The 1,153,433-nt window shown below is 40.7% G+C and overlaps 5 protein-coding genes across 19 annotated transcripts in view; 3 read left to right on the plus strand and 2 right to left on the minus strand.

The window, feature by feature from the left end:
• Positions 1-25,554, plus strand: part of DCAF13 (DDB1 and CUL4 associated factor 13) — a 33,408-nt gene extending 7,854 nt beyond the window's left edge. The window contains exons 3-11 of the mRNA XM_063450286.1: positions 686-793; positions 4,703-4,789; positions 6,040-6,195; positions 7,376-7,453; positions 10,637-10,719; positions 11,800-11,964; positions 15,341-15,476; positions 23,858-24,021; positions 25,134-25,554. Coding sequence (XP_063306356.1) covers positions 686-793; positions 4,703-4,789; positions 6,040-6,195; positions 7,376-7,453; positions 10,637-10,719; positions 11,800-11,964; positions 15,341-15,476; positions 23,858-24,021; positions 25,134-25,221 — 1,065 coding nt within the window. The 3' untranslated portion in view covers positions 25,222-25,554. The remainder of the gene's footprint in view (positions 1-685; positions 794-4,702; positions 4,790-6,039; positions 6,196-7,375; positions 7,454-10,636; positions 10,720-11,799; positions 11,965-15,340; positions 15,477-23,857; positions 24,022-25,133) is intronic.
• Positions 25,555-59,339: 33,785 nt separating this feature from the next.
• Positions 59,340-686,721, plus strand: RIMS2 (regulating synaptic membrane exocytosis 2). 13 transcript variants are annotated; one of them, XM_063451151.1, is made up of 36 exons: positions 59,340-59,794; positions 124,408-124,440; positions 168,125-168,335; positions 241,612-241,913; positions 363,008-363,921; positions 419,811-420,019; positions 423,349-423,468; positions 427,852-427,951; positions 430,329-430,452; positions 434,255-434,301; positions 437,483-437,595; positions 442,281-442,328; positions 454,994-455,124; positions 459,708-459,879; positions 460,209-460,362; positions 462,744-462,770; positions 467,256-467,324; positions 469,036-469,189; positions 481,941-482,057; positions 486,996-487,061; positions 489,018-489,125; positions 493,445-493,510; positions 496,055-496,117; positions 502,976-503,155; positions 508,455-508,564; positions 538,272-538,304; positions 544,587-544,622; positions 550,699-550,805; positions 563,954-564,126; positions 572,898-573,185; positions 612,070-612,287; positions 678,734-678,875; positions 679,327-679,439; positions 681,849-681,950; positions 682,784-682,923; positions 684,395-686,721. In XM_063451151.1, the coding sequence occupies exons 1-36, from the start codon at positions 59,553-59,555 to the stop codon at positions 684,608-684,610; spliced, it is 5,448 nt and encodes a 1,815-aa protein (XP_063307221.1). In that variant the 5' UTR covers positions 59,340-59,552; the 3' UTR covers positions 684,611-686,721. The 13 variants fall into 13 exon arrangements, with proteins under 13 accessions (XP_063307221.1, XP_063307222.1, XP_063307223.1 ...); XM_063451152.1 differs by lacking the exons at positions 124,408-124,440; positions 442,281-442,328; positions 462,744-462,770; ... (5 more) ...; positions 544,587-544,622; positions 572,898-573,185 and having other exon boundaries at positions 481,944-482,057; positions 612,046-612,287; XM_063451155.1 differs by lacking the exons at positions 59,340-59,794; positions 124,408-124,440; positions 168,125-168,335; ... (8 more) ...; positions 544,587-544,622; positions 572,898-573,185 and adding exons at positions 272,477-272,751; positions 419,593-419,660 and having other exon boundaries at positions 612,046-612,287.
• Positions 686,722-710,553: 23,832 nt separating this feature from the next.
• DCSTAMP (dendrocyte expressed seven transmembrane protein) lies at positions 710,554-715,925 on the plus strand. Its single transcript, XM_063452995.1, has 3 exons — positions 710,554-711,748; positions 714,227-714,559; positions 715,836-715,925. The coding sequence occupies exons 1-3, from the start codon at positions 710,744-710,746 to the stop codon at positions 715,923-715,925; spliced, it is 1,428 nt and encodes a 475-aa protein (XP_063309065.1). The 5' UTR covers positions 710,554-710,743.
• A 14,414-nt stretch (positions 715,926-730,339) lies between these two features.
• DPYS (dihydropyrimidinase) lies at positions 730,340-1,090,300 on the minus strand. 3 transcript variants are annotated; one of them, XM_063451168.1, is made up of 11 exons: positions 1,090,297-1,090,300; positions 800,778-801,063; positions 775,919-776,077; positions 764,161-764,340; positions 762,035-762,224; positions 759,294-759,450; positions 758,024-758,165; positions 755,385-755,527; positions 737,426-737,633; positions 734,975-735,053; positions 730,340-730,846 (listed from the first exon to the last, which is right to left on the minus strand). In XM_063451168.1, the coding sequence occupies exons 2-10, from the start codon at positions 801,030-801,032 to the stop codon at positions 734,991-734,993; spliced, it is 1,497 nt and encodes a 498-aa protein (XP_063307238.1). In that variant the 5' UTR covers positions 801,033-801,063; positions 1,090,297-1,090,300; the 3' UTR covers positions 730,340-730,846; positions 734,975-734,990. The 3 variants fall into 3 exon arrangements, with proteins under 3 accessions (XP_063307238.1, XP_063307237.1, XP_063307236.1); XM_063451167.1 differs by lacking the exon at positions 1,090,297-1,090,300 and having other exon boundaries at positions 800,778-801,251; XM_063451166.1 differs by lacking the exons at positions 800,778-801,063; positions 1,090,297-1,090,300 and adding an exon at positions 788,248-788,605.
• LRP12 (LDL receptor related protein 12) lies at positions 821,579-872,503 on the minus strand. The gene is made up of 7 exons (XM_063451165.1): positions 872,159-872,503; positions 836,826-836,882; positions 831,891-832,026; positions 831,168-831,370; positions 828,378-829,470; positions 824,937-825,069; positions 821,579-822,915 (listed from the first exon to the last, which is right to left on the minus strand). The coding sequence occupies exons 1-7, from the start codon at positions 872,226-872,228 to the stop codon at positions 822,070-822,072; spliced, it is 2,538 nt and encodes an 845-aa protein (XP_063307235.1). The 5' UTR covers positions 872,229-872,503; the 3' UTR covers positions 821,579-822,069.
• Positions 1,090,301-1,153,433: the final 63,133 nt, after the last annotated feature.

The following is a 1,153,433-nucleotide window of genomic DNA, read 5'->3' on the forward strand; positions in this document are numbered from 1 at the left end:
ATCCAAAAGCTAGCTGAAAATTACTTTGGGCGAAACGAAGAGGAGAAAAATTGTACCTGTAGTGCCATGATACATGAGTAAGTTGATCAAGAGAGCAAGTGTAAAGAGGAAAACCACAAGTAATGGAGATGGGAATAGCAATGGAATAAGATTCATAAACAGGGCTATACATAGGACACAAGGTCACGCACTTAGGCTGGAAGAAAGGAGATTTCATCTAAGGCAAAGAATTTGTATTTATTTTTTTACAGTAAGAGCAATAAGGATATTGAATTCTCTGCCTGAAGAGGTGGTTTTATCAGAGTCCATATAGATGTTTAGACAGCAATTGGATAAATACTTCCAAATACATAACATACAGGGATATCATTTTTAATTAGTGGGGTAATAGCTGCTTGATCGAAGGAGATACCTGACTCCTATTTTGGGGTCAATAAGGAATTTCTTCCTAGTTTGTTGCAAAATTAAGAGCGCTTCAGACTGGGGGGGTTTTTTTTTTTGCCTTCTTTTGGATCAACAGCAAAAACATATGTGAGGAAGACTGAACTTGATGGATGCAAGTCTCTTTTCAGCTACGTAACCATGTCATGGAACATTAAGGGAGAGAATATGGAGAAAGACTGTAAGATGTGCTAATTTAGAGTTCTGGAATTATTTGTGATTTATCTGACGTATTTGTCTGCAGGTTAAGATCTGGAATCTGGTGACGAGGGAATGCACGAGAACAGTACAGGCACATGAAGGCTTTGTTCGTGGACTCTGTGTTCGTTTTTGTGGGAGCTCCTTTTTTACGGTATGTACACCTGCAAAGCTGTTTATTATTGTATTCATTACCACATCATTTTAGATCATGCTAAATCGACCAAAGAATTTGATTCCTTTTTTTTTTTTTTTTTTTTGCTTTTTTGAAATAGTTTTTGTTTCCTTAAGGGAAACAAAAACAATTTCAAAAAAAGCAAAAAAAAAAAAAGATTGGGAATACAACACCATTTTTTCCTTTTGGAATAGCCTATAAACAAGACCTTTTTCCAGCACTGAGGGGCTTTGCTTCCTTATCGCTGATTCAATAAAATGCTCCTCATAGAGAAGCATTGAGGACCTGATGAGCATGCGCAGCTAGTATGTGCATCCAACGCCTCTCATAAAAAAAGCATTGAACTCAAGACAGCCACTAGAGTTGCGTTTTAACCCTGCAATGTAAACTTTGAAGTTTCTGAATAAAGTGCAATGTTTAACATTACAGGGTTAAAATGACAGGATCACAGTACCTGGTATGTTGAAATGAAGTGGTATGGACTGTGGATAGCTTTAGGAGTCTTTTAATTACCGTATATACTCGAGTATAAGCCGAGTTTTTCAGCCCATTTTTTGGGCTGAAAAACCCCAACTCGGCTTATACTCGAGTCAAGGTCTGTATTATGGCAATTTGCATTGCCATAATACAGACTGGGGGGAGAGGGGGGCTGGCAGAGCTGTAACTTACCTGTTCTGCAGCTCCTGTCAGCTCTCTCCTCCTCTGCGCCGTCCGTTCAGCACCTCGGTCAGCTCCCAGTGTAAATCTCGCGAGAGCCGCGGCTCTCGCGAGACTTACAGTGTGAGCTGACAGAGGGAGCTGCACGGACGGCGCGGAGGAGGAGAGAGCTGACAGGAGCTGCAGAACAGGTAAGTACAGCTCTGCCAGCCCCCCTCTCCCCCCCACTGAACTACCACTGGACCACCAGGGAAGGAGAGCCCCCCTCCCTGCCATATATCAAGCAGGGAGGGGGGACGAAAAAAAAAATATATAAATAAAATAAGAAATAATAATATAAAAATAATAAGAATAAAAAAAAAATAATAACAAAAAAAAGGGGTATAAGGACCACTATGGGAGGGGGGGGGGGGGGGGGGTATAAGGACCACTATGGGAGGGGGGGGGGTATTAGGACCACTATGGGAGGGAGGGGGGTATAAGGACCACTATGGGAGGGAGGGGGGTATAAGGACCGCTATGGGAGGGAGGGGGGGATAAGGACCACTATGGGAGGGAGGGGGGTATAAGGACCGCTATGGGAGGGAGGGGGGGTATAAGGACCACTATGGGAGGGAGGGGGGGGGGATAAGGACCACTATGGGAGGGAGAGGGGGGAAAAAGGACCACTATGGGAGGGAGAGGGGGGAAAAAGGACCACTATGGGAGGGAGGGGGGGATAAGGACCACTATGGGAGGGAGGGGGGGATAAGGACCACTATGGGAGGGAGGGGGGGATAAGGACCACTATGGGAGGGAGGGGGGGGATAAGGACCACTATGGGAGGGAGGGGGGGGATAAGGACCACTATGGGAGGGAGAGGGGGAAAAAAGGACCACTATGGGAGGGAGAGGGGGAAAAAAGGACCACTATGGGAGGGAGGGGGGTATAAGGACCACTATGGGAGGGAGGGGGGCGATAAGGACCACTATGGGAGGGAGGGGGGGGGGATAAGGACCACTATTGGAGGGAGGGGGGGGATAAGGACCACTATTGGAGGGAGGGGGGTATAAGGACCACTATGGGAGGGAGGGGGTGGTATAAGGACCACTATGGGAGGGAGGGGGTGGTATAAGGACCACTATGGGAGGGAGGGGGTGGTATAAGGACCACTATGGGAGGGAGGGGGTGGTATAAGGACCACTATGGGAGGGAGGGGGGGTATATGGACCACTATGGGAGGGAGGGGGGGTATATGGACCACTATGGGAGGGATGGGGGGGGATATGGACCACTATGGGAGGGATGGGGGGGGGATAAGGAACACTATGGGAGGGAGAGGGTGGGATAAGGACCACTATGGGAGGGGAGGGGGAAGTAAGGACCACTAGGGGAGGGGAGGGTAAGGACCACTAGGGGAGGGGTGAGTCAGGAACACGGGGGGGGGGGGTGAAGGAACACGGGGGTGGGGAGGTAAGGACCACTGAGGGAGGAGGAGGGGAAGTCAGGACATATGGGGGGGGGAGGGGGCGCCAAAATTTTTTTTGCCTACGGCGGCAAATATCCTTGCACCGGCCCTGCACACACTGCATTCACACACTGCATTCATACACACACACACACACACACTGCATTCATACACACACACTGCATTCATACACACACACTGCATTCATACACACGCTGCACTCATACACACGCTGCACTCATACACACGCTGCACTCATACACACGCTGCACTCATACACACGCTGCACTCATACACACGCTGCACTCATACACACGCTGCACTCATACACACGCTGCACTCATACACACGCTGCACTCATACACACGCTGCACTCATACACACGCTGCACTCATACACACGCTGCACTCATACACACGCTGCACTCATACACACGCTGCACTCATACACACGCTGCACTCATACACACGCACATACGCACACGCTGCACTCATACACACACACATACGCACACACTGCATTCATTATACACACACATACGCACACACTGCATTCATTATACACACACATACGCACACACTGCATTCATTATACACACACTGTAAATAAATATTCAATTAATATATTTTTTTTTAGGATCTAATTTTATTTAGAAATTTACCAGTAGCTGCTGCATTTCCCACCCTAGTCTTATACTCGAGTCAATAAGTTTTCCCAGTTTTTTGGGATAAAATTAGGGGCCTCGGCTTATATTCGGGTCGGCTTATACTCGAGTATGTACGGTATATGGTAAAGGGTAAGGGCATTTGACTTGCGAATTAATATTGAAAATAAAATATTTTGTAATCCTCGGTTACCTATAACCTTTTACAGAAAACCAAATGGAGCATTTTGTTTATCAGTTATGTATTAAAATGATTAAGGCTTCTGTCTATAGATGTTAATAATTGTTTTATTTTAAAATCACATCTCTGTCGGCTGAATTGTGTAATGCTCACACCCTGGGCCTCCTTGGGTGCTCCATGATATCTAATTAAAGTTCTCCTAGGATAAATTCGGACAGTGGTTTTTGTTTTAACTTGTGTAAGCTGTAGTTCAATCCTGTCCCATGCAGTGAGGGGAAAGCTATCAATAAGTGGCAATAATCCCTTAAATTTATGCTGTGCAGTTGTACATTATCTGATCAGAATTTCTTGTTAGTCATTTGGAACTTTGCTTTTAAAGGAACACTATAGTTATATTGCCCCCGTCTGTAGGTTTTTATAGGACACTCACCCATTTGCAATAAAATAAAGTTTTACTTACCTTTTTCCAGCTCTGAGGGTCACTTGGCGCTGTCACCCATAACATGATCGAGGAGGTATGGAGATATCCACGATGGTCCAATCCAATGCTTCTCATCGAAGAGTATTGAGAACCTGATGAGCATAAAATGCTTTCAAGCATCCCCATATGAAAGCATTGTATTCAATGCTTTCCTATGAGCTTCCGCGTCACTTGATCGAGTTTTGCTCAGACAGGGCACCGGACGAGCCTCTAGTGACAGTCAGGAAGACAGCCCCTAAAGGTGGATTGAATCTTCGATCTAAACATTGCAGCTTAAAAAAAAAAAAAAAAAATGCAATGCTTATTATTGCAGGGTTAAAAGCTTCAGGGCAACTCCATCCAGACTACTCATTGAGATGAAGTGATTTGGGTGACTTTAGTGGTCCTTTAAGGAAATCTAAAATATATCTATTTCTTTGTTTTTACGATAAATCATTGATTCCTGTGTGTGTTTATAGGTGGGTGATGATAAGACCGTGAAGCAATGGAAGATGGTAAAAGAATATGGTGAGAAGGAGGAGCCTATACATACACTCTTAGGAAAGGTGAGATGACGCTGAATCGGTGTTCGGATTGAATAGTATTTATAGATTTCTATTTTAGGAGGTACATTATGCAACTTGGATAAATGTTTTTGCATTTTTTTTTTTCTTTTAATCTTAAATTTCTTATTTCCAGGAATATTAAAACGAATCTATGGTTAAAACTTACCTCTGCGTTTGGAGGTTTCATACTTTTTCTCATAGATTGAACTGTGGACTGCTGGAGGTTATGGAGATATCTGCCGCAGACAGCTGTGGTTTTAACAGACTTTCAATGCATTTCTCTAAGGTAGAACCAAAATATGGTGGTTCTCTCCATAGATCATTGTAAAAAAATGCAAGATTAGTGACATGCCTCGCCTCATAGTGGGAGATTTTATAAAAGCGTTGTGAATAATGCTGCATTGGGGACAATAGCCATGGAAACTGGTGGAAGAGACGGGCACATTCCATTGCCGACTCTTCCCCTTTTACATATTTGCAGCACTTTTGTGAACACAGCAGCCTTAATAGCAAGCCAGTAACCAACCTCATCCTGTACAGCAGACGTATACGCCAAGGAATCCATGCATAAAGTGTCATTTTTGAGATGGTTCTTTGTGGAAGTAATTTGCATATGCCCACCCAGAATACTTTGCAGTAGTAACAACACTGCCAATATAAGATTCTAGGGAAAGTCTTATGGCTTATCTGTGTGGGCAGATCTGTGTCAAACTATTTACTGTCCAATAATTTTCAGGTGGAAATGGTTTTCAGTCTCCTTTTACCCCACCATAAATCTCTCTTTTTCTCTCAAATCTTCCTCACTGGACTAATACGGCTACAATCTCAACTTTATAGATAATAACTTTTTTATTTTTATTGTTCTTATATTTAAATGCTGGTTTTCTGTGTGTAATTGTGTTAATTAATTTACATTTATTATATGCAAAATGTTTGAACATCCCATCCACTTATATCTTAAGTATGTGGAAGGTTTTATTTATTTGTAATTTATTTTTCCAAAAATTCGTAGTAGCGTTACATCACTCTCAGACATTTGCAAGTTAATAGTCGGTATAATTTTGAATTAGTTTCATCAGTATAACTGTAACATGCAAATGAAGATTGAGTCTTTTCTTTTTTTTTTTTTTAAATCTGATTATTATGTGCATTTGAAGCTTTTTAAACAAAAATAACCATTAAAATATGCAGAAACTTTGGAAGTGTGTAAATGATGGCATTTTCTCAAATCTCTGGCTTTGTCTTTCCAGTCTGTATTCACAGGAGTTGATCATCATTGGAAGGACGGGGTGTTTGCTACATGTGGACAACAAGTGGATATTTGGGATGAACAGCGATCCAGTCCCATGAGGTCCTTTACATGGGGTGTGGACAGCATTACGAGTGTCAAATTTAATCCTGTTGAGGTAGGTATATTGTGACTTACGACATATTCAGTTTGTTGTTTAAAGAGTAAACCCCATATTGCCAAACTCACACTGTATTGTGAGTTGTACGTGTGTACTCTGCCTACAATAGCAGCAATATCTCTGAACCATGTCATCACAATTAAAAACACAGTACTTGCTTCTCCACATATATAATCCGCCTGCCCAACCATGTGTTCTGCTTTTAATAAGTGATATATTAAAGTAAAACATGTCCAACCGGACTCGTTCCCTCCATATATGCCCCTTCCCTCACACACTATTGTGAATTGAAGCAAAAAAGAAAAAAATTAGAACTCTGATAACGGACAAAAGCTTAGAGGGACTCAATAGCTTGCACTTGGGTAAACTCAGGTTTCAAAATAGTTCTTGCTGACTTGTGCCCTTACAGAGTGAACATATTTGAAGTATATCAGACTGGTCCCACCCGTATGGGAAGTTCAGATCTGAAAATGCCAGCAAGTTCCCTCTGCACGAGAGATACAGCAACCTGAAACGACAGTCTGGGGTTGCTATGTCTCTCGTGTAGAGAGAACTTGCTGGCATTTTGGATCTGGACTGTCCATACAGGTGGGACCAGTGTGATATGCTTCAGATATGTTCTCTCTGTAATGGCATAAGTCAGCAAGAACTATTTTGAGATCTGAGTGGGGACCCACCGAAGGGCAAGCTATTGAGTCCCTCTAAGCTTTTGTCCGTTCAGAGTTCTCATTCTTTCTTATTGTGAATTAAAGTTTGCTGTTTTTATAAAACATCGGCACTGAGCTTTGAGCAATGTAATTCCCTTTTTGGATATGCAGGTACAATGTGTGTGTCTGGGTTGCTGATGTGGAGATATTGTTTCCATTTTGGAACAAATTAAAACTGTTAATATTAGAGTGCACAGCTTTATTTGCTCGCATTTATGTTTTTTTTTTGTTTGTTTTTTTTATAAATCAGATCTTTTCCCCTGTGATTGGATGCTGACTAAATCTCTTTGAATCAACTTATTTTGACACCTCTATTCATTCTTCCAGTCCATTTATCATGCATTTTCTTCACTTAGGCAACTACATTTTAATAATCGTAAACTGAGTTTGGAGAGGAATTGAAATGTTTTATTGATTTATTTTCAATTCTAATTACTTTGCTTACGTTGTGATTTTTACTTTTTTCTCAGACAAATGTCTTAGGCAGCTGTGCTTCTGACAGAAATATAGTCCTATATGACATGCGACAGGCCACACCACTAAAAAAGGTCAGTAACAAGTGTTTCTGTAATACAGAATGGAGTATAACTATCTATGTATATAAAGCCAAGAAATGCCAGCAAGTGTCTTTTAAACGATATATTTACTATTAATGCATTGTATTGGTTTAACGGGAAAGAATCCGCCTCAAATATGTGTGTTGTGTCCTCTTCTGGCACATTTCAGAGGTTTATTTATACATTATGCTAGCCAAATGTTTATCAAATATGTAGATTTTATGCTTTACTTCTCTTAAAGGGGAATCTGAAATTATTCAAAAAGCTAAGATCCCGCCATTCTTACTTTAGCTCGACAGTCATGATTTTTGGGTCCTCTTCTGACCGACTTGGTTTTGTCGAGTCCTGTTTGGGGACACCAGGGATCTCTCCCCTTAAAGCACATGTGCATCATTAGAGGCTCTTGTCTTAAGTTCAGGGTACTAGGACTCTGCACAGCGCACTAAAACATTGCTCCTTGTTGAGTCTACCGTGAGTGAGCTGGCCCAAGATGATTGGCAGGCAGACTGGAAACTGCAATGTGACCATATCACTGGCCCACACTATTTACCCACTTCCACTAGCGTACTACTTCTCAGAACATCGGAGTTGGGAGGTATGTGAGATGGAGGCACCCAGAATAAAAGTTAGCATTTCTACATTAAATAATTTTTTTTTCCTGACATATGGGGGCAGTACAATAGGGATGTACTCTTCCCAAGGGACAATCATCTGAAATTAACATAAAAGTTCCTCCCTCAACAGGTATAAGATACCAACCTGCCATGGAACCTCAGTTCTCTTTCTTGTTCCATCAGGAACGGACAGCATCTGGATTTGTTGTGGTGAGGCTAATGGGTTGCTGCCAGGTGGATCCAGCCCAATAGTCTCCCGGGTGGAGAGCTCAGTGGCCTGCGTGTATCCTGCAATTACTGAGCAGATATATTAAACTTGCTTAATTCTGAGTGCGGTCACTGGCAAAAGGATTCTGCAAAAGGTTAAAACAGGACAAGCATGGTGCTGGCCATAATCCCATACTGGCCAAGTCGAAGCTGGTTCTCGGTTTTAATGAAGATGGTTTTGAAGTGCTGGGAACTTCTGGTGTCAACAGATCTCCTGGAGAACAAAGAGGTTCCAGTAGAGGTGTTGCAAATGCTCAAATTGACAATTTGGCTGTTGCATGGCTAATCCTGCATAATAAGGGCATTGAGAAAGAGAGGTTCAGGTTGCTGCTAAATTCTACCAAAAGCTCTTCAAAAGAAGATCTTCTACTGATACAATCTTGCATTTTCTTCAAGACTGCCTTAAAGGAGGTCTTAGTTTATATACTCTCAAAGTTCTAGTTTCTGTTCTCAGCCATTTTTTTGGTAAAGAACTTGGCTTCAAATCCTCTCGTTAGATTTTTTTTTTTTTTTTTAAGCTGTCAGACTTATCAAGCCTCCAAGAAAGTAGTTTTTTTTCATTCTTGGGACCTATCTTTGGTTTTGAAGTCTCTTTGTACCCAGCCTTTCGAACCTTTGGAGAAAACTTCCTTGAAGCTCCGGTCTCAAAAAACTCAATTTTTGGTGGCCATAACTTCCGCTAAGAGGATAGGTGAAATTCAGGCCATTTCATCATCTGCTGAATTTACTAAAATTCTTCCTGACAAGGTTGTTGGGTATCCAAAACCTTTGTTTCTACCGAAAGACATCCAAGGCTATCAACCAATTTCCCTGCCTTCCTTTGGCTATCCATCTGTCTCCGATTTGGTTGGCACAAGTTGGATGTCGGAAGATCTCTGAAGATCTATTTAGACTGCTACATACAGGAAGAGTGACCATCTTTTTGTCAATTTCTTTGAAAAAATTAAAGGTCCTGTTGCCTCCAAGTCTACTTTAGCGAGATGGCTCGTGAACACGATTAAATTGGCTTATTCTCCCTCAAATCTGCCTCCTTAAAAGATCATTCTGCTAGAGCCATGGCTGCTTCCTGCGCCGGAAAAGCACCTGCTTCACCTGAAGATATCTTCAGAGCTGCTACATGGTCTTCATTCAACACCTTTGTCAAGCATTACAGATTAGATGTATTCTCTAAAAGAAATATAGGATACTAAATCCTAAACGCACTTGTGAACTTGTGATAACTGTTTGCACTGGTCATCATTGGGTTGTTTTAGGCTCTGGTATTTTATTAGCCAATTAACCTTAACCATTTGGGATAGCATTTTTTTCATTTATTTGAGCTATATTAGAGTTTTTACTACTGCAGCTTTCTCACAAGTTATCTCCTAGTACGTTTGGGATTTAGTATCCTTTAATTCTATTCAAGCCTTTATGGGGCTTCTCTAGACTAGTTGTGAGTCTGTGCATCTTTCCATGGGGTGTATAGTAAGTCTTTGTTCATTTCCTACTTTCCACTCTATCAGGCCAGTTTTGTCTGTCCACACCTATCTCATTAGACGTATTATCTGCCTCTGACTCTGCTTTCGGGCATAAGGTGTTACAAGCGGTGGTTGCCTAATTCCCACCCATAGGAGGGGAGTGTTGTACTGCCACCATATGTCAGGAAAAACTGCAGTTTTATTCGTAAAACTTTTTTTCCTTAATATGGTGGCAGTATATTATAATATATATAATATTTTTTTCAGTGATCGGCCTCTGAGGTTTTATTGGGACGTACTGAGGTTCCATGGCAGGTTGGGGTCTTATACCTGTGGGGGGAGGAACTTTTATGTTAATTGTTAATTTCAGATGCCTGTCCCTTGGGAAGAGTACATCCCTATTGTACTGCCACCATATTATGGAAAAAGGAATTTACGGTGAGTAAAATTGCAGTTTTCAGACCTAACAAATGGGCAGTGACCGTATCCCACAATGCCTTGTGTACGACTGCAAGTTTTGCATTTTGAGCAATTCGTTCTAGATACTTTTCCAGTCCCTTATTATATAGTTGACTATTTAAAAAAAAATATATATATATATATTTTTTTTTTAAATAGTATATACAGAATCCAGCGCACTTGCAAGCCTTTCAATATTTATGATAATTTATGGCATTGGCTAAAGTGCACCCGGTATTTTGAAAATTAAAAGTGTGTGCGCAAGGACAAAGAGAGACATATCGATATCTATATATGAGAGAAACGTAATATTTTATGTTTGAGAAATGTGTGTTTTTTAAGAAAAGAAGTGGTAATATTTCCTCTCTCCTTTTTAGGTTATTTTGGAAATGAGATCAAACACAATCTGTTGGAATCCTATGGAAGCGTTTATATTTACAGCAGCTAATGAGAACTTTAAGTAGGTACTTTATGTAGGCTCGGTACAGCATGCCGTTGGCTGGCCAGCTATTCTGTAGAAACTTACGATTGCAACTCTTTTTTCTAAAGCTGTATTGCTAAACTTTTCCTGGTCTTCCTGCCCTATTTCAGTGTCCAGTAGCTGGTGGGTATATTTAATATAAAAATGATTTTGCTTTGCTTTGCACATCGGCTATCTTTTCTACATTTTGCATTTAGGGTAATTCACTCCAATTTGGTGTTCAGTGAGTGAAAACACCAAACAACCTATCCCTCAACTTTTCGCTGTTTGCCTTCCAGTGTTGAGTTTTCCTTAAGCGAATTTTAGATGACTGAAAACGGTTTAGCCACTTGGAGGAGCCATTGATGCAATTTGGGTTCGACAGGTTCATGTAAATGAGAATTCTAGTCTAGTTAAATCTAGCATTTTAATTCATTTAGCGGTAGCTCAGAACATGTTGTTGGGCTACGGCCTCCGTAATTCTATTCTAACAATTAATTTGCAGACCATCATGGGAGAGACCAACCGTATCTGGGGTCTGCGGCTAAATATTTCTTTCAAATCTCTGTAACTTAGGAGACTTCTTGAGTTTTAGTAAATATTAGATTAAAAAAAAATAGATAAATGTACATTATTCCCTAAATATTTATTCACCATACATCAATCTGATAAGTTCCTTTCCTATTCCATGCTGAGACTTGAGAAAGCATCCAGTAGCGACACGAAACGCGTTCAGTCCCCAGTTTAATTTAGTGTTTGTTTCCCTCCTCTCTTATGCTTGGTGCGGGGATTTGCTTTTGTATTACTGTTTGTCACTGCTACTCATCGTGGTGGGCATGCCTTGTTACACCATAAGTTCTACGATTTTATTTTCACAAAGTCTTTTGAGTGCGGTGTTGTTATCTTGTTGGGCTTTTCTGTGCTGTAGGTACCATAAGGAGTGGTTATAAATGTTTAGCCTGCCCCTTTAAATTTAATTTTGTTCAGCTTTACCCAGTGTATGTTTAAGTAAACTTAACATATCTACTTTCTACACACTCACACTGCGTTATCATCTGTATGTATTGCTTGTTTCTACAGTTTATACACTTATGACATGCGCAACTTGGAACATCCGCTGAAAGTGCACATGGGACACGTGTCTGCTGTCCTGGATGTGGATTACTCCCCCACTGGAAAGGAGTTTGTTTCGGCCAGCTTTGATAAATCCATCCGCATATTCCCTGTTCAACATGGAAGCAGCAGGTTAGTGTTTTCCTATTCGGTGTGTTCTATCTAAATAGCAGGAGCATCTTATTTTAAATGCTCCTGCCATACATCGAATTGCTAGTAAAATGTCCTTCTTTTGTTTCTATAACGTTCCGCAGCAGTTAAAGCGGCTCATTTCTTCCTGTTTCTCTTACAGATATTGTTAGTGTTAAAGGAACAGTCTAGACACGTAAAGCACTTCAACTTCCTGTCTGGATTCTGTAATTCTTTGACAGTTTATAAAAGTGCCGTTTTTTTATAGTAATCTGCATTTTTAAAACTGGACAGACTGTCACTCGGACAGCAAGGGGGATTTTGTTTCCGCTTCTTGCACTAAGCTAGAGCATGCCTCTCAGTGAGCTGTACCAATGCTCAGTGAGTAGAATAGGAAAGCTGCAATCACGTATGAGGGCACTTGCGGCTCCACAGAAAGCTCTGATTGGTTTCGCCTGAAAGTCTGTGTCAGGAAATCAGGTGGGAGGCTCGCAAAGAATGCCGACCGCAGATTGGCAGCTTTTGAAAGTAGTTTTTTCAAATACTTCCAAAGAAAAGATGCAGAAAAAAATGCATGCATGTTGTTTTATCAGAGATGGTTCTTTTAAAGAGTTAAAAAAAAAAAAAAAAAAAGTAAACGGAATGTTCATTTAAAGCTAAGTATGCCGATTCTGAAAACATTAGCTGACATGTAAAAAGCAAAAGATTAATTGATGCGTAGTGCTGATTACAAGAGACCCTACATCTAAATTAATAGATACCTTATGTATACCTTGCGTACATTATAAAAATGATCACGTTTTCCTATTTTGGTGTTAGAAGATTATATTACATGCTATTACATGTGTCGCCAGTGTGAGTGGTCTCTTGAATAACCACATCCGTAGGAAAATGCATGCTGGTGCTGTTGTCATAGCTTCTTCAAACACAATAGCAGTTTGCACACTAATCCTAAGTGACCACTGGTCAGCTCACAAATATACTGACTTTTGAAAACTAACGTTTGTCTGTAGAATCATATATTTTTTTTTTTTTTTTTTATATGTATTAACCCCTTAAGGACTGGACTTTTTTTGCGATGTTGTACATTTGTGACCAGGCATCTTTTTGACACTTTTGTGGTGTTTGTGTTTAGCTGTAATTTTCCGCTCTCTCATTTACTGTTCCTATACAAATTATATATTGTTTTTTTCAGGACAAAAGGGGCTTTCTTTACATACCATTATTTATATAATCTCATGTAATTTAATTTTTAAAAAATGAAAAAATATGATGAAAAATTGAAAGAAATACACGTTTTTTTGAATTTTATGTGAAAAATCTTTTACTCATCTACAAAAGCGAATGAACAAAACTGCTAAATAGATTCAAAATGTTGTCCTGAGTTCAAAAATACCCAGTGTTTACATGCTTTTTGCTATTTTTTTGCATGTTATAGGGCTATAAGTACAAGTAGGATATTGCGGTTTCAAAACATACATTTTTAAAATGTATCAATAGTGACATTGTAACACTATTATCTGTCATACATTGCTAAATAACACCCCACATGTACATATTTTTTTAAAAGTAGACAACCCAGGGTATTCAATATGGGGTATGTCCAGACTTTTTTAGTAGCCACTTAGTCGCAAACACTGGCCAAAGTTAGCGTTCATATTTGTTTGTGTGTGAAAAAAGTAAACTAAATTGAACGCTAATTTTGGCCAGTGTTTGTGACTAAGTGGTTACTAAAAAAGACTGGACATAACCCAAGGTATTGCAAATGGGGTGTCTTCTTTTGCAAATGGTATGCCATCATGGGGGTAATTCTCATTCCTGGGCTACCATACGCTCTCAAAGGCAACGTAACCAACCTGGCCATTTTCAATGTAAAAATATTTGACCCATATATTTGACCCTGTAACTTTCAAAAACGCTATAAAACCTGTACATGGGGGGTCCTGTTCTACTCAGGAGACTTTGCTGAACACAAATATTAGTGTTTCAAAACTGGAAAATGTATCACAACAATTATATCATCAGTAAAAGTGCTGTTTGTGTGTGAAAAATGCAAAAAAAGTCACTTTCACTGACAATATCATCGCTGTGATATGTTTTACTGTTTTGAATCACTAATATTTGTGTTCAGCGAAGTCTCCCGAGTAAAACAGTACCCCCCATGTACAGGTTTTAGGGTGTCGTAGAACGTTACAGGGTAAAATACAGTGATAGCAAATTAAATTCTCTGGACTTTCGGCCTGGGTTGGCAGGCAGGTCCCTTAAATTGCAATCAATAAAATAACTTAATTATGTAAAAATATTACATAAATACACACGTAGAATTTAAATATATATATGCATATTTATATATTTGAAGTCTACGTGTATATTTATTTAATTATTTATGTAATTTTGTATATCGACATATGAATAGTTCGCATTCTTTTTATTTATTTATATATACATAGATATATATACAATTTCATTCTAAGTGTATTTTGATATAAATATATATATATTAATATCAAAATACAGTTAGAATAAAATTTCGTATAGATATATAATTTTTTTTACATTTTTTATTTTTAATTTTTTTAATTTAATTTAAATTATTTATTATTCATATTTTATTATATATATATATATATATATATATATATACACACACAATATATAGTTATATATATTGTATATATACGTGTGTAAATTAATTATCAGTGTATTTTTATATTAATATATGTACATATTAATATAAAAATACACTTAGTATGACATTATATATATGATATATAGACATATATTATATAGGTATAATATATGTCTATATATCATATATATACACATATATAATAATATATTTTTTTTTTATTAACTTTCACTTAAATTTTTTTTTTGATTTTACACATGCAGGGAGACTGCCTGTCAGCACAGACAGTCCCCCTGCAGGCAGAGACTAGGACACCTATTGTGACCATGTGGTCGCCCTGTTGGGCGATCACATGGCCCCAGGGGTCCTAAACCGCCATGGGGAGACTGTCTGGGCTGCAGGCAGTCTCCCCACACCGGGAGCACCGCCGATCGCCGCCGGGGGAACGACGGCGATCGGGTAAGTACATTTTAAATTTAGGACGGTTCAGGACCGTCGTCGGTCGGCAAGGGAAAAATGCCGATGACGGTCCTGAACCGTCCAGCGTCCTCAAGGGGTTAAACAAAATTATATAAATATTATTTATGGAAGCAATTATAGTACTTGGAAAAGTAAATAGATTCGTGTTGAGTGGAGAGGATGCTGTAAATGTGTAAACTGGTATTCTAAATTTCATTTATTTTTTATTTTTAGAACAGTTTTTACAGCTTAAAGTCTGTCTAATTATATGAACGTTTATATTTATTGTAGAGAGGTTTACCACACCAAACGGATGCAGCATGTTACATGCGTAAAATGGTCTGCTGACAATAAGTACATTCTCTCTGGCTCCGATGAAATGAACCTTCGTTTATGGAAGGCAAATGCTTCCGAAAAACTTGGCCTGGTAGGTTATTTTCAGTGTGTATTTAAGGGAGCGTTATGTTCTCCTTATAATTGTAAATAAGTGTGTGATGGCTAAGCATGTGTGAATATTTATAGTTATTCAAGGAAATCTAAGCATAGACTCTATCTGTACATTTGGTTCTACATATGTGGAAAAAAAAACCCTTGTGTCTGTAAAAATTCTAATAATCAATAACAATACTCTAGATCCAGATATTATGTCTTAAAATCAGGCATGTTGTTTGTAACAAAAGATGTTGCTCTGCTTCCTGACTGTGTCGGTTGGATATACCTGCGTAATATCTTGATTATCTTTGTTTTGATATATTTGTTTCTTATTCTGTGTGGTGATAATACACTTTTTAGTTAGACATAGAACACAACATGGTATGCCATTTACTATTGGTACACAAACCGGTTCCCTTGACCACGTAATTTGGGTATACACGTGTGGGATTCAACAATTTTACATTTACAATATATCAGCGCTCCAAATATTGGGTTTAGCATCCAGGTGGTAATACAAATCAAGTCCTGTTTATTTGATGTTACAGTATTCCAACTCCTATTAGCTACAGCCATCCTGCTGAGAGATATACGCCCTAACTGCAACAGCCTCCTTGAAACTTCCCCATGCACCAAATGAGTATAACTATTGGACATCTTGGGGTCCCAACCTAGCCGAAGGGTTCTTTATTCGAGGATCCCCATTAAACAAACTTCTGGGTCATCGTGTCTGTTTGGTTTATCCTATAATGAGTGTTGACTCATTCTCCAATTTGTGTACAGGGAGAGCCTCCCGTAGCCAGGTTATGTGGCACATTCATGGCCAGCCCTCCGGACTCAGGACATAGAACAAGCCCACAGAGCTTTGCTCCTCCTTTATTTTTTGCGACCCTTTTTGTCCACTCTTCAATAGACACAACAAAATTGCAAGAAGAAACCATACAGCAAAGACCTTTTTAAAGGCAGCGCAGCTTAAACAAAGCGGCCTAGCACTTAGAATTAAAATGTGTCGTGTTCATGGCTTTTCACCACCTGGACAGAAATTAAAGCTACATGCCCCATCACATCTAAATTTCCCTTGCATATGTTATGATGGATGGGGGTCTAGTATCCTTTCTCCTTGCAGGTAGTATTATACTATAGTTAGAAGCCCACCCCTTCAGTCAAACATGCCATCTGAAGTTTGTTTCTTTCTGCTCATACAAGTACTTGAACTATATTGACGCACCAGCTGCTGAGCATCATCTAATTCAACTGCTGAATTTCTACAGTAGAAAGTTGATAAGCGAACTCTGCTCCCAGAAAGTCCCTGCTCTAGCATAGAAAGTTATTTGAAAATCACGATTGTTTGGATCACTTTTGGACGCCGCTCGCTGCAGACGTTGCCAAGCCTGAGGAGTCACCGCAAATGCGATTTTTTTTTTTTAAATATGTATATATTTTTCACGGTTTTTAAGTTGAAATGAAATAGCTTTAAAAAATGATATACACTTCATGTTTGTTTGGTAGCTGCACAAAAGCACACAAAACTGCTACTCCAACACAATCTCCTAGAGCTCAGTGCTATAGAATAATGCGATGATCTGCAGCCAGCACGTTGCAAAATTCAAGTCTGTCAATCAAGTTAATTCCCCTTAGGTTTTTCTAGGACTGTCTGTTTAAGAGCTCTAATCATGACACTGTCTGCTTGACACTGTCAAATTTGCGGTATTTCCAAATTTTTCTTGATTGGAGTTTTCATGAAAAAGATATATGCATGAGAAGGAAAGTCTCAGACTGTATATAGTGGTATGTGCACTAATCTGTGAGTCTGTCTCATTCCGAATCCCGGACTGTATTTAAGAACCTATACTGCAATAGCTTCAATAAGTGGTTTTATCAGATGTCTGCTTTGTCACTGCAGAACACCCAAATCTAGGTGTTTTGTGGTTTTATCTTGGTAGTAGGGAAGACCACAGATTTAAATTTTGCGGTTTTCGGTCTTCCATGTCTTCCAAGATGCAGAATGATGTAGAATATTAAATTGGACATACATTGCATATGCAATTAAGCCCATCTCCATATAGGAAGAAAATTGTGTCCAAGATTGACGCAGACCATATATGATGCAGAAAATAATCTGCCTGACAGAATTGGTCGCCTTCACAGTAAATCAGAAAAGGAAAACTGAATGTATTTACAGAATAGTAAACACCAGTGTACCTATAGACTCCTCCATCTTCTCTCTGCATCTCCTGACTTCCTTGCCACAAGCTGAATCCTCTTTGCTTGGGAGTTCAGAATGGCCTTCCATCAACTATGTTATTGCGCCATAGTCCTCACAGAGCCTCTGGTGAAGTGGATTTTTCCACAAAACGATTTGGGCTGTTGTGAGCTTTTGGCTTACCGTGCTGGAACGCATGTGGAATACACAATAGAAGGAGCCCCAGGCTGAAATCTACCGAACGTTTTGTTTCCCTCGGATTGTGGTTTGCGGGCTTTCTCCAGATCCTGGCACTTCGAAGTACTGTCCGCTTGCAGAAGTTAGAGCGCAACATCACTGTGGCGGACCTGCGTGTCCAGATAACCACGTACAATTTCTGCATTTTGTGTCCAAATTAAGCGAGTGTCTACAAAGTACACTATGGAAGTTTAATTTACTTTGCGGATTTGGCACTTTGTATACCATTTTTACTGGACTTTTTAAGGGACCTGATTGTGTCTTGAATACCTTTTTGATATTTGATGCAAATTGTTTTACACACTGTTACTTTTTGGATACTGTGGCAGAGTTAGCAGCAATATGCGACATTTCTATGTATATTGTGATTATTGCCTTATCAGTACTCGGGTTGTCTACTACTGCAAATTGTGTTTTTATTTTTCCCTTTTTTTGTGATTTATAGACTCTCTGCATTTGTCTTTTTTTTTATATATATATATATTTTTTTTTCTTCCCTAATTTTTTTTTTGTTGTTTTTTTTTTAAGCTTTAGACTCCTAGGGTTATATTTCTGGCTATTTATTGTTAGATCTTTAGCACATACTCCCCTAATTGCATTTTGCTGTTTGTTGAATGTTGTATGGTCACTGTTAAAGCCCGTTAGGCCATAACAACTGAATTGGTGGCACACCCAGTCTCCTATTTTAGATACATTTTGTATTCCAGAATTGCCAACTCTCTCGCTTTTATTTTTTTTTAGTGAATATTCCAGTTAATGTTTGTTCTAAATTGATCCCATTTTTTGTTTGGGATCCTTTTATAAATTAGAATAATTTTTTTTTTTAATCCAAACCATAAAGCATTGTTTAAAATCAAATTTTCTGAAGATTCTGCAGTAGTTTTAACCTATATAACCCCTTAAAGGGACTCTATAGTCACCATATAAAAGCAAGAAAGACAGGTCCCCCAGCCTTCCTTCTTGCTTTTATATGTACTTTCATTTATTAAAAATAAATTTCGAGGTGTTTTTATATTAAAAACTTACCTCCGTTCCAGCGCCGAGCTCCCCGCTAGGCCGCGCCCCCTTTTTCGTCAAAATGACGAAATCGCGGGGCCCAATGGGACGGCTTCGCGCTGGACCAATCGCGTTCTTCATAGAGCGGCATTGAATGCCGCCCTATGAAGAACCTGAGCGCTTTACCGCGCATGTGCGCGGAATGCGCGTTCGCGAGCTGAGCTGTCTGACTGACAGCTCAGCTCGCTTTCTAAAATTATCAATAAGGGGGGGGACCTACTGTCCCCCCCCGGCCCCCACCCCTGTGCGGCGGGTGGGGGCCCTAAAATTATCAATAAGGGGGGGGACCTACTGTACCCCCCCCGGCCCCCACCCCTGTGCGGCGGGTGGGGGCCCTAAAATTATCAATGAGGGGGGTACCTACTGTCCCCCCCCGGCCCCCACCCCTGAGCGGCGGGTGGGGGCCCCTACAATTATCAATAAGGGGGGGACCTACTGTCCCCCCCGGCCCCCACCCCTGTGCGGCGGGTGGGGGCCCTAAAATGATCAATGAAGGGGGGGACCTACTGTCCCCCCCCCGGCCCCCACCCCTGAGCGGCGGGTGGGGGCCCTACAATTATCAATAAGGGGGGACCTACTGTCCCCCCCGGCCCCCACCCCTGTGCGGCGGGTGGGGGCCCTAAAATGATCAATGAGGGGGGGACCTACTGTCCCCCCCCCGGCCCCCACCCCTGAGCGGCGGGTGGGGGCCCTACAATTATCAATAAGGGGGGGGACCTACTGTCCCCCCCGGCCCCCACCCCTGTGCGGCGGGTGGGGGCCCTAAAATTATCAATGAGGGGGGGGGACTTACTGTCCCCCCCCCGGCCCCCACCCCTGAGCGGCGGGTGGGGGCCCTAAAATTATCAATAAAAGGGGGGGGGCCTACTGTCCCCCCCGGCCCCCACCCCTGAGCGGCGGGTGGGGGCCCTAAAATTATCAATAAGGGGGGGGACCTACTGTACCCCCCCCGGCCCCCACCCCTGTGCGGCGGGTGGGGGCCCTAAAATTATCAATGAGGGGGGTACCTACTGTCCCCCCCCGGCCCCCACCCCTGAGCGGCGGGTGGGGGCCCCTACAATTATCAATAAGGGGGGGACCTACTGTCCCCCCCGGCCCCCACCCCTGTGCGGCGGGTGGGGGCCCTAAAATGATCAATGAAGGGGGGGACCTACTGTCCCCCCCCCGGCCCCCACCCCTGAGCGGCGGGTGGGGGCCCTACAATTATCAATAAGGGGGGACCTACTGTCCCCCCCGGCCCCCACCCCTGTGCGGCGGGTGGGGGCCCTAAAATGATCAATGAGGGGGGGACCTACTGTCCCCCCCCCGGCCCCCACCCCTGAGCGGCGGGTGGGGGCCCTACAATTATCAATAAGGGGGGGACCTACTGTCCCCCCCGGCCCCCACCCCTGTGCGGCGGGTGGGGGCCCTAAAATTATCAATGAGGGGGGGGGACTTACTGTCCCCCCCCCGGCCCCCACCCCTGAGCGGCGGGTGGGGGCCCTAAAATTATCAATAAAAGGGGGGGGGCCTACTGTCCCCCCCGGCCCCCACCCCTGAGCGGTGGGTGGGGGCCCTAAATACAAAGGGGGGGGGACCCTAGTTAACCCTCCCCCCCCCCCAAAAAAAATTATCTCCCTACCTACCCCCCTCACCCTAAAAATAATGAGGGGGGACCATTAACTAAAAACCTGTAAAAAAAGAAAAAATGAGAAAATCAACTTACCATTCGATGTTTTCTTTCTTCTAAAATCTTCTTTCTTCAGCCCCAAAAAAGGCCAAATAAAAATCCATAATAACCGACGCAATTAAAAAAAAAAAAAAAAAAAAAAACGAGCGCAAAAAAAAATAATCCATCTTCACCCATGGAGGGCTCCGCGCAGACTGAGCTCCGCAGGGCGGGGGAAGGCTTATAAAGCCTTGCCCCGCCCTGCAATTATGCTAAGAACACTCTGATTGGTGGGTTTAAGCCAATCAGAGTGCTCTTTGTCATTTTACAAGCGTGGGAAAGTTCTTTGGAATTTTCCCACGCTTGTAAAATGACACAGAGCACTGTGATTGGATGGATTTCAAGCCATCCAATCACAGTGCTCTGTGTCATTTTACAAGCGTGGGAAAGTTCTTTGGAATTTTCCCACGCTTGTAAAATGACACAGAGCACTGTGATTGGATGGATTTCAAGCCATCCAATCACAGTGCTCTTTGTCATTTTACAGGGGTGGGGGCCGGGGGGGGGACAGTAGCCCCCCCCCCCCTTATTGTGAATTTTAGGGCCCCCACCCGCCGCACAGGGGTGGGGGCCGGGGGGGGACAGTAGGTCCCCTCCCTATTGTGAATTTTAGGGCCCCCACCCGCCGCACAGGGGTGGGGGCCGGGGGGGGCAGTATGTCCCCCCCTTATTTTTTATTTTAAGGCCCCCATGGCTGCAGAAGATTTTTCTTGGCTTACACAGCCAAACCATTTTCTTAAATTGCTATAGTCTATTGTTGACACGCTTAAAATAATTAGATAAATAAGTGTCTAGTAGTGCAAGCTTTATTGCAAACCGCATAACATTCTAAGATTGCATTGCAGTGGGCCAAGCAAGCCCAGTTTGTCGGTCGACAAAAGTGTTTAGGTTGTACTAAATCAGCAACAGCACTTTGCTCGTCTTCAATTAAATTAAAGAAAATCATTGCTTTTAATTAGAATAAAAGCCTTCTAACCTGGGAGATGTTGACAGTTTGCTGCACAATGAGAATCCGTGGGATTTATTTAGGCTGGCTCGGGAAAATGATCATGATTATATGACAGGGCAAAAACATTTAGATGTTAATGGGCGCCGGATTTGCTTAGTGATTGAAGTGTGGACATTGCAGGGGTGATTTAAACAGGTTGTAAATGATTTCACTCATGACTCAAGGTTTTTAAGAGAAGCGTTCTCTAGAGCAACTCTCGTCAATACAGGTGATGACTCAAGACCTTGTGCCGTAGTACCAAAGTCTGTATCAGTGATTTGGAGCATAGATGTTTGTGGACTACATTTCTTATGTATATTAATTCATGTTTATATGATCTAAAATCACGTGCAGACCACCAAATCTTGCAGGAAGTTGGTTTATTGACCTATAACGCATCCTTTCTACCCTTTTGGATATTTTATCAAGACATATTGCAAAAGGTCCCAACACATTGCTGTTTTCATCGTCCAAATATACAGAATGATTTAACCCCAAAGCCCAGTATCCAGCACCCGATCTCTCTGCCCCATGTCCTTTCGCTGCTCAGAGTCTTTAAAAAGAAAGGCCAGGGGCACTGCTGATTAGCTGAGATCATTAGCTGATGCTCTAAGCCAAACAGTGGCTCCCCATTCACAAATACCGGAGGAAAAAATATATGTGGGATCTAGGTTGAGGTGCCAAATTGCTTTATAGAAGGGTGTGGATTTCTACAATTAATTGTATTTTTCACACTTCACAAATTTGTGTTAAATGTAGGGATACGTAAAAATCCTGTGAGTTTTTCTTCTGATAATTTGTATATAGATACATTAATATGCAGACTGGCAATGCAGTAGACTTGTCAGAATGCTGATATCTAAACTGACACCTAAATAAAATGACACCTACAGTTGAGCCAATTGGATGTATTTGTACCAGTTAGGAGAGCCAATCACAGAGCTTGTTTGTAGCAAGATAATTGCAAAGACGAAGTCACAGGAATGTCGACTAGCGGCCTGTATTTACCTACTGTTTGTTAGTGGGTACGGCGTACATGTTGAAGATTCCCTGCCCACTGCGCTAGGTAGAAAACAAACGGCTACACGCTAGTGCGGAATGTTGTGTGGTAGCTTGTTTGTGATTAATGTTTAATGTTACCTGAAATACAATGTATTCTGATTGTTCTCATTATTGCCCTAATGGATGTAACTATGTAGTGGATTATCATTTACTTGATCTTAAACTAGACTAATTGCAGCATTCACCCAAGGGACAGCCTTCAGCAGCTCTTTCTTTAATGCAGAAAGTTTGTATCGCTCACAAATGTTTGTTGTAGATGGTAAAGTGTAATATTTTCATAATAATACATTGATGAACGCATAGTCATAAATAACGAGTGGTCAAGTTGTTGTTGTGTTTTTTTGTTTTTGGTGCTTATATTCCCACCAGCACTACTAAATATTCTGCATATGTTCTATATTGTTTATGGTTAAAGGACGATTATTGGTACATGCAGGATTTTTTTTAACTTTTGATTGTCGCTTGAAGATGGGTGTCACAAGTTACAATCCAGCATTGATATCCTATGAGTTATTTTTTTCATGATTTATTGGCCGCTATTGTGAGTTTTTTTTTTTCTTTTTTAACTCAATAACAATTCAAAGATGTAAAACTTCTTTTTTTTTTTTTTGCTGTATCAATTTTCAAAACTTAATCTGTCAAATTGACTTAAGATTTGTCATCAGTTACACAATATCGCGATTGATTCTCTGCAAACTCAAATTTTTTTGAGAAAGAAGTTATTCATTGAAAAGTGTCTTTGGTGGTTTAACAACTTATTTATTTTGGTGTTGAACACGATTAGTGCCCAATGGAACCAATACCATAGTTCATGACACTTCTTCATAACGATTGTAATCGCTAATGATTTGTGTATATTATAAGGTAATTTTTCAACAAATCTTTAATGGTAAAAATACAGGATATGTATTGCTGGTATATGCTGCATACATGTGCATGTATTATTCATCTAACCCAGGGGAATGTCTTTAACCCCTTAAGGACACACGACATGTGTGACATGTCATGATTCCCTTTTATTCCAGAAGTTTGGTCCTTAAAGGGGTTAAATGTGTTTACTTTTTATGTTTGTGATTTCTCTATCTTAGTGCCTCTTGTAAATCCTTTCTTCTTTCCTTTTAGTTGGCACCTAGAGAGAGAGCTGCTCTGAACTACAACCAGAAGCTAAAGGAGAAATTCCAGCATCATCCACAGATCAAGCGAATTGCGCGCCACCGGCATCTCCCAAAATCCATCTACAGCCAAATAAAGGAGCAACGCATTATGAAGGAAGCTCGCCGCAAGAAGTATGTATCCCATCGTTAATTAGTTCCACACATCCCAGCAGCCAGATTCATACAGGATGTATCACAGCACTATTGTGCATATAGAGTATTTAGTAAAGGAAGACAACTCTCTCTAAAAGAAAATGTTACCTGGGGTAGGAGCAGAGTGCAAGTGTCTTATCGTTTTTAATGTTAATCTATCAGATTTCCATGTTTCTAAAACTCTACCTTGTGATCACACGCCAAAGGATGGAAATCAAAGGGACAACCTAAAAGCTTGCTTTAACAAACCGAGCAGATTTCTATTGAAACTGGCACTTTTATAAACAAACCTTGTTACAACCCAGGCTCTCAGTCAGGCAACCGATCCTGTTTCTTCTTGGTTGATTAGCTCAGTGGGGCTAAACCCAAGAGGCAGGTAATTGCCAAGACTAAGCTTATTACAAGTCTGTGATTGGACCGCTCCAAAAAGAGGGGAAAGAAAGAGATGGCTATGTCTGGATAACAAAGATACATTTTGTAGATAACTCTTTAATTGCTTTGTGTATATTTTTAAACGTACCCAAAATATACTTACATTTGAAGATCCTGTATTTGTTGCAAAACTCCTTTTGATTTAACTCTTTTGTTGACTGCCTGGACTCTACTTGTTAATACCACTGATGAATCTATTCACTAAGATTTGTTGGCTGTGTCCCTGCAGCTATAGCTGAACTATATTTCCATGGACTGTCAAATAAGTGTAGGAAATGTACTTTAACAATACGTGGAGGACCACCCTGCACTAAACCCTTGGTCAGAGCCACCAGGTTAACCTCAGAAATTTAGACCTAGCCTTTTATGGTTTCCTGCCTTTAAGGTCTCATATGATTTTATTCTAATTATAAATTAACAATACTGTATACTTAAAAAAATTATAAAAAAATCTCTTTTGAGGTTTCCTTTAAACAGCGATCAGCTCAACGGTCTTAGCCTATCCCTCCCATACCATTCAAATGAACAAGACCACGTTATTTACATGGCATGTAAACGATCATCCTGTGAAATGCACAATTGCAGTTTTGGTGTTTTTAAATGTGCTGCATGCATACTATTTTCTTGCTTTACTGATTTAATGTTATGTTTTTTTTCAGGGATGTGAACCGTCGCAAACACAGCAAAGAAGGCTCCGTGCCATTAAGCTCAGAGAAAAAGAGGCACGTTGTAGCAGTTATGGAATAAGAAGCTACATGATGGACAACTTTTTTTTTTTTGGTGTTCCGACTGTCTTTGAGGTTTTGTATGATTCACCGAGATGGGAGTTACCTTCTGTCAGTAGTTGGAGGACTGCAGTCTTTGTTTTGTACATATGTTACAAAGAGAAAAATCAACCATTTACTGAACATATCTGGCATAGGATCTGTGTTGGGAAGCCAAGTGATAAAATGTAACTTTTTTCAGAGACTTCTTGGAAATTTTAGCTTTTATTTTATATCTTAAGGATTCGTGATTTATGAACAATCGAAAATATATTTCTATTTTGCAAATCCAAATAAAGGTTAACATTGTTATTTGTTATGCACAAAACGTAATTAGTTAAAAAAAAAAAAATTTAGTGTGTCATGAAAATTTGCCGATTATGTAATTGGCATTGAAATACGCATGTTGGTAATCACTTACGTGTATTTAATTACTAGTATGGAGTGAACACTCCATTTTATGAGAGATTGAAGGTCAGTGTCAGAGTCCATAAATGCGGGTGAAAATATTGAGCTGAGGTTGAGATAGGAAGAGAATAGTTTATAAAAAAAGGGGCGCCATAAGACAGTCATTGTGGTCGCATTTGATTAATTCCAAATTTCTATGGATCAGCCTTTTTTTAAATAAATGTTTAGACCAAGATCCACCCTTCTCCCTGTCTGCCTCTAGATTCCAACTTTATTTTTTTTCTTGAGGTTTATTTTACGCTTTGATATGTTCAAACTGTAGAACGAAGAGGCCTACTACATCAGAAGTTTTACAGCTGTTAACATGTCTTCAATTACTGATTTTGCTTTTAAGTAATTTCTATCACGGCTTAATTATTGTACTTTTTCTTTAAGATACGTTGTAGACCTACAAAGGTTAAGAATACAATCTATTAATATTCCATAATCTTTGTGAAATGAAAATTTGTACCTCATTCAGCAAAAATATTCTGGTTAAAATCTCCGTACAATCAGTTCTATTCATGAAGTTTCCCACAGCTGAGCTACTGCCAAGGTCCTTGTATATTGTGCGTGGGATATGGTCTATTTAAAACTTTCTAATGTAGAAAAACAATATTTTGGATTAAGCTTTTTATGAATTAATATCCAGACTTCACTACTTAATGCCATAATATAGAGCAAGCAAGGACAACGATATACAGTGGCATTTCTGTGACTGCTTACGTCCCAAATGCCTTACATTAAGCGGGACAGTCACTGATCACCCAATTCCAGGCTCCAGATGTCTACAGTAATGTGCATTATGTCACTGTTATGCCCCCGTGTCAGTCCATTTTCCTTGATACCCTGCCATTTATAAAGAAAGTAAGATACACCACCACCCACTAATTAAAAGATAGAAGTGCCTATAATTAAATTTTATTGCTCTATTGAAGAAGTATCCTAATAATTGTGTGTACGTCTGACATGCAGTATTCCTTGTTAATGGAATAATAAAATGCTGTGTTTATGGACATTGATATGTCATGACAGAGCAGCTGCTGTGAACAAATCTCTTCCATGTTTGCCTTCCACGCCATCAGCTGTCTCAATTAGGGAGGTTTATACTTTTGTTTTTTTAAAGGTCCGACATATTCCGTTGCCATGTTTATTAAAAGGGTGGCATCCAATCAAGTCTATTTTTCTATAAAATCACTGTAAAGAAATTATTGCACATCTATGTAATCTATATAGCGTGCTTGCAAATTTGCAGTTACATGTGAAAGTGTAAAATGTGTCGGCCCTGACACGCTCATATTCTTTATTTAAAAAAAAAAAAAAAAAAGGGACCCTTAGTGTTAACCCCTTCCGAGCAGTTTTTAATAAAAAAAAATATAGTAGCTCACATGCCATTTATTTAAAGTGAGGCATGCATAGCTAACATATATATAACAACAAGAACATTTGTGTGTAGATGGATTTACAAACATAAAAATATAAACGTGAATTTACGCAATTTGTTTTTCACTTATTCGTTCAGCAAAAATGCAATTTTTTTCCTACATGCAGTAGTTGTGACAAAAAATAGACAAAGAAAAATTGTTATAGACCTTGCCTATAGGTATTTACAAGGACATTGAAGGGATTATTAGCTGTACATCTAACTAAAATTTGCAACAGAATGTAAAAATGGCTGCATTTGACCATAATGTCCACATATGTATCAAATATTCCTAAAATAAAGGTTTTTAAGACTGCTAAAGCAATCTTTATCAAGCTCTGGGCTGCTAATGTACTCTGATTTCAATGTCTGCATTACATTCCCCCCACACAGTCTGAAGGTATTATATTTCCCATTGAAACATCCTGTACAGTTTGAAAGCAGTTGGAGCTTACATTCTCAGACAACTTTAGTCATATAAGTAACGAGGTGCTTCCAGCAGTGAAATACATTCCTCTACTGGCTGATATTTATAAGTAGAGTATAAATGAAGGTGAGTGATACTTTACGGACTAGATATCCTGAAAATAATGTTTATACTCTATTGAAGGAGTTAGGCCTTAATATGAAGCTTTTTATGGCCCCTCAAATAAAGAAAGTCTAAAATATATTAAAATTAAACATAGCACATTACAGACAAACGGCAGTGCTAGCAGACCCCAAATTATGTAACTGTTCATTATGGCAGGGATTAAGGGTTTAATTAAAATAAAAAGTAATTTAAAAATTTTTTTTTGACATATTAACAGCTTGGAATGGACTCCTTAACAGGATAAATATATTTGAGGCCAAAGACTTCCTTGTGGAAGGAAACACTTGTGGTCACTGAAGTCTTGGTCACATTTGAGTCCACCAGAAAGAATGCAGAAATATTTGAATGTGTCTTAAGTCAAGGTGGTAGCTCAATCTAATGGCAGCTAGGCATCACAGCTTCCATAACAGTTTTTTTTTGCTTTTAGGACATGTAACACCCTTAAACTTAAAATATAAACTGGACAAATGAGCGGCAGCCCTGAAGAGCTACACAAACATACCTATCAATACCAACAATAAGGGAAAACGTATACCTTATATGGCTGTCAATGAAAATCCATTAGAGGCCATGGCATTTGTTATATGCCAAGAAGTGGTCTACTTACCATTAAAGAACTCCAAAGTTTGTCTGCAAGATTGTTCTTAGTTTAGTATGCTCTCTGATATTGTTGACCTGGATTGCGTGTGGGTATTTTTCCTCTTCTCTCTTAAAATGACAGTCACAGAGTGGCTGACTAATGCAGTTGGGATGATATAAAGGTAAAGAAATATTTTTTTTTAGAGATTGTACTGTGTCTAATGCATGAGTTCAGAACCTTCAATGGATACCATAGTGCTAAGAATACAAAGGTGTATCCTTAGCACTATATCTCCATCATGGCTCATCAATGAGCTGAAGTAGTCTAGTTGCCTATAATGTCCCTTTAACTATGCTCTATGCACCTTACAATCTGATTATTCAATGTTTCATTAAAAGATTTGAATTCTACAACTATCATACTGCTTTAAAGGTAGTTCATGTAAAATTGTTTTTTGTGTGGATTATATATTGATATATATTTATTTTTTCTTTATTTTTGTTGTGCATGACAAAGAGCATATTGGCAGTCATGACATTGCTTATTAACATGAAAAAAAGGATCAACATATCAGCATAAACATGACGGGTGACCTGCACATTTTTTGTTAGGTAGTAAAATCATGAGTAGAAGAACACTTATTTATCTCTAGAAATAGCTTAGAACTGTAGAGAAATGCTAGTTACATAAAATAGAGCCACTGGGTCTTGATATTCACAACAATTAGGGGACTGTGATAGATTTACCAACTGCAGGAACATTGCAAAAGTGGTGTGGATATGCAGCGTCCACCATCAGGATGGCGCTAAATCAAAACAGGATGGAAAAATTACGCAAGGTATGGTGCAGATATCATGACAATACATTGAAAACACATATTCGTCCATAAAACCACCTTTTCTGAAATTCAAGTTGTCTGCCACTTGACCGTAGAAGGCACAGCTCGAGCTATGACATACACAAAACCATATAGTGTAGACATCTGCATATTAAAAAAGATTCACACATAAACCACTCTGCCAAACATAAGACCAAGAAATCTTTCTTATGCTCTGCAAGTTTGTATGCTCATAGTGCCTCCTTTCTACAGTCCCTTAGAATACAAAATTAAAAAATAAGAAAAGCGAAAACACCAAACATATATACATGTGAGATTTTTATTCCAACAGTGGACTCATCAATGTTTCGACCTGTGAAGGTCTTTGTCAAACTTGGGTTTCACCATAACACGTACAGCTTCAAAAGGCAGAGTGCTTAATTGAGATTGCATACCCCTCTGTAGGGAGGAGTTAAAAATCAGTGTAATTAACCCATTATACACAAAGTGTACATACTTACAAAGTGGCAAAGTTTACAAAGTATACTTACAGATGTATGAAAAGAGTACATTTTAAAATAATACATGTAAGATGCATGTCAGTAGTTCAGAAAATCAGAGCTTAGCAAAGGAAAGTATTCCCAGTCATTAGATAACACAATTTAAAAAATTACATATATCATACAAATTTCAAAAATTCAGTATATGACTGTAATATTTAAAGAAAAAAGTACAGGAAGTTACAGCAATACAAGAAAACATAGATTACAATGAAAATATATATTTAATATTGGAAAAATATAGAAACAACTTTGACTTAATGCTGGTTCTGTAATTTTCCGACATTGAATATATATTTACATCATCTATGTTTTATATACAGGGAAAGAAAAAAGTATTTCATCCCCTGCTGATTTTGAACGTTTGATCAGTCTATAATTTTAATGGTAGGTGGTAACTGGCTAGGACACTCCAGGACCTTGAGCCACTCCTTTGTTATCTTGGCTGTGTGTTTTGGGTCATTGTCATGCTGGAATACGCATGCACGACCCATTTTCAATGCCCTGGCTGAGGGAAGGAGGTTCTCTCACCCAAGATTTGACGGTACATTGCTTCGTCCATCGTCCCTTTGATGCGGTGCAGTTGTCCTGTCCCGTTTGCAGAAAAACACCCCAAAGCATAATGTTTCCACCTCCATGTTTGACGGTGGGGATGGTGTTCTTGGGGTCATAGGCAGCATTCCTCCAAACACTGCGTGTTGAGTTGATGCCAAAGAGTTTGATTTTGGTCTCATCAGCTCACAACACTTTCACCCATTTCTCCTCTGAATTATTCAGATGTTCATTGGCAAACTTCAAACGGGCCTGTACATGTGCTTTCTTGAGCAGGGGGACCTTGCGGGCGCTGCAGGATTTCAGTCCTTCACGGCGTAGTGTGTTACCAATTGTTTTCTTGGTGACTATGGTCCCAGCTGCCTTGAGATCATTAACAAGATCCTCCAGTGTAATTCTAGGCTGATTCATCACAGTTCTCATGATCATTGAAACTCCACGAGGTGTGATCTTGCACAGTGCACCAGACCGAGGGAGACTGACAGTTATTTTGTGTTTCTTCCATTTGAGAATAATCACACAAACTGTTGTCACCTTCTCACCAAGCTGTTTGGTAATGGTCTTGTAGCCCATTCCAGCCTTGTGTAGGTCTACAATTTTGTCCCTGACATCCTTGGACAGCTCTTTGGTCTTGGCCATGGTGGAGAGTTTGGAATCTGAATGATTGATTGCTTCTGTGGACAGGTGTCTTTTATACAGGTAACGAGCTGGGATTAGGAGCACTCCCTTTAAGAGAGTGCTCCTAATCTCAGCTCATTACCTGTATAAAAGACACCTGGGAGCCATATTTTTTTCTGACTGTTAGGGGATCAAATACTTATTTCACTCATTGACATGCAAATCAATTTATAACTTTTTTTGACGTGATTTTCTGGATTTTTTTTTTTTATTTTTTGTTATTCTGTCTCTCACTGTTTAAATACACCTACCATTAAAATTATAGACTGATCATTTATTTGTCAGTGGGCAAACGTTCAAAATCAGCGGGGCTCAACTACTTTTCCCCCTCACTGTATATATATATATATATATTTATTTACTTTACTATACTATATATTTACTTTTTTTCTTGCAGATAATCATATTTCCGTTTATTATATATCATATTTTTGGCAATTATTTTGGTATTTTTCAAACTTACAAAATTCTTATCCAAAAGAATTGAATCGAGGCATTTGTGTGCAGATGTTTTGCAAAATCTTTGGTTTTATATTTCATACTTTCATAGCCAACATGACCAACATGTTTTCTATTCCAATTTTGATTTCCATAACTTCCAGCTCCCCATGCCTTGTTTTCAGCTTTAGTTGTCTATTTCATGTCTATTTTTTTATCAGATCCTTTGTCCATTTCATCTCCTACCTAACTTACTGCCAGCAGGCCATGGAATTTGCCCCCTTTTTGTGACAATCATCAGGTCTGGGTAGTTTAACTTCTGTGCTGTATAAGTGATTATTTGTGGCTCTTTCAGGATGCAGACGTGTCAATTCCTGATATCTGAACATGAAGGTTTAATCCAATGCTCCTAATGTGCACGCGCAGTATGTGCCACACAGGCATTAAAAATTTCCCACAGGCCACGTCACTTGACTGAGTTTTACTAGTCTGCGCCAAGGAAACAGGAGGAGAGCCACTAGAGGAGATTAAGTGGTATGGGTGCCTATAGTGTGCCTTTAAGGTAAGGTAAAAGGCAACATAGACTGATACTGAAGAAATCCGTTTACTCATGGTCTGCATAACAATAATTTGATAAAAATATTTTTCTGACTAACAGCTGGTTGGAGCAATAAAAAAATAAATAAATAAAACTCTCAAAAGGCTAACCAGACATGGTGGGGGATTACATTTACAGTAACTTGTTGTATCAGTCTGAATGGCCTCAGGCGGAGTAGCCCACCATGAAATCCCCCAGCTTCCTAGTACGCCATTTTGGACTTGATTGTATGTAGAACTATAATACTTCGGTCTCACTGCTGCATTGACTTAATAGCGCATAGTACTGAACACATTCCACTGGAATATTGCAGATGTTCTTTGATGAGGATAAACGGTATCTGCATGGGATCATTCAGGAACACATAGGATAGTCAAGACACAACGTCAGAACAGAGTAGTCCTTTATGTGACTTGCATTACCGCAAATTCCAGGAACCTTGGGTTCATGTTAGGTGCTACACCAAGAGAAGAATATATATTATTATACCATTGGTGGTATAACTTGTAAAATTGTAAAAAGTTTGAAGCAACATTAAGGTATAAGAGTCTTACAAGCTACTGCTGTCAGTGTTTTGTTAGAAATATTTTTATGTGATTATCCTAAAAGTGCACATTTGATTTTTAAGCTAAAGGTGACCAGGTGACCAGGTGAGCTGTGAAAGAATGTTCTGTTGTAATCAAAATTATTCAACCCCCATTGAAAATCAGATTTATTGTAAAAATGTACAGACTTTCAGCTGTTTGCAATGAACAAATCAAGAGCCAGAGGATGCAAAGCAACACGAGAGCATCACCAACCTTCCACCTGCTTAAGCCCTTAACGCCGTTACGGCATTCTATGCCGTCGCGGCTTTAAAGGGCTTTAAAGCCGTTGCGGCGGCATAGAACGCCGTAACGGCTTAAGCCCCCAGGACCTTGCTGGTACTTACCTCCGCCGCGATCCTCTTCTGGAGGGCTGCCTGACAGCCCAGGCAGCCCTCCTCCGGCAAGTGAGGCCCCCGGGGGCCATGTGATCGCTCTCAAAGAGTGCCTGTTGCCACCAAGGTGTTTTGCAGTCACTTGTTGGTGTTTCACAACCTGCCTTCTCAGAAATCTGATTGCAGCCATTGATAGCTTCCTTTTTATGCCCTGTCCGGGTAGTGTAATCAATGTTCCTTCAATTTTGAACTTGCAAACTATGCTTCTAACGGTGTCTATAGGACCATTCTGTGCCTTTGCTATCTTTTTCTACTGTGTTACTTGTTTGTGAAAAAATATGATCTCTTCTCTTAACTTTGTGGACCGATTTTTTGACTTAGCCATATTTCTAACATGCAGTAAAATGTGACACTGGACAAACCCATAGCCTGGACAGGTATTTCAAGTGTTCCAGCTCAAGCACACCTGGAGAAACTAAGGAAGCCCTGTTTTGCATATTTGTGCTGTTGTGAGGGATTCTATACATGGGTGTTAAATAATTTTGAGACTGGAGAAGTCATTCTAAGTTGAATTTTCAGTTTAATTAACCACTTGAAGCATTTGTTGTGTTGAGCTATTTCACTTGCTTTTGTTTGATTTGTTTACTGCAAACAGCTGAAAGTCTTTACATTTTGACAATAAATCTGATTTTCAATGGGGGTTGAATAATTTTGATTACAACTGTATCCGAACTTAAAATTAGAGATTGTAGGTCTCAATATGTAACAATGGAATACATCTGTTATTTATATTCCGTGAGATGTTTTTGGTGTGTTGAGATGAGAGAGTAATGTAAACATTTGAGAGATATCCCGAGGCCTTGACCGCAATGGCCAATTTCGGACACAATTATACAGGTAAGTGTAACGTACAGTAGCAGACATTTTATAGTATACTAAGGAAATAATTATATTTTGTAGAGAAATAAATACAGTCGTCGTCTATTCTATGAAGCTTAGCATATTTCATGCTAAAATGAATACTATGTCTTTGAGACAGGTCTTTATTGAATAATGCAGAGAGCAATTTCATTCAAAGCCATTTGGATACAAAGGCATAGTCATCTCCTTGATGCATTTCAAAGGCTTCTTCTCTATTTTATATTTCTGTGCCCTAATTAGTCCAAATGCCTCCTGTTGACACTCTCCTTTTTTCCCACTGGTTCCGGGGAACCAGTGCTGTGAATGGTTCCAGAAGCCTTTGCTCTAATGTTACACCTATTATACTGATTAAAGGCAAATTGTGGGGGATCTGTTTAATAGCAGAATAATGGTGAAATCTGGAATATTTCATATACAGTTCGTTTTTGTATTTTAATTGTGTACCTTATTAAACTAGTTATAAAATAGTTTTGTTGTGTCAAAGTTTTCAGAGCTGTTCATATTATTTATCATCCTTCATAGGACTTTTATACAGCTTTGGAACTACAATATCCACAACACTTTGCCAGACTAACCTTGTGATAAAGTTTACTTTTAGAGTGTTAGAGCAGATACTGATGTAGAATTATTAAAAATCTTTATTGTACTTGTATTGAATTATTGTACTAACTCCATTTTGTCCTCCTAACCTGACTTCTTCATTCCTCCATTTTGTCCTCATAACCTAACTTCTCCATTTTAAAACTACATTACATGACAGAATTTCCCAGCACATCTAACAATGGACAAAGACTGTATTTTCTATAAAGACATGACTAACTCAGGAACTGCTGACTTTCCCCTAACTCGCAACATAGTATAATTTGAAGGCCATGAGAACACAGTAGTAATGAAATGTTCTATTCATAAGAGACCTTGCACCTGGCCACGAGATCTGAGATCACTGACCGTGTAAAATGACGCTCCAGACCCCCTTGTCCCCACCCGTGTCCAAAAGAATACCACCTCTTGGTGGGTGGGCACGGGACTAACCACTTAGTTTTTGAGCCAATTAATTATACTGATAGGTGGACACTAATTCAGACACTTAACAATTAACCCAATTAATGATGTTTATTCACTAATATATTGATAATCAATGATGACGTAAAATGCCTCTTAAAAGGGCCTGCGCGCCCGCTTTGCTTCACTTGCCAATAAATTTTCTCGAAGTTATTTTAACCTGAACTCCGTGTGTCAGACTTAATTACTTCAGCGTATATACGCAATTCAATTTTCTTAATTTGGACAGGAACAGATAGACATTTAAACATTTTGGTTTACTGCTAAAAAGTACCATAACAACCTTGGCGCCCAACGTTGGGCGCCAAGGTTGTTATGGTACTTTTTAGCAGTAAACCAAAATGTTTAAATGTCTATCTGTTCCTGTCCAAATTAAGAAAATTGAATTGCGTATATACGCTGAAGTAATTAAGTCTGACACACGGAGTTCAGGTTAAAATAACTTCGAGAAAATTTATTGGCAAGTGAAGCAAAGCGGGCGCGCAGGCCCTTTTAAGAGGCATTTTACGTCATCATTGATTATCAATATATTAGTGAATAAACATCATTAATTGGGTTAATTGTTAAGTGTCTGAATTAGTGTCCACCTATCAGTATAATTAATTGGCTCAAAAACTAAGTGGTTAGTCCCGTGCCCACCCACCAAGAGGTGGTATTCTTTTGGACACGGGTGGGGACAAGGGGGTCTGGAGCGTCATTTTACACGGTCAGTGATCTCAGATCTCGTGGCCAGGTGCAAGGTCTCTTATGAATAGAACATTTCATTACTACTGTGTTCTCATGGCCTTCAAATTATACTATGTTGCGAGTTAGGGGAAAGTCAGCAGTTCCTGAGTTAGTCATGTCTTTATAGAAAATACAGTCTTTGTCCATTGTTAGATGTGCTGGGAAATTCTGTCATGTAATGTAGTTTTAAAATGGAGAAGTTAGGTTATGAGGACAAAATGGAGGAATGAAGAAGTCAGGTTAGGAGGACAAAATGGAGTTAGTACAATAATTCAATACAAGTACAATAAAGATTTTTAATAATTCTACATCAATACAACAGCTACAGGTGCAGTGGAGAGAGAGACACACACTTTACTGACCATTCTTTGAGTGTAATTCATTGAATCTCCTAGGCCCCAAATGGGAGGTTTGGTTTGACCCTTTAAAACTGTTAGCAGGGGGGGCGGAGCCTGGCAGTGAGACAGGCTGGACGCCATTTCTGGGAGCTCCTTCCCGGCAATCAAAATCCGTCTCAAATCACCCATAAAAAGACCCCATCCAGCCCTGAACACAGGGGGTAAGGGCTGGGGACATCCCGCGGCATCGCCAGATGCCCTTTCAATACATCCCAAGGCAGACCAAGCCGAAAAGGAGAACCGGGGCCTACTACGCGCCGACGCTCGCCGACCTCGAAAAACTTTTCTGCGGACGCGCACAAAGCAGCGGACATCCCCACTTACCCCTCTACAACTCTCCATAGCTCCTCCACAGCAATGGGGCGCCGCTCCCAGAAACCTCAATCCGTTCCAGCAACGGACCAGCAGGATATCGGCACTCTCCTACAATGTCAGGTACCATCCAAAATGGCGGCTGCCGGCAGCCATGACATCCACATGTCCTCTGACTTGCCAAACCAGTCACACAATACAATATCAACAACACAAGGGAATCCAAACTCCATGACTGGGGATATCCCCGGAGGCACAGCCCCTGCCACTAAGCAGGATCTGCACAACATGCAGAACACACTGCTGGAAATACAGAAGCTCCTAACTGCAGACATGGCCTCCCTAAAATCTAATATGCAGCAGCCTAATGATAGGACAACACACACTAAAGGGGACATAGGGAAACTACACAATGAAGTAGCTGAACTGAAAACAGCAATGAACCACCTTAAAACTACACAGCAGGCTATGTCACTTCAGATGACTGCACAAGAAGATAGGCACTGCCGCAATCATCTTAAAATCCGCAGGGTCCCCCCTGAGATCGACGCAGAGGAATTACCTCACTATATAAGAAGGCTAATAGCCTCACTGTTGCCATCAACACTAGCCAAGAAACTCACTATAAATGGACTGTACCGACTGCCCACCATCACCAAAACGGCAACCCCAATCACTGGCAACGTCATTCTTCTTTGCTGTACACCACAAGATAAGTGAGGGGAAAAACCCCATTACCATTCGAAAACGCACACATAACCTTCTACCAAGACCTCACTAAAACTACACTTCAATGGAGTAAATCACTGCAGCCTCTCACCAGCCGCCTGTGTTCCGCAGGGATAAAGTACAGGTGGGGCGCGCCAAGATCCCTACTAATCACACACAACGGGACGTCCCACAAGCTCACAACTGAATCGGAAGCACCTGCAATACTTCACAAGCTGGGCCTTACAGAAGCGACAACCACAACTTCTGCTCTCCGAGTCGAACACACCTGGAACCCCGAGTCAACGATCCCATTTGTACCGAGAGGCGCACCAACAACCTGACCGACCAAGGAGAGGGAGCAGCCACCCCACACCGAGAAACAAACTATGACACATCACCAATGTTCTTGGTTTCTACTATGCGTTACACTAACCTTTGTTCAGATCTCTCCCATCTTAAGGGATATCCTACTCTTACCCAGCACATATACTAAACAACCTACTATTACCCGTTCCACATACTAACGGACCTAGAGAGGGGCAGTGTCAGACCCGTCTCACATACATACATGATATACACCCACAAGAGGTGTACGACCCCCCCATTACCCCCTTGGTTAGGGGTACCTACCCACTAGGGAAACCGAAACAATCCTCAGGTCAACACCACTCACACCTTGGCTACCCACACGCTTCCCTTATCAGCGCACTCATGATCTAACACATTACTACAACATAATCTACTAGTACCATCATGTACAAACTTTAACCCACTCATGAATACCCAGTATACTAACACTTAGCCTCCACTGACTCTTAAACAACATAGTATACTACCCAACTTGGACCAGATGGAGGAAAACAACTTCCACACTGCAGAAACCACACATATCACTCCCTCCTTTAAACATGGAGTTAACACCTCATAAACAAAAATGTGCGAAATGTTTATTATGATGCCTTGTCTACTAACCCAATATCTAACATTGTTACCCTATATTACTGTTACAATACCTGTCATGGCTGTTGTGGCCGGACGGGTTTGTGTTAATCTGAAAACGCACCAAAAATAAAGAATAAAAAAAAAAAAAAAAACTGTTAGCAATACGTTGTTACTGTTACTTGGTATTTTCTTCTCTTTTTTTTTATACATATATATTAATCAGACTATTAGTGCCCTTTCTATCGGGAGATTCAGCCTGGAGGGTTAGCATAAAAGCACCCTAAAATTTGGTTCAGTGTTTTTTTTTTGCTAGTGGTGGTTCTGCTGTGTTCTGGATATTGATACGTGAATGCTGGAGGGCCATTTGCCCTGATTCGGTGACCCCCTTTCCCTAATAAAGAATTAGGGAATTAGGGAATTAAAATGAAGGGCTGGATTCTCTCAGCACAGAATGGGTTATGCTGCTTACTGAATAACAATACCTTCATCGAAATCAACAGGAAAACTGCTATTCAGTAAGCAGAGTGCACCATTTTTCTGCTTATTGTATCCAGTTTATGGTTCCTAAATCTATGGCATAACTTTACTAACATAGAATGTGACGGCAGATACGAACCATTCGGACCCTCTAGTCTAAATACTTTCATTAGTCCCTGGCCTTATCTTATATCTAGGATAGCCTTATGCCTATCCCACGCATGCTTAAACTCCTTTACTATGGTAACCTCTTCCACTTCCATGCATCCACTACTACACTCTCAGTAAAGTAATACTTCCTGATATTATTTTTAAACCTTTGTCCCTCTAAAAAGACTATGTCCTCTTGTTGTGGTAGTTTTTCTTCTTTTAAATATGGTCTCCTCCTTTACTGCGTTGATTAAAAATGAATAAGACATTTGTCCGGAGAGCTGACCCTTACAGTCTAACCTTTAACAACCCTTACAGGCTAGGCAAATTTGGTGGACTGTGAAATATAAGTGGTGAGTGTGTTAGTGTGTGTGAGTGTATAGAGTGGGCCACGAAATGACGCTATCTCAGCTCCCTTCCCTGTATTCATTGCTTGCCTTTTCTTTTCTAAAGGGTTTCCCCAACCACTCTGTTTTTTTGAAGTGGTCATGTTGGTGGAGGTCTGGATGTGCAGTGTTTCTGCTTGATACACTGCACATCAAGATTTATTTATAATTGTATACCGGAGATGTTCCAGGCTGCCTAATGTCAGTTCTGTGCATATTTTACATCTATCATGCAGAGCACGCTGCCAACAAACATTCTCTGCTTCTTAAGGGGAAGATTGTGTCTCCCCTCACTCCCTCCCTTCTTGCCTGAAGCCCTTCTGCCTCCCTTTCACTATTTTTCATCCCAATCACTATTTTTTTTTCATCCTGCCCATCCTTTTCCTCCCTTCACCCCCACTCCCTCCCCCCCCTTCTTTTTGTTGGCTCAGAGCATGCGCATGCACTCTGAACCTGTTAAATTGTCCAATTAGGGGGGCGGAGCCAAGCAGCGCACAGGAGCGGTCGCCATTTCCTACAGCTCCTGTGTGCACCAGCCGATAACGCGGAATATCGCCAGCATCCCGCGAGCCACAAACCTCTAGACACCGGTGCTGCATTCAGGGCACCGTCCGGAAGCGTCCGATGCCTTTCTTTTCGACGCTGGGCAAGAAAAACCGCAAACGAGGCTTTGGGGCCTACCGCGCGGCCGGCCGGACGCACGCAACGGCTGGGGAACACTTTCTCTGGGGAGACCCGGACCTGTCAGACCTGCTACCACTATACCAGGCAAACGGAGAAATGGGGAGAAAATCCCAAAAAACACCCGCGACCACAGCAAAAACACAGCGCGACATAGGCCAGATGTGGTCAGCCTCAACACCATCAAGAGACTCACAGGAACCCTCTCCCACGAGAGACCCCACACCACAACAGTCTGAAAGTGAGTACTCACCCCAGAGCCCACACCAGGCCACCCAGGACACAGCCAGCACACCTGGACACTTGACCACTGCCACAAAACAGGATATACAGGAGATGCTCTTAAGCCTCCAATCAAACCTCAAGAAAATGTGGGAAGCTGATCTGGCAACACTGACCACAGAGGTACAAGCTGTTACAGCGCGCACCCAAGCCACTGAAACAGATGTCGCAGCCCTGAAACAGGACTTCCAGACACTGAGCGACAAGGTACACCAGTTGCAAAAGGTCCAACTTGACACCAACAGACAAGTGAGCACCCTAGATGACAGAGGCAGGAGGAAGAACATAAAGATAAGGGGAGTCCCAGAAACCATCCCCTTGGAGGAACTGCCGCAATATGTGAGGAGGCTGGTGGAAACTCTCATGCCTGCAAAGCGAGCTAAGTACTTTACGTTTGATGGGGTATATAGAATAGCCAAATCCCCCAGGGCCCCAACTGCAGCACCCAGGGACATAATCCTCAGATGCCAAACGGTAGCCGATAAACTGGGGCTAACAGCAGCGTTACAGGGAAAAGCCCCGTACAATTTTGAAAACGGCCACATATCCTTTTTTCAAGATTTAAGCAGGGCCACCCTGCAGTGGCGTAAGAGCATGCAACCTCTCACGAGGACATTACAGGCGGAAAACGTAACCTATAGATGGGCTACCCCAAACACCCTGTGGGTCACGAAGGACGGGCAATCCTATAAGGCCACAGCCCCGACGGATGCTCCTGCACTGCTAACAACGTTGGGCCTACCCACCAACGGAACCCACACACTCGGAACACTAGGCTCCCGATCTGAAGCATCTACGCAGGAACTGAGACGGAACACGAACCCCACCACTTGAATGGGACACTCACAGTCATATATCCCCCAAGAGGGAAAGAAGGGACACCATTCAGCTGTTGCTGGAACTAATGGCCCCTCCAAAGCCGTTATTTGTTAAAGTTGATATGTATGATTTATTTCTTATTATTTTTACTTTTTGTGGCAAACTCATAGCGAAGCAACTCACTTGCTGGTTCACCATACTCACGCAAACACACGAGAGAGGCGACAAAATCTTTAAGGCCCTAGGCCTTTGATATACACGTCAGGCATAAAACGAATCCACAGATTGCTCACACAGCAACACCCCCCCCCCCCCAGGGAGAAGGGGTAGACACTAGAAGGATGTCGGAGGGACACCATATGGCATTAGACCACTGTAGCACTAGACAAGCCCCGCATGGTAACCAACATCCCCACACTATCATAGTCAAGCAGCACGACTTATTACTTGCTCCTCGGACACGTAGCTTACACCGCTGTAACATAATGGAGCAACACCTCCATGACATACACAACATTACTATACCTAGCGACTATAGACTAGCTCATCCGAGCTCCAAATAGAACCACACAGGACATGGCGGTACTATACAAACAACTAGGTCACCTCGTTATAACCACACAGTCCACCATCTCACAAAATGTGCACACATATTGAATGCCATACCTGATGTATAACTGTTACACTCTGACCACAAAGCAGTGGCAACTATGTATATCATGCTATGTTATACGCAAAATGCACCAAAAATAAAGAATTTAAAAAAAAAATAATTGTCCAATTAAAGGACCACTATAGTGCCAGGAAAACAAACTCATTTTCCTGGCACTATAGTATTAATAGGTACCCCCCCCCCCCCCCACCCTCATGGCCCCCCTCCCGCCAGGCTGAAGGGAGAGGAAGGGGTTAAAAACTCATCTTTCTCAAGCACCGGGCTCCCTCGGCGCTCCTTCGGACGTCATCGGCTGAATGCGCATGCGTGGCAAGAGCCGCGCGCATTCAGTCAGTCCATAGGAAAGCATTCTCAATGCTTTCCTATGGACACTGGCATCTTCTCACTGTGAAAATCACAATAAGAAGTGCGGAAGCGCCTCTAGCGACTGTCAATGAGACAGCCACTAGAGGCTGGATCCAGACCACTTAATTAAGCTGAAGTGGTCTGGGTGCCAATAGTGGTCCTTTAAAGGCTTCTCTATGAGAAGCCTTTGAGTGGATCTCCATGCAGCTCCTGTCACAAGGTGGGAATGCTGATCAGCATCGGGAGCTCGTAGAGGATTACGGTAAGTAAAACTTCTTTAAAAAAAGTATTTCAGGGTTTCTTGGGGTTTCTAAGGGTGTGGGAACTAAAGGATAATGCACAAGATCATTATTCGAACACAAAAAAAAAAGTGTTAGAATAACCCTTTAGCTTACGCAGCTGCACAAGATAACATATATTTCATGTCTCTCCACTCAGATCTTATGATGGGGGAGGCAACAATTAGGAAAAATAGACAGACGGGGCCAGGGCAGGACTGGGAAAAAAATGAGGCCCGGGCTTTTTCAATAAGTGCGGCCCCCTAAGAAGGGGGCGGGGCCAGAGAGGGTGTTTTTTGTCGTCACTAATTACAAGCACGCCCCCTCTCAAAGTGAGCATGTTGGTTCAATGCGCAGAGCCGCGCTGAAGAGCTCTGGCATTAGAAAAAGGCTCTGAATTTGTTCTGCGCAGCGCAAGCAAAGTTAATAACATGTGTTTGCTTTGAAATTGTCTCTGGTGTCTCCACAAGTGGGATACCAGAGGACAAAAGGGGCAGGAAAGTGTATGGTGCATGTGTTTGGAGCCTGCTTGTGGGGTTGCGTGTGTGTAGAGTGTGGTGTGGTATTGTGTAAATAGGTCAATTTCATTTGAGTTTGTGGTGTAATATGTGTGGCTAGGGGCTGTAGAGAGTGTGTGTATAGGGAGCATAGTGTTACAGGGGATGTAGCGAGTGTGTGTATACGGGCTGTAGAGAGTGTGTGTATAGAGGGCATAGTGTTATAGGTGATGTAGCGAGTGTGTGTATACGGGCTGTAGTGTGTGTGTGTATAGGTGACGTAGTGTGTGTAGGGGTTGTAGAGAGGGTGTGTTTAGAGAATGTTGTATGTGTTTGCTGACAAGGAATGTAGTGTGTGTGTAGGAGATCTAGTGTGTAAAGGACCCAGAGTGTGTATAGGAGATTGTGTGTGTGTATAGAGGATTAAGAGTGCATATAGGGTAAGGGATCTAGCGTGTATCTGGAGCGTAATGTGTGTAGTAGTGCAGTGTGTGGGGTGCCGTAGTGTGTGTGTGTATATATATATATATATATATATATATATAAATATTTTATTTTTTGGGGATGTATTGTATGTGTGAGGGGCGCAGTGTATGTATGTAAGAGGGGTGCTGTGTGTGAGGGTGTTTTTATCTGCCGTCACATTCTAGGTTTCTAAATTTTCTTTGTTAACTCACTGAGGGTTATTTTATATATTATATATATGTATATATATATATATATATATATATATGTGGGAGTGAGGGTGCTGTGTGTGTCTGAGGGTGCGCTGTGTGTGTCTGGGTGCGCTCTGTGTGTCTGAGGTTGCGCTGTGTATGTCTGGGTGCGCTGTGTGTGTTTGGGTGCTGTGTGTGTCTGGGTGCTGTGTGTGTCTGGGGGTGCTGTGTGTGTGTTTGGGTGCTGTGTGCGTCTCGGGGTGCTGTGTGTGTCTGAGTGCTGTGTGGGTCTGGGGGTGCTGTGTGTGTCTGGGGGGCTGTGTGTGTCTGGGGGCGCTGTGTGTGTCTGGAGGTGCTGTGTGTGTCTGGGGGTGCTGTGTGTGTCTGGGTGCTGTGTGTGTGTCTGGGAGTGCTCTGTGTGTCTGGGTGCTGTGTGTGTCTGGGTGCACTGTGTGTATCTGGGGGAATGTATTTTTTATTTCAATTAAAATATATTTTTTTATTAATAATTAAAAAAAAAAAGTTATATCCCCCCCCCTTCTTACCTTTAGCCTGGGAGGGGGGGAGCTGGGTTTCCATGGAGGATGCGTGCTTCCTTCCCTGGTGGTCCAGTGGTGAGAGTGAACTCTAGCCTGCAGGCTAGAGTTCACTCTCGCGAGATCTGAGCGTTGCCGCGGTAACCGTGGCAGCGTTCAGAATCCTGCGAGAGGACCCGGCGGAGCTGCTGGCTAGAGCTCGCTGGGTCCTCTCCTCCCTCCCTCACTCCCCAGCCGGCGGCCGCATCTCAGTGCCTCTGGGACGGTGAGGGAGAGCTTTGTGCATGGAGGCACACAGCAGGGCCGGCACTCGGGTAGCGCGGTGGCCCTGCAGGGGCTGGCACGGGAGATTCTGTGATCTCCCCTGCTGACCTCGGCCCCACGGCCATCGCGGCACACCGGGCGTTTGCCAGGTGTGCCCGATGGCCAGTCCGGGCCTGGACGGGGCAGGCATTTACAGAGACTTCAAGGTGATTTCAAAGTGAATTTCAAATTCCAGGTTAATTGAATTGAAAGTATAGCTAACTTTCATAATTCATATATACAGAAATAAGGTATACAAATTATACCAAAACAAGTGGAGCGCTCTAAACAGTAGAGGGGTTTACTCACCCCTTTGGTACAGTGACAGTCTTGAAAAACTTGAATGTACATATAAAAGGAAACAAAAACAAGAAAAACAAAAATATAGTGCAGATGTTCCAAAAATGGATAATTGGTAGTAAGTAATGACTGAAAGCACTCACATGGACAGGAGCCTATATGGTATTGGCTCCGTAAAAGGATCCTTTATGCTTTTAGGGCAGCAACACACCCCTTTATCCCAGGTAGTGTCCCTCCAGGAGTATACAACGAGAAGAAAAGCAGAAAAACAACTGTGTAGAATTGCACATACTATAATGGTATTTTGAAATATAAATAGTTGTGCTCACCTTCTGCAGAGCCCTGAAATCCCGGCTCTGAGGTTGATAAACAATGTGCTACTTTAGAGGGGGAATAGCACTCTCCCCAATGGAGTTCCTGGTGGCTAGAAAGGACTTTGGACTAAAGTATAAAATAGTAAATAACATTTATTGTATTAAAAACAAAATAAATGGGTACTTAGAAAGTAAAAAGATCCAATAAAAGTCCAATAAAAAGTCCAGAATAATCAGCTAAACGCGTTTCACTCTATGAGCTTCCTCAGTAGCTGCATGATAGCCTCAGGAATCCTTCTTTTTAAATGTTTGAAAGTCCTTGTGGATCCTCCTCTTGAAGTCACATGGTGTGGAATTAATCACAAATTGGAAAACAGGTTACGCTCTACATTATATGTTACAAGAGAAAACATCTGTGGTAGAGAATTTCCATTTGTTGACAAAATTGTCAATCATCAGTGATGTTTAGTTACGTAATGTTCATTGGTAATGTTCATGTTCATTACGTAATGTTCATTTCATAATTCAGCTACTTTGACTGTAAATTTGAAATTCACACTAAATTCTCAGTTTAGTGAGTAACCCTGTAAGTGAAACATATGAGAAGCATCAGACACCCATCTGTTTAGGAGAGTACAAAAATCGTAGTATAATCTTTTTTCTATTTAATTTGTTTGGGTTAGAGGAATCAGTAAAACCACTTCTCATCCAAAAAATATTAAAGGGAAAATTTCTGAATTAGGAGGTTTGCCGGTGTATTATCTGTTTATGCATTGACACTAGAATTCATAGGATGTACTAAATATTTAATAATGTTGGAATGTGTGTTGAATGAGTTTGTGACTATGGGTAGAATTTGAGCAGAGACAGAGGCAGTTACTTTGGAACTATAAACTTTGGAATATTGTTTTTTTTTTCTTGCCTGGTTCTTACATTTTGGATATTACTACACTTGGACATTTAGTGGGTACAGAGCTGAACTGAAGGGTAGCAGTATGGTGTTTATATGGACTTTCCTTCAGATGTGATAGATATACATCTCAGATTCTCATAAAGGTCATTATATTGTATGTTGACATTTTTTATCTACAATTTTTTGTGTATTATTAGAATTGCAAAATGAAATTAAAATGCCTTTGTTTTTGTGGAGGGGGACCGAGGGTGCATAGAAGGGTGCTCCCGACACTGGGTATTAGTGTGATAACTAAAGTCATTCAAAATCACAAGAGGGACGTATGAAGGGAATTAGCAAACTGGACTAGTACAATAAGAGGGCAGAGTTATTGGAAAAAAATACAGATTATTTATTTTAGTTATTTAAAGGGACACTCAGACCACATCAGCTCATTGAAGTCCCAGCACCCTTACTTAACCCTGCAAACCCAGTTAATTATTGCAATTTTTTTATTTAATTTTGTTAATTTTTTGCAAAGCTTTACTTTTATAGTGCAAAGATATTGGCAGATGATCTTGCAATGCCCTGACAGCAGTTGCAAGACTACAGAAAAACAAAGCAGTACAATTACAAGGCATTTGAAAGCGATGCACACATTTTTCGAAAAAACAAACAAGTAAAGATAAACACAAGCTAGCTATACATGTGTAGAGCCTGGTGAAAGGTTGAGCCTGAAATCAATGTTTACTGCAAAGACAGTGACATGTGACAGTGACAGTGAGATGTGTAGTTAGGTTATAGTAGTAGGCAAGAGGGTGCATAGTCAAAGTTTAGCATTTAGTAAAACAACCTGGCTACACTAGATACATGCAGTTCAGACACACTTAAGTAACCCTGAAACAATAACTAGAACATTAAGCACAGAGGTTATCTCAACAGGTAGAACAGGTAGATCAGCATCTTTAAGCTCTCTCAAAGTCCAAGTCCTTCACATAAAGGGGAAAGCAGGAGGCCCTGGTTTTACTACAGGCACTCTGCTGTTGGTGTAAGAGATGCATTGGGAAAGAGTCCCTATCGGTCTTCAGCCCAGGTGGGCTAGTAGTGGGGTAATTGGATGCTTGAGTGGACGCTATGCCCAGAGGGGGTCTCCTCTCTCCTAGTCATTCGGACGGTGGGCTTGGACGGAAGCCTGCTGTGGAGCATGTCTTGTGGCATGTATATGCCTTTCCCAGCACTTTCCTCCGCTTCCGTTCCACTGGGCATTTCACAGTTGGCTGTGGTTTAACCTGTCTATTGGAAGATCCGTACTGGGCCTCAGCTAACACTGCATGCTTTGCAGCCTGCTGGCAGAGTTCAAATGCTTGGACAATCCGCTCCTCGCAGGTGGTTGCAGGCTTCCCCTCAGTGGCCATCTTGGAACACATGGGGCAGGGACTTAGCATCGCGGGGGGTATAACTGCGAACAGGTCATTGATTCCGTGGGGACTGGGATATTCCCCACTGGTCCAGAGGGGAGGGAACCATGGGCGTCCGCAGGAATTTTTCATGGGGGTAAATAATTGTAATTACATCCATGCTTGGTCCCTTTTTGACAGTGTCATGAACGGGAAGGGGTATAGTCATTCTCACATAAAGCCAGGGTGAATAGTGTTTTCACAACTATGGTGTCAGGAATACATGTTTGTATTCCTGACACTATAGTGTTCCTTTAAGAGAATTAAAGGAACATTATGGTCACCATAAAAACTTCATCTAAATGAATGCTGTCTCTGCTGGCTGCATGTGCTGCTCTCCTGCGGTTTCAGTCAGCACAGAAGCACGAATAAGATGTAGCTTCCTATCTCTGTCTCTCTCCATACACAGCGCCACCTACTGGCCGGTGCTGGTATTGAAGTGCATTTTCAATCTCACATGAAAAATAGCAGAACAAGCTGAAAAATCCAGTGGGGTGGGGGGGGGGGGGGGGGGGTGTACAGTAGGCTAAAGCCTACTTGCAGCCCCTGCGGATGCCCATAGAGGGAATGGGGCTGCAAGTAGGCTTCAGTGGGTGGTGCTTGCCGGGTCGGAAGATTGGCATGTACCCCCAGTTGCCGGGCACACTAGGCCGCAGAGCAAGATTGCTGTAATGGCCTGACAGTCCTCAAGAAATTGGGCAGGGAACAATGCTAGCACATATGTTGTGGGCCTGCAACAAAGATAGGAAGGTTTGTATGTCGCTTAGAGGCAATTTAGCTTTAGGTTCAACCAGGCGGAGCTAGAAACAAACACGTCCGGCCATCTTGCATGTCAGGCCCCGCCCCCGTATTGCAGATTTTTTATAAACTACAAAAATTTGCTTTGTGGGGAACCTCCACCTCTCGTGTTTGTCTACCAGACAGCCACTAGAGGGACTTCCCTAAGCGACTTTTGTCCCCCCCTAACCGCGGCCTGATGCTGGACATCCTTGCGCTATGCATGAGCACATTCACCATCACAGGAATCCCCATAGGAAAGTGTGCGACCATTGCAGCTAAGTGACAGAAGGAGTTTTTAATATCTATAGAATATAGGATGCACACTATAAAAATCTCAAAAAACTTAATTTTATTATGTTCAAAAAGTACCTAAAACATATACAAGAAAAATAAATAAACACAATGACAGAAGCAAGGGCAAATATAATAAGACAATGGTTAATTACCAAGAAAAATTCCTTACAAGCCACAAGACAGAAACACGAGTCACCAAACCCCCCAATGTTTCGGCACCAACTGAGTTTTTAACCCCTTCTGCACCACTGGGGTGGGGGTGGGGGTGGGACTTAATAGGAGGAATGTAATTAATCAGACCCTAGAGAAAGAGTTTTCTTTCAGGTAGACACTTTTTTAGTGCTTGTTTTATTGTGATTTTATATTATCACAAGATACTGATAAGTTGCCAAAATATGCTACAGTGGAACATTTAATATTAATGGCTCTCTATCTTTCCATCCATCAATAAATATTTTAAGTAATATTGTTGAATAAGTAGTATTTATAGTTATTATCCTTAACCTCCATGTCATTATGTCTCGTTCTATGTATAGATTTGGAGTTATATGCTGCATTGGAGCCATATGAATGAAAATCTCTCTGAAAAAAAGCACAACAAATACATGCTGTAGGTCACGGATCAAAATTGGAAGTCCTATGTTATTAGACAGGCACTAGAGTTTCTTGCCATTGCGAGGCTGGAGGATCCACTGTACACTTACTGGAGATCCCTTTCTACCGATCTATGGAAAAGAATTGATAAAAATTAAATATTACACAATTGATGCAAATAATTACAAAAACATGCAACAAATCCCGATCTCCAGAAAATACAAAATGGTGACGATATTTTGTCTGTGCCAATACTGAGCTATTGAGTTTTAATGCTGAAGGAAAAATGTAATTTTTTTTTTTTTTGTATGTTTCCAATCATTCACAATTCTCTCATAATTTCCCGTGTCTGCATTATATCTGCCAGTCACATGGATTGAGGTAATGAGTAAAGAATAACATCTTTCCTCCAATAAATTGGCCTGTTCTGGACAAGACGGTATTTTTTATTTTTGTTTTTTCACCATTTATTTTATTTTCTAGGTGGTCTCACCAATGTGTACTTTGCCACGAGGACATTTTAACAATGTGAATGTACACATATCACTTATCACGTATTAAAGTTATTCACTAAACAACAAATTATAGTGAACTGAAATTTGAAGCCCAGCATATAGGCCAACAAAAAAAAAATGATTTGGAAAACTTTTCCAACTTCACTATAGTCACAGCTTGATTATTGTAGTCTACCACCTGCAATTTGTTGTTGTCAGTTTTCTACAATTTGCTGTTTAGTGTGACACAAGGTAATTTAATAAATTACACTGCTGACTGGTGAATCTTGAAGGTATTTACCGCTTCTCAATGGTCTTACGTGCTACTAACTTGCCCAGATACAGTCTATAATGAATGCAGCAGCGAGGCTCATTTTCCTTTCTGACGGCACCTCCCTAGCCTCCCCCCTCTGTCAGTCACTGCTTTGGCTTCCTGTAAGATATAGGGCTCAATTTCAAATTCTGGTTCTTCCTTACAAGTCCGTACATAATGCTGCTCCAACCTATCTATGCTCCCTAATACACAAGTATGTCCCGTCTAAACCCCTACGCTCTGCCAGAGGCCTATGTCTATCCTCTGTTCGTACTTCCACCTCTGATGCTCGCCTTCTCCACTAGATGTTCACCCAGTCTCCACTCCTTCAAAAAATCATTGAAAACGCACATCTTCAGGAAACTGTATTAACTAAACTGTTAATAGGTCCCCCTAAAAACAAAAATAAACAAACTTAAAAAAAAACACTAAGTCTTCAGTGACTACTATTTTACCAACCTACTTTTCTACCCCTACCTTTTGGGTCACTTTACCCCATTACCTCTAGCATTTAAGCTCATTGAGCAGGGCCCTTAAAGGGAAACTCCAGTGCCAGAAAAACTATCCATTTTTCTGGCACTGGAGGGTCCCTCTCCCTCCCACCCCCCAATCCCCGGTTACTGAAGGGGTGAAAACCCCTTCAGTCACTTACCTGGGACAGCGGCGATGTCCCTCGCCGCTGTCTCCGCCTCCGCGACGCTCCTCCTAATGATTACGTCGGCCGGTGGGCGAGACTAATCTCGCTCACCGGCCGAGGAGACCTAATGCGCATGCGCGGAAATGCCGCGCATGCGCATTACGTCTCCCCATAGGAAAGCATTGAAAAATCATTTCAATGCTTTCCTATGGGGTTTTGAGCGACGCTGGAGGTCCTCACACAGCGTGAGGACGTCCAGCGACGCTCTAGCACAGGAAACCTGTGCTAGAACCCAGGAAGTGACCTCTAGTGGCTGTCTAATAGACAGCCACTAGAGGTGGAGTTAACCCTGCAATGTAAATATTGCAGTTTATGAAAAACTGCAATAATTACACTTGCAGGGTTAAGGGTAGTGGGAGCTGGCACCCAGACCACTCCAATGAGCAGAAGTGGTCTGGGTGCCTGGAGTGTCCCTTTAACTGCTCTGTTTCTGTGCGTACAACTCATCTGGTTACAATTACGTGTCTGTAGTCCACTCATTGTACAGCAATGAGAAATTTGTTGGCCCTGTATTAATAACAATAAGAATAATAATTATACAAGAGGTGGACAATTTTCAGTGACATTGTCTGCATATTTGCAATGCCAACTCAGTTGCCTTGTCAGTTGTTGATGGTGCCGGTATAGGTGATGTTGAAGATGGTGGTGTTAGTAGTGGTGCTCTTGCTGGAAACACTGACAGTGGGTGAGCTACTTGTACCAACAGTGGCAGGTGCAGCTGACACCACAACTGTCTCGGGTGGATGAGGTGATTACAGATGCAGATACAGATGGACTTGGAGATGTGGAGAAGATGCAGGAGGCAAGTGCACACTAGCAGCCGGAGAAATTACTGGGACGCAGTTTGTCCTTTTTACTCTTTTCTCTTTAATTCCTCTGGCTCATTATGCTCATTGTCGAGTAGCTCCTGAGACACAGGTATGATGAACCACACAAAGTAGAGTCTGCTGCATTCTATCCTAGTTGTTTCTTGAGAGGGCACCAACAAGGTATAATGCTTGAACTACCTGTGGTAGATGAAGCTGCAGTGCCAGTGGAAGCAGCAGCACAAGTTGTTATAGAAGGATGGAGATGAAAAAAAAATATTGCCTCCTGAGTAGTAATTAATAAAGAACTAACAAGTCACTAATCCCACTATAATGAGGTTGAATTCTACTAATAGTGGTTCTGGTGGCACTGGTCGTGGAGCCAGCAGAGACGTAGGTGTCAGCAGTCCTCCTGGTCAAAGTGTTCAAACTCTCTAAAGCCATGGAACTACTGCTGATAAAAGATTGGGGAACAGGACCTCTTACGTGACTCCTACGCTCCCTCTATTTTGTCTTGAGATTAGTACGTAATACTAATGATGGTGCCATTAATTTTCTTATTATGATAAAATAGGTATATGAATGATTGTGTTTTGTGTAAACGAACAAAACTTTATTCTGCAAAAATAGGTGTTTGTGTTGCAAAATGGGTTTGTGTTTGGTGGATTTACTATTGTACTGTTATTGTGTTTGACATTTAATCACACATGTGCACAGCACACACAAGACCAAACACACAGAAAACTAAATTTAAATATTATTTTCTTACTCCCTTAACACAATACAAAAAAGACTGTTAACAACTGTATATTGTTAACCTAGTCTCACAATCGGATCGATGACCAAATGGCTCCTATCTCCCACTCAAAGTTATTATTAAGTGTATCTAGCTTTCTAGCTAGATACAGCAGCAAGCTAAACCTAGTCTCACACTAGAATCAATGACTCAGGCCAGGCAATAAATACTTATTTTCTTTTTTACTGAACACCACACTACACCACAAAATAATTTTCTTTCTCGAAACAGTTAACTTAAAAAAAATCAACCTTTTAACAACTGTATATTGATAACCAAGTCTTACACTAGGATCATTGACAAAATGACAATCTTCTATCTTCCATTCAAGGTTGTTTGAAGTGTCCATGTCTGTAGCTATCTAACTAGATACGGCAGCAAGTTACACCTAGTCTCACAGTAGATTTATGAACCAAGCTAGGCAAGCAGAACTTTTTTTTTTTATGAAACACCACACACTCCAAAAATAATAATTGGGCAGACCTCTTGTCCATAAGCTGCTTATTTGCCCCCATCCAAAACAAAACAAACAAACGAGCCTCTTCTCTGTTCCATTACCGTTTTTTTCTGGTGCCATAAATGGCACTGCAAATCAAGAACCAAAATGAGCATGCTCGGACTTGAGAAATTCGATTCACATGGTGGCTCAGAAATCGGGATATTGGCAGATTTTGGCCAAATTGTATTTCAGCTCAAAAAGAAATCTCCAAGTCTACTGTGCATTCAGACATTCTAAAAACCAGTCATTTTAGATTGCAGTACTGTTTTTCTCTTGCTTTTTCATACCCCTTGTACTGTGGCTGTGTATTTCACTGACACAAGGTTTGCTAATGTGGCATATATAATGTCAAAAATATACATTTCTATTCAGCTACATTCACTAAGTACACTAAAATTAGGTGTTAAAATGTTTGAGATGTTTTAAACATATACAAACCACTTTATGTACTTATGCAATGTTTAATTTGAGACCATTTACCAATATAAGTTTATTTTGGTTCATTTAAACCAGATTATTTATATTAAATTTTAACTAAATCCTGATAATTTCTGTAGAAAAGAAAAACTAACTGTTGCTCTCTTTAATAAGTGAACGCTATTAATTTTTGTACCTATAATGTTGAGCGTCACTAAATGAGCACGATCTTATGTCAGCGTAGGGTCTGGGTTATTTTGATGAGCTGAACAATATTCATGCTTTGCAGGTTTAAATTGTTGAATATTTTAATTTTTTTATTTTATATTACAGTAAATATTGTAAGGTATTTTATTAGTGTTTTTTTTGGGGGGGTGAAAGCATTTTTCACCAGTCAAAATAGGTGTAGATCTAGGGCTAAAATTTAGCAGGGCTATGGGATTTTATTGTTTTTATTTATTTATATATTTATTTGCTTTCGTACCTTCTGGTAACAGATGAAAGAAAGCAGCATTTCCACCTGTCCCTGATTGACTGCCAAGCTCAAACATACCATAATAAAAGATCTAGTGAGCGGTTGGTACTTTGTATGACCTTGCTACGGGGATGCCATCCATGTGTAAGAGTCCCCTTTCCACACCTAAAAGTTATCAAGGTCTTCTGGTGCAGCTTCCTTGATGGGCGAGACTGCAATTTATCATAATTGCAATGAGCACCTAATAGAAAGAACATGTACACACTGATTCACCACAATAGTTAAAGCAACTGACTAACATTGTGCAGGTCCCCCTCGTGCTGTCAAAACAGCTCTGATGTATCGAGGCATGGACTCGTTTAAGACTGTTGCCTGGTTTAAGACTAAAATACTGCCTCCCGGGGGCGGGGCTGGACCGCCATGCTGAACGGTCGCACAACAAAGCTGCTCCTACAATCCTTGCTAATTATAGCTCCAAAAAACAACTTAAAACCTACCTGACGACCGACAGCGGTGACCCAGTGCAAGCAGACATCCTGGTTCCGAGGAGAGGCTTGCTGTGAGGTTTTAGTCCCTCAGAAGGTGAGTGGGGTAGACGGTCGCTACCCTGCCTCCCAGAGACATGCCAGCAGCACAGGATTAGGTGGTTCTTGCCCTGTTCCCCCCCCCGATGGACCGGCGGGGGGTGATCCCGGTCCCCACCCTATGACTCCCACTCCCCACCCTATGACTCCCACTCATGCAGCGCCGCCAGCAACCCAACCCACGGCAAGGCCTAGGGTGCACAGGCTGATTCCAATATGGCGGCGACCGCATGTTGAACCACCTATGGAGAGAGGAAGATCGATGATCCAACACGGGCCACACGGGAATCGGCAAACACATGCACAGACCCCACATGGAACCCGGAGCCCGGCTCGGAGGTGAGACAAACAGGAGCGGACAAACTTGAGGCATGACACGCCAAAACATACAGCAACACCAACGACCAGTGGAGGTCGGTATATGCAATCTACCGACCAAGCACGCTCAGGTGTACAGTCCACAGCAGACAGCACCGCTCCAGCGACCCAGCCTTACCCAACATACCTCCTGAACCATCACGGACCGACTGCCTGCAAAGGGAGTGATCCGCCCGGTGCTCAGCAAAACCAGCGTACTCTGCATCCCGCACATGGCGGACATCCAACTGCAATCCAAGCTGAAAGACTGCCACTCAACTCTAACACCCATTATGGCAGGGCCCAGAACTTTGTCCCTCTACACTGCCGTATCCAGGCGGATCTCGGAGCACCACCGATTGTCGATTGTCATCTCTCTGAGGCGAGGACCACCCGGGGTGGAAAAGTTAAAACCTATTGCACACTCTTATTTGTCTGATAACTTATGTGATTGATGTCTTTAAGCTACTTAAAGTTGATAGAACATCAGTCTATTCAGGAATATGCACACACTTATTAAGCGTCTGAAACACTCATAGTGATCTAGTCAGTAGAACAACCCCACAGCCTCTCACACACACGCTATGCCTCACATCTTACTACTGTCTATCCATATAATAACTAAAAGAGCCTGCGTGTATACATATCTGTTGAATTCTTCAGTATCTAACATGTACCACAAGCGTATAACACCAACTCACATTACCATCACAGACAGAAAAACGCTTTGTTTCATATGTTATGTCAAGCTCACTGTTTTAACTAAAAAAAAAAAAAAAGTGCTGTTTATCTTTATGCAATGCCATGCTTGTTATGCCTGTTGCCATACTACTTGTGACTGCTATTGGGGCAGAGCAAGTATACTGTTACTGTTACTGTTACTGCACAACGAAAAATAAAAGTGGTGGTTGCGATGTGAAAAAAAAAAATACAAAAAAAAATACTGCCTCCCCCCACAGTCATGCTCGCACACACAAGTACATCAAGGCACATTAAAACCACACACTCACTAACACACAGAAACTCACTCACAATACCAACACACTCATATACTCACAGACATAAATATACACACACAGATAACACACATAAACACACTCAGAGACTCACAGGCACACACTCAAAAACTCACACACACTCATAGACAGAGCCAGTGCAAGACTTTTTGCCATGCTAGGCAAAGATATACTTGCCTTCCCTTGTTGATCCCGTCTCTGGTCATTTTATATGTGCACGTACATTTTCACCTGCTTTCCTTTTTCTTGGTTCATTCCACCTCCACTGCTCCTCGTCACACAATGTTCTCTGCACTTTTTCACTTAAATATACACCGAATGCACTAGACTGTAACACACGTTTAGGTCTCTTTCTCTCTTCTTCTCCCCCCTACCTTCCATGACTCTTTCTCCCCCTTCTATCCACGTATCACTATCCTTTCTATCTATGTCTTTCTCCCACTTCCTTTCATATCTCTCTCCAACTTCCGTTTGTGTCTCCCCCTTCCATCCATGTCTATTTCCCTCTTGCATCCATGTCTCTCTCCCCCTTTTATCCATGTCTTTTGTCCCTCCTTCCTTCCACATCTCTCCCCTGCTTCCATGTCTCCCTTTCCTCTTCCTTCAATGTCTCTCTAACCTCCATCCATGTTTCACTTCCCCCTTTCCTTCTATTCATGTATCTCTCCCCCTTCCTTCCATTTCTCTCTTTCCCCCTTCCACCAATGTTTGTCTTCCACCCTTCCTTCCATGTCTCACTTCCCTCTTTCATGTCTCTCTCCTTCTTCTATCCATGTTTCTCCCCTCCTCCTTCAATGTGTCTCTTACCCTACTTCCACGTCTCCCTTCCATCTCCTGAGCAGCAGTCAGTTGTCGCCCTCACAGAGCCAGTGTCATAGGTGAAGGTTCTGCCACTCTGCTTATACACAGACTGGTGACCCCCTCTCTGCTGTTATACCTGTCATGGCTGGGGAGGGGAAATGTTGATGTGCTGCATGCTGCATGTAGTTTCAGACTTAGCGCCGAGTAGTCACGTGACACTTGGATCTCATACATGAGGGGGAGGCACACCCCTGCCAATTTAGTGTTCATGTTGTTCCCTTATGGAGCCGCATGCTACCTGTAACAAAAAAGGGTCACGTTGCAGCGAGGGCATCAGATTGCTTTCCTTCTTAAAATGCCATCTTTGTCCATGACAAAAACCAGACCCATTGTAGGGCCGGCTCTGCCACCAATACATTAGCAGAATACTTTTTCAAGTGCAAGTTGCGAGGTGGGGCCTCCATGGATCGGATTTGTTGTTCCAGCACAGATGCTCAATTGGATTGAGATCTGGGGAAGTTGAGGGCCAAGGCAACACCTTCAATTTTTTGTCATGTTTCTCAATCATTTCTGAACAATTTTTGCAGTGTGGCAGGGTTCCTTATCCTGTTGAAAGAGATCACTACCATCAAAGGACACCATTGCCATGAAGTGGTGTGCGTGCTTTGCAACAATCTCTAGGTACGTGATACATGTCAAAGTAACATCCATATGAATGCCAGGACGAGTCCATGCATAACACTGCCTCAACCTGCCTGCCTTCTTCCCTTAGTGTATCCTTCTGCCATCTCTTCACCAAGTAAATGATGCTGTTTGTCCTTCCTTGCACCACTTTTGGCAGATACTAACAATAGCATACTGGGTACACCCCACAAGACTTTCCGTTTTGCAGATGCTCAGACCAAGTAGTCTACCCATCACTGTTTGGCCTTTGTCAAAGTCAATCACATATTTCCCTTTGCCCATTTATCCTGCTTTCAAAACAGGAAATTGAAGAACTGACTGTTTACTTGCTGCCTGATATACCCCACCCCTTGACAGGTGCCAATGTTACAATATAATGAATGTTATTCACTTCACCTGTCAGTGGTTTAAATGTTGTTCAAAATAAAAAACAGGAACATATCTTTTCCTTAACAGATCCACACTGTGGTGCCACACGAACCAGGGAGACTACCAATCCCTTGAAATATACCAAATGTAGATAAGACATGTCTGGGCATATACATGGTGTCTAAAATGACGACGTTATTGGAGTGGAATGGCAGTGTGTCAGCTCACACAGGAGACGTTCTCAAGCTTGAGAAAGGTTCTTGTGTGAGCTGAAATGTTGCCATCTCAAGCTTGAGAAAGGTTCTTGTGTGAGCTGAAATGTTGCAATCTCAAACTTGAGAAAGGTTCTTTTGTGAGCTGAAGTGTTGCAATTTCAAACTTGAGCAAGGCTCTTGTGTGAGCTGAAATGTTGCCATCTCAAGCTTGAGAAAGGTTCTTGTGTGAGTTGAAGTGTTGCAATTTCAAACTTGAGCAAGGCTCTTGTGTGAGCTGAAATGTTGCCATCTCAAACTTGAGAAAGGTTCTTGTGTGAACTGAAATGTCGCTATCTCAAACTTGAGAAAGGTTCTTGTGTGAGCTGACACATTGCCATCCCACTCCAATTAAGTCTGTATTTTGGCAAAAATGTTACCTGTTCCTGCTCTAATGCCTAGTATTTTAAGATATTATTGAGGATTATAGTATAACTGCATCCATAAAGTGTAAGTTCACTTACAACAAGAGCAAGAGCATATTGATTGTAAATACACGTTAGTGTGGAACATAAGAGTTTTGCTTGGACTTTGGCGGATGAGCAAAAAGGGTAGGACAACTGTAGTTAGGCACTAAAACTGGCAAATGATTATGATGTAGTTCTGCAGTGACTAGGAGGGTGTATGTTTTGCCACTCCAACTGTACACCAATGGAGATTATTTAAAGGGACACTATAGTCACCAAACCAACTTTAGCTTAATGAAGCAGAGTTGGTGTATAGATCATGGTATAGATCAGTCTCACTGCTCAATTCTCTGCCATTTAGGATGTAAATCAGCCCTAGGCGCACATTCCTGTATGTGACATACACTGTCTTCCTAAACACTTCCTGTAAAGAATCATCTAATGTTTTTACTTCCTTTATTACAAAACTGTTTAATTTAGAATGTTTTATCTTCTTCTCTGTTAATAGCATGCTATACCCTGCAGGAGTCTCCTGTATGTAAAGTCCAATTTACAAAGCAGGAGATTAAAACTTTGAATAAAAGTTACTCTCTGATTGAAAATAAAACCATTTTTTTCCCCATGCAGATTCCATGCTGCAGCCCAGAAGTAAACAGTTTTATTTCTTACCTCGCTTTTAATTATTATTTATTTATTTTTACTTTGAACATATTGTGTATATTCCAGCAAAATTCCATTTTTTAATTAGCCCTGGATTCACTGCACGTATATGAAATAAAAAATACAATTACAAACATTATCTCATTTTAAATTACAAAAGAGAATAATTTTAATTAAATTATAACTGTTTATGTACAGGCACAGGCACACTCATCAGCTACAATATTTAGATTTTTTTTTTTTTATTAATCTTTTAATTGTTTTTGTATTGCTCCATAAGCCTATCCTTTGTATACAATCCTCCTTTTTTAATACCAAATATTCTACTGTATATGACACCATGTTAAATATATCAAAATTACAACTCCCAGAAATTGTTGTTCCCATAAAGCACTAATTATGGCCAAATATTACAGGGTGTGTGGATGGAGGTGTCACAAGGAAGCTATTGCGTAATATATATTTTTTTTGTCCAGTTATTTCATAACGTATTGACATAATTTTATATATTTAATAATATAATTTAGAATAATAAGAAACAAAATACTACCACGTGCTATTTTCTAACCACAAATAGTGGGCTATTATTATTGTAGGTAGGTAATTGTGAATTTTATTACTGTGGAAATACTTTGTACCCTCATATAAACTAAAAAGACAGAAGGTGGGACATTAGGAGCTATACAAACTGCAAATGGAATTTTTCACAGAATAGGGACTGTCCTTATTAAGCAGGGGCACTTGGGAGGGATGCTCTGGGTTCCAACAACGTGTGTACATCTGCTATGTCTAGTAGGAGCCATCTGGTCATTTGTGAGTCACAACCCTCCAGTTCTTTAGTCTCCGGAAGAGGATATCTATCCATTCACCTCCTCCCTTCCACCTAGCTGTATGCAACGCATGCGCCCTCCTCCCCACTACAAGCAGCTCTCTCCCTCCTCCCAATCTATCTCCAGCTGCTGCTGTCACCGTGCACCCATCTCCAGCCCCCTCATCTCAAGAGCAGGGACACCTTGCACCGTCTGAGGGGCTCAGGGGGGAGGGGGGAAATCCAAGGGGTGGGGGGCATTTAAAGAGCACAAGCTGGAATGTCCCACCAAGAGCACCAGCCTGTTTGGATCTACTGGGCATTGATCCTCTCCCGTTCTATCATTAAAAAAGGATGGTGACCATCTCCTTGCAAGCTCATTTATCTAACACAGCCCACCTCTTCTCTTGATGCCCCCCTTTTCACTGCTACCAGCCTTCCCCCCACCACCTTTGATCTGAAGGCTCCAGGCTGCAGCTTGGTATAATTGATGTTATATGTGTTACCAGCAAATCGTCTGAGATACAGTGTTTTGCCAACGGTGTGCTCTACATCCACCAACATGTCTGCTCCTCTAGGGCCCAGGGGTGGCCCTTTACCTCCTGCCCAGCCACAGGACCTCTTGCCGGAGATGCCTGACCTCAGCCACCTCACTGAGGAGGAGAGGAAGATCATCCTGGCAGTCATGGACCGTCAGAAGAAGGAAGAGGAGAAAGAGCAGTCTGTACTCAAGTAAGCATGTGTCTTAATAGGAGCTGATCAGGTCTGTCCTCCGCCTCCCCTGCTGTCTGTCTTGCTGCTCTCATGTACCTTCTGATGTCTGCATCTGGCCACTCTCACCCCCCCCCCCCTCACCCCCAGCCCACCTAACAACACACCAGCAGGGAGATCATATTACCTATCACATCTGCCCCCAGGTGTACAGAATCACAATGTATCCATGGCTTGTATTGATTAATCAACATTCCATCCTGGTAAAAACTGAATTTAAAAACAAAACACAACCTATATTGTAATAAAACGACGGTAAGTCACTGTAATTATTTAAAAGAGACAGGGGGAGGCATTATTATTATTTTTTTTTAAAAATCATCTGCAGTGCAACCCCTACTGCTTGCCTTTCCTCTTGATGGGCATGATGGGAGTTGTAGTTTAGCGCAGCTGGAGTAGCCAGGGCTGTTGCTCAGTCTGCTAACGATTGAAACACCATCTGCCTGTCTTTTGTGCGTGTTTAGGTTTTTATTTTTTTTATGTGTGTGTTTAAGCCCATCTGTGGAATAGGAGAGTGCACTTTTATGGCTGGGAAGGGGTTAATGTGTGTCTGTTTATTATTGTGTATTGGGGTAATAGATCTGAACACAGAAGCTGGGGAGGTGAAGATCCAGTCGGTGTATATGTGTTTCTACAGACTGACATATATAGTGCAGGGAGCAGAGCTGGGCACCTCTGACATGCAATGGCTGGAGCATTGCATCCAATATGGCTGCACACAGGTGCTAGACTAGCAGTGTTCTATGTACAGCTCTCAGCTTGGCAGGCCAATGGCTGGATACATTGGGGAAGCAGCATCTCTGTATCTCTGTGATTGCAAGAAAAGAAATATCCTCCAGGCCTCTGTCTATTCCTGCTCCCAGCTAAACCAGTATCCCCATCCAGTCTTGGGGCCTACTGAAAACAGGCTTTGGGTGGGAGAGTAGTGCTGCCATCTTCCTCCATGAAGGCGTCTCAGCCCCTCTTCCCCCTCCTCTTCCCCGTATTGGCTGAACTCTCAGGTTAGGATACAACAGGATGCTGCACAGTGCAGGGATTAGCGGGATGGTTACATTGTATCCGTGTGGCTGCTGCTGCTGCTGGACAGGGGAGAGATACAGTGTGTAGCACTGTGCCTGCCTGAGTTCAGCACCAGGAGCTGTCCATAGCTGGGCTGATTGCCTGTCTGTAGATCAACTCTCAGTATGTGGAAATGTGATGTCTATCTGCATGTGTGTAGAATAGATACATGCAGGTTTATAAATATGACATACATACATTCAAATCGTATATTATGGTGAAATAATGCCATCAAAGGGTTCTGGAGATGTGATAATAAAATGTGATAATAAACCAGGAGGCCACAAGTTGAGTTAATTAAAAATGTCTCCAGAACTGCATGATTGCCATTATATCCATGTCCTAGTGCTGCCTGAGTTTAGTGGGAGTTACTGACCCAGAGAGCGTCTATTTTAGCTGCTGTCATTAAACTGGCGGCAAGTGCCTTTTAGGAGTGTGACACCCACTAACCTTGGGCAGACTAGGACATGTGTGCATGTGATTAGGGCCTTTGGGCTACAATGAGGGGATCAATGCATTAATCCCCATTGATTATAGGAAATAACTGCACGGAAGATGTCACTATTGCGCGGTGTGGGGTTTTATAACATGCGATAATGTGAAATAAAGGGGATATATTTTTAATTCATTTTTACTTTAAGTGTGTTCTATTTTACCTTTTGCGTACTTTTACCTCATTTAGTTAGACTGTAAGCTTGTTTGAGCAGAGCCCCACAAGCTTTCTAGTTCCTGTAAGGGAAACTTATGTTGTGGAATTCAATTGCAAGTGTACACAGTGGAATACATATATATACACCGTTTCACATAGAATTAATTGTGGATTAGTGGAAAACTTGATGTATTTGTTCCACTAGCAAACAGGAATACTTTCTTTATATTGAGTAGTTTGTATTACATTGTTCAGCACAATTATCCAGGTTTGTTCATTCACGGATATTAATGATCATCCTTCCTCCTCTGACTGTGAATTGTGTAAACCTTCAAAATATTTCTAATATCTATTTAGAAGGGTAAAGAGCAAGGAAATGTTTTTCGACAGTGCAAATAAAGCCCTTTCAGTCTTAATTACATTTTGACTTACTGCATATTTAATATCATCTATCTATCCATCTATCTCTCTCTCTCTCTCTCTCTCTCTCTCTCTCTCTCTCTCTCTATCTATCTATCTATCTATCTCTATCTATCCATCCATCCATCCATCCATCCATCGGTAAAAAGGGGCCTGCAGTACTTACTATCTTTTTATAGTAGTAACTTTCCCAGTGTGTATACTTCTCACAAAAATGGAGGGGGGAGGGGGGAGTAAAATCCACAAATACAAGAAAGTTCATATTTAGGCATTCCCTATAAAATATGGATTGTTACAAAGTGTATGTTTTGATTCCATTAACAAATCAAACCACAAATACATTAAATAACCTAAAGTCTCCTATAACCCTTTTGAGAGGGGGGACATTTCCGGTGTAATATGTTCTATTGGGCACTGTGGAAAAGGTCACCCCCTCTCAAAACCTGCAAGTGACAGATTTTACCGGCGCTGATCTTTGCGCCCTCTCCAGACTTCACAGGAGCTGAGTGTGGTCCACTCAGAGCCTTCTCATAGACAAACTTGTAATTGGGCCACATCACCAGCTCAGAGTGCATGCGCATGCTCCATGTCGGTGAGGTGCGAGAGGGAGTCGGGACGAGGGAGCATTAAAAAAAAAGCAAAAAAAAAAGCCAATGATCGATGGAGGGAGATGGGCGGTAGGGCACACAGGGAGGGAGAGTGAGAGGGGCGAGTTAGCTTCCCCTTGCAGGCAGAGCACAAGATTTTAATTTCTGTTGAGAACAGATGTAATTTATGCACAGTATTGACATTGACAGCCTGGTAATGGGCTGACAGTGCCACATGTGCTGGGGATGCAACTAACCCCCAGCACACAATTAGCAATAACTCCATTTGAAACACTTAATATACTGACTTCAACCACCATCACCACTTTAAATCACTGAAGTGGTCATGGTGGTTGGAGTAAACCTTTAATGTTTGCACATAGGTTCCAAACCCATTGGCTCTGTGAATAATCTTCTTTTTGAAATTAAAAGCCTACTATAAAGACAAACTATACAAAAACATTGGGGCGTATTCACTAAAGATGGGTTGGTGCTGAATTGCAAAATTCCAAATTTTTCAGTTTAATTTTCAGTACTCTAGAATTTAGTTTTTATTAAATAAATTCCATACAGTTTCTCAAAAAAACCCACATAGCCACATCAATGTGTCATCAATGTGACTGCTGAGATATGAAAAGTTTCATTTCAGACAAGGATCTTTTATGTGTTTTATTCTATGATTTTAACCAAACGATACAGATAACAAGTATTTGGGACATTTGTGCGATAAAATAAGATACGTTCACAGCCACTGTAACTGATTTCGTTCGTGTTGAGTGTGATATACTGGGGATTATTCACTATACACCAAAATTGCAGTGAATCAAAAATCTGAATTACAATATGTGGGACCCAACTCTGGATCTGGGAAAAAAATACAGACCAGCTACAGTCACACAACTTTCCTGACATAACCTGGATTTTGTAATTGGGTTTCCAGTTCGCAAATATTCACAATTTTATGAATATAACCCTATTCATTTTTTTTTTTATATGGCAGGCGCTATGGTTGTTCTAGTTTTTTTGTGAGTTTATTACCATACCTAGAAAGAACATGTGCGAATAATGTGTCCTCTTTTTTTCATTTTTCCTAAGTTCTGACTTCAATAGAAATCTGAGCTTTTAAATATAAACCTTGTTACACACCTCCTTAGCTTTCAATCAGACAACCTGTCCTGTTACTACTTCCTGGTAGTTTAAATTCAAGAGGCAGGGGATTGCCTGGAGACCCTGCCTTACAAAGTCTTATCATTGAGCTGCATTGGGAAGTCTGTGATTAGACAGCCACAGAACGTCTGTGCCATCCATGCAAGAACAGGAGGGCATGTAATAGCTGTAATAGCTGCAGGTTAGCCATCATTTCATATTTCCCCAAAGAAAACCAACAAAATAAATTACACAATTAAGTGTTTATTTTTTATGGAGTGTTTTATAATGCTTTAAAAAGCCAAAGCATGGAAGAATATGCTCATAACATATGAAAAAAAATATTTGAAATAAAGCTATACCCAGTTTCAAATTTCTTGTTGATGCTGAGTTGAGAAAACCAGTGCCCTCCCAGACCAGGAAAAAGTTCCACCAATCATCATCTTGTCATTTTGGAACTTTTCAATAAACTAAAACTGCACCCACAATGTGGCAGGTCTTGGACAACAAAGGAGGAAGCTGATTTTCACATGTAATGTCACTGGCCAAAGGGACAGTCCGATAGCATTACAGATTCTTGTAGATCGTGCAGACAGACAGAGATCAGTGAACTTGATGCACCTTAACCTACGCACTGAGCATGGGTTGTTATAGTGTTTATAGTGTACCTTTTAAGTGTTACATTCTTTATTGCAATGTTTAGATGCAATTTTTCTTTAGTTTACATCTGTGATGAGGCTGATGGTGATACTGTTGATACCACGGTGCAGGAATATTTGTGGCTCAGCTCAGCTACAAGATGGTAATTCCTTTACCTCTTACAACCTTACTTTTTGTAAGCAGCCCTGTATTAGAGGAAGCAGGTCAGGATGAAGACATGATTAGATTGTCTTAGCAGGAGAGTGAGATTGTACATTAGACATCAGCAATCTCATCTCCTTTACCTAAATCTTACTTACTTATTCTCTGTGCTAATATTTCTGTTCTTCAGAGGCACTGGAGTTTTTGATTCCTTTTAAAGAGTCGGGGAATGCAAACTATCAAGGCAGCATGGGCAGGATTTACTAAGGTTTACATCCACTTCAAAAGAAGCAACATGTCTTAGTCCACTTGAATTGAGCCGTCAGTGTCACCCATTAAAATGTTGATTAGCCAGAAATAAGTTTATTCTGTTATCAACACTGAAGAAAACACATTGATGGTTATAGAATAAAACATGTGGGCACATGATAAAGAAATTTAAAATACTTGTCCAAAAGATATTAACTGAAAATATAGCAGTATACATTATTCTCGGACGGCTTTTTTTTTGTATAAAATATTCAATCCCCTTGTCGGTTTTTCCATGTTTTCCTTTAACTATTTCTACTTGTGCCTTTTAGTTACTTCTGTATTCCCGTAACTAGCTTCTCGACTTTCCTACAGATTAGAATTTTTTTTTTTTCACAAAATGTACTTTATAATCCCAGTGCTGCTAATGGTATGTTATTATTCGCACTGGATGTTGGTTGTTCAGGCCAAGTGGATATTAGAATTTTTTGGGGGCGGGCGGAATCAAAAGATATTTGATTTAATTCCAGTTATTTCAAAAGTCCTAACTTTTGACATAGAACACTTGTTCATACCTTGTATGCTCTATGCAGTAACCAAGAGAAGATGTGATGTAATAGGAAAGGATACCTAAGAGGATATTGATATAATCTTGACCACTGATGGTTGTGAGGACTTGGTTGAGAGGCACTCATTTAGTACTCCTTGTATTACTCAATGGACTTCTTGGATTTAGTATTGAAGAGACATTATAATGTTATCTTTGTGTGTGCTTGAAGCGTTATATGTCTGTGTTTGAAGTGTCCCTTATCCTAGTCACCCCCCCAAACTGCAGCTAAAACTTTACTCTGTTTCAGTGCCAAGGCCAAGTTTGTCCTGCAACCCAATCCTTCTCCTCGGACATCACTGCCCCTCACTTGAGGAGAAGGTATATAGGGGAGGAAGGGCTGAGGAGAAGACACTTAAGGGATGGCCATGCCACTATTGGATGCCTGTTGCCAGAATGTTGACATCAGATGTCTAGTATGCACAGAATTGATATTATAATGATGCCCCAATGATCCTGGCAGGGGTGCAGTTACCACTGGCAGCACATATTGACTTCAGCCACCATGAACACTTCAGATCATTGAACTGCTCATGGTGCTTGGAGTAATCCTAAGGGGGTTAAGGAAAAATAGTCTATTTTGAAAAATACCTAAATTGGAAAATGTTTTCAGTGATCCTATTTTGTCCAAAATGTAATTTGGTGTGAATTAAAATCTATTGTACTGTTTCACAAATATTCAGGGGTTTAGTCACTAATTAGTCAGTTGTGGATCAAAGTTTTAAAACTTAGACCACAATGCTTCAATTGGATAATATTGCCTACAAGTTTCAACTCTGTCTCTTAACCATCAAACCACCCAGTAAAGCAAATGTTAATAAATAAATAAATACATATTTCTAAAAATGATGTGGTGTATGTTGGGTGTCCTGGAAGGTAATGTTTAACCCCTTAAGGACACGACATGTGTGACATTTCATGATTCCCTTTTATTTCAGAAGTTTGGTCCTTAAGGGGTTAAATGTATTTTTTGTTTCAGTATGCACATACATTGTGTGTTTTTAACTGTTTGTAGGGTGATTGTGGGGTGAGTGTGACAAGGTGACTATTGCATAGGGGTGAGTATGACAAGGTTACTGTAGGTGTGGTGAGTATAACGGTTGAGTGTTAAAGGGTGACATTGTCTGTGAGGTGAGTGTGGGTTTAGTATGACAATGTGACTGTGTGTGTGTGGGTTGTATGATAGGGTGAATGGTGGTTAGATTGTGTGTTGGAATGCTGTATTTCTCTGTCCAGGATCACTACACAGTGTTGCTTGTTGTTATTTTATATATATATACATTGATTTTTTTTTAACTGTCTCTAATCTTTATTTCCTGGTGGCCCAGCAGTTTAGTTGGTGGTCTACTTACAGGATCTGCGCCACTGACTGGGTACAGATCACTCTGAATGCCCCCGTCCAGTCTCTGACCGGAAAGGAACATCTCCAGTGAGCTGTATCCAGCCGGAGGTGCAGAGTGAGCAGTGCAGAACTGTGCAAGTAGATCTGTAGATTTCCCCACTGATCTGAACAGCTGCAGGGGGGCTCACCAGAGCCTGTGTCAAAATGGCAGTGCCACTTCTGCTGTCCTGCCAGCTATTGCAAATGAAAGGAACACAATTGCTAAAATCGTGTATACACAATTGCGGGGTATGGCTGCACACCCTGGCAAATCGTTTATACACAATCAATGGTAATTAAAGCTGAAGTGATTTTAGTGTGGAGAGTGTATGCTCTTTTTTAAAATTTCAATAGAAATTGGCACTTTTATAAATTAATCTTGTTACACCCCTGTGGCTGTCAATTAGGCGGTCACTTTAGTTCCTGGTTTGGTTACCTCAGTGGAGCTATACTCAAAAGGCAGGTAATTGCTCAGAGCACCTGCTTTGCAAAGACTACTCTTTGAGTGGCATTGAGAATCTGTGATTGGACAGCCATAGAAAGTCTGGGTGGGGTTAGAATAGGAGAACTTGCAAAGGAAATGCATAATTAAATCCATGCAAGTTTTGATTGAGGGTATTTAAAAAAATAAAAAATTAAAAAATATTATTTGGGCAGGAGAGTGACCCTTTAAGGTCACCTTCATCTTAACGATTTGGCCATATTTTTATTTAAAGAAATATCACTAAGTAAGTTGGTAACATTTACTGGTAGCTCTTAAAACCAATACATTATCGGTGGGTCCTACACTAATGGTAACATGGGATATTAACATTCTAACTCCAATACAGCTTACAGAGATTCTGCTCAGATTTATGCTTACCTGTGGTCACCTCCAAAGGGGTACCCGTAGAGGAGGGGTGGTGAGATGAGCAATGGCAATTTAACTTTCGGTAGCCCTGCTGTGATTATCTCATAAACAGTACTTGATGGGTTCAGGAAGGATTTGTGGGAGTTATAGTTCTATTATTGTGGTTTTTGTGGTAGTTTGGGGTGTGATTTTCTTGTTATTTTGTTTTAAAGGACCACTCTAGTGCCAGGAAAAAATACTCGTTTTCCTGGCACTAGAGTGCCCAGAGGGTGCCCCCACCCTCAGGGACCCACTCCCGCCGGGCTCTGGGGGGAGGAAGGGGTTAAACTTACCTCTTTCTCCAGCGCCGGGCGGGGAGCTTTCCTCCTCCTCCTCTTCTTCCTCGTGACGTCATCGGCTGAATGCGCATGCGCGGCAGGAGCCGCGCTCGCATTCAGCCGGTCGCATAGGAAAGCATTCATAATGCTTTCCTATGGACGCTTGCGTGCTCTCATTGTGATTTTCACAGTGAGAAGCACGCAAGCGCCTCTAGCGGCTGTCAATGAGACAGCCACTAGAGGCTCTGGAGGCTGGCTTAACCCTCAGTATAAACATAGCAGTTTCTCTGAAACTGCTATGTTTATAAAAAAAAAGGGTAAAAGCTAGCTGGACCTGGCACCCAGACCACTTCATTAAGCTGAAGTGGTCTGGGTGCCTAGAGTGGTCCTTTAATTCTCTTTTTTAATGAGTTTGAGAAATGCTTGTGTGGCAAACCATATTCCCAAGTAGCCAACTATCCCAATGTGTAAAGGTTAATCAGTAAACCAATGTTGTAAGAATGACAAGTTCATTATTAAATTAACTGTCTATTGCAGACAATAATTCAAATCTCTGATTGTTAGTATTAATTATGAATGTTCAGGATTCTCAGACATTGTGTGGTTTCAACATTGCTATAAAATGTGTTAATATGTAGTAGGTTGTGGACAATATGGTCACCCAGCACGTCTCATCTGTTGCCCATCACTTAAAAGGAAAACAAGCAGATTTTTTTTCTTTACTTAAGTGTAAATTGTTGGAAATTTTAAGTGAATACAAAGTGAATTTGCTGTGTTTTCTGTTTGCCAATTTTGGCCTAAAATGTGAAGTTCACGTTCAATGCTCTTAAAATTTTGGGGTGTGGGGGTAAATGCTGGGGCAAAGCGGTGTGGGAGAAGGCTGTGGGGTAGCAGGGTGTGGATTGGCAGGGTGTAGGAGTGCATGCTGGGGGAAAGGGGTGTGGGAGAAGGCTGTGGGGTAGCAGGGTGTGAGGGGCAGAGTGTGGGGGTGCACTTTGACATACCTTTTTCTCTGGTGGTCCAGTGGAATTGCTCTCCAGTCTGCAGCTCCGCCGGGTGTGAGCTGCAGACCGCGTGTTCGAGCTCTCGCGAGCTCCGGTCAGAGCGTTGCCGTGGTAAACCACCGCAATGCTCTGGGAGCTCACCAGAACTCTATCACATAGTCTGCAGCTCACACTCAGCGGAGCTAAAGACTGGAGGCTCTCTCCGGGCAGACTGAACGGAGGGGCCCTGCACCCTGCAGCATACAAGGCAAGTCGCCGGGCCCCCTCCTGGTGTTGGGTCGAGGACCCGACAGGTCAATCTGCCCTGATGATTAGAGAGCCGTCTTTGCTGCATATATATATGCAGCAGAGGTGACCTGGCCCCTAAAGGCTGGGGCGGCAAAATGCCGCCTCTGTTAAAGTGCCGTTTGGAGCCATGGCTCCAGTCCGTCCTATGGACAGACCGGCCCTGGTCATATAGGTACCTTCACTGCACTCCTCTAACTTTTTAATTTATGTATTGCAGATTTTTCTAAATTTAGTTTTTGTTGTTTTTTTTTTTTTAATTAGTGTGAAAAAAAAAGTGGCTTAGAAATTCTGCCACTTTTTGCCCAACTCAACTATTTTGACTTAGTCAGTATTTTTAGTCCTACTATTTGTAGAGGTAAACCCCATATAGGTATCACTCCCTGTGTGAATTACATTAGGCATCATGTGGTCTACTTTGATACCTCCAGTTTCAGCTATTTTCCCAGTGTGGCCATTTTGACAGAAAATTTGCATTTCCCAACAGCTTCTCGTTTGCGACAGATAGGTATCCAGCTGTTGTTAAATGATATCTCCCATAATTCTTCAATGAAGCTTTGGATAGCCAGAGCCAGGTCGAGGTGTATGGGTTTTATAGTGAAATGACAGCAGGAGAGGTACCTGTTGGCTATGTCTTGATTAGGTTATAAGAGATAGTAGTTATAGCTGTTCATGGGCACTTTGGACACTTGGAGTTTCTAGACTATATTTCTTATAATGATTTTTCCGCCAAACAGGTTAAATCCCGAATGTTGAACCTTGGGTTTCCAGATGTTGTCTGCAACACCTGGACAGCAACGGTTGGTATAACCCAGATTAGACGATAATACCTGTACAGGGGAGCCTAATCTTTCACATGTTAGCTGTTGTGGCCTACATTCCCCACAATGCTTTGCCTGCCTATTTTAGGTTTACAGAGCATCATGGGAAGCACAATATTAATGGCTGGAATTTCAGCATTTAGCCACCATTGCTGTAGCTAAATGTTCTTGAATAACAGGACCTTGGTCAGTCATTTTATTGTAATGCCATCAGAACACTGAACAGATTAACAGAGAGGTTTCCCTTATTTGTGTTCCACCGTATTTTTTGTTGCTACTTAAAGTTATCTTTTTTTTAATTCTATCAATTTACAAATGTGCATATTTTTATTTGTACCTGTCTGGTATAAATATGAATACTTAAATCTTTCTCGATGACTGACATTATGTATGTTGCTGTCACATACCAATATGTAGTTGGTGACATTCATTGCAGGTAGAAGTTGACTGTGAAATTAACCCATAATTGTTGTATTTTGTTAATTTGGCTATGGGTATACTCCAAAAAAGTTAGAGCATTTAGCAATAGCCATTCTTGGCACCCACCAGAATTAATGTTGGCATTTTTCTGTTCGATGGCATCAGTCGGCACAGTGTTTTGCCGAGCGTGCACATTAGCCTCCCAATGCTATTCTAAGGGAAAGCATTGGATTGGCTGAGATCGTCAAAATTGATGATCGCAGCTGAGGGGGCATAGCAGGGGCAGGGACAACCAGGAGGAGACCCACACAGAGCTGGAAAAAGGTAAGTAAGCTTATCTTTTCACGAGGTGTAAGTGTGGGCCAGCAACCTAAATTATATTTTATACCTATAGTGTCAGGAATACACATTTGTATTCCTGACACTATAGTGCTCCTTTAATGTAAAATATTTAGAGATAAGCCCAATCACCTCTGGTCCAGCTCTGCCATTTTTTCAGCTATGTTGATGTTTCTGTAACACCTACTTCCGGTCCAACCTTGGTCGGTTTTATTTTCCTTGCCTGGGACACTTCCCAAAGATGGGAAAAACCTCCTCGATGATTCTGACATGCTGGCTTCTTTGCCAGCATTCTAACTTCTGAATGGAATGATACCATTGACTCTGTTTCCAGGGCCTGTGCAAGGATTGTGCATCAGGACATTCTTCCCCTGTGTTATGTAATGTAAATATTTTTTTTAAATTGTTGAGTGGCTGTGTGGTGTGGGTGTATGTCTTGTGTAGTGTTGCTGTAAGTGTAGTAGCTATGTGTGAGGTGTGTGTTGTGGCTTTCTGTACGTGGTATAAGGCTGACTGTGTGTAATGTGTGCATAGCTATGAGTGGTTGTGTGGGGGTATCTGTGAGTGGTAGGTTTTGCAGTGTGGGTAGCTGTGAGTGGTAGGTTTAGCAATGTGAGTAGCTGTAAGCGATAAGTTTGGGCCACTGTGAGTGTTGTGTATGGCAATGTATGATGTGTGGGAAACACATGTTGGAAGTAGTGGAAGATGGGAGGAGGGGAAGTTTAAGTGCTGTAGTGAGGGTTTAACCCATTAAGGACCAACCTTCTGGAATAAAAGGGAATCATGACATGTCACACATGTCGTGTGTCCTTAAGGGGTTAAAGGCAGCTGTCAGATTTAAGGGTGGTCGTGGTTGTTAGGAGCAGCAATGGATGTTAGGAGCAGCAATGGATGTTAGGAGCTGTAGTGGACGGATAGGGGATGTAGTGGAGTAAAAAGACAGTAGTGTTGAGCCAGGTGTTGTTTTGAGGGGTTAGAAGCGTAAGTGGGGGTTACAAGATGTAGTATGGGCATAGGGTGTTGTAAAAGGGGTTAGAGGCAGTAGGGGGGGTTAGAGGATTAAGTTGGGGGTTACGAGATGTAGTGCGGGATTAGAGGCCAAAGTGGGGGGATAGAGGCAGTAGTGGAGGGTTAGGGGCTGTAGTGGGGGTGAAGGGATATGGTGGGCAGTAGTAGGAGGTTATGGGATAATAAGAGTAATGTAACAAATGTTTCTTCCCCCATCCCTGAGGATTACCTTGGTGCAGGGAGGGGGAGAATCCAGTTTCCTGGCGGTATGGTGGGAAATGCAGCATGTCTGCACCCTCAGTGGGCCGGCGCCAGGAAGTGTATCTGAGCGTTGCCGCAGTAACCCACCCACGGCAACATTCTAATACAGTAGGAGGAGTGAGAACTTGGCCTGGAAGTACAGACTAAGTTCTCCTTTGGCAGCAGGGGCGGCTGAAGGGCCGCGGACAGCGGCTTCTGAGGGTGGGGAGACTTTTGCCGGGCAACTCATTCAACAGCTCGCGCTCTGGCCGCACCACCTGTGCACACGCCTCTCCTGCTGTGCCCCCTGTGAGCCAGCGCCCTGGGCCACTGCCTAAGTGGTCTAATGGAAGTGCCGGCCCTGTCCATTCCTATACTTCCTAGCCAGTGCTAACAGCGTCTGGTAGGGACTAACCATAGCACCACATGTAGGAGGTCTTTTGTGCTCTTTCACTGAATTCTTTGGCTCATGAGTATAGGCTAAAGAATTGCTAACAGGTGGGAGAAAGACCCATGTTTTAACAGAAATCCCTATAAGCCATTAAAAAAATATATAATAATAATACTAATAAAACCATAGAAATATACATTAGATTATGATGAAATTGATACAGAGTAAAAGTTCCAAAAGCATCTGTCACGAATATACAGAATTTGGAAAGGCCTCAATCACAAAAAGGTTAAAATAACTAATTCAAAGCCAATTATTGACCAGAAAAGGAAACAATAAAATATCACCTGTATTGTTATCTGATGTAACTGTCTGTAGCCAGGCGTCTTGGTGTACATTGGTTATATACTGCTGCCAGTTATGGCGGGTGGGCGGTTGGATGGATATGCACTGCATGCCCATGAGCGAGCTCTGGTTGGCACGGCAGATATAAATAGCAGCTTGAAGTCGAGAGAAGCAACAGCTGGAGCCTCAAAAATAGCTTCTTCTTAACACATTGACATTGTGATTGCCACTCGCGTGACAAAGGGTTTTATATTAAAAATGCAAGGGGAGATCCGAGCCTGCAACGTATGAAAAGATATAGGATGGGGAGGTGCAACTGCTGGGCTAGTTTGCGAACCCAAAGTAATTATTGTAGCATATGGTATATAAGAGTTTTCAGTGCTGAGCTGACTATTCTTCCAGTTTATAATCATATGATATAAATAAAATCTACACCGGAAGTTGGACATTTACAATTTTGGGATAAAGTAAACAAATTAAAAAAATATTTAAGAAAACTGTGCTATTTACCTACCTTGGCTGTTTTGGTGTAGAATGTGATAATCCAGTTTTATTTTGCTCATATGATAGTGAGCAATTTTGACAATCTCAGTGACTGAGGTACAATCCTGCTTTTTGTATTTTTAGAAAATCTTATACGTCAGTAATTCTCTGATTCACAGTTTCTCCATGATCCTGTTGAATATCTAACATTTATAAATAAAGCATTAAAGCGATATTTTAAACGAGCAGGTTTTTAAATTCCAGTTTTGTGTGAGGCTGTTGTTGGTTTTCAGAATTATGGAATTATTTTGTTAAAAAGAAAATACAACATATATATTTTTTCAAAATATTGTTACCAATATTTTTTTTTTATTATTTTTTTTACATATATAACAAAATAATAAAGTAATATAAGATAAATCTGACTGCCATTCTGGGGTCAAGAAGGAATTTTTTGTCCTAGCTTGTTGCAAAATTGTGCTTCAAACTGGGGTTTTTTTTTTTTTTTTTTCCTTTTGGATCAACAGCAAAAAACAGGTGTGAGGAAGGCTGAACTTGATGGACGCAAGTCTTTTTTCAGCTATCTAACTATGTAACTATGTAACTATGTAATATATAAACTTTCACAAAATTTGTGACAGCAGAGATAGACATTTGGCCCAACTGGTGCAGCCTCAGACTGATTTTATATGTACGTAAAATATAAATTTCTTACTGTGTTACCCTTTACTGCAGGGGTGCACAAAACTTAGATCCCCAGATGTTTTAAAACTACAATTACCTTGATGCTTTGTCATTTTATAGGCACACAAAGCATCATGGTAGTTGTAGTTCTACTGCTTCTACCAGAAAGGCTTTTCAATGCTTTTATTTAAAACAGAAAAGGTCACATAGTTTAAAAAAAAAACAAAAAAAAAACAACTACCTGTGCATACACAGTGGGGTCTGTCAACAGTTTTGGATTGTTTTACTATTTCCAATGTAGTGACTATTAAATACCAGCTGGCAGAATCTGTTTCGTGGAGCATACCCTCTAATTGATTCAGGAATATGTACCGGTAGTTTTTTTGTAGAAGAATGAGTCATATCATTCTCCTCGTCTTATTTCCACAGCTCTTTGATACCATCCATTCTAGTGACTGATTTAGTAATACTGTTTTGATTGATTGAATAATTCATTAATTAATACACATTTGTCAAATGTTTAAAGGAACACTATCGTCACAAAACTCTAGCTTAATGAAGCAATATGGATGTATAGATTATGACCCTGCAGTCTCACTGCTCAATTCTCTGTCATTTATGAGTTATTCACTTTGTTTATTCAACCCTAGTCACTCCTCCCTGTATGTGATTTACACAGCATTCTTAAACACTTCCTGTAAAGAGTCATCTAATGTTTACACGTCCTTAATGGCAAATTCTGTTTACTTTGGAATTTCTTATCGCTTGCTCTGTTAATAGCTTTCCAGATCCTGCAGGAGCCTCCTGTGTGATTAAAGTTAAATGTACAGAGCAGGAGATAGAAACTTTTGAAATAAGTTACATCTAAATGAAAATGAAACCGTTTAGTCTTCATGCAGACTGTGTCAGTGATTTAACTCCTAAATGGCAGAGAATTGAGCAGTGAAACTTCAGAGGCATAATCTACACACCAAAACTGCTTCATTAAGCTAAAGTTGTTCTGGTGACTGTAGTGTCCCTTTAAGGTAACAACACGTTTAGAAACCCCCCTTTGTATTTTGAGCCCTAGATTCATACTGGAGCCCTCTGCCATCATTGGGTGTTTGATGAAAGCCCAGAATGCAACATTCTCACATGAGCTTCGTGTGTAACTCTTGAAACCACATTATCACAATCACATACTTGTTTTCATTTCGCAGTTTTTGAACATTGGCTAATATTGGCCTCCATTTAATAGGTTTTCCAAATTATTCAATACTGTTAGAAATCTTTCCAAATAATGTATCCGCAAAAGTCCCCAATAAAGTCTATGGGATGTTTTGTGGATAAATATTTATATTGTTTTTCTAACGGTATTGAACCATTTGGATAGCTTACTAAATCGAGGCCATTGTGTATTCAACACAATAACAATCCAAAAATGTCTGTTTTTTGTTGGTAATGCTGTGAAGTTAGACATTGTTAAGGTTTAACTTCTATAGTCATTGTGCTCTTAAGATCATTATGATGGCTATAACAGTTTTGTCCAGGCAAATGTCAGCTCGTGGCAAGCACAACTTGGCTTGAGCTCTCTTTTCCCTGGATGACCATGAATTTGTGGCTCTGCCAAGACCGTAATGGAACACTATAGGGTTACACAAACAAAAACAGAGCCAAGACAAGCCAAACACAGCCCTGGCCAATCAGCATCTCCTCATAGAGATACATTGAATCAATACATCTCTATGAGGAATGTAAGTGTCTGCATGCAGAGGGTGGAGGCACTGAATGGCATGACAGGTGCATTGTCGCCATATGGGCTGGAGGAGCTGACCATTACCTTTTCCCCAACCCACACCAATGAAACACTGACACTTTAGGGTATGGGTCAATATGTCCACAGCTTTTATTCATAATATATAATAATAATAATAACAATAATATATAAATAACATAAAAGTCATTGCCCACCCCCACATCCTCAGCCATCCATTATTATCATTTTCCACATATCAATTCGCAAGGCAATGACCCATCATATATAACATAACATAACATTGTTTAACAATCCATAAGTATAACAAAACAAGATCCAACATTTTCCACACGATCCTGGCAGGGGTATACCTTGATACCCCTACACCACCTGGGTTCTGAGCTACCACCAAGCTCGAAACCACCAACATCTTACCAACAGGTAACCAGTCCATATTGAAACAGCCAACTCACTACTCTTGCTCTACTCTTCCTTAAGCAGGCCTGTTACCCCCTTAACTTTCCTACCACTAGAGCGCCGCTGTGACAAAGCGGGAAGAATAAAACCCAACACTAAAGGGAGGGAGGGACCAATTCAGCCTGGTAAGTCAATTAGTAATGAGGTGTTATAAAATGGCCGACATTTATATCAGCCTACCCAGAATCCTGATCTGTCAATCATCAACCCCTGCTCCACCTAAGCCCGCCTCCAAGCCATGTCAAGGCCCCCTCTGCTAAGCTGCACTTTCTTCTTGGGGCTACAGTACTGCCCAGTGTGCAGCACTGCCCCAGGAAGCACCTCTAGTAGCCATCTGAGGACTGGCCAGTGGAATTATCACTAGGCTGTAATGTAAACACAGCATTTTCTCTGAAAACACAGTATTTACAGCACAAAGCCTGTGCTGTAGTTGTTCTGGTGACTATAGTGTCTCTTTAATATAGTCTGTTTTACTAAATAGTGAGGTAGGCTGTGTGTAAACTGATGTGTTATTGCTGCTTCCAGTTTACTGAGGCTTGGACATGTTTACACTATCTAACTAACAGTGTCAAGTTATGGAAAGATTCTTCAAGTATCAGTGAGTGATACTATTGTAATCTTGATAATGAAGATAACTCCACAGAAAAATATGTTTTATTTTTGTTTTAAAAGAATAGCACCAAACCAACAGCCAAAACACTATTAATAAAGGTGTTCATATTTAGTCATTTTAATTCACAAATGACAATGCATTTTTGAATAAAGTACATTTGTTTGGTTTCCACCTGTTTGATTCTGTTTCGAATTTCTTTGGTCTGTTTTTTTAAAGGACCACTCTAGTGCCAGGAAAGCATACTCGTTTTCCTGGCACTAGAGTGCCCTGAGGGTGCCCCCACCCTCAGGGACCCCCTCCCGCCCGGCTCTGGAAAGGGGAAAGGGGTTAAAACTTACCTTTTTCCAGCGCTGGGCGGGGAGCTCTCCTCCTCCTCTCCGCCTCCGTTCCTCCCCGTCGGCTGAATGCGCACGCTCGGCAAGAGCTGCGCGCGCATTCAGCCGGTCGCATAGGAAAGCATTCATAATGCTTTCCTATGGACGCAAGCGCCTCTAGCGGCTGTCAGTGAGACAGCCACTAGAGGAAAAAGGGGAAGGCTTAACTAATTGATAAACATAGCAGTTTCTATGAAACTGCTATGTTTATAAAAAAATTAGTTAACCCTAGCTGGACCTGGCACCCATACCACTTCATTAAGCTTAAGTGGTCTTGGTGCCTTGAGTGGTCCTTTAATTAGTTTTTTCCCCACTCTGCTCCATGCCACTTATTACGGTATAATCTCAAATTAGTTGTTGTGTTATGTGCCGGGCTTCATCCACAGATATGCTGGGAAGTGGGAACTGCTGATGTGTAATTTAGTAGAATAAAATTGGAAGATTTACAGTTGTAGTGTCTGTGCATGAGAGACTCCCATTTATTTATGTGCATAAACATTGCACACACAGCGTTGTGTGTAGATCGTTGTTTACTACAGTAAATTAGGATCCAACCACCATCGCAACTCTGCATATGGCTGATGGTACAAAGCTGTATCCACCTTTCTCCTAGAACAGGGTTCTCCAAACTACAAACTGGCCTACAACACCCATGATTCCTTGACTTAATTAGGTAGCCAGAGAATCATGGGAGTTGTAGTTCAGCAACATCTGGAGTGCTGGAGTTTGGAGAACCCTGCCCTAGACATTTGCTAAACAAGAGAATAGATCCCATACCCCCGAATGAGTTGCTCCTGGCTGATGTTCTGCGTCCTTGTGAGGTGAGGTTCTGCCTTTTGCTGCAGACAGTCTTTACAAAGAATCCAGGAGCGTGGTAAAGGTAGTTTAAATTTTTTTTCTCTCATTTGCTAGCATGCAGATGCATTGGATATTTTTTCCAAGTTTATAGCTCTTTGATATCGTACTAGGAGTGTCCCTCAGGTTGCCAGGTTTTAGACAGGTCTTGAGAGCAAGTCAAGTTGTCTCTGCGTATTTTTGATTCAGAGCTGTCAGTGAGAGATTTTCCTAAATCTCCCTCATTCTCATTTATTATTATAGAGATATTGCTCTGGTGTTTGAGCTCAATGAAAACATGCCTTACCAGAGATTGACTGGGTCCAAAATGGTCGGTGTCCTTGTAAGGTTTAGTCTCTGAGCTTGGCTCACGTTAATTTCAGTGAATAATTGAGGCAATAAATCTTAGGTCTGCTTTGACCAATATGTAATTAAATAAATTAACTCCAGTGGCTCTGTGTGTAGAAAGATAAATAAGTATAAGTATAGCAGTAAAAAAACTAAACAAATCTCAAATGGATAAAGACAACAAGGGTTACACAGATCGAATGAATAGAGGCCAAGTTTAAATTTGGTCATATAATTTAATATAGGATGATCTGCAACAAATGCCTTTTGTTGGTGTCCCGGAACGAAAAAATAAAAAGAAGAAAAAAATTGTGTATGAAAGGATCCTATAGATAAAATAAGTAAACTGAATTCACGTGCAGCATCTACTGGAAGTAGCTAGTAAGAATGTGCATAACTGTATTTTAGTCTTATAATAGACTTATAATAGGCTAATAGTCTTATAATAGGCATTTCACATGTATATGAACTAGATAGATATCCTATGATATTCAACAAGTATGTTGAGTGTAAAGTTTAGCCATCGCTCCCCAATACTCTCATCGGTGGTATACGGACATAGACAAACAAGTATTCTGCAATGCCTGCTCCTTAACTTACTTTCTTGTTTATATTATTTTTAATACAACAATTCTTTGTCTTATGGTTTTTTGCAAATAAAGTTTTTATAGGTTTTTCTGTAAAATACCAAAATTACTGATAATGTCCATAACATAGTGTAGCGCAGGATATATATCACAAGATTAGAAGTTATGAATCAGCATAATGGGTGCCTCCAACGATATTGGGGGGTTAATCGCCTTCTAGATTTCTCTAGTTAGCCCCCAATATTGAGGGAGGCACCCTTTATCATGATTCATAACTTCTAATCTTGTGAGTGCGATACATTTGGCGCTATTTTATATGTATATACTGTGCTACACTATGTTGTGTTTTAGGGACAGCATATTACCTCCCTGTATACATTTTGTGTGGTGCACTATTGTATCTAAGGAAAACCTGCTGGGAGTTTCTTTGTGGGTATATAACATCAAGTACCACACATTAGTTTAGTGTGTTTTTTTTAGTGATTGGAGTTGTATATTTTCATTTTATACACATGATAATAGCAGACTTGCCCTTGACATCTTGACATGAGGGAACACAAAAGAACAATTGGGTAGATCATTTTGAACAGGATAATAAAATATTATAGAGCAGGATTGTACTATACTAGTTGAGACAAAACACAAAGGACTTGTGTGACCAAGATTCAAAGAGAGCCCTGCTTAGAGGGGTAGACTAAGCACCATAACCACTATGTGCAGATGTTGTGGTTATGGTGCTATTAGGCTGCAGCCCTGAACTCCCACTTGTTGTTTTTGAGCAGTTTATCAAAACCAAGCATGCCTGAGACAGTCATTGCCCAGTCATGGCTCACTAGATTTATATTTCAAAAGTTACGCTCCTATACATTACCAGTATCGAATTCAATGTCAACTCATTCATTTAGATGGGCTTGATTGGTTGAGCATGTCATGTGACTTACTCAGGCAGTCAATGACTTCCAAATATAGATGAAATAGACGTTACTACTGTGGAAGTGTACCTTCTTCAATGACTCCTGGTTTTGGTCAAATCTGAAAACAGTTTAAACAAACGTAGCCCACAGTCTAATAGCAACATATCCATTAAATGGCATGTAGTGCATATGGTGCATCAGCTGCCTCTTTAACAAGTATTTTGTGTTAAATTTTGGAGCTCAGACTGCAGACAGTATTATAGGTCACCAATAGCACAGGTCAGAATCTGGACTTAGGGACTCTTTGCAGAGCTCAGATTCATATTTATAGTTCGTAGGAATAGTCCCACCCACAATATTCGTCTAACAATCTACCTAGCTAGAGGTGATTTCTATTGATGCTCACACCTGGAAATCTGTTTAACAGCGAATGTAACCATTACATATACAAAAAATATGCATAATTTCACATTTTCTCCTTATCTTCCAAAATTTTCCACTAATTTCAGGTGAGTTGACTAAGGTACAATTCCCAGCCCGGTTTATACGATACCTCTCAACATTTCAGATTGACGAAGAGGGTCACTTTCATTTAAGAGTGTGCGATGACGTGGTTAGCGGTGGAACTGTTCTGATGAATTTTAGATGACTTACTAATAACAATTTATGCAACTAAAAGGCAATTATGAGCAATAATAATATATCTTATTTACACAGACTGAATTCTAAACACATTTATTTAGTTTAAAGACAAATTACAATGGAGCTTCTAGAAAAGAGGGGCATGAGGACAGAAAATTGAAACTAGGGATTTGGGCCCCAAATAGGGATTAACCCTAATAACTAGGGACACTTGGCAGGTATGCTATATGACTATTTCTATTTAGCATATGAATACACTTCTGTCAGTGAGAATAATGTAGACGTGTGTGTATCCTCTTTAAACACAATTAAAATGCTTCAGACTCAGTACAAATGAATAAAAAGATAGATGAATAAGCACAGTTCGTCATCGGTGATGCTCATATGTATTTGAAAAACAAAAATAAACTCTTGAGTGATCAAGTCTATCTGCATATTTGCATTGACTCAAGCTCACCCACGTGTTTTTTTCTGAGAAGATAAATCTGTTATTCATTCATATTAAAATCTGTAATGAGAAAAGCTGAGGCTAACGCATTAGATCGTATCGCTTTGGAATATGTGATCATACACAGATGTCATACAGGAACCACTTAATGATATTTACTAAAGGCCCTGGGATACATTCACTAAATGCAGAATTGTACTGAATTGATAACCAAACTTTGAAACAGCCAATATGTGACATACAGAGTTATTTACAGTAGTGTGAATTGTCAGGAAGGCAAAGTGAATTCAAAAGTGGGTTTTACATTATAGGTGAAAATAAGTGAATTAGAAAAGTAATGGAAATGCATTTTGTGTGTATATGTATAAGTGTATATATACATACAGGGAGTGCAGAATTATTAGGCAAGTTGTATTTTTGAGGATTAATTTTATTATTGAACAACAACCATGTTCTCAATGAACCCAAAAAACTCATTAATATCAAAGCTGAATATTTTTGGAAGTAGTTTTTAGTTTGTTTTTAGTTTTAGCTACCGTATATACTCGAGTATAAGCCGAGTTTTTCAGCACATTTTTTGTGCTGAAAAACCCCAACTCGGCTTATACTCGAGTCAGAGTCTGTATTATGGCAATTTGCATTGCCATAATACAGACTGGGGGGAGAGGGGGGCTGGCAGAGCTGTACTTACCTTTCCTGCAGCTCCTGTCAGCTCTCTCCTCCTCCACGCCGTCCGTTCAGCACCTCGGTCAGCTCCCAGTGTAAGTCTCGCGAGAGCCGCGGCTCTCGCGAGACTTACAGTGGGAGCTGACAGAGGGAGCTGCACAGACCGCGCGGAGGAGGAGAGAGCTGACAGGAGCTGCAGGAAAGGTAAGTACAGCTCTGCCAGCCCCCCTCTCCCCCCCACTGAACTACCAATGACACTGGACCACCAGGGAAGGAGCCCCCCTCCCTGCTATGTATCAAGCAGGGAGGGGGGACGAAAAAAAAATATAATTAAAAAAAAAAAAATAATGATAATTAAATAATAATACAAAAAAAAAATAATAATATAAAAAATAATAATAATAATAATTAATAATATATTAAATGCCCACCCCCACCAACACATACACAAACACACACTGCATCACACACACTGCATCACACACACTCACACTTCATTCATATACACACACTGCACTCACTCACACACACTGCACTCACACACACTGCACTCACACACACTGCATTTATACACACACTGCACTCACACACACTGCATTCATACACACACTGCACTCACACACACACTGCACTCACACACACACTGCATTCATATACACACACTGCACTTACACACACTGCACTCACACACTGCACTCATACACACACACACACTGCATTCATTATATACACACACTGGAAATAAATATTCAATTAATATATACGCACACACACTGCACTCATACATATACGCACACACACTGCACTCATACACATACACACACACACTGCACTCATACACGCACTGCACTCACGCACTGCACTCATACACGCACTGCACTCATACACACACTGCACTCATACGCACACACTGCATTCATTATATACACACACTGTAAATAAATATTCAATTAATATAATTTTTTCAGGATCTAATTTTATTTAGAAATTTACCAGTAGCTGCTGCATTTCCCACCCTAGTCTTATACTCGAGTCAATAAGTTTTCCCAGTTTTTTGGGGTAAAATTAGGGGCCTCGGCTTATATTCGGGTCGGCTTATACTCGAGTATATACGGGTATTTTAGGGGGATATCTGTGTGTGCAGGTGACTATTACTGTGCATAATTATTAGGCAACTTAAACAAAAACAAATATATACCCATTTCAATTATTTATTTTTTACCAGTGAAACCAATATAACATCTCAACATTCACAAATATACATTTCTGACATTCAAAAACAAAACAAAAACAAATCAGTGACCAATATAGCCACCTTTCTTTGCAAGGACACTCAAAAGCCTGCCATCCATGGATTCTGTCAGTGTTTTGATCTGTTCACCATCAACATTGCGTGCAGCAGCAACCACAGCCTCCCAGACACTGTTCAGAGAGGTGTACTGTTTTCCCTCCTTGTAAATCTCACATTTGATGATGGACCACAGGTTCTCAATGGGGTTCAGATCAGGTGAACAAGGAGGCCATGTCATTAGATTTTCTTCTTTTATACCCTTTCTTGCCAGCCACGCTGTGGAGTACTTGGACGCGTGTGATGGAGCATTGTCCTGCATGAAAATCATGTTTTTCTTGAAGGATGCAGACTTCTTCCTGTACCACTGCTTGAAGAAGGTGTCTTCCAGAAACTGGCAGTAGGACTGGGAGTTGAGCTTGACTCCATCCTCAACCCGAAAAGGCCCCACAAGCTCATCTTTGATGATACCAGCCCAAACCAGTACTCCACCTCCACCTTGCTGGCGTCTGAGTTGGACTGGAGCTCTCTGCCCTTTACCAATCCAGCCATGGGCCCATCCATCTGGCCCATCAAGACTCACTCTCATTTCATCAGTCCATAAAACCTTAGAAAAATCAGTCTTGAGATATTTCTTGGCCCAGTCTTGACGTTTCAGCTTGTGTGTCTTGTTCAGTGGTGGTCGTCTTTCAGCCTTTCTTACCTTGGCCATGTCTCTGAGTATTGCACACCTTGTGCTTTTGGGCACTCCAGTGATGTTGCAGCTCTGAAATATGGCCAAACTGGTGGCAAGTGGCATCTTGGCAGCTGCACGCTTGACTTTTCTCAGTTCATGGGCAGTTATTTTGCACCTTGATCTTTCCACACGCTTCTTGAGACCCTGTTGACTATTTTGAATGAAACGCTTGATTGTTCGATGATCACGTTTCAGAAGCTTTGCAATTTTAAGAGTGCTGCATCCCTCTGCAAGATATCTCACTATTTTTGACTTTTCTGAGCCTGTCAAGTCCTTCTTTTGACCCATTTTGCCAAAGGAAAGGAAGTTGCCTAATAATTATGCACACCTGATATAGGGTGTTGATGTCATTAGACCACACCCCTTCTCATTACAGAGATGCACATCACCTAATATGCTTAATTGGTAGTAGGCTTTCGAGCCTATACAGCTTGGAGTAAGACAACATGCATAAAGAGGATGATGTGGTCAAAATACTCATTTGCCTAATAATTCTGCACTCCCTGTATATACACAAACACACACACACATACCCCATATTTATACCCTGAAAGGTAAAGTGGTTTATAAATGTCTCCAGTAGTAAGAGATGGCATTATCTTCCCCTAATTCATAGATCACTATATCTTTTATAAAATGTAATTTTTTTTTTTTTTATTATGGTTAGTGTTAACGTGAAGGCAGTGCAGAGGTTATTCTCCCCAATTCTCAGCCTGGATATTAAACTCTATGGGGCTAGTTTATAAAAAGTGGCTCTGCTGTTTCCATGGCAAAATTATATTTTATAGAGTAATTTTTTGTTTGCGCCAATCAATAGTCAGTCGCTCAGAAACTATTACAGAAGGAGAGTCGAGAAGCCAACTTTGAATACTGTGAGATCTATTTAATAAACAGGGAAATTGAAATGAATTGGCAAACAAACCACACAATTTCAGCAAAGTTGGTGATATTTTCAAACCGCGAATTGGCCTACATTTTTAAATTGACAGGGTTAGCCACTAAAGAGATAAAGCAATTCACGGCAATTTATTTTGTAGTGTAAAACACACTAGATCAAGATTCTCCAAACTCTGGCCCTCTAGATTTTGCTAAACTACAACTCCCATGATTCTTTGAATGAATTAGATAGGCAGGGAATCATGGGAGTTGTAGTTTAGCAAAATCTAGAGGGCCAGAGTTTGGGGGAACAAGTTGACTTGTTCCATTGGTCGCACTGCACGGTTTGGATGCTGGCAGTCCATAAGGGAACGGCACTGTTATGTGACTCTGGCAGAAGCAAAGGATTCTCACCAGGAGATGGTGTAGTTGTAACACCTGAAAACAAATGAAGAGAATCCTTTTGGGGTTTATGTGACATTAAAAGTCACAGTAAAAATGCTAATCCAGCCGTTTGAAATACTACACCCTAGTTTTCTATGATTGCCCTAATTCTGTCCGTATTCTCCTACAGAAACAGTGAAGGACCTGGGGGACCATATGGTACCGGTAATAAAATACAGCCCAAACTCATGTTCGCAAGTGGAGGAAATAGTTATATATAGTGTAGAATCGTTATTTTGAGTGCATTCATGATCATAGTTACATAGTTACATAGTTACATAGCTGAAAAGAGACTTGCGTCCATCAAGTTCAGCCTTCCTCACATATGCTTTTGCTGTTGATCCAAAAGAAGGCAAAAAACCCAGTCTGAAGCGCTTCCAATTTTGCAACAAACTAGGAAAAAATTCCTTCTTGACCCCAAAATAGCAGTCAGATGTCTCCTTGGATCAAGCAGCTATTAGCCCACTAATTTGAAATTGTATTCCTGTATGTTATGTTTTTGCAAGTATTTATCCAATTGCAATTTAAACATCTGTATAGACTCTGACAAAACCACCTCTCCCGGCAATGAATTCCATATCTTTATTGCTCTTACTGTAAAAAAAACCTTTTCTTTGCCTTAGATGAAATCTCCTTTCTTCAAGCCTAAATGTGTGACCTCGTGTCCTATGTATAGCCCTGTTTATGAATAGATTTCCAGATAATGGTTTGTACTGGCCCCGAATATATTTGTATAATGTTATCATATCCCCTCTAAGGCGCAGTTTTTCCAAACTGAAGAGATTTAAATTTTTTAACCTTTCTTCATAACTAAAATGCTCCATTCCTTTTATCAATTTTGTATCTCGTCTCTGCACTTTTTCTAGTGCCATGATATCCTTCTTTAGAACAGGTGCCCAAAATTGCACAGCATATTCAAGGTGTTGTCTTACCAGCGATTTATAAAGAGGCAAAATTATATTTTCATCTCGAGAATTTATGCCCCTATTTATACATGACAAAACCTTACTGGCCTTAGCAACGGCAGATTGACATTGCATATTGCTACCTAATTTGTTGTCTATAACAATTCCCAAATCCTTCTCGTGTGTGGTTATCCCTAGTTCACTACCATTTAGGGTGTAAATTGCTTGTGCATTCTTAACCCCGAAGTGCATAACTTTGCATTTTTCTATGTTAAATTTCATCTGCCATTTTAGTGCCCAGTCCCCCAATCTATCCAAATCCCTCTGCAGCAAGGCAATATCCTGATCAACCTTTGGACATTGTGTAATATTGTTTGAAAATTACAATCAGGCTCTCTCATACCGAACCCAGTAAAACTGGAACCCTCTCAAAGCTGGAGTCACAGCACTAGCATGATAACTGCCACTATTCATATTTTCCCCAATACTGCCATGCACAGCCCTAACATTCAGTAAACCATTCCTCAACAGTAACATAACGCTGCTACAGGCAAGTCTAACGCTGGACCATATCTCAAGTGATGGCTGTGGGATTCAGGCATAGTTAACTCATTGTCTGACCTGGATCCTCTACAGAACTCAGTGTTCTAATGTTGTGCATGTAGCGGTACTTACCCTCTCCAGGGGCCGGCCGGGGTCCTCTCTTCTCGCCGCGCGCGGTCCTGCTCCTGCACGAGCCGCGCGCGGCTCAGCCAACGATATGATCAGTCAGGCGGGCAGTGACCGCGAGAAGCGGTCACGTGTCCCGCCCGACACTAAGAGCGCGCCGCGCGTCTCGGGCGCGCTCTTAAAGGGACAGTGGGAGACTAAATTAGAATCAGTCTCCCATTGGCCCCTGTCAGGCCACATTCCCCATACACTCACGTTTTGGGGGTGTGGATATGACAGGGGCCAATCAAAGTGAACCTTAGGGTATTTATACTCACCTGTTTCCCTTGCTCCTTGCCCTATCGTGGTTTCTGTCCAGTTTCCCTTTATTGCTTGTATCGTTCAGTTGGTTTTTTGGTGCTGGACCTTGGCTTTGTTCCTGACTCCGCTCTCTCTTTATCCTTGCTTGCTTATCCGCTGTTTTGTCCTCTGTGTACCAGTCCTCGGCTTGTTCTACGTTACGCTGTCTCTCTGTTCCCTTGACCTCGGCTTGTTCTAGACTCTGTCTTGCTTATTCTCGTCAAGTCCGGCCATTCTAAGGTCCGGTAAGACGACCCCTGGTTTCTTGTCTCCTGACTATCTGTACTATTCCTGCGTGTTGGGGTATATTACCGTGACATTACGATAGGGCCATGGACCCCGCAGGTTTAGGTCAACAGATGGCCACTCATGAGGCTAGATTCGCAGAACAGGATCACCGTATGGATCAAATGGCTCAAGCCATCCAGACACTGTTATCCAGATCAGCTCCGGTACCTGTACCTACGCCTCCTGTAAACCCTATACCGGACACAGCTAACATGCCTAATGCTTCTGCGCATCTAACCCCGCCACCTAGGTATGGAGGGGACGCTAAGACATGTAGGGGATTCCTTAATCAAGTGGAATTCCACTTTGAAATGTACCCACGTTCATTTCCCACTGATAGATCTAAGGTGGGTTTTCTTATGCACCAGCTTACGGATAAGGCACTAGAATGGGCAAATCCTATTTGGGAGGCTAATGGGCCTATGGTACACGACTTCAATAGCTTCCTCACAGCGTTCCGTAGAACATTTGACACGACTAAAAGGTCAAAAAATGCCGCATGGGCATTAATGAGAATAAAGCAAGGATCTAAATCTGTAGCCGATTATGCTATTCAGTTCCGTACCCTTGCCTCACAGGTAGATTGGACTAATAATGGGCTTACTACCGCGTTTATGGAAGGTCTGTCTGAAACTATGTTGGATGAGGTAGCAGCTAAGGACCTCCCTGTACCCCTGGAGGACCTGATTGACTATCTTATCGATATAGATAACAGGATCCGTGACAGGTTATATACCAGGTCCAGAAATAGACATTTTGTTCCCTTTAACTCCCCTAGAGCTGAGACTCCCGAGGGATCTAAGGGTTCTGAGGAGGAACCTATGCAGTTAGGGGTTGCTAAACTTACTGACGCTGAAAAGCTTTATAGGAGAAAGGAGGGACTTTGTCTTTATTGTGGTAGGAGGGGTCATATGAGACAAGACTGTCCCGTGCGTCCGGGAAACTATCGCACCTAAGACCGTATAGAGGACTGGCCTTGGGTGTGACATCACAGTCCTCACATTTGCCTCTTAATAAATTACTTCTTCCTGTTTCCCTGCACCTTGATAGTAACTGCATAGCAGGGAATATACTAGCCCTGGTTGATTCCGGAGCGGCCGAAAACTTTATTGATTCCAGTTTTGTCAAGGAGAATAACATACCCACCAGTGAGAAGGAGACACCCTTGGCCGTTGAGGCCATAGATGGTAGACCATTATGCTCTCCAGTTATCACACATGAAACTGTTCCACTACATATGTCTACAGGGGTGTTACACTCTGAGACCATTCGGTTTCAGATCATTACTTCTCCTTCCTCTCACCTCATGTTAGGGTATCCTTGGTTACGTACTCATAATCCCACCATTGATTGGGAGTCAGGACAAATAGTTTCTTGGAGTGATTCTTGCCAAGAGTCTTGTATTGTTAAAGTCACCCCTTTGAATTCTACTAATATTCCTCCCGTACCTACGGTCATACCCTCTCAGTACCTGTCTCTTAAATCGGTTTTTGATAAAAGGGAGGCTGAAAGATTGCCACCTCACAGGCCTTACGATTGTGCAATTAATTTATTACCTGGTACGATGCCTCCCAAAGGGAGAATATATCCTTTATCTCCTCAGGAGAATCTGGTTATGGAGGAATATATTAAGGAATCTCTAGAGAAGGGATTTATAAGAAGATCCTCTTCCCCGGCAGGGGCGGGTTTCTTCTTTGTATCTAAGAAAGATGGCGAATTAAGGCCGTGTATTGACTATAGGGGCCTAAATAAAATCACCGTCAAAAATGCGTACCCCATACCTTTGATCACAGAACTATTTGATAGGCTTAAACAGGCCACAGTTTTTACTAAATTGGACCTTAGGGGTGCTTACAATCTCATACGTATCAAAAAGGATCACGAGTGGAAGACCGCTTTCAATACCAGGAGTGGCCACTACGAGTACACTGTGATGCCCTTTGGTCTTTGTAACGCCCCAGCAGTTTTTCAGGAATTTATTAATGATGTCCTACGTCAATTTATACATACATTCGTTATAGTATACTTGGACGACATATTGATTTATTCTACTGATTTACAGACTCATCACATGCATGTTAAATTAGTGTTGAGAACTCTTCTGGTTAACGGTCTCTATTGCAAATTCGAAAAATGTTCATTTGATCAATCTGAAGTCCAATTCTTGGGTTATATAATCTCGGCCAAGGGTTTTCGTATGGATCCCAAGAAACTGTCTGCCATTATGGAATGGCCTCTACCCCAGGGGTTGAAAGCCATTCAGCGTTTTCTGGGGTTCTCTAATTATTATAGGCGTTTTATTAAAGGGTTTTCTGCCATTGTTGCGCCTATAACCAGAATGACCAAGAAGGATGGTAATACTCATGTCTGGAAACCAGAAGCACTCGAGGCCTTTGAATTCTTGAAGGCTACTTTTGCCTCTGCTCCTGTTTTACAGCATCCTGTCCCTTCACTGCCCTTTATTCTTGAAGTTGATGCTTCTGAGATAGGGGTAGGTGCTATCTTGTCTCAAAGAGATTCACCTGAAAAGCCGTTACACCCTTGTGGCTTCTTTTCCAGACAGATGTCCAAAGCAGAGAGGAATTATGATGTAGGCAATCGTGAACTCCTTGCTATCATTTTGGCGCTCAAGGAATGGAGACATCTGCTAGAGGGTACTAGGGATCCCATCCTCATTTTAACGGATCACAAAAACCTCTCTTACCTTAGTGAAGCAAAAAGATTGTCTTCTAGGCAGGCCAGGTGGTCTCTGTTTTTGTCTCGTTTTAATTACATAATCACATACAGACCGGGTGATCGTAATACTAAAGCTGACGCTCTGTCCAGACAATTCGAGACTACTGACAAACTCGAGGTCGATGTTACCCCTGTCATTCCGCCTGACAGAATAATAGCGACTACTATTCTTTCCATTTCGTCCTCTCTCTTACAAGCTATTCAGGCTAAACAGTACTTGGCTCCTGGGGAGAGGCCTGCTGATAAGCTATTCGTTGATATACCGGAGAGACGAGACATCTTGTCGTTATATCATGACACTAGAACTGCTGGACACCCTGGTATTTCTAAGACATTTTCAGCAGTTTCTAGATATTTCTGGTGGGCTTCCTTGCGCAAGGACGTCACCGATTACGTTAATGCCTGTAGCACTTGTGCCAGTATGAAGTCCTCCCACAGAGTTCCTTGTGGGTTGTTACATCCGTTGCCCATACCCGAGAGACCGTGGTCCAATATATCCATGGATTTCATTGTTGAATTACCTCCCTCTAATGGTAAAACTGTCATCCTAATGATTGTGGATCGTTTTTCTAAGATGGCTCATTTTGTGTCTCTTGTCAAATTGCCATCATCCAGGGAACTTGCCTCTATCTTTGCCAGGGAGGTGTTTCGGTTGCATGGTATTCCCACTTCGATCGTGTCCGATAGGGGTAGCCAGTTTATCTCCAGATTCTGGAGAACGTTTTGTACAGAGATGGGTATCTCCCTCTCGTTTTCCTCAGCCTACCACCCCCAGTCTAATGGAGCTGCTGAACGTGCCAACCAATCTCTAGAGCAGTATCTTCGTTTTTTCGTGTCCCACCATCAGAACAATTGGGCTGACCTTCTTCCTTGGGCTGAGTTTGCTCGTAATAATGCTGCTCATGAATCCTCCGCTAACAGCCCTTTTTACGTTGTTTATGGCCGGCATCCCGTGGTTCTTCCAGCTGCATTCTCCTTACAGGGCATGCCAGCTCTGGACGAACATTTGGCTAGTCTACGTAATACTTGGGAGCAGGTTCAGTGTTCTTTGGTGGCCTCTGCTGCTCGCCAGAAGGTTCAGGCAGACAAGCATCGCAGGGCGGCTCCATCCTATGCTGTGGGAGACCGGGTTTGGCTTTCTACTCGCAATATTCGTCTTCGTGTGCCTTCTATGAAGTTGGCCCCTCGTTTTATTGGTCCTTTTCGTATCTTGCATGTGGTTAATCCTGTCTCGTATGCATTGGATCTTCCTAAAAATTTACGCATTCCTAACGTGTTTCATACCTCCTTGTTAAAACCCCTCCTGTGCAACCGTTATACTCGGCATGTCCCTCCTCCTCCTCCGGTTTCTGTGGAGGGCCATGAGGAGTTTGAAGTGGCGGCTGTAATTGACTCTCGTTTGCTTCGGGGTCGCCTCCAATATCTGGTACATTGGAAGGGCTATGGGTCTGAGGAACGCAGTTGGATTTCCGCTGACGCTGTTCACGCTCCTCGCCTTGTGCGTTCTTTCCACGCTCGTTTTCCTGCCAGGCCTGCTCCTCCCCGCCCGGTGGGCGTGTCTTCAGGGGGGGGTACTGTAGCGGTACTTACCCTCTCCAGGGGCCGGCCGGGGTCCTCTCTTCTCGCCGCGCGCGGTCCTGCTCCTGCACGAGCCGCGCGCGGCTCAGCCAACGATATGATCAGTCAGGCGGGCAGTGACCGCGAGAAGCGGTCACGTGTCCCGCCCGACACTAAGAGCGCGCCGCGCGTCTCGGGCGCGCTCTTAAAGGGACAGTGGGAGACTAAATTAGAATCAGTCTCCCATTGGCCCCTGTCAGGCCACATTCCCCATACACTCACGTTTTGGGGGCGTGGATATGACAGGGGCCAATCAAAGTGAACCTTAGGGTATTTATACTCACCTGTTTCCCTTGCTCCTTGCCCTATCGTGGTTTCTGTCCAGTTTCCCTTTAGTGCTTGTATCGTTCAGTTGGTTTTTTGGTGCTTGACCTTGGCTTTGTTCCTGACTCCGCTCTCTCTTTATCCTTGCTTGCTTATCCGCTGTTTTGTCCTCTGTGTACCAGTCCTCGGCTTGTTCTACGTTACGCTGTCTCTCTGTTCCCTTGACCTCGGCTTGTTCTAGACTCTGTCTTGCTTATTCTCGTCAAGTCCGGCCATTCTAAGGTCCGGTAAGACGACCCCTGGTTTCTTGTCTCCTGACTATCTGTACTATTCCTGCGTGTTGGGGTATATTACCGTGACAGTGCATCAGTGGATTGAAGCACTGACACGACTCCTGCAGATGAAGCACAAGTAGGTCTGCAGGAAGAAGATGGCGGCGGCCATGATGGACAGCTTGAGGTAAGTAAACCTACCTTCCACTGCATTCCACGGCCACTGGATATATCCCTTTGCAAAATATGTTTTTTCTTTCATTGTATGAGTGCAGTGATTAAGGATGCTCATTTATCCTCTGAGTGCAATAATTTAAGTACATTCCTTAACCCAGTGAGTGCAGTAATTAAGTGGGCTTCTTCATTCTGTGAGTGCAGTGATTAAGTGGGCTTCTTCATTCTGTGAGTGCAGTGATTAAGTGGGCTTCTTCATTCTGTGAGTGCAGTGATTAAGTGGGCTTCTTCATTCTGTGAGTGCAGTGATTAAGTGGACTTCTTCATTCTGTGAGTGCAGTGATTAAGTGGGCTTCTTCATTCTGTGAGTGCAGTGATTAAGTGGGCTTCTTCATTCTGTGAGTGCAGTGATGAAGTGGGCTTCTTCATTCTGTGAGTGCAGTGATTAAGTGGACTTCTTCATTCTGTGAGTGCAGTGATTAAGTGGACTTCTTCATAATAAGAGTGCTGCACTTTACGGGGACTATCATATGGAGAGTGCTGAACCTCAGAAAATTGTATAAAGAGAGAGTGCTGCACCGCACAGTACATGGTGAGGTGAGAGAGTGCTGCACAGTACATGGTATGGGGAGAGAGTGCTGCATCTCACAGTACATGGTATGGTGAGACAGTACATGTTATGGTGAGAGAGTGCAGCACCGCACAGTACATGGTGTGGTGAGAGAGTGCTGCACAGTACATTGTATGGTGAGAGAGTGCTACATCTCACAGTACATGGTATGGTGTGAGAGTACATGGTGTGGTGAGAGAGTGCTGCATCTCACAGTACATGGTATGGTGAGAGAATGCTGCACACTACATGTTATGGTGAGAGAGTGCAGCACCGCACAGTACATGGTATGGTGAGACAGTACATGATATGGTGAGAGAGTGCTGCATCACAGTACATGGAATGGTGAGACAGTACATGGTGTGGTGAGAGAGTTCCACACAGTACATGGTATGGTGAGAGAGTGCTACATCTCACAGTACATGGTATGTTGTGAGAGTACATGGTGTGGTGAGAGAGTGCTGCACAGTACATGGTATGGTGAGAGAGTGCTGCATCTCACAGTACATGGTATGGTGAGAGAGTGCCGCACAGTACATAGTATGGTGAGACAGTACATAGTATGGTGAGAGAGTGCAGCACCGCACAGTACATGGTATGGTGAGACAGTACATGTTATGGTGAGGGAGTGCAGCACCGCACAGTACATGGTATGGTGAGAGAGTGCTGCATCTCACAGTAGATGGTATGGTGAGAGAGTACATGGTATGGTGAGAGAGTGCTGCACAGTACATGTTATGGTGAGAGAGTGCAGCACCGCACAGTACATGGTATGGTGAGACAGTAAATGTTATGGTGAGAGAGTGCTGCATCTCACAGTAGATGGTATGGTGAGAGAGTACATGGTATGGTGAGAGAGTGCTGCACAGTACATGTTATGGTGAGAGAGTGCAGCACCGCACAGTACATGGTATGGTGAGACAGTACATGTTATGGTGAGAGAGTGCTGCATCTCACAGTACATGGAATGGTGAGACAGTACATGGTGTGGTGAGAGAGTTCCACACAGTACATGGTATGGTGAGAGAGTGCTACATCTCACAGTACATGGTATGTTGTGAGAGTACATGGTGTGGTGAGAGAGTGCTGCACAGTACATGGTATGGTGAGAGAGTGCCACGCAGTACATAGTATGGTGAGAGAGTGCTGCATCTCACAGTACATGGTATGGTGAGAGAGTTCCACACAGTACATGGTATGGTGAGAGAGTGCTGCACAGTACATGGTATGGTGAGAGAGTGCTACATCTCACAGTACATGGTATGGTGAGAGAGTACATGGCATGGTGAGAGAGTGCTGCATCTCACAGTACATGGTATGGTGAGAGAGTTCCACACAGTACATGGTATGGTGAGAGAGTACATGCCTGGTGTGGTGAGAGAGTGCTGCGTCTCACAGTACATGGAATGGTGAGACAGTACATGGTGTGGTAAGAGAGTTCCACACAGTACATGGTATGGTGAGAGAGTGCTACATCTCACAGTACATGGTATGTTGTGAGAGTACATGGTGTGGTGAGAGAGTGCTGCATCTCACAGTACATGGTATGGTGAGAGAGTGCTACATCTCACAGTACATGGTATGGTGAGAGAGTGCTGCACAGTACATGGTATGGTGAGAGAGTGCTACATCTCACAGTACATGGTATGGTGAGAGAGTGCTACATCTCACAGTACATGGTATGGTGAGAGAGTACATGGTATGGTGAGAGAGTGCTGCATCTCACAGTACATGGTATGGTGAGAGAGTTCCACACAGTACATGGTATGGTGAGAGAGTTCCACACAGTACATGGTATGGTGAGAGAGTACATGGTATGGTGAGAGAGTGCTACATCTCACAGTACATGGTATGTTGAGAGAGTACATGGTGTGGTGAAAGAGTGCTGCATCTCACAGTACATGGTATGGTGAGAGAATTCCACACAGTGCATGGTATGGTGAGAGAGTGCTACATCTCACAGTATATGGTATGGTGAGAGAGTGCCACACAGTACATGGTATGGTGAGAGAGTGCTACATCTCACAGTACATGGTATGGTGAGAGAGTGCCGCGCAGTACATGGTATGGTGAGAGAGTACATGCTATGGTGAGAGAGTGCCGCACAGTACATGGTATGGTGAGAGAGTGCAGCACCGCACAGTACATGGTATGGTGAGACAGTACATGGTATGGTGAGAGAGTGCTGCATCTCACAGTACATGGTATGGTAGGATCCTGCATATAATTCCAGTGTTAGACAATGCTTTGAAACAAGGCAGGGCCTAGCACTCAGCAAATGTATATATTTAAGATTAAATACATACTTGTAAAACGTCCAATGACAAACTCTACTTACAAGTACATCCACCATAGGGAGACATGTGTATCCACCAACAACACATGCATGATTCAACAAAACCTAATGTGTGTTTCCATGTCATGCCTTGTGGAATACGGTTCAGGTGAAAACAAGCACATCTGTTCCCATCCATTGCGGGGGCCATCTTGGCAGAGCAGAAGCCATTTTCAGGAAACATACCAATTAATCTGCACATTTATTGGTACTTTCCACAGGGCAGTGTTTACTATCAGGGAGAAATCCTGGTATTCGCTATTCACATTGACAAAGTCCTTTTTAAAGCAGACTACAGGCAAATTCCCTGAGATTTGTGATTTATAGTGGAATGGATCACCAGAAAGTAATAAAACACATCATGGGTATTTTGACGAAGTGGTAATAAAAATTCCTGGCTTGTGTGTCTTTAGCAACATTTAATAAATTTCCACCAGTGTTTAGCCTCTTTTATATTTTGTATTGACCTCATATCATCACTCCCATTTGACGTTTCTGAAGATGCTTAAGCAAACCTAACAGGAACAGTCTGTAGGCAAACATAATGCAAATTCATCTGTATTGATTGGACCATATTTATTAGGCATGATATATTAGGATTAATTTAGTTGTTTTAGCTTGATGGTTTTATGAGGATAAGGAGATTCGTGTGTAGGGAATAAGAGTCCAAGTAAGAAGATTGAATCTTTTTTTTAACTTTGTATTACTATTATTATTTTAAATGTGATGATTTAATAATTATAGGATTTGTTTTCCAAGTTTTTCTGTGACGTGGAGGGAGTCAGACTGCTGTGGTCACATTTCTGAAAATATTTTGAAAAGGTATAAAGATAAAATACATAAACCAGGCATCTTCAGGGAGGATTCAGTTCTATCAGAGAGTGCAGTAGTGCTGTCCCAATATATTGTGCTACCAGTCCCCCATCACCTCACCCACCAAACATTCCATATTCTGAAGCCACCCCACGTTAAGGACCTCTTGCATCCTTTACAACAACAACCTTAATTTATATTTCATTTGTTTCAGTACACCAAAGATACTCCCCTTTCCACTTTCTCTCCAGTTTATTCCCAGTCCTCTGTGACCCAAGTTGATAGTGTCACATAAGTTTCCCCACAATTGATACATTATATGGACAAAAGTACTGGGACGCAAGTCTTAATTATTGTATTCAGTTGTTTCAATAAGACCCATTTCCACAGGTGTATAAACTCAAGCACCCAGCCATGCAGTCTGCATTTGGAAACATTTGTGGGGGGAAAATGATGCTCAATGTGATATTGTGATAGGATGCCAACTTTGTAATAAGTCAGTTTGTGAAATTTCATGCCTGCTAGATATTCTACGGTAAACTGTAGGCGTTATTATTGGAAAGTGGAAGCGTTTAGGAACAGCAGCAACTCAGCCATGAAGCGGAAGACCACGTAAAGTCACAAAGCAGGGTCACCAAGGGCTGGGGCGTAAATGTTGCCAATGCTCTGCTGATTCCATAGCTTAAGAGTTCCAAACTTTCACTGGCGTTAATATCAGCACAAATACTGTGTGGCGGGAGCTTCATAGAATTAGTTTCCATGGTTGAGAATCTGCATGTAAGCTTCAAACCACCATGTACAATGCCAAGCGTTGGATCGAGTGGTGTAAAGCACACTGCGACGGAAGTCTGGAGTAGTGGCAACATGCTCTATGGAGTGTCTCTGTTTGGCAGCCTGATGGATGAGACTGGTTTGGCAGATGCCAGGAGAACATTACCTACCTGCCTGCAGTGTGCCAACTGTAAAGTTTGGTGGGGGAGGGATAATGGTATGGAGCTGTTTTTCAGGGGTTGGGTTAGGCCTCTTACTTCCAGTAAAAGGGAATCTTAATGTTTCAGCATACCAAGACATTTTGGAGAATGCTATGCTTCCAACTTTGTGGGATCAGTTTGGGGAAAGCCCTGCTCTATTCCAGCATGACTGTGCCCCGATGAACAAAGCAAGGTCCATAACGACATGGTTGGATGAGTGGAAGAGCTTGACTGGCCCACACAGAGCCCTAAGCTCAACCCCATCGAACACCTTTCAGATGAACTGGAACGGAGAATACGAGCCAGGCCTTCTCGTCCAACATCAGTGCCTGACCTCACAAATACTCTACTGGATGCATGGGCAAATAGAGGACTAATTTCATATTAATGTCCATGTATTTAGAATGCAATGTCGTAAAAGTCCCTGTTGGTATAATGGTCAGGTATCCCAATACTTTTGTCCATATAGTGTATATAGAAGATAAATTCTGCCTACATGCTCAGTTCTGGTCTAGAAACATGCTGCATTCAGTGCTTGAATGCTGCAAACTCATCCAGGGTTGTTAACTAAAGTGAGAATTTGAAGTGAAATTCAGATTTAAAGCCAAAGTAACCAAACTGGAAGCAGAGCTGACTCAGAGAATGCTTCCATTTTGGCTACTTCTGCCTTAAATTCTAAATTCACTTTGAATTCTCACTTTAGTGCATAACCCTAGCAGTGTGAGTACAGGTCAGGTTGCAGATTGCCAGATGTTATTCCCCAGATGTTGAAAAACTACATCTCCCATGATGCTTTTCCACTGTAATGGCTAACGAAGCACTATTGCAGTTGTAGTTCTGCAGCAGCTGAGGGATACCATTTTACATGTTTTGTTCTCTGAAATGGTGAATGTATCTTAAGTTAGTCAAGTGGTTTTTCAAGATTCTATCCGAAGACTAGATTTGTGTTGAAATCAGACTCTTTGCTTTAACCTGTTTTGATGCTGTTGATGGCCATCCTTGGCAGCCCAGGATTCTAAGAATTAGAAACTAAACTGGCACTAGAGGCAGTCTGAATCCTGCAAAGTAAAGATTGCAATTTCTCTAAAATTGCAAAGTTTTACATTGCAGGCTTAAGGGGACAGGGTCACTTCACTCATACCACTTCAATGAAATGAAGTGGTCTGGGTGTCTATAGAGTGCCTTTAAATGGCGGATGAGTTTCAGGGTAAAAGATTATGTGTATAGGGTGCCAATTTTAGTCATTATCAGTATGCCTTAAATGGACACTATAGTCACCCAGACCACTTCAGCTCCATGAAGTGGTCTGGGTGTCAGGTCCCTCTAGGGTTAATACCAAAACAGAAATAGCAAATATGGCTAAACAAGCAATATCCACTAAAAAGAGGGATAGCACATCAAATAGAAGATACAACCTTAAAATAGGGCGGGATCTTGCAACAGATCTAGAACAAAATGGAACAATATGGTGAAGTATGAAAGGACAAAAAATTAGATATCCAGGAGGTAGAAAACTTACAAAAAGTATAGTCGTTCTGCGCTTGTCTCCCTTAAAGGGTATCTGTAGCAATTCAATGTCTGGCTTGTACGGTAAAATTCCTCCAGATATTAGATCCTCAAAGGGATAAAAAAGGAATATACATAGAGTAGTACTGTACAAAAATATCAAAAGTTTATTTCACTGATTGTACTTACATCAAGGTAACAATCAGCGAGCATGTCTCCACTAGCAAGTGGACCAAGATGGTAAATGGATAAATATGCAGATGGTATATCGGCTGAAGTACCGTGTAAATACAGGAACAAATATAAATAAAAACAAATACAATAAAATAATATATTATACTCAATCCAACGCGTTTCGTCTTAGAAGACTTCTTCAGGGATGTGAGTGCTGTTCCGAAAAGTTCTTGTTTTTATATCCATGGCTCCAGGTGACTTCTATTTGGTCTTTCGAAAACCGGCGGGATCGGGCACTTCCGGGTTTCCGTCATCCGCTTTCTCATTGGGCAATCTTAGGTTGACGTCGTACGTCCTTAGTGGCGTGTACATACTTCCGCGTTTCAACAGTGGAACGCATATCAGTATGTACACGCCAGTAAGGACGTACGACGTCAACCTAAGATTGCCCAATGAGAAAGCGGATGACGGAAACCCGGAAGTGCCCGATCCCGCCGGTTTTCGAAAGACCAAATAGAAGTCACCTGGAGCCATGGATATAAAAACAAGAACTTTTCGGAACAGCACTCACATCCCTGAAGAAGTCTTCTAAGACGAAACGCGTTGGATTGAGTATAATATATTATTTTATTGTATTTGTTTTTATTTATATTTGTTCCTGTATTTACACGGTACTTCAGCCGATATACCATCTGCATATTTATCCATTTACCATCTTGGTCCACTTGCTAGTGGAGACATGCTCGCTGATTGTTACCTTGATGTAAGTACAATCAGTGAAATAAACTTTTGATATTTTTGTACAGTACTACTCTATGTATATTCCTTTTTTATCCCTTTGAGGATCTAATATCTGGAGGAATTTTACCGTACAAGCCAGACATTGAATTGCTACAGATACCCTTTAAGGGAGACAAGCGCAGAACGACTATACTTTTTGTAAGTTTTCTACCTCCTGGATATCTAATTTTTTGTCCTTTCATACTTCACCATATTGTTCCATTTTGTTCTAGATCTGTTGCAAGATCCCGCCCTATTTTAAGGTTGTATCTTCTATTTGATGTGCTATCCCTCTTTTTAGTGGATATTGCTTGTTTAGCCATATTTGCTATTTCTGTTTTGGTATTATTGTTTTGAGTGAGTGAGGTACACTCTTGGTGATAGCACACTCTTTATTCCTAATTTGGATTAAGGTTATAGTACACACCGTTTGCACCCTCTAGGGTTAACCCTGCCTGATGTAAACATAGCAGTTTGCCAACGCAAATCCAGCTGTTTCATCCTATTTCCTTAAAATCTTTAACAAACTACAAAGTATCTTCACTCTGTATATCCCATTGCTTCCTTTGTTGTTTGTGAATGTTTTGCTAATTTTGCAAGCATATTTTTTGGCATAGACAGAGTTATCATCAAAAGTGAGAATTCAAAGTAAATTTAAAGTGAATTTCTAATTTAAAATCTAATTCAAGGTAAAATCTCATTTAAGTTTTGCTACTCTGGCCTTAAATTTGAAATTCACACTTTTAGTGATGAACCTGGTAATATGTTGTTCTCTTGTTCTTTTTAAAGTACCCTGGACTCCACTGTGACCAGGCCCGGACTGGCCTTTGGGCACACCGGGCAAATGCACGGTGGGCCGCGATAGCTATTGGCCGAGGCCGGCAGTGGAGGTCACAGGATCTCATGTACCGGTCTATGCAGGGCCCGCGCTATCAGAGCACCAGCCCTGCTGCATTCCATGACTGGCCAGTGGGGAGATCAAAGATCTCCCTCACCGGCCCACTTGCACAGACATGCAGCTGGGGAGGGAGAGGAGGACCCGACGGAGCTCTATCTTGTAGCTCCGCTGGGTTCCTGTCGTGAGATTCAGAGCGTTGACATGGCAACGCCCCCGATCTCACGAGAGTGAACTCTAGCCTTGCAGCACAAATGAAATTACATTGATGAATTAATGTATCAAGGTAGCAAACAGCCCTTACCACCCTTCCATCAAGCCTACGTCCTCTTCCCTTTCTACTGATAGACAGGCTGACACCTGTGCTGCACACCTGAGGATACACCCAGAGCACGCTAAAGCAGATTCTTCCTCCATCGCTGATAAGGAAGACAGTCTGCATTCTGGAGTGTGAAGGAGCGGGGTGAGGTGGAGGCAGCAACTGGATCAGAATCCTCTGATTCCTGCTACTTACGGGACCTTGCCTGATAGTAATAAAGAAACCAGGGTGTGCTCTTATCACATCTTACCGCGGCTGAGGCCCTTACTGCTCTCCCTCTTCTGTAGGGTGGCCCATGGTTGGTGTCCAAGAGTGGGCTTCTAAACTCTGGTGGGCCCCAATGACATTGCTGCAGCCCTGTCCTTGCCCAGAACCTTCTTGGAAACTATTGAAAAGCACTCTGCTGGTTAAATGCTCTCGTTTTATTATTATAAAACCTCATGTTTTTTTTGTACTGAGTTATTCTTCAGGGCAGAATGTTGTAATGATGGTGATGTAATTGTTGTGATGTTCTTGTTTATCTACAGTGGTAATGTGGTTTTAGGTATGCATGTGGGTTCTGTAATCAGTTATTAGAACTGATTCTCAGAGATGTGAGTCATTCAGGTAGTGGCTGGGAAACTTCAGATGAAAGAACTCATTGTTCCCATGATGTTGAAGAAGGGAGACGGTGATTGCATAAATGGATAAGATGGTTGCAGGCAGGTTTGAAGAAATGCAAATGGACCCCAGGGTCTGGGGATGTGCATACAATAATTGTGTTCACATTATCATCTTGCTATCATATGAATGGTTGAGACCTTATTTAGTGTTGAAAATTACACAATATATTCGTCGGCAATCATCATACGCATGCCATGCATTGGGGCCTGGACTCCCACAACTCTTAGCATTTAGCTGAATGCTTGATATTCTAGAACTGAGTCAGATGTGGGACGTATGCAGATATATTGTTTGATCATACATTGCATGAGTAATCCCATCATCAACAAATTTGTGAATTGTAGATGCACGTCTTTTTTTAAAAATATTTTTAATTGTTTATTTCTTTTTATTCCGGAAATCCAAACATTTATAGGACCTAGTTGACAGTGCATTTCGAACAGTAAGGCGGCAGTATGCTTTGTTACAGTGGTTGCATATATTCGGTGCATTAACATTACGTTACAATTCGGTTATGCAGTTGTATGTACATATTCAATACCTTCTGTGGGCCGCTAGGCAGCTCAACCCCGATATTGTTAAGATACTACTATGTTGATTGCTGGCCCCATAGTCCATATGTTGCTCCATGTATGCATGGTCTCTGAAGACCACGATAGCATCTCGTATGGGTGCCTTTAGCCCCCTGTGGTATGCCTGTCTATGTGGACACCTGGTTTTTTCAAGAAAATTCCAGCTCAGGGCTGGATAAGATGACTCCTATAGAGAGGAGAGAGAGAGAGAGGAAACAAGGAAAGAGTAGCGAGAGGAGGGTTTATTTAACCCCTTAAGGACACATGACATGTGTGACATGTCATGATTCCCTTTTATTCCAGATGTTTGGTCCTTAAGGGGTTAAGACACGTGTGGTGTCGCCGTGGGTCTTCTTGGTAAGGGTGGGGGAGGGTCGGTGATGTTGGTGAGTGTCCTTATGGGTAGATGCACGTCTTTTTAAGATTCTGAAACCTTTCTATTAGTGATTAATAGAACTTTAGATTGTTGTTTTTTAATCGTTCTGATTTGGGGTACAGTAAAATGTATTGCTAGTCCCTGGTTCCCAGTTTATAACTACGCCCCTTTGAAGTCCAAGAAAATAATTCACCCTACCACCCTACCACCTTTAGTGAACGAGCCACCCAGGACTGCTGTAAATGTTGCAAAAATCCTGGTTGTGTTCTCAGGCAGACAAAAGCTATATTTAAATGGCAGTTTTCTAACTTCAGAGGCTTAGGGATCTATTGACTAAAAAAAGCGAGTTACAGTAATTTCAGAACTGGCTTTCAATATTTAGAGCAAAATACTAGAGGTGCAAAATATTCCAGATTCCTGTGGATTTGAGATTTATCCAACTAGGCTATTTCGACTTTTAAAAGTAGTTTCTCGAGTTGACAACATTTTTGGTATGGAAAATAAACTGCTTTGTGCGTTCTGTTACACATGTGCGAGAAAGATAAATGCTGAGCCGAGAACCCAGGTAAATTGTCAAACTATGCTTAAATAATTTGACAATTATTTCTAGAAGTACGAGGTATAGGCTGTAGTGGTTATGGTGCTTGAAGTATTCCTTTCGGATCAACAGCAGATGCACATATATAAGAACATTTTAAACAGATGGACCTGAGTCATTTTCAACCTACATATATATATTAAAAATGAATCTTAACATTGTGTGTTATAATCTTACTAAGTTCATTTAAACTAAAACATCTCTTTTTCTCATCATAACGACCGAGCTAAATAAATCTGTAGCTAGACAGATCGGGATGAGGTAGAACAATGAAATAATAAAATGGATCAAAATAACCTGTCCCTTTTTTTTCTTTTCTTTTTGTGTGCGTCAATTAAAATTGGCAAGTGTCTGCCAAGTGTAAATATAGATTCTCCATTCATGGATGCAGATGCTAATGCTCATGTGTTGTATACGGCCACGTCAGCCCATTAACTATTTGAGTACCAGACCTGCTGGTTATTCTTTGACAATGCATTGCTTATCAATGCCAGAAGTCTATTAAAAAGATGTTTCTAAAATAATATGGAGTGCTGAAGTCAATTGGGGTACCCGGCTCAGAATTATCATTATTACAATAATTCTTAGAACCAAATAATGCACGTTCTATGTGACATTTTACATTTTAAACCTTCTCACTCTTCTCGACAATGTTTGTGTTTGGAAGGACATCCAAAGATCTTATGGTTTATTAATTAAATTTCAAATTGGAGGAAAATAAAAATATACATGGTAAAATAGGCTAAAATCGTCGGGATGTGACTATGGCTGACTTACTATTTTCCCCCTTAAATTTGTCATTCAGATTTTCATTCACTCGAGATTGGAGTTTAGTGCATAAGCCCCTTTGTGTTTTTGGGGGACTATACCTATATCCTTCACAGTGCACATCACTTTAGAATGAAAAGTGGGTGATAAAAAATACAATATATTTGGGTCTCTAGGGCTCCAAAATAATTTTAATGCAGTTAGGTATGAAATAACAAATAAATCATTTTGTGCTTATTTACTAATTTTGGTCAAAGTAGTATATTTTTAAAAGTGACGTACCGTGCTACCATAAAAGGTAGATGCAATATGTCGACAGAGTCGGATTAATTTTTGGCTGATGGACCTGAAGCTTCAGGCCCATGCCCATGGAATAGGCCACATTTTTTTTCTTTTTTCTTTTTACTACTTTTGACATGCTTTTGCTTTGAGCAGAGGGAATTAAGTATGGAAACGTAAAATGTGTAGGGGAACAGACTTGTGTGGACTGGCTGACAATGATATGAATTAAGGTAAAGCTGACTTTGCACACTATGCAAATACTCTTGCTGCTTCAGTCTTTCTAACACTGTGGCATGCCCCCCAGTGGTGAAACTACAGAGGTTTCTGAGGTTGCAAGTGCAACTGGGCCCTCTGTGTTCCACCTGTCACAGGGGCCCTAGGTGGCATTAGGGCCCCACCGAGGTGGTGTATATCCAGTAAGGCAGGCCTCGAGGTAGCTTATATCCACTAATGCCTTCATACACAGATGGCAGGTGCCTACTCTGCCAAAATGTACTGTGTCTGGAGAAGAGGAAAGGATGTGGTGCCGAGGGAACACTGATGTTCCTACACTTTCTCACCGCTCCATTGCACGCTATACAGTGATGCCGAGAGCTGGGCTATTACATCACTACAGTCCCGGGAACACTAAACAGTGCGTGAGGGAGCAGTGAGGAGGAAAAGGAAGATTAAAGCACCCACTGGAACCCAGGAACAGGACCCACACCAGCTATAGCAATGGTTCTCACCCCGCCACCCTCCCCCCCGAATATAAATTGCATTCGTTTTTTAGTATGTGTGAGAGAATGTGTATATGTGTGAGTCTGATCAGTGACAATTAGTGTTTGTGTCTGTCAGTATGTGTCAAACCAATAAGTGCGTGTCTGTCCGTGAGGTGTGTCGGTGTGTGTCAAACCATTGAGTGTGTATATCTGCCAGTGTGTGTGTCTGTCAGTAATTGTGTCAATCAGTGACTGTATGTGTCTGTCAGTGTGTGTAAAATCAGTGTATGTCTGTCAGTGAGTGTGTGTATGTCAGTGTACGTGTATCTGTGAGTGTGTGTCAATGAGTGTAGGTCTGTGTGTATCAGTAAGAATGTGTGCATTGGATGCTGCTGTTAGGTGGCTATTGGTTTGCTGGAGACATGAAAGTGAGAGATTAGTAGTATAGGGTATGTGCTTTCTTATAGATTCATCCTATAAGTTTCCCTCCAACACCACCCCCATCAGATACTTGACACTTGGGAGGTATGGCTGGTTTAGTGTCTTCTGCTGATGATTAGGTCCATCGTAATTGTCAGCACCAAGCCAAATGGGCTCCAGCCCTATATATCGATTAAATTATAGATCTGATAAATATTTATTTACTTTTCTTGGTAAATTTCTGTATTTTAGTTTAAAAAATATATAATTTCCGTATATACTCGAGTATAAGCCGACCCGAATATAAGCCGAGGCCCCTAATTTTACCCCAAAAAACTGGGAAAACTTATTGACTCGAGTATAAGACTAGGGTGGGAAATGCAGCAGCTACTGGTAAATTTCTAAATAAAATTAGATCCTAAAAAAATTATATGAATTGAATATTTATTTACAGTGTGTGTATATAATGAATGCAGTGTGTGTGTATGAATGCAGTGTGTGTGTATGAATGTAGTGTGTGTATGAATGCAGTGTGTGTGTATGAGTGCAGTGTGTGTGTGTATGAGTGCAGTGTGTGTGTGTATGAGTGCAGTGTGTGTGTATGAATGCAGTGTGTGTGTACGAGTGCAGTGTGTGTGTATTAATGCAGTGTGTGTGTATGAATGCAGTGTGTATATGAGTGCAGTGTGTGTATGAGTGCAGTGTGTGTATGAATGCAGTGTGTGTATGAATGCAGTGTGTGTATGAATGCAGTGTGAGTGTGTGTGATGCAGTGTGTGTGTGTGTGTGTGTGTGTTGCAGAGCCTTGGTGGTCCAGTGGCATTGGCAGTTCAGTGGAGGGGGCTGGCAGGAAGCACTTACCTCTCCTGCAGCTCCTGTCAGCTCCCTTCTACTCCGCGCCGGTCCGGTCAGCTCCCTCTGCCAACTCACACTGTAAGTCTCGCGAGACTTACAATGGGAGCTGACAGAGGTGCTGAACGGACCGGCGCGGAGGAGAAGGGAGCTGACAGGAGCTGCCGGAGAGGTAAGCGCTCGCTGCCAGCCCCATTGTCTGTATTATGGCAATGTAAATTGCCATAATACAGACACTGACTCGAGTATAAGCCGAGTTGGGGTTTTTCAGCACAAAAAATGTGCTGAAAAACTCGGCTTATACTCGAGTATATACGGTAGTTTTGCTCCATAATCCCACTTATTATAACCCTCTCTTCCAACCTGCAGTGTTTTACTTTTGCTGCAAAATACCTATTTTCTGATAGTTTAAAAATGTGACACATTCCTAAATGGATATCTGCCCAGTGGTGTATTCTGGTTTTGTGCTGCCCTATGCGTTAAAAAACTCCTGACTTCCTGACAGACACACGCATGCACTGACATTCACTCACTTACAGATACACAGCCATTGTCACACACACTTTAACCAACACACACTTTCACTGAAACATACACATTCACAGACATACGCACTCACTCATTCACAGTTACACTCACTCACATTCACTGACAGACACACATTCACTGAAAGACACATACACACTCACTGACAAGACATACATGCACACTCACTGACAGATATGCATACACACTCACTGACAGATGCATACTCACTCAGTGTCAGAAACACACACTGGGACACACATCTACTCACTAAAAGATACACACTGACAAACACACATATACAACACTCACTGACAGACATCTATACATTCAGTGTCAGACACACACATTGACTGACAGACACACATACACTAGCTGAAAGACACACACTAACAGACATACACATTCACTGACAGACACATAATCTCCGTGACAGACACACATACACACACTGACAAACACGCATACACACACCTACAGACACGCATTCACACTGACAGACACGGATACACATGCTGAAACACGTATACACACACTGACGCACGCATACACACACTGACAGACAAACACTATCAGTGACAGATACACACACATTGACAAACACACATACACACTCACTGACAAAAACATATACACTTTAAGTGACAGACACACAATCACTAACACACACTCTCTCACTAACTGACACACTAACACACTCACAGACACACGCTAACACACTCACTAATACTAACACACTCAATAACAGACAAATTAACACTCTCACTAGCAGACACTTACTAGCAGTCCCACTCACTAACAGACACACACTAACACTCACTAACAGACACACACGCTCTCACTAACAGGCACACTAACAAACACACACTAATACATTCACAATTTTTTTTTATTATTTGCTTACATTTTGGTGAATTCTTCCCTTGGGGTCAAGTGGGGTTGGCCAGGCAATGCAGGTGGTCTCTCGGGCTGTTGGGCTGGCAGGCGCACCGTTCAGGCAGGCAGCGAGGGAGCTCTGACCCTCCTGCTCAGCTCCCTCGTGCGCCTCTTAGTGATGCCGGGGCCGGAGTGACGTCACATTCTGGCTCCGGCATCACTGTAGTGCGCGCAAGGAAGTTGAGCAGGGAAGAACTAAGGGGAGAGTGCTCCCTCTCCACCCGCCTCCCACATCAGATGCCAGACTCGGCGGTGCCCTGAGGTGGCCAGCCGGCCAGCTTCTGGGCCCCCTCAGGACAAGAGGCTGGCAAGGCATTTGCCAGGGTGATTTGGGGGCAGCTTTTTTCCCGCTCCCCTGAAAGTGCCGCCCAAGGCAAATGCCTTGTCAACCTCGTGGTAAATACACCATTGTATCTGCCATATCTTTATTTGATGAAACAAGCCATTTAACATGTATTTTGAGTTAATTAACATCTGATAAACTTTTACAAATATATATTACTATTGCAATTGAACTGCAGATTAATTTGTGACAGGGGAGGGGAGGGCAAAGTAAATATCAACCATCACATGAATCGGAATTGTTTTGATTATTAGTGTTTTTATTAATTTATTTGTGTAGTGTCAGTTTTTTTTTGCAGCGCTTTCAGTATTATAAAATAAAAAAAAATTACAAATTGTTACAGGAAAAATAGGTTGGTGTGGACCTTGCTCAAAAGAGCTTACAATCTAAAGATTTGCGTAAGTATGGAAATAATAAAGGTTACTGTCTCTTTAATTTGAAATTGTGTGATTATGCTGTAGAGACATATTATTATGATGTACCCCACCTACCATTTAGATTACAAAGCTTTAGGGATCTTTGTAATATGGCAATTTGCAATTTATTTTATGTAAGTATTTAAATATATTTATTATACTTCACTGTGTTTTTTTGTAGTTTCTTTTTTTATTGCAACATCTTATTGATTACCTTGCCTATAGACAGTATTCTCTCTGTTTGTGCATTACATCCCATGATTTATTTAAGTAGTTTATTATTCACAGCAGTGAGCAATATTTACATGTGGCGATATTCTTTAAAACCAACCTAACTAATGACTAGAGGCACATTGTGTTTGCTCTCGGGTTACCAAGACTTTTAATTTCACAGAGGGCTGGTAGTGTTGCGAAAACTGATATTGCCAATTTAATAGAGTACAAAGAAGTACACGGAATATCTTTTAGAAACTCACACATCAGTGGACTTTTGTTAGATTCCAGCACCTGATTCCTGTCTCTTTTATAATAGTGCTGACATGGCTTTCAAAGATTGGTTGCCGTGGGATATGCTAGCTATCTCTACAAGATCTCCAGATTCTAATTGAAGAATTATTGTGGGCTATTTTGGAACATGCCATAAATGTTATCGAGTATAATATTAAATGGAGTTGTAATATTTTCAAGCACTTGGGTTCTAAGTATTCGGAAACATGCCTTAAAGGGATACTCTAGGCACTGTAATTGCTTGATCTCATTGAAAGTTTTATAATGTCTGGAGTCCCCTGGTGTCCTCCCCCATTTAGTGTTAATCCAGTTTTAATGTGTTACTGCTAAATCAGAGTCCCAGCAGCCAATCACCTCTCGGCTGCTCGGGCTAATAAGGAAGCATTTGCTTGGATGGCTGTTATTGGCCGAGAGTGTCAGCTGACCACTTTCATCCTATCATATTTCCCATTCAGATATGAATTGGTATGGCTAGAAGGAAATGTATAATCACTACCTTAGCCGCACCTCCTGTGGGGGCGGTGCTGCGGGGAGTCCATTCAGTGTGCTTGCAAATGGAAAACAATGAATGAAACACAACGCCATGGGACTCCAGGCACTATAACTAATTAGGTGAGATGAAATGGTTATAGTGCCTAAGGTACCCCTTTAAATATTATATGGTAATTCATTTAATGGAGCTGTACTATTACCAAAGCAGTTTTTTAGGATTTTTAGAGCGGTCTGTTCAGGAAATTACTCTAAATAATATATGGTAATACAGTAAATGGAGCTTGAACCAGTTACAAAGACTGGTTTATGTGTTCCTAGTCTATGTCGCAATTACATGGTGTAAAATGAGATGAAGTTTCAAATACCTTTCCCATGAATCCTTATGTCGTCTAGCATGGTCTATTCTGGATCATTTAAGAAATGTTACATTGTGTACATGAATGCAACTGGAACATTTCAAGGCTGGTTCATGAGTTAGCGTGGTCTAGTATGAATCATGCTACAAATGTTAAATGCTATTAATATAAATGGATTTATAAACCCATTCATCCTTACGTATAGTCCAAAGTTTCAAATTAGATTGAGTTGTAAAATTTCCAAGGCTGACCCATGAGTTAAATGCATGGTTATTTTGTTAAATTGTAATAAATTAAATGGAATAATGTAATTTTCAATGGACACCAACAGGCTCTTATTAGAACTCAATATGGAATGGGCCATAAATGTTTTATGGAATTAACATGTAACATTTCCAAGTGGGTTTCTTTTCATACTGCTTTTTGTGAATGAGAATTTTAGTATCCCCTTTAGTATCCTTCTTCATTAACATCCCCTGTATGTAGAACACTTGGACCTGCATAAGAGCTTCCTAGTAGGCCTGGTGTCTTAGGCAACAGTCTTATTCGAGGATTGTCCATCCATGACCATCTACCTATTGTTGGACTAAATCTCTCATAATTGGTAGATATAACCCAACAGCTAAATGTACAATGTTGTCTAGTATAGGTGAACATCATCTTCGTGGAGAGGTCATCCCATATTGTTTCTTGCAAACATGATCTCCAAGTTATTATCATGCAAGCTGTTTAGTGAAGACATGTGTCTTACAGATTTCCTTTCCTGTTTTTTCTTTTTTAATTACATACTTGTAATCATATTATAATGGCCATGTAAATAGACCTCCTTTGCACTATTTAGCTTTTTTTTTTTTTTTGCTTGCTCTTTCCACTTACCCAGGTTAGGTTTATTGGTGGGTTAATGAGCCACAAAACATTAAATATATATATTTTTGTCTTCATTTGTAGATGCAAATGTTATTTTCAAAAAAAGGAAATTCCACTTTGAAGGTAATGGTCCATTCTAACAGCTAAGTAGAAGCTTTTAGTTTTAATTTTACAAAAGAAATGACACACAAAAGCCATTTTTTAATTTGCGTTTGTATGATATGCAAGATGTGTGAATATTTATTTTGGCAAGATGGTGAGCAGATGACCAGGATGTGAATGGACCCACAAACATCACAAGGTCACGATGAAAGGTTGACACATTCTGTCTCAATAAAGGGAAGGAATCATGTACTCAAAGCCAGTATGTTTCTCTATAACGGAATCTTCTTTAAATAGTGCAAATATTATTTGGTGAAATAAATAAATACTTTAAATGAATTTGATATATTAGTAAGGTAACTGACCGCATTATGATGGTCAAAGCCACCAGGGTGACTTGCTTGCATGCATGGGATGCATGAATACAAGCTGGCAGTATACTATATAAAAAAATGTTTACAGAGGAAAATCAGACTCATGTATTAAAGGGACTATCCACACAACTGAAGCTTGTTTAAGTGCTTTATGTGTGTGTCTTTTTGTGTTACTTTATGTGTATGTTACAAAAAGTGCAGATTTCAATAGAAATGTACACTTTAAAAAAATAGCTTTGATTCCTAAAATTGAGTGTCCACTGTCCCACTTCAGTGGGAACTAGTCTTAGGAGTTCAACTATTCTGTGTTTCGAAAATGTTGCAAGAAAGTGTCGTGTGCTGCAAATGAATCTAAAAATAGCAATGTGAATTGGTTAATGTCCTTTCCGTATAAATGAAGATTGAACTTTATATGCACGCTCAAGGTAATAAACCACGTAACGCTGCAGTATATTATACAGTGATAATTTGTTGAGCATCAACAAATTCAGGGTCAATGCTAAAGTGGGAGAGTTATGGACATGGGTGACTAATGGTAATCGGGAAGCAAATGCGTTGGATTAAAAATAGCAAGTGGCGACTATTGTTAAAGGCGATTTATCGCAAGTAGGCTTGAACTGTAATATAAAGTGTTTTTAAAGTATATAAAGTGAAGTTTAAATGTGGCATTGGCATTAAATATTGTAAGTAAGGAATGAAGTATGGCAAGTGAGACGAGTGCAAGAATTGACACATAACAAGCCAGGAATAAAGGGTTAAGATATGACATGTGCTCACGCCCTATCATTACTATCCAATAGACTTGTGCATGGTGCAAAAATTATTTTTGGCCGAACCACTTTGCTCAAAATAAAATAATTTTGGGGGCGGCTTAATTTTTGGTCATATGAAAGTTCAGCTCGGCCGCAGTTTGACATCAAAGAAAGATTGGGAAAAATGAATCAGATGAACCAAAAGGGGATGAAAATAAGCCAATCAGTGTACTGCAAAACATATACCTAATATAAATAATAATATATATAGGTGCATTTTCCCAGCATTTGTTTCACAGGTCAGGTGAGAAGTGACCAATAGAGGGGAAAAAATGAGGAGCAGTAAAAAAAATTATCTATATTTATATATTTATTAAATATATAATATATGAATATATAAATATAGATTTTTAAACTGCTCATTGTTTTTTTTTCTCCTTTATTTCACTCTTCACTTGATCTGTGAATAAGATCATCATTTAGTCCCCTAGCCATTAATCATCTTTTTCTGATCAATCATCTCTTCTTTTGGCGACATGGGTGGAATTCAGAATTACAAACTAAAATGAACCTGCCCGTTTATTAGACATGTAATTGGCTCAGAGTTCGGGTATTTAAATGCCTGGTCGACCCAAATTTGGATGAACTGCAGTTTTAAAAAAGACAAACTTCCAAGTCTACTATCCAAGGTTGGACAGATTCATGCTTATTATTGCAGAAGTGTCATTTATGCATTATAGGTGCAGTTTCAATGGTGACTAGCAAGGGTTGTGATTTTTAAAACAAAATTTGTAAACTGCTGCAAAATGTTTTTTTTTCCAGAAATCTGGTGCGCATAGTCTCATAGCATTAATACTGCTATAGTAAGCTGCTGACCTGACTTCTATACAAGATCTGATATTGGGGAAGGGACATAATCCCCCAAATTGGCATCCAGAGAAGCAGGATGTTGGTGGCGTGCCTATGGCACCATCCAAAGCAGGCAAACCCACCCAGAAAAGGCACGGATCTGAGAGCAGACCATGCAGGAAACACTGTCTCACTGTTCCCTGTAGGGTCCTAGGACCCTTAGTGGGTCTAATGATGGGCTCGCCCTAGACTTTTTTGGGACAGTTCCCTGGTGTCCCCAAAAGTGGACCACCAGGTTGCAAAGTTGGGAACCCGGGGACTACCCTGCTGAAATCGCAATGGTTAGGAGGCATGAAGGTTGGTTGTGGTCAGTCAGGACTGGTGGTCAAAGACATTGTGATCAATCAGAATTGTCAATATGAGGAGTAGGGATGAAATGTTGGCTTGCTCACACTGCATTTTTTCTCAGTCCTTCCAACACCACATTAAGTAACCAGTCTGTTGGGTTTTTATGTGAACTAAGGGAATATTGTTTGCCACATGGAGTGAATCTGTAACTTGGCAGATCCTGAGCTGTTGGGGTATGGTGCGTTGAGTGTCCCTTTCATTTTAGGTAGGATGTGAAATATGACAAGAGAAGAGGCTTAAGGCAAATGATGAAGAAATATGAGATATGGTATGAGCATCAGTTATGGAAAGTGGTGGCATAAAAGGTGTAGAATGTGGCAAGTGGAGGTGAATCATGGCATAGTGTAGAATAAAATGTGACATTAAAGTTGATTTATAGTATAGGATGAACTATGGCAAGAGTGAATAGTTGATGTTTATTAGAATATGGAACTTTGCAGACAATATTCAACAGTGTGTTATATATATGATATTGTATATACGTACCCAATGTGTTGTATGTGTAAGCCATGTCTGAATACTGTCTGTGTGTGTCAGATGTATATGCTTGTGTTATTGGAGTGAGATGTGTATACTCATGCATGATATTTCACATTGATGACCTATGTCTGTTGTGTGTCGGATGTGTCAAATCATTCTCCGATGCTTGATTCAATTACCACCAACCGCACCTACATCTGTTAGGATCATGGGATTAAACATGTGAGCATGTGATTTACAATATTCACCTGAGAAATTAGAGATTTCCGCTTTCTTTGTGATAAAACCTTAAAAACCACAACACAAAAAAAAAACGATTGTTTGCCAGTCAGTATAAACAGTGCAATAAAGTCTTTGAGTAGCCGGGCGAATGCTGTTTTGTTCTATTTGTTGCCTGGCAACTGATTGTTCTATATTAAACAAAGAAACACCAGTGACATCTGTCAAAGAGCACCTGTCTGGTTGCTATGTGCCCCTGTAATGTGAATGTGTTTCAGATTCTCCAACCTTTTAAAATGTAGAAGCCCGGCATGCGTTTATACTGGTGCGCTTATAAGTTCTGTTGTTTGAATGCTCTCTCTTAAAGGAACACTCTCTAAATCTAAATGAAGTTGTTATGGTGCCAGTCAGCCCCCAGGCACTTTACCTTAAGGGGTTAAATACTGTTTTTTTATGAATGGGGAGCTACTGACTGGCTTAGACTCTAGCCAATCAGCGATGCCCCTGCCTGGTGGCACTCCACTCTTCCTGAGTAGGCCGGATACCTCAGAGGAACCTGGAGAGCTGGCAATGGTGCCCGCACCTTAGACACAACTGGGTAACCCCTAAATCCCGTACTGGTAGGTGTGCCTTGAGGATGGGTTTGGAAACCATAGTCTTAAGGTGAGAGAGTGTCCAGGGGCCTCCTGGCATGATAGTAACTTTATTTAAATGAAGTTGTCATGGGGATCAGAATGTTCCTTTAACCATCTGAGTGCCAGAAAAGTTATCAATACAATGCTTTGTTCTCTGCTTAGTTGTTCTTTTCAGGCGGTTTTATTTTAGCTTACCTAACATGGCATTGCAGCTGTGAGACGAAGTACAAACGTGTAGCAATCTCCATGGAAACCAGTAGATATTTATGTAGATTGCTCCTTTTGTACTAGTTATCTCAAAATAGTTTTTGTTTTTTTTCTCTAAATAACTCACACCTCAATCCTATTTCCTAGTGCTGCTTTGTCATGAGTTGTTTTTGTGTGTGTGTGTGTGTTTTCAGACTTTGCTATTTAGGCCCTAGTTTGGCAAATAATTTTGTTTTTAAACTCTAACAGAGTTATTTATTAAAGTGAGAATTCAAAGTGAATTCTAAGATAATTTCATATTTAAGGCCAGAGTAGACGAACGTAAACCATATGTGACTTAGAGAATTATTCCGGTTCAGCTATTTTGGCCTTAAAATTTAAATTCCTTAAACTTCAAATTCACTTTGAATTCACTTTAGTGAACTAACCTTTTAATTATTATTATTATTTTTAATAAACCTCTTAAGTGAAAGCTAAAAGCTGTGTATCAGCCATTAATCAGTATACCAGAATAATGCATCAGTTACAGTAAAACGGAAACAGATACCATATTTATTTATATACATATTGCTAACGTAACAAAATAGTACATTAGTTATAGTAATAAGGAAGCCAGTAAACACATAATAAATGTGTGTACATACTGTCTGTCTGCGTGCCTCTCTGCCTGGCAGTCTATATATCTTGTCTTTCTGTCTGTTTGTCTATTTATTGCGCATAAACAGATGAAAACTGTGACGTTGTGTACTTGAGAAGCTTCAACCGATAGTGGTTAAAAGGTGAAGAATCAAAGTAACCAATAAGATCATTCTGATCCTCATATCTCGGGTTTCCTATCTTCTGCTGACTGCAGTTCATCTAGGCCAGCAAATATAACCGTACCCACGCCCAAATGTGCTTTATGCATTACAAAACTGCCCAAGTTCACTAAACAAGGATTTGTGGAGGGACAACGTAAATGAGAGGCATGTACAGAGCACAAAAGATTGTCTTTAAAAGTCACATGCCCACCCATTATTTTAACAATGCTAATTTTTGTTTTAAATCACATAATCTCTTTGTATTTCCTTTTATTTATTTTTTATATCCTATACATATGTTTTATTAAAGGGATACTATAGGCACGTAAACAACTTAAAGAAGCAGTTTTGGTGCGTAGATCATACTCCTGCAGTCTTACTGCTCTATGCTCTGCCAATTAGGAGTTAAATCACTTTGTTTATGCCGCCCCGACCACTCCTCTCTGCTCTGCTAATAGCCTTCTATACCATGCAGAAGGCACCTGTGTGTGATTGGAGTTCAATTTACAGAGCAGGAGATAAAAACATCTAAATCAAGTTAACATCTGATTGAAAATGTAAACAAACTGTTTTGATTCACAGTCAGGGGAGATGTGGCTAGGGCTGCATAAACAGAAGCAGAGGCATTTAATGCCTAAATAGCATAGAATAAAGTACTTATGGTACTTTATATAAATGTGTTTTGTTTCTGCCTGTGGATAATTAAGTCAATGCATTAGCTACCTTGATTATATCACAGGCAGAGGGGAGGGATTATGTGTTATTTTGTCATATTAATCCTCTACTGTCAATCATTAGCCAGATGTCCTACACTTCACACATAGACCGTCAGGAAGAATTCAGCCCCATACCAGGCCTACCTTTGTTGCAGTGAGAAAGCTTCACGGTTTGATATGCCACCTCCTGCTATGACTTCCGCTCCTTACAAATGACTGTCTTGTCATTGTGAGCTATTTTCCACCATCTGTATATTCTCATTATATGCATCCCTGCTCTCTCTAATGATGGACAATGTATGGCACTTATATTACCATAAAACATGACATTGTTTTGTTGTTAATCTTGTGTGTGCGTGTATATCTACATATAGATATACCACATATTATTTTGTTTATTCACGGTTTATGTTTTGTATGTCTGTTTGAGTGTTTTACATACCAGTTACTATTTGTTTTGTATCTACACCTGTTTTTGAAGCACCTTATCACTTATTCTTTTTTTTTTTATTTATATCTACAAATAATACTTTTTCATCAGAATTGATGAAAATATTATTGGAGAAAAAACTAAACATTATTAAAGAGTAATATCTGTGCAGGATTTGGGAATTTAACAGTAATAAGGTGATGTTAGAAGTGTTATGTCTAGTTAAAAAAAAAAAAAGCTTTCTGTTGAAAAGCAAATTGAATAGTTTATGTTTCAAAGGGTACAGACCCCTGGCACCATCTACCCAGTTAAGAGTCACACGATTTCCTAACAATTTGACACTTACCTGGGTGTCTAGCCACCTCTGGTTAAGCCCCTTTTCTTTGTTATATCTTAAGAGGACGTTCCCCTTCCCCAGTAGATATATCCATTTTGTTTCTGTTTGAAGGGAATTTGTTTTAATCTGCAATTTTTTTTTAAACAATCAGTCTGTGATTTTACTTATAAATAGTTACTCTGAGTGTGCTTGTTTCAAAAAGGAAATTTAGATGGAACTAGCACTTTAAATGAATGGAAACTGCAATTAGATATGAATGGATAGAGATGTAATTAACTGGAAACAGGAAACGAGAAATCCCTCTTCAAAGTTGTTTTTCTGTGAGCGGAATAGACCAAATCTGTGAATCAGATTTTCTTAATAAGCAATTTAGGATGTTTTCTGTTAAAAGAGATATGACTTGCTAGTGCATATTAGAGTATAGATGTTTTGATGTTTTGCCAGCATTATGACCGTAAGAGCATCCGGAGTGCCAATATATATAGCAGCCTCAGTTAAAGGACCACTTTGGCCATCAAAACAACTTCATCTCAGCGAAGTCATTATGGGGTCTGGAGGGCCTGGTACCATCTTACCTTATGGAGTTAAACCGTTTTAAAAAGTTCTCTTGATGGCGCCAATCTTCTCAGCCCACCTGCTTCCTCCTTCAGCCCCAGGCCTAATGTGGTGACACCGTAAGACTATCACTGGCCGCCCATTGGGAGAAATTATATATTTATATAGCATTTCTCTCAGTGGGTGGCTAGTGATATGGTAAGAGTGTCAGAGTACTTTAGGGATAAACTGTTCAAAAAATGGTTTAACCTCATAAGCCACCCATTGTCTCCAGACCCCAGTGAGATGAAGTGAAGTTGCATTAGAGCCCAGAGTAGTCTTTTAATTTGCTCCATACCCTGCTAAAATCTTCATAAAATCTTTATACAATTCTTATAAAGACTGTGTTGGAATTTCATTGAAATTCCAACTCCGTCAGAAGATGTCACAAGGCAAAGTTCGGATTGCATTGTCTTATGGTAAATGCCTAACGACATAAGGCGGAGCTACAGCCTCCATGTTTTGTCACTTCCCCCAGCTGTCACTAGCGACGGCTGAGGAAATAAAGCAATGTTTTGATCATCGCAGAATAATATCTCTGGAGGTTCTGGCAGGATCCTCAATTGACATCAGTGTTGTACTCTCGCGCATGGGCAAAGTTTGTATACATAAACCGTATATAGCATGCATGATAAATAGATTTATTGCTGTGAATTCTGTAGTAAAATTATTTAAGGCAGAACAAGAACAAGGTGTACTGCTTATCATTTGCACTTTATAGGACACACCAGTTCACTCCATATACAAATACAATGTGTGATAACAAAGAGTAGGTCCAGTCAAGGGGACATAATGTGTTATGTTTGGAATGAAAACAAGTCTGTCTGAATGTACATGTTGGTATACTAATTAAAGCTATGTCTACTTTATTGGGTAAGATTTTATATATTTATACTGAGTTAAAATGTATTGTTCTTCTGACCAAGACACGTATTGCTTATCTGAAAGCATGGATCTTAATGCCCAAAATTGGAAGAAAATTGTCTTGGATGACATGGCCTATAAAATGGTAGCATCAACACAGAGCACATCTGATATGGCTCTTACAAATTATTTAATATACATTTTCTTTGATGACCTGCTGGAAAAATCATCCGGAAGGCAGTAATTCACAACTAAATTAAGAGGGTCCTCCTGGATCCAGGTTTGGAGATGTGCTTTTAACCCCACCACATTCCTTCTTTTGTTTTACAATTGTGAAATTGGTAGGTGGGTTCACTTTTGCTAAGTGCTAAGAATGCGGGAAATGGATAGCAGATGACTAAAATACCTATATTAAAGTCTTGTTTGTGAGAAATTGCTTGTCGGTGTTTAACATGCAAATGATAGGTAGTAACTATGTGTCTTATTGCAAATCCATCTAGTTTGACAAGCAATATTGAAGAGGTAGAGTATTTGGTCAATAAGGGCATGATTTAAAGAGCAACACGGTAACTTGTTTGGATGGTTTCTGTGATTGGGTAGTTAAAATGTTTTTTTAATGAATAGTATAGATATTACAATAAAATATGCAAAATATACATATACTCCCTTTTTTAGTTGTTTTATTATTAAAGTCTCAGGTGAGGGCTGGCAAAAGGGACAGGAAGCAAATACGCATTGGGCCACTAGAATATAAGATTGTGGGCTACTGAAAAACAGCAAAGTACTAAAATATAGTATGTATTTGTGTATTTTCTCTCTTGTTTTGTTCTTGCAGTATCAGTATAAAACATTTATATAAAATTAAGAATAGAAGTTGAGTATGGTAGGGCAATGTGTGGATTAATCTCAGATTGTGCTATCTTTTTGTAGTTGCCCCTGAGGCCAAATGTGACCAGCCCTCCCTTGGCAAAAGTTTACACATTAGATACTAGTTTAGGACAAAGGAAACCCATGAAGGTGGTGGTACTAGAGTTACCATGTAAAATTATCCAAAACATTTTTACATTAAACTATATAAATTTGGTTTGCATATTCAATATTATGTTTTCACACCACTCAATATACTAATGCAGTTTGATATCTGTACAGAATAAATATATGTTTTACACTCTTAGAAATGTAAGTACGAGTTTAAATGTGAGTACTGCCAAATTTGGAACTGCCTTACGACGGCAATCAGTTGAATTCCTACTTTCACATCGCTGCTATAAATATAGAATCAGAGCTAGTGGCTAATTTTGGAAGCTGTGAAATCAAAGGCTGCAGCACCAGTGAGTCTGTGGATTCATTCAAACCTTTGTCATCTAATGGGGGCCTAATGTCCGTGTGGCAGTGATACTGTCAGTTCTGTATAGAAGAGTGCTGACGGCTAAAAGTCAGTGGTGGTTCTGCAAACAAAACGCACAAAGTGATTTTGTTTGCCCAACGGATCACATATGGATTTAAGGATCTCATTAGGATGATGAGCTAATGACTATCACTGTAATCGCAAAAAGAGAACAGAAATAATATAATTTTCACCCCTTTCCTGCTATCCTTAGTTTATAGAAGTTCCAATATTTCATAATTGTTTATAGAGAGAGCACATAATAATATGTGCCCAAAATATCTTCAGTATGGCAGATATGATATAATATAATTAGATGAATATGTAACTTTCAAATCTTTCCTTCTCCCCTGTGAATAATTTGAAAAAACAATAATAATAATAAATATATATATATAATACTGTTATGCATCACAGTTGGACTTTGAGAAGTCTGGCCTGGACACAGAAATTACAAGACATTTCCACAACTATCCGAGAATTCCCAGCTCAACATGCAAATCAGCACAGACAGGCCGCATATTTTAGACATCACCCTACCTCTCTCAGGTACCATCAAAGGAACACTATAACGTTGGGAATACAAACCTTTTATAGTACTCAATCTGCTGGTTTATTTTAGGTTCCCCCCGGTTTCATGTAAAAATTTAAAATGTTTTACTTGCCTTTACTCCAGACTCCCTCGGCATTGCCGGCTGCTTGGCCTTCCCCAGTATTTTTTGGTTCTTTCTGTGGTAGCCAATCTGATGCTCGTTATTTAGGAGCTTTGGAATCTGATGTGCATGCATGGCAAGTGCCGAGTGCGCATGCAAGCTACCCCATAGAATAGCATTGTATTTAATGCTTCTCTATGTGCTTCTGTGTCACGTGACTGACTTTTACTCAGCTAGTGCAGTGGAAGCACCTCTAGCGGCTGTCAGGGAGCAGTGAAGGTGTCTGGGTGTGCTTAGTAGTCCTTTAACAATGGAAAACTGTTTACAGTTTTTATAAGAAAAAAAACAATAAAACATGGGTTTTGATGCGAAAGAAGCAGCGATCAGAAACAAGCCAGACACTTGCAGAGATGCAGGGTCTAAAACACAATACCTGTCTGTGCTCATTTGCATGTCAAACTGGGAATTCTGGGATAGTTGTAGAAATATAATGTATGCAATTTCTGTGTCCAAGGAAGACCTCCTAAAGTCCGTATTCAGATTTGTTGGTTATGCACAATAGTAATTTTTCTATCTGGATCACATTGTGGGTAGTTTTGTTGTGTTTGGACTCACCACAAGTTGTTAGGCACGTTTTGTGACCTACTTGTTTTACGATGGCTCGCACTTAAGACCACCTCTCTTGCATTGTGGTAAGTGCGAGCCTTCGTGTGAATTATAGGGATTCCATAATCTGCTGCATTCGTCTATATTCAGGGACATCTTCTCGAACATAGATGAATGCAACAGTGCAGGGAATCCCTCTAATCTTTGTTAGGGGAAATTTCCCCGAGCATAGATTAGAGGGATTCCCTGCTCTTGTGCGTTGGTTTATGTGCGGGGACATCTCCTCAAACATAGACGAACGCAACAGAGTCGGGAATCCTTCTAATCTATGTTAGGGCAAATTTCCCCGAGCATAGATTAGAGGCATTCCCTGCTCTTGTGCGTTCGTTTATTTTCGGGGAAATTTCCCCGAACATAGACAAGTGCACCAGAGCAGGGAATCCCTTAATTCCTCACTTACCAACCAATTTGTTAACGACCAGGCCGTAGGAACGGAACCCGATCGGTATCTGAGGAGTACCTGTATATATTTATTTATTTATAAAATATTTTACCAGGATGGATACATTGAGATTTCTCTAGTTTTCAAATATGTCCTGGGTCTTTGTTCACAAAACATTGCATTGTTACAATAGGATACAATATTACAAAAATACAAACTATATATATGCACACATATATAAATGCAATATATAACAGGTAATAAATATATTCAACCATGACAGGTGCATTCTGCGCTGAGGTAAATTGCCATAGATCTCGTAAAAGATTTTAGATTAAATGAAGATTTGACTGTGTCCCTGAGGTTATACCATAATTGCGGTGCTCTGTAGGAAAAGGAGGATCGAGCCACTTTATTTTTGTATTATGGTAGTACTGGCTCGGAGGTTATAGGAGGTGGGAACAACCGGGGAGAGCATTCTACTCAGGTAGGGTGGGAGCTTCCCAGAAATGCTCTTATGCACAAGGCTGGAAAGATGAAGAATGCATTGGGATTACAGCAACAGCCAGTTTAGCTCTTTTAACATGTCACAGTGGTGGGTAAAGTAATTACATTCTAGTACAAAGTGGCAGAACGAATTATGTAACGTTTTGAGTTTATTAAGGTGAGTTTGCGGTGCGGGTGCATACACTACATCCCCATAATCAATGACCAGCATAAGCATTTGCTGCATCTGTTTTCTTACTGTAGGGTTTAGGCAGGATTTGTTTCTGTACAGGGCACCTAGTTTTGGGTAAAGTTTTCAAGAGATGTTTTCAATGTGAAGGCCAAAGGATAGATTGGGGTCTAGCAACATACCTAGATATTTAAAAGAGTAGACTGCTGTCAGTGTGCTATTTGAATTTGTTCTGATACACATTGGTTGATTTTGTAGTTTACTTAAGTGAGGTACAGTTCCAAAGATCATTGTAACGGTTTTGTCAGTGTTTAGGAAGAGTTTGTTATATGCTATCCACCTTTCTACCTCTGTCAATTGGTTTTGGAACACAGCCTCAAGCTGCGGTAGCTTGGGTTTACTTGCATAGATTACTGTGTCGTCTGCATACATGTGTACAGTTGAGGATTTGCAGACATTAGTCAGATCATTTATAAATAATGTGAAAAGCAGGGGGGCCAGTATGAAGCCTTGGGGAACACCACACGTGACTGCAAGAGGGAGGGAAGCGCAATCAGAAATGGCCACATATTGCAATCGGTCTGAAACATTCGATCAAAACCAGGTTAGCGGGCAATTACCAATGCCTTAGTTTTTAAGTTTTTGCAAAAGAATGTCATGGTCTACTGTGCCAAAGACCTTGGCAAAATCAAGGAAAATAGCTCCAGTTAAGTCTCTTTGTTCCATGCCAATATATATATATAGAATATTTATGTATTGTTGAAATATACATTTACAAACACATAATATGGTAACATTGTCATATTCTATTGAAAATCTGTCAATAAGGAGCTAAAATTGATTTTATTTAAATATTTTTTTTAAATGTATTAAGATTAAGATCTGTATCAAAAGATTTGAGGTTGCGCTATTGAGAGCCTCAATGATTACTGCAAGACAAGCCTTTTAGTTTGAAAAATATGTCTCACTTAAAGGAGCACTATAGTGCCATGAAAACAAACTTGTTAGGTGTGTCCCCCTCCCTCAGAGCTCTCCTCCTGCTGAGCTGAAGGGGTTAAAACCCTTTCAGCCACTTACCATACCCAGCGCCGGGCTCCCTCTGCGCTTGTGACCTCTCCTCCCCCTGCCGAAGTCAGCTCCGAATGGCCAGAGCCGCGCACGCATTCTATCTGCCCATAGGAAAACATTACTCAATGCTTTCCTATGGACCTCAGCGTGTCCTCAATGCGATTTTCACATTGAGAATCATGGAAGCAGCTTCTAGTGGCTGTCAGGGAGACAGCCACTAGAGGCTGGATTAACCCTCATTGTAAAACTAGGGGGACCTGGCACCCAGACCACTTCATTTAGCTGAAGGGTTCTGGGTGTCTATAGTGGTCCTTTCAATCTTGTTGAAGTTTTAATGATTGATTATAATACTGTGGATTCAAACAGGCATTCTTTAATCACGCTCTTATAATGTGGCCATCTTTTCCTAAGGTTTCATATAATTATATTAAAGCAAGATATAAAAAAAAATAAAATAAAGCCCCAGATATTTTATTTCCAGCTGTAAGTACAACAAAGCTATCACTGCAAAGAACTAACTTATTCTATTACCTGTGGGCACTGTGAATTTGTCCCAAAGGTGGGTTATATTACATGGGATTTCTTTCTGGTTACTGTGCCACCCATATGTATAATTCTTCATGTTTACCAAAGATTAATGTGGGTTATTGCAAGTGATTTCTTTCTCAATCACACAGCACTTAACATTGGTTACTGTGCTATCCATATGTATAATTCTCTAGCCATTTGTAGCTTCTCCTATATCTCAGCCTCTTCCCACGCATTTCGCTTATAAACCTTCCCTTGTTTTATAGTTCCACTGCTCTGCACTGAGATTAAAGAATTGAGTACACTTTATAAGCGAGAATTAAGAAGTATGACATAGTTATACACACTGTATAGTAGCCTGACTGATAAATTATCTAGCCATTCGTAACTCCACCCATAGTCCAACTACTTCCTACACATTTCAATTCTAAATCTTCCCTTTTCTTCATAGTTCATTCCTCTGAGATTAATGGACTTAGTTCACTGTATAAGCAAACAAAAAGACATGTCCATGGTTATAAACACAATCTACTAGCCTTGACCTATACCGTTATATAAATAATAGTAGCCTAGTTATACGTAGTGATTATAATACATTATAGGCCTTATCGTCATACTGACACTTAATACTGGATGACTTGAGATGTTGGACATCAAAACGTACTGCTCTTTTTCATTGTTTGTTTGTCCAGCATGCGTGTGCATTGCAATGACACAATGGTTTATTAGCTCAGCATATTTAGTTTGATTTCACCTAAACTGTGTTACAGTATCTGTGTATATATATATACATGTGATGACCACTGTATATATGATGGTAAACAATCTCTGTAAGCCGTAACATTCAAAGTTATGATTTTTTTTTTTAAATGGATTTTGAAGTCTGGAGTGATATTAAAGATTGTTGAAAACAAACATAAAGCTGCTACGGTCAAAGGGGAGAAATTGTACATGTTTCATCTGAATTTGTTTATTTTTTTGTTACATTTTTTTTTTTTGACATATATTGCACTCAGCTGTGCAAACTTATCTTTCTAGGGTCAAAGAAGAACAAAAACCACAGCTGACACAGTAAGTATAAATTGTTGAAAGTGCAGTAGGCTTGACTCCCATTCCCGTCTCTTTTTTTTTTTTGCCGTGTATTGCTTTCTCGATTTTTTATGGTATTATGAAAATAATACCTAATAGTCTGCAACTTTTTTGTCATCTGCTTTCTCATTGGCTATTAATAGGGATGGGCGAATGTTGGCGAAATGGCATTTGTTTGGGTTAGCAAATGTCCCTCCAAGCATTCATTTGTGTAGAGAAATGTGCTTTAAGTATTTAAGGCTTTAATTCTTTGAGTGTTTGGTCAAAATAGAGGAAATTTTAATGACATTCTAGAATATAAAACAAGGTTAAAAAAATAGAATTCTTCCAATAACACAGCACTCGCCTGCTTTGATTGGGTGACTGCTTTTATAGATATGTCAGCATTTAGAATAGTATAAATACAATGGCAATACAATCATTACAGCTCTAATTGTTACTTTCATGTCTAAGACTTAACGTTAGAACATACAAAATTCCAAGAGGATGAATGTACAGGCTTCTCATAAACTAAAATTAGGATACCACCACTTTCTATTAGGATGGCTGCACATTCTTATTGGCTGACATTAAGAGACCACATCATTTTACCAAAATAAATGTACATTCCCTGGCATTGAGCAAACACAACATTCAATCAGGATGAATGCACATCATCCACATATGCCTGAATTTAGAGACCACATGTTACCAGACAAACTTGCATTCTTATACTTATAGTTAGAGTGTACAACATTTTACCAGAATGAATGTTGATTCTCCCCTTAAAATACTATTGAGAGAGTTGAACATGATACCAGCATGCATGTTATTTCTCCCCTTAGAATTACGAGAGCGCACAACATTATACCATTCTCCACCTAGACTTACATTGAGAGAGAGCAATATTCTACCAGGACAAATGGGTCTTCCCCTTTCAGACACATTAAAAAAGCATAAAATGGAGATTGTACATTGACCTCGTAGACTTTCATTAGGTAAGCACAGCATTCGACCAAGACAAATGTGCATTTGCCAATAGACGTAGCATCATATTTGCCTGCCATTGACTTTCATTGCAGTCGGTGAAACAAATGGAAAGTAAATGTTAGAATGTTTGCCAGGCATTCATTTGAGCATTCACTTGATGAATGTTGCCAACATTCATGTGTTATGGTGAATGTGATGGAACATTTGCCCATCCCTACTTGTTACATATTTGCTCACAGGTTCGTCAGCCTTTGTTGGAGGAAGATGCCACCCGCCAGCTCGTAGCCTAGTTGTCAATAAAATACCTTGTTTTACTTATTTTCTTTGCTGGCTGATTATGCAGATGCCATTCCCATTGGCTACCGGCTTTTGTGCCTTTTTATGTAGATTAGGTAAACCATTAGTTTTTGCCCCAGGGGAGGACAACCTTTTGCACACCGGCTGACGTTGGGCTACAACCAAAGCCTGGGTACATTTGCCACCTTTTTCGAAAGAGAAAACAAAAAAAAAATTACTGTCACTTCATTGCTTCCAAGAGACTTATAGTGTCCTTTTGTTAAAAAATAGTTAGCCCTAATTTAAATAAGGAGATTTAATTTGAACACCTTAAAAAGCTGGGGTGTGAAAGGTCTCATGCTCCTGTTATAGTCCACAGTACATTTTACATGTGATTACAGTCACATTATTTGCAGGTGGTTTCACCTTGGTGGGGTCACTGATCTGGTTAATAACATTCTGTTGCTGCAGACAAAACCTAGAATGGAATCCCAGACGTATTTTATTTATTTTATTTATTATTGCAATTTATATAGCGCCAACAGATTCCGTAGCGCTTTACAATATTATGAGAGGGGATTTAACTATAAATAGGACAATTACAAATAAACTTACAGGAACAATAGGTTGAAGAGGACCCTGCTCGATCGAGCTTACATTCTATAGGAGGGGGGGTGTAAAACACATTAGGACAGTAAGTAACGATGTTGCTTGCCTAGGTTATGTCGGAGCCATATAGCAGTTCTGTACAATCTGTGATCTTTTAGCTCTCTTTAAAAACACAACTTCTATGAGCTAGCTGCCGCGCATAGAAAGATGTGAGAGTTGTCTACAAACTAAAGTTGCCACCTGACAAAACGCAAAAGAGATAACTTGTACCCTCAGAGCCACTACTTACATAGGAATATTATTGGCTGTTGATTATTTTTTTTGTAGTCAAATTCTAGCTGTGCAGCTACCAACATTACTCAAAAATGTTTTACAGCAAGGGTAGGCAACCTTCAGCACAGCAGATGTTGAGGACTTAATTTCCCATAATGCTCTTATTACTGGCAAAGCATCAGGGGATATGTAGTCCACAACATCTGTAGTACCAGAGGTTGCCTAGCCCTGCTCTATAGCAATAAGAGCAGATAATGATTAAGATAATTGAAATTAGATGACAGCATGACAGCAGCAGATTGACTGCTATTAAGTTAGTATCTATTAAAGTGTTTGTAGATAACCCTATTTTCTTTTCAAATAGTAGTTATTTGTTTATTTTTTTTTTTACATTAAAAAAAAAAAAAATGTTAACCTGGAGCTTCATCCTGATAAAAATAGCAATAGAAAAAGAAAAACGAGTTGATCATTCTAATTTGGTAATTCTAATTTAATATCATTAAATGGAAGAAAACAATACTTATGTATTCATTTAATTTACTTTGTATTTTATTTTTTTTTTTACTGAACTGTAGAAAATGAAGCCTTTTATTAAAAAAACTATCAGAAATCATAAAAGAAAATAAAACATGATAACATTACTGCTGTTACCTTGCAGAAGGGACTAATACATTGGATGTTTATTCAAAACATACTTTAAACATTCCTAAATTTAGGAGGTAAAGTTTGTGGCCAGCATAACTAATTTAGTATGTATTATTAAATTATTAAAGCTGATTAATTAATTGTTTATTATATTTTTTGTATTTTTTGTATATTTTTTGTAGTATTTATTATTGACAACCTTCTCCAGTGTGTCTGCTCACAGGAGATGTGAAAAGTTAATCTCTCTCTTCCAGAGCATGGCTACCTACCTCTCTCTATCTGTTGCAATACTAGAATACCCATGATCCTTTGCCAGAGTGTTATTTGTTTTATTACCAATGGAGAAATGTAGGTTGGTTAGCTTTTTCCTCTTAAATGTCATGCTTCAGCTTTCTTTAAGGGACGCTATAGTCACCAAAACAAATTTAGCTTAATAGAGCAGGTTTGGTGTATAAATCATGCCTCTAAAGTTTTACTGCTCAACTCTCTGCCATTTAAGAGTTAAATCACTTTTGTTTCTGTTTATGCAGCCCTAGCCACACCTCCCCTGGCTTTAACTAACACAGCCTGCATGAACAAAATGGTTTCATTTTCAATCAGATGTAACTTACTTTAAACTTTTTTATCTCCTATTCTGTAAATTTAACTTTACACACAGGAGTGTCTAGCAAGCTATTAACAGAGCAGGATATAATAAATTATAAATTAAACAGAATTTGCAATAAAGGAAGTATAAACATTAGATGACTCTTTACAGGAAGTAATTACGTTACATGTAAGTAGGTGTGACTAAGGCTGCATAAACAAAGGGATTTAACTCTTAAATGGCAGAGGACTGAGTTGTGAGATTGCAGGGGCATGATCTATACACCAAAACTGCTTCATTCAGCCAAAGTTATTTAGGTGACTGTAGTGTCCTTTTAAATGTTCGCCACTGTGATATTTGCATCCAATATTCCACATGCGCACTGCAATCACAAAGCATTTCTAAATGACAATCACATTTTTAAAACTTTAAATACTAATAACAGCCTTCATTAAAATAGGCAGCCTTGTCCAATGTTAAAATATTGAGCATATTTAAAGAAAATAAAAAATAAATAAAAAATATTTGTTTTGTGTGCAATTTATTTTTATTTTTGCTGTTCTTCAGCCAATTAGTGTTGTCAACTAAAAATTAAATGAAAAGTAAATGTTACAATATTAATATTTACAATAATGCAGTTGGTTCAGGTGTTGCAGAACAGATGTATGTGTGTTGTGGCTTGCTAGAAAGCATGGCTGGCTATTTGAAATCTCCATCTATATCTGCTCTGTCCTTATTTCCTTCTGCCTTTGTGCTTTGATGCTTTCATTTTTAGCTTCAGATTAACACCATCTTGCATAAGCTGTCCAACCTCGCAGATCAATACTATTGAATGATTGCAGACTGTTTTATTGATGATTCACCATAATCAGTAATTGTTCAGTGGAATGTTTTATTCTAGTATTTAATATTTTGCACGAATTGTTTTCACACTTCTTTGTTCAGTCATCACCCATTTGGGCTTAATATCTTTTTACTTCTATGGAATTGACTGATTTGGTTGGTGGGAGGCCGTACTGTGAATGCAAGTAATATAGTAAATTATATCGAGATTTCTGATCCAATTATAATTCATCAGGCGTCAAGCAATGATGTGATCAGAATGATTGTATCTGCTAAGAAGTGAAAAACAAAACAAAATAAACATCTGATTAAAAATATACAAATGTCATTATTGTTCAGTATTCAGAAATTGTCTTCTTTATTTGTCCAGAAATGCACATTTGGTCCCAATTTCAAGGGTTGTTTAATTTGCCACTCAACGAAGAGAACGTAGGACAGGCACAGTCATTGGTAGCTCTCAAGCTTGTGTTGAACTACAGTTTCATGAATCTTAGGTTGTGATGGTGGTACTGCAAAAGTTGTGTGTTTGTCAATATAGAGTTTGGATTACTAAATACTGATGATAATTTCTGTCTGACCATTTGGAAAGGAAAGAATCGATGTTTAATTTATATCAAGAATACATTTATTACATGTGTTTAAAACCAAAAAATATATATCCTCATATTTCGCATTTGTATAAAATATATTGTTGATCTAGAATCACATCCTAAATGGACCAGTTATGTCTTTATGGAGAGATACCTGTTTACAATTCCCTGGGCGTTTCCAGATTTTGTCCGAAGTCTCCTATTCTAGAAATAATTACTGCTACTGCTATGTATATTAAAGAACTGTATGGATAATGGTTGTACTCCAAATGATAAGGAGAAAAGAAAGTCTGTTTAACAATCCGAGATCAAGGGCATTAGAGGGGCACAAAAACAAAATTCAAACAGGGTCTTCCAGTAAGTAATCCAACAGGATTACACACACGTTTTCATCTTTGAATTTTGCAGATTTAAAGGGGACAAAGGGATTTATCCATTATCATGCCCTTGATCCGAAGGAGAAGAATGTTGATTGACATTTATTTATAGACCCCCACATAACTACATTACTCAAGTAAGCGGTAATCTCTACATCTTGAGTGGGTGCCAATAGCCACATCCTATTTACTCAGACAGCCCCTGCACTGACTGTGCTATTGTTCGGTAGCTGTCTTCTCAGTGGCTGAGCTAATGTAGAGAGGGCTCTGGTGCAAGACTTTTTGTGGCCTTACTCAAGAGCAGTGGTGGCCCAAAGATCTTAACTCTTGTGCATCTCCCACGATGCTTTGCCAGCTGGGGACCTACCATTTGCCCATGCTAGCAGGCTTGTATTTGTGAGCAGTGTCTGTTTGTTTGACTGCATGTTTTTGTATGGAGCATGCGTGTGTGAATGTAGGCATGTATTATCGTTGATATTTGAATGTAGTGACATATTTGTATGCAATGTTGGCATTCAAATGCACATACAAACTGACACACACAAAGATTGAAACACATTCTGAAACAGATACACATACGCACTGACAAACCCATAGATGCACACGCATTCTGACACAGATACACATACACACAGATATACGCACTGACACAAACACACACACAAGTTACAATTGACATCTTTTATCCACCTCCCTGCTTCCATACCTTTTGGGTGCAGGAGAGTGGTCCAGACCTCTGACTGCTGACGGAGCCTGATGAATAAATTACATTTTCTAACGAATTGTTACAGATCATTTGAAAAGCTTATCCAAAAATATTAAATTGGGGACTTTGTGGTTAAATTGTTTCCAAAATTAAGACTGTGCCCAGACTTTCTTGCCCAATCATAAATTATATGAGTGTAAAGGGATACCCCGAGTACCAAAACAACTTTATATGCTGCCCTAGCCACACCACCTCTGATTTTGACTCACACAGCCAAAATGAAAAAAATAGTTAAATTGTCAATCAGATCTGACAGCACAGTGTGTTAACTTTCGATTTTTTTTAATCTTCTGCTCTGTTACTTGAATTTCAATCACACAAAGGAGGCTTCTGCAGTTTCTAGCTTGCTATTAACAGAGCAGGAGATAAGACATTCTAAATTAAACAAAGTGTACAATGAAGGAAGTTTAAATATTAGATCTCTCTTTGCAGGAAATGTGTAGGGAGACTGCGTAGGTCTATACAGAGGAGGTGTGGTTGGGCTCCATAAACAAAGTGATTATAGTAGAGGGTTGGTCCTATGATAAGTTACAGCACAGGGGATAACCCTAGATAGATAAATGCAAGAGGAGAGAGAGGAGGCTGTCTCTAGATAGTGTGTAAGAAAATCATTAAAAAATATATGGTTTAATTCAGAAATGCTAAAAACACACACAATGACTGACGAAGTTGCTAGTCACTACTGTCTCAGTAATGGATACCTGAGGCAGACACGGTGGCTGCAACTAGACAAACTACGTGAAGGTAGGTACAAACGGGAAGACAATAGACAAAACGTAAATGGACAGAGACAGGGCAAGAACCACACTAAAATAGTAATTAGGTCCCCACAACAGGAATGGTACAGTGCATACGATACTATTGCCCTATTCTGGTTAACTGGCAAGATCGTAAAGTATGGGTGCAAAGTAACTAAAGTGTCAGACGAAAATCACAGTATGGCTACAATGTGCCAGAAGTGCCCCTTATCTCAGGAAGAATAGGGGAAATCGTTAGTCAATTCAGGGTAGTGGGTGGGAGCTTAATCGTGGGTTGGTGCCCTATAAAGCATAGAAAGGTTTTAACTTGTATCCTCACAGGGAGAGTACCGCTTGTAGTATACACCGGCGTCCCTATATTAGTGGAGGATATAGTTGTAGGTCAGCATCCTAGTATAAATCTAGTGAAGTACATATAACGAAGAATTGTGTCTGTATAATAGTATCCAACCTAGGTGCTAGTGGTTACAGTATAATCTGTACTAATATCCTGATCTGTGCCTTCAAGGGCACCTAGCTTCTGGTAAGGCTATGGTAGTACTAGATATACTGTGCCTACATGAGCACCTAAATAATGGTCGGAGTAAATGTAGCAGAGAAATCCTGTGCCTTCGTGGGCACCTACGTGGTTAGCAAAGCTGTGCTACCTATTATCGGCTGTTCTAAACTGTGCCTCTGATGAGCACCTGAATAATAGTCGAAGAGTTAAACAGAGATATCCTGTGCCTTCGTGGGCGACTAAGTGGTTAGCAAAGCACTGCTTCCTATTTACGGCTATTCTAAGCTGTGCCTTCGTGGGCACCTAGCTCTAACCGTAGAAATTAGCAAACTAGGATGCTGAGTGGAAACTATGGTCAGAGTCCAACGATCCTCGGTGTAACCGAGCTCTAGTGGCTAAAGTACTGTAAAGTTTAGCGTGTAAGGTCACACGAAAAATCATATAGAGTTAGTAACACCGGATCGATTATCGAGCCCCGACGCGCGTTTCACCAAACACAGGCTCTTCAGGGGGAACCGGCTTCCCGATCGAGGCGAGTTTAAATAAGCCGCCTATTTTCCTTATTGGACCAAAGAATGTGACGTCATTGTCAGTAGTGAGACGTACGGTGGCTGAACGCAATCATTTCGAGTCAGACTGCGCTGACTAAATGATGCCCCGTGATGTTCAACTGATATGTTCTGAAAGTAACACCCAGAGTCATGCTGATTAGGTGGGAAAAGGGGAGATGGTTCATCCTCATAATTTGGGGATAATGTACCCTGAATGATAACACTTGATAGTGACGATAATCTTAGATAGTGGGAGATATATAATAGTTCCAATCAGTGCAGGGACAGATATCTAAATAAGGAGAAGTCCCTCATAATATTTGCCAATTGGTTAAGTTTGTGGCATGGTGGATCAGCAATACGGGTGATATGTATAGTAGCGATTAAAGTACATAGTAGATGGGTCACAATGTTTGGTGGTTGGTCATAAAGGAAGGGTATATCATTAAAGGTGTGTCTTAGTAGATAATTTTTAGCTAAGAAGTATTCAAGTGGTGTAAATGCAACATAAGTGCTAATACATCGTGGATAAGGTATAGAGTGCTTGTCATCGGTGAATGAATGCGGTGTAGTAAAATTCTTCATTCAGTCCCGATGGAGCCAAAGTTTTAAAGAGATAGATCCATTTGGATTCTTTTTGTAGTAGTGTTTTATTAAAATGTCCTTTTCTTGGATTGGGCGATAGTTTTTCTATTGCCTGGAACTTGAGATTTTCAGGTTTGCCATCATGGAAATTCCTGATGTGTCTGGCCACTGGTGTAGGGTTAATGGTATTATCAATAGAATTGATATGTTGCAAAATCCTCCTGCGGAACTGTTGGAATGTCTTGCTGATATATTGTGTTCCACAGCTACATGTTATCAGATATACCACCCGGGTGGTGCTGCAGTTGACCAAGGCGTTAGTGGTTATGGTAATCTTAGATTGTGTCGATTGAACAGTCTTTGAGGGTGTGATGTACTGGCAGGCCTTGCAATGGCCGCATCTGTACGTCCCTTTGGTACTGGATAACCAGTTACTGGGTGAGGGTAATGGTGACAGGTGGCTGTGGACCAGACGGTCTTGTAGGTTGGTAGGTCTCCGTGCTGTAAGGGGTGGGTAGTTTGGTAGAATGTCTTTGAGGAATGGATTGTGAAGCAGAATGGGCCAGTTAGTGTGAAGTATATTTGACATTGTCCCCCAGCCTTGATCAAAAGTCGCGCACATCTCGGGATTTTGGAATCCACTTTAGGTTTGGTCGTGGTGAGGCTCTGATGTCTATTGATTCCGCTGGCTCTTTGAAATGCCTGTTTAAGGATGCGGTTCGGATATCCCAGCTCTTTGAATCTGGATCTTAACAGTTTGCATTCTCTATCATATGCCAGATCTTCAGAGCAGTTCCTTCTTGCCCGTAAATATTGGCTGAAAGGAATGGATGCTTTTAATTTGAAGTGATGATGACTTTGCCAGTGGAGAAGACTGTTGGTCGAGGTGGATTTGCGGAATAGTTCAGTTTGGATGGTGCCTGCTTCTGTAAGTATGATTTTCAGGTCTAAAAACACCAATTCGTGATCGTCGATCACGTGAGTGAGCTTTAGATTAATCTCATTGTCATTGAGGGTCTGTACGAACTCCTCAAAAGTGTGAGTGGGACCTGTCCAGAAGAGCAACAGATCGTCAATGTATCTATGCCAGCTCAAAATATAACCGTGATACTGGTCAAATTTTGCTGACATGACGATCTGTTGCTCCCACCATCCCAGAAATAGGTTGGCGTATGTGGGTGCACAAGTAGTGCCCATAGCGGTCCCGGATGTTTGTAGGTAATACTGTCCATTAAAGGTGAAGTAATTGTGGGTCAGTATAAAGTTAAGGGCATTGATAAAAAAACTTCTTTTGAGAGTCACTATAAGAAGTTTTTTCCAGAAAATGTTCACACGCTCTAAGGCTCATATGGTGAGGTATGTTTGTATATAGGGCGACCACATCCAAACTGGCCAACATGGTGTATGGGGGGACTGTCATGTCTTGTAGAAGTTGCAACGTGGTTTTGGTGTCCTGTAAGTACGAGGGTAACTTAAGTACAATGGGATGTAAGATTTTTTCCATGTACTGGCTGAGGTGTTCAGTGAGACAGTTGTTCCCCGATATTATAGGTCTCCCTGGTGGTGGACAGGTACCTTTGTGCACTTTGGGTAAGCAGTAGAAGGTGGCGATTGTTGGATGCTTGTGAGGTATCAGAAATTTAAATTCATCCGAGGTTATAACCTGCAGTGTCCTAGCTTCCGTTAGTATGGTATCTAACTCGATTAGAAATTTGGTAGTTGGGTCAGAGGGGAGGGTCCTGTAAGATAAGGTGTCGTTTAGGTGTGTCATGCACATGTTGATATAATCTTGTCTGTTTTGTAGGACGATATTGCCCCCCTTGTCTGCTGGTTTGATGATAATGTTTTCAAGTGATGTGAGTTCTTTTAGTGCTAGACGTTCTTGCGAACTCAGATTGTTAGGAATGGGGGCATGGTTGGGTGTCATCTCAAATTGGTTAAGGGACATCTCTACAAAAAGATCCACGTGAGGTGTGTCTTTGAAGTTCGGTGTGAAGCAACTGGGTGGTTTCAAATTAGTGAGAGGTCTGAGAGGATCCTGTTCATCCTGAAGACTAGTTAGAATTTTAGAGAGCTCGTAGTCCTTTAGGGAGAGACCTAGGTCATTTGCTAGTTGCAGATCCTGTTTGGCGTGCATAATGTTTAGGGCGAGTTTCCTACCGAATAGATTTATATATTTCGACCAGTTGAAGTTACTGCACAGTGGGGTGGGCACAAAGGAAAGTCCCTTACTGAGAAGGGTAATATGACATGTTAGTAGTGGAAAGTCTGATAAGTTTATGATTCTATTGTTTGTTATGTCCTTTGTGTTCGGCCCTGTGTTTTGTAGGCCCACCGGTCCCTGTCCCTGAGTCTCCCCCGTTGCTGTCGGGGGGGGGTCCTGCTCTAAAAAAGTAGCTGACAGTGCAGTGGACTGGGTTGTTGGATTATTGGTTTCCAAAGGGATGGGAATATCCAAAAAGGATACAGTTTTGTCTGTGTTCCTAAGAATGCTTTTATTCTGATGGAATTGGGTACTGTAATCCTTTTTGCGCTCTGTACTTCTATTGGCTGGTGATTTGTATCTGGTTCTAGAGGATTGATCTTGGTCAGACCAATCCGTCTCCCCAGAGGACGATCCCCTATAGTTACTAGGTCTTCTGTTATATTTTCTTTTTTGTCTGAAAATATCCCCTATTTTAAAATCTTTGAAGTCTCGTTGGAATTTCTGGTGTTTCTTAATTTTTAGATGTTGTCTAAAACTGGTGATGTTATTCTGGAGTTTGTTTTCCATCGGTATATAGAGATTGTCAGACTTGAAGTTTTTTATTTTTATGATTTCATTTTGCAGTTTAACATTTGTATCGTCAAAGATAGTCGTTTCTAGTTTGATCAGGAATTCCATTAACCGAAAAGAACAGCTCAGTAGAATTGTGTTCCACTCATCGAGCTGTTCCTCGGTTTGGATTTTGTCGGGCAGCAAAATGTCAGGGCGTAGGCCTCTAGGTACTAATTTTTGTTGTGAATATTGCTTTCGGCTCGTAAGTTCCCAGAAACTTTTAATTTGTTCCTGGTATAGTTTTTGGATGGCAAAAAAGGAAAGATTAATGTCAGTATTTACAGTGTCATTATTGGCAAGTGGATTATTTGAAAAAACATTGGTAATCTCGTCATGTTCTAAATTGGGATCACCCATAAACAAAGTGATCTAACTCCTAAACAGCAGAGAATTGAGCAGTGAGACTGCAGGGGCATGATCTATACAAAGTTGTTTTGGTGCTTATGTGTGTGGAAGTGTTCCTTTAATATACAGTTGAAAGAAAAAAGTATGTGAACCCTTTGGAATGATATGGATTTCTGTACAAATTGGTCATAAAATGTGATCTGATCATCATCAAGTCACAGCAATAGACAATCACAGTCTGCTTAAACTAATAACACCCAAAGAATGAAATGTTGCCATGTTTTTATTGAACACACCATGTAAACATTCATAGTGCAGGTGGGAAAAGTATGTGAACCCATGGATTTAATAACTGGTTGAACCTCCTGTGGCAGCAATAACTTCAACCAAACGTTTCCTGTAGTTGCAGATCAGATGTGCACAACGGTCAGGAGTAATTCTTGACCATTCCTCTTTACAGAACTGTTTCAGTTCAGCAATATTCTTGGGATGTCTGGTGTGAATCGCTTTCTTGAGGTCATGCCACAGCATCTCAATTGGGTTGAGGTCAGGACTCTGACTGGGCCACTTCAGAAGGCGTATTTTCTTTTGTTTAAGCCAATCTGCTGTTGATTTACTTCTATGCTTTGGGTCATTGTCCTGTTGCAACACCCATCTTCTGTTGAGCTTCAGCTGGTAGACAGATGGCCTTAAGTTCTCCTGCAAAATGTCTTGATAAACTTGGGAATTCATTTTTCCTTCGATGATAGCAATCCGTCCAGGCCCTGACGCAGCAAAGCAGCCCCAAACCGTGATGTCCCCACCACCATACTTCACAGTTGGGATGAGGTTTTGATGTTGGTGTGCTGTGCCTCTTTTTCGCCACACAGTGTTGTGTGTTTCTTCCAAACAACTCAACTTTGGTTTCATCTGTCAACAGAACATTTTGCCAGTACTGCTGTGGAACATTCAGGTGCTCTTGTGCAAACTGTAAATGTGCAGCAATGTTTTGTTTGGACAGCAGTGGCTTCCTCTGTGGTATCCTCCCATGAAATCCATTCTTGTTTAGTGTTTTACGTATTGTAGATTTGCTAACAGGGATGTTAGCATTTGCCAGTGACTTTTGTAAGTCTTTAGCTGACACTCTAGGATTCTTCTTCAACTCATTGAACAGTCTGCGCTGTGCTCTTGCAGTCATATTTTCGGCCACTCCTAAGTAGAATAGCAGAACAAACGTGAACAAAACGTATGAACGTGAACAATAAGGAATGTCAGCCGTTCATGTCATGTTAATTGATAATTGTATCAGTGGGAGAAAAGCAAGACAGCATTGTCATTGGACAGTCTGTGCATGTCATACATATAAATAAACACTTGTTATCCCACTATTCTGCAGGGAATGAATTGAAGTGAATTTAGAGTAGCAGCAGTGCTGAACTTTCTCCATTTATAGACAATTTATCTTACCGTGGACTGATGAACAGCAAGGCTTTTGGAGATACTTTTATAACCCTTTCCAGCTTTATGCAAGTCAACAATTCTTAATCGTAGGTCTTCTGAGAGCTCTTTTGTGCGAGGCATCATTCACATCAGGCAATGCTTCTTGTGAAAAGCAAACCCAGAACTGGTGTGTGTTTTTTATAGGTCAGGGCAGCTGTAACCAAAAACCTCCAATCTCATCTCATTAATTGGACTCCAGTTGGCTGACATCTCACTCCAATTAGCTCTTGGAGATGTCATTAGTCTAGGGGTTCACATACTTTTTTTCCACCTGCACAGTGAATGTTTACATGGTATGTTCAATAAAAACATGGCAACATTTCATTCTTTGTGTGTTATTAGTTTAAGCAGACTGTGATTGTCTATTGTTGTGACTTAGATGATGATCAGATCACATTTTATGACCAATTTGTGCAGAAATCCATATCATTCCAAAGGGTTCACATACTTTTCCTTGCAACTGTATAGTTATAAATGGTCCATTTCTAAAAAAAATAAAATAATTCAATAAAGGTTATTCCAGTGATATTTTTGCATTTTCATGTTGAAATATAATTTGACAAAAGCAGAATATGTTACCTAAAAATATTATTAGATCTATATATTTTCAATCAATTTGAAAGGCACAATGTACAGATCTGAGCAAGAGAATGTGGCTGAGGAAGTTGGAATCATATAGCAGGATAATTTATACTAATGCCACCCACTATGTTCTGTGTCATGGAAAACTGCAATCCGTCTCTTCTTCATGTCACTTCTCTTGATTGTCGTGCTAATATTAGTACAGATAACATTATCCTGATATTTTTTTTTTATCTGCAAAGCTGATCATTTTAAATGAACGTGAACAAAAAGGAATGTCAGCCGTTCATGTCATGTTAATTGATAATTGTATCAGTGGGAGAAAAGCAAGATGGCATTGTCATTGGACAGTCTGTGCATGTCATACTTATAAATAAACACTTGTTATCCCACTATTCTGCAGGGAATGAATTGAAGTGAATTTACTTATTCTTGTCTGTTTATAGACTTGGACCTGGAATCCATGGCGAGGCTTGCCAATTTTCAGGCCCAACATCATTTTTTTGTAATTCACAAAGAAAGGTTTCAGCATCTGTTAATGTCAGTAGAATAAGGCCAACACTAGAACCAAAAGAAAATGCCATCTGTTTAAAAGAACCTGTACATAAGAACAGGTTTGGCCTGTTTGCATCATATTACCCTGTTTCGTCTGGATAGATGTTTGACTGAAAAGTCACAGACTGAGGTTTCTCTCTGGATGTAAGGGGACTTAGCAAACAGTTACCCCTCTTTATTGCCTTTCAAAACCAAAATATTTTTTTTAACAAGAAGCAAACAAAAATATATTTCTCATAGAATGGAGACAATATCATGCACATTTACGTAAACATATAATTTAGGAAGTGAACCTCTCAAGTTTTAACTGCTTTCGACCCCTATAGACTGATATAGCTACAGAATATATTTACGATTCCATTTTAACGAATAGTCTTGGCTTAACCTGTCTATTGCCAAACACTTGAATAATGCAGTTTCACCCTGTTGCACATGAAGATTTTCTTGTAGAGCAGTGGTTCACAAACCAGTCCTCAAGGCACGTCAACCAGTCAAGGATTTAGGGATTACATAGCAGTGGCTAAGGTGTTTTTAGAAAAAAAAGAAAAAACACCTTAGACACAACTGGGTCACCCCTAAATCCTGGACTGGTAGGTGTGCCTTGAGGACTGGTTTGAGAAACACTGTTGTAAAGCATTTCCATTGAACTTAATGTCTAGATTGCAATATTCACAATTTAGTCTTTTTAACCTCTCCGTTAGTCATTGCCAAAATGCATAATGCAGACACAGAAACTGGTTCGAATAAAAAATTCCAAGTATAGTTCTAAAGGCTCAAATATATAGCTAAAAAAACAGCAAGGCATGCCTCCCAATCTTCCTGATCTCGGCAGGTCAGTCCCGATTTTCTGGTCTTGTTTCCGTCCGGAGTTAGTCCCCTGGTGTACCGCTTTTGGTAACACTAGAGAACTGCCTCTAAAAACTGTAGCACAAGCACATTATTAGGCACTAGGACCTTGCTGCTAGCACTGAAACAATGTCCCTGCAAGTCCTGCCCATAGTGGGCTGGCCTGCTTGATTGGCAGGCAGTCTGGCATGCATTCATGATAGTCTAACCTGCCAGTAATGGGCAGGTCTGCCCCTTTGGACAGAGCCAGTGGTGCAATCACATCACTGACATGCCACTTGGATGCCCCTCCCACTAGCATCTTACTTCTCGGGACGCCAAGACATATAGCCAAGTTAATATTTTGGGACTGACTGGTGTTATTTACTAAAATGTCAGTTGCCTAGAATTCAAATGGAAATTACATTTTATGCCTTGCAAGGCTTGATAAGTCATTACAGTTATATTCGATTTAAAGGGACACTGTTCGCACCCAGACCACTTCAGCTAGTTGAAGTAGTCTGGGTGCTGTGACCCTTTTGCACTGTGTGCTACAATGTTAAACAGCAGTTACTAAGTCTGCCCTCAGTGTCTGTCTACCAGACAGCCACTAGAGGGCTTCTGGAATCCAAACTGACTTTTGGTCCGTTATCTGACGCTGGACGTCCTCATTGGACGTCCTCACGGACCTCCAGCGTCAAATTGTGGGAAAATGTGACGCTGGAGGTCCGGGAGGATGTCCAGCGTCAAATTTTCCCCATAGGAAAGCATTGAATAATGCTTTCCTATGCGGAGGTCTAATGCAAGCGTGGCTGTTGCCACGTATGCGCATTAGGTCTTCTGCAGTAGCTGACGTCGGCGCGGGAGGAGTGTGGGTGGAGCCTGACCCTGCGCCGAGGGACATTCAGTTAAGTTCAGGTAAGTGGCCAAAGGGGTTTTATCCCCTTCAGCCTGGCGGGAGGGGGGCCACGAGAGAGGGGGGCATCCCGGGAGTCTATAGTGTCAAGAAAACGGGTTTGTCACACATGTCATGTGTCCTTAAGGATACGCTTAGATACGCTTTTCAAATTATTTAATATTGTGGAAAAAAAAGGGATTTTGTAATATTTAGATTTTCTATTTACATGTGTATTTTTGATATATTATTATTTAAAAAAAAATCTTTTCGAATTTATTCAAAAATATTAAATCATTACAAAAGCATATCCAACATTTCTTATCATGCTTTAATGGTGTTTATATGTTGCCTATTTTTATTTATTTGTTGGTTTATTCATTTTTGTTACTTTCTCTGAGGAGAAACGTGTTACAGAACTTTCCCTTGATTGAAAATGATTTTGAGATCTCTCTTTGTAGTGAGATATGCTGCTTGTGTTCTTTGACAGATTTACAACCAGACAATGTTGACTCCTCATTCCCATTTCTAAAAAAAATCTCTTTTTTTATGATGCCTGAGGCATGCTTTGCAAAGAACACTTGCAGATTAACTTTACTTCGTTACTTAAGACATCCAAACGGAAATTGAGAGATAAATACAAAAAATATAGCTCTACGTTTTCAAGAATCCCTGTATATTAAACAAACAAATTACTGTTTTTCTTTTATGGATTACGTGCACCTCTTAATAAAAAAAAAACAAAAAAAAACAAAAAAAACATTTCAGGGCTGTATTTAAAAATAAAAATAAAAAAATCTTTATTTTTTTGTTGTGCAAGTTATAACAAATGCGTGTTGCCACAAAAGCAGTGACAAGCATAATATCATCGTACATTTTCAAATATGGCAAATGGAGAGTCTGCACAATTTTATAATATTAGTAATAGAGTATTGGTCATATAAGTCATATCAAAACAGTACATGTCATAGTCAAAAAGTAAGTCTAGCACATAGAGAGTATGAAGATAAGTACACCTAAGGGTCCTCAGGCTGCAAGAGCCATCAGCATTGCGTCACTGTCTAGTGGTAGTGAGCTGGTTAACTGAATAGACATTAAGCAGAATTAATAATGTGTTCAGTGGGTATAAGCATGAAAAGAAACACAGAAACAAAAGCCCCTGGTTACCCTATACCGCACTGAGGCACAACAGCTTGTTGGTACAGTAATTCGTTCCGCAGGCTCAAGAGCCTATATGCTGGTTGTAACGGATCGCCTGGCACCCCGACTGGGTACCTCCGTTAAAGGATGCTCCTAGCGTTTCCTGAGGACTCCAAGCACTCTGGCAGACACCACAATCACCGAATCTGAGAAGCATATAAATCCTCTCAAGCCTCTGAATGCTGTAGACAGTTGAATAGGAACCATATGAATAGGTTTTCAATCCTAACAGTCAAACTGGAACAGCATACAATAAATCCTCCAACAATAATGAGACGACACTTCACTTTGAGGGTAAAACAGGAACTCTGGACTGGCTCATCCAGCCTGGCTTTTATTTCCATCTCACACATACAGGCCACACCCAGGGGGAGGCATAAAATGACCAATAGTATCACGGTGCAACCCACACATCCCCTCCCCTTAGTGTGACACATAATCCCATTATGCATACAGTTTAAAATATACTTTTTACACAACTTTCATAACTCTAAAACCATACATCACATTCACATAAAAATACATATCCATTCAGGGGAACAACATATTACAAAATGGCATGAATCCGACCAGGGGTTCAAAAGTTACTAAAAGTATCTTTTGACCCTTACTAGCCGCATGGCAAACCGGTTTAAACAGGTTTTACATAGGCCTCTATCCTGGAGACAAAGAGGAAAGTAATCCAATTATCCAGGGCTAGAAGCAGACTCCATTAACCACATGGTTACAGAAAGACATAAAACACTTTAAAATACAGAAAGTTACTTTTTATCCATAACACACAGACATTTCACATATCCCCAGATAGCTGGGATCTGAGCGCACAAAACTACCGAATAGCGCGCAGATCCTATTCACACAGTACAATTGCCATGGAGCTAAAGTCTTTCCCATAGTCTTTCATTATATGAATAGGCTCCATGGTATCGCTATCTGGGGTATCACCGCTCACACAGGGCCATAATCACTGGGCAGGAGGCTAGCAACCAGGCTTCTCCAGGGCCCAGTGGCGAGGTTGGTTTCGCCACACTGGTATTATATGTAAAATGAGATAAAGTAAACATGCTTAGGTATTCAAGCTTCTGATATGTCTTTATTTTAACAGGCTACATAGGTAAGTCTAGGTAAAGATTTAAAGCAGCACTGTCATGCCGATCTTACCTCTCACCCCAATCACTTCCTCTTCTCTCCCTCTCTCAGGATCTGTTCTTCATTTCTTGCTATCTGCTCTACCTTTCTTTAAAACATAAGACAAAGTAGGGACTACTTTGTCTTATGGAGGTTTCCTACGCCTGACCATCTATGACCAGCGGAGGAGCAAAGTGTGCTCCATTTTCTGTGGTCAGAGATATTTTCCCTCAATTCTCACCTTTCCTCCGTGTTCTCGCGATGCCTCCTTTGCACATTCCCCCACGGAAAGCCCTGAGGGGAGGGTGGGTGCCCTAAATGAAACCTATTGTCCTTCCCCTGGCCCCCACCCATGGGTCAAATTACACAGCATGGGAAAATTCCAAAGAACTTTCCCACGCTGTGTAAAATGACTCAGAGCACTCTGATTCGTTGGATTCCAAGCCAACCACTCAGAGTGCTGTGACAGGTAAATGTAGAGACTTACCTGTCAGTCTCTTAATTGACCTGTCAGAGCACTCTGATGACTGGATGACTTAAAGTCTAATTGCAGGTTGTGGGGAGGCTTTTAAGACTCTCCCTGCCCTGCGGAGCTCAGTCTGCGCCGTGTCCTTGCTGAGTGACGATGGAATATTTTTTTTGTGTTGAGATTTTTTTTTCCCGTCAGATTTTTTTTTTTGCACTCAGGTTTGTTTTTTTATTTTATAAGTTCGACGGGTATTATGTTTTTTTATTTGGCCTTTTTTGGGGCTGAAAAAATAAGACATCAAATGGTAAGTATTTTTTTTATTTATTTACAGGGATTTAGATTTAAAATAGTGAGGGGGTAGGTAGTACTTTATTTTTTTGGGGTGAAGTGGTGACTAGGGGCTTGGTGTATTTTCACATTTAAAAGGTCCTTCCCCCTCCCCCATTTTCATTTAGAGCCCCGACCTGCCGCTCAGGGGTGGAGGCCAGGGGGGACAATAGGCCCCCCATTTTTATTTAGCGCCCCAACCTACCACTCATGGGTGGGGGCTGGGGGGGAGGATAATGGGGCCCCCACCCTCCTTTTCATTCAGGGCCCCCACCCACCGCTAATTAATAGATGCCCCACCATGGGAGGAGGTTTTTTATTTTTTACATCAGTGAGCATCAACTGGCTGCTCACTGTTTAGTAGACATGCCCCTATTCGTGGCATAGCGAGTAGAGGCATTCAGGAGATTTTAATCTCCCTTATGCTATTATGGGGTTCATATTGACCCCCATAGAGTGAGGGAGGACATGGGGGGCTTAGGAAGTGACAGAGAGCACTGCTCCCTGCCGCTTCTATTTTTACATATTACAAGGAGTTCGTTTGTAGTAAACCAAACGAATGAAAGAAGAGGTCTTTGTTCATTTACTTGAAATTTCTATTCATTTATTCGTCTTTCTGACGAATGCCCAAGTGTTCAATGTGTGGGAATTTCACAGCGCTATCTAGTGTAGGCAGATGGCGTGTCCCATAGGGACTTCATCTACCCATAAAAAGATGGCGGCGCCGAGGACCTAGTTCCAGGCAGAAAATAAAGATAAAAAATAGGTATTATGGGGGGCTTAGGAGAATTTGGGGGTGACTAGAGGGACAATTAGATGTAATGGAGTTGGGAGGGGGGTAAAAAAAAAACTGGATTCGGCCATGACAGTGCCACTTTAAGTAGAAATTTAATTTGTTTGCCATAAGATAACAGAGGCTATCTAGTGCCTAAAGTGAGAGTTAACAGATAATATAATGAGTTACATAAAACACAATTAACAAAAGACCACTGAGGTCCATTAGAAGAGGCAACCCAGCCTCCCCGGGATCAGCTCTTCAAGACCGCTGGTAAGGGCACGCAGGCAAGCCTGCTGGATTCTCTGGACTCGGCCCTCTCCAGTTTCTGACTGGGATGTAGTGCTTGGGAAGTGCTGACATGTAGGCAGGTCTGGTGAGTGCCATTTCGCCAGCCCCAGGCACTGCATGAGCCTACCACATGTGCCCTTGGTTCTGGCTCTTTGAGGGGCCACCAACGGAGATCCTTGCTTGGATGTTTCGCCTAGGAGTAGGGTTGTGGTGTGAGGGGTGTCCTCTGGGGGCCCAAGGCCCAGGAAGGCAGTAGTGGGGACCAGTCCTGTTTGCCATGCAAAAAAGCTGGGCCATACAAAGTGTTCCCGCTGGTCTGTGGTGCAGGTGTGGGAGCTCTAATCCATTGCCAGAACCCATTGCCATTAGGGCTGCCTGCGGATAGGAGGAGCGGCCTCGCCCAGTGTGAGTCACGAGGCCGCCATGTTAACAGCAGAAGTACCTGCGATCTTTGGTTCCTCTTCTTCCAGGTGTTTGTGAACAGCCTTCTTCTTGGCAACTACTTCTCACTTTCTCACGTGCCTGCGCCATGCGGTCTTGAGACCATCTTAAAGGGTGAGTCGACATGGCCTGGTGTAGGAGCCTCGGATCAGCAGCGCACCCGCCTCCTCAGTAGGGACCGGGATAACCCCCGCTGGTCCAAAGGGGGTGAAAGGGACCAGGAAGGTGTCAGGTAAGCTGCAGTTTTGCCATTTGTTCTAATGTAAACTGTAGCTTGGGATGCCACAAATTAAAAGATATTAGAAGAGAGTTTGCATTACCAAACTAACACAGCATTTCAATATTGTAATAATTTAAATGCAGAATCATGTGTCAGTTTACTCTAATTGGGCTACTCAGAGTTATTTAAGCATACCACTGTTTCACAGCAGGGGGCAGCATTCTTCAAGAATGGAAGGAGAATCATTTTAAAGACCACATACAGCCACCCGTACCTGTCATACAAGGACCAGAAAGTGTATTCTCCAAGATCTCCACTTTTGTTGTTATATACCTTTGTCTGACTAGTTATTAGTATAGATAGGCAGATAAACAGACATACAGTCAGATAGATATATAGACATGTATATAGAAATCAAATATAAGTGGATGGATGAAGTGCGCAGTGTCAAATAAGTGCTGGCTAGCCTCTGTTCTAAGGTCACTCCCAACCTTTTACAAACATATGAAAAAATTGTAGAGAGACTATCAATAGAAATTAACAGGGTTCCACAATCACTATATAATTACCAGTTCTGTATGGAATGCAAATATCAGGGTCTTCTTAACGGGGCTCTAGGCGTTTCGTTGATCCGACTTCCTCAGGAGATTCTATTTTCATTCCCGGTCTTCCGTCTTTTAAATACGCACATGAGTGAATTACGCCGGACGCAACGTCATACGTCATGACATTATAATACTGACAGAGAATATCTAATGATATATGATTTGGACCACCATATAAATTATTAATATTATGACTGATAATATGTGGTCCAATTCATATATCATAAGATAGTCTCTGTTACTATTATTTTGTATAGGCACGTATGTAAACACAGACTACAAATGTTTCTGAACAATTTCAAGTTTAAAAGTTCGGACATGTAGCTGTGTACATTATCAATAAAGTTATTTTGCGTTTCAGCTTGTTTCTTCGAACATGATAATGCGCAAAAGAGCTGCCCGCACCTCATGACGTATGACGTTGCTTCCGGCGTAATTTGCGCATGCGAGGTCATCTAACAAGATGTGCAGACCGGCGGAAAAGACGGAAGATCAGGAGTGAAGATGGAAGCTCCTAAGGAAGTCGGACTGACGAAACGCGTAGAGCCCCGTTAAGAAGATCCTGACATTTACATTCTGTACAGAACTGGCAATTATATAGTGATTGTGGTGTCCTGTTAATTTGTATAGATATTCTCTCGACAATTTTTTCTTATACATATATAGAAATAGGTGCATAGATAAAAATATATTCACATAAATTTATAGGTATATTATTATTTAATTATTTAATTCTGTAGAAAATGTTGACTGTGGTGACCAAATCATACATCTGCAGATCCCATTTCCTGCGTATTGATTTCTGTGTGCTGCATGCAACAGAACCGCAATGCTAGGGAAAACAAAAGCAATCAGTGTCACAAGCCGAATCAGCAGAAAATCAATGTGTCTTCATCTCAAATAATCGACAGCATTAAAGACAACATTATCGTACAAATGGGCAAAGCTATTTACATATCTGGCATCGGGGAAACACCTTATTTGTCTCCTACGATACTGCCAAGAAAGTCTCCAAACCCAAAACCAAACGATTGAAGGACACTGTTGTATAAATGATTATCACAACGGCCACAAAATAACAATTTAAAAGATTAAAAGAAAAATGAAATGTCATCCTAAAATTCCATATATTAATGGAAATCACTGGTTCTCTATCGCACATGGTAAACAGGTTGGTGGTGAATGAATAACTTTTAAACAAAGGTTGTAAGACAGTTTTATTCTGTCCATGCAATAGGGCATCTCAAAATAGATTTGCAGAGAATTGCCGTAAGAGATATCTTGTCAGCATCATAGTAGGGCGGTCAGGAAAAGACAGGACTTCTGACGAAGATTAGAAGATCTCAAAGTCCACAAGATATCCATTGATCTATATAAGTTCCTACGGATCACAATGGAAAGTTAACGCAAAACTAGCACATCACAAATATTCTGCGTACTGTTTTTTATTCTCCAATAAGCCCTCCAATAGCTTGTTAATGGTGGACAAGAGGAGGTTACTTGTGGTTTCCTTGCAGTAGATGGATTATTGCCATCCTACTATAATTCTTCCGCTGCTCTGGTTGTTAGATGCTAAAAGGACACTCGAAGCACCAAAACCACTACATCTCATTGTAGAGGTTGTGATACATAGATGCTACCTGTTTACTCTGACACTCTATAACTTTGCAGTTTTTTGAGAAACAGCAATGTTTACAGTTAGCTGAAAACATGTTTCTACTGACTGTCAGACAGACATCCACTAGACAGGGGTAGGCAACCTTCGGCTCTACAGATGTTGTGGACTACATCTCCCTTGATGCTTTGCCAGCAATATGGCTGTAAAAGCATTATGGGAGATGTAGTCCAAAACATCTGTAGAGCCGAAGGTTGCCTACCCCTGCACTAGAGGCAGTGCCTCATTAAGAACTTAGATTGTTTTAAAGGAACACTATAGTCACCTAAATTGCTTTAGCTTAATAAAGCAGTTTTAGTGTATAGATCATTCCCCTGCAATTTCACTGCTCAATTCACTGCCATTTAGGAGTTAAATCACTTTGTTTCTGTTTATGCAGCCCTAGCCACACCTCCCCTGGCTATGATTGACAGAGCCTGCATGAAAAAAAAAACTGGTTTCACTTTCAAACAGATGTAATTTACCTTAAATAATTGTATCTCAATCTCCAAATTGAACTTTAATCACATACAGGAGGCTCTTGGAGGGTCTAGCAAGCTATTAACATAGCAGGGGATAAGAAAATCTTAATTAAACAGAACTTGCAATAAAGAAAGCCTAAATGGGGCTCTCTTTACAGGAAGTGTTTATGGAAGGCTGTGCAAGTCACATGCAGGGAGGTGTGACTAGGGTTCATAAACAAAGGGATTTAACTCCTAAATGGCAGAGGATTGAGCAGTGAGGCTGCAGGGGCATGTTCTATACACCAACACTGCTTCATTAAGCTAAAGTTGTTCAGGTGACTATAGTGTCCCTTTAAGGCCTTAATGTTTGGCATCATCATGCTCCACACGATGAGACAGAACACTGCTAAAGCTTCTCATAGACCAGCATTAGATATTGTACTTCTTTATGAAAAGAATAGGATTGGCAGGCACGGCAACTGCCACACGTGCTGTACATTCACAGTCTTTTTGCTATGACTTTTTGACTTGGTATTAATATCCAATGATATATCCAATGTATTTATTCCGAGAGTCCCATGGAGCATGAGGCCTACGCTGCAGAGTAGAAGAAGCCAATACTAGGGTGTATGCTTAGAATATTTCAAATTCTTTTAAATGGACCGTCATATATAAACTGGTATACTCCAAATAGCTTCATCAATGCTTTTTCCCCCAGAAATGCAGTTATGGAAGGTGGGACCAACTTCTTACCTTGCAGGAGAAAAGATTGGAAATCCCCAGGACAATTACCTAGCAGTGACATTAGTATGCAAAATGTAATCTGTAAAAGAAAATGAACAGGTCTATTCATTAAAGTGTGAATTGTTCAAGAGATAATTTGACATTTTTGGCCACAATTGCTGAACTGGAAATATTCTGGAGTTGATTACTTCTTTTATACTATTAATATTAAGAATTAAAGGGACACTATGGTCACCATAACAATTTCAGCTTAATGACGTTGTTTTGGTGTATAGATCATGCCCCTCATGCCTCACTGCTCAATTCTCTTCAATTTATGAGTTAAATCACTTTGTCACTGCAGTCTCACTGCTCAATTCTATGCCATTTAGGATTCACTTTGTTTATGCAGCCTTAGTCACACCTCCCTGAATGTGTCTTGCACAGCTTTCTTAAACACTTCCTGCAAAGAGTCATCTAATGTTTGCACTTCCTTTATAGTAAATTAAATTTTATTTAAAATTTCTTATCTCCTTCTCTGTTATAAACTTGATAGACAGTGCAGGAACCTCCTGCATGTAATTGAAGCTTAAAGGACCCCTATAGGCACCCAGACCACTTCAGCTTAATGAAGTGGTCTGGGTGCCAGGTCCCTCTAGTTTTAACCCTGCAGATGAAAACATAACAGGTTCAGAGAAACTGCTATGTTTTCATTGAAAGTTAATCCAGCCTCTAGTGGCTGTCTCCCTGACAGCCACTAGAGGCCGCTTCCTGATACTCAGTGTGAAAATCACACTGAGATGACGCTGACGTCCATAGGAAAGCATTGAGTAATGCTTTCCTATGGGCGGTTTGAATGCGCCACGGCTCTGGCCGCGCGTGCGCATTCAGAGCTTACATCGGCAGGGGGTGGAGAGGTCACCAGCGACGAGGGAGCCCGGCGCTGGATTAAGGTAAGTGGCTGAAGCGGTTTTGACCCCTTCAGCCCAGTGGGAGGGGGGCCATGAGGGATGATTGAGGGGCCTAATATCCCTATAGTGCCAGGAAAATGAGTTTGTTTTCCTGGCACTATAGTGCTCCTTTAATCTACAGAGCAGGAGATAATATAATTATGTGAAAATTTAGGAAAAGATGGCCACATTATAAGAGTGTAATTAAAGAAGGCTCGTTTGAATCCACATTATTATAATCAATCATTAAAACCTCAACAGGATTTAAAGGACCACTATAGGCACCCGGACCATTTCAGCTCAATGAAGTGGTCTGGGTGCCATATCCCCCGAGTTTTAACCCTGCAGCTGTAAACATAGCAGTTTCAGAGAAACTGCTATATTTACATTGAGGGTTAATCCAGCCTCTAGTGGCTTTCTTCCTGACAGCCACTAGAGGCCACTAATGCGATCCTTAATGCAAAAATCGCATTGAGGACACCCTGACGTCCATAGGAAAGCATTGAGTTATGCTTTCCTATGGGCGGTTCAAATGTGTGCGGCTCTGGCCGCGCATGTGCATTTGGAGCTGACGCCGGCAGGGGGAGGAGAGAAGGTAAGTGGCTGAAGCGGTTTTGACCCCTTCAGCCCAGCGGGAGGGGGACCATGAGCAATGGGGGGGACTTAATATCCCTATAGTGCCAGGAAAACTACCTAGTTTGTTTTCCTGGCACGATAGTGCTCCTTTAATCTACAGAGCAGGAGATAAAACTTTTAAAGAAAGGTACATCTGATTGAAAATCAAACCATTTTGTTTTCATGCAGGATGTCAGTCACAGCCAGGTTGAAACAGAAACAAAAGTGATTTAACTTCTAAATGGCAGAGCACTGAGCAGTAAAACTTAAAAATCATGATCTATACACAAAACCTATTTTATTAAGCTAAAGTTGTTTTGGTGACTATAGTGTCCCTTTATGAGGAGTAACATGGAATTTAAATTATAGCAATAAGGCATTCATTACCTGTGCTATGAAAAGTTTTCATGCTGCTGGTCAATTCACAATGTTAACCTCAGCAAAATGAACATTACACTTTGTTATCTAACCATTCTAAACGTAATAATATAGCAACTATTCAAGGCAGACACCTATAAATAGCATCTCCCCAAGCTGGCAGTTAAGTACATCGAAATATGATTACAGTTAGGACAATTCTCACTACGATGGCTAATGTTTCTGGCAAGTCACTCAGATTACTGCAATAGCATGTTAAGTCAAAATACACACCATCATGATATGAACATTGGAAACTACACGTTTTCCGAGTCTAAGCCCCCCCCCCCCCTAAAAAAAAATACAGGCTATTCTTTGGAAAATAAGTTGTGGTTGATCCTGGCAGAGATTGTATGTTTCTTTTTCAAAAATAACTAAAAACAATAAGAGCGTGTTAAGCATGTGTCATTGTGACTTGGGCAAAGTAACTGAACACTCCCTGACATCACTATTTTGAGATTAGGATAAGTTCAGTCTGCAGGATGTGCAACATTCATGAACACATTACATTATTTAGAATGTTGTATCCTTTTACCGTTAGGATGCTGCCCTTTTTCAACCAAGCGGGTTTCCGTTTTAATCAAGTAAAAAAAGAAAAGGGTCCAAGAGGATAAATGTCTGCTGTCCTACATGATACTGGCTGTCCCATTTGTTAAGCTCCAGCCGCTGTTTAGCAGTTGACTTGTTAAGAATAATCAAAAATACCTACTGCGGTGATACTGATGAAAGGGATGGGTGCCAAAGCAGTCATGGGTGGCACGTAGAGGAGACACTTGTTGGCAAGAAGCAAATTAGGCCAAGTATACTACAATTAACAGGAAAGTAAAAAAGCCCCCTGGACATGTAACGAAGGGGCCATTATATTTTTTAACCAGTTATCCTTTACCACATTGTTATGCACATATTCAGACAGTATATATGTACTCTGTCTATTTATATTATTTTATAACACAAAATTAATTAAACAAAATAATCAGACATTTGTTGGCTACTTAGGTATTCACCCACCCTTATGCGGTGAAACAACTAAATTAGCTCTGGTACCACAAATTAACTTCAGAAGATACTTAATTAGTGTCACATGATCTCAAACTTAATGCAAATGAGACATTTCTGGAGTGGATAACATAAAAAAGCATCATGAAGATCTAGGACCTGTTCAAACGAGTTTGGGATAAAGTCCTGGAGAAACAATAGTCAGAGCTGGTCAAAGTCAATCGTAACACTGAAGGATATGGTGAGATCTGCAGCAGAATGGGGAATTTGGAATGCCTAGACTAGAGCAAAGAAGGACCATGCAGGACCTCACTCATTGGTCAGTCATCCAGTGATTGTTTGCTACATCCTCATATCACTGTTTTGCAGATTAAAATAGTAGATCTATTTTGATGTTTAATGGCACATTACTGCAGGGATGAGGGGCAGGAACTGTGTAGGCCCTACACTGTAGGGCTTAGTTGGTTTATACATTGACTGATGGCTCGCAATTTCAGTTTTCTCCAGCTCATTGGGATGTTTTTCCTGTGGACTGCAGAATCTGGGGCCAAATGAGCTACCAGATCATTATGAGTGTGCATGATGTCACTGGGGGTGTTTGCAAGTGTTCACAGGGTGATATGATACAGTCATTATGATGTTCGTAACACACTCTGGGTATCATTAGTGGTGACGGAGTCACGGAAAATAGAGTTTAAGTATTGTAGGCATAAATAGACACAAATCTCAGTGGATGCTCTGCCATACTGCACAGGTTATACTGAAGGAAGTTGCAGAGATCTATGATGTCACACCCTACACCAGCAGCCTCCATCCGTCAAACCCATATCTTGTGTGTCCCACCTAATTAGGACCATCCACACTGAGATCTCCGAAGTTCATGGGCAGAAAAGTCCATTCCTTTTTACATGCCCCCCCCCCCCCCCCCCCAGGCCAAAAGTCAAATATGTTTTATCATAAATTTTCCTGAGTTTAAGTAAAAACTGTCAAAAATAAAGTAATTATTTTGTATCTGTTGAGTTCTACTCAAACATTGCAATTTATGCCACTTGTTCGGTACTTTAGAACATTTGAATGCAAAAGCTTGGGATTGAACATGATTCTGCAGCAGGTGCCCCCAATAAGTGGGGCATTTAGACAATAAGAATTGGTTTTAAGTGTTTGCTGCTGCTTAATAAATACAAAATTTCTTCCACCAAGCGAATCTGCCATAATTTCACTGGAATGGTTAGCCTGAAAAAGAAACATCAACGTTTTTTTTTTACATTAGTAGAACATCTGCGCTGGTAATGAAAAGAGCTTTATAAAAGGAAATAAATGTATTATGACTTTGCCATTTTCATATTTTTTTGTATTATTTAGCTTTCGGAAGTGCCTGTTAGCCCGTCTGCAGTTTGTTGAATGATTGCTCAAGTATTGCCCTTTCCCCCTAAATTAATAAATGCTAATAATTAAATATATATAGAGTACATTCATAACCGCAAACCATGCATTAATGGGAAATAATACCAATGAGGGCACTCAAATAATGCCATTCAGGGTTAATGTTGAGTTTTTTTTTTTATAAATGTCTGTAGAACCCAGAGACATTTATATACGCTTCACCATTATGTATCTTTTATATCAGAGAATGTTTTTAGGTTAGGGTTAGTGTTAGTGACAGTGGGTTAATGTTTAAAGATAGTGTAGTGTATTACGGTAATGTAGGGATTTATGTTGAGTTTCATGTGTAAATGTGTAGGTATTAACTTTGCTGTGCATTATGTTAACAGGTTTCCTGAATGTCCCTTATTCGCTGGGACAGTCCCGATTTTGGTGTCCTGTTCCAATTTAGTTACCTGGTGCCCAGCTTCCGGGGATACCAGGGAACTGTTCACAGGCAGTAGACTCTGAGTGCATTATTAGTCATAATTGAGCTGTGAACCGGGCACTAGGACAATGCATAGTGCGCATTAGGCTGGGAGGCAGTCTTTGAGCCTGGTGTAATTGATGCCAGTCTGACACTCCACTCCCACAGTCAGGCATGCCCGTTATGGGTATCACCAGTGATTAATCATTTGACACTGACGACACACCCTTGCAGGCCTGCGCAGGGCCGGCCTTAGGCATTTGGGCGCCCTGTGCGAAAAATCTTCACAGCGCCCCCCCTTCCCGTCCCCCTTCCCACACACCCTGTCACACACACACACAGGCAGACAGCCATACACATACACACACACACACACACAAACACACTCAGGCAGTCATACACAGACAGCCACCCACAAACACACACACACAGACATGGAATGTGACGGCAGATAAGAACCATTCGGCCCATCTAGTCTGCCCAGACAGTCACACTTAGGCAGTCACACACACAAACACACACACATACAGGCAGACAGTCACACACACACACAAACACACACAGGCAGACAGCCACACACTTAGGCTGGCAGTCACACACAGACAGCCACACACAAACACACAGGCAGACAGCCAAACACACAGAGGCAAACAGCCACACACACACACACACAGTCACACACACAGACAAACAGTCAAACACACACTGGCAGACAGTCACACACACACACACACAGACAGACACACACACACACTGGCAGACAGTCACACACACACACACACACGCAGACCGTCACGCACACACATACACACACACATAGGCAAACAGTCACACACACACAGGCAGACAGCCACACACACACACACACAGTCAGACACACACACACACACACACACTAACAGACACACACACTAACACACACTAACAGACACAGAAACACACTAACAGACACACACACACACACACACACTAACAGACACACACACTAACAGACACAGACACACACTAACAGACACACACACTAACAGACACAGAAACACACTAACAGACACACACACAGACAAACAGTCAAACACACACTGGCAGACAGTCACACACACACAGACAGACACACACACACACTGGCAGACAGTCACACACACACACACACACACACACGCAGACCGTCACGCACACACATACACACACACATAGGCAAGCAGTCACACACACACAGGCAGACAGCCACACACACACACACAGTCAGACACACACACACACACACTAACAGACACACACACTAACACACACTAACAGACACAGAAACACACTAACAGACACACACACACACTAACAGACACACACACTAACAGACACACACACTAACAGACACAGACACACACTAACAGACACACACACTAACAGACACAGAAACACACTAACAGACACACACACACACACACTAACAGACACACACACACACACACTAACAGACACACACACTAACAGACACAGACACACACTAACAGACACACACACTAACAGACACACACTAACAGACACACACACTAACAGACACAGAAACACACTAACAGACACACACACACACTAACAGACACACACACTAACAGACACAGACACACACTAACAGACACACACACTAACAGACACACACTAACAGACACACACACTAACAGACACAGACACACACACTAACAGACACAGACACACACTAACAGACACACACACACTCACCCACATTAACACATTTTAAAAAAATTCTTTAAACACCCCCCCCCCCCAGCCTCCTTACCTTTGGGAATGCTGGGGAGGGGGGGTGTCTCTTCCTCCCTGGTGGTCCAGTGGCTGCTGGGCGAGCGGCACAGGCTGGCGGGCGGCTGGCGAGGGAGCACTTCCTCTGAGCTGTCTGCTCAGCTCCCTCGCGCGCCTCAGAGTGAGGCTGGGAGCCGGAATATGACGTTATATTCCGGCTCCCAGCCTCACTCTGCGGCGCGCGAGGGAGCTGAGCAGACAGCTCAGAGGAAGTGCTCCTTCGCCAGCCGCCCGCCCGCCCGCCCAGCAGCATGTCTGTTAGCCGCAAGGCTAACAAGACATTTGCCTTGGGCATTTGGGGGTGGCTTTTTTTTGCCGCCCCCTGGAAAATGCCGCCCAAGGCAAATGCCTTGTTTGCCTTGCGGCTAATACGCCCCTGCCGTGTGAGCTATGCGGCCGCAGGGCGCCCCCTGCTCCAAGGCGCCCTGTGCGGCCGCACAGCTCGCACACCCCTAAGGCCGGCTCTGGGCCTGCGCACCCTATCCAATTCCATATCTCCTGAAGTTGGGAGGTATGTGTTAGGATAGTGTTTGGAGATAGATCAAGAACTTTTCAGTATGAACTGCACTGCCAGGGTGTAGTGTAAGTTACAGACCGTCTTTAAAATGGTGGAGGCATAACTCCCACTAATCACAGGCAGGCACTGGCAAGTAAATGTCTTATTTAACTAATATAATACTGAGCTATATGCTGGCAGTATGACTTCAAATCTTAGATGAGGACCTGCACCATACTGAAGAGTCCCAAAAGGTCAAAACTGGGCATTCTATGTTTGGATTCTGGTCATTCTGTGTTTTGGGTCACAACCCTTGCTTTGGTTCAAAAAGCCATTTAACTGTGATCAATTGCTAAGGGCACCTGTAGAAACGCAGGCTGCAATCAGAAACATGCCTACCTGGGTTTATTTGCATTTTGAGCTGGGAATTCTCAGAATTCTCAGAACACAGACATTTCCCAACATTCTACTTGAGATATGCAGATGATGCACAACAGTACATTTTAAATATATATATGTATATATGTATTTATTTTTTATGTACACATCAGAGTGATTGGTAAAAGTCACATACACCTTACTCAAAAGTCAAAAAGGCTTACTATATCTCCTGCTCATTGTCACATATTTATCCTGGCTCACTTCTTGTCAACAAGTATCTCCTCATTGTGACATCCATGTTCATATACTGTATAAATATATTACAGAGCTCTATTTACATCTTGCACTACAGAGAGCTCCAATAGCATGGATGTCCCATGCAATTTGGCTAAACTCAGATTAGGACCTACCTCACATGGGATAAATTGATGGGTGGATGCGTTATCATTAGTGATGTCCCGAACTGTTCGCCGGGAACCGTTTGCCGGTGAACATAGTTTGTTCGTGGCGAACGCGGCGGGCGAAGATATGCGATGGTCGGTCTGCCCCCTATTCGTCATCATTAAGTAAACTTTGACCCTGTACCTCACAGTCAGCAGGCACATTCCAGCCAATCAGCAGCAGACCCTCCCTCCCAGACCCTCCCAACTCCACGCCGCGTTCGCCACGAACAAGGTATGTTCGCCGGCGAACGGTTCCCGGTGAACAGTTCGGGACATCACTAGTTATCATACGTTGTAAGACAACACCAGTTGTAAGTCAATTTTTTAAAAATATATCATATAAATTATCATATAAACTCACATGACCAAGGTCCGAGTGCTGTTTTATGATGCCTCAGGCCACTTGTGCATCTGACAGAGAAAAATTGTACGTGTGCAGTAAGTAATTGCTACTCCAGTTGCGTATGGAAGCATACACCCTGCTTGCACCTCTGTGTGTGTTAACTAATTTATGTCGTTTGCATGGGTTCGCTTGGCAAGGCCTGTAAATGAAAATAAAAGAAAATATAAATTATTTTACCAAGAATTCTTGACACTCAACCGCAAAAGTTTTAAGTAGTTTAGGTTATGCTAAATGTGACAGAGTGGCAGTTCCTCTTTAAATATACACCCTGAATCACCACTGAAGAGAACCAGCATGGTAGATTTTTAAAGACTAAAAATACATCAAGCACCATAACCACTTTAGTGTGCTGGTGTGATTATGGTGCCTGGTGCACCTGGGTGCTGTATTAATGTAGGTAGTCATCCAAATGCATAAGTGCAGTGATTGCTGTCATGTGCAGTAGGTCCCAATGCTTCTCAATGAGATTGGATTGGATGATCCCATGAGAGGACGTGCAGCTGTTGGGAGAAGGATGCCTGGCACTTGGTTACCAGGTGGGTAAAAAGTTTTTTGTTTTGTTTTTAAAAGGGGGAGCTCATAACCTAAAAGATAAGGAACATACTAACATTAAACAAAGATGCATTCATTTATGTTAGAATGTTCTTTTAAGAAGAAAGTATACATTTACTACCAATTTTGCTTGCACAATTTCTAAATGATTTTTCCCTTCTTTTATTTAAATATAAGGTGACCTTTCAGCGGTCCATGGTAACTTTCTTCTTTTAGCGAGCCTTTCATTAATGTTGAATTCATAAAACTCAAAGTACAGGAACGCACGTTCTGAGACTGAAACACACCCACAGACAGTTTGAAGCATGTAACATATGGCACAAGCAGACATCCATGTTTTGCTGGACACTTGGAATTAATGATACTAAATATTGTGTCATTATTCACCCACGTATATTGCAGAATTTGATATAGTTTGTGCTATACAGCAGACAGATTCACAGTGGTAGCACATCGAGTTGTGATTTGTGTCACGGAATTTAAAAAAATGGCTCTTTACAGTTATTCAATGTGACTTGGCAACTCTATTTATGGCCTGAGAATTATGAAATGAGAAAACCAATTTGCACTTTAGCATACTGATTTTATATAATGTATTAATGGCCCTGTGTTCCTTTAATAATCATTACATAGCTGTTGTTGTAACTTGTAAATTTGAGAAAATTAAGCCTGTTTATGATATTGGCCTTGATTTAATTTGTTTGAATCGGAATCAGAAAAGATTCTATTCTGTTAGAAAAAATGGAAAAAAATACTTTTCAAGTGATTTATCTACGAAAAAGCCCATATCTATAGATAAATGACTTGGATTTTTTTCCTAACAGAATGTAACCATTTCTGATTTTGATTCAAATGATTAAATCAAGACCATTATTTGGTACCTTGTTAGTCTGCTGAGTATATTGTCAAGGAAACGTGTGACTGTGCAAGAATTCATAGGTTGCTTTGCACGCTACACCAAGAATCTCTTTTTAAGATTTTTTGCATTCATAATTTTGGATGAGACATCTTCCAGAAACTCAGACACCCATGTTTTAATTAGTAAAAAAATAACCCTTAACATTCCACAGATTTCTTGCTAAGCCTCAGGGCAAGATTCAATCTTCATGTAAGGAGAATAGTTCAAACTGACTCACATTTAGGATTGAGAATTCCCACTCCTTCCGACATTGCTCGTTGCTCTTCCTTACTTGTACCTAGATGTAGTGTAAGTGAGATGGCTTTTCATTTTCAGGTATTTAAAATAACACAGCCATTAAATTATACCTCCCATAGATCCTGTTTGGGTCTTTGTCCCATCATTCTGAATTTGTTTGCTAGTGTCCAATAAACTATTGGTCTTGCAAAAGTATTCAAAAGAATTTGGCTGTTGAAGTAGACTGGCCGCAAGGGTACAGTTCAGCTTGGCTTGCATACTTGGCACACACCGTTTTGTGTGAGGGCACCATCCTTGTCGCTTCACCAGTGATGTGCTTTGCATTGCAGACTTGCCCACTTCTCCTCCCTGTTGCACACCAATCAATATCAAGGAATATACAAAAGGGACACGGGGAAATAGAACTTTTAGAGGTGGAAAATAGGAAAGTTGTGGAATGCAATGATGAGCTTGAGGTGGGTATTTAAATGAATATGTACAATGGCAGGCATCCCGACTGTCCCAATTGTAGCAGGACAGTCCCTAATTCACGTTCCTGTCCATCTGCCATGACTTTGTTATCTGGTGACCCTTTTTTGGAGACACCAGGGAACTGTCCCCAGAAAGTGTACCAGGAACACATCATTAGATACCCTCATGCTATGCTCGGGGCACTAAGCAGTAGGACCAGGAAGAGAGTGCAGAAACGGTGCTCTTTGCATGCTCTACCCTTAGATTGATGACTTGCATTAATGGCTGTCAGCCTGGTGTCATTCATGCCAGGCTGACGTGCCTACTCTTTAGGGGGACCATCTCCATTTACGGGCTGGTTCAGCTTTTTATTAGTGTCCCTGACCTGCCCCCTTTGCCCCTGCTCAGCAGAGTGCTGCTTTATGGGATGCTGATGTTGGTTGGTATTCAATGGGAAAGATTTTTTCCAGTGTGTTTTGTTCAAAAAAGTGTTTTTTTAATAGAGCCACCAGTAAAATCCATCTGCTGGTTCCACTGGTTTCCATAGTGATTGCCCCACTTTTAGTACACTACACCACTGTTTAGAACAGAACACTCTGATACATTTCCCTTATTGTGTTAATGAAATTGTCAGTACGTACTTTCATTAAAATGTACTACTTTAAGATTGCTTTTATCTCCTTAAGAAATGACTGCTGCAGTAGAAGCTGACAGATATATAAACATACGCAGTATAGGCTATATTCATAGATTTTACCTAAGGAAGGAAGGACTTTGTTAGTAAGAGTGAGTTTCAAGAATGCGTATTGTTCTAATAGCAGTGGGACACTCACTGGGTTCCAGCTGAGACAGATATCTATCTGCAAGCTACGTCAGTACTGATTCCCATGCCATTGTCTTAGTTCACCCCAACCTGCCTTGAAATCGCTTTGCTTTTCAGACGTTCAGATGCCTGAGGGCTTGTATTGTGCTTGTTCACATATTTTAAATGGAAACAAGAGCAGGAAAGTGGTCCTCATACTTTCATTTATACAGTGTGTTTTTTTTCAGACCGTTGCTCAAACATTTGATCATGTAGCAAAACGTTGGTTTTGTTGCTACAAAGAGACTGTGGATCCTTTGTCACCAGGGTCACCATTTAATGATGTAGCCTTATCTTCCAACTTATAACTTATATAACTAATAGCTAATACTTTCTCTCTCTGTCAGAAGTCGAAATGTTTATAGTATAAAATAAATGGGTATTAATCTAATGCTTGCATTAAAAATTTATTAAAATGTAAAAATATACTTCAAGCACTGACTATAACAACCTCTTTACATATAGGATAGAAGTCCTTCAGTTGAAAAATTATACAATTTAATATTATGTTTTGCAAGTATGCATCTAGTTACTGTTTAACCCCTTAAGGACACATGACACATGTGACATGTCATGATTCCCTTTTATTCCAGATGTTTGGTCCTTAAGGGGTTAAACATCTGTACAGACTCTTCAGGCAGATAATTCTACATCCTTATTGTTCTTACGGTAAAAAAAAACCTTTTCTTTCCCTTAGAATAAATATTCTTTCTAAACGCATGGCCTCGTGTCCTATGTAAAGTCCGGTTTGTGAATAGATTTCCACACAATGGTTTGTATTGGCCCCCGGAAATATTTGTATAATGTTATCATGTCCCCTCTGAGCCGACATTTTTCTAAACTAAAGAGGTTTAAATTTGTTAACCTTACTTCGTAGCTAAAATGTTCTCTTCCTTTTATTCATTTTGTAGCCCACCTCTGCACTTTTTTTCTAGTGCTATAATATCCTTATTTAGAACAGGTGCCCAAAATTGCACAGCATATTTAATATTTGGTCTTACCAGTGATTTATAAAGAGGCAAAATGATATTCTCGTCCCGAGAATGTATGCCCTTTTTCATGCATGACAATAACTTACTAGCTTTAGCCACTGCTGATTGACATTCCATACACATCTGCTGAAATATATGAATGTATATGTGTATGTATATACATGCCGGAATGAATTGTGGCAGGAAAACTTGGAGTGAATGTAAAGATGAATTATTAACGCTTTTTTTTATTTTATTTTTTTAAGTAGAAGGGATAATAAAGTAAAGGTTACATTACCCTTTAAACCAGAATACTATACAAAGGGCACCTATCACTAAAATTTAAAAAACACTTTGATAAAAAAACAACAACAAAACGTCAAATGATATATGTTTGAAGAAGGGGATAGCGATAGCATTTTGCAACTAGGAAGATGTGACGGTAATTTAATTGCGTGATGCCGTCCTCACATTTAATTTTATTATCTAGTAGAACATAAATGCATTGACTGTAAACAAAGCATACATGTCAATTATACATCAAACACCCCATAGGAAGTCACATATTAATTATGACCTATTCCCTGGGGAGAAAAATGATGGATTATTTAACATCTAGCCTTTGGACTACGAATTAGCAAGGGAAAGAAAGAGACAGGTTAGGCCATGATATGTCAGAGACCAATAAGAACAATTACGATGTACTAATTTGACGTTCTTCAGACTTAATGAGCTTAGGAAAGTTTAAGGAAGATAGCATATATATAATCCCTTTGCAGAAGGCAGTATCTGATGAAAGGTATGTTTAATAAATAGCAATAAGGTATTTACCAAGATGGATACATTTAAATAAGCCTACTTTTTAGGTACATATATCTTGGTATATCAATATTATTATATTATTATTATAGCACAAAAGCACTCATTAGATCTAATCAAGCTTTGAAGATGGACTGAGTTGATGCTACTGAAATTGAGCCTGCAACCCTCAAAGAGCATTCATTCTAGCGTGCTGGGGAGGACTGGGGTTATTCCTTCCATTCTTATGGCAGTGATACCTTCTATTCTGTACATCAGTAATAACTTCACTTCCTTATAGAGGTAATAAACATATAAATATATAAAGAGTCAATAGATACAGTAGCATAATGTGTATTACTGGGCCTTAGAATGGCCGGATCTAACGTCGAATAGGGCAAGAATAAGACAAACAAAGGTCAGAGAGGCATAATGGAAGAAATACAATACGACAAGCTAAAGGCCATGGACAATATGATGGAGAATAGTCCAAAATTGAGCCAAGGTCAGAAAAACCTACGAAAAACGCGCTGTCGGATAACTACTAAGTATAGTATAGGACAAGACAGTCCAAGAACACGTGAATTTCGAATATGTGGGAGTGGTGATATAAATGACTTTCAAAAATATTAAAAATAGACACGCATGTGGTTGTTAATACAGATGTGTGTTTTTTAAGGAGCTTGTGGACTGAACCAATGAGTCCATTAACTAAGTGTTTTTTTAGATCACTGTGTGTGTTAATGAATTTTATAATCTCACATTAATTGATTATGTGTGTATTTAAAGGTTTACTTGTTGTTGTGGTGTTAGCTTGATAAAGACCTGGGTACAGGTCAAAATGTTGCAGATCCATTAAAGCATCACAGTGAATGCCTGAGAACTAAAACGCATCACAGTGAATGCCTGAGATTTTTTCTTTGGTCTCAAAAGGACATAGGCAGAGAGTTTCATTTTTAAGGACATTTCCTGGTAGGCTGCTGGAGAAATAAGTTAAGAGTAACTGTGCGTTCAGAATTGTGTGTATATCTAAATGAGGAAGTTGTTGTGTCCATTTGGTTAAGCCTGTGTTAAAAGAGGTGGGAGTTAGTATAAGTCTGATCCCAAAGTAGATTTTGAGATGGAATGTGAAATGGGAGGAGAGGCTTCTATTAGACTATCAACACGGTTCTTCAAGTCTGTAATTACAGAGTAGAGAAAACGTCTTATTTCAAAATATTCAGGGAAGGGACAAGAAGAGATGTTTTTTAGTTTAGGTCTTCTAACTTTCTAGCAGGATTTGTTATTTATCTCTGCGTAGAAATTGTTAGGCATAATGAAAGCCGAATTGTGGCCACGATGAGGAAAGGTGAAGGAGAATTATTGTGTAGAATGCAAGGTATGTTTGATATGGGAGGAAGATGGAGTGTGTGATCTAATACCGATCTGGAACAAAAGATCTTCTAAGACGGTAAGGGTGAGAAAGTAAAGCACTGAAAAATATTAGCTTTTGGATGTCTTCTCTTGGTAAGTATAAAAGTGTTGCTACGGTAAATAGAGTTGTCAAATACTGAACCAAATTGTGACTGACTACATTGAGTTGGCAGTCAGCCAGTATATGGCATGTCTAAGTAATGCAGCATGGTTATAATCTCTGATATTCTAGAGCAGGGATAGGCAACGTTCGGCACTCCAGATGTTGTGGACAGGGCCGGTGCAAGGATTTTTGCCGCCCTAGGCAAAAAAAAATTTGCCGCCCCCCCATATGTCCAGCCCACCATGTGACATCACAATGCCCCGCCCATATGCTCTGCCATATGGGCCAACGCCAGTCTTCACAAAGTGTCTTATCTGAAAAGACAGTGTGTTTACATTAAAAAGCCTACAGGCACAGGCTATAGACACCAGAACCACTACATTATGCTGTAGTGCTTCTGGTGACTATAGTATCCATTTAATGTGAGGTAAATTAGAGATTAGTGCCACTAATAATATATTGGATTGCCTACTTACCACCAGATGAGGACAAGAGGCTGATGATGGGCTCAGTCTGGCTCCACAGGTCTGGTGTAGAAGAGGCTCTCTGGAGACTGTTTTTAACAGTGCTCACAACAATTAACGAACAGGAAGCAGCTCCATTTTTTAGGGTCCCTTACACAGCTCAAGGTCTGGGCCCCCAGGGGGCATACGCCTACAATGCCCACCCATAAATCCACCTACATGGCCCATCCATGAGTTGGGGATGTTTTATGTGTGCAATTTGTTTAAGGGATGTAGTGTGTTTATAGGGGATGTAGTGTGTGTTTGCGTGTAAGGAATGCATTGTATGTTTCTGGGTGTGTGTGTGTGTGTGAGTAGGAATGCATTGTATGTAATTGAATGCAGTGTGTGTCTGTAAGGGGTGCATTAATTATGTAAGAGAACGTAAGGGATGCATTGTGTGTTTCGGGTGTGTCTGTGTGTGAGTAGGAATGCATTGTATGTTTCTGTGTGGGGGGGTGCATTGTGTATGTGTGTAGTGTAAAAGAGAGGGTTTGTGGGGTAGGATAGAGACTGGGAGGGGAACAGCTCTTTCTTTTTTTTTAAAAATTTCATAGTGCTCTCCCCTCAATTATTGATTTCCCCTTCCCTTCTGTCCCTCCGTGTTCTCCCCTTCTGTCACTTAGTGCTCTCCCTTGGCCCCCTGTCCCTCTGCAGTCCCCCTTGGTGGTCTTCTCACTCCCCCCTCCTTAGTGGTCCTCCCTCTCCCAAACCCCTTAGTGGTCCTCCCTCTCCCAAACCCCTTAGTAGACCTTCCCCCTACTCCCCCCACCCCCTTAGTGGTAATCACCCTCCTCGCCTCTCCTTAGTAGTCCTCCCTCCTTACCCCCCTTTGGTGGTCCTTCCCCCCCTTAGTGGTCCTTATCCCCCCTCCCCTACTGGTCCTTATCCCCCTCCCCTAGTGGTCCTTATCCCCCCTCCCCTAGTGGTCCTTATCCCCCCCAACCTCCCATAGTGGTCCTTATCCCCCCTCCCTCCCTCCCCTAGTGGTCCTTATCCCCCCTTCCCTCCCATAGGGGTCCTTATCCCCCCCTCCCTCCCATAGTGGTCCTTATCCCCCCCTCCCCTAGTGGTCCTTATCCCCCCCAACCTCCCATAGTGGTCCTTATCCCCCCTCCCTCACTTCCCCTAGTGGTCCTTATCCCTCCTCCCCTAGTGGTCCTTACCCCCCCCTCCCTCCCATAGTGGTCCTTATCCCCCCCCTCCCTCCCATAGTGGTCCTTATCCCCTCCTCCCTCCCATAGTGGTCCTTATCCCCCCCTCCCTCCCATAGTGGTCCTTATCCCCCCCCTCCCTCCCATAGTGGTCCTTATCCCCTCCCTCCCTCCCATAGTGGTCCTTATCCCCCCCCCCTCCCTCCCATAGTGGTCCTTATCCCCCCTCCCTCCCATAGTGGTCCTTATCCCCCCTCCCTCCCATAGTGGTCCTTATCCCCCCCTCCCTTCCATAGTGGTCCTTATCCCCCCCTCCCTCCCATAGTGGTCCTGGTCCTTACCCCCCCTCCCTCCCATAGTGGTCCTTATCCCCCCCTCCCTCCCATAGTGGTCCTTATCCACCCCCTCCCTCCCATAGTGGTCCTTATCCCCCCCTCCCTCCCATAGTGGTCCTTATCCCCCCCTCCCTCCCATAGTGGTCCTTATCCCCCCCTCCCTCCCATAGTGGTCCTTATCTCCCCTCCCTCCCATAGTGGTCCTTATCCCCCCCTCCCTCCCATAGTGGTCCTTATCCCCCCTCCCTCCCATAGTGGTCCTTATCCCCCCTCCCTCCCATAGTGGTCCTTATCCCCCCCTCCCTCCCATAGTGGTCCATATCCCCCCCTCCCATAGTGGTCCTTATCCCCCCATCACTCCCCTAGTGGTCCTTATACCCCCCCCTCCCTTAGTAGTCCTTATACCCCCCCTCCCTTAGTGGTCCTTATACCCCACCTCCCCCTTAGTGGTCCTTATACCCCCCTCCCCCTTAGTGGTCCTTATACCCCCCACTTAGTGGTCCTTACAACCCCCCCCCCTTCTTAGTGGTCCTTACAACCCCCCCCCCCCTTCTTAGTGGTCCTTACAACCCCCCCCCTTAGTGGTCCTTACAACCCCTTAGTGGTCCTTACAACCCCCCCCCCTTAGTGGTCCTTACAACCCCCCCCCCCCCTTAGTGGTCCTTACCCTCCCTCCTGCCCATGTAGCGTGGCCGGGCGGCGCGGAACGCGGGACAGGAACCTCTGTTTCCTGTACCCGGCCGCCGGCGGAATGACCGGAAATGCTCACTCAGTGAGCACTTCCTGTCATTCCGCCGGCGGCCGGGTACAGGAAACAAAGGTTCCTCTCCCGCGTTCCGCGCCGCCCGGCCACGCTACATGGAGAGACCGGCAGGAGGGTGCGCTCTGCGCTTCCCTCCTGCCGGTCACTCAAACCCGGCCGCCCTCCGTGCAGCAGTGCTGCGCCGCCTGGGGCTTGTTAAAGCGCTCAGGCGGCGCAGCATGAGGAGGCGCAGCGGGGACAGGGATCCGGCGCCCCCTGGTAAGTTGCGCCCTAGGCGGCTGCCTAGGTCGCCTTACAGGTGGCGCCGGCCCTGGTTGTGGACTACATTCCCCATAATGCTCTTACACCCATAATGCTGGCAAAGCATCATGGGAAGTGTAGTCCAAAACATCTGGAGTGCCGAACGTTGCCTATGCCTGTTTTAAAGAGTTAGTCCTCCTACGTGTTTATATTTGTGCAGTTTTAAAATCCCAATCTGAGAGATCTTCCCTTACTAGATGACAAGTTCATGTTTTTATTTAGTAACAATACTCTATGTGCTCTCTGTGCCTAGATGGGTATCAACTATACTTCACTAACTTGGCCTAACAAGGCTGGAACTATCGTCTGGGGTTGTGGCTTCTCTTGTACATAGGGAGTTGGCCAGCATTCTGGAGTTTTACTTCCCTTTTCGGTGAATCAGTATGATATGCAAATGGTTTAGTTACTCTTTGAAAGGCAAGCTATTTTGGCTGTTGTCCATTCTCAGTATTCTCTTGCACCCTGTGTTTTGCTCTCCCTTCGTGAAAGAAAAACCGAGTAAATGTAACAATTTTTTTATGCAGATGTATTGGAGACCGCTTATGGTAGAGAAATGAACATTCAATTAACGGGCACAGCTCTGGTGGACATTCCTGCAGTCTGCATGCAAATTGCACGCTCCCTCAAAACCTGTGGCATTGTGCTGTGTGATAAAACTGCCCATTTTAGAGTGGCCTTTTATTGTGGCCAGCCTAAGGCACACCTGTGCAATAATCATGCTGTCTAATCAGCATCTTGATATGCCACACCTGTGAGGTGGATGGATTATCTCGGCAAAGGAGAAGTGCTCACTAACACAGATTTAGACAGATTTACGAATATTTGAGAGAAATAGGCCATTTATGTACATAGAAAAAGTCTTAGATCTTTGAGTTCAGCCCATGTAAAATGGGGGCAAAGACAAAAGTGTTCTGTTTATAATTTTGTTCAGTGTATATAAATGTGAGTTTGGCGGTAAAATTTCAGGTTCCAAGTAAAAGCCTTCTGATTTAAATAAATTATTTGAGAATATTTTTTAAATAAAGCAAGGAGGCTTTTTTTATTTCTGAAAAAGAGGTGGTAGTCTTGAAAGACTAGTAGATCATCCACAAAAGTGGTGGCCTTCAAAGTAGTTGAGCCCACCTTAATACCATTTTTCCCAGGGAATGAAAGAATAGATCTATGGTTATATAGTACAATAATGGACAAAGTCCTAGGTATTCCCTCCTAATTCTGGTGTCCAGATAATCGGGATGCTAGTGGTGGGGGTAAAATAATAGGCCTGCCCTCTTTTCTGTCAGTTCAGCCTGGTATGAAAGCTGCCTGTCTGTCTTTTAAGGACACCCTATTAAGGTGGAGCCTGTAGCAAAGCACAGTTTTGGGGTCTGCAGGGTCTTAGTGCCCTGATTACCTAACAAACAAACAACTAACAATGTGCTTGAACAGTGCTTGTTGGGGCCATTTCCCTGGTGTCTACAAAAGTGGGACTCCAGGGAACTAAGTCAAGACCCAAAAATCGGGACTGTCCCCCAAAATCTGGAGGGTTGGGTGGCATGCATTACAGCTTTCATAGAAGTAATACTTCATAGCATGTTCAGAGGTAATACTTCCTAGAACTTCCTAGCACGTTTAGAGTGTATATTTCCTAGCATGTTCAGAGGTAATACTTCCTAGAACTTAATAGCACGTTTAGAGTGTATACTTCCTAGCATGTTTAGAGTGTATACTTCCTAGCATGTTTAGAGGTTATACTTTCTAGACTTCTTGTTATTAGATTTCTTGATCATTCTGCACCATTGTTTGCACCCATGTTGAGCTTCTGTATTTCTCTTGCCCTTGCAGGAAATTGCATCAGCAGTTCGAAATGTACAAAGAGCAAGTGAAAAAGATGGGCGATGAGGCTCAGCAGCAGCAGGAGCTGAAAAGTGACGCCCCCACATGTGGAATCTGCCACAAAACTAAATTTGCCGATGGCTGTGGCCACAACTGTTCATATTGCCAAACTAAATTCTGCGCACGCTGTGGAGGTCGAGTGTCATTGCGTTCAAACAAGGTACGCTGTCTTGAAAAGATGAGTTACTGAGACGGAAATGGCATAAGTGTATAAAAATGATTAACTCGTATTTTATTCCTAGTAAAAAATATATATAGCTATGTTATAATGGATCTGTGTAGAGGAGACAAAAGAAAACAGGTCTGTCTAGTTCTAGACCCTCTGAAATCCTACCCAACATTTCTTTTTACTTTTTGGAGATTTCAAGTCCATCAGAATCTCCTTTCTCTGTGCTGTCATCTTAAAATAAGATGGCAGAGTCTATCTGTTGCCCTTACCTGGTTATGTGTAAGTCATCTGCATTCCCACTACACTGTAGATTTCCACTGAACTCTGTGGTGACTTTCGAGATTGCGTAATAGTCAACACAGCATCAGTGATGCAGAGGGAGGAGAGTACACGCACAATCTTAACTAAAGCTCCACCATTTGTCAACTCTTGTCAACCTGCTAGTGCTTACATTTGCTTATGAAATAGGGAGAAACTGCCTTAAACAATAAGCAATCAAAGAATCCAGGAGCTAACCAATAAATAGTTGTGGCAAAAAAAAATTCTAATATAACATAATAGTGTTAGATCCAATTTTTGCAATTTTTACCTCAAAAGATCTGATGTTGTGACAGTGGACTGATTTTTATAGTTACTTTTATATTCAATTATTTGTGTATGTAATAAATCTTATTCTCTAATTCCCAGTTGTTTTTGGCGATATTTCCCATATTGCTTATGGCAACCAGTTCCTAATACTGGTCTTTGCCTTATTATTTTATTTGTCTGATTTGCACTAGCAACCAGGATTTTTATCTTTCATTTTATTAATTGTATGGAAGTATATTATCTGGTAATAAGTTACCCCTGCCCTGGGACATTTCCATTTTTCAGGTGAAGGGTATACATACCATACAGACACATTTTGAAATTAATGATTGGAGGTTTACACTTTTCAATTTAATTTAAACTTAATTTCTCCTTCTTTGGATCTAACACTATTATGTTATATTAGAAAAAAAAATTGCCACAACTATTTATTGGCTAGCTCCTGGATTCTTTGATTGCTTTTTGTTTAAGGTAGTTTCTCCCTATTTCATTGTCTACATAGGTTTTGGTGGATTCCTATTTCTTCCAGGATAAGGTATTTGTTTTCCCTCTTCTTTCTATACTTATTTTAGTATTAGAACTTATCACATTACATTTGCTTATGTATAGCTTTGAGTAAAAAAAACACAAAAAGGGGACACAAAGGAGGGATTTGGGACATGCTCATTATAAAATCAGAACTGCTTTATGGACCAGTGATCCAATGATAAGTTGTGTAATAATAATCTAAAGACAGTATTTCCTGGTATTTCCTACTCATTTAATAAGATTAGGATTCTTTAGATGTTATTGGTTAAGGAGTTAAAAGCCAGTAAATCTCTGAGTAGCAGATTAAGAATATGTTCAGAAGGGCTGTATATAAACCAACATTTCAAACAAGCACTTTTCTTCTCGAAATGTGGCTGGATGTGTTGCCATTAAAAGAGAATTAACCCCTTAAGGACACATGACGGATATAGTCCGTCATGACTCCCTTTTATTCCAGAAGTTGTGTCCTTAAGGGGTTAAGGAGCACATCCCATAACCAGTTACACTTTTTTTTTATATTATTAGTTTAGTATACACAAGAGTACTATTATGCACATATATACATAGATCTAGTGTCAAAGTGACACAAAGTCACAAGTAACAATGCATTATGGAAATATTATATCCATCATAAACAGAAACGGACATATACCATCTCACAATAGAAGATTCACACTCATGAACCAATAAAACATAATCGAAACATATATCTCAGACATCAAAGAAAAAAAATACAAAACATACCCTTGAGTAAAAATACAGAAAGCAATCTGAATACATACCAAAAAGAAAAGCAGATAATATACAGTAATAGTATCAGATGCAAGTCACCCCAGAGCACAAATAAACACCAATCCCCAACGTTTGGCAAAAACGCCTTTGTCAAGGGAGAATGCAAGTGACAGGCATAGCTCTGCCAGGGCATAGTGACACATTGTTAAAGAGACACATTAAGCACTATAATCACAACACCTTGGTGTAGACCCTTGTTATGATGCAAAGAAGCAGAGGGTGTCATTCTGTATTGTTTGTGTGTTTTTTTGGGGGGATGATTTGACAACAAACAGTGCTTTACACACCATCCGTAGACCATTCATTGTGCAGCTGTGATGGCAATGCAGAATATTTACCTCTTCAATACCATTATCAGTTTTGACCAACCTGAACAGGTATGATTGGCTGAAGTGCTGGGTCATGTTAGCCCACTGCTTCCAACCTATCACTGCCGTCCAAGGTAGGCAGACATAATACTGGTAACGCAGAAATGTGGAGTCTGCATTGAAGCATGGCTGGAGACCGGGTGGGCTTGGGTGCTGGAGAGAGCTCTGGTGTTTGTGAAGTCATTCCTAAAGGATTTGACAAGTAGAAAAAAAAGAGAGATCAACCAGTGACTTTTAGCACCATAACCACTACACTGAGCTGGTAATTAATGTAATTAGAATGTTCCTTTAAAAAAATGTAAATGTCAGTACAAATACTTTGGACCTGCTTACACAAACTCATTGGAAAGAGGTACACAAAAGGTCTTGCTGTGCATTTTATCGCTTTGAGGCATTGTGATGCACTCATACTCACTGTATATTAAAATATTGATCTTGGGATTAAACCTTTAAATGCATAAAGTCTAATAAACTGAAGCTCACTAAACACTTGAATTAAATGAGAACAATAAATCAAAGGTTGTTAACGGAGGCATATATATAGGACAGACTGGGCAGAGCTGCTGTGATTGGGCCAGTTAAACACAGGTGGGACAGGTATGAGAAAAGAAAACAGAAGTTCAGAACAAAGTAAAACTAATCACGCACACTGTGTGTGTGGCCATCCCAGGAAATAACTCTAATATGCATGGTTTCTATAAGTACCAAAATTAAAAACATTATGACACTAAAGTTATTAATCCCAAGGTAAAAGCTTGAAAATAGTAGACTTGTGCAGAGCGAATGAAAATTTTTTTGGACGAACCACTTCATCTGAAAAGAATTACAATTGCATCACAGGCGAACTTTCCTGCTAGTTTCCTACGGGGTTTTTCAAAGCATGAGAACGTCCCGCGTCGTTTCAAAGAGTCAAATTCCATGAAACTGCAGAAAGCACCTCTAGTGGCTGTCTAATAGATTAAGTGGTCTTGGTGCCTATAGACCAAGTGAGAAAACGTAACCAGCAGAGGCAAAAAGAGGAGGAGCAGTAAACATCTATAAGTATATTTTGTAAATGTATTAAATAAAAAATACACTGATCAGCCACAATATTAAAACCACTAATACGTGTACTCCCCTCTAATGCTGCCAAAACAGCTCTGATGCATCAAGGTATGGACTCCACAAGATCTCTGAACGTGTCCTCTGGTATCTGGCACCAATACATTAGCAGCAGATCCTTTAGGTCCTGCAAGTTGGGAGATAAGGCCTCCATGGATCGGATTTGTTGTTCCAGCATAGTCCAGGGATTTTCAATCAGATTGAAATATGGGGAATTTGGAGGCCAATGCAGCACTATACATTCTTTGTCATGTTCCTCAAACCATTCCTGTACAATTTTTGCAGTGTGGCAGGGTACGTTATCCTGCTGAAAGATGCCACTGCCTTCAGGGAATACCATTGCCATGAAGGGGTGCACGTGGTCTGCAACAATCTCTAGGTAGGTCATATGTGTCAAAGTAAAATCCACATGAATGCCAGGACCCAAGGTTTCCCAGCAGAACACTGCCCAGAATATAATGCTTCCTCTGACAGCCTGCTTTATTCCCATAGTGCAATCTGCTGCCATCTCTTCCACAGGTAAACGATACACATGCACCTGGCAATCTGCCTGATCTAAAAGAAAATGTGATTTATTAGATCAGACATCCTTCCTCTATTGCTCCATGATCCATTTATGATACTCACATTCCCATTGAAGGTTCTTTCGGCGGTGGACAGGGGTCCATCATGGGCACTCTGAGCAGTTTGCAGCTACACAGACCCATAAGTAGCAAACTTCGATGTACTGTGTGTTCTGACATATTTCTATAAAGGCGAGTTCTACGTTTTTAACAATTTGAGCTATAGTAGGTCTTTTGTGTGATTGGACCAGATGGACTAGCCTTCACTACCCACATGCATCAATGAGCCTTAGGCTCCCATGACCCTGACACCAGTTCAGTGGTTTTCCATACTTACAGCACTTTTGGTAGGTACAAACCACTGCATCACACTGGGAATACCAAACAAGACTTGTTGTTTTGGAGAGGCTCTGACCCAATCGTCTACCCATCACTATATGGCCCGTGTCAAAATCACTGAAATCTTTTCTGCTTGCCTATTTTTCCTGCTTCCACAACATGAAATTCAAGAGCTGTTTGTTAACTTGCTGCCTTGACATATGCCATTGTAACAATATAATCAATCTCATTCACTTCGCCTATCAGTGGTTGGGGTTGATTAGTGTATGGAAATGTATAAAATGTTTTTTAATGCTCCTCCTTTATTTCTCTCTGTTGGTCACTTCTCACTTGATCTGTGAATAAAATCAACATTTAGTGGCTGTTCCTTAGCCTTCACCTTTTTTCCTATCAATTATTTCTTTTTTGGGCACAACTGGCCGAATTCTGAATCAAAACAAACACGCTTGTCCATTGCATGAGTGATTGGTTTCATGATTAGACTAAATAGTGGTTCAGAAATCGGGAATTTGGACAATTACCCGATCAGCCTTGAATGTGAACGAATTGCTGTTCATAACAAAATAAACACAAAGAATATAAAAACTGAGAATGGACAAAAGCTTAGAGGAGCTCAGTAGCTCATCATGTCTCAAAATAGTTTATGTTCACTTGTGCCTTTACAGAGTGAACCTATATCATTACAAATCAGACTGATCATAAGAGCAGTCCAGAACCGAAATGCCAGCAAGTTCTCTGCACAAGAGATACAGCAACTCCGGGCTATTGTTTCGGCCTTTTTTGGGCCTCATCAGCAAGGTATAGCTGATACCCCTCTGGGCACAGTGAGCACGGGGTCCACGTCTGGATTATCCTTTTCATTTGGGGAGAGCCAAGTTAGTGCAACAAAAACAAAGAATATGTGAACTAAACAATTCTCTAAATCTAATAGATAGACAAACAGAAAAAATGTAATATACACTTACATACTACATAACGCTATAACATCACCATTGTCAGTGCACTTGAAATTATAACACTTAACTATCTAAAAAAAAAAAAAAAAATTTAAAAGAGGCAAACAAGCTAATTCTTGTAAGTTTCTGGGTTTTCTACCGATTGATCTTATGAACCAGCAAAAAAAAAAATCCAAATCTTTCTTTGACGCCATTAATTCGCACCGTTTCCTGATATGTGTTCCCCTGCTTACACCATTGCTCATTTGAGCAATAATTCTGTTATTTTTTTATTTGAAACAATAGAGTTTTCCAAAATTTCATGAGTAAATTCCAAAAGCCATTCCAGCCAAATATATCACTTGCTTATCCTTGGCTATAAACAAACAAACATACCTCTGTGAAAAAATGTTTGTATGTATGATTAGATTTTAAATGTAATGATTTTACTTTACCCCTTTGACCCACTTATAATATACACAAGGTAAACAATTTAGAATTCTTATGTGGTTTTGCTATTATATATATAGCAAACCCTGCTCCCTAGATGTATGCTGTGGTACCAGGGAATACCCAATCTTATGATTCCTATATATGCTGGCCTGCATTTTCTTCTGACAAATGTGTAGCAAGTCATCTCATCCCTACACATTAGTGTGCCTTCTAGTTATGGACAATGGGTGCCCAGTCATGTGGTACCAACGCCATGGAGCAGCCTTCCCAGTATTGTGCCAGGAAATGCCCTGCCCTGTTATAAACTTGGGCAAACTTAATAAAACCAGTCCACTGCCCAAACCCCTCAAAATAAAAATAACGCTGTAATAGATATACACTGGTCATAAACCAGAAATGTAGCTTTGTCAGCCTAAAACCATTATGGTGTATATGAGCCTAGCACTCTGAAAGTGCTGCACATGAGCAGAAGTGCCACAGAATGGCCCTTGCTCCTCACCTGCAATCGTGTTTAAAAGGGTAAACTAAGCACCATAACTACTGCAACACATTGTTGGGCATCATCCCCTTTATGTAGGTCAAAATGTTTTTTGAATGGTTTGACCAAAAAATGGGGCTTTCCCAGCATATACAATTCAGCCTATGGCTTGTCGCTTGGTTAGTGCCGGAGGTAAATGTAATTTGCTGAAGGTGGGTTTGTTTTTAGAGTTCTCTTTTAATAATGCATTTGTTAAGAGAATACCCGGGATAGAGCCATGGACGACCAATATCAGAACTGTCACTCCAGATCTGGGAATGTTGGGATGTATGTCCTACGCATTGTAGGAGGAAGATACTAATATAGATTAAACGTTCAAAGGGCACTATAGTCACCAAAACAACTCTCCAAAACAACTTTAGTTTATTGAAGCAGTGTTGGTGTATAGATCATGCCCCTGCAGTCTCACTGCTAAATTCTCTGCCATTTAGGAGTTAAATCACTTTGTTTATACATCCCTAGGCACACCTAACTGCATGTGACTTACACAGCCTTCCTAAACACGTCCTGCAAACAGTGATCTAATGTTTACACTTCCTTTATTGCAAATTCTGTTTGATTTAGAATGTCTTACCTGCTCTGTTAATAGCTTGCAAGACCTTGCAGGAGCCTCTTGTATGTAATTAAGGTTCAATTTACAGAGCAGGAAAAAAACATTTTAAAATTAATTTACATCTGACTGAAAGTGAAGCCATTTTGTTTTTATGCAGGTTGTGTCAGTCGCAGCCAGGGAAGGTGTGGCTAATCCGCATTAGCAAAAACAAAAAGTAATGGAACTCCTAAATGGCATAGAATTGAGCAGTAAGACTGCAGGGGCATGATCTATACACCAACACTGCTTAATTAAGCTAAAGCTGTTAGGGTGACTATAGTGTCCCTTTAATAACAGGATATTTTAAAGGCTATTAACAAAAATGGAAGTACAACAAAGATTTCAAGAGCACCGACACCTTATGATTACTGGAAGCTGTGCGATCACTATATTTTCTGTAAGACTGATTGAGAACATTAAATCATGCTGCTAAATTTGGATGAGAGAGAAACTTTATGAAAGAACAAACACCAAATCCCAGGATGTAAATTTAAGAGTTACTAGCACTTTGCCTAATGAGAAATCAGGGATGAACACCGGGTCACGGACAAATAACAAAACACTAAATATAGAACTCTGAATAATCTCTAAATGAGAATTTACTGTACGTAATGAGTAATTCAGCATTTAATTCAATTAGCTGTTATATTAAATATCTCCAAAATCAAAAGGTTCACCAAATTAGTGAGTCTCTCTGACGTACTTAGACATGGATTTGACACTTAAATTGCATCATGTCTGCCATCAGTTATGTAGATGTTATCCAGATTAAATATAATGCTAGTTACAGATTGAAGTGTCATCGCCTCCATATTAATTCACATCTTGGAACAAGCTAGTTCTTAGTAAACCAAAAATATATCATACTGAATAATAACGAGTAAAAATAGTTTGAAAATATATGGAGCCTGAATGGGCACAAGGAAATAATATCAATTAAAAATGAAAATAATATTTTGTTATGGAAGGAATTAAGTTTGGAAGATTTATTAACACACAGTCCCAATTATTCCATCATCCTAGACTTTTTCATTTGGGGTCCCTCTTCTAAAGGGGTTCCCTTTTGGCATGACAGTCCTGATTTTGGGGTCTGCTTTTGTTGTGACAGTCCTGATTTTGAGGCCCTCTCCCACCACCCCGATTTTGTTCCCTGGTGTCCCACATTCAGGGACACCATGGAACTGTCCTTGGGAAGCACAGCGAAAGTACATCATTAGACTGTTAAACAGGCTCCAGGACCATGCAATGTTCTCTGCATGGTCCTGCAGGTAGTAGGCCGGCTGGGAGGATGTCAGTCAGCCTACTGCGCTTGACACCAGGCTGCCACACCGGTCTCCTGGGTTGCAAGTAACTAGTGAGGCCCTCCTAGTATTTTTTTTTTTTCATGATAAGTCACACAATTTTATATTTTCTAGGTATATCGATTAAACAGCTAAAGTGATAGAGTAAGCTTAACTAGAATACAATGAAATAAAATAACATAGTAGTTGCTCGTCGGTGTTAATTTTGCTATGCTAGCGTAGTTATAATGCTTGAACCAATTTTGCAGGTTAGCAGTAGCTAATTAAAATATGGTAGTCATGCTGTGAGTGTATAGGCTAGGAGGTCTACAGGCTAGATAATGGTTAACAGTACTAAGATTTGCCTACATTATAGGGTCACATCGTTAGTCTCTCTAGGCATGTTAATGCTCTGCTGTGTCATTAGGTAGCTAAGTGTATGCTTAAAGGACCACTCTAGGCACCCAGACCACTTCAGCTTAATGAAGTAATCTGGGTGCCAGGTCCAGCTAGGGTTAACCCATTTTTTTATGAACATAGCAGTTTCAGAGTGCTATGTTTATAAATTGGTTAAACCTTCCCCCTAATCCTCTAGTGGCTGTCTCATTGACAGCCGCTAGAGGCGCTTGCGTGATTCTCACTGTAAAAATCACAGTGAGAGCACGCAAGCGTCCATAGGAAAGCATTGTAAATGCTTTCCTACGCGACCAGCTAAATGCGCGCACAGCTCTTGCCGCGCGTGCGCATTCAGCCGACGGGGCGGAGAGGAGGAGGAGAGCTCCCCGCCCAGCGCTGGAAAAAGGTAAGTTTTACCCCTTTTCCCCTTTCCAGAGCCGGGCGGGAGGGGGACCCTGAGGGTGGGGGCACCCCCAGGGCACTCTAGTGCCAGGAAAACAAGTATGTTTTCCTGGCACTAGAGTGGTCCTTTAATTTACCAAGTTAGTGTATATTTTGTAGGCATTATAATCAGGCTCATTGGATTATGTATGGGATTAACAACCTGCTGTATATACATTGACTAGCATTAAAATGTGATGCAGTCATAAGCTTATTGAATATGCCCAAGGTAGGCACGAGGTGGGTGCGAGGGAGGCACGAGGTGTCCGCCATTAGGAATGTGTCGGCAGTTATATTAGTCGTTTGTTTTCCGGCCTGCACCTCCACTTCTCCCCTACTGGGTGTAGTTCTCTTGGGTTGGACCGTGTTCACCCCCAACGATCCCCGGGGGGTGGGGGTGGGGGGTAACGGGATGCCTGCCCCGCCATTGCAGTTGCTGGGCAGCCCCGGAGCGGGAGAGCGGCCGCCTCTCCCGTCCGGTGCACACAAGGCCGCATTCTGTCGCAAGTGTGGCTGCTCGGGTTTTACCGGGTCACCGACCCCTACTACCGTGCCCTGCAGTGTCAGGCTTCGGTGTGGGCTCAAGATGGTCCCGGAATTAGTCTGAGTGAAGCCGTGTTTCGCCTTCGATGCCAGGATTGTGGAGGAGCTCCTATGAAACACGTCTGTCCTCCATGACAGTCAGGCCCCGCCCCCACCCTCCTAGTAGTTTAACCATGCATCCTGATTACATACCTGCCAATGTTGGGATGTATACTCCTGGGAACACATACCTCCAAACATTACAGATGGATAAAGAAGGACAATATAATTTGAGAGGTGTGGCCAGGGGTGGGGCTATTCTGAAATGTTAGGTGACTTACGAAATATTTATGCAACTAAATTAAAATTTAGAAAAACAATGTATCTTATTTACAGAGATTACTCTTCAATCTAAACCCTTTACGACACTGGGATTTGTCATTTAATGGGCTTTAATGACTTTAGGACGTAATGGCATGTCTTCCATATTTGGTGTGTGCCGGGTTAAATCTTTGCTCACACCATGGAGTCCCAGGTATCAATAGATACGGGGGGCTTTCCTCTGTCTGCTGGCACCATTTTTAGAGGCCTCAGACTTTTAGATGAGAATGATTGCTCATCTTATTTTAATGCCTATTATAAATATTGCGTAAATAAAACATTTAAAAAAAATAAAAAAAGATTGTGGTGCACAGAACCCTGCATCATTAAACCAATCGCTATCATTTTCAGTCATTGTTTTTCTGGGGTGCCGGCAGCTTTGTGGAGACCTTCCAGGGTCTAAATAGACCCTGGCAGGGTGTCCCAGTTTGTTCCCAGCCGATTGAGACCATTGCTGGGCTTTGTCAGCTGCCCAACACCGATCATAGTGTAATCGGCTGGAAACCAGGGCTCTATTTAAATGGCCAGTAGGTGGTGTCATAAATGAAAATGGCTAGTAGATGGTGGACACATCCTACCATCTACTGTGTTAAATAGTAAAACCCATTTCTAATATCAAAATTGGGTGGGTTACTTTGGGGTTATGGTTGGGGTCAGCGGCATACATACCGCGGTCGTATGTGTTGCATCCCTGACTGTGCAGTATAATCGCCAGGGCCGCAGGTGAAGTGGCCCATCAAATGGCCCATGCTGTTAGGGCCACCCCATGGATCAGTTTTGCACCGAGGCCCCGTGGTTTGTGTGTACGCCACTGGTTGGGGTTATTGGTGAGGCTGGGGTAGATTTATGGGTAAGAGTAGAGTCACAGTTAATGTTGGAGTACAGTTATCTGTAGCATTATGGATAGTGTAGGGTTAAGTTAGAGTTAGCATAAGCACTGGGTAAGGGGTATGGTTGGCATTGCATTATTGTGAGGGTTGGTATTGGGTTTGTGTTATCTATAAAAAAATATTTTAGATCCTAAACATATTAGACATCTAACAATCAGGACGGGTATGTGACTATTTTGAGTTCGTTTTAATTAGTTGCACTAGATGTGTAAAAATGATTATCAGAAAACATGCATTTTTTTTAAAAGTTTTTTTCCATTTTGTAAAATATTTTATTCACATTGTAATATTGTGTTAGGTATACATATAGGATGTTAAATGAATGCCCTTTGTGTCCTTTAAAAAAATATATATAATATGTATGGGGACACTTGAAGAGAAACCCCTAAATTACGGTGGAACAAACCTATAGCTCTAATTCAAAGTGTTGTTTAGTTCTTTTGGTTCATAATGTGTACAATTGCCTCCGTTCCTTAAGAAGTTAAGGACACATTACCGTGAGTATTGTTAATGTTGAACCCCTTAATACACTCAGACACCAACAATCTCCTAAAAAAGAGGGACATGAGAATGGAAAACACTAACAGCACAGAGTGATTTAAGCCCAAAATTAGGACTGTCCCTGCACACAATGCAGGTGGAGTTTATTCACTAAAAAGTACATGTTGCTGAAATGAATGCTGGATTGATTACTGTACGACAACATTGCTCTGAAAGAACCCATTTTCTCCTCATTTTTATTACCTACTTGCCTATGTTTGCTTCCATTTTGCAAATTTGGATTTTCAAATCATCAGTGTTTACCGTTTGATTAATAAACTGTACCTCGCTTGATATCATTTGAGTGATGGGAAAAAGTTTTAAAAAGGACCAGGGTGTATGGTCTTCATAAAAAGTCATATCATGAAATACCTTGTGACATTAATACGCTCTTCTTGGAAAAGAGCTATGATGCAAACCAGAATTCCGATTTAACGAGGAAGAATTTCTATTGTGCAAACAATTTCGTTTCCACCCTTTCGTGACTTTACTCTATACATGTACTCTTCAATATTGTGTCTGTTACATTTGACAGTATTTGGTATATTTACTATTTATCACACTTTATTGGTGTATGGACTGTCATGGTGGCCATGTTGTCGCTCTGGACACTGAGGTACTTCAGAAGTGTGTTTTTACTTACCTTTGCTGTCCTACTCACCCACAGGGCTCTTAAAGGACCACTCTAGGCACCCGGACCACTTCAGCTTAATGAGGTGGTCTGGGTGCCAGGTCCTTCTAGGGTTAACCCATTTTTTCATAAACATAGCAGTTTCAGAGAAACTGCTATGTTTATGAATGGGTTAAGCCTTCCCCCTATTTCCTCTAGTGGCTGTCTCATTGACAGCCGCTAGAGGCGCTTGCGTGCTTCTCACTGTGATTTTCACAGTGAGAGCACGCCAGCGTCCATAGGAAAGCATTATGAATGCTTTCCTATGTGACCGGCTGAATGCGCGCGCAGCTCTTGCCGCGCGTGCGCATTCAGCCGACGGGGAGGAGAAGAGGAGGATCGGAGGAGGAGAGCCGGAGGAGAGCTCTCCGCCCAGCGCTGGAAAAAGGTAAGATTTAACCCCTTTCCCCTTTCCAGAGCCGGGCGGGAGGGGGTCCCTGAGGGTGGGGGCACCCTCAGGGCACTCTAGTGCCAGGAAAACGAGTATGCTTTCCTGGCACTAGAGTGGTCCTTTAACTAAGGTAAATATTCTTCCATTCCCTCAACACAGCAAATGCAACTGAAACACTTCCTGGCATAAATATTTACTAAAGTTAGAATTCTTGGGGATTCAAAATGAATTTCAATTGTAAGGCTAAAATAATCAAATTTGAAGCATAGTTGGCTTTGAAGAATGTTTCAAGTTCAGCTACAGTACGTTGGATTTAAATTTGTAATTGAATTTGAATTTTCACCAATCCTCACTTTGCTAAATAACCTTTTGCCAGTTACAGGGTTAGTCACTAGAGTGAGAATTCCAAGTAAATTTCAAATTTAAGACCAAAGTAGCCGAACCAGAAGCATACCAGAATCATTGCAGTTCGGCTATTTTGACTTTGAATTTGAAATTCACTTGGAGATCACTTTGAATTGTCACTTTAGTAAATAATCCCGTAACTGTTTCTATTGTACTTGTTTTGTTGAGGGAATGGAAGTCTGTGCAAGTTCTAATTTAATTAAAAAGCAATGCCTCAATTTAAATCTTGTTTATATAGAACACATTTAGATAAATTCAAAAACATATGTTATACAATCATTCACAATATGAACTGGACGTAGGCAGTGTAAACCGACTGGACCGCGCCGAAAAAATAGATAATTAAAGAGCTGGGATAAAAATATATGATATATAATATATACAATATACACACAGAAAACATAATTAGATTGGTAAAAAAACAGCATAACATAACATACATTCATTCATCATAGTTATTTTACATTGTATTTAACCAGGGATGTTGTGCTGGCTATGGTACTTGAATTGTCAATTTAAGTAAAAGTGCAATTTAATACCATATTGCTGTATGTATGAAAAATTTGACTTTCTAACTTTCTTATTCACAAACTCTTGGCGTAACATTGTGTTAATAACGTATTAAGAGCTGTCTGCTATAACAAAATGGTTAAAAATACAAGTTATTCATTAACCCATTTTGGCAATAAGACAAGTGGACATAGAGAACATAAGGGACATTGGTGAATCCTTACACTGTTGTTTCCCCTCTATGTTGTCTAAACCCCATTCCATAACTCCTTTCTACCCATTCCATGACTCTTCTGGCACGGGATGGAACACCGTTATCAGATATAAGATAGTAAGACATATACCTCCAATGTCATCAGTATCTTTCTCCAGGATCATATGCCAATCTGCTACATTTATGAGAGTAGATGAAGGGTACCCAGTGACTGATGCTATGGATTTATGGAAGGAGAAATCATTAGTTGCACTGGCATTGCACATTTTTCTATCGCCCCTGGGACAGCAGCACTTTTTCTAGCAGAGGTGGCCAACCCTGGTATACAGCTGATGTTGGACTTTATTGCCCATAATGCATTGTTAGCTACTGTGGACCATAATCTGATAAAAGCAGGACAGCCGAGGATGGACAAAACTGGTTTAGGGAATCTGACTCACTGTATATCCTAATATAAAGGTGTTTTCTCTCTGAGCTATCTACATGTACTCTGTGTATTATACTTGCTCATCTTTCTCAACCGAATTAACTGAAATTTCTTCTTCTTTCCTTCTCTTTTTGTCTTTTTCTTCCTTACTCGGTTTCTTGGACATTGCATCAGGAGGACAAAGTGGTTAGAACATTTATTTTTCTTATTACATTTGTATTTTAATTAACACATTCATTAACTGAGTCATTTGTGTATAACACTTCACTGCATCCGAATGTCATGCATGTTTAAACTCATGCATGGGGGAACAAATCATTTATTTCACTGTGTACTTCATACAAATTATTTTATACTTTATGAGCTTGTGTTATTTACCGTAGTACGTTTTGTATTGCACCACTATAGTACATTATTGATATTGATAGGATCTTTTAGTTATGCTTGGTGTAAGAATGCATGGAGGTCCTGTCCACTTTCCAGGTGGGATCTCCCATTTGAGGCCAAAAGCCTCCCCCTGTCCCGATCTTATTCCTCCCAGGAATCTAAGTCTAGTACCTGAATGCCAGTTATCCCATGAACATCTACTGCAAGATTCCAACTCAATTACTGGAGTTCTGCATATCACCCGTTTGTTATATCGCTGTGCATGCTCAGTAAGTGGTGTATACAAAACTTTGCTACACAGCTATATCGTGCATTCCGTTATGTTAAATTAATTGGTTTCATTCATAAAATCAGAGGATAATATCTTTTATCTTTTTTTGTTAACATTTATTGTTATAATGCAGACAATATGTGTATTTTATTCAATCCTTTATATTTGTGAAATATCAATTAATGACAGAGCCATTTTAAGAAACTAATTTTGGGCCAGTAGTCATATTGGCAACCAGTCTTCCTTTAGTAAATAGCTAAATGATTTTTTTTTTAACCTTGTACTGCTGTCCCCACCTCCAACAAGGCTTGAATTATTAAATTTCTCACTCAAAAAACACAAAAAAAGTACATTATCCCCAATATATTTTGTCTTGACTAATGCAGTCTTCTTTTTCTAGGCCTCCTTTTTATCTAATAGACTCACTGTGCATATTACTGTGGCGTGCTCACCATAGCATGTTTGTAGACTGCATTTCCCACGCTGCTGTCCATCAATGTCCAATGACTTTATCCCTACTTGCAATGTAATTAATTACCTTAAGCAGGCAGAGATGTATTCTTTTTTTACGTGCTCTTGATTTATGGCCATATTTCCATTAATTATTACAATTATAATCCTCATATCGTGCATCTGCTGGAAATTGATTTTTAGGGATTGCAATGTGTAGCTGATAAATGAGTCCATTGGTGATATATTTGTCATTAACATAACCGCAGAGACATGTCCTGCTTTAGAGAAATAGCTCCCGGGAGTGTTTGTGTGATGTCTTTGTGTCTTAATGCTGTAGGAGAGTAATTAAGCTTTCTAAGAAAACATACTTTGTCATATTATTACAATGGGCCAATTACACTTGTATAGTTAGCTAAACTCTATTTCATCCATATAATGGATAACAATACAAATGTACCCTATGGAGATGTACTGAAACAAGGCCCTGTGCAAAACTCTATGCAAACCTTGTGTGCCCCTCTCCATGCCTCCCCTCATGTGTGCCACAAAGCCCCCTTATGTAGAATTCGCCAGGCCTCCTTGTGTGTGTGCTCCACAATGTCCATCATGTATGTGCACCTATCTATTCTCACTATTCTGTGTGCCCCTCTCTAAGCCTATCTGTGTAACATACTCAACTTCTGTGTCTCTCGTCACCTACCAAGTTTTGCCCCTCTGTTTCCACTTTGTGTGTGTTTCTCTTCATTCCCACCTCTCTGCCTGCTCACCATTCCTACCTTCGTCTGTGCCTCTCTCCTTGTTCTCTCCATTCCCATTTTCGTCTGTGCCTCTCTCCCTGCATCCAAACTTCATCTGTACATTTCTCCCTGCTCTCTCCATTTCCACCTTCATTTGTGCATCTCTCCCTGCTCTCACCATTCCCACCTTTTTCTGTGCCTCTCTCCCTTCTCTCTCCATTCCCACCTTTGTCTGTGCCTCTCTCCCTGCTCTCACCATTCCCACCTTCATCTGTGCCTCTCTCCATGCTTTCACCATTCCCACACCATTCCCACCATCTTCGGTGCCTCTCTCCTTTCTCTTTCCATTCCCACCTTCTTCTGTGCCTCTCTCCCTGCTCTCACCATTCCCATCTTCTTCTGTGCCTCTCTCCTTTCTCTCTCCATTCCCACCTTTGTCTCTCCCTGCTCTCTCCATTCCCACCTTCATCTGTGCCACACTCCCTTCTCTCTCTCCATTCTCACCTTTGCCTGTGCCTCTCTCCCTTCTCTCTCTCCATTCTCACCTGTGCCTGTTCCTCTCTCCCTGCCCGCCCCTCATTGTGTGTCGTCCAGTGAGTAAGGTTTGTTAGGTCCAAAATGTGTGCACTGTACCTGTCTTGCATGGAGGTCCTGTCCACTTTCCAGGTGGGATCGCCCATTTGAGGCCAAAAGCCTCCCCCTGTCCCGATCTTATTCCTCCCAGGAATCTAAGTCTAGTACCTGAATGTCAGTTATCCCATGAACATCTACTGCAAGATTCCAACTCAATTACTGGAGTTCTGCATATCACCCGTTTGTTATATCACTGTGTATGCTCAGTAAGTGGTGTATACAAAACTTTGCTACACAGCTATGTCGTGCATTCCGTTATGTTAAATGAATTGGTTTCATTCATAAAATCAGAAGATAATATCTTTTTTTTGTTTTTTTGTTAACATTTATTGTTATAATGCAGACAATATGTGTATTTTATTTAATACTTTATATTTGTGAAATATCAAATAATGACAGAGCCATTTTAAGAAACTAATTTTGGGCCAGTAGTCATATTGGCAACCAGTCTTCCTTTAGTAAATAGCTGAACGATTTTTTTAACCTTGTACTGCTGTCCCCACCTCCAACAAGGCTTGAATTATTACATTTCTCACTCAAAAAAAACACACAAAAAAGTACATTATCCCCAATATCTTTTGTCTTGACTAATGCAGTCTTCTCCATAGGGGTCTCGCTTTCCTCCACCCACCCTGGATCCAAGCCCAGGATCCAGCTTCCAGTGGGTGAGCCTCTCCTACTCCAGAGTGTCTAGCAGGTATAGCTGTGTAGCTCTTACAAGAGCTAGTGATTATAGCCAGTATAGCAATCCGAAGCAGGTATAGCTGGTATAGCTATTCCCTACAATCACTAAACGAGGCTGCGTGTTGAGGTTGAAGTGAACTGATTTTAATGGGACCACACTTGGCCTTTTATGACAGTCCCCATGCAAGGGGAACTCCCCACTGGAGCTGAGAGTAAACAACAGTAGAAACAAATACACAATAACATTGGCTCTCAGATCCAGGACACTCCCATACAAACTAGGTCAATCCCTCCTCTGTACCTGGGAGATAATTGAGTCAAGTACTGTATTAACTCAATTATCTCCAGTCACAAAAACACACATTTTTATAAAAAAAAACAAAATACCTTTAAAACATACAAACCCCCCACAACAGTTACATCCCCTGATAGCCCCGATCTGGGTGAACAACATATCCAAAAATCACCCAGATCGGTTCAGGGGTTCAGAAATTTACTGAAAGTCAAAGTTTTGGCCGACTGCACGCATGGTCCCATGCCCAAAACAGCTCCATAGAATCGCAGCTCCATAGAATAGTGCCGCTGGGGACCGACCGGGAACCATGACGTTTTCATCCCAAAAATAGTTCCAGGGCATTCGCGGCTTAGTCCCTGTAGCGAAAGCCACTTCGCCACTGTGTTTTGGAGGGGGCTGCTTGCCCGCCTCTTACCGTGTGACTACGGTCCCTGGGCGATTTGGCCCTTTATGCACGGTATTTGGGCATACTGTGTTTTATCGTGCGGCTACTGGCCCTTTAAGCACAGTGAATGGACTTTTATTGTACTGTGCTGGCCTTTTAAAAACAGTGTATGGACATACTGAAACTTTTTGGACACTTCCTCTTCCCCTCCCCCGGATCCATTGTTCTCCAGCAGGGTGTTGTCCCAGGGACAAGGAAAAGCCATGCTTGCAAGTGAAAACAAAGGACTTCGACCTAACCGTTAAACCCCTGAACCTATTCAAGTGAATTTTGGATATGTTTGTCCCCAAGTTATACTGGTTAAAACAATATAAGTTTTATGTATGTACGATGTTAACTCACAAAGTTATAAAAATGTATAAAAAGTGTAACTTTTCAGCTTGGAGATAATTGAGTAGATACAGTAATTGACTCAATTATCTCCTAAGCAGAGGGGAGGAATATGCTGGGTGTGTTTCTATTGTCCCATTGTGTCTGATTGGCTGCTGTACTTGCATTGTATGTGTTGTAATGTGTTTATTGGTTGTTCTGCAAAACCCTGTGAGCAGTACTAGGTTTTGTGGATTGTGAATAAAAAGGGCTGCAAGCTAGCAGCCAGAGAGTTCTATTTTTACCCTCAACTTGAGTCCTGTCTCTTATTGGGGGAATCTGCTACAAGGGATTGCTATGCTAGGCATATTCCCTTGCTATAATCACTGAGCTCTTGTAAGAGCTTGTTCCTGCTTCGTTCTGAAGGTAGATAGCTGCAGCCTGCGGTGCTTATGGTCTCTGGTGGAGTGCTTGGAGTCCTCTGGAAGCGCTAGGAGCATCCATCAACGGAGGGTACTCGGTCGGAGTACACGGAGATCCGTTACAGTCCCCCTGAAGTCTATTCGCGGTTTTGGTCTATGCGAACGACTGCCAGTGAGCTAGCGTTCAGTACTATGGAAAGTGCCGAAACCAGGGGGAATAAAATATGGGTCTTAACAGTTGCTGACCTGGCCCATAGTCTTTTGGCAAGAGGCTGGCAAGCAGGCCCCTCCAAATGTCTGTGGCCACAGTGCCTTGAGTATCTCTTTGAGGAGAGCAGCTTTGAATATCACTGTAAGCGTCACTCTTACCAATCTCATGCAGACTGAGGCATGTGATGCTGACCTAAGATTCATGAAGCTCGAACGCTATATTTATTTTAAATGTAAAAGATATATAACATTGTAGCATTTATTAGTGGGATATAGTGACAACTCGGGGTTCTGGATGCATCTATAAACCTCTCGACCTATATATAAGTATTGATGTTAGGCACTGATGCTGAATGCATTCATTGTAATGAAAGATATGTCTTAGCTAATTAATAAAGCATTTAAGATAAATTACTTTTCAATGCAACAAAAGTTGATCATCTCTTATAACGCAATTTATTGCTGATCATCTCTGGTGAGCTACAATCTCAGGAGGGAAGCTTAGAAATGCCCTTTCTGCATGTCGGCAGTTTAATATACAACTGATCTCTGCTTAGTGGAGAAAAATAATGGATGTAAATGAACTTCCTTTATTGAAAAAGCGGAAAAGTGAAACGGTTTTCAGGTTTAATCAGTTATCTGTTTAAAGTTGTATGGATTTAATTAGAAATCAATAAGCTAGTTAGTGAAAATGTCTTATTGATTTCCTTGTATATTTAATTCATTATATATATATATATATTTATTTATTTATTTTTTGCTGGTAAAATTCCAAAGTGTAAATCCCAGGTATTGCATTGTAATAAATCATTTTATAAAGTGGCCCTTAGTTTAAACCAACACACTGCACTGGTATTCATTTTAATGCGGCTTTTAATTGGATTTATTTTTGTTAAACAAACTACTGTGCCGGCCACAAATCAGGAGTTATATTGGTACGCAAATGCGCCAGATTTATTACATGCAAATATGTTTTATTGGGCGATCATGATGGAAGTGTAGTTTTGGCCTCAAGCACTCATTAACCTTTTGAGAGATAAATACAACAAACAGTTTTTTTGGGTTTTTTTTTTTTTACATTCTTTATTTGTAGGCAAGATATAACATTACATATACAGTAATCGTTTTAAAAGTACGTTGCCATTTTACAATAACAATAAGACTGCTACAATCCACTTTTACAGATGATACGCAACGGACTTAGCACAGTATTCTCTGAGCCCACACATTAAAAGCAGTTTACATACATTTACATCAACTTCTGATCTCGTGCCGGTATGGGCTGGCACTCCATCCGTATTCCTGTTGCTGGCTGAGTGGACTGCCCAGTCGAAAAACAAGATTTTAACATGAAAAAGAAACTAAAAAGAAATGTAACCCTCAGCACCGGAATCTGTACCTACACGGCATCTCCATGCCGTGCCCATGTATGGCACAAGTTCTCAAATGAAGGTTTGTCACACATATAATTTTCCGATAGGTCCCATACTTTATAGAACGTTTTCAGTGAGTTCCTCACTTGGGCTGTCAGTTTGTCTATTGGGAAATTATCCTTGATTTTGGAAATCACCAGCTCAAGTGGGGGTACGTCTGCATTGATCCACTTTTGTGCTAATGCTTTACAAGCCGCCAAGTAAATCATGTTTACGAGTTTCTGTTCTGGGTTGTTAAGACCCTCTGTAGGCTTAGATAGAAGGCACGCCCAGGGATCCAATGTGAGGCGCCTCTGCATTCCCCTAGAGCAAAGGTCTACCAGCTTTCCCCAGAAGTCCCTGACCTTAGGACAAGTCCACCACATGTGGATATAGCTCCCCTTGTCTCCAAATAGACGCCAGCACGTGTCTGTGGGGCTCAATTTCATATGTTGTTTGACCGGGGTAGTGTACCATCTGAATAGGGTCTTAAAGGACTGTTCCTGGAAGGTGACATATATGGATGATTTAGCACATGCCTCCCATATTTCCTACCATTCAATGCCTTCGAGCTGTTCACCCAGGTCACCCTCCCATTGATCCGTGTAGCTGAATTGACCCCACTCGTTAGCCGCAGAGCAAATGTGGCTATAGAGTAATGAAATTAACCCTGAGGGATGTTTTTCTACAAAGCACATCTTTTCAAAGAAAGTTAGTGGAGTGATAGCCACTGTTTTGACATCTGCCCTCTTAGCAAAATCTCTAATTTGAAGATATAGGAAGTAGTCCCTTGTACGAAGAAGGGTCAGTACCTTCAATCTATCATAGATGACTATCTCATTATCAATATAAAGGTGTACATATCTCTGAAGCCTTGTTTTCTCTAAACCCCCATAGTCTCTAGCGCACATTCCCAGTGGGAATGCCCTGTTGCAAAGTATCGGTGTCATGGGCGAGGGAAATCTACTAAGGGAGTATTTAGCTGCCGTCACATCCCATAGTTTGATAGAGTTAAGGATTGCCAGACATGCAGTTCGAATGAAGGCTCTATTATCTCTGGGAAGCCATATTAGAAACCGGGGCAGGTCAACACCTATGAATAATGATTCGATCTCAACCCATTGTCTGTGGTCTAGGGGGGAGTGCCAGTGGGCTGAGCTAGCTGTGCTGCTAGATAATAAAAATACAGGTGAGGTAGTCTGAGTCTTAAAGTAAGTTCCTAGCTATTCTAGGGCGCCTCCTCTGCCAAATAAAGGAATCAATGGCGCATTGTAGGTTTGCAAGGTCACCCCGTGTGATTCGGTTTAGTAATGTCTGGAATAGAAAGAGTATTCTAGGGAGGATGTAAATTTTTACGGAGTGTAATCTACCTATCCTTGAGATTGATTTGTCCGTCCATTGCTCCAGATCCTCAATCAATGTACGGAACAGTGGAGGGTTATTTTGGTGAAATAGTTGAGTGCTGTCTGCTGTGAGTTGTATTCCTAGATAGGGGAGAGCAGATTGTGTGATTCTCAATTTATATCTATTGTGTATCAGTGCCGTGTCCAGGGGGCCGAGAGGTGGTAAGGCATTGCCAGGGACTTGGTTAGACTAACCTTATATCCCGATAGGGCTCCATATTGTTCCAGCAACTTTGTGAGATGTTCCAGCGACTGGAGGGGCTTAGAGAGGGTGAGGAATACATAATCTGCGTACGCTGACACTTTAAATTGTTGACCCGCTGTTGCCACCCCCTTTATGTTTTGGTTTTGCCTAATGGCTTCTAGCCGGGTCCCATTACTCATTGTGTACGGCATCCTTCGTGATCCAGTGATTATTGTTTTTGTGCTCGCACCCCAATGTATAAGGCCAGTATCGCCTTAACATAAGGCTCTGGGAATCCAAGGGATTCCAGCCGGTTAATAGATATGGCCATTGGACTCTGTCAAAGGCCTTCTCCGCATCTAACACAAGTGCCAGAGAAGGCCTTCCCGCTTTTTCCATGTACTATGTTGTCACCACTCCCCGATGGGTGTTTTCATATAATTGTCTGCCTGGCATAAACCCAACCTGGTCAGGGTGAATCAAATGCGGGAGGAGCGAGGTGAGCTTAGCTGCTAGGATTTTGGCGAATATCTTTAGGTTCGTGTTTATCAAAGAGATGGGTCTATAGTTTGAGGCTATTGTGTCATCCTTATCTGGCTTGGGGAGCAGGATGATGTTCGCAAGGGCCATATCCTCCAGCTCTGGAGCCTCAGCTCCCTTTACTTTCGGCAATGGTGTGTTATTTAAGAAGGTTTGTAATTCCTCCATGTGTGTGGGGTTCATTCTGTTGTGTGGGGGAGTGTGATTGTACAGGTGAGAGTAATAATTTGTAAAAAAACGTGTTTATGTCGTCTGGTGTCGTGGCCATGTCCCCCGTTCCGTGTGTATTTTGGTTATGGGTTTGAAACCTCTCCTCGGCTTAAGTGCCCTTGCCAGGAGGGTGTCCATTTTATTAGATTTTTCATAGAATAGACTTTAGACCATAATATAGAGTGGGCCACTCCCTCTAGCGATAATTATTTTATCTCTATAAGTTTGGATGCGTTGGGTTGGGTTTTGTGTTGTTGTTCCGCTTTTCGCAATGCAGACTGCAAGTCCTGCAGTTGCTGCATGTTGCATTTTTTCCTATAAGTGGCTAATTTTATAAAGTGTCCCCTTATGACCAATTTTTGTGCTGCCCACAAGGCGGTCGGGTCTATCTCCATTGAGAGTGAAATAATCCCTAAGGGCCTTGTTAGTGCCTCTGCAGATATCCTCATCGTTGAGTAAGTTATTGTTTAATTTCCACGTCCAATTGGACGAGTATCTGAGCTTGCCTGAGGTGACTAATGTCTGCATGGCCTGACCATGTAATTCTGTTGATCTATGAATGTGTCACTTTTGTTAAGCTTTTACAATTAAATAGTATGTTATCTATCCTAGAGTAGGTGTCATGTGGGGCTGAGTAAAATGTAAAATCTCTTGTGCTCAGGTGTTGGAGCCTCCAGACATACAGAAGTCCGCTGTTTTTTTAGAAACGTGTGCATCAGCTTGTCTTGCGCCCCCCTCCCTTGGGATCGGACTGTGCCAGGCTTTGAGCTCTTGTCAACCGCCGGACACGGCACTGCATTGAAGTCCCCTCCCACCAGGACCACATCCCCCCTGCGCTGTTTGACATTTTGGTTAGAGTGTCCCAATATTGGGGGTTGGGGTCACTAGGGGCATATAGGGCAGTGATGTTGAATTTGGTGGTGTGAAGGGTGCCCCTGATGTTCACATACCATCCCTCCGGGTCAGACTGTGTCCCTGTTACCTGAACTGGACATTAATTGTGTATAAGAATAGCCACTCCTGCTGTCTTTCACAAAGCCCTTGCTTCATAAACTCTACAGAAAGTTTCTTTAAGTAGTCTCACTGGGGCCGACCTTGGGAGATGTGTCTCCTATATCAGGGCGATATCGGCCTTCTTGGCTTTTAAGTCTCGCAGGAGGAGTCTGCGCTTATTGGGCGTGTTTAGGCCTTTGACATTGAGTGAGACAACTTTAAGTGTCATTGATTTGGTGTGTGAGACCGCCTAGTAGTTTTGCCGTTTTGGGATTGATCCCCTTACCAGCTCTATTGCTGCAGTGTGTGGTTCCCTGAGTTGGTATATGTGTGCCTTCAAAGTTCCCTCGGTGCTGCCGGGTAAAACAAAATACATAACATAACTGAACAAAATTGACCTCATAACAGAAAATCCTTACTAAAAATAAATATATGTTGAGATGTCTGGTCTAAGCCTACCCCTCCTGGCAAACTCGTGTTCCCTAGTCAGTGTCTGCTGCGCGTCAACGTGCAACACCTAAACCGCCGGGTACGCTGTGGGGGTGGTAATAGACTCATGGCGAATATGAGTGGGCTACTAACCCTCTCCCACCTGCCTCCCTCCCCCCAGGCCCGCCCCGCCTCCTGTTTAAGTATATCATTGGATCTCCCAGGGAGCCCCCCCAATATAGATTTATGGCAACATTAACTATTTACAGTGGCTATGTACACATAAACTAGTAACCTTTTGGCCTTGGCCTAGCTACCAATTAACCCCTCTTGCACACCTAATCATCTGGCCCTTTAATTCCCTACATGTCGGTGAATATACGCTTAGGTGCATGAGATTTAACGGCTGAGTCCAGACAATGGCCGAGGGCTCATAGTGACTGTGTTCCTTATTGTACTGGCAGAGTTCATTCAGGTACTGCATCTCTGAACTTCTCCTGCTGTGTACCAGTCTCTGGGCAGGGAGCATATCCCAATACGGGTTGGGTGAGGCAAAGTGAAATCGGCCGGTGGCTTCACTCCCAGTGCTTAAAGAAACGGCCTTGGATCCGCGCCAGGGAGCATGGCTTACCTGCCTTAAAAGCAAGCAACTTATACAGCTTTTGGCTCTCTGTAACACCTCGCCTGTAATAGGGGTAAATAATCTGTATGTCTGCAACTGAACATTATAGCAGCAATAGGTGAAAAGGTTACTTCAAGCACCATAACTGCAGCCTGCTGTACTAGTTATGATGACAGGAATATGCTGTTGCTAACTGGTTTGCCCGCTTATTTGGGTTACCGCTCTACTCCGATGCTCTCTGGTGGTCCAGTGACAATGCTGCAGAAGTTGGAAACGTGACCATCGCATTCATTGACTGAGAGTGTCAGCTGACCGTTCTCAGCCAATGACTGTCATTCTCCTGTGACAAAAGATGCAGAGAATTGACATTAGCCAGCCCGGAACGCTAGTAGCAGGTTGACTGATGACACCCATTTGATGCTACTGGAGGTGTGATTCGTACTGTGCTCTGTTTCCCGTTCGGGGGCATGCGAATGGAATCCGTTCGTCTACTGAACAGGGACCACCCCGGTCCCCTATTAGAATGTTCACACCAATCAATTAGAATGTTCGCACCTATAACAAACCTGCAAAAACGCAAGGGACGTAATTAATGAGTGCTTCCCTGGGTGGCCACCATTTCGTATAGACGAACGCCAACTAGGGGGAGCATTCGTATCCCGAAAGGAGACGCTTCGCTTGCGGGGTCTTCGCACAGAAACTCCACAAATGGCTTCCTGAGGTTGGTGGACTTTTGGGGTACTGGCTGTTCGGGCAGGAGATCGCCCTACCTATTCCTAAAGGAGCCTAATCACTATACGGACTAGTGGTTGCCCGAAGAGCGCTCTCTCCGGTGCTACCTGCATGGAGATATCCACCGGAGAGAGAGGCGCAAGCCCAGCAGAGTCCCCCTAGCCGACTGGAAGTCCGTGCCGGCTGACAGGAGAAGGGCTGCCATTCAGTTTGGTTTGCGCCCTTTCTCTGGATTGGCCGCTGCTTGGTTTAGGCACCAAATTTGAATTTACCGGACTAAACCAGGGCCTCAAACCCAGACTTTATCCGATGATTTCTTGGGCTCTGTACATCCGATATCCCCGCTATTTGCAGGGAACCTAGTTGGGACTCAGAGCTATCCAGGGATGTATATTGTATACCCCTGTACCCCATTTTTCTTACCGGGGAGCTGAGCCCCCTAATATTTCCCCATTTGTGTAATGTGTCCCATTGTCTGTAAATGTTGTACTGTTGGCATCTCCCAGAGCGGGAGATGGTTACCTGGAAACCATCCTCCTCCAGCCTAAGACTGAGGGACTTGTTCTGAATGGAATGGAGATCTCCTGCAGGGGTCTGTGTATAAATGAAGCCTGTACCAATAAAGCATTGTCAGTGTTGTACTCCCAGAGCTGTGTCTCGTCCAGTTACTGGGGGGAAATGGATGCCTGCTTGTTGTAAGGGTTCCTGAATGGCTGAAGGAAGGTATTAGCGGAGTTAACGGGTCGGGTTACCCGGGGTTCGCTACAAGATGTATGTGTATGTCCAATGTAGGTATCCCAAATAATCTGGAAAAAGTACAGTTAAAACTTTTAGAAGCAGTAGGGTTTTATTAAGCATATTTTTTCTGATTTTGTCATTTTATGACAGGGATGTTAATCTGCACCATGTCATAAAATATAAAACCAAAACACCATCATCTGGATTGAGGACCCAGTTATATACCCTTGTTTTAAGATTAATTATCTCTCTATAACTTTCCTATAGTTTTTCATAGAAAGGTTTTCTCTCTATTAAATTTTTGTTATGATGGAGAATCGTTATTAACAGCATCAACCAAACCAGACTTTGTAAACCTTTTTAATTAGTGTATGTATAAATAATATAGATTATATGCTGATATTTAAAGGACAGGTCACCTGAATCTGACAACAATCCCCTTTATAATCCCCTTGTATATATATCTCCTAATCCGGTCACAGGTGTGTAACAGCACAGTTAAGGTTCTTTGAGTCCATTTTGGGCATTATGGCACAGTGGGGGATGATATGAATAATTCATAAGCTAGACTCAACTTCAGTTGCTGGAATCCAGTGCCTGTATATATAAATAATGAAGGCATTGCGGTTAAAGGAGACAACGTTAATGGGTTTTCTCTCTCCTGAACAACTTCTCCATTGCTTGGAGAAAGTGCAGATTCCACATGTGGAATTTCCAGAAGAAGTTTTATTTATTACTAGAATAGTTACGAGAACTATATAGTTGATCAACAAAACTAGCACATTTTTGGGGGATCAGAGCATCTGATTGAAAACTTGGTTTTACTTTCTGGAGCATTTAAAAAGTCACTTCTGACCTTGAGTGCACATTTAAGAAATCGTGTCTTGTGGATTATTTTTACATTTTCGAAAATGGATAATACAGAAGAATTATTATGGACTTCAGGTAAACCCTTTTTTTTTAGCTTTAATTTGTTGCAAGTATCAGTAACATGGCGAGCAAATATGACTGTATGTATTTTGTTTTAGGGGTCCGTATGTTAAACAGTCTGTTGCTGGGAATTATCAACTGACTTGCAGTATCTGTACATAATAGCAGAGTTTGAAAAAAATTTCTAACTTGAATGATTTTTTTTTATATTTTCTATTTTCTACACCTATTTTTTGCTAAAATTTGCAAATCACTGGTGAAGTTATAAGAGCTCACTGTGTAGTTAATAGACCTTTTATTATATGTTTATATTTATCCAAATTAATTTTGTTATATTATTACTATCGTTTTGCATTATTGCAATTTAACCCCATTGTTAAGAAGTCATGACCTCTAGATATATAACCGTCTACCGCAATATTTTGGGATTGTTTATTTTGATATACCTATGTATTTCTTTCTTCATTCCAAAATATATTTCTTATGGATTCAACAAACCTCTGCACTATGGATATATTATTAGATAAGCTAAAATGTTTAACAAGTACCTAATTACCATATGTGCGTAAGTAAGGATAGTACACTAATGTTGTACCTAATAGAATTTATACAGAAATTAAAAACTATCAGGTTTATTTGCTAAACTCCAAAATGTAGTGAATTAAAATTTGAATTAAATAACGTAGGCTAAAATAATTCAGCTGTGGCTACAGCTAAATTGGGGACTTTTTCCACATCTGCTATTTATCCTTTAATTTTGCCATCCAAAATCCGTCTGTCCGTCCATCCATCCATCCATCCGTCTGTCTCTCTGTCTGTCTCTCTGTCTGTCTGTCTCTCTGTCTGTCTGTCTCTGTCTGTCTCTCTGTCTTTCTGTCTCTCTGTCTGTCTGTCTCTGTCTGTCTGTCTGTCTCTCTGCCTGTCTGTCTCTGTCTGTCTCTCTGTCTGTCTGTCTCTCTGTCTGTCTGTCTGTCTCTCTGCCTGTCTGTCTCTGTCTGTCTGTCTCTCTGTCTGTCTGTCTCTCTCTCTGTCTGTCTGTCTCTGTCTGTCTGTCTCTCTGTCTGTCTGTCTCTCTGTCTGTCTGTCTGTCTCTCTGTCTGTCTGTCTCTCTAGCGGTCTGTCTGTTATAATTTCGGTACAACATTAGTGTAGTATAGAGGGGGGTTTTATATCTAATCTAATAACTGCTGTTTAAAAGCCATCGCCTAGAAGGAAAACAGATTTTTAAAACTGATTAAGTAATGTAATCATTCAAAACAAGGTCTATGATATATGTATCAATATGTATTTTTATATATTCTACCTGTTGTCTCCTAGAACAGTTATTATGGACATAATTATATATTGTTGTAAGAGTATTTTAGCCCATAAATGTCATGTATGAACAGTAGTAACACAGACTCACCGTACACCTCACAACCTGTCTGGAACTATTTCAAGATTATCACTAAAGTATTAAAGAATTTATGGGATTTCGATTTAAATTGTGAGTTCTGGAAAACTCTTCAACCAGCTCAAGTATTTTGACCTAAAATTTGTAATTTCATTGGAATGTATTTAGAATTCTAGACAATTCAGGGTTTACTGAATAATTTTTCCAGTGGTGAATCATATTAATCTCTGGATTCTAAATGACTATGCTGGCTACAAAAACTGTCTATCTTACTCATACATTCTTTACGAATGCATTTTTGCTTAATAATATAATTAAAAAAAACAACAACAACAATTGTATTAATGTAACACATGAAATAATCTCGAATGCTAAAATATAATTACTGAACTTACATTTAAGTAATCAGTCCTAAAGGTATTCATGTCGAACTATATAGAGCAGCTTAGACACAAGGCTAACCTGCTACAATGATTGATTATAGCTTTGTATATTATACGTAAAACTGTATGATTGATAAACAGATCTGATGGAATTAAGCAGTTTATATTGCAAACATTCGGCAGTTTCAGTATCCGTTTCATATTTTTATTTCTTTATATTTGTCAAGCAACAAGTTTACTTTTACTAATGGACATTTTTTGAGTGATTTCGATACAAACACATTGTTATTTGCTGAAGTAAGAATTCAAAGTGAATTTCAAATTTAACCCCTTAAAGACCAAACTTCTGGAATAAAAGGGAATCATGACATGTCACACGTCATGTGTCCTTAAGGGGTTAAGGGCAAAATAGTCGAAATGGAAATATTCTCTAACTCAGCTATGATTCCAGTTTGAATACTTTGACCTGAAATTTGAAATGTTCTTAAAATTATACTTTGAGATCTCACTTTAGCAAATAAACCTAAATAATTTGATTTGGGAAATGTCTCCAACTAAGCAATATTGCAAAAGTGATTATAGGAACCGCACTCCATCCCAGCAGCCAACGGTGCTCTGGAGCAGGACCAGCAATCCCAACACGTTAAGGCTTGATAAAGACCTCGTAGTAGGTCGAAACGTTGCTGCTCATTTTTTTGTTCCATTAAATCTGGCTGCGGTTTTGACACTTTGAGTGCCTGGTGAACCTTTTTGTTGCTCCAACTAAGCAATCGTCACATCTAGTTGTTTTTTGTTTGTTTGTTTGTTTAGCCTATATTTTGTCAACAAAACCCAAATATTATTATATAGATATGAATCATGAGTTTTTGTAATTTAAAATATTTAAACTAGAATTGTCCAATTAGAAAAAGTTGCAGTTTCAATTGTTGCAATTAAAACCAAAACAACCAGTTTTCTTTTGTGTGTTTTTCCGTCTTCCATTCCTTTTACATGTACAGGGTACTCTTCATAGTCAGTAGACACAGTTTAAGAATAACCGTTATTCTTCTTATTGAATTAGAATCTATTCTTCAATTACTTTTCAATAAATACCATTTAACCTCCTCACAGCCTCCTCACATCTGATCAGCCGGTCACTAGAAAGAGAGAGAGAGCTAGTACACTTTTTCACAATTATTAGAGGGGATACAGTATATTTTCTCAATGGATTTAATGTAATGTCAAGTGTCTTTCATCGCAGGAGCAGTTAGTGAATGTCACCCAGTAGCTCCATTTGGCCATGAACAAACAGGCTCTTGCTATAGGTTAAATATTTTAAAATATATTTCCTGTTTCTCACCATTAACGTGCAACATGATAATAAGGGCACTGGAGAAAATGTATGTTTTGCTAAAAGAGGGGTATGTGCATGTCTGTTATTGAATATAAGCCATTTTTAATTTTTTTTTAATTTTTTTTAAATTTAATTTTTTTTTAAATTCCATCAGTAATTCGAATTCGGAGACCTTTTCTGTGCACTGCATAGTGTAGGGCAGTGATATTAAACATACTGCAATGAATTTTGACCATTGCACATTTGCTGGGCTCTATAATCTAAAACTTATTAGACCCGGGATGACTTGATAATCAGCGTGGTGGGATTCATTTTCAGTTTTTTTATGTCCAGCAAGCGGTTGCATGAATACACTAGTTCATGATACAGTCAATACAAGACGCAAATACCGCAAATACCGCAAATACCAGCCCATTCGCTAGCCACAGAGGGAGGAGGGGGGCATGAAAGAGTCTGTGGTTGCCAGTGCAAGTTATTCTGCCTTTACACCACTAGACAGCAATGACTTCCTATTGGACAAAGGGGACACTTAACTTCAGCTTAATGGAGTGGTTTGGTGTATACATCATGCCCCTGCAGTTACACGGCTCAGTTCCATGATTGATTTTCCCACTAATTTTGCATGCTTTTTGATATTGATAAATGTCAGTGGAGGACATATGAGCAGTATGCATCCATATTGCATACATTTTCTTGTTTAATTCTTTACAATTCTTGCGGTAGTGAATATGCCACCACATCGAATATGTAATTAAAACCTTTTATACAAAATACTTATAGATGCCTAAAATGATATTGGCTATTCCTATATGTTTTAATGGGGAAAAAACCCATTTGTTTTGCAATTAAAATGCCCCATTAATTGTAAGATCCAGTGAAGAATGCTAACAAAAAATGGTTTTAAATTAATTAATTGCCATGTTCAACACTTTGGTAATAAGATCACGAGCAGATTTGACTAATCACTTGTTTTATTGGGGTGTCTTCACATTTAATTACTTAAAAATGATTAGTGTATTCTACAGCAAATACTATATTAAAATAATGTTATGCAAAAAATTTGAATTATCGCATATATTTAGCTATCAGGGCTTTGTAAGTAAGTACAATTATCTAATATTATCAAACAATTCTTCCACTAGATGGCACTCAAGCATTACAAATACAAAATAGAAAAAAAAACCATTCACCATTGTCATATTTACCCATCACACTATTTGCAGAACCACAGACAGTATTTACATGAGTAACATGGACCGATCCACATGGTATAGCATTTTGTTATTCACAAAAGCTTACTATTTAGTATTTTTTATATCTTTTTTTGTGCTTTAAGCACACATGCAGACATTGATGGGCATGTGGGGGGGTTGTTATTAATTTCAGTTTGCGATATAGCGAATTAATTTAATTTAAATTAAATTACAGTGATAAAAAAAAAAAAATATGTAGCAATTATCTATACTCCCAAGAAGGATTTTTCCAGACCCTTTGACTTTAGCTATTGAGGAAGACAGACTAGCAATGATACTGTGTGTTTTTACCCTTACTGTGCCTGTGTGGGAGATAGTTTGGGTCATTGATTCTAGTGTGAGACTAGGTTTAGCTTGCTGCTGTATCTAACTGTATAGCTACTGACATGGGCACTTTAAACAACTGTGAGTGAGATATAGAAAATTGAATTAATTTGTTATTAATACTTATGCGAGACTAGGTCATCTATATACAGCTAAAAGTTTTCTTTTTGTTTAATGTTTGTAGGAAGAATATCCTTTTTGTGTGGTTTATTCTTCTTCAAAAAAAGAAGAAATACATTGCTTATTAGCTAGTGTTTCATTTGGCACTCATACAAACTTTGAATCATAGTAAGCCTGCTTCATTCATCCCAGTGTGACACTGTTGTTTATGACTTGTGCAGTATCTCACTCCTAGCTTCTGCCACATAATACCAACGTGTATTTTACAGTTGTAAAAAGTTTTTTTTGTTAAGTATTTGTAGAAAGTTGAAAAAAGAAGCAAACAAGTAGAGCCAAATTAGATACACTGAAAAGATGGGGGGTAACCCCGAGTTAGAAATAAGGAAGCAGGAGATAGTGTATCTGATAAATGATGCAAAATGTGTGCATCAATAGGATGTCTAGATAACTACTGGACAAACTATCTGAACAAGGTAAACCAACCGAAATAAAAGAAAATAAAGATTTATTAAACATGTAATATATATGAATACAAAACCCAAATAAGTGCTAAGTGTGTACACCAAAATGTGACTCTAAAGGTGAGTGCTGAACGGACCTATAATAATATGTACAAGTAGTCTAAGTGTTGTAAAAACAAAGTATCAGCAAAGATATAACTGGTCCCTGCAGCCCTAGATAAAAAGCGCTCCTGTCAGTAAATAATGATAAATGACACTCCAGACTTAATAGTAGAGGGCAGAACAACGATCCGGTGACTTGGTGATCGATTGAACGGTCTGTCACAATTCGCATCTGTTGGAGGATGTCGGTTCTGTGAAAATAGCAGTAAGGTGCTCGTGGATTAAACTAATCCACTTGGCATCTACAGGACTGCTATCCAATAGAATGACAATAGGAAAATGTAAAATACTGATAAATGTCAAAAAGAGAACTTTAATTGGATAAACCAACAGATAAAAGGAGTATTAGGTAGGAAAGAGATATCGGTACCCCTAAGTGATAGTCTTAAGTACCGCCAATTCCCATTGTATTGATATTAAAGAAATAGATAGCAAAAAGAGAGATTCTTAATAAACCTCAAAGTTTACGAGTATATTCTAAATAAATGGTGCTTGCTAATACTCCAAAATACCAGCATCCTCATTTCGATCGCTGAATGCTATAACTAAAAATCAAAAGCAAACAGTGCCACCGTGCTGTTCTATTTAGTTTCTCATCTTTTCTTCACTTTGTTTTATTATTTATTTGTTATCTGTTTTCGAGCGATAAGTTATTAGGGGGGTTGGAGATAGGTGCCCTCGAAGGCACAGGGTACTATTTAACTATAGGGGCTGTTAGATCCCTCTCTCCGCTTATAGCTAATAGTGCACACTGGGTGCTACTTCCATTAGATATTTTGTAGCACATTTTACCGCGATTGTACCTGTATCCTTTTCTCCCTATTTTTCTCTCCCCCCTTTCTTTTCGTTGTATCAATATTTATCTTTTCAATATTAGTTGATTCATTCTAGCATCTGCTTCACTGTCAGCTTTTGATTTTTAGTTATAGCATTCATCGATCGAAATGAGGATGCTGGTATTTTGGAGTATTAGCAAGCACCATTTATTTAGAATATACTCGTAAGCTTTGAGGTTTATTAAGAATCTCTCTTTTTGCTATCTATTTCTTTAATATCAATACAATGGGAATGGGCGGTACTTAAGACTACCACTTAGGGGTACCGATATCTCTTTCCTACCTAGTACTGCTTTTATCTGTTGGTTTATCCAATTAAAGTTCTCTTTTTGACATTTATCAGTATTTTACATTTTCCTATTGTCATTCTATTGGATAGCAGTCCTGTAGATGCCAAGTGGATTAGTTTAATCCACGAGCACCTTACTGCTATTTTCACAGAACCGACATCCTCCAACAGATGCGAATTGTGACAGACCGTTCAATCGATCACCAAGTCACCGGATCGTTGTTCTGCCCTCTACTATTAAGTCTGGAGTGTCATTTATCATTATTTACTGACAGGAGCGCTTTTTATCTAGGGCTGCAGGGACCAGTTATATCTTTGCTGATACTTTGTTTTTACAACACGTAGACTACTTGTACATATTATTATAGGTCCGTTCAGCACTCACCTTTAGAGTCACATTTTGGTGTACACACTTAGCACTTATTTGGGTTTTGTATTCATATATATTACATGTTTAATAAATCTTTATTTTCTTTTATTTCGGTTGGTTTACCTTGTTCAGATAGTTTGTCCAGTAGTTATCTAGACATCCTATTGATGCACACATTTTGCATCATTTATTAGATACACTATCTCCTGCTTCCGTATTTGTAGAAAGAAAATCTTTTTTGGGGGGTGAATGTCTTCAGAAAAAAAGAAAACAGCTCTTCTTGACACTCACATAATCTTTGAGTGGGAGAGTTCGCCAGCATTATTAATCCTAGTGTGAAACTGTTGTTTGCGGTTAGTGCAGTGTATCACTCCTAACCTCTGCCACCTAATCACCAATTTACAGTTGTTAAGTGTTTTTTTTTGGATTGATTGTAGAAAGAAAACTCTTTTGTAATTTTGCTGTTTCTGAGTTCAGTCAAGTGTGTGCTCTGCAAGTGTGCAAGCACTATGCAGTAAACGGCGTGCTTAGTTCAGTGAAGTGGTTCTTAAATTCATACACAAAGGGCCTGGGAGAAGAGAGACACAAAGTTAACAATTTTTGTTTTGAGGGGCAGGTAGCTGGTATTGCCTAGGACCATCTTTTGTTCAGTGGCATCTTCTGAATAAAACCCTCATTGTATGCCTTTGTCACTATCCTGTGAAGTTACCAGTCCATTTCACTTTTTACAGTTAGAATTTTGAGAGATGGATTTGTTGGGTCTATATCTCATTACCGGGCATTATAGCAGTTTGACTGTTCAAATTGCCCCACAAAGGCTTTCCATTTGTGAAAGTAGACACTTTAGGACAGGCATGCCTAAACGATAGTTCTCCAGATGTTTTAAAACGACAACTCCCATGATGCTTGGGAGAAAGACATGTAAATCACCATGGGATTTTTAATTCTACAATATTTAGGGATCTACCTTTTAGGCACCCCTACTCTAGGTATCGCATATGGTGTATATTGTGTCTAAATGTGCAGCCAGTTTATAACCAGTTTAGGTCAAAGTTTGAGTTCAAAATAGTTATTTTACAAGTAGCAAGTCCTCGTGTTGTGTCAGGGCTTCACTACCTCTATACATTGATTATATGTGTGTGTAGAGAATACCAGTACAGTAAGTAAAACATTTACAACCAGGGAATTGTTAATACTGTGAAAGGCAAACTTCTGTTGATGCAGAATTCCTGTCCTTTCAGAATGCAACACCCTAGTTCACCAGATAGCCCAATGTCCATTGAATTCTTCTAACTGCAGTTAAATGCACCCATATAGCATCATAACATATTGATCCTAAGATACATTTAACCAAAGTTGCTTGTATTTAATAAGAGGTATGCACACTCTAAGAGCAAAAACGTGTTCAGAAAAGTCAGTAAACAAAGCAAAACATGTATATCGTCCCCCAAACACTAAAAAAGCTAATTTGCTCACAAGGCTATAGATTCAAATTCAACTTTATTGTCATTGTACCATGTACAAACAAAAGCAATGAAACACAGTTGACCTCTGAATGGATATGCAGCAGTAATTTAATATACTATTTAAAAAAATGTACTTCCAGTGTAAGCTTTACAGTTTATACTTAATACCACAATTCCCTAATACTTAAGAATACAATCCTTCTACGTTGCTACCAATTTCAAGCCTCAAAATACATTGAAATTATAATAGTGCCACCATATAAAAGTGAAGCACACAACTCATAAGCCGAGTCTAAGTAAACATTAAGTGTACCAACTGCCATTCATTTAATACTCTTGTGCAGATAAATACCCAATCCTTAATATTGTATCTTAATCATGTGACGTAAAAGTACCTAATGTGAGCAAAAAGCCACACGCATAAAGTATAAAATATAAGCAGATAAACCAAATACATAAAGTGCAAAAAGGGCACATATGATATATATCTATATAATATACACTGTGTAAAGAAATTCAACAGAGGAAACACAAGAGCAGGAATTAAGTGAAAAACGATGACCTTTATTTAGACAGTTATGAAAAAAATACAGAAATTAGTCATCTAACTAGATACATACTAAACACGTACAACAGATAACAGGATAATATCAGTTGTGTTTACTACATATTTTGAATTGTGTTGTACGAGTATCTGATGTGTATAATGTTGTAGCGCTAATTTCTAAACAGTTTAACGAATATCTCTACTCTCTTTGCTTTTTACTGATTGTCTAAAGAAAGGTGGTTATTTTTTATTTATTTATTATGGGTGCTCCTCTTAATTTAACCAAAGGTGATAACTACGGTGATAATACTGCATTCAGCTTCTATGTAATCTGGGTATGTCCCAAAGAGGTTACAGATCAGTAGGTCAAACATGCAGCTGGGTTTTGAGAAACATGATAGAGAAATACTTAGTTAAGTTGTGCCTATTGGCTTGAATCATTAGTCTTGCAAATGTCTGAGGTTTTAAGTTCTGTGTTCCCTTGTATTTTTTTTAATAGGAAGCCATGATACAATGCCTTCATGACCACACGAGGGCACACTAAACCCTCAGAATAAAATAATTTCCCACCGTTATTTCGATTGCAGTAATGTAAATGTTAAAGGCTAGAACAGCATTCCTCAGGGTGCTCCAATGGTCCGTTATTTAGGAATTACACAATTTGCCTCTAGTAGAACTATCGATAAATCTTCCTTGATCTGATTTAGGAAGTACAGACCTAGTGCGAATAGTATGTCAGGCTATTACTCTTGCTTAAAGAATGTTTGATGAGATACAATTTGATTCTTTTAAGTCTTATAACTTTATTGACCAAACAGGGTACACTGTGAGAATAATTTTTTTACATGATCATAAAATCCATGCATCATGCTAATTACCGAACTGAATATTTGTTAGGGTGTAACGTTATATTTTGTCATTTGATCTCAATATAACATTATATAGTTGACATTTCCTTTGGTTTCAGATTGCAATTTACATTTACATAATTAATTACTTTTAGCATCATATGTTAATGGCTGTCAATGAAGTAGTACCATTATGAAGGACTACGGTAATTAACGTTTTGCTATACTGATAGATACAATTGTTTTATATCACAGTAAGTTATGTGTTTTAATTCCAAAATCCTGGTTTGTTTGCGTTTTGGATTTATTAACGCTTCACATGAAAATGGTCCTGTATGTCGCATGGGTGTGTTATGACCAGCATTGTATGGGCCTCAGAAGACCTCATTGAGACTCAGAAGACCTCATTGAGAAGTGTTATATAAAAAGTAACACAAACAAATTATTTTTCAACCAACTTTTTTGCCTGATTAAGAATCGTGGAGGATACAGTCTGCAAGTCCCCCTTAACCCATCCATTAAAGCTAAACACACGATTAACCTTAAACACATTTAATGCTAAACAACCCCAAACCTACACATCCCTCCCCTACCACTATCATGCTACTTAATAGGTGCTGATATTTTACTCTATTAACCCCCTGCTGTGGCACTGGAAAGGTTAGTTTTAGCCCCGGTGGACATTGTTAGTCAGAGCCCAGTAATAGAACCTTATGTATGATCTCTCTACATGTAGAATTTACATCACAAGATGGGCTATTTTACACTTTCATAATCACAGTGCCACCTGCTGAAAGGAATATAGCATTGCATTTCCTATGGTTTCTAATGGAGCAGTCTATAAGATTTTTTTTTCCTAGTGAAATTGCTAACATACACCAGCTGGTAAATTGGATTTTGGTAGAAAAATGTCAAATTATCTGGGAAAAAACCAAAAACATTCTTTATAGTATGAGTTCACCCCTTTGCACTCGATTAAGTGAGTGATGCTGTATTTTTTTTAGCAGATAAAAAGAATAAAGCTATAAATGCTAGTTAACACTGTATAAACGTTGCTTTTGTTCAACGAGCACATTGTAAGTTAAATGCCTTGAACCTTTATGAGGTCCTAAATATAGGCTATGATGATCTGCAAATTGGTCTGATAGCCATGTTTGTACAATAGCGAGTGCAGTGAGCGGGTATTTTTAGCATGATACAGTCATCATTGTAGTACCTTGTCACTTTCTATGTGAAACGTATTTCCTTAGAGAACAACTGAACATTTTAAAAGGAAAGGAAAAGTGTTAATGGAAGACGATAAAGAATTCTTAACTATTGTATCTGTTCAATGTCTAGAGGAGCATAGTCTAAAACTCTTTAACCCCTTAAGGACCAAACTTCTGGAATAAAAGGGAATCATGACATGTCACACATGTCATGTGTCCTTAAGGGGTTAAAGGGACACTCCAGTGTTATCAATAAATATATATTTTTTCTAATGCCGGAGTGCCGGTTAGTCTCTAGGGCCCCCTTCCTCTCTGAAAAACCTGTAAAATAATCCAGTGATGAGAAAGTCTCCTTGCCAAAGCTCTGTTTCACCTACGAGGAGATCATAAGAGCTAACACGGCCCCCCAGATGTTGCTGAACTACAACTCCCATGATTCTATGTATCAGATAGATAGGCTGAGAATCATGGGAGTTGTAATTCAGCACCATCTGGAGGGCCGGAGTTTGGGGAAGCCTGGGCTAATAGAATGATGCGCAGAGAGAGGTTTTGGGAGACAGGGTGCACGTGCGGCAATTCCTGCACTGTGCCTGTAGCATACTAGATTAATTAATTCGATCAATTTTTCATATTGGCTTTTTTGATATTAAATTTGAATTCTTACTTTAGTAAATAAGCATGTGTATGTTACATACGTTTCACTAAAATGTGTCCACTAGTAAGTAAACCCCATATAAACAAATATATTTTTAAAAAAAATGAAATAATTCCGGATTGGGAGCAGGGAGGGTGCAATTTAGCACCTGTATAATAGTGTCGATTTCTCTTAAAATTTGCACTTTTAGCAAATATAAAACCCCTAATGAACTTCGGGAAGCTGAAGTTTTCGTTTAAAAATACTAATTAGTAGCTCACCATAAAGATTTCTGTAGTGAACTTCAGTGAACTGAAAACCAAACTGTAAAATCTGGGGAAAAGTTTTTATTTGGAAACATTCTCTTTCTCATCTATAATCACATCTTACAGGGTTATTCACTTAAGCAAGAATTCAAAGTGAATTTCTAATTTAAGGTCAAAAGAGCCGAATCAGAAAAATTCTCTAATTTAGCCGTGCATCCAGTTAAGCTATTTTGGATTTCAGATGACATCATCTTCCGGCTCCGGTATCAGTGCCGTGCGCGAGGGAGCTGAAGAGGAAGCACTCAGGGGAAAGTGCTCCCTCGCGCACCGGCCAGCCTGACTGCCCGCCGGGTGTAAGCAGGCCCAGAGCGTACATACCGGGTCACAGGGGCGGCCGGGCCAGGCCCGGTCGCAGCCGCGACCCCTGCGACCCTGGTATGTACGCCACTGGTACCAACTAAACCAGCCATCTGAAACTCTGCCCCCCAGATGCTGTTGAACTACAATTTCCTAGGATCCTCTGGCCATCTATTGCATTCAAAGAATTTTTAAAGTTTTAGGTCAACATCAACATCTGGGGAGCAAGAGGTAGAGATGCCTACACCAAGCCAGATTATCACTTTCTTTAAATCACTGTAGATTGTATTCACTCAACAATGAATAGTAGCAAGTTGAAATCTAAATTATAACTTTTAGGCAAATAATTAATTTGGTAAAGTTCTCCAACTTGGCTATAGCCACAGCATTGCTATTTTAGCCTACATTTGAAAATGTACTTGATGTTCCACTAGATGAGCTTAAACTGAACATAAAACACGAAGAAGCAAATTAAACATAAACAGGGAATAACTGTTGTAACTATAAAACGAATGCTCTTTTCAAAGAAAATAACATTTCAACTATAGATATACAAACAGGTCTTTTCTCTCACCTGTCAGTCAATTGTTAGGCCTAGACTCTATGTCAAAGAACTGACTGACAAGGGACAGCAAGACAGACCTTCCACAGGCGGTCCTTCTGCTCTCCATGTATAGCAACCATTGTGCATGTTCTGTGGATGCAATGGAACACTCCCTAGCCAACGCTACTAGATCTGGCTAGGGAGCATAGGTGTGTTGGCATCACAAAAAAGGTTTTCCCTGGTTGAGGAAGCATCCCTAAGTAGGGCATATGAAAGGGATACAAAGGTGGGTTTTGCAGAATAGTAACCCACAAAGCTGAGCATATGGTAGCTCTGTCATGTTAATCAGAGTCAACCTCTTTTGTCTACCCATATGCTTGGTTCCACCAGGTGTAAGTCAGTTTTAAATAGCTTTGCTGAGATCATATTCCTCAAATTCAGGCCCCTTCATTTTAATGAGCATTGAATCCTGCAGTATACCCAGCAGAAGTCTTGTTCTAAGAGGTTCTTTAACCTGCCCCAGCTAACACTAATTGTGAACATCATCTCCATAACCTTTGATTTATTCCACAAGGTAGATGGTTTTGATGATAGCATCGAAGTGTATGCAGGACTGTTATGGTTTTATCTTTGAAAATTTTCATGCATGCCTTAAGTCTGCAAAACACATGAGGATAGCTGACTTTACTTCAGCTGAGAGATGATAGCCAAAATAACTTAACAATTCGTCAAGGTCAGCTCGCCCATACATTTATTGTTCCTCTCTGCCTTTTAGCCATGTTATGTAGTCAAAGACTTGGAATCCACAGGATGGTATAGAATCAAAAGTGGAGAATCTTTCATCAATGTAATCTACAATGTTTTCAATCAGCTGTACATTACTTTTGCTAGTAGCTGGTGGGCACTGACTTGAAAATTCAGTCTCCCACCCCTCAGTAGTTTGATCTCCAAGTTTTCTCTCCTCTGGCTAGTGCAGTCTAATAAACTGCTTCATGTTTTCACCGAGATCAGACTTCAAGCCTAACAATATTAATGCATGTCTCTCAACAGCAGCACTAACATTTAGTAACAGAAGGTCATTTGATTGAAAACATTCGGACAGCCAAGATACAGACTCAACAATATCTCTCAGAATGCACAGAGCAGAGAACAAGTTCACAGTTGGAATGGATTTGAGATATCTTCTTGCTTTAGCTCAAAACTCATCAGTCCCAGCACCAACCTGGCCACGATTCAAAACAACAGTTTGTAACTTTTGCTGCAATGCTTTTAGGGCCCTTCTATTACTAGAAACCCATCTCATTTGCTTAATGTCACTGAAGTGAACACAACTTTCCTCTATAACTTTTGCAATTTCTTTTGCATCTCTTCGCCTTTTAGGGCTATTCCAATAGAACTTAAAAACCCATTTAACGTTTCTTCAAAACAAATAATATAAGGAGTGTTCTTTATGGCATCTAGAATCCTCAGTTGAAGCTTGTGCGTAGGTAGCACAGTGCATAGGTAGCAGATATGGAATGTTGTTCTTTATCAGTGTCTCTACAGCACCTTTTAAATCCATCATTACAGCCGCATCATCAATATTTACTGAGATAAGTGTTGGACCCAGTGGCTGATCTGGGGGGCGGTGGCCCCCCGAGAAAATAATGTTGAGGTTCTCCCTCTCCCTTGCACACTTCTGCTGGTCAATGTAGGGCTGGTGCAATCTAAGCGCTGGCCCTGCAGTGTGCCTTTACTGTCCGGAGGGGAGATCAGAGCTGAAAGGCCGGCAGTGGAGGGAGAGAGGAGACCTGTGAGCTTGGAACATTGCTGCGGTTACCATGGCAATGCTCTGTTCTAGTGAGAGTGAACTCAAGCCCAGGAGCTGCAGGCTAGAGTTCACTCTCACCACTAGGACCACCAGGGATTCTCCACCGGACCACCAGGGCATCACAATCGATATCCCCCTTTCCTGGCCAAAGGTAAGAAGGGAGAGGGAATATAAACCATATCTTTTTTTTTTTTTCATTAAAAAAAAATACAAAAAGAACATATTTGTTTTAATCACCTCTTCCCCTAACACACAATAACGTACACACTGCCCCCCTGCACACACAATGTCTACCATACATACACACTGCCCCCCACACACACACTATCCCTCATACCCCTCACCCATACACACACTGTCTCCCATACACAAACACTGCATGCCTCACACACATACTGTCACCCATACACACACTGTCCTCATAGACACATTGCCCTACTCACACTCATACATTCATCCCTTACACACACACTGCCCCATACACACACACACACACACACATAAGCACAATTGCACCCCTCACACACACTTTACCCCTCACACACAGTTCAACCCTCACACACACTTTAAACCTCACACACATTGCACCCTCCCCCTCCCACCCCCCCCCCCCCCACACACACACACACCCTATACTGCCTCTATCCCCTACTAGAGTCCCTATCCTGGCAGACTCCAGGTAAGTTGTCAAAGTGTTCTTAAACGGTTTGACTACTTACTCTGAGAGGGCACCACAGTACTCCTTGCACCATATCTACTACAGAGAGCTGTAGTGGTTATTGTGCCTTGATTGTTTCTTTAAATAATCTAGCAGTGCCCCTCCAGAGATGTGGTTCTGGATACGCCCCTAGTTGGACTAGGTTGTTCTGGAGACTACAGATGTAGCATATCTAAAGACAGCTTTTTTTTAATAACTTTTACAATTGCATCCTGCACGCCTGTAGTGTGCGTGTTCCACTGGGACAAGGTCTACAAATGCATTGAAAACCCCGACCAGCACAGTTTCCTGTTCAATAATGGTACTATCTGTGCTGCCATCAACAACAATGCAGATGAACCTTGAATTTATGACAATCTCTTTGGTTGCATGTCAAATTACTTCCACCTCCATTGTATAGGCTCTGAAGCTTTTTCAACAGTTTTTTATTCATTGCTTGGCACAACATATCCATGTCTGAAAGAGGGTTCCCCTATGTTTCAATTAAGCATGCATTGTTACATTATATAGTTAGCCTCTTCCTGTCTACCTCCTTCAGTTTTTGGAACTCTGTATAATAATGGACTGAGCTGACTAAACTGCAGAACTGCCACTGCTAGTTGCTGTACTTGTTGATGCCTCAGACTGCACAAGTTCTTTTTTAGTTTCTTGTTTGAACCATGATGTCAGGAACTCCCCTTTCTACTCCTGTGTGGCCGGCTCCCTGTTGCTGCGCTCCTCCCCACTCCGAGGTTGATGTGTGGGTGTTCAGCAGAGTTTTCGCCCTCTTCTTTTACCTGGTGGTTTTTGGGGTATCCTGAAACTCCACATGATGGCACAACTTATTCCGTAGCCCGTGCCTCACCCTTTGGGTTCAGGCCTCGTTCAGCCACGAAGGGATGAGTCCCTTGGCTCCTTAAGGCAGTGCGTGTGTCATAACACTGCTTTTTATGAGAAATTGGGTATAGCGACTCGGGGGAGACACACTAATCATGGGGTGTGGCGTGGAAATGGGTTCCCCCCCATTTAATACTTTCTGCAGCTCACCTCAGTGCTCAGTTGTGTTCCTACAGTTCTTCAGTTCAGTTGTACGTGTTTGACGTATTTTGACTCCCTGTATTTGACTTCTTGCCTGTTTTATCGTCTAAGAACTTGCCTGGACTGACATTCTGCCTGACTATGTCTTTGGATTTTCGCTTCCTGTATCTCGCTATTGGTGTGTATTTTGCATGTTGGGTTCTTCCCGTTCTAAACCTTTGCCACAACCCCTGAACAGCTTATCATGTGAGCATTGCTTGTTTTTGGAAATTTGATTCTAACACATTCCTACCAGATCCTGGGTGAAGCATTTTTTGTTTAACCCCTTAAGGACCGGACTGTTTTTGCGATGTTGTACATTTGCGACCAGGCATCTTTTTACACTTTTGTGGTGTTTGTGTTTAGCTGTAATTTTCCGCTCTCTCATTTACTGTTCCCATACAAATTATATATTGTTTTTTTCAGGACAAAAGGGGCTTTCTTTACATACCATTATTTATATAATCTCATGTAATTTAATTTTAAAAAAATGAAAAAATATGATGAAAAATTGAAAAAAATACATGTTTTTTGACTTTTATGTGAAAAATCTTTTAATCATCTACAAAAGCGAATGAAAAAAACTGCTAAATAGATTCAAAATGTTGTCCTGAGTTTAAAAATACCCAGTGTTTACATGCTTTTTGCTATTTTTTTGCATGTTATAGGGCTATAAGTACAAGTAGGATATTGCGGTTTCAAAACATATATTTTTAAAATGTATCAATAGTGACATTGTAACACTATTATCTGTCATAAATCGCTAAATAACACCCCACATGTACATGTATTTTTTTAAAAGTAGACAACCCAGGGTATTCAATATGGGGTATGTCCAGACTTTTTTAGTAGCCACTTAGTCGCAAACACTGGCCAAAGTTAGCGTTCATATTTGTTTGTGTGTGAAAAAAGTAAAAAACTAAATTGAACGCTAATTTTGGCCAGTGTTTGTGACTAAGTGGTTACTAAAAAAGACTGGACATACCCCATTTGCAATACCTTGGGTTGTCTTCTTTTGCAAATGGTATGCCATCATGGGGGTAATTCTCATTCCTGGGCTACCATACGCTCTCAAAGGCAACGTAACCAACCTGGCCGTTTTCAATGTAAAAATATTTGACCCATATATTTGACCCTGTAACTTTCAAAAACGCTATAAAACCTGTACATGGGGGGTCCTGTTCTACTCAGGAGACTTTGCTGAACACAAATATTAGTGTTTCAAAACTGGAAAATGTATCACAACAATTATATCATCAGTAAAAGTGCTGTTTGTGTGTGAAAAATGCAAAAAAAGTCACTTTCACTGACAATATCATCGCTGTGATATGTTTTACTGTTTTGAATCACTAATATTTGTGTTCAGCGAAGTCTCCCGAGTAAAACAGTACCCCCCATGTAGAGGTTTTAGGGTGTCGTAGAACGTTACAGGGTAAAATACAGTGATAGCAAATTAAATTCTCTGGACTTTCGGCCTGGGTTGGCAGGCAGGTCCCTTAAATTGCAATCAATAAAATAACTTAATTATGTAAAAATATTACATAAATACACACGTAGAATTTAAATATATATGCATATTTATATATTTGAAGTCTACGTGTATATTTATATAATTATTTATGTAATTTTGTATATGGACATATGAATAGTTTGCATTCTTTTTATTTATTTATATATACATAGATATATATACAATTTCATTCTAAGTGTATTTTGATATAAATATATATATATTAATATCAAAATACAGTTAGAATAAAATTTCGTATAGATATATAATTTTTTTTAAAATTTTTATTATTATTTTTAATTTTTTTAATTTAATTTCAATTACTTATTATTCGTATTTTATAATAATTTATACAATATATATAGTTATTATATATATTATATATATACGTGTGTAATTTAATTATAAGTGTATTTTTATATTAATATATGTACATATTAATATAAACATACACTTAGCATGACATTATATATATATGATATATAGACATATATTATATAGGTATAATATATGTTTATATATCATATATATACACATATATAATAATAATTTTTTTTAATTAACTTTCACTTTAATTTTTTTTCAGATTTTACACTAGCAGGGAGACTGCCTGTCAGCACAGACAGTCCCCCTGCAGGCAGATACTTGGACACCTATTGTGACCATGTGGTCGCCCTGTTGGGTGATCACATGGCCCCGGGGGTCCTAAACCGCCATGGGGAGACTGTCTGGGCTGCAGGCAGTCTCCCCACACCGGGAGCACCGCCGATCGCCGCCGGGGGAACGACGGCGATCGGGTAAGTACATTGGACGGTTAGGACGGTTCAGGACCGTCACCGGTCGGCAACGCAAAAATGCCGATGACGGTCCTGAACCGTCCTCCGTCCTGAAGGGGTTAATATTTGGAATTCCAACACACAGTATCATAAGAATTAATTTGTCTAATGGTGAGTCTCGCTTGACAAAAAGTCACAGCTATCACCACATTTACGTTTTTTAAATTCCCAGCAGTCTACACTAGCTGCTGGGAATTGAGATTGTGGTGACACAGATTCCATGCGGATTAAGTGGCCACAGGTGAGAACATCACATGTATTCACCACAACAACATCCATATCGATCACTGATATAATCAGTGCAAAAATTTCCATCACAATTAGCATGAGAATAGTGAACTGCAGATCATATAAGGAAGTTCAGTAAATTCCATCACTCTCAGGCCTTACTTCACAATCAACTCAGTGAAGACTGCATTTACCATCCTGCAGAAACACCCATCACTCTCAGGCCTTACTTCACAATCAACTCAGTGAAGACTGCATTTACCATCCTGCAGAAACACCCATCACTCTCAGGTACTGACTGAAGCTTGGAAGATACTCCACCCCCCGTATTACTGGATTGCTACAATATTCTCATATGTTACTATAGAGTTGTTACAATTTATACCTGTAGTTTGCCACTGTAATGTTATGTGCATGCAGTGTGTACCACTGTCATTTAATGATTCCGACCAATATTTCATGTAGACAGTTATTAATATTTTGGGTGATAGAATTTGGTTGCTAAACTTTTCAATAGTCTATAACACATGCCTACTCTGCCCCCTCCCCCCCCCCCCCCCCCACTCTCCTTTTCCCCTCCCCAGTCGTAAATACCTTCATATGACTGTTCCATCCCTATTCCTCAGGCCTTACTTCACAATCAACTCAGTGAAGACTGCATTTTTTCTCCCTACTTCCCACCCACCCTCCCCTCCTCCCGCCCACCCAGGCTCCCCTTAAAGATATAGCATGCTCCCCCAGCTGCTTGAGATTCTCACCAAATTACCTCTTCATTCCCCTAACATCTTACCAATAGCTTCTCTCTGTTAACTCTTTCAGCCATCATCTCTGAACTTCCCCTGCTACCTCTTGTCTCAAATCCCCATGGTTTCCTTTAGATTGTAAGCTCACGGGCCATCTAGCCAAGCACTTTGTATAAAAGAGCTCCAATGGCTAGATATCAGCTTACGGGCAGGGCTCTCTTACCCCTTGTTTTTGTATGTGTATATTGTACGTTTCTCAACTAATTGTACAGCGCTGCGGAATCTGTGTGCGCTTTATAAATAGCAATAATAAATAAATAAATAATAAATTTTTTACAATGCTACAGCATTGTGACACAGCTAGGATTTGCTAAAATGACTCATGCATTGCAGTTAGTTGTCCTGTAGCCTGCACTATTAATCAGACTAATCCAGCCTCAGCACATGTCTGTCACGTCTAAACATTTGTTATGAAGGAACACAACTGCAGATTTCTTATAGTTTGAATATTTATTATAAAAAGTAAAAGGTATTGACTTTAATTCCAATTTACAGGTACTGTAGCTTTAAGTAATAAACGATAACTGAAGTCCACAATTATAGGCACTGTAGCTTTAAGTAGTAAACGATAGCAATTAGCAGACACTGAATCAGAAAGAGTCCTTTAGTAGTATTAATGAATTAGGTGATAAGAAGTTACAATAGCTGTTCCATAGACTTTAACTGAAGTAAGACAGATGCAGCTAACTGAGACAAAGTATGAGTTGAAGTTAGCTGTAACGGGTTTGTTTTAACGAAGGACTTTGGAGACAGGAAATAACAGCTTTGAGATGCAAGCTTATCACAGAGGTTTTACTTAGCTTCCGGCACATAGAACACTGGTTCCCGAGATTTCCTCAGAGGCGGTTTATCCTGAATGGAGAGAGTTCAGCTTTAGTCGTGGATGAGGAAAGGTGAAGGGAACTTGAAGTCTTCCAGTCCGGTCCGGTAACAGAGGGCTTTCACAACGATGTTGCAGCCGGTTCGTGAGTACGGAACGTAGTTCAATAATCCAGCGTCGATCAGCTGGTGCGATCAGATTAAATAGGGAGACCGTGTCATAAAGAGGTGTGGCTAAGCTCCGTGGAACCAGGAAGTAAGAGGATATCATAATTAAGGCATGACAGTATCCCCTCCTTAATGAGCAACCTCTGGGTGCTATTGACTTGGCTTAGAAGGGTAACGTTTGTGGACTTTGGAAATTAATTTGTCAGCATGAACGACAGAGGAGTTTTCCCATGTATCTTCATCAATTCCATATCCTTTCCATCTGATGAGGTATTGTAAGGAGCCACGATGGATCCTTGAATCCAGTATACTTTGAATTTCGTATTCTTCTTCACCCTGGACCAATATGGGATCAGGAGAAGTAGTGACATTTCTTTGGAAAGGGTCAGGATGATGAGGCTTCAACAAGGACACATGAAAAACAGGATGTAGCTTTAAAGTTGGTGGAAGTTTCAATTTAACAACATTACGGTTGATAACCGATATTATTGGAAAAGGACCAAGAAAAAGAGAACTTAACTTCTTTGATGGACGATTTGTAGAGATGTTCTTTGAGGAAAGCCAGACAAGATCACCGATTTTATAAGAAGGTGAAGGTTGTCTTTTTGTATCAAAAAACTTCTTTTGATTGGAGGAAGCCAATCCCAGATTTTCATGTAATTTCTTGAATGAAGAGGACATATGATTGGATCTTTGGCATTCAGAACAAGATTTGACATAAGATTCAATAGTTTGGTCTTGACGAGGCCACCAATAGTATCTCTTAGACAATTCAAGGGTCTTTTTTATACCTGGATGACCTGCCAGAGGAGAATCATGAATAAATTCGAGTACTTTAATTCTGAAAGAGGGAGGTACGTAAATCCGGTCTTTGAAATAGTAGAGACCGTTTTTCTTGGATAATTTAATTGATTTAGGAAGTTCGAGAGCATCTTCACTGAGATCTTTAATGTCATCAATAAGAGAAGATAAGATTCCAATGACTTTAGGCGAAGGAGGTTCAATTTTAGTGTCTTTATGGATCCTGGAAAGGGCATCAGCCTTTTTGTTTCTAGACCCAGGTCTAAAGACGATTTGGAAGTTGAACCGTGAAAAAAAGAGATTCCATCTTACTTGACGAGCAGACAGTGTTTTATTGGAGTGAAGATATTCGAGATTTTTATGGTCAGTATAAATGATTAAAGAGTTCTGAGCGCCTTCAAGAAGGTGTCTCCAGGTTTCTAAAGCCACTTTGATACTTAATAATTCTTTTTCTCCTGTAGGATAATTCTTTTCGGCAGGAGATAATGATCGTGAGAAGAAGGCGACAGGATGAAGAGGTTCTTGAGGAGTTTTGTGTTGAGAAAGGACAGCTCCAATTGCAATTTCCGAAGCATCCGTTTCAAGGACATAAAGATATGAAGGATTTGGAAGTTGAAGAATAGGAGCTGTTGTAAATTTTCTCTTTAATTCAGTGAAGGCAGTTTGAGCCTTCTCGTTCCAATTGAAGGGATGTTTTTTACTGTTAAGTTGATTGAGTGGGTGAGCTATCTCAGAGTAGTTTTTAATAAATTTTCTGTAGAAGTTGGCGAACCCTAGAAATCGCTGTAATTCTTTTACTGTAGAGGGAACAGGCCAGTTGATAATACAATCGACTTTTGAATTATCCATAGGGGCACCAGGTATGAGGTCTATAGGACAATCGTAAGAACGATGAGGTGGGAGCGTTTCAGCTTCTTTTTTACTGAATACGTCTGAAAAGTCTGAATAACAAGAAGGTATAGTTGGTTCTTTGGAGATCTGAAGAATAGGAATTTGCTGTAAACATGTTTCTTTACAATAATGTGAGTTAAAGGTAATAGAGAAAGGAGACCATGAAATTTGAGGGTTGTGGTTCCTTAACCAGTTGATCCCTATTATAACGGGATAGAGAGGTGATGGAATAACATCAAATACTAGAAATTCAGTATGAATATGATTGGTGGTTACCTTTAGAGGGATGGTTTCATGAAGAATCGGTCCCGAGGAGATAAAGGAGCCGTCAATCACTTTTATAGGAACAGAAATGGTTTTTCTAACACAAGGAATTTTATTCTTTGTTACAAAGGTTGAATCGATGAATACTCCATTTGCACCTGAATCGATGATAGCTTCAGTAACAATTCTCACCTTATCCCACTGTATTACAAGGGATATAGGTGTGAACGGAGTGGTCGGTGTTGAGGGGAGTGCACTGAAGATCGCAGAGGTATAGGCTTGTCTACCGGCCTTTGTCCGTTTTAATAAGGGACAATCAGAAACCAGATGATCTTGAGAGGCACAATACATGCATAGGTTTAATTGACGTCTTTGGTTCTTCTCTGCAGGAGTGAGAGGACTTCTTATTACCCCTATATCCATAGGTTCACTTGGTAAGGAAGTCTTTTCTGGAGCTTTTGAGGGAGTAAAAGGTTTTCGGTCTTTAGAATGAAAAAGGGCTTTTTCTGCCTTTCTTTCTCTTAATCTTCTGTCAATGTTGATTGATAAGTGAATTAGAGCGTTCAAAGTAGTAGGGAGTTCTGTTCTAGATAGTTCATCTTTTACAGCTTCAGATAAACCAATTCGAAATTGGTTGCGCAATGTGATGTCATTCCATTGCGTTTCTACAGCCCATCTTTTAAATTCAGCAATGTAATCTTCAACGGGTCTATTTCTTTGTTGTAGAGTTCTGATTGTTAAGTCAGCTGTAGCTTGTTTGTTAGGATCTTCATAGAGAAGAGACATGGCTTCAAAAAATTCATCCAGTGAGTCTAAGATGGGGTCATCGTTTTCCAGAAAGGAATGGGCCCATGACATAGGTTCACCTCTTAGAAAGGAAATAACTGAACACACTTTAGTTCTTTCTGTAGGATAAGATCTAGGTTTCAAAGCAATTAATAATTTGCAGGTGTTGAGGAACTCCCTGTATTTTGAACGATCTCCAGAGAACTTTTCTGGGTTACATACAGCAGGATCACTAGCCGAGTGCAGAATAGTATGAGGAGTATGAGTTTGTAGATCTCTGACATAAGTGAGAATTCTTTCGTTAGTAACTTGCAGGTCTTGCACACCTTGGGCTAGTGTATCAACTCTTTGATTCAGCGTAGTTATAGTAGAATCGAAATCTGCTGGATCTATTACAATGGCTGGATTATTCTGTCACGTCTAAACATTTGTTATGAAGGAACACAACTGCAGATTTCTTATAGTTTGAATATTTATTATAAAAAGTAAAAGGTATTGACTTTAATTCCAATTTACAGGTACTGTAGCTTTAAGTAATAAACGATAACTGAAGTCCACAATTATAGGCACTGTAGCTTTAAGTAGTAAACGATAGCAATTAGCAGACACTGAATCAGAAAGAGTCCTTTAGTAGTATTAATGAATTAGGTGATAAGAAGTTTCAATAGCTGTTCCATAGACTTTAACTGAAGCAAGACAGATGCAGCTAACTGAGACAAAGTATGAGTTGAAGTTAGCTGTAACGGGTTTGTTTTAACGAAGGACTTTGGAGACAGGAAATAACAGCTTTGAGATGCAAGCTTATCACAGAGGTTTTACTTAGCTTCCGGCACATAGAACACTGGTTCCCGAGATTTCCTCAGAGGCGGTTTATCCTGAATGGAGAGAGTTCAGCTTTAGTCGTGGATGAGGAAAGGTGAAGGGAACTTGAAGTCTTCCAGTCCGGTCCGGTAACAGAGGGCTTTCACAACGATGTTGCAGCCGGTTCGTGAGTACGGAACGTAGTTCAATAATCCAGCGTCGATCAGCTGGTGCGGTCAGATTAAATAGGGAGACCGTGTCATAAAGAGGTGTGGCTAAGCTCCGTGGAACCAGGAAGTAAGAGGATATCATAATTAAGGCATGACAATGTCCCTCTTGCAGCTGGTGATCTATGTGTGAAGTGGCGGGGTTACAGTGCAAGCTCGCAACTTTTCTCTAGTACAAACTTATATTGCATCATCTCAATATTTGAAGAGGCTGCATAAGTCTGATTTGTATCACAAAATGCAGAACATGTGATAATTCTGCATGATTCCTCTATTACAGGGACACTATAGTCTCCAAAACCACTGCAGCTTAATGTAGTGGATCTGGTGTCTGTAGCCTGTTCCTGCAGTATTAGTACTGTAAACACCTACTTTTTAGAGAAAAGGCAGTGTTTACATTACTGCCTAGTAACACCTCTTGGAGAGTATTTTGGATAGGGTCCATTGAAGGTCAAGTGAATGAAGACCTACAGGACTTAAACTCAGTTGAAACTCAAAACTGTTGAGTTTCCAATTTATTTATCACTGAATTCTATTGACAAAATGTAAATGACTATCACAATGTCTCACAAATTTCATGCCATTTGCTCAGTTGCATCAGTTGAGTTGCACCTCGTAAGAAGATCAGATTTGGTGTGGATTTGGCCCAATGGGTACTTGCTTCTTATATTTTCTGAATGCATTTAGATTTTATGCATATGTCAACAGAGAGTGAGAACAGAGAAATTTATTGTACACTACTCTTCTACAGCGGTTAAATAGTGTTTCGTCCAAAAGTAAATAACCCTGACATATTATTAAATCATTCACGGCGTGTCGTCTCTAGCCATTAACATTAAAAATATGCAATCTTTCACAAAGCTTGGAAAAGGGAGCAGCAGAGACAAAGACACAGAGGATGCCTCGGGAGATCAAGTCAGATGATTCTGATCGTGATGTTCCACCGTTAAGTCTTTACCCTCCGCTTCCTGGATAAGTGAACAGTGATTGAGATCCTCTGGCATAGCATACTTTCCCAGTGCTAATTATTTAATAATCTAATTACTTCCTATTCGAATGCCAATTATTTTGGCAAGATGTATTCGCTCTCTGTAGAATTCCTGTAGACAATGAAACTTTAATGTAATTACAGTTTTAGCAGAATTTAAGTTTAAGGAGCTGTACAACTGTACAGCACATTGTAGATTTCACTAGTGATGGGAGAACTACTGATGTTTTAAAGAGATATTGAAGCTTCAAACAAATTAAGTTGGCCTGATATATGATCACATTCTCTTTTACATTTTTATATCTAAGTTTTTTTTTTTTTATCATTGTCCCAAACTTTGTTCTCCGAAATGCAATTTAATTTCTACCTTTGATACAAAAAAATAAGGAAATGAGGGAGGAGCATCCCTGAACAGAAAGCAAATCCCATCAAAACCAGTACCCCCAGTAGAGCACTATATAGAAACTTGCAAGAAAAACTGTATCTCAGACAAGGTGCAAAAAATAATAAAGTTTTATTGATAGTAAAATATAAATTAGAAAACTAAACACCACGTTTCTAAAATACACCAGACTGCTTAACCTATAGACATGGAAAAATACTGAGAGATATAATACAGCTCAATTCAACACAAACTAGTAACGGAGTTGTGTTGTAAATTGATACTTCGGAGGTTAATCACTCAAAATTACAGAGTGGCTAGTAGAAAATATAGCAACATAGGTAGCAGAAGTATCAATGAAACTTAAATACTCATAATATAATAAGAAGTAGCTGAAATAGGCCCAGAATAATCCAAATAAGTGGAGTCATGGTCATCTACAAATAAAAAAAAAAAACATGTCTTCTATATACCTAATTTCTATGCACAAAAATACTTCAAGATCCTATTGACTTACTAAATGATAAATTCACTCAGACTGGAATAGCACTATAAATATCAAAAAGATGAGTAAATCGAAAAGACAGAAAGAGGTAGATAAATTAAATTAAAGTAAGAAGTGGAACTCCATATGTGGTATATATAACAAAAAACAGAGACTCAGACGGCAAAAAAGAGTCCCTGGGTAGGTGTAGCGTTTTAAAATATAACAGGCTACATAAAGGCAGTCTGCAGAACGTGACAAAACACCCACAGCCTAACGTGCGTTTCGGCGATAATAATCGCCTTTCTCAAGGGCACGAGTAAACAAGGAAGATCCACTTACCCCCCTTCTCCTTATGTAGACCTCGCGCCAAAACCCACCTTCAATTAGTGGGCTGTGTCTCTATTTCAGCCGCCAATACAATTCAGCGGTGGGAGGTCCCAGAGATCGGCACTTAGTCAGATCCCAAGAGAGGACGCGCATGCGTGTAGCAATCTCGCAGCGCACTTTAACACGACAGTATGGCTGCGTCCTCATTGATTCCACCAGGCGCCCCCTAGGGGCAGATTGTTGAAATACATGACACTATATTTCAATCACAGGAACTCACGATGTCTTAAATTCATTAAAGCATACATTATCAAATGACACTATAGGAGTAATGTAAATAGTGGTCATTAATAGAGAGTAACCTGGGGAATGGTGGAGAGGGGAAGGAAGGGGACATACAGTAAAAAAGTAATAAACAGGCAGGTAAAATTAAAAGTATATCAAACATAAATCCAAGGATCAAAGTAATGTAAACCCAATAGTCTTGCAAAGTCCAAAGACCCATTGGTGGTGGCTACTATAGTATTGTATATATGAAAAAAATCCCATATATCCAGGGGACAAAAGCCATAGTTGTAAACAGGGCCGGACTGGGAAAAAAGTTAGGCCCGGGCATTTTTCAATCAGAGCGGCCATGCTCAGACCTCGCGAGAGGACCCGGCGGAGCTGCTGACTAGAGCTCCGCCGGTGTTCTCTCCTGCCTCCCTCCCTCCCTCTCCTGCCGGCGGCCGCATCTCAGTGTCTCTGGGCCGGTGAGGGAGATCTTTGATCTCCCTACCGGCCCATGGAGGCACACAGCGGGGCCGGCGCTCGGGTAGCGCTGGCCCTGCAGGGGCTGGCAGGGGAGATCCTGTGATCTCCCCTGCCGGCCTTGGCATTTGCCCGGTATGCCCGATGGCCAGTCCGGGCCTGGTTGTAAAGTAAATTAAAGTAAATTAGAATAAATTAAATGAAAGGGGCAAAAGAGAACCCCTCATTAAGACCTAGAGGTTGTAATGTTTTAAGCCTAAAGATCCATCTAGACTCCCTCTGTCTTAGTAGTCGATGATAATCTCCGCGCCTCGGATGTCTCTTAACCCACTCCAAGCCACAAAACTTCAAATTACTAGGATCACCCTGATGGTGTTCCTTGAGGTGTCTTGAGATGGGTGTCTCAAGGCTGTTCTAATGGGACCTTACATGCTCCATAATCCTTTCTTTAAGGGCTCTAAATGTCTTCTTTTCTTTTCTTTGGTTTTTACTATATACTATTTACTATATATTTGGGCTGATGTGTACTGTGGTCCTTGCTACCGGCCCAGTAGTGATGGGAGTGAGCGCAGGACTTCTCTTTTTGTACTCTAAATGTCTTACCTACGTATTTTTGTCCGCAGGAACAGGACAGCAAATATACCAGGCCCTTTGTATTACATTTAATTTTTATTGAGCCCTGGCCTGTGCTGTCACTAACTGTTTTAGATTCTTTGGAGATATATTTGCAGGCCACGCACCTGCCACAGCCATAAGAGCCACATGGTGGATTGCCCAACCATGCATCTTTCAAATATGATTTAATGGACATATGGCTGGACACTAACATGTCGTGAATGTTGCGCCCCCTTCTAGCAGTAATATTGGTACGTGGACCTAAAACCTCTTTTAGGTGTACATCGTTCAAAAGGATCGGCCAAAATCTATCGAGGCACTTCCTCACTTCGGACCATCCCGTATCGTATGTAGCAATCACACGAATATTACCCATATTCTTTGGATCTCTATTAACAGGGTGGTCACAGAGACGTTCCTTCCTTTCAGTTTCAAGAGCTCTCTTGTATGCCTTTTTGAGGCAGCGGTTTGGGTAGCCTTTCTCCTTAAAGTAAGTTGACTCGCTTTCACTTTAAAGTCAGCAACATCGCTGCAATTTCTACGGAGGCGAAGGTATTGGCCAACCGGGATCCCCTCCTTAAGGGGCCTTGGATGGCAACTTCTCCAATGTAGGAGGGAATTTGTAGCTGTCGGTTTTCTAAAAAGAGTAGAGTGAAATGTCCCATCCTCATTAATGGAGATAGTGATGTCCAAGAAATTAATTAAACGCCCCCCATATTCCGATGTAAATCTGAGATTCTCGGTGTTCTGGTTTAGACATCACACTAGATCTGTGAATTCCTGTGGGGTCCCCTGCCATACCATCAAAATGTCATTGATATAGCGGCCCCACCACAGAATCTTAGGGAGATAATCCTTCAGAGCATCTGAGGAAAAAATCTGCTGTTCCCACCAACCCAGGTATTGCATATGAGGGGGCACAAGCCGTCGCCATAGCAGTACCCCTCACCTGGTGGTAGAATCTGGTATTGAATAAGAAGTAGTTATGTGACAAGATGAATTCTAAAAGGCGCACCACAAAAGCTGCATGAAGGTCATCCCTACAAGTCCTTTGGTTTAGGAAGAATCTTACATGTTCCAAACCTCTATCATGAGGGATGGACGAATAAAGTGATTTGACATCTAAACTACAAAGGTTAGCGTTGGGGGACAATTTAAGATTAGAGAGCAGATTCAAGGCTTGCTTGATATCCCTTATGTACGACGGTAGAGTCTCAACCAGAGGTCTCAGATTTTTATCAACATATAAGCTGCCATTTTGTGTAAGATTATCTACCACAGAGACAATGGGTCGCCCCGGGGGTTCTTGTAAATTCCTATGGATCTTAGGCAAGCAGTAGAAGGTTGCTATCCTTGGGTGACGATTAAGAATAAATTCATACTCATCACCCGACAGCAACCCTCCACTGCGGCCATCATCCAAGATCTCCTTATATTTAGTCAGATATTCATTAGTGGGATCGAATCTCAGGACCCTGTATGTTTCAGCATCACCTAAAACATGCTCATCCATTTCAATATATTGCTTCACTTCCAATATTACCACATTCCTGCCCTTATCCGCTGGCTTGATAATAATACCAGCATCATTCTGAAGTAGTTCCAGGGCATGTTTCTCTTTCTTATTCAGATTGTTGTTTGAATGAAAATGGAGGGATTTTACATTGATTTTTTCAATTTCGTTCTTTGCTGCTTCCAAGAATAATTCAGTATTACGGAAGCCAGCAAAGTTAGGTGTATAGCGACTTTTAGGTTTCAAATTGGTGCGTTTTTTCTTATTTTGTATACAGTGAAATTTGTGTAAAGCAAGTTTACGAACAAAAAGATTGAGATCTTTGATCCATTCAAACCTATCAAAAAAAGGAGTTAGCACAAAAGAAAGGCCACGTTTTAAAACATTAATTTGATCTTGGGTTAATATACAAGAAAACAGATTAATAACCTGAGATTTTAGATCAGTTGGTCCTGATACTTGAATATTAGAGATGTCCCGAATGGTTCGCTGGCGAATAGTTCCTGACGAACATCGCGTGTTCGTGTTCGCCACGGATGGCGAACATATGCGATGTTCGGTCCGCCCCCTATTCTTCGTCATTGAGTAAACTTTCACCCTGTACCTCACAGTCAGCAGACACATTCCAGCCAATCAGCAGCAGACCCTCCCTCCCAGACCCTGCCACCTACTAGACAGCATACAATTTAAATTAATTCTGAAGCCTGTGGCTGCTCACTGTTAAAAAAAAAAAAAAAGGGATGGGGGCCCGAAATAAAAATTGGGGGGGGGACACCTAATGTCCTCCCTCCTGGCCCCCACCCCTGAGTGGTGGGTGAGGGCCCTAAACACAAATTGGGGGGGAACCTAATGTCCTCCCCCCTGGCCCCCACCCTTGAGCGGTGGGTTGGGGCCCTAAACAAAAGTAAGGGGGGAGGACCTAATGTCCTCCCCCCTGGCCCCCACCCCTGAGTGGTGGGTGGGGGCCCTAAATACTAATAAAGGGGAGGACCTAATGTCCTCCCCCCTGGCCCCCACCCCTGAGCAGCGGGTGGGGGCCCTAAATACCAATGGGGGGGGACCTATTGTCCTCCCCCCTGGCCCTCACCCCTGAGCGGTGGGTGAGGGCCCTAAATACCAATAGGGGGACCTAATGTCCTCCCCCCAGCCCCCACCCCTGAGCGGCGGGTGGGGGCCCTAAATACCAATAGGGGGGGACCTATTGTCCCCCCCCAGCCCCCACCCCTGAGCGGCGGATGGGGGCCCTAAATACCAATAGGGGTGGACCTATTGTCCTCCCCCGGCTCCCACCTCTGAGCGGCGGTTGGGGGCCTTAAAAAAAATGCCCCCCCCAGGTGACTAGGGGTCTCCAAACCCCTAGTCATCCCTCCCCCCCCAAAAAAAATGATCCCTCTACCTACCCCCCTCACCCTAAAAATAATGAGGGGGGGGTGGCATTTAACTAAGAACCTGTAAAAAAAAATCTTCTTTTTTCAGCCCCAAAAAAGGCCAAATAAATATCCATAATAACCGACGCAATAAAAAAAAAAAATAAAAAAAAAAATCCATCTTCACCCGGCGAGGGCTTATAAAGCCTTGCCGCGCCCTGCAATTAGGCTCAGAGCACTCTGATTGGTGGGTTTAAGCCATCCAATCAGAATGCTCTGACAGGTAAATGAAGAGACTGACAGGTAAGTCTCTACATTTACCTGTCACAGCACTCTGATTGGTTGGTTTGAAATCCACCAATCAGAGTGCTCTGTGTCATTTTACACAGCGTGGGAAAGTTCTGTGGAATTTTCCCACGTTGTGTAATTTGACTCATAACTCTCTGATTGGTTACTTAATCCACCAATCAGAGTGTTATGAGTCAAATTACACAGCATGGGAAAATTCCACAGAACTTTCCCACGCTGTGTAAAATGACACAGAGCACTCTGATTGGTGGATTTCAAACCAACCAATCAGAGTGCTGTGACAGGTAAATGTGGAGACTTACCTGTCAGTCTCTTCATTTACCTGTCAGAGCATTCTGATTGGATGGCTTAAACCCACCAATCAGAGTGCTCTGAGCCTAATTGCAGGGCGGGGCAAGGCTTTATAAGCCTCCCCCCTCCCTGCAGAGCTCAGTCTGCGCGGAGCCCTCGCCGGGTGAAGATGGATTTTTTTTGCACTCGTTTTTTTTGTTTTGTTTTTTATTGCGTAAAAAAGATTTTAGAAGAAAGAAAACATCGAATGGTAAGTTTTTTTTTTTACAGGTTCTTAGTTAAATGTCCCCCCCTCATTATTTTTAGGGTGAGGGGGGTAGGTAGGGGGATAATTTTTTTGGGGGTGGGAGGGGGTGACTATGGGTTTGGGGACCCCTAGTCACCTGGGGGGGGACATTTTTTTTAGGGCCCCCACCCGCCGCTCAGGGGTGGGGGCCGGGGGGGAGGACAATAGGTCCCCCCCTATTGGTCTTTAGGGCCCCCACCCGCCGCTCAGGGGTGGGGGCCGGGGGGAGGACAATAGGTCCCCCCATTGATCTTTAGGGCCCCCACCCGCTGCTCAGGGGTGGGGGCCAGGGGGGAGGACAATAGGTCACCCCCATTGGTATTTAGGGCCCCCACCCGCCGCTCAGGGGTGGGGGCCGGGGGGGAGGACAATAGGTCCCCCCCTATTGGTATTTAGGGCCCCCATCCGCCGCTCAGGGGTGGGGGCCAGGGGGGAGGACATTAGGTCCCCCCCTATTGGTATTTAGGGCCCCCACCCGCCGCTCAGGGGTGGGGGCCGGGGGGAGGACAATAGGCCCCCCCTATTGGTATTTAGGGCCCCCACCCGCCGCTCAGGGGTGGGGGCCAGGGGGGAGGACATTAGGTCCCCCCCAATTTGTGTTTAGGCCCCCACCCACCGCTCAGGGGTGGGGGCCAGGGGGGAGGACATTAGGTCTTCTTTTTCTTCTTCCCCCTCCTCTTCCCCCCCTTGGGGCTTGGGAACTCCTCCTGATGGTCCAGGGCTAAAAAATTATCCCCTTTCTTGAGGATTCCCTTAGGGTTAGAATTGCTAGTGGAAGTGGAGGGTTGTAATTGAGAATCAGTTCGATTTGTTTGACTATTAGAGTCTGTGTCAGACGAATCATAGTCTGAGGTTAATAGGTTTTCTGAAGTACGTCTTATTCTCCGATTGAATAGCTTGTATACGTTCCCAGTCTCATAGTCCTGCAAATCCCTTAGGAATTTTTGATGTTTCCTAAACTTAACCGATTTCTGATATTTGTCCAGGTTCTGTTTCAACCTGGACTCCAGGAGGGCAAAGTTAGGATCGTCCTGGAACTGTTTAATTGTATTGATTTCTTCATCCAGATCCCCATTAACTGTTTTTAACTGTTCCTGTTCAAATTTGCAAATGATCAGTATAAACGTTTTTGAGCAGATCCCTGCTGCTACCTTCCATTCCTTCATTAATGCCATATCAGAGTGAGAGGATGGGGTATTTCTTATCCTCAGACCTCTGGGTATCATATATTTTATTATATAGTTCTCCAAATAGGAGATCTCCCAGCAAGTTTGGATCTGTTTTCTATATAAACCCTGACGTTTATTAAATGATTGATTAACATTTGGGACAGTTGTGTTTGGATTAAGTTTTGTGTTAGAGAATACATTATCCGCATCTTTACACCAAACACTACTGTCCATTTAAAAAAACCTGCCATAATTAAAATATAAATAATATAGTTGCTCAAGTAACTGGTATTCTGGTATTGAAACCAGAAATAACAGAATTAAATATAAACACAATACTCTCTGTACTTTTTGCCGGATTGTTTTCTGGCTGAGAGTATTGTGTTTATATTTAATTTCTACCTTTTCTTATGACAAATTCACATAATATGATAGTCATTGTAAAATGTATATTACAGCTCATATTTTGATATAAAATGTGCTTGACAAAGATACTATTGGGGTCACAAATATATTCTTTACCTCTGTAGTTCTAGCAAAGTCCTTTAATTATTGTAGTGCTTTCTACAATTGGGGGGGGGGGGAAGGGTCATCAACTAAATATTAAAGGTTAGACTGTCAATTCATTCACAATGTGACACAACAGCTATGGCACGGCTGAGTTAACCAGACCCAAAGCATATAAAGACATAACTCAAGTTTTTTTTCATGGTGGGCCATATGGTGACATTAGAATGTTGTACAGTTCTCCAGTTCAGTTGTACCGGTTGAACCATGATGCCTTCATTTATTAATTTTAGTTCTAAACATGTATTTCTAATGTATGTAGCAGAGAAATAATTTTGAACACTAAGGCTAATATTCACAAAGTTGAGTTTTTTAGGACTGCCAGATGTGATGCGTTCCTTTATGGGCAGGAGGAGGTGGTTCCACCAGGATACTGAGACTCTGCCCTCGAGGACCAGTAATGAGCTCTTATATTCTCTATTGTAGTCTTTAAGCTTATAGATACTTATTTTATATTTGTTATCAATTAGTTACTAAAAAGAATTCTTGGTTTATATCAAAGCTTCCTAATGTGTAAGCTAGTTAAGCAGCCACAGGCCAGTAATTAAAGCTAAATGTCAGCTGTTTTGTACACCCATGAGTGCCTTTATCACTCTCTATGTTTATTTGTCAGAATGTGCGTGGTCCTTAATGGCTGCCATAAAAACTTTGCAAATCCTTCAGGAAAGTGTGGATAAAGATGTACAGGAGATGTTAAGTGGTGCACAGCAAAGGCTCTGACTCTACAAGCAGGGAAAACACATACATGATCAGTAGTGATGTCCCGAACAGTTCGCCCGTCATCATTGAGTAAACTTTGACCCTGAACCTCACAGTCAGCAGACACATTCCAGCCAATCAGCAGCAGACCCTCCCTTCCAGACCCTCCCACCTCCATTACGAATAGGGGGTGGACCGAACATCACATGTGTTCGCGACCGTGAACACGCTATGTTCGCTGGCGAATGGTTCCCGGCGAACTGTTCGGGACATCACTAATGATCAGTGACATTGAGCATTGATTTAAACAATGTTTCCTTTTGGGGAATTTTCCTATAAACAATTTAGAATTACAGCCCTTATTAAGTCGTTGTTTATCTAAAATATCTTTATCTGATATTTAGTGAATTCCAACTGTAAATTAGTTTTATCAAACAAATTAAGCCAACAACATTTTTCATTCCATTAGAGACTTGACATGATCTAAATTTTAGGTAAAAAAAAACCACACAAAAATATCTGATCACAGGATGCACATTATATGCATTAGAAGAGTTAATTAGGGCAGTGATAAACTCATATTGTCCTCAGCTGTATCATAGTTCAGAGGTTTGTGGAGGTCAGATAGGGAACTGCCTTCTGTTGCTAAAATATGTATGTTTTTATTTTTTGTTATTAACATTTTGCATTTTTTCTCATATTGGGGTGCATTACCTAATCACTTCTAAAAATGTATGTATGATTTGCAGCTGAAATATTAAAAAAAACAAAAACTCACTAGCCAATCTTTAAGAAGCAGTGATGGCTCAATTAAAATTAAGTTTCAAATAAAACTTAAAGAGCACATTTAAGAACACTCAAAAATACATTCTATAGTCATAGAACACTTAACACTTCTGCTTTTATATATATATTGCATTTTAAATAATTCCTGTACTTTATTGTAAGTTTTATTTTTTGTCTTTGACATCTTATTGCAGCATCTCTTTTACAGTCAGAAAAATCCCCGCTGTGCTCACCAGGTGAACTTTTTAAGTATGCTTTATGGATATTTTAAGTGCCCTATCATACATAGCTTTATCGTAACCAGATTTCTCAGTGACACATGCCCTCTTTTGCCGGAGGTATGATTATTTATTTTTTTACATTTAGGTCTGCCAGTCCAACTACTTATCACTTCAGTTGGTGCCCTCTGCATGTCACAACATTTACCCGGTGGCAGGAGTATTTTCACTTTATGTAGAAAGGATCTTAATTTCCACTCAGTCAATCCAAAGCACACGCTGATTCACCTCTTCTGCAAGTCCATCATCTCATGACGTTTTAGTCTGTTCAGAGAAGTCCTGACAGCAGTTGCCATAGCAACATTCCAGAAAGTTAAACGCTGATACATTTTCATAATGTTACAGCATTCTTGCCAAATTGCCATAGACAAAGAATGTTCTACGGAAGAATGTGTCATCCCACATCTTTCACTCCCTCTCTTTTGCTTTCTTTCTCCTTAGATTTTGACTAGGCATCAAAATTATATATTTATCTATTGTGATGAAGGGACTGAAAGAACATGACTGATTACGTATCCTGTGAATTGTGCCCTCTCCACATCACTGTCAGTCCAATTTCAGCAGTTGTCATGTAATTCTAACTGAAAGGTTTTTTTTTTTGTCAAAGACAAGCAATAAAAAAAAAACAGCTTCTTTGTAAAATTCGCAAATTACTTTTCTTTAAAACTAATTTAGTGCTCTGTAGACTGTTTGGCAAGAGGAGTAAAATAGATTCCAGAGCTTGTGTAGGAGGTTATACGAGTGATGTAAGCAAGTTCCCGGTTCAAGGACCTGTGGTCATCCAAATCTCGATACCTTACAGTCTTGCAAGAACGACAGTTCATTATTAGCTGACCAGCTTGCAATTATCTAATGAAGAAGACTCATCTTTTTCCATCCTCATCAGCAGACGTCAGACTTTGAACATAACATGGAATATAGATACAGGAACAATTCTTACTTTTTCCATCCCATTTTAGATAATAATATATATTATCATTATTTGTCATGGAAAGACATTATATGCTGAACTGAGTTATTTTTCTTAACTCTTCAGAAGTTCTTCTTCATGGACCTTATTAAACCAGCAGATATGTAATACCATATATGACTGCCAGCATGCAGTTCTGGTCTCCGTATGCAAACTGGTAGTTGTCTCAACACTGGTTTTCAACAACGTGTGTGGTTTGGGTCGTCTCTCAAGAACTTGAGTGACTCTCCCCTTTCTTTCCTGCAATGTTCCTATGGTGTTCGTGTGTAGTGGCAGTTGCCAAAATCTAGGATTGTGGATCTCTAAAACCACAATGTTTGTATGGAATGTCTCAATCTTCTTCTTTAAGTATCAATATATTCTCTTTTGAGTTTGGCCAGTGTTTCAGTTGTATTGCATTGTTGTTGTGGCGTGTAAAGTCTCACAAGTTTTGTATATTACCATGGGTTCATACCTCCCAACAGTCCCACTTTTGGTGGATGGTCCCAATTCAGGGTCAGATTTTGGATCATCCCACTTTGTGCTCTGTATCTGGCAACAGCAGGAACTGTCCTTTGGCAGCACCCTGTGTGCACATCATTAAGCATGCACACACTTGTCAATGCCATGGTCCTGGTAATAAGGGGCCAGTTAGACTGGCTTTTATATGGATTGATCCGCCTATTATGGGTTTCGCCACTAATACGATTGTGTTAATGGCGATGCCCCCGTATAGCCTGGCCCCTTCTTTGTCCTGATTGCATACCTCCCAATTTTGAGAGATGTGTGAGTTACTCTGCATATTATCAGAACATTCATATTTCCAAGTGCTGTGTATAACTATGGAATATGTAGGACTACTCATTCTCATGATATTTGTTGTGTTCATTTTCGACTTGTTTTTGCTTGTATTCCAAAAATGTAATATCCAGGCGTGCCACTCCAAAAATCCCAAATTAATATACTTCTTGAAGGTAGCAGTGAACACTATGTAATTAAGTAATACACCAAGTACCACTGCCAGCTTTATTGTTCTTTTTTTGTTTGTATTATTATTATTATTATTATTATTTCAGACATCCCAATGAAAGTAGCAATATTTTCTTTATAATATTTTGTTATTTTATTAATCCATTTCATAGTGGGCGCTTGACTTGAAGAGATTAATACCTCTGCATTGTGCTTCTACTTCACAATGATATATTACACTAGTGTTTTGTTTGTTTGTTTTTTGATACCCAGTTGCCTTCCTTTAAAAGCCACCCAAAGATTTGTCCTTTTAGAGGGACCATAAGTGTACAACAAATGTTAGAGTGAAAATGTCACCTAAAAAAAAATTAAAAAAACAGCTGCCAATTTCCTAAGGTGTCCTCTGACGCAGTTCCTCATACTCGATCATCCCCCTAGGGCTGTGGTCAGTATAAATTGACATCTGCAGAGAAAGATGACAATTTAATACTGCTTGAGTAACATAATGATGGCTCTTGCCAGCCACTTTGCTTACATTGAGCCCAAAGCAAAAGTTGATGACTTCTACCCTAAGGCTCCACTACATTTCAGCCTTCTCTTTACACAAACAGGGCCAACTAGTGAAAACATGCTGATTGGAATTCAATGCAATCCTACAAAACCACTGTCTAACCATTTACGCAATGGAAAGTTGGTACAGGACCATCACCTGACAGTCAACTGGTGGGCCATTCTCTGGCCCATAGTAGCCTGAAGAAACTATATTAGTGATCTATTTTATATCAGGTGGCTGCTTTGAGAATCAGTTGCTTGCCTCTACACCTCTTGTAGAGGGCTGGGTCCAAACCCCAACATCTAGGGCTTCAGCCCCAAAGCCTCTCACCCAGCCATCAATCTGGAACAGATACAGCTAGGCCTGGATATAAGGACTGCAGTTCTTTGAGTAGTGTTTTATTTATTTATTTATTTTTTTAACAGTGTAGACCACATACATAGACAAACTTTTTAAAACCATTTAAAAGTTTCCTATATGGTGAAATATTATTAATTTAACCAGCTATTTGTACTCAAGATATTTTTAAGACGCTAAATATTTCAAACTCTATATATTTTAATTTATAATAAGTATGCATATATATTTAATTTGTACAACAATTAAAATAGTTTATTAGAGTCTATTGAGGAAATGTTCAGTTCAAAAGACAAATTATTAATTAATCAAGTTATGTTTTCTTGTAATACACTACCTTTCTGTATTCCAACTTCATTGGTCAATCGATGAAACTTGGAGACACTTGGGGGCAGGGTTTAAACTCTGTATCACAACTTGTGCTTTTGGATTTATTTTTGGCTCAATAAATAGATATATTACTAAGGGAAAAATAAATTAAAAAAAGTTAAAGGACCACTATAGACACCCAGACCACTTCAGCTTATTGTAAACATAGCAGTTTCAGAGAAACATTTACATTGATGGTTAATCCAGCCTTTAGTGGCGGTCTCCCTGACAGCCGCTAGAGGTGCTTCCGCAACACTCAATGCGAAAATCACATTGAGCATGCAGAACGTCCATAGGAAAGCATTGAGCTGAAAGCATGGGAGCTGACGTCGGAGGGGGAGGAGAGGTCACCAGCATTGAGGGAGCCCGGCGCTGGATTAAGGTAATTCAGCCCAGCAGGAGTGGGGCCCTGATGGTGGAGGGGACCTAAGGACTATATAGTGCCAGGAAAACGAGTTTGTTTTAAAGGGAAAATATCAGTTTTTTTCACTTACATAGATTAGCAGATAAATCCTATTTCTTTGAGCATTGGAAAAATTACTGGAACAGTTGACATTCATACTATAAATGACTGTTAATTGATATGAATCATCCCATTGCTTGATGAGTAACTGAGATTGACTAGGAACAGAAAATCACTAAACTCCTTTAATGCAGGAAGATTGGCAGCATAAGACAGTAATGGGGGTGCCTTCTAGACCAGTAATAGTATACCTTTGGTACTGTTACTAGACAGGCAGTAAACTGTAGCAGCAATAATTATAATGATACAAATTAACGGTTACATAAGAGTTTAGGAAACATTAAAATATTTCCTTAAATATTTGTGGAGAATTGCTAACTCTAGCAAGAAATTGAGATTTTTCAAGAAGGACCAATGACAGTAATTTGTAAAAAATTTCTTACTTCACCCACTCTGATACCATTGACCATGTAATGTATCCGGGCCTAGTCTCTGTGTTGTATGACCTTTAAACTCTGTAATGATCCTGAATGATGATAACTTATCAATCTGGGTCCAAAATGTTTATTTCTCGTATACTGGTACTAATTTGAAATGTTCTATCAATGCACCCTTAGGACCCTAGGGTTCTGAAGCACAGTGATGTTACTGTATGAGATTAGAAAGAAAAAAAACATTGAACACGTAAGGTTACCAGTGTTTATTGTATGACTAGTGCTTGCATTGTTTGAGCTTAAACTAATTATATTTTCCATTTGTGATGACCTGAGGATTTCATGTATAGTAACCTATTTTGTACAGCCTCAATAATCAAACCGTTCTGTAGGACATCTAGATACTATAACAAAAACCTATATATCCGATGGTTATCAAAGAATAATTTTGATAATTACTTTCTCCCCGGGAATGTCATTGATATATTTTAAAGGATCCCTTGGAATGTCTCTTGCAGCCTCATAACCTTCTTTGCCTTTCTACACACCTGAATATACTATAAAACAAATTAATCTTAGCAGTCTGTGCAACATTCCATGGATGTGGACTGTAAAATACTTGTAAATATAAGGCAGTTGGAGAAGATGAGAGGAATCAAGGATAACTTGCAATCTAGAATAGTATGTTCTAAAAACAGTTGCATGAGTTCTAGCTATTATTATTATTATTATTATTTATATAGCGCCAACTTATTCAGCAGCGCTTTCCAACATTATAAAAAAGGAAATTTAACAATAAATGAGACAATTACAAAATGTTACAGGAACAATAGGTAGATTAGGAACCTGCTCACAGTCTATAGGAGGTGGGGTATACAACACAATAGGAAGTGCATCATGGGGGCAGCATACAAACATGTTGAGAAAGTAGTTGTACACATCAGCCCCAATACATACAATAAAACCCAAAGAAAAGAGTTACCTGTGCACTACCCCAAATCCCTATGCATATATAGACAAATGGAGGTTTTTTTGTTTTACTCCAATGGCCATTAGATGTAAGCCCACCTGCCATGTCAAGTCAAACTTCTTAGATGGGCCCTACACTAACAATTCACCCTGCTTATTTCAGCTTAAGGGAAAAAACTCTAATGAGACAGAGAGGGGTACATACTTATTTTCTACATACTTATTAACCCTTAATAAGGTACACATTGGCCCTCAATAGGGTACACATGGGCTGGGCAGCAGCAATGTAACATGGTTGTGCGATACAAAAGCAAATACAAACAAAAATAAGTCCTGCGCTCAGACTCCTACTACTCCTGAGAGGCAGCAATGACTATAGTACACATCAGCCCCAACACGTAGAATAAAAACCCAACTAAAGAGTTTCCTGCACACAATCCCAAATCCCTGTGCATTGTTAAACAAATTGAGTTTTTCTTGTTTCACTTCAATGACCATTAGGTGTAAACCATGGTCATGGATTAAAGAAGATACAGTACTCAAGAAAAACTAACAGCAGTAACAGAGACAGGGCAAAAGCCAGCAGACAAGGAGAGGTTTAAATAGCCCTAAAATATTTTTAGGTTTGCGCCCTGCGGCTCCAAAAGGTGCCAAGGCGATGTCAAAGGAATAACGTAGGTTGGTCTGACATGTCATGAACAGACATGGGTTTGGATTCAGCAGTTTCCAAAATGATACCAAGTGTGTGCGCCAATAATGGCACTGAAATGATGCGAGAATGGGGAGTCTGCATCAAGATTGATGAAAGGAAGCTGCATCAAACTAACAGGTCATGACACTTGGGTATTTCCAGCAGTCTTCACATTCATTGTTTCATAATTCTATGACCGTGCAGACTCTTGTTTCATCTTGTTGCAGGAAGACACAGATTTGGTTGCCAGGTGCTTCTACAAGTTGGTAGCTGTATAGTACTATTTTGCATGGAGTGGGAATTTCTAATCAGTACCCGTTCCAAGATCTAAAGGGATACTGTAGGTATTGACAAATGTTTGGTGCAATGTGTAGGTCACCATGCAGACTGTTATATTGAGTGGTTTTAAAAAAAAAAAAATAATAATAATTATAATAATGAGTTGTTTTGCTGCAAAAATTAAAAAACAAAAAGACAAAACAACAACCAACCTGTACCCCCCAACCTGCAGTAAAAGCTTAAAGGAACACTATAGGGTCAGGAACACAAACATGTATTCCTGAGCCTATAGTGCAAAATCCACCTTTTAAGTGGCTTGCCCCCTCAGAATGGGTTAAAACTTACCTTATTTTCAGCTCTCTACGGGTCTGTCGGCGCTAGCCCCGCCCTCTTGGTGACGTCATCAGAATTGCCGACTTGCCCATGGGGAAAGCATTGGATTGGCTAAAATTGGCAAGGGGGCGGGGCCAAACATCTCTTCATAGAGATGCATTGAATGCAGAGCGTGGAGACGCTGAACGGCACTGCTGCCTACTGTGCAGCACTGATCCAGGAAGCACCTCCAGTGGCCATCTAAGGAGTGACCACTTGGAGGTGTCCCTAGGGGCAATGTAAACACTGTCTTTCCCTGGAAAGGCAGTGTTTACCTCAAAATGCCTGTAGGGAACTATTATACTCACCAGAACAACTACATTAAGCTGTAGTTGTTCTGGTGACTATAGTGTCCCTTTAAAATAAATAAAATAAAACATCTGTGTCTGACTACTCTAACCCGGCGAATAGTTTTATTTGTATTTTATTGTATATGAATCTTAGTAAAGGCTATGCAGCTTTAGTAGAAATCTAACAGTTCCAAAACCATGAAAAACTAAACTCCTCCATAGAGAGCTTTGTGAGCACCATTACAGAATCACTTCCTGGTTTGATCATTCCCGGCTTGGCGGAATCTTGGGCATCTGCAGTAAAGGGAGGAGGTGTATATTTTCTTCTATATTATTTTGATTAATTCTCTATGTTTTAAATAATATATTAAAAGAAGGTGAGGAAGGTAACTCAAGCTTGTCCATCGCCAAGGGGACTATGTACGAAAAATACATTATAATGTATCCTTCACAGTAAAAAAAAAACACAACACTCTTTCTAAATATAAAATGTGACCATGGATTAGTGATTATGATGTTTGAAATTAAATATATATATATTTTTTTAATTCTTTATTTTTGTTGTGCAGTACATATTCACAATCTGACATAGCCAGAGCACATTCTTTGCATACATCAGCATTATACAGGGCATCCCTGTTATTGGCATGATACATGTGCACATTTTAACAGGGTTTTGAACTTTTAGCTAGGTACAACGATAACTTAGTCAACATCGTAAGTATAACGTAGTGTGATCCATCTCTTAAGTCGTCTGCATAGATATCTGTACCCATACAAATTCAGCACCACACCCTATAGGAGAGGGTCATGGTGGCGAAAAGGAGGAGAGTGTGAGTGGAAAGGACAGGATAGAAAAGATGAGAGAAGAGATTGAATGGGGCATTAAGGCGAGGGAGGAACCCGGAGGAATGGAGAGAAAGGGGAAAGGGAGGGGACCGCGGGGGCACCCCAAGGACCCCCACCACAGGAGCCCCCGGGGGGTGGGAGCGCGGACATCTCAGCCAGCCTCAGAGAAATCAGAAGGCCCGCCGCATGGCCTAAGCACTCGGCGGGCTATCGTCCCACGGCTCCCATAGCCTACGGAACGCTCCCACGGACCCCCGTATTCTAGCAGTCAGATCATCCATGAGGTGCACCTCTTTAATCCTTGAGATTACACACGCTTTGTGTGGTGCTTCTGGTTTTAACCATGTGAATGCTATCGCTCGCCTTGCGGCTAAGGTAATTTTGTGTATTAGTGTTTGCTCCCTTCTCGTCCATCCGTCGATAGATCTATTCAGAAGATACACCCAAGGGTTGAAATCAAATTTTAACTTTCTATAGATGCTATAGAAAATGACAACATAAAGAGCACTCACAAAGAGGCTCTCCCATTAGCAAAATATGTAGTTATGGTTGGAGAATTCCTCTGAAGGAAAGTAGATGCTTGGCTGCAATCCACAAATAAATATTTAATATTTCTAATAAAAACAAAAAAGAAGTGTGAGTGATTCAGACAATGTAATTTGCAAACTTAATCATATGGAAACATTTACTGCGCCAGTATAATAGTCACAGGTGTAGAATCTTATGAAAACCATGATATATATATAATTGGGAAACGCTATAAAATAAGACTTTTATCTATAAAATTATTAAAAAAAGGATGTTTTCCCCAAACATCTATTATGTTTTCTTAAATGTCATTATCCATGTGTCATTTTATTTCCTAGAACAGGGCGTTGGTACAGTTGTGTTGGCTACGTAAATATTACGCAGATCTGAGCATTTGAAATTAAAATACATTCTACCTTTAATCTACTGTTTACACCCCATTTTAACTGCGTGGGAAGCATGATCTATAACTCTAATACTGTTTCCCAAGGTTTGTTGTGTATCTGTGTCTTGGTATTGCAGTGAATTCCAAGGTATGATGTTGTTGCCTGGATGTTGGCACTACATCACAAAAGACCAACAAGCAACAAGCATTTGTAGTTACATATTGACAGCAATGAATCAAAACATATGCATACCTCCCAAGTGTCATATGCAGGAGAGAGGATCATTATTTTCGACCCAAATCCTTCTGTTCATCTTTTCTACCCTAATGTCCCTCTTTCTAGGAGCTCTATATTGTTGGTGACATCTCCGTGTATAACAGAGCTCCACAGCAATAATACTTACAGTAATGTGTCTTTAAGCTTCAATAAATGTGTTTCGAAATTAGTCTCTGTAAATAAAATGCTTTTGTTCTAAATTACATTTTAGTTCCATTAAATGTTATTAGTTAGTCACATAACTGGAACTAAATAGGCACTCACACCCTTAAAACTAAAGTGTCCCTCTTTGTCTATTCCAAACACTAGCAGGTGTGTGTATGCAGGGCCAGATAAAGAGCCCAGTGGGCCTGGTTCTGACAATTATGAGGGGCCTAATTATAGAATCTTATCGACCAAAAACACTAAAACAGTCATACCTATCAAGCGTTATGTATCTGGTGGAGATGGTGCCAGAGGGAAACTCATAGGATGCAGCTATAAGAAAAGGCCGATTCTCTTAAAATATGCTAATCTCTCTCTAATTAATGCTTTCATCTTTCAAGTACATCCATTCCCCTTAACAGAAGTGTCCAGTGAAGCAGGAAGTCAATGGGTGGTGTAAAAGGGTGGGCCACTGACACGAATCACGTGACTAGAACTGCCAAAAGGAGCAAAAATAACCAAAAAGGGGGCATGTCTGCCCAAAGAATTGGCAGGCCAGCCTGGCATCAGTGTCCCTATGTATCACAGTGTCAGTGTTCCACTAGTCTCCCAGTGTCTGTGTCCTCATTGCTCCCAGTGTCCCCATGTCTCAGTGTGTCCTGTGTCACTAGGATACTAAGGGACACTGAGAGACATGGGGACAGAGAGACATGGGGACACAGTGAGACATGGGGACACTGAGACACTTGGGGACACTGGGAGACATGGCGACATGGGGACACTAAGACACTAGGGACACTGAGAAATATGGGAACACAAACACTGGGAGACTAGAGGACACTAGGAGACATGGGGACACTGAGACACTAGGGACACTGGCTGGGAGGCATGGGGACACAGACACTTGGGAACACTGGGAGACAGGGGGACCCTGAAACATTTGTGGACACTGGGAGACATGGGGACACTACAGATACTAAGAGACATGGGACACTGAGACACTAGTGCCTCCATGTCTTCCAGTGTCTCCATGTCTCCCAGCCAGTGTCCCTAGTTTCTCAGTGTCCCTTTGGCTCCCAGTGCGCCCATGGCTCCCAGTGTCCCCATGTCTCACAGTGCCCCCTAGTGTCTCAGTGTCCCCAGGTCTGCTGTCTGAACTCTCTGTGCTGTGTAGCTGCTCCCCCGCGGATCAGTGAGTATAGAGAGGCAGGGGGGGATATGCTGTAACTTCCTATCCCTGCCTCTCTCCACACACACTGACCCCTATTGGCCGGCGCTGGTATTACAGAGTAATCTCTGTTTATACTGAGAAAAATATCTGTATTTGTATTGCGATATTATTGCAATACTGGCACAGCCAGGCAGCCTCAAATACCATCTGGGCCAGTAAAATACCTGTCAGGAGGAAAACCTAAGAGTAGGGTGTAAAAAAAAAAAAGTAAAACATTTTTTTTTTTTTTTTTTTTTACTTTTTTTTTTTTTTAAATGGGCCTATTCCATGGGCCAGGGCCTGGAGCTGCAGCTCCATCAGCCCCTATGTTAATCCGGCCCTGTGTGTATGTGTGTGCTATATACCAGAAATGTCAAAATGAGGCTGATGAGGCTTTGCCAGCACCCCTGAAATATGTAGCTAAGCAAGCACTTGGTTTCCTGGTAGCTAAAATATTAATGATGAGGTGAGTGAGATGGGCAGAGTTAGAATATATACAGTGCTATTAGAAATTTACTGAACCAAGGTGCTGTCCTGGGGCAAAGTGCTAAAAAAAAAGTCCAATCTCTAAGTGCATTTAGCACCCAAAAGAGCACTTGCTTTCACAAATATCCCCTTATTCAGCAAACTAATGCATATATTGACTCACTGGAGCTCACCTCTGCTTTTATGAAAACGTTTTCACAGGTAAAACATGAAAGATAGCTGGGATCCAATAAATATTAGATTTCCTATATATCTCTACTTATGAATATAATAAACTCCTTTACGTTCAAATGATTATCTATCACCCTCGGGTGCTTTAGGAAAGACATCTGGTTTTTAACCTAACATTCAGTGACACATTCTATATTCAGCCTCATGCTACGCAGTATACTGACATTTTCTCTAGAGACATCTAGAACCGTGATTAATGCTTTCACCATTCCTTTTTTTATTTCTATCCTTAGGTAATGTGGGTATGTAATTTGTGCCGAAAACAACAAGAAATCCTCACCAAATCCGGAGCCTGGTTCTACAAAGGTGGGTCAAACACGCCACAAAAGCCTGGTGAAGAGACCCAACCAGGGCTGCAGAACGAAGAAGCACCTCAGGAGAAAAAGGCAAAGCTACAAGAACAAGCTCAATACCAGGCACCCTCAGGAGACATAACACCAGCCACAGACAAGAGCAGACCACAAGGAATCACAAGGCAGGATTCCATTAAAAATGGTTCTGGAGTAAAGCACCCAAGTGATCTACCAACAGAAAGGTAATTTAGAATCTTTTTAGATATGTCCACATTTTCAGTTTTCATTAGCACACTAGAGGAGTGTTTTGTTTTTTTCCCAATACAGTCCTCAAGGTATGTCAGTGATCCAAATTTGTTTTGTCAGTATCAACATCGGGTCAAAATTTGGAAATTCCAAAATCCTGGACTCCCGGTGTGCTTTGAGGACTGGGTTGGCCACTAATTGACTACAGTGTCTGGAGACATCTCTTGGCCAGAGATATGGGTTTCGAGAAAAATAATGTCTACCTGGTTTTTTTTTTTTTGTGAGAGAAAGAGGATTGCAATACTATCTGGATAGGTATATGACAGAATTATTGAAGTTCTTTGGTATGTGGTACTCGATTTGCCAGCTGCCAGAGCATTGTGTGAGTTGCAGTAGTCCCCAATAGTGGGACATCTGTCTGTCTATTACACATACAGGAATCTGTTCATTAAATCACTTGTGTTGACTTAAACTGAGTTCTTAAAAGTACACTAAAATCGCTGATTTGGAAAAAATGTCTGATTTGCAAAAGATGGATATTTAGCTTAAATTTAGCCAGACTCGTCTCAAATCACAGCATCTCTGTTCAGCAGCTAAATCTCTCGAGTTGCAAACTAAGGGGTTGTTCAATGTCGCTAGCGGGAAAAAAACAACTTGACTATTTTGATTGAAATGATAGAAAACTGTTTTCAGTTCACCTGATATAATGTAAAAAAAATATTCTATTCTTAGTATTAATTTGAACTGGTGCCCTCAATAGACATTTATGTGATTCATTAATTTTGAAGTTTAGGAGTTCTATGTATTCACGTAAAAATATGTTTAAAAATCACATTTATCTCACTTTGACCAGGTTTAAAAATATGTCAAAGGGCTCTCTGCAGAAAGCATTGCATTCATAAGAAATGCATTGTGTGCTTTGAAAATCTGCTTTTTTGTTGTCTGTGCAAATAACTCAGAGCTGAATATCCTGTTAAATTATTTATTTAACTGATATTTTCTTTTCATTTTAGGAGTAGCAACAGAGTTTCAAATGCTTCTGTTGTCCCAAGAGTTATAAGCAATACAAAATATATACAATATATAAACGTACCATCACAAAATTCCAAGTGATATCTACATAGGAGTGTACAAAGATGACTATATATTAGAGCAGGGTGTAACAGAGTAGTGCCGGGAGAAAGAACAGGGAAATATGGGTGGGGGAGGGGTGAAATGGAGGGCTCAAGAGATTTCCTGATAGAGAATCTGTATATAAACTTTGGACCATTACCCCGTGTCCTTGAAAGGTTTCTAATGCGTTTTTACAGTGTATTATAAAATGTACCATTGGTTGCAAATATAACCGCAGCATTCAAGTTAAAGAGATATTGTAGGCATTGTAACTGTTTTATCTCATTGAGAGTTGAAATATTTTTAATGTATTAATTCTAAACAAGAGTCCACACCAGGCCATTCCCTCTGTGCTGCTTGGGCTAATGAGGAAGCAAGCGCCTGAGTAACAATGGGCAGCTGAGAGTGTCAGCTGACTGCTTTAAGCCTATCACAGAGCCCATTGCTGGTATGAATTAGTATGGCTAGAAGGGTGTAATCTCTGCTTGAAAATGGAGTGATACAGAATGAAGTGCCAGCGCCAGGGAACTCCAGACACTATAACTAATTCAATTACATAAAATGGTTATAGTACCTTCAGTGTCCCTTCAAGTTATTGCTAGACTTTTCTTTTTTTTACACTGATACACTTATATTTCTGCAACTCTGCAAAAAATATAAATTCAGTGATAATTTATTTTTGTAATTATTTCTTCATGCAGTCCAAGGTAATCTTGGCACCCTCCTTCCCTTTCCCCCCCTCCCCCCCCCTCCCCCCCCCCCCCCCAAGGGGAAACTACATTTCCCCTGATGCTCTGTCAACCTGTAGGCCGGGTGACTGAGCATCATGGGAAATCTAGTTCTCAAATAACTTGTGCGCCAAGGTTAGACAGCACTGGGTGAAGGGATGTTATTTATTAAGAACCCACAGTATAATTTATGTAATGATTCTAAATGACTGTTTGTGTGTTCTTTTGACATTTGAAGAACTTCAGGATGCTCACCATCTAATTAATATCCCAATAGGCCTGAAATGTAGGTCTGTTAAAAAAAAAAAAAAAGATTCATTGTGTATGCTATATTGTTTACAATTAGAAGTTATAATATAGCTGCTTTTGGTAACCTTTCCAACAATTTTCAAGAATTGCAAATTTAAGGTAAAAATAGCTAATCTGAACACTCCGATAACATTCAAACACAAAAAAAATATTGGAATAATATTGTCAGTTTTCCACAATCCCCAAATGAATGAACAAACCCATTTGTTTGTTTGTTTTTTTGGCTTGAATGCTTGTTTCCATGTCTAAATTTGAACTGTTCATTCATGGCTATATTTTGAAAGAAAAAAAAAAATAACACTTGTACACTTGAAATGGAATAACCTACCTGCAAAATTATAGCTGCTCGTTAAACTCATAATTAGTTTATATTCATAAAATCTTAATTTAGGCATCGTTCTTGATACTACCAAGGACAGGATGAAAAACTAAAAAAACTAAGGGCTGTATACTAAGAGATAAACGTAACTCTGGTGGCTGAATTATTGTTCTGTTTCCAGAAATATACTTATCTTCTAAATAGCTCCACCGAAATAATAACAATCACATTTAAGCCACAGTTTAGTTTTTCCCAGCTTAATATTCCACCCTGTAAGTGTACGTATAAGGACCAGCAGGACGATCTGAAAGTAGAGATTTTCTTTTTGCAGAGGTAGATTTTGTCACTACTGACTGCAGATATCTTTTAACATGTATAAATGCCGTCTAGTCACTGAGTACATCTATTCATTGCATCGCAGCTAATCCACACCTCCGAGAAAGGTCATTATCATTTATTAATAACACGGTCATAATGTCACAAGCTCTTTTTTATTTCATCACTGTATGGGAACAATTAACCCACTGAACCCAACCCAGTTATTCCAAATACCCAATAATTCCTCTTATTCTGGATGCATTTTGACCATACACTTATTTAGCCTTACTTATCATTTTTCAGTTTTCTTTCCCCGAGGGTTATGCATGTTTGGACAACCAAGCGAAGGACAATTTATATATTATCATTATCAGACATTATCACACAGGCTGTACGTTCATCCATTGATGCCTGAACACAGTTTTTACATATAGCGTCTTAGTTACATTGGGGCCCAATAACGTCTGTAGAGGTCTGTGCATTTAACTGTGTTTCCAGAAATTCCTCATCATGTCATCCACCTTAAGCATTGCCTACTTTATGTCTGTTTTTTTTTATTTTCTTTCATAACAATAATTTGAACCATGCATTGGCTTATCCCCACCCGCCATAAATAGGTTAAAAAAACAATCCAAAAAATATAACAGTGCTTCCTAGTTGGTAAGTAACACTCCAGAAGTTAAAGGACCACTTTAGTCACCTAAACAACATTAGCTTCATGAAGCAGTTTTAGTGTATAGATCATGCTTCTCAGGTTTCACTGCTCAATTCACTGCCATTTAGGAATGAAATCACATTGTTTCTGTTATTTAGCCCTTGTCACACCTCCCCTGGCTCTGATTGACACAGCCTGCGTGAACAAAACTGGTTTCACTTTTAATCAGATGTAATTTACCTTAAACAATTGTATCTCTTTCTCTGTAAATTAAACTTTAGTCACATACAGGAGGCTCTTGCAGTATCTAGCAAGCTATTAACATAGCAGGGGATACGAAAATATAAATTAAACAGAACTTGCAATAAAGGAAAGATAAACTTTAGATGACTCTTTACAGGAAGTGTTTAGGAAGGCTGTGCAAGTCACATGCATGGAGGTGTGGCTAGGGTTCAGAAACAAAGGGACTTAACTCCTAAATGGCAGAGAATTGAGTAGTGAGACTGCAGGGACATGATCTATACACCAAAACTGCTTCATTGAGCTAATGCTGTTTTGGTGACTATAGTGTCCCTTCAATAACAAGCTGGATCTAAATAGAATAGTTATTCATATTTACAAAGTAAAAACATTCTGTGTGAACTCAAGTTTTTTTTTTTATAAATAAATACATAAATATCCTTATATATAACTAATAACTAAAATTCCTGTCAGCAAGGAGATTAGAACAAGTGTAATAGAACAAATTAACAGTGGAGAAAATCGGTATAGTGTCTGAAAACAGCTTTATTATATGCTTTGCCAATGAGCACACTCTTGGGTCATGTCATCAAGCTGATCACTCAAATTCCTACATTTTATGGAATTACTTTGTATTTGGCTATGAATCTGGTCTATTACTAGAGTCTGGAAGAGGTATAACTCCTTAAACTGTAAACCGTAATATTAGATTCACAGGTCTAACGAGGTTAAATCGGTGGGTTAAACCTACAAATAAGTGGCTATAAGGAGGGATATGACATCTAGAGTTATTAAGATACCTGCGGAATCCCTAAATTTAAATGAGAGATATAAAACCTCAATATCCTACAAATAATCCAATTAATGGTAATAGAGTGAAAATAGGATAAGCCCCCCAAAAAGATATAATGGCTTACTGGAAAATAAACAACATAGATTGCAAAAAGAAAAAAAGATAAATAGCTTGTACATATATCCAACTGATCCATTCACAGGATCTGATGTTTAATTAGTGGGTATTTGCCAGACAATCCCCCTATACCACCATCCCTATGTGTAAAATGAAGGGGGGCACATGTGATATCTTAAGTCTTCTCTGTACTGTGATTTGTCTTTGCTGACTTTTACTTAGTTAGTTCCCTAGTCCACTTTTCGACTGCTGTCCTCTCTGTGTGAGTTAACCTATGGACTGCACTTCCTGGCTTGCACATGTCATCTGCTAGACTTAATTTGGACCTTATGTCTCTCACCACTGTCTGTGTCACCCTAGACATCACAGTTCAATGGCATATCACGAGTGTAGACTTCCCTACCACTGAGCCAGAGTCAAAAACATCCAAACACGATATATCCATCTTCCTTTTCAAGGGTTAAAACACAGAAATAAGATTGGTGCCGGAATGGTAGAGATATTAAAGACTTACGAGGAAGATTAAACTCCTAATCTTCTAAGGATGATTAGATTTCTAACACAGTTTTGTAAGTTAAAGAATCACGCTTCGACATTACTCTGACCATTATAATCTTGCATGTTTGACAATGCTGTTTTAATTGAGTTAATGAAGCAACTTTGTGATAAATCTGGACCCATAGGGTTTTCAAGAGCATTCTCAGTGGAATCCATTAAATGCATACGCATTGATCTACTGCTAGTGAACACGCAATTCGAGCTGAGGGGTGGAGACCATTTATATAATCGCACTTTTATCAATTAAAACTAAAAACTATAAAAGAAAACGTGCACGTATCATTATCTTTGTGTGTGTATTATGTATTAGTTTTTAAATCTTCTGTCAGTGAAACCTTTAGCCGTTATATAATTTTAAAACACACAATTTTTAGTTAATTAATGCATTTATACTCTAACCCTTTGCGCTCCCATGTCAGAATATATCCGAATAAAATATTTTATCACTTGTAGTCCCATGTCAGGTTGTCCATGGAGAGTATATTCGATCATCCTTGCCGGGTGCCACGTCCTTGCCGGACATTCTCGGCTTCCGGCACAAAAGATCGGCGGTACTCTTCAGGGATAATCCAAAATTGGACCACAAGAGGTAAACATTTTTGTCACAGCAAAAACATTCTGCACATTCTGCAGGGAACAGTATGATTAAAAGCACACTACCAACTGTAGAGGTATCTCCTAACAGGTGCTATGTAAGTTGGTCTAGATTTTCCTGCAGATGTAGAGATACATTTCTGATTTTCTTAATCTTTCACTTGATATTCCATTTACATCCATTTTACATTTACTGAAGCTCTCTCTGATGGGTTAGCATATTTCTACTTATTGCTATGAGAACAGAAACATTTCTGATAAGCAGAAGTTTTATTGATCCAGATTATTGGTTACGGTTTTAGTCCTAATATGCCATCCAATATACCTTGGAAACCAAGGAGAACCTAAGATGAAATTTCTACCAACTGGCATACAGTATGTCTGCTTTTTACCTCTTGGAGGTTTGGGTACAATTAATTAAAAATGTATCATGTGTTAAGAATATTATTGCCAATTGAATATGGTATATGTTACATAAGTTATTGCCAATTAAATAAGGTATATGTTACATATACATAATTTTAAATGCACTTTATGCAGGTACACCCTTGGACATACTTGTGACAGACCGCCTGGCAACCCTGACTGGGTACCTCCGTCAGTCGCTGCTTCCTAGTAATCCTTGAATACCATAAGAACCGCACCGTACACCATAACCACCATAAACCCCACCATAAACTGCCGCAGCTTGATTGGGGTCTCACTGTCCTTTACCCACCCTGGACCCAAGACCAAGACCCAGCTTCCAGTGGGTAGACCTCTACTAGTTCAGAGAGCAAAGCAGGCTGCTCTTACAAGAGCACTCGTTGTAATCCAAGGGAGTATAGAGATTATAGCAATCCCCAGAGTGAATATAGCTTTTCAATCCCCCAAACATGAGCCTAGACTTCATGAAAGGTAAAACAAATCTCTTTAATGGCAGCCACAACTGGCGTTATATGCAGTTCCCAATGCAAGGGGCACACCCCCTGGACCTGAGAGTGGACTACAGTAAAAACACATTGGCTCTTGGCTCTTGGTCCAGGAGACTCTCATACAAAACTGGTCAATACATTCCCTGTGCCTGGGAGATAATGGAGTCAGCACTGTATTAAACTCAATTATCTCTAGGCACAGAAAACATACAATTTTACAAAACCCCCAAAATACCTTTAAACACACAAAATCCCCACAAAAGTTACATCCCCCGATCTGAGTGACCAACATATCCAAAAATCACCCAGATCGGTTCAGGGACTCAGGATTTTCCGGGAAGTCATAATTTGACCGACCACACGCATGGTCCTATGCCCAAAATAGTTCCACAGCTATGGGCCGCTGGGGACCGACTGGGAACCGCGAAGTCTTCATGACGAAAATAGTTCCAGGGCATTCGCGGCTAAGTCCTCCTGAAGTCTATTTGTCTCCACTCCCGGCAACACACACTGCCACTGGGGAGTGAGACTGAATGTCTCCACTGCCTGTATAGTACCCTGCCACTGGGGAGAGAGGACGATACGCTCCTCTCCCTGTAATGCATACTGCCGCTGGGGAGTCGGACCGACTGTCTCAACTCCCGGTAACGCTGCCTGGTGCTGGGTAGTAGGACCAACCATCTCCACTCCCAATGATGCTTGCAGCTGCTAAACTACTTCTCTTAAGTTCTGGTATTCCTGCTCCAGTTCCCATTCTATAGCGACCAAACGGGAGATAACTGGTCCCAGGCCTGCAGTACTAGGGAGCTCCAGTGCGTCCATACGGTATTCCCGAATGTCCCAATACCTAGACTCTTCCGGGCTGCCGAAATCACTGTCCTCCTCCAATGCCTCCCATAGTAAACCAGGGCCATCATAGTCATCCCCCTCTGGTCTTTCGTTCTTCGTTCTCCATGGGCACCTTTGGACCGAGTACCTCCATAGCGCCCGGTATCCCTCATCCAGTCACAGTTCCTTCTTGATCAGCTGCTGGAATTCTATAATCCACTCTACCCGGGGAGGATCCTCCAGTAAAGGAACCTCAGCACTGTTTGCCTATGTCTGTGCAGATCTGAACTGAGAAGGCTCTCTCCCCCTTGAGCTTGAGACTGCTCCAGGGCCTCGTGCCAGAGCTCTCGCCGTACCACATCTTTCCATACCAGCTCATCCTCGGCTGAAACAGGGCCATACTCCTGTGCCGGTGTGCCTTGTAGTCTCCACTGGAACTCCTCCTCATATGGGGACGCTGCCCGGGGGCTTGCTCGCTCCATCTTGCTGAGTTCCTCCGCACCCAGGGGCGCTGCAAGAATGCTAGTGTTGCCTTCAATTTGTAAATCTAAACGATGTCTCCAGTCTCTTCTATACTTGCTAGGAAGCCATCTAGGAAGCCATATGGAACACTGCAACATTTCAAGTCCCAGTGGAGTCTTTGTCAATTTTGACAAAGATTCCACTGGGAGTCGAAACGTTGCAGTGTTCCCCATGTTCTAATAAAGGTGCCTAGAGACATTGGAGTGCCAGGACCCATATTCCACATGTTCTAATAAAGGTGCCTAGAGACATTGGAGTGCCAGGACCCATATTCCACATGTTCTAATAAAGGTGCCTAGAGAAATTGAAGTGCCAGGACCCATATTCCACATGTTCTAATAAAGGTGCCTAGAGACATTGGAGTGCCAGGACCCATGTTCCACATGTTCTAATAAAGGTGCCTAGAGACATTGGAGTGCCGGGACCCATGTTCCACATGTTCTAATAAAGGTGCCTAGAGAAATTGGAGTGTCAGGACCCTTTTTCTAATGAGGGTATTCTTATGTGTCATGAAAAAATTTAAAAACATTAATTCTATTTCATTGTCACCCTCTTCCAGCAAGAAGAGGGTCGCAAGTTATGAGGTTTACTGGTATAAATATTTCCATAAATTCCTGCCCTGTTCAACTCCATTATAGCTTATGGTAAATACACAAATCACCAAGTTTCATACCTCAAAAATATAAAGTTCCACTTATTCACACATGTGGCTTTTATAAATATACCAAATACCCTGGTGAATAAGGGTTAATGTAAAATGTACTGATCTCCCTTTGATAACCGAGGGAGGACAGGGATTGGCTGAAAGGACGGTTCAAGAAAAAAAAAGAGGTACTACAACATTAGGTTGTAATGGTTATGGTACTTGGAAATTCCTTTAATGTGCCTTGTTTTTTATTTGTAGAAAAGTTGAAAGTGGTTATACCACCCCAAAGATATTTTTCAATTGTTTTTAAATCTATCAATCAAACAACCCCCATGTATACGTTCCTTAGTAGCCCACTAAGTGATTTGATTTTGGCTTTTTTGGCAGGCACATACCTTTACAGTGTTCCCCTCTGCTATACTTACATTGGTTAATAAAGCAGAGTTTCAATATATGACCTCATATTTCAACATTCCGCTTCTTCAAGTTGAGTGAGAGTAACAAGCATTAAAATACTCTAGATGCATATTGACTGAGATAAGGGTTCTTGCTGCATCACAAATATCCTTCATGAAAAAATACGCCATTGCACATTAAAACACTGGAAGTGGATCAGGTGTGCCCCCCTGCAGATGCCCATTCTACGCACACTGGTTAGTTGCCTTGATCGAAGTGGCCCTGGTTTTCCAAAACTAGTCCTATGCATGACGCATTCCTCCCAAAAGCCAATACAATAAAGTCATTTAATTACGATTAGAGACATCACCTTAAATGGAGCAAATAGATGTTTTTTTTACACTGAGGAGGTTTATAGCCTTTTAGAGCCATTGGCGTTCTCCGGATTTTTCTGCTTGGCAGTGTCTGAACTCTCCATTTTGAAAAAAATAAAATAAAAAATAAAATAGAGAATAGCTGAAGATGAAATGCTGCCACTTTGAAAGGCTGATGCTGAGAAAATGAAACGTTAAACTGCAGATGCAGCAATGCTGAAATACCAACACAGTTATAAACTAAAAACACCCACTAGTACATTAAATGCAGACTTCCAACCAGCGACAGCACCTCCTTTACTCGTAGTGCTGGAGCACACGGCTTCTGGAGGCAGTCATTCTGATGAGAATATTTACAGTACCAATACATAATGAAGGATTGCGACGTATGTAGGCGATGAGTGGTCCCATAATTGACCGTTTCTTGTCCACCACTTCTCTTAAGCCAATCTCAAACACGTCATAGTCAAAAGTTAGCCATCCATGGTATATAGAGGGGTAGCTGATTAGTAACAGCTTGTTATTGGTTTGTGTTGAACCACTTGTTTTTATTTTAATTATATCTGTTTTGTATTTGTGATAGTCTGATGGACTAGATCGTCAACTGCAGCTCTGAAATGTCAGAAAGGAATTTTAAAATTTCTTTCAAATAGAGCAGCGAAGTGTACCTATCATGGTGCATGGCACAACCATGTTTAGAAAGAAATCACACAAAAAAGCATGCATATTGTGCTATTAAAATTGCTAGCAAACGTGAAGTTTTTCTGAAAAATATCATCGCCTGTCAATCAATTGTAAGCCTCAACCTCTATGGCAACAACCTAGATGTTTTTGCTGTCAAGGGTCTGAGTGACAGGAGAACCAATTTACAGGAAGTTCACTTGCACTCCATAGCAGTGTTTTTGCTGTTTCTCTAGTAAGCATAACTAATGATTGCTAGAAAGATAAAAGGAATGGAGTGACAGCTTTCAATCTATTCTGCTGGGGATGTGCTGACAATAAAGGCAGTATGTTGGCATCGTTGAAAATCATTGGGATTGCTGTGCATGGGGAAGACTAAACCCTGTGACAAGTGATACATATAGAGGGAACCTTTCCTAATCTAGCTCACCCTCTGCAAGGTACACTTCTGTAACACCCACTTTCAGTCCACCCTCATTCCTCACAGCCTCTTGATTGATTTGCCGTGTGTGGGGACACTTCACAAAGCAGGGCAAACCTTCTCCATACCACTGACATGCTGGTTTCACTGCCAGCATTCTGTCATCTGGATGGAGTGAAATCAGCACATGCACTGTGCTTGCAATGTATGGGTAGCAGAAGAACTGTCTGTGGGAGTTCTATTCTGCTCTCCCTGTAAATCCATTTTTCGGAATAAAAGGGGTAGGCAACCTTCGGCACTCCAGATCTTGTGGACTATATCTCCCCTGATGTTTTACCAGCACAGAACTGAATAGCAGTTCTCCCATTGGCATCTCTGCTAAAATTTCTATTCAATGACTAGAGATATGGTTATAAAATAATCTAGTTGTAATGGCTAGATTCTATTACCGTATATACTCGAGTATAAGCCGAGTTTTTCAGCCCATTTTTTGGGCTGAAAAACCCCAACTCGGCTTATACTCGAGTCAAGGTCTGTATTATGGCAATTTGCATTGCCATAATACAGACTGGGGGGAGAGGGGGGCTGGCAGAGCTGTAACTTACCTGTTCTGCAGCTCCTGTCAGCTCTCTCCTCCTCCGCGCCGTCCGTTCAGCACCTCGGTCAGCTCCCAGTGTAAGTCTCGCGAGAGCCGCGGCTCTCGCGAGACTTACAGTGTGAGCTGATAGAAGGAGCTGCACGGACGGCGCAGAGGAGGAGAGAGCTGACAGGAGCTGCAGAACAGGTAAGTTACAGCTCTGCCAGCCCCCCTCTCCCCCCCACTGAACTGCCACTGGACCACCAGGGAAGGAGAGCCCCCCTCCCTGCCATATATCAAGCAGGGAGGGGGGACGAAAAAAAAATATATATAAATAAAATAAGAAATAATAAAAAAAATAATAAGAATAAAAAAAAAATTAATAATAACAAAAAAAAAGGGGTATAAGGACCACTATGGGAGGGAGGGGGGGTATAAGGACCACTATGGGAGGGAGGGGGGGATAAGGACCGCTATGGGAGGGAGGGGGGGTATAAGGACCACTATGGGAGGGAGGGGGGGTATAAGGACCACTATGGGAGGGAGGGGGGGATAAGGACCACTATGGGAGGGAGGGGGGGATAAGGACTACTATGGGAGGGAGGGGGGGATAAGGACCACTATGGGAGGGAGGGGGGGGATAAGGACCACTATGGGAGGGAGGGGGGGTATAAGGACTACTATGGGAGGGAGGGGGGGGGATAAGGACCACTATGGGAGGGAGGGGGGGGGATAAGGACCACTATGGGAGGGAGGGGGGGGATAAGGACCACTATGGGAGGGAGGGGGGGTATAAGGACCACTATGGGAGGGAGGGGGGGATAAGGACCACTATGGGAGGGAGGGGGGGGGATAAGGACCACTATGGGAGGGAGGGGGGGGATAAGGACCACTATGGGAGGGAGGGATAAGGACCACTATTGGAGGGAGGGGGGTATAAGGACCACTATGGGAGGGAGGGGGGGTATAAGGACCACTATGGGAGGGGGTGGGATAAGGACCACTATGGGAGGGAGGGGGGGTATAAGGACCACTATGGGAGGGGGTGGGATAAGGACCACTATGGGAGGGAGGGGGGGTATATGGACCACTATGGGAGGGATGGGGGGGGGATAAGGAACACTATGGGAGGGAGAATGGGGATAAGGACCACTATGAGAGGGAGGGGGTGGGATAAGGACCACTATGAGAGGGAGGGGGTGGGATAAGGACCACTATGGGAGGGGAGGGGGAAGTAAGGACCACTAGGGGAGGGGAGGGTAAGGACCACTAGGGGAGGGGTGAGTCAGGACCACTGGGGGGGTGGTGAAGGAACACGGGGGTGGGGAGGTAAGGACCACTGAGGGAGGAGGAGGGGAAGTCAGGACATATGGGGGGGGAGGGGGCGGCAAAAATTTTTTTGCCTACGGCGGCAAATATCCTTGCACCGGCCCTGCACACACTGCATTCACACACTGCATTCATACACACACACACTGCACTCATACACACACGCTGCACTCATACACACACGCTGCACTCATACACACACGCTGCACTCATACACACACATACGCACACACTGCATTCATTATACACACACTGTAAATAAATATTCAATTAATATATTTTTTTAGGATCTCATTTTATTTAGAAATTTACCAGTAGCTGCTGCATTTCCCACCCTAGTCTTATACTCGAGTCAATAAGTTTTCCCAGTTTTTGGGGATAAAATTAGGGGCCTCGGCTTATATTCGGGTCGGCTTATACTCGAGTATATACGGTAGGTGAAAAAAGTTTATCTGTTGAATTTAAGGGACACTATAGTCACCAGAACAACTACAGCCTATTGCATTTGTTCTGGTGAGTAGAATCATTCACTTTAGGCTTTTTGCTGTAAACACTGTCTTTTCAGAGAAAAGCCTGGTGATCACAGTCTAGGTCAGAGGTAGTCAGGGGCAGAGCCAGCAGCTGCAGCCTTGAATGCAAGTAAGATTCTTTCTATATTTAGGGAGGCAAAGGTGGATAGGGGGCCATATGGTGGTTTTAACACTATAGGGTGAGGAATACATGTTAGCATTCCTGACCCTATAGTGTTCCTATAATAATATATACAGGTTTTTCCATTAATGGCTATGCAAAAAAATACTATTCCATTGTCTTGCCTCATATAATGGCATTTGAAAGAGAAGAGAGAAGCATAGTGATTTGGGCCCAAAATAGGGACTGTTAATGTCTAAACCAGGCCAGCTACAGTTTTAATTACCTATCTCCTTATCTGAGTTAGAGGAAGTTAAGAGAAAGAAAAAAATCTAGAACCCAGTATACATTTCAAAAACTAGATACATGTACCTTTCCTTGTTAAATAATTTTATGTTATATTATTATTAAGTAGATGATGCTAAACGTAGATACACAATTATCTTTGTGTGTAGAGAAAGCTAGGTAGAGATAAATGTGTTGGGAGATTGTGTGATGGTTCTCTGAACAGTGTTTTTAATAAACATCAAAACTATAAGGCATGGTGGTGTGTTGGTTTGGATAGGAGAAATTAAAATAGATGTTGCAAACGTTGCTGTGGTGGAACTATCGCAATCACAGGGCTCACGTCAGTGAGTTAGAGTGTCTGTCATTGAGAGAGTGTCTGTCAGTGAGCGTGTCTGCCAGTGAGCATCTGTGTCTGTCAGTGAGTGTCTGTGTCTGTCAGTAAGTGTTTGTGTTTGTCAATAAGAGTATATTTGACTGTGAATGTGTGTTTCAAATCAATGAGTCTGTCTGTCATTGTGTTTCTGTGTTTGTCAGTGAGAGTGTGTGTTTCTCAGTGAGAATGTGTGTCAAATCAATGATTGTGTCTGTCAGTGAGAGTATGTGTCTGTCAGTGTGTGTCAAGTCACTGAGAGTGTTTGCCTGTCAGTGTGTCACTGAGTGTGTTTGTCAGTGAGTGTGTGTGTCTGTCAGTGAGTGTGTTTGTGTCTGTCAGTGAATGTTTGTATGTCAGTGTATGTTTGTATGTCAGTGTGTGTATTTCTGTCACTGAAATGTGTGTTGGTTAAACAGTTTGTGTGCCAATGACTGTGTGTCTGTCAGTAAGTGTATGTCAGTATATTTGTGTCAGTGAGGGCGTAAAATGGACCCTACTAGGATTCTAGAACCGGGGCCCTATGAATCCTAGTTATGTCCGTTGTTAGTTGCAAAGTGACACAGAAGATAATGGATTTATGGAACATGGGGACTTATCCAATAAGTATTTAACAGTGGTGTTCTAATAATTTACCAATCCAATTCTGCATTATTTTGTTCGGACCCATCCCATCTCGCTTTTATAGAAAGATTCCTGAGCCACTGATCCAGTAACATTACAGGATAAAGACCAGGGGTAGGCACCCTTTCCCAGATGTTGTGGACTACATCTTCTCAATGCTCTTACAGCCATAATGCTGGCAAGCCATCATGGGATATGTAGTATAATTTTTGGATGTGAGTTGGAGCTATCCAGGGGCAGCACTGCTCTTAGAAATTTTAGGTGGCTTATACATAACTATTTAGGCAGCTAAAATGTAATTTAGAGCAAGACCAATGTATTTTTCAATTTGGTCCCAAAATAGGGAATGTTGGGATGCAAGCTATGATACCCGAGCAAACTGTGACATTTGGAAACACACTGTCATGTACAGATCCTTGTTCACGTCTTACAGCATGAAAGACTAAAAAAGGCAAAACATTGAACAAACTTAGTGTTAAAAAGTTACTGTCACTTCTCTGGAATTTACACAATTTAAAAAAAAAAAAATCACCTATTATTGTGATGTGTAGGTTTTTTTCACGCCATGCTTCATTTTTCAAAGATTTAGCAAATGGCTTCATAATCCAGTTTAGATACGCAACGCCAGTACAAACATTGGGATTGAAGAGGAGAAACAAAACCATTGTTTGATTGGGCGCCAATATGGATTCCTATATTTTTTTGGGATATCAAGATAGAATTCTACAATTAATAAGATAGGATTTACACAAACTAATGATGACATTCTCCATGTAAATAATAAAATAGATTGTTTAGTATGTAAGCCTATATATTTGACATGCTGTGTTGTTTTTAGCCTTGCTCTGTATTTCTGACAGAAGTTTCAGATATTATTGTGTTGCATTGCGATTGTACAATGATGTACGTGGTTCCCTTAGTACAATCTTCCTTTAATGTCATTACTGTTGCATAACAAGGTTTGGAAAAATTGCCTTTCTAAGTAAGCATTGCAGTGCTGGTGTTTCTGCTTAGCAGCAAACTACCTAAAAAAAACACACTAAGGCTTAATTTCCCAAGAGCACTTGGAGCGCAGGGAATGGCATGCTCCAGAAGTCCCACCAGTATTTATTTATTTCTTTCCTTATATACAAGTCAGAATTAAGGAAATTGTATAGAATGGACAATTCACTTTAGAATCTTGTGATATTAGATAATGCTCTATATGCATCCTTGTTTTACTCAGAGTCACAGAATTGCATACGTATTAATCCTCACGAGGGAACGGGATTCTGGTTTCTAATATTTATTCTAATAAATGATTTCATATTTTTGGACAAACTTTTACAATGCTTCAACATTTTGAAAATATTTTAATATTTTGATATTTTTTGGTATATTGATTTTTTGTTATATATGCTTTTTATTTGATATTTTATTATTTTGAAAAAAAAACTAATTTTAAAATATTGAGAGAATTTAAAGAGCATATCCAAAAAAATATTAAATTGAGCCATTATGTTAAAATACATTGCTTTTCACTAGATTTCCAAATCTTATTAAATTGGTGTCTTTTAAATCTTACTGTTCAACACTGTTAGAGAAATTTACCAAATTATTTGTCTACAAAAATTCCTGTAGACTTTAATGGTGATTTCTGTAGATAAATAATGTTAAAAGGTTTTCTAGCAGATTGTGATCATTAATTAATTAATCAATGCAAAATTGTGTTGATTCGCTAGGTAATTGCAAATTTGCAGCCAAAAAGAGTCAAGCTGAAAATATATATATTCAACTTGATTTTTATGGCCTTAAAATGTGAAATTCCTGACAATTCACAAACATATCCTTCTTTTGTATCTTGGCTTTAAGCTCTCTTAGCATGATCCAACATGTTCAATTATTTGCAACACAGGAAATTGCACAGCAGTGGCAATGAAAATTGTAAATTTTAGACCAAACTTGTTGATAGGTAGAATTGGAGAATCTCTATAGTTTATCTTTTTTTGCCTAACATTGTCAATTCACCACAATTCCCAACTTAACGAATAACCCAGATTGTGTTATAGTTTCTTGAATAGCTTCAGTACTGAGCCCAGCCACCATTGTTATGAATTTAGAGTTCATTCATTCCTGGTTCGATGAGTTTATTCACTGAACGCAACAATGTCAGAAAACGACATGGAACACAGCATAGAACTCAAAGGAAATTAAACAAATTATGACCATGAAGTCTACATAAAACACTTCCAATTCATCATTATAAAATCGGGAGGAGAAAGGCACTATTTAGCCTAAATTATGATAAAATCCCTAAATCTAATTCGAATTTTGTAATTAATCCTTCACCCCCAAGTGGATTGCAGTCTTGTTTAAATTTTAGGTAAGCCACATTTCTTGTAGAAGATATGATTTATTTAGCAACATTTGGGTATGGAATACTCCAATGCATGGCCTCCTATTGGGGCATGCCAAATATCTTTCAGATTTGCAGATAACTATACAGAAAACCAGCTAATCATGCACCATCTACAAAGGCGGGTTCACCCTGTTTTTGTAAATCTATAATTAGATTTATAGCAGATACTAACTAATCCCTTTCCTCTAAAGTCAAGCAGAGGCTGGATGATATAGACATAATTTACATATTAGGACTTACCTTTCAGAAACGGGACAGTTGGGAGCTATGCTCATATTTGAGGTGTCTTTAATAGTGTCACATTTGTCTGTCCTTCTGTAGTTCTTGATTTTAATTTAGACACACTATATCATTTAATTCTCTGAAAATTATTGTTCTGAATATGTCTGCAATTTGTTAAACTGGACTAATTAAGGTGAGCTCAGGAGACATACACAAAATTTATTTGACAGTTTATAGGGGAAATATTGCCATTACTTGACTTCTGAAGTCAGTAAATCCTTGGAACTAAAATTTATTTAAGACACTCTATCCACACATTTTAGTTTTACAATATAGAACATTCATCACAATTAAACACTCACTGCCTCCAGAGATAGATTCACCCGGTGGGAGATGAAATTAAGGTGCTCTAAATATTTTTCTGATATGCAACAGAATCTACCAAAAATATTTTGATCAACTTTGCAATTATAAAATTTTAACACTCGTTAATATTGGTTGTATTGAACAGATACCCCCACAGGTCATACGTGGTACTGCAGCCTAAACACATTCCTCACCCAAATTCAGACCAATCAGGTCACACAGAGCTGATTTTTCCCACAGTCCTCCAGATTACCTGACAGTTTGACTCTGTCACCCAATGTTGGGAGGACTAAGGGAAAGTACATAGCTAGCACCTATTTAACCACACTCACTGTGCACTTAGAATAAAACTCCAGGCATGTTAAGTCCATAAACAAGTCCTCCGCGCATTGGCAGCCCTGACTGGGCCTCTCCTGTGTGCAAGGATGTTGTCGATGATGGTACTTGCATCATGGGCATATCTACCCACTGGCCATGCCTCTACCCATCTGATATCAGACCTGCTGGACCGCTAATTCTTGAACATTTTTTAAAGGACCACTATATTGCCAGGAAAACAAACTTGTTTTTCTTTCACTACAGTGCCCTGAGGGTGCCCCCACCCTCAGGGTCCCACCCCCGCCGGGCTGAAGGGGGAGGAAGGGGGTTAAACACTCACCTTTCTCCAGTGCCGGGCACCCTCGGCGCTGGGGACTCAGCTCCTCCTTCTGACGTCATCGGCTGAATGCTTTACTATGGACGTTGGCGTCTTCTCACTGTGAAAATCACAGTGAGAAGCGACGAAGCGACGAAGCGCCTCTAGCGGCTGTCAGCGAGACAGCCACTAGAGGCTGGATTAACCCATATGTAAACATAGCAGTTTACAGAAGGCTGGGTTAATCCTAGATGGACTTAGCACCCAGACCACGTCATTGAGCTGAAGTGGTCTGGGTGCCTATCCTTTAATCCATCAACCTTGTCTTCCAGTCTGACCTCTTCTAACAAATAGTAAAACTCTCTATCATTGTAGAGTCCAGCTGAGCATCATGGGAGCTGTAGAAGAGACCATGAAAATGAGATAAGGTGGGCACACTCGACTAAACGTTAAATTAGCCCAAGGAAAAGGCTAATACAATATATGTTGGGTGCTCACCCACATAAGGCTCTATCCCCTGAAGAACCCCAAAAACATGACAATGTAAATAGAGTAAGGAGCACAACCAAAAATCTTTATAAATATGAAAAAAACTTTATTACATGGGTATATACTCTAGGTCTGTCTCTTTAAATATTATCCACAGAAATACAAGGTCATGCTATGATAAAGCATTTACAAAAAAAGCATATGTATAAAGACACATATAAACACGCAATGCGTGGTATGTAAATGAAAGAAATATCATGCAAACAGACCACTATAATATTAAGTATAAACAAAACCCAAACATGTAAAAAATACCAAAAAACATACCAAAATCAGTGAGAAGCAGGGACAGAGTCAATCAAAAAAAAACAAAAAACAACGTTTCGGCTGAAGAGCCTTTGTCAAGGGAGCAGCTGTAGAAGAGACCAGCAGATACTATTTTATATAATTATATAATACAGTATAGACCTTGAGGCCAAGGAAAGTCAAGAATGGAATTCCATTTTTAATTCTTTAGGGATAGATAATAGGGAAGGATCTTTCTCCCAAGCTCTAAAGAATCTTATGATCTTTACGTACCAGCAAGCTCTGGGGAACAGAACCAATAACTCCAACAGTAATAACACGTAACGTTTTTTGAGGGCTCGCGAAGCCTGCTCTTGATTAAATTCAGTAGGAACGTATATATATATATAGAACATTCTTTCACAACATTGATAGTTTGCTAATGGCAGCCATCTTGCATATCTATTACTATAAGGGAATTATATATACTGCAACACTAAAGTATTAAAATATCATTGCTGCCACGGAGGGTTGACAAGTGTCAGTAAAAAGGGAAACATCTAAGCCTCCTAACAATCTGAGAATGACTAAATACCTGGTTGGAAACAGAGGACTTATGTATGTTCTAGGTGTGTATATTAACCCCTTAAAGACCAAACTTCAGGAATAAAAAGGAATCATGACGTGTCACACACGTCATGTGTCCTTAAGGGGTTAAAGTTAGGAAAATACCAATTATAGCCTGTATTTAAACTGGTCTTGGTAAACAGCTAGCCTTTGTGGTGTTTTTTTTGCAGTGTGAAACAGAGGACTTAAGTTATCCAATAACCCCTTCATAACAGGTGATGGCTGTATTCACATATATAATAGGACCTTGTCGTGAAACAGTTAAATTCAGTTAAAGGGATACTATAGTCACCAAAATACCTTTAGCTTAATGAAGCAGTTTTGGAGTATAAATCGTGAAACTGAAGTCTCACTACTGAATTCTCTGCCATGTAGGAGTTAAATCACTTTTGTTTCTGTTTATGCAGCCCTAGCCACACCTCCCCTGGCTGGTTTAATTTTCAATCAGATGTAACTTACTTTAAAAGTTTTTATCTACTGCTCTGTAAATTGCACTTTAATCACACACGGGATGCTCCCTTGGGTTCTAGTAAGCTATTAACCGAGTTAGAGATTAGAAATTCTAAATTAAACAGAATTTGGAATAAAGGAAGTTTAAACATTAGAGGACTCTTTACAGTTAACTGTTTAGGAAGGCTGTGTAGTCACATGCAGGGAGGTGTTACTAGGGATGCATAAACAAAGTGATTTAACTCCTAAATTGCAGAGAATTAAGCAGTGAAACTGCAGGGACATGATCCATACACCAAAACTGTTTCATTAAAGGAACACTATACTCTTCCAACCCACCCCCCAAAAATCCTCCACAGTTTAGTAGATATAATCCCAATGAATACATGCATGCATATTTTTATGCATGTGTTCATTGAGAGTATCGTCTAAAATAGATTACAAAAGCAGCCTTTGTAAGCTCATCCCCTTTTCCCAGACGAGACTTTCAGTCTCATCACAGGGAAAATAACCAATCAGAGGCTTCTCATTGAGTCGCCAATTGTGCACTGCTGAAGCTGCTCTGAGGTCTGTTAAGGAGGGACGGGGAGGTAGGCATACTCAAGTAGAGGGTTCCTGCCACTTCCGTTGGCTGTTTGATTGACAGCAAGGGGGGAGTTCCCAAGTTCATTTATAAAAGTGCTAATTTCTCATAGAAATGAACACTTTTATAAACTGGGGTTAAATGAGGGTAATCCTCACCCATAAAGCACTTCAGCTGCTTTTGGGGTGTGGAGTGGTCCTTTAAGCTAAAGTTGTTTTGGTGACTATAATGTTCCTCTAATGCAGTCCTAATATATAAATCTGTCATCCCACATTTAAAGGGGGAAGACTGTATTTACTTGTACAATGGTTTGTACTATACTCACATTACTTTGAGACTTGACATGCGCACAGTCGTTATTCGGCTTGTGGCATTTTTAACCCCCATAACCCACCAATAAACACAGACACCAAATTTCTGTTGGAAAATAAAAGTCCACAGCTTTATTTAAATTTTTCAATAAACAAGATAACAAATTGGGGTCATTGCCATATAAGATTAATTTACCCCCACCCCCTTCCGTACAGCATTAACCCAGACAATGACCCCATACCATAAACAATATATAACAATATAAATAACACATAATATATAACACACGGCCTACCAAAGAGGCCCCATAATCATAACTTTATTAACTGTAGGGGTGTACCGAGACACCCCTACACCACCAGGTTCGGAGCCACCGATGAGCTCGAACCAACAGACCACTTCCAACTGTGGCCTAATTCAGCCTAAGCTTAGCCTAGCCACTTGCTAATCCACTTCCATCCCAATTACCCTAGCCCTATCCCGCCGCTGTGACCAAATGGGACCTGCTACAAAAAACCAGGGAGGGTGGGAGGGACAATTAACAGGTAAGTGCAGATTCTGATTAAAATGGCCACTTGCTAAAATGGCCGCTTAATATACTTGCACTTTTCCACACCCCTTATTACGCTCCACCCTAACTCCCCACCCCTAAATCTTTTGCTCCACCTGCCTACTCCTTGGCTCTGTCAAGGCCCATTCCCCTGACTGCGCTGATCCATGGGCTTCATGACATGCGCACAGTCGTTATTCGGCTTGTGGCATTTTTAACCCCCATAACCCACCAATAAACACAGACACCAAATTTCTGTTGGAAAATAAAAGTCCACAGCTTTATTTAAATTTTTCAATAAACAAGATAACAAATTGGGGTCATTGCCATATAAGATTAATTTACCCCCACCCCCTTCCGTACAGCATTAACCCAGACAATGACCCCATACCATAAACAATATATAACAATATAAATAACACATAATATATAACACACGGCCTACCAAAGAGGCCCCATAATCATAACTTTATTAACTGTAGGGGTGTACCGAGACACCCCTACACCACCAGGTTCGGAGCCACCGATGAGCTCGAACCAACAGACCACTTCCAACTGTGGCCTAATTCAGCCTAAGCTTAGCCTAGCCACTTGCTAATCCACTTCCATCCCAATTACCCTAGCCCTATCCCGCCGCTGTGACCAAATGGGACCTGCTACAAAAAACCAGGGAGGGTGGGAGGGACAATTAACAGGTAAGTGCAGATTCTGATTAAAATGGCCACTTGCTAAAATGGCCGCTTAATATACTTGCACTTTTCCACACCCCTTATTACGCTCCACCCTAACTCCCCACCCCTAAATCTTTTGCTCCACCTGCCTACTCCTTGGCTCTGTCAAGGCCCATTCCCCTGACTGCGCTGATCCATGGGCTTCATGACATGCGCACAGTCGTTATTCGGCTTGTGGCATTTTTAACCCCCATAACCCACCAATAAACACAGACACCAAATTTCTGTTGGAAAATAAAAGTCCACAGCTTTATTTAAATTTTTCAATAAACAAGATAACAAATTGGGGTCATTGCCATATAAGATTAATTTACCCCCACCCCCTTCCGTACAGCATTAACCCAGACAATGACCCCATACCATAAACAATATATAACAATATAAATAACACATAATATATAACACACGGCCTACCAAAGAGGCCCCATAATCATAACTTTATTAACTGTAGGGGTGTACCGAGACACCCCTACACCACCAGGTTCGGAGCCACCGATGAGCTCGAACCAACAGACCACTTCCAACTCTGGCCTAATTCAGCCTAAGCTTAGCCTAGCCACTTGCTAATCCACTTCCATCCCAATTACCCTAGCCCTATCCCGCCACAGCCCGAGACTTGATCCCTTAATGTCTCGAGCGCCCCCCACCACACAGAAATAGGGCCCGGGATATCCCTTCTTGAAAACCTAGATTTAGCAAGTCACACCCTACCTCCGAAAGGTGTACCCCATCCTTACGATAATACCCAGGTAACATACCCTCTAGCTCCCAATGCCTTACCGGGACCCCGCCTGACCTCCTAACGAAAACTGACATGGCCTTATTAACTTTCCCCCGACATCTTGCCACCGCAGCTGTGTCCCTGGCGTGTCTCCAATTAAATATCAATATTATGTCCGGGGGGTTTCCCCCCAACAATTTTCCAAAAATCTCTCCACTAATGCTCTGCCAGCTGAAACCACGAAAACCAAACCATTGTAACTCCACAGTTTCCTGAAGAAAGCCCAGTTGTGATCCATTCCTCCGAACTGCGGCCCTCTTCTGCGCCCAATAAACGTAGGAGTGACCCACCAACCATACAACCCGACCTATAAAGAAACACAAACCATTAACTTGCAGATCATTTACAAAAAACCCTCAACGCCAACAAAACCCCCCTCAAACCAACTTATCCGTTCGTACATATGTCCGAAAACGCGCGGACTCCCACCGACCTATCTGTTTAATCCGGTCATCCCCGAGTCCAAGCCGCGCCGCCTCCGTTGCTGCCCCTATGCGAAATGAATGAGTTCCAAATTGCATGGGATGCAAACCCAACTGCCGCAGCCCCATGCGAAAGACCCTGACAAATTGGAAGCGTGACAGCGCAAGACCATCCTTGTGCACGAGAAAGCACCCCAAGCCCTTGGGGCGAACGCCTAAGTATTTGTGCCCGCATGCTACTGGGCAGACTTCCGACCCTGGCAACGCGAACAAAACTATTGTCTTACCTCTTCCAAAGACATCCGTCTTGGAGCACCTCAGACGTATCTCGACTTTGTCCTGCCCCATCACTACATCTTCAAACCTGATCCCGTTCGCACCAAACTTATTAGAACTGACTAGTTCCCCGATGCGAAACGCCCCAAAGAACGCCCAAACAAAAGCTACTGTAAACAAGAGCACTTCAAACGGTGATGTACAAACGTCATGTAACCCCTCCGCCAATCCTTGCAGAATTTTAAACGACACCGGCCGTCTCGAGTCTACTGCCCTTTTTCCCTTTCGGAAGCCGCGTAATGCTTGCCTCACCAAAAAAGTTTTTGTGATATCCTCCTTACCCGTGAACTTAAACCAAAATGCCAATGCTGACATGTAACGGTCCACCTTCGCGGGAGAAGCCCCTCCCGCGAATAACCGACACAACAACCATAAGAGTGTGTCCAACCTACCTGCAGGAGAGTTCGCCCCTCCCGACTGTCCCACCATCTCCTCCCATTCATACCAAACTTTGGTGTATGCCGTCCATGTTCCGGGCGCCAGGGAACTTCTTATAAACCCCCCAAGCAAGACGTCCCGAGCCACCACATTTCCGCCGGGCATGCCTGACCCGTCTCCTGAGCTCCCGGCGCCGCTTCCCAAAAACGCTCCCACTGTGAACGAGATAAGGCGTCAGCAACAACATTCAACAAGCCTGGAACATGTTTCGCCCTAAACACAATATTCCAAGACATGCAAAGCAGCACTAATTGCCTCAACAACCGTACCACGGGCAGTGAAGAGGCCGAAATATTATTAACCGCCTGCACCACCGCCATATTATCTGAGTGAAAGATCACCTTCCTGTTCGCGAGCTCCTCGCCCCATAAGGATACAGCCACTACCACTGGAAAGAGCTCTAGGAAGGCCAGGTTCCTGATCAATGAGCTTTCCTTCCACGCCTCAGGCCACTCTTCCGCGCACCACCTTCCTGCCAGGTAAGCACCGAAACCTACGCTCCCGGAAGCATCCGTAAATAAACCGATTTCTTCCGACGAGGCTGCCGCGTCCCTAAAATACACACGACCATTGAACTCTTGCAGGAAACACAACCAAACATCCAGGTCCGCCTTCATCGCAGCGGAGACTCTGATATAATGACCTGGCAATCGCACACCACAAGTTGCTCGAGCCAGCTGCCTGCAAAACCCCCCCCCCATAGGGATTACTTTACAAGCGATGTTCAAGCTCCCTAGCAGGGACTGTCACCTTCTTTGAACCTCGTACGCCCTCCACCCGTTGGCGTAGCGCTGTCAGCTTATCCATTGGTAACCGACATTCACCCTTTACCGAATCTATTTCCAGCCCTAGGAAGCTCAAGCATACCGTCGGGCCAACCGTCTTCTCCGCTGCCAACGGGATCCCAAAAGCCCGTGCCACCCATTGTAAAACCCCCAGTATCTGCCCACAACGATCAGAACCCGCCGGTCCTACGCACAAGAAGTCGTCCAGATAGTGCACTACTGCACCCCCAGCCGACTCCTGACGCACCACCCATTCGAAGAAAGAGCTAAACTTTTCAAAGTATGAGCAAGAAATAGAGCAGCCCATGGGGCAAACACAAATCCACGAAAAAAACCCCGTCGAAGAAACATCCCAATAAATGGTGACATGCCGGGTGAATAGGAAGTAACCTGAAAGCTGCCTCCACGTCCACCTTCGCCATCAACGCTCCCGGCCCTACTCTCCGAACCAACTCGACCGCTTGGTCGAATGATGCGTATGAGACGGAGCTTAGGGCCGCGTCAATGTCGTCATTGACAGAAGCCCCTTTTGGGTATGACAAATGGTGTATCAGGCGGAATTTGCCCGGCTCCTTCTTGGGGACCACCCCCAGAGGAGACACCCTCAAGTTCGGCACTGGTGGGACCGCATAGGGTCCTGCCATCCTACCAAGCCTTACCTCCGTCATCAATTTTTCCCGTACCACCCCTGGGTGATCCCGAACGGATCGTAAATTCAAACATAAAGTCCCTGGCCCCTTCCCTTTGAACGGGATCATAAACCCTTCCGTGAATCCTTTCCTCAAAAATTCAGCGTCAGCGCGGTTAGCGTAGCGCTTTAGCCACGGCAGCATCTCGCCTACCTTCACTGGAGTTGCCCCCAGTGGCAGCGGCAGGAGCCGCGGAGCCGCTGGGACCTCCCCCGCCAGCTGGTTTGCCTCTCTTGAAGCACCTATTAACTCCGTGCGTACCGCCGCAACCGGAACACTCGTGTTTGAATCTACACGACGAGCCCCATTTACATTGGCCCTCATTGAAGAGCCAGCAGAAACCCTTCTTTTGCCCGGCCGGCGCCGCTCCTCCAGGTGCTGCACCGGCCACCCCGTGAAAGGGCGCAGTCTTCTGCGCCATCATGAGTCGCATCCACAGGGGTAAATCCATTTGATCCCATCTCATACTCGGGTTGGCTGCCAAACGCTGGCGGAATTGCTCATCGTATTTCCACCATGCAATACCACCGTATGTCCGATAAGCGTCCCCTATTCCGTCCAAATAACAAAAAAGTTGTGAACAGCGATCGGGAAACTTTTCCCCGATGACGCTGGCCAATATGCAAAAAGCCCGCAGCCAGTTTGCAAACGTCTTGGGGATCTTCCGATACCTACGCCTTTTCTCTTCTTCTTCCTTCTTCGCATCCTTTTTGTCCTCATCCTTTAGATCGAGGAACTCCTCCAGAGGAAGGAGAGAAAAAACCTCTACGAACTCACCTTTCCAAATCCTGTCCTTCACCTCCGACTTCAGGTGACAGCCTAAGGGGCCCGCGAAAGATACATGCACATTTTGCCGCGCCGCATCAGCAATCTTGCCTCCTCCAACCGAACCTAAACCTGTCTTTTCACCCGATTTATCGTACCCAGCCCGGAGACACTACTCACCGCCCCTCTAGCCTGTCCCGGGGACCCGGAACCCGCTTCCGGAACCCATACCCTCGAAAATTGCGGTGAAGCCCCCTCCCCACCGGCCCATGAGTCTAAAAACGATTTCAGGCAAGTTAACATTGAATCTGAATGTGATGTAACATGTAACTCACCGCCAGAGCCTCCGGCCGCGGAGGGCCGCGGGGTCGTTTTCCTTCCGTCCGCCGCGTGCGGCTCCGGAGTGTCCTGTTGACGCCGACTCCCATCCGCCGGATCCCGCCGCGGGACCGCAGGTGTACCGCTCCGCGACCTGTAAGGAGAAGAACACCTGGGTAGTCTGTTCGAGTGTCCGTCTACCCGCCCTTCCTCCTTACGTTCCCTGCCGTCAACCCTACGCCTCTCTCGCCTAGTAACCAGGCCCTCTAGGCCGTAAAAACTATCCGGCCGTCCTTGGGGGCTCCCGTTGGAGGACCCAGACTCGCTGTGCCGTTCCCTTCTCCTCCTGGCCCTGCAGACTGGTCTCCGCCTACCGTGCCTATCAGTAGACGGGCTCCTCTCCCTGTCGCACCCTGCCCTGTCTTGCCTGGCGCCTGCCCCGCGCCGCTTCTTGTAGTCCGCAGGCCTAGGGTTGTCTCTATAGTTCTGCCGTCCCCGGGAGCAACATTTGTGGCCCTCCCGTCCACTCCTAACCCCGCTGTCAGAATATGTGTCAGACCCATGTGACAGTCCCCCACTGTCCGCTCCCCTGTCCGTCGGGGAATCGCTGCGCTGACCCTGACAAGCGGAATCCCCTTCCGTTGCCGCCCTGGCCTGATTCTGCTGCCCCAGCTGGGTGACCCGACCTGCCGTCCCCCCGCTGCCTTGCCTGGACCTTGTCACGTCCGTACGACCAACCTCCCCTACACTAGAGCCCCTCTCGGCCCTGTGAGGTGGTGTCAGCCCGTCATCCCCAGTCCCCTGTGTATTCCCTTGCCGCCCGGTATTTAAACCGGCGGCAGACTCACCGGGACGTGTCTGGGCTCCATCCTCTCCTCCGACATCCTCTGCACTCCTGGTCTCCTTGGAGGCCGTCGCCAACTTTGCCGCCTTGCCGCCCGCCGTCAGGCGAGCAGCGCTCCTCGTGGTAGGCCGCGACACCATTCCAGGCCTACCAGCCGTCCTTGCCCTACCGGCGCCGCGTCGCGCAGACGGGGCCGATGGCATCTGCGCTACCTCCGACCGGCCTGCATCCCCAACCGATGATCCGCTTGCTTCTTTGGACGGACTCCGTCTCCGACGCGCTGCAGGCATCACGCCCGGGCTCAGCCGCTGGGGCGGTCTCGCCCTCCGCACCGAGCGCCGCTCAACTGCCGCAGGGTGGTTACCGCTGGTCCCAGGAACCGCCAGTTGCTGCTGCAGCCATGCCATCCCCCTGTCTCTCACGGCTGCTCTCACACCGTCCAGGATCTCTTCAAGTGAAGCCATCTGAAAAACAAAAGAAAAGAAACCACACAACCTGCCAAAACAATTAACAGGTAAGTGCAGATTCTGATTAAAATGGCCACTTGCTAAAATGGCCGCTTAATATACTTGCACTTTTCCACACCCCTTATTACGCTCCACCCTAACTCCCCACCCCTAAATCTTTAGCTCCACCTGCCTACTCCTTGGCTCTGTCAAGGCCCATTCCCCTGACTGCGCTGATCCATTGGCTTCATTCTGAGTGGCAGATGATTGTACAGCTTGTTAGTGCCCCAAGGGTTAAGTGACAGAGGGACCAAATGTACGATTGTTCCCTAATCAGATTAGGTTTCAAGGTGTGCTTAGAGTTGTGTAGCTACCGGGAATGTTCCTTTGGCTGAGTATAGAAAGTTCTGCTGCATTCCACCACCACTGGTAGTAAAAGATAGAGAGAAATAAATCTTTCTTTTTTAAAGATCCCATTTCCAGTGAATACATGTGTCTCGTTTTTGTTAAAATAGTCATTGTTGCGTTTGGATTAAATTTGCAACTTGTTAATATATTTAATACGCATTTCAGTAGAAGGTTCTGCTTAGTTGGGTTTTTTTTTCTACTTCTCCCCAAGCTCATTATTAGAAAATGAATGAGATTGATTGATCATATTATAGTGGCTGCTGTTAACCATTTAAGGGCAGAAAGGTAGGGGTGACTTATCGCCTGATCGCCTTTTGGCATTGAACTGGTTAAACATCGATGGGGGAAATACTGCAGGCTATGTCATATCGATGCAGAGAATTCCATCCGACAGGGCTATAAAGACAGATTTTTTTTTTTCTTTTCTGCATGTGTTCTTAAAATAGATTATTGTCCTTTCAGTAGATTGCGGTTGCATAAAAGAACAACGCCGGGCAATGGGAGGGATGCTGCTCGTTTTAATTGAACAGGGGGGAAGAAGAAATTAAAACCGTAATTTGCTGAATCTTCCATTATCTTGCACAAGCTATGGTTGTTCAAACACCAGGGTGAAATAGGCCCTGCTGCTCTCTGCCTTCAGCTACTGAGCGTCAGTGCATCATCAAAAATAAGTATCTCTTATTATTAAAGGGGATTGCTGGATTTTTATCACAAGTATCTATCTATCTATCTATCTATCTATCTATCTGTCTATCTGTATGTCTGTCTGTCTGTCTGTCTGTCTGTCTGTCACAGAAGCTGTATTCTTTAACCCCTTATGGACACATGACATGTGTGACATGTCATGATTCCCTTTTATTCCAGAAGTTTGGTCCTTAAGGGGTTAATTAACCCGTTGGGTGCTGTGTGCGTTAATCTGTGTAGTGGGGTAGAATGGTTTATTGCATGAATTCTGCTGAAGAGGCATTTAACTGCTATTCTAATTTGTGCTCTGTAGTGCTTGCCATCCCTGCAGGGGTTAAATTTAGCTTCTGTGAATGACACTTGAGATGAACTGCAAGCCTGTAAGAGAGTGTCTATCTATCTGTCTATCTATCTATCTATCTATCTATCTGTCTATCTATATATTTATCTATGTATCTATCTACCTCTCTGTATCTTTTATATAACATAATATTTTTAGATTAGGAGATTAGTGGGAGTTTCAATCCCACCGGCAGCTATTTCAGCTGCCTTCATTAAAATAGAGGTAGGTACTGATTAGGAGTCTAACTCCATCTAATCTTCGACAGAACGGGACCCCCTAACTGCTCGGTCGGGATCTGTGCATTATTACCAGTAAATTACACAAGGTGCACATTTACAGATATATGTGTATGATGTATAAAATCTATTCATATATATATATATATATATGTGTTTAAATGAAAATATATTTATACAAATAACTACTTATGTATTTGTATATGGATATATGTATATCACTAATTACCCTTCCTTTAATGATACAGAGGGTATCCAGCTTATTAGAAATTCTGACAAATCAGCACAGAAGCTGTATTCTAGAATTAACCCGTTGGGTGCTGTGTGTGTTAATCTGTGTAGTGGGGTAGAATGGTTTATTGCATGAATTCTGCTGAAGAGGCATTTAACTGCTATTCCAATTCGTGCTCTGTAGTGCTTGCCGTCCCTGCAGGGGTTACATTTACCTGCCGTGAATGACACTTGAGATGAACTGCAAGCCTGTAACAGAGCGTCTATCTATCTATCTATCTATCTATTTATCTATCTATCTCTCTTTGTGTGTGTGTGTGTATACACATCCGTGCCCAAATCGCATGTATTTATATGCATAGTCACACTTTACATTAAAGACCTAACGCAGGTATCCCTTCTGCTCCTCCTCCGTAGAAACACCATGTACATGAATTTGCTTGTCTGTCCTCCGATTGGTCTCAGTCATTTAAATGGGAGGTGATGTGGGATTCGTTCTCATTCTGCTCTCTCTCTCTCCCAGACAGTAGTAGTATCCGTACGAGGATGCCTTGTCCTCATTTTTTTTTTTTTTATTACTTCTGAGATTTTATTACTGCCAGACAGATGTGCCGAAATTCCTGACGACAGCATATATCTGCTTCATGTTCTTTAATAGGCTTAGGGAAATATGAGTAGTATACAGGAGATCAGAGCAGCTTCACACTTCAACCGGGGATGCCCCAAAAGCTTGCTGCTGCTTAGAATGCTTGCTACGGTCGGGAGAATGCTGCACGGTTGCTAAAATCTTCTACGACTGATTGGAAGGGGGGGGGGGGGGGGGGAGAGAAGAATAATGACTGTACAATTAACTCACAGCCTTTGCTCATTCAAGCACAGTTTTCATCGAGTCCAAGAGGCATATGGAACCTGACTGGCATGTCCATATTTGATGTGATCTGCAAAACAGACCATTTTAAAGACAGGTGGCTAGTTGATCTAGGCTGGGGAGGAAAATGCAATTTGAGACACTACGCCAGTTCTGCAACACTGTTCTATCACATTTTCACGAGGCTTTTCCAACGCCTCCTAACATATTACAGAATGATCTCTTTGGGCAGACCTTGAGCAATCCTACGTAAGTAGAAATCAGACAACTTGCCTTCTGTCATTTGGACATTAAATGTTTCTTCCCTGCATCGGGACCTTGAAAAATTATGAATACATTTATTGTTACTAGTTTATGTACAGTACTAGCTTGCCATGAATTTTTTTTGAGGGTCATTTCTCAGATGCTTAATAAAAAAATAAAAACAAATGCATGTGGAAAGGAGAATACAAGTAAAAAAAAATGTGTAAAAAATGAAAAATAGCTTTTTTGCAATGATCCTAAATAGAGGTGTTTGTAGAAATGTTTTTGCAATGACTTGCTTGTATGAAATAAAATATATGTTTTTTAGTCATTGAACACAGTATTAATGGACAATTTACGAAGGAAATAGCAACTTTTAGGCCAACATAGCTATTATAGCGAATGTATTTTCCAGTACAGTGGTTCCTGTAAGCTTAGCATGATTTCTGGTTTAGTGAATAAGCCCCTATAATTGCACGTGGATAGGGAAATGAAAGGATAAAATATAGGACATTGCGATGGATCCTTGAATGGCGTTGAAAAGAGAAGAGCATGATGCATCACGTCAGGTAGGTATTGAGAGCATGCACTTTTTAGTATATTCCGAGAGATTGATTATATGCATTGAAGGCTGTTTTTCCTCCCCCTGACAATCTCTATTAATAACAAGCAGTCAAGGATGTCATGCAGCAGGGCACACGGTTCCAGAATGCGTTGGTGTGGAGAGCGGTTGATTGTAGGATCTGCAATTACCCCAGCACATCCTGTATAGAGCCCTTCTTTGGGCTCTGACTGACATTTGACTGACTGACATTTGTTAATTATATATAAATGACTGACATTTGATATATATATTTATACCTATATTATATACCTATATTATTATACATATCAATTTTAAGGTATATATATACATATACCTTAAAATTGAATTTTCTGTATTTTAGATGCTGCATAAACCCTGACCAATGGGTATTATAATAATCATGTATATTATAATAATCGTAAACTTTGGCACAAATTTGTAATTTGGTATCTAGAAATATTTTCAGAATATTACTTAGGTCATTTTATCTCATACCATTTCAGTGTTATACGTTTGCATTTGCCTGCAAAATTGATAGAATAGCATTTTTTTATTTTTTTTTATAAAGAACTTGGGATCATAGATAGTGCCTTAGTAAATCACTGACTGTTTTTCAAATGAACCATTAGCCAAAACTAGAATGTGCGTAATAGATAAACTATCAAAACAATTCAATATTTTGTATCAAAGCCAAAAAGCAGCAACCTTTCAACTTTGTGCCTTTTTCGAATGTTTACTTTTTTTTTATTTGAATAAGTATTGAGCATTTTTCTGTTTTTATACGTTGTGTATATTTTCACAGTACGGGGAGTTTTACACCTTAAAATATATAACTTGTTTGACCTGCAGGTGATATTTTAAAAGCTTTAGGCTTAGTATATAGTGTCTTAATTTGAACATCAAACCGAGCTACCTGCGTTTAGACTATAATGCGTGCTTGACTGTTAGAGCAAGCGATATGTATCTCTCCCATTGAAATGTACTTTTAGAGCCAATCCCACCTGACATGGTATATCATTAAATCAGACTACTGGAACTGTGGTCTTTGGGTGATGAGCTTCTCTGCTTGATAGAAGACTAAAGAAGTTGGGCCATAGGTCTTTCTGCTGCCCTTTGTAAGTTACCTATTTTAGTAATTTTGAATGAAATCTAAACCCAGGTGTCAATGTAACTAGAATAGTTTATCTGAGTTCTAAAGACAGCATTGTGACTTGTGGATCATTAATTCTAAATGAAGTAAGACGTGTTACGTGTTATCTGGAGTATGAAGCATTTGTAAAGAGTGGACTCGATTTTGTTATAACACCTTGTCATTGTTATTTTTATTTTATATTTCTACTGTAAAAATATATCTCAGGTGATCCCTAAGATCATATTTGCTCATTTTGTTTTTATATCACTATAGAATGTATACTGAAGTGTAAGACAAACCCTTGGGTCACATAAATGGTGGAACAAATAAATCACTGGAACAGTATGCTCTTTGGTATGTTTTAGAATTTTGTCCACTATCTCGCAGTTGTGTTTTTGGATGAATGGGTTTCGCATCAGGAATCAAGTACGCTAGTTTGTGAACTGCGCATTTGCACAGCATCCGTGACAGATCTGGGTAGTTCACCATTTACTCATGGAGGATCTCTAACATTACTGTAGAGATCATTACTATTATACAACAGCCAGAACATCACCCCTTGGAGGTATTTTTTTGAGTCTCAACCGTAATCTATGCGACAAAATCCACATAGGTGTTTTTCTTTGTGTATGTTTGCGTCAAGCCTGTCTCCCTCTAGAACGTAGTCATTGCATATAATTTAGTTCTTCTATTTCTAAAATAAGAACATCATTCATTCCATACTTAAAGGTAGTCCACACTATTAACTTGGAAGGCCACCATACCTTGCTTGCCAAAAGGAGACCGTCCATTGATTTTTATGTCGCCTCCTCCTTGTAGATTTATTGCCCATAAGCCTTGCTGAGATCTGAAGGGGGCTGGCAAAGATAAACTTGCTGAGTGTGTCATGAACAGTCAGGTTTTGATCATCACCAAGTTCTCTAAGATATACTGAATGATCGCCCACAGAGGTTCGACACACCCAACATGCAACTTGGTATATGCCATTGACTTGGGTAGTTAAGCCAGCTCTACCACATCCCGAGTAATTAGTAAATGTTGAACTATGAATTGCAGGTTGATGGCATAAACTATTTTGAAAACAAATGTACAAGAAAATGACCATCTTGTGATGCAGAAGACAGTCATTATAAGTCTATCTCAAGAACTGCAGTGCATCCGTTCAATAGTACATATATCAGCGGAATACGAATATCATTAACCTCGGCAACAATTTCCGCCCTAGCCAATATAAACTGGAACGTCCTTATTTGAGTCCAACCCTGGTATATTACATCCTATGTCAAGTGGAAAATATGTTGGTTCACATACTTACCAACACAATTATGATTTAGTCCCAAACCAATGAATTACTAAAACACAAAGAAAGGTTCTGTTTATTTGTTGTTGTTTTTTTACTATTGCTAGTGTTATCAGTTCTTAGTGGGGCCCAAAATTCCAGATATTTATTAAGAATAACGTGTATTGCTGGTTATATTGCCAGTGCCAAAGCAAATTTATGACTTCCAAACCTACAGATTGCTATAGTAATCCAATTTTTATGTCCTGCCTGGCAGCCACGATTGGAATTCGTTTATGTTGTGCATGGTAGACTGCTCTTTCGCTGTCCTACGGCTTGGTATATCAAGGGAGAGCGCATCATTGTCAGAGACCTAAGGGAACCTATTTATTCTGTGGTCACAAGAAGACATGACTTGTGCTTATATTCTTTCATAATTCACTTATTGATTTTTTTTTTTTAGCTGTTTCTGGAGTTGTAAATGATTTAAAACCATCAATTTAGATTCTCTGAGTAGGGAATGTGTACACCATTTTTCAAACACATTAAAAAAAACACAAAAAAACAACAGCATAATACCATGGTATTTCTGCTTGTGGGTATGTTCCATTTTTTTTAGGCCACATGTTTATATTCTAGTATTCCGTGTGTGACAGATATCATCTGATGGACTCTCGCATGGGATAAAAATATAATGGATGTAAGACTTGTTTTTTTTTTTTTTTTCTTTTTTTGGTTAAAAGATGCCAGTGAGATACAGAGAAACAAAGTCGAAATCCTTATCTTATAAGACACATTGTAAAAGCACTGTATTATATTTCTTTTTTACGGCTTAAAAAATAAAAAACGTATAGAATGGTATCATCCCTTATAAATAAATTGCTGAGTATGTACAGCACTTCCTCCAATGGCATTTAGAAATACGACAGTCATTTTGCAAAGTGGTCCTTGGCCAATGTTTTGCTTGTGTTAAGATTCACCATGAAGATTCATGTTCTTAGTGATTGAAAATTTTAAACGTTTTAAGTCTTTTGCCCAGGTGCATCAAACCACAACATCGTACCTTCTAACTCATGACATAGGACTACATTAATATGCTGTGTAATGTAGTAAAAATAAGTAACGTAATAATATTAAACGAATATCACTTTATGGTGTACTTTACTAAATTCCCAATTATAATCTATTCAACTAACATTGAAAGAGCAAGTAGTAGAAAACTAAAATAAAAATGTTTGGAGATGAGAACAGATTGTCCCAAATAATTTGTACATCTTTAATCGTAAATGTAGGTAGAACATCTTCGCACCTCTCCTATTCGCACCTCTCCTATTCGCACCTCACCGCATTCCAGTATATTGATATTTTGTGTTTTGCTGCATTTAGTAAATCCACATTTTAAAGTTTGGACGTTGTTTTTGATTTACTAGGTGTCAGTTTTGTCAGTGACCGCTATGTACAAAGAGAACACTGACATTTTTCTTGAACAGTGACCTTATTTAAATGTTCTCTGTTCCAGTCCACTACCCTTAAACCTCAGTTCTATATTTTAAATGATGGCTTTGTACATTCCTAAACAATGTAATTGTAAGCACATCCAAGCAGGTTTCATCCTTTAACATCCGTTTGGCACAGGGGACATGCCAGAAATAGTTTTAAAAAGAACCAATGCAGCAATATACAAGGGCCTCCAAACCTACATGAAATATGTGTATTTATTTCAATGTGTTAACATGTAGGTAATGAACTCTAGTTTGTGAGACAGCACTTATTACGGTATGCAGTGTATTTTTTAACGTGGATCATGACAGGTTCAAAGTGATGTCAAAGTATTTTTCAAGTTTAAGGCAAAAATCGCCAAACTGGGAGCATAGCTGACTTGAAGATGTTTTACCAGTTTAGCTATTTTCCCCTAAATCTGAAATTCACTTTAAAGTTCAAACAAGTCTAATTTTAGTAAATAACCATGTATGTATTTAGCATGATCCACATTGCAGATGAAAGCCATCCTCTACTTATACCCACATAGCACCCACCTCCTATAAAATGAAAATCTAGAGATATTTCTCCCTCTGCCAGAAGGAAGATACTACTGTGGAAGTACGTAGAGAGCTAGAGAACAAGACAGGAGCATTGCTAGGTTGTAAAAATAACCAGGGGCTTCAGGCCAAAATTACATTTGTAGATCCTGCCACATTTTATATTAAGCCTGACAATGCCCCATTCAGGTTTTACCCAATACCCAGCCGCTAGCTCCACCATAAATATAAATAAATAATATATTAAAGTGCATACAATGTATACATTAAGCCAGTATTTTGGATCTGTGCTACCCTAGGCATGACGGAAGTCGAGCACGCCCTAATTTAAATTTGCCCCACCCCTTCTTGTTAAAGACTAACACACACTTTGGCTGACAGACACACACTCTCAGATACACTGACATATACACACACTCACTGATTTGACATAATCTGACAGACACACACAATCACTGGACAGACACTCACTGACATACACACACAAGGAGGCAGACACACACTCACTCACACATACCCACCCACTCAGAGACACACATACACATTCACTGACAGACACACAGACACAATCACTCAGACACAGGCTCCCTCAGAGACACACACTGACAGACATACACACACACACACACTGACAGACACACACTGACAGACACACAGGCTCCCTCACAGATACACACTGACACTCACTATCAGACACACACATTTAAAGACACATACAATCACTCAGACACACACTGACAGACATACATTCACTTACAGACACACACTGACAGACATACTTATTCACTGACAGACAGACAGACACACACACACAGACTCACTGACAGACACACACACACACACTGACAGACACACACACACTCATGCACACATTCACTGACAGACACTGACAGATATACACAGACAGACTCACTGACAGACACACACACTGACAGCCACACACACACACACACACAAACATTTCCCCCCAACACTCAATTATATATTTTTTAAATTTAAATCCACCCAGCCTCCCTACCTTTGGGAGAGCTGGGTGGATTTTTTTACCTGGGGTCCAGTGGGGTTGCTGGCCAGGAAGGCAGTTGTGCAGGCAGGCGGTCGGCCAGCTGAGGTCCAGGCGGGTGGCGAAAGAGCGCTGATTTGTGAGCTCTCCCTGCTCAGCTCCCTTACGCGCCACAGAGTGATTTCGGGAGCTGGAGTGACGTTGTATTCCGGCTCCCGGCATCACTCTCCGATGCATGAGGGAGCTGTGCAGGGAGAGCTCACAAATCAGCGTTCCCTTGCCTCCCACCTGGACCTCAACTAGCTTTGGGGGCAGCGTTTTTTGAACATACAGCACTGCATTAAGCAATGATGCACACTCTCTTACTGTCTCTCTCTCTCACAGACACACACTCACACACACACACACACACACACACAAACACACACGCAGATACACCTGTACAACAAAATGTTATTACATGCAAAGATACACACTGCTATGCATATACAGTCATACACTCACAAATTCACATAGTTACACACATATATGCATCTTTCACTCAGATACAAACAAACAGTTATACATAGTCACAGATACATACACTGTTACACATATACACACATTTAAACACAGATACATAAACTGTTACACATATACACACACTTATTCACACATATACACACTCACAAATACACACAAACAGTTACACTTATACACACACTAGTACAAATAAACACTCCCAGATATACACAAACTGTTATCCATATTCAAACACTATTACACATACATTTTTGAGCACTCACAGATGCACACAGATTGTTACACATGTACACTCTGTTACACACATACAAACTCACATATATACACAAACACACACACACAAATGCAACTAAATTTTTTTTTTTACAAAATTGTTTATTCCCCTTATCCACTGGTTACCTTCCCTGATGCATAGTTGCCTCTTTCCTTTCCAGTTAATTATGCCTCTAGTCCATTCCTCTTTCCTGTTAGCTGTGCCTTCAAACCCTTGCCTTTCTAGTCATTTCTCCCTCTGCTTTAACAGTTTACCCTGTCTCTCTTTATATCCCTTCTTTGTCAGTGTTCTCTCGTGTTCTCTTTTCTAATTTCCCCTGTTACCTTTTTTCGCTGTTCACTTTTCTCTTCATCTGTTCCCTTATCCACTGCAGGATCATACTTCCATGAGCTCTAAGTACAGCTCCTGAGCAGCTTGCATTGAGCATGTGACATCACACATGACTAGAGTGCAAGAGCAAGCCTCGGGAGCCTGTGTTGAGTATGAAGCGACCCACAGCTATTGATAGGGGTTAGAAAGATGAGGGCAGCATTTTGTGGTATATTGCCATTTATTACTGTTAGCCCCAAGCCCCCTTGTTCAAGGCCAAGGCTTTTCGGTGACCATTTAGTGTTCTAGCTTTGGTAGTTCCCCCTGCCGATGCACCTGGAACTAAATATTATCTACATAGAAGACCCACTATACTTTCTTCTTCATGTTCCTTTTTTATTTTAAAAAGTCATACTATTATAAATAAAAATGTTTAGTTTGCCATCTCTTCATTTTTTCTTGCTTGAGATTTCTAGATGTCATTGTTTTATGACGTTCAAGAATGTATCTCTTTCTTGATCAGCATCAGTACCAGCTTCTCAGTATATGTCAGTTTTGCCCGTTTATGTTCCTTAGTTAAGCTGGACAACATTTTTTTTATGATCTCCTACCATCCAGAAAATGTAGTACACTCCATAGCAGCTGGAATTCCAAACCCTGGTCATCATTGATCTATATGCTGCTTCACAGTTCCATATCTCACTTCAACTTGCCTGCGCCAATACGTAGATGGGTCTTCCATATTACACCGAAGAAGCAATAACTCAGTGAAAGAGCAGATAAGACTAGATGGCGTTGATTAATGATATGTTCTAGGACTGTATTTATGAAGGTTTGCTCATTTTTTTATTTTTTTTTTAAACTCCATGGGGGATTTACTTAGTGAACCTGTCAACTAAAACCAGCAGTACATTAATCAATAAAATATAAAGCATATAAAAAAACTGTCCATATGTGTATGGTAATTTTTTTTAAATAGTTCAGCAGTTTTTACGATATTTTAAGTAGTATATATCAAACCAACCTACTGGTCTTTTAATTCATGTTAGAACTGCAGGTGAAGATCTCGTTAATTAAAAGGTAGAGGTCAACAAGGGTTAAAAGGTCAGATGTATTTTGAGAATTTTCCGTGCAATTTTCAGTAAACTAAACATAACTAGTTTTGGAGGCATATGATGGCTTTTCGACACATGGCCATACCTGATTTGTGGGCCTTCTTTTACAAACATTTTGATCATGTCTGTGGTGGCTGGCTCACCCCAAGGCTGGATCCTTTAAAGATATGAAAATGTGTCTAACAGTCTGTATTTTGTGTGGGTGGCTTTTGTGACTGGAAACAGATGATACTGGATGGAGAAAATGTTGGCAAATCCAGGAGGGTATTTATATGGGTATAACCAGTATCTGTATGGACCTTTGCAATCCCTTTTCATCTAGAACAGGAGTTTCCAACCCAGCCTCAAGTACCCCCTACCAGTCCAGGATTTAGGAATTACCCTGTTGTGTCTAAAGTGTTTTTCTTTTTTTTTTCTTTTTTTTTTTAAACACCTTAGACACAACTGGGTAATCCCTAAATCCTGGAATGTTAGGGGGTACTTAAGGACTGGGTTGGAAACCACGTATCTAGAAGATAATGCAGCCTAGTGTATAATTTATTGGTATGGGAGCTTGTGATTCTCTTTGCTTCAGGCTCCCGTGTGACCTGATTGGTCCTTCCACATGGACAGACTAAGGCCTGATCCATCCTAACATAACAGTTGCTAGACAATACTGGGTGTGTTAAGCTAGATTCCATCCATAGTAGGTTTTATTTGGTAGAAATATAGTAATGCACCAAGATCCGAAGGACAGAACCAGCACCACTGCATGACTGCACCTTTCCAGTGGCAGCAGTAGGATTTAAAGGATTACACTCAATCCCAATAGGATACATAAGTAGTTACTCATTGACATGTAGGAGAAGACAAGTTAGATAGTGCTAAATATCATCTTCGCAGCACAAGAGAGTGTACGTTTGTGATATTAAACTTACAAACTGCAAAACCATTTTCAAAAAGGTTTATTTACAATATTAACTAGACTTGAGCATTCGGTTTCTTCCTGATTGTGATTCATACACATTTTCGGTGGCTCGTCCAAAATACCTATATGCCAGCTATACAGACAAAATACCTATATGCCAGCTATACAGACAAAATACCTATATGCCAGCTATACAGACAAATGATGAAAGAAACTAAACGTGATGTGGAATTCCTTCCGTGGAGACAAAAATAGATGATTGTGGGAAAATAATAATTGATGGTCAGGGGACAGCCACTAAATGTTGATTTTATGCTCAGACCAAGTGAGACTTGACCGGAAGAGGAAAACAAGAAGGAGCAGTAGAAAAACTATATTTATATATTAAATGAAATATAATTGATAGATATAGAAATATATAATGTGAATATAGATTTTATTTTTACTGCTCCTCCTCTTTTTCCCTTTACTGGTTACGTCTTCTCATTGAAGCACCAAATAGCACGAAAATCCTCCTGTCAGTGTACTGCAAAATATATGCACAATATTTAAATTTTGCAGCATACGGATTGGCCTTATTTCCATGCCATTTTGGTTTGTCTGAATAGTTTAACCTGTAACGACTGCATGGACAGAATTAGTCCGGACCGAAACGCCATATGCATGAAACCAGTCCAGAAATAATTTTATTTGGATACATCGATTTGGATGAACCAAAGTTTTCCAGCATGCACATGCATAATATTGACGAGGTCAACACTTAAAATTAACGTCAGCAACAGCACAGGTATGTCCACATTTGATACTCTATTGTTGTATTCAGATTACATTAGAAAATCCATCAGAGTTGATCAAGTCACACTTATTCGAAGAAGAATATCATATTAATTCTGTAAGAATTCATGCACTTTCAAGCACTTTTTACTAATATGGAGATCCTATACTTAAACCGTATCTTAAAGGGACATTTCACTACCCCCAAAAAAGATAAAAGAAGTACTAAAAAATCATCAGTTATTAGATTTACCTCCAATGAAAACATAGATGCATTTAATAATGCATTTTTCATTGACGATATCTAAAAACAGATCGTAATGGCTTCAAATTTCTTGTCTGCCAACCTTGCAAGCCCTCCCCTTCTTCCCCAGCCCAGAATGTCTGTGCTGTCCAATCACAGACTTCCCAATGCAGCTCAATGAGAAAGCTTTGCAAGGGAGGTGCTCTGAGCAATAGCTGCCTCTTCAGTTTAGCTCAACTGAGCTAACCAAACCAGGAAGTAACAGGACTCATTGTCTAATTGACAGTCAGGGGGGTGTAGCAAGGTTAATTTATAAAAAAAAAAAAAAATTACTAATTTCTATTGAAATCTGCACTTTTGCAAAATGAAAATAGAGGACACACTCTACACACATGACTAGATTCACCATGTTTTCAGGGACACATTTTACATCACATATATGTATTGATGGGTAGCACAAAGGGTAGCCCTGTAGTATGTATAGTGCATATTCTGCAGGATTCTTCATACACCTTTTTCTGAATTCTACATACTACATGGTTACCCTTTTCATATGCTGCCCATCACTATGTATATGTGATATGTGCCCCTGAAAACATGGTGGCTCTGGTCACCTTCTGACCCTCTGGTCTGGTGTGTGGAGTGTCAATGTAATCTTTTTTTTTCCATTATAGCATATTGTATTTATACATTATTCTATTTCTAGCCTTATGCACCCTAATATATTGCATTCTTTATTTTTTCTTTTATACCATTTGACAGAAAACACTCTCATGCTAGATTACGTAGGGGTGGTTTCACCGTTTAGGATATATATAGTGTGGAAAACCGTAATCGTACCTCGGTAGCATAGGGGAAAGGTATTCACTCTTCTCATATACTACACAATCGTTAAATTTTTTTATTTAAGCCATTTATCAAACTGTGTTCTTCCAATAATGCAGAGCCTCAGCTCCTCATACTGGTTCAATTTTATGTTCTATGTAAAATTGCAATTCTTGGCCAAAAGCAACATATAATGTTCTCGTGAAAATAATTTTGCTGTCCGAACATCATCGCGGTGAGAAGATCAAGAGTTACTTTAAAGGTAACAATAGCTTAAAAAGAAATTGTAGGTGACATACCATGTTGTTGCTTTTTTAGAGATTTAAGATAATATAAAAACCCGCTGTGGGCACAACAGGAGGTAGTGAGGTCATGAAATTAATTTTACACCCTGCCTTAGTCCCATGGAGTCTTAATCAATTCATGCCCTATTTACCTTAAAACATTCTTTTAATTGTTTGTGAAAGGCGTTTTAAGATGAACCAAGGTGCCATTGTACATGAATTTGCAACTATGCTGATTTTGTTTAACCCCTTAAGGACACATGACATGTGTGACATGTCATGATTCCCTTTTATTCCAGAAGTTTGGTCCTTAAGGGGTTAATTGAATTAACATCTTACTGTTTTGAGGATTGTTTTCTATGACAGAGCTTCAAAAGTCCATTGCCTAAAACGACTATTTAATTTTTATATATATTTTTTTATATTATTTAATCCCACTCTTGATGCCTGCAGATATGAGAAATGTGGTCCCTGTTTTCAAACAACACTGAGGGTCCTCACAGACAGTGGGGTACATGGGACAGATACCAGGGCTAACTTCCCACTCACAAATGCCTAGATGGAGTATGGACATTTTATACCATAGTATCATACAGTGGTGTATCCTGGTTTTGTGCTGCCCTAGGCAGGACAAAACTCAGGCGCCCCCCCGCCACCCCCACGCAACCCTTCCCCCCGCCCCACCTTCTAAATACATACACACTCATTCACTGACAGATACGCATACATTAGCTAACAGACACACACACACACACACAGTCAGACACACACACATAGACATACACACTAACAGACACACTCACACTCACTAACAGACACACTCACTCACTAACAGTCACACACACAGACACACACACTAACAGACACACACACACTAACAGACACATTCACACTCACTAACAGACACACACTCACTCACTAACACACACACACACTAACAGACACACTCACACTCACTAACAGACATACACACACTCACTCACTCATATTAACACCTTTTTTTTATTCCCCCCCCCCCCAGCCTCCTTACCTTTGGGAATGCTGGGGGGGGGTCTCTATCTCACTGGGGTCTAGTGGGGCTGCCGGTCGGTCGGGGGGTGTGGGCGGGTAGGCGGCTGGCGAGGGAGCACTTCCCCTGAGCACTCTGCTCAGCTCCCTCGCGTGCCGCAGAGTGAGGCCGGGAGCCAGAATATGACGTCATATTCTGGCTCCCAGCCTCACTCTGCGGGCGGTGCGCGAGGGAGCTGAGCAGACAGCTCAGAGGAAGTGCTCCCTCGCCAGCCGCCTACCCGCCCGCGCCCCCCCACCGCCCAGCAGCCCGCCGCAAGTCAGTTAGCAGCAAGGCATTTGGGGGCGGCTTTTTTTTGCCGCCCCCTGGAAAATGCCGCCGAAGGCAAATGCCTTGTTTGCCTCGCGGCTAAAACGCCCCTGGTATCATACCTCCCAAAAATGCTTGTGGGAGTGGAAAAAGCTACAGGCCAATGATGTGATTGCATCACTAAAGGGGTGGGCTCATCTAGAAAGGAGGAGTGTCTGCCTGAAGAATTGGCAGGTCAGTCAGGCATGCAAGCATTCCAGGCTGCCTGCGAATCACCCAGGCCAGCCCACCGAGGCTGTTCCAGTGCTCTCAGTGGTCCTAATGTCCTGTACCTACTGCTAGTGCATCTTATAGCACTCGCAATATGCTTGTTGGGAACAGTTCTCTGGTTTCCCTAAAAGCAGAGCACCAGGGAACTATGTCAGGACTGTGGGGCAGGACCCGAAAATCGAGACTGCCCTGCTAAAATAGGGGTGGTTGGGAGGTCTGTATAAATATCCATAATTTACTTATACAAACACAATATATTTTCGTGATGGTATTATTTTCAAATGGCTGACTATGCAGTTCAGTATTGGTGATATACTTTTGAGAAAAACAGCTTGTTTTCATGTATCTAATGTGTTCATCGGCTAATGATACTTAGACTGGATTATTTTAATTTTCCAATTTACAGACAGATTTGCAGAATCTTGATTAACTCTTTGTTTCTGCTGTTTAACAATTACCATTATCTAGACCTAATGATTTTTTTCCTGTATCGCTCAGATAAGCTGGGGTCTGGAATTGGGTGTAATCTATCTCAGTGCCTGTGGAGTATATTTTAATTGGTATTCATTGATTACAGCAAATCACTGCTGTTTTGTTTGTTTCCTCTGCACTTTAGAACAAACACAGTAACTTGTATCCCTTATCCCAGTGTTGTCCAGCTTATATAGAAGATGTATTAGGGGGAAGTAGAAATATAAAAGGTACTAATGTATAATCTTTCAAGGGAGAGCTTTGTTTGAGGTCTGGGTTGGAAATTCTAGAAACCTCGACACCAGGGATAGGCGAAGGCTCGCTGTTGTAGAACGACAGACCCCATGGCCCATGGTGCATTACCATAACCTTAAAGGGATACTATATGCATCAAAACAACTTTGGCTTAATAAGGTAAATAGATCATGCCTCTCCAGTCTCACTGCTCATTTATCTGCCATTTAGGAGGTAAGTCACGTTTGTTTCTGTTTGTGCAGCCATAGCCAAACCTCCCCTGGCTGTGACTCTCTCAGCCTGCTTGAAAACAAAATGGTTTCATTTTCAATCAGAGTTTAACTTACTTTAGAAGATTTTATTTCCTGCTCTGTAAATCGAACTTTAATCACACACGAGGCTCCTGCCAGCTCTAGCCGGCTATTAACAGTACAGGACATAGACATTCTAGATTAAACAGACTGTACAATAGAGGAACCTAAACCATCTAGGTTAGGTTTCAGGAAGTATTTACCTTGTTTTGTGATTCATGTTTTCTCTGACTTTATCGGAAAAAATAAACTTTCCTTGCGTTTTTAAGCTACTAGACTGTTTTTACTGTGTCCTACTCCAAAAAGATAACAAAAAAGATACATTATGTAAGTTTACACCTTGTTTTCATTACTGCTGATACGGTCTTGAGGTGAGAATGCAAAACGTAGAGGATAGACTCACAGACGACTGTCAATGCAACACAACCCACTGTTTGGTGAATAAGTCCTCATGTTCTAATTTACAGTAGGCCATCCAAATTAGACTGGATGCTCTGTGAACATTTGTCATTATGTTTTTTCATATATATGAACAATTATTCATTTGTAGCCATACCTGCATAATGTCAACATAACCACGTCCTAAAACTAACTAAATAATAAATGGTATTCATGACAACATTCATATCACTTTAATTTTTAATTTGTTTTTTAATATCATTAGAACTTTTTGACTTCTGATAGTGAAAACCAATAATGCATGGCATGTCTATAGGCAACAGTTTACGAAACTATGGATTGATATCTTCAACAAAACAAGTGAAGGATCAGGACATCTAGACCCAGCAGGGAGGTGGTCTAGGCCAGCAAATCAGGAGTTGAATTGTTGTTCCTCAATAGACAGAGAGCTACCTCTTGGATACCCTTGTTCTAAGATACGTGTATTAATGTTTGTTATTATTACTGTTAGTGTTTGTTATCTATAAATACTTTATCTATAAAACCAGATTGCATGTGACAGGCTAACCACAGGGTAGAGTGATAGAGTAGAGTGATAGGAACCTGTTGCATTGACTAAGACGCTTTGAAACCTCAAGACAGTGGTCTGCTATGAAAAGACAATTCCTTCTCTGGTACCATGAACAGGGTTAGAGGCGGCTGAGATAAGAGGCGGTATTCCCAGAAGAAAGTGGAACAGCCTGAATTATGACAGGACTTAGACTGCAGGTGCTGACTGGAGTGGAACTATTACTCTGAATGGTGGGGCTGGAGTCTGGAGAAGAAAAGAACGTACATGTGGAAGTATGTGACTGGTAGGGATGGTAGAAGGCTGAAAAGCTGGAGGACTTTGCTTGTTAAGAATATATAAACATAAATGTAAGAGACAAACACCCATCACACTGTAGTTGTGGCTCAGTTCCGTGTCCGATGTACAGGGCTGGACTGGGAAAAAAATTCTCCCCGTGCATTTTTTTTTTTTGAATTCTTTATTTTTGAAGTGCGCACAGTTTTAACAGTTGTTATAATGTACCCCAAAGGCAATCCTCTAGCACGTTAGACATAGTTTGAACATAGGGGTAGACATGAAATCTTGCACACAATTTTTAAGTAAGGACGTGATCAGTAATGATGTACATCACTTAGAGAGTGTAAGAGGCATAACATATAAAAACAACGCTTTTGTTTTCTACGTAACAGGTTAATATGCTGTATCTAATGCTAGGCAGGAACATTTAAAGTTGTTCTGATCCTAAATTAAACATACATGTTACACATTATATCTCTTAGTTGAAGACTTAGCTGGAAGCTAAAACTGAAACGTGTTAAACATTTAACTAAGTGTAGGCTTTCGCTGGTAACTGTAAGGTCTTAGGGTCACAGGCTTAGTTAAGATAGTTATACCGGTTAGTTTAGCGAGCAAATTATAAGCCAAACACTAGACCTTAAAAATAATAAAGTTAATCATGAAACATGTCGAGTCAGAGTTTAGGTCAGGTACTGTGGGAGTAGATGAGCTTCTAGTGCTTTGACAGGCAGATCAAATACAAAAGTATAAGTAGGACATTATAGAGCGATACAGTATGCTTATGAGTGCCCTGCAGGATGAAAGTAGATAAATACCAATATCAAATACTAAGCGATGCCGCAACAAAACAAATAATCAGTATACTAACTGCGGACTGGCAAGGCGTATACTGGAAAACTGCAGTATTGAGACAGAAATGGGGAGGGCATATCAACAGGGAGAAACAGAATTAGTGTAAACTGAGCTCAGCTGCAGTTATCATAGTCCTCGCCGCTGCAAATCCTCACCCGATGGCACTGACATGTTGGAACGGATAGTCCATTCTTTGGCCCGGTAAGATAACGCTGGTGCGCGCTGGCAGGCTGTCCGGGGCCGCCGCTGTGCGGATACAGGAAGTGGTGTTCCTCCAGCCCCAGGCTGGTGAGTATGCCGACATCACTATGCCACAAACCCGGTGACTACCAGAGTCCGAGTTTCCTCCTCCTGTGGGAGTGCTGGGGGGTCTGGCGTTTCGTTGCCGATTATATCGCTGTGACCTCAGCTGCTGTGGGGGATGTTTTCGGGCTTTAGCCCTGGTGGCCTTCAGCCTAGGCGGGCTACGTGGGGTAGGGGTACTTGGCTGTGCCGTTGCTGTGCCCGAGGACACCCTCCCTGCTCCCCGCTGCTTGTGCCCCAACTCACCGGCGCGTGTCTGGGTTTGTGGCTGAGTGGCTTGTGGCTGAGGGTGTATGGGTCTCCGTGGCTGGCTCACTTTGTTCGCCCTCGGGGGGTTTCGGGGCCCCCTCGGCTGGGCGCACATAGTGGTAATGGCGGGCCCAGCCGTGTGTGTGTCGCTTGGTGCTCGTTGCAGTCGATGGGGTTCCCTGCGGCGAGGCCTGTCCCCAGAAGGTGCGCCTCCCTGTTGCGCTTGCTTGTGCTGGGCTGCTTTTAGTTCAAGCTTTTGCCAAAATCCCTGGAGCAGGTCGTCCAGACGCTGCTCCAGTGTTTTCTGCCGCCATGCCGTCTCTATCTCACAGCCAGCCGCCGCCATCTTGAGTTTTGTGGCTTGTCCGTGTGTGCTGCGGCAGTGGGGAGAGACAGGTGAGTCAAGCTGCTTACTCGTGACCGGGATAACCCCCGCCGGTCTTGGGGGGGGGGAAGTATTCCGCTGCGGCCCCTGGCACTGTCGATGCCCCAGGGAGCGGCCGTCTCCCCGCGATTCAGTTCCTTGTAGGCCGCAAGCCTGGTTTGCCCGGTTGGCAATGCAGGGGTTCATGAGGGGCACCATTCGATTTGGTAGCCCCCCCTGAGTAGAGGTATTGTATCGGTTTGGTCGTGGGCTGTTGTTTTCCGGCGTTATACCCCATTTTCCTTCTCCAGACGTGGGAGCTCTGATCAGACACGTCTGGACTGCTTGCCTGCTTGGCTCCGCCCCCCCTCCCGTGCATTTTTTAATCACAGTGGCCCCCTGAGAAGGGGGCGGGCCAGATAGGGTGTGTTTTGTCATCACTAATGACAAGCACGCCCCCTCTCAAAGTGAGCCAGTTGGTTCAATGCGCAAAGCCCAGCTGAAGAGCCCTGTATTTGTTCTGCACAGTGCAAGCAAATTTAAATACATGCTCATTTTGCTTTTAACTTGTCTCTGGTATCTCTATAAATGGGATACCAGAGGACAAAAGGGCCAGGAAAGCATATGGTGCATGTGTTTGGAGCCTGCTTGTGGGATTGCGTGTGTGTACAGTGAGCTGATTGTGGTGTGGTATTGTGTAAATAGGTGGATTTCATTTGTGTTTGTGGTGTAATATGTGTGGCTAGGGGCCGTAGAGAGTGTGTGTATAGGGGGCATAGTGTGTATAGGGGATTTTGCGAGTCTGTGCATAAAGGCTGTAGGGTGTGTAAGGGTTGTAGAGAGTGTGTGTTTAGAGAATGTAGTATGTGTTTGCTTACAAGGAATGTAGTGTGTACATAGGGGATCCAGATTTTGTATGTCTGGAATGTAGTGTATGTAGGTGGTGCAGTGTGTGTGTGTGTAGGGGATCTAGTGTGTAAAGGACCCAGAGTGTGTATAGGAGATTGCGCGTGTGTGTAGAGGATTCAGAGTGTATATAGGGATCTAGTGTGTGTGCGTGTAAATTAGATGATCCATGTGGTGTCCCCTGCTGGCCTCGGCTCATGGCTATCGCAGCCCACCGGGCATTTGCCTGGTATGCCCGATGGCCAGTCCGGGCCTGCCTACACACCTGACAAACCTTGAAGTCCAAGAGCAATTTAATAATAGGGCTGCAAAAAACAGATTTAATTCTGAAATGATCTATTTTTTCCACCAAAAGTGGAGCCAGGCAAGATACAGAAAGTACAAATACAAAAAGAGAAGTCCTGCGCTTAAGCAGCAAGGACTACAACACACATCAGCCCCAATATATAGTAAAAACCAAAGAAAAGAAAATGTTACTTGCGCTTTCTCCTTAATCCCTATGTATATTTAGACAAATGGAGGTCATTTAGTTGCTCCAATGGCCATTGGAGGGATGCCCGCCTGCCAACGTCAAGGCAGACCCCCCTAAGCGGGTCCTAACACTGACCCTTCAGCCTGCTTCCTTGAGCTTCTGGCAAAGATATCTCTAATGAGACAGAAAGGGGTATTTTTTATATACACCCCTTTACTTATTAACCCTTAATAGGGAACACATGGGATGGGTAGCAGCATTGTAACCAGGCTGTGTGATACAAAGTAAATACAAATACAAAAAGAGAAGTCCTGCGCTTAAGCAGCAAGGACTACAACACACATCAGCCCCAATATATAGTAAAAACCAAAGAAAAGAAAATGTTACTTGCGCTTTCTCCTTAATCCCTATGTATATTTAGACAAATGGAGGTCATTTAATTGCTCCAATGGCCATTGGAGGGATGCCCGCCTGCCAACGTCAAGGCAGACCCCCCTAAGCGGGTCCTAACACTGACCCTTCAGCCTGCTTCCTTGAGCTTCTGGCAAAGATATCTCTAATGAGACAGAAAGGGGTATTTTTTATATACACCCCTATACTTATTAACCCTTAATAGGGAACACATGGGATGGGTAGCAGCATTGTAACCAGGCTGTGTGATACAAAGTAAATACAAATACAAAAAGAGAAGTCCTGCGCTTAAGCAGCAAGGACTACAACACACATCAGCCCCAATATATAGTAAAAACCAAAGAAAAGAAAATGTTACTTGCGCTTTCTCCTTAATCCCTATGTATATTTAGACAGAAAGTGCCTAACAGATATGAAAGATGGTTGTGTGACATGGACAGAGAAAATGGATATCATGAAAGACATTACAGTGCTGACAGATGAGGAAGTTGAAAGATGTTATAGAAATCTGAGAAACACAAGAAGAGATGGGGGAGACACATGGGTCTGATTATACATATCTATAATGAAAAATAAAGCACTAGGTTACAGGTACCCTGCACAGATAAAGCAGGCAGGTTCCCTGCACAGATAAAGCAGACCGGGGAATCGGGATGGAGTGGGGCTCACAAGTCATGTGACTTGCATCACTAGCGATGCCCATAGAGGGAAGGCCCATCAGCAGTGACAGATTGCCCCAGCCTTTAGGAATATGCTTAGAGCAGTTCTGAGACACTCTCTACATGGTCCTTGTAACCACTGGACAGGCGCACAGCTAATGATGTATCCACCGTGCCCAGGGACATACCCCTGGTCTCCCCATGTGCAGGACACCAAAGAACTAAAGCAAGATTATACCTACAAAATCAAGGACATCAGATCTGTTCCTACAAAAGCAGGACAGTTGGGAGGCCTGGATATTATTTTCATTTTATTTTACTTATTTTAAACTTGGCACTAGTGACGGCTTTATGTGGGTCATGGAATCCATATATACTCTAACTCAATGCAAAAATGGAACAAAAGTGAAGCAGTTCTAGGGAAACGATAGATATAGCTAAAATCAAGTCTTTAAGGTGATGTGTGTAAGACTAGTTGATTCTATATTTCTGCTTTTGCACTTGTGTTGGAGCTTTGGAACAGTAAAGGCTATTGGTTTTAACCAACTGATTTGGGAAGTGTGAATACAATACACCTATTAAACTGGATCTTTGAGTGGCTAAAGTCATTTGTGAGATTGCTACTTTTTTGGTCCTTTACCTGTCGTTCAGCTGAATTTATGAGATTTTAGCTGATCTTCTTTTCACTATTTGTAACATATACATATAAATCCAGTGATTCCAGTGATCATATAAATCCAGTGATTCTAAATCTTTTCCCACATGAACCACAAATACATGTATACATGGTAGTAGATGTAAAATTAGTTAAGTGACCCATTTATAAAATTGATAAATTGTAAACCACTCATAATCAGTGTTGTTAGGGCTTTCCCCATCTTTGGTGAAAGCATTGCCATTTTTTTAAATTTTTTATTATTTATTTATTTTTTCCACTTGACAAATGGAGCATGGAACAGCATTTGCAATGCGGCTTACGCAGAAGCCCATGAATTCACAATACATTCAACCATTGGCTTACAAAAATTGATACAACTTCTTTCTAATAAACTGTGAAGCCATAGGCTATCCTATCTATGTGTCAAGGTGTTTTTTTTTTTTTAACTAAATTTAAACCTTGTGTTTTATGTTAATATCTTAATGCAATAATGGTGTCACATTTTTTAACCTCTGAAGTGGGCAATATACAGTGTACAGTACTTTATTAGGTGATATCTTACTCTTCATAGCTTGTGGTGTCACCAAGAGTGTATGAAGCAAGAAGAGAAGAAGGTAGAGTATACAAATAGAAGATAGTGGAAAGGATTGAGGTAGGAAGAATGCAGAGAAGGGAGAGGCGGTAGGAGAAAAAAAAGGGGTGAGGGTGGGGGATGGAATCATGCGTAAGGCCAGTGTAGCATTGTATGATGCATGGGTCTGTGGGGGTATAACAAGTCCCTGTCGAGGGTCCTACGTTGCTTTTTTCCCCTTCTCACATAGGGGTCTGGGCGGGTAGGCTTTCATCAAAAAGGTCACTATTGTGCCAGGGGTCCCAGAGTTTGTCAAAGCTGGGTAAAGTTCCTCTCAGTCGGGCGGTTAAATTGTCCATGAGGTGTATCTCTTTTAGGTTGGATATAACCCTTTGTATGGGCGGTAATTTCTTTGTAGCCATGTCTGCGCTATTGTTCTCCTAGCTGCTAGTGTGATCTTATGGATCAATTTTTGTTCTCTCCGTGTCCAGTCGTCCAAGGGTTCAGGGTCGGTGCTCTATGGAATATTCTTTCTATCAGGTTGCATATTTTTACCCAGAAGGATTGTGCTTGGGGACATTCCCACCACATGTGAATGTAGGTACCTTTTAGGCCACATCCCCTCCAACAAGAGTCAGTTGGTGTTTGTTTCATGCAGTGCAATTTCACTGGTGTGGTGTACCACCGAAATCCTGATCCTGGTGGGTTACGCATATGGATACCGAGGTGTTGGCTTCCCATATTTCCCTCCATTCCACTCCTTCTAGCACTTCCCCTAAATCCCTTTCCCATGTGTCAGTATACGCTAGGGTTCCCCATTCTTGTGTTTCTGAGCAAAGATGTGCATATAGGTCAGTGATGAGTCCTCATTGTGCTATTTCTTTGAGACACATCCTCTCAAAGAAGGTTTGGGTAAGCATTGCCATTTTTTACCTTTTACGATGGACAGTTTCCTGGAAAATATGACATGCCTTAACTAAACATTTGGGCATTTTTTGTTCAAAAAATCTCAAATGATCTCAAAAAATCTCAAATGATCTCAGCTATTCTAATGCTTTCCCATAGAAAAGCATTGAGATGCTAGGGCGCACTTGCGGCAAAACACTGCATTGCGCCAATCAGCATCTCCTCATAGCGATGCATTGAACCAATGCATCTCTATGAGGAACATTCAGATCCTTCATGCAGAGCGTGAAGACACTAAACATCAGTGCTTACCCAATAAGCACCTCTAGTGGTCGTCTGAGTGACTGCTACTAGAGGTGTTCCTAGGCAACAATGTAAACACTGCCTTTTTTTCTGAAAAGACACTCTCTACATTAAAAATGCCTGCAGGGACATGCTATACACACCCGAACAACTACATTAAGCTGTAGTTGTGTTCTGTTGACTATAGTATTCCTTTAATTATTTCTTTTTTAAGTAACTATGTAAAATCGGTAAAATGTCTGATAACAAGGTCCTTATTGTAAAACATTAAATAAAATATACATTTTAAAAATACATTAAAATCTGATCTATTAATGTTAAATCAAATCAAAATTTCATGGCTTCTTTATATAGATTTAACATATTAGAATTCGGTTTTAAGCAGAAACCTTATTCAGTAACTTCCATCTGTTATTTAAAATATGTTATAAGCAAAATCATTCATAATATTTGGAAATCACAACACAATTTGGGTTCCTTTGGGAATAAATGACGTTCCTCTGAGGCACAAAACCCTATAATATTCAATGTACAGAATGCAACATCTTTATCTACTGCTATGTCCAAACTTTAAAAACATTTTCTCCTTCAAGTATTGATTTTGTAAACTTTTTGCCCAATATTCATGAGATTACTAAAACCGAACAATTTCTCTTCAAGCTGTTTTTGTTTAATGTGCACATTTTTCATGGATAACTTTAGATCCAGAAATCTCTTTGTTTTCTGTTATATTATAGGGAACCTGCCATTATCACTATAGTTGAAACTAAAGGACAACATATAGTATAGCCTCTTTGTGTAACTACATAGAAACATAGAATGTGACGTCAGATAAGAACCATTCGGCCCATCTAGTCTGCCCAATTTTCTAAATACTTTCATTAGTCCCCGGCCTTATCTTATAGTTAGGATAGCCTTATGCCTATCCCACACATGCTTAAACTCCTTCCCTATGAAATACCTCTTTCCAGTGCATCTCTTGGCTTTCCATTACTCCCAGACCAGAGCCATCTTCAATTCCTCTTTGGTCTCAAGCATCAAGTCGTTGATTGAACATCAGACACCTAAAACTAGCTCAGAGTGTATTGGATGATCAATGCATGTGCATGGTACTATGATTAGAGAATGTACACATGTTCTTAGTCTTTGGATAAATATTACTTGTAACCAAATAGAGCTTAAAGAGATACTCTTTAAGATAGTGGTTTTGGTGCATACATGCTGTCCATTAACCAGACATGGTAAAACACTTTCATTTCTTTGAATATGTTCATTTAGACGTACAGCCACTAGAGGCACTTCCTCCTTAAGACTTTTGATTTTCAAAGGTTCTCAAATTCAGACGCATCATTGCACACATGATAATACAGAACACAGAATGCTTCTCAGAGAGAAGTTTTGCTTCAGTGCTTCTCTGTGAAGCATCGGACTGGCAGAGTGCGGCAATGAATGGTAGGTGTACAATGCACAGTGCTTCTGGAGATGATATTCTTTTAGTCACTAATATAAAAAAAAATGAGAAAAAATATATATATTCTATTAGAGCAATGGGTAAACTAGAAAATTGAACATGCTAACATTAAAATTATATGTTTTGATTTTTTTTAATTAAAAGTATATATTTTATCTTAAATGTTAAAGTGTGCTATTAAAAATAGCTGACATATGGAGCAATAGATAATTCAGAAAATACGCTAAAATACGCTAAAAGTAAAAACTGAATGCACTAAAATGAATACACCAAAAGGAGGTACAGTGGGACCTCGGTTAACAGAATTTTCGGCTTACAAAGCAAGTTTCCCCAGGATGCATTGCACCTGGGAGGTTTATAGCTCCGCCCCCTGCATGCTGGGGCCTGTGGGTAGCACGTGGCGTCGAGTGTGGAGGTGTTGGAGCGGCTTTTGCATCGAGTTTTGGAGCCATTCTGGAAATTGTTTGCAGTTGTTTTGGGACTTTTTGGTGCATTTCTCAAGCTGTGGAAAGGTAGGGAGCTGAGCTCTGTCATTTGCATGCCTTTAACTGTGTGTTCTGCATTGTGGGTTGGTTTCCATGCCAGCTCATTTTGACTTTTTTCTGATCTCCAGAACGGATTCATTGGTTTTCAATGCATTTATATGGGAAACCACGTTTTGGTTTACGGAACGCATTAAATTCGTAAACCGAGGTCCCACTGTATTTTCAAATATATACGAAAACGTTAATTTGGGGAAAAAACAGGAGTATCATAGTATATGGAATCCTTGGGAGATGGCTTTGGACGACTCAGGGGCGGCCTAAAAGGCGGTCCCCCCGATATCGCTCAAGAATGGATGAATGTGATGAATGATGGCTAGTGTATTTGAGGTGAATTGCTGCTACGTCACCACATATAATTATATAATTTCAAATATATACAAAATGACAGAAACAGAGAAATTAAAATTTTTGCTTTAAACAGTAATAAAAAATCATGAGTTTTCCTTAACTTCCTTTTTGTTATATTAATTCCTCTTTTTTTCATGTATTCAACCACTTTTTTTTTAAAAGCATTAGGAATACAAAACTGTATTATTAACACTATATAAAAAAATCCTTTTTTTTCACATGCCTTTTTTCCAGCACTAGGGCTCCCCGGGCAAGAATGACCCTGGAATTCGATAGACCACCTGATATGTGCGTGGCTTGTCACACTGTCAGAATGAATGGTCCCGGTACCATTTGTGGTCAGTCCCACACTCATACAGTCATCTGACTCCTATAACCAGCATCTATCTTTATGTAGTTTTTTTCTGAGCACTGGAAGTATACGAATAAATATAAATGATAAAATAACTAATTCCATACAATTGCTATTTATTTGTCTAGCACAATATTTGAATAATGTTATTATCACCGTAGAAAGGAATTCTATTGTGAATAGTTCCTTGCTGTCTGTATATCATACAATAGGATGTCAAAAACCTGCATTTAAATATTTGAATAATTTCTTCTCTTATCCTATCGATGTGTGCATCTTTATTTTTTAATTGAATGCCACAAAGTCTTGCAACTCACTGCAAAGGAAGCGTTTAATTGTGGTCTTGCAGTAGTGTTTGGCATGGAGCAGCATTGTAGTTACTGTAAGTCAGGCATTTTCAATGTCTAGAGCTTAATAAGATGGTATCATTATAAATTCTATACAGATTAAACTCCCAGAACTGCAGAACCATAATCACATCAGACAGGAAAGCATTCTCATTTTATGGAATATTATATCAACAATAATGCAATCTGATTAGTTGCAAATGCTTATACAGCAGATACTATAGGAGCTGTTGTTTATTACATTCTTTGCAGATATCAAGATACAGTGCTACCAATGCATTGCATTATAAGGATGGTGATCTAATTACCTATGTTATAGTATACTTAGTGGTATACAAGGAAAGCCCTGTGCTGTCACAGACCCCATGGCAGACCCTTCACACTGCAGTTACATTATCGAGTGAGCAATATATAGACTCGTTCTGTGATTGATTATGAGACTTGTAGGTAAAGTGTCAAAGTTAACCTTCCCTTTGATAGAGTATTGCAAAGTTTTTTTGTTTTGTTTATAGAACCGTGGCCACACTGAGGAGTAGTCACGTGTAAAAAAAAAAAAAGGTATCAGTTTAATATCCTATTACCTTGTTAATGGCAGTGTAATCCGTAACGGTTGATACTGATAGGAAACCTTATCTTATTCTAAGTAATATTATTCCTTTTTGCTCTATTACTTAACTGGGCTAGGATTTTAACTGGTAAACTAGGTAGTTATGGTCATTTGTGGGCATTATTTTGATGCATTTGTTTCTACCATAAGCACTGCAGTTTGTTTGTGAATTTGTGTTTTATCTTCTGACAATGGCATCTGTTATCTGTTATGATATATATATATTTTTTTTAAGAATGTAAAGTAACCTGTTTTACTTTAACCATAAAAGCTTTTAAGGCAGTAAACATAAAGATAAATTATTTATATATTTGCTTTGAAAGTTGTTATAGTTGTACTAATATTCTAACACATTCTACCTCCATTCTTAGATGTCTTTGTGTTACGAATATGTATCACCCACCCTCTGGTCCAGCCTTGCTCCCATCCCTTCTCTGATGCCCTATGTATGAGATAAACTTTCAGTGGGGAGTAGCACTGTGACAGTGTGCAGGAGAACCTTCTGTAAGATCATGCATTCTCCTGCTCCCCCTGTCACTCAATTCTCTCCTTCCACTTCTACTCCACTGGTATAGAGAAGTCTGTGCTGATAATTGACTGACAGATGGAAGTTTTAAAGTGTTTTAAATTAAAATTTCAGATGGAATGTGATGTTTAACCCCTTAAGGACCAAACTTCTGGAATAAAAGGGGATCATGACATGTCACACATGTCATGTGTCCTTAAGGGGTTAAACCTTGCATTGTACATATTGTTTATATTGTCTAACATTTACCTTCACCCAATACTAGTCCTTTAATTTATAAATAATAATATTAATAATAATAATAATAATTTTCACCCTCTTACTGCTCTGTATGCCCTGCATGTGATTATATTAATGACATATATGTGTAAATCGTCTCATCTACAATTCCCTTGATATCTTTATAAATTCCTTTTTTTTGCAAATCTTGTAGAAATAGAATAAAAATCTTGTTTGGATATAATTATTAGCATTTCTAATATAAATGTCTCCTAATCTACGAGACTGTTTCTGTGGACTGTAATATCAGTGATTTGATAAAAAAAAAAAAAAAAAAAAAAATAATAAAATGGGTTAAATATCTAAAGGATTAGTCAAATTAATCTAACCTACATCCTTGTGCCTACTCATATACATCTTTCCTTACGGTTGGTAGAATTTTATGGCCATCTGTGAAAAAATAGTAATCCAGATTGATTTTAACCCCTCGATCACTAAATGATTGCAGCTCATTGTGTGCTTTTCTGGTGCTCACAGGGTTAAAAGAAAACACTCATATAGAGAAAAAGAATTTTCTTTGAAGAGCAGATGCTGGAATTGCATAGAATGCATTTATACACTGGAGGGATAGATAATTAAGTTTTCCAAGAAAGAATATTATGATTTGGCTCTTTTTTTTTCTCTCTCTCTCTAATGGTTGTTGGAGTGATTAGTAGACGTTTTAGTTCATTATTTTTCATAAAATAAAAAATGTCTTCCTCTACAGCACTAGAGGTTAACTGAGCATCATGGGAAATTTAGGAGACAAATGTCTGGGGTGGGTGATTTTTAGTGTCATTTTTTCCTCTTTGGTTTAATGGCCCAGTAATATATTAGTACATAGTGAGCTATATGTGTTAAATGTTTGGGTCCTATTAGATTATGGAGAAACACAATGTCCAATATGTGTGCACTTTGGCATACACATAGTAGATTACGCTAAAAGTGTAACTGAATTGTGAAATATAATTATTATATATTTGTTTAACTTGGTTCTATGACTTAAGTCATGCACTAGTACTGGTGCTGTAAGTACACAGACAGCATCCTCCTACCTGCACCTTAGCATAAAGATTTGTTTTATTGTTGCAATATTGGAATAGAAACATTTTAAGTTTTAAATTAAATCGAATCGGATCTGTCGCTTCCGGGGCCCTTTGCATGTGGGAATGGACAGAAGTTGAAGCCTTTTGTAAACCTTTGTCTTATAGTATCTTTGGATTGTGTTGTAATTTCAATGAAATTCCTATGCAGTCTTGATCGGTATTTCATGAAGAATATATCTTTTTGAAACACTGAAAAGTGACCCACCTGCTTTAAGTAAAAATGATGTATATTCTTTTAATGGAATCATGCATTTGAGATGTACCTGGTGAGTGTGGTGAGTGTGACGTGCATTCTATGCACTTGTAACACATTCAGTAGAACAACAAAAAAAAAACTGTAGTGACGAAAAATACTAGCAGCAAATGGCATTAATGAAGAGGACTGAAAATATAGATTAGTGCTGAAGAGGGAAAGCCATGTGAAAAATGGGGGGTAAATATTGAACAACTGTGCATTCTGCACTGGTAGAGACATCTTTTTTTTTGCCTATTCAAATCAATTGACTCTTATGTGCTGATGCTGAGGATGCTAGGTAATTAGAGGGAAAATTAAATATGTAGATACCTATCTCGTAGATATAGTTTTCTACTGGGACACCATGGTGAAGTTCTCTGTGGGCATTGGTGAATAGTGCTTTAATTATATATTTAATAATAATTTACCTTAAAAAGGACACTCTAGGCACCAAAACAACTTTAACTCAATGAAGCAGTTTTTGTGTATAGCTCATGCCCCTGCAGTCTCACTGATCAATTCTCTGCTATTTAGGAGTTAACTCACTTTGTTTATACAGCACTAGTCACATCTCTCTGTGCCTTCCTAAATACTTTCTGAAAAGGAACCTAGATATTTTAGGTAAATGTACTGCAGAGTCTATTTAATCTAGAATGTCTTATTCGATGCTCTGTTAAAAGCCTCCTAGACCCTGCAGGCACCTCCTGTTGGTGCTTGATTAAACTTGAATTTACAGAGTAGGAGATGAAAACTTCTAAAGCAAGTTAAACGCTGATTAAAAATGAAACTTTTTTTTAAAATGCAGGTTGTGCCAGTCACAGCCGGGGGAAATGTGGCTAGGGCTGTATAAACAAAAACGAAAATGATTTCTCCAGTTCCAAATGTTAGGGTGTGCAACGCTGGGACTTGTCACCTGATACATAATCATAATATTATATAAATATTATCATCAAAATACGCTTAGTATAAAATTATATACATATATAATTTAATTTCAAGTGTATTTTGATAATAATATATAATACTACAATTCATAACAGCCCTGCAGAAATACCAAAGAAGTTTATTTGCATCCCTATATATGACCCTGTAACTTTCCACAACCTCATAAAACTTGCACATAGGGGGGGGGGGGGGGTGGAGGGGTGGGGGGGGGGGGGTTGTTGAGATCGTTGTACTCGTGGGACATTACAGCATACAAATATGTGTGTTTTATTGCAGTAAAAGCCAACAGTATTATGACATTCACTGTTAAAATGCCATGCAGAAAACAATAAAATAATATCTTAATTTCTCACATTCTTTTTTACTTCATGTGGATTGAAAGCCCTGTTTCTCAAAATGATATATAGAAAGTTAATACTTAATACAATAGAGGTAAATTATGGTTGAACAGACATGTAGCTCAAATTCTAGGTTTTATTTTGGTCTAAAACTTGTACAATTGACTTCGTCCATAAGACGTTAATTCCCAAATGGCGGCGAATTAAGCAGTGAGACTGCAGGGGTATGATCTCGACACTATAACTTCTTCACAAAGCTACAGTTGTTATGGTGCCAGTAGTGTCCTTTTAAGCATATCATTTCCTCTTCAATATTGCATGTGACACTTAATAAAAAGTTCATGTTATTGCAAGAATGGGGAGTTCACCTAACTAATGGAAATTGCTTATCTTTAACACAAAGACTTTCAAAAAATACTATGAATGCGTTCTTAGAAAATTATTTGTATATGATTGGTTGACAATTAACCCAAGACTGGCTGCAGCATTTTTTTTTATATAACATAGTTTATGTAACCCCTGATTTCTAGATCAATTGTAATTTGGTAGAAATTATTATATTGTGAGAAGCACTTTGAGATCAGTAGTTATACAATTTTGCGAGACTGAAAAGATTATGGAATTGATGCGTCCTCTCTACTCCATGCCTTTCTGGTAAAAATACATCTGTGCCAAGTGTGTGCACTTTTAAATCTGTATCAATTTGTAACTCAATTATATGCGTATATTAGATTACATAAGTGTTTTAGGCATTTCGATATAAAGTAGAAACAAAAGTGACGGAACTTTAGAAACTGTGGAACTCACTTGAACTCGCTACTCAAATTCCCAAAAAGGATTATGTTGTTAATACGCAGATAATGAGTAGATATAATAGAAAAATACTGCCCTTACTTGGAAACCACAAGCAATCACCTTACAAATGTTAACATAACATGAAGTATATGTTTAAAATGAAAAGAGTTGATTACTTACACATGGAAAAAATACATGGTCCTTGTATCATCTTGTAACATTGTTGGTATTTAGATGCCTTCATGAATTTTCATATTCCATTTTGTCAAGTAGAGAGAATCTATTATTTCATTCTTTCCATTTTCCTTTCGAAAAATACTAATCAATGGAATCGAATTACCTCAACCTATGGACTAAAATAATATTAATCAAATCCTGGCATGAGAATCACTTTGTGGAAATGAAACCTGAAGATGAGCATTTACTCAGTTCCTGTAGGTGACATAGAATTCTAGAGCCTATTGGATGAAAGGAGACAGGAGATCAGCTTCTTCTCAGAAATTCATACACTTTAATCACCATGTGCCACCATCTTATGTTCTTCTAGAATGAGGCATGAGAATACAAAAGATCCGAAGTTTGACATATATAGTCATTCATATAGGTGGAAAAAGTCCATCAGGTTAAAGACTCAAGTCCATCAGGTTAACCTTTCAACATATGTTTCTGATAACAATCCAAAAATGGTCAGAAAACACAATTTGAAACAATTTTGAACTCTTTACCCTGCATTGACAAGTTTGTAGCATAAATATATATATATAAGGATTATCTTTGTAATGTCTATATCATGAGATAACAAAACCTCTTTAGGAAGAGAATCACATGTCACTATTATTTTTAACGGTAAAGAAACCTTGATAGTGACTGATATTCAAATCCACATATTTTCTCATTACATTCAATTTCTTCAATTCCTACATTCATTTTCTAGCTCTTCTCTTTAACTACTTCTATCGTATAGCTCTTCAAAATAGGTTCCAGAACATGTACAGATTTATAAATAGGTAAAATATTTTTTCAGCACACAAAATACATTTTTTTATTTGAAACCGTATCCTGCTGGTCTTTGAAACTGTTGCCAGAGATTACACATTATTGCCTAGTCTGTTGTGATTAATTATTCTCAAATTATTTCACATTAGGGTATATGTTGCATTATTCCTTAAAATGCATCACTTTATTTATATATTTAAAATTAAATCTGCCATCAATGGCATGAACTGCACTTCGCATCAGTATGTACACCCAAAGAGTATACTACCAAAACCGTACTTAAACAAATCCAAATTTACAAATGAGATGCATAATACATATTTTTGCTGTTTTGATTAATATATGTATATATAATTTCTTTTTTTTTTTTTCTACAAAAACATAAACCCAAATTCATGCAAAAGTGCCCAGAGAGGACTAAAAAAGATCAGGTGGGACAAACTGGCCAGCACCCAAACAAAACACATAATTTGATTAGGCTTTTTAAGGATGATAGAGCACATGCCCTAAAAAGTCATTTGTAGTTAATTTAATTCAAAAATGTGAGTGTAGCTGAGCTAAGCAAATTTTTGAAAATTTCATTTTTCATTCAATACAATTTGTGCCTTTTGAAAAAAACCAGTCAGTGTTTGCACTGATAGGTATTTGTAATCAATCTGTTGGCCAGGTGAGGACCAGCATGGGAGCACAGTGGGAAAGGAAGTGAAGGTTTATTAATATTTAATTAAATTTAGTTTTGTATTGAAATGGAAAACAAAACCCTATGGCATGTCTATACTGGCTAGGTTGTCAAGGAGTGACTTATGGTGTTTTCGCCATATGGTAGTGATAGCTTCACCTCTATTTGGGTTGTGTTGGTCTGCTTAAAAACATTTATATTTAGTAAGTGAAATATTTTATCCTTCTCTCTCCAGCCTCTGTCTCTATCTGATGACTGTTTTATTTTTTCATTGGGGAAATCGCTAGTTTTATTCCCCTGCCCAAGAGTCCTGTTGTCCCTGCTTTTCTGCTACATTTTAATTGAATTCCAGATCTAACAAATAAAATACCATTTGTTTCACTGATGGTCGTTAATGCTGAATTATTCTTTGTATACAATTTCATAAAGTTTTGCCAATATATAGAATGGTGGCACAGAGATGCGATTCAGCAGCAGTTGAATGTAACTGGGAATGTTTCCACGGTTGCTGATGATCAAATTACATTAAGACGTGTTAATTGGTAATCCCACCTTCCCTTCCTAACATTCAGAGTGTCGGCTGTTGTACTGAGTGACGAGCTGTTACTTGTATAAATGTCACAACACTCATGTACTACCCGTTTCCCATTTTGTTTCTCTGGGAATCTTTAAAAACTCTCTTCGATAAATTAAAGATTGTAATGTAAATTCTAATACGCCCGTTTATGTGTGTATATGCTTGTGTGGGTGTGCATGTGTTTATGTGTGTGGGGACGTTTTACAACAAGGAAAGACAAACAAAAGAATCAAACAACCAAAAAGACACGTAAAGCTCGCTGAGTGAAATAAAATGTCATTGGAGAAATCTATTGTAATCAAATGTTTGCTTCTGCTGAAGCCATTATCGTTAAAGCCTAGTTGACATTTAGAACGTTAAGTAACTTTTATCCCCTATTTTCTATTCCCCCAATCGAACAGTGGTGTCACACTATCACAGATCATAAGCTAGTGCCTAAACAAATTCTGTAATACCCTGAGTGAAGTGTAACAATGACACACAACAGTAAGTTGATGGAGACCAGCGTCAGCTAAGACTGACTGGATGTGTTTAAACTACATGTCCCATTGTTTAACCCCGGCTTTTGTGCCAGCAAATTATTTTGTTGAAAGAAAGACAACATTCTGAGGAACAGTATCTGTCTGCCATTGTTGGTACAGAAGGCGAGTGACTCAATTAACTCTGTTCCCTAATTTGACTCAAATGGATAAACAAAATAACGGATCTCTCAGCTCCAAAGCAATCAGGGTTTTTTGTCTTTATTGCTCGTTTTTGAGCTGTCAGGAGACTGAGCTGTGGTGTTTGTCTATCTTTCACTTTGATTTTCCCCTAGATCAACATTACCTGAATGAAGAGTAATTGTTGGAACACAGGAAACTTGAGAAGTCAGCCTTTTTTTTTTTGTTGAAGTTATCAACGAAATCTGCTAAACAGTCCATTTTACTGCCAAATATCTTAAATGCAGAGAGTATAAAAAAAACACAAAAATCATTTCCAATATTGAATATCAAAGAACCACTAGAAGTTCGCCTGAGCTTTTGCTTGTTTGACAAAAGCAAATACAAATAAAGATTGCAGTGAGTGTTGTAAAACAGACGTATCTTTGTAGATGTATACTTTTCCGTCTGATCAGGAATCACTTAATTGGCAAAGAACATAGGGGAGCAACTGCCAGGCAGCATGTTCCCTTCACTGACCCATATTTCAAAAATAGAAAGGGCACTTACTTTTAAGGAGCTTGCTAAGGAACAGGTCGTAAAATTTGTCAAAAAAATTCAGAAATATTTCAAACCCCTATTGCTTATTTTTACACCTCAGTAAGAGAACCAAGATTTTAGGCTGACATTTTCCATGCTCGTTTACAATATCACCATTGTCATACATGATTTGTTGGGTTGTTTGTCTTATTTCCTATTGTACAACTCTGCAGAATATGTTGGAGCTATATAAACAATTGTAAATTGTAAATTGTTAAGGGGAACCTAGTCAGAATACTCTGTATCGTCTCCATATAGGAAGTTGTCTTTTAATTGCCATTGCAGTAAGGGAGACTGCTTGAAATTCTTTTGGAGAGCATTGCAGGCTCTGTATCAATTACACACAAAGAAAAACACACAAAACAAAAATCTAAGAAGTAGTAAATGACTATGAGTGCCCAGAGCAACTTGTAATGCTTCATACTCAAACATAAAGGCTCCTAAAATGGCATAAAGTGGCATCTATTGCTAGAAGCATTTGTTATGTATCCAATTACTAAAGGGACTTTTTAAACCTTTTCATTTTTTCATTATGAATATTTTTATTAAAAACAGCAATAAAAACGTACGATCATTTTCATGTAATGATGCAACATGCTATGATATATATATATGTGTATATATAGAGATATATACATTTTTCCTTGTTTTATGTGAAAAACAAGCTGTGTTAACTGGATCAGTTAAAAAAATGATAAGTAGTTCAGCGAGATAAGTTTAGTAGTCAATTAATTTCCATTTCTTTAACTCTAATTTATGCTCCTTTGTCATGTGTAAAGTTCACAATTATTTATTTTAATTATCTCCTGGAAGGTATCTGTATTGACTTCTAATTTACTCTTGTACTATGGTATTCTTAACAAGCACTGTTTGGAAATTGTATCCTGATTAAATATAACTTAAACCTTATATCTAGAAAACAATAGTTTTTAGCCCCTGGGTCAGACAATATTAAGTTAAATGCTAGTTTATTGTCTGACTGGATGAAACATGTCTCATATCTCCCAAGTTTTGTATTGTAGTATCACTGCTTTCCTTAACGGGACACTATAGTCACCAGAACAACTACAGCTTATTGTATTGGTTCTGGTGATAGAATCATTCCCTTCAGGGTTTTTGTAGTAAGAAAGTAGTCTGAGAAAGTGCAGTGTTTACATTACAGCCTAGTGATAACTCCACTCGTCACTCCTCAGATGGCTGCTACAGGTGTTTCCTGGGGCAGTTCTGCATATTGTGCAGCACTGCCGTTCAGTGTCTCCACCCTCTGCATGGATTAATTTCATCTCCTCAATTCATCTCTATGAGAAGATGCTGATTCGCCAGGGTTGTGTTTGACTTGTGCTGGCTCTGCCCCGATCTGCTTCCTTGACAATCTCAGCCAATCCTATGTGAAAGCATTGTGATTTGCTCAGAATCACTTCTGATGATGTCAGGCACACAGGCAGACTTAAACAAAAGTAAGATTGTATTATATTTAAAGGTGTAAGGGGAAGCCAGGGGAGCTAGATGGTGGTTTTAACACTATAAGGTCAGGAATACATGTTTGTGTTCCTGACTCTACAGTGTTCCTTTAATGAAGCAGTTTTTGGTGTATAGATCATGTCCCTGCAATATCACTGCTCAATTATCTGCCATTTAGGAGTTACATCACTTTTGTTTGACTGACACAGCCGGCATTAAACATTTTCATATTCAGATGTTAACTTTAATTTATTTTATCTCCTGCTCTGTAAATTGAACTTTTCTCACACACAGGAGGTTCATGCAAGGTCTAGCAAGCTATTAACAACGCAGGAGATAAGAAATTCTAAATGAAACAGAATTTGCAATAAAGGAATGGTAAACATTAGATGACTCTTTACAGGAAGTATTTAGGAAGACTTTGCAAGTCATATGCAGGGAGGTGTGACTAGGGTTGTATAAACAAAGTGATTTAACTTCTAAATGACAGACATTAGCTGTGATACTACAGGGGCATGGTCTATACACCAAAACCGCTTCATTAAGCTAAAGTTGTCTTGGTGACTATAGTATCCCTTTAAGGCAGCATTGGCTTGTTTTGACTGTAAGAGTCTAATGACTGTGTGTGTTTTTTTTGTTTTAGAACTGAAGAATAGTTTGCTGAGCCAATATCATATACATACTTTGTGCCCGTTTAAATATGGTTATGAACCTGCTCTAAACCATAATACGTAGATACTTGGAAACACTTTTTTTTATATAAACTGATGTCCAAAATGTAGCTAATAGCACTTACCAGTAGTAGTAACAAAACCAAAATACATGAGTAGTATAAATAAATTTTTGTACTATTAGAGCAGGGGTTCCTGACCAAGTCCTCAAGTACCCTTTACCAATCCAGGGTTTAGGGATTACCCTGCTGTGTCTAAAGTGTTGTTGTTTTCTTTCTAAAAACATCTCAGACTCAACTGGGTAATCCCTAAATTCTGGACTGTTAAGGGGTACTTGAGGACTGGGTTGGGAACCACTGTGTTAGAGGGACACTGTGGACACTGACACACCTTATACTCATTATTAAGGTAGGCCTCATAGTCTTGATGTATATTTCTCCTTGGACAATTCTATATAATTTTGTTAAATGGAAAAAAAAAAGTTTTGCAAACTTCTGCAGCTTAGCCTGGTCTGCTTAACCATGCCCCATTTTCACAAAAAGTGTTACAGGTCTGCTTCTTTGCTACTGGGAACATCGTGAGCTGAACTGCTGAGAGACCGAGGCTGCAAAATGGAGGAGGGGAGACACAATTGACATTTTATTAATATTTGATATGCAGTTTCGTAAGTCGTTACCTGCCCATTGTTTTCAATGATGTCAGAAAATACATGTCTGTTGCCAACACTGATAGTTTTGTCGTAAACAATAACTGTTTAAAATTCACAGTGAATCAAAGATGCCCTAAAGCTACCTCAGTGAGATTAACACTCAACACAGCACCCTCTGCTTATTAATCTTCATTTAATATCATCAGAACATGAATTGGCATATTGCTGACACGTAAAACTGGCACATTAAAACGTTCAAAGCCAACACTTAAAGCAGATCCAATTGGTCCATTTCCCATGACATGAACAGTTGTATACGTTTGGGCTAGAATACAGGTATATTGATATTGTACTGTACCATTTTAAAGACTAAGAGCTGTTCCATTGTTATTTTACACATCTAAATTTTTTTAATCATTGTGTGTGATCTGAGTTCATTGGCATATGATCCACAGAAAGCATTGTGGGTAAAAAACACATCACTCTTTATGTGATAACAAACAGCTATAGGTAAATGAAATAATTACACAGGTTCAAATATTGCTTTCTGAGTCTACTAGTGGCACTAACACTACTGTGATCAAGTTTGTCCAGTTGTAAGTTAGCCAATATGGGTTAGTTGTGCTTTCCGTGCCTGATACATTGTTTGGAATTATTAGGATATCTCACATTTCACAGCCTCTGCTCAATGGCTGCATACAACTCCAGCCCGATCATATCCCGGGCAGTGGTGACTCTAAAGCTGTAGTGTGGCATTTATCTGTAGCTATACATGCATGTGAGCAAAGTTACGTTAGGTCTCACTTTGGTCCTTACATTTTTCAGTAAAGTCCACAAGCTTCTTGCACACGCAAGGAAATAATCCCATCAATTACAATTCGCTGCCTCTCATACACTCTTAATTGAAAATATTTATGTATTTTTGGGAATATAAGACGAAAAATACTGCAAGCAGGAGAACCTCCCAGGAGAGGGTTCTCCAGCTCACTAGGCATGTTAAATTGGTTAGTACACTTTTGTGTCATCAGTGAATGTACAGTGTTTCACAGGTGACGGGTGATAAGATTTTATAATCTTGTTTTTTAAAAATATGTTCATTACCTAGCAATTCCACTAACACAATATATACCTAATGGTAATACGCTTCGATTAAGGTAAATTCATCGGGAGGAAATGCATGGAATAGCCTTCCAGCTGAAGTGGTAGAGGTTGACACAGTGAGGTAGTTCAAGCATGCGTGGGATAGGCATTAGACTATCCTAGCTATAAGATAAGGCCAGGGACTAATTAGAAGTATTTAGAAAACTGGGCAGACTAGATGGGCTGAATGGTTCTTATCTGCCGTCACATTCTATGTTTCTATGAAATAGGTGTTTATTATTAAGAGTATGTACATGGAAATTGACCATGTACCAGTGGTAAGACTGATCAGTGGTATGATTTTAATATCCTACTAGATGCTATGCTCTGTGCTATCAATTCTTTGGAATCAATCTGAAATAATCTTAATAGCATTTTCAATAGTATGCCCCCTCACTGTGATAATGCTGTACAACTGTTTATAACTATAATTATCATCAGTATCATTTGTAGTTTAGTTTAAATGCAGCATGACTAATATTTGAATAATTTGGCTACTAAACATAATATTTATACAAATAATAATAATAATAATGATTTTTTTTTTTTATGTGAATGGGCTTATTTTGAAAACTCTGCCATATCTACAAAATTAGATTCTAAAAGGAATCAAGAGTACTTATTATTGAAATAATTTAGGGGAGATTGTAACCCACTTTTAATTAGATTTGCAGCTTTGGATTTTTTTGTTAAAAAGGCTGTAGAGAATATTTGTTAACAAAGCTATTATTCAACCTTAAACCTGTACGTTTTTATCCCAGCGCTTCTAAATCTGCAGCCTTTATTGATATCGTCATAATCAAGGCTACTGGAAAAATTGCTGGAGCAACACAATTGCAAATTCAGCTGTTACAAGCCTGTATAGTTGCGATTTTGAGTTGTTGTAGGAAGGTAATGAGTTTCGAAAACAGCATACACTATATTTTAACTCATTCATTGATGCCATTCTCTACAAATAAATAATATGTTGTTGGTTGAACAGCGCCATTTGTAGACATGCCAGTTTGGCAGCAGCTATTAATATACTATTATTTGAACCATTCTAAGAATTTGTGTTTTTCTACAAGATTTATGTATCTTTATGTTTGTTTTTTTGTTACTCATGGTTTGGATTCCAAATTTGTGTTTGGATTTTGTTAGAGGTACATAAACCCCCTAATCAACAAAGGACATTATTGGGGGGCGGGGCCTGACCTCGAAGCAGAAAGGACACAAATCATAGCAGCTCCTGCTAAATACAGCAATTATAGCGAATTTTAAGGGCCACAACGGCTAATAAGGGAGACAGAAAGGCTACCCAGAGTGTGGGGACATCGGGGTGCACAGGTAGACACCAAACAAGCGACGAACAAAACCCCATACACCCAGCACAATGGTGAGGCCTACAAGCATGGCGGACGCAGGAGGGACGGCCGCTTTCCTGCAGCCACGACCGGCCAAGAATCAGACCTTGGGCCCTCGTTCCCCCCCCTCTGGACCGGCGGTGGTCATCCCGGTCTACCCCCTCATGATACCCCTACAAATCGGTGGAGAAACGACCACGATACAGAGACCCGCACCTACCATCACAAGGGCCTCCAAAATGGCGGACGCCGTCCATACAGCCTACCCACAAGATGTATGGCTGACAACAGAGCTCCGGCTAAACCTCATCTTTTCCTCCTTCTGGAAGCAATTGAAGGCTCACATGCGGACTCCGAAACACAAGCCACTGACGGCATGCACTGCACCACGAGGTACCCGACGGAGTAAAGCAGAAGCTCCCCCTAACCCTGTATCCGCAACAGTCCATATCGGGCAAGGGACCACCTCGGGACCACACCTGAGCACCAGGGTGGGCAGCAACAAAACGGGGCCTGGAGCCCTGGGGATACCCAAGAGAGGACCCCCACGGCACCCTCATCGAAGACCTGCACCGAGACTCAAGCCTCAATGGGGCAAGACCGGCCCGACACAGCGAATGAAACGGAGGGGCACAAAACTCAGAGAGGAGAATGCGCTGAGAACGCACACAGGAAGCTGTCACAGCCCAAGACAGGTGAACCCAGCCCGGCACACAGATTGGAAGGCACTATACTCACCAGCCAACACACCCCCACATTGCTCAGAGGCTCTAAGCTGCCTCGCACCGGGGAGACTACACAAGCTGCAACTATCAACACTGGGGGCATGCATCCAGCCCCTACTAGGCATCGGCTGACCCCAACGGGACTTGGAATCCAAGTCAGGCAAAATGCCCATCGTCACTCAGTTTCCTATGCCCCAACTGAACTTCCCCGTATGTCGGCTGGCATCTCTATTTTATGTATGACTTTGTTTTTTGGACTGCTCGCACAGGGGATCACAGGGAGGTATTATCCGTAGTCCATCGATTAAACACTAAGTATACCTATGCTTAGACTAGCCCATGTTCAAGCGAGTATTATACTCTTATATCGTTTTTATTTTAGTGCAATCTTATCAATATGCTGTTTAGCAGTTAGGTTTCCAGTGTTATGTTTAATCTTTTCCCCACAAGCACTGCTAGAGCACTATTACAGTCTTGATCATAGAATGATTGCATTTGTCATGTTTCACCACTGTCACTATGTCACTCCTCTGAATAATCTTCTCTAACATGACCATACGTTTTACCAGCATGAATACTCTAATGTTAAATGCAAATCTTAAAAAAAAAGAAAAAAAGTGCTGTGAAGCTGACATATTATATACGCTATTAGATAATCTTTTGTGATGCCCAGCGCAATGTCTCTGTTAATGTGTAAATCCTGCAAAGCACCACAAAAATAAAGAATTCAAAAAACAAAAAAAACAAAAAAATTCTAATGTTTTCTAATGTGCTTCATGCAAAGCGTATTGCTGTATTTAGGGACCTGTGTATTCTTAACACTTCAGTTACTATTGCAAAATCAAGTGAAACCTTCTTCCTGTTACTTTGTCAGGTATTTATTCTGGGGGGATGGGATGATTTTTTTGGTGATACCTCTGTTGAGAAGAGCCTTTGTTTTGAGTTCTAATATGCATCAAAGGGACATTCAAACTATGAATTTTCTGAACCTACCCTAGTTTGGATGAGTGTACCCGACATTACCCAAGTCTTGGGTACTAAAACCTCTGAGTATATCAAATGAACTTGTAATTATGTCTGACAATATTCACATCAGAACTAAATGGCACCTTGGGTTCTCGGTGGTGAAAACTTCAAACTGGAGCCAGAGATTGGAAGATCGTTCACTATACTTAGTTCAAGATCATATCAATGCTAATTTGGATGTTATTTTCTTTAAAAGCCTAGACTCAAGGGACTCAAGAGACCACCTTACAATGTGGCCCCAAAGTGAAATCTGTGTTTAGAGTCTGTTTAGGACTTTATTCTGTTTATTGTTTATTTATTTATTTTGAAAGACAGCTAAGTCCTTTAACCCAATTTTGACTGGTATTTTTTTTTTATCACTTTCCATCTATTGTCTATCAGTATTGCCCCAGTTTGGAACCCACCATCCATTGTCCATGGTTATTTTTTCCAGCATTCCATTTGAGGTAATTATCTATATAGTTCAAAACCAAACAATCTTATAACATAGTATTGATGTCATCATGCTAGCATTGTGACACAGTCTGTCTATTTAGCACCTTTCTTACATTCCAGCTGTCCCATCTTCCTTCTGATTCAATCATTTATAACATGTTTTTGAGGAAGATATCTGTTGTTTTCGAGTTTATTGTGGACAGCACATATAAAGACAATTTACACATTTAATGTGAAATACACATAGAATACAATTACATATAAACAATAACTGCAATGCTTTTTGATCAAATATAGAACGAGACAGATGTTTTCAGAGACCTCGGAACCTAAAGATGATCACAAGCAGAAATGTCCTTTTTTTTAAATAAATATTCCTGCGCAATGAAAAGAGGAAAGTGTCGTCTAACTCGTTTTATTGCACGTTTTCTAAGTAGGTAAAGATTTCCTTTTTTTATTGTTTGAATAGTGGATTCAGGAACGAGGAAAAAATAGCTGACGGAAATGCTTATTGTAGATAATTGGTGCATGGGAAGCCAAGCTGAACCGAATTGCATAGAAATAACACTCTGTTCTATAGTAACAGAATGTTGACTGATGAGCTAATCTTCTGGCGTTTGACTGCCGTCGCTATTTTTTTTTTTGCATGTCCGATAGGAAAAGAAAATCGTTTTCAGTTACTCACATTCTCATCTATCCTAGTGTAATTATAAATTCTGTTTAGACACAAAATTAATCTTTAAACATTTTTTTTATATGAAAGTGCTGACTTTTTGTTTTCATTCTGTACCATGCAATATCTCTCTCTCTTATCTGTGTGTGTGTGTGTGTGTGTGTGTGTGCGTGGGTGTTTATGTATATGTGACGTGTGTGTGTGAGCATTAACAATCCTTAATATAAACTAAATATATAAATAACATATATGCGCAGGATATGTGTTTAGGAATGCCACAGCAAATTCTGATGTAATCTAGTTACTGACAGTGTCATGAGTCTGGAAAACCATATATCCAGGTATGTTATCCATGACAATATTCATATCTGAGATGCAGAATGTGTGAATTCCAAAAGCAAATTGTGTGCAAAGACTGCGCATTCCATCAGCACACACTGCAAACTGGCGACTGATTTTCTCGGTTTCTCCACTTGTAGGGTTCAGAGGGTTGGACTATCCCTTTAAAGATGGTGGGGCGCAGTGTGAACCATTTGAGATACCATGCCCTGTTAATCCATCTGCATCTCCAATTGTCAGTAAAGGGAAGACTGGAAACTGCAGTTCTAATCATTTTTTTCTAACATACACTTCTCAGTAGTCCTTACATTACCAACAGATTTGAATTATATTTTTACAGCGAAAACGGAGGCTTGTGGGGAGGGGAATGCCGCCACACCGGCCCCTGTGGACCAGCCTCTACAGCTCAGAGATATTTCCCAGGTTCTAACTAAATAAAAACCCTAGCCGGTGAGGTAAATGACTCTAGCTGGTAATTACTAGAACAGATTATTAGCAAATGTGTAGAAAACAGATACTGTATTAAATTACTGTGTTACAGATACTGAGCAAAGTGTATGGGTGAAGAAGAAAACTACAAATAGCAAGACTTCACGCAATAAGGAATAGAAAAGGACTGCGTTCGTTCATCTTCTAGATTCTAGGTGGCTGAGCATTAGAGGAACTGTAGTTCACCAATATCTGGAATATCATTGCTGGTTTAAATCTATATTGGGCTTTCTTGTGTTTTTTTGTTTTTTTAAACGTATGTGTTTTATTGACTCCTTCTCAGTCACTTATTATCATACATTAATCTTTATGAACCAGATATTAGTATGTTTCTGCCTGTGTACATTCTCCCAGGGGATGGAGTGACCTACTTAAAGACCTGGTAGATGATGTTTAAATATGCCATTTGTACAGTAAGGTGCTCAAATCCACATGAGATAATCTACACAGACAAGGTTTTTTTTTTTTTTTTATCAGCGAGCTTGAAAAACATTGCAGAGATAATATTGCAAATAGCTGTTATAGTCTGTAACAATTTGCTGCAAATTCCTTGTAATCGTGCTAGCTATAGGAGCAGTAAAGGCTAGTAAAGACTATAGCATCAGTAAGGACTCTTAAGGGACACCTCTTTAAATGAGAACGCTGAGTTTGCAAGCTGTGGTTTACAGTAAGTATTGTAGGTTTTATGTTTAGTACTGCTTTTTCATAATCAGAACCTAAGTCTCAACATTAAGTCATTTCACACGGCTATCTTGATTCAAATGTATAGTTACATTTAGTTTTAATTCATAAAGAAGGACTAAACAGGCTCTATCGCAAAGGATACCGTCAGAAACGCCGAATGAATTCTGAAACACAATACAAATCTGTGCTCATTTGCATGTGAAGGTGGGAACTCTGGGATACTTGTAGAAACATGATTACGCAAGTCTCTGTCCCCAAGGGAGACTTTACAAAGTCCAACTTGAGATATGCAAGTAATGCACACCAGCAGATTTTCTATTTGCACTGTGGGGAGTTTCACTGTTTTTTTGTCTCACCACAATCTTGTTGGCATCTAGCTATATGGTCTCAGAGAGTCTTTAGCTCCTAGGCAAATGATGCCATGCTGATGAGACCCACAGGGTAAAACTATGCAGTCCATAGCTGGTTTCTGGTTACTGGTGCCATGGTTTAGAAAAGCTGTTTTTCAAAAAGGCATATATTGCTAAGGGTACCTACAAAAAGGCAGGGTGATGTTTTAAACACATTGCCTGTACATGCGTATATGCAGTTCAAGCTGGGAACTCTGGCATAGTAGTGGAAACACAATGTCTCTAGTGTGTGTGCACCCAACTATATGTATATATATTCTTTCAATGGACAGATTACGTTGTACTGATTGGAAGATGCCTGTATGTCCTAAAACCCTACACTACTATAGCACACTACTCTACACCTTAACACCTATGTTACCCTACACTACACACTGTGTGGCACTAGGCACTGGCAGTAAGTATTAACCCCTACACTAACACTAAATATTAACCCCTAAACTACACTAACACAAAACTTTAACCCCTAGACTACACTAACACTAAGCATTAACCCTACCGTATTCTAACACTATTGACCCATAGACTACATTAAAACTTAAACTAATGGTAGCCCTGACTTATAAATATCGTGGAATATAAAAAACACATGAAAAATAATGCAATCTTCTTTATTTTTTATTTTTTTTAGAATGTATCCAAGACCTCACTGTTACATTTGTTTTTAGCATAATACATGGTTTTTGGTTCTAAGTATATTTTTTTGTTCCAACTATTAAGGTTATTTGTACAGAATCTGCTTTATGAAAACATTAAAGCGGCAAACATTCAAAGCATTTGCACTATGTGATTGTATCATTGAGTGCCATGCAATTTGTTATACACATGTAATATGTTATATAAAACAAAACAGGGGGTGTTTCAGTTGATTGCCATGTCACAAAGCCTCCAGATGAAAGTGTTTAGTAGAGAATAAATGAAATATCTTGCATGGTGAGTCTGAAAGCAGTCAGTAAGGGATCAAGTCTTTTGTGCTCTTATGAACACTATTAGGAAGTCTCATGGACAAGTTGGACAAATGTCTAAAATAGAATTTAAAAAAACAAAAAACATTACATGTAAAGTTACAGCATGGTCCTCCAAAATGCATCTTCTTAAGCAACCCCACGTCGTGGATACTTTACTCATGAAGAGCCAAAGGCATTTCAATGTCACTGTTTGAATATCTACAAATGTTCAATACGAGCTTCCCCTCTCGGCACAGAAAATAATAGGGAATTAAATGTGTGGCACGGGTCATTTTTTATCACAACTTCCTGCTGCAAGATGATATTATAGGTATTTAACTATGCTTTCGTTTGCCATATGAACTCTTCCAATGTCCGACAAATATTACTTTGTAACCTGCTCATCTGGCCTGCATTGAAATGTTACAACGAATGCCCTGTGCGTACCGACCCAAAGCTTTTATGTCATGTTTTTTCACATAATGAAAGAACACATGCTTATTGTCTCTAGTTATTAATCTGCGCTCTATATGATTAAAGCTTCCTTGAGCCACATTAATGCTAACATTCGGTTATCCTCTGATGATATAAACTTTCCGGATGCTATATTTATCTCCCACAGTTTGTATTTTGTCAGCAGTAAGTCTACCGATATATAACATCAAGGTCATAAGGAGAATGAGTTGGACTTGCTCAGATTAGAGGTGAAATATGTAGAGGCTGGTTTGGCTTTCTGATAAAAGGTGCTCATTTACTGAAAACATGCCCCAATTACTGCACTTTTACGCCATCATGGTACTCTGTGATATTGGGTATAAATTATGATGGCGACACAATGCCTAGTATAAATAAAGACACAGTATTAGTCAGAACACAGGTGTTTGTCTGCGGACCAGGCACAGCCCTCTCTTTACTTTTGTGTGGCACTAGGCACGTCTAGAAAATCAATCAGTTCTACTGTATTACATATTACAGTTAATAAAACCTTACCATTTTCCACATAAGGTAATGCCCATTAAAATGTTAGACCTCACCATTGAGCTGTTTAAACAATAAATTTGAATGCACAGAACAACCATTATATTTTTAAAGAGTAATCATTTTCTAAAATTGCTAATATCTTATCCCTTACCCTGTTGATGACATCAGACATCCTATGTTTGCACCTGCACAAATAAGAAAGAATGCGTATGCGTATGCATGTGTGCATGTGTGCATCCTTTTATAATACATGGTACATTGTCCTTAGGAACTTAAAGCATTCTCATATGGCACCTAAATTAGCTTAAATAATATTTAGACCAGCATTGAGTAGGAAAGAAGGGGACTCAACTATTTTAAGGAAGACAATTTTGCAGTTATGTGTAAAAGTGACTTGCAAATTATAAACTTTAAAAAAAAATTAAAAAAAAGATTTAATGCCTATCTTTGCAATAAAATAAATCTATTTAATATGTATTTGCTTTTAGAGGCAGACTACGGTACATTTCTCGTAGCATTGCTTGTGGGTAGGCAATGACAAAGTCACTTCGTCCTTACTTGTAGATACAGGGGCTGGATGACCTCTTATTGAAATTTGGCCCAAAGGGAATCTAACATGGGGAATTTAAACTATTCCTGCTTGCACGTGTTTACGTGGTATAGTGCAATTTTCTGACTTAGGTAGGTGGCAGTTTATTTATAGTTCTGTTATTTTTTGTTTTTGTTTTTTTAAATCCCTTTATTGGTCATCCAAAATAGTACATAACATTATGAAAGCATAAAATTGGGTACATTCGTCATACACGTTTCGTCAGAGGTTTTTAAAATCGGTATACAAACATTAGTAGACATACGTGTAAGTATACAAAAACATATGTTAAATGGCTTTGCGAGTGGTATAGAAGAAAACCTGACATTACGTTTTTTTTTTCCTTTCTTGTTAAAGACAAAATATAAAGCAGTTAAAACAAATATACTGTGTCCGTTTTGCAGATGTCATACATTGTAATATAAAAAAAAAAAAAAAAAAAATGAAAAACAAATAACCATTATATTGCATTTGACACTGTTAGAGATCCACCAAGTATATAATGATGACACGTACTGGGTTTAAGAGGGGAAAAGAAAAGAATAGAAATGAAAAGAAAACAGGAAACTAACAAATTGTGATATACCATGAAAGGATACAGTTTTAGCACATTTTCTGAGCTTGAGGCCAGATGCCTCAGTTTGTCAACCTATTCCCAGTCAGAGGAAGGTATAGTGGCAGACTTGGCTGAGTCCAACATAGTGAATTCAACTGTGTCCCCAACTCTGCAAACTCTGCATCCCTAACCACAGATTTTGGTAGACAAGGGCAGGAACGAAGAGAGCTGTGAGGGCAGAAGGGTTGAAGGGTGGGGGACTACGCTTATAGTCCGTCTGGAGGGAACTTAGGATGGGTTATTGCGATTTAGGATCTGGGTTCGTTCTGCATGTATTCCATCCATAGGTCCCAGGTCTTTTTATAGAGGGAGCATTTGTGCGAAATGGAGAGGTTGAGTTCTTCTATGACTCTGATGGAGTCCACTTTTTGAATCCATTCCCAAATTGTTGGTGGTTCGGTTTTCGTACAATGAAAAGGAATTAGAAGGTTGGCGGCTGACAGTAGTTGCATGAGCAACATAGATGTGTGCCTAGGCATAGGCATTTGGAATAGATAAAATAGCACAGGCTTCGGGTCAAGTGGATAAGTTTAATTATGTGTTCCCAATATTTAACAATCTTAGGGCATGTCCACCAGATTTGAGTTATGGTGCTATTATCCTGATTACACCGCCAACATTTGTCAGATGTTGTTGGGAAAAGAGTGTGTAATCGAGCTGGCGCGTAGTGCCATCTCGGAAGTCGTTTGTAATTTCCTTCCTGAGCGCTTGAGTTGGTAGAGGAGTTGTGTATTCAAAGAAATATTTTCATCCAGTCTTCTCGGGATATGTCAATTGCTAGGTCTTTGGCCCAATTAGTAGTGTATGATGGAAGTGTGGTAGAGGTCCGGACAAATCAGCGCATGGAAGATAGAGAGATGTTTACAGGTGGTCTTTTGTGTTGTGCAATATGTTTCTAACTGGGTGGTGTCCCTCTTGGTGGTGGTTAAGTTGGGCGTGGACGTGAGGAAATGTGTCCGTTGGGCGTATCTGAACTGTTGCAGTGCCGTGGGAGTGGATATAAAGGGGATGGGTGAGCCGAGATTTATTTTAGATTTCTCTCGTGCTCACCCAGCATCTCAGGGTAGGAATGATAGTTGGATGAGTGGCGTGTTGCGGGTGTACGAATGCTCTACATGACTTGTGCCAGGGAATTGTGTATATCGGTGCCCGGAACATTGAGGCTTCCAGACACACTCATTGTTTTGTGGTGTTAGGGTTTGACCATTCGTAGACCTTTGTTAGACATACTGCTTTGTGATATGGTTCAAAGTTAGTGAGTCCCAATCCCCACAGGTATTTAGGCCTGGTCAGGATTAGGAAAGGGATTCTGGGATGTTTTTCAGCCCATATGAGTGAAGTAAATAGTTTCCTAGATTCTGTGAAAAAGGATTTGGGGATAAGGATCGGAAGCGTTTGTAGTAAGTATAGTTAGTGCGGGAGCTTATTCATTTTTAAGCTATTTACCCGGCACAAAAAGCCAAAGTGTGGTTTATGCCATTGCTTGAGATCATGAGCCACTGCTTGTAGAAGTGGTGGGAAATTAAGCTCATATGTACTTAATGGCCCCCGGGCCCATTTAAAGGGATATTTTTGTGAGATGGCTGTTTTGGTGTCTGGCATTATGTTCAGTGCCAGGGGTTCACTCTTCGCATAGTTAACCTGGAAGTTTGATAGTTCGTTATAATTCACAATTTCTTTGAGGAGGTGTGGCATTGTGTCTATAGGGTTAGAGACCGCGAAAAGCAGGTCATCTGTGAAGGCCGCAATTTTGTGTTCGTCCACACCCACTCGCACCCCCTGGATTACAGGGGGATATCCCGTATACCTTGTGGGAAGGGTTCCATTACTAAAATAAATAAAAGAGGGGATAGAGGGCACCCCTGTCTTGTGCCGTTCCCAATGCGAACTAATAATTGACCATTTATTTTGAGTCTAGCTGTGGATGTGGAGTATATAGCCCCCAGCCATTTTATCCAATTGGGACCGAATCCCATTGCTCTCAGCATGTCTAACAGCATGGACCAGTCCACCCTGTCGAACGCCTTCTCAGCGTCTATGGAGACAAGAAGGGATTGCGCCCTGGATAGTTTAGAGAGGTATATCAGATTCAGTAGTTTCGTAGTGTTGTTCTTGGCCTGTCTACCTGGCACAAAGCCAGCTTGGTCCAGGTGGACTAGCCCATCCAAAAGCTGACGGAGGCGGTTAGCCAGAATTTTAGTGAATAGATTTAAATCAACATTGATTGGGGAAATGGGCCCGTAACTGCCACATTCACAAGGATCTTTTCCTGCTTTCGGGAGTAATGTAATGTGCTTTGATGCTGAAAGGGGTAGACCCATGTCAGTAATGAGTGAGTTAAATGCTCGTAGGAAATGTTGCAACAGTTCCGTCTGAAAAACGTTATCGTATTTGGCAGAGAACCCGTTGGGTCCTGGACTTTTGCCTAATGGTAGGTGTTTGATTGCCATTCGCAATTCATTGTACTGCAACGGCTCGTCAACTACATTACGAGGGATTGTGCGTTTAACCCTTGTCTCGCTATATCGAGATGTACGCTCCGTAGACGGCAGGACATCTCTGAGATTATACAGAACGTATAATAGTCGTGAAACACCACCATTATGTCTGGGATGAGGTAGGAGGTATGTCCATTGGTCGTTTTAATTTTTTCAATAAATGTGGCTTGTCTCTGCTGCTTGAGGGCTCTAGGCAGTAGTTTTCCACATTTGCCCCCTTGTGAGTAGAATATGGTTGGTCAGTAACAACTTATGCTTGGTTGGGCGTTTAGTAGACTTTGTAATTTGGATCTCATGTTTATCATATAGTTATAGTCTGCTAAAGATAGTGTGGCTCGGTGTTTGTTTTCTAGGTCCCTAATCATGGATATGTCATTTTTGGCCTCTGCTTCCCTCGCTTTTTTGGGGGGGGGGGATGCTATGGCCATCCGGGTCCCTCTTATCACACATTTGTAAGCTTCCCATGTCACAGTAGGAGATGTCGTGGAGGTAGAATTTTCTGCAAAGTAGAGGTTGAGAGTTCCCCTGATTCGGGTAAGGAGCATGTTGTTTAGGAGCAAGGGTAGGGATGGGACGGTAACGGCTAGAGACAAGGGGACGTGATCAGACCATGTAATCGGTCCATAGGAGCATGTCTGGATTAAATGCAAGAATCTGTGGGGCATGAAAAGCATATAGATGCGGGAGTAGGAATTGGCTGCTGGAGTAGTCCATCTGGGATGGGTGTAGGATGGGTGTAGTATGCGCCAGCTGTCATATAGTTGTGCATTGTCAAGTAAAAAAGTGAGGTGTTTTCTGGTGGATGATTGGTATGTATGCGTGGCAGAGGTAGAGTCGAGTGTAGTGTCTAGTGTTGTGTTCATGTCACCACCCAGAATTAGTACCCCTTCCGCGTAGCCATCTACTCTGTCCAAGATAATAAGCTTATCTTTGTTGAACTAGAAGTCAGACATGCCTTTTTAGAGGCTGTTGGAAATAAGGAAATAGGTAATTGAAGACATTAGACCTAGATAGCAGAACTGGAGCCAAATCTACTAATTTGGTGTAAAATGTGCAAGTGCCTAGTTAGTTCCCAACCAAGTTAGTGAATATCCCTGAGTGTTCTAGAAGTAGTTTGGTATGGCAAGCTCTATTTTATGCAAAAGTGTGTTGGTGACTCAATGTGTACCACCTTAAACGTTGAATCCATTTTGTAAACTAACCACCACTTACGAGACTGTGCAGTACATTTTCTTACATGATTATCTTCTTTTTCGCCTCAATGGTCTTTTTAAATCAGGATTTGTCCCCTTTCTAGCTTTTTACAAAGAAGAAGGTATATCTCTTATATTGAGTAAGCCATCCTTATTCCCAGAAATATCTCTTTTCAAACAGGTCAATTTGTGTTATATTTTATGTGTTCAACAGCAAGTTTTTGTATTTACAATACATAATGAATAGTGATAATTTTTTTTTGTGTGTGTGTTTTTCTTGGATAATCATTTAGATTTTTTGTTAAATGTGTTAGTAGTAAACTTTAAAATGTATCATAAAATGTATTCATCTGCATTTTAGACCACCATTTTAAACCACCTTAGATCTACTGTTCACTAGACACCTGTTTGTCTTCCTCGACCATCTAGACCTCGTAGATCCCCTTGAACTAGTTTATGTAGACCCCTGTCAAACTGAGCTTGCTATGAACTTAATCAGCTAGATTTCCTTTGAAATAGTCTACCAAGTTGCAGGTACTGCAGAGTAATTGGACCCTATGATATGTGTGGTTTAGTCACAGATTGACTCCCTGCAAGCCATATAGCTGGCGAGATGTTATGACTGTCCATTCTAGAGAAAGAATTCTCCTATTCAAAGCACAACGGCAAGAAAACATTTCAAGTGATGTTCCAATTCTATCACCACCACCTGGCAAAGCCTTCCTTATACTGGGGAAGGAGAGAGAAAGGAAACCAAGGCAAAGCGGTGTTGAGTGTTGGAGCCCTAAATTCAGGGTTAAACTGTTGCAAAATGGTTTAACTCCTGAAAGAAAAATGGTACGTAGACCAATCCTGCCCCCATATCAGCTGAGATTGTCGAGGGTGGAACTGTTCCTTTAAATGATCTAAGAATATGTTTAATTCTTTAAATACTGGAGTGTGTGTTTGAGCTTCTGAAGTTAATTGGTGTCATAATACCCCATGTAACAGTAATCCTCATACCGTTTTTAACTCTGTCAGTACTCTGTACTGTCCAACACATTGTGAAACAATGCACTCAGCACACCTCGAAGGGTTCCAGAATCCACTGGTTAATTCATCTTGTAATAAAGAATATCTCACCCAAAGCACTGCACAGAAAATGTTTATGTCTTTGTTTACTGATGATGTGTATTCTAAGGGACCGGGCTGCCCTCTTTTTTCATTCCTCTGCAGGGTAGCAATTCTATTGACTGAACTCTGTGGTATATGTGTCATTAAGATGGATAAGGAACAGTGTACTTGTCATAAAATCGTTCACCTCATCAACTCATAGACATGACAGAATAGAAATGAGTTTGTAAAAGTTTTTGCTACCTGTTCACTTTTCCAAATGAGTAAGAGCTATATGGCCCAAATAACAAAACACAAAGGGAAAGAAAAGTGCATAATGTGAAATAGTATAGCAACAGTATCCATTAACAATGCTGCTTTTATTTCAACCCCTTAAGGACACATGGCATGTGTGACATGTCATGATTCCCTTTAATTCCAGAAGTTTGGTCCTTAAGGGGTTAGAGGGACATTCTAAGCACAAAACAACATTAGCCTAACAAAGTGGTTTTGGTGTATAGATCATTTCTAATGTAGTCTCACTGCTCAACTATTTGCCATTTAGGAGTTAAACCACTTTGTTTATGAAGCCCTTGCCATACCTCTCTTTTCTTCCTTTATTGTACAGTGTGTTTAATTTAGAATTCCTTATCTCCTGTTTGGGTAATTGCCATCTAGAGCCTGCCGTAGTAAAGTTCAATCAACAGAGCAGGAGATAAGAACGTTTAAAGTAAACACACTGTGCTGTAAAAACAAAACCAGTTTTTTCGTGGAGGCTACATAAACAAAGCCATTTAACTCCTAAATTATGGTGAGACTGCAAGGGCAATGATTTATACACCAAAACTGCTGTTATGGTGCTTAGAGTATTCTTTTAAAGGCACCCTTGCATCTCAATAAAATGATCTGGCTGCAGTGGGTGAAGTGGCCCTTTCGTTTCAAGCCTGCAATGATAAACATGCTTACATTTGAAGGGTTAACTCGTCTCTAGTGGATTCCTTGGTTATGACCAAATCAATCTCAGTTATTTGACTAGTGCAAAGTAGTGTTTTGCCGCAGATGTACACTTGTCTATCATTGCTTCCCTATAGGGAAGCATTGGATTGGCTGAGATCATCTCAATCAGGGAGATGGCATGGCATCGTTGACACCAGCACACTGAGAGCTTAACATTAAGCAAATATCACCTTTCAAATCCTCACACCGAGGTGACGACCTCTTGATAGGTAACAGGAAACTATAGCATTAGGAATACTTTTGTTCCTTTAAGAGGACAACAATAGCCAACCTTTTCGATATTTGTAGACTGTGGGCTATGTGTATGAAGGTAAAAACAGGTTGATGAGATTTCATTGGTTTCCATGGAGTATTTTCTTTATGTAGTACTTTATCCTAAAATAGTGTCTGTTTGTACCGTAACAAATATAACCATATGTTTCCTTTAATAATATAGACCAAACCTTTCACCATCTTTAATATTGCCATGGCATACGATGCATTATGAGAAATGTTCTTTACAACTATCTGCAGTGCCAAACTGAGCTAAGCATCACAGGAAATACAGTTTACCGTCCAATATCTTTCTTCAGTACTAAGACTAGCCATCACTGTCCTAGGTGCTGAAATCCACGCTCAGCACAAGGAATGAGATAAATGCTTTATCATGTTATGGGAAAAGGCAGAGCAGATATATATGCCACATTTTTTTTTTTTTTTACAAAGAGACAAATATTCATCCGAGGCATGAAATCACAATACAGCTTCACCCATAGTCTCCCACAGCATGCATCACTTTAAATGTGGGCACGTATTTTTAACATACACAATTACACTAGTTCTGATGCTAAGCTGAAGGAAGGATAGTGCTGTTAGATTTGTATTATTTGAACAATATTTTCCCCGAGCCTTTCTGTGGCTTACTATGTTGCAGTCCATGGATTGCTCAGTAACAATTTATTTGATACATGCAAATATATCAGTTTTGAATTGTAAAGGTCAATTTTGTCCGCTGGGCATTTTTCATATTTTAATGCAATTCGGAAGATATATTTTATGTTTTATTTTTAAATTATGGTAAATTATGATGCTGTGCCATGAATGTATAAAGAGAAACCATTTCATTTTGTGGATGAAATTCACTTTCTTTATACCCCTCCCCCTCCCAGTAACACAAACATTTGGCTAAATAGTAACTAGAGCTGATTTGAGGAAATTTGTAAACCTGCTGTTATTGCTTACATTTTCTCATACGGTTTTCTTTTTTTGGGGGGGGGGGGGGAGACGATGACTTTTTTTGTTTTAATATCTTTTTATTTAGATAGGAGAGTCCATTCGTAAACTTTGTAAAAAGGTTCGCGTATCACAGTGTGGTGCGGGACTCGCAGGTCTGCGTCAATTAGAAGTTAAACTGTGGAATGCGCAGGTTCCATGAACATTCAAGTAACATGCGAGACGTGCAAGTCTCAATTTTTCTTTTTCACTTTTTTCCATGTTTTTTCATGCAGGGACTTGACCTTAACTTGCAGGCAGTGTCCCCAACGGCACATATTGGGACAAGAGAAAGCATAACATAGATAACTATACAGTAGGTCAGCGTTGTGGGTATACTGCGCTTTTTAAGGGTTTGTCTCATACGGTTTTCAATTCAAACTAAACTATGGAGAGTACTAAGAGAGAGTAGTTTGGAGTATATTAAGAGGGGACTCGGGAGGATAAAAAGACGGTACTATTGGGGACTGGGGAACATAATATTTTATTAACTGTTATTTTGATTATCCTTTTTTTATAAAGAATACATTTACCAAATACAAATAGGTGAATGCAATTCAATGTAAAAATGTAATTGTAACATTTTCATTTTTTATATTAGTTTTTCTAAATAATACTGTGTTTGTAAGTGTTTTATTGAACCAATGTATTGTATTTTTACATTCACAATAAAAAAGTTGTTTAATTTTATTTAATATATATATATATATATATATATATATATATATATATATATATATATATATATATATATTTAATTTGCCAAAGGAGACATGGAGTCTCATCTCTGGGGTCCAGTGGGGAGCACAAACCCCTCTGTGCAATTTAAGCACAGATGACCATGTCCCTCCCTCACTTACCGTATTTATCGGCGTATAACACGCCCTGGCGTATAACACGCACCTCATTTTAAGAAGGAAATTTCCCCCCTCCCATAGTATTCTCCCCCCCTCCCATAGTGTTCCCCCACCCTCATCCCATAGTGTTCCCCCCCTTTCTATAGTATTCTCCGCCCCCTCCCATAGTATTTTCCACTCCCTCCCATAGTGTTCCCCCCTCATCCCATAGTGTTCTCCCCCCTCCCATAGTGTCCCCCCTCCCCTTGTCCCATAGTGCACTTTTCCTCCCCTTGTCCCATAATTACTTACCTGTCTTGAAGCGTGGGCCGGCTTCACAGCACGCACCGCAGTGCAGGAACTTAAATTTCAGGTTCCGGTTTCCGGCGGGACTGAAAGGAAGTGTGCACACTGAGTGCGCACTTCCTTTCAGTCCCGCCGGAAACCGGAACCTGAAATTCAAGTTCCAGTACCGCGGTGCACGCTGAACACCGGCCCACGCTTCAAGACAGGTAATTAAACCTTCACATTCGCTCCATAAGATGCACAGACATTTCCCCTCACTTTTGAGGGGGAAAAAAGTGCGTCTTATGGAGCGAAAAATATGTATATCGGCGTATAACACGCACACATCATTTGCCCCCTATTTTCAGGGAGAAAAAGTGCGTGTTATACGCCAATAAATACGGTATATTTTGAGCAGCTCCCTTACACACCGGGATGTGATGTAATCACAGTGCTTGAATGCTTAAAATTCCTGTGCAACACATAGTAATCACACAGTGCTCTCAGTCAGTCATTGTCGAGCAAAGTTGTATTGGCCAATGCAGTGGAGTGACTGGGCTGTCACATGACCATGGTGCACAGACTCATTTCATTGTTATCACTACAATGATTTGCAGTGGTCATGGTGCATAGAGCTTATCTTTAATTTTAAATAAAATAATAGGTAATGTTTGGCAAATTACAAAAAAAAAATAAAAAATATCCAGCTACTATTAGTATTCAAGTTTAACTATTTTGACTTACAATTTACAATTGCCTTGCCAGTTCTCAGTTTAACATATCCAGTAGAACAAAAAAGCAGGTTATGCCACACCCAGTAGTTTCTTCACCAGGTAGACTTTATCGTGGAGTACACAAATGTTGACAATGTTTTGGCTCCCCTGAGCCTTTGTCAAGTCTGACTTAACAAAGGCTCAGGGGAGCCGAAACGTTGTCTACATTTGTGTACTCCACAATAAAGTCTACCTGGTGAATAAACTACTGGGTGTGCCCAAACCTGCTTTTTTTGTTCCGCTTGATTTGTCTGGGCTGGGGTCCTCCCTGTTTTGGAGCACCCTAGTGGAAGTACTCCCCGAAAACGTGTGTGTGCAAGGTCCTCTGAAAATGTTCAGTTTAACATATGGCCCTTTAAATGCACCATGACCCTATGTGATATATGTAATACAGGCAGGTGGACCTTAAACTAGAAGTAAACACTGACTATTAAAGCATATTAAGCAGGTATTCGTAAAACAGAAGGAGTACATAAATTAAATGAGGAATTATTTGCTAGCAAGTGTGTATGTGTGTGCATGTGTTTATATATACTATATCTATATATATTGATGCTGTAAGTTCTAGGAGCATTTATAGGCTATTGTCTACGCCAGTGTTAGGTTAAGCTGTAATGAAATATTTAAGCATGACTGGAAAAGACAGCTCCCAATGCTATGCTGCCTTGGTATGAAGTTCTGTTCTTAATGAGATATTCTATCAGTGTTCATAAATTAACCACACAAGGCATGCATTAGCCTGATGGGCTGCTTCCACCGCAAAAGCTTTTAACCCTTTGTGTGCCTGGCAGTTACACAGTGCAAGTAGTGCCGGCGGCCCGTGTAGGCAGTGCCCACCTCGTCCTCCACGTGTCAGCAATCATAGAGTTAAACATTTCGAGATGGGATTAACCTTTTTTTTCCAAAATACCAAAGCAGTTATTTCATGGAGACTCAATTTATTTTGAACGTTCAGAAACAGATTGCGTGCTCGTAATAGGTACTTCCCATTTACCATTTACTGAAAATAAATGGCCGGGCATCCCCGCCCATGTACGAAATTCGCCATCCCAGCTGGAAATGAAACTGCAATAAACACGATATCCTCGTGGACTGATAAAGTCGGTGTTATTGATTCAAGCTCGATTGGTACATGCATAAACGTCCTTCAAACTTCACAACCCACAAACCCTTGGGGACTTTATTGTGAAGTTATTGTGGACTATATTTCCCAGGATGCTCTGTGACACAGATTAGTCATCACTCTCTTAGGAAATAGAAGGAAAGAACTCATTTCAAGCTCAGTTCCATCTGACTATTTTTCTTTACTTTTAGTGGTCCTGCACTAATTGTAAGAAATTGTTACAATACCCATACCACTATACATCGCAGATTGATGATCATTTATTTGTCTCTATGTGCAGTGCAAGAGGGTGGGGGGGGGGGGCGTTATAGATATTCTAAGTACATCTAATTAAAACTACATCTTGCTCACCAATTTACTACAGCACCCCCAACTCCCAAAGTAAGTAAGTTTATGATTTTAGAGGCAGATAATCGCAGTTCAATATGCTCATCTTTATTTATATTAACAATAACAGTTGTTAACCACCAATATATACTGTAATTTTTACTTCCCTATGACTTGAAACCTTATAAAAAAATAAAAACAAACATTATTCAGCGGCTTTGTGTAAAAAAAAAAAGTGAAATATATTATGTTATCTCCATCATATGATCCAATGACAAATATTACCATTATTAAACAGAGCACACTTTAACCCCTTTAATACCAGATTTAGGCAAATCCTCTATTGTCGTGATAATAGTTCCGACATAGCATCTGCTTAGAACGTGTTAAGGGCAGGAAGGTGAGTTACTGAGTCCATTCCAGATCTCTGCCATGAGTCAGGTTCTACTTTAGAATGATCTCAATTGAACCAAATCAACGTCCAAATATAATACTGTCAATTTACATATAGGAAACTTCTAAAATCAATTTAAAATATACTGAGAGTATATATAAAGGGGTTGGCTTAGAATATTACGATACGATGTTGTACACGTTGAATTTTTGGGGCATTTTGACCCTAGTTCACTTTTATTCTGTTGTATGGACTCTGATCTACTTAATTCTCACCCTAATGAAAATCCAATTTTTATTGCCTTTTGCAGCTCGAGCTGTAATGATTACCACATAAAAAGTCCGATCTGCTCATGTGCCCATCCCAGTATCCTTTGCAAATAATCGCAGAATGATTTATGCCTGGGGAACTCAGCAAAGAATGCTGAGTCAGATGCACACAGTCCTTCTGTTTAGCTAACTGTGCTACCAGTGGCAGAAAATGCAATAAAATACATTTCTACAGATCTGTTCATCAATACATTTGCTAGTCATTTGCTAAGAGATTAAAATAGCACTCTGACATAGATATGGAAACCATTAATACCGTGCTTTCCAAAAATGACTGTAAAGTCCCCGATTTCTCAACATGTCTGCTGAAACACCGGTGAGTTCCTCGGTTTCAGTTATTTTGCTCTATCTACCTGTGCTTAAGCAAGGAAATCTTGAACTTTGCTGCTCTTGAAGTTTGGTGCCATAGACTCCTGCTATATAATTAAAGGGCATGTTAAACACCAAGATGAGTATATAGCCCATTGTAGTAGTTAGGTTGACAGAAGGCTATTGTGCTGTATCGCATTTCAGTATCAAACTGTTTTTTGTTTTTTATCAACTTAGTGTCCTTCAAGACATTGACAGCCTCGCACATGGTTTTACCATATTGGTAAAGGGGAAGTGTAATTCCTACATTTACAATGAGAATTGTGTCTTTATGTTGGTGATATTGATTGGCTGAAAGTGTCAGCTGTCATGGTCAGCCAATCAGTGGCAATTAAAGTTGGACAGAATTGGCACTGCTTAGTGTGGAAGTGCAACGTACATACTAGCAATTCTTCAAACCAGGGACCAGGCCAAGAGCATCTTGGAGACTGTTGGGCTGTGTCAAATTGCTCAAATACAGTTTGACACAGAACAGGGTATAATGCCAGAAGTGTTCTAGCACTATCACAACTCTATTGTAGTGGTTATGGTGTTTAGAGTGCCCCTTTTGGGGTTTACTGGATAAACACTGAGGTTTGGCAAATGTAAAACTGATTTTGCACCAGAGAAATGGAACTGGTTAAACTCAAATTCTCCAACAGCTTTGTTATTTTGGCTTAAAATAAGTAAGTCTACTGCCCAAATAAAAAAAAACATTCTCGGGGGGGCGGGGCCTGACAGCCAAGATGGCAGGACGCACATTTTGAGAGCTCCTGCTACGAGGGGCAAAAGTGTGAAACTATCGAGGTAACTAACGATGCAAACGGCAAGCGGTACCAGGATCCGGACGCAGAACAACACTGCGAACACAACGGTACCAGTCCGGCACCGGAGCGCCGCAGACGCACTTAAACTGAACTCGAGGCCTACTCCCGAGCGGGACCTGAGGCCAGAGAGAAACGGCCAACACACTCACAGGCATAAGCAGAAGCCCACTTCAGCCCTGCTGCCCCCCCTCCTGGACCGGTGGGGGTCATCCCGGTCCTCGCTGGGGACGATTACCCCCACCTACTTTCCTGACCAAGCGGCGAAACCCCCAAGTAAACGGGACCCACAAGGCCCAACTAAAATGGCGGCACGGACGAAGCCGGTGACCAAGCATACATCCATTAAACCGCCCAAGTTTACACTGGACTTTATCGACAGGATACATATGTACCTATGGGTGAAGCTCAAACGACGGAAACAACCCTACAAGCAGGCAATGAGGGAGGTGGTGGCGTGGATCCACCCGACTATCTGGCGCGAAATGCACTGGAATCCTCCTAGCACCTTCAGAGCACCCTCCAGATCAGAACGGAGTCGCGGCTCGCTAAGGCGGGAAACAGCGCCGGGGTCCCCACACGACGACACTCACGACTTCAAACCGTTAAGCGGGACCCGACCCACCTCACACTCACCGGTCCTAGAGACCATCAACCAGCGAAGCACAACCTGGCACACAAATAAGCACCAAGCTAGCTGTGCGGCGGATCGAGATGCACAGAGACTGCAAGCGGACAGAAGACACCGGCGGAGAGAGCCCTCAAGGCACACCAGGGAGAGATCCGTGATGGGGCACTCACTCAACCGCAGAGGCAGAACCACCAGAACGGGCATTGGGTGAAGCAACCCGGACACGGACTCACTAGGGCCTGCGGCAAACTACCCTGTTTGGGCCGCAGAGACTGTCACGCCCCACAAGTCGGAGGCCCGAAGAATCATGGACTATAATGCAAGCCACACACCATGCTTTACAGTACCAACCGTGAGCAATGTCTAGTCCATAGTCGACCCCTACTCAGGGAATTTACTCACCCTACATAGCTTGCTGCACACAGGCACCACACACATACTTTCCATACTAACCCTGCCAACCGTTTAACGACTACAAACATACATCATTACATCCACACTCTGGCACACATACTTAGCCCGAAAACAACCACTACACCAAATATGGATGGTACAATGCTTTCCTCAAATACTACCATTGTGTCATAACATGTTCATGTGCCACACCATATATCTGGGATGCTTCCCTTTACCGCGCATTGTTTTGCTTTGCTCCCGCATGTAAATGTAACTGTAACTTTTATTTTAAAAATGTTAACCTAGCCTATGCCGCACATACATAACATGCTAATCTAAGCCTACACCACACAGATGGAATATTATTTTCGGACCCCAAAAGTGGGCTCAATAGATAGAACAGCGACGTTGTCTTCAGACATAAACGTCACCTATACCTCTTAACCGACTAGTCTTAAATATGGGTAGCTTAAAAAACATGATACAACACGCGCGCATAGTGCAGCTCCAATAGCCTCCAAATAACTTACTGAGCATCATAGCACTCTGTGAACCTACCCTGCTTAAATATACACCTGTTTGAATTGTTATTATCCTACTAATTCTTTAGTTCAGTAATTTTCAAGCATTATTAGTAAAATTCCTGCCTACAAACATGCTATACATAGATCGCTTAGACAGGACCGCTAAATCTGTTTATGTTACAAACAAATTAGTGCTGATCTTTCATCATGCTGACCAACTGTTAACGAATGTCTGATTATATACTTGTCACTGCTGTTGGGGCATGACGAGCCCTCTTGTTATACCTTCATGCACTTCAAAAATAAAGAATTTCAAAAAAAAAACAAAAAACATTCTCTGCAGTAGATATACCCTCAATGAAAATATGCATGCATTTAATTATGCATATTTTTCACTGGTGGTATATCTTAAAACAGCTTGCAAAAGCTACAGATATCTTGTTTGAAGTCTTTGCAAGCCATCTCCTTCTTTTCCAGCCCAGACATACTGCGATGTCCAGTCATTGCAGCTCAATGAGAAGTCTTTTCAAGGCAGGTGCTCAAAGCGATTTCCTGCCTCCTGATTTTAGCTCCACTGAGCTAACCAAACCAGGAAGTAACAGAACTAGTTATCAAAATGGCAGCCAGCTGGGTGTAGCAAGGCAAATTTATAAACGTGCCCATTTCTTTTGAAACCTGCACTTTTTCTAAAATGAAAACCTGCACTTTTTCTAAAATGAAAACAACACTCTTCACACATAAAGTACTTCAGCAAGTTAACATTATTTAGGTGTGTGGAGTGTCCCTTTAATGCACCTCAATTCACTTTATAGCCTATATATCTAATCATATTTATTATAAAATCAAACAATATATATATTTTTTTTTATAATGTTTTTTTTCCTGTTCCTAACTGTTTGAGACACACTTTGAAAGATGTTTGGCTCTGGCTGCTTTGTTACATGATGTGCTTCCAGGGAGATTTTTTTTTTGTTGCTAAATAAGCAGACTTATTGTAATGAGCTCAACTCAGCTGTGTCCCTGGGCAGAATAAATGTTTTTATTTGGAGGCGCTGTACGTCAGCCAATCTGGCCTCTAGTAATTTGGTGTTTTTCGGCCTCCTCCGGGGAGATTACTGTATGGCTCTCTCTGCTGCTGTGCAGAAAATTAGCTGCGTAGGCACTTTTTAAACAAGTAAATATATATTCTGCCAGATACCAGTTCTTTTTATTATATAATTTATTACATACATAAATCATGCTCATTTATACACTTACCAAACTGACATAAATAATATGATTGCGTATTGAAGGGAAGAATATCTGCCATTTACACATTCTCTCAGATTACTTTTGCTTTTATAAAACGATGACAAGGTGGAATAGAATAAAACACATCAGCATACTTCATGTGCACGGTTAGATACATTGTAGCAAAGTAACCGTAATATTCTATTGAACTAATGAACCTGAATGTATTCAAGTATATCGAATATATTGATTTCTTTTACCATGAAATGATTTTTGTTCTAGTCTACATCATGATCCTGTCCATTCTCTAGCTATCGTTCTCAATAAAATATGATTTATAAAGGAATTTAGACTTGCAGCGCATCCCTAACACAATGCCCCTCACCTCCCCTCTGGGTGAGTCAATATAGCCGAACCGGAAAAATTCTCTAATTCAACTGTACTTTCAGGTTGGCTACTTTGGATTTACATTTGAAATTCACTTTGATTTTACTTTGAATTCTCACTTTTAGCGTCAAACCATCACTAGAGTTATTCACTAAAGTGAGAATACAAAGTGAATTTCTACTGTAAGGCTAAAGTAGCCTATATTACTTGGAGCATATGTCCGTTCGACCTGAAATTTGAGATTGATTTGGAATTCCCTTATAACTCCCAACATTTTTCACAATCTGGTTTGCCTCTCGGTCACCTTGGGAGTGGACTGTAAGCCTTGTTAATAGATTCATTTGGGTGCTTTTGAATTACACTCTTTTGTTAAGATAACTACAGTGAACCTCTTGTGCAACGGCCCAGATCATGTGTTTGAGGTTAATCAGATGGACATGAATATATAGGTGTTCTGCTGAGAGGGAAGGAGAGTTCTAAATACACTTAGTTTTAATGGAAATTCTAGCAGGTACTGTGCATTATAAGTTCACTCTCTTCATACGTCTATGCTGACGGTGCTTCTGCGTATGGTCTCCACCAGTTAAACTACTTCTCACTCGAGAAGGCCTACTCTTAGTTCTCTACTACTGTCCCAGGGTTCACTCAATGCTGCATGATTTGTTGAAGTCAGACGAGAAGTATTTGGAATATTAATTCCCCCTTTTGGTCAGATAATACAATGGAGGCCCAGTTGATTACATCCTAACATTAATATCATAATTTAGGTTCATTATATCCCGTATAAGTTCCCTAAACAATTTAAATAGCTAGTACTTTATATATAAATAAAAAATGTTGGTTCTATTTCCTAATATATATACATTATATTAGTTTGTGAACCTTTCAGTTGACTTTTAATATGTCATTTCTATTTATAACCCGTTATGTCTGTCTGGACATATATATCCAAGGGTCACTTCAGTCACCCACACATATAAGAAGAAATGGGTAGGTTAGGTTATAGCTAGTTATGCTGGGTGGGTTTTTATATAATTTTACTTTAAAATAATTATTATAATAAATAATTTTTCTCCATGTGCCCACCATTTCTTCCCCTTTCCCTCAACTGGAAGAGCGTCTCAGCAAGTTCTTCTTGGAGTTGCAAGTGCTTCTGGGAGTTTTAGTTCAGCTCCCTGGTTTCTTCAGTACAAGTCTGACAACTGAACTATGTCTCCCCGAACCTTTGTTATCTCCATAAATAATTGCCGGTCACTGATTTATGGTATAAATTCAGCATTGCTGTAGAAAGGTAAAGGGTTGCTCCAACTACCATGATTACGTCCACCTTTTTAAGTGACCAGAGTGGTAGGAGTTGTAGAAGCTGTAAAGCATGAGGATTTATAGCAAATGCAAGAATGAGGAATGCATCTTAATGCATGTTCCACAATAGAGCTGACCCCCATTTTTAGCCCTGTAGTTTACGTGTCCAAACTAGGACGTAGCTGTTATGAAAGGCAGAGGATTATGGGATATATAGTTGAAAATCAGGAAATGCTTGGAGAAACGCTAACAGCTTAATTTTTATTAACTACTAGTTTGTACATTGAGTAACAGTTATTGCTGCATCTAGATCCCTTTAGCAGCAAATTGTAAAGAGCCTGTGTGAATCAGAGAATACTTGCATGGTATGTTTGTTGAGTACATAGTGTAAAAATACTTTAGATACGCAGAATGATATCTCATCATAATGGGTTGAGCTCGTAGATGCATCATGTTGTGCATTTTATGCAGCTCTGGGCAGGAAAACAGTGATGAGGGAGGTCCTTGCATCAGTTGCAAGTTCTCATGGTGCTTGACGTTTGTCTTCAATGTCTCATTTTAGGTCCCCTTTTAACTTTTACTTTAAGATCAAGTTGCCCAAAAGGTAGATCCCCATGTGCTACAGAACTACAAGCCGCATGCTACTTTGTCAGTGGTAAGGCTATCAGAGCATCTTGGAGTGCAATTTCAGCATAAACTGGGGATATTCCCTTTGTGAACCTCTACTTTAAGGTCATTAAGAGCAGGTGGTTGCAGTAACATTCAGTATCAAACACAAAAGTGTGATTTGAAAAAGTGCCAGTCTGTTAAAATGCTTTTTGAAACACATTTCTGCTACTTTTGTTATTTAAAAAAATATATATTTTAGAAATTAAGAATTGTATATATACTTTAGTAACCTTGATACATAACATGTAATGAACACATTAAATAATTAAAGAATGTAGGTTCTCTTACCCTTTGAAAAATCTGATATTTTATGCAGCTTTGCAATCAGGAGCTGTAACTGTAATTAAGCCCCATGGATCAGTAATGATTCCAATAAATGTCACCAGGATAAAGAAAGGAAACAAAAAGTTGTGAGTATAACTAAAGGCAAATGGAAAGTCTTGCCAAATGAGCAGAATTACTCGTTGGCAGCTATGTGAGCTGCTTCTTGGGAGTCATAGAAACCATAAGTCAATCAAACTTGTGAGTTCCTCGCTAAAGTTTTGGCATAATTGGTAAATGAATCATAGATGGTAGAGAAAGAAAAGTGATATGAACATTTTAAGTTTTTTAGTGACTTTAGTGATTTTAATTTCTTAGTAATGGTTAACGATAAAAGTTTAGGGACGACTTAATGTGGAAGAATAGTTGCCTCGTTGTAGTAATAAAGAAGGTGAGTGAGCGGGACCCCAAAGCTTAAAATATATTAATTGACACAGGTGTGTATTTCATTACAACATTAGTCATATGAAAGTGGAAAGTTCGTTCTTGATTAACTGCTAGTCCTCTAGAGGTTAGACATTTAGCACATCCCGAAACCAGTTTCCCAAGTTAGATGTGAATAAAGACTGTTATTGTCACCCACCCTGTGTACTGGATATATTATTTGATGCTCTGCCAGTGTCACTCAATGGGTACAACATGACCTGACAAAACATACAGGTGTTTCTATATTTATTAAAACATATTACTGACACCATATTGCATCTAATTGAGAAATTCCAAGTGCACTCTGAGTTCTCTGATCTTATAACCAGGTTCTGTGATTAAATCCTTAGAGTTCCAACAGTCAGAAGATATAGAGAAGGTGCTGGTCTCGTTTATAACTTCTCAAAGGAAACTAGGACAGTAGAGGTCTTTATGATCAGGGTCTCAAATTGATGATATGAGAAAGAAAAGCACTTATTATTTTGGAATAGGCCAAAAGGCCCGAAGAACTGATTTATAGGGACATCTAGAACAGGGATTGCATTGGTGGTTTATAAGCAGGAAAATGTGTCGACCTTCAAGTGTGCCATGTCATTCTAATTTATCCCACCATTATATCCAAGTGCTTCACAGTAATCATATTTTATTGCTATATGTGAACAGTGGCGTTTGTCTGCGTAGCATGCACTCCATTGAATTTGTGGTTGGTGAACTGATATTTAATATTATGTTTACGTTTCCCATTTATTAGCATGGAAACATGCTATTAAATGTAGAAATCCACGTCCCGCACATGGACGCCAACATCTTAGCTCCCTGTCAACTATGGTTATAAACTGCACCTTGGCAGTTGGCATGAATAAAGCACACAGAGTTGAGACGAAATTTAAACTAATGTTTCTATTTTTCCTCTTCATTTGCATTGAATGCCATGGCTGTGCCTGGACTGAAATGGATTGTGATGTAATTTGCTAAATATGTAACCAAATGTAAAGATAAACAAGAATAACACAACTTATAGGGTTATAAGGCTCCCCTTGCATTCTGAAGATCACTGATAGGAGATAGAGAAATCAAAGCAGTAGAAACTACAAGGTTTTAAAAGAGTTGGGTCCAATTTTTTTTAATTTTTACTACAATTGTGATATAGGTATGATAAATAAGTCATAATAGGACAGGGTTAGTTCATTTGGAAAATATACATTTTTTTTCCCAAAATCTGCATAAATTCATATAAATCTGCCTATACATGTAATTTACTTTCTTGAGTTTTCTTCCGTGGGATAGCAATCCGATTTCTGTCTGAGATAAGTGAGACATTTGTCTCCCACGTCATTAACAAAACCTTTCTCAAGAAGGTCTACTATGCCATGTTATAATTAATTTTCTGCTCCAGGCAATTTTGACATGGTGTAACTGCATTAGGAGCGTTTGATTTATTATTTTCCTGCATAAATCCGGAATATCACATTTCAGTGTATAAAAAGTGGGTGTTTGAGGATGATTCGCAAAAGTTCTGATTCTGTTTATCTGCCTGTAGAGGCTCATTTAGATAATACTTCTCTAATATCAGGCACTAGATATTATTGGCAGAAAATGTTATGATTTCATTACAGAAGGCAACTGTAAATTCTAATAATTTCAGAAAAGCATCGAAGAACTGAAGCTGGCAACTTTGTAAGATAATGAACTGAATTCCATCCATTTATCAGACAAGAAAATATAAATTCTCTGTACACCGACTAAGTGACATCCCAGGTCCTTTTGTTATAAGTTATCACAAAAGTTCATACATGTTAGTTATTTGGTCAGAGTTAGGCAATGAAGATGAGGTAGTGTGGCATATTCTATTTCAGATGTCCTCTCCACTACCCTACTCACTTTCTCCAAATATTGTATGCCATCTGAAATACCCCACCCTTTTCCAGTTCTCCTCCATTGTATTCCATACTGACTTCATCTCTCCTAATCCTTTACCATTATAAGTGACTTTTCTCCTGCCCCTTGTCCAATATCACGAGTCTCTCTCATCCCTTGTCCAATATCACAAGTCTCTCTCATCCCTTGCCCTACCTCTGTGGCCTTTCTACCATGCCTTGTGGCCATTTCAGTGGCTTCTCTTATTCTCCTTGTCCTATTTAAGTGCCCTCTATACCACTCCTTGTTCCATTTAAGTGGCTTCTCTACCCCTAGTTTTGCTGCCCATCCCTATTCTGATTTTGTTTACCATCTCCTAAATTAGGAACACTATAGGGTCAGGAATACAAATGTGTATACATGACCCGATAGTGATAAAAACATTATGTAGGTGGTCAGCCCCAACCTACCTGTCTTAAATAGGGTTAGAACTCCACTTTTTTTCAGTGCAGTGTGGTTCCTCCTGCACCAGCTCCACTCACGCTCCACCTCCTTGGCTGAGATCATCAGAATTGATAATGTCAGCCAATCAAATGCTTTCCCATAGGAAATGTGTGGCAAAACACCATGCTGACCAATTAGCATCTCCTCATAGAGATGCATTGACTCAATGCATCTCTAACAGGAAAGTTCAGCTCCTCCATACAAAGCGTTATGCAGCACTAACCCAGAAAGTACATCTAATGGCCTTCTGAGTGACTGCCACTGGAGGTGTCCCTAGAGAGAAATGTCATTAAAATGCCTGTAGGGACATGTTATAGGCACCAGAACAACTACATTCAGCTGTAGTTGCTCTGGTGACTATTGTGTCCCTTTAATTACTTAAAGGGACACTCCAGTCTGAAGTTGACACATTCTTGTTTACACATATTATATAAGTTGCATGCCAATATACATTGGCACAACAGTAGCTTCTGGGTGCCATAGCTCAACTTTCATATTTTTATTTGAATATATTGACATTATGTACAGCAGTATTCTTGGAGAAAATAGGAAGATACTGCAGGTTGGGAGAAAGGGTCAGAAAGGGTAAAATTACTGAGCAAAACTAATGATTGTTTTTTTTTTTTTAAATAAATAAATAAATGAATGAAGATGAATTAAAAAAAAAAATGTCCAAGACAATCAGCTGTAAATTAGCATACTCTTTGCACTTAATAAATGGGTGCCTGGCTTACTCCTGCTAATGCAGTTCCCCTCTCTTACAGTATGGAATAATGACATCATGCTGTGCTCATTTGCATTTCACTGCATTGCATCCTGGGTGTTTGACAGAAATACCCTGTTTCTCAAATTGTTGTGCTTAGTGTTAGTTTATCAATCTTTATATATATATATATATATATATATATATATATATATATATATATATATATATAAATGTCCAAACATATTAACCTGTGCACATTTGATGAAATGTAAGATGCTTTATTATTATATTTGAAGGTACTATATTTGGCTTGATCCATTTTTATATATTCAGATTGCCAAGGGTTACAGCATGTATTTTGCAGGCAATACCGGTCAGGCACTAATCAGCTAAGTACCATAATCCTCCTTATAGGGCAAATTCGTACTTGACCTCCAGCTATATACAGCACATGGTAACAGCATTAAAATATGACCCTCCTCCTCTGCCTTCCCTGCTTCTGCGTTGGGTCAGCGGCATATGAAGATGATCAGACAGGACAGGGCACAAATGTAACTTTATTAATGTATCCAGACCCTGAATGGAGGATAATTGCACACAGAAGGAAGTGAATAATGAAGCGTAATTAGGGAGAATGCAGCTGTTGATTAACAGGCGGATTTTATGATTTTCACCGAGGATAGGAGGATTAAATGAAAGTTCCAAAGGAGCGCAGGAATTAATGCATTCGTATGAAAGCAACCATTTCTCTTACACAGATGTGCAGCGGCTGAATGAAAGGTAAAAAAAAAAAATCAGCATAGATAGAAGGACACAGACCGTTTTGTTTTAAAAAAAAAAAAAAAATGTAAAAAATGATGCACTAATCCCCAGGATTTAATCTGAAAAAGTTCTCCCTGCTAGATTAATCTTTTATTATTATTGTCTTTGTTATGAAAATGATGTCTGGAAATTTATTTTCCCGTCTTGCAAATGAAACACACAAACGAAGAGTAAAATTTAAATGGGATTGGCTGAAAAGCCTACTTTCCCACCAGCTGAATTAATCAGCGCGTTAACTTTCAAATGAGGCTGTCTTCGTTTTTTGTAATTTTTTTTTCGTTTTGGTCGGTACTTTATTATAAATTATACTCTCAGAATATGATGCAGTGGCGAAAATTCACACGTGATGGTAGTGCTTAGATCTAAAATCGAGGCCTGTTGTACAACACAATCCAAAATCCGAGCCAACCTCTGTGTGATGTAGGATGATATCTACCAATACAAAAGACTAAGTAAAAATATACTCTTTTTAATAATTTTTTTTTAAAATAAACATTGTATTTGCCCAGTAGCAAAACGTACACGCAGGAATTTATTCAGTAGAATTTTCATGGTAATTATGCTTTGATAGCAAGTGTAATACTTTCATAGGTTATTTTCTACTTTTCCTAAAATACTCCTACAAAAATTGCAGAATAGCCACATCTCCAGAGGGTCCTGACCTCCAAAATTCTCAGCTGGCTGAGATTTGTGTACTGCTGGCTGAGATTAGCTTGAGTTACAGGCCTCTGCAGCTGCCTGGTTTAGTTAGATTGGAGAATGATATTTATTATAATGAATGCTCTGCATTGTGAAATTTTGATGAATATTGTTATTTTACTACCTAAGGCAGTTTTATGTAGACATCATCATGCCCTTTGGTGCAGTGCTAATGGTTTGGGGGGGATAGCTCTTGCGAGAATTTCTTGCTTCCCTTGCGCTTACAGGGGCTCAGACAAAAATAGCAAGATGCCTTAACATTCTCATCTTAGTTTTCCCTAGGAGGGGGGCTTGGTCCATGGTGGTCTGGTAGCTCCATGCTGATGTGTGTGCATTTCTTTAGTACACTAACTCCTTCCTCACTGCTGTGCTGAGACCCGGAATGTGACACTCATCAACACCATCCACAACAGCAGCAAAAGAGGTGTTAACTCCAGAGAAAAGCATATATGTCTCCGGATCAGCATAGAAGTCATACAAATTCCCCAGTGATTCATAATATTGTGAAATAAACAAAAAGCAAACAAACAAACCACTGAAGGCCTGAATGTAAACCTCCCTTAAAGGAACACTCTAAGCACAATAAGCACTTCATCACTAAGTAGCTGTGGTCTAAATACCTTGTCCCTTTCCTCTGGCACTGTAAACCATAGCTGTCTCCGAGAAATGGTAATGCTGTAATGAAGGTGTTTAGTGACTTTTTATAGATTTTTTTAAAATACAAGAATCGTGTGTCCCTTGATCCCTTGAAGGTGTCTTCATAGTATTTAAATATATAGTAGTGCAATATATCAAAATATTTATTGAGTAAAATGAATATAATAAACTATATAGATTTTGTGTGAATAAGTGGACAGTACATTGTAAAGCACATTCTTTCATTTTCAATAGTCAAACAAGTGCCAAGAAATTGCTGAAACTCTGAGCTTTGTTGAACCTTCTTTGCAGATGTGATGTGACGTACCCTCTGTGGCAGCTCTCCTCGGGTAATATTAACACAACCTGGATGGGATCTGGGCCTTGCTTTCTGTAAGGCAATGTTACAGACACACCTTCTGCCTTCCTATATAACCAATCGATAGGAAATGCAACTCTTGAGTTTCAGACTGTTCCATATCATAATCTGCTTCATTTAATCCTCTTGAAGACAGATACGATGGAATGGATCTATGATGCAAATACATTTGACATCACGCCAAAAAATACTGCTTTAAAAGATCCATTGTTGTTGTTTGCTTGGGGTATCCATTTAATACTTTAATCTTAAAGGGACATCCTAAACACTAGAGCCAACATTGTTTAATGTAGTTTTGGTCCCAAGACATGGTTGCCAATTGTCATGCTTTTGCTGGGACAGTCCCATGTTTTTGACTCCTACGCCAGCAAAAGCACAATTGTTTATTTCTAAACATACTGTCTAGGCACTGCATGCTGTCCCCCAGTTCTTGGTCAAACAGTTTTTGAGAGGATTTACCAAAATTATGGGTCTTCGAGGAACCCAGGCTCAGCCAATAAAGAATGCTGAACTATATTTTCATTGCACTGTGGTTATTGTTAACTATTAGAATTCTGTAACCCTGTGGGATTTCTTGATTGGTATATTATGGTTAAATATATAGCATTGAGCCATACCGTATATACTCGAGTATAAGCCGACCCGAATATAAGCCGAGGCCCCTAATTTTACCCCAAAAAACTGGGAAAACTTATTGACTCGAGTATAAGACTAGGGTGGGAAATGCAGCAGCTACTGGTAAATTTCTAAATAAAATTAGATCCTAAAAAAATTATATTAATTGAATATTTATTTACAGTGTGTGTATATAATGAATGCAGTGTGTGCGTATGAATGCAGTGTGTGCGTATGAATGCAGTGTGTGCGTATGAATGCAGTGTGCGTATTAATGCAGTGTGTATGAGTGCAGTGTGTGTGTATGAGTGCAGTGTGTATGAGTGCAGAGTGTGTGTATGAGTGCAGTGTGTGTGTATGAGTGCAGTGTGTGTGTATGAGTGCAGTGTGTGTGTGTATGAGTGCAGTGTGTGTGTGTATGAGTGCAGTGTGTGTGTGTATGAGTGCAGTGTGTGTGTATGAGCCGCGGTTCTCGCGAGACTTACACTGGGAGCTGACCGAGGTGCTGAACGGACGGCGCGGAGGAGGAGGGAGCTGACAGGAGCTGCAGGAGAGGTAAGTAACAGCTCTGCCAGCCCCCACAGCCCCAGTCTGTATTATGGCAATGCAAATTGCCATAATACAGACTATTGACTCGAGTATAAGCCGAGTTGGGTTTTTTCAGCACAAAAAATGTGCTGAAAAACTCGGCTTATACTCGAGTATTTACGGTAATTAGTTTTTTGGGTTTTAAAATACAGATAAAATTGATATTTCTAAAGCAGAAGTGGAACTCAAGTCGCCCCCCCCCCTCTCCCTCCCCCAGTTTTGGTAAAACTATTTAAAAACAGATTGACTATAACCCCTTAAGGACAGAGCTTCAGAAGCTTGTCTTTCACTTAATGACAACAGCATTTTTTGCATTTTTTGCTATTTGCGTTCAACTGCAATTTGCTTTTTACTAATTTATTGCACCGACACATATTATATACCGTTTTTTAAAGGACAGAAAGGGCTTTAATTTGATGTAACTCATATATATATATATAAATGCTTATTTATTATTAAAAAAATACAGAAATATGCAAAAAAAAGAATTTTTGTGTGTTTTTTTTACAGTTTTTGCAATAATAATGTGTACATAATTAGTGCAGGTTAAGGAAAGTAATTAAAAATAAATTCATTTAGTTGTTCTGAATTACAGAATATATAATGTGTCTGGGATTTTAAGTTTTTTTTGGTAGTTACAGGTCACAAAGCACAAGGAGTAAAATAAACTTTTTATGTGGAGCGATTTTAGAATTTGGTATGTTTGTCTTGTCAGCCTAATAGCCATAAAAGAAAACAAAATTGCCACACAAAAGTATATATTTATATAAAGTAGACACCACAGGCTATTTACCTAAGGTTGTTTTGACACTTTCTACGTAGCCATTTTACCGCCAACCTCTGCTAAATATTGGAGTAAAATTGTGTTTTTTGGGGGTTTTCGCACACAAACTTATAACAAAGAACTTCTCATGTGTATTTTGTAAAGTTGGTGTGTGCTATTCCTGTACAAAGTTTTATTATGTGTTCAGTTACTTCTGCTGAGTACAACGGTACCCCCATTGTATGTCTTTGGCACTATTTCGTGAAGCTACAGTGCCATATAGGAGACCTGTCCTTTTCAGTATTCACAGTAGAATTTTGAGAGACGGATTTAATGAACCTATGCTTCCATTTGGGGTATTATAACAGTCTGTCTGTTCGAAAAAAAAACCCAAAGGCCTACCATTTGTAAAAGTAGACACTCCAGGGTATCTCATAAGGTGCATATTGTGCCTTAACATGCCCCCATTTTTTTACCAATACATGCCAAAGTATGTGGTAAAAAATAATTTTGTGCATTTTTTACATACGGATTGCATTTTTGCTGGGCATTTTGTATATTTCACATGTGCCACTAAGTTCAAACCCCCCAAATTATGTTCAGCTAAGTCTTCTGAGAAAAATGACACCCCCATTGTATGTCTTTGGCACTAGTTTGTGAAGCTACAGTGCCATATAGGAGACCTGTCCTTTTCAGTACTCTCAGTAGAATTTTGAGAGACGGATTTAATGAGCCTATGCTTCCATTTGGGGTATTATAACAGTTTGACTGTTCAAAAAAAACCCACAAAGGCCTACCATTTGTAAAAGTAGACACTCCAGGGTATCTCATAAGGTGCATATTGTGCCTTAACATGCCCCCATTTTTTCACCAATAGTTGCCAAAGTATGTGGTATAAAATAATTTTGTGCAATTTTTACATATGGATTGCATTTGTGCTGGGCATTTTGTATATTTCACATGTGCCACTAAGTTCATACCCCCCAAATTATGTTCAGCTAAGTCTTCTGAGTAAAATGACACCCCTATTGTATGTCTTTGGGACTATTTTGTGAAGCTACAGTGCCATATAGGAGACCAAGCCATATCAGTTTTTACCGAACTTTGAATTTTGACGCTGGGCCTATGTGCAATTTCCAAGCATCTTAGCATGTTTTAAATTTCTAAATAAAATTAGATCCTAAAAAAATTATATTAATTGAATATTTATTTACAGTGTGTGTATATAATGAATGCAGTGTGTGCGTATGAATGCAGTGTATGCGTATGAATGCAGTGTGCGTATGAATGCAGTGTGTATGAGTGCAGAGTGTGTGTATGAGTGCAGTGTGTGTGTATGAGTGCAGTGTGTGTGTATGAGTGCAGTGTGTGTGTGTGTATGAGTGCAGTGTGTGTGTGTATGAGTGCAGTGTGTGTGTATGAGCCGCGGTTCTCGCGAGACTTACACTGGGAGCTGACCGAGGTGCTGAACGGACGGCGCGGAGGAGGAGGGAGCTGACAGGAGCTGCAGGAGAGGTAAGTAACAGCTCTGCCAGCCCCCACAGCCCCAGTCTGTATTATGGCAATGCAAATTGCCATAATACAGACTATTGACTCGAGTATAAGCCGAGTTGGGTTTGTTCAGCAGAAAAAATGTGCTGAAAAACTCGGCTTATACTCGAGTATTTACGGTAATTAGTTTTTTGGGTTTTAAAATACAGATAAAATTGATATTTCTAAAGCAGAAGTGGAACTCAAGTCGCCCCCCCCCCCCCCCCCTCTCCCTCCCCCAGTTTTGGTAAAACTATTTAAAAACAGATTGACTATAACCCCTTAAGGACAGAGCTTCAGAAGCTTGTCTTTCACTTAATGACAACGGCATTTTTTGCATTTTTTGCTATTTGCGTTCAACTGCAATTTGCTTTTTACTAATTCATTGCACCGACACATATTATATACCGTTTTTTAAAGGACAGAAAGGGCTTTAATTTGATGTAACTCATATATATATATATAAATGCTTATTTATTATTAAAAAAATACAGAAATATGCAAAAAAACGAATTTTTGTGTGTTTTTTTTACAGTTTTTGCAATAATAATGTGTACATAATTAGTGCAGGTTAAGGAAAGTAATTAAAAATAAATTCATTTAGTTGTTCTGAATTACAGAATATATAATGTGTCTGGGATTTTAAGTTTTTTTTGGTAGTTACAGGTCACAAAGCACAAGGAGTAAAATAAACTTTTTATGTGGAGCGATTTTAGAATTTGGTATGTTTGTCTTGTCAGCCTAATAGCCATAAAAGAAAACAAAATTGCCACACAAAAGTATATATTTATATAAAGTAGACACCACAGGCTATTTACCTAAGGTTGTTTTGACACTTTCTACGTAGCCATTTTACCGCCAACCTCTGCTAAATATTGGAGTAAAATTGTGTTTTTGGGGGGTTTTCGCACACAAACTTATAACAAAGAACTTCTCATGTGTATTTTGTAAAGTTGGTGTGTGCTATTCCTGTACAAAGTTTTATTATGTGTTCAGTTACTTCTGCTGAGTACAACGGTACCCCCATTGTATGTCTTTGGCACTATTTCGTGAAGCTACAGTGCCATATAGGAGACCTGTCCTTTTCAGTATTCACAGTAGAATTTTGAGAGACGGATTTAATGAGCCTATGCTTCCATTTGGGGTATTATAACAGTCTGTCTGTTCGAAAAAAAAACCCAAAGGCCTACCATTTGTAAAAGTAGACACTCCAGGGTATCTCATAAGGTGCATATTGTGCCTTAACATGCCCCCATTTTTTTACCAATACATGCCAAAGTATGTGGTAAAAAATAATTTTGTGCATTTTTTACATACGGATTGCATTTTTGCTGGGCATTTTGTATATTTCACATGTGCCACTAAGTTCAAACCCCCCAAATTATGTTCAGCTAAGTCTTCTGAGAAAAATGACACCCCCATTGTATGTCTTTGGCACTAGTTCGTGAAGCTACAGTGCCATATAGGAGACCTGTCCTTTTCAGTACTCAGTAGAATTTTGAGAGACGGATTTAATGAGCCTATGCTTCCATTTGGGGTATTATAACAGTTTGACTGTTCAAAAAAAACCCACAAAGGCCTACCATTTGTAAAAGTAGACACTCCAGGGTATCTCATAAGGTGCATATTGTGCCTTAACATGCCCCCATTTTTTCACCAATAGTTGCCAAAGTATGTGGTATAAAATAATTTTGTGCAATTTTTACATATGGATTGCATTTGTGCTGGGCATTTTGTATATTTCACATGTGCCACTACTAAGTTCAAACCCCCCAAATTATGTTCAGCTAAGTCTTCTGAGTAAAATGACACCCCCATTGTATGTCTTTGGCACTAGTTCGTGAAGCTACAGTGCCATATAGGAGACCTGTCCTTTTCAGTACTCACAGTAGAATTTTGAGAGACGGATTTAATGAGCCTATGCTTCCATTTGGGGTATTATAACAGTTTGACTGTTCAAAAAAAACCCACAAAGGCCTACCATTTGTAAAAGTAGACACTCCAGGGTATCTCATAAGGTGCATATTGTGCCTTAACATGCCCCCATTTTTTCACCAATAGATGCCAAAGTATGTGGTATAAAATTATTTTGTGCGTTTTTTACATATGGATTGCATTTGTGCTGGGCATTTTGTATATTTCACATGTGCCACTAAGTTCATACCCCCCAAATTATGTTCAGCTAAGTCTTCTGAGTAAAATGACACCCCTATTGTATGTCTTTGGGACTATTTTGTGAAGCTACAGTGCCATATAGGAGACCAAGCCATATCAGTTTTTACCGAACTTTGAATTTTGACGCTGGGCCTATGTGCAATTTCCAAGCATCTTAGCATGTTTTAAATTCAAACTACCCCACAAAGGCCTACCATTTCTTAAAGTAGACACCCCAGGGTATTTCAAAAGATATATTCTAAACCTTAGTGTAGGATCATTTTTTTGTTAGTTTGTACCAAGTCTCGTTGCAATTAGCATTTTTGTCTGCCTTTTTGACACACACTTGGAGATGTTACTGTATATTTTGCTATCCTTATGTGTGCTATGGCAGTATAACACCCAATATGTTGCTCAGCTATGTCATCTTAGTGCAACGATACCCACATGTGTACCTTTTTCATGGTTATGTGGATGTTGAAGGGGCACATTGGAGACCATGTCATATGAGTTTTTACCAAACTTTGAATTTTGACGCTGGGCCTATGTGCAATTTCCAAGCATCTTAGCAGGTATTAAATTCAAACTACCCCACAAAGGCCTACCATTTCTTAAAGTAGACACCCCAGGGTATTTCAAAAGGTATATTCTAAACCTTAGTGTAGGATCATTTTTTTGTTAGTTTGTACCAAGTCTAGTTGCAATTAGCATTTTTTCTGCCTTTTTGACACACACTTGGAGATGTTACTGTATATTTTGCTATCCTTATGTGTGCTACGGCAGTATAACACCTAAAATGTTGCTCAGCTATGTCATCTTAGTGCAATGATACCCCCATATACAGAATAGTTGGGGTAAACTTATCCGGGGGTAGTACACAGTCATCTGCGTCCCGGGCAAAGCTGTCATGGATTCCGAAACCAAAACACAGACAGACCACAAAGAGAGAGAACACAGAGAGAGAAACTTGTAATACCGGTCCTTAGAATGGCCGGGCTATACAAGCAGAGAATTGTCAAGGTACAAGCCGAGGTCAAAGGAGTAAAGAGAAACGGAACAACGATAGGACAAGCCGAGGTCAAGGATCAGAGAAGACAGGATAAACGGTAGACAAAGCCAAGATTCGGTAACCAAAAATCACACCCCAAAACTGGTCTACTTATTCGGCCTGGGTGTGAAAAATTTTAAAACAATGGCCAATACATAGGCCGGGCTGAGAGGGGCAATCAGGGCAGTAATAGCTGGTCTCAACTCTTACGCCCCTCTTGTAACACACCCTGCACCTTTTCTGGGGGTTTTGTTTTTAGGGGTTGGTGGAATCTTAAAGCAGAAGTGACCTGCCTCCATTCTTCTGCTAGGCTCCACTGATGGTCTCCTTGTGTGGCATTCTAGCAGCTTAGAAATTAGCTCAAACTGGAAAGAAAGAAAAGTGCTTTTCAGCCCAGCATTTGCCTTTTTAAAAATAACAAAGGCATTGTGGATTGCCATCTGCAAAAGGTATATGCCCACTTTTTTATACCATGCCCTGGTCTTTCTCATGATCAAATATGGCTGCATCAGTTGATCGGACAGGTCAACGCCCCCCCATATGCCGATTATATTGCCGTATGCAGACTGGCACCCGTTTATATTCGTCTCTGCCACGAACTGCGACCCTCCAAGTGTTTTCACCATGGATGGTGGTTAAGATGAAAACATCCTTTTTATCCCTGTACTTGAGTGCCAGCAGTTAATTCTGGCAGAGAGCTGCTGTTTCCCCCCTTTTAATTTTTTTGTTCGCTAGAGCCTTTGGGAAACCTGTGCGACTCTTCCGAATAGTGCCACAGGCCACGGTCTCGAAGCAATACAACATTTGTAACAGTGGGATGCTATTATAAAAGTTATCGATGTATAGATGATAACCTTTATTAAGTAGTGGCATTATTAAGTCCCAGACAATTTTTCCACTTGTCCCTACTGTATCTGGGCAACCTGGGGGATCAAGGTGGCTATCCCTTCCTTCATATACACGGAAGGTGTATACGTAGCCACTGCCACTTTCACATAGTTTATAAAATTTGATCCCATATCGGGATCTTTTGGATATATTGTCTAAACCCCAGTCTTCCCTTAAACTTCATTAGGGACTCGTCAATGGAAATGTTTTTATTGGGGGTATATATAGCAGCAAATTTACTGTTAAAGTGGGCAATTAAAGGGCGTAGTTTGTAAAGAAGATCATACTGCGGATCATCTTTTGGGGGGCACTTGTTGTTATCACTAAAGTGCATAAATCTTAGTATGTCTTCATATCTTTCCCTTGTCATTGTCTTGGCAAAAATAGGAGTATTGCAAATAGGATGTTTAGCCCAATACATCCTAATTGTGGGCTTTTTAATTAGCCCCATTAACATGGTCAGTGCCCAGAATTGTTTAAATTCTGGCACACTGGTTGGGTACCATCTCTCTTTCCTAGAGATAAGAGAGTCTGGATTGCGTGCCAGATATTGCTCCGCATAGAGATTAGTCTGGGTGACTATCTCCCCAAAAATCTCATCCCCCAAGAACAGCTGCATAACATCCAGCGCACTATAGGCAGACAGGTCCGCCTGTATGCCAGGATTGCCTGTAAACACTGGGATGTCTGGGGAAAAATTATTAGGGGGTACCCAGTCATCTGCGCCATGGTCAGCATTAGGGGAATCGTCGATTTCTCCTGATGGTCCTGCAGTATCTGGCACATAGTCCATGTCCCCTGCATCCCCTGCGTCACTCCCTGCTTCACTCTCTGAGGCAGTGTCAGTCGCCTCTGAGTCTGCCGCTAACAGGGCATAAGCCTCCTCCGCGCTATACTTTCTAAACATTGTTAATACAGCTAACACAGCTAACAAAACTCTAACAAAAAAAAACATTTTTTTTTTATTTTATTTTTTTTATACCCTAATTCCCACTAAATTCCACCCACCAAAATAACTAAATCACAAATTAATAAAATCAAATAATAAAATTTAACCTCTTAGGGTTACAAAAAACCTAAAAATTAACCCTTGAAAGTAAAAAAAAAAAATAGATCACAGTAGAGTACTGTGACCTGTATATTGATCACTGCTAGCAGTGATCAAGCAGCAGGGAAAGGGTTAATTTTTTTTTAACCTCCAGAAAAGTGAATTTTATACTTAAGTATAACTTTGCAATAAATCAGGGACACAATGTAGCACCGATCCGTCTCTCTCCACTTCACAAACCCACACGAGGTGGAGGGAGGCGGATCAGATATCCCAGCAGCATTGTGACCGCTGTGACTGGCTGTCACAGCGATCACATGGGCTGGGATATCCGGATTTGCTGCTGCTGGTCTGCCCCTGACTCGGAGGGACCCAGCAACAGCATTAACCCCGCGATCGCCGGCACTGCGCGATCGCGGCGTTAATTTTAACGCGTGACGGACGAGGTCCGTCACTCATCATTAACGCATTCCCCTGAGTGACGGACCTCGTCCGTCACTCGTCGTTAAGGGGATAAACTGGGGATCGCACCCCAGGAATAATGTAATGGCACCATAGCAACTAACTCCGTGTGTAGTGGTTATGGTGCCAGGACTGCTTTTTGGGCTCCACTGTAAATACATTTCAGACATCATTAAAGTATGGAGTTCAGAAATAATGTGTAGCGTTAAAATATATTTTATTTACTTAGTTCATGCGTTAGCATCTAATATGAGAAGCCGTTATTAATTTTCATTACTGCAAGGTTCAGTACAGTTAGTTCTACAAGTAAACTATAGTTGATTGTAAATAATGCATTCTCCATTGCAATGCCTGAAAATTATCTGTGCTTTAGATCTGTAATTTCTGTTAATTACATGCCTTATTTGGAAGCAATAATTTAAATGTTAAAGGGTGGTCTGTTTTGCACAATTATCCATTGATTTGAACTTTATTTAAAAATGCCAGAAACATGTGGTGCCACATGTCCTTGCATGGCATTCTTTAAATTAACCAGTAGTTGCACAACCCATAAGTGGTATTATTTTTGACCATTAAAGCAACTGTGACAAAGTTTTTTTGTGTCTCGTTTGTAAAGCTTTGTTAAACCCCCAAAGTGCACAATTTGTCTTCAGACACTAGTAAAATATATTTTTTTTTTACAGTCCCTCCTGCCCAGTCTATATTCACAGCACTGCAACTAGAATGCACCAAATGTTGTTTTTTTTGTTGCCCTTCGTTAGGCATGGTTATGAAATCATGCGCATGCTCACTTCACGGCTTTGCTCACGGCTACAGAAGGTAAGTATTGGGTCAAACCTCCCTATGATAGATTTGACACAGGTACTGGAGCTTTTTGTCAACATGTGTAACTTAAAAAGCCCTTAAGGCGGGGCGGGGCCGGACCGCCGAGCTGGACGGTCGCAAGCAGAAGGAGCTCCTGCTGCTTCAAATCCAAATATGCCGAAAAAAATCTAACTTTGACCAAGAAGCGACCGACCACTATAATGCCCAAAGCAGAGGGCCTGCTGGAGCCAGGGAGAGGCTGGCTTTTTAAGCTACAGTCCCCTGGAGGAGAAGACTGCAATACCCCGGCCTTCTCCAGCGGTGAGTGGAGCGGGCGGCCGACGCTCCGCTATCCTGCCACACAGCGCCCAGCCTGGGGTTCGAATTAGAGCGGATCCGGCCCTGGTCCCCCCCCTATGGACCGGGGGGATGATCCCGGTCCCCGCCCGGGGGAATGGCAGCCGGAACACACAGGCGCCATAGACACACTTGAGGGCCCGACCGCACCGCACCGCACAAGATGGCGACTGCCACGTGCACCGAGGGCAACGAATAAGCAGGGGCTCAGGAAGCCTGAACAGACGGCGATTTCACCCTCCAATAGCTCGCCAAGCGACATCTCACCTGTCAGAGCAACAATCCATCGGAAGACAGGCAGCAGCGGAGGCTTACCGGAAACGGAGCGGCGGAGACACCAGCCTGCAGAGACTCGGCTCCATACCCATGATTCTGCCGCCAACCGCTGGGAGCCACACGCCAGAAAAGCAACGCCCTATGCCGACCTTGGAGACCGCTCCTCTCAACTCCTAACAGTGGCAAGCCCAGGCGACGCATCTGGAGAGGTACCTCAGCCTACAAGGAGACTAACACCGGGTCGCGCTGACGGGCTGAAACCAACACTGGCTGATTATATGTCCACTACCACCCATGAAGCATCGGACCCACCATGTCAGTGATTCCTGACGCGTATGCCGCTACACGAACTATTGAACGGACTGGGTGACATAATGCTATGATTAGTCTGATAACTGCCTGGCTTTAACACACGTAACGTTTACATGCTACAACTCTGACCACAGCATACTGCTTACATCCCACACATCGGAACACATACCATGCCAACACCCAAGGCACCCTACCATTGCAGTAACCACTTTTCAGCCTGCACTCACTCACACATCGCTTGCAACAGCTATGTTTCAGGCCATACTATGTGCCCCCACACGCAGCCTGTAATTAAATCGTGCACCCTGCCTCCCCGGGTGAGTCACCTAGGAGCAATCCTGGACAAGCACCATCAGCACGCAAAACACAATGCCTACACACGTGTACCGCATCTATTTGTTTAAGTAACCATATATGACTTGTATAGCTTACCTGCATAACTTACACCTCTATGTAATTAATCGACTAAATAATGCTGTATATCTTCCTGTCAGAACGCGACCATAACAAAAAAATGTGCATATACAAACGTTTACCCCATTGTACCTATTGTCTGACCAACACGAGGATTGCCTTTGGGGTACCCCGTGTAAAGCTTTAACACCTTATGCACTGCAAAAATAAAAAATAATAAAAAAAAAAAGCCCTTAAGACAAAAAAAAAAAGATTTTACCCACATACTCATTTCACAATATGTTAGTAAAAATTACTCAATACGCTTATGGTTGTGGAACTAGCAAATTATGGTTGAAGTCTCTAATTTTTTTCAGATCATTTTCAAGCAGTAAATGCTTTGAGTACACAAGCAGTGCCAAATGCAGGGCCAAATTAAGGTGGCGCTATCTTTGTTTCCTTTAAGTTTTCCTTTTCTAAATCCCCTTGTATTGTAATGACTATACTCCATTCTTGCCACCTGCCTTTATTTATATTTATCTCTTCTTCTTTGAGCTGAATCTTATTATATGGACATCGCCATATTTTTTTCCTTTGCCATTGTTGTCTGCAATTCACCCTTCTATGGAACACCAACATATACACTTACTGACATTGCATACACAGAGGAACATCAATAAACACATAAACACCAACATACACATACAGAAACATGTACTGAAATTGCACACAAACAGGACCAATAGCATACGAGCATACAGTAAAAATACATGACACCATACACACACACACATAATACTAGTTATCTCCTCTTACCATTGTAAGAAAGCATAATAAATAACTTTTATCACATGACTCAAAGCCATTTGTTTGTGCCCACTTGTTTCCTGTTTGTGCGTGTGTGTATTTGCATACATGTTATACAATTGACCCTCCACTACTACTTCAATGTACAGTTCAGGCCTCCATAACAAATAAGTCTAACTCACCTTTTTCTTGCTCACCTCTCCTGCAACGTCATGGGGAAGGTATGGTCTCCTCCGCAATGGTCTAATCCAATTCTCCTCAAAGAGAGTATTGGGGGCCTGATGCACATCAAAACTTCCAGTAGGAAAGCATTTAATCAATACTTTTCAATAGATGGTCCCGCGTCACATGGATGAGTTTTAGTCGTTGCAGAGGAAGCACTTCACTGGCAGTCTGGTAGACAACCACTGGAGGTGGGTTAAGGGCCAAACTTCTGGAATAAAAGGGAATCGTGACATGTCATGTGTCCTTAAGGGGTTAAGGTAAGCATTGCCATTTCTGTAAAACAGCACTGTTTTACCTTGAATGGTTAACACTTTAGTGGTCCTTTTAAACAAGGTTGGATAATGATTTGCATTTTGTCTTTATATTACATGAGAATGATATTAGAATCCTGAGCTTTTTGGGATCAAATGACATGCCATCTCTCTGGGTTCTGTCTCATAGCTAGGTGTATATATATATATATATATATAGTTTAACTGTGTTTAATTGACTGGCTATATATTTACCAATGCTTCATCTCGCTGCAAAGTATGTATGACCTAGCTCAGTTCCTTTTCACCACCAGATATATTTCCCTTACTCTATCTCACTGCCCACCTTAGCTCCGTATCATTGCAAAGTATATGTAACCTAGCTCAGATTTGTCTCCCTGCCCGTGTTGTCTATAGAATGTATAAAAAAAATTGCAGATAGGAAGACATGTAAATCTGCAGGGGGCAAAATTGTCCGTGTACATGCACCACATAGTTTCTTTCTTTTATAGCTAGTAATTCTTTTCAAGTTATACTCTTTGAATATAATTCAAAGCTGAAAATTCAAACGTAATGCTAGTGCTACCATCAACTGGTGCCATTGTTGGTATGTGAGCATGGGTATGCTGCTTAGGTATGTAGCTATGGAACCTTACTAACGTGCTCGATCCCACCTCGGATCTTTGGAAGCTGAAATAAGACTTCAGTCTGAGTTAACACAAGATTAAAAAAAAAAAAAAAAAGAGGTAGTGTCAGTTTGCCCAGTTCAATAAAACAAAGTATATGTAACATTCAGAAAACTTTAACTTTGATGATTAGTAGTTTTTCACAAATCAAACAATTGCGGAAAAACAGCAAAATGTAGGCGAAAAAAATAGCCAATTTGGAGAATTGCAACCCAGTTGGTTGTTTAGCATACAATTTTTTTCACTTTTTTCAATTTTTTTCTCACTTTATAGTTTAGTTAATAAATTAGTCCTTTTAACTGAAATTACATTTTATTTTATCTTTTTTTGGCAATATTATATGTTGTTTCTACAAATTGAGACATGCAGTCCTGCATTGTAATCCATTACGGTTGTTAAGAGTACGAATTAAAATAAAATGTTTTTTAAAATTTTTTTTGTTCATATATCATTTAAGTGTTCTTTTTACTACATCACACAGTTTACTGATATTGTATATTCCTTACAGTACATTCTCAAAAGTAAATTAAGAAAAGGATGCAAGTAAGTATTGTGTTCTAGTTACACTGTTCCTTCCTAGAACATTGCTTCTTAGGAATTCTTTATATTCATTTTAAGGAATGGTGGGCTGTGTTTGCAGTCTGTGCTTATCAGGGAGGCTGCAATACATCAATAGCACACAGTGCAATGCAGAAAGAGATGAATATTTCAGGGTCTGCCAACGGTTTCGTGTCCTTGAATCACATCATTTAGGTACATCAGATTTGTGCCAGCTGAGATATGACTTTTGTTAAATATATCAACCTCTTAATGTACAGCCCTCCCTCTGCTTTATAATGCAAATAAATGTGTGTGTTTTTTTTTTAGTTTCTTTCTGTTTTTACAATGTATATTTAATGGGGTGTAGATACTTTGGTGTTTATTCACTTTACACTAAATTGTAGCGCAGCAAGTCAGTTTTTAATTCAGAATTTACTAAGTAAACCCAAGAAAAGACTGTGAACAAGTGGATAGAACAAAGGATTGTTAAGGGCATACCAAATATTGAAATGTAATTTTTATGATGGAAAACACCAAATTTAAATCTAATGTCAAAGTAGCTGAATTGGAACAATTCTCCAACGTATCTGTTAAGTTTAAGATATCCTGGTTAATTCCTGACAATTTCCATTTTAGGAGGGGATTTATTTACTCCACAGCAAAGTTTTGTAAATCGGAAATTGAATTGCAAAATCAAGCCTAAAATAGCCAAGTTGTGACTATGACTAGCTATAATGAGTTAACACTATAGTCACCAAAACAACTACAGCTTATTGAATTTGTTCTGGTGAGTAGAATCATCCCCGTCAGGCTTTTTGCTGTAAACACTGTCTTTTCAGAGAAAATGCAGTGTTTACATTACAGCCTAGTGATAACTTGCTGGCCACTCCTGGCTGTTGGAGATCCTTCTTGGGTCATGGCTGCCTAAAATGCATCCAAACATTCAGTGTCTCCTCCCTCTGCATGCAGACCCTGAACTTTCCTCATAGAGATTCATTGATTCAATTCATCTCTATGAGGAGATGCTGATTGGCCAGGGCTGTGTTTGAATCGTGCTGGCTCTGCCCCTGATCTGCCTCCTTGTCAGTCTCAGCCAATCCCATGGGGAAGCACTGTGATTGGATCAGGCTACCACTTCTACTGATGTCAGCAGACAGTGGGCAGGTCTAAAGGAAACAGTGACAAAGCAAGCAGCTCCAGACTTGAATACAAGTAAGTTTTCTATATTTAGGGAGGCATGAGGGTCTCATGGTGGCTAGATGGTGGTTTTAACCCTATAGGGTCAGGAATACATCTGTGTGTTCCCGACCCTATAGTGCTCCTTTAAAGAACTGTAAGAATTAAGCACTTTTTGCCTGAGTTTTTTCACTCCGTTTTCAGTATACAGTACTATGTTTTGGTGTAAATTATTGTATTTGTATCAGTAAGACAAATGCTTCCTTGAGGTAAAACAAGTTAGGGTAAGCATAGTGTGAAAAGGAGCATACTCTACTAAAGATTCAGAATAAGCCACTAGATTAAATGTTGCATAGTGCCCATAAATGTCTTATATTAAGGAATGCTAAGTATCGAACAACAAATATCAACAAAAGAAAATAATAGTTTAGCAACTTACTTATTTTACACGAAACTGACATTAACAACTATGGCCCAAGGAAACGTTATAGCAAAAGTGTCAGTAGTCAGCCACATAGCCAAATAATTAAAAGGACAGCAATTTGAAGGATTTTTTTTTTAAATTAAAGTGATTGTACCTGCTTCGTCACATTGAAGTAGCATTGAAGTAGCTGCAGTGTCTGGAGCCCCCTGGCACCATTATTCCATTCAGTGTTAATCTTTATTTTATGTTTTAATGCTATACAAGAGTTCAAAGCAGTTCATTCCCCATGCTGTGCTCCTGCCTGAGCAGCAGTGGACAGCTGTGATTGGCTGAGATTGTCAGCTGATCATTTTTAGCTCAGCACAGTGCCCATTCAGGTATGAATTGGTATGGCTTTGCTTTAGCCACACCTCTCATGGGGGTGGATCTATGTGAAGCCAGGGACCCTCATTCAGTGTTGAACTGCTTAATAACAGATTAACACTTCTTGGAGGACAGAGCCAAGTACTATAACATAATCAATTAGATGAAAATATATTTTCTGTTCCTCTATCCCTCCCCCCTCCCCCCTTTTTATAAATGTGCCTTATTTTTTTATACATAAAAAGAAGTAGGGGCTGCTTTTTCTCACGTAGAGCATGATGTTTGGCGATGGGCAGAACTTAAATGTTATCAAATTTGCACTTCTCGATTTTTCAAGTTTGAACAATTAATAAAACGTCATGATTTTTGTAATGAAAATTGAATTATTATTTTTTTTCTGACTGAGCAGCTACGTTGGGTGAGATATTCGTGTTATCTGAATAGCTGATGGTCAGCCTAACTTGCTTGCCGCTGCAGTTTAACAAAGATCACCCAGAGCAATCACAGAAAAAAATAAAAAATCAATCTACAGCATAGAAAATATATATATATATATATCTATGACAGTTGTCCTTTAAGCTAGACTCTGTTTCAGTTACTAAGCTGATTTACCCATAAACCACTAGTCGTGTGACTTCTACAGAAGGGCAAACTGTGTCATAGGGAGAGGAGTACAACATGGCGGCTCCTGGGTATTGACACTTAGCACAAAGAAGAAAAGATGATAAATTTAAGAAAAGATAAGTGGGGGTTATGATCATTAAATTACAATTAATCCTGACAAGGAGAGCATTTGCTATCCTATCAATTTATACAGCATTTTGGGCACTTCAAGGATTCTGAGTGAAGTTTATATGACTCACATTGCCTATAAGGGACAACCGCAGAATTATTACAGATACAATCTAACTTTTTAGGAATTTGTTTACTATGAGTTGTCTTAAGTTGATAACTGTCTTGCAAAATGTAAACTTGGTTAAATTGTAAGAATAGAACGTCCACAATTTGATTTAAATTTAAATATGCTGCTGTCAATATTCTCCTACGGTCCTAATAATATTGTAAAGCGTGTGGAGGTTGTTCTAAGAAAAGCTCCTGACAGTCTAGGTTGAGTGATCTGGACAAAGATTTAATGGGACATTGTTGGGCACGCCTCTCAGCTAGAGGCCTCTTCAGGCTTCCTCCCCCTTACCCACCCATCTCAGGTTCAATCCATTCCACTAATGACAGTAACAGGGCATTATTATGCAGCAGCAGGTGGGAGAAGCCTGACACCGGAACCCTCTCTACATGATCACACTGATCAGACTCTTTTCTCCCCCTGTCAGGATCTCGCAAGGTGAAGAGATCTACAAACTGCAGATGTGTAAATCTGCCAGTCATGCCCAATGCACTTTTCCAGCATTCCTAGGGATAGGTCACTGATTGGTTAGATCAGTTTCCCCTTTGGAGTGGGTGTTGAAAACATAAGAAAGAAGAAACAGGTCATTATGGAAAGGAGAAAAAAAAAGCATATTTGCATGCTTTTTGCAGCCTGCAGAGTGAGACAACTGTGTGATTCAAAGCTAAAGCTTCTGAATTTATACATGTCCGTTTAAGGGAACAAATCAAGCTTTGACTGCCCCTATCTGATTATTTAGTGGTAACTTTGGCAAGCCAGATATTTGTGAACTGTATTTCCCATAATGCACAGCTAACTTATGTGTGGGATGCCAAAGTTGGGCTTTACTAGCTTGAATACATGATCTACACCTCTTCTCTAGCACCGACTGCAAAGTAATATATTGAGAGTGATCTCGGAAGGCATGATGTGTCACCTTTGAGCATATGTCCAAACATCAATATATTTTGTCTATGAAAACATATTTTATTTGAACCATATCTCAGATCTTGTGTCATGTAGCCCCCCCTGTATGTACAACAATAATTCATTTAAAGTGCACCCTCCAAAGGTGACGGAGTTTCTTTCGCGCATTGTTTTGTATTTGTATATTGTGTTAGTCGGATTGTTATGAAAGGATAAAACAAAAAAAAGGATAAACCCAGCAGCACTGCACCGACCAAAAGTTGCTGATTCTTGTGTGTTTTTATTATTTTACAGAATTTTGAAAATAAAGAGAAACACCAGACAATCACTTACCTGGAAAAAAAATAAATAAATCTAAAAATATTATAATATGTATTATGTTATGAGGCATCAAATATTGATATTATGTAAAGGTTTTTTTAAATGAACCTCCTGCTTGTCATCTACCTATCCAAATGATCTGTAAAAATATCTGTATATTTTACAGTACTCCATAAAACAATTACGGACTTTGTGAGCACTTTGTATTAAATTCAAACGTGAACGTGCTACAATTTTTAGATTATTCGATGTTATGGATTGATGCCAGCTTTTTATGAAAAATGTTCTCCTGTATTTTAACTGCCTGTTCAGACAACTGCTCTATAACAATGTATGTACAGTTGTTAATTAAACACAAAACGCTGCAAAAAAGAAAAAGAAAAAAAGGAACCATGACGTGTCCCCTTTTATACTTAAATTGTCAGTATTGCCATCTGATTCTACAATGCTAATTGCAGATCAAGTAGAGCATTTTATTTATTTAATGAACAGTTACACAAGGTTCACAATGCAGCCTTTTCTTCATTTCCTTCAGTATGCCAGAAAGTAGACTAAAGGTTAAAGGAACCATGACTGTTATTGTAAAGTGTTGTCATATCAGTGGGAAATCGCAGCTCTATGTGCATTATAATAAATACATTTTTATTCTCGTAAACCGACGAAGGAGTCCTTATGCCTTAATAGATGTGCTTCATTTCACTAGCGACTTGACAAATTAGAAAAAATCTCCTCCAAATCTCAGAATCATTAGTGCATTTTCCACTAATACTCAAGATAGATGACAAATTACTTTATGCTTCAATACACTTCAATCAATAAGTCAGATTGAAGCTTTATCATGCTTTCTGTATCCATCTTAAAACATTCACTAGAATCAGTGGCAGCAGCAATTCTATTCAAATATAAGTTATCCTTCGACTACCAAACCTATATTTCTAATGTAGTGGATGGGGTACATGGGTGTAAACTGGGATATATATGTATATATTTTTTTTACTACATTTTAAATATATGGCATGAAATAATTATGGTGTATCTGCTGGTGCCCATTGACTTTCTTATTGGAGTTATTGGGCTTTATTGAATTTTTTTTAGCTAGCGCGGTTATGTAACCTTTTTCCCCCTTTCCTTTTTTAACTGATACGGCCCTGTTGAGCCATACTAAGCATGTCCACCCCAGTTTTTAGGGTAAAACCTGTCAAAATAAGCTGTAAGCTTACTTTAAATCCAGCGCTGGGCGAAGCCCTGTACTGGTCTCCAAGCCTTCTCTGTAGTCACCGATGACCTTTCGTGGTCCAATCAAAGCTTCTCATAGATGGCAGGGAGGGCTCTAATACAGTGAAAGGATGGAGGGAGGGTAGAGCTATGTGTGCTGCCTGCAAGGAAGAAGCTGACCAGATCTGTCGCCAAGAGATCTTTTTACATAAAATTGGGCTGTCTAAGTCATGGGTGTCAAGGTTGCAACTAGCCCACACAAGTCTAGATATCTTTGGTTGTGCAGCATTTCAAGCAAAGACGCAGCACATACAGACTCTTACCAGCTTGACCACTTCTAAAAGCAGAAATGGTCTTGGTGGTTGGAGTAACCCTTTAAATACTGTAATCATCTTATATATGTGGTCATTGAACTTGGTTCCTAGACATGCATAAGAATGTTCGAAAAAGTTATCTCTATATTTTTATCTAATTAATAGTGGGTGAATGGAGCTTTAGGATGTAGTTGTTAGGATAGTTCTAAAAGTATGCTGTTTAGATATGGATTCAGTCAGCCTAGCCCAGCGTATTGAGTCTCAGGGGACTACATAGAAAAACTAGGAACTCAGAAAAAGGGATATGCTATATCGAACCATAGACTCACCTTGTGGCCAAATATAGTTTTGAAAAAGAAAACTATATTGCTGATTTTCTAAATGACTAAACTCAAGTAGCAAAGCAACAATTACGTTTTTCAATTGCCAAGCCACCCTCTTGTATTTTTGACTCATCAACCGAGCTACAGGTTGTTACGACTAGGAGAAACTGGTGTGTGGATGCTAGTGCTCCTGGAGAATTCTAGCCAACAGATACTAGACAACCAGAGTCTTCACAAAAAATATTATTGTAACAGTACCTTTTGTCTTGTTTAACATCTATAGATCCATTCCTACATGACATATACATGAAAAAGAATCACAAGCAATGATTGATATTGAAAACTGAACTGTCTGTTTCTGACAAGTTAGTAATGGCAAATGCATTTTGTGAGCTGTGGCTGAGCTATTTTTGCTGAACTGCAATTTCTAATTGGAATTTTCTTTACTGTCATAGGAAAAGAAGTCCATCAATATCCAGAGAACAGAATCGAAGTTATGACACGAGGGATGATATAGGTGAACATTCACAGTATGCTACATCAGACAGTGCAATGCCTAGGTCACCATCGGATTACTCTGACCGGCGATTGCCCCTTGGGCCTCAAATGTATGAAGAACATGAGCATGGTGACTACAGGAGAAGTCGGCGACGGTCTAATGAGTATTTGGTAGATGAGGAGGATATCCAAGATAGGGAAGAATATGAAAGGCAAAGAAGAGAAGAAGAGTATCAAGCACGATATAGAAGTGACCCAAATTTGGCTAGATACCCAGTTAAACCACAACCTTATGAGGAGCAAATGCGCATGCATGCTGAGGTATCCAGGGCACGGCATGAAAGAAGACACAGTGATGTATCTTTGGCAAACACCGAATTAGAGGAATCCCGAATGTCCATGTTAAGGCTTGAGCGGCCATCAAGACAAAGGTCAGCATCTGAGCGTAGAGCGGCCATGGAAAGCCAACGTTCTTATTCTATAGAAAGAACTAGAGATGGGCAGGGGCCAAGTCCTGGTCGGCAAAGGACCTCAAATCATAGTCCCCCAACACCTAAGAGGAGCCCTATTCCTAATGATAGGCCGGATATGAGGCGCACAGATTCTTTGAGGAAACAGCATCACTTAGATCCAAGTTCTGCAGTGAGAAAAACTAAAAGAGAAAAAATGGAAACTATGCTAAGGAATGATTCACTTAGCTCAGACCAATCTGAATCTGTCAGGCCACCACCACCCAAGCCTCATAAAACAAAAAAGGCTGGTAAAATGCGTCAGATTTCACTGAGCAGTTCAGAAGAAGAGTTAGCCTCTACACCGGACTACACAAGCTGCGATGATGTGGAAATTGAAAGTGAAAGTGTTAGTGAGAAAGGTAAGGCTCTTAAGGTGTTAATGCTTACATACCTGACATCTTATAAATATATATATATATATATATATATATATATATATATGAGAAGGTGGACAAATACCAAGAACTGAAAGAATAACTAGAAAGGAAGGGGAAGGTGAAGGCAGTAGTAGTCCCAGTTATGATAGGAGCACTCGGGGCTGTGACTCCCAAGTTGGGGGAGTGGCTTCAACAGATTCCATGTGGGACATCTGAGATCGCTGTCCAGAAGAGTGCAGTTCTAGGAACAGCTAAGATACTGTGCAGAACACTCAAACTCCCAGGCCTCTGGTAGAGGACCCGAGAATGAGGAATAAACATACCACCCAGGAGGGGTGAGAAAATCAATTTAATAGAGATTGTTTTTAAATAGAAAAATAAAGATTTTTATTTGAATATACAATGTTCAAATGTTCAAAGAAAAATAAAAAAATACATTGGTTAAAAGTGCAAAAGGCATGCAATCATAGAATGACCCAAATCCACACTTTGTATGCATACTATGACCTTTAATAATTGTGTATGGAAACTTCATGTGATAATTGTTGAAGACTGGATTGTAACTGAGGAACAGAACCTTGTTCTGTGTTCACCTCTGCCAAGTGGATATCTTTCCAACGAGTCTCTCTCCATCACTGTCACTTGGCATAAGTCTCTCTACTTGTCATACCATTTGCTTCTCCTATCACTACTCTCCTGTTTCCAAACCCTCCCTCCAGCTGTCGTTTCAACCTGCTATTCTGTTTTTTTGTCACACTGTTTCTCTTGTGCCCTTTGTACTCCATAGGGATCCTTGGTTCTTCTAGTTTTATTCTCTTTTTCGTAAACTATCTTCTCTTCTCTGTACTTAGTTATCATTTGACTTCTTTTGGCTCAGGATATCCCCTCACTTAGATAACTATTTTGTCTAATGAATGATTAACGCAGGTGGTCGGAGCTCCCGTTAGAATCATGGCCAACTTCCATCTGTGTTCTTTGCCAACAGAATGATGGATTGGATTTCCCAGTAAATATGTGTCTCGTGTTTGGTTCATGGTGTTGACAATTATGTTACACGTGATAATTTGTCAAGCCTGATATTTGTGTATTGTACACCAGATATTTTTTTTAAGGACTTCAGTTCATTAATTATTATGATTAAGTTTTTTTATTGATATGTCATTAATTAACTTTATATTAAATAATTAAAATATATATACACTGCATAGCACAACAATTCAGTGAAATTCCTACTGATATTTCCTATAAAAAGATATCTATACAGGGTTATTCACTAAAGTGAGAATTTAAGGTGAATTCAAAGTGAATATCAAATGTAAGGTCAAAATAGTGGATCTGGTAAAATTATTTAAGCCAGCTATGCTGAAGTTTGGCTACTCTGACTTTAAAGGGATACTATAGTCAGCAAAACAACTTTAGCTTAATGAAGCTATTTTGGTGTATAGATCATGCCCCTGCAGTGTCATTGCTCAATCCTCTGCCATTTAGGAGTTAAATCACTTACTTTCTGTAGCCCTATACACACCTCCATGCATGTAATGTGCACAACCTTCCTATACACTTCCTGTAAAGGGAGCTCTAATGTGTTTACTTCCTTTATTGCACACTCTTCTTAATTTAGAATTTCTGATTTACTGCAATTTTAATAGCTTGCTAAACCTTGCAGCAGCCTCTTGTGTGTAATTAAAGTTCAGTTTACACAGAAGGAGATAAAACCATCTAAAATAAGTTAACATCTGATTAAAAATGAACCGATTTCTTTAATGCAAGCTGTCAGTCACATCCAGGGGAGATGTAGTTAGGGCAGTATGGACAGAAACAGAAGTGACTTAACTCTTAAATGGCAGATAATTGAGCAGTGAGACGTCAGAGGCATTATCTATACACCAAAACTGCTTCATTAAGCTAAATTTATTTTGGTGACTATATGATCACTTTAAATTTTAAATTCACTTTGGTAAATAACCCTGATAGTTTTCCAGTTGTTGTTGGACTAGGTTTCCAGCAGTTCCATTTTTTGCAACGCCTGTCAGAGTATTATGAAAATTGCATTCTAAGAGTTTCATAGAGAAAGTTGGTGATGTGTTTTCAGCCAAATATGTTGCAAGGATTTCTTTCTTTTTCTTACATGTATGATAATTGAGAAGCTAATAATTGAGAAGATAATTGAGAAGCTGATTTGAAATGATTTGGGCAGCCATTTCACACTAAAAGAGAATATTTAATTTTGCTAAACAGTTCTGCAGAATGAATAATTAATATACTTGCATAAAGGGTGCCTTACAAGTATCTGAATGTGTATTCACAAATGTTCTCTCTCTAAAGCATTAGCTACGAAAAAACAAAACAATGATTCTGTTTAAATGTTCATTTATACGTTAAACAGGAAATCGTTTTCCAATATCGTATTTAAATCAGGAAGGTCCATTCACAACTAATTTTGATTGGACCAGAAGCTAAAAATATTCCTTGCTAAAAATATTCCTCGAGCAACCCTGTGTGTATTCCACCTGACAGTAACTATTCTAGAACGTTTCTGTCCTTGGAACTCCTATTAACGATGAATCCATTTGTCAAGTCATGGGTTCTTCATTATTGAGACAGGATACAGACATTCATTTTTAGGTCCATGCAAATAAATACATTTTTTAAAGTGACCATGTCATATAGCTACCATATGAAAGTATCGCTTTCACGAAGGAGGAACCTTCTCCAAAATGCAGTTTACTGAGTTTAGCAGCATAGAGAGACATAAATCTGGAGCATGTATTGCAGCCAGAGTCTGTAATATTATCGGTTGAGCTGATTATCTCCCAGCATTTAATGTGCAGCGGGCATGACACAGTTGAGCTGCTTGATGAATGCATATACCAGAGAAAGTATTCTATTGTGCTAAAAACATGTTTTGAAAGATCCATAGATAAACTATAGAAGTCAGGGCAGGTTGACAGACATGTGTCCATCAGATTCTTCCACAAATGCTTAGTTATGAGAATGTATATTATTTTGCTATCAAACACACACAATACAACTTGATTTCCCCATGATGACTACATTAGGACAGTAATGGGTCCAGCTTGTAATATTTGCGTTTGCCCATAACACAGCTTTAAGTCTTGGTTTAAAGAAATTACTGTATAAAATACAAGTAGTATCCAATATACACCAAAATTGTAGTATATGGGAAAAAAAGCTACTTAGTTTTATGGAACAGCTTCCCAAGGTCCCTTCCCTAATGGTGACCTCGCACAGACAAGAAAAAAAATGACTGTATCTATGTTGTTGGTTTCTTTTCTTTAGTATATGAATACATAGTGTTTGGCTTTAGTTTTTATGCTGATGTCTGGGTCGTTAAAGTGATCGACAGTGAAATTCATTATATGTCTGATGGATGTAATGAGTTAAAAGATTTATGACTATCCTAAAGGATTTCTTCTGTCTATGGTGAAATATAGATCTATATCTTCTGTAAAACTCTGGCAATGTTTAGATAGAAATCTCTGTTCAAGGTCAGCCATAAATAGATTTGGTGTATATGCCATTTTTGTGCCTCGGGGGAATTGCTATTGTTTGTAGACTGATTGTTAAAAGGGAAGTAATAATGAGGAGGAAAATATATGCCCTGAATATGAAGATGCAATTGGGGCTGCATTTTAAGATCTAGTGACAGCTGATGATGTCAACCCAGAATCCATTTCTCAGGCTGGTTAAACATCAGGGGGATGTAGTTGCTAAACATCAACGTCATTGTTAGTCATCAATGATCTGCATTTATGACGTGTCCCTAGAGTGCAGATCTACACCACTGTCGTGCCTCAGGATCCTAAGAAAAGTTATATACAGTATTTTGTTTGTGATGTAAATCAGTGATGTATTGTGTAAAGTAGTTTATTCTTGTGACATGGCTGTGGTTTATTAGCGACTATCGTGCTTTCCAGTTGTTGTTGGACAGTAAGTCGCATCATGCGTAACAAGTCAGATTGTGGTCATTGCGTTCCACCAACCAGTTGAAAGATAAGTTTAGCCTAACCTTGCTATACATATTTCTCAGCTAGGTCATATGTTTTTTTTTTTTCAGTGGATTTATGCTGATACGGAAAAGGAACATATATATACACATCTGGCATAGCATTCAATGTAAATTCAAAATGTTGCATGATTATCTGTCTGCGACTTGTTATTGTCATGGGAAGAAGAAGCCTGCATGGCACATATGGAAGCATAGAGCACCTTGCTGGAATGGCTGATTGCCTGGAGGTGCATGTACCTATCTATATATTTATGCAGGAAATCTTGTGCTATTACATTTTTAGACACACAACAAGGGCTGGTGGTGAGAAAGAGATACACAGAGTGACAGGGGGAGGGGAGACATACAAAGGGTCTGGGGGAGAAAGAAAGTCAGAGGGGTTTTAGTGGGGGGGGTATTAAGAGACACACAAAGGGCCTGGGGGAGGTAGGAGACACACAAAGGGGCTGGTGGAGAAAGAGAAACACAAATAAACTGGGGTGAGTAAGAGACACACAAAGGGGAGTTTAAGACTCATAAGTGGAATAAGATACCCTAACGGGGGTAAGAGATTTAAAAGAGGCGACCAGAAACAAAAAAGTGCTAAGACATTCAAGAGGGGGAGTTAAGGGACACACAGGTGAAGATCCGTTTTTTTGGGTGGAGGCAAAATAGCCCCAGCTATTTTCATGTTTGACAACCAGACATTTAATTTATTAATAATTAGTCATGTGCATACATCCCAAGCTCCTATTTAGGAGGGACAGTTCCAGTTTTGTGCCCAAATCCCTCTGTCCCTCTTTTCTAGTAATGTGCCTTTAATATACAATAAATGCACTTAGAAAATGGTCTGTGTAAATAAGATGCAGTTTCCATGTTCCAAATTCCATTTTAGTTGCATAAACTGTTCCTCAAATTCCTAAGAACAGCCCCTCCCCTGGCCACAAACCTCCTAATACCCCTACAATTAAAGTGTCCCTCTTTGTCCATTTGAAATGTTGGGACATTGGGTCCTATATCCCATAGGTTCTTAATTATTAGCTCGGTATTTTTATAGATTTAGCAGTGTTTGTAAATAGTAATTTTGAGGTCGATTTGTTTAAAGGCTATTCACTTAATGTTGCACTGTTTATTACAGTTTCCAGACAGCAGCAATGGACCATGATTTACGACCTTAAGAATGAGACAAGACATCGCCCTTATAAATGACACTCTTAAGGGGAAAGGAAGTTGTCCGTGATGTTCATTCATTAATATAAAAACTGCAATTAAACTGACGGACAGTATTCATCCGAAATAAAATCGTGCTTCAATTCAGAAATAAAACCTGTTAGGATTGCCTTATTGCTGAGAAAACTCCAATCCTTCATATTATAAAACAAGAAACTCGTTTAAAATAAAGATCGTTTAAACTATGCCGTGATCACTAAGAACACGTCGCCGCTGCTCAGTGACAAACATTGGACTGTATTATGTATCTATCAAAATTACATTTGAAAAGGCTATGGGCATTGTTTAGAAAGAACGTGGCAAAAGTTCTAAAAGTTGAGCAATCACCTTGGAAACCGATAAAATGTTTGTCATCATTGCTCAAGATTTAGAACTTTTTGTTTTGCGAAGTTCTTTAAAAATAACCCACTATGCTAAGAATTAACGATAACGCAGAAATGGACCTGACAGCAAAGTTAGATAATACATTAATGCAAAGTGCATATTTTTGAACAAAAATCACACTATACCGTAGTAGACCATAAATCTTCCAAAGGAAGAGGCAGACAATCTACTGTAAAAAACTCATTGCTGCTTATTTTTTTATTGTTTATTTTAATGACATTCTCCCACTCTAGGAGATAAAATACAAAAAAAGTTCACATTTTTCATTACACTTTGTTCTCATCGTGTTAAACAGAACCTGACACTTTGGCATTTATACCCAGCTAAAGAGTCTGCATATGTCTCTGATATATGTAAAACATTAAAACTCCTCCACTTTATTGCACCATGCAATTAGCCCACCATTTAAACCTCAACCCACCATACACAGGGTGTCTGTTTTTTGGGGAGAATTGTAACTCATGTTTCGTTGTATTTGGTTACGGTGAAGCTCTTTCTTATGTAATATCGCATCATGAGGATTCCCAACATCCTTCTATATTAATTATTCCCTTTCTGTCTTTATTGAAATCCTGTTGTTGAGAGATATGTTGTTCTAGTCCTGGCAATGAAAGTATTTGTGTAGTGGTAACTTAGCAAATCGTGCATGTTAAATGTTTAGAGCTTGGTGTGCGGAGGACACTAATGCCAACCGAGGTAAAGAATGCACAAGCAACTTACACCCTAAATAGTAGTGAATTAGGGATAACCACACACGAGAAGGATTTGGGAATTGTGATAGACAACAAATTAGGCAACAATATGCAATGCCAATCGGCAGTTGCTAAGGCCAGTAAGGTTTTGTCTTGTAAAAACAGGGATGAAAATAAACTTTTTCCTCTTTATAAATCGCTGGTAAGACCACACCTTGAAAATACTGTGACATTTTTGGCACCTGTTCTAAAGAAGGATATCATGGCACTAGAAAAAGTGCAGAGACGAGCTACAAAATTGATAAAAGGAATGGAGCATTTTAGTTATGAAGAAAGGTTAAAAAATGTAAATCTCTTTAGTTTGGAAAAATGGCGCCTCAGAGGGGATGTGATAACATTATACAAATATATTCGGGGCCAGTACAAACCATTATCTGGAAATCTATTCATAAACAGAGATATGCAAGGACACAAGGTCACACATTTAGGCTGGAAGAAAAGAGATTTAGTCTTGGGCAAAGGAAAGTTGTATTTTTGTACCGTAAGAACAATAAGGATATGGAATAATCTGCCTGAAGAGGTGGTTTTATCAGAGTCCATACAGACGTTTAAACTGCAATGGGATAAATATGTCCAAAAATATAACCTACAGGGATATCATTTCTAATTAGTGAGGTAATAGCTGCTTGATCCAAGGAGACATCTGACTGCTATTTTGGGGTCAAGAAGGATTTTTTTTCTTAGTTTGTTGCCAAATTGGAAGCGCTTCAGACTGGGTTTTTGCCTTCTTTTGGATCAACAGCAAAAACCCATGTGAGAAAGGCTGAATTTGATGGACGCAAGTCTCTTTTCAGCTATGTAACTATGTAACTATAATAATTTTGCAGAGTATTATCTATTTATCTCAAGCTAGACGCCAGAACAGAACTGTGAATAGTTTTTAATTTTTATTCATAATTTTTATCAATGCGTGAAAATAGTAGCGGTGAGCTCAAATGCTTGATAGCGAATAGCATTACATACCAAAACTTCTGTACTGTTAGTGTGGCTATTACAATGCAGTTACACATTCTTAACTATTTGAAGTCCATGTGTTATTTCCGCACATTGATCTTTTAAAAGATATGAGCAGGATAGAACATATTTCTAATATTCATTAACCTACTTTTTTAATTGCAACACTAAACTGGCAATAGCACAACCTTAGATTCTATGAACATTCTATAATAGATATTCTTTGCTGATTCAACAGAAGCTTTTAGCCTTCCAATAATCTTTCCTTTTCTGCCCAAACACTGCAACTAAAATGCTATACCCCATTAAGCAAATGTAATATTTGTCTGTTAATTTGTAATGTTTGAATTGAGTTATTGACCAATGAACCCATAAAGTCCAGCATTTCTATCTAACAGTTCCAGTTAGCTAAGTTGGCGAAAGTAAACCATATTTTAAATGGAGGACAACAGACGTGTTTGTTTACCGAGAGGCAAAATGATATAGGTAGTTGTGCATTTAAAGGGGATCTACAGTTTTAGCATTCATTGTGATATATTTTGTGCTTATATTGATGTTGATACAATAAAATGTTATGAAATAGCTTATTTAGTTAAGGCAGCAACTGTTAAATCCTCAGTGTAGCATGCTCCGTCTATGTTAGAGTCAAACTAGCTCTTTATCCATCCATAAACAAAACAAAAAAAATTAAATGAAAAAACTTGATTGAGGAACTTCACAAAATATGGCACCGTTTCGTACAAAACAGCAAAAAATCACAACTGTATGAAGCTATAAATGTTGAAAAACTGTCAAAAATGCACGCCCCAATTGCCCAGCAAGTAAGATCCAAAGCCATGCCGATATTTTGGCTTTCTTTATCATTAATGGTGTCAAAGGGAGTCGATCAGCTTATTAGCTCTCTCTGGTAACATGCTGGGGTCTCACATACCCCAGCATGTATTACTTTTTATATTATACACAAGATTACAATAAAACATAATATTTCACTAAATCCAACTAAGTTCATTACTGAATCCATACATAAGCAAAACAAACAGTACACTTATTATAGTCTTTTCCTGCAGAAAAAAAGTTTGAAGAAATTATATATATTTTATGATCTCCCACTGAACTCACCTGCTGTTCTTCAGCTTCTTAATAATATTTTATATTGAGATGCCACCATCTATATCACCCTTTCACTTTCTCTTACTTACCTCTACCTCAAATCATCTTTTTCCCCTTTTCAAACATTTCCAAATGGGGTTGAAAGAGTTATTCTTGCTTCTCTTCTATTACAGATGAGATTAACCTGTTACAAATACAAAAACCTTTGTTGTTAGATCACTCAATTGTGTTGTACCATCATCCACAACTATTTGCAATTTACTTAATGGGACACTATGGTCACCAGAACAACTACAACTTAATGTATCTGTTCTGTTGAGTATAGTCAGTCCCTGCAGGCTTTATGCTGTAAACACTGCTTTCACATTACTGCCCAGTCACTCGACTACTAGAGCTGCTTCCTGGGTTAGTACTGACGTTCAGCGTCTCCACGTTCTTCATGAAGACGCTGAACTTTCCTCATATAGATGCATTATTTCAATTCAATGAGCCTCCACCCAGCCTCCTTGGCTGAGATCTTTAGAATTGACAATCTCAGCCAATGCAAAGCTTTCCTTTTCAATTCTGATGATGAGGTGGATCTGGGGCAGAGTATATAGTGTACAAATATATTAAATATATAATATATAAATATATATGGTTTTTACTGCTCCTCCTTTTTTTGATCTATTAGTTATTTCTTCTTACTTGATCTGTGTCGGGAAAATGCACCTATCAGTATTACTAAATATATATCTAATATTTATATATATTTTACAGTACACTGAATTTTCCCTCCAGTTTAGTCCGCATTGTTTTTCTCGAAAACAAAATTACATGGGCGAAACGTGTTCAAACCGAAATGCCACATGGACAAAAACTGAACCAAAAATTATTTTTCAGACGGACCAAATTTTTCCACTATGCACAAGTCTAGGTTCTGGGAATATCTTAAATGTCTAATCAATAAACAGTGAATTGTGATATATTTACAAGTCTAATTTTGGGAAAAAATAAAATAAAACATCTGCTTTTAAAGAATTTTCCCACTCAGGTGTAATCACAGTTTGCAGTTCTAATTTCAATTCACTATAGTTTAATGTTTAGTGAATAAATGTTATAGCAATTTTTCTGCTTTGGATGAGAGAGAGACAGACAGACAGACAGACAGAGAGGTATGTACCTCCCTCCTTGCACCACATTGCCAAGGATGGCCTCCTCCAGTCATTTATAAGGAAGTAAAGACATGGTCATATTGGAATCATGGGGAGCTTTCACTGTTAGTGAATGGAACCGATAAAATAAAATCTGACCTATCCTTGCCATGTCTAGGACAATGTGTGCAATTGGCTTGAGTTAGTTATATATTTATTACACTGACTGATTATGCATTGGCTTGCCATGTTTATAACTAATATAGGCATTCATTTGTGCTGGCTAAATAAGCTACCTCCCACTGTTTTTAAAGAACACTCTGATTGACTGACTCACCAGGACAGATTTCAGATAGCAGAGGAATGTGTGATAATTTGTCTACATGTCATTTTCTTCAGATTTAATATCCTGATGGAGGCATAAAATGTCATAAGTGCCCGCTTTTATTTCACATCACTAGGTCGAACGTTGTTGGCTTTTAAGATGAACAAATTTTTTAAAAAGTGGATTTAACAAGCAGTTAATGAGAGTCATTTTATTCTAATTTTCAGAGTCTTTTCAGCCATGAAGGAGACATTGGGATATATTTACTGCACTGGCCTGTTTTAATGGGCTCCCTAAGCAACATGACTACCATAGCTCACTGCTTAGTGCATAACGGGGGTCATTGTCAGTGTTGGTTTTGTACATGGATGGCGGAGAACGGCAAGGAGTGCTGGGGGGTGGATTGACCTTGATAATGAAGAAGTGATAACTCCACATAACCATGGTGGCCAGAGAGGGGGTGGAGAACTTGAGTTTAGGTATAGCAGTTCTTTAACGAGTTGATATTAAATCAAGGTATGGCACAGGGCAGACTTGGCGGGATATATTGGTTATGAGTTTACCTTTAAGACTGCCGGTGGTTCATAAGGGACTTGTAAGACATTGGTGGTCATAATATGCCACAAGACCCACGATGCCACCATTCAGTTCTTCTTAATACACTAAGTAACTCTTTTGTAAAGTAATGCCAATATTGCAAGGGAAAATTTTCCTCACAATTGCTAAATATTCAGACAAGTCAGAAATAAAATTATTTATTTCAGTTAAAAAGCAAAGCACGTTACTATGTCCATTGTCTATTAAAGGGACCCTCCAGACCCCATTGCAACTTTATCAATACAAAGTTGTTATGGTGTCAATAGGTCCCTAGCACTGGCTTAACTTTAGGGGTTAACTGGGTAGCCAGTGGTTGGCTTAGAGTGGTCAACTGATGCTCTAAGCCAGGCTTCCCCAAACTCCGGCCCTCCAGTTGTTACTGAACTACAACTCCCACAATTCTCTAAATGAAATAGGTAGGCTGAAAATCATGGGAATTGTAGTTCAACAACATCTGGAGGGCCGGAGTTTGGGGAAGCCTGCTCTAAGCCAATCAGTTGCTCCCCATTAATAATAATAAAAAAAATTAAAAACGGCTTTGGAAAATGAAACTGTTTTCTCAGGCCGTTTGGTGAAATTAGGCCTCTAAATTCTGACGCTTCCATTTTGAAGATTTTCAGAAAGCGGATTTTGGAAAGGGCAAACTGTGCTGACGAGGGTACCGAGGGGTTAAACAAGTCACAAGGATCTCCTGGCACAATAACAACCTCATTTTGATGAAGTTATTTTGGTGACCAGATGGTTTCTTTTATGGTGACAATATCAAGTACATGGTGTGAAACTTTGTGACTGTCCCTGAAAATACAAGACAGATGACAGGTATGCTGATATAGAAACGGGACTCTTGTGTAGGTAAAAAATGTGTAATTTAAAACCGGTAACTAAGACAAAGACAGTGTTCAAATAATGAATATTCACACTCAGCCGAGTCACAATGACAATGCTATTAGTTGCAGACCAGCTGCACAAAATGAGAAAAAACAAACTGAATAAAATATATCCCATTTGAAGAGATACCTGCAGTGTTCCAGTAAATACGCATTCTTGACATTCTATGCCTTTTCATCTCAGAATGTATAACTGACTTTGATATTGAAGAGCGTCCATGTTTAAATTGTATTTTTCCAAAGATCCATAGGAAACGCGGGACGCGGCAGCTTTCTGTGGGTCACATCTGAAAACTATTGTCAACCATGTCCACAGGTTGTAATGCAAAATGGTCTACAAAAACATGTAATGAGTTAGTGCTAATTTACGAAATGATTAGTATTAGTACAAGGGGGATTTACAGCAGTGCAATTCCCATGGTAACAGGGGGGAGGGGGTGTGTAAGACAGATGTGGGAGGTCTGCAGTGCTCATGGTGGCTGCTACTGTAACCACATGTGCATTCTGCTATGTGCATGTGCACAGTGCTCTAAGGCATTATTTCACCAAAATCTTGTGTTATGTGCACATTCAAAATTTGCATTTAATTTCTCTGGTGTTTCACTGCAGATTGTACACCTGATAAATAACCAGGAATGGTGAGTCTCGGAATCCAAATAGGTCCCACCAGAACCCTATCCACAACCTCAAGAGGGCCACAAGATTTGGATCCCACCAACGTAGCACTGAACCCCAAATAATAATTTTAGCCCTTCTTTATTAACCATCAATAAAGCTCATATTTGGACTTTGTCAAACCATGCATTGTTAGCCATGAACGTTTTCTGTCCGTGGAGGCTAAAAACTGCGTAAATTTCTCCTGTTTGTGTAGCTTTTTGAGTTTATCCGTTTAGTCCCATCAATAGATGGATTTTAAATCACCCCTTTCCGGTCAGAGAATAGTTAAAAGATTAGATCCAGGCCGCCCTGGTTCACACAAGCAAGGGAGCATTTTAACCCCTTAAGGACCAAACTTCTGGAATAAAAGGGAATCATGACATGTCACACATGTCGTGTGTCCTTAAGGGGTTAAATTGTAAGGAAAACATTGCAGAGCTGGCAAAATAGCTTACAGATTTAAACAAACAAACAAACAAACAAACAAAAAAATGATGTACAATTTGGAATTCCCTGATCAATACCCAGCAATTCCTAGTTAAACGTTTAATAATCCTGTATGTTAACGTAAACAAAGATGAAGTAGATGTTTCTTTAACACAAGCAAAGAGTTTAAACCAGAGTAACCGATTAAGCTAAAGGAACGTGGTCCCTGAAATGCAGCTTTTGTTATACACTAAAATCTCCCTTTATATTGATGTATCTTTCCCAGAGCTTTCCTCTACCTCCGCCCACTCAGCCCAGCCGCCCACTCAGCTCAGTAGCGTGGGCATGAATATGACTGCTATGACTGCGGCACTGCAGACACCACAGGCACCTCGCACTGCAGAGGAGATAGTAGATCAGCTTGGTTGAACTTAAAGCATCAGTCCATGTTCATTATCAGACAGCCTGCTTTCTGCCTCTCGCCCAGTCACTTATTAACAACGTGGCCGTGATGTCCAAGTGCATTTCATTAGAGAGAGAAGAAAAAACACAATTCTATGAAATGCATGGTAATTTAAAACCCTGTACATCAGTTTAATGCCACAAACGCTGGCTACGTATGTAAGGGAGAAAGCGCTGGGATCTGTAATCGGAAAAAAATGGAGTATGTTTGCTCTATCATATTTTGGGGTTTTATTCACTAAACAGTGATTTGCAAGGCGCTGGCAAACAAATCCCTAAGTATTTTTGTAGAGTTTATTTTATAACTAGGATATGTTGGGCCTAATTCTGCAAAAAATAAATAATAATCTAACAATCATAGTTTAGTAGGTAAGCCCCTATTTTTCTGTAGTTATATCAGATCCAAAATTGGAAAGTCTGAAACCTGGACAGGATGGGAAGGAAATGGGTCATACCAAGGGTATCACCAATGAATCGCCCAGCTGTAAAAGGAGCTTGTCATCCCTGCAAGCATGTGTGTTCGGATGATGCACTGACAGAGGGTCAGGGATGCAAAATCAGGACTGTCCTACTGAATGTGGGACTGTTGGCAAGTATGCAGTAAGACTGTCCAACCATGACCCCACAGCTGTTGAACACATGAACACATAGATAGTATGGTGTGGATTCTCGTGAATACACGGTGAATTCAAATGTAAGGCCGAAATAGCCGAATTGAAAGCATTCTCCAAGTTAGCAATGCTTTAGGTTCCGCTATTTTGACTATCAATTTTCAATTCACTTTTAATTTAGCTTTGCATTTCTGACAATTATCACATTAATGAATAACTCTGTAAGAGATTACTCTACAGACGTAACAGAAATTCCTTATTATTGTCTATGAGAAAACTGCTATTTCTTAAAGAAACATTCCTGGCACCACAACAACTTCATTGGAAGTTACCTTTAGGGATTAAATGATTCATGAATGGTTTAACTTTAATCCGATAGCTCTGCCACCTGTCTTTCCACTGCTCAGAATCTTGAAGGAGGAAGCTTTGTCTAATGGCGCCGCTGACTGGCTGAGAGCATCAGCTGATACTCAAAGCCAATCAGTAGTTTCCCATTTACAAACCGGCTTGAGAAATTAGCCTTTTTGTAAGTACGGAGCTACTGATTGATTTAGAGTGTTAGCTGATGCTGTCAACCAATCAGCGGCGCTCCTGGCCAAGTCCACTTTCAAGATTTTCAGCAGCGGAAGGACAGAGGGCTGAACGATCGAGCGCAGGATACTGGACTTTGAGGTTAAACAGTCTGAGAATGGTATAACCCCCAAAGGTAAACTTGCTCTAGGGACTTTCTGGCACGGTAAGAACTTTATTCCAATTAAGTTGTTATGGTGCCCTGAGTGTTCCTTTAAGCAGAATAAACCCTTACTCTGCTAATAGCATTCAAACCTATAAATGCAGAAGTAACCACGCTTCACCCAGAAAGAGATATCACTTTCACATCTTACCAAAAACAGATCTTACAGATTTTTCAACTCTAATTCAGGACTTGTGGGCATCCACTTATCTAATGCACCAAAGTAAATCACAAAAAAATGCATGTCCGACTGAGTCATTAAACATCCTTGTGCATCAGAGAGATGATTGTTCCCACTACACTTTACATGTGTTGAAGCCTCATTGGCTGGATTGACCTGCACGTCAATATAGCCATGAATATACACAGCTATGTTTGACGCAGTCCACAGGGTCTTTCAATACACATCTCATATTATCCCCTTCAAGGAAAATTACATTTGTACAATGCTTATGGTTTATTTCAGTAGGAATTTCTTTTGAATCACACACATTCACACAAAAATCTGTCTTTCTGGGAAGAGTCATATTTACCTTTACCCTATTCTTTAATATTCTCATACAGAGCCATGTTCACATACTTACATTATCAACGTATCCACCTATGCAAACTGAAATTTTACTCAAAAGTTAAAAAACAAACAGAGACATGGACCTTCGATGTCTGGTGAGGTCTGGTGGTGGCTTTTTTAGCAGTGTTTCCTATGGAAATATTTCATGGAAGTTATAATTTAATGTGCGAAAATAAATGTGTCTTGATTTATCAAGTTACACACCAAAAAAGTGGTTTAATACCAATTTTACTTTTTTATTTTATTTTATATGATTTGGCAACAATTGATGCAACCGGGTTCTTTGAAAAGCTACAGAGGTATGAAATGATGGCATGATTTAAAGGGCACCTGTCATGTCCCAAACAACGTTTGCTCAATAGATTGAGCATACAATTCTATCTGTATATTATGCTAACAGTTTTGCTACCAAATGTATAGGTTAGGAGAAAAAAAAATCTATGTAAAAATAGTTTATTCTATTCTAGCTGTCAGTCAATTCCTCAGTGTGCCGAGACATTCATTTACAAAGGAGAGCAGAAAAGAGCTCCCACAAGAGGTCTCTTCGCTCTCCTCCCATAGCAACCACAGCACATGCGCTTTGGTTGCTATGGAAATTCCCTAACCAACGCTTCTAGCACCTGTCTTGGAGAATATTAGCGGAGTGACATCACTACATACTGACGTCGGCACTAAGATAGCGTGCTGACATCACTGAAGAGATTTGCCCTGCTTGGATTGTGTCCTAAGTAGGGCAAATCAAACAAGACTTTAGGTGGAGCGAAGGACAGCCTGGAGGTGGGTGTTACACAAAGAGTAACACCCACTCAGCGGTGCTGGAACGGAGAAAGTGATATATTTTGCATTGAACACACCTTGTATCTTTGTGATATATGGTATATTCATTGGATATGGGAGCAATTTTAGGTAAGTATTTTTTTTTCATTACAGATTCACTTTAATTGTGATTTCTGCGTCGAACAAGTGATAAACTTGTCATATTCATCATATGTGGCCGGAAATGAGTGAACCGATGCATTTCATTCGGCTTGCATTCATTCTCTGAGTTCTGGTCAGTGTGCAGATTCTAGAATTCACTGCTGCGTTTGTGCTGTGTGATTACATTGGCAAATAAAGAGATTGTTCTCTGAGTGCAATGAATTCTTCACACAACATTGCACATACATTTAATTTCAGGCTCATGCCAATAAACCATCAACAGAATTATAGACGCACGGCTCCAAAAGGGTAAACTAGAAATGGCTTCAGAGAGCAAGTAGAACTCGCTTGTTATTGGTGCGCCTCCAGTGGTGGCATATCAGATTATAAAAATATATTATAGCATTGAGTTCATTATACAATAATTTTTTTTTCTTCTTTATTACTTTTCATCTGAACAAGCTTTTTTAACGTGATCCAAGTTTAAAGGGACAATCAGAGCAACATTACTACAGCCCAATGTAGTGGTTATGGTGCTAGCAGACTACTAACTCCATCTTTGTGTGTATCACTATTTTGTAGCGAGTTGAAACAAACTGAGATACTTACAGTGAGTTTCCTTTTCATATTGTGCCATTGTTCCTGCGTATATTGAGTAAGGCCCCTACACAGAGATCCCAGCATCATTAAATTAGCACACTTTAAATCATTAAAATTGTGCCAGAGTCCTTGAAGAATATAAGGGTGTTAAACTGGGATCTACTACTGTTGCTGTGGGACTACCACACACATAAGTTTTGCCAGTAATAAGCTTGCAGCGAGGAGTAGTCTAATTTAAATATTAAAAAAATAAATGATTCCCTTGGTTAGATCTTTGTTAGATCAGATATGATCATGTGTTTTTTTTTGTGGGTTTTTTTTATAGATCTAGCATATAATGGGAGAGATTGTAAATGATTTACAATGGGACCTAATCTGCCATCAGCCCTCCTCAATAAAAGATTTGTCCAAAATGTTGTTCACTTTGGTAGCTAATTGTTAGATCGATTCTGATCACCAATACATTCATTAGATCTAACCCAGTTCCCAAGATATTACTTATATTATTAAGGGGTTCAGAATGGTTTGATACAGAACTGAGTGAGGATATTAGGGGTAATCTGGAACCATAACCACTGCACAGAGACAATGATTTCCGTGCATAATGTTTCTTCATCCTCATTCATATTCTCAGTCTATTTCACACACATTGTATCACACAAATTTTCTCAAATGAACAAAAAACAGCCCTTGGGATAATGGCAAAGTCCTAAGGACTCTACAGATGAACTTCAAACCACACTTTAAGTGTTCTGCAGTACAGGATTGTTCACTGCGTATTTATATATATATAATGTATTTCACAAAGTACATTGCACACTATGCAGAAGAAACTATACACACACCTACAAGTTGCGCCAGTATGTTGAGCGTAAGTAGGAATTCATAGAACATAATCTCTGTAAAATTAGAAATTTCAGCAATTATAACAAACGTGATGAGTAAAGAAATATGACTGATACACTGTGTTATTGGGAAAGACTAAACAAAAGAGGTAGTAACGGAATGATAACCACAGTAATGTGTCAGGCAAAGCTTGGGGTATGGGGTTTAAGTCGTGTGTGCAAGGTTAGCTGCATGAGTGTTTTGAGTTATTCATGAGTGCACATGCTGATGGCTTCACAGGGAGTTATTTTTGGGGTGCAGTCTATCTGTCCAGAGACAGGGTAAAACGCGCTGAATAATCAGACTGAAACGTTTAAGATTCAAGCATGAATTCCTGGAGCTTCCTCTCTCATTCTTCCACTGATGTTTCACTCCGCGACAACGTTTGCATATCTTCTGTAGTTGGTTTAGAAACATAGAAACATAGAATGTGACGTCAGATAAGAACCATTCGGCCCATCTAGTCTGCCCAATTTTCTAAATACTTTCATTAGTCCCTGGCCTTATCTTATAGTTAGGATAGCCTTATGCCTATCTCACGCATGCTTAAACTCCTTCACTGTGTTAACCTCTACCACTTCAGCTGGAAGGCTATTCCATGCGTCCACTGCCCTCTCAGTAAAGTAATACTTCCTGATATTATTTTTAAACCTTTGCCCCTCTAATTTAAGACTATGTTTAGTTGTATCATTTTTGGTAAAGTGCCCAACACACTTTGCATCTATTTCAGTGTTTGGCTATATGCTTATTTCTTCTACGAATACAGTATTTGTGGACCGTACTAAAGAATATATGCTTTGGGGAGAACTGTGTGACTTGCTAGATACAGTCCTACAACATCTGCTGGTGACAGATATTTTTTGTCCATCACACAAAATGAGTTATCACTCGGTGAAATAGTTTTGTATGGGGATGATTCATCATAGTGTCTACAATAATTTGCTGCTTGATGAATCATATCCTTAGACTAACATAGCATAAAATGATATTGTTTATGCAACAGCATCACACCACATCTTTAATCTGCACAAATAAAATATATGTATATGTGTCTTGGTTTATTGTCTTTGCTTAATCAGTGCCTCATCCTTTAGCTCTGTGTTTTGTAATCATCACTTAAAGCCTTGAGATTTCTAATATTCATCTCTGTCCTGGCCTTCTCTCGGTTCCATTGAATCCATTATGATAAAAAAATAAAAATAATTTTACCATTTAAAAATAAAAATAAAAAAATTGCAGAACAAAATAAACAATTATTATAAAAGACATTATTGTATGGGGATATTTACTAAAGTCTGAATGGGGCAAAATTATTTGGCTGCGTTCGTGATCATTCGGTCTGCAAAATACAGACATTGTTCATGGTATTGAACAATGTCCGGAATTTGTACATCAGGTCTAGAATGGGACTAGATTTGTTCCGGATTTTAGTAGGACTGACTGCTGTCGGACAGGTGAAATCTGGGCTGAACAAATTAAACCTAAGCCTGGAGGATTAAAATCCAGATATGGATAAAAAAAAAAAAATCTATAAGAGTCAATTATGTGGAGGCTGGTCAGCGCTTGCTAGCCAGTCACCCTATCAAAAAAGTAAAATAAGTAAATAAAAAGCCTACGGGGCTGAATAAGACTCTCATATTACTGTAAGGGAGATTTTAAACCTTCCTATGTCCCCATCTGGAGCATGTCTACTAAACTTCTAAAGCTAGCAACTGAGCAGCCATTGGTGCCCATTAATTATAAAGTCATCATCCCATTGCGATGGGACTTGGGAAATAATGGGGAGAGATGTAGATTCCCCATGAGTGTGAAAGAAGTAATGGAGGGTAGATAGATCACTGTCCACCCTCATGTCCCTACCTGTGGCCAGCAGGTGGGAAGAAAATAAACTGAAGGGACTACCTTATGTCCCCCCAACCCCCTTATTTTGCCTTACATTGAAGCAAGCAAGGTGAAGTGTTAGTGTAGGACCTAACTAAGAATTTTACCTTGAGGTGGCAGGTGGGCTTACATCTAATGGACATTGGAGTGGAATTAAAAACCTCCATTTATATCAATATGCACAGGGATTTGGAATAGTGTGCAAGTAACTTTTTTTTCCTTTGGTTTTTATTGTATGTATTGGGGCTAATGTTTACTATGGTCATTGCTGTCACCCAGGAGTAGTGGGAGGTTGAGCGCAGGACTTTTATGTGTATTTATGTCCCCCTTCCCCCACCTGTAGTCAACAAACGGGTGCTATTATAATATTAATTGGGGAGGACCTGTTTCCCCCCAACCCACATCCCAAGGGCTATGGTCGGGGGCCCTAATAATCCTCCCCCACAGCCTTCCACATATTTAATAATAAAGAGGGTAGTACCTGGCCCCTACCAATAGACAACGGTTGGGGCTCTAATAATAATAGTTGGGGAAGGACACAGTGTCCCCCCCATCCCCCACTTATTTGTATTGGGTGGGGGCTCTAATAAGTTAAGAAGGGGTGGGCATTTCATTGTCCACCCCTCCAAATAGTGGTATGTCTCCCAGTCACAGGTGACTAGGGTTCCCCTAGCCATCAAAGCCTAAAAAAAAATTAAAGTTCCTCCCTCACTCTAATAATAGTGTGTGTGTGTGGGGGGACCCTTGTTCTTCAGTCCCAAAAAAGGGCAAATAAAAATCCACAATTCCCGACCCAACTAATGAAGTAACACACAACCTGAATTGCAAAAAATAATTAATTAAAGGATCACTATAGGGTCAGGAACACAAACATGTATTCCTGACCCTATAGCGTTAAAACCACCATCTAGCTCCCCTGGGCCCCTCATGCCTCCATAAACATAGCAAAATCTTACTGTATTCAAGCCAGAAGCTGTAGATCTGCATGCTGTTTGCCTAAAAAAAAAACAAGCAGTCTGCTGACATCATCAGAAGTGGTAGCCTGATCCAATCACAGTGCTTCCCCAAAGGATTGGCTGAGACTGACAAAGAGGCAGATCAGGGGCAGAGCCAGCATGATTCAAACACAGCCCTGGCCAATCAGCATCTCCCCATAGAGATGAAATTAATCTCTATGAGGAAAGTTCAGTGTCTACATGCAGAGGGTGGAGACACTGAATGTTTAGATGCATTTTAGGCAGCAATGACCCAGGAAGGATCTCTAACAGCCATCTGAGGAGTGGCCAGTGACAGTATCATTAGGATGCAATGTAAACACTGCATTTTCTCTGAAAAGTCACTGTTTACAGCAAAAAGCCTGGTAATGATTTTACTTACCAGAACAAATTCAATAAGCTGTAGTTGTTCTGGTGACTATAGTGTCCCTTTAAAAAAGCCAGAAAAAAAAAATTAAACCTGTGCCACAAAAAAAAATTAAGCTATCTTCACCCATTCAGGGTTCACCACAGACTGAGCACTGGAAGTAGGGAAAGTCCTTACATAGGCTTTCCCACACTATGTCAGCTACTGCAATGGGTGGGAACATTTCACACATTTCTCAATATGAGTAAGAGTGCTCTGGTTGGTTGACTAGTAAGCCAACCAATCAAAACGCTCTGAAAGCCAAGTCTCAAGATAAGTGAACCTTCACTTAAAATACCCATGGGCATGTCGGTTCTTGTGGGCTTTTCCCAACCTTTATTTTCTTCCTTAAAGGAACACTATAGTTTTAGGAATACACACATGTATCCCTAACACTGAAGTACTAGACGGTATGTTTAGGTATGTGGCCCCCTCTGAATGGATTTAAAAGTCATTTACATTTCTTTTTTCCATCGAAACACTGGTCTCGCTGCAATGATCTCAGCCAATCCCATGCTTTCACATAGGAAACATTGATACATTAATTCAATGCATATCTATAAGGACATGCTGATTGGTGCAGTGCGGCATTTTGTCACACTTGTGCAAAAAACTACCAATGCTTTCCCATAGGTTTTGCCCACCTTGCATGGTGCCACCTAAATGTCAACGTCCCCCATTACCATAGTCCACTGATTTTTAAGTTTTAAACCTTATAAGCAAGTTCTATTAAAACAGTCAAGCTTTGCTGCAGCTAAAATATAATTTTCATTATTGATAGCTACTATGAGGCTGAGGATAACCTCTATTGGATAACAGTTATTGAGCTACAGATTGACCACACTGTCCCTTGAAGCTTAGACGGATATCGATTGGCTACCAGCTATACAGTTACAGATTGGCCACATTCGTTCAATGAGGCTGAGACTGATTTCTATTGGCTAACAGCTAACTGATTGGCCAAATCTGTTCCTTGAGACTGAGAGGGATGTCTAACTAAAGTTACAAGTTGGCCAGGGACTTTTTAGAATCTGGAGATGTTCATACACCAACATAGAATGTTAGAAGGTGGTGGTCCCCAGTCTAAGGAATTGCAAATGGACACAACTTACCTGAGAAGAAATTAGTAATCCTTTCAATGTTTTGAAACTGTTTGTTTCTCTACAACAAAGGGTGGTAGAGTTTGTTTACTTCGTTTTCTTGCTCTGTTGGTTTAAGACATTTTAAATGTCATTGGGCAAAGTTTTTCACAATAAGGGCAGCGATGAGATGAAAAATAATGAAGTCCCCTAGGTTTACTTCAAAAAGATAGTGTATATTTGTATCTAATAACAATTTGTTTTATTTCTCTGTTTCTATAATTTAAACACTGGAATTTAACAATTTAATTTAACAGAATTTAACAAGAACGCAATTTAGTCTTTACTCAAAGTGTTAGGATGTCAATACTATAATATAGCTGCCTCTATCTATTGTGTTTTATTATTTGGTAATTTATCTTTCTCTCTTGTATATCTGTCTGTCAGTTTGTCTTTCGTGTTTTAGTGTCTTTCTGTCTTTCCTTTTTGGCTGTTTTTGTCATGTCTGTAATAAAAAAATTAGCTACTATATAGTAAAATGAAAATATAATAAAAAAACACTATCTAAAAAAATGGTATATTTGAGTCAGAGGAGGAGTTGTATGCAGGGAGGCTTGATGGGGCATCCGGTCCTGTTTATTATTTGTATGCGCATACCTCCCAACTGGTGCAGCTCAAAGGTGTTGAAAACACCCAGAAAGGGGTCTACCTCAAGGATTGACAGGTCAGCCTGGCATGAATACACGTCAAGTTCTCTGTCCATCATTCAAACTGAGGGCAGACACTGCAAGGAGCACTGTTTCAGTGGTCTCTGAAGGTTCTAATGCCCTGAGCTTAGTGCGGGCATAAGCTTGTTTGGGACAGTTGCCTGGTTCCCCAAAAGTCAGGAGTATGGGAGAGGACCTGAGAATTGGAACTGTCTCTCCGAAATTGGGATACCTTAGAGGCCTATACATGTGTGTATCTATGTGTGTGTCAAAACTGAGGTATACATTTAAGGAACACTCCAAACCCCTAAATAACTTCAAGAGTTAACAAAGTGCCCTCTGTCTTACGTTCTAGTAGTACCAATATCAAGGAATATCATCATTTTTAGAAAGCTCCAAAGATGCCCCCACCCACCTGTCTGAAAACACTTCCAGCTATTACTCAGACAGGTGGGTGGGGGCATTTTGTCTCTCGCTTTGAGCACCTGCTCAAAGTGAGACTTCTCACAAAGAAGCATTAGTTTCAAAGAGATGCATTCCTGGTGGATTGTGGCTACTGCCTCTCATATGCTCTGACTCACAATGATAGATGAATATATATATATATATTTTTATATATTTTGTTCCATTCTTCTATTTACTCACACCCTATATAGCTGCATAAGAAGAGTATCATCTGTGTTTTCCTTGAGACATCCACACGTAAATAATATGTAAAAATCCTATCATTCCCGTTGTGTCACTGCATTTAAATAAGTAATATGGATTTATTCTTTGACATCATGAGAAGGATGGAGCAGTGGATCAAAACGTCAACAGATGACTTGAATGTCAAAAGATAAAGGCGTATTACTTATTTAAAAGCCCAGTTGCTACTCCAGTAACACATATACATACAGTGTATGCGCTGAGTTGGTACATCACACAGTAAATGCTTTTTGTGTCAACATTTGTCATTTACAATTAAGAAATGTGACCTTGAGTTCATTGCAAGGAGACTCTCCAAATAAACTCTGGAGTGACCCTCAGCACCACGACCATTGTGTGAAAGGTTCATGGACAGGTGAAATTAAACTTTGCAGTGATAGCGACTGGATGGACAGTGGATTTTGATGTGTACCCATGTTTCTGCAATATTTTAGTTTATCTTTAAATTTTTAGTGGTCAGACACCATGGTGCGGAAAAATGGCTATCCCCTTCAAGATAATTTCCCTTTACTTATCTGGGTGCTTACATCTACCTGTAAGCAAGGTTTTTCCAATTGGTATTTATGCGTATACTGCAGACCCCGTGTAAAATATTGCAAGATAAGTGTATAACATTTTTCATCTCTTCAGTATTTCTGTAAAGGATGAATAAATAAATGAAAAAAAATACACATTTACATAATTGTATTTTTATGTTGATCTAAACAGCAATCAATGCACACAATTGCTGTTTATCCTACATTTATGATCAAGCTATGCATCTCAAGTGTTTTTTTATTTATTTTTTTCCTTTTTGTTTAACAAAGACAGCTTAAAAAACGTGTATTTACTTACGTGATCCCAGCACAGATGTCCCTGGTCATTGGGTTGCGGCTCTGCCTCCTCCGATGTTGCTGGTAGACAGCCACTGGAGGCCAACTTAGTGCTCTGAAACTGCAATATTTTACACTATAGGCATTATAACCATTTCATCAAGTTTATTTGGTTATAGTTCTTGGAGTCACTGGTACTGTCTCTACATTCAGTTTTAAACTTTTATTAATTGTTTTAACATGGAATAATGGTCCCTGGCCACCCACGGCCAACACTGGATGTATGACTAAGGCAGAGATTACACACTTCCTATTTATTGTACCAACTAATACCATCAATGGTAGACTGAAAGCAGTCACTTCCTCATTAGCCTACGGCCACTGGGGACTCTAGCTTAGCATTAAAAAATTAAGTATGGTGCCAGGGACTCCAGACACTATAACCACGTCAATGCGGTAAAGCAGTTACAGTGCCTACAGTGTCACCTAAAGGCTTTTCTGTGTACAGTAAACACTTTTTAAAAAATGGCTATAAACCTTTTTAACCCAAAACACTCATATAAAATTATAATTCTTTAGGTAATGGCAATCCAGAAACTAATATCCTACTAGTGAATAAACCCCTAATCTATGTAAATCAATGTCCATTTATGAAATATCCAAAACACAGAATATTTAATGTATTCAATTATTCAAGAGCAAAAACACATTGGGTATGAGATTCTATTAATAAGCCCATTCTCAGCACTTTATAATGGGTAAACTATTTATTTAGTGCATCGTCACAGGCCATAGGTATCCTCAGTGTTTGTCAGTGTTATTAACCACAACAGGGTCGCAATACAATTATAGGATGTATTTGATCTGTGTAATACGTAATATGTTGCTAAATGTATCAGGAAGGAAGAGGCCGAGGCCAGCAAAAGATACATTTCATAATATAAAACTGATTTGGTTCGTTTCTTCCAAACACTGCTGTAGTTTTAAAATGAGTCTTACTGAGTTCACTCTGGGAATAGGTATAATTGCTTGAAAAGCAATGTGATCAGACAGTTGCATAACAGAATGGATTACAAACCACAAATGGCTAAGCAAAGCAAAGAACAGAGAAAATAGCTACTAAATTGTGTTGACTCATGCAAACTTTAATGTCTTTTTACTAACCTCACAGACCCTTCATGTGTTTTAATTTCATAGAAATGTCTTCATTCTGTTTTACAAAACAATGTGATAATAATAATAATAATAATAATAATAATAATAATAATTTGAGGGATTACAGGTTTTTTTTTCATTTATCAAATCAGTATAAATGGATGTTCTAAATAAATTACTACTTTTTTCACCCACCAAACTAAAGTAAGTAATGAGTAATGACGTTAGAACTACATGTTATCAGTTTGGATGCGGCCATCTTGGATTTTTTCAACTCAGGAATGGTTTGCAACAACAACAGAAAATGTCTGATGGAACATCTGATGTCAGCTGCCAATTAAAACTGGAGAATTCCAAAGTTGAGCTAATTAGCTCCCAGCATTCCATGGTCAGAGAAATAGAATGCATGTATAATCGAGCAACATATTTACTGTCGCCATTGGAATTCCAGCTTACTTAGTCATATTTTAAGTAGTTTTAACGCTAAATTGTTCTTGTGTATCTATCGATTATGGGCCTCCACTTAAAAAAAAAAAGAGTTAAGATGTCCCGATTTCAGAACTGCAGCCGCTCCTCGTCTTCTGTACCCTGCAGGCTGGTGTTGGATCCTTTAAAGTATTATTTAGATTTATAGTGTTTAATGACTTTTGTTTGTGAGTTTTATCTTGACATATTTTTATTCATTCAACTACTTTGTTACACTATGGAGATTCTCTTATTCGAGATCACAATCAGACGCGATTCACAATCATATATAGAGAACTTGTCTTGTGGTATAAAGCCTACAATTATTAGGCAAGTTTCCTGGGACCTACAGTTACAGTTGCTCTAACAGTATGACCCTTATTGGTTATATTTCTGGAAATCAAATTTTGAGAGGTTACGTTCTGGAGGAAACCTTCCGTCGAATTAGGGGATGTATGTCCATATACTTCTACGTAAGGTATATATATATATAATGTTCTAATTTTGGTAGAACTACCGTATTTATTGGCGTATAACACGCACGTTTTCTCCCTGAAAATAGGGGGCAAATGATGTGTGCGTGTTATACGCCGATATACATATTTTTTGCTCCATAAGACGTACTTTTTTTCCCCTCAAAAGTGAGGGTAAATGTCTGTGCATCTTATGGAGCGAATATGAAGGTTAACTTACCTGTCTTGAAGCGTGGGCCGGTGTTCAGCGCGCACCGCGGTACTGGAATTTCAATTTCAGGTTCCGGTTTCCGGCGGGACTGAAAGGAAGTGTGCACTCAGTGTGCACACTTCCTTTCAGTCCCGCCGGAAACCGGAACCTGAAATTTAAGTTCCTGTACCATGGTGCGCGCTGTGAAGCTGGCCCACGCTTCAAGACAGGTAAGTAATTATGGGACAAGGGGAGGGAAAGTGCACTATGGGACAAGGGGAGGGGGGGACACTACGGGAGGGGGGGAGAACACTATGGGATGAGGGGGGAACACTATGGGAGGGGTGGAAAATACTATGGGAGAGGGGGAGAATACTATGGATAGGGGGGGAACACTATGGGATGAGGGTGGGTGAACACTATGGGAGGGGGGGAGAATACTATGGGAGGGGGGGAAATTTCCTTCTTAAAATGAGGTGCGTGTTATACGCCGGGGCATGTTATACGCCGATAAATACGGTATTTCTCTGTAGGTGCATTAGCTGTGATAGTTCATAAGGCAATGGTCATAGAAGTATGCTCTACTCAAAGCAGTAAGCGTTTCGGCAGTAGGAATGAAGAATCTTCCCTTTGACAGATATATATCATTTTTAAGGTCTGCTGACTGGAGGAACGTTGAATAAAATAGTAAAAATTGCACATAATTATGTATACAGTATAAAGTAAAATCTTTAGAAATACCAAAACCATTGAACGGCTGAATAATATGGAAATCTGAGTTCAAGTCAGGGCAAACACGCAGATTTTTGAATCGGTTGTGTGAAAACAGAACCCGTTTCGCGATTTATTTATAGCGTTTTAGTCTTTATCCTCTCTAAATATTCCAATAAGTGATACATTGTGACGTGTGAATCTGGAGGAGAACGAGGCAATGTGTAAAGGATAGCTGTACGATCACACGTAACAAAATGATGTACTGGGTCCTTCTGTCTACACTGCAATGCTTCGTAAATAGGGCTGCGTTGTACGACATCAGAATGATTTATAGATGGCCACTGTGATCTGTGATTGTGTAAGACAGCGATAGGAAGTCTGGGGGGAAAGGATTTTCTTCCAGAAAGAAAAATGGTTGTGTTGCTAGTTTAAAATAACGCCAAGCCCAGACTAATACAGACTATTTTTCTTGCCGAGATTTATATTGTGCTACAGAACCTATGTAAACATGCTATAGATCTGCCACTACTTATTGTGAATGTGCCAGAGAGGCACATGAGACTCCTTTCTACCTACATTTCATTACTAAGGTTTGAATAAAAAATGCTTTATCATTTTGCTTACTTGGTACGGTTTAGCAGTTACGTCCGTCGTGTTACCGGGCGTAATTCAGCATGTTTGGGCTGTTCTCTATTTTATTTCCCCTCCTAATGGTTTGGTTGAAATTGCCTTTGACTATACGAAAGATAAAACGATATGATAGTGTATGCATCTACCTTTACTTTAGCCATCTTTTATTATTTTTTACTTTTTTTGTCACCTCATTTATCTTGAATGTACTGCAGAGATTTCTGCTGTTGATAATGATGGATACACTATAACGAAAGACCTTCAAGTACCGTTATCTGTTCGGGGAAAAGAAATTCTCAGGGCTCTCACTCTGCATATATTTAAATGGTAATAGCGAGTACGCAGCAATAAAATGGAAAAATATACCATGTGAGCACCTTGGGCTTATGTTCACATAGCGCCTGACTGAGCATCCGTTGGATCTAAAGAATAGGTTTTATCTTGACAGATTTGTTGATAGTTGAATGTTTTGTGGCACTGAAGCAAACTGTTTTTTAGTATAATAATAAAAAAATATTTATTTATTTTTAAAAGGACACTGCCTGCTGGTGTTGACCCTGGTGAATTTAATGCAGTATTAAGAAAATTCATTCAAATATGCTAAAAAAATAAAGGGGCATTTTGAACTCTGTAGTTTCAGCAGAGCTGTAAAATAGCTGCTTGACCTGTATGACCTGTGGGTCATACAAGTTCTTGTATGGTCAGTAGCAAGTGCTGCTTCCTCCTTTGACATATTGGAGTGAAAGGGTGGGCCTGTAGATGCAATTTGTGATTTTTTTTTTTTTTCCTGTGGGATTTCTGAGAAATTCCCGTTTGTTATATGTAAACAAAGTAGGGTTTATTTTCACTCAGGCTTTTCAAATTCTGCCTCTCTGAATATTGCTGAACTATAAACCCCATGATCCCCTGGTCATCTATTACAATCAAAATATTCTATGAGTTATAGACCATCAGCATCTGTGGGTTAGAGGGTTGAGAACCCTGCATTATGTATGACTGTCTCTGTTTTCTAGTGGTTACTTCTCGGGACACCAGAGAAAAGTGCATTGTGAACACATGGTGAAACGTGTTTGCAATGAAACTAAGCCAGGCCCCGGTGCATTTCACTCCTACGTCATTATGTCAGTAGTGGCCTGTGCATTGGTAGCCCTACTTAACCAATGCCCCTGAGTGGACTAATGCTTTAACTTATATATGACTGTCTCGGTTTTCTGGTGGTTACTTTTTAGGACACCAGAGAAAAGTGCATTGTGAGCACATGGTGAAACGTGTTTGCACTGAAACCAAGAAAAGAACCCGGGGCATTTAGCCCCTACGCCATTGCGTCTTAGTGATCTGTGCATCGGTAGCCCTACTTAACCAAGGCCGCTGAGTGAACTAATAATTTTACAACAAGTGTTCTGGCAATGTTTCAATGTAAAACACTGTTCAGAATTCAAGATTCCTTAACAGTGAACCAAATCAAGGTTTGCTTCACTTCTTCCACGAGGGAATAAATAGGATTTATTGCACCTTTAATCCCTTCGAGCTTACTATAATTAAGACGATGGTGGAAAGGACGGTACTTTCCTTCCTGGAGTCATTAGGTTTCCAATACCAGGTTGTTCTGCAATCAGGATCTATGGTTTCTTTAGTTTCACTGCTCTATATACCATGTTTGTGTGCAGATACGTTATTGTATTAGGCTAAATATTTGGATGAAAAGAAGATTTAGCTTGTCGTGGAGAGGTTTGTAAATGGAGTCTTGGCATCTCTTAGCTACACTGGGGATTTTCCTGTCTAATGCCAAGAACCATGCAGTTCTTTAAAACTTGCAGAGATCTGCAGGATAAACAGCTGAATTAAAGGATTTCTGTTTTCCTTTCCATTTATTTTAATGAACATTTTAAAAAACCTGCTGAAAACAGATTTTAAACATTTAAAATTGTAGGTTCTATTGCATTTTAAATTGCATAATCAGTTCAATTACCTTGTTTTAGTTATTTTGCTTTGCTGTTTTGATTGAAATACATAATTCATACACAGTGCATATATCTGTTTATTGAGTGTGATATTGTGGGAGTGGATCATTAAAGGGTTTAAAGGGGAATAGACAGAGGTGATCAATTTGCCTTTCACCCATTCTTTGAAGTTTTAACTTCATGAGAGCAGACAGCACATTATTTTCCATGTTTTGCTCTCGTAAATCAATTAAATAATCCAATTATTCGAGCCAACTGGCGCAGTGACTGCTTGAGTTAAACATCATTCTAAGCTTCACTAAGATAATCCCACATTGTATTGAAATACGTGCAAACTCTCCATATATATTCTGGAGACTCCAGGTTTGGCAGGTGTCTCTGTATTCTGGAATAGAATATTACTTTCCAGGAAAGGTGTGTGGTGCTTTGAACTATCTCAAACTGATAAAACAATGCTTTGAAGCAGAACTTGTAGCTTGTAAATGCAAACTCTAAGGACTTGCAAGAGCTCCCACCTGCGAATTTGCACCTACCTACATTTCAAAGAGTTGTCTCTTTTATGGCTGGGTAGCATGCAGCCTCATGTACATACCTAGCACCAATCATATCAGAGAGGCAGGTCACTTTTTGGACTTGAAGCCACTTATTCCTTGGAAGCGGTGCCAGCAAGTCCCTATTAGTCCCCAAGTTGACAGGGATTCTAGACTTGTGCATTTGGATTTTGCCGAACGTTGGCCAATCAGCTGTGTGACTGAATTGTGTATCTTTGAAGCAACATACAGATGTGTATGTAAGCAAACGAGTAGCGCAATGGAAAACCTATTATTTTAATTCGATATTCAGAGATTCACCAATGCCAAAATCAAATTAATATTTATTTTTTTTAAAAAGATGATTGATGGGAGAAAAGGTCTTTGACGGGCTGCATTTAGTCAAATTCAGTCAACAGTCTGCAGGGTTCATTTCATCTGGAGCAGCCCTGGAATTTGTGTTTTGTAGAAGCTATGTGATTAACCTACTGCTTAGTTAACATGGGCCTGCTTGATGACATCTGCTCTATTGCCTGATTGCATTCTGTTTCGTTCTATTGTATTTTCAGCTGAAACAGCTTTATTAAATGCCATTGCTTTTTTTTTTTTTTTTACTTTCTAAATTCATGTTTGTCTCTGTGTGATCTGCTAGAAATATCTGCCCCATTTAGACTGCAGTTGTACACAATGTGGCGGAATAGTTTAGTTTAGGACAATATTTTTTATTTTTGCTTGCATACTATCGGGTATTTAGAGAAGCTGAATAACCTATACCAGGTATTTCTGCAGTGTTTATCAAAGAATGTCACTTACGAGCGACCGAAAACAGTTCTGGTCTGCTTAAGAGCCCTTTATTGTTTTATTGTTTTTAGTATAAATTAAGAATCAAAATTACTTACTCCAGAATTATACAAAGTATGTTTTTCAGGCCCAATATTCAAGACTCAAGATTATTTTGAAACCTTCCTGGGAGAGGGAGATAATATTGAATAATCAGCATTTTATTGATTTGTGCATTTTTTTTTATTGCTACCTTATAAGTTGATAGGCTACAAGTTATCTTCAAAGCCTACATAGGGTTATAACCCTGTTTCAAACAGTTATTCCTATTACGGTTACCCTGAGTATCCCGAGCAGTTGTGTTTTTCCTTCTCACATTGAAACCTTTAGTGAGCATGGTGGAAGCAGGACGGAGAATATGACAATATTAAAGTGGGACACAATGTTATAGGCACATACTAGATTAGACATAGGCAACCTTCGGCACTCCAGATGTTGTGGACTACATCCCCCATAATGCTCTTACACCCATAATGTTGCCAAAGCATCATGAGAGGTGTAGTCTAAAACATCTGCAGTGCCGAAGGTTGCCTATTCCTGTTAGATACTACAAACTCTGGAAAATCTTGGAACGGATGTCTGTCATTCTGCCTGTCAATCTTTCTACCTATCTCAAAGTGGAGGAGACTTTTAATTTTGGACCTGGGCAAACAAATGTTCCTAATCTAAAAGACCAGTTTGGGCATTTGGTAATTACCAAGCCTTAACTCTCACTATCCAAGCTGCATGACTCAGCAATAGAATGCATTGACATATCTTCACTTCTTATAATCTTAACAAAGTTATAGCCGTGAATGCCCATATTTAAGCTAGACTAGTTGAAAATCTTAAAACTAGATGGAAACTAGTTGAAATAAAACACTAGTTAAGGACACTGGTTAAAAGAGATCTATTAATTATAGGCTTGTTGGCCCATATGCTTGTCTCTTGCTGTTACCACTAAAACTACCAGAGCATAACAACTTCTTTCAAAGTGACAGAGTAATTTACTGGAAAATGGAAAAGCTTGGGAATCAGATATGGATGCCCTCAGTGAGACCAGAATTTGTAAAGTTAAGTAGATCAATTTAATTAATTGTATTCCACTATGACCTAGCATAGCAGCACTTGTGGGACAACCCAGTTCATCCCATCCGGGATAAAATATGAAACTAGTTTAGTCTACTGTGTTTCTATGATATATGATATCTCATGTGTAGCTGATCCACACTAGATGAACCCAACCACCCAGACATTTAACATAAATGCAGAATAAAACCCCTTGAGATCTTTGTTAGAACCCTGGGCTGTACTTTGTAGAACACATTAGGACATCTGGACTTAATATCGCTAAGTCCAAACACATCAAGTATGTTTGGTAGGAACATTGGCTGCCCTTGATGTTCTTGCTTCGGTAAAACTTACTCGGTTTCTTTATTATTATTATTATTATTATTATCATCATTATTTTTGTTGTAGCAGCAATCAGTAAAAGTGATACTAGCACACAATACCTAACCGATCCTTTTTGAAGTGAATGAAATTTGTTAAGAACACTTTTTTTAATATTATTGATGATCCAATTACTAATTTACACAGGTTTTTATTGATGTGTCAAAGTGATGGAAAATCCTCTAGCTATGAACTTTTCTTTCTGCTTTCATCGTTTCCTGAATCAGCAGCCGGACGGCACATTTTTTAGGTGAAATTTGTTCTGCTAAGGCCTGAATGAGCCTCGGTATATTCGGTTCTCCCTGTTTACAGAATTTGTTTAGCGAAGAGTAGGATTTTTTTTTCGTTTTGTTGACCGTAGAGCTCATAAAATTAATGTGGGGAAAGCTGACATTTATTAAACCTAATTACATTAAAGCCGCTGATCATGTTTTATCTCCAGTGAAGCATTCAATGAGTTTTCTCAGTAAAATTGAGTTCAACATTCAGGCTTTTGTAAATTCAGACAAAGGCATTGTATTTAATCAGGGCACTAAATGTCATATGGGATCCTACAATGTCTATTTCTTTGGTGAAAATGCCCTCTGTTGTTCAGAGTTCTCTCCCAAGTTAATGTTTTTCCATAAAAAAATCAGACAAGTATCAATGTGGGCATTAATTAGTGTGACCTTCACCTTCATTCCACTGAACTCAGCGTATAAACACAGATATACCCTACAGCAGGGTGGATCTTGTCAAATGTTGTGATAAGTCTATAGGGACTAGTATACATACATTTTAAAAGCATTTAAGTATTACAAATTTTATTTGTATTTTAGAAAATTATTTGACTAAGAAAGTAAATCATTCCATATTCCATTCTATACTCCATATTGGCAGCCATGCTGGACAGTCAGATATCTTCTGAGCTCTGCACTGCAGATTGAATGTGATGATATTTCAAAGCCTTCACCCTGCTTAAGCAGGCGTTCTACATATTAATCTTACAAAGCAACACTATGGGCTTAGCTAGCAAGCATTTTGGAGGCAAACCTGTCCACACTAAAAGTTTTCCTGACGGGGCGGAATCTGCGGCCTAGTTGAGGCCCTCTTGGTGGTACCAATGAGAGTGAGACGTCCGATCTCTCCACTGTTAGCCTACCAGCATATAGAAGCCTCTGACCTGCACCCCGTTTTCCCCCTTTCTTATCCCCTATTGCTAGTAGGCCACATTTACAATGTGGGAGAGAAAGCTGATTGATGTACTCTGTATTTCAATATGACATCCCAAGGCTTGCTCTTCAGTACCATGCCCTGGCTGGACCAGCTTTTTGCTGACTTTTGCCAGAAGTTACACCGTCAGATGCCTCCTTCCATGCACCAGCGACAGATCCCCACCTTACCTCTATGTCCAACGCAGCCGATACGGTTGGACCTTGTTCGGCTGAACTAGGTTTGGGGACTGGGAGCATAGCTTAGGCACGTTGCATTAGTCCTTATTTATGTCAATACCTACCACTTAGCATTTTAAACCACTGATCATTCTGCATTTCTTTTTAATTTGTATTGTTTTATTTTATACCACAGTGTATTCTGACTACGTTATCTGGCCCAGGGCTTCTCAGCCTTTAAATTAATATTTTTTCAAGCATTAAGAAAACTCAAAAGAAGGTATTTACATAATAGTTCCTATTACTCTGATTTGTATGATTTGTGTTTTGATTGCCTTGCATAGCCACAATAAAAAAATGCCCAAAACATCCCCTACTCCATTCCTAAAATGTATCCCCTGAATATTGTTGTAGATGCTTGTTCACTAACCAGCGATCCAAGCATTCCAAGCAGTGCTAGATATTGTCCATGATGAGAAGAGGCTTTTGCATGGTTGTTCGACCATTTTGTCAAGCTGTCGGTAATCAGTTCTTGTGCAATTCTTTGCTGCCAGATGATTATTTGATTATATTGTATTATATTATTTGTATTGCATCGTAGGAAATTATATTTCATTTTAGTGTCACATTCTGTTGGCTTTATGGCATATATTTAGCACTCTCATTGATTAGGGCCTAATGGGGCCCAAGATTGACTGCTAATTCTTAGCCATTTCTTGGAACTGGAAAAAAAAAAATTGCTTTGCATTAATTAAAAAAATATATATATTTACATGAAGAATTAAATTAGTTTTTATATACATTCCTATATAAAGGGTTCAAATTGTATATCCATTGATATCTTTGTTCTTTTCTATCTATTTGAAAGTGTTAGAGTAAATCACGTTTGTAACCTGTTGTACGTGTACCTAGTAAGGTAAGTATGATGAGAACCAATGAGTACCAGTGGTTAATAGCATTTCATAGAAAATTATATAATAAATTACAGATCATACTTGGTAAGAAAATAGTTAAGAAATAAGGGTGTATAACATCACACCATCTTGTACCATGCCTTAGTGTTTGTAACAACTAGAAGCTTTTTCAGCTGATTGTTTTGTTTTTTTCCTGCACTGTCACTTAAAACTATTTAGCTCCTGGCAATGCTTGTGGATGGTTGGTAGTGCAGAAAATCAACCAGTCTCTGGACATCTTGCTTAATTTAATATATGCCAGTGTTTCAAAAAAGCAGCAGTATATATCTTGTCCGTAGAGCACACATTTCATAGCAGAAGCGACATCATTCCGATGACCGGCTGGTTAACGTAGTAGTTATGTTGATTTTATCAATCTATGACCATAAATATCTAGAGCAGATACGTGGCTCATACTTACTGTGCGTAATTTTGAGTTGGCCTGATAAATTAAAGTGTCTTAATGTTCTGCTTTGTTAGTCACTGATTTCAGAGAAATATTAATAATTATAAGTTGGGTCCCCGTCTGACATTTTATAAACAACACAGATGCTAGAAGAGCTGACTAAACGGAGAAAGGATATATTAAGGGTTTTAGTGTATATGCTCACACTACCGTTACTATAAAGTATGTCTGTTTCTATGTTATTAGTACATTTTTGATTTGGCTGTGGAAATTTAGCTATGGTCTTTCTTTTTTATCAGCAATTTATTACTTAAAGTGCACATAGACACATAGAAACATAGAATGTGACGGCAGATAAGAACCATTTGGCCCATCTAGTCTGCCCAATTTTCTAAATACTTTCATTAGTCCCTGGCCTTATCTTATAGTTAGGATAGCCTTATGCCTATCTCACGCATGCTTAAACTCCTTCATTGTGTTAACCTCTACCACCTCAGCTTGAAGGCTATTCCATGCATCCACTACCCTCTCAGTAAAGTAATACTTCCTGATATTATTTTTAAACCTTTACCCCTCTAATTTAAGACTATGTCCTCTTTTTGTGGTAGTTTTTCTTCTTTTAAATATAGTCTCCTCCTTTACTGTGTTGATTCCCTTTATGTATTTAAATGTTTCTATCATATCCCCCCTGTGTCGTCTTTCCTCCAAGCTATACATGTTAAAGGACCACTATAGGCACCCAGACCACTTCAGCTTAATGAAGTGGTCTGGGTGCCAGGTCCAGCTTGGTTTAACCCTTTTTTCTATAAACATAGCAGAGACACTGCTATGTTTATAATAGGGTTAATCCAGCCTCTAGTGGCTGTCTCATTGACAGCCGCTAGAGGCGTTCCGCGCTTCTCACTGTGATTTTCACAGTGAGAAGACGCCAGTGTCCATAGGAAAGCATTGAGAATGCTTTCCTATGGACTGGCTGAATGCGCACGCGGCTCCTGCTGCGCATGCACATTCAGCCGATGGCGTCGCTATGGAGGAGGAGAGGAGGAGGAGAGTCCCCCGCCCGGCGCTGGAGAAAGAGGTAAGTTTAACCCCTTCCTCCCCCTAGAGCCCGGCGGGAGGGGGACCCTGAGGGTGGGGGCACCCTCAGGGCACTATAGTGCCAGGAAAACGAGTATGTTCTCCTGGCAGTATAGTGGTCCTTTAAGTTCCTTTAACCTTTCCTGGTAAGTTTTATCCTGTAATCCATGAACCAGTTTAGTATGACAGTTGACAGTTGAAACTAAATTTGTTTATGTGAAAGAACTTAAAAACAAAATTCTATGTGATGGAACATGTGCTAAGAGACCAGGTTAGAAAATTATTTCATGTCAAAAGTTGGTACCTGGAAAGTGTCTTGACTTGATACCCATTTTTTTCCTGCATTGACTGTTCTTGGGCTCCTGGTCTGATCTCCTCTGGATTACACCATATATTATTAGAGGGAGAATTTATGAAAAGTATTATTCAAAGCAGAGCATTTTGTGCTACCTATAATACATGACAAAATGCCGATATGAGACTCATTGTTTTTGTTATGAGTCAAATACTGTTATTGCCTAATGTGAATCTTTCATGGACTCATAGAGGCATATCCACCAGTGTTGACTGTTAACATGTGGGTCATAGAGGCCCAATATGAGTCATCAATAAAATGTTAAATAGCAAACTAGTCACATATTGCATGGCCACAACTGAGAAACACAATAGCGATTCACAGGTCAAACTGGGCATCCCTTCATCCCCATAACTATTAATTTTGAGAGTAAAATATTGATCAAATCTGGGATGCCCATCTTTTTTATACTTATTTGTAATGGCTCTCTTCTAAACCAAACTCATACCTTCGAAGTAGAAAGTCTTTGGATTACCTTGTGTGATTTATATCTAGTTCAACTGCCAGGCGATCAAGACTGCAATTGTATATAGCAGTGATAAAGGTCCCTATTTCACCAACCCTGGGGTCTTCAGTAATGGTACAATAGGCCTCATACCCGGAGCCCTTGCTATTCCTCATTTTGTTGCTTGTCTTGAACTCAATGCTGACCAAGATCCACTAACATTTCTAGTAATTTCTCATCACTTATAACAGTAATTTTATCCGCATCAGACAGACATGCTATAGCTTTTTCCATATACTGTATATGATCCACATATATTTTTTTTGTTTTTTGAGTTTAGCATTGTCTGCTAAATTACTGTGGGGTCACAGCTTCAGTTTAAAGGATAACTGTTTACATTGACATTTTTGTATGCTTTCATCAGTACTTATATCCTAATAAAAATGACATGATCTACAGATAATAATTACAAACATTATAACAGAGAACAAATACGAAATGTAGATTATTTAACTAGCAAGTGTAGTACACTGTGGTTACTGTGTATGTGTGTCCATGGGGGGTTAAATACTAAATATATTTTCAATAAATCTTTTTTTTTTATTTTCAACATATAATATTCAGATAATGAGCCAAATTTTTTTCTTTGTAATGTAGGTTTTTATTAAGCAGCTCCCAAGTGTGCAAAAAAATTAAATAAACTTGCTGAGTTAGAACTACATATTTAAGAAAATAAGGAAATTCAGTATCACTCATATCTCAATCTCATTAGCAGTCAGCATAATGGACTAGTAAGTGCATTCTTCATTAGTAGCTGCTATGGATCATGTTAATGTATTCATATTCTTATTGAACCTTCCCCTCACATAATAATACCATTTTGTGCAGGTTGTATATACACAGAATCCATTTTTTTTCTGATGTCAAAGGCATTATTATCAATATACTTTATATATATAGTGTCAACACATAGAACGTTTGACAAACAGATGTTGGAGGAGATGAGGGTCCTATTATCGTGGGAACTTACAATCTAGATGGAAGGGTGAGAAAAAGGAGACAGGTACTGAAAAAGTGAGAGTGAGATGAGAACATTTATTGGTTAAGTGGATTATGTAAGTTGAGTGGTAGGCTTTCCTGACAAGAATGTCTTTAGGGAGAGCTTAAATGAAGGCTAACTACGGGAAAGTCTGACAGTGCGGAGAAGTGCGTTCCAGTGGGTCAGTGCTGCAGTCTAGCCTGGGAAGAGGTGATAATATATAATGCAGGGTGCAGGTGATTGGTAGATCTTAGGGGGCACAGTGGATTATATATTTGTTGTTTAGTAAGGACAGATAGTGGGGAGCGGTGGTAGTAAGGGCTTTGTAGTCGAGAGTGAGAATTTAAATTTAATTTTGCTGTGAATGGACTTTCTGAGAGATGCAGAAGATAAGGAATGACAGGTAAGGTGGAATAGCTGGGCAGAGGTGTTCAGGGTCGACTGAAGTGGAAAGAAGCGGGAGAGAGGAAGGCCAGTTAGAAGCTTATTGCAGTGGTCCGAACACGGAATAACAAGGGAGTAGATGAGTTGTTGTGTCAGCGCCCAGAAATGGATGCATTTTGGAAACACCTTGTAGGTCTTTGTGGCAGGATGAGAAAAGAGATTGAATGTGGGGGATTAAGGACAGTTTGGAGTCAAGTGTAACTCTGAGGTAGTGGACTTGGGGTGATTGGGAGATAACCATCAACAGTGATAGAGAGGTCGGAAATTGGAGTAGAGCAAAAGGGCATATTGATCATTAGATGATAAAAGGCCATCCAGGAAAAAATGCCAAATAAGCAATCACTGCTGTGAGAAAGGACAGAGGGGAAGAAATCAGAGGCGGAGAGATAAATCTGAGTGCAATTAGCATAAAGGTGATATTTGGAGCCATAGCTGTTGATATGCTTACCCAGACAAATGGAGAAAAGTAGAGGGCCAAAGACATAACCTTGATTTTTTTCCAGTTGACAAGAGCAATAAAATGGAGGAGTTGCCAGCAAATGCCACAGTAAATACCTTTTAGAGAGATAAGAGTGGTTCCAGGAGAGCTGTGTCACAGAGGCTGAGAGTATGTAGGAGGAGGGTGTTCAACTGTTTGAAGGCAGCTGAGAGATCAAGTGAGATAAGAACACAGTAGTGGCCAGTGCTTTTAGTAGAAAAAAGGTCACTAGTAACCTTGGTGAGGGCAGTTTCAGTTGAGTGCTCTAGACTGAAGCAAGATTGTAGTATATCAAGTAAGGAGTTGGAGGACAGGATGTTGGTTAAGTTGTCATGAACTAGTTTTTCCAAGAGTTTAGATGTAAGTGGAAGCTGTGATATGGGGTTGTATTTTGTAGGAGAATTAGAGTTAAGAAACAGTTTCTTGAGTATGGGAATAACATTTTCATGTTTGAAAAAGGATGGGAGCGAACCGGTTGAAAGGAATAGGTTAAAATATGAGTACGAGCATGAGTGAGGATGGAATATAGAGAAGTTATTAGATATGAAGGGATATGGGCAATCTGGCAGGAAGTGAGGCCTGAAGAAGAAAGTCAAAAACAAACTTCCTCTTCGGTGGCTGGGGAGAAGAAGCAGAGAGATACAGTGGAGGTATCCGGGGGTGGAGACAGAACACTGCAAGCTTGTATTGGGATTTTTTTTTTCAAATAAGTAATTGCAAGTGTTAAAACTAGTAAAGGGTGGTGCATATGGGTAAATGAGAGTGTTTAAAGAAAAAGAAGCCTGGGTTTAGAAAAGAACGGCTATAAGAGAAGTATGGTTGCTTGGCTGAAGGGCTGAATTGACATGGATCTAAAATCTGAACTGACCTTATTAAATTGGGACAGTTGTGATAAATCCTAGTCAGTCGTGTTATACTGGACTACTGGTATAACCAACCAGAAGATATTTTGCTCTTAAATACCCAATATGCACTTAAGTCAGACATTTTTCTATAGCTTTTCTTGTGTTAAGGTAGCCATTGGTATGAGGGTGTTGTGTCAGGTCTAGCTCACCGTTAACTGGAGACCTACAAAAAAAATCTAGAAATGTATGTTTCATTGGAGTAACTTACAGTGAATTAGAGTACTAATTGCTAAATCTTTGCCATTAAAAAAATACTTGGAAATATTAGACAGAATGTTGCATTTTGGCTTTCATTCTACCAGAATTCACTATTTAATGAATGGAGCCGTTCTGTAATGGGGGGTTCACCCTTTGTGATGGCAGCATACAGTTTAACCTCTGTTAATATTTTCCTATTGAGATAATGAAAGAATGACTCATATTAATTATTTTGTGTTTATTTTTTTTTCTATTAATTAAGCTAATTGCTGGAGAAATAAAATATTTGGGCTGATTTCAATTCTAGCTAGCAATACTTATTAATTTACAGTCAGAGAGATATGAAATAGTGTCTGGCTTAGCCAGTTTGACTGAATGAGGTCAGCTCACACGAACAGAAAATGATTGACTCCAAACTCAGCCTAGCAAACTGCCTTTTATGTTAGCTGTACTATTCTGCAAATCTACCATCCAAGTAAAATGAATGTTTCAGCCAATTAGAGATTATATTTACACTATAATTCCTAGACCTTGTAGATACCTAAAACGGCAGTGATGGCTGATCTTGGCATCCCTGATTTTTTTTTTTTAATTAACTATATTTCCTAAAATCTCAGCTAGTCTGTGCAAGGTTGGTTCATCTTTCACCTTTCCCTAGATGCCTCTTCTATTATTTATCTGTCCACACAAGTTACATACTGCTCAGAGATTCTAGAAGGTCCATCAAATGCTGTGATATGCACATAACTGTAACATTGTTCCTCTTTGTATCAATGCAACAGAAGACCTACTTTCATATGCAAATAGCTAAATAGATAGCAGGCACAGAGATAGTGAATGTTCATAGGAGGGTAATGTTGTTAATGTAAAGCCTTAATATATTATGTTCTAATTATTGATATGGACATGGATCCCTTATTTTGGTAATTTCTGTGGGATATATTTGCTAATTATGTTTTATCTGTCATGAGATGCTCAGTACCGTATTTTTGTTTTAATGAATACAATTTGGCTCTTGTTTAAGACACAGGTTGCCAGGAAGTAGTTAATTTGCGACTCAAATTTGGCATGAGCAGGCCATTAGACCTTAGTTTGCAAATTTGGCATTTAGCTATAACAAATATGAGAAAAAAATAATTTTGAAAATATTTACCAACAAGGAAATTAAAGACTTTTTCTTACTAGAACCTTACTAGAATAGTTGTACTATTTAGGTGTGAATGATTCATAGATTGGACCCTGCTGAGGTCAGTGTTGAGAGCTGAACTGTTCAACTGGTTTTGGGAAGAATTGGAACAGTTCAAAACCTGAATCTCTTACTTACATGGTCATGGTAGACCATGGCAGACCAAAAGGTCAAAGAAGAGGCGTAACTAGATACCACTGGGCACCGGTGTGAAAATTTCCCTGGAGGCCCCCCCTGTGTCTCATTCCACCCCTCTCCAGCCTTCACATATCTCAATGTGCCTCCACGTGTTTCATTGGTCGTCTTAGCCCCTCCACGTATCATATTCTCCCCTTAGCTCCTCCACATGTCTCACTCACTCCCCTCCTCTGCCCCCCCATGATTCTCTCCCCCTCTCCTCATCACTACCTCTATTATATTCTTCCCCTCCCCTCCTCAGCCCCTTCATGATTCTCTCCCTCTCCCCTCCTCAGTCCTTCCATTATATTCTTCCTCTCCTCACCTCAGTCCCTCCATGATTCTCTCCACCTCCTCTTCCCAGTTCCTTCATGATTATCTTCCACATTCCCCTCCTCAGCCCCTCCATGAATCTCCCCCATTAGTCCCTCCATGATTCTCTTCCCCCCTTCCCTATCTCAGCCCCTCCATGAGTCTATGCCCCTTCTCAGCTCCTCCATGATTCCCTCCCCCTCCACAGTTCCTCCATAATTCTCTTCCCCTTCCCCTCCTGAGCCCCTACATGATTATCTGCCTCTCCTCAGCTCCTCCTCCTCAGTCCCATCATTATTATTACCCCCCTCACTTCCTAATCTCCTCAATGATTCTCTTCCCCTCAGTCTCTCTATGATTCTCTTCCTCCTCTCCTCCTTACCTGCTCATCGCACATGGTACCTGGTCTGACAAGAAGTGCTCTCTCAGTGAGCACTTCCTTTCAGACCGCTCTCCGCTACACACAGTGACCAGCTGGAGGGGAGCACTGTGTTGTGTGCTCCCTTCCTGCAAGTCACCCGGCGATGGTGCACCTTTGCACCGGCCCTGATGTGATGCGGGTGGCCCATGGTCGCAGGAGTCAACAGAGTGACCAGGCCCCCTGGAGTGACAGTCACAGTCCCTGTGACAGTGGTAGTTCCACCACTGGGCAAAGGCTGATGAAGCATCATCATTCTACCTCAACTAGTTATATACATTTTGGCAATCCCTGGTATATGTTGTGGTTAGAAGAACTCATCCAAATCATTGTGTGTCTTCGACAATAGTGAAAGAAACATCTATACATTTAATGTCATAAAATAAACAAATATATATTTTCTTGATGGGGTTACATTACAACATGTTCCAAATAAAATAATTCCTTCCCATATAAAATCTAATTATTTGCACTCTCCCCATGAATTTAACTTAATGCAGGTAATTGTTAGAGTTTCCTTTTAATCCTAGCATTTGATTTTTTTTTTTTTTATTGGCTTGGGTATAATCATGGAGGACCATCTGTTCTTGCCAGTCAATAAACAATTCTGTTAGCTTGTGTACCTGTTCCAGGGCATCCAACTTGATCAGTCACTGTACTTATTTATTTATTTATTTACTTCTTGTGATCACAGGCAGATATGCCTTACTACCTTTTAGCAATATTATCTAAATATGCTACCATATTGAACTTTTTTTTATGTATAGATATAGAAACTTTGGTGCAAAAGCATTTTCCATATAAGAAAAGACAATTGATAATGTAGAATCTGTCTCGTTTCATATAAACAGATAGTATTGGTGAAATGAAGAAGGCAAGTTTCTAAACAATGCAGTGATTTCACCATAATGTTAGGAATAAAGTTTTGGATTATACTAGTTTTGGATTATACCAATTCCTAACACTGCAGTGGCCCTTTTATCACCTACGTGACTCCAGCTCTCAGCGGTCAGTTGGACTCCTCCTCCACCCACGTCAGCTGATGGGGGAACCCCATAGGAAAGCATTGACTCAGTACTTTCCTATGGGGATATTAAAGATGCTGGATGCCCTCATGCAAAGCACTGCACCCAGACCACTTCAGTGAGATAAAGTGGTCTGGGTGCCTATAGTTTCCCTTTAAAATTAATAGAAGCTATAAGTGATTTTAATGTTATTTTCAATGGTGTAACTTCCATAAAAGAGACGATTCTTTAAAAAAATAAAAAAAATACATATCACACTCACATTAAGTGAGTATTTTTTGATAAGCTGTTGAGTACCAATCCTGGCTGCCCAGACTGTAATCTAAGTGAGATAACTCCAGGACCCACATCATACTACATGTGTCTGGTGACTGGTATTTTCGGATACAATTTATATCAACCTATATTAAACCTATTGGAATAGCAATTTAAATGTATGCTTTCTTTGAATTATTTAACCTATCTGTAGGCTATAAATAAATCTATTAATTTGGAACGATATTGAGATCTGCACGTTTATATTTACTGTTAGTGTCGCTGCACTATATGATTCCCCTTCTAGAGCATTTGATTGTGCCATCATGTCTCCAGACAGAAGACTTTTCATATTTTATGGACACACTGCATAACTACATTAAGTTTTACAGCTGTCTTTTTTGTAGGTGCAATTTTTTTTTTCCTCCCTAACATCCCAACCTGGATTTGGAGATTGTTTTGCTTTGGCACGTCATCAGTTTTTCCCATTTTTCTGACTCACTGGAGAAAATCACTATTAATTAATATATTTGCAATTCTTTGCGTGTTCAGCTTGGATGGCCAATGGGATGAATGTCTATAATGCCACTCACATTCTTCCCACAGATAACCTGCCCATGCAAATGTTGTGTGGGGTATGTTTTTTTATTTGCAAAATGTGTGTTTTATTACCACATTTCATCCAAATTATACCTAATTTTTGCATTTTTAATACATGGCTTCCAGACTTCCAGATTTGACACTGAATGTCGCCTTATACCTACAGATCTTCATGTCGCGCAGTTAACAATTTCTTGGCTGCCCTTCTCGGATAGGGCACCTTAATGTTACCTGTTCTGCTCTTTAGACTGACTAACAGGCACAGCCCTGCACTTTCTCAGTCTCAGAGAAGAACGATCCCACATGTTTAAGTTGCTGTTAGTCAATCTCTAATCTGATTAGTGATTTTTGCAGACTATAGGAAATGCCCAGAATTGTTTTTTAATAACTCCTTTACAATCATATGTGGTGGCTGCACCCTGGAGTTAAACATAAAACATTCATATGTTGAATACTTCTCTGGTGTACAGTATGCAGTAAATATTTCAATAACCATTTGATTCTGGTAAGTGAAAGTTGTCTTAATCTTCTGCACCAGCAGATGTTAAAAGCAAAGTTAGTCTCGGAAAGCTGTGACATTATTTACCCTAGGCTATAGCACAGATCAAGGATCCAAACTCATAGAAAGAGCCAGCATTTTTATTTATCTAAAAATTATCGACCATCGTCATCATAAAAAACATTATAATTAATAATTGCCATACCAAGTATAACCTAAAGAACAAAATTTGTATTGAAATTTGTTTTTTATAAAATAAATCGTAGAATAACATGTTACAAAGAAACATATAACCAGAACCAAAACCAGAAAAAACAATAACCAGAAACAACATTAAAGCAACCTCCATGGCCACACATGGGCACTAAAGCAAGGGGACTTTAATCTCACTATTTTTACCACCTTTTCACCTAGCCCAGCCATGCAGTCTTAATTGTACCCCAATCATTAAGTAATATGCATTTTTAAATCCTTATTTAAGAGATACACAACATTTTGAAAAACAAAAATGCACAACAAGAAAGGGGAATCATCTTCAAGAAAAAGCATTTACAGCCCAGCAGACAAATAAACAAAGATAACAATGTGAAAACATTTACCAATCACACATGTCGTAGGCCAGGGTTCCCAACCCAGTCCTCATGTCCCAGCAACAATCCAGTATTTATGTAACTGTTTTATTCTGACAAAACCTGGACTGTTGGTGGGCCATGAGGAATGGGTTGGGGAACATTGTCGTAGACCATTGTAACCCTTCCCCTACCAAGTTACTGTGCACTGATACATCAACTGATGTCAAGCCGTTGGCATTAAACAGAAGACATTTAAATATGCCCCCAGAAAGCTTGGTAAAAAGAGTAAAAAATCATACTTCGTAAAAAGAACATGTTTCTCCCAAACTGTTAAAGAGATCAACTGTCAGGGGTCCGCGGGCGGCTAGTAGGGGAGGCTGCTCGCAGCTCGCAACACTCACCCTCAGTCCATCGCCGCCCGCGGTCTCCCCTCCGCCGCTCGCCGCTCGCATCCGTCACGCCTCCCAGCGGCAGCATGTATAACGCTGCACGCTGGAAGGTCGTTGATTTATGCAAACGCCGGGGTCACGTGAGTGACCCGGCGTTAAAGCAACAGTACCACAATCACAGTGGGAGGCTTAGATATCTCCCACGTGTGATTGGATAACTTCCAATCAGTATTAACAATCAGAATTTAACCTAGGGTATTTATACTCACCTATCCTGTTCCTCCCTGCCCTGTTGTGGTCTTTGCTGTATAGTATTGATTCTGAACTTGTGATTTCTGGTTACGTACTCTCTGGCTTGTTAATCTGACTTTGTGACTTTCTCCTACCCTTTGACCTCGGCTTGTTTATCGTTATCCTGTATCGTTATCCTGTTTTCTGGTTCCCCTGACTCGGCTTGTCTCCTGACTATTCTGTGTGTGCTTAGCCCGGCCACTCTAAGGTCCGGTACGGCACCTTTTCTGTGTGTGTGTGTCTGTTAGCGTGTTGGGTTCCCGGAATCGTGACATCAACAATCAGAATGGCCGGAAATGGCCCCTATCTGTAAACCTGATAAACGTCTTAAAACCTGCAAACATTTATTCGAAATTAAGCCAGCTGTGAAACTTCAATAGAAATATAATGTTGACAAATTAATTTCCATAACATTCGCATAAACTCAACACAAGCCAAAAAGAAATTGTTATAAACCTAATAGGTTGATAGGTTCTAGAACCCTATGATCCATCCTAAACTATCTCATACCTCCAATTCCCCTCTGGATACATCTGAATCACTTTAGGAACTTCTAGACAAATCTGATCCAACTGAAAGATGACCAGTGACCGCGTTTGTGATCCTTAAATCCAGGTTACCGGCTCTTGTACACGGACACTCCTGCCTACTAATGTCTTATAGGAAATAATATGATGGCAATCATTATGAACAGTGCAACCATGCGGAACCTCATTAATTAAAAAAAAAATGAATAGGAAATGGTCAGAAGGCTACATGCACAATAAATTCTTACGCTGTGTACACATTTGTAATCCCAGATGCTTGGATACAAAGAATGTGAGAGTATGTGTGAGGTTATGTGTGAGGTTACCTTTGTATCCAAGTGTGAGTGTATGTATTTATGAAGTAACGAGACAGACAGAGAGAATTTAACATTTTGCAATCTTATACTATACCCTCTGATATTTAGACTAAACTTTTGTTGTATTTGTTTATTGAAGCACATGGCATATATTGAAGGTTATGAATGTTTGATACCCCTACTTATACCCTTTGTGTCACTATACCCCACTCCCTCTAGCATGTAAGCTAATTGAGCAGGGCCCTCAGTCCCTCTGTCCCTTTGTGTCCAACTCATCTGGTTACAAATACGTGTCTGTTAGTCCACCCATTATACAGCGTTTTTATGGAATTTGCTGGCGTTACATAACTAATAAAAAAATAATAGTAATGTTTATAATAGGGCCCCTCAAAGAGGCTTTTTAATCTGTTATGAACAGGTACAAACTTTCTCGATTTTTTTTGTAACTACTCTCCATATAGCAGGGACACTTTAAGCACAATAACAACTACATCTTATTGTAGGGATTATGGTGCTAAGATCATATACAAGCATTCTGACAAGAAACAGAGGACCCCTAGAACTCTGAGCTCTCCAGCTCAATTGGATACACCATAATTGAGTCCTTGTTATTTGTCTACATGTTTACTAGTGAGTATGCATTGTGTGCTCACACCTTGCAGTGAGGGACTGTGAGTACAGGGGCATGTGAAGATTTCAGAGTGCCAAATCCTTGCAGCACTTTAAGTGCCACTAGCCTTTTGGTCCTATTGTATTGCAGGTAATCTTTTCAATACTACCAAGGTGACATAGGGCGCCTGTGTCAAATCATCAGCACCGTAAGGGATAGTGTGGCTGAATCCTCCTATAATGCAATGATCACAATCTATTAGTGCGTTGCTTGAGCAAACTTAGATTTTTTGGCTAACAAAATCTCCATGATACCCAGGAAATCCTCTGTTTTTATCTCAAACCATTTTAATTGTAACAGTGCACGTGCACCCATAGCACCAGAACCATTGCAATTAGCTATTATAGTGATGATACTTGAAGTGTCCCTTTAAAACGGATGCTCTAATTACAATAATGGTGTAAGATCTTTGTCTATCTCAGTGAGTCGAATATATTTTGCTGTGTTTCTCGTGTACTTTCCTGATAACATGAGTACAGTTATTCCTCTCTATAATGTGTGATACGCCAACATAAGTTTGCAAGATGTGCTATGTTGGTAAATATTACTACAGTGTGAACAAGGAGGGTGTTTGTTGTGACTGCAAATAAAATGCCAACTGTCACAGTAATAGAACTCTAAACAGAATTTGAAGTATCTGCGTAACTAGAACATATTGTTTGATCTAAAACATAAAAACTGGTTAATTGTCATAAATCCATGTTCTAGTTAAAATCAAATATCTGTTTTATAGTACATTGATCTGTACAGATCTGTTTTATAGTACATTGTTACAAAGATCTGTGTTTAAAATACATTGATATTTGTTCGATGTGTAATTTATTTTTACAACAAGATATTCGGCCTCTGTAAAGCATTGACAAGTGCGAGCAATTATATGCCCTCCAGAGAAATCTACAATCTGCTTCTGCTGATGTGCAGAACAAATTAAATATAAAACAAAAAAAGTGATTAAGTGAAAATAATAACATAATGATCACACTCAGTACATGATCATTCCGCCCCAGGGCTATAAGATAAGGGGGTAATGCTTTGGTGCTAAAGGGTTTCCCATGTGTTTTGTTTGCAGTAGTTATAAGCTGTGATATTATAGCAAAAACAAGTACTCAAATGGCAGGTCCATAATATCAGGTGTTGAGCACTTACTATCCATAGCCAGAGTTACAAAGACCTGGTAGAATAAATCATTACTTGTTTTAGATAGTGTACGTAATATAGATTGGAATAGAGGCTTACTTTTGAGCTAAGTGGGTTCAAAGAGTTTTAATATTAACACAACTGATAATGAGATACAAGATATTTAAACTAGGTGTTTTCAATATTCAGACAAGAAACAAGGAATCAGATACCTAACAAATACACACTTAGGACCTGTACACCAGTTAAGACACTCCAGTTGTGTCTAAAGGGCTTATCCCTGTGGGAAATTATAAAGAGAAAAAAACTCACTTGATCCACAAACTAGTGGGTGACTGTGACCTGGAATTGTTCAATAAATATCTATGATCGACTCGGAATGCACCATAGATATAATCACAAACACATATATCTTAAGTGAAAAATACTAGCCATGTATTGATTGTCTGCAGCAGGGTGTAGTGCTTATGGTACCTAAAGTGCCCATTTATATTTTATTTGTTTACATGAGAGAGAAATTATATCAGTCTACACATAATCCAGGGTAGTGGTACCCAAAATTAAGATTCCCCAGATTTTTCCAGTTTTCAGTAAGGCAAAACATCAGGAACATCTGGGAATCTGCATTTTTGACAACCCTACCTACGGGCAATGCAAAAGGCTCTCTGGTGTCTTGTTTATAGAGACAACTGTACAAAGTTTATCATCTGAGAGTTTAGAAGGAGATTTCGCCTAGAGCAGCAGAAGATGTTTTTTTACAATAAGAACAATAAACAGATATAGAGATTTGCATAAAGCGTGTTTTATCAAATACATTTGATATTTATATAAAGGTCAGTATATATATTTTTAGCCAGGCAGAATATGCTGGATTACGCTAAATATGGGAATTATTCATAAAAGCTTGCTGAGGCCGGGGAAATCAGACTTCTACTGTGTAGTCCAGAAGGATTTTTTTTCTCTTCAGGGCACAAGTGAAAATTGGTAGACTATATTTCCTATTTAGCTTTCTTTTGGATCAACAGCAGCAACATAGATGTGTTAAAGGTGGAAACTGAGAAATAGCCTAATATATCATATTATTAATTTGTTACCATGGTGATCCCAAACTAGTCTGAAAATGTTTCTAGCATTACAGAACTATGGGGGATGGGGGTATGAATGTATTCCAAGAGGGGTTTCAATACAATATAGAATAAAATAGATATAAAATATAGATAAATAGAATAAAATCTGCCCATTAACCCTGGCTCTAAGCCAAGGCCTGAGTTAGCATAACATTTTTGGGTTCAGTCATTCCACTTTCTCTGACTTTTCCTCTATGATTACATTTTCCAGTGGTGTGATGGAGAACTACAGTGAGTGATGATATGGGTGTCCGTGGGAAATTTTTCCTTGGTAAAAAGCCATAATGTATATAGACATTGTCACTTTTAGACCCCATATAATTCAAAGGAAAGGCAACTTCCAGCAATGGTATGTGCCTCCTCTTGCCGTATGGCAGGGGTAGGCAACCTTCGGCACTATAGATATTGTGGACTACGTCTCCATAATGCTTTTACAGAAATAATGGTGGTAAAGCCTAAAGGGAGATGTAGTTCACAACATCTGGAATGCCGAAGTTTGCCTATGCCTGCCCTTTGATGCCACCTTCTATGTGAGATAGAGATAGATATTAAAGGGTACATTTAGAGGCACTGGAAAATGTGTGTAAAGCCTACGGGACAGGAAAACTGCATGTTAAATAAGAAATGGGTCCGCCATTCATTTATTCATATTTGTGTATATTCTGGTGACTCATTGGTAGGTCATTAAGAGTCTTACCTGGATTTCATTTGGCTGAAATCACCATGAAGATATGATTTTGCATATGCTTCATGTACAGTGCCCCCCCCCCCCCCCCCCCAACAATGGAACCCTTGGTACATATGAGCAAAGAAGGCTGTGAAAATGTGTCTTTCTTGTTTAACCTTTTTGATCTTTTGTTCAAAAAATATACAAAAATACTCTGCACTCAGGGATATCATACAATGGCAAACACAACACAATGTGTATTTGTTTAATATATTTGTGGCACAATTATTGGCACCCCTATGAACTCATATGAAAAAAATATATTTTAAAGGGACACTCCAGGCACCCAGACCACTTCTGCCCATTGGAGTAGTCTGGGTGCCAACTCCCACTACTCCTAACCCTGCAACTGTAATTATTGCAGTTTTTTTATAAACTGCAATAATTACATTGCAGGGTTAACTCCACCTCTAGTGGCTGTCTACTAGACAGCCACTAGAGGTCACTTCCTGATTTCTAGCAAGGATTTTCCATGCTAAAGCGTCGCTGGACGTCCTCACGCTGTGTGAGGACCTCCAGCGTCGCTCATTTCCCCATAGGAAAGCATTGAAATTCGTTTTCAATGCTTTCCTATGGGGAGACCTAATGCGCAGGTAAGTGACTGAAGGGCTTTAAACCCCTTCAGTAACCGGGGATTGGGGGGGTGGGAGGGAGAGGGTACCTCCAGTGCCAGGAAAACTGATTGTTTTCCTGGCACTGGAGTTTCCCTTTAAGTAAATTCCCATTTATATTTAATATTTTTTAATACTAGGGACTGGAGATTGCTCAACCATGAATTCCTCTTTCACAGGGGTATAAATATGAGGTAACACATAGGCAAAATCCCTTAGTAATTCATCACAATTGGTAAGACCAAGGAAAACAGCTGTGATGCGCAAAAGGTTGCTGTGCTTTAAAATGGGAAGTGGCTATAAGAAAATGGCAAAAGCATTTAAAGTGCACATTTCCAGAATCATGGCATTAATAAAGAAGTTCCAGTCAACGGGGAATATTATGAATCAGCCTTGAAGAAGACATGTGTCTATATTGTCTCAACGTTCTGTGAAGAGAATGGTTCAAGTGGCCAAAAAAATCTCCAAGGATCACAGCTAGGGAATTGCAGAAGGTAGTTGCGTCTTAGGGTCAGAAAGTCTCCAAAATGACAATCTGACGTCACCTGCATCACCACAAGTTGTTTGGAAGGGTTTCAAGAAAAAAATCTCTACTCTTATCCAAAAACACACTCACGCATCTTTAGTTTGCCAGACACTACTGGAACTTCAAATAGGATCAGGTTTGATGGTCAGATGGAACCAAAATAGAGCTTTTTGGCAATAAATATCAGAATTGGTTTGGTGCACCTAGAGAAATAGCCATATGGAAAAGTAGTGCATTCCCACGGTTAAATATTGTGGTGACTCTTGTTTTTGGGCTATTTTTCTGCCAGAGGCCCTGGAAAATGTTGTTAGAATACATGGCCTCATGGACTCTATCAAATATCAACAGATAATAAATGAACATCTGACTGCCGCTGACAGAAAGCTTAAAATAGGCCATGGTTGGATATTCCATCAGGACAATGATCCTAAACATACATCAAAATTAAACACAAAAAATGGTTTACTGACCACAAAATCAAAATCCTGACATGGCCATCCCTGTCCCATGACTTGAACCCATAGAAAACCTGTGGGGTTAACTGAAGAAGAGAGTCCGCCAGCACCGACCTCGGAATTTTAAGAATCTGGAGAGATTCTGTATGGATAAATGGTCTCCAATTTTTTGCCATCTATTCTCCAACCTCTTAAATGTAGGTAGCACAAAGTATTGACTACTGTAGTGGAGCCCTAGTCCTGACCGGGACTTTCCTCCACTGGATCATCAATACTGAAACTCAGGAACAAGAAACTGCTAAGGGAATGGATAACCTCCTGCACAGTAACCGGACGACACACAGTTCTGGGAGTACAACTGAACTTTATTCTGCCAGACGCGGCTTACATGCATTGGCCCCTAGCTAGCAAGAATACAGGGGTTTCTTCCCAGGAGCCTTTGTGTTTGAGAGAAAATTGAGCTCAAATTAGGATAACTCAATTATCTCTCAAATACAGAAACGTATACACAAACAGTAAAATACCCCAAAAATACATGAAAATAATGCAGGAACCCCACAAAAATCATATCCCCGAATAGCTCATATCTCCAAAAAGAGCTCAGATATGTTCGGTAGAACGGAATTGCTATTCAAGTTCACGGTCACGAGGTGATAGCCCAAAACAGTTCCAGTGAATTGGTCAGGATGGCCGGTCGGCTTTCGGGGGTTCCTGTGCAAACACCAACGAACACTTCCCCTGGCTTTTAGGGAGCGAATGTGTCACCCAGTCGATAGTTCATATCCCTCCGATCGTCATTCGTCTAGGTGGTCGGGAAGTAGAATGGGCAGCGGTATGAACTCCAGCTGGATTTGTGTACTCGCATGGCCAAAAAGAGTTCCAGGCGTTCGATGACCCTGTACCACTGCCTGTGTTTGGGAGACACAATGGCCGCCCAGGTAAAGCACTCGGCCAATGTGTCAATATGTTAATTTGTGGTTAACAGCCATGGGAGTTTGGTGTTTGTGGCGGTACAAAAGGGGGGGACCACACACCATCCATTCGGAAAACGAATAAGGGGGTACGGATAACCGAACACAAGGGAATTAAGTCTGCTACAACTACAAGGGTGCTAATAATTGTGCCACACATATATTTAACAAAGATTTTTTTTTTGGATAAACCTGTGTTGTGTTTGCAAATGTTTGATATCCATGAGAGCAGAGTATTAGGTTAAACGATAAAAACTTAAAATAAGTAAATATGAGCCTACTTTGCTCATATTTACCTAGGGTGCCAATATTGGTGCAGGGCATTGTAGGTGTATCTACATAGCTAGCAAATCCCATAACATTAACATTTACAATGTTTAATTTAATGATACATTTAATTTACTATATATTAAGTGTAGCAAATGTAACACTATATTTTAGAGATTCTTTTTTTTAACCCCTTAAGGACCAAACTTCTGGAATAAAAGGGAATCATGACATGTCACACGTGTCATGTGTCCTTAAGGGTTAAACACAGGGTATACTGCATGCCTGTTTAAAGAGATTAATCATTTGAGAGTCTGGTTTTGTTTATCCTATCATTTCTGAACACTGATTATTATTCAGTATCTTCACATGGTTAACTTGTAGAGGTGGCTAGTTTGAAACCTGTTTTACCAGTTAAATGAAGCAGATTCACTCATTTTTACTTGGTCAATATTATTAGGCAGGATATACCTCCCAAACTAATTTACGAAATGCGGGAGGGCAACAATTCTTATTTAATCTCAGGGGAGCTGCATTGCATTAATCTAGACTTTTTTTTATTTATTTATTTACTTAACAGTGAATTGTGGTAAATGCAAAACTGATATTCAAAACTTTGCTTTCATTAGTCAAAGCTTGGCAATTTTAGCATTCGTTTTGTAATTAGTTTTTTTTTTTAAATTTCTCTACAATTCATTGTTTAATAAATAAAAGAGTTTATATTAACTTTTTATCGCCAGGGAGCTTCTGCTATCTGTATTTGGGAGTATCATCACAGTTTGTGCATTATATATTTGGAACCTTTATTGGTGTATATGAATTTGTGGCATTGTTCAGCTTTTGATGAAAGACGTTTTAATGCAGATACAAATGCATGATTTTAAAACAGCACATGGCTATTTTAAAAAGAATAAAAAATCATCAATCATCAAGTCGAATGTATTTTTTCAAAGTCAATTTTATCATTTGTTGTAATATGTGTTTAAACTCTTGCCATCATAAACATAAATAGTAACATTAGAATGTGGTGTTTTTTCACATTTTAAATGCTGTACGTGACTGTTTAATATAACTTTTATTTTCCAAAAGTATTTTAGAGATTCATATTTTAATTGTTCCTGTCTTTTTTTCTGATCTGTCTAATGCTTATCAAAAGGGCCGTTAAGAATTTAAGATAAATTAATTGCTGATGTATGGATTCTAGAAATTGGAATAGTGTTTTTAATTTTGTGTAAGCTCACCTTTATGAATGTTTTTTTCTTTTTGTACCATTAAGTTACTCCAGTTGTCATAGAATGCAACTCTCAATACATTTTATGTTAGTGTCCGAGGTTTTCTGCAAGGGTTAATTCATATACTTTGTTGTAAGTAATTCTCAGCTAGATTTGCTAACTTTATTCCAAAATTCAACTGGACAGATTTCCCTACCTCTGCTAATTTGGCCTAGAATATGCAAATCTATGTTTGCGCTGGCTCACTCAAAAAATATTTTCATGTATTATTAATATTATTATTTTATTGTTTATATAGCGCCAACAAATTCTGTAGCGCTGTACAATGGGTGGACTAACAAACACGTAATTGTAACCAGACAAATGGACGCACAGGAACAGAGGGGATAAGGGCCCTGCTTAATGAGCTTACATGCCAGAGGGAGTGGGGTATAGTGACACAAAGGGTATAAGTGTTTTGATGAGCACAGCATTGTGTACACAGTCAAGATTATTTACTAAAGCAAGAAATGTCAGGAATTCAAAGTCAATTTTAAAACGTTTGGTCAAAATAGTTGAATTTAAAACATTTTTTACAAGCCAGCTATACTTATTTTTTTCTTTTTTGCTACTTTGAGCTTAAATTTGAAATCCACTTTGAATTCTCAACAATTCTCACTCCCGTAAATAAAACTGCGAATATTCTTTATCACAGGTATGTTTATATGAATTATAATATTATAATATAATATGTATATATTGTTTTGTGGCAAAGATGGAACATGCATTCAAGTATCAAGGTTAAAGGGACACTATATAGTCACCTAAACACCTTTAGCTTAATGAAGCAGTTTTAGTGTATAGATCATGCCTCTCAGGTTTCACTGCTCAATTCACTGTCATTTTGGAGTTAAATCACTTTGTTTCTGTTTATGCAGCCATTGCCACACCTCCCCTGGCTCTGATTGACAGAGCCTGCATGAAAAAAAACTGGTTTCACTTTCAAACAGATGTAATTTACCTTAAATAATTGTATCTCAATCTCTAAATTGAACTTTAATCACATACAAGAGGCTCTTGCAGGGTCTAGCAAGCTATTAACATAGCAGGGGATAAGAAAATATTAATTAAACAGAACTTGTAATAAAGAAAGCCTAAATAGGGCTCTCTTTACAGGAAGTGTTTATGGAAGGCTGTGCAAGTCACATGCAGGGAGGTGTGACTAGGGTTCATAATCAAAGGGATTTAACTCCTAAATGGCAGAGGATTGAGCAGTGAGGCTGCAGGGGCATGCTTTATACACCAAAACTGCTTCATTAAGCTAAAGTTGTTTTGGTGACTATAGTGTCCCTTTAAAGTAGTCGCCTATGGGAAAAAACAAACAAACTTCAATATCAGGATTAAAAAGCAAACATTATCCTTTGAATACCTTTGTCTTTTCTTCCTTTCACCTTTTCCTTTATGCTCTATCTTATCTGTCTGGCCCTCGCAGGTGACATGGACTACAATTGGTTGGAACACTCGTCATGGCACAGCAGTGAGGCATCCCCAATGTCTTTGGTGAGACATGTGGGGCCTTAACATCCAAATTCCTTTATCATTTCACACTTCCCTTTGTTTTTATTTATACCTATGCATGTCTTTATTTTTATTTATTTTTATATATATATACATATATATATCCCTTTTTTTTTTATCCCACACTTGTAGGGGACAGTCAAAGGGGAAAAAGAAAAACTAGTGAACAGGCAGTTTTGTCGGATTCTAACACCTTGTCTGAAAGACAAAAGAAAATGGTGTGCTTTGGAGGCCACTCCTTGGAAGAGGATTTGGAATGGTCTGAACCTCAGATTAAAGACTCTGGGGTAGATACGTGTAGTAGCACCACCCTAAACGAGGAACATAGCCATAGCGAGAAGGTACTGAAAATTGTGAAAGCCTGCATTTTAATCTGCTCATTTGGTCTTCGTTTGCTCTCTGTCACTCATTTAATTAGAACATATTAACACTAAGACAGGGGGATTATTTGAAGATCGCAGCATGATGTCATAGTGGTTTGACCACAAACGGTCAACAATGAGCAGCTCCGTGGATTTTTTGGCTTTATTGGCCATCTAAAAGGCGCATCATGCTACTCTTTAAATGAGCTCCAAGGTGTTCTATACGGCAGGGGTTCTCCAAACAGTCCACAAGGACCTCAAATGGTCCAAGATTTAGTGATTGCCTATTTATGTTCTCGGGAATGATCTAAATAATATCTTAGACCAATGGTGGTCATGGAGGACTGGCTTGAGGGACCACTTCTATAGACACTGTAGTATCTCTTAAGGTGTAGAAAAGAAAAACAAAATGGAAAAACTCCCCCTTGCTTTGCCATGTACAGCAATGCAAGTGTGGGAAGCATCAGGCGCAGAGAAATCTCTTTTCTTCTCATTGCATATTATTAGAATTCGGTATCTTCTTCCTTCACAAAGTTATATACTCACGGAGGATGCAGCTCAATTGGCTAATTATTAGCTCTAATCCCACATTCAAGGGGTAAGAAAAAAAAAATTGGGTCTGTTTGCACAGAAAAGTTGTTTTTCTTTTTTCCCTTTCACTTTCATGTCATGTTTGTCCTTTTCATTTGTCGCCATGGCATTTTTGTGCTGTTTGTCGTATTATCCTCTTTAATGTCTATTTTATTATTTGTTTTCAGTGTAGTGGGAGGTGTGTTGTCTTTATCTTCTGGGTGTGCTTTTTGTATGTAGCATTCGCATGGAGCATAGAGATCTATTATGTTTTGCATGGATGAAGAAGCTTTGATTGCAGACAAATACATGTTTAGATATGATTGCCCCCAACCTATGAAATGAGTGTTTGGCCTTAAATTGCTTCTTATAATGTGTGCTAAATATACCATTGTAACACCTGTGTAGTCTGGACTGTATAATGGAAGAGACCCTGGATTTAAGGTGAACCTGTCATCCATGGATCGTGTGGAAGACATATTCACATTAAAGGAAAACTATAGCGATGGGAACTGTCACTATTAATAGCCCCCCCACCTTTCCATTTGCAGTGAAAATATATATATAAAAAAAACTTTTCCCATTGCTGAGACTCCCATGGCACTTCTCACTTTTCCACTTCCCTGGACATCATCAAGGACATCCCTGGTCGAATCCAATACTTTGCATAAAGGGAGCATTGGCGACTTGGTTTGCATGGGTGGGTGAAATTTCTATTCCTCCTTACTCAACATGGACTTCAGAAGGGGACAGGATGACTGTGCCGGTAACTGTCCTGCCATCAAATGACATGGTTGCAATCCACAATTCCTCACACACCAGGCTTTATGGGATGCAAGGAATTGTGGAAGCATTACAGAATTCTTGGTTGTATAGGGAGAGGTATTAGCAGTAGAAAGAGTGCTCATGCCATTGTACAGAACACTGGTGAGACCTCACTTGGAGTATTGTACGCAGTACAGGAGACCGTATCTCAAGAAGGATATTGCTACTTTAGAGAGAGTTCAGAAAAGGGCTACTAAACTGGTTCATGGATTGCAGGATAAAACTTACAAGAAAAGTGGCAATGCTGACAACAATCTTAAAATTGAAAAGTGGGTTATTTTCTTCAGGCCAAGTATGTAATTTGGATCAGGCAGAAGGTGAGGCGTTAAAATTTAGTTTCACACTCAGATCACCCAGGCGAAGAAACATTGACCAAAAACATTATTCACAAAAGGTTCAATTTCGATGATTTGTGTTCAATTTGGGAAGAGTAGGGAAGAATTGGAAAGAGTAGGTTGAGTTAACGCACTGCTTTGGAGGCCCTGCAATTGTGTACCATGTCTGAAGCCTTCGGGACAAATCTGTTTTTTCTACAGAAAAACACAATTTCATTGCCAATTTTTTCATTGTTAAATAATTCTTCCCTATGGAATTCTTATGGTGTCTTAAAAGAACACTATGGCATTAGGAACACAAACCTTTATGCCCAACATTATAGTGCTATAGTACCTAATTAGATTTCCCTCTTACACACCTGTGTGCAATAAAAATGTAAAACATGGTTTAACTTACCGTTTTTCCAGCACCTAGACTCCCTTGATGCTGCTGCCCGGTCTGCTTCCCACAACGTCATTGTAGAGGTGTAATTCCCTCTCCGATCGTCCAATCTAATGCTCCTTATAAAGGAGCCATGCACATGTCCAAATTAAATGTTTCTTATTGCATTCAATGCTTTCCTATGAGCTGTATTTGGCGATGTTCATGGACATCACACGTCACATAACAGAGTTTCACTCGGTTGTTGCACAGGAAGCACCTCTAGTCCCTGTCTACAAAACTGAAATGTGCTAGATTGCAGGGTTAGAACAACATTGCAACTGCAACTAGATCATTTAATTGAGATGAAGTAGTCTGGGTTCATTTAGTCGGCCTTCAAAAAAAAGCCTATTAGAGCCTACACTCATTTCAAGAGTTTCACTTCATAGTACATTGATCCCTAACCTTGGTACACCAGAAATTTCTGAACGTAAGGCTATTAGGTATAATTAGAAATATTGTTCAGAAACATCTGGGTTGCCTTAGTTGTCCATGACTGGTAAGTAGGTTAGTTCCTTAACATCTCTCAATCCTTCAGGACAACTATGAGATCGAGTGAGGAGATTCATTCCATTCCCTACAGTGTTATTTATAACATAAACCACAGCTGTGCAATTAAAGCTCTTCATTCCTGCCAGGTTCTTGATATAAACAATCTGAATATTCCAAAGGGTCCATTAAAGAATCATAAACAAGCTTTCCATAACTGTGGGACACCACACATGCACGCTATACAGGAAATATGCCTTTGTGATGGATTTGGAATTATTAAGAGAAATTTGTGTCAAATTCAATTGTTAGAATGTTATAAGGAACCTGTAAAAAAAATAGCATCTAAAGTTAAAAACTAAATTAAAAAAACAAAAAAAATTGAGACGAACCTGCATTGTTGGATCAATGTGTGTTCAGGGATTTAATAACTACAGTAGTAATAGTAATAGTGACAACCAAATTGCTAAATGTAGGCCAGAAAATCCCTCCTGTACAATTTAGTTATTTTGGCTCAAATCCTTCAACACTGTTGTCAACTTGCCACAACCCCTGAGAATGTCCTGCCCAGCACACTCTTTAAATGACCCTTGTGGGAGTTTCTTCGGTTTGTTTGTTTTATCTTGGTAGAATGATATCTCATTTTCTCTCTGATGTTACCAACACAGCACCCTGTGACTTGGCAGCCGTCCAAAGATGGAGACCGTTTAATTGGCCGCATTTTGCTAAACAAGCGATTGAAAGATGGAAGCGTTCCTCGAGATTCAGGAGCAATGCTTGGACTTAAGGTGAGAGGCAATATGTTGTCACTTCTGTTCTCGTCAATCGATTTGTGATGTGTTTGATGGAAGCTAAACAAATTAAAGGTACTGAACAACCTAAATGCCGAGCCACAAATTATCCCACCCACAGCAGTTCATAGGTCTTATCTACAGCATATATTCTAGCCAGTTATACAGAATTATAAGCCATAAATCCTTTATTTGTCCTGCATGCCCATGCATTATGCTGACTTTGCATTATAATGGAGCACATACCTTTTTTGTAACCTCAACCTGTATATAGAAAGCCTCTTGCAGCAGAATGGTATAACCATCTTCTATATTGCCTTCGGAATAGTTTGGATAATTATTATGGCCTCTATGTAACACCTGGAGGTCATATTAAAAGCATTATAAGCTATTATTGTGTTCTTAGCATTTAGGATTGTTCTTTCCTGTTTAATCCAACAAATATTTATTATAATAGAACAGAGGCACACACGTAAATAACCAATAATAGGAACTGACTTTTCAAATAAGGAATAATTCAACGGTTGGTGCCTGACAAATCATTTTCACATTGTCCACTTGTTGAAACCGACCAGGTTTGTCATGATCTAGACCTGAACACTTAGCATGGCAGTGCATTGAATAAATGCAAACATAGAATTCTGAAAACATATAATTATGTATGGTACAATTCAGAAGAAGTGATAATATGCAATGGTTGCCAGTGTGTGTACCTGTAAGCACATAAAAAAAATAAATAAATAAATATATATATATATATATATATATATTATTTTGTAAATAAATGCTGAATATTTGAGTGCACCAACTAACGCAATACAAAGGATACTACAAATGATCAATTACTAATAGCATAAAGATACAAACAAATGTAGTGGTCACCGAATACCAATATCATAACCAGAAGTAATAATGATGGATTAAATGCACCAGTAAAAGCAAGAGTGCATTGGGAGCAATAAATGTAGCGAATAGCAGTAAATGTATCAGATAGTCAAAGCAATCAGTTAATAAGCACCGCAATTGAAAGCAGTAAAAACTTCCAAGGAGTGGTATAACCAAATGCATCAGTAATGCAAACCTCGCAGGTCAAGTTTTAGCCATGGATGAGGTAGGTATGAACAACGCGTCTCAAACAAAAAGTGTCCTGGACCCCTCCAATCTCTGAAGCTGGAACATATGGAATGAGGTGTATACAACCCTCACATTTCTGTAAATATTTTATTATATCTTTTCATGTGACAACACTGAAGAGATGACACTCTACTACAATATATAGTAGTAAGCGTACAGCCTGTATAACAGTGTAAACTTGCTGTCCCCTCAAAATAACAACACACAGCCATAAATGTCTAAACCGTTGGCAACAAAAGTGAGTACACCCCTAAGTGGAAATGTCCAAATTGGGCCCAAAGTATCAATATTTTGTGTGGCCTCCATTATTTTCCAGCACTGCCTTAACCCTCATGGGCATGGAGCTCACCAGTGCTTCACAGGTTGCCATGGAGTCCTCTTCCACTCCTCAATGACTACATCACGGAGCTGGTGGATGTTAGAGACCTTGCGCTCCCCCACCTTCCGTTTGAGGATGCCCCACAGATGCTCAATAGGGTTTAGATCTGGAGACATGCTTGGGCAGTCCATCACCTTTACCTTCAGCTTCTTAAGCAAGGCAGTGGTCGTCTTGGAGGTGTGTTTGGGGTCGTTATCATGTTGGAATTCTGCCCTGCGGCCCAGTCTCCGAAGGGATGGGACCATCCTCTGCTTCAGTATGTCACAATACATGTTGGCATTCATGGTTTCCTCAATTAACTGTAGCACCCCAGTGCCAGCAGCACTCATGCAGGACGAGACCATGACACTCCCACCACCATGCTTGACTGTAGGCAAGACACACTTGTCTTTGTACTCCTCACCTGGTTTCCGCTACACACACTTGACACCATCTGAAACAAATAAGCTTATCTTGGTCTCATCGGACCACAAGACATCGTTCTAGTAATCCATGCCCTTAGTCTGTTTGCAGGTTTTCTTGTTCTCTCCTTAATCCCTATATATATTTAAACAAATGGAGGTCATTTAGTTACATCAATGGCCACTGGAGGGAATGCCTGCCTGCCAACGTCAAGGTCAACGTCACCCATCCCATATGTTCCCTATTAAGGGTTAATAAGTATATAGGGGTGTGTATAAAAAAATAACCCTTTCTTTCTCATTAGAGATATATTTTCCAGAAGCTCAATGAAGCAGGGTGAAGGCTCAGAGTAGGACCCATCTAGGGGGGTCTGCCATGACATTGGCAGGCGGGCCTTCCCTCCAGTGGCCATTGGAGTAACTAAATGACCTCCGTTTGTCTAAATATACATAGGGATTAAGGAGAGAGCGCAGTTAACTTTTTTCTTAAATATTAATTTAGTTTCAATTAACAGTGACTCTTATACAGAAACAGATATGGGGGTCTAGCTTTATCAGCATTTCTTTACAGTCCACCATTCATAACCTGTACTATGGATATACTATTGGCAGCCTCGTAACAATCATCAGGACACTGAAAATTCTGTGGACAGTTCCCTAACCATAATATGGAAATGGTGATTCTATTGGTAGCCCTCTAACGTGGATACTGGAGACAATATGAGCAGTCTTCTAACTGTAGTTTAGACACAGGAGATACTGTGGATAAATTCTTAACCGTAAATTGGGCCATGCAGATACATAAACGGGATATTTGAGAACCTGAGGAGAGCTCCTTGACATAACTTGGACACTGGAGATTCTGTGGACTGTTCTTTTACTATAAAATGGAAATGTAAATCCTATTGGTAGCCCCTAACAGTACTCTAATCATAGCTTGGACAATGTGGATACATTCTTAATCATAACCTAGACCATTGTTTTCCAACCCAGTCCTCATGGACCACCAACAGTCCAGGATTTATGTGTGTCCCTGTTTTATTTCAATATAAATACTGACAAAACCTGGACTGTTGGTGGTCAATGAGGACTGGAATGGGGAACTGGGTTGGGGAACACTAGGTTCTAGACAATGGAAACATTAGGGAGAGCACCCAAGCTGGAACTGGAAAATGCTATGCATAGTTTCCTTACCCAATCTGAGACTACAAATGCTGCTTGACCCAGAAGATGCCAGGGACTCTGACTCACACTACTCTGCTTTACCTGACTGTGAATTATGGAAATAACAGAGCACAACATTGTTTGTGTTAAACTCAGGGCCCGAATCCTAATGATTCATTTTGTTTTTAACGCATGTTGCATTAGTATTCAATATTGCATGGTTGACATTATAATCTCTCAGTAATGACATGCAACATTTCAAAGTCAATATTCTTAATTTAGCACGTGTATGCCCCGCCCAATCTAACATCGAGAGCTTGGTGTAACAATACTATTCTCTCGTTGTCTCAAATGTAAAAGCTAAGACTGTACTGTAACAGTGGATTATAGAGCACAGTTTGTCCTGAGCTATAGTAATCGGATTTCTACTAACTAGTTAGTCAAATATTTAGTTGAAAAAAAATAAAATATAATATATAATTGACGCATAATTAAATTTTAATGAGTGAAGGTTGTGTGAAGTTTGTGACCAGACATTACATTTTTAGACCATTGTAGCAAACCAGGTAAATTATTTAATGGAAGAGACTGCTGCTGCAATCCATAATAGCAATAATAATAAGAAGAATTGTAAGGCATTGTGCACCTTTAAAACTGTGGTCTTCAATATGTGAATTTCAAAAAATATTTAGAGTCACATCTGACCTGTGGATTTTAGTTGGTCAAGAGTGTATTATAGTAGTCAATCTCCATCTGTCAATGGTCTAAAATTCCCATAAACAAAGATCATCAAAGGTGTTCTCCAGTATCTTGGACTGTTAGAACATGACTTCTGCATTTTCAATGAGCAACTTGAACTTTGGAAATTGAACTCTGCATGGTTTTAGGTTAAGAGCCCTTGGCAATTACTAAATTGAAAATTCTTGCCTACCCAGTAAATAACCTTATAAGTTGATGCCTCCATTTCATAATTTGTTAAGTCTTCCACAATACCAAAAATTTTAGAAGGTCAGGTAATGGAAATGTTTTAATCTTTTCTGATTATTGGGTACCGAGATAACATATTTTTTTTTCCCAGCAGTTAGTCTACCTGTCTTTAATACAGTGTTCCTTGTAATTGTAACCTTTGTCCAAGGTTTTGATTTATTTTGCTATGATACAATAGCGGCATTGTTTAAATTATGCCTGTCGATTACAAATGCAATATTGTATTTCTCTAACTCTAAGCAATTACAAAATTAACTATCTCATACAATAACATACTGTAACTTTTAACAGCTGTTTTTTGTTTGTCTTTTTTAGGTCGTAGGGGGGAAAATGACAGAGTCGGGTCGACTTTGCGCCTTTATCACCAAAGTGAAAAAAGGAAGCCTAGCAGATACTGTTGGCCACCTCCGACCGGGTATGACTTCTCTGCAGTATTATCTTATACTTTATCTTCAGCCATTATGTTAAAAGGACACTGTAGGCACCCAGACCACTTCAGATCATTGAAGGGGTCTTGGTGCTGTGTCCTTTTTGCACTTCCATAGAACTGCAATGTCTACATTGCAGCTCTAAGTCTGCCCTCAGTGGCTGTCTACCAGACAGCCACTAGAGAGCTTCCAGAATCAAAACGGACCTTTGGTCCATTATCTGATGCTCGATGTCCTCACGCTCTGCATGATGAATGCTTTACTATGGGGAAATCCTAATGCAAGCGCGGCCATTGAGGAGGACCGTGGGCAGAGCTGGATTCAGGTAAGTAACTGAAGGGGTTTTAGCGAGGGAGGGGGGCACCTTAGAATTCTATAGCGCCAGGAAAATACCTAAACAAGTAGAAACTACTATTCCTTATGGACAGCAGTCAAGTTGACAGAACCTGACAAGGGGCAGAGCTTAAAGCAAGATTCAGTTTCAGTTGCTAATCCAATTTACCCACAACCCATCAGTAAAATCAATCCCACAGAAGGTCAAACAGCAGGCATCGAGGGCAAAGGAGAACAAAATGGCTGCACCCAGATGGCACAGGAGAACATTCAATAATTAAGATATAGAGGGAAGGAAAGGAAAATAAAAATAAATCAAAAAATTCAATTGCTTTTTCTTTAAAAGACCAAAGACAGACCATTTGTTGCAATTGTATTTTGCAGCGCAATGAGAATTGTTGAATAAAATTTTTAGCAACACTTCTAAAAATAGCTCAGGAATCCAACTAGTTTCATTAATTGTTCTTTTTAATTAGGATAAACATCATTCCAATGCACCAGGTGTTAGCGGCATGTGTAACAGTTATGAAAATTAGGCTTTGAATATTCATACATGGGTTAGCAGTTTACAGACTGATGCACCTTGCTTCCTCATTGCTATTTTTCCCCAATGCATGTTTCTATTTGTGAGGCAATTCTAGGTCTTTTTATCTCAATACGCTATAAGGTATTTTCACCTGCAGCCACATGATTTTAGACATTAATTATTTCATGGAGAGTGTTTACATTTAATTATTGTGTCATTCATGCTTCATGATTGCAGTGAAATAAGATAAAAAAAAGAATACTAAGGTTTATAATAAATACAATTTTAAGCTTTTTGTAAACCAGAGCAGTTTTAATACAGTATTTTCTAAAACATGAGAAATAGTAGCCAGCAGTAAACTTGGAGATTTAGCTCGGTCCAAATTTAAATTCAACCAAATTTCGATTGATTCAGCGACCTATGAATTTTCAAAATCCGAATCGAGTTTATCTGAATGGGACAATAGGTTAGCCAATTCGGTGTCTGCAGTTAGTAGCCACTGCCACTTAATACCAGCTTAAAATCACTAATGTGAGTTGTTGGGGTTTTTTTTATGTAAAGGGACGCTTGTTCCTTCATATTAGGGCTTCTCTGTTAATTTTCGGTTTGGTTTGGAATTTTCAGAAACCAATGCAAATGGATTTTATTTGGAACACAAATTCTTCAGAACCAAAACATTTGATAAGAATTGAAAATGTTCACTCTGCACGAGTCTAGCCAGCACCCACTCATTATTATCTGGAGCTGTAAGGTTGCCCATGCCTTATAAAAAAATTAATTTGTCCTGTTTACAATACCAGATTAGAGAACTGTCCAGTGCATCTCTATGCCATACCCACCAAGTGTCCCAGAATTTACAGGACTGTCCACATTTGGATACCATGTCAGTCCTGAGTAATTATTGTGTATGAGCACTGTATGAGCACAGCATTCATGTTGACAGGTGAGCAGCGTAATTATTAGTGAGTGATTCTGCATAGTTGTCAGGTATAATTTGTAGTGTCTTGCAGTGAATATGTACTCTACATCCTCTAGCACTGATTATGTTGAACAATCCAGTCATTTAATGGGTTCATTTGAACATATGAAGACATATGCAAAAATTAAGACATATGCAAAAATTAGTTTTTAAGCGATTCATCTGAATAAAATTCCTGGTAATATTTGATCGAATCGATTCTGAATGGTTGTACCTGTAGTATTACCTTTGGAGTCTACAAATAAAATCGATTTGTAATCAATTTGTTCCGGTATTGATTAACAGGACATGTGTTTGGATGAAGCGCTTCAAATTAATTTTTGCATACATCCTACGCATTTCTTCCACTTAGTGGACCAAAAAGTGTGCAAAGAAAGAAACATGAATTCATTGTTTTTATTTGTTTTATGAAATAGATTGATTAGCTTGAAATAAATATTTTATTTTAAATAATAATTTTCTTCTATGCTGGTTATATTGCATGATATAATGATATAACTTTCAATAATTCTATATTCATTTTAAGGTGATGAAGTTTTAGAATGGAGTGGACGGTTTCTACAAGGCGCTACATTTGAGGAAGTTTACAATATTATTCTGGAATCAAAACCAGAGGCACAAGTAGAATTAGTTGTCTCCAGGCCCATAGGGTGAGTGTGTTCTTTTTTGACAACAGTAAAAATCTTCAGAGGCCATGAATGGCAGAACCAATATTTTGCACCTGACTGAGGTGTCATTGGTCATCTTAGTTAACAAAACTATGGTTGGTTGATATTTGGGTTGACCTGACTAGTAAACAATTCATTGCCGAGTTTACCCATAACTTTAAGTTAACTCCTCAGTGCCTTTGACTTGACTGACGTGAATTTATGAAAAGCTGATTTCAACTGAATTGGAGGTGGGTTATTAGCTTATCTGATGATGACAGGCTATGATACTCCTGCCATCAAAGAGATAAGGAAGTTATGTTGAGTTTAACCACAAAATCGGGACACATTTGGGCCCATTTTTTTTAAATTATCCGATTGATAATAAAGGATAATTACACTAAACAGGATTACAGACACGCTAATGTTTAAAAAATATTAGATAAAGTTCAATATAATCATACATAAAGCTACATGTGGTTCGAAAGGAAATAGGTCCCTGGTTATAGAGACAGGAGGAGACAAAGGAGTTTCATGGGAGAGGAAATTAGGGGATGGAGGATTTCATTGTAGGTACTGATAGTTATGGTGGGGAACAGATTTGAGACTAGGTAACTAGGCATCTTTGTGCAAGATTAGAAGTGGTGAGTAGTGATGTCCCGAACGGTTCGCTGGCGAATAGTTCCTGGCGAACATAGCGTGTTCGCGTTTGCCACAGATGGCGAACATATGCGATGTTCGGTCCGCCCCCTATTTTTTTTTTGTGGTCTTTCAGCCAAATTTACTAATACTAAGTAAAAATTACTTAGTATTAGTAAATTGTGCCCCTACTCGCAATACCGCGAGTAGGGGCATGTCTATTAAACAGTGACTGCTCACTGTTAAAAAAAAAAAAAGGGTCCCCCCTCCCTGAGCGGGTAGGGGCCCTAAAGTAAAAAAAGGGGGGAGGACCTATTGTCCTCCCCCCTGGCCCCCACCCCTGAGTGGTGGGTGGGGGCCCTAAATACCAATAGGGGGGGCTATTGTCCTCCCCCCGGCCCCCACCCCTGAGCGGCGGGTGGGGGCCCTAAATACCAATAGGGGGGAGGACCTATTGTACTCCCCCCAGCCCCCACCCCTGAGCGGTGGGTGGGGGCCCTAAATACCAATGGGTGGGGACCTATTGTCCTCTCCCCAGCCCCCACCCCTGAGTGGCGGGTGGGGGCCCTAAATACCAATAGGGGGGGACCTATTGTCCTCCCCCCCCCGGCACCCTAAAAATAATGAGAGGGGGACATTTAACTAAGAACCTGTAAAAAAAAAAAAAAAATAACTTACCATTCAATGTTTTCTTTCTTCTAAAATCTTCTTTCTTCAGCCCCCAAAAAGGCCAAATAAAAAGCCAATATAACCGTCGCACTTTGAAAAAACAAAACAAGAAAAACAGAGCGCAAAAAAAATTAATCCTTGTTCACCCTTCGAGGGCACGCCAAGTACTGAGCTCCGCAGGGCAGGTCAAGGCTTATAAAGCCTTGCCCCGCCCTGCAATTAGGCTCAGAGCACTCTGATTGGTTTTAAGCCATCCAATCAGAATGCTCTGACAGGTAAATGAAGAGACTGACAGGTAAGGTTGACAGGTTTGAAATCCACCAATCAGAGTGCTCTGTGTCATTTTACACAGCGTGGGAAAGTTCTGTGGAATTTTCCCATGCTCTGTAATTTGACTCATAACACTCTGATTGGTGGATTAAGTAACCAATCAGAGAGTTATGAGTCAAATTACACAGCGTGGGAAAATTCCACAGAACTTTCCCACACTGTGTAAAATGACACAGAACACTCTGATTGGCTTAAACCCACCAATCAGAGTGCTCTAAGCCTAATTGCAGGGTGTGGCAAGGCTTTATAAGCCTTGACCGGCCCTGCGGAGCTCAGTACGCGGCGTGCCCTCGAAGGGTGAACAAGGATTAATTTTCTTTGTGCTCGTTTTTTTTTTTCTTTTTTTTCAAAGTGCGACGGTTATATTGGCTTTTTGGGGGCTGAAGAAAGAAGATTTTAGAAAAAAGAAGACATCTAATGGTAAGTTTATTTTTATTTATTTACAGGTTTTTAGCTTTATTGACTCCCCCCTCATTATTTTTAGGGTGAGGGGGTAGGTAGGGGGATAATTTTTTTTGGGGGGGTGAGGGGGTTACTAGGGGTTTGGGGACCCCTAGTCACCTGGCGGGCCCCCACCCGCCGCTCAGGGGTGGGGGCCGGGGGGGAGGACAATAGGTCCCCCCATTGGTATTTAGGGCCCCCACCCGCCGCTCAGGGGTGGGGGCCGGGGGAGAGGACATTAGGTCCCCTCCCTATTGGTATTTAGGGCCCCCACCCGCCGCTCAGGGGTGGGGGTCAGGGGGGAGGTCAATAGGTGTCCCCCCTATTGGTATTTAGGGCCCCCACCCGCCGCTCAGGGGTGGGGGCCAGGGGGGAGGACATTAGGTTCCCCCCCAATTTGTGTTTAGGGCCCCCACCCTCCGCTCAGGGGTGGGGGCCAGGGGGGAGGACATTAGGTCCCCCCCCCTTATTCTTGTTTAGGGCCCCCACCCACCGCTCAGGTGGGTGGGGGCCCATCACTATTGTGGCCAGAAAGAGTCCCTGTGGCTTTTAAAATTCGCCTGCCTATTGAAGTCTATGGCGGTTCGCCCGTTCGCGAGCATTTGCGGAAGTTCACGTTCGCCGTTTGCGAACGGAAAATTTCATGTTCGCGACATCACTAGTGGTGAGGTAATAGGTGATAGTTATGCATCACACAGGCATGGCCTATCTGTACTGCAATCGGCAGCATGAGAATGTATAAAATGGAGAACTGTAGTCTTCATGTAAAATAAATAAAATACACACATTATTTTAGACAGAAAAGTCTCTAGGAAATAAATAGGTTCTAGGAATCAGGTACAAACGCAAACCACACATTAAAGCCTGCAGTGGCAATGTCCTAAACCAACAATATTTAACATCTAGATGGACTGATTGCAAATACTTGGGCAAAATGAGACCCTGGAAACCAAAATAGAAATTTGCTACTTTTTATTATCCAACTGGGAGTTTTCGTAAAGTGCAGATAAAACCAAATAAAGAATGGTAAAATTGCATAGTTACAACGGCTGAAAAGAGACATGTGTCCATCAAGTACAGCCTTCCTTACATCTATTTTTGCTGTTCATCCAAACAGCACTAACAGCAACATTTCTCAACAATAATGTGACCATGTTTCTGTTATGGTGCAGGTTGTACACTGGTAGCTAATTCTTGGGAGAATAATTGTATACATACGGTAAGTGCAGGTTCTAAATGTGTTAGAGTTGAACAACTTTCTACCGGAAGCACTTTAACACAAAACACTCAGCTTCAATACTAACTCGGATTTTGCAGAGATGACTGTCGAGGGAGCAAATATAATAAGTGTGAGACTATTGCCTCCCCCGGAAATGTCACTTATATGCTGACCCTTCGTGAATATTCCAATATAAGCCAAATCAGAGAATTGAAAACCAGTTCCGATTAGAATCCCAGTCTGTCTCATAAAGCAAGCTTTATGATGTCCCCAGGCAAAAAGGAATGGCTCATTCTGTCACTGAGACACATTCTCATAAACGATCAACTCATGTTCACTATCCTGATATATCTTTTAAATTGCATCTATCAATACATCAAAGAAAAGTGGTCACCATGTGTTCCTTCTTCTCTTAGATTTATATTGGAATATTCTATAGAGGACAATAAGAGACTTGTTTGAGCTGCTTGTACCGTACATCTTCATTGTGTCCATTTTTTTTTTCAGAGATATCCCAAGGATACCTGATAGCACACATGCACAGCTCGAATCCAGTAAGTGAACCAAGGTTGTCTGGTGTACAGGAATTTATTTTTCATTTGGCACCCGTGTGCCTCAATGGGTTAAAAAAAATTATTTGTGTAAATATGGATGTAGGTTAAAGATTGCATGCTAGATTAAATGTGGGAGTTATAGAGAAGCAGTTTCAGACAGCTCTTGAATAGAAGATATTAGCATCTAAAATATAAAAAAAAAAATATAAAAACACGTGATACCAGTGTTAAGATATCCTGTACTGTCCCTTTAAACATAATTTTGCTTAAAAGGCAGATCCTACCAATAGTATCCAATAGTATCCAAACCGATACAATACCAATATTTTAGTATGTTACCAGTTAACTCAAACTAGTTAGCACATGTTAGGCAGAATTATAGAAATATCATACAAGGTTGTTTTTTTTTTTTTTTTTTACGTTCTCACTAGAAATAATTAAGTTGCCAATCAAAGTGAGATGAATAAACATTACTCCCATAGGTAGGAGTAATGTTAATTGAATGGTGATATATATATATATATATATATATATATATATATATATATATATATATATATATATATATATACTGTATATTTCTTGGCCACTTTTCTAACTATAGGAAAAAGTATCTTATTGCAAAAGAAAGATCCTATGTTATACTGTGCCTCTCCTGGCTTATCATTAAGTTCCATTTGGCAGTCACACAATTTATCCTGCTGAAATAAAAAAAAAAAAAATGCTCAGACTGCATTTGTGAGATGCTCAATTCTTGGGCATGATGTCAGAATTCACAATTCATTAACTCGCTGTTACTTACAAAGTCTAGGAGAGAGATGTTTCTGATCAAAGAGGACTTAAAGATGTCCCTGACCCTGAGGGTAAGCGAGAATATGGACTGAAGAAAAGTCTTTGCACATGTATGCATTAACAAATAATACACGAAGGGGGGGGGCGGGGCCTGGCTGCTGGCTGAATAGGACGCAGGGTGATGGAGCTCCTCAACCCTACAGCCTTTTTCTGTACAAAAAGGGCAATTAGCCCCAAAATATCGCCCAGCAAAGACATACCTCGACTCAAAAGCACGCAGGCAACAAACGGGCGTGAAAACCAGATGGCGGCTCATGCCCGCGGTGAAGAGGGCACCTTGCGGCCTACCAACAGACACCAGGCGGGAGACGCGGCCGGTCTCCTGTCCACTAATCGACTCGCAGGCAGCCTGAGTCTCGCTTACCCCCCCTCTGGGCCGGTGGGGGTTATCCCGGCCCCCGCTGGGACACACGCTGAGGTCCTCCCGGGTCATTATGAGCTACCCACACGAAAATCAGAATGCCGTGCAATGGCGCCCAAGATGGCGGATGCAGCTACAACCCAAATAACGACGCAGCATCAGGCCGACCTCACCGACCCACTCGGCCACTTTGAAGCGCGACTGGATGCAGCCTTTAAAAAATTCTGGGCCAACCTAATGAAGCGGATCAATAGAGTGCCCCCTGCAGCGTCGCCACAGGTGAGAACGCAGACACTCAGCGAGAAGAGGCGCGAGAGACCCCCAAAAGGCAACCCGACCACATTAAAGGCACACCACGTTACCTTACGCCCTCCTGGGCCTAGAGCCAACCGGGGAACACCCCCAAAGCACAAACCACATTTGCAGAAGGGAACAATACGCCAAGATCAACGCGGAAAAGCTCTCTACAATCTCCCGGCTGGGAAGAATTTGGACTCAAGGAGGACCCAAGTTTGTGGCACCATAGTGCAGGCTCTGAAACAGGCCTGGGGCAAGGGGAGTACCTCGCTCACGATAAACAGCATGGCTCACCACAGTGGACTATACACGTCTGTGAGACAGATGCCTAGCCAGGGTATCGGCTAACTCTATGACTCCCGAAGCTGGCTGCAGGCCAAGATAAGAAACCGGACAGGGACTCTGATCTAGGAATGTGGACCCAGTGGCATAAAATGTGGCGTACATGTTTTACTCTAGGCTCGTTGCCCACTTACGCTACCTAACTCCTAAACGCAATAACTAGCTGTCAACTAGCAAAGCTAATGTATAGCCAATATACATAATGTATAGCCAATATACATAATATGTTCCAAGCGAAACTTTAAGTACAAAAAATGTGCTGACATTGCATGCCACAAAATGTTTTAACTGCTCTTCTCTTCGCTTGTATCTATTGTTGTGGTAGCACAAGCGTGTTGTTTAATTATGCATTGCAAAATATTTGTTAATTTCCTTTATGCTACTTTAGATGAATAATCACCTTAGTTAAGATTATATATTCTGCTTCAGACCTTAAGCAACATATGGGTAGAAGGCTTCAGACTAAGTGATGACCCCTAGGATAGGGGATAGGATTTAACAAGTTTAAAATGTATAATGTTTAGAATGTGCACCAGGTTAAACATAAAGTGTTAAACATGAGCAACGAGCATAAACATATAAGGATTAGCATGTATAAAGAGCCTATATGTTTAATGATTAGCATGTGCAGCGAGTGTAAACGTATGCTGTTCAAGAAGTGCTACATAACACTGTTCTTCTCTTCGTTTAGCATTACAATCTCAAAAAAAATAAAAAAAAATTGTACAAGTCCTAGCAGCATACCACCTCCTATGTAAAGCCATGTCTTAAGAGTTTTGTGTCAACTGCTGTTGTGGCATGACATGACTGTTTGTACACCTCTGCACAGCAAAAATAAAGAATTAAAAAATATATATATAATACACGAAGAGCCTTTATTATGGGTTTATTCACAGATCCAAGAATTGGAGAGAATCGAAGGGAATTTTAAATTTTAGACCAAAATATCTACATTTAAAAATATTTTTCTTGAATGTTTTTCCAGGTCAGTTAATTTGACAGGAATACCCTTGTGAATTATACAAAATTGTTTTGGTTTAGTAAGTAAGCATCATTTGGCAGATCTCCTCAAAGATTAAAGTGCAAAAAAATGTGAAAATAGCGACTGTCACTTATATCAAATATCAAAATATCTTATGCTAGAAACATGCCATCCCTGTGTTTCAAAAGCTTGTATTTGCTCATACTGAAATAAATTATTGCTTTCAAAATACTATATTTAAACATATGGGATAGAATGTTACTTTGGGTTGATATGATTGTGTAAATAATTAACTTTTTCTTGCTTTAAGATTTTCTTAACTGAAAAATTTTATTTTTAAATTTGAGGTTCTAGCTCATTTGAGTCTCAGAAAATGGATCGTCCTTCTATATCCGTTACCTCCCCCATGAGCCCTGGAATGTTGCGAGATGTTCCCCAGTTTTTAGCTGGACAAATTTCAGTAAGTGAAATCATTTCTTGTTTGCACTTGTTATTTCGTTTCATATTCGGTTACATCAATTGGTGCTTACAAATGTCTTATTTTGAAGCTGTAGTTTAAGATTAGAAGTGCACTACCCCCAACAGTGCCCAATACATATATTTTAGATAGTGCTGCAACCTTAGAACACCTGGCATTAAGTGAGAATAAATGTTATGAATAGAAAAAACGTAAGCGTTTCCTGACATATTTCCCTGAATTATTGTGTCATCCATGATGACCCTACATTTAAAGGAAAATTGTTAATTCCCATATTGCTTTGCTGAGCGTTGCTCTTTAAATGATCTTTGGTCGGGAACTGTGCTTACCTGACTGAACATCACTCTGCTTTGTCCTGTTTTGTTTCTACCACTGCAGTTTTTTTAACAAGGTGAAATTATATAAAACTTGTAAACTTGTAACAAAAAAAATGATAGATTTGCTTAACCTGCAAAATATTAATCCTCAACCGGTTATGACAGTACATCTAAACCAAGCATGTCAAACCTGCGGCACGCGGGCCGCATGTGGCCCACAATGAGTATATTTGCGGCCCGCTTGCACTGGGGCCGCTTTGTGAGGGTCTGCATGGAGGCGCTGAACGCTCCCCATGGAGATGCTGATTGGCCGCCCAGCGTTTTGCCACACATGAACAAGAGGCTCCAAATGTTTTCCTATGGGAAAGCATTGGATTGGCTGAGATCATCAAGTTTGATGATCTCAGCCAAAGTGCAGACCACACTCCTAGGACTTCAAAATCAAGATAACGTAATTTGTTTTTTTACAGCTGTGCAACAGCATACATTCACCATTTCATTCCCATTACCAACCTCTTCTTACTATGTCAAGGTAGTTGGACTAAAACATTGGTTATATGCAAATGCTCATTTCCTTAAAATAAATTCGCTCTTTTGTTTACTTGAAGCCCTACGAGCGTGAGGACGTCCAGTGTCAGTTAGGCGACTTTTTTTATACTGTTCTTTTCTAAATAAACCTAAGTTTCTATGAAAACTGAAGTTTTTTGTTTTTTTGCGGCCCACATAAACTTAAAACTTGTTTATTTGGCCCGTGTTAGCCTTTGAGTTTGACATGCTTGATATAAACTATTTTTAATTTAATAAAGAATTGTCATTCATCTGTAAATGGTTTTTAAATGATTGCATCAACACAATAATCACAAATCAAGTTAGAGGTGTTTTTTTTTGTTTTGTTTTTTAATGTTCAAGTCTATTACCTCAATAAACCCTAATTATAAAATAATGAAATATCAGGAAAAAAAACTCAATTTTTATTTTTAATATTAGGTATTAGTATTTAACTAGTCCTAATATATATGTAATAGGGAGCCTATATCAGTTGGGTGAAGTTCTAATTCTGCTTACCCATACAATATTCATAACAATAATCAATTAGTGAAATTTCCTATTTGCATCTCAAGTAGAAAGGAGGGCTCTGGGTGCCAGGAAAGTGTGCTATAAACTGGGATTATTGAAAAACAATAGGAGCTGCACCTGTAGCCAACCATTAGGTTTTAATAGGGCTTGGAGTCTTTCTTTAAATACGATTTACAGATAATACATTCACATAGACCTGAGTACTGCAGCAGATCAAGGTCGATATGATCACAGGATGGGTTTACAGATGATGTAGAGAGGTCATCACATTTTTTATGTGATTGTGAGTGTGTTTAATGTGAGGCTGTGAGGGGGAAGGGTTTGATAAATCAAGATGGCTGCTGCCAGGACGGGGTTTGCAGTGAGGACGTCCAGTTATAATGTTATTTATTACAACATTAAAATGACACCCCACTGCCCAAATCCAAGAAAGAATTAAAACTCATTGGTTAAAAGATATACCTCCAATGAAAATATATATGCGTTTAATTACTCAAATTTTCAGTGGCGTATGTCTAAAAACTGCTTGCAAAAAGATCTATTGTCTGAAGCCTTTGCTCAATCAAAGACTTCCCAATGCAGCTCAATGAGAAGTCTTTGCAAGGCAGGTGCTCTGAGCAATTGCTGCCTCTTGGCTCCACTGCGCTAAACAAACAGGAAGTAACATGACTCGTTGTATGATTGACAGCGAAGGGGGGTGTAACAAGGTTAATTTATAAAAGTGGCAATTTCTATTTGAGTCTGCACTTTTTGTAAAATAAAAAGAGGACACATTCTTCAGAGAAAAGCACTTCAGCAAGCTAAAGTGCTTTAGGAGTCTGGAGTGAATCTTTAGGCTCTTATATGTGCTGTTTCGGTACTAAAGTAGGTACAACCATTACAGTAGTAGCCTACAAAAATTCACAGATTGATATATCACTATTAGTATGCACATCTACATATTAATTTAAAGGAACTTTATTAATTATAGTTTGGGCAGGTCAATCTCCCATCCCGAACTTTTTGAAGATCAGGCTCCCCCATTACCAAATTGAGGCATCCATTTTGGAAAAGTGAAGCCTATGTAGTTGTGGTTTGACAATATGGTCAATGCACCTAAAATAAAGATGATAATTTCTTTCAAATTTGATTCCACTTGACAGTCCAAAATACTTATTTTACCTCAGTTATACATCTCTTACATTTTAAAAGTTACTTATATAGTGAATATTTCAAATTTATTGTGGAGGTTTAGCTTGACACTATACCATCTGTTGTATGTTGGTCATACAAACACATTATTCTTCATGGTGAACACTTCAGAAACAAAGAAAAAAAATCAATCAATCATATCTGTAGAACTTCATCTTTTAATACATCATTTCAACTTTTTATCAGTCTTGAGAAAATTCAATTTTCTTAAAAAGTCTTCTCTTTTGAATAAACTGCATATCCCTTATATTTTTGGTTCAGTTCCAATCCCTGTCCAGATTTAAAGAAGGCCGTCGAGCATGCATCATTTGAAATCAAGTAGTGCGTCAAGCACAAGCCAATGGGCACCAAACCGGCAGCACAACGGGGACTCTCGTGGGTCCTCTCTCTGTCATATCCTGGGCCCCCGAGCCTTGCTTGAGTGCACAAATGGTCAGTCCATCCCTAGATTACATCAACTACAGAGTAATGGCTGCACACCTACGGTAGTAAGGGGGACACACCTCTGCTACACAGAAATGTAATAAATGAGATCATCCACAACAATCTTTAGCATCATGGACTAAACAAAACCTCCATGAGTGACATGCTGTCCCAATGTTACTGTTAAATAATAAGTAGTGTTATTGTGGAAAGGGATTGCAGAACTTATTATTTTCTTATATGGAATGTATTTTGTAAAATAAAAGATGAAACACGTTCAGTGTTTGCTGTGCAAGTACACCTTATAGGAAAAGTATATCTTATTTCAAAGTAGTTCAAAATATCATAGTTTGAAGTAGTTATTGAGCGGTTTAACTTATTACCTGAGGTCTACCTGCCACCGTTCTTCACCTCCACCACTAACGCCAGAGAGCCGGAAGTTCCTAAGCGTCAGTGGATCACTTGCAGCCAATGAACTAAGCCTTGCATTGGAGGGCTTAGCTCGGCAGCATTAACGGAAGTTCCTGCTTAGGAACTTCTGGCTCTCCAGCATTAGTAGTGGAGGCAGGGAATAGCATTCATGGTTTGACTACTTACAGTGGGAAGGAGCGCAGGCTGTAGAGGTTTTGGTGCATGGAATGTTGCTTTAAAACTTGTCATACTGCTTTACATTTAACACATGACATATGCAATTTTATGTCCAAAATGGACAGGGGAAAAAGGACCACAAATGGTAGCTGTTATGTTTATGAAGGCATTAAGGAAGTTAAAGGGACACTGTAGCCACCAAAACAAAGTTATCTTAATGGAGTGGTTTTGTTGTATAGATCTTGCCTCTGCAGTCTCACTGCTCAATTTTCTCCTATTTAGGAGTTAGATCACAACTCCCTGCATGTAACTTCTGAAACACTTAGCTCTAATGCTTAAACTTCCTTTTTGCACATTCTGTTTAATATAGAATTTATCTCCTACTCCGTTAATAGCCTTCTAGAGCCCATTGGAGCCTCCTGTGTATGATTAAAGTTCACTTTACATAGCAGGAGTTAAAGACGTCCAATTGAAGTTAACATCTGATTGAAACATAATCTATTTTTATTTAATGCAGACTTTGTGAGTCACAGCCAGGGGAGGTGTGGCTAGGGCTGTGTGAACAGAAACAAAGTGATTTAACTCCTAAATGACAGTGAATTGAGCATTGAAATCGCAGGGGCATGATCTGTACACAAAAAACGCTTCAACTAAAATTGTTTTGATGCCCATGTAGTATACCCTTTAAGTGTCGGGCACCAAATAGTGTGTCACCACACTCAAAGTTATTGGGAACATCTGGTGATAATAATAATGAACATTTCAGGCCAATTATTACCCAAACTGCCATCTCGCTGTGTTTAACCTTAAATGCCATTACATTAAACAATTATGTGTTTCCAATCACTAGCCTCTGTTTGATCAAATGAATACGATAAGTTAGATCTAATATCTCTAAATGTTAAGAGTCCCCGTTATTGTGTACTTTGTTGCTGTTCATGTTAATTTTGATAGTTGTGTTTTTGTTTTGAATTCTTTTTAATTTCAGCTTGTTGTCTTTCTTTGGTTTCGTTTTATTGCTTTATTATTTTTTCTTTCTTTTTCTTTTCTTTATTTAATTTTGCTTACCAGAGTGAAAGCCTTAATAGAAGAACTACGCCTTTTATCCCTAGGGTTCAGGTAAAGGCTGTTTTGTGCCTGAAAGAAACTAAAGTTGTGTGTTCACTTTTTTTAGTTTGGAAAATGCATTCGAGGAAAACTTCACGTTTGGTTCGTTTTCCCATGTTTTTTGAAGCGTGTTGCTAGCAATTTGCACACCGTATCTTGTGAACAATCTATAGAGTTCTGCATGAACATTTAAAAAAAAAAAAAAAGCAAACATTTAGAAACTTTAAAGAGACAATGATGTACTGTGTTTTTTTTCTGCGTGTGCTATATACACAAGAAACTGTTAGCACATTTGGTACACAAGACAGTATAAAAGCAATTGGACTATGGGAAAAGGGGTACACATTATGCAATTATTTAAAGGCACACTATAGGCACCAAAACAACTTTAGCGTAATGAAGCAATTTTGGTGTATAGATCATGCCCCTGCTGACTCACTGCTCCATTTTCTTCCATTTAGGAGTTAAATCCCTTTGTTTATGCAGCCCTAGTCATACCTCCCTGTAAGCAACATGCACAGCCTTCCAAAACACTTACTGTAAAGAGAGATCTGATATTAAAACTTCCCTTATTTTTCATTCTATTTAGTTTAGATTTTCTTATCTCCTGCACTGTTAATAGATTGCTAGACCCTGCAGGAGCAACCTGTGTGTGATGCAAGTTTAATTTACAGAGCAGGAGAGAGAAAAAACTTCTAAAGTAAGTTAACTTTCGATTGAAAATTAAATAATGTTTGTTCCTAAATGGCAGAGAACTGAGCAATGAGACTGCAGGGGCGTGATTTTTATACCCAAACTGTTTAATTAAGCTAAAATTGCTTTGATGCCTATGGCATTCCTTTTATATAATACGTGTTTACTTTAATGTAATATGCCACATTATTAATGGTAATATAAATCTGTTTCCTCTATAGCAGCTAAAAAAATTTTTTAAAAAAAGTTTTGATTATAATTATTATAATGTAAATATACACATCAAAGGTTTAATTCAAATATGCAACCTGGAAAGTAGTTTTTATATGATAATTATTCATTTAACAGTTATTTATTGTGAGCTGAACAGCAACCTACAAAATAATGCAAAATAAATTGGGCATTTACCCCTCTATTTTCAACTAACCAGAAAACATGTTTTAGTGAATAAGCCCCTCTATATCTATTTTTTGTCTGCATGAATTTAATGTTTGTGATTGCATATTCTAAGTGTAAGATTTCTCTTTTGATTTTCCATGTTAATCTGGAAAATATATCTATATAATTGTCTATTGTCACTCCATATATCTATGTTAATTATATTAATTTCATGTTAACACATCCTGTACTAATTGCCATTTGAGAGTTAATCATAAAGCACATCCTTAAATATTTAATAATAATGTCAACGCTTTCTAATACTGCCCAATAATAAAAGTTTTCAGAATGTATATTGATGGCTTAGCACACACAACCTACAAACCATAATATCGCTAACAATAATTACAAACTGTGTGCATAGATGGGTATTGATACCGTGGCATTGTATGTTTCATACACCACAATTCAAAAACATACTATGTAAATATTTGACAATCTGTATTTGTTTTGCCACAGTCTCTTTAAAGCTTTTATTAAGAAAACATAACATGCTTCTTATTGCATTTTCCAATATATAGGTGCTCCTCTAAGTGAAAGATTGGCAAAATTATATGTACCTAAAAAAAAATTAAAATCACTTGAAAGTAACCTATTATTGATACTTTTTGTTCAAGAATTGACAAATTTGTTCAGTCTCATATATTAAAGGACTTTATCAATAAAACCTTTTTATTGCAATACAATGTCCTGCTAACTTTTGCGTTGATCAACAAAAGTTCATGCAGAGTACTCACACACTATTCAGGTACATATGTTTTGCCTCTCTTAGCAAATAAACCTATTACCCTTATATAGCTCGTATAAACGTCAGTGCATGCTGCCACCCTTTCATTCTGTATCCCTTATAATATTCATTACATAGAGTGTCACCCTTTTTTCTAATTTGTTTAACCAATGTGTAACAAAGTGATGAGAAACAGCTTACACAGCGATATTCTGTACACCCCACCATTACTGAAAGAAAAGAAAAGAAAAACTACCGGTATTGTTGCACAATTGTCGTTTTATGAGCTGTTTGTAAAGCTACGAAAAGCACTTATTTATATTAATGTCCATACGAGCAAACAATAAGCTGTATAGTGTAATAGTTTGTAGGTCAGTTGAGCTTAAACAGTGATTTGACAATCATGAACATGTGCAAAATATGTGAGAGTGAAATTTCTACACACTAACATTTTCTGGAGCTTCATAACAACTCATTTTGTATCTTATCAATGCTTAGATAATTAACGGGTCTACGTAAAGTAAGTGTAACGGACCGTTTCACTTACAAGAGGATAAAATCCGTTTAGGCGATAATCCCCTTTTTGAGAGACAGGCACAGCTACTGCAGAACACCAAACTCCCGAACTGGATACAAGATAACACTCCGAACTGGAACAGCTGAACAAGAAAAGCATACAATCCGCTTACACTCCTGGCAGTCAGCTTACAATCCAATTCCCCCCAAGAACGAGACAACACTTCATTTTGAGGGTTAAACAGGAACTGAGGACTGGCTCATCCAGCCTGGCTTTTATTTCCAACTCACACATACAGACCACACCCAGGGGGAGGCATAAAAGAACCAATGACATAGATGTTACCTCCCACACATCCCCTCCCCTTAGTGTGACACATAATCTCATTATGCATACAGTTTAAAATATACTTTTACACAACTTTCCTAACTCTAAAACCATACATCACATTCACATAAAAATACATATCCACAATCAATCCATTCAGGGGAACAACATATTAAAAAATGGCATGGATCAGACCAGGGGTTCAAAAGTTAGTAAAGTATCTTTTAAAACCCCTAGCTTCCCAGCTCAGACTGTTTTTTTACAGAGCCTTCTCTGTGCTGGAGAAGTAATCTAATTATCTCCAGCACAGAGACAGACTCCATTAACCAGAAAGACATAAAACACTTTAAAATACAGAAAGTTACTTTTTAACCATAACACACAGACATTTCACATATCCCCAGATAGCTGGGATCTGAGCGCACAAAACTACCGAATAGCGCGCAGATCCTATTCACACAGTACAATTGCCATGGAGCTAAAGTCTTTCCCATAGTCTTTCATTATATGAATAGGCTCCATGGTATAGCTATCTGGGGTATCACATTCCCATAAAGTCTGGTCCATAGTCCAAAGGCAGCAGGCGGGCAACCAGGCTTCTCCAGTTCACAGTGGCGAAGTTGGTTTCACCACAATTCTCCCCTTTACCAATTAGAGTAACAGGGTACCTGACCTCCTGCTGGTCAGTGCCCTGGTTAGTCCAGCAACCCACCCACAAAACAGAAACAGCAGAGCAGCCCACCCACAATAAACAGTTACTACACCTGGGTGAGGGAGAATTTTGTCCAGGTTCAGGTGCCTCACCACGGCTGTGTGGGGGACTGGTAGGCTGCCTTGGTGGGTTGCTGAGGGGGCAGAGACCAGCGGTACTCTGTCCTGTTGCCAGCACTACCACGGGAGTAGTCTGGTTGGAGCCTGGTTGCTGGAGACCGACTGTCTCCCCTTTGGATATATCGCTCTGTGGCTGGGGGACAGGACCGACCGTCCCTACCCCTGGTGCTGTAAGTGCAGAGACTACGGTCCCATCTGCACAGATGTGGGGCTTAACATCTCCCCTTGGTGGGTTAGGCTGCCGCTGGAGAGAGGGTGTAACAAGCTCCTCTCTCTGGACGGTAAACTGCCGCTGGGTAGAGGTGTTAGCAGGCTCCTCTTCCTGCCACTCTCTCTGCTGGTGGAAAGGGAGACCAGCTGTCTCCCCTTTCATTCTCTTGTCCTGCTGCTGGGGTGCGAGACTGACTGTCTCTGCTCCCTGGGTTACACACTGCCGCTGGGGAGGACGGACGACACCATCAGCTCCCTGGGGTACACACTGCCGCTGGGGAGGAAGGACGATACCTTCTGCTCCCTGGGACACACACCGCCATTGGGGAGGGAGGACGCTGCTCCCCGCTCCCTTCAGTTCACACTGCCTTCTTGGCATATCACTTTTCTGCTGGGGGGCAGGAACAACTACCTCTGCCCCCTGTAACTCAGCCTGCCGCTGGGGAGGATGGACGACACCATCAGCTCCCTGGGGTACACACTGCCGCTGGGGAGGAAGGACTGCACCTTCTGCTCCCTGGGACACATACTGCCGCTGGGGAGGATGGACGACACCATCAGCTCCCGGGGGTACACACTGCCGCTGGGGAGGGAGGACGCTGCTCTCCGCTCCCTTCACTTCACACTGCCTTCTTGGCATATCACTTTGCTGCTGGGGGGCAGGAACAACTACCTCTGCCCCCTGTAACTCAGCCTGCCGCTGGGGAGGATGGACGACACCATCAGCTCCCTGGGGTACACACTGCCGCTGGGGAGGAAGGACTGCACCTTCTGCACCCTGGGACACACACTGCCGCTGGGGAGGACGGACGACACCATCAGCTCCCTGGGGTACACACTGTCGCTGGGGAGGAAGGACGGCACCTTCTGCTCCCTGGGCTACACACTGCCGCTGGGGAGGATGGACGACACCATCAGCTCCCTGGGTTACACACTGCTGCTGGGGAGGATGGATGACACCATCAGCTCCCTGGGGTACACACTGCCGCTGGGGAGGAAGGACTGCACCTTCTGCTCCCTGGGACACACACTGCCGCTGGGGATCTGGGCCGACTGCCCAGCATCCCTGTAAGGCCGGTAGAGAGACCTCGGTCCCATCTCCACCTGCCTGCTGGGGGCCTTTCCAGTACCACTCCATGCAGTCCTCTACTTTGGGTTTCTCTGGTTTGTGTTGGAGGAGGATATCGGCTACCTCATCTCCTTGACCATGTCTCACCATTAACAGGATGAAATCGTACTCAAGATCACGTGACCTCTGGTTCTCTTGAAGCAGTTGCTGCACAGCTGCATCAACAATCTCCTTCAGGGGAACAACATATTAAAAAATGGCATGGATCAGACCAGGGGTTCAAAAGTTAGTAAAGTATCTTTTAAAACCCCTAGCTTCCCAGCTCAGACTGTTTTTTACAGAGCCTTCTCTGTGCTGGAGAAGTAATCTAATTATCTCCAGCACAGAGACAGACTCCATTAACCACATGGTTACAGAAAGACATAAAACACTTTAAAATACAGAAAGTTACTTTTTAACCATAACACACAGACATTTCACATATCCCCAGATAGCTGGGATCTGAGCGCACAAAACTACCGAATAGCGCGCAGATCCTATTCACACAGTACAATTGCCATGGAGCTAAAGTCTTTCCCATAGTCTTTCATTATATGAATAGTGGTATAGCTATCTGGGGTATCACATTCCCATAAAGTCTGGTCCATAGTCCAAAGGCAGCAGGCGGGCAACCAGGCTTCTCCAGTTCACAGTGGCGAAGTTGGTTTCGCCACAGTAAGTAAATAGGTAAAGTGTCTAAGCAGATGTGAGTATAATGCCCCAAGATAAATTTCTGGTGTAAAATGTTAGTCATCACTGTTTTAGACTGATATATGAGATCAACATGATGGTACTAAAAAACAGTCCTCATGGATCAACTAGTATGCCAGAAATTAGGTTTTGTCAATTTTATTGTTTTCTAATGGTCCTATTGGTAATAGCCTGCAATGACCACCAGTTTGAAAGTTGCGTGTTTGCTAGCTACTAATGTTGTGTAACATACTTCTTATTAATTAAGATGTGTTAAGAGGTATTTTAAGGTCTGCATAATGTGCAGGTTCATCAAGTCAGGAATTGAAATTGATTTACATACAGATTTGGCTACCATAATGCAAAGCAGATATTCACCTGGAGTGCAAAAACAGGTGCTCTTGTTAACAACCCAGCATCCCTTTCTGCAGCAAGCTAGTGTGTGGTTAACACCTCCGGTAGATCAAGATCAAAGTGTATCACTGTCAGAGTGTCCTTATACTTCTCAAGGAGGACCACCCAAAATGCGCACACACATGCACACACAGCCGCTAAGCCCATGCAGCCCAATCCAATACATGCTCACACAAATTCCACCTGCCATTACATAGATGTCTGTGTGTATTTATACTCATGCAGCCACCACACACTCACACACATATTGCATAAACCATGCAGTCACAGATACAGTTCTACCATTGCACATACAGATCCCAACACATTTCATATATACAGTTACATACTCAGCTTGTGTGACATACAGCAACTCACAACTCCTGTCATGCTCAAGCAGCCTCCACACACTCGCAAACAAAACTCCAGCACACACAGGAAGTATGAGACATTACTCTCATCACACACAGGTAGCGCCTCGTACATGATTTCCTTCACACACATGCAGACACGCACAAACACTACATAAGACTATGAACTCAGGGGACAATACCATCTAAACCTTACTTAAAAAGGAAAATATTACATGATGAGATGCAAAACTAATTATCATACAAGTGGCCATATACATATATAGTAATAGTTTTCTCTTCAAAAACATAACAAACTATTCCAAACTTAGACAAATGCCCATTGAGACGTAAACAGGTGACAAAAAGGACAATTTGGGCACAGCCGGCACACATTTTGCTCAAGCCTATGGTAGAGTTAAGTAATCAGTGGCAGAACTAATGTAGAGAGGAGCCTGTTGCAAGACATTTTTTTGGGCCCCTTTTCTAGCACAAGTATGGACAAAACTTATGTCATCATCTGTCATACAACTCCCACTTGCCAGCTGAGGAATCTACCATTTTCAGGGTTACATTTGTAAGCAGTGTCTGTGTGTTTGAGTGTTAGCATGTTTTTGTATGTAATACAAAAGGAATATATAATGGTGGCATTTGAATAAAAGGGTATGCTTGCATGTAGTGTTGACATTGATTGCAGTGACATGTTTGTATGAAGTGTTGCTATGTCAGTGCAGGGGTGTAGTTTCGGGTGTAGTCTTTGCTTTTGAATGCTGATCTGTATGCATATATACACAGTGCCACACACATACTGTCAAAGATACACACAGATACACTTATACACTGACATTCATACTGATATACACAATGACACACACATAGATACACAAACACAAAGATGCACACATATATACACACATATACATGCAATAATTTGGATGAGTGTGTGTATATTGGTGTGTGTATAGATGTGTATCTTTACTTTAAATTTTTTCTATGTTTCTATTCTCTCTGTCCCCTTGTCTCCCCGAACTGTACACACATCCTCCCAGCACTGCAACTGAAAAGCAGATCTATACAGGTACCTGGTCTTACTGTTAAAGTTCCGCTGTGCTCGACTGAGGCCCTGATCAAAGATACCCATCGGGTGTCCCTAGGTGTATCTGTCACTTGATGGGTCCCCAGGCTGCATCGACTACACTCCTCGTAGGTCTGCCACAGCAAGGAATAGAGACATGTGAAATGACAATGTAAAATGCTAGTAGAAGGTGGGGAAAGTAGAATTCATAAAGTCAAATTAAGTGTAATTAAGGTTAAAAAAAACTGATGGATAGTGACAGGAGAGATAGACAGACCAACATTGGGAAAATAAATTTGGTATCTGTATCTGAGAAGAGACAGAAACAGAAGAAGATGATGGGGCAGGAGAATAGAGCCAAGTGCAGTGCGAGACAGTGATAGAAAGATGAGACGGTAGAGTTAAAGACGAGACAGACTGGCAGAGGGGGTAACAAGAAACTGAATGGGTATGTTGGATACATCAGGGGCTTCAAGCTTTCTTTCTCCTGAGTAGGTGGACTTTAAAGATGTATTATATATATATATATATATATATATACCGTATTTATCGGCGTATAACACGCACCTCATTTTCAGAAGGAAATTCCAGGAAATTTCCACCCCTCCAATAGTATTCCCCCCCCTCATCCTATAGGGTTCCCCCCCTTTCCATAGTATTCTCCCACACACTCCCATAGTATTTCCCCCCCCCCCCATAGTATTCTCCCCTCATCCCATAGTGTTCCCCCCCTCATCCCATAGTGTTCCCCCCCTCATCCCATAGTGTTTCCCCCCCTTCCATAGTATTCTTCCCCACTACCATTGTATTCCCCCCCTCATCCCATAGTGTCCCACCCTTTCCATAGTATTCTCCCCCCCCTCCCATAGTATTCTCCCCCCCATAGTATTCTCCCCCCATAGTATTCTCCCCCCCTCCCATAGTATTCTCCCCTCATCCCATAGTGTTCCCCCCTCATCCCATAGTGTTCCCCCCCTCATCCCATAGTGTTTCCCCCCCTTCCATAGTATTCTTCCCCCCCTCCCATAGTGCCCCCCCTCCCATAGTGTCCCCTAGTGCACTTTCCCTCTGTCCCATATTTACTTACCTGTCTTGAAGCGTGGGCCGGCTTCACAGCGCGCACCGCGGTACTGGAACTTAAATTTCAGGTTCCGGTTTCCGGCGGGACTGAAAGGAAGTGTGCACACAATAGTGTGCACACTTCCTTTCAGTCCCGCCGGAAACCGGAACCTGAAATTTAAGTTCCAGTACCGCGGTGCGCGCTGTGAAGCCGGCCCACGCTTCAAGACAGGTAAGTAAATATGGGATATCGGCGTATAACACGCACCCATGATTTTCTCCCTATTTTCAGGGAGAAAAAGTGCTTGTTATACGCCGATAAATACAGTATATATATGTATAAATATATAAACAAAAAATATCTTGCACTCCTTTCACCGGTGCTCGTCAGGCAAAATACAAAAAGTAAAGAGATGATAGCACTCTCTGGACTTTTGAAAAAATAAAACTTAACTTTTATTACCTTACATCAAACAAAGTCAACATGTCGACACTTCAATATGGTATCCCCACACTTACATCCGGACTGATATATACATGCCATTATTTTTTTTCTTTTAATGGGTATGAAACATCAATTATATGCAATTATTTTTAAAAGTAAAAAAAAAAAAATAAGATAATTTGTCTTCAGTCTAAATGGCCAGTTTCTATTTTAGGGTGCCTTAAAAATTAACAAAACCACACAAAAAGACTCACAAAATGCAATTAGCAGCATATCTTGTATCTTCTCACCCAATATAATTAAATTGTACTGATATAATCCTTAATTAGCAGCTAAAGTACATTTTACTGCCAGAGATTTGGGTGTTTTGCTTATTCAATTTTTTTTTCCTCTCTCTTATAATTATAGAGATGAAAACTCAATATTCTGTATAAAAATAGCACAACATTTTTATCTGTTAATGCAAAATAACAGAAATTTAAAATGGAAATTGAGTGAAAATTTAGAGATTTTATATAATATCTATTAACGAAATAAGTTAAACAATGACCCCGTCATCACACAGTTCCTAAAAATATAAAATATATATATATACCGGTATATGAATTATTTGTAACATGGATTGTCTATGTAGCACATTAAATAATGATAACATAGCAGTATTACAAGAAATGGTCTTTATATTTGAGGAATCTGCTGGAATTTTGGGAGCTACACTGGACTTACTAAGTAACATGCTTGGGGCCTGTTAAAATAATCTAAAGTACTCGGGTTGTCCTTCAGATAATCAGTTGCCCTTTAAATGTAGGTTGTAAATCAGTAGCTAGAAGAGGGTGGTCAAATGCTTTCCAATTGCACACCTACTGGTGTTAAGCCCGCATCTCCCAGTGCTTTCTTTATGGGAATTGGAGGATGAGGGATTATGTTTCTGTAACGGACCGTTTCACTTACAAGAGGGTAAAACCCAGTTTAGGCGATAATCCCCTTTCCAGATGCACAGACAGCTACTGCAAACACCATTCTCCCGACTGGAACCACACGAACACTGGGACAGCTGAACAAGAAAAGCAGACATCGGCTTACACTCCTGGCAGTCAGCATACAATCCCATTCCCCCAAAGAACGAGACGACACATCGCTTTGAGGGTTGAGCAAGAACTCTGGACTGGGACACCCAGTCTGGCTTTTATTACAAACACGTACATACAGGACACTCCCAGGGGGAGGATGAAATTAACCAATCACATGGATGTACCTCCCACACATTTCCTCCCCTTAGATTAACACTTAACATAATTATACCGTACACCCTTTTCCCCAATTCCTGGATGTACCCCAAATACATATGCTACACCTCCAAAACAGGTATCCCCTGATAGCCCTTATTCAGGGGGACAACATATTCAAGAATCAGGTCATTCGGATGAATGGTTGGGGAGATATGAGGTTCCAAAGATTTGACCGACCGCATGGGTAAAGTATCCGAAAACAGTTCCATGCATTTTGGCCCTGCGGTCGGTCACAAACAAGTGAATGAAACAGACGAATTACTGGTGTTATAGAGACTAAGGGAGATTCGCATGAATCCCCTAGTTCGTACGTTTCTTTCTACCGAACGGCGGGCCGTTCGGTAGTTTCCCCACGAAATCCTGGAAGTCTGGAGGTCTCAGCGGTGTTTGCCTAGTCGAGTGTCCGATTTCAGTTCCAGACACTCGACGGCAAAACACCGCTGTTCGGTAGTTTAAGATGGCCGCCGCCACGTGTTTGTTTCCCGAATGGCGGCCACCCAGAGGACAAAGAATACATTACATGGATTGCCAATTACCTGTTTGCAACATTGTTGCAAACGGTAATTGGAGGCACACTTATTCCTGGGTGGTCTGGTTGTTCGGTAGTTTCACTCAATATAATGAATGGAGTGATTCTACCGAACAATCAGATGAATGCTGCATACATATCACCCAGGTTAAACTTAACACATGAATACATATACAATATTACAGGCAGTACACTAGAATATGCTTCACAGTCTTAAAGGGACAGTAGTCCCAAAAGTCCCAATATGTCCATCGCTGATTTTAAAGGGCCAGTAGCAGCAATATAAATTATTACATGCCCAAATATAGTGTTTATAGAGCAATATGTCCAGGGGCCGTAGTCGCAGGGCAGGAGGCTAGCAGCCAGGCCTCTCCAGTTCACAGTGGCGAAGCTGGTTTCGCCACAGTTTCCATATGTAGTCTGCTATTGATCTATCTAGAGCTCCCATCACTCACAGGCAGTGTTTGGATGTGAGTGATGAAATCTTAATTACAGAAACAGGAGGTGATTTACAGATATTACGAATGGTCATGTGTTTTATGCAGACTAGCATGGTGGGTGTGCGTATGCTTATAGTATTAGGACAGAGTCGTAGAATGGCCAGAATCTCAAGGTTCCTCGGTCAGGAATCCCAGTTTTTGGGGTTGATTTACCAGTCTCAGGTGAATGAGAATTCATTTAAAAAAAAATCAAGCAATATTAAATATAAATAAACATATAGGACAAGTAATGCCGTTTTGGGATTCTTGAAACATCCATACACAACTCAGCCTCTGTCTTGTGGTTTACGAACCACCAAATGGTTTTACTATACTACATTTTACACTTCAGTTGTATGCATTTAGTGGTATTGACATGGCAGACATTTTTTGTCACCCATTTTTTTTTAATGAAAAGCCACCACTGACCACCAGACGTCTCATGCTCTGACATTTTGCTTTATGTAGGTCTTGATTTTTTTTTTTTTTTTTTAGTAGCTGCCAGTTACTTTTGCTTTCTTGTTTCATTTTATTTTATAGGTTTTTATTCACTTCCCTTTTTATTGTATATATTTTTTTTTTTGCTGGACAGTGATTTTACCACAATAGATTGTTGTGTATTTATTTATTTATTTATTTACCATATGTCTCTTATGAGTTTTTTTATTGTCTGTGTTAGCTTTCCAGATAGCAGCTCCTGGCGTACAAAGAAAATTTGCTTTGAGAACGTTAAAATGAATTCTAATGGACAGGAGCTTTTGCTGTACAGTGTTCTATAAAACATACAAGAGGGCAAATAAATGTAAAACATCTATTTGTAGTGATACATGTAAATGTAGTAAATAATTTATATAAATAAGTGATAAAACCCATAGTAGAGATATTTAATGGTAAATACTATTACCATTGGGCTTTAAGATCATTCCATAATGATTAAGAACATCATCTTCACGGCGGTAAGTATGCCAACTGACTTAACCTGTTGGATATAAGACTACCTGTCCTTTTCTGCACTCAGTCGTACATTGAGTTTATACCATTCTAAAGAATAAATGTTGTAAGTAGGTGGATCATTGAAATAGAATGTTATGTACCTGAGCATCTTAATTCAACTAGAACTTTAACCCCTTAAGGACCAAACCTCTGGAATAAAAGGGAATCATGACATGTCACACATGTCATGTGTCCTTAAGGGGTTAATAGGCTGCCTCTTAATTTGCTACAAAAAAATGTACCTGCGATAAATGCCTCATGAGCTTTGTTTGAAATCTGAGCCCCTGGTGACACTACAGCTCATTGATTTGTACTGGAGATACAGAAAATGTATGAAAGTCCATGATGCACAGATCATTTTAAAAATACAGACATGTTCGGTGAGAATATGAAAAAGTTATGTATAGATTCATTAGTAACATTTCTCTCATTCTGATGCAACGTGTATGGATGTGTAAATTTTTTTTGAAGCGTTGTGTCTTGCAATATATTGTAAAGGGATAATCTTTGTTTCTTCTTCACAGATAAAACTTTGTTATGACAAGGTTGGCCATCAATTGATTGTCACTATATTAGGAGCAAAAGATTTGCCACCAAGAGACGATGGAAGGCCGAGAAACCCTTATGTTAAAATTTATTTTCTTCCAGATCGAAGGTAGGATCAATAGAATTTTGATGTTCTATGTGACATGCTCTGCTAGATTGATTTTTAAATGATGTTGTATAAGCATATTGTAATGCTGTCAGACTAGTCAATATGCTGACATGTAGTGCAAATGTGAGACAAGTGAAAAACAGCCAGATAAATACAAGCCCGGTTCTTGACAATCTTCCTGAGTGCTTCAAATGTGAACATCCTCAGTTGTGGTTTTCCATGAAATGAATATTCAAATCTTAGTGTTACATTTGAAGTCAGTAGATATAACTGAACGTTTCTTAGTGGAATGTTGGGGCTAATTAGCAAACAGTGAATAACTAACCTGGGGCAAAGCTGAGTGTGTTCCACCTACACTCTAGAGCAGAGGTAGCCAACAGCTAGCCCACTAGCTTTTGTTGAACTATAACCTCTATGAAGCGTTGAATGTCCCTGGTTTGCTGAATCTCGTGGCAGCAACCTGGCGACCTACCTGTTGGAGAACGATATTTTAGATGCACAAGCATTTGGCTTAGTGGTCAATGAAGAAATTCCTCTATGTGGTCTTAATACAACAAGTAAGAGAGAGTTTACATGTAATAATTATTTCATAGTTAATTCACAGATTTTACTATTAACATGATGTAAAGTCATGATTTTATTAATTAATTATTAATTAATTAATTTATTAATGACACGGAGGCCGCTCTCATAATATCCTCCAAGCGACAACCAATCAAGGAAGCCTTAGAAGCCATTGCCCCATGAACCAAATAAGGCGCAAACACATAGGTATCAATACCTGCTAGAGACATAAAGTATTTGACCCACCAGGCTAGGATAGACACCAGAAGATGCGACTTTTGGAAAGAGATGAAGAGTTCCCGTTTCAAAGGATTCCGTAACGTAGTGGGACGAAGTTCATACTCCTATAAGTATGCAACAGGGCAAAGGAGAGATCTTTTAGGGAAAGCTGGGTATAAAACGATTTTAGAGGAGGTTTTTGTCCTCTGAGAAATGTCAAAGAGGACACCTTCTGGAGTAAAGGAACAAGCAACCACATCAAGAGCTCATACGTCAGAAACCCTCTTGCAAGAAAAAAATTAAAAACAATAGAGACGTCCCACAAGACAGAGTATTGTGGTACGAGTGGATGGGCAAAAAAATTTCTAAGAGAAGTCGAAATATGACAGGATGTCAACCGACAGGCGTCCCATCGAAACTTTGATGACCAGCAGAAACGGACGATTGGTAAGGTCGGTAAGGTTCACAGTTCGATAGGCTTTACCTTCATCATACAGAGAAGTCAGAAAATAAGGACAGACATAAAAGAAGCCGATATGGGATCCAAATCTAATTTCATGCACCAACTATGACATCTGCTCCAGGCATTTTTATAAGTCTGTCTCGTGTCGGGTGCTCATGCGTTCTCAATAAGTCGGAGAGTTGATTGCGAAACTCCCTGGACCGACCAAGGTGCCCTGAAATCAACCACAGATGCAAGAGACCTTGGAGAACAAGGGGATGAGTCAGACTGTCTGGATCCTGAAGAATACACTTGCGAGATGGAAGGAGACTTGGAAGGTCGATAGCCATCTCCTGAAGCAGAGGGAACTATGGTTGGGACGGTGATAGAGGAGCCACGATCACCAGGTGCCGGATTGGCGACGTAGATGGAAAAGGCAACGGGGAATCAGTGCAGAGCGTAATTTCTTGAGGAAGACTAATCTTGGGAGAAATCATTCATAGCCAGTGCTGTCGGATCTGGTCTCCAACTGAAAAAATGAGGAAGTTAAGCATTCAAACGAGAAGCGAAAAAGGTCTATTTCAAGACTGTGGAATCCAAGTGCCAGTCGCTGGAATCTCTGAGTTGGCGTGAATACCAGTCCACCGTAGTGTTGGAGAGACCTTGAATATATTCTGCTGTGACTGAAATGCCGTGCTTTAGGCAAAATTGCCAGAAATCGCGAGCCATGTAGGTCAGAATTTAATATTTTGTGCCTCCAGGTGATTGATGTAGCGGACAGCTGACACGTTGTCCATCTTCAGAAGGATAGCGCATTGGACTTGAGTTGGGGAGAAACTGCGGACTGCAAAAGAACCGGCCAGAAGTTCCAAACTATTGATGTGGAGTGTCGATTCCAAATCTGACCCATCTGCCCTTGGTGGAAATATTTCCGCATTGAGCGCCCCAACTGGGCAACTTGCGTCGGATTTGTTTATCAAATCTGGAGCTGTACAGAATATGGTGCATTAATTACAAGCTTCTATGTGAAGAAGCCACCATTGGAGTTCGTCCTTCAATTCTGAGTCCAGAGTTACCATATCCGTGTATGATGCGCTGCCCTTGAGATGAAGTTTGTAATCGTTGTAGGGCTTGATAGCTAAGAAGACCTTGAAAAATGGCCTGTATAGATGCCGCTAGAAGGCCTAACATTCTCGACAGTTGTTTGAAAGAGAGTAGAGAGATTGCTAGTGTTCGCCTATCTCCTTCTTGATATTGGCTAATTTTGGCACTGGAAGGTTTGACCCAGAAGTTTGATTTGTTGCATGGGAACGATAATGAATTTCTACCACTTGATCAGGAAGCCTAGGTTTTCTAACAGAGTCAAAGTCCAGGCAAGGTATGTCAGGATTAATTTAATAGACTGAGCCAGAATGAAAATGCACCATGGACCCGAAGAAAGTCAGAATGGGAGACACCTGAATTGCATTTCCTGCCCTACCATGTGAACTGCAGGAAGTTCTTGATCTTGCTGAAATCTTGATGTTGGACTGTGATAGGCACTGTGAGATATGCATCCTGCAGATACAATTTGGCCAATCTGCTGGTTGGAGAAGATCCCTTAAGCAATGCTCTCCTTCCATCTTGGAAGTGCTGATATGCCTCATAACCATTGAGCTGTCTCAAATTTATCACTGGACGGACACCTTCGCCTTTTTTGGGAACCAAGAAAAGGTTGCTCATGTAACCCAGGGTATGGGCCGGAATCTCAACGATGGCTTGTTTGCGCATCAGTTCTTTTATTTCCAGGAAGACAAGGTCTGCGTCTCGTTGGGGAAAAAAAACAACTATTTCCCTCAATGGGGAACATTGAACAGGTAGAGAAAGGAAGTCTATGCAATAGCCATACACAGTGTGAAAAACCAAAGCATCTGATGAAATGAGGGACCATACATGGGAAAAATGTGTGAGCTTGCCCCCCACTATTAGTAGGTAAGAATGGAGATTGTGAAGACTTACCATAAATTCTTCATCCTTTTGGGCCACTAACAACCTAGGGTCAACCACGTTGTGGGAAGAAGGTTGGTATAGTGCATTGTTCAAAGAAATTGGCTCGGCCAGTATAAGAGCCTTGGTTCTGTCTAAAAGAACTTCTGTTTATTCAGCTAGACAGATGGCTTTTGGCTTTTCTGGCCCCAGCAAAAACTCTAGGGTTAAATAACTTGCGCATCTTGGATATCGCTTTATCTAGAGCAGGTGTGGCTAGGGCTGTATAAAACAAAAGTGATTTAACTCCTAAATAGAAGATAATTGAGCATTGAAACTGCAGGGTCATGATCTATATACTTCATTAAGCTAAAGTTGTTCTGATGTCTATAGTATCTCTTTAATACTTGCCTCACTACTCACACTTCTACAATCTTTAGAGATTTTGTAAGCTGTTTCTGAATGTCTATGTCATTAGCTTTAATACAGTTAGACTTGGCAAATAATCCTGCTGTTGATACAAAGCTACTGAGAAAATCCTCTGCAGTACTAAACAATCCTCTGCAGTACTAAACAACATATTCCTATAGTTATAATTGAATGAATTAATGGACCAAGTGGATTTAAACATATCTAAATATCCATTGACCGGTTTGTTCAAAAATAAAATTTCCGAGAGAAGTAACACTTTTTTAATTAAATATGACTCTCGTTAAATATTTTTACTACAGATATCTGGGCATTATTAGTCTTTTTTTTTTTTAAATTAACGGTGCATTGTAAAATAGTAGGATAGTTCTAATTAGGCTATTTATCTTTTCTTAGGTCATTACCATGTCTCATTGAGATAAGCAATATGAACACACATCCATTTCATTATAAAAATCTTTCAGGCCAAAACCTGCAGGTTTCAATTACAATAAGCTATGTCTCTTCTTCTCTATGTGTAAACAGAAACAACATCCTGTAGATTGAAAGGAAAAAAAATATCTTTATTTGGGTATTGTGGTGATGTGACAATTATTCAAATCTTAAACTTCACACATTTTTTTTTTTTAAATGTGTTCCACAAATGGTTGAGTTTGCAGGAAGAAAAAACTTTAATTGGAATGTTTTCATCCAAATGACTGTGAAAGTAATTTCTCAATCAATTACCGGTGTAGGCCAGTGTAGGCTTCAGTTATCAAATTAAGCATTCCTTCATTTTCTTCTTTTCCATGTTTCATCCAGAAATTTTCAAACAGATAATTGCACGTTCCTGAAATTCCCAAATTAGACGAGTTAGGCACGTTCTCACATATACAATGGTTAATGCTAAAATAACTGTTATATGATAAATTGGTGTGATTTTAGAATCTTTTAAATAATACATTTGATTTTTTGTTTTTTTAAGTGATAAGAACAAAAGAAGAACAAAGACTGTAAAGAAAACAATAGAGCCCAAATGGAACCAAACATTCAATTACTCACCGGTTCATCGGAGAGAATTTAGGGAACGAATGTTGGAAATAACACTTTGGGATCAAGCTAGAGTTCGGGAAGAAGAAAGTGAATTTTTAGGAGAGGTAATTCGCACTCCCCATATGCAATGATGGTAATAATGTTAAATGATACTAAGCGTACTAAACTACAATGTTGTCAGTTTTCGAGGATACAATTCCCACTAAAATAAAAATAAAAAAGTGTGTTGTAAATAAAATCAGCTCACCTATGGTAACTGAACCAGATTAATTTGTATCATTGTTGGAGACTCTTCTTAGTACTGCATAATATGTTTTATCAGAAAAAAACTCAGTTTCCCTCAAATCTTGTATGCTTTCAGTTAGATAGATTGATGGATAGATTTTGATTTCTTTTGGATTATTATGGTTATCTCTCCTGTTTCATTCAATAGATTTTAATTGAATTAGAAACTGCACTATTAGATGATGAGCCACATTGGTACAAGCTTCAAACACATGACGTGTCCTCCCTGCCACTACCCCACCCTTCTCCATTTATGCAACGGAGGCAGCTGCACGGAGAGAGCCCAACACGGAAGTTACAGCGTAAGTTCCTATGTATTGCCAATTCAACCTGATGGTCATAGAAAACTTGGCCACTGTATCGAATATTTTCATTAAAAAAATACAACTATGGCTCTTGAGCCTCAGGATAATCTGATAACAAAATGACCAATTTCTTACATCTATAAATGGTACAGAATGTAGTGTTCTAAAAGAAGGGCCCTAGAGAATCTAAAAGGAATATATATATATATATCTCCAATCATTCATTGTAAATATCTGTTGGAGGTATATAATTATAACAGCTAAAATTAAGATAAAAAGCACAACATGTTTATTAAAAGTAATAAAGTATTATAACAGTACATTAATAATGAAAACATGTCAAATGAGAAGAATCGGACTTACTTGTGGGTAGCCTCAACAACAGTACAACGTTATGAATCTCTACAATCCACTGGCTGAAGAACATCAAAAGTTTCAAACCAAATACATTCCTGAATTTTATACAAAGTAAAATAAGTAGATTTAATTACAGACATCGGGTCAAACATTTCATATTATTATCATAACAGTTTTTTAAGTTATATTGTCTTTAATTAATTTTCGTTAATGCAATGGTCTCATTGTTTTGTAAATGTTTTCTGTTGGAAAGACCATCGAGCAATCAAAGCGGTTTTCTACTTTGATTGACACTGTATGCTGCGAAATACAAGTGTTGTGTTTACATGCATGAAAATTATATGAAACATTATAAAAACATGTAAATTTTACAGTTTAAAAGTCATCAAGTTGGCTGTTGTGACATGCTGTCGATCAAAAAATGAAATCAGTTTTACTTCTTTTCCTACGTTTGTGAAAGATTAATTAGGAAAGTGATGTCACCTGGGATCAATGTTATTGCAGCCAACATGTACACTGATCAGCCACAACATTAAAACCACTGACAGGAGACGTGAATAACACTGATTATATATTTACAATGGAAGCTGTATAGGGGTGGGAATATTAGGCAGCAAGTGAACAACCAGTTCTTGAATTTCTTGTGTTGGAAGCAGGAAAAAGGGTCAAGCAAATTTATCTGAGTGACTTTTACAAGGGCTGAATAGTGATTGCTAGACGCCTCGGTCAGAACATTTCTAAAATGGCAGGTCTTCTGGGGTGTTCCAAAAGTCTTGCAAGGAATGACAACTGTTGAACTGGTGTCAGGATCATGGGCAACCAAGACTCATTGATGCAAGAGGGGAGCGTAGGCTAGTCCATCTGATCTGATCATACAGAAGAGCCACTGTAGCTTAAGTTACTGAGAAATATAATGCTGGCCATGATAAAAAAGATGTCAGAACACACAGTGCATCACAGTTTGTGGTGTATGACACTGAGTAGCTGCACACCGGTCAGAGGGTCCATGATAACCAGTGCCCACTGCTGAAAGTGCCTTCAATGGGGACGTGAGCGTCGGAGTTGGACTGTGGAGAAATGGAAGAAGGTGCCTAATCTGATGAATCACGTTTTCTTTTATATCAGGTAGATGACCAGGTGTGGGCATTGGTTACCCGGGGAAGTGATGGCAGCAGGATGTATTATGGGAGGAAAACAGGCCCGTGGAAGCAGTGTTATGCTCTGGGCAATATTCTGCAGAGAAACGTTGGGTTCTGTCATTCATGTGGATGTTTCTTTGACATGTGCCACATACCCAGAGATTGTTGCCGATCACACACCCCTTCATGGCAATGGTATTCCCTGATGGCAGCCACCTCTTACAGCAGGATAATGCACCCTGCCACACTGAAAAAATTGTTCAGACATGGTTTGACAAGGAGTTCAATATGTTCCCTTTGCCTCTAAATTTCCCAGCTCTCAGTCAAATAGAGTATCTGCGGGATGTGCTGGAATAAAAAATCTGATCCATCGAGGCCCCACCAACTTGCAGGACTTAATGAGTCTGCTGCTAATGTCTTGGTGCCAGATACCACAGGACACGTTCAGTAAAGTCCATGCATCCACGCAGCAAAGCTGTTTTGGCAGCATGAGGGGGACTTACACAATATTAGTCAGGTGGTTTTAATGATGTGACTGATTAGTGTAAATCATAATTCAAATTTATATTATTGCTATTATTATTTTTTTACGTTATCCTTTTTTTTTTTTTTTTAGGAAAGCCATGCAGCAGGGGTGTCTCACATCTTCTTTAATTTTATAAAAAAAATTTAAAAGCATTAAACCTGAAATAAACACTCCGTATAGTATCGTAAGGAACTTAAAAAAAAATATATTACAATTGATGTAGATCTACTGACCATAGCTTCTTATTAACAAATGACATTAACAGACAAATCTGCAGAACAGACCCCCCTGCTCCATGTATGTATTTCATAATGTTTTCCCCATGACATCTGTTTATATTAATATTTGTTTTCCAGATAAAGGCTCATATTCATATAATTCAGGTAAAACTCCAGCACGTGAGCATTCCGCATTGCATGTTTCCATATGCACAGTCTGGTATAACAGTACAGATGCCCTACTCGTCAATCTGCACTACATGTTGGACTAAAACAACCTGACAGCCTAGAGTGATTTTTTTAAAGTGAATCTGTCACCTAAAAATAATCTCGAAATCCGTTATTATAATTAAAATATAATTTCTTTCTCTCACAGTCACCAGTTTTATATATTAACTTGACTGTTGACTGACTTCACTTACATTAGTGTTATCAAGAAGTAATTCGCATGATGAGCTCGTTTGAGCAGGGTCATCGTCAAACTATTGTCCCTGTAACATTTTGTGATTCCCATTTATTGTTAAATTTCCCCCTTTATAATATTGTAGAGTGTTGCCGAATACGTATATATATATATATATATAAATGACAATAATAATAATTATTATTATTATAATACATAATACATAATAAAGCAAGAAGCAAATTCTGAAAAGAGATGTTTGATGTCAAAAAACAAAAATATCCAAGAAATGAAGACCCTTTAAACATTTTGTTAATTCAATATATAGTATGTTTTCAGATCTATTGACTAACGTGAATTTGTTTTTGAGTGGTAGATGCACTTTAAATATGTTTGACACTTTACAAATTGAAGCTGAATTCCATCACACGCACCAATTCTTAATACTTTTTATCCACAATTTTTCCTGGTAATATCAGAGTAACATTTTCGAGATAACTCTATCGCAGTTAAACAAATCAATCCCCTATTCAGTAACACGTGGGTTGGAGTTTGAGCATTCCGCTACAGTTATACCACAATCTGTACATATGTTTTACTGTGTAACCCTTCATAGGCGTGCACAAGGGGTGTGCCAGGAGTGCCCAATGGCACCATAATGTAGGGTCAAATGGCCTTCAACTCCACTGAGTAGGTCTCTGTCTGCCCTTTTGCATGAGTTTGGATTAGCTTGCTATGTTTTTGAAAAACTTAAATCATGACAATCTTTGAATACACTTACTTACTACTAAAGCAAAAATATGCATTTTGTACCTTACATTTAAACAGTATTTTTAAAGTAAAGTTTCGATGGTAATGTTCTTTGGGTGCACACCCAATTTTAATGTGCTGGGCACGCCTATGTGAACCTTATTTCCTAATAGATTTCCTTGCTTGCTTGAAACAAAACCTTGCGGATCTACATACCTAGTTTATTTAAAATTGAATTAAATCAACTTACTTCAGTTACATAAAGAATAAAGATATTTGGTAACAGTTTTGATAAGATTTATGATGTTTGATTGGAGAGTTGTTGTTTATAGGGTTTGAGTGTGGATGGAGCCACACAAACGCTTCTGAAAACCCTCTCTACGATGAGTACTTGGTCTTCACAGTTTCCTTCTGGATGCACACAATATTTCTGTAGTGCATTCTGGTATTTTGACACTGACTAGTCTTGACCACGTGTACCTTTGTTATTTCAGACTTTGGCCAGTGATATTAATCTGGAGTAGCTCTGTTTTCATGACCTTTGACACGTTTCTTGTTTACTCTGTCTATATGTTGTTTTTTTTTTTTTGCATAAAGCCTAGACAACCCTAAGGACCGGTAAGGTGGCTTGATAATATGATAGGTAGGGGGAAATAAGGTGGGACTAGGACTAGGAAGTTATATAGCCCTGTGGAGGAGTTTGGAGCAGGAAAAGAGATAGATAATGCAGGGAGGGGCTGTTACCATTCACTATACAAATATGTAATTAAAGAATGTAATAATTTGTAACAGCGCCAACTTAGTGCACCATATGTGGACATAATTTATTCAGCTCCATGTATGGGTACTGCGGTGGTTGCTCAGTTTTGATACAGTGGGGCAGTTTTAATGCTTTAATTTGGAATGAAAGCTGCAGATGTTAATAAGGCATTGTGTTGGCGTGTAGTTTATTAATACGGGTTTATATGCTCTCAGTTCATTCAAGGATTCGTTCTAATAATGCAATGTTTTAATAATGCAATAATTTTTTAATAATGCAATAATGGTAGGGTTTAGGGTCAGGCGTAGGCTGGAATACACAGCAATATTTTATGAGGGGCTTTAGTCACTATATGTGGGATGGTATGTAAAATTACCCTTGTACTGCAACCCTTGGTCTTTTTTCCTTTATTTTAGCATTTGAATGGACAACAGAAAATATGTATAGATTTTATAGAAAAGATGTATCTTGGAATGAAATAGCGTGTAGGAATTTAGTTGCTTTTTGTTAACTGGGTAGTTGGATTTTGTGATTAGCTAAACATAGAGGTCTATCACTAAAGAATGAGAGGCAGAAAAGTTTAGTGTGGAGTAAAAATTGGAAAATTAGCTCCTGTTAGTGTTTTTCTTCAACATTATTTTAAAGTCTAAATGTTGCATCATAGCTGTGAGCTGACAATAGTAGACTGTTTTATGAATATAACTCTAGTTAGGTATAAACTGTGACAGACCGCCTTGCACCCTGACTGGGTACCTCCATCAATCGCTGCTTCCTAGTAATCCTTGAGTACCATAAGCACCATACCGGGCACCATAACCATCTTAAACCCTACAAACCGCTGCAGCTTGGTTGGGGTCTCGCTGTCCTCTACCCACCCTGGATCCAAGACCAGGATCCAGCTTCCAGTGGGTAGACCTCTCCTAGTCCAGAGAGCTAAGAAGGCTGCTCTTACTAGAGCAAGTGTTGTAATCCAAGGGAGTATAGTGATCATAGCAATACCCCATAAAGTGATAATAGCAATCTGAATATAGCTCTCCAATCCCCCAAACATGAGCCTAGACCTCATGAAGGGGTAAAGCATTCTGTTTAATGGCAGCCACAACTGGCCTAATATGCAGCTCCCCATGCTGAACATACTTGGAGATGGAAGTGCCAGCGGTGTTCTCACCGTCAAGTGTCCAATTTGGCTTCCATACACTCGACGACCAAACACCGCTATACGCGTGCGCGGGAACAAGATGGCCGCCACCTCATGTTCGGCCATACGAAAGGTGACCACCCAGCTGACTGTTTAGAGTGTTGCAGTTAAAGAGGTCAATAAGGTTAATAGGCAGCACACGTTGGTCCAAAAGTTTGGGAGTTGGTTCGAACAGAATACTCCTGATCCATTCGGTAAGTCCTATATACCGAATCAGACAAGGGAAAAGGCACAAACAAAGCCTTTTCAAGGTCCTGAACCAAAGTCTAACACATGGGCCACAGTCCTAAAGTAAGAGGCTGGCCTACACGCCCCTCCAAGAACCTGTGACGAGGTTCAGTTCGTCACAAGTACCACATCTTTTAATGAGCTATATCACTTAAACAGTGGATGTAACAGATCACTGGTGTAATCCAAACAATTTCAAATGGTACAAAAATAGGATAATGCAGTCAAACACTCTCGATTACAGTCTTAAGTAAAAACACATTTTTAGTGTATTTTATTTCCAAACTCGTCAACAATCTGATCCTCTCTGTAGCTCTTCTATCAGTGAAAGACTATGAGCAATCTGACCCTCCTATGCTAACGCTACTGCCCCTAGCTGCCATGGTAATGATATAGGGGGAGGTTGGGGTTAGGAGAGAGGACATGGGTGGCACGGAAGGGTGGGTTGTGTCATAATTGGACACCTGTCCCCAGCACATTGTGGGTGTTGATGACCGGTATCCAATATGCACAGAGCTGACATTAGCCAACCCGGAAATTTTGTTCCTGGCTATCTAATGGCACCCCAATGACGATGCCAGAGGTTGAGATACACCTCCGGCAGCAGAATGCTAAACTCTTTACATGCAGTGTTTAGTTGCAAATCGCGGAACATACAGACTCCAGGCACCATGACTACTTTAAAGCACTAAGGTAGTCATGATGCTTCAACCCCTTAAGGACCAAACTTCTGGAATAAAAGGGAATCATGACATGTCACACATGTCATGTGTCCTTAAGGGGTTAAGTAAAATTTTAACCTGAGTGGAACATTGTATTTTGTAATAGAATATCTGGAGACCAAGTTGGTATCATGGCATATGTTGACCGTAGTACTTTAAGGGATGCTTATCGGGTTGTTTTAACTTCTACTGCCGTCCCTGTTGATGAGAAGTTTGGTGTCCAATTAGTGATTATAAAGAATATCTATGATGAGTAGTTACACATTGGTAATAAAATATAATTATCATGATGATGATAACTCATAAAATATGTTGCTTATTCCTCCATAACAACTAACACGAGCTTACTCATACTTTTGTTGTGAATTAATGTGTTTCTGCCAAAATGTTTTTTGTTTTTTATAATAACAAGTGTGAAATTATCCCTTACTAATCTCTTCTAGATATACCCTTCCCTCTGACTAGTTACTAAAGCTCTAGATCTTAGTGTTGATTGCTTTGGCGTTTTTTGTTTTTTTATTATTATTATTCACAGCTTTTATTTATTTGGTATGAATGAGTTGATATTTACTCAAGTTTCTTTCTGCAGGATCTAAGAGAATAAGTGACAGCGAGGTGTCAGATTATGACGGCGATGATGGAGTTGGTGTTGTTTCAGGTAAGAGTCTCACATTTCAGTTTGCATTTGAGGTTCTAATTATCCATGGTATAGGTTGTGGATGTTTTATAAAAGCTCCAGATATTCCCTCAAAGTCCAATATCATGTACCAGGGAATGCCGAAAATGTATTTACTAGGTCTAAAATATAAAGGCATTGCCTACTTACCTTCTCCTTAATGAGATTCCCCTTAATTATTTATGGGAAAGAAGACATATTCCATAGCTTAACCAAAATGAAAAAAAAAAAAGTCCCGTAAAAAAAAGCAAAAACAATTTACAGGTTTATTCACTAAAGCGAGAATTCAAAGGGAATTCAAAGTTAAAGGGATACTATAGGCACTCAAACCACTTCAACTCTTTGAAGTGGTGTGGGTGCAGTGTCCCATCACCTTTAACCCTGAGCATGTAATTATTGCAATTTTATCTAAACTGCAATAATTACCTGCTAGGGTTATTTCCTCCTCTAATAGTTGTCTACTTTTAATCGGCTAAATGCAGCTGGACGTCTTCACACTGTGCACGCTATGCATAAGGACTTCCAGCATCACGGGAATCCCCATAGGAAAGCATTAAATAATGCTTTCATATGGGGAAATCCTAATGCGAGCGCGGCCATTGCCACGCATGCACATTAGGTCTCCTCCACAGGCTGACGTCGTCAGGGGAGGTGTGAAGGCGGACCCGAGCCAGTGCCGATGAACATCAACGTTGGACTCAGGTAAGTGACAGAAGTCCTTCTGCACCACAGAGTGAGTGGGGTGGGGTAGGCCTTGACGGAGGGGGAATTATAGCACTATAGTTTCCCTTTAATTTCAAATTCAAGGTAAAATATCTGGATTGGAAAAATTCAGTTTCCATTTTGGCTACTTTGATCTTAAATTCGAAATTCACCTCGAATTCACTTGAATTCTCATTCCCTGTTAATGTCTTTCATTGCCCACGTCCGCGCATCCACGCACGCACGCGCGCGCACACACACACACAAGGGCATCATTTCTTCAGGGCTACCTATTGACCCGTTGTTAGATCACTTCGTTTGTTGGATTTCCCTTTCATTTTCTTTATAGAGTTTGGTCAATAACTGCTGAGGCTATCACTAGCTGAAAACTGTTCCAAACAGTGTGTACTTTGATGTTGGTTGTACCATGCATTTGAATTGCCATCTCCTATTAATACTCCCAAAAGCAAAGTAAAAAATAAATAAAAAGTTAGCATCAGTTTAGCATAATATTTATATCCCCCTGGGTCTCTTGCTCAAATGGAGCAGGTAATTAGCAGACAGTTGACTCTCTATATATAAAACTATGCAGCTGGTCACCTGACCCACAGCCTCTGATTTAGGGAACAGACCAGTATTGCTCAAACTCTGTGTCAGTGCACGTACTACTAAACTAACATTTTGTTCTAAGATTTTCTAGATTTTTCAGTAACTTTACCAACACACCCTGTGCGTCAAATTTTTCTAGACCAGGGGTGCCTAAAAGGTAGATCCACAGATTTTTTTTTAAACTACAGCTTCCATGATGCTTTGTCATATTAAAGGATTCTAAAGTCCTGAAAAGCATCATGGGTGTTGTAGTTCTACAACATCTGGGGATCTACCTTTTGGGCACCCCCGTTGTAGACAACTTCCTTACAAATGAGAGCAATGTCTGTCTTCATGAAATATATTTAATGTGATTATATTTATATAATCTATTATTCCACAGATTATCGGCACAATGGGCGTGATCTACAGAGTTCAACGTTATCGGTTCCGGAGCAAGTGATGTCATCAAATCACTGTACCCGATCAGGACCTCCTAATGTAGATAGTATAGGAAGGACAAGGTCTTGGTCACCTAGTGTACCTCCTCCTCAAAGGTATTCTGGATTACTTTAATATACTTACTCAACAAACATTAACTCCTTTTATTTTTTTACAGCTCTAGTTACGGAACTTTGGATGTTTTAAAATAGAAAAAAAAAAAAAACAGAAAAGAAAATTTATCATGTTGCTCATAAATTGTTACATGGTTAAAGATACATATGAAAGTGCTGCTCATCTTATCGTACCAATTGTTTTTACTTTATTTTGCGATTTGGATTGGATTTATGATGCCTTACATGAGTATTTAAAATTTTGAAGTTACAAAATATTTTTGTATTTTTAGACAATTTATTGTCTGCATAAGTATTCACCTTAGTTTCTTTTTATTGAGTAACAGCCTTGTGATCTCAAAATAATGCAAATCTATAGAAACAAACAGCAGGGAGGCCAATGAGCTATAAATGCAAATCAGGAGTAGATTTTAATAAACATTCTAAACTTTAAACATCCCCAAGGCATTGTAAAATCCTTCCCAAAAATGGAACAACGCTGCCTGGAGAAGGTGACCCATAAAGCACATTGACCACAGAATGCATGCAGCGACCAAGAGGTCAACGGTAATTCTGGTGGAGAGAGATATATTCATGTTACAGGACATATGTAACCAAGGCTCTCCACAAAGATAGGCTTCATGGAAATATGTGGAAAAAAGACATTCCTGGAATAAAAGAACATATCACATCCTATCTGGAATGTGCCATAATACATGTTGGTGGCATAAGAAACAAAAAGTTTTTTTTTGGTCTTGTGAGATCAAATTAATGTACTATCCCATGCAGTGAGCTGTAGTAGTTATGATAACCTGGCTGATTTCTTACTTGGGGTCCGCTGGGTGCCTCATCTGGCCTTCACTGGTAACGAAGGAGAGCTGAAAGCTCTCTGACTGAGCTAAAACCTGCAGGATAGGGCACTCCTGGCACCATAACAAATACAGTGAGCTGTAGTAGTTATGGTTCCCTGGTTGACTTCTTACTTGGGGTCTGTTGGGTGCTTAATCCGTCCTTCACTGGTAACGATGGAGAGCTGAAAGCTGTCAGACTGAGCTAAAACTTGCAGGATAGGGCACTCCTGGCACCATAAGGAATACAGTGAGCTGTAGTAGTTATGGTGCTTAGAGTGTTCCTTTAGATTTAGCCTTAGTGTAAAACTTCCATGAGGCAAGCCAAATCATTTCATCATCCTAGGAAGACCAAACCCTTGGCAGTGGCAACATGTTAAAAGCTAGTTTAGTCTGCAAACCCCAATGAGACTGAAGCAATCATTTCAGTAGGATAATATCCCTAAACACATGGTCCGACCTTGCATTAACTTTGCAAGGGGTGACTATACCTATGCAAACAACACGTTTCTGTGTTTATTTATTGTTGTGTGATTGACTATATTAAAGGGTTAGTCAAACCAAAAATTGCCTTTTTAACAAAACACTGTTCTGGGTTATAGTAACCCCTGCTGACATGGTGCCTCCTTAAAAATAAATAAATGAAACAATGACCTTAACCTGCAATCCCACATCCAGGCCAAAGTTCTCCCTGCAGTCAGATGTCACACCCCCTTGCTGCAGCGGTAGGGGAGTCAGGAAGGCAGGGTGGCATGGAAAGGGGGGCCTTGCTGCCTTTGGTGCTCTAACGCCAGGATACTGTGTGTGTTAAACATGGACACAATGTGTGCAAGGAATTCTTATTACCAACGTGGAACAATTTGTTTCAGATTGCTAATGGCACTGATGGAGGTGGATGTACTAAATTATTAGAGGTGGTATACAATTATAGAAAGGGGAAGGCCCTGATCAAACGAGCTTACAATGTATGAGGAAGTGTACCAAAATGTAATTTACCGTCCTTCTGTACATTTGCAAGGTGTCTCATTAACACCTATATCTACACCTATATCCATATATCTATGTAGATATGGAAGTATTACAGCAAAAAATAAGAGCAGGCCTGCAATTAAAAAAAAGGATTTAATTATTCAAGTTGATTAAAACTGACCCATTTTTCTTCACAATAGACTCAGTTTAAGAAATCAAACCATTATCAATGCTCAATATTTTGTGTCACTTAATGACTTAAAAATTGTGTAGCTGTTTTCATGATTTTGTTCTTATTATGAGTGTCAAGACAAATAATTTTTTTATTCTTACATCCTGTTTGAAACAGAACGTTCGATATTTCTCCGTGACCGTCGTTAGGTCACAGTTATTTTTTTTGCTTCCTAGCCAGTGTCTGAGACTCTGGAGACATACAGTCACAGTCTTTACTCAATATCAGTAGAACTAAGCGTACTGATCTCTGCAGCAGTCAACCAAAGTAGATCAGAACCTTCCGAGAGAGAGCAGATTGTATGTGTACACAGGGATAAATTCACTAAGCCAGAAATTTGCGAAGAATCGTCAAGGAAATTGCAGATTTTACACCCAGATTTAGCAAATTGGACAAATTAGACTGTTTTTTTTTTTTTTTTTAATTCTCCAAAATGTCCAGTTTTGTTATAAACCCCTTAAATCTTTCAATATCAGTGTTCAGCTTTATGGTTTATTGTCTAAACAATGACTCGTGGTGAATATAACAACTACATTTCTGCAGCAGAAATCAGCGCTTGAACTGGTCAAAGAGGTGCATTTTGTGGTTTGTGGTGAAATAGTGAATATAAAAGGTTTGAAAATCGGTATAGCAGGGTTATTTACTAAACTGAGAATTCAAAGTGAATTTCAAATTTAAGGTAAAATTTGCCAAACTGGAAAAATTCTCTAAGCCAGCTATGCTTCCTTTTTGACTGCTCAGGCCTTAGGTTTAATTCATGGCTGTCCAACCTGCGGCCCCCCAGATGTTGTTGAACTACAACTCCCATGATTCCCTGGCTATCTGTTCCATTGAAAGAATCATGGGAGTTGTAGTTCAGCAACATCTGGGAGACTGCAGGTTGGACAGGCCTGGTTTAAATTCACTTAGCATTCACTTTGAATTCTCACTTTAGTGGATAACCGCGTGTTTTAGCAAACAGGTTTATAACTAGCTATTTGTTAAAACCATTGCAGCCCTATGACAACCCCTGGCTCTCGAACATTAGAGAAATAAAAGGACTTCCTTTGCTATCCAAGTCCCATTCTACGTGTATATATTTTGTTTGCTCACTGAGCGTGCACTTGTCTTCCCTTCTATGAGCACTTATCTCTATGTGCACCTCTGGATCACTGATCACAGTTCCCTTCATAAAGCTATGGATGAGACTGTGAATATGTTGACAGTGGCAGCGGTATAAGTGCTACCGACTTACTGAACAGTTCCATTCATCAAATTTGAAGATTGAAACTGTGGCCGGGGCTAAACTATATAAATTCATGATGGGACAAAAACAAAAAAAACGTATAGACCAACAGGATAAGGTCTTGAAAGAGAGAGAGTGTATACCACGCCTAATAGTTAATATATGCAAAAATATGCATACATATATTCTCAAGTGTATCCAGAAAATCAGAACCTCGGAATAAAACACAGAATAAAAATAATAGTGTAATGCAGACTTTATTTCTTAACCTTTTATGTTTTTTTATATGTTTGTTTATATTAAAGTATACTATTTTTTTGTTACTTTTTATATTCATTCTTTTTTTACCTCCTGGATCCTGTATATCCTTGGTGGGGATTATACCACCTAAGCTGATTATACTAGAGCAGGTTACATGCTCTAGCAATTGTAAGTACAATATTATTCACTATTTTATTTTATTATTAGTACTTACTTCACCATTGGCTGCTATTTCCTTTTTTTGCATATACCACGCATACTGCACTTTGGAAACATATGCATTAACCATAACAACATATCCTTAGACGGGGTTGTACCGTCCAAGCGCATCACAGCCGAGCTCTGTTACAGCTCATACAAATGTGAGTGGATTGTGTATAGCTATATTCACCACTGGTAAAATTTAACAAACTGTATTGCACTATTTTTATTCTGTGTTTTATTCCGAGGTTCTGATTTTCTGGATACAGTTGAGAATATATGTATGTATATTTTTGCATATATTAACTATTAGCCAACTATTCACAAAGTTTGGGAATCCTTGTTTCATATACTGCTGCCTGTTCACCATCTACTATAGCGAGCGCCTATCATCCTTTTTTTCTTTAGGATAAGGTCTTGCTTGATGGAGTCTCCTCCTGGTCAGAGAGAGAGGTCTGCCTCTGTAAAGGCTGCAGTTTTAGAATCTTTAAATGAACACAACAACCTGCTGATCAACTTTTATGGGGGCAGCAGTGGCTGGGTGCCATTTTTCTTAAGTTGTTAAATCATATTGAAACATTTTACCCCTGAAATTCATCCCCCCAGTGCCCAAAAGCAGTTGTCGACTCCACAAAGGTTTGCAGTGGCGTTGTGTTGAAGGGGCCACAGAGTGGTTGCCCTTGGGTGCAAAATTCTAAAGGGTGCATTATTTCAAAAGAGAAAAAATAAGTAGTAACAATAACTAAAAAATAGCATGCCCTCCCCCTCACACAGAAAATCTCCCAGTGTTCGAACACTACACAGTTTTTCAACATGACGGGGAAAACATTTAACTGGGTGGGGGGTGAGTGTGAAACATTTAACAGTATTTGTCGTGTTAATAACAGCCATACTATCCTCATGTAACCTTATTCATCTTATTGGTGAATTACATAATGCCTATTAATTGCGTGATTTCCCGCCACGTCTCTGTGATGTGTGTGACACATTAGTTTATGCGTGAGTTGGATCTAAAAAATTTCGCAAAGCAACTATTAGTGTTATAGACATCACGGAGACGAGGCGGGTATCGAAGGAGGAGCACGGCTATCTAGGCAGCCTTTAAGGGACTCAGGGAGTGCTATCGATCCACAATTTAGGGGTGCAATTGCCATAGGTGCTGGGAACCCACGCTACACCACCCCCTGGTGGTCAGAGATAGACTGAGAGCGTCAGTCATGGCAGACTTTTAAAAACCTAAAGTACATATGACCATGACTTAGTATCTCCTACATAACTTTATAGCCTAAGCACAATTTTACTTTGTCCAGAATTGTGTTTTGGTTTTTACATTTTTTGCTAATATAATAGTATCTTTATCTGCTGTTTTTGCGCAAAGCAGTGCATTGCAATAATAGGATTACAAAATTACGTTTTTATGCCAAAATAGCTGAGTATGAAATATCCTCCATATATGCTTTTTCGACCGAAATTTTGCATTTTGTTTTTCAATTCACCACCCACTGTTTTTATTGATGGATTGTGGGTAAATTTGATTGGCAGATGAAACAGAAATTTGCTTAAGGCTCTGCCCATTTCAAGTTTTATGAAATCGAAAGCTAAGCACAAAAAAAGTAGTCCCTGCTTTTCTGTATGTGTTTTAGGAAAACTTAGAGTGCTTACGAAAAAATAAAATGAGACTCAGACACAGGGAGCCGTAGATGCAGAACAGATACAGTTTATTTGTGGTGTCATTTTCTATTCATGTAACATACATTATATGGACAATAGTATTGGGATACACCTCTTAATTATTGAATTCAGGCAGGCCCGGACTGGCCATCGGGCACACCGGGCAAATGCCCGGTGGGCCGCGGTGGCCATGGGCCGAGAAGGTTCCAGGATCTCCCCTGCCGGTCTATGCAGGGCCGGCACTATCCTAGCGCCGGCCCTGCAGTAGTCCATGGCAGGCCGGTGGGGAGATCAAAGCTCTCCCTCACCGGCCCACTTGAATAGATCTGCAGCTGGGGAGGGAGAGGACCCGGCGGAGCTCTATCTCGCAGCTCCGCTGGGTTCCTCTCGCGAGATCCGGCGCGTTGCCATGGCAACGACCGGATCTCGCGAGAGTGAACTCTAGCCTCGCATGCTAGAGTTCACTCACCCACTGGACCACCAGGGATGAAAGAGCACCTGAACCCCCCTCCCAGCTACCACCATGCCGGATCCCCCCCCCTCCCAGCTACCACCATGCCGGATCCCCCCCCTCCCAGCTACCACCATGCCGGATCCCCCCCCTCCCAGCTACCACCATGCCGGACCCCCCCCCTCCCAGCTACCACCATGCCGGATCCCCCCCCCTCCCAGCTACCACCATGCCGGATCCCCTCCCAGCTACCACCATGCCGGATCCCCCCTCCCAGCTACCACCATGCCGGATCCCCCCCCCCTCCCTCCCAGCTACCACCATGCCGGATCCCCCCCCTCCCAGGCTAAAGGTAAGAAGGGGGGGGGGACCACATTATAACTGCTTTATTTTATTTTTATTTCCCCCCCCTCCAAACACACACACACACACACAATCCCTTCTAATATTCACACATAGCACTCTCACACCCCATCACACCCAGCACTGTCACACACAGCACTCTCACACCCATCACACACAGCACTCTCACACCCATCACACACAGCACTCTCCCACCCATCACACACAGCACTCTCACACCCCATCACACACAGCACTCTCACACACTGCACTCTCTCACACAGCACTCTCCCACCCATCACACACAGCACTCTCCCACCCATCACACACAGCACTCTCACACCCATGACACACAGCACTCTCACACCCCATCACACACAGCACTCTCACACACAGCACTCTTACACCCATCACACATAACACTCTCACACCCATCACACACAGCACTCTCACACCCAGCACACACAGCACCCTTACACACATCATACACAGCACCCTTACACACATCATACACAGCACCCATCACACACATCATACACAGCACCCATCACACACATCATAAACAGCACCCTCACACACAGCACCCACACACACATCACACACAGCACCCCTCAAACACAGCATCCATCGCACCCTTCACATACACACTACATCCCTCACAGACACCCACTGCACTCCTAAACACATTACGTTCCAGACACACACTAGATCCCTTGCCCAACTCTGGATAATATACGCACACTAGATCCATTTATACACTCTGAATCCTTATATACACACACTCACTAGATCTCCTACACATTCTGGGTCCTTCAAACACACACTATACTACTGTATACACACACACTGCGCCATCTACACACACACACTTCATTCCTAAAATACACACTCTGGATCCCTTATAAACACACTAGATTAATTGTAAACAAACACATACTACACCCTGAAACACACACTCTCTACAACCCCTACAAACACTACATCACCTATATACACACACACTATAGCCTGTATGCACACACTTACTACATCCCCTATACACACATTCTCTACAGCCCCTAGCCATATATGCATTACATTACACCAAAAACACAACACTACTAAAACCGACCTTGTTACACAATACCACACCACAATCAGCTCACTCTACACACACGCAATACCACAAGCAGGCTCCAAACACATGCACAATACTCTTTCCTGGCCCTTTTTTCTCCTGGTATCCATTTATAGAGTCACCAGAGACAAATTGCAAGGAAACACAGTGCAAGCATGTTATTAAATTTGCTTGCACTGTGCACAACAAATACAGGGCTTTTTTCTCATGCTAGAGCTCTTTAGCAGAGCTCTGCGCATGGTCTGCCCTGGAAGAGTATTGAACCAACATGCTCACTTTGAGAGGGGGCGTGTTTGTCATTGGTGATGACGAAACAAACCCTCTCTGCCCCGCCCCCATCTTAGTGGGCCGCTGTGATAAAAAAATGCCAGGCCAAATTTTTCTCCCAGTCCGGCCCTGAATTCAGGTGTTTCAATCGGATCCATTGACACAGGTTTAGAAACTTAAGCAACTTGCCATGTTTGCAATAAATCAGTTTGTGAAATTTCATCCCTGCTAGATATTCCATGGTCAACTCTAAGTGGTATTATTAGAAAGGGGAAGTGTTTAGGAACAGCAACAACTCAGCCACAAATTAGGGGGTCACTGAGTGCTGAGGCACATGGTGAGTAAAAGTCAGCAATGCTCTGCTGATTCTATAGCTGAAGAGTTACATACTTTCACTCAGGGCTGATTGGGGCGCCCACCGGGATATTTCCTGGTGGGCTCCCACTGTCTTGAACCGCAATGCTGGGCGAGCGGCTCTGGAGCCACCCCCCTCAGCGCCAGGCCGCTCCTCAGGGCGCCCGAATTTGGGGGCACCCAGAGGAGCCCTGTCACAGTTTTGCAGAGCCTGATGACTGATGCCTTCTCTGCCATCAAATGCCGGTGACCGGAGGAGGATGCAGGCGGTGAGGGAGGCTCTTCTTGCAGGCTCTCACTCCTCCCTCGCGCGCCCTCTGTGATGCCGGGAGCCGGAATATGATGTCATTCCGGCCCGGTATACTAAACAGCGGGCGGCAGGAGTCAGAGGCTGCCCCACACTGGATCCCAAGGAGGTGAGTGTTTGAGTGTTTGTCAGTGAGTGAGTGTCTACCTGTGTTTGTCTGTCAGTGAGTGTATGTATGTCAGTGAGTGTCATTCAGTGAGTGAGTGTCTGTCAGTGAGTGTCTGTGTGTGTGTGTCTGTCAGTGAGTGAGTGTAGGTCTGTCAGTGAGTGTCTGTGTGTGTGTCTGTCTGTCAGTGAGTGTGTGTGTGTGTGTATGTCTGTCAGTAAGTGTGTGTGTCAGTGAGTGTCTGAGTGAGTGTACGTGTGTGTGTAATTGAGTGTCTGAGTGTATGTGAATGTGTTTCAGTGAGTTTCTGTGTGTCAGTGAATGTGTGTGTCAGTGAGTGAGTGTATGTCTGTCAGTGAGTTTCTGTGTGTGTGTGTGTCAGTGAGTGAGTGTATGTATGTCAGCGTGTGTGTGTCTGTCAATGAATGAGTGACATAAAGGGGCGGCAGAATGGATCTTTGCCTAGGACGGCAGAAATCCTTGCACCGGCCCTGCTTTCACTGGCATTAATATCAGCAGAAAAACTGTGCGGCGGGAACTTTATGGAATGGGTTTCCATAGCCGAGCAGCTGCATGCAAGCCCCTCATCACCAAGTATAATGGCAAGCGTTGGATCGAGTGGCGTAAAGCACGCCGCCACTGGACTCTGAAGCAGTGGAAATGTGTTCTGTGGAGTGACGAATTATGCTTCCCGGTTTGACAGTCTGATCGGTGAGTCTGGTTTGTTGGATGCCAGGAGAATCCTCTTACAATTTTGTAAATGATCAAATCAGTTATATTTCACTTCCTTTAAATGTTTTTAGGATTTAATTTTTTTTACAACCTGTTTACTGGTATTTTAAAGTACAATTTCCAAATTATTTTTTTGTTATTTTTTCCCTTCAAAATGTATCCCATTTTACATTTAAATGTATGTTTTACTTTATGCGATTTTCCAAAGGCTCTGTAAGAATATTAGCGTGTATTGAGGCCCTTGTCCTTATTGTCATCCTTCACTGTCTGTAACCAGAGCCAGATTACAAATAAGGTGATCAACGCAGCCATCTAGAGCCTGGGCTGAAACCTTTGAGCTGATCCTCGCCCTTTAAATTAAAATTATTCCCTGGTTGTCCAAGGTCTAACTGCAGTCCCTCGCAGCTCCAGCTCTCTATGAGGGAGAGTATAGTATACAATAAGGATAATTCACTTAGAACTTTGACATTAGAACAGGCAGGCCTGTGACTGTGACCGGAAGGACACTAGGGTTTGCATTATTGCCTCGCCTTCCTACCCAGAGGTTATTATCACATTATCACATTATATAACTAAAAGGCATTGCAGTGTGGGGAGACTGTGCTTAACACAGTTTCCTCAGATACTGTCACTACACCCACAAACACTCAGCCCCTTATCCTTTCACAGTCACTCCCCCTCACTGTATACCTCTCCAACCTTGTCACAATCACTGCCCCTTTCACCCTGCCACACTGACTCTGTAACATTCCCGCCTTAATCTGCCACACGCTCTTTCGCACATCACCCTGCCTCACTCCCCCGTCACACTCACTAACAAAACTCACCTCCTTCTCTGTTCTAAACTCATTCCCTAACTCTGTCACACTCACCCACCCCCCAACTCGCACACTCACCCCCCACCCAGTTACACACACTATCCTCGCAATGTCATACTTACCCACCTTCCAACAAACACACTCACACCAAAACTCTGTCACACTTATACCCCTCACCCTGTCACACACCCCCATTCTCCACCCTCTTCAATGTCATACACAGTCACTTCTTACACATGAAACATAGCCTTACCATAAACACTACACACAAATACCACAAGCAGCCTTCTTACACACATTACAACGTAAGAAACTACCCCACACACATATGCTCCCAGACACACACATTTACACACAAAGATGCTCAGGCACGTACTTAGGTACACAATGCCAGAGACACAGACACACTTAGCCTCCTCCACACACACTCTCAGCCACTACAGGAGGCCTAGGGCCCTGGACAAACCATGCCTAGGGCCCTGGACAAACGTAATCCAGCTATAGTGTTAAAGGAACCCTATAGGGTCTAGAACAGAAAATGCATCCCTGACCCTATAGTGTTACAAACAACACCTAGCCCCCCTTCCCCGCCTAAATATAGTAAAATCTTAATTTTATTCCTGTCTGTTGCTGCTGGCTCTGCCCCTGATCTCCCTTCTTGGGGCAGAGGGGCAGAGCCAGCACAAGCCAAACACAGCCCAGCTCAATCAGCATCTCCTCATAGAGATGCATTGAATCACTGCATCTCTATGAGAACAGTTCAGTGTCTACATGCAGAGGGTGGAGACACTGAATGTCAGTGAAATGTGCGGCACTGCCCCAGGAAGCACCTCTCGTAGCCATCTAAGGAGTGGCCAGTGGAGGTGTCCCTAGGCTGTAAAGGAGTTTAAGCAAGTGTGGGATATGCATAAGACTATCCTAACTATAAAATAAGGCCAGGGACTAATGAAAGTATTTATAAAGTTGGGCAGACTAGATGGGCCGAATGGTTCTTATCTGCCGTCACATTCTATGTTTCTGTGTTTCTATGTAATGTAGACACTGCATTTTCTCTGAAAATACAGTGTTTACAGCAAAAAGCCTGAAAGGAATTATTATACTCACCAGAACATATACAACAAGCTGTAGGTGTCCCTTTAAATAATCATTACATTTACACCATCTCGAAAACAATCTTTATGAGTCAGGAGAAATCTATCAGTGTTCTGTTTTAAAAAGTGAGTGGTCTAAAGTCCTGGAAGTGGGGCAATCACCATGGAAACCAGTGAAACTAACAGTCACACCAATAGTGATCCCTCTCTATTAAATTTATTTTGCCACTTTTTAGAACAAAAACACTTTGATATATTTCTCCCATTGTGTTTTAAAAAAGCATTCATGGCACATTCAGCCACTTTTCACGTTACTACTACAAAAAAAAAATAATTCCTTGTGTGTCAGTCGAGCAAAGTGATTTTACTTCTAGCTGCTTATAAAGCGACGTTGCTTTCCATGTGTAAAATCTCTTCTGATTTTGAAATCACACAGTGTGCATTCATTTTGAAGGTGTCCAGGTTTAAACTGTTCAGTTCGCGAGTCTCTGATTGCTTTTGCCTTTCCTCTGCCCTAACTCCTCACCAAGCTTTCGACATCCGGCAAACATTTCATGTTTTATTTTACACTTGAAGACACAGCTTCTTCAGAGTTTTCGCTATAATAATCCATTTTCTTCATTCACCATTACATAACTTCACCACTTTTCAGTAAAAAAAATTTTTACACCCATCAAAATCATACTATTAGCACTCATTCAAATATGCTCTCACTGCACAACAAGTTACCCTTTGATCTATGTGTGCATGCGTGTACATTATATAAATATTTTTTTTTACCATTTAAATTGCATACCTCCCAAGTGTCCTTATTTAGGAGAGACAGTCCCTATTCTGGGCCAACATCCTTCTCTTTCTATTTTCTCTCTCAATGTCCCTCTTTTCTGGGAGTTCCATATCATTTGTGTGTCTGAGTGTATATAACAGAGCTCCACACCAATAATACAAACAAAAATGTTTATTTAAACTACAATAAAGAAACTGCCCAACACGCAAATTGATATTATTTTTTGTTATTTAAGGGATCCTATAGTTTTTGTTTTCCTGGCACTATATGTTCCCACAGTGCCCCTCTCTTTGGCGCTGAATGGGTTAAAACTCCTTCAGTCACTTACCTGAATCTAGCACCGATGTCCCTCGGCGCTGTGTCAAGCGAAAGGGATACCTAACGCGCATGCCGTGCCTGCATTAGGATTTCCCCATAGGAAAGCATTATTCAATATTCAAATAATTGCAGTTCCTATTTTCATACATTTCCTAACATTGTGAAGTATGAGTGCTGAGAGCAGTAGATGGAGATGGGAAAGACAGAGGAGGGCAGGGGGCAGGGCGCACGGGGGAGCAAGTGACAACATCATGGGGGCAGGGCCATCCAAAAAAAGGAACTTATGAAAGAGGCACTGGTCTTGCCTCACAGTAAGAGCACTTACATAATCTGTCTTGAGCTGATTGCCCTGGGTATAAATTTCACAGCTGAAGAACATCCAATGATATGCCCACACTGTGCTTTTAGAGATCTTTTCTCTGATACCCTCAATACCATGAAAACAATAGGGGCAAGGAAAAGTAAGTTTCAATCAGAACTGTCAATCCAAATGTGGTACCTTTGAGGGGTATGCATGTGCCAGCAATCTGTCTAGCACAATGTATAGATGAAATGTTATTGTCAAGGTGGAACATACCTCGCTAATGGAATGAACTGTGTAGAGAACAGGTATTGAGCAAACATTACTCAATTACTTACAGGCTTCCTTTTTTCCAGTAGGAGTATGGAACAGGGACCCAGAGGAACAAGATCTGGTCCTGCACATTACAATACCATGGGCAGAGTGGAAAGGCATCGTGTAATAGATAACCACTACTCCCCAGACAGAGAAAGGTAACTAAAGTAATTAGTGGCAACGATAGATAGGGAGAAGGCGGTGTGATGATTGGTGTATAACCAGTTAGGAATTGCTAATGAAATGAGAATATGGCTGAATAGTCTAGCATGTATCGCACCAAATGAATAAATAGTCGATTTTTGCACATCGTTACAAGTGTATTAGTTTATTCCCTAAAAAGTGATTGAAATCCACAAGAGGGTTCAAATATTAAATCCAGCATGGCCAAGTTGAAGAAAATTCCCTCTTAATCTATTTTGGTAGAAGTTTTTCTGCTGAGTTTTCATCTTCCTGAAAAATCTCTATTTAGTGAATAAACCCCTATTCTTTGTTATCTTTTTGAGTTTGTAAGCAGTGGGATATCCTCTCCTGTTAACCCCATCTACTCATAATAATGTGTATTAGTGGGTAGGAATGGTTACATTCATAATCCAACTCTTTTATACATGCTTTCTAACCATTTGAGTAACTTGCAAATTAAATACGGTAAATGAATACTGTTGTTTTTTTTTGTTTTTTTTAATCATAATTATGTAACTCATTTCAGGTTTTTTTTCAGACAAGGATCAACAAAGATATTGTAGTTTTGTCATTATATAATGTGCTATGTATGTATAATGACTTGAAAAATTAATGCATCTATTACTGTCCAGGTTACAAAAAAAAACCCTCATTATTGTGGTAAACTTAGTTTAGGGGGAATCCGTGCCTTACACAATGCTGTAATCATGGTTCAGGGGTTATGGTATTTGGCTGTGGATAATTAAAGTTTTAGTATCTAAATCAGACAGAAGACACCATATTCCACATTGATTTAACTATTTTCTACAACAAATGCAATTCACTGTATCCTTCTTAACAACATGTCACTTGATTACTTGAAATTGCTAAGCAAAAGACACGTTGGGTTAAAAATGCTGTATTATTCCTGTGCTCCGGTTACGGATCCCAGTAGTATACTTTCTCTGAGTTTTATTAGATAGCAATATAATGCAGATCCAATTTATATAAGGATATATTATCAGATTTCAATATCTACAAAGGGTTTAATCGTTTAATGATCACCAACAAGCAATGATCACACAGTACAAATTTGTTTGAAAACAAAACCTTGGCAATGCTTTGGAGATTGGGTTTGAATTAATTTGCATGGGATCATTTTAACATTGTCAATAACTCATTGTTCAGGCAGTAATATTACTGTAGATAAGATACACATATATTAAGCTACAAAGTTATTGCTTATCTTAGAATATATTTGTGTGGATTGTAACTTTGTATATGTTTATCTATTTATAGGTTGCACTATGAGATGTACAACCTGCTAGTTGGTTACCTTTTCAAAACAATCGAGTGTCTAGCACAATAAATAAAAGAAGGGCATTTTTAGGTCTTTCTGGTGAAAGACAACTTAACCTCCCCCCCCCCCCCCCCACACACCGCAATAGACCTACTGTGTAAAAATAAAAAAATGCGGCAATTTGTCAGTGCCTAGATACCCACCTTTACAAGACCTGCACCTGTGGGAAGCTTCCTGTGTACTGACTCATCCAAGTCCATACCCAGGTATACTATGTTAGTGGAGCAAGCAAATTGAAGTAGGTTACTATACATGAGTGTAGTTCGCTCTAAGTACCTCTACATGAATAGGCTAGAACATAAAACGTTAATAAATATTTGTTTGTAATAACCACATCCATTTGTAATTCTGTTTTTTTCTTTTTTTTAACTTCTATCCCTCTTTCCTATCTCCTCTGTCCTTACTCCACTGCATCCCCACCACATCTACCTACTACTACCATCTGATCATGTGTAAATCTTTATAAAAATCTTTCGACTTGCAGAGCCCTTACAGTTGCATATTTTCATACTCACTAAAATGTTACCATTTATCTGCACCATATTACTATAGCTGTGATTGATTTGTTTAGTTCAATAGCTATGATTGATTGGTTTAGGTTTTTTTTTTTTTTTTTTAATCACAAAAGAAAATCTATACATTGCGTTACTATCTGTTTGAAATTGTTGCACGGTTGTCAAAGTATGTTTTAGTAATCCGGACACTGTTCATGCTATTTGACAATGTTCAGATTTTGGAGACGAAGCTCAGAATAAACCTGATTATCGTCCAGATTCCACAAGTCAGACTGGACACTGCTTGACTCGGCCCCCACCCCACCAATTGTACATGGGAGCAGGGCCTTTCTAGTGACTGCTCTGCAATGGTTTTTAATACTTAGTAGATCTGCTGAAGGTAGGGGCATAAGGTCTACAGACCCCCTTCTACTAATATGAGGGTCATGCTGACCTACCACATTTTTATTTTATTTTTTCACTTTAAATGTCTTAGCTGGCTACCGAGCCCTGGCCAGCTGCCACATAATTAACTCTTGCACAGCTGAGTTTTTTTTTACTATTTGGTTGCTAGTGCCGCCAGTATGCAAATAGTACTTCAAATTATTGTTTGCTTTCAAAAAAACAAGTGAATGATAATTTGCGAATGTGCATTCTGCCAGATTAATTCTGTCCCAAATAATTTAAAATCAGTGTTTTATGAGTACTATGAATCCTATACTTTGTATTGAGGTTGGGATGCAAACAGCACTGATTTTTATCTAGATGTCTAGACACTAAATGCATCCGGCCGGTTTGTTAAAATTCCAACCAGATTTGACTTTAGCAAATATGAGAATTGCACTTCTGGTCGGAATTTTCCCATTTTCACCAGATTTTTCCATCCAGACAAAATCTGTTGTTTTGGTAATTACCCCGCAAATGTCATTGGTAGGAATCAAATGCTCAAATACATTATAGTTTACTTAAGCCTCTAGTGTCACAAATGCATTGGATTTAAGATTGAGTAAGCTGTCATACTTTAAGAGATACTATAGGCACCCAGACCACTTCATCTCATTGAAGTGATCTGGGTGTAGTGCCCTTGTCCCTTTAACCCTGCAATTGTAATTATTGCAGTTATTGAGAAACGGAGACATTACTGAGGGTGTATCAATGCACACTTAGCATGAAGACATGCAGTGTCAGCTAACACCCCATAGGAAAGCATTGATTCAGTGATCTCCTATAGGGAAGTCCTAATGCGCTCGCTGTGCATGAACATGAGAGCCCCCTGACTGTTGACATCGGTGGAGCCTAACCCAGTGCCAAGGGACATTAAGTAAAGGTTTATAACCCTTTATCGGGGCATTCCTAGATTAATGGCTCTCCAGGTACCTGTTAATACACATATATGTGTGTGTGTGTGTGTGTGTGTGTGCGTGTGTGTGTGTGTGCATGTGTGTGTATGGGAGAGGACAATTAGCTGAAATATACTACAATGTAGTACAAAGATTTATATCAATGCTATTCAGTGATATATTTTATTTCTGAAATAAATATATAGGGACCTTTTAGAGCAGGTTTATTTGCGAATCCCAAGTTAGTTTTTATTTTTTTAAATATGTACATTTTATTGAGAACGAAGACTGCATCATATCTAAACAACAAACTGTTATAAAAGAATCTAACATTTTCAAGCCATAGAGGGTCTTAGAAAAATCGTATGGTGGACATACCTCTATACCGCTGCGCATTAGATCTGCAGAGAGGAGAGCTGGAGGTGAAACCATTTTTAAATGCCATTACTTCTCTAACAGTAAAGATTAAGGCGATAAGTTCTTTAAAATGATAATTTGCAATTGTAAAGAAGGGATAGAAATCATCAGCATATAGCCAGCGAGATACATAAATCACCCCGAAAGTTGAGACTTTAGTGAGAAATATTGCCAGTACGTAAAACAATGACCTTCTCTCCGAACAATCTGCTCTTATTACTCTGCCCGTGATGGGTGAAAAGAATGAACAGTATTTGCTTGGACTTACTGTGTCTCACAATTAGCATTTTTCGGGCGAGGATAGCAATATTTCCAATCTACACATATGAATTATTGTAAATATATCACACATGTTAATGTTCTTAAGATCCTCACCTGACTAAAATCAAGGCGAAGGACTTTCCAAAGGCAAGGATCTAACATTATGAATTGGAGAGCTATAGATTTTTCTTTCTAATCAAATGATTTTATGTCTCCTGAATGTTAGCTAGATACCAATTGGTATCCAGAGGTTTATTGAAACAGTTAGTAGAGGCATATTTATCTATAAGCAGGTGGGCTGTTGGATAGCCCATGCTCATTAATATGTAGCACCCCACAAGTAAACTATTAACATGTCAGTGTACCCACAAACCTCATGGATACTCCCTAAAATATTTACTGATAATGCTATTGACCTTTAACTCCTATCAGTCTCTCGACTCCCAGGTTCTGCCCAGCAGGGAATTATGTGAATGGCAACACACCACACCTTGAGTGTTTTCTAAACCAAAAATCTCTGCCCAAAACTACTCCTAAACATAGCCCTATGTCTCTTTAGCATTAAACCTTCATTAAAAACAAGTCTGTAATGATTGGCACTTGAGCACAGCATGATTTCAGTTTTGTTTAAACAATTCTTTACACTTGAAAAGTTCAATTTTGACAGAAATATGATATTTTTTTTAGTGGGGGAAAGTTTATATTCATAAGCGGATCAGGAAAAAAAGTCTTCCTGTTCTATCCTATTGAATGCACACAATTCTAACTTAGAACCCCCTTAACACAGTTGCAGATTTTCAATGTTCTGTATATATTTTAATTTACTTTTTAAAACGACAAATACTTTTAGGAGCTTTGATCATTTGCATTTGTTTGTTAATATCAGATGTGATCGAACCATTCGGTTTATATTTAATTTGTCGGGGTGTGAGGCTGGATTGTATTGGTCCACTGATCGTCAGTGTGATTTATAGTGTAATCATGTCATTTATGTTCTATTACTTTTTGCTTTGTCATTTAATTTTACCATCTCGCTGTTCTTGTTTTCCATCAATGCTACAGTCATTATCTTACTCTACCTCGCACCAGATTCAGTCAATCCTTTGATCATCATCTAAGAGATCCAAGGTATTTTTGTCACTGCGTTTTTAATCTCTGCACGTACAATGTGTCCTATAGCCTTAGACCCCTCATGTTTTCCTGCTTATAGAACTGTCCCCAAAAAGCAAACATTTGTACATATGTACAATAATCACTTATTATGAATACCTCCACATAAAACCTATAGGACCTGCCTGGTTTGCACTGTTATATGTAACACAGCATAACAAACAGCATACGTTACTGGAAAGCTTTTCAGATTCAGAGTAGTGCGGTGGTTTTTTAGCTTTTCAGCGATTTGAGCCAATGAGCATAAAACTATCAATTCAGGTAGAATCCACTGCCCTGACAATGAACAGACGAGAGACCACTATTGAGCTATGAAATACAAACATCTGGCGCAATAAAAGGGAAAGCAAAACCATAATAAAAAAAACAAAGGTAAACGTGTCCAAAATATTTACATATACAGTATATGGAGAAATGATATGTACATACACCCCCAAACCCCCATTATAATATACAGGGGTGGCGGATATTATGGGAGAAATAATGCTTTTGAGTGATTGTAGACACATTATAAAAAAAACAAAACAAGACTATTACTTTCCTTTAATATACACTTTAATAATTTCGATCGATAATATATCTAAATGTCCCTGTCTGCCTGAGATTGATGAGAGCTACACTCTTTGGCCGCAGCTGCTGTCATTGACTAATTCAATAATGATAAGTCGGCAAAGTCAGGAGAATTGCATTTTTTTTTGTCTGTCTCTCCAGCGCCTTTTCAGACATACATTTTACTTACTAAAGATAGCTGGATTAATAGAGTGCTAGCTTCCGGGGAGAGCAGCCCCAACTAATCTCTGGATAACTAGGCCATACATGTCCAGGTGCTTTTCTGCTGCTTTAATGCCTGTTTGTTAGCAACATAAATAAAATAACAAAACTCGAATTTAGATAGATAGATATATATGTTATTGCTACATTGTAGCTGTAAATTGTACACGTAAAGAACAACATCTGTAGAGAAGTTTATAAGTGCAATACATTTACATATATGAAACATGTATATTTACATGGTATTATTGTTTCAGGAAGCCAAATTGCTGTACGTGCTTTGATTTCCATCTGTATTCTAGTAATAATAAACCCGCCAATAGAAATGCAGCTTGATTTTTATTGGCTCAGCTCTTATTCGCCCGTCCGCCCCTGTAGGTCCTAATACGGTACCTTCCTTATCTAACATGCAGGGCTCCTTACAGCAGTAAAGAGTGCAACAAACACAAACATGAATCTCTTTTAGGTGTATTTTTGGCCATCCCTACCATGATCATTAACCAGAACGTCTGAAAAATCTGAATTTAATGCTGACTTTGGCACTGAGTCATACTCTAGTCTACGCTAAACCAGTAGAACACACTGTAGTATCCTGCAGGTGAAATAATGACCCACTTGCTGAGGTTACTTGGCTGTTTGCAATATAACAGTAATATAAGCAGCATTGCAGCCCATTTCCCTCTTTCTCAACCCTATAAGGCTATGTTCCTTACCTCTAGACCAGCTCATTTTCATTCTCCCGTGTTTGTGTTTCTCTTTAAACCATTAAAGACCAATGGAAGCCAAAATAGACCGTTTGCTTATTTAGCAGTGCTTTGCCCAGCTTTTGCAGCCTGTTATTGCTGTCCAAGGTTTGACTAACCCTGTTGCAGGTGAGGTGCCGGACTTTAGATGCTCAGAGAGCTGGGTTTATGTCAAAATGGTTTAAAAAACAGCACCTGCAGAGTATTTTATTTGCAGTGGTTATAATCCATAAAGGCATACAATCTATACAGAACACTATGATGTTGGCAAAAAAGGCCATTGGTCTTTAAGGGTTTAACGTTGCCTTTTTTATTTGCCGTGGTTTTAATTTCTGTATTCCATGTCTCTTTAACACTTTGTCAGCCCATAAGTTGACAATTAATGCCTGTTTCTTGGCAGCAAGGATCACCCAATGTACCCTATCTTTTGTGAAGATGCAATCCGTTTGCTACGCTCCCGTAAGATGTGCCGTACCTATTCTGAGGGTGCTAACAATAATCATGAGAGGTACACATGGCATGGAATGTGTAACAATGCGCCCATGATGTGTGCGTTCATATATATGATTTCATTCATAGATAATTTTATGTGTGCCACATTTAATTATGTACAGTGATATAGCAGAAATCATTTTTAGAGAAAAATATTGAGAAAAAAAATCTTCAAAATAGAAATTATTTTTTTTTTCTCCAGCAAGTTAAATGTAAATTATTTAATATGTATGAATGGGGCATTTAATCCTGTTAACTTTTTTTTGCAGCATGTACTCATGTTATACAATACCCCCGCTATACAATATGTGTGCAGTTACTACTTCAATTACTCATTTAATGTTTTCTTCTACTGTAGTAATACTAAAATACTACTATAGTCTGGTTTAAATAGTTTTTTTATTAGGCATGCTCTAAAAGATGCCTCGATTCAATATTTTGGATAAGCTTCCCAAATGATTGCAATCTGTTAGAATTTTATTTTTTAATTGATTAATTTACAAAAATTCCCATGTATTTTAATCTATAGATCTGTAGACTGATCATTTGAAAAGTTTATAAAAAAAATATTAAATCAAGTCCTTAGTCCTATAAAATTATTTGATACTTAAAAGGTACTATTTAGACTGACTTTCAAAATGCTACCATAAACCCTCTTGTGATTTTTTGGGGGGAACATTTCGTATAATTATTTGTTCAATTTATTCTCATCGTGGAAGGTGCAAGGACTCATAAGAGAGTCTTTGAGAAGTGGATATTGATAACAAACAATAATTATCTTAGATTAAGCAAATACACCAACCCTTGCCTTAATGACAGCCTCACAAGCATTTGGTTAACAAGTCAGTTGGAAATCATGCAACATGTCTTCCTAAATCTTCTGTCGAAATTCCCTTTATAGGGTAGGTAGAAAAAAACATAAGGTACATATATTTATTGTTTTATGTACTTACTTTTACTAGCCCAATGTGCAATTGCCTTGTTAAACCTATTCGACACATCCAGACATTGTGAACCTACTAAAGACACTGCAAGGCAAGCTTGTCAAACTCAAAGCCTAACACGGGCCAAATAAACAAGGTTTAAGTTTATGTGGTCTGCAAAAAAACAAAAACCTCAGTTTTCATAGAAACGTGGGTTTATTTAGAAAAGTACAATAAAAAAAAAGTTTCCTAACTTTCGCTGGACGTCCTCACGCTCGTAGGGCTTCAAAGTAAACAAAACAAATTTATTTTAACTAGACGTGCATTTGCATATAACCAATGTTTCAGTCCAATTACCTTGACATATTAAGGAAAGCTTGGTAATGGGACTGAAATTGTGAATGTATGTTTCTGCACAGCTATAAAAAAAACAAATTACGTTATCTTGTTGATTTTGAAGTCCTTTGAGTGTGTTCTGCGCTTGGTGACCTCAGCCAATCCAATGCTTTCCCATAGGAAAGCATTGGGAGGCTATTGTGCATTTGTGCCAAAAAGCTGCGTGGCCAATCTCCTTGGGGAGCGTTCAGCGCCTCCATGCAGACCCAATCTAATACATTGTCCAATGCCCCCATTCCAATACACTGCCCACAAATCCAATACATAGCCCCCAAATCCAATACACTGCCCCCTCCCTCCACTCTTATACACTGCCCCCTATACCCAATGTAACACATTGCCCCTTACATAGGTATGCACCCTAAAGCACAAACACACACGCTGCGTGTACACGTGCCCCCTCCCACCATATATATATATATACACTGGACCTTAATCTAATACACTGTCCCCCCTCCCTCCCCTCTAATACTCTGCCCCAACCACCCAATCAAATACACCGCCCCTTAATTTAATACACTGCTCCCTCCACTCTAATTGAATACACTGCACCCACTCTAATTTAATACACTGCCCTCACCCCAATTTAACACACTGCCCCCTCCCTCAACTCTAATTGAATACACTGCCCCCACTCTAATTGAATACACTGCCTCCCCTCCCTCCCTAATTTAATACACTGCCCTCCCCCAATTTAACACACTGCCCCATCCCACCACTCTAATACAGTGTCCCCCCAATGTAACACACTGCCCCATCCCACCACTCTAATACACTTCCTCCCCTTTCACCACTTTAATACACTGCCCCTTCACCTAATTTAGTGCACTGCTCCCCCCCCCTTCCCCAAATTAATACACTTCCCTCCCTCAAATTGATACACTGCCCCCTCCCTAATTTAACACACCAATCCCCTACCTTAAGTCCTTACTTCCAGTCCTGCTCCTCTGGCACTGCGAGCAGGAGGGAAGGGGAGTGGCTGGCCTGCTCTGCACTCTTGCAGCCGCGGGAGCACGCGATCGGTCATGGGAGAAAAGACAGGAATCAGTTGCAGCCACAGAACAAAGCGGCCACAGGGCAGGTGTTCCGCAAAGATAATTATTGTGGGACGTGCAGGCTGCGAATTTGACATGCTTGCTGTAAGGCATTCCGATCCTACTTACTGGTGGGAAAGGAGAATAAACATAACTTTTAATATCATGATACAATTAACTTTCTATTTGTTAGCAATTTTGGTAGTGCCACATATAGAATAAATCCTATTATATTAAAATGCCAGTATGACATTTTTGGTCAGCAAGTATAAATATCAGTAGATATTGGTGCGGTGTAAGTGACAAGGACCTACACCTATAAGTGGAGCGCTCAAACACAGATAAATCTTACCAAAACGTAGTCTCATTCAATGGTAAAATATGCGGTACATGTCAAAGTAAAATACAGAAAATACAATATAGTGTAGATGGTACTGAAAAATGGCTTCACAGTGATTATAATGATATCGTGCTGAATATTACACTCACATTTCAAGGAGCCTGTATATAGAAAACACTGGCTCCGTATCAAGGCTTGTGTGCTGTTATGGTAGCACCACCCTCCTACTTCGGCTTGAAGAATTTCTCAGGAACACGAAAAAAAGGGAAGAAAGCAGACCAATGTGTAGACTTATGGTGATAAATGACACAGGTATGTGTTCAATAAATGGGGTGCTCACCTGGTCCTGAGCCTACGAATCCCGGCTCTAGGTGTGTAGGTTTTGTGCCAATTTGAATGGGGATGGCACTTCCCCTGTGAGGATTCCTTGGAGGCTCCAAAAAGGACTTGGATGAGGTTTTGAATGAAAATGGTGAATTTATTGGTTTAAAATAAACATAAAAACAAAGATGATAAAAGTCCTCAAATAAAAGTCCTTTAAAAATGGCCAATACGCGTTTCACTCTCAAATAGAGCTTCTTCAGTCAGCTGGGTCCTCACAGGGGAAGTGCCATCCCCATTCAAATTGGCACAAAACCTACACACCTAGAGCCGGGATTCGTAGGCTCAGGACCAGGTGAGCACCCCATTTATTGAACACATACCTGTGTCATTTATCACCATAAGTCTACACATTGGTCTGCTTTCTTCCCTTTTTTTCGTGTTCCTGAGAAATTCTTCAAGCCGAAGTAGGAGGGTGGTGCTACCATAACAGCACACAAGCCTTGATACGGAGCCAGTGTTTTCTATATACAGGCTCCTTGAAATGTGAGTGTAATATTCAGCACGATATCATAATAATCACTGTGAAGCCATTTTTCAGTACCATCTACACTATATTGTATTTTCTGTATTTTACTTTGACATGTACCGCATATTTTACCATTGAATGAGACTACGTTTTGGTAAGATTTATCTGTGTTTGAGCGCTCCACTTATAGGTGTAGGTCCTTGTCACTTACACCGCACCAATATCTAGTAAATTTATTCAGTGGAATAGAGGATATTTCCACACCAGTGTATTGAGCTGCCTGTAAATCACTTTCTGACTTTTTTGAGCACTTTTGTTATACACACTCCTCTGTAAAAAGAGGCAACCTTTGATTGGTATTCATAGAAGTATAAATATCAATATGGTATGGAATATTTCATATATGAAGTAAAACTATGAAAGTGGTTGGGATTGACTCAAACTTTTGTAATGGCCATAGATACTCCATAACCCAGCGAGTCTACAGCTGTATAATTTTTTTCAGACTTTCTATTTTCCATGTTCTTTTTGCCTAAGTTTTTTTTTATTTATTAAACAAGTGATTTCTTCTGAGTTCAGAACCAACATGCAAAATTTAGGTTAAACTATTAGAGTTCAAGAAAATCTCAAGGTTAGCTTGGTTTTTCTGATTTGGCCTACATTTTGCTAGTCTGTTCTGAGCTTAGAAGAGTTAAATTATTATTGAATAGGTCCGCGTGAGTACTGCGTCTCTGGACTTAGCAATGAAGACAAAATTATTATACTTTCAAAAAAGTTTTTCTCTATGTTTAGGAGGACTAGACAGGAGAGACGAGTGCCTAATATGCATTATGGTGAAACTGACCATTCTCCTGAAAGGTACTTAATGTCCATCGTAGAAATAGTTAAAGGGACATTATCCCCCAACCTTCTTATCGTCTGCCTTGCTTTAGGGCAGTGTTGCAAAGGCCACTTTACATAGAGCATTATAAGAGGTGGCTGAATGCATTTACCATATTTGGATAGCCACAAATCAGCCACCGCATCCTTAGCATTTAATCAAAATCCACAACTTTTTGTCAGATTTTACATTTTTAGGAAAATACATTTTTGACAGCATTTGTTTTAAAAGAAGTATGTGTATAACAGTATGCAATGGTGGCCTTTATTTACACTTCTAAAGCAAGTCATGGTAAATGTATTAACATGCTTTATTCATTTACCATATACTTTAATCAGGTGATAATCTTCCTTTAAATTTGCTTTGAGTGCATTTTGTATTGCAGGCTATGTAGAATCCCATTGCCTATTATCCCTTTGTAGTTTTCCTTTTCCACGCAGTGTAAATAATGGCTTGGCCAATTTAATTAAGATGTTACCTTATCATACCAATTATATAGGGTTTCCTAAAGATGGGCTAGAGTGCAAGGTGCTTCTTAAAACTCATTGATTTGTTCACGTTTGTAATACATGGATCAGCGTTAGGTAGATTGAACCATCTCCACTTAATGGGATATTCTAGTACTCATAATTTGTAATTGAAATACAATATTTTATCTGTAAGAGCTCAGCTCTTTCCAGGAAACCTCAACTGAAAATTGTCAGTTTAATTCTTTAATATTTTACCTAATTTCCAATAGTAACGGAAATTGGGGAGAGGTAACATAAAATGTTTATACCTCAAATTAATATTTTATTTCATGGTTTTCTCCTGAAAATTTTTTTTCAAATTCACCCCTTTCAACCCAATAATACTGGCAACTTTTAATATGTCTGGGCATCTGAACAGGTTGCAAGTCCTAAAGCAGATAGGTTGCAAGTGTTAAACGAGATCGTTCCCATCATATTTTTTATAAAGCATATTTGCAGAATAACATTCACTTAGCTAGGTTCACAGCAACTGGTTAAGTAGGGGTTTAGAACCTTGCATGAAGTCTTACAATCTAGAAAGGAAAGAAATAGGTAGAACAGCAAAGGTGGTAGAATATTGGGATCCAGCTGCTCACACTGAATTCCTTCCAACAGTCTCACTTTTTGTAGCAGGAATGTTATGTCTTCCCTCTTAAGTTCTCTGATGTGCACCATCCGGGGATAATGGAGAATTGTCCCTGGGCAGCACAGCCCAAGCACATTATTAGACATGCTTGTGCTTGAATAGCTCCCCATACATGGTCCTGTCGGTAAGACAATGCCACCCTAGGTCCACTCACTGTCCCGATATTGGGAAGTATGACATTGTGATAGGTTAGATCATGGAAGGGAGGGAAACATCTGTAATCTACCTGATGGCAACTTCATTTTAAAGTTTAGAATGACCAAAACTTCAAGAAAAGCTCTCAGCCAGTACAAATGCCTGTGAAGCTATTAATCACATTCAGACACGCAATATAATCAAATGGATTCAGCCACCATTAGTTTCAATGTGTCCCCAAACACTTGTAGCACATCGGATGGTGTTACCATGATCATTTATGTTCCTTGTTGAATGCTTATGTATCGTGTGTTGTTTCTTCAGGGTTTGCAGTTGTATCCAAGGATAGGTCTGTTATATCTGCGAGCAGAACAGCATTCTTCTTACCATAGCAAAATTAATTTCAGACATGGACTTTAATTTGAAGCCAAAAGAGAAAAGAGGGTTGCACTCATTCATAAAAATCACAGGGTGCTAACTGAGTATGGGTCAGCATAACCCATAGAACATATGTCTCAGAAACAAATCTCAGGCACTCACTGTGATACGTTAAGCAGCTAATGGATCGACCTTGTCACGCTAACACCACATCAAAAAGTGAACATATCTATACACACATACTCAATTAATGTGAAATTACAAAATTCATTAAAACTCACCGTGATGACCTGGGTACAGGTCGATCCATTAAAGCTGCTTAACGGATCACAGTGACTGCCTGAGATTTTCTAAATGGACTTTAATATGTTGACTTTCACATATTAAAATATGATGTTGTCTCCCTATGAATTATTCTCGTGTACCAGTGGTGGTTTAATAAGGATCTCCAGTTATTTAGATAACCCCCACCATAGAGCTTCATCAGCCACTTGCTATGCTTTGGGTTTTGGATGCATTGTTTAGTCACAATCGGTGAAATTGCAGTGACTGAGGTCTTCATTTACCCCTAAAAGACTTTTATATATATATATATATGAGAATAAATAATTAACAGTATGTATTTCAATATAAAAAGAAGTAAGAAGCACAGCGCCATCTCCTATTGCTACAGAAATCATAAAATCCATTCAAATTACAACTACAGAGGCCCTACACAATGCAATGGATTTAGAATGCTAATTAACTGGATGTCTCTATTTGATTACTCTAATTACGATAGACTTAAGATTGTTCTTGGCTTGCTGTGATTTACTTTGTAACACTTTTTGTTTTATTTTGACTGCTTTGCAAAGGTTGTACAATGGTGCAAGTGCATGGGCTGATCATGTAGCCAATGGGCCAGCAGAGACCCATGGGTAAGTAAAGAGTAGTTTTAAAACAGTTGTGTTAAACTAATGACTTACAATGTTTTATGGGCCCATAACTAGCTAGGTGCTAGGAAAACCGCCCGTGTTTCTGAGTCGGAAGACTTTGGGCCAAAGTAACACATCGGGAGACCTTGAGTTAGCCAGTTGCTCTGGACTTTGACTTCATGGTTCTTGAAAAATGTATAGATGGTGAATTCCTCTTTATTGGCTAGCTTATCAAAGATGATTCACTGTGGGATGACTTACAACTAATGGCGTAATTTTCCACTGGGTATGTCATATTTATTTCTCATTTCCTTTATGGCTGAGTTAATTCCTCTTTCAAAAAAACAACAACCATGAGATGTATATGAAAGAATATCTAGAGAGAGCTCAATTAGTTATGATAAAACAGCAGATTCACACATAGAATGATGACCATAAAACGGATATATACATTAACTGTGGCTTTTTATTTTTTATGTATGTATGGTTTGCAAAAATAATGCAAGGATATTAAGTATGAGAGATTGCAAGATGTTGATTGTCTTGCAATCTTTCAGACATTGAAGAATTAGAATAGATAAGCAAATATTTTGTTACATGCTGTAGATGGTAAACTAAAAAAAGAAAAAAAAAATCAATTAGCCTACTGATATATTTGGAAATTAGCTAGATATCTGCTGGCGGTGCGGGAATGTAGCATCCTATAAATGCAGAACAATATAAAATGAATTTAGCAAAGCTCCAACTCTTCATCCTAACTGCAAAATTAAAAAATAATCTCTAAATTCAAATAAGGTCGGGGTATAGTTTTAGAGTTTGTGGTAGTCTTATGGGAACTTATGGTTAGAGTCAATAGGTGTTTATGTTTGGGATCAGGGCTTAAAGGAACACTCTATTGCTAGATATGCAAATGTGCATTTCTAACGTTATGTTAGTATGACATGCTAGAACAGAGTAGCCAATAACTTTGACTTCCATCTCATCCATGGGGTGTAAAATATATTTTTATTTTCGTCAGCTTTTTTTTTTCTTTAATTGTCTTTGTTGTACCATTCTTTCAAGTCATGTTTTTAATGACCCCCCTGAGAAAACCGAGAGTCTCCCTCTCCCTTGCCAGCACATGATCTCCCCTCCGGTCTGCAGGCACCGTGCTGGCAGCCGGTAGGGGAGTGAGAGAGGATTCGGGAGCTCAGCATGCAGCTCCCCCGGGTCCTTCTCTCGCGAGCATGGAGCGTAGCCGTGGTTACCACAGCAACGGTCCGGATCTCATGAGAGTGAACTCTAGCCCTGAAACTATGGGCTAGAGTTCACTCTCACCGCTGGGACCACCAGGGATTCCCCACGGACCACCAGGGATCGAGAAGTGTCCCCCCCTCTTTGAGGTTAGAAGGGAGGGGGGACATAATGCATATTTGTTTTAATGACATTTAAAAAAAAAAAAAAGACATATAATGAAAAAGCACCCCTACCATTCTTATCACACACCCTACACACACACATTGCCTCCCCACACACATATACAAATTGCCCCATACACACACTGCCCCCACACACATACTAAGTGCCCCATACACACACTGCCGCAACACACACATACTGCCCCCATAAACACACATTACCACCTTACACACACTGCCCCATACACACACACTGCCCTCCATACACACACACTGCACCACATACACACACATTGCCCCCCACATACACACATTGCCCCCCACACACACACACTGCCCCCATACACACACTGCCCCCACACACACACACTGCCCCAATACCCACACTGACCCCCATACACACACTGCCCCCATACACACTGCTCCCATACACATACAGCCCCCATACACACACTGCCCCATACACACGCATTGCCCCACATTCACACATACACTGAAATCCTCACACACACTCACACTGCAACTGTCACACACACATACTGACCCACACAATACTGCTCCCAACACACACACACTGCACCCCTGGCATACACTGCCACCCGCACTCACACACTGCAACCTTCACACACACACACACACACACACACACACTGCTCACACACTGAGCTGTAGTGGTTATTGTGTCTGGATTATTTCTTTAAATAATCTACAAGAGCCCCTCTCGAGATCAGGCTCTGGATCCGCCACTGCACTTTATGTATAATACTTGCAGCTACTTCGTGTAGTATTACCTTACCCATACTACACCACACTTTTTGTGTGTACTTTTACTAGGATTTCCACTTTTTACTTTACAAAAACAAGCATAAGCAAAATTGTGTAAAATAATTGGTGTTTATTTTTCTTATGTCCCACTTAAAATAGACTAGTTCTAAAGACAGCTCTGTCACCATATGGGATCTTGCAAAGACCCCAGGTGGTGACTTCTCCACTTGTATTCTGATGGCCTGGGGGTGAAGGAGAAGATAGCTTTTACATACCCAAACCTGTCCCTCTCGGTGTCACTATCTTCTTCCTTGAGGTCCTCTTCAGGTCCTGGAACTTTGTCTGCCAAGAGCCAATATCAGCGCTGTACTTCCTCAAGAGTAAAACACGAATGCCTATCATGCTAAACTGCAATAACCCCTTTTTGTCGAGCTTTGTCAAGCATAGGAAAAATACATGAGACAAAGTAGTCCTTACTTTATCTTAGATATCTTTTGACTGGGTTGGAATTTCAGTGAATTTCCAACACAGTCTCTATATGAGCATTTAATAAAGATTTAAGTTTCTTTTTTTTCCGGGAGTTGAGTTGACAGGGCTTTAACTTTGGTAATAAGCAAACTGTGTGTCAAAGTGTTTATTTATTTATTTTCATGACATGGACATAGGAATATTTCGGTAAATTCTTTTTCAGAACTATACCATGCTCAGTAGAGTCACTAGAGTCACAGGCTAGTTTGTATCAGTTCAGAGAGACTTTAATTCAGAACTATTTCAGGCCAGTTTCAGGCCAGTTTGGAGATTGCTTCATTCACTAAAAATTGCTTAAATTCAGGCAACTGCATTTGAATGTAAGTCTCTGAATTGTTTTTGGACGATTTCCCTCCAGATTTCTACTGTGAATTATAAGTCTCTGTATGTAATGCCCACATATGGTAAGTACAGTTGTCTTGCAACATACAGATGAACCAGATATGTGTCCAGTATAAAAAAAAAAAAAGCGTGTTCTAATTTAATTGGTAAAAAGCATTGTGATTTTGGACTTCGTATATATGTATATATATAAAAAAAATCACTTTGGACTATATATATATTCCAAAATGATTTTGTAATGTTGCTTTATTGTCTATGTTTCCACATAAATGGTTATTCACAAATGTGAAACTGAAGGAATGGGAAATTTAGGCCAAAATTGGCCAGTTTGAACTAAACTGGAGAATTTCTTGAAGTCCACTGTTTTGGCCTTAAATTTCCAGTTAATTTGTCAATTCCTGACAATTCACATTTTATTGAATAATCTTGTAATTAACCCTGTGAATACCTATTAACAAGCCGTGCTCCTACATTTCTGCTATAACTGCCTTTGAGACAGACAGTACCACATAATGATGACCTTTTCATGTCACTCATTCCATACATTACCTTCAGTTCCACCACAGCAGACCTTCCTTTCTGAACCATGTATCACCTCTCACCACGTTCCCCTTTCTTTCCTCTTTCTGTCTTCTGTTCTGTTTTTTTTGTTTGTTTGTTTGTTTGTTTTTCTATTTGCTTTTTAAGAATACCACTAATGGAATACCATTTTGGAATTACAATATTTTGTAGAATAATATGTATCTCTATATATTTGACCATTTAATTCTCAGTTTTAAGGTACATTAATACTTCATTTGCATTTGATTTTTTTTTATTATTATGTCCTCTCTGGCAACTTATATTTCCCTAGTAATTATTATCCCAAAATGTGGATAATGCAGGAGCTTCCCTGTTTGACATACCTATGGAACCTTTAACCCCTTAAGGACCAAACTTCTGGAATAAAAGGGAATCATGACATGTCACACATGTCATGTGTCCTTAAGGGGTTAAAGAGAGTTAGAAAGGAAAGGAGAAATGTTCTCAAGGCATTATGTCATTTCAACTAATATCAAACAATACTCTGCAACTAGTAAATGTTAAAGTAGAACAATCTCCTATAAAATCTAAAATCCTGTTTATTAATCAGTAGATCAATAAATCCCATCTATGTGAGATTTAATTGTTTGTTTGTTTTTTATAATCATTTTTAAAGGATCACTATAGTGTCAGGAAAACAAAGCTTACCTTATTCCAGTGCTGGGCTCCCTCGGTGCTGGTGACCTCTCATCCCCGTCCAACGTCAGTATCTCTGAAACTGCTATGTTTACATCTGAAGGGTTAAAACCTGAGGGACCTGGCACCCAGACCACTTCATTGAGCTGAAGTGGTCTGGGTGACTATAGTGTCCCTTTAAGTAACATATAAAACTAAATGTAGTTTTCCCACCCAAGTTTTAAGGCCCAGTTATGGAAAATGTTTTTAAATTCTTAAACGTATGAAATAAGAAGTCCTTCACAAAGGGCAGATTGGGAGTGTGTGACAATTTTTATCTACTTAGTACAATATATAGTATTGATTGAATCTATGATTGAAGTTACTGAAAAATCTTAAAACACCATTAAATAATGTTGACTTAAAGGAACACTATAGTCACCTAAATTACTTTAGCTAAATAAAGCCGTTTTAGTGTATAGATCATTCCCCTGCAATTTCACTGCTCAATTCACTGTCATTTAGGAGTTAAATCACTTTGTTTATGCAGCCCTAGCCACACCTCCCCTGGCTATGATTGACAGAGCCTGCATGAAAAAAAAATTGTTTCACTTTCAAACAGATGTAATTTACCTTAAATAATTGTATCTCAATCTCTAAATTGAACTTTAATCACATACAGGAGGCTCTTGCAGGGTCTAGCAAGATATTAACATAGCAGGGGATAAGAAAATCTTAATTAAACAAAACTTGCAATAAAGAAAGCCTAAATAGGGCTCTCTTTACAGGAAGTGTTTATGGAAGGCTGTGCAAGTCACATGCATGGAGGTGTGACTAGGGTTCATAAACAAAGGGATTTAACTCCTAAATGGCAGAGGATTGAGCAGTGAGGCTGCAGGGGCATGTTCTATACACCAAAACTGCTTCATTAAGCTAAAGTTGTTCAGGTGACTATAGTGTCCCTTTAACTTTTAGTGCCCTGTTGAATAGTGTGACTTATTTTAAATGTAACAGCAGATTCATTTTTTTTATTGAAAATTGCACCTGAACTGAAACATAGACACATAGAAACATAGAATGTGACGGCAGATAAGAACCATTCGGCCCATCTAGTCTGCCCAATTTTCTAAATACTCTCATTAGTCCCTGGCCTTATCTTATAGTTAGGATAGGCTTATGCCTATCCCACGCATGCTTGAACTCCTTTAATGTGTTAACCTGAACCACTTCAGCTAGAAGGCTATTCCATGCATCCACTACCCTCTCAGTAAAGTAATACTTCCTGGGCAGCTTGGAAACCTAACTGGTTTCTTGGTGGTCCTCAGCACTCATCGATCGAAGTTGAGTTGTACTGGAGCTGTAACACAGAAAAGGCAAAACTCTATTCTCAATAACTTACGTTTCAGATTATGTGTTTTAACCGCTAATATATTTCTTATACACTTTCTTATACCTTGCATTTTTCAGAATTTAGTACATATAAGTTGAGTTTTATTTATATGTAGTTATTATTAAATCTACAAGGTAAGATTTGGCAAAATGCAGTTGGGTTCTCAATGGGGTGGGGATATCTCTATTCCCTGGAAACCCATTATCTTCTGGTGGTCTTCTGGAGATCTGTATCTCTGACAGCATAGATCTCTCAAACTTGATCCCCCTTTAATTTGTGCTAATATAGAGTGTGGGCAGCTAGAATCTCTTGTTTATACCCAAGCATCTTCACAGTGTGCTTTAACAAGTATAGATTGCCTGATCATTTGTTTTAGACCAACAGAATTTAATTCTGAATCACATCCCTTAATGAAATGTGTGTAAGAATAAATCTGAAGATATAAATGTAGAGGTTTGCGTACATGCAATATTTTAATATGTGTGATCAATTGCTCCCAATAAGTTTCACTTTGAAAAATAATCATGATGGCAAACACAATGTAAATATTCCTTGTATTCTTTAATTCATGGTATAGTACATTGGGTAACAACACTTTGTGTAATGTATTTGCATTTTTAGAGCAATGTTTAAAAAAGAAAAGGAGTTTTAGTCACAGAAGAGAGAAAAAGGTTCAGGCACCATCAAGGTTTAGATAGGCAAATTTATTCCAAAAGCAACGTTTCCACCAAACTGGTCTTTTTCAAGGTAAAAAAGCTGGACGAAAGACCAGTTTGGTTAAAACGTTGCTGCTGGACATGTTAGTTCCAATAAATGAGCCTATCTAAGCCTTGGTAGTGCCTGGACCTTTGTATTTCTTCAGTGACTACAAACCACCTCTTGGGTTTTGGTGCTGACCCCAGATTCGGTTGCACCCAGGACTTTATCGATTAAAGAGTGCAGTTCCTTATTTGACTTTTCAAATGTAATTTTAATGAAATGAAGAAAATGTTGAAGTATATGTTGTGACATCTAAGTTCAATAGTAATGTATGTATGACTTAAAATGGGTTATCATCTCCTATTTTGTTATTTTTCACTTATTTTGAATGTATTAAATAACAACTGACCTTTTTCTGGAATGATAACTTTGGTTGCTGGACCAACTAAAGCAAAAAAATTAAAATAAAAAAATGAAAAATCTCTCCTTCCCAAAAACTCACGGCAGAAGTTGAACTGAGCGACTTTTTGACTAACATTACAGGAATTGTGAATCGGCAGATAGACAGCCATATCAAAGATCCAGGTCAACAGAGCAACGGCCTGTTCTTGAGCGGACCAGCACCCGCTCCCGATCCACTGAGCGGCCAGACTCAAACCTCATGAGATCGATGCCTTCATTAATGACGGGAAGATCTGCCCCTCCTTCACCTGCCCTATCGAGGTGAAAACTGACAAATCGTCCAGCCTAGTCTTGCCCGCTCCCCGCAGTATCACCATTTTTATTTTTCCAGTAGCTAACAAGTCTATTTTTCATTCTTGGCTGATCACGTTTTACACCAGATACTAATGTTCTGACTACCAACACACTACTTATATTCTCTCATGGATATAATGGTGTGGATGTCATTGTGCGTTGTTTACTAACAATATTTAACAACATTTGTTTTGTGATTTTGCCATCGTTCAGGAAACCTGGTTCTAACTCATAATTTACACACCATGGTGATCACGTCTTCTCTTACAGAATGAGAAATCGTTTTGTCCTCATCAGACATTGTCTATTAAATAATCTTCACATACCATCATAATATGGTTCATGTTTAAAATGGAAGTTTTTTCACATGTAGATATTAATAAGTCCAGAAATTTGTATCTTATATCAAGAAAGCATTTGGTGCAGTTTGGAGAGCAATTCTTGACACTTGTTGTTCCGCTAATCCAGTCTGTACAATATGTTTTTTTATATAAAAAAAAGATATATTTTCAGCACTTATTAACCTATTATAAATCACTAGAGTGTGTATAAACATAAAAGTAATCTGGGAAATTACGACAAATATATGTATATAGTTATATATAGTATTTAAAACAAATTATCCATGGCAGGTGATACTTTAAAGATAATGTATTATGTTAAATGAGATATCATTTCCATGATACTCGCATTTTGAAAGCAAAAAGTCTCATGATTGAAAATCTAGCTCAGAATGAGATAGTAGTTTTTTTGGCTTAATTTCTAGTTTAATTTGTAACAATTTGATTGAATATTTAGACAGTACCCCATGTAAGGAAGTAGAAGATGGAATGTAATTGTAGTAGCTGAATGCACAGGAACAAGTTATTGAGCCGTCTCATTTTCTTCCCATGTAGCGATAGTCTATGTTGCAATCACATGTCCATCCTACCTGGATAGGCAACACTCTCCCAGAAAATCGTTGATATCCCTCTTCTTCTTAACTCTGCTCCTCCTTCTATAATCTGCAAGTCATGGAATAGCTGAGCAGAGAGAAAATAAAATAAAATGAAAACAAAGTAGGACAGCTGAAGCATAGCCAAAGCAGCCATCACTCAAGGAAAAACAAACAAACAAAAAACTAATTTGGATTAATAGAGGAGAATAATCTTTTATTTCCACAAGTCATTGCTTCATGGACTGAAAACACATTAGACAAAATAATATTGATTTGAATTTGAATTGCAGCCAGATCAGAGTTTTAACTTATTATTAAGTATATTCTGGGTCACAACATAAATTTAAAATGATCAGTATTTATTTTCCTGAAAGGAACACTGTAAGCACAGTTTTATGCCACTACTCCAAACACTCCGGGTATGAGAGTCGGGAATTTTACTTCCCGGCTCTCATACCGTAACATCCCGTGATGTCACGCATGTGTGCACAGTGCCGTCATGGTCGGCCTTAGAGAATATTTGTATTCAATGATTCTCGATGGCAGGAGGCATACCACCAGGATGACGTTACTGGAGGAGCAGGAGACAGGAGGAGACTCAGCACTGGAGAAAAGGGGAGTATTTGATTTTATTTAAAAAAATAAAAAAAATGTTTAATGCTTGTGGGTGTCATAAAATAATCAATCACATCAGGACTATAGCATTAGGAATACATGTATTTCAATGTTCCTTTACATAATATGACATTACATGTAGGGTAGTTAATGGGAAGCAGTGTTTAGGATTATTTCCCCTATATTTTAGAAAGGCCATCCATATACTTATTAAATTACCATGAAACATTCAAACTGTCTGTCTGCAAAACCTGGTGATCTCATGGCATTAGTAAGTTCAAAGAGTTTTTATTTTTTTTCGTCTCCACAAACACAGGTGTCTGTCAAAAGAAATGCTGATCTTCAGTAAATCTTCTTATGCTTAGCTAAACATCACGTAGAATAGGCAGAGACATGTGCAGTGAAATGCTAAATATCAGAAGAGTGGATTCTAATATATGACTAAGTGTTATTAATCTGACAAGTCTATCTCATCCCTTTTCTGACATATTAAGCACATTCATTCACTCCAGCAGACAATTAAACCCAATTATTTGTACAGAGGAAGTGAAATCTCAGAACAAAAATGAGGCTTCCGTGCCTGTGGGTACCAATTTCCTGAAGAATCCACTTCCCCTGAATGGATACTATGTTTCTTTATTTAGGTCCAAGTAGATGTGGCAATCAGTTGACTTTGTTTATGTGAAGCATGCATCACTTTCAGATTTATAAATGATCTATTCCTGGACATTTTAATTTGAGCACCTTCCAGAAAGTCTAAAATCGTACTGCCTCTATAGCAATAGTCTGTTTCTATTTCTCCTAGTGTAGTATAGAATTTAAATCTCAGAACAAAGATTTTGTAGACTTGTCGGATTAACAAACATTGTTATATGGCCACTAAAATAACCAACTTAAAGGGACACTATAGTCACCAGAACAACTTCAATTTATTGTATTTGTTCTGATGAGTATAAGAATTTCCCTTCAGGCTTTTTGCTGTAAACACTGTCTTTTCAGAGAAAATGCAGTGTTTACATTACAGCCTAGTGATAATTCCACTGGCCACTCCTCAGATGGCTACCACAGGTGCTTCCTGGGGAAGTGCTGCACTCTGTGCATTACTGACATTCAGTGTTTCCACCCTCTGCCTGGAGACACTGAACTTTCCTCATAGAGATGCATTGATTCAAAACATCTCTACGAGGAGATGCTGATTGTCCAGGGCTGTGTTTGGCTCTGCCCCTAATCTGCCTCCTTGACAGTCTCAGCCAATCCTATGGGAAAGCATTGTGATTGGCTCAGAACAACAATTCTGATGATGCCAGCCAAGCAAGCAGATTAGGGGCAGAGCGAGCAGCTGCAGACTTGAACAAAAGTAAGATTTTACTATATTTAGGAGGGAAAGGGGGAGCAGGGGGGGCTATATGGTGGTTTTAACACTATAGCATCAGGAATACGTTTGTATTTCTGACCCTATAGTGTTCCTTTAACTAGTAACAAAAAAAACATATAATTTACCAGTAGGCATACATCATTAGTTTTTTGTTTTTTTTTTATTTATTTTTTTTATCAATATGTGCTAATTCAAAATTGAGTCTGCCTATGTCAAATGAAGAATGTATTTGGACCCCAAAAAGTTAGCAATATACAGATCTATTTAATTAATAAAACGTTAGGTAGCAGTGAAGGATATAAATAAATAGTAAAAATGTAGGTGGCTGTGTAAGATATAGTATAATCCTTATCCTACTAGTAAACAAGCCATATTTTGATAATAACATGATAAAATAAAGGTGTTTTCTCTCTTTTCAATCTAAGGGGAAAGCCTTGAAGTTTAGTGCTCTGAATTAATTTTGTTAATCTACATAATTCAAGGGGTTATTTTAAGTACTGAGAAATATATACACCCATATATATAATTATATATATGTATATTTTTTTTATCCCAGCTTAAACGTGGATACAATAAAAGTAATATACTTTACGTGATTTATAATGGTTACACTGTGTCACGGCTGTACTCACCATTTTAATGCAATTTTATTACTTTATTTCCATCTTGTTCCATAACAGCTTTTATTCTGTATTTCTAAATGTTACTATGTCTGATTGATCTTTAATGTCTCTATATAATATTATTATACCGCTTGTAATGTTAACACTGTTGGAATTGTTGTTTTCTTTTCTCGTGATTTGTAATCATTTAAAAGTTATAAAAGATTTTGTTTTGTTATTTTTTTTTTAAAGAAATTACAATACAGTATTTTTTTTTAAATTCAGCTATTTACGATTATAGTCACAGAATGTGAGATATTTTAAAGTGAAAATTATATTTAATTCTATGAATTCAGCGTGTCTGTTTTATCTACTTTGCGCATTTCACTTCCAATTAAAAAAAAACGTGTTTAGCATCAAAATAACACTAATGAAATACGTGTATATAGATGTGTTTCTGTTTCATTTTAAATTACTAGACCCCTCTTCTTTATATATATATATATATATATTTTATACTTTATATATTATATATATATTATTTTTTAAACCAAGAGCCAGGAAACAAAAGCAACTAAACTCACCTTTATTCTAACGCTAACACAGTCTCCTCAATGCAGTCAGGTTCTCCTCCGGTAAAGTCATTAAGCTTTTTTGTCCATTCAGGTGTTTCTCATGGAGAAACATTAGTGACATCATATGTGTGCCAATCATATTCATCTGCCAATCTAATGCTTCTCTGGGGAAGCATTGAATCCAGTGGCACACATGTCCAGCATTTGGTGTCACCATGCTTTTCATGCTGATGATTGACATCAAATAGATCAAATACCTGAGTAGGGGCTGTCTGACAGCAGTTAGAGACCTTACATTACACAATGTAAATAGTGCTGTTTCCGGAGAAATGTCTTCATTTGCAAGGCTTCAGTGGCAGCATCTATGCTTCAAGATCACTAAGATACCTGCATTTTTCCATTTATTTTTTTAAACTTGAATAACCTAAATTCAGGAGTAATATGCATTCAGCTTTCTCTGCTGTTCTATTTCTACTCATGTCTTCCTTCAAACTTGACCTGAAAATGTCCTATCACTTAAATCAATGGTACCATTTTAGACTGCCCTTCTTCCTTGAGCCCACAAGATCAGTGTCAGGTGTATTCACTTTAAATTTGGATATTACCATTCCCCCTTTTATACGTAGACATTTCTGAAACAGAGGTTGACTGCTACCCATGCATTTCACTCACATAAGCTTCATCAGGGCGTTAGGACATAAAGATCATTGTAGTTCCACCGTTTCTCTTATATTTAAATGAAAACGTTTGATAATTATAATAAAGCCTGCATTATTTTCTAGATTTACTTGCCTCCATGAGTACACTTTACAAAATGATGCCAGATAATTGGAAATATCTAACATTCTGTGAACATATGGAAAGGTGTAAAATACACATTTGTAAATAGGAAAACTGGTTTTACATCAAAAGAACAAATACAGCAATAATAGTATGGTTTGACTCTTATTGTGTTTCTGTATTGAAATAAATTAATTTATTTTGCACTTACGATTTTAGAAGTACGGGTGGAAGTTAAAATTACAGAATGTTCTTAGGCCCTTTCAGTGCTGGAGGGAATGCATGATACAATGTGTTGGGATGTCCCTAGATCGCTTAGATAGGTATTTTGTGTCCAGCTCATATTCTAACTGCTCTACTTTATTAAACATGTGTTTTGTAGGGCACATCCTCGTACTGGCTCTGTTCAAACAAGTCCCTCAGGCACACCATTAGCGGGTCGTCGGGGTCGACAGCTACCGCAGCTTCCTCCAAAGGGAACACTGGACAGAAGTAAGTGCAGGTCTTCAGGTAACTATAAGAAACCCATGCTGTTTAGTAATCTAGAAGTGTTAATCACTAACGTGAGATTTGTCAGAAATCCAAAGTGAATTTCACATTTAAAGCCGGAGTAGCCTAACTCAAAGCATAGCTGATGGAGAACCCTGCCAGATTGACTATTTTGATTTTAAATTTCAAATTTACTTTGAATTCCTGACAATCCTTAGCGAATAACCTTGTTAGGCCTTTTGGTCCTTTCCATTGAATACCAACGGTTTACTTTTTAATTGATGTTGGTGATTAAACTACAACTCCCATGATGCTTTGCTAGCTGGAGAGTTACCTGCTGGCTAACAGTGGTCTAGTGTATTTACAATATACAGTGTAGATTTAAGAATTTTAGATTTGTTTTTGATAAGCAATATTCTAGATTTTTGTTTTTTCGTGGATAAGGCAGAATTTTAGTGCTGTTTTGAGGACTGTTTTAGTGCACTGTGTTAGAATAATTTATTGGGACTGTTTGTGGCCTTCCAGTACTGGCTAAGCTTGGGACCTCAGATGTTTGTGAGCTATATTGCTCTTAGGGCTTGCAGTGCATTAAGGGACATTCTCTAACATCTATACTGCTAGATAAAGACTCTGGAAAGTTCTGTGGAAAAGACTGTTTTAGACATTGACTTGCAATTAGTAGGCTACTACAGGTGTTGACTGTGTAAGAACTAATGAAACAAGCAGGACAAGGTATCAAAACCAGTTACACCAGTAATTTCATGAATGTAAGCCCAAGTTCAACAACACCTGTAGGCCTTTTTATTAAATGATTTGTGGTGACTTTATAGGGAATTTGCTAATTTACCTCTGAACACCTGACTTGAAAGAAAAACCCCAGTGCTGTGTGTTCAGAAGTTTTTCCAAATTTACCTTTTTGGCCTAAATTTTGGATGTCGGTTGACATTCACTTGTTAGTGTTTGAAATTGTTAGCGTCATCCCCAGAGCTGTGTGTTTGAATTTTCTTTTTTCCAAATTGACTTTTCTGGCCTATCTTTTAGATGTCAATTGACATCCAATAGTTTTTCATTTGTTAGTGAAATAAATTGCATTTTACATAATTACATAATAGTTACATCCATTGCAGTTTATAAAACGTGAATGGTTTTTCTAAAACAAAAATGTGAATTTCTTGTGAAGTTATGATTTGGTTATTTTTTTTGTCGGTAAAAGTTTATTGAGCAAAACGGTCAAATACATACAGTAGAGCAAATACAATGTTGTTTAAACAAACTATACATAGCAATCACATAAATAACATTATGATGTTAATAGAAGAAAATAGAAGTATTGGAGAAGAAGCCAAAGTAATAGTGTTTGACTGAGAAGCATGGAACCTCTGGGGAAGAAAAGTGTGTCCCCTGGCAGAATGTGACTGATACACTATGTGCCAGCAATTTGAGCAGTGCCCGAACCTCTTCATCGGGGAGTTTAAGCCCCTACCATTAACTGTGAGAAAGGTTACTCTGCTTTGGCAAGTGGCAAAAAAAAAAAAACAGAGGTAAGGTTAGGGGGTCAGCGGTAAGGGGGTTGGGGAAGGGAATTGCCAGACAAGGGGAATATGCTGCTACTACTGTTACTGGGATGGAGGTCATTCCCCTCTAGTAGAGGCACCAGGAGAATGGCATGTAGCCCAGTGAGGAATGTAGTATATTAGTAAGTAGGTAAAATATGGAACATCAAGGTGAGCAAACCCATCTGATCTCAAGCCCCCCATCCATGTGGGCCATATGTTGTCCCGCACCATAGTAACCGCCATTGAGGTCAGCTCACAAAGCACCATCTGCCCTCCAAACTCACCCAACCTACCACCCACCTTCCCTCAGCCAACCCACCCGCAAGCCCCCAATGGGTCCTTGATCCGCCCAAGTTATCCAACAATGTGTACATAAGAACCTTGTGAACAGGGAAACTGTTAGGAAGGGGTTAGACTATGCAGCTAGCAGTCGTCAATGTGCTCAATCGGCCATCTTCTTCCAGCGTCAAGCCATGCCAACAATTTGTTTATTTATCTTGGTTGGTAACCTATAACAATTGTCATTCTACAAAATCATTTTCTTGCTGAACTTGAATTTTTTTCTGTGGACTTAAAGCTTAATAATTAAGAAAACAGGTGTGGTGATGAACATATATTTTATATCCTAGCTTCTTCCAAACCTATTACACCATAACATAAAAAATAAAGAAAATAAATTTAGTGTATATATATATATATATATTATTATTATAAGTATGGGATTGATTGTATCTGTTAAGTTGTTTTATTGAAAAAAAAAATCATTTCACTAGACAAGAATGGTTTAAAAGCATCCTTTTGATGAATATTTTTGATAAGGATCCTAAGTTTTGTTCTTTATAAGCATCCATATCAAAGCATAGGTTGTTACCATACATCATTACAATTTGCAGAAAGTTAAACTCTCACAACATTTGAAACATGCTTGGTACTAACCAAGAAATAAACCGTGTTTATAGCATATTATATGATGTACAGCAGGTCTATCTCCTAAAGAATGTTCTGTTCCTCCAACAGCTTAAAAGCTCTATATGTTTAATTTTATACCTTGATTGCCCTACAGAACTTAAACCGATATGACAGCGTTGAATGTTGACTTACATTTAAAAACGCTTTGTGAGAATATTGTGGTAAAATATAAGTTCAACCTTTTTTTTTTTTTTTTTAAGCGAGAGGTAAAACATAAAACTCCTAAAATATGTCAAAATTTCATGAGTCTAGCTCATAAACCTGATGCCCTCTTCATCACTGGAGAATCGTACAATGCCTCGGGTGAAGTTAACTGTCAGACTGATATTGAGATTCAAGCTTTAAATGTCCTGGACAGTGTCTCCTGTGAAACGTTAAGGAATCAATTTCAAACACAAGGTTAAAGGATAAAACTTTGCTGAATTATTTCACTGGAAAACACATAGTAAGAAAAGGCTTGGTAGTTTGTATCTATATTAAGCAATTATTTAAAATAGAACAGTCACTTTTTTGTTTTTTGAACAGTCCAATAGTTAACTTCTACATGAGGGCTATTTAACACTTGAGACATTTTGGAAGGGATACCCAAGTGTGCATACTTATCTTAGATAATTCCCAGAGGTGCTTAAACATGCACAAAATATCAGGGGACAATGATGTCACCTCATCTTCAAGTACTGCAAGGCAAGTATATTTTAAAATTACCTCTTCCGTTTTCCTCACTCAGATAAACATCTCCATAGCTTTTACTGGGGTGAAGAACTGAAGAACTGTTATTTTTAGAGAAGTGACAATTTGTCTTGAATTTACACATACTACTTTAGTATTAGCAGAATATTTAGAATACATTGTGTATATAGAAATACCTTATGCCATGTATTATACCTCGATGCCATGTAGCATACCTCCCAACGTTGGCGTCCTGTGTATAGTGACGTCCGTGATGGAAGGGAGAGGAGACAGGCCAGTGACATGCTACCCTAAAGGATGGGATCCACCCAGGACAGGACAGTCTTGGGTGAATACTCACCAGGCTGCCTATTCATCAGCCAGGCCATCATACCATCAGCTGACACTGGAGGGAGCACTATATCAGTGCCCTTCCAGGATCCTAATGCTCTGAGCATCTAATGACACACTTGAGCTTTGCTTGTTTTAGATCAATTTGGGATCAAAAGTCGAGGCAGTGAGAGAGGTCACGAAAATTTGGATATTTGGGAGTCCTACAGGTAGAACCTGGACCTAGGACATACTTGAAAACGAGAGAAATCTCAATGTATCTTTCCTGGTAAAATATTTTATAAATAAATAATGAGAACACCATGGTAGAAAACACATTGAGGACATTTTAGACAGTGCTAGCAACTTAGATCTCAATTTAATATTTTTGGATAATCTTTTCAAATGGTCACAACTTGCTAGAAGTTTCAAATGATTTATCTACAAAAATTCTCATAGACATTAATGGTGACTGCTGTAAATAAATCTTTTAAAAATATAGAGTATCTATGTATAATATAGTGAATCTTTAACCGGTTGAAGAGAGACAGATCTCCTTTCTCACCATGGGCTCAATTTTAATAGTTTTGGATACTTTTTTAAAATTATTTAATTTTTTTGATACATTTTTAAAATGATTTATTATTTTGAAAACATATTTAAATATTTTAATATTTTTTGAAATATTGATTATTTTATGCATATCTTTTTTTGATATTTTAATACATATATTTTTTTTAATTTCTTAAAGTTTATAAAAAATAATAATTTGAAAAGCTTATCCAAAAATATTAAATCGATCACTTGTGAAATACATGTTCAGATGCAAAGGCTGCATGCTTCTGAAGTCGATAGATTGTCTATCAGTGAGTTGGGTACTAATAAGATCTTGGTTAATAAGATGACTTGGTTAAATCCAGAAGTGAGCATGTTATATCTGATGTTATATTGCTATCATTACCTTTGACTTGTTAACTTAATGAAAACTATACGGTGATAAATAATCAAATCAATAATGATGGCGACATTATTAGTTTTCCTCTGTAATAATAATTATTCATTTTTTAAGTTTCATTATTATTTTTAACGAGACAATGTCTGTAAAGTAACCTTTATAGCTATCTTGAAAATGTATACAGATAATAAGTCATGCGTTGCAGCATCATAGTTGGTATTTTCTTTTTAAAACATATGCAGGGACTAAAAGCAGAGACTTAGGTTAGGTAAAATAAATGGATAACCTTTACTACTAAACTTTAATATTAAATAATAATAATGGTAATATAAAATAATGCAATGCAATTACAGTACTTATATAACATGTAGAAAGCTCCTGGAAAGTGACTGGTGTAAATCATGGTTGATGTAAAAAACACATCTTCAGGCTTCACTGAGTGAACAAGGTCCCAAGATCTCCACCAAGGTGGACCGTTTGCTGCCTCAATATTTCTGAGTGTGCCACTGGCACTAATATTAAGAGGCCCTCTGTTCTCATGCCATAAAACCAGGAATACATTGTAAGGTCTGAAGGGTCTGCTCAGTTTTTCTCTGGAAAGGTTGGCAGAACATGAAGGGATGAGAGAGGGCATTTTGTTGACACATACGTACAAATTACATGATAGCTACCCCAAAGACAAGGCTTGCAGTGAAACTTCTGAAGAATCACATGCAATGTGCTTATGAAGTTGTATACCAAGCCTTCATCTAAACATTTTGGTTTGACCCTCTGTGTTTGATACCTCTTCTGCTTTCCATAGAAAATGGAGACAAGAAAAGAGAGTTTTATGAAGGTCTGTACACAACCATGTTTTTTTTTGTTGTTTTTTTTCTAATTTGCCCTTTTGGGTAACCAGACTAAAAAAACCTGACTACAATTGATGTTTAGTCATCGAATTTTGCACATACCTTTTCATGTGTATGGTTTTACTGGTCTAGGTAAAATGTAAAAAAAAACATTCATCTATACAGCCAACAGAAGGCATGAAGCCAACAGAAGGCATGAAGCCAACAGAAGGCATGAAGCCAACAGAAGGCATTGCAAAATGATGCATTGTTTTTAAATTGTGGAATGATGTGATGATCTCATAAAAGCCAATGTGCCACAGTTTAGATATGACACTTTCGAATTAGTAATTTAAGGTCCTCTGTATCGACTGTTAATTGTAGGAGTGGGTCTGTTCTGAGTCTGATCATAAGTAAGTTTTTAATAGGGTACTGTTTATAGGCTGTCTTAAGGTGGATCTGTCACTTTTGAGGGCCTTTGCATATTTTGCAAAAAAAACTCAAAGGTGATATTTCTGGTTAGGGTCTGGTGTCTGAGGGGTGAAGTGGGAGGTAGGTTTTACCTACTTGAAGTTGTGTTCCTTACAGCCACTGCCATCTGTTTGCTGTAGGTCCTTTGTTTGCCAGGAACATCATACAGCAATCACTGCTGTAGTCTTGTGTGCAAAGGCAACACTGAGATCTGCGGGGAATCCCACAAGACCACAGGCTCCATAGATAATGTCTTGCAATGTTTTTTTACAGTGGGGGTCATATTAGGTAATATTTAATATAGACCTTACACGCCGTTATGTTACCGTGGGGTAATATTTAATATAGACCTTACACACCATTATGTTACCGTGGGGTAATATTTAATACAGACCTTACACACCGTTATGTTACCATGGGGTAATATTTAATATAGACCTTACACACCGTTATGTTACCGTGGGGTAATATTTAATATAGACCTTACACACCGTTATGTTACCGTGGGGTAATATTTAATATAGACCTTACACACCGTTATGTTACCGTGGGGTAATATTTAATATAGACCTTACACACCGTTATGTTACCGTGGGGTAATATTTAATATAGACCTTACACACTGTTTTGTTACCGTGGGGTAATATTTAATATAGACCTTACACACCGTTATGTTACCGTGGGGTAATATTTAATATAGACCTTACACACCGTTATGTTACCGTGGGGTAATATTTAATACAGACCTTACACACCGTTATGTTACCGTGGGGTAATATTTCATATAGACCTTACACACCGTTATGTTACCGTGGGGTAATATTTAATATAGACCTTACACACCGTTATGTTACCGTGGGGTAATATTTAATACAGACCTTACACACCGTTATGTTACCGTAGGGTAATATTTAATATAGACCTTACACACCGTTATGTTACCGTGGGGTAATATTTAATATAGACCTTACACACCGTTTTGTTACCGTGGGGTAATATTTAATATAGACCTTCACACACCGTTATGTTACCGTGGGGTAATATTTAATATAGACCTTACACACCGTTATGTTACCGTGGGGTAATATTTAATATAGACCTTACACACCGTTTTGTTACCGTGGGGTAATACTTAATATAGACCTTACACACCGTTATGTTACCGTGGGGTAATACTTAATATAGACCTTACACACCGTTATGTTACCGTGGGGTAATATTTAATATAGACCTTACACACCGTTATGCTACCGTGGGGTAATATTTAATATAGACCTTACACACCGTTATGTTACCGTGGGGTAATATTTAATATAGACCTTACACACCGTTTTGTTACCGTGGGGTAATATTTAATATAGACCTTACAGACCGTTATGTTACCGTGGGGTAATATTTAATATAGACCTTACACACCGTTATGTTACCGTGGGGTAATATTTAATACAGACCTTACACGCCGTTATGTTACCGTGGGGTAATATTTAATATAGACCTTACACACCGTTATGATACCGTAGGGTAATATTTAACATAGACCTTACACATCGTTATGTTACCGTGGGGTAATATTTAATACAGACCTTACACACCGTTATGTTACCGTTGGGTAATATTTAATATAGACCTTACACACCGTTATTTTACCGTAGGGTAATATTTAACATAGACCTTACACATCGTTAAATACAGACCTCACATATTGTTTAACCCTTTGCCCACCATTTTATGCACAGCCTTGATTGGCTAGATGGTAAGTGGTTATCCTATGTTGTTTTGCTTTGCTGGCTGTTTTATTTTTTATTTTTTTACAAAATTTAAAAGGCAATATATTGTAATCTTTTCAATGGCTTTTAAGATGTCAGTTGCAATCCTGTTGTTTTTTTGTTTGTTTTTTTCTGTTAAAGGTGTGAGTGCTTCCTCTTGTCAGAGTTGAGGTGCTGTTATAAATTCACTTTTTCTTTTTTGGGGGAGGATAGAGGGAGTATTCACTGTTTTCTGTTTACCCCTTATGTGTGTATTCTCTCCTTGCACAGACATACAGTATTTGTATAATATGTGAGTTAGACCATAGAACTGATTTAGACTTGTTCTGTAAGCTTCAGGCAGCAGATTAATATCATTGTTATCTAAGTCTAGCTCAGCAAAGGTAACTTCAGCTGTAATTAACACCTGTAATGATAAGCATGGAGGGGCTATCTAAAAACTGCATCACAACTGTCAAATTGTCAGTGACAGATAGAGAGAAAAATCTAAATCTACAGCATTTGAAGACATCAGCCAATCACAATTTTTTATTTTATTTTTGCACTGTGTTATTCAACAAAAACAACAATTTAAAATTGATTTTAATGTAGCCGCGTTATATAGCCCAGGCATCTGTGCCAAATATTATGTAATTCGATGCAAACCAAAACCAGCATATCATTCCGATCTAGAATCCCAGGAAATGTGTGTATTGTGCTTAGGACTCTGTACAGTATATATTGCATTTAAACAGTGTAAAGGGATTTTATTGCAATGAAAAATAAAAGAAGAGCAAAAACAATCAATTTTTTTTTTTGCAGTGGCATTTTACCATAACCAGCTCCATGTCGTGGTTATGGTCCGACTCCTATTAGTCAATGGGTGCAGTCCAACTTTTTGGTCAAATTGTTTAAGAGCAGTTTGACAAAAAAAATGGTGCTTTTTGTATGGCACCCACAGACTGTCCATTCTCCGGCCAGCTTGATATTGCAGAATTTACACTTCTGTGTTACTAAGGGTGCTAAGGGTTAGGCTCAAAGACAAAGTACTTAACAGAGTATCTTCACGTTAGGTATACAAGTTAATAATAAAAATAAAATAATAATATAAATATGTATATATGTCTCTGTGTGTGTATATGTATACATACAATTTTATACATTTTACAAAGTGGTGTCTTGTCGATTCCTAAATATTATTAGAGGAGATGACGTTTAGCAGTTAGAAAATTGAGGTTAATTCACCAAACCAGATTATAGTGGATTAAAAACCAAATTGCAAAATCTATGAAAAAATAAAATGCTAAAAACAATTATTAAACGGAGCCTGACTAATTTAGCCAAAAGGTTGCTGTTCAGTTTTCAGTACCCTATGATTGGGTATATAATCCCTAATGTAATGTGTGTGTCTGATGAGGGATGGTGTGGCCAGGGACAGAAATTTCACCTCTTGAGTAAAGATTTTGTTTGCTTTTATTTGCTTAATGGCCCCCGTTTTGAACAATTTTTAAGCTTTAAAAAAATAGAATAAAATTAAACCCCCGTCTGACACTCCTCTGATGTCATGTAATATGTGTTTCAAAGTTCCCTATTAAAGGCCTACATGGATAATTTAAGTTATCTTCAATTATGTACCATTACTTTTATAGCATAGGGCATTTCTGTTACCATTGTGCTTGCTGAAATCTTGGCACATTTTGATAGCTATTGTTTTAACTTGTATTTCCATATCTGACCACTGGGTGGGGTATAATACACTTATTTAAATGGTTTGCAGATTTAATTGCTTTAACTGTCTGTTCTTCCTATGTTGCCTCCACTTACAAATGCTAGAGATCACTCAGCTAATTTAAGATAGCTGTGTTCCCGTTGTCTTGGTTAGTTTTCTCCCTGTACTGAAAAGTATCAGCATGCCTGATCTCAAAGGTATAATACACAGCCAAAATAATGTCATGCGGCTCATTTGTTTATTTGAAAAGTGTAGAATATTTCACTGTGATTCTCGATTTAAAAAAAAAAAGAGGATATAGACTTACAGCTGGGTCACCATACACTAGATTTTCCAGTATTCTTTTTACAGTGAGCACTCCAGAATGGAAAAAAATTGCACTCAGAATGCTTTTACATAGTTACACAGACTGAAAACAGAAATGTGTCCATCAAGTCCAGACCCTTTCACATCTGTTTGTACTGTTGATTCAAAACAAGGCAAAAAAAAAAAAAACAACCCAGTGTTAGATGCTTTCCAATTTTTCAACGAACTAGGAAAAAAATCCTCCTGAATATTACGTTTTTGCAAGTATTCATACAGTTGCTGTTTAAACACCTGTGTGGACTCTGATAAAACCACATGTTCAGGGAATTCCACATCCTTATTATTTGTACTGTAAAAAAACCTTCCCTTTGCCTTAGACGAAATCTCCTTTCTTCCAGTCTAAATGAGTGGCCTCGTGTTCTCTGAAAAGTCTTGTTTATGAGCAGATTTCCAGACAATGGTTGTAATTGCCCCCAAATATTTTTTTTTAATGCTATCATATCCCCCCTGTGGTGCTGTTTTGTCTAAACCAGGGGTAGGCAACCTTCGGCTCTACAGATGTTTTGGACTACATCTCCCATAATGCTTTTACAGCCATATTGCTGGCAAAGCATCAAGGGAGATGTAGTCCACAACATCTGTAGAGCCGAAGGTTGCCTACCCCTGGTCTAAACCAAACAATTTTATTTTCATCTTTCTAAAATGTCCCATACCTTTTATTAATTTTGTAGCCCTCCTCTGCATTTTTTCTAGTGTCATAATATCCATTTTTAGAACAGGTGCCCAAAATTGCACAGCATATTATTATTATTATTATTACATATTATTACATATATTATTATTATTATTATTAATGACATTTATATGGCGCCAACTTATTCCTCACCGCTTTAGAATTTCATTAAGGGGAGAATTTAACAATAAATTAGACAATGATAACATGTTGAGGATCCTGCTCAAATATGCCCTGGGAATTATATATATTATATATATTATTATAATTATATATATTTATAAAATCCAAAATTTGTATTTCACTTTGAAATCCTGACAATTTAGTCTTTAGTCAAATACACAGTTTTTTTTAAAGTTTACAAGGATCAAGATGTTATGATTGCGTCTTTCGTGCCCATTAATAAACAGAGCCCACCTGAATGTTTTTTTTTTCTTTTAATTCTTAGTTCTACATACATCCATTCAGCACTTTTGCTTTTTAAATTAAAATATGCATTACAGGAAATTCTTTTTTTTTTCCTGAATGTGTAGGGATTATGACTGATAATTGATCTAGTGCTTCAAAAACTGGGGTTTAAATTCTAGCATACATTTTGTGTGGTAGTGAGAATTCCTAAGGCATTGGTGGCTAATCTTGGCACTGCACATGTTTGTAAACTACATTTACAATGATGCTCAGTCAACTTGAGGCTTGCTGTGCATGATGGGAAATAAGGTTTACTAATGTCTGCTGTGGCAAAGTTAGCCATCACCGACCTAAGGTGGCCAGGTTTATTCTTTAGCCATGTTTTGTTATAAAGCTTACATCCAGCCATCGTCACAATGTGGTCAGGATAGTCCTGATGGTGAGACTGGATTCCTGGTTGAAGGTTGCCCTGAACAAGGGCCTAGTCTGGAAATAGATGTACCACGACATCACCAGGTATGCTGTCTTTTTTAGTTTTTTTTTTAGCAATAAAATGATTAAGTTAGGTATGTATATTACGCAGAACAGCAGTGACTATAGAGCTGCCCTACAATGTGCGTTATCCATAATGCCCAGTTAAGAAGACATTTCCTCAGAGCATTAATTAATAGCAGTTTATATTTATTGTTTTAATGTCTTGATGTTCATGTATGTGTCACTGCTGTTTCTTTTGATTTTATGTAACCGTGTGCGCATGTTTCCCCCCCCCCCCCTCATTTTCTTTGCCTTTGCGCATGCAAATGAAGAAGACGAATTTCAGCATGATGAAGATCAGGGCTCAGAAGTGGAGGCAGGTTGGTCTCATCGTAGATGATTAGTTAACCCTTTAGTGATAGGTCTGCATAGTGTTTAGTTGCAACTCGAAAATGAGCATCCCAACATCCTCTGCTAACATATTTATTGCAGGATATATAGCCCATATTTACTAAATGGTGGTGGTTTTATAGCCATCTACAGTGTAAGAATATGCCTTATGCGATGCAATGTCACTGTGCTATAGCTTGGATTGTGTTTTACATGTTCAAAGTATTGTTAAAGGGACACGCCACACACCTAAAACACTTTAGCGTGCTGAAGGGCTTTTTGTGTGAAGAGTGTGTCCTTTTTTTTTTTTTTTATTTTATAAAAAGTGCAGAATTAATTAGAAAATGGCATTATTATAAATTAACCTTGTTACACCCCCCTGGCTTTCAATCAGACATCCGATCCTGTTACTTCCTGGTTTGTTTAGCTCAGTGGATAATAGTGCTCATTTAATTCTTACATTACTCTCACACTGGTATTTTAGTTACACACATCTTTACAGTGTAACAGTAGGAGTCCTTTATAATGAACGAGTGTGAAGCAAAGCCCTAACATTTCTACAATTACCATGAATTTGGCCCTGGTTAATATACATTTGGAGAGGGATAAATTTGGTGATAATTAGGGTTATTCATTTCGGCTTAGTTTTAATGTTGATTGTAAATGTAACAATATTCATCCGAATTGGAGCCCCTGGATTTCTCCAGATTTTTTCAAATATTTTTTTCTGGATTCTGCTGCTGCAAATCCTGATCTAAGCTATTGACTTACTTCATGTCCAAACCTGTAAAAAAAAACTATGCAATGCCACAATGAATCTGTGCGTGTCCCATGTGATGTCCCCTCATATTGCCTCTGGTGCGCTTTCTTAGTTCTTGTCCTAGAATGTAGTCTTGTTGATTAATATTTATTCTCTCTTTTAATGTTACAAAGATTTTGAGGAGAAACAGCAAAGTCCACCTGTTAATGGGAGAAAAGGCAAGTTATTTAAGTAGTTAGTTGATTGGGCTGATCTTAACACGTTAGCTCATTACTATTCCTTTCAAATGGTGTGCTGCATGTGCTTTTGTTTCTTGTGTGGCATAGACTTTTAGTTACACAATCTGACTATTTTCTGTGTTTTCTGTGTTTTTGTGTTTAGCAAAAGTTGTGCACATGCATATACAGTGGGACATCGGTTTACGAATTTAATGCGTTCCCCGGGACGTTTCTTATTGCAAAAAATTTGTAAACCGAAACGCGGTTTCCCATTGGAATGCCAATTAATCCGTTCTGGAGGTCAGAAAAAGTCAAAATGAGCTGGGATGGAAACCAATCACAATGCAGAACACACAATAAAAGGCATGCAAACGATGAAGCTCAGCTCTCTACCTTTCCACAGCTTGAGAAATGCACCAAAAAGTCCCAAAACAACTGCAAACAATTTCCAGAATGGCTCCAAAACTCGATGCAAAAGCCGCTCCAACACCTGCACACTCAACGCCACGTGCTACCCACAGGTTTCAGCATGCAGGGGTCACTGCTATAAACCTCCCAGGTGCAATGCATCCTGGGGAAACTTGCTTTGTATTGCGAAAAAAAATTGTAATCCGAGGTATTATTTTCAATGGATTTTCATTTGTAAACCGAAAATTATGTTAACCGAGGCGTTTGTAAACAGAGGTCCCACTGTATATATACACACGCACACACACACAAGGTTTTATATATATATATATATATATATATATATATATATATATATATATATATATTCATGAATAATTTGTTATGAATGATGTGATATTTGGACTAAATCAGAAATGGATGTGAGAATATGTTAATGTGTGTAGGAGGTAAAGGGATACTATAGGAATCAGAACAACTTTAGCTTAATTAAGTAGGTTTGGTATATATATCATGCCCCTGCAGTCTCACTGCTCAAATGATCTGCCATTTAAGAGTTAAATCACTTTTGTTTCTGTTTATTCAGCCCAAGCCACGCCTTCCCTGTCTGTGACTGACACAGCCTGCATGAAAACAAAAGGTTTAATTTTCAATGAGATGTTAACTGACTTTAGAAGTTGGTATCTCCTGCTTTGTAAAGTGAACTTTAATCACACACAGGAGGCTATTGCAAGGTTTTGCAAGCTTTTAACAGATTAACAGAGCAGCAGATAAGAAATTCCAAAAACAGAATGTGCAATAAAGGATGTTTAAACATTGGATCGCTCTTTACAGGAAGTATTTTGTAAAGCTGTGTTCGTAACATGAAGGAAGGTGTGACTAGGGCTGTGTAAACAAAATTATTTGAATGGCAGTTACTGCAGTGAGACTCCAGGAGTATGACCTATACACCAAACTGCTTCCCTAAGATAAAGTTGTTTTGGTGCCTATAATTTCCCTTTAAATTTGAATTTCATTTGGAATTCTCACTTTAGTATTTCTTTACATAGGCACATTAACCTGCATAAACAAAGTGACTTAACTCCTAAATGGCAGAGCATTGAGCAGTGAGACTGCGGGGGGTGATCTATACACACAAAAAATGCTCCATTAAGCTAAAGTTGTTTTGATGCCTATATTGTCCCTTCAATGTTTAGTGACAGGGTAATGTTGGACTTAATGCGTAATGTTGGAGTTAAAGGACCACTCTAGGCACCCCAGACCACTTCAGCTTAATGAAGTGGTCTGGGTGCCAGGTCCAGCTAGGGTTAACCCATTTTTTTATAAACATAGCAGTTTCAGAGAAACTGCTATGTTTATAAATGGGTTAAGCCTTCCCCCTAATCCTCTAGTGGCTGTCTCATTGACAGCCGCTAGAGGCGCTTGCGTGATTCTCATTGTGAAAATCACAGTGAGAGCACGCAAGCGTCCATAGGAAAGCATTGTAAATGCTTTCCTATGCGACCGGCTGAAAGCGCGCGCAGCTCTTGCCGCGCGTGCGCATTCTGCCGACGGGGCGGAACGGAGGAGGATCGGAGGCAGAGAGCTCCCCGCCCAGCGCTGGAAAAAAGGTAAGTTTTACCCCTTTTCCCCTTTCCAGAGCCGGGCGGGAGGGGTACCCTGAGGGTGGGGGCACCCTCAGGGCACTCTAGTGCCAGGAAAACGAGTATGTTTTCCTGGCACTAGAGTGGTCCTTTAATGTCTGCTGATAGTGTTGTGAGCTGGTGTAATGTAGGGGTGAATGTGTAGTTACTGATAACGTAGTGTGTTAGAGTAATGTAGGAGTTCATGTGTAGGTATTGTACAACAGTAGTGTAGGGCATCAAGGGAAGGTATTTACTGTGTACTTACATACATGTGTTATTGCTACCTCAGCTATTTCAGCACCTGTCATTAAAATGGTGGTGGGTATTGCTTGGGAATGTAACTTCCACTAACATTGAGGATGATCAGGGTCCCCAGACTGCAATCAAGTTACCATCTTTTTATTTACCCTGTCATTGATGACATCACTGCCCATGCAGTATGGGATTCTAAAACATGATCTGCTGTTGAATAAGGCACAGATCAACTCATGTATGTATAAACGTACAACGTGATTGACCCTCGGTTATTATCAGAGTATTGTTGGCAATTCAAAGGGAATTTCAAAGTTTAGTCAAACATAGTTAAACTGGATTAAATCTGCAATTCAGTTGTTTTCAGTTTGGCTATTTTGGCTCTTAAATTTTAGATTCACTTTGACTTTAGTGAATAAAGCTGATTTATATTTAGTCCTCTTTTTAGAAGCCGTTTATACACCCAGAGGATTTAGATTTATGTAATTTACAACAGAAAGACATTAGAGGAGATAGATTTTTAGCATGTGGCACTGGAGCAGCAGTTAAGTATTTTTGTTGGTTTACAATTATTCTGTTATGCTAAAGAGAAACGCAACATCATGTATAATGATAAAGGAACATCGCACACACAAAAAATACACTTACAAATCTTTGAAGACTACTTGAAATCACCTATCTCATGGGATTCTGTTAAGCCGCCCCACCAAGTGATAGTACCCCAAAATCGGTGGGATCTACATTAATTTTAACATGGGAGATCAGCGTATTAATGTAATACTGACGGCTTAAACTTTTTCCAGAGACTTAAGTCAGACGTTAGCTTTCCTTTGCACACCCTTCCCCCCCCCCTCCCCATCCAAGTACCCCTTTCTAAATGACCACAAGAAAGTATGCATTTGAGGAGAATCTCGGGATGCTTTTTAAACAGTAAGTATTGTAAGTTAGCATGTTTATCTTCCTGGTCAAAATTAGCATAGGACCCACCAATATTGGGATACTGTGACAAAGTGGTATGGCAATACGGTATAACCAAATCCCCATATTTGTTTGCTGAGATTTTTTATGTTCCCTTATTCTGTATGTTGCATATATTTGTGCGTACATTTTGGTCTACAGTTGTACCACTAGTAAGAAATGCGTGGTCTAGGTGTGCCACCGCCTTCTCCCTTTTTTTTAACCCTGTACAAAAAGTCAAACACTTAGATGTGTCTATATGTATGATCTCATACGTTTGTTGTACATCGTGTACATTCAAAATAAAAAACTTGGTCAGTATTCTCATTTAATAATGAGAAATAGCTGAGCTGGAAACATACCTAAATTGGAGAAATCTTAAAACGTGGCTATTTTGGCTAGAATTTCCTTCTTCCTGATCTAAATCTCTAGTTTAGTGTGTTAAGAAAAGGGAATAAAATATTTTTCAGTAATACTCTAAACCTGCCAGAAGAGGGTGCCACATAGCTGTTTTACTAGATACAGATCAGCGATCCGACACAGATACGGTTGGTTAAAGCAGCCAACATGCTTTTTGAAATAGTAACTTAACTTTGTCTGGTATCACTGACAATGACTTTATGTTACTGAGATAAGCAAAGTATTGGTTTGCTCCATCTGTTATAAAACTCTAAACATGATCTTTAGTGAGACTTGTTTGGGATTTAACCCCTTAAGGACCAAACTTCTGGAATAAAAGGGAATCATGACATGTCACACACGTCATGTGTCCTTAAGGGGTTAAAATTACTTCAAAGTGAATTTCAAACTTAACTCCAAATTAACTGAACTGGAAATATTGTCCAAGTAAGCTATGCTTCCAGTTTGGCTACTTTGGCCTTACCTTTAACATTCACTTTGAATAGCCAACAATTCTCACTTTAGTAAGTAACCGTTCAAAGACATTGTGACTTTCAGTGGTTAGTTGGGTTGATAGAATGTATGGAGGCATTTATGAGGCTATTAAGAAGCACTGTGCAAAATCGACAAGAGAAATGGAAATTGTAGGTCAATGTAACCAAAATTGAAAAGAATTTCCAAAATTCATCAGATTTTCTAGCTCAGCTCTTCTGAGCTAGAATTTACAAAGTGTGTATCAATTCTCTACACTTCTGTATCTGTCCCAGTCTTTCCAAAATGATGGGTCTTACTTAACCACGCCGATCCTGCTGTCCTTATTTCAGCTCATCTCCCTTTAGTGATATGCTGGAAGAGGAGGACAGTGAATCACATCCTTAAATTCTCTCCATGTCTACCATTGTCACTGAACTGAATTAATGGCAGCTCCACAGTATAACTCCCATTCATTTAGGACAGCCTGGTACATGTCCCAGGGCTTCTCTGAAATCAGGGACCCCGTAGTGCGCAATGTCAGTTTCAACACACATTAGCGTTTTAATGCATAGTTAAATGTCACACATCATACATTGAGGGATTAGAAAACTTGATTTTCTAATTTCAAACAGTGGATTTATATTGGGAACTTATTTTGACAGAACTAAACCTTTTCCTCTTATTCTTTCTATTATGTAACCTCCAGAAGGTGCGTGCAAGTGGAATGTCGACTGCAGCATGTTACACCAAAGAAAAGAGGTTTTTTTTTCCCATAAAAATAAGAGCTGGAAACATTCTAATATGATACCTAAAAGAACTTGGAACATAGTAGACAGCGAGATCGCTACTTAACATCCATGTGATCATTTATTTATGTCTAGTACATTTCACTGTATGAATTAATAACATTGCGATACTTTGGGATGTCAGGCTGAAGTTTCCAGCATTTTTGAATAGTGTAGGACAGAAAAGCTATGATTTTCTTAAGTTTCTTAGTGTTTCTGGTACAGAGCACTATTGTGTAGAAATCTAGGCCTTATTCACAGCCACGAAGACCTCTATGTATAGCAAAATGCAGCAACGGAGATGGTTACTTTGGGTTAAAGACTTTGTTCATGGAAATGATTTTATGAGTTGGCAATTTTTAATTTGTTGTAATGTGCAAATGTTACATTATTTAGGTTGTTCATATGTTCTATTCCTTCTGGGTTTCCGTGCTTTCTAAAATCACATTATCCTTTACTGTTGTGCTTGCGTTTTTTGTTTCTTCTTTTGTCTCACTATAGACTGTGTTGAACTTTCCCCACTTTGTCTCTCTGTGTTGAGCTTGTCCCACATTTGCTCTGCCGATTTCCTGCCACAAGCTATGTGTGTTCTCTGCTTTCTACCTATCTTGTCCTCTGTATTCTTGTCTTTACCAATTTTCCACTGCACTGCCTTTCTCAACCCTTTGTATCCTCCTACCCTGACTTCCTTTCCACCTTATTGTCTCGTCTAAACTTTTTTTGTCAAAATTTTCACTTGTCAATTCCACTCTCATGTCTTGTTTTTCCCCCTTTGTGGTGACTTATATCTACTTCATTAGCAAATATGAGTGTTACAGTATTCCTGGAAATCAATTTTCTTTAAAAAAAAACAAAAAAAAGTAGAATGTCCAAGAAGTCAAAGACATCCAAGAAATCAGATTCGGTCCCTAAACACCAAAGAAACATATATATGGCCATATGTGATCCGTGCTTGTTAATGGTCATAGCTTCAGAACAGATCATTGTCAGTCAGACATCAGTATTGGGATTCATGACAAGTGGTGGGCGTTGATAACTTGAAAGTAGCATTAACTTCATGATGGACCTGTAGGCAATTCCTCTCTATGAGTAATGAGGAAAGACAAAATATTAATGTTTGATTATTTACGAGATCCATTAAGGAGCGATTGCATTGTATATATTGATGAGGAAGGATGACCTACTGACGGACAAATGAAGGAATTATGCTCAAGCACAATTAACATCTTATTATTTACTTTGTTTGTTATGAAGGTTATGGATGCAATACAGAGTACCTTGTGATTGTCTTAAAAAAATATTTGTCACAAAAAAATAAAAAAAATAAAATGAGATTAACAAATGTCAGTACATTTTGTGAGGGCTGACCTTTTAAACATGAACAGGAATGCGTGGTTGGTATAAGTTGTTTAAAGGAACACTTTAGTTTGAGGAACACAAACATGTATTCCTGACACTATAATATAACATTTAGGTCTTTGGCCCTCTTTACTTCGCATGGGAAAGGTGATTTTACTCACCTTTTCTCTCATGATGCGCCGTCTTGGCCTCCATTGCTGAGATCATCAAACCTGATGATCTCAGCCAATCCAATGCTTTCCCATAGGAAAGCATCAGGTGGCTTTTGTGCATGTAAGAAGCTCTAGAAGGTGTTCAGTCATCATGGTTTGAGAGGTAAATCTATTTGCAAAGTAATACTCAATGCAATTTTACGGATGTTCGGATTGGTTTCATAGCAACAACCTGGTGGAGGCAATTGACCCTCTTCTCCTTCACCTAATATACTATATTTAATAAGGTGCAAGTGGTGAATGTAACTGACTGGGGAGCTATCAAAGTGCATCTTGTGTGTAAATTTAAGATTGCTGAAGCTCAGCAATCTTAAATAGATCTCGGTCACAATTCTCCAAGACCCAAGCTGCATCACCATTGATTTTAGTGGAGAGAGTGGCTTCAACTGAAACTAGTAAAATTAGGTCATTTCTAAGCATCGAGTTTATGCTCGGGAATGGTGGGAATTCATTGAATTATCAATGCAGGTTTGAACTCGGAGGTTTTACTTACAGTGTATTATACATTGATAAATATATATTTTTTCATTCTCAGATTAAACAAATTATGATAATTCTATTTTCTTAGTTTTTGGATATTTTTGGTTAATAAATTAGGTGCATCTTTCTGGGAAGGTTACTTATTTGACTGTGAATAGTGTTTTATTGAGAAATTATTTAAAAAAATATGTGCCATAATAACCAAGTTTGGATAAGATGGACATTTTTTCCAACTAGTCTTTTTGGTCTAAATTTTGAATGGCAAATAAACCCTTTGTCTTGTTCTTGAATTGTTCGTTCAGTTGTTGAACCCTTTGAATGCCAGGTTGGTATTCATGCTCATACAATTAAACTTTTGGGGTTTTTTTGAGTCGTTTTTTTTTTTTAAATAATGACATTTACCTGTCTCCAATGAATACAATGCCTATTTTTGTGATCGATAATTCCTCTAAGATCTGTGCATTTGTATATCATACAAATTAGGTAATCAGAGGGATTTCTCAGTCTGAAATGTCCACAAATGTGCAGTAGTAGTTGGTGCCAATACAGAAACACCGAATGAGTGTCTAGTGGCAAAACGAGTGGGCTTATAAAAATAGTAAATTATTGTTTAAACCCCAAAAAATCAATAATCAGTAGAGAATCTCATCCAGCAAAGCTCGCTGTGATCTAACCTACATAAAGCACCTAATATGTGTAAGGATTCCTGGTGAGCCCATTTAATGTTGAATATATATTAATTACCTGATTTTGGGTTATTCGGAAAACTCAAGCTATTAAACCATCTCTGAGATTTCAAGTTAAATGAACATTCCCTAGCATCCCCTGGCATATTATTGTATGAGTAAGGCATTGTAATAAACAACATATTACAACACATGCAGGCCAACATTTTTAACGAACGTTCTACCCTAATATTAAGTTGAGCATAATTACCTTCATAAAATATGTAGCACCTTCTTCCACCAGACTAATTCAGCAAGCTCATATATGAGCTCAAAGATTATAACGACTGCCACTGATGCCATGTCACATTGATCTATTTGTATTCACAAAATTAGTTTTATACTATTCATGAATTTGTATGATATTAATGGTATTCTAATCCATTATTATATAAGATTATCACTATATTTGTCTTGCCCAAGCTACCTGGAAAAGTAAGATGACTTCTCCAGTAAGGAAAATCTCTTTAAAGAGCATTAGAAAAATGACAAATGATCAAAGCGGTAACAAAAAAAAAAAAAAGTTGGCATCAAGAACTTTTTTGTTTTTTTTTCTTTAAAGGTAATTAAGTCTAACTTTTTGGGGTATTCTTTCCACAAATCAATGTACCCTTCCATGTGTACTTACATAAGTGTCCCACACTTGTGCTAACCCTAAAGTCAAACACCTCCAAATCTACGCCAAGTGCTGTGCTTGCTTCCACCCTCGTCTGTGGTAGCCCCCCCCGTCGCCGTGTTGTGAGGCTGTGTTTGATGTAAACCTTAATTCTCTGTTTCTGACAAGTTTTAATTTCTTTTGGTTTATGCTAGAAGTTACTTGGGAAGACCAGCAGAGAAAGGTGAATGGTACAATAACTGATGACAAACAATTGCCGAAAAAGAAACACCATTCTGAGACAGGTTTGTCAGGGTTTGAAAAACCATGTAAAAGCATGAGACTTGAAGCGCCATTTAGAGTAAAAGCTCATGCTTTTGTATAGCGTGTGTTCTATGTTCCCCTTTTTCACTCTGGTGTGAAATGTTTGGGTATATTTTGTGACCTTTAAAGTGGACTTGTCACGGTCCCAGAATTCTGTTATCTTGTAGACAGTGAAAAACAGTTTATAGATCGTGTTACAAGAAAGTCTTACAATTTTAAACAATTTCTCCTTAGAGGACTGGTATTATCGAGGCTCTAGAAATGATTTTTACGCCAATTAACTTCCTGCCTTTATTTTCCATGACTTGTATTGTGACGGCTGAAAGGCAAGAACTTGCTTTACATAAATAGCCTTTCTAATGCCTACTTAACTGGCCTTTGAGGATTAATAGCTTAAAAACCTCAAGATTTTCCATTTATTGTATTTTTATATAGAGGTATTTTTCCTTATCTACAAGATAATGTAACCATTGGGACAGTAACGGGTCCTCTTAAAGTCTATGGTAGTCAAATGCAATTACCCTAACTGCTGTGGAATGCTGATGTTTCAGGCATTACTCTGTAGTTGGAGTTTGCCAAAGATCACATACCCCTGCTTTTAACTCAGTGTTGTGTATCATCCCTGTTCAGAATAAAAATAACTTCAGTGTAAACTATTTAATATATATATATATATATATTTATTTATTTTTTTTTTTTACAAATTTTCCATTATAGATTATTACTTAATTTTACAATAATTTTGAAAAGCATAGACCATTGGATACCTCCAGTCTTTTAGAAATAGCATATATGACATATATATGCTATTTTTCTTACATTATGTGTACTTTTTTATATGAGAACATAAATGAGATGGTGGTATGCTATTTAAATGGTCTGCAGATAATTGGGGTGAAATATATACAAATTCTAACAGTACGTCCTTGAGTCAGGAGAAATTCAGTTCCTCTCTTATAATGCTAGTGGGGCAATCACTTGGGCCGTTGACATGGCCCTATAGCTCGTACCGATTGGGAAAGAATAATCATTCTCTGACATTTTGTGTATTTCAGGTTAATATGATGGTATGCTTCAAATGGTAGCATAGTATTTACATAATTTGTGGATATTTAGAATAAAGATCAGTGTTCTAAATTTGTTCTCGCCAGACTTAGGCACATTAATCCAACACTCATGGGAAAAGTCTTCATATGTACCAGACAGCCCAGACTGGCCAAATCCCAACTATTGAACTTTCTGGTATTCTTTCTGCCAGAGAATGTTGCTGAATATAGTTGCTGGCTTCCTAATAGCCACTAGAGGCGCTCCTGCAGCAACAGCCGTGTACATGTAGTTTGATTTTGTTGGTGAGTTGTGCATGACTTTGATCGACAGCTGAAAGACAACCTTCTTTTAAGCTCCGGCCCTCGTACTCGTTTGTCAGGTTGACTGCCATAAATAAGGAAACGTAATGCCTATTTTTCCACGTGTGTTTTATGAAAACTGATGTCCAACTCAGGAAAAAAAAATAAAAAAAGATTCAGACAAAGGAAGCTATGTAAAAGCAGATTAGGTTACATTTGTTTTCAGTGCCATTGTTGTAAGGGTAACGTTGCCTTCTGTCTGTCCCTACCTCGGACCTTCCTACTTCCTGAACATTTTGCTTTTATCTTCAGCTTAATGAGTGTTTTACAAACCACTTTCTGTTCTTTGGGTTCTAGTGTTCAATAGAAAACAGCTATTTTTAAGGAAACATTTTAAAGTAGATTTTCCGAGCAAGTGGTTTGGTTTTGTAAAATATCCCACTTGTTTTATTTCGTAGTCTGAGAATTTGTGACGGGTGAATATTGTGATTTACATATTGCAGCCTCATCGTTAATGAGGCCGTTGGAATTTGCTGAACATTCCGACAGCTCGTGGGTTTTCAATTAACTGTATTTAAGGATTCTGTCCCACTACATGTGTGTGCAAAGCATCGTAGGAATTAAAATGTAAATGGTCATTTATGAATCACATTGTAAAATATTAAAGATTAGCAGTGGCGTACACATGACCTATGGGGCCCCGGTGCGAAAATTGATCCGTGCCCCCCCCCCCGCATGCTTACTCTGCGCAGACCGGGGCCGCAACACATGGCGGCGGGCACCTGGTCGCAGGGGTTGCAGGGCTGCGACCGCGGTATGTACACCAGTGCATGCAGATGCACACACACTTAAAGGACCACTACAGACACCCAGATCACATCAGCTCAATGAAGTGGTCTGGGTGTCAGGTCCCTCTAGTTTTAACCATGCAGCTGAAAGCATAGCAGTTTCAGAGAAACTGCTATGTTTCACTGAGGGTTAATCCAGCCTCTAGTGGCTGTCTCACTGACACCCGCTAGAGGAGCTTCCGTCATTCTAAGACACTGAACGTCCATAGGAAAGCATTGAGTAATGCTTTCCTATGGGCGGTTTGAATGCGCGCACGGCTGTTGATGTGCATGCGCGTTCGGAGCTGAGCGGCGGAGGGATCCCCAGTGCCAACGGAGTCTGGCGCTGGAGAAAGGTAAGTGCTGAAGACACACACACACTCTCGCGAACAGACGCATTCACACTAGCTAACAGACACACACATTTACTGACAGAGACACACTCAGCGACAGACATACATACACACTCACTTACAAAACATACACTTTCACTGACAAACACACACTCACTAACAGACATCAAACAGACTCATTAACACAAACACACTCAGTAACAGACACACACAGTAACACACTCACTGACACTCACTAGCAGACACACACTCAACAGACACTCACTAACACTCACAGTAACACTAACACACACAGTAACACACACACTAACACTCACAGTAACACACACAGTAACACTAACACACACACTAACACTCACAGTAACACTAACACACACACTAACACACACACACACTAACACTCAGAGTAACACTAACACACACACTAACACTCAGAGTAACACTAACACACACACACACACACTAACACTCAGAGTAACACTAACACACACACACACACTAACACATTTTTTTTTTAATTTAATCCCCCCAGCCTCCTTACCTTTTGGAGTGCTGAGGGGATTCCCTGGGGTCCAGTGGTGCTGCTGGGCTCCTGGGGGGCCGGTCACCCGGCGGGCAGGCAGGCTGGCCGGAGCGCGAGGGAGCACTCTCCCCTGAGTGCTTCCTCTTCAGCTCCCTCACGCGCCGCGTACTGATACCGGAGCCAGAAGATGATGTCATCTTCCGGCTCCAGTATCATTGCGGTGCGCAAGGGAGCTGAAGAGGAAGCACTCAGGGGAGAGTGCTCCCTCGCGCTCCGGCCAGCCTGCCTGCCTGCCGGGTGTAAGCAGGGCCAGCTTCGGGGGGCCCAGAGGTGGCCGGCTCCTGGGCCCCCCAGGAGAAGAGGCTGGCCCAGTGCATACATACCGGGTCGCAGGGGCGGCCGGGCCCCCTGGTGGGCCGGGCCCGGTCGCAGCCGCGACCTCTGCGACCCTGGTATGTACGCCACTGAAGATTAGCACTTGGGCTTTTTTATTGTATAAATCAAGGGTCCCTATCTTTTGGACTAGAGCCGACATCATACAGGAATGCTTGTAGTGCAGTCCAACATAACGCTTGAGAATTCCTTGTAGACCTATGTCTAAAATGCTATGAAAGTCACAAAGTAATGGAATTTGACTAACCTCTAATCCTTGGTGGAGTGAAAGGGAGATGGTGCCAAACCACAATAACCACTACATCAGCATTGAGTGGGTGTTTTGCTTACACAGCCCCTATAACTCTCCAGTTAAATTTTTCCACTATGACTAGGAAACCATAATGGTAGATGAAATTGTGTTTCAGTGGTGGAGCTACCAAGCAGTTATAAGCGATGTAGTCACTTAAAATGAAAAAAAACACTCTTGTTTCAGCTAACCCACAAGGCCACAGCAAATCACTGCCTTGTGGCTCTTTTTAAGAGAAAGTTCAGGCACCTACACATTATATTTAGTAATACTGGGTGAGGTTTTTAAATAGATAGTTTTGTTTCACCACCTTTTTTACCCTTCCTTAAACCTGATGTGCTTTTCTCCAAACCTGAAGGGGTTCTATTGTGGCTCCAATAAAATTGCTAAGCGTGATGGTTTGATTTGGGTTTCTGTGAGTTGCAATTGTACAGTAGAGAGTGGGCGATTGAACTACAACTCCCTAAAAGCTTTGCTGTTACTTTTATGCACTGCTTATGAGATAAGCTCAGCTGGGCTATAGCTAGAGAAGTAAGTGATTGCTTGAGTCCATTTTTGGCCTGGGCAGTGCCTAGTAATTTGCACCAAATGCATATATATACTTCAGATGTTATTATCTTTAGTGTATTTTTTTGCATAGTTTAATGCATTGTCTCCATAATGCAATAAAACTATGGTGGGTCAACTTCAGTCTGATGTGTCATTTTAACGGGACAGTTTAAGCATGATAACCACTGCAGCTCTTTGTAGTGGTATGGTGCAAGAAGTCTTTGGATACAGTGCCTTCTTTTTTGGTTGATTTTTTTTGAGTGGTTTGACACAAAAAATGGAGCTGTCTCAGCAATCAAAGTCCAGCCCCTCTGCTGTCATCGAGATCATGCAGAAGTTTTACTTGCTCACCATCCATACAAATATCCCCATGTATGGACTGCAGAGCTAGACTGTGAGTGCTAGCTAGGCTCAGCTGTCCCCAATGCTCACAGCCTTTATTTAGTTTCCAGATGTGGCATTGGGTCCTGTTTCATGTCAACATTTTTAAAAATGAATTGACATGAACCAGAGGGACAGCACCAAATGACTCTTTGCTCCATAATTCTAGAACAAGCTGTGGTTATTATGCTGCTTATAGAGTCCATTTAAAGCGTGAGGAAATTCCTGTGAGTGCGAAATGTAGCCTTGTGTTTTCTATTCATTTTCGAATTGTCGGAACTATAATGGTCGTTCAGACTCAGTTCCAGTGGGTATAGAAATTCCGAACCCTCTTTTTTTTCCTTTGTGAGGGAATGAAAGTGGTCACTTCGAGGCTGCTCAGCTTTCTTTTCCCTACACTGTATGGTGATACGTGGATAAGGGGATATGGCATTGCAGCTGAATCCCATTGTGTCTGTGTAATCCTATTGGGCTAAAGGAGTAGTCTAGGCACCATAGCTACTACATGCCACGGAGACCATTATTTTTTTGTTAAACCATATGAAAACAGTTTAACCAAGAAGGTTAAACTGGAGGTTGGTGTTCACAACCAAATGGCACCATAACTACTACATCAGCACTTAGTAGTTATGACCACCTACAGATCTAGAATACCTCATACATCTGAAAATATACCCTAAATACAGTTATAAGGTACAATAAAGGAAAATAATAGTAAGGAACGTGGAAATTGCATGTTCATTTTTCATTGAACTGGGGAAACATCTGTTGAAATGAATCAAAATCCAAGTTTTATGACTTTATTTGTCCATGGTGGGAATATTTTTATAGATGTTAAAAAAAAAAGCACAGCAAAGGTCATGCTTGTCAGAACCTTTAAACATCTAAATAAATTGGGAGTTATTGTTAAGAAGTAGGATTGGCATTGTTTTTATTTATATATCAACAAAATCTGCTGTTAAGCAGATAAGCAGATAAGTTACGAATAGATCCTCCAACTGAGGTTCCGTGGAAATAAATATGGCATTTTGATAATGCGTCTTTAGGGGTCTGATTAATTCATTCCAAGTCTTAGCCACTGAATTAATGAAATAACACTCAAGGAAACTCAGCAGAACCCAGATAGGACTGAGCAGAGGATTTCAATTTCAGGATTTTTACAATTCTGATGAGTTTGCATTGTAATAGGTATTATCCAAATCTCTGTAGAATTATGGACATATTTTCACCACCCAGTTGGAGTGCTCAGTGCACTTATATTACTGAGTGTACATCATCTGTCCCAGGCTCGGTTTCTTTTTACTCTTTTAACTCAGCTGAGGCACTAGATTTTAGAGCTTACTAAAACCAAGTAACTGTAAGATTATAATGATTGCAAGCTATTGAATTCAACACAATCCCTGATTTTTTTTTGCCTTTTATTGTACTTTTTCAGAGTCCACATGATGAAAATGATCATAATCAGATTTATTCTCGTGCCACCATTAGTAAATAACACCCTTTCACTAACGTTTGTGCTGTTCGTTCAGCCATAAGATGCTGCAGAGAGTTCCAGAATATTTTCAGTATTGAGTGACAAAGTAGATAATACAATGGTAAGCATTTAGCACACAGTCCTAGAATAATCTTATAAACCTTTTAGGTCATCTGTAGGTTCAATATTTCACACAGAACAACCTGACACTCTCTTTCACCCACTCACTGTCCACGCGTTTTATGGTTAAGTTACCTACCAAATCAAATTGTCACCAATTTGATCATATAAATAGTTAAGTCTGTGTGTGAATATCTGGTTGAGACCAGGAATATAATTCACTTGTATGACGGAGGTCACTATATTTTACTGATTTCCCATGTTAATAAAACCGGATTTACAATACAATGGCCACTCTTTCGGCATTGATAAGAAATAATTGCTCCCCCTCCTCTCTTCTCTTTTTCTTTCCAAAGAGTCGTCCTTAGTCTTTTTATTTGCCCTAGATTTGTGGCCTGGATGCTTTCATAACCTATAATAATAACAAAAATGAAAATGATTACTTAAAACTCATTCTGGCTGTTAAATAAACACGAAATACAGTGCAAGATGCCAGAGTCCTGTTTCGTGCTACGTCCTAGTTTTTTATTTCTTGCAATTGATTATCTTAATATTGCAATGTGTAACCGCTAAACACAAAAGCTGCTGAAAATGTGACACTCTGTTACGTATGTTTTGTGTAAATCTTTGACATTTGATAGTTGTAAGTCTATATCCAAAAATCCCAACTTGTATCGAGGGACCTTTAACTGCTCTTATATAGTATGTGTAAATAAAGCGTTATATGGTCTTTTTTTACGACTATATGTAATCTAAAATGATACGTTGCTAATGGCTGCTTATGTAAAGTATTTTTGTAAATGTTTCATTTTGAAAGAAATGGGAACGTGAGAAAAAGATGAACTGTCACTTGTTACAATAAACTCAATCTAAACCTTATACAACACAGTGTATAGAATCACATGTTGCAACAAATAACAAAAAAGAGACACAATAGTGTCAGTGTGGACAAACAAAAAATGTTAACGAATACAGAGTTGTCTACGTGAGAAGCTTCTGATTGACCAATTCTGCCTGTGCTGGGGAAAGAGGGGAAGGCTTGCAGTACGTCTACAGCATTTTCAAGCTTTTTTCGTGCATGTTTTCATGAGGGTATATCTACTAAACATTAAAAAAAAGTTATTAAATATTTGATAGAACAGTTGGTACATGGAGTCCACAGGATTATTTGAGTCCATGTGACTATTCTCAAGTGGGATTGACAATTGTCTTCAAATCATTCCGAAATAGTTCTTATAGTATATGCAGAGAATATAACTGTTGCTGAAAACATTATTCTGTACATAAATTGGATACTCTAACCGTTTTCTGAACGTTTTAATGGGCTTTATAAGGAATGATCTGGATACTAAAATTACTTAGCATGTCTTATTTAAATTAAATGTCCTGGAAAAAGTAAATTATTGTCTATGTACTAATCCCTTTTTATTATTTGAATTATTTCATGTAATTTTCAACCATTAGCTTAACTGTTGGTAGTCTCCATATGGTATACAGGAATCATTGAGTAATGCCATCATGACCCAATAAATGAAAGCAATGGTTTGGGAGAAAGCTTTTAATTAACTGGAAATTGTCATATTAGAAAAAGAACAAGTGTTCTGATTTATTGCAAGAAATACTATCGTGAACAATCAAATGTTTAAAGTATCACATACGTTATGTTTTCATTGAGATTGGTATTTCCATTCGTTGTAACGACTCTCCCTTCTCTGATCATCGAGAGTTGATCTTTTCAATGACATTCCCGATTTAAGAATTCTGTAATTGAATCAGATTTGGTGATTTCTTCATTCTCTGTGACTGTGCATTTTGAGGAATTTTATTTACAGGTACATTTAAGATCTTCGGAAGAGTGTCTATTTTCATTAATTCATTTTCTTTTAGGAGTTACTAAAAACGATACTTGTGTCTGTATTACAGTAAAGTGATTATACAACACAGATAAGAATCTATGACTATTTGAATTAGTATTCAGTGCAATGCTTGGAATTTAACTATTGCTTTTGTAAAAAATATGTATTTTTTAAAGTTTCTTTTTTTAATTAACAATAAGGTTTTGACCTTGAGAACATGGCTAATAATTTCTTTAAGTGTTCTTCTTCCTTATCTGTCAGACCACATCGTTCTGCTGTTGTGTATCACTGTGTCTTTTTTCATCGTGTGTCATTTGTTTTCTTATCAATTGTTGTCCGCACTGTGTATTTTTCTCTAAATCTCTGCTAAGTCCTTTTCCTTCAGTGTCCGTTGCTCCTTTCTGAGTTCATAACTCACTTCCATCTCCTTTGTCTCTGTCTGTCACTACACGATGTGGTCACAGAAGACGTGGACCATCCACGGAGACGAAACCCAGGTCTGTTTCTATAACATTTTCTTTTCCTTTACTTAACATATCTTGTATTGCTACTTTTGTGTGCATGTGTCTCCTATTGTCTCATGTCTCATAACTAATTTAACTAAAGAAGAAAAATACATCAATTTGTGTTCTTAGTAGGAGTAAAGTAGTAGATGTGAATTTCATAGTCCCTTATATTCCTAAATAGCTTATCTGTTTTCATAGGAGCAGTTCTGATGGTATCATTAAAATCTACCTCTATGTTGTACCTGATTTGTAGGACAGTGTCTTGGTTTAAGTTGTACATGATACCAAACTGGTGTGAAATGTTCACCAAAAACATTTAGCGAGTGGTCATGTAGTTAGACAAAGGAAAACATCTGGAGGTTTATTTATAAAACAGAACATTGTGGTGCATCAACAACTAAGTTCTAAAAAGCCAACTTGGAACTAAATCTCCAACTCTGCTGAGTTTACCACAGACATATCTTTTTTTTTTGGTCTAAATGTTGCATCTTAGTTCTTGAGTCAAGGCTACTAATTGTTTAGTGAATTAAACACCTAATCTACTGAATATGATTTCAAGAATAGGCACATCTTTATAGTACATTGTTGCTATAATATCTCATTACTAAATGCCGATTGTGGTCTAAGCCTTTGTTTCTTATCCTGTAATTTATGTACTCGTTAAGTACGATTGGATTATGATGTTGCTGAACCAGGTTTAATTCCAGATCCTATAGAATAGCCTGCCTACTGCCATCAGACTCTTCCCTAGTCTTCAATCCTTTAATAAGCGCCTTAAAATCCATCTCTTTAGGAAAGCCTATGGCCTTCCAGACTAACCTCTACCTTACATACCTGTCTCTTGCTCTCTCCTAAAGGGCAGCACTCTACTCTCTCCTCCAGCTCTGCTTCACTCCCACCTTGTTTGATTGCCATCTCCTGTCCTAATGTTTTTTATACGCAACCTCCTATAGACTGTAAGCTCGTTTGAGCAGGGTCCTCTTCAACCTATGGTTCCTGTAAGTTTTCTTATAATTGTCCTATTTAGTTAATTACCCCCTCTTATAATTTTGTAAAACACGTTGGAATCTGTTGGCACTATATAAATGGCAATAATAATAATAATAATAATAATATGGAGTCCTAAAAAGCTAAAGTAGTCCTTGTGGACTAAGTACCTGCCTAGCATGGTTTGAAGTAAATGGATTTGCCAGCTACTTGGTGCTCAAAGGCAGAGGCGGCTCTCTAATTAGGCGGTTTAGGCAGCTGCCTAAGGCCTCGCGCTGGCTGGGACCTCGCGGCCGCCTAAACCACCTGTGGGCATTACACCCTCACACCACCCTCAGCATCACCCCTCCTCACCACCCTCAGCATCACCCCCTCACCACCCTCACCATCAACCGCCCTCCCTCACCATCAAACCCCTCCCTCTCAGATTACCCTGCTCCCTCTCACATGACCCCCCCTCCCTCTCACATGACCCCCTCCCTCTCACATTACCCCCCTCTCACTCTCACTTTACTCCCCCTCACACTCACATTACCATCACCCCCTCTCCCTCTCACCATCACCCCCACACCATCACATCCCTGTTACCATCATCCCCTCTCACCATCACCCCCCTTCCCTCTCACCATCACCCCCCTCACATCATCATCATCCCCCCTCCCTCTCACCATCACCCTCCCATACACACAACACACTTCAAGCAGCTACCCCATACACATAGAGTCTCAGACAAAAATGCAAACATGCTCACAGAGACACACACACACACACACACACACACACAAGGATATTCTCTGTCAGACACACTCTCAGGCATATACACAGGTAAACTGTGCATCAATGTGTGTATGTGACACTTTTTTGATAGTGGGGCCTCATGTTTGAGTTTCGCCTAAGGCCTCATAAAGTCTAGAGCCGCCTCTGCTCAAAGGGTTGTTAAAAATTGTAAAGGAAAGATTTATGTTTGTAACATCTAGTTAGAGCAGAAGTAGGCAACCTTCGGCCCTTCAGATGTTGTGGACTGCATCTCCCTTGATGCTTTGCCAGCATTATAGCTGAGAGAGCATCATGGGAGATTTAGTACACAACATCTGGAGTGCCAAAGGTTGTCTAGGATGGAGCATTTGATTCCCATTGAAACCATTTTGAAAAAGGTTTGAAACACTTTTTTAGAAACATATGTGAGCTAATCTTGCTTTGTGTATGTTATAAATGGAGTGTGTGGTTTTAACTGTTACCAATAGGACCTTGCATGCAGATATTCTAATATCAACCCTCTGGCACATTTTTGTACCTTATTAACTCACCTTATTTCCAGTGCTGCGCAGGTCTGCCGGCCCTGGCTCCGACCCCTTTGTGACATCATCAAAATGGCCAATTTTTTGCCAATCTAATGCTCTCCCACAAGGAAAGCATTGGATTGGCTAAAATCGTCATGGGGACGGGGCCAAATGATGTTTTGGCCAATCAGGACCTCGTCATGGAGACATTTTTTTCCTCCAGTTATTTTTCTCCTTTTCCTCTGTCACCATCAGTGTTTTTTCCACTTGTTAAAGGCATTTAATTCTAAAGTCTAATATGCAGAGCCAGACTGCGGATACAAAGCAGCCCTGGAAAAAATAAATTGCTAGCCCCATAAGTCACTGCGCCTAATACACTACTGGTCCCCCTCCCAACTATCTAATACAATACTGGCCCCCCTCCCCACTATCTAATACAATACTGGCCCCACTATCTAATATAATACTGGCCCCCCTCCCCACTATCTAATACAATACTGGCCCCCTCCCCACTAATATTGGCCCCCTCCCCACTAATATTGGCCCCCTCCCCACTATCTAATACAATACTGGCCCCCCTCCCAACTATCTAATACAATACTGGCCCCTCTCCCCACTATCTAATACAATACTGGCCCCCCTCCTCACTATCTAATACAATACTGGCCCCCCTCCCCACTATCTAATACTATACTGCCTCCCCTCCCCACTATCTAATACAATATTGGCCCCACTATCTAATACAATACTGGCCCCCCTCCCCACTATCTAATACAATACTGGCCCCCTCCCCACTAATATTGGCCCCCTCCCCACTATCTAATACAATACTGGTCCCCCTCCCCACTATCTAATACAATACTGGCCCCACTATCTAATACAATACTGCCCCCCCTCCCCACTATCTAATACAATACTGGCCCCCCACACCACTATATCATACAATACTGGCCCCCCTCCCCACTATCTAACACAATACTGGCCCCCCTCCCCACTTTCTAATACAACACTGGCCCCATCCCCACTATCTAATACACCCCTCAAATGCAATACACAGTAGGTCCCCCAAGCCCCTTTACTCTTACCTGAACTACAAGATGCAGACAGGGCAGCTCAGCTCAGTGATGCCGGTGCCTGTGTGCAGGAGGGAAGGGATGCCGCCATGCTGTGCAGTGTAGATCCGCCGCCGGATATGACGTCATGTTGTCATATGCCGCTCACATCCGGCGGCTGGCGCAGGAAAAATCATTGCGCTCGCTAGGCTCTTCTAACCATGAGCCGCAGACGCATCGGCGGGCCGCGGAAGGGCGAAGTAAAGGAAGAAAAATATTTTCTTGTCTTGTGCAGCCACATCTTAAAGCGGCCCCAGGGCCGGCGGCCTACCGGGAAATTTCCCGGTATCCCGGTAGGCCAATCCGGCCCTGCTAATATGAGTCAATATCAACAAACATAATATTTGTCGGATAAAGATCTTAGGACAGTTTTTAGTAGTTTTGAACTTGCTGTTGGAACATGTCTTAGACTTGGTACAAATCACCAGCTATATTAAAACAATCACACACCATAACAGTGCTTGGCAATTGTACTTACAGGCTTATTCACTAATTCCCGAATTGTCCTAAATTCAAAGCGAATTTATATTTTGAGTAAAAATAGTTGAACTGAAATCACAGCTGACTTTTTCCAATCGACTGTTTTAGCCTCAAATTTTTAATTTATTTTGAATCCATTTTCATTTCCTGACAATTTTCACTTTATTGAATAACCCTGTAATGTTTGTACTGAATGGGGCACTTTGTTAATTGTGTGCTGGGGGCTAGTTGCAGGTTTTTATTTTACAGGTGGCTGTACAAAACGAGGGGGGACACCTTCTCTATAGTACCCGATAGGGCATTTTACACCGAAAAGGTCCTTCCCTCCAAAAGCATTAGAGTAACCCTTTAAGTTTAGCCTGCAGGTGCTTTCCTAGTGTTTTCTGCAGGTTATGTCCCATTTTAAGTTACAGAACACTTTGATGTTAAAAATTGAAGAAACACTTTTGTTAATGTTTATTGTAGATAGGGTTTTAAATACAAAACATGGTAATGTATCAAGTGAACATATATATATATAATTTGACATCACATGCTTGAAACAGGGTTGAAGATTGCATCCTCTAGTGGTGACCTGCAGAATTATAGTTTTCTATAATCTTTCTATTTTGTTGTTTTAATTGGCGTATATATAAAATTGGGGGGAAGGGGGCAGTGCTGCCGCAGAAGAATACAAGATTGTTGATATTTATTTCCTTATAGGAAAATTTGATTTAGTAGGCTTGAAACAGGCTTTAAATAAATTATCTTTGATAATAACAAGGTGCTGCTATGTTCATATCAAGTGCCCAGTCACAGTCACACTACTATTTAATTTATCAGAAATTGCATATTGGCTCTCAAGGCCCCTGTCTAACCTCTTTGCCCTAGGGGCCCTATTTTTTATGATGAAAGCAGGACTAGAGTATTAGGATTACAAATATGTATTCCTAACGCTATAGTGCCCTAGACAGCATTTAAGTGACCGGGCCAACGCTGTATTTTACTTACCTTTTCTCCTTCACATCCCTGGTCTCTTCCATTAAAAATCCAGCTCTTTGGCTTAGACCAGGGATAGGCAACCTTCTGCACTCAGAATGTTGAGGACTACATCCCCCATGATGCTCTTACACCCATATTGCTGTTAAAGCATCATGGGAGGTATAGTCCAAAACATCTAGAGTGCCGAAGGTCGCCTATGCTTGGCTTAGACCATCAGTGTTGATGATCTCAGCCAATTCAATGCTTTCCTAAAGGCACGTCAACAACTGCACTGGGCCAATCAGATGGTCTTTCACAGAAGCAGGTTAACCTTGCAGAGAAAATATGAACGTTCCTGTAGAACACAATGTTTCAAGCTGCACTGTTAAAAACGGGGGACACCTGGCATTGAGATTAACGGTACTGGGTAGCTATAGTTTTTCTCTACTCCTGCTCTGCCTTATAATTCCCTCTTAAAAAGAAGTGAAGCAAACCAAAGATGTGATGCCCATCCTTACACTGCACTTTGCAGCGTCGTCACACCGGGCGGAGGCTCAGGGTTTATAAAAAGACTGACCTGTGTGTAACACTAATTACACCTTGTTTTTAGATTACATTTCTGTACATTTTGTTAAGTTATTGTAATACACTTCAGAAGGTGTTAAACCAGTTTGGAACAGAGCATGCTGTATTTGATATAATATATAAAACACGATAGAGGACATATTATTATTATTGCGTAATGGATTGTAATGTAAAATATGAATAACATCCCCAACAATACCAATATAGAGAAGGGCATTTAGTGAAATGGTTTTACATATTTGGGTTAGCATAAAAAAATATCTGTATAATCATAATTTAAATGGAACCGATTCATGCATATGTATATTAAACCTTTATTTAGAATGTTACCGATACACCTGGCGTTGAATATCCACAAACAGCATTTATTAATGAACAAATAGTATTGAGATAATCTAAGGCATTCTGTGCAATTTGATTACTTTGTATGACTTTCTGATTAAAAGAGCCCTACAGAAGCGAAAGTATTGTTGAATTCTGCAGGATTTTTTTCGCGTAAAAGACATGCTTTTCACCATATTTGTTTAATTTGATCACATATGTGGCTTTGTACGTGTTTTTATTTGTTTTGTTTGCCAAATATTCTCTTTTTGCAGCTGCAGTGCTCCATGCCCCTTTTACTTTCTTAAATGAAAACCCAACACGTAAATGAAACATTGTCTTTTTCGTTCATCCCGCTACTAAATGTTAGAAAAGATCTCAAATGTGTGGCTATGGAGAAACTGCAGCTGGAACGATTGCCTCTTTAGTTTAGGGCAAAATTCTACTTTTGCCATTTGCGAGCATGGTTGCTTAGATTTTTTTCGGCTCAGAAACATCTTTTGCATGTTGTTCCTTTATATTTATTGCTTTATTTCATTTGCTTTTAGAAGAAAAGACTGGAGGACAAGAGAATGATGATGCAGGTATGCTATTAGGCAGATAAGTAGTGAATACATAACAATGTGTGGTATTACAGATTTGTACCGAGTTTATCAAGGAGGTTCCTTTATTTAGAAAGCTCAAATGAGAAATGAATCTTCCTTTTCAAGGGAATGACTATAACTACCTATTTCAACAAGGAAGAGGGGATTCTAAAAAAATGATGGCATAGAAAGTGGTTGAAAGATACACAGGTTTAAACGTTTTGGGAGACAGAGTAAATGAGGAGACTATATTTAAAAGAAGACAAACTACCACAACAAGAGGACAAAGTCTTAAATTAGAGGGGCAAAGGTTTAAACATAATATCAGGAAGTATTACTTTTCTGAGAGAGTAGTGGGTGCATGGAATAGCCTTCCAGCTGAAGTGGTAGAGGTTAACACAGTAAAGGAGTTTAAGCATGCGTGGGATAGGCATAAGGCTATCCTAACTATAAGATAAGGCCAGGGACTAATGCAAGTATTTAGAAAATTGGGCAGACTAGATGGGACGAATGGTTCTTATCTGCCGTCACATTCTATGTTTCTATGTTAAGAGTTGAATGTAAGGTGATGATTATCAGATCATTGTCAGCGCAATTGGTGAAATATAACAAGACCTGGGGTAAAGGACATATTTGCAATGATGAACACCAAAGTAAAGCATTTGCAAAACCCAGTGTGTCAAGCAATATGTAACGTTGATTTGTCTATAATTGTGCTGGGATGTCATCTGACGTGTACACGGATTTGTAAATGTATGTTTGAAATTATTGGAAGAATAAAATGGGACATTGTCATATATATGAAATAAAATCCTTTTAAAATTTGCAAAAAAAAATCTAAATAAGACAGCAGATGGGCCCAGTCTGCCAACCGTTGTGCGTAGAAGATCTCTCCTATTGCTATGGTAGTTGCCCTTATTTGTATATATCTCCATATAGGAATGATAGGGCAGAAGTACTAGGCAGTGGAAAGTAGAAGCCGTGTTACTAAAGTTAAAAAGTTAAATTAGCCTACTGTTACTAGTAGTATTCTATAGCAGCCATTTAACAAAAACCTTAGGGCAAGCCAATGCCGCTTCCACCCAAACTAGGGACTCATCATTATTTTATTGTGTCCCATTGCTACTCGCTATCCAATTCTCAGTCGCTCACCACCTTCTATTGTTTTGTTACTTTGTCTCTTCTCCCTCATGTCACCCTGTCCATTTCAGTTTTTGGAATGGATGCAATAGGCAGTCTATACATGGGCCTGAACAAGTTATTTAATGCTAATGCATGGCAAGGCATTCACTTAAACAATACTTTTGCATATACATTACAATACATTAATCAGTGTGTTGAGAGGTTCATTTTTCATGTACATATTAAATAGCTCACAGTATTGAATCTTGATTAAATATATTAGGCAACCAATAAACTTTATATCAACCTAATATCAAACTTAAAATAAATAAAAAAGGTAGATAGATAGATAGATAGATAGATAGATAGATAGATAGATAGATAGATAGAAAGATAGATTGCACTGAGAACAATATTACCACACTGTGTAGTGTGTATATATATATGTAAATAAAATTGTTACGTACAAGATTAAAGGGACGCTATAGTCACCAGAGCCGCTTAATGTAAATGTTCTGGTGAGTATAGTCAGTCCCTGTAGGCTTGTTGCAGTAAACACTGTCAGAGATGGGGGCTACCTGGTGGTTTTAACACCATAGGGTCAGGGGGATAAGTGTGTGTTCCTGACCCTATCGTGTTCCTTTAATTCAGCATTTTGTGCGGTTAATACACTACATGTGGAGTTTATGTATATAGCAGACAAATGGTTGTTAATATATTGTTTATGGTCACTTTATGTAGGGACCACCTACGTAGCCATAGTTGAACATAGATTAGCAGGAAGTGGAATTTCCGAGTCGTTCATTTGACTGTTACTGTGGATTCTGGATAAAGTATTAGGGTCTCACTTAGTCTAAAAAAAAATCTAAATAATGCACAACATTGATTCAATAGACCAAGATGTGATATGGTGGGTACGTTAAAAACACAGCATTGTACACAGAGTGACAGGGCGCCATGAATCTGCTCTACCTGTCAGAGCTGCAAAACAACATGTTTATATGCTGTCCTCACCTAACCCTCACAGAAAAAAAGATGTAGTTTTCAAATTCACTATAAGGTTGAGTAGTAACCTGTGTAAAATGTTAACTAATTCACCTGTGGAATGCGAGGAAAGGTCATGTAAAAACATCAAACTCATACATATTCATTATCAGTGATAGATAGTTGTGATGTTTCAGAACTACATTTCCCATGATGCTCAGCTAGCCTAAAGCAAAATGGAGTTCAGAAAGTATGGTGTGGCAATGCATACAGATACCAATGGATTTTCGAATAATTGTCATTGACAAACATTGCTAATTTAAGCCAGATTATAATTATAATTTTATAGAGGGAATTATATCAATTCTGTAATACCCTTAAGAAATGTCCTGCTTATCGAAAATTGAGCTGAGAGGGAAATGTACTCATAGTTTTTTTCTTTTTTTTTCTTATTGTTTATTGGGGTCTAAAGATCAAAACTCTGAGTACCAATGCATTTTAATAAGGTGATTCTGCTTTGTCTGTAATAAGATATATAATCTCATAAGACCTCAGTTCTCCTTCTGGCAAACCTTTCTCAACATAAATCTTCAAGGTCCATTGAATTAGCTATGAGTGCCCTTTGTACTGAGTTAATCGTACCAATACAATTCATGTAAAATTTGTTTTTGGTACATAAAAGTTTGTAAGTAATAAGGTTTTACGATTTTATGGACAGTAGAATTCTAGGGTTGATTTTACAAAGTTATTTAAAAAAATTAATGACTCTACCAGGTTGAGTGCACTCATTTAATCAATACAAAGTCTTGACTCCAGTGGAACAATATATCCATAAATGTAAAATTTATCAACCAACTTGATACTCATTGGTACAACTATTGGTTCTTGGATTCAGCTTTTTAAAAAGCAGAAAAGTTAATATTAACATTAAGTGTGTGTAAAAAAAACAGTATTTATACTCCCTTCTGTTCTAGCATTTTCCCTTACATAGTCCACATGTAACCTTTTGTGCCTTGATAAACTTCACCTTTATCTCGAATATCTTCAATGTTGGTATTTAAGAGTGATGTTGTTCCAAGTTCCAACTTACAGGTTCTGTTTATATCATGCCAGACTGGAGAGATCATACACTGAACGGGAAAGGAAAATCATCTGGTTTGAGGTCCACATAACCTAGAGCTTGAAAACTGTACTCCCAGAGCATTTAGATGTACCACTTTCTAGTGCTCTTGTGTGTAGAGGAGAAGATTTTCCTGGGAAACATATAAACTATTCTTTGCGAGCAAGTTTAATGGATCTTTCTGTCCTCGAGTATTATAATTCTTAAATAAGAAACACTATATATAGGGTGAGGTAGAGGCAAAAATGCCTACAAAATTCAAAATGTAAACAAAGAAAAAATTAGACCTGTGCTGCAGATACTCCACACTTAAGTCCCAACAGTGTATATACAACCAAAAAACAAATACGAGTCCTGCGCATCCAGTATAGGTGTGCACACCCAGGTGCTACCACAATTTATTTGAGGACAAAGTTAAAGCAGCAAACGTTTCGAGCAGCAGCCCTTTCTCAATGCTAACTATCATTTCAAAACGTTGCTTTAACTTTGTCCTCAAATTGTGGTGGCACCTGGGTGTGCACACCTATACTGCATGTGCAGGACTCGTGTTTGTTTTTTGGTTAAAAGACAATATATCTGTGAGATATAACCATGAGTATGACATTGGTTGTAGTGTTTTGATAAAGACTTTACGTTTATGAATGTTTAGTTCCACTGGACTAAACACATTTCAAATTGATTAACTGTTCCATAATGCGCACTCTCTCTGATCTTGACATGAAACACATTGTGCACTGTGGCTCTCCACTTTAGAGAGCTTTTTCACTGTATGTGAGTAATGGATTTTATGATGATATGAGTAAAGGATTGATACGTTGAACGAGCGGTGAATTGGAATCTATTACAATCGCGGATTGTATGCTCTCTGAATAGCGAGTAGTTTTTTTCTCTAGCAGAGAGAATGGCCATTTTGTAAAAAAAATTAACTTTAACTTCTAGCATTTGTCTCTGATATTGAGTTGGCTTCAGATACCCCAAAATATTTTTTTGCTAAGAGTGTCATCTTCTGACATTTACCCCTGAATATGAAACAGGGATAATTCAAGCAGAAACTTGTCTGGATCTCTGGTAGCCGTGCACTTTGGGAAGATGAGTACCTCATGTTTTGAGTTGCTTGACCTGGAAGAATGTATTGTATATTTTCCCACCGGGCCAGGTGCCCATTAAAAAAAATGATGTGAAAAAAAATAATCAATAGTAATCTATTTAATTGCAATGTTTATTACTTGCAGTGTAAAGCATTTACTTCATGATTAATTAGCACCAGCATCTTTGTTGCTATAGGACCTACTGGATAGGGATGCTACAACACTGATTTTGTCCTGTGTACATCTTTAGCTGACCTTCATTGCTTATATATTTAGCTGCTTTGTACGAGTTCATATGCTGCCAATGGGGGGTGATATCTAAAATACTCATCTAAAAAAGATAGCTTTTGCAAACTGTATGCAAATCATCATCATTTTTAATAGTAACCAATTGACTGATTTTAACATGTTGAGCATGTGTGGTATATCTGCTTTGCTCCACCAATTGCTGGACTATGTTAATTATTCAGGGTTCTTCTCTAAAGGGAGAGTTGTTGAGAATTCAAAGTGAACTTCAAAGTTAAGCCGAAAATAGCTGACTTGGAGAAATGTTTCCTGTTCGTCTTTTTTAGACCTTAAATTAGAAATTCAATTTTAATTCATTTTGCTTTCCTGACAATTCTCCCTTCAGTGATTAACCCTGTACATCTTGAGTTTATGACCCATTTTAAGGTGAGCACATTCTTGTGCTATTCTGGTAGTATTTTGATGATCTGATAAAGGATACTTTTACATTCTCAGAGTGTCCAGTTTAATGATAATTTAACATTTCCATGATTGTGTCTGAATTAAGTCCCTAAGTAATTCATTGGGACTCTGTCGAGGTAAATTTATGCCCTTGAGTTAACTCCCAAGTAAGAGTTCACCAAGTTCTTCTACATTGTCCTACTCCAAGGACCTGCTAATACATAAGTAGCTGCTGTGCTATTTATGTAAATTAACTTATGATATGTTGTTGCATTGAAGTTTCAAGTACACTACTGTACTATTTAATCCCAGTGTGAGTTGCCGTCTAACGGTTTGCTTCATTTCCTATATAAAACCATTTGGTACATTGGCAGCAGCCTGATATGCATTGGGCAGAGGAAGGCCATTGACACATGCTCACAATGTTTTTTTTCAGTTATTTCATCACGAGAGGTTGACAGAGAGTGGACAAAAAAAAATCTTAATAACATTTAAACTGTGACCATTATGCCTTTACAAAACAGCATATATAAAATTGTTACACCATATCATAAATCCTTTTTCTCTTCTCTTTTATGCCCAAGTATATATTTATGTTATGTAGATCGGATATACCACCAGATGTATTTGTTATCTGATCTTTTTTTCATAGAGAATTATCACTATTGATTGGTATCCAGTTGTCCTGATTATTACTTTATTGACTCAAATTCTAACAGTGGAATCACTCTCCAACCACCCACTGATTATTTATGAAATTTGAATTATTACAACTCATTGCCAGTGCAGTGCACAACCTTAAAGAGAGATGTGTTGTTCTCTTGAAAAATGACCACCCATTATCAGTGCATGTCTATGTCCGGCCTTGTAGACTCACCCCAACAGCTTTCTAGCATAAGTATAGAGCTCCGCAACAAAAGGTTAATTTTGATTTATGCAAATGTACCGTATTTAAGTAACACAACTTTACAGATACAAAATAGCACAACTGTGAAAAGATACATTTCCAAAAATATGTTTTTTATATATAATAAAATGGTTTGTGGTTTAATTATTTAAATCTACTCCCGAACAGGCGCAGTAGATGGAGATGAAAGAACGCGTCAGATGAAAATGAAGCTCAATAAGTACAAGCAAGTTGGAGGATCCGATTCTAGACTAGAAAAGGATTATCGGCCAAAGGTAAGACACGTACACCTGACCTCACATTTAGTTCATGATACTGAAACCAGCATGGGTCATGTACTGGTATACTAATGTACCACACTGCACTAATTTAACTGTGCTTAGGTCTTGAGCCAAGACCTGTTATAAGACTTAAAAAAACACATTATCAGGTAAAGTGAACTACCCAGCATGCTGGTTAATATAAAAGTCATCTGCACTTTTGTAGTTAAGGAACCTCCGATCCTCTCCAGCGAGCATATCTTTCTACAACAAATGAAGTTCTTTGTGGGTTCTTCTGTTTATTGTTAGTTATTCTTTGATAGCACCAACCGTTGGTCCTAATGCACAATGGGGTAGAGAGCTACAAGAAGAAAATTGAGTTGGTCTAGATCTAGAATGAATGCACATTATTATTAGTATTATTATTATCGTATGCTTGTTTTTTTTCTCGTAGCTTACCTAGTGCATGGTTATGCAAAGTACAGATAATATATTGCCAACTTAATCAAGGTCAAAATGTATAAAAAACACAAATACCATATGTTTGGCGATGTTTTCTACTATAGTCTAGAGCAGGGGCAGGCAACCTTCAGCATGGTTTCCTACTTCTGGTCTAGAGTACAGGAGCATCAGAAGAAAGATCTTTTGGGTTCCTTCAGCTCAGTTTGGAACTATTTTCATACTACTTTCCCAGAGTTTAGAGGGGGAAAAAACCTTGAATCACACCTCTGCCATGCCATACTCACTCATCTGGTGTAATAGGAAATGTCCCAGTACCTAAATCTTGCAGTTCAACCCTCAGATTATAGTCTGGTCCACATAACCAACCTAGAAAATCAATGTATATTTATTTTTCTCATTTTGAATAATATTATATCGGGCTATTAACTTCTCGGGCTCACAGCCTAAACCACCGGACACCATCTGTATATGCTTGAATTCCTTCTTTAGACAAAATGGGGCAGATGAGAACATGGTGCAATATTTTATACCTTTTTTATTTTGTTCCTGCCCTTGTCCTAGGCAGCTGCCTGATTGGAATGCAGCTAAGGTATTTCAGGAAAATCAAAATTATAATGAGCAATGCTGGGCAATGTTGTGCTTACTTTTTTACTTTTATACTGATATAAATACACATATGACTGTTCAAGAGTAAAATTTGAATAATTTGTAAGAATAAAATGTATTTATCAATAGTAAAACACAGCCCGGATTAGTAAGGTGTGAACCAGGCTGTATATAAAGCGATATGCTATCAGTTTATGTAGTTCTCACCGTTCTATGTGATGAAAGAAATTGTGGGTGGAGGGTTAATTACTTGTCCCATAAACCTGTGATGGACAGAAGTTTATGGGATAAGATCAGTCCCTCGCAGACTAGGATGAGACTCTTCTGACTGAAACATTTCATCCTGGTGTGGGAGAGGTCTGCCACCAGCTGCAGGCGCATCCAATAAGCAGTGCACAGAGGAACACTTTTAAGGTAATTACATTGTTTTTTCACAATATTTTCAATGCATCATCTATATAATGCATAAGAAATATGGGATACATTTTTACCCAGAAAATCCTTTAGCCTTTGAAAAAACTGCTCCTCCCCTCTACAGTATCAATAGTTATGCCAATCTTATAAGAAATAATGACTTATTACCTGTCCCTATTTCATTATCCTTTCTATCCTGTGACACGATTTTCATGTGTACAATTTACTGAAGTGTTCCCAACCAATCACTTTGTAATTAGCCCAACAAACAACATAGTGTGTTTGTACTGGTTGTTCCTCGGCACTGAAGAACATTATTTATCCATCCAAAATGTTCTGGCAAAAAATAGCAGGTATTAACCCTCTGAGTGTCACACAGGACACATGTATTTTCAAATTAACAAGCACTTGTAGTCACACAAAGAGTCCATGCTTTATATATTGGGCATTATTAAAAGAAATCGGTCAATGGTGGAAAAAATGTGTTTATAGACAAGGCTTGTTCATTGTATAAAGAAACTTTAAGGAAACTTTATAAAAATAAACGTTATATTAAAGGGACACTATAGTCACCAGAACAACTATAGCTCATTTTTTTTGTTCTGGTGAGTAAAATCAGCGCATTCAGGCTTTTTGCAGTAAACACTGTTTTGTTTTGGGGGTTTTCAGAGAAAAGTCAGTGTTTACATTACAGCCTAGGGATACCTCTACTGGCCACTCTTCTGATGGCTACTAGAGGTGCTTCCTGGGGCAGTGCTGCACAGTCACTGACACTCAGTGTCTCTACCCTCTGCATGGAAATACTGAACTTTCCTAATAGAGATGCATTGATTTAATGCATCTCTCTGAGGAGATGCTGATTGGCCAGGACTGTGACTTGTGCTGACTCTGCCCCTGATCGGCCTCCTTGACAGTTTCAGCCAATGCAATGCAATGCAATGGGAAAGGATCAGGACTTCTCATGATGTCAGTCAAGCAGGCAGATCAGGGGCAGATCCAGCAGCACCAGACTGGAATAATAATACGATTTTACAATATTTAGTGGGGCAAGGAAGGATAGGGGGGCTAGATGGTGGTTTCAACACTATACGGTCACAAATACATGTTTGTGTTCCTGACTCTATAGTGTTCCTTTGAAGTTTATTACAAATGTGTTTGTTTTTATATAGTTCAAATCCTACAGTGTATCTTAAACACAACATGCAAAATTATTTATTTACAAGGGTTGTGTTCTAAAAGAATAGTTTATTAATTTTATGTATTGCCAGCTGTGTTCGATATAATTTTGCATGATCTGTTCTGTGGAGCTTACAATCTAATTAAAAAAAGGAATAACACTTGTTGTATGGGATTTAATTCAGCTTGGCATCTTCAGTCTGAGGATGAGTTTTTTGTTTTAATGTTTGCATTTTTACAGTTCATGTCTATATTATCATGTTTTTGTGGATTTTTTTTCCATTCTATGGGGTTATTCTCTAAACTGGGAATTGCAGATGATTGACATGAAAATTGCAAAAATAGCCAGGGTGGGCATTTTTACAATTTTACTGTTTTGGCCTGGTGTTCACGTCACTGATTTTATTAAAGAAATTCCTTTATTTGCATAAAAATTTATGTGTCTATGTGTGTACAATGGATGCAGTGTGTTTTTGTGCATATAGTTGATGCAGTGTTTGTATAGTGGATACAGTTTGTGTATAGTGGATGCCGTGTGCATGTTTATAGTAGATGCTCAGTGTTTGTGTAGTGTGTATAGTGGATGCAGAGTGTATGTGTGGTGGATACAGTACATGTGTGTATAGTGGATGTAGTATGTGTGTGTATAGTGGATGCAGTGTGTGTATGGTGGATGCAGTGTGTGTGTATAATGGATGCAGTGTTTGTATAATGGATGCAGTGTGTGTATGGTGGATGCAGTGTGTGTGTATGGCGGATGCAGTGTGTGTGTATGGCGGATGCAGTGTGTGTGTATGGCGGATGCAGTGTGTGTTTATAGTTGATGCAGTGTGTGTGTATAATGGATGCAGTGTTTGTATAGTGGATGCAGTGTGTCTGTTTTTATAGTAGATGCAGAGTGTTTGTGTAGTGGATACAGTTTGTGTGTATAGTGGATGCAGTGTTTGTATAAAGGATGCAGTATGTGTATAGTGAATGCAGTGTGTGTGTGTGTGTTTATAGTAGTTGCAGAGTGTTTGTGTAGTGGATACAGTGTATATGTGTATAGTGGATGCAGTGTGTGTGTTTTTATAGTAGATGCAGAGTGTTTGTGTAGTGGATACAGTTTGTGTGTAAAGTGGATGCAGTGTTTGTATAAAGGATGCAGTATGTGTATAGTGGATGCAGTGTGTGTGTGTGTGTTTATAGTAAATGCAGAGTGTTTGTGTAGTGGATATAGTGTAAATGTGTATAGTGGAATGCGAGTGTTTGTTTGTGTACTGGATGCAGTCTGTGTAATTTAATAAGGTATGATAAAGGCTGGATTCTGTGGGCAGTGAGCAGTTTAAAAAATCACATTATAAGTTAGTTTTTTATAAGTTTATTCTCACTCCCTACCTCTTACCTGTGACCAGGGATGGGGGACACTATATTCTCTGGTAGTCCGGTGGTACTATGCAGGTCCCTAGCTTGGAATTGTATAGTGAATGGGGAGCTGGAGACTACAACTTACAGGTCTGGCAAGTCTACTCCCTTTCAAGCGAGCTAATACGCACACACAAATTATATTTCCTATTAACGAAATATATATGGGTGGATTGGCGCTATTAATACTGATATAAAAAAAGTGAACAGCAACTACCCCCAAGTGCCAAGTAAATCACCAAAAGGCACTGTACAAATATAATAGGTGATAAAGAAAAAGAAGGAGGGGGGTGCTATACAAACAAAAACACAGTGTTATACTTATATCTGTACATGATAATTCTGTCAGTAATCTACTGGATCAATCTAAAAGGAATAAACATAATGTACATAGCATAATACTGTATAACAAAACTGTGTGTGAACAATTTCTGGTATTGGGTCACTCACGATCCCAATACCCACTTGGTTATTCGAGCTGTGGTGTGATCGGGGGAATATCTGAAAACGGCCAAAGCTGGTCTCGCTGGACCACACAGTCTGCAGGATATTTGAGGAGCCAATAGAGTCAGAGCCTGCTATTATAGGCTCTACAGATCGTGAGTGACCCAATACCAGAAATTGTTCACACATAGTTTTGTTATACAGTATTATGCTATATACATTATGTTTATTCCTTTTAGATTGATCCAGTAGATTACTGACAGAATTATCATGTACAGATATAAGTATAACACTGTGTTTTTGTTTGTATAGCACCCCCCTCCTTCTTTTTCTTTATCACCTAATACGCACACACACACACATTGGAAAAATAAGGCCCAGGTCCACCAGGACCCCGGGTGACCCAGGTCCCTTATAGTTGTATGGGCAGTACCCACATTTGTAAAGATGTTTCCTCTCCCTGTCCCTAATGTAGATGGAATAATCTATACCTTGACCAAGAAGACAATTCTTTTGTAGGATAGTACTTTGTTCCAGGAAACCATGGGCAAGAAATTTGAAGGTTCTCTAGTCACCCCTTTGAGGTTGCATTCGCTCTTTTTTTTATCTCCCTGTCTGTATGGCCATTCTTTCAGCAGCATTGTCCATGTGATTGGTCCTTGTTGATGCCGAAGATGCGCTCTTAGAAGATGCCTTGGATGATGTCTACTTACAAGAGCTGGCAAATGGGTTCCTGTGTGAGCCCTTGACTGAAATTGTGTATAATAACACCAAATTGAGAACCTTGAGCATGGTTGATAGATGGGCTTTGTGTGTGGTCCTGGCATTGTCACTTCCCTTTTAGGGCAAGGTATTTTTTGAAAATGTATTAAAAAAACATAACCTTTTTGGCACAGGTTTCCTCAACAGAATAAGGTTTTTTTTTGTTTGTTCATTTTGGAGGGTTTCTTTCTTTTTTTTTTTTTGGCAATCTTTATTTTAGTTTTTAGCAGGAAGCATGAGAGCAATTTGTACTGTGATACAAGCTGTTGTCATGGTATCAATTTCCATAGCGGCTAATAGCATAACAGAGACAATATGCATGGTATGCCAATGAACATTTCCAAAACAAGTATTATCAAAAAGGGCAGGTACGGAGACTCACTAATAACACTATGCAATACTGCATTTGTTTCCACTGGCACTTATAGGCTGGATCTTGTGTAGTTAGTCTCTCCCCCCCCCCCCCCCCCCCCCCCCCGTCCCTCCCTTGATACGCTTTGTCTACACATTTTATCAGAGGGATAACAGTACAGTAGCATTCAGAATTGGTGTCAACAGTGCCTGAGTTACTGTGTGAAGTCAAGTCAAGTCTACTCAAACCTATTGTGACATACAAATCCTCCTTGGAGTTGGAAACCAAATATCAGGGTGCTTAAATATGCTCCTTTGTTTATTGGATTTGCAGTTGCCATCCTGGAGGATTTCTGAACTTCCATCTTTCTCATTTGAGCCCTTTGTATTGTTTTTCAAAAGGATCCTGAAGACCGATTAAGTCAACTTCTCTACTAATATTAATCAGGAAATTGATTTCCCCTAAACTTTTCACTCACGTTCAAATGTCAAAGAGATAGTGTTGCATAATTTGGATGTTATTCATGTCCTCAAATATTATATTGAGACCACTACTCTATTTAGGAAATGTTGTTCCTAGTTTTTTTGCAAAAGAGTGAAAAGGCTACAGCCATCACTATCGCCAGTGTGCTCAAGTTGATGATCCAGAAGTCAAATGTCATGGCTAACAAGCCTCTTTCAAACAGAATGATGTTCATTCCACTTGGACAGTGGTTACCTTCTCCATTGTGTTTTGGCAGGAAGGGGCTCCAGGGAGTTATTTTATTATTATTTTTATTATTATGATATTTATAGAGCGCCGTCAAATTCCGCAGTGGGTGAACGAACAGACATGTAGTTGTAACCAGACAAGTTGGACACAAAGGAACAGAGGGGTTGAGGGCCCTGCTCAATGAGCTTAAATGCTAGAGGGAGTGGGGTAAAATGACAAAAAAAGGTAAGGATTGTATAAGACTAGTGACAGTTGCAGAAGAGGAATCAGTTGGGAGCTATTAACAGTTTAATTGATATGCTTTTATGAAGAAGTGGGTTTAAACACTGTGACTGCCCACCCAACATTTTGAGGTGGCCTTGTATCCTGCTTTGCTTGGGTATACGGCCCCAGAACTACCAAGGTCGCTACTGCAACCAAGCTCAGGAGTTCCACTTTTCAGGGTGGCTAATCAGGAATGGTAGCAGCAGGCAAGACATCAGCAGGCAGTTTACTTTATTTGCAAGCCTGCTGCTGCCCTACACAGAATTCAGCACTGGATTCCACTCCTCCACGATTCCCTGGTGGTCCGGTGGTGTATGTGATGCTCTGCACCCCCGTTGAAACCCTCTATCATATCCGCTCTGTTGCGGGAAATGCAGGTGTATCTGTGCATGTTTTTCAGTGGTTTTGTGTCATTGTATGTATACTTGCGTGTGTCAGTGTAGTTATCTGTGCATGTGTGTGCCAGTGTATCTGTGTGTTTGTTGATCTGTGTGTGTGTGAATCTGTGCATGTACACCAGTTTGATGTGACAATGTAACTGTGTATGTGTGTCATTTTGTGTATCTCTCTCTCTGAGAGTACCTGTGTGTCTGTGGGCATCTATGTGTGGCAGTGTATGGGTGTTTCTGTGTATGGCAATGTGCCCCTGTATGTGCGTGTGACAGTGCATATGTATTTGGGAATACATATTTGCATGTGATCACCAATATTACACACAAACACACATGTATTTATACACGAACGCTGTACACAAAAACAGCTCTGCATTCATACACCAACACTAGACAAACACCTGCATTGAAATGCCAACACTACACACAAACAGATCCTCTGCATTCAAACATCAGTATTGTACACAAACATTCACACAAATATACCCTATACAAAAACACACCTACATTCACAGATACTGCATACAAATGGAACCCTGCAAGGATTGGTAAATAGTGGATCCAAAGCTGGCAAAGAGCATGATGGAATGTGTACGGCAGCTGAGAACCAGCTATTGTCCACCTCTGCTCTATAGTGGGGAGAGGGGGCAAAACAGATTCTTACACTGGGGCCCTGAGGTTTCTAGTTACACCCTTGTAAGGCCCCATACGTCATGACTCATGGATTTTCAATATATGGAAGGAAATAAATAAATCAGGTAAGACCCACATTTTGATATTTCCAACATTTGCATGTTTTCTACCCTTTAAATAAATCTTGAATACCAATATTCGCAATATTCTCTTTTATATGTTTCACAATATTAATCCTCTTAACATTCATTTTATGCTTCAGACAAATGGTGAGATTTAAAAAAAAAAAAAGATTAATAGACAACACTGTAGGTGCTTTTAACAACTTTATCTTATTGAAATGATTATAGTGCTTCAGTCCTGCCCTCCAGTCCTACCTCCATCCATTTATTACACTAAATAGCAGGCTTGAAAGTGCAGCTTCAAGCCACATCTCCAAGCCCTCTGGGAGTGAGGGATGTTACTTCCTAGCTTTCATAGGAAACTAGTCCCTCTGTGCACTTTGGTAATTACTTGGATAATGTACATAGTACGGGTTTATGACTGTCCCTTGTTTTGAAACAGCACTGTTTGCCATTGGGTATAGATATGATGTCTCTGACTGCAGGCCCTATAGACATTGTAAAAAGTTTCTGCAAAAGAATACGTTAGGGAGAATGTGTCAGGCTGCTAAAACAATATGTGAGGGAACCCCTGAAAATTAACACATTTACCAAACAAAACAACTAGGGAAACAGAAAAAAAAAACCTTAGACCAAAGCAGCCACATTGTAATAAAACATAACTTTTAATTAGAAAACCTTCTTAGAAGAAAAAACTCTTAGTGAATTTACTAAGATAAAAAAATGGTTATCTATAATGTGGGGCCCAGTGTCCCCTCCCAGGCTCCCGCGCATTCCGGCATGTTGGGGCCCTAATAAGTATAAGGGAGGGGACCTGGTGTACACCTCCCGTGGCCCCCACCCATGCTAGAGGCTGGGTGCCTTATTATCAATAATTGGAGGGGCCTACTGTCCTCTCTTGCGGCCACAAATATTCTTCATTGGTGGCTAGAGGTCCCCAGTGCCCCCATGCCCCAGCAAAAAAATAAATTACCCCTCTTATTCTGATAATAGTGAGAACAGGACCAAACAATCTAAAACCTGTAGAAAAAAATAATACTTACCATCACAAGTCTTTCTGATTCTTCTTTTCTTCAGTATCAAATATTGCCAAATAAAAATCCACAATGCCTGACATCACTAGATAAAGTAAAAACAATGCTGTAAGAAAAAAATATCAATTTTAAAGGTGTCCCATGCTATGACAGTTATCGCAAACCATGGAAAATTGCCTAAGCTTTGCAATATGACCAAGAGAGCGCACTGGTAAACCAACCAATCAGAGCGCTCTGACATTCATGTCTCACTCTCTTCACTCACAAGCCCTTATTATACTTATTATATTCCCCATTTGCTGGAATGAGTGGGGGCCAGGGCAGGAGACACTTGCCCCCCCCCCCCCTTTCCCCATATTATACTTATTAGGGCCCCCATCCATGCCAGTGCAGACATTAGCCCCCGCCCATGCTATTATACATAATAAGGCCCCGCTACCAGCATGGGTGGAGGCTGGGGAGGGGACACTAAATCTCCCCCCTAATTATACTTATTATTGCCCCCACCTGCCGGCATGGGTTGGGGATGGGGAGGAGACACTAGATCCCCCCATAATTGATAATAGGGCCCCCACCCAACAGCATAAGTGGGGGCAAAGGGAGGGAACACTGGGCCCCCCTTCTAAATATACTTATTAGGGCCCCCACCCACAAGGATGGGTGGTGGCCCGTGGTGGGGACACTATCCCCCCCTCTAGAAATTAGTAGTTCCATCCAACCAAACCCCATGTTTGGGGGGACATGGGGGATCTATAACTCCCCCCTCCCATTTTTTTCTCATATGGGGCCTTTTCTAGAAACTGGTCAGCAATTGCTTTTTAATTGTAGAAATGCCCCCACCTTCCCGGATGGCAAATAGGGGCATATAGAGCTAAATACCTAAATTGTAGCAATATGAGAGTCGCTATATTTATTTGCTAAGAGGATTTTATTTTGGGGGGGTGGTATTCCAATATTCATGTGGCAGCTAGCTAGCAAGCGCTGGCCAGCTTACACATAGTTAACCCTGACACTGCCGAGGGTTTTAAACTATTTGCCTGCTGGCTGCAAGGTCTGTCAGAAGGCAAATAGCTCTTCAAATTATCATTCAATTGCGAATAGCAAGTGAATGATCATTTGCGATTCTGGTGCTGTAGATTTGTTTGGATGAACATGGAAAAACTGTGATTTCCGCATTCAAACCAATGTTACAGAATCAGTTGGGCAGACCAAATTCTGACCACATATGGAATTAGTAAATATGAGATTTGCCAGTGTGGTTGGAATTCGAGTAGGCGATGGCTGATGACATCACTGCTCTGTGCTGGGAGTGAAACAGGAGCCCCATGGTCGGATTCTACCAAAGGTGTATGAATATGGCAGAGGGATCTAGTGTTGTGTAAACGTAAGGGTCAGATTTTCTGGTAAAAAAAGAAAAGCCATATCTTGTTATTACATGCTGCAAGGATTCTTATAATAAATAAATAAATAAATAAATACAAATCTGGTGACAGTTGTCCTTTAAAGAAAAACTCTAAGCACTAAAACTACTACATCTTAATATCTGAAGTGCTCAGAAATGGTAATTTACATTTGGCTGAAAACATGCCTCTAGCGGCTTACAGAGAGACAGAGAAAGACAGACAGCATCCAAGGGCACTTCCGCCTTACAGTCTTCAATTTTTGAATGACTTCATGTTCGGTGTCATTATACACATCGTGATAATGCTGAGATGCAGCTAATGCTTCTCATAGGGAGACTTTGGAGTGGTGGACCCAGTGCCAGATTTACCCTCGCTGCCCCAAGGCCAGTTTCCTCAATACGCCCCACAGTACCTTCAATTATACATGTATATTAATGCATGTGTGTTATAGTAATTCTATATTCTACTTATATATATATATACACAGTACAAATAACAGACCCATGCAGACACACACTGATTCATGCAGACACACACTGATTCATGCAGAGACACACTGACCCATGCAGACACACAGTGACCCATGCAGACACACACACAGTGACCCATATGGATGGACACTCACACAGTGACCCATATGGACGCACTCACAGTGATCCATGCAGACACAGTTTGCACTGACCCATGTAGACACTGACACATGCAGACACACACTGACCCACAGGGCTGGCGCTACCATAAGGCGGCACAAGCGGCCGCCTTAGGGCGCACCGGCCCGGGGGGCGCAATCCTGGGGTGACCGGCAGGAGGAGAGCACCCTGCATAGTGCTCCTCTCCTGCCGGTCATTGCGTGTAGAGTGGCCGAGCGGGCGGGCCGGCGGCGGTTTACCCGGTCTGACAGGAGATGCAACAAACTGCTTCCTGTCAGACCGGGACAGGAAATGGGATCCTCTACCACATACCGCCCGCTCAACCACGCTACATGGAGAGAGAAGGGGGCCCAATGAAAGGTAGGAGGGGAGTGGAGGACAATACAAGTTACAGGGTGGGGAGAAAAGTTGAAGGGGGGACACAATAAAAGTAACAGGGGTGGGGAGAAAAGTTACAGGAGGGGGTACACAATAAAAGTTACAGGGGGAGAGAGAAGAGTTACAGTAGGGGAGACACAATAAAAGTTACAGGGGGGAGAGAAGAGTTACAGTAGGGGGGGGCAAAATAAAAGTTACAGGGGGGAGAGAAGAGTTACAGGAGGGGGGACACAATAAAAGTTACGGGGGGGGGAGAGAAGAGTTACAGGAGGGGGGACACAATAAAAGTTACAGGGGGGAGAGAAGAGTTACAGGGGGGGGACACAATAAAAGTTACAGGGGGAGAGAAGAGTTACAGGAGGGGGGGACAAGAAGAGTTACAGGTGGGGGGGGGCAAGAAGAGTTACAGTAGGGGAGGGGCAAGAAGAGTTACAGTAGGGGAGGGGGACAAGAAGAGTTACAGGAGGGTAGGTGGGCAATAAGAATTACAGGAGGAAATGGAGGGGCAATAAAAGGTACAGGAGGGTATGGGGATAATAAAAGGTTCAGGGGAGGCAATAAAAGGTGGGGGACATTTAAAGGCACATGAGGGGAGGTGGGACAATGAAAGGTATAGGGGAGGGGGACATTGAAAGACACAGGAATGCTGGGGGGGCACAAAGAAAGTCACAGAGGCTGAATGCACACGGGGGGCAAAGAGACACACAGAGGGGCTGAGGGAGGACACATAGACAGACAGAAGGGTTGTGGGGAGAAAGAGACGTACAAAGGGACTCTGGGGGAGAAAGAGACACACAAAGGAGCTGGGGAGAAGAAAGAGACAGACAAAGAGGCTGGAGTAAGTAAAAAATACACAAATGGGTTGTAAGAGAAACACGAGGAGATAAAACACAGCAAAGCGGGTGTAAGACACATAAAGGAGAAAAAGGGAGTAAGATATTCGAATGATAGGATATAAAACTCTGAAGGGGGTAAGAAATTCAAAAGGGGGGGGGGGTTACTTGACACACAGGTGAAGACGCATTTTTTGGGGGGGAGGAGGGGCGGCAAAACGCATCTTCGCCTGTGTAGTCAAAAATCCTTGCACCGGCCCTGCTGACCCAACTGCAAAGTTGGGCAGCCCCTGGGATGGCAAGGCATGCTTCTACTGGCCTGGCAGGTCACTTGCTGTGCAGCTGGTGACTGGCATTGGCCCCTAGCTGGACTGAATAGAATAGGTGGGGAGAGCTGCATTGCCTGCTCCCTTCTGTGCTTTCCTCTTCTGGCCCCCTCTTCCTTACAAGCATGGGGTTTCACCCAGGGTTATCAAAACAATATCATAGCCCTGCCTATTCTCCTTCAATTGGTGCAGCAGCTCAGTAGAACAGGCAGGTCTATAGTCTCCTTCTAGCTCGAGCACACATTGCCACAGTGGATTCTCTGCATGAGAATGGACTGGCCAGTGAGGGAGACCTTTGATCTCCCCACTGATAATGCTGCCTCTCTCTTGCTGGTTGCCGCTCGGTGGCCTTATAGGAAATCTGACCCTTGGTGGATAGTGATGTGTCCTCAACGCTTTTTATCATAAGATTTTTCTACTCAAGGTGATCGTTTTACAAGATCACAATCACTGGCCCTCAATGTATAATAATACTATAATTTCATATATTTACAATCTATCCACTTCACAAATTTCTTTAATGAGCTGTTGGCTTAATGAATAAAAAAACAAACAAACATAACTTAACTTAAAAATGAGTAATGAAATAATTGATAATTTCATAATCTATTAAACTCAAGTTATTTTTTTTAAGTTTGAGATTTTCATTAATTACCCCCAGAATTCCTGTTTATTGATCTATTTAGCCTCACATAAAAAATGAAACAACTCCAATGAGGCAAAATACACAAGTCTCTGCGCAGGGTGAATACATAATCTAGAATGGATTCACTGAATTGTATTTAATGTGTTTTCAGCATCGTTCAGGTCGGGATCCGCAGAGGGGCTCGGACAACATCTCCAACAAGTCATCAGACAGTGATGTGAGTGATGTGTCTGCCGTATCACGGACAAGCAGTGCCTCTCGATTCAGCAGTACAAGCTACATGTCTGTCCAATCAGAACGACCGAGGGGGAACAAGAAAATAAGGTGAGCTTTAACATACAGATGAACTATTCATATGACGGAGGGGCATAGTGAATGGCACTATTTTCAGATTGCCCCGCTGAAAAGTTAAACCTTTATATAACTATTTTAATTAAAACTTACACAACAGAAAATATTGTGATTGTTCACAATATTATTCTTTTTTTCCCCTATATTTAGAGGTTTATTCAATAAATAGTGGTTAGCGGTAAATAAAAAACTACATTTAAGGATAAGTTAAAAACTAGTATTTAAGTTTTAAAATAAGTATTTTGTCTCTGTTTTCTAATTTGTTTGTCATTTCACTGTTTAATGAATAAATATGTAACATTTAAGTACTTGATAGGGAATATGAGTGTTTTGCGAGATTTTTATTTTAACCTCTATTCCATTTTGGGGTACTCAAATAACCTAAGTGTTATTTGAAAAATGTCTTATTGTCTGTGGATTGCTGATTCTCTATATTTTATCATGTTAGGTTTTTACATTTAAATTCAGTCCTGACATATAATAGTGTTATTTAAAGGTGACTTATGATATCATACTAAGAACTCTGCAGTCCGCTAACAATAGAAAGTGGATATTTTAATGATTTAATTAGTGTGAGCACCGTGCTAGTGAGAAATTGAATGAATTAAAAGATGTACTTAAACTTACATTAAAATCATGTATATATCCTCCAAAAGACAAGGGTGTTGGTCACGCAGCTGCGGGTCTCACTTACTACATGCAACCAATTTTATAATGCATGGAGCTTGCATTATTTGGGGGGTGGAGAGTGTATGCACAGTTGCCTACATCGATTTCTGTCCTTCATCTGGGTACATTAGATAAAAAGAGATGTTTTTCTATGCAATTGCTTGTCGCTTGGTTAGCTCGCTGTATAACTGAAAAAGGGCAACACTACAAAGCAGGTATTTGTTATAATTATTACAACCTGTATTACGAGTCCCTTTAATGAGACTGGGATTTCTAGAATTAAAGGAAAATTATAGTCACCAGAACCACTGTGCTGTGAAATGCTTTCTGTGTCAGTGTGCAGCACTGGTATTCAGCATCTTCACAGTCTGCAAGGAGGTGCTGAAGTTTCCCATAGAGGTGCATTGACTCAATGCATCTCTATGAGGAGATGGTGATTGGCGCAGCACAGCGTTTTGTTGCACATGCGCAGTAGCCTCACATTGAGATCATCAAGTTTAGTATGATGATTTCCTCCATGGAGGCGGGACCAGGAAAGACTGGGATGGCATGGGAAAAAAGGTGAGTTTAAACACCTCTTAAGAGCAATCTAAGGGGGGCCGGGGACCTAAGTAGTTTGTTTAACGCTATAATGTCTGAAATACATGTTTATATTCTTGCTTTCAACGAACACCTTAACTCCATAACAAGTCTACTTCATTGTAGTGGTTATGATTCCAGGAGTACCCCAGTGCTGCCCTATGATAACGTTTCCCAGTGCTGCGCTATGATAACGTTTCCCAGTGCTGCCCTATGATAACGTTTCCCAGTGCCGCCCTATGATAACGTTTCCCAGTGCTGCCCTATGATAACGTTTCCCAGTGCTGCCCTATGATAACGTTTCCCAGTGCTGCCCTATGATAACATTTCCCAGTGCTGCCCTATGATAACGTTTCCCAGTGCTGCCCTATGATAATGTTTCCCAGTGCTGCCCTATGATAATGTTTCCCAGTGCTGCCCTATGATAACGTTTCCCAGTGCTGCCCTATGATAACGTTTCCCAGTGCTGCCCTATGATAACATTTCCCAGTGCTGCCCTATGATAACGTTTCCCAGTGCTGCCCTATGATAACATTTCCCAGTGCTGCCCTATGATAACGTTTCCCAGTGCTGCCCTATGATAACGTTTCCCAGTGCTGCCCTATGATAACATTTCCCAGTGCTGCCCGATGATAACGTTTCCCAGTGCTGCCCTATGATAACGTTTCCCAGTGCTGCCCTATGATAACGTTTCCCAGTGCTGCCCTATGATAACGTTTCCCAGTGCTGCCCTATGATAACGTTTCCCAGTGCTACCCTATGATAACGTTTCCCAGTGCTGCCCTATGACAACGTTTCCCAGTGCTGCCCTATGATAACATTTCCCAGTGCTGCCCTATGATAACGTTTCCCAGTGCTGCCCTATGATAACGTTTCCCAGTGCTGCCCTATGATAACGTTTCCCAGTGCTGCCCTATGATAACGTTTCCCAGTGCTGCCCTATGATAACATTTCCCAGTGCTGCCCTATGATAACGTTTCCCAGTGCTGCCCTATGATAACGTTTCCCAGTGCTGCCCTATGACAACGTTTCCCAGTGCTGCCCTATGATAACATTTCCCAGTGCTGCCCTATGATAACGTTTCCCAGTGCTGCCCTATGATAACATTTCCCAGTGCTGCCCTATGATAACGTTTCCCAGTGCTGCCCTATGATAACGTTTCCCAGTGCTGCCCTATGATAACGTTTCCCAGTGCTGCCCTATAATAACGTTTCCCAGTGCTGCCCTATGATAACGTTTCCCAGTGCTGCCCTATGATGACGTTCCCCAGTGCTGCCCTATGATAACGTTTCCCAGTGCTGCCCTATGATAACGTTTCCCAGTGCTGCCCTATGATAACGTTTCCCAGTGCTGCCCTATGATAACGTTTCCCAGTGCTGCCCTATGATAACGTTTCCCAGTGCTGCCCTATGATAACGTTTCCCAGTGCTGCCCTACGATAACGTTTCCCAGTGCTGCCCTACGATAACGTTTCCCAGTGCTGCCCTACGATAACGTTTCCCAGTGCTGCCCTATGATAACGTTTCCCAGTGCTGCCCTATGATAACGTTTCCCAGTGCTGCCCTATGATAACGTTTCCCAGTGCTGCCCTATGATAACGTTTCCCAGTGCTGCCCTATGATAACCTTTCCCAGTGCTGCCCTATGATAACGTTTCCCAGTGCTGCCCTATGATAACGTTTCCCAGTGCTGCCCTATGATAACGTTTCCCAGTGCTGCCCTATGATAACGTTTCCCAGTGCTGCCCTATGATAACGTTTCCCAGTGCTGCCCTATGATGACGTTTCCCAGTGCTGCCCTATGATGACGTTTCCCAGTGCTGCCCTATGATGACGTTTCCCAGTGCTGCCCTATGATAACGTTTCCCAGTGCTGCCCTATGATAACGTTTCCCAGTGCTGCCCTATGATAACGTTTCCCAGTGCTGCCCTATGATAACGTTTCCCAGTGCTGCCCTACGATAACGTTTCCCAGTGTTGCCCTACGATAACGTTTCCCAGTGCTGCCCTACGATAACGTTTCCCAGTGCTGCCCTATGATAACGTTTCCCAGTGCTGCCCTATGATGACGTTTCCCAGTGCTGCCCTATGATGACGTTTCCCAGTGCTGCCCTATGATAACGTTTCCCAGTGCTGCCCTATGATAACGTTTCCCAGTGCTGCCCTATGACAACGTTTCCCAGTGCTGCCCTATGATAACGTTTCCCAGTGCTGCCCTATGATAACGTTTCCCAGTGCTGCCCTATGATAACGTTTCCCAGTGCTGCCCTATGATAACGTTTCCCAGTGCTGCCCGATGATAACGTTTCCCAGTGCTGCCCTATGATAACGTTTCCCAGTGCTGCCCTATGATAACGTTTCCCAGTGCTGCCCTATGACAACGTTTCCCAGTGCTGCCCTATGACAACGTTTCCCAGTGCTGCCCTATGATAACGTTTCCCAGTGCTGCCCTATGATAACGTTTCCCAGTGCTGCCCTATGATAACGTTTCCCAGTGCTGCCCTATGATAACGTTTCCCAGTGCTGCCCTATGATAACGTTTCCCAGTGCTGCCCTATGACAACGTTTCCCAGTGCTGCCCTATGATAACGTTTCCCAGTGCTGCCCTATGATAACGTTTCCCAGTGCTGCCCGATGATAACGTTTCCCAGTGCTGCCCTATGATAACGTTTCCCAGTGCTGCCCTATGATAACGTTTCCTAGTGCTGCCCTATGACAACGTTTCCCAGTGCTGCCCTATGACAACGTTTCCCAGTGCTGCCCTATGATAACATTTCCCAGTGCTGCCCTATGATAACGTTTCCCAGTGCTGCCCTATGATAACGTTTCCCAGTGCTGCCCTATGACAACGTTTCCCAGAGCTGCCCTATGATAACGTTTCCCAGTGCTGCCCTATGATAACGTTTCCCAGTGCTGCCCGATGATAACGTTTCCCAGTGCTGCCCTATGATAACCTTTCCCAGTGCTGCCCTATGATAACGTTTCCCAGTGCTGCCCTATAATAACGTTTCCCAGTGCTGCCCTATGATAACGTTTCCCAGTGCTGCCCTATGATAACGTTTCCCAGTGCTGCCCTATGATAACGTTTCCCAGTGCTGCCCTATGATAACGTTTCCCAGTGCTGCCCTATGATAACGTTTCCCAGTGCTGCCCTATGATAACGTTTCCCAGTGCTGCCCTATGATAACGTTTCCCAGTGCTGCCCTATGATAACGTTTCCCAGTGCTGCCCTATGATAACGTTTCCCAGTGCTGCCCTATGATAACGTTTCCCAGTGCTGCCCTATGATAACGTTTCCCAGTGCTGCCCTATGATAACGTTTCCCAGTGCTGCCCTATGATAACGTTTCCCAGTGCTGCCCTATGATAACGTTTCCCAGTGCTGCCCTATGATAACGTTTCCCAGTGCTGCCCTATGATAACGTTTCCCAGTGCTGCCCTATGATAACGTTTCCCAGTGCTGCCCTATGATAACGTTTCCCAGTGCTGCCCTATGATAACGTTTCAAACTGTTTTCGACACAGGCAGTGGCGTACACACAACCCATGGGGCCCCGGTGCGAAAACTGATCCGTGGGCCCCCCCCCCCGCGCTTACTCTGCGCGGGCTGGGGCCGCAACACATGGCGGCGGGCACCTGGTAGCAGGGCTGCGACCCGTGCGACCGCGGTATGTACGCCAGTGCATGCATAAACACATACACTTAAAGGACCACTACAGACACCCAGATCAAATCAGCTCAATGAAGTGGTCTGGGTGCCAGGTCTCTCTAGTTTTAACCCTGCAGCTGAAAACATAGCAGTTCAGAGAAACTGCTATGTTTCACTGAGAGTTAATCCAGCCTCTAGTGGCTGTCTCATTGACAGCCGCTAGAGGATTTTCTGCGATTCTCACTGTGAAAATCACAGTGAGAAGACGCTGAACGTCCATAGGAAAGCATTGAGTAATGCTTTCCTATGGGCGGTTTGAATGCGCGCGTGGCTCTTGCCACACATGTGCATTCGGAGCTGAGAGGCGGATCGGGACGGAGAGATCCCCAGCGCCAAGGGAGCCCGGCGCTGGAGAAAGGTAAGTGCTTTAGACACACACACACACACACACTCTCATGAACAGACTCACACATTTACTGACAGACAGACGCACACAAACATACTCAGTAACAGACACACACACTAACACACTCACTAACACACACACACACACACTCACTAACACACACACACTCACTAACACACACACACACTCACACTAACACACACACTAACACACTCACTAACACACACACACACTCACTAACACACACACTCACTAACACACTCACTAACACTAACACACTCACTAACACACACACACACACACACTCACACTAACACACTCACTAACACTAACACACTCACTAACACTAACACACACACACTCACACTAACACACTCACTAACACTCACACTAACACACTCACACTAACACACTCACTAACACACACACACACACTCACACTAACACACTCACTAACACTCACACTAACACACTCACACTAACACACTCACTAACACTAACACACTCACTAACACACTCACTAACACAATCACTCACACTAACACACTCACACAATCACTCACACTAACACACTCACTAACACAATCACTCACACTAACACAATCACTCACACTAACACACTCACTAACACAATCACTCACACTAACACACTCACTAACACAATCACTCACACTAACACAATCACACGTTTTGTTTTATTTTGTTTTAAATTTAATCCCCCCAGCCTCCTTACCTGTGTGAGAGCTGGGGGGATTCCCTGGGGTCCAGTGGTGTTGCTGGTCACCCGGCTGGCTGGCAGGCGCGCGAGGGAGCACTGTCCCCTGGGTGCTCCCTCTTCAGCTCCCTCGCGCGCCGCGTACTGATGCCGGAGCCGGAAGATGACGTCATCTTCCGGCTCCGGTTTCAGTGCGGTGCGCGAGGGAGCTGAAGAGGGAGCACCCAGGGGACAGTGCTCCCTCGCGCGCCTGCCAGCCAGCCGGGTGACAGCAGGGCCAGCCTCGGGGGGCCCGGAGGTGGCCGGCTCCTGGGCCCCCCAGCAGAAGAGGCTGGCCCTGTGGGTACATACCTGGGTCGCAGGGCGGCCGGGCCCCCTGGTGGGCCGGGCCCGGTCGCAGCCGCGACCCCTGCGACCCCGGTATGTACGCCACTGGACACAGGCCCTTTTGTTCTTCTGTGATATCTTTGAGGCAGAAGTTCCCTTTCCAATATAATTTTTGTCTGCCTTTGGACATCATACGTCCTCATACATATCAGCTGATACTGTCCTTCAATGAATTAAGACATAGCAGGGACAACTTTGATATTGCTGAAGTGGAATGGGAACATTTGCTATAGCCAAATCAAAGAAAATAAAAAAAAGTTATGGTGGGACAGCACCGGCGCACCATAATCACTACAGTGAAGTCATGCATCCTTGTGGATTCAGCTGTGCTATATATAAAACAAATCTGCCCTTGAAATGGATTGTCACTGAGAAAATAGTATTTTAAATAATATGTACAAAACTGACTGCACGAGGTGATTAAATATGCCCAATGTTTTCAGCAGCACACCTCAGAGCCACATTTTATCCCCTAATGATTAGTGTGCCTATTCCTTTACGTGTATTGCAAATAAAATGAACAATAATGATTTACTCTAAATTTTGTATACTAAATGTAAATGGTTGCTATAAAAACCATGCAATTCTACCACTCCGCATTAAAAGCCAAATTATAACTTAAAATAAATTACTAGAACACACAAAAAATAAGTGTAACTTTAAAGGAAAAGTCCATCGGTATTACGTTATTATGGTGCCAGGAGGTCCCTGGAGTTGGCTTACCATTAAAATTGTAACCGTTCACGAATGGTTTAGCCCCAAAATCTTGAATACAGCATCTTTGTTCTTCTGCTCCTCTCTGTTTTTTGAAACAGGAAGCCTCAGACATCAGCTGATGCTCTCAGTCAATCTACGGTACCACCATTTGTGGCTTCCTGTTTCAAGAATTGGAGAGAAATGTAAGGAAAAGGGTAGATCTAAGTAGCACTGGATTCAAGACTAAGACTGTTAGTAACATAATTACATCATGATTTTTTATGTGTTGTATATTTTTCAAGAAAATACGAAGTATCCAGTTAAATTCAACATTAATTAATGTTTGTTAAAGAATGATTAAAGGCTACCTGTCATGACAAATACAACTTAATATTAAATTATAATGAATCAAATTTCATCTATACATTGTTGTACCAGAATTGCTCAGAAATGTCTAGACTTCTCTAAAATCAGAGGTTAAAAAGTAGTCCTTTCCCTCTACTCTCGGCCAGTTCAGTCTGTGACGAACTTATATCAATCAGCAGAGAGAAAAGTTTCTGCTCTGCATGTCTGTTTTGTTTTTTTCAGAAAAACCTCTCCTGGGCATTTCTTCTGCTTGAATTAAGAGTAAGAGGAAGCAATGCCTACAATGGGAAGTAGGGAGGAGGGGAAGGCTCTGTGTGAGAACAGCAGCAGCGAGATGGGAGAGAAGCAGTCAGAATGGTTTATTGCTGCAGCTGTGAATAAGCAATTTGAAAATAGAGAGAGAGTACAGATATGTTTTATTTACATACCATAATGACAACATAAATGGTTGGGGACTATTAACCTATTACGGGAGCAAGTTTGTGCTTCCCAAAAGGGGTATGCAGGAGAAGTGAGTCTTACAGCAAGCATTATACCCACTGAAAACTCGAGTGATGCTCTCAGCAGGAGACAGTGGTAATGGAAATAAATTAAAATATTAACTTTTAAAAGTATTAAGGGAATAAGCACTTAGTTCTATAATATGAGTCAAGCCATATGGTTAGAAAACTGCAAACCTATATCTGTCATGACAGGTTCACTTTAAATGCTGGACACATCGTAATTTAGTTTTTACTATGAATAAAAGGTTTTTTGGCTATTGGACAGCTTGCAAATCAGGAAATTTCCCTAACTGCTATTAAGCCATTATACTATCTTTTCAAAGCTAAATTCTCAATTAATATGGCCATTTTCAACGGCTATGGATGCAATGGCCATTTTCAACGGCTATTTAAGAAATGTTTCAACTAGGATATTGAAGAGAATATAAATTGAGACAGAAAGGCAATGAAAGTCATACTGAAACGGCTCACATCATATTCCCTGGTTCATTTTATTTTGCCAAGCAATGGGCTATAGCAGTGTTTGTTTATTATTGGATCTCCAGTTAGTTTGGGTTTCATTTCCCACAATACACTGCCAGCCAGCTGAATGACGAGCTTGTGCATTGAGGGAAATGTAGTCTGCAGTAACTGAAGGTCTAAAGCCTAGCCATTTCATATAGCTTCATCCTTTTCCAATAAACTTTCTTTATCCTGCATGTGGATTTGTTTTATTGTTTGTGTCTAATTCTTCTCTTTTCTTTCTGTTTGCATGCCTTCCCATTTCTGTGACTGGTTAGGACATCCAGGGAAATAGAGGCTAGGTGGGAGAATAAACAGGGAGGCCAGGGAGGGGAGCATCACAGAGACTTGGGGTTCCCTGAAGAAGATGAGGAGGAAGTTAGGCAGGATGAGGATAGTGAAAAGGTTACGGAAGTGCAGCCAACCAGTGAAAACTGCACCAAGACAGAAAGCAAAGAACCCGTAGAGGAAGATAGTCTGCATGATGGAAAAGAGGAGGGAAGTCAAGAACAGGAGGAAAACCAAAAAGAGACCTTGACAAGGAGATTGTCAGAGAATGACATCAGGTAAAATAAATGTTCATAGAACCTCTCTCCTTTATGTAGATGTAGAGTTTCCCAATCCTTTCTCCTCTCTGTTTTCCTTTAAAGGGATAGACTGCTTAAACCATTGGCTGTAGACATAGTTGTAACGTGTGTTCTAGCTCACCTTTACAAAAATTATAATAAATATAATAATAATGCTTTTTAACTTGCTATTACAAAAAAAAAAAAAAAAACAACAACCGGTGTATTTTTTATATCTGTATAAAGAATTATTTTTCAGAGTAATCATAAACACTGTAGAATTTGTACGCCTCACTTGTCTAAATCTGTTGCAAAACAATGACAAGCAGGATTGGGAGAAGACCACTAAAGCCATATTAGCTAATGATATATCATTAAATAAGTGTCTAACTGCTATACACCCTTTACTATCCCTTTATCCGTCCCTCTGTGCTGCCTATCGTAGAATGCTCCATGCTGTAACTCTATAGATTCACATAATGGAATGTAGAGAATGAACAATGTTCAAAACCTAATGTTCACATGATCAAGATCTTTGCAACCATTGATGGTTGCTTTAGGATTTGTGATTGTTTTAGCAAGTGGTTCCTGATTAGATCAGTTGAACAATGGCTCTCAATTTTCCCCATTGCTATATGAGTATTGACACAGCATGTGACAGATCCATCTGTATAGACTAAGATTGCTGGTTCGTCTGTTTGCCCCGTTTCGTCTATTTGCCTGTCCGTATACCCCTCTTCGTTTGTTTCTGAAAGAACTGATTAAAACTACCGAACGGACGGCCACCCAGGAGAGAAGTGTGCTGCTGGTTAACCTCTTGGCCCCAATTAGAACGTAGCGGTTAACTGCAGACACCTCTCCATTCCAACCGTATTCAGGGTGGTCGTCGTTCGTATGCCGACCATGAGGCGGCGGCCATCTACACCATGCGAAAGACCAGCGGTGTTCGGCGCAGATTCTATGGAACTAAAAACGGACACTCTTTCTGCCGAACACCCCTGAAATCACCGACCGCCCTTCTCAGTCGACAAGGCATGCGACCACCGGCCATTCGGGAGTTTGGATTACACGAATGGACTTAACCCAGATAGCCGTCCCATGGAGTCAATCGTATACCGAAAGACTGTAAGAGACTTTGACTCCATGGCGATTGAACTGTACGTATGGGATCTGAGCGCTATTCGCTAAGAATATGCACTCAGATCTGGGGATACGTTGCAGGAATGTAATATGTTCGGTAGTTGTAAACTTATTTATTTTAAATGGTTTTTGTGTCTAATTTAAAATGGCGATTTGCCTCTGTCCTGGAGATAATTGAATTACTTCTCGATTATCTCCAGGGCAGAGGGCAGGAAACCGGGATGCATTGTGGGAATATTTTGTGCCTGTATGTCTAAATGTGCCATATGTCTGTCTGTCATTACAGTCTCCCATTTGGTACCCTAGGGGAGTGTCCACCAAGTGGGAGACCTGCATAAATACGGGCGGGTAGCCCACAGTAAAGCCAGTTCTTATTTTACCCTCAATGCGGAGCTTGGTCTCGTTATTGGAGGGGAGATTTACTACACGGTTAGCGACTGATTGCTGGAAACGAAAGCCGCTTGGATGTTATATTTGATCGGCTGTTAGCCGCGATTCGTGGATTTATTGTTCGTGAGTTTGGGATCCGTACGGGTCCCGGCCGGGAAAGTGGCGCATTCCCATGGTTGCAATTCGTACGGTTGGAGTATACAAATGGAGTTTGCATTATTGAGAAAGGGGAAGCTCAACTAAACGGCGGTTTTGCTCCTTTATGCCAGAAGGGTCTTAACACAGCACTATTCCTATTCAACCATTTCACAATATGGCCAGTCACATAAGATGTTCAAGTGGTTACGATATAGGGGCAAGAGTTTCACCACAAGGTACATGTAGGATTGTTACTCCACTATCTGGTCACAGGTGTGGTGCATTGTAACTCCAGTATCTGGCCATGGGGAGTGGAGGGGGGGGGGGCATTGTAGCTCCAGTATCTGGTCACAGGTGGGGTGTATTGTAACTCCAGTAACTGGCCATGGGGAGTAGAGGGGGGGGAGGGGCATTGTAACTCCAGTAACTGGTCACAGGTGGGGACATTGTAACTCCAGTCTTTGGGTCATAATAATAAACAAACTCCTGTGCACTCTGAGTCAAATTAGTAAGCAGACTTTGTTGAAGGAACCTTTATCAAACATAACAAAATGAGTGATAACACACATATTTATAGGGCAGACAAAAAAAAGACAATTAAAAATAACAAGTGACACTCACTGCTCAATGCAGGACAGCCGGCTGGCACAGAGAGAGGAGACGAAAGCAGTACGTGATGTAATGACATCATATCCGCTTAAAATCAAATGCATAAATATAATAATAATAATAAAAATCAAATAACTACTTAACTACATAAGTGGAGTCAAAGTAAATGACAAGTCAGGTTACTCCAGTCTCTGGGTCACATGTCAGGCCATTATCACTCCAGTCTCTGGATTTACTGGTTTAATGATAATAACGAGCTTTAGAGGAATGAACAGATTTTCTTGATGAATAGTCACATTCTCAGGGTCCCGTACTGATTCTGCAGATCTGAGGGTAATTAGCCACATTCTCAGACTGAATTTATATTTCTGAGTGTTTGGGTAGGTTCTTAGGGTCCTAGTAAATAAATGCAGATTGTGAGGATGCCGGAGCCACTTCTCAGGTTCAGTGAAAACACGCACGCAATTTATTATGTTTTTTATCTTAGTGGTATATATAAAACCAGATCGCAAAAGCTGCAGTTCTCCTGTCTGCAGCCTTTGCAAGCCATCCCCTTCTAACCCCGCCCGGATTTTTTTGTGACTGTCTAATTAGAGACTTCCCAATACAGCTCTATGAAAAATATATAAAAGGCAAGTGCTCTGGGCTGTTGCCTGGCACCACTTAAAAAAAATAAAATTCTGGCACAGCTGCATCCCCTTCAATCATTTCAGAGTAACAATATTTAGACATTATTTATTAATAAGCTTTTCAAATAATTTAATATTTTTAAAAATATGTATATATATTTTTTTTACATATATCGATTTATATGTATATTATGTATATTTTGATATTTTAATATTTTGAGAAAAAAATTACTTTAAAATGTGTAAAAAATTATTAAATCATATGAAAATTGTATCCAAAAATATTAAATCAAGACCTTACTTTGAATAATAATTCCACTTAGTGCTGCAATGTAAACACTGTAGTTTCTCTGAAACTGAAATGTTTGACATTGCACCACTAAGTCTGCGTCCAGTGGCTGTCTACTAGACAGCCACTAGGGGCACTTCCTGGATCGAAACAGACTTTTGAGGACATCCAGCATCAGATTTTTTTCCCCATGGGAAAGCATTGATTCAATGCTTTCCTGTGGGGAGGTATAATGTGCAGGACATCAGGGGGTGGGGGCTGAGCGTCGACCAAGCACCGAGAGGCATTGGTGCTGGGATCAGATAAGTAAATAAAATATTTTTAACCCTTATTCACTGGGTAGGAGGGGTAAGGGAGGGGGGCGAGGGTGGCAGAGGGAGCTATAGTGCCAGCAATAGAGGAATACAGCAATACAGCTTTGTATTCCTGGTACTATAGTATCCCAATTGTTAATAAGGGCTCAGATCAGATACAGGTTAAACAAGTACCAAAACTACCTTTGGCCCTTAATACTCACCATGCCAAGATACCTGTGCCTCACACTAAGTATTGCACCCATCATTACAGTATTTAATCATTCTAGTATTAAATAAATAATCCTGATGCCTTTTAATTCATTTTCTTTTCTAGAAACTCCCCCTTTAATGTATAATTTGCCAATGAAACTTATGTCAGGGTTCATGTGCATTTATTTTTTTTCATGCTGAGAGTTATACTTATTTCATTATTTTATTTTATTGTCTTAATTTTTGCTTAACACTTCTAGATTAATTTAATCCAGTGATTCATACATTTGCTCATGAAAAATTCTACATCGGGGGGAGGCCATATCTGTTCCCCAAAGCTCTTATTTGAAAATGTATTCTAGAGGTCTGGCAGGGAATTCTGGGAATTGTAGTCCGCGATCCTGCAGGATGCATTCACATTTCCTCTTTAAATCTGTTGTCTGTGTATCAGACTCGACACATCTGGTTGCCAAGTGACTCCGTATGAGTGCTGCTCTCCCCTGATAAATCCTGACCCATTTCTCTGCTGCAGAGATGTTATAATAACATGAACGCAAACCTGGATCTGAGCATAGAAATAACGTAGCGCCTACATTTGTTCCAGACTCCAGTTTTTAGTCTGTAAATATGAGCCCTGCTTCCCTCCAGGAGACAAAACAACGTCCAATGTTGTCTAAAACTGAAAAAAAATATTGAAAACTGCGTTCACCAGACATATTTTTTTCCATAGCATTATGTTTCAACCTCAGTGTAACTGTGGGAGTGGTTTAAAGAAGCCTAAATAATCAGAAGTAACTTTTACTTGTTTTATTTAAATATGTATAGCATACCTCCTAACATTTATCACGAATTTGATTCTGTTTAGCTAACAAAGGATGCCGTTCATATAATATGTACCGTATATACTCGAGTATAAGACGAGTTTTTCAGCAATTTTTTTGTGCTGAAAACCCCCCACTCATCTTATACTCGAGTCAATGTCTGTATTATGGCAACTTACATTGCCATAATACAGACAAGGGGCTGTTGGGGGCTGGCAGAGAGCTGTAACTTATCTTTCCTGCAGCTCCTGTCAGCTCCCCACTGCAAGTCTCGCGAGAGCGGCAGGGTCACGCTCCGCGCAAAACTTGCAGTGGGGAGCTTACAGGAGCTGCAGGAAAGGTAGGTTACAGCTCTCTGCCAGCCCCCTCCACTGAACTGCCAATGCCACTGGACCACCAGGGAGTGAGAGCCCCTCTCCCTGGCCAGCTAACAAGCAGGGAGGGGGGGACAAAAAAATATAAATACAAATTTAAATAATAAAATAAAAATAAAATATAATATATATAAAAAAAATGTAATATTAAAATAATAATAATAATTTTTTTTTAAATAATACAAGTGCCCACCCCCCACCAAGGCTCTGCTCACACACACACACTCTGCAACACACACACACTGCATTCATATACACACACTGCATTATATACACACACTGCATTATATACCGTATTTTTCGCTCCATAAGACGCACTTTTTTTCCCCTCAAAAGTGAGGGGAAATGTCTGTGCGTCTTATGGAGCGAATATGAAGCTTTACTTACCTGTCTTGCAGCGTTGGCCGGCAGCACAGGGCGCACCGCGGTAGTGGAACTTGAATTCCATGTTCCGGTTTCCGGCGGGACTGAAAGGAAGTGCGCACAAGCTGAGTGCGCACTTCCTTTCAGTCCCGCCGGCAACCGGAACATGAAATTCAAGTTCCACTACCGCGGTGCGCCCTGTGCTGCCGGTCAACGCTGCAAGACAGGTAAGTAATTATAGGACAAGGGGAGGGGGACAGTATGGGAGGGGGATGAAGTCTGTGGGGAGGGAGGGGGGGTGGAAGTCTGTGGGGAGGGAGGGGGGGTGGAAGTCTGTGGGGAGGGAGGGGGGGTGGAAGTCTGTGGGGAGGGAGGGGGGGTGGAAGTCTGTGGGGAGGGGGGGAGATGAAGTCTGTGGGGAGGGGGGGAGATGAAGTCTGTGGGGAGGGGGGGAGATGAAGTCTATGGGAGAGAGGAGAAGACTATGGAAGGGGGGGACACTATGGGACAGGGGAGAAAAAAAATATTCTGTACAAACTGTCCCATAGTAAGAAACACTATGGGACAGTTTGTTCAGAATATTTTTTTTCTGGGTTTCTTCCTCTAAAAACTAGGTGCGTCTTATGGTGAGGTGCGTCTTATGGAGCGAAAAATACGGTACACACACACTGCATTAATACACACACACTACATTCATACACACACACACTACATTCATACACACCCACTGCATTCATACACACACACACTGCATTCATACACACACACTACACACACTGCATTCATACACACACACTGCATTCATACACACACACTGCACTCATACACACGCACACTGCATTCATACACACACACATTTCATTCATACACACACACACTGCACTAATACACACACACACTGCACTAATACACACACACACTGCATTCATACACACACACCACATTCATACACACACACACACTGCATTCATTATATACACACACTGTAAATAAATATTCAATTAATATAATTTTTTGGGGATATAATTTTATTTAGAAATTTACCAGTAGCTGCTGCATTTCCCACTCTAGTCTTTTACTCGAGTCAATACGTTTTTGGGGGTAAAATTAAGGGTCTCGACTTATATTCGGGTCGACTTATACTCCAGTATATACGGTATGTATGTATATCAAACATAACTATTCTGATTGACGCACGGGATGGGAGGAGCAAAGCAGAATGCTGGAATAGTCCCAAATCCTGCCTTACTAAATTTACTAGCCCAAGATGGCGATTTTGATTAGAGAGGGCCCTGAGGAGCACGGTCACATGACATTTAAGTGGCTTGAAAACACTTAGACTCACATCTGTGATATCATCAGTGATGTTGATGTCTTGTTTTGATGGACCAAAGGTCAGAAACCATCACCAAACTTCTCTCCTTTTATGTCCTCTTCTCTAATTATACACTGCTGTCAGGATTATTCACTAAAATGAAAATTATTGGGAATTCAAAGTTGAGTCAAAGATAATTAAAAATTTAAGGTCGAAGTAACCATGCATTACTTTTTTTTCAGTTTACTATTTTGGCCTTACCTATGAAATTCATTTCATAATCTACTTTGACTTCACAACTATTCTCATTTGTTGCAGTGGTGACCAGCACATATTCAAATGGAGATAGGTCCTGCTCACTGTGTGGTATTGTCTACCTGTGTATGTGCTTGAGAGTGTGTGTCTGACAGTGAGGATCCCCGTGTGTGTATGTCTTTATTTGGGATCGTATATGTATATGGGAGCTTCTTGCGGTGTGTTGTGTGTATTCTTGTGGTCTTCGTACATTTTGTCTAAGGTAAAGCTGTGTTTTATGACTTTGTACATGTGAGTACTGTCTTTATGGGATGACTGTGACAGGGTGATTTGAGAGGTAACAGTAACAGGGTGAGTTGAAGGGTAACAGTGGCCAGGTAAGTGACATAGAGCGGGGGTGTGAGTGTGACAGGGAGGTTTGGGGATGAGTGTGGTGAAGAAAAGGGAGTGTTAGTGTAATATGATTGGGGTGAGTGTGCCAGGATTAGCTAGTTAATGTGACAGGGTGAGTGTGACAGGGTGAGTGTGACAAGGTGGGGGAGTGAATGTGACAAGGTTAGGAATCAGTGTCAGAGTAAGGACAGGTGAGTGTGAAAGGATTAGCGACGGTGAGTGTGATAGGGTGAGTGTGAAAGGATTGGGGGTAAGTGTGGCATGGTTGGAGGAGGGAGTGTGACAGAGCGAGGGGAAGTGAGTGTGACAGGATTGGATGGTTAATGTGACAGGGTGAGTGTGACAGAGTAAGTGGGGGTTGAGTGTGACATGGTTAGGTTGCAAGTATGACAGGATTGGGGGGGGGTTAATGTGACAGTGTGAGTGCGACAGAGCGAAGTGTTGCCTGTGGCATGGTTTGGTGGATGAGTGCAACAGGATTGGGGGGGTTAATGTGACAGTGTAAGTGCGTCAGAGCGAAGGGGTGCCTGTGGCATGGTTTGGGGGATGAGTGCAACAGGATTGGATGGTTAATGTGACAGGGTAAGTGCGTCAGAGCGAAGGGGTGCCTGTGGCATGGTTTGGGGGATGAGTGCAACAGGATTAGGGGGGTTAATTTGACAGGGTGAGTGTGGCAGAATAAGAGGGGGTTGAGTGTGGCATGGTTTGGGGGATTTGTGCAACAGGATTAGGGAGGTTAATGTGACAGGGTGAGTGTGGCAGAGTTGGGAAGGGTGAGTATGACAAGATGACTGTGGTGCCAACTATGTATGGAGTGTGTGTGTGGAGAGTTCCCAGCCTTTCCCCTGTAAGTGCCATTAAGTGTGTTCTATACTTGCCTTTGTTACTCTGTTGAGTGAATAAGGAACTGTCACTTTCAGAGAAGAGACAGTTCTTCTTTAAAGCTTTCCTCGTTGTACAAACTGATCTAGAGTGCTTGTGTAAAACTGGTTAATTAGTGCAGCCACCCACATATTGCAGCGCATCATGTGTGGAATTAGGTCATGTGAATGCATTTCACTGCACTGACCTAATCTTACCTTTATATCTTTATATCGCTGTCAGAAATAAAGTACAGTTTTTACATCTGTATTCTCTGTATTGAAAGGAGAAACACAGAACCTGTAGAGAACATCTCACAAGGTGATAAGGACAATACATCTGCTTAAGGCATGTGTTACTGGCTGGCCTACTTTACTAATCCTCTACTGGGATATGAGGACAACCAAGAACGACAAGCTTTATCTCAACCCTGTCAACATATATTGGATTAAAATGAACCTAGAAAAGTGTCAGGAAATAAAATGAGAACATGTTTTATTCCTATTAGAAGACAGCTGGGGCATAGTTTTCATACTTTGCAGCTCTATGCGAGAGTTGGAGTTAATGGGATACGTACACTGTATCGTTATTGAGGCATTGCATCACTTACATTTGGAAATAGAAGACAATAGATTGAGATAAGGTTATGTTTATTGTTTCTGCAAAAAAACTGCACTTGGTATCGTGCAAAAAATAAAAAATAAATCATTATGCCTAAATTTTCGATTTAGGACAACAAAGGGGAAGTACCTAACCAGGAATAGTATCCGGAGTCTACACACGTAAAACACAGCTGTTAAAATAGTGAGTTTGTTATAGAGGTTCTGACAAGTTGCTGTGTTCATAAAAAACCTCCGACATTAAATGGCCCTTAATAGCATCAATTAAAAATGCATAGAGATTAGGCTGAGGCTATGGAAAGGCTGGGGCTAAATTTAGTTCATGTTAGGTTTAATGTCCATAACATCTTGAGATAAGCCCCCTCCCCCCCAAATTCGAACAGTAACAATAAACCCACATAATTCTAACTACCCTTAACTACCCCAAAACCTACTGTTCGTGTTACACTTCTGTACCCAATACTATTACAGCAACAAGTACAGCAATCTACCTAGAGCTAATGATCGGTGGCCACAGGTGGCGCTGTAATGATGTCTAAAGTGACATGCCATTGCATCTGGAACTTGAGATTTGTAAGGGAGACATGGTAAGTAAGCGGTGATTTGCCTAGAAAATTCAGACACGTTTATGACCTATCAATTTACTGATGTAAATAAGTATTACTTTCAGAACACACATCACAGCCAACACACATCACACACTACCAACACACTCGACACACAATGCCGATGCACACACACTAAACACAGCCACCACACATTACATCACATAGCATTATGATGTTTATTACAGTGAATCTCTGGGATACAACCATACAAAATGCACATTACTCTGAGTTTTAAGGCTGTGGAACTATGTTATACACTTCTATACTCATTGCTGTGTTTGGTGTGTGTGTGCGTCGGCATTGTGTGACGTGTATTGGTAGTGTGTGATGTGTGTTGGCTGTGTGTAATATGTATAATATGTGTGTGTTGGTTGTGTGAGACAAGTGTGTTGTGTGAGTGCAAAAACTGCGTGGGAGTGATTATAATGGTCTGCACCAGCTAGAGGTTCAGACCCCGTGCTCCACCATTGGACCACCAAAATTAATTAATATGTTTTAACATATATTTGGTAACATATCAAATATAAAAGAAATTTCTCTTTTGTTGAGGGGTTGAGGGTTCTTGGACACTACGTGTATGTATGCACAGTATATTACATTAATGTGGGTTTTATTGTGGAGAAGCTCTGTGGTACATGTATGCAGTATGTGATTATCAGTATGTGATTTACTGATAAAGCACACGTTGCCAAGAATTTTTTGTTGTGGAGCTCTGTGATATACTCACATTACTGTAAATATTTCAGGGCTTATGTAGTCCGGAAAAAAAAAAAATATTACAAATCATGAAAAACAGTATTGTGTTACATGTGTGTGTGGCACGTCTGTGTAAATGGTGCATGCTTTGGGCAAAATGTGCCCGTGTAGCCAAAAATCATTGTGCTGGCCCTGCACATACACAACTCATTTTGAAATGATTTGTTAAATTCAGTTCTATCTATTTTTTTCCGGTTGATCTCTTGAATAGGTGGCACTCATCCTATGTTCCTATGTTACTGTGAATTCTATACTTGTGGATCTTCCTACATATTGCAGGACAATTTATTTAAGTGGTACTCTGTGATACACTCATACATAGCACATTACTGTGCTATCTATTGCTGTGAACGTTTGTGATGCACTCGTATGCAGTGCATGCGGATTGTGCTGTGGAATGCTATGGTTTTTCTGTAGAATGTTCTTGTCTTCTTGGGGTTATGGATGACTTATTAATAGAAAGGTTTACTTGTAGAAGGGTTTAAAAAGGAACTGTCAAGTTTCTTAGAAGTGACAGTTTCCCTTTAAGCTTCTTCACTCTGATACTTATACATCTCTACATATAATTTGCATTTTGATTTAGCGTACAAAATACATCTGTCAAAATATATATATATATTTTTTTTAGTCTAAAGAACTTTAAGTCCATCAAACATGTTTAAATGTGTGTTCATGGAACTTGAAAAAAATTGTAACGTAGCAAGAACGGGTATAGTGAAACAAAGATTTGAACTTTATTCTCTTTTCCCTTTCACAAAACAGCGTAGTATACACATTAGTTTATTAGTTTTTATAATATGATCCATATGCATAGCAAAACACAGTGGTATCAGAATCTGGACCATTTCATTGTTTTCAAATGTATTTCTATATGTGGTTTTCGTCATTTCTTAAGAATATTGTGCTGATATATTGGCATAGCAATAGCAAAAAGGGTCAGGTGAAAATGTGAAATTTATAACCAGTTCCCCTAGATTGTGATCCTTCTGTTCTAACACACCAGAGCAAGTGAGAGGAGTCAATAAATTCTGCTTCACCTTCCAGACCACCAACTTCCCAATCCCAACTTAGTTAGCCCTAGAATGATAAATAATTTTAGCATCCATTGACCTCCAAACATGCCTGGTCCTCCTAATTGTTCATTATTTTGTTTCTAAAGTTTATTTCCCAGAAAGATCTGTAATCATTTCAGATCTTGACCAGTTTACCCTTCAGTCATACTACACACTTAATAAATGATGTGTTCATTTTTTTTAATTCTCAATAGATCATTTTATTTTCTTGTCTATTACTGAAAATAAGCACTCCATAGCGGTATTGTGGCTAATCAATATGGGGGTGCTTGTGAGGTTATTGTGTGTAAGGGAATATTAACTCTTTATGTGCCGTGGTAGTGTGAGCAATGCATTCCTCCATCCTACTTTTCCCAATGAGTTAAAACCAACAGTTCCTTCGTTTTTATATGAACTGACAGATGCACACAGAGCATCCCCCCCCCCCCCCCTAAGCACAGTTGCCACGGAAACATGGCTCTTTACCTCATAGTTGTCCTAAAATTACTGCCATTGTTAACATTTTCTTGCAAATTGAGAGGCATATAAAAAAAAATAGTTACTGGGATTACGTTAACTCCTCCATGACCACAAAGTCTTTAATTTATCAAGGACTAAAATATGACCTCAAAATCATTGAAGGTGACCTTGGTTTACATGTGCCATAATGCCATTTTTCCAAGAAATAATTAGATATTTCTGAATAGGCTGCTAATATGCAACAAATCATAATCTTATTCATTCCAGTAATGAAAGGAAACTGCTAAATGTAGTTTTAAATACAAGGAAGCGTTGTTATTAGCACAGTGTGTTTTAAGAACTGAGATGATAATAAAGACTAGATAATACAATTGCCACTTTTTTCACACTTACATCGAAATAGGTTCTAGGGAAAAAAAGGTGAAATAAGTTGAAAATATATAGATGGCGTCTGATCTTTTTCTAAGAATTACAATAAATAAATTAAATTATGGAAATTAATGAGAAATTCTTATTTCTACAAGCAAGTCTTTGATATACCAATCAAGATATATATCATGTTTCCTTTTCAAGGAACTCTAAACTAGAATGAACTGAAAGTTGCATACCACAAAATAGCTAATTAGGTATGGTCTTGCTAATCTGGAAATATTCTCTGTCGTTTTTCTAGTCACAACTTGGTTGTTTTTTTGCCTAACATTTCTAAGCTAAACTTTGATATGCCACAATTCTATGTTTAGTGCATAAATCCCGATATTTGATCAATTGTGTTAATACGAAGGGCTGTTGCAGTCTAATGTTACATCAGCTTTAATATTCGCATACAATTATTAAAGAAAAATTGATAGTAAATGTTTGGGCTCACTGGGCTGTGAATTATCACACTCACATATTGACTAGTCTGAGCCAACTTTTTAAAGTGTCCTTGTAGTGTTGCTGTGGCAGTGAATTGGAAAATGTGCCTTTCCCATAAGTCCAGTGTGCACAATAGTATATACACGAGTGTTCGGTGCCAGTGGATTGGGAAATGAGGTCCAGGAAGAGTTGCAGACGTTAAAACACAAGGGTGCATCATGGAAAACGTTTGATACATTTTCTTTCTTGGTAATAACTGGTGCTTTTTAATGAAAAGTGAGCAAACTAGCTCATAGAAAGAAAATATAGAATATATAGATACCAGGGTTACCATGGTTCCCCAAACAGAAAGTAAAGTTAATATTGTCACTAGTTAATGGTGCTTATATCCCCTATGTTGTGGTTCCTACAGTGTATAATAGTAAGCAAAATAAAGGAAAAAAGGAGGGAAGGGCTACCAGCAAATTTATTTAAGAACAAGCATGTATACAGTAAACGTTCTGGGCAGACTAGATGGGCCGAATGGTTCTTATCTGCCGTCACATTCTATGTTTCTATGTTCCGAAGGACAAGATGCATTGAAAAAGAGCTATGCTGTATACATGCTTGTTCTTCAATAAATGTGTTAGCGCACTCCTTTTTTCCCTTTATGCCGGTGAGATAGCTCAGTGGGCTAATGCATCATCAGTAGAATCTGTTGATTCAAATCCCAGCTGGGTTGACTCAGACCTTCATCCTTCCAAGGTTGATTAAATGAGTACCATTAAATTGGGTAATAGTAACAACCCCTGGATGTTGGGCTAAGGTAAGCTCCCCAGGATATACTTGAAAACCAGAGTAATCTGAATATACCTTTCCTGGTTAAATACTTTGTTATTATTCTTATTTTTCCTTAACCCCTTAAGGACCGCTGACGGTTCAGGACCATCAGCGGTAAAACGTGCGTTTGGACCGCTGACGGTCCTGAACCGTCATAACGGTTTTGGGCTACTTACCTGATCGCCGTCGGTCCCACGGCGGCGATCAGCTCTCCTCCCGGTCCAGGGGGGTTGCCTGTCTGCCCGGGCAGTCCCCCCTCGGCAGATCAGGACCCCACGGCCATGTGATCACTCGATCACATGACCGCAATAGGGGTCTGTGTATCTGCCTGCAGGGGGACTGTCTGTGCTGACAGGCAGTCTCCCTGCATCTGTAAAATCAAAAATAAAGTGTAAAAAAAAAATCTGTGTAAAAAAATAATAATATGTGTATATATATATGCTATATATACATGTATTATATCTATATATACCTATATATAATATATGTATATATATCATATATATAATGTCACACTAAGTGTATTTTTATATTTATATATACGTATATAATTATAAAAATACACTTATATTTAAATTACACACGAATATATACAATATATATAATAACTATATATATGGTATATATATATTATTATAAAATACAAATAATATGTTAATAAAAATAAATAACAAAAAATAAAAATAATTTTGAATAATTAAAAAAAAATTATATATATATATTCAGTTTTATTCTAACAGTATTTTGATATTGATATATATATATTTATATCAAAATACACTTAGAATGTAATGATATATATATCTATGTATAAATAAATAAATAAAAATAATACGAAATATACATATGTCCACATACATAATTACATAAATAATTTCATAAATATACACGTAGACGTCAAATATATAAATATGTATATATATTAAAATTCTACGTGCATATTTATGTAATATTTTTACCTAATTAAGTAATTTTAATGATTGCAATTTGAGGGACCTGCCTGCCAACCCAGGCCAAAAGTCCAGATAATTTAATTTGCTAGCACTGTGTTTAACCCTGTAACTTTCTATGACACCCTAAATCCTGTACATGGGGGTACTGTTTTACTCGGGAAACTTCGCTGAACACAAATATTAGTGTTTCAAAACAGTAAAACATATCACAGCGATGATATTGTCAGTGAAAGTGAAGTTTTTTGCATTTTTCACACACAAACAGCTCTTTCACTGAGGATATTATTGCTGTGATATATTTTACTGTTCTGATACACTAATATTTGTGTTCAGCGAAGTCTCCTGAGTATAACAGTACCCCACATGTAGAGGTTTTATAGTGTTTGTGAAAGTTACAGGGTCAAATATAAGGCTTGATTTTACTTTTTTTTTTTTTATTGAAATTTGTCAGATTGGTTAGGTTGCCTTTGAGAGCGTATGGTAGCCAAGGAATGAGAATTAGCCCCATGATGGCATACCATTTGCAAAAGAAGACAACCCAAGGTATTGCAAATGGGGTATGTTCAGCTTTTTTTAGTAGCCACTTAGTCACAAACACCGGCCAAAGTTAGCGTTTTTTGCATTTTTAACACACAAACAAATATAAATGCTAACTTTGGCCAGTGTTTGTGACTAGGTGGCTACTAAAAAAGACTGGACATACCCCATTTTGAATACCCTGGGTTGTCTACTTTAAAAAATATGTACATGTTAGGTGTGTTTCGGGGATTTATGACAGATAACGGTGTAACAATGTCACTATTGATACATTTAAAATATATATATATTGAAACAGCAATTTCCTACTTGTATTTATAGGCCTATAACTTGCAAAAAAAAGCAATAAAGCATGTAAACACTGGGTGTTTTTAAACTCGGGACAAAATTTTGAATCTATTTAGCAGTTTTTTTCATTAGCTTTTATAGATAAGTAAAAGATTTTTCAAGTAAAAGTCCAAAAACATGTTTTTTTTTTTATTTTTCACCATATTTTATTATTTTTTTTAAATACAATATATGACATAATATATATACTGGTATGTAAAGAAAGCCCTTCTTGTCGTGAAAAAAACAGTATATAACTTGTATGGGAACCGTAAATGAGAGAGCGGAAAATTACAGCTAAACACAAACACCACAAAAGTGTTAAAACTGCTCTGGTCCTTAACGTACAAACATCGCAAAAACAGGCCGGTCCTGAAGGGGTTAATGGAAAGAAAATGTCCTCCCAGTTTGTTGAGTTGTCGTAAGAAATTTCAGTATAGTACAACCGAAAAAATACAGAGGCTTCACATACACACAAAACATACTGATTTTGTCTGACATTGCCATGAGACGTGTAGACTGGTCTGTTTCTACTTCTGTGCATATTTTGTTACCCACGTGTACTTAACAAAATGAAGGATTTGAGGTATGTTGGCTGAGCAGTATGGCATAAACAGAGTTTCTCATAGAACTTTACAGATTTCATTATTTAGGCAAAAACAAACCAAGCTTACTTATAGCTGTAGAGTGGAAAAATGTTCCTATTTATCTATTTTGAACCAAATTTTGTAATTCAGACTTCAGTTTAAAACTTAGTGAAGTTTACTGTCACATAAAACATTTTATATGGTGTGGAGAGCTATACTTTACCAAGGGTATGTAATATCATATGTTATTACATGTACTTCATCTTGTTTTATTTGTATCCTTTTTTGTTACTTTATTTATCTGTTTGAACCTATTTGAAACCTTTTTTTTATGTAAGGATCCTTGTATTTATTTTATATATTTTTTTTTTAAATCCTTAAAGAGGAATTGTTACATCTCAGATTTAATTATGTTTTGTTATCCCTATATTTAATTGAAAAAAACAAATAACTATTTATTTGTGGGGCTTTACAATTAAATGTAAAAAGGCACACCTTAGCTCTCTGTCAGTCATTGATATCACCTCTTTCCGCACAGAGTAAAGATACATAGAAGAGGAGACAATAAACAATGTTTAACTTTCTGGACTATCAGGTCTATTCACTAACGTGAGAATTCAAAGTGAATTTTACATTTAACACCTTAGGGACCGGACTGTTTTGGCCATGTTGTACGTGAAGGACCAGGGCTGTCTTAACACATTTGCAGTGTTTGTGTTTAGCTGTAATTTTCCTGTCTCTCATTTACTGTTCCCATACAAATTTATATATTGTTTTTTTCTCAGGACAAGAAGGGCTTTCTTTACATACCATTATTTGTATCATATAATAATAATAATAATAATAATTTACTTTAAAAAATATATATATATATAGTGATTTTTTTTTTTACGTTTTACTTGAAAAATCTTCTACGCATCTACAAAAGCTAATGAAAAAAGTGCTAAAATTTTCAAAATTTTGTCATGAGTTTAAAAATCCCCAGTGTTTACCTCCTTTTTTGCTTTTTTTGCAAGTTATAGGGCTATCAGTACAAGTAGGACATTGCTGTTTCAAAATATATATTTTTAAAATGTATCAATAGTGACATTGTAACACTTTTATCTGTAATAAATCTCTGAATCACACCTCACATGTACATATTTTTAACCCCTTAAGGACCAAACTTCTGGAATAAAAGGGAATCATGACATGTCACACATGTCATGTGTCCTTAAGGGGTTAAAGTAGATAACCCAGAGTATTCAATATGGGGTATGTCCAGTCTTTTTTAGTAGCCACTTAGTCACAAACACTGGCCAAAGTTAGCATTTATATTTGTTTGTGTGTTAAAAATGCAAAAAAACAATTATGAACACTAACTTTGGCTAGTGTTTGTGACTAAGTGGCTACTAAAAAAGACTGAACATACCCCATTGCAATACTTTGTGTTGTCTGCTTTTGCAAATGGTATGCCATCATGGGGTAATACTCATTCCTGGGCTACCATACGCTTTCAAAGACAACATAACCAATCTGGCAAATGGAAAAAATGGAAAATCAAGCCTTATATTTAACCCTTTAACTTTCAAAACCACTATAAAACCTGTACATGGGGGGTACTGTTATACTCAGGAGACTTTGCTGAACACAAATATTAGTGTTTCACGTATCACAACAATGATATCATCAGTGAAAGTGCCGTTTGTGTGTGAAAAATGCAAAAAACATAACTTTCACTGACAATATCATCGCTGTGATATGTTTTACTGTTTTGAAACACTAATATTTGTGTTCAAACAAGTCTCCTGACTAAAACAGTACCCCACTTGTACAGGTTTTAGGGTGTCATGGAAAGTTACAGGGTTAAATACAGTGCTAGCAAATTAAATTCTCTGGACTTTCGGCCTGGGTTATGGAAATTTTTATGTAATTATGTGTATGGGTATATATATATATATCATATTATTTAAATTTTTTATATATATACATATATATATATATATATATAATTTTATTTATTTATTTACATTTTTATTTATTTGTATTTACTTATTATTTACATTTATAATGATATATATACAATATATATAATTATTATCTATATTATATATATACGTGTGTAATTTACATATATTATATTAATATAAAAGTACACTTAGTATGATATTATATATACAAGATATATATATACATATAATATATAGATATAATACATGTATATATATATATCTCATATATATGCATATATTATTTAAAAAATTTTATTTGCTAACATATTTTATTTATATTTTTATCTTCCAGCAGCAGGGAGACTGCCTGATATCACAGGCAGTCCCCCTGCAGGCACATACTTGGACACCTATTGCGGCCATGTGACTGCTCTGTTAGAGCGATCAAATGGCCGCAGGGGCCTAATTTGCCGAGGGGGTACTGTCTGGGCTGTCAGGCAGACCCCCCAGACCCGGCGATCGGGTAAGTAATTATGACGTTCAGTCCTCAAGGGGATGTTTCTGAGGATGGTCCTGAACCGTCATCAGTTGTTAAGGGGTTCAAGTGACACTGAAGTGGTCTTGATGCCATACCCCTCTCCCCACCCATTTTAGATACAGTAATATTTTCATTGCAGGTTTTAAATGCCTCTGGTTACTGCCACTTCATGGAAACCATTTGAATGGTGCAGTGCAGAGTTGCGCTGCACATGCACACTAGCCTCCCAATGCTTCTCTGAGGGAAAGCATTGGATTGGTTGAGATGATCGATCTTGATGATCTCAGCCAAGGAGGCGGGAGGTTAAGTCAAATATCTTTGACTTAATATTAATATTGTAAAGCGCTACGGAATCTGTTGGCGCTATATAAATGGCAATAATAAATAAATAATAAATACTCACTATAGGTTGGGGCTGGGGACCTAAACGATTACCAGGTTACTATAGTGTTAGGAATATGCGTTTGTATTCCTAACACTATAGTGTTCTATTACTTTCTGCTATGTTTACTTTAGGGTTAATCCAGCCTCTAGTGGCTGTCTCATTGACAGCCGCTAGAGGCGCTTCTGCACTTCTCACTGTGATTTTCACAGTGCGAATATGCCAGCGTTCATAGGAAAGCATTGAGAATGCGTTCCTATGAGACTGGCTGAATGCGCGCGCGGCTCTTGCCGCGCATGCGCATTCAGCCGATGACGGCAGAAGAAGGAGGTGATTCCCCAGCGCCGAGGGAGCCCGGTGCTGGAAAAAGTTAAGATTTTATCCGGTTCCTCACTCTAGAGCCCGGCGGGAGGGGGGCCTTGAGGGTGGGGGCACCCTCAGGGCATTATTGTGCCAGGAAAACGAGTATGTTTTCCTGGCACTATAGTGGTCCTTTAAGGTAGCTGAATTGGAAAAAATTCTCTGTCAATTATGCTATCTATTCAGCTACTTTGGCCTTATACATGAAATTCACTTTGAAATGTATGTGCTTGTATTTTAAGACATTTACAATGAGTTTAGTGAACTTGCTAACAAAAATGTGTGAACATGATAATGTATACACTGATTTCTGTTTTATTTTATTTGTTATGGCCATTACGGTACAGTTTGATGTATATACATTATGCAAAGCTGTTTTTGTTTAAACAAAATAGAATAATATTAATTTCAAACATGGGGTGAATATTTAGTTATAAGGCAATTCTAGCTATAGATTGGTGTTCATGGATACCAAACAAAGAAGAATATTGTGTAAATTTAGCAAATTTGAGAAAAGTCTGAATGAGTCAGCAGTGTGCTATAACATCGTTACAGAATTATTTACTAAAGTAGGAATTCAAAGTGAATTTGAAGAGCATTTCAAAGTTAAGGCCAGAGTAGCTGAACTGAAAGCCTATCTGACTGAGATAATGTTCCCAGCTCAGCTATTTTGACCGTAAGTGTGAATTTCACGTTGCATTCAGTTTGAATTCTCACTTTAATAAGTAACCGTGCTAAAGATGAGGCCAATGTTGAGGTAATACAATCGCACAGTTGCTAGATTTTATTGTTGCTGCTTGTTAATGTAGATATAAATAGATGTACATGGTCAGCAGCTATACTCAGACAGGTATTAGCATTTAAACAATGCTCAATTGGTATTAATTAGTCTTGTACAAAGGGAGAAAATATAGCTTGGCTGAGCCATTTCCCCAAAAATAGAAACTTTTTCAGGACATCTGAATGTCGCTCCAACAGAATTCCAGAACCAGATTCCAATTCAGAAGAACAAGCCCTTTTTGTCTGTCAAAGATAGTATAGTAACAAACATATACCAGTGAGGGCACCACAATCACAAATGTGCAAATCGTTGAATTTGGCATGTGATAGAAACTAGAAAAGAACATATTCATAGTGAAGTATTTAATTCCAAGGGGTAAAAAATGGATAAAAAACAATGGATACACTCACACATAGATTGGCACAAAAATAAATATTTATATTTGTGCTAAAGAGCTTATCAGCCACTGCAGGGCTAAGTCCCCATACGGTAGGTATCAGCCTAGGTACCTCAGGATGTCAGTCACTCACTGTATTCAAACCGTCTTCAGATGACATTTTGAAAGTGATGATAGTTTTCCTGTAGATCTTGCAGGTATTGGCTGATAGCTTTGATCTTTGGGGATACTGCAAGCTTTGGGGATATGACTTCTTGTCAGTTTGAACCAGTCTGGCCATTCTCCTCTGACCATTCTCACTAACAATACTTAACGTATGGAGATTTGTTTGACTAGGCCAGGGATAGGCCACCTTCGGCTCTCCAGATGTTGTTGACTACATCCCCCTCAATGCTCTTACACACATAATGCTGCAAAGCATCATGGGAGGTGTAGTCCAAAACATCTGCAGAGCCGAAGGTTGCCTATCCCTGGACTAGGCACACAAGACGACGTCTTTTAAACGAGCTCCATTTGCCGCCTTGCAAAATTGGACTCTTTCGATTGCATTGTGGATAGCATTAGTTAATGTATGAAGCTCTAGCTCTCGAATTTTTACCCGATAACTTCCTACGAGGTCACCCCGCACCAGACGGTGCTTTTAATAGGGTGCAATTGGCATTGATGAAAAACCCGCAGAGTTTCTCTATGCCAGAAACAACACATTTACTTATTGACGAAGCCGTGTAAATGGAAATGACCTTCGTCAGACAGGATGAGTAGATGAATAAATTCATTGTTTGCTCGTTGTTCCTTTGTGAATTTACCCATGACGGATCTCCCAAGACTCAGTTATAATATGTACCTGAAACAAAACAAATGGAACTACTAACAGATACGTTTATTTACCAGTCAAATCCCACTCTGAATTTTGGCTTACCCTGTAATAGTCAGTAAGGGATACCCAGTGTTCTGTTCTTGTAGGCAGAATTCTCACAATGTAGAGTGTAAGCATCATTAACCTATCATGCTTTATTTTACCCCTTAGTGTTAAAGGACCACTCTAGTGCCAGGAAAACATACTCGTTTTCCTGGCACTAGAGTGCCCTGAGGGTGCCCCCACCCTCAGGGACCCCCTCCCGCCCGGCTCTGGAAAGGGGAAAGGGGTTAAATCTTACCTTTTTCCAGCGCTGGGCGGAGACCTCACCTCCTGCTCTCCTCCTCCGATCCGCCTCTTCTCCTCCCCGTCGGCTGAATGCGCACGCGCGGCAAGAGCTGCGCGCGCATTCAGACAGTCACATAGGAAAGCATTCATAATGCTTTCCTATGGACGCTGGCGTGCTCTCACTGTGAAAATCACAGTGAGAAGCACGCAAGCGCCTCTAGCGGCTGTCAATGAGACAGCCACTAGAGGACATAGGGGGAAGGCTTAACCCATTCATAAACATAGCAGTTTCTCTGAAACTGCTATGTTTATGAAAAAATGGGTTAACCCTAGCTGGACCTGGCACCCAGACCACTTCATTAAGCTGAAGTGGTCTGGGTGCCTAGAGTGGTCCTTTAAGCATCAGATAAGTTTTATATTTAATATATAGAGCTGAATTTCTCCCATAGGAATCACAGTATTATTTTTCCTACTTCATTAAAACGTTACATAAGATGGCTATTTTCCTGGACCAGAGTTTCAATATATTCTTGTATCACTGTACCCTTAGTTACCGTGTAGCATGTGTCATCTGTGTATTATTTATTGATGGCTATATAAAGAGAGAATAGGCAATTGTGAATTGGGTGAACTTTTTCAAATTCATATGTAAGGAGTGTGCATTACCGCCCTATGGCACACATCCTTTGCCAAGTTATTTAACTATCAAATTGTTAACATTTAAAAGCAACTTAAAGGAACACTACAATGGCCATAACCACTACAGACCATTGGGTCATCTCATTAACTCAGAGAATTGGCTAAAAGCTCTCTGCCCATAACCATCTCCCTGCACTGATACGCTGCCTCCATGCAGGGAGCTTCCAGGCTGCAGAGGAGGAGGCGAGGTAGGGTGCTGGAGTACTCCTGGCAGCAGAACAACTACAGTGGACTCTAGTGGTTATAGTGCTTACAATGTTCCTTTAAGGCTGGCTTTAAAGCTGTAGAATAAGCACTGGTTTAACTGGGGAAGCTTACTAGAATATGAGAGGCTGTGGTAGCCAGAGTATTCTTCGAGAACACCAGATGTATTCATTGAGGGAGTAGGAAGTGGCAGTAATGGAACATTCATGTAGCATTGTAACATTAAAATAAGTGATACCCAAAAGAGTGTATTGTTTTGACAATGAAAATACTGTCACCTCATTGTAAGGTGCAAACGTTTCACAAATATGAGTAATGATGGGGTGTCTAACAAAGTTTTTTTCTGGAGAATCTAAAGTGCTATACACATAAATGTTGAAAAGGTGTATTATGTTTAAACAGAAAGTTCCGTATACTGCAGTATATGAGGAGCGTGTTTTTAAGGAGCAAAGGCTAGGTGAAGAATTGGTTGATCTGCTGATGTTTAGCCTCATTAAGTGTAGATTGTTTGTTAATTAATTGCAGAATGCAGTGGAGGAACGTAAGAGAGTGACACGGAAACTAGAAAGCTATAATTAGAGATTCAGATTGTTTTTTGCTAATTGCTTTGGTTTAGAGATGACTATTCAATTGCACAGTTGTTAATGAATCGCCTGGTGACATATTACACAATTTGTCAAGTGGTGTCTTTTTGGATTTTGGGTTGACCACAAAATTATGGCCAGTCTAGTTCATGGACTGTATATTATAATTTTCAAACTATATAGTGACAATTTAACCATTTTTTGGGGGGCGTATCTCCATCTGCAGCACTGGTTGTATACAGGCTATGCCAATTTTGTCTACATTTTGCCTCCGGCATCTGCATGTTACGTATACGTGATGGGCTAACCTATCAGCAGAGCCGTGGACCTAACATGTGCAGACCATGACTCTGCTGAAGCTTAACTACATAGTGAATGGCTAAATTGAAAGAAGACACAGAATGGCCGCTGTCAGTTTAAAGAGCCGTTCCATTATTCCTAAGTGACAAACTGAACCTTTCTTTGGGGAAAATGTCTTATCTTATGAAAATTTTCTGTAGAGGGGTTTATGGCAAAAGCGTTTCCTACTGGCTTTTGGTCTACTGAAGTTTGTAGTTTTGTCTCATTTTTTCTATCATTTTTTTCTAACATTACTTTTAATGTATTACCTTTACAATGCATTACAGAAATAGGGGGTAACTTTGCCCCATCATTCTCCTTTAAATTAGAGAACATTTATAGGACACAGTTTCTTAGTTAGCATGTTGATACAATAATGAAGTCGGAAGGCAGATCAATTTATATATACGCAAAATATTGGTTGCACCAATATAGAGTCCGATTAGTCCACAATTGCTGGAGTCTATTCTCAACTGTAACCGTCCACACTTCGAATGGTAGTAGTATCTGAAATAAAAGCAGAAAATAACCAGTGATGGTGCGGAGTGTTTGGAACTAGGTGCAGGACATGAGTTTAAGAGCATGCAGCCGTACAATCCCCACTGATGGATATGTAGATCTGGGGCTGGTCCCTCAATGTATGATTTCATACAGGCCCGGACTGGCCATCGGGCATACCGGGCAAATGCCGGTGGGCCGCGATGGCCATGGGCCGAGGCCAGCAGGGGAGATCACAGGATCTCCCCTACCAGCCCCTGCAGGGCCAGCGCTATCAGAGCGCTGGCCCTGCTGTGTGCCTTCATGGGCCGGTGGGGAGATCAAAGATCTCCCTCACTGGCCCACAGGCAGTTACAAGCGGCCGCCGGCTAGGGAGGGAGTGAGGGAGGCAGTAGAGGACCCGGGGAGCTCAAAACATCAGCTCCGCCGGGTTCCTCTCGCAAGGTCTGAGCGTTGCCGTGGTTACCATGGCAATGCTAAGATCTCACAAGAGTGAACTCTAGCCATGCAGTCTAGAGTTCACTCTCACCACTGAGACCACCAGGGAAGGCAGCACAGCTCCCCCCTCTATGGCAGCACGGCTCCCCCTTCCCAGGCTAAAGGTAAGAAGGGAGGGGGGGATATAATGTTTTTTTTTTTTTATAAAAAAAAATACATATTTAAAAAAAACATATTTACACTAACAGCACACTCACAAACAGCACACACACACCCACAGCACACACACACACACACAACACACAGTACACTCACACTAACATCACGCACACACACACACTAACAGCACACACACACACACACACAAAGCATCCTCACACAGATAGCACCCTCAGACACAGACAGCACCCTCGGGGACACACATCACCTTCACACACAGCACCCTCACACACAGTCAGTGCCCTCAGACTCACACAACACCCTCAGACTCACACAGAACCCTCACTCACACACGGCACCCTCAGACACAGACGGCACCCTCAGACACACACAGCACCCTCACACACACAACACAATACACTCTCACACATAGCACACTCTCACACACATACAGCGCACACACATATATATAATATATAAAATAACCCTCAGTGAGGTAACGGACAAAGAAAATTAGAAACATAGAATGTGACAGACAATAACTGTCAGGGTACCTGCGGTCTCTACCTCCGAAAGAGGTAGAGACTTAGCTGTTCCTCCATCCAGACGGCCTGATGGCTCCCTTCCCCACGGTCTATCCGGTCATGCAAGGCCGGCCGCGAGGGAGTGACTGCCTTTTACAGCATCTAGGCAGGAAGTTGTCATCAGGACACTCCTCCGGAACGACCTGTCACTCAATTGCTGCAGGACCAATCAGGAAGCCTCGGAGGCGTGGTTACTGCTCTGAACAGGGTATTTAACAGAGCTTCGTTCATTAGCTCATTGCCCTGTCGTGGTTCTAGCTTGTTCTAGTCACTCAGTGCTTGTGTATTCTATTATCCCTTTTGGTTTTGACCCGGCTTGTTTACCTTACTCTGCTTATCTCTGTTACCCTTGATTCGGCTTGTCTCTCGCTTACCTGTCTTCTGTTACCCTCGACCTCGGCTTGTCTTTGACCATTCTATACTGTACTACTTACGTTAGTCCGGCCATTCTAAGGTCCGGTATACGTATCTGGCTACTGTTTGTACTCTGCGTGTTGGATCCCTGTCCCGATCCTGACAATAACACCCTCACACACACATGCTGCACCCTTCACACATACACACAGCACACCCAACACACTGCGCTCCTCACACATACAATACATCCAAACATATATATATATTTTTATATATATATATATATATATATATATATACTACAGCACCCCTCACACTGCACCACTACACACTTTACGCTCTAGATACATGCTATATCCATTAGCCTGTATACACTCTGAATCCCACACACACACACACACAATCTCCTACACACACACACACACACACACAATCTCCTACACACACACACTGCACCACCTACACACACTACATTCCTGACATACAAACTCTGGGTCCCCTGTGCGCATACTACATTCCTTGTAAGCAAACACATACTACATTCCTCGTAAGCAAACACATACTACATTCCTTGTAAGCAAACACATACAACATTCTCTAAACACACACTCTCTACAACCCCTACACACACTACGTCACCTATATACACACACTACAGCACATATGCACACACTCGCTACATCCCCTATACACACTATGCCCCCTATACGCACACTCTCTACAGCCACTAGCCACACATATTACACCATCAACACTAATGAAATCGACCTATTTACACAATACCACACCACACTCTACACACAAGCAATCCCACAAACAGGCTCCAAACACATGCACCATATGCTTCCCTGGCCCTTTTGTCCTCTGGTATCCCACTTATGGAGACACCAGAGAATAGTAAAAAGCAAACACAGTGCAAGCATGTAATTACATTTGCTTGCGCTGTGCCGAACAAATACAGGGCCTTTTTCTAATGCTAGAGCTCTTCAGCGGGGCTCTGCGCATTGAACCAACATGCTCACTTTGAGAGGGGGCGTGCTTGTCATTAGTGATGACAATACACATCCTCTCTGGCCCTGTCCCTTTTCAGGGGGCTGCTGTGATTGAAAATAGCCCGGGCCAAATTTTTTTCCCAGTCCAGCCCTGATTTCATATATAAAAGATATAAACGGCTAACAATAGTGCTCACTGTAATTAATGTAATAATGGTTGTAAAAGTAAGAATATTCTGCTCACATGTAGTGGAGCAGTACATCCTGCTCAGATGGTAGCGCTTGGGTGGTATAATCCCCACCAGGGATATAATGATGGGTAAATTCTTCAAGTTTCCTTATTAGTGCCAGGAACAGGAAAAGATAACAAACAAAATTGTAAAAGCATAAAATGTCTAATAAATGGACAAATACAACTAGTAGTGAATGTCAAATATACTTTAATGCTTTAAAACAAAGGTTAAAACAAGACAACGCATTTTGATAACTGGGGGGCTTTCTCAAGTGTAGGTCAATTATTATTATTATTATTATTATTATTATTATTATTATTAAGTGTTTAACCCCTTAAGACCGGAGGGCGTACTATTACGTCCTTTTAAAAGCGGCTCTAAACGCCGCCGGACGTAATAGTACGCCCTCCGGTTTTTAGTAACTTACCCGGTCGCTGGCGGTCCCACGCCGGCGATCGCGGTTCGGGGGACTCCCAGGGAGCCCCCCGCGGCACGTCCGCCCTCCAGGAGCCCTCCCGGCCATGTGAGAGTGAGGTCCTTGCGAGGACCTCACAATCACATGGCCGGTATAGCTGCCTGCTGCATTGCCAGCAGGGGGACTAACTGTAATGACAGTTGGTCCCCCTGCTGGCTGAAAATAAAATAAAAATGTTTTAAAACAGTGTAAAAATAAATAAATTATATACTTAGATCATATATATATATTATATATATATGATCTAAGTATATATATACACATATACACACATACACATACACCGTCTAGGTGTATTTTAATATTAATATATATATAATTATATATATATATTAATATCAAATTACACGTAGACTGATACGGATTAAATATATATATAATTATTGTTATATATATATTTATAAATAATATAAAAAAAAATAATATGTAAATATGTAAAAAAATTAAATAAAAAAAATAATTAAAAATAAAATATTAAAAAATATATAGATGTGTTTTATTTCGTTCTAACTGTATTCTGATATTAATATATATATATATATATATCAAAATACACTTATAACGAAATAATATATATATCTATATACATAAATATATACGTATATATCACTATATATATACCTATATATAAATAAAAATATTAAAAAAAAATTATATATATATATACGTATATATACACATATGTATATATATACATATATTAATTCTACACATATATTTATGTAATAATTTTACATAATTAGGTATCCTAATTAATTACAATTAGCGGGACCTGCCTGACCACCCATGCCGAAAGTATAGGGAATTTAATTTGCTAGCACTATATTTAACCCTATAACTTTCCAAGACACCATAAAACCTGTACATGGGGGGTACTGTTTTACTCGGGAGACTTCGCTGAACACAAATATTAGTGTTTCAAAACAGTAAAATGTATTACAACCATGATATCGCCAGTAAAAGTGAAGTTTTTTGCATTTTTCACGCACAAACAGCACTTACAGGGACGATATTATTGCTGCAATACTTTTTACTGTTTTGAAACACAAATATTTGTGTTCAGCGAAGTCTCCTGAGTACAACAGTACCCCTCATGTACAGGTTTTATGGTGTTTTCAAAAATTACAGCGTCAAATATAAGGCTTGTGTTTAATTTTTTTCACATTAAAATTCGCCAGATTGCTTACGTTGCCTTTATGACCCTATGGTAGCCCAAGAATGAAAATTACCCCTATGATGGCATACCATTTGCAATAGTAGACAACCAAAGGTATTGCAAATGGGGTATGTCCAGTCTTTTTTAGTAGCCACTTAGTCACAAACACTGGCCAAAATTGGCGTTTTTTGCATTTTTCACACACAAACAAATACAAACGCTAACTTTGGCCAGTGTTTGTGACCAAATGGCTACTAAAAAAGACTGGACATCGCTTATTTGCAATACCTTGGGTCGTCTACTATTGCAAGTGGTATGCCATTATGGGTGTAAATTTATTTCCTGGGCTACTATACAGTCTCAAAGGCAACGTAACCAATCTGGCGAATTTCAATTTCAAATGTAACACGCTATATTTGACCCTGTAACTTCCCAAAACACCATAAAACCTGTACATAGGGGGTACTGTTTTACACGTGAGACTTTGCTGAATACAAATATGTGTATTTTATTGCAGTAAAAGCAAACAGTATTATGACATTGACAGTTAAAATGTCATGAAGAACGAAAAAAATAAAAAAAAATCTTATTTTCTCCCATTTTTTTCATATTAAATTATGTTTCATAGCTAAATATTTGATATTAAATGAAAGCCCTGTTTCCCCTGAATAAAATGATATATAATAAGGGGGGGTGCATTTAATATGAAAGAGGTGAATTACGGTTGGACAGACATATAGCGCAAATGCCAGGTTTTGTTTACGTTTTGTTTCGTTCACAACTTGTACATTTGGCTGCGGTGTTAAGGGGTTAAACAGGCCTTACCTCCTCCCTATAGGATAATACAAGTTTGGGAATGTGCTGGATAGATATGGCCCATTGCCTGCACAGTTCCGTGAAATTAGATCTTTCAATACACATTTATTTACCTATTATATATCTCAGGAGATAAGAATTATTAAAGTGGGAATTAAACACCCAACTAATAAAACCAAATAGTCTGTGCCTAGCTGGAAATATTGTGTAATGAGACTATAGTAGTGCAGTTCAGTCAGTGCAGTGTATCTCTTCATTAAAAGTTCATCATGCTATGATTTATCAAGGGATGAGTTTAAAATATGCATGTTAAAAGTAACCTTGTATATCTGTCTAGAGGGTATGAATTGGGGCAAAAGAAGGAAAACTCCAAAAAAGAAAAGAAAAAAAATATACACAAAACTAATTCTTGATTCAGTCCCATTGGATATAAAATTACAGAGAGATACTGAAATGCACATCTAAAATTTAAAAATATCCAAATAGGAAATCCATCTATTATTCATGTACATCTCAGTAAAATGGCTTAGACCAGACTTTCATCTGCGTAGCTTGTTATCAGGACGTCATTTGTTTATCATGTACAAACAGAACTGCCATCAGAAATGTTGAGGCACCTTACACAGCTCAATGCCTGAGTCACAGGACCTACCCCTGAGTCCACTCTCAGTCCTGGCTACAATTTTGCCCCACAGGGATGCAGTGTATGTATAGTGGAGCATTGCCATGGTAACCAGCGACAGCACTGGGGCTTGTGAGAGTCGGAGAGAGCTTCTGGAAGCTGAAGTTCACATGCTTTGGGCCTCCTCTTCACTATAAAAGCTGACGAGGGGCAGTGCTGAAACTAATGTAGAAATGGCCATGGTGCAAGCATTTTGGGGGAACCCCTCTACTTGCAGGGTTGTATTTAGCACTGAGTAGTGTTTGTATGTTTGAATGCATTTTTGTATGGATAGCGTGTGAATGTCGGCTTTTGAATGCAGGCATGCATTTGTGTGTAGTGTATATACTGCCAAACACAAATACACTCATACACACACACACACACACACACTGATACCTATACAGATACACAGACACACACACCAACATACATGCATATATACAGACACACAGATACACACACTGACATATGCACACACATAAATGTAATAATTGTTATATTTGCCGCCTCCCTCCTGTGAGCCTACCTTTTGTCTGCTGGAGGGTGGCTTGCTTGGGGTAGTGCTGGCTGAGGCTGATGGGAGTGGATGTTGCAGCAGTCCGTCATAGTTGTCACCTGCTCATGCTGGCCCTGTGTGCAGTATGTGTGTGTATAGTGGATGCAGTGTGTATTTTTATAGTAGATGTCATTTGTGTATGAATAGTGGATGTAGTGTGTATGTGTATAGCAGATGTAGTGTGTGTATTGTAGCATATTTGTGATTATGGGATGTAGTGTGTGTGTATAGTGGATGAAGTGTATGTGTGTGTAAGGTATGCAATGTGTGTATAGCAGATGCGATATTGTGTGTGTTTATACTAGATGTAGTGTGTGTAAGGGATGCAGTGTGTGTATAGTGGATGCAGTGTGTGTGTAAGGTATGCAATGTGCCTATAGCAGATGCAGTGTGTGTAACAGATGCATTGTCTGTGTTTATACTAGAAGTAGTGTGGGTATAGTGGATGCAGTGTGTGTATAGTGGATGTTCTGTTCAGTATGATAGGAAGTGTATGTGTGGGTAAGGTATACAATGTGTCTATAGCAGATGCAATATGTGTAATGGATGCATTGTGTGTGTTTATACTAGATGTAGTGTGTGTAAGGGATGCAGTATATGTGTAAGGGATGCAGTGTGTGTATGGTAGATACAAAGTGTGGGTATAGTGGAAGCACATTATATTGCATGCATAGTGTTTAATATGAGACGTCCAGTAAAAATGTAATATTCATTAACACTTTTTATTTTTCTATTTTACTAACAATCAGCAACAGAATTTGTCCCAAATATGCTTTTGCAGAGAGTAAGTCACGTTCACTTCTAGTTCCGGAATGTGACAGGTGCCAATGAGTTGACTCCAGTAGTATATTTATTTAAGCCAGTAGATACACTTGGACACTTAGATAGCTTGCCAATTTATACAGAAAACTATATTTTAAACAAATTAAGAAATTAACAGGAAATTTAACACTATCTGCCAATCCAAGATCTCAAATTTGATATAGCTTTTATCTAAGGTTTGAGTCAACCAGAAAGTAAATCTGATCTTGATTCAAACTGAATGTGTGGCAGGACTTTCACTGGTACTTTGCAAATCTTATTTATAATATTACAACCGCAGCAAAAATGAAATCAGAGTTCTAGCACATCTAAGAGTTCTAGCATAATCTATAGCTATAATATACCAAAATACTACAATTTAAGGGAAAGGCAGAGACAAAATTACCAAATTCCATTAAATCGAATGTAGGAGTGGGCAGAGACAAAATGACCAAATTCCACATCAAATTATGGCAAATCATGAGTTATTAAATCAAATTATGGCAAATCCAAGTTATTAAAAACACCAAATAGCATATTCCTGTAAAAGTATTAAATAATATTTGATACATCTGCTAAAAACATAATTGTAAACCCTAGCCTTGTTTAATAGGGAACCTGTCAATGAAACAAACCAGCACTTATAGAATGTTTAATTCTCAAAGTTGCCAGACTTGTTTGGATTATTCAAGGCAGCAATAGGTGTGTGCCTCTGATGGCATAGATCTCTTTCACTCTCTGTTTCACACACTGTTTTGGATCTCAATACCTAAGAGTATTGGGCCATATTATCGTATCTTGATAATGGTGGTGAGGCACAGAAGCGATAAAGTGTAGCTGAGACAGGTGCAAAAATTACAGAAGGACAGATATATGGAGAAAAAGGTTTTAACGCTAGAGTCTATGAGATATGACTGAAAAGACAGAGGCAAAATGGATTGGAGAGATAAGTAGGATGGATAAGCGATCTATAGACATATAAGCGGGAAATATGAAGAGGGAGAGACAGAGACGCAGACAGAGATAAAGAAATAAAGGTGAGAAGGGTTACGGGGCATTTAGATTAGGAGGGGCAGGACTAAAAGACACCAGAAGAAACAGCAAGATCAATTAAAACAAGTGAAGAAAGTGGTTATAAAAACGGACAATGCCGGATAAAGTATTAGATTTGGGGGAAAAGCTTGGTTGAATATAGTCTCCTACTTCAATAGATTTAGAGGGAGGTGAGCTAAGAGGATAAGTGTTGGTTCAAAGAGCAACATATATAAAAAAAAAACAGTTCGTTTGAGAGGTCGGAAAAATAACCTGAAAAAAACATACTGTGGGGGCCCAAAGGTGCCCATTCTCACCGTCTGAAATGCCATTTATTTACTTCTCTTAAGAAGATTAAAAACAGACAGTTATAATAACAGGACCAAATACACTGTGTTATGCATCCATAAATAGTAGAAGAACAATGTCAATCAATCTGGTGGCAGATAATATTTTATGTTAACATAGTTCTTCCTCAAGGGAATGATTTTCTATTCATCAGTAATACATAAGAGGCAAAGCGTGCATTTAATCTGAAGCTCATCATTATTATCACAATGATCCTTTCTCCAATCCATGTGTAAGGCTACAGCTGTGAAGACTAAAGAGAATTTCTTGTTTCAAGTTCTGCACACAAACACACCAACATGTGCACTGTACATCTGTTACCTAAGAGCACGCTGGCAACAGACATACAGAACTTCTAGGAAGCGTGTGTTGGCTCTGAGCGCACGCATGCTCTCTGAATCGGCAAGAAGTTCCAATCAAATGCTTCTTTACGAGAAGCATTTCAATGGACCACACAAGGGAGGAGATGCCTGGCATTCCGGGTAAGTTTAAAGCTTCTAGTAAGGTTTTGAGTGATGGGGAGGAGGTGGGGGAATGCTGAGTAAAATAACTACACCCTTAATAAGGGTTGGAGTATCCCTTTAATATTATTCCAACTAAACCCCATTCAATGTATATCTGCTTGTGGGTTCCTTGATTCAAAATGTCTGAGTTTGCATTCCTCTGTATTGAATCTTATCTGCCACTTGCCTGCCCAATCAACCAAATGCCCAATCCCCCCAAATGTATCCAAAGTTATATGAAAACTTACCGGGCTTTGTGCCATCTGCAAACACTAACATGTGACTTTCAATGCAAACTAGGAGATCATTTATAAACATATTATAATACAACTCTGTGGAATTTGTTGGTGCTTTACTAATGATAATAATAAGAAGAATTGTACCCATAATAGAACCCTGTGGCACCCCACTTACCATATTTGTCCAACTTTGAAAAAAAATCAATTTACAACTACACTCTGCTACTCTCTGCACGCTATCTTTAAGTTACTTTCCTGAACAAGATTTTTTTTTATCTAAACCATCTGATTTCAGATTTAATAGTAACTTTTTGTGTGAAAATGTATTAAATAGCAAAATCTAAGTCGATCACATCTACTGACTCACCCTGATCTATAGTCCTACCAACTGATTCATTAAAAACAAATAAGTTAGTTTGACATGACCTTTTTTTCATGAAACCCTGTTGACTCCTTATTGATATATTGTTGTTCAAAATTAATTCCTGAATATTATCACTTACAAACCTGTGTTCCTAACGTTATAGTGTCCTGTGGCAGTTTAGATGTCCCTGACCCCCTCTGAATGCATGGAAAAAGCTATTTTACCTTTTACCTTGCGTTTCCTCCTTCACTGCACTGCTATCCTCATTGCTGGTCCTGCCTTCTTTGGTTGAGATCTTCAATCTTTAAATAGGAAAGAATTTAGAGGCTAGTGCGGGAAATCTAGGAGCAGCATTTGATTGAGAACCAAGTTCGATGTGCAGAAGTGACTGCAGTGGCTATCTTTCAGTCACTAGAGGTGTATAAACCCGGCAATTTCTACAAAACTTCAATGTTTTAAATTTCAGGATTAAAAGTGCAGGGCGACTGCACCAAAAACATTGAAATGGAGTGGTCTGGGTGTCTTCAGTGGTCCTTTAATAGCCCTTCAAATCATTTCCCAACCACAGATGTTAAACTCACAGGTCTGTAATTCCCGGCTGGAGATTTTGAAACCTTTTTAAATATAGCTACCACATATGCTTTTTTTCAGTCCACTGGGTCATGGGAGGTCATTTAAAGGGACGCTGTAAGTACCAGAACCACTACTGCTTAATCTAGAGGTTCTGGGGCAAAGAGACTGTCCCTGCAATCTCAACAGTGTCAACGCTATCTTTTCTGAGAAAAAGCAGTGTTTACATTGCCACTTATGGTGTGTAAATCTCTTTATTTTTTTCATGGGGGGCATAAATCTAACTAGCTACTATAATGTTACTAATATTACTAATAAAGTGCCAACACATTCCACAGTGGTTGGACTAACAGTGTAAGTCCTAAGTATTTGTAACCAAACAAGTTAGATGCACAGGAACAGAGGGGTTGAGGGCCCTACTCAGTGAGCATACATGCTAGAGGGAGTGGGCGTAGAATGTTCCTTTAAGATGGAGGATTCTTTAATGGCTCTCACACATTCCTTCATCTTGCCGCCTGTGTGAAGGCCATGAGGATTTATAACAGGGTTTTTTCAGAGTAGTTTAAATTCTTTCACTACGTTTGCAAGCTTACAATCTAGCATACAAAATACTCCTAGGAAAATTACTTAAGAGAAGCTGCCACTTGCCAATATTTTAAATATTTTGTATTCTTATCTGAGTCTCGACTTCTGGTCAATCATTGTTACAATTCCTGTCCTTTGCGCCTGGCAGTCATATAGAGAAAGCATAGAGGGGGAGGAGAACAATAAACAATGTTCCCTCCTCATTTGCATTGTGTGCCTTGACTGTGCCTTGATTCAACTGGATAGTGATATTCTTCGCTAAATTCTTAATATAAATTGAAAAGAAAACATGTCATTTCATAGAAAGTTTAACACAAGCTGTAGGTGAGTTTAATGTTTTATTCACCGCTATAAGTCCAGAAAAGTGACGGTTTTCCTTTAAATTCACAGTGTCTCTCCTTTTCCCCTAAACTTCAGTCTGCCTTGTTTAGTGAGGAAATAGGTGATGCATCTCATATAATCCTTGATCACTCCTTTGGAGAAATTACCGCGTTAACCAATATACATGATGTGCCAATGGCATTTTATTAACATGAATGAGATGCAGCTTACAACTCTACTACACTCATCCAAACTGTCCTCTTTTATTTAAAAGAGGGAAAAGGCTTACAGCTGTCTTGTGTTTGAGCTAATGTGGCTGTATTAAGCTGTTAATAAAAAAAAAATTCAAAAAAGTTAAATATTGTCTCAGGATTGAGAAAGATCCCTTGTGGGATCGAAACGTTGCACTTTGTTCCAATAAACCTGCTGAATTGATCCTTGAGTGCCTGGACTACAGTTTTTGTTCAGCAATCACAGGAGGGGTAGCCAACCCCAGGTCTGGTTGCACCAGGATTGTAATAAGTGTGCAGTATAGTTTTTTTTTTGTTTAAACACTATAAACCTGTAACAAGACGTCTTGCTGCTGGTATCTTCACAATGTGCAAAATGCTTACATCATGTGTTGGTGCTTGTTTTAAATGCTTAATTGGTACCACGAGACTATTATCCCACTATTTTTTATTGATTTTCTAATTTAGAAACCATTGCGCTGTAAGACTGTTAGAGTTGAGTTCTCTTGTTAGACGTGGTTTCGGTTTTCAGTCCGAGACACAGGACAGGCTATTCTTTTTATCAGCTGAGAAAGATTGTATCACATTCTGTGAGAAGCATCGGAGTCAGAAGACATCGCCATCCTGAAAAATCACAGACAGTACTTTGTGTTCACAAGTTGTAGACAGTCTGAGTCTTTTTAAATGACAAAAATAGGCGGACATGATTTTACCTGACAAGAACAGTGTAAGCCAATGAACATATTTAGATACACATCTCACACACAGATTTACATATATGGTCATATAGTTGTGGCTATGAATACCTAATGAAAATATTAAATATTTCATTATTTGTAATGGGTCTGAGTGTAAGATCTGTACTGCGGCAGAGTGCTAAATAATGCCTAGTTGCCATGGAAACCAATACAATATTTATCCACATTTAGCACTTTGTATCCCCAATAGCATTTGTTTTGGCTTCATACATCTCCCGGAATGTGTGTAAAGATTGCAAATGTCTGTTTTTGTAATTAGTTAGATATTGGTTTAAGCTTGTCTCCCACTGGCTGGTCAGAGACAACAACTCAATCGTAGGGGTCTATTCTCTTAGTAGCGAGTTATACTGAGTTGAGGAAGTTTAGGTTTAAGTAATCATGTTTTGTGAATAGCCCCATTTGCGCTATTTTTGACCTGCACTTCAAAATCCGATTACCATAACCATTACCATACCATTTTACAAAATAATTCTGAAATAGTATGTTATTTAATTAATATAGAAAAAAATGCACAATGCTAAGGTAGTATCCCTTTAAGGGAGTAACTTACCCAGCAAGCTGGTATGGTGTAATTAAAGAACACTGATATAAAGCATTATCTGCTTAGTTTTAGTTAGAGTAAAGAGGGTACATAAATTCATATAACAATACTGGTGGTTGATGGTGAATATAGGTACAGACAAAACGGAATATGGACCGATAAATGCGGTATAGGGAAATCTTGCATCAACAGTGCTACAAATAAACTTTAATCACTGTTGCATGCAGGGAATACTAGTAAAACTATTGTTGCAGTACAATTGCTGAGTGCAAACTGCTACAATGATCTCCATAAAAATCCGATTGTACACATTTATTCACAGACACAACCCACACAGAGTAGTAGTGTTATTTAATTAATTCTATTTCTTATGAATATCTTTAAAGGAACACTATAGTCTCCTGAATTACTTTAGCTAAATTAAAGCAGTTTTAGTGTATAGATCATTCCCCTGCAATTTCACTGCTCAATTCACTGTCATTTAGGAGTTAAATCACTTTGTTTCTGTTTATGCAGCCCTAGCCACACCTCCCCTGGCTATGATTGACAGAGCCTGCATAAAAAAAAAAAAACTGGTTTCACTTTCAAACAGATGTAATTTCCCCTTAAATAATTGTATCTCAATCTCTAAATTGAACTTTAATCACATACGGAGGCTCTTGCAGGGTCTAGCAAGCTATTAACATAGCAGGGGATAAGAAAATCTAAATTAAACAGAACTAGTGATAAAGAAAAGATAAACTTTAGACGACTCTTTACAGGAAGTGTTTAGGAAGGCTGTGCAAGTCACATGCAGGGAGGTGTGACTAGGGTTCATAAACAAAGTGATTTCACTTCTAAATGGCAGAGGATTGAGCATTGAGGCTGCAGGGGCATGTTCTATACATCAAAACTGCTTCATTAAGCCAAAGTTGTTTTGGTTACTATAGTGTCCCTTTAATGTACATTATCCCCAATTCAGGCAGCTGATGTTTTACATTTTTACTAAAGATGGAAAAGAATAAAGTGGAAGAATTTAGATTTATGATCTGTTTTTCATATTTTAGATACTTTTTAGATCATAGAACATATTTTCTGTAACTGAATTCTAGAAACAAAATATAATGTGCTTGTTGATGTCACGAAAGGGTACACTGTAACATTAACTTGACAAATATTTATTTGTGATTTAAATACTGCAAACTGTGTAGAACTGGTGCAAAATACCTTTTGTTTAATTCTACTGCTATTATACTACAGATTCTATTTTTTTTTTTAGTAGCTAATGAAATTAAAAAGTGACATGCATCTCTTTCCTTTCTCCTCATTTTCATACTTATTTTAATAGGTTAATTCTGTAAAAACAATGCAAGTCTGTACAAATAGTTTAAACCAGTAGTTAATTCTTTTCAAACCTAAGATTTGGTCAAGGTCCAGACTTATACCTAAACCAGCCCTATCACCAAAAAGTTAATCTAATCTGCTTCTATATAGTCCTAAGTATGTGTCTGAATCTCAGTTTTATTCCCGGGCACTTATTTGAATAAGATTTATTAGGAGAATTGGGTACTCAAATTTACCCACAATCCATCAGTAAAACCAACCCTACAGGACGGGAAACTGCAGACATCATGCCAGAGGAGGTCAAAATGGCTGTGTCCAGATATTGAAAGCTGGCACAAGGAGGAAGCTGTGCACAAGGCTGGCACAAGGAGGAAAAGATAAGGAATTAGGAAAGGGAAACCAAAAGTAAAAACCAAGATGACCGAGCTTATCTAACTCGGCTCCTGCAAATATCATTCATGCTACCCATATCTCGTATTTGTTTTATCAGTCATCCTCCTAGCACTCACATCACACACAACCCTAACATCACAGACAACTCATTAGTTAATCCAACAGCACTCACCTATCATTTGTCCCCATCGTATTCCCAAACTGTTTTTATTCCTCTCATGATATACACTCCCCATCATTCGTCCATATCATCTACATGGTGCTCAGAAGTGGCTGAAGTCACTGTCCTGTACAGTTTGATACATTGTATTATAGGTTATTATAGACTGGCATTGTCTCGCTTTACTAATAATGTTGGAATCGTGCTTGTGCTCGCTATATAACTACCACTGGGTGCGTAGTGTCTTTTTCGTCATTGTTTCAGGAAGCAGAAATAATTTATAGCCAGCCATAACATGCCTGGTCTTAAAGAACTGAAGCTAGCACAGTCATGAGCAAGTTATTATATAGTGGCCAGCACTTAGATATCCTGTTATAAGGCTGCAAGATAATGTTCAAATTATATCTTTTACCAGAATAGGGCACCATTTAAAAAAAATAAGAACATTGTATAAAATACAAATACTAAGTTACTATTTCATGCCAACTGAAATATGCCATATGTTTGACCATGCCACAAGATTTAAAGCTGTGCTTAGATGTAAATTGATTTAAACCTTTTTATGATACTGTTTTTTTAAACTTAACTGTTTCTAATCACTGAGCATTCTAGATGCTTTTTTTCCCGTAGTTTCCCATATTTCCCAACTAAAACCTTTGCTTTTCTGTCTTTCCCCTTTTGTTCCCTTTCATTTTGTGTGCAATCATTATCTGTCTGTTGGCTGACAGTGTCTTTACATCCAAAATGCAAAGCAGACAGATGGGGGCGTCTGGGAAGAATATGACCAAAAGTACCAGCATCGGAGGTGATATGTACACTTTGGAGAAGAATGATGGAAGCCAATCTGACACAGCAGTGGGCACAGTGGGCGCAAGTGGCAAGAAGAGACGATCTAGTATCGGAGCCAAAATGGTGGCCATTGTTGGCTTGTCAAGGAAAAGTCGAAGTACCTCACAGCTCAGCCAAACAGGTCAGTAACCAATGTTTTTTATATGTTTGTTCTTGATTGATAGAAGGATGATTTTTTTTTCAGTTGTCTACGAGGAACGCAAGACGACATATTCAACACCATTTCTTCTGTTTTAATAATTGTGTGAATTAGAAATAAAATGCTTTTATTTTTGTTACCTTTTCTTCCATAGAATTTGTAACATGGGAGAGATTCATTGTTGTGGACAGTAACATACATTGAGGTCATGAGCTTGATCATATTCATGAATAGTTGGAATTTACTTATTTCAGTGCAGTTTTCAACAGACTGGTGTATATATCTGTGCTTTGTATGACCTGAAGAAGAAAACAAAATTTAAAAATTTAAAAAATCTCATATCGTAACACTAATATATCTGTTTATATAGTATTATTATACCATACCATTTTTGAGACAGATGTTATATATATTATGTAGCTTCACCACTTCCCGTGACATCTAATACCAATTTTGGAAAACTTCATCATGCTGATACATTTAATTGAGTTCAGTTATTAATTATACCACCAGGCAATCCTAGTTAATTGCCTTAATTATATGGACTAAAGACACCAAGGCTAGTGCCCTAGTAATTACCTTGGTTGGCCACAATACTACCCAGAACGTAACAATACTGAATGGAAAAGCAAAATTAATTTTGCTCAGTTTATTTCTGAAAATGTAAATAGGGTTTAAGACCAAATTAATTAAGAGATCTTTTACAGGTAGGCCATTTTTCCGTCTTTCTTACCGATTAAGGCCCTTGTTTAATATTTTTGGATAATCTTTTCAAATGATTGTTCTGGATTCATAAATAATTTTTTCAAACTATTAAAATCTAAAAAAAATACATCATGTATAAAAATTATCCAAATATTGCAATGTTGAAATATTTTTTAAAATCGAAAATCATTTTAAAAGTTTATCCAAAAATGCTAGATCGTTTGAAAAGCGTATCCAAAAAACACAAAATGTTGGGCCTAGGTGAGACAGCAATGACTTGGACATTTCCATACAAGATTGACTTGAGTTTGATATAAATTCCTTAAACTTTTCTTTAAATACATACTAAGCAGAATGGATGTGCTCATTAGTAGTGTGTACTTTATATTCAACAGGACTTTTAATCTTCACCTCATTAGGCAGAAAGCTCATTCTATGTACGTTTAGGACAACAACATTTAGAGAAAGTGTCAACTTGGTTTTATGAAGTAATCCATATTCGACAAACTACATTATTTCTATGGAATTATATTTGTAAAGCATTGCATTGTATGTGTGATGTACATTTAAAAAAAAACGTTTAAACGGAAGTAAAATTATTCAGCAGAGTATCTCATAAAAGCCATGGGGAACATCTTGTTTTTTAATTCCATAACTGTAACAATGTTTACCTAGATAAATGATGTATAGGTAAATAGAGGATATATCCTCTGGACATTGGATACAGCCTCGGGCTACAGATTTCAAAAATAGCTATTATGGGCATGAAATAATTAAACATTTGCAGAAAAAAATATTAATTATGGATTGGAAGATTGAGCAAAAAAAGCTTGGTGTAGCAATAAAAATAATAAAATAAAGTTAATATACTTAACTTTTTCCAGCACTGCTTATTTCTTTGCTTCATCCATCGTTGGTTCAATCCAACGCTTCTCATAGGAGCATAGGGGACCTGATGTGCTTTCTTTTGGGGGCTTCCTTTGTCACTAGTAGCTGTCAGCATGACACCCACTAGAGTTGGATTTAACTCTGCAATGTAAACGTTGAAGTTTCCAAAAAACTGCAATGTTTTTATAATGCAGGGTTAAAAGGACAGAACCACTGCACCCAGGCCACACCATTGCGATGTAGTGGCCTTGATGACTTGAGTGGCCCTTTTGTGGCATTAGAAGATTCATGACGAATGGAATTATACTGTCTCTGCACTCTGTTTGAATTATGTACCTGTCATACAAAAATACAGAATTACATGTAAACTATAAACTGTGGTGGCCAAATTGCTAACATGTGGATACAGTAGATTTCTGGTCAAATATGTACTTATTAGTTATATGCCATTACCAAGTTAATATTATTATAATATAATTAGCATTTAGCATAGTAGCATTTTATTATCCAATATTATTCAGATTTCCTGTGTGCCTGAGTCATCCTGAGTCATCTCAAATATTCATTTATGTTCAGTACTGTCACATAATTGTACTGTTTTGCTGAGCTATGAATAAGGTAAAAACTTGAATGATATTATGTCCATGTCTCAAACTACAAAGAATTTCTTGGTGATGTGAACTTTTTTTTAAACATTTTGGAAGTTGGAATGGTGATGACTCAATGGAGTTTTCTCACTAAATTCAGTTACAAGTCCAGCTTCATAAACAGCAGTGTTTGGTTCTTCACTGACGTGCTTACCATAGTTACATAGTTGCATAGGCTAAAAAAAGAGACATGTGTCCATCAAGTTTAGCCTTTCTCACATTAGTTTTTTTGCTCTTGATTCAAAAGAAGGCAAAAAAAAACAGTTTGAAGCACTTCCAATTTTGCAATAAACAAGGAAAAAAAATCCTTCTTGACCCCAGAATGGCAGTCAGATTTATCCTTGGATGAAGCAGTTATTACCCTACATTGAAAGATTATATCCTTGACTATTCTGTTTTTGCAAGTATGTATAAAACCACTTCAGGCAGAGAATTCCATATCCTTATTGTTCTTACGGTAAAAAATCCTTTCCTTTGCCTTAGATGAAATCTTCTTTCTTCCAGTCTAAACACATGATCTCGTGTCCTATGTAAGATCCTATTTGTGAATAGATTTCCACACAATGGAATATTGTAGATATGTTTGTAAAGGAGTTTAAGCATGCGTGGGATAGGCATAAGGCTATCCTAACTATAAGATAAGGCCAGGGACTAATGAAAGTATTTAGAAAACTGGGCAGACTAGATGGGTCGAATGGTTCTTATCTGCCGTCACATTCTATGTTTCTATGTTTCTATAATGTTATGATATCCCCTCTGAGGCGACGTTTTTCTAAACTAAAGAGGTTACATTTGTTAACTTTTCTAAATAGCTAAAATGTTCCATTCCTTTTATTAATTTTGTAGCCCGCTTCTGCACACCAGCATTGGAAGGTGTGAAACCAGGCATTCACCTGGAGTTAAAGATTCACGGGCACAGCTATTTGCAGGGACTTCCCTTTGTGATGGGGGGCACAAAAGTAGAATTGGGACTGTAGTATTTTTCGAGTTTTAAGTTTGATGTTGCTCACTGGTCAGTAAAAAATCCTTCAAATGTTAAATTCTGTTAATTAATATTGTAGTTTACACTCTATAAAGATTCATCATTCATAGCTACTGAATACAGAATACAGTACTAAAAATAAAATAGACGGCCTTGTTTTGTTTCTAAAAAATATATTTTAGATATACTTTTTACGTTTTAGTATTGGACTGTGCAATCTAGGTGTTAAAATGTTGTGGGAGTGATAAGAAGCATGTGCACCCACTGTGGCTACCATATTGGTCAGAGGAGGCAAACCCCAAAAGGTGTGTTAACCTATGCTGATTACTGGTAATTTCAATAGCATGTTGTATAGGTTAACATTTAATACCATCCTAAAGATGTTCATATTTCGATGATGGCAAGTCAACTTGAAAACAATAAATATGATTTGCCGTTAAGTCTTGCAGGAAGGAAAAGCACATGCAAAAAAAATTGTGTTCTGAATATTTTTACAAAAAGTTGTATGAGAAGAGGCGCAACATAAGATAAACAACACTATAACGTTATATTGTGCAATTATAATACAATCTCATGTTAGGTTCTTTCTTTATTCTCCTGTGTAATACTGTACAATCTAATGGTAAACCATTCCTGTCTACCAGCTACTCTGTCTAGCGCGGCCTTGTTCATATAGTCATTTAATCTGGAAAGTACAGAATTCCATTAAGGATTCTAGGTATAGCAGTCATGTAGATTGACTCACCTGTTCTAGGCGTGTGAGCTGAGACATCCACAATTGCTGATTTTAGGGGTGGAAATAGAACTCCGATTTTAGTGGAGACCTGGCTGTAGAGATGGACAGTTAAATAAGAACTCTTTTAACCTGTGGAGAGCAAGAAACAGGTTAACCTGTACCTGGTTAACCTGTACCTGAAACTGTTATTTTCTAGCATATGATAATATTGTCAGGTGGATGTTTGTAAATGAACCCGGGCTACCATTGGTGAGTGAACCACAATACATTGTGGAAACTCTATGACCTGGACTTGCCTATGAAACTAGTAAGGCAAGACTCCCACATAATACAAATTCAACAGTTTTGTCTGATTAATATAAATTTGACACTTGGTGAAGCGAGACTCATGTGGGCAGCTGCCATACACATTTATAGGCAGAGATGATGGTCACCCTATTGATTAGCAGTTTCATAACCCCTGTTTTAGAACTTTAAATTGGGAACGCATACGATTCAGTGAGCTTACGATATTTAGAAAAAGCACATCGTATTCATGAAACCCTTGGCAACTGCCTGCAATAATTTCTTTATCCTAGCAACCCTGCCTTCTTCAATGTAGGAGACCCTGCCTGACACCGAGAAACGTGTCTAATGTATGGTTTTCACAAAAAAATATATATTTTTCTCAACTATTATACACATTTGAAGAATGGGTCACTAAACTAATTTTAGAACGGAAGAATGATTCAGAATGATTCTTCAAGTTAATGTCATGGATTCTGTCCAAAAGGTTTAAAGCAGAACTGTCACTTCCGGGGAAATTACACCAAGGAACACTGACTATCATCTATAATTTGTGTTAACCTTTTCTTCTTGTGCTGCTACTTTATCTCTTGAATGTGTACTACAAGATTTAGCAAATTATATCACAATCTAGTTCAGTCTAGGCACAGCCAGGGCACATTATACAAAAGAGGTTCAAAAAAAGAAACATTGTTTCTGTTTCAACTCCACCTCTAAGTATGTTAAATGGTAGAAAATGCCAAATGTTAAAGGACGAGGGAGAGAAGATGGATGCACTTAGATAGATGATGGAGCTAATTACAGAAGTATGGATTTAATTGAAGTGTTTAGACCTTGCAAGCTAGGATATATATCCTACTTAGCTATCATTCTAATTGTGTTTCATACTAATTCTTAAAGGACAATCTAAATGTAAATTGACGAAGAACTGAATTATACGAAAAAGTTGAAGTTTTTGAGTTCTTGGCAAACACACATTACCAAAGAGCATTCGTGGAGATTTGTCTAGGTGACCCGATATTTCTATTTCAGTTTGATTTAAAAGCAATCTTGTTATTGATGTTTCCAATTGAATTTTTTAGAGTGCCATTCTTTTTCTTTAATGCTGTCTCTGTGCCAGTGTTCTGGGCATAGGATGCCAGTATTCTCTAAGTGATGCTCATTGATATTTTAAACTACTGAGCCACTTGAAAACCAACCTGAGTCTAATGCATTTTTCGGAGCCAGCATTGGCGTTACAATTGCATTATGAGCGTCTGGTCCACTATAAAAACCTGGCAGCACTACAGGGAATATGATTATTTTTTTTTTAAATTTATTCAAAGAGGAAATGATATCGGGAGTTTTGCATACCACAAACCTTTTTATATTATCCAGCAAATTATGAACGATAGTAATCAAATATCAAGCTATCCTAATATAAAATGATAACGTTTAATATTTATTGTAAAGCGCTGCGGAATAAGCTGGCGCTATATAAATACCAATAATAATAATAACTATACATATTTATGGTAGAGAGAGAATACTGTCCCTGAATATGGAAATTCATTCAGGAATAATATGTGACAATAGTAAATATTTAAGCGAGAATAGTTGACAGTAAATAAAATCCGATATTAATGGAGTGGGAAAATGTTTTTACTGATAAAATATATTATTTAAGATTTTTAGACCTTTATGTCCTGTAATGATCATTTATGAAATATTTCAATAGAGTTTAATCAATCCCGACCAGCTCTAATGTCTGATTTTTAATGACTATTTGAAGTCCACTTTTGTTGATTGGTTAGTTTTGGTAAGTTACCCTAGGTTAGTTTTGGTAAGTTACCCTGTCAACAATAGCAGGATTTAGGATTTAAATTAATTGTTTTTGTTTTAACACATGAGCTATAATGTAAACATATACTGGTAATTATTTAATATTTTGTATTGTTTTGTTTTTACACTTCAATATGTGTATTCTTATTAGGAAACTATCAGAGAATTTAGACTGCAAAGAATATGCTGGATGTATTTCCTCCTGAATCTGTTCCTTCTATCTGTTCTGTCTTTTGCTCATGCGCAAATGCATACATAGAATTGAAATTATACTGTTAATGTCATTATGTCATTTGACGATAAACTTGATAAGGCCAGTGTGGTATTACCAGACACTGTTATTGCCTGTTTGGGTGAAGAACACAGCTCCAAACGACTGCCAGGGTTATCCTCTAAAGTGAGAATTCAAAGTCAATTTTACATTTAAGGTCAAAGTAGCTGAACGGGAAAAATTCTCAGCTATGCATCCAGTTTGGCTACTTTGCCCTAGAATTTGGATTTCACTTTAAATTCATTGTGAATTCTTCCTTTAGTAAATAGCTCTGAGTGAGTCCCCATGTCTACTTACTGAACTTTGACTACTGATAGCATGGTAAAGACAGACCCATTTGCAAATATCAAGTGTCTACTGTATATAAAGGAATATCAGCTTTTTAGTACAAAGAAGCTGGCATAATTAATACCACCATCACGCAGAGATTTGTGACTACAAACACTGACATGTTTCTATGGTGTACCCTTACCTTTAAAAGGACACTCGCAACTTAAATGTTTTTTTTAAAGGTATATGGCTTATAGTCATGCTATATTTACTCCACATTTAAATGGACACTATAGTCACAAGCTTATTGTATTTGTTCTGATGAGTAGAATCAGTCACTTCAGGCTTTTTGCAGTAAACACTTTTCAGAGAAAATGCAGCATTACAGCCTAGTGAAAACTCCAGTGTCCACTACTCAGATGGCTGCTAAAGTTGCTTCCTGGGGCAGTGCAGCATAGTGAACAGCACTGCCATTCAGTGTCTCCACCTTCTGAATGCAATATTGAACTTTCCTCATAGAGATAAATTGATTCAATCCATCTCTATGAGGAGATGCTGATTGGCCAGGGCTGTGTTTGAATCATGCTGGCTCTGCCCCTGATCTGCCTACTTGACAGTCTCGGCCAATCCTATGGGGAAGCATTGTGATTGGCTCAGACCACAACTTCTGATGATTTTAGCAGACACAGGCAGTTCAGAGGCAGCAGCTGCAGACTTGAATACAAGTAAGATTTTACCAAATGTATGGATGCAAGGGGTGGCCAGGGGGGCCAGATGGTGGTTTTAACACTATAGGGTCAGGAATACATGTTTTTCTTACTGACCCTATAGTGTTCCTTTGAATATATTTAGTTTTGGTGAACAAAAATAGTTTTACAGCTTTCTGCAGCATAACCCCACCTCTTTAGCCATGGCTTCCCTTTTCACAAAACATTTTCCTGAACTATGCAGTGTATGTACACAGCTCAGCCAATGAGAGATAATTGTGAGCTGAGCTGCTGATATAACTCCACCCCACTGTCAGTAAATCAGTAAATTTCACATGATTATTGAGGATAATTAATTGGACAAATGTAAATTATCACTAATTACTGACTTTTACTAATTGATGCTAACTGCTAATGACGACTATAGTGTGGTTATATACTAAACAGGAGGTTGTGGACAACAGACAACGACATTTTAAACACAAATTGCAGAACCAGAACAATTGTCCAGCATACATTTTGGAATAAAATTATCAGGTATCATTGCTTTTCCAGTGCCTGTTTAAAAAACAAATAAAACCATCTGTTGAATTCTTGAAATAGAGAATTAAAAGGTTTCCGTGGCAATCTATCATTCAGAGATAACATGCGCATGCCTCTCAGGTGCTTCTTGGAAATGTCTTATGTATTGCATGTTTAATTAGTCAGTTTACCGGGAAAGAAAAGGGACATGCCATGATTTTGCACACGGACATATGGTCATTATTTCTTTAAAAACACGGCCATACTGTACTTGATACATTGGCTTCAAATCCACAGTAAATTGCAGAACTGCAGAACATTCTAAGAATGTTTTCTCACAAGATATTTCGATTCCAGATGCATTCACAGATACCCTCAACAATTACGTTTCTAAAACATACTTTGTGTGGGTGGTGATTACGAAAGCATTTCTAGAAGGGCAGATATATGTGTGAAACTGTCACAGTATTTCGAACGCTGCAAGTTCCAGTTCAACTCTCTGCATGCGTTTGCAAATCATTCCTCTAATTAGAGTGAGCTATTCTCAAAATATAGCCAGTAGTACAAGATGAATTAAACTACATTTTACGCTTAAACTATACGACATTATGACACCTCCGTAAGTCCGACATACATTTCATATGTGGCCTATTGGTAAAGAGAAAGATGAAAGTGTAATATCCATGTGTTATATCAGATATGCAGATAGATACACAGATATACAGTGTTTATTTATGTGTACTATATTATATACAATACAAGATGGATTCCATTCAGTCAGTCCTTCAATTCCCGTTGTCTGTTGATTTAAAAAAAAAAAAACAGAAAAGTATTGTTTCTGTCATTTGTATGTATAGTTGTAGCCTCTTTTTCCACTCTATTCTCTAATATGTCTTTTATAGCATTATGGGAGTTGTAATCAGCATCTGCTGGGGATGCTGTACAGATTGTATTGTTTGTATCTCTGTACCCTCCGACTCTCTAGTCTAGATCAGGGGTAGGCAACCTTTTAGTAGTACTGTGTCAAAACCAGATCTTGAAGTCCCTTTGCGTGCCGTTCCTATTTTTTTTACATTGGAAGTTAGCGAATGTTGTGCCCATTCACAAGAAAGGTAGTAGGGAGGAGTCTGGCAACTATAGGCCAGTAACCCTTACTTCAGTAGTGGGGAAAGTAATGGAAACTATGTTAAAGGATAGGATTGTTGAACATGGATTTCAAGATCAGAAACATGGGTTCACTTCAGGGAGATCATGCCAAACTAATCTTATTGATTTTTTTGATTGGGTAACTAAAATAATAGATCAGGGTGGTACAGTAGCTTACCTAGATTTCAGTAAGGCTTTTGACACTGTTCCACATAGAAGGCTCATCAATAAACTGCAATCTTTAAGTTTGGATTCCAATAATGTTGAGGGTTGATGGGTTAGGCAGTGGCTAAATGACAGGCAGCAGAGGGTTGTTGTCAATGGAGTATATTCGAAGCAAGGTCTAGTTACCAGTGGGGTACCTCAGGGATCTGCACTTGGACCCATTCTCTTTAATATTTTTATTAGTGATATTGCAGAAGGTCTTGATGGTAAAGTATGTGTTTTTGATGATGATACTAAGATATGTAACAGGGTTGATGTTCCAGGAGGGATAAGCCAAATGGCAAATGATTTAGGTAAACTAAAAAAATGGTCAGAGCTGTGGCAACTGACATTTAATGTTGATAAGTGCAAGATAATGCACCTTGGACGTAAAAACCCAAGGGCAGAGTACAGGATATTTGATACCCTACTAACCTCAACATCTGAGGAAAGGGACTTAGGAGTAATTATTTCAGATGACTTAAAGGTAGCAAGCCAATGTAATAGAGCAACTGGAAATGCTAGCAGAATGATTGGTTGTATAGGGAGAGGTATTAGCAGTAGAAAGAGGGAAGTGCTCATGCCATTGTACAGAACACTGGTGAGACCTCACTTGGAGTATTGTACGCAGTACTTGAGACCGTATCTTCAGTAGGATATTGCTACTCTAGAAAGAGTTCAGAGAAGGGCTACTAAACTGGTTAATGGATTGCAGGATAAAACTTACTAGGAAAGGTTAAAGGATCTTAAGCTTGGAGGAAAGACGAGACGGGGGGATATGATAGAAACATTTAAATACATAAAGGGAATCAACACAGTAAAGGAGGAGACTATATTTAACCCCTTCAGGACGCAGGACGGTTCAGGACCGTCCTCGGCATTTTTGCGTTGCCGACTGAGGACGGTCCTGAACCGTCCTAACGGAAAACGGGCGGCAGGAGCGATCGGCGAAAACTTCCGCCGAAATCACGCTGTTACTATCTGCCTGGCATCCCAGGCAGATAGTAACAGCCAATTGCGGCATGTGAGCGATCCGCGATCGCTCACAATTGGCTGGTGTCAAAGTGGGTGTTACAAACACTCACTTTGACACTGATCTCTGCCTCTCTCCCCTCTGTAGCGTTTTGTGAGGCGAGAGAGACAGAGATCGTGATATATTGTTGCAGCAGTTGTTCCAGAGTTGTCAAAAGTATCTGTAGTGAAAAAAAAAATCCCTTTTTAACCCCTTCCCTGCCAGATCTGTTACAGACAGTGCATTGGTACTGTCTGTATTTTTTTTTTGCCCTTAAGGGTTAACTTTATTTTAAAGATCTGTGTCTTAGATTGTCTTAGACTGTCTTAGACTGTCTTAGACTGTCGTAGTCTGTCGTAGTCTGTCGTAGTCTGTCGTAGTCTGTCGTAGTCAGTCAGTTTCCTTCCCCCAAATCTCCATTAGATTTTTGTAACAGGAGTTAGTTTAGGGATTACTGTTTTAGTCTGTTTTAGTCTGTTTTAGTGTTAAAAAAAAAATAAAAAAATAAAAATATATATATATAAAAAAAAAAATATAAAAAAAAAATTGTGTTTAGTATTTTGTTAGTTTAGTCTGTTAGTGTGAAACATGCAGCGCATGTACAGCTTGGAGGAGGCATATGCCTTCTTGGCGTCAGACTCTGACGCCACTGACACTGCGTCCGATTTTGACCCAGGTCAGTTTAGCAGCACATCTAGTGACATGTCGTCATCTGTGTGTGAGCCAGCTGCTAAAAGAAGCTGTGCTCCCCCTGCTACGCCAAATGTGGAGGAGGACTGGGTACCTCCACAGTCAGCTGAGCCCAACATCCCCCCTTTTAGTGCCAACGCAGGCATTAATGTGAATGTGGTTGACTTCTCCCCTACACAATATATGGAGCTATTTTTAGGGGATACCATCTGGGAGGAGATTGTTTCCCAGACTAATTTATACGCTAGTCAATTTATTGAGACGAATCCAGGTAGCTATACAGTCAGGGAGCATGCTTGGCACCCCACAGATGTCCCTGAACTTAAAAAATTCTGGGCGCTTACCATGCTCATGGGGTTAATAAAGAAGCCATCAATCCGTTCCTACTGGAGCAACAACCCAATTTGTTCGACTCCTATATTCTCCCAAACAATGCCTAGACCAAGATATGAGCTGCTGCTGAGATACTTACATTTCAACGACAACACGCTCTGTCACCCCAGAGATCACCCCCAATATGATAGGCTTCATAAAATTCGCCCTCTGGTAGACCATCTTCAGAACAGATTTTCTGAAGTTTATACCCCCCAACAAAATTTATCTATTGATGAGTCCCTAATGAAATATAAAGGGAGATTAGGGTTCAAACAGTATATCCCCTCAAAGCGGTCTAGGTATGGCATTAAAGTATACAAACTGTGCGAGAGCGAAAGTGGCTACACATTTGCCTTTCGTATATATGAGGGGAAAGATGCTCAACTGAACCCTCCTGGCTGTCCTGACTCTCTGGGGACAAGTGGGAAACTGGTTTGGGACCTACTGTTCCCCTTGTTCAATAAGGGTTACCACCTTTATGTGGACAACTTTTACAGCAGTGTCCACTTGTTTAAAATTCTTTATAGTTTGCAGACACTGGCCTGCGGCACTGTAAGAAGAAATGCCAGGGATTTCCCCAGACCGCTCATAGAGGCCAAATAAAAAAAAGGTGAATGCAAATTCCTGCGCAAAGCTGAACTGCTTGCGCTAAAATTTAAGGACAGGAAGGATGTGCACATGCTGACAACCATACATAACGAAGGCATGTCAGACGTCACTGTCCGAGGCAGGGTACAGACAAAACCGGTTTGCATCCGAGCTTATAACAGGCACATGGGGGGTGTTGATTTGGCTGATCAGCTAATGCAGCCTTATCTTATCTTAAGAAAGACAAAAGCCTGGTATAAAAAGGTGGCTATTTACCTGTTGCAAGTAGCAACACATAATTCATTTTTACTCTTTAAAAAAATGAATCCAGGAAGAACCACCTTTCTCCAATTTCAGCTCAAGCTGATTTCCACAATAATTTATGGAGATGGTCAAGTACCAACAACGGTGCAAGAGGAGCCCAGACATTTTATTTTTAAGATACCGCCAACACCAAAAAAAAGAAATCCCCAGAAACGTTGCCGGGTCTGTTATAAAAAAGGGAAAAGGACAGACACCCCTTTTCACTGTCCCGATTGCCCTACCAAACCTGGACTGTGTATCGGAGCATGTTTTAAGGTCTACCACACAGAAAATACATTTTTATAATACTTGTTCCTGATTTTTTTATTTTTTTTATTTTGAAAGTGGCAAATTTCTGTTAGTCAGTATCCTTCCCCCAAATCTCCAGTTAGATTCTTTTTGCAGGAGTTAGCTTACAGATTGCTGCTAACGGAAGTTTTAGTCTCATTTAGTTTGTTTTTATCAGTTTTAGTCTGTTTTTAGTATGAAAAAAAATTGTGTGTTAGTAACTCTGTGTTAGTCAGACTCTGACGCCACTGACACTGCGTCCGATTTTGACCCAGGTCCTTTATGTGGACAACTTTTATAGCATTGTCCGTTTGTTTCAAACTCTTTAGGGTTTCTAGATACTGGCCTGTGGCATTGTGAGAAGATATGCCAAGGATTTTCCCAGACCTTTTATAGAGGCCAAATAAAAAAAAAAGTGAATGTAAAGGTCTGCACAAAGCTAAAGTGCTTGCAATAAAATTTAAGGACAGGAAGGATGTTAATATACTAACCACCATCCATGACGAAAGCATGTCAGACGTCACTGTCCGAGGCAGAGTACAGACCAAACCTGTTTGCATCAGGGCTTATAAAATGCACATGGGGGTGTTTATTTGGCTGATTAGCTGACGCAGCCATATCTTATCTTAAGAAAGACAAAAACCTGGTATAAAAAGGTGGCTATCTACCTGATGCAAGTAGCGACACATAATTCATTTTTACTCTTTAAAAAAATAAATCCAGAAAGAAACACCTTTCTCCAATTTCAGTTCAAGCTGATTTCCACAATAATTTATGGAGATGGTTGGAGAAGTTTGAACAACGGTGCCAGAGGAGTCCAGACATTTTATTTTTAAGATACCGCCAACTGCAAAAAAACACAAATCCCCTGAAATGTTGCTGGGTCTGTTATAAAAAAGGGAAAACGACAGACACCCCTTTGCACTGTTTTTTTTTTTCTTTTGAAAGCAGCACATTATAGTTAGTCAGTTTCCTTCCCCCAAATCTCCACTTAGATTCTTTTTGCAGGAGTTAGTTTAGAGAATGCTGCTAAAGGTGCATTTGATACCTGCACATTTGGTTAAAAAAGTTTTATGGTAGTAACATATAACTGGCTGGCCAAAACCAGATGACGTGTGCATAAAAAGCAGAATTCAAAAATTACCACCATGCACGTTCTCTGAAATTTGTTTAGCACAATGGTTGGGGGAAGGATGTGAAAACACCTCATATACAATACCCTGGAATGTCTACTTTATAAAAATATTAACTTTCATGATGTTAACATTAACTGGGGGATGCAAAAATATGCCAAACTGAAGATAGGCCAAGCATACCTATATATGAAGTTGAAAAACTGACATGCACAAGTCTCTATCGTGGCCTTTTAGCCCCCAAACAACCCAGCAAACCTATGCATGGGTGATATCACTGTACTCAGGAGATGTTGCTGAACACATATTGGGGTGTTGTTTGGCAGTGATACATAACAGGACCTGTTAATTCATGCCTAAAGTACAATGTATGTGTCAAAGAACACGAAGAAAATTACTACCCAAAAGTTTGCCAAAGGCTGGTGGTAGAATTATTGCATGAAAAGTATTAAACTACCACCATTCAAAATACCCTGAGTTGTCTACTTTTCAAAAATATATGGTTTGATGGGGGTAAAATACATTGGCCCAAATAGGACAGGGGCGCCGGTTTACTACATGTCAAAATTCCAAGTTGGAAAATGGATATGCGCACCTGCCAGATTGGGCCTTTTAGCCCCCAAACAATCTGACAAGCCTATTCATGGGTGGTATCACTGTACTCGGGAGATGTTGCTGAACACATATTGGCGTGTTGTTTGGCAGTGACACATAACACGATCTGTTAATTCATGCCTAAAGTACAATGTGTGTGAAAAAAACCACACAAAAAAGGACTACCTAAATGTTTGAAAAGGTCTGGTGGTCGAATTAGTGCATGGAAAGTGTTAAAAAAACACCATTTGAAATACCCTAGGGTGTCTACTTTCCAAAAATATATGGTTTGGTGGGGGTAAAATACATTGGCCGGCTTTACAAATGTCCCAAATAGGACATGTGCGCAGGTTGACTACATGTCAAAATTCTAAGTTGATAAATGGATATGCGCACCTGCCAGATTGGGCCTTTTAGCCCCCAAACAATCTGACAAGCCTATTCATGGGTGGTATCACTGTACTCGGGAGATGTTGCTGAACACATATTGGCGTGTTGTTTGGCAGTGACACATAACACGATCTGTTAATTCATGCCTAAAGTACAATGTGTGTGAAAAAAAACACACAAAAAAGGACTACCTAAATGTTTGAAAAGGTCTGGTGGTCGAATTAGTGCATGGAAAGTGTTAAAAAAACACCATTTGAAATACCCTAGGGTGTCTACTTTCCAAAAATATATGGTTTGGTGGGGGTAAAATACATTGGCCGGCTTTACAAATGTCCCAAATAGGACATGTGCGCAGGTTGACTACATGTCAAAATTCTAAGTTGATAAATGGATATGCGCACCTGCCAGATTGGGCCTTTTAGCCCCCAAACAATGTGACAAGCCTATTCATGGGTGGTATCACTGTACTCGGGAGATGTTGCTGAACACATATTGGCGTGTTGTTTGGCAGTGACACATAACACGATCTGTTAATTCATGCCTAAAGTACAATGTGTGTGAAAAAAAACACACAAAAAAGGACTACCTAAATGTTTGAAAAGGTCTGGTGGTCGAATTAGTGCATGGAAAGTGTTAAAAAAACACCATTTGAAATACCCTAGGGTGTCTACTTTCCAAAAATATATGGTTTGGTGGGGGTAAAATACATTGGCCGGCTTTACAAATGTCCCAAATAGGACATGTGCGCAGGTTGACTACATGTCAAAATTCCAAGTTGATAAATGGATATGCGCACCTGCCAGATTGGGCCTTTTAGCCCCCAAACAATCTGACAAACCTATTCATGGGTGGTATCACTGTACTCAGGAGATGTTGCTGAACACATATTGGCGTGTTGTTTGGCAGTGACACATAACACGATCTGTTAATTCATGCCGAAAGTACAATGTGTGTGAAAAAAAACACACAAAAAAGGACTACCTAAATGTTTGACAAAGTCTGGTGGTAGAATTAGTGCATGGAAAGTGTTAAAAAACCACCATTTGAAATACCCTAGGCTGTCTACTTTCCAAAAATATATGGTTTGGTGGGGGTAAAATACATTGGCCGGCTTTACAAATGTCCCAAATAGGACATGTGCGCAGGTTGACTACTTGGCAAAATTCCAAGTTGAAAAATGGATATGCGCACCTGCCAGATTGGGCCTTTTAGCCCCCAAACAATGTGACAAGCCTATGCATGGGTGGTATCACTGTACTCGGGAGATGTTGCTGAACACATATTGGAGTGTTGTTTGGCAGTGACACATAACACGATCTGTTAATTCATGCCTAAAGTACAATGTGTGTGAAAAAAAACACACAAAAAAGGACTACCTAAATATTTGACTAAGTCTGGTGGTCGAATTAGTGCATGGAAAGTGTTAAAAAACCACCATTTGAAATACCCTAGGGTGTCTACTTTCCAAAAATATATGGTTTGGTGGGGGTAAAATACATTGGCCGGCTTTACAAATGTCCCAAATAGGACATGTGCGCAGGTTGACTACTTGGCAAAATTCCAAGTTGGAAAATGGATATGCGCACCTACCAAATTGAAGATTATATTAGCTTTAGTGTACTAATAATCTTAATTTTAGTAATGACAGGAGGCGAATATTTGCATATCTTTCTTTACTGAAAACTCCAGCAGCATAGAAACAGTAACAACCAATCAGAGAAAAGATATGGTGCCCATAAAAGGCCCTGTCTATGACATCACTTCCTCTTTCTTTGAAGCGAAACAATAAGTAACAAAAAGAGACATAATCATATTACGTCAACAGTTCAACAACATATTAGAATATCCAACTCCAGAAGTTCCGTGATGCAGAGGTATGGAAGGTGAATCTTTGTCTCGATGAGAAGACGTTCACGCTGCAAGAAAAAGAAAAAGGTGAAAGGACTCTGGCGTGGTAGCTTGTCCGCATACAATAAGCATCAAGCATCTGATATACCCACGAACATTAGAGTGTGAAACATTTCAATATATATAATACTAAAGCAATGATATGTAAGAATCTATAAACACAACATAATTCAAGGTTCATGTCTAATATTCAACCTATACAAGACCCTCAAGATACGGGTCTAATAGCAAACATACAAACCATAACGTACTTACCTTCCTGAACATAAAGGGCATATTCTGTTCCACACGAGAAACATGGGAGGGATCCTATAGGGTGGGAAATATTCGCCTCCTGTCATTACTAAAATTAAGATTATTAGTACACTAAAGCTAATATAATCTTCAATTTTACCACATGACAGGAGGCTTCATATTTGCATTTTTAAAGCTTTGAATTGACCAATGTGAAGGAAGCGTGAGATGTTGTCAAAATAGAACGTCCTAAACGTACTTTCTCGCGCCCAGACCGCGCAGCGTATAATGCCGGCTAGGGGAGCGTCAGCCCGGAAAGGCTCGTGAGGCCGCCGCTCCCCTGACCGAGTGGGCTCCGAAACAAGGTTTGACGCCCGCGAAAGACAATAGCCAACGGACCCATCTGGTCAGTGTTGCGGTAGTCACCGGTCCATGAGGGTTCACGTAAGACGTCAGGAGGTGACCCGTCGAATGAGTTCGAAGGGGGATATTGATATCGGCTTACCCATTAGCGTTCTGACCACGCATAGTGTGGTGTCTGACACTGAAGACAAATCGGACTTAGTTCGTCTCGATATGGCAAAGGCAACCCCGTCTGGTGTGAGAGAGAAACCATCCATATCGCAAGCCCTAACGTCTGCCACACATCTAAATGAGTCGAGGCATAATAAGAGGGCTAATTTGGCTGAAGGTTGTTTCGGTGACAAACAAGGATTGTCCGGTCATTCCCTAAGGGATCTCAGCACCACATCCACCTCGATAATTCGGCACCCCGTAGTAGTCGACAAAACCAGTGAATATTGATCCACTGGCCTGCCCTGTACCGGAACGTGCGCCGCCGATATGGTGGGTCAGATCATGTGGAGGGATCGATATGACCGACCCACGAGACCCGGTGTGTCGGATAGTAAGGATCAGTGTGACAGGTGCGGTAAAGTGGTCGGAATCCCTTTCCACCCACCAATCACTCCAGGCCGACCAGGCAGAAATATAGCATTTCCTGGTGCCGGGAGCCTACGATTCCCATAGAGGGACTAGTTGATGCAATAGGTCGTGGACCGACCAGGAGCCCCTGAAACCGTCCAGGCCACTAGTGTCAGTAGTCCTTTCCTGACAAGGGAGTGAGCTTCCCCTTGCGGTCCCGTCGGAAGTAGAGGAAAGTCAGGGAATAGTAGAGGGTCTTCGCGAGACATCTCCAGGCGATCCGGGAGCCGCGGTTGATCTGCCCGAGGGGTGTCATGAGCAGGAGCGATATCTCGTGGGTACGTGTGTATCGAAGCACCCTTGCTATTGTGGAGAACGGCTGGGACACGCTTGTAGGGTACATCCACCGCTTCGCATCCGGAGGAAGAGCATAAGAGTGGCTGCGTACGTATCTCGCCATCAGCTGTTGCATGGCCCTGTAGAGTAGTGGGCCAGGGAATATCGCTTGTATGGAGGAGGAGAGGAGGAGAGGAATCCCGCAATCCGGCGAGTATCCTGAGAGGAATCGTATCCAACCTTAGAGCGTGTCTGACCTCTATCCTTATAGAGGCGATCTTTGCCCTAGACCGACGCGGAACGTGGTTCTCCAAGCTGATGTCGGAACCGAGGAATTGGCCCAACTCAGATGGAGAAGCGATCTTTGTTTGAGTACTACCAAATGTGTAAACCAGTCGTTATCGCTTAGGAGGTCTTGTAGAAGATGAATTTCCTCCATCTTGAAGTGTTTGTATACCACGTAGGAGTTCCATCGATGTAGCCTCCTGGCTTCTGCCTGACCAGGAAAACAATAGCTGAGGAAGCCTTCCCCTCCGGTGCATATTGGATTGCGCCCTTCTTGAAAAGGGGGTGCGGATTTCTTTGTCCATGAGGCATTCCAGTTCTGCCAGCATGCGTAATGGAGGCGAAAGAGAGTCTATGACATAGCCTTGTAGTGTCCGGAGAACCCCGGTGACTTTGGTAATCGTCTCCCAATTCCGTAAAACAGGGAGAGGCTGCCGGTCGTAAAATTGGAAACAGTTAGCTATGTAGGTCGACTCACTAGAAGAGAAGCGAGTAAGAAAAAATATATAAGGACTGTGTATACGATCTGGAACCTGTCGCCCAGAAGCGGCTGGCGGCTCGGTTCCGCTACCGACCAGTCCTCCCAAAAACATCTTTCCCCGTAGGGGAGTTTGAACAGATTTACGTGCTCCTTGAGTTCTGCCATGGACACTACGTCAAATAGTAGGCCTTGTGCTTTTGGGACGAATTCTTGTCGTTCCTAAGTCCCACAATGCGTTGTTGATGCGCACCAGAACAGAATTGTGTCTGTCGGCGCATAGTACGTCATCCATTGAGCCAGGCGTAACTACCACTTTGTCTGGTAGCAGTGGTCTGGGGTATTTGGCCTTGAGGCGTGCGCATACTTCCAGGGTTGCGCAGCCAATAGTGTTCATCCAGGAACGGTCCGTCTTCGGTCACTCTGGTTTAGTGCCGCCATTGCTATCTCTGCCTCGGCCGCTGTCACAGAGTCAGGTTTCCCTAACGTACCTCGAGGAAGTGTCCTCCGTCAAGCGGTGTGGGGCAGAGCCCATAACAGAACCCTCTCCACTGAGGCCGCTACAGCGGCTTTGTCATTGCCCAGAAATCTTGGGAAGGTTGAGGGTGTCCACCATGACTCGTTCCCGTCCTGTTTGGAGACAGTGGTAGGCAGTGGGAGTAGTGTTTGAGGATCAGCACGTAGGGGTGCTAGACTCCTGGTAGAACTGGGGGTCACCCGGGTAAAATGGTTTGAATTGCCTGTTTAGCTTGTTTGAGAGTATGAATACCTGTGCCAAGTGTAGAGGGGTCACCCCTATTAGTTTAATCTGGCTACTGAGAGTCGCGGTGCAGGTGCGACTGACTGGTAGTGGTGTTTGGTCAGGTTAGCCGGGTCCACCACAAATGTACGCCAGAGCAGTATGTACGGTATTAAATTATACAGGCATATTATAGAGGCGCGTGGGGCCTGTCTCCATAAGGTCTGCAACCGTAGGACCCACGTCTGTCCGGTTGGGGTCATCCCAGGTGGTATGCCATGGTAACCCAGAGGACACCCACATCAAAGGTAATGGTCTGTCAGCGACCTCGCATGCATATCTGGGGGGTCACCCCAGGTGGTGTGCCATGAAAAAGTACCCAGAGGACACCCACATTATAATTATTGGTACCTTGCAAGTATCGCATGCATATCTGGGGGTTACCCCAGGTGGTGTGCCCTGTAAAAATAACCCAGAGGACACCCACATTCAATATGTACACTAGGCCCCGTAAATATACATATATGTATCCCTGTAAAGGATACTACGCAGTACACTCAGTTTCCTTAGTGGTCCTGCCGTCAAACCGTATCCAGCATGGTACTGTTGTTTTAAAGTAAACTGACAGGCAGTGAGAGGGCTGTATATGCACGTATCCAGTGAAATCAGGGCTGTATGTGTTTATCTCTTGAAATTACAGGCCCTTGTGCATATCCTTGGGGTTCACCCCGGGTGGTGTGCCGTGGCAATCAGAGGACACCCACATCAATTGAAATGGGCCGTCAGCGCCCTTGCATGCATATCTGGGGGGTCACCCCAGGTGGTGTGCCATGAAAAAATACCCAGAGGACACCCACCTAAATTTTGCACCCTTGGGTACAGTAATGTAATATGACCCTGTGCCGGGTAATCAGTATAATATTCCCTTTGAAGGGTATAGTAGTATTTGATCCCCTGAGGGGGAATAACATTGCATCTGTCCCTGCAGGGACCAGCGAGGCAGTATGTCAGTTAAGGTATGTATATCATATATAGTACAGCCTTCATACCAAAGAGAACTCAATTGTGCCTGCATTGACTATCTTGTACCGAACAATATAAACAGGACCACCATCAGAATGTGATCATACCTACTGACCTTGCACGGGATGGAGAGTAATGTCTACCACAAACTTACATATGTACCTAATAAACTGGTACCTAGGTAAACTAGGACACTTATTAAACTAATTGATAAAATTTCAACATAGATAACGAATGTATTTACAAATATTTGATAAGAGGTCCTATATATATCCTGCTTTATTGCCAGTAAAAATACCTAGTTGGTTATGGGAACAGGTGATATATCTAAAAAATTGTTTCACTTAATCCCATGTAAACATTCTAATTAAAACCATTGTTTTTCACAGGTGCCCCTATTGGGGTTCGAACTTGCATATAGCTAGAATCTGTTTGCTTGCAGGCAAACAGCATTTCACCTAATGTCTGATTTCCTGAGACTGAGAAGAGAGGGGGGTGAGGGGGTCCCTGAGGGGGGGTCCCCCAACTCTTTTGTGGCGATCGGGTGATCACTTTAAATTGCTTGTATCCTATCCAGTAGGGGACACTGGTAACATGTATAATATATGGCCTTCGAATACAAATGTATAAAACTCCTCTTGCCTCACTGAGGCAGGTATACATAAAAAAGCGGAAAGTCAAACTTTTCCACCCTTAGGGGTAGACTGTAAAAATATATAGCTTTCCCCTGCGCCAGAATGCAAATGGCTAGGGGAGAGAGCGGGGAGTCACCCTGAGGGTAGTCCCCGGAATTGTGGCGGCGGTCGGGTGATTACCGAGCCGCCGTGATGGAAGATAGACGGCCGGTGCGGATCTCGCGATAACCGCGAGATCCAAGATGGCCGCCGGCCGCGTGGGGAAGGGGTTCCCGCTCGCGGCCACTAGCGAGACGCAGAAAAACGCGCGAACAAAAGGCAAACACAGTAATAGTAGAAAAATAATAATAACCCCGGCTACCCTCCACCCGTCCCCACCAGCCCCTGTGTGGTAGCAGGCAGGTCCGCGTGGCGAGCGCACGGGAAGTCGCGCCGCCCGCGGATCACCTGGAAGGTGAGGAGAGATTATAAAACAAGATACAGGGACAGTTAAAGGCAGTGAGGGGAAAATCGGGTACAAGTAGACCGGGTATGAAGAGTAGTAAAACAAATTAAAACAGTACAGAATAAAGCATAACAGTAAGTAACCAAATGAAAGCATCAGGTAAAAAATACTCTGACCTGTTGATGGCTGGAGCAGCAGCAAAGAAAGAGGAAGTGATGTCATAGACAGGGCCTTTTATGGGCACCATATCTTTTCTCTGATTGGTTGTTACTGTTTCTATGCTGCTGGAGTTTTCAGTAAAGAAAGATATGCAAATATGAAGCCTCCTGTCATGTGGTAAAATTGGGCCTTTTAGCCCCCAAACAACTCAACAAGCCTATGCATGGGTGGAATCACTGTACTCGGGAGATGTTGCTGAACATATATTAGTGTGTTTTTTGGCAGCAAGACATAACAGGATCTGTAAGTTTATACCTGAATTGCAATGTATGTGAAAAAAAAAAAATACCTATGTGAAGTTTGGCATAGACTGGTGGTAAAATGGATGCATAGAAAGTGTCAAAATATACTTAGATAAATACCCTGGGTTGTCTACTTTAAAAAATATATATACATGTGGAGTGTTTTCCAGAGATTTATGACAGATAATAGTGTTACAATGTCACGAGTGATACATTTTTAAAATGTATGTTTTGAAACCGCCATATCCTACTTGTACTTATAGCCCTATAACTTGCAAAAAAAAGCAAAAAATCATGTAAACACTGGGTATTTTTAAACTCAGGACAACATTTTAAATCTATTTAGCAGTTTTTTTCATTCGCTTTTGTAGATGAGTAAAAGATTTTCCAAGTAAAAGTCAAAAAAAAAGTTTTTTTTTCAATTTTTTATCATATTTTTTCATTTTTTTTAAATTAAATTACATGAGATTATATAAATAATGGTATGTAAAGAAAGCCCCTTTTGTCCTGAAAAAAACAATATATAATTTGTATGGGAACAGTAAATGAGAGAGCGGAAAATTACAGCTAAACACAAACACCACAAAAGTGTCAAAAAGATGCCTGTCGCAAATGTGCAACATCGCAAAAAAAGTCCAGTCCTTAAGGGGTTAAAAGAAGAAAAACTACCACAACAAGAGGACATAGTCTTAAATTAGAGGGGCAAAGGTTTAAAAATAATATCCGGAAGTATTACTTTACTGAGAGCGTAGTGGAAGCATGGAATAGGCTTCCAGCTGAAGTGGTTGAGGTTAACACAGTGAGGGAGTTTAAGCATGCGTGGGATAGGCATAAGGCTATCCTAACTATAAGATAAGGCCAGGGACTAATGAAAGTATTTCAAAATATTGGTCAGACTAGATGGGCCGAATGGTTCTGATCTGCCATCACATTCTATGTTTATATGAAGTCTGTATGTTCTTATTCTACTTGTGTTATTTATGGGTGCTGCAGTTTCTTTGTAATGTTGTATTTGTGTGTATGTGAATAATAAATAATGTGTGCGTATGTGGGGTGTAACAGTGTATATGTTCATAAGTAGTTTGTGGTACTGTGTTTGATACCTATGAATGTGGGCTGTGTCTAGGGGCTGTTTGGGGAATTGTCTGTGTGGATGATATGTCACATAGTGTGTTTGGTGGTGTGTGTGTGTGTGGGGCTGCTTGTGGTATTGCATGTGATAGGCTGCTTGTGACATTGTGTGTGTATGTTTATTGTCAAGGGTGTTGTGCTTGTGGGTACTATGTGTGTGTTTGTGTGTGAGCTGTTTGTATTATTTGTATAGGGGGAGGCTTATCCGGCAGCTCTGTGTATACCTGGCTTCCCTGGGGTCCTTTGGAGACCAGCATGGCCAGGTACAGGTCAAGGACTGCGGTAGCTGCTGCGGGCTTCTCTACTCCAGTGCAGATTCCTGTTCACAAGTGCTGGGAGGAAGTGATCTGATACCACTTCCTCTAAGTGCTGGATTGGGTAAATTGAGAATTTACCCAGCTATTTTTCAAGTGTTTTAGGCTTTTTTTGGCCTAGAAGTTGCAATTATCGTCCACAATCCCAAAGGTATTAAATAAACACAGCATGCAATATAATAATGAAAGCTCTCCCTCTCTGACTTGGCCCAGACTTTCTGTGGCTGTCCACTTACAGACACACCAATGCAGCTCAGTGAGAAGGCAGGTGCTTTGGACAACTTCCTGCCTCTTGATTTTAGCTGCACTGAGTTAACCAAACCAGGAAGTAACAGGAAAGGTGTCTGATTGACAGCCTGGGGGTGTAACAAGGTTAATTTATAAAATTGCCAATTTCTATAGAAATCTGCAATTTTTGTAAAAGGAAAAACAAGAGGGCACACTCTTCACACATAAAGCAAGTACTTTAGGGGTGTTGACAGTCCTTTTAAACCATGCTTCTTATAACAACACTCTATTCACCAGAAACATTGTAGTTAATTGTGAACGCCATCACTACGATGTCCCCAGGAGAAACCGAGGGCTACAGGTGCCCACTACAAAACTATTTGGCATGAACTAGAGGAACTTCACCCATAACCCTTATGCTCCATAACCCTTGTTGTTGGTGTTACTAGTTAAAGATGGAACTGTGGATTATAAGCTGCAATTTGTTATGAAGCATCAATGGCAATGGCAGCTATTGGCATTGTCTTTGGCATGCCAGTTTTTGTGGGTTAAGCTCCCACTAATGCCCAGGCAGGTATTTGTCTGAACCTTGTGAACATGTCTGCAACAGCTAGAGAACTCCAGGTTATTTTTCAGAGATCTATGATATGTCTCCCTATATAATACCTTCTCTAAGGCCTCTTGCACTGCAGCGAGTACATCACAAGTATGCTGTTGTTTGTTCTCTGTTATTTAAAATGGTGATAAATGTATCTTAGGTAATAGAATACAATACCCGGGAATTCATTAAGGTATAATATGTTTTATAATGCATCTATTTTGCTTTAAGAAACCTGGTTATAAGAAAATGATGCCTGAAAGGGACACTCTAAGTACCAAAACCTCTTTATCTTAACAAAGTGGTTTTGGTGCGTAGGCCCATACCCTGCCCTCTGTCAATGTAAATCATTGCCATTTTCGAGAAATGACAATGTTTAAAATGTGGCCATAAACATGCTCTGATGGCTGTTAGCCTGACAGACACTAGAGGAGACCTTCATCATTGAAGACATTCAGCTATAGATCTTCACATTTGGCATCCTTACGTGAATTATGATCCCACAGAACACTGTGAGCGCTTCTCACTGAAAAACGTTTGCCTCAATGCTTTTCTATGTAAAGCAACAGATTGGCTGAGTGTGGCGATTGCTGTTTATACGTAGGAGTCCCCAAAAATGATCTATGGAAGCAATGAATTCGGCCTGAGGTCAGCTCAACAGTTGATTTTCAGAAAATGAGGAGCAGCTGCCAGGAGGAGAATGCCCGACACTGGTTTACCTGTGAATGTAATGTTTGTTTGTTTGTTTATTATTATTTTAAAAAGGGAGGGGGCATAATCTAAAGTCTGAAAGGACTTCAGATCATGTTAGCAAGATTGATTAATATCGTTTGTCATATGGCTGTAAAAGGTGTTTGAGTCCAAATATTAGCCATTAGTCCTCTAACATGCAGCCATATACGGTAGTTTCGCCATGGGAATGTATTCTGCCAGTACTGCATATAGATCTTCTTTCATCGCAAAATGTTCTAAGTCTCAGTGAATTGGCTGAATACATCACTCTTGGACATGTGACTTCAGAGAGCTAAAATCCCTTTGTAAAATTGTATCTATTGGCTTTCTAACACGATTACCTAATCCACAACAATTGCATTTATTTCATGAATGAGTTCAAATTCAGGGAATATATTGAAAAGTGAAGAAATGCTGTAATGATATACTTGCCAAGGCCGTAGTATTATATTCAGTTATTATTTTCTGAATAACGTTTCCCTTTATTTCCATAGGTGTATTTTATTTTTCGATGTTTTATTTATTTTTGTAAATTCTTTATTTTTGGTGCAGAGATAATACACATAACAAGCTTGCGGTGCCACAATAGCGGATCAAACCAACATTTTCAGACAATGCATAACAGTGGTATGGCGTTTATATGACATGCACACATTTTTGTTTTAATTGAGTATAACTTGCTAGTCAAGTACGTCTAACAAAAAACTTAAATTACGTTTAGTCACTCAAGAGGCTTAACAAGGCGAAGTTCTTAAACAGAGATGATACGATCTATTGATACAACACAGAAAAAATGAAAAATAAAAAAAATAAAAACAAATAACACTGAGAAAAAGATACAGGTGAGAAATGTTAGCTGGTTCCGAGTTTATAAGAGTGTGAGTTCCCTTTAGTGGGGAGGCTGGTGGTGATAATGAAGTTCCCAAATTCAGGTGGTGATAGCTGCTTATGCAGTAGGCCTCGTGTTTTTAGGCACAAACGGTATGGCTGTTGCTGGGTTCCAATGGTGTCCCGCTGAGGTCTGCTCTGTTTGTCCGGTAGGTAGCAGGGAGTCCGTGGGCAGGTTGAGCTCTTGCAGCAGTGTAGCGGCTCCTTGTAGTTCCGTGATGGAGTGGACGGAGTCTTCCCTCAGGACCTTTATTTTTAGATTGAAATATAATATATTCTGATGCTATTTGATAAAACATTCTTTATTACATATTTTTCAACAATTAAATAACAAATTTACAAAAAAAAGAAAAAAAAAAAAAACATCTGAAACTCTCAGCAAATGAGCTAAGAGATTGTAGGAGCTTCTTACTCAATCAGGAGTGGCCAATGGGTTGACTACTTTTAATGCGGGCGACGTCATGGCTCTCCTGGCACCATAACCACTACACACAGTTATGGTGCTTAACACAAAATAGACAAATAAGAAATCATGTGGCTCAAACTCTGCGCACAAACAGCTTTAGAACAGATCGCAGAAAGCACGGACGGAGAATGTGTTTTTTCAAATAGAAATTGTGAAGAGGTTTAGTTGTTTTTTTTTTCTTACAATGCAATATCTGTGGGAAATGCAAATACAATTTATACCTCTCATTTTCCTTGTATTTCTTAAGAAAAGAGATTAAATATTCACAGAATATATATCCACAGACTTTTCTTAGTACACTTAAATGTCCAAAAGTAGTGAAATTTCAGCTCATTTTTCTCTAGGATAAATCAAACATTGATTGCCAGAGAACCCAATTCTTGCACCATCGCGCCCATCTACTGTGCCATGGCTTACAATTCATAGCCGCATGTTTCCTCTTACCACCCTTACTCCTGACTACTTCATTTCCCAGAAAATTTAATTCTGCTATTCTGCCAAGCAAGTGTGCTGTAACAGCATGTTCAACCTCGATGACTTTACAAATTCTGGAATGCTTTGTTTGCAAGATAGTTACATTGCTGCTGTGAGCAAACTCTACACAATTCTCACATACTAGTCAGGGAAAATATCTCCATGGACTTCTCACAGATATTGCACCAAAATGCTCTGCTCCGGAAAACCAAAAGTGCATGTATTTTATGGTACGTAAACGTATGCCAAACCTAAATAGCATGTAATGTCCATGCTAAATTGGTGCTCTATTTAAAAATAAAATATCCAAATTGCAAGTATCGTGCTCTTTCCAATCATTTCTAAATAATGCTAAAAGCTAGTTGTTTGACCAAAAATTTTAATTTGCTGTATATCTTTTTAATAGTGATGTGTCTGTGTGTGTTTTCATTTTTTTTAGATTTATTTGGGCAGTGGAGTGTTCCTTTCAGGCCATATTTTGTATATCCTTTAATTATTTGTTATAACCCTATTTTGTTACTTTAAAAAAAATAAAAAACAATAGAAGAACGACTGCAAGGAAGGTGCCTTGGCAATATGAACTGAAGTGGCCATGGTGGCAAGAATGTCTATTTATATTATGGGCAAATTATACATTGTATCATGGGTATTCTAACCCATTGGGGGAGCCTTCCATATAAGACAGTCCTCACTTACCGACCAGGTTCCGTTCTTATGACCCATTTGTAAAACAAACTGGTCTGTAAGTGAGGATGCGCTAGGGAGCATGCGCAAGAGAGCAGGTCTTCATTCGGGGGAATTCCCCCAAACATTGACCAGTTCACTAATGCAGGAATTCCCACAAATCTATGTTTGGGTAAACTTTCCTTGAATTCCCACGCTAGAGAGCTAGTCGTAGGTGCGAGCTGTTGTAAAACAGGTCGTAAAGTGAGGAAGACCTGTGCTGTTGTTTCTGAGAGAGCCAAAGATTGGAATCAACCAGTGGTCTTCAGATAAAGTCACCATAAATGCAAATGTAAAATTAATAGGAAAAAAATAAATTCTGTTTTCAGAAAGTACCCATTGTCAATGGATGCTACCAGTAGGATATTCATTAGTGTCACAAAATACATATCATCTCAAATTGTAATTACAAACATGATAGTGACTTAAGCTTACCATTTCTTTTCGTGGTCTCCTGATCTTACTATAACAGAGCACTTCTGGCATTGGGAAGAAACGAAGGGACACAGCATGAACGACAAAAAACTAAATCTGCAGTATTTGTGTTGTGCCATTAGGTTGGCATTGAAAACAAATCCTACATATTTGATATATACAGTGCCATTTTGTCACTGACGCAAAACATTTAGGCTCTTCTGGAGGTAAAAAGAGCTAGATTAGAATGTGCTGTTGACCTGTAAAGTGTTCGTTGGGGGAAATGTATAATGTGTGTGTATAGACCTAAAATATATGACAGTGGACTATATTTTGTTTTTATCTGGGACCTGGGCAACCACAAGCCTATATTGTTAGACAAGATATATCATTGATAGCCATGGAGATGCGTTCTCCCGAGCATCCAGTGGTGGTCTCCTGCTTCTGATATCTCTTATACTTCTCTGAGTGCGTGAGACTGCCAGAAAGTTTGAGACTTGTAGTCTAATAGCAGCTGTGGGACTGCAGTTGAATATCCAGACTTTATTTGATTATCATGTTGTGTACTTTTTTTTTTTATTGAGTTATAAGGACAAATAGCAATCTGGCTTTGTCATTAAACAGAGCTAGAGCGTAATGATTTTTATTAAGGACCACATGTGTTTTTGATGCTTACAAGGCTACAGGGACCGGCAGGGCTTAATTATGATTATTTGGGTCCTGTCCCTTAATAATTCAATTTCAGACAGGTCTATTATTTCTAATTATATACATTACATAATGTGTGATAATGTTTCCCTTTCTGTTAAGAATGAAAAACACATGGACCCTCTGCTGATAACCCTTTGAGTGGCGGATAGTTTAGTAAACAGGTTGTCTTGCTAGGCTCTCCTGCATTCTAAGAGTTAAGTACCCCAAGGCAAGAACAATTTTGTCTCCTGCATAATCCAGTTTCTTTCCTCTCGCTGTCAAAATGAAGAAATTGGCTAAAATTAGTTCTCGTGGCATCTGTACAGCGGTATGGTTACTGTATGAAAATACATTGCTAGAGATAAAAATGTACCAATATATCCTGAGAGTCTGCCATCCATATTATTCTGCTGATCGTGAACCTGCTGTGTTACACAGTTTATTACTTCTCAAGACTTCTCCAGGGCTGCACCTTTTCTGTGGAACTCCATCCCCTTCTTTGTTAGACTTTCACCCAGTCTCCCCTCCTTCAAAAAAATCTTTGAAAACACACTTCTTCAGGAAAGCGTATTATTTAAACTGTTAGTGGGTTTTCATCCCCCCATCTCCTCCTCCCTCCATGACTCCTCTCTTGCAACTGTCAAAAATAACATAAGTTCTCAGTGATTGCTTTTCTAGCAACCTTTTTAATTACCCCTACTTATACCCTTTGTGTCACTATACCGTGAGCTCATTGAGCAGGGCCCTCAACCCCTCTGCGCTACGGAATTTGCTGGCGCTATCTAAATAATAAAATTATAATAATAATTACATATTTCATCGGATCGTTGTGTTCCAAATATATGAGCTAAGCCCTTGTATAAGAACTATAAAGGGTACTCTGTGTGCATAACCAGTACAATCAGTTGGCCCTCTGAGCCAGTGAATGAAGTCATAACCAAGACAAAATTGATATTGGTAATGCAGAATGGGAACATCTACTAAGCAATATCACTGAAGACCTTAAGTACCACCAGGTAAATGTCAAAATGTTCGGAAATAGTTTGACGTCTTACTGCAGGACTGTACCAGGGGAGTCTTGTATCCATTATCACTATAGTGCACTGTAGTGGCTATGGTGTTGTGGGTGCCACTTTAAGTATGTTGATGGCGGTCTTGCAGAATTACCAAAAAAGTTCTCTTTTCAATGATCCATTAGGAGCTAACTATTCAAAAGCTTAAAAAGGGGGCCTGTACACTATAATATAAATGTATAAAAATTATATATATATATATAATACACAAGATCCAGCGCACTCACCTATCCACTAAACAGCAACTTCATTGTTGACAGATTTTATTCGGTTTTTTAAAAACTCTTAATCTAGGCAAAAATAATGGGGGTTTATTTACACTATATGATCATACATTGCATAAGCCTGCCACAACGTCAATGTACCCCATCTTTGGCAGGTCCTACTCTCACAGTCTAATGTCTGCTCTTATGAGATTAACCACTTACTTGGGAAAAAAATTCCATCTGAGGCTCTCTGCAGTACAAGGCTAAATAGGGCCCTGGGATGAGGCACCTGTGACAGGGAGGGGTGCAAAACCAAGGAGTTGGCTAGACTCCCAAATATATATATATATGAAACAAGTTGGGGTGGCTGCACTCACCTGAACATGCATAAATGGGGTGCTGCTGGGGGCCAAATTATACAATACACAAACTCCAGCGCACTCTCCTATCCACTAAACAGCAACTTTAATGTTGACAGATATTCGTTTTTTTAAAAACACCTAATATATGTGTTTTTACTGGATAGAAATCTATTATACTCCCATCTTTGCATAATAAATATATGGTCTTGTCATTTAGATTAGCAATTTAAACTCCAAGAAAGTTTATTTTATATAAAAGATTCATCTACAGAAGCATCTACGGTGCATCAGTGTATCGGACATTAGAGAACACAATAAATCAACCTAAGATCTTTTGTATCATATGAGGTTTTTGGACATGATTTTACGTCAATGGGGTGTCAATCTTGTATCCAGCATAGAGCCCTGGGCAACCTTAATCCGACTCAGGATATTTATGATTAGTGGCCCGTTCTGTTCCAGTGGGAGCTGAATAAAATATGGCCAGTTTCCAGTTCTTTAAATTAGAACTCCTTCTCCTAGTCTTGGTTTTCTGTTATACATATCTGAGTCCATTAATTCTCTTTATAGTCTAGCTCCTGAATTTCTACAAATATTTATAAACTCATGAACCAGGAAACCAGAAAGTAAAAAGTGAGAAATATAAACAAAACTTTACCCCACGCAAAAAATAGTCTAATATTTCACTGTGTTGTCTCTTCAGCTCGTGTTCCTTTTTTTTGACCCATTTACAAGGATTTGTTGTTATTTTTAATCTCTCCGTAAAGACAAACAATGACTCAGTACCTTCGTTACGTGGTTTAGTAGCTGAGATATTGTTTTAGACTTGGTTCCTACCCACTCAGTTGGCTTTAATCTTTGGTGGGAGGAAGGGGTACAGAGACGTGACTACTGTACGTGCTGCTCCTAGTTAGAAATTGTTTGTTTATTATTATTATTATTTTAATATTTATATAGCGCCAGCAAATTCCGCAGCGCTGTACAATGGTTATCGAAAACACAATAACAGATAAATGACGTCTTACTGTACCCCTCCAAATGCTATGTATCACCTGCTGCTTGTTATCGAGAAATGTACCTTCAGGATTGGATTTTCTAGAATGGTCTTTTGTTCTCTAGAAATTATAGACCAGCACAAGCTGGGATCCAGATCTACACAGGCCAGATAAGTAGCATGTCACCCTTTGGCTCTCTGATAATCAGAGATATAGATAAAGGGAAAGACGTTGTTGTGAATTGCTGTAAATATGATACATACTCCGTATAACGTTCTGCAAGTGGCTCAGTGAGAATATGTTTTAGTGTTTCTGGGTTCCATTAGCAGATTTATGTTTTTAATTATTCATGGCCTTCTTTGCTGTTTTACATGGTTTGTGGTGGCTGATGCAAGGGCCTACTTTAATCAGAGGAACTTAATTTATTGAACTAATTAAGACTTCTAAGATAACAAGCCAATTAACTCCTTGTGTGCTTGTAGATGTGTAATATATGGGTGAAATAGACATTTTGATGAGAAAATCCTGATATTACCGACAAGCATAAGGGTGTGCATTAATCCCTACCTTTGCAAAGCTAAACATGAACAATGTCAGGTATAGAATGAACTTCAGTCATGTCCCGAAACATGGTCCTCTATTTTAGCTGGCATGGGATTTTATTTTAATTAGATTAATGTACAATTATAGGCAGGTGTCATACATAGACATTGAGTGCTTCATGTTTTCTACCTCTATTATTAGCTAGCTTGTCTCTTCTGGTTGTGAGAGGCAGGAGCTGTCATTGTGTTGCATGGAGACAGCTGTACGTGAAGTGTGTCAGTGTAACTCGATTGTGGTTAAATTACTAATAATAACAGAGCATTGTAGCCGAACTTTTACCTGTCGGAAAAATCTGAATAACATGCTAATCACTGCAAACGTAAGGCCAGCTCAGTTTGCTTTGGGGTTTATTCGCTAAACAGCTAAATGTACTGAATTGAAAAAAAAAATTGCAAACTGTGACTATAGCCAAGATTTAAAAAAAAATTACATTCAAAACCAAATATTTTGGACAAAATTGGTTTTCAAATCATTGCAATTGAATGTTTAGTGAATAAATCTTCACTTCTGTTGTGCATGATGTATAAAGTGACAGCTGTACTTTTTAATGAAGAGTGACTATAAAATGAGACATCATGAAAATGAGACAGTTACATCATGCAAGCTGGACTGATTTTAAAGGTGCCTTGCAAGTTTAGAACTGATCTGTCATGTTCAAATTTCCCTGCAGCATTCTGTGGACAGTTACAATTGTCTGCTTGTTGTGTTTACGCTAGATCTAATTGTCTCAACCTATTACGTTATTGGACTTTAAATATTGGTGAAATCAGAAGATTGTAAATACAAATGAACATCTTGCTTTTTAACCTCGTCTAACGTGCATGACTCGGAACCTGACAGGAAGTTAATTTTCACATTAATGCTAATCTGCAACATCTAGCAACTTTGTAACAGTAATGTGTTCGATCTACTTTTAATATGAATTATAATGCAGTTTATTATTACCCACAAACCATGTAAACAAACAAAAAAATGAGACCTGATGAGTCCAATTTAGACATGTTTCCAGATATCCCTTTTTAAACACAGTTAATCATCATATGTATATATGTCCCCTCGGTTGCTGTGGGTTGGTAAATAATATTTAGATTGTGTACTAACTGGCAGGTATACCTTAACTTGATAGTCAGACCTAGACTTATGCAATTTGTCCAAATAACGCCAAAAAAGTGATGATTGATTGATGGCTAGGGGACAGACACTAAATTTTGTTTAATTCACAGATCAAGCAAAAAGTGAACTATAGACGGAGAAACGAGGAGCCGTAGTTAATCAATATTTAAAGATTTTATGGCTTTTTTCTTATGTTGGTTATTTTTTCTCACTTGATCTGTGAACCAAATGGTGGGAAAGTGTACCTATCAGTGTACTGCAAAATATACACAGAACAATATATAATAATTTATAGCATATAGATGTATATATTTCACAGTACAATAATTGGCCCATTTTTGGGCCTTTTTTTGGTTTGTCCGAATTGCTTTCCTAAATATTTTTCATGGACGATATTCGAAGGAGCCAAACCATCAAATGAATAAGTGTCAGAGGTACTGAAATTCCATTAAAAATAAAAAATGGTTCGGCTGAATCAAAATGTTCGATTGTGCACAATTCTGGCTGGGCATACTGTGAAATATATAAGAAAGGATAAGGGATAGCTAGGGAAAAGGATGTGTAATCGGAGGATTTGTGAGATTTTTTGGAATAAGGTGGAGAGAGTTTCACATGGCTGTTTATGTAGCACGCCGGCCCTTACAAAAAAACGACGTGCTTAGTCATCTTATTTGTAGAAAAACATATGTATTAAGATGGAATTCACCTGTTTTGTTTTTTTGCTTCAGAAGAATCCAATACATTCTCATTTCACAAAAACGTACAGCACTATAATTAGCAAGACAGAATTGTGGGGTGATGTGATTGCCATTTAGGGAACTTGGCAGCAGGTAACACAAACACATTGTCCATATCCGGTGGTCAAGATTAAGAACTAGGAGGCATCTTCAGGGTAAATTAATGTTTTTAGTCCAGGGCTCAAAATTTCCACTCACCCACTTGGCAAGTACAAATTCAGCCCCGTTGAGTAAAAATTCAACCATGGTGTGTGTCTTAAAGGCCCAATGTAACTTTTACAGCTGGGCAGTTGTGTAGGACCTGAAGTTTAAGCCCTGTTTTAACCTATGTATTTGTTGTATATCTCTCACTAGCACAATTTGTAGATCAAATGTATAACTCTGAATGTAACTCTGTATTTCATATATTTTGTTCACTGTAAAATTCAAAAAGACTGGCAAATATTGTGTCTGAAGAATAATCAAAGCGTCCCAGCGGATGGAGGCATTAAGTTGGCTACTATTGTCACTGGGTATTCGATGGCTTAGAATAGTGAAGTGTTTTTAGGTAAACCTGTCATTACATAGGAAATGTGTAGTTATGTTGTAGTTAAAGTTATTGCAAGCATTTTACTTTTAGAATACAATTAAAAAAACGAGTGCAGTGTGTGTATATGAGTGCAGTGTGTGTGTATGAATGCAGTGTGTGTATGAGTGCAGTGTGTGTATGAATGCAGTGTGAGTGTGTGTGATGCAGTGTGTGTTTGTGTATGTGTTGCAGAGCCTTGGTGGGGGATGGGCATTTTTATTATATTTTTGTAATTATTATTTTAATGTTTTTGTTATAATATTATTATTTTAATAATTTGTCATGTTATTATTTTTTATTTTATTATTTTTTATTTTATTATTATTTTTAAAATATTATTATTTAATTTTTTATTCATATTTTTTTCGTCCCCCCTCCTTGCCTGATACATGGCAGGGAGGGGGGCTCTCACTCCCTGGTGGTCCAGTGGCATTGGCAGTTCAGTGGAGGGGGCTGGTAGAGAGCGTTTACTTACCTCTCCTGCAGCTCCTGTCAGCTCCCTTCTCCTCCGCGCCGGTCCGGTCAGCTCCCTCTGCAAGTCCCAATGTAAGTCTCGCGAGAGCCGCGCTATGACCCTGCGGCTCTCGTGAGACTTACACTGGGAGCTGACAGGGGAGCTGACAGGGGAGCTAACCAGACCAGCGCGGAGGAGGAGGGAGCTCACCGGAGCGGCGCGGAGGAGGAGGGAGCTGACAGGAGCTGCAGGAGAGGTAAGTAAACGCCCTCCTACACAGCCCCTTGTCTGTATTATGGCAATGTAAGTTGCCATAATACAGACATTGACTCGAGTATAAGTCGAGTTGGGGTTTTTCAGCACAAAAAATGTGCTGAAAAACTCGACTTATACTCGAGTATATACGGTATATGTTTGTCTTGGTACTATAAGTTATGTAATGTTCGATTCAGTGAAGTTTCAGCCCTCCCTTACAATTCGGAAATGTTCAAATAGAACATTTCCATCGGTTCTGTCATGGCATACTTACCTTTCCTCACTTGATTCTTCTTTTCTTCCTGTCTTCCAATCCCTTCTTCTTTTCTTAATTTCACTCCTCTTTTCTTAAAATACATTAAGGCCAAGTCGCGGCTATTTTGTCTTATGTATTTTCCTGCACTGGACAAAACATGACAAAGTGTGGAGGTTAAGGAAAACTTCAATTTATCTGTCAAGTAAAATCTTCCCAGCATACTTACCTCCAGTCGGTTTATCTGTCTTTCATTGTTTATTGTGCATGCCCAGTCCAATCTCCCTGAGTCTCAATATTGAGCAGTGATGAGAGAGAGTTACTGACCATGCGCAGGATTGGAATTGCGTAGGGGAGGGGAAAGGCAGTGAACAAAATTAACTGCCAGGCTACTAAAGATGGTGCCAATCAAGCACCACAAAGAATCATATTTACAAAGTGAATACAGGGGAAACAAATTAGGGGCTAGTGTGCAAAAAAGAATCAAGAGGGACCATCGAAAAAAAGAACATGTGCCCATGACAGAGCTGCTGTAATAGAGTTTGTTTATCAAGGAGACTAACTACGTTGGATTTACAAATGGTATACAATGTCAAAAATCACTTCCATTACCAGTAACATTCAATTCAAGTATAATTGGACTGACACTAACAGCTGATTTAAATTTAAAAACAAAAAACTGAGCAATGACTTTGATCAATTCGTATTTAGCAAAGGTCTGCCAAGTAAAACCTGCTGTTTCAGTACTTGTTGGTTTAAAAGTTAAAATATTGATTTTTCATACATGCCATTTCATTCTAATTTTGCCCGTTTCCATTTTAGTGAGCTAATGTAATGATTTTAATGACTTAGTGCTGAGTGACCTCTCAATTAATGTGCAGGGTCATTTGCCTTTTGCTCACAATATTAAATCACTTGAATTCCAATTTTCGCAGAGCTCCATCTCATTGAAGCTGATTCCAATCAAGATCAGTTTCCCATTGTCTTTTTCATTTATCATTCATGTCAATCACTGTATGCAGTCAGTAGAACCTGCTTGATAAAAAAAAAAAAAAATGCTATAGAGCACTTTATATCAGTTTTAGAATTCAGACTGGGCTCTGGTTATCAGAGTTAGCTGCTACATAGGGAAGGTAAATTCTGCTGTGCTAAGCACCATAACTACTACAGCGATGATCGCGAAGCACCGAAGTAAGAAGTCAAACAATTTTACTACTTGATCTGGGGATACAGGGCATCCCTGACACGTATTTGCTTCCTCTTCAGCCACCTCCACACAAGCAAACATGTCACCTTGTGTGGTCTTTGCAAAAACATTTCAAACACCCCACTGAAAGTGCTGCTTTAAAATAATTTTACAATTAATTTCTGCAGGGTGATTATAGCCATCTGATACAGTTACCCATTATAATGGTAATTACTAAAATTACATAAGAGAGTACGCATAAGAGAATAGAAGAACATATTGGAGACATTATTAAGTAGTACATGAAACACAGTGGTTTATCGTACTCTGTGGGTGCACAATATCATATTCTGGGTCATGGTTATGCAAACACCCTGTATTTTTATCACGATTGATGGAATTAGTTACAATAGTTAATTTAAGAGAGCTCCTATTTATTTCCTATTATATCTTGCATTTGATTATTGTTTACATATCAGGTTAGATTTTGAAAAATGTTGCTGATTGGGGCCGTTACCAAGGAAACCAACTAAATGTTTCTGCTAAGCACCCTGGTCTCCATAGCAATTGCTCCACTTTTACAGCTTTGACCCACCTTTCACTAAGCAACACTTTTAGGAAAACAAAATGAAATGCAATTAAGTAATGTTAGTACTAAGGCTATGACTGTTGTGTCCATTTAATTCATACGTATTTTCATAAAATAATACACGGTGATGCTATATTAGATGTATTTATTTTTCATTAATAACAACAAATTGTTTTCCTTTAACCCCTTAAGGACACATGACGTGTGTGACACGTCATTATTCCATTTTATTCCAGAAGTTTGGTCCTTAAGGGGTTAATCACTCTCCCTAACCCTAAACATCAGTCTAACATACCTCCCAATGTCCCTTTTTAGGAGGGACAGTCACCATACCCCTCTGTCCCTCTTTTCTGTCCTGATGTCCCTCTGTTCTAGGATCTCCATATTATTGTCATATTTGTGTGTATAATAGAGCTACACAGCAATAATACTTACAGTAATGTCTTTAAACGACAATAAACACATTTAGAAATCAGTCTGTGTAAATAAGATACATTGTTCTTGTTCTAAATTACATTTTTGTTGAATAAATTGTTATTAGTAAGTCTCCTAAGATTTCTCAGAACAGCCCCTCCCCTAGGCACACTAACACTCACACCCCTAAAATTAAAGTAACACTATAGGGTCAGGAACACAATCATGTATTTCTGACCCTACAGTGTCAAAAACACCATCTCGACACTCTTTCCCTCCTAAATAAAGTAAAATCTTACTTTTATTCCAGTCTGCTAGTGCTGGCTCTGCCCCTGATCTGCCTCCTCGGCCGACATCATCAGAAGTGTTGATATCAGCCAATCACAATGCTTTCCCATAGGAAACCATTGGATTGGCTAAAAATGGTCAATTCTGATGATCTCAGCCAAGGACGCGTGCTGGGGGGCAGAGCCAAATGCCTCCCTGGCTAATCAGAATCTCTATCTCTGGCTAATCAATGTACCGTATATTCTCGAGTATAAGTCGACCCGAATATAAGCCGAGGCCCCTAATTTTACCCAAAAAACTGGGAAAACCTATTGACTCGAGTATAAGCCTAGGGTGGGAAAGGCAGCAGCTACTGGTAAATTTCTAAATAAAATTAGTTCCCAATAAAATTACACTAATTGAATATTTATTTACAGTGTGTGTATATAATGAATGCAGTTTGTGTGTGTGTGTAGTGTGTGTATATAATGAATGCAGAATGTGTGTGTTTGTGTGAATGCAGTGTGTGTATATAATGCAGAGTGTGTGCATTATATACACACTACATTCATACAAACACACACTTTGCATTATATACACACACGTGTGTATATGATGCAGAGTGTGTGTGTGTTTGTGTAGTGTGTGTGTAAACTGGGTGGGGGGAGGGCATTCGTATTATTTTTTTATATTTTTTTATTTTAATAATATTATTTTTTATTTTAATATAATACTTTAATATTTTTTTATTTTAATATTATTTTTTATTTTAATATAATTACTTTAATATTTTTTTATTTTAATATTATTTTTTATTTTAATATAATTACTTTAATATTTTTTTTTATTATTTTATTATTTCATATTTTTTTTGTCTTTTTTTGCTTGTTACCTGGTGGTCCAGTGGCATTGGCTGTGCAGGAGGGGGGCTGGCACCAAGCTGTTACTTACCTTTCTTGCAGCTCCTGTCAGCTTTCTTCACCTCCGTTCCCTTCTGCTCACTGTCAGCTCCGGTCTGCTCCCTTCACTTCCGCTCCGTTCAGCTCACTGTCTAAATCTCGCGGTCTGCGTGCCGCGCGGAGCATTGCCACGGTAACCCGCGGCAACGCTCTGACGCCCGCGGGTCTCGTAAGATTTAGACAGTGAGCTGAACGGAGCGGAAGTGAAGGGAGCAGACCGGAGCTGACAGTGAGCGGAAGGGAACGGAGGTGAAGGGAGCTGACAGGAGCTGCAGGAAAGGTAAGTAAACGCTTCCTGCCAGCCCCCAACAGGACCGCCGGGCTTGTAATGAGCCCAGCAGTCCTGGTCTGTATTATGGCAATGTGAGTTGCCATAATACAGACACTGACTCGAGTATAAGCCGAGTGGGGATTTTTCAGCACAAAAAATGCACAAAAAACTCTGCTTATACTTGAGTATATACGGTATCTCTATGAGGAAAGTTCAGTGCCTCCATGCAGATGGTGGAGACACTGAATGTCAGTGTTGCACACTCTGCAGCACTGCCCTAGGAAGCACCTCTAGTAGCCATATGAGGAGTGGCCAATGGAGGTGTCCCTGGGCTTTAATGTAAACACTGCTTTTTCTCTGAAAAGACAATGCTTATTGCAAAAAGCCTGCAGAGACTGACTATACTCACTAGAACAAATACTTTAAACTGTAGTTGTTCTGGTGACTATAGTACCCCTTTAAAGTGTCCCTTTTTGTCTATTTGAAATGTTGAGAGGTATGCTGTAATCTGACCTCCCATTGATCTCATAGATGATACAAAATATGATGTCTATTTTAACATGATATCAAACAGAGAAACCTGCAACAGAGAAATGGAAGCAAAAGGGTGTTTTATGTAATTAAACAGGCTGCTTCTTTGAAACGTAATCCTCTGATGGGAAGGAAAATAATATAATAATTTTTAATAATTACAAAAAAAGAGTTATTGCCATCCTTTACAACATACCTCCTGTGCCCATGTAGATAAACGTCTTTACCTATATTCAGGCCTGTCGCTACCGGACAGGCAAACCAAGCAACTGCTTGGGGCCCCGAGCTGGCCCGGGGCCCCAAGCAGAGCCGGTACTTATTATAAGGCTGCAGCCGCCTGAGCGCTCTATAGAGAGCCTCAGACGGCTGCAGCAGTCCTCGTCATCACCTCCCCTTCTCTGGCTGTAGCGTGGCCGAGCTCCTCTTCCTCCTGTCAGTCCAGCCGGGTACTGCGTGGTAACAGGAGATTCAGTTTCCTGTTCCCGGCCGGACTGACAGGAAGTGAGCACTCAGTGTGCACTTCCTGTCAGCCCGGCTGGGAACAGGAAACTGAATCTCCTGTTACCACGCGGTACCCGGCCGGACTGACAGGAGGAAGAGGAGCTCCGCAATGCTACAGCCAGAGAAGGGGAGGTGAGAAGAACATAGGGAGGGAGGGGGTGGGAGTAAAAAGAACATAGGGAGGGGGGAGGGAGGGGGTGGGAGTAAAAAGAACATGGGGGGGAGTAAAAAGAACATAGGGAGGGGGGAGGGAGGGGGGAGTAAAAAGAACATAGGGAGGGGGAGGGAGGGGGTGGGTGGGAGTAAAAAGAACATAGGGAGGGGGAGGGGGGGAGTAAAAAGAACATAGGGAGGGGGTGGGAGTAAAAAGAACATAGGGGGGAGGGGGGAGTAAAAAGAACATAGGGAGGGGGAGGGAGGGGTGGGAGTAAAAAGAACATAGGGAGGGGGGAGGGGGGGAGTAAAAAGAACATAGGGAGGGAGGGGGGAGTAAAAAGAACATGGGGGAGTAAAAAGAACATAGGGGAGTATGAAGGACACAGGGAGGGGGAGTAAGAAGGACACAGGGAGGGGGAGGAGGGAGTAAGAAGCACACATGGAGGGGGAGGAGGGAGTAAGAAGGACACAGGGAGGGTGAGTAAGAAGGACACAGGGAGGGGGGAGGGGAGTATGAAGGACACAGGAAGGGGGAGGAGGGAGTAAGAAGGACGCAGGGAAGGGGGAGGGGAGTAAGAAGGACACATGGAGGGGGAAGTAAGAAGGACACAGGGAGGAGGAGGAGGGAGTAAGAAGGACACATGGAGGGGGAGGAGGGAGTAAGAAGGACACATGGAGGAGGGAGTAAGAAGGACACATGGAGGGGGATGGGGAAGTAAGAATGACACAGGTAGGAGGAGGAGGAGGGAGTAAGAAGGACACAGGGAGGGGGAGGGGAGTAAGAAGGATACAGGGAGGGGAGTAAGAAGGATACAGGGAGGGGGAGGGGGAGTATGAAGGACACAGGGAGGGTAGGAGGGGAGTAAGAAGAACATAGGGGGGAGGAGTAAGAAGAACACAGGGTGAGGAGATGAGGAAAACACAGGGAAGGGGGAGGTGAGCAAAAGCAGAGATGAGGAGAACACAAGGAGGGGGGTGAGGTGAAGCGGAGATGAGGAGAACACAGGGAGGGCGGGTGAGGAGAATATGGGGGGCGTGAGAAGAGACTGGTAGGGGAGGGTGGGGGGAGATGAAAGACCACTAAGGGGCAGTGCAGAGGTCTAAGCAGTATTTGCACTGTAAACATTTGTTATTGATATAAAGTGTGGGTGAACTTAAACTGTATGGCTATGTTGTGGTTCCTGTAGGCCTTGCGTGCATGTGGGGGGTGGAAGGGGGGGTTGGAGTTTGGGGGGGCCTCCATGTCCGTTTTGCTTGGGGCCCCCAAATTCCTTCAAACGGCCCTGCCTATATTGCTTTGCACATATTGTAAGCCGGCTATGGATATATATATTGTGTAAATTATAATGATATATCTTACTTTTACTTCCTGTGTATATTTTGACTAGTACATAGCAAAATAATTCAACCCAGCAGAGGAAACATTTAAACACAAAATATATATATTTTTTTTCTATTTTTTTTCCCACTCACATCATTCAAATGTTTGTTTAACATTCTTTTATATAATTGTTTCTGGGATTTTTTGTATTTTTTTCATTGTACAATTTGCTTTTCAAGAGATCACCTTCGGAAGGTGTGATTATATCATCATGAGCTTGTCGACAGAGAATAAGCACCTGCATTAAATTACTATTAAGAGGTCTCCGTAGCGTAGAGAACAAATTACAGTTAGTGTTCCCTTTGAGAAAGCAGTTCAAACACACTTCAGTCAGGTGAATAAAAGAGAAATTGCACAACTTTCCTTCCCTGTGCCTACTTGAGCAGAGAAATGTAACAAAGTTTAATTATTTTTAATTGTTATTACCTTCTGTGCTGCAGTTAAAAATACATGGCTGAAGATTGGTTATGTAACATAGTCAGCGCAGGTATTGGTATAAAGAACGTATTTTATATTCATAAATCTGTCTGTCTGTTTATCAACTATGCAGCTATCTTTTTAGCTATCCAACTATCTGTCCGTTATAAGAGATAGAATGTGTTTTAAAATCCTGTACTGTAGGGTGGGTGATGTTATCTATGTAATTTTCTTCATGCACATCCTGGCATTGTCTAAAACAGGCTTCCCCAAAATCCGGCCCTCCAGATGTTGCTGAACTACAACTCCCATGATTCTCAGCCTATGTCATTCATAGAATCATGGGAGTTGTTGTTCAGCAACATCTGGAGGGCCGGAGTTTTGGGAAGCCTGGTCTAAAGCCAGTGGAAGTAAAGCAATTTCAGGAGACACCATTTATTTAGCCCCCTCCTGATAATGAGGGTCCTGAGGAGACAGAAATGGAGGAAGGAAGTGTTATGCACTGGGCAATGTTCTGCTGGGAAACTTTGGGTCCTGGCATTCATGTGGATGTTACTTTGACATGTAATAATAATAATTATTAATAATTTGCAATTTTTATAGCGCTTTTCTCCCTGTGAGACTCAAAGCACTTTACAAATATACAAACATACAGACATAAAAGTTAGGAGTTTCTGAAGGTCAGCTGTGCGGACTGAATGTCTGATGGAAGAAGTAGGTCTTTAGCTTTTTTTTTTTTTTTTAAGTCTGTAAGGACGGTACCTCTCTGATTGCACACGGTAAAGAGTTCCAGAAGGTATGGGCAGCGTGGCTGAATGCCCTGGAAGGGCATGCTGATTGGCCAGGGCTGTGTTTTAATCATGCTGGCTCTGCCCCTGATCTGCCTCTTTGTCAGTCTCAGCCAATCCTATGGGGAAGCATTGTGATTGGATTAGGCTGCCACTTCTGATGATGTCAGCAGACTGCTTGTTTTTTTGATGCAAACAGCATGCAGAGTTACAGCTTCTGGCTTGATACAGTAAGAGTTTGCAATATTTATGGAGGCATGAGGGGCCCAGGGGGGCTAGATGGTGGTTTTAACACTATAGGGTCAGGAATACATGTTTGTGTTCCTGACCCAATAGTGATCCTTTAAGCCAACTAGCATTCATCCAATCTATGAGGTCTGCTAAGCAACTGTTGATGCAGCATGTTAGATCTGTAGTATCTGAAGCAAAGGAGAAGCAGAGTTGTGTGTCATCAGCGTAAAAATGATACCTTGTCGACTAATGATGTCGACTAATGATGTCCCACAGTGGTAGCAAGTAAATTGCGAATAGCATGGGAGACAAGATGGATCCTTGTCGAAACTCTGCAGGCCAATTCTGTTGGTGCCGATGAGCTTAATCCTGATGTTACTCTCTGTGATATACCAATGAGGAAAGATTTAAACTAGTTAAGGACCACAGATGTGCTGCAAGCACTCTTAAAATCCTATGGTCAATGGTGTCAAATGCAGCTGAAAGATCCAGGAGGATTAGGATGTAGTAATCACCTTTGTCTCTCACCATAAGGAGATCATTTAGCACTCGGACCAGCGCTGTTTCCGTGCTATGGCGGCATCTGAAACCTAAATGGAAATGATCAGAGATGTTCAAGCTTGATAGATGGGCATCCAGTTGAGTTGCCACTACTTTTTCAAATATTTTTCCCAGAATGAAAGGTTGGATACTGGACTGTAATTAGCCATGCAGTTTGGGTCTAATAAAGGTTTCTTTAGGAGTGGTTTTACCACAGCTTCTTTTAGAGGATCTGGGGAGTCTCCAATTTTCAGTGAACACTGCACTATTTTTGTAAGGGCTTGGACGGGTGTTTCAATGCATGCCGATATAAGCTGAGTTGGAGCAGGGTCTAAGTCACACATAGTAGGGTGTAACTTTTGCATGGTTCTTTTAACTCCATTTATATCCACATTTGTAAAAGTGGACCATAAACTGGGGCAATCTGGCATTCCATTGTAGTGGTTCTGGTGGGAAACTGTTTGGCCTGCTGTGATAGAGGCTCGGATGGAGGACATTTTGTCTCTGAAGAAGATTGCAGAAGCTTCACACTTATCCTGAGAAAAGTTAGTGGAGATATACATGCATACTGGTTTGCACTGCCTTTCTACTGTGCGAAACAGTTGCCTGGGTCTATTGTGGGAGAGTGCAATTTTGCTTTGTAAAAATTAAGATTTTCTTCATTATCTTGAGTTATCTTGAATTGATATTCATTGAGATGTTTCGTAAGAGCAGCTTTATCATCTGGATCATGTGTCCTGCACCACCTACTCTCGAGCCTATTCTCTTCATTTCTCTGATGGTGCTATTAAACCACGGTGCATTGTTGTCGGTTCTGACCGTGCGTCTGCGTGTTGGTGCAATGCTTTCTAGGGTGTCTCTACTGGTTTTGTTGTAGAGTCGGACTAAGGAGCTGGGGTCTTCACAAGTGCCCATTAGTTCACTTAGATCCATATGTGATGTTACATCCAATGGCATCACCCCTTTTAATGATTGGTGTTTGACCAGGTTCTGAGGCTGGGGTCTGGCTGATTGTGATACAATGGAGAAGTGATGGAGTGGTGGTCTGACCAAATAACTGGATTTACAGTTACTGGTAACACTTCTAGTCCAGACTAGAACACTAGATCAAGTGTATGACCTTTTCTAAATATTGTTGCAGACCACGTACAACCCTTCATAGAAATTGTATTTGCTGATGGCAGTAGCCTCTTTCTGCAGGATAATGCACGCTGCCATACAGCAAAGAATGGTTTGAGGAACATGACAAAGAGTTTAAGGTGTTGTCTTGGCCTCCAAAGTCCCCAGATCTCAATCTGATTGAGCATCTGTAGGATCTGCTGGAACATCAGATCCAGTCCATTGAAGTCCCACTTCGCAACTTGCAGGACTTAAAGGTTCTGTTGCTCATGTCTTGGTGCCAGATACAACACAACATGTTCAGAGGTCTTGTGGCTTCGACCCATCAGAGCTGCTTTAGCAGCACAAGGGCGAACTACACAATATTAGGCAGGGGGTTTTAAAGTTTTGGCTGATCAGTATATATTTTAAAGTACATTGATAGGTGCATTTTCGCACCGTTTGATTCACAGATCATTTGAAAAAAAGTAACCAACAGAGGGAAAAAGATGAAAAGCAAAAAAAAATGTCAATATGTATATATGATATATGTTTATTAAATATATAATACATAAATATAGACTTTTATTGCTGATCAACCTTGTTTTCCATCTGTTGGTCACTTCTCACTTGATCTGTGAATAAAACTTACATTTAGCGGCTGTCTCCTTACCATCAATCATGATTTTCCACCAATCATTTATTTTGGAGTTACAGACGGAACTAAGAATTGGAAAAAGTCCCAGCCACACATAATATTAAAACATTACTTTTATTTACGAACATCAGCTAAAAGCAAGTAACAACAACTGGGCATGTTAAAATGTGCAAGATATTGTGAGGCAATGTCAGCCACTATAGAGAGCATACATCACCGTGCTTTTACATCATAAAATATCACTTGAGGACAGGAGGAAAAAACTAATAAAAATATTGATTCTATGTGTAGGTGTGACATACCTTTGGATCTGTTTGAATTCATCTACTAACTTATATATGAACTAGATACAGACTAAAGGTAATCACTTGCATATAGAATGGTCCTCAAGATTCATGTAGATGTTCAGATATAGTGAATATTATACCAATTGATATATCTCCAAAGAGAACAGGGTTTACTGTCAGATGCTAAATGGCAGGAATAGCTAGTGTGGCAATCCTTGATATACATAATGATTACAATTTGCAAACAGATGCAAACTAAATGCCCCAACCTAAGTAATTGCAGTCCCAATCACCTTTTTATAAACAACACTGCTAAAAAAATACATATAGCAGGTATATATTTCCTACACCTGAAACAGACCTCAAAACAAAACTAGAAGCTCAAGATAAAGTTATCTTGTGAAGATGTCTCAAAATAAGTAGATGTCTATTCCCATTAACTAAACATGTAAATAGACATACTAAGAAGAATCAACTATGGACAACAAACAGAAGCTAGAATGTCTTTGTAAGAAAACGTTCCTATATAAGGAAACATTGGTGTTCCATAGCTTTAGTTGTTTAAAAGGTGTATATTAAGTCTATTGAGCTGATGGGGGGATAACCCAAAGTTGTGAGAATAAATATAATATAACATATCTCTAAAGATTACAATGTAGCAAAGTTTACACTTATTTTACTGGTTGAAGAATTGCCAAAAACTGTAAGAAACTATATACTAAAATTTGGTTACAGTGTAAGAGGCCAAATGTTGTCTAACTGAATAGAGGAAAATTAGATCAACTAAATACTGATATATCAGACTCCTAATGCGATGTCTAAAATTGGGTTAAGATGGTTCTAAACTAAAAGTACCTAAGGCTATTTATTGTTTATATAAAGAACAGGCATATTATATCAAGCCAAAGGTATTGCCCCAAATGAAAATTGGCCGTTGTGACAGATTTGGCGGTTATGGGAGAATGCTACAAAAGTACCTAAAACGGTAGATGCAGTACAAAAAGAATACATCAGATGTGACCCAAAGGAAATATACTAAAAATAATGAAACAGAAGAAGAAGAAAACTACCACCTGTCCTTCACAAAGGTACCTATCACTGTGCCTTCGACGGCACCTATCTTACACTAATGTACCTATCACTGTGCCTTCGACGGCACCTATCTTATACTAATGTTCCTATCACCGTGCTTTCAAGGGCACCTATCTTATACTAATGTTCCTATCACCGTGCTTTCAAGGGCACCTATCTTATACTAATGTTCCTATCTCTGTGCCTTCGAGGACACCTATCTTACACTGATGTTCCTATCACTGTGCCTTTGAGGGATTCTATCTTACACTAATGTTCCTATCACTGTGCCTTCGAGGGATTCTATCTTACACTAATGTTCCTATCACTGTGCCTTCGAGGACACCTATCTTACACTAATGTTCCTATCACTGTGCCTTCCAGGACACCTATCTTACACTAATGTTCCTATCACTGTGCCCTTGAGGACACCTATCTTATACTAATGTTCCTATCACCGTGCCTTCCAGAACACCTATCTTACACTAATGTTCCTATCACCGTGCCTTCCAGAACACCTATCTTACACTAATGTTCCTATCACTGTGCCCTCGAGGACACCTATCTTACACTAATGTTCCTATCACTGTGCCTTCGAGGACACCTATCTTATACTAATGTTCCTATCACTGTGCCTTCGAGGGATTCTATGTTACACTAATGTTCCTATCACTGTGCCTTCCAGGACACCTATCTTACACTAATGTTCCTATCACTGTGCCTTCCAGGACACCTATCTTACACTAATGTTCCTATCACTGTGCCTTCCAGGACACCTATCTTACACTAATGTTCCTATCACTGTGCCCTCGAGGACACCTATCTTACACTAATGTTCCTATCACTGTTCCCTCGAGGACACCTATCTTACACTAATGTTCCTATCACCGTGCTTTCAAGGGCACCTATCTTATACTAATGTTCCTATCACCGTGCTTTCAAGGGAACCTATCTTATACTAATGTTCCTATCACTGTGCCTTCGAGGACACCTATCTTACACTAATGTTCCTATCACTGTGCCTTCGAGGGATTCTATCTTACACTAATGTTACTATCACTGTGCCATTGAGGACACCTATCTTACACTAATGTTCCTATCACTGTGCCAGAACATCTACAATATTGATGGAAGGTATCCAATAATTAATATAATTTGGAACCAAGTAAAACTTATTTTTATGTTTTTTTTTTTTAAAATAGAATACCTTATTTGAATTTGGTTTTTTTTCTAGTTCATATAATTTTTTGCATACATTGTAAGTGTAGAAAAAAATACACATCGCACAGTGCATTTATTATTTTGCTCTACAATGTCCATTATTAGCTTGTTATGGTCCCTACCCATATGTCCTTTTGCTTAATATGTCACAGATTCCACTAGGGAAATATAAACTAGATCGACATCATCCTTTATCAATCTGTGTCCGTCCATACCAATATTTAGCTATCATTTCCCCAAAGAGTCCAAGTGCCATTTCTCAAAAAAAATCGGTTTGTAAACAATATAATTTTATTTCAGTTTTATTTCACCAAGCAAGGAACCATTTCTCCTTTTACTTATTTCTTTTTTTTCAATCCAGTTATATTGTAGCATTTATGTGGTTCAGTTTATTATACTTGAGCATTAATCATAATGTGAATTTACAATTAAAAATGTTGGTTTACACAGGGAGATTCAGATGTAATTTGTGAAAATCCAGTTGTAACGGATCACCTGGCACCCCGACTTGGTACCTCCGTTAATGGATGCTCCTAGTGCTTCCTGAGGACTCCAAGCACTCTGGCAGACACCACAATCACCGAATCCGAGAAACCTTTTAAATTCTCCCAAGCATATGAACCTTCTCAAGCATAGGAATGCTGTAGACAGTTGAATAGGAACCATACGAATAGGCTTGCACTCCTAGCAGTCAACTGGAACAGCATGCAATAAATCCTCCCCCCCAATAATGAGACGACACATCACTTTGAGGGTAAAACAGGAACTCTGGACTGGCTCATCCAGCCTGGCTTTTATTACAATAATCCACATACAGGCCACACCCAGGGGGAGGCATAAAATAACTAATCACATACATGGTTCAGCCCACACATCCCCTCCCCTCAGATAACATTAAACCCAATTATCCGGTACACTTTTCCAGCCAAGTTCTGGATGTACCCCAAAAACAGGGGGTACACCTTTAAATCCAGCATCGCTGGATAGCCCTTATTCAGGGGGGAAACATATCCAAAATTCAAGTCATTCGGATGAACAGTTCGGGAGATATGGGGTTCCAAAGATTTGACCGACCGCATGGGTAAAGTATCCGAAAACAGTTCCATGCATTTTGGCACTGCGGTCGGTCACAGAAAAGGGAATGAAGCAGACGAATTTCTGTTGTTATAGAGACTAAAGGGAATTCGCATGAATCCCCTAGTTCGTGAGTTTCTTTCTACCGAACGGCGGGCCATTCGGTAGTTTCCCCACGAAATCCTGGAAGTCTGGAGGTCTCAGCGGTGTTTGCCTAGTCGAGTGTCCGATTTCAGTTCCAGACACTCGATGGCAAAACACCGCTGTTCGGTAGTTTAAGATGGCCGCCGCCACGTGTTCGGCTCCCGAATGGCGGCCACCCAGAGGACACAGACCACACTGCACTGATTGCCAATTACCCGTTTGCAACATTGTTGCAAACGGTAATTGGAGGCACACTCATTCCTGGGTGGTCTGGTTGTTCGGTAGTTTCACTCAATATACTGAATGGAGTGATTCTACCGAACAATCAGATGAATGCTGCATACAAATCACCCAGGATAAACTTAACATATAAATACATATATAATATTGCAGGCAGTACACTAGAGTATGCTTCACAGTCTTAAAGGGACAGTAGTCCCAAAAGTCCCAATGTGTCCATAGATGCTGTTAAAAGGGCCAGTAGCAGCAATATACAGTATAACAAGCCCAAATATAAATCTTTAAATGTACCAGTTTTCCAGGGGCCATAGTCAGCGGGTAAGAGGCAGGCAGCCAGGCCCCTCCAATGCCCAGTGGCGAGGTGGGTTCCGCCACACCAGTATTTAGTGAATAAACCCGTCTGTATGAAAATGACCTTGAACACGACTCTGATAAGTATGAGAGAAAATTGGAGGAAAAAAAATCAAGTAAAGATGCGAGATAGGAAGATAATGAGATGAAAACGTTGACCGAGAATTACATGGTTCTACAGCAAGTAAAGACGTGAGAAAAATAGTACAGGAAATGAGTGGATAGATGTGAGAATGAAAGATGTAAATATTCTTAATATTATTTTATAGATCAGTAGAGTTTTATGTTGAAAATTTATGTGAACATGTAATGTAATTTTTTTATTTAACTTAAATTGCCAACATGTTCATTGAATACATCATATATCACAAAGATACATGTATGCATCATGCAGGCATTTAATTTAATTTTCCGAGATATGCTCACCTTACCTCCGTTCCAGCCCCATCATCTTCAGAGCTTTTTTGTGTGTGTTACTCTTATGTAATACCCACCTCCATCCCGTCCTCTGCTTCTCCTCTGGTCTTCTTTAACCCCTTAAGGACACATGACACGTGTGACATGTCATGATTCCCTTTTATTCCAGAAGTTTGGTCCTTAAGGGGTTAATTTGCCCTGATTGAGGACACTTACCCAAGCAGAGCAAACCTATTCCAGTGAAGCCAACATACTGCTATGCTCCCAAGCCAGTGTTAGCTAAGGGGTTTCCATAGCAACTGCAGCGCAAACACTGTGGTTGCTATGCTTGAGAGAGCAGAAGGACCTATGTCAAATCATAGACATTGAGTATATGCCAAAGTTTTAAGTGAGAAGTGGGAGAAAGACTGATTTTTAAATATGTTTTCTCCCAATCTATCAATACATACAAGTGCTTGCAAAACTGCTAGAATAATGTATCGATTAAATGTTTTGCTTTTTAAAAGGAGCATATATTTGGATGGGGGGGGGGGGGGGGTGCAGGGGAGTTACAGATACCTTTTAATTTGCTTGAGATTCTCAAGAAAATTTCATACTGGACTTACCTATATCTATATATATCCTTTTCTCCAAGAAGTATTTCTAATATGAATGCATTTGTTTACGTTTTTTATTTTCTGTTTTCTGGTAAACTTGCGAGGATAATATAGTTACTAGTTGAAAATTGACCACTTGCTACAAGAAAAGATGCCTTTCAAACAATATAGATATTCAGAGAAGATAAAGCATTCATCTGCGTTGGAACACTGGAAATGTAAAAATGCAGACATTAGGGAAAACTCTTATCAATTCAAAATGACATCTTCTTTCTCAGTATTTTATATTTAACTTCTAGAAAATTGCAGCAGCTCAGTTTAGAAACTGTCCTATCTCTGTACCCTAATGTTATTCAAACTATACTCAGTTGTAGCTAAACATGAATCACATAACTCTATGCATTCTTCCAGATGTCATTCTAATGAGTAGTTTTCTAAAAAATACACCTTCAAGATTGTCAGGACAGAAACATAAATGAAGAACATTTATCAGCTGACAGCTGCCAGGACTTTGGCGAGTGACACAAAATTACTATTCTGAACTTTTCAGTAAATTACAATATGACGCACCACAGCAAGGTGACTGATAAGTTTGTTACTTTCAAATAAGACTTCCTTCCTTTTCAAATGATACGATAGTGTGTTTGTTTGTGTGTATTTGTGTGTGTGATTGAATAAAAAAAACGGAAAACCGATAAACACATTTTTCAAAACAGATGTTGTATGATGTCCCCTCTAATATCCAATACAGGGGTAGGAAACCTATGGGACTCCAAATGCTTTGTGGACTACATCTCGTTTTGCAAGAATTATCACTATAAGAGCATTATGGAGGGTCTAGTCCACAACATCTGAAGTGCCGATGGTCGCCTATCACTAATGTACTATTTAAATCTCCTGGTATAGTAGTTAGTCACTCTTCCCATTGTCCTTAAAGGAGATTTTTGACTCAACATGTCTGTTAAATTTGTTCTGATTTTTGGTAAGCTTGACTTGACTACGTTTCTCAAAGTTGAGGTTTTACTTCTGTTAATCTTCGGCGTGTTTCTGCCTGTACAGTCGATTTTATATTCCTATATCATCTTAAAACATTAGGCGTGATCATTCTATCCATGGGTAATATGTTTTTCATTGTCCTTCCTTTGTTATGATTTGGTCCACGTGACTCACAGCTCCGTGGACAGAGTCTTCGTCCCCATATAATACAGTGTTCAAAGAGTTAAGTTGTTCTTTATACAAAGGGACTCGGACACAACTTAAATATATACAAATAGTGGCCCCATCCATTAAGCCAGTTGGCTAAATTTGACACTGACTTTCTCATTTCAAGAATAAAAAGTATTTACCTTAACCTAACTGACAAACATTCTTGCAGCTCTTCCTCCTCGTACATCGATGCCCTTACACTAAATATTTTTTTTAAAAAGATCTCTAGTTTTTTTCATGACTTAAAACATTGTTTTTTATGCAGTTTTTTTTTTTTTTTTTTTTTTACAATGATTCAAATTATGTCATTTGCCTGGCAGTCCATTCTTCAATAAAAATGCACTTAGTGACCCATTCCTCCATTGCAACGTAGTATGTAGCAAAATTAATTCTGCAAAACAACTTTGTTAGTATCCCCTTGATGTGTCTAATTATTATTATTATTATTCAATTTATATTTTTTTAGGATTGCAAGTTAATTACACATTTTTGACTTGCCTGGAAGATGTTTTTGGAGCTGCATCTCTTTATCCCATTACCACGTTAACCTTGAATATCTCTCCTTCAATTACCATTTCCACCTACCCTTAAGATCCACTGAATTATCCCACATTAAACTGACCCCAATACTCATTATACACATGTGTTCTCCAGCCTGGTCAATATGATTCTCCTGTTTTCACCTCCAGTCATTCATTTTATACTCTGTATCATCGTTACCTTGTGCTGTACCTACCTATTCCTTGTTTGTACTGTTAGCTTGAAGTGTGTCTAAGCGTGTATTGTCAGCTTGTTTAGTCTTCATACTGTTATTGTGAAATAAATTTCTTGAAGAATCTAACGCGGTGGATTTTGTTGGGGTAACAGAATTCATGCAGTGTTCTTATACGTTATTTCTAAGCTCACTGCTCAGGTGAGTCAAAGTACTCGGTAACGCCAAATGTTGTGCATAAGCAGCCTTGCAACAGATTATTTTCGTTTTAAATATACTTATATAACCAAAAAGAAAATATATCTCAAAGTTCTTGTAAAAAACTGTCGTATTGAAAATGTGAAAATCACAGCATGACTAGAATGTTTCGACCAATTTTCTCATTTATGTGTATGTGTTTGTTTATATATATATATGTATGTATATATAACATTGTACAATGCTACGGAATCTGATGGTGCTATATAAATAATATACAACATTGTGCAGCGCTACGGAATCTGATGGCGCTATATAAACAATATATAACATTGTACAGCGCTACGGAATCTGATGGCGCTATATAAATTATATATACCATTGTACAGCTCTACGGAATCTGATGGTGCTATATAAATAATATATAACATTGTACAGCGCTACGGAATCTGATGGCGATATATAAATAATAAAATAATAATAATAATTTAATTTTCCTGGTGCTCAAACACCAAGCCAGTTATTATAGATTTTAAGGAGAGGCGCACTCAGGGAATTGTAATCCAAAATGTGATTGCTTTAATTCAGCTGGTATATATAAGGAAGTAAAGTTGATGCTTCAGTCCCACTGAAATAATTTTTTCTCAAGGTAAAAATTCTACAATACTGCCAAAACTATATACACAAGCAAACGTGAGTTGTTTGTGAGGTTGACTGTGAAACTGAGGCTGAGTGACCTCATACTGACATCACACACACAGAGATCCTCCCCTCACAGCCCGATAATCCAACCCTACAATAAAAGAAAGTGAAATACATTTTGCTAGCAGTTTGACTGGTCATGATGTCCATGAAATTGTATGATGTCATTTTTTTGCATAGAAGTCTTTGAAGAAGCAGTAATGCAACAAATATTAGGGAACCGTATAATGAAAAGCCCCGTTTTTAGGTGAAAATCTAATCATATACGTTACGAATAGCCTACAAACAAACTTCTTGGACACTATAAAACACGTATTCTTTAAGTGATCTCCCGATTTCTATTCGTGCCTTGTAGAGGTTCATTATTGAATTATTTTAATATAGGGCATGCATATCATCTTGTAACTAACTGATATTGCTGAGAAAAATCTGAATTTTATACTTATGATTATTTACTATTTGAAAACTAATTTACAAACCACCAGGGGATCTCTTCCTTAAAGAAGAGATGCTCTTATTTGAGTGTTTAGTGTTGAATTTAAACCTCATAGCTGTGTATACTTATTTTAAATCCAAACGACTTTATGTCCCTTAAGGTATAAACTGGTAGTAGACAATTTTTTTAAATAATGAATATAAGCAAATTTTAATTAACGATTCTCATGGGACTTAAAGGGACACTCTAGGCACCCAGACCACTTGTGCTCATTGGAGTGGTCTGGGTGCCAACTCCCACTACTCTTAACCCTGCAAGTGTAATTATTGCAGTTTTTTATAAACTGCAATAATTACATTGCAGGGTTAACTCCACCTCTAGTGGCTGTCTATTAGACAGCCACTAGAGGTAACTTCCTGGGTTCTAGCACAGGAAATCTGTGCTAGAGCGTCGCTGGACGTCCTCACGCTGTGTGAGGACCTCCAGCGTCGCTCAAAACCCCATAGGAAAGCATTGAAATTATTTTGCCTCGCATAATAAATCTAACAACCAACCTTATGATAGACTGAGTGTTAGACTAGGGGGTAGGGTGTCCCTAGATGTCAAGGCATGGACTTCACAAGTCCTCCAAACATGTCCCATGGTAATTGGCATTGAGACATTATCAGCAGATGCTTTAAGTCTTGCAAGTTGCGAGGTGGGGCCATCATTAATTAGACTTGTTCTTACAACACATCCCACAGATGCTCAACTGGATTGAGATCTGGGGAATTTGGAGGAGAATGAAAGCTTGACAAAGTCGGGTCGAAACATTGTTCTATGTTTGCTCCTATAAAGCTGCTGTTTTGCTATCTAATTGAGTGCCTGGATCATCACTTTATTCTACACATTTGATGTAGGCTCTGGCCTGCGTTCTCCATCAATTCACTACCTTTCTAGAATGGTCACCATTAAGTTTTTTTAGCAATTTGATCTACAGGAGTTCTGTGTGATTGGACTAGATGGGATTGCCTTCGCTTCCAACGAGCATCCATGAGCATTGGGTGGCCATGCCCCTGACGCTGGTTCACTGGTTGCTCTTCCTTGCACCACTTTTTGTAGGTACTAACAACTGCATACCAGGAACACCCCAGTAGACTTGCCATTTTGGAGATACTCTGACCCAGTTGTCTAGCCATCACTTCTTGGTCTTTGTCAAAGTAACTAAGATATTTTTGCTTGCTTGTTTTTCCTGTTTACAACAGATGAAATTCAATAACTGACTGTTCACTTGCTGCCCAATATATTCCACCCCTTGGCAGGTGCCATTGTAACAATATAATCAATGTTATCCACTTCACCTGTCAGTGGTTTAATGTTGTGGCTGATCAGTGTATATATAAATATGGAAATCATATAATTGTGTTGGTATTCTGTCATTCAATTAAGTAATAAAAAATAAATAAAAAAAATATTCATACATTATCTCCACTGCAATTATTGCAAATAGTTTTATACCTGATTCTGTGAATTGTCATGTAAAGGAACACTCTAGTCACCATAACAACATAATCTCAATGATGGTTGAGACTTAAGATAAGGCCAGGGACTAATTAAAAGTATTTCGAAAATTGGGCAGACTAGATGGGCCGAATGGTTCTTATCTGACGTCACATTCTATGTTTCTATGTGTTCAAGGAGGCGCTGGGCGCCATCTTACTTTAAGCTGTAAAACTGTGAGAATCGTTTAACCACCAAAGTCGTAAGAAGGCGCACGTCATTTCATCACCTTGTCTTCTCGTAAAGTTCAAGGTATCAATGAGGAAGCCTTAGACTGGTTGCTTGTGATAGGCTGAGAGCTTCATCTGATTCTCCCAATCTATCACTATCTTTCAATTCGGAAAGTTGTGTGAGAATCGTAAGAAGAAATAGATACTAAGCCAGCACCCAAGACCTCCTTCCACCAGAACAACTTCATCTCAATTAAGTTGTTACGGTGACCTCAGAGTTCCATTAACCCTTTAAAGACCAATGATAAATCCATGCTATCCCCACACAAGACAATATAACAGCACAGAATGTCCAGCAGACACTATAAAGAGCCTGGCTAGTTCTAAATAAACAGGACATTCCGTGTCAGAGAACGAACTAGACTAGGATTAGATTGTTATGATGACAATGATAGAAGAAGTCCTTCTGGCTTGATAAAGGTCACAGCATGTGACCAAAATATTGCCACAAGCTAAAATGTTTCCTGAAAGTCTGCCAAGAAAAGAACATGAGTGTCTTGACTTCTATTATTATCTACATGTAGTATTGGAGATGTGGCCACCTCTATAATGTGGAGCACCGTGTCTTTGTAACTACCTAAAAGGAAGATTATCTTTTGTTGGAGTGAGTCCCCTTTTCTCTTCTGCTGTATAGATCGCTATGATGATGCTGGTCTGTAACAGTTTAACAGCTTCCCATTTAATGACACAGGTCATCTGCACGGTGCATGTTGTTTGTCTGTAAATCCATTAGTAATGTGTTCCTTGTGTTTGTACTGACGTGCATTCAGGCCGTGCGCTGAGTACCTATCATGGGAAAGTTGATGTTTGCTCACTGCTGTTTTCATTCACAGGTTGCACACATCAGCAGATAACAGAATTTGTCCTGAAGAACAATGTCTGAGCACTGTACAGAACAGACCCTTTCCCATACCAGGTCACTAGTTCCTTGGACATATTATGTTTGAGGTTTGAAAAGCCAGTGCTGAAACGGACAGTCCAGGATACATTTACTGTTCATTCCTCTACATTATAGATATGATATCTTATTATAGAAAAAAAACGCAGTAAAAAAAAGCTAATGACCTCTGCGTGCCCCGTTTTCAGCTAGTCCCCAGTTATAATATTCAATCTCCAGCAGGGATATATTCTTTAAACACTAAATGGTTGTTTGAATTTTCATGGGCCTTGTATTTTCACCAAAGCAAACAATTCTGAGCTCAATGTAGGCCATTCATGTTGCTTTATCAAGACCTGTAAAGGGTCGAAACGGTACCCAGGTTGGCTTGTGATGCAAGCTACTTAATTGAATGTTTTCTTCTGTCCGTGTCCTGTTTACTAAACACACAATTGTTCGGAATTGGAACAAAATGGCAAAACATAGGCAACAAGTTTTGATTCGGAATAATTTCCCCACTCCGTTAGGATGACAGCTTGAGGGGTTTTAACCTTAATATTGCAATATGGAACTTTCTGTGGTGGGTTTAGGTCTTTCAGAGATACCCTGTACATTTAGAATATTACAGAGTTTCAGAATAGCTTTTTGTTTCCAGAGCATTATTTGATTTTCATATAAATATCTGTTCAGAAATGCCAGATATTTGGCTCTTGTGCTACATTGTATCTTCTGATCTGTCTTTGTGTTGTAATCTGGCAAACTGTGAGAAAGCAGCTTTGTATCTCTGGTGTGTTTTAATATTTTGTCTGTGCATGTGCTGTTTGCCAGTTGTTTTGGAGTAACCTGAGGGTCCATTTAATGTATGTGAGAATGAGTTTCAGGAAGAGCCTGAGCATCTCATTTCCAGGCTCAGGGAGACAACTTGTCACTGCCATGGACCAACAGGAAGTCAATTAGAGGAGAGGCAGCTCACTTAGTGCTGAGCGCTCATTGGTGCCAGGATAGAGGCAGAGAGGGGAGCTGTGCTGCCAGGCAGACACTCATTGCGAGCAGGCATTCCTCACTGGCTGGCGGTGCAGGCACGTCCATGCAAGCCGTGAACACAGGGACCTGGAGGACCGATTCAGCGTGTGAGCAGCCCAGCCATCCGCCAAGACGCCTCGGATCCTGTACAGGGGCTCGTCCAAGATGGGCAGAGAGCAGCGGCAGCAGCGCATCCAGCGCTCCCAGAGCCGCAGCAGCCTGTCCGCCTCCTTCGAGGCTCTGGCTGGCTACTTCCCCTGCATGAACTCGCTGGAGGAGGATGAAGGTAAACACCTGGCTGGCAGAGAATAGTGGGAGTGGTGGTGCGCAACCCGAACAGGTCGAGCCACCAAGCATTCTCTCTGAAGGGGGGGGAGGGGAGGTGGCTGAGCATAGTGGGAGCTGGGGGGGGGGGGGGTGAGGTGGCTGAGCATAGTGGGAGCTGTGTTCCAATGCTGCTTCTGATCTACAGCTTTACAGGGCTTAATATGGCTCATGATGAGCAGCCACCTGGCAGGGCGTTCTAGGAGTTGCAGTCTACTTTTGTATTTAGAAGTTATTTAGCAAATTGTATTAATGACCCAGCTAGGCTTTTCATGATTAATATAGCATATAGGTCCTGCTACATTGTACCACCCAGTGTTCTAAAGCTGATAACCCCACTCCCAGGTATACAGGTGATGTGTGGGATCACTCAGTGTTCTAAAGCTGATATCCCCACTCCCAGGTATACAGGTGATGTGTGGGATCACTCAGTGTTCTAAAGCTGATAACCCCACTCCCAGGTATACAGGTGATGCTGGTATCCTCACTCCCAGGTATACAGGTGATGCTGGTATCCCCACTCCCAGGTATACAGGTGATGCTGGTATCCCCACTCCCAGGTATACAGGTGATGCTGGTATCCCCACTCCCAGGTATACAGGTGATGCTGGTATCCCCACTCCCAGGTATACAGGTGATGCTGGTATCCCCACTCCCAGGTATACAGGTGATGCTGGTATCCCCACTCCCAGGTATACAGGTGATGCTGGTATCCCCACTCCCAGGTATACAGGTGATGCTGGTATCCCCACTCCCAGGTATACAGGTGATGCTGGTATCCCCACTCCCAGGTATACAGGTGATGCTGGTATCCCCACTCCCAGGTATACAGGTGATGCTGGTATCCCCACTCCCAGGTATACAGGTGATGCTGGTATCCCCACTCCCAGGTATACAGGTGATGCTGGTATCCCCACTCCCAGGTATACAGGTGATGTGTGGATCCTTATACACACTGTGTGATAATGCTAGATTCATTCATCCATTTATCCAGGAGCATTGCAAGGTTGACTTTTCTTTTCTTTAGACAATTCACAAGAAGCAGTAATAGCTTTCACCGTGTACGTGTATATACATTAATATGATGTACTGGACAGCAGTCTTTTCATGTGGGAAGTGGTCATTTTAGAAAATACAGCGCAGTTACCGCTTAATATTTTGCTCATTATCACTATTATTCAGAATCGTACATTCTTATCTACTATAGTAAATAGATTCGCACCATGACTAATTATTCATATTATTAGCATTGATATAGTGCCAATTCTGCATTGCTGGCAAAGAGGTTCTGCACTAGCTACACATGTTATTGTATTTGGGGTCTGTATGGTGTATATTATAATTATTCCAGGTTTGTTACTGGTTGGCATATATATTTCTATCAGGAGATATTTTGAAGGATGTTTCTTTGGCATTTGTTCGCTATAGTGCATGATGTCAATTGGTAACAAAAATGAAAATCTGACAAAATAAGTTACCGTAGTCTGAAAAATAGTCGTTGAATTATATATATATATATATATATATATATATATATATATATATATTCAACTCACTTATTGTAGTCTGTATTTTGGAGATCAGTTTTCAGCACCGTACACTCATCGATAAACTTCTCAGGGAATTTTCTTTAAAACGCAAGTGGTGGTGGACTAAAAATGGAATTGCAAAATTCAGCCAAACTTTGAGAGAAAAGAAGAAGGATAATATTTTTCTTATCTACTATTTTCAATACACTGCAATTTGGTATTTTGTAAATAAACCCTAAATGATATATATATATATATATGATATTGTGCATCACCTGCATATCTGACGTTGGACATGGGAAAGTCTCCTTCGGGCACAGAAACACAAGAAATCATGTTTAACCCCTTAACCCCTTAAGGACACATGACATGTCTGACATGTCACGATTCCCTTTTATTCCAGAAGTTTGGTCCTTAAGGGGTTAAGGACCAAACTTCTGGAATAAAAGGGAATCATGATATGTCCCACATGTCATGTGTCCTTAAGGGGTTAAACATATATCACAGAATTCCCAGATTGACATGCAAATGATCACAGACCGACATTGTGTTTCTGACTTAATATTTCATTTCTGCAGGTATCCCCTAGCAATGGACACTGTTTGAAACACAAACTTTTTCTTTAACCCCTTAAGGACACATGACACGTGTGACATGTCATGATTCCTTTTTATTCCAGAAGTTTGGTCCTTAAGGGGATAAAACCATAGCATGGGTTGTAATCCAAATGGCCCAGTGACCAGCTCTCTCTCTATATTCGCTATATAATATATTCGATGCAACAAATGTGAAGATTCAAGCAAATCTATTTTTTTAGTGTTTTGTTTTTTCAGCATTCAAAATACATTTTCCTTAGCGCTGAATCTCTGGGGGGGTTTATCTCCTAAACTATGAGCTAGGTCAGAAAAGCAGCTTACAGCTTTCTTTTAGTGTCTGTCCATCGCTTCTCCTTTTGGTGATGTAATGGTAGATATAAGTGATATAACTTTACACCTCAATGCATCAGGTATTTAATTATAGTAGAATTAAAGAATGTTTCAATGCCTTACCTTCCTTTTATGATTTTACTAATAACTAAAGGCAGATGGAAATGGCAAGTAGTGTAATAGTGCATTTTTAACCACTTTACATTTTGCTTATTCATCCATCCATCCATCTATATATCCATTCATATATCTATATATCCATCTATCCATCCTTCCATCCATCCACCCATCTATATATTATATATCCATCCAACCATCTATATATCCATTCATATATCTATATATCCATCTATCCATCCTTCCATCCATCCACCCATCTATATATTATATATCCATCCAACCATCTATATATCCATTCATATTTCTATATATCCATCCATCCATCCACCCATCTATATATTTATATATCCATCCAACCATCCGTCCATCCATCTATATATCCATCCACCCATCTATATATCCATCTATCTATATATCCATCCACCCATCTATATATCCATCTATCTATATATCCATCCACCCATCTATATATCCATCTATCTATATATCCATCCACCCATCTATATATCCATCTATCTATATATCCATCCATCCATCCATCTATATATCTATATATCCATCCAACCATCTATATATCTATATATCCATCCAACCATCTATATATCTATATATCCATCCAACCATCTATATATCTATATATCCATCCAACCATCTATATATCTATATATCCATCCAACCATCTATATATCTATATATCCATCCATCCATCTATATATCTATATATCCATCCAACCATCTATATATCCATTCATATTTCTATATATCCATCTATCTATATATCCATCCAACCATATATTCATACATCAACCCATCTATCCATCCATCTATATACCCATCCATATATCCATCCATCCATATATCTATATATCCATCCATCCATCCATATATCTACCCATCCGTATATCTATATACCCATCCATATATCCATCCATCCATATATCTATATATCCATCCATCCATCCATATATCTACCCATCCGTATATCTATATACCCATCCATATATCCATCCATATATCCATATATCCATCCATCCATCCATCCATATATCCACCCATCTGTATATCTATATACCCATCTATATATCCATCCATATATCCATCCATCCATTGATATTTAGATGCACCCAAACATAATCTCCTTCTCTGAGTGTTGGTTTTTCCTTTTACCTGTGTTTTTATATTGAATTCATAGTCTCCATCAATCTAAATGCTTTTACACACAGCTTCTATCATTGCTCACATTTAATATTCCGTGTTCCGTACACTCCTATCCTAGATCAGGGACTGATAATTCTCCATAGCCAGATAGCCATGCCAATAAAAAATGTAACTGCTGGCTCTTTATTTATTCACTTGAGTAATTTTCATATTTACCTCCAATTAAACAACAGGCTGGCTCCTAAATAAAAAATAAAAAAGCAAGAGGATATTCAGCACTTGTCCAGTACAGTCCAAAGGGCAGCTAGGTTACCAAATCCATGTTCTCCTAAATAAGTCTGCCTAGCTCCTGAGTCCTTGTAATACTCTCCTCCAGAAGGAGATGCTCTGCTCTTGGGTTTGCATGGAGCAACGTAGGCGAATCTTACAAAACGTTTTAATAGACATTTGAAAAGGAAATATATGTCAGCCGCACTCCCACCTTGCATCCTGGAGATATAAAGAATCCAAGGGCTTGGAAATACGATAACACAAACATACACAACAGGACTTCCTGTTCTTTTTGTCTCTCTAATGCAGGGATAGGCACCCTTCGGCACTTCAGATGTTTTGGACTACACCTCCCATGATGCTTTGCTAGCATTATGGGTGTAAGAGCATTATGGGGGATGTAGTCCACAACATCTGACGTGCCGAAGGTTGCCTACCTCTGCTCTAATGTATAGTCCACCCATGGTGGTTGGGTTTTGCTGTGGTGGCATACAGCGTGTCATAGAGTGGTGCAGAAAGTGGCTTTTCCTATCGGTCTTGTAAAATAAGTGATCTTGATTGCTGCTTAGATTTTTCTAATCACTGACATTAAAATGTTATTTTTCTATTTTTATCCCTCACATCACAGAATAGTCACATGAAATGTATTATCGTTCAACAGTATTTTTATTCATATCTAAAATTTAAGTCCTCATTTCATCATTTTTCAATTGAGCCAAAACAAATGGATGCGATTCGGAAACTTGAAACGGTTATCGGTTCTAGTTGTGCTGTGGTCACACAACAAAGCTCTTTTCTGGCAGCGGGAAGGGTTGTGTGGCTTGTTATGACTCAGTGTTGGCTAGTTTTTATCCTAAACTAAAAAAACAACAACAACACATAAAGACATAAACAATTAGTCTCACCTCAGTAATCTGTGTGAGTGCTCAGATCAAATATATTTTGTTTTTTTCACGAGACGAGATCAAGTTGTCATTGTCTTTTTAGAGCAAGTGACATGTTTTAACCTTTGACAATGTGATTCACAGGCCTGCAGTGCATCGTGGGTCCCTGCTTCTTTGTAAGTTTGTTCTCAACAGATTGTATTCAGTGCTGATGGCTGAGAGTCATGGAAGTTATAGTCTAAAATAAAAGTTGTCAAAGCGCTACACACAGTTAGAGCTAATGACCAAGACTGCAGGATATTCTTTGCAACAAGCTGGAACATATTAAGTTTGTCGTTTCTGTGCCTAAACGTAATTTAGTCCGACAGTACATTTTTAATAAATAAATACCCTGCGGTTCAGTAATGTAAATGTTTTATTATTTCTGTCCTCTTTATTAATCCAGTGGGAAAACCGAGTCATTTCGATTATTTTATGAACATGGTGTAGTTTAATGTACAGCTTTATGGAAGATATTATATTAAAAAGGGCCTTTATCTAGAATTCACTGAATATGTATGAACGTGTTTTGTATTCCATGCAGGTAGAACTATAAAGTAAAGGTTATTCAATTTAGAATGTTAGGACTATAAAAGCCCATTGCATAGGTTATGGTATATAAAGTCGCCCTATCACTGTGTGTCTGGACACTGCAGCTTTTAAAGGACAACTGTCACCTCAAAACATTTTAATATAATAAACCTTTCAAGTTTTGAAAGAAAATAGATTATTTATTTATTTTTTTAATAAATGAATCATAGGCAACAAAAAAACCTCATCCCTACGTTTGTATAGGACAGGATCCTTCAGCTATAGACATGCACCTTGGGCCGGACAGGCTTTGAAAACCAACAGTTAGTCTCTATGATCTTCACGGCCTCACTCCTTGTACAGAAGCAGGGAAGACCATAGAGACTAACTGTTGGTTTTCAAAGCCTGTCCGGGCAAAGATGCATGTATATGGTTGAAGGAGCCTGTCAAATGTTCCAGGTAGGGATGAGTGTTTTAAAAAAAAAAAAAAAATTCTTACGTAACTTCATTTTAAAAAAACAAAACAAAAAAAACAATTTCCTTTCCACATGTGATAATTCTATTAAAATAGTTTTGAGGTGACAACTGTCCTTTGACTGCAGCCATTTGCAGTAATTGCTTGCAGCTGTGCGAGTTGCAAAAATTGATGCAGCTGTAAGCCTACCAGTTATCCCACTGCCGTGTAAGGAGAAAGTTTTATGTGTGCATCCTGTAAGACTATGATCTGTGCATAGCCCCCCCTTCTTGGGTTTTCTAAGATGCTTGTATGAAACATTGCATGGTGAGCTGCTCTGGTGAACTCTATAAATATGCCCCTTCAATACAAAATGAATGTCTCTCTCAATATATCAGTTTAGTGTCCACTCAGCAAATCTGCTGGACAGTGATTTTGTGTCACACTAAAAAATCCCATAGATCAAAATGAGAGGCTACTGACTGGTGAAGCCTCTTCCTAATTTGGGAGGGATTTTTCTGCTGCTGCTGATGGAGCAGATTTAATGAATTTTAATGGTCTGCATTATCTGTGAAATATAAAAATGATGGTCACTTCTAGCCCTGGTGTGTCCCTTTAACTGGACGTCATAGCCACTCACTGAAAACATGACACTGGTGGAAAAGGCAAACTTTGTTTAACCCAGGCAGCTTTTTCAAACAAGTAGCAGCGCTGCCTTTAGCCGTAGCCTTTATGACAAGGCTTCTGGCTGTAGGCGTTAGACCAGGAGTAGGCAATCTCCCGCACTCCGGATGTTGTGGACTTCTACTACCAGAATGCTCTTACAGCCAAAATGCTGGCAATGCCAAAGGTTGCCTATCCTAGTTCTAGACCATAAAACACCATGTTTTTTGCCTAAACTCTAAACTAGTAGTAAATACTGCTCTATTGCTGTGTTAGAAGGAGCACGTATAGAACAGTTAGAAAAGTACAATGGTGTAGTGTCAGTGTTATTGACTAGGTCCCAATTTCACCCTCCCTGTTGGTGTTTGGCCTTCTCACAGGAACTCTGTTGGCCTCTCTATTGTCTCTTGAGACTCCCTCACTATTTTTTTCCACTAATCTTTTACTTTTTATTAAAATCCCTTATTCTCTCCTCTGTCATAGCAGCTTTCATCATTATGCTAGTACCAGTCATAGACCAGGCACATCTAGCGTGCGCAAACAAGTCTTTTCTAGACTTTAAAGTATGACTCCATTGCAAGGCCATCGGCTCTGTTCAGAGTTTGGTTTAGATGTTCAAAGGGCAGAGCTTGGTTTCTGTGACTCTTTACCCCTCAGCTTTCTATGGATCTGAGAGCTGACTTGGAGCAGACTACCTTCCCTTGAGAGATTGCAAACAATGGAATCATGAACAGTCCATTTATTCCATGATTTTCATGCTAATGACACTGGTTTTACAATTTTGCCAGGCTTTTTGTTGATCTTTTATGTATATCCTAATATGTCTTTACCTCACATTGGCTGATCACGGAGATAATTTTTAGTGAAAACAAATGTTGCTGAAATCCACACCAGTGGAAGACCACTAGAAATAGAGTCAGGGTTATTCAATAAAGTAACAATTTAAAGTAAATTCAAAGTGAATTTTAAATTTAGGGGCAAATTAGCCATACTGGAAAAAGCTTTCAAGTTTGGCTGACCTTCCATTAGAAATTCATATGGAATTTTCACTTTGGTAAAAAAAAACTAAAGATGTCCAATGGGAGTATCTTGCTGATGTCATCTACTGGTTAGAGATATTTGAACCAGTCGTCTTAAACAACCATTTGGACCAAAAAGTTGGACGAGGGCAATGTTGATTTACTATGAAAGAAATACGGTGTAATGGACAGGGAACATCCCAAGTTATGTCTTTAGATTTTATGCCTTCCCTACTTCGTACATAAAGTCGTATGTAAATTAACAAGAACATCTGATGAACCTATTAAAATACAAACATGTGTTTATTATATTTTGTTACTGTGTGTGCTTTTGTTTGGTTATACAAGTAGGGCTTTGGTGGGACCAAATGACGCTTCAGGTTGGATCTGAAAATGCCTGAACCATTTGTAGCACTTAATAAAGTATATAAATATATATGTCGGTTGAAGTGTGATAAATACATTAGTGGATTGTTTTAAGGCATTGGATTCGTAATAACAAACAAACAAATTGGGCTGGATCTGATGGGACTCTGGGCAAATACGGTAAATATCATTAAAAAAAATAGCAAAGTGTTTTTCTGGCAATAGGTCATTCCATAACCCAGTTTGCTATGCAGAGTATATAAAATCCTTTGTGTTTCTGCATCACTTTAAATAAATCATGGTCATGTAACTCATTAGCGAGAAAGCATTTATGTAACATTGGTAGTCAGTTGTCGTGCTTCATTTTCAAAGACTGGATCTGTAAAGTAAATTTCTTTTCAGAGATATAATCACAATCTTATTGCCAAATAAGGTGAAGTCTTTTTATTAAATGTGTTGTATATAAATTCGCAAAAAATTTCTTTAAAATAGTAGATATTTCTGTTCAACAACAAAATCTTTATCTCTGCAGAGGTCGGGGGTAAGAAGTTGAAGAGTACGATCCAAAGAAGTACTGAAACGGGTCTTGCTGTAGAAATGAGGAACTGGATGACTCGGCAGGCAAGCAGAGAATCCACCGATGGGAGCATGAACAGCTACAGTTCAGAGGGAAAGTAAGTTGTGGCTTTTCTTTTTATTCCCAGGCTACTAAAAGTGACCCTAAAAGCACCATAACCACATTAGTTTCTTGTGATCGTTTTATTTGCTTTATTTTTGTTAAACTGCTTTCAAGGTGTTTGAAAAATAACTAGGCATCCAAAGCCTACCACTTTGACAAAAAACACATATCCTCTTTGTGTAAAACCTCTCCAATAAACTGTATTCCCACTACCAATAGCTAGACGGCTCTCAAACATTTCCCAGTCAATGTTTTTAATCTAGAACATGGGAGTTGTAGTTCAGCAACATCTGGAGGGACGGAGTTTGGGGAAGCCTGGTCTAGAATCTAGCTGGAAAATATTGGCTTAAATGCTTGTGAATTTTTATTTTTTATTTTTGTAAGAAGAACAGGCCTTAATAATAATTGAATTTTTTTTTTCTCTTCTTCATTTTTCCCCCCCTCAGCCTTATATTTCCTGGTGTACGGCTGGGATCAGACAGCCAGTTCAGTGACTTTTTAGATGGACTTGGTCCGGCACAACTGGTTGGTCGACAGACTTTGGCAACACCTTCCATGGGTAAGAATATAGCTATATATATATTTTAATATTGCTTATGTACATTTATACTCTGGTATATGAGCTTTTTGTTAGTACTATTAAAAAAAAAATCAATGTTAAACATAAAACTATTTGTGTTAAATTGATTTCATTTGCAGCATTGGGTAAAAAAAAACCTGTATTCTAAATATAGGTAGACAGCTGCAATTCATAATAGAGCTTTTGTAGTTTATAGCGGGCTTTACATCTCATTGACTTTAGTTACATAATAATGATTGTGCAGATAATACAAATTATTTGATTGCTGACTACTTTTCGAAGATAGAGCCGCAAACAGAAAAAAACAGTGTGTATTTCTCTTACATAATCTAAAATTCAGTTGTCATGGCTTTTAGTGGCATATTATAATGTTCAAATGCAAGAATTCTGTGTGGAATTCTCATTGAATGATTCATTGTGATCTCTCCCATATTGCGTTATAATATTCCAGTCCCAAGACTTTTTTTTTCTATATGATTGATAATAACACATTTGTGTGTAGTATGTAATACACATCATAGAACGTCTTATAATGGGCTTTGTGTATGATATATACCTTACCTCAATTGTTTTAGTGCCATTGTTTTGAAACAAAAAGTATGCCTACATGTGTTCTGTAGTGTACCTGTGTGACGAACGCCTCTCTGCCTGGACGTTCACCACGGGCTCCTGGAGGAGTGTGGACGCTAGCCTCCTGCCCCCTGACTATGGGCCATATACAAAGACCCTGTTCGGGAGTTAAATCTCCCCAACCGCCATTAGTGGCTCGCCCTGGGTGTCCCTGGTTTGGCACTTTCCAGAGCTAGAAAAATAGCCAACTTGACCGGACATTCCCAAGCCAACCCTATGGAGTCTAGGCGGGTATGCCGTCCCATGGAACTGGAGGGGAGCTATGTGACAAAACCCCTATTTTGCCTTCCCAGGAACCATTCTCTTCCTCAGTTTTGGAATCCGTTTAAACTTTGTTTATATGTTACTAAAGTTGACCGACCGCTAGCCCTGATTTCATGGAACTGTTTTGGGCATAGGACCATGTAAACGGTCGGTCAAATAATTGACTTCCATGGAAATCTCGAACCCCTGAACCGATCTGGGTGATTTTTGGATATGTTGGTTCACCCAGATTGGAGCTATCAGGGGATGTAACTTTTGTGGGATTTTCCTGTGTTATGTGTATTTTGGGGTGTTTTATAAATAGTTTTTTTCTGTGCCTGGAGTCAATTGAGTTTGTACAGTTCCTGACTCAATTATCTTTCAGGCACAGGGGAGGGATTACCCTGTTTTGTGTGGGAGTGTCCTGGGCGTGTTTGCTGTGACTCTCAAATGTATAAAAGCAGGCCATTGAGCCTGGATTAAACAGATCATCTTACTCCTTCATGAAGTCTAGGCTCATATTTGGGGGATTGGGAGATATATTCACACTTATAATCACCACGGCACTTGGGAGATTCTTCACAGATGTACTCAGCTGAAGTACTGGGATCCGTTACAACCTGCCTCTGCGATGATTGGTACTATGCATAGCCCTGGTTATTTTGCATAAAGGTTGAAATTAACTTTTAAATGAATAGCCCCATATTATGCATTGCTTACTATGAAACCTTAACGTATTGATGGTGCGAGATGTATGCGATTCTTATAACCCACAAGTTTTTATGTGACTTGCACAGCCTTCCTAATCACTTCCTGTAAAGAGCCATCTAATATTTACACTTCCTTTATTGCAATTACTTATCTCCTGCTCTGTTAATAGCTTGCTAGACTCTGCAAAAACCTCCTGTATGTAATCAAAGTTCAATTTACAGAGCAGGAGATAAAACCATTTAAAGTAAGTTACATCTGATTGAAAAGTAAACCATTTTGTTTTCATTCAGTCACAGCCAGGGGAGGTGTGAACAGGGCTGCACAAGCAGAACAAAATTGATTTAACTTATAAATAGCAGAGAAATGAGCAGTGAAACAGAGGCATGATCTATACACAATAACTGCTTCATTAAGCTGAAGTTGTTTTGGTGACTATAGTGTCCCTTTAATATCAACACTATTTTTTCTTTTGATATGCCAACTCTGTATTGTATTCCAAGACCTGTTAATATTAAAATTGCAATACTACGATGTGATAGGTACCAAGACTAAAAACATGATCAAGCCTTTTATTTTCTCATCTCTGCTATTTTTGTTTGGATTTTACTGTCCAGTAGTGAACTCATGGCTATATTACACCATTATCTTATTGAATAAATATGTCTCTTGACTTAAATTTAACATTTTAAAGCATTCAAACCTATATTAGAGTCTCTTTTTTATTATGAGGTGTTTACAGGATGTATTTTCAGGCGTTGAATTATTTTAATTTGTAATGACTGATTAATGTGTCTCTTTCTACAGGAGACATTCAGATTGGGATGATGGACAAGAAAGGACAATTGGAGGTCGAAGTTATAAGAGCTCGTGGTCTTGTTGTAAAACCAGGGTCAAAGACACTGCCAGGTGAGTTTGTAATTCATTGCATCCATCCATCGTGGTTAGATTTATTTTCTTGAAAATAAAATAAAACGTTATTGACATTCATGTGAATTACTTCATTTTGTATTATCTATATGTCGTGATATTGAATTATTTTGAATTATATTGAATTATATTGCTAAATGGATGAATGAGTGCCATTTAGCAATATGAGTGCCATTTAGAGATCCAGTTGAAGGTACAATTAAAATATACAATTAATTAAATTCATGGCTTCTGTAGAATGTGGGTATCCATTCACTCTGACCTGTTCTGTCTCCACACTGACATCAGACCACATAAGTCACATAAGCAAAAAATGGTGAATCTAGAATCTAGGTCCTGGTATAATCTATAATGTTGCAATATCCCACAAAATGAGGGGAATGTTAACCCTAGCACCAGTTGACTCAAAGTTAGATCCAATATGAGACCAAATTCCAAACATTTATGTAATCACTCACCAGTTGAAGAAATAAGCAGACAATCTGGTGGGTGCTGAGTCATAAAATGAATTAATGTAAATACATAATGGCATTTGGACCACAGGATCTCATGGTTAATGGTAGCGTGAGGGTCAATGATTCAGATTATTTGGCCATACATAGTACAGGATACACGATACAGAATGGTATTGGTTAATCTACTCAATTACTTGCAGATTTATTCTAACAATGCATAGATTAAATGCCAAAACTTCGAACGGGTAACTTTACATCGCCATGTTTTACAGAAACACTTTAATGCAGCATATAATCGTTCCCTCTTTCTTGCAACTGTCTTAAATAACACAAGATGTTCTGTTTTTCCAATTCCAGCACCATATGTAAAGGTGTATCTTATAGAGAATGGAACCTGTATAGCCAAAAAGAAAACAAAAGTTGCAAGAAAAACGTTGGAGCCTTTATATCAGCAGTTGTTGTCTTTTGAAGAATCGCCGCAAGGAAAGGTCCTACAGGTAAGTTGATTACGATAATGAATAGCTAGAAGCCAAATCTGCCTTTTGCTGTGAATTCAGGAAACTGACATTTAAATGTTGTTGTTAACCATCACGGTCATTTAACCAGTGACCTTTTAATTGTTATGTACGTACTAGTGGATGGAGTTTTCTTGTGATAATTAATTTTTAAATAAAACTTTAAAATAATAAAGACGTTTGTCGAACCTAACCCATCTTAAAATCCTAAAAAAAATCAGACAAATTACTTTTGGGCAGGTAATAGTTTATTTTTGAAAGCTGCATTTTTACACTGCTTGCACAATTTGGTTCCCTTTAAACCAACGCTGATATATTATCCAGGATAATTGACTGTTCATTAGCACTTCCTATACTGAGAGAGTGAGGAAAAAAAAGAGTGGGGAAACATTTAAAATACTTGGAAAATAAATGTTAAAATGAGCAAGGCAGGGCCTTTATTCAGTGAGGAGGTTATCATGATAGCTCCTGCCAGACAAACTCTCAGACTACGCTCTATGATTAGAAAGGGGGAGATGAAAAATTAGAAGAGTGGTAATACGTTAAACTGTCTAGCAATGATTTGTCCCTTACCTAGGTCCCTCTGGGCTCCTGTGTGGCAGATCCCGGAAGCCATGGCCCTCGCCATTCATTGGCTGAGCGTGTCAGCTGACCACTCTTAGCCCATGAATGCAATTCTGTGTAATGACAGCTGCACAGAATTGACATTAGCCAATCTTTGGTTCTGGCCTGGGTAATGACACCCCAATGATGCTACCTCCGTCAGCAGAGGGTATTAAACTCTTTCATAGTAAAATGCTGCACAAACAGCCTTAAGGCACCGTGACCACTTTAAATCACTGAAGTGGTCCTGCTGCGTGGAGTAATCCTTTAATAGTATTCCATTCCCAGGACTCCCTGTTGATCAGATGAGAACCAGTCGAGCCTACCTGCTTCACTCTACCCAATATGTGGGATTTTGTAGAAATAATGTGATAGATTAGGTAATATGGTTGACTGACGTCACCCACCCTGTTAAATCTCCATGGCACTATGCCAAGCAATAGTTCCGATGCCCAATCTCTATAATGTTTAGTGCAGTATATGTTCTCACTGCAACAGAATTATTAGTTCCTGCCCTATAATCTTTACCCCTATATTTATGAAGGGGGTTTTGAAAACAGACACCTGCTTTGACTTTTTTTATATTTGTTTTAAACATTCACTTGTTGGAAAGATAATGTATTCATTTAGTCTGTTTAAGGCCAGAGTTTTTTTTTAAAGTGAATGTTAAAATTAAATATACATGTATATTGTGTGTGTATATATATATGTTTACTGTATTATCACAATTACATCTAACAACAAATGTGGGCCATCCACTAGTGTCTCTCAATTTCTCTTGTTTTGACTGTAGTGATGCTTTGATTCATGAATAACAAAAATCTAAATGTGATTTTATTTATTTAAACAGATAATCGTATGGGGAGATTATGGACGTATGGATCACAAGTCCTTCATGGGTGTAGCTCAAATACTTTTAGATGAACTGGAGCTATCCAACATGGTGATTGGATGGTTTAAACTTTTCCCCATTTCATCTCTAGACCACACATTGGCTCCTCTCACAAGAAGAGCGTCTCAATCATCCCTCGAAAGTTCCACAGGACCTTCTTATGCTCGTTCATAGCATCTGTGAAAAACTGTTGTATCTACAACCAGCGTTACAAAAAAAAATGGAACCACAACAAAACTAAATATGACAGGTCGCATACCCTGGTAAACACTGCATGCTTGATGTTGTGTCTTCTGGGCCTGTTTTAGGGATACCAAGCAATCTTGCGTTCTCAGTGGAAGTTGCACATATTGTGCACTAAAGAAGGCTCTCAGGTGAAGGAATGGCGTCAAAAAAACAAAAACAAAAAAAAACAACGGGTTTGTAGACTACTGAAGCTCAGTTCTAGTTGAATCTGAAGCCATGGACTATTGACATTACAAAGAAAAAAATATAGAAAAAAATAGGAATATTTCATGCAACAGAAGTCATCCTCAGTGGCATATCATATTGTTGCTACTTTTTTCTTTTCATATTTGCCCCCAAAGATTGGGTACGCCCAAGAAAGAGATTTAAAATAAAAGCCGACTTAAGATGGTAAGACTTGAGAAGAAAGTACAATGAAATGGACAGAACTCCAGAGCCCAGTGTTATTAAAGAAGGTTGCTAAAGAAATGAAATGAATGTACAGGCCATTGCTTTGGAAAAGCATAGATATGAGAATAACCCACTATTTGATGATTTCTCTACAGCTGATTTTTTTTCGTGGTTATTCAGTACTGCAAGAAATTTAAGGAAATGTTTTGATTTTATTTTACTTTATTTTATTTTATTTGCATGGACACAGATCTAAGTGAACTCTGAAAATCATTTTCTTTGGGCTGCAAATTGCAAAAAATAAATAAAAAAATAAAAAATGAAGAAGAAACTGACAAAAAAGAAACAGCCATTTTCAACTATTTATATAATTTTTAAGAAAATTAAATTTCACTAGTGCATGGTTTTAATGGGGGAGAGAATGCAATGGCGTGATACAAAGACAAACCACGTTTTTTTCATTCTTAAAAACCAATCATGGTCTGTGTTTTTGCAGGCGTATATAAAAAAAAAGAAAAAAGAAAAGAAAAAAAAGAAAAAAATACTTTCTAGCAAATATTTAAAATTCTGTTTATGTGAAAAGAAATAAATGTAACATATACAATTTATTTAAATGTAAAAGTTACAGGCCTTGTAAAGTTTAACATTTTGTGCAAATTGTATGTCTCTTTTTACCATCCCTCTTCTCACCAATCCCCATATTTTGCATTGTGTCAGTCCGTCTCATGTACCCCTAATCATATTTTCTGACTCCATGCCTATTCTTCAAATTCATTGACTAATCCAAAAAAAATTACCCCTTTGTCCTTTGACTGCATTTTTCCTCTGATGTTTTGACAAGTTTTGCAGACTTTTTTTTCCTGCATTCATGGATTGTTTGACAAAAAAATTAATTGTTCCACAGTTTGATTGCCAGAGGGTTGAGCAAAGCAATGTGTTACTTGCTCTCTGGCATTTAAATTAGTAACCCTGTAAGTGTTCAAGGTGCCAGGGCTGCATCGCAGTCAGTACTTTTAAGTTTTTTTGCTGGCAGTCCTGATACTTCTTTAATAGCGATCTTACTTCAAGCATGTTCAAAATACATTTGCAACATGGCTTGAGATTACCTAAGATAATTCAGCATGTATTTGATATAGAAGATATTTGAACCTTTTGCAATATGTACAGTGCATGGTAAATATTTTTTTTTCCACCATCAAATTGAGTCTTACAGCAAAATACTGGAATTATGTGGCCATTGTAAATGTCTTCAATAAATTATTTTTCAGCACCCAGCATTATTGATTTAAGGGTGAAACTTTAAAATTCCACAAGAAAACATTAACTATTTTTAAAGAAACGAGTTAATTTTTTGCACTATTTCAGAATTTTAAGTCATACCAGGTGAACTGCTTTGACTTACACTATCAGTGCTCTAAAAGTTAGAAGGAATGGTTTCTTGGTGCGTAAACTTATAGGCCCCAAATATCTGGGTGACCAAATCAATGTTTTATCAATATTTTTCAAAGTAAGCTATGATATTTTAGAGCAGTTTGTAAACTTCTCGTCTCGAGTTACAAAACCAGGCTCAAATGCCCTCTTTAATGACTTTAAAACTGTTTTGGGCTTAGTATAATAAATAACCCTATATTAAAAAATATATATTTTCCTTTTTTTACATTGGGAGATTGCAGTTTGAAAATAAAGCTTCCAATTATTTTATTTTTTTAATTTATTGATTTTTATTTTTTTTTATTTTTAATGTAGCATTTACTCTTATACTTGATCCAAATATTAGGCAAATATAAACTTACATAATATAAACATGTGCATAAATATTTTGTGTGCATATACTGTACTTTTGTTTATATGCAGACCTTTACTCACATGTAATTTTGTGTGTTATATGTGAATAGCCATATTTATGTATGTGTTTATGTATGTACAAATTCACGTGCACATGTCACGTGAAAGACACGGGCCGTTTCATTTAAAAATTTTTTTTACAAAAATTACATTCACAGGCTGTTTAGTATAATGTGTGCCCATACATAAAATGTGGCCAGCCAAAGTCAGACAGATTGTCCCCAAAAGACCAAGGATAGCCTCAGGCAAAAAACAAACAAAAAAAACAAACAGTAATGCCTTCTTTTTTTTATTTAATTTATATAGCAAAATACCAACAAAATAGACTGTCTTTCCATGCGGTAGTTAGATTTCCAAATATTCTGTTGATTATAAATTCACTAAAGCTGTTTATCAAAGTAATTTTAGATGGTTGTGAACCAGCAAATGAGATAAAAAAGCAACAAAAAAATAAATAAAGAAAAAATAAAACTACCATCTACAGTATCATCATATCACATATAATATTAATGAAACCAATTTCTGGTATTGAAAATGCAGTGTACTATGTTATTTTCTGAAAAATCCCAAGATGCATTTTTTTCTTTCTAATTTTTATAGGGAGAACAAGACCATATATAAGATTTGTACATACGTATCATTATGCAGTATTTATTTTAAAGAAAAAAAAAGGTTGATGTATTTTTTTTTTTATTTCACATAATGTCTGCAGTTCCATTCATGGTGGAAGCCATGGATATGGCACTGTCCCAGTGTCAACTGCAGTCTTGTACATAGTATGTTTTAAAAGCAAAAAAAAAATACAAAACAGTTGGATGAAATGGCAGACTAGTCCTGCAGAGCACCAACTAATGTAAAGCATATTAATTACGGTGGTGGTATTTAACACTTTAAATAAAACATTTTCTTTATACATTTGGAACATGACGTTTTTATTTTTGTGCTCATTTTTTTGCGCTGTTGGTTGAATGATAATAAAAAAAGGGGGGATTTGTAGATAACTAAGAAACTGAAACTGTGTTATGTCTACTCATCATGTATTTTCATTTATATATTTATTATAAGTGCAACATAATGCATCTTGGACGTAAAAACCCAAGGGCAGAGTACAGAATATTTGATAGAGTCCTAACCTCAACATCTGAGGAAAGGGATTTAGGGGTGATTATTTCTGAGGACTTAAAGGTAGGCAGACAATGTAATAGAGCAGCAGGAAATGCTAGCAGAATGCTTGGTTGTATAGGGAGAGGTATTAGCAGTAGAAAGAGGGAAGTGCTCATGCCATTGTACAGAACACTGGTGAGACCTCACTTGGAGTATTGTACGCAGTACTGGAGACCATATCTACAGAAGGATATTGATACCTTAGAGAGAGTTCAAAGAAGGGCTACTAAACTGGTTCATGGATTGCAGGATAAAACTTACCAGGAAAGGTTAAAGGATCTTAACATGTATAGCTTGGTGGAAAGACGAGACAGGGGGGATATGACAGAAACATTTAAATACATAAAGGGAATCAACAAAGTGAAGGAGGAGACTATATTTAAAAGAAGAAAAACTACCACAACAAGAGGACATAGTCTTAAATTAGAGGGACAAATGTTTAAAAATAATATCAGGAAGTATTACTTTACTGAGAGGGTAGTGGATGCGTGGAATAGCCTTCCAGCTGAAGTGGTAGAGGTTAACACAGTAAAGGAGTTTAAGCATGCGTGGGATAGGCATAAGGCTATCCTAACTATAAGATAAGGCCAGGGACTAATGCAAGTATTTAGAAAATTGGGCAGGCTAGATGGGCCGAATGGTTCTTATCTGCCGTCGCATTCTATGTTTCTATTATTATTTATACACATTAATTATACATTTGCAAGTCTTCCTCAACTTTGATAAAAAATACACAAAAATGTAAATTCTCCTTAAATTCAGTTTGCACTGAAGGTTTACCCTCTTAACTGCAAATAGCTGCAAATTAAAATCTAAATGGCAACATTTAGGTTTTAAATGGTTAATATATAAAAAGAAATTCTCTAACTTAGCTATACTCCCAGTTTGGCTTAAATATTTAATCCTAAATATTTCCATCTTTCATCTATCAATTCATTGCTATTCAACGTTTGGTGAATAGCAATTTGAATTTTAAAAATGTACGCCATATTAGCTAATCTCAAATCCTAGGTAAACCGAATAGTGTTTTTCACTTTGGCTATAATGAACAAAAATGTTAAAAAAATTAAATTAACCCCTTAAGGACCAAACTTCTGGAATAAAAGGGAATCATGACATGTCACACACGTCATGTGTCCTTAAGGGGTTAAAATGATCTTTTGGAATTTTTGGTATAACACACCCACTGCAGTAAAACATGAAACACAAAAGCAAAATGTATTTATTTGTATATGGTTACAGCCAATAAACTAAATGATTCTGGAATTAAAATGCATCCTGCATGGATGGGCTACAACACACAAGAAGGCAACACATGTCCCTTTTCTTCTTCCTTATTCAATAATCTCCAACTAATAGAGCAGGTGAGGACAGGAAGGAAACAGTAAATGGAATTAGGTTTGCTGATATATCTGATATATCAGAGACCAGTGACCAAACAAAAAGAAAGGGCTTCATGTGCTGTAACTATGTGGAGGAAACATAATCGCTTCATGTTTCCGTGGTGGAACCACCTGTAGGGGTGATATATAAGCTCTGGAACACATCAAATTGTCATCAGAATAATCCAGTGCAGGTGTTAAGATGGCACCAACTGTCTGTATAATTTTCCTGACAAAAGCAGAGTCATCAGATTCAAAAACCTCAAAAAGATAAAAATGTTAAAATGTGTATTAATTTATTAATATATTGATCCCCAGCCCCTCTCTGTTGGCGTTCCCCAAGGTTCTGTCTTAGGTCCCCTATTGTTCTCAGTCTACACTGCCTCCCTTGGTAAACTCATCAGCTCCTTTGGCTTACATTATCATGTATATGCAGATGACACACAACCTGTCCTACCTGTCTACCTGTCCTCTCCTGATCTCTCTCCACCCATCTTGACTTGTGTCTCTGATTGCCTCTCCGCCATTTCCAACTGGATGGCTGCTCACTTCCTTAAACTCAACCTGTCCAAACAGAACTTCTGGTCTTCACTCTCTCAAGTGTTGCTACTCTCGTGTCTGTCTCCCTCCAAGCCAACGGTGCCACCATCAACTGTACCTCTCAGACTCGCTAGGTGTTCTCTTTGACTCCAATCTCTCCTTCACCCCTCATGTCCAGTCAATCGCCAAATATGTCCTGTTGAGACCCCTGCACTCTGCCAAACAAAAACGTCTATCCTCTGTCCGTACTCCCACATCAGATGCTCACGTCCAAGACTTCTCCAGGGCTGCACCTTTTCTTTCAAACTCCCTTCCCTTCTCCGTTCGACTTTCACCCAGTCTCCACTCCTTCAAAAAATCCTTGAAAACACACTTCTTCAGGACAGCATATCATTTAAACTGTTAGCGGGTTTTCATTACTCCCCCCCACCCCCCACACGACTTCTCTCCTGCAACTGTCAAAATAACCTACTAATTTCTCAGTGAATACTTTTCTAGCAACCTATTTCATTCCCCCTACTTATACCCATTGTGTCACTATACCCCACTCCCTCTAGCATGTAAGCTCATTGAGCAGGGCCCTTAACCCCTCTGTTCCTGTGTGGTCATTTGTCTGGTTACAATTATATGTCTGTTAGTCCACCCATTGTACAGCACTACGGAATTTTCTGGTGCTATATAAATAATAAAATAAGTGGCTACTAGGCAGATTTGTAGGATGTCTCATTAAAAAAACAAATAAAAAAGGAACTAGGCACGACTTGTACATGTAATACTATTAAAACTTATATAACATTTAATGTGATATTAAAAATAAGTACAATTATACAGTGAAAAAGCAAATTAAATTAATTATAAAAAGAAATATATGTATACACACTACCCTAATGTTTGGAGTCTTCTAATCCCTGAGAGCCTCCAACAATCTTCAATGCAGAAATGTAAAGGTCAAAATAGTGTGGTAGCCTTTTACAGAAATTGGATAAATGCTTCCAAAAACATAACATACAGGGATATCATTTCTCATTAGTGGGGTTGCTTAATCCAAGGAGATATTTGTCTGCCATTTTGGGGTCAAGAAGGAATTGTTTCCTAGGTTGTTGGAAAAAATGAAAGCGCTTCAGACTGGCCTTTTGCCTTCTTTTGGATCAACAGCAAAAACATATGTGAGGCTGAACTTGATGGACGCAAGTCTCTTTTCAGCTATGTAACTATGTAACTATGTAACTCCTAACACCAAGAAAGAGACAAATGTACACTCACAGAAGATCCTTATGAAAGCGCCTTGAATGGACCAAACTTGTATCTTTAAAGTGATTCTATAGTGTTAGGAATACAAAGTCAACCCCAGCACATAAAGGGTTACAAAAAAAAACCTTTACTTACTTGATTCCAGTCCCGATGTCCCTGAATGAGGGTTCCTGGCTTCCCATTGTCCCATCTCTCACTGGAGATGTGGCTAAGACAGAGAATACACACTTCTTGGTAACCATACTGATTTATACCTGCAATTGCACTGTGATCGGCTGAATGCGATCAGCTGACACTCTCAGCCAATCACAGCTGACCAATGCTGCTCACGCTGCCCACTGCTGCTAATACTTCCTCATTCGACCAATCATCAAATTCAGTATATGGGAAGGAATCCTGTCAAGGGCGTAGCTTATGTGTCAAATTAATCCTGCCAAGCCATTGATGATGGAGCAAAGCTCAACTGACAGGAAGAGGGACAAAGAGTTTGAGTAGTGGCATAGCCTTAGACCTCTTCTTAGTACCAAGAAATAAATTAATGGCTGCATCTTAAAGTTTGAAACCACCAGCCACATTGATTGTGAAGTCTCTCTCTCTGCTGTCCTTTAGGCTCAGGAAAAAATAAATTAGTATTTGCCAAGTGAGATAGTAGGGACTCACAACCTCTTTTACCTCATGAAGACGAACAAAGAGGGAAACAAGTGAATACAAAATGGTTAGGGTTATCCACTGCAACGGCACCCCAGGTACAAAAGGGATTAAAGCCGCCAAAGATATTCCCTTCCCGAACGCAGGATCAGCTACCGAGCACTCCTAATCGCCGAACAGCAAAAGACACAAATAATCCCCCCAAGTACAAGACAAGGCTCTGTATAGAGAGTCAAGCAGGAATCTGTTTAATGTGGGCTACATGCCCAGCTTTTATGCCGGTCTTCCACCAGGGACACTCCCATAGGGGACCTGGTGGAAAACTGGGACAAGTTTCTGTAACAACCAATCAGTATACATACAGGTATAAACACTCCCGCATGAGCATTACAGTCCCCTCCTTTCTATCCTGGAGGTAATTGGGTTAAGTGCTAGAAGTAACTCAATTACCTTCCAGGATAGGGCATAACCTCCATTTTTCATGTACAATTAAAACACATAAAAATACATAATTCTAAAACTCCCGAACAGAATCCCCACATTCAACGTATCCCCAGATACGTATCCCCAGATAGCTTGGATCAGAGCGCACAATATTACCGAACAGCGCTCAGATCCTATACACACAGTTCAATCGCCATGGAGCCAAAGTCTTTCACATAGTCTTTCGTTAACCATACGTTTTAATGAGGCCAAGAGGTTAACAAGCAGCACACTTCCCTGCTTGGTGGCTGGCCATTCGGTAGTTCTTTCGGCAAAAAGGGTAATTAAGCATAGGGACCGTACGGATAGGGCAATAACCGAACAAATAGACGAACCAGCATAAAATACAAGTAATACAAAGACAGAGAGGTCTGTAACATTCTCTACAGTGAAAATTGTCTGAAATGCAAAATTAACTCAAATTGGGTTTAACCCCTTAAGGACCAAACTTCTGGAATAAAAGGGAATCATGACATGTCACACATGTCATGTGTCTTTAACGGGTTAAAATCTGAGCCCAAAATAGTCAAACTGTAAAAATTATCCAAGTCAGCTATGCTTCCAGTTGGCTACTTTAGCCTTAAATGTCAAGTTCACTTTGATTTCCTGAAAATTCTCAATGTAGTGAATAACCATGAGTGTATTAAAAACACAAGCTTCATTTACATTGTCCTATGCAATGTGGCGGACCTCCTGGTACCCCAACTGGGTACCTCCTCCCAGGACACCATCAGCACTTCGGCTCCTAGCCGCCGCAGCTTGGCCAGGGTCTCGCCGTTGTTTCCTGGATCCAGCTTCTAGTAAATAAAGCTCTCCTGCAGAGAGCTTTATTTAACTGGTACACCCAAACACTAGTCGAGACTGAGTGAAAAGTATAAAGGAACTGTTTTTTTATGGCCAGGTTACCTGCTCTTATACACAGCTCCCAGCATGGGGTCTCAATTCAATGCAAGACACGCCCCTCCCATAAATACCTGTGCCTGGGAAATAATTGCATTAAATACCAGTAAGCTAATTATCGCCCAGGAACAGAGACGTAAACAATCATTGTAACGGCACCTCCGAGTATACGAGGGGTTAATGCCATTTAGGATGTTCCCTTCCCGAATGCGAAGGCAGCTAACGAACACTCCAACCAGCCGAACAAGAATCATACGAACACTCTCCACTCCAAACAGCTGAACAGTAAATACATACAAATAAATCCCCCCAAGTACGAGACCAAGGTCCATATTGAGGAGAAGAGGAGCAGAGATCTGGTTTTAATGGGGCTACCTGCCCGGTATGTATGCAGGTCTTCCACCAGGTGGATAATCCCCTAGGAGACCTGGTGAAAAACTGGGACAATAATAATACAGTAGCCAATCACAGTGTTACAGGCATAAACACTCCCCTTTAGTTGTAAAGAACCCTCCTCTCTATCCTGGGGATAATTGGGAAGTAATTCAATTATCTCCCAGGATAGAGGCAAAACTCCATTTTACATGTGGCAGTAAAAACACATACAATATATAACATGAAAACTACCGAATGCACTAGGTACAATTAACATATCCCCAGATAGCTTAGATCTGAACGCACATTATTACCGAATGGCGCTCAGATCACATACATACAGTTCAATCGCCATGGAACCAAAGTCTTTCACATAGTCTTTCGTTATACGAATGGGCTCCATGGCATAGCTATCTGGGGTGAGTCCATTCGTGCAAAAAAGTACCGAACGGGCCGGCGTTCGTATGCTGGATGAACAGAAGAAGGGAGGTCGGCGGCTTCAGCGGTGTTCGTGAGAAAAAGTGTCCTTTTTTAGTTCCATGAAACCGTCGACGAACACCGCTGGGCATTCGTACATCCAAGATGGCCGCCGCCTCGTGGTCGGCATACGAACAATGACCACCCAGTCGGCATTCGACAATTAGGAAGTGTCTGCGGTTAACCACAACGTTCTGATGAGGTCAAGAGGTTAACCAGCAGCACACTTCCCTGGGTGGCCGGCCGTTCGGCAGTTGTTCGGTAAAACGTAAATAAATAAACGTAGGGGCTGCACGGACAGGGGAAATAGAAGAACAAACAGACGAATCAAGGGAAAATAGAAGTAATTCACAGACAGATGGGTCTGTCACAATCATAAAAACATAAAATAACCCCACAAATAATACATCCCCAAATAGCCCTGATCTGAGCGCCCAAGTTCTTCAAATAGCGCTCAGATCCATGCAGTGTAGGGGAAACGGCATTTTGTTAAAATTCTGACCGGCGGCACACGTGATCCTATGCCCAAAACAGTTCCAGGGCGTTTGGTGCTTTGGCCGGTCAACTTTCGGGAGCTCCTACATCCGAAATATAGGGTGCTCTGGCTGGCTCTTAGGTAGCATTTGTGCCCCTTGTTGTCAGGCACCTTCCCTCCAAAAAGCACTGTCCTAACTGGTTGCAAAGTTGTTCAAAACCCCGGTTAAAAACTTTGGTTTATAAAGACCTGTGAGTGCTTCCATGTATACATAATGTTGCATATGTATTGCAGTCTTTGCTGTGATTACAATGGCATAGGAAACATTTGTTTGCAGTTAGAAGGTTTTTTTTTCCTCTTAAAAAGGTATGTTTTTCATGACAGATGTAGTTTAATAGGGAGAAAATAATATGTATTATATGGAACAATATCCATTAATTATAACCAATGACGACCAATAATTACATTCTGACCTTGATTCTTCTGAATGTTCCTAATAGTTTTGGGTCAGGAGAGAATCACTGGTTACATCTACAGATCCCAGATAATTCTACAGACTTGTTTTTTTCAAATAAATATTTCATTGATCGACTCAGTGGCAGCAAATCCACATGTGGACGATTGGCCAGGCCTGATGGGATATGGGGAGATTTATTTTGAGAGGTCAGTCTGGCTGCAGTCTTGTTATTGTAGTTTTAATCCCAAGTGCATGCAGGCCAAGGGATTCTTCATTCCCTGCTGAGTGTTAGTTATCAGCATGCTAATCTATATGTGGAGTCATAGAGTGTGCACTCTGAGCTGTGCGTAACTGCTCCAGGCACTAGCGAACTAGTCACTACCTGCTTTATGTGGCCATTAAAGTATCAAACCGAGACCGAGACCAGAAGATGCAGTCCACCATGGAAGTGGCTAGCCCTCTGAAGAAGCTGATACAGTATGTGATGGTCATATGTGTGAATATAACTCCCAGTGTTTATAACCTTACTGTCCTGTCACTGTAAAGTCTGTAACCTCTTACCCTATTTCCACAGTGTGTAGTTAGGCACCACCATATATATCCATTCTTTACATATCTACCAACTTTTACAAACAATATAAGACCACTGCCTGGTCTATTACCAGTCTATTACCAGCCTTCACCTTAGTGCTAAGTCTATTTTCCAATGCTTAACTACTTAGGCAAGTGAGCCAATGCCTTGCCTAGTCTTCCCCAAACTCCGGCCCTCCGGATGTTGCTGAACTACAACTCCCATTATTCTCAGCCTATCTATTTCATTCATAGAATCATGGGAGTTGTAGTTCAGCAACATCTGGAGGGCTGAAGTTTGAGGAAGCCTGGCCTAGCCTATTACACCGCTTCTGGCCAGTCAATTACCCCAGTGTCTATTTACTGCTCACAGTGTTTCTACCACAGTGGATGATCCTAAAACAGTTTTTATGCAACATCTCAAGGCCAGGCTGCATGTGAGACATTGTTGAATTACACGTCTGGCAATTGGGCAGATGTACATGAAATTACAGCGGCAGCCATATTTGTAATTTTTGGCCTATTCAAATGTCGTAATTGTAAAGGAAAGGAAAACAGAACCATGTTGAAATGTAATTCATAACAATTTTACTAGCATGGACTAGGAAGTCAATTATTTACAGACAAGTGATGCAATATAATTTTTGTCAGTTACACTTTAAGAGAAAATGCGTGTATTTTTCTATTGTAATCATGTTTTTAAGTGTTGAAATGGATTTGCGACTCTGTCAAACACAAGAACATTGCTTATGTTTTCTAAAAACTATCGTCTATGTGAAATGAATGAAAATTGGTTAAAATATACCAGATATGGAAACGGTGCAACATAAAATTATAGTGCATTTAATGATTTGAACGTGAGCAATGTTTGGCATTGTAATATTGTTGCTTTGTGTTTTATACTAACATATATTTTACTGACACCGAGCAAATTGCTGTAAAAAATTCTATCTGACAGACGTAAGAAAACAGATTTATTTTTATAAGGGATTAGTTTTTTTTCTTTATAAAAAATGTTGGTTTTGTCGATACACTAGAAGAGAGTTGTAGTGACTTTCAAAGTGACTTCAAGAAACACCACGAAAAAAAGGATAGGGTCGCACTCAGCCACTATATACCAATCCAGGGTGCTACCGGGCATGGGTCAGCAAAAAAACACATGAAATATACATGAAAAGAAAAAATCTCAGGCACTCACTGTGATTGTATCCAGGCAGATTTATTAGCAACGTTTCGACCTGTGGAGGTCTTTATCAAGCATGCACCACAGTGAAAAATGTATTGCACTTATATACACACAAATTACAAACCATCAAATCAGATCAATGTAATAATTAAACAATTCATCAAAACATATGTTAAAAATCATGTAATCAATATAGTAAATTGTTATACCAAACCCTTATTAAAAACATGATAGGGAATGAATAAGTAGATGGCTAAAGAACATAGTCAAAAGAAATATAAGAAGTCCAGGTTTTGTAAAGAACCACAATAACCATTATACATACACAGGTCTTTTAAATAAATGAACCATTAAGCTCAAAATTATACAATTAATAGTATATAAAATACCTGGAATAACAATCGAATCTTAGGGTATCAAAAACCGCGGGTCGCCTCGCCTATTCCACGTAAACGTACGTGATCAAAACCCGCGCGCATGCGTGAAAACACCACGACATTAGGAATACAAATGTGTATTGCTAACACACTAGTGTCTCTGGCCCTAGTTTGCTAGGTCTGTCCCTTGGTGAATAAGAGGTTAAAAACTCCTTTTTTACTTACCCTAATTCCAGTGGTGAAGCTCCCTCGGCGCTGGCTAGGGTTCCTCCTCGAGCAATGTCACAGAGATGGGGGGACCTCTGCCCAATCAGATAGGGAGGTGTGAGTGGTATAATCTGAGTGGTGGGAGTGGGTGGGACATGACTGAATACAAGCTCCCTGTCAGAGAGCACAAATTAACGTGAATCTCGAGGTACCACACAGCAGCAATACAATATCGGTTGGTAGGAGATAACAGAAAGGGGTTAAGAGGGGTTAAGGAGGGTAACAGACACTCAAGGGGGTATGGGCTGTTAAGAGACCTTAACGGGTCATATAATTTACAAAGGGAGAGGTGAGAAGAAACACAAAAAGGGGGGTTAGAGTGAGCCACAAAAAATACATTTTACAATCCCGGGAGGGGGCAATTCACAGTTCTGTCCCAAATATCCTAAATATGTATCTGTCCCTTTCATTCCCTTGCATAGAGGACTGACCTGGGCAAGATCGTGTGATCATGAAATTTCTGAAATTCAGCCATTCACCCTTAAGTAGTGGCGTCACTGGAGGGGGCGGGGGGCAGAGGACCCCCCTATATCATGCAGTGCCTCCCATTTTCCACCACGAATTGAAATTGAAGTGAGACTTCGCTGAAAACAAATATGTGTATTTTAGAGCAGTTAAACGTATAATGCTAATTATATCATTTGCGAAAAAGCAGTTTTTTTGGTGAAGAATGCAAAAAACAAGTATGAATGCTAACTTTGACCAGGTTTTGTGACTAAGTGGCTACTAAAAAGACTGGACATACCCCATTTTGAATACCCTGGGTTGCCTACTTTTGCAAATGGTAAGCAGTGGTGTCACTAGAGGCATCAGTAGGGGGGGGGCAGAGGGGGACATCATGCAGTGCCTCCCCTTCCTTGTGCCCCCAAATTGAAATTGAAATTGAGAGCACTGCATCTCCCTACACAAGCTGCAGCAGTACTGTCACTGTGGAACTGTGTTCCACCCTTTCCCACATCCTACAAGAGGGGGCACTGTGCTCGGAGGACTTCCTCCTGGGTCATAGAGATCAGGCAGGGGAGATACAGGGAGAGGAAGCTCAGCTCTGCACAGAAGCATCCAGGCAGAAGCATCCAAGCATCCAGGCAGTGTTAATCAGTCTGTGTGGGGAGGGGCGGGGGGTAAGCCTGTATGTGTATTGGTGTGTGTGGGGGGGTGGTCAGTTTGTGTGTGGGGGGGAGGGTGGGTGTTCAGTCTGTGTATGTGGGGAACAGTCTGTGTGTGGGGGGGGAGTGGTCAGACTGTGTGTGGAGGTCAGTTTGTGTGTATGGGTGTGTGGAGAGGGGTCAGTCTGTGTGTGGGGGTCAGTTTGTGTGTATGGGTGTGTGGAGAGGGGTCAGTCTGTGTGTGGGGGTCAGTTTTTGTATATGGGTCATTATGTGTGGTGGGGGTCAGTATGTGTGTGGGGGTTCAGTCTGTGTGTGGGGGTCAGACTGTGTGAGTGTGTGCATGCAACAGTCTGTGTGTGCATGGGTCAGTCTGTGTGGGTGGGTGGGTCAGTCTGTGTGTCTGAGGGGTCAGTTTGTGTGTATGGGCTATTCTGTGTGGGGTTGGTCAGTCTGTGTGTGGGGTCAGTATGTGTGGGGTGAGTCAGTGTGTGTGTGTGTGTGTGTGTGGATTAGTCTGTGTGTGGGGGTGGGAGGGTTCAGTCTGTGTGTGGCGTTCAGTTTGTGTGTATGGGTGTGGGGAGAGGGGTCAGTCTGTGTGTGGGGGTCAGTTTGTGTGTATGGGTCATTCTGTGTGGGGGTCATTCTGTGTGGTGTGGGTCAGTCTGTGTGTGTATGGGTCAGTCTGTGTGTGGGGGGTCAGTATGTGTGTGGGGGGTTAATCTGTGTGTGGGGGTCAGACTGTGTGAGTGTGTGCATGCGTCAGTCTGTGTGAGTGTGTGTATGGGTCAGTCTGTGTGTGGGGGGGGGGCGGTTTGTGTTAATGGGCTATTCTGTGTGGTGTTGGCCAGTCTGTGTGTGCATGGGTCAGTCTGTGTGTGTGTGGGGGGGGGGGGAGGTCAGTCTGTGTGTAGGGGGTCAGTATGTGTGGGTGTGTGCATGGATCAGTCTGTGTGGGGTGAGTCAGTCTGTGTGTGTGTGTGGATCAGTCTGTGTGTGTGGGGGGGATCAGTCTGTATGTGTATTGGTGTGTGGGGGGGTCAGTTTGTGTGTGTGGGGGTCAGTTTGTGTGTATGGGTCAGTCTGTGTGTGTATGGGTGTAGGGGGTCAGTCTGTGTGTATGGGGATCAGTCTGTGTGTGTGGGGGGTTCAGTCTGTGTGTGAGGGTCAGTTTGTGAGGATGGGTGTGGGGGAGGGGTCAGTCTGTGTGTGGGGGTCAGTTTGTGTGTATGGGTGTGGGGGTCAGTCTGTGTGTGGGGGTCCGTCTGTGTGTGGGGGGTCAGTCTGTGGGGGGTCAGACTGTGTGAGTGTGGGCATGGGTCAGTCTGTGTGTGGGGGGTCAGTCTGTGTAAGGTGTGTGGGTCAGTCTGTTTGTGTGGGGGGGGGTCAGTCTGTGTGTATGGGCCATTCTGTGTGGGGTTGGTCAGTCTGTGTGTGTATGGGTCAGTCTGTGTGTGGGGGGTCAGTCTCTGTGTGTGTATGGGTCAGTCTGTGTGTGGGGGGTCAGTATGTGTGGGTGTGTGCATGGGTCAGTCTGTGTGGGGTGAGTCAGTCTGTGTGTGGGTCAGTCTGTAAGTGGGGGTGATCAGTCTGTGTGTGTGTGTGTATGGGTCAGTCTGTGTGTGTGGGGAGGTCAGTCTGTGTATGTATGGGTCAGTCTGTGTAAGGGAGCAGTCTGTGTGCGTGTATGGGTCAGTCTGTGTGTGTGTATGGGTCTGTCTGTGTATATGTATGGGTCTGTCTGTGGGTTTGTATGGGTCAGTCTGTGGGTTTTTATGAGTCAGTCTCTGTAAGTGCTTGAGCTCCAAGAATCAGAACTCTCATCTCGTGACCTCCCCTGTACCCATGAATCTGATTGTGCCACCCCCTCCCTGCAAGGTAAGTTGAGGGAAAGGGGAATATTATTTTTTATTTATTTTTTGTAAACAATTATTAAAGTACACCCCCTGAACACAGTACATCCTCACAGACAGTGAATCCCCCACATACAGTACACTCCCACCAGCACAAAGTACACCTTTGCATACACACACAGTGCACCCCTCACACACATACACACTTCTTCCGCACATACCATTCCCCCCACACACATGCATACATACATACATGCTTCACCCCATTACACACCACACTCTGTTTGGGAGAGCTGAGTGGATCTTTCCCTGGCGTCCAATGTGTCTCCTCTCAGTCTTCATGTAGTTTCTCTCTGCTCCTCTGCGCGCTCTCTGTAGTGATGCCAGGGGCGGAGTGACGTCATGTCACTAAACTGTGCGCAATGGAGCAGAGAGGAACTGCAGGAAGGTTACTGCTCCTTCATGCACCGTCTAGGTTACTGCTCCTTCACGCGCCGTCTCCATGCTCCCCGCATACTTGCCGACTCTAATGTTTCCTGTGCGGCTTACCAAAGTGCTGACAAATGCCAGGCCAGGGGCCAGGGACAAAAGAAGGGGGGCAGTTATAAAATGTGTGTGTATATATATATACACATACATACACAGGGCTCAACTAATTCCAGGTGCCAAGTAGCCATGGCGACTAGACATTTAGCCCTGGCGCCTGGAATTTGTTGAGCCCTGTGTATGTATGTGTATATATATATATATATATACACACACACGTTTTATATATCACTGTATACACACACATACACGTTTTATAACTGCCCCCCTTCTTTTGTCCCTGGCCCCTTATGTGCCCCCCCTAAGTATGAATCCTTGTGACGCCACTGCCTTAAGTACAATATAAATCAGGCATCTCAAACACTCACACTATCAAATGTTGCTGAACTACAACACCCATGATTCTCTGGTCTTTCTCTGCATTCAAAGAATTCTGGAAGCTGCAGACCAAGAACATTTTGGAGCAGTGGTGGGGGAGGTCAGAGTTTGGGAACCCTGACCTAAATTATTTTTGTAAAGTAGAATTTAGAGAAATATAATCTTCAGATTAAACACAAAGTTTAACTTTTGCATTTGTTAGTAATTGCTTATTCATCGGTTTCATTCTGCCAAAAACAGAGGATAAAATATTATCTGGCTGCAGTTAAACAGTAAAAAAACAGAAACTCGCTAAAATGGCAGAGCTGTAGATATTGCCGCTGTTTTTAGATATACTCCCAGTGAAAACATGCATAATTAAATTCGTGCAAGTTTTCGTTAAGTGACATTTGAAGTTTTGAAGTGTCCTGTGAGTGCAGCAAATCTCTATAGAAGAAAAAATAATTAGTTTAATTTGTGAATATGCAATCTCATAACATGCAGATAATAATATATTATTTCAGGGTTCATATATATTTTTATGCATTTGATCCAACATGATGTGATGCTCTCATTCATTCGAGCCTTTATGAGTTCCTTCGTGAAGGCGCTTACTTAGCAACAATGACACAGGCTGATAAAATAGCATCCGACGTTCCTTGGAAACATAGATGGCACAATGACATATATTACATGTTATTAATGATTGCCTACATGAATAAATTAAATATGACTGAAGGAAGCTGAAACATGTAGCACTGTGCCTATTATTAGTTTATCGTCTGAAAACATTCAAATTATAACAAATCATAAAAGCTAAATAAGTTACTAAGTTAACATGTTATGTTGTTATTATTTAAATTGCTCGTAGGATATTACATATAAGATATAAATACTAATTTTGTCTGTGGGTTGTGTGTTTAACTCTTTATGTTAGAACGCAAAGTGAAGGGCATTCACTTAGATAAAGATTACACAAAGAAAACGCTGGGATTGTACTTGGTTCTCTTCATAATAAATAGGGTTTCACAATGAACATGGCATTCCTCATTTTGTGTTTTGAATTCTTTACTTATGCTCACATACAAAATGTAGAAGTTTGTCTTATATATAATTTCATCCTTTTTTATTTTATTTTATTTTTTATTATAAAAAAAGCCACTATATACACTAGTTCCTTTTCTACACTTTAAATGAACCGAACTGTAAATGTTACTTCTCTGTAAAGTTATGGTAAAGTTTTTCTTTTAGTTATTTGATTAAATATATTTTAGTCCTAACAGTAATTTTCGAGTACTTATTTTTATTTTTAGAAGATGTCCCTCTTAAATTATATTGATTCTAGCTAGATAATAAACGGATGTCAGAATGTTCCTCCGATTTACTAGAAGTGAGCTGAAATATGAAATCAAGTAGTCACTAAAGTGAAATAAGCAGTATTTCCAGTACACAGATTATACTGTATTCATTTTAAGAATTTCATTAACTCGTAAAAAAAATGTAACCAAAATTGCCAATAATTTGACCCTAAATTAATGATATTCAGGGTCAATGTTCTGAGATTTGTACTCGTCGACTTTTTATGAGTAAAGAAAAATGCAAAAAAGTAAAAAGCTACAATGCAAAATACTGAAGTTCACAATAACTTAAAAACAAAAGAAAACAAAAAAACTACAACATTTTCCTGACTATCCTATTACCTTGAAAGGCTACAGTTTCATGGGCTAGCATGTGCAGATTAATCATGCAATTAGGAAGTATGAGTAACAACTGGTTTAACCTCACACAGCTTCACATGGTTTGGGGAACGAGTGGTAATTCCCACACACGCATACTGTTAATAGAATGCATTCTTTTTTTGTTTGTTTCTTTTTTTTTTTAATCCTGTTTCCATTTTCTTTTATATTCTGTTTTGGCATATATATATATATATATATATATATATATATATATATATATATATATATATATATATATATATATTTAGGGTCTCACTACTTTAAAATAGCGATTCAAATATGGACTCCTTGATCACTGTACATATAACCAGCTATAAGTCGAGGTCCAAAAAAGATATAAAAAGTAATCTATCTTTGCTGGATCTGTCTGTCAGAGAGGACCTCTATGCATATCTGTTCTTACCCTTTGTAAGTAGATCAGTCTGATGTGCACATAGCATAGGTTCCCTCTGTAATGGCACAGGTTAACTATGATTTTCCTGGAAGCCTAACAAGATTGAAGCAAATTATAAAACTGAGTTTTTGCCATTTTCAGTAGTATTATGTGTTTCATGTTAGTTGTTACTGTGGCACTTTGTCATGCCTGCACTTTTTATTGAAACACTTGGTTTTATGTATTTCTTGTTAAGATGAGATTTAAAGGGAAACTCCGGTCACCATAACAACATAATCTAAATTACGTTGTTATGGTGCCAAGAGGCCCCAGGGTTCACTCTTACCTTAAGAGGTTAAACCAGGTCCCTCGGGTGGCATCTGACTTCTGAAACTAATTTTCAGGAAGCTCGGAGTGTTGCGTAAGAGTGCATCTGGGGGGCTCCTGGCACCATAACAACTTAATTTAGACTAAGTGTTTACAAGGCTTAAACTGTCCCTTTAAGTCTCTCATTTGAAACACTACATCTAGCAACTACTCAATTAAATGGGATTTTAGTGATTAAATAAAAGTTATGTTTTAGGATTCTTTCTTTTGTGCCATTTTCTGACTTTAGAGACTTTAGATCCTTTTTTTATGTTTACAAACTCCTGATGCCAGCTGTGCACATGTTGGAATTCATTGGCTGAGATATGTATGGATACACTTATTTATATATCTATATTGATATGGGCCACTTCTGCTTTCGATATATAACTATAAATTAAATTTCTGGGCTTTTTTCCCTTTAAGGACTTAAAGGAGCACTATAGGGTCAGGAACACAAACATATATTTCTGACCCTATAGTGTTAAAACCACCATCTAGCACCCCGGGCCCTCTCTTTTCACCCTAAATATAATAAAATCTTACTTGTGTTCAAGCCTGAAGCTGCCGGTTTTGTCCCTGTTTGCCTAAGAACAGCAAGCTGCCTGCTGACATCATCAGACATGTTGTTATGAGCCAATCACAATGCTTCCCCATAGGATTGGCTGTGACTGTGAAGGAGGCAGATCAGGGGCAGAGCCAACACAAGTCAAACACAGCCCTGGCCAATCAGCATCTCCCCATAGAGATGAATTGAATCAATTAATCTCTATGAGGAAAGTTCAGAGTCTGCATGCAGAGGGAGAAGATACTGAACCAGAATAAATTCAATAAGCTGTAGTTGTTCTGGTGACTATAGTGTCTCTTTAAGAAATATAATACTTGTGATGAATTGAAAACCACATTTGCAAATTTAAGGCCAAAAAATGCCAGATTTGGAATAAAATCCATCTCTGAAAATAATCTCTGCTTGACTATTGTGGCCCAAATGTTTTAAATTCAGGATTTATTTTTCTTGTTTACCTCAATTCACTGTTTGGCGACTGAATCCCCAACGGGAAACATTTTGTTATATAAAAGAAAAGAGAAGTGTTAGAAGCAGATAAATTTAAGTATCATAGTGAAGTGTAAGAATACCTCTGGGTCAGCATCCAAAATTAAGTACCCTTGCTATTTTAATGGATCGTCATTGGTTAGAACAGGGGCACTTTATTAGTCAAATACTTCACAGAGTAGTGCAAATAGCAAGGAGTTTTATTCAGTATACATGATTAAGGCTTGACGACGAAACGTTGTATATCATTTTGTTCTCTTGATCCTGAATAATACTCCTTCCCATTTGTACTACTCTGGGGAGCCTTTGGAACTCGCAAGGCTGCATTCATTGACCGAGAGAGCTCAGCTGATGCTCCCAGGAATGATGTGGCCATGGATTGTAGAGATTAGTTCAGTGTAGCTAGCAGAAGCTTCTGCTCAAGTATGTTGTCAAATTGTTTGGACTTTTGGTGCTTAGAATGTTCCTTTAACCCCTTTCCGAACTTGGACATACGTCAGACAAAAAACGGTCCTTAAGGACCACGGACGTACTTGATACGTCCGTGGGGAATTAGAGCACTGGAAACGATCATGATCACTTCCAGCAGCTCTAATGGTATTGCATTGATGCGTCGATGTTGAGGCATCGCGCATTACCCCCCCCTCACTGCCCGGCCACCGGGTGATAACTCCCCAGGAGCAATCACATCCAGGTTTCCCAACGTGGCGCCCGGCAGTGTAGTGCAGAGCATCAGAAAAAAACAGCAGGCAGGCTTCAGATGCTCTGCCTGTGCTGAGTGCCTCAAGGGGTCGAGGCACTCAGTGAAATAAATAATAAAATGTAAAATAACTTAAATAAAAATAAAATTTATCCCCTTACCTCTCTCTTCCTCCCTCCCTCTCCCTCCCTCCCTCCCATTCCCTATCCTATGTACTTACCGATTGCCGCTGTTCCCCTGCTGGCGATCGGTGTTGTTCTTCAATGGGGGGACTGTCAGACAGCCAAGACAGTCCCCCTCTGAAACCCCCAGGGGTTCTAAAAGAGCAGTCACATGACCGCCATAGGTGTCCATAGTGCTGCCAGCAGGAGAACTGCCTGAACTGAGCTGATGAAAAAAGTAAAAAAAGAAATAAATAAAAATTAATACATTTAAAAAAAATATATATATAATATATATACATATAATATATATATATATATATATATATATATATATATATCTTATATATAATGTCATACTAAGTGTATTTTTCTTATTAATATATACATATATATATTAATAACAAAGTGTATTTTTATATATTAATAGTAAAATTACACACGTATATATATATATATATATATATATATATATATATAAAATATATAAAATAACCATACATGGTATATATATTATTATAAAAAATAAATAATAATAAATAATTAATTAAAAAATTATTTTAAAAATGTAAACATAATTTTTTTTAATTATATATATTTAATTTTATTCTAACTGTATTTTGATATTAGTATATTTATTTATATCAAAATACACTAAGAATGAAATTATATATATATATATATATATATATATGTATATATAAATAAATAAAAATAATACAAAATATACATATGTCTATATACATGATTACATAAATAACTTCATAAATATACACGTAGACTTCAAATATATAAATATGTATATATATTTATGATCTACATGCATATTTATTTAATATTTTTACATAATTAAGTAATTTTATTGATTGCAACTTGGGGGACCTGCCTGACAACCCAGGCCAAAAGTCCAGAGAATTTAATTTGCTAGCACTATATTTAACCCTGTAACTTTCCAAGACACCCTAAAACCTGTACATGGGTGGTGCTGTTTTCCTCGATAGACTTCGCTGAACACAAATATTACTGTTTCAAAACAGTAAATCATACCACAGCGATGATATTGTCAGTGAAAGTGAAGTTTTTTGCATTTTTCATACACAATGGCACTTTCACTGATGATATCTTTGTTGTAAGATGTTTTACACTAATATTTGTGTTCAGCAAAGTCTCATGAGTATAACAGTACCAGCCATGTACAGGTTTTATAGTGTTTTTGAAAGTAACAGGGTCAAACATAAGGCTGCTTTTTCACATAGAAATTTGCCAGATTGGTTATGTTGCCTTTGAGAGCATATGGTAGCCCAGGAATGAGAATTACCCCCATGACGGCATACCATTTGCAAAAGAAGACAACCCAACGTATTGCAAATGGGGTATGTTCAGTCTTTTTAATAGTCACTTAGTCACAAACGCTGGCCAAAGTGAGTGTTCATAATTGTTTTTTGCATTTTTATTTTAATTCTTTATTTTTATTGTGCAGGATGGTACATGTTTTTGTCAGAGCGCCACAACAGCGTGTTTATACAGTTGCATGCAGGATGAACAGTGGCATGAATTTTGGCACATTTTTATTTATTTATATCTAAACAAGCTTAAATCAATGCATATCCCGTTTGAGTTTCAAGTAGCCCTCCCTCTGCGCTTATGGCCCGGGGAAACAAAGGTGGCTAAGTCAGTGGCAGTATGGGCTAAAATATACACTGAACATAAACAGGAACAAATTGAGTAACAATCAGTGAAACGTTCACGATAAGTTGCTGTGATACTATAGATTAGTACTGGTTATCATTGCATCGTTCTATTAAAGGTAATAACTAGGCAGGTGAGGTATGACTTTTTAGCTATGCTTTTCTGCTATTAATTTAGTTATCTGATCTCAGCTTAGGTAAGGATAGACACATTTAGCTCAAAGCATGGGGTACGGTAAACAGTGGTTAAAACAATAGTTGGTTCGTGTGTAATGTGTAGACAGATTGCGCTACTCTCATATAGGCTATGATGCAGTAGAAAACAGTTAACAACGCTATATATTGCCTACATTATGGGGTAACATTATTACAGAGTCCAAAGCATTGTGGGACTTTGATAAGATGTCCGGTGGACATAACGGTGCTGGGCTATGGGAGAGAGAGTCACTGGGTCGCTAAACAGGTGAGTGCGGCGCCGCTTGGTTGCGCATGTCAGCCAGCAGGTGACTTACCAGCCGGGGTATACACAAAAAGACAAAAAAGGAGAAAAAACAAAAGCACAATAATCTTAGACATACGTGGCAGCACAAAATGCTCGTTAGTGTCCTAATCCACTCAGGACCGGGTGTCCGCAGTCGCAGGCCGGTAATTCCGTGGTGCGCATGGTGATTCTGCGCTGCCATGCAAATAAACAGTCAGCCTATGCCCAGGGTCGGAAAGCTCAGGGCGGGTCGGTTCAATGTCCCGTGTGGTTGCGGGCAGGCTTGGTGACCTAGTAAGCTTCTCTCTCCAGTGGATTGTGGAGGGGCTCTGCTCCCGTTTCTCTCCCTGGGGGGAGTCCGTGCTGCATCGTGGTGAGCGTCGCTGTCGACTGTTTGTGTCCGGAAATGTGAGGTTGTTTTCCACTGGTCCAGAGGTTCTGAAACCGCCGGGTGGTGCTCAGGTCGGGCATGCTTATGGGTCTCACCTTGATGCGTGTTGGTGCGTGTGCTGGCCCCCGGGGAGCATGGCTTCATTTCCCGCCATATTGGTTTCCAGCGTTGCCCCCGGGACCCCTCTCTGGAGCTTCGTGGGGAGTTTCTGCCCATCTGTCTTTTGGTTGCCGGTCGAATCCAGGCCACCGCTTCTCTCCTCACCAGCTGGAAGGATTGTACTCGGTTGTGGAGCTTCGTCCAGAGGTGAGTGCAGAGTTTATCAAAGAACTCTATTGTGTTTTCAGGAGGCTTATTCAGTGTGAGCTTTGTTGCTGGCCTCGTGTGTGTCGCCATTTTGTTTGGGCCTCACGAGTCTCGTTTAGCTGTAGGCTTTGTCGGTTGATCAGGCAGTGTTGCTAGGGTGGTCGTCCCCAGGGTGGACCGGGATATCCCCCGCCGGTCCAGAGGGGGGCAGCAGGGTCTTGGTTTTCCCACGCTTGTGAGCGGGTTTCGTGCCGGGAGGTCGGCCGCCGTTTCCTGGCTTCAGGCCCCGCTCCGGTTCAGGCCGCGTGGCCAATACAGGTGTCTCCGTGGCGTTTCGGCACGGGATTGGCTTAATTCTGCTCTGTATGTGGTGCCCTTCCATTTCCTGGGCCTCGTGTGCTATAGGCTTTGTTGGCTTGCTTAGAATGAGCATTTCTGCGTTTTTTGGTGCTTGAGCTCTTAGAGCACACGTCCGGCCATCTTGGCTGCCCAGCCCCGTTTTTTGCATTTTTAACACACAAACAAATATAAATTCTAACTTTGGTCAGTTTTTGTGACTAAGTGGCTACTAAAGAAAACTGGACATACCCCATATTGAATACCCTGGGTTGTCTACTTTTTTAAAATGTATGGTTTGATGGGGGTAAATTACATTGGACGGCTTCAAAAATGTCCCAAATAGGACATGGGTGCATGATGATGACCAGCTGTGAAAATTCCAAAGTTAAAAACTGGAATGCGCACCCTCAAATAAGGTCTTTTAGCACCCAAAGAACCGACACACCTATACATGGGTGGTATCACTGTACTCAGGAGATATTGCTGAACACATGTTAGGGTTTTCTTTGGCAGTAACCCTTAAAGTTCTCAGTACATGTATTCTTAAATTGCTTTGTGTTTCAAAAAAATCACCTATTATTATTATTATTCTTTTTTTAAATTTGGCATAGATTGTTGGTAAAATGTTTGCATGAAAAGAGTCAAAATACCCCAAGTTTAATACCTTAGGTGGTCGTCTTTTCAAAAATATATACATGTGAAGGGTTATTCAGGGATTCCTGACAGATATCAGTGTTACAACCAATGTAATGTGCAATCGTTTTGAAAAGAAATGGTTTGGAAATAGCAAAGTGCTACTTGTACTTATAGCCCTATAACTTTCCAAACAAAGCTAAGAACATTGGGTATTTCTAGACTCAGGACAAAATTTAGAAGCTATTTAGCTTGGATGTTTTTTGGCGGTTGTAGATACGTAACAGATTTCGGGGGTCAAAGTCCAAAAAAGATTATTTTTTATATTTTTTCGTCATATTTTATAATTTTTTTTATAGTAAGTTATATGATATGAGTAAATACTGGTATCTTTAGAAAGATCATTTAATGGAAAGAAAAACTGTATATAATATGTGTGGGTACAGTAAATGAGTAAGAGGAAAATGACAGCTAAACACAAACACCACAGAAATGTAAAAAGAGCCCTGGTCCTTAACGGTAAGAAAATTGAAAAACGGTTAAGGACCACTGTTCTACTTTATAGAAAATGTTTGAAAATGCTTTGGGTCAATAAGTGAATGGACTTTATTTGCTGTACATAAACACCAAGCTGAAATATACTTCCACATTAGTTTGGAGATTTTACTGTGTATTTTGTATATTTGTTCTTATCTCACCGAACAGTTGGACACTAGAGCGGTTTATGGGTTATGTAACGGATTTGAACTTTATCAAAGCCACAAAGAAAAATGAATTGTCATAATTACACTGTGTAACTATCATAATGTGTTCATGCTTGCCTCCTGTCTCTGGAAATGAGCTGGTTAACCACTCTGGATATTTCTGGATAGCACGGTTCCTAAAATGTATGTTTTTTTTGTAGCTGGGGATTTTGCAATGATGCAAATATCTCTTTAACTCCACCTATTGGCATGAGTGTACTGATGCTGGGAATTTTCAAGAACAAACTCTTAAAGACCGGGAGGCAGTCTACAATGCATGGGACATTACAGGACATTTTTCTTCTTTATCGGAGATTACTACTTCTTACTACTTCTATTTATTGCATTTTTTCTCTGGAGAGTTGTTTTTACCATTCTAACATTTTAGGATTTTTGTATTCTCCTTTTTGGATTTTACAATAACATCTCAAATATACAATGGCTCTTTCTCATGCAATGGACACTTTTGTGTTAGGGAGAAAACAAGAACACGCTTTTTACTTTATTTTTCTGTGCTCAATGCTCGGATTAACTGTAGGTGCTATATTTTGTCTGATTTTGCACCTGTCCTCAGTATGCAGCCTTTCTTTTACTTTGATGATTTCGGTTTCTATTGGAGTCGTTATGTCAGTTCTTGCCTTCCTGTCCAGGTCAATGCGTTGTCTGGGATTGCTTTTTGTACTCTCCTGCATAATGAAAAAAGGAAGGAATGCTCTTATTGCAGCTGGAACAGGCATAGTTCTGCTTAACAATGTCAAAAATATTTGTAAAAATCTTGAAAACCTAGCGGAGAGCTTAACTTGCAACTTGGAAGCAAAGCAGCTATTTGTAAATGTATTCCCCCTAGGCATTTTTGTTAAAATCATGCATTTCATTTTTAAACAAAGTCATGATTTCTTTGAGATTCTTAAATTTGCTGATTCTTTTACGTGTAATGCAAAAATAAACAGTGAGAATATTGAACTTGTGATAAACGAAACAAAAGCAAAAATTCAAAATACATCGGAAAGTATAGCTTCACTGCTTGACATTGCTTCTTACGCAGGACATATATTGATTCTCATAATTGGTATTTCGTGGGTGTTACTTGGATCTTGGCTTTTTGTAAGGAAATTTTTGGGTCATGAAAGCAAAACATTTGATAATCTGTATATTACCAAGAGATTTATCCTTTACGATCAGTGCAGGAGGCATCAGAATGAAGTTTGTGTTTTACCTCTCAATAATCAAGAAAAAAAAGAGTATATCATAATACCAAGTCTGAAAATGTCAAAAAACCAAAATAAGCTAATGTGGCTATATTTCATCCCTGTCTTCACAAATATGTTCATCTGGACCTTTCTCATGTTTCTAGACTTTGTTTTTTATTGGCTGATAGTTACAGTAAGCAAACATCTCCAAGAAATTCCACCTCTTGAGATACCAGTAAGAGCCTATTTTTCTGTAAGTACTACACACATAGCATACTTTGTCCAGTGAATGTAGATGAGTTAGAGGGCAAGGAGAAACCTCTATCAATCCAACTCATCGGTTTCATGGAGATTACGATGCAAAAGTAAATCTGGGGCAAAGTTCTGAAAGTGGTGGAAACAGTTGGTGAAAGATTCCATTTTCTGCTCCACTTTCTGAATTTTACCCCACCATGGAATACATACATTTCTGTGGTCAAAAAATCAGCATACACCTAATCTGTAAAGTAAATGAGTTTACTTACTCAGACATTAATGGCTAAACCTAGCACACCAGATGTGTGTGAGCTGCATATTGCATGATTTTCCGCCGGCCTAAATAATTTACTATGGCAATGAGTAGTGCTGATTTAAAAACTGGCTCCGAAAAATGAGGCCAAAATAACTGACTTGGAAAAATTCCCAAATTTGGGTATTTAACCCTACGTTTTGCTATTTAGATCGTGAGAGTTCTCTGCTTTGGGAACAGTCACCATAAACAAATTCGCTTTGTCCAGTTCAATAAATCTTATCACACTGACTTACAAACTTTTGTTTCTGTCCCAAGTTGATAACATTCTATTTTCCTCTTTCATGATCGTTTTACTTACTTATATAAACACATGCATGCATAGGTATTAATGCTGGGGGAAAAAAAACAAGGGAAAAAAAACAGTAGTGCAATAGATAAGGAAGAAGTAATCGGCGAGGCCCTGTGAGTGAAAATGTATTTGTGGTTACGTTCTAGTTTCAGTTAAGCATTGCTCCTATTATATCAAACAGACAAAGACGCACACTTTTATTTTAGTGATGTGAGTGGGGGTGTGACCGAGGGCAGGCTGTTCTGAGAAATCTTAGGTGACTTGCTAATAACACCTTATACAACTAAAATGTAGCTTAGAACAAGAACAATGTATTTAATTTACACAGACTGATTTCCAAACACATTTAATGTAGTTTAATGACACATTACTGTGAGTATTATTACTGTGGAGCTATGTTATACACCGAAGAAACTAAAAAAGAGCGACATTAGGAAAGAAAAGATTGAACGAGGGATTCGGGACCAAAACAGGGACTGATTTTCCTAATTAGGGACGCTTGGGAGGTATGGATATGTAAGTGAAGAATAATGGAAATAGTCTGCAGAAACAGGTGTATTGGTATGGAAGGACTTTAGTACATATGCCAACTGTTAGATTTATTTTTTTTATGAATTAGCATGATTAGCATAAAAAATACAAATCTTAAAGACAACTGGCCAGAAATTGCACAATTTGGAAAGTTTTTGTCTAGTGTAAAGAGTGATAGTTAAAAAAGAAAAAAAAAAAAGAATCCAAAATTAAGACGCTGCCCAGTAGACTTGTGCAAAATTGAATTTCAAGAAATTTGCCGAACAAAGTTCCTGTTAATTGATAATGGAGCAAATTGCTTCTGAATTGATCTTATCTGTTGATTTCACAAGTGAAAATAGAGGTAAACGACTGCACATGTTTACTGTCCAGGGTTTCCACATTCTACAAAAAGGTTTTATTGTAAAAAATTAATTTCGTGGATCGCAAGCCTAGTAGTAGGGGCTAGGTCCAGTAGCTTTTTCAAAATGAATATTTTTAATTTGGTAACTTTGTGTAGTGTTTGATATTTGGTGTTAGTTATAAACACTGTCCTCAAAAAACGGAGCTCAAAATGGTGTCAAAATTGCATTCAACATTTTATGTTGTGATTTCAGCAGCTTTGAAAACAGTAACATTCCTAATGATAATTCAAATTCCTTGGTTAATTAGCGTATTGAGGGATTTTCAGAAATAGGCTACTATGTTGGGTTAGGGTTCGCTAGGATTATGGGATTACCAGTTTAGCTGCAATATACAGCATCCTCAGTGTTTGGGCGGTAAGGAATTAAACCAGTTGTACTCCTAGTGCTCTTTGGATGCCTGATAACTGTGTGGGATAACGTAGTATGATGTGCTGTAATGATGTATGTCCAAAAATAATCTGCATTGTTGTATGTCCAAAAATAGGGGGGTAAGGCACTCTAGGCAGTAGCTTATCACAGGTCACTAGCTCCGTGAAAGAGGGATTTTCGGTCCCCCACAGTAGAAAAAAATTGCAATCCAAGGGCTTCACAGTTAATAGTGTTAATAGCTTAATAGTCACATTTATTTGCTCTCACAGGATACCACACAAAAAAAAAAAAAAGCTAAGTTTCGGCTTTACGGCCTTAGTGTTGTTAAGGCCTTAACGTGTCATGACTAGGGCTGTGTAGGCCTAAACATCGCATTTAGTTTTGTGTTGTAACCTATGAGGACCAATACATTTACTATTGAGCACCTACATTGTGATTGCATTGTTTTATGTGTTGTGAATGGATTTATATGTAGTATTATTATTATCATTATTATTATTTGGTATTTGTATAGTGCCAGCATATCAGTTATGTTGATCTTTTGTTCTACATTTATTTTGCATGCAGGGCAAAAAAAAAGCTTTTTTAGTACCTGAAACCAGTAGCACAGCCACGTATGAAGAAACCGTCCAAATGTATCTGTTTGAACCAAAGTGTAACCCAATGCCAGCTCTGTGTCTCTCTGACTCCTGGATTCCCATCAGCATCATAATCATTGTATTGTTTATTTTTGGGACATTGTCTCCTTTTCTAATACAAATCAAAATGCTGGTGGCAGGAGCTTTTTATCCAGACAAGGACTTAGAACGCATAAAGTACATTCACAATGAAATACTAAGGAAAAGATCGAAAACTACGTCTCACGGTGAAAGACGAAGTCTGGGTACCATTATTTCACAAGTAAGGCATATATGGTATATATAGTTTTCTTGAGTTTTTATTAGAATTTAACAGCTACAATTTAATAAGATTTTGTTACTAAGCACATTGTTGCATCAAACAAGTGCAGATTATTTATCTCCTAGATTTTAAATCAACAAATCTATTTCATAACAAGTATATGATGTTTAGAATGAAATTAGAGTTTTGTTGAAAAAAAGATAAAAACAATAAAGAGAAGTGAAACTCTGCACGTTGGGCAAGCTGTCTTGACTGGAACAACATACGTTTTAACTGTTTTAACCCTGTTTGACTGTCACAGTATTCATTTTTCCTGCATATGCAGATCTAAATACTTGGAAATGAATAAATAAAAAAGTATCTTAAGGCATTATGTATTCCATGCAAAGTTGCACTTGTTGTTTGTGATATAGCTTTTGAGGGGTTTTTATAATGCGTGTCCTAATTTTCAGTATCTGATACAGATACTTTTCAGTATCTGATAAGTTCCAAAATGTTGTTGCATTAGTAAAGAAAAGATCGATTGATAAAGAGAGTCATGTTTTTCCTTGTAAAGTTGGTGTAAGGTCTTCTCCCATGTATGTTTTGGTGAAGATAAAGGTATGTGAAGATCTGATATCATGGATGTGTGAGGTCCTTCTACCAGACATGATGGAGGTGTAAGTTCTTCCTATCATGTATGTTCTAAAAAAGGGAGTTTCCCGGCAAAGATGTAGGTATGTAATGTGAGGACCTCCTGGTAGTAGGTGGTAGAATGAAATGAGAACCCTGGGATATCTTGTTAATGTCATGCAAGACCTACTGTTGTACTTTAGTTAAAAACAGATTGACTGCCATCTGAATATACTTAGATAAAGGTTGAATGAGTTCAGGAAGCAGGTCCTATCAGACGGGCAGATGATAAAATAAGAGTAGGACCAAGGCTGGGTCAAATCAGACAAAACATCATCTTAATTGCAGAACATAGTAAAAACACAGAGAGCAAATCAAAAGATTGGTCAATCCATAATCTGTTTAGACATTTCATCCCAACACTGAGACTCAATCAAATTACGAAATAACCTAATATTAGCCACTGCTGGAGAGGAGATGTAGACAGGTAGTAAGCTGGATATGGTAAACAATAAATAAATAAATAAATACATTTATTATTCCACTTATATCTAAAGGGTATACCATTTCAATGTGTTTTAGTAAAGAAAAAATGTGTTGACTGTTGTAATCAATAATATGACAAAATAACTGTGTCATTTACTACTGATATTTCTATTTTCAGGCAAACTTCTGGTTTCCAATTTTGAAAATGAAGTACTCTGAATTAATAGATGAGGAATACAACCAAAACGACATTGAAAGCAAAGTTTAAAATAAATGACAATTTTGTACAACACATTTTTGTAAATCTAAAAAATCAATATATAAATGAAAAAAATAATAAATCAGCCAACTTATTCTACTTCCTCGTCATGTCTTTCAACTTCCCCTTTTTCCTATGTATGTTTCGGCACATTATTTAAATTATGTCTGATAGTGGGATACATTTTAATCCCTGTACATTTCTGTAAAGTTGGAAAAGACAAAAATGTTTCATGACAACCAGGCTAACAAAAATAATGGAAAATAAAAAAGCAAGGTAAACTGTGTTTGTAACTCTCTGATTCTAAAGTTAATACTCATTAAAAGTCTCAGTAATATTCAAATATTAAAATATACATATTATAGTATGGTGTTTCCTTACACATATAAGACAGGTGTGTAAATGTTTATCAAGCTATGAGACAATTCCAAACTGTCACACATGCAGGCACACATGAACAAACACTGACATACATATAGATACAGATACGCAAACACACCTGCAGATACACAGATGCAAACACTGAAACACATGCAGATACAAACACTGACATACATACAGGCAGGGGCGTATTAGCCGCGAGGCAAACAAGGCATTTGCCTTGGGCGGCATTTTCCAGGGGGCGGCAAAAAAAGCCGCCCCCAAATGCCCAAGGCAAATGTCTTGTTAGCCTTGTGGCTAACAGACATGCCGGCGGTCGGGCGGCGCTGGCGGGCGGCCGGCGAGGGAGCACTTCCCCTGAGCTGTTTGCTCAGCTCCCTCGCCAGCCGCAGAGTGAGGCTGGGAGGCGGAGCCGGAATATGACGTCATATTCCGGCTCCCAGCCTCACTCTGAGGCGCACGAGGGAGCTGAGCAGACAGCTCAGGGGAAGTGCTCCCTCGCCGGCCGCCCGCCCGCCAGGCAGTGCAGCCCGATCGCCCAGCAGCCACTGGACCACCAGGGAGGAAGAGACCCCCCCCAGCATTCCCAAAGGTAAGGAGGCTGGAGGGGGGGCTGTGTTAAAAATAAATTTAAAAAAAAAACGTGTTAATAATAAATTTAAAAAAATGTGTTAAAAATAAATTTAAAAAAGTGTTAATGTGGGTGGTTGAGTGTGTGTCTGTTAGTGTCTGTTAGTGTGTGTCTGTGTCTGTTAGTGTGTGTGTCTGTTAGTGTTTGTGTGTGTGTATGTTAGTGAGTGTGTGTCTGTTAGTCTGTTACTGAGTGTGAGTGTGTCTGTGTAACGGATCACCTGGCACCCCGACTGGGTACCTCCGTTGATGGATGCTCCTAGCGCTTCTTGAGGATTCCAAGCACTCTAGCCGACAACACAACCACCGCAGGACGAACCTCTCTTCCTTCCAGAGCGAAGCAGGAACGAGCTCTTAAAAGAGCTTAGGAGTGATTATAGCAAGGGAATATGCAGAGCATAGCAATCCCTTGTAGCAGATTCCCCCAATAAGAGACAGGACTCCAAATTGAGGGTGAAGTAGAACTGACAAAATCTTTATTTTACTTGGGACTAGCCCATTTGGTCATTACATTAACATTGCTGTGAAAACTCAATAAAATTACAAACAGTCAAATCATAGCAGGCAACATACAGTGACTTCTTATAACATAATTACATATTTATAAATAGGTGGGGAAGACCATAATTAACACAAATGTCTCTCCTGCATGCAGAATTAGCAATATGCAAATCTACCCGAATATGCAAATTACCAGTCTTGCTATTCAGGTAGTGCATATTACTGTTGCTACCAACAGAGGGCACTACACAAGCTCCATAGCCAAATCCACCTAAGGGGTAGCAATCCTCAGCAGTACAGGAGAGCAGGCAATACATCTCAGGGGCCATAGTCACATGGCAGGAGGCTGGCAATCAGTCTTCTCCAATGCCCAGTGGCAAGGCTGGTACCGCCACATTTCTCCCCTTTTCCAAACAGACTAACAGGGTATCTGACCTCCTGCCGGTCAGTGCCCTGGTTAGTCCAGCAACCCACCCACGAAGCACAAACAGTAATACAGCCTACCCACAATACATGGTTACTACACCTGGGTAAAAGATTAGCTCGTCCATGTCCAGGTGCCTCAACAAGGCTGTGTGGGGTACTGATAGGCTGCCTTGGTGGGTTGCTGAGTGCCAGCGCTACCACGGGAGTAGCCTGGTTGGAGCCATGCTGAAAAGAAGAGTTGGTAGGCTCCTCTCTCGGGATCTGGGGCTGCTGCTGGAGGGGGAGACCGACTGTCTCCCCTTTGGTTACATAGTCCTGCTGCTGGAGGGGGAGACCGACTGTCTCCCCTTTGGCTAAACAGCCCTGCTGCTGGTGGACAGGACCGACTGTCCCTACCCCTAGTGGTGCATGTGCAGAGACCACGGTCCCATCTGCACTGTTGTGGAGCTTACTGTCTCCCCTTGGTGGGTTAAGCTGCTGCTGGGGAGAGGGGGTAACAAGCTCCTCTCCCATACATACTTTCAGCTGCTGGGGAGAGGGGGTAACAAGCTCCTCTCCCATACATACTTTCAGCCGCTGGGGAGAGAGACTAACTGTCTCCTCTCCTAATGACACACACTGCTGCTGGGGAGGAAGGACGACACCTTCAGCTCCCTGTAACACACACTGCCGCTGGGGAGGAAGGACTGCACCTTCGGCTCCCTGAGACTCACTGGACTGCTGGGGAGAGGGACCAACTGTCTCCTCTCCTAAGGACACACACTGCCGCTTGGGAGGAAGGACTGCACCTTCGGCTCCCTGAGACTCACTGGACTGCTGGGAAGAGGGACCAACTGTCTCCTCTCCTAAGGACACACACTGCCGCTGGGGAGGAAGGACGGCACCTTCAGCTCCCTGGGATACATACTGCCGCTGGGGATCTGGGCCGACTGCCCAGCATCCCTGTAGGGCCGGTAGAGAGACCTCGGTCCCATCTCCACCTGCCAGCTGGGTGTCTTCCCAGGACAAGTCAATAAGATCTTCCATCTCTGGTGCTGGTTGGGACATATGTGGTACAGTACCAAGGTCCCCTGATAACAGGCTTGGTTGCTGGGGAGGAAGAACTAAACTCAATGCTTCCGGTGGCATACAGTCAATAAGCCCCATCATGTCAGAGACAGGCGGCGTTATACATTGGAATAGGCAAACATAATCCTGTTCTAGTTCCCACTCCCGGTTGGCAAGAAAAGATAGATCTGGCTGAATGGCATCGATCTCCGTAAGGTCCCAGTTGTCTGCCCGCTCAGCTCGGATGGACCAGAAGCGAGCAATGTCGGTGTCTCCGAACCAGAGACTAGTTTCAATAGTATCCCACAACAAACCAGGGCCATCGTAGTCTTCCCCCTCAATACACTTGTACTCGATCAGCCATGGGTAGAGGTGGTAAGCATGCCACCGCAGGGCCCGATAGGAATCATCCAGCCACACCTCAGTCTCAACTAGCGTCTCCAGTTCGCTTACCCATTCCTCTGAGGGCTGGTTTCTCAATAATGGCATCCGCAGCTCTAGTTGTTCTGCTTGGCGCTGGTTAGTGGTCAGGATTTCCTCGAACCGGAAGGGTCGAATTTCGTCGATGTCCTCCTTCCAGAGATCGGTACGAAGCGCCACCCTCCACTCTGTCTCTTTTTCCTCTGGGATAGGATACTCCATACTGCGCATCACATCCTGTAGTCGCTGCTGGAGCCTGGCATCAAAGGGAGATACTGCACGGCCTTCCATCTCTGAAGTAGTGCTGGTTTTCCCAAGGCTAGGAAGCCATCCCACCGCTGCCACCAATGTAACGGATCACCTGGCACCCCGACTGGGTACCTCCGTTGATGGATGCTCCTAGCGCTTCTTGAGGATTCCAAGCACTCTAGCCGACAACACAACCACCGCAGGACGACCCTCTCTTCCTTCCAGAGCGAAGCAGGAACGAGCTCTTAAAAGAGCTTAGGAGTGATTATAGCAAGGGAATATGCAGAGCATAGCAATCCCTTGTAGCAGATTCCCCCAATAAGAGACAGGACTCCAAATTGAGGGTGAAGTAGAACTGACAAAATCTTTATTTTACTTGGGACTAGCCCATTTGGTCATTACATTAACATTGCTGTGAAAACTCAATAAAATTACAAACAGTCAAATCATAGCAGGCAACATACAGTGACTTCTTATAACATAATTACATATTTATAAATAGGTGGGGAAGACCATAATTAACACAAATGTCTCTCCTGCATGCAGAATTAGCAATATGCAAATCTACCCGAATATGCAAATTACCAGTCTTGCTATTCAGGTAGTGCATATTACTGTTGCTACCAACAGAGGGCACTACACAAGCTCCATAGCCAAATCCACCTAAGGGGTAGCAATCCTCAGCAGTACAGGAGAGCAGGCAATACATCTCAGGGGCCATAGTCACATGGCAGGAGGCTGGCAATCAGTCTTCTCCAATGCCCAGTGGCAAGGCTGGTACCGCCACAGTCTGTTAGTGTGTGTGTGTTTCTGTTAGCGAGTGTGTGTTTCTGTTAGCTAGTGTATGCGTATCTGTCAGTGAATGTGTGTGTGTATATAGAATGCGGGGCGGGGGGAAAGGTTGGGTGGGGGTGGCGCGGGGGGGAAGGGGGGGCGCCTGAGTTTTGTCCTGCCTAGGGCAGCACAAAACCCGGATACACCACTGCATACAGGTACAGATGAACAGACAAACAGACATACAGATACAATGATACACAAACATACAGATAAAAACACTGACATATATACACAGACACACAAAAACACACAAAAACACACAAAAACACTGACACACATACAGATACAGACAGAATTAAACACTGATGCACATGCAGATACACATACTGACACACATACAGGTACACAGATACATACCCTGACACAAAGATACATACACTGACACATATGCAGATACACAGACACACGGATACAGACACTGATACACACAGATACACATAATGACACACAGATACATACACTGACACACAGATACTCACACTGACACACAGATGCACACCCTGACACACATCAGAGCCACATACACATAGATACATACTGAGACATATACAGATGCATACCTTGACACACATACAGACACATACCCTGAAACATACAGACACATACCCTGACACACATACAGATACATACCCTGACACACAGATACACACCCTGACAAGCAGACACACACCCTGACACACAGATACATACCCTGACACATGTATACATACACTGACACACTTAAAGATACACACCTTGACACACATGCAGATACACAGACACATACATGCATACACGGACACACATGCAGATACACAGGCACACTGACAAACAGATACATATACTGACACACATGTAGATACACAGACACATGCAGATGCACAGAGATGCATACACTGACACACATGCAGATACACAGACACATATATACATACCCTGACACAAAAATACAATACACAAACTATATAAACATACACAGATATTAAATTTAATACATAACAGGTAATAAATAATTTCAACCATGACACACATACACAGATACAGACACTGACACAAATCCTCACACACAGATACTTATCCTGACACGCAGATACATACCCTAAGACACAGATACACACAGCACAGGGGTGCTCTGTGTGTGTGTGTGTGTGTGAAGGGTGCTCTGTGTGAGGGGTGCAGTGTTTGTGAGGGGTGCTCTGTGTGTGTGTGTGACGAGTGCTGTGTGTGTTCGTGAGGGGGGCTCTGTTCGTTAGTGTCTGTCTGTGTGTGTGAGGGGTTCTGTGTGTGGGAGGTGCTGTGTCTGAGGGGTGCTCTGTGTGAGGGGTGCTCTGTATGTGTGTGAAGGGTACTGTGTGTGAGGGGTGCTCTGTGTGTGTGTGAGGGGTGCTGTGTTTGTGTGTGTGAGCATTGTATGAGTGTATGAGGGGTGCTCTATGTGAGAGGTACTGTGTTTGTGAGGCGTGCTCTGTGTGTTTGTGAGGGGTACTCTATTTGTGAAGGTTACTCTGTGTGTTTGAGGGGTGCTGTGTGTGAAAGGTGCTATGTGTAAGGAGTGCTCTGTGTGAGGGGTGCAGTGTTTGTGAGGGGTGCTCTGTGTGAGTGGTGCTCTATGTGTGTGAACGGTGCTGTGTGTGAGTGAGGGGTGCTGTATTTGTCAGGGGTGCTATGTGTGTGTCTGAGAGATGTGCTCTATGTGTGTGAGGGGGAATAGGAGTAATTAAGCATATATATATATATATATATATATATATATATATATATATATATATATATATAGTAATTAAGCATATATATTTATTATTACTTAAAAACAAAAATAAACACATACATACATATTATGTCCCCTCTCCCCTCTTCTTACATTTTTCCTCAGGGAGGGCTGGACATTGCCCTGGTGGTCCGGTGGAGATGAGAAGCACCGATGAGTTCAGTCCTCCCGCGAGATCCTCGGAGCGTTCTCATGGTAATCTGCCGCAGCGCTCCGAATTTCCCAGCTCGCAGAAGGAACCTTCCGCCCCCATGCTCCTCCTTCCCTTCCTCTCCTGCAGGCCACATCAAAGTGCCTGTGGGCCAGTGAGGGAGATCTTTGATCTCCCCACCTGTCCTTGAAGGCACACAGCAGGGCCAGTGCTTGGATAGCACTGGCTTTGCATGGGCCGGCAGGGGAGATCCAGGCCCGTCGCGACAAGGCAAGCAAACCAAGCAATTGCTTGGGGCTCCGAGCTGGCCTGGGGCCCCAAGACAATTACCAGGGACGAATTAGCCATGAGGCAAACAAGGCATTTGCCTTGAGCAGGACTTTCCAAAAAAAGCCGCCCCCAAATGTCCCCAAATGCCCAAGGCAAATGTCTCGTTAGCCTTGCGGCTAACTTACAATCCGGTCGGGCGGGCGGCGCTGGTGAGGGAGCACTTTTCCCTGAGCGCTCTGCTCAGCTCCCTCGCGCTGCAGAGTGATGCCGGGAGCCGGAATATGACGCTCAGGGGAAAGTGCTCCCTCGCCGGCACCGCCCGACCAACCGCCCAGCAGCCCCACTAGACCCCATGGAGAGGGAGAACCCCCCCGCCCCCAGCATTCCCAAAGGTAAGGAGGTTTGGGGGGTTAAATAAAAAATAAAAAAGTGAGTGTGTTAATGTGAGTGAGTGTGTGTGTGTGTGTCTGTAAGTGTGTGTATGTTAGTGTGTGCCTGTGTGTGTCTGTTAGTGTGTGTGTCTGTTAGTGAGTGAGTGTGTGTCTGTTAGTGTGTGTGTGTGTCTGTTAGTGAGTGTGTGTTTGTCTGTTAGTGTGTGTGTGTTTTAAGTATGTTGTATTTAGTTATTGTGCACTTTTTTAATGTATATTTGATTTTATGGTACAGTGGTGTTTTTTATCGGGGGGGGGGGGGGGGGCTCCATGTCCATTTTGCTTGGGGCCCCCAAATTCCTTAACGGTCCTGGGGAGATCCTGTGATCAACCCCTGTTGTAGAGGAAATGGGGTCAAGTGACAAAAAAGGTAAGGGAAGGATATATTTAATGTAAGGATGTTAATGCCACCCATTAACACTTAAAGTGGCACTGTCATGGCCTGTTTTTTTAAGCCCCCTCCCGACTCCACTACATCTAACTGACCCCTTAGTCACCCCCAAATGCCACTAAGCCCCCCACATTACCTATTTTTTACTTTATTTTCTGCCCCGACCTATATTCAGGGCGCTGCCATCTTTGTGTGTGTAGATGAAGTCCCTGTGGGACACGTCATCTGCCCACAATAGATAGACTGTGAGATTCCCGCACATGCTCAGTTAAACATGGGCATGCGAACGGGAATTTCCTCCATTCATTCATTCGTCAGAAAGACAAATGAATAAATAGAAATGTCAGACGAACAAACAAACACCAAATATCAGTGTTTGTTTTTTCATTCAGTTTATTACAAGGAGGGAGCTACCGGCGCGCAGCTCCCCCCTTGTAATATGTAAAGATAGAAGCGGCAGGGAGCAGTGCTCCCCGCCACTTCATAAGCCCCCCAGGTCCCCCTCTCACTCTATGGGGGTCAATATGACCCCCATAATTTCATAAGGGAGATTAAAATCTCCTGAATGCCCCTACTCGGTATACTGCCTGCGGCTGCTCACTGTTAAAAAAACAAAATAAAACCCTAGTAGCCCCCCCGGCCCCCACCCCTGTGCAGCGGGTGGGGGCCATAAATAACAATAAGGGGGGGATGACCTACTCTCCTTCACCCTGGCCCCCACCCCTGGGTGGCGGGTGGGGGCCCTAAATAATAATGTGGGGGGGGAACTACTGTCCTCCCCCCCAGCCCCCACCCCTGAGCGGCGGGTGGGGGCCCTAAATAACAATACTGTGGGGGGCGACAGGGGTGGGGGCCCTAAACAAGAATGTGGGGGGTGAAACCTACTGTCCTCCCCCCCAGCTCCCACCCTTTGCGGCGGGTGGGGGCCCTAAATAAGAATGAGGGGGGGGACACATCTACTTTCCTCCCCCCGGCCCCCACCCCTGCGCAGGACGTTCGGCAATACTGACAGGAAGCATCGTGGGAACAGGGAGGAAAGCTAAGGATTGTGGGAAAAGTTCTCTGACCACCGGAAACGAAGCACACTTTGCTCCTCCGTTGGTCATAGCTGGTCATGGCGTAGGAAACCTCCAGAAGAGAAATAGTCCCTACTTTTAAAGAAAACTAGAGCAGATAGGAAGAAATGAATAACAGATCCTGAGAGAGGGAGAGAAGAGGAAGCGATTGGGGAAAGGTAAGTTCGGCATGACAGTGCCGCTTTAAATAAAGTAGCTAGGAGGCTTGGTGTGGCTGTAGGTTTACAACAGGAACGGTGTGGACTTTTCTTTCCAAGATAATTTTTAAATTGAATCTTTTTGGTGAAGGGCAAAGTCATGATAGGTAAAGTCAGTAATGAGGTAAAGTGTTCCTTGAATGGAATAGGTGTTCCAGTGGGGAAAAGGTGGGATTTAACTATAGAGTTTATGAATGTAAAATGTGCTTTGACAGATGTACAGTAGAGGTGTACATGCTTAATAAAAGCTGCACTAAAATAAACTTTTATTGTAGCATAGAACTTTTACATACATATAATGTTTCGACCATAATAGGCCTTAAAACTTTGCAGGAGTTTTATATTTTGTACATTTTTCACACCTATTTCTTAAATTCTTAAACTAAAATTAAATGTAAAAATCCATGCTCTTTAACCAGCAAATTGTCACCTCCATCTTAGCTTGCTGTCAATCATTGTTATAAGCTCTGTCTTTTGCACCTGGCAGTCAGTATAGACAATAATGTAGAGGAGAAATGTTAAAAAGTTAATATTTCTTCTCTTTGTTTGAATTGTTTGTCCTGTCTGTGTCTGGATGAGCTGGTTTGTGGTGTCATTCGCCAAGTCTTTAATAGACATTAGAAAAAAAATGGACAATCACATGAAAAAAAGATAATAAAAGTTCTTGTTTTTTTTTCAATGGTTTATTCAATTATGTAATTTATAGTTCGCTTTTAATCATGGCACACTCACTACGGGAAGAAGATCCATAGCACACTCACTACGGGTGAAGATCCGTGGCACACTCACTATGGGTGAAGATCCGTGGCACACTCACCACGGTTGAAGATCTATGGCACATTCACCATGGGTGAAGATCCATGACACACTCACTACGGGTGAAGATCCATGGCACACTCACCATGGGTGAAGATCCATGGCACACTCACCATGGGTGAAGATCCATGGCACACTCACTATGAATAATGATCCATGGAATACTCACTATGGATTCAAATCCATGGAACACTCACTACGGATGAAGGTCCATGGCACACTTACTATGACTGAAGACCCATGGCACACTCACTACGTATGAAGATCCATGGAACACTCACTATGGATGAAGATCCATGGAACACTCACTACGGCTGAAGATCCATGACACACTCACTACGGGTGAAGATCCGTGGCACACTCACCATGGGTGAAGATCCATGGCACACTCACTACGGATGAAGATCCATGGCACAATCACTATGAATAAAGATCCATGGAATACTCACTATGGATTAAGATCAACAGAACACTCACTATGGATGAAGATCCATGGAACACTCACTACGGCTGAAGACCCATGGCACACTCACTATGTATGAAGATCCATGGAACGCTCACTATGGACGAAGATCTATGGAACACTCACTACGGATGAAGATCCATGGAACACTCACTACGGATGAAGATTCATGGAACATTCACTACGGATGAAGATCCATGGAACACTCACTACCGATGAAGATCCATGGAAAACTCACCACAGGTAAATTTCTACTTTCTAGGGCTGTATTTTCACGTGTAAAAGGCTAAAAGACAGGGTTATTCATTAAAGGGAGAATTCAAAGTGAATATCAAAATTCAAGGGCAGCATAGCTAATCAAAAATCATAGTTTACTTAGAGAATGGTCCTGTATTTTTATAACTACAGTTGGCAACAATAATAAAAATATAACTAACAAAAGCAAGTATTTATTTCTATCCCTTCATTGAATTACTCAGTGTTCTTAAAAATAGAATAGGAAAACGGGACTTAATGTGTCAGCACCGAGTGAGTGGGCAGATAGTTACAGCAATAGAACAGGAACATTTATTCTTACATACATAACTGGGAACAACTACATTCACAAAATTATTTTAAGTAAGTAACATATACCTAGAGATGGCTCTAGTATTTAAAGGCATCTGTTTCCTCAATTCCTGTAAATGCTGTGTCACGTCTCTCCTACACAATATTCCGCAGAGTGAATGGAGATGGTTGGCTATATCTAATCATTGCTCTCATGGATAGGAGCACATTTATGCTCTCACAAGCCAGATTCACAGAGAAGGAGCAAATATGCAGCTGCTCTCTTCCCAATACAGTTACACCTCTGCATTAGGGAGGTATGATGAATTCTGTTTTAAAATCCTCACCTTTAGCTAAATGATAGCTGGCCTTAACTAACTAGAGCCATTTACCGAAAACCCAATATTTTTATTCCCATAATGCTCTGCTTTGATATTAACTAATATGGTATCACAACCTTGTACATCTGTTCTCAGCAGTGATATCAGGATATTTACTAAAATGATAATTCAAAGTGAATTTAAAGTAAATTTCAAAATGTAGTCAAAGGTGCCAAATATAAAGTATTTTTCAAATTTTGACTATTTTGGCCTTAAATTTGAAATTCTCTTTCCATTAACTTTAATTTCTCATATTAGTAAATGACCCAAGTTGTCTTTATTTGATCTCTGATGTTATTTCTGATGGTCCCCTAGATGCTCTTGACTCAGTCCCTCACACGCTGTATAAACAATATGTAAGTTACACTTTCATGTTAGCAAAGTCCATTTTTTTCCAAATGTGGAAGGCATTAATTTACAAAACATGTTACTAGCAAGGCCAGTGCTTCCATTAGACAAATCAAGTCTGGATCTCCAGCTGTAAGGGGCACCCTGTCACAGCACAGGTTGGCAGGGAATTCAAAGATCTCCCTGACCATCCCTGCAACTCCTGTTTGCTGTGAGGGAGCATGTAATCTGCCTCTTGGCTGAGCGAAGATCACGATTATGGTAACCAAACCAGTAAAAGCTTATTCAGTGACCACAAGATTGACTAACAGTGACTAACAGAAAACCAGGGAGCATGACCTGTGCCCCACGGGACCATATGTAAATTGGTGTCATAGCATGGTTCCTGCCAATGGTAAGTAAGATAGGGTGCAAATACTTGCCTTTTTTTTACCACATCATGCAGTGTGTGGGGAGGCTGGGCACAACAAATACAGTCCACTACAAGCATCAAACAAGCTCCAACACCTCATATCACATACATTCACCACACATACATTACACAGTGCCACAACCAGTGGTGTATTTTGGAATTGTGCTGCCCTAGGCACGACTAAATTCGGGCACCCCCTAATCTAAATTTGCCTCACCAATTTTTGTCAGGGCCACTTTTTTGACTGACAGACATGCCGTCATTGATACATGCACTGGCATACACTCACTGACAGATACACAGTCATTGGCACACATATGCAGTCATTGGCACACACACTGTTTAATCAACACACACTTTCACTAAGACACACACTGACACACCCACTCACTGACAGATGCATACTCTCAGATACACATACACTGACTGACACACACATCCACACTGATTTGACACACTCTGACAGACACACACACATTCACTCACTCAGACACACACTGACAGCTGCATACACTCACTGACAGACACTTACAATGACAGACACAAACATATATTAACTGACAGGCACACACACACATTCACTGACACACACACACACAGACACACACATTTTCTAATACACTCACAAATTATTATTATTTTTTAAAATGTAAATCCACCCAGCCTCCCTACCTTTGTCCCTGACAGCTGCTGGGCTTGCTTGGCAGGCTCCTTGTTGGCTCCTGCTGACTATGCTGGCTCTTCTTGGGCTGCTGGCTCTAATGGGACTGCTGGTTGGGCTGGCTCTGCTGGGGCTGCTGGTTCTAATGGGGCTGCTGGCTGGGCTGGCTCTGCTGGGGCTGCTGGCGCTTAATGGAGGCGACGAGGGTACTGAGCTCTTATTGCTCAGCCCCCTCTGCACCGCTTAGTGACATCATATGCTGGCTCCCGGCATCACAGAAGGGAGCGCAAGGGAGTAAGAAGAGCAGAGGACAGCGCTCCCTCACCACCTGGATAGAATATTAATAGTTTAACACCAGCCAGCTCTTCTCTTGGGCCCACCAGGATGCAAGGCAAACAAGGCATTAGCCTGGGTGCTTGGAGTGGCATTTTTTGCCGCTCCCCCCCCCCCCCTCGCCGCCCCGAAAGTGCTACCCTAGGCAAATGCCTTGTTTGCCTTGTGGTAAATACAGCCCTGGCCACAACACATAGCACATATAACCACACCAAACACAGCAGTCACCCACATGTCACACACAGCCACAGCACACAAGCCCACCACACAGAGCCACTTACACATTACACAGAGCCACATTATAAGCCACATACAATGGCAGCACACACAGCAGCCCAAAACATACATTACACAGTGCCACAACACATAGCACATATAACCACACCAAACACAGCAGTCACCCACATGTCACACAGCCACAGCACACAAACCCACCACACATAGCCACTTACACATTACACAGAGCCACATTATAAGCCACATACAATGGCATCACACACAGCAGCCCAAAACATACATAACGCAGTCATCCACACACAGTAAACACATCCACACATATCCACAATCACCCTTTCCAAAAACAGTCACCGCCTAAAGCAAACACACATCAACCCCCCCCAACAAACGTTCACATACATATACACAGTCACACTTTACAGAAATACTCAATAACCCACATACACATAGCCAGCCCCAATACGCACACACAACACAACAAGCAATATACACTGCCTCTCCATAGACACAACACAACTGGAAGCCTCCTCACATATATTTTGCTATACACACTCTTCCACACTCATTGCAGACACTACACACAGTGAGTTAGCTAGTAATATGAAAACCCAAAGGAGAGCAGAAACAGCAGCAAAGAGAAAGAAAGCTCAAAGACAAAATGAGACAGAAGGTTAATGTGGGATAAATGGGGGAACGCAAACTGTTTTTTTTTTGTTTTTTTTTTGCCTAGGCTGATAAATAAAATCCCACTTCCTGTATGTAGAAATATAAACTAACCAATTCATTCCACTGGCCCGAAATAGCTTACTTTGTATTTCTACATACAGGAAGTGTGGGATATTGTTGTAATTGACACACTTCCCCATGATGAAATGTATCCCTGTATTGCTTTAATTTCTGCTTTAAACAATAAATGTTGCTCTAGCTTAGACAGTTAATGTAAAAAAGAAAGCTCACAGATGGCATTACACACACCGTGTTCTTAGACAATGTATGTAAACATATTAGGCATTTGCTTTTTATTTGTAACTTTTTTGTGTATCTGTGCCAGTGTGTGTATCTGAGTTTTTTTTTAATGTGTGTATCTATGTATCTGAATGTGTGTGTATGCGCTAGTGTTTCTATCTGTGTGTGTATGTGCCAGTGCGTGTATATGTGTGTCTGTGTGTCAAAATGAGTATATTCTTGTTTAGTGGCATGTGGGGGGGACAGGGGGAGGAGGGGTGCAGGCGTGGGTGCAGGTGGTGAAGCCACCTCCCTGAAATGCATTTTTTCATGTTGGGGTGTCTGGCAGTGTATCTGGATGCATCTGTGCTCTGTGAGTGAACAGGCTTACAGCATGAGACCCATCCTGTTTGCACAGTACTAGTGAGGCTTTAATTATGGCAGCTAACTGTAAGACGGTTCCTTTTTGAAGGTTTTAGCAGCATTTCACACCATTGATTTGCACAAAACACTCATTGGATGCCAGTCTGAATACATGTACATATCAACTTTATTTTGAAGATAGAATACAAGATAATGATAGTGATACCGGCAGCTCAGATAAAATGCTACCAGGCTTGTACAGTTAGTTTTATATGTGTATTTCAATTAGATAGGGCTGAAAGCAGTACTAGCACTTTACAGGTTATATTGCACTAGAGAGTAAAAAATTTAAACTTCACAACTAATTGTTTACAAATGGAGTACACACAATTTAACAAAGTTCTACATTTTAAAAAAACAAAACCTGTGCCATGATTGATGATTGCTATATACTGATCAGAGCAGATCAGTAAATTCAGGCCACCTTAATTGGTCCCTTTGTCACATCTAAAGAAGAGACACTAGAAGCTTGCAAACAATACCCTCTAGTATCTACGTTAACCAATAAAGTTTTGCATCAGATGTTTGTTAGACATAGATATATAGTCTTCGATCATGACCTTTTGTCCTTTGCTTTTCAAATTTCAGGCATCGTCATGAAAACTTTTTGTCCTAGGATAAAAAAGTAAAGTTAGCACAAAATAAAGCACAATATAAACACCACATATTTTATGTAACATCCTGATCTTACCAGAGGCTTTTCTTATATTTTACATAAAATGAAAACATTCTGCAGACGTTAACGACCTACTGTAAAATGAGCTATGTGTATCAGGTTAGAAGGTAGCTGTGGGTTACGTGTAGACTTACTCTGTTACAGCTTATGAATAAAAGTTGCACTACAGAGCATATTGCTTTATACAGTGCATTATAAATGAAATTTGTAGTAGATTTTAAGAGGTATTCCCGGGACTGGAAATCGTTCTATACTAGGCATGTGCATGGGAAAAAAATTTGGTTCGGTTCGGCATTCCGAAATTTGGGATTTTCATAATTCGGGATTTCGGCAACTTCGGAACTTCGCCACTTCGGAAATTCGGCAACTTCGGCACTTCAGCACTTCGGAACTTCGACACTTCGGAACTTCAGCAACTTCGGCACTTCAACACTTCGGAACTTCGGCATTTCGGAATTTCGGGACTTCGGCACCTCGGGACTTTTCTTGCAGCCGCTTGGTAGATAACTCCCTAAATTGGTCTTTCAGCCAAATTTACTAATACTAAGTAAAAATTACTTAGTATTAGTAAATTTTGCCCCTACTCGCTATACCGCGAGTAGGTGCATGTCTAGTAAACAGTGAGCAGCCTGTGACTGCTCACTGTTTAAAAAAAAAAAGATAGTGCCCCCCCGGCCCCCACCCCTGAGCGGTGGGTGAGGGCCCTAAATAATAATAAGGGGGGAGAACTAATGTCCTCCCCCCTGGCCCCCACCCCTGAGCAGCGGGTGGGGCCCCTAAAAACTAATAAGGGGGGACCTAATGTCCTCCCCCTTGGCCCCCACCCCTGAGTGATGGGTGGGGGCCCTAAACTAGAATAAGGGGGGGCTAGTGTCCTCCCCACTGGCCCCCACCCCTGAGCGGTGGGTGGGGGCCCTAAACAAGAATAAGTGAGGGGACCTAGTGTCCTCCCCCCTGGCCCCCACCCCTCAGCAACAGGTGGGGGCCCTAAATACTAATAAGGGGGGGATCTAATGTCCTCCCCCTGGCCCCCACCCCTGAGCGGCGGGTGGGCGCCCTAAATTGTAATAAGGGGGGGGGAACCCGCTCAAGGGTGGGGGCCCTAAAAAATATCCCCCCTAGGTGAGTAGGGGTCCCCAAACCCCTAGTCACCCCCTCCCCCCAATAAAAATTATCCCCCTACCTACCCCCCCTCACCTTAAAAACTAATGAGGGGGGGACCTTCAACTAAGTACCTGTAAAAAAAAAAAAACTTACCATTCGATGTTTTCTTTCTTCTAAAATCTTCTTTTTTCAGCCCCAAAAAGGCCAAATAATAAAAAAACACAATAACCGACGCAATTATAAAAAAAAGCAAAAAAAAACGAACGCAAAAAAAATAATAATCCTTCTTCACCCGGCAAGCGCTCCGCTCAGACTGAGCTCTGCAGGGCAGGGAAGGCTTATAAAGGTTCTTAGTTAAAGGTCCCCCCTCATTATTTTTAGGGTGAGGGGGGTAGGTTCCCCCCCTCCTTATTTTACTGTAGGGCCCACACCCACTGCTCAGGGGTGGGGGCCAGGGGGGAGGACATTAGGTCCCCCACCTTATTCCAATTTAGGGCCCCCACCCACTGCTCAGGGGTAGGGGCCTGGGGGCAGGACATTAGGTCCCCCCTATTCTAGTTTAGGGCCCCCACCCACCGCTCAGGGGTGGGGGCCAGGGGGGAGGACATTAGGTCCCCCCCTTATTCTGATTTAGGGCCCCCACCCACCGCTAAGGGGTGGGGGCCCGGGGGGAGGACAATAGGTCCCCCCCATTATTTTACACTAGGGCCCCCACCCGCCGCTCAGGGGTGGGGGCCGGGGGGGGCTTATTTTTTTTTTTTGGTTACAGTGAGCAGCCACAGGCTGCTCACTGTTTAATAGACATGCCCCTACTCGCACTATAGCGAGTAGGGGCATAATTTACTAATACTAAGTAACCTTTACTTAGTATTAGTAAATTTGGCTGAAAGACCAATTTAGGTCTTTCAGACTTTTAGTAGATAGCTCCCTAATACCGTGGGAATTAGGGAGTTATCTACTTATTCATTCCTGCCATTACATTGACAGGCTAAGTAACTTACATTTTATATGAATGTATGTTACTTGATTGTTGTAAGTGTTGCAAATGCTTACAGGTGAATCCTGGCTATGTTTGTATACTTTTTATTTAAAATTGTATACAATGTAACATTCTTCTTCTTTCACTGGGTAAGTATATTAGTACTTAGGCAATACTGTGCTTCGGAACTTCGACACTTTGACACTTCGGCAACTTCGGGACATCGGCAATTCGGACATTCGGAAGTACCCTAATGTCCGAATTGTCAGAAATTCGTCCGAATTCCTATTCGAACCGAAACAAATTGCACATGTCTATTCTATACTGTCATCTTCCACCATTAAGAATCAAAGGTCCCCTGTAATGGTTACACTGAATATACATCAAACATACTTGACAAGTTATTTTGTATATGTAAGATACAAATAATGCTAGCTGAAGCTTTAAATGGACACTATAGTCACCAGAACAACTACAGCTTATTGAATTTGTTCTGGTGGGTAGAATCATTACCTTTAAGCTTTTTGCTATAAACACTGTCTTTTCAGAGAAAATGCAGTGTTTACATTACAGCCTAGTGATAACTTGCTGGCCACTCCTGGCTGTTGGAGATCCTTCTTGGGCTATGGCTGCCTAAAATGCATCCAAACATTCGGTATCTTCTCCCTCTGCATGCAGACACATTCCCACGGTATTAGGGAGCTATCTACTAAAAGTCTGAAAGACCTAAATTGGTCTTTCAGCCAAATTTACTAATACTAAGTAAAGGTTACTTAGTATTAGTAAATTATGCCCCTACTCGCTATAGTGCGAGTAGGGGCATGTCTATTAAACAGTGAGCAGCCTGTGGCTGCTCACTGTAACCAAAAAAAAAAAATAAGCCCCCCCCGGCCCCCACCCCTGAGCGGCGGGTGGGGGCCCTAGTGTAAAATAATGGGGGGGACCTATTGTCCTCCCCCCGGGCCCCCACCCCTTAGCGGTGGGTGGGGGCCCTAAATCAGAATAAGGGGGGACCTAATGTCCTCCCCCCTGGCCCCCACCCCTGAGCGGTGGGTGGGGGCCCTAAATCAGAATAAGGGGGGGACCTATTGTCCTCCCCCGGCCCCCACCCCTGAGAGGTGGGTGGGGGCCCTAAATCAGAATAAGGGGGGGACCTAATGTCCTCTCCCCTGGCCCCCACCCCTGAGCGGTGGATGGGGGCCCTAAATCAGAATAAGGGGGGGACCTAATGTCCTCCCGCCCGGCCCCCACCCCTGAGCGGTGGGTGGGGGCCCTAAACTAGAATAGGGGGGGGACCTAATGTCCTGCCCCCAGGCCCCTACCCCTGAGCAGTGGGTGGGGGCCCTAAATTGGAATAAGGTGGGGGACCTAATGTCCTCCCCCCTGGCCCCCACCCCTGAGCAGTGGGTGGGGGCCCTACAGTAAAATAAGGAGGGGGGGGAACCTACCCCCCTCACCCTAAAAATAATGAGGGGGGGACCTTTAACTAAGAACCTTTATAAGCCTTCCCTGCCCTGCAGAGCTCAGTCTGAGCGGAGCGCTTGCCGGGTGAAGAAGGATTATTATTTTTTTTGCGTTCGTTTTTTTTTGCTTTTTTTTATAATTGCGTCGGTTATTGTGGTTTTTTTATTATTTGGCCTTTTTGGGGCTGAAAAAAGAAGATTTTAGAAGAAAGAAAACATCGAATGGTAAGTTTTGGGGAAGCACTGTGATTGGATCAGGCTACCACTTCTGCTGATGTCAGCAGGCAGTGGGCAGGTCTAAAGGAAACAGTGACAAAGCCAGCAGCCTCAGGCTTGAATACAAGTAAGATTTTACTATTTTTAGGGAGGCACGAAGGGCTCAGGGTGGCTAGATGGTGCTTTTAACCATGTAGGGTCAGGAATACATGTTTGTGTTCCTCACCCTATAGTGCTCCTTTAATCAGTTTACTTGATATATATATCCTAAAGCCTTTTTTCTACCATATTATTTTACATACCTGTAACGGTTTACCATTACTTTATCTTGATCACTTCTCCTGTGTATGGTTTTCTCTCGACAGGCACTGGCTGGCAAACCTGCACAAATACATTAATTGTCATATGTGCTAGACACTTTAGAATTTGCTATACCACAAAGGCTTTATTGGTCACATGACAGACACAGCAGATTTCTGATATGGAGCAATAGCGTATACCACAAATATCTGACTTTGAACAGAAAATTTACAAGTTATAAATAGTTCAAGTTGTTTCCCATAAGAATGCAAATGTTTAATTTTTGATTTTGAGTGATTATGTCAGTTCCCATGGTGAAAAGTGGTGTGAGGGAGTATATCTGTCAATTAAGGTGTTCTTTATTGATGAACATAATGTTCTTTTGAGGATATAGACATTTGTCTGTAATATAAACAAGTTGTCTTGCAAGCATCAGATGCTGATAGCCTTCTGTTGCTACATATTAAAATCAATTCAGTTATTTAGAAATGCAGCTTAAGTGGTGCACATTTGTTATATTAATAGGCACCATAAACACTACAGCGCATTCTAAAGGTTATGGTGCAATGGGTCATTTGACACTACCCACTGGTTTTCAGTCAAATCAAGGAGGTTAAAGCCCAAGCCCTCTGCAGTGTGCAGATTAAAAAGTTATACACTATCTGTCTTGGGCATCCATCAATCTTGGCCCCCAGCAGTATCGGACCAGGTTGGGCAAAATCTCATCTGGTAATGCAGAAGGGCAGTTTCCACATTAGCTTGGCAACAAAGAGCTGACTATGCTGTATTTGGGAGAGGCTATTTTTTGTTAGATCTTTCCAAAAAGGTTTGAGAATATACTGGGAGCCTAGAGACTTATAGCGTCATAACCGCTATAATCAGCCGTACTAATTATATTGATTAGCATTCCACTGTATCATCCTCTTGGCGGTCATTTCTGACCCTTCCTGCAAACTTGGCTAGCTGGAGGAGGGGTTGGACAGAGCTCTTTATTTCATTTTTCCTGTGTTGTACAATCTATTGGTATAACTGTAAAACATTTTTATTAAACAAAAAAATCATGAAAAAGTTACCAATTAAAAATATTATCTATACTTTATGCTAGCTATATTATGTAGGTAAATATTGATTAAATATTCAGGATGTAGAATGTGATGGTTTGTGGATATTTATTTATAGTCATTTAACTATTAACCCATACACCAACTTAGCTCAGCAAATTCCCAAAGGTTCCGTTATATATGTTTTTTTAGACTCAGCTGCACTCAGGGGACAGCTGGTAAGGGGGCAATCAAATAGGAGATTTGGGCTGCAGTCTCACACAACCAATCCTCTGCTGAGGAGTGTGCATGGTGTCTATTGGCATCTTCGATAAACACATTTTCCTGATTTCTCACAAGTAGACTTTCTAGATCTGCACTCATTACTCCCTGTCTCTCTGCTGAGAAAGATGAACAGCAGGGTATGAGGATAAAGAGGGTTTATCTGGTTTGCCTAAATAACTAGTATTGTATCGTTAAATTGTGCAGCAGAGTACTGTAATTCATTTAAAACGATCGGTTAGAATAAGTAATTGCAGAGTATAGAGTTTTGGAATATCCTGTCCTGTTAGACAAGAATGTAAATAAATATATACTATAAAATGTCATTTTATACCGTTAATTAAAATATTAATTATTGTTACGGCCAGTATAGTTAACAAAAAAGCCCAGCATTTTCTTATGTAACAAAACAATCACCCATTCCTGTCTAGTTAATGAATTCATGAAAAATGAGTGATTCAATGTTTGCTTGTTCTAACAGCAAAATTACACAGATTCATTCGGAGAATTAAAACGTCATTATAATTGATTTCTGTGAAATAACGTTCCTTGAATAATTCTGTGGTTTTGATCTACTCATTAGAACTTCCTTATCCATGCAGCAAAGTTTGATTATGAGAGATTGTTGAGAACCTCTTATCTTCAGCCTTGTCCTGGAAGCAGAAGTGGTAGGCCACCTATCTAGGTCTGGATCTCCAGCTCTGTCTGTGAGGGGGGCCCTTGTTTAGGTGGCGGAGAGATCAAAAGATCTCCATGCTCAGCCCCGTCTCACCTGCTTGAAGGAACTTGTGTTCTGTATGTGGTCAGCTCCCTCCTGGTCCCCCAGCACTTCTTGAAGACTCAGAGTGCTAAATCCAAAATTCTGAGTCATTCACTGAGCACTGGAAAATGAGGCGAGAGATGTTGGCCATAGTAATTTAATTGAAATAGAAAATATTGTAGATGTAGAGATGAACTATGTCTATAGTGTATGGTCTACTGGAATTCACATATTTGTTTTTGACAAGTAAAGTATTAATGGAAGGCACACTGAATTTTTTATTACAAGGATTTTCTAACAATATAAAATCATTTGGAAAGCTTATTAAATTGAGGTCACAGTTTGTTACAGATTTCACTGTGTTTACTTACTTCATCTCTTTGAAGAATCCGACGGTAGACATAATCAGAAAAAGGTTTCCGTGGAATGTACTTTCCATGTCCTGGCACAGCATGCAAGACCCCATTTTCATACACAACTCTTCCTCCAGCTATGGTCACCAAAGGTACGCCATGACAAACCATTCCCTCAAAAATGTTGAAGTTCACAGCCTGATGGTGGGTCTTGGCAGAAATAGTCCTGTAAAGTAAGATGGTGATGTGCATTGTCAGATATGGTCAATACGCTTGACGGCATGTGTTTAAACTTGGAACATGTTATATGAATTGCAAGGTATTATTAACATTAGGACATATAAACAGTTAAGCTCTTGAAACTTTATACATTTGTTTTCATATAAGACACACTGGAATTTAAGACAGAATTTTATTTCAGCTAATGTGTATGGGGGATGTATTGAGTGTGTGTCTACAGTGGATGTTAAATGTGTGTAAGGGAAGCAGTGTGTGTGAATTTGTGGGGTGGGATAAAGGGTAGGAACCGTGGGGGTGAGAGAAGTAGCTTTATATTTTTTAATTATTACTTTTTTTTAGCTTTATTTGCTGTTATTCCCATGCCTCCATGCCTCTTAGCTCTGGCCAGGGAATGGGGACACCACATTCCCTGGTGGTACTGTAGAGGCTTCAGTTTGCACCTCTGCTGGGTGTTGTGGTGGAGTGTTGCCATGGTAACCCAAAGCAAACATCTGATAGGACGGGCTTGCGAAAGAGAGGACCCGGTGAAAGTGCAGACAGAGAGTTTACCAGGCTCCTCCTTCTTCAACTATAGAAGCCTGCAATGGCTTGGGTAAGGAGATCTTTGCGCGTTTCGGTGCTATGTGAGATGCACCTACGTTAGCCCCTGACGAAGGTGCATCTCACAAAGCACCGAAACGTGCTTCGGGCGTTTGCTTTTTTCTTAGGTTATGGGCACTGGGCACAGCACTTTTTGCCTAACACTTTTTTTGTTTATCATGTGGTTATAATTATAACTATTTTTTTTTCTATCCTTTATTGCTCCTATGTCTGTCTAGTTAGTTTAACAGGGCTGGCTTCTGATCTTGTATTCTCTACTCTCTATTCACTAACATTCCTGACTATGCTTCATCTTTTCCTTTGAGCTATCTTAACAGTGTATGAAGATACACACAGGAATATGGGATATTCCCTATAAGGAGGGATTTTTTTGAGTATATCACATGAGATAAGGTATCCGGGTTGTTTAATTTATATTAAGAGTCATCTTTAATAAAGCTCACATTATACATTTCAAACTATACCCATATAATAATACCCTGGACGGCGATATACTTTTAGGACTATAGGAGCATACCTTACCAGGTGGTTATTTAATTTTTATTATTTATTCACCATTATCTTTATCAGATTTTCTTGATATATACTAGATAATCTGACATTAGGCATTTTGTATACTTTTATCTATGTATTAATAATAGTGATAGGACTATTCATATGTCCAGGTGATACATTGTTTTATCACACTTTTGTTGGTGTGATTACATGTATCTACTTTCTTTCCTTTTTGCATATGATAGGCACATGGCTCTGAAACTCTACCTACAGGGTTCATTAATGATGCTCTATATAGATTCTTTTTTTAACAGACAGATGAACAGATTGACGTACATGAATTTGATTCCTTACTAAGGCTTCCAATCATGTTATTATATACATGATAATATACTATATAATATGATACTAAACTTACTTGCTTTAACTGAAACTTGGCTCTCTCCTTCTGACACGGCTACCCCGGTCTCAATATCCTATGTTGGTCTACAGTTTGAGCACAATCCAAGGCAGTCTGACAGTAAAGGTGGCAGTGTAAGGTTTCTGCCTCACCCCATCCTTTCATGCTCGCTGTCTTGGTCCTGGGCTTACCTTCATGCCTCATGTCCAGTTTGCTGCTAAAACCTGTCGATTCCAACTTAAAAACATTGCCTGCATACGTCCCTTTCTTACGCAAGATGCTGCCAAGGAGCTTTTTCATGCTCTGCTAATCTTTTGCATCGATTACTGTAATTCTCTCCAATTTTTCTCCCCAGAAGCCGTACTGCCCTCCTACAATCTGTGGATAATGCTTCTGCCATGTTGATCTTCCCTATAGGTGTCAATTTAAAATACTAACCCTTACCTCATCACTGATTCATAGGTATGCCCCCTCTCGGTCTCTCAGCTCTGCTGGTGACCTTCTCCTGTCTGCTGATCGCACCCTTACTGCAAATTCACACTTGCAAGACTTCTCACGGGTGGCTCCTTTCCTTTAGAACAGCCTGCCTACCCCTGTCAGACTCTCCCCTAATCTTCAATCCTTTAATACTCAAAACCCATCTTTTTAGGATTTCATATGGTAACTTCTATCTCTCAAACCTTCCTCTCGCTCTCTCCTATAGCGCCACTCTCACCTCCAGTTCTGTTACTTTCCCACCATGTCTATTTGCTGTGTCTCTCAATACACTTCCTATTGTGTTTTTATACCCCATCTCCTCTTGACTGCAAGCTCGTTTGAGCAGGGTCCTCAACTACCTATTGTTCCTGTTACATTTTGTTATTGTCTCATTTGGTATAATTCCCCTCTTATTGTAAAGCGCTGCGGAATAAGCTGGTGCCATATACGGTAAATATTAACCAATAATAATAATAATAGTTTGAAATTTAACCCCTTAAGACCGCAGGACGTACCATGCCGTCCTTATTTGGGCGGCTCTAAACGCCGCAGGACGGCATGGTACGTCCTGGGCGGTCTTCAGCCCCACGTGGCCGGCGGCACATGGCCGCTGCAGATCGCGGTCGGGGGGCATGCCTGGCCCCCCAGGCAGCCCCCCTGTGCCTGGGGACCGCGGTCTGCAGCTTCCGATCGCAGTGACAGGCTGTCACTGCGATCGGTATTTACCATGTGTCAGCCGATTTTAAAATCGGCTGACACATGGAGCCGCGGCATTTTCACTGTGCAGATCGCGGTCGGGGGACATGCCTGGCCCCCCAGGCAGTCCCCCTGCGGTCAGTGACCGCGATCTGCAGAGTCTGATCGCAGGGAGAGGCTGTCTCTGCGATCAGAATGCAGAGACAGCCTCTCCCTGCGATCTGATCCCAGTGACAGCCTGTCACTGCGATCAGAGTTACTATGTGTCAGCCTATTGGCTGACCCATAGTAACTCCAATCAGGATCCCCCTGCAGATCGCGGTGGGGGGCATGCCTGGCCACCCAGGCACTCCCCCTGTGGCCAATTACCGCGATCTGCAGGAGGTGATCACAGTGACAGCCTGTCACTGTGATCACTGATCCTGTGTGTCAGCCAGTGATGTAAAATCACTGTCTGACACTGTCTCTGCCCCTCTCCTCCCCTATTAACCCCTTAAAGTAAAAAACAATAAAAATTAAAGTTAAAAATAAAATACACTGGGGGGCGGGGCGCACCGCCGAGCTGGACGGTCGCATTCCCGTCCAGCTCCTGCTGAACAAACCAATTTAAACACCTAAAACATGGTAATCGACCCAAGAACAAACCGACAGCATGGGTGTTTGGCGACTCAGAGACACCGGATCCAGGGAGAGGCTGGCCCACGGAGCTGCAGTCCCCTGGAGGCGCAGCCCTCGCCGACAGAGTGGGGGCCTAAGCCGGCGGTGAGAGGGGTGGACGGCCGCTGCCCCTCTATCCTGCCTAAAGGTGCCGACTCGGAAGCTGTGACCCGGGTGGACCTGGCCCCGTTCCCCCCCCCATATGGACCGGGGGGGTTATCCCGGTCCTCATCTGTGCACTCAAGGCCTGACGACAAGGCCACTCTGCTCGAGAGCCGGAACGCACCACCCAAGATGGCGGATGCCATGTGGGCCGAGATCGGCGGAGGCGACTGCTCCATGGCGGTGAACGGAGCGACTAATAAAGCCTGCAGGAAAGAGCCCGGGAGGCAGAAGGAGTCCAGGCCCACCATACCAAGTACCGCAACCCTGCACACGACTACTCACCCGCCAACACCACAGGCACATAACGGAGGAGGCCTAGCCAGACCCAAAATGGCGGCTGCACTGGCTCCCGTTGCACACCACTTATCTATGCCAGCGACTGCCATCCACACAACACCTAACGGCACCCAAGCACACTCCCTAAGAGACTCACCTCTGGACATCCAGTAAAAGCACTCCTGGCCACTTGGGGAGACAGCCCCTGGGACACTCACAAGGTACGCAGAAACACCCCTGGAGCAGCACCGCCAGAACAGCGACGGACACCCGCACTCGGTCGTACCGACATGGTGGATCGGGCATCGGTTAAGCACAGGCCCGCGACAACTAACTAGGCCTCGGACCTACCAAGTCACAGGCCCCTGGAGCACAAACCGACTCACGAACTCTAGACCAACCAGGGTGACAAGCGACTACTATTACACACACAGAATATATTTGCTTGATAACGTGTTTATACCTCGATCTTTTAAACATAATATACTATTTAACATGTATATAAGCATGCCTTCACTCACATATCTCACTCATGTACCCATACTCAGTCAGATGTGTAATCTTGTATGTGTTAGAGGGCCTACAGCGAAAACCTACTCAGCTAGAAACAGATACTACTACTATCAGGAAATGCGCATTGTTTAGCGAATACTATATCTGTTATTCACATATGGTCTCAGCTTGTTACTATAAAATATGAAAATTGCTTAATCTAACTTGTCTATCTTAAATATAAAATGTGCAGTCTTGTTTAAAACAGCCATGAAAATCCATAATGTATATTCTTGTTCGTGCTATCGTGGCACACCATGCATGTTTGTAATTCCCTGCACGCTATAAATAAAGAATTAAAAAAAAAATAAAAAAAAAATAAAATACACTTACATCATTTATATATATATTATATATATATATATTATAATAAAAAATATGTAAATACGTAAAAAAAAAAAAAAAAAAAAAATTAAAAATATATATGTGTGTAATTTCGTTCTAACTGTATTTTGATATTAATATATATATATATATATATATATATCAAAATACACGTAGAACAAAATAATATATATATGTATATACCCAAGTATATACGTATACATCACTATATGTATAACTATATATAAATAAAAAATAATAGTAAAAAAATTATATACATATATATACATATATATATACACACACGTGTATATATAATAATTTTACATATATATTTATGTAATAATTTTACATAATTAGGTCCTTTTATTAATTACAATTTGCAGGACCTGCCTAACAACCCAGGCCGAAAGTATAGGGAATTTAATTTGCTAGCACTATATTTAACCCTATAACTTTCCAAGACACTATAAAACCTGTACATGGGGGTACTGTTTTACTCGGGAGACATCGCTGAATACAAATATTTGTGTTTCAAAACCGTAAAATTTATTACAACAATGATATCGTCAGGGAAAGTGAAATTTATTGCATTTTTCGCACACAAACGGCACTTACACTGACGATATTTTTGCTGTCATACTTTTTACTGTTTTGAAACACAAATATTTGTGTTCAGCAAAGTCTCCTGAGTATAACAGTACCCCTCATGTACAGGTTTTATGGTGTTTTCAAAAGTTACAGAGTCAAATATAAGGCTTGCGTTTCAGTTTTTTCATAATGAAATTCGCCAGATTGGTTACATTGGCTTTGAGACCGTATAGTAGCCCAGAAATAAGAATTACCTCCATAATGGCATACCATTTGCAAAAGTAGACAACCCAAGGTATTGCAAATGGGGTATGTTCAGTCTTTTTTAGTAGCCACTTAGTCACAAACACTGGCCAAAATTGGCTTTCAAATTAGTTTTTTGCATTTTTCACACACAAACAAATATTAACGTTAAGTTTGGCTAGTGTTTGTGACCAAGTGGCTACTAAAAAAGACTGGACATACCCCATTTGCAATACCTTGGGTTGTCTACTTTTGCAAATGGTATGCCATCATGGGGGTAATTTTCATTCCTGGGCTACCATACAGTCTCAAAGGCAACGTAACCAAACTGGCAAATTTCAATGTGAAAAAACTGAAAAGTGTAACATGCTATATTTGACCCTGTAACTTCCCAAAACACCATAAAACCTGTACATAGGGGGTACTGTTTTACACGTGAGACATCGCTGAATACAAATATGTGTATTTTATTGCAGTAAAAGCAAACAGTATTATGACATTCACAGTTAGAATGTCACATAGAACTAAGAAAATTAAAAAAAAATCATATTTTCTCTCATTTTTTTATATTTTATTCATATTACGTTATGTTCCATACCTAAATATTTGATGTTAAATGAAAGCCCTGTTTCCCCTGAACAAAATGATATATAATAAGTGTGGGTGCATTTAATATGAAAGAGGTAAATTATTGTTGAACAGACATATAGTCAAAATCTGTGGTTTGTTTACATTTTTTTTGGTTCACAACTTGTACATTTGGCTGCGGTCTTAAGGGGTTAATGCTTATGACTACATTGTTTTATATGTTTTCTGAGCTTCTTCTTCAAAAACTAACAAAGAAACAAACTTGCTACACCCCATATTATTTTAGGTCAGTAAAATGAGTATGTTATGTGTCAGGCTCAGTTTTGTTTTACGATATGGTTTCCTAGACAACAGAATTAAGTGTATTTGTTTGTATACTATTTCTTTGAAATGCTGCAGAATGTTCAGATATTTAACAGGGTTAATGTATTTTTGCAAAGCATATTTTGTATTTTCAACTTTAGCTCAGTTTTGACGTCCCTCATTTTGCCTACAACCTTTTCCGAGTATTCAAACTGTTTGAAGGGATTATTGCCATTTTAAACACATTGAGTGGTGTTAAATTCTGAAATTTACGAGCCACATACTATATCCTGTTCTCTGGATAGAGATGCCAGGGGGGAAATACTTGTGTCTATACTGTCACTTCACGATCTAGCTTACTGATCCTAAGAGACAGGTGGCACAGCTTAGAGATGCTCAACGAACAGCTTAGTAAGTTCAAGTGTTTCTTTATACAATGCTAGTAGTAAACCAGCACTCTAACTAACTTAAAAAGCTTTCAATTTATAATCATTTTAGAAGATATTATGTTCTGGCCTTCAAATTGAAATATGCATCTCTCTTCTGCTGATGTCATGAAGTCATCTAACTGCCTCAAAAGATCATCGATCTTTGGCTCATAATGTTCATGAATTAACATTCATATGATAATGATTGATTCAGAACTCAGACACTTAACGAAGATTGAAGGACATTGTCTGCTTAAGATCAAGTGTGTCGTAAAAGTCATCAACGCACAAATCTGTATAGATAGGAGCAGAGAAAAAGATAAGCCGTTAAAGGAACACTCCATGCACTATAACCACTATAGCGACCTGTAATGTTTATAAGGACAGGAGTGCTCTTCTACATTGCCAGAAATCAATTTGATTTATTACCTGGTTTTCCTGGTGGAGCTTGCCGTCTCCACTACTTCAGACAGCTGGATGCTCTCTGTCTGAGCTCGCAGCTATTGAGTGAGCCCTGCACTGAAAGTCTTAGCTCAGGAGAGCTAATGAAAGTTACAGGGTAGGAGCTTCTGGCTCCATAGTGTGCTGTAATGGTTATGGTGATTGGAGTGTTTCTTTAAGATGAGAGCTATTTGAATACATACAGAGAGCAACTAAATTTGAAGAAGGAAGCTTGTGATATAGCAAACAAAGCTTACTGTAATGGCCAGCAGTGTGGTTGGGTCCACATTGGACAAAATTAACGTGCTAGTGTATACTCCACTTTATTAAAGTGGTTGAAGAGGAGACAAGTGACTCGATTTTGTCAAACCACTCCTAAACAGTTTAACAAAGAACTGGGGTGACTGCAGTCAGAGACTACGGTTCACATAATATCAACACTGTGCTGTAATGGAATGCTGCTTAGAATGTCCAATTCATTGTGCAGTGCTGTTCTCATGGCAATACTTTAATAGTGAATGGAATGAGATAACGATACGTAGCTCAGCACTGGCCACATGCACATCATTCAATGTATTTTAATATAGGTGCTTCATAAATACAGTAAATGTCCTTGTATTTCATTCATATTTTTCCAACAAACCATCCTTCTTATGACGCGTGTTGTATGGCAACAATAGAGGCTACAGCTGCAATTTATCCGTCAAACTCCAAAGGAAAAGTCATAATGGCTTAATGAGGAGTGCAAACAACTAGATGCAAGCTTTTATAGATTTGCACACACAACACACCATTAACGTGGCATAGTGAGGAACTATTTTCCTTTATGTTGCCATGGCACCCAGCGCTGCAGCACAAGTTTATTACACTTTTGAAATGTTTTTTTTTTTTTTCTCAATTCCGAGAAAACGGCTAAAGGTTATTCTTTGCTAGAATCCAATATATCATGCATCAATGTGCAAAATACAAAAAGTTCAATATAGAACTATGAAGATGTTTCTCGGGTCAGGCAAGCAGTATAAACCAGATCTATAGTTTAAAGCGATGACACTTTGCAGATGCTCAGAAGATTACAGATTTAGGATGCTTTCGTCCTAGCAATCAGGTGAACTATTAAGGATCATAGATGCTGCATAGTATATGCTTGAATTGTAAAGCAGGGTGCTAGAAACATTGTCACTGGAGATAACACAGAATTTCACAAGATATACATTTATGGCTTAGGCACCAAACTTTCAAGGCAAATATATGCTCAAAATAGCCAAACCTGAAAAAAAATGCTGTTTTGGGGAATGTCTTCAATACAATATTACAGTCTGTGTTGTTTCAAACCTGCACCACTAGGCATAATACATCAATCCCACCAGGTTCCGTTGCTATGTCACAGGTAAATGTAAAGATAATCTCTGTGAAACTTGGTAATCTATCCTTCATCCATATAAACCATATTAATGTAGACATCTACCCTATCACTAAAACTCCCACTAGCCTAAAACAAGTCATAAACAGGATTCTTCCAGGAGACAGAAAAAACAATAATGTTTTCTTTATCGTATTATCTTATTCGTATATGGTTTTTTTTTTTTTTTTTTATTCATATAAAAAGTAATTAAAAGAACTGTATAGGGTCAGGAACACAAACATGTATTCCTGACCCTATAGTGTTAAAAACACTATCTACCCCCTGGCTCTCCCCTTTGCCTCCCTAAATATAGTAAAATCTTACCTTTATTCTAGTCTGTCTCTGCCCCTGATCTGCCTCTTTGGCTCACATCATCAGAAGTGATGCTCTCAGCCAATCACAATGGCTTAGCTGAGATTGTCAATTCTGATGATGTGAGCCAAGGAGGCAGGCCAGGGCCGGAGCTAAATGCAGCCCTGGCCAATCAGCATCTCCTCATAGAGACACATTGAATCAATGCATCTCTATGAGGAAAGTTCAGTGTCTCCATGCAGAGGGTGAAGACACTGAATGACAGTGCTGCACATTGTGCAGCACTGCCCCAAGAAGCACCTCTAGTAGCCACCTGAGGTCAGTGGAGGTATCCCTAGGCTTTAATGTAAACACTGCCTTTTTCTGAAAAACAATGTTTACTGCAAAAAGCCTGAAGGGACTTACTACACTCCTCAGAACAACTACATCAAGCTGTAGTTGTTCTGGTGACCATAATGTTCCTTTAAAATGTGATACCTACAATATCCAACTTGCTGTTTGCAATGCAACATTTATAACTAACTTACTTATGGATATCATTAATACTGACATTAAAAAAAATGTTTGAAACTAAACATGAAATGAAAAAACAAAATGACAGAGGATAACATTTTGATTTCAAGTGTATCTAAGCCTAGCTTGTCTAAACAAAAAGATCAGCTGTACAGAATAAGTAATCCATTAGGGGTCTGCAGGAGTATAGCAAACTCCATACCTGCAAGTTGCAACACAATTTTCAGGTTATGAAAATATAACGTTTGTAACATCTGTCAGAGACAATTACTTTCATCTTGTTTAGCAGTCATGTCAAATCCATCAAAACTAGCTAGCGGCTAAGAAAGGGGAAAAAATAAACCTGGATACATTTAGAATGCACACAGCATCTTACACTACATTATCAAGTGGTACGGAAGATTACGGCTATAACTCTTTGAGCGTTTCTGATTTACTTTTTATTTGCCTTAAACAAGTGTGATGTTGATAACTGGCATTCTAATTTCCTTCCGTCAATGTTGTGATAATTGTTCAGGGTTGGTTCTGAGATATTAACATGACAATAGCGCTCATCAAGAAATTCAAAATGAGTGATTTAAATATTGAATCAAGTCGAGTAAGAGGCAGCTGTGAGCTAGCACTAGAACTCTGCCAGTCACGTGACCTAATTTTACTCCTCGAAAATGCTGAGAAGGGCAGCAAGATTGCATGTTGAGTGACACCAAATGGCAATAAGTTATTGATTTCTCGTGTTGTTTTAAATAATGACCACTGGAATATTTTCAGGAAATACTGATCTTTCAATGATTAATCCTGCATTATATGCAAATCCAGACAATAACGAAAAAGAGGAAAAAGGGGATTTACGATGATATTAAAACTGCTTAGAGAATATGTACATTTATATACACAGTATCACGATCTCTATGTAGTGTTATATTTAGTATCGTTCAAGATTCATGATATGTATTTCCACAGATGGGTTGTCTCAAACTGTGCTGTGCTCTTGCAAAGATTTGGGTTTGGATATACCTCATCCAGAGAGGCCTGGGAGTCAACTTCAAACAAAATGTTTCCCTGAAAATAAGACATCCCCCAAAAATAAGCCCTAGCTTATTTTTGGGGGATGCTTGTAATAAAAACCCTACCCTGAAAATAAGCCCTAGTCAGGGTTCGCCAATCTATGTTCGGGGAATTTTTCCCGAATGTAGATGCGTGGGATTCCATTCGCAAGTAAGCAAATCTATGTTTAGGGCAGTTTCCCCACACATACTTTTGCGGGATTCCATTCGTGAGTAAGCTAATCTATATTCTGTAATGTTTCCCTGAACATAGATTTGCAGGATTCCATGCACTATTGAACTGGTCTATGTTCGGGGGAATTTCTACTCTTAACAATCTCTCTCAGTAGCGTTTATCCCCATCTTTATCCAGTTTCTGTCTTGCAGACTCTTGCAGACTCTTTGTTCATGATTTCTATGCTCACTCTATGCCATGGATTTTCTCCAGACTGTTTCTCTTTATACCGATAGGGTTATTCACTACAGCGAAAATTGTTGGGAATTCAAAGTGAATTTCTAATTTAAGGACAAAAAAACTAAACAAAAAAAAAACACTTTTCTCCATATTTGGCTACTTTGACCTAACATTTGAAATTAAATTTTAATTCATTTTGCAGCTCCAACAATTCTCAGTTTAGTGAATAGCCCTGTCATTGAATGTTGTCATTTTCTACTTTTTTCTCCCCTGTCTATTCATTAAACAGTGAGTTTAAATGTCTGTGTGCTGGGGATGCAGTGTCTGTGTGTGTTTGCTGGGGATATATAATGTGTGTCTGTGTGCTGGGGATGCAGTGTCTGTGTGCTTGGGGTGCAATGTCTGTGTGCTGGGGTTGAAGTGTGTCTTCCTGTGTGTTGAGGTTATATAACGTGTGTCTGTGTGCTGGGGATGCAGTGTGTCTGTGTGTGCTGGGGATGTTGTGTGTGTGCCTGGGATGCAGTGTTAATGTGTGCTGGGAATGCAGTGTGTCTGTGTGTGCTGGGGATGTTGTGTGTGTGCCTGGGATGTAGTGTAAATGTGTGCTGGGAATGCAGTGTGTCTGTGTGTGCTGGGGATGCAGTGTGACTGTGTGTGCTGGGAATGCAGTGTGACTGTGGGGATGAAGTGTGTGTCTGTGTGCTTCGGTTACATAATGTATGTATGTGTGCTGGGGATGCAGTGTGTCTGTGTGTGCTGGTTATTTAGTCTGTCTGTGTTTGTGCTGGGGATGTTGTGTGTGTGTGCGCCTGGGATGTAGTTTATATAGGTGCTGGAAATGCAGTGTGCCTGTGTGTGCTGGAGATGCAGTGTGTCTATGTGTGTATGTGTGTGTGAGCTGGATATGCAGTGTGTCTGTGTTTGCGTGTGTGTTGGGGATGTAGTGTGTCTGTGTGTCTGCTGAGGATGTAGTGTGTCTGTGTATGCTGGGGATACAGTGTGCCTGTGTGTGCTTGGGGATGCAGTGTGTCTGTGTGTGCTGGGGATGCAGTGTGTCTGTGTGTGCTGTGGATTCACTGTGCCTGTGTGTGCTGGGGATGCAGTGTGTCTATGTGTGCTGAGAATGCAGTGTGTCTGTGTGTGCTGGGGATGCAGTGTGTCTGTGTGTGCTGGGGATTCAGTGTGTCTGTGTATGATGGGGATGCAGTGTGTGCTGGCTGGGGATGCAGTGTGTCTGTGTATGATGGGGATGCAGTGTGTGCTGGGGATGCAGTGTGTCTGTGTGTGCTGGGGATGCAGTGTGTCTGTGTGTGCTGGGGATTGGCTTCTTGTGTGTGCACAGCAGTCAATCATGACAACTATCTTTGTTGTATCCATGGTGGTGTGGCTCCTGGCTGGAGTGGAGTCTGAACTTCTAAGGGCTTCGCTTCTCATGACTCCATTGCTGCTTGCTCATTTCTGGCTCCTGATTCCATTATGGGGCTCAGTGTCCTGATGCTTGTGCGGTGTTGTTGTTGGCAGCAGCACAACATTGAGGGGGATTCAGCACTCTGACATAGAGCACTGCCGCTAGTAACAACTGAAGGTCTGGCATGCGCAGCAAGTCATCACAGAGCACCGGAACATCAGTTAAGCATAACCCAGAGTCCCAGGTCAGCCTCCACCTCCTTATCCCCTGACTTTTTGAGAATTTATTTGTGGCCGTCCCAGCCTGCCCCGGCAGAGGGACTGAATGGGAAATGCGAGAGCTTTCTCCAACTGGTTAGTATCTTGTTAGATAATGACAGGTGAGGCAAAATGCCGCCTCCGGTCAAGATGCCGTCTGGAGCAACGGCCCCACTGGACCCTTTGGACGAGCCGGCTCTGTATACACACATACTGCCTAATACATAAATCCATACACCCATACTGAATAAATCCATACACCCATACTGACTAATACATACATTTTACATTGAATACATAATTTATAGCTGTGATAAATTCTGTATTTAATTCCTTTGGTGCTATTTAATTTAAAATATTGTGGCATTTAATGTTTAATAATAATGGTGGTATTTAATTTATGTTACAGTGAATCTGTATGGACATGAGACAGGTATAACCACCGGGACTGCATGTTAAAGGGTGTGTAGCCCCAAGGAGCCAAAGCGCAGCTTAGCGGAGGAGGGCCTTGACAGGGGTTAGGAGGCGGGCTTAGGAGGAGCCGGCCAGGACTGGGTGGTTGTGGGTAATAGGGCTGGTCTACTTAAATAGGCAGCCATTTTAGGCAGAGCACATTTAATTTCTTACCTAGCCGAGTTTGTGTGCACTTTGTGTTCACTGCTTTGCTGGGTAGGTTTTTTCCTTTTGTCTCCTCTGCAGGGCCATGGAAGACGTGGAGAGGTTGCTGGCTGGAATCCGGACGGCGGCGCTGCGACAGGACGCGGGCTGGGTTCGGGCCCAACTGGACCAGATCCTGACGGCGGCGGCGGAGAGGGATGGCGGCGGAGAGAGGCCACAACGGGCCAGGAGGCCCCCGCGGCGTCTGAGTCCGGGATCGGGACTGGAGGATGGAGGTGTCGGCGGAATGGAGGCCGCGGGCGGAAGCGGCACGTGCAGCAGGCCCGCGGACCCCGTGGTTGAGGCCTCGCCTCCCGCGGCGCGGCCCGGGCCTAGGCGAGGTGCTTCCCGGCGGGTGGCGGCTGCGGAGGCTGACGGTGCGCACCCCGGACCGGGTAGGGTGACACCCGGCGTGCGGAGGCGTGCGGCTGAAGAACGGCCCTCCCCAGGGCCTGGCCCGTCTGGGATGCAGCCCGGGAGGGCACCCACTACACTGGAGGCCGGGAAGGACGGGGCCCAGGGCAGGACGGCCCGGAGAGGGCCCCTGGCGAGCCGGAAGCAGCAGGCAAGTGCTGGGGATCCTCAAGGGGCCCCCCATGATGTGGCTGGCATTAAGGGTACTCGGGGGAAGGACAGGGCCCAGGCTGTAGGGGACAAGGGGGGTCGGGCTTCCCCTAAGAGACTGGTAGTGGGGGAGGGGGGCCGGTTAGCCGAGGGCAGAAGGTGGCAGGGGGTGGTCGGGCTGTTTTGGCACAGGGGTCCAGTGGTAGGGTGGCCGGAGAAGGGGAGGTTGGGGAGGTAGGCAGGCAGAGGGCTCTTTCCCCTGGTAGGTCAGGGGGTTTGTCTAGGAGGGCTGGACAAGGGGTAGTGGGGGTTCGGGGGGGGAAGCGTAGGGGCAGTTTTTCAGGGCGCAGTGGGGGGGAGGAGGGTGGGGCCCTTAGTAGTTCAGGGGCGGAGAGGGGGGGGCGTAGGCGGGGTCGGCCCAGTGTTAGGTCGGGTTCCGGGTCTAGCAGTGGGAGTCCCTCCCCAGTTAGGTGCGCTAGGGCCGGTAGGCATTTCGAGAGGCGGCGACGTCGATCTTCATCTAGTGGGTCCGCGGGTGGTAGGGGGGGGTCCCCCAGGCATGGTCGACGGGGGCAGGTTCCAGGTGGGGTCGGTAGGAGTCGTAGCCCGCGGGGTGTGGCCCCTGGGAAGCAGCGACAGGACAGCGGGTACCGGGAGGCCTTGGTGGTCGGCAGGCGCTCCCTGGGTCGGGACGGGAGGGCTGCTGGGGAACAGTGCACCCTGCCCAGGACTTCTTCTCCTCGTTTCAGGTCTCGGAGCCGCTCTTCATCAGTGTGCAGGAGGCACCGGGTGAGCTCCCCGGTTGGCGGGACTTCAGTGGACGTTGCCATTCGTGGAAGCACAGCAGTTCCCATCGCAGCCCCGAGCGCTTCCGGTTCTGGGGGCTTGGCCGGTGAGTCCAACGGATCATTGCACTCAGACACACTAATACAAACACTTCAATCACTGCTCCACTCATTGGGGGCGGGGGGTGAGTCAGGGGTGAGCGTTGGGCAGGTGTGGGCGCAGGGGGTAGCGGCTAGTGGGCCTGGGGTGGGGCCCCCGGCGGCGCCGGCACACAGTGTAGAGGCAGGGGCCGCACCCGGCCCTGGAGATGCTGGGAACGAGCGGGCGGAACTGACTGGGGGGGTGTCGGATGCGGCTAGGCAGCACGCATACGTCTCGTTTGCCGGCCCGCTCGGGGTCCACCTTAAACAGGAGGTGAAAGACAAGATCTGGAAGGGGGAGTACTTAGAGATCTTCTCTCTCCTTCCCTTGGAGGAATTTATTGACCTCAAGGAGGAAGATAAAAAAGATGAGAAGAAAGAGGAAGAGGAGAAGCGGAAGAAGTATCGCAAGATACCGAAATCCTTTGGGAACTGGTTAAGGGCGTTTTGCGTCTTGGCCAGCGTGATAGGGGAAAAGTCACCGGGCGTCTGCTCTTCCCTATTCTGCTACTTGGACGGGATTTGGGAGGCATACCGCACCTATGGCGGGCCGCTACGGTAATAGGGCGGACGCCGAGCTCCTCAGGGCCGGGTTCGGGCAAGGTTTCTATATCCCGTTCCAGGCTAGAGAGAGCATGGGGCACCCGCGCAACCTGAAATCGGTGGCGGAATCTCCAGGGGTGGTGCGGGAAAAGCTGGGTAAGGAAGTTACGTTGGGTAGGATGGCTGGGCCGTTTCCGGTGCCGCCGATGGAGGGCCTTCGGGTCTCCCCTCTTGGTGTGGTCCCTAAGAAGGAGCCCGGGAAGTTTCGGCTCATTCACCACCTGTCGTACCCTAAGGGCGGGTCAGTTAACGATGACATTGATAAGGAGCTGTGCTCGGTCTCTTATGCATCATTCGACCAGGCGGTCGAGCTGGTGAAGAGGGCTGGGCGTGGGGCTCTTGTATGTGTATCTCTGTGTGTGTGTATGTTTGTATGTATGCCATGGATCATGTGTACATCACTGGTTTGGAGAGCTATGACGATGTTCCAGAAGAATGTGACATTATTGTCTTTGAATAAATGCTTTGTTGTACATTTATTGTTGTACCGTACATTAAAAATAAGACATTAACTGAAAATAAGCCCTAGTGTGTTTTTTTGAAGCAAAAATTAATATAAGACCCTGTCTTATTTTCAGGGAAATATGGTAGTACATTATCACATCACACTCCACTCACTTAATTTTATATTAGATATTAGATAACTGGATTAAACGAATATATATACATAATTTATTTAGCATTGTGCTGGGCAGATGCCCCTAAACGTCTCTGTGGCAGCCCTCCCATGTTCCTCATTTATATAGCCAGTGGGTAGTTTTGCTAAATTGCCTATGTGATATTTTTTATTTGCAGCTCAAGTTTAATACAATCAGTTGGATAGATTTTGTTACAAAATAACAGAGTGTCAGTCAGTTTGGTGAAAAAAGGTACAGCATTGAGAAAGTCACTCTCTGCATTTGCTCTTGAAGAAGATGGCAAAACATATCCAAAACATTCTGTATGCCATTTCCGATTTCCCTACTCTAACACAGATATAAAGCTTACGACACGTACTGATAAAATGAATAGCCACGGAACTATCCTGTTACACTCTGTACCCGAATGACTGTTGATTAATTTGACAAATATATATATGTACTAACCCACGCAATGTTTCCTTTCTGTAACACTTAATTTTACAATAAAAACTTAATAAACACAGAATGTTTGAAAAAAAAGACAAATTCAAATCTGAAGAAGATAATTCAATTTTCTTCCTCAAGCAATATTCTAGCTGGATGTACTACGATAGCTATAACCATTGCACCAATGTTTCTAGAAAGTATCTTGCTCTCTTTGGAAGGCATCAGTTGAGCTCAACTCCACATCTCAACTACTCTTACTGGCTGTGCCATCTTCAGTGTTTGATTTGTGAAAAGATTTCCACTACGTAAATGGACCTTGGCGACTGGATAGCACTTGAGAAATGGGATTTTTGGGACAAGACCAAAAACGATATCAACATTTTATACATTTTGCATTGATTTTAACAGATAAATATTGTTGATTTATTTCTTTGATGGCAGCAAAATGTGTAGAATACTATAATTTTCCATTTCTGCTTTCTGCATAAGATTATAGCATAGGGATCTGCTCGATAAAACAATATATCATTTATGATTTTGTTAAGTACTGATCACACCTCATGTTGCTGACTTCTGATTTTAGAACATACCAAATACAGCTATTCTTTGCTGACTCAGGTACAATTATATAATTAATTCTCAAATGGCGCATTCATTCTATCCTGGAACTACTCTGCCATTTTAATATTCTAGCATTGTTTTAGAATTTTTTGGATTTATGCTCTACAGAATTTTGTGGAACTATATTTAAGTGCATTTGTGCATTAGTTTTAGCATCAAGATGTCAAATTTTTATAAGATTCATAAACCATAATTCCTACATACTGTCTATTAACTTTAAAAGGGAATCTAAAATCGAATGTTAAATAACCATGTTTAAAGGGACGCTATAGACACTGTAACGTTTTCATCTCATTGAAGTGGTTTTAGTGTCTGGAGTTCCCTCATTCATTCAGGGTTAAACCACTTTTAATGTTTTAAAGCTAAACAAGAGTCCTCAGCAGCCCATCCTCTCTTTGCTGTTTAGATTAATAAGGAAGCATTTGCCTGAGCAGCAATAGGTAGCTGTGATTGGTGAAGATTGCCATGTGACCTCTTTCAACCTATCACTGTGCCCATTGCTGGTATGAATTGGTATGACTATTTACATTATACAGCTCACGACAACTATGTTAGCTAAGGGGTTAATGTCCATTTGTGCAGTGTTTCATACTCAAATGTTGCAGATATAGACTGCAGGCACCATCACAACTTCAAATTACTGAAATGTTCATGGTGTTTGGAGTGACCCTTTAAGTTAATTTATTAATGAAATAAATTAATATTGTTGTTACCTGGTAGCTTCTGGATCCCAAATAACAATATCAGCATCGGAGCCCTTGGCGATTCTCCCCTTTTGTGGATACATGTTAAATATCCTTGCAGCAATCGAACTTGTGACAGCCACATATCTGTTCTCATCCATAATCCCGCTGTGCTGCAATAAAAAGAAAGCTATCGATAATTGAAGCTGTGCGTAAAATACAACAGTATTATCGGAGAATAGCAAGTCAACTATCCTCAAATATCTGACTTAAACCCAACCCTTAAAAGACAAGAAAGTCAAGAAATTTAGATTGGGTCTTAGAAAGAATTGCAACTTAAAAAAAAATTAAGAAAAAACTAACAAACAAACAAACAATCAAACAAACAAAAACACTGGAACTTCCAGTAGGAACAATAGTTTACAGGAAACAAAGCATTGAAGGTAATGTTGATGCCAAAATAAATGTCAATACACCAGTAGTTAATACTGAATCCTATAAACAGTGGACTAGAAGCAAAAGACTAATTGAGAAAGAGAGAAAAGGAGCATAAAAGGCACCTGACCATAAAATGGCATGGGCTAGACATAAAGACCTCAGACAGAAAAGGTCAGAGAGTGTAATTAGGAGAAAACTGAGTGTTATGTTATGAGAAGTACTCAATATCGCAATAGTAAGTCAGGTCAAGAACAACATGGTTACAAACAATGCCTAGTTTGGGGAACAATAAATAAACTTAATATACAGTCATAGAAACATAGAATGTGAAGGCAGATAAGAACCATTTGGCCCATTTAGTCTGCCCAATTTTCTAAATACTTTCATTAGTCCCTGGCCTTATCTTATAGTTAGGATAGCCTTATGCCTATCCCACGCATGCTTAAACTCCTTCACTGTGTTAACCTCCACCACTTCAGCTGGAAGGCTATTCCATGCACCCACTACCTTAGTAATAATTCCTGATATTATTTTTAAACCTTTGCCCCTCTAATTTAAGACTGTGTCTTCTTGTTGTGGTAGTTTTTCTTTTTTTTTTTTTTAATATAGTCTCCTCCTTTCTATGACTTTGCGTGAAAGAGAGCTCAGATAATATCTAATATTTAGACATGTAGGCCTAGCCTGATTCTATTATGTTTCTTAAATGAGGCTGAAGAGTTTATTCTCTTGTGCGTATTAACAGTGACACACCCACGCTCTTACATATGTTACGCTCAGATGCACATTTGTATTCCTGTTATAACTCCTTTTGACTTGTTCTGAACTTCTCCAAAACTTTAATCAAAAAAGAAAGAGATTGACAAAAAATAAATAAAATACAGTTATGTCTCAGAAGACAAGAGGCAATGTAGAAACCTACATTGGGGGCAAGAAAAGGCCAACAGTGAGTTGAGGAACTGAACATGAATAATCTAGCAGTAGCCAGGATATGAGCCTTTTTCCAGATGACTGCTCCTAGCAAAAAAAGTCCCAAATGGTAAGAGACCCTGTGAACCAAAGGGATAGCAGACTGATCTGGTGTACTCAGTGTAACATTGCATAGAATGACATAATAAACTGTTGCATAAAAATGATTCTCATATCCCATTGGGTGTACAAAATATGTCCTCTGGGAGCTATATGATTGACTGGGCCACCATTTCAAAGGCTGGCAGAAAATGATGGGAAATGTAATATTACAGCTGGAAGACCCAAACTGGAAACCTCTGAACAATACTGTACCTTGCCTTGCAAAAACACATGCCCATTTTAGATTCAAAATCTATCAAATGGAATCTCGTCCAATACTGCACTCACTGTCACTACTTATGAAGTATCACCAGTTGTCCTGCCACTGCTTGTGAAGTATTACCTACTGAGTCAGCTATATAAGACAGTAAAAAAACACTGACTAATCAAACACACTAACACGCAGCTAAGATTAATTGGAAATTATAGATATTTTTGCAATTTTCTATTAATAACAAAATAATATTATAACTAACTGTCGTGTTTTCTGCTTGCTTCCCGCGTCATTCTAATGCAAAGTGTAACGGTGTACTACGATCCTGCATCAAAATCGACACAAGGCAAAAGAGACTAAATCCCTACGTAGCAACAGTCCTGCAAAAAGAGCTTAGCAAAAATCTCAATCTTAAACATTGATCCTTTGAGGCAATAGAACTTAAAACAAATCCCAACCTCACATCAGTCCTGCATCGATTAGGACATAAACAGTATGTCCACACTAAATAAGTAGCCAAAATTATTCAAGTCCTGTGTCATATTGGCATTGCAAATCTATGACAGTTTGGTGTTGCCCTGGTGACGTCAGATGCTCTGATTATTTAAACTCATTCCACCAGAGATTGCGTGCCTTTTTGTGGTCCTTTTACACCTAAGAGGGTGTTCCTTGTGTTTATTAATTAATTGGTTACTGACTCTGGCTTGTTTGACTACTCTTGTCCTCTGTACTGCTGACTTTGCCGTGTTTTTGATATTACGTCTTACCGTGCTACCTGACCATTCTCGTTCATGATTAATTTTAGTCTGTTTTCAGACCTTCTGTTTGCCTAACCTTAATGCCAGCCCGACCACTCTAAGGACCAGCATGAACTTCTACTCTGTCTAGGTATGCATGTTTAGGGTTAGGTCAGCCTTGACAAGAACATTGCTAAGAATTATATTCTTACCACTCCTTTTTCCCAAACAACAGACATACGATCCTCAACGCCATTCACTCCATTTGGGATCTTTGTAAAATCATCCTTCCCAAGGGCTTTCTGACAGGTGTTAAAAGTGCAGTTATCTGTTCCTGTGACACTGAGATCATCACTATGAGAAAAGGGGATCAATGAGAATTACTTTAAAAAATATAAAAACTTTTGTGTTGCAATGATTATTTCATTTACTGATAATGTGCTACCTTAACCATTAATAATAATGCACAAATATGTAAAATTTCCCTACACATACAGACACGGTTTCCATAATTTTCATCTCTCTCTCTCTCTCTCTCTCTATATATATATATATGAAGTTTTGGATGGTGAAGTTTAAGGATGGTGGGGCGCTACTCCCCCTCTGACTAATTGGGTTCTACCCTTTTAACCCCATGAAATGCCATGACGTGTTCAAAACCAGCTGTATCTCCAGTCAATAAAGGATAGAATGGAAACTGCAAATTTAATAATGAAAGACAGATGTTTTTTCTAACACACACTTATCGAGAGAAGGACTAATGCCCATCATGTTCCAGATGTGCCCTCAATTCCCTTTTTTCTGTGTAGATTTGGAATCCAGACCAGATTTCTTTTGGGTTGAGCACCCCACCCATCTACTATATGTGTCCCATCGTAGGTGACCAAAGGAAAGCATACATTTAAGGAGAGTCTCTGAAAGCAGTTTTAAGCAGTAAATGTTGCAGTTAGCAAGTTGGTATTGCATGTTAAAAATGAGTGCAGGACCCACCGATATTGGGGTACTATGATGTAAGGGTGGGCTTAACACAATATGGCCATATGGTGGAACTAAATCTCCATATTTTTAATAGCCTTGTAAAATTTCAAATAGTTTTTGTGTGTGTGCACCGTTCCTTAACCTGTATTTAATAGAATAGGCTGTTAAGAATGAAATAAAGCACATCATTTAACCTCCCTCTGTATAACCTTAATTTTTAATTTTTTTAAATTGATACAGTGATATTGATCGTGGTATAACCAGAGAATACTTCTACTTAGCATTTCATTAAGGTAATCAAGCTCTCCATTGTATGCATGTAATTAAAACAAAGGGTCATGTTTGTCAAAGATAGATTGATTATGACGGAAAATGCTTTCTTTGTACAGTCACCAGGGAAACTAATGGAATGTACTTGTAACTGTACCTATCAGTTTCTCCAACTATGCCCTGATATATGTAATGAGTTCAGTGTTTACTCGTCTATTTCACCCCATGTCTTACTTAGCAAGTAGGTTCATCAGATACTTTGGAGTGGATGGATCGGGGCGAAGCGGGGGGCCCATGACATGCGCAGCTGCGTGACTCCATTCCTTGTGCCAATAATTAGTTCCATCTGTGCCAAGACCGGCAGCAATGGGCTCTCCAAACACAACCTTCCCTGGGAGAAATGAAAAATAAACGATAACACCATTCGTACTCAAGATAGGTCAGCATCTATCCTCACCTTTTCTAATATTAAAATTACATTTGAAAAGAAATGTCAGCACTTATTCCCACCGTGACAAAAAGCTAATAATGTATGATGTTTAATGCTGAAAATGCATCTTTGTTGCAAGTGCATTATAAATCGTCAACTGACAGGTTTCCCAAAAGAATGTTCCTCTTCCAGTTAATGAATGCTTTCTTAAACACGAGAGGGTATATCCGCACGGCTGCTATTGTGAATAACTGCTTGTTTAGATTGCATTACTAGATGAAAAGGTTATAACGGTGTAATAATTCAATGTTTTGTATTATGCATCCTAAATTTTGGATTAATTTCTCTGCTGAGGACCATTAAATGCCGTTGGAAAATCAGTTCCTATTTGCAGTAATTATTTTGCATGATTTTAATAGGTAAAAAGTATTGTGTAACAGATTAAAAAAACTTCAGCACCTGTACATCAGATTCAAACCATTACTTTTTTTTCTTTTTGGTGACAGATGGAGAGAGACAGAGGCATAACTAGAAACAACGGGGACTCGGTGCGAAAATTGCCCTGCTCCTCCCCCATACTTTTTACATATAGACACAAATGCAGACAAACAGATACACATGCAGACACACACACATACACACATACAGATGCTAAGACACAAACATACATACACACACACACATACATACAGATACACAGACAGTATTATTTTTTTCTTTTTGGTGACAGATAGAGAAAGACAGAGGCATAACTAGAAACAATGGGGCCTCGGTGCAAAAATTGTCCTGCTTCCTCCCCCTCCCCCATACTTTTTACATATAGACACAAATGCAGACAAACAGATACACATGCAAACACACACACATACACACATACAGATGCACTAACACAAACATACATACAGACACACACATATACATACACAAACATACAGACAAACACATACATACAGAAACACACATACAGACACACATACATAAAGATGTACACACACATCCATACATACAGATACAGACACACACATACAGACACACACATACATACAAACACACAAATACATACAAACACACACACATACACACAGCCACATAAATATAAACACATACATACATACATACAGACACACACACATACATGCAGACACGTTCACACACACACACATATAAACACACAAACACATGCATACAGACACAAATACACATACAGACTCAAACATACATACAAACACACACATACATACATACACATACATACACACACACACACACACACACATACAGACACACAAACACACACACATGCTTAATGTTTTAGTCACCCTCCGGTTTCCTACCTTTTAGGTGCAGGAGGGTGACTTTCCCTGGGGTCCAGTGGCTGGCTCCAGCTGATGGGAGGCAGAGTTCCCACTCTGACTCCCTCCTCTCTTTCCTCCTCCCGCGCGGCTTTCTAGGATAGCTGGGAGGAGTGACCAGGGCTTCCTCCCAGTGTCTGACATCAGATAGGGCCTGGTCGCGCTGTTAAAGCACCACAGTGCTGACCAGATCCACTGGAAATACTGTGCCATCGGGTGGCCCTAACAGCCCCAGGGCCACATTAACAAAAATAGGATATAGCGTATACTGCGCCTAGATATTATACATACATAAACCTTGGAGGAAGCGTGGTAAACCTAAAAAAAAAAGAAAAAACAGATGATAGTGCAATACAGTATAATATAATTGTATTATACTGTATTGCACTATCATCTGTTTTTTTCTTTTTTTTTGAGGTTTACCACGCTTCCTCCAAGGTTTATGTATGTATAATATCTAGGCGCAGTATACGCTATATCCTGTTTTTGTCTATCTCACCCCACAAGGCTTTTGGGAATCCTTGTATTGTATACCCGCGCCTGTTCTACTATATAGTGAGCGCCTATACCTCCAGTTTGTCATATTTCCCCCAGGGCCACATTACCCTGATCGCAGGGGTCCGCAGGGCGGGCAGGCCCCCGGAGTGACGGGCCTGGTCACAGCTGCGACCACTGCGACCCCGATAGTTGGCGGCCAGGCCCCCGGAGTGACGGGCCAGGTCACAGCTGCGACCACTGCAACCCCGATAGTTGGCGGCCAGGCCCCCGGAGTGACGGGCCAGGTCACAGCTGCGACCACTGTGACCCCGATAGTTGGCGGCCAGGCCCCCGGAGTGACGGGCCAGGTCACAGCTGCGACCACTACGACCCCGATAGTTCCGCCACTGGGGATAGACAGACCGGGCGACCAACAGACAGACATATATATATTTCTGTGAAAGTGGGGTAAGGTTCACGATGTGTGTTTCTCCAACCTCACTAAGTTAATATTAATATGATATATATCATGGGTTATGACATTTTTGGGACTTTGCAGATGTGGGTGTTATTTACATAGTTGCCATCCATTATCCTCCAGCTGGCTGCACCCATGAATAAAAAGACATCTGACTGCCTTGCATGTCTCCTGTGAAAGCAAGCCAGGAGTGGTGGCCCCAAGAGGCAGTGAGATGTGGAGGCTAGGGGTGGCTTACCTTCTCTGCGTGCGTTAGCAATGACCTTTGCTGCTGATTTACTCATCACATGGACCACAAAGAGAGGGCAGTTCACAGAGTTAGCGATAGTGATAGCTCTTTGCGTGGCTTCAGCCTCTACCTCTTCTGGGCGACACAGTTCATGGCCTTCGGGGCCAGTGATTCCCAGGGACAGCATTTTTTTTGCACCCTTTAAATCATGAAAAATGAACATTATGAAAAAAAAAACTTGATGTTTATAGTGTTATGAATACAAAACTGTATTCCTAACACTACAGTGTCATTCTACTTTTGTTCCCCCCCTCTGGCCTTGAAAGGGTTAAAAAAAACTTTAAAAATGTACTTGATTCGCACTGGATCGGGCTCCCGCGCCAAGGTCGGTGCAAAGGTGCATGCACAGCGAGCGCCGCATGGGCATTAGGCTTCCCCCATAGGAAATCATTGACTTCATGCTTTCCTATGGGATATTTAAAGACACTGGACATCCTCATACACAGAGTGAATATGTCCAGCATTGTTTCATGGAGTTAATCTCTGTTAAAACTGCAGGAAGCGCCTCTAGTGGCTGTCTGGTAGACAACCACTAGATGCAGTAAGGACCCTGAAATGTAAACATTGCAGTTTCTCTAAAATTGCAATGTTTTACATTGTAGGGTTAATGGGACAGGGACACTATATATATATATGTGCATAATTGTGATCTGTGTGTTATGGGAAAGTAATGCCTTTTAAGGGTTCTAAAAACATTATAATAAAACACAGCCAAATATCTCCAGGACTATTAGTATCTTCATATTATTACATGATTTTTTCATTGTGGTTGAGTTAGGACTAGGGTTAGAGTTTCTTTAATATTAGGCTAGAGATTTGCACTCCTCTCCTAACAAAAGTCTCACTTTAATATTTTCAAAAACGCTTTTCAAATTATCACAATCTAGAGAAATGTAGAGAAATGTCTCATGAATTATCTACAAATGAATTACGGTATCTACAAAAATCACTATAAACGTAATGGAGATTTCTGTAGATAAATCATTTGAAAAGTTTTCTAACTGATTGTGATAATTTGAAAACCTTATCCAAAAATATTAAATTGAGGCCAAATATAGTTTGGTAGAGGACATACACCAATGAGTGAACCTTGATCATCAGTGACCAAGAGCATGAGGGCAGATTACTTCGTTCTCTTAGACTATCTACACCTTTCAGACTGCAGATGCACACTTGATAAGTGGAAGCAATATTTACACATTACTGGGGTGAATAAGGAATATGCAGGGTGCCTGGAAGAGCTCTATCTAGGGTATCTGCTCCAAAAAAATGTTTAAATAAAAAAGCACACAGCATCAGTATAATCAACAGACTAGTACAATAAACTGTAGTAGGTATGGTGCTTATAATGCCAGTTAACTAAATTTGCAATTAATATTATCATGTAACCATATATTGGAGGAAAGCACAATTAAAAGGTAGAAACGTAGAATGTGACGGCAGATAAGAACCATTCGGCCCATCTAGTCTGCCCAGTTTTCTAAATACTTTAATTAGTCCCTGGCCTTATCTTATAGTTAGGATAGCCTTATGCCTATCCCACGCATGCTTAAACTCCCTCACTGTGTTAACCTCTACCACCTCAGCTGGAAGGTTATTCCATGCATCCACTACCCTCTCAGTAAAGTAATACTTCCTGATTAACTATATGTTGGGACACAATATATTTATACATATATACAAAACCAGTTATAAAAGGATTGTGTAACTTATTTTTAAATCACTTTTTGTATTTTCATTTTTTCTTACATGATTTTAGGATAGTAGATATCCCATTATATTTAAATAACTATTGTTATCATCATTATGTTTAAATATTCTAATTAATATTGCATGTTTTTGTCACAATTTCTCAGACAGTGTAAAACTGATTCCTTAAACATCTGACGGGGCAATTTCTTCGTCATATACGAGGATCTAGGAGATTTTCAATAGGTACCCAGTAACCGAGAGAACTATAAAACTTGTCAAAACCTAATTTCTGAAAGTAGACACTAGATGTCAGTATTCCCCTGTCTTCTGAATAATGTTTTATTTGCTATGATTAATTTTGTGTTCTACAAAGGAATATTTACCTCTGCAATTAAATCTCCATTTTCTGCGTGCACTTGTGCAATAGCCCCAATATCTTTACAGCAAGTAAATGCTTGATAGAGTTCAATATCGTGAACCATATACAAATCTTTGTAGGCCATAAACATCTTAAAGGAATTAACTCCTTTGTCTCTTGCGAGAATTCCCATTTCTTCTTTGACCTGTTAAATGATATCAGACATTCTGTTATGATAGAGGTATACCATAATTGATCATCAGATGAATTATTAATAAACTAACAGCTGTCAATAAGCTCTTAATGATGGTGACACAATAACAATATCACAAATGGGAAATTTTTTGAGAGAATTTTTACCTTTACACCTAATCACAATCGTTCCTTACATGAGTTATCAATACATTAATGGATCCACTAAATTGACTAGAAAAGTCACTGAAAACACTTTTTCAAATAATCAACACCCAAAAATTGTGCGTACCACTTCTCCCGAATGGACAAAGTTTTTACTACGGTAACATGTCCTTGCTAATCAATTAAAGGACAAAGATTCACTGTACATACAAAATAACATAGCAAATTAGATAACACAATAAACACAATAAATACACTATCACCGAAATGTCCAAACTCTTGTCCGTCATTAACCTCATCAACTTAGAGTTTCGATATTTGGCAATGATGAATGATGTTAAGAACGGTTTTACATTGATAGGGATTTTTCACTTTGTTAACATTACAGGCAGAGGAACATTATAACATATTTTCATTTGAACACGTTGAAAACACTCTAAATTCAGACTTCAGTTCAGAAAATTGATTGACTGGATTGAGAATTACTCTTTAAACTGGATTATTAAATAAACTGTGAACTGTAGACAATTTACAGAATTACAAACTTTAGACCGAAATAGATTTACAAACTTTAGACCAAAATTATAGAAATGGAAAATTAGTTAAATTGGATAATTATTCCAATTAATTAATTTCCGCCTATTAGATGTAATCGCCTTGACTATTTTACACAATTTTCTGCTTATTGAATATAGATAGATAGACATAGTTAAACACAGACAGAATGGGAACTTTAATTTACTGTATGAAACTAATAACAATGAAAGTTTTCCTAGTTCGTGGTTGGTGAGTTAGTCATTAACCTAAAAAGCAGTTGTTCATATCTAGCAAATGTGTCAGGTTTGGTTAAAATAGCACTTATTTTTTTTTCAATGTTTGATTTTTATTAACATTTTCTTCAAAATAACATACAATGGGGTACAGAAAGGAAGAAGGGGAAGGGGTAAAGGTACGTTATGATATAATTTATGAGAGCGGACAAAGTCATATTACACTTTTACAGATTAGTAACAGGTGGGTATAAAAACATAGAGATTCTGTTACAACAGTGTACATAGCAATAATCCGTCGCTTAATTATATTTGCAGATATAGGATTTAACATCATTTACCGTCAGATAAGAATTCAAATATGCCATATAGGAGGTAATGGCAAACTGTACAACAGTGTGTAGGTTGCAAGGGCCTTGTTCCCAAAATTATGGTTGTGCAAATGCATATAAACATAATGCATATAAACAGAAACATATTTATCATAAACACAGTCAAGATGTAATGTGTAGAAGCACAGCAAGATATAATATTGGTGTGTACATTTACGACTTTGCCGAGATAAATAGCAGGGATAAATAGCAGGTAGAGGTAGAGGATACAATAACCTATTACATAGGGCCATTTGGTGTATCTCGTTTGCAAAGAATTGCAGTGAAATGCAAGATTGCACACAGCTACAAGGTTGCGCACGTCTTCACTTGTGAGAGGTATAGGAGGTAGGGGGGTGTCAGTCGTATAAAATAACAAGGCATTATTGGGTGAAAAGAGGGAGTAGGATAGAGAGCCACAATAATGTGATACAAAATTATGGAGTGTAGTTGGTGTAGTGAAGAGCATCAGATCAATTTGGTAAATTGGTTATAGATGGATTCCCAGTTCTCCCAGTGTTCGTTGAATTTGGTCAAGTCAACTCTCTTGGCCCATTCTCTCTCATGACAGTAAATAGTATTAACTTTGTTAAGTAATTCTTGCAGAGAGGGGGAGATGTTGCTTTTCCAATGAGTAGCAATACATGATTTAGCAGCTATTAAGATATTGATAATCGCTACTTCCAGAGGGGTACATAGCAACTCAGGTAACAAGTGGAGTAAGCAACCTGCTGGGTTTAAAGTTAATTGCATGCCATACAAAGAGTGTATAATTTTTTTTACAAAATACCAAAAGGTTTGAAGTTTCAGGCAGTCCCAAAAAATGTGTAGGAATGAGCCTGTACCTTTGTTGCATCTCCAACACGTGGGTGTGGAGGTAGGGTAAATCTTGGTAAGTCTGTTAGGAACTAGGTACCATCTCATTAGCACTTTGAAGTACGTCTCCCATAGAGTTACGCATTTAGTGGATCTTTTAGTGGATGAAATAGCTGTGAGCCAATCTTGTGTATGAAATTCTTCGCCCAGCTCTCGTTCCCATTTGATCATATAGGGGAGTTTAACAGGGCTACGAGCCACTGCTTGTGCTAGGTAGCATAGTTTAAGGAATTTCTGAGGGAAACGAGATTTATCAGACATGTAGCAAGTGTGGCCTATCAGGCTTAATGATGATAAATCAAAGTGTGTGATATTAGCCGTGTTTATTATGTGTTTTATTCTTAAATAAAGGAATATATCTCGATGTGGTAAGTTATGAGCGGACTGTAAGTCAGGAAAGGATCGAAGGCCTGTTGAGTCAAATAAGGAGTAAACATGAGTCAGACCGTGTGTTGGCCAGTGGTGTATGGGAAGATCTGGTGATAGCGCAGTAAGAGCTCTTAGAGGAGCTAAGTAAAGTAGTTCTTCTTTGGGACATAACATTGTGCTCCATGAATTCCAGGAGCGTAGAAGAAATTTTGTGCTTGGCAATAAAGACGTGAAAGAATGGTTGCACTTGGACCATAGTACATTGGGTAGGGATGGGATGTTGCCACATGCTTGTTCCAGTTTAAGCCAGACCGGGTTAGCTTTCTTGGTCATGATTTCCAAGCTCTGTGCTAAAGAAGAGGCCCTATAATATTTACTGACGTTGGGGACGCCTAACCCTCCTTGGTGGATGGGGCGCCATAATGAGTGGAGTGCGATTCTTGGGGGTTTTCTCCTCCAAATATGTGCATTTAGGACAGTTTGAAACTTGGTAAGGATAGAGTTCGGGACAGTGATGGGTAGTGTGCGGAATAGGTAGAGTATGTGAGGAAGTGCCATCATTTTGATCGAGTTTATCCTGCCTATCCAAGAGGTGTTCAGTTTGTCCCATTGTTTCAATTGAGTTGAGATTTTGTGCAGAACCGCTTCGTGGTTCTCTTTTATGGTTTGTGATTTGGATTGGGTTAATTTAATGCCCAGGTAGGTAATGGAAGTCTTGCGCCAATCAAAGGGGAATTGTGATTTTAGAGTATCGATTGTTTGAGGATTTAAGTTCAATGGAAGTATCTGGGTTTTAGTGATGTTGTTTTTGTAGAACGAGACCGTTCCATACATATTCAGAATTTGTAGGAGGTAGGGAATAGAAGAAGTCGGGTGTTTCAAAAAAATAATAATATCATCCGCAAATGCAGCTAGCTTTTTTTCTCCTGCAGGGGTTTGAAGGCCTGGGAGTAAGGGATCGTTTTTAATTGTGCGAAGAAGAGGCTCTAAGCAAAGAATGAATATTAGAGGGGACAAAGGGCATCCCTGTCTGGTACCATTAGAGATATTAAAATTGATGGATGAGAAGCCCGTATTGAAAACTCTTGCTGAAGGCATGGAGTAAAGGGCCATGATGCTAGTGAGAAAGGAGTCAGAGAAACCATAGGCTTTAAGAGTGGCCGACATATAAGACCAGTTCAGGCGGTCAAAGGCCTTTTCTGCATCGAGGGCCATAAGGACCCCGGATTGGCGATGACGAGTGGCCCAATCTATCAAGTTTGTACAGAATCTGGTGTTGTCACCCACCTGTTTGCCAGGCACGAAGCCCGCTTGTTCTTCAGAGACTAAGTTCGGTAATATCTGTTTTAATCTATTAGCTATCAGTTTAGCATATAGTTTCACGTCTGCGTTTAGCAGAGAAATCGGACGTAAATTACTACATGATGTGGGCAATTTGTTGGGTTTGGGCAAGGTAATGATATATGCTTCCAACATTTCCTTCGGGAAGCTACCTATTTTTTGTATTGTGTTGAAGAGTTTCGTGATATGTGGGGTGAGTTGAGGTTCCATTTTAATATAATAGTAGTTGGGGAGTCCGTCTGGACCAGGGGCCTTATGCTTTGGTAGGGACCTTATGGCTGTGGCTACCTCGTGCTCCGTAAATGGAGTGATCAATTGATCATTTTGTTGTGGTGTAACTTGTGGAAGTGAAATACGTTGTAGAAACGTCGATATGTTTTGGGCGCTCGGGATGTTGGTATTCTTGTCTAAGTTATAAAGATCATTGTAGAATGATGATAATTCATTGACTATGTCTATGGGGTTAAATAATTTTGTGTTCGTTTTGGAAAGAATATAAGGGATTTTTGTCTGGAGGTATCTGGATTTAAGCTGATTAGCTAGTAGCTTGCTGGCTTTATTGCCTAAGGTGTAATATCTCTGCTGGAGTTTAGTCGCCTTATTGGCAAAATCCTCGATTCTCAGATTTAGTATTTGTTCACGAATTATTGCGATTTGTTTCGTGGTAGAATGAGAGGGTGAGATTTTGTTGGAGTTTTCCAATGTTTCAAGCTTTCGTTGAAGTGAAGTATTTAGGTTACTAGCTGTTCTTTTTTTGATTGATCCTAGTTTGATGAACGTTCCTCTTATTACACTTTTGTGCGCTAGCCATTGGGTTTCTGTGGATGTGTCTGTAGTGACATTGTTAGTAAAGTAGTCCTGTATTTCCAAGGCAACTTTTTGTAAATTGTCAGGCGAGTCTAGGATGGATTCGTTTAAGCGCCAGGTGCCGCGGCCTTTTGTGGGATAGGGTACTGCTATGGTGACTATAATAGGTGCATGATCGGACCACGTCCGTTGTCCTATGGTTTGATCTAAGAGGTGGGGCAAGGTCGATTTATCGAGTAAACATAAGTCTATCCTTGTATAAGTCAAATGAACTGGAGAGAAAAAGGTATAATCTTTGGCTGTGGGGAATACATTTCTCCAGGTGTCAAAGAGATCGTGTGTGAAAATAAGGTTCGAAAACAGTTTACTATTATGCACAGTGAGTTTGTTAGGTTTTAGGTTGTTGACACGTTGGATGTCTAGTAAGGGATCAAGTGTGCAGTTACAGTCACCACATATTATGACATGACCTTGTTTTAGGGTAGATATCTTTTTAATAGCCTTGTTGAGAAAGGAGAATTGAGCGTCATTGGGCGCATAGAGGGAAGAGATTGTAACTTGAATACCATTAAGTTCACCAACCAAAATAAGCAGTCTGCCCGTGGGGTCAGCGTATTGTCTAGTGGGAGTGAATACCCAGTCCTTGTGAAATATAATTGCCACTCCTTTAGATTTATTTGGTGCGTATGCATGGTACTCTGTAGGGTATTTGGATGATCTTATGTGAGGTGGATTGTTTTTGCAGAGGTGAGTTTCTTGGAGGCAGACTATGGCAGCCTCAGAGTTATGCATATCTTTTAGCACTTGACTTCTTTTGTAGGGGCTGTTTAGACCTTTTGCATTGAGGGAAAGGATTTTTAATGTATTAGTCGTCATTTTAGGTAATTATGGTGCACGAGTGGAAAGAATGGATGCTCTAGAATGAATAGGAATGTCCTAAGCTTCCGTTGGATATTGCTCACAGTGAAGGGCCTCAGTAATGGGGCTTGAAAATAGGTATCGAAGGATGCGTCGTGATCCCTAGAGGGTAAATTCTGGTACCTTGGAGGAGTGCAAGGGGGAAGTAAGGGAGGGGCAGTAACAGTAACGGGATAACTATATACACAGACATTTCCTTGAAGTGGAAAACGTAGAGTGGCCATTTTTAGACACTAGGAGTGCCTCAAGTGATGGCCGGGGGAGGGGGGGAGGTGTGAGAGGTCCTGCAACCAGGTTATATTGATCATGGAATAAATAACTGCGGGAAAGCATTTATATTATATTCCATATAGAGTAGGAACTTGTCAACAGTGATGTGGCTAGGGCTTTGAATGACAGGAGTTTCGTGCAAGGATTCCCGAGTTGAAACAAGTGGAATGTAGGTAGAGAGTGGGGAGTATTTGCACGTTAGCAAATAGCTGCAATGAGTACAAAACAACTGAGTGGCTGATATTAACTCTAAGTGTAGGGTGGTGCGATGTAGCCAATTACCGTGAGTTGAGGGTAACAAATATCGTGTATAATTGTCTCAACATACACGTAACACATTTTCCATGAACAATTACAAAGTTTTTTGCATACTAAAACATAATCAATAAGAATAGACAATATTAGAGATAACTGAAAAATTTTCTGCGATATGTGCCCTTATCAATTAAGCTTGAAGCAAGGACTGGAGGTATAAATGGTCAGAATTAGGGCCTCATGTGTGATTGGAGAGGGCTTGCAAAATAAATTGTTTAGAGCGTTGTGATCATTTACTTAGGTTTGGGGGTGGCAATTATCGTACTTATTATCATCGTAGGACCCGTACACCTTAGTTATGAGCAAGCCTAGTTCTCGAAGTAGTAAAACATAAATTATAAACATGAAAAAAAGACAATATTAGAAACAGACCAATAAATGTTTGCTATACGTATGCTTATCATTTACACTTGAAATACTGGCTGGAGGTATGCATATTCGTGCATAGTCGAGATTGGGACGCTATATGTGAATTAGGGAGGGCCTACAAAATAGGATAGCCATGCGGGTAGTGGGTGACCCGGGGTAAGAACCTGTCGTCAGATGATTAAGGCCCGTGAAGCGTACCTCCGGGATGTGGATATGGAACGTGTGGATCGGTGGTACATTGTGACCATCTACTGGACTATAAGGAAAACAGTCAACGGATGTAATAGCCATGTGACTTACATGGTACGTTAACCATAAGCAGAACATAGTTCTCAAAATAATAAGTAAAAGCAACGATTGGGGATATAACATTAAAACGTTGCAACAATTACAATTCCGTATGCAGCAAGGAAGAGTGTTGTACATAAACAACAACTGGGCATATGTGTAGTGATAGGAGGGAATTTATGATCGTGAAGATGGTTCACGTCGGGTGGTGATTACATATCGCCGTGTAGGCACTGTATATGCGAAGTATACTTATTGTGTAGGGAACCCACAAAACCAATTGTGGATATGTTGTAATGTTAAATTCGAATGTGGCAGGATGGTTATTGACCTGCAAGACAGAGATTGAGAAGCACGTGGTCGTGCTCTAATATTAGATTGTCGACCTGCCGCTATAAACCAAGCAATTAAGTTATACAGATTAGTACCGAAGATGATATAAATGATCGGTGTTAAGTACTAAGTATGGATTGGGTTGTCAGTTATAAAATAAGATATGCTTAAGTAGCACCACAATAAGAACTTATACTCATCGCAATTTATAATGGACGGAAAGTTCATGTGTTGCGAGCCGGCGAGCCCGCCATCTTCCACTCCTTTTGAAGTCGTCTGGGAGAGCAGCTTCTAGTCGGGGAATTGAGCGGAACAGCGTTGGAGTTAGTCCATAGGCCCCATTTGATGAGGAGTTTCATCCCGTCTTCTGGTTCGTTGATTACATATGTTTTTCCTTGTCGCCAAATCAAAACCTTTGTGGGGTAACCCCATCTGTAAGAGACTTTGTTGTTGCGTAGTGTCTTTGTGACGGTTAGGAATTCCTTCCTTCGTGCCATGGTAGTGGCTGATAAATCAGCATACAAGGAGATTTGTTGGTAGGGGTCCGGGAGATGATCAGCTTTCCTGGCCGCATTCAGTAGAGCGTCTTTGTGTGTGAAATAATGAAATTTCACTATGACGTCCTTCGGGACATCTCCAGACATACGGGCCGGTCGTGGTAGCCTGTGCATGCGATCGAAGGTCCATGCAGAGTCTGGCAGTTCCGGGACCAAGGATTTACAAACAGCTAGTATGAATGCTGGTAAAGCGTCGTGGGACACATCGTCTGGTATGCCCCTGAACCGAACATTTTGTCTTCTCGACCTATCTTCTAGGTCAGCTAATTTAAATTTGAGCGTGGTATTTTCTTCCGAGATTTTCTGTAGCTTATCAGACATTTCGTTGTGGGCTAAGCAAATCTCATCGGATCTATGCTCAAGTTGGCTCGTTCTGTCACCCAGGGCCGAAATTTCTTTCCTTAGCTCCCGGTCAATCTTCAGGAAGTCTTGACGTATAGTCGATCGGAGTTCCTGAAGCATTTTGTGCAGGCTGCGGTCCATGACCGCGATATCAGAGTGTTTTGAGGAGGTCGATTCGCAGTCAGAGTTGGCTTCCGATAAGGTAGCCCTGTCGCCGCCATCTTGGATTTCTCGTCTGCGATCTTTTTTCTTGTTATTTCTTGCCATATCGGGCAGTTTCAGTTGCTTGGGAGGAGACATTAGTGAGGGATGCTCCTTGGGGATATAATTAGTTGAAATTTGGCAGTTAATGCTGATATTGTCGCTCGTTAGGTTTGCAGATCGACGGAGCTCTCAGTCCATGCGACTGCACTCGCCGGAAGTCGGACACGCCCCCCAAAATAGCACTTATTATGTTTAAACATGACAAAGAGCATAGAATATTATCTATACATTGTATTAAATATTGTATTGTATTCAAGTTTGCCCCTCTTTCCAATGCTTCTTCTGTCCAGGGCCGGCGCTACCTGTTATTACCTGTTAGACAGACTAGGCAGCCGCCTACGGCGCCCCTTGGGAAGGGGCGCCGCCAGGAGCGCCGGCCCCCTTCATGCTGCAGCTGCCCGAGCGCTCTGCAGAGAGCCTCAGGCAGCTGCAGCTTTGCCCGGGCTGGCGCGTCCATGAGGGCGCACCGCCCAAGCGCAGCATGAGGAGAGGGGCTAACAGGAGGGAAGCGCTCAGCGCTGCCTCCTGTCACTCCCTCACTGTAGCGTGGCAGAGCCCTGTATGGTCCGCGGGTACAGGGAGCATCTGTCTCCTGTACCCGGCCGGACTAACAGGAAGTGAACACTGAGTGTTCACTTCCTTTTAGTCCGGCCGGGTACAGGAAACAAAAGCTCCCTGTACCCGCGGACCATACAGAGCTCGGCCACGCTACAATAGAGGTAGGGGGGGAGGAATTGACAGTGAGGGGGGGGGTAGGAATTGACAGTGAGGGGGGGAGGAATTGACAGTGGGGGGGAATTGACAGTGAGGGGGGGAGGAATTGACAGTGAGGGGGGGATGATTTGACAGTGAGGGGGGGATGATTTGACAGTGAGGGGGGGATGATTTGATAGGGAGGGGGGAGGAATTGACAGTGAGGGGGGGAGGAATTGACAGTGGGGGGGAGGAATTGACAGTGAGGGGGGGAGGAATTGACAGTGAGGGGGGAGGAATTGACAGTGAGGGGGCGGGATGATTTGACAGTGAGGCGGTGGGATGATTTGACAGTGAGGGGGGGATGATTTGACAGTGGGGGAGGAATTGACAGTGATGGGGGGATTGACAGTGAGGGGGGGAGGAATTGACAGTGAGGGGGGGAGGAATTGACAGTGGGGGGAGAGGAATGGACAGTGAGGGGGGGAGGAATTGACAGTGAGGGGGAGGAATTGACAGTGGGGGGGAGGAATTGACAGTGAGGGGGGGAGGAATTGACAGTGAGGGGGGGATGATTTGACAGTGGGGGGGAATTGACAATGGGGGGAGGAATTGACAGTGAGGGGGGGATGATTTGACAGTGAGGGGGGGAATTGACAGTGAGGGGGGATGATTTGACAGTGGGGGGAGAGAAATAAATTGACAGGGAGAGGAGGGAGAGAAAGAAATTGACAGGGGCTGAGAGTGACAGGGTAGGGAGGGTGAATGAGAGTGGGGAGGTAGAGGGGAGAAGAGAGTGACAAGGGAGGGGGGAGAGAGAAATTGACAGGGAGAGAAAGAAATTGACAGGGGGTGAGAGTGACAGAGTAGGGAGGGGGAATGACAGTGGGGAGGTGGAGGGGGGAGAAGAGAGTGACAAGGGGGGGGAGAAGAGAGGGACAAGGGGGGAAGAGGGGGGAGAAGAGAGTGACAAGGGGGGGAGAGATTGACATCCATCCATCACACACACACACACACAATCACACACAATGCACCCCTTACACACAAAGACAATGCACCCCTTGCACACAGAAAAATACACAATGCATTACACACACAATGCATTACACACACAGAAACACACACAAGCAATGCATCCCTTACACATACAGAAACACAATGCATTCCTTACACACACCCCTTACAGACGCACACACTGCATCCTGTACATACACAAAAACACACCTTGCAGCCCTTACACATACAAACACAGATTCACACAATGCATTCCTTACACACATATCAGGACATCCCCTACACACTCCAACCCCTGTGAACAAACTCATTGGTGGAACATGAAGGTGGACCCTGGGACCCAGACCTTGAGCTGTGTAAAGGGCCCCCCAAAAATGGAGCTGCTTCCCGTTCTCCCAGAACATTGATTTTTGTGACCACAGTTCTACACCAGACCAGTGGAGCCAGACTGCAGCTAGAGCCCATCATCATCCTCATCTGGTTGTAAGTAGGCAATCTAGTATATTATTCGTGGCACTAATCTCTAATTTACCTCACATTAAAGAAACACTATAGTCCCTAGAACCACTGCAGCTTAATGTAGTGGTTCTGGTGTCTATAGCCTGTCCCTGCAGGCCTTTTAAAGTAAACACGGCGGCACTGCAGCACTGGCGTTAGTTAACATGGCAGATCATATGGGTGGGGCATTGTGATGTCACATGGGGGGGGCGGCAAACTTTACTTTTGCCTAGGGCGGCAAAAATCCTTGCACCGGCCCTGCTTCTGTCTACTGTAGCCTGAGCTGTACCAAAGACCATGAGGCATGTTAATCTAGAACAATTTGTTTCCTTCTTTTTGACCTGTTTGAGCATCTTCCTGTGAAAGAATATTGGCATACATTGAGCTAATCAAATTGCTAGCAAATGTATAGGTGAAATGTTATTTAACATTTACATATTTTTAAGTGCGGCTGGTCACTCTAGATAGTGCATGTGGAAGAAGCAAACATCAGGTCAGTATATTTTTTATCCATTATACGCCCCATAACCTAAATTGCCCATTTGGTGTTCTGTATATTTGAGATACCATATACAGTTGAGTGTAATATTTATTTTTCATTAGACACATGCAAAAATGTGTTACAAGCAATTCATCTGAATAAAATGCCTTAATCGTCGAACAAGTAAGAGCGATTCGGAATTTAAAAAAATGCCTGCTCAAGTCTAGTTTTCCATTACTACTGATCTAGAACACTATGATGAAATCTATAGAAACTGGTGGGTTAGTGGCCCAGCCGTGTACTTTCATCTTCCCATGGAAGAAAAAAAAAGTGTGGTTCCTCAAGCAGGGTAGACCCAGATGAACACTACTCCCACCACCCAAGGAACCAATCACTCACTGTCCATGAGGCTTGGCAATGACCCACTATATCTGGAGCTTCAAGGGCAAATAATGAGTGTTTCTGGTTAGGGGAATAATACATTTATGATTGGAAGTATCCTAAAAGTTGTTATCAACCACTACAGTAGTTCTTAATGGAATATTTTCACCTTATCACTCCACCAGGTAACGGCAACATGAAGACTGTAATCACAACAAACTTTAGGATCAGCCCAGCCTCTCCAGGTGTTATAGGCTTCGATTAGAGAGGACCCCTTCCTTGGAATTGCAAAATCAATGATCATTGTTGTGCCACCAGCCACAGCTGCCTGAAAGACAAGGTTATGAACATATGTGATAAGGAAATCTAAGCCCTGATACAGTGATATATAGAAAATAAAACTAAATGAAAATTAATAATACATAAACCGTACATGCTCAAATATAATATTACTTTTTATTTTTTATTTAAATAATGTTTAATAAGACAGTCATTTGGATACAATTAAGTTAAATTAAATTTAAATGAAAAAAATTAAATAAAAATACTGTGAGGTGAAAAAAATCCTTCATTTCTCCCACATTCCTCTATCGAATCACTTCCTCCATTCTCCCACATCCCCTTCTTGACTATGGACTCTCACTAGTCATAGTATGGGCTATTAATATTGCGGCAGAGGCTATGAATTAGTGGAGCTTCTCTGAGCTTCTCAGTTTTCCAGATTACCCCTTGCCCAGTGGAGGTTTAGTTTTGTTGTTTGGGTACGTAACTTTTGACTGTAAAGCATTGCTTACCATTTAAAAGATTACAGTGCCATCAAAAAGCCTTCCCTTTTTATTTTTGCATATTTGTTACACTGAATGTTTTCAGATTTTCATACATAATGTAATGTAAGACAAAGATAACCCACATAACACCCACATAACCCACATAAACACCAAAGTAAGTTTTTATATTTTAATTGTATTTATTTATGGAAAAAAGGTCACCTGACATCAGCAAACTACAGTCAGTCATACTCTCCAAGTGGAGATACCTTAAAACAGTGGTGAGTCTACCCAGGATTGCCCGATGCACCAACATGTCTCTAATGCCACAGCAACAGTCTTTGAGCATGCTGGGTATACTACGGGATTTTCTTGCAAACTGCAATACAGTATTAGCTTTTTATGCACTGTAAAATGTTGCTTCTTGGCTGTTACTGTACTTAAATGGATACTCTACGCACCAAACCAACTGGCTTAATGAAGTACTTTTACTGTATATATCATGTCCCTGCAGTCTTCTCTGCCATTTAAGAGTTAATTCACTTTTGTTTCTGTTTATAAAGCTCTAGCCACACATCCCCTGGCTGTCACTCACACAGCCTGCATGAAAAAAATGTCTAATTTTCAGTCAGATGTAACAGTGCAGTTTGCTCACTTTAGACATTTTGATCTCCTACTCTGTTAAATGAACTTTGATCACACAACAGAGAGTCCTGCACGATCCAGCAGGCTATTAACAGAGAATACAAAAAAACATCTAAATTAAATGGACTGTGCTATAAAGGAAGCTTAAAAATTAGATGTCTTTACAGAACATGTGCAAGGAGACTGTGTGGGCCACATGCAGGGAGGTGTGACTAAGGCTGCATAAACAAACTGTATCGACTCCTAAATGGCAGAGAATTAAGCAGTGAGACTGCAGGGACATGATTTACACACGAACACCACGCCATTAAACTAAAGTTGTTTTGTTGCTCATAGTGTCACCTTAACGTATGGGGCTTAAGCCCTCAAGTAGACATTATATATTTATTTATTGTGGGCATTTTTAGGAATCTGCACTTCCAGAAGTGCCATTATGTTCTTTTCATAAACCTACAAAGAGTGTATTTGACCATATCTATTTATATATTTTTGTCACACCTATGTGCGCTTCTATCCCTGTGCCAATATTACAGAATAATCATGAAATATCCTCCCAACCCCCCCCCCCCCCAATTTTTCTGTAAAAAAAAAAAGAAGAAATTAAAGGTTACAATTTTGAAAATATACATTTATTACATTTTAAGGTATCCTTCAACAGCAATCTATACTTGTGACGGACCGCCTGGAACCCCAACCGGGTGCCTCTGCCAATCGCTGCTTCCTAGTAATCTGTGAGTACAATAAGCACCGCACCGAACACCATAACCACTGTAAACCCCACAAACCGCCACAGCTTGGTTGGGGTCTCGCTGATCTCCACCCACTCTGGACCCAAGACCAGGATCCAGCTTCCAGTGGGTAGACCTCTCCTAGTCCAGAGAGCAAAGCAGGCTCCTCCTACAAGAGCAAGTGTTGTAATCCAAGGGAGTATAGTGATTATAGCAATCGTTGCAGTGATTATAGCTCTCCAATCCCCCAAACATGAGCCTAGACTTCATGAAGGGGTAAAGCAATTTGATTTATTGGGAGCCACACACAGCCTTTTATGTCAGTCCCCATGCAAGGGGTTTCCTCAAACATGTTCCAGGGGCATTCCCACACAAAACAAGATAATCCGTCCCCTGTGCCTTGGAGATAATTGAGTCAGGAACTGTACTAAACTCAATTATGTCCAGGCACAGAAAAACATTTTAACAACCTTCCGAAGTATCCCCAAAACACATGGAAACCCCACAAAAGTCCCACCCCTTAATAGCCCCGATCTGGGGGACCAATCCAGATCAGTTTAGGGGTTCGGGATTTCCATGGAGATCATAAGTTGACCAACCTCACACAAGGCTCCTGCCCAAAAGAGTTTCATGAAATCAGGCTGTGCGGTTGGTCTCTTTCAGGAGTTCACAATACAACAAAAATATGAATGCAACCAGTTCATATGTACACATAGTCTGTGTCTCTTGTTCGGGAGTGTGTTTATACCGAACGCCGCTCTTCTGAAGTGAATTCAGCCTAACGTATGAAGAGATGAAAGTCCCAGCGGTGTTCAAGTCGTTGAGTGTCCAATTATAGTTCCATGCACTCGACGACCAAACACCGCTGTATGTGTTCGCGGCTAAAGATGACCGCCGCCATGTGTTCGTCCATACGAACGGCAGCCACCCAGCCGGCCATTTAGAATGTTGCGGTTAGAGCTTGTTAACGAGGTCGAAATGGTTAACAAGTGACACACTCCACTTCCAGGTGGTCCAACTGTTCAGTAGTTGGCTTGGCATGCGAACAGCCTAAGTATAATCCGTTTGGTAAATCCTATATACCGAACCAGACAAGGGAAAAGGCACGAACAACGCCTTTCCATAGTCCTGAACCAAAGTATAACGCATGGGCCATAGTCCTGAGGTAAGAGGCTGGCCATCAGGCCCCTCCAAGAACCTGTGACGAGGCTCAGTTCATCACAATACGCAAAATGTTTTTTACAATTTTATGCTAGCTATTCATTACATGTTTAAAAAAAACTATTATGTTGCTTTTTATTTTTTTTACAAATGAAAAAATGATTTTATTGAATGGGTTAATGCCATATATTCATTTCATCCACAGTCTTGGCGTGTAGCACTGAGTTACATACACTGCAATATTTTACTGTCTATTAATAAAGTAGGAAGCACACGGTGCTATGAGTGGGATTCGGAGGATGTGCCGTTGCTTTATATAAATTGTGTTGAGAACACAGTCAGCTTTTTGTAAATAATTTTCCAGCTGCAACGTCTTTTCCCTAGAGGACTGACCGTCTATTATTAGCAGCAGAATTCTGAAGAGAACTGACACTATGATGGGCATGACAAAATACTAAAGCAGTTGTTTAGCATGATGTGCACATTGAACCATGCACAAAGCAGCACTCAGTGGTGAAACTACTGTGTTGTGGGCCCATCAGGAGACCCATCCACTTAGGCCAAAACCCGATAGGCAGGCAAATGTGATAAGGGGCCTAGTAGGGAGCTGCGGCCCTTAAGCAGTGTGACTGGGCCTCTTTAATATTGTCAGCCAGTGCTGGAAGGAAGTTACTACAAGTCACTTCCTCCCAGCTTACAGTCCACATGGGCTCAAAGGACAGGGGATGCATAGAGAGGGAGGAGGGTGCACACTGCAGACATAGAGCCTGAACAGGTTCGGCTCCCATCAACAAAAACATAGAATATGAAAACTCTGAGAATGGGCGAAAGCTTAAAGAAACTTAATAGCTTGCTCTTCAATCCCCGCTCAGGTCTCAAAAATGTTTTTGCTCACTTGTGCCATTACAAAGAGAACCTACACCATGTGCATATCAGACTGATTCCACCTGTAAGGGCTGTCTGGAACTGAAATGCCAGCACGTTCTCTCTGCACGAGAGATACAGCAACCCTGTATTTTTAGCCTTCTTTGGGCCCCATCAGCGAAGTGCAGCTGATACCCATCTAGGCAAACGGGGTCCACGTCTGAATTACCCTTTTAACTTGGGGAGAGCCTAAGCAAATGCATTACAACAAAACCAGAGAAAATCAGAACTTTAAGAATGGGAAACTCAGTGGCTTGACCTTCGGTTAGACCCAGCATAGGTCTCAAAAATGTTTTTTACTTACTTGTGTTCTTTCTGCATGAGAGATACAGCAACCCCAGAATATTGTGGCCTTCTTATATTCTCTTATAGTCATAGTGTTTTTATTGCAATGTGTTAACTTGGCTCTCCCAAAGTTAAAAGGGTAATCCACACATGGACCCCATGCTCAGTGTGCCTAGAGGGATAGCAGCTACACTTTTGTGACAAGGCCCCCAAAAAAAGCCAAAACAATCATCTGGGGTTGCTGACAATTTACGGTAGTTCTGGACTGCCCTAATGGGTAGGATCAGTCTGATATGCAACAATATAGATGCACTCTGAAATATCACAACTATTGAGTTTCTCTAAACTTTTGTCTATTTTTAGAGTTCTCATATTCTCTGTTTTTGTCAGACTCCCCCCAGCTTTAACCAGCCCCGGAAGCCACCCTCCTGCACCTCAAATATGTTAATTAAGACATGTGTGTCAGTGTGTATATGTATCTGTGTGTGAGTATTTGTGTGTGTCAGTGTTTATTTGTGTGGGTATATATGTCAGTATATATGTGTATCTGTATGTATGTGTATCTGTGTGTGTGTCAGTGTGTGGGTATATATGTGTGTGTGTCAGTGTGTGTATCTGTGTGTTAGTGTGTATCTGTGTCACTGCGTGTGTGGCTATATATGTGTATATGCGCATAGATCCCAGCATTCACATTCAAACATCAACACTATATACAAACACAGCCCTGCATTCAAAAACCAACACTACATGCAATCATACACAAACACTACATGCAAACACACCAGTGCAATCAAACGACCACGCTACATTCAAACACACTGTTCAAACACCAACATAACATACAAATAAGCTTCTGTATTAAAATAAATTATATCTAAAAACACCCCTGCATTCAGACACGTAAACTACACACAAATACACCCCTGCATTCAAACACACTATATGCAGCTACGCCTTTGCTTTCAAGTGGCTATACTACATACAAACACAACTGCATTCAAATGCCAACACTACACACAAACAGACCCCTACATTCGCACACAGATACTCCATCAAAAAATGCTTTCATTCAAACATACAAACACTGCCTACAAATAAAACCCTGCAGAGGATGGGCAAATTGTAGATCCCCAGTGTCAGGGTACCTGCGGTCTCTACCTCCGAAAGAGGTAGAGACTTAGCTGTTCCTCCATCCAGACGGCCTGATGGCTCCCTTCCCCACGGTCTATCCGGTCATGCAAGGCCGGCCGCGAGGGAGTGACTGCCTTTTACAGCATCTAGGCAGGAAGTTGTCATCAGGACACTCCTCCGGAACGACCTGTCACTCAATTGCTGCAGGACCAATCAGGAAGCCTCGGAGGCGTGGTTACTGCTCTGAACAGGGTATTTAACAGAGCTTCGTTCATTAGCTCATTGCCCTGTCGTGGTTCTAGCTTGTTCTAGTCACTCAGTGCTTGTGTATTCTATTATCCCTTTTGGTTTTGACCCGGCTTGTTTACCTTACTCTGCTTATCTCTGTTACCCTTGATTCGGCTTGTCTCTCGCTTACCTGTCTTCTGTTACCCTCAACCTCGGCTTGTCTTTGACCATCCTATACTGTACTACTTACGTTAGTCCGGCCACGTATCTGGCTACTGTTTGTACTCTGCATGTTGGATCCCTGTCCCGATCCTGACACCCAGCTGGCAATGCATCGCAGAAGATGTATGACAGATAGGAATCTACCTTTTGGCCACCCTTGCGCAAGGGAAGGGGGCAAAAAATGTCTTGCACCTGGGCCTTCGCTACATTAGTTCCACCCCTGGCAGCACTGGAGCTTACTGTCTGTCACTTGATGGTGAGGACTGAACTTAGTGTGAGGATGTGATGTCATATCCTCATGTTAAGCTCCGCCCTTCGCCTTCCAGTGGCATAGATGATTTTTGGCACCCAAAAAGTTATTAAGACTCAAAACCTAGCTGATGGGCAGCAAACTTCTATTGACTGTCATGATCCACTATTGGCTGAATTGATGAAACTTTACTTCCTCATTTAAAGACATCTTAAATTTTTACATCATTGCTGTAATACACAAAATATTTACTTTAGCTGAGCCTGAAGATGGTAGTAGCTGTTTACATTAAATATAGTCTTTTGTTTGTTTTAAGTAGTTCAATTCACCTGTGGCACAGACAGTGTCAGTAATAAAATATAGGAGAATAGCTACTGTCTTAAAGTGTTTGGAATAAGGAATTGGTGTTAGTTTTGTTTTTCTGGTAATTTGCATATTTTCTCTTTATTTACAGCTACTCAATGCCCAGTGCAGTTGCGTGGGTTTATGTTTGTTACTAGACAGTAGATACACATGGTTTGGTTTCTCCTCAGGACCAATATTTGTATTGATAATAAGTACTATCATCATATTTATTCTACTATAGTCTCTACATGTGTTGAAGTAGCTTTACAACCAGAGGGGCAGAGTGGATCGGGGATGCGTAAGTGGTACATGGGTGGGGGGGGACTTTGTTCTGCCCCTGGTGACGGAAACTCTGGTTAGACCGCCGGCTTATGGAGAAATTTTTTTTTCTCAAATGAGCTATTGCTGCCTGAGTTTTGAAATTCAGCTTTCAATGTTCAACTATTCAATGTTTAATGTCAAGCGAATAAACTTTCCTGATTTTCTGTGGTATTTTAGAAGCTCATGGATACCAATTACATTACATAGTTACATAGTTACATAGCTGAAAAGAGACTTGCGTCCATCAAGTTAAGCCTTCCTCACATTTGTTTTTTGCTGTTGATCCATAAGAAGGCAAAAAAAAACAGTTTGAAGCACAATTTTGCAACAAGCTAGGAAAAAAAATCTTTCTTGACCCCAGAATGGCAGTCAGATTTATCCTTGGATCAAGCAGTTATTACCCTACATTGAAAGATTATATCCTTGAATATTCTGTTTTTGCAAGTATGCATCTAGTAGCTGTTTGAACATCTGTATGAACTCTGATAAAACTACTTCTTCAGGCAGAGAATTCCACATCCTGATTGTTCTTACAGTAAAAAAACCTTTCCTTTGCCTTAGACAAAATCTTCTTTCTTCCAGTCTAAACGCATGGCCTTGTGTCCTATGTAAAGTCCGGTTTGTGAATAGATTTCCACACAATGGTTTGTATTGGCCCCGAATATATTTGTATAATGTTATCATATCCCCTCTCAGGCGACGTTTTTCTAAACTAAATAGGTTTAAATTTGTTAACCGTTCTTCATAGCTGATCTGTTCCATTCCTTTTATTAATTTTGTAGCCCACCTCTGCACTTTTTCTAGTGCCATAATATCCTTCTTTAGAACAGGTGCCCAAAATTGCACAGCATATTCAATATGTGGTCTTACCAGTGATTTATAAAGAGGCAAAATTATATTCTCGTCCCGAGAATGAATGCCCTTTTTCATGCATGACAATACCTTACTGGCCTTGGCCACTGCTGATTGACATTGCACATTGTTGCATAGTTTGTTGTCTATAACAATTCCCAAGTCCTTTTCGTGTGTTGTTATCCCTAATTCGCTTCCATTAAGGGTATACGTTGCTTGTGTATTCTTTACACCAAAGTGCATAACTTTGCATTTTTCAACATTAAATTTCATCTGCCATTTGAGTGCCCAGTCCCCCAGTCTATCTAAATCCCTCTGCAGCAAAGTAATATCTTGCTCACATTGTATTATTTTACAAAGTTTTGTGTCATCTGCAAACACTGAAACATGACTTTTAATGCTGTCTTCAAGATCATTTATAAACATGTTAAATAGAAGGGGTTCCAGAATAGACCCCTGAGGGACACCACTTGCCACCTCTGTCCAGCTTGAAAATTTACCATTAACGACAACTCTTTGTACTCTGTTTTTAAGCCAATGTTCTACCCAAGAACAAGCATTTTCATCTAGACCAATTTCCTTGATTTTGAACACTAATCTATTGTGTGGAACTGTATCAAATGCCTTGGCAAAATCCAAATAGATCACATGCACTGCAACACCCTGATCTATACTTCTGCTTACGTCTTCGTAGAACGCAATCAAGTTAGTTTGACATGACCTGTGCTTCATAAAACCGTGCTGATTTCTGCTGATAACCATGTTCTTCTCAAGGAATTCTTGAATATTATCCCTTAATAACCTTTCAAATATTTTACCAGCCACAAAAGTTAAGCTCACAGGTCTATAATTTCCAGGCAAGGATTTTGAACCCTTTTTGAATATAGGAACCACATCTGCCTTCCTCCAATCCTCCGGAACACTTACTGAAAGAAAAGAATCTTGAAAGATTAAAAACAGAGGTTCACTTATTTCTACACTTAGTTCCTTAAGTACACGTGAATGGATACCGTCAGGCCCTGGAGCTTTGTTTATATTAATTTTCTTTAGTTGCTGCAGCACCTTGTCTTGAGTTAACCAATTACAATTATTCTGCAAGTTTTTAGTAGCAATCATTTGCACATCTGTTGCCATGGGTTCTTCTTTAATATATACGGAGGAAAAATAGTTATTTAAAATTCCTGCCTTTTCAGGGTCTTCATTAACTAACACCCCCGTTTCAGTTTTTAGTGTACCTACACTTTCATTTTTTTTTTTTTTTAGAATTTATGTACTTAAAAAATGCTTTGGGGTTGGTTTTGCTCTCTTTAGCGATCATTTTTTTAATTTTGAAGTTTAGCAAGTCTAATTGCCTTTTTGCACGCATTATTTGCTTCCTTATATCTTTTATAAGATGCATCTAAAGTGTCCGATTTAAATGCTTTAAATGCCCTTTTCTTATTTTTAATCTCTTGTTTTACTTCTCTACTAAGCCACATTGGTTTTAATTTGTTTCTTTTATATTTATTTCCCAATGGTACATACTGAGAAATGTACCTTTCTAATATTTGTTGGAAGATGATCCATTTATCCTCAATGTTCTTTTCACTAAAGAGTTTATGCCAGTCAATATATTGTAAAGCTTCCCTTAACTTATTGAAATTGGCCTTTTTAAAATTATATGTTTTAGTATACCCCATGTGCTTTTGTTTTTTTGAGTTTATTTCAAAGGACACTATATTGTGATCACTATTTCCCAAGTGCTTACCTACTTGAATGTTGGTCAAAAGATCAACGTTGTTTGTTAAAACCAGGTCCAGACAAGTGTCCATTCTAGTTGGTGCTTGTACAAGTTGTGACATGAAGGTGTCATTTAACAAGTTTAAAAACCTAATTCCCTTTGCTGAGCTACTAGTCCCTCTGTCCCAATTTATGTCTGGGTAATTAAAATCTCCAATAATTAAAGTGTAACCCAGATTTGCAGCTTTCTCAATTTCAACAACAGATGTTGTTCCTCGTCAATATTAACATTAGGTGGTTTATAACATATCCCAACCAATAGTTGGTTTCCCTTCTTTTCCCCCAAGCAGATATTTACCCATAAAGCTTCCACATTTTCCTCATCACATTCCATTTGCTTAAGATTTGGCTTTAAATCATGGTTGTCATGCAAACATACCCCACCACCCTTCCTGTTTTTCCTATCCTTCCTAAATAACATGTACCCATTTAAGTTAACTGCCCAGTCATGTGTCTCATCACACCATGTTTCAGTTATGCCTATTATATCATATTGTTTAGTGTATGCTAATGCCTCTAGTTCCCCCATTTTGTTATTTAGGCTCCTTGCATTTGTAAGCATACATTTAATATCATGCGTCACTTGTATATTTTGTGAATTATCAACATTACATAGCTTCTCTGTTCTGAGCTTGTCCCTCCCCCCGTCTCCACCCCCCTTATACTGTGCTAAAGCCCATCTCTTTTCTGTCCTATCTCCATTTTGTAGATTGCTATGAGCCTCCCCCCCTACTACTAGTTTAAAATCTCCTCCAACCTTCTAGCCATCCTATCCCCCAGCACTGCAGACCCTCTCCCATTTAGGTGCAATCCATCACTACTATAAAGGTTGTACCCAATCGCAAAGTCAGCCCAGTGCTCTAAAAACCCAAAACCCTTCTTCCTGCACCAAGACTTCAGCCACGCATTAACCTCTCTAATCTCCCGCTGCCTTTCCACTGTAGCACGTGGCACAGGTAATATCTCAGAGAATACCACCTTGGAGGTCCTTTTCTTAAGTTTGCTACCTAATTCCCTAAAATCATTCTTTAGGACCTTCCATCTTCCTCTTACTTTGTCATTGTTACCAACATGGACCATGACCGCTGGGTCATCCCCAGCCCCTCCCAATAATCCATCCCCTCTGTCAGCAACATGCCGGACCCGAGCACCCGGGAGACAGCAAACTGTCCGGTTGAGCCGATCAAAGCGGCAGATTGCCCTATCTGCTCTCCTAATGATAGAGTCCCCTACCACCACAAAGTGTCTTGCCTTCCTTACATTTTGATCCCCACCTGTACTAGGGGGGCTGTTAGAGGAAGCTGTTAGAAGTAACAGCTTCCTCTAATACAGCTACTCCTGAGCTGATGCTCCCAACATCTTCCCTCAAACGGGCAAATCTGCTAGGTTGCACCAAATCAGGACTAGCTAGCCCTTTCCTCTTCCCTCCCCCCCTGCTTCCTTGCCCCACTGTCACCCAGCTACATGCTTGTTCCCCATCTGTCTTATCTCCTCCCTCTCCACTACCTGTCCCCACTAAACTATGCTCCGTGAGCAGCAGACTCCTCTCAAGATCGTCAATCTCCCTCAAAGTTGCGATTTGCTTCTCGAGATCTCCAATCTGAGCTTCCAGAGAAGCCACTCGCACACCCTGGACGGGTACATCCAGGCATCCATACATGCAACAAGATGTGCATTGAGTTAAACCAGCAATCTTGCTAACACTCATTTCCCCAGATACAGAACAAGAAAAAAATTACCTTGATAGCTTAAACCCCTTGTTAGTTCCAACTCCTGGTTTCCTAACTCCTACTTGAAAGAGTCTACTTAATACAGTCTGCTTCCAAGTAAACATTCACATACTTTTTTAAAGTAGACAATACAGTCTTCTCTACATGGCAACTCTTGACATACTATACCCTCAAAATGATATGTTATTTTTAAAGTTAAACATTAGTTAGTCTCTGCATAGTTTGTGGTAATATATATTTACTTAATTTTCACTCAGACTTTCACATTTTAGCTGTAGAGTTAGCATGCTAAATTACATTCCTGAGCTTAATAAACCCATAGAAGCATGATAGCATTTCTTAAATCTATTCAGTTTAAGAGTGATCCAGTGTGAACATATACAAAACCATAGAATACTTTTCTATACCTCCAAAGATTCCAAATGGACAAAGAGAGACACATTCGTGGGTGTAAATGTGAAAATGTAAGGGACTTATTAATACAAATATTTACAATTAAAATGTAATTTAGGGACTGTCCCTTCTAAATAGAGACACTTCAGAGGTATGCATTTCATCATTAAAATCCATCCTGCTTTGCTGTCCTCAGAGAACAGTGTTCCTAGATGTCATGTAAACAGGCAAGTCATTAAACATAAATACGCCAGATGACTTTTTTTACAACCGAAGAAGTATGCCTTACACCGTCCATTGCACATATGTATGGACCAGACATTCTCTATAAAATATGAATGGGACAATTTGCTGTTACAATACAATTTATGTTTTAGTAACAAAGAACAATTGTTGGCAGGTTAGATAGTCATAGTTCGTTTACCTTATTTAATTAATATCCAGTGGACTACCAACTGTTACACGAAAATATAGTTTGTGACTGCATGTAATAACCACTTGGCCTGCTTTGCCTGCTCTCTTCACATGTAAAAGTGGAAATTTATTCCAGATATCTAAGACCTTTTCAGTGAAGGAGCACTGTCTCATCGCACACCTCAAACTTCAAACAAGGTTCTCTAGAACTTCTGGACAACCTTGTTTGAAGTTTGACATTTTTCTTACAATGTCTTCAACAGTTATCATCCCTAATGCATTGTCTATAACACAAGACAAACAAGTTAAGAACATGGATTTACCTTGGTTCCTTGATAGAAATCATCAATAGACTGAGAACTCATAAATGGAAACTGGAAGTGGGTGTGAGTGTCGATTCCTCCAGGAATTACTAGTTTGCCAGTGGCATCAATCACTTTTATACTCTCTGGCTTTGCAGGACATAGGTTGAGTCCCACATCTTTCACCAGACCACCTTCGATGTAGACATCGGCCAAAAATGAAAAATCATCATTAACTACTTTTCCCCCTTTAATTAAAATCTTGCTGGGAGTAGACATTTTCTCTTTCCTTGATTACTTTCTTTTGATTGCTTTCTTCTTTACTTTTAGAACAATATTTTACAAAATATAATATATTTTTTTAAATGCTGCTATGACTTCTACAACATTTACCCTGATGCCTTCAGACAAGATGAGGCTTTTTATACAAGATGTCAAGCATTAGCAACAATGAAACATGTGACTCCTCCTTTTGGCTTCGATAAACATGGGCAAGAAAAAAGATCAAGCTTCATGGAATGTTGGCCAAGCACAGTGAATTGTTGCCAATTCAGATGAAGTTCTCTCTATGTACTTGCGCCAACAAAAGTATTTTCAGGACAACACAGCTTTGGGGCACAACACTGTTATATAAGCCATTATATATTTTCTTCTAATAAAAAAGCAATCAATTTCTTGAGCATAGTCACAGCTACACTGCCCAACTTGCAAGTATAGGTCAGAAATATGAAGACAGCAGTGACAACTCCAAGAATAGTGCACAGGGGCACAAAAGATATCACATTTAAAACTGGGGGGCACTCGAAATTTACACAACTAAATCATATTAGTAGTCGTTGCAGGAGGGATAAAAGGGGTAGTTGGTGTCGGGAAGGGAAAGGGGCAGTAATAGGTGCAGGGGAGGGTTATGGACTGTAGTGGGTGCAGGGGATGAGGTGGGTGCAGTGGGGATAGGAGCTGTAGTAGGTGTAGAGGATAACGGGGGCTGATGCGGGTGCTTGGGGAAAAGGTACTGTATGGAGTGCAAGGATAAAGGCTGTTGAGGGTAGAGGTGGATTTAGTGGGTGCAAGGGAGGGATGGGTGCTTTAGTGGGTGCAGGGGAGGGATTAGGGCTGTAGTGGGTGCAAGTTGGACAGGGCTACAGTGGTTGTAGAGGCGGATGAGGGGCTGTGGAGGGTTATAGGCTGTAGTGGAAACAGGGAGTAATAGGGGTTGTTGTAAGCACAGGGGCTTTATTGGCACCGTGGGGATAGGAGTTGTAATGGGTAAAGGGAGAAGGTGGGGTAGCTGGTGCGGGGTGGGGTGGGGTAGCTGGTGCAGGGGGATAAAGGCTGTAGAGGGTAATACTTAGAATGGCAAGATTTAACTATAAAAAAAGAGAGAGAGAATACACAACTAGTGAAGATCAGGAACCAGAAATAAGGAAATTCAATAAATATCTAGCCAGGTCGGGATTACAGAGGTCACAAGAATCAGTAAACAAGCCAAAATCGAATAACCAGAATATCAGGGTAAATATATTGCACTCTACGAGGAACAAAGAGGAAACCATGACAGGGTAATGACTCTGGGGCTAAAACTTTATTTAAATACTGAGGTGGACACTGATTGGTCCACATTACCCCTGCATTCCCAAACCATGCAGGAACAGGGTCGCAGTGATTATGTAGCACTGCCAGCAAAGAAAATGATGTTAGGCATCAAATCGGTATAAATAGATCGGGGGCCTCGAGCGTGCAATGTCCCTCTCTCTATCAGCAAGCCAGAAACCATTCACCTCCCGATTAGTGCATTCGGACATTACATAGGGTTTAACCATATTAATCCATGTATATTTGCCATCAATCTTCTTGTCCACCTGTGCAAAACATATCACCGATACCTTGGAAAAAAGATCTTCACTGCTGACAGGTGATAGAACACTACATAAGCCACATCACTATCTAACCAGTCCTATTAATGTCGTGTAACACCTATTCTTCATTGTTTCTATATGCTACCCATTAAACTGAGAATCCAGGCTTGTTAACTTGTCACAGTACTACCTAAAATGAAGCCTCAGATGTCAGATGATAGTGAGGAGATGATAGAATATTCTGGGAAATGCGCACCCTTTTTCAAAATTTCTTCATGTTTTTAATTGATGAAGATCAGTATAAAGTCTAGTCCATAGACTGTAAGCTCGTTTGAGCAGGGTCCTAGGTAACCTATCGTTCCTGTATGTTTTTTTGTAATTGTCCTATTTATACTAAATCCCCCCACCCCCCCCCCACCGCCTTCTTATATTGTAAAGTGCTACGGAATCTGTTTGCGCTGTATAAATGGCAATAATAATAATAATAGTCCAGCATTATTGGTTCTAGTTAATAAAAATGATCAATAGGGGTTTAACTTATTTAATCCACATGTAATAGCTACCTGTATAAACAAATATCTAGTCTCTAATTGGTGCAGTTCTGCCATCAGGATATTAAGCACTGGGTTCTTTTAGGGAGATAGAAATATCTCCCCAAACCAGACTGCATTTAGCTGAGCCCCTACCAGTTTGGAACTGCTTGACATTGGTTGCTCCCTTGGACAATAAAGCTGGAAGGAAATGGTTCCACAGTGAATTCAGGAGAGATGTCAAGGAGCCAATAGTCAGTCTTGCTCTACACTAAAAATCAGGGGAAAAAACAAATCTTGGGCACACAAAAGTTATGCAAACTGGAAAGTTGCAAAAAATTTGTATTTAGTTATTAATTTTAGAGTGTCTGAAACAGTGTGTTTGTGTGTTTGGGCCATTTGCGTAGCTGGGGATGTGTATTTGTGTTAGTCTGTGTGTCTGGAAGACTGCAACTTGTCTGCGCGAATGTCTAGGAATGTGAATGTCTGTGAGTTTGCTTTTGTGCGTATGTCTGGGAATGTGGGGCCTCTCAATGATTTTAGAAGGGCCCTGTGCTTTCTGATGTAAGAGGAGCTATTTTCCATCCCATGTTCATGTCAATGATTCTGGTTTAAAGGAAATTGTTGAGAGCAAAAGAAAGAGTGACATAGGTATGAGAAGAGATGGAGAGAGATTGTATTGCAAATTCTATGATTTCTATTAACTATAGTCAGGCAGTTGCAAAGATCTTTGTTGCCTCACCCATCATGAGAATAACCCCACTTACTTCTTTGTCTCTCTCTTTCTGTTTTTCGTTGTCTCTCTACCCAAAGTCTTCAATACCCTCTTGTTCAACAGTCTTTTTTCAGAACTCCGATACCATATTTTGTTCTTGACTTTCCCATCAGTCTATATGCTATTGATTCTTCCAATCTCTATTTTGCCAATGTGCTGCTGTGTTGCCATGAATGTCTTTACCAACAGATCCATCTCACTCTCTTACATGTTCTTCCCAAACCATTTGCAAACTTTGTTTTTCACTTTTAGCCCCTTCTCATTTTCCTGTTTATTCCCCAGCCTTTATTTGGTTCTTTCATCTTTTTTTTCTGTCTAATTAATAGAGGAGTAAAAATACTTTTTATTATTTTACCAAAACACAAGTTTACTGTTTTTGCTGGACTTTTTCCCACCTCTCATACTATCTTTCTAACTCCCCCTCTCTCTCAGCGATGTGTGTCTCCTGTTGTTTTTCTTAGTCTCTTCTAAGTTTTTGTTTTTTGGTGTTTTTCTCACCTGTCATGCTATTTTTTTTTTACTTCCTCTCTATCTGGGTGTTTGTCTCCGGATGTTTTTTTTTAGTCTCTCTTAAGCTTTTTTATTTATTCTGTTCTTAGTTCCTTTTCTTGGTCTCCAAAATATGTTTTTAAAAGAAGTCTGTTCACTAAACATCGAGTTAAATTACATTGAAATAATGTCCAATGTATGACCAAAGAAAGAGAGTTGGAAAAAGTGTTGATGTGGAAACCTATACAGTTCTGATATTTCAAACTTAATTCTGAAGCTATCACTTGACAATAACATTTAGTAAATAGACTCCCAAGTGTCTTCCAGTCATGTGAGCTCTCAGTCTTTGTTTATCTGCCCTACATACACTAGTAGCTCTCCCTCATCCGTAACTTGTTGAATTTGACAAGCCACGGACATCATGTCATACCCGGGTCACACGCTGATTCAGAGCATTGGATATACAAGAATTGCTGCTTGTGTTTGCACTATTGACTGAGCCATCCCTCACTGCTCAAAAGGGCAGGAAAGATTTTATATACTACTCAAAAGGCCCATAACAACTCCACAAATCGATGTTTAGAATGTTTTTCTGTCTGGATTGTTCTGGTTCATTTACCCAGCTCAATCAGGGAGTTATACATCATTCCAGAGCTCCATAGAACATATCCATTTCATATTTTTTTTTATTGAACCATACGTAATCCAGAGAAATGGCTTATTGACATAAATGTTTGCCTTTAAGACCCAGAAATATATATTATGTGCCTATTATTATACCCTTCTCTAAAATAACTTTATGTGACACATGAGCATGAATGACACCTCATGCTCTAATAATAGGTCGTGGAAGTGAAGAGAGCTAATCTTGTTCCTCTTCTGCTTATTTCGAAAATGGACTAATATACTCAAAAAAAGATTTTTGTATGAAGGAAAAGTGAAGAAGGAAAAAGGGTGAGGGAATATAGGGAATGTTACCACCGCAATGAACCAGCAACAAAATGGATTCTAAACCCAAATTATTAGGAAGAAGCATATTACCACCATGGGGAATATTACCATCTTTTAAACTATACCTTTTATGTCTGGGAGTTCAAATCGATGCCACAAAGATTATTTAAAAGATATCTGTCATCAAATTTAAGATTTTTTTTTTTTTAAAGTTGACCTTACTAAATATCAGGAATATGTCTTTGAACCTTGTTGATTTCTTGATAACATTGGACATTGTAGCAGACCACAGGGAGCCCGATCGGTTACCTCCGCTAATTCCTTTACTCAGCCACTCTGGAACCGTTAACATAAGCAGACCTCCATTCCCCCAGTAACCAGATGAAACATAGTCCTGGGAGTCAACTGATTTTATTCAGGCCACAAGTGGCTTTTATGCCCAGACCCCTACATGGGGTTTCCAACACACAAATACAGGGTTTTCAATCCCAGGATCCAATGTGCCTGAGAGATAATTGCGTGAGAAAAACATATAATCCAATTATCTCTCAAGTACAGAAAATCCATACAAAATATACAGTACTCCAAAAGTGTCCCCACCATACTCAGGAACCCCACAAAAAGTACATCCATCTGAGTGTATAACATATCCAAAGATCACTCAGTTCGGTTCAGTGAAACAGGAATGCAATCCAGGTAAAGTTTTGACCGGCCAGACACGAGGCGCTAGCCCAAAACAGTTCCAGGGAAATAGGTGTCCTGGCCGGTCTCTGTTCTGGGGGTTCCTGTGCGAACAACATGCAAGGGAATCTCTTAATTTCAGGATACGAATGTTCCCCCTGTTCGGTAGTTCATATCTCCCGAACATCAATCGTATAGGTGGTCAGGAAATAGAATGCGCAGTGGTCTAATCTTTACTGGGTTCGTGCGAGTGCCTCGCCGAAAAGAGTTTCAGGCACTCGACAACCAAGTACCGCTGCCCACATTTGGGAGACACCCAGGGGTAGCATTCCCTTGTAGTTTTGCACTTAAGTTGCTGGTGTGAACGTTTTAATGGTGTACAAGGGTGGTCCTCACTTGGGAGATGAATGGATATGTTTCATATGAAGTACTCTTGAAAAAGGGTAAAACAGATGAAATGAGGGGAAAACACACACAATAGGTGGTAAGGTCCAACATACAGCTATTCGGATTTGGAGCGGCTAGAACGGGTGCATCTATAAGAGCGCTCATTAATTGTCCTGTATATGTTTGGTGGCCACTCTGCAGTTTTAATTATGTCTCCACCTTTACTGCCCTTTCAGTGGGATACCTTTGTCTCCATGGCCCTTTTGCATATATCTGTACTTTGCCTTACCTGAACCTTTGGGCATCTATACTAAACATTTTGTGCGGTTTGTTTTACTTTATATTCAGGTTACTAAGTTTAGGATGCCCTGGCAACAGTACTAGTGTGTCACGCATGCGCGCTGATGACACCACGCGAAGAGTGCATTTTTGGACATTTTCAACTCTTTTTGGATTTTCTGGGACTCTGTGGGTGAGGCACGCAAGTGACAGTATGGGAGGGTGGTGAAGTGTTAATTTTGCCAAGTCACTTACAGTTAGGGGCTTTGTACATAAAGGGATGTGTCCCGAAATGTTTGTAATTTCTTTGACCCTTCATTCACCAGCAATATCAATTTTGTGCCTGAGTTAATCTTCTTTGTATTTCTATGCTATATGTTGCACTGTCTGAGGCATAACAGTAATTTACCTGTTTGGTAGCAGTGGGCTACATGCTTGCGATTGTTTAGGCACTGCAGTCATCTACTCCTTACTTTGTTTTTAGGTGAAAACTTAAAATCCCCCCCACCCCCCCCCAAACTAAAATAAATAAATAATTTTACAAAAATCATTACATTCACCAGTGCTGTATAATTTTGTTGGTGTTTTATAAACACCAGTAATAGTATTAAAAATAATCAAACTTATAAAAGAAATAGAATTGAAAATTTGCTGCAGCCCAGGAGTAGTGGGTGTTTGAGCACAGGGCTTAAATTTGTGTGTTTGTATTTGCTTTTATATTGCACATCTATGTTGCAGGGCTGCCGCCCACCTCATGCATGTCGTAATAAGGATTAGTAAGTGTGCAGGGGTTTAGAAAAATACCACTCTCTTATCATTAGAGGTTTTACTTTTTAGCTAAAAGCAGCGAGGTGAAAAGTTAGGAACCATAGCAGACTTGCCAAGCAAATTGATTCAAGTGAATATTAGACTAATAATTATTTATTATATCACCATTCCTGTAAGGTACACACTTTTCAGTTCGGCTGTAAATTCTGTAATCAATGAACAAAATTAATTGTATCCTTTTTTATGTATTGCATATAATACATTGCCCTTTTATTACTTCTACTGTCTGCAAGTCCAGCGACCTTGTATCTTTATCAGTTTGCTCACAGTGAGGCAATGACCTGCGTTTATCTATAATGAAAGAACTGACCGCATGTCAGTGCATGACCCCATCTGACTACTCTATCGCTGGACATGGGCAATATCGGAATGGAAAATCAGCTAGACATGTATAAATATATAATAGTATTGGGGGGAAAAACTCTGCAAATATAAGTCAGCATGTCAACTCAAGTCACATTTTAGTTAACAGATGCTGTGAAGAAAGAAGTATTACAACACTGTATTTAAACTCCACCTTTAGATCAGACCTGCACAACGTGGCAGTAGGTAGTGGCCAATATGAAAAAAGTCCAAACTTCTTCGGGCTACAGATAAGTTTTTAGCCCCTCACATTCCAAGTAGAGGTAAAAAATTACATATAAAAATACAGATACACTGACACATATACAGATACACACACAGATACTGACAGACATACAGATACACTGACAGACACACACACTGACAGACACACACATACTAAAAGACACACACGCTAACGGACATACAGACAGACACATTGGTAGACATACAGATACACACACACACTTGTACAGATGTACACACACCCTCCTCCCTCCTGCGCATCTCCAGTCACTCTTGGAGGAAGTGACCAGTTGTCACTTCCACCCATACTGCCGATAAGCAAGGGGCGCAGTGTTAAAGGGCCACAGTGCCTGACCATGCCCTTTCTGGCACAAACCCACCCTAAGTGCATAGGCCACCCGATGGGCTCCCTTAGTGTGCGGCCCATACTTTGTGGGCCACCGGAAATCCTTGACTTTGTGTATAAATAGAGCATTGTATTGTATGTGGTTAAATACATTGAGAGAGTGGCTGATTTTGTATGTATACATGTACAGAGAGTGTGGACAGCAAAGTGGGGTGGGGAGGGCCTGACTTGGATGGAATTAGGGAATTATAAAAATTACAGCACTTTCTTTTTAAAGTAGTGTCCCTTTTTTTTCAGGTGCCCAGGAACAGCATTTTATCAAGCTTAAAAAAGACTGTCGCAGTGGTTGAAACGTTGCTGTTTTACACTTTGGTTACCTGAATAAAGGGACATTACTTTAAAAAGGAAGTGTGAATTTGAATTAATTTATATACTTTCCTGAATATACACTGCTTTGGTTGGAACCAGATTCCTTGCAGTAGTTTAGAAACACTAAGATTCTTTTCTGAAGAAGTGGATAGTAAGTAAATAAAATATAGGAAAATATGGGAAAAAAATTAGCGTCTCTTTAATTCTGTAGTTAGTTTCAGTTCTCCGTGACAGCATTTAGGCACATAAAAAAAAATGAGGCTGGCTTGAAATCTGCCCTGTTTCAGCAGGATTTGCCCATGCCTAGTCTCCTTTAAGAAAGAATTTCCATTGAGTTGCCATTCGGGCCGCAGAGCCAGCTGTCCATAAGTGGATGCATGATACTGGACTCTTTATTCGGGGGCCGTCATTGGCTGATAGCACCAGTGGGTGGGGTTACAGTGTCCACAGAGAGAGCACAGCAGGAACTGCTCCTGGCCACTGCAGGTTCCCTCTCCCTCCCACCCCCCAATCCCCGGTTGCTGAAGGGGTGAAAACCCCTTCAGTAACTTACCTGAGGCAGCGACGATGTCCCACGTCGCTGCTTCCTCCTCCGCCGTCGCTGCTCCTCTGCATTGCAGTCTCGCCCATCGGCCGGGGAGACCTAATGCGCATACGCGGCAATGCTGTGCATGCGCATTAGAGCTCCCCATAGGAAAGCATTGAAAATGCATTTCAATGCTTTCCTATGGGGAAATGAGCAACGCTGGAGGTCCTCACATAGCGTGAGGACGTGCAGCGACGCTCTAGCACAGGTTTCCTGTGCTAGAAACCAGGAAGTGCCCTCTAGTGGCTGTCTAGTAGACAGCCACTAGAGGTGGAGTTAACCCTGCAAGGCAATTATTGAAGTTTATAAAAAACTGCAATAATTACACCATAGGCGTGCGCATGGGGTGTCCCGCAGCACGCCTATGTATTGAGTCCTGCAGGAACAGCGTTCCTGCACTTTTATTTGAGCAGGAACGCTGTTCCTGCGGGCACTCAGTGCCCCCAAATGCCCCCTTCCGGCCCCCATGCCCCCCCCCCCCCAGTTGGATGCCTGTGTCCATCTCAGACGCGGCGAGGGAGCTGTGTGCTCTCTGCTTCCTCTCGCCGCGCGCTGTTTGCTGATGCTGGGAGCCGGAATATGACGTCATATTCCGGCTCCCAGCTACAGCAGACAGCCCGCGCGGTGAGAGAGAGCAGAGAGCACACAGCTCCCTCGCCGCGTCTGAGATGGACACAGGCACCTGACCCACTGGACCCCAGGGACAAGTCCACGCCAGCACTCCAGGTAGGGAGGCTGGGTGGACATTTTTTTTTAATAAAAAAAAAAATGATTTGTATGTGTGTGTGTGTCTGTGAATGTGTGTCTGTGAATGTATGTGTGTGTGTCTGTGAATGTATGTCTGTGAATGTATGTGTGTGTGTCTGTAAGTGTGTCTGTGAATGTATGTGTGTGTGTCTGTGAATGTATGTGTGTGTGTTTGTGTGTCTGTGAGTGTATGTGTGCCTGTAAGTGTGTGTCTGTGAGTGTATGTGTGTGTCTGTGAGTGTATGTGTGTCTGTGAGTATGTGTGTGTCTGAGTGTATGGGTATGTGTGTGTGTCTGTGTGTGTGTGTGTGTGTGTGTGTGAGTGTGTGTCTGTGAGTGTATGTGTGTCTGTAAGTGTGTGTCTGTGAGTGTATGTGTGTCTGTGAGTATATTTTTATATATTTAATATATTTATGTTGTGCACACCTTGTTTTATTTTATGATCAGCTCTCTGTATTGTATGAGTATCTCTGTACTGTATAGGGTGGTGTAAGATTACGGAGGAGGAATCTGGTGCTCCACCATCTTAAATCTTCACCAGCCACCACTGCCTATAGATTTGTGCAATAACAAACTGTGTGAACGCTCTTCTCCTAACACTGCAATAGTATAATCCTCTAAAGGTCGATCACATAATATTTATGTCTAATCTCACATTAGCTGTGGCACCGGTAACACTAATTTGTGGAACATCTAAATTGTAGAATGTAAAAGATATCATTAACAAAGTTGGCAAATCATTAACTAAATGCTAGTATGAAAAACAATGAGGGTGGTAGCAGTACATCCAATCAGGGAAGAATATGTAGGAAACTCCACACTGTGCTCTGATTATTTGTTCCATAATTAACCCCACAGCCTGATTATGTATAGCAATTAATAGACGTACAATTTTACCACCTGTACTTGTCCTTATGGCATCATGTGTATAAAAAAAAATCACAGCAGTATCTGTTAATTATGTTTATATTTATCGTGGCAAAAATGATTCTGGGGCAAATTGATGGGCAGTTTTAAATTACAGGCTCCGATACCTCGGGCCCTATACATTCCAAAAAAAATAATTATGTTAAAACTATTATTATGTTCATATAATAAACAGACATTAGAAGCATATATAGAATCATTTCTATGTTTAAATATCTTTTACTTGTGTTTAAAAGCAAAACCACATTTGAGTGCGCATAGAAAGAAGGTCAGTTTAGGCTCATATAAAACCATGTGTGTAGCTGTGTATCAACTGGATATTTAGAAAAACGTCTCCTGTTCAAATAAAAACTGCTCATGCAGACATATATAAAACCATCACTAAATTGCTGCCATTTATATTACCCGTGTACCCTATGTGTGAATGCATTAATGCACTGTCTTTATAGACCGTCCATGCATGGTGTGGTGACAGTGGTGTGTCAGAACGTGCGTATAGTGTGTAGAAGCATGTAAATAGTGTGAAAGTTAGAACAAGGTGTCAATGAGTGTTCTATTATAAGAATTAAATGTAATAATGAAGGTCATTTACAACCGCGGCTTCTCTCCTTGAACCTGTTGCATTGGTGCACAGTAGTGCTGTGTGTTTTTATGTACTTTTGCCATTTGAAAGCAGTGGTTTACGTGTGTGTAGTGGTTGCCTTTGAATGTAAGGGGGTGTCTGTATGTCGTGTCGAGATTTAAATGCAGTGGTGTATTTTTGTGTAGTGTTGGCGTTTGAATGCGGAGATGTATGCACATACTCACACTAACACATACAGATACACAGAATGACACTCACACATTGCCATTGGGTGGCCCTAGGTTCGATGACCTGGCTCAGCCTTGGACCGCCGCCCCCCCCCACCCCCCCAGCTACGCCACTGCCGGTCTGGTGCAGGGGATGCTGCTGCGCTTATATTGGCTGGGCCACGAGTTTGACATTATACACCCTAGCGTCGCATCCACTGACTTATTGTAGAAACTAGCCATTAATACTACAGTGATCAGGAAATAACTATTAAAAAAGGAAAATATTGTCATGCAGTCAGTGCCCCCTTTAATACCAAAAAAATATATACACTATGGACACGCCAGATTGTGAATATAGATTTAGTTTTGTAAATAGCTCTCCAGAAAGAACCCTTGATCTCACAGCTGTTTCTCCTGACAACCCTGGTAGAGTCAATTGTCAGGAGTTCTGTCACAAGTTACGTCACCATAGTATTCTCGTGAACGTATGAAAATATGAAACAGCAAACGTAAAGAGTACTGTTGGAATGTGTATTTCCATTTAAATAGCCACAAATTCCAGAGATACTACATTTTATAGTACTAGAAATGGCAATGCTACCTTAAAGGGACACTTTAGTCACCAGAACGACTACAGCTTATTGAATTTGTTCTGGTGAGTAGAATCATTCCCTTCAGGCTTTTTGCTGTAAACACTGTCTTTTCAGAGAAAATGCAGTGTTTACATTACAGCCTAGTGATAACTTCACTGGCCACTCCTCAGATGTCTGTTAGAGATCCTTCCTGGGTCATGGCTGCCTAAAATGCATCCAAACATTCAGTGTCTCCTCCCTCTGCATGCAGACACTGAACTTTCCTCATAGAGATTCATTGATTCAAGGATGAGGAGATGCTGATTAGCCAGGGTTGTGTTTGAATCATGCTGGCTCTGCCCTGATCTGCCTATTTGTCAGTCTCAGCCAATCCTATGGGGAAGCATTGTGATTGGATCAGGCTACCACTTCTGCTGATGTCAGCAGGCAGTGGGCATGTCTAAAGGAAACAGTGACAATGCAAGCAGCTCCAGACTTGAAAACAAGTAAGATTTCTATATTTAGGGAGGCATAAGGGGACCAGGGTGGCTAGATGGTCGTTTTAATCCTATAGGGTCAGGAACACATGTTTGTGTTCCTGACCCTATAGTGCTCCTTTAAGTCGCAACAATTTATTAGAGTTTGCGGCATGTCTGCGAATGTCAGGGTTATTCGCTAAACGGGATCTAAACATTGTATGCCACAAATTGGAATAATAGGTGATTATTTCTGATAATTCCTGGTTTAAAGAATAACTCTTGGATAATTACAGAGTGGATGTGAAATGGGCAAATCACGTAATTCTAAATGACTTTACGAAATTCTTGAATTAAATCAGATATCCATACCTTGGTCCCCGAGTAGAAATCATCGACGGCATGAGTGCCCATAAACGGTAATTGCATGTGAGTGTGAGTATCAATCCCGCCAGGAATCACTAGCTTTCCTGCAGCATGTATAATCCTTAGGTTAGTCAATTTATCCAACTGCAGATTCGGTCCAATTTCTTTAATCAAACCATCTTCAATGTACACATCAGCAACCTGGGAGAAATCATCGTTAACTACTTTCCCACCTTTAACCAATATCCGGTTAGAAGCCATATCAGAAAGTTTTACTATCACTGAGTCAGTTCTCTTTTCTCTCTTATTTGAGAAATTAAAAAAAAAAATAGAGAAAGAGAGAAAGAAGACAAAATCATAAGAAAAAACGTAGCAGAAACCGGTCCTTTGAATTATCCAGATCTCCAAGATGTTCTGTGCTTATTCCAGACACAGCTCTCCGCTGTGAAAGTTGATCTTGTGTGTGTCCTACCCTGATCGGCTATGTTATATACTGCATACCAGAGCTTCCATGAAATATTATTCATTGATAGCATTCTCCGTTTGCCTCCCACTCTTTCCAAAATACTATGAACGCAACAATGTATGATTAACTTTACTAACTAAAACACAGATTGCTTTGTGTAGCCATGAAAGTATAGAATGTACACAAGTATTTATCTTATCTAAGGTATCTCACTGTTCATTAACCCCCCTGAATGTATGGAAGTTGTACAGTTAATAACCTAGAGAATCCTTAAATGCCCTTTGACTTTTGGTCCTATCTCCAGTCCAGTCCTCATTCTGTTTATGAACTAATCTGCCCCCACCGCCACCCCCACAAATCACCCAAACATACAGCACACAAACAGCTCACACACACATACATACAGCAACACACATACAGCACCAGCACACTGCACCCACACACATACAGAAAACAGCACACACACACCATCCTCACACATGCAGCACACAAAGCATCCACACAGCACCCACACACACAGCACCCACACACATAGCACCCTCACAAACACACACAGCACACACAGTACCCTCACACACAGCACACAAACAGCACCCTCACAAACAGCACACTAACAGTACCCTCACAAACACACAGCACCCACACAGCACACTAACAGTACCCTCACAAACACAAACAGCACCCTCACACACACACAGCACACAAACAGCACCCTTACACACACAGCACCCTGACACAGCACACTATCAGTACCCTCACACACAAACAGCACCCTCACAAGCGCACACACACACAAACAGTACCCTTACAAGCGCACACACACAAACACCCTCACCCACATAGCATACTACTAGCACCCTCAAACAGCACACACACACACACACACAGCAGTGTATGTGTATATGTGTGTATATATATATATATATACATATATATATACACAGCGTGTGCTTGTGCTTTAGGGTGCACACCCTAATGCAATAGGCTGCGCACGCCTTTGAGATCAAGTCTCTGTATTCATCGAGCAAAGGCTTGCAGTGTAGTGGCTTCCTGACAAGGTTGGGGGTGAGAATGGCATGGCTGGAAGCAGGGCAAGTGCAAGGATTCTTTATTCACTAAACTCTGAATTCCAGTGAAGAGACATTTATGGAAAGAGACACACTGAGTAGACATTAAAGCAAAACTATAGTACCAGGAAAACAAACTCGTTTTCCTGGCACTATAGCTTCCCCCTCTCTCAAGCGCCCCTACCTCCTGGTGCGAAAGGGGTAAAAAAAAAAACTTCCGTGCCTCGGTGCTGGCTCGGTTCAACCTTCACTCCTTAATAGTCGCATTAGGATTTCCCCATAGGAAAGTATTACACAATGCTTTCATATGAGGTTTTGCGTGGCGCTGGATGTCCACATGCAGGGTAATCATTGCAGTTTGTTAACTCCTTAGTGACCGCGGACGTACAGGGTACGTCAGCCAAAAAAACGGTCGTTAACGACCGCTGACGCACCCGGTATGTCCGCGGCCAAAATGAGCGCTGGAATTGAGGCATCATGGAATAACTCCCTGACTGCCGGGACCCCGAGTGATCCTTTTGCCCCTGGTAAAAAAAAGTTAATAAAAGTAAAAAAAAATATTGAATTAAATTAATAAATTCAAAATATATATATTATATAAATATATATGTTATATTACATATTACAGCTTGCAACTCCCTAAGGCCAGCCCTGCTGATTAAGCCGGAGCTCCTTGAGAACTATTTCATGGTTTGCAACTCAGCACCCAGTGGAGTTGTAGACAGGAAGCGGGTAGACTCTCTCTCCCCTGGGCAGACTAAGTGGAAGGGCCCCTCACCTAGAGGACCCCCTCCTAGTTTCGGGCCCTGAGTCACAGATTTTGCCATGGATAGCTATAAGTTATCTATCAGGTTGTGCAAATAACTCACATGTGATGGTGTTTCATGCTGCTAAGGTGCACTCAAATATGTGGAGAATGACAAAGAGTTATTCCAACTACCATGACCACTTCTGCTTTTAGAAGTGCTCATGGTAGTATGGGTCTGTATTTGCAGCATTTCTGCCTGAAACACATAAAGCATATCCACGGATTTTTGCAATTGTGTGGCAGAGGCTGTTTGCACCCCCGGCACATGTGACTTTGGCAGCCCGGAACTCCAAATGTCAATTCTGTGCATATTTTACATTTGTCGACAGCATGCATGAGTGCTGGCGACAGGCGTAATGGAAGCTTATGTCTCCCCACTCTCCATTTTATACTCTTCTCTATTGTATTTTTTTTTCCTGTCCTCTCTCCTTTCCTACTCCCTTTGCTGGCTCAGGAGCGTTTGAATGGACCGCCGCATGGCTCCTTTGTGGTCAGACAGGGACATGCTGAGCAGTGCAGGGAGCTTCATCCAGTGTTTAATTCAAACTAAGAAAAACCTTATTTAATACTGTTTTTTTTGAGCGGGAGGGAATCTAAAGAATAATTAGAATTATTTCTAAAAAAGAAAACATTTTTCATTCAAAAGGCCAAAAAGGGTTGGAGAAACCCTTTAAGACCCAGATTAAATCTGGGTTGCTGCAACTGTATAAGAGCCACCCTCAACCTTCTCCTCTGCCACAGGAAGATGGCAAAAAGAAAGTCCAATATGTGGACATCATGTTTTAGGAGAAGTAGAGAAAGGATTTGCAGTGGCCCTGCCTGATATCATGAGAAAAATGTATCGCCAATTTTTTATTTGGGTGAATATGTTGGATGAACGGGAACATGTTAAGCTTGTATAAATTGGTAATTTTATAACAAGACACGGAGGCTCATATTGCATATCCCTTTCTTTACTGTTGACAAATAGCAGCAAAGGAAACAAACAGAAAGAAAAAAGAATGAACATGTGATAACATAGGCCCCTCCCCCTCAGGTCCCAGTATAACAGGCAGCACTTCCCTTCCATTTCCCTCTTTCTTTGCTGCTCTGACACAAAGATAAGTACATGCCATATTTTCTCCTCATATTTCTCTTATATACTGTTCATTGATAATTTTCTCTTATTTAACTTGTAAATTGATTTAGTCTTTTATTTCTAAGGTTAGTATTTGTCTCTTTATACACTAGCCTCAGGGCCCAGACCTCCCCTGCTTATGTAATCTTGTCTGTTTCTTCTGCTCGAGCGCCTTTCTGCGCACTTCTTCTTGTTTCATAGTTTTACCGCGTATCTCGCGGGTGCCGCGAATCCCGCGAGATTCCCGGCGGCCATTTTCTGACATCCTGTCCCTACCTCTTAGTGTGTCGCTGGTCTGGGCCCTGGTGAGAGCGTTTTTCCTTGCTTAGTTTGTTTGGGTGACTAACCCATACGTCCTTTATTTCCTATCACCATCATGCCTAAACCCAGACTATCTACTGGGTCCGCTCACTCTGGGGAGTCGGATTCCCCAGTAATCAGAACTGTGGCCCCTGTCACCTCAGATATTTCGCCTTCTATGGCGGATGGGAATACCCAACCCGGTGGGCCACAGTTTCTAGCGCTACAGCGCTCAGTAACAGACGCCATTATGGCTGCTATGGGGTCTATGTCCTCCACCCTCTCCCACACCATTTCACAAGCCCTCTTGCCCCGTCCTTCAGACGAGCAACTCTCGGGCACCTTGACACCCCAGGGAGAGGTGTCTAAAGGGGACTTCAAAAAGGCTGCCTGTAAGTCCAAACACTCCTCTGCCTCCAGAAACACCATGACTGGCGTACCTTCGGTCGCCCCAGAAAGCGTGTCCCATCCACGCAAAAGAGCCTTTCCGCGCCAGGCAGAACGGGCGCGGCTATGGAAATGTGCTAGAGCACAGATTGAGAGCGACACCGACTCAGAAATCGGGTCGAATGAGGAGGCTATGAACGAGTCAGATACCGACTCTGATGCGGATTCCGCCGATGGCGCTCTTGACCTCCTTTCCTCTGCTCAGGCAGAGATGCCCGGAGGCGAGACAGGGACCAGGAACCCCGCGACTGCGGGGCCATCCCTCGTGGATCCTTCGGGGGTCCCACTCTTCGACCCGGATGACCTTCATCATCCGAGGTCGGCGGAGTGGCTCCCGGCCGACCACGTTGCCACATACCTGAAAAATTGGGTCAGAAAACCCTTAAGCAAGGCGGCCCACAACAAATTGAGGGCGGAGTGTCCTAGGCCTCTGGTGCCCAACAAGGTGTGTGACACCCCAGAGGTTGATCCTAAAATGACTCAGTTCCTCACTAAACTGGGCTGGAATCCCCGTAAAGGACTAGAGTCCGCTTTGAAGTCCTGCCAGGACAAGCACCTGGACATATTCGGGCCTTTGGCCAAACTATTTGACTTGGCGGAAGACGCCAGAGCGGAGAACCGCATGGTCGACCCTGAAGACCTTAGAGGTTGGGTCCAGAGAGCAATTTGTATTGCTGGGAGCGTAAATACCTCCCTATCTATTGAAAGGCGTAAAGCCATATTATTCAAAATTGAGCCCAAACTGGCCAACCTCGCCCTTACGGAGGCGGGCAAAGACGCCCAAGGACTCCTCTTCGGAGATTCCTTCATTAAAGACTTAGGGCGTTTTGTGGGAGCATTCACGGCTCTAGACAAGGCCCAGGCCTCCATGAGGCGAGTATTCCAGGGGCGGGTCTCTACCAGGGCCGGCAGAATCAGGAGCCGTCTGTCCGGCCGCAACTATCCCCAATCCCGTGGCACGGGAAGAGGCTCCTTTCAACACTATAACCAGTACCAGGAGACCTCCCGCCCCATGTTTTTTCCATCCCGCGGACGTCAATGGCGATCCAGAGGCCTTCGGGGTAACCCAAACTCAAGACGACCATACGGTGAGTTGCCTTATACCACACATTTCTTCTCCGGGTTACATAGGGGGCAGACTCCAACATTTTTTCCCAGCCTGGTCACAAATCACTTCAGATCCCTGGGTACTGGCCACTATTCGGGGCTTCAATATAGAACTCACCTGCCGCCCTACACACATTCCCCCTCCTCGACCGATCCGCTTTTCCCTCCAGGATCGCGGTCGGATCGACGAAGAACTTTCAACCCTCCGGTCCAAAGGGGCTATCGAACTAGCACCCCCCAACCCTGCGGGCGTAATAAGCAATATATTCCTAGTGGAAAAGAAAGGCGGCCAATTGAGGCCAGTCATAAATTTGCGCCCCCTCAATGCCGTAGTCAGGTACCGCCATTTCAAGATGGAGGGTATTCACCTGCTAAGGGATCTCCTCCTTCACGGAGACTGGCTAGCGAAACTAGACCTAAAAGACGCGTACCTGACAGTGCCAATAGCGGAGGCCTCTCGGGACCTCCTACGCTTTTACTGGCGACACGAAACATGGCGGTTCACCTGTCTGCCCTTTGGCCTATCCTCAGCCCCGTGGTGCTTCACAAAGCTTCTACGGCCCGTTATGGCCTGGCTACGCAGTCGAGGAGTTCGACTAATCGTCTACCTAGACGATATTCTCCTCATGGCTCAGGAGCGTTCCACCCTCCTCACACATCTCCGACTAGCCATAAACCTCCTGTCACGCTTAGGTTTCATAATCAACTGGGAAAAGTCATGCCTGACCCCCGCCACCCGCTTGGAATTCCTAGGATTCCAAGTGGATTCGGGGGCTGCAACACTGAGTCTCCCGATATCCAAGATTCGATCCATCCGCAAAGAGTTGCGCAGGGCCCTTATCCGACCCCAACTCACCTTACGCCAATTGGCACGCCTCATAGGCCTGCTGGCCTCTTCAATCCAGGCCGTGTTCCCAGGCCCACTCCACTACCGAGCGCTACAGCGCCTAAAGATCGCTCACCTAAGAGCCGGGGCATCCTACGCAGACCTGGTCTCTCTGGACAACGAGACGAAAGACGAGTTGCGATGGTGGATTCTCAACCTGTCTGCATGGAATGGCAAAGCCATCTTCGGCTCAATGCCGGAATTCACAATCGACTCGGATGCGAGTCTACACGGTTGGGGAGCCCACTGCGAGGGAATCTCAACTGGGGGCCGGTGGTCGGAGTCCGAAGCCCGACTACATATCAATGCCCTGGAGCTTCTGGCAGGCTCCTTCGCCATCCGCAGCTTCGCCAAGGACCGTGCCCTATCATGTATACGGCTCCGCATGGACAATGTTTCGGCGGTGAGATATGTCAACCACCTGGGTGGTACACAGTCGGCGGTCTTGGCCAGGTTGGCGAAAGATTTTTGGGAATTCTGCCTGGAACGGAACCTGATGGTCTACGCGGAGTACTTACCTGGTCTGCACAACGTCCAGGCGGACTGGGGTTCACGTTATCTTTCAGACACCAGCGACTGGAGATTAGCCAGGAAGGTGTTCTCCAATATTTCATCTCTCTGGGGACCATTTACCATAGACCTTTTCGCCTCCCGGCTCAATGCCCAACTCCCACGCTTCTTCAGCTGGAGGCCGGATCCAATGGCGGAGGCAGTGGATGCCTTCCTGCAAGATTGGCAGGGAGGCCTCCTCTATGCCTTTCCCCCATTTTCCATGATCCCTCGATCACTCCTGCAAGCCCGCAAACACCGGGCGGAGCTAGTCATGGTCACCCCATTCTGGGAAACGCAGTCTTGGTTTCCCCAAATACTCGAGATGACGTTGGACTACCCTCGACTCCGGGACACCACGACCTGCTGCAAGACCCGACGGGGCGCTATCATCCCCTCCGGCTAGAGGGCTCTCTCCCACTTCTAGCTTGGCGAATCTCCGGGGACCCTGGGAAATCCCAGGAGTTTCGGACGCAACTAGACACTTATTGGCAGCAGCATGGGCTCCCGGCACTAGACGGGCATATGGGTCAGCTTGGCGAGCTTGGGCTAGCTGGTGCATGGCTCGGAACGAGGATCCCGTTTCGGCCCCTGTAACAACGATCCTGCAGTTCCTGACGTCCCTCTTCGAAGCCGGTAAGGCTTACAGGACTATTAACCTTTACCGTTCCGCTATCTCGGCTATTCACCAAGGTTTCGAGGGCCGCCCCGCGGGACAACACCCTCTTGTGTGCCGACTCATCAAGGGTTCTAGATTTTCAAGGCCGCCCAGGCCCCGCTACTCCACGACCTGGGATGTTTCCGTTGTATTGGCTTTCCTCTCATCCTGGCCCGCTAACGCTGGACTCTCCCTCAAACAGCTGTCCGCCAAATTGGTGTGCCTGCTCTGTCTCATCTCATGCAAGAGAGTCTCGGATGTTAGTGCACTGGACGTCGATGCCAAGTCATACACCCCGGACGGGGTAACTTTTAACATCAGCAGGCGCACTAAGACTTCCATCAAAGCGGTATCCTACCCTAGTTTCCCTGCCTCTCCTTCGCTATGCCCTCGACCTGCCTTCGTGAATATGAATCTCGCACCGAACCACACCGCTCTACTGCCTCTCATCAGTTGTTCTTATCTTTCCGTCCTCCTTTTCACCCAGTTTCCAGCACTACCTTGTCACGCTGGGTGAAATGGCTGCTAACCCAAGCGGGCATTGACACTACAGTGTTTGGCGCCCATTCAGTACGAGGGGCATCAGCCTCTTCTATGATGTCAGCGGGCGCCCGCCTAGAAGACATTATGAGAACAGCTGATTGGTCTAGGGAATCTACCTTCCGAGAATTCTACTTTCGGCCGGCCCCACACACATTCGCTGTGATAATGGATCAGCTTTAAACTTGCAATATGAGCCTCCGTGTCTTGTTATAAAATTGCATGATTTTGCTATTACATGACGAAAAGTCATGATTTTATTAAAGACACGGAGGCGAGTATTGCCCCACCCTTTTTTGTTCTTCTTACACGATGGTAAGTATGTATCTCCCCACCCAAATTACTCATACCACGATACACCGCATAGTATAGTTTGAGAAGGTAAGTGGGGCCGTCCTCAGACCTTGTTGTTTTCAATAATAATGGAAATGTTAACATTGTTTTGTGGGACTGTACATACAGGGGTCTTTGTTCTCACTGGTGTAACCTTGTAACTTGTTGCAAGTATCGACTTTAACCTGTTGGCTCCTGTTCTTTATATTTCCACAGCTTAATCCGGCAAGACGTCTAACAATGGTCCGGTTTATTGGTCTCCTCCCGCTGTCCTCCATCGGTCCTATGGATTCTACGGTCACACTTCCCAGTTTTTGATGTTATGCCTTCTTCGGTTTTATGCTATTACCTTGGAACTTTATTCTCGCACTACTCTAGTTATTGACATTGTTCTTTGGTCGCATCTGCAGAAAGAGGGAAATGGAAGGGAAGTGCTGCCTGTTATACTGGGACCTGAGGGGGAGGGGCCTATGTTATCACATGTTCATTCTTTTTTCTTTCTGTTTGTTTCCTTTGCTGCTATTTGTCAACAGTAAAGAAAGGGATATGCAATACTCGCCTCCGTGTCTTTAATAAAATCATGACTTTTCGTCATGTAATAGCAAAATCATGCAATTAGTCTAGGAATTAGAATGCCAAGGTGTTTTATCTCGGAGTCCGATCATTGGATGGCATAAAAATCGTAGGAAGACTGCAAGGGATTTAGTCCAAACCCTAAAGCCATATATTTGGACTGCTTAACACAATAGCCTATATAGGGATACAATGAGTAATCTTAAGCAGGAAGGTATTTAGATGTACAAAGCAAGATATCATCTGCGAATGCCTTGATGTTTATTTGGCTTGAACCAACTGAAATCCCAGGGGAGGTTATGTAAGATACAGATCAAAGGGTCTAGGGAGAGTTAAACGAGAAACATAGAGAACAGACATCCTTGACAGATCCCTCTTTCCTTAACCCCTTAAGGACACATGGCATGTGTGACATGTCATGATTCCCTTTTATTCCAGAAGTTTGCTCCTTAAAGGGGTTAAAAGCCAAGTCACAAATGTTAATTTGTAATTTAGTAGAGGGTGAACTATATGGATTCTTGATAAAATTAAAGAATTTAATGAACTAAAAAATAAAGATATATTTCAAGATTTGCAACACATGGGGCCAAGAAACTTACTATTGTTAGTGTGGATGCGGATATGCCTGCCTGAACACCCTGGATAGACTGTCTACCCCTGGTAAATCCCAATTGTTGGTGATGTAAAATATAAGGTAGGAATTATAGTTTTCCTTATTTGTAATAATATAACATTTTATATTAATCATTTATTGTTAATATTACTAATATTGTATGAATCGTCGATTTCAGCTAAAGGAAGTACAGAGGTTGTCCTGCTGCTTGGAATGTCCACTTAGATTAAATCTTCATCTGCCGTACCATTTTCAAATGGAAATCGAGGGATAATGCAAACGTCCGTGCCTAAATATTACTCCTAATTTAATACACATTAAAATTATTTACGAGGTATGAGAATCTAATCCCGTGCTTATGTCAACGCTTGCTACATATGTATACACTAATATTTATCAGAACTATAATTCCTCTGAGATTGACTCCAATGTGCAAACAAACTATTGCATTTGTTTTATAGATTATCTAGATAATTTGCAAATATTTAACAACACAAATGTTGAATGATTAAATAGACTCTGCCCCTTCCCAAGTATAATTGAGAAAATCACTGCAATATCCTCAATACTTGAGAATCATAACTTCAGCTTTTTACAATGTGAAGAATGCGGCTGATTTGTAACAGATGGTCCCTGCAGATCCAGTTGTCAGGACATTTTACACACTACAGTGAATTACAAGATGGAATAAAAAAAAAAAAAACTAGGAAGATTCTCAAAGTACACATGTGAGACAGATTATATTTCCAATAACCGCAACGTTTCCTATTTGTAGCATGAGAGTGGCGTTATTTTAGATTCCAGACACCCTATCTGATGTCTGTTTGATCATCATATTGCAAGCCAAGTGTTTATACACATTCCTTTATGCGTTTATGCATATTCCATTTTAAGAACACTCTCACAGGACGTGTAGTGGTGCAACCAACGTTTAATCCACAATCGTGCGATAACATTCCCGATCAACGAACATTTAATCCACAATCGTGCAACTACATTCCCAATCAACGAACATTTAATCCACAATCGTGCAACTACATTCCCAATCAACGAACATTTAATCCACAATCGTGCAACTACATTCCCAATCAACGAACATTTAATCCACAATCGTGCAACTACATTCCCGATCAACGAACATTTAATCCACAATCGTGCAATTACATTCCCGATCAACGAACATTTAATCCACAATCGTGCAACTACATTCCCGATCAGCGAACATTTAATCCACAATCGTGCAACTACATTCCCGATCAACGAACATTTAATCCACAATCGTGCAATTACATTCCCGATCAACGAACATTTAATCCACAATCGTGCAACTACATTCCTAATCAACGAACATTTAATCCACAATCGTGCAACTACATTCCCGATCAACGAACATTTAATCCACAATCGTGCAACTACATTCCCGATCAACGAACATTTAATCCACAATCGTGCAATTACATTCCCGATCAACGAACATTTAATCCACAACCGTGCAATTACATGCATTGATCGAGGTTGCACATTTATGGATTAGATTTTGCTGCTTCACTAAAAGTCCTGTGAATTCCTGACAGATTTACACATGTGCAGTTGAAAGATCTCTTTACATTGCAACATCCTGACAGAGGGGTCTGATCAGTGTGATTATGCAGAGCAGTCTCTGATGTTGGCTTTCTCTCTCAAGCTACACAAAGATGCCCTGTTTCATTAGTGGACTGGTCTGAAACTAAGATGGGTAGCTAGGGGAGTGGAGACTGGATACACTCACCTAGCTAATAGGCATACCCCATAATGGAATCTGACCAAGTTTATAGTACGTTTCTAAACATTCATTACTTACTTTTCAAAGTTTTATTTTTTTGCTTTTATTTTGGATGGCGTATTTGTTAAAAAAGTGTTTGCTTGCTGGGTTAAAAAAAATATATTGTCACGTGATGCATGTCCCTTTAACTAAGAGAATGTTCAACAGTTTTCATTTAACCATTTCATCAGCATCACAGCCAAAACTGCTAGTTCATTTCCAGGTTAATTTCATGCTACAGTGATTGGATGCCAGGGACAACATGAAGTAGCATATGAAAATTACTTGTGAGAAGTCTGGCTATATCTGGGTGTAAACTCGATTGGCATGACCTGCTGTTAATTTCACCTTTAAAGGTCAATCTACAGGATACGACAAGAATGCAAAGTGCAAATGTGGCTCCCACGTGCCATGCACGTCAGCAGTCACTATGGGGTTGAATCCGGAACGGACCAGGAAATTGAAAATGTTAAGTATTCACATTAACTAAGCTGAAAAAATAGCAGCCTTTGAGAATTTGTCCAGTTTGTTTAATTAGTCTAAAATATAAAATTTTGTCAGTTTATGGTTTCCTAGTTTTGTGAATAACAGAGTGTGTAGACTGATAAAACTGTAGTTTGTTTAAATAGCAAATGACAAAGAACGGGTCACAGAACTACTCTAGCAGTTAAAGAATGGGTAATCAAGCTAACACAATGTTAAATATTATATACAGTAATTGAGAGGGAAGATGAGAAACAACTAGTTTGACAGATCATCTTAGGTTATATTCCATCTAGATACATTCCAAATGACGTTAGTGATATATTAAAGAGCTGATCTGAGGACCAAAGCCATTCCAGCTTAATGTAGCAGTTGTGGGGTATAGATCATGCATAAAGCATTGCACCCTGCCAGCGGCCTCCTGTGTAAGATAAGGATTTCACATGAAGGCTGAAGAATGTCCGACCTGCAGAACTCCTCTGGACATTTAGAAAGTGTAGATTTCTTCTATTTATGAGTATGCCCTGGGGAGAGCAAAAGGTACAGTTACATAATTTATTTGCGACATATATTACAAAATAATTGGCCAGCAACAGTTTATTGTGTGTCTTTATTTACGAACAGTTGTTATAACCATGTACTGCCAAACCTAATGTATCTTTACCAATGACTCGAGTCCAAACAAAACAGGGTTTATTCTAGGGATTTCTTTTTTTAAACTGTTTTACAAGAAAGAATAACGTTGGATGCTGTAAAAGTAGATCCTAAGAGCATGATGACAATAATCAAATGGTCACAAAGTTTCAGTTGGATATTTGGTACAATAACACTTTCTCAGAGACATTGTTATGGAACACACAAGTAAAATCTAGTTGGATTTGAAAGTTTTAACTATGCGGGACAAAACAATGGAATACACTGTATGATTGAGTGTGACAAAGGGATGAGAGTAGCTTTGCTGTGAAAATTGTATAATTTCTTGCTTTTAGACATTAGTGGTCTCATCTTTGCTAATTATCAGTTTTTGGGGACCAAAATGTTTTGGTAACTAATGTATGTTGTTTTATTATATGACAAAATTAAGAAGAAAAACACAAATGTGTGTTGATCCACAGAAGGGGGCCAGGAGAGAGGGATACTAGAGTATAGAAAAAGTAAAGTGATTGATAAAGATTACAAATATTTCCCACTGACATTTGATGGAAAGATAACTAAACAGTGTTAATTTATTTTAAAAAGATTCTCATTTAATTATGTTTATGAAAACAAAAATGTAATATTTAAATCTAAAGTTCACCAACATAGAAACACACATTACAGTTGATTATTTATTTGTGTGTGTGTGTGTGTGCAGATTTTGCATGTCAGGTGTAGAAGATTCCCTGATCGTACGGTTTGCTACAATACCCATTTATCCTACCCTTGTTTACATTTCTGTTCTTTGTTCATACCGATCACTACATGTTAAAACAATTGACACCTTTAGCCAGCAATGTAGGTGGACCAGAGCAGCTGCAGATGTCGTGGAATTATTATTGCCATTTATATAGCGGCAACAGATTCCGTAGCGCTTTACAATATTATGAGAGGGGGGGATTTAACTATAAATAGGACAATTACAAAAAACTAACATCAACAAGAGGTTGAAGAGGACCCTGCTCAAACGAGCTTACGGTCTATACGAATCAGACTCTTGTTATTGGAAAAAATATGCTTGCTTATCTGTGCAACAAGACATCCAATAAGTATTTTTTTTTTTTTTTTTTAATAAATGAGTCAAAAGAACAAGGAACACATAACCGCCTCTAATCAGAAGGTTAAGGATGTACAAAAGTTATTTTCAATTCATAGAATAATAATTTAAGCTGGTAATGTAGTGCCTCAGTTCTCAACATCCCATTAGAGAAGGGCACAGGAGACTGCGAGTGTATTTGGTGGCTGGTTGAGAAGGGAGCAATGAGTCTTGGATCCCTGGTAGCATTTAAACCTTTCTCTGTTCCCGAACTTGACTCCACACATATTGCTGGTCTAGAATTAGTGGCATATAGAACCGTAAGACATACATGGACTATACACTAAAACATATATAAAACATTTTCTCCAAAATCAGCTGTTTTTCCAGTTCTGTTTAACCCCCCCCCCCCCCCCCCCCCAAAAAAAAACCCCTAATATCCCCATTTTAGTCCCTGGGTTAGTGATAGTGAATAACCAAATAACAATGAATGACCCGATCACAGCTGCAGATTGTGTGGTTAGGCCAAAGACCATGCATAAATCCCATTAACAATTTAAATGAACAGAAAGCCAACACAGTTGCTTCATGCCAAATTATCTAGGGGTTATGGCCATACATTGTCGAGTTTGCGAGCAATATGATCATTTTCACAGCTTCTATTTCTGTAAATGGGCATTAAATCATAACAAAGGGTTAAGCAAATCCCATTATATCATGACAACTCATGTAAAGTGCCATGAAGTATTTCAGAAGCCTCAGAAAGTGCATCTGTCACAAATTATATTCCATAGCTAAATTCACCCAATCGCAGAGAGGCCTATACAGTGTGCGTATATTATATATATATATATTAGTTATTATTTCAACGTTTGTATATTGCATTGTGACTAGGCACCAGGCTGTATTACTATATAGTTGGAGTGCAGGAATTCCACATTTTTTCTATATATTTTTTTTTTGCAGAGGGAGGGTTGCCAGGACTAGTGCAGTATAATCGTAAGGAGCCTGCTTAGGGCACGGTAATAAATATCTCTCTCTCCCAATTGGACTGAATTTAAAGGGACACTTTAGAAACTGTAATTGCTTCATCTCATCGAAGTGCTTACAGTGCCTGGAATCATCTGGCACCATCCTTCCATTCAGCGTTAAATGGTTTTTAATGTTTTAATGTAAGATAAAAGACCCAAGCAGCCAATCCCTTCTGTGCTGCTTGGGTTAATGAGGATTCATTTCCCTGAGCAGCAACAGCTGGCTGTGATTGGCTGAGAGTACCAGCAGACCGCTTCCAGTCTATCACAGAGCTCACTGCTAGTATGAATTGATATGGCTAGGAGGAGGTAATCTCTGCCTTAGCAATACCACCAGTACGGGGTGGGGGTGGCAGGTACCCTCTTTAAGTGTTAAAATGCTTGAAAATGGTTGAACATTGAACAGAAGGACAGCACCTGGGCACAATAACCTGTTCAATTAGGTAAAATAGTTAGTGTCCCTTTAAGATCTGCCATACAGCAACCCTCTAACAAAACTGCATTAAAGGCTCACTCCTACGTCCATCACCACATCTGCATTAAGACGTTGGCAGAGGGTGCAAGCTATCTGTATGTGCAGCATTTGTGCTTGAAACGCTGCACATGCAGAGATATTTGCAGTTTTGTGCCAGGGGCTAGTTACACCCCCGGTCACGTGACTTAGGAAGCCTGGAACACTCCAGACCCCTAAAATCCTACTAAAAAGCTTTGTGTGAAGACCGTGCCTCAGCTTTGGACAGCCACAAAAAGCATGGGTGGGGTTAGAAAGTGAGGGCTTGCAAAAGCAGTAGAAAAAAGCTCTGCAGGTTTTAGATATACCCACAATTAAAATATATGCAAGCTTTCGCTTAGGGTGCATCCAGTAAACAGTGATTTTTGTATTTGGGTCGTGGAACAGTAATTCTGTGTAAAATTAAGTCTGTCAGCACGCACTGCACACTGTTGACGGATGTAATGAGGGTCTACTCTTGCAGGCGGTGCTAGGAGCGCGCCCTGCAATAGTAGGCCCTCCACTTCATGTGCTCCTTCTCAGACTCTCTGCATTTCCAGTATTTGTCCAATTTTTATATTTAAAGCCCTAATGTCCACCCACAATCCCAGAAAGCACACATGTCCTCTGAACCTGGGAGATGGCCCAATCAAATGCTTCCCTTTGAGAAACATTTGATTTGACCAGAGAGTGACAACAGACGATGTGTGGAAACAAGTAACAAAAACCTTGACCAGAGCTGTATTTTTTATTTTATTTTTAACACATAAAAGGGGGGTAGACAATGGGAAGTGTGCCCAATATGCCATTTTAAAATAAAATGGGTTATAGTAATCCTTTAACTGCGCTCTTTGCACAAAAGAGCACGAGAAGCCATTACACATCATATTTTTAATGCAAATAAGAATATATTTCTGTATATGTGTATCTATCTGATATGCCTGGAACGGTGTATCTGTGCATGCTCCAACATTTCTGATGGTAGCCCTGAATGCAGTACTTTCAGAAATCTAAGGGTAAACATGACGAACCAGAAATGCTAACATCTAAAAATTGTTTGGGTGTCAACTGAAAATTAAGTTCACTTTTTTCCCTGCATTCCGTTTTATGATGTGAGAGAACAATCTGATTAGCGACTATATATTTTCATTAGGTTTTTTTTTTCTTCAATGTTTTGTGGTCACTTTTTTTTTTTTTTCTTCCATGACCACAGCCCCCCTACCCTCATTTGTGAAATAAAGGAGATAATAAATATATTCAAAAAAATCCACTGAAGTAAAAAAAAAATCCTTTCAAATAAACACAGCCGCGGTGTTGTGCAACATGATCAGATTTTGAATGTGGAGGAAAAATAAAAAAATAAATAAAAAAAAGTTATAAAGAAAGAAGATTTTACACAACTTAGCAAAAAAACAAAAAATAAAAACATGAATTTTAATGTTTATACATAATTCAAACATTGGGCCAGTTTAACTGACTACACAGAACATATGCACAAGACTTTAAACATGCTTTTAAAAATAACTTGGGAAAAAAAATAAAAAGTACTTTGAGTGCCAGGGAGAATACAACACATTGCTTGGCAGTATGCTGATGCTCGAGTACTGGCAATCCAAAAGTTAAAAATATAATAAATAGATTACAGACGCAAACACAAAATTCCATATTACATCATTATACATACTAAAAGAAAATTGCAAAAAATATAAAGAATAAATAAACAGCAGTTAATATTTTCTGATGCACTGTAGGCTCCTCCATGTCCATTTTCCAAAACTTTGTTCCTGTATTATAGACCATATTACAAAACTGAAATTGTGAACACTGAAATTATTAAACTAGTATTTTACAAATTACTTTATTCAACAGAAACCAAATATAAAAATTAGCATATGTAAAGACTCAAAAAAATAATAATAATAACCAAAAATGATTGTTAAACACTGGCTGGGTGAGATTAGCATTCACTGGCACAGGATAGATTCACAAGCAAGTCAAGCATAGTGTTCGTTTGTATGCCTACATGTATAGCCTAATACATGAGGCAGCAGGTTTGTTTTGACATATCCACTATAGTTTCAAAGCATGATGAAGGTATGAGTTTCCGGCCTTGTGTATTACTCTGTAATTGGTGGGGTTATGCGAGACAAAAGGTTAACATTACCGCTTTATACCTTTAATATAGTTTAGATTCATCATGTACTTTACATTGTGTCCTGACTATATGAGCAATACGGATATATCCTTTTACATATTAAAGAACATGAATTACCTTAATGTTGCTGATGTACCCCCATTATCTATCAAACACGGTCGCAATCTGCGCCTCGGGTTTACATTTTTGACAATGGTTTCAAACAAAAAACAGCATGGAAATGTAGTACCATTATTTTAAAAGGCATCAGAGGAAAATAAAAAGGGTGTCAATGAGAGTGTAAGAGTACAAAAATAAAGAAAACATACACTTTACAGAAAAGAGAAAAATGTGAATTATAACCCAGTGTTTTTGAGGATTCCTGAAATGGGTTGGTGTAGCATACTAATACAGAACATATTTATTGTTTGCATCTTTCCCAACATGTACACAGGAATAAAATATTGTAAGCGGAGTGTAATCATACATGGTACCATTCCAACCTGTATGCAGATCCATTGAGAGCATGTCATGTGATATCAGGTTTACTCCTTGCTCAGTTATGGAATAAAACATTCCGTGGGAGTGTTTCATTGGTTTCCATAGAGAATGCTCTAGTTTTAGAACATTATCTCAAAACTTTTTGCAGTCACCGATTTGAGTGGAACATCCTTAAGATTGAACAATTAGCCATAAAACATACATTTGAGCTTTTTATAGTTTAATTAAATATTTGTTACCCAAATAAGTGATGGTCCTAGTGACCTTAGAAGGATTAAAAGCGGGATATGACCCTGCAAGGAAACAAACCTATTGTAAAACACGCATTTAGCGCACCGAACAACTGAATTTTCCCCAGCCTACCAAAATAGAGCCAACAAAAGAAATTTGGGAGGGGGGTAATTATTGCCATTGCAAGAATCTGCCCTGGATTCCCTCATATAATGAAGAGCAAGGTACCCCTTCATCAGTGCTGTATGCACACATGGCACGTGGTACAGCAGAGGATATTTTTATTTACATGGCATGTCCAGAAAAGGCCTAAGCAGCTATGCATGCCACACAAATGAAAACAATAAAACTACTTCGAATTTTAGAAATTTAACATTTTGCTAGCTATAAGGCTGTGTAAAACTATAGGCTGACAGAATAAAAAAAAAAAAAAAAAAAATGTTGACAGGATAAAACAGTAAAATTAAAATATATGAGATATGGAGCGCGCACAATGATAAGGTTATTCATCCATTAAAGGAAACCATACAAGATTAACAGTGTTCTTTAGGTATATATACACACACACATATACACACACACACACACACAAACACACACCAGGAACTAAACAATATCCCATTGCTTTGGTAGATTTTATGTAGTCGTAGTCCAAAAATAAAACCCTGACCCCTCCGACCCCAAAATAAATTTCAAATGCCAAATAAAAAATGGATGTATACAGAAGCAGCAGTCCATGGATAGCACTCCCACTGTGCCAAAATGGTCGAGAGCACCACGTCAAATTGACAAAGTACAGGATTAGGCACTCAAAGGGTGTTTAATCCGGTTGTGTGGAAAAAACGTACCTTGGACACTCTTTCAGTGTCTAGTCTAAAATACAATTAATGTCAATAAGTAATTGAGTATGGTTGAGAACCAGGGCAGGAAACTTAGTTTACGGCAGGGGTCTCAAAACCAATTTACCTGGGGGCCGCAAATCTCTTGCCAGACAATTTGTTGTCCTATGCTACTAGCTAGGGCTAAAAAGTTACTCGCACAGACTACCCACAGAGAATTCAGACCAACAGAGCCGTAGCTGAATTTCTACTCACCAGGCTAGCGGAAATGTTGAGCTCTGTGTGCAGTTATATTACATAACTGGGATACACCTTCCTGAATTGGACCTCCTGGGCCACAAAAAAAAAAAAAAAAATACTTTGGAAGTCGATAATGGCCCCTAGACCAAATATACACATACAGCAGGATTTTAGATTTTTTTAAAAAAAAGGGCATTAGGCTTATCTACGTGCGTGCAATATCAAAGGAAAAAACAAAAAAATAAACTAAATAAAAAGGCTCTGTTTGCTGGAAAAATATGTATCTATAAACATTTCCTGCAGAGAAGTCAAAGACAGCTTTACTAGGACAAGTGCTGTTTAACATTTCATAGGTAACAGATAAAGAGAATAATATCTCTGTATAGTGTAAAAATATTTGTAAATATTAATATTTTAAAAAAACAAAATCAAAACAAAACCCAACAGTAACTACAAATAAAGCAGAATTTTAGTAACTAGTTAAAGACTGTAGTCCCCGATCCAGTCTAGTAGTTAGAATTTAAGAATTTAATTTCCTATTGGGTTTAAATAAAGCCAACGGTAAGCCAGAAATCATTACGTTTTTTTCTTTTTTAAAGACCACTAAACAAAAATAGCTAAAAAGTACGATTCTGTTAAAACAAAGTGCAGTTTAAAGGCAATATAACATCCAAAAGGCAGAATACAAGAATGATGGCACCTAATTAATAATCGTAAAAAAACACGGGAGAGCCTTGAATTAATGTGACCTTTCCTCAAGTACCAAAATATAGAGCGACTCTAGCGAAAAACTATCACACAATGTGACTGAAAGAGTCAAGAGCATGGTGTGAGATCACATGAGTGGTATGGCGAGCAGGTAAATAAATATATCACTGTGAAGTCTCCACTTTTTTTAAATAATTTATTTGAAATAAATGAATAAAGATGGGCTGTGAAGTAGGTGTACTTAGCTCCTACATTCTAGAAACACATGTTGATCTGTTGCTCGTTTTATAAATTTCAAACCAGGAATGGAAAGATACCCAAACCTCCAGGATCCAGGGATCTCCTGTAACAGGATGCCCATTTGGGAAGCATTAACCTAGCCCACAATATTTTTATATAGTAGCCCCCACGAATATGTTGCGAGTTCTATAGCTTTTTTTTGCCACGGTATCCTCAACATGCTCTGCACTTCTGTACCAAACTAACACTGTTGGCCTGTGCTACCTGCCATGAAACATTTTTAAAAAGTATGTGTTGGATATAATTCTTGATGAAATGTTTAACTGGACCTTATTAATTTGACAGTTTAATACAGTGAAATGTACGGACTCTGCAGCAAATAGCCATCGGGTCACAACCATTATGTCCAACCATTTGATTTAACCCCTTAAGGACCAAACTTCTGGAATAAAAGGGAATCATGACGTGTCACACATGTCATGTGTCCTTAAGGGGTTAATGAGATTTGCCTACCCCTTGCCATGAAGGGTGTTATAAATAAAATTATTTTGTTTACAAAGCAGTGAACATCCCTTCAGCAAGGAAAGAGTTACGTCAGGGAGGGGCAGAGCATTATGGGTAATGTAGTTTTGCCATACCTACACAAGGTCCATCAAAGCATGATGTAACAAGCTCATTCTCTTACAAGGCAGATGGGGGGGGGGGGGGGGGGAGATTGTACCGTGAAGAAAAAAAAAAAGTATTACAAATTAAATCCAGAAAGGTTTAACATAATTAATAAGAAAAAAAAAAACTTGAACATGGTGGCCAGAGCATAATACCATTTCCCTTTGGTTAAAACAGAGGGAAAGGTCTTTTTTTTTTCTTCTTTATACTATATATAAATATATATATATAACACAACAAACCTAGGTTCACTCAGATGTGATTTGTGCAAACATTGGATGCTTTGAAGCAAGCTGTATGGTACTTGTGACATTGTTATTAGACTCAAATTTTTGTATGCAAGTTGTGTTCGTGCAACAGACGCTCACAGAGCCATATATTTACACACAACTAGATTTCTAGAGTGTAAACGTTATTCTAATTCTGTACCGGCATAAACTGCTGTACCCCAAGTAAGGTATCCTGTACAGTTGTGTGCAAATGTTGGGTACAAAACAGCCAATGGGACAACCAGAAGTACCCACAGAGAATTTTAAGCCCACGGAGAATGTTTTTGTTATTCCACTTGAATATTCCAAGCAATGCCCATTTGTGTGGCAGGAGGTCGGAGCAGAATGCAACAGTCCTGCTCAATCCTCTGGCCCTCAAATGGTTGATAATTGGTTTCTGCGAAGTACAAAAACAGTGATTATATATTGCTCCAAAATAGTGATATCACCACTACTTAATAATCTGCATCTAACAGAGTAGCAATGCCTCATCATCACTTGTCTCGTTCTTCAGCACAGCTTCCAGACAGGTGTCAGGGATCTGAGCTGTGTGCACAATACCGCAGCACTCACATGGACCATCACGGCTGCATGACCTTGTTCCCTGATGTCCTGCATTAAAAGGCTGTGTTAAGCCTGGATCCGGATCAGAAGCAAGGTCTAGTAAGGGTCTAGTACAGTCATTTAGGTCAAAGTCTAATGCAGGTATAAGCATTTCAACATCATCGTCATCTTCTCGTCTGCTTCCACTGCTGTCAAGCTGTCTCAGTGGACTCTGGTTTTGGCCTGCAGAACTTGACCTACCAAGAGTAATTCGTACCCAACGTAATCCTTGAGTCATTCTACTTAGAGCACTACTGAATTGCTGTCGTGCAGGACTTGGGACAGAAGGTTCTGAAGCTGGAATCTCCCTCCTGTTATCTGATGTGCTGGTGTTTGATGTCTGAGTAGCAGTGCCCCCACTAACTGTGGCTTCGACCGCACACATGGGGGGAGTTTTTTGGGGCAAAGAAGCAGCAATTCCACCTACTGCTCCTTGTGCATCTCTCCTTTCATGTTCAGCGTCTGTTTCATCAGATTCTACGGAGAAGAGACCTCTGTGTGTACTATTCCTTTCAGTTTCTCTGCTTAAGTTCTGGTTAGCAGTATTCTCTCCATCAGTTGAGACCAAGGCCAATGAGCCTGAATTACGTGATCGTACATAATTGAAGATTCTATTCCAAATGTTACTTGATCTGCCAGTTATGGGAAGCCTAATTGATGTAAATCCTAGTTGTGACCGGACGGCAAGTCTCAAGTTTTCCAAAACAGAAGCCTAGGAACATAAAACAATCGCACATTAATAATGTATACACGTTGCTAAAATAATGAGTCAATTAAATAAGACAACACTCAGAAGAGGGAAAAAAGCTCAATATTAAAATTATGTCAACCTTGAAGCAACAGAAACCTTAAAGGAACACTATAGTCCCCTAAATAAAGCAGTTTTAGTGTATAGATCATTACCCTGCAATTTCACTGCTCAATTCACTGTCATTTAGGAGTTAAATCACTTTGTTTCTGTTTATGCAGCCCTAGCCACACCTCCCCTGGCTATGATTGACAGAGCCTGCATGGAAAAAAAAAACTGGTTTCACTTTCAAACAGATGTAATTTACCTTAAATAATTGTATCTCAATCTCTAAATTGAATTGTAATCACATACAAGAGGCTCTCGCAGGGTCTAGCAAGCTATTCACATAGCCGGGGATAAGAAAATATTAATTAAACAGAACTTGCAATAAAAGCCTAAATAGGGCTCTCTTTACAGGAAGTGTTTATGGAATGCTGTGCAAGTCACATGCAGGGAGGTGTGACTAGGGTTCATAAACAAAGGGATTTAACTCCTAAATGGCAGAGGATTGAGCAGTGAGGCTCCAGGGGCATGTTCTATACACCAAAACTGCTTCATTAAGCAGACTGGACCGTGAAGAACCTATGTCTTATTAAGTGAAAATATTTTCAAGGTAGACAGGAGAAACTTGGACTCACTGTACACTAAGACCTGCAATCAGTTCTGATGATAAGAATGCAACATGCTCCCTAAATAGATATCACATGGGAATTTGTGTTGGTAACAAGTGGTGAAATGTGCAAAATTCTGTAAATTTTCATATAATTTCTAACAAAAGCCTAAATTAGTGAAAATTTAGGTTTTACATTTGAAAGTCAAGAGGTCTGTAGCTAAATACATAATCATCCAAAATTACAAAATTAGTGACATATAAACACAAACTTCAACACAACCATAATGTACAAAAAGTAAACAAGAGATTTATGGAAAATATTACAAAGCAGTTTTCAACAGCTTCTACTTGTCGTACTTTGCAGTTTCTTATCAGCCATCAGTCGGGACAGCTGACGAGCACAGTTATCTTATCTAAGGTATCTCATTCTGCATGCACAAAAAGATCCATGGAGGATCCTGTGATATCTTCTACAAACACGCACACAGGAATACAAGGATGTGGTTACTATCCTTAAGGGCATGGCTCCATTTTAAACTTACATTCTACACAGAATGACTTACACTTACAAGTTACCTGTGCTTTACACAATGGGCAAAAATATTATGCTTAACCCCTTAAGGACACATGACATGTGTGACATGTCATGATTCCTTTTTATTCCAGAGGTTTGGTCCTTAAGGGGTTAAAGGAACACTATGGAAACATAACTTTATCAAAATCGTGTTGTTATGGTTCCGCAAGGTCCCTGGCGCATCCATACCTTTAGGAGATTAAACAATTTGTTAAGATGGAAAAAGTCACATACCTTTTTCAAGCAGTTTTTACAAATGGAGGGCTACTGATTGACTTAGGGTCAGCTGACCAATCTAAGCCAATCAGCCGCATCCTACCTAGCAGCAGTCCCAAATTTTCTTTAGAAGCCTTTATGAAAGCGGATGTGGACAGGGAAAGAGAGACAGGGCTGCAGAGTAGACTTTAGGGTTAAACCGTTCGTTAACAATAAGGAAGCACCAGGGACCTCCTGTAACCATAACACCACCATTTTGATAAAGTTGTTATGATGCCCGGATTGTTCCTTTAACTGCTGTGAAACGGTATTACAAATGCATATATAAATACATATACTCTTTATTTTAAGTTAAAAAAAAAAAAACAACTAAAAATAAACACAACAACAACAACTCAAAAGGGCATAAAGAATGTTAGAACCATTAAGTGTTTCCTGTGATTATTTTCCATTAAAATTAAAGATACATGGTTAGGCAAAGGTTAATATTTGTATGGATTATTAAATGTAATACTTTCTTTGTAATTCAGAAGAGGTTACCTGGTTTGGAGAGCACACTGGGAAGTCTTCGACTGGCGGAATTAAACCTTGAGCAATCAACTGTCCATATGAAGGAGGGGCTTCGCGTCTTAGTAAATCGGCTTCTACTCTTGAAAGCTGTGTTTCAAATGATCTGAAATAAAATAAAATATATATATTAATAATATACTATATACATTTAGAATCTTGCAACAATACAACTCAGATTCTAGAATTTAAAGTATGCAAAATAATAAAATACAAATATTTGAAGGAGTTCTACTTCACTTACACAGACTTCAGTCTTTATTGCTATACTAATGTTTTAGAAGTAATATCACCAGGACAGTTCATTAGCAAAGTAATACATAACCTTTGGCACACCTAACAGGTGGCTAAATAGGGGCAAGGTCTTTAACAGAGGGAGGTGTGAAGAGCAGAAGCAGCCAAATCACTCCCCATGATGCTCATGACTCCGTGTTATGTAATCCTGGCGGCCAACACGCTGTTAATGGACAGAGCGTGGGAAAGGCACATTCACTGAACATCAGCTCCTGGTAAGCTGTTCTGTGTGTGTATCAGAGTGTGGCAAACGTGCTGATGCCACAAGCTCCTGGAGGAGCCAGCTAGCTTGCCTCCTGCCCAAGACTATGGGCCATATACAAAGATCCTGTTTGTGAGTTAAATCTCCCCAGCCTCCATTAGAAGGTGCCGAACCAGGGGCACCTGGGTGCCCCTGGTTCGGCACTTTCCCTTCATTCGAATTGAACTGAACACTAGCTCCCTGGCGGCCATTCGCATGAAGAAACCCACGAATTGTCCTCAGCAGTACTTGGCAAGATCGTTATGGAACTAAATTTGGCATGAGATGACCATGCGGCTACCAGCCAACTTGGTCTGGGGTTTTGAACGAATTTTTAACCCGCCAGGAGAGCACTTTTTGGAGGGAAGGTGCCCGAGACTGAGGGGAACAAATGCTACCTAAGACCCAGGCTGAGCACCCAGTATTGCTGCCGCAAGAGCTCTCAAAAGTTGACCAGCCAAAGCACTAAACGCCCTGAAACGATTATGGCCATAGGACCAAGTGTGCTGACGGTCAGAAAATTAACACGGTGGCGTTTCCCCTACACTGCATGGATCTGAGCGCTATTTGGAGAAAATGGGCGCTCAGATCAGGGATATTCGGGGATGTATTCTTTTAGGGATCGACCGATTATCGGTTTTGCAGATATTATTGGCCGACATTCCGATTATTTGTAAGTATTGGTATCGGCCGATAATCACCGGCAATATCAATAATGAATGGGTGGGTCGGCGAGTCCATAAGGTGGCACAAGCGGCCGCCTTAGGGTGCACCGGCCTGGGGGACGCTAGATTGGATTGGATTTGATTGCCAGGCACTCTGTGTAGCGTGGCCGAGCGGAGCAGTGCGCACCGCGGTACAGGAACTTATGTTTTTTGTACCCGGCCGGACTGAGAGGAAGTGCTCACTGAGAGAGCACTTCCTGTCAGCCCGGCCGGGTGCAGGAGACAGTCTCCTGTACAGCGGTGCGCACTGCTCTGCTCGGCCACGCTGCCAGGAGACACACTAGGGAGCGGGACCAAGGAGGGGGGAGAGAGAGGGGCACTAAGGGACGGGGGCATGGTAAGGATCGCTATGGGACAGGGGAGGTGGGGTGGAAAGGATCGCTATGGGACAGGGGAGATGGGGTGGAAAGGAACACTATGGGACAAGGTTCCTACCACACATATCCACTACTCACACTGCATCCACTACACAAACAAACACACTGCATTTACTTATCAAATCAAATAAGCTCACTGCATCCACTACACACACACAATCACACACACATATATATAAATATTCTTGAAAACAAATAAAATATGACTGGCACGTAAATTTTGTGCATTTATCACTTAATATAAAAAAAAAAAAAAAAAAATAGATTAGCAAAAAAAAAATACGGTAAATGTACAGAATATCGGTAAGCTATCGGCCTGCAAGTTCACAGGTTATTGGTATCGGTATCCGCTCTAAAAAAAATAAATAAATAAATAAATCAATATCTGTCGATCCCTATATTTTTTTTGTGGGGTTATTATATATTTTTATGATGTTTTGGGGTATTTTTATGTTTTATGTTTGCTTTCTGTTCCTGGGAGATCATTAGCTTACCGATCTTTAACGCAATTATCTCCCAGACACAGAGATCCTTGGGAGGGGCTTGTCTTGCATTGTATTGTGGGGAGACCCGCTGCTAAGGGTTGTGTATATAAGCAGGCAACTTGGCCATAATAAACCAGTTCTTTTAAACCCTTCACTTACTCTGGGCTAGTGTTTGGGTGGAGGGCTTAATCACTTACAGCTGTACCCAGGACCTGTTCCAGGGCGGGAAGCGACGGAAAGACCCCAGCCGAGCTGCGGTGGCTAGGGGTGTAGCACTCCTGTGTCCCAGAGGAGAGCTAGGAAGCCAGGCTTGACAGAGTGACCCAGTTGGTGTGTATGGGTCAATATGTTTGTAAGGTGTGCAGCCAGCACACCCCACAAACATCACATACAGCGAGCATACACCCCACACAGTATAAAAAGGACTAAACTATAGGAGGGCAGTGTGTGAGACATTCCGTAATTCATAAAATTAATCCAAATGGCAAAACTGAGGCAGTAGGTGTATGTGAGTATGTCAGAGTTAGAAACATTTTGTATCCACATCTGCTATTTCTGCTTCCATTTCTTACTTTAAGAATTATTTTCAGAAAACTTAGTTTAGCAAATAGCCCTATTAATCCCCAGGGCTCTTGGCAGGGACCCCAATCTGTTTAGTTAACCCCTTAAGGACCAAACTTCTGGAATAAAAGGGAATCATGACGTGTCACACATGTCATGTGTCCTTAAGGGGTTAAAATAATTCTGTGTCAGGACGTGTATATTTTTTTTTAATCCACAGCCCTGAAGTTTGTTTGAGCAAGGTCTTCTTCAATTACACATGTTTAGCTACATAAATTCTAATAGATATGAATGTGATCACTCAGTTTCATGCTTTTTTTAATTTATCAATTTCTCTACCTTTCAACATTTTTATCTTATAGCTTATCTAAAACTGATCAAAAGTTGCATCTCGAATTGTTACTAAATTGAAATTTCAAAGAACCCTACACAGATCTAAGGTTAGTTAGTCATGGAAGTTGTAGCCAACTACCCTAATCATAGGAATTGTAGTCTACAATAGATGGACTGCCAATAGTAATTTACCAAGTTTACCCAGCAGTCACATGTGTAATAAAAAGAACTTTGCGTTCTTTACATAATTTTCTCTAGCAGCAATGCCAATAAGAACTGTACAGAGGAGGTAGAGGAACGCTTTAAATTTTCTGACTAGCAACACAAATGCTCTTTAAATTCCCATTCAGAAATGCTAATTATGCACTCTGTGCTCAAAATGACATACATCCACTTACCTTCGCTCAAACATACGAAGGGAGTAAAGTTTGCAAGTGCATCCTAAAGCAATAACCAGTAATAGTCCACAAATGAGACTCCCAATAACGGCTGCAGTAATGACTCTTGTAGGTACGATAACAGGGCAGTTTTCCTCATCACTGCCATCTCCACAATCGTCCTGAGAGTCACACACCCAGCTTTCAAACACACATCGGTTATTTTTACAGTGAAAGTTTCCTGGCTGGCAAAAAAAGCAATTCTTCTCATCTGAACCATTTGGGCAATGGTTTTGGTAGTTGCATCGGTCTGAGCGGGGATAGCAGACACCATTCCGGTTACATGGGAACTCCTCTTTTTGGCACATGGTGCAGTTTAATTCATCTCTTCCATTTGGGCAGTGCCAGTAACCATCACAACGCTGCTGTTCCGTGTAACACCCCCAGTTACCACCACAAGGGATCTCCCATGGTAAGCAAAAGCCATCCACTTGGTATGTTGCATTAAAACCTCTGGCTGCATTTACCTTATCAGCACAAAAATGGACTCTTATTTGTCCAGATGAAGACACTACTGTAAGTGGAGTATGTGAATCAAAAGCTGTCAAGACCCGTAGCAGTTTAGGGGGATTTTCCTCTAGTCCATCATATATTTTCACATAGTCCCCATACCCTGTGCCATCTAACTTAAAATCTGTAAAGCGCAGGATAACTTTACGTCGGTCACCAGTATCAATGAGCCATGTGCAGTTACTACCAGGTGGATAGAAATCCGGATAGTTCGGAGAGCTGAATGCACCATAGAAATATTTAAGGGACTGGCCACACGTCGGCATGTCACAATCTATTTCATCACCCAAGTCCAAGCAGTCTATATTCCCATCACATTTCAAGGAGTTAGGGAGGCAGGTGTAGGCTTTGGTGAAACGCGATAGACACTGGAACTGGTTGTATGTACAGGGCTCAAAAGAAGCCAGTGTTGGGCGATTAACTTTGGCGCAAAGCTTTTCATCAGAGTCATCCCCACAATCATCAACATGATTACACTTCAATGTATTGGAAATGCATTTTCCGTTGTCACAATGGAACCGGTCACTTGCACATTTGGTCTTTCCTACGTAAAATATAAAAAAAATAAAAAAAATAAGTGTTCAACACTTTTGACCTTGACCCATTGTATATTTTAACAAAACACAATGCCAGTGATGTAAGTGTGTATAATAAAAGCAAAATCACTCGAATTATTAACATATAATGTAGCTATACCAAGTGGCTTGTTATACAATTATTAAAAGTTGCATTAAAGGACCACTATAGGCACCCAGACCACTTCAGCTTAATGAGGTGGTCTGGGTGCCTGGTCCAGCTAGGGTTAACCCCTTTTTGTTTTATAAACATAGCAGTTTCAGAGAAACTGCTATGTTTATAAATGGGTTAATCCAGCCTCTAGTGGCTGTTTCATTGACAGCCGCTAGAGGCGCTTCCGCACTTCTCACTGTGATTTTCACAGTGAGAAGAAGCCAGCGTCCATAGGTAAGCATTGTGAATGCTTTCCTACGGACTGGCTGAATGCGTGCGGCTCCTGCCGCGCATGCGCATTCAGCCGAAGAGGAGGAGGCGGAGAGCTCCCCGCCCGGCGCTGGAGAAAGAGGTACGTTTAACCCCTTCCTCTCCATCCAGCCCGGCGGGAGGGGGGCCCTGAGGGTGGGGGCACCCTCAGGGCACTATAGTGGTCCTTTAAACCAAGAGTTTTAGTTACTAAGTAAAGAATTCCAATGAATAGCAGTACTGACAAAAATCCCTATATATAAAGCGCATGCATTTTTGCATTATTTATCACAACTTAGCAAAACAAATGCAAAAAACATGAACAGGTTCAAGTTAAGCTAAAGAAAACCACTCACTAGGGTAAAAATAAATAAAAATCACATGATAACATTTTATTTGTACAATGTGGTAGCTAAACCGCTATTAATTTAATGATTTACTAATCCCTTTGGCAACATTTTGGTACAGAGCTGATACAGTATCTTAAATGGACACTCCAGACACCCAACGCACTTTATTTTGCTAAAAAGCTTTATGTTTGAAGAGTGTGTTCCTCTTTTTTTCATTTTGCAAAATAGAAATTGCCACTTCTATAAATTAACCAGGTTATACTACCTTGGCTTTCAAGCAGACAACAGGTCCGGTTACTTCCTGGTTTAGTTATCTCAGTGGAGCTAAACTCAAGAGGCAGCAAATGCTCAGAGCACCTGCCTTGCAAATAATTTTCTCATTGAGCTGCATGGGGATGTCTGTGATAGGACAGCCCAAGAAAGTCTGGACAGGGTTAGAAGGGGAGGGTTTGTAAAGGCTGCAGACAAGAGAACTCAATTCCAACCAAGAGATTGCGTTGAGCACTCCACTGCCCAGATACAAAATAAATAAAAATCACCGTTTTTAGATATATATATATATTTTTTTTTAAATGCATAATTAAATGTATGCAAGCTTGAATTTGGGGTATATCTACTAAATAGTTATTTCTATTAATTTTGTATCTGGGCAGTGGAGTGCTCATATAACATAGCAACGCAATCTCTTGGTTGGAGTTGACGTTCCAACTTTTATTCAAATTGTTTAAAAAAAAAAAAAAAAAAAAAAACTTGTTGAAAAAGTTTCTGTTTTGCTGCTAGTCACTTTGTAGAATTAAGGAAGTACATATAACATGGCTCAGACATGAATTTGTTTTTAGCTATAATATCAGAAACAGGATGTTTGTATGGGATGCATGCTATTCTTTGCAGAATACAATTTTTGAAGGTGTACCTGCAAAGAATGATAGGCGAAAGCCCTTTTTAGTAATACGGTTGTCTGAGTGGAACCTGATCCATACGTGGTCTTGCAAGGAGATGTAAGGTGGTGGTACAGTCGACCCACACACCCGGGAGCCGTCATAGTTTTGAGATGGGCCTATCGTTAACCAATCAAAGCTGCAGGAGTCTGATCCTTGAAGGTCAAATTCTTGAAAACTGAAAAATAAAATCATAAGAAATTAATTGGTCTATAAAGCAATACTTGGGTTCATTGCAGTTAGAGCTTTTGTTAACAGAGACCCAGTCCCGTTTTGGTCACTTGTGTCTACAATCACGGACGATTCCTCCAACACAGCATAGACAACTAATTGCTGATTATCATAATAGAATAAAGACACTAGTCTCAACACAATAGAATGATCTTGATGAATTGCAGTTGTAAACTACACTTATAATGCAGGACTCACAGAGCTAAATCTATAGCAAAAAAGATCAATTCAGGCCAAAAGTGCTAAATAAAGATGAACATTTCCACTTGTTTCCATAGTGACTGCTCTACTTTTAGAACTTTGTTCTGGAACAGCAGTTTGCATATAACCCTGATAGTTTGTAGCAGTTTTAGAAGTAGCCAGGGGTTGTAGATCTCTTCTCGCTGAATAATAATAAGTTATACATCAATTATAAATATAATTATACAATATAATGTTCACCATACACTATATACAGCAGTAGTCACCTGATGGTAATTATTTCACCAGGATTGGCTCGGATATACCAGCTGCAGTTGAGTCTTGATGGATATTCTAATGGCCACCCTGGGCTTGTTATTGTCCCGCTGTGCTCCCGGATTTCTTCTGGAATCCCTGTGCATCCTGAATATAGCACACATTGAAGAGAAAAACAATATTAATACTTCTAGAGATGAGAAGATGTTTGTTTACATTGTTGACTCAAATTCGCGCTTGTAGAATACTTGCATAGTTGGTACCTGAATTCAATGCAAGGCTAATGCTACAGCCTAGTGGTGAACATACCACATCACAACAGAAGGAAGAATATTGTTACTTTTGGTTTGTTTGGGTTAAAATGTGCAATTCCTTTGACAACTGTACACAACAGATTTTGCCATGTTTTGGAGCAAACCACATAACTTCAACTGAACTCACTATGTAGTGCTCTTCTTCAGTCTCTTGCTAAGATGGTAGGAAGTCAACTTATTAGAGTACTAACTAGAGAGGATGCAGTTCTCTCACCGAGTGGGGGTGGGGGGGTGGAGAGGGGAGATTGGGAGAGATAAAGAAAAAGAAAGAGAGAGAGCCCTGCAGTGCTGTACAATTCTCTGTCATTTAGGAGTTAAAAATCACTGTTTATACAGCTTCAGTCACAACTCCTTGCATGTGACTTGCACAGACTTGTTAAACACTTTGTGAAAAATAACCTAGATGTTTTAGGTTCCTTTATTGCACAGTCATGTTAATCTAGTATTTCGAGGGGGAAGCTATAATGATGTTTTCCTGGCACTATAGTTTCCCTTTAAGCGAAAGTTGTTTTGATGCCTATAGTAACTGAAAGGGTTAAAATTTATTTAGTGGTCCTTAACTAGGCTAAAGCCAGCTCTGACCAGTATAAGCTTTGTAGATAAGAAAAGAGCAAACCCCTTTATTATGAAAATATATATTTTTATGCAATATGATTTACAAAGAATCTTAACTGGTTTGCTTAATTATGCACACTCCTTATTGCCTAATTATGCACACCTCTTTTAATCTCTAACTTTCTGTTAACAAGCCTGTATAAACCTTTGCTTTGTTCTAATAAATTGGAGTATTTATTCGGCTTACTTTGTGCCTGCCGGAGTTTCTTGCTCCCCAAGAGCAAGAAGCCCATGGCATAAGGAGGGCAGTTCCCTCTGGGTATAGTGATCACTAAGAAAAGTTCCAAAAGTATATGACACTCTTGTTCTGGGCTGGCTAATGATTACGCTAGAGGTGGAGTAACACCCGCAACAGCAGAGGGGTTAAACTCTGTATGTGCAGAATGTCATAGCAAAAGGTGCACATACAGACTCTCGGCACAATGACTTCAGATCACAGAAGTGATGATGGCGCATGGAGTAGTCCTTTCAGAACCACTAGGCTACAGTGGCATACTACATTAGTGACATGGGAGAGTCTGTATGAACAAAACATTCATACCTATCTGTACACCAAAACGCATTTTAATCAATTAAAGTCATTACTATGTTTTAGGTTTTTCTCTCCCCCCCCTCCCCCCTCCCCCCCTCGTTCTCAGACTATGATTTTTAGAGAAACAAGTTCTTTTAGATCCTCTAGGTGGCAGTGCAAACCTTATGATGTGAGTTGTGTATAGCACAGAAAGCAAACCACGCTGTAAGTTGGGATAGCAGAAGTTTGATACAATAAATATTCTCCCTATTTTGCCTTGCTAGTTATAAAGTTCATCTGAAAATCAGTCTGTTTTTGGCCATATATGGAAAATAATGAAACCACGGATGTAAAAAGGCATGTGAGTGCACACACATCTCATTTTATTGTTCATGTAAGGCTCAATAAAATGAACAATTTGTTTACTATGAAGATTAATGAGAGAAAACCCCAAAAGAATGGGTAACTCAACAGATCACACAATGTGTAAAGGCCACTGTTTAAGGTAAAGCAAGTTACAATTTTATTATTTACATTAAAAAGAACCAAAAAATGCCTCCAGATACAAGCAGTGTTTAGAATCACAACTAAATGATTAAGTGAACAAACTGGTTATCAAATTGCTACTTCAGTATCAATCCTTCCCTCAACTCAATGTATTGCTTTCAAGATAGCAGTTTAATAGGATATATTTGATACAATGTTTCAGAAGGTAATAATGACACTTCCGTTTTATTTAAGTTAAATCCTTTTAGATGAGGGTAGAGGGCGCAAGTGAGTCACTTTACATGGATCCAAATAGGATATATTAAATAGATTGTCGTCTTTACTGTATATAGACCGCTTATGATTTCAGGATCAAAATTATAAAAAAAAAAAAAGAAAAATTGGAAAAAAAAATGGGTAGCAAAGCATCCTAGTGGTATTTACTAGCAGTGTATTTAATATTTCCATTCACACTTACATAAGGTTTGGAGATTAAAACCATAACAATATCAATGGCATTAAACAGCTCTGGCCTATCAGGAGCCACAGTGGGATTTCAGATATCTGCAAACTGAGCAGTGACTGCAGGTGGTGAGAGACAATCTTTAAAGGAGCACTATGGTGGCAGGAAAACAAATGCGTTTTCCTGGCACTATATGGTTATTAGGTGTTCCCCCCTTCCTCAGGGCCCCCTCCTGCTGGGCTAAAGGTGTTAAAACTCCTTCAGCCACTTACCTGAATCCAGCACCAAATCCCCCTTGCTGACATCAGCTCTGAATGCGCATGCGCGGCAAGAGCCACATGCGCATTCAAACCACCCATAGGAAAGCATTACTCAATGCTTTCCTATGGACGTCCAGTGTCATCTCTGTGTTATTTTCACACCGAGAATCGCGGAAGCAGCCTCTAATGGCTGTCAGGAAGACAGCCACCAGAGCCTGGATTAACCTCAATGTAAACATAGCAGTTTCTCTGAAACTGCTATGTTTACAGCTGCAGGGTTAAAACTAGGGGGTCCTGGCACCCAGACCACTTCATTGAGCTGAATTGGTCTGTGTGTCTATAGTGGACATTTAATCTACCCATTGCAGCACTTGAACTTCCTCCCAGTACTTGTGAACTGGAATTTGCACTGTAGTACAGCAGCCCACAGTAGTTATCGCAGCTCCTGCCCTTGACCTGTACCTGGCCAGCCTGGTTCACACTGGACCCCAGAGATGCCACCCACACTGCAAGATATGCAGAGCTACAGAATAAGCCTCACCATCATATCAATAGCCCACACACATTCGGCACAAACCCAATACTACTGACAACCCACATGCACGAACATAACCCCACAAGCAGCCTCTCACATACACAAACCACCAAACGCGCGCATGTGCACACACGATTCCACAAGCAGCCCCCATACAGAGTCTACATTCATAAAAGTATCATACACAAAACTACTAACTACTCATGGACATACACAGTATAACAGCTCACATCAGCACAAATACAATGTTACAAAGCAACTGAAGTACCCACAAAACCACAAGCAGAATACGGTAACAGACACCTCAAACAAATAAAATAAATAAAGGACCAGAATGCCAAGGAACTTCAAGATCTTGTTTTGGCACAGAATGTCACCTACCCCTGTCCTAGGGCAAAGCAGGTATCAGTGATCTTAGAGGAGCACTATAGGGTCAGAAACACATTGTATTCCTGACCCTAAAGGGTTAAAACCACCGTCTAGCCGCCCCCCCCATATGCCTCCCTAAATATAGTAAAATATTATTTGTATTCAAGTCTGCAGCTACTTACTTTGTCCCTGTTTCCTTTAGACCTGCCCGCAGCCTGCTGACATCAGCAGAAGTGTTAACCTGATCCAATCACAATGCTTCCCCATAGGATTGGCTGAGACTGACAAAGAGGCAGATCAGGGGCAGAGCCAGCATGATTCAAACACAGCCCTGGCCAATCAGCATCTTCTCACAGAGCTGAATTGAATCAATGAATCTCTATGAGGAAAGTTCAGTGTCTGCATGCAGAGAGAGTGGATACTGAATGTTTGGATGCATTTTAGGCAGCCATGACCCAGGAAGGATCTCTAGCAGCCATCTGAGGAGTGGCCAGTGAAGTTATCACTAGGCTGTAATGTAAACACTGCATTTTCTCTGAAAAGACAGTGTTTACAGCAAAAAGCCTGAAGGTAATGATTCTACTCACCAGAACAAATTCAATAAGCTGTAGTTGTTCTGGTGACTATAGTGTCCTTTTAACAAAGCGTTCCAAAGGTTTCATTCTAGATCAGAATAAGACAGTGCCATACGTGCCGACTGAGAAGTCGGGGGCATTTATGTCTGACCAGCAGTAGAGGTTGAATTAATGTCCACCTGCCATCAAATGCCTGTAGCCGTGTTGTATATATAAATTGGTATCTATTTCCATGTGGTTGTCAATGTCTGTGTATATGTAGTCTGTACATATGTGTAGATACCTGGTTGTATTTATAAATCTGTGTGTGTGTGGGTTCAGAGTAGGTATTTGTCACTTTATCTAGGTTTGTACAAACGTATGTGTCCATTTCATTTTCTAAAGATAAAATCAAACAAACAAAAATCCTGAATTTGGTCTCGGGATATGATGCCATTTGTCCTGAAGTCGCAAAAAAAAAAAAAAACACCAACAAATGTTGGACTCGAGTTTGCTACATTTTAAGGAACTATCTGCTTAGTGTCGAACTATGTTCCATGTCTCAGAATTGCTGAATGTAAACACATTCCCGACGGGCAGTAAAAACAGGGTTTGCATAGAAAGGAAATTGGGCAATTTAGTCAATGTAAAAATCGTCTCAGCTAGGCAGATGTCAATTTCAATCTTTCCAGGGAAATTTCTGTATTAGTCTAATAAAATTATTATGACAAGCAGCAATATGCCTTCCAACCAAATCTCTTTTGCACATTTTGCCTTTTTTTGTGCTGATATTTTACATTTATTTCAGGCATGAGATTTAAACATTAAAAAGGTCTTACCGACTGGCAGTCCAGATACGTGGACATTTCCCGAACGCTCCGCTGGGACACCATTACCTGCAGAAAAAAAAATAAAAACCATCAAATAAGGTGTTAATCTGTAAAGGCAAACCTATGGCACTGCATTTTTTGTGCCAGTTAAACGGTTCATTGAGCACCATGGGAAATGTAATTCACAACAGGGGGAGAAGGGGGGAAGGAGAGGGAGAAGGAAGAGAAGAGACCCGGGGGAGCTCTAACTTGCAGTTCCGCCGGGATCTGCTCTCGCGAGCCCGGAGCGTTGCTGTGGTTACCACGGCAATGCTCCAGATCTTGCGAGAGTGAACTCTAGCAGCTCCTGAGGCTGCAAGAGTTCACTGTCACCACCAGGGTTTCCCCACCAGGAATGGCAGGCATTGTCCCCCCCTCCCAGACAGAGGTAAGCAGAGGGGGGGGGACACATCATTTTTATTTTTAATTTAAAAAAAATTAAAGTATTTATTTATTAATTTGCCCTCCTACCCCCACAGACCCCACACCACAAACAAAATAGGTCCCCCATACACACACACACACTGCAACCCATACTCACACACACTGTACCACTCATGCACAAACTGCCCCAAATATTGTTAGGGTCCCAGTATTTTTTTTTTTTTAATTCTTTATTTTTGTAGTGCATATAATGAATCATAGACAGGCTTGTAATGTCACAGCAGGCTTAACAGAAAAACAAATACTAACAGTAAAATTGACTTGTGACATTGGGATTATACAGCACTAGTTTTTTGTTGTAGAGTATTCATGCTAGGCACATTTATCCATAGTAAGTTGAGCTACGTGTGAGTATTAGTAAGCATACATAAAAATTGCTGGCATGTAACTTAACATATGATAACTGGCTTATCTACTTAGTAACTTTACGGAGTAACTACTTTACGTTAGAACAGATTTCTTTAGCAGGAGCAAGGTAGGGTAAAGTGAGATTAGAAACTGCTGGGGTCTCTCAAAATAACATAAAACAGCTCAAATATGCAAGCAGAGTTATCCTGTCGCTTTCAGGGCTCTGTGATTCGAGTTCAGTTTAGCCCACACCATCCCGGCAGAGGATAGGTGAGAGTCCCAAAGTCCATGGTAGGAGAGTGTCCCGTGAGTGGTGTCTGAGGTGAGACTTTGAGGGGTAGTCGCATCTCGCCGGTGAGCCAGTGTAATGGGAGCAAGGGAGGTCGGATTCTCCAACCCAGGCATGTATGCTGGCCGGCGCCTTCAACTCACGATCTTTAGGTGTATATATAGCCCAGTCCATCTCGTTAAGGGGATAGCAGGGAACTTTAGTGGCTATGGTCTTCTTCTTGTGTGGTCGACGCTTTGGCTTACAACCTCTTGGGGCCCGCTGTCTGGGTGGGCTAGGTCGAGTGTTGCTAGGTGCTGGTAGGGTCGCTGTGCCCAAGGCCGGCCTCACCTCTCCATGCTTTTCTTTTTGCTCATCCGCTGGGGTCAAGTGTGGAGTAGCACCAAGTCTTGCTTCCAGCTTAGCCCAGAAGCGCGCAAAGATTTCCTCCAGCCTCTGATCAGAGCCCGCTGAAGAGGCATGCAGGGTCTGGTTCGGGTCTTGTCCCTGGTGTAAGGGTGTGTCCGCCATCTTGGTTGATTCCATGTGGCTGGACTGTTACACAGCGATGAGGCAGCGAGGCAGGTAAGTCCGCTGGCTAGGTGGGAACCGGGATAACCCCCCGGTCCAGAGGGGGGAAGCAGGGCTGCTGGAGGTCTCTGCACCGAGGCCGTGCTCAGCTGCACCGGGAAAGAGAACGGCCGCCTCTCCCGCCCAATGGTTCCGCTAGGCCGTCGGCTCGTCCCGGGCCCAACCCTAGGCTCTCTGGTGATAGCAGAGGGTGGGTAAGTCCCGATGAAGGCTGGATGAGAGTGCCCTTGGGGTTTTTTTAGTCAGATTGCGTCGGATTGTGGAGGAGCTCTCATAGATTGCATTCGACCGCCATGAAGGTCAGGCCCCGCCCCCTAGGGTCCCAGTATATGCCGCAGCGCTGAACATATATACAACCTAGAATATTGTTTTGACTTGGGGTGCCTTGGAAACATATTGAAATATTAGAGGGCCTTGCATATAAAAAGTTTAGGAAGCATTTAGCTTGGTATAAGGGGAGAGGTAACATTCAAAGGGTTATTCACTAAAGTCTGAAAAGGCCCCATACCTAATGTGTCAAAAACCATATGGCTACATACGGCTCATACTTAGCAATTGGGTCCAGAATTCTGATAGACAGAACACCGTCAAGTGGCTGAAATCTGGATCCTGAAGCCAAGATTTAAAAAAAAAAAATAATCCAAACTATTTCTCCACTGACAGCGCTAGCCACAACCCATTGCTGCCCAGTCGATAGAAAGGTCCATTACATGGGGAAGGGACATGTAAAACAAAACAAAAACAGAACAACAAACAGTGATTAGGTTGGAATGAAAGTCTGACACTGCTATGCCAACCCCTTCCCCCACCTGTGGCCAGCCGGTGGGGGTTACTAAATAAACTGCCAGCGGATAATAGTAATTAATATGATCATTCACTTGCAAAAAGCAACTGAATGATAAATTGCAAACGTGCATCTTTGTGGATGAATTTGGTACTGAATATCTATAACATTTTCTATTGCAGGGTTTTATGTATATTTTGAATTCAATACTTTGTATTGGGTTCGGATGAGAAAGCACAGATTTTAATCTGGACACTAAATGCATCTGGTCCATTTGAACCGACCAGATTTGACATTGGCAAATATGAGAATTGCCATTATAGTTTGTCCATTTTGACTGTATTTTGTCTGTCATAACAAAATCCAGTGTTTAGTGAACTACCTTGTCAGTTCCATTGGACTTGAAAAAAATGTTTCACACAGTGCTTAAAAATAAATAAAAATACAAATAAAAATATATATTCATTAAGGGAGTGTGCATGTGTCTAATTTCACAGTAAAATCACATGAAGTGGAAAATTGGTGCACTGGAAGGCACTTCACTTAGCATTCTTGTTATTTAAACTGTATGTGGTTTTCTGCCATAACTTTCAAGGTTCCACTCTTCGTTTTATTTTTGGGACGTTTTTCCTTTCAATAATGTAAATGTATTTGCTTTAGGCATTATGTGTGCTGGCATTAAAATCTTCCCCAAGCCTAGAGTCCTTTAAGAGATCCCTCTCTACATACCTCAAAACAGAATGCACCTGTCATGGTTGATTATATATTTCCTCTATGTTCTATGTTAAATTTTGTATATATTGTGTATTAATATTGTTTTTGTACTTTATTGTACCCTAATGTAACAATGCAATGTTTTGTGGACCCAGGACATACTTGAAAAGGAGAGAAATCTCAATGTATCTTTCCTGGTAAAATATTTTATAAATAAATAAAATAAATTAAGATGACAGTTTTAGTGGATTGGTAAATCAGAGGAAAAGCAAAATTAAAAAAAATATATATTTTTTTAACTTAGATACACATCTTTCTATTATAAAACAATAAATACTAAACTAAAATGTAAATATGAAAAACTGCACACAATATCCATGGCCAATATACCATTTGCATTTTTTTTAACCAATAATTTCATGCAGATGGATTTTCAATTGGATAGATCTGTCATAAGCTTTCTCTCCTCTTGCGATTTCAATTTGCCAATATTTTTAAATCTTAAAACATAAGCCAAGAAGTCTAATGTTTCTCTTAGTGTAGGGCCAAACTTTATGAATTTTGATTTTCATCTATTCCACCACTAGAAATCAGTATAATCTTTAGGATTCCTGGTCGACCGCTGTACATATGTAAAACAACTTATCAAACCAGATAAAAAGGTATGGCGGCACAATGCTTGTGGGCTATGGATTGTCGGTCACTACTGTGTCAAAGGAAGAAGTTATCGACATGTCCTTGCGAGTATGTTTTGAAAAAGGTTTAATCAGTGCATGGGATTAACCCCTTAAGGACCAAACTTCTGGAATAAAAGGGAATCATGACATGTCACACACGTCATGTGTCCTTAAGGGGTTAAATTTACAGGGTGGGTATACAGACAAAGTCAGCTCGGACACATTCAGTTTCAGCATGGAAACAAATGGACAAGTAACATGACGTCAGAGACAGCTGTCACTTGACACAGCAGCTGTATCTGTACAAGCAGAGTATTGTAATGTACACAACCAGCGGAACATGAATGGATGGAGCTTGTAAATACAGTTATAAGTTCTGTGAGCCACACAAACAGCTATACACAGATAATTAAGAAAAAACAACAACACATAACTACATTTGCAAGTATACGCGTGGAAATAAATAAATAAAAATTATATATACTTCCAAAGCAACCAAGGAAAGAAAACCACTTTGATTACGAACATAATAAGACTTACAGTACAGAAGCGGGAGTGCCAAGGAGTGCCTATCCAGAGTACTGAATTCAGCAGAAAATAACCCCTCATTAATTAGACAAGAAGTCCTGCAATGTCTGCCAAGAGATGTAACAGCCTTAGGCTCTTCGTTTGGGTTGCTACTGCATACTGAGCCTATCGTGCATGTAAGTGTCCAGTATTTGAGCTTTGCTCCGGTAAAGTGTATTCCTGACTGTGGTCGCGCTCTAAGTCTATATGTAGGTGTGCAATGCGTAGTGTGAGCCTCCGTGCAGAGCCATTGCTTGGTGTTATTCTCAATTTAGAACTCATTACTCATTATCTCTTTGCCTATTTATTTTTTCTGAATGTTCTATTCCGGTTTATAGAATTCATGAGAGATAGAGATATATGCTTTCACAATACATCTGGATAAGCATGAATAGTTTCTCTGAATAAATCAAAGCAATATTGCCATCGAGTGATCTAACCAAGCTGTAGTAGGTTAAGCTGCAATGACCCCTTTAAGAATGAAGTTTTCACCCTGGAGGTGGTCACATGCAGAGGAAGCATATGATGTAAGCAGTAAATCCAAACCTGGGATTGTCCAGGATTTCTGCATTCCACCATGCTAAAAGGAAGAATGTGTATTTTAACTATCTGCTCTCTGTGCCAAAGCAAATGTTAGTTACTATCTTAAAAATGTAAATAATGCATACTGTAATAGTTGTAGAGAGTTTTCTAATGGTCCAGAAAACATTTTGGAATAAACTTCTATTTGAATTCAGGTTTTTCAGCATTTAGAACTTAATAAAATCTTAATATTCTGTGTATACATTTTTTTTTAAATTTGGCCTTTTGGTTGGTGCGTTCATGCTTCATATAAGTTTGTATGCAAATTAACCTCCTGCCAAGCTTACAAGTCTACTTTACAGCCGAACGATCACTTATGTTTATGAAAGTGACAGATATTTGTTCTTCAACAATTAATATTATTATTATGATATTTAAAGAGCGCCTTCAAATTCTGCAGCGCTTTACAGTGGGTGGACGAACAGACATGTAGTTGTAACCAGACAAGTTGGACACACAGCTTACATGCTAGAAGGAGTGGGGTAAAATGACACAAAAAGGTAAGGATAGTATTAGACTAGGGACAGTTGCAGAAGAGGAATCAGTTGGGAGCTATTAACAGTTTAATTGATACACTTTTATGAAGAAGTGGGTTTTTAAAAGGGACACTATAGTCACCAGAACAGCTTTAGCTTAATGAAGCAGTTTTGGTGTATAGAACATGCCCCTGCAGCCTCACTGCTCAATCCTCTGCCATTTAGGAGTTAAATCCCTTTGTTTATGAACCCTAGTCACACCTCCCTGCAAGTGAATTGCACAGCCTTCCATAAACACTTCCTGTAAAGAGAGCCCTATTTAGGCTTTCTTTATTGCAAGTTCTGTTTAATTAAGATTTTCTTATCCCCTGCTCTGTTAACAGCTTGCTAGACCCTGCAAGAGCCTCAAGTATGTGATTAAAGTTCAATTTAGAGACTGAGATACAATTATTTAAGGTAAATTACATCTGTTTGAAAGTGAAACCAGTTTTTTTTTTTCATGCAGGCCCAGTCAATCATGATAAACAGAATAAAGTGATTTAACTCCTAAATTACAGTGAATTGTGCAGTAAAATTGCAGGGGAATGACCTATACACTAAAATTGCTTTATTTAGCTAAAGTAATTTAGGTGACTATAGTGTTCCTTTAACGATTTTTTGAAGGAGTGGAGACTGGGTGAGCATCTAACGGAGGAGGGAAGCGAGTTCCACAGGAATGGTGCAGCCCTCGAGAAATCTTGACGGCGAGCATCAGAGGTGGGAGTACGGACAGAAGATGGACATAAGTCTTCAGCAGATTGTAAGGGCCTAGACGGGACATACTTGTGTATAAGGGAGGATAGATAGGTGGGAGCAGCAGTATGTAGAGATTTGAAAGCAAGAACCAGAATTTTAAATTGAGCTCTATATGTTATAGGAAGCCAATGTAGGGACTGACAGAAGGGTGAGGCATGGAAGGTGCGGGCGGACAGGAAGATGAACCTCGCCGCCGCATTCATTATGGACTGTAACGGCGCAAGTTGGGAGCATGTAAGACCACTGAGAAGCGGATTACAGTAGTCAAGGCGAGAAAGGACAGTGGAATGGACCAACACCTTAGTCGCATCTGGCGTTAAGTAGGGGCGGATGCGCACAATGTTTTTGAGATGGAAATGACAGGATTTGGCGATAAATTGAACATGAGGCTTAAAGGAGAGGTCAAAGTCAAAGAGAACACCTAGGCAGCGAGCCTGCGTGGTGGAGCTGATGGTAGCACCGTTGACTTGGAGGGAGACAGACACGGGACTAACAACACTTGAGGGAGGAAAGACCAGAATTTCAGTTTTGGTCAAGTTTATTTTAAGGAAGTGGCCAGCCATCCAGTTAGAAACAGCAGAGAGGCAGTCAGAGACACTAGTCAAGAGGGACGGGGAGAGATCAGGAAGATTTGCGAGTCATCTGCATAGAAATGATATTGGAAGCCAAAGGAGCTAATGAGTTTACCAAGGGAGGCAGTATAGATGGAGAACAGTAGGGGACCAAGGACTGAAAGACCAAAAGACTTCTCATTGAGCTGCATTGGGAAGTCGGTGATAGGATAGCCACAGAAAGTCTGGGCTGGGAGAACGGGAGAGCTTACAAAGGCAACAGACAAGAAAAATGCAGGTTTTGGAAGCATTTTTTTTTAGATATAACCCCAATGTAAAAATGCATTTGGGGTATATCTACTAAACAGTGATTTTATTTATTTTGGGCAGTTGAGTGTTCCTTTAAACACCTACATACATTTTTCATGTATGCATACACATACTCTGGCACCACTTCATTGGTGCTAGTGTACGCATGTACAACACTGCATGGGATAATTTAATGTATATGCCATTCCTAAGCACCATGACCACGTCAGTGATTTGAAAAAGTAAAGGTGCCCGGAGTCAGTATGTACAGCATACAAGTAACAGAAATATGGTATATACCGTATATACTCGAGTATAAGCCGAGTTTTTCAGCACATTTTTTGTGCTGAAAAACCCCAACTCGGCTTATACTCGAGTCAATTGTCTGTATTATGGCAATTTGCATTGCCATAATACAGACTGGGGGCTGTGGGGGCTGCAGAGAGATGTTACTTACCTTTCCTGCAGCTCCTGTCAGCTCTCTCCTCCTCCGCCGGTCCATTCAGCTCTTCTGTCAACTCACAGTGTAAATCTCGCGAGAGCCGCGGCTCTCGCGAGATTTACACTGGGAGCTGACCGAGGTGCTGAACGGACCGGCAGAGGAGGAGAGAGCTGACAGGAGCTGCAGGAAAGGTAAGTAACATCTCTCTGCAGCCCCCACAGCCCCCTCCTACACAGTGCCCATCCACTGGACCACCAGGGAAGGAGAGCCCCCCTCCCTGGCCAGCTAGCAAGCAGGGAGGGGGGACAAAACATGTATATATATTAATAATAATAAAAATAATAAAAAAAAAAAAAATAAATAATAATAATAAAAAATGTAATGAAACAAAAAAATATTAAAATAATAATTAAAAAATAAAAATGCCCACCCCCCACCAAGGCTCTGCATCACACTCTGCATTACACACACACATACACACACTGCATTCATACACACACACTGCATTCATACACACACACACACTGCATTCATACACACACACTGCACTCATACACACACACTGCACTCATACACACACACTGCACTCATACACACACACTGCATTCATACACACACACTGCATTCATACACACACACTGCACTCATACACACACACTGCACTCATACACACACACTGCATTCATACACACACACTGCATTCATACACACACACTGCATTCATATACACACACACTGCATTCATATACACACACACTGCATTCATATACACACACACTGCATTCATATACACACACACTGCATTCATATACACACACACTGCACTCATACACAGCATTCTCATACACACACACACTGCATTCATATACACACTGCATTCATATACACACTGCACTCATATACACACTGCACTCATATACACACTGCACTCATATACACACTGCACTCATATACACACTGCATTCTCATACACACACACTGCATTCATTATATACACACACTGTAAATAAATATTCAATTAATATAATTTTTTAAGGATCTAATTTTATTTAGAAATTTACCAGCAGCTGCTGAATTTCCCACCCTAGTCTTATACTCGAGTCAATAAGTTTTCCCAGTTTTTTTGGGTAAAATTAGGGGCCTCGGCTTATATTTGGGTCAGCTTATACTCGAGTATATACGGTAGTTTAGTATAAATTGATTGGAGATATTAATAGAGGTACACTTACAGTGTGTAGAGCCAGTCAGCCAGCTCTACTTTTATGCACCCAGGCAGTATAATCCCTGTCTAAGGATGTGTAGTGCATCTCCTTGTCCAAAAGCGCGTAATCCAGAAGGCGTATATTTAAAAAAAATAAAAATAAAAGTAGACACCAATATAGTGTAGTATATTTAACATAATGGATAAAGTAGATATATGTAACTACATTCACATTTGGTGGAGCCCACTGATGGCTCCCAATAGTTGTCTTAAAGTGATATGATCCTCACTCTAGGATGTATTAATGGCCAGAATCCCCAAGGGAATATGTAGGTTAAACAAAAGAAACATTATTGTGCTCTCTATAACTTAAAGTTAGAATAATTGGAAATATAAAGTGCAGAATAATTGGAAATATAATCTCTGGAGTGAGCAAAAAGGCTCGAAGCTGGGACCATAGTCACCAAGAAAACAATTGGTAACACTATGCCGGGAAGGACTGAAATCCTTCTGCACCCGCAAGGTCCCCCTGCTCAAGAAAGCACATGTACAGGCCCGTCTGAAGTTTGCCAATGAACATCTGAATGATTCAGAGGAGAACTGGATGAAATGTTTAACAGTGGGGATGGAGATCTTTGGCATCAACTCAACTCGCCGTGTTTGGAGGAGGAGGAATGCTGCCTATGACACCAAGAACACCCCACTGTTAAACATGGAGCTGGAAACATTATGCTTTGGGGTGTTTTTCTGCTGAGGGGAAGGACAACTGCACTGCATTAAAGGGACGATGGACGGGGCCATGTACTGTCAGATCTTAGGTGAGAACCTCCTTTCCTCGGTCAGGGCATTTAAAAGTGTGTCGTGGATGAGCATTCCAGCATGACAATGACACAAAACACACAGCAAAGGCAACAAAGGAGTGGCTCAAGAAGAAACACATTAAGGTCCTGGAGTGGCCTAGCCAGTCTCAAGACCATAATCCCATAGAAAAATCTGTGGAGGGAGCTGAAGATTCGAGTTGCCAAACTTCAGCCTCGAAACCTTAATGACTAGGAGAGCATCTGCAAAGAGGGACAAAATCCCTCCTGAGATGAGTGCCACCAAGTACTAAGGAGTGGCATTAAACTGAACTGCAAACTTTTTTTCCCTTTTTTAGTGATTTGAATAACTAAACACATTTTTTTTATAAAATACCACACAACACGAATAGGTCAAAACCTATGAAAGAAAACAAAATTTGGTTTGGTGCCCAATGTGTTCCTTTGATTTCATCTTAAAATACTGAAATATTCGGTTTCCTAATTTCCAAGATTGAGAGCCTGGTTTTAAAACTTACCCAGCCCAGCAAACAACCCAGACCTCCATCAGCTGTTCCACTGCCCTTTCCATTTTATTATTTTCAATGTATATATTTCCATGTCTTTTGTAACTACAGCCTGTGCTAAACATACTTTGCATATCCATGGCACATTGCTTATTTTATCACCTTTGTCTTGTCCATTATGTTAAAAGTTAGTTTAACTAGCTCAGGCCCATATATATATTTCTTGTTATTTGTTTAATGGTTTTATTTCCCTACATGAATACTTAGCTCTGTAATTTTCAATCTTTCCCTTTGTTTTTGCTTAAACGACCCTTAAATCAAATGACTATAGATGCATCACCACCCATCCCTTAGCCCATCTGACCATAATAGCTCTCTCTCCCTCAGCCTGATTTTAAAACTTACCCAGCCCAGCAAACCACCCAGAGCTCCATCAGCTGTTCCATTGCGCTTTGCAACAGGTAACCTTCTGGAAGACAGTTTCCCTCACCCCCCCTACACACCTCATACCAGTAACATGAATCCAAATATGACCATGCAGTTATTCTTAATAACCCTTTTCTAACTCCAATTTTGTTAACATCACTACCACCATAAGCACACACCTCAAACTGGAAAACAAATTATCATACACCATGGCCTGCTCTGTTTCTGTAACTTATCTGCAGACTCTGTCATTGCAGGGTTATTCGTGTTTTAGAAATGACAGAGCAAAGAGAGGAGGAGGCATGGTTATTTACGTTGGGCCGAATGGTTCTTATCTGCCGTCACATTCAATGTTTCTATGAGTTCAAAGAAGGGCTACTAAACTGGTTCATGGATTGCAGGATAAAACTTACCAGGAAAGGTTAAAGGATCTTAACATGTATAGCTTGGAGGAAAGACGAGACAGGGGGGATATGATAGAAACATTTAAATACATAAAGGGAATCAACCCAGTAAAGGAGGAGACTATATTTAAAAGAAGAAAAACTACCACAACAAGAGGACAGTCTTAAATTAGAGGGACAAAGGTTTAAAAATAATATCAGGAAGTATTACTTTACTGAGAGGGTAGTGGATGCATGGAATAGCCTTCCAGCTGAAGAGGTAGGAGGTTAACACAGTAAAGGAGTTTAAGCATGCGTGGGATAGGCATAAGGCTATCCTAGCTATAAGATAAGGCCAGGGACTAATTAGAAGTATTTATAAAACTGGGCAGACTAGATGGGCCGAATGGTTCTTATCTGCCGTCACATTCTATGTTTCTATGTTGAGTGCCGGAGGAGAGTTATAAAAAATAGCCCTCCTACCCCCCACCTCACAAAATTATAAAGTATCCCATTCACTATATGACCAAACAAAAATGATGTCCAAATTCCTATTTCTTATGTTACTTACTTTGCCCTTGCAAATTATGTGAAGCCTAACCTTGGTCCCCCAGCTAATTCTAATTTCCCCACTAAATAAAGGCCTCTCTTTTGTGCACTGCAACATCCGTAGCTTGCTCCCTAAACTGGATGCACTGCAAGCCTGGTGTTCCCATTACAAACCAAAAAACATTGTGCTCTCAGAATCATGGTTAACAACTAAAATACCAGACTATGTCATTGCAATACAGGGGTATTCATGTTTTAGAAATGACAGAGCAAAGAGAGGAGGAGGCATGGTTATTTATGTTGACAAGTCCATAAAATGTACTCCTTTAAAAAAAACGATAACTCCCCTTCTGCCTTTGATTTCCTTTCTGCCACAACTGAGATCCCTTTCAGTAAAACTATCATTGTTACTGGAATCTACCACCCACCTAGCTCTCCAGTGCACTCCCTTTCTGACATAGCCCAACTACCAAGTGAAACTGTAGCTCAAAACAAAAAAAGTGAACTGTTGGTTTTTTCGAGATTTTAAGATTGATTGGCTGAATCTTAAAAATAAATCATGTACGCTGTTTAAGACTTTGCAGCTAACACAATTAATTTCCTCCCCAACTCGCATTAATATTAAAAGCCAGAACCATACCTTGCTCGATTGGATTTTCTCCAGTTGTCCTGACAAAATCCAGGAGGCGGGCGTTCTCCCTAACAGTTTCAGTAACCACTGTCTAGTGTGCAGCATACGCAAAATAAAGGTCACTATATATTCCCTCCGAAGATTATAATCACCAGGTCTTTCACAAAATCTAATCTTGAATCCTTTATAAATGAACTCAATAACATACCATGGCACAGATTAGGTCTAATACCAGATCTAGACTCTACAATTGCATTTTTTCAGTCCGAGCTCTTGCGTGTTTGGAATTTGCATGCCCCTCTGCGTAAAGTGCGACTAAAAGGGAAACATCTGCCCTGGGTTACAGCTGACCTCATTCAAATGTACCAGTTTAGAGATTCACTGTGGTCAAAATTGAAGCGTACTGGCTCCATGAACGATCACTGTACTTACAGACAATGGCGAAATGCAAGCACAAAACAAACAAAAATGGCAAAGGCCCAATATTTCAGTGAAAATTTGAACAACCACCAATCAAACTAAAGAAACTTCTGTAAAATTATAAATAGCATACAAACCCTCACAATCCACTTCCAAACCTCCACTGTCAAAATGGACAAACACTGCAACACCCCCTAGATGTAGCAAATGCATTTAATAATTATTTTGTTGGATGTGCTACCACCCCCTGGTTGCTAAGATAACAAATGACACTCATTTTCATATCGCAAATAAAGATCAGGCCCTGCCAAATATTCAAAATCCTTACCACCACCCCCCGTCCCATAATGATCCTTACCCCCCCACCCCATAGTGATGCTTACCACCCGTCCCATCCCATCGTGATCCTTACCACCCCCCCCCCCGTCCAATAGAGTGTCTCCCATCCCTTAGTGCCTCTCTCTCTCTCTCTCTCCCCCCTTCTTGGTCCCCGCTCCCCGGTGTGTCTCCTGGTAGTGTGGCCGAGCAGTACAGGAGATTCGGTCTCCTGTACCCAGCTGGACTAACAGGAAGTGCTCTCTCAGTGAGTGCTTCCTTTCAGTTTAGCCAGGTACAGGACACATAAAAGTTCCTGTACCGCGGTGCACCGCTCGGTCACGCTACACAGAGTACCTGGCAGGAGGGAGCCGGTCACTCTGCCGGTCACTCTGATCTAGCGCCGCCCTCCCCCCCACGGCCGCTTTTACAACTAAAAATATTTGGTCAAACCCTAATAAATAAATATATAGTTTGTATATTGTATTTTTAGAATATCGTATCCTATTGTAACAATGCAATGTTTTGTGGACCCAGGACATACCTGACAATGAGAGAAATCTCAAAGCCATCCTGGTAAAATACTTTATAAATAAAATAAATAAATATACAAAGTGTCATTAGAAACTTCTCTGTAGCAAAGGGACTAATGTACTGGGGAAAGATGTGTCTCTGCGGTAAATAATAAAATAATAATAATCATAAAACTACGTACGATACAGTGGGGTCTTGTTCCAATCAACAGTAAACACTAAAATAATCTCATGATTTGTATTTTGTGAAATCAGAACACCCATATGCCACACACATAACCCCAAGAATATAAAAAGCAAAAATGTATGCTGCTGTGTGTTCTATCCACTTTACAGCTTCTTAGATCCTTCAACAAAGCTATTTTACTCTGTCACGGGGACCACTGCAATACAGTCTGCATTATTCTGAGAATTCTACGTGGAAGCACATCCTTTACAGTTATTCTAACTTTGATTTCAAATTTAACTAACACACACATGACTCAGGTGTGGCTCAGAAACGCTTGTACACAGGGTAGACAGACTAAAGGAGGACACGTCTACTAGCAAAACAATAAAAAAACATTGCAGTGCAAGTTGTATCTGCCTTGTGGCCCTGTAAGAATCACAACACTACCACCAAAAATGTGACTAACACAAAAAAGAGGAACTGAAACATGGCTGTGAATTTTTTTTTTTTTTTTTTTTTTTTAACTTTGAAGGGAAATGTATCAATTCTGACTAAATGCGTAGAATAGAATTCTAAAAAGGAGAACATACAGATATAATTGTAATAATATTAAAAAAAAAAAAAAAAAATGAAAAAAGCAGATTCTAAGAAAGATCCCTCCAGAGGTCAGATTCAAAGATTATTTTCAGCATCCAGTCATGGGAAGGTCAGATCTGATGATGGTCTACTCCAGTAAGTGCTTCCAGATGTAACTAGTCACCAGTAAACTACACAGTCCCGACACCCATCACATTCAGAGAGCAATCAACTGTGCACAACAAACACAGACTTGGGTCATACACATTTTTACTGTTTCAGCTCTGAAAACAATACACACATACATACGCATAAATAGTTCTTTACAACAAGAATCAAAATGTGAGTGCTTGAATACTGCTCAACAGCAAACGCCATGTATGGACGCATTGTAGAGAGGTATATTATGGAAACTGCTACGTACTAGAATGCACAAAGAAAATGTTTCATAGGATTCTACCCATTGCTCTGAAATAGCCTTCCCACTATTCCTGCAGCTACACAGTAAGACTGTAGTACCGGTAATGCAACACTTTCCTGCTTTAAATAGGGCTTCCCATTTACAAGTTATTTATGAAGGTAGAACAAGTGATGGAATGTGGCCGGGTCTCCTGAATATGCCCCTTGAAGGATGCTTCGTACAGCAGAATTTGTCTACTACAAATAATAGACATTACATGACTTGCAATCCCATATTCTGAAATGTGAAATGGGTTAGATTAAATTTGTAAACTAAAGATGTGCACGGGAAATTTAAAAAAATAAATAAAAATATTTTGTGAATGTTCGCATTTCGGTTGGTCTAAAATTCAGAAAATATAAATTTGGATAAACATTTTGATCACTTTCTAAATTTGGACACTAATTATTTCCTTATGTAGTATGAATGAAGGTGGCAGTCACAAACTACCAATTTAAGGAGGTATTTAGTAAATTGCTTCCCTTTTCTTAATTCTGATATTTCAGCTGTTTAGTAGATAACTCCCAAATGTGCAATCCTTACGTGATAATGCCATACGGATACCAATTACCAAATAAGGGAGCTATATGCTAAACAGCACTGTCATTTGGTATTCTAAATACAGAAAACCCATAGTGTTAGTAAACTAGGGAGTCATCTGCTAAACAGAGAATTTAAAAAAAAGACCATTTCTTAATTTTGCTCTCAGTTGTTTAGTAGATCACTACCTAACTTGTTATCCTTCTCAAAATGCATGGATCCAAACTTAATCGTTTTAGTTCGTCATGGATCCTTTTATTTTACTTTCTGACATTTCTGGATTCCTGACTTTGGACAAAATTCAATTAGTTCCGAAACAAATTACACATTCCTATTGAACACTACAATTTGCTTTAACGTGAGAACTGGAATTCTAAACTACCACTACAAGTTGTCGTTTTAAGATGCTGCATCATACAGAGCTGTTAGACGTAAATTCACCCCAGACAACATGGTGTCTCGCTCTTATTATACACAGCACCAAAACATATGCAGGATTATTTACTAAAGTTGAGAATTCAAAGAAAATTTTAAACCAAACTAAATACAGTGAAAACACAACTGACTTGGGGACTTTTCCCAATTCGGCCGTTATATGGCCTAAAATGTTAATGTATGTAAATAAGTTAACTCTCGCAGTCCTGTAAATGGTCTATAGCTCTGTGAGAAGGAATGCCCAGTGATCATGCAGAACGTCTATTAGGTGCCAGAACGTGTGTGCGTGATACTAAGGAATCAAGTGGCGGTGGAGCATCCGAAGCAGGGGTAGGTTATTGCCTCTGCACTATTCACCCCAGTCAACGTTGTAATAGTATTTACAGGGTAGAAGGAAGGAGAAGTTCTTGTTTCTCTGGAAAAAGATAGCAGACATTGTAGTTCCCTACAAATTTAACAGAGCAGTTTCATCTAGCAGTTACCAATTTGTGGTTAAAGGGTTACTCCACTTTCAGAGATATTTGAACCTTTGAGCTGGGGCTAGTTCCAACCCCGGCACAAATTTTCAGATTTTTAGCCAATCCAATGCTTTCCCAATCAGCACCTCCTCGTAGAGATGCATTGAAAAAAAGCATTTATTTATTTTTTAAGTTCCCTGTCTTCCTCCCCAGGAAAGCTCAGAGCGAGCGCATTTTGTATAGAAACATAGAATGTGATGGCAGATAAGAACCATTTGGCCCATATAGTCTGCCCAATTTTCTAAATACTTTCATTAGTCCCTGGCCTTATCTTATAGTTAGGATAGCCTTATGCCTATCCCACGCATGCTTAAACTCCTTTACTGTGTTAACCTCTACCACTTCAGCTGGAAGGCTATTCTATGCATCCACTACCCTCTCAGTAAGGTAATATTTCTAAACCTTTGCCCCTCTAATTTAAGACCATGTCCTCTTGTTGTGGTAGTTTTTCCTTCTTTTAATTATCGTCTCCTCCTTTACTGAAATAAATATAATATATAATTTTGCTTACTGTCTGTAAAACGCTAAAAAGCCTCAATCTGGACACAAATAACAATTTGCATGGTCAGTGACTTGGTTATATACAAATAACTAAGTTACACTTCAGTGTTTCACACCTGCAGCTCTAACGACACTGTTTTTGTAAAAATGGAGAATGAAGCATTACATGTGGTGTATGAAGGACACAACACACAAATATTTAAAAGGACACTTAATTCACTAGAACATTCTACGCTACAAAGAAGATCATTTGTCCTTCTGCACAGTTCCTTAAAATTGCTGCAGCAATAAGCCCATCAAGTCTAGCATGTGCTTCATTGACAGAAACTGCCTCTGCCTGGGTTACACTTTTTTAGTTACATGTGGTGTGCCTGCACAAATGATGCACTCCATGCAAATCGGAGCTGCTCGCTTTCAAAGGTTCACTCCAAACACACAAAGCACTTCGATACTTAAAAACTGCATTTAACATAAGCTCATTTCAATTTAAAAGTTGGTACTCTTATAAATAATAGCAGTCTGTCAGTTAACCAGCCCTGGAGGTTATCTTCCTGATTCTATTTGCTCAAAAAAACTGGGCTATTTCAAAGGATCTTAACATGCATAGCTTGGAGGAAAGACGAGACGGGGGATATGATAGAAACATTTAAATACATAAAGGGAATCAACACAGTAAAGGAGGAGACCATATTTAAAAAAGAAGAAAAACTACCACAACAAAAGGACAGTCTTAAATTAGAGGGACAAAGGTTCAAAAATAATATCAGGAAGTATTACTTTACTGAGAGGGTAATGGATGCATGGAATAGCCTTCCAGCTGAAGTGGTAGAGGTTAACACAGTAAAGGAGTTTAAGCATGCGTGGGATAGGTATAAGGCTATCCTAACTAGAAGATAAGGCCAGGGACTAATGAAAGTATTTAGAAAACTGGGCAGACTAGATGGGCCGAATGGTTCTTATCTGCCGTCACATTCTATGTTTCAACAAATTGGCAGGTAGGATATACTAAAGCATGCTTGCCTTCACACTCAATATTGTGTCTGTTAGCGAACGTGCCCACAGGGCTTATTTGACATGTCCCTCGTTCCATAAAAAGTTGCGTGCCCATTCTCTGCTCAAAATCAGAGGCTTCTCAATGAAAAGCCTCTGACTTGTCATTTCCTTTTTACAGACAAAGTCTGTGCTGGGTGGAAAAAGGGGGAGTGAAAAGAGATCTGCAGCTTTTGCAAGCCATTTTTAGATATACACACACAATGAAAAAAAATGCATAATTAAATGTATGCATGTTTTCATTGGAGGTAAATCTTCTAGTTTGTGCTTAATTTTGCCCATGGAGTATTCCATAAAGGATCACTATAGGGTCAGGAACAAAAACCATGTATTCCTAACTCTATAGTGAAAACCCACCATTTAGGTAGCTTGCCTCCCCCTTAGCCCCCTCAGTATGGGTTAAAAAAACTTACCCTTTTTTCCGCTCTCCAATGGTCTGCCGGCATTGGCCCTGTCCCCTTAGTGACAATCAAATTTGCCGATTTTTAGTCAATCCAATGCTTTCCCATGGGGAAAGCATTGGATTGCCTAAAATTGGCAAGGGGTGGGGCCAAAAAAAATTCAGCGTCCCCATGCTGAAAGGCAGGGCTGCTTACTGTGGAGGTGTCCCTAGGGGCAATGTAAACACTGCTTTTTCTCTGAAAAGTGTTTTCTCAGTGTTTTCATGAAAATGCCTGTAGTTGTTCTGGTGAACATAGTGTCCCTTTAAACGTCTATGAAGGTGTGGTGACTAATGTATGGATCAGTAGTTTAATTAAGGGAGAAAGAAAACGGAAACAGAGCCATCAGTTACTAAGCCCTGACCATGAAACATTCAAAATAATAAGAGGGAAGAAAACACACAATCATTTATCCCAGAGCTCCCAACCTGACATTGAGGTGGGAATGACTTGCTGGGTAATACAATCCAGCTTTAGAGAACCCTAGAAATTTAGAAAGGTATGGTCACTTCCTTGTGGGAGGGTCAAGAATAGTGCAATACAGTAAAAATCACTATGGGATTTCTTTAGAAAACTGGGCTATTTCAGAGAAAGCGCCTCTAGAGGCTCTAAAAGTGACAACCACTACACTACAGGCAAGTGAAAACAATGCCATTTTTGAAGGTATGCCACCCTAAGCACATCATTCAGATGAAGTGTTCTGTGTGCCCATAGTGGCTCTTTAGAGGGGAAAAAGCAATTACGTCATGGAGCGGCCTATTTTATGTCCCAAAATGTACTCGTAAACTGAACGCTACATGTGCATTTTCTGGTTAAATACTTTCACCTTATGTATGGTAACCAGGCCTGTTTCAATCTGCAAACAATTGTATCTACATAGGGAAAATAAAAGGAATTACAGGATATCAGCTTCCAGTGCTGAAGGAACAAGTAGACATAACGGAAGACATGTATTGTGTTTTGGCAAATCAATAAATTATAGGAGATCAGCCTGCAGCATAGAGTGCTGTTCTCCGGTTTCCCACTTTATATTTGAAAACTACCTGAACATTAGCTATGTGCGATTAGTGTTGGCATTTTAATTTCAACCTTCCTTTAATTGAGATTAGCAAAATGCCATCTGCAAAGAAACCAATAGATATTTTCTGTTTAGGCGCTGTAATTTCCTCGCCACACATGCACATAGGAAAAATAAAGAAAACGGAATGAAAAAAGAAAAAACAATATGGTGAAGTCCCTACATGGATATAGGTTATATGGATACCGATACTACATGGATATGGATATGTTATGGACACATTTCATCCCAATATACAAATTGTATTTAATGGAGAGAATAAAACAAAGAAAAAGTCCTAAATAAAAACATTGCAATCCCAATTTAAAAAAGGTGCTTAGCACTTTGTGCAAAACAGTTATTTTTTTTTTTTAAATGAACAAATAAATAAAAAAAAAAATAAATAAATAAAATAAATTTCTACTAGCATTACATTTGCAACAGCTTTCTTGTTTCCATTCTCTCTCCTTACAGGGATACTTCACAAAAAAAAAAAAAAAATAACAAAAACACCATTAGTTTTCAGCTATAAAATGAGAAATGTCTCAAGTGGGGGTAATCTCTTTGTTGTTGAAAAGAAAAAACAAAACCAAAAAAAAATGAGAGATGAAAATATTCACAAAACACAAAGTATCTGATAAAATATAGCTTTAGAGTTTGTAACTATTTACAGTCATGTGTTAAATGAATACATAACAAATGTATTATGCATTACAAGAAATTGTATCTCAATGCAACAAAAAAAATTACATAAAACAGGAGTCCTTTTATTAGCTACATGGGCTTGTGATACGTGTGAGGTGTACTAAACGGTGCTTTGACGACCCTATGATTAAAGTGACACTCCAGGCACCCAGACCACTTCTGCTCATTGAAGTGGTCTGGGTGCCAACTCCCACCACCCTTAACCCTGCAAGTGTAATTATTGCAGTTTTTATAAACTGCAATAATTACCTTGCAGGGTTAAGTCCTCCTCTAGTGACTGTCTACTACTGAATAATGCTTTCCTATGGAGAGGTCTAATGCCCGCGCATGCACCTTAGGTCTCCAACGCCAGCTGATGGCGGGGGCGGAGCATGGGTGGAGCCTGACCCAGCGCTGAAGGACATCGGCGCTGGATTCAGGTAAGTAGCTGAAGGGGTTTTAACCTTTTCAGCAACAGTGGATGAGGGGTGGGAGGAAGAGGGGCACTGCAGTGTCCTGCAGTGCCAGGAATACGGATAGGTTTTCCTGGCACTGAAGAGTTCCTTTAAGTGGCATCACTTTGATCACAATCTTGCTCAATGATTTTATTTATAAAATATTTTACCAGGAAGGATATTTCTCTTGTTTTCAAGTATGTCCTCGCTTGACTAATGTTTCTATAATTTAGGTCAAATCTATTCATGTGCTATGGTAAGATTCACATAATTCTATAAAATTAGTTATTTGACAACAGAAGGCCTTTTTAATTTATTTTGTATAATGATAATTGAGTTGCATTACTGCAATTCAGTGCACGTTTCTGTAACTTTACTGCTAGTTTAGCTGCCGATATTCTCTGCTGGAACATGTTCCAAAAAGGCTGCTTAAAGGAACATTCCGTTAAAAACGATTTAGTACCCCGAAATGTACACGTGTAGTTTGTTCTGCAGGTTTTTTTGGGGTGGATATAAGAAACCTGGGTTTGTAATAATTGCATCTACTGCACTCCATCCCCTTTGACTCCAGCACAGTCCTTCTGTTACTGTCCAATCACAGACTTCAGTGGTATTACAGCTAATTGAAAAGTCTGTGCTAGGAAGATGATGTGGATAATTGCCTGCCTCTTGAGTTTAACTCACAGAGCTAAACTAGCAAGGTGTTTGTTGGTTTTGTGGTTCTATCCGCATACAAAAGCAATCTTTAGAGTTCAAGGGTGCATGACAATTAGACGTTATCTTAAAGGGATACTATAGGCACCAAAACAACTTTAGCTTAATTAAACCGTAGCTTTAATGTACACATCATGCCTCTAAAGTCTCACTGGTTAATTATCTGCCATTTAGGAGTTGTCACTTTTGATTATGTTTATATATCCATAGCCACACATACCCTGGCTGTGACTGACACAGCCTGCATGAATAAAAATGGTTTCATTTTTATTTATTTTTTCATTTTCAAGGTTGTATCTCCTGTTCTGTAAAATGAACTTTTATTACACACCGGAGGCTCCTTCAGTGTCTAGAAGACTATTAACGGAGCAGGAGATAAGAAATATTAATATTATGTGCAATAAAGGAAGTTTAAACATTAGCTGTCTCTTTACAGGAAGTGTTTTGGATGACTATATGAGTCACATCCAGGTGTGACTAGAGCTGCATAAACAAAGTGATTTAACTCCTAAGTTACAGAGAATTGAATAGTAAGACCGCAGGGGGATGGTCTATACACCAAAGTTACTTTATCTAGCCAAAGTTGTTTTAGTGCCTTTATGTTCCTTATAATTAAACAAGCTTTAAGTAGATCTGTTATTGTGTAGGATCACTTTTAATAGGGCTCTATAGTAGTTACAATTTCTTCATAATGGTCAATGTTTAGATCCATATTAAAAAGGGACACTATAGTCACCAGAATAACTACAGCTTATTGCATTTGCTCTGGTGAGTAGAATCATTACCTTCAGGCGTTTTGCTGTAAACACTGTCTTTTAAGAGAAAATGCAGTGTTTACATTACAGCCTAGGTATAACTACACTGGCCACTCCCCAGATGGCTGTTAGAGATCCTTCCTGGGTCATGGCTGCCTAAAATGCATCCACACATTCAGTATCTCCTCCCTCTGCATGCAGACACTGAACTTTCCTCATAGAGATTCATTGATTCAATTCATCTCTATGAGGAGATGCTGATTGGCCAGGGCTGTGTTTGAATTGTGCTGGCTCTGCCCCTGATCTGCCTCTTTGTCAGTCTCAACCAATCCTATGAGGAAGCACTGTGATTGGATCAGGCTATCACTTCTGATGATGTCAGCAGACTGTTTTTTCTGAGGCAAACAGCATGCAGATCTACAGCTTCAGGCTTGAATACAGTAAGATTTTGCTAGGTTTATGGAGGCATGAGGGGGGCCAGGGGGGTTTTAACACTATAGGGTCAGGAATACATGTTTTGTGTTCCTGACCCTATAGTGATCCTTTAATTCCTGCAGCTGCTGAGAGCAGCCATTGTGAAATCAGTCAGTCATTCTCTCACTCCTTGTACAAGTCGCTTTCTGGAAGTTTTTTTTAGAATAATCCATTGACCTTTGTGCTATTCATGACAGTATAGCAGTGAGCGTACAGTGTTAAGAGCTCTCTGACAAAGCAGAACTTTGTATAACTCGCCTTGGCATATCCCCCTCCCCCCCGGTCCGCCACACACTAAACAGGTATGCCGTTTTTTTTGGGGGGGTGGGGGGTCTTTGCAAAATAAAGACACCAAAAAGTGACATAGCCACTTTAAGTTCTTGTGAGCTGTTCAAATTGTAAGTATATATGTCATGGTTCCAGAGGTTGGTGACCTCTGCAGAATTGAAATGGCTCACGAATGGCTGTACATGTAGATGATAAATAAGGGATATACTTATTCAGGTTTGCAGCACAAAAAGGTAACCAAATGAATACAATATTTAAAGTGGTAGTATTTTATTTTCTTTGTGTGCTTGCTCTCACCTATTCACTCCATTGTTTTACTATTTGTGTTGTTTGGGTGATCAACACTGGTGATTGTAGTAGCACTATTCTATTGTTTTTCAACCAGTCACTGTATTTTATTTGTGTATATAATGTACCTTCTAATTGTATACAGACAACTATAGAACGGTCTATTTAAAAAAACAAAACAAAAAAAAAAACATTTTTATTGCATTACAAATTTCATCAGAATAATTAAAGGAGTGGATAAATGCTAATGCAGTTATGAGGTTCCAGTAATGCAAAATATAATGGAGGTTTGACAATATGATAATGAGATAAATAATGCTTTGGTCAGTGTTGTAAAATAAATAGCATTTTACCCGAGCCTGGATTCCCTTAAAGGACCACTCTAGAGGGGCGGGGCCTGACCGCCGGTCGGATCAGACATGCCTCGTCTGAGCTCCTGCTTCTGAGCTGCAATATCGGAGCCAACGGCGGGCCACAAACAGAAACTGACCCGAAAATGCGACTATAGCATTGTTCAGGCGATGGGGAATCCGGAGATACCCGAAAAGAGCACCAACGGCACCAACGTAACCCGGTAGAGGCCTGAGGCCTACAAGCTTGAGCCTGGGTGAGACGGCCGCTCGCCCGGTTCTCCGACCGGCGCTCTGCCAGCCCCCCCCCCCCCCCTGGACCGGGGGGGTCATCCCGGTCCCCACAGGCTGCCATCACTGTATGCTGAAACACCTCCACCCCGGTCCCGCCGAGCATTGCGGTCCGGTCAGCGTGTCCCAAGATGGCCGACCAGCACCTAACACACGCACAGTATGGCGGGGACACAGAGCAGCAATCAAGCGACCTGCCGCTCTCCCACGGCTGGATTCCATGTCTGCGCCACCTGGAGGGAGCTGGCGAAACAGCAAGTGGAGACACGAGCCTCGAGATAGCACTCATCAGGAACACACTCCAAACCACGAGGTACTGCTCCCCGGCCACGCGATTTCCAACATGGCGGCGGAGAAGGAGATGCTCAGTGCCGAGCCTCGAAACGGCATCGAAGACACCTAAATGGCTGACCAGAGCGACACACAGGCTGAGAGCCCCAACCTACCGGAGCATGTTGTGGCAAGATGACAGGCAACGGGCCCCTGAACTCAGAGACTGTGTTGTGTCCCCTGCTGGCATGGGCTGAGTCTGTCCCTGAGACTGATCCGTGAGGGGTAAACCCTAAATAGCACACTGCAGCAGACCACCCACGAGACTGTAATGTTACGTGCAAATATATCATAGCCTGTGTGGTTAATGTTATGTATAGCCTACCTAACTCACCTGCTTTAGCCTGCTTAATTACGTAGCACACTGTACTCACTTATATACCTTCCAGCGTGATACTTGCAATCAATTTCATCCTTATTGTTAGGTTGCCAGCGGAAACCCAATGGCTTATATGCACCATTCACCCTATATGCTAAGTTTAAGTTTTGTCTCACTCAATTGGGCATTTATTTTTACAGCGTGCGTTGACCTATATAGGCATTTTAGACCGTAAGCAAGCTGCAGACATCGACACGCACACACCCTCTCTGATAGAGCTAAAGTTAAAGCTAATGTTCAGGATAATGTTAATGCTTAAGCTAATGTTCAATGTGAATGCCACTTTGGTGCGGACTTCCTGCATTAAGATGCCGATGGCGCACTATGCCTGGTGGAAACCTACTCTAAACGTACTCTAATAAGCGTGTAACCCTCTAATTATACGCCATAGTCAGTCGGGAAATCACACTGTGTACCTAATGAATAGTCACTTATAACTGACAGGTTGCTCTATAGCTTGAGGAAACTTCGTAATATAAAATTAAAGAATGATCTAAGTAACTACGCATGCGCAAACTAAAAAATCGTGCTTGTAATCTGTATGTCTTGACTTTCAAAAATCAAAAAATGTGCACTGTTTTTGATGCCATACCAATGTTTCAAGATGTTTACGTATATGTCTGCACCAGCTGTTGTGGCAGTGCAAACGGTTGTTACCACTATGCACGAATAAAATAAAGAATAAAAAAAAAAAAAAAAGGACCACTCTAGTGCCAGGAAAGCATACTCGTTTTTCTGGCACTAGAGTGCCCTGAGGGTGCCCCCACCCTCAGGGACCCCCTCCCGCCCGGCTCTGGAAAGGGGAAAGGGGTTAAATCTTACCTTTTTCCAGCGCTGGGCGGAGAGATCTCCTCCTGCTCTCCTCCTCCGATCCTCCTCCCCGTCGGCTGAATGCGCACGCGCGGCAAGAGCTGCGCGCGCATTCAGCCGGTCACATAGGAAAGCATTCACAATGCTTTCCTATGGACGCTGGCGTGCTCTCACTGTGAAAATCACAGTGAGAAGCACGCAAGCGCCTCTAGCGGCTGTCAATGAGACAGCCACTAGAGGACATAGGGGGAAGGCTTAACTAATTGATAAACATAGCAGTTTCTCTGAAACTGCTATGTTTATAAAAAAATTAGTTAACCCTAGCTGGACCTGACACCCATACCACTTCATTAAGCTGAAGTGGTCTGGGTGCCTAGAGTGGTCCTTTAAAATGCAGAACTGTTTTGCAACCGATTTTGTCAACTAAAGAATATCAGTTTTTTTATTCCCATGATATCTTTAGCAATCATGTGAGAATGGTGAGAGTTCTCGACTTGTAGAAAGGTCGTTGTCAGATTCTCAGCAGCAAGTATGGGCATGTTCCCTGGCACACACACGTAAACTCTGATCACAAACCAGAATCTATGTTAAAAAAAAAAAAAATGAATCGCAGAACCAGTTTGCTATCTATATATTTGATCACTTTAAGCATGAAACCTTCATCTTAAAGTAGTACTGGTGATTTGCCACTATTGTTGAATTTGTTCATTTAAAAAGTTGCAGAGATACAAAGATGATTTATGGTGGGATGAGACTGTTGGTTATGTTTTGTGATTTCAGGATGAATCCCTCTTTGTAAGAAGTAGCCACATCTGTTGCTACCCAGCTTCCCTCCTTTCCTTGCCCTTTTTATTAGTCTCTGACCTATGAACCCTGTCTGCTTAATTCATTTGTTTGGTTTTAAATCTCAGCTGGTTATTGAGTGTCCAATCTGGCCTCATTTAGCAATGCTTTGAAGGCTAGCTATGGTTTGTGTCCCTCGGGTTAATAAGTCCTATTTTAAGAAAGAAAGAAAAAAAAAATTATATATATATATTTTCTTACACTTCCGGACCCCTTGTGTAGCCTAAAGTACCCCTTGGGTGTGTGATGCAGTTGCATTACATTATTTATATAGAGCCATCAGATTCCATTGTGGATGTTTGGGAACCTGCAAGCTTACTTTGCAGCAAATACCACTTCCTCTTTGCGAAAAAAAAAAAATCTGACTGGGGCAGATCTGCCTTTTGTAAAGTTTGGTCAACTTAAAGTATTGTATAAAGAGTACATCTTCATAAAATACTAAGGATGTAAATATTTGTTTGGTAAAAAGATCCATTTTAAAACGCTTTACCAAATAACCTTGCAAAGCTGCTTTAACGAACAGATTCATCATCAACCACACCAATTAAAGGGCATATAACCTCTGTAACCAAAACCAATAATATAACAAGAACACGTGTGGACAATATCTGAAAGGTTCGTTTGTTAACCTTGAAATATTGGCATATAGATCCAGAGTTTAATTATTAAATCATGGATTAGATTTGGTTTTAAGACGGTTTCTGACATCAGCATCCTTAGAACCACACACACACACAAAAAAAAAAAAAATGCGTTTGACATACAGACTGTGATTGTCCTGATAACTGAAGTGCAGCACCTGGTGAACGTAAAAAAAAAAATGTATCAATCGGTTACCAATTTTGCACTGCAATGTAGATAAAATTATTTGGTAACATTGGGTGGATGAGATAGAGCCTGTGTATGCTTAGCCCTCATCACACCTATATGTGGCAGGTACTGTATGCAACATGCATTGCTTAAAGCGACACTATGCATCAAAACCACTACGTGTTAAAGGAACACTATAGGGTCAGGAACACAAACCTGTATTCCTGATCCTATAGGGCAAAACCGACTATTTAGGTGGTTTGCCCCCTTAAAAGTTAACAAAAAAAAGCTCACCCCAGCCCACTGGTGACATCAGAATTGCCAAATTTTAGCCAATCCAATGCTTTCCCATGGGAAATTAAATCAATGCGTCTCTATGATGAAAATTCTGCATCCCCATGCAGAGGAGACGCTGAACGGCAGTGCTGTCTACTGTGCAGCCCTGAGCCAGGAATCACATCCAGTGGCCATCTGAGTGGGGCCACTTGGAGGTGTCCCTAGGGGGCAATGTAAACACTGCATTTTCTCTGAAAAGACAGCATTTGCATGAAAATGCCTGAAGGCAATGATTATACTAACCAGAACAGCTGTAGTTGTTCTGGTGACTATAGTGCCCCTTTAAATGTAGTGGTTGCGCCATATAGATGCTTTCCTTTTACTCGGGCAATGTAAAACATTTCCGTTTAAATTTTTTTAAATAATATAATTAGGAGTACATACTGGTTTATATATTAAAATGCACATTCCTGTAAAATGTAAACACTGAGGAATTGCAATTCACTGAATTCTGCTAAATGTGCTCATGGTGTCAGAGTAATTATGTGTGTTTATATATAACAAAAACCAGCAGCAGCTAAATGGTATAGTATACACCAATATTTACTGAATGGCTGGCATTTGTTTCCAGTATGGTATGTATGCACCAATATTTACTGTATAATTGGCATTTATTTCCAGTATGGTATGTATACACCAATATTTACTGAATGACTGGCATTTATTTCCAGTATGGTATGTATACACCAATATTTACTGTATAATTGGCATTTATTTTCAGTGGCACTTTCTGCCCCCAACTATATCTGCAGACGCAGAATAAATCAAATGACCTACAGATGCATTCTGACAGCTGTTGGTAAGCAGAATGTGTTCTCTTTACATTATTTTGAAGTCGTATTAGGAACAATATTTCTGATGATTGGGGAGGGTTGGCATATTATGCCACGGTTTGGGGAATCACAGGCACTGCATATAAAGAGGGTCCAGGCTTTTTATTATGCCACTGTGTACACACATACATATACACACACGCGCAGATTTAATTCAAAGGAAGGGCAATTAAATTACTGTATTTTCAATGTAGTAATCCCCACCGTCCATTCATATTAAAAATAAAATACATTAAAAGGCACGGTGTGTAAATGGTAGATCTCCAACAATGGTTTGCCATCCTTTAGAATAGACCTGTAGTTTTAAAACATTTATAGGACGATTCACTACCTTGAGAATTGTCAGAAATTCAAAGAGATTTCAAAATTAAGTCCAAAATAATCAAACTGGAAGCATAGCTCACATTTTCCCCTAGTTTGGCTACTTTGCATTAAAACATTGAATTCCAGACAATTCTCAATTTACTGAATAACCCTGATAGAAGCCCACCTCCAGTCTGAATTACTGTTTGCCAAACATTCTAGAGACAGCAGTTGGCCTGTCTGCAATACAGTATATTCAATGTGTTCATCAAGAAACACAGGTGGAGGAAATATTCCCTGTTGATATTAGAATTTACAAATTAGCTTGTATTTATTTATGACATGATATTTTATAGGATTCTCCTTTCGAGAAACCAACTCCGTGATTAATTTTGATTGTGCTCAACTAAAGATATTATTGGAAGTTATCCTTATGTTGGGACCTTCATCCCCCCCCCTACCAATGAAGAAAAAAAAATTTAAAAAATTATATATATATATATAACACAGAAATACATTAATCTCTATTGTTTGCATTCCAAAGATGATATTGAGATATATATATATATATATATATATATATATATATATAAAGCCAGCACTCTAGGACTTGTAAGAAACTTCTCAGGTTTATTCCAACAGTCAGTCAACGTTTCAGTTCAATTAGAACTTTCTTCAGGACATAAATTAATCTATATATCGATCTTTAGAATGCAAACAATAGAGATTAATGTATTTCTGTGCCTTGTGTAGATAAGGTATATATATACCGGGATAAAATCCAAGTGATCAACGTTATTTACAGAAAAGATAATCCATTAGTTAAGTATAAAAATAGTTGGATCCCATTAAAGTGTTTCCCAGGAAAATTCAACCCCTGCAATGTGACGTTTGTGAAAGTTTACTTTAAAGCATATAAGGAATGTGCAACCCAGTGTTAACACTGCATGTATCTGTCTTTCTACAGGCATGTTCCTTAAACGAGAACTCTCAACAAAAACACTATAAATCCTTGTAGTGATTATGGTGCCAAGAGTCTTTGTTTGACATCCTTCTGTTCTCTGTCACACATTTAAATACTTTTTTTTTTTTTTTTAAATCCCCACATTTCTCTCCCTTTGTCTAATATTGTGGTAGTTACACTTTAACATTTAACTCCGGGAAACAATGTTGGACATCCTCACGCTTTGCATGAGCATGTCCAGTTTAAAATGCCCTCTTACCTGCACCTGCCAGACACAGGTCCTCTGTGTGCAAGGTTTCCAACATCTAGCTTCTGCAGAGCTGCCGGATGCTGAGCCTGCTACGCATTCATTGGCTAAATTGTCAGCTGACCTCTTTTAGCCAATTATTTAGATTCTTTGGATTCAAATTTGCACAGACTTGACATTAGCCAGCCCAAAACTCTACTGGTGGAGTTACACCACGTGCAGTGTTTCAAAGTAAAACGCTGCACACACTACAGGCACCATGTCCATAACATATCACTAAAATGGTCATGGCGCCTGGAGTAACCATTCTAAAAAATAAATATAAAATTATGCCACTTTACGGCAGGAATGTGACTGTTTATAACTCTAACCAGTCATGCAGAATCCCAAATTATTCAGCAATTATATGCGATAAAGAGAGTGACAAGCACTTCTCTTTCTTAAATGCTGTTTAAAACAGTCAATATATGCATTTGCATATTTTGCAAAGACCCCTGAAACAGACATCCGGTATGGGTCAGGTGGCTGCATGGTGCAGGAAAGAGGAGTTTTATTTACTTCCTGCTGTCCCTTGCAAACGCTCCATGTTTCTTCAGTTGCCAGGAGACATGTCAGTGTTCTACTCTCGTACATGCACGAGAGTAAAAAAAACTGAGGTCTATGGAGGATCCCACGAGATCCCCCACAGACAATGACTGAATCCCAAAGCTGTCATTTGTGATGGCTTCACGGATTGGACATGGGTTGAGTTCCTCTTTCTGTCAACCACAAGCTTTATCATGAAACAAAGTAGTCCCTTCTTGGTCTTCTAACTATGGATTGCAAGTCTTACTCATAAAGAGTATATCTACACAAACAAAATATATAAATACATGGAACGCTGTTGTGGCATATATCACCGTTTATGTACTCTTCTGTGCAACAAAAATAAAGAATAAAAAAAAAATACATGGAACATGAGGATACTTCTACAAAATAAAACCCACTTATTCAGTACTTTGCATCCTAACAGAATGAGCACTGTTTCTCCATTGATGTTAGGATGCAATTCTATACTTTGTTTGGATCGGAATTTCATTCTAATGAATGAAACTCCGATCCTATTCATTGCCGCGGCTGCATCTTGCAGCCGCTTAGTAGATAACTCCCTACTTCCCACGGTATCAGGGAGCTATCTACTAAAAGACCTAAACTGGAGCTCAGTCTGCGCGGAGCCCTCCATGGGTGAAGATGGATTATTTTTTTTGCGCTCTGGTTTTTTCTTCGTTTTTTTTTTTGCGCTCGGGTTTTTTATTTTATTTTTAGTTCGACGGGTATGATGGTTTTTTATTTGCCCTTTTTTGGGGCTGAAAAATGAAGATTTTAGAAAAAAGAAGACGTCGAATGGCAAGTTTAATTTTATTCCCCTCCCCCTATTTTTTAGGGTGAGGGGGGTAGGTAGGGGCATTTTTATTTGGGTGGGTGACTAGGGGAATTTACTTAGTGCCCCCACCCGCCGCCCAGGGGTGGGGGCAGGGGGAGGACAGTAGGTCCCCCCCATTATCATTATGGCCCCCACCCGCCGCCCAGGGGTGGAGGGAGGACAGTAGGTCCCCCCCCCCATTACCATTATGGCCCCCACCCGCCGTCCAGGGGTGAGGGCCGGGGGGGAGGACAGTAGGTCTTCCCCCCCCACCCCCATTACCATTATGGCCCCCACCCGCCGCCCAGGGGTGGGGGCCGGGGGGGAGGACAGTAGGTCCCCCCCCATTACTATTATGGCCCCCACCCGACGCCCAGGGGTGGGGGCCTGGGGGGGAGGACAGTAGGTCCCCCCCACCCCCCTTATTACCCTTTTTTTTTTTTTACAGTGAGCAGCCACAGGCTGCTCACTGTTTAGTGGACATGCCCCTACTCGCGGTATAGCGAGTAGGGGCATTGGGGAGATTTTAATCTCCCTTATGCTATTATGGGGGTCATATTGACCCCCATAGAGTGAGGGGGGGCCTTATGAAGTGGTGGGGAGCTCTGCTCCCTGCCGCTTCTATAGTTACATATTACAAGGAGGGAGCTGCATGCCGGTAGCTCCCTCCTTGTAATAAACTGAACCAACAAACTAACACTGATACACAGTGTTAGTTTGTTCGTCTGATTTTTCTATTCATTCATTCGTCTGTCTGATGAATGAATAGGTGAAATTCCCGTTCGCATGTCCAGGTGTTTCACTGGACATGTGCGGGAATCTCACAGGCTATCTAGTGTGGGCAGATGACGTGTCCCACAGGGACTTCACCTACCCACACAAAGATGGCGGCGCCCTGAATAAAGATCGGGCAGAAAATAAAGAATAAAAAATAGGTAATGTGGGTGGCTTTGGGGCATTTGGGGGTCGATTGGATGTAGTGGAGGCGGGTTAAAAAAAAAAAACTGGATTCGGCATGACAGTGCCGCTTTAAAACCCATCTGTTTAGGAAAGCTTATGGCCTTCTAGGAGCAACCTCTACCTTACATACTCGTCTCTTGCTCTCTACTAAAGGGCAGCACTCTACTCTCTCCTCCAGCACTGCTTCACTCCCACCTTATTTTATTGATATTTCTTGTCCTATAGTGTTATATACCCTACCTCCTATAGACTGTAAGCCTGTTTGAGCAGGGTCCTCTTTAACCTATCGTTCCTGTAAGTTTTCAAAGCGCTACGGAACCTGTTGGCGCTATACAAATGGCAATAATAATAATAATAATAATAATAATAATAATAATAATAATAATGGTCTAGGTGCAATTTCCCTGTCCTCTTAACCCTGCAATTTTAATTATTGCTGTTTTTGAGGAACTGCAATAATTACATTGCTTGATTAAGACTGCCTCAAGTGGCAGACAGCAACTAGAGGTACTTCCTACTTGCTAGATGGCTTTTCGTCCCCGACACCCAGCATCAGTAAAAACCCTATAGGAAAGTATTGCAGCAATACTTTCCTATAAGGAGGGTCTAACGTGCTTGCAGTACTCATCACGCATGCACATTAGCATGGGTGACTGAGAGTTGGGGCTCTCTGATGGAGATTAGCAATGGAACCAGGTAAGTACAGTAAGGCATTTTTTAACTCTTACAGTGCGGAGAGAGAAAGAGTCAGAGGGAGCTATAGTGCTAGGAATATAACTTTGTATTCCTAGCACTATAGTATCTATTTAAAAGGGACTACAGCTTAAAGGGACACTATAGTCACCAGAACAACTACAGCTTATTGAATTTGTTCTGGTGAATAGAATCATTACCTTCAGGCTTTTTGCTGTAAGCACTGTCTTTTCAGAGAAAATGCAGTGTTTACATGACAGCCTAGTGATAACTTCACTGGCCACTCCTCAGATAGCTGAGAGATCCTTCCTTGGTCATGGCTGCCTAAAATGCATCCACACATTTAATGTCTCCTCCCTCTGCATGCAGACTATGAACTTTCCTCATAGAGATTTATTGATTCAATTCATCTCTATGAGGAGATGATTGGCCAGGGTTGTGTTTGAATTGTGCTGGCTCTGCCCCTGATCTGCCTCTTTCACAGTCTCAGCCAATCCTATGGGGAAGCATTGTGATTGGATCAGGCTACCATTTCTGCTGATGGGCAGGTCTAAAGGAAACAGGGACAAAGCAAGCAGCTCCAGACTTGAATACAAGTAAGATATTACTATATTTAGAGAGGCATGAGGGCACCAGGGTGGCTAGGTGGTGGTGTTAAGTCTATATAGTGCTCCTTTAATGTAGTTGTTCTGGTGTCTATGGTCTGTCCCTGCAGGGTTTTCAGTGTAAACACTGCCTTTTCAGAGACAAGGTAGTGTTTAAATTGCTGCCTAGTAACACCTCTAGTGGCAGGTTCTGTGTCTGCATACACTCCATAAAGACACTGAACTCTCCCCATAGATATCCATTAATTCAATGCATCTCTGTAAGGAAATGCTGATAGGCGCAACTCTGCGGTTTGTAATGCACAAACTTTAACAGTTTTGATCCCATCTCAATTAGCCATCGAGTTTATTAAACACCCCTTATAGTTAAACTGGGAACTGTCATGAATAGACAAGGAAATTGCAAACGTTATGCCAAAAAAAAAAAAAACCCCTCAACTGTAAAAGACCATTAGCATAATTTTTTTCTTATGCAACTATTTTGGCGTGATATTTTTAGTGGGAAATTTCTGACAATTCCATGTTTAGTTAACAGTAAATAACCCCTGTCAGAGTACTGTTACTCAACAAGATCAATATTTCACAGTGTACAATACAGTCATGCAGCACTGTGATATTAATTTAATATATTTAAAAAACATACACACGCTTTTTTCCTTAATTATCAGACACTGTTAAAAATTAATTTTACAGCTAACTAAAAAGACACCTCAAATGAAAGGAGCTCAGTTCAATCACCACTATATTTAGGTTATATTTTAGAGGATTAGCAAAACACAATATGTAGTTATTGCATATTCAAGAATGCTGTTTGCCAACAACAACCAAAACATAATGGTCATTCATTAAAGGACAACTGTAAACAAAGGTAAATTTGCACAAATAATTCAATATTTAAAACAATGAATTCCTTTGTTTCATTCACTATTAAGTTACAACATAAACCATTTTTTGTTAACCAAATGGGAAATTGTAAAGCTTACAATCTAAACAAAACAGCAGAACATATAAACACACACTCAAGTTATCCAAATGTGGTATTGCATTAAAATGTGTATTGAAAAGCTGACTGCCTAAACAGCCAAAAATATTATACAACAGAAACAGAGAAACTTTTTATACATCATATCTCGCACTCACCCCCATCATATCTGATACAATCATATCTCGCACTCACCCCCCATCATATCTGATACAATCATATCTTGCACTCACCCCCCATCATATCTGATACAATCATATCTTGCACTCACCCCCCATCATATCTGATACAATCATATCTCGCACTCACCCCCATCATATCTGATACAATCATATCTCGCACTCACCCCCATCATATCTGATACAATCATATCTCGCACTCACCCCCCATCATATCTGATACAATCATATCTCGCACTCACCCCCCCATCATATCTGATACAATCATATCTCGCACTCACCCCCCATCATATCTGATACAATCATATCTCGCACTCACCCCCCCATCATATCTGATACAATCATATCTCGCACTCACCCCCCCATCATATCTGATACAATCATATCTCGCACTCACCCCCCCATCATATCTGATACAATCATATCTCGCACTCACCCCCCCATCATATCTGATACAATCATATCTCGCACTCACCCCCCCATCATATCTGATACAATCATATCTCGCACTCACCCCCCATCATATCTGATACAATCATATCTCGCACTCACCCCCCATTATATCTGATATAATAATATCTCACACTCACCCCCATTATATCTGATATCATAATAATATCGCACACTCACCCCTCCATTATATCTGATATAATAATATCGCACACTCACCCCTCCATTATATCTGATATAATAATATCTCACACTCACCCCCCCATGATATCTGATATAATCTCACACTCACCCCCCCATGATATCTGATATAATCTCACACTCACCCCCCCATGATATCTGATATAATCTCACACTCACCCCCCCATGATATCTGATATAATCTCACACTCACCCCCCCATTATATCTGATATAATCTCACACTCACCCCCCCCCCATTATATCTGATATAATCTCACACTCACCCCCCCCCATTATATCTGATATAATCTCACACTCACCCCCCCCCATTATATCTGATATAATCTCACACTCACCCCCCCCCCATTATATCTGATATAATCTCACACTCACCCCCCCCCCATTATATCTGATATAATCTCACACTCACCCCCCCCCCATTATATCTGATATAATCTCACACTCATCCCCCCCCCCATTATATCTGATATAATCTCACACTCATCCCCCCCCCCCATTATATCTGATATAATCTCACACTCACCCCCCCCCCCATTATATCTGATATAATCTCACACTCACCCCCCCATTATATCTGATATAATAATATGTCATACTCACCAAGCAGGGTGACCAGCAGAAGGTGGTGCAATGAGACCCAGCCATGGAAATGTTTATTGTTCAGTCCCATGACAACTATGTAGGCTGGTGGCTATTAAAGACTAGGGGGGCAGTTCCAGGTAAATTCTAGCTGTGGGTGCTGGGAATCCTGATATTGGGCAGCAGCAACCCTGCTCTCTATACAGAGAACAAGGAGACCCTACAGGGGGGAGACATTACAGGAGAAGGGGGGGGGGGAGGAGAGGGGGGATTTAAATGGGTTATAAGAGACACATCCGGGACAGTGAGGGGAAAGAGGGACAAGTAAACCATTTAACAAAAAACTAAAATAAATAAAACAAAGACACAGAGGGGAGCAGGAGATGGGGGGGGGGGGAGGCTATACAGGGCTCCTGAGTGGGGGGGCAGTGGGTCTCCTGTTTAAAGGGCCAGCTGTGAGCAGTAAGCCAGCCGGGGGAGAGGGGAAGCCCTGAGGATGGCCATATGAAGGCTGCTCTGCGGGGAAACGAGGAGGGACCTTTACAGGAAGACACAGCATGGAGGGGGAGGCGCAGCGCCAGCCCACCCGTGACGCCAGCGCGCACGCACGCACTGCTCGCAGGGAGAAACGTCACTGCCCGTCTGCCCACACAAGCGCAAAGGCGCATGCGCGGCGGTGATGCTGATGCTGGCCGCGGGAGGGTTACTTTGTGCTGCGACGCGCACGCGCGTGGTGCCGGCAGTCGAGCGATACACTGCGCATGCGTGCTTTGTTCATGGTGTGCATGTGTCTCCCTCTGTGAGGGAGTGATGAGATACACTGCGCATGCGTGCTTTGTTGTTGCTCTGTGTTCATTGTGTGCATGTTGTCTCCTTGGGGGAGACAATGTGGGGGATTGGTGAGATGCTGCAGGTCATGGAATTGGTTTTAATAAAGATAGATAAATCTGCATTAATGTTAGTCACAAAACAATGGAGGTGCAGGTTTTGCTAGTTGTTTTAAGATATACCCCCAATGAAAATAGAAAATAATATAGTGGTCCTTTAAGGACACAAGCCATTTTTTGTTGTTTGTTTTCAACCGCAATATGCATCTCTGCCATTTATTGCACCAACACATACAGGGGCGGGCTGGGCCGGGGGGCAGGGAGGCAATTGCCCCCCAGGCCGCCCGAAATTCTTTTAGGACCGGCCGCGGCGGGCCGGCCCTTTAAATGCTGCAGCCGCCGAGCGCTCTGTAAAGAGCGCTCAAACGGCTGCAGCAGCTTTTCCCTACCCTCCCCTGTAGGTGGCCGAGCTGCACTCCGGTCCGCGGTCCCGGCCGGAGTGATAGGAAGGTGCACACTGAGTGTGCACTTCCTGTCAGTCCGGCCGGGTACAGGAAACAGAAACTCCTGTTTTCTGTTTCCTGTACCCGGCCGGACTGACAGGAAGGTGAACACTGAGCACCTTCCTATCACTCCGGCCGGGACCGCTCGGCCACCTACAGGGGAGGGGGTAAGAAGAAGGGGGGGGGAGAGTAAAAAGAGGGGAGGGGGGGAGAGTAAAAAGAGGGGAGGGAGGGGGGAGAGTAAAAAGAGGGGAGGGGGGAGAGTAAAAAGAGGGGAGGGGGGAAAGTAAGAAGAGGGGAGGGGGAGAGTAAGAAGAGGGGAGGGGGGAGAGTAAGAAGAGGGGAGGGGGAGAGTAAGAAGAGGGGAGGGGGAGAGTAAGAAGAGGGGAGGGGGAGAGTAAGAAGAGGGGAGGGGGGAGAGTAAGAAGAGGGGAGGGAGGGGGGGAGAGTAAGAAGAGGGGAGAGGGGGAGAGTAAGAAGGGGGGGTGAAAAGAGGGGAGGGGGGAGAGTAAAAAGAGGGGAGGGGGAGAGTAAAAAGAGGGGAGGGAGGGGGAGAGTAAAAAGAGGGGAGGGGGGAGAGTAAGAAGAGGGGAGGGTAGGGAGGGGGGAGAGTAAGAAGAGGGTAGGGGGGAGAGTAAGAAGAGGGGAGGGGGGAGAGTAAGAAGAGGGGAGGGGGGAGTAAGAAGAGGGGGAGAGTAAAAAGAGGGGAGGGAGGGGGGAGAGTAAAAAGAGGGGAGGGGGGAGAGTAAGAAGAGGGGAGGGAGGGGGGGAGAGTAAGAAGAGGGGAGGGGGGAGAGTAAGAAGAGGGGAGGGGGAGAGTAAGAAGAGGGGAGGGAGAGTAAGAAGAGGGGAGAGGGGGAGAGTAAGAAGGGGGGGTGAAAAGAGGGGAGGGGGGAGAGTAAAAAGAGGGGAGGGGGGAGAGTAAGAAGAGGGTAGGGGGGAGAGTAAGAAGAGGGGAGGGGGGAGAGTAAGAAGAGGGGAGGGGGAGAGTAAGAAGAGGGGGAGAGTAAAAAGAGGGGAGGGAGGGGGGAGAGTAAAAAGATGGGAGGGGGGAAAGTAAGAAGAGGGGAGGGGGGGAGAGTAAGAAGAGGGGAGGGGGGAGAGTAAGAAGAGGGGGAGAGTAAGAAGAGGGGAGGGAGGGGGAGAGTAAGAAGAGGGGAGGGAGGGGGGAGAGTAAGAAGAGGGGAGGGAGGGGGGAGAGTAAGAAGAGGGGGGGGAGGGGGGAGAGTAAGAAGAGGGGAGGGAGGGGGAAGAGTAAGAAGAGGGGAGGGGGGGGAGAGTAAAAAGAAGGGAGGGGGAGAGTAAAAAGAGGGGAGGGGGAGAGTAAAAAGAGGGGAGGGGGGAGAGTAAAAAGAGGGGAGGGGGAGAGTAAAAAGAGGGGAGGGGGAGAGTAAGAAGAGGGGAGGGAGGGGGGAGAGTAAGAAGAGGGGAGGGAGGGGGGGAGAGTAAGAAGAGGGGAGGGGGTGAGAGTAAGAAGAGGGGAGGGGACGAGAGTAAGAAGGGGGGAGGGGAGGGGGGAGAGTAAGAAGAGGGAAGGGGGGAGAGTAAGAAGAGGGGAGGGGGGAGAGTAAGAAGAAGGGGGAGTAAGAAGAGGGGAGGAGGGAGAGTAAAAAGAGGGGAGGGAGGGAGAATAAAAAGAGGGGAGGGGGGAGAGTAAGAAGAGGGGAGGGGGAGAGTAAGAAGAGGGGAGGGGGGAGAGTAAGAAGAGGGGGGAGAGTAAGAAGAGGGGAGGGAGGGGGAGAGTAAGAAGAGGGGAGGGAGGGGGGAGAGTAAGAAGAGGGGAGGGAGGGGGGAGAGTAAGAAGGGGGAGGGAGGGGGGGAGAGTAAGAAGAGGGGAGGGAGGGGGAAGAGTAAGAAGAGGGGAGGGGGGAGAGTAAAAAGAAGGGAGGGGGAGAGTAAAAAGAGGGGAGGGGGAGAGTAAAAAGAGGGGAGGGGGGAGAGTAAAAAGAGGGGAGGGGGAGAGTAAAAAGAGGGGAGGGGGAGAGTAAGAAGAGGGGAGGGAGGGGGGAGAGTAAGAAGAGGGGAGGGAGGGGGGAGAGTAAGAAGAGGGGAGGGGGTGAGAGTAAGAAGAGGGGAGGGGGTGAGAGTAAGAAGGGGGGAGGGGAAGGGGGAGAGTAAGAAGAGGGAAGGGGGGAGAGTAAGAAGAGGGGAGGGGGAGAGTAAGAAGAAGGGGGAGTAAGAAGAGGGGAGGAGGGAGAGTAAAAAGAGGGGAGGGAGGGAGAATAAAAAGAGGGGAGGGGGGAGAGTAAGAAGAGGGGAGGGGGGGAGTAAGAAGAGGGGAGGGGGGAGAGTAAGAAGAGGGGAGGGGGGAGTAAGAAGAGGGGAGGGGGGAGTAAGAAGAGGGGGGAGTAAGAGGGGCGGGGGGAGTAAGAAGAGGGAAGAGAGGGAGTAAGAAGAGGGGAGGGGGGATAATAAGAGGGGGGAGTAAGAAGAAGGGGAGATAAGAAAAAGAGGGGGGTAAGAAGAAGAAGGGGGGAGTAAGAACAAGAGTGGGGAGTAATTAGAAGAAGGGGGTAAGAAGAAGAGGGGGGGTAAGAAGAAGAGGGGGGAGTAAGAAGAAGAGGGGGGAGTAAGAAGAAGAGGGGGGAGTAAAAAGAAGAAGGGGTAAGAAGAAGAAGGGGTAAGAAGAAGAAGGGGGGTAAGAAGAAGGGGGGGGTAAGAAGAAGAAGGGGGTAAGAAGAAGAAGGAAGGGGTAAGAAGAAGAAGGGGGAGTAATAAGAAGAAGGGGGTAAGAAGAACAAGGGGGGAGTAAGAAGAACACAGGGAGGAGGGGGGGTAAGAAGAACACAGGGGGGTGAGAACACACAGAGGGAGGAGTGAGAAGAACACAGGGAGGGTGGAGGGGGGATGAGAAGAGCACAGGGAGGGTGGGTGAGTGTGAGAAGAGACCGCTAGGGGAGGGTGGGGGAGAGGAGAGACCACTAAGGGGCAGGGGAGAGCTCTAAGGGACAGAAGGGACAGCTCTATAGGACAGGGGGCAAGACAGGGAGCTCTTTAACACTACGCGCACACACACACACACACACAATGCATCCCTATACATACACAGAAACACACAATGCATCCCTATACATACACAGAAACAGAACATGCTTCCCTTACACACAGAGAAACACACAATGTATCCATTACACACACACACAATGCAACCCTTACACACAAAGACAATGCATCATTTGCACACATACACAGAAACATACACTGCAAACCCTTACACACACATGCAAGCACACACACTGTTTTTCTTACATACACACAGAAACACAATGCATCTCTTACACTCAATGCACACACATACAGACACACACCTTGCATCCCTTATGCATACAAACACAGATTCACACAATGCATCCCTCACACACAACCAGAAACACATAATACATCCCTTATACACAAATACACACTGCTTCCACTACACACAAACACACTGCATCACCTGCACAAACTGGTATCTCTATACACTACATACCATAAGCACACATATTAGATAACACATAACACATACCCTACACACTCCACTCCCTGTGAGCGAGCTCATGGGTGGGTGGAACATATAAGTGGACTTATGAGTGGGCTTTATGGGCATACTCACCGTCAGGCACTGGAGCCCAGACCTTGAGCTGTGTAAGAGGCCCCCAAAAAATGGAGCTGCTTCCAATTCTCCCAGAACGTTGAACTTTGTGACCACAGTTGCAAACAGCCTCCAGAGGTCCTGTTCTACACCAGACCAGTGGAGCCAAACTGCAGCCCATCATCATCCTCATCTAATTGTAAGTAGGCAATCTAGTATATTATTAGTGACACTAATCTATAATTTACCTCACATTAAAGGGACACTATAGCTTAATGAAGTGGTTCTGGTGTCTATAGCTGGTCCCTGCAGGCTTTTTAATGTAAACACACACTGTGTGCATCACTGGCGTTAGTTCATATGGCAGATCATATGGGTGGAGCATTGTGATGTCACATGGGGGGGGGGGTGGCGCAATGGGCCACTTGACTGGTTTTGCCCCCCAGGCCTAAGGCTGCCAGCCCTCCCCTGAACACATATGATATACCGTTTTTTAGAGGGCGAACAGGGCTTTATTTTGAAGTCACATTTTTAATAATTATCATTTATTACAAAACAAGATGCAAAATAATGCGGGAAAAAATAATCATTTTTTTTCCCCAAGCTTTGGCAATAATAACGTTTGCATAATATGTCCAGTTTAGGAAAAGTCATTCAAAATCAATTCAGTTATGTGTCTTGATTTATAGAGTACATAATATGTGTAGGATTTCAGTTTATTTTGGAAGTTACAGGTCACAAACTACAAGGACTAAAATAAAATGTCACTGTTTTGTATGTTTGTCTTGGAAGTTTAATACCCATAACAGAAAACAAAATTGCCACGCAAACATATATATATATATATATAGAAAGTAGACACCACAGATTTAGATTTAGAGGTAAGTGTAGGATATGGTTAGGGTTGGGTTATGATAAGGGTTAGATGTAGGGTGAATGCTGGGTGTGGGTTTAGCGATAGGGATAGTATAGGATGAAAGGATCACTATAGTGTCAGGAAAACAAACTCGTTTTGCTGACACTATATCGTCCTTAGGACCCACCCTCAGGGTCCATCACCCTTGGTGCTGAAGGGATTAACCCCTTAAGACCGCAGCCAAATGTACAAGTTGTAATCCCAAAAAAAACTTAAACAAAAACTGGAATTTGCGCTATATGTCTGTCCAACCGTAATTCACCTCTTTCATATTAAATGCACCCCCCATTATTATATATAATTTTATTCAGGGGAAACAGGGCTTTCGTTTAACATCAAATATTTAGGTATGGAACATAATTTAATATGAAAAAAATATTAAATAATGGGAGAAAATAAGAATTTTTTAAATTGTTTTAGTTCTACGTGACATTTTAAGTGTGAATGTCAAAATACTGTTTGCTTTTACTGCAATACAATACACATATTTGTATTCAGCGATGTCTCACGTGTAAAACAGTACCCCCTATGTTCAGGTTTTATGGTGTTTTGGTGTTTTGGGAAGTTACAGGGTCAAATATAGCGTGTTACATATTTCAGTTTTTTCACATTGAAATTCGCCAGATTGGTTATGTTGCCTTTGAGACCATATGGTAGCCCAGGAATAAGAATTACCCCCATGATGGCATACCATTTGCAAAAGTAGACAACCCAAGGTATTGCAAATGGAGTATGTGCAGTCTTTTTTAGTAGCCACTTGGTCACAAACACTGGCCAAAGTTAGTGTTAATATTTGAAAATGCAAAAAACTAATTTGAACACAATTTTTTTTTTTATTATTATTATTTATTTTTGGAGTGCTTGAAAGTATAACAAGTGGGCTCGTCATGCCCCAACAGCATTTACAAGCATATAACCAGACATATGTTAACAGTTGGTCAGCATGTGGAAAATTAAGCACAATTTTTGTAAAGCAACATTTACCAATTTAGCATCAAAACATGTATTACCATGACAAGAGTTAGGTGCACGTTTTTTTTTTTTTTTTTTTAAAGGATAACAGGATATGAACGTATGGTCAGTTATAAAAGGTTGTGCATATTGGTAATTGTGGTAGGCATGTGAATGTAAAACAAAAGCGCTTAAACTTTGCCATTATAATCAATTGGGTTAGCATGCTAGGCAAATTATTAAGAAGTATAAAGTACCTGGAGCACATGAGATTTAAACAGATCCACGGAATTCTCGGACATGGCATTTACAGTGATTTTAAATCGTTAACAGGCTTATAGACTTAATGTAATGTAAGAGCCTGTTTGACTGGCAGCAGAAACTCGGTGTGCTCACTCGTTACATCTGGTTAGTGTACCCGTGTTGCGCTCAAGAGAGAGGGTTGTGAGTTAGCATAGCCTGGCTGACAGGGAGGCAGCTGGGAACACAGAAGGATATATAGGGGTAAAGTGTACCCTAACAATCATGCAGTAGCAAACTATGGTTCACATTATATCTAGGCATAGAAAGTAGTGGTTTTGGAGGCTGCAGAATAGTCCAGGTGGTGTCCGTTGTAGCCAAGGCGGGTTCTGAGTGGTATCCGCCGTGTCTTCACAGCATGCGAGTTCCCCTTCAGCCGATACCCAGCGTAGGGAAGGGAGTTAGTGAGGCATGTAAGTCCCGCTGGGGCAAACCAGGGTCCAGCTGCGTGGGTCCCGGCTTTGGGTCTGCCGACCTAGTGCTGTGGAGATCTGCATATATGTTGCAAGTAGATGGTGCCCCTGTCAGAGACTCCCTGGATCTTCGTAGATTTGTCAGGATCCAGTGTTGTGAGGGAGGTCTGCCTCTCAGCGGTTTCACCGTGGGTCTCGGCTTCATGCGGAATCTAGTGAGAACCTGTAGGATCTTTCTGGTTGGTCCTGCTGCTTGTTTCAATTGTGCTGGTTTGCAGCTAGGCGGGAAAGGTCTCCGTCTTCGGCGCCATCTTCGGGTTCCCTTCGGACGGGGACCAGCGTGGTTGCAGCAGGGAGGTGCGGGACGTTCTTCGGGTGAGTATACAGATGTTTTAGTCTGTCCGCTCTGCTAGCCAATTTCTCCCAGAAGGCATTGAATATAGCATTAAGCCTTGCCAGGGTGTTGCACTCTTCTTTGCTGCTGTTGTGAGCACGTGCTGTCCGCCATTGCGCAAGCCTTTGTAGCTAGAGGCTGCTGGTTTGGCTCTGCTGTTTGTGTCCGTTGTGTCCAGGCTGCTTTGAGGGGTTGGACCGGGATCACCCCCACCGGTCCTGAGGGGGGGGAGCGGGCAGTCAGTGGCTGTGTACCCCCGGCGCATGGGCGAGGAGAACGGCCGTCTCCCCTCAGCTCAATCCGCTGCAGGCTGCAGCGTGCCACCTCGGGTTCACAATTGCGGGAAACTCTAGTGTTTGGTATCAGGCGATTCACCAGGGTGCCCTTAACTTGGGTAGCACACCCCGGCATTGTTTTGGGCTTTATGTCCGTGAGTATTTCCCTATAATCAGCATGAGTAGTGGGAGCCCCTCCACCATGCGACTGTTCAGCTTGCAGGTTAGGCCCCGCCCCCAAATTTTGGCCAGTGTTTGTGACTAAGTGGCTACTAAAAACAACTGAACATACCCTATTTGCAATACCCTGGGTTGTCTACTATTGCAAATGGTATGCCATCATGGGGATAATTTTCATTCCTGGGCTACCATACGGTTTCAAAGGCAACCTGGCGAATTTTAATGTGAAAAAACTGAAACGCAAACCTTATATTTGACTCTGTAACTTTTGAAAACACCATAAAACCTGTAAATGAGGGGTACTGTTATACTCAGGAGACTTCGCTGAACACAAATATTAGTGTTTCAAAACAGTAAAACGTATCACAACAATTATATCGTCAGTTGTGTGTGAAAAATGCAAAAAATGTCACTGTCACTGACGATATCGTTGTTGTAATATATTTTACTGTTTTGAAACACTAATATTTGTGTTCAGCGATGTCTTCCGAGTAAAACAGTACCCCCCATGTACAGGTTTTATGGTGTCTTGGAAAGTTACAGGGTTAAATATAGTGCTAGAAAATTTAATTCCCTGAACTTTCGGCCTGGGTTGGCAGGCAGGTCCTGCAAATTGTAATTAATGAAATTACCTAATTATGTTAAATTATTACATAAATATATACGTAGAATTATTATATATATATGAGTGTATATATATATGTATATAATTTATTATTTTTATTTATATATAGGTATATATATATATATAGTGATATATACGTATATACTTATGTATATAAATATATATATTTATTCGTTCTACATGTATTTTGATATCAATATATATATATTAATTTTAAAATACAGTTAGAACTAAATGACGCATGTTTATATATTTTTTATCTATTTATTTTTTATTATTTTTTTAATTTTATTTTTTAACATATTTATATATTTATTTATTTTTTATTATATATAAATATATATATCATGAAAATTATATATATATATTTAATCAATATCGTACGTGTATTTTGATATTAATATATTTATATAATTATGTATATATTAATATTAAAATACACGTAGACAGTGTATGTGTATTTATGTGTATATGTGTATATGTGTATATATATACTTAGATCATATATATAATAAATATATATATGATCTAAGTATATATTATTTAATTTTACACTTATTTAACACGTTTCATTTATTTTTCAGACAGCAGGGGGAGTACCTGTCATTACAGGCACTCCCCCTGCTGGCATTGACATGGACGGCTATGCCGTCCATGTGATCGCGGGGTCCTCGCAAGGACCTCGCGATCACATGGCCCTGGGGGGTCGAAGAGGACAGAGGGGGACTCCCTGGGTTCCCAGGTAAGTCCCCCATACCGCGATCGCCGGCGTGGGATCGCCGGCGACCGGGTAAGTACATCAGATCACAGGGCGTTCTATGCCGTCCTGGGGCGTTTAGAGCCACCAAAATAAGGACGGCATAGAACGTCCTGCGGTCTTAAGGGGTTAAAACCCTTTCAGTTACTTACTTTGGAGCGGAATGCACATGCACGGCAAGAGCCACGCGCGCATTCAAACAGTCCATAGGAAAGCATTTCTCAATGATTTCCTATTAACGTTCTGCACGCTGGATGCGAATTTTGCATCCAGCATTGTCAGAAGCGCCTCTAGCGGCTGTCAGGAAGACAGCCACTAGAGGTTGGATTAACCCTGCAAGGTAAACATAGCAGTTTCTCTGAAACTGCTATGTTTACATCTGAAGAGTGAAAACCTGGGCGACCTGGCACCCAGACCACTTCATTGAGCTGACGTGGTCTGGGTGACTTTAGTGTCCCTTTAAGGATAAGATTTGGGTAGGCATATGGTTAGTTGCAAGCATTAGGGAAATGTGTAACAGTTATTATAAACAAAAATGTGAAAATAATATATTTTTCTCTTTTTATTTGTTCTCAATTTTTTAACATTTTATTCACACATAATGTTGTGTTAGTTATACAAATAGGATATTAAATGAAAGTCCTTTCTGTACTTTAAAAAACAATATATAATATGTATGGAAGCACCCCAAGAGATACCCTGAAATTACAGTGGAGCAAACCTATATCTTAAATTCAAGGTTTGTTTTGGTTTGGACAATTGCCCCTTTTTTTAAGGGGTTAAACTAGAAGAAATGTGTGTAGAAATTAGTCTGTGAAAATAGGATACATCCTTATTGTTCTACATTACAATGTAGTTGTATAATTTATTGTAAATCAGTCACCAAAATCTTCTCAGAACAAGCCCCCAGTCACACCACTAAAATGAAAATGGCCCTCTTTGTCAATTCAAATTGTTGGGAGGTATGTAATAAATATATGTGATGTTATCATTAGGAAGTTTATTAGTAGAATTGGATAACTGGAAGTGGAACGAGTAGGCACATTCTATTAAAGACTCGTCCTCTTCACTGGAGGATGCCAGAGGCATATGACAAACACTGTTTAGTCAAAACGTGTTTTGCTGGGAGAGGCCAGCCAGTGGTGAGATACTAAATATTAGTTTTGCTCTATCTCTACCTTTTATCTGGCACTGCCTTGTTTTTATTGTATTTTTTTTATTGTAATAAAATATTTTTAGAGCTATCTGCTGGTGCCTGGTTGGTTCATGTTTACCTTTCCTGACTATCTGGGCCAGTGAAGAGAGGACACCTACGCTGTATTTATGGAGCCTCTCAATGTCTGACAGGACCATGGACCATGTGAGTGGTTCTTATTATTATATAGAAGGACTTTTTTTTATCTGTTTTTATTTTGTGTGGTATATTACAGTAAACATTGTTTTACCCTCAAAATGTTATGTTTATTTTTTATGTATTTTGTATCCTGCATTTTATTTTATTAATCTAAAAGAACCTCCACATCTACCTACATATATCCTTGGTTGGGATCATGCCACCCAAGCTGATATCGTTGAGTTGTTTTATATATTTTTTTAAAAGTACAATTGTTTTAAACGGTGAGCACTATATCTCGTTTTCTTCCTTTCATATGCTGTTTACATTGTGAACATCAAAAGAGGACATCTCCAGATTTATCCTTGATTGGGGTTCGTACCGCTCAGAGCCCTATCTAAGAGCTGATTGGAAGCGCTCTCCTTGTGAGTGTATTTTACCTTAATTTTACCTAATACATTGTATATACTGGATTACACTATTGATGGTTTATTTTGTGTTTTATTTCATATGAGACACCAACAACAGAATTCTTCATCTGCACTAAAGTTTTGTCTATTTAAACACTAAGGAGGATAAGAGACTGACCTTCAATAGGTTCAAGAGACACTATCTTCAATAGGTTCTTATCTAAAAAAAAATACTTTTTTGCTGGGACTCTTTAATATTGTTATAGCTCAATAGTTTTATATATAATATTGTACATACATATCCAAATATGATTATTTAGTATTTCGTATTTGGCACAGTCTATTTTTTCTGTATTTTTTCCTTGTTCCTCTTGGGTTATTAGGGTACCCAATAACAGACATTCTTCTTCTGCCTTTGGAGTTAGCACTGTATCTCCCCTTCTATTTTCCCTGGTTCTTATTATCAGCCTATTTTACTATACTGTTAGATATATGCTACACTATATGCTATACTATGAGATCTTGCAGTTCCTCTTTTTTTTTATATAATTTTTTTGTCTTTTTGATCCATCATTTTCCCTATTGTTTTTAAAGAGAAACTATGGTGCTAGGAAAACAAAGACCCCTCTCCCACATGCCCCCCCACCCCTTCCCTATTCCCCTGTGGTGTTGAAGGGGTTAAAAAAAAAACGTTATCACTTACCTGATTCCAGCGCCAAAGTCCCTCTGAGCTGTTTCAGGCTCCGCCTCCGCTCCTCCTCCTCCTCCTCCTCCACGATAGCATTAAGACTTCTCCCACCTGAAAGCATTGTATAATGCTTTCCTATGGGGTTTTGGGTTACGCTGGATGTCCTCATGCAAAGCGTGAGGACGTGCAGCGTCAGTTAGGCGACCAAAAGTCGACTAACCACCCGGAAGTATACAGCCACTAGAGGTGGAGTTAACCCTGCAGTGTAAGTATTGCAGGTTATCAAAAACTGCAATAATTACCATTGCGGGGTTAAGGGGCATGGGACACTGCACCCAGACCACTTCAATGAACTGAACTGGTCTGGGTCCTTATAGTGTCCCTTTAGGGAAAGTATTTTCATTTATTTTCCTCTGTTTATTTTTTGGACAGGTTTATTTTTGTTTTGCACTGTGCACACTTTACACTGTTTGCTTGTTTACCTTATTATGTACTGTTGTTGTGAGAGCCATGTTATTTTTTAGGGCTGCACGGGCGCCTGAGCACTTTTTATTAAAAAAAATAAATAATAGTTTATTATACCAATTAGGGGTGTGCATGGGAAAAAATTTCGGTTCGGTTTGGCATTCAGAAATTCGAAACTTCGGCAATTCGGAACTTCGGCAATTCGGAACTTCGGGACTTCGGCACTTCCGTTCGGCACTTCGGAACTTCGACACTTTGAAATTTCGTCATATCGGGACTTTGGCACTTCTAGACTTATCTTGCAGCCACTTAGTAGATATTAGGGAGTTATCTACCAAAAGGCCCACGGTATTAGGGAGTTATTTACCAAAAGGCTGAAAGACCTAAATTGGTCTTTCAGCCAAATTTACTAATACTAAGTAAAAATTACTTAGTATTAGTAAATTTTGCCCCTACTTGCTATACCGCGAGAAGGGGCATGTCTATTAAACAGTGAGGCTGCTCACTGTTAAAAAACAAAACAAAACGTGGGCCCCCCACCCGTGCAGTGCAAGTGGGGGCTTTTAAACAGGGGGAACCTGTTGTCTTCCCCCCAGGCCCCCACCCCTGAGCAGCGGGTGGGGGCCCTAAAGTAAAATAATGGGGGGACACCTACTGTCCTTCCCTCTGGCCCCCACCCCTGAGCGGCAGGTGGGGGCCCTAAATTAGAATAAGTGTGGGCACCTATTTTCCTCTGCCCTGGCCCCCACCCCTGAGCGGCGGGTGGGGACCCTAAATACCAGTAGGGAGGGGGGACCTAATGTCCTCCCCCTTGGCCCCCACTCCTGAGCGGTGGGTGGGGGCCCTAAATACCAATAAGGGGGGGACCTATTGTCCTCTCCCCTGGCCTCCACCCCTGAGCGGCGGGTGGGGGCCCTAAATAAAAATATACCCCCCAGGTGACTAGGGGTCCCCAATCCCCTAGTCGCCCCCTCCCCAAAAAAATATTTAGTGAGGGGGGACCAATAACTAGGTACCTGAAAAAAAAACTTACCATTTGAGGTCTTCTTTTTTCTAACATCTTATTTCAGCCCCAAAAAAGGCCAAATAAAAATTCATAATAACCGACGCACTTTAAAAAACAAACAAAAAACCAGAGCGCAAAAAAAATAATCCATCTTCACCCATGGAGGACGCTGCCCCGCCCTGCAATTAGGCTCACAGCACTCTGGTTGGTAGGTTTAAGCCATTTAAGCTCTGACAGGTAAATGAAGGGCCTGACAGGTAAGTCTCTACATTTACCTGTCACAGCACTCTGATAGGTTAGCTTGAAATCCAGCCAATCAGAGTGTTCTGTGTCATTTTACACAGCGTGGGAAAGTTCTTTGGAATGTTCCCACGCTGTGTAATTTGACTCATAACAACACTCTGATTGGTTACTTACATAGCAATTATGGTCCAAGACAAAACATCATAGTGTAAATTTTATAACATTTCCAGAAATGCTTTCTGTGCAGCCCTGAGCCAGAATGCCCCTCCAGTGGCCATCTAAGGAGTGGCCACTTGGAGGTGTCCCTAGGGGCAATGTAAACACTGCCTTTACATTAAGCTGTAGTTGTTCTGGTGACTATAGTGTCCCTTTAAGAGAGGTTGCCCTCGAGGGCGATATCCTATAGGTTACCAGCATGTACCATGTATTCCCTTTTGTGGTACTGGATTGTCGGTTTGACCATGATAATAAGCGGAACATGTACAAACTTCGTATTGCTTGCGTCTTTGACAATGACCATACAAACAGTGTTTAGGGCCCTACCGAGTGCATCATTGTCAAATTTTGTTTTGTTATGTCTTACAAGTGGTGTTTATATACAGTCCCCATATTATCAGTTAACATCATTATGTCCATACATTAAAACAGTGAAGTGAATCCCCTATATGATCTTGACGAATAATTGTAAATTATTTAACCCAAAAGATATTGTAGCTGAATTAGCAAGTTATTATAGGAAACTTTATAATTTAACGGAAGACTCAAATATATTACAGCCTTCTGGCTCTGAAATAGAGAAATTTTTTGAGGAAATAGATCTTCCTAAAATTTCAGTGAGTCAACAACAGATGTTGGTGGAGCCATTTATAGAAGACGAAATAAGCAAAGCTATATTGGCTCTTCCCAAACATAAAGCACCAGGGCCAGATGGTTTTTCTAACTATTATTATATCAAAATGGAACCGATCTTGACACCATTTCTTACGAAGCTTTTTAATAGCTTTAAAACACCAAATGCGATACCGCCGGAAATGTTAGAGGCATTTACAGTAACCCTTCCTAAGCCTGGTAAATCACCAACAGAATGCGATAACCTCAGGCCCATTTCACTCCTAAATGTAGATATAAAAATATATGCTAAAGTATTGGCATCTCGAATAAAACCGATCCTATTGGGGCTTATTTCAGAGGAGCAAGCTGGTTTTGTTTCAGGTAGACAAGTAGAGGATAATACAAGACATTATATTAATCTTATAGAATGGGCAAACATTAATAATCACCAAGGGATTTTGCTTGCTTTAGATGCTGAAAAGGCGTTTGATCGTTTGAATTGGGGTTATATGGAGCATGTCCTCCAGAAATACAATTTTCCACAATGCTTTGTGAACAATATTATGGCATTATACTCAAAACCATCAGCGAAGGTTATGAATACTGGTTTTATATCCTCTAAATTTGAGATCTCAAATGGAACACGGCAGGGGTGCCCACTTTCCCCATTATTTTTTATAATAACCTTAGAGCCTTTGATTAGACACATAAAACAACATGCAGGTATATGTGGGTTAAATACCCCGATTGGGGAACAAAAATTAGCTATTTTTGCTGATGATGCACTTTTATTTGTATCAAAACCTAAAGAATCATTACCATATTTAGTAAAACTGTTGGAAAGATTTAGCATGATCTCCTATTATAAAAAATAATGTTAAAAAAAACCCAGGCGTTACCGTTGGGTGTACCTAAAGCAGAGATAAATCAATTAGCAGTGTACTTACTCGTTCGATTGGCGCAAAGATTTTCTAACATACCTGGGGATTATACTTACTAAAACAAGCTCTCTTTTAATTAAGCACAATCATATTCCTGTATTACATAAATTAAAAGATCAGTTAGAAAATTGGGGGACTTTGGGGACATCTTGGTTAGGGCGTGTACATAAAATTAAAATGATGGTCTTACCCCATATATTGTATCTTTTTCAAACTATTCCTGTGGCTGTGCCAAAAAATGTATTAAAAAAATTTCAACATATGTTTAACTCATATATATGGAAAAAAAAAAAACGCCAAGGGTGGCAGCTAGGCTTACAGAGCTTCCATATCTACAAGGCGGATTGGGTATTCCTAATATTATTAAATATTATCAGGCATCTATGTTGTCCTATGCTTTGGCAGTACTTTTTCGTTTAAATTCACCAGTATGGTTAAAACTGGAACAAGCTTGCGCTAAACCCTATTTAATAGAAAAGCCTTTATGGAAGACCTTAATGAATGGGTCAATAGGCAAAAACATGCTTTTTATGACAAAATTAATGCTCTATCATTGGTCAAAATGGACTCCTAAATTGCTAAAAGGTGTAAAGCTATTAGTCTTAGCACCATTATATGTAATAAAGTACTTTATACAAGATTTAAATTTGAATACTTGGGAAACTAATGGCATTAGTAAAGTGCATATGTTATATAATGAGGTAGGGCTCAAATCATATCCGAGTTTGCCCTTCCGAATAAAGAGGTATTTTCGTATTTAATTTTTGGTTAGAAAATAAGCTGTTAAAATTAGATATGGCCTTAGTGACTTGGTTGGGTAAATTCTGTTTGAACCCTAATATGGAGAGTAAACCTCTTTCAATATGCTATAAAAGCCTTTTATATGTAAATGGGGAAGAAAAGTTGCCTTATATGATAATATGGGAACGAGACCTATTAAAAACCTTTGATCTATCCCATTGGTATCAAACTATAAAAATTACTAAACAAATATCTCACAGCCTTACATATTGGGAAGCTTATAGCAAAATATTAATGCGTTGGTACTTAGTTCCCGCAAAAGTGTCTCGAATGTATGAAGCTACCTCTGACAGGTGCTGGAGGTGTTAAAGGGAGAAGGGAACTTTATTACATATTTTTGGGGGATGCTCTCGTCTTGTACAGTTTTGGAACGATGTTAAATTATTAATTCAAATTTTAATGGATACAGTGATACCAAATTTCCCTGAGTTCTATCTTTTACACATATACCAAGAGTGGAGTCGAATAAAAAATAATGTAGTTATTATTCATATATTAATCGCTGCAAAAATAAGCATTGCTCAAAATTGGAAAAAAACAATCCCACCAAATATCTTGGAAGTGCAGGAAAGAGTAGACAAGATGTATCAATATGAGAGAATAGTAAATAAAATAGAAGGAAGAGAAGGTGGCCATGAAAAAGCATGGCAAGATTGGTTAGCATATAGGTGTAAGGTATAAATAGAGGTTATAGCAAAAGGAGGAATAAACTAAAACAGATATGAGGTTAAAGCGTGTACATTATTGCATATTAATGAATAATTGATAGGGTATGACTGCAAAGTTAAAAGATTTAAGTAAAAAATTGTTAAAACTGTTAAAACAGGAAGAATATGCTGAGCATTCCGCTTGTGAGTAAGAACTAATTGTCAATGTCAATTATTTTTACTTTGAATACTTGTATAAGTTGAATATAAGGATTATAAATTAAATTAAGGCAATAGCAAAGAAAAGCAAAATTGAATTTATTTTATTTACCGTATATACTCGAGTATAAGCCGACCCGAATATAAGCCGAGGCCCCTAATTTTACCCCAAAAAACTGGGAAAACTTATTGACTCGAGTATAAGACTAGGGTGAGAAAAGCAGCAGCTACTGGTAAATTTCTAAATAAAATTAGATCCTAAAAAAAATATATTAATTGAATATTTATTTACAGTGTGTGTATAATGAATGCAGTGTGTGTGTATGAATGCAGTGTGAGTGTATGAATGCAGTGTGAGTGTATGAATGCAGTGTGTGTATGAGTGCAGCGTGTGTGTATGAATGCAGCGTGTGTGTATGAATGCAATGTGTGTATGAATGCAGTGTGTGTATGAGTGCAGTGTGTGTGTATGAATGCAGTGTGAGTGTATGAATGCAGTGTGAGTATGAATGCAGCGTGTGTGTATGAGTGCAGCGTGTGTGTATGAGTGTAACGTGTGTATATGAATGCAGTGTATGAGTGCAGTGTGTGTGTATGAGTGCAGTGTGTGTGTGTGTGTGTGTGTGTGTGTGTGTTGCAGAGCCTTGGTGGGGGGTGGGCAATTTTTTTATTCTTTTCATTGTTTTTATTATTATTTATTATTATTTTTATTTATTTAATTTAATTATTATTATTATTGTATTATTATTTATTATTTAATTATTATTATTGTTTTATTATTACTAATTTTTTTTTTTCGTCCCCCCTCCCTGCTTGATATATGGCAGGGAGGGGGGGCTCTCCTTCCCTGGTGGTCCAGTGGCATTGGCAGTGGGGGGGGGAGGGGGGCTGGCAGAGCTGTAACTTACCTCTCCTGCAGCTCCTGTCAGCTCCCTCCTCCTCCTCCTCGCCGTCCGTGCAGCTCCCTCTGTCAGCTCCCAGTGTAAGTCTCGCGAGAGCCGCGGTTCTCGCAAGACTTACAGTGGGAGCTGACCGAGGTGCTGAACGGACGGCGCGGAGGAGGAGAGAGCTGACAGGAGCTGCAGGAGAGGTAAGTTACAGCTCTGCCAGCCCCCACAGCCCCTGTCTGTATTATGGCAATGCAAATTGCCATAATACAGACTATTGACTCGAGTATAAGCCGAGTTGGGGTTTTTTAGCACAAAAAATGTGCTAAAAAACTCGGCTTATACTCGAATATATACGGTATGTATTTTTATTTTATTTAATTTATGTTATTGTGTTTTATTATTGTTTATAACTTATGTTGTTTTTTCTGTGTATGTAAGAAATAAAAATTAACAATGAAAAACAAACAAAAAAAACAGTGAAGTGGTACGATAGTGGTTGACATTAGAACTCAGACCTGATGTTAGCTAGTGCACCGACAGAGAGGGCCACACCGCTCTGAGTTAGAGTTGTGAGGTTACATAGTCCCCACACAAGGATCCCCGCTCAGGAGGTCCAGGTGCGGGGAAACTCCTCTCCCCGGAGCTCCCCTCTGTGCATGTTTATGCATGTAAAGTGGCCATGGGAAAAAGTATAGGTAGGAAATAAGTATGAGAACACAGATGAGATGGGTATTATACAGGGAGATGATTAAGGGTCGGAAAGGAGGAGAGGAAGGGGGTCGCCAGGCCTGTATTCCCTTTTCCTGGTCTGTACGAAATCTGGGGGTTCTTATGGGGACCCAAATTTCCCATTTTTTCTCAAACCCCTTGATTGTTCCCCACACCCTCGCGGTTAAGTCATCCATGAGGCATGCATCTTTTATTTTGGCTATTACTGCTGCCATGGAGGTAGTGTATGGCTTTACCGAAGCTTGTGCCATCGTTCTCCGGGCAGCAAAGGTGATTTTGTATACCAGCTTTTGCTCGTGTCTGGTCCGAAAGTAAGTTTTTAATGTTCTTTTGAAATAACTGAGATTGCGTGAGAGCCTAATGGAGCAGGGAAGGGAGTTTCATAGCAATGACGCAGCCCAAGAGAACTCTTGAAAGCATGTGTCAGAGGTGCAAGTACAAACAGAGAATAGATGCAGATCTTCGGCAGAGCGTCGGGCCCTGGAGAGGACATGCTTGTGTATAAGTGAGGATAGGTAGGTAGAAGCAGCGTTATGTAGAGACTTGTAAGCAAAGGCCATTATTATAAATTGAGTCGTAAATCTTATGGAAAGCCAGTGTAAGGACTGTCAGAGGGGGTGGCATGGGAGGTGCGGTCAGACAGGAAGATGAGCCTTGAATACATTATGGACTGTAACAGGACCAGCTTGGAACATGTAAGACCACTGGGATTGCAGTATTCAAGATGAGCGAAAACAGCGTGGACCAGCACCTTGACCACGCCTGCTGTTTGCTAGGGGAGGATGCAAGCTATTTTTTTTTAGATAAAAGCAGCAGGATTTGGCAAGTGACTGGACTTGAGGGGTGGAGGAAAGTTTGGAGTAAAATAGAACACCTAAGCAGCAAATCAGCATGGTAGAGCTGATGGTAGTACCATTGACATGCACGCAGGCAGACACAGCAATAGCAACACTCGAGGGAAGAAAAGCCAAGAAGTTCTGTTTTGAACAAGTTTTTTAAGATAATGAGCAACCATCCAGTTGGAAATAGCAGAGAGGTAGTCACAGACAGAAGTTAACAGGGATGGCAAGAGATCAGGAGAGGACATGATTTGCATGCCAGTCACATAGAAATGATATTGGAAGCCAAGAGAGCTGAGGAGTTTACCATGGGAGGCAGTAAAGATCTTTAACAGTAGGAGACCAAGTACAGAACCTTGGGAAACGCCGACAGAGAGAGGTTTCAGAGAAGAGGAAGAGCCAGTAAAAGAAACACTGAAAAATAGCTGGGAAAGGTAGGAGGAGAACCAGGAAAGAGCAGAGTCTCATAGACAGAGTTTACGGAGGATGAGAAGTTCTTGATGATCAACAGTTATGAAAGCAACAGAAAGGTCAAGGATTATTTGGAGACAGTAGTGACAGGGTCGATGCAAGGATTTCTGCTGCCCTAGGCAAAGATCCATTTTGCCACCCCTTGATGCCACTCACTGACAGACACTCACTGACAGACACACACACACACACACACGCACACACTCACTGACATACACTCAATCACTGACAGACACACACACACAGACACTCACTGACAGACACACACACACTCACTGACAGACATACACTTACTCACTGACACACACACACACACACAGAAACTTACTGACAGACATTCACTCACTGACACTCACACTCACTTACAGACATACACACACACACTCACTGACAGACATACACTCACTCAGACACTCACTGACAGACACACTCACACACACACTTACTGACAGTCATACACTCACTCAGACACTCACTGACAGACATGCACTAACTCACTGACAGACATACACACACACACTCACTCACTGACACACACACATACACTCACTGATAGACATACACTCACTCACTGACAGACACACACACACACTTATTGACAGACAGACACACTCACTGACAGACAGACATACACTCACTCACTTACAGACACACACACTTACTGACACACATACACTCACTGACAGACATACACTCACTGACAGACATACACTCACTCACTGACAGACACACACACACTCACTCACTCACTCACTGACACACACACACACACACTTACTGACAGACGAACACACACTTACTGACCGACATTCACTTACTCAGACACTCATTGACAGGCACACACTCACTGACAAACACACACACACACTTATTGACAGACAGACACAGTCACTGACAGACAGACATACACTCACTCACTTACAGACACACACACACACTTACTGACACACATACACTCACTGACAGACATACACTCACTGACAGACATACACTCACTGACGGACACACACACACTCACTGGCAGACAGACACACACACACACGCACACACACACACACTTAGGCTCCCAGCATCACAGGGGGCGCCCAAGGGAGGATTGAGAAGCTGCAAGAAGGGCCTCCTTTGCCACCTGCCTGCTCCGCCCCCCTCACTGCGGCCCAAGACAGGGTGTGTGTGTATGTCCCAGTGGACGCCCACAGCAGGCCGGCGTCATAGGCGAATGCCTAGTTCGCCTAATGGAGGCGCCAGCCCTAAGCAATTAAATCATTGGATACTCTGGTCAGGGCAGTTACCACAGAGTGATGAGCGCAGAAACCATATTGAAGCAGGTCGAGTAGAGAGTTGTATTCAAATAAGTTGGTCAATTTAGCGTACATAACTCTCTTGAGGATCTTGGAGGCAAACGGTACTTGCAAGATAGGCCGGTAATGGGATAGGGAGTTAGGGTCCAGGTTGGGCTTTTATAGAATTGGGTGATGGTTGTGTTGTTGAAGGGTGAAGAAATTATGCCAGAAGTGGAAGAGATTAAATATTTTAGTGAGGGGCAGAGAAAGAGACAGAGCACAAGTGAGATGTGAGGGAATATGGTCAAGGGAACAAGTGGTGCAGCTGGAAGACCAAAGTAGAGCAGAAACTACTGCTAGTGTAGCGGTTGTAAGTGAGTATAAAACAGAGGAGGGTGTGGGATTGGGGTAAGTATTGGCAGGGGATAGGAGAGCAATTAGAGATCTCTTTCCTGATGACAGAAATCTTCCAAGTGAAGTGCACTGCAATGTTTGTAGCCGTCACGTTAGTAGGAAGTGGATCATCAACATGGTGTAGAAGAGAGTTAACAGTGTGAAAGAGGAGTGGTTATGAGAGTATAAAGCAGTTTTCTTTTGCGGAGGAAAGAGCAAAACTAGCGTGGCATAAATTTATAGTGGAGGAAGTCAAAAACAGAATGAGACTCTCTCCAGCAGGATTCAGCAGTTCTTGAGCATTTTTGGAGTTAACGAATCAGCTTAATACAGCATGGGACAGGTGTGGAGTTTATAAATATAGGTTTAGATTTATTCTGATGTAGAGTTTATAAATATAGGTTTAGATTTATTCTAATGTAGAGTTTACAAATATAGGTTTAAGTTGTATTCTAATTTCATTTAAAGGTTTGGTGTCAGAATGTGATCATAGAACGTTAGGACTTAAGGTGTGGTTTTAGAAGGACTTAGGTCAATGCACAGTAGTGCTGAAGCCCCTGTTTTATTTGCTACCTAAGCAACTCACTTGCATACTCATTAATTTTGGACTTTTTTCAACAGTCTGGAAACTTTTCCACTTGTGATACTTTGTTCTAGGAACAGCAAAGACCATTGCTAAAACAAGGAAACTCTTGATTTTGCTCTGTATCAGCTAAGAACAGCCAGTATTCAGAAGGTTGCTGGGATTTGTAGTTCAGAGACACAGGCCTGTCAACTGACAGCATGCAATTAATCTTTCTCACAGACATTGATTTTACCGTTTCCCTCTTCTTTTGTCACACCAGCTGCTTGTAGATGGATGTACAGTCCACGCTGTAATGAATCCCCTTTGTTACCAGAAAGTGCACAGTTAATAGCAGAGCACTGTAGTAAAATCAGAGGCAGCGGTTCCCAATTACCTGGGGGTTTGCTGATTTTTAGCTGTAAATCATCTCTCCACTCTTGATGGTAATAATTCATTCAGCACTATGTAGCCCACTGGATGGGTGGCAACATTTCCACAGAGGATTTGTGTTTGAGCCAGGAATGGTAATTTCAAAGATGCCACCTACCGAAAGCCTAAATCAGGGATATTTCAGAGCTATAGAATAAAATATCTCATTAGAAGCAGAAAAATATCAAAGTCAATACTATGTGCTTCTAGTTATTTTTAACTTTCCCTTCTGGCTTACAAAGTAAAGAAAAAGTTGCAAATAACATAGTATCATATATGGGTATGGTGCCTTTTTATCTCCTGGTGGTTCGGGTGCAGGAAAGGGCTGGCTACATTTGGACTTGGAGAGAACTACACAGAAATAGCCCAATTTAAACTGCACTCCATTTCTTAATATTATATTAAACATTGTATACTAATACCGCAAAAACTAGAATACAATACTTCCAGTTACATCATATATCCCCCCCTGTCCTGCCCCCCCTGCTTACATTCTTAGCCCTCTACTGTTTGGTTATCATTGTTTACTAAATAGTGAACTGGGCTACGGCTAAACTGATTTTTTTAGTACTTTTTTGTTTTGTTTTTATTAACCATATAAAATTCATAAAATCATATGTATACACAAATATACACCATAACCACTATATGTCCATGTAGCGGTTATAGTATTATAAGACTGTGGGTGCTATCCTTTGGTTAATCTGTGACATGACTAAAATTTCAGGTTCTCAAGGCACCCATGTTCAGGCCCCGTTTAAATTAGTGGTCTGTTTGAAATGTTTTCTTTGTTAATAGGTTCCTACTCCTCTACACTGTTAATAAGCTGTCAAACTGGAACCCTCTGGAGCAATCCCAAGCAATTCCAAACATTCAAGTATGGGAGCACTTGGAAAATAGTGATCACAATACGGCGTCTTTTGAAATAAACTCAAAAAAGCAAATGCACATGGGGTATACTAGAACATATAATTATTAAAAAGGACAATTTCGATAAGATTAGGACAGCTTCACAACATATCAACTGGTATAAACTCTTTAGTGAAAAAACACTGAATATCATTGGAATATTTTCAAACACATATTAGATAGTATGTACAATTGGTTAATAAATATAAAAGAATTACAATGAAACTATTGTGGCTTAGTGGGGAAGCATTTAAATCAGACAAATCAGAGGCATCTTATTTAGATGGGCTAAACTAGAACATGAGAAAGTGATAGCCAAAGAGAATAAAACCTACCGTCACATTTTTTTTAAAGCATTTAATTTATAAAAAAAATCAAACAAACAGACATGGGTGTGTAATTTATAAAAAAAATCAAACAAACAGACATGGGTGTGTTAGTTAATAAAGACCACAGAAAGGCAGACATTTTAAATAATTACACACAATAATATGTTAGTGGTATATCCCAAGATATATGTATGAGATGAGGATAAATACCTTATTGTAATAGGTGTCTATAAACATAGCTCCTATACACAATAAACAGAAAAGGTCATAGCATAATACTGCAATGTAAAATAAATCTAATACAGCAGTCTTTTATGGTCCCACTCACATGGGTTGGAGCCTGTTAATGGATAAACTGGCTCAGGTATAATCGCTTAGGGAGGAGTTTCCACTGAAGTCCACAAAGCTGGAGCTTGATCCTCAGAATATGAGGGAAATAGAGCAGGCAAAACACCAATTTTAGAAATATATCAAGAGTATAATTTATTAAAAAGCATATAAAATCTTACATTCCAAATTGGGTAATGCCAGCATCGAGCACAACGCGTTTCGACGTCACAATACGTCTTCCTCAGGTGCAATATTATATCCAAGCTCAATATACATTTAAATAAGCAATTTTGCCGGGAAACGGGTACATGGAACCCGCCCCCTTCGCCCATCAACCAATCACATAAGTCCGTTTACTCTGTAACTCCGGGCTCTGACGTTGTAATTATCACTTCCGCATTTTTGCGTTCCACCGCTGGTACTTCCGGGTTCGTATGCGTTCCACTTACGGCATTCTTGCGTTCCAACTGTTATCAAGTCCGTTTTTGCTCGTAATCATAAGAATTAATGGTCAGAAAAATTCCAAGCATAATTCCAACATACAGAAGATGAAATTAGCTCGAGGCAAAAAGGGAAAAAGGGGGGAAAAAGCATACAAGAAAATAATCAATATAAAATACCCCAATCAAGGGAACAAAATTAAAAAAATATGACATATCAATGTAGGCAATATTAATATATGTACATATAAAGAATATAAAAAATTAAAAAATATTAAATATAATTATACATTTCAAAATCAATATTCAAGCCATTAGGAGAGAGGGTTTCCAATTCAAAGATCCATTTCATCCCGGTTTTATTTAGGATCTTTATATGGTCACCCCCTCTCCATGGCTTTGATACCCTCTGTATCCCCATAAAGTGCAAATTTTTGATATCACCATTATGGATTAAATTAATATGTGCTGATACAGAGTGATTGAGAACTCCCTTTTCAGTGTTCCTGAGGTGTTCACAAATTCTGACTTTCAAAGGTCTGGTCGTACGTCCCACATATTGTAGTCCGCAAGTGCATGTCAATAAATAGATCACATTATTAGTGTTACATGTGATAAATTCTTTCACTACATATTCCTTTTTCGTTTTATTAGAATAAAATGTATCAGTTTTTGTATATATAATTTTGCTACTATTGCAAGCTTTGCAGTTTCCACAATTGTAGAATCCCTTTAAATCATTACCCAGTACATCTTTATTTATTTTGGAGTTTTTTGCTAGTTAAAATATTCTTTAAATTACTGGCTCCTCTATATACTATTCGTGGTTTCTCTCCCACGAAAGTAAGGAGATCTTTGTTTTGTCTCAGGATATGCCAGTGTTTTTTAAGAATTTTGTGAAACCTATAGCTTTGGGAGTTAAAATCACATATAAAAGAAACTTGCTTCTCTTGTACAATATTCTCCTTTCGTTTATACTTTAAAAGATCCCCTCTTGACTTTGTGCAAATTTCATCAAATTGAGTTTCTACCTGTTCCCTTTCATATCCTTTCTGGTAAAATTGTTTCTTTAGGATATCCGATTGTTCAATAAAAATGTTGTCATCCGTACAATTCCGCTTTAACCACATGAATTGTCCCTTTGGGATATAGGAGAGCCATGTTTTAAAATGGCAACTGTCAGTGTCAATAAAACTATTGACATCGACAGTTTTGAAGAAAGTTTTAGTCTTAACTGTCCCATTCTCTATGAATATTCTCAAGTCCAAAAAATGCACTTCCTGACAACTAATTTCTGAGGTCAATTTGATGCCCCATGTATTATTATTAAGGAAAATCGTCCAATGAGGCTCTACTCCCTTTCCATATGAAGAATATATCATCTATGTACCGCCTGTATAGGACCAAGTTCGCCTCCCAGTCATGCTGAGCATATATAAAAGACTCTTCCCAGTATGCCATAAACCAATTGGCATAACTGGGGGCGAACTTGGTCCCCATGGCGTTACCTCTTCTCTGAATATAGAACTCATTCTCGAACCAGAAAAAATTATTCTGCAGTATGATTCTGATACCATCAACAATAAACTTGATCTGTTCGTCTTTAAAAGAATTGGCTTCTCTCAGAAAATGTTCAACTGCCTCACAACCCACATGATGTTCAATAACCGTGTATAGGCTACCTACGTCACTGGTTACTAAAATATATCCATCTAACCAGACAAAATTGTCTAGTGTTTGAAGAAGGTTGATAGAATCCTTTAAGTGAGCTTTGGTTTTTAGAACCAAAGGTTGCAAAAGGGTATCAATGTATTGCGACAGGGGTGAAAACAGAGAGTCCACCCCTGCCACAATAGGTCTACCTGGAGGTTGTATTGGGTCCTTGTGGATCTTAGGAAGGACATAAATAACCGGAGTCATAGCATGTTCCTTATTAAGAAATCTATACTCGTCTCTATTCAAAAAGACTGCTGTATTAGATTTATTTTACATTGCAGTATTATGCTATGACCTTTTCTGTTTATTGTGTATAGGAGCTGTGTTTATAGACACCTATTACAATAAGGTATTTATCCTCATCTCATACATATATCTTGGGATATACCACTAACATATTATTGTGTGTATTTATCACGAGCGCTGCACACTTTCTTGTATTGCGGTGTTATGTTTATTGTGGGACTTTGGTGATTAAATCCCACTAGTGTGTTTCTGCAGCTGTTTCTTAGCGCCACAAACTACACCTTTTTTGTTTGTTAAATTTTAAATAATTCGTTTTCCTCAGTATATATTAAGAGATGGCAAGACCTATGGCAAGAGATATGCAAATGATTGCTGCAAAAACTTGCAGAAAAGGTGTGATTGGATGACTCAAGACAAGATGCTACTGCAACTAAAGAAAGTTCATGTAAACAAAGCTCCAGGGCCTGACGGTATTCACCCACAAGTACTTCAGGTGCTAAGCATGGAAATAAGTGAACATCTGTTTTTAATCTTTTAGAATTCTTTTCTTTCAGGAATTATGCCAGATTGGAGGAAGGCACATGTGGTTCCTATATTCAAAAAGGGTTCAAAATCTTTGCCTGGAAATTATAAACCTGTGAGCTTAACATCTATGGCTGGAAAAATATTTGAAGGGCTTTTAAGGGTTAATATTCAGGAATTCATTAGGAAGAACATTGTTTTTTTAGCAATAATCAGCATGGATTTATGAAACAAAGCTCTCTACTAGTGCTCTGTGCTCTTCCTACCTCTCCCAGCGCTCTTTCAGTGTTTCTTTCTCTGGCTCTGCCTCTTCTTCCCAATCCCTCTCTGTTGGTGTTTCTTATTGGTCTGTCCTTGGTCTCCTATTGTTCTCAATTTATACTGCCTCCCTTGGTAAACTCATCAGCTCCTTAAGCTTCCAGTATCAGTATCTATGTGGATGACATGCAAATTTACTTGTCCTTCCCTGATTTCTCACCATCCCTCTTAACTTGTGTCTCTGACTGCCTCTCTGCTATTTCCAACTGGATGACTGCTAATTTCCTTAAACTCAACCTGTCCAAACAGAACTTCTGATCTTCCCTTCCTCAAGTGTTGCTACTCCCTTCTCTGTTTCCTCCAAGTCAATGGCACTACCATCCTCTCTACCTCGCAGGCTCGCTGCCTAGGTGTTCTCTTTGACTCCGACCTCTCCTTCACACCTCATGCCCAATCGATTGCCAAATCCTGCAGCTTCCATCTCAAAAATATAGCCAGCCCTATTTAATGCCTGATACGGCTAAGGTGCTTGTCCATGCCGATGTCCTCTCTCGCCTTGACTACCGTAATCCGCTTCTCAGTGGTCTTACGTGTTTCCAACTTGTCCCATTACAGTCTATAATAAATGCAGCGGCGAGGCTCCTTTTCCAGTCCGCCCTCACCTCCCACGACCTCCCCCCTCTGCCAGTCCCTACATTGGCTTCCTGTGAGATATAGGACTCAATTTAAGATCCTGATACTTGCTTACAAATCTCTACACAATGCTGCTCCGACCTGCTTATCCTCACTAATATACAAATATGTCCCGTCTAGACCTACATCTAACCTCTGTTCGTACTCCTACCTCTGATACACTCCTTAAAGACTTCTCTAGGGCTGCACTTAGTGAATACTATCCTAGCAATCTACTTTTCTACCCTACCCTTACCTTTTGTGTCACTCCCTTTAGCATGTAACCTCATTGAGTCAGGCTGTTCTGGGAATGCTTGTATTTAACATATTTATAAATTATCTTGAAATAGGCATTTAACCCCTTAAGGACACATGACATGTGTGACATGTCATGATTCCCTTTTATTCCAGAAGTTTGGTCCTTAAGGGGTTAAAGTCATTTTTCAGTGTTTGCAGATGACACAAAACTCTAAAATAATACAATGTGAGCAGGATACTACTTTGCTGCAGAGGGATTTGGATAGATTGGGGGACTGGACACTAAAATGGCAGACCAAATTTAATGCAGATAAACACAAAGTTATGAACTTCGGGGGAAAAGAATGCACAAGCAACTTATACCCTAAATGGTAGTGAATTATGGATAATAACACACAAGAAGGATTTGGAAATTGTTATAGACAACAAATTAGGCAGCAATATGTAATGTCAATCGGCAGTTGCTAAGGCCAGTAAGATATGGTCATGTATAAAAAGCGGCATTAATTCTCGGGATGAAAATTACATTTTGCCTCTTTATAAATCACTAGTAAGATCGCACCTTGAATATGCTGTGAAATTGTGGGCTTCTGTTCTAAAGAAGCATATTATGGTACTGGAAAAAGTAAAGAGGCTCCCAAAGTCAGCCCAGATTAAGATTGTTGCCAACTCTGCCATCCTGATGTAAATTAAGGTTGGTAAAAACTTGTTGAAAACAGGCACTTTTGTCAGGTATTTATTACATCAAAGTTCATCAGATGAGGACATTGCCTGTGTCTTCAGCACCACTGGGCCTTAAATTTATTTTATTAAATATCTCCAAAACTAAACAATTTATACTTTCAAACTTTTATAAGTTAGCATTTAGATGTATTTTATCACATGTACCAGGAAAAAAACAATGCACTGTTTATTCACAAAAATCTAAATTTGAAAAGTTTAAAACAGCAAGCAAGCATTTTTCTTCCCTTAAAGTATATAAACTTTCAAAGCTACAACAGTTAAATGAAACCAGTTATCATAGAACACATACATTCACGAGGAAGTAAATAAGTTAGAAAACCACATATATTTTAGATCTTATCAAAGACATCAACAGAATGGAATTTCTTCCTGGAAAATTCTCTTACTCACTGTTTGGTGTTTTCTGTGTGCTGGGAAGACACTGAATCAGCCATCAGACATGGAAACATGGGCTTTATAAATGTAGCTAACAGATGCAATTGTTATCTCACACACAGTATTAAATGGGACCTTGTAACTTTGTCAAATCCTGCATTATGTAAAACAGTAACTTAATAACCATATCTGACAGTGTCTATATTTTTAAATATCCAGTACGGTTATTAAAAACCATACTAGGGGTATTAAAATTATGGGTATTGGGGGCGGAGCCTGACCTCGAAGGAAGATGGACGCTTGATCCCTGAGCTCTCTCTCCCCACAGCACGTTAATCCGCTACCATCGGCATCCCTTCCAGCCACAACCCTCCCCAAACAACACTGAACTGCCCCACACGACCTGCCTGACGCCCGACAACATGGGAGGAGGGAAAAAAAAGAAAGAGCAGACGCCATCGGCCGCAACGCTCTTCCGCACGCCAAATCCCTCGCAGAGGCCTACCTACTCCCAACAAATGGAGGACGAAGACTCCGACCCTGAAGAAATCGCCCCCTCATCGGACCCGACGGCCCCACTCACCATAGCAGTACTCCGTGGCATGCTCCGCAAGGCTACCGCGGACATCAAGTCCCACGTGGCAACGGAGATCTCGAAGCAGCTAGAGGGCCTCAAAAATGATGTGGCCACCCTTGCCTCAGAAGATCAAGAAGAGACCCATATCACCAAGCTCCAGACTACCGCGGCAGAACACGCTCAAGACATTGTCTATTTTCACGGCAAAATAGCGGCCCTGGAAGACGGCATGGAAGACCTCAACAATAGGTCGCGGAGAAATAACATCCGGATCCGCGGCCTCCCCGAGACGGTAACTTTAGACCAATTAAAGCCCACGCTGAGGTCCATATTTAAAGATGTAGCCCCTGATCTCACCCCCAGAGACCTGGAAATGGACAGGGCCCACCGGGCCTTGAAACCACCCAACCTCAATCAGGCCATTCCCAGGGACGTCATCACCCGCCTCCATTACTTCCCAGAGAAGGAAAAATTAATTCAAATGGCCAGACATAAGCAGCCCAAATACAAGGATTTCCCCCTTACTTTTTTCCAAAACCTCGCCCCGTCTACACTGAAGAAACGGAGGGATCTCAAACCCCTCACTATGGCCCTACACCAGCAGGGGCTGAAATATATGTGGGGCCATCCCTTTAAGCTGGTAGTCAAGAAAGATGAACAAACCCACATACTCCTCCACCCGGCGGAGATGACCCCCTTCGCGGAATCCCTAGGGATTCAATTAATCAAACAGGTCCCTTTCCTCCACCGTGAGACAGGGAACCGCCCGGACGACAGGCCAAGATCTCCGCGTCCAACAAAGAAAAAAAGGCCGCAAATGATGGACATGGGGACTGACCAACCCTCGCAAGGCTGGTAACCATCTCACTTACCCGACCCCTGCAACACCCGCACCGGGACACCACACCCTACAAAGCCTCACACCGAAGTATGCACTCACCCCTGACCACACATCAGCTTCAACTCTATGACCACCTCCACCGGAGATCCAGACGACGTCCATCCCCCAGCTTCTGAAATTCTGGACAAGCTATGACCAAAGCCTAACTGCCTCCCACAGGCCCCCACAAATGCGCATATTAGAGGCATCCCACCATCCACCTGACCCTCACCGCCGCAGTCCTGGCAAAGCTCTCAGTCCTTAACAGACCCGGACACGCCAGCTCCCAAAGCTCCCTCGCCAAGTTCGGGACACTGGGCACAAGACACATCCCTCCACACCCTATGGAGCACAGCAAGTATTGATCAGGACTTCTTGGGGAGGGACCGGGGGGGTTGGGGGCGAGCCACGGGGCTTGGGGTTTTGAAATTAGCCGCCCTCGTGGGATACTTGGTCACCCGGCTATTGCCCCCCAACACCTGGAAAATGTGGGTACACACCCGGGGAAACACCCCCTCACTGGTCCCTATCTATGGGAACCTTGCTAGGCCTCACAAAAAATGGGGAAAGGGGGGGGGGGGGAAAGAAAACGAGAAAAAGGTTGTAAAAACTTTCTTTATTTTTTTTTTTATTTTTTTATTTTTTTCTTGCTTTTACAAAGTAAATCAACAAGAAGGGTTTTTAGACGAGCTGTGTGGACAAAGAACTGCAGCTCACCTGTATTCTCAACCTGACTTTCTTGGTATCGTTGACAATTTTATTTGCATTTCATTGTTTAACGACTAAACTATTTGCTTTTCTAGAACACACCCCTAATACACCCTACTGAACTACAAACTTCAAGAGACATTGCACCGCATTGACTGACTATAGCCCCAGGTTCACAGACTACCAACGAGACACCATGTGACTAACCCGATGGACCCTAACCCTACTGCATCAAAAAAAACCTCGACCCACCCAGGACACATTGAACTGCCCCTTTTGCAGCGCTCCACGCGCAACCTTGACATAAAATGTAAAAATAACAAAGACAGGGGAAAGGGGGGACAAAAGAAAAAAAGGCACCGACACTCCCCACTCCAGAGACTGGGCCCCAACAAAGACTCCGGGCGACTCACGAGTCGGACTCCATTGAAACGGACTTACCCCACTCATACACACAGGACCCAAAGATTACATATCCACACTGGTGCGGGTTGACTCAAACTATAACTCCTAAATGTTCACTGTTGTTTATTCATGTTCAACTTTACCTATGTTTCTATTTATTTACATGTTTGTTTTTGCCTGGAATAGCACCTCCTCTCTAGAAGACGACGGATCTGCTCCTACTAACGGACCGCACAACACACAACTGACACTCCTCGCATAACAGGAGATCGCTCGCCTCACCTCCCGAACCAGAAATCAGCTGACCCCCACCTCCCACATGTGACAACGAGAAGGGACCACTCACGTCTCAGCAACGTACCACTACCTCTGAGAACCTGAAACCGTGAGTGAACCACCCCAATACGTGCTGGGGGAGGGACGAGGGGAGCATGAAAACCTTCCTCCTCTCTCCCCCATGTACACGCCCACATTAGGGCACGATCCACACTTACCCCCCCTCAGGCTCCACTAACACCCCCTAAATTGCCTGGCTGACATTTTGTAAGACCAGGGACCCTACACATACACCTACCCACTTCTCTCCCCGCCCAAACCACCCTAACCTCACCCTCACCTCACCTTCCCCCCCCACGTCGTTATTCCACAGTACATCTCAGGAACCTCCTCAGACTAATACACTTCCGCCACACCTAAACTACCAGAGATGCCTAGAACACTCTCGTGCATATCCCTTAACTGCAAGGGCCTTAACAATCCAACTAAACGGCACCAACTTTTGAGATGGGCAACCCGCTCGAGGGCAGAACTGATCCTCCTCCAAGAAACACATTATGATGACTCCAGACCCTTCCCTCTACGCAACAAACACTACACAATATGCCACCTCGCAAACTTCCCTAACGGGAAAAGAAATGGAATGGCCATTCTAGTACATAAATCCTGCCCGATACACTTCACACGCACCGTCCCAGACCCCCAGGGCCGATACCTCACAATAGAGGGCCACTTAGGGAGCCATAAATATGCAATTACCTCCCTATACGCACCTAACACCCCCGACTCATCTTTCTGGTCGACCCTCAAAGCACACCTCAAACTGTTTAGCTCCCACCACTTGATTATAGGAGGGGATTTCAATGCGACCATTGCCCCCGAAATGGACCGCAAACTACCCACTCCCCACAAACAAGGGTCCACCTCCCGCCCTACAAAATTAGACAGGACCCTCACAAACTTCGCACTCCACACGGGCCTCCATGACGTGTGGCGGCTACACCACCCCAATACCCTAGACTTCACATTCTACTCACATCCCCATTCCTCGTACTCCAGAATAGATATGTTTCTGATTTCCCCCTCCCTACTACCCCAGGCCACTAAATCGACAATAGGTACTATCGCGTGGTCAGACCGTGCGGAGATCTCCCTCGACATAGAACTCCCTTTAGCAGCCAGGACCTGGACTTGGAGGCTAAACCCCACTCTGCTGCAAAACCCAGAAATTCGACGTAACACACACACTGCTATAAAACACTACTTCACCGAAAATATACACTCGGTCACCTCACCCAGTTCACTTTGGGCAGCTCACAAAACGGTTGTCCGAGGCACCCTGATTGAACAAGCCACCAGACTCAAGAGACAAAAACTCAAAGACCTAGAACACCACAGAAATTTCCTGAGAGCCATCTCTGCCCAACACAAACAGGACCCCTCCAAGGACAAGCTAGCCCAAATATAGATACACCAACAAGCTATCAAGACCTTTATGTCCAAAGACTCCCAAAAAGCGCTTCTCTGGACTAAACAACTCTTCTATGACAAATCCAATAAAGCAGATTCGCTCTTGGCCCACAAACTGCGCCATAAAACTCGAACCAAAAACATAGACCACATTAACTCCCCCGGAGGTACCACATACACCACCCCAGACCAAATTGCCTCCGTCTTTTCTGCGTACTTCACAAACCTTTACGACCACAAATCACAATCGGGACATGACCACCCAATTGACCCTCAAGCCATAGAATCTTATCTCGGGCGCATCTCTCTCCCAGCGCTCTCAGACGACACGAGAGAACAACTCGCTATGCCCGTCACGGAGGAATAAATTGCGCTAGTTATTAAATCACTTAAACCTCACAAATGCCCAGGTCCAGATGGATTCACTGGCCAATATCTAACCACACTGTATAACTCACTGTATAACTCGCTACTTCAGGGTGACGCACTACCGGAGGATATGCTGAGATCAAACATCACCCTAATCCCGAAACCGAACAAATCACTCTCTGACCCAGGCCACTACAGACCAATATCCCTCCTTAATTTAGATATCAAAATCTTAACCAAACTCTTAGCAAACCGCATTCAATACTCCCTACCTAAATTAATCCATCCCAACCAAGTGGGTTTCATCCCCTCAAGACAGGCCAGCGATAACACCAGGCGCGTTCTGGACCTCATTTGGGTGGCAACGCACAAAAGGACCCCGACCCTCCTTCTTTCCATGGATGCCGAGAAGGCTTTTGATCGCCTCCTCTGGCCCTTCCTCTTTGCCACCCTCAGGAAATTCAGAATCCCCGACCCCATCATTGCGGCCCTCAAATCCCTTTACAATAATCCTGCGGCCACCCTTCTTATACCCAATTCCAGACCTTCCTCAATTAAAATTCATAATGGCACCAGGCAGGGCTGCCCTCTCTCTCCGCTCCTCTTCGCCCTCTCCTTAGAACCCCTTCTACAACAGATACGAGACACCCCGCAAATCACTGGTCTCAAGGTGAGACACACCGAATATAAGATAGCGGCTTATGCCGACGATATCCTCCTCACACTCGCGAACCCAACCCAATCCATGCCTCCCCTACTGACACTCTTGGACGAATACGCAGTACTTTCAGGATATAAATTGAACCTAGATAAAACGGAGACACTCCCACTGGGGATCTCAGAATGCGACCTAAATAACCTCCGCTACTCACACCCATTTAAATATAACACGACTAGTATCCCATACCTCGGCATCCTCCTACCGGCCAACCCAGAATCCACATACACGCTAAACTACCCCCCCCTAATTCGACAGGCCCATACAGACCTCCTCACCTGGAACACCATGCCAATCTCGTGGATGGCACGATTGCCTCCATTAAAATGAATTTGCTTCCCAGATTCTTGTACCTATTCCAAACCTTACCCATCACGATTTCCCGGAGAGACTTCAAGACACTTCAAACAAAAATAGACAACTTCATTTGGTCTAACAAGCGACCCAGGATAAAAAGAACCACGATGTATAAAACCACGAAAACTGGGGGTCTGGGACTCCCCAATTTCTTAACTTACTTCCAAGCTGCACAGATATCACAAATACAACAACTACACGCCCCCCCCAGGTCTTAAACTGTGGGTAGACCTCGAGCACGACCTCATGGGAGGTGACCACCCTTCACTCCTCTTTTGGGTACCCAAACACTCCAGACCCGACACTCCACAAACATCCCCAGCCCTACGCACCTCATTCCAGATATGGGACAAAATCATACTGCACTCCCACCTTGTCAACTCCCCTTCTCCCTTGACCCCACTCTTAAGAAACAAACAGTTCCCTCCAGGAATGGCCCCTCGAGACTTCGCACATTTTGAGGACAACGAACTCTACCGCTTCTTCCACTTCTTCCGATCCAATCAAATGCTCCACTTCCCGGATTTACCCAGAAACACACCGCTAAACACCTCAGACCACTTCAGATTTCTCCAGATCCGTAGCTTCCTACAGAACCCCCAACACTCCACCACGGCAACGCTACCCTGACCCAATTCGAACGAGAATGCATACGCACCCCGGTACGCAAAGGGCAAATCTCCTCTATTTATGCCCAACTTAACTCCTCATCCCCAACAGATGCACTAGCTTACACCAAAACATGGGAAAGGGACATCGGCCCCCCCAACGACCCTTCGGACTGGTCCGATATCTGGGAAGCGACGGCATCCCTTACCGTTTGCGTCAACCATAGGGAACAGGCCTACAAAACACTTCTCCGATGGTACCTGACGCCCCTGCGGATGAAGCAAATGAAATGCTCGACCACAGACGAATGTTGGAAAGGATGTGGGGCACAAGGTACCTATATCCACGCCTGGTGGCACTGCCCACGCATAGCGCAAATTTGGTCAGAGGTGGCGGACCTGGCATCAGCCCTCATATATACAAAGATCCCTCTTGACCTGTGGATCTGGTTATTATCTAAACCCCACGCCCCCCTATTTAGGTCACAGAACAAACTGCTCGCCAAAATAGCTCTGGCCACAAGGCGCACTATAGCCGAGCAATGGGGCAACAAAAACATACCCACCCTAGACAATGCACTCAAAAAACTAGAGGAAGCCAGGGAAATGGACAAGCTCTCAGCCTTACTCCATGACACAACCCACCACCACAACAAAGTTTGAGACCCCTGGGTCATATATAGGCTGACTCATCCCTGCCCATAGAGGCCAGCCACCCCCGCACCCCTCCCCCACTACCTGCTCCGAAGACCTCTTCCGACCACTCCCCAGAGGTTTCCACCCAATTTGCCACCCTAACACGGACTACCCCTCGACCCCGAATCACTCAGCTAGGATAAGCCCATGACACTGAACCTACCCGGGGAGTAGATACAATGACCTGGAGTATGCCTCAGTCTTCTACCCTCGCAACCGTATTTGATCACACAACAACGACAACAACACGACCCCGACAACTTCACCCACCCAACACAGGGACCCACAAGGAACCAACACCCCTATACCCCCTTCCCCCGGTCCTAACCATCAGGCCCACACCTTCCAAAATACACCCCTTGACCACAGACCGCCACTGGCGCACACTAGCACGTGCGACCCACACCCCACCCAACATGGCCTAACTCCCAACAACATCGCACAAGCCTAGTTTCTGGGAGAACAAAAAGATCTCATTTGAACTACAGAGATGTACTTCACCCCTCCCCCCCTCCACAAACCCAACCCATCTCAGTACCCCTCTGGAAATACACACCACAAGACCACATAATGCTGTCAAAACTGAAACTCCTCTACTTAGAACACCTACCGACCCATATCTTTGGGAACGGGAATGACGACTGACCGCAACAATTAGCACTTAAAGTAATGCTATTCCAGCCTATGTGACCTCATTTCTGAAGAAATAATGATTAACTCACTGTATTGAATGGCTCGCATTTGTACCCCACCCCTCTTTTACATTCTGTATCCCTTTCAATAAAGAATTTATAAAAAAAAAAGTATGGGTATTAAAAAAACAAACTTAAATATGATGCCAACTTATCAGCCATTGTAACTATTTGTTACAATGTTTAGTTTGTTACTGTTAAGTTTAACCCCTTAAGGACCAAACTTCTGGAATAAAAGGGAATCATGACATGTCCCACATGTCATGTGTCCTTAAGGGGTTAAAGGGACACTCTGGATACAAAATCAACCTAAGTGCGTTTGCTAAGTTTTAACTTGAAATTAATACTATGTTTCTCTCCACATTAAAATCTCATTTGATTTGATATAAAAGATAAATAAATATTGCTAGTATAAAATTGTATAAAGCAGGGAAAGAGGGCAGATAATTAACTTAGTTGACACTGATCTCTTATTATGAAAAGGGTAATTTAAGGGCAGTAAAATACTTAGTAGGGGTTGGGGGTGTCCCACGCTTGGTGACCTACCTTTTGCACCTCACAACTGACACATTGCTTGTGGGGGTGCAGCACAGCAGGTGGCTGTCATGGATTGCGGCAGTGAAACCATGGCTCCTGGCGTTCATGTAGAACTTTGACATGTAACACCTACCTAGAGATTGTTGCAGACCACATACATCCCTTCGAGGTGGCTGTTTGGGTCACTCTGTGTTAATTTCCCAGCTCAGGTGTGTCCTATATTCAACCTGGAGCAGGTATATGACATCAGCCCAGCCCTGGCATCGGTACAGCACTGGGAAGAAGGCAAGCCGGTGGAGGCAGTGTTTTGCTCTGGTCAATGAATGTTCTGCTGTGAAACCATGGCTCCTAGCGTTCATGTAGAACTTTGACACGTAACACCTACCTAGAGATTGTTGCAGACCACATACATCCCTTCGGGGTAATGGTGTTCCCTGATGACAGTGACCTCTTTCAATAAGATAATGCACTCTGTCACACTACAATTGTTCAGGGATAGTTTGAGAAACATGACAAAGAGTTCAAGGTGTTGCCTTGGCCTCCAAATTCCTCAGAACTCAATCTCAATGAATATCTCTGGTATACGTTGGAACAATAAATCTATTCCATGACGGCCCCACCTCCCAACTTGCAGGACTTAAAGGATCTGCTGCTAATGTCCGGGCGACAGATACCACAGGTCATATTCAGAGGTTTTGTGGAGTCCATGCTTTGACCCATAAGAGCTGTTTTGGCTGTACAATATTAGGAATGGGGTTTTAACGTTCTGGTTGATCAGTGTATATGTCTGTGTGTATATGAATGTATGTGTACATATGAATGTAAGTATGAATGTATGTGTATATGAATGTACAATGTGTGTATGATTTCCCTAAAAATGGGGGTTGGGGGAAGCATTATGAGACACACAGGAAAATGCTGCAGTAGTGCACGGGGGAGGGAGAGGAGGGAGTGAGGAGGAAGGTTGCCCAAACAAATTTCCCACTTACTATTACTTACAATTTTCTGATGCTCAGAATGCAGATGGACTGTGTTTTTTAGCTAAAATTATTAACAAGCAGATGCTGAGTTCAGTATAGGTAGCTAATATGCCATTGGAGTTTTGCTCCTCATGATATTGATCTCTGGATGCCAGTGAATCAATTCTCTTTTCTGTGGACACTCCAGTCATCAGCACAGGAACCACTCAAATATGTCTTGAGTAGCATGTACTAGGAGGTACCACCAGCTAGCAGTGGTTTATTATAGTATTAGTTTATATTTGTATTCCTGAACCTGTAGTGTTTCTTTAACTGCTAATTTCAAGATAAGTTGGCACTTTTATTAATGACCCTAGGCATTTCCTGCCTGACTCTCTTTGAATTCTAATTAAAATCGGAAGTGAATGCTTCTTATAGTGAAGCAATGGATTCAGTGCTTCTCTGTGAGTATTGTTCTACTAACCATTGCGGCTATTGCAGTGCATGCACCCTATGTCCCCAATGCTTCTTCTTTGTGAAGCAGTGGATTATACAGAGATCATCAGTAATAATAATCCCACCGTAAGTGGTTTGGACTGGAGAGCAGAGACTGTCTCAGCAATAGAGGAAAGGTAAGTTCATGTGTTTTGTTTTGTTTTGTTTTTTTAATGTAAATGAGGGAGGCCCTAAATCTAATCACTCCAACATTAAAATCAAATTGCCCTTTAACTCATCACCACTCACTGTGCATAAACCTGTACATGTCATAACAGCACAGAATATAAAGCTATAGTGAAAGTTTTTTTAAAACTTAAGGAATTATTTTAAAAAAATCGAAATGTATAACTTTCAACAAAAAGTGAAGGCAAAAAAAATGAACAATTTGAGAAATTTGGATGCCGTTATGTTATTTATCGATATGCAATTTATTTAATTTATTTTCCTTTTCCATTAGCCAAGTGCTTAATGAGACCAAGAAAAATACCTGCTTTAATACTAATCAGATGTTTTCCAAATATGAGTTCTGTTTCCTGAAACTTAAAATTAGGATTCTTTGATTTATAATTTTAATCAGCACTCATCGTTGCAAACGCTCTGGAGTACAATCTGTCTCGAGAGATTGAAATTCTGAACACGTTTAATTACTGACTTATAAATATTTCCAAACTTTCTATAATAAAACACTGATTAATAATAATTAGAATTTAAAGTGTATTCCTGTTATTGTTCTCATGACTGTATTTTAATATGCTTACCAATTGTAAGTACATTTGGACGAACACCTTCACTATTAAGTTATTTTTTATTACAAAAATAGCCTAATCAATTATTTTACACCTGAAATACTATTTAGACCATATACAGAGGTCTTACATTTTTTTTTAAACTGATAAATAAAAATACGGTAGGTTACTTATCCTGCTGATAGGGATTTCTGAACTACTGTACTATTAAGGAGGGCAGAAAGTTTGAAAGGTTTTAAGCATAGACTGTCCACCCCTCCTCCCCCTAAGCAAGCACAAGCAAGCCCAAACAAAGATATTTCTTTCTCTGCTGGAGGAAGACCAGCAACAGAGCACAGGAGAAAACTTACCTTTATGCCAGTAAATATTTATTGCAGCATGTTTTGTTTTAGTTTTCCACTTGTTCCTTTCCTTCAGAGTATGCTAGCAGACTCCATGCAGTAGAATCAGTTCAGTTAGATGAAATGGATATATTGCATAGACCTTAGAGCAGTGTTTCCCAATTGGTGTTCCGCCCAACCTTGGGTTCCGCGAGAACAAAATTGGGGTTCCACGGCATTTTGCCACATCCAAGATGGCCACCGCTACCTGCTGTTCCCGGAAAATCGGAAACAGCAGAGATCGCGCAACCGCCTTGCCGTCAGAGCCCGTCCTAGCATCTGCCGTTCCATCAGCCAGCCACTTAGACTTAGCTCGTTCGTGACAGAGCCCGCCCAGCCGCCAACCAGCCTGCCCAGCAGTCAGTCAGCCAGCCCTGCCGACAGCCATTTTCTATCACTCATGGTAGAGGATTGATAGAGAGTGGAGCTGATAGTTATCATAGATAGAAAGCTCTGTTAGGTAGGGACACTGACATGTTCTATATGGGGCATTGAAATACTCTGTCAGGGACATTGAATGACTCTGTGAGGGGCAAAAAACTGTTAACTGTATTTTTCAAAGTGTTCAAATCTTTTTGCTTCAAGTCTAACTCAAAAATCCTGCTTAAAGGATCACTATACTGTCAGGAAAACAAACCCGTTTTCCTGACACTATGTCCTCCTTGGGGGACCCTCACCCTCAGGGTCCCCCTCCCATGGTGTGAAGGGGTTTACATGTGAAGGGTTAAAACCTGAGGGACCTGGCACCCAGACCACTTCATAGAGCTGAAGTGGTCTGGATGACTAAAGTGTCCCTTTAAGTTCAGCTCTTTCTAAGAGCGTTATCAAACTCAGCATCCTTTTCAGTCAGATTGTGAGATCTGTATTTTTCAAAGTGTTCAAATCTTTTTGCTCCAAGTCTAACTTACAAATCATGATTAACTTTTTTGTTGTGAGATCTGTCATTTTAAACGTGTTTTTTTTTTTTTTTTTTTTTTAAACCAATAAACAGCCATGAATTTGGAAAGCTGGTTAAAGCAGGGAACTCTTCAGAGAAAAATTATTACTAATTCTACCTGTTCGGCACTTATAGAAACTGAGGAAGAAGATACAACAAGAAATCCAGAAAACATGCCCGAAATAGTTGTACCTACTGTTCCTCAAATGGCAGAGACAAATGACAAGTCAAAAAAAGAAATGAAAAACACACAATACTAGCCAATGTTCTTCTCAAACAAAGAAAAGAAAATATGATGATAGCTACTTGTCATTTGGATTCACAAGGACCAGAAATGAAGATTGTCCTGAAGCACAATGCGTACTTTGCAATAAAATATTGCCAAACAGTTCATTAGCACCTGCTAAATTGCGTCGTCATTTTGAGCAAAACCACACAGAGTACAAAGATAAAGACAATGACTTTTTTAAGCGAAAGCTAAAGGAGTATTAGAAGCGTAAACAATTTATGAGCAAAAAAATTCAAAATGCTAATGAAAAAGCCACAGAGGCTTCTTACAGAGTTAGTTACCGCATAGCACTTGCAGGAGAAGCACACACAATTAGGTAATCACTAATAAAACCATGTGCAAAATAAATAGTGTCATATATTTTAAGTGAGAAGTAGAGTAAAGAAATTGAAGCTGTGCCACTTTCCAACAACACAGTTTTGCACCGTATTCATGATCTTGCTGATGACATCCATACTGAACTAATTTCTCGACGGCACCAATGTGATGGGTACTCGCTGCAGTTAGGCGAGTCCACAGATGTTGCAGGACTTTCAATTTTGTTGTTTTTTGTTAGATATAATTTTGACAAACAGATTGAAGAAGGCCTTCAATGGTTGGGAAAGTGGCAGGCGCTGTGACACGAATAAGAAATGTAGCAAAAAACAGCACCAGTTCTCACTGTGTTCTTCACAGACATGCACTGGTAGCTAAAAATATTTCAATCTCACTTAAAACTGTGCTAGACAAATCGATCCAGATTATTAATTTTATAAAAAGTCAACCGTTACAGTCACGGCTATTTAAATAATATGTGAAGATATGGGTAGTCACCACTCTGCTCTGCTTCTGCATTCAGAAGTTCGTTGGCTATCACGAGGTAAATTCCTTGTTAGAATGTTTGAATTGCGTCAAGAGTTGTTTGCATATTTCCAGGATCATACATTTGGATTATCTGATTGATTAACAAACACTCTGTGGTTATCCGAAGTAGCATATCTTGCAGACATATTCACAAAATTAAATGACGTATGTTTATCACTCCAAAGAAAAAACACAAATATTTTTAATACAAGAGATAAAATATTTTCCCTGTCTCATAAGCTGTAGTTTTGGACCTCATCTGTTGAGCAAAATAATTTGAACTCTTTGCCAACACTTAAGGATTTTCTTGAAGAATCAGAAATTGAACTTGAAGATGAAATTCGCAAGGGAATTGTAGATCATCTTCGCCATTTAATCACATCTATTAATCAGTATTTTCCATTCTTGAATGAAAACAATAATGACTGGGGTCGAAATCCATTCATAAAAGACAAGCTAGACAATTTTTCTGATGTAGATTTTGAGAATCTGATCGATATAACTTCTGACATTCAACTAAGCCAAAAATGTAAAGAAGTTTCTCGTATTGCTTTTTTGGGGTGATTTACACAAAGAATACCCAGAATTGACCAAGTGGGCAATCAAAGTTCTGTTGCCTTTCGCCAGCACATACTTATGTGAAACTGGATTCTCGCTTTACTCTGCAACAAAAACAAAGTATCGAAATCGACTTGACGCAACTGCAGACATGCAATTACAATTGTCAACAATTAAACTATATATAAAAAGAATTTGCCAACAAAAGAGAACATTACACTCTGCTCATTGAAAGGTTTGCGCTGCGCTTCTTTATGGTACACATTTTTTATTGGGGTTCCAAGGTTTTGCTATACCATGTCAAAGGGTTCCAAGGGGAAAATGTTTTGGGAAACCCTGCCCTAGAGTATTCCTTTAATGTATCATATTAGGTTTTGTGCTTTTTGTCACATATTTTGTTGAAATTTGTTTATCATATCACCTGTTTTAGTATACACACAATCTTTTTCCATACTATTACTTTCAGAGGAGTACCTAGGTTTCATGGCACCCGGGGTGATAATGTATTTTGGTACTCCACTCCCCACACTGAACTGTAGAATATGTGTCACTCTGCAGCCCCCAACAACTTTTTGTTAGTTCGATTACACACATACATTTATATTTACGCATAGTTATATTCATACACACATGGAGGCATATACACTGAAACACATTGCTATATTTTCACACAGACTCGTACACATGGATACATATAAACTCGCATATCCATATACACACATACATGCTAGATACACATACTCATACACACAGACTAAACACACATTTATATACACACACTGACAGCCTCATATACACATTACTATACACACACACAGACTCATTTATACACACACAAACATACGGAGACACACTTAAAGAGTTTCTCCAACCCTTTTTCACAGTAAATAATATAATGCAATATTGGCATTATTCTGTAGGTCCTCGCTAGAAAAACACTCAAAGAGCATTTTAAAATCAAGCTTTACTCCCCCTTATTCCTGCGCCAGGCTCAGCCCACCCCAATCAGGGGGACCGCACTGAGTTCCAATCAAAAAACGCTCATAGAGTTTACATTGCAGTGTTAGTGCTGCCTCTAGAGGTTGTCTACCAGACAGCCACTAGATGCGCTTCCTGAAATTTCACAGAATTTATTCTCACTCTTTGCATGAGGACGTCCTGCGTCTTGCAAATCCCCATAGGAGCGCAGTTACTTATCCCTTTATTCACCAGGGCGATTGTGTGGAGGCAGAGGGACGCTGTAGTGCATAGGTTGTCAACCTGGTCCCTGTTGCCCACTAGTTGGCGTTTCAGGATTCCAGGTGGGCGGTTGGGGTTTCAGCGGCAGAACAAGCTAAAGCTAAATCCTCCTTTTGAGAGAGAGGGCGGGTGGGCGCGAGTGCACAAACACACATGAAAGTACGAACGCACACAAACTCATGCAAACGCGAGCGAGTGTAACACGTGGGAAGGGGAGGAGTGGGAGCTGATCTACGATAGCAGGGACAGGCAGAAGCAGGCAGAAGCGGAGTAGAGCAGTTTTAAAATAGGAGAAAGAAAAGTTATAGGCAGGACAAGGAGAGAATTGTTGTTGGCTAATAATAAGTGGGCTACCTAGCTGAGCCTTCCTGCTGGGCATTGCTATAAGGAAGGTAAAAAAAATTAAAAAAGGTAAACAAACAGGGGGAGGGGAAGTGGGGGGGAGGGGGTTGAGGAGGGGAGCTGATGCACAGATGAGAAATCATATTATGAGCAAACAGAGAAGTCGTCACCGAAAGAGGAGACCTTCGTTTGTTCCTTACGAAAATCGAACCAGCCATCAAATATTTAGTCTTGCAGCACCAACCTCAAGGATCTCATTAATCACTAGTTAAAGGTAATTTTAATTTACTTTTTTGTTTTCTCATTAAACTTTATAAAGTTAAAAACATAAAAAAAATGCATAAAGTAGAAATAAAAAGATAAATGTATGTGCATTTTTTTTTTAAACACTCTCCTTTCTAAAAAATATTCTGCACTTGCGCGAAAACTGGTGGACGGTAAGGACATTTTTCCATCATGAAAGATGCATTAGTGGGTGGTAGGAAGAAAAAGGTTTACTACCCCTCCTGTAGTGTTAGGAATACAGCCTTATGCCCCTTACACTATAGTGTTCCTTTAATGGTCCTACTATCTGCAACCCCTCTACTCTGGGACACATTAGGTACATTAGACATTTGAGGCTTTTAAATTAAAAAAAAAATATGTAGTCATGCTCTAAAAAATCAATGTGTTCTATTGCTATCATTTAAAAACAAATATGTTTCCTTAGTAACCTGTAATAGTGAGTGAATCTGTTTGATTTGCCATATTATCGCTTCCATTGATTTGTATTTTTCCTCTTACTTTTTTTTCAGTTGAAATTTGCATAAATGTTTGTTTTTAGAGGAATATAATCTGACAGTTTCCATACTGTTATAAATTTTCAATGTTGTTTGCGTTGCATGTTCTTTATCTCTTTGTTAAACAAACAAAGCCATTGACATCTTATCTGGCTACCTTAAACTAGCAACATCACTTTGATGATACATTGTTCCAATGAGTCAAACATCCCAGCCCCATTCTCAATGACATCTGTTTGAACTAAATTGAAACCATAGGCCTCCTAGTTTAATGCATTATACCTCCTATTTCAATGCAAATACCTCCTATTTTAATGTAATTAATACACTTCTTAAAGTAAAAATGTTAATAAAATCGATAATCAAATCCAAAGTTAAAGACTTAAAATGCAGATACCTAGCTTGGATGTTTTTTTTTTGCATTTATAGGGAGACTCCTTCCTGACTATGAAGAGGCTCCACTTAAAGCGGCACTGTCATGCCGAATCCCGTCTTTTTTTAACCCCCCTCCTGCCTCCACTACATCCAATTGAGCCCATAGTCACCCCCAAATGCCCCTAAGCCCCCCCATATTACCTATTAATCTTTATTTTCTGCCCCGATATTTATTCAGGGCGCCGCCATTTTTGTGTGGGTAGGTGAAGTCCCTGTGGGACACGTCATACCGCGAGTAGGGGCATGTCTACTAAACAGTGAGCAGCCTGTACTATCCGGCCCCCACTTCTGCGCGGCGGTTGGGGCCCTAAAAAACAATAAGGGGGTGCGGACCTATTGTCCTTCCCCCGGCCCCCATCCCTGAGCGGCGGGTGGGGGCCATAAATTACAATGACAGTGCTCTGTGTCATTTTACACAGCGTGGGAAGGTTCTTTGGAATTTTCACACGCTGTGTAAAATGACAAAGAGCACTCTGATTGACTTAAACCCACCAATCAGAGTGTTCTTAGCCTAATTGCAGGGCGGGGCAAGGCTTTATAAGTCTTCCCCCACACTACGGAGCTCAGTCTGCGTGGAGCCCTCCATGGGTGAAGATGGATTATTTTTGTTGCGCTCTGTTTTTTTCTTTCTCGTCAGGTTTTTTTTTTGCGCTCAGGTTTTTTTTTTTATTTTAAGTTCGACGGGTATAATGGATTTTTATTTGGCCTTGTTTGGGCTGAAAAATGAAGATTTAACCCCTTATGACCGGAGGGCGTACTATTACGTCCTTTTAAAAGCGTCTCTAAACGCCGCAGGGCGTAATAGTACGCCCTCCGGTTTTTAGTAACTTACCCGGTCGCCGGCGGTCCCACGCCGGCGATCGCGGTTGGGGGGACTCCCAGGGAGACCCCGTGGCAGATCTTCCTCCTCCGGTCCCCTCCGGTCATGTGAGAGTGAGGTCCTTGCGAGGACCTCACAATCACATGGCCGGGATAGCTGGCTTCTGTATTGCCAGCAGGGGGACTAACTGTAATGACAGTTGGTCCCCCTGCTGGCTGAAAATAAAATCAAATAAAGTTAAAAGTGTAAAAAAAAAATATATATATACTTAGATCATATATATATATATTATATATATATGATCTAAGTATATATATATATACACACATACACACATACACACATACACATACACCGTCTAGGTGTATTTTAATATTAATATGTATATAATTATATATATATATATATTAATATCAAATTACACATAGACTGATACTGATTAAATATATATATAATTATTGTTATATATATATTTATAAATAATATAAAAAAAATAAATATGTAAATACGTAAAAAAATAAAATAAAAAAAATAATGAAAAATAAAATATTAAAAAATATATAGATGTGTTTTATTTCGTTCTAACTGTATTGTGATATTAATATATATATATATTTATATCAAAATACACGTAGAACGAAATAATATATATATCTATATACATAAATATATACGTATATATTACTATATATATACCTATATATAAATAAAAATATTAAAAAATATATATATATATATATATATATATATACGTATATATACACATATGTATATATATATATATATACATATATTAATTCTACACATATATTTATGTAATAATTTTACATAATTAGGTATCCTAATTAACTACAATTAGCGGGACCTGCCTGACAACCCATGCCGGAAGTATAGGGAATTTAATTTGCTAGCACTATATTTAACCCTATAACTTTCCAAGACACCATAAAACCTGTACATGGGGGGTACTGTTTTACTCGGGAGACTTCGCTGAACACAAATATTAGTGTTTCAAAACAGTAAAATGTATTACAACCATGATATCGCCAGTAAAAGTGACGGTTTTTGCATTTTTCACGCACAAACAGCACTTACACGGACGATATTATTGCTGCAATACTTTTTACTGTTTTGAAACACAAATATTTGTGTTCAGCGAAGTCTCCCGAGTACAACAGTACCCCTCATGTACAGGTTTTATGGTGTTTTCAAAAATTACAGCGTCAAATATAAGGCTTGTGTTTCATTTTTTTCACATTAAAATTCGCCAGATTGCTTACGTTGCCTTTATGACCCTATGGTAGCCCAAGAATGAAAATTACCCCTATGATGGCATACTATTTGCAATAGTAGACAACCAAAGGTATTGCAAATGGGGTATGTCCAGTCTTTTTTAGTAGCCACTTAGTCACAAACACTGGCCAAAATTGGCGTTTTTTGCATTTTTCACACACAAACAAATACTAACGCTAACTTTGGCCAGTGTTTGTGACCAAATGGCTACTAAAAAAGACTGGACATCCCTTATTTGCAATACCTTGGGTCGTCTACTATTGCAAATGGTATGCCATTATGGGTGTAAATTTATTTCCTGGGCTATTATACAGTCTCAAAGGCAACGTAACCAATCTGGCGAATTTCAATTTCAAATGTAACACGCTATATTTGACCCTGTAACTTCCCAAAACACCATAAAACCTGTACATAGGGGGTACTGTTTTACACGTAAGACTTTGCTGAATACAAATATGAGTATTTTATTGCAGTAAAAGCAAACAGTATTATGACATTGACAGTTAAAATGTCATGTAGAACTAAAAAAATTAAAAAAATCTTATTTTCTCCCATTTCTTTCATATTAAATTATGTTTCATAGCTAAATATTTGATATTAAATGAAAGCCCTGTTTCCCCTGAATAAAATGATATATAATAAGGGGGGGTGCATTTAATATGAAAGAGGTGAATTACGGTTGGACAGACATATAGCGCAAATGCCAGGTTTTGTTTACGTTTTGTTTCGTTCACAACTTGTACATTTGGCTGCGGTGTTAAGGGGTTAATAAAAAAAAGAAGACGTCGAATGGTACGTTTAATTTTACTTTACAGGGTAGTAATTGTATTCCCCCCTCACTATTTTTTAGGGTGAGGGGGGTAGGTAGGGGCCTTTTTATTTGGGTAAGGGGGTGGGTGACTAGGAGCTTGGGGACCCCTAGTCACCTTTGATGGGGGGGGGGATTTGACTTAGGGCCCCCACCCGCCGCCTAGGGGTGGGGGCCGGAGAGGAGGAGGACAGTAGGCCCCCCCCTCTTTATCATTATTGCCCCCACCCGCCCCCAGGGGTGGGGGCCGGAGAGGGGGAGGACAGTAGGTCCCCCCCCATTATCATTATGGCCCCCACCCGCCGCCCAGGGGTGTGGGCCAGGGGGGGGGAGGACAGCAGATCCCGCCCCCATTATCATTATGGCCCCCACCCGCCGCCCAGGGGTGGGGGCCAGAGAGGGGGAGGACAGTAGGTCCCCCCCCATTATCATTATGGCCCCCACCCGCTGCCTAGGGATGGGAGCCGGGTGGGGGGGAGGACATTACGTCCCCCCCCTCATTATCATTATGGCCCCAACCCGCCGCCCAGGGGTGGGGGCCAGAGAGGGGGAGGACAGTAGGTCCCCCCCATTATCATTATGGCCCCCACCTGCTGCCCAGGGGTGGGAGCCGGGTGGGGGGGAGGACAGTAGGTTCCCCCCCTCATTATCTTTATGGCCTCCACCCACCGCTCAGGGGTGGGAGCCGGGGGGGGGGACAATAGGTCTCCCCCATTATTTTACTTTAGGGCCCCCACCCGTCGTTTAGGGGTGGGGGCCAATAGGTTTTTATTTATTTTTTACAGTGAGCAGCCACAGGCTGCTCACTGTTTACTAGACATGCCCCTACTCGCGTTATAGCGAGTAGGGGCTGAATTTACTAATACTAAGTAATCTTTACTTAGTATTAGTAAATGTGGCTGAAAGACCAATTTAGGTCTTTCAGCCCTTTAGTAGATAGCTCCCTAATACCGTGGGAATTAGGGAGTTATCTACTAAGCGGCTGCAAGATGCAGCCACAGCACGAATAGGATCGGAGTTTCATTCATTCAAATGAAATTCCGCATGAACAAAGTGCCGAATTGCGTTCTAAAACAAACGAACATACTGTTCTCATTCAGTTAGAACGCAATTCGGCAGTTTCGGCTAAAATGACAGGAAGCATCGTGGGAACAGGGAGGAAAGGTAAGAATTATGGGAAAATTCCTCTGACCAGCGGAAATGAAGCACACTTTGCTCCTCCGCTGGTCAGAGCTGGTCAAGCGGAGGAAACCTCCATAAGGCAAAGAGTCCCTACTTTGTCTTATGATTTTAAAGAAAACTAAAGCAGACAGGAAGAAACAGAGAACAGATCCTGAGAGAGGGGGAGAAGAGGCAGAGATTAAGGAAAGGTAAGTTCGGCATGACAGTGCCGCTTTAACAGGAGCTAAACATTGTGGGCTCGGGGATCTGATGTTAGAATAGGGATAGCTGAGAACAAGAAGTTGACTTACAATATATTAGCAGAGACAGGAGATGAAGGGGTATAGACACACAATCCATGATGAAGGGGTATAGACACACAATCCATGATGAAGTGGTATAGACACACAAGTAGAATAACAGCATATCAGAGGGGAGGAGGGATTGCTGGATAAGATGATCACATCGAAATAAGATAGTAAAAGTGATGTTTGGAAGAACCGCACAGTGGAAGCAGTGATATAGGCTATGGAGGTGAAGGAAATTAGGAGTGTAACAGCAATGATAGGAGCATCACCGAAAGATTAAAGAGAAGGATACGAAAAATTAATTGGGTAATGTATTACTGAAACTTTGATTTGACTCTGGGTGACTAGTATACAGAGATGGGGGTGCAGCCTTACTCCACCATTCTTTTTATGATAAAAATGAATTGGATGTGTATTGATGTCTGTTTGTACAGTGGTGCAGGTGGGAGGCAGAGTTCAGGAGTTATGTATGGTCTTTGCTTGCTCATGGTTGTATCCCATTATGTTTACATTGCTGGCCCAAGATATCAGTGCTCTCCCGACCTGAACTGATCCAGTTTGTCTACTTCCAAGGATCTGTGGGTTTTTCATCCAAAACAAATGCCATTTGATTGTTCTTGCACCTCGAACCAAAGGTTGTCACCCCGACTCTGTTTAGAGCATATAAAACACTTCCAGTGAGATGAGGAACAAATAAACTTACAAAAATAATCAAGGTCACTAAACTAGTTTAGGAGAGGTCTGGAGAGTGACTATAAGGATACCTTTTCCTTGGCAGCCAGACACCAAAGGAAAAGAATGAGATTGCAGGATATAAACTCCCAAAATTGTGACTGTCTCACCAGATTCAGGACACCTGGCATGTATGCACAAGGGTTGTCTGACTAGGTGGGGGTACAATGCAGCTTCTTATACTGTTTTATGTTTTATTCAGGCAAGCATAGAAATAGCCAGAAGTGTATTAGTGTTCGAGGCCAAAACCAACGCAGCAGCTTGACAATCTGTGATAAGCAATCATAGAGGCTTGGAAAATGTGCTGCATCTCATGGAGTTAAGTCTCAAGAGAACGGCAGGAAGCAAGTAAGTATAAATGACAGAATTACTGTGCTAAATTAGGAGACATCTTGCAGAGCTCCAACACATTAACTGCTTTCGGAAGGCAGAGCTCTTATAGTGCCAAAGATTTGAATTACAAATGACGTTAAATCTCCTGGATATATACAAAGTGATAGAAATCTTGAGATTCTGTTTGCCAATGAACAGTGTTTCTCACTATGGCTTAAATCACAATTAAAACGCATAAATGACAGGCACACATTAACCCTCTGGTCCCCTTGTGTAAAGCGAACACGTGCAGCCAGCTTTAGAAATCTAGTGGTCTAAAGAGACATATAGGGCCATTAAGGTCATCTCTTGCTATCTAAGTTCTAAATTCAAGATTAGAGCGCATATTTATCAGATCTACACATAAATTGGGTTTTGAAGTTCAGCAGCTAATTCCTGAATAATTTCCATGCCATTCCCAAATCAATAATGTATTTAGCTGACTAAATAAAATGCTATAGCAGAGTGTAAAATATCTAAACTAATGTAAATCATAATAAATCACCATCAATCAGAAGATCCGATGATCATCTTATAGTTTGGAGAGTACCAGGACTGACCCTTTCCTATTTCTTCACCAATACCCAAATGATGAAGGATTACTAAGAGGGTAGGCTGCCAACAACTGTCATTGAATAAAATCAGCGTCCCCAATCCCTTGGGCCATCTTTGTATTACTCCTCTTCCCCATGAATATCAAAAATTAAGAGGACAGCCCACTAATCATAAAAAGTAGTAAAGTATGTCAATACCCTTTACTCCAAGCCCCTCTGGTACCATACCCCTCACCCGTGTAATGATCCTCCATGGTAATGTTTAGTCTGTCTTTCATAAATAACCAATCAAAGCAAGTCCCATACACCCTATACCTCTAAATATGGGTGAAAAATTGGGTTATTTTCATTAACCTATCATAGGAAACAAAATATCATCAGAAGAAACTGCAATATGGCAGCAGCAATGTTTGCAAATTGGTTCAGTTACAATCCACTGTGAGCAGAGACAAAGAGTCAGGGGACTTCCTTTCCATGAGAACAGGTTGTTATTCTACTTGGAGTGACCCTTTAAAGGTCTGGTCGACTTATGGAAAATAATAGCCCTTAAAAGTTTTGAATTCCAGGGGAGGCATAGACATTTATCTGGAAAGGTATCATCTTTAAAGCTAACGTCTGAATTGGCAAGTATAGAGTTTTCAATTTACTATTTGCTCATGAAAGAGCAGAAACTTGCAAAGTGTCGCACACATGTGGGCCCGTCTGCTCCGTCTGGGCAGGGCCTCTGGCACCATAAGCAGCCAGAACACATCTTCATAAGTATACGCTTTTGGGGGTCCTGATACTGAGGCAAGTCTGCCGCACTCTGTTGACGTCACTAGTAAGGCAGGATGACGCCAGCCAATGACACAGTACTCCCACCTATATAAATCCTCTCTGTAAGCATCCAGTTGCCCTGTTGTGGTTCCAGTTATCCCAGTAGTGCATTTACATTTATTACTATTCTCTGGTTATGCCTTGGCTTTTCTTCTCGTGTATTCTGATCTCTGTACTCTTTGTCTATTGGCTTGTTATTGCGTCTACTCTATCATCTCCTGCCCTTGACCTTGGCTGTCTGTGACTACCCTATTACATAATACCTGGCCACTCTAAGGACCGGTAATATGGTATATTCACTCATTTGCTGTACTGGGTTTGTGAGTTTAGTGTACCTACATATCATGACACAAAGTTTGCTCAATGGCTACAAAACTTCCCAGTTGGAAAAATATTAATAAAATGATAAATTACTAAATCCAGAAAGTCTTGATATACATTTTAGCTCCCACTAACATTTACAGACAAATCCATAGTTATCGATAAAAAAGACTCACAAGACCCCACATCTAGATTCACCCATGAAAAAAACATAGATTGATCTATTTGGAATCAGAAAATAGATACAAAGTGGATAGAGCACTTAAAACCAAAGTGCAGAGTGATAGCACTTCTGTGTACAATGTGGGAATAAGTGTAAGTACACTGCTCAAAAAATAAAGGGAACACTTAAACAACACTATGTAACCAGGGCCGGATTAACATAGGGGCTGAAGGAGCTGCAGCTCCAGGCCCAGGCCCATGGAATAGGCCCATTGGTTTTAAAAAAAAATTTTTTTTTTTACATTTTTTTTTTTTTTTTTACACACTACTCTTAGGGTTGCCAGGTATTTCTCATGTATTTCTTAGGGTTGCCAGGTATTTCTCAGAAGTATTTCTCAGGTATTTGAGGCTGCCTAGCCGGTGCCGGTATTGCAGTAATACCGGCAATACAAATGTCTGTCTCAGTATAAACATAGATTATTCTGCAATACCAGCGCCGGCCAGTAGGAGAGAGGCAGAGAGGCAGTGATAAGAAGTTACGGCATCTCCCTCCCTGCCTCTCTCTACTCACTGATCCGCGGGGGAGCAGCTCTGCACAGAGAGTCCAGACAGCAGCTCCGAGACATGGGGACGCTGAGACATTGGGACACTGGGGAACATGGGGACCCTGAGCATGGACGTCCAAAGGAATTTTTCCAGGGGGAGGGGAGGGGGGGCATAATTGTAATGACATCCATGCTTGGCCCCTTTTTGACAGTGTCATGAAAAGGAAGGAGCATAGTCATTTTCACATAAAGCAAGGATGAATAGCGTTTTCACAACTATGGTGTCAGGAATATATGTTTGTATTCCTGACACTATAGTGTTCCTTTCATCAAATTACAGGAACATTCTGGTCACCATAACAACTTTATCTAAATGAAAATGCTGTGATGCAAGGAGGCCCCTGGGTGCTCTTTCTTTGAAGGGGTGAAACCGCTCTCAAATGGTTTACCCCCAAAGGCTTCCTTCAGCTCCAGATCTCCAGGTCGCTCAGTGGTATTCGACTTCTGAAACAGAGTGTCAGGAAGTGCAGATTGACGTTGGGCATGGGTGCCGCTGATTGGCTAGAGTGGTCAGCTGACACTCTAAGCCAATCGCTAGATCCCGATTTATAACATTTTTTACGTTTTTATGAATGGAGAGCTACTGATTGGCTTAGAGTGCTAGCTGACCCATCTAGCCAATCAGTGGCACCCCTACCCAGCGGCCCTCTGTGTTTCCTGACACTCAGTAAATAAAAGTGAACACATTAACACTGATATTGTTTGTTTTTACCTGGGGAGATGAGAAGGTCCAAAGTTTCCCTGCCAGGCCCAGGTACCAACGCCTTATGATGTGGTGTCCAGAATGAAGTGCTCCAATCTCATTTTCTTCTCAAATCTAATTTTCTTCTCCTTCATTTGACACAGTCTTCTTTGTCTTCTGAGGCTCCTTCTGCTCCTTTACCTTTCTGCTTATTTTGCGCCCTTCTGCTCCTTTCTCTTTCTGATCCCTTTCTGCTCCTTGATGGCTCTTCCTGCTCCTTGATGGCCCTTCCTGCTTCTTGCAGACCCTTCCTGCTTCTTACTGCCCTTCCTGCTTCTTTCTGCCCCTTCCAGCTTCTTGCCGCCCCTTGCTGATCCTTTCTGTTCCTTTTGATTCTTCCTGCCCCTTCCTGCTCCTTGCTGCCCCTTCCTACTCCTTTCTGCCCCTTCTTTCTCCTTGCTGCCCCTTCCTACTCCTAGCAGACCCTTACTACTCCTTGCTGACCCCTCCTGCCCCATGCAGACTCTTTATACTCCTTGCTGACCCCTCCTGCTCCTTGCTGCCCCTTCCTACTCCATGCTGCCCCTTCCTGCTCCTTGCAGACCCTACTGCTTCCTCTTCCTACTCCTTGCTGCCTCTTCCTACTCCTTGCTGCCCCTTCCTACTCCTTGCTGCCCCTTCCTTCTCCTTGCTGCCCCTTCCTGCTCCTTGCTGCCTCTTCCTACTCATTGCTGCCTCTTCCTACTCCTTGCTGACCCCTCTTGCTCCTTGGTGACCCCTCCTGCTCCTTGCAGACCATCCCTACCCCTTCCTGCTGCCCCTTCCTATTCTTTGGTGACCCCTCCTGCCTCTTGCAGACCCTTTCTACTCCTTGCTGACCCCTCCTGCTCCTTGCTGACCCCTCCTGCTCCTTGCTGCCCCTTCCTTCTCCTTGCTGCCCCTTCCTGCTCCTTGCTGCCTCTTCCTACTCCTTGCTGCCTCTTCCTACTCCTTGCTGACCCCTCTTGCTCCTTGGTGACCCCTCCTGCTCCTTGCAGACCATCCCTACCCCTTCCTGCTGCCCCTTCCTATTCTTTGGTGACCCCTCTTGCCTCTTGCAGACCCTTTCTACTCCTTGCTGACCCCTCCTGCTCCTTGCTGACCCCACCTGCTCCTTGCTGCTCCTTCTACTTTACCCTCCTGCTCCTTGAAAACCTTTCGACCCCTTCCTGCTTCTTGCTGCCCCTTTCTATTCTTTGCTGACCCCTCCTGCCCCTTGCAGAACCTTTCTGCTCCTTCTACTTTACCTTCCTCTATGTGGTCTCCCCCACCCCCCATCCCTCACTTACCTGCTCTGTAGGCTGCCTCTGTGCTGCTCCCCTGCGGTTTCAGTCATGAGAGAGAGGCAGGGATAAGCTGTAGCTTCCTGCCTTTCTCCATTCACAGCGCCACCTACTGGCCAGCGCTGGTATTGCACTGTATTCTCACACTAAAACGAAAAATAGCAGCACAAGCTGAAAAATCCGGGTGGGGGGGAGGGGAGGCAAGTACCCCCATTTGGACGCCCATGACCCTGAGACACTAGGGACACAGTGGCCCCATGTCTCCCAGTGGCCCCAGTCTGTGTCCCCATGTCTCCCAGCCACTGTCCCTAGTGTCTCAGTGGCCCCATGTCTCCCAGTGTCCCCATGTCTCTAAGTGTCCCCTAGTGTCCTAGTGACATCAGGACACTGGGAGACATGAGGACACAGACTCTAAGGGACACTGGGAGACATGGGGATACAAACACTAGGGGACACTGGGCGACATGGGGACACTGAGAGGCATGGAGACACAGGGAGACATGGGGACACTGGGCGACTTTGAGACATAGGAGACATGGCAGTGCCCCCATGTCTCCCAGCCAGTGTCCCTAGTATCTCAGTATCCCCATGTGTCCCTGGTGTCTCTCAGTGTCTGTAGTGTGCCAGTGTCCCTAGTGTCTCAGTGTCTCAGTGTTCCCTAGACTCCCAAAGTCCCCTAGTCTCCCAATGTCTCTGTGTCCCCATGTCTCCTAGTGTCTCAGTGTCCCCTAGTATAAAAGAAAACATCTCAGGCACTCACTTTAGGCAGGTTTATTGGACACCGCAACGTTTCGACCTGTACCCAGGTCTTTATCAAGTCTCCAATGTCCCCTATGTATCAGTGTCCCCTATGTATCCGTGTCTCAGTGCCCATAGTGTCTCAGTGCCCATAGTGTCTCTGTGCCCGTAGTGTCTCTGTGCCCGTAGTGTCTCTGTGCCTGTAGTGTCTCAGGCACTCATTGTGATAGCTTTAAGCAGGTTTATTGGACACCGCAACATTTTGACCTGTACCCAGGTTTTTATCAAGTCTCCAGTGTCCCCAAATATCACAGTGTCTCAGTGCCCCATGTCTCCCTGTGTCCCCTCGTGTCTGTCACCCAGTGTCCCCAAGAGTCTCAGAATTACCAGGTCTCCCAGTGTTCCCTAGTATCTGTGTCCCCATGTCTCCCAGTGTCCCAATGTCTCTCAATGTCCCCTAGTGACATGGGGACACTGGGAGACATGAGGACACAAACACTAAGGGACTGGGAGACATAGGGACACAGACATTCCCCCTTTTTGTGTATGTTCGCCCTTTCGGATGTTCTGGTTATGTGATTTGTGTCAGTAGCCCACCCTTTTACCGCATCCATAGACTTCCTGCTTTACTGGACACTGCTGTTAGGGGGTATGGGTTTACTTGAAAGATGAAAGCATGAGATTAGCAAAGGGTATGTGTTTTCTCATAGTTGCATCCTATGAGTTTCCCTACAGCATCATCTCCATCAGATACATGACGCTTAGGAGGTAGGACTGTTTTAGTGTTTTTGGTCAATAAGATTTTGTAATTAGGCCCATCATAATTATCAGCACCAGGCCCACTGGGCTCTTAATCCGGCCCTGTATGTAACTCCAAGTCAATCACACTTCTGTGAAATCAAACTGTCCACTTAGGAAGCAACACTGAGTGACAATCAATTTCACATGCTGTTGTGCAAATGGGATAGACAACAGGTGGAAATTATAGGCAATTAGCAAGACACCCCCAATAAAGGAGTGGTTCTGCAGGTGGTGACCACAGACCACTTCTCAGTTCCTATGCTTCCTGGCTGATGTTTTGGTCACTTTTGAATGCTGGCGGTGCTTTCACTCTAGTGGTAGCATGAGACGGAGTCTACAACCCACACAAGTGGCTCAGGTAGTGCAGCTCATCCAGGATGGCACATCAATGCGAGCTGTGGCAAGAAGGTTTGCTGTGTCTGTCAGCGTAGTGTCCAGAGCATAGAGGCGCTACCAGGAGACAGGCCAGTACATCAGGACATGTGCAGGAGGCCGTAGGAGGGCAACAACCCAGCAGCAGGACCGCTACCTCTGCCTTTGTGCAAGGAGGAACAGGAGGAGCACTCCCTGGGGTTTTTGGTTTTTTTTTTGCTGACCCTTGCCCAGTAGCACCCTGTGTTCAAATTGATGTGATTGAGTGCGACCCTATCTCCTTTTTTCAGTACAAATGTGCATGTGTCTGCTCAAACGGTCAGAAACAGACTCCATGAGGGTGGGATGAGGGCCCGACGTCCACAGGTGGGGCTTGTGCTTACAGCCCAAAACCGTGCAGGCTGTTTGGCATTTGCTAGAGAACACCAAGATTGGCAAATTCGACACTGGCGCCCTGTGCTCTTCACAGATGAAAGCAGGTTCACACTGGGAACATGTGACAGACATGACAGAGTCTGGAGACGCCGTGGAGAACATTCTGCTGCCTGCAACATCCTCCAGCATGACCGGTTTGGCAGTGGGTCAGTAATTGTGTGGGGTGGCATTTCTTTGGGGAGCCGCACAGCCCTCCATGTGCTCGCCAGAGGTAGCCTGACTGCCATTAGGTACCGAGATGAGATCCTCAGACCCCTTGTGAGACCATATGCTGGTGCAGTTGGCCCTGGGTTCCTCCTAATGCAAGACAATGCTAGACCTCATGTGGCTGGAGTGTATCAGCAGTTCCTGCAAGACGAAGGCATTGATGCTATGGACTGGCCCGCCCATTCCCCAGACCTGAATCCAATTGAGCACATCTGGGACATCATGTCTCGCTCCATCCACCAACGTCACGTTGCACCACAGACTGTGCAGGAGTTGGCAGATGCTTTAGTCCAGGTCTGGGAGAAGATCCCTCAGGAGACCATCCGCCACCTCATCAGGAGCATGCACAGGCGTTGTAGGGAGGTCATACAGGCACGTGGAAGTCACACACACTACTGAGCCTCATTTTGACTTATTTTAAGGACATTACATCAAAGTTGGATCAGCCTGTAGTGTGTTTTTCCACTTTCATTTTGAGTGAACAAAATAGGGATAAAAACACAAACAGCAGACGAAATAGAGGGTCCTGGCATTCACAAAACAGGGGTTTTGTCACAGTATCTAACTCAAAAATCATCTCCGTCTTGTTAAAATTCCTTATAAAATTGCCCCCTTTCCATGTTTTTTTTACTTTCTGAATACCAATAAATTGGAGGCATTTTGGATCTCCGTTGGGATGTTGTGCAAACTGGGCAGATACAGAGTGGTTTTGTACTTTATTTTTAATATTTCTAATATGCTCCCCTATTCTTATTTTAAGTGGTCTGGTGGTTCTACCAACATATTGCAGACCACAACTACATGAAAGGAGATATGTTACATTATTCATATTACAGGAAGTTAAAGAATCAATATTATAAATCTTATTGGTCACATTTGATATAAAAGTATTAGTCTTTTTATTCCACACTAAATTCTCTTTACACGCCTGACAATTTCCACAATTGTAAAAACCTTTTAATTTAGAACCCCAAAATATCTCTTTCTACCACTTCTTTTGCTATACAACTTTTCGTTAAAATGCATTTAAAATTCTTTGCTCCCCTATAAACATTTTTTGGCTTTGTTCCAATAAATTGGCTCAAGTCTTCATTCTGTTCCAAAATGTGCAAATGTTTGTTTAAAATCTTTTTAAAAAGCCCGCTTTCTGAATTATAATTCCATATAAAATTAATCTGTTTATTAGGAGATTTTTTTTGTCTTCGTTTTATATGATAAAAGTTCTTTCCTAGCTTTATCTAAAATTTCTTTAAACTGATTTTCCACTTCCAATTCTTTGTATCCTTTTTCAAAAAACTGTTTCTTTAAAAAGTCTGATTGCTCATCAGTACAATTCTGTCTTAGCTTAGTAAACTGTACTTGAGGTATATTCGTTAGCCATGGGGTAAAATGGCAACTCTCCATATTAATATAACTATTTACATCTACTAATTTAAAATAAGTGCTAGTTTTTAAAATACCCCTCTCTATATAAATCTGTAGATCTAGGCAACTAACATGGGCTCCGGCCGAGCGGGCACGATCTGGGGCCAAAGCGGCGATCACCTCACCCAAAGCCACTCGGGGGTGCGCCACCCACGTCGGGGGTACCCTCCTGAACCCAGTGACACCACTCCAGGGTCCGTAGAGGCCGGGAAAGCGGAGAAACGAATGCCGCCTACTGAGGCCGAAACCGGGGAGAGGCGGCCGCTCTCTCCGATACAAAAACCACCCAGCGACATCTCTGTAACCTACCCCCCCCTTTGGACCGGCGGGGGATATCCCGGTCCACACTGGAAGCAAGCAGGCGTCCTAAACACGAGCCAAACCGGGGACACTGTCCCACAGGGTAAACCCTTAATGGCGGCTCGGCGCAAACGGGGCAAGCGGAGCACACACACCCAGCCACCCATGTCACCACTGGAGACCTTCGACCACCTCTGCACAAGCTTCAGGTATGCCCTGCAGAAGAGGGGTGTCACCTACCGGCAAGCAGAGAGAATGGTGACCTCGTGGATACGACCCGCTGCACGAAGGAGCTACTACAGACAGACACCACGAGGCTCCAAAATGGCCGCCCGACTATGCAGACACAAGCGGGCTCAGCGACGGAAAACGGCGGGAGGCCTACCGGGCGCATCCCCCTACACACAACGGAAACAGCCCGGACCGGCGAAACAACCGCTGCAAGCAAGCGACTCACCTGATCTAACTCCCAGCACACAGAGCAACCTACACCGATACCACATGCACATCAAGAAGACCCAAGCGACGGTACAGCTGAGGACTCCACGACACACCGCCAGAGCCAACTACTGCAGCAGCCTCAACAAGCTGGGGGTCGACAGCGGAGAGACTCAGAAGGACAATGCCCTGGGCTTACCGGCAACAGGCATCGGCTAAAAGCGCCCAATATACCGCCCTCCACAGGTACTCGTAGCCTGGACAGTTACTTGCTATCGCAACAAAGAAGCACCCAGACTTTGATGCCTAGTACAGCTGTAAAGCAGACTACGATCAGCACTACTCTGTGCTCCACAGGACATTTGAGACTACTCATTTTTCCAGTAACTTTACCCTAAGAAATGCTAGGCTCTACCTCAAGCCGTCCAAGTTTAGCGTGTTTAGCATGTAAAGCAATGACTAGCTCATGATTTACTATAACCTTGCTTCATGTCTTAAATGTTTCAAAGTTTGCATGTTTTGCCTTTCAAGTATAGCCTTAACCATAACTCACATTAGCTACTGACGAAGCTCTGGTTATTGAGAGGGGAATGAGGAATAAGCAAGCTTTCTTTGCAACCTGAGCCTCCCCATCATAGTTCATTAACCCTCTAGAGCCAAAAAGGTGCAGCATTTATGATATACGAGACCAACCTTTTTCCTTTCTTTTCTTTTAAGCATGCCCTTCACTAAGAAGGGCCTCTGCAAAAGCGGAGAACTAACTGTAACTACACTCTAACATATATAATCCAAGCTTTGCATTATCCCTAGTTTCACACCTTGAATAGGCCTGGTGTTATTTTATAAGCCTGATTTAGAAATATGTTTATGCGCTAGTTGTTTTAAGCTGTTTTGTCCTAAGTACACAAAAGAGCGCAATGTCTATCCAAGCCACATTACAGTCCCTGTAGGAACGCGAAAAGCCCGGTAGAATGCCGTTGTGGCATCCGCAGTCATAAATGTACTTTGTCCTATATTACCTACTGTTATGTATTGAGGTTTATGCAGTCCACCTTCCAGTAGATGGCAGCATAGTGAAGTTATGCACTTGTTCTATTGTGTTTAGTCTCTTTGGTGTTATGTCATTATGTGTGTGTACTGAAGTAAAGAGAAGTTCTATTTTACTACAATGTCTGAGAGCCATTTGTGAATATATAACATGCTAATACACTAAACTGGCGACGAGGATGGGATATAATAAATGGACACTGCAGAATATATATAAAGGAAATGAAATCAGCCTGAGTGAGGAAGTAAAACTTTTTTTGGAATTCTTTTATCTACAAATATTTCCAGCATGGCTTCTCTGGGACACATGGAGGAATTTGATCTGGCTAATCCAGCCTCATGGGACTCATATGCTGACAGGTTAGTGTTTTTCCTGGAAGCTAATAAGGTGGTGGATGCTATTCAAAAGAGAGCTGTGTTACTGAGTGTTATTGGATCCAAAACATTTGATATTGTCCGCTCACTGATATCTCCTGCTAAACCACAAGACTACTCATTTGAAGAAATACTGGCACTGTTAAAACATCATTTAGCACCCACCCCATCTGAAACAGTGAGGCGTTTCCATTTCAATAGAAGAAATCAGAAACCAGGTGAAAGCATTGCAGCATACATTGCAGAGCTGCGCAGGCTGTCTGAAAATTGCAATTTTGGTACCAGCTTAGAATCCTTGTTAAGGGACAGGCTTGTGTGTGGGGTGCAAGATGAAGCACTGCAGAGGAGACTGCTTGCAAGACAGAATTTAACTTTTATTATTGCACAAGAGGAAGCGCTCGCAAATGAGGCTGCATATGTCCATTCAAAAGAGATACAATCCTCCAGCAAAGATAACTCACCTGAAGTAAATCTAGTGAAGAAGACTGATGTTAAATCAAAACACTGTTCACCACACACTGATGTCACAGCTCCATTTAAAGGAACTTGTTATAGTTGCGGTGGAAAACACAGGCGTAATACATGCCGTTTTCGAAATGCAGTTTGCCACACATGTAAACGTACAGGTCACATACAGACAGTTTGCCAAAGTCAAGCCAGTGGAATTCAGACCAAATATAAGAATGTGAATAAAATACAAACCACAGCGCACTCTTTTAATACTCCACAAACCGTTTCAGATAGTGAAATGACTGCAGGTGTTTACTCAAATGACTATGTGAATAAAGTGGAAAATTCACCATCAGGACTGAAGATTTACACTGAAATTGTGCTTCAAGATGTTCCGTGCAAAATGGAAGTAGATTCTGGGTGCGCATATTCTTTGATTTCAGAAGAGACATTTACATTGTTATGGCCTCATAATTCTCCTTCAATAGTACCTTGTGATATTCATCTCGTGGACTACAACAAACAGGCTGTGGATGTTAAAGGGGTTTGTTTTATACCAGTAAAATATGGTAAATTCAGAGGACATTTACGTTTAATAATTACTAAGGGACAAAGAGCAAGTTTGCTAGGTAGAGAGTGGTTTGAACCCTTAGGAATTTCATTAACTGGAGTAAATAATGTATCCACAGATATTCTACAGAATGTGATTGATAAATTTAGTGCAGTCTTTGAAGAAGGTCTTGGCATGTTTAAAGGCCCTCCTGTTTGTGGCGAAACCAACCTCGCCACTGGGCCCTGGAGAAGCCTGTTTGCTAGCCTCCTACCTACTGACTATGGCCCCTGGGTTATTTGGGGCATATTGTACTGTATATTGCTGCTACTGGCCCTTTTAACAGCATCTATGGACATATTGGGACTTTTGGGACTACTGTCCCTTTAAGACTGTGAAGCATATTCAAGTGTACTGCCTGTAATATTATATATGTATTTATAGATGTGTTAAGCCGGATTGCCCACTGTGGCACCACCTGGAGAGCGCGGCCTATGCACCCAACTCCCTCAGGGACCTGATTTGGATCCCAGCCAAAGCCCAACCTCGTCCCACCAGCCTTCTTACAACAACCAAAGTATCCCTACAACTCTGGCTGCGGTGGGCCCCAAAAATGCTCAGTGAGCCGATAGAATACCTAGCCCCGCTTACGAGTCTTCAGCACCACACACATGACCTGGTCCTCAGCGGGTGGGTAAAAAGAGGGATATGGAGAATAGCACACCTATACGGGGCGGGAGGGCTGCTGCCGTTCCCGGATCTCCAGAGCCGGTACCACTTACCAAACAGTGAAATATTTACGTACCTGCGTATAAAACATATTGTAGGAGTTCCCAGCAAGACAACATCACCTTTCCAATCTCAAAACCTCTTTGACTTACTATGCCAAGGCCAAAAAACTCCTAAGAAGCCACTCTCTCTGTGTTACCAGAGATTATTAGACATAGACAGACCTACAAAACAATCATACATGCTCAGATGGGAGAGGGAGCTGAACTGTGACCTAGAGACTGCGAAATGGACAAGGGCCATGACTGTGGTTAAGCGGGCGACACGGTGCTTGGACCACGTAGAATCAGCCTACAAGATATGGATGCAGTGGTATTACACGCCATTTAGGTTGGCCCAAATTTACCCTGGGGTGCAGGGCAACTGTTGGCGCTGCAACCACCAAGTGGGAAACACGAGTCACATATTCTGGTACTGCCAGGCACTTGACCAATACTGGGAAAAAATCCAAGACATAATCCACTCTAAAATAGGTAAACGCATACCACTTAAGCCAGAACACTACCTGCTCCACATGTTGCCCCAAGACCTCAAAGCCTCCGAGGCGGAGCTGGTTACCCACATAACTCTAGCTGCCAAATCGTGCATAGCAGCTCTGTGGAAAACCCAGTCGGTCCCTGAGGTACAGACAGTACTGGCTAGAGTGGACGTTACGAAACAGTACGAGAAGATGGCACATACAATAAGTGGAACACTAGTCCACTATAACAGGACCTGGTCGAAATGGTGATATAGGTAGTGGCACCAACTTGTCTCGATATACCTTATCAAGCTATATAGAGTGAGAGCATCTCAATCTCCCCCCTCCCCCTCCCACATCTTACCCTCCTCCCAGTTAAACTCCTCCAACCCCCCCCCCACACACACAAAAAGGGCTAGCCATGGCGAGCCCCAAAACATGAGATGAAGCGTAAGGCGAATACTCATCCAGCCTACAGGACACACAAATATGCTACAGTAAAATGACAGCGGTACTGCATGCACGCATGATACTTGTCCGACACACCCCAAAGATTCCAGCTTCCATGAGCGGGGCACTATTCACCACTCATAACGTAGTCATGAATGTTAACCTCAGTTAATACGTACCGTTACAGCATGAGTATGATGTTTAATACCGCTGAAAGTTGTCCTTACCTTGTAGATCGAAGTCATTATGTACCAACTGTCGATTGTGATAAGCCTGATTTGTGTCAATCCACCACTTTTCATCTTAATAAAAATGAAACATTTAAAAAAAAAAAATAGATGTGTTAAGTTTATCCTGGGTGATTTGTATGCAGCATTCTGATTGTTCGGTAGAATCACTCCATTCAGTATATTGAGTGAAACTACCGAACAACCAGACCACCCAGGAATGAGTGTGCCTCCAATTACCGTTTGCAACAATGTTGCAAACAGGTAATTGGCAATCAGTGCAGTGTGGTCTTTGTCCTCTGGGTGGCCGCCATTCGGGAAACAAACACGTGGCGGCGGCCATCTTAAACTACCGAACAGCGGTGTTTTGCCGTCGAGTGTCTGGAACTAAAATCGGACACTTGACTAGGCAAACACCGCTGAGACCTCCATACTTCCAGAAATTCGTATGGAAACTACCGAATGAACCGCCGTTCGGTAGAAAGAGCCCCATAAACAAGGGAATTCATTCAAACCCTCTCCAGGCTCTATAACGCAGGCAATTCGCCTGTTTTCATTCCCTTGTTTGTGACCGACCGCAGGGCCAAAATGCATGGAACTGTTTTCGGATACTTTACCCATGCGGTCGGTCAAATCTTTGGAACCCCATATCTCACGAACCATTCATCCGAATTACTTGAATTTTGGATATGTTGTCCCCCTGAATAAGGGCTATCCAGCGATGCTGGATTTAAAGGTGTACCCCCGGGTTTTGGGGTACATCCAGAACTTGGCTGGAAAAGTGTACCGGATAATTGAGTTTAATGTTATCTGAGGGGAGGGGATGTGTGGGCTGAACCATGTATGTGATTGGTTATTTTATGCCTCCCCCTGGGTGTGGCCTGTATGTGGATTAGTGTAATAAAAGCCAGGCTGGATGAGCCAGTCCAGAGTTCCTGTTTTAACCTCAAAGTGATGTGTCGTCTCATTATTGGGGGAAGGATTTATTGTATGCTGTTCCAGTTGACTGCTAGGGGTACAAGCCTATTCGTATGGTTCCTATTCAATGGTCTACAGCATTCATACGCTTGGGAGAATTTAAAGGTTTCTTGGATTCGGTGATTATGGTGTCTGCCAGAGTGCTTGGAGTCCTCAGGAAGCACTAGGAGCATCCATTAACGGAGGTACCAAGTCGGGGTGCCAGGTGATCCGTTACATTGGTGGCAAGCGGTGGGATGGCGTCCTAGTGCGAGGTAAAGCAGCTCGGAGACACAGTTCGTTTGGATTACAAATTGAGGGCAACGCTAGCAGTCGTGCAGCGCCCCTGGGAGCAGACAAGTATGGAAGGTTCTGGCTCTGGAGATGATTGGCTGGCCGAGGTGAGGCAGCGAGTGGCCGAGTATGGGGATGATATACCCATGGAGACACGCCGGGTGATCTGGAACCAGGTCATGGCTGAGCGAAACACAAGGCTGGACCGAGAATTCCGGTTGGCAAAAGAGAGGAAGTATGCTCAGCAGCAGGAGCGGTACAGCAGCCGAGTAGAGGCTGCATCCGAGGAGGTTAGCCGTCTTTCCCTGAGGCGGCGGGAGGAACCCGAAGTGGGGGTCCTCATAGACTGGTCCTGTGAGGAACCACAACAGGCAGGTAGAGATGGGACCAAGGTCTCTCCACCGGGCCCTTACTCACAAATGTTGCGGGGCCTCACGGATTGGTCCTGGGAAGACCCACAGATGGCAGGTGGAGATGGGACTGCGGTCTCTCTACCGGCCCTACAGGGATGCTGGGCAGTCGGCCCAGATCCCCAGCGGCAGTGTGCGTTACAGGGAGCTGAAAGTGCCGTTCTTGCTCCCCAGCGGCAGTCTACGGTGCAGGGAGAGGAGCCTGTTATCCCCACTCCCCAGCGGTTGAAGGTGTGTAAGGGAGAGGAGGTTGTTACCCCCTCTCCCCACCGACAACCTAACCCACCAAGGGGAGACAGTAAACCCCTCACCAGCGCAGATGGGACCGTGGTCTCTGCGCCCAAGTTACAGGGAGCTGAAGGGGCCGTCCTCCCTCCCCAGCGGCAGTGTGATTTGTTGGGAATTGGGAGCCCAGTCTCCATTCCCCAGCGGCAGTGTGAATTGCAGGGAATTGGGAGCCCAGTCTCCATTCCCCAGTGGCAGGCTGAGTTACAGGGGACAGAGGTAGTTGGTCCTACCCCCCAGCAGCAGAGTGATATGCCGGGAAGGCAGTGTGAAGTGCAGGGAGAGGAGAGCAGCGTCCTCCCTCCCCAGCGGCAGGCTGAGTTGCAGGGGGCAGAGGTAGTTGGTCCTACCCCCCAGCAGCAGCGTGATTTTTTGGGAATAGAGAGCCCAGTCTCCGTTCCCCAGCAGCAGGACACTGAATTGGGAGGAGAGACAGTCGGTCTCCCTCCACAAAGACTGAAAGTAGGCATGGGAGAGGAGATTGTTACCTCCTCTCCCCAGCGGCAGATCATCAATAGGCAGAGTGTTCTAATGGGAGAGGAGATTGTTACCACCTCTCCCCAGCGGCGGATCATCAATGGGCAGAGTGTTCTAATGGGAGAGGAGCTGGTTACCACCTCTCCCCAGCGGCAGCTTAATGTACCAGGGGGAGACTGTAAGCCCCACACCTGTGCAGATGGGACCGTGGTCTCTGCACTTCCAGCACAGGGGGTAGGGACGGTCGGTCCTGCCCCCCCACAACAGGGCTGTTTAGCCAAAGGGGAGACAGTCTGTCTCCAGCAGCAGAGCTGTGTAACTAAAGGGGAGACAGTCGGTCTCCAGCAGCAGAGCTGTGTAACTCAAGGGGAGACAGTCGGTCTCCAGCAGCAGAGCGGTGTAACTCAAGGGGAGACAGTCGGTCTCCAGCAGCAGAGCTGCGCAGCTAAAGGGGAGACAGTCGGTCTCCAGCAACCAGGCTCCAACCAGACTACTCCTGTAGTAGTGCTGGCACCAGGGCAGAGTACCGCTGGTCTCTGCCCACTCAGCAACCCACCAAAACAGCCTACCAGTCCCCCACACAGCCGGGGTGAGGCACCTGGACCTGGACAAGTTTTTCCATTACTCAGGTGTAGTAACCATTCATTGTGGGTGGACTGTACTGCTGTTTCTGTTTTGTGGGTGGGCTGCTGGACTAACAAGGGCACTGACCGGCAAGAGGTCAGGTACCCTGTTAGTATGTTTGGAAAAGGGGAGAAATGTGGCGAAACCAACCTCGCCACTGGGCCCTGGAGAAGCCTGTTTGCTAGCCTCCTACCTACTGACTATGGCCCCTGGGTTATTTGGGGCATATTGTACTGTATATTGCTGCTACTGGCCCTTTTAACAGCATCTATGGACATATTGGGACTTTTGGGACTACTGTCCCTTTAAGACTGTGAAGCATATTCAAGTGTACTGCCTGTAATATTATATATGTATTTATAGATGTGTTAAGTTTATCCTGGGTGATTTGTATGCAGCATTCTGATTGTTCGGTAGAATCACTCCATTCAGTATATTGAGTGAAACTACCGAACAACCAGACCACCCAGGAATGAGTGTGCCTCCAATTACCGTTTGCAACAATGTTGCAAACAGGTAATTGGCAATCAGTGCAGTGTGGTCTTTGTCCTCTGGGTGGCCGCCATTCGGGAAACAAACACGTGGCGGCGGCCATCTTAAACTACCGAACAGCGGTGTTTTGCCGTCGAGTGTCTGGAACTAAAATCGGACACTTGACTAGGCAAACACCGCTGAGACCTCCATACTTCCAGAAATTCGTATGGAAACTACCGAATGAACCGCCGTTCGGTAGAAAGAGCCCCATAAACAAGGGAATTCATTCAAACCCTCTCCAGGCTCTATAACACAGGCAATTCGCCTGTTTTCATTCCCTTGTTTGTGACCGACCGCAGGGCCAAAATGCATGGAACTGTTTTCGGATACTTTACCCATGCGGTCGGTCAAATCTTTGGAACCCCATATCTCACGAACCATTCATCCGAATTACTTGAATTTTGGATATGTTGTCCCCCTGAATAAGGGCTATCCAGCGATGCTGGATTTAAAGGTGTACCCCCGGGTTTTGGGGTACATCCAGAACTTGGCTGGAAAAGTGTACCGGATAATTGAGTTTAATGTTATCTGAGGGGAGGGGATGTGTGGGCTGAACCATGTATGTGATTGGTTATTTTATGCCTCCCCCTGGGTGTGGCCTGTATGTGGATTAGTGTAATAAAAGCCAGGCTGGATGAGCCAGTCCAGAGTTCCTGTTTTAACCTCAAAGTGATGTGTCGTCTCATTATTGGGGGAAGGATTTATTGTATGCTGTTCCAGTTGACTGCTAGGGGTACAAGCCTATTCGTATGGTTCCTATTCAATGGTCTACAGCATTCATACGCTTGGGAGAATTTAAAGGTTTCTTGGATTCGGTGATTATGGTGTCTGCCAGAGTGCTTGGAGTCCTCAGGAAGCACTAGGAGCATCCATTAACGGAGGTACCAAGTCGGGGTGCCAGGTGATCCGTTACACTGTTTATTTTGTATTAGATTCAAAAGTACCCCCAATTCGTATGAAGCCTCGCAAAATTGCATTAGCTCTCAGACCAAAAATAGATGCTGAGATTACACGTCTTGTGGAACAAGGCATACTTGAACCCATAACACACCCAAAGTGGTGTACACCCATAGTTCCGGTCATGAAACCAAATGGGGATGTCAGAATCTGTGCTGACTACAAATGTACAATAAATAAAGCGTTGCAAGAGCATCCCTATCAAATTCCAGCTGTTAATCAAATTCTTACTACTTTGGCAAAAGGAAAAGTATTTGCCAAGTTGGATATGGCTCAAGCCTACCAGCAGTTACCTGTGGATGATGAGGCTGCTGATGCACAAACGATAATAACACACAAAGGAGCTTTCCGAGCAAGACGTTTGCAGTTTGGAGTTTCCATTGCTCCTGGCATATTCCAGAATTTAATGGAGGACCTCTTATCTGGACTTCCAGGTGTAGTGCCTTATTTTGATGACGTTCTTATTGGAGCAGATTCTATACAGTCATTGGCTGCACAGCTACAACTTGTTTTACAACGTTTTCTTGATGCTGGTCTAAAACTTAAAAAAGAAAAGTGTGTTTTTGGTGTAAGCAGCGTGGATTTCCTTGGTTACCGAGTTGACGCACAGGGCATTCATCCAACTGATTCTAAGGTTGAAGCTATCCATAGAGCTCCGGTTCCAACAAACAAACAAGAACTGCAAGCTTTCCTAGGGTTGCTTAATTTTTACCATTCTTTTCTGCCTGATAAAGCCACTGTTGCTGAACCTCTGCATCGTCTACTAGATAAAGATGCTCCATGGAAGTGGACTGACGTTCATACTACCGCTTTCAGCGCTGCTAAAAAACTGTTGTCTTCTGACAGTTTGCTTGTACACTATGATTTGGAGAAACCGCTCAACCTCACCTGCGATGCTTCTCCGTATGGCATAGGGGCTGTATTGAGCCACACTTTGAGAAATGGGGTTGAGGCTCCTATTGCATTTTATTCACGGACTTTATCTACTACAGAGAGGAATTACGCCCAAATTGACAAGGAGGCTTTAGCTATTGTGTCCGGTGTAAAAAAGTTTCATGACTATTTGTATGGGCGGAGGTTTACTATTATAACAGATCATAAACCTTTACTGGGTCTGTTCACCAGCAATACTCCCACTCCTCAAATAATTTCACCACGCATGCTCAGGTGGTCCCTTTTGCTGAATGCCTATGATTGTGAGTTCAAGTATCGTCCTGGCAAGGATATCACACATGCTGATGGATTAAGCCGATTACCTTTGCCTTCTCCTGACTTCCTTGTTCCTCCTATGTCTGAGGTCCTCATGTTGGAATCCATTCCAAACCCTCCATTACATGCAAGTGACATTGCTTGTATGTCTGCCAAGGATCCTTTGCTGTCCCGTGTGCTCAACTGGGTTTGGAGGGGGTGGCCAAAATCAAAAGTGGAAGACAAGTTCAAACCATTTGTAGTGCGCCAACATGAACTATCTGCCTATAAAGGGTGCCTATTATGGGGAAACAGAGTGGTAATTCCAAATGCAGGACAAGCTCGATAATTGCATGCTCTTCATGAAGGACATCCTGGAATAGTTCGCATGAAAGCTTTAGCCAGAAGTTATGTTTGGTGGCCTAAAATGGATGAAGTTATTGAAAAGTGGGTGAAGAACTGTGTACCATGCCAATCTACTCGTCATGCTCCACCTAAAGCCTCAGTACATCCTTGGGAAGTGACTAGGTCACCTTGGTCCCGTTTACATATAGATTTTGCTGGCCCTTTTCACGGACAGAGGTTTTTTTTAGTTGTTGACTCCTTTTCAAAATGGTTAGAAGTTGTTCCAGTTACATCTGCTACCTCAGTCACAGTCATAAAGATTCTAAGGAGGTTGTTTGCTACACATGGGTTGCCAGATACAATTGTGTCTGATAATGGAACACAATTTACCTCATCAGAATTCAAAATGTTCATGGCAAGTAATCTTATTCGACATGTTACTATTGCACCATTTCACCCATCATCAAATGGTCAAGCTGAGCGTATGGTTCAGACTACCAAAGACTCATTAAAGAGAATTATTGAAGGAGATTGGAATCGTAGACTTGCAAATTTCCTTCTGCAACAACATGTGACACCTTGCTCAAGCACCGGTAGTAGTCCAGCAGAGCTCCTTATGAACCGGCGTCTTAAAACTTGTTTGGATCGTTTACATCCTGATTTGACAACTGAGTTACAAGAGAAGCAAGAATTGCAATTCAATAAGAACTATAATGCTTCTACTGTCAGAGTATTTGCACCTGACAGTGATGTCTATGTCAGGAACTATGTTTCTGGGCCTAAATGGATACCTGCAAAAGTACTTATGGCCACAGGACCTTTGTCATACAAAGTACGAATTCCTGATGGTAGAATATTACGAAGGCATGTCGATCAGATTCGGGAACGGAGTGATGAGATTGTGCCTGCTGCCGGTCCCAGTCATACTGGGTTTTCTGTGATACCAAATGATGTGGAACCACTGGATGATACAGGTCTCAGTTCTCCAGGAGTTGTTATTGAAGAACCAGTTCTGTGTGGTCCATCTGACAGAGCACAGGAAGAAGGGATGGGCACAACTGAAGGTCCAGGTGAAGCAGTTCCAAACACGGTTTTGGGGCGCCCAAGACGAAATATTAAACCTCCCAGTTATCTCAAAGACTTTGAGGTCTAGGGGGGAGGAGTGTTATGTATTGAGGTTTATGCAGTCCACCTTCCAGTAGATGGCAGCATAGTGAAGTTATGCACTTGTTCTATTGTGTTTAGTCTCTTTGGTGTTATGTCATTATGTGTGTGTACTGAAGTAAAGAGAAGTTCTATTTTACTACAATGTCTGAGAGCCATTTGTGAATATATAACATGCTAATACACTAAACCTACATATGTAACTAAGCTACAGAAACAGTTATACATAACCTGCCATACTACACGTAGTTTAATCAACTATTAACCTAAAAAATTGTGCAGAATATTCCACATGCCAACCAACTGTTAAATGTCTATATGTAAAAAAGCTTGTTGAACTGTTGGGGCATGACGAGCCCACTTGTTATGTTTTCATGCACACTAAAAATAAAGAATTTAAATCTGTAGATCTAAAAAATAGACCTCCTCATAACTTACTTCTTGAGTTAAAAAAAATCCCCCATGAAAGCTTAAAAATAAGTCTAAAATGGCACGATCTCCCTTCCAGATGAAAAATATTGTCTATGTACCTTTTATAAAGGACCAAGTTTGCTACCCAGTTATGTCCTGAAAATATAAAAGAATCCTCCCAATAGGACATAAAAAGGTTGGCATAACTGGGTGCAAACTTGGTCCCCATAGCAATGCCTTCCTTATGTAAATAAAAATCCCCTTCGAAACAGAAAAAGTTATTATTTAAGATCAATTCAATTCACTCCAAAATGAAAACTTATTTGATCCTGTTGGAAAGTCTTGGATTGATTCAAAAATCATTTTACAGCCTCACAGCCCTTTTCATGCTGAATGATCGTGTATAAACTATTAACATCACATGTGACTAGTAGATAGTCTTCATTCCATTTAAAATCATTAAGGAACTGGAGAAGATGCATGGTATCTTTCAAATATGATTTACCCGCTGTAACTAATGGTTGAAGTTGTAGATATATATATTGGGACAGGGGTGATAACAAAGAATCTACCCCTGCCACAATAGGTCTCCCTTCAGGATGTACAGGGTCTTTATGTAATTTTGGTAAGGTGAAGATAAGCGGAATTTTAGAAAATTTTAAATTTAGAAATGTATACTCATTCTTATTTAAAATTCCTTTTTGATGACCCTCATCTATCAATTTACTAAGTTATCCATAACACCTACCCTCCCTTATCTGCAGGTTTTATAACAATCTCTTTATTATTTTTTAGATCTTCTAGCGCTTCCTTCTCTTTCAGGGTAAGGTTCTGTTGAAATTTGTTGAGGGGTCTAATTTTTTTCAGGTCCGTAAGGCAAGCTTTTTCAAACGTTTTCATCCTTTTCTATTTTAAGAAATGTGGAAAGAAGTCTGATTGGGGTTTAAGGGAAGTGTGTTTATAATCATCATCTATCGATAAATGATTTATATTTGTATTTATATTTAAAAAGTTTTTTTTTTTTTTTTTTTAAACATAATTTTCTGATGTATTTATATCCAAAAATGTCTCAAATTTATTTAAACCACAGTTGGGGGCAAATTTAAAACCTTTTCTTAAAATTGCTTGTTCTTTCTCATTTAGCGTATTTTTGAGAGATTTAATATTTTAATAGGTTCTATGGGCAAAATTTAATTTCTCTTAATTTTCTCGCCCTTCCTCTCTCCTCTCTTTCCTCTTCTAAAGACTCTCTTCTTCTCTTTAGTGGTGAATGAGCATTTTTTGCCCGTATTGTATCTCGGTTTGGAGTCTCTAGATAAACATCCTCTCTGACTGAGCTTCATATCTATTTGAAGAAACATAGGTTCTAGATTCCCAAACATTATTATCTGGCCTCCTTTGAGTTTGATTTCTATCCCCCTGTGTTATGGAGTTGAATCTTTCCCTCTGGGGTTTTAGGTATTTTCTGTTATACGGGGAAGATGTTTTTTTCCTTAGAACCACTTCTGACCATTGATCTCTTTACTATTTTTCCTTTCTTGAAATCTCTGAATTTCTCCATGTTTAGCATGAGGAAAGGATTGTCTCTCTGGTGAATCTTTGTTGCCTAAAGAGTTGTTAAAATAATTTCTAAAAAAAATTCCTCCCTGCTTTTTTGGGGTATACTTCCTAGTGGTATATTTTTTGTTGTTATAGGGAACCTTACGAATGTTCCCTCTTCTATAATCTTCACAATCTCTTCTATATTTTTTATACTTAATTTTAAGTATATCCTGCTCTATCTTGTCTAACTTTCTACTAATCTCATTAGTGAGATCTTCAAAGTCTTTTGTACCTACAAAAGGATTAAGCTTCTCTTTTAAACTTTTAATCCATTTATCCAAATTTCTAAGTGTCAATGATCTACATTCGATGACAATCTTCATCATTGTAGAAAATGATTCTAGTGCATTATCCCAAATATTAGTAAAAGTCTCATCATCTTGATCAAAAGTGGGAATTTTACTAAACCTTAGGCCTCTAGGGGTAATTTCCTCTTTAAGGTATTTCTCCAAGTTGTAAATCTCCCACTTGATCTTTAGTTCCCAAATCAACAATTTGTCCAATTCTCCCAATTCTCCATACATGATGTCTAGATTGTCACTAAATGTAATTTGGAATCAGCTCTGCAGATTCATTTGTAGCTTCTTTTCTTGGATAAAACTACTAGCAAGTGTTGAACATTTATGCAAATTATAACAGGTATTAAAAGATACTGTAGTACAGGGATAGGCAACTTTCGGCACTCCAGATGTTGTGGACTACATCCCCCATAATGCTCTTACACCCATATTGCTGGCAAAGCATCATGGGAGGTGTAGTCCAAAACAACTGAAGTGCCGAAGGTTGCCTATGCCTGCTGTAGTATGTCACTGTTTTGCATCTATATTACCAAACTAAAACGACAACATAAAATCCATACACATTGTTACTATTGTAAACAGTGGAACGACTAAGAGTGACAGTTCAAGAAAAGCAACGGATCTGTAGAATATCAGAGAAATTAATTGGTTTGGCACCTATTTTACCCTACTTTCTCTCTCTATTTATGCATTCTCCATAATGCTTTAAATATGTCAGTGAACTTCAGCTTGAAGAGTCCCTTCAAGAGATAACCACATCTCTGTGCTAATCATGTCTGCAGTGATCACTGTGCTTACACCAATGACATATAGAGAACAATAGCTTTTCCAGATATTGCACAGCTGCAAGAGAGCAAGTCTGCACATGGATGAAGGTTTCATTGAGAACGTTTAAGCTAAATGTTAATGTACTATCCTATGAAAAAAGATCTTAGAGATCAAACAATTGATGTAAGAGATTGTGATAAGTCTGCTATGTGAATATACCACTTATTCTTTGTTAAAACTAAAAAAAAAAAAAAACTAAAAAAAAAAAATACTAACATGTCATTCCAGGACGTTATGCCTCCGCATTTAACATTTTTAACCCTGTGCACTGAAGATTCCCATAATAAGCACATGGGCTGCAGGGAATTAAGACACACAAATACATTTTGAATAAGCAATTCTGAAATAAAAATGGTTATCTTCTGGGATTAGATCATAGATGGTAAGATCATAGACCTGTATTCCCTACATCATCTTAGCATTATGGGTCTCCACTGTAATGTACAGTATGTTTAATATTAGCCCCACAGCAATATGTCCCTTTTCCATTACAGCTTCCCTAATATCCATCACATTTCCCCATATCGCATGCAGTCCTTCCAAAGTAGAGTCTACTTTGTCTTATGTATTTTTATATGCTTGACAAGCTTGAAAAAAGGCAGAGTTACCTTTTGTCAAGTCTGGTCAAGCCCTCAGCCATCAATAATTATAGGAAAAATGCTCTTTGTATGGAAGATCCCACAGGATCCTCCATAGACACCAGTGTTGTACCCTTGAGCATACGCGAGAGATTACAACTGACGTTGGCTCCTGGCAGATGAAGCCAGGAGCCAAAAAGGACCTTGCAAAAGAATATGGTAATGCCCATGAGCGAAAGGTTCAGGTAAGTAAAAAATACCTTCCCTTACACCCCCGGGCCACGGTATAGCAAAATATGCAAAGACCCCAGAAGGAACAGAGCCATTCTAATTCAAGACCAAGACAATCGCTGCACATACAGATTCAAACACTATACATAAAATAGGTAACAGAAATATATACCTATGCAGTTGTTAAATGTGTAAACTTATTGTCGTCTTCTTGTAAATACTTGTCTGTTAGTCCACCTATTGCACAGCGCTGCAGACTTTATTGGCACTTTATAAATAATAATAATAACAATTATATCAATATGTTTTTTAGACTTTTTTATGCTTGCAACAATATCCAGTTAATAAATTCATTAAACTCACTATAGCTTCTAAACACAATAACCAATGTGTGAGCGCTAAAATCCCATGCAGATAATATGGCAGCGTTCAAAAATACAATGCACAAGAAATTGTGAAAAGCAAAACAATAGTTACCAAAAAGAACGCGCTAAATTAATCTGTAAATACAAAGAAACAAATAATGGTGCAGACCATCTAGTAATAATAATATGGGGAAAAGGAGTTATATGTAAAAAACTCACATGTCCCAGAGCCCTATCACCCCTGGCTCTGGGTTTGAAATGCTCCTTGAGAGAGGGGATATTCCCACACTGCAGGGTAGTCAGGAGGATATGTCCACTGATGATTCTGTTGTGCTGTATATAAAAGGAAGAAGGGCAGGACCTCCAATTGAATAGTATCACAATTCGTTTTATTGTATAAAATAGGTTAAAAACCCTTACTTTGGATGTGGTGGGTATGAACTCGCAGAGTCACCCACATAAAAGCATAAAACACATGTACTCGAAAAACGCTTCCTGGTTGTAGTCCGGTCACGTGATCGCTTCCGGGTCCGCCCTCCAATGACGTCCGTGTGACGCGTTTCGCCCGCCTCCACAGGCTTCTTCCGACCGGTCGGAAGAAGCCTGTGGAGGCGGGCGAAACGCGTCACACGGACGTCATTGGAGGGCGGACCCGGAAGCGATCACGTGACCGGACTACAACCAGGAAGCGTTTTTCGAGTACATGTGTTTTATGCTTTTATGTGGGTGACTCTGCGAGTTCATACCCACCACATCCAAAGTAAGGGTTTTTAACCTATTTTATACAATAAAACGAATTGTGATACTATTCAATTGGAGGTCTTGCCCTTCTTCCTTTTATATACAGCACAACAGAATCATCAGTGGACATATCCTCCTGACTACCCTGCAGTGTGGGAATATCCCCTCTCCCAAGGAGCATTTCAAACCCAGAGCCAGGGGTGATAGGGCTCTGGGACATGTGAGTTTTTTACATATAACTCCTTTTCCCCATATTATTATTACTAGATGGTCTGCACCATTATTTGTTTCTTTGTATTTACAGATTAATTTAGCGCGTTCTTTTTGGTAACTATTGTTTCACTATAGCTTCTGTATATATATATATGTATGTGTGTGTGTGTGTGTGTGTGTGCGTGTGTGTATGTGTGTATGTATATATGTGTGTATATATATATATATATATATATATATATATAAATATATGTGTGTATATGTGTATATATATGTGTGTGTATGTATATATATGTGTGTGTATATATATATATGTGAGTATATATATGTGTGTATATATATATATATGTGTGTATATGTGTATATATATGTCAGGGTACCTGAGGTCTCTGCCTCCGAGAGAGGTAGAGACTTAAACGTTTATCCGTCCGGACGCCAGGTTTCTCCTGTTCCTCGCGGTCGACCCGGTCACATAAACGCCGGCCGCAAGGGAGTCACTTCCTTATGTAGCATGGCGCCCGGAGACCGACGTCATGACGCCAATCCGGAACGACCTGTCACTCAATCCATTGGAGACTAATCAGGACTCGTCGGAGGCGTGTCTATCCCCCTAGCCAGGGTATTTAAACATACTTCGCCCTGTTGCTCATTGCCCTGTCGTGGTTCTAGCCTGTCTAGTCACACAGTGCTCTGGTGTTTTTCAGTTATCCTTTTGGTTCCGACCCGGCTCGTTTGTCTTACTCTGTTTACCTCTGTTATCCTTGACCCGGCTTGTTACTCGCTTACCTGTCCTCTCGTTCCCTCGACCTCGGCTTGTCTCTGACCATTCTCTATACTCTCCGTACGTTAGTCCGGCCATTCTAAGGTCCGGTATACGTACCCTGTACCTGTTTGTACTTTGCGTGTTGGATCCCTGTCCCGATCCTTACAATATATATGTGTGTGTATGTATATATATGTGTGTGTATATATATATGTGAGTATATATATGTGTGTATATATATATATATATATATATGTGTGTATATGTGTGTATATATATGTGTGTATATATATATGTATTTGTGGTCGGGGCAATATTGCCGTAATGGTTAGAAAACACAGAATTATTAATAAAAATTGGTTGTGGTGTGCCGGAACCGACAACGCAGTAGGCCTGTAATAAAGAGGGCCCACCTTAGAGAATGATATGAAAAGAGGGAGTGGTGGGAGGGGCAACTCGCCAGACCAATTACATTATGTGAGAGAGGATTGGAGGCCCTTAAAAGCCCAAGGGACCCAAGCCCCTCCCACAACTACAGGCCCAGCCTTTAATAAACATCATAGTTAATAGCACCACTCGGTTGTGGTGTGCCAGAACTGACAATGCACTAGGCCTGTAATAAAGAGGGCAAAAAGAAGTGTTCCATACAAAATGTATTTGTTCTACAATACCTCAAAATTACTTGTAAGAGTCACAAAAAGCCTGACTAATCTGTTTAACCGGTTCTGGTATACATAATGTATAAGTGGATGATTTCCAGCATCTATTGCCTTGATGATATGTACTGGAAAGTGATGGGAGGAAAGAGTGGCCTGTATAGTGTGTGAGTTAAGGCCAATTATTGTCAAAAGCATACGAACACAAAGCATACATTTGGCAGTAGTGAGTGTGGAACTGTGTAAATCTAGTATTGGTTAGTGTGGTTGTTTGTGAATGGTGCGGAAATAGTTATCCAAAACCTTAACTGGGAACCATTTGTTATAGGTAGGGTAGAAGGGTATGTCGACCCGGCATCCCATCTGGCTGGTTTAGAGTGGGGAAGTGAAAGGATGTGGTGAACTATAGATTTATGGATATTTAAAGTTTAAAGGTAATCTGTGGAAGTAGATAAAATAGAGGTGAGCTAGGTATATGACGGTTTTAATTACCATATTGATGACAGGTTCGGAAGGTGACATGACTCATAAGTCAGATAGTGATTAGAAAAGTTTGCTATGGAATGGATAAACTCTTAGAGGGTAATGTTGTGTCAGATTTTGGATTCCTTTTAGTAAGGTTTAATTTGGTGGGATGATCGGAATCCTGTTTTGTTAGTGTGTTGTATCAGCATGTGATGTTGAATGTAAGGTAGAGTTTGTTAGTGTTAAATTATATATATTTTTTAAATTTAAGGTAGCAAAAGGACGTAAACTCCAATAAATACTCAGTAGCATGTAGTAGCAAGTAGCATGTCATGAATTTGAATAATTGGCTATGAATTTGATGAAAATCCCGATCGTATGATATTATTAGTGTTAACCGTGAGTGCTAGGTGGGTAAGATTCAGTGCGTGTGATAATAACACATTTAATCCATTAATATGTCTCGGACTGGAGGGGCAGGAGTAGCCAGACAGGAAGCGGTGGGCAGAGTATCGCGGAATGCCCGCAAGTGGAGATGAGACAGGTGATCAGCCGATACCTTAGTGATCCCAAGGATGTGAATATAAGGGACTATTTACTATTTTGGCCACATATGCGGAGTACCACAGTGGTTTCTTTTTTTGGGGGGAGCTGTCTTCAATTGTGTGGAAATCATCTAAATAGTATATAACAGTCAGGCATCTGCACACATCAAGTAGCAACCAGCACAATGTTTCCGCAAATTATCAAATATCTTGGGGCTACCTTGGAACTAAACGTACTCCGGGAGAAAATAATATAAACCATGCCACTTAATGCCATGCAGATGCCAAAGTGAGGGGTAATAGAAGAATAGTTTGAATGCATATGACAATATCAGATTTATTGAGCCATGCACCCGTCCAAGTTTCAAGAATAGCGAAGAGAGCACTGTCCATAATGGAGCATTGCAAGGAGATACCTTCAGAGGGTATGAGAGAGTTAAAACTAGGAACCATGGAGGAATGTGATGCTGATTAGTCAACAATCAATCTGTTTTTATGTGAGGATTTACCATTGACTATAGGATTTGTCCCCCAAGAAGTAAAATGGGGAGAACTAAAACGCCTGAAAATATTTCCTGTTCCAACTCAGTCTTTATCAATTATCCACCGATTCTGGATCTGCTAGTGCTGCCTGCAAATTATTGCATTCCAGCTAAGCAGATGGCAAGTGTATGATACCATTGTGAAAGCCCCGCAATAACCAATCAAAGAGAAAGTTAACCAATTGTTTTGAGGGTTGGTACCATAAATAGTTCATCAAAACACATAACCTGTAAGGTAGGTTTTAGGGAACATTGTATTTGGGCACCTATACTTGGCATGAGTCCGGAAGCAGCAGGAACAAACGTGCAATAACCTGCAAGAACCGAAGCCGCAAGTGCCTGCCTTGAAATTATTGCATATTTGGGACTTGCCCAAAAAGACAATGTCCCTACCCAGCTTATACTTAACTACCTTACCAGATTTTGCAGGTGTGTAAGGAACCGAGTGGCCCCATGAGACTTCTGCCGTGTTAGGGCACAAATTCGTTGAGTGTGACGTGGATGTGCAAACTGCACAAGCGAGAGACCTAAGGCCTGCAAAGCATCTGCAGAATAACTCAGTATCTAGTCTACTCCAATCCTACTGAAGTTAAACCGAGTCAGAGCTGCAGCCACTTTTGCTGAAAATGAAAGGTGGTAATCATAGAAGGCCGTACCACCGTACTTGTGCCCCAAATCCTCATCATGAGCATATTCACATCCAGTTCCTCTCGTTTCTTGGGATAGACAGAGTAATACCCATCCCTATATTTGGAAACCTGAGACATACTGAAATATAAACTTACCATTAGTGTAAAACCAAACTGGTACTGGCAGACTAGCTATTGCCAAGGGGTGAAAAATTCCACTAAAAGGGTGACAAATAAGGCTCTAACTATGCATTGGCCCAAGGGTATTTTGAGGCCACCGAATGTTGGCCTCTCGGTTACAAATAAAGCAGAAGATAGTATGGGAGTGACAGGTGAGGGCCTCTCTATGCAACCATGCGAGGTGGATAACTATGCTTTGGACCGATGGGGATATACTTTTAAATATGAGGATGGGTGTTGGCCTTCGGGACCACTAGCCTCTGGCATAGAGGCCAGAAAATATACACTATTGGAAACCTGGATTCCTAATAGCCAGTAACGCAGAGCAATACACATACCTATATTCGGGAACCTGAGACATACTGAAATATAAAATTACCATTAGTGTAAAACCCAACTGGTACTGGCAGTCTAGCTATTGCCAAGCAGCTAAAAATTCCACTAAAAAGGGGTGACAGGTGGGGCCCTGCTATGCGTTGGCCCGAAGGGAATTTTGAGGCCACCGAACATTGTGGCGGGTTGTCGGCCTCTCGGTGACCATTAGAGTGGAAGATAGTATGGAAGTGGCAGGTGAGTCCCTCTCTATGCAACCATGTGAGGCGGATAACTATGCGTTGAACTGATGGGCGTATACCTCCGAGTATGAGGATGGGTGTTGGCCTTGCGGGACCACTAGCCAATGGCATAGAGGCCGGAAAAACAAACTATTTGGACACCTAGATCCCTGAAATCCTGTACTCTCTGCTAATAAGTATTATGAACTTAGTAATTGTAAATGTCCTAACTGGGACAGTGAGAATCTGAAATGATGATTCTCTATAGGAGTAGAGTAAGGAGGGTGGGGGTAGTAACGTATGGCAACCTAAAGATGAAACTGTAAAATAGTATCTGAGGATGTGGTAAAACATGTGGGCCAGATCGTGGACCCAAGTGATATAGAGTAACCTACCCAGATTGCTAGACAAAGTATAATTTGGCACATGCTGCCACATATTGATGAACGCCTTGTGATTTGAAACAGGCTGGCCAGATATTGTCACCTAAAAATGACAATCTTGAAGTGTTTGCCAAACTGGACCAATTCCCGTGAATAACAGTTCTGAACCCGGGTAGAACATTAACAAGACATTTAGATGTTAACCAAATAGCAGGTTATAGTACAAGTTTTAAAATAAACTTCCCCTCTTATCCACAATTACAATATACAAACTCCAAATATAAACTGTAATATCGTCCATAACCAGTAGAAGGCACCTTAACCTAAAATCAGTCAAATATAAATTAAATTCGTTCTATTCATATAGTTGCTGGATTTCGATATAACAGACAATCGGGAGGAATCGTGCAAACATCCTATGCTTTAAACAAGTGCTCGTGCATTTCATACAAACGCTTAACACAAGTATGCATCGGCTAGCGTATGCTAAAGGATCCGAAAGAGGGTCCTTGTTCGTGCGGTTGAAAGAACCAAAAGCCCCTACTAGACAGAAACTGAGTAATGCATACTTGTGTTTGTATGCGCCAACTGCTGAACACGGACGTAACCATACAAATTGGTAAGTATTGAAAGAGACCGTTATGACGCCAAACTAACACGACCAAGGCAAGAGTTTGGGCCTTACTTACGGTTCAAATGAGCACTTCTGGGTTAGTCTCCGAGCAACCTGGAGGAGGAAGCGAGTTAGAAGCATTCGGTGAGCGGTCAGGTAAGTAGAACCAGACGGACAGGAGCCAGGAACCAGGACCACGAGGACACAGGTAAGAAACAGCAAAATGGCAACTTGTGAGTGACTGGAAGTAGTCACACTCAACTTGCCAGACCAATAATGGTATGTGCCATGCTACAAACAGAAACCCCATCCGAGACACCCCTTTTCATGGGAAAATGGGAGGCTGCCCTCGGCAACACGCTTACAGATGCGGAATGGGAATCCATCTGCTACCTCACACACCATTGCTCCACACATAGTAAAACACAGGAAACAGCCTACAAGTTGCTAACACAATGGTATAGGACACCACATCTCCTCCACCACATAAACCCAGACCACTCCAGACTATGCTGGAGATGCAAACGAGAGGAAGGCACTATAAAACACATCTGGTGGGATTGCGCGATGATCAAACCATACTGGAAGAGGATACACAACATGCTAGAGAAATTCACGGACGCGCCACCCCCCCTGGAACCGGCCGCAATGCTCCTGCACCACACTTCAGTTCCCCACTCTAAGTACAAAAAATCCATGACCATTAGAATACTTAATGTGGCCAAACGAGTGCTCCCCCAATTCTGGAAACAAACCGTGACACCTCCGCTCACGACCTGGTTCAGCCAAATGGAGGAACTCAGGACAATAGAGGAGCTGACTATGATGGCCAATACTACCCCAACGACCTACATGGACATATGGACGTACTGGATCCTAGAGACAGCGAAGGAAGGGTTCCAACTGGAACTCAGAACCGACACTGACGAACACTACAGCACAGACAGATAGGACTCAGAACACACACTCCAGACTACAGAAGACGACTGACAGATGACTAACCCAGACCTCCCCCTCTTTCCCCCCCCCCGACTAATCCCCCTCTTGCTAACGACCCGAGTGATACAACTGCCCGAACCCACTCTACCGCACCAACCGCAACAAGGGATAGTCGGACCCTGAACAGAAACACACATGAAACCACACTAACCCCCCCGATCTATCAGGGATAACACCCCTATAACACACACGATGAATGAACACAATAACCCCCGACAAGCTCGGGTGGGACACGAATATACACACAACCACCCATTCAGCACAGTGGAACCTCATACCCACAACACAGACACACCCCTAAATAAGCACATGACACACAAACAGTAACGGTGGGGAACACATAAACCCATCAAGGGCAAAACCGCACAACCTAGGACAAAGGGCCCTATGAGACGCCCGACAATTGAGGTTAGAAGAGAGGCCTGCGAGACCCAACACATACACAGTACGAACCACAATTACAATGTATGAACCGAATGATAGCTTGTGAACACCGAAACACAGGCGGTGCTTGTGTAAGATATCAGTGATATAGCGAACGCACCGAGGTTATTGTATTTATAAAAGGCACAGATAACAGTGCTTACTCCATACGCACCGACAAAGTATAAATTGTTACCTAACCTTCACCAAAGACGGTTACTGTGAATGTGGTTTATTTCAATTATAACACGTATAAAAACTTGTATTATATGAGGTACATAAAACCCGATAATTGGGACCTGCGAGTCCGTCAACGCTGTGGGCCTGCGAGCCCGAACTGACACTTTTTGTTTTGAATATTTTTATTGTTTCCCAAAGAAGTGCATATTGCAAACTGGTTCGTAAAGAGGCAAGCGGTTGCCCACACAGGGGCAGAAGCAGTAATTTATAACATTCATTAAGGTGAACAGTCGCCTACGTAGAGGCTTAATTGTTAGCGTATAGGGAGAAATGCAGATTATCGCCTGCGCAGAAGCGTATTGATCAAAACATATAGGCGTACTTAAACTTTGCAAGGATACACTTATAATCATTACAACATGAACTGCATAGGCTGAGCTAATGCGCTATTTGTTTTGATTTAAGTACCGGTATTTTATGAACACAGAACTGTACTGCTAACTTACACCTGTATATACTTAGGGCGTTAACGTAAAGAGGAGCGGTTTGCGCAAATTAAGCTGTAGTATGTGCGTCCATGAATCATGCCGACTGAGCTGTATAATGCGGATATCCGGCTATTAGGTAAGCAAAAAAGGGATATAAGCTGTAAGGTGATCAATATTAGTCAATATTAAGCTGTAGCGCGTAAGAGCTCTGTAGCCTACATATCGTGTTCATAAATAAGTGAAAAAATAAATAAAAAAATTATACCAAAGCAATTAAACGTTTCAACAGTACCCCCAGCAATTTCGGTACAAGTAATAATAAACAGTTTGCGGCATCAAACTCCCAACCCGCTTAGGCATGTCGCTTAAGTGGAAGCTAAGTCCTATACTTAATGCATGTGTCTGTAGCAATATAATGGTATCACACTATTATTTTAGGTTGCAGCAACTCAATTAGAGGGCAACTAGCATCAGTGTAGTGGCATATCAGAGAAACCTGGCTTTTCATAAAGTCTTTAAGAACTTAAGTACATAGGTTAACTAACTACATAACTGCGAACATGTAGATAAAAATATGAACTATAACCGGCCAGGTTAGTCCGCATGGCCATCTGAGGGGAGTCTCTCATGGCGCTGCAACCATACTGTCCCTGGGTCGCCAGGCCCCCTTCCGTCCTCCCTATGCCAATCTCCGTCCGCCGGTTGGGCCCTCCGCGGCCCTGTGGGCACTCAGAAGTGCTGACCGTCTGTTGGGCCCCACCACAAGACCACGAGCCGTCTGCTTCCTGCACCTCCCCGGCTCCGCGGAGGTCCCTTAGAAAGTACACTCCTGTGTCTCATCCGGTGCCGGCCACACACTCCGTCCAGTGTCCGTCCCACTCGACCACCGGTCCATTGAAAGAGACAGCGCGCTCCCACCCCGCAGGGCTCACAGCATCGGGAACAGGGCTCTCTGGGGACCCCACAAACCCAGAGGCCTGGGTGTCCGTTTCTCCAGTGGCCAGGGACCGAACACAAAGGAGTCATCCAGTGCCTGGCTCTGCCAGGGGCCTGCATGGGCCGCCCATGCCGGACCCTCTGGGTGCTTCTCCGTCTGGAGTAAGTTTCCGGGCGGGCCTCTTTCCTTAGCCTTGCCCGTTCAGGAGGACGGTTTGGGCCCCTTGCGGTAACTTCCGCCTTGAGTAGTGCCGTCTCCTTGAGGCCGGGATTTCCCCCCCGGCCAGGGGTGGGGAGCGGAGCCGGACCACCTTCCACCACGGTGTGGTCTTCCATGTAGGTATTATGGCCAGTTTACGGTTGTCTCTGGGTTTGTGGTCTATTATAGGTGCAGCCGATGGGCTTTCCCCATCCATGCTTATGGCAGTGACTAGGCCTGTAACAGGATTCTTGGAGTTCCCGGCCCGCTATTGGCCTCAATTTGGTGTCGCCGTAAAGCTTGGGTGCTTCTCAGTTATTATGTGTCGAGTATCCTTGCTTCAGGATGGTCCGTGTGTGGATTTGTAGCTGTTTTCCTGGGCTCAGGCCCTGAGGCCCTGCTGCCTTCCAGCTCGGCGGCCCGGCCTGGCCCCCCCCAACTGACACTTTTTGCAGTAACTCGCCTTGGAGACCTGCGAGTCTCACTGTTTCCAAACACTTGCACAATGAATAAATAACAATTATATTCACAAAAAAATAATAATGGTGTGTGACAGAGGATTGGACGCCCGTAAAAAGGGGACCCAAGCCCCTCCCACAACTACAGGCCCAGCCAACCTTAAATATATATATATATTTATTTAATTTTTTTTTATGTATTTTTATTGTTTGGAGGGGGGTGACAGGAAGGCGCCTTAGAATTCCATACTAACAGGCACCTGTCATGTAAATCCAACCCTGGGTGAGGCTGGTGGTTGCTGTGAGAGTTGTGGGGTATTATGCTTAAGAAAAGATCAACTCCAATATGAAGTGAATGGACTTCAAGTCACATTTGTTTAGCCCTCTTATAGTTTATATATAACATACAGAGACATCTATATAGAAGTTTTGCCATCATTTTAAATGTCAGGCTACCTAAATGGACTTCCAATGTGAAGACTTTTGGTGACCACACAGGGTTCTATGCATAACAGATCTGAATAGTTTAAATTTTAAAATATAAGGGGCACTGTTATTGGGTCGCCATATAAGTTGGATGTAGGAAAGCAAAACTTTTTTGTTAGTCCCACTTTGTATTTTTTTTTTGCTTGCCAGATTACGCTAACACAGAGTTGATAGTGTAGCAGAGCTGCATTCCTGGGACCGAAATATCTCAGCTGAAGTCCTCTCGAGCTGGAACAAAGCACTGCTTATTGAATATTGCCCATTCCCCCAGTAACTGGGCGACACACAGTTCTGGTAGTCAACTGAGTTGTATTATGCCACACTCTGATTTTTATGCACAGACCCCCAGCATGGGGTCTCCGTTCAACATAAAACAAACCGCTCCCAGGTGTCCCTGTGTCTGGGAGATAATTGAGTCCAAAACCAGTAACTTAATTATCTCTCATTTACAGGGAAACACATATGAAATATACAAATCACCCCCAAAATACACTCACTACACAGGAACCCCACAATTCTTATTTCCACGAATAAACCGGATCTGAGCGCCGAAGTTGTCCAAATAGCGCTCAGATTCCTTCAGTAGAACGGAATCGCCATTCGGGTGAAGTACTGACCGTCCGGCCACGAGGTGGTAGCCTAAAAAGAAAAGAGGCAATGACCGGTCCAGTTTCGGGATTTCCTTTGCAAATACCCATGAACACTCCCCTTGGCTTTTAGGGAGCAAATGCACCCCCTGTTCGGTAGTACCTTTCTCCCAAATGACGTTCTTCTAACTGGACTGGGAGAGGAATGAGCAACAGTACAGTTTTCCCCAGTGTTCGCTGGATCGCATAGCAGCCACAGAGTTCCAGGCATTCGATGACCATGTACTGCTGCCTGTGTTTGGGAGACAAAATGGCCACCATTCACTAGAGCATGTGTGTTCGGTTATACGAATGGCAACCACCCAGGGAAAGCACTTGAACTAAATGCTCCTTTGAAGTTTACGACCCAGGGGTGGTCGGTGTTCCAAGGGTATAAAAGGGGTGGACTACAAATCTTCCATTTGGGAAATGAACAGGGGCTACGAACAATCGTACAGAACAACATAAGTTCTATACAACGGACCCAGTCTGCTACATAAGGGTACGTTCGGGAAACTCCAGACCAGATAAAGGCAACCGATTGAGATAGGATCAATTAACCTGTCTATCAATTAACCTGTCTATTCACTGATTTTCTCTTTTGATACTTTTTCATAGCTTTTCTGTCTCTTTAAGAGGAAATTTATGATTTTCATATTCCCAAGGCCAGTTTCTGATGTTGCCAGGGTAACCTTGACTGAAAATGTTTTTTCAATGTTCTCCTGGCAACTGCCATTCAGGAAACATATGATTATTACTTTGGGTCATAATAAAATCCCCTTATACATGATTATTTAGATTTACTCTACAGTTATGCATGCTATGCTTAATTAACTAAGCAAGGAGTTCTAGTGATTTTACAGCCAACTTGAAATATTTAGGCCAATATAGCTGATTTAGAAAGATATTTTCATAAAATATTTGAAGCTTATTTTTAAATGGGAACGTCATTTTGCCTGCCGGTTGAAAACAAAGCACAATTTACTGTTTAGTAAATACATCCTTATAATAACTATTGATCTATACTATTTGCTGATCTATACGGATCACACGAAGCATGAATAGAGTATGTAAAATCTCTGCAACCACCCAAATGCCATTCATTTATTATTTAATATTTTTTCATTTCCGCATCTTTACGTCAAAATCCTTTTTACTATTTGGCATAATAAAGAATTCACCACCAGATCAACATAGACTCAGACTGCTGTAGAGGGAATCATGGTAGCCATAATTATATTCTCTATTCACTCGTTGATGTCCATTTCCGGGTTGAAGAAATAGCCTGTTTTGTCTACCGTTTGGTCCTTAACCATTTTTTCCAACTTCTGAAAGTAACTGTTTTAATTACATGGCAGATTTGGCAACTAGTAAATTAATCTGTAAGTGTCTTACAGCATTTTATAGGTGTATGAGTGATCTCTGACTTTTCATTTCTCCTGTATGAGGCAATATAATAAATATTCAATGTACATTTTTTCTTATTAAAGTACTATGTAAATGTTTCAGAAGCTTGAAATCTCAATAATAATAAATTTTTTTGAAGTAACATCATTCGTCATATATTTGTCGTTTGCATACTGGACAGTAGGTGGAGCTGTAGGAAGTATTTATAATTATAGAATGAGATACATTTGTCTGTTTTGTATGAATCTGATTCTAACTCTGAAGACCTGTTTTTGTGTATCTCACTTTATTACTACTAGTTTAATACTCTACATTCATGTGAGTCCTACTAAAGTTCTTTCGGCAAGCATAACACAATTTGTAAGATTTGATTTTAAATTTAAAACAGAGTTGAATATATGCATATTTATTTAATTATTTATGTAGTGTAAAATGAGACTTAAAATACCAATAATGTGCTCCATGATATAATGTGTAGACAAAGATCACATTATAATTTTATGTAGCTTTTAAAGGAACACTCGCAAAAGTTTGCTGTAGTGGTTATGGTACCAGGGGTGCAATGGCACGTGATATAGAAAATTCCGTCCATTGTAAGAAGTCACACTATTTTTGAAAAGTTGAACCTCTCAGCTGGGATCATTAAGGCACTGTTCCACACCACCACTACTGATAATGAAGAGCAGGAGTTTCCTAAGCAAGAGCATACATTAGCTCTCCTGAGCTAAGCTCTTCAGTGCAGAGCTGCTTCATTGACTGAGAACATTGGCTGATCACTCTCACCCAATGAGGTAAGCCCTGCCCTACAGAGTTTTTGGTGCTATAATAGTTTAACTACGGTACTTACATTTGATTACACAATGGCACTGCTGGCACCATAACCTCTACAGTAGGGGTTGGCAACCTATGGCATGTGTGCCATGCATGGCACTCTGGATGCCTTTGCAATGTATGCAAAACTGCTGACCTACATGGGCCAGATGGGGAGATCAGAGGATCTTCCCAGCTCACCTGAAGTGGACTTGCACACATTTCCTTGTGAATCAGTGCTTACCATTGATCAAGAGAGCAGCTTTAGGTTAACATGTCTTTGACTCACTCTTAAAGCACCTGAATTGAGTGAGAGCTAGTACGTGTCTGCACCCATGGAAGGTGCAGACAAAATGTTCCACCATCAGATTAACATGGATTAAGAAAGCCACAAAGTTTGGCAAGAGTGAAGGTGTAAAAATATGTTTAAAATAAGTGTATTTCTGTTAAGACCAACAGCAACACCCGTGCAAGTACCCCTAAACACAACATGCACACAGCACTAAAGACAGCCCACACATACACAACCCCACAAACAGACCCCCACAGACCCAAATAGTACAAGCAATCGGCATACATACAGCCAGGCCCGGACTGGCCATCGGGCACACCGGGCAAATGCCCGGTGGGCCGCGGTGGCCATGGGCCGAGGCCGGCAGGGGAAGGTCCCAGGATCTCCCCTGCCGGTCTATGCAGGGCCGGCACTATCCGAGCGCCGGCCCCGCTGTTTTCAATGAAGGGCCGGTGAGGAGATCATAGATCTCCCTCACCGGCCCCCTTGGAGAGACCTGCGGCTGGGGAGGGAGGTAAAGGACCCGGCGGAGCTCTATCTTGCAGCTCCGCCGGGTTCCTCTCGCGAGATCCGGCGCGTTGCCATGGCAACGACCGGATCTCGCGAGAGTGAACTCTAGCCCTCAGGCTAGAGTTCACTCACCACTGGACCACCAGGGATGGTGTCGGAGTGCCGGTCCCCCCCACCCACTCACCAGCATGCCGGTCCCCCCCTCCCAGGCTAAAGGTAAGAAGGGAGGGGGGGACATAATGCATACTTTTTTATTTATTTTACCCCCCCAACACTCAATCCCTTCTAACATTCACACACAGCACACACATCACTATCACACACAGCACTCTCACTCCCATCACACACAGCACACACTTCACTATCACACACAGCACTCTCACTCCCATCACACACAGCACTCTCACTCCCATCACACACAGCACTCTCACTCCCATCACAGCACTTTCACACACAGCACTCACTCCCATCACACACAGAACTCTCACTCCCATCACACACAGCACTCTCACTCCCATCACACACAGCACTCTCACTCCCATCACACACAGCACTCTCACACCCATCACAGCACTTTCACACACAGCACTCTCACACCCATCACACACAACACTCTCACACCCATCACAGCACTTTCACACACAGCACTCTCACACCCATCACACACAGAACTCTCACACACATCACACTCAGCACTCACACACATCATCCACAGCACTATCACACTCATCACATTTAGGACTCACACACACATCACACTCAGCACTATCACAAAACACATCATACACAGCACTCTCACACACATCACACTCAGCACTCACGCACATCATCCACAGCACTATCACACTCGGCACTCTCACACACAGCACTCTCACACACATCACCCTCAGCACTCACACACATCATCCACAGCACTATCACACTCAGCACTCTCACACACATCACACTCAGGACTCACACACATCACACTCAGCACTATCACAAAACACATCACACACAGCACCCTCATACACAGCACCCTCACACACATCACACACAGCATCCATCATACACACATACTGCACCCCTCACATACACACCGAACCTCCCCAACACACACATACACAATACTTCCAAATATATATATATATATATATATATATATATATATATTATATATATATACACACACGCACGCACACACTACATTCCTGACATACACACTCTGGATACCCTATACACACACTAGATTCCTTGTAAGCAAACACATACTACACCCCTAAACACACACTCTCTACAAACACTACATCACATATATACACACACACACTATAGCCTGTATGCACACACTTGCTACATCCCCTATACACACATTCTTTACAGACCCTAGCCACATATGCATTACATTACACCACAAACACAACACGACTAAAACCGACCTTATTACACAATACCACACCACAATCAGCTCACTCTATACACACACACACACACAATCCCACAAGCAGGCTCCAAACACAGCACGATACTCTTTCCTGGCATTTTTGTCTCCTGGTATCCATTTATAGAGACACCAGAGACAAGTTGCAAGGAAACACAGTGCAAGCATGTTATTAAATTTGCTTGCACTGTGCAGAACAAATACAGGGCTTTTTTCTCATGCTAGAGCTCTTTAGCAGAGCTCTGCGCATGGTCTGCCCTGGCCTGCACTTTGAGAAGGGGGCGTGTTTGTCGTTAGTGACGACAAAACACGCCCTCTCTGCACCGCCCCTTCTTAGTGGGCCGCTGTGATAAAAAAATGCCCGGGCCGAATTTTTATCCCAGTCCGGCCCTGCATACAGCACACACACAAAACCAAAGACAGCCAACACAGATATTTAACAGGAAAGGCATGTCACGTAAAAACACAATACCAATGGCAATCCACATGACACATAAAAATATTGCAAACCGCAGACAGTTCACACAGACACATAAAACAACAGCTAGTTCACATACACACACACCACCATAAACAGCCGTAATACACACACATGACAGACAGTTCCCATAACACAAATACTACAACTAACCCACAAACATCCTTATCACTGACAGCACACACACAAAACATAAACATCACACAGGCAGTCCACATACACACACATATCACAATGTTTCCACATACACACATAATAACACAGACAACCAAACACATCAATACCACAAATAGGGCACACAAACATACATAACACAACAGGCAGTCTGTACAATACCACAAACAGCCAACACATAGACAACTCCACAAACAGCTCCTGCCACGCACACGCACACACAATACCACAAACAGCCGACTACGAGCCAGCTCTTCCACACACAAAACACCACAAACGCCAATGCATACACAACACTTCACAGATCACACAAACACTCACATAACACCACGGGCATCCCACACACAAACACAACACACAATACAAATAGTCTACACACTTACACACATATACGACCTTACAAAGCATCCGCCACACCCATAGATTATACAAGCAGAATTATTCAAAATACATAATCTTTACTTTAAAAAAACAGGGTGGGATATCTAAGGCACTTTAAAATTTTACTTTGGCACAGCTCTACTAAGGTAGCCTACTTCTACTCTACAGCATACTGTAGTGGCTATGGTGTTTGGAGTGTTCCTTTAACTCTATGTTTATATTATTTTGGAATAGGCACTGATCAAACGTTACCAATGACCAATGACTTTTACAGAAGGACATTCCTTTCTAGAAGAAGTCAGTCCAGTCTAAGCAACATGGTTTTATGAAGTACATGGATTGTGATTGATGTCCAAGACAAGCTAACAGACTAGTTCATATCAGCATGTCACTATAACTTCATGGAATTAGCCCACTCGTGATGGTACCCACCTATAACTAGTAGGATTACTGCCACCTTCACTAAACTGGGAATTTTAGAAGAACAGCAAAAAAGTTCTAATTTGGGGATTTAAACCAATAATTACAACTAAATCGCATAATTAGTATGCATTTTTCACTGTGATTTAATTGGGACATTGTCTGCTACTTTTACTGATGCTCATACCTTTTTTATCTGTACTTTGTTTTTTGTTATAAATTGGATCTTGGTTGGTCCTATATTTTTTTCACCCAAACTCTTTGTTGTGTTACTGAATAAAAAAGGGTAAACATGTACAGGGCCGGACTGGGGATGCAAAGCAGCCCTGGAAAAAAAATCTATGCCAGCCCCATAAGTCAATGCGACATATATTGTCGCATGTAATATTATTATTATTATTATTATTATTGCCATTTATATAGCGCCAACAGATTCCGTAGCGCTTTACAATATTTTGAGAGGGGGGGATGCAACAATAAATAAGACAATTACAAGAAAACTTACAGGAATAATAGGTTGAAGAGGACCCTGCTCAAATGAGCTTACAGTCTATAGGAGGTGGGGTATTAGAAACATTAGGATAGGAAATATCAAGTAGGAGTGAAGCAGAGCTGGAGGAGAGAGCAAAGCACTATCCCATAGGAGAGCAAGAGACAGGTATGTAAGGGAGAGATTACTCTGGGAGGCCATACGCTTTCCTGAAGAGATGGGATTTAAGGCCCTTCTTAAATGATTGAAGACTAGGGGAGAGTCTGATGGCAGTAGGCAAGTTATTCCATAGGAGAGGAGCCGCCCGTGAGAAGTCCTGCAAGCGTGAGTTGGCCGTACGGGTGCGAGCAGCGGTCAGGAGGTGGTCGCGGGCAGAGCGGAGGGTACGAGGAGGGGCATACCTCTGGATCAGTGAAGAGATATAAGAGGGGTTGGAATTGTTCAGTGCTTTAAATGTATGGGTTAGCACTTTGAATTGACTCCTATAGGATACAGGGAGCCAATGTAAGGACTGGCAGAGGGGCGAGGTGTGAGAGGACCGACTGGATAGGAAAATCAGTCTAGCTGCAGCATGTAAAGCTATGTCTTGCCACCCCAGATGATTGAGTAATATATATATATATATATATATATATATATATATATATATATTTCTATATATTGCTTTTTCTAATATAAAATATTGGTCCTTTCAGAGTAAAACGTTTAATTATACAGTAAGCATACTCACATGCCGACACAGACAATCTCACTGACACGCACAAGCTCATTGATACACAGTCTCATAGACAATCTCACTGATATACATAAGCTCATTGACATAAAAACACATTCTCACTCACTAGCAGACACACACACACACATACATGCGAGCAAGCTCACTAGCAGGCGCACACACACACAGCTTAATGTAGTGGTTCTGGTGTCTATAGCCTGTCCCTGCAGGCTTTTCAATGTAAACACTGACTTTTCAGAGAAAAGGCAGTGTTTACATTGCTTCCAAGTGACACCTCTAGTGACCGTCACTCAGACGGTCACTAGAGGTGCTTCCTGTGTCAGTGAGTAAAAACACTATTTTTAAAACACACACACCATGGCAGACACACACACACATAACACGACAGACACACACACACACACCATGATAGACACAAACGTGACACAGACACACACACACCATGACACAGACACACACAGTCTATGACACAGACAAACACACCATGACACAAAGTCCATGACACCCACACTATGACAGATAGACACACACACCATGACAGACAGACACTCGCACACCATGACAGACACACACACCATGACAGACACACACACCATGACAGACACACACACCATGACAGACACACACACCATGACAGACAAACGCACACCATGACAGACAAACGCACACCATGACAGACAAACGCACACACCATGACAGACAAACGCACACACCATGACAGACATACACACCATGACAGACACACACACGCACACCATGACAGACAAACAAACGCACACCATGACAGACAGACACACACACCATGACAGACAGACACACACGCACACCATGACAGACAAACAAACGCACACCATGACAGACAGACACACACACCATGACAGACAGACACACACACCATGACAGACAGACACACACAAACACACACACACCATGACAGACAGACACACACACAAACACACATGCATACACTGACAGCATTACACATGTGGGTGATTACCTGTGGGTGATTGGCTAGGGGGTCATGCAGGGCAGAGAGCTGGGAGTGCTGTCGGCCGCAGAAGGTGCTGGGAAGGCGGCCACGGAAGGAGCTGGGGAGGCGGCCGCGGAAGGAGCTGGGGAGGCGGCCGCGGAAGGAGCTGGTGAGGCGGTCGCGGAAGGAGCTGGTGAGGCGGCCGCGGAAGGAGCTGGTGAGGCGGCCGCGGAAGGAGCTGGTGAGGCGGCCGCGGAAGGAGCTGTTCTGCGGCCGCAGAAGGAGCTGGGGAGGCGGCCGCGGAAGGAGCTGTTCTGGCGGCCGCATGGGAAGCTGTGCTGTCTCTGCTCCCCCGCCCTCGAGCGCTACTGAATGAGACCGGGGCTGGAATATGACGTCATATTCCGGCCTCGGTCTCATTCAGTAGCGCGCTGGGAGCAAAGGCAGCACAGAACAGATCCTTCTGCGGCCTCCAGCAGACCCAGATGTCTGCCCGGCCCCAGGTGCCGACGGCCCACCGGGAAATTTCCCGGTGTCCCGGTGGGCCAGTCCGGCCCTGAACATGTATATATTATACATTTATCCATGTGGGGTATTTTACCCATTAATTCTTATAGAATATATAAATAGAAAACAGTCAAGGTGTATGGTACCTCTGGACTCACAAAGAGTCATCCTTTAGCACTCACTGTGGAGGAAACCTCTGGGGAACCATGGCTTGGAGGGAATTTTAGCCTCGATCTCTGGATCTTATTACATTGTACTTGTCAACAAATGTATTTGGTTCTCTCACAAATTTAGTCCAAACTATAAAAAAGAAGAATATGCTTGGCTATTAGGACCTAAATTTTGCAATTCCATTATCAATTCTCCACATTTTAACGAATAAACAAATAGTCATAACGAGTGCTACCACTGCTTTTAGCATAGCATTAAACCTAAAGGGACTCTATAGTCACCAGAACAACTACAGCTTATTGAATTTGTTCTGGTGAGTAGCATCATTACCTTCAGGCTTTTTGCTGTAAACACTGTCTTTTAATAGAAAATGCAGTGTTTACATTACAGCCTAGTGATAACTTCACTGGCCACTCCTCAGATAGCTGGGAGATCCTTCCTGGGTCATGGCTGCCTAAAATGCATCCAAACATTCAGTATCTCCTCCCTCTGCATGCAGACACAGAACTTTCCTCATAGAGATTCATTGATTCAATTAATCTCTATGAGGAGATGCTGAGTGGCCAGGACTGTGTATGAATCATGCTGGCTCTGCCCCCGATCTGCCTCTTTGTCAGTCTCAGCCAATCCTATGAGGAAGCATTGTGATTGGATCAGGCTACCACTTCTGATGATGTCAGCAGACTGTTTTTTCTGAGGCAAACAGCATGCAGATCTACAGCTTCAGGCTTGAATACAGTAAGATTTTGCTAGGTTTATGGAGGCATGAGGGGGGCCAGGGGGGGTTTTAACAATATAGGGTCAGGAATACATGTTTTGTCAGCATGTCAGCAGACTGTTTGTTTTTTTGAGGCAAACAGCATGCAGATCTACAGCTTCAGGCTTTAATACAGATGTTGCCAGGGCCGATTGAAGGAATTTGGGGGCCCCAAGCAAAATAGACATGGAGGCCCCCCCCACCCCCATAATTAATATACACCCCCCCATAATTAATACACTCCCCCATAATTAATATACCCCACCCCATTATTAATACACCCCCATAATTAATATAAACCCCCCCATACTTAATACACCCCCCATAATTAATATACACCCCCCCATAATTAATATACCCCCCATAATTAATATACACCCCCCATAATTAATATACCCCCCATAATTAATATACACCCCCCATAATTCATATACCCCCCATAATAATATACACCCCCCATAATTAATACAACCCCCCCATAATTAATACACCCCCATAATTAATATACACCCCCATAATTAATCCACCCCATAATTAATACACCCCCATAATTAATACACCCCCCATAATTAATACACCCCCATAATTAATATACACCCCCATAATTAATCTACCCCCCATAATTAATCCACCCCCCATAATTAATATACACCCCCCCATAATTAATATACACCCCCCATAATTAATATACACCCCCCATAATTAATACACTCCCCCATAATTAATATACACCACCCCATTATTAATACACCCCCATAATTAATATACACCCCCCATACTTAATACACCCCCATAATTAATATACACCCCCCATAATTAATATACCCCCCATAATTAATCCACCCCCCATAATTAATACACTCCCCCATAATTAATACACTCCCCCATAATTAATATACACCACCCCATTATTAATACACCCCCATAATTAATCCACTCCCCCATAATTAATATACACCCCCCCATACTTAATATACACCCCCCCCATAATTAATATACACCCCCATAATTAATACACCCCCCATAATTAATATACACCCCCATAATTAATCCACCCCCCATAATTAATATACACCCCCATAATTAATCCACCCCCCATAATTAATATCCACCCCCCATAATTAATACACCCCCCCCATAATTAATACACCCCCTTTAATTAATTAAATAACATTACATAAATTACAAAAACACATAAATTACTACTCACGTTTTGATGATGCCTTCCCTCCGAGACCGACCACTGGATCCTTGCGCTGAAGATCCGTGAAGGCGGATTGACGGCGGCGCTGCGTACGGCGTCATCACGCCGCGTCCCAAAGACTCCTCCCCCTTCTCAAAGGTGCGGCTTGATGATTGGGGCCGGGGGGGCGACACATGACACGTGAAGTCATGGCACCCCCCTGGACAGTGGCACCCGGGGCCCCCCCTGCCCCCCCCTTAGTACGCCACTGACGAGAAAGGAGTGCTGCAGCCGCCTGAGGCTCTCCATAGAGCGCTCAGGCGGCTGCAGCCTTATAGGAAGCACCGGCTCTGCTTGGGGCCCAGGCCAGCTCGGGGCCCCAAGCAGTTGCTTGGTTTGCCTGTCGGGTAGCGACGGGCCTGGATGTTGCTATATTTATGGAGGCATGAGAGGCCCAATGGGGCTAGATTGTGGTTTTAACACTATAGGGTCAGGACCCTATAGTGATCCTTTAAAATTTAATTTCTTCACCTACACATTTTTGTCCATTTGGCAAGTAAATTCAAGCAAGGCCGTTGTGGGCTATGCCTGGGTCAACTGGCGGAACTTGGAAATCAAGTGATAGAAGCACTAAACCCAATTAAATCACATATTGTACAGAGCAGTATTTTGTTGCTTTCATCTTTTTTCGCATTAACACATCTATGTTTAGTCGCAATAGAAGATGTTCTGATAATACATATTGCTGTAAAAAAATGAGGCTTTTGAAAGAATCATGTGACATGACTTGTTTGTTCTCTTGACGTACAAGTTCTCAGATAACATCATGTGATTTGTTTTTTCCCCAATTAATAATAAATAGCACTTTCATATTCTGAGTTTTGGATTAAAGATTTGATAAATCCCATGAAGTCATGTGGTTACATTGTGGCTAAAATCGTGACCTTTTCAAAAAAAGTTGCTGTGATTAACTTGCGGTCAGACGCGTCATCTTTTCCTTTTGGCTTTTTGATTTAATTGCTTGGAGGTATTGTCTCACCTTTTATTAAGATCCGGTTAATATTTCTTTTTAGCTTCTCGTATATCTAAAATGAAAGGGAAATATATGTCCAAGTTTATTACCTTTAAAAATGTAAATATACAGAATAACCTTAAAGTGAGAATCATTAAGTTTCTTCTGTTCCAACATCTAATGTTGGCAATTATTTGTATTTTTTTTTTTCTACTGTTTGTAATTTTTTTTCCTTTACCTCAAAGGGATTTCAGAGTTTGACAGGTAGAATACCTCCTTATGAATCTCACCCACTAAGACTGACAGAATCTGCAGTCAGTGTTATGGGCTATATAGGAACTGGGAAAGGTGTGAATTAATGTAGGGCCTTTTAATTCCTGTGACAGGCTGCAGGGAAATATATATTTTAAGCCGAGTGGAATCTTGGTACAGCTGGTTTTGGTGTGAGTGATGCTTCACTGTTTCAGACTGATATTGTGCTGATGATATGGGAATCTGGAATTCCCCTAAAGTTTTTTGAACCGCTGGATAAACTGTGGCTGCTATCACAGAAAACCAAGAAACATACCAGTGGTCTATTGGGCTGCAAGGCCAGGACTGGGGACATTTTAACACACTGAATAACTCTATGGAATATCCTGACACTGGGATTCTCTTCATTTCAAGGTTATAACTGGGCCATGTAATGAGAGTGTGGACAGGGAGGGCTGGCAAATTTTGACATTTTTAGCACACAAACCCCACACACCTTTTCACTTGGAGGATACAGAGTATCTGGAGTATATAGATCTCACAGATGAAGGGTGCACATGTTGCATTGTGTGCAGTGTTTGTGTAGTGCATGCAGTGTGTGTGTAGTGTGCATATATGTGTAGTGGATGCAGTGTTTGTGTAGTGAAAGCAGTGTATGTGTAGTGGATGTAGTGTGTATTTGTGTAGTGGATGCAGTGTGTGTTTGTGGTATTGAGTGTGTATGTGTGAGAGCAGTTTTTTTGTTGTTTAAGTTTATTCCCCACTCCCTGTCTCTTACCTGTGGTCAAGGAGGGGGGAGACTGGATTCCACAGTGGTCTGGTCCGGTGGGAGTCTTTCCATATCCAGCAGTATTACCTCCTCTCTTCTCGTGAGCCGCGAGATCGAGGCCTCGGGTTGCTATGGCAATGCTCTGCGCGGCTCGCAATGCATGCCAGAGAATTGCCAGAGCAACCTGTGGTCACGCTCTTGTGGCTCTCAAGAAGAGAACAGGTAATGCTGCAGACTCCCTGCCCGCTCATTATTGTGTAAAACAGGGGCCTGGGATTACGATACTCGCTATATATGTATGGAATAAGGAGGCCCAGGCCCCTAGCAGCAGGTTAGAGTGTACAGGGGCCATCTGGCGCCATGGCTCCACTGGGCAAATGGATGTGCTGGCCCTGGACTAGGCCGTGGCACAGAGTGCAAATATCTCTGTATGTGCAGCATTTCAGGAAGAAACTATCCTACCACCATGACCACTTCTAAAAGTAGACATTTTTTTATGGTGGTTGTGATAACCCTTTAAATTACACAGAGCCCCAATGGATGGATATCCAATATTATGGACTGAGCTTATAGAAGCAATAATTTCATTATTAGTAATTATTATAAACAATATGAATAATATTTACTTTGGTATGATTCATAAGAACTCTAAGTACTTAGGAATCACACCAAATCATGCTAGTAATACAGTGCCAAGGGACATGGGCAGTGGAATCGGTGTGTAAATAACGTTTGTTTTTAACCCTTTACTTACTGGGGGCACAAGGGATGGGGGATCAGAGGTAATTATAGTGTTAGGAATGCAGATTTGTATACCCAACACAATAGAATGCCTCTAAATGAATAATTATTAAAGAAACAAGAGAAATATTAATTCCCCTTCCATGATGTTACCTCCCAGGGAAGGGGGCATGCTGATCTCTGGTGGTCCAGTGTGCTGGTAATCTGGTCTGCGCCTTTGCATCCGTGCGTGATATTTGTTATGGGTGTATTGACTGTGTGTGATACATGTGTGTTTTGAGTGTGTGTGATATGTGTTATGGGTGTATTGACTGTGTGTGATGTGTGTGTTTTGACTGTGTGATATTTGTGTTGGGTATTTAATTCAGATGTGAAAAAAAAATGCATGTAGGCCCATGTTTGAAAGCAGGTGTGTGTTTTTGCCATGTCAAATGCACACAGTTCCACAGATAGACACAAAGTCAGATGCACACATTTATACACATATACTGCCAGACACAGCCACATGCACACAGTCACTTGCACACAGTCACACACACACACACAGTCACATGCAGACTCAAAAGTAAGTTAAAGCATTTGCATAGGAATTGTATACATTACACATTTTATAGAATAAATACAAATTCCAAGTTGAAAAACTGTCTAGATTTTAGTCTGAAGTTTAGCCAGAAATCTAGGTTGAAAATGTCAAAATCACGATATCTCACATTGTTTTTTTTTTTTTTAAAAAGGGGGGGATTTGGAATTCTTGCTTACTAAAAATGACTTAGACTTATTACTTAGCAGTGGTGAGTTGTATAATATATTTTTTAAGAAGAGTAGCAATTCATAATGTACAGAAATGCTTATCTAACAAACATATTTTGGAAGCTAAGAAATATTTTTGCTGAACAGCACCCTCTGGTGGAATGCAATGTTCATGTGTCTCTATATTTAGTACAATATCTGCATATATTGATTAAATGTATCACCTACACTTTTATAATTCTAACAACATTGTCTTTCCTATAAACATTGTTTACTTAATGGGATCTTTGAGTGACAACAAAGATCAGACTCTAGCCTTTATGTTGCAACAAGAAAATAAACAAAACTTTTAAATACTGAGTGTATTTCAGTGGAATGGTAATTTCCAGGGGGTTAGCAAATTCAGACACAGGCATTGACACACACCGACATGCATACATGTACTAACACACATGCACAGACACACAGTGACAATCATACACAGACACTGACACAAACACACACTAATACTAATACATAGACACGCACTAACTCACAGACACAAACACTAACATACATTGGCAGAACTGTCGCACACTAAAGAGTCCACCAGGTCCACCAGGTGTCCCATGCACTTAGGGCCACCTGGTGGACATTTTCATTCAAATATCAACACTACATACAAACACACCTCTGTATTAAGCACCAAAATTGTATATAAATACACCCCTGCATTCAAAAACCAGGACTACACATAAATACATGCTTGCATTCAAATGCCAACATTATGTAGAAACACACCCCTACATTCACACACTTCATATAAAAACATGATTACATTCAAACACACAAACACTATTCAGTGCTACATACAACCCTGCAAGCATGGGAAAATGGTAGATCCACAGCTGTCAAAGCATTGTGGGAGATTTACGGTAGATAGGGATATACCTATGGCCACCCATGGGGGGCAAAAAAAATTCTTGCATAAGTGCACTTTGTGTATTAGTTCTGCCACTGTTAACAAATATACAGTTATGAAATATCTCCCTCTCTTTCTGCTTGCCTGGAGGTAAGAGTCTTAGCTGCTCTGGGATCCAGTGCTGAGGGAGCAGGTGTGCTCTGCGCTGACCAGCACACGCTCCATTCCTTCTTCTCTTCAGCGATAGCAAGGCTGCAGAAGCTGGAATGTGACGTTGCATCCTGGCAGCCACTTACCTTCAAAGAACATTGGGAGCCTAAAGGTTTGGACTCACTCAACTTTCTGAGTGTGCTGCCTGGCACCAACAATGTCTGTGTGCACCCACAGGACCTCCTAAAATGTCAGGCCCACAACTGGAGCCCTGTTTGCCCACAAAAAGGGGAACCCTGGTCTGACCGAATTTTCTGTGAACTGCATGAAATTCTCATGAGAAGGTGTCAACACCAGTTCACTTTAACTAACCCTGAATTGTCTGTGAACTGCATGAAATTCTTATGAGAAGGTGTTAACACTTTAACTAACCCTGTTTGGATATTGCCCAAGGAGCATCACCACCTAAGGGAATTTTTAATTACATTTATTAAGTATATTTAACAATATTAGCATAAGTATGCAGACTCTAAAAGGGGAATTGAGGACTTAAGGGCCAAGATAAATCTTGGAATTTTGGATATTAATGCAAATTTAAATAGAAAACAGTCAAGGTGTGTGGTACCTCTGGACTCACAAAGTGTGGTGCTGGGAACTGTATGATGGGCAGGGCTGTGAACTGTATGATGGGCGGGGCTATGAACTGCATGAAGTCAGGGCTGTATCTACTGCGAGGCAAACAATGCATTTCCCTAGGCCGGCACTTTCCAGGGGGTGGCAAAAACGCCGCCCCCATATGCCCATATGCCCTCGTTTTATGAGGGCCCAAGAGCTGGCCGGCTGGCCACCTTTGGCAAGCGGGCAGTTGTTTCCCCGGCGGGCGGCGAGGGAGCACTTTCCCCAGAGCTCTCCTTGCGCAATCCAAAATATGCTGGGAGCCAAAATATAGCCTAACTACGGCTCCCGGAATTACTCTGTGGTGTGCGAGGGAACTGAGCAGGGAGATCACAGCTTAGCGCGGCCACCCGCCTGCCTGCACATCCGCCCACCTTCCTGCCCAGCAGACCCACTGGACCCCAGGTGAAAAATCCACCCAGCTCTCCCAAAAGTAGGGAGGCTGGGTGGATTAAAATTAAAATAAAAAAAATATAATTTGTGAGTGTTGGGTAAAATGTGTTGAGGTATGTGTAGTGAATGTGAGTGAGTGTGTGTGTCAGTAAATGTGAGTGAGTGTGTGTCAATGAATGTCAGTGACTGAGTGTGTGTCAATGAATGTGAGTGAGTGTGTGTGTGTCAGTGAATGTATGTGAGTGTGTGTGTGTGTCAGTGAATGTGAGTGAGTGTGTCAGTGAGTGTGTGTGTCTGTCAGTGAGTGTGTGTCTGTCAATGAGTGAGTGTGTCATTGTGTGAGTGTATGCGTCTGTCAGTGAGTTTGTGTCTGTCTGTCATTGAATGTGTGTGTATATCTGTCAGTAAGTGTCTGAGTGTGTGTGTCCAGTGAATGTGTGTGTCTGAGCGATTGTGCGTGTCTGTCAGTAAGTGGGCACATCTGTCAGTGCTTATGTGTGTCTGTCAGTGAGTGTATGTGTCTGTCAGTGTGTGTCTGAATGATTGTACGTGTCTGTCAGATTGTGAAATCAGTGAGTGTATATGTTAGTGTTTGCTGGTCCGAGAGTGTGTGTCTGTCAGTCAAAATGTGTGTTAGTTAACAGGAAGAGGTGTGGCCTTTGCAGGAAGGGGCAGTAAATATAAATTAGGGGGTACCCGAGATCTGTCATGCATAGGGCAGCACCATTTCAAAATACACCACTACATGTAGTGTGGGAATTACAGTGTATGATTGCTGCAACTGTGAACTGTATGATAGGCAGGGCCTTGAACTGCAAGAAGTGTGGGGCTGTGAATGCACAAGCAACTTACACCCTAAATGGTAGTTAATTAGGGATAACAAGACATGAGAAGGATTTGGAAATTGTTATAGACAACAAATTAGGCAGCAATATGCAATGTCAATCTGCTGTTGCTAAGGCAAGTCATGTATAAATAGGGGCATAAATTCTCCGGATGTAAATACATTTTGCCTCTTTATAAATCGCTGGTAAGACCACACCTTGAATATGCTGTGCAATTTTGGGCACCTGTTCTAAAGAAGGATATCATGGCACTAGAAAAAGTGCAGAGACAAGCTACAAATTGATAAAAGGAATGGAGCATTTTAGTTATGAAGAAAGGTTAAAAAATTAAAATCTCTTTAGTTTGGAAAAATGGCGCCTGAGAGGGGATATGATAACATTATACAAATATATTTGGGGCCAGTACAAACCTTTATCTGGAAATCTATTCATAAACAGGGCTATACATAGGACACGAGGAGATTTAATCAAAGGCAAAGAAAAGGTATTTTTACCGTAAGAACTATAAGGAAATGGTATTCTCTGCCTGAAGAGGTGATTTTATCAGAGTCAATACAGGTGTTTAAACCCTGTGAACTATACGATGGCTGGGATGTGAACTGTATGATGGGTGGGGCTGTGCAGGGCCAGTGCAAGGATTTTTGCCGCCCTAGGCAAAAGTAAAGTTTGCCACCCCCCATGTGACATCACAATGCCCCACCCATATGATCTGCCATGTTAACTAACGCCAGTGCTGCAGTGCCACCGTGTTTACATTAAAAGGCCTGCAGGGACAGGCTATAGACACCAGAACCACTACATTAAGCTGCAGTGGTTCTGGGGACTATAGTGTTTCTTTAATGTGAGGTAAATTAGAGATTAGTGCCACGAATAATATACTAGATTGCCTACTTACAACCAGATGAGGATGATGATGGGCTCTAGCTGCAGTCTGGCTCCACTGGTCTGGTGTAGAACCGGATCTCTGGAGAACGGGAAGCAGCTCCATTTTTTGTGGCCCTTTACACAGCTCAAGGTCTGTGTCCCAGGGTCCACCTTCATGTTCCACCAATGAGTTTGTTCACAGGGAGTGGAGTGTGTACGGGATGTCCTGATGTCCTGATATGTGTGTAAGGAATGCATTGTGTGAATCTGTGTTTGTATGTGTAAGGACTGCAAGGTGTGTTTCTGTGTATGTACGGGATGCAGTGTGTGCGTCTGTAAGGGGTGCATTGAGTGTGTGTAAGGAATGCATTGTGTGTTTCTGTGTGTGTAAGGGATGCAATGTGTGTAAGGGTTGCATTGCTTGTGTGTGTGTGTCTGTGTGTGTAATGCATTGTGTGTTTTTCTGTGTGCAAGGGGTGCATTGTCTTTGTGTGTAAGTGATGCATTGTGTGTGATTGTGTGTGTGTGATGGATGTCAGTCTCTCCCCCTCCCTTGTCACTCTCTTCTCCCCCCTCTCCCTCCCTTGTCACTCTCTTCTCCCCCTCCCTTGTCACTCTCTTCTCCCCCTCCCTTGTCCCTCTCTTCTCCCCCCTCTTCTCCCCCCTCCCTTGTCCCTCTCTTCTCCCCCCTCCCTTGTCACTCTCTTCCCCCACTCCCTTGTCACTCTCTTCCCCCACTCCCTTGTCACTCTCTTCCCCCACTCCCTTGTCACTCTCTTCTCCCCTCCCCGTTCCCCTCCCCACTCTCATCCCCCCTCCCTCCCCTGTCAATTTCTTTCTCCCCCCCTCCCTGACAAATTCTTCTCCCCCCTTTCTGTCAATTTCTTCTACCCCCCCTCCCTGTCAATTTCTTCTCCCCCACCTCCCTGTCAATTTCTTCTCCCCCCTCCCTGTCAATTTCTTCTCCCTCCTCCCTGTCAATTTCTTCTCCCCCCCTGTCAATTTCTTCTCCCCCCTCCCTGTCAATTTCTTCTCCCCCACTGTCAATTTCCTCCCCCCCTGTCAATTTCTTCTCCCCCCTCCCCTACTAATAATCCCCCCTCCCCTAATGTAATTGCAGGTGCCTGCCTGCCAGCTTCTGTGTGAGGTTCACATTGGATACTGTGCCTATTTGCCTAGTGCCACCACTCATATCTGTTTTAACAATAGGTTAAGCTTTACATTTAAAATAAATATTTTTTTTCACTGTAATAGAAGAGCAGTTGCCTGCCTGCCAGCTTCTGTGTGAGGTTCACATTGGATACTGTGCCTATTTGCCCAGTGCCACCACTCATATCTGTTTTAACAATAGGTTAAGCTTTACATTTAAAATAAATATTTTTTTTTCACTGTAATAGAAGAGCAGTTGCCTGCCTGCCAGCTTCTGTGTGAGGTTCACATTGGATACTGTGCCTATTTGCCCAGTGCCACCACTCATATCTGTTTTAACAATAGGTTAAGCTTTACATTTAAAACTAGAAAAGCTACAATTTCTGGGGAAATTGTGTGAAGTGTTCTTGCCTCCACCAGTAGTCTACAACTGGAGTGGGCGGAGTAACTGTTATTATTTATTTATATAGCACATTAAATTGCAACGTTGTTGCCCAAAGTGCTTCACAGTAACATTAAAACATAAAGTTATAAAAACATTAGCAGGTGCAAATGGCCCTGTCTATGACATCACTTGCTGCTGCAGCCTTGCACAGGTCAGAGTATTTTTGCAGTTGCCATCTTCAAACGGTCGTATTTTAAAAACTATAAATCCTACAGTGAAGAGCTTTATATTGTGAGAATCACAAGACCCAGACCTACATTTTGATGTATAGTATGTCTCTGAGATATTAACAATGAAGGCACAGTCGCAGTTTAGAAATTGCCCTTCAAATGTGAGCTTTGCAGAGTGGAGTTTCAATGAATGTCAATGGACTGCGTGAGTTGCAAACAAATGGTCATATTGTGAAAACTATCAGGACTATGGCTTAGCCGTGGACATTTTTAGTGGCAGCAGGGATAGCTGAACGTTTTGATATAAGATTTGTGTAGGTGGGCCTGAAAATGAGGGAGTGGTGGCAGTTTAGAAATCACATCCTGATTTTTCAGCTTTTGCCAGCTCCCACTCTAGCTTTGCCATTAATTCCTATGGGACAAATTTCGCCACAAGAACGACGATATTCCGTGAACCATTCGGCGAAACGTTCCACAAAGTAATAGCAATCCGATCGGGAACAATCTGCACGTTTTGGTAAATTTTTGTCTATGTAGTGTAAAAACTGTGGGAGGAGTTAGAGTGGCAAATTTGGCTATAATAAGAATAAGAATAATAATAATAACTAGAAAAGCTACAATTTCTGGGGAAATTGTGTGAAGTGTTCTTGCCTCCACCAGTAGTCTACAACTGGAGTGGGCGGAGTAACTGTTATTATTTATTTATATAGCACATTTAATTGCAGCGTTGTTGCCCAAAGTGCTTCACAGTTACATTAAAACATACAGTTATACAAACCATTAGCAGGTGCAAAATGCCCTGTCTATGACATCACTTGCTGCTGCAGCCTTGCACAGGTCAGAGTATTTTTGCGGTTGCCATCTTCAAACAGTCGTATTTTAAAAACTATAAATCCGACAGCGAAGAGCTTTATATTGTGAGAATCACAAGACCCAGACCTAAGTTTTGATGTATAGTATGTCTCTGAGATATTAACAATGAAGGCACAGTCGCAGTTTAGAAATTGCCCTTCAAATGTGAGCTTTGCAGAGTGGAGTTTCAATGAATGTCAATGGAAGGCGTGAGTTGCAAACAAATGGTCATATTGTGAAAACTATCAGGACTATGGCTTAGCCGTGGGCATTTCTAGTGGCAGCATGGATAGCTGAACGTTTTGATATAAGATTTGTGTAGGTGGGCCTGAAAATGAGGGAGTGGTGGCAGTTTAGAAATCATGTCCTGATTTTTCAGCTTTTGCCAGCTCCTACTCTAGCTTTGCCATTCATTCCTATGGGACAAATTTCGCCACAAGAACGACGATATTCCGAGAACCATTCGCCGAAACGTTCCACAAAGTAATAGCAATCCGATCGGGAACAATCTGCACGTTTTGGTATATTTTTGTCTATGTAGTGTAAAAACTGTGGGAGGAGTTAGGGTGGCAAATTTGGCTATAATAAGAATAAGAATAAGAACTAGAAAAGCTACAATTTCTGGGGAAATTGTGTGAAGTGTTCTTGCCTCCATCAGTAGTCTACAACTGGAGTGGGCGGAGTAACTGTTATTATTTATATAGCACATTTAATTGCAACGTTGTTGCACAGTTACATTAAAACATACATTTATAAAAACATTAGCAGGTGCAAATGGCCCTGTCTATGACATCACTTGCTGCTGCAGCCTGGCACAGGTCAGAGTATTTTGGCAGTTGCCATCTTCAAACGGTCGTATTTTAAAAACTATAAATCCTACAGCAAAGAGCTTTATATTGTGAGAATCACAAGACCCAGACCTACATTTTGATGTATAGCATGTCTCTGCAAAATTAACAATGAAGGCACAGTCGCAGTTTAGAAATTGCCCTTCAAATGTGAGCATTGCAGAGTGGAGTTTCAATGAATGTCAATGGACTGCGTGAGTTGCAAACAAATGGTCATATTGTGAAAACTATCAGGACTATGGCTTAGCTGTGGACATTTTTAGTGGCAGTAGGGATAGCTGAACGTTTTGATATAAGATTTGTGTAGGTGGGCCTGAAAATGAGGGAGTGGTGGCAGTTTAGAAATCATGCCCTGATTTTTCAGATTTTGCCAGCTCCCACTCTAGCTTTGCCATTCATTCCTATGGGACAAATTTCGCAACAAGAACGACGATATTCCGTGAACCATTCGGCGAAACGTTCCACAAAGTAATAGCAATCCGATCGGGAACAATCTGCACGTTTTGGTAAATTTTCGTCTATGTAGTGTAAAAACTGTGGGAGGAGTTAGGGTGGCAAATTTGGCTATAAGAATAATAATAATAATAATAACTAGAAAAGCTACAATTTCTGGGGAAATTGTGAAGTGTTCTTGCCTCCACCAGTAGTATACAACTGGAGTGGGCGGAGTAACTGTTATTTATTTATATAGCACATTTAATTGCAACGTTGTTGCACAGTTACATTAAAACATACAGTTATAAAAACATTAGCAGGTGCAAATGGCCCTGTCTATGACATCACTTGCTGCTGCAGCCTTGCACAGGTCAGAGTATTTTTGCGGTTGCCATATTCAAACGGTCGTATTTTAAAAACTATAAATCCTACAGTGAAGAGCTTTATATTGTGAGAATCACAAGACCCAGACCTACATTTTGATGTATAGTATGTCTCTGAGATATTAACAAGGAAGGCACAGTCGCAGTTTAGAAATTGTCCTTCAAATGTGAGCTTTGCAGAGTGGCGTTTCAATGAATGTCAATGGACTGCGTGAGTTGCAAACAAATGGTCATATTGCGAAAACAATCAGGACTATGGCTTAGCCGTGGACATTTTTAGTGGCAGCAGGGATAGCTGAACGTTTTGATATAAGATTTGTGTAGGTGGGCTTGAAAATGAGGGAGTAGTGGCAGTTTAGAAATCATGTCCTGATTTTTCAGCTTTTGCCAGCTCCCACTCTAGCTTTGCCATTCATTCCTATGGGACAAATTTCGCAACAAGAACGACGATATTCCGTGAACCATTCGGCGAAACGTTCCACAAAGTAATAGCAATCCGATCGGGAACAATCTGCACGTTTTGGTAAATTTTCGTCTATGTAGTGTAAAAACTGTGGGAGGAGTTAGGGTGGCAAATTTGGCTATAAGAATAATAATAATAATAATAACTAGAAAAGCTACAATTTCTGGGGAAATTGTGAAGTGTTCTTGCCTCCACCAGTAGTATACAACTGGAGTGGGCGGAGTAACTGTTATTTATTTATATAGCACATTTAATTGCAACGTTGTTGCACAGTTACATTAAAACATACAGTTATAAAAACATTAGCAGGTGCAAATGGCCCTGTCTATGACATCACTTGCTGCTGCAGCCTTGCACAGGTCAGAGTATTTTTGCGGTTGCCATATTCAAACGGTCGTATTTTAAAAACTATAAATCCTACAGTGAAGAGCTTTATATTGTGAGAATCACAAGACCCAGACCTACATTTTGATGTATAGTATGTCTCTGAGATATTAACAAGGAAGGCACAGTCGCAGTTTAGAAATTGTCCTTCAAATGTGAGCTTTGCAGAGTGGCGTTTCAATGAATGTCAATGGACTGCGTGAGTTGCAAACAAATGGTCATATTGCGAAAACAATCAGGACTATGGCTTAGCCGTGGACATTTTTAGTGGCAGCAGGGATAGCTGAACGTTTTGATATAAGATTTGTGTAGGTGGGCTTGAAAATGAGGGAGTAGTGGCAGTTTAGAAATCATGTCCTGATTTTTCAGCTTTTGCCAGCTCCCACTCTAGCTTTGCCATTCATTCCTATGGGAAAAATTTCGCCACAAGAACGACGATATTCCGAGAACCATTCAGCGAAATGTTCCACAAAGTAATAGCAACGCGATCGGGAACAATCTGCACGTTTTGGTAAATTTTTGTCTATGTAGTGTAAAAACTGTGGGAGGAGTTAGGGTGGCAAATTTGGCTATAATAAGAATAATAATAACTAGAAAAGCTACAATTTCTGGGGAAATTGTGAAGTGTTCTTGCCTCCACCAGTAGTCTACAACTGGAGTGGCGGAGTAACTGTTATTATTTATTTATATAGCACATTTAATATCAATGTTGTTGCCCAAAGTGCTTCACAGTTACATTAAAACATACAGTTATAAAAAAATGAGCAGGTGTAAAAGGCTTTGTCTATGACATCACTTGCTGCTGCAGCCTGGCACAGGTCAGAGTATTTTTGCGGTTGCCATCTTCAAACGGTCATATTTCTAAAACTATAAATCCTACAGTGAAGAGCTTTATATTGTGAGAATCACAAGACCCAGACCTACATTTTGATGTATAGTATGTCTCTGAGATATTAACAATGAAGGCACAGTCGCAGTTTAGAAAATGCCCTTCAAATGTGAGCTTTGCAGAGTGGAGTTTCAATGAATGTCAATGGACTGCGTGAGTTGCAAACAAATGGTCATATTGTGAAAACTATCAGGACTATGGCTTAGCCGTGGACATTTCTAGTGGCAGCAGGGATAGCTGAACGTTTTGATATAAGATTTGTGTAGGTGGGCCTGAAAATGAGGGAGTGGTGGCAGTTTAGAAATCATGTCCTGATTTTTCAGCTTTTGCCAGCTCCCACTCTAGCTTTGCCATTCATTCCTATGGGAAAAATTTTGCCACAAGAACGACGATATTCCGAGAACCATTCGGCGAAACGTTCCACAAAGTAATAGCAACGCGATCGGGAACAATCTGCACGTTTTGGTAAATTTTTGTCTATGTAGTGTAAAAACTGTGGGAGGAGTTAGGGTGGCAAATTTGGCTATAATAAGAATAATAATAACTAGAAAAGCTACAATTTCTGGGGAAATTGTGTGAAGTGTTCTTGCCTCCACCAGTAGTCTACAACTGGAGTGGGCGGAGTAACTGTTATTATTTATATAGCACATTTAATTGCAACGTTGTTGCCCAAAGTGCTTCACAGTTACATTAAAACATACAGTTATACACACCATTAGCAGGTGCAAAAGGCTTTGTCTATGACATCACTTGCTGCTGCAGCCTTGCACAGGTCAGAGTATTTTGGCGGTTGCCATCTTCAAACGGTCATATTTTAAAAACTATAAATCCTACAGCGAAGTGCTTCACATTCTGAGAATCACAAGACCCAGACCTACATTTTGATGTATAGTATGTCTCTGAGATATTAACAATGAAGGCACAGTCGCAGTTTAGAAATTGCCCTTCAAATGTGAGCTTTGCAGAGTGGAGTGTCAATGAATGTCAATGGAAGGCGTGAGTTGCAAACAAATGGTCATATTGTGAAAACTATCAGGACTATGGCTTAGCTGTGGACATTTTTAGTGGCAGCAGGGATAGCTGAACGTTTTGATATAAGATTTGTGTAGGTGGGCCTGAAAATGAAGGAGTGGTGGCAGTTTAGAAATCATGTCCTGATTTTTCAGCTTTTGCCAGCTCCCACTCTAGCTTTGCCATTCATTCCTATGGGACAAATTTCGCCACAAGAACGACGATATTCTGAGAACCATTCGCCGAAACGTTCCACAAAGTAATAGCAATCCGATCGGGAACAATCTGCACGTTTTGGTATATTTTTGTCTATGTAGTGTAAAAACTGTGGGAGGAGTTAGGGTGGCAAATTTGGCTATAATAAGAATAATAAGAACTAGAAAAGCTACAATTTCTGGGGAAATTGTGTGAAGTGTTCTTGCCTCCATCAGTAGTCTACAACTAGAGTGGGCGGAGTAACTGTTAGTATTTATTTATATAGCACATTTAATTGCAATGTTGTTGCCCAAAGTGCTTCACAGTTACATTAAAACATACAGTTATAAAAAATTAGCAGGTGTAAAAGGCTTTGTCTATGACATCACTTGCTGCTGCAGCCTTGCACAGGTCAGAGTATTTTGGCGGTTGCCATCTTCAAACGGTCGTATTTTAAAAACTATAATTCCTACAGTGAAGAGCTTTATATTGTGAGAATCACAAGACCCAGACCTACATTTTGATGTATAGTATGTCTCTGAGATATTAACAATGAAGGCACAGTCGCAGTTTAGAAATTGCCCTTCAAATGTGAGCTTTGCAGAGTGGAGTTTCAATGAATGTCAATGGAAGGCGTGAGTTGCAAACAAATGGTCATATTGTGAAAACTATCAGGACTATGGCTTAGCCGTGGACATTTCTAGTGGCAGCAGGGATAGCTGAACGTTTTGATATAAGATTTGTGTAGGTGGTCCTGAAAATGAGGGAGTGGTGGCAGTTTAGAAATCATGTCCTGATTTTTCAGCTTTTGCCAGCTCCCACTCTAGCTTTGCCATTCATTCCTATGGGACAAATTTCGCCACAAGAACGACGATATTCCGTGAACCATTCGGCGAAACGTTCCACAAAGTAATAGCAATCCGATCGGGAACAATCTGCACGTTTTGGTATATTTTTGTCTATGTAGTGTAAAAACTGTGGGAGGAGTTAGGGTGGCAAATTTGGCTATAATAAGAATAATAAGAATAATAATAATAATATATATGTGAGATAACATTAAGTGGTCTTGCTATGCAAGAACACTTAATAATATATATGTGAGATAACATTAAGTGGTCTTGCTATGCAAGAACACTTAATAATATATATGTGAGATAACATTAAGTGGTCTTGCTATGCAAGAACACTTAATAATATATATGTGAGATAACATTAAGTGGTCTTGCTATGCAAGAACACTTAATAAATATTTTTTTTTCACTGTAATAGAAGAGCAGTTGCCTGCCTGCCAGCTTCTGTGTGTGGTTCACATTGGATACTGTGCCTATTTGCCCAGTGCCACCACTCATATCTGTTTTAACAATAGGTTAAGCTTTACATTTAAAATAAATATTTTTTTTCACTGTAATAGAAGAGCAGTTAGTTGTCTGCAAGCGTCTGTGTTTCAGGCCTACTTCAGCGTGTGCTCTGCAGACCTGTGCCAGCGTGCTTTGACAGTTGCCAATCATATCTGGTGTCTCTATAGCGTGCTTTTACAACCAAAATTTTGTTTCCACTGTAATAGAAGAGCAGTTGCCTGCCTGCCAGCTTCTGTGTGAGGTTCACATTGGATACTGTGCCTATTTGCCCAGTGCCACCACTCAAATCTGTTTTAACAATAGGTTAAGCTTTACATTTAAAATAAATATTTTTTTTTCACTGTAATAGAAGAGCAGTTGCCTGCCTGCCAGCTTCTGTGTGAGGTTCACATTGGATACTGTGCCTATTTGCCCAGTGCCACCACTCATATCTGTTTTAACAATAGGTCAAGCTTTACATTTAAAATAAATATTTTTTTTTCACTGTAATAGAAGAGCAGTTAGTTGTCTGCAAGCGTCTGTGTTTCAGGCCTACTTCAGCGTGTGCTCTGCAGACCTGTGCCAGCGTGCTTTGACAGTTGCCAATCATATCTGGTGTCTCTATAGCGTGCTTTTACAACCAAAATTTTGTTTCCACTGTAATAGAAGAGCAGTTGCCTGCCTGCCAGCTTCTGTGTGAGGTTCACATTGGATACTGTGCCTATTTGCCCAGTGCCACCACTCATATCTGTTTTAACAATTGGTTAAGCTTTAGATTTAAAAGAAATAATTTTTTTTCACTGTAATAGAAGAGCAGTTAGTTGTCTGCAAGCGTCTGTGTTTCAGGCCTACTTCAGCGTGTGCTCTGCAGACCTGTGCCAGCGTGCTTTGACAGTTGCCAATCATATCTGGTGTCTCTATAGCGTGCTTTTACAACCAAAATTTTGTTTCCACTGTAATAGAAGAGCAGTTGCCTGCCTGCCAGCTTCTGTGTGAGGTTCACATTGGATACTGTGCCTATTTGCCCAGTGCCACCACTCATATCTGTTTTAACAACTGGTTAAGCTTTAGATTTAAAAGAAATAATTTTTTTTCACTGTAATAGAAGATCAGTTAGTTGTCTGCAAGCATCTTGGTGTCAGGCCTACTTCAGCGTGTGCTCTGCAGACCTGTGCCAGCGTGCTTTGACAGTTGCCACTCATATCTTGTGTCTCTATAGCGTGCTTTTACAACCAAAAATTGTTTTTCACTGTTATAGATTGAATAGCAGTTACTTGTCTTCAAGCGGGTGTCTCAGGCCTACAGTGTGTGCTCTGCAGCACTGTTCCAGTGCACATTGCCAATCATATCTGGTGTCTCTATAGCGTGCTTTTAAAAACAAAATTTGTTTTTCACTGTTATAGATTGAATAGCAGTTACTTGTCTTCAAGCGGGTGTCTCAGGCCTACAGTGTGTGCTCTGCAGAACTGTTCCAGTGCACATTGCCAATCATATCTGGTCTCACAGTAGCTTGCACGCATAGTACCACAAATCACAAAAAAATTGACAGGCAGAGGCAGGCCACCCCACAGGGGCCGTCGTGGTCGTGGTGCTGTGATTCCCTTTTGCCCTAGAATAATGCCCAGTTTTCAGAAGCCACGTACCCTGAACTTGAAAAGTTCTGAGGACTTAGTTGACTGGCTAACACAGGACACCCAATCTTGTACAGCCTCCGCTCGGAACCTTGACGCACCATCCTCCTCCAGCTTAGCTTCAGGCACCTCTCAAGATAGCACTCACCCGCCTGCCGCCACCACCAAAACTAGCACCACAGCCGCTTTACTTGGTATGTCAGAGGAGTTATTCACACACCCGTTTGAAGAAATGAGTGATGCGCAACCATTATTGCTAGAGGATGTAGATAACAGGGATATGTCTCAGGCAGGCAGCATTAAACACATGGAGGTACGGTGTGATGATGATGATGTTGTACCCGCTGCTGCTTCCTTTTCTGAGTTGTCAGATACAAGCGAAGCGGTTGATGATGACGATGCGTCCATGGATGTCACGTGGGTGCCCGCTAGAAGAGAAGAAGAACAGGGCGAAAGTTCAGATGGGGAGACAGAGAGGAGGAGGAGGAGACCAGTTGGAAGCAGGGGGGGTCGTCGCAAGGAGCTAGTGGCACAGTCAGACAGCATGCATCGGCACCCGGGGTCAGCCCGACAGCACGCCAATCAACGCATGCTGTGTCCACCACCAGAATGCCGTCATTGCAGAGCTCAGCAGTGTGGCATTTTTTTTGTGTGTCTGCCTCTGACAACAGCGATGCCATTTGCAACCTGTGCCAAAGGAAACTGAGTCGTGGGAGGTGTCAGGGTACCTGAGGTCTCTACCTCCGAGAGAGGTAGAGACTTAGTCGTTCATCCATCCGGACGGCTTGATTTCCCTCTTTCTCGCGGTCCATCCGGTCATGCAAAGCCGGCCGTGAGGGAGTGACTCCCTTTTATAGCATGACGCCCGGAAGTCGACGTCAGGACGTCAACCCGGAACGACCTGTCACTCAATTGGTTCAGGACCAATCAGGACTCGTCGGAGGTGTGTCTACTTATCTGAACAGGGCATTTAACAGTGCTTCTTTCATTAGCTCATTGCCCTGTCGTGGTTCTAGCTTGTTCTAGTCACTCAGTGCTCGTGTTTTCTAGTTATCCCTTTTGGTTTTTTTTTTTTTTTTTTTCATATTCTTTTTTTTTTTTTTTATTCTTTATTTTTGAGTGCATGAGGATTACAACATAGCTTACTCTGCCACGACAGCGGTCATAAGCTTGAACATGTCACATTGTGATATAGTGGTGGCATATAAACATTGCACAATCCCTTTTGGTTTTGACCCGGCTTGTTTGCTCTTCTCTGCTTATCTCTGTTACCCTTGATTCGGCTTGTCTACCGCTTACCTGTCTTCTGTTACCCTCGACCTCGGCTTGTCTTTGACCATTCTCTACTGTACTACTTATGTTAGTCCGGCCATTCTAAGGTCCGGTATACGTATCTGGCTACTGTTTGTACTCTGCGTGTTGGATCCCTGTCCCGATCCTGACATTACGACAGGGCCAATGGATCCTGCAAGTACAAACAGTCAGCTTGGTTCTCCTGATCCTAGGTTTGAAGCCATGGATCACAGAATGGATCAGATGGCGCTAGCGCTACAGGCGTTATTATCTCGTGCCAATAATCCACCAGAGGAGTTACGTACTACTCCTATCTCTCCTGTAGGTTCAGGCCTAGAGGTAGCCACTGTAGGTGCTTCTTCTCGCATTACCCCACCAGTACGTTATGGTGGTGCTCCTGAGAAGTGTCGTGGGTTTTTAAACCAAATTAGTATCCACTTTGAATTGCAACCTCGCTCCTATCCTACGGATAGGGCAAAGGTGGGATTTATTATCACCTTACTCATTGAGAAGGCTCTGAGATGGGCCAATCCACTATGGGAGAACGATAACCCGTTAGTATATAACTATAACGCATTTGTAGCTGCTTTTAGAAGAACTTTTGACCCTCCAGGTAGAAAGGTTAATGCAGCCAGATTACTGTTACGCCTGAGACAGGAGAACCGAACACTTGTGGATTATGCACTAGAGTTCAGGTCTCTGGCGTCAGAGGTCAAGTGGAATGAGCAGGCGTATATGGACGTATTTTTGAATGGGCTATCAGATGTAATCCTTGACGAGGTTGCTACTAGAGAACTTCCTGAGAATTTAGAGGATTTAATTTCGTTCATTTCTCGTATAGATGAACGTTTAAGAGAGAGACAGAACACTCGAGAGAGGAACCGGAGACCCTCCTTTAGGTTAGCTCACGCATTTCTAAGTCCTGACTCCACGGTCTCATTGCTTCCTGAACCTATGCAGATAGGCTATACCCGCCTCTCTGAGGAGGAGAGACAGTACAGGAGAAGGGAGGGGTTATGTATGTACTGTGGAGTCAGAGGTCATTTACTCTCGAACTGTCCTAACCGCCCGGGAAACGCTCGCACCTAAGTTTCTCTAGAGGACAGGCCTTGGGTGTTTCTATTTTGTCCTCTACTTCTAATTATAAAGATCACAGGCTTCTGCTACCAGTTTCCTTAACCTGGGAGAAGGAAGTAGTAAAGGCTATGGCCTTGATAGATTCCGGAGCTGCTGAGAATTTTATCGACCAAGCCTTTGCCACTAGACACAATATCCCATCCCAGTTAAGGGAGACACCCTTGGCCGTTGAGGCCATAGATGGTAGACCATTATTGGACCCCGTTATCTTTCGTGAGACCATACCCATTAACTTAAATGTTGGTATCCTACACGTGGAGAATTTATCTCTTATGCTCATTTCGTCCCCTTCTGTTCCCATAGTTCTGGGGTATCCATGGTTGAAGAGACATAACCCTATTATCGATTGGGAGTTAGGGGAGATACTCTCGTGGGGTCAGAGCTGCCAGGAGAGGTGTTTACGCAAGGTTTCTCCATTGGCTAATATTAATACACCAGGTAGTTCTACTCAGTCCACAGAGAAACAGATACCGTCCCTGTACCAAGACTTAAAGGCAGTATTCGACAAGAAGAATGCCGATTCATTACCTCCACACAGGTCATTTGATTGTAAAATTAAGCTTCTACCTGGTACTATGCCCCCGAGGGGTAATGTATATCCTTTATCTGTTCAGGAGAACTCTGTTCTAGAGGAATATATTCGTGAGAATTTAGAGAAAGGATTCATTAGGAGGTCTTCTTCTCCTGCCGGGGCTGGGTTTTTTTTCGTTAAAAAGAAGGATGGCACGCTGAGGCCTTGTATTGATTACCGAGGTTTGAATAAAATAACTATCAGAAATGCCTATCCTATCCCATTGATTACCGAGTTGTTTGATCGTCTTAAGGGCTCCAAAATCTTCACCAAATTAGATCTCAGAGGGGCATATAATTTGGTGAGAATCCAGCATGGACACGAGTGGATGACGGCGTTCAATACTCGGTATGGCCATTATGAATACACAGTTATGCCATTTGGACTTTGCAATGCTCCTGCAGTATTTCAGGATTTGATTAATGAGGTACTTAGGGAGTTTCAACATGATTGTGTTATTGTCTACCTGGACGACATACTGATACACTCTAGGGAGATTGAGACTCACCATAGACAAGTCAGAAAGGTACTACACAAACTTCTGCAACATGGTCTATACTGTAAATTGGAGAAATGCAGCTTTGACCAGTCGCAGATAGACTTTCTTGGTTACGTGATTTCTGGGGAAGGTTTTAAAATGGACCCTGACAAACTCCAATCTATTTTAGATTGGCCGTTGCCTAAAGGACTCAAGGCTATTCAGAGGTTTATTGGTTTTTCCAACTATTATAGGCGCTTCATTAAGGGATACTCTTCTATCATCTCGCCTATTACCAATATGACCAAACAAGGGGCTGATACTAAGACTTGGTCTACTGAGGCTCTTGTTGCTTTCAAGACTCTCAAAGAACTTTTTGCTTCTGCTCCCATTCTAGTCCACCCTGATACGACTCTGCCGTTCTTACTCGAGGTCGATGCCTCTGAGACGGGAGTTGGTGCTGTTCTGTCTCAAAGGTTAGGGGTGGACAAACCGTTACACCCTTGTGGTTTCTTCTCTAAGAAATTATCTGGGCCTGAAAGCAGATATGACATCGGTGATAGGGAACTGTTAGTGGTCATTAAGGCTTTAAAGGAGTGGAGACATTTACTAGAAGGGACATTACACCCTGTTACTATTTTAACGGATCATAAGAACTTGTCTTATATTGGGGAGGCTAAGCGCCTGTCCGCCAGGCAAGCTCGTTGGTCCTTGTTCCTCACTCACTTTAATTATGTACTTACTTATAGACCTGGTTCTAAGAACTCTAAAGCCGATGCTTTGTCTCGTCAATATGAACCGTTCACTATAACTGAGCCAGTCCTTTCCTCGATAGTTCCTAAGGGTAACATCATCGCTAACACGAATCTCAGGATTCACTCTCCGTTGCTTACTGAGATCATGAAATTACAGCATCTTGCGCCCAAACAGACTCCTGGGGATCGACACTTTGTTCCCGCCACTCTCCAACTAGAAGTGTTACGCTGTTTCCATAACAGCAAGGTGGTTGGGCATCCTGGCATTCGCAAGACGTATGCTTTGATCTCTAAAGATTTCTGGTGGCCTGATTTACGTAAAGATATTAAAGAATTCATCGGGGCGTGTGAAGTTTGTACCAAGAATAAGCAACCTCATTCGCTCCCATGCGGATTTCTGCACCCTTTAGAGGTTCCTGAAAAGCCATGGTCCTGTTTGGCTATGGACTTCATTGTTGATTTGCCTATCTCTAAAAAGCAGACTGTTATCCTCACTGTGGTGGACAGATTTACTAAGATGGCTCACTTCATTCCCTTACCTAAACTCCCATCTTCGCCCGAATTAGCAGAGATATTCGCTAGGGAGATCTTCCGTTTACATGGGATATCTTCCCAAATTGTATCTGACAGAGGTTCCCAATTTGTTTCCCGTTTTTGGAAATCCTTCTGCTCTCAACTAGGCATCAAATTGAATTTTTCTTCTGCCTACCATCCTCAGTCCAATGGAGCTGCTGAACGCACCAACCAAAAGGTTGAACAATATCTACGTTGTTTCGTTTCTGAACACCAGGACGATTGGGTCGGTTTGATTCCTTGGGCGGAGTTTGCACACAACAATCTCGTTTGTGATTCTACGCATTCTAGCCCCTTCTTCATGAATTATGGCTTTCATCCTTCCATTCTTCCTTCGGAGTCTTCTTCCCAAGGGGTACCGTCGGTTGATGTCCATGTTGCCAATTTAAGGAAGTTGTGGGACCAGACTCGACAAATTCTTCTGCACAATTCTATGCTGGTGAAAAAACACGCTGACAAACGTAGAAGGGCAGCACCGGTGTTTGTTCCAGGCGATAGAGTATGGTTAAGTACTAGAAACATTCGGTTAAAAGTGCCTTCCATGAAGTTCGCTCCTCGGTATATTGGACCTTACAGGGTGTTGGCTCAAATTAACCCAGTTGCGTATCGTCTAGCTTTGCCTACTACCTTACGCATTCCTAACTCGTTCCATGTTTCGTTGCTAAAACCACTAGTTTGTAACAGATTCTCCTCCACGATCGCCCCTCCTCGCTCTGTTCAGGTGGAGGGTCAGGAGGAGTATGAGGTCAATTCCATCGTTGATTCTCAAATCTCCCGGGGGAGAGTACAATATCTGGTTGATTGGAAAGGATATGGTCCTGAGGAGAGAAGTTGGGTACCTCAGGAGGATGTTCATGCTCCCCGTCTCCGCAGGGCATTTCACTCTCGCTTCCCTTCTCGTCCTGGATCCTTCCGCCCGGTGGGCGTATCTGAGAGGGGGGGGTACTGTCAGGGTACCTGAGGTCTCTACCTCCGAGAGAGGTAGAGACTTAGTCGTTCATCCATCCGGACGGCTTGATTTCCCTCTTTCTCGCGGTCCATCCGGTCATGCAAAGCCGGCCGCGAGGGAGTGACTCCCTTTTATAGCATGACGCCCGGAAGTCGACGTCAGGACGTCAACCCGGAACGACCTGTCACTCAATTGGTTCAGGACCAATCAGGACTCGTCGGAGGTGTGTCTACTTATCTGAACAGGGCATTTAACAGTGCTTCTTTCATTAGCTCATTGCCCTGTCGTGGTTCTAGCTTGTTCTAGTCACTCAGTGCTCGTGTTTTCTAGTTATCCCTTTTGGTTTTGACCCGGCTTGTTTGCTCTTCTCTGCTTATCTCTGTTACCCTTGATTCGGCTTGTCTACCGCTTACCTGTCTTCTGTTACCCTCGACCTCGGCTTGTCTTTGACCATTCTCTACTGTACTACTTACGTTAGTCCGGCCATTCTAAGGTCCGGTATACGTATCTGGCTACTGTTTGTACTCTGCGTGTTGGATCCCTGTCCCGATCCTGACAGGAGGTCCAACACCCACCTAGGTACAACTGCTTTGCGTAGGCACATGATCTCACATCACAAACGCCTATGGGATCAACACATGAGTACAAGCAGCACGCCTACTCTAAGCCGCCATCCTCCTCCTGGTCCAGCATCTTCAGCCACGTCAACCACTGCTGTCCTTCTTGCCCCCTCTCAACCATCCGCCACTCCGTCTCCCGCCTTGAGCAGTTCCCGCTCATCTGCCCACAGTCATGTGTCTGTCAAGGACATGTTTGAGCGTAAGAAGCCAATGTCACCAACTCACCCCCTTGCCCAGCGTCTGACAGCTGGCTTGTCCGAACTATTAGCCCGCCAGCTTTTACCATACAATCTGGTTGAGTCTGAGGCGTTCAAAAAATTTGTAGCTATTGGGACACCGCAGTGGAAGGTACCCAAAAGGCAATCCCCAACTTGTACTCGATTGTGCAAAAGGAAGTCATGGCATGTCTGGCACACAGTGTTGGGGCAAGGGTCCATCTGACCACTGATACCTGGTCTGCAAAGCATGGTCAGGGCAGGTATATCACCTACACTGCGCATTGGGTAAACCTGCTGACGGCTGACAAGCAAGGAATGCGTGGCATTGCAGAGGAGTTGGTGACACCGCCACGAATTGCAGGCAGTCCTGCTGCCACCTCCTCTACTCCTCCTACTCCATCCTCTTCCATAACCTCCTCGGCTGAGTCCTCTTGTGCCGCTGCTTCTTGCTCCACATCAACGGCACCCCCCCAGCTCCCCAGGTACTATTCCACATCCCGGATACGGCAGTGTCACGCCGTCTTGGGTTTGACTTGCTTGAAAGCAGAGAGTCACACCGGACAAGCACTCCTGTCCGCCCTGAACGCACAGGTGGAAAAGTGGCTTACTCCGCAGCAACTGGATATCGGCAAAGTGGTGTGTGACAACGGAAAAAATTTGATAGCGGCATTGAAGTTGGGCAAGTTGACACATGTGCCGTGCATGCACATGTGTGTAATCTGATCATACAACGCTTTGTGCATAAGTACACAGGCTTACAGGACGTCCTGAAGCAGGCCAGGAAGGTGTGTGGCCATTTCAGGCGTTCCTACACGGCCATGGCTCACTTTGCCGATATCCAGTGGCGAAACAACATGCCAGTGAGGCGCTTGATTTGCGACAGCCCTACACGTTGGAATTCAACACTCCTAATGTTCGACCGCCTGCTCCAACAAGAAAAAGCTGTTAATGATAATGAATATTTGTATGACCAGGGTGCTAGGACAGCCTCTGGGGAGCTGGGAATTTTTTTGCCACGTTACTGGACGCTCATGCGCAATGCCTGTAGGCTCATGCGTCCTTTTGAGGAGGTGACAAACCTAGTCAGTCGCAGTTGTGTGTGTGCGTGTGTATGGCTGTCTGCCTGTGTGTGTGTGACAGGGTGAAGATTTCTTGCACATGGGTGTGACAGGGTGAAGATTTCTTGCACAGGGCGCCCAAAGGCCTAAGGCTGGCCCTGCGCATGGGTCAGTGGCTCTACACCAGACTTCCCTCCAATTGATCAAAGTTAAAGGATTTCAAGTGGACTGATTACAATTACAGGGCCTCTAAAGAGTCCTGTATTGTTATTTGTCATCACTACCTTCCCGCGTCGGGAAGATTTCTTGCACAGGGCGCCCAAAGGCCTAAGGCTGGCCCTGCGCATGGGTCAGTGGCTCTGCACCAGACTTCCCTCCAATTGATCAAAGTTAAAGGATTTCAAGTGGACTGATTACAATTACAGGGCCTCTAAAGAGTCCTGTATTGTTATTTGTCGTCACTACCTTCCCGCGTCGGGAGTGGGTCATTTGCGCCCCTGCTGCCTTCCTTGCATGTGGTAGCTGTTTGTCAGGGATTTGTCAATCCATATCTGCCAAGTGACCCTATGACAGGGTGAAGATTTCTTGCACATGGGTGTGACAGGGTGAAGATTTCTTGCACAGGGCGCCCAAAGGCCTAAGGCTGGCCCTGCGCATGGGTCAGTGGCTCTGCACCAGACTTCCCTCCAATTGATCAAAGTTAAAGGATTTCAAGTGGACTGATTACAATTACAGGGCCTCTAAAGAGTCCTGTATTGTTATTTGTCATCACTACCTTCCCGCGTCGGGAAGATTTCTTGCACAGGGCGCCCAAAGGCCTAAGGCTGGCCCTGCGCATGGGTCAGTGGCTCTGCACCAGACTTCCCTCCAATTGATCAAAGTTAAAGGATTTCAAGTGGACTGATTACAATTACAGGGCCTCTAAAGAGTCCTGTATAGTTATTTGTCGTCACTACCTTCCCGCGTCGGGAGTGGGTCATTTGCGCCCCTGTTGCCTTCCTTGCATGTGGTAGCTGTTTGTCAGGGATTTGTCAATCCATATCTGCCAAGTGACCCTATGTAGGGGGAACAGTCTCTATTCTGCTCTGTGTCAGTGTGTATCAGGGATCATTAGGATAGGTGTCAATCCATATCTGCCAAGTGACCCTATGTAGGGGGAACAGTCTCTATTCTGCTCTGTGTCAGTGTGTATCAGGGATCATTAGGATAGGTGTCAATCCATATCTGCCAAGTGACCCTATGTAGGAGGAACAGTCCCTATTCTGCTCTGTGTCACTGTGTATCAGGGATCATTAGGATAGGTGTCAATCCATATCTGCCAAGTGACCCTATGTAGGAGGAACAGTCCCTATTCTGCTCTGTGTCACTGTGTATCAGGGATCATTAGGATAGGTGTCAATCCATATCTGCCAAGTGACCCTATGTAGGGGGAACAGTCCCTATTCTGCTCTGTGTCAGTGTGTATCAGGGATCATTAGGATAGGTGTCAATCCATATCTGCCAAGTGACCCTATGTAGGAGGAACAGTCCCTATTCTGCTCTGTGTCACTGTGTATCAGGGATCATTAGGATAGGTGTCAATCCATATCTGCCAAGTGACCCTATGTAGGAGGAACAGTCCCTATTCTGCTCTGTGTCACTGTGTAACAGGGATCATTAGGATAGGTGTCAATCCATATCTGCCAAGTGACCCTATGTAGGGGGAACAGTCCCTATTCTGCTCTGTGTCAGTGTGTATCAGGGGTTTTGAGGACAGGTGTCAATCCATATCTGCCAAGTGACCCTATGTAGGGGGAACAGTCTCTATTCTGCTCTGTGTCAGTGTGTATCAGCGGTTTTGAGGACAGGTGTCAATCCATATCTGCCAAGTGACCCTATGTAGGGGGAACAGTCCCTATTCTGCTCTGTGTCAGTGTGTATCAGGGGTTTTGAGGACAGGTGTCAATCCATATCTGCCAAGTGACCCTATGTAGGGGGAACAGTCTCTATTCTGCTCTGTGTCAGTGTGTATCAGGGCTGGGCTTTGAGGACATGTGTCAATGTTAGGTGATTTCTGCCCTTTATGGATTAAAAGCAGACTCTGCATCAACTGTGCAATTTTCCATGGGAGTTTTGCCATGGATCCCCCTCTGGCATGCCACAGTCCAGGTGTTAGTCCCCTTGAAACAACTTTTCCATCACTATTGTGGCGAGAAAGAGTCCCTGTTGTTTTTAAAATTCGCCTGCCTATTGAAGTCAATGGCGGTTCGCGCGATTGGCCGGTTCGCGAACATTTGCGGAAGTTCGCGTTCGCCGTTCGCGAACCGAAAATTCCGGGTTCGCGACAACACTACCAGAAGGGTTACTTTGATAAATTGCCTCCAATTGTGTCTCTTTGTGAGGGATGCTTGATGTGGAGAGTACAGCAATAGGAATGTACACGTTTCATGAAGGAGAGGAAATGACAGAGATATGGCTAGATAGAGAGAAGTAAATACATGGCTAGAGAGACAGCGGTGTGGATGGAGATACCTGGGCACAGAACTTCTGTTAGCTTTCCTGAGATAAGCCCTGATCACTCTCAGCCAGTGAGCTAAGCCTTTCACCCCTGGGCTAGCTCAGAACAGAAAACATCTGGCTCTCAATAGAGGAGGTGGTGGCCACCCTGTGGACCCCAAGTACGTTGTAAAACTGTGAGCAAACTGGTTGAGTTCTTACACTGGCGGGACACTAGGAGATCTCTTGCACCATAGTTACTACAGCCTCTTGTATTAGTTACATGCATGTAACAAGTGTTCATTTAATAAATATCAGAGTCTTGTTTATTATGAAAGTGCTACACATATTAGACTGTATTCAGGACTTTCCTTTCATTTTCTACCAGTTTGTGTCAATTTATATTACTATTTAAATATTGTACTATCTTTAACCCCTGCCTGGTGTTAGTTCACTCATTGTACACCACTGCCAGAATTGTTGGTACTTAATAAACAGAATTCTTAGTAATAATATGAAGCACTCATGCATTACATATTTATTGATTTCCTGATTTTTTTGTTTTTTCAGATAACACTCATTGTTACTTCGTCATATATAAATCTACTAGCAATTGTTTTGTTTGCTTGTTGTCAATCAATCATTTCTTAGATTTTTTTCTAAATTGACCTATTTAGGAAGTATTTAACAGAGATACAAAATGAGACAATGATAACAATAGTATAAGATATTAGATGTTACTTTTTAACGGCAAAAATTAAGGTCGATCTTATAACCAAAAGAAAGATATAAGAACGAAGAAAAACCAAAGACGAAGAACAGACGTAAAAGGAATACGAATACTCTGTGTAATAATAAGGGTCGTGACTGAGTCTCCAATACCACCAACATGTTTTAAAGAACATTTTACATATGATTTGCTATATGATTTTCCATCTTTTTTTTATTTTTTTTATTTTCCCAAATATTAACTTTGCTAAATGTTCAATTAGGGGAATATGGTCTAGCAATAATTCGGAGAGTTATGTATCAGAAAATGTGAGCACTGCTGGTTTTGTAGGCATTTCTATCTAAGGGTGATCTGTAATCAGTGGAAATTAATAGGCAATTAATGCTAATGACTCACATTCTCTTACTCCAATGTCACTGTTAATCTACTTCTACCAGAAACATTTGAAGATTATGTTCTTGTTCGGAGAAAGTGTCAATTGAAGTTCAGTTCTGAAAGCGGTAATTTTCCTGTGGTTTTGCTTTACGAAAATCATTGGAGTGATGGACCTATTAGCTTGCCTTATGAACCATCTTCTTTTAGCTCATGAAGGGACACAGAGAATTGTCAAGTCAGTAGTCAGTAGGAAATCTCTGATCATGTATAGCTGTATGCCAGGAAGAGATAAAGAGAGTTTGGGATGAAGATGTGAAGTTCTAAAAATGCTGACAAAGGCAGCAGGAGTTCACAGCCTTAAAAAAAATGTGTTTAATATTCTTTTGGATTGATTTTGTAGCCAGCTATTGGATAACCTGAATTTTTGAGAAGTGGAGCGTGGTTACTAATCTAAAAGTTGGGCTTAGATAAATCAGAAATTGCATAAATAGTGGCTTGTGCGCATGAGTTAGCAAATATAATAAGGCTGCTGAACTAGTTTGCTAATGGAAATTCTGAAATGTTGCAAATGTAGCTGGCTACCAAAAGATGCTGTTTGGTTGTGTTCTTGCAGACAAAGGTTTATATTAAAATGAATCCATTTTACATTAACATTCAAGATATGCTAATTTCGTAATTTATTATTACGTTTGATTGAAACAGTAAATTTCGAAGAGTCAAGTTAATGAAAGCTGGGAAACTCTGGTAATGGAATGCTGTGCTCACTATAGCAACTTCACCTTATTGAAGTTGTTATGGTGCCTACAATAGGTCCCCCCTTTCCCTTCCCTCCAAATATTAATATTTGATTAGATAAGATGCTTTGAAGTGTGGCTTCAAGCCACATCTCCAAACCCTCTGGATAGGATAGCTGAAACTATGACTTCCAGGCTCTCATTCTCAAGCATACCGTGATGTAATGCGCGCATGCACAGTGCCATAATGGCTTGTCATAGAGAATAATTGCATTCAAATGCATGCGCATACAGTACCGATGCTCCTCTCTGAGGAGTGTTGGATTTGACTGTCATCCTGGAGGCGTCACATAAGAAGGAGTGTGTGGCAGTACCAAGGGAGACTTGACGCTGAAAAAAATATGATTTTATTAACTTTTATTATTACAGATAGGGACTGTGATACTATAGCATTAGGAATACAGAGTTGTCTTGGTAATGGTATAGTGTGCCTTGAAAGGCTACAGAAGATGAAGTCCTAGTTACCCTACCCAACTAAATTAAATCAGTAAAATAGCAGCAAAAGAGTATAAAGCGGGGAATAGTAGGTAATCGGAAAGAAAAAGGCAAGGGTGGAAAAAGGGGAGGGAATGGTGAATAAGTTTTGTAAAAGCTGTCTGAGAACTGAGAATTCATGAAATGGAGGAGATGGTGCACTGAGCTCTCTTCTAAGTGAGAGTTGATGGATTACCAACTTGACCATTCATTAAAGGGACGGTATCTACGAGTCCTGCAATTAAATATGACCGGTCACTAGAGCAGATTTAGGGGGCTGCGCACAGATTCTTTAGTATCCAAGTTTGGGGTTAGGGGACTGTAATAGTTACATCAGCACTTACAATTCTGTATGTTGTATACCAATCACCGATGTGAATGAAATATGGTTTGTTTGAACCAAAAACAAAATCTCCAAAATAGAGGATTGAGAATAGGATGGGAAGGTCCATGAGCAATATTTGCCCAGAGCGGCAATAATGTCAAAGATGGAAGCTCTGTGTATCTGTACATGTTAGGGGTTTATGAAGGTGTGCTATGAGTGTGCTGACTAACTACAAAAAAGAATGAGAACATTCTGTTGTTTGAGGGAATGGAATCTCATCATATCCTCCATTCTCTTCTAATTTTGCTTATAATGCTATTTTTTTTTTTTTTTTTATTAATGAACAACAACCACTGGGTCAGTGTGTGAATGTGTGCACTGCTTTGCAGTTCTGTCACAGGAAACCCATAGGTGAGAAATATATTTTTCTTGAACCTCTGTATACCTTTCTGTAGTCCTGGTAAATAAGACAAGATATGTGTTTGGAAACGCGCTATTCTGTGTGCATGAAAAATGTGTGTGCTAAGCCTGTTTGTTGTCACATTGTTCTAATGTTCACATTCTTTGCCATAACCTGATAGCCAGTCCCATGTGGCTTATTTATAATTTACTTTATTATGCAATATGTCATGTCCTGTTTTCAAGTTATTGTCCTGTAAACTCAGGGAGTTGAGTAAAAAAAAAAAAAAAAAAAGATGTAGGCCTTAATCAATGGGCGCTAACAGACACACTTGAAAGAAAGTAGGCTGATCCAAAGTATAAAACTAATGCAGAAATGGGACACATTAGAAATGTACAGACAGAATTAGTTAACATAAACCTGACAGATCTGCTTTAATGAGACACGGAGGAGTTACTGTATGGCTGGTAAGGTTTGCATATGAAAGCCTGGGTACTAACTTCAAGCATACCTTATTAAAAACCAAAGAAACACTGTTAACCCTCCCTTCTGTCCCACCAATGCCATGCAGGTTTCTGTGTAAATCATAGAACACTTTTGGAGTGAATTGGGCTATTTTCGCAAGTTATGTCACAAACATGTCTTTTAAAGGCTTGTAACTATGAAATTCTCCTAAGGTAATGTGAATCCAAAAAAGCAGTGTGCTCGGGTACTAAACCTCCATTTTGTCTGTCTTTTTTTTCTTTACATTTTGATTATTTGTATATTTGTAGTTTTTCCAATCTAGTTAGTCCTCTAGATGACTACCAGCAAGGACAGCAGCAGCGTGAAGAAGACAGGTAATGTCTGATTATTCAATGGTAAAATCCATGTTTAATACTTACTTGCATGTCATGCAGTCACAAAGTTATCACTATTATATCTCCACCTCTATTTTCTAACTTCTGTACTATGGAATGCTGTTACATAAGTAGAGGTTAGAACCTCCATATATATATTTATGCACAACCACATGACTAGTATCATACACCACATTATTATTAACATTTTTACAGCACCAACATATTTTACAGCTGAGGATTTAAGGTAGGTGGATTTATGATATATATATATATTCTTTTAAGTGTGTCCATAGCACATACACACATAACATGTGCACACAGATAACACACACACACACACACACACACAGACAACATGTACACACACAAGACATACACACAGACAACACATACACCATAATTTGAACCTGGGTTTCCCAGTTCTAAGGCAGGGCTTTGTTACTGCACTAACCAGTCAATAAACTATACTTCTGCCATATAAATATTTAGAAATAACAGCATATTTCACCCGGAACAATAATGTAATGAACTTTCGATTATTCATGTTTATACTGCAATTTGCTAATCATAACATCTTTAGACAAGGTAAAAGGAATCGTGCCCCTCTAACATATCAATGTATGCTATGAATGATGATCGCCCTGATTCTTAAAACGCCACGATAATTGTAATTTTAGAAAATATAAAGATCTATTTACATAAGGCCAAATGGGCCCCCTTATGCTGAAAGAATAGAGTCAGGAATAATTTTCATCTTTAACTTTTAAGGGAAAATTCTGCCTATTTTTGGGTGGAAAAAAAAACTCACCAGGGTCTATTACTTAGTTTTAGCAAAACTCAACTGTTAATTGGGTCGTTTTAAATTTCCCTGAAAGGATCACTGTATGCACTATATCTGCTCTATCGCATTCAACTGTTTATAGTGTCTGGAATCCTCTGGTGCTGTCCTTTCATTTAGCGTTGAACAGTTTTTAATGATGAAATGCTAGACAAAAGTACCCAGGTGCCCGTCCCCTTTGTGCTGCTTTGGCTAATGAGGAAGTATTAGCCTGAGCAACAATGTGCAGCTGTGATTGGCTGAGAGTGTCAGCTGACTGATTCTAGCCTTTCAGAGCATCCATTGCTGGTATATATGGGTATGACTATAAGTAAGTGTATAATCTCTGTATTAAGTAAGGACTGGATTGTGGGTGGCCTAGGAAACTTATATAGTGTTAATCTGCTTGAAAAATTATTTAAAACTGAATGGAGGGACACTGCTAGGGGAGTCCAGACACTATAACCAACTCACAGAGATGAAATGGTTATAGTGACTACTGTGTCCCTTTATTTGAGATTCCATGCAGAGTTCCCATTGATTTTGACTAACATATAGTGCAACACAGTTTGCATCATATGAACCTACATAGCCATAGACCAGAGTGTCCCTGATGACCCCTGTTCACCATCCAAAGTGCCTTTAATGGGGACATGAGCATCTGAACTGGACCAGAAAGCAATGGAAGAAAGCTGCCTGCTCGGATAAATCACATTTTCTTTTAGATCAGTAGATTGCCGTGTGTGTGTGTGCGTTATTTACCTAAGAGATGGCAGCAGGATGCAATATGGGAAGAAGGCAGGCCGGTGGAGGCAGTGTTATGCTCTGGGCAATATTCTGCTGGGAAATCTTGGGTCCTGGCATTCATGTTACGTTGACAAGTTCCACCTACCTAGAGATTGTTGCAGGCCATGTACACCCCTTCATGGCAATGGCCTATTGCAGCAGGATAATGCACCCTGCCACACTGCAAAAATTGTTCAGGAATGGTTCGAGGAACAAGACATAGAGTTCAAGGTGCTACCTGGCCTTCAATGTCCCCTGATCTAAATCCGATTGAGCAGCTGTGGGATGTGCTTGAACAATGAATCCAACCCATGGAGGCCCCACCTTGCAACTCACAGGATTTAATTAATTGGTGCCAGATACTACAGGACACATTCAAAGGTCTTGTGGAGTCCATGCCTTAATGCATCAGTGCTGTTGTGGCCACACGTGACGTCCTACATGATATTAGGCAGGTGGTTTTAATGTTGTGGCTGGTCAGTGTATGTTTTCCATGGTGTAAGAGCAGAGATTGCTCAGTTCTAAAGTAATCCAAATATATACATATTTGAAGGTCCTGTGAGTGTGCCAAATAATAAAGAATGAATACCTTTATTTAGTATATATTGCAATGGTTTGGTTCTTTTCTTTTCTGTTTGTTTTTTTTTGATTTACCACAAGGGGGTGCTCCAACATAGTTATTTTTTTGTGTGCTTATTTATAGATCATGTCTATTTAACAATCAACTGTACAAATTCTGTATGTACGTTCAGGGCCGGTGCAAGGATTTTTGGCTACACAGGCGAAGATGAATTTTGCCGCCCCCCCCCTGGAGAGGGGCACATGGGGCAGTAGAGTGGGGACAGAGGCTATAGAGGGGCTGTTAAGGGGCAGGGGTAGTATGGTGGGGCAGGGGCTATAGAGGGGCTGTTAAGGGGCAGGGGTAGTATGGTGGGGCAGAGGCTGTAGAGGGGCTTTAGAGGGGGCAGGGGTAGTATGGTGGGGCAGGGGCTATAGAGGGGGCAGGGGCAGTATAGTGGGGCAGGGGCATAGAGGGGCTGTAGAGGGGGCGGGGGCAGGGGCAGTATGGTGGGGACAGGGGCTATAGAGGTGGCAGGGGTAGTATGGTGGGGGCAGGGGCTATAGAGGTGGCAGGGGAGTATGGTGGGGCAGGGGGAGTATGGTGGGGGCAGGGGGAGTATGGTGGGGGCAGGGGGAGTATGGTGGGGGCAGGGGCAGTATGGTGGGGGCAGGGGCAGTATGGTGGGGGCAGGGGCAGTATGGTGGAGCAGGGGGACTATAGTGGGGGCAGGGGTAGCATAGTGGGGCAGGGGCTGTAAAGGGGGCAGTATGGTGGGGGCAGGGGCTATAGAGGGAAATAGAAGTGCTGTAGAGGGGCAAATGGGGCAGTAGAGGGGGCAGGGGCACTATGGTGGGGCAGGGGCTATAGAGTGGCTGTAAAGGGGGCAGTGGTAGTATGGTGGGGCAGTTTGGAGGGGGCAGGGGCCATAGAGGTGGCAGGGGTAGTATGGTGGGGGCAGGGGCTATAGAGGTGGCAGGGGAGTATGGTGGGGCAGGGGCCGTATAGTGGGGGCAGGGGCCGTATAGTGGGGGCAGGGGCCGTAAAGTGGGGGCAGGGGGAGTATAGTGGGGGCAGGGGGAGTATAGTGGGGGCAGGGGGAGAATGGTGGGGGCAGGGGGAGAATGGTGGGGGCAGGGGGAGAATGGTGGGGGCAGGGGGAGTATGGTGGGGGCAGGGGCTATAGAGGTGGCAGGGGAGTATGGTGGGGGCAGGGGCCGTATAGTGGGGGCAGGGGCCGTAAAGTGGGGGCAGGGGGAGTATAGTGGGGGCAGGGGGAGTATAGTGGGGGCAGGGGGAGTATGGTGGGGGCAGGGGGGAGTATGGTGGGGGCAGGGGGGAGTATGGTGGGGGCAGGGGGAGTATGGTGGGGCAGGGGGAGTATGGTGGGGGCAGGGGCCGTATAGTGGGGGCAGGGATAGTATAGTGGGGGCAGGGATAGTATAGTGGGGGCAGGGATAGTATAGTGGGGGCAGGGGGAGTATGGTGGGGGCAGGGGGAGTATGGTGGGGGCAGGGGGAGTATGGTGGGGCAGGGGCCGTATAGTGGGGGCAGGGATAGTATAGTGGGGGCAGGGATAGTATAGTGGGGGCAGGGGGAGTATGGTGGGGGCAGGGGGAGTATGGTGGGGGCAGGGGCCGTATAGTGGGGGCAGGGGCCGTATAGTGGGGGCAGGGATAGTATAGTGGGGGCAGGGATAGTATAGTGGGGGCAGGGGGAGTATGGTCGGGGCAGGGGATGTATAGTGGGGGCAGGGGGAGTATGGTGGGGGCAGGGGCTGTAGAAAGGGGCTGAAAAAAAACCGTTTTGATTTAAAAAAAAAATGCTTCTTCCCCACCCCCTTCCCCTCCCCCTCCCAGAAGCTTAACTTGGGCCAGGGAGGGAGAACCTTACAACTGGTGGTCGGCTGGGAGGCTGGAGCTGCAGTCAGGACCGCTGGGGAGTCTGGGAGCAGTAGAAGTCCCGCCCCCTTCTGACATCATCAGAGGAGGACGGCTGACTTCACTGCCAGGCTCCTGTGTCCTGGCTGCAGGGAGAGAGGTGAGATTACAAATCCGAGTCTCCAGCCAGAGGCAGGAGATTCGGATTTTTGCGCCCCCCCTCCTCTGGCGCCCTAAGGCGGCCGCCTGTGCCGCCTTATGGACGCGCCGGCCCTGTGTACGTTATATATATATATATTACAATTGCTTATTCTACTGGAGTGCAAAGTTGTAGTTCTTACCAAAGTAATATACATATACATAACCATAAACTATTTAAAATCAGTCAAAATTGTATGACTTTTTACAAAACGTCAGCACACTCATAATATGCTAAAACACGTTATTTACATAATTTAATTTATCTGAATTTACTTTTTTTGTCTTATTGCACGGCATGGATATAGTATTAGAACTTTTGTGAAAATAACTACGTGATATTCATTTTTTTTTTACATTTTTACTATTGAACAGGAGATATGTGAAATGAATCAGACTCCCGGAACGCTAGAAGTAATTATAATGGCACTGTAAACTCTAGCTATCCTTGTTGTGCATATGTAATCTGTATTCTTATTATAATGGTTTGTGATAGACGCGTAGAGATTTGTTATGGAGATGAGGATATTTAAACTGAATACATATATAGAAGAAAAAAAAAATCTCACTAAAATATCACATTAAGGATGTAAATGAAAGACATCATGCAGTTATTAAATATGGAAATCCATTTATAGAGCGGCAGTAGTAATAAACATGCAGATAAAGCTAATGGCTATATTGTACAGATCCACAGAATTTGTTAGAGCTTTTAAAAATAAAAAATATTCCTGGATCTTCTGATTTGTGACTGCAACATCAAACTTAAAACACAATGAAACATAGAAATATAGAATGTGGCGGCAGATAAGAACAGTGTGGCCTATCTAGTCTGCCCAATTTTCAAATTTTCCTTGTTTTTTTTTCATTCATTCTAATTTTTCACTACTCATCCCCAAAAGATACACAGCACCATACTGGTGGACGAGTACCCAGCCTCCCACATCATGTAGTGTCACTATACCCCCTGTTTTAGAACTGATTTAAATTTTTGCAGCAATTTAAAAATATTCTAAACACGTTCATTTTCTTTCAGAATATTCTTTCAGAATATTCTTTTAATTTTCTTTTAAATGTATCTAAAAGGTTTAGCAACTTCACATCACAATCCAGTTAATCGCGGCTCAGCCTGGGAACACTTTGCGTTAGAGGGGGCTAAATAGAAACATTGTTTTTGTCTGCATAGGACACAGTTTCTAACAGTGATTGACATTAAGCCAAGATGGAGACATTCATAGATAGAGCTGTGTGGATTTATGCATGTAGATTTTTTTTTTCAGATTGTGCATATCGACACATATTAGATAAATATAGGTATAAAGAAACTTACAAATCCTGTGATGTAGTATTTTCTCACTAATCTCATACTCAACTGCACAAAGGGTGTGGGAACATGATGGAGCCCAAGGCTCCCTCCTGGATGAGAGAGGCTGTACTATAGTTATAACTCCATTCTCTATTTTCATTCAGTGTATTACAGCTCATTGACAATCATAGGAGAGCCATGATTGTATTTGCCCACGTTTGAAGCTCCAGTACAGTGGCTTGGTAGTCTGAAAGTCTGTGCTGGGGAAAGAAGGGAGGGCTTGCAAAGACTGCAGACATCAACTTTTACAAGCTGTATTGCTTTTTTATACTCTCAGTGAAATTAAATGCAAACAAACATACATTTCTATGGGGGTATATCTACAAAATTGTTAAAAAAAAATGTATTTTAAATGGAGTGGTCCTTTAAGAATATCCCCTTTGTGATAGGGGAGTGAAGGGTCACCTCCAATAATAGGAGTATTGAGAACAATGGAGAGGTCATTTTAAATATTATCCCTTGGTTGGTAAACCTTGCAAATGTCAAAATGCAGGAGAGCAGAGTCCATGTTGTAATTCAGGGTTATACTTATTACATTACATGTCTGTTAGTCCACCCATTGTACAGCGCTATGGAATCTGATGGCGCTATATAAATAATAGAATAATAATAACATGTAAATGTAACTATAGAATATATGTTTTGACTAACTTAGATATAAATAATAAACCTTAAGGTATTTAATTTACAGTGTCATAGCAAATCAGTTTATTCCAGCCTCCATTCCTCCTGTGTTCTATGGACATCTAGTGCCAAAGTACAACTTGCAAGATATTTCACTATTTTAATATTAGAAGGGTATATTCAGCTTTGCTAGTATTTTATGTGTAAATTATTTCTATAATTGTTTTGAATCTAAATATTTGCAAGACAAATTCCCATTCATATAGGTTTACAAACGTTATCTGCACATTCCGAGCTAAACAGCCAGGTAATAAACTCTACACAAACTTATTTTTGACCAAAATATTAAAATATCAAATAATATATCATCTATTAAAAAAAAAAATACATGTGATTAAAAAAAATAAATAAAAATAATTAAAATATTTTTAAAAATATTAAATCATTTGAAAAGCTTAACCAAAAATATTCAATTGAGACCTAAATATGTTTTATTTTGCCTTAAAATATGATCTTATTATTATTTATTTCAACCATAATTTTACATAAAACTTTTTAAACCCCAGCTCTCCATTCCTGAAACCTTATTAAGACAAGTCACTGCACTAATTAAAGGCTGCAGACTATATGGAATATCATTAAAAATGCAAGTGCAAAATCAATAGAGGATTTTCCACATTAGCGTATACTCTTTATTACAGAAAGGTGGGAATTCACAAAATAAGTTGTTGTTTTTTTGCTTGTTTTTTTTTTTTATGTGTGAACATGTGTGTATATGTATGACACTTACATGTGCTCAATATTAAATTCTAAAAGCTAAGCCATTTCCTGGTTTGTTCGAGGGCCAAAACATACTAATCAGATAATCTGGACTTTCAGAGTTATTTAAATTACCCATTTAAATAACTGGATTCACCCTGAACTATCTGCTTAATACTCCTTAGTAAAGTGACGATGTTTTGATGATTTACAGTTTTATGTTTTTACTTTGTGTTTGCAGAAATGTTGGGCAATGTGATTTTCTGTTTTTATATATTGGATGTACATGTACACGGGCACTTTACAGTAACAGAGGTGATATATGTAGGTGCCGAGGGGAGAAAAGTTTTTTTTTTAAGTTTGAAAGTGGTAATTTTGTGTAAAATTTTAAGAATTTAGAATCTTGGAATTGGTTGCCTTGTTACCAAAACCTAGGGGCCCGTAGCTAGTAAAGGACAGAGCCTAAAATTGTTACAGATGCAAAAAACAAAAATGATATTTTTTTCTTGGAGCTTATAAGTAGTTTGTACTTCTCATGGTATTGGGCAAATCGCACCAGAACATGGTTTACTAAGCATTAAAGTCGTCCTAAATTAATGTGGTGAGTTATGCACTGAGGGGTTGAAAAACATCAAATACGAGCATCTTCTAAAGTCTATAGACTTTTCTCTCTTTTGAGTATCACTATTACCCCCTATTGAAAGTACAAATAACAGTAAATATGGGAATAATATTATCTATCCGTTGCCTATGGGTTTGGTATATCCACATTGTGCGCTTTGTTAATAAAATCGTTGCACGACATATTCGCGCATCTTTTATGTATATTTTTAAAAAAACCTTTGGTTCTCCAAGTCTATTAAAATACCGCCCACACTATATACTATATACCTACCGGGGTACATATCGTATTATACCATTAGATTGATGGCGTCAGGCACTATACTGAGCCATTTTTCCTCACCTCAAAAGACTAACTCCATTAAGGAGTTAACTAATATAATTTCTGAGGCTTGGCCCGATTAGCACTGTTTAGGAGATCTTTACCGGTGTCCCCTGTGCACATTTACGGTCCGATTTACTTTGGATCACTATTTGCACACCGAGACTTCTCTTATGGCTTTATATATCGAGTTCAATATGCATCTAATGTGATTCTAACTAATGTAAATGTGTATAATATATTGGGGCTTACTGGTATACTTATTTTAACTTTAGATCCAAACGGAGTTTTTGATCTCTCCTCCCCCGCCCCTCCCTTTCTACTTCGGAGTGGCTGATACCTAAGGGAGGAGGGAACCAGCACAACGTGGTGTAACCCCGTAACGCCCCCTACACACTGATTGGTGAAGTTTCCACCAATAGGAGGGCATGTGCGAGGGAACCCACGTGGGGCGCTTTGGGAACGCCCCCTGCACAGTGATTGGCGGCTTTCCGCCAATGGGAGCACATTTTCCCCTTCAAAACCGGCAACTGGCCTGCCGACTTTTCAGCTCTTGACAAAGGCGTGTAGATACGCCGAAACGCGCGTTGAGCGTTTATTTTGAGCCGATGCTCACATCTAGATTCTCTACTTTAAACATGGAATGATTTAAGCCGATGCTAACTCCTTAGATTGAGTCTAAAACCTTATTTATACCCTTTTTATTTCCTATCTGGATGGGCCAATATCCTGAATATTTGAAATTTCCACTATGTGGTTTATCTACTAAGGGGTGGGAGAGATTTTGATATACTTTTGCATGTCGTACTGTTTGGGGATATAGGGATATCTTGAGGCTGCCTCGAAGTAGCAGTTAGTCCTGATACTCACAGATGTGAGCTAGACAGCTATCCTAGGGCAAGCTTGAGACGTTCTGTGGGGTTTATGGGAAAGGTATGGACACTAGCTGCATTGTGTAGCAGTAAGATTGTGTCTCCTTTTGTTGGAGCATTTCCCTCGCTCCTGTGTATCCCACTTTCTACACACCTGCCTCTTGGCAGTAACCATAGCCCTCTATACCCCTTACCACAAGTTACCACAAGTTTATGTACTTTCATGTATATAGTGCTATATACACAATTTTTGTGTTAATACCCCGGAGACAGGGGCTCATAGTACTTATAAGGATATAATAATAATTTTTTGCTCTTTCTCTCCTGCCCCCCTCTTTGTTTTCCCTTTATTCAGATATCTATACCTTGGAGCTTTTGGCCCCTCATGAGTACCAACTCTATGACAATTCATTTGCCCACCTTTTAGGTTCTAGTGTGTATTGGCACTTATTGTGGCCATTTTTTGTGGCCATCTTTTAACTTTAAATTGTATTTGTCTTCTTAATAAAGGTTTACCCACTTTTCCCTTCCCCCCTCCCTTTATATGTGACTTCCACTATTTTGAGGTATATAATTCATGAAGACGGATTTGGTCCACACTCATTGTATGTGAGTGTTCCCCACATTCAGTTTTCACTATTTCTCTCTTTTTTTAAAGTCTATAGTATTTCATTCAGTAAGATATTATGGTTGCAGCACTGTGCAGTATTACAAACTATTTATAAAACAAGAAATGGGCTAAACCGACATGGGAATTGCTACATTTAGGTCAAAATAACTGAGTTTGAAACACATCTGAATGTTCTGCTTGCTTTTAATTCCCTTGTCAATTCACCTCAATTCATTACTTGGTGGTCAAACTCTATGGCATTGCCTGATCACAGAACTTATCCAGATTAAAATAGTTGCTAGACCAGCACAGGCCAATTAAAACTGAAAATTTAACTTATTGAAACGTTAATTTGTAACTGTGCCTCATACAATTTTCTTGCACTGTAGGCACACAGTGCTAAGATGCACAGGTATATTGCTGTAAATACAGCGGGATGTATGCACTAGACTTGTCTATTTGGTTTCAAACAAACTGTGATTCGTACATGGCACCAAAAAAAAAATAGGTTACTGATGGGAAAAAAAGATGATTGATGGTTAAGGGGCAACCACTAAATGTCGAGTTTGTTCACAGTTCAACTGAGAAATGACCAATGGAAGGAAAAAGGGGGAGTAGTAAAAATTCTATCTAGGTATCTAATTATATATTATATATTCAAGGAAGGTATAAAATACAGGCTCTCCTCACTTACCGACCGGGTTCTGTTCTTACGACTCTGTAATACAAATTGATCGGTAAGTGAGGATGCGCTACACAGCATGCGCACCACTGCAGGTCTATGTTCGGAGACATTTCCCCGAACATAGACAAATGCACCAGAGCAGGGAATCCCTCTAATTTATGTTCAGGGAAAATTCCTCGAATACCCGTGCTAGAGAGCTGGTCGTAAGTCTGAGTCATCGTTAAACAGGTAAGTCGTAAAATGAGGACTACCTGTATATAATATTTCCTGCTCCTCCTTTTCCCCCTCTATTTCTCACTTCTCAGTTGATCTGTGAACCAAATTGTGGGAAAATGTGCAATCAGTGTTTTGCAAAATATATACATCAATGCATCAGATTGACCTATTTTCAAAGTTTTTTGGTTCTTCCGAATTGTTTTCCCTAAAAAGATTGTGTGGATGAAATTCATCCTAACACCACGTGGACGAATCCCAAATTGAGAAAAAAAAATAATGTTTTTTTGCTATGCACAAGTCTAATATGCACCCTGTCTACCTTTTTAATGATTTTATTTGTCAGGAAACTGTATTTTCTTTTGATAGTTTAAACCATAAAGAAAAATAAACACTCTTAGTTTGTTAGACAGATATACGATGGGATTAGTCAATAATCTTTAATACCATGAAAACAAAGATTCACGAAACAATTATAAAGAATACGTAAAAAAAAACAAAAACTCCACAGACATTAGGGAGACAGGCAGTGAGATCGGAAACAGTAACATGGTAGCAAAACAAACAAACAAAATCTACATTTGCAAATATATAATGTTAAAACAATTTTTATTTAAATGTCATCATATGCATCATTCAAATTCAAACAATTCAGCACACATGATGAAGTATAATCTATAGACCCATGTAAAGCAGCAAATAATGTAATGTACAAAACAGAGCTAAAATGTAGACTCTATATAACACAAATTGTACGTGCTATACTATAGACAGATACCAGAGTGATGCTCACTGAATATTTAGCCACTAAAGCCTTTATCAGGGGATGTTGCCTAACTTGGGGGTGTTAGCATATTTAACTTTCTTTCTACTGCAGAATTGCAAACTAGGACTTAATCATAGTAAATGGAAACAATAGAAAAAACTATATAACTAAAATAACACTGGAATAAATGGTCAGTTATTGCATATGAACTGTGTTTCAAGAAATGCTTTCATTTAATGTAACAATGAAAATATTTGGCAAGGGTGCTACATACTTTTTAGCCACTAGATGGAGATCTTTAGTTGATCTGAAAGTTTACATGTGTTCTTTTTAATCTCTGATTATTTGATACATTTATCACAAGCAGGTTTATGTATCAAACGTACTTTCAGACATTTTGGGACAGTATGAAATCTGAAGAACATTTGATGGCAGTCTCAAAGCATATCTATTTATTTTACTATATTTCCATTTTATTTCTGTGTCTGTAAACTAGATATTGAATTTTGAGCAGGATTTGTGGTTTAAATTCATATAGTACTGTTGTAGTTTTCTTTATTAAACTTGATGTGAAGAAAGTGCACATTATAATAACATTAAAATTCCTAATCTGACTATCAATGATTGCAATTACATAGCATATAGCAGTAATGGTGGGAGGCCAAATCTAAATGTGATGTTACTATGTACCCGTAGAAACAAATCATAAGAGTTCATGAACCGACAACTACATTCATTAAGATGCTTCATGTATGCATGGGATGGAAATGTAGTTTACAAGCATCACAGTATCAGGGGTAGCCATTACTGATTCATACTAGCGTTATTTTCCCCAATTTATCTGAACTTTCTGCTTATCTTTAAGGATGGGTGAATCTCTTGTTATAAATGCACAAACTACAAAGAAAATGTTACTGTTTGCCTCTACAAAGAGTGCTATCCATCCATCCTTCTCTCTCTCTCTCTGTGCCTCTCTCTCTCTCCCTGTGTTATATCTGCCTGTTCTGTCTGTCTGTCTGTCTGTCCATCTATCTATCTACATATCTATCTATCTATCTATCTATCTATCTATCTATCTATCTATCTATCTATCTATCTATTATGTCTCTCTCTCTCTCTGTCTTTCTGTCTGTCTGCCTATCTATCTAGTATGTCTCTCTCTCTATGTCTGATCTATCTGCCTGTCTGTCTGTTTTATTGCTCTCTAGCTATCTGTCTGATCTGCATGTCAATTTCTCTGTTCTATCTCTCTGTCTCATGTATCTATCTATCTATCTATCTATCTATCTATCTATCTACCTTTCTGTATTCATATTCATACACTCATACATTTTTAATGTATGAGCATCAATATGGTTGATGATTATGGTCCAAGGAAATTGATAGGAAAACTGTTTTTTTCTACAGTGATTAGTTTGAAAAGCTGACTGTTCTTAAAATAAAAGCATCACTTGTCTAAATGTGTAAGGTCCTCAGTCATTTACTAGGGTGAGGTGTGTAGTGAGGGTTAAGTATAAGTCATACGTCATCAACTCATGATGTCCAGTGATGGTGCAGTGCTTTGAATTCTCTGTGTTATAATGTCAGCGGATATTTTACAAAAAAACATAATTAGTTTATTTGACTGCTTCTCTGTACATTTTCACTTTTACACTTACCAACATGTGTATTTACTCCTTTCTACTCACTGAGTCTATTAGAAAGATTTCAGGGTAGTATAATGTATAATCTCCAGTACTTTAACCAACCTCAATTTGTCATTAACGGATGAACAAACAAATCAAATGTCAGATTTAGTTAAACCTACTGAATTGCAACTTGTAGATATCACTGTATTTTTTGCATAGAATATACTATTTTACTGATGTACTAGCTTTTCCTTCAATGTTTCAAAGACCCTAATTTTTCTTAGTAAATCGATCTGTATATTTAAGAGATTAACAGTTTAGGGCTCTACTCCTGGACCTTCAGGAATCACACTCAAGCCTTTTCGGAACCAGGGGTTGTCAGGGTACCTGAGGCCTCTACCTCTAAGGGAGGTAGAGACTTGGTGGTTTATCCGTCCAGGCGAGCTGTTTCCTCCGTTCCTCGCGGTTCATCCAGTCACTTAAACACCGGCCGCGAGGAATCCACGTCCTTTTCTAGCAGGACGCTCAATACGTGACGTCATGACGCTATCACGAGCGACCTGTCACTCAAGTGTCCGATATCCAATCGGTACTTGTCAGAGGCGTGATCACCATCCAGAGCCAGGGTATTTAAGCTTACTTCTCACTTCAGCTCATTGCCCTGTCGTGGTTCTAGCTTGTCTAGTCACTCAGTGCTCTGGTATTCTAGTTTGCTCTATTGGTTTTGTCTCGGCTCGTTGTACTTCCCTGCTTCTCTGTTATCCCTTGACCCGGCTTGTCTCTCGCTTATCTGTCTTCTCGTTCCCTCGACCTCGGCTTGTCTCTGACTATTCTTTATTACTCTCGGTACGTTAGTCCGGCCATTCTAAGGCCCGGTATACGTACCTTTCCACTCTTTGTACTCTGCGTGTTGGATCCCTGTCCCGATCCTGACATTACGACAGGGCCAATGGATCCTGCAGGTACAAACAGTCAGCTTGGTTCTTCGGATCCCAGGTTTGACGCCATGGAGCATAGGATGGATCAGATGGCTTTGGCACTACAGGCACTTTTGTCTCGTGCTAGTAATCCACCTGAGGAGACACGTACTCCTTCTATTTCTCCTGCAGTCTCAGGTCTAGAGGTAGCCACTGTAGGTGCTTCTTCCCGTATTACCCCACCAGTACGTTATGGCGGGTCACCGGAGAAGTGTCGTGGCTTTCTAAACCAGATTAGCATCCATTTCGAATTACAACCCCGCTCTTATCCTACAGATAGAGCGAAGGTTGGATTTATTATTACTCTACTCATTGAAAAAGCTTTGAGATGGGCCAATCCTTTATGGGAGAATGATAATCCACTAGTCTATAATTATAATGCCTTTGTAGCTGCGTTTAGAAGAACTTTTGACCCTCCTGGTAGAAAGGTCAATGCAGCTAGACTACTGTTGCGCCTTAGACAGGACAATCGAACACTTGTGGATTATTCACTAGAGTTCAGGTCCTTGGCGGCAGAAATTAAGTGGAACGAACAGGCTTATATAGATGTGTTTCTGAATGGGTTATCAGATGTAATTCTTGACGAGGTTGCTACTAGAGAACTCCCTGAAAATTTGGAGGATTTAATTTCTTTTATATCTCGTATTGATGAACGCTTAAGAGAGAGGCAGAACACTCGAGATAGGACCCGTAGACCCTCCTTTAAACTAGCGCCTACCTTTCAAATTTCTGAGTTCGAGGACTCACGTATTCCTGAACCTATGCAGATAGGCAGTACTCATCTCACAGAGAGGGAGAGACAGTACAGGAGAAGGGAGGGTTTATGTATGTATTGTGGAGTCAGGGGTCATTTACGCCTAAATTGTCCCAATCGTTCGGGAAACGCTCGCACCTAAGTTCCTCTAGAGGACAGGCCTTGGGTGTTTCTACTTTGTCCTCTATTCACAACTACAAAGAGCTCAGGCTTCTGTTACCCGTTTCTTTAAAGTGGGAGAAGGGAGTAGTTAAGACTATGGCACTAATCGATTCTGGAGCTGCTGAGAGCTTTATAGATCAGGGTTTTGCTGCCAAGCATGCTATTCCATCCCAGTTAAAAGAGACACCACTGGCCGTTGAGGCCATCGATGGTAGACCGTTACTTGAGCCTGTTATTTTCCATGAGACCATACCGATTAACTTAACTGTTGGCATCCTACATAGAGAAGACATATCCTTACTGCTCATTTCTTCTCCGTCTATTCCCATAGTTCTGGGGTACTCCTGGTTGAGGAGACATAACCCTATTATTAATTGGGAGTCAGGGGAGATAGTTTCGTGGGGAGAGAATTGTCAAGAGAAATGCTTGCGGAAAGTCTCACCTCTCGGCTTAACCAATACATCGGCTAACTCTGACAATCCTACAGAGACACAAATTCCGTCTCAGTATCTAGATTTAAAGGCTGTATTTGACAAAAAGAAAGCCGATACCTTACCCCCACACAGGTCCTTTGATTGCAAAATTAACCTACTCCCTGGTACCATGCCGCCCAGAGGTCATGTATACCCGTTATCTACGAAAGAGAACTCAGTTCTAGAGGAGTATATTCACGAAAATTTAGACAAGGGATTCATTAGAAGGTCCTCCTCCCCTGCCGGGGCTGGATTTTTTTTTGTTAAAAAGAAGGATGGTTCTTTGAGACCTTGTATTGATTATCGAGGCCTAAATAAGATAACCATTAAAAATGCCTACCCGATCCCCTTGATTACCGAACTCTTCGATCGTTTGAAGGGCTCTACAATTTTCACCAAGTTAGACCTCAGAGGGGCATATAACTTGGTGAGAATCCAGCAGGGACATGAGTGGATGACGGCATTCAATACTCGATATGGTCACTATGAATATACTGTTATGCCTTTTGGGTTATGCAATGCACCAGCTGTATTCCAGGATCTGATAAATGAGGTTCTTAGGGAATTTCAGCAAGATTGCGTCATTGTATACCTAGATGATATACTCATTCATTCTAGTGACATTGAGATTCATCACAAGCAAGTCAGGAGGGTTTTGCACAAGCTCCTCCAGCATGGCTTGTACTGCAAGTTGGAGAAATGTAGCTTTGATCAAACCCAGGTAACCTTTCTCGGCTATGTGATCTCTGGGGAGGGATTTAAGATGGATCCGGATAAGCTCCAATCCATCCTAGAGTGGCCTTTACCCAAAGGTCTTAAAGCCGTACAGAGATTTATTGGTTTTTCTAATTATTATAGGCGCTTTATTAAGGGCTATTCTTCCATTATCGCACCTATCACTAACATGACCAAACAGGGGGCTGATACTAAGAATTGGACTACTGAAGCTCTCCTGGCGTTCAAAACTCTCAAGGAGCTTTTCGCTTCCGCTCCAATTTTAGTTCACCCCGACACTTCTCTGCCTTTTTTACTTGAGGTAGACGCATCAGAGACTGGTTTAGGTGCTGTCCTATCTCAAAGGTTGGGTATTGATAAACCATTACATCCATGTGGATTTTTCTCTAAAAAATTGACCGGTACTGAGAGCAGGTATGACATTGGTGACAGAGAATTACTAGCGGTTATCAAGGCTTTGAAAGAGTGGAGACATTTATTGGAAGGTACTTTACATCCTGTTACCATTCTGACAGACCACAAAAACTTGTCTTATATCGGAGAGGCCAAGCGTCTGTCCTCCAGGCAGGCTCGTTGGTCGTTGTTTCTTACCCATTTCAATTACGTTCTGACTTACAGACCTGGGTCAAAGAATTCTAAAGCCGATGCGCTATCTCGCCAATATGAACCCTCTGCCTCAGTTGAACCACTGTTGTCCTCCATTGTACCCAAATGCAATATTATTGCTAATACCAGTCTCAAAATTCATTCTCCGCTACTTGACCAGATCTTGAAGTCACAACATCTAGCTCCCGGAAACACTCCTGAGGGAAGAAACTTTGTTCCTCCTGAACTTCAACTGGAGCTCTTACAATGCTTTCACGAAAGTAAAATAGCTGGTCATCCTGGTATTCGCAAGACATACTCTCTGATATCCAAGGATTTCTGGTGGCCTTCACTTCGAAAAGATATTGAGGAGTTCGTCGCAGCTTGTGAGACTTGTGCCAAGACTAAACTACCTCATGCATCTCCATGTGGCCTGTTACACCCCTTGGACATTCCTGAGAAACCTTGGTCCTGTTTGTCCATAGACTTTATCGTTGATTTGCCTGCTTCCAAGAGACAGACTGTTATTCTCACGGTGGTGGATAGATTTACTAAGATGGCCCATTTCGTGCCATTACCTAAACTTCCGACTTCTCCTGAATTGGCGGAGATTTTTGCGAGAGAGGTTTTTCGCCTACATGGGATTCCTTCGGAGATTGTTTCTGATAGAGGTTCTCAATTTGTCTCACGTTTCTGGAGATCCTTTTGTTCTCAAATGGGTATCAAATTGAACTTCTCCTCTGCCTATCACCCTCAGTCTAACGGAGCTGCTGAACGTACTAATCAAAAGATCGAACAGTATCTGCGTTGCTTTGTTTCCGAACACCAGGACGATTGGGTCGGTCTGATTCCTTGGGCAGAGTTCGCACACAATAACCTTGTTTGCGATTCAACTCGCTCTAGCCCTTTCTTCATGAACTATGGCTTTCATCCTTCGATTTTTCCTTCGGTTTCCTCTTCTCAGGGGATACCGTCGGTTGATGATCATGTCGCCAACCTGAAGAAATTATGGGATCAGACTCGGCAAATTCTATTGCATAGTTCCTCGCTGTTCAAGAAACACGCTGACAAGCATAGAAGAGCGGCTCCTGTTTTTGTTCCTGGGGATAGGGTATGGTTGAGTACTAAGAATATTCGCCTAAAAGTTCCATCTATGAAATTTGCTCCTCGCTACATAGGCCCTTACAGGGTTCTCACTCGTATCAATCCGGTTGCGTATCGCCTTGCTCTGCCACCTGCCTTACGCATTCCTAACTCCTTTCATGTCTCCTTGTTGAAACCTCTTATTTGCAACAAATTCTCCTCTAAGGTCTCCTCACCTCGTCCTGTTCAGGTGGAGGGTCGGGAGGAGTACGAGGTCAGCTCCATCATTGACTCCAGAATTTCAAGGGGAAAATTGCAATATCTGGTCAACTGGAGGGGATATGGTCCTGAGGAGAGGAGTTGGGTACCTCAGGAGGACGTTCATGCTTCTCGCCTTCGCAGAGCATTTCACCTCCGCTTCCCATCTCGCCCCGGTTCATTCCGCCCGGTGGGCGTATCTGAGAGGGGGGGTACTGTCAGGGTACCTGAGGCCTCTACCTCTAAGGGAGGTAGAGACTTGGTGGTTTATCCGTCCAGGCGAGCTGTTTCCTCCGTTCCTCGCGGTTCATCCAGTCACTTAAACACCGGCCGCGAGGAATCCACGTCCTTTTCTAGCAGGACGCTCAATACGTGACGTCATGACGCTATCACGAGCGACCTGTCACTCAAGTGTCCGATATCCAATCGGTACTTGTCAGAGGCGTGATCACCATCCAGAGCCAGGGTATTTAAGCTTACTTCTCACTTCAGCTCATTGCCCTGTCGTGGTTCTAGCTTGTCTAGTCACTCAGTGCTCTGGTATTCTAGTTTGCTCTATTGGTTTTGTCTCGGCTCGTTGTACTTCCCTGCTTCTCTGTTATCCCTTGACCCGGCTTGTCTCTCGCTTATCTGTCTTCTCGTTCCCTCGACCTCGGCTTGTCTCTGACTATTCTTTATTACTCTCGGTACGTTAGTCCGGCCATTCTAAGGCCCGGTATACGTACCTTTCCACTCTTTGTACTCTGCGTGTTGGATCCCTGTCCCGATCCTGACAGGGGTGAGCTGATCTTCCAGTTCTATTCTATTTTTAGTCAGAACCTAGACTTAAACTGGATGTTCTACGTTCATCTATGATTCTCTATAATACCACAATCGCTCAGCTGGTCCTGATCATTTGGATATTGTTTTGCTTTTGAAATCACCATTTTTGTATGTTTCCTATGTTTCTTGGACCTAATACGGGAATTCTCCTTTGTTTTAGTGCCCCGTTACTACTTATTCCAGAGTGCTTCTAAGAATGCAAAGCATCTTCAAAATCTATGTATGTATGTATGTGAACCCAAACTGCATAAACGGAAACAGTAGATGGTCTATTTGTGCCTAGATCAAAACCATCATAGAAGGTGGCTGTTTTATTTTCAAAACTCTGTAGCATCTATCGCAGGGTACACACTCCTCAGGTAACATTTAAACTTACACCTCTTTAATGCATTGCATTGGAATAGCAGCAAGAACAACAATGGAGGAATGAATGGACCGCAATCCCAATATAATCTTACACATGTTGGGTTTAGAGGTTGTTAATCATCGACATAAATGATCTCCAAGCCACTTTTTTCAAGTTTGAATTTTAGCTTATTATTGTCACATCAACTAATTTGCCATCATAATCCCAGATATACAAAACTTCAAACTGTCAGAAAAATGGAAAAATATTGATAGGTGTTTGAATTTTATAACATGACAGGAGGCTTCGTATTTGCTTAAGACTTTCTTTACTTAAGCTTCACAGCAGCATTTTTTTTTACTAAGTAACAGGGTAACCAATCAGAAAAAAAGATAACATGGTATAAGAGTCCCTCCCTGTGATGTCACTTCCTCTTTCTTTGCTGCTTCACACCAGTACAGGTCAGAGTGCCACTGTCTCCTACTTTCTGTGGGTTTCTGTGGTTTATTCTTTTATTCCTTATTTTTACCTATCTGTTTCTTTCATATTTTATCTATAATTTTTTGTTTCTTATACCTAAGGTATTTGTCCCTACCTTATCTAATATTCCTAAAAAGTTTTCTCTTAACTTATTGTCTTATTACTGTCTCTTTTCTCTATTAGCTCGTTTTTAAACTGTCATTTGCAGTTCCGTTAATTTACTGTGCATTTTATTTCATTTTCTACCTTCATTCAGTCCGGATTGCGGTCGGCATATTCTGCCCTGCTTTTCCCTGGGCTTTCAGGGCCGTGGAGAACGCCTCCAGCGGCCCTGAGTGCGCACGGCGGCCATCTTGGATCTTGTGCACCTCCGCGAGATCCAAACGGCCGTTTCTCCCTTGTGCGAATGCGCGAGATCGCGGGGGCCATTTTCTTGGAGCCGTGATGGGCGCCCATTCTAGCCGCACGGCGGCCATTTTAACTGCGCATCGCGGCAGGATTGAAATATTTTAATCAAAATATATGTATATAAAGTTCATCATCTTGGTCTTATTCATTCCCCCAAGGATCCAGCCAAATATTTATCACATTAATACTGTGAGTTTTTTTGAGGGTAAATCCCTAAATATAATTTATGATTGCTGTTAAATTATACAGCCCATGATTGGCCCGCTTTGTCTGTGCCACCATACCTCTACACGGGTTTGAATAATTACTCCCGGAGGTTATCGATACTGGGTGACCCCCAATTACAGCTTGCACTGTTGAAATTTGAAATATTGTGTTATACAAAATACATTGTAATGCTGGCCTATTCTGCCCCATAGGTACCAACACTGTTGCTATGGAGGCTTCAAACCAAGACCAAAACTTGCAAGCAATTATAAATGTGGCTGTTGCCGCTTCATTAGAGAAGGCCCTGGCTCGGGTGCTGCCCATTGAGCCCAAAGATCTAAAAATCTCTGAGCCCCGCCTTCTGATGAAGATGCGGATGATTCTGATTCCACAAAAAGGAACCCTTCCAAACCCAATAAACGATATTGGAAAGGGGATGGACCAGAACCACTCAAACGCAAGGGGAAAGAACCGTCGAAATGCCAAAAACAGGCAGACACCAAAGAGAAACACTCCGTACAACCTACTCTGTCGGAGGAGGAAGAGGACTCTTTCGACTTACACCCCTTGGCCATTCTAGATGAATGGCAAGCTGGCCACTCTTCAGAAGACGAAGAGGACTAGCCTGAGGCATCTTTCAGAGGAGCACCTTTCCCTCAAGATATCATGGGAGACCCCACAACGGAGGATTCAGTACCCGAACTGAATCCTTCAGGGAACGCCGAAACCTTTCTGGATACGCTTGGTCAACCCCTATTTGACCCACGTCATATTAGATATCCTCGGTCTTCAGAATGGTCACTCCCAAATCATCTCTCCCAGTATATCCATTTCTGGATCAGGAGACCCCTAGACCGGGAGGTCCACAAGCGCCTAAGAGCTGAATGTCCTAGGCCTACTCTGCCGGACAAGGTCGCTATGACCCCGGAGTTTGATACGCTGCTCTACACATATCTAGCCAGATCTGTCCGTGACCCAAAAAAGGGCATCAAACGCAGCCTACGCCTCACCCAGGACAATATGTTAGATATCCTGGGGCCCCTGGCAAGAATTCTACTACTGGCTGATGAAGCCCTCACTAACGAGGGCCCTTTAGACCCATCTGTGATCAGAGAATGGGCACTACGCTCCATTTGCCTGCTGGGCAATGCAAATACATCCCTCTGTACTGAGCGTAGAAAAGCAGTGCTGCTGCGCATGGATGCCAAACTAGCCGACCTGGGAACCAAAGAATTGGGCCCCAAGGCCAAGGGTCTATTATTTGGAGAACCCTATATTAAAGAGTTACACAAGCATGTAAACTTATACACCACCCTGAACAAGGCGCAATCATCCATGAAAAGAGTATTCCACCAACAACCCTCACAGGTTTTTGGCAGGGCTGGCTGTTCAAGGGGTCGTGCAGTCAGCCGTTTCTGGGCCACAGGCCAACGCCAGCGACCCCCCACTTCATCGTTCTTCCCCAATTATCAATCAAGGGGCTTCTACACCCAAAGGGCAGATAGGGGAAGAGGAAGCAGAGCCCGTGGACGCAACAGATACCCAACAGGTGAGATTTCCTACCTTTCTACGGTTTATCATGCGGGCAGGTTGTTGCATTGTGTAGATATGTGGAAAACGCTGTCTTCAGATACCTGGGTTCTAAACACAGTTCAGGGTTATTTCATAGAGCTTTATTCTCTCCCTACTCAAACAGGTTCTCCCCATTACCCGATAATGTCAAAATCTCAAAGGGTCCTTCTCGATTCAGAACTACGTTCCTTACTAACAAAAGGAGCGATTCAACCGGCTCCACATGACGAAGGCTTTATAAGTTCCACATCTTCTTGGTCAAAAAGAAATCAGGGGAATTCCGCCCGGTAATCAACCTTCGACAATTGAATACCTTCGTGATATACAGGCATTTCAAAATGGAAGGGATACATCTCCTCAGAGACATTCTCCGACCAGGCGATTGGTTCACTCGACTCGACCTCAAGGATGCTTACCTCTCCGTACCAGTACATCCATCCAGTCGACGTTTTCTCCGCTTTCTTTGGCCCCACCGGATCTTCCAATTCACCTGCCTTCCATTCGGCCTGAGTTCCGCTCCGTGGTGCTTCACCAAACTGCTCAAGCCAGTCACCGCACATCTTCGAGCAAGGGGCATTCGCTGCTTAATCTACCTCGACGACCTCTTACTACTCTGCGACGACGCATCCAGACTTCAATCACAGACGAACTACACATCCTCATTGATTGGGATTTGTCATCAACAAGGTGAAATCCTCACTGGCTCCATCCCAAATCATACAATTTCTCGGCTTCGAGATCGACTCCTCTACCTGTGTTCTCCGCCTACCTTAATCCAAGTTAACTGTGATCAAGAAGGAACTAAGCAAGACGTTTCGACAAGTGGATCTACCTCTCCAAGGTTTAGCTCGGATTGTAGGCCTGCTTTCTGCTTCCATTCAGGCAATCTACCCAGGTCCCCTCCACTATCGGGCCATGCAACGCTTGAAGGCGCAATTCCTCCAGACCCCTCCATCATACGACCAGAGGGTCCCGATCACTACCGAGGTGAGGGAGGAACTTTACTGGTGGCTCCGCCACATGTCTGCCTGGAACGGCAAAGCAATTTTCGGCCCCACTCCGGATTTTGTGGTGGAATCAGACGCGAGCCTCCAAGGCTGGGGCGCAACTTGTCATACAACTTCCACTGGGGGATCATGGACCGCAGCAGAACACTTTCTCCACATCAACTGTCTGGAGTTAATCGCAGGCTCGTTTGCAATCCGCAGACTGGCCAATCACCTCTCAGACTGTTGTATTCTCCTTCAAATGGACAACATCTCAGCCGTCCAATACATCAACAAATTGGGCGGGGCCAGATCTCGCACCCTATCCGAAGTGACAAATGACATCTACAATTTTTGTTTCCAATGCAACATAACACTTCGGGCAGTAGATGCCTTCCTTCAGAAGTGGCCGACAACGGAAGCCTACGTCTTCCCTCCGTTTGCGATGATCCCAAGAGTCCTTCTCCAGATTCGCAGACAACAGGTCACGCTGGTACTACTCACCCCGCTCTGGCAGGGCCAAGCATGGTTCCCAGATCTCCTGGACCTCTCCTGCCAACATCCCCTCCTTCTACCTCCATGGCCCAACCTTCTAGAGGACCCTCAAGGAAACCCTCATCCGATGATAATTCAAGGCCACCTCCAATTAGTGACTTGGACTCTTTCAGGGGATCCTGGAATTTCGGAGAATTATCGCAGAGATCTAAGGAACTCCTGGAACCAGAAGATGCTATTTTTCCTCCTGGGGTGCTTGGTGCAATTGGTGTCTGGAATGGAATAACGATCCTCTTACAGCCCCTAGACAGTTCATATTGAATTTCCTCTCGCATCTGTTTGACCTAGGCCGTTCAAACCGGTCCATCAATGTTGTCCGGTTGGCAATCTCGGCAGCCCATTTTCCTCTACACAGAGCTCCAGTTGGCCAAGACCCGCTTGTTTGTAGACTATTGCGGGGCATTAAACTGACTCGCCCCCCAACACCGAAATACTCCCATCTATGGGATGTTAATGTCATGATTTGTTTCCTAGAAACTTGGCCGAACAACGAAGATCAACTCTCTGTCAACTCTCAGCAAAATTCATTCTGTTACTTTGCTTAGTGTCCTTCCAACGAGTGTTGGATGTTCGAGCATTTGACCATGACGCTATCAACTTTTCCCCAGAAGGTGTCACCTTTTCCATGTCCAGACGGACAAAATCAAACTCCTCTTCGGTATTTTACCCTTATTTCCCTAAACATCCAAAATTGTGTGTTGTATCACTTCTCTCTCGTTATTTATTACTCACCTCCTCTCTCCGTTCAACCTCCTCCAGCCAACTATTGGTCTCATACGTCCGACCACATAATCCGGTGTCAACCACAACCCTTGCCCGATGGGTTAGGTGGTTGCTCTCCCTGGCCAGGATTGAAGCTTCCTTCGGAGCCCACTCCATCAGGGCAGCGGCAGCATCGGGAGCATTCAACGCTGGAGCCTCACTTCGGGACATTCTTCACTCAGCAGATTGGTCCAGGGAACAGACGTTCCGCAACTTTTATTTTCGTACGGCTGTGCACGCTTCCTTAGCCCTTCTAGGGGAGCGTTAAAACAGCAAATACGAAGCCTCCTGTCATGTTTTAAAATTGTAGATTATGCTTGCTTTAGTGTACCTATAATCTTAATTTTATTAATGACAGGAGGCGAGTATTTCCCACCCATTCACTTTCGTTTCCCCCCCCCCCTCCAGGGTCGCCTCTGTAGGTACGTTCATCTAAGACAAGAGTAAATACGCGATGTCTTTCTGCCATGGGGGCTAAGGGTTACACTCTATGGGTGGATAGATTAACACTTTGTTGGAGGCGGGCTATAATATAATATATGATTTCTAACTACTGGATGTCATAATTTTAGAAGTCCAATTCACGGATTAATCCTTGGTTTCGACTCTGCTCTCTCGTTTCAGCATAAAGTCCCCTCAAGAGGACAAGTCTAGTTGCTGTTCCATCTCAAGCATCATCTCAGCTCTCCAAGAAGACATGTTTACGTTCCTGTTCCCTCTCAAGCATCAACTTTATCGTCTGGCATTCTGGATTTCTCATCTGGTTCATTTTCAGTTTCCTGTTCCTATTTGTTCGCAGCCAGAAAGAGGAAGTGACATCACAGGGAGGGACTCTTATACCATGTTTTCTGATTGGTTACCCTGTTACTAAGTAAAAAAGTGCTGCTGTGAAACTTAAGTAAAGAAAGTCTTAAGCAAATACTCGCCTCCTGTCATTAATAAAATTAAGATTATAGGTACACTAAAGCTAGCATAATGTATTTAACAAATTAACCGTCTGGTTTAGCATCTGTAGGGAAACTCAAAGAGTTACTACATTTAAAATCCAATGTTTTTTTCCGTGACCTCCAAAATTCACACTACAATTTTTCCTTTTCTGTTTACATTTATCTTTCCACAAATCACATGGATTGTTTGTAAAAGGCACAGTTGCCTTCCACTAAGTTTCCAAGTATCAAAAATCGCAGTTCAGCCTTGTTTTTGACTGCTTTCGTCCCATACGAGACCTTTATATAGCGACCACATCACTGCAGTGAGCAAAATTCCCACATACCTGATGCAAAATTCATGGACAATCCTCTCAGATTTCTCACAGTCTTAGTATATAATTCCTTAAGTGGTACATTTTTCATGCAAAAGCTCATCTAAATTCCATAAGGATTTTACTACCAACTGTAAATTGTACCTAAGGTCTGCACCACATTGATGCAGAATACAAAGAAAAACACATAAAAGACATAAAATACATGCTAACCGCTAAACTCTAATTTGGGATAGAAATGTATGAAGAAAAATGTGCGATAAAATTATGTATTCCCTGCAAATAAGTGCATTTAACGATTCTCATAAGTGCATACATTTAGGACCTCTTTCTACATTGGACTCAAATTGGGCAATATTAAAGGGACAATGTAGACCAATGTTTGTTTGTTTTTTATTAGAAAAACTGCTTAAATTATGAAATAATAAGAAGTAGCCCCCTTCCATTGTACAAGTTATTTTCTTTTGGTATACTTTTACTAGACAAACAATAACCTCCTAGTAAAACAAGTTACCTGTGCTCTCTCCTTAATCCCTATGTATTTTTAAACAAATGGAGTTTTTTTTTAGTTGCCTCCAATGGCCATGAGAGGATAAGCCCACCTGCCAACATCAAGGCAGACCCCCCCAGGTGGGTCCTAACTCTAACCATTCACCTTGCTTTATTGAGCTTCTGGCAAAGATCTCCAATGAGACAGAAAGGGGTATTTTTTATACACACCCTATACATTATTAACCCTTAATAGGGAACACATGGGATGGGCGGATGCATTGTAACAAGGCTGAGTGATACAAAAAATTGATACAAATGCAGAAAGATAGGTCCTGCACTCACTCCCATCACTGGGCGGCAGCAATGACTACAGTACACATCAGCCCCAATATATAGTAAAAACCAAAGAAAGGGGCTGCATTTGTATCCATTTTTTGTATCACTCAGCCTTGTTACAATGCAGCTGCCCATCCCATGTGTTCCCTATTAAGGGTTAATAATATATAGGGGTGGGGGCGTGGCTTGGACGTCGACCGGGATGGAAGCATAAGCTGATCGCTCCGCTCCACCGGTCCCTGTAAAGCCCTACTAAATAGCTTATTTTAGCCCTCATGGGACGCACTCGCAAAAGTGAACCTCCTAAGACCCCCAGGGGTTCTCAACTAAGCCAGTCGCAAGGTCCGATGGATGAATACCTGCACAATACCGCGGATGCGCGTGGCGAGGCCTCGAGATCCAATATGGCGCCCACCTCCTCCACTTCCGGAGCTCCCTCTACCTCAACCCTGGAGGGCATCGGGGAGGAACTCCGTACTATTGCAGCCTCCATGGCCACAAAAGCCGACCTCCTGATACTTACCACCACCATCCAGGATGCACTACGGGCAGAAATAGCTGGTATCCGAACGGAGGTAACTGCACAGGGACAACGTATACAGGCTGTGGAACGCTCGCACGAGGCCTACACTGCCAGGCTGGCGTCCACCGACACGGCACTAGCCAGACAGGGCGACATGCTTTTAAATCTCCGCAGATCTGTCGAAGACCTCGACAACCGCGGACGCCGCTGTAACATAAGGGTGCGCGGCGTCCCAGAGACGGATGGGGAGGAAGACCTGGAAAGCTCCCTAACGGCCCTCTTCCGCCTGATACTACCTGGAGATGGCCTGATGGAAATCCGATATGACAGGGCCCACAGGGCCTTAAGACCCCGCTCCATAGAAGATGGCCCCCGAGATATTGTCTGTTGCCTCCATTCATTCTCCGTGAAAAATGCCATAATGACAGCTGCCAGAAACCGACCCACGTGGGAATACCGAGGGGCACAGATATCATTATACAACGATCTGTCGCCGGTCACGTTGGAAGCCAGGAGAGCCCTGAGGCCTGTTACCTCGCTACTCCGGGAACACAACGTCCCCTATAAATGGGGCTTCCCATTTGCCCTGTCTGCTCGACACCACAACGGATGGATATCACTACGTTGGCCAGATGAGGTTCCAAGATTTCTGGAAGGCCTGGGCCTCCCATCCGTACAGGTACCCGACTGGATTCTGGGGCCTCTGGACGCAGGCCCGAGACCACAACGCGCGCCCCGCCGACGGAGGGGGAGATCTCCACCAGATCCCCCACGACGGGATGTTCCTGAGTAACGCCCGCAGCCCTGATTGTGTCGGCCCGCTGGACTACCTATGCCTAACCCTTAGGGGTCCGCCCGGATGTTGCTGTTTGTTGCTCCCTCTGGACCTAATGTCTTCACCTTGCCGCATGCAATCTTCTATTCTTGCATTTGCTGACCCTACCTCAAGTTGCATTGTTGGGGGATACCGGACAGCTACTTGGGTGGTGGGAATGGGGGGGTGAGAAACATGAACCGCAGCCGCAGCTGATCCTACTTCCGGCCTCACCCCACGACGAAGCCAGATACTGCGGCCTCCTCGAAGTCATCCCGGGCTCTGGACTGCCTATTACGCTGGGACACTCCAACCATCTCCCCACCTTGATAAGTATCCTGCCTTATTATGCTGATGTAGGTCTGTTTATTATGTACCGTTCTATGCCTGTACTGATGTCATGCAATATGATCTGCTGGAAAATATTATACGGGGATTCAGGGGCGGTAATGAACTACTGACAGGTCGGTGGGGCGCCCTAACTGTAAGGATGGGCTCCCTCTGGACCTACTGTCTTCACCTTGCCGCATGCACTCTTCTATTCTTGCATTTGCTGACCCTACCTAAAGTCGCATTGTTGGGGGACACAGGACAGCTACTTGGGTGGTGGGATTGGGGGGGTGAGCAACATGGACTGCAGCCGCAGCTGATCCTATCTCCTGCCTTACCCCACGACGAAGCCAGATACTGCGGCCTCCTCGAAGCCATCCAGGGCTCTGGGTTGCCTATTATGCTGGGACACTCCAACCCTCTCCCCACCTTGATAAGTATCCTGCCTTATTATGCTGTTTTGGGTCTGTTTATTATGTACCGTTCTAGGCCTGTACTGGTGTCATATATGTTCTGCTGGAAACTGTATTATGCAGGGACTCAAGGACGGCAATGAACTACTGACAGGTCGGTGGGGCGCCCTAACTGTAATGCTAGGCAGTTTCTGGCGTGGATAACCGGTAGGAACCCTCCCCCCCCCCTCCCCCACCAGCCCCCCCTCCCTAAAATAAAAAGGGAAAAAAAAAATTTAAAAAAATTAATTAATTAAATTAAATAATAATAACTATTAAATTCATTGTTATTAACTTCAGATTATACATAAATAAATAAGACACCTGACCTTCAGCTACCGCTAACCCTCCTCTCTGCTCCAACCCATGACGTGGCCAGCTGCTGTGGTTCCCTTGATGACATCACTGACTTTGGCCTACCTAATAAACTTAAGATAAACCTAAGATACCATGCCCCGAGCCTCTCCCCACATTGATAAATACTCTGCCTAGTTGCCTCGCACCTATTTGCTGTACACCATCCTATGTTCCTGTTAGTTAATCAATGGGACATGTTGGGCTCAGGCGCGATGCGGCGCAGGGAAACAGGGACGGTACTGGGCATGGACCCCCCCCCAATGATTACCGATTCTGACACATCCCTACCCGGAGCGAGACATAAGAGATCGGTTAGGCTCAGCTAGCATACTTTGGTCAGCTGGACCATGACGGGAGGTGGAGGGCCATACCTGCCCTATGTGGCATAACCCGGGGACGGGCACCTGGGCGGACAGGAAAGCGGGGCACACACAGGAAGCGGGCGACACCCACTATGGCTGGACAATTTCATCCATGTATAGACTTTACAACTCTGCATTATTGTTTGATAGTTCACACTCTGTTTACCTTTATGCTAATCTACACCTCCCATGCATTCCCACATTTGGGCTGGGACCTGGTTGGAGCGGGACAACTCCAAACTTCTAGTACACACGATATACAAATTACATCTATCTAGGTATCGACTACGACCACTACCCTACACTTCCACTTGTGTGAGACCCCTAGCGGAGCCACAGGTTCGTTCACTCACCGATCAGGTTATCGGGGTGACACCTGGCCACTCCTGCCAGGACACAAGTGACACTCCTTTCGAGGAGATACCGGGGTCATAACCCCTCCATACCCGAGGGGGTAGACACCTGTAGAGGTGACCCGCGCGGCTCACCCCTATTTAAAAAAAAAAAAAAAAAAAAAGAACCTTACATACAAAACACGGTCACGCTACCGACCTCATACCCATACCTCATCCATGCGCGCACACACACACTACACTACACACACACACACACCCCCGAGGCTGCGGTGCACGCTCAAACGTCATACGCCTAACGAAGGTCGATACCCAACCGACCGTCTGCCAGAGGCTGGTTCTGAAGGGACTCATACCTATCCTTATCTCACGCGGAGCTACGCGACGCTCACGAGGGGCCACACTTCATAGTGGGTCATCAATCCGCCTAGCTTCCGCAGTCGTCCCGGTTCGTGCCGCCGCACGGCTCCTCCCTCCGCGGTTCCGCGCGCACGAACACGAGAAGACCCATGGCGTATACCCATACCCCCCTGTCCGTCATGACTCTCAACTGCAGAGGCTTAAATATCCCAGAACGCCGCTCGCACCTACTGAGAACCCTACACCGCAAGCACATATCTATAGCGATGCTCCAGGAGACGCATTTCAAAGCCGATTCGGCCCCCAAACTCCGAAACTCTCATTATCCAGTGAGTTACTGCAATGATCACCCGACAACTCGACGTGCGGGAGTGGCGATCCTGCTGTCCGCGGAATTAGGTTTCAGGGAAATGGATAGATTAACGGACACGCAAGGCCGCTTCCTATTCTTAAAAGGAATGATCGCAGACAGAATCTACACCCTCGCAACCATATACGTTCCCAACTCGAAACAAGCACAGTTCCTACGTGGGGTACTGAACAAGCTTAGCGGATTCTCGGAAGGAGCTCTGATAGTGGGAGGAGATTTCAACGCTCCGTTGGACCCTCTGCTAGACTCTTCCACCGGCCACAGTTGCATCTCGCAAGCTCATATCAGATCTATCCGCAAAGCACTGGGGGAACTGTCCCTGGTAGACTGCTGGAGGACACTTCACCCCGCTGACAGGGACTACACACACTACTCGGCACTGCACAATCGCTACTCCCGAATAGATTATGTACTTATCAAACAAGCTGGGCTGTCCCGCCTGCGGTCGGCGACTGTCGAACCCGCCACGTGGTCGGATCACGGCCCGGTCCGAATTGAGCTGGAATCCCCACTGTTTAAACCGTCCGTCTGGTCGTGGCGCCTTAATGACTCCTTGCTTCAAGACCCGGTGGTGAAAGAAGAAGTCTCCCAAGCACTGACCACATACTTCACGGAGAACGGGACGGAAGGGATATCATCTGTGTCGGTGTGGGAGGCACATAAGAGTGTTATACGTGGTGTCCTTATCAATCTCGCTACACGCAAGAGAAAGGAAGCGACCAGAGCAATGGCAGGTGCATACGACACCATTAAACGCTTGGAACTTCAACACAAACGGTCTCAGCTCACCGAGACGTATGGTGAACTAATGGAGGCTAGGCGCAATCTTAACACTCTCCTCACGAAGCGATATCAACGCTCGCTCCAACGGTCGAAGAACTTTTTCTACGCACATGCAAACAGGGGCGGGAAATTTCTCGCCCGCCTATTGAAAGGCGACACCCCACGTACACAAGTACGAAAGTTGCGCTTACCCTCAGGCAAGGTGTCTCCATTTCCAGAAGACATAGCGGAGGAATTCCGGTCATATTATGATTACCTCTAGAGCCTCCATCAACCAGGCACTCAAGCACCGAGCGGGGAGACACCGCCTCAGGTACAAAAGTACATCCAGGATACCATACGAACTCGGTTGGACCCGAACGCAGTGTCCTTTCTCGACGAACCTCTTACCATGGAAGACCTTGCCGCTGCTCTAAAACATACTAAAAGTGGACGCGCCCCAGGACCTGATGGATTCCCCTCGGGGTACTAAAAGCAATTCGCCATGACGCTATTACCATGGCTGACAAGGGCAGTTAATGAAGTCTCGGAAGGAGGCCACTTTGGTGTGGAGTCCCTGACGGCGACTATAACGGTCCTGCTTAAACCTGGGAAAGATCCGGAACAATGTTGTAGCTATCGCCCGATTTCCCTGCTTAATGTAGATACTAAACTGCTGACTAAGGTTTTGGTGACTAGGCTCCAACGGATCCTGCCGAGCCTTGTCCATGTGGACCAAACGGGGTTTATCCCAGGCCGGGAAGCACGGGACAGCACCCTACGCCTATTCTCCATACAACACCACGTGCGGACACACCGGAAACACCTACTACTGTTATACAACTGATGCAGAGAAAGCCTTTGACCGGGTCAACTGGGCATACATGTTCCAGACGCTCCGGTATATGGGCTTCGGGCAAAGAATCATGGCTTGGATCACCGCCTTGTACAGCACGCCGAGGGCGTCGGTGCGAGTTAATGGAGCACTTACCACAAGCTTTGGGATCACGAATGGAACCAGACAGGGGTGTCCCCTATCGCCGCTCCTGTTTGCATTGTCGCTGGAACCACTCTTACAGACAATACGGGACAACCGGAACATCCACGGATACAACTGGCAAGGCACTGAGCATAAGATAGCTGCATACGCGGACGACCTCTTGTTTTTCGTCTCCCAACCTAGGATCACCTTACCTTGTATATTATCGGAAATAGAACGGTTTGGCCGCCTGTCGGGGTTCCGGCTCAATTTGGCGAAATGCGAGGCCCTGAATATAACCACACCCGCAACGGAATACGAAGCCCTCGGCCCGCTTTTTCCATTTCGTTGGTGCACAGAGGCAATGAGATACCTCGGCATCTGGATCACCACGGATCCCAAGGAACTATACCGACGTAATTTCGAGACGCTGCTAAGAACTATCGAAACAGACCTGACGAGATGGTCCTACCCCCACGTTACCTGGCATGGCCGTATAGCGGTCTTGAAAATGAATATTCTTCCCAGGATCCTGTATTTATTTCAGACTATACCAACGTCTCTACCGACATCATTTTTCTCAACCCTGAAATCAGCGGTCATAAAATATGTCTGGAGAGGGGAACGATCCAGGCTGCGCCATGACATACTATGCTTGCCGAGACACAGGGGGGGCCTAGCCCTACCGGATTTTAAAAAATATCACCAGGCAACAATCTTACAAAGGATCCTGGATTGGCACGAAATAGATACGGATAAACAATGGGTAACCCTGGATCGGATGGGAGACGCCGCAAAGCTAAAGGCAGCGGTCTGGCTGAGGAGAACAACCAGGGGCAGCAGGAGAGGAGAGGAAGGACCGGTAGCTGAAACACTGCTGGCTTGGGAAACCCTCAGGGAAATACCTCAGGTCTCCCCGACCCCCTGTCCCCTGCTCCCGATTCCGCACAATCCCAATATTGGAGGCGGACCACCGACCGAAGCGTGGACGTTCTTGGGTGGGGCGGATTATATACCAATCTACAAAGTCACTCAGGATGGTGAGCTGAAATCTTTGGACACCTTATTGGAGACGCGCCCACGATCCCCCATGGCGACCCTCCGGTACATGCAGTTACGACATTATTACAACTCCCTTCCACACCGGGAAAAAATACGCAGAGACCTGACATGGTTTGAAGACGCCTGCTCTCGCGGCACTTCACTGGGGAAAGCCGTCTCACACCTCTACCAATACCTGCTCACCAACCCTACCTCAGAGACCAATACTTTCCAACGTCGATGGGAGCGGGCACTGGATACCACATTCACCCCCACACAATGGGATAAGGCGTTGACATGGCAACACAAAAGTTCCTCTAGTTCCCGCTATCAAGAGGTTAACTATAAAATACTCTCCATGTGGTACCGAACACCGGTGCTGCTCCATACTATTTTCCCCAACACATCCCCACTATGCTGGAGATGCCAGGAAGAAAGGGGGACGCTTATCCACATTTGGTGGGAATGTACACAGATTGGCCCATACTGGGACCAGGTCAAAACCGATGTCCACCAGATTTTAGGGGACGATATCACCTGGTCGGCGGAACTAATCCTACTTCATATATCCTCACAATCACTATCCGCGTATAAGAAGTCTATCCTGCGGCATCTGCTAAACGCTGAAAAATCGCTCATACCATTGTACTGGAAAAAAGCGGAAATCCCTACTAGGGAAGAATGGATCCACCGCGTCGAGGATATCCGAGCGGCTGAAGCTATGCAGGCGGAGCAGACGGGCAGGGGATCGAAGTGTGCGGAACTCTGGACTCCGTGGTTTGCCTTCCGCGCGCGGCGGTAGGGGGGGACCGGGCGGAGATGCGGGCTGTGCAACGTGCTTATGGCATATGTTGCGCCCCACGATGGCCCCAAGGAAGCAGCAGGGTTGAACTGGGCTACACGCATTTCTCTAAGACGGGTGGGTGACTCTGAGGGCCCTACCAACTGAACCAAACGGGTGACCATGTGAACTCACACAGGGGATATACACCCTAGGGACTAGCCGACGAACCTGAACGGGACCCTAACACATAGATCCACATGGGGATATGGCTGTACCACATATGACCCCCCCGGATTCTTTTCGAATATTACATGGTACTGCAATAATGATTGAGGGACCCCGATAGACCACATAGCGTGGATGAGCTAGGTGACCACTAACACAGACGATGAACGTGTACGGCAGCCTTGGACCTGCAACCCCCCCCCCCCCACACTCCCTAGTCTACTCACCACATCGTTCACCGATACACACCTCTCATACCATTCCGCACCCGGACGACCCTTTCTTCAATGGACCCATACCGCTCACTTATATACATTCCTAATACACGCCACCCACAGACACTTTAGTCCCTATTGTCACTACACCTAACTGGGCAAATAGTTGGGAAATCAGCCACCCCTACAGCGGAATCCACACATCTGAATGTGACTCCGCCGCAATATATTACCCTGATCTAACAACCCTCGATTAGGAAACCCCACCATATAGGCCCGCCCGTTCGGCCGATAGGAACTATAATTCCAAGGTACTGATACCAGAACAGACCACCATTTATACCATGACCTGTGTCCTAACGGACTGCATGGCCGGAGCTTTTTTGCCCCTCCCGTAGATTGTTTCTTGCCACTCTGACACCGTAGTCTGGCCCAACCGTACGACCTTGTGCAGTGACCGCACACCCATACACATTACTCCACAACACCATCCTTGCGGATGCAACTCGTACACCAACGCTACCGGCACACATGCCACCCCCGACACCATCCGGACTCCACTACACTCAAGTTGTCCCGTCTCCTACGAGCCTGGCCCGACTGTACGAGTCTACTACATTCACACACCTCGACAACTTAACAGAAACAACACCGTACCTAACTGGGGACACTGGACATGAGCGAACAATGGAACTGTGACGGTCTCTTCTCCAAAACAAATGTTAGTCACCCTGTACGATACTGCATCTACGTTAACGCAGTCTTTAATGGACAGGTTTGGCTAATCTAGGTCTCCACGCTACACAGCATTCCAGTCCCAGCTGACATCGCAACAACAACAAATGCAACAGGTTACTTTATATAAGTGGATATTGATAATAGAGCTGAATTTCTCTTTGAACGTACTTTCTGTATAATCGGGTAATACACTTGTGCTGAATTTATGCATCACGCTATTACTATGGGTCAGCGACATCTGACTTTCTCTTACTTATGACCTGATGTTTGGTACCAGACATACACACTAACACCATCTACGACCAGACCCGTACGGGTCATACCAGGTCATGACACAACACGACACACTCCCACATTCCTTCACGATGACCGACGATAGTAATCACGTATGACCACGCAAACCTAGGGACGCTTCACACACTCATAGGTCTACATTGACATGGTCCACAACGGACTGGTCTAGTCAACTACGGTCTCCACGTGACAATGTTACCATATTGGTTAGGGAATGTAACCATACCTGCATTGTGATCTGATATCACCTGATACTGCACATGACACTGACTCTTTATATGTATACATATTTTTCATAGCTATTTCATGCTATTACATTGTACTTATACCTTCTGTTATTCTGGCGGGCCTGCGTGCCCAAAATTTGTCTTGCTCTCGCTTTAATAAAAACTGATTATCCAAAAAAAAAAAAATAATATATAGGGGTGTATGTAAAAAAATACCCCTTTCTGTCTCATTGGAGATCTTTGCCAGAAGCTCAAGGAAGCAAGGTGTATGATATATTGTATGATAAAAATATCATACAATATAGAACTGGATGGTTATGTTTCTGGCTGCTCAGCTGGTATCTCTATACATGTACCGACATTCACAGTATATTTTATTTTAAAGTCTTTTTAATTATAATCTGAGATTAAATGCAATTTATTGATTTGTAGGACTGTCTGTGTTTCCACCTTTTTTTTTTTTTTTAGCAGATCTGAAAACTAACTATATTTGGAAATGAATCTTAAACTAACACTCCTTTACAGTATTCTGCACAACCCTAAAGTAAGTAAAGTCAAACCAGTTGCTAACGGGTAACTTCTTAACTTTGGTCCACTGGGCACCTGTCACTGCTTCCATGAGAGTTGGAAGACCTCTGCTCCATGGCCCGCAGTGCATAGCTTAGCTCATTAGCTGATGTTCTCAACGAATGAGGTGACCCTGCATGAAAGAGTTCAGCTATAGAGGGCTAAGAGAATGTTTCAGCTCTCCAGTGAGTCTGTGACCGGTGCCCACTGGACCCCAGCTAAGAAGACAGACTGTGAGGAAACCGTTTGGCTAGTTACATTGGTTGGTGCCAGTGCAAACATGGCACCATAACCACTAACCTGTAGTGTTTATGGTGCTTGGAGTATTCTTTTAACTGAAGAAGAATCAAACATATACAAATGAGTGAATTCACAATTTACTGAAATGATCAGCTGCTGGATTCTTCTGATCCCCTGTTGACGTCCTACAAAGTTCAGTTGAATGTTGCTCTAGTATTGATATCTGATGGTCTCCACTAGTGATGTTTCCTGACCAGGGTCAAGCCAGCTAGATATTCTGGATCCAATCAGTGATAAACTGTCAAGAGCAGTATTTTCTTTCCCACATTGTTCACTGGGCTTAATGTCTGATTATTGCAATAAGGGTTCTCATGGGACCTTAGGCTCGGGTTTCTTCACATTGCTTTTGGAAATTCAGTGACATTGATCACACCTTGCAACAGAAGACAGCAATACATGATTCATGTTTTGTATTTAGTGATATTTATTAACTTCTGAGTTTTTGTGGTGACTATATATAGCTAGAAGCTTTACCTGCTCCTTACTTTTTGAAATTAGAAATAATAGATGGAACTATTTTTACTTTATAAAATGTACACAAACCAAAAAATACTATCAAAATATGCCAAGTACAATGAAAGGCAAAACAAATTCTATTTAGCCTTTTTTTCACTGAATGTGTCTTCGGAGAATATGTTGCTATGATAGTCTCGAGCAAGCAGTTCTCCTTGCATTTATGTAAACCTTGGGATCTCCATTGAATATTAAAACAAAACATCATATTATTCGTTCCAATCACTGAACTTCCTTGACCTGATAATGATAATTCGCTCAGGATAATCTCTGTAGTCGGCCACCATGAATAATTGGTATAAATATAAGAAAGGAGTTAAGGTCAGATACATTCACATTCTGCTTTAATAAGCAATATCTAGCATGACTACATCTTGGCTCTATATCTCCGCAGTATGCATATTATTCTTATAGAAACAGAATTAAAGGTAAATGGTTTTCACGAACCAAACATCAAAGGTGAACCACTGTCAATCCTACTTTATGCAGACGATGCCTTTGCTTTTGTTGTAATCCTTATTGGACTTCAAAGACTACCAGAAATATTCTCCCAAACATGTTCATCTCGCGAGCTTAACATAAATTATGGTAAGACAAAGATCACCTTGTAGAGGGAATGAGAATATACACAAAAATTCTATATACAGAATTAGAGGCATGTAATTCAAAGAAATAAGAAAGTGCTGGTTTGACCCATTGACACAGGTGCTTATATTTTTCAATGTGGAGATAGATCCATTATTTCCCAATAAATGGTACCTGCCTCTAAAAGACAAAAAAAAAAAAAAAACACAAAACAAGCAGACGTGTTTTGCTTCTGCGCTGTCTTGTGCTTGTGGGAAGCATGGTGTATGTTTCGCCACCAGGATGGAGCTTCTGCCACTGGTTTAGCTGAGAGCTTTAGAGGGTGACTCTGAGGTATGTGTTTACCCTTTTGTGAAGGGGAAGCTGCCATGTTGGGGCCCAATGTGCTGCCACAGCTGTGGTCTTCTGCTGAATGTTTGGGGTCGGCTTTTGCAATGAGTGATCACAGGATTGTCTCAGAACAGGTTGGCGCATCTTATTCTCCACCTCAGATTTGTCCTCAGTGTTGCCGGGGATCCACCTGCGTCTGCAATTTTGGCTATGTTGCCTTCCAAGGGTGGACCGGAATCACCCCTACCGGTCCGAGGGGAGGGGAGGGGGTAACGGGGCTCCAGTTTAGTGTTGATTGCCATCAAGCAGCTCTGGCCCAGGAAGATCGTCCGCCTCCCCCGTCCAGTGCGCATCAGGCCGCATGATTTGAGCCGTGCAGCAGGTGAGTTCCTTTCAAACTTTTACACCCTACAGTGGGTCTCAGTTGAGTCAGGAATTGTGTAAGTTATTTAAATCGTTTCCACTGAGGCAGAATGAGGATGAGAACTGCAGTTCAAGCCCTCCAAGACAGTCAGGCCTCACCCCCAATTGGCTCTCCAAAATTTAGACTGAGAACACGTCTGCGTAACATTGGATATTTTGTGGTATATTCAATAACCTGCACTGCCAAGGTCCACAAGCTATTTAAAAATGTTTCAATGACATATCTCGGGTACACATTTATTTGTTGAAATTGTTGTTGAACATTCTATTTAACCATTTACCACTGGGGAAAAAAGTCTTATGAGAACATGTTGATCATTTCCATCAGTTTTTATAGAGCCAGGTTTTGAGCTCATTTACATATGGATGGTTTGCTAAATTAGAATTATTTTTATCTCACCAATGCATTTTCTTCATCTCTTTTCCCCTATTTTATATGTAACCATGTTGTTGATTTATTAAGAATATACCCTACATTGCAAAAATTATTTGGGCACTAATTGTAATTAGTCCATTTGACTATTTCATCTACTGTGATTGCACACATCTTAATCTCCCAGCACAACATATTGTAGAAGATTTTTTGCTTCCAACTTAGTGGAAACAGCTTGTCAAAAGCTCTCTGATTTTCAGCATGCAATTTACAAAGCAAGGACTATATATAATTGATCGAAGCAAGGCCCAGATGATTATACAAATAGATACTTACACATATGTTAATGATCATTAATGTCCTAATTAATTTCCGTATAAATCTCTTGATAAATGTTTACAAAGTGAAAAACTATAATGTATATGTACTTTTAATTATAGTACAGGGGTAATTTAAAAGAACAACCTCATCTAAAGGATTGAAATGTCACACAACTTAAAAGAAGACAAGGTCGGAAAAGTTTGCCTATTATTGTTGATGATAATAATTCAGCAATAAAAAGATTGTAGTGTTCTAAGTTCACTTTTGACAAGTACACATATTAACATATCCGTTGGCTTAAAGGGACACTATAGTCACCAGAACAACTACAGCTTATTGAATTTGTTCTGGTGAGTAGAATCATTACCTTCAGGCTTTTTGCTGTAAACACTGTCTTTTCAGAGAAAATGCAGTGTTTACATTACAGCCTAGTGATAACTTCACTGGCCACTCCTAAGATGTCTTTTAGAGATCCTTCCTGGGTCATGGCTGCCTAAAATGCATCCAAGCATTCAGTGTCTCCTCCCTCTGCATGCAGACACTGAACTTTCCTCATAGAGATTCATTGATTCAATTCATCTCTATGAGGAGATGCTGATTGGCCAGGGCTGTGTTTGAATTGTGCTGGCTCTTCCCCTGATCTGCCTCTTTCACAGTCTCAGCCAATCAAATTGAGAAGCATTGTGATTGGATCAGGCTGCCACTTCTGCTGATGTCAGCAGACTGCTTGTTTTATTTTTTTTTATTTTTAGGCAAACAGCATTCTGGCTTGAATACAGTAAGATTTTGCTATATTTATGGATGCACGAGGGGCCCAGGGGGGCTAGGTGATGGTGCTTTTAACACTATAGGGTCAGGAATACATGTTTGTGTTCCTGACCCTATAGTGATACTTTAACTGTTTTTTTCCTAACTTGATGTATACATGGAGCTATACAGGGAGTGCAGAATTATTAGGCAAGTTGTATTTTTGAGGATTAATTTTATTATTGAACAACAACCAATTGTCAGGATCGGGACAGGGATCCAAAACGCAGAGTACAAACAGGTACAGGATACGTATACCGGACCTTAGAATGGCCGGACTAACGTACGGAGAATATAGAGAATGGTCAGAGACAAGCCGAGGTCGAGGGAACGAGAGGACAGGTAAGCGAGGAACAAGCCGGGTCAAGGATAACAGAGGTAAACAGAGTAAGTCAAACAAGCCGGGTCGGAACCAAAGGGATAACTAAAAATACCAGAGCACTGTGTGACTAGGCAGGCTAGAACCACGACAGGGCAATGAGCAAATGAGAGAAGCACTGTTAAATACCCTGGCTCAGAAGGGTAGACACGCCTCCGACGAGTCCTGATTAGTCTCCACACAATTGAGTGACAGGTCGTTCCGGGTTGGCGTCATGACGTCGACTTCCGGACGTCATGCTACAAAAGGAAGTGACTCCCTCGCGGTCGGCATTTATGTGACCGGGTGGACCGCGAGGAACAGGGGAAACAGACCGTCCGGATGAATAGACGTCTAAGTCTCTACCTCTCCCAGAGGTAGAGACTTCAGGTACCCTGACAGTACCCCCCCTCTCAGAAACGCCCACCGGGCGGAATGAACCGGGACGGTTGGGAAGCGGAAGTGAAACGCCCTGCGGAGACGAGGAGCATGAACATCCTCTTGAGGCACCCAACTCCTCTCCTCAGGACCATATCCCTTCCAATCGACCAGATATTGTACTCTTCCCCGGGAGATTCGAGAATCGATGATAGCGTTAACCTCATACTCCTCCTGGCCCTCCACCTGAACAGGGCGAGGGGAGGAGACCGTGGAGGAAAATCTGTTACAGACTAGTGGTTTCAGCAATGAAACATGAAATGAGTTAGGGATGCGTAAGGCAGATGGAAGAGCTATACGATACGCAACTGGGTTAATTCGAGTCAGCACCCTGTAAGGTCCAATATAACGAGGAGCGAACTTCATGGAAGGCACTTTTAAACGAATGTTTCTTGTACTCAACCATACTCTATCACCTGGAACAAACACCGGAGCCGCCCTTCTACGTTTATCAGCGTGTTTCTTAACCAGCATAGAATTGTGCAGAAGAATTTGTCGAGTCTGATCCCACAACTTCCTCAAATTGGCAACATGAACATCAACCGACGGTAACCCTTGGGAAGGAGAAGCCGAGGGAAGAATAGATGGATGAAAGCCATAATTCATGAAGAAGGGGCTTGAATGAGTAGAATCACAAACGAGATTGTTGTGTGTAAACTCCGCCCAAGGAATCAAACCAACCCAATCGTCCTGGTGTTCAGAAACAAAACAACGTAAATATTGTTCAATCTTTTGGTTGGTGCGTTCAGCAGCTCCGTTAGACTGAGGATGATAGGCAGAAGAGAAATTCAATTTGATACCCAGTTGAGAGCAGAAGGACCTCCAAAAACGGGAAACAAATTGGGAACCTCTGTCAGACACAATTTGGGAGGGTATCCCATGTAAACGAAAAATCTCCCTTGCGAATATCTCTGCCAATTCGGGGGAAGACGGGAGTTTAGGCAGAGGAACGAAGTGAGCCATCTTGGTGAATCTGTCAACCACGGTGAGGATAACAGTCTGTTTTTTAGAGATAGGTAAATCGACAATGAAGTCCATAGCTAAACAGGACCATGGCTTCTCTGGAACCTCTAAGGGATGCAGAAATCCACATGGGAGCGTATGAGGTTGCTTAGTCTTAGTACAAACCTCACACGTACCGATGAAATCCTTAACATCCTTACGTAAAGCAGGCCACCAGAAATCTTTGGAGGTTAAAGCATACGTCTTGCGAATGCCAGGATGCCCAGCTACCTTGCTGTTGTGGAAACACCGTAACACTTCCAGTTGGAGAGCAGGAGGAACGAAGTGTCTATCCCCAGGAGTCTGTTTAGGAGCTAGATGTTGTAACTTCATGATCTCAGCAAGCAACGGAGAATGAATCCTGAGATTCGAGTTAGCGATGATATTACATTTAGGAACTATCGAGGAAAGAACTGGCTCAGCTATAGTGGACGGTTCATATTGGCGAGATAAAGCATCGGCTTTAGAGTTCTTAGAACCAGGTCTATAAGTAAGCACATAATTGAAGTGAGTCAGGAATAAGGACCAACGAGCTTGCCTGGCGGATAGGCGCTTAGCCTCCCCAATATAGGACAAGTTCTTGTGGTCCGTTAGAATCGTAACAGGATGTAAGGTCCCTTCTAATAAATGTCTCCACTCCTTTAGAGCCATAATGACCGCTAACAGTTCCCTGTCACCGATGTCATATCTGCTTTCAGGACCAGATAGTTTCTTAGATAAAAAACCACAAGGGTGTAGCGGTTTGTCCACCCCTAACCTTTGTGACAGAACAGCACCTACTCCCGTCTCAGAGGCATCGACCTCGAGTAGGAACGGCAGAGTCGTATCAGGATGGACTAAAATTGGGGCAGAAGCAAAAAGTTCCTTGAGAGTCTTGAAAGCAACAAGGGCCTTAGTAGACCAGGTCTTAGTATCAGCCCCTTGTTTGGTCATATTGGTAATAGGCGCAATAATAGAAGAGTAACCCTTAATAAAGCGCCTATAATAATTAGAGAAACCAATAAACCTCTGAATCGCCTTGAGTCCCTTAGGCAATGGCCAATCTAAAATAGATTGGAGTTTGTCAGGATCCATCTTAAAGCCTTCCCCAGAAATCACGTAACCAAGAAAGTCTATCTGAGACTGGTCAAAACTGCATTTCTCCAATTTACAGTATAAGCCATGTTGCAGAAGTTTGTGCAATACCTTTCTGACTTGTCTGTGGTGGGTCTCAATGTCCCTAGAGTGTATAAGTATGTCATCCAGGTATACAATAACACAATCATGTTGAAACTCCCTAAGAACTTCATTAATCAAATCCTGAAATACTGCCGGAGCATTACAAAGACCAAATGGCATAACCGTGTATTCATAGTGACCATAACGGGTATTGAACGCTGTCATCCACTCGTGTCCATGCTGGATTCTCACCAAGTTATACGCCCCTCTGAGATCTAACTTGGTGAAAATTTTAGAGCCCTTTAAACGATCAAACAGCTCGGTAATCAAAGGCATCGGATAGGCATTTCTGATGGTTATCTTATTCAAACCTCGGTAATCAATACAAGGTCTCAGAGTACCATCTTTCTTTTTAACAAAAAAAAAACCAGCCCCGGCGGGAGAAGAGGATCTCCTAATGAATCCTTTTTCTAGATTCTCACGAATATATTCCTCTAGAACTGAGTTCTCTTGAGTGGATAGAGGATATACATTGCCCCTCGGAGGCATAGTACCAGGTAGAAGCTTAATTTTACAATCAAATGACCTGTGTGGAGGTAAGGTATCAGCATTCTTCTTGTCGAATACTGCTTTTAAGTCCTGGTAGAGAAACGGTATCTGTCTCTCTGTAGACTGAGTGGAAGTACCTGGTGTGTTTATTACAGCCAATGGAGAAACCCTGCGTAAACACCTCTCCTGGCAGCCCTGACCCCATGAGAGTATCTCCCCTAACTCCCAATCGATAATAGGGTTATGTCTTTTTAACCAAGGTTACTCCGGGACTATGGGGACAGAAGGGGACGAAATGAGCATAAGTGATAACTTTTCCTCGTGTAAGATACCAACAGTTAAGTTAACGGGTATGGTCTCACGGAAGATAACAGGCTCAAGTAAAGGTCTACCATCTATGGCCTCAACGGCCAAGGGTGTATCCCTTAACTGGGATGGGATAGTGTGTTTAGTAGCAAAGGCTTGGTCGATAAAATTCTCAGCAGCTCCGGAATCTATCAAAGCCATAGTATTTAGTACTCCCTTCTCCCAAGTTAAAGAAACTGGTAGCAGAAGCCTGTGATCTTTATAATTATGAGTAGAGGACAAAATAGAAACACCCAAGGCCTGTCCTCTAGAGAAACTTAGGTGCGAGCGTTTCCCGAGCGATTAGGACAATTCAGGCGTAAGTGACCTCTGACTCCACAATACATGCATAATCCCTCTCTTCTCCTGTACTGTCTCTCTTCTTCTGAGAGGCGAGTATTGCCTATCTGCATAGGTTCAGGAAACAGTGAGGTAGTGGAATCAGGGCTTTGAAATGCGGGAGCTAATTTAAAGGAAGGTCTAAGGTTCCTCTCTCGAGTGTTTTGTCTCTCTCTTAAACGCTCATCAATACGAGAAATGAACGAAATTAAATCCTCCAAATTTTCAGGGAGTTCTCTAGTAGCAACCTCATCAAGGATTACGTCTGATAGCCCGTTCAAAAATACATCTATATAAGCCTGCTCATTCCACTTAACTTCTGACGCCAGAGACCTGAACTCTAGTGCATAATCCACAAGTGTTCGGTTCTCCTGTCTCAGGCGCAACAGTAATCTGGCTGCATTGACCTTTCTACCAGGGGGGTCAAAAGTTCTTCTAAAGGCAGCTACAAAGGCATTATAATTATATACTAACGGGTTATCGTTCTCCCATAGTGGGTTGGCCCATCTCAGAGCTTTCTCAATGAGTAAGGTGATAATAAATCCAACCTTTGCCCTATATGTAGGATAGGAACGAGGTTGCAACTCAAAGTGGATACTAATCTGGTTTAAAAAACCACGACACTTCTCAGGTGAACCACCATAACGTACTGGTGGGGTAATGCGGGAGGAGGCACCTACAGTGGCTACCTCTAGGCCAGAAGTTACAGGAGAGATAGAAGTAGTACGTGTCTCCTCTGGTGGATTATTGGCACGAGATAATAACGCCTGTAGCGCTAGGGCCATTTGATCCATTCTGTGTTCCATGGCTTCGAACCTAGGATCAGAGGGGCCAAGCTCACTGTTTGTACTTGCAGGATCCATTGGCCCTGTCGTAATGTCAGGATCGGGACAGGGATCCAACACGCAGAGTACAAACAGGTACAGGATACGTATACCGGACCTTAGAATGGCCGGACTAACGTACGGAGAATATAGAGAATGGTCAGAGACAAGCCGAGGTCGAGGGAACGAGAGGACAGGTAAGCGAGGAACAAGCCGGGTCAAGGATAACAGAGGTAAACAGAGTAAGTCAAACAAGCCGGGTCGGAACCAAAGGGATAACTGAAAATACCAGAGCACTGTGTGACTAGGCAGGCTAGAACCACGACAGGGCAATGAGCAAATGAGAGAAGCACTGTTAAATACCCTGGCTCAGAAGGGTAGACACGCCTCAGACGAGTCCTGATTAGTCTCCACACAATTGAGTGACAGGTCGTTCCGGGTTGGCGTCATGACGTCGACTTCCGGACGTCATGCTACAAAAGGAAGTGACTCCCTCGCGGCCGGCGTTTATGTGACCGGGTGGACCGCGAGGAACAGGGGAAACAGACCGTCCGGATGGATAGACGTCTAAGTCTCTACCTCTCCCAGAGGTAGAGACTTCAGGTACCCTGACACCAATGAACCCAAAAAACTCGTTAATATCAAAGCTGAATATTTTTGGAAGTAGTTTTTAGTTTGTTTTTAGTTATAGCTATTTTAGGGGGATATCTGTGTGTGCAGGTGACTATTACTGTGCATAATTATTAGGCAACTTAACAAAAAAACAAATATATACCCATTTCAATTATTTATTTTTACCAGTGAAACCAATATAACATCTCAACATTCACAAATATACATTTCTGACATTCAAAAACAAAACAAAAACAAATCAGTGACCAATATAGCCACCTTTCTTTGCAAGGACACTCAAAAGCCTGCCATCCATGGATTCTGTCAGTGTTTTGATCTGTTCACCATCAACATTGCATGCAGAAGCAACCACAGCCTCCCAGACACTGTTCAGAGAGGTGTACTGTTTTCCCTCCTTGTAAATCTCACATTTGATGATGGACCACAGGTTCTCAATGGGGTTCAGATCAGGTGAACAAGGAGGCCATGTCATTAGATTTTCTTCTTTTATACCCTTTCTTGCCAGCCACGCTGCGGAGTACTTGAACGCGTGTGATGGAGCATTGTCCTGCATGAAAATCATGTTTTTCTTGAAGGATGCAGACTTCTTCCTGTACCACTGCTTGAAGAAGGTGTCTTCCAGAAACTGGCAGTAGGACTGGGAGTTGAGCTTGACTCCATCCTCAACCCGAAAAGGCCCCACAAGCTCATCTTTGATGATACCAGCCCAAACCAGTACTCCACCTCCACCTTGCTGGCGTCTGAGTCGGACTGGAGCTCTCTGCCCTTTACCAATCCAGCCATGGGCCCATCCATCTGGCCCATCAAGACTCACTCTCATTTCATCAGTCCATAAAACCTTAGAAAAATTGAGATATTTCTTGGCCCAGTCTTGACGTTTCAGCTTGTGTGTCTTGTTCAGTGGTGGTCGTCTTTCAGCCTTTCTTACCTTGGCCATGTCTCTGAGTATTGCACACCTTGTGCTTTTGGGCACTCCAGTAATGTTGCAGCTCTGAAATAAGGCCAAACTGGTGGCAAGTGGCATCTTGGCAGCTGCACACTTGACTTTTCTCAGTTCATGGGCAGTTATTTTGCGCCTTGGTTTTTCCACACGCTTCTTGCGACCCTGTTGACTATTTTGAATGAAACGCTTGATTGTTCGATGATCACGCTTCAGAAGCTTTGCAATTTTAAGAGTGCTGCATCCCTCTGCAAGATATCTCACTATTTTTGACTTTTCTGAGCCTGTCAAGTCCTTCTTTTGACTCCTTTTTCCAAAGGAAAGGAAGTTGCCTAATAATTTTGCACACCTGATATAGGGTGTTGATGTCATTAGACCACACCCCTTCTCATTACAGAGATGCACATCACCTAATATGCTTAATTGGTAGTATGCTTTCGAGCCTATACAGCTTGGAGTAAGACAACATGCATAAAGAGGATGATGTGGTCAAAATACTCATTTGCCTAATAATTCTGCAGTCCCTGTACAGGGGGAAAAATGATTTCTGGCAGGGCTCCGTTGATCTCCTGTGCTTCTGTGATGGAACTGTAAATAACAGCCTAACTCTCCTGTACTGTGCCACAACCTTTGTAAGGAAAGCTTTATTGCTGCATTTTAACTGAGAAGAAAGGGGAGGAAGGAATGTCATAGTTTCCCCATGTATGTCTCGGTCAAATTCTACTCAACTTGATAGCTGGGTTCAGTAAGTCCCTCTGCTATTTTTACCCTGGTGAGATTTCGGTAAAATTCTTGCAGGTGACTATCCTCAATTTGTACCTGATTTACCCTGATATTTATGGATATATAACATATTGTCTACAGTTAAATTCCATCATTTTCAGAGCTATTTACTAAAATAGGGAGAATTGTTATGAATGCTAAGTGAATTTTAAATTCAAGTCAAAAATAGCCAAACTGGATAAATTCGTCGAGTCAACTATGCTTCCAGTTCGACTATATTGGTCTTACATTTTTTTTTTTTAATTCTTTATTTTTGGAGTGCAGAGGAAAATACAAGCTTGAACAATGACATGTTGAGTACACAATATCATGGCTAACGAGTGGCATACATAGTCAAGGTTTTTGCACTTTTTTTTTTTGTAAAGTAAGAACAAGAGTACAACAAGATGTAACATATATCAAATAACCTGCTTAAAGAATAGAGTGTTGTAGTATTAGTATCAAGGTAACTATATGGTTATATAGGGATAGTAAATAAGCTGTGCACGCGTATTACCTAGACAGTTAACAGTACAGATTGGTTATGTGCACTTTGTGATGTCTATGTAGTTTTGTCATCAGGATAATTAAGATATTCGACGATTAATGAAGCCAAACAACTAAGCTAGTATATAATACGTGTAGGCTTTGTGATCAGGCTGATTGGGTTATTAGAGGCTAGACATCATGCAGTATAAACTTCATTGAGCTATGTTAGCTAACAAGTGCTTTGGTACATACAGCATTACAGCATTTGCATGGCGTTGAAAAATAACAGTAAAGAAATGGGAAAATAGGACGGGTGAAGAGTCCCTTGCTAGACCTTAAGTCCCAATGCTGTGTGATTCATCCAATGCCTTGTATGGGCTCCCCCTGCGCTGTCTGCTGCGGCTGTGTTGCGGTCTGTGTTTCACCCGGTCGGGCAGTACGTGGGTGGGGTGTGTGAGCGTGGGCTAGCATCTGCTGTGGCAGGTAGGAGTCCTTGGTGTCGGCTGTCAGCCAGGGACATGCCGGTGTCACCCTCCTGCTCCGGTCTTGTGGCAGGGCCAGCTTTGTTTCCCCATTAACTTGGGGGATTGAAGAGGCCGGGTATATACCTGTTGAGGTAGGACCCAGGCCTGTGGTGGTGTGTTGCCGCGTGCCATGCGCAGGCCTCCGCTTCTGCTTGCGTGGGGGATGCGTCTGGGCTTTGCCCCTTGGGGCCCTCACCCCGAGTTGGCTCTTGTGGCGGGTCGTGGATTGTGCCGTCGGGCTTATGCCTGGGAGCTTCCTTGTGCCCCTCCGGCTGTTGCTTACTTGGGACCTCGTCGTGTTCTTGCCCGTCCGCGGCTGCTGCTGTGTAGCTGCGTGTCTAGCTTCCACCTTTGCCCAGAAGTTTGCCATCAGCCTGTTCAGGCGGGTTTCCAGGTCGCCAGTTAGCTGTGTGGGTTCACAGGTTGCGGGTGGTTGGACCGGGTTAACCCCCACCGGTCCTGAGGGGGGAGGGGAGGCCCGATACTTCAGGTGCCGCACGCTTTGAAGGGCTGGGAGAGCGGCCGCCTCTCCCCTGCACTGCGTCGTGTAGGCCCCAAGCCTCTGATCTACCGATCCAGCGGTCTTTCCGAGTGTGTGGGATATCATTCTGCTCCCCAGCTTTGGTGTCGTCGAGTAAGGTAAGTTGGGGTTCAGGGTTTGGTATTTTCCCCCCGTTTTCCGCTTTAAATCAGGACCGGGCTCGGGAGCTCACAGATTATGCGTCTGGTCGGCTCCCCGGTCAGGCTCCGCCCCTTGGTCTTACATTTTAATTCACTTTCATTTCACTTTCCATTTACAACAATTCTCACTTTGGTAAATAAGCCTGAGTGAATAACCTTGCAATGCTTCACACCAGGGGCAAGATTAATGATATTAGGAACTGCAAAAAATGTCAATAGTAGAACTGACTTTATAAACTCTCCAAAAAATTGATTTCGTGATATTAATGAACACACCAACAGGGATATTCACTACAATGAGTATGGTTGAGAATTTAAAGTGATTTTTTTTTTTTTACATTTAAATCCAAAGTAGCAAATTGGAAGTATAGCTGATTGGGAGAATTTTTCCAGTTTTTTATATTGTCCTTTTGCCCTGACTTTGAATTCCCGACAAGTCTCACATTAGTGAAAAAGACTGCATGTGTATAATTAACAATACGCAGAGCTAGACCCAGATTAATGTCCTGTATAAAGTCCGATATTAGAGTCTCATATTGTTACCCATTTACATTTAATTTATTCTACAGAGGATAACATTGTACTAAATAAGACCCTCTTCCACTTCCATTGGCTCGGTTGCCTCTGATGTGCTTGGATATTATCGAGAGATTGAACAGTACATTAAATAAATAAATAAGCAAATTCCCCTATAACAAAGTACTCGGATTTATAGCACACTTTCTGATAATGCAAATGCAATCACACTGACATTTCAAGCGTTATACATTTTCTTTGTAACCTTGTGTTTTATTTCTATCAAGGCATTATTACATACGCTTAGGTACGGCACTTTGTTACTTTATCTCTTAATGTACAAACATTTTATCCCCATCCTATGTGATAGTATAATAAATACTCAATATTTGGTTGTTTACAGAGTGGGTATGCCATTTGCATTTTATAATTTAAAAAAAAAAAAATTATAATTATATTTTTATTTACTCATGTGTTTTTTTTTTGCATATTATGATCATCATGCAGTACATTTTATTTGACTTTTTGTACGTCAGTAGAATTCCATTTTTACACTGGTGAGATCGCAATGCAATATACAATGTATGAAAGAAAAATAATGTGCATATATGCACTAAAAAAAAAATCAAACGATCAAAACTATTTGCCAATTAGATATAATAATTAATCAATGAGGCTTTAATTTAATTAGGCTTTCTAGAGCCAAGTACAAATTAACACACTGAAAATGCTATTTGAAATAGTGAAATGAATGTTTCACAGCTATGTAAAGGAATGTGTTATCAAAGCATTAAGATATGATTAAACTGACATTTCTTAAGGAAACGAAAGGAGCATTAGAAAGCTATTCTAAAAAGGACTGAGTGCTACATACTCTAGATTGTATCTTCAGTGCTTACTCAGGGATCTTTAAAGAAGCTTATTACGAAGTACCCTAAGAAGGGATGTGTACAGATCAAAGGGATGTGCGGTAATGCACCTGACAGATTTTGCTATCATACTGAGTATGTCAATCAGCATTCAGGTTTAACAAATATGTTCCCTCTGAGAATATGAACATTGTATCATTTGCTGCTATACTAGCTATCCATTTTATTATATTTCCCCAGCATTGCAGAAACACATGTGGATTTAACATACGGTAGTTTATAGTGTCATGTACACTAATGCAGTGCTTCCTATTAAATCTAATATATAAAAAAACACTTTTTGTTTGTGTATTTTAAAATATTAAAAATTTAGACTGTGTATGTATGCTTGTAGACTGAATTTAACGTAGGGCTGCAGTAAGACTAATATATTGCTTTGTTATGACATTTACAGGATTTAATGTTTGATGGGGAAATCATATTCCACTGAAAAGAATGGAACACTATCTGTGACTTATTGTCCAATGTGCAAGTGGAGAGTATGGCGTGTGTGCATGTGAAGGTCAGCTGTTTATTTACGTATGGTTTCATGTTGTTGTGAAGCTAAGTTTGGTATCGACACTCACTCTTTTAAATATTATACTTCTTAGAGACACAACCGGGTTTGAAAACTTGTGCTTACACCCAGAGTTTCTTCTCATGGGATTTTCTTTCTCGATTCAATGTATTTGAAAATAATTAAACTCTTTTCCACACATTTCAAACTCAACTTTATTCCTTAGCAAAGGGAGAAGATTTTATGCATTACAAATCCTTTGGGAAGACTTTTAGTGTGAGTTGGATCCAGTTATGGCTACCTCAAGAAAATAAATCACAAAAAACAAACAAACTGCTACATGGCTGAAGATATTACTATTGGTTGAGATTTGTTATAAACCACCTAATGTTAATATTGATGAGGAACAACAGCTGTTTGAAAGCTGCAAATCTGGGTGACACTTTAATTATTAGAGATTTTAATTACCCGGACATAAATTGGGACAGAGGGACTAGTAGATCAGCAAAGGGAAGTAGGTTTTTGAACTTGTTAAATGACGCCTTCATGTCACAACTTGTACAAGCACCAACTAGAAAGGACTCATGTCTGGACCTGGTTCTAACAAACAACGTTGATCTTTATACCAACATTCAAGTAGGTGAGCACTTGGGGAATAGTGATCACAATATAGTGTCCTTTGAAATAAATTAAAAAAAAACTAAAGCACATGGAGTATACTAAAACATCTAATTTTAAAAAGGCCAATTTCTATAAGTTAAGGGCAGCTTTACAAGATATTGACTGGCATAAACTCTTTAGTGAAAAGAACACTGAGGATAAATGCAATATCTTCCAACAAATATTATAAAGGCACATTTCTCAGTATGTACCATTGGGTAATACATATAAAAGAAACAAATTGAAACCAATGTGGCTTAGTAGAGAAGTTTAACAAGAGATTAAAAATAATAAAAGGGTGTTTAAATCGGACAAATTAGATGCATCCTATAAAAGATATAAGGAAGCCAATAATGTGTGCAAAAAGTGGATTAGATTCACTAAATTTCAAAATGAAAAAATGATAGCCAAAGAGAGCAAAACCAACCCCATAGCATTCGTTAAGTACATAAATAAAAAAAAATAAAAAAAAATAAAAAAAAAATAAATGAAAGTGTAGGTACACTAAAAACTGTAATGGGGGTGTTAGTTAATGAAGACCAGGAAAAGGCAGAAATGTTAAATAACAATTTCTCCTCTGTATATATTAAAGAAGAACCCATGGCAATAGATGTGCAAATGATTGCTTCTAAAAACTTGCAGAAAAATTGTGAGTGGTTAACTCAAGAGAAAGGACAAAAAGCCAGTTGCCTAGGGCAACCAGCCTGTAAGTGTGTCCGAGGAATCCAAAAAAGGGGGTAACCCTTACATACGTTTATAGAAAAAATACCAAGGAGGAAGATCTAGAGAGAGATAGGGGACTCTTAATCACTACTCCAGATCGACAAAGGCTGGAAACCCCTACCTAGCTGTAATGCTAAAACTTAACCTTTAATAGGATAGAATAAAACAATGTGAACACTTCTAGAAAAAATAATAATAATAATATTAACAGTGAATAAAAAATAAAAAATAATAATGAGGAGTGGTGCCTTTATAACTGTGGTAGTGGACAATAGCACAAATAGAATAAATCAACTTGTTGTCCTTGACAACCACCTAAAGGTCGAGATCTAAAGTCCAGACTAGTCACTGATCAGGGATGGTAACGGGAGAAAACCAGAGTGATACTTCACATGCCCTCAAAAAGGTACCTATATGGGAGGGCTAAAAAGTATTGAAAACAGGTGCTCACAAGCAACAATATTGCACAGATAGCAAGTAACACTGTGGGATAAGTCTTGTAGCAAAAACATATATACGCAGAAACTCCCATACAGTAAAAATACAGGAATCCCCCCACATCCAGCAGGGTAAATGGTCTAAATAGGCTGCATAGAATGCCAAATGATAGATCCTAACTCCAGTAATCCCTCCTAATAAACCTCCAAGAACTATCAAGAACTCTGGATCAGTGCATATAAACTAGACTGACTAAAGTCACGAAATCTGGAACCACTCCTGACTAGACTACCTAACGCGCGTTTCAGCGCTTCTAAATGCGCCTTCGTCAGAGGTAAAGCGTCTTACCGTCCCCTTAACGGCTCTTTTATATGTGACGAGCCGGCAACATGAAGAGGGAGTGGCGGACTCGATCGTGCCGAAAACCGGCGTTCAAATCAGTACCGCCCATTCCGAATACGTCACTGGATGATTGACAGGACATGCTAATGCGTCTCTGGTGTCCCATCACCTAAGCGCTCAATCGGAGATAACCATACAGAACCCTAAATGCATGCAAATACAGAATGAAAAAATAATAAACAAATCCTTATTAGTCATATTAGTCATATGGATGCTTCATGGCTATGACACATGCTTTGCACATAACAGCAAGGCCATATAGATCTGAATCAATAATAATAAAAGTAATAATAAATAAAAATAAATAAATATAATCCAAAATAAATAATAATAGTCGCACATATAAGGAAGGGTATAATAATAGTATTCAGTTATCTTATCCAGGACTCTCATCTCTTAAAGGGACAGACATATGTGATCAATGTTATTCAAATTGTAACAAAAGTATTTACAAAGAAAATTGAAATATATACAAACTAAGGAGAGATGCATTACTGATGGTGTAAAATATTGCTCTCAGTGTAACTCATTTTTCGATGAAGGGAGTGAACGTAAACCCCTCATTTAGACCATTGGGGGCCATTTTTTGGGGGGGCCATTTTTTCTAGAAGTGTTCACATTGTTTTATTCTATCCTATTAAAGGTTAAGTTTTAGCATTACAGCTAGGTAGGGGTTTCCAGCCTTGGTCGATCTGGAGTAGTGATTAGGAGTCCCCTATCTCTCTCTAGATCTTCCTCCTTGGTTAACTCAAGACAAGGTGCTGCAGCAACTAAAGAAAGTTAATATAAACAAAGCTCCAGGGCCTGACGGTATTCATACACGAGTACTTAAGGAACTAAGTGTAGAAATAAGCGAACCTCTGTTTTTAATCTTTCAAGATTCTTTTCTTTCAAGAAGTGTTCCGGAGGATTGGAGGCAGGCAGATGTGGTTCCTATATTCAAAAAAATAACTTCTTGATCCAAGGATAAATCTGACTGCAATTTTGGGGTCAAGAAGGATTTTTTCCCCTAGTTTGTTGCAAAATTGGAAGTGCTTCAAACTTGGGCATTTTACCTTCTTTCGGATCAACAGCAAAAACCAAATGTGAGGAAGGCTGAACTTGATGGACGCAAGTCTCTATTCAGCTATGTAACTATGTAACTATATATGGCTATTTTTCAACCCACCAGTCAGTTAATACACATGTTATTCGGCTGGTCAATGTTATTATTCAAATAATTTGGTATTTTCCATCAATATACAGGAACCATCTATTGTACATATGGTACAGGACACCATCCTTATTACACTTAAATTCCATTCACTTTGACGCTACCTGTTGGTTGTTCCCGATGTCTCCTTTCTCTTTTCTCTTCATGTTATGTAATGGTTTCCTCATCGGCCCTTTAAAAAACTGAAATAATTTACAAACTTTCTGAGTAAAATCTCCCACTTCTTTTAAACCGCATCATATTATACAGAGAGTGTGTACTATAACGTTAATCCAAAAATAGAAAATGTGCTATCACCAAGAGTGTACCTCACTCACTCAACAATACACAATGTTACAGCAGAAAATAGCAGATATCACTATACAAGTATTATAAGCTAAAAAGGAGGGATAGCACATAAATGGAGAATACAACCTTGAACACGAACGGGATCTTTAAACAGATCTAAAACATAAATAGGATAATATGGTGAAGTATGACTGGGCAAAAATAAAATATCCAGGAGGTAGAGAACTTACAAGAGGTATAGTCGTTCTGCGCTTATCTCCCTTTATAGGGTATCTGTGGTGAATCAATGTATGGTATATACGATAAAATTCCTCCAAAGATCCAAACCTCAAGATGGACAAAAAAGAGAGATATACATAGAGTAGTACTGTATAAAATTATCAAAAATTTATTGCACTGATTGCACTTACTTGGAATACCTGCTCACACTCTGGGGCCCAGTCTACCTGTCGGGGCAAAGTCTTTCGGGTCAAGTCCGTGAGGGGCTTAGCTAGGGCTCTGTAGTTGGGGACAAACTTCCTGTTATAACCAGAAGTCACTAGGAGGCCATCACCTGGACTTTAGTGCAGGGACGGGGCAAGTTAGCTACTACCTCTATCTTGGCTGGCTCAGGCTTTTGGGACCCACACCCAACCCGGTGTCCTAGGTACTGCACATCTGCCATCCCTAGGTGGCACTTGCTGGGTTTTAGGGTCAATCCTGCCTCCCTAATCCTGTCTGGTAGAGCTCCCACGTGTACTAGATGCTCTTCCCAAGTTTTGCTGTATATGGCAATGTCATCCAGGTATGCGCGGGCATATTCTCTGGAAGGTGGCTGGGGCATTCTTCAACCAAAATGGCACCACCTTAAATTAGTACAAGCCAAATAGGGTGACGAATGCCGACTTGGGAACAGCACCTGCCGCCAGTTGAACCTGCCAGTACCCCTTACACAAGTCTAGAGTGGTGAGGCACTGGCCCTGAGCCATCCTATCTAGCAGCTCGTTGTCAGGGTGGCCCCCGTTCGGGAGGGGAATGCATTCCCTTCGTGTAGGACCTCCCTATATGAAAATTCTAGGGAAATACACAAAATATAATACAGCAATTCTCGAACAGGCAACGGTCCTGCCACAATGGTATAAGAGGTTGAGGATTTAAGATTTATTGCAGAACTGATGCACTTCAGGAAGAGAAGTAGTGTAGGTTATTTACATTTGGAAATCAAACATCTGATTGCAAAACAAAAAAAACATAAGAAAAATACAAAAAATATAAACAAAATGTAGACACTGTAATGCTTTCAAATGTTTGGTCAATTTCAAAGAGGAACTGATCATTTGAATAAATCCTGAAAAAAATTATTCAGCAGCTTGTAAGTTAATTAATTTCAAATTCATTGTAAACTTTGTATTCACCTACTGAGATCATGTATTCATTATACAAGTCAAACACAAATGCAATTGATAAAATGTCCATCATAATTGGGTAAAAAAAAAGAACTGTGAATTCAGTACAAAGCCATAAAAAGCATATTTCTAAAGTTAGGTTGGTGGGATCGTTAATTTAGACACAAATGTTACTCCCATGGTTAACTTTACATCTATTTTTTGTAAAAATAGCCAATTAGATAACTTAGCTTTAATTTAATTGGATTGGCGCCAGATAGTAGAGAAGTAATTTAAACCATCAGGATAACGTTAATAAACTCAGCTACTGTAAGGAGTGTACACTAAAGTAAGAATCCATAGTGAATTTTTGGCCACTGTAGCCAATCTTGAAGCATAGCTGACTTGGGGAATCATTAAATTTCAGCTACTTTCTTTAATACTTGGGTATGATGTTAGACCCCAATCTATCTTTTGGCCTCCACATAGAAAAACTTGCATCTAAACTTTATCCAAAACTAGGTGCCCTGTACAGAAACAAATCCTGCCTAAACCCTACAGTAAAGGAAAAGATTGTACAGCAAATGCTGATGCCAATCATTGATTATGGGGATGTAGTATATGCATCTGCATCACAATCCCACATTCATAAACTCAATACATTGTATAACTCGTTCTGCCGATTTGTGCTACAATGTAATTACAGGACCCACCATTGTGACATGCTAAAAGAAGTAAACTGGCTGTCGCTGAAATCCAGATGCACCCTTCATCTTTCCAGCCTTGTGTTTAAGAGCTTTTCTGGGAAGCTCCCACCCTACCTGAACAAAATGCTCTCCTCGACTGTTCCCACCTCCTGTAACCTCCGATCCAGTACCAACACTTTACTTAGTCTACATCAATACAAAAAGAAAGCAGCCCGATCCTCCTTCTCCCACAGAGCACCGCAATTATGGAACGACCTCCCGCACAATTTAAAATCTTCCCTAAGCCTAAAGTCCTTTAAGAGATCCCTCTCTACATACCTTAAAACAGAATGTACCTGTCATGGTTGATTATAATATTGTTTTTGTAATGTTTTGTACCCTAATATAACAATGCAATGATTTGTGGACCCAGGACATACTTGAAAACGAGAGAAATCTCAATGTATCTTTCCTGGTAAAATATTTTATAAATAAATAAATTGGAAATCCACTACATTTTGAAATCTCACCTTAGTGAATAAACCTGTGTGTTGTTGACTCTACGAAGAAAAGTCATTGGATGTGTTTCAGGCTCTGAATATGGTCTATAAGTTAAATACAATTTTATAATAAATACATTAAAACAGATTGTGGTTACAAAAAACAAAACAGGGAAAGTCAAAACATGATACAAAAACAAGGTATTAAAATGAAAGTTAAGTATCCAACTCAGGATTCATGCCAATAACAGAAAAAATAAACAATAAATAAAATAATGGAAAGTTTCCGCAAGTAGTTGCAAGAAGGATCCCTGAACATTTACAGTAAACAATTACTCTTTAATAAAGATTGTCCCACAACAATATTTTCCAACTCGTTGGGCTCTGGGTTTGCCATGGCTCCATGGTGTTCAATACTTACTCATAATGACAAAGATTCTCTTTTTGTTTTTCACACTCATGTTTGAGAATTCAGAAATCAGGATCCTAATAGTCCAACTCCTATACACCAAGCTGGAAGTAACAAGGAGAGATAGAAAAGTAACACAGGGATAAAAAGACATACTACCAGCCCTTACGGCGCCTGAGTGTTATAAAACTTCCAGAAAGGTTAAAGAACAGAATTCCGGAATACAGGCTATCAAAGTCAGAATACTTGCCACCGTCATGGTTACAGAGATAAACACATAGAGCTCTCACCAAGGTCATGAAAACTAGACACAGCAAATATTGTAAATGTAACCAGGGATGTAACAGTCTTGGGCTAACAAGAACCATGAAAGTTACTCGCCATTTAGAGGAGTAGGCTCACACAAGGAGAGCTGGACATCAGTCACAATGCCTCGTTGCACTGTTTATACAGGATCATGTATGACACCAAAATGATGTTGGGAAGAACTGTTAACAAAGGGGCATCTGTGTACAGTAAAATCAGGTGTCAATGGAGAGAAGCATTTTAGAGGTATGGTCAAAAACAGAAGCATTTGAGAGGTGTGGTCAAAAACCACAGGACCTGGCATATTGAGATAAGGTCACTCTTATTTGACCAAATTCGTGTTCTTTACAGATCACAATATGCATTAAATATCAATTTTGTGTTGAGTAGGAATTAACATGTTTTTCTTTTTTGAAGGATTGGGGTATTACTGATGAATTATCTAACTGTGTTGTGTTTTTTTCTAACATTCAAACTATTTTTTATGGTTGTTGGAGTAGACCTCATCAGAGAAATCATGTTCACACATGAATAACTACTAAAACTCCTTTGAATAGAAACATATAACATCTAAATGGTTGCGTTGCATATTGTTTTTGTTTATCTTCTGATTACCGTGGATCTTTACAAACAAAACTTTGAGAACAGCTATCAGCTAATGGTATATTGTGAATTAATTTGGATTTGAAAAGTGTGAACTGTCAGAAATTCAAAGTGGATTCAAAGTGAATCTCAAAAATTTTTAGATCAAAATAACTGAATTAGATTTTTCAGTCCAGCTATATCGATTTAAAATTCACTTGGAATTCCTGACATACTAATTTTAAACATTTTCACACTAGTGAATAGCCCCGTAACCACTACATTATTGATCTAAAAATGCATTAATTAACATTTGGCAGAACACCTAGGCATATCCAAACCTGTCAAGCCCTCCCAGCTGTTGTAGGACTAGAATTAGCAGAATCCTTCGGCAAATAGATTCATGATAAATATAGACTACGAACAGCTGGAGGGCTAGGCTTTGGTGAGTTTGCTCTAATGTGTACCAAATTTGAACTTTGCCATAAATAATACATTAGACATTGTAATTAAAATATAGTTTTTTCGATTATAGAGCTCTCATTTGGTGACCACTATTTAAAAAAAAAGAAATATTAAATAAATGTAAAAGAAATGAAATTATGAGGGTATCCTGCAGAGTTTTCTACAGAGTTACTGTAATTACTTGTCTACATCAGCATATATTATCTTGATTATTACAGTACATTTTTAAACATTTATTCCAATTTCGTGGAATTACCTCATAATAACCGCAGGTACGATGCATGTATGATAATAAAATCGAAGATACAAACTGTTGTTTAATAAATTAAAACAAGTGATTAATTTAAACACAGGAGGTCATTACTAGAGCAGAATATCTCAAAAGCAATTAAGTTAAGGATTTCGTTAAACAAAATATGTACGGTATTAGGGTGAAATAATCCTCCCAAAATCAGCAAACTTAGGAAGGAATAACAACACTTAATTAAAAGTACAATTATATGTATGTTTTAATCAAGGAGAGTAAGTAAGGAGTAACATAACAGTCTATTCCGATAAATTATTTTTCGGCGTACCGAAATATGTAAAAATAGCATATAATCTTATCCTTATTTGAGGCCTTAATGTGTATGTGCCTAATGATGGTAAGATGCCGGAAGCAGATAATGAGTCTCTAAGGCACAAGTTATAATGAGACCAGAAGAAAACACATTTTCTGACTCAATTTTAGCAAAACTCTTTTAATGTACGAAAAGTTAAAATTACATTTTGTTGTCGGTGGTAAAATGAAAGCAGAATGTCATATGTCTATTTTGGGAAGAATCACGCTTAGCGTAGAAGATGCATCATAAATGTAACTTTAACCATTATCATTATTTTAACATGTATATAAAATATTGTTTAAAAAATCCAAAAGCATTAATATCTATGCTTTTGGATAGTTGGATATATGTATGTATATATTTGATCTATTTAAAACACACAAACAGTCTGATTTTGAGTTTGTGGTAAAAAGCATTGATTTTGCTTTTATAAGTCTGTTTGGATGTGGCACAGACTTTGCATTGCAATTTACGGTTCTTACTAAAAGTTCTTACATTCTATTCATAGTTTATATTCGACACATTTTTGCAAGAAGTCCAAAATATTTGGGCAAAATTCACGATGTACGGGTAAGGGTGATTGTCTATGCCTTTGCATTCAAATTTTGTCAACTTTTTTCACTGTGGCAAAGCGGTAATCTGCCTATGGGTTGTGAGAAATGATTACTAGGACATACTTGCTGCTGGGCACATTTGATTAGTCGGGCACTGTGAGATCTTTGGCAGAAACAAGTAAGGCTGAATATTGTAGAGCAGTGAAAATTAGCATGTGACTTTTACATTTAGGTCGTGGCACACTTGTTGGGCACAATCACTAGTCAATTGCAGTAAGCAAACAAAGCAGCCAAGAGCATGGCTGTATACCATAGGGCAATAAGAATAAACGTGTCTATGAATTGTAATCCATGGCACACTTGATGGGCAGAGCTGTGTATGTAAGAGCCATTCATGCAAAGACTCTATAATATGCTGAGAGTTCCTTTACTAAAAGCAATATACCGTATATACTCGAGTATAAGCCGAGTTTTTCAGCACATTTTTTGTGCTGAAAAACCCCAACTCGGCTTATACTCGAGTCAATAGTCTGTATTATGGCAATTTGCATTGCCATAATACAGACTGGGGCTGGCAGAGCTGTACTTACCTTTCCTGCAGCTCCTGTCAGCTCCCTTCTCCTCTGCGCCGTCCGTTCAGCACCTCGGTCAGCTCCCAGTGTAAATCTCGCGAGAGCCGCGGCTCTCGTGAGATTTACACTGGGAGCTGACAGAAGAGCTGCACGGACGGCGCAGAGGAGGAGAAGAGAGCTGATAAGAGCTGCAGGAAAGGTAAGTACAGCTCTGACAGCCCCCTTCTCCCCCCACTGAACTGCCAATGCTGGACCACCAGGGAAGGAGCCCCCCTCCCTGCCATGAATCAAGCAGGGAGGGGGGACGAAAAAAAAAATGAATAATAATAAAATAAAAAAGTTAATTAAATTAAATAATAAGAAATAATAAATAAAAAAAATTAAAATATATTTTAAAAAAAAATAATAAAATTGCCCACCCCCCACCAAGGCTCTTCAACACACACACACACACACACACACACACACACACACACACACACACACACACACACACACACACACACACACACACACACTGCATTCATACACACTGCATTCATACACACACTGCATTCATACACACTGCACTCATACACACTGCATTCATACACACTGCACTCTTACACACTGCACTCATACACACTGCATTCATACACACTGCACTCATACACACTGCATTCATACACACTGCACTCATACACACACTGCATTCATACACACTGCATTCATACACACTGCACTCATACACACTGCACTCATACACACTGCACTCATACACACTGCATTCATACGCACTGCATTCATACACACACTGCACAACTACACACACTGCACTACTACACACACTGCACTACACACACGCTGCACTCATACACACACGCTGCACTCATATACACACACTGTAAATAAATATTCAATTAATATATAATATATTTTTTTAGGATCTAATTTTATTTAGAAATTTACCAGTAGCCGCTGCATTTCCCACCCTAGTCTTATACTCGAGTCAATAAGTTTTCCCAGTTTTTTGGGGTAAAATTAGGGGCCTCGGCTTATATTCGGGTCGGCTTATACTCGAGTATATACGGTATATATATATATATATATATATATATACACATTTGTGTCCGATTCTATGGACTATCTGCATCATTATATTGTTTGTTTTTGTTTTTTCTTTGAGGATATATCTGTGGAAGTGAAATCTCAGGATAACCGATGAGAATCGACATTTCTGTATTACGTTTATGCGCTGTTGCACTGTTATTGGATGGTTCTGTATTAAGTGTAGTGCACATGGAGTGTTTTGCACAGGAAGATTTTTTCATTGTATACTTGTTGTGCTTTTGAGGTTAATTTCTGCTATGTGAAACATTATTTTGTATGACACATGCACTTTACTTGTAAGTAGTCTAACTGTTTTAGACATTATACCTAAAGTCAAGACAAAAAGGAATTGGGGGCACACGCAAAACATACATTTTTGCAGGAACGGTGCTGCCATAGTGACCAAAATATATACATATTACTGATTAAGGAACAGTTCCCCCATAAAAAATAAATGTTTAAATTGTATAAGGCTACTTAAAATCACCTATCTTAGCAAACAATTATGGGGATTCAGTTCCACCATATAGCCATATTGTGTTAAGCCCACCACTACTTCACAGTACCCTTATAATAATATTGATGGGTCCTACACTTATTCCAACATGGGAGACATCATTTCTCTGCCAATATTTAATTTGTTTCCCATGTTGGAATTACTGTAGGACCCACCGATATGAGGGTACTGTGAAGTAGTGGTGGCCGGTGGGATTAATACAATATGGCTATATGGTGGAACTGAATCACCATATTTGTTTGCTAATATAGGTGATTTAAGCAGCCTTATAAAATGTAAAAATGTATTTATGTGTGCACTGTTCCTTAATCTGTATCATACCTAAAGTCAGCCAGGCACAACTTCCCACATCCACTGCCTCCTTTGGAGATTCAGAAGCCCCCAAGCAGGAGCGTCCATTAGCTCTCCTGAGCTACGCCCTGCAATGTTCTCCTCCATTGAGAGCTGGAGACTCTGCCACTGAATTATATTATGGAATTTGGTGCTACTAGGGTTGAAACATAACTTTATCAGTTAGAACATTTTTTCAGATTGCTGATCTGGTACTGACAAAAAAAAAAAATGCTAGTAAGGTTCTTGTCTGTGACCGTATGTCCGTATGTCCGTATGTTCGTATGTCTGTCTATCTACCAATATCATATCTATAGCTAAAACCAAAAAGAAAAGGACGATCTATATTAAATTCATATGGACAACAGCACATTTTTATGCATTCAGGTTACAAACTGTGTTTGCATGCATAGGGTGTTTGCACTATTACACTTGTTTTTAACCAGAACAAATCTAATTACAAATGTTTGTAGTGGTAATTGATTACATCATCAATTTGCTGCCTGTTTGCTACATGTTATGTTTAAAGATTTATTTTTTTCAAGAAATAAATGAGACATTCTATGCCACCTGTTTATGCTCTCATACGCAGACGTTAAAATTAAACAAGTGATTTAAAGCATACTTGTTAATGGATTTGTTTTTTGGAAATTTTACAGATTATTTTGGAACCACAGATACCTGATATATTGAGCAACAGTTTCACACATTTTTATGATTATATATGAAATAAAGGTTTGCCCAATATAGCCTGTATATATCATTTTATTGTAGTCTGTATATTTAGCATGTGGCAACGTGTAGAGGAATTAATATCATATGTCAAATTAGAGGTTTTATTTAATGTATTCTGAAATAACATGGGATATTTTTTTTTTTACACTGCATGAATTGATATAGGGGAAAACATTTCAAAGCAAAAATGTACTTTCTTTTTGCTGAGATTGTAATTGTTCTAATCAAAGAAGGATAGAGAGACTAAATGCAATTTGCATTTGGTGAAAGATACCTGAAAACAGACCTAAGGGTTTCTTCACTAAACTAGAAATTGTGATGAAGTGAAAATGGAACTGCACATTTTAGAAATTAAAAAAAAAAAAAACCTTTAAGGGACAGAGGGTACAAGCCAATACACATACACTTTTCAAGGTAGTGGCACCTTGAAACATCACTACTAAATCATGATTTTCTTGTCCCATGATGCTTTACTTCATACATAAAAAGGGAGCCTTGAAGCCCCACTATTCCAGGTTAACAGACTACACTGATGTTGGGAGGATAATGCAACACGTTGAGCAAATATTCAAGGCCAACTTCCCCACACGCACGGTTCTGGATTCTAGCTCGGCATCTTCAATTACCGCTGTTGATATTCAGTAATGACTTTCTTACTTCAGGCATTAACAACCTCACAAGTGGGAAGTTGTCCTTACCACCCATAGTAGGATAAGCCCCTCAAATATAATTTGTTATTCATAAATAGACAGATGGTTTCTCTTTTTTCTTTTTTCTTTTTCTTCTTCTCTTGATTATTAACTTTACACAGTGTTACTGTATTCAATGTTATGCTCTTTATTGTATGCCCCGGGGGCAAATCCAGAACCAAATCTCAAGAGGGGCACTGGGGAGCTGTAACATTGGGACAGGGGAGCTGTAACATTGGGACAGGGGAGCTGTAACGTTGGGACAGGGGACTGTAGTGTAGGGTTTAGGGCCTGTATTGGGGGGTTTGGGGCTGTAATTAGAGGGTTATAGGGCTGTAGTGGATTATAAGGGGATGTGCTGGGGCAGGGATTTATAGTGGTGGGATGGGGCTCTAATTAGATGAAATTACATTTACAGACATACACTGGCACACACACAGATACAAACATAAACCTGCACAAGCACAAACACACAGATACACACACACCTACACATACGCACAATGGCACACACAGATACACATACAAACACTGTCACAATACACATACTGACTGATATCTATACACACACACGCACACACACACACATCAACACAGATAAACACATTGGCACATGCACAAAGACACACACACATACCTACACATACACACACTGGCACACACAGATACACACACTGGAACACAGATGCAGGCGCACACACACACTGACACTCACAACTACACACTGATACACACTGACATTCACAGATATACAAAGTGACACACACAGATTTATACATACACACACTGGCACACATACCTATACACACACACACACACACACAGATAAAACACATACACACTGGCACACACAGACACAGGTACACACATACACACTGGCACACACAAAGATACACACATACCTAAACTGGCACACAGCTACACACACATATCTACACACACTGGCACACACAGATACACACACACACATACCTACACATACTGACACGCAGATACAAACACACATGCACACACACACATACACACACACGGAGATATACTGACACACAAATTGCAGTTTTGCAACATGCACCTCCCCCCAATGGCCCTGTTGCCCCTCTCCCCCTGGATCCGCCACTTGCATGCCCGTGGATATCAATAAAGAATAAAAAATAAATAAAAAAAAGAATCTCACCAGTAAGGATAAGATAGTCTCACTAGATTAAGGCACCAGAACCAATATGTTAAAAAGTGAAGTTAACAACATTAAACCTATCACAATACATTGTGTAAGATAACTATCTGGTACTCATAACGTTATTATTGGTGATTTGGTAACCTCCCACCACCTCATATTTTTTCCTTCTCTCCTATCCCATTCTGTTTCCACAGTTTCTGTTTAAATATTCCACAAGACATAGACTATATCCAGGAGTTATCCATGTGAGCAGAGTGAGGGCCATATTGTGTGCCTTGGAATCACAATTCCTAAGAACATTTGTACTGTTAAAGTGGTTAATTAAGAAAATAAATATATTGAATTGCACTGAATTAGAACTATTGAATGGAAACATGAGCTTGTATAGCCTGGTTACATTGCCACAATAAAAATATACTGTCATTACACAGTGCCAGGAGGGAACCAGACACGTTAAAGGAACACTATAGGGTCAGGAACACAAACATGTATTCCTGACCCTACAGTGTTACAATAACTAGTTAGCCCCCCTTACGCCTTATGCCCCACTTAACTATAGTAAAAACTTACCTAATTTCCAGCGCTGTCTGGGCCTGCTGGTGCTTTCCATGCTTTCTAAAGACTGTCCCATAGCACTCACATGTCCACTTGTCTCTTTACCTTCTTACTAGCAGGCAGAAGCTCCTGGTATACAGTCCGAGACAGAGAAAAGGTGGATGTAGTGAGTGTAGAAGAAAGAACATGCCACAGTGTTAGAGAGACCAAAGTCAGCATTACCTAAACTAATTTCATTTCAGCTAGTCCACACAATTTTTGTTTCCATATATCCTTCTTAAGTTTCCATACTTAAGCAATAGTATGTGAAGAGTAGTTAGGGTTGCCACCTTTCTTGGAAAAAAACAAAGGCCTTACTAATTTGCATAACTAATTATGTATGCGTGACTTGATGTTAATCACAAGTAGTGACGTAAGAGAAAATTCTGTAAAATCACCAAAATCTACTTACAGTTTGATTCTAATGTATAGATTGATTGCTCCCAGTGTCTCCCAGTGTCTGCTAGTGTCTGTGTTCCCATGTCTCCCAGTGTCCTCATGTCACTAGGGGACACTGGATGACATGGGGACACTGAGACACTAGGGACACTGGGAGACATGGGGACTCAGACACCAGGGACACCGGCTGGGAGATATGGGGAAGCAGACACCAGGGACACTGGCTGGGAGACATGGGGACACAGACACTAGGGACACTGGGAGACATGGGGAAACAGACACCAGGGACACTGGCTGGGAGACATGGGGACACTGAGACACCAGGGACACACTGGCTGGGAGAAATGGGGACACTGAGACACTGGGGACATTGTGACCCTAGTGTCTCAGTATCCCCATGTCTCCCAGTGTCCCCAAGTGTCTCAGTGTCCCCATATGTGTCTTTTTCTCAATGTCTCAGTGTTCTCAAGTGTCACCATGTGTGTCTGTGTCCCTAAGTGTCTGTGTCCCCATGTCTCCCAGCATCCCCTAGTGTCTCAGTGTTCCTGTGTCTTAGTGTCCCCAAGTGTCCCCATGTGTGTCTGTGTCACCATGTCTCAGTGTCCCCATGTGTGTCTGTCCCCGTGTCTCCAAGTGTCCACAAGTGTCTCAGCATCCCCAGAGGTCTCCCTGTGTCCCCATGTCTCACAGTGTCCCCTAGTATCTCAGTGTCCCCATGTCTCCCTGCAGCCTTTACCGTAGGCTGTCTCTGTAGGCTGGGAGCTGCTGTCTGGACTCTCTTTGCTGTGTAGCTGCTCCCCCGCGGATTAGTAGAGAGATGCAGGTATATGCTGTAACTTCCTATTCCTACCTTTCTCCACACACACACACACACACACAGCGACCCCTACTGGTCGGTGCTGGTATTGCAGAGTAATCTCTGCTTATACTGAGAAAAATACCGGCATTTGTATTGCCAGTATTACTGTAATATCGGCACTGGCCAGGCAGCCTCAAATAAATACCGGCCAGGTGGCAACCCTAAGAGTTGTGTGTAAAAAAAAAAATTCAAATGTAAAAAAAAAAATCAATGGGCCTATTCCATGGGCCTGGGCTTGGACCTGGAGCTGCAGCTCCATCAGCCCCATGTTAATCCGGCCCTGTTCATGCAGAGTATGGAGACGCTGCACATCAGTGCTGTACACTGTGCAGCACTGACTTAGGAAGCACCTCTATTGGCCGTTTGAGGAGTGGCTACTAGAGGTGTTCCTATGCTTTTCTCTAAAAAGGCAGTGTTTTTTCAGCAAAAAGTCTTCAGGCACTGACAATACTCAGCAGAACCACTACATGGTCCCTTTAATACTTTATATACAAAAGGGTATAAATTCATTTGCAGGTTTTTTTGCCAAGCCAAACAAATCCCTAGATTAAAATTATCATAGAGCATAAATAATGGTACAAAGTACGCTTCGCTTTACTCTTAGGGGCAAGTTGAAGTCAATATATTTAGAGGTATTCTTCATAATTAGCGTTTACACTCCTTTACATTCAAACTATGTTTATCTATTCTTTTCCTGATCTTTTCAAATCATTTGTTAAAATACTTAAGTGAATCTTACTGAAAATCATATAAGTCCGGATTCTTCACTAAGGCTTAAATGTAGTATTTTTCTATAAGCCAGATATTTTGTCTACAGATGTCACCATTTATGTCTATTGGAATTTATTCACATAAATAATTTTAAATGTTTATCCCAAACCATTAAATCGTGTGAAAAGTGTATCCAAAAATATTTAATGGGTCTAAAGAAAAATCAAGTCGCAATTGCATTTTTAATACGAGAAAACCACCTCGTATTTGGTCACATCGTATTCTGTATCAGTATACAACTGCTATTTGCTAGCAAACCAACAGAAATCGGCAATGTTTGTCCACTGGAAGCACACACAGCCAGCAAAGGATTAAATATTAAAAATGAATAAAGCAATATTCATTTAATACTTAATAGTTATAAAAAAAATACTATAATATGCATTTTATGAAGTAAACCATTATGCTTTAACTATTGAAGTGTAATGTACTCCTCTCAAATAGCATTAGCTTTTCTCATTTGCTGCATACACACTGATCAGCCATAACATTAAAACCACTAACAGGTGAAGTGAATAACATTGATTATATCATTACAATGGCACATGTCAATGGGTGAGATATATTAGACAGCAAATGAACTGTCAGTTCATGAATTTCATGGATTGGAAGCAGGAAAAATGGACCTGACTGACATTGACAAGTGCCATACAGTGATGGCTAGACAACTGGTTCAGAGCATCTTCAAAACAGCAAGTCTTGTGGGTTGTTCCTGGTGTGCAGTTGTTAGTACTTACCAAAAGTGGTGCAAGGAAGGGCCACTGCGGAACCGGCTTCAGGGTCATGGGTTCATAAGGCCCATTGCTGCACATGGGAGTGAAGGCTGGCCCAACTGGACCAATCACAGAGAAGAGCTACTGTAGCTCAAATTGCTGAAAAATGTAATGCTGGTCACGAAAGAAAGGTCTCAGGACACAGAGCATTGCAATTTCTATATTATCTATATTTAGCCATAGTATGTCCATAACTGGTCAGATCCAGCTGTCAACCACTCCTTCACAATAAAAAGAAATTTATATTCGTACTTATTTTAAAAAAAGTATATTTATCCTATTCAGACTTCTGGCACCACAGTCCTGGTGGACGTGGTAAAACCCAGTCACCACAACATTAAGGAGAAGGAACATGAGAAGGTGGACAAATACCAAGGAGCTAGAAAAGATGTAGAAAGTGAAGGCAGTAGAAGTCCCAATTGTAATAGGAACACTTGGGGGCTGTAATCCTTAAGTTGGGAGAGTGGCATCAGCAGATTCCAACTGGGACAACTGAAATCTCTGACCAGAAGAGAGCAGTTCTAGGAACAGATAAGATACTGCATAGAACCCTCATACTCCCAGTTCTCTGGTAGAGCACCAAAAAATGAAGAGTACACAAAAATACCACCCACAGGTGTGAGAGAAACAGCATATTTATAATTTGTATATAATATAAATATACAAAGAATAATCGTATGAACACATTATATAGTATATAACACATAAAGGACTACTATTAAGTGATGGGAATTACTTAATGATTTGCCATGAGATAAGAATTTTGGGTACTTTATGGTATGATGCAACGTGGCCATATGGAGTGAGAAAAAACATAAATTGTTTTCACGTACGTAAAGTATGAATATCACATTGAGCACGCAGAACGTCCATAGGAAAGCATTAAGAAATGCTTTCCTATGGGCGACTTGAATGCGCACGCGTCTCTGGCCGCACATGCGCATTCGGCTCCACTCTGGAGCTGACGTTGGAGGGGGAGGAGAGGTCACCAGCGCCGAGGGAGCCCGGCGCTAGATAAAGGTAAGTAGCTGAAAGGGTTTTAACCAGGGGCGGACTGAGAACCCTTAGGGCCCCCGGGCAAAATAAATCAAGGGCCCCCTTACAGGCCCCATCCATACTCCGCAGCAAGCGCCACCCTTGTCTCGCCTCCATGCACCGCTTCCAGCCACACCCTACACAATCTTTAGACACAAGGAACAAAAGTGCAATATTCCTTTCGAGGCCCCAGTAGAGACTACAATTAAGGGCTAATGGGCCATGGAGGGGGTCTTTCTAGCAGAGGCTATCTCAGTGTCCTTTAGAGAGTGTGTTAGAAAGAATCCCCCCCAGGCCCCATTAGAGACTACAATGGAGTCTAATAGGTTTGGAAGGGGGTCTTTCTAACACAGGCCATCTCAGCGTCCCTGCTGGAAATAGTCGCCTCCAGGCCCCAGTAGAGACTACATTTGAGGGCTAATGGGCCATGGGGGGGGGGGGTCATTCTAGCAGAGGCTATCTCAGTGTCCTTTAGAGAGTGTGTTAGAAAGAATTTCCTCCAGGTCCCATTAGAGACTACAATGGAGTCTAATGGGGCCTGGAGGGGGGTCTCTCCAACACTCTGGTTCCTATTCACAATATAGCAACACAACATAGCTTGCTGATACCTAGGCCAAGTTGGCTCCTCTTACCTTAATTACTGTTGATGGCTGGCAGTCTGTGGGCTTGCTGGAAGGCTGTGGGCTTACTGGCAGCGGCTGGCAGGCTGTGGGCTTGCTGGCAGGCTGTGGGCTTGCTGGCAGGCTGTGGGCTTGCTGGCTACTGCCGGCAGGCTGTGGGCTTGCTGGCTGCGGCTGGCAGGCTGTGGGCTTGCTGGCTGCGGCTGGCAGGCTGTGGCTTGCTGGCTGTGGCTTGCTGGCTGGCAGGCTGTGGCTTGGTGACTGGCAGGCTGTGGCTTGCTGGCTGCGGCTGGCAGGCTGTGGGCTTGCTGGCTGTAAGCCTGTGGCTTGCTGTAGGCCTGTGGGCTGGCTACTGGCCTGTGGGCTAACTGGTGGCCTGTGGGCTGGCTGGCTGGCCACTGGCCAGCCTGTGGGCTGGCTGGCTGGCCTGTTATTTAAAGAAATAATCCATGCACAATAACCACTACTGCTCTGTGTAGTGGTTATGGTGCCAGGAGGGCCGGGCCCCCCTCCCAGAGTAAGTAGTCAAACCGTTTAAGAACAGTTTGACAACTTACCTGGGGTCTGCTGGGATATGAGGCTGTAGTAGGGTATAGGAGCAGTGGTGCAATGTGTGAGGGGTGCAGTGTGTGTGAAAGGTTCAGTGTGTGTGAGGGGGTTTAGTGTGTGAATGTGTAGGGTGTGTAGGGCAATGTGTGTATGAGGGGGCTGTGTATGTGTGTGGCAATGTTAGTATGGGGGGCTGTGTGTGTATGGGTGGGCAGTGTATGTGTGTGTGTGTGAGGCAATGTGTGTAAATGTGTATGGTGTGTGTGTGGGGGCCGTGTGTGTGTATGGGGGGCAGTGTGTGAATGTGTATGGTGTTTGGGGGCAGTGTGTGAATGTGTATGGTGTGTGTATGGGGCAGTGGGGGCAGTGTGTTTATGGGGCTAGAGTTCACTCTCACCACTGCGACCCCCAGGAATCCCTGGTGGTCACAGTGTTGAGAGTGAACTCTAGCCCGTAGCTCCAGGGCTAGAGTTTACTCTCGCAAGAGCCGTAACGTTGCCGTGGTAACCGCGGCAACGCTCTGTGCTCGCGCAAGAAGGACCCAGAGGAGCTGCAGGCTGAGCTCCCGGGTCCTCTCTTCCTCCCTCCCCTGCCGGCTGCCCGCACGGTGCCTGTGGAGAGGGGAGGGGAGGGGGCAATTGCCCCGTTGTCCCCCTTGATCCACCAGTGATATATACAGTAGACTGGTGCACCTGCCCAGGATCAGAGCCGGTGCAAGGATTTTTGCCACCGTAGACAATAGAAAAATTTGCCGCCCCCCCATGTGACATCACAATGCCCCACCCATATGACCTGCCATATGAACTAACACCAGTGCTGCACACAGTGTGTGTTTACATTAAAAAGCCTGCAGGGACCAGCTATAGAAACCAGAACCACTTCATTAAGCTATGTGTCCCTTTAATGTGAGGTAAATTATAGATTAGTGTCACTAATAATATACTAGACTGCCTACTTACAACCAGATGAGGATGATGATGGGCTGCAGTTTGGCTCCACTTGTCTGGTGTAGAACAGGATCTCTGGAGGCTGTTTGCAACTGTGGTCACAAAATTCAATGTTCTGGGAGAATTGGAAGCAGCTCCACTTTTTGTATGCCTATAAGGCCCACTCATAAGTCCACTTATATGTTCCACCCACCCATGAGTTCGCTCACAAGGAAGTGGAGTGTGTAGGGGATGTTTTATGTGTTATTGTAGAGGATCAAATATGTGTGCTTATGATATGTAGTGTATAGGGATACCAGTTTGTGTAGGTGATGCAGTGTGTTTGTGTGTAGTGGAAGCAGTATGCATTTGTGTATAAGGGATGTATTGTGTGTTTCTGGTTGTGTGTAAGGGATGCATTGTGTGAATCTCTGTTTGTATGCATAAGGGATGCAAGGTGTGTGTCTGTATGTGTGTGCATTGAGTTTAAGAGATGCATTGTGTTTCTGTAAGTATTTAAGAAAAGCAGTGTGTGTTTGCATGTGTGTATAAGGGTTTGCATTGTGTGTTTCTGTGTATGTGTGCAAAGGATGAATTGTCTTTGTGTGTAAGAGTTGCATTGTGTGTGTGTGTAATGGATGCATTGTGTGTTTCTCTGTGTGTAAGAGAAGCATGTTGTGTTTCTGTGTGTGTAGGGTTGCATTGTGTGTGTGTGTGTGTGCGCGCCTAGTGTGAAAGAGCTCCCTGTCTTGCCCCCTGTCCTATAGAGCTGTCCCTTCTATCCCTTAGAGCTCTCCCCTGCCCCTTAGTGGTCTCTCCTCTCCCCCACCCTCCCCTAGCGGTCTCTTGTCGCACTCACCCAACCACCCTGTGCTCTCCTCACCCCCCCCGTGTTCTTCTTACCCCCCCTCCTCCCTGTGTTCTTCTTACTTCCCCCCCTGATCTCTTACTCCCCCCTTGTTCTTCTTACTCCCCCACCTGTTCTTCTTACCCCCTTCTTCTTCTTATCTCCCCTCCTTCTTACTCCCCCCTTCCCCTCTTCTTACTCCCTCTCTTCTTACTCCCACCTCCCCCTCTTCTTACCCCCCTTCTTACTCCCCCCTCTTCTTACTCCTCCCTCTTCTTACTCCCCCATCCCCCTCTTCTTACTCCCCCCTCCCCCTCTTCTTACCCCCCTCTTCTTACTCCCCCCTCCCCCTCTTCATACCCCCTTCTTACTCCCCCCTCTTCTTACCCCCTTCTTACTCCCCCCTCTTCTTACTCCCCCTCCCTCTCTTCTTACCCCCCTTCTTACCCCCCTCTTCTTACTCCCCCTCCCTCTCTTCTTACCCCCCCTTCTTACTCCCCCTTCTTCTTACTCACCCCTCCCCCTCTTCTTACCCCCCTTCTTACTCCCCCCTCTTCATACCCCCTTCCCTCTCTTCTTACCCCCTTCTTCTTACTCCTCCCTCCCCCTCTTCTTACCCCCCTATTCTTACTACCCCTCCCCCTCTTCTTACTCCCCATCTTCTTACTCCCCCTCTTCTTACTCCCCCCTCCCCCTCTTCTCACCCCCCTTCTTACTCCCCCTCCCTCTCTTCTTACCCCCCCTTCTTACTCCCACCTCCCCCTCTTCTTACTCCCCCCCTCTTCTTACTCTCCCCTCGCTCTCTTCTTACTCCCACCTCTTCTTACTCCTCCCTCTTCTTACTCCCCCTCCATCTTCTTACTCCCACCTCTTCTTACTCCTCCCTCTTCTTACTCCCCCTCCCTCTCTTCTTACCCCCTTCTTACTCCCCCCTCCACCTCTTATTACCCCCCCTCTTCTTACTTCCCCTTACCCTTATTCTTACCCCCCTCCCCCCTCTTCTTACTTCACCCTGCCTCTCTTCTTACTTCCCCCTCCCCCTCTTCTTACCCCCTCTTCTTACCCCCTCTTCTTACCCCCTCTTCTTACTTCCCCCTCCCCTTCTTCTTACTCCCCCTTCCCCCTCTTCTTACCCTCTTCTTACTCCCCCCTCTTCTTACTCCCCCTCCCTCTCTTCTTACTCCCCCCACCCCTCTTCTTACTCCCCCCTCTTCTTACTCCCCCCTCCCTCTTCTTACCCCCTCTTCTTACCTCTCTCCCCCTTTTCTTACATCCCCTCCCCCTCTTCTTACCCCCCTCTTCTTACTCCCTCCTCCCCTTCTTCTTACCCCCCTCTTCTTACTCCCCCTCCCTCTTTTTACTCCTCCCTCCCCCTCTTCTTACTCCCTCCCTCCCCCTCTTCTTACCCCCTCCCCCTCTTCTTACCCCCCTCCCCCTCTTCTTACCCCCCTCCCCCTCTTCTTACCCCCCTCTTCTTACCCCCTTCTTACTCCCCCTTTTTACCCCCCTCTTCTTACTCCCCCCTCCCTCTCTTCTTACCCCCTTCTTACTCCTCCCTCACCCTCTTCTTACTCCCCCCTCTTCTTACTCCCCCCTCCCTCTCTTCTTACTCCCACCTCTTCTTACTCCCCCTCCCCCTCTTCTTACCCCCCTCTTCTTACTCCCCCCTCCCCTTCTTCTTACCCCCCTCTTCTTACTCCCCCCTCACCTTCTTCTTAACCCCTCCCCCCTTCCTCTTTTTACTCCCCCCTCTTCTTACCCCCTTCTTACTCCCCCCTCCCCTTCTTCTTACCCCCTTCTTACTCCCCCCTCTCTTCTTACTCCCCCCTCCCTCTCTTCTTACTCCCCCCCTTCTTCTTACCCCCTCCCCTGTAGTGTGGCCAAGCTGCTCTCCGGTCCGCAGTGCCCGGCCGGAGTGATAGGAAGGTGCACACTCAGTGTGCACTTCCTGTCAGTCCGGCCGGGTACAGGAAACAGAAACTCCGTGCGGAACGGCCCCCTGAACGCGGCCGGCCCCCTCAGAGTGTGCCATCGGACCGGCCACCCGGTGGCACCTACTTGCTTAGCCCTCGTGGGCCAATCTGGCCCTGCCGCCGGGCCCCCTGATGGCGGGCCCCCCTCCCAGCCGGGCCCTCGGACCATGTCCGAAGTGCCCGACCGGTCAGTCCGTCCCTGGTTTTAACCCCTTCAGCCCAGCGGGAGGGGGGCCCTGAGGGTGTTTGCTTTCCTGACACTATAGTGATCCTGTAAGTAATGCATGATGCAGGTTTCCCCAAAATAATCGAACATTAGTAAAACATACATCTTTCCGAGTAAAATAATTACTAATGCGATTTTTACCATTCTACTTGATTCCAATATGCCTCGTTTCATCAAATGTAGCATGAAAGAAAAAAAAACAAAACAAAACAAAAAAAGAAACCAGAAAGACAGAAAATAGACACGCATTCTGCGGTTTACAAGATACAGATTTCTATCTTCCACAAAGGGAAGGAAACAGGGATTCTGTAAATAATAAGTTCTGAATAGGAATGACATAACCGGTCTAATCAATGTGTGCCAGAACTGGCAAGTGACACTTCTTTGTTTTTCTTGCAAATAAAAAACCTCCTTAACATCACAATATAAAGCATTATCTCTGCAGGCAAGGTATATTTAGAGATGTACAAAATGTACATTTCCTGCCAGCCAATAGATCAGTAGGTGGAGATCTAAAGTCATGCAAATATTATAGTAAATGCAGCAAACCAATTTCTAATTATACCATATCAGCAGATTTGCGAGGAATCTAATTTATTTAAAAGAGAGCAGTTTATGATCATCAGACCTTGGGTATGGCTGTTTAGGAATTCAATGCATTTTGATCTAATCACAAAATCAAAATATTCATGAAACACAATGATATCTCCCTTAAGCAGCCGGGCAGCCATTAATTTTGAAATTCGGGTAATTTATTAACACTTATCTAGAGCTGTAAAAAGCGTACCTCTGTGTTTGTAAAAGGGGTAAAAGCTAAAGCAGTTTTAAACTGATTCCTAACGATTTATAATGTGATTTTTTTTTTGTTGCAGTTTAAGTAGAAATTCATTTAATATGGAAGTCTCGGTTTGTTTCAAGATGGTTAGCAAAATAATCTATTAATATTCTATTTGCTATTTGCATTACGAGCATTAGGTACCTGAACATTCCATCACATGTCTCTTGTTACCAATACATCTATTACCGAGCAATACTACCATGCGGTACTAATAATCAGAAAATCAGAGCTTATCCGTACTGATGCACAGGTGGTCAGTTAGGTGGGAGACGTCTAATTATAAGAAGTAAGGGTTATTTTGTTATTTGTGTCAACATGTCAGAGATTAAAGGGTCACATTAACCCCTTAAGGACCAAACTTCTGGAATAAAAGGGAATCATGACATGTCACACATGTCATGTGACCTTAAGGAGTTAAGCACCATTGCAGCTTTGCATAATTGCAATGGTAATGATACACTGAGCACCCCAAGCCTTCATTCAGCTCTGAGAGGGGTTTAAAATTGCAGCAATTTGAAAAATCTGCATGCACATTTTGGGATGAGTTCTATTTTTCCAGATTAACCCCCTCCCCCCTCTTCTTACTCCCCCTTCCTCTTTTTACTCCCCCCTCTTCTTACCCCCCTTCTTACTCCCCCCTCTTCTTACCCCCTTCTTACTCCCCCCTCTCTTCTTACTCCCCCCCTCCCTCTCTTCTTACTCCCCCCCTTCTTCTTAGCCCCTCCCCGGTAGCGTGGCCGAGCTGCTCTCCGGTCCACGGTGCCTGGCCAGAGTGATAGGATCGCGCATACACATTGTGAGTGCATGTTCTACCAATAGTTACACATAGCCTGGTTCACTAAAGAGTCAACTAGTCTACGTGTAAACAGACAACAGAAGCAGTATGTCTACTCTCAGTAGGAGGAGTAAAAATGCTCTTGAGATTAAACTACTTATTCCATAAACCCTGGCTGGAAACAGCAGTCTTCCCATGATGAGGGAGATATCTGTCCAAACCGTGCACTGACGGATTGTTTGAAGTTATATATCTTTTGTATTTTATATGTTATTATTATTATTTTTTTAATTCTCGTAATTTCTGCACAATGTATTCAAAATAGGACATCATATTTTCACTGTTCACATTAATACAAGTGCACACATTTTTTTTTAACATGATCAGCTATTCCTGAGCACAAATGAAGGTGTGGATTGTGGCAATCAATTAACACAGTGTATCAGGGTAACTCAAAAAGTAATGGGAGGCTTTAGTACCAAGTGTTGATGTCCTTGGTGTGGACTGCATTGTGCTGAATGACGATCATAGTGAAGCTAGTTTTCCTTGGCAACAACGCTACATGCTAGGTCTCCGTTTACCATGATTCAAGAGATATTTTATATTGTGTGTTTGTATTATGTGGTTTCATATTGCTGATATAATACAATATAACAGTAGGGCTGTTGTCGAGAACTGCTATACTGTGTCATACTTTCTTATAACATATCAACTATATCTGTATCATTACAACTGTGCCCTGCAGATATTTCCAGCTGTAATATCACTGCCAAACGACGCATCATGTGCTTGCACGCTTAGCAAAATTCCTGCAAACTTTCCTTCTATACTGGAGGCAAGAATTTGTTCCTTCTTCTGGTCTTCCTGATATCCTTAAATTCTACTATGATCCATGATTACAGCATTGAGGGGAGAAACAGACGTATAAAGAAAACTAAAGAATTGAACATTGACAATTTTGGAGACATTGATAGGAGAGCTGAAATATAGGGTATAGTAAGTAGCCAGGATTCGAATGGAGAGTTACAAAAAAAGAAGGAGCTGAGATTAGGAAACCATTAACCCAAATGTACTTTTAGCACATTAAGTAGTTTTGATGCAAACCCCTCATCTTCACTCACATAGAATTAGACTATTAAACATTCTTCACGAAAAAATGCACATAGATTGATTTTCTTACATAACCATCTAAGTGCTATGCAGTAAAACATTTTGGTTGTGGCTCCTTGTGTGTCTTCAATTTATTAAGAAACACGTAATTGGGCAACATTGGGCAATTATGGAACAATATAACATTATATATAGAAAGTAAAATTACGTACTTATAGGCTAAATCCCAAATGCAAACTACACAGTTAAATTAAATTATAACTACAGTGGTACCTCGGTTTACAAATGCCTTGGTTAACATAATTTTAGGTGTACAAATGAGAAGCCATTGAAAATAATGCCTCGGCTTACAAATTTTTTTCACAACACAAAGCATGTTTCCCCAGGATGCATTGCGCTTGGGAGGTTTATAGCGCCGCCCCCTGCATGCTGGAGCCTGTGGGTAGCATGTGGCGTCGAGTGTGGAGGTGTTGGAGGTGTTGAAGCAGCTTTTGCATCAAGTTTTGAGCCATTCTGGAAAATGTTTGCAGCGGTTTTTGGACTTTTTGGAACTATTTTGGTGCATTTCTCAAGCGGTGGAAAGGTAGGGAGCTGAGCTTTGTCGTTTTCATGCTTTTGTGGGTTGGTTTTCATGCCAGCTCATTTTAACTTATTTTCTGACCTCCAGAACGGATGCATTCTTATGGGAAACTGCGTTTAGGTTTATGAATTTTTCGTAATACAAAACGTCCCCGAGCAAGCATTAATTTTGTAAACCGAGGTACCACTTCCTGAAATAGTAAGGGTCATTTTTTTTGATAGCAAAATATTTTGCTAATGAACTACAGTGAAAAAAAAAATTTCAATAAATAAAAAAATAGCAATAATAATATAAAATGTAGATTAAAAAAGCATTTGTATCAAAAGCATGGAACACATTCTATCAAACAGTTTCCCTAATTTTTCTTCTACCAAAATTGCCCGACAAAGCAATGTCATTAATAACCGGGCAGATGAATAGTGAATTCTGCTGCCAGATAAACGGTGGATGACAAAATATCAACTTCCTACTGTTCAGTTGCACGCAGTATCTACAAAACTGGTAATTACTTTTAATTTAATTAGGTCCCCTGGTATTATTTCTATCTCATAGATTGCATTATTACATGTGATATGTGAAAGCAACAAGACAAATACTAAAACAAAGCATTCAATACCTTCTTTCTCTCTTTCTTTCCATTAATTAAATCGAGGCTTGATTTGGCTCTGTGTTAAAGGGACATTATAACCCCTTATGGACACTATAATTCCTGTCTTCGCTCAGCAAATTACATTAATATGTCACTGGCATGATATAATGAACTTAGCTCGCCAATCTTTATCACTTTAAGATATTTCTTTGACCAAAATTAACACAAGGGATATTTTGATGGACTTAAATAACCAATTGCGGATATAAATACAGCTCCCTATATGTGTACCCAACTAATGCATCAGAGAGAAAATTGGTCATCACATATAAGACATTCTATTTTCAGTATTGGTCCACTAATCATAGGTCAGTGATGTTAACCACCTCACAGGTAGGGACCAGTACATAATATGGGTTATCTATTTTTCTTTCAAGACATTTATAGTTTGGTGATCCTTGAGGATTGGTCAGAGAAGCCATGAACTAGACAAGCCACCCAGTGATTCTCAAACTCCAGTGTAAGGACAACCTCTGAACCATATTTTAAATAACCTAATTCTTTTCCACGTGTATATCAATAAAAACACCGTGTGAGGACTTCTCTGCGACGCAATGTAATGGACAACCCTTTTAGTGATTTTCAAACCAATTTTTTACTTGTGAGATTCCAATGTTCGTGTGTGTGTTGTTCTTTAAGATTCAAATACTCATAAGTGTGATTTATTTTAAATTTCAATCACTAACAGACGTGTTGAGCGCGTATTTAAATGAGTGCCATTCATGATTCCCTGCACTGTTAAAGTGTCATGAATCTGTGCCTTTTTACCGCAACTCTCTATTTCTACGAATTGCTATTTTGGGCCCAACTGGCAAAATCGAATGCTGCATCCTCAACTACATCTAACATTTAAACTCTTCTGGCTTCCTGGTAACTATACTTGGCTTCCCTTCTTGTACTTGCTTCACAGATTGCCACTTATAAACCTGCTGGACTTCTTGGAAATGGATATTGGCTGGTAATACTGGACTTGAATTTCGGATTAACCCTTAAAACTGCTTTCCTAATAACTATTATTGGCTTCACATATCGACCCTGCTTAGTGAAATACCCCTTATAACTCCTCTGGAATTTCTGGTAAAGAATTTTGGCTATCTATATTGGACTTTATTTTAGGACTCCCCTTAATTATCTTCAGGATATCACGAGATATTCTTTAAAGATTTACATAGAAATAAGAAATCACATCAAACTAAGTTTTGATTTTTATTTTTTTTTATAAATATAAACAGTTTGACATTATCTATAAAAACCCTGTCAATGGCACGTGTCCATGATTTTGAAATTTCCTAATTCTTTTCCAGGGAGGATATTAATTTAACACTGTGCTTTTAGTGACCCATTGGAACTGGTCTGAAAAATACAGCAATAGAAAGTCCATAAAATACCTAAAAGACATTCCAATAGATATTGACATAAATTAAATAGATGATTCTTGGGGTTACTATAGAAGTGTTTAAGATCCTACATTTTTCTAATATTTTTACCTAGGAAACATGCCCATATACGAATTCACAAGTTAATTTACTGTTATTGAGGAATGAATCGCCATTATTATACATGTATTTATTTATAAAATATTTTACCAGGAAAGATACATTGAGATTTCTCTCGTTTTCAAGTATGTCCTGGGTCCACAAAACATTGCATTGTTACAATTAGGGTACAATAAAATACAAAAACAATATTAATACACAATAAATACAAAATTTAACATAGAACAGGTAGGAAATATATAATCAAACATGACAGGTGCATTCTGTTTTGAGGTATGTAGAGAGGGATCTTTTAAAGGACTTTAGGCTGGGGGAAGATTTGAAATTGTGCGGGAGGTCGTTCCACAATTGCGGCGCTCTGTAGGAGAAGGAGGATCGGGCTGCTTTCTTTTTGTATTGATTTAGACTAAATAAAGTGCTGGTACTGGATCGGAGGTTATAGGAGGTGGGGACAGCCGGGGAAAACATTTTGTTCAGGTAGGGTGGGAGCTTCCCAGAAAAGCTCTTAAACACAAGGCTGGAAAGATGAAGGGTGCGTCTGAATTCCAGTGACAGCCAGTTTAGTTCTTTTAGCATGTCACAATGGTGGGTCCTGTAATTACATTGTAGCACAAATCGGCAGAACGAGTTATACAATGTGTTGAGTTTATTAATGTGGGATTGCGATGCAGATGCATATACTACATCTACATACTACATACATGGTCAAAGCCAGATTAGCATAGTTATATATAATTACCATTTTATATACTTTCATATTTTAGCAGAAAGATGGGTAAAGTTAAAGATAAAATAAGCCACATAAAAGAATTACTGATACCATGTCACAGAGCAATCCCTGACCAAACTGGATTTTACAGAGCTGGCACTTTCATTACAAAATAAGAGGTATTCAACTGGAAATTACCAAAGGCTATTTTGAGTCTAAAAAATGCTTAACTGGGCTTCACATTGCTATGTGTATTCATTTTTTTTTCTAACATTTTGAAGTTTTGTGCTTTAAAAAAATAATCAAAAAGTGAGTTGTCACCATGTATGGTTGTCACCAGGAAATGTAATTTATGGCAGGAGAACTGATTATCTGGGTAATGCTCTCTAACTTTTAACTTTTGCAAGATGAACGTTTGATACAAGGCATAGTAACATCCTTCTGACACTGTCTATACAGAATTACTTGAAAGGAACAAAGAAATTGTGAAAACTTAATATTAAATTCCTATTTCTTTGAAAACCTTCATAACATTTTTGTGAAATGGTCTGTCAAAGAAAGAAATTACTATAACCCTATTGAGAGGGGGGACTTTTCTGGCATCATATGCCCAATCATATGGGCATCATATGCCCAATTCACCGTGGGGAAGGTCCCCCTCTCCATTTGTAGTATGAAAATTTTTAATTTCAGGCTTTACTACAGTGCTGCTGTTCCACGTCCCCACCTAAGGTCAATGGGTCACTGGGGACCACACGTGGTCCAATAACAGGCTTCCCATGTGTGCACTCCATTCCGGCGAGGGGAGGGAGTTGGTAGTAGGGAGGTTTTTTTAAAGACCAATGCTGCAGGAGGGAACACATTATGGGAGGCAGGGTGGGAGGGGAGAGCTTGCTTCCCCTTGCAAGTGCTCTCCCTGCAAGGGAAAGATTTTCACGTCTCCTGTCGCTGACAACAGTTATTATTTATGCACAGAATTGACATTAGGCATCCCAATGTTACTAGCCCACAGCACACAATTAACAATATCTCTGTATGTTTCAAACAGAAACACTAAACACTCTGACCATCCTACCATCATGATCACTTCAAATCACTGAATAAGTCATGGTGGTTGAATTAACCCTTATTGCAAAGTGTACACTCAAACTTTCAGAATCTGAACCCCCTTTAAAGGGTGCTGTTCTTTTCTTTTATTCTTTCAGCAGCTGGTGATTTATATATATTTTTCAATTTGTTACATTTTTGTAAAATTAACTTTGAATTATTTTTCAATAATAGTAGAAAATAATGTCATACATGGCAAACATTCTGGTGGTTAATAGAAGCTCCAAAAGCTTCCATAAATTGTTGTAGTTTTATAGAATAAAGGAATCAAGGACAAACAACCAACCGTGAGGTACCATTAGAGTAAAGAAAAAAACATGAGTTTGTAAAGAGAGAGTGTTAAGAGAAAAGGTAATAGAAAAAAGTCAAACCAAGGTAAAGGAAGAGAACAAGCATGTTTTTTTAGGGGGGAGGGGGAGTTTGTGCTGGACCTCAGAGCATACATAGTTACATAGTTACATAGCTGAAAAGAGACTTGTGTCCATCAAGTTCCGCCTTCCTCACATTTGGTTTTTTTGCTGTTGATCCAAAAGAAGGTAAAAAAACAAAACAGTTTGAAGGACAATTTTGTAACAAGGTAGGAAAAAAAATCCTTCTTGACCCCAGAATGGCAGTCAGATTTATCCTTGGATCAAGCAGTTATTACCCTACATTGAAAGATTATATCCTTGAATATTCTGTTTTTGCAAGTATGCATCTAGTAGCTGTTTGAACATCTATATGGACTCTGATAAAACCACTTCTTCAGGCAGAGAATTCCACATCCTGATTGTTCTTACAGTAAGAAAAACTTTCCTTTGCCTTAGACGAAATCTTCTTTCTTCCGGTCTAAACGCATGGCCTCGTGTCCTATGTAAAGTCCGGTTTGTGAATAGATTTCCACACAATGGTTTGTGCTGGCCCCGAATATATTTGTATAATGTTATCATATCTCCTCTCAGGCAACGTTTTTCTAAACTAAATAGGTTTAAATTTGTTAACCTTTCTTCATAGCTGATATGTTCCATTCCTTTTATTAATTTTGTAGCCCGCCTCTGCACTTTTTCTAGGGCCATAATATCCTTCTTTAGAACAGGTGCCCGAAATTGCACAGCATATGTGGTCTTACCAGTGATTTATAAAGAGGCAAAATGATATTCTCGTCCCGAGAATGAATGCCCTTTTTCATGCATGACAATACCTTACTGGCCTTGGCCACTGCTGATTGACATTGCACATTGTTGCATAGTTTGTTGTCTATAACAATTCCCAAGTCCTTTTCGTGTGTTGTTATCCCTAATTCTCTTCCATTAAGGGTATACGTTGCTTGTGTATTCTTTACGCCGAAGTGCATAACTTTGCATTTTTCAACATTAAATTTCATCTGCCATTTGAGTGCCCAGTCCTCCAGTCTATCTAAATCCCTCTGCAGCAAAGTAATATCTTGCTCACATTGTATTATTTTACAAAGTTGTGTGTCATCTGCAAACACTGAAACATGACTTTCAATGCTGTCTTCAATATAATTTATAAACACGTTAAATAGAAGGGGTCCTAGAACAGACCCCTGAGGGACACCACTTGCCACCTCTGTCCAGCTTGAAAATTTACCATTAACGACAACTCTTTGTACTCTGTTTTTAAGCCAATGTTCTACCCAAGAACAAGCATTTTCATCTAGACCGATTTCCTTACGTTTGAACATTAATCTATTGTGTGGAACTGTATCAAATGCCTTGGCAAAATCCAAATAGATCACATCCACTGCAACACCCTTATGTATACTTCTACTTACTTCTACAGGTAGGATGAACTTCCTGCGTAGGGAAATTCTAAGCCTAGTGGTGGTACATATTCTGTGTTTCAGTTTGGGAGTAGTGTCTTTCAAAGAGACATTCTTGTATTGTCCATCCCAGAACTCTTTAAGGGCAGTGCCAACGTTTTGCATGGACTCAAGGCCTGAAGAGCACTTTGCACACTATGAACACATCTAAAAATGTGCTCAAACTGCACTTTAATCCGATGAAACATAGAACACATGCAAACAATTTTGAAAGCCAATTATAATTTTGTAGTGGGTTTCCTTTTCCCTATCAAAGGCTTTCTTGGGAAAGAACTACTTTGCTAGTACAGTGAGTATAGCGGTTTTTATGTTCATTTTATCCATTTTTATTTTGTCTGGTGTAAATTGTTTGTAACATATTTTGTATTTGTATACAGTGTGTCTGTTTTTTTGTTCACAATAATGTTCTTGTATTAAGTTATGACTTTGTCTGGAATACGAAGCATACTACCAAAGAAACCTACGTAGTAGTATGGTGGCTTTCCAGATACGGTATTTTTGCTAAATTGTGTTTTGTGGGTTTTTAATCTAACATGGGTAACCTAGAACTCACCATTTTCCTGGTGGTAATAGCCTTTATACTAGAATAGGTTTGGGTAGTGTTAAGAAGCATTCTTTATCATTATTGTGGGTTCAGTGCAGACATATTGTGATTTTAAAACCCTGTCACCTGTTTGTGACAAATATAACTAAGCACATAATAAGTCACATTCCATTATGTTCATGTGCCACATATAGGGATATAATCACCAAATACTGAATTTGCTATAGAAAACTCCATCTCTTTCATTTGACTCAATTTTTTTTCAGTTGATAAAATTCCTATTCAATTCATTTTATTCACAATCAAATGAATGTCAACTGCATTGAGACAAATGGACCTCATCATAGTAGTGAGATTCATTTGAAAATAACACAATATAATTGATGCTGGATTGTAACCAAACAGCAACTAAATTCCACTACTGAGATCAAAAATAGATGCCAGGTGAGAGTAGGAAGTTGGTTGGATTTAGGGCTAAGGCACCATTACAGGACTAAGAGAGGTTGATGATAAGTTGATGATAAGCCTTCCATAAGACATTTTTTACATATATTGTTCCTTGTGTTTTATTGCACAGGAAGACTTGTCCGTTTAGCTTAGCCACCTCTTCAATAGACATTTTGGATGACTAGACTTCCTTTGATTTTCTATCACTTTATTGTTTTGGACCTTATTGCTGTTATGATGGTGTTTCCTATGTTTTCAATTGAGCTTTATCATTATTTTCCTTCAATTCAGTAGATTGAGAGGTAGGCTATTTCTTGTTCTGTTGGCTGATCAAGGTTTGTCATATTTTTTTTTTGCCAACTGATCCTGCATGGGGAAGTAGCCATCTATATTCTTGTCTGCATATTTTGTTTGGGTGCTAGGTCATACAATTCTGCTAGGTCATACAATACTCGCTTTCTGAAGGAGCTACTGGACATGTGCAGAACACTGGTGGCTATTTAAATTGAAATGAATGCATTAAGATCAATTCTCTAGTCACATGCCTCAGTGTTTAACCACTTTATTTCCAAAATCGAATAGAATAAGTTTGACTTCTATGTAGTTTGAAGAATTAAATTTAGTCCCTAAAGCCCTCACTCTTACCCTTAGTTATGCTGAAGGAATGATTATCATCCTGTATATTAATCAATGCCTGAAAATGTGCTGAAAATGTCAACATGTCGTCTCCATCCACACTAAAAAGGAAGTTTCAGTGGGTGATACAATTCCTACAGTCAAGTAGGGGAAGGAGTGAATGATCATTTCACTGCTATATGAACAGGAAATGTGTATAGTGCCTTGTTAACAGTATAGGTGTCCATCCTCCCCATTCAAAAGAAAAAAAAAAAGTACTTTTGCTCACCTTTTGTTCCTCACAGCACTGGTCTCCATGCTGTCGTCCCGCAAACATGGCTGAGATTATGAAGACGGATGACCTCAGCGAATTCAATGCTTTCCCATCAAAACACATTATGAGGCTAGTCCACATGCATGACTAAGCACAGCACTGTATCAATCACATGGTCACTATGATCAAGGTTTATGTCATATGTTTTTTTTTTGTCAACTGATCCTGCATGGGGAAGTAGCCATCTATATTCTTGTCTGCATATTTTGTTTGGGTGCTGGGTCATACAATTATGGCTGTTTACTCGGTTTCTACAGGAGCTACTGGACATGTGCAGAGCACTGGTGGCTATTTGAATTGATATTAATGCATTAAGATCAATTCACTAGTCACATGCCTCAGTTTTTAACCACTTTATTTCCAAAATTTAATAGAAAAGGTTTGACTTTTATGTAGTTTAAAGAATTAAATTTAGTCCCTAACGCCTCACTCTTACCCTTATTTATACTGAAGGAATGATTATCATCTTGTAGATTAATTAATGCCTGAAAATGTGCTGAAAATGTCAACATGTCGTCTCCATCCACACTATAAAGGAAGTTTCAGTGGGTGATACAATTCCTACAGTCAGGTAGGGGAAGGAGTGAATGATAATTTCACTGCTATAGGAACAGAAAATGTGTATAGTGCCTTGTTAACAGTATAGGTGTCCATCCTCCCTGTTCAAAGGAAATAAAAGTACTTTTGCTCACCTTTTGTTCCTCACAGCACTGGTCTCCATGCTGTCGTCCTGCAAACATGGCTGAGATTATGAAGATGGATGACCTCAGCAAATTCGATGCATTCCCATCAAAACGCTTGGAGGCTAGTCCGCATGCATGACTAAGCACAGCACTGCATCATTCACATGGTCTCTATGAGACCACCTGATAGAAATAGCTCAGTTTTAGTTTACTATTTCCAGTGAAGGGCTTCTAGTACCTGTCAGAGTGAGAGCCACTAGAGGCATTTAAACACTGCAAGGTAACCTTGCAAAACGGCAATGTTTACATTGCAGAGTAAAGCAGACAGGAATATGCCACTCAGCCCACTTAATTGACATGAAGTGGTCTTTTGTCTATAGTGTCCTTTTAAGTACAGTTAGTATTCCACAGAGAAAGAAAGATAACGGTATTTAAAAACGTAAAAATATATTATTTAAGGGTATATATTGTATGTGGGCATTGTGTCAAAAAGCAGGCATTCTTTTTATACTCTGTTGCCATTTTTATGCCTTCTGGGTCCTTACAAATACCTATAATCAAGGTATTTTACCATTTTATTTATCTGTTACATGTATACTTTTGCACTGCAATTTTACTTTGCACTTTATGTTGTAAATTGATTATATATGATGTATTGTATTTTTCAGTAAATATTTTTGCATGAATTGGTGTGCTGTGGGTCTTTTATCTTTTGAAATATGATAAAGATAAGATTAAAGACACTGTATATACTAAATCACTAAACATTTCTGCGAAGAATGAACAAATAAATGAAAAAAAAACAATTGTGTAAATTTGAATTATTACAATTTGTAGCTTTGTCGGGAAAGCAATATATACACAAAATTGCTGTTTTTTTATACGTAAATATGCTAGATATGCATGATGTGTTTCAAATTAATTTTATGGTATTATTATTTCACTCAAAAAGTGCTTGGTAAATCAGGTGCTAATAAGACATTGACCCAGCAATATGGAATACTATTAGAATTAACTTATAAACAGTCTAGAAGATTCAGATACATGTATGCCTAGGTAAGTACCCAAAAAGCCTAAATATTTGGTAAAAAGAAATGAATGTTATCTAAGGATATGTGCCTTTGTTCAGAAGTGGCCCAGACTGAATCACACAATGCAAGACTTTCAGTCCTTGAGAAAGCAACCAGCCTTACTCAAAAAGATCCGTTTAACTGAACTCATGTTTGGATAGTTGTGAGACATCATGTTAGAAGGCATATTTGAGTCTTTGCTTTCAATGTATACATTCCCTGGCCTTTCTGAAATTAGAAGGGGGTTACACTTGCAGATATAGCCTTTTTTTCATTTTCATGCTTTAATAACGTAATTTTAGTTCAGGCTGATAGCAGCTACGGTCTGTGAGTGTAAATCCCACTAAATCCAGGCATTCATGTGCGGTGAATGTGTTAGGGGAAAATAATGCCACTGCATAGTTCTGGAGAAATGAAAGGGACACTTTACTACCCAAAACAATAAAAATCACTGTTGAGAAATACTCCAGATGAAAACAGTCATGAAATAGATTATGCATTTTAAAAATTTGGGGTATATCTAAAAACAGTTCGCAAATGCCGCAAATCTCGTTCTGCAGCCTTTATAATCTCTCCCTTTCTTCCTCAGCTCAGACTTTCTATGGCTTTTCAGTAACAGGTTTCCCAACGCACCTCAATGATATGTCTTTACAAGGTAGATGCGCAGGGTAGTTGCTTGCCTCCTGAGTTTAGCTCCACTGAACTAAACAACCAGGAAGCAACAGGACTGGCTAACTGATTGACAGCTAGGGATGTTATAACCATGTTAATTTATAAAAGTGTCAATTTCTATTGAAACCTGCATTTTTCGTAAATGAAAAAAAGTGGACATGCTGCTCACTCATAAACTACTTCAGCAAGCTAAAGTGTTTTAGGTGTCTGTAGTGTCCTTTAAATAAACACAATTCCTCTGGGTCTCATGGTTTGTCTCCAGAACTTTTTAATGACTTTACAAACAAGGTTTACTATTATGAAATATATATATATATATATATATATATATATATATATTAGCATTTGTAAAAACTTAAACGTTTGATTTGTGCAAAAACTTGGTTGTCACTTCCTAAAAAAAGAAAATGCCTTCTTTGATAAATTTTGTAGTTTTAAACTTTTCAGGAGCACAATGTGATTATATAAAAAAAAAAAAAAACGTATCTGAATTTTTCCATGCAACTTGTTCAATATTCAGAATTTGGAACACGAATTGAGAATGTTAAACATGGCATTATTCATAACCTGGTTGGCACAGGTATTCTCAAGGCAATTCGCCAAGCACGCTATATCTCTACTCACAGGTGAAACAACATTTGGAATCTTAAAAATTTGAGGACATTCATAAATCAAAAGAGAAATTTCAGTGCTCAGAACACCTTATATTCATGCCAATGTTTTATGCTGAATTGGAAAACAGTCAGCTGACTGAAGAGTTTTGACAGGCGCACATGCTCAGTCAGACAATATCAATTAGCAAGCATAGTAAACGCTCGCTGGATATGATGTTTCAATTTAGTATATCTCTTGGCTGCAAACAAGCAGCTAAATTGTTTGGAGAAAAGTTACGTTGCAGAAAATGGGCATTGTCCCCTTTCAAAAACTGTTTGCAGTAGCAATTTTCATAAGTTCCAATTTGCATGAAGATTTATTTTTATTTAACTGCACTGCTTATTATGGACCCAATTTATTATTTTTTGGTTAAACTTTTCAAATGCTTTATTTTCCAATATGTAAAAAAAAAAAAAAAAAAAAATTATATCATATATAAAAAAAAATATCAATATATGAAAAAAACTCATAATTTTTATTTTTTTTAAATATTTAATTATTTGAAAAGCTCGTCTAAAAATACAGATTTAATTCCTACAGTAGAGCTGAAGTCCAATTTTGGAGAAACAAATCTTCTTCAATGTGTTTTTTACAAAAACATATCTATTTAAGAACGTTCTATGAAATGTTGTCTCAAAAAAATTAAAAAAAAAACAGATATAGACTCTGAGAAATCAACTTCCTGACAATTGAGTCAGAAATCAATTAATAATAATAATTTAATTTACTGTGATAAACTATTGCGTTTGATAGTTCTGATACATTTTACTTTATAAAATAAGAAATAAAAATAAATCCAAATGTTTTATACAGTGATTATATTTCTTAAATATGCATGCTAACACATTTTTAAATGTGGTTGAAGTTATATGCTGCAGATCTATGTCTTGTTAAGAAATGTATTTATAAATAAAAATGTATGTAAATTTTTTTAAAAATTTAAATATTTCCAAATTAAATTTTAGATTTCCATTGTTAATAAAAGTACATTTTATAAAAGAAAAAAAATAGTTTATAGCTACACTACATTCTTCTCTGAATACCTTGGTCAAAACAGCAATCACAGAAAAAAGTATTAATTTGACTGTATTCAAATTGATATTTATAGTGCAATTGTTTGGTGATTTTAGATAGAAATCAGCGAATTTAGATTGGCAAACGTTATATATTTATTATATTTAATTAAATCAGCATGTATATTGCATTCAACTGTATTGTCAATGCTAAGAGAAATTAGGTTTTCGACACATTTATAAAAAATAAGTTAGAAGCTCTTGGACACTAAGATACTGCAGGTTACTTCAAAAATTAATTAAATGGATTGCTCTAGGCTGCCAAAATATAATTCAAAATGACAATACCTACACCACTCCTCATATATGCTTACCAAGACGTTTTCACTAGTACATTCCTCATGTTTGAGTCACATGTTACACATACACAGTATTATCATTTTATTATTTATATAGCGCCAGCAAATGAGAAGCATTGGATTGTTGGAGAGTGGTGATTGCTGTGCACACACCCTTTGGGATGTATTATGTATATTGTTCATACTTATAGATACTGTCATCATCCACATTTGCTCAGATTATTAAATGACGGAAGACACAAAAATTTTAACAAATTTATATATGTATTTATTGTACTTTAAGTGTTATTTTAATTAATTTTTCTAGGAGCGCACATATCTTTCTAATTTTTGAGCTTACACTCAATTTAGGTCGCTTGTAGATATATGTTGCAGCCCACTTAATTGTTTGTCATCAACTACACCTTCGTATTAGTTTTTTATTGTACTTAAAGCAGATTTGTCTGCTTTCCAGAAACACATTTCTCTATTACTATATTTTGTTTTATTTGTAGTTTTAAATAGTTTAATCTTTAAAAGCAAATTTTTTAAATATAAGCATATTTTAAGTAATGTTCTACACTTCCTTGTTCCATTTTATGAATATAATTTGTCTATACACAAATATAATTTCATGTTATGAATGTAATTTGTCTATACACAAATATAATTTCATTTTATGAACATAATTTGTCTATATATGAATATAATTTCATTTTACGATTATAATTTGTGCATCCATTTGATTAATGGCGGAGATCCATTTACAGTTACAATATGAGTTGTGTACTTACCGTATGTGTTTTTTTTTTCTTTTACGTTGTTTCTTTTTTTACGGTTTTGTCTCTGTAATACTGTTTGACTCTCATTAAAAAATACTTGAAAAAAACATTTAGGAAGTGTTTCACATACTGACTGAGATGTTGATAGTCTTTAGCATTATGACTGTTAATATATATTGTTCCCTACATGTACATAACAATGGACGCTTTTTGAAGAAATTAACAATGGCAGCATTTCTTGGAACCAGGCTGCTGGTAACCTTTTAAATAGTTTTTTTTGTGTCAATTATTATTTAATCAACAGAAAAGTCATGTAGAATATTTATCTATTTGTTACGCCCGATGTGGATTTTGAAAACTACTTGTGAGATTGAATAATGTTCTACACTGAGGTAGAATAGTAACATCTGATGATCTGTCTAGTAATGAGTCAACAGAGTAAGACCATTCTGCTTCTTGGAGGCTGGCAAGTATCCTCCCAAAATAGCTGTACATTTATAAGTACCAAAAAAACCCCATTATTGTTACTTCAGGGTTTGCTTGAAAAATATAAATTTATAACATGAGTGCCTTCTTGTTTTAGTTTTGATACAGGGCCACTTTGTTAAAAAAAATAAAATTAAAAAAATACATAAAACTACAATAATCTGTAATCCAGCAGATGGAATGTCTCATCACTACAACCACTCCTGAAGTTATCCGTTATGACGACTTTTCTCTGATTCAATGCTTTTCATTGAGAAGGGTGTGCAGTAATCACCACTCTCCAACAATCCAATTTTTCTCATTGAGAAGGGTGTGTGCACAGCAATCTCCACTCTCTACCAATTCAGTGCTTCTCATTGAGAAGGGTGTGTGCACAGCAATCACCACTCTCTACCAATTCAGTGCTTCTCATTGAGAAGGGTGTGTGCACAGCAATCACCACTCCCCACCAATCCAATGCTTCTCATTGAGAAGGGTGCGTGCACAGCAATCACCACTCTCTATCAATCCATTGCTTCTTATTGAGAAGGCTGTGTGCACAACTCTCCACCAATCCAATGCTTCTCATTGAGAAGGAAGTGTGCACACCAATCACCACTCTCTATCAATCCATTGCTTCTTATTGAGAAGAGTGTGTGCACAGTAATCACCACTCTCTACCAATCCAATGCTTCTCATTGAGAAGGCTGTGTGCACAGCATCCAACAATCCAATTCTTGTCATTAAGAAGGGCGTGTGAACAGCAATTACCACTCTACACCAATCCAATACTTCACATTGAGAAGGGGGTGTGCACAGCAATCACCACTCTCCACCAATTCAATGCTTCTCATTGACAAGGGTGTGTGCACAGCAATCACCACTCTCCACCAATACAATGCTTCTCATTGAGAAGGGTGTGCGCACAGCAATCACCACTCTCTACCAATCCAATGCTTCTCATTGAGAAGGGTGTGTGCACAGCAATCACCACTCTCTACCAATCCAATGCTTCTCATTGAGAAGGGTGTGTGCACAGCATCCAACAATCCAATTCTTGTCATTGAGAAGGGTGTGTGAACAGCAATTACCACTCTACACCAATTCAGTGCTTCTCATTGAGAAGGGTGTGTGCACAGCAATCACCACTCTCCAACAATCCAATGCTTCTCTATCAATCCATTGCTTCTTATTGAGAAGAGTGTGTGCACAGTAATCACCACTCTCAAACCAATCCAATGCTTCTCATTGAGAAGGGTGTGTGCACAGAATCCAACAATCCAATTCTTGTCATTGAGAAGGGTGTGTGAACAGCAATTACCACTCTACACCAATTCAGTGCTTCTCATTGAGAAGGGTGTGTGCACAGCAATCACCACTTTCTACCAATCAAATGCTTCTCATTGAGAAGGGTGTATGCACAGCAATCACCACTCTCTACCAATCCAATGCTTCTCATTGAGAAGGCTGTGTGCACAGCAATCACCACTGTACACTATTCCAATACTTCTCATTGAGAAGGGTGTGTGCACAGCAATCACAACTCTTCAACAATCCAATGCTTTGCATTGAGAAGGGTGTGTGCACAGCAATCACCTCTCACCAACAATCCAATGCTTCTCATTGAGAAGAGTGTGTGCACAGCAATCACCACTCTCCGACAATCCAATGCTTTGCATTTAGAAGGGTGTGTGCACAGCAATCACCTCTCTCCAACAATCCAATGCTTCTCATTGAAAGGGTGTGTGCACAGCATCCAACAATCCAATTCTTGTCATTGAGAAGGGTGTGTGAACAGCAATTACCACTCTACACCAATTCAGTGCTTCTCATTGAGAAGGGTGTGTGCACAGCAATCACCACTCTCCAACAATCCAATGCTTCTCTATCAATCCATTGCTTCTTATTGAGAAGAGTGTGTGCACAGTAATCACCACTCTTTACCAATCCAATGCTTCACATTGAGAAGGGTGTATGCACAGCAATCACCACTCTCTACCAATCCAATGCTTCTCATTGAGAAGGGTGTGTGCACAGCAATCACCACTCTACACCAATCCAATACTTCTCATTGAGAAGGGTGTGTGCACATCAATCACAACTCTTCAACAATCCAATGCTTTGCATTGAGAAGGGTGTGTGCACAGCAATCACCTCTCGCCAACAATCCAATGCTTCTCATTGAGATGAGTGTGTGCACAGCAATCACCACTCTCCGACAATCCAATGCTTTGCATTTAGAAGGGTGTGTGCACAGCAATCACCTCTCTCCAACAATCCAATACTTCTCATTGAAAGGGTGTGTGCACAGCATCCAACAATCCAATTCTTGTCATTGAGAAGGGTGTGTGAACAGCAATTACCACTCTACACCAATTCAGTGCTTCTCATTGAGAAGGGTGTGTGCACAGCAATCACCACTCTCCAACAATCCAATGCTTCTCTATCAATCCATTGCTTCTTATTGAGAAGAGTGTGTGCACAGCAATCACCACTCTCTACCAATCAAATGCTTCTCATTGAGAAGGGTGTATGCACAGCAATCACCACTCTCTACCAATCCAATGCTTCTCATTGAGAAGGGTGTGTGCACAGCAATCACCACTCTACACCAATCCAATACTTCACATTGAGAAGGGTGTGTGCACAGCAATCACAACTCTTCAACAATCCAATGCTTTGCATTGAGAAGGGTGTGTGCACTGCAATCACCTCTCACCAACAATCCAATGCTTCTCATTGAGAAGAGTGTGTGCACAGCAATCACCACTCTCCGACAATCCAATGCTTCTCATTGAAAGGGTGTGTGCACAGCAATCACCTCTCTCCAACAATCCAATGCTTCTCATTGAGAAGGGTGTGTGCACAGCAATCACCACTCTCCACCAATCCAATGCTTCTCATTGAGAAGGGTTTGTGCACAGCATCCAAAAATCCAATGCTTCTCATTGAGAAGGGTGTGTGCACAGCAATCACCACTCTGCAACAATCCAATGCTTCTCATTGAGAAGGTTGTGTGCACAGCAATCTGAACTATCCACCAATTCAATGCTACTTATTGAGAAGGGTGTGTGCACAGCAATCACCACTCTCCAACAATACAATGCTTCTCATTGAGAAGGGTGTGTGCACAGCAATCACCTCTCGCCAACAATCCAATGCTTCTCATTGAGAAGAGTGTGTGCACAGCAATCACCACTCTCCAACAATGCTTTGCATTTAGAAGGGTGTGTGCACAGCAACCACCTCTCTCCAACAATCCAATGCTTCTCATTTAGAAGGGTGTGTGCACAGCAATCACCACTCTCCAACAATCCAATGCTTCTCATTGAGAAGGGTGTGTGCACAGCAATCTGCACTATCCACCAATTCAATGCTACTTATTGAGAAGGGTGTGTGCACAGCAATCACCACTCTCCAACAATCCAATGCTTCTCATTGAGAAGGGTGTGTGCACAGCAATCACCACTCTCTATCAATCCATTGCTTCTTATTGAGAAGAGTGTGTGCACAGTAATCACCACTCTCCACCAATCCAATGCTTCTCATGGAGAAGGGTGTGTGCACAGCATCCAACAATCCAATTCTTGTCATTGAGAAGGGTGTGTGAACAGCAATCACCACTTTACACCAATCCAATACTTCTCATTGGGAAGGGTGTGTGCACAGCAATCCCCACTCTTCAACAATCCAATGCTTTGCATTGAGAAGGGTGTGTGCACAGCAATAACCTCTCTCCAACAATCCAATGCTTCTCATTGAGAAGGGTGTGTGCACAGCAATCACCACTCTCCACCAACCCAATGCTTCTCCTTGAGAAGGGTTTGTGCACAGCATTCAACAATCCAATGCTTCTCATTGACAAGAGTGTGTGCACAGTAATCAATACTCTCCACCAATCCAATGCTTCTCATTGAGAAGGGTTTGTGCACAGCATCCAACAATCCAATGCTTCTCATTGAGAAGGGTGTGTGCACAGCAATCACCACTCTCCAACAATCCAATGCTTCTCATTGAGAAGGGTGTGTGCACAGCAATCACCACTCTCCACCAATCCAATGCTTGTCATTGAGAAGGCTATGTGCACAGCAATCACCACTCTTCACCAGTTCAATGCTTCTCATTGACAAGGGTGTGTGCACAGTAATCACCAATCTCCAACAATCCAATTCTTCTCAATGAGAAGGGTGTGTGCACAATAATCTCCACTATCCACCAATTCAATGCTTCTTATTGAGAAGGGTGTGTGCACAGCAATCACCATTCTCCAACAATCCAATGCTTCTCATTGAGAAGGGTGTGTGCACAGCAATCTGCACTATCCACCAATTTAATGCTTCTTATTGAGAAGGGTGTGTGCACAGCAATCACCACTCTCTATCAATCCATTGCTTCTTATTGAGAAGAGTGTGTGCACAGTAATCAATACTCTCCACCAATCCAATGCTTCTCATTGAGAAGGGTGTGTGCACAGCATCCAACAATCCAATTCTTCTCATTGAGAAGGGTGTGTGAACAGCAACCACCTCTCTCCAACAATCCAATGCTTCTTATTGAGAAGGGTGTGTGCACAGCAATCACCACTCTCCACCAACCCAATGCTTCTCATTGAGAAGGGTTTGTGCACAGCATCCAACAATCCAATGCTTCTAATTGAGAAGGGTGTGTGCACAGCAATCACCACTCTCCACCAATACAATGCTTCTCATTGAGAAGGGTATGTGCACAGCAATCACCACTCTCCACCAATTCAATGCTTCTTATTGAGAAGGGTGTGTGCACAGCAATCACCATTCTCCACCAATCCAATGCTTCTCATTGAGAAGGGTGTGTTCACAGCAATCACCACTATCCAACAATCCAATGCTTTACATTGAGAAGGGTGTGTTCACAGCAATCACCACTCTCCAACAATCCAATGCTTTGCATTGAGAAGGGTGCGTGCACAGCAACTACCTCTCTCCAACAATCCAATGCTTCTCAGTGAGAAGGGTTTCTGCACAGCATCCAACAATCCAATGCTTTTCATTGAGAAGGGTGTGTGCATAGCAATCACCACTCTCCAACAATCCAATGCTTCTCATTGAGAAGGGTGTGTGCACAGCAATCACCCGTCTCCACCAATCCAATGCTTTGCATTGACAAGAGTGTGTGCACAGTAATCAATACTCTCCACCAATCCAATGCTTCTCATTGAGAAGGGTTTGTGCACAGCATCCAACAATCCAATGCTTTTCATTGAGAAGGGTGTGTGCATAGCAATCACCACTCTCCAACAATCCAATGCTTCTCATTGAGAAGGGTGTGTGCACAGCAATCACCCGTCTCCACCAATCCAATGCTTCTCATTGAGAAGGCTATGTGCTCAGCAATCACCACTCTCCACCAGTTCAATGCTTCTCATTGACAAGGGTGTGTGCACAGTGATCACCAATCTCCAACAATCCAATTCTTCTCAATGAGAAGGGTGTGTGCACAACAATCTCCACTATCCACCAATTCAATGCTTCTTATTGAGAAGGGTGTGTGCACAACAACCGCCTCTCTCCAACAATCCAATGCTTCTCATTGACAAGAGTGTGTGCACAGTAATCAATACTCTCCACCAATCCAATGCTTCTCATTGAGAAGGGTGTGTGCACAGCAATCACCACTCTCCACCAATACAATGCTTCTCATTGAGAAGGGTATGTGCACAGCAATCACCACTCTCCACCAATTCAATGCTTCTTATTGAGAAGGGTGTGTGCACAGCAATCACCATTCTCCACCAATCCAATGCTTCTCATTGAGAAGGGTGTGTTCACAGCAATCACCACTCTCCAACAATCCAATGCTTTGCATTGAGAAGGGTGTGTGCACAGCAACCACCTCTCTCCAACAATCCAATGCTTCTCAGTGAGAAGGGTTTCTGCACAGCATCCAACAATCCAATGCTTCTCATTGACAAGAGTGTGTGCACAGTAATCAATACTCTCCACCAATCCAATGCTTCTCATTGAGAAGGGTTTGTGCACAGCATCCAACAATCCAATGCTTCTCATTGAGAAGGGTGTGTGCACAGCAATCACCACTCTCCAACAATCCAATGCTTCTCATTGAGAAGGGTGTGTGCACAGCAATCACCACTCTCCACCAATCCAATGCTTCTCATTGAGAAGGCTATGTACTCAGAAATCACCACTCTCCACCAGTTCAATGCTTCTCATTGACAAGGGTGTGTGCACAGTGATCACCAATCTCCAACAATCCAATTCTTCTCAATGAGAAGGGTGTGTGCACAACAATCTCCACTATCCACCAATTCAATGCTTCTTATTGAGAAGGGTGTGTGCACAGCAATCACCATTCTCCAACAATCCAATGCTTCTCATTGAGAAGGGTGTGTGCACAGCAATCTGAACTATCCACCAATTCAATGCTTCTTATTGAGAAGGGTGTGTGCACAGCAATCACCACTCTCCACCAACCCAATGCTTCTCATTGAGAAGGGGGTGTGCACAGCAATCACCACTCTCTATCAATCCATTGCTTCTTATTGAGAAGAGTGTGTGCACAGTAATCAATACTCTCCACAAATTCAATGCTTCTCATTTAGAAGGGTGTGTGCACAGCATCGATACAATCAAATTCTTCTCATTGAGAAGGGTGTGTGAACAGCAATCACCACTTTACACCAATCCAATACTTCTCATTGAGAAGGGTGTGTGCACAGCAACCACCTCTCTCCAACAATCCAATGCTTCTCATTAAGAAGGGTGAGTGCACAGCAATCACCACTCTCCACCAACCCAATGCTTCTCATTGAGAAGGGTTTGTGCACAGCATCCAACAACCCAATGCTTCTCATTGTGAAGGGTGTGTGCACAGCAATCACCACTCTCCACCAATCCAATGCTTCTCATTGAGAAGGGTGTGTGCACAGCAATCACCACTCTCCACCAATCCAATGCTTCTCATTGAGAAGGGTATGTGCACAGCAATCACCACTCTCCACCAATTCAATGCTTCTTATTGAGAAGGGTGTGTGCACAGCAATCACCATTCTCCACCAATCCAATGCTTCTCATTGAGAAGGGTGTGTTCACATCAATCACCACTCTCCAACAATCCAATGCTTTGCATTGAGAAGGGTGTGTGCACAGCAACCACCTCTCTCCAACAATCCAATGCTTCTCATTTAGAAGGGTTTCTGCACAGCATCCAACAATCCAATGCTTCTCATTGAGAAGGGTGTGTGCACAGCAATCACCACTCTCCAACAATCCAATGCTTCTCATTGAGAAGGGTGTGTGCACAGCAATCACCACTCTCCACCAATCCAATGCTTCTCATTGAGAAGGGTATGTGCACAGCAATCACCACTCTCCACCAATTCAATGCTTCTTATTGAGAAGGGTGTGTGCACAGCAATCACCATTCTCCACCAATCAAATGCTTCTCATTGAGAAGGGTGTATGCACAGCAATCACCACTCTCTACCAATCCAATGCTTCTCATTGAGAAGGCTGTGTGCACAGCAATCACCACTCTACACTATTCCAATACTTCTCATTGAGAAGGGTGTGTGCACAGCAATCACAACTCTTCAACAATCCAATGCTTTGCATTGAGAAGGGTGTGTGCACAGCAATCACCTCTCACCAACAATCCAATGCTTCTCATTGAGAAGAGTGTGTGCACAGCAATCACCACTCTCCGACAATCCAATGCTTTGCATTTAGAAGGGTGTGTGCACAGCAATCACCTCTCTCCAACAATCCAATGCTTCTCATTGAAAGGGTGTGTGCACAGCATCCAACAATCCAATTCTTGTCATTGAGAAGGGTGTGTGAACAGCAATTACCACTCTACACCAATTCAGTGCTTCTCATTGAGAAGGGTGTGTGCACAGCAATCACCACTCTCCAACAATCCAATGCTTCTCTATCAATCCATTGCTTCTTATTGAGAAGAGTGTGTGCACAGTAATCACCACTCTCTACCAATCCAATGCTTCACATTGAGAAGGGTGTATGCACAGCAATCACCACTCTCTACCAATCCAATGCTTCTCATTGAGAAGGGTGTGTGCACAGCAATCACCACTCTACACCAATCCAATACTTCTCATTGAGAAGGGTGTGTGCACAGCAATCACAACTCTTCAACAATCCAATGCTTTGCATTGAGAAGGGTGTGTGCACAGCAATCACCTCTCGCCAACAATCCAATGCTTCTCATTGAGATGAGTGTGTGCACAGCAATCACCACTCTCCGACAATCCAATGCTTTGCATTTAGAAGGGTGTGTGCACAGCAATCACCTCTCTCCAACAATCCAATACTACTCATTGAGAAGGGTGTGTGCACAGCAATCACAACTCTTCAACAATCCAATGCTTTGCATTGAGAAGGGTGTGTGCACAGCAATCACCTCTCACCAACAATCCAATGCTTCTCATTGAGAAGAGTGTGTGCACAGCAATCACCACTCTCCGACAATCCAATGCTTTGCATTTAGAAGGGTGTGTGCACAGCAATCACCTCTCTCCAACAATCCAATGCTTCTCATTGAAAGGGTGTGTGCACAGCATCCAACAATCCAATTCTTGTCATTGAGAAGGGTGTGTGAACAGCAATTACCACTCTACACCAATTCAGTGCTTCTCATTGAGAAGGGTGTGTGCACAGCAATCACCACTCTCCAACAATCCAATGCTTCTCTATCAATCCATTGCTTCTTATTGAGAAGAGTGTGTGCACAGCAATCACCACTCTCTACCAATCAAATGCTTCTCATTGAGAAGGGTGTATGCACAGCAATCACCACTCTCTACCAATCCAATGCTTCTCATTGAGAAGGGTGTGTGCACAGCAATCACCACTCTACACCAATCCAATACTTCGCATTGAGAAGGGTGTGTGCACAGCAATCACAACTCTTCAACAATCCAATGCTTTGCATTGAGAAGGGTGTGTGCACAGCAATCACCTCTCGCCAACAATCCAATGCTTCTCATTGAGAAGAGTGTGTGCACAGCAATCACCACTCTCCGACAATCCAATGCTTCTCATTGAAAGGGTGTGTGCACAGCAATCACCTCTCTCCAACAATCCAATGCTTCTCATTGAGAAGGGTGTGTGCACAGCAATCACCACTCTCCACCAATCCAATGCTTCTCATTGAGAAGGGTTTGTGCACAGCATCCAAAAATCCAATGCTTCTCATTGAGAAGGGTGTGTGCACAGCAATCACCAGTCTGCAACAATCCAATGCTTCTCATTGAGAAGGTTGTGTGCACAGCAATCTGAACTATCCACCAATTCAATGCTACTTATTGAGAAGGGTGTGTGCACAGCAATCACCACTCTCCAACAATCCAATGCTTCTCATTGAGAAGGGTGTGTGCACAGCAATCACCTCTCGCCAACAATCCAATGCTTCTCATTGAGAAGAGTGTGTGCACAGCAATCACCACTCTCCGACAATGCTTTGCATTTAGAAGGGTGTGTGCACAGCAATCACCTCTCTCCAACAATCCAATGCTTCTCATTGAGAAGAGTTTGTGCACAGCATCCAACAATCCAATGCTTCTCATTGAGAAGGGTGTGTGCACAGCAATCACCACTCTCCAACAATCCGATGCGTCTCATTGAGAAGGGTGTCTGCACAGCAATCACCACTCTCCAACAATCCAATGCTTCTCATTGAGAAGGGTGTGTGCACAGCAATCACCACTCTCCAACAATCCAATGCTTCTCATTGAGAAGGGTGTGTGCACAGCAATCTGCACTATCCACCAATTCAATGCTTCTCATTGAGAAGGGTGTGTGCACAGCAATCACCACTCTCCACCAATCCAATGCTTCTCATTGAGAAGGGTATGTGCACAGCAATCACCACTCTCCACCAATTCAATGCTTCTTATTGAGAAGGGTGTGTGCACAGCAATCACCATTCTCCACCAATCCAATGCTTCTCATTGAGAAGGGTGTGTTCACATCAATCACCACTCTCCAACAATCCAATGCTTTGCATTGAGAAGGGTGTGTGCACAGTAATCACCAATCTCCAACAATCCAATTCTTCTCAATGAGAAGGGTGTGTGCACAATAATCTCCACTATCCACCAATTCAATGCTTCTTATTGAGAAGGGTGTGTGCAAAGCAATCACCATTCTCCAACAATCCAATGCTTCTCATTGAGAAGGGTGTGTGCACAGCAATCTGCACTATCCACCAATTTAATGCTTCTTATTGAGAAGGGTGTGTGCACAGCAATCAGCACTCTCCAACAATCCAATGCTTCTCATTGAGAAGGGTGTGTGCACAGCAATCACCACTCTCTATCAATCCATTGCTTCTTATTGAGAAGAGTGTGTGCACAGTAATCAATACTCTCCACCAATCCAATGCTTCTCATTGAGAAGGGTGTGTGCACAGCATCCAACAATCCAATTCTTCTCATTGAGAAGGGTGTGTGAACAGCAACCACCTCTCTCCAACAATCCAATGCTTCTTATTGAGAAGGGTGTGTGCACAGCAATCACCACTCTCCACCAACCCAATGCTTCTCATTGAGAAGGGTTTGTGCACAGCATCCAACAATCCAATGCTTCTAATTGAGAAGGGTGTGTGCACAGCAATCACCACTCTCCACCAATACAATGCTTCTCATTGAGAAGGGTATGTGCACAGCAATCACCACTCTCCACCAATTCAATGCTTCTTATTGAGAAGGGTGTGTGCACAGCAATCACCATTCTCCACCAATCCAATGCTTCTCATTGAGAAGGGTGTGTTCACAGCAATCACCACTATCCAACAATCCAATGCTTTGCATTGAGAAGGGTGTGTTCACAGCAATCACCACTCTCCAACAATCCAATGCTTTGCATTGAGAAGGGTGTGTGCACAGCAACCACCTCTCTCCAACAATCCAATGCTTCTCAGTGAGAAGGGTTTCTGCACAGCATCCAACAATCCAATGCTTTTCATTGAGAAGGGTGTGTGCATAGCAATCACCACTCTCCAACAATCCAATGCTTCTCATTGAGAGGGGTGTGTGCACAGCAATCACCCGTCTCCACCAATCCAATGCTTTGCATTGACAAGAGTGTGTGCACAGTAATCAATACTCTCCACCAATCCAATGCTTCTCATTGAGAAGGGTTTGTGCACAGCATCCAACAATCCAATGCTTTTCATTGAGAAGGGTGTGTGCATAGCAATCACCACTCTCCAACAATCCAATGCTTCTCATTGAGAAGGGTGTGTGCACAGCAATCACCCGTCTCCACCAATCCAATGCTTCTCATTGAGAAGGCTATGTGCTCAGCAATCACCACTCTCCACCAGTTCAATGCTTCTCATTGACAAGGGTGTGTGCACAGTGATCACCAATCTCCAACAATCCAATTCTTCTCAATGAGAAGGGTGAATGCACAACAATCTCCACTATCCACCAATTCAATGCTTCTTATTGAGAAGGGTGTGTGCACAACAACCGCCTCTCTCCAACAATCCAATGCTTCTCATTGACAAGAGTGTGTGCACAGTAATCAATACTCTCCACCAATCCAATGCTTCTCATTGAGAAGGGTGTGTGCACAGCAATCACCACTCTCCACCAATACAATGCTTCTCATTGAGAAGGGTATGTGCACAGCAATCACCACTCTCCACCAATTCAATGCTTCTTATTGAGAAGGGTGTGTGCACAGCAATCACCATTCTCCACCAATCCAATGCTTCTCATTGAGAAGGGTGTGTTCACAGCAATCACCACTCTCCAACAATCCAATGCTTTGCATTGAGAAGGGTGTGTGCACAGCAACCACCTCTCTCCAACAATCCAATGCTTCTCAGTGAGAAGGGTTTCTGCACAGCATCCAACAATCCAATGCTTCTCATTGACAAGAGTGTGTGCACAGTAATCAATACTCTCCACCAATCCAATGCTTCTCATTGAGAAGGGTTTGTGCACAGCATCCAACAATCCAATGCTTCTCATTGAGAAGGGTGTGTGCACAGCAATCACCACTCTCCAACAATCCAATGCTTCTCATTGAGAAGAGTGTGTGCACAGCAATCACCACTCTCCACCAATCCAATGCTTCTCATTGAGAAGGCTATGTGCTCAGCAATCACCACTCTCCACCAGTTCAATGCTTCTCATTGACAAGGGTGTGTGCACAGTGATCACCAATCTCCAACAATCCAATTCTTCTCAATGAGAAGGGTGTGTGCACAACAATCTCCACTATCCACCAATTCAATGCTTCTTATTGAGAAGGGTGTGTGCACAGCAATCACCATTCTCCAACAATCCAATGCTTCTCATTGAGAAGGGTGTGTGCACAGCAATCTGAACTATCCACCAATTCAATGCTTCTTATTGAGAAGGGTGTGTGCACAGCAATAACCACTCTCCACCAACCCAATGCTTCTCATTGAGAAGGGGGTGTGCACAGCAATCACCACTCTCTATCAATCCATTGCTTCTTATTGAGAAGAGTGTGTGCACAGTAATCAATACTCTCCACAAATTCAATGCTTCTCATTTAGAAGGGTGTGTGCACAGCATCGATACAATCAAATTCTTCTCATTGAGAAGGGTGTGTGAACAGCAATCACCACTTTACACCAATCCAATACTTCTCATTGAGAAGGGTGTGTGCACAGCAACCACCTCTCTCCAACAATCCAATGCTTCTCATTAAGAAGGGTGAGTGCACAGCAATCACCACTCTCCACCAACCCAATGCTTCTCATTGAGAAGGGTTTGTGCACAGCATCCAACAACCCAATGCTTCTCATTGTGAAGGGTGTGTGCACAGCAATCACCACTCTCCACCAATCCAATGCTTCTCATTGAGAAGGGTGTGTGCACAGCAATCACCACTCTCCACCAATCCAATGCTTCTCATTGAGAAGGGTATGTGCACAGCAATCACCACTCTCCACCAATTCAATGCTTCTTATTGAGAAGGGTGTGTGCACAGCAATCACCATTCTCCACCAATCCAATGCTTCTCATTGAGAAGGGTGTGTTCACATCAATCACCACTCTCCAACAATCCAATGCTTTGCATTGAGAAGGGTGTGTGCACAGCAACCACCTCTCTCCAACAATCCAATGCTTCTCATTTAGAAGGGTTTCTGCACAGCATCCAACAATCCAATGCTTCTCATTGAGAAGGGTGTGTGCACAGCAATCACCACTCTCCAACAATCTGATGCTTCTCATTGACAAGGGTGTGTGCACAGCAATCACCATTCTCCAACAATGCAATTCTTCTCAATGAGAAGGGTGTGTGCACAACAATCTCCACTATCCACCAATTCAATGCTTCTTATTGAGAAGGGTGTGTGCACAGCAATCACCATTCTCCAACAATCCAATGCTTCTCATTGCGAAGGGTGTGTGCACAGCAATCTGCACTATCCACCAATTCAATGCTTCTTATTGAGAAGGGTGTGTGCACAGCAATCACCACTCTCCACCAATTCAATGCTTCTCATTAAGAAGCACAGAATCCAATACATCATGCTGGGCATGAAGACACCAAATGCAAAGATTGTCATAAATTGAAAGTCTTAAAGATAATTTTCCTATTTCAAAGATAGTAATATTGGTTCTTATAATAAGATATGGACAAAATGGTTTGATTATTATAAAGAATAGAATATCCACGTCTTAGTAAAACGAACTACCCTAGTATAACCACTCCTATACAGCAAATTACTAATAATTATTTTCCAAAAATGGTTCTAGACCGAATTAACAAATTAATATATTAATGAATCGATGCATGTACCGCTCATTTCCCTGTTCTCGATAGTTGACCTTGTGTCTCTTATGTTTTTATGTTGTGTGTTTTATTTATATCTCCTGTACTACATACCTTTTGACAATTTAAACTTTTTGATAAGGAGATAAGATCAAAAGTATACTAAATTCAGATATTAATGTTTAAAAAATATTGAGTCGATAAATGAAATATATGGAAATATGCTGTAATATCCTAAATATACTATTGTGGTTTGTTGTGACTTGAAAGATGATGTTGAACTCAACTGTTTAATTTTTAATACTTGTCAAATGTGAAAAATTACAAAAAAATTAAATAAAAGCAAAACAAAAAAACTAAAAGAGTTCGTAGGAGAATAGTTGGAGCAGAGACAAAGATGTATGTATACAAATAACAAATGTTTCATGTTAGGACACATAAAGACATTCTGCCATGTGTGTACCCTAAATATTTATTCAATAGACATGTAAAATGTGCATGATTATAATTAAATAACTTATCAATAAAATATATGAAATTTCCAAAAAAGAAAAAGAGAATATTCCTGTAGTGACTGACTATATATGAGCCATTAGAGGTGTATTTTTTGCCAAACACAAACATTGCCATTTCTCATAAATGGCAGTGTTTTACTGTGTAAGACTAAATACATCTATGCACCAAAACCACTAAACTAAGATGTAGTATTTTTGGTGCTTAGAATTTCCATAAACTGTATTTTGACTTGGCAGGTAAGGAGGGAAAGTTACAATGCACTTGATATGTTCTACTTTCCACCCTTAAATTGTTCTTGGCTTGTTTTAAATAGCTTCCACAATTGTATTAATGATTTTATTACTAAAACATTAATTTTTGGTTACATTTATTTAAAATCAAATATCTCTGGTAGGTGTTGAGAGAGTTTTCATACTGACTATCTATCAAATATTAAGTGTGAGGCTTAAATAAGAAAATTATAGATCTAAACACACTTACGTTGAATCATTTGCCATTATGTATTATATGTACTTTTTGTGTTGCTATACAATTTTATATAATAAAGGTCGTTAGTTCTACATACAAATCACACATTATGTTCATAATGAAGAAATGAATAAGCATCCTAAACGTCCTTAATTACGAATATACATTTAATTATTTTGTGTTTTCCACTGGGATATATTAATATAACTATAATGGCTCTTCTGATTGTGTTACATAAGAATGGTGTTAGCCAAGTGTGACCGTTGACAAGGAAATTCCAATGGTTGCAGTTAATGAACTTTGAAAGAAAAAAAAAAAAAAACCTCAGAGATTAAGAACACAGTAGAAATAGTATTTAAACAAGGTCAGATACTGTATAATGGAACTTGTAAGCTTTACGTTGACATGATTAGTATGTAAATCATTAATATTCATCTTCAAACGAGTTGTTTATATGCAGATTTTTAATATTTTTAACAAAAACTCAAATAGTTTGTTTAAGGGGTTCTATAGTAATCAATGTTGAAAAAAAAATAATCACATTTTATTACCATCATTTAATAATAATAATAACAACAAAAACGTATTTAACCAGGAAAGGAACGCGGCAACGCTCAGATCTCGCGAGAGGAACCCGGCGGAGCTGCTGGCAATAGCTCCCCGGTTCCTCTCCTGCCTCCCTCCCTGCATATGGGTCGGTGGGAGGGAGGCTGAGAGCAGAGCCGGCGCTCGGATAGCGCTGGCTCTGCATGGACCGACAGGCGGCATCCTGAGAACTCCCCTGCCGGTCTCAATACATAGGTGTGCCGCGGGGATTAGGGTGTGCCCAGGCACACCCGGCACACCCCGTGCGCACGCCTATGGTGTCTGTTAACATGTATATGTGTTTATTCTGGTTTCTCTGTATGTATAAGTATCTCAGACATTGTGTATCTGTGTTTATGTGTGCATGCATCAGCGTGTAAGGAATGGTGAGTGCGCTTACAATAAATAAAATACAGTGTTTATCACACTTAAAAAATCTGAAGGGCATATAACACGTTTGATTAAAATGCAATAATACCAAAGTGCTATAGTGCTTTAAGAGATTTACAAAATATGTGAAGTGCCAAAGTGCATATATGTGCAGACAAGGGATATCCAATATAAATAAAAAAAGGACTGATATACTTGCAGAGCTTCTGGGACAAAAAATACACGGCTCTGTAATACAAATAATACAACACCTAGTGCAATATGTTTGTACAGTGCAGAATTAACAATAAATAAATAAGTATCTCACTCACAATGGTGGAGTGGTTGAAGTACCACCCCAAACTATCAGGCTCCAGGGAGGATCAGCCCCCAGTGATCGTGGGATCCACTCAGTGTAGAAAGAACGTGGGCCAGTCCGGATATGTGTAAACCAAGAATTTCTTTATTACCAATGCATAAAAATATAAAACACCAGTCTCCTGCAACCTGCTACCGATAGTTCGAGAAAGAGAGAGAAGGTCTATAATCAGAGTGTCCTCCTCGCAGCTCAATCCTCATGGATACACGGATACACGGTGTAGGTGCAAAAACTTCCGGATTGTTCAGATGCAATGCATTTCTCCCCACCCACGGGGCTTTTTCAAGCACGGGGCTTTTTCGGTGCTTGAAAAAGCCCCGTGGGTGGGGAGAAATGCATTGCATCTGAACAATCCGGAAGTTTTTGCACCTACACCATGTATCCGTGTATCCATGAGGATTGAGCTGCGAGGAGGACACTCTGATTATAGACCTTCTTTCTCTTTCTCGGACTATCGGTAGCAGGTTGCAGGAGACTGGTGTTTTATATTTTTATGCATTGGTAATAAAGAAATTCTTGGTTTACACATATTCGGACTGGCCCACGTTCTTTCTACACTGAGTGGATCCCACGATCACTGGGGGCTGATCCTCCCTGGAGCCTGATAGTTTGGGGTGGTACTTCAACCACTCCACCATTGTGAGTGAGATACTTATTTATTTATTGTTAATTCTGCACTGTACAAACATATTGCACTAGGTGTTGTATTATTTGTATTACAGAGCCGTGTATTTTTTGTCCCAGAAGCTCTGCAAGTATATCAGTCCTTTTTTTATTTATATTGGATATCCCTTGTCTGCACATATATGCACTTTGGCACTTCACATATTTTGTAAATCTCTTAAAGCACTAAGGCACTTTGGTATTATTGCATTTTAATCAAACGTGTTATATGCCCTTCAGATTTGTTAAGTGTGATAAACACTGTATTTTATTTATTGTAAGCGCACTCACCATTCCTTATTACCTATTTAGCACTTAGGAGATCTCACCAGGACTCCCAGTGAGTTGCAGCTATTTGTTTCTATTTATATTGTGTATGCTCGCTATACATATATATTTTCCTCCTTTTGCGCCATTTAACCTTCTGTCGATATATGTATCAGCGTGTGTGCATGTAATAGTAGATATTGAAAGAGGCAACATGGCTGCGATGTTAGGGTTATATGGTATGGGCAATGTCATGGTAATGTGACAGCTAGACTTGTGCACAGTGGAAGTACATCGTATAGTACCTCTTCATTGCTGTTAATAAATTATTCAAAAATACCAAAAGTAATAGTGAATGAAGCTGCTAACACACTGGTGCAAATACTCCCCTGTTAATACATTGTTCTGTATAACGTACAGTCGAGAATGCACAGTAATCTGTCTACAGTTTTTAAATTTTTGTATTTCAACTGAAAAGTCGTGTGTGAAATGTTCTCTATGAGCTCACCTTAAGCTTACCCCATATGCTATTCACGAACATAGACTGACATTGACAAAAACATAATGGAAATAAATTACTTGGCCTACTCTAAAGGAAACTGGATACATACCAAAAGAGAGCAGTTTGTAATGGCACGAGTACAACAGAATGTTTACTATAAGTTCAAGAACAGCGATAAGGATGAAGATGATGTTATCTACAGGACAGAAGAAGACATTAACATACACTAGAATGTTTTCAATCACTTAATCAGACACCCTTTTCTTGAGTGCTGTCTTTTGTCTGTATGCCATGAACACACATAAATATTTTGGCTTTCCCGCATCATTTTCTGATAATAGACTCTTAAGCATAAGCCCTTTGCACCTCAAAGAAAAAGGTTAGACACAGATAATGATTCATGAAAAAAAATAGATACCATCACTGTTTGGAGATTTATTGAATTATTCAATAGATCTCATCTCTTACACCTCCCTATTTATTTATTGCAAATTGTGTTTTCTCATAAAAACTTTTTAAATAAACCAAGCCTATCCTTTGTGAGTTATCACGTAGGCCATAATTACACTAACAGACCTCTTTGAAGTGCATGTAAGAAAATGTAGCACAAATACAGGGAGTGCAGAATTATTAGGCAAGTTGTATTTTTGAGGATTAATTTTATTATTGAACAACAACCATGTTCTCAATGAACCCAAAAAACTCATTAATATCAAAGCTGAATATTTTTGGAAGTAGTTTTTAGTTTGTTTTAGTTATAGCTATTTTAGGGGGATATCTGTGTGTGCAGGTGACTATTACTGTGCATAATTATTAGGCAACTTAACAAAAAACAAATATATACCCATTTCAATTATTTATTTTTACCAGTGAAACCAATATAACATCTCAACATTCACAAATATACATTTCTGACATTCAAAAACATAACAAAAACAAATCAGTGACCAATATAGCCACCTTTCTTTGCAAGGACACTCAAAAGCCTGCCATCCATGGATTCTGTCAGTGTTTTGATCTGTTCACCATCAACATTGCGTGCAGCAGCAACCACAGCCTCCCAGACACTGTTCAGAGAGGTGTACTGTTTTCCCTCCTTGTAAATCTCACATTTGATGATGGACCACAGGTTCTCAATGGGGTTCAGATCAGGTGAACAAGGAGGCCATGTCATTAGATTTTCTTCTTTTATACCCTTTCTTGCCAGCCACGCTGTGGAGTACTTGGACGCGTGTGATGGAGCATTGTCCTGCATGAAAATCATGTTTTTCTTGAAGGATGCAGACTTCTTCCTGTACCACTGCTTGAGGAAGGTGTCTTCCAGAAACTGGCAGTAGGACTGGGAGTTGAGCTTGACTCCATCCTCAACCCGAAAAGGCCCCACAAGCTCATCTTTGATGATACCAGCCCAAACCAGTACTCCACCTCCACCTTGCTGGCGTCTGAGTCGGACTGGAGCTCTCTGCCCTTTACCAATCCAGCCACGGGCCCATCCATCTGGCCCATCAAGACTCACTCAAGACTCACTCTCATTTCATCAGTCCATAAAACCTTAGAAAAATCAGTCTTGAGATATTTCTTGGCCCAGTCTTGACGTTTCAGCTTGTGTGTCTTGTTCAGTGGTGGTCGTCTTTCAGCCTTTCTTACCTTGGCCATGTCTCTGAGTATTGCACACCTTGTGCTTTTGGGCACTCCAGTGATGTTGCAGCTCTGAAATATGGCCAAACTGGTGGCAAGTGGCATCTTGGCAGCTGCATGCTTGACTTTTCTCAGTTCATGGGCAGTTATTTTGCGCCTTGGTTTCTCCACACGCTTCTTGCGACCCTGTTGACTATTTTGAATGAAACGCTTGATTGTTCGATGATCACGCTTCAGAAGCTTTGCAATTTTAAGAGTGCTGCATCCCTCTGCAAGATATCTCACTATTTTTGACTTTTCTGAGCCTGTCAAGTCCTTCTTTTGACCCATTTTGCCAAAGGAAAGGAAGTTGCCTAATAATTATGCACACCTGATATAGGGTGTTGATGTCATTAGACCACACCCCTTCTCATTACAGAGATGCACATCACCTAATATGCTTAATTGGTAGTAGGCTTTCGAGCCTATACAGCTTGGAGTAAGACAACATGCATAAAGAGGATGATGTGGTCAAAATACTCTTTTGCCTAATAATTCTGCACTCCCTGTACATTAACATAAAAGTACATAGCAATTAATGCCTGGTTATATTTACAATTCATTAGAAGACTTTAGAAGATGACCGAGAGTCTTTCAATCAATTATTTTTGATAACAAGGAAGATTATTTGCTAAATGTAAGGATTTAAAATGGACAACTTCTCCAACTCTTGGGAGCTTGGGTGTTTTGGCTACAATTTAAAATCTCATGAACAATTGCTCATAACTCCAGTTTAGTGAACAAACAAATGCAGTAACCCAACATATTTTAAATTTAAGGAGCCCCCTGACCACCCTCCCAGAGAAATAAAATAAATCTGCGGATACATTGAGTTTAATTTCTTTAATAGCTGGACATTGTAGTGATAAAACATCTAAAAATATATATTGATATTTGACAACTGGACATGCATATTTGTGTATATTTATGCTTGTAATGCATGAGTATATAGAGTGTATGCAGCTGTGTAATGCATTGCAGGGTTAAAGATAATGTTTGAAGTGGAATGGGCAAAGGGGGTTTAAGGTCTGAGATGAATTAATATCAGAGCTAGTTTACACAGGGTGTCTAGTGTTAAGTGGATTAGACGATTAGATTAGAAGAGGGGTTATAGCTGTGGGATAAGGGTTAATTAGGATTATTAGGTTTAGGGTTAGAGTGGAGTTTAATGTAATATTTGGTCACGTTGGGTGTTCAGTTTTTAATAGAAGTTAAACCTAGGATGAGGTAAAGTATTTTATCTGGTTTAGGCTTTGAGTGCATAAACGTGGGACTAAGGTAACGGTGTTCTTAGGTTTTCGGAGGGCTTAAGTTAGGTTTAGGGGAACAGGGTGTTTAAGGCATGTAGAGTTTGAATGGGTATTTGCAAAGCACTCACCCTACTATGTCTTTTGTAGACCAGTCAGCCTCCGATGATTTATATTAGAGCTGCAGGAACTGTTATACAGTGTGCATCACTTAATGCTGTCCCTGCTCCTCCTGTAAGGCAATTGCTGTGTGAGAGGCTGTTAGTGGGCAGATGGGAAGTGATCCCTTATACTTCCTGTCTATCCTCCACACACTGGAGGAGCTGGGACAGCATTGAGTTTTACAGCCGCTATAACTTTTCCACCAGATGTACTATCGAGCACAGGAGGCTGACCTGACTACAGAGGACATTGGTCAATGCTCCTGGTTCTTATCTCTTCCCATCAACTTAAAACGGCAAATTATTTGTGGTGCCTCTCCCAGTAGACAGGTGCGTTTAGGGAAATGGCACTTGGGAAATCTGATGACCTTCTAACATTCAAGAAATTGAAGACACAGGTTTTTGGCATTACTTCTGGTTGTAAGCACTTTTATTTCAGCTCTCTCTTTTTTCCCCAAAAACATTTTCTTCTCAGTTTACTCATAAACTTTATTAAGAATAACAGATACTAGCAATAAGCAAACATACTAATATACTATATTGTAAGTAAGAAAATATACTGGTAATAAGATAATACTATATTTCAGGGTAGAATGTTATACAATAACAGTGCACACAGTCAGCATTATGTAAAACAATATTGAAAATGTTCATATTACTCCCTGATGATGGTATGTACTGTGCATATATAGAATACTGCTTCCTGCCTTTTTACTATCTGAAATACAGCAGATGTCTAACTAAAAAGACGTTACCATAGGGGACGCAAGACTTTGCTACATTTTATACAAGTACAAGTACATTTATTAAAACAAGATATAAAATAATCAGAATAGTTGAAAGTCAGCAATGTACAAATACATAAAAATCCATCTGGCAATCAAAATTTAGAGCACACCACCATAAATTAAGTAGACACACATTGTAACCCAATATGATAACCACGGATGTATGGGTTGCAAGAGAACAGAAAACATTCTATACAGGATCAGCCTAGCATGGAACCTTGCAAAAGTACAAGATGTTAGCACCCCAAATCTCCACTACTGGGGAAGACCTAGGATTCAAATAAATGACTCCAATAAACTTGAGATCCAGTAAGGTGCTCGAGCTCTGTTGGTGTGTGAATATTTGCAAAAATGCAGATCCACTTAGTAGACATAAGAGTCTATTGTAATTCATATACATCAGTACATAACCAGACAGTTACAAATGTATTGATTTTGTTTTTTAATAAAGTTTTCACTAATTCCTGCATCTCCCCCATGGTTCAGTTTTATATAAAGGTGTATTAGAAAATGGAAAGAAAATACATAACAGAAAGAAATATTAATAAAATGTATATGGTTACACACACTCTACAAAGCATCAAATGAAGCTCTCTCTGGAACCCCATACCTGCCATGTCGTGTGATATCATTGTGTGACACACAATTTTCCCTCATTCCTCCTGATCACTCGGCAATTTGGCTGCTTTGTCAGGCCACCTATCATCCTGGTGTGCATGCATTCTGGAATGTTGCATACCATTTGTTGCAAATAGGAGAATAATGTATAGATGGAATGTTTAAGGTAGATGGAATTGTTTTTGTAAATATGGGAATGTAAGAATATTCGCATGACTATATATTTGGTAAAGGTGCATTATCCTGCATTTTCCCTACGCAATATGGTTAAAAGTCAGATTTTTGATGTGGATTGAATATAGTTACATAGTTACATAGCGGAAAAGAGACTTGCGTCTATCAAGTTCAGCTTTCCTCACATTTGTTTTTTGCTGTTGATCCAAAAGAAGGCAAAAAACCCAGTCTGAAGCACTTCCAATTTTGCAACAAGCTAGGAAAAAAATTCCTTCTTGACCCCAGAATGGCAGTCAGATTTATCCTTGGATCAAGCAGTTATTACCCTACATTGAAAGATTATATCCTTGAATATTCTGTTTTTGCAAGTATTCATCTAGTTGCTGTTTGAACATCTGTATGGACTCTGATAAAACCACCTCTTCAGGCGGAGAATTCCATATCCTTTGTTGCTCTTACTGTAAAAAATCCTTTTCTTTGCCTTAGATGAAATCTCCTTTCTTCCAGCCTAAATGTGTGACCTCGTGTCCTATGTATAGCCCTGTTTATGAATAGATTTCCAGATAACGGTTTGTACTGGCCCCGAATATATTTGTATAATGTTATCATATCCCCTCTAAAGCGATGTTTTTCAAAACTAAAGAGATTTAAAAATTTTAACTTAGTGGTGTGGCTAGTGATCATGGACTTTTGTGGCCTGCTCTATCCTATATTGAGAACAGCAATTGCGTTGTAGGACTTGCAGAGGATGGAATTTGTCTGTCCACCTTATCCAAATAAGAGAGTTAATATTTGAACATTTTGACCAGAATTATTCTGGTGTTCTTTCTGATGACCTATAACAATGGTGATAGCAGACACCCCTGCTTCATCCCATTTTTTATTCAACATTCTACCTCCACACTGAGCTGCAAGTTGTATTATATGTCAAGCACTTTTCTTGTATTATTATTAGTATTATTATTTAGAAAGTGCCAACAAATTCCACAGCGCTGTACAATGGGTGGACTAAGAGACACGTATTTGTAACCAGAGAAGTTGGGCACACAGGAACAGAGGAATTGAGGACCCTGCTCAATGAGCTTACATTCTAGAGGTAGTGGGGTATAGTGACACAAAAGGTAAGGGTAGGGTAGAAAAGTAGATTGTGAGAATAGTGTTCATTGATGCTTAGTGTTTTGTTTTGATGACAGTTTCAGGAGAGGAATCAGGGTGTGGGGAGAGATAGCTGTTCACAGTTTAATTGATATGCTTGTATTATCCGTCCCTTGTCTTTTTGCACAAGGTCTACCTATTCATCTGCTATAAGATAGTATTCAGTCTCTTGGCATAGCGTTTCACTGATAGTTTTGCATCTGAGTTGAGTAGGTATATGGGTCTGACGTTTTTGCAATGTGTTGGTGGTTTGTCTTGTTTTAGCAGAGTGACAATGTGTGCTGATAAGGGGAAAACACTGTGTCTCTATTAATTTCTTAACCATATTAGTCAAATAAAGAGCTAACACTTAAAGTTTGTGTAGTTTAGGCTTGAAAAGATGTCCAGCCCTGGTGCTTTGACCTTTGGTAAGACATATATGCAATTAAGTACTCCTTCAGTGGCAAGTTTGGCTAGATCTTGAATGTGGGTTTGGCTAAGGTTTGGTAGGGACAGTTTGTCTAAGTATTTGTTTATCCTTTCAGGTGTAGGCTGTGGGGCATTAGTGTCAGATTTTAAATTATAAAGCATGCTATAATACTTAGCAAATTCATTGCACATACCTTTGGATATCGAGATATTTTTTTTTGTCTTGAATGAGACACATTTGTCGCTGTATTTTCGATAGTTGCAAGCTCTCCAGAGGCGAGATAGACAGCCAGTTGACTTTGTGCAGTTCATATAACTTTTTGTTCCATTGCAGTGGGCAAGTGTTCATCTATTTTTTCAAATAGTATGTTCTTTTTATTAAAGTTCCCTTTGCCTCTGATTTGTGTGCTATCCACAGTACAGCGGGGTCTATGTCTGGCATGCACACTTAAAGAGTTTCATGTAGTCTTCCCCCCATAATCATATTGGTAATTTAATGTTAGTATCACTAGGTTGTGGTCCGACCATAGTGTGGACCCAACTGTACATCAAGAACCTATTAACCCTTGAATATGAGTTTTGAACCTGTGAGTAGTACATGTTTTCTTTTTCTTTGGGGTGTCTTTTAAGGGTTTTCAATCTGGGATCATATACAGGTATTGAGGTATCAATAATGGAATTAAACAAATGATTAAAGTCTCGTCACAGTAAGACTGTACTTGTTTGGAGTGGAGTTAGGTATAGTAACATGCTGTGTATGAAATGTATTTTGTTCAGAGTTGGGAAATTTTGCATTGTCTATGGTGTAAGTAGAGTTGTTGATAGAACACAGTATTATAAGGGACCTTCCTTGGAGATCTTCAACCTGGGAAACCAGCTCAAATGCCAAATGTTTCCAAACAAATATAGAGACCCCTTTGGTTTTGTTAGATGCAATGGTGTGGAGTTGATGTGGGTATAAAATATTGAAGACAGATGTTGTCTGCTGTTTTTTGTTTTTTTTTAGATCTTTCATAAGGATGTATCTTTTATGTGAGGTGTTTAGACCCTGAATATTATGGGAGTATTTTTCCATGTCTTAGTGCACATGGATTTGTGTAATGTAATTAGCTTGTTTTTTTTGGTTTCAAATAAGATATTTTACAGTACCATGTGTATTGCCATGTGCTCTGCCATCGGGAGTTGTAACTTACATTGCATGTTGAGAGAAATGCGTGAGACAGTTGTGAGAGTTGTTTTTCCCCCTTAAGTCATTAAGAGTACTATATAGTAGTGAGGTGTTATCCACTTTGTAACGGGTTGTGAAATGGGGATGGGGTAGGAGTATTGGCCGCTGACTAAGCCTAAAATAAAGCATAACAAGGAAACACATAAGCAATAAGAACAAAATGCAGCTCATTAGTAGTGTTATGTATCTCTGGCGATAACCTGTGGAGGGGGGTGGAGACAGAGTTGCACTGGTTAGGGAATAGTGATCTCCTTCTTTTAGCCGTTTCAATATAATTTACTGAGTATGTCTTATTAGGCTTAATCATATCGGTGATAAATAGTGAATTCAATTAATGTCGAGAGTAATTCTGGAATTTACTAATGCTGTGCCTTATAAGTTACAATAGAAATATAATACTCAGTCTCTTTTAATGAACCCTTTTAATAAGTCAAATTTCTATCACTGTATTTAAAGGGACACTATAGTCACCAGAATAACTACAACTTATGGAATTTGTTCTGGTGAGTAGAATCATTACCTTCAGGCTTTTTGCTGTAAACACTGTCTTTTCAGAGAAAATGCAGTGTTTACATTACAGCCTAGTGATAACTTCACTGGCCACTCCTCAGATGGCTGCTAGAGATCCTTCCTGAGTCATGGCTGCCTAAAATGCATCCAAACATTCAGTGTCTCCTCCCTCTGCATGCAGACACTGAACTTCCCTCATAGAGATTCATTGATTCAATTCATCTCTATGAGGAGATGCTAAAGGGCTGTGTTTGCATCATGCTGGCTCTGCCCCTGATCTGCCTCCTTGTCAGTCTCAGCCAATCCTATGGGGAAGCATTGAGATTGGATCAGGCTACCACTTCTCATGATGTCAACACACTGCTTGTTTTTCTGAGTCTAACAGCATGCAGAGTTACAGCTTCAGGCTTGAATGCAGTAAGAATTTTACTATATTTATGGAGGCATGAGGGGCCAGGGGGGCTAGATGGTGGGTTTTAACACTATAGGATCAGGAATACATGTTTAAATATATATATTTTTTTATATAATCTTTGTACTAGTGGCTCCCAATTTACCGAGCAGACATTAACAAGTTTGTGGATATGCTTTCATGCACGTCACTGAACTGGTTTAGATATAGGCCACATCATCGATCTATCAGCATACAGGCTTCGCTTGCAGAAGCAGGTGGGTGCTGCACTTTTCCCCTGACACTATAATTACATACCGCTCAATGAGTAACATAAAACATAAAAAACTACTGCAAGATAAAGTAACAATGTTATGCTATGTGATCATATATCGAATAGAATATCACCCATCTATGAAATGTGGGTACATTTCCAATCCGGCTGCAGGCACGGGCTTCTCACCTGTAGGTAGACCCAGACATTTAGTGTTCAGGCATCCTTTGAAAACTGAGGAAATGGGAACCAGTTTGCCATTTCTGGATACCAATAGTCTTGCCGTGTAACCCCAGCGGTAGTTTGTGACTCCTGCTGTCTCTGTGATGTCCTGAAAAGCAGTCCGTCTGTGTAGAGTCTTTACCAACAGGTCAGCAAACATCAGGAATTTTTAAATATGTATCTGGCATATCCTGATAAATCCTGGAATACCCTCACAAGCATTTATCTGGGTATAGAGGTAGGCCTGTTGACTTTAGGCGTTTGGTCTATCAAGAGCATGTTGGTGGTCACATTATGCACCAATGGTTGGAGAAGGCCGTAGAGCTAAGTATTAAGTTCCACAGGTGTCACCTCTTCTAGGATTTCTCACAGTCTGAGGTTATGCCATCTGGATCTGTCCTCAAGATCTATCAGCTTTGTTTCACTTTTTTCAAGTCGGGCTTACAGCTGCTCCACTCTGTTGACAAGGCTAGCCCCATAAATTCTTCCATCTTGGATGCTATATGTGTAATTTGGGAACTTAATTCTTGTAAATCTCTGCATATTTTCACCATGGCATTGTGCAATGAGGTTTGCAACTTGTTGGACATGGAATCCAGCAGAGTTTGCAATATTATCTGCATACGTGGTGGATCCTCGGTGGACATCTAGCTTCCCACTAGTTCCCCTCCCTTTCCTCCTCTAGGTCATCTTGCAACTATAGCATGGACTGCTTCTTTTGTGATGATCAGAACACAAAAAGGCATTTCTGTCTTTGCCTTCAGCAGATTTATTAGAGCAATTTTGTGCCATCTTCAGTGAGGTAGGTCTGGGCTTGTACCGGCTTCTTAGTTCACTGATAATCATCACTTTTGACTATACTCCCCCATAAGACCATCTTAGTCTGGAAGGGCACCACTGAACTACTGGCACTCTAAAACTGCAACAGGCTGAAGTGGTTATTGTGCTTGGAGTGCTTCATAAATAAATATTCACTTTTAAAAAAAATATTATTATTATTTTCACTATTTAAAAAATAAAGTGAAAGAAGAAAATAAGAATTTCAGAGGAAAGGCATTGTGTTTACATTGCTGCCTAGTAACATCTCTAGTTGCAGTCACTCAGACAGAGGTGTTTGATAGTCCAGTCCTGCATGAAGGCACTGAACGCTCCCCATTGAGATGTATTGATGCAATGAGGAGATGCTGATTGGTGCAGCATGGCATTTTGCCGCACATGTGCAATAGCCTCCCAGTGTATTTGCTGAGATAATCAACATTGATTATCTCAGCCATGGAGGCAGGAGGCAGCCACAGCAAGACTAGTGTGGTGTGGGAGAAAAGGTAAGTTTTAAACCTTTAATCTCCACGGAGAGGGAGGGCCAGATACCTAACATCAATTCAAGAAATATACATGTTTGTATTCCTGACACTATAGTGCTCCTTTAACCCCTTAAGGACCAAACTTCTGGAATAAAAGGGAATCATGACATGTCACACATGTCATGTGTCCTTAAGGGGTTAAAGGACCACTATAGTGCTAGAAAAACATACTAGTTTCCCAGGCTCTATAGGGTCCTTGGGTCCCCCTCACCCTCTGGGTCCCCCTCCCGCTGGGCTCTAGGGTGAGGAAGGGGTAAAATTCTCTGGGGAATCTCCTCCTTCTTCTGCCATCATCGTCTGAATGCGCATGCGCGGCAAGAGCCATGCGCGCATTCAGCCAGTCTCATAGGAAAGCATTTCCAATGCTTTCCTATGGACGCTGGCGTCTTCTCACTGTGAAAATCACAGTGAGAAGCGCGGAAGCGCCTCTAGCGGCTGTCAATGAGACAGCCACTAGAGGCTGGATTAACCCATTTGTAAACATAGCAGTTTCTCTGAAACTGCTATGTTTACAGCAGGCAGGGTTAGTCCTAGATGGACCTGGCACCCAGACCTTTTCATTAAGCTGAAGTGGTCTGGGTGCCTATAGTGGTCCTTTAACTGTTATATAATATTAAAAATTATATGATACATTATACCAACTGTTAATAAACCCATAACTATTAATATAGTTCTCCAGTTTGTTTACGAAACAAAAAATGTAATCAATATCTATTAATCAAAGAAAAAGGTTACCTGCGCTCTTTCCACATCCCTATGTATTTTTAAACAAATGGAGGTTTTTAGTTACCTCCAATGGCCATGTGAGGGTATGCCCACCTGCCACGTCAAGGCAGACCTCTTAGGTGGGTCCTAACTCTAACCAATCGTCTCGCTTCCTTGAGCTTCTGGCAAAATTATCTCTAATGAGACAGAAAGGGGTATTTTTTAAATACATACATACATGCTTGTTACCCTTAATAGGGAACACATGGGATGGGCAGCAGCAATGCAACCTTGCTGTGTGATGCAAAAGTGAATACAAATACAAAGAAACAAGTCCTGCGCTCAAACTCCCATTACTCCTGGGCGGCAGCAATGACCATAGTACACATCAGCCAAAATACATATAGTAAAAAACAAATTAAAAAAGTTACCTGCGCTCTTTCCACATTCCAGTGTATTTTTAAAATGTGTTAAATTGCTGCACTTCACTGTTTAGTGAATAATAATTAAAGCATACAACAATATTGTGGTAAACGTGCCTATGCCATGAGCTCCTGGAGGAACCTGCTAGCTAGCCTCCTGCCCAAGGACTATGGGACGTTTTCAAAGAACCTGTTTGGGAGTTAAATCTCCCCAGCCGCCATTAGCAGTTTTCCCTGGGTACCCCTGGTTCGGCACTTTCCCTTCATTCGAATGGAACTGAACACTAGCTCCCTGGCGGCCATTCGCATGAAGAAACCCACAAATTGTCCTCAGCGGTACTTAGCCGCGGTCGTTATAGAACTAAATTCAGCATGAGGACTCCGTGGGTTCTCGGTCACCTCGGTGGGACTAAGCCGTGAATGTTATGGAACTGTTTTCCACATAAAGTGACCGTGCAGCCCCTGGAAGACTTGGTCCGGGGTTTTGAACGACTTTGCAACCCGCCAGGAAAGCATGTTTTGGAGGGAAGGTTTCTGGGACTAAGGGGAACAAATGCTACATAAGAGCCAGCCAGAGCACCCTATATTTTGGACGCAGGAGCTCCCGAAAGTTGACTGACCAAAGCACCAAACGCACTGGAATTGTTTTGGGCATAGTGGTGGTTGCCCTACACTGCATGGATCTGAGTGCTATTTGGAGAACTTGGGTGCTCAGATCCGGGCCATCTGGGGATGTATTATTGGTGGGGTTATTTTATGTTTTTATGATGTTCTTGAGTATTTTTATGTTTTATATTTTTGCCTTTCTGTTCCTGGGAGATAGCTTACCGGTTGTTAATGCAATTATCTCCCAGGCACAGAAATGTATGGGAGGGGTTTGTCTTGCATTGAATTGAGACCCCATGCTGGGGGCAGTTTATGAAAGCAGGCAACTTGGCCATAATAAACCAGTTCCTTTACACCCTCTCGACTAGTGTTTGGGTGTAGCAGCTATACAGCTATACTCTCTGCAGGAGAGCTTCAATCACTAGAAGCTGGATCCAGGACCCTGTTCTAGGGTGGGAAGCGACAACAAAACCCCGGCCAAGCTGTGGCAGCTAGGAGCTGCAGTGCTGATAGCTAGGGAGCGTGTTTGATAGAGGTCCGCCACAAATATTTTTCTCCGGTGGCAAAGATTTTTAATACATTTCTAGTTTTGCTTACATACTCTGTTTTAATATGTTCTATAACAAATTGTCAATTTTGCATTTTAAAAATGTAAGAGAAAGTATATTATGAAACTTATTTTTTCTAAAAAATCAAAACACACATATTTGGTTGATCTTCAGTTTATAATCATTTTAAATTGTTGTAAAACACAGACACCATATTTTTATTTTTTTATTTTTTTACCTTTGCAATCATTTGAAAGCGCAATTTTTCTTTCCACCTAAAGTAGGTTTCACAGAAAACATAAAGAATATTCAAACATGCAATTTTGCAACTAATAAGCCATATCTTTTTTAAACATTATAGATAAGAGCACATGTGATGTACCACCTGGAGACATGATCACCTATTATATTAACAGTATATATATATATATATATATATATATATATATATATATATATATATATATGTGTGTTGTTATACCTTTCAACTGGATTTTAAAATTTACATTTACATCTTAACTAAGCAGCAAAAAGATGTTTTTTAAAATAAACATAGTTTTCATTGCCAAGAAGTTATTAAACTACAAAGATCTACCATACAAAAAGCAGCACAGTATGTTCTGTTTTTAACATTATTTTTGATTGCTTGCAAATCTGTGCTTCTTTAGCTATAAGTTAGATGAACCTAATTAACATAATTTTATTTCTTTAACAAAGTCATGTGAATCACATCACAATCTCAAGGCTATTCCAAGATGGGCCAACTCTGAGAGCAAATGACCTCTATATCTCAGTGATAAAATTCTAGCCAAAATATGCTATTGGCCTGAGACGTGATCCATTAGAAAATATGTGGATGGTGTGGAACAAGGCTCTATCTGGCAGAGTCCGGCTTGCAGACAGATAAGAAGCAAATGCAAATGTCCTGATAAGAACTGAATGCAAATATTTATGATATGATATTCCTTGGGAATTATGTGTAGATAAAACAAAGTGTATTATTTTCCCGATTCTCTTTCAGGTTTGCCAAAATGCCCATTTTCGCTTTCAGAATTTGCATTTCTTCAAAATTGATTCGGCTTGCGTATTATGTTAAGCTATTTGTTTGCTAAGGATGGTAATTAGTTACTGTAATTACGGCAATGACAGTTGCTAAATTGTTTTTAAAGCATTACAGTGAGTCTGTGCCAGAAGATTGCTGTACTTTTTTTATTTTTTTTCATTTTTTGGGGGATTTAAGTAGACGATGGAAAAACTCCTATTCTATGACCAGCTTGGGATTTTCAACTACAAAGCTGCTTTTTAATGATTGAAATATTTTTCTAAAACAAACCAAAAAAAAAAATAATATATATAATCATTCATTTGCATTGATTTTCGAGTAGCACTGACTTTACTTTTCAAGAGCCGTTTCTGTTTATATTTACATCATAGAAATATTAGCGATAGCATGGCCTTATGGGGAGGGAATGATACAGAGGGATCTAGCTGTAGAAATAAAAGTAAAAGCTGATAAACTCTAAGAAAAAAAATAAGAAAGCAATAAAATAATAATTACAAAACATTTATGCAGAGCTTAATAAATAAACATTTTTTTGTCATCTATAAACATAAGAAAACAAGAAAGATAATTTTGAAAAAGTCCAAGTCAATGTCATTTTTTGGAAAATGTTGTAAATATTTATTTACGTGCCCAACAAGCTTAAACAACAACATCTTTTTTTTATTAACACACTTTATCTCATGTCTTCTAAATATAAGTTAAACGTAATTAACATATGGAATTGTTTGGTAAAATATAGTAAAGATATGCTTAAAAAAAAAACCAAACCTAAATATGTATAGAGAGAAAACAAAGAGAGAAAGGTACATAATGGTGAAGAAATAGTTCCAATAATGAAAATAAAGTCAGTGAGGGGTTCTGCAGAAGACGGACGATCAGAAGAAAAAAATGGGAATGGTAATGTCATTCATTCACATAACTTAGGTAATCTAGCTCACACTTTTAAGGAGTGTTTTGGGTAGCATTTTCAAAGTAGTATGGTAGCATGGTATCGTAGATGAGATAATATTTCCATTAGTTATGTGTAGGCTGTAATGGGGGCTTAAGTAATAAATGGGTTATACACGGAACGCATAACGTCAGGTCGATTATTCTTGTATGATCCTTTTTCTTGCCTGCATATCTCTTAGCATTTCCAGCTCCCAGTCTTAGTGGCCCAGGCATTAACTCACAGAGCTGTATGTAGTCAATTAGCTTTTTCTCTGTGTTGTTGTATAGAATACAATATGCTATTGTGATTTCTTCCTTGGAGGTGGTAATGTGGAGCACCCCAAGAGATATCCATACTCTTAAAGGGTTACTCCCAACATCATGACCACTTTAGTGATTTAAAGTGGTCATGGTGCCTGGAAGCCCATACCATCTTTATCCACTTTGCTACTGGAGCTGTAACACCTCTTTGGGCTGCATCATGGGACGTCATCAGAGTTCCGAGCTGACTAATGTCCATTCTGTGCAAATTTAGATGTACAGACACTCATTTGTGGACTGACAGCAGCCAGCTGACGCTCTCAGTCAAAAAGGAGATCAGGTGCTCGACGGGGCCAGATAAGAGGGTAAACCATTGTAAAACAGCTTGCCTCATTACTGGAGAATGGTACTTGGGTACTTCTGGAGTGTTGGAGTAACCTTTTAATTATGAATTACAGCAATTTAAAGATGCAGAATATATGTACCTGTGATGTGTTCTATTGTTTTCTGCATGGGTGAGACAAAAGCTCTTTCAGGCATGTTCGGGCTTACCTACCATGGGAATAAACATAACAGTGCCAGACCCTTTATAGATATCGGCTTGATAGCAATAGTGACATGTCAAGAACATTGTAAATGAGTATCACTTTCCCAACAGAAAGCTATCACTTAGAACTTCATCATCAAATCAGGAGAATACTGAGGTATGCCAAAGTAACATGGCAGAGACATATCAAATCCTTGTGTGGATATCATATATCACCCTGGGTGTGTTTGGAGGAGAGGAAGTGGTTCTTGTAGTGGAAGAAACTGGGTTTCAAAGTAGGCGCAACAGTGCTTGTGTGTTCAATATTTAGAAGACTCCCTTATTTTAATTCCAACTCTGTTTATTATGTGGTACTATATCTGCAATTCCATCCAATAATAAGAATGATCCTGAAGACCAGTTTATTTGTCTTTCATTCCCTAATCATATGGATCTATGTCATTTCTTGATCTCCTAACAGAGCTGAATCTATCTCTCATTTCCTCCTCAGACATGCCGGTGTCTCCTTCATAGGTCAGAGTTCGATAGAATTAGTGGTGCTCTTCCTACTTGGACAAGAGACTGTGGGCAGCAAAACGACTACAGTGTGCTGAGCTGGTTATGTTGCTCACAATGCCCCTTAAAGTACATATATACAAAAAATTATTTAGCATTTAATAAAAACCTAAATATAAAAATCATAAAAAATATGGTTTTCAACAGGTGTGCTAAAATATGTGACTCTCACTATTTGCTAGGGGAATTACATTTTAATAATATAAAGGTTTCACTAAAGCGCAAATTGCAGAGAAATGACAAGAGTCGTGCAGTTTATAAGCCAAAATAGTTGAATTCTCTAAGCCTGCTATTTTACAGCTGACCTATTGCAGCTTAAAATGTACAATACATTTGTCAGATATTCACAATCCCTAATTTAGGGAATACATCCCATATTATATATATGGAAGGCATGCAGCACTGCATGTAAAAGGGAATTGTTAAAGGTGTCTTCTAATATCTACACCTTGTGCACTTTGATATAAATTGGAAGGAGTATCATGCCTTTTTGAGGTTTTTGACTCTGGCACAAATCCTTTTAATCTATGCCTGATAGATAGGGTGTTACTAACATTTACGGTCGGGATTAGAAAGTCATATTGGGTGGAACCCTTTGAGTGCCATAATTAGGACGTTGCACACCTCTCAACGTCTTAAGAAACCTCAAAGTCTTTTTAGACCTATCACAATCCTATCAAGAGAACTAAACCATCATACATTTTATGGATTAGCTTCAAGTAAATATGTCTTGTTAGACAAGCAATGGATGATGACAAGCTCCACATGCCACAAATGAATACCTCACATCAGTGCTATCTAAAAATAATGTACACAAAATATCCATTAATAGGTGAAAAGTATCAAACATCATTGTCGTTTGTCTTTCATACCAATGAGCTTATCCTGTGAGCTGTCATGTTAATGGTAGAGTAAGAGAGGTAGGGAAGTATTTATTATAGAAAGCGTATAGCACAGAGAGAATATTTAATGCATTACAAAATAGCAAAAGATGTGTTGGCAGCAAAATAATTGAACTTTGGCAGGTATCACAAAATGGAAATAAATTCTTATAAACTGGTGTTTGTGTATTTACAATTCTAAAGGTAATGTATACATACAAGTAAATCCCTCTTCTAGGCGCATCTCCTAGCCTTGTTTTAATTGTACGGCCGTCTTGAAGTCCTCTTTGGTCATGTGTTCCTTTTATGCTACAGACGAATGGGTTAGTAATAAGGAGTTAATATAAATTTATAAATCCTTCCATCATATACTAGCAATGGGCATCTCAATAGTGCATTCTGAGATTATTTCAGACTTCCGAACTGTTTAAGATCAAAGCAAATAATTGGTGCTTCTAACCAAAGCAGACTAAAACGGCGTACCCCGCAGAACTATCAAAGGTTAGCCAAGCGATGCATTAAAAAGTGGATTAACTTAAAATTCAGAAATAAAGTATACGTTCTCATTTAAGAACCCATTATTCACCTATTGATTTTTTGAAAATGTGATATCTAACAAATAGTGTAATTAGCTTCTTATGTGGTCATTTGATTTGAAATTCTCACTACAAACACCATAACCACTACAGCCTATTGCAGTGGTTAGAATGCTAGGAGGCATAATGTCCTCTGTTTTGTCAATTTGTTTTTGAGCAGTGTAGCACGAAATGATGCTAAACCCACCCTCCAAGCTTGCATCATCATAATGAGCAAGGTTCACTTCCTCATTATCCATCCAAGTTTTTAAGACTATTAGGGAGTGTAAGCTTTAGGGTATGGGAACATAAGGCCGAAAGACGTAATGGCATTCCATTGTATGCAATGTGTACTTCCAACAAACAAAAGACAAAAGTGTGTTGAGCATAACATGTGATCCCTCATCTCTATGCGGGTGTGAACTGTTACAAAGGGACATAATATTTTTTTTTTTTTTTGCAGATCCACATTTTTATTTAATTCAATAAAAAGAATGCTTATAATAGTAATATCTTCAATTACTGATATTGATATAGTTAATGAAGATGAATAATAAAAGTCCTCCACTGGGATCATCCTTACATTCCTCATCTGACATATACAATGTTTATATAGCAATGGATACTTCTAGGGGAGAATAATACTTTAACCCTTCTAGAAGCATGCTTCTAGGTGGCCTGTAATAATCTCAGCCTATCACTGGCTACCCATCGAGAAAAATAGTACTATTCAATAGACAGCTATAGGTAGGAGAACATCAGCATATATTGTTATAGGAGTAAGAGTGTTCATTTAAGGGAATCCCCAAAGCTCCCTAACATGGTTATTTAGAGTGATCCCTAGGCTCCCTTCTGTGTAGGTGATCCAGTAGACCTTGTGTCGATTTATGAACTCAACATCTGCTGTGCATTGCTAAGAACTTGATTGTTTTGTAAACCCACACACTAATTTAATTTAGGCTCCACAGCAGAAGGGATGGAAAAGCACTCACTCAAAGATACATTGGTGTGGGTTTTGCATCCCCTCAATGGTGGGGCACAAAATGAAAAAGACACACTCCCTTCTTAGGGAAACACCATTAAGCAGGTTGTCCCATTAGATCAAGAGATCCTCTGTACCTCCAAAATTAATTTTAAAAAAAATCCCCATCGTACAGCAGAGGGGACAGAGAAAGAAGCAGTTAGCTTGTATATAGAGAAAATAATATTGCCTGCCCCCACTGTTTATTTATGTATTTATTTATTTATTAACTATATTCTCACCAGTATGTGTAATTTTGGTTAGTTGTGAACTGAAACTCAATTCAGTAGCAGTTTGGTAAATTATGGATTAAATTATTTTACTGAATTAACTTTGGATTACTCCAAGAGCTACCAATTATTTTAAAACCCTATTATTGTGATATGAAATGGCCCACCATTCAGTCACTCTTTGTACAACACTGTTAGAGTTAATGTTACTGAGCTAGCAAACCTGCACCTGCCTAGAATATCATGTCCTATTCCTTACACTGTGCAAGGGAACCAGGGCCGGTGCAAGGATTTTTGCCGCCCTAGGCAAAAGTAAAGTTTGCCGCCCCCCCCCCCCCCCATATGACATCACAATGCCACATGTTAACTAACGCAAGTGCTGCAGTGCCGCCGTGTTTACATTAAAAGGCCTGCAGGGACAGGCTATAGACACCAGAACCACTACATTAAGCTGCAGTGGTTCTGGGGACTATAGTGTTTCTTTAATGTGAGGTAAATTAGAGATTAGTGCCACGAATAATATACTAGATTGCCTACTTACAATCAGATGAGGATGGTGGTGGGCTCTAGCTGCAGTCTAGCTCCACTCGTCTGGTGTAGAACAGGCTCTCTGGAGGCTGTTTGTGTTCTGGGAGAACGGAAAGCAGCTCCATTGTTTAAAGGCCCTTTACACAGCTCATGGTCTGGGCCCCAGGGTCCACCTTCATGTTCCACCAAATAGTTTGTTCACAGGAGTAGGGGATGTCCTGATATGTGTGTAAGGAATGCATTGTGTGAATCTGTGTTTGTATGTGTAAGGGCTGCAATGTGTGTTTCTGTGTATGTACGGGATGCAGTGTGTGCGTATGTAAGGGGTGCATTGAGTGTGTGTAAGGGGTGCATTGAGTGTGTGTAAGGAATGCATTGTGTGTTTCTGTGTGTGTAAGGGATGCATTGTATGTAAGGGTTGAATTGCTTGTGTGTGTGTGTCTGTGTGTGTAATGCATTGTGTGTTTTTCTGTGTGCAAGGGGTGCATTGTGTGTGTGATGGATGTCAATCTCTCCCTCCTCCCTTGTCACTCTCTTCTCCCCCTCTCCCTCCCTCGTCACTCTCTTCTCTCCCCCCCTGTCACTCTCTTCTCTCCCCCCCTCGTCACTCTCTTCTCTCCCCCCCTCGTCACTCTCTTTATTTCTCCTCCCCCCTCCCTCTCCATTTATTTCCCCCCCTCCCTCCCTCTCCATTTATTTCTCCTGCCCTCCCCTCCCTCCCTCCCTCTCCATTTATTTCTCCCCCCTCCCTCCCTCTCCATTTATTTCTCCCCCCTCTCCATTTATTTATCCCCCCTCCCTCTCCATTTATATATCCCCCTCCCTCTCCATTTATTTCTCCCCCTCCCTCCCTCTCCATTTATTTCTCCCCCCCTCCCTCTCCATTTATTTCTCCCTCCCTCTCCATTTATTTCTCCCTCCCTCTCCATTTATTTCTCCCCCCTCCCTCCCTCTCCATTTATTTCTCCCCCCCCCTTTATTCCCCCCACCCTCCCCTACCTATGTTGTAGCGTGGCCGAGCTCTGTACTGTCCGCGGGTACAGGGAGCTTTTGTTTCCTGTACCCGGCCGGACTAAAAGGAAGTGAACACTCAGTGTTCACTTCCTGTTAGTCCGTCCGGGTACAGGAGACAAATGCTCCCTGTACCGGCGGACAGTACAGAGCTCGACCACGCTACAGTGAAGGAGTGACAGGAGGGAGCGCTGAGCGCTGAGCGCTTCCCTCCTGTCAGCTCCTCTCTTCATGCTGCGCCCGGGCGGTGCGCCCTCATGGACGCACCAGCCCGGGCGAAGCTGCAGCCGCCTGAGGCGCTCTACAGAGCGCTCGGGCGGCTGCAGCATTAGGGGGGCCGGCGCTCCTGGCGGCGCCCCTTCCCAAGGGGCGCCCTAGGCGGCTGCCTAGTCCGCCTTAATGGTAGCGCCGGCCCTGAAGGGAACTTATATAAAGTAGGTGCAGCTGAACCCCCAAAATACCAAGAGATTCCCTGAGACTCAACTCTATCACTTCGTACCATGTGTGGTGAAGAGAGAGTAACTGTAAAAGGCATGTGGACATGCAAATTTTCTTTTGTTCATTCGTGATTCCTCAAATTATTCAAAGCAGATTACTCACGACTCTCTACTACCCAGTGGAAATCCACATCAGTTCGATACCCAACCACTTTTATAAGGAGAAGAGGAATAATAATACTCTCTCGGGCATATCTCCATTGTTCTGGTGCACCTGTACTTAAAACATTGGGTTTTCTGTGTATTCTTTGTCTTCAACCATTTTCATTAGATTATTACCCTCTGTTTCATGATCTCTTTCAGTGCAAGCCCTACCATCTGCCAACCCTAATAACATATATTGGACACACCAATCTTTCTCCAGATTATCTCTTATTCTTATTTCCATCATTCTGATGATCTGGGCTCACCTTGGATATTGACTGCTGACAGTCATCTTAAATAGATCTTTACTAGACTTATTTTTTCTGTAATGCTTCAGGTCAGCAAAGGACCATCGACCGAAACTCTGTGCCACTGGATTCCCTCACCTTACTACAGCTAAGTCCCACAGATTTCGTAGCCCACTGCCAGCTGTACCCTAGTTGACCCTGCCGGTATCCAGATTATCCTTTGTATAAGTCAGTCCTAATATCTCCAGGAAAAAATTGAAACAAAACTGCCATGTGCTTGTTTATATTCTCCCCAGCAATATGGCAAGCTTTCAATTTCATTTACAGTCATATGATGCATTCGCCTTTACTGTTCAATTTATAATGCAAATTACATTTTACACATGTATCTTAAATAATATATGTCTCAGAGATTGGGAAATCCAGTAGGCATATAGATAGGTTAAGGATAGTGCTTTATCTGCACGGGTGAGATGTGTTTTTCCTTTTTTTTTTTGGTGCCCTAAATCACAAGCAACTAATTTATTTTCTCTTTTTCAATTATAGCTGCAGAGAAGTATGGAGCAATACCATATTTTCTATTTTATTATGTACATACTATGCAAATTGTGACTGTGTTAAAATGAAAGAAATATGCGTTCTCGGAGGTATTAAGTATCTAATATGCTGTGGAAGATTCAGTTTACCTTACACTGTATGAGATAAGATAAATTAATGAACAATAATGCATTATGAATAGTGTGTTTAACATCGCTTTGTTTTTGTCCTTGGGCTCTTATGAACAACTTGTGGGTCATTCCAAGAATGTCTGACATGTATTCTTCTGCACCATATTACGAAATATGTGTTCGTCTAACAAGAAAACAGGCCAGGCAACACTAGAGAGTGCTGATAACTGTTTGAATGCATCATTCTAAATATTAAAAATGTTTTTTAATCATGGGTTTTAACAGATCCCCATCAAATAATAGAAGTCCTTTTATCACTGGTGTAATACTGCTAATCTAAAAATAAATTCTAAATTGAATGTACGCTATTGGGTATTTATCAAGTAATGCTTGCTGTTTTAGTTTACCAATGTGGAATTTTATGTTTTAGATCCAACTTTTTAAATCATATTCCCTATATACCTAGTGTATAGCAACACCCAACTTCTGACAAAGCAAAGTAGTGTGAAAAACATCCAGTCTACTTGGCTGTACTTTGGGACTTTTGCTAATTTTTGTTTTTCCTGGAAATATTTTTAATAAACGTCCTTACCTGATTTGAATTGGTTATCATGTCACGGGTTAGATGTGTTTTCTCTTCAGACTCTCAGCTATTTCTTTGTATATTATATGTTATTGAATGTTATATGATTATTGTTCGTTAGGGTGATATACAAGATTGCAAAGCGTGAATTGTGAAATGTAGTAATCATTGGCAGAGAAGGTTTGCTCTGAGTCTATATACTAAGAATGCCACATTTACCTTTCGTTTTCAGAGTTCCTTGAATGTACCAAGTCTACACTAAATGAGAATTAAGAAACAAAAGCGTTAATGGTAAGACCAATATTATACCAAAATTTAAAATGTATATTTATTAACATAAACTTTAAGAACTCACACAGATGGTGGGACTGAAATCTCCAAACAAGGTAAAATAAATAAAATTATCTAAATTACTGGAAGGCACCGTATTGCTTAATATAATTAAAGTGGTTTATACAATTTCTATCATCACAAAACGTAGTTTTTTTATTACAATACAATAATTTTTTATTATTTATTTTACATTTTTTCCTCTTTAGCCTCTCACATGATAATTTCAGGTTATTATCTGATTATTCAGCAGATAATTGTATTCTTTAATTTGATATAAAGCCCAACTAGTGCAGTCAACACCATGAAAGGGACAGATACAAGGAAAAATATCCATGAACGAACAGAGCACCACTAATATTTGTAAAGACATACAGGATAAGTATTAGAGTGAATGACAATTCAGACCTTTTAATGTCACCGGGTAAATTAGTGATACTCTATAGATCAACAATTTCTTGGCAAATCGGCAAAGCTTAGTCTTCAAACTTTACTCAGAAGGGGTTATAATACTGAACCAGTGACGATTCAGGATGTTAATGTCCAAATCTCTCTCTAATAATATGTATTATCTGTTGGACTTGTGTAAATGAACTAAACAGCTATATTTTATAGTGCAGATGGCCTTTCAGAGACTTTATCAACACTCAGAAGGTTTGGAAACATTTCTCACATAGTATGCGTGCCATTATTTGTTAGTATCCTGTTGCTCACAGTATGCATAGTGACAGTGGGAATGATCATTCATGTACAGCATATGGGGCCTGTTGACCTTGACGGCAATTACTGCCATTTACAAGGTAGTATTCTAGGTGATTGTTAAACGGAGGTTCTTAGTATGCAAAATACATTAAAAGAGCTTTGGACTGTAGAATTTAGAAAGATTGATCGTCTAATTTTAGGTTATTCCTAAAGAAATACATTCTGTGAACTAAAACATTGTTTTTTGTTTTGTGCAGTCAGTTGGGAAGATCAAAGAATGGTGTGAATCCTTATGTTTAATTTGTTCCTGGCTCTGGCTGATCATGCCAGATCATGTTTAGTAGATATGCCTCCTTTTTTACATGGAGAGTGGGGAATAAGAGAGGTGTCATGTTAACCCTTGTCCTTGCACCACCCATGTTTTCTTAGCTTTTTACCTGCTCGTCCAATTTTAAGCAGATTTCAGCTGTCCTGCAGCATTTGGTCCGTCTAAAAATTCAAACACTATTCTGGCTCACTTGGAGCCAGAGTTGTAAAAATCTGCACAATGTCCAAATGTTTTAGTTCAAATGACCCAGTATGCAACTAAATGGTTTTTCTGTGTGTCTTCTCCTTCTAGTGCAGTTTGCTTTGTGGTTCTGATCACTCAATGCTGTCAGTTGCTGAGCTGTGTGCATACTTTTAATAAGGAAGTCTTTTTCTGAAGTCAAGGGGTGTGACCAAGGAGGCAGGCTTCAGCAAAACATTTTGCTTATTTTTTTTTTTTTAGCAATATCTGTAAAGATTTGAGTGTACAAAAATGCAGCATTTTAATGAGGTCAACACCTATTAAATGCACTTAAGTTGTGTAGGTGCCCGGAGAGTCCCTCTGAAAAGTCTTGTTTCTTCGCAGGAATTAAAGAAGAGCAGGAACATTTCTGAAAATAAGTTTATTTTTATACACTGAAAATGGAACCAAACTGTGTTGGAAAGAGAGGAGAGCAATGCCATCAGAGTGTTCTATCCATGTTCCAGTCTTTACCTTGATGTTTCAGTAATTGCACCAATGATGAATCTTCTATCGTGATGTTTACTTGTAAACGAACAGTGGTCTGGACCTCAGACAGCACGCAGTGTGCAGTGACAGCTCAGCCACGACATAGGTTCTTGTATTGATGGCCAGAAAACATTGAGACGGACAGCCTCTTGGTGCCCCAGGTGGTATGGCACTGTTTCTCTCCCTAAGGCCATATCTGAGTAAAAGTACCGGACACATTCATACATTCCAAGTGCTGTTTGGAACAATAAGGTATGCAAAAAAGTTGTGTATGTTTTCAAACTTGTTACTCTCAGATCTCACAATACTTGGGTGCTACTATAATCCTAACTGGAAACTAAAACGCTCCACTAATATAGACTAATTTGTTCTCCACTTACAAAGCACGAGTAGTAGTAAAAGTCATTGTAGTGGTTGTAGTAGTAAAAGGTCTTTGCTTGCTAAGGTAAAATATCATTCTGACTGTTGTAGTATTCTATCAAATTTCAGTAGAATATAAGGGTAACTTGTTTTTAGGAAAATCCTAATGTGTCCTCTTGAAGTTTAGTTTATAATCTCTTTGTTTGTACCTACCTTAACTGCATTACTAACAAGATTATTCACTAAAATGAGTGTGGCGAAACCGAACTCGCCACGTGTCCTTGGAGGGGGCTGCTTGCCCGCCTCTTGCCTTTGGACTATGGACCAGACCTTATGTGAATGTGTTAACCCAGATAGTTATGCCATGGAGCCCATTCGTGTAGTTAAAGACTTCGGCTCCGTGGCGAGTGAACTGTGTGAGTAGGATCTGCGCGCTATTCGGTAGTTTTGTGCGCGCAGATCCCAGCTTTCTGGGGATATGTGAAATGTCTGTGTGTTATGGATAAAAAGTAACTTTCTGTATTTTAAAGTATTTTATGTCTTTTACTGTCTTTTTGTCTGCCATGTGGGTAATGGAGTTTTGCCTCAGTCCTTGGAGATAATTAGATTCCTTCCTCAATTATCTCCAGGCCAGAGGGGAGGGATTGTGAGGCATTGTGGGAGGTAACCGGTCTGAGCTGGAAAGTCATGCTAACAGGGGTTTTAAAAGATACTTTACTAACTTTTGAACCCCTAGTATGATTCATGCCAATTTTGGATATGTTGTCCCCCTGAATAAGGGCTATCCAGCGATGCTGGATTTAAAGGTGTACCCCCGGGTTTTGGGGTACATCCAGAACTTGGCTGAAAAAGTGTACCGGATAATTGGGTTTAATGTTATCTGAGGGGAGGGGATGTGTGGGCTGAACCATGTATGTGATTGGTTATTTTATGCCTCCCCCTGGGTGTGGCCTGTATGTGTATTATTGTAATAAAAGCCAGGCTGGAAGGGACAGTCAAGAGTTCCGGTTTTACCCTCAAAGTGATGTGTCGTCTCATTATTGGGGGAAGGATTTATTGCATGCTGTTCCAGTTGACTGCTAGGAGTACAAGCCTATTCGTATGGTTCCTATTCAATGGTCTACAGCATTCGTATGCTTGGGAGAATTTAAAGGTTTCTCGGATTCGGTGATTGTGGTGTCTGCCAGAGTGCTTGGAGTCCTCAGGAAGCACTAGGAGCATCCATTAACGGAGGTACCCGGTCGGGGTGCCAGGCGATCCGTTACATTGGTGGCAGCGGTGGGATGGCGTCCTAGTGTGAGGTAAAGCAGCTCAGAGACACTGTTTGGATTTACAAATTGAGGGCAATGCTAGCAGTCGTGCAGCGCCCCTGGGAGCAGACAAGTATGGAAGGTTCTGGCTCTGGAGATGATTGGCTGGCCGAGGTGAGGCAGCGAGTGGCCGAGTATGGGGATGATATACCCATGGAGACACGCCGGGTGATCTGGAACCAGGTCATGGCTGAGCGAAACACAAGGCTGGACCGAGAATTCCGGTTGGCGAAAGAGAGGAAGTATGCTCAGCAGCAGGAGCGTTACAGCAGCCGAGTAGAGGCTGCATCCGAGGAGGTTAGCCGTCTTTCCCTGAGGCGGCGGGAGGAACCCGAAGTGGGGGTCCTCATAGACTGGTCCTGTGAGGAACCACAACAGGCAGGTAGAGATGGGACCAAGGTCTCTCCACCGGGATGCTGGGCAGCCGGCCCAGATCCCCAGCAGCAGCTAGAGTTGCCAGGTGGGGAAGCAGGTGGCCCTTACTCACAAATGTTGAGGGGCCTCACGGATTGGTCCTGGGAAGACCCACAGATGGCAGGTGGAGATGGGACTGCGGTCTCTCTACCGGCCCTACAGGGATGCTGGGCAGTCGGCCCAGATCCCCAGCGGCAGTGTGCATTACAGGGAGCTGAAAGTGCCGTTCTTGCTCCCCAGCGGCAGTCTACGGTGCAGGGAGAGGAGCCTGTTATCCCCTCTCCCCAGCGGTTGAAGGTGTGTAAGGGAGAGGAGTTTGTTATTCCCTCTCCCCAGCGGCAGCACAGCTCACCAAGGGGAGACAGTAAGCCCCTCACCAGCGCAGATGGGACCGTGGTCTCTGCGCCCTGCCTACAGGGAGTACAGAGGGTCAGCCCTGCTCCCCAGCGGCTGAAAGTGTGTAAGGGAGAGGAGTTTGTTACCCCCTCTCCCCAGCGGCAGCTTAGCACACCAAGGGGAGACAGTAAGCCCCACACCAGCGCAGATGGGACCGTGGTCTCTGCGCCCAAGTTACAGGGAGCTGAAGGGGCCGTCCTCCCTCCCCAGCGGCAGTGTGATTTGTTGGGAATTGGGAGCCTAGTCTCCATTCCCCAGCGGCAGAGTATCCAGCAGGGAATGGAGAGCCCAGCCCCCTTTCCCCCTCAGCAGGACTCTGTGCTGGGAGGAGAGACAGTCGGTCTCCCTCCGCAGAGACGGGAAGTATGTATGGGAGAGGAGATTGTTACCACCTCTCCCCAGTGGCGGATCATTAATGTACAGGGAATAGAGAGCCCAGTCTCCATTCCCCAGCGGCAGAGTGTTCTAATGGGAGAGGAGCTGGTTACCACCTCTCCCCAGCGGCAGCTTAATGTACCAGGGGGAGACTGTAAGCCCCACACCTGTGCAGATGGGACAGTGGTCTCTGCACTTCCAGCACAGGGGGTAGGGACGGTCGGTCCTGCCCCCCCACGACAGGGCTGTTTAGCCAAAGGGGAGACAGTCTGTCTCCAGCAGCAGAGCTGTGTACCCAGAGGGGAGACGGTCGGTCTCCCCCTCCCACAACCAGGCTCCAATCAGGCTACTTCAGTGGTAGCACTGGCACCAGGGCAGAGTACCGCTGGTCTCTGCCCACTCAGCAACCCACCAAGGCAGACTACCAGTCCCCCACACAGCCGTGGTGAGGCACCTGGACCTGGACAAAGTTCTCCTCTACCCAGGTGTAGTAACCAGTTATTGTGGGTGGGAGGTACTGCTGTTTGTGCTTCATGGGTGGGTTGCTGGACTAACCAGGGCACTGACCGGCAGGAGGTCAGATACCCTGTTAGTCTGGGGGGTAAAGGGGAGAAGTGTGGCGAAACCGAACTCGCCACGTGTCCTTGGAGGGGGCTGCTTGCCCGCCTCTTGCCTTTGGACTATGGACCAGACCTTATGTGAATGTGTTAACCCAGATAGTTATGCCATGGAGCCCATTCGTGTAGTTAAAGACTTCGGCTCCGTGGCGAGTGAACTGTGTGAGTAGGATCTGCGCGCTATTCGGTAGTTTTGTGCGCGCAGATCCCAGCTTTCTGGGGATATGTGAAATGTCTGTGTGTTATGGATAAAAAGTAACTTTCTGTATTTTAAAGTATTTTATGTCTTTTACTGTCTTTTTGTCTGCCATGTGGGTAATGGAGTTTTGCCTCAGTCCTTGGAGATAATTAGATTCCTTCCTCAATTATCTCCAGGCCAGAGGGGAGGGATTGTGAGGCATTGTGGGAGGTAACCGGTCTGAGCTGGAAAGTCATGCTAACAGGGGTTTTAAAAGATACTTTACTAACTTTTGAACCCCTGGTATGATTCATGCCAATTTTGGATATGTTGTCCCCCTGAATAAGGGCTATCCAGCCCTTTAAAGGTATACCCCCGGGTTTTGGGGTACATCCAGAACTTGGCTGAAAAAGTGTACCGGATAATTGGGTTTAATGTTATCTGAGGGGAGGGGATGTGTGGGCTGAACCATGTATGTGATTGGTTATTTTATGCCTCCCCCTGGGTGTGGCCTGTATGTGTATTATTGTAATAAAAGCCAGGCTGGATGAGACAGTCCAGAGTTCCTGTTTTACCCTCAAAGTGATGTGTCGTCTCATTATTGGGGGAAGGATTTATTGCATGCTGTTCCAGTTGACTGCTAGGAGTACAAGCCTATTCGTATGGTTCCTATTCAATGGTCTACAGCATTCATATGCTTGGGAGAATTTAAAGGTTTCTCGGATTCGGTGATTGTGGTGTCTGCCAGAGTGCTTGGAGTCCTCAGGAAGCACTAGGAGCATCCATTAATGGAGGTACCCGGTCGGGGTGCCAGGCGATCCGTTACAATGAGAATTCAAGGTGAATTCAAAGAAATTTCAAAGGGAATTTCAAATTTAAGTTAAAAATAGCCGATTTGGAGATATTCTCTAATTCTGGCCTTAAATTCGAAATTCACTTTAAATTCTCACTGTAGTGAATACGTTTGTACACACTATATAATAGGCAATTACAAAACGCTGTATTTATAATGTCGCTCGTCCTACTCTACAATGTAACAGCAGAGCTATTTGGTTAAGATATTGCGTGACTTAAACAAAATGTGCTCACCCAGAGAAGAATTGAACCTTTTATTCTTTAAGTCATCTGTCTTAAGTGCAGTTATTTGCTTTATAACACTTTGTACATCTGTCACACTCCGTGCTACATTATTTAATAGAAACTACATAATACATGACAACTTCTTACCGTTTTTAAGGATCTGTAAATCATTTAATTGCGGTTGCCTTTAAAATAAAAAAATAAAAAATCTACAGACGAAAAAAAAAGTGCTGTACTTTGAATTAAATTAAGTAATTGTATGATAAATTATTAAATAAAGGCTTGGATTAATTTTTAAAGACTGCAGTATGTGTACCCTCACGGGGGCAACCGTTTGACAAAGAGCACAATTAATTGCACCAGTCATTATTCTGAAAAGGAAAAATCAAGCCATGTCAAACTGTTATCATTAGAACAAAAAAGTTAAACTACACATATGCATAAATTAGATAATTTCTCGACACAGACACTTTAATGTTAAGCATGCCGACTAATTTAAAGAGAAATGAAAGGAGGAGGTCAACAGATTTAGGTGTTACTCAGCAGATCATCACTGGTAGATAGAAAATGATCGCTTAAATTACAGGACACTTTTGCATCAGTAAATTGCAAAACGCAACATTTTTTGTTTAATCAGATTCAAACAGTAAAGCAAGATGGAATGATAGAATACATACAAAACCTAAGCCAGCTCATGTTCCAGCTCATAAACCAGCTCATGCTACGCTCAGTGAGTCCGCTTAAAGATCTGTGAAATTTACCATCATGCATTGCAGGCTGGTTTCTGACGGTAACTAAAGTGAAAGAACTAATCTGCTTTCCTAGCATAAGTTTTAACAAAGCATGATGCAATGAAAATGACCGACATAAGCAGGTGAGTTATAGCGGCAAACAGTGACATTTGTATGCATTCACGCCAGGATGACCTTCCAATTCCTTGGGGAAATGCTAGCCCTCTACCAATAAATACAGGGTCATCACAAACTGCTATGTGCTAACCTGTCCACTACTAGGAATATACAACAGGCAAAAAGTCACCCATTGAGACTGGAAGAAAGTCCTTTCCGCTTACAGCAAAGGAAAGGATTCCATGCAGTATGAGATTGTCTTTTCAGATTCTATAGATATTTTTTTTTAAAAGGCCTGAAATGTTAACAGGGTGTTAATCCAAGGAGATTTCTAATGGAATCAAGAAGGCTTGTTGCCCTTTTTGTGGCATAATTGGAACAATCACTTCCCTTCCCACATCATGGAAGTACCTGTGAGTCATTGTAACCACCAAGATTGATAAACAATACATGAGTAATATTCACCGAAGACTCAAAACACCAGCTGCTGGTCGACCAAGTAGTCACACAGTATTCCAAAACCTGACAGACCAACCTGTGCATAGCATGGATTGTCTACAAGAAACCTATTACACAACTCCACAACCATAGACAGTGCATGGGTCCATATAAGGTCCACAAAAGGTCCACAAAAGGTTCAAAATTTTCAGCGTAGCAGAATGGAAAGCACAGCTAACTTAAATAATTTTTACAGTTTTTGACTTTAGATTTGAAATTCACTTTGAATTCACCTTGAATTCTCACTTTAGTAAATAACCCTGTAAGAACCTTGAGGCGGCCACCCCGAGAGGAAGATGGGTCTCGCCGCCAAGGATGTTTTTTTCCCCTATTCAGAGTGATGCTATCATAATCCAAAGTACGATAATCCAAACACGGTATAGTTGGTATAGCTGTTCCATACAAACATGAGATGAGACACTATGTTGAGGGTAAGCAGGAACTGTTTTGTTGGAATCCAAAACTGGCCTTATATTCAAGTCCCCATGCATGTTTCTGCTTACATATTTTAGGGGTATTGCCCACTGGACCTGAGAGGGGACCACAGTAAAAGCACACAAATAATTGCATTAACTCTCCAGGAGATGCATAACAAAAACACCCCAAAATACAGTTTTAACAAGTAGGTACCCCCTCAAGTCCTATATTCCCGCATAGCCTGGATCTGAGCGCCCAAAATATCCTAAAAGCGCTCAGATCCCACAAACGCAGCTGAAACACTCGGGGTATAGTTTAGACAGACTGCATAGTTTGGGCGCCTGCCCAAAAGAGTTCCATAGATTCAGGATGTGCGGATCTGTCTCTTTCGGGAGTACCAAATAAAATAAATTCATGAATATAACAGTTCGTGCTTAAACTTGTTGTGTGCCCCTTGTTCGGGAGTGTGTTTCCACCATCAAGTGTCCGATTATAGTTCCATGCACTCGACGACCAAACACCGCTGTACTCGTTCGCGGCTAAAGATGGCCGCCGCCACGTGTTTGAACATAAGAACGGCGACCACCCAGCCGACCGCTCAGAACGTTGTGATAATTAAGGTTACCGAGATGAGAACAAGGGTCAAAAGGGTCAATGAGCAACACTCGACTCCTCTGAGTAGTCTCGTCGTTCGGCAGTTTATTTGGTATACAAACTACATTGGTCCCAGGCGTTCGGTAAATCCCATATACCGAAGTAGCCAGTGTAACAAATAAGTAAAAAAAAAAAAGGATGACAATCCAGGGATAGGGGAATCCATCACAAACCTTCATCAAGAACTCAATGGGCATGTGAATGCATGAAAAAAGGTGACATCTTAAAGATCACAACTTTTCTGTCTGCAGGTTTTGATTCCAGCACAATGATATAACCGCATACTTTGGTAAACTGCTGGCAGTGGAATTAAAGGATCCTTTACCTTTTAATGGCAAAGAATAGCAGGTTAATTTGTGCCGTTTATGTGCCCTGTGTTACAATTAATGCAGTTTCACAGTTTTGTAGTAACATAGTTATGTTGGGAGTAACATAGTTATGTTGGGTATTTTTTATTAAAATTATTTTTTGTTGTTGTTTTTCTCCATAATCCCACCATTTCTATTCCTTACTGTGTAAACTGTGCCGGCTTTGGCCTCTGTGTCAAAGGTAGGTACTTCAAATGTAAGCATCTTTTTATTGTATTATTATTTTTAATTTACTGTTTTTTTTTTATATTGTAATGTTTTTTGTAATTTTTTTTGCAAAAAGAAGAATGTACGAAAAAAATGGTTTCAACCTATCTATTAAAAGATTTAACAATTGGAATTTTTTTGCCTCCATTTTGCAATTCCCCTGTCTGTTGTCCACAGTTTCTAGTTTAGTGAATAAACACATATATTTGATATTTGTCCTGAGCTCTGGTGGGATTGTGAGAGAAAGGGTTAATTATGCATTTGTTATTTGAAGCAGAGTGAGTAAGCTACTCTGACTCTTAGATGTGCTCCCTGTGTATGTCACATGCAACAGCCTAGCAATAAAATACACAAGGGTCAGAAGACTTTGTGACTTTTCAAGTTTATCTGGCCCCGTGGATGATGACTATGACAGTAGGGTTACATCTCCTAGGAGATGCAGCAGATGTTAAATGAGATTAAATGAGACATATTTATGATATAAAAACGTTAATTAATTAATCATGAAGATCTTGAAATATAAAGAACGAAAATGTGAGTAACATTAGATCTCAGAAACTAAAATGTACAGAGGTTGTGAATATGCCATCAAATCATGAAATTCGCAAATACTACCAGTATATAACCTGAAATTACAATTTGTGTTTTTATATAAAGGCTATTTGGATGTGCATTCTGGATTTAACATAATGCAAAGCTGATTTACAGGAATTAGGTATCTGCAAAAATATAAACCAGAAAACATCTACATTAAATGTAAAGTATATATATGTTTGGCCAAGCACAACATATCATCAAAATTAACCCAGAATTTGTCGATTCTGGTGCAGCTCTTAAATGCCATAGCAGCTAGCATTTGCAATGAATACATATAATGCTAATGAAAGGGGAAACAGGCGAATTATACAAAAAGATAAAATCTGTAAAAATATGTCTTGCACACTTCAAAGATGCAATCCAGGAGCAAATTGACTTTCATATGTACTGGAGATAGAAACACTGATAAATGCATCAAAATACTACGGTGTTCTCCTACTACTAAGGTGTACTCCTAATACGAAGGTATACTCCTAATACTAAGGTGTACTCCTAATACGAAGGTATACTCCTAATACTAAGGTATTCTCCTAATACTAAGGTGTACTCCTAATACTAAGGTGTACTCCTAATATGAAGGTATACTCCTAATACTAAGGTGTACTACTAATACAAAGGTGTACTCCTAATACTAATGTATACTCCTAATACTAAGGTATACTCCTAATACTAAGGTGTACTCCAAATACTAAGGTGTACTCCTAATACTAAGGTGTACTCCTAATTCAAAGGTATACTCCTAATACTAAGGTGTACTCCAAATACTAAGGTGTACTCCTAATACTAAGGTATACTCCTAATACTAAGGTGTACTCCAAATACTAAGGTGTACTCCTAATACTAAGGTGTACTCCTAATACTAAGGTATACTCCTAATACTTAGGTATACTCCTAATACTCAGGTGTACTCCAAATACTTATGTGTACTCCTAATACTAATGTGTACTCCTAATACTAAGGTGTACTCCAAATACTAAGGTATACTCCTAATACTAAGGTGTACTCCTAATACTAAGGTGTACTCCTAATACTAAGGTGTACTCCAAATATTAAGGTATACTCCTAATACTAAGGTATACTCCTAATACTAAGGTGTACTCCAAATACTAAGGTGTACTCCTAATACTAAGGTATACTCCTAATACTAAGGTATACTCCTAATACTAAGGTGTACTCCAAATACTAAGGTGTACTCCTAATACTAAGGTATACTCCTAATACTAAGGTGTACTCCAAATACTAAGGTGTACTCCTAATACTAAGGTATACTCCTAATACTAAGGTGTACTCCAAATACTAAGGTATACTCCTAATACTAAGGTATACACCTAATACCAACGTATACTCCAATACTAAGGTGTACTCCTAATACTAAGGTGTATTCCTAGAATTTTGTAGAAGAAACATAAACTCTGGTAGTCAAGTATAGCCCTACAGGAGTCCTCCTTAATGTAGCAGCTTAGATGACAATGCAAGAGAATACTTTTTTTTCCCAAATGTAGACATCAAAGAAACTGTTTATTTGTAACAGATACCAGCATATGAGTTGCCAAAAGACAGTGGAATAGAGAACCTATTGCCTCATATGATTGGTATCACAAAGCAGTTTACATTGTATATACACCGAGCAGCCATAACATTAAAACCACCTGCCTAATTTAGTGTAGGTCCCCCTTGTGCAGCCAAAACATCTCTGTGTCAAGGCATGGACTCCACAACATCTGTCAACATGTGCTGTGGTATCTGACACCAAGATATTACCAGCAGATCCTTTAGTCCTGCACATTGGGAGGTGGTGCCTACATAGATCGGATATGTTGTACTAGCACATCCCACAGATACTCAATTGGATTGAGATATGAGGAATTTTAGAAGGAGAATGCAACACCTTGAACTCTTTGTCAAGTGTGGCAGGGTGTATTATCTTGCTGAAAGAGTGTATGTAGTCTGCAAAAATCTCTAGGTAGCAGGTACTTGTCAAAGCAACATCCACATGAATGAACCACGCAGAATATATCCAAGAGTATAGCACTGCCTCCGCCGGCCTGCCTTCTTCCCATAGTGCATTCTACTGCCATCTCTTCCCCAGGAAAATGTTGCACACACACACAGTTCTCCACCTGATATAAAAGAAAATGTGATTCGTCAGACCCGGCAACATTCGTCCATTGCTCTTTTGGTGCTAGACATGGGTCAATATAGGCACTCTGAGTGGCCTGTGTCTATGCCCCATACACAGCAAACTGCAATGCACTGTGTGTTCTGATACAATTCAATCATGGCCAGTGTTAGGTTTTACAACAATTTGAACTATAGGAGCTCTTCTGTGCTCCCCATGTGCATTAATGAGCCTTGGGAACCCAAGACCCTGACACCAGTTCACCAATTGTCCTACTTTGCAACACTTATGGTTCTGCATACTGGGAACACCCCACAAAACTTGATGTTTTGGGGATGCTCTGACCCACTTGTCTAGCTATCACTATTTGGCCCTTGTCAAAGTCATTCAGATCTTTTCGCTTGCCATTATTCCTTCTTTCAACCGATGAAATTCAAGAACTGTCTGTTCAATTGGTGCCTAATATATACCACCCCTTGACAGGTACCCTTGTAACAATATGTTATTCACTTCACCTGTCAGTAGTTTTAATGTTGTGGCTGATTAATAGAATGTTGTAAATAGAGAGATGCAAAAAAGGAACAATGGAATACAGCAAACTTTAATTAAATATGTTGATTGGGATGGACATACAGCAAATGCTGTAGTGCTTCTACAAATGGGTACATCTGTAAGACTTTGTTCAAATGAAGCAGATCTTAGCGCTATTAAGCAGTCTAATAGGGTTTTGTACCACTCATGAATCTTATGGAATTTTAGGATGACGTAGGTCAATAGGATTTAAGTCCTGCCTATGTATACTCACCTCTCCCACTCATTGTTGCCCTGTTGTGGTTCTAGTTAGCCCAATAGCGCATTATTATATAATATTTATATATTATTATTCTGGTATCTGATTCTTGGCTTTTTTGGTGTTCTCCTGACTGCTTTTCTCATTTGACCTTGGCTAGTTACCATTTATCCAGTTTGTTTCTATGCTTGACCTCAGCTGTTTACTCTGGCACTGTCAACCATTAGTCTGGCCACTCTAAGGACTGGTACACATAATGTTATTTCTTTGTTGTGTTCTGGGTCTCTACGTTTTGGTTCCTACCCTATCCTGATATTCACATGTCGAACAACATACCTATTACAGATACTATAGCACAGCCTGAAAGGACAAATTCCTGAACTAAGCACATTCATGTGAAACATCACCATTGCATTGATTTGCAAAAACCATGGAATTACAAACCTCAAGTGCTGCCCTTTAGAGACATGACAGCTGATGCATGCTGCACACCAGTGAAAATATTGACATAGGTAACTACAGATGAACCTGAGAAATATATGATGAGATCCTGTTAAAAGTCTTGGAGTAGTAACATTCTTTATAATTTATTATGAGTGTGTTTAGTAGACTGGGCAGTAGGTGGAGCTGGAGCGAGTGTATCTGGTTGTAGCATGGAGTACAGTTTGTTTCTGTTTCCTATGTCTCTGATTTTGACAGACAATCTGTTCTTTTCTTTCTGATCTAAGGTTTGTTTTTATCAGTAAATTGTAATGGTCAGTGTTCGTATAAATCCTGATCATAAAGTTCTCCAAGCAAACATAACTAACAATAAACATGATTGCTTCCTGAACAACTTGCAATGTGTACAGAAATTATGAAATATCTCAAACACTTTTTTATATTAAAATCCCTCATGTGTTATTTGCAGTTTTCTTTTAGTTTTGCCAGTATTGTAAATGTCATGTACATGTAAGATATAAGATATATGTAGAAAGTTTGAACAGGAATATACACCATCACAGCCTCATAGATCACCAGCTGTTTCTTTATTATTATATTAATGTCATGTTGCCTGGCATTCGGCTTCTATATAATAAGTGTCTCTTCTTTCACACTCTTGTCCACATTGATTCCACCAGGACTGAAAAGATATATCTGCTAAGCAAATTACATCCGCTTGTATCAGCCTGACCTTTAACAACCAGAAAGAAGTTGTTGCCCTTTGAAGAAAAAGGAAGAGGCTGTCTCTGAGTGTATCATGATATTTTGATATTCCACTTTTAGAAGAAGATGCATCTATCAAACCTACTACTCTCATGTCACAGCCACACGGGGACTCTGTTATCAGTAACGATGAAAATCCATACCTCCAATAGGAGAGATCAGAGGAGAAATCTACACATGCCTGCCAGCAAAATAAAATAAGAACAGCAGCATGCTACTGCTAAGCCACCTGAGCCCACATTGTACCATCTGGGAAAAGCAACTGGCTGAAGACAAGGTAAATAGCTCCAAAAAAAATGTATTAAAAATGTATACTGTACATACATTTTTTTTTATATATTTAGTACTTTTTAAAAATAAATATTTTTTAAAAGAACTAGATATAATTATCCAGATACCTAAATTGTGAAAGTGTGTATAGACTGAAGGTTAGACAAGAATTACTACTGATTTGCACAGGAGAGATCATAGAGATTAAAGGGACATATAAGCACCAACACATATTTAGCTTCATGGGGTGGTTTTGATGTATAGATCATGTCCCTGCAGTCTCGATGCTCAATTCTACTATTACTATTACTATTTGGAAGTTAGATCACTTTATTTATGTAGCCACCGCTACACCTCCCTGCATGAGACTAAGACAGCCTTACACTTCCTGTAGTAAAGAGTCATCTAAAGATCACACTTCCTTTATTGCAAATTCTGTTTAATTTACAATGCATTTTCTCCTGCTCTGCTAAAAGCCTTGTAGACCACGCAGGAGCCGCCTGTGTGTAATTAAAGTTCAACTTACAGAGCAGGAGATGAAAACTTCTAAAGCAAAATAACATTTGATTACAAATGACATCATTTTATTTTACTTATGCAGGCTGTGTGAATCACAGCTAGGGGAGGTGTGGCCAAAACTGCATAAACAGAAACAAAAGTGATTTAACCCTTAAATGGCAGAGAATTGGACTGTGAGATTGCAGGACACGGTCTCTACACCAAAACTGCTTCATTAGGCTATAGTTGTTTTGATACATATAATGTCCCTTTAAAGAGTGATGTAAGGTTCTTATGGTGCAGAGTGTAGCATATCATTGTTGCTGAGTTAGAATTGTGTCTGTTCAGATTCACATCTTTGTATGTATGTTCTCACTTGTAAACCTGCTGTAGTTTAACTTTGAAAAGATCAGCCAGTATTGTAAGGTTTTGAAGGCAAATTATTTTTGTTTACTGTTTCCTTCCACCAAGTGGCCAATGATAGTTTCATGCCTGTGATGGACTTCTCATTGGAGGTATCAGAAGTCAGGGGAAACAGCCTTATAAAATTTGGTGGCACAGGTGCATAGGTAAGATAAAATGTGGTCTTCTTCTATACTATTTGAATAGGCTCTGGGGGAATTGGAGTAGTAAATCTGGCTCTAACAGGGATTTTCACCCACAGGGAAAAAAAAAATCAAATTAAAAAAAAGAGAGAAATCTGCAGCCATCCTCTTTATCATGGTCACCAGATTTCCCTTTTTTTATTTTAATTTTTTTATTTTTTATTTTTATTTTATTGTAATTTTTCTTGTAGGGAAAATTCCAGTTTAAACCTGTCAACTCAAATTTAGAAAAAAAAAATACTACATTAAAGAAATCTATATTTAATGGTAAAAGACAGCAATTTTACGTTGGTAATAAAGAAAATAGCACAAAAAAAAGTAATTTACATTAATTACTTCTGATATTTAAATACAGCTGTTTATTTAATGATATCACTGGAATGCTCTAATTGATTTTATTACAGCATGACTAGACCAAGTATCCTATGAAAAGGCTTGGATATAAGTAATTATTTTGTCTCTTTCAAAGTAAAATGTTGTTTGTTTTATATGACTGTATCTGGATTTTATGGGGTTTCTTCGTACTAATTGATGTAATGCAATGTTTTTCTTGGATTTCTAAACAATATATTTTGTATACGTTTATTTCATGGGCCACATGTTATGGACTAATTTTCCAATGTAGCATTTAATTACAAAAGTCCTTCCCTTAACAGAAATCCCTTACTGAGTTTTTCTTTTTGAACATAGTGTTGCTTTATACATTTCTGAAAACACCCGTTTTATAGAGACATAAGGAGAATTGAATTTCTTTCTCTTCATGCCTGATATTTTTATACAAAACATTTTTGGTCATCTGGGATTCCATTTTGAATTTTGGATAAATGTAGGTTCACTACCACAAAATATGTGGGTTACATATTACAGAGCCAAACCCTTTCACTACCAAATTTGTGTGTATATAGTTTTGCACAGCAGAGCAATTCTAATGACATTTAATCAAATTTAAAGGATTACTATAAGGTCAGAAACACAAACATGTATTCCTGACCCTATAGGGTTAAAACCACCATCTAGCCCCCCTGGCCCCTCTTGCCTCCCTAAATATAGCAAAATCTTACTTGAATTCAAGTCTACAGCTGCATGCTTTGTCACTGTTTCCTTTAGACCTGCCCACTGCCTGCTGACATCAGCAGAAGTGGTAGTCTGATCCAATCACAATGCTTCCCCATAGGATTGGCTGAGACTGACAAAGAGGCAGATCAGGGTCAGAGCCAGCACAATTCAAATATCCTCATGGAGGTGAATTGAATCAATGAATCTCTATGAGGAAAGTTCAGTGTCTGCATGCAGAGGGAGGAGATACTGAATGTTTGGATGCATTTTAGGCAGCCATGACACAGGAAGTATCTCTAACAGCTATCTGATGAGTGGCCAGTGAAGGTATCACTAGGCTGTAATGTAAACACTGCATTTTCTCTGAAAAGACAGTGTTTACAGCAAAAAGCCTAAAGGGATTGATTCTACTCACCAGAACAAATTCAATAAGCTGTAGTTGTTCTGGTGACTATAGTGTCCCTTTAAGTTGGGAACTTATAGAAACAAATGTCTCTAATATAGATTTATTGTGTCCCTATATCTGCCAGGAACAAGACCTGATGGGCATCTCTTACCTCATTAACCAAGTTTGTTATTTATACTTTACTTAGGAATTTTAATACTCAGGAAATAATTAGTAGGGAGGATTTTAATTTGAAATTCCCTTTGAATTTATCCAAGGATAAATCTGACTGCCATTCTGGGGTCACTTTTTTATAAGAAAAATATGAGGAATGTAAACTAGAGAAACTAAATTAAATCTGAAGAAGGAAGTCAGGATGGCTGAGCAGTCTAAAGCGCTGTGTTCAGGTTGCAGTCTCTTCTAGAGGTGTGGGTTCGAATCACACTTCTGGCAAACTTCTTTTATCCTAGACTTAAGATAAGGCCAGGGACTAATGAAAGTATTTAAAAAATTGGGCAGACTAGATGGGCCGAATGGTTCTTATCTGCCATCACATTCTATGTTTCTATGTGTGGTTGCCTAATTAGGAAAAAGACATGTAGGGACTGTGGCTACCCAGTCTGAGGTACACCAGTGGTTGGAACCAGGGGGTGAAGTTGTCAAACTGTTGAAAATAAATAAATAAATAAAATAGGTTAGAACCCAGCAGTGTTCTGAATACTACATGTGAGACCATCCAACAGGAAACATGCCATGAAATATCTCTGTTCCATTAAATTGTATAAGTAACAATCGTGAGTCACTGTCCCCCAATGTCACTGAATGTTGTGAGAAATTAGCAATTGTGTAAAGCGATATGGAACTGATCAAGTCTGAAAAGACAGTGAGTTCACTTCAATCAAGACTGTGGGTGATCTTTCGTCATGTGGCGGACAAAATAGCAGCCTTGTCTTGACCGTTTTGGAATTGGATTGTCAAATCACTGGTTGCAGATGCTGAAGCCTTGGTTTACTTAGGTAATTGAAACAGTCGGTCCAGTTGGATAGCTTTGGTCTGTTTAGGTGGGGGTAAATTAGCAGATGTCGCTGACAGAATTGCGGTAATACTGCCTTGTCTTCAGATAGATCTATGGTTTTTAATTTTCTCATCACTGCTTGTGATTACAGAGATCTTTCCTGTTGGGCACTGAGGAGGTGTTGGATTGTCTGCCCAATGGAAGCTTAATGCTCTCTCTTCGGTATTTCATATGTTTATCAACACATTTGAGCTTGCCTAACACTCTTGTGAGTTCCACATGGACCTACTTGTGAGTTCCACATTTGAGATCCTCTTTAATTGCAGAAAGAAAGTCTCCTGGTGTATGCTCAAGCTGCTACATCCTCTCCAAAATGTCATTGATTGGTTCACAGAGAACACAGAAGAGTCCTCCACATAAGTCACCATGCTGGGCCTAATATCACAATGCTGCCTCTGGAACAGGACTTCATTAACCAAGACACTTGACTGTCCCCACATGACAATTCTGTACATTGATTGTGCAAACACTGGACTGTGAGTAAATTTACATTTTCACATGTAACAACAATCAATATGGTTGGTATAGTGTGTTCTCCCACTCCCAGAGTGTAATGCCTGTGTGCTCCTAAATGCACATATTACATTGTGATTTATAGAGACAGATATGATAAAGACATTCACAATTGTCAGACAGGATTGTCATTTGAATTACTGCAGTTACACTTGCTCTCATTAGCGATTATTATACACAAACATACTGACACATACACAGATATACTGACACACAGATATACTGACACACACACAGACAGACATACTGACACAGACATGCTGACACACACACAGACATACTGACACAGACATACACACATACAGATATACTGAAACACACAAAAATTACACTTTTAAACCCACCCTCCAGTTTCCTACCTTTCCTGCTGGTGGCTGAAGGTGTTGGGAGTTGAGGTCTGGCTCTCTCGGCCAGCCCCCCTCCACTCTGCCTACTCTTCTTTCCCGCATGCTCCTCTCTTTGTGGGATAAAGTGATGCACGGCCGTCACTTCCTCTCAGCCTGTTGCCAAAAAGCAAGGGGCCCACTCGCGCTGTTAAAGCGCCTCAGTGCGCCACCGGGACCCTGCTGACAGAAGCCCACCGGGTGGCCCTTTGTGCACGGGCCACCCGGTGGGCCTCCTTAGTGTGCGGATTACCGGCCGGGGGTTAGAAATACACAGTATACGAATAAGATAAATTGGCGCAAGATTTAAACCGATAGACAAAAAAATATATAATAATGAAATAATAATAAAAGAAGCAGCACCAGCAATGTACCCTGGTAAAATGGTACTAAGTTATACAGAAAAGAGAAAAGTGCTAGTGCGCTAAAAAATATAGAGACATCTATAAAATATACAAGTGACTCTCCAAATGTAAATAGTGGTTATGACAGAAGCCCAAAGCCAAGTATGTGCACCCCATACACTGACACAAATATACTTATAGCCTGTCAATGATGGTAGCTGGGTTCTGTAATCAGGGAGACAAAAAAACAGGGAGGGGGGACAATAGGAGATACTCCTAGTGCAGCAAAGTTAAAAATATAAGCATATAAACACATATATAAAAATCCCTATAGGTAAAAAACTCACAAGTGTGGAGTGGTATAAGCCCCACTCACGGCTATCTTGCCCAGGGAGGATCAGCCCCTTGGGTACGTGGGATCCACAGAACAGCTCTTAGTAACCACTGTATCAGACGCAAAAATGTATTGGTATAAAACAAGCTCCAAGCAGTAAATCATAAAAACGGGTAAGTCCAACCGCAAGCTCACCACACCATATAAATCTGTAACAGGGACAGAGGATAGAACGAAAGTCTTATCTCCTGTTCAAAGGTGCCTCTCGCCGGTGGATGTTTCCCAGTCACTTCCGTGTGCGTCGATCCCGTGGTCACGTGACGCGTTTCGCCCCGCCTCTCGGGGCTTTCTCAAACGAGCAATATTCTCCTCCCACAAAAGTACGAATTTTATATCGGATGTCCACAGGCCGTGATCCAATCGGCCTTTAAGTCTTTCAATGTTCAAAATAGAGTCCAATTTCCCTCCATTACGGGACATCCGATATAATCCTAAAATTCTAAAAGATTATTCTAAAACACATATTAAAACACTTATTCTTAGCCAATCTAAGGCATAATCCTACACCATATGAATACAATATTTGCACATAAAAACTTCTCTGTCCCTTAGGAGCAAAATCACAGCAGCAATACCACATTTGAACAAAGGGGTTGATCTCCTAAATGAGAAAAAGTAAAACTGCACAT

The sequence above is a fragment of the Pelobates fuscus genome, chromosome 4 (genome assembly GCF_036172605.1).
Source record: "Pelobates fuscus isolate aPelFus1 chromosome 4, aPelFus1.pri, whole genome shotgun sequence".
In the NCBI taxonomy this organism is placed as follows: domain Eukaryota; kingdom Metazoa; phylum Chordata; class Amphibia; order Anura; family Pelobatidae; genus Pelobates; species Pelobates fuscus.

Excerpts from the sequence above, each read along its gene's own strand:
- RIMS2 (XM_063451151.1), top strand. The coding sequence starts at position 59,553 with ATGTTATATGTGTTACCAGCAAATCGTCTGAGATACAGTGTTTTGCCA. Across the intron at positions 469,190-481,940 it reads AGTGTACCTCCTCCTCAAAG|TAGGAGTATGGAACAGGGAC; the intron begins GTATTCTGGATT and ends CCTTTTTTCCAG. Across the intron at positions 612,288-678,733 it reads CTCACAGCTCAGCCAAACAG|AGGTCGGGGGTAAGAAGTTG; the intron begins GTCAGTAACCAA and ends TTATCTCTGCAG.
- DCSTAMP (XM_063452995.1), top strand. The coding sequence starts at position 710,744 with ATGGCTCTTTCTCATGCAATGGACACTTTTGTGTTAGGGAGAAAACAA. Across the intron at positions 711,749-714,226 it reads CAGTAAGAGCCTATTTTTCT|GGCAAAAAAAAAGCTTTTTT; the intron begins GTAAGTACTACA and ends TTTTGCATGCAG. Across the intron at positions 714,560-715,835 it reads TGGGTACCATTATTTCACAA|GCAAACTTCTGGTTTCCAAT; the intron begins GTAAGGCATATA and ends TTCTATTTTCAG.
- DPYS (XM_063451166.1), bottom strand. The coding sequence starts at position 788,505 with ATGTCTACTCCCAGCAAGATTTTAATTAAAGGGGGAAAAGTAGTTAAT. Across the intron at positions 764,341-775,918 it reads TTACCTGGTGGAGTGATAAG|GTCAAAGAAGAAATGGGAAT; the intron begins GTGAAAATATTC and ends ATCATTTAACAG. Across the intron at positions 735,054-737,425 it reads GGATTCTTCAAAGAGATGAA|GTTTGCCAGCCAGTGCCTGT; the intron begins GTAAGTAAACAC and ends GTATTTGTGCAG.
- LRP12 (XM_063451165.1), bottom strand. The coding sequence starts at position 872,228 with ATGGGACTGAACAATAAACATTTCCATGGCTGGGTCTCATTGCACCAC. Across the intron at positions 832,027-836,825 it reads CGTATCTGGACTGCCAGTCG|GATGCACAGGGATTCCAGAA; the intron begins GTAAGACCTTTT and ends TGCTATATTCAG. Across the intron at positions 829,471-831,167 it reads TCGCCTATCATTCTTTGCAG|GAAAGACCAAATGTGCAAGT; the intron begins GTACACCTTCAA and ends TATTTTACGTAG.